General features: G+C 29.5%; 12 protein-coding genes and 1 long non-coding RNA gene across 17 annotated transcripts; 8 read left to right on the forward strand and 5 right to left on the reverse strand.

The window, feature by feature from the left end:
- Nucleotides 1-35,765: 35,765 nt before the first annotated feature.
- LOC127288751 (uncharacterized) lies at nucleotides 35,766-37,373 on the reverse strand. The gene is made up of 2 exons (XM_051316388.1): nucleotides 37,141-37,373; nucleotides 35,766-36,600 (listed from the first exon to the last, which is right to left on the reverse strand). The coding sequence occupies exons 1-2, from the start codon at nucleotides 37,371-37,373 to the stop codon at nucleotides 35,766-35,768; spliced, it is 1,068 nt and encodes a 355-aa protein (XP_051172345.1).
- Nucleotides 37,374-39,193: 1,820 nt separating this feature from the next.
- On the forward strand, nucleotides 39,194-39,730 carry LOC127288752 (uncharacterized). The gene has a single exon (XM_051316389.1). The coding sequence runs from the start codon at nucleotides 39,194-39,196 to the stop codon at nucleotides 39,728-39,730; it is 537 nt and encodes a 178-aa protein (XP_051172346.1).
- Nucleotides 39,731-46,403: 6,673 nt separating this feature from the next.
- LOC127288730 (beta-glucuronidase-like) lies at nucleotides 46,404-622,499 on the reverse strand. Its single transcript, XM_051316363.1, has 12 exons — nucleotides 622,481-622,499; nucleotides 594,707-594,761; nucleotides 589,085-589,266; nucleotides 492,459-492,557; nucleotides 492,032-492,208; nucleotides 413,914-414,146; nucleotides 342,130-342,409; nucleotides 341,778-342,052; nucleotides 289,771-290,032; nucleotides 220,578-220,766; nucleotides 111,195-111,333; nucleotides 46,404-46,454 (listed from the first exon to the last, which is right to left on the reverse strand). The coding sequence occupies exons 3-12, from the start codon at nucleotides 589,250-589,252 to the stop codon at nucleotides 46,450-46,452; spliced, it is 1,827 nt and encodes a 608-aa protein (XP_051172320.1). The 5' UTR covers nucleotides 589,253-589,266; nucleotides 594,707-594,761; nucleotides 622,481-622,499; the 3' UTR covers nucleotides 46,404-46,449.
- LOC127288734 (uncharacterized) lies at nucleotides 182,176-183,772 on the forward strand. Its single transcript, XR_007844077.1, has 3 exons — nucleotides 182,176-182,410; nucleotides 183,266-183,432; nucleotides 183,534-183,772. It is a non-coding gene; the product is annotated as an uncharacterized LOC127288734 (long non-coding RNA).
- An 18,543-nt stretch (nucleotides 622,500-641,042) lies between the features above and the next one.
- LOC127288753 (uncharacterized) lies at nucleotides 641,043-641,546 on the reverse strand. Its single transcript, XM_051316390.1, has one exon. The coding sequence runs from the start codon at nucleotides 641,544-641,546 to the stop codon at nucleotides 641,043-641,045; it is 504 nt and encodes a 167-aa protein (XP_051172347.1).
- A 21,816-nt stretch (nucleotides 641,547-663,362) lies between these two features.
- On the forward strand, nucleotides 663,363-713,277 carry LOC127288732 (uncharacterized). The gene is made up of 6 exons (XM_051316365.1): nucleotides 663,363-663,635; nucleotides 711,194-711,412; nucleotides 711,490-711,564; nucleotides 711,646-711,723; nucleotides 712,431-712,632; nucleotides 712,706-713,277. Exons 2-6 carry the CDS (start codon nucleotides 711,194-711,196, stop codon nucleotides 712,843-712,845), a joined length of 714 nt encoding a protein of 237 aa, XP_051172322.1. The 5' UTR covers nucleotides 663,363-663,635; the 3' UTR covers nucleotides 712,846-713,277.
- On the forward strand, nucleotides 676,063-680,409 carry LOC127288733 (uncharacterized). The gene is made up of 4 exons (XM_051316366.1): nucleotides 676,063-676,239; nucleotides 677,197-677,289; nucleotides 678,325-678,405; nucleotides 679,842-680,409. Exons 1-4 carry the CDS (start codon nucleotides 676,131-676,133, stop codon nucleotides 680,108-680,110), a joined length of 552 nt encoding a protein of 183 aa, XP_051172323.1. The 5' UTR covers nucleotides 676,063-676,130; the 3' UTR covers nucleotides 680,111-680,409.
- Nucleotides 691,129-809,137, reverse strand: LOC127288731 (putative nuclease HARBI1). Its single transcript, XM_051316364.1, has 4 exons — nucleotides 809,082-809,137; nucleotides 697,449-697,640; nucleotides 695,584-695,734; nucleotides 691,129-692,083 (listed from the first exon to the last, which is right to left on the reverse strand). Exons 2-4 carry the CDS (start codon nucleotides 697,609-697,611, stop codon nucleotides 691,549-691,551), a joined length of 849 nt encoding a protein of 282 aa, XP_051172321.1. The 5' UTR covers nucleotides 697,612-697,640; nucleotides 809,082-809,137; the 3' UTR covers nucleotides 691,129-691,548.
- Nucleotides 809,138-825,512: 16,375 nt separating this feature from the next.
- Nucleotides 825,513-826,214, forward strand: LOC127288754 (uncharacterized). The gene has a single exon (XM_051316392.1). The coding sequence runs from the start codon at nucleotides 825,513-825,515 to the stop codon at nucleotides 826,212-826,214; it is 702 nt and encodes a 233-aa protein (XP_051172349.1).
- A 15,392-nt stretch (nucleotides 826,215-841,606) lies between these two features.
- On the forward strand, nucleotides 841,607-844,694 carry LOC127288735 (uncharacterized). Its single transcript, XM_051316368.1, has 9 exons — nucleotides 841,607-841,694; nucleotides 842,343-842,582; nucleotides 842,674-842,813; nucleotides 842,896-842,962; nucleotides 843,037-843,220; nucleotides 843,311-843,501; nucleotides 843,581-843,737; nucleotides 844,104-844,240; nucleotides 844,322-844,694. Exons 2-9 carry the CDS (start codon nucleotides 842,388-842,390, stop codon nucleotides 844,685-844,687), a joined length of 1,437 nt encoding a protein of 478 aa, XP_051172325.1. The 5' UTR covers nucleotides 841,607-841,694; nucleotides 842,343-842,387; the 3' UTR covers nucleotides 844,688-844,694.
- A 95-nt stretch (nucleotides 844,695-844,789) lies between these two features.
- Nucleotides 844,790-847,255, forward strand: LOC127288755 (uncharacterized). Its single transcript, XM_051316393.1, has one exon. It carries the CDS (start codon nucleotides 844,790-844,792, stop codon nucleotides 847,253-847,255), a length of 2,466 nt encoding a protein of 821 aa, XP_051172350.1.
- Nucleotides 847,256-860,700: 13,445 nt separating this feature from the next.
- On the reverse strand, nucleotides 860,701-868,192 carry LOC127288740 (uncharacterized). The gene is made up of 6 exons (XM_051316381.1): nucleotides 868,053-868,192; nucleotides 867,211-867,360; nucleotides 861,899-862,477; nucleotides 861,416-861,708; nucleotides 861,173-861,341; nucleotides 860,701-861,097 (listed from the first exon to the last, which is right to left on the reverse strand). The coding sequence occupies exons 3-6, from the start codon at nucleotides 862,383-862,385 to the stop codon at nucleotides 860,898-860,900; spliced, it is 1,149 nt and encodes a 382-aa protein (XP_051172338.1). The 5' UTR covers nucleotides 862,386-862,477; nucleotides 867,211-867,360; nucleotides 868,053-868,192; the 3' UTR covers nucleotides 860,701-860,897.
- Nucleotides 868,193-872,267: 4,075 nt separating this feature from the next.
- On the forward strand, nucleotides 872,268-905,319 carry LOC127288738 (MATH and LRR domain-containing protein PFE0570w-like). Of its 5 annotated transcripts, XM_051316378.1 has the most exons (14): nucleotides 872,268-872,338; nucleotides 872,410-872,476; nucleotides 891,470-891,683; nucleotides 892,110-892,169; nucleotides 894,855-895,046; nucleotides 895,375-895,687; nucleotides 896,303-896,414; nucleotides 896,939-897,006; nucleotides 897,789-897,866; nucleotides 898,189-898,476; nucleotides 900,703-900,753; nucleotides 903,259-903,330; nucleotides 903,517-903,990; nucleotides 904,784-905,319. In XM_051316378.1, the coding sequence occupies exons 3-14, from the start codon at nucleotides 891,510-891,512 to the stop codon at nucleotides 905,023-905,025; spliced, it is 2,124 nt and encodes a 707-aa protein (XP_051172335.1). In that variant the 5' UTR covers nucleotides 872,268-872,338; nucleotides 872,410-872,476; nucleotides 891,470-891,509; the 3' UTR covers nucleotides 905,026-905,319. The 5 variants fall into 5 exon arrangements, with proteins under 5 accessions (XP_051172335.1, XP_051172331.1, XP_051172333.1 ...); XM_051316374.1 differs by lacking the exons at nucleotides 872,268-872,338; nucleotides 872,410-872,476 and adding an exon at nucleotides 889,895-890,179; XM_051316376.1 differs by lacking the exons at nucleotides 872,268-872,338; nucleotides 872,410-872,476; nucleotides 903,259-903,330 and adding an exon at nucleotides 889,895-890,179.
- Nucleotides 905,320-907,248: the final 1,929 nt, after the last annotated feature.

The raw sequence follows: 907,248 nt of genomic DNA on the forward strand, positions 1-907,248 counted from the left end.
TCGCATGCATAATTTAACTAAAGACTCCACTTAAAAAAGAGATATTTTGCTCTTCCGTTGTTTTCTGCATTTCGAATATGCATAAAGTGATGTTAAATTCTTCAACTCAAGAAAATTTTATGTATTAATAATCAGAAGATTAAATCTCTATTCCAGAATCCTTTGATGAATCTTCCGTTTAATGTATATTGTATTTATTAACTATGATTTACTAAAATTTGATTCTTTATAAACAACTAGCTGATGATTAAATCGTGTAATGTGCATAAATAAGATCTAATTTGACATTTACGTTTTCATTTATTAGTATAAATTAACATTCATTACGAATCTTAATCATTTGCTGTTGCAGAATTTTTATATTTCCTGAAAATTATATCTAGATGTATATAATAGTAAGAAGACTGCAGTAGTTCACTTATCAATTTATAGAAATTCCCTTAAAAACTGAAATAAATTTTTATTCGATTCTTATCGTGTTAAATATTTAGTTCTTTTTTAAAACATTATAGAGTTGAGTCTGGTAATTTAGAACGAGTTGTAATTATTTACTAATGTAAATGGTAATCATGACATTGTTCATGCCAACAAGATTAAATTATAAATGAAATTTTTGACAATTATGATGTACGTTAAATTAGTGTAAACTAAATTAATATAGTCCTCAAAATATTCGTTGAGCTGAGAATCAAAGTATCAAGTGATTCTAAACTCTGGAGATAAGATTACTTTCTTCATTTCATGATACGAATGCTAATATAATTAAAATGGTTGCTTCAATTAAACCGTAAATTTAAAAAAAAAGGTTGCGAATTTTACGCGCACACAAGTCTGTAGTAATATAGTCCTAGAAATATGCTTTGTATCGCATGCATAATTTAACTAAAGACTCCACTTAAAAAAGAGATATTTTGCTCTTCCGTTGTTTTCTGCATTTCGAATATGCCTAAAGTGATGTTAAATTCTTCTACTCAAGAAAATTTTATGTATTAATAATCAGAAGATTAAATCTCTATTCCAGAATCCTTTGATGAATCTTCCGTTTAATGTATATTGTATTTATTAACTATGATTTACTAAAATTTGATTCTTTATAAACAACTAGCTGATGATTAAATCGTGTAATGTGCATAAATAAGATCTAATTTGACATTTACGTTTTCATTTATTAGTATAAATTAACATTCATTACGAATCTTAATCATTTGCTGTTGCAGAATTTTTATATTTCCTGAAAATTATATCTAGATGTATATAATAGTAAGAAGACTGCAGTAGTTCACTTATCAATTTATAGAAATTCCCTTAAAAACTGAAATAAATTTTTATTCGATTCTTATCGTGTTAAATATTTAGTTCTTTTTTAAAACATTATAGAGTTGAGTCTGGTAATTTAGAACGAGTTGTAATTATTTACTAATGTAAATGGTAATCATGACATTGTTCATGCCAACAAGATTAAATTATAAATGAAATTTTTGACAATTATGATGTACGTTAAATTAGTGTAAACTAAATTAATATAGTCCTCAAAATATTCGTTGAGCTGAGAATCAAAGTATCAAGTGATTCTAAACTCTGGAGATAAGATTACTTTCTTCATTTCATGATACGAATGCTAATATAATTAAAATGGTTGCTTCAATTAAACCGTAAATTTAAAAAAAAAGGTTGCGAATTTTACGCGCACACAAGTCTGTAGTAATATAGTCCTAGAAATATGCTTTGTATCGCATGCATAATTTAACTAAAGACTCCACTTAAAAAAGAGATATTTTGCTCTTCCGTTGTTTTCTGCATTTCGAATATGCCTAAAGTGATGTTAAATTCTTCAACTCAAGAAAATTTTATGTATTAATAATCAGAAGATTAAATCTCTATTCCAGAATCCTTTGATGAATCTTCCGTTTAATGTATATTGTATTTATTAACTATGATTTACTAAAATTTGATTCTTTATAAACAACTAGCTGATGATTAAATCGTGTAATGTGCATAAATAAGATCTAATTTGACATTTACGTTTTCATTTATTAGTATAAATTAACATTCATTACGAATCTTAATCATTTGCTGTTGCAGAATTTTTATATTTCCTGAAAATTATATCTAGATGTATATAATAGTAAGAAGACTGCAGTAGTTCACTTATCAATTTATAGAAATTCCCTTAAAAACTGAAATAAATTTTTATTCGATTCTTATCGTGTTAAATATTTAGTTCTTTTTTAAAACATTATAGAGTTGAGTCTGGTAATTTAGAACGAGTTGTAATTATTTACTAATGTAAATGGTAATCATGACATTGTTCATGCCAACAAGATTAAATTATAAATGAAATTTTTGACAATTATGATGTACGTTAAATTAGTGTAAACTAAATTAATATAGTCCTCAAAATATTCGTTGAGCTGAGAATCAAAGTATCAAGTGATTCTAAACTCTGGAGATAAGATTACTTTCTTCATTTCATGATACGAATGCTAATATAATTAAAATGGTTGCTTCAATTAAACCGTAAATTTAAAAAAAAAGGTTGCGAATTTTACGCGCACACAAGTCTGTAGTAATATAGTCCTAGAAATATGCTTTGTATCGCATGCATAATTTAACTAAAGACTCCACTTAAAAAAGAGATATTTTGCTCTTCCGTTGTTTTCTGCATTTCGAATATGCATAAAGTGATGTTAAATTCTTCAACTCAAGAAAATTTTATGTATTAATAATCAGAAGATTAAATCTCTATTCCAGAATCCTTTGATGAATCTTCCGTTTAATGTATATTGTATTTATTAACTATGATTTACTAAAATTTGATTCTTTATAAACAACTAGCTGATGATTAAATCGTGTAATGTGCATAAATAAGATCTAATTTGACATTTACGTTTTCATTTATTAGTATAAATTAACATTCATTACGAATCTTAATCATTTGCTGTTGCAGAATTTTTATATTTCCTGAAAATTATATCTAGATGTATATAATAGTAAGAAGACTGCAGTAGTTCACTTATCAATTTATAGAAATTCCCTTAAAAACTGAAATAAATTTTTATTCGATTCTTATCGTGTTAAATATTTAGTTCTTTTTTAAAACATTATAGAGTTGAGTCTGGTAATTTAGAACGAGTTGTAATTATTTACTAATGTAAATGGTAATCATGACATTGTTCATGCCAACAAGATTAAATTATAAATGAAATTTTTGACAATTATGATGTACGTGAAATTAGTGTAAACTAAATTAATATAGTCCTCAAAATATTCGTTGAGCTGAGAATCAAAGTATCAAGTGATTCTAAACTCTGGAGATAAGATTACTTTCTTCATTTCATGATACGAATGCTAATATAATTAAAATGGTTGCTTCAATTAAACCGTAAATTTAAAAAAAAGGTTGCGAATTTTACGCGCACACAAGTCTGTAGTAATATAGTCCTAGAAATATGCTTTGTATCGCATGCATAATTTAACTAAAGACTCCACTTAAAAAAGAGATATTTTGCTCTTCCGTTGTTTTCTGCATTTCGAATATGCATAAAGTGATGTTAAATTCTTCAACTCAAGAAAATTTTATGTATTAATAATCAGAAGATTAAATCTCTATTCCAGAATCCTTTGATGAATCTTCCGTTTAATGTATATTGTATTTATTAACTATGATTTACTAAAATTTGATTCTTTATAAACAACTAGCTGATGATTAAATCGTGTAATGTGCATAAATAAGATCTAATTTGACATTTACGTTTTCATTTATTAGTATAAATTAACATTCATTACGAATCTTAATCATTTGCTGTTGCAGAATTTTTATATTTCCTGAAAATTATATCTAGATGTATATAATAGTAAGAAGACTGCAGTAGTTCACTTATCAATTTATAGAAATTCCCTTAAAAACTGAAATAAATTTTTATTCGATTCTTATCGTGTTAAATATTTAGTTCTTTTTTAAAACATTATAGAGTTGAGTCTGGTAATTTAGAACGAGTTGTAATTATTTACTAATGTAAATGGTAATCATGACATTGTTCATGCCAACAAGATTAAATTATAAATGAAATTTTTGACAATTATGATGTACGTTAAATTAGTGTAAACTAAATTAATATAGTCCTCAAAATATTCGTTGAGCTGAGAATCAAAGTATCAAGTGATTCTAAACTCTGGAGATAAGATTACTTTCTTCATTTCATGATACGAATGCTAATATAATTAAAATGGTTGCTTCAATTAAACCGTAAATTTAAAAAAAAAGGTTGCGAATTTTACGCGCACACAAGTCTGTAGTAATATAGTCCTAGAAATATGCTTTGTATCGCATGCATAATTTAACTAAAGACTCCACTTAAAAAAGAGATATTTTGCTCTTCCGTTGTTTTCTGCATTTCGAATATGCATAAAGTGATGTTAAATTCTTCAACTCAAGAAAATTTTATGTATTAATAATCAGAAGATTAAATCTCTATTCCAGAATCCTTTGATGAATCTTCCGTTTAATGTATATTGTATTTATTAACTATGATTTACTAAAATTTGATTCTTTATAAACAACTAGCTGATGATTAAATCGTGTAATGTGCATAAATAAGATCTAATTTGACATTTACGTTTTCATTTATTAGTATAAATTAACATTCATTACGAATCTTAATCATTTGCTGTTGCAGAATTTTTATATTTCCTGAAAATTATATCTAGATGTATATAATAGTAAGAAGACTGCAGTAGTTCACTTATCAATTTATAGAAATTCCCTTAAAAACTGAAATAAATTTTTATTCGATTCTTATCGTGTTAAATATTTAGTTCTTTTTTAAAACATTATAGAGTTGAGTCTGGTAATTTAGAACGAGTTGTAATTATTTACTAATGTAAATGGTAATCATGACATTGTTCATGCCAACAAGATTAAATTATAAATGAAATTTTTGACAATTATGATGTACGTTAAATTAGTGTAAACTAAATTAATATAGTCCTCAAAATATTCGTTGAGCTGAGAATCAAAGTATCAAGTGATTCTAAACTCTGGAGATAAGATTACTTTCTTCATTTCATGATACGAATGCTAATATAATTAAAATGGTTGCTTCAATTAAACCGTAAATTTAAAAAAAAAGGTTGCGAATTTTACGCGCACACAAGTCTGTAGTAATATAGTCCTAGAAATATGCTTTGTATCGCATGCATAATTTAACTAAAGACTCCACTTAAAAAAGAGATATTTTGCTCTTCCGTTGTTTTCTGCATTTCGAATATGCATAAAGTGATGTTAAATTCTTCAACTCAAGAAAATTTTATGTATTAATAATCAGAAGATTAAATCTCTATTCCAGAATCCTTTGATGAATCTTCCGTTTAATGTATATTGTATTTATTAACTATGATTTACTAAAATTTGATTCTTTATAAACAACTAGCTGATGATTAAATCGTGTAATGTGCATAAATAAGATCTAATTTGACATTTACGTTTTCATTTATTAGTATAAATTAACATTCATTACGAATCTTAATCATTTGCTGTTGCAGAATTTTTATATTTCCTGAAAATTATATCTAGATGTATATAATAGTAAGAAGACTGCAGTAGTTCACTTATCAATTTATAGAAATTCCCTTAAAAACTGAAATAAATTTTTATTCGATTCTTATCGTGTTAAATATTTAGTTCTTTTTTAAAACATTATAGAGTTGAGTCTGGTAATTTAGAACGAGTTGTAATTATTTACTAATGTAAATGGTAATCATGACATTGTTCATGCCAACAAGATTAAATTATAAATGAAATTTTTGACAATTATGATGTACGTTAAATTAGTGTAAACTAAATTAATATAGTCCTCAAAATATTCGTTGAGCTGAGAATCAAAGTATCAAGTGATTCTAAACTCTGGAGATAAGATTACTTTCTTCATTTCATGATACGAATGCTAATATAATTAAAATGGTTGCTTCAATTAAACCGTAAATTTAAAAAAAAAGGTTGCGAATTTTACGCGCACACAAGTCTGTAGTAATATAGTCCTAGAAATATGCTTTGTATCGCATGCATAATTTAACTAAAGACTCCACTTAAAAAAGAGATATTTTGCTCTTCCGTTGTTTTCTGCATTTCGAATATGCATAAAGTGATGTTAAATTCTTCAACTCAAGAAAATTTTATGTATTAATAATCAGAAGATTAAATCTCTATTCCAGAATCCTTTGATGAATCTTCCGTTTAATGTATATTGTATTTATTAACTATGATTTACTAAAATTTGATTCTTTATAAACAACTAGCTGATGATTAAATCGTGTAATGTGCATAAATAAGATCTAATTTGACATTTACGTTTTCATTTATTAGTATAAATTAACATTCATTACGAATCTTAATCATTTGCTGTTGCAGAATTTTTATATTTCCTGAAAATTATATCTAGATGTATATAATAGTAAGAAGACTGCAGTAGTTCACTTATCAATTTATAGAAATTCCCTTAAAAACTGAAATAAATTTTTATTCGATTCTTATCGTGTTAAATATTTAGTTCTTTTTTAAAACATTATAGAGTTGAGTCTGGTAATTTAGAACGAGTTGTAATTATTTACTAATGTAAATGGTAATCATGACATTGTTCATGCCAACAAGATTAAATTATAAATGAAATTTTTGACAATTATGATGTACGTTAAATTAGTGTAAACTAAATTAATATAGTCCTCAAAATATTCGTTGAGCTGAGAATCAAAGTATCAAGTGATTCTAAACTCTGGAGATAAGATTACTTTCTTCATTTCATGATACGAATGCTAATATAATTAAAATGGTTGCTTCAATTAAACCGTAAATTTAAAAAAAAAGGTTGCGAATTTTACGCGCACACAAGTCTGTAGTAATATAGTCCTAGAAATATGCTTTGTATCGCATGCATAATTTAACTAAAGACTCCACTTAAAAAAGAGATATTTTGCTCTTCCGTTGTTTTCTGCATTTCGAATATGCATAAAGTGATGTTAAATTCTTCAACTCAAGAAAATTTTATGTATTAATAATCAGAAGATTAAATCTCTATTCCAGAATCCTTTGATGAATCTTCCGTTTAATGTATATTGTATTTATTAACTATGATTTACTAAAATTTGATTCTTTATAAACAACTAGCTGATGATTAAATCGTGTAATGTGCATAAATAAGATCTAATTTGACATTTACGTTTTCATTTATTAGTATAAATTAACATTCATTACGAATCTTAATCATTTGCTGTTGCAGAATTTTTATATTTCCTGAAAATTATATCTAGATGTATATAATAGTAAGAAGACTGCAGTAGTTCACTTATCAATTTATAGAAATTCCCTTAAAAAACTGAAATAAATTTTTATTCGATTCTTATCGTGTTAAATATTTAGTTCTTTTTTAAAACATTATAGAGTTGAGTCTGGTAATTTAGAACGAGTTGTAATTATTTACTAATGTAAATGGTAATCATGACATTGTTCATGCCAACAAGATTAAATTATAAATGAAATTTTTGACAATTATGATGTACGTTAAATTAGTGTAAACTAAATTAATATAGTCCTCAAAATATTCGTTGAGCTGAGAATCAAAGTATCAAGTGATTCTAAACTCTGGAGATAAGATTACTTTCTTCATTTCATGATACGAATGCTAATATAATTAAAATGGTTGCTTCAATTAAACCGTAAATTTAAAAAAAAGGTTGCGAATTTTACGCGCACACAAGTCTGTAGTAATATAGTCCTAGAAATATGCTTTGTATCGCATGCATAATTTAACTAAAGACTCCACTTAAAAAAGAGATATTTTGCTCTTCCGTTGTTTTCTGCATTTCGAATATGCCTAAAGTGATGTTAAATTCTTCTACTCAAGAAAATTTTATGTATTAATAATCAGAAGATTAAATCTCTATTCCAGAATCCTTTGATGAATCTTCCGTTTAATGTATATTGTATTTATTAACTATGATTTACTAAAATTTGATTCTTTATAAACAACTAGCTGATGATTAAATCGTGTAATGTGCATAAATAAGATCTAATTTGACATTTACGTTTTCATTTATTAGTATAAATTAACATTCATTACGAATCTTAATCATTTGCTGTTGCAGAATTTTTATATTTCCTGAAAATTATATCTAGATGTATATAATAGTAAGAAGACTGCAGTAGTTCACTTATCAATTTATAGAAATTCCCTTAAAAACTGAAATAAATTTTTATTCGATTCTTATCGTGTTAAATATTTAGTTCTTTTTTAAAACATTATAGAGTTGAGTCTGGTAATTTAGAACGAGTTGTAATTATTTACTAATGTAAATGGTAATCATGACATTGTTCATGCCAACAAGATTAAATTATAAATGAAATTTTTGACAATTATGATGTACGTTAAATTAGTGTAAACTAAATTAATATAGTCCTCAAAATATTCGTTGAGCTGAGAATCAAAGTATCAAGTGATTCTAAACTCTGGAGATAAGATTACTTTCTTCATTTCATGATACGAATGCTAATATAATTAAAATGGTTGCTTCAATTAAACCGTAAATTTAAAAAAAAAGGTTGCGAATTTTACGCGCACACAAGTCTGTAGTAATATAGTCCTAGAAATATGCTTTGTATCGCATGCATAATTTAACTAAAGACTCCACTTAAAAAAGAGATATTTTGCTCTTCCGTTGTTTTCTGCATTTCGAATATGCATAAAGTGATGTTAAATTCTTCAACTCAAGAAAATTTTATGTATTAATAATCAGAAGATTAAATCTCTATTCCAGAATCCTTTGATGAATCTTCCGTTTAATGTATATTGTATTTATTAACTATGATTTACTAAAATTTGATTCTTTATAAACAACTAGCTGATGATTAAATCGTGTAATGTGCATAAATAAGATCTAATTTGACATTTACGTTTTCATTTATTAGTATAAATTAACATTCATTACGAATCTTAATCATTTGCTGTTGCAGAATTTTTATATTTCCTGAAAATTATATCTAGATGTATATAATAGTAAGAAGACTGCAGTAGTTCACTTATCAATTTATAGAAATTCCCTTAAAAACTGAAATAAATTTTTATTCGATTCTTATCGTGTTAAATATTTAGTTCTTTTTTAAAACATTATAGAGTTGAGTCTGGTAATTTAGAACGAGTTGTAATTATTTACTAATGTAAATGGTAATCATGACATTGTTCATGCCAACAAGATTAAATTATAAATGAAATTTTTGACAATTATGATGTACGTTAAATTAGTGTAAACTAAATTAATATAGTCCTCAAAATATTCGTTGAGCTGAGAATCAAAGTATCAAGTGATTCTAAACTCTGGAGATAAGATTACTTTCTTCATTTCATGATACGAATGCTAATATAATTAAAATGGTTGCTTCAATTAAACCGTAAATTTAAAAAAAAAGGTTGCGAATTTTACGCGCACACAAGTCTGTAGTAATATAGTCCTAGAAATATGCTTTGTATCGCATGCATAATTTAACTAAAGACTCCACTTAAAAAAGAGATATTTTGCTCTTCCGTTGTTTTCTGCATTTCGAATATGCATAAAGTGATGTTAAATTCTTCAACTCAAGAAAATTTTATGTATTAATAATCAGAAGATTAAATCTCTATTCCAGAATCCTTTGATGAATCTTCCGTTTAATGTATATTGTATTTATTAACTATGATTTACTAAAATTTGATTCTTTATAAACAACTAGCTGATGATTAAATCGTGTAATGTGCATAAATAAGATCTAATTTGACATTTACGTTTTCATTTATTAGTATAAATTAACATTCATTACGAATCTTAATCATTTGCTGTTGCAGAATTTTTATATTTCCTGAAAATTATATCTAGATGTATATAATAGTAAGAAGACTGCAGTAGTTCACTTATCAATTTATAGAAATTCCCTTAAAAACTGAAATAAATTTTTATTCGATTCTTATCGTGTTAAATATTTAGTTCTTTTTTAAAACATTATAGAGTTGAGTCTGGTAATTTAGAACGAGTTGTAATTATTTACTAATGTAAATGGTAATCATGACATTGTTCATGCCAACAAGATTAAATTATAAATGAAATTTTTGACAATTATGATGTACGTTAAATTAGTGTAAACTAAATTAATATAGTCCTCAAAATATTCGTTGAGCTGAGAATCAAAGTATCAAGTGATTCTAAACTCTGGAGATAAGATTACTTTCTTCATTTCATGATACGAATGCTAATATAATTAAAATGGTTGCTTCAATTAAACCGTAAATTTAAAAAAAAAGGTTGCGAATTTTACGCGCACACAAGTCTGTAGTAATATAGTCCTAGAAATATGCTTTGTATCGCATGCATAATTTAACTAAAGACTCCACTTAAAAAAGAGATATTTTGCTCTTCCGTTGTTTTCTGCATTTCGAATATGCCTAAAGTGATGTTAAATTCTTCAACTCAAGAAAATTTTATGTATTAATAATCAGAAGATTAAATCTCTATTCCAGAATCCTTTGATGAATCTTCCGTTTAATGTATATTGTATTTATTAACTATGATTTACTAAAATTTGATTCTTTATAAACAACTAGCTGATGATTAAATCGTGTAATGTGCATAAATAAGATCTAATTTGACATTTACGTTTTCATTTATTAGTATAAATTAACATTCATTACGAATCTTAATCATTTGCTGTTGCAGAATTTTTATATTTCCTGAAAATTATATCTAGATGTATATAATAGTAAGAAGACTGCAGTAGTTCACTTATCAATTTATAGAAATTCCCTTAAAAACTGAAATAAATTTTTATTCGATTCTTATCGTGTTAAATATTTAGTTCTTTTTTAAAACATTATAGAGTTGAGTCTGGTAATTTAGAACGAGTTGTAATTATTTACTAATGTAAATGGTAATCATGACATTGTTCATGCCAACAAGATTAAATTATAAATGAAATTTTTGACAATTATGATGTACGTTAAATTAGTGTAAACTAAATTAATATAGTCCTCAAAATATTCGTTGAGCTGAGAATCAAAGTATCAAGTGATTCTAAACTCTGGAGATAAGATTACTTTCTTCATTTCATGATACGAATGCTAATATAATTAAAATGGTTGCTTCAATTAAACCGTAAATTTAAAAAAAAGGTTGCGAATTTTACGCGCACACAAGTCTGTAGTAATATAGTCCTAGAAATATGCTTTGTATCGCATGCATAATTTAACTAAAGACTCCACTTAAAAAAGAGATATTTTGCTCTTCCGTTGTTTTCTGCATTTCGAATATGCCTAAAGTGATGTTAAATTCTTCTACTCAAGAAAATTTTATGTATTAATAATCAGAAGATTAAATCTCTATTCCAGAATCCTTTGATGAATCTTCCGTTTAATGTATATTGTATTTATTAACTATGATTTACTAAAATTTGATTCTTTATAAACAACTAGCTGATGATTAAATCGTGTAATGTGCATAAATAAGATCTAATTTGACATTTACGTTTTCATTTATTAGTATAAATTAACATTCATTACGAATCTTAATCATTTGCTGTTGCAGAATTTTTATATTTCCTGAAAATTATATCTAGATGTATATAATAGTAAGAAGACTGCAGTAGTTCACTTATCAATTTATAGAAATTCCCTTAAAAACTGAAATAAATTTTTATTCGATTCTTATCGTGTTAAATATTTAGTTCTTTTTTAAAACATTATAGAGTTGAGTCTGGTAATTTAGAACGAGTTGTAATTATTTACTAATGTAAATGGTAATCATGACATTGTTCATGCCAACAAGATTAAATTATAAATGAAATTTTTGACAATTATGATGTACGTTAAATTAGTGTAAACTAAATTAATATAGTCCTCAAAATATTCGTTGAGCTGAGAATCAAAGTATCAAGTGATTCTAAACTCTGGAGATAAGATTACTTTCTTCATTTCATGATACGAATGCTAATATAATTAAAATGGTTGCTTCAATTAAACCGTAAATTTAAAAAAAAGGTTGCGAATTTTACGCGCACACAAGTCTGTAGTAATATAGTCCTAGAAATATGCTTTGTATCGCATGCATAATTTAACTAAAGACTCCACTTAAAAAAGAGATATTTTGCTCTTCCGTTGTTTTCTGCATTTCGAATATGCCTAAAGTGATGTTAAATTCTTCAACTCAAGAAAATTTTATGTATTAATAATCAGAAGATTAAATCTCTATTCCAGAATCCTTTGATGAATCTTCCGTTTAATGTATATTGTATTTATTAACTATGATTTACTAAAATTTGATTCTTTATAAACAACTAGCTGATGATTAAATCGTGTAATGTGCATAAATAAGATCTAATTTGACATTTACGTTTTCATTTATTAGTATAAATTAACATTCATTACGAATCTTAATCATTTGCTGTTGCAGAGTTTTTATATTTCCTGAAAATTATATCTAGATGTATACAATAGTAAGAAGACTGCAGTAGTTCACTTATCAATTTATAGAAATTCCCTTAAAAACTAAAATAAATTTTTATTCGATTCTTATCGTGTTAAATATTTAGTTCTTTTTTAAAACATTATAGAGTTGAGTCTGGTAATTTAGAACGAGTTGTAATTATTTACTAATGTAAATGGTAATCATGACATTGTTCATGCCAACAAGATTAAATTATAAATGAAATTTTTGACAATTTTGATGTACGTTAAATTAGTGTAAACTAAATTAATATAGTCCTCAAAATATTCGTTGAGCTGAGAATCAAAGTATCAAGTGATTCTAAACTCTGGAGATAAGATTACTTTCTTCATTTCATGATACGAATGCTAATATAATTAAAATGGTTGCTTCAATTAAACCGTAAATTTAAAAAAAAGGTTGCGAATTTTACGCGCACACAAGTCTGTAGTAATATAGTCCTAGAAATATGCTTTGTATCGCATGCATAATTTAACTAAAGACTCCACTTAAAAAAGAGATATTTTGCTCTTCCGTTGTTTTCTGCTTTTCGAATATGCCTAAAGTGATGTTAAATTCTTCAACTCAAGAAAATTTTATGTATTAATAATCAGAAGATTAAATCTCTATTCCAGAATCCTTTGATGAATCTTCCGTTTAATGTATATTGTATTTATTAACTATGATTTACTAAAATTTGATTCTTTATAAACAACTAGCTGATGATTAAATCGTGTAATGTGCATAAATAAGATCTAATTTGACATTTCGGTTTTCATTTATTAGTATAAATTAACATTCATTACGAATCTTAATCATTTGCTTTTGCAGAATTTTTATATTTCCTGAAAATTATATCTAGATGTATATAATAGTAAGAAGACTGCAGTATTTCACTTATCAATTTATAGAAATTCCTTTAGAAACTGAAATAAATTTTTATTCGATTCTTATCGTGTTAAATATTTAGTTCTTTTTTAAAACATTACAGAGTTGAGTCTGGTAATTTAGAACTAGTTGTAATTATTTACTAATGTAAATGGTAATCATGACATTGTTCATGCCAACAAGATTAAATTATAAATGAAATTTTTGACAATTATGATGTACGTTAAATTAGTGTAAACTAAATTAATATAGTCCTCAAAATATTCGTTGAGCTGAGAATCAAAGTATCAAGTGATTCTAAACTCTGGAGATAAGATTACTTTCTTCATTTCATGATACGAATGCTAATATAATTAAAATGGTTGCTTCAATTAAACCGTAAATTTAAAAAAAAGGTTGCGAATTTTACGCGCACACAAGTCTGTAGTAATATAGTCCTAGAAATATGCTTTGTATCGCATGCATAATTTAACTAAAGACTCCACTTAAAAAACAGATATTTTGCTCTTCCGTTGTTTTCTGCTTTTCGAATATGCCTAAAGTGATGTTAAATTCTTCAACTCAAGAAAATTTTATGTATTAATAATCAGAAGATTAAATCTCTATTCCAGAATCCTTTGATGAATCTTCCGTTTAATGTATATTGTATTTATTAACTAAGATTTACTAATATTTGATTCTTTATAAACAACTAGCTGATGATTAAATCGTGTAATGTGCATAAATAAGATCTAATTGGACATTTACGTTTTCATTTATTAGTATAAATTAACATTCATTTCGAATCTTAATCATTTGCTTTTGCAGAATTTTTATATTTCCTGAAAATTATATCTAGATGTATATAATAGTAAGAAGACTGCAGTATTTCACTTATCAATTTATAGAAATTCCTTTAGAAACTGAAATAAATTTTTATTCGATTCTTATCGTGTTAAATATTTAGTTCTTTTTTAAAACATTACAGAGTTGAGTCTGGTAATTTAGAACTAGTTGTAATTATTTACTAATGTAAATGGTAATCATGACATTGTTCATGCCAACAAGATTAAATTATAAATGAAATTTTTGACAATTATGATGTACGTTAAATTAGTGTAAACTAAATTAATATAGTCCTCAAAATATTCGTTGAGCTGAGAATCAAAGTATCAAGTGATTCTAAACTCTGGAGATAAGATTACTTTCTTCATTTCATGATACGAATGCTAATATAATTAAAATGGTTGCTTCAATTAAACCGTAAATTTAAAAAAAAGGTTGCGAATTTTACGCGCACACAAGTCTGTAGTAATATAGTCCTAGAAATATGCTTTGTATCGCATGCATAATTTAACTAAAGACTCCACTTAAAAAACAGATATTTTGCTCTTCCGTTGTTTTCTGCTTTTCGAATATGCCTAAAGTGATGTTAAATTCTTCAACTCAAGAAAATTTTATGTATTAATAATCAGAAGATTAAATCTCTATTCCAGAATCCTTTGATGAATCTTCCGTTTAATGTATATTGTATTTATTAACTAAGATTTACTAATATTTGATTCTTTATAAACAACTAGCTGATGATTAAATCGTGTAATGTGCATAAATAAGATCTAATTGGACATTTACGTTTTCATTTATTAGTATAAATTAACATTCATTTCGAATCTTAATCATTTGCTGTTGCAGAATTTTTATATTTCCTGAAAATTTTATCTAGATGTATATAATAGTAAGAAGACTGCAGTAGTTCACTTATTAATTTATAGAAATTCCCTTAAAAACTAAAATAAATTTTTATTCGATTCTTATCGTGTTAAATATTTAGTTCTTTTTTAAAACATTATAGAGTTGAGTCTGGTAATTTAGAACGAGTTGTAATTATTTACTAATGTAAATGGTAATCATGACATTGTTCATGCCAACAAGATTAAATTATAAATGAAATTTTTGACAATTTTGATGTACGTTAAATTAGTGTAAACTAAATTAATATAGTCCTCAAAATATTCGTTGAGCTGAGAATCAAAGTATCAAGTGATTCTAAACTCTGGAGATAAGATTACTTTCTTCATTTCATGATACGAATGCTAATATAATTAAAATGGTTGCTTCAATTAAACCGTAAATTTAAAAAAAAGGTTGCGAATTTTACGCGCACACAAGTCTGTAGTAATATAGTCCTAGAAATATGCTTTGTATCTCATGCATAATTTAACTAAAGACTCCACTTAAAAAAGAGATATTTTGCTCTTCCGTTGTTTTCTGCATTTCGAATATGCCTAAAGTGATGTTAAATTCTTCAACTCAAGAAAATTTTATACATTAATAATCAGAAGATTAAATCTCTATTCCAGAATCCTTTGATCAATCTTCCGTTAAATGTATATTGTATTTACTGACTATGATTTACTAAAATTTGATTTTTTATAAACTAGCTGATGATTAAATCGTGTAATGTGCATAAATAAGATCTAATTTGACATTTACTTTTTCATTTATTAGTATAAATTAACATTCATTACGAATATTAACCATTTGCAGTTGCAGAATTTTTATATTTCTTGAAAATTATATCTAGATATATATAATAGTAAGAAGACTGCAGTAGTTCACTTATCAATTTATAGAAATTCCCTTAAAAAACTGAAATAAAATTTTATTCGATTCTTATCGTGGTAAATATTTAGTTCTTTTTTAAAACATTATAGAGTTGAGTCTGGTAATTTAGAACGAGTTGTAATTATTTACTAATGTAAATGGTAATCATGACATTGTTCACGCCAACAAGATTAAATTATAAATGAAATTTTTGACAATTATGATGTACGTGAAATTAGTGTAAACTAAATTAATATAGTCCTCAAAATATTCGTTGAGCTGAGAATCAAAGTATCAAGTGATTCTAAACTCTGGAGATAAGATTACTTTCTTCATTTCATGATACGAATGCTAATATAATTAAAATGGTTGCTTCAATTAAACCGTAAATTTAAAAAAAAGGTTGCGAATTTTACGCGCATACAAGTCTGTAGTAATATAGTCCTAGAAATATGCTTTATATCGCATGCATAATTTAACTAAAGACTCCACTTAAAAAAGAGATATTTTGCTCTTCCGTTGTTTTCTGCATTTCGAATATGCCTAAAGTGATGTTAAATTCTTCAACTCAAGAAAATTTTATACATTAATAATCAGAAGATTAAATCTCTATTCCAGAATCCTTTGATCAATCTTCCGTTAAATGTATATTGTATTTACTGACTATGATTTACTAAAATTTGATTTTTTATAAACTAGCTGATGATTAAATCGTGTAATGTGCATAAATAAGATCTAATTTGACATTTCGGTTTTCATTTATTAGTATAAATTAACATTCATTACGAATCTTAATCATTTGCTTTTGCAGAATTTTTATATTTCCTGAAAATTATATCTAGATGTATATAATAGTAAGAAGACTGCAGTATTTCACTTATCAATTTATAGAAATTCCTTTAGAAACTGAAATAAATTTTTATTCGATTCTTATCGTGTTAAATATTTAGTTCTTTTTTAAAACATTACAGAGTTGAGTCTGGTAATTTAGAACTAGTTGTAATTATTTACTAATGTAAATGGTAATCATGACATTGTTCATGCCAACAAGATTAAATTATAAATGAAATTTTTGACAATTATGATGTACGTTAAATTAGTGTAAACTAAATTAATATAGTCCTCAAAATATTCGTTGAGCTGAGAATCAAAGTATCAAGTGATTCTAAACTCTGGAGATAAGATTACTTTCTTCATTTCATGATACGAATGCTAATATAATTAAAATGGTTGCTTCAATTAAACCGTAAATTTAAAAAAAAGGTTGCGAATTTTACGCGCACACAAGTCTGTAGTAATATAGTCCTAGAAATATGCTTTGTATCGCATGCATAATTTAACTAAAGACTCCACTTAAAAAACAGATATTTTGCTCTTCCGTTGTTTTCTGCTTTTCGAATATGCCTAAAGTGATGTTAAATTCTTCAACTCAAGAAAATTTTATGTATTAATAATCAGAAGATTAAATCTCTATTCCAGAATCCTTTGATGAATCTTCCGTTTAATGTATATTGTATTTATTAACTAAGATTTACTAATATTTGATTCTTTATAAACAACTAGCTGATGATTAAATCGTGTAATGTGCATAAATAAGATCTAATTGGACATTTACGTTTTCATTTATTAGTATAAATTAACATTCATTTCGAATCTTAATCATTTGCTGTTGCAGAATTTTTATATTTCCTGAAAATTTTATCTAGATGTATATAATAGTAAGAAGACTGCAGTAGTTCACTTATTAATTTATAGAAATTCCCTTAAAAACTAAAATAAATTTTTATTCGATTCTTATCGTGTTAAATATTTAGTTCTTTTTTAAAACATTATAGAGTTGAGTCTGGTAATTTAGAACGAGTTGTAATTATTTACTAATGTAAATGGTAATCATGACATTGTTCATGCCAACAAGATTAAATTATAAATGAAATTTTTGACAATTTTGATGTACGTTAAATTAGTGTAAACTAAATTAATATAGTCCTCAAAATATTCGTTGAGCTGAGAATCAAAGTATCAAGTGATTCTAAACTCTGGAGATAAGATTACTTTCTTCATTTCATGATACGAATGCTAATATAATTAAAATGGTTGCTTCAATTAAACCGTAAATTTAAAAAAAAGGTTGCGAATTTTACGCGCACACAAGTCTGTAGTAATATAGTCCTAGAAATATGCTTTGTATCTCATGCATAATTTAACTAAAGACTCCACTTAAAAAAGAGATATTTTGCTCTTCCGTTGTTTTCTGCATTTCGAATATGCCTAAAGTGATGTTAAATTCTTCAACTCAAGAAAATTTTATACATTAATAATCAGAAGATTAAATCTCTATTCCAGAATCCTTTGATCAATCTTCCGTTAAATGTATATTGTATTTACTGACTATGATTTACTAAAATTTGATTTTTTATAAACTAGCTGATGATTAAATCGTGTAATGTGCATAAATAAGATCTAATTTGACATTTACTTTTTCATTTATTAGTATAAATTAACATTGATTACGAATATTAACCATTTGCAGTTGCAGAATTTTTATATTTCCTGAAAATTATATCTAGATATATATAATAGTAAGAAGATTGCAGTAGTTCACTTATCAATTTATAGAAATTCCCTTAAAAAACTGAAATAAAATTTTATTCGATTCTTATCGTGGTAAATATTTAGTTCTTTTTTAAAACATTATAGAGTTGAGTCTGGTAATTTAGAACGAGTTGTAATTATTTACTAATGTAAATGGTAATCATGACATTGTTCACGCCAACAAGATTAAATTATAAATGAAATTTTTGACAATTATGATGTACGTGAAATTAGTGTAAACTAAATTAATATAGTCCTCAAAATATTCGTTGAGCTGAGAATCAAAGTATCAAGTGATTCTAAACTCTGGAGATAAGATTACTTTCTTCATTTCATGATACGAATGCTAATATAATTAAAATGGTTGCTTCAATTAAACCGTAAATTTAAAAAAAAGGTTGCGAATTTTACGCGCATACAAGTCTGTAGTAATATAGTCCTAGAAATATGCTTTATATCGCATGCATAATTTAACTAAAGACTCCACTTAAAAAAGAGATATTTTGCTCTTCCGTTGTTTTCTGCATTTCGAATATGCTTAAAGTGATGTTAAATTCTTCAACTCAAGAAAATTTTATGTATTAATAATCAGAAGATTAAATCTCTATTCCAGAATCCTTTGATCAATCTTCCGTTAAATTTATATTGTATTTACTAACTATGATTTACTAAAATTTGATTTTTTCTAAACAACTAGCTGATGATTAAATCGTGTAATGTGCATAAATAAGATCTAATTGGACCTTTACTTGTTGATTTATCAGTATAAATTAACTTTTATTATGAATATTAATCATTTGCAGATAGAGTTAAGTCTGGTAATTTAGATTGAATTATAATTATTTACTAATATAAATGCTTTTCATGACATTATTCATGCCAACAAGAATAAATTATGTTAAATTATAGTAAATTAATTTAAAATAATCCTCATAATATTCGTTGAGCTCAGAATCAAAGCATCAAGTAATTCTAAACAATGGAATTAAGATTAATTTTTTCATTTCATGAAACGAATGATAATATAATGAAAATGGTTGCTTCTATTAACCCGTAAAATTAACCCTATTGAAAATCCCTGTACAAGATCTTGTACAAGAAAATGTACATGTTCAGGTGCTGAACTTGTACCTGTTCTGGTAGGAACATGTACAAGATCTTGTTCAATTTTCGCACCAGAATTTGGAACAAGTTCTTGTATTAGAACTTGTGCAAAAACATGTACAAGAAAATGTACATTTTCTTGTATACAAATATTAAATATATTTACTTGACCAAGATCTTGTACAAGTTCTCGTACAAAAACTTGTTCCAAATTCTGGTGCCGAAATTGTATAAGATCTTGTATATGTTCTTACCAAAAAAGGTACAAGTTCAGCTGCTGAGCATGTACATTTTCTTGTACAAGATATTGTACAGGGTTTGTCAATAGTAATAAAACAAGGTTGCATTTATTTATTCTGATTTAAAAAATTGTTTTTTAAAAATTACTAGCTGCTGATTGCATTATGAATAAAATCTTTAACAATTATCTTGTACCTGAAATTAATGTACATTTAATTAATATAGTCCTCAGAATATGCGTTGAGTTAAGAATTAAAAAGTTCAGGCATTCTAAACGGTGTTATTAAAATTATATTGTTCTTTTATGAAACGAATGATACTATAATTAAATTATGTTTTAAATGAAACGAAAATATAAAAGGAAATTGTGCAAATTTTGATTCTGCACTGATATGTCGCAATATCTTGTGACATTACTGCGCATAAGTTGGGATTATGTTCCAAAAGTGCGCATGTTTTATTTTTTTAAAACTTTACGGTTTATATGTAGATAACATTCTACCTTACTACGCATGTTTTAATACCTTGGGAATTTATTGTGCAGAGGTAGGTTTTATAAAACACTATTGCGCATGTTTTAATTCTTTATGACATTACAGCGCATAAGTTGGGATTATATTACATATGTGCGCATTTTTTATTATTTGAAAACATCACGGTTGATATGTAGATAACATTTGACATTTCTGCGCATGTTTTAATACCTTAGGAATTTGTTGCGCAGAGGTAGGTTTCATAAAACACTAATGCGCATATTTTAAAGCCTTATGATATTACTGCGCATAGGTTGGGGTTATATTACATTACTGCGCATGTTTTAAATCCTTATGATATTACTGCGCATAGGTTGGGGTTATATTACATTAGTGCGCATGTTTTAATACCTTAGGAATTTGTTGCGCAGAGGTAGGTTTCATAAAACACTACTGCGCATGTTTTAAAGCCTTATGATATTACTGCGCATAGGTTGGGGTTATATTACATTACTGCGCATGTTTTAAAGCCTTATGATATTACTGCGCATAGGTTGGGGTTATATTACATTAGTGCGCATGTTTTAATACCTTAGGAATTTATTGCGCAGAGGTAGGTTTTATAAAACACTATTGCGCATGTTTTAATTCTTTATGATATTACTGCGCATAAGTTGGGATTATATTACATATGTGCGCATTTTTTATTATTTGAAAACGTCACGGTTGATATGTAGATAACATTTGACATTTCTGCGCATGTTTTAATACCTTAGGAATTTGTTGCGCAGAGGTAGGTTTCATAAAACACTACTGCGCATGTTTTAAAGCCTTATGATATTATTGCGCATAGGTTGGGGTTATATTACATTACTGCGCATGTTTAAAGCCTTATGATATTACTGCGCATAGGTTGGAGTTATATTACATTAGTGCGCATGTTTTAATACCTTAGGAATTTATTGCGCAGAGGTAGGTTTTATAAAACACTATTGCGCATGTTTTAATTCTTTATGATATTACTGCGCATAAGTTGGGATTATATTACATATGTGCGCATTTTTTATTATTTGAAAACGTCACGGTTGATATGTAGATAACATTTGACATTTCTGCGCATGTTTTAATACCTTAGGAATTTGTTGCGCAGAGGTAGGTTTCATAAAACACTACTGCGCATGTTTTAAAGCCTTATGATATTACTGCGCATAGGTTGGGGTTATATTACATTACTGCGCATGTTTAAAGCCTTATGATATTACTGCGCATAGGTTGGAGTTATATTACATTTCTGCGCATGTTTTGATACCTTAGGAATTTGTTGCGCAGAGGTAGGTTTTATAAAACACTATTGCGCATGTTTTAATTCTTTATGATATTACTGCGCATAAGTTGGGATTATATTACATATGTGCGCATTTTTTATTATTTGAAAACGTCACGGTTGATATGTAGATAACATTTGACATTTCTGCGCATGTTTTAATACCTTAGGAATTTGTTGCGCAGAGGTAGGTTTCATAAAACACTACTGCGCATGTTTTAAAGCCTTATGATATTACTGCGCATAGGTTGGGGTTATATTACATTACTGCGCATGTTTAAAGCCTTATGATATTACTGCGCATAGGTTGGAGTTATATTACATTTCTGCGCATGTTTTGATACCTTAGGAATTTGTTGCGCAGAGGTAGGTTTCATAAAACACTACTGCGCATGTTTTAAAGCCTTATGATATTACTGCGCATAGGTTGGGGTTATATTACATTACTGCGCATGTTTTAATACCTTAGGAATTTACTGCGCAGATGTTTGAGTTATATAACACTATTGCGCATGCGTGGGTATGATAGTTTGTTACTGCTCATGGGTAATTAACATGGAGTATGTGCTTTCTGTTAATGACTTTAATTCGACTTTAATATGCTCAAGGCATTTTTTGGGGACTTTCAGTCCAAATCAAAATCTTCTTCGAAATTGACATTGACCCGCCATCTGTTAGACACGCCAAATCTAGAAAAGTCCCAAAACTATGCTTCTTACGTAAAACCGATGAATAGTCCCCAAACTATGCTTTGGAGTCGTAGATACTTTCGGGCCGTCCCGAAAGTAACAAAAAATCCCTAAAGTATGCTTTGTATAAATGAAAAGTCCCTAAAGTATGCGATGTACATACATATTGTAACATATTAAACTATAATCTAAATCTTAAACTTATAACTAATAAAATACTAATTAAGATCGACCAATAAGAATTATTAATTAAGTCTTCTGCACGTGCCGGTGCTAGTCAGTTATGCTGGTCGTGGAGAGAGGGATAGGTTTTTTAATAATAAGAGAGTTCGTGGTAACAATAAATAATTCGTAAACAATAAATTAACAATAAATGAAATATTATATTTTAATTAAATAAACTATTGACATTAATCATTTTCTTTATGACATCCTTAATCTTTCTTTTGAAACTTTATTTATTAACATTATTCTATTAACAATAATGATGAAAAGATTCTTACAAACAATTATAAAAATGACTTACAGTTATGCTCTGTATTGATGATTGGACCGATGGTGAAAAAACGAGTTGTTGCAATTAATTTGAAATAAACCGAACTTATTGTAGTTAAACTTTAATAATATTTAATTAGAAATAATTTAGATTTTATTAGTATGACTGTAACCACAAAACTGTACTCGAAACACATGATCGAAAAACTATTGAAAACTAAACAAGTTGACTCGATGAGAGTTGAATGGCAAGAGAGTGAGTTTGAAAACTAAATTCCTCATTAACACTAAAATTGACACTAGATGACACAACGATTTTCTTTTATTTAAACCAATCAAAAAAATTTTCCTACCTTACTTCTCCCAGAATTCTGAATTACTAATACTACTTAAGTGACTTTTCCAATATCAAGCCCGCGATACTTGAATATTGGAACCTGTCATACCGGAAATTCGACAAAGCCTGCCTACCTAAAACTAACTTGAACTAAATTAATGCAAAATTACTTGAAAATGGAGCGCCAGTATTTCAACTGGACTTGTGTCAAGTATAGGAAATTCTCAAATGCGGTAAACATTAAATCGTTATTTATATCAAATTTCAAAAATACAAGAATTCAAAAGTTTAGTTGCGATTGGTGCAATTGTGACGTCAATCACAAAAACTTTGTACTTTGTACGTCAATCACGCAAAAACGACTCTACCGATTTGCATGAAATTTGGCACTGTATTTGGTATTAACCCAAGTTAGGTTTATGAACTTACAGATTTGAAAAATTTTAATTAGAACAAAAGTTATGTCAGTTTTTCAAAAAATTAAAAAAATCGACAGTTTCCAAACTATTCAATTTTTTTTAAATTGATGCAAACATTTTTGTAATTGTGTTTATAATGTCACTGAGTCACATTTTGACCTTATTTAACCTTAATTATTGGTAAATCTAAAAAAAATTAAAAAATTAATTTTCCAGCTTAAAAAATTTGTTAAATTAATATTTTTGTAAAATGTTCTCTTATTAATATAAGACTTCTTTAAGGTCTTAAATAAAGATTTTTATGTGGAATAAAAAACAACTACACTTATTAACGCGCGTAATACGGGAAGCTGATAAAGAGTTTCAAAAATATAACAAGAAAAAATAAAAACTTATGCTGACAACAATTAATTGTTAACATCTAATTAATCTATATTAATAAAATCAGAATCCAACTTTCGTCTATACATTGCTCAGATTTTAAATTTTTTAACGTACTTTGTCGTTATGAAGAACAAGGAGTTCAAAAATGTCTGATGACGTTAAAATTTTTAGAATTGTCAAGGACATCAATGATACCTAAGTCCTGCAAAATGATTTTATTCAGGTTTATTTATGGTCTCAATTAAATAAGTTACCATTAAACATCTCCAAGTGTAACATAATGACATTTAGAAGAAGTGAAAACCCTATTTATGTTGACTATTCTTTAAATAACCTTACTTTGAATAGAGTCTATAGTACTCGTGACTTGGGCGTCATATTCGACTACCGATTAAGTTTCATAGATCATATAACGTTTTTAGTTTCATCGGCATTGAGAGCTTTGGGGTATCTTTTCAGAGTTTCAAAAAATTTTAATCAACCTAAAACTTTAATTCTACTTTTCAATTCATTTCTTCGTACAAAAATAGATTATGCTTCTTTAATTGAAAATTCTCAATTTGACAAATATAATAATTACCTAGAAGCTATTCAGAAGAGATTCCTCAAATACCTCATTTTTAAAATAGAAAAACATTATCCTCCACATGGTCTGAATTATATCGAATTATGTTTGCGATTTCATTTTCGAACTGTTGAACAGCGTAGAATTTTTTCCGCATGTATGTTCATATACAAAATCTTATGTTCGCAGGTATATGCTCCGGAAATTCTTTATAAACTAAACTTAAGACTACCTAGAATTTCATCACGAGATGAAATACTTTACCCCGTGTACGCACAGAATATGCTAAAGTAGCTCCTATTTTTTATGCTTGTTCTCAAATTAATCGCTTAACTGAAAATTTAAAACCTGATGTCGATTTATTTTTCATGCGACATAGCGACTTTACAACAGCCTTAAACTCATACATAAATTCTTTGAATTAAATATTGTTTATTTTTCTTATCAAATATATTTTTTCAAATTAATTGTTAAAGCGAAAATGTAACATTTATAATATTTTTATATTTTATTTATGGTCCTATAGGATCGCTGGTATTAATGTTCAATAAATAAATAAATGTCCGTTAAACAATTTGTGTCTGTACGTATGTCTGCAATATTTTGTTCCAGTATCATGCAAGAACGGTTTGAAAAATTGAAGTGAAACTTGGCAGCCTCCTAGGTATTATCCTAACTTAAAACTTTAGCCATTTTCGATTAAAAAATAATAATTTGTATAGAAGATATGCTACTTTTTTAAAATTTTGAAAAATTATCAAATTATTCATTTCTTAATAGATTGTTTCTAAACTTCTTTATACTTGAGTATTAAATGTTATTTAGTCACATTTTAGAATAATTTTTCAAAAATGACTAGCTAAAACTGAGATATAGCTATAAAACTGTTTTTTGGAGTTAAAAAATCAAAATAACTAGGGTCAGCCGGGGTAAATCCGAACGGGGGGTAAATCCGAACGCTAATTATTTCAGCTTAATTAAAATTTTTAAAAATAAGTTCGATATGAGAATTTTTACCTCAGATCCTCTTCAAGAGATTCTCAGTATTATCCCATTTTTCGTTTGTTAATTAGCAACAGCATAAACAAAGATAACGAGTATTGCAAAAAAGATTGAAAACACAGGCACACAAAAAATAAAAATCTGTTTGGCCGAGACACTACACTATTCTATTTCCATGTATTTTTTTACGCTGAATCCGAATCCGAAATCAGAATTATCAGATTGGCTTTTATTTTTGAGATAAACTCAAAAACCTGCTCAGAAAGAAAAATAAAATCAAAAAGTTAAAAAATTTGTTAATGTCACTGCGATAGTGTCATTCCATGTATTTTTTGTCGCTGAATCCGAATCCAAAGTCAGAATTGTTAGATTCGCTTAAATTTGTGAGATAATTGCAAAAAAACGCAAGTAACAAAAAAATCAAAATACTCAAAATCAGTTTTTGGAAATATCTTCAAAATTTGAGCCAATCTGTCACTTCTGACTTCGAATTCGGATTCAGCGTGGAAAAATACATTAAAATGGACTATCGTAATGTTTCGGCAAAAAAAAATTTCTTTGAGCTAAAATCGACAAAAACTGATAAAAATTCTGAATTAGGGGCACAGATAATTTTTTTTGCCGAAACATTACGATAGTGCGTTTTCATGTATTTTTTCACGCTGAATCCGAATTCGAAGTCAGAATTGACAGATTGGCTCAAATTTTGAAGATAATTTCAAAAAACTGATTATGAGTATTTTGATTTTTTTGTTACTTGCGTTTTTTTCAATTATCTCAAAAATTTGAGCGAATGTAACAATTCTGACTTGGGATTCGGTTTCAGCGACAAAAAATACGTGGAATTACACTATCGCAGTGACATTCAAAATTTTTTTAACTTTTTGATTTTATTTTTCTTTCTGAGCAGTTTTTTGAGTTTATCTTAAAAATAAAAGCCAATCTGATAATTCTGACTGCGGATTCGGATTCAGCGTGAAAAAATACATGAATATAGACTAGTGTAGTGTCTCGGCCAAACCACATTTTACTTTTTGTGTGCCTGTGAAATCAAAGATGACACTCTTTCAATATTTTGTCTCGTATTTGAAGAAAAAGAAGCTAAAAATTTATTTTATTATTTATAATTGTTTGTTATGAATACTAGAACAGAAACTATTTTTGATTTTTGCCTTCTGTAAAATTTTATTAATAATAACAGACCGTTCGTATTTACCCAGGAAAATTGGAAAACCGGGGTAAATCCGAACGGTATTTTCAATAAATTTTTTTTATATCGGAGCCACACAAAATTGTTTTTATTTCATTACACTATTATTTTTACATTATAAAAGTACATAGAAAAAAGTTTTTTCTTTCTATGCGTATCCTCGTTTGTAATTAATAAGCAGAAACTTAATCTCTGTTTTCTCGAAGGAGTGTTTCAATTTTTTTGCCAAATGGTTTGTTGAAAAAAGTTTTTCAGGATCTTAATAAAATTTGGTATTCTACGGTTTTCGGGGTCGCTGATTACACAGCCCCACAAAAAAAAAAAGTGTCGTGCGCGGCAGACCAGACTAGTCATTTCCCATGTATTTTGACGCGCTGAACACGAATCCGAAGTCCGTTTTGCTCCATCACGTCAGGATTTTTTTCTAACCTCCAAAAACCTGTCGGATTTTGAGAGGTAGGCTATTTTTTTTAAAAATTGATGGATTTACTTCAAAATTGGTATCTAGGGGTTTTTTGGGTCGCTGATGACGAATTTGAAGTTAGATTTTCAAAATTCAAAATGGCGGCTCCAATATGGCGGACGAATTTTGTAAAAATTGATGGATTTACTTCAAACTTGGTATCTAGGGGTTTTTTGGGTCGCTGATGACGAATTTGAAGTTAGATTTTCAAAATTCAAAATGGCGGCTCCAAAATGGCGGACGAATTTTGTAAAAATTGATGGATTTACTTCAAACTTGGTATCTAGGGGTTTTTCGGGTCGCTGATTACGAATCTGAAGTTAGATTTTCAAAACTAAAAATGGAAATTCTTATATACATAAGTAAGGTATTCACGTCTTTTTATGGTAGCGCACTCTTTTGTCCTCAAAGGATCTGTGTAATGGTTTTCTTTTTAAATTGGTGCCTCCAGGTACAATATCCCTTTTCAGCATCCAACAGTAGTCGGCCATCATATTTACATCCCATCTTCCTTGATAACGACACTCAAATTCTCCAGGTATTTGAAACAGTTTCCTTTTTTATCTAAGGCTTTGATAAACTGTTTAATTGCTCCTAGTTTCGTATGTAAGGGCGGAATTATCACCTTTGAAGGGTCGATATCGTCCGCCATATTGGAGCCGCCATTTTAAATTTTGAAAATCTAACTTTAGATTCGTAATCAGCGACCCAAAAAACCCCTAGATACCAAGTTTGAAGTAAATCCATCAATTTTTACAAAATTCGTCCGCCATATTGGAGCCGCCATTTTGAATTTTGAAAATCTAACTTCAAATTCGTCATCAGCGACCCAAAAAACCCCTAGATACCAATTTTGAAGTAAATCCATCAATTTTTAAAAAAAATAGCCTACCTCTCAAAATCCGACAGGTTTTTGGAGGTTAGAAAAAAATCCTGACGTGATGGAGCAAAACGGACTTCGGATTCGTGTTCAGCGCGTCAAAATACATGGGAAATGACTAGTCTGGTCTGCCGCGCACGACACTTTTTTTTTTTGTGGGGCTGTGTTACGAATCCGATGTCCGTCTTTAAGAATTCAAAATGGCGGATCCAATATGGCGACCGATAAATATAAAAATTCACTAGATTCATGTGAAACTTGTCACTTGGGGGGTTTTCGGGGTCGCTGATTACGAATCCGATATCAGATTTAGAAAATTGAAAATGGCGGATCCAATATGGCGGACGAAATGATTAACTTTCATTAGATTCATCTGAAACTTATTACTCAGGGGTTTTCGGGGTCGATAATTACGAATATGATGTCAGTTTTTAAAATTGCAAAATAATGCTGGTGTCATTATTGCCTATTAATTTTGTAGCTTTTAGTGCCTGTTGTTAGGAGTTTAGTATGGAAATGAAAATTACAGACCCAGGCTCAATCGGTGAGGTAGTAGGAGAACGCTACACAGAGAAAACGAAACGACGCGCTGATTTTCAAAATTTAAAATGGCGGCTCCAATATGGCGGACGATATCGACCCTTCAAAGGTGATAATTCCGCCCTTACACACGAAACTAGGAGCACTTAGACAGTTTGTCAAAGCCTTAGATAAAAAAGGAAACTGTTTCAAATACCTGGAACAAAAGTTTCCAGAAATCTCTGATGCGAAACTAAAAGAAGGGGTTTTCGATGGACCACGTATTCGCAAATTGTTAAAAGAGGAGCAATTTATCACCAAGATGAATAAAAAGGAGAAAGCCGCATGGCTTAGTTTTAAAGCAGTTGTCGAAAATTTTCTCGGTAATCACAAGAGTGAAAATTGGGAGCAAATAGTTAGTGATATGATTAAAAACTTTGGTAAGTTAGGATGCTTAATGAGCATAAAGTTGCATTACTTAGACTCGCATCGGGATCAATTCCCTAAAAATTTGGGAGATTACAGTGAAGAACAAGGAGAACGATTCCATCAAGATCTGAAAGAATTTGAGCGTCGTTATCAAGGAAGATGGGATGTAAATATGATGGCCGACTACTGTTGGATGCTGAAAAGGGATATTGTACCTGGAGGCACCAATTTGAAAAGAAAACCATTACACAAAACCTTTGAGGACAAAAGAGTGCGCTACCATAAAAAGACGTGAATACCTTACTTATGTATATAAGGATTTTCATTTCTAGTTTTGAAAATCTAACTTCAGATTCGTAATCAGCGATCCAAAAAACCCCTAGGTACCAAGTTTGAAGTAAATCCATCAATTTTTACAAAATTCGTCCGCCATATTGGAGCCGCCATTTTAAATTTTGAAAATCTAACTTCAGATTCGTAATCAGCGACCCAAAAAACCCCTAGATACCACGTTTGAAGTAAATCCATCAACTTTTACAAAATTCGTCCGCCATATTGGAGCCGCCATTTTAAATTTTGAAAATCTAACTTCAAATTCGTCATCAGCGACCCAAAAAACCCCTAGATACCAATTTTGAAGTAAATCCATCAATTTTTAAAAAAAATAGCCTACCTCTCAAAATCCGACAGGTTTTTGGAGGTTAGAAAAAAATCCTGACGTGATGGAGCAAAACGGACTTCGGATTCGTGTTCAGCGCGTCAAAATACATGGGAAATGACTAGTCTGGTCTGCCGCGCACGACACTTTTTTTTTTGTGGGGCTGTGTTAGGGGTGGATTTCAAGGGTAGGGGGTGAGTTTATTATTATTATCCATATCTGTGAAACATTGAAATACTTTTTTACAATTCAGAAGCACTTAGAATCCATATAATTTTTTTCATTTATTCACAAAAACATTTATCATTAAGGGGTGGTTATTTGACTTAAGGGTTGTTTTTCAGGGGTTGTTTATATTCAGTATTAATACTTAGTTATCATAGAAAATTTTTTTTTTCATATTTTCGAAAATCAGTGAAAATTATTTTTTTGATTGTTCCAAACTGAGAATAGTTATGAATTAGGGGTGGGCTTCAAGGGTAGGGGGTGAGTTTATTATTATTATTATCTATGTCTGTGTAACTTTCAAATAATTGTTTATAATTTAGAAGCAATTAGAATCTATAGATTTTTTTTAATCATTTACAAAAACTTTCACCGTCAAGGGATGATTATTTGACTTTAAGGGTGTTTTCAAGGGGTTATTGATCCTTTTCAATTTTTAAGCAACCAGGCAATGTTTATAAATAAATAAAAAGTAGATAAGAGCTGAAAAATATTTAATTCATCAATTTGGTTAAATATCAGTTTTTTGGGGTAGTAATGTACCGTGGGGGTTGTTTTAAGGGGTGAGACATGTTAAAAAAAATTTTTTTCTCATACTGAATACTTTAGTAATTAAATCTAATATACATTATAAGTCTAAAGTAACGACAAAAAACTCGGCCATTAAAGGGTTAACCTTAATTATTGGTAAATCTAAAAAAAATTAAAAAATTAATTTTCCAGCTTAAAAAATTTATTAAATTAATATTTTTGTAAAATGTTCTCTTATTAATATAAGACTTCTTTAAGGTCTTAAATAAAGATTTTTATGTGGAATAAAAAACAACTACACCTATTAACGCGCGTAATACGCGTAATACGCGTAATATACCTTAGTATATTATCAATTCAATAAACCCGGATAGACGGTATTTTAGAGAGGTTGATTTTGCAATCAACACCTCGTTGTTTCCAAGCAAGTTTTAGCGAACTTGCATTTTATTAGTGGCATGATCGGTTCAACCACCTGAATTACCTTTGTATATTTTATATGTTTCCTAATTTTTCAAACTAATGTGTCAACTTCTGTACATTATAAGTTCCAGAATTAGCAAAATCGATTTGTCATTTAGTTCATGTTATTTCGAAATATGAAGTTCAATAATCTCAATTCATTTGAGAAATAACCATTAAAAAAATTAATGAAAAATAAAATTATAAATAGTTATTAAATTAATTTGAAATAATAATTGAATATTTAGCATTAGAAAATTTATATTATATGTGTATTGTGTATGTTGTTGGTGTAAAATTGATAACATATTTGTAATATATATTAACTAATATTATTTTTAGTAAATAATATTTAACAAAAAAAATTAAATTTTACGGAATTCCGTCCGTAACAAATCACAAAACGAAATCAAAACTACTCCTCTTTGATTTTTATTAAGAATTGAATTATTTAAGAACATAAATTTTAGAAGAAATGTTATAATTTGTCGTTTATTTAATTGTAGTTAAAAAATAGAATAGCTTATTTTTTCTTCGTTCTTAAGTTGGTAATAAAGACAAGAAATAAATACAATGCACTTTTAGAAAGAAATATTTATTTTAATGCTCTCAGATGTCAAATAGCGATCTGTTTACTGTTTCTAAACTTTGCACTGCAAGATTACAGCACATTTTTATAGTAAAAAAATTTTTAATTAAACTTGAAGAAATTTAAAAAAACATTTTTTCACTTCTTTTTTCAAAATCAACTCATTCAAATCATTTTTCTATTTTTACCTCTTCGGGTATTTAAAAATTTTTTTAAATTTTTATTGTAAAGCTGATATTTTTTTAAATAAGCTACATATATATATAAAAGTGGGACGACAACAATTTTTTGAGAAACATAATATTAAAGTAGGCAATGCTCCTGCGCAATCGACGCAACGGTTCGTACTTGTCGTGTTACGCACCTATATTTTTTCTATTTACTTTAGCAATAGCTCTCAGCATTCTACCTGATTAAAACTGTGTACAAAATTATTAATTTAAATCAAGTACCTAATGAATATGATTTACATATTTTTCGATTTCGTGTTTCCAGTATTTTCTTTGACAATTCAGCTTTATTTTTCGTAAAGTTCCAGTAACATTAATGGATATCTTTTAAACCACTTATCGAAAATTACATTGCTATTGGTTTTTGATATAGGAGCAACAAGCCTGTTAACTACATCAAATGCTTTGTTGCTGAAATCATACGGTCCCGCTGATTGTCTACCTGGATACATTTCGAGATTCACAACGTAAAATGTTTCTGCATCTACCATGGCATAAATTTTAAGTCCATATTTAGCAGGTTTGTTAGGCATGTACTGCCTAAAACTGCAACGGCTTCAAAAAGACGGTAGCTGCTCGTCAATAGTTACGTATGCTGATGGCGAATATGTTTCCTGACAATTAGTTACAAACTTTTGAAAGAATGATCGAACAGCAGCCAAATTATTGGTTACTTTTTGTTCTGCACCTGTGAATTTATCATCTATTCGTATACAGTTTAGGATAAATTGAAACCTTTTTAGCGTTATAACTGTTCTAAACATTTCTACACCAGTTCCGTCACTTCTCCATAAATTTTTCAAATTTTGTCTGTTCGATTTAAAATACCCAACTAAGTAAAGCAGTCCTAAAAAAGCTTTCAATTCATACAAGCTAATGTCATTCATTGTATGAAAAAATAAGTATTTAAATATCAGTAATAATTTATTTTCACAATTGTTTAAACAATAATTTCACTTTTAATATATTTTTTAAACTTAGGCCAATAAAATGCAAAGTGATAGCTGTTCAAATCAGTCAAACTAGTAATAAGTGCTGTTAAAATGGTGCTATTGAAGCGCTCCACTTGGCCATTGGCCTGTGGATGGCGAATCGAATAGAGCATGTGCTTAATGCCATTCGCCATTCTTTCAATTTTCGAACTATCGTCGTCGCTATAGTATCTTTTACCGCATATAAATGAACGTATTTTGTGAGATTACAAATCGCTGCCATATATTTGTTACCTTTTGTCGAGGTTACAAAAGGCCCGAGGTGATCTACATTTAAGATTTTCTCTCCACGGAAGTTAAACGACTTATCGAGTAGTCCAGATGTAAGACATTGTTTTTGTCTGTTTGTAATAACAGGGCACTAGAGTTCCTCAAGGGAGAGTTGACGCATGTTTCATTGATACCCAACTTATTGAAACAACTATTGTCATCAAAATAATGACATGACTTATTATTTCAATTAACTAAACTTTTAATTTATTAATCGTGTACTTTTGTTGTAATAAATGGCGTCATTGCGGGCAATCTGTATAATAGATTTTTAAATGTAACTATGAAAAGATATTTTCCCCTTTTTCTAAAATTTTATTTATATATAATATAAAGTATATAAATAAAAATTTATAAATTCATAAAAATTTTATGTTTTGATTAAGTTAAAAATTTTAAAAACCTATATGATATGTTTAGAATTATAAAAAAATTTATTTTACTATTTTATAATTTTTTGTATTTTTTCGAAACATAAAACTTAAAAATATCTAATTATCAATTAAATTATATTAATATTAATAATAATATTCTTTTATCTACTTAATATGAAAAAATCTTGAGGACGATATTTGACTGTAAAGTAATCGTTCAACGCTATGAAGCTACTGTTTCACGGTGGACTTTGGTGGTTCTAGTCAATCACGAAAGTTAAGCAACGTTGATCGCGGTTAGTACTTTGCTTGGTGACCACTAAGAAATACCAAGTTTTTCAGGCTTCAAAAAAAAATATATATGTGTGTGTGAGTGTGTGTGTATGGAAGGGTAAATTCATTTGATTTAAATATATATATCTACCTATATTACAAAAAGATTCATTAGTGATTGATTGTTGATTCATTAATGATTCATTAATGATTCTTTTTTTGTTTTAACATTAGTCTGTTTTATCTATCCAACTATTATGAGTACTATCAAAGCCTAACCACTTAACAAAAATTTTATTTCCACGCATCTTGAGTACTTTTTCAACAAGATATACATCGGAATATTTCACTTTAAGAAGTTCCTCTTCATAGAATCCTCCGCTAATTTGTTGATCTTGGTAGTCCTTTAGCATGTAAGTCACAGGTCGAGTTTGTTTAACTTTATCAATAGTAAATTGTTCAGTTGTCCAATTCGGTGTGTAACCCTTCTCAAACACATTTTTATACTTGCTAACTCGATCTTTGTTTCCAATTTTAAATTTTGATTTTCTGAAAGGTATTTTTCTGAGTTTGAAGAATCGCTCTTTCAAAGTTTCAACATGATCTCCAGTGACAACTTTGTGTTTCATTCCAATTGTGCGATGTTTTGTATCATTATACTTGGAAATGAGATTAGGTAATATATCACACCACTTGTAATTTCCTCTGAAACTAAAGTGAATCCACATTTTCCTTTTGAGTGTTCGGTTAAAACGTTCCACGATGGATGCTTTCAGGTTACTATAGATGGAATAAAAATTAATTTTTCTCAATTCCATTAAAGCCTCAAATTGTGAATTATAAAATTCTTTTCCCTTATCACAATGCAAATTTTTTGGACTACGTCCTTTTGCAAATATAGATTTCATTGCATTAGTGACATCTTTTCCAGTTTTATTCTTTACAGGAACAGACCAAGTGTACTTGGAAAATATATCTATAACTGTAAGTAAGTACTTGAATTCTTTATTAACTTTGGAATATGGTATCATTTCAACCAAATCTGCTTGCCAAGTATCATCAATGTCACGCATTTCAACTCGACGTCGAGAATAATTTTGTCGAGCTTGTGTGTGAAGTTCATTCACTACTGTCAACTTTTTGTCATTCATTTTCAAGAGCTCTCAAACGACGTCCAGTTTACCAATAATTTCAGCATTTTTATATGATGAATCTTGATTTATTTGTCTTTCAAGATTGTTTAATTTTTCTGACACTGACAATGAGCCGTCAAGAGTTTTTAACAGCTCATTACCGCTGTCAGTCTCCAATACATTTTTCTTTGTTTGTATTTCAAGATTTCCGTTTCATTTTCAAGAACTCTCATACGAGTATCTAATTCACCAATAATTTCAGCGTTTCGATATAAGAAATCTTGATTTATTTGTCTTTCAAGATTGTTTAATTTTTTTCCTATAGAGTCTTTAAGAGTTTTTAATAATACATTACTGTTGTCAGTATCCAATATATTTTTCTTTGTTTGTTTTTCAAGGATTTTCGTTTCATTTTCAAGAACTCTCAAACGAGCATCAATTTCACCAATAATTTCTGCTTTTCTATATGATAAATCTTGATTAATTTGTCTTTCAAGATTTTTTAATTTTTCTCCTATAGAGTCTTCAAGAGTTTTTAATAACACATTACTGTTATTAATGTCTTGAAAATTTTCATTTATTTGTTTTTCAAGATTTTGTAGTTTATCTGTTACCGAAGCTTCAAAAATTTTTAACAACACATTACTGTTATCAATGTCTAACCTTAATGAAGACGTGACTTGATATACTAGTGCACTTCGTTCTCTATCATACGTTGAATAAGTAATAAATTAACTGTGTCGCCCTCTGCTTTAGCTTTTGCAAGGTTACAAATTCTTTTCCCTCCACAGTCATAATTGTCTTCTGAATCTACTTTAAAACCAACTTCAGATGGTCCAGGTGGTCCTCGTTTTGCTGCTACTGTTCTTCCTTTATTGAAGGGATGTCCGAATACATCAATGCTCATTATGAAACTGATATGTAGTTGATAAAACAACTTCTAATATATAATTTTGGCTTCACTTAATTCTTCAATAATGGACATAATTTCATTATTATGACTTGGATTACCAGCTGCTTGTGATGCAGTAAATAGTCTCAAACGATCATCTAACTCATTTGGATCATCCCAATAGATGTAGTCTGGTTGAAAATTTCTTTTTGTAATCATAAATTTTGGAAGTGATGTACCAGTTTTTGACTTACTTTTCGGAGTTACAGAATGAGGAAATAGATTTGAAATAACATTAGTGTATTTAAAACTTTTACTTATATTAATAGGTTCAGAAGCACTGTATTTTTTTCTATGTGCATTGGAGTCGATGAGAATTTGCTTATAATTATTTATATCATGATCACTAATGTGTGAATTCTCCGGTTTATTTTTAAATAAAAGTTCCAATAATCCAGGGGTAATGCTAAAACGTCTATTTCCAACATTCAAAAACTGTTGATTAAAAATTATTGGTTTATCACCAATCAGAAGTGATCCATCTCGCATCTTACGTACTCCATATACTAGATCCAAACACTGTTTTCTGTTTTGATCTATCAAGTAAATATACTTATTTAACAGTTTATCATACTCTAAGTCTGGGATTATTGTTGATTCACTATCTTCAATACTCTTAAAACTTAAATTATCATCTTCCTCTTTACTTTCACCTTTTTTCTCCTTTTCTATCCTTTCCGTTTTAAAAGTTTCACGCTTAATGTCATTTATGGTAATAATTTTTTGTAAAGGTTCAACTATATGTTTGAAGGTTTCGTTCAACAGATTTTCAACATTTTCTTTTCCTAATGTAAATAAACGATGTTTACGTCTAATTGCCTCACTAGCTTTAGCAATTTAATGTAAATATTATTTCTCTTTATTATACACCTTGATATATCAAGGTCTCAATTTAAACTAAAACAAATTCAAAAATTATCTTTATTTATCGTGAAATAAAACAGTCAAAACCTTTTCTATACCTTCCCTCATTTAAATGACTATCTTTATCAATTACAACAAATCCTTACTTGTCAGAATTCCAACAAGCTGAACATAATTCACGAAATTGCGAAAATGTCATATCCGTATTCACATGATCATCATAAACATGTTTTAAATTTTTTTCATCTTGACGAAAAAGAACTAACAAGTTCACATTATCTCGTACTAAATGTTTTGGAATTCTTGCATAAGTTTGACATAAATAGAAACTATCAACGCTTACATGTCTACCCATACAAAAAAATGCTCTAATATTATCTTGTTTTTCACATGCCACATCATCAAATATAAATATAGAGTTTGGTTTTGCATTTTGAGGAGAAATTACTTCTTCATGTTCACTGAATGGTAAATACTCAACTCCATCAACTTCACTTACAATTGTTCCAAGAATTTAAACTTTGGTTGTTGCAAAGATTTTGAATAAAGATGAATATTATCAAATCTGAGACCATTAGGATGTAATATTAAAGACAAAAGTACATTTGTTTTTCCATAATTTGATGGACCACAGAATATTTCACGAATACTGCCTGACAATAAAACGTATTGCTCGAGGTGATCCTGGTGTGAATCCTTTAAATTCTGCTTGTAAGGAGCACGATATTTCATATTCAAAAAATCCAGATAACATTAAAGCAAGAAACGTTGCTGATAGGATACTAGCTAAAAAGGCATTACAACGTGTTTTTGCACGCGACGCTAGTATAGGTGAAAAAAAGTTGCTTTGGCTGTATCTGGTACTATGAAAGTCAAGTCAAAATTAGGCATGGGGCTAAAGAAGCAAAAGAAAAAGATGAGGAGGAGGAGGAAGACGAAGGTGAAACGTACGGCACTACGTAAAATTGTTGATGCTGCAAGAAATTCCATAATTCCAGGTAATAGTGCTCAATCGACAATCAAAGATGTTATTGCAACTGCTCGAAAAGCTATCGAGAAAGTAGGAGGTAAAAAAAAGATTTTAACACCTCGAATTCTACCAATACCTTCAAAAGTAGGTGGTGTTTTACCACTTATTCCTATTTTCGCTGGATTAAGTGCTCTTGGAGCTCTTGCTGGAGGTGCTGCTGGAGTAACGAAAGCTATAAATGATGCGAGTAATGCGAAAAAACAGTTAAAAGAAGCTCAACGTCATAATGAAGTCATTGAAGATGTTAAACTAGGTAAAGGACTTTATTTAAAACCTTATCGACAAGGAGTAGGTCTTCATTTAAAACCTTTTCCCAAAGGTGGGGGACTTCACTTGAAACCCTATACAAAAGGACAAGGAATAAAAAAGAGAAAATGTTTTAAAAAAAAGTTCTAATACTTCCTCAACAAGCATTAACTAACTATAATTTGATGAAATACGCAAAGGAGTTAAAAATTCCTCATTTTCGGGGGGTATTTATGAGGAATGATTTACCAAAAAGAGGACCTCGAAAGAATGAATCAGCAATTATTAACCTTGATGATAAAAATGGCCCTGAAACGCATTGGGTTGCATATAAAAAGATTAAAAATAAGGCACAGTACTTTGCAAGTTTTGGCAATCTTCAACCACTATACGAACTCGTAACTTATTTGGGTGATTATACTTTAATAATGTATAATCATAAAAATTATCAAGACTATAATACTGTTAATTGTGGTCATTTGTGTCTTAAATTTTTATCTCAAAAAACTTTAGTAAGTTAAAAAGTATATAAATGAAGGAAAAGTAATGTGAACAATCAGTTTTTAAAAAGACATCATCATGGATGAATCGTTCACACTGACCATTTCTGGTAATTCCTCTGTATTAGAGGCTGAATATTTTCCTCCCATAGAATTGTTACAAATAAAAATTACATTCTTGGGCTTGTTGAACTTTTAACATTTAATTCCATTCCTAATGTTGATGAAGGAAAAAATAAATTTCATGTTAGAAATAAAATAATTACTATCCCTCCTGGAAGTTATGAAATTAAAGACATTGAAAAATATACTCAAAATCCCATTACTGATGGACCTGAAGTTATAAATATAAAACCAAATAATAACACGTTACGCAGTGAAATTAAAAGCAGCATGAAAATAAATTTTAAACCAAAAGATTCAATAACTTATATTTCTCAAACACCTAGTCAGATAATTTACGCTGAGAATGCAGGTTATATTGACTTTCAAGATATCAGTAGAGTGACAAATGATGATGGATATTTTGATGTTAATATACCATTGAGTATGATTCTTGGATTTGCTGAAGACTATCGAAAAATAGTTGTAAATACAAAACATGAAATTATTTTGACAATATCTCGGACAGATCTTAATGCTATAGTTAATATTCAGTGTCTGGAGCGTGAAGAATTTAGAATTTCGATTAATAAAATTGAATGAATGATACCATACTTATTTGTGGGTGACCGTCAGAAAATTGAATTATTAAGATTTATTGAACATTTATAAGTATGAGTTTTAGATCGTGGGAAATGTATGAATATCTAATTATACCTGCGACTCAGAAACATGTTTGGACTGTAAAAACTTCTACACAAGTTGAAAAACCTCGATATGTTATCTTAGGTTTTCAAACCAATCGAATAGATAATCACACGAGATATGCCAACTTTTTTGACAACTGTAATCTCATAAATGTAAAATTATTCCTAAACTCACAATACTATCCCTATGGAAATTTAAATTTAGATTTTAATCATCACCAATTTTCTATTCTGTATGACATGTATTGTAACTTTCATGCATCATACTATGGAAAAGATTCTGAACCTCTACTTACCAAAAGTTTATTTAAAGATTATGCACCATTGGCTGTCATAGATTGCTCAAAACAAAACGAATTTCTCAAGCAAGCTTGTATTGAAGTACGTTTGGAATTTAAATCGAGTGCTAATTTCCTATCTAATACAGCTGCATATTGCTTGATTATTCATGATCGAGTTATACAATATAAATCAATCAGTGGTGTTGTTAAAAAAGTAACATAAGTAGTGGGGGTGAATCTCAAGTATAAAAAGGAGGAATATGAACTGAAATTCTTAGTTGCTGCAACCATGGACTTCATTGTGGACATCCAAGGCTTCAAAAGGCCCTACAATGACTTCATCTTCAAGGAGCTGGCCATTCTACCAATTGAGGAAGATGCTCAACCAATGGTGTTCCTGTTCGAGCCACCCTGCAGTTGGAGTTTTCTACCTGGGAGATACAAGAGTGAAAATCTATGGTTGATGCACAACTACCATAGGCTGAAATGGACCTCTGGTGTTGTGCCGTATGATCAATTACAATCACTTCTGCAGGATTTGTTAGCTGGTGGTCGCAAAATTTATGTAAAGGGCATCGAGAAAAAAAAGTGGCTTGAAAAATTTGTAATTAATGTACGAAACGTTGAAGATTTTAATTGACGTTCACTTAAAAAACTTAAATTAGAAGCTTCATTATATGTTTGTACCTATCATACATTGTGTAATAAATGGGGTGCAGTAAACAAAGCATCAATGTTAAGAAACTGGCTTACAAAATCGAAAAATGAGTGTGATGTAAGAAATGTTGATCAGGGTGTAGATGAAGTTGAAAATCATAATGAATATTTTACTGTAAATTCTACGGAATCGCTTAAAAAATTTTATGAAACATCTTAACTTTTTTATAAATAAACATTTTAAAGTTAAACTAAATTGTTAATTGATTTTATCCTATCCTATTAGTTTAAGATTATTTTAATGATTATAAAATAAAAACAAGAATGGTAATGCGCATGTGTGTGATAAAGTAAGAAGTATATAAATTTAGAAAGCTTAAATTGATTTGCTCATTATTTATCAGTAAGCTTAAGGAAGAACAATGGAATCATCAAATAAGCAGAAACCTGTGCCAGCTCCAAGGCAAACAAATCCAGTGCCGGCACCTAGGACAACAAAGCCAGAGCCAGCACCAAGGGAACCAAAGCCAGCACCAAGAAAATTTTAAAGTGTAAATTAAAATTTTAAAAATCTACATTACCAACTTATGGTAAAGTAGAAATTTATATTTTTAACTGTGGACAACGAAGAGTAATGCTGACTGGAGGTATACGACGGTGGCGCCATTTCACAACCGACATACCAACCAAAGGTAATACCGACTGGAGATATACGACGGAGGCGCCATTGCAAATGTTCAACTATACATATTAATATATGTGAGCATTTAGAGTGGGGATTGAGATTAGCACGAGGAAGGGGATGATTTTCGAGTATAAAATTGGTGAAGCCAGAGGTGAATTTGCCATTCAACCTGCTCTGAGCTGGACGACAAGCATCTCCAAGGACAACTCTCTGAGAAGCAACATGGACTTTTCAAATATCAATGCTGTTGGACGGATGGAGAAATTCTTGCCCACGAATCCGCTGTCCGAGCTAACTGTGGGAGGACAATTCACTATCAAGAAGCTTAAAAAGTTTCAGTCAAAGTATGGTGATAGAGTCGTTGCTGAAATGAACAAAACTTTCAACGTCTTTCTGCCTAGCCGATTTTACAAACATTTTGAACTTGAGCCTGACACCTGGACATCAATGATGGAAGCAGCATCCAATAATACGCTACAAATGATCTATCTTGGAGGACCGTATAATAATATGGAATTTAAAGAAAATGCTAAAATATGAATGTTATTTGTATGTATAAGAAACTTTTGTTATAATAATAAAAAAAATTATAAATTTAAATATGAGTTTTAATTGTTTACCTAATTTAATCATGTCAGATTTTCAAAATTCAAAATGGCGGATTCAATATGGCGGTAGAAATTTATAAATATTAATTATTTTTTATAAAACTTGGTATCTAGGGGTTTTTAAGGTCGCTGAGTACGAATCTGAAGTCAGAGTTTTAAAATTGAAAATGGCAGATTCAATATTGCGTTTCAAATTTATAAAAGTTATTCGAATTCACTTGAAACTTGTTACTTGAAGGTTTTTGGAGTTGCTGATTACAAATTTTATGTCGGGTTTTAAAAATTCAAAATGGCGGACTCAATATGGTGGTCGAAATTTATAAATGTTATTAATTTTTTATAAAACTTCGTATCTCTGGGTTTTTGGGGTCGCTGAGTACGCATCTGAAGGTAGATTTTTAAAATTCAAAATAGATCTAATAATGTAGAAGATTAGAAAAATATATATAAAAAATAAAAATTTCCACATATGTGTTTTTTGTATATTGGACACTTTTTTAATGACAAAACAGGCTTTGTAGTAAGTAAGAATATTTTTATTAGATAACAGTAATAAGCTCAAGGAAGATAAATTTAAAGATGTAAAGTGATTGTTTAAAACTGCTGATGTGCAAAGTAAAAAAGTCTACAATTGTCATTTGTTTTATGTACTATTATCTGTAACTATGCAACTGAAAACGAACATATAAACAACTGTCATTTGTTTTAACTTTGTCCAATATACAAAAAACACATATGTGGAAATTTTTATTTTTTAAATATTGTTTTCTTCCACATTATTAGATCTATTTTGAATTTTGAAAATCTAACTTCAGATGCGTACTCAGCGACCCCAAAAACCCAGAGATACGAAGTTTTATAAGAAATTAATAACATTTATAAATTTCGACCACCATATTGGATCCGCCATTTTGAATTTTGAAAACCCGACATAAAATTTGTAATCAGCAACTCCAAAAACCTTTAAGTAACAAGTTTCAAGTGAATTCGAAGAACTTTTATAAATTTGAAACGTAATATTGAATCTGTTATTTTCAATTTTAAAACTCTGACTTCAGATTCGTACTCAGTGACCTTAAAAACCCCTAGATACCAAGTTGTATAAAAAATAATTATTATTTATAAATTTCGACCGCCATATTGGATCCGTCATTTTGAATTTTGAAAATCTGACATCAGATTCGTAATCAGCGACCCGGAAAACCCCGAGATACCAGGTTTCATAAAAAATTATTTATTTGTACAAGATTTCCTATCACCTTTCATTTAAGGGTTGTTTTTACCCCTAAAAGCAAAAAATGACTTGATCTAGCAAAACGGCCAGACACGGGTATCTTTTTTTTGGTCCTAGTTTCTGAAAATCATTGATTTTTTCGTGTGTGAAAAATCGTGTCGGACGGTGTAATAATTATACTAGTAATAATAAGAATAAAGATATTAACTAAAATCTCAAAAAGAAACAACTGAAATATGTATATATATATATATATATATATGAATATCACCATAAATGTTATAAAAAAGAATAATAAAAAAAAATGAATAAAAAATACGATATTTTTAACATTTATTTAAATTTTGTGAGGGAATCATACCTGAATTTCTGCAGATTTTTGTAAATATTTAAAATTTGGTTGTCTAATTGTGCATTTATTTCTGGTTCTGTTTGTGGCGGTGGTGTTTGTCGTGGTGGTGTATGCCGTAATGGGCTTATTGGAGGTGCAGGTTGTGAAAGGTGTAATGGTACAACAAAATTTTGTACTTCCTCTTTAGTAGGTGTTGGTGGTGTAAATCGTAAATAGAGTTTTGTTTTCTGTAATGCTTTTTTTGTTGGTACTTGTTTCTTTAATTTTTTCTGATTTATTGTTGGTTTTGGTGTTTTAGGCTGTTTAAATTGTGTTAATGTTCGTATACTTGTAGTGCTTGCAGTTTTTGGTATTTGTTTTTTACTTAATTTTTGTTGTGTTGGCGTTTGTTTTCTTTGTGTTTCTGTTTGTTTTACTAACCTTGATATTTGTGTAATTGTCTTTGGTGGAATTGGAGTTTGTCTGTTTGTAATTGTCTTTGGTTTTGATTGTGTTGCAGTTTGTGTTTTTAATATTTTTTGTTACTAAAAAAATTTAAAAATTATTACTAAAAAATTTTAATTTTTTTTTAAATTCTAATATTTTTTTTAATTGTGTCAGGAAATATTTACATCGTCAGTCTGTATTGCCGAGTTTCGAATCCAGACAACATTTTCAAAACTGGGACCCAGGATACCACCACCGACATCCTCATTGTCATCATCTACATAATCATAATCCTCAAGGGTGTAGTAACCTGGACTCCAAATATCTCTCTCCTGCATATCATTTTCAGAAGAGGATAGAATGATTGTATCGGCTTGGCCATCTTCGGAGGATAAGATTATGGTGTCTGCTTGGCTGCTTTCTCCATTGTCGCTCTGCTATTCTTAATACCTTGAGCCACTTATATATACACATATCCCCTCCACTTACAAAACCCCCTTACCCTTTCAGAGTACAAAACGACAGTAGCTCCAACTACACGTGTAGTCTTTAAATCTGCTTAACATAACCTACCTGCTGATAATATAGAAATCTACATTACCGACTGATAATAATACCGACCGACAGTGGCGCCATCTAGTGGTAGCCGGCGGAACTAGTATCTACATTACCGACTGCGGGTTAATACCGACCGGCGGTAAGCGACTGTGGCGCCATCTAGCGGCAGCCCGCGGAACTAATTCCTGAGAGTGACATAGTTATACTACTGGGATGGGACAACCTTCAATCTCTTTTACCATTGTATTTTCAAAACCTGATTAAAGACATACAAATACATAAAATTATTTTAAAAGTAGAATCTGTTCGGAAAGCTTTAAATTCAACTATTAATAAAATAATACACGTCTTAAAATTCTAGAACAACGCCTGCGCAGTAAGTTTATATTTTTCGGATATAGCGCTCTATGTATTTTGAAAAAAATAGTATATATTAATTATTTATTTAAAACTCATAATTACTCTTACGTCTTCCGGAAAGATTAATTAAAAAATTGCAAAACTAATTAGTCGAAATATAATGATTTATTTTATTAATTATTACATTAATATTAGTTATTTAACAAAATTGGTAATTTTTTTAAATAAAATATTCAAAAATGTCTTTTACGATTTTGACCAATCAGGCGTCTTTATAAAATGATAAAAAATACATTTCAACATTTAATATAAAACTTATATAACTTTTCACATTGTTAAAAAACATCAAAGAATTGCCATTTTCAGTATTTAAAAAATGACTTCAAATTCATAATTAGCGATTTAAAAAACCCCGAATACTCATTTTTATAAAAATCCATTAATTTTTTAAAAATTATCAACCATATTGGGTCCGCCATTTTGAATTTTTAAAAATTGTCTTTAAATTCGTAATCAACGACCTAAAAAACTCTAAGAACCATTTTCATAAAAATCGATTAATTTTTTAGAAATAAATTGCCAAATTCGATCCGCCATTTTGAATTTTTAAAAATTAATTTCAAATACGTAATCATTGCTCCAAAAAACGTATATTTATCAAGTTTTGTATAAATCGGAGAATGTTTTAAGGTTTTCGGAACGTTTTCAGACTTCTGCCCCATTGTGTACCGCGGCGATGTGTGAGTCGATCGCCTCGCCGCGCGCGCATACATAACATCTTTGACATTTAAAATCTCGAAAACAAAAAAAATCAGCATTCTGAAAATTTGTATACAAATTGCAAAAAAATCTCAGCTTTCGTTTGTAATTATTTTTTTTAAAAAAAGGTCCGAATTAGTGAAAATAGCAAATTTATGTTTAATTTATAATTATATATATCTCTACTGCAAGCGATCTAGAAAAATCCCCTACAACCCAATTTTGGATTCATTTTCATTGCATTCCTTTTTTGTTAAAGACCACCGGATTGAATTAATGAAATTGAAAAACATAAAGATACATAAAAACATAAAATTCTATAAATTTTTTCATAACAATTGTTTTTCCATGAACCAGCAATAAATAAAAAACCTCAGTGAAATGAACAAATAAATACCATCAGACGGAATTATTTCGTTAAACGCTGTTAAATTTGATCATCGATTTATTTGATTCAAATTATCTTTAAACTAAAATAATTTCACTCCTTTTATTAATAAATTTAATTTCTGTACTTGGTAATAAAATTATCAAACTTTATTTCAAAGTTATTTGAAGCCGATAAATTGGTGAGTGAATTTAACCGCAATGATCAAAGTAATTCTGTTTTAAGGTATATTTGAACAATATTTAATATATAGAGTAGAGTTGGGCTTGGTGTCGAGTTTGACATATGGAAGTCTGTAGCAGTCGCAAAAATGAATCAATTTTAATGAACATTCTCTTATTTGAAAGCTTGATTCTTCAGCTTTAACTCTGCTGAGCATCATTTTTACGTATCTAATATGTGGATTAAATTGTAGACGTCGAAATCAAAGTTGTCAAAACCGTGATTTTCAAAAAAGGTGGGGCGAGTTGTCGAGTTCGTTTTTTCTGTAATAAAACTGCATAAATGCATATAATGCTATTTTTATTTATTAAAAAAGTTTAAATTAGTAATAATTAAATTATATGTAAATAATAACACTTAAAATGAAATTAAAATAAAACTTATTTTAATTTTTTCGTATAAACAGCAGCGACTGTTTCTTGAGTCACTTGTTCATTCGGCCTTACTTTTTCTCGTATATTTTCGCACCATGGAGCTAAGAATGCATCATAAAAATAAATTTTACAATATTCTTAACTCTTCAACACGCCCCATTGTAAAGTCGCCACTTCGCCCCACCGCCAAACTTGTAAAAAACGTAAATATTTGCATGATAGCTTAAAAAATTGAAAATTCAAACGATATTCGTTTTTAGCGATAAAGTCCACGTCGGAATATACTTACCTGGTTTATTTGTTGCAATTTAATGGTTTCTTACACTGAAAAAAGAATATAGAATGTGCTTTAGAATACGGCAATTTTTATCGTATAATTAAAGTAACTATTGAAAAAAATACACATGTAGATTTGGCCACATTAATTACACGTGTAATACGTACTATAAATTTGAAAGTCATTTTGCAATAAATTACACGTTTATTTAAACGTGTAATTCATACTTTGAAACTTTTTTGAAATTTCAAGAATTGTTACACGTGGAACTACACGTGTAATCGATACTTTGTTATTTCTCGAATATTTTATGCACTTTTACACGTGGAATTACACCTGTATTTGATACTTTGATATTTCTTGAAAATTTTATGAATTGTAACACGTGTATTTTATACTTTAATATATCACGTATATTTTAAAACCTTTTACACGTGTAATTCATACTTTAAAAATTTTTTAAAAATTTAAGAATTGTTGCACGTGGAACTACACGTGTAATAGATACTTTGATATTTTTCGAACATTTTACTATTACTTCCTCATGGAGGAAGCATTGTAATACTGAAATTTTTCGAATTTTGTTTTTATAAGGATCTTTACGTTTTTCAACCTCAGGAATACAAAAATCACATTTTTAAAAAATGTCGTTCCGTGTGTGGGTGTGTATAAACACTACATTTTCTTGAATATCTCGAATCCTATAAGAGCTAAAAGAATAAATTTTTTTAAATTGTAGATCTCATTGTCGGACAAATAATAAGAGTAATTTGAGCAATATCAATAAAGATTAACTATTATTTTTTTGCATTTTGAAATTTTTAAAAAACCGTTTTTTGCCCATTACTTTAAAAAAATGTTAATACATAACATAATGTTTATTAATGTTTATTTGCAAAATGACGCGATTTTTTAATGATTTTTTAATAAAATTACTAATATTTCGAAAAGAAAATAATTTTTCTGACAGCTATCAAGTATATAAATCGTGCACTCGATTGTTAAACTTTAAACGAAAAATATTCCCCCTCTTCTCCCGACTTTTATTTTTTAAAATGGCGTCGAAAATTTCAAAAAATTGCAACAAATTATTTAAATGTGCCAAACTTTTTAAAGTGTGTCCAAATTAGCTGAAAATGCTTTCTCGGGGGTTGTCGGGGTCGCTGGTTACGAATTTAATGTCAGAATTTGAAAAATCAAAATGGCGGATTTAAAGTGGCAACCGAAAAAATTTTAAAGTCGACCTATTTAGCTAAAAAATTTTACACTAGGGTTTTCGAGATCGCTGATTACGAATCTGATGTTTGAACTATCTTTAGCCACCTAGTCCTAATTGGTGTTGCCCGATTCTTACCACGAAAAAGTAGATAGTTTTTGCGGATAATTCAAAAATTTTTTTGTTTTTTTTTTAAATATATATTTTTTGGTTTTTTGAAATATTTTTTAGATGTTTTAGTTTCTATTCAATATCTGATTTTATTATTTTATTTACTTTCATATATAATGCTTTTTTTATTAATAAAAAACACAGCATTATTGTTGTTTTTTAAATATTATGCTTTAAAAGGGTTTAAAGTGTTATAGAAAAAATTTCGCATACTAATAGAATTTTTATTGAATAAGCTATGGGAACTGAAATCATGATATCACAAAACAATATGGCCGTCGACAACTGGGTCAGGTTGTGGCAAATACATGTGAATTCACAGCTTTAAAAAGTTGTTTGAAGACGGAAAAAGTAAATGATTAGCATATGTGAAATATGTCATTTCAGTAATTTTACACCTTCGTGTAGAAATTTTACCGAAAGATAAAAGGTTTTAAGCGCGAAACATGTCATATATTGTGGAAAGTAATCAACCTGATATTTCTTGGTTGATCCAAATAATGTAAATATAATCGCTTTTTGTTTAGAATCTTTGGGAGTTTTAGAAAACCCACATTAAATAACATGTGAAATTAACGATGGCCATATTATAAATATTTTTTTTCATTTAATTTTTTTTTCGACAATATAAATCAATTAATATTCTAATTTATAGATTATGTGTACTTATTTTTCATTACTATATCAATTCGGGCTGAAAACTAATGAATTATTTTAATATTTGTTGTTTATGCATGATATATTTAAAATTATTGTTTTAAAAGTTCAATTTTCTGAATATTTATATGAGAATAATTTTTTAATTTGATATAGAATTAAAGCAGAAAATCTAAGTTCTCTATTTGACACAAGCTTTGTATAATCAAAAGCAAAACAATATCGCTTGCTTATTAGAAATTGTGAAACTCGACGTTAGCAAGTGTAAACAAACGTGAAATTTTGAATCTATCCGCTCCCCTCACCGTAAATGAGAATATGGGCTGACTCGAGCCTTAGCAACCGTCGCTAGGCAAGAAATCGTATGATGTAGGTATGACAGAGTTAGTCAGTTATGCGTAAGCAATTAGATAGTGTAGTTCTGTACACACGTGCACATTTTTATATATTCAAATAAATAATTGTTATTATGGTTCTTATTTATGGTAGTCAAAATAAATTTTAAATTATGGTTAGGAGAACCATATTATTATAAACATTTATTTCAAATAATCTCCACATTGGTGACCCCGACTACCAAAAACAACATGTTGTGCAAATCAAGTGAAATAATTTCCATCGTTTTTGCATTTATTTTGCAACTTTAACAAATGGACTACCAGTGATTTTCGCACGTGATTTCGTCGATATTTAGCCGGATGTGATATATTATCAGCCGGGAACATTAATTGAAAAATGGCATTACATTTTAAAAAGTAATATTAATCAATCTAAAACACTGTTGTCTTTGCATATTATTTGCCAGTGAATTGAGTGATTTATGAATTTTTGAAAACAAATTTCAATATTGTTTATGTGAAAAACCGCCTTTTCCTGATGACGGATGTGACGTCAGTCTCGTTTTCCCGCCCAAGATTCTTGGCAAGGATGAATTTCCATCGTCTTTTGCTGTCATAGCAACTTTAAATGCTGTCAATTTTTTTTACGGATGTTTCTGGCAATACCAACGATTTTATTGTCATTTTTGGGATATTTTACTATTTGGAGAAATGTTTGGACGCCAAAATTTTCTTCGAAGGAAGCCATTTTTTCACCAGTGACGTATAGCTTTTCCTGTGGATTCTCTGCGCTTGGTCTCAAGTGCGCAGAATTTCCCATCCTGTCGTCGCTGCCTGCCTACGTCATGCTACGTCATGATTTTGCTTAGTATGATAGAACCATTCGCGGAACGACGAACACATCTAACATGTGATCGTGATGTCAACAGCTGTACAGTCCAGCGAATTCAATTCAACGAAATTTGCAGCTCATTTTTAAATTTCTCGATTCTTTCCTCGATTCGCTTATAAAAAATTTTTAATTAAAAATTGTTATTTTTCTTTTTTTAATTATTCAAATAGTTTTTTTAAAATCTTATTTTAAAGAATAATTTTTTTCTTATTCAATTTTGAAATTAAAGTTTACTCTAATAATTTATTATTACGAGTATTTTTTTTTAAATGATTTAAGATGATTGTACGTCATATCAAATTTATTTTATTCTTTATAATGTTCGAACTCTTCTTGTTTCACTGTTATATTTTATTGTGTTTATTTCAACAAATTTATGTTGTCTTTTGCTTAATTTTTTAAATTTGGCGTTTCCGCGCGTTTTTTTTGTGTGTGGATGCATGTATCAATTAGAATTTTGAATTTTTTTTCACATGTACAATAGGAATCATTTTTTATTTCTTAACGTTGATTCAATTAAGTAAATGTAGCTGTAGATTCTGACAAGAATATTTTTATTTTGTCTCTTTTGTTAATTTGTATCGTCTTGATATTTTAACATTGACATTTTATTATTGAAAATAATTTTTTACGTTGCTGTTGCGTTCAAACGTACTATTTTTTTGACATTTATTTGTTTCGCGATTTTTTCCTTTTTAGAGATGTGGACCCGAATAATTATTTATTTAAAAAAATTTTCTTTTTGTTCGCTTTATAAATTTTATAAATTTTAAAGTTTACATCAAATATTTAAATTAAAATTTTTTTTATTTTTGTTTACCTTTTACGGTTGTTCCTTGATTTTTTCTTTTTTGTCAGCTATGGAGGAACTTGAAGAAAAAGTTCGCATTCTCACGGAACAGGTTAAAACTACAAATCCTGCAGGACAAGCTGCTATTGATCATCAAAATACATATGATCATCCTAATATCGACGATATTAAACGTCGCATTCGGATTCCTCGATTTTACCAGAAAAATCTTGCGCCGATATCGTTATCGCAGAATTAGATTCTGATGTTGCGCTTAGCATTTCTGATTTGTTATTGCTAAATGAGATTTAAAGACGACATTTATCAGCGAATTAAGGACACACTGATTTCGACTTTTTCAGCTTCATTTGAAGCACAAATTCGACAACTTTTAAAGGGCAAAATTTTGAATTCTGGCAAACCGTCACACATTTTGGCGCGCATTCGCAATTTGAGCAACGGCAAATGTTCTGATGATGTTTTGAGGACTATATTTCTTGATCAGTTGCCTGCTCAAAATTAAGTAATATTTGCTTCTCTGACATTTAATTCACCTAATGAATTTGCTACTACTGCTAACAAAATTTCAGATGCAACCTCGCCTATTAGTAATTGTGTCGCTGCTGTTTTTCCTTCAAACAAAGCCATTAGTAGTTTGGAGGCAAATTAGATTTAATTACATCCGAATTAGCTTCTGTGAAGACTATAGTCGATCGTGTACAAAATGAGAATCGTCGTCGTTCAAGGTCGCGACCTCGTGATTCCCGCGATCGTTCGCGCAACAATTCATGCAACCAAAGCAAATCGAGTTTGTGTTGGTATCACAAGAAATTGGCTAAATCGGCAACGAAATGTATTCAACCCTGTTCATGGAAGGGCACTGACAAAAGATAGGAAAACTAAATGAGCCCTTTCGAATCGAGACCGTCGAATCTGGCAGTAAATCAAAGCATCTCCACGTCAGGGATCGTAAGTCTGGGTTAATATTTTTAATTGACACTGGAGCCGATGTATCTCTTCTTCCAGAATCACTTTCTCAAAATAGCGAGCCTTCCGCTTTTACACTTTATGCGGCTAACAATTCTCGATTTGCTACCTTCGGTACAAAACATATGTCTCTGATTCTTGGACTTAAGCATGATACTCATGTGCACGATTTCTCGTCAAATCTTTCCGGAAAAACGATCTTTACAAACTTCCATCAGGCTTATAACCAAATCCCTGTTGCTGTCGAGGACATCCCGAAAGCTGCAGTAATAACTCTTTTTGGGTTATTTGAATTTCCGGTGATGACCTTCGGATTGCGTAACGCTATCCAAACGTTCCAGCGTGACATCTCTAAAGCGCTCGGAGATTTGGATTATGTTTTTGCATATGTAGATGATATTCTCATTTTTTCTTCATCTGTTGCTGAACATAAGGAACATCTTCGTGAAGTTTTCAAGCGTCTGAAAAAGCTCGTTTGTGCCTAAATTTAGACAAATGTGTCTTCGAGGTTCCGGAACATGAATTTTTGGGTCATTTGGTGAATGGTCCAAATTGTACAATTTTCGCGTCCTGATACAATCGTCGAATTACGTCGATTCTTGGGCCACGCAAATTTTTATCGTCGTAACATAAAGCACGCTGCTTAACTTCAAGCTCCACTCAATGATTTTCTTCGCGATTCTCGTAAAAATAATAAGTTCCCTGTTCCCTGGGAACCTGCTTCCGAGGCAGCTTTCGAACGGATCAAGCAGGAAATAGCTAATGTTGCATTGCTTTTTCATCCTTCTTGTGACGCCGAGATGCGCATAATAACCGATGCTTCAGACACCGGTATTAGCGCGGCTCTTGAGCAAAAATTCGGAAGCGAGTGGTAGCCTCTTGCCTTCTTTTCTCGGAAGCTCAGTCCTTCCCAGCGTAACTGCAGCACATATGATCGTGAGTTAACGGCTATTTTTGAATCCATTAAATATTTTAAACATTTTTTAATTCCTGGAAATTTCAAGATCGTAACTGATCATAAACTGTTTATGCCTTTAAACAACGCTGTGACTCCTTGTCAGCAGCGCCAGTTATCTTTCATTTCTCAATGTACCACAATAATTGAGCACATTTCTGGCTCAGAGAATGTGGTTGCTGATGCACTATTTTCCAACTTTATAATTTTTAATGCAAATGTTTCTCAACAGCTTTTAATAATTTTAATTATTTAATATTCATTATTAACGAATTAAGTGTCTTAAAATCATAAACCAAACTTTTTGTTCGAGATTGGTATCAATGCTTTGATGACGTCACTGCGATTGCCAACCAACGCGTCAGTCAAGCAACGCAAACATTTAGGAACATATTGGAGAGAGGCCTTAATCAGGGAAACGATTTTATTTATTGTGATTTGTCTGGCCAAGTTTTATGCCCTTTTGTCCCCGTATCTTTGCGCGATCGTGTTTTTTAACTTCTTCACACGCCGGCTCATCCAGGCGCTAAAATAACTGATCGTGTGATTCGCAAGCGATACGTGTGGTCTAACATGCACAAAGACATTTTCAATTGGTGTAAAAACTGTCTGGATTGTCAACGATCTAAAACATCTTGACACGTCACTCTCGTGCCATTGCAATTCGTTGCCTCTGAGTCGCGTTTTCGTCATGTACATATTGACCTCGTTGGTCATCTTCCAGTCGATTCTGGTTTTAAGTACTGCCTTACTATGATCGACCGATTTTCCCTTTGGACCGAGGCAGTCCCCCGCCAAAACATTAAGATGACTACAGTCATTCGTGACTTCATGAATAATTGGATCTCGCGTTTCGGATTACCTGAAACTATTACTTCTGACCAGGGGTGCGTTCACGTAACTCTCACCCTCACTCAAAAATTTTTCTCTCTCACTGTCACCCTCACTCTCACTCAAAAATTTTTTTCTGTCACTCTCACATTAAAATTTGTCTCTCTCACTTTCACTCAAAAATTGTTCCCTTTCACTTACAATTTTCAGCTTAACTAAAAAATTACCTTTCATTTCAATTCAGAAAAATTTCACTCGGACTCCCACTCATAATTTCATTTTCAGTTTCACTTTCAAACAAAAATTTTCACCTTTACTCCAACATTCACTATAATTTTTTCTCTCACTTTCAATTACACTTTGAAAAAATTTTCAATTTCATGAAATTTGTTTTGTTTTCACACTCACTTTATCACTTACACTTTCAATTTTATTAAAAAAAAATTTTTTCTCACTTAATCTTACACTCTTACTTTACCTTTTAGTAAAGTTTTAACACTCTCTGATACTCTCTTTCAATTTTTCTATTTAATCTAAAAATACATACATTTTTTTGTCTTCGTATAATGTAACAGTATATACTTATATAAACAATTGAATTTAACGTTATTAAAAAATAACAATTTTTAGTTTAAATAAAATTGAATTGATTCGCAGTTATGTGACGAATTATTAATTTTAATATTAATCGTAATTAATAATAATATTAATTTTAATAATACAATAAAAAATTAAATAAAAAAATACTTAAATAATAATAAATACAATTTGACCCCAGGACTTCAAAAATGATATTTTTATAAACGTCCGCGCGCGCGTGTGTGTGTTAACATTACATTTTCATAAATATCTCAAAACCCTTAAGAGCTATCGGGCTGAATTTTTTTAAAATTGAAGATCTCATTGGCGGACAAATAATGAGATTTGACCTAATTTTAACTTCTTTCCATAAAATATAACAAAGTTATTGATGTTTCAAAAATAAGAAATTTGAAAAAACATGACTTTTTTGACTTTTTTATTCATAAATCTTCATATCACTTCTAATTTATTATTACTGGCTTGTAGAGCATTTAAAAGTGCATCGATTGATTATATATTTGAAAATTCGATAAGATATAAAATTCAGAATTTATTGCCTTATTCCAAATTAAATATTCTGAAAAAGTTAAAATAGAAATTACGTAATCTCTAGGAGGAAGCAATGTGTTCATAATGAACACAAAGAGTTACTCAATCCAAATTTATACAACAGTACAACTTAGCAGCGGTTTTTTGTTATATATTCGATGTATTATTACAATTCTTGCAACAGTCTATAGAAACTTTAAAAAATCATATTTAATATAAACTGAATAAGCACCACTTAGTTCTCCAGATCGGGATCCGTGGTTTCACCGAAAGCTCATATTATATTTAAATATACGCCCAATATTTTGATTATGGCCGATCACGTCGCTTCAACTAAGTAGGTTATGTTTGTCTCATGATGCATATTATATGCCGTATATGTATTTTATAATTTAGTGAGAGTAAAATTTGAGTAAAAGTAAGGGTAAGAGTTAAAATCTTTTAAAGTGAGAGTGAAATTTTTTTTAAAGAACGTGAAGTGAGAGAGAAAATTTATTCAGTGAATGTGAAAGTTAGAGTGAAAAATTTTTGAATGCGAGTGAGAATGATAGTGAAAAATTCTGAGTGAGAGTGAGAGAAAAAAATTTTTGAGTGAAAGAGAATAATAGTGAAAAATTTTTGAGTGAGAGTGAGTGCGAGAGAGAAAATTTTTTGAATGAGACTGAGAATGATAATGAAAAATTTTTGAGTGAGAGTGAGTGCAAGAGAAAAAAATTTTTGAATGATAGTGAAAAATTTATGAGTGAGAGTGAGAGAGAAAAATTTTTGAGCGAGAGTGAAATTGACAGAGAAAAATTTCTGAGTCAGAGTGTGAGAGAAAAACTTTTGAGTGGAAGTGGGAAGTGAAGAATTTTTGAATGAGAGTAAGAATGATAGTGAAAAATTTTTGAGTAAGAGTGAGAGAGAAAAATTTTTGAGCGATAGTGAGAGTAAGATTGAGAGTTAAAAATTTTTGAGTGAGAGTGAGAGAAAAATTTTAAAGTGAGAGTGAGAATGAGACAGGAAAATTTTTGAGTGAGAGTGAGAGAGAAAAATTTTTAATTCAGAGTTAAATTGACAGAGAAAAATTTGCCAGCAGGCGTCCAAAAGTGGCCAAAAGGCAAGGCTGGAATTGATACATGACAATTATATAACCATTTTCAGAGATAGTTTTTCTACCAATATCCAAAATATTTTGACGAATAACACCGTCCGACACGATTTTTCACACACGAAAAAATCAATGATTTTCAGAATCTAGGACCAAAAAAAAGATACCCGTGTCTGGCCGTTTTGCTAGATCAGGTCATTTTTTGCTTTTAGGGGTAAAAACAACCCTTAAATGAAAGGTTATAGGAAATCTTGTATAAATTAATAATTTTTTATGAAACGTGCTATCTCAGGGTTTTCCGGGTCGCTGATTACGAATCTGATGTCAGATTTTCAAAATTCAAAATGGCGGATCCAATATGGCGGTTGAAATTTATAAATAATAATTATTTTTTATAAAACTTGGTATCTAGGGGTTTTTAAGGTCGCTGAGTACGAATCTGAAGTCAGATTTTTAAAATTGAAAATGGCAGATTCAATAAGGCGTTTCAAATTTATAAAAGTTCGTCTAATTCGCTTGAAACTTGTTACTTGATGGTTTTTGGAGTTGCTGATTACAAATTTTATGTCGGGTTTTCAAAATTCAAAATGGTGAATCCAATATGGTGGTCGAAATTTATAAATGTTATTAATTTTTTATAAAACTTCGTATCTCTGGGTTTTTGGGGTCGCTGAGTACGCATCTGATTTTTAAAATTCATAATTAACTATAATAATTTCAGTTTTCATTCATTCATTCCGTCTGTCCACACCTGAATTTAGCCGTTTTTGCGTTTCTTTTTTTCTAAAAGTTTTGACAATTCTCGATTTCGAAACATTTTATGGTTAACGCGTGGGATTTGTATTCAATGTGATGATCTTGATTATTATTAAATAAGTAATAGTGATAGTTTGAAAAAACTATATTGTTCATCGACTGCATTTTAGTTTCCTTCTTGATATTTATAAAAAGGTAAGTTTTGTATTATATAATATAATTATATAAAATTATTATACGTAATTTATAAATTATCATATTATTATTTTTTATATTTTGATGTAATAATAATAATAATAATAATAATAATAATAATTTATATTTATACAAATATTAATATTTTAATTTTTTTATTATTTACATATTATTATTTTATAAATAAATTATTATTTATCAATTTATATTATTATTAAATTATTATTAGTATTATTATTAATTAATTAATAATTTTTTTATTATTATTATTGTCATCTGTAAACTTTTTAATTAAAAAAAGAAATTTTTTTTCATATGATAATTTTTTTTATTTTAAAATGGAACATTTTTTTTATATGAAAATGAATTGTTTGTTTTTAATAATTTTTCAATTAGCTTCCAATTTTCCATTTAAGTTGAAAATTCAAATAACAAAAAACTTTTTTGTTTTATATTTTAAAAAGTCTTTAAATATTTTTTAATTTATTAATTGTAATAAATACTTTTTTAATATATAATTTTAGTTAATTCAATTAATTGCGTTTTTGGTTGATTAATTATTATTTTTATTAATTATAAATTATTTAATTTTTGATCATTTAATTTTTTTGAAAAAATATTTTTTGCAATAACAGATTTATAAAATACTAGCGATATATTCCTCGCTCGCTAACGCTCGCTCGGTTGAAGTTTTACTTTTTTCCTTTACGTATTGTTGTTTATTCATATGTATATTTATTTTTTGTTTTAAATTATTATTTCATTATAAATTATAATAATTCAATTTTTTTAATTTTCAAATTACTTTTTAAAAAAAATTTAATTTAATGTAATAAAACAAATTTTATATGTCTGTTGACTTAAATTCTGATTTTATTCTACAATATTGATTGTAAATTGTTTCTCTTTTTTTCAATTGCTACTAAATGCTATGTAAGGAAAACTGGTAAGGGCCTTACCACTTTTCCTAACGAATACCCTACTTTTTAATATTATATAGTATTCAAATTTGTAAATCTAAAAATATATTTTTAATTCAATATAATTAATTAGTACTATTAATTGATTATTTAATTAAATATATAATCGAACTGATCTTCGTATTTATCAAAGCCAAAACGCATGTTAAATCGTTTTAGCTATTTCCGTAATGAATGATTTAAAAATCTAAAAGGGTTATATCTTCGGAAGTGTGCATTGATTGAGTGCATTTGTGTAAAATTGGGAGTGACATGAGATGCTTTATTCTTTGTTTTTTAGAAAAATTGTCAACCATTTATAATTTAAAATTCAAATTTTATAAATATTTTTAAAAAAATTTTATGGTGTTGCTGTTAATGAAAAATTATAATACAATGTAATGAATATAAACATGAAACATCAATTCGAAAAACAAGATTTATTGATTCATTATATCGAAAAAAATAAACATATATCAAATTTTAAATTATTATTGTTAAATAATAATTAAATTCTTAAACCATAAGAAGTCTTATTTGTGTCAAAGTCATTTGCGACGCCATAATTACAGTCATGCATGAAATTATTAACATTTTTTCATTTTCCATTTCCATTTTTTAATATTATATAATAAAGGAACCCAAGCAGCACGGTGTATCCCCTCAACATCCCTTGAATATCACCGTGGAATATTCCAATGATTTTCTAAGAAAACCAAAAAATATATATATATCCAAGCAATATTGAGGGAATATTCCAGTGATATGGATGAAATATTCCACGGTTATATTAAATTAAATTTTTTTTAATCTTCCTGATTATTTAAATAACAATTTATAACACAATTCCATGATTTCAACACATTAATAAAGTGGTTCATTTAATGAAAATATTTAGCTTCTTCATCTTGATTAACAGAACTTATACTATTAGTTTTAAAATATTAAAAATTTTCATTTTTTGTGAAAAATAATGCCAGCAATTATATTCTGACAAAAATCAATTAAAATGTTTATATAGGAAAAAGTTATTTAAAAAATTCAATTAAAAAATAAGGAGAAATGTAAAAGATATCGAAAAATGAAAAAAAAATTAAGAATGAAGAAATAAAATTACAAAATATTGAAAAATGTAAAGAATATCGAGAAAATTGTAGAAAAAAAAATTAGAAGCCAATAATAATATTAATTTAAAATGTTTGAAGTTAGCAAATAATATAGTAATTTGGATGTTTTTTGTTAATTTTGTCCAGCAAAGCATTTTCTTTCAGAAATGCCAGAGGATAAAAAGTTTAGTACATGTTGTCATAAAGGCAAAGTTTTGTTAACTGAATATCCATTACCCCCGGTAGAATTAAAGGAAATTGTTTGTGGTCAAACTGCAATTAGTAATCATTATAAAAAATGTATAAGAAGCTCCAACAATACAATAGCGTTTGCAAGATTTGGTGCAACATATGCTTCTCTACAAAATAAAGGTCCTCAAGTCTTTAAAATGTGTGGTCAAATTTACCATAACACATATTCATTACATCCCAAAGAAAATGAATTCAGAAAGTATGGTCAACTGTATATAATTGACAATGAATTAGCTACACAAAGTCGTAAAGATATTAATAATAACTGCAGAAATGATATTTTATCTAATTTAGATAAGTTGATCAGAAAAATTAACCCTTATGCTAAAGCGTACAAAATGATGTACGAAGTAGAAAAAGAAGGACAAGAATTTGTTACTAATAATAATAATCTACCTCGAGAAATTAAAATGATTATGAAAAGAGATATTAATTTAGATAAAAACCGATATAACTCTCCTGTTACATATGAAGTTGCTGTTGTATTTGTTGATGAAAATGATGAACCTCCAATAAAACGCGATTTTTGTGTATATTCTAAATTTGATAAACCAATTAGCATCCCTGCAATAAGTAGATATGTAGATCCAATGACATATCCTTTAATATATCCTGCAGGAGGTAGTGGTTGGATGCCGAAATTATTATCAAAAGATCAAAGAAACAATATAACAGCTTTACAGTTTTACTCATTTAAAATTAGTGTTAGAGATGAGTTTAGTCCATTTCTTAATTTAGGTAAATTAAGCCAACAATTTATTGTCGATGCTTTTGTAAAAATTGAAGGTGCAAGATTATATTTTATAAAGAAACAACAACATATCTTGAGAACTGAATTATACTCTGGATTAATGGATTATTTACATAAGAGAAAAGAAGAGAAGAAAATTGTTCAAATTCGTAAAATGTTTATATTGCCATCTAGTTTTGTTGGAAGCTCTAGAGCATTACAACAAACTTTTAGTGATGAAATTTGTTTAGTTCAAAAATATGGTAAACCTGATTTGTTTATAACTATGACATGTAATCCTAAATGGAAAGAAATTACTGATAATATTAAAAAAATGAAGATGTAATAAATAGGCCAGATATAGTTGCAAGAGTATTTAAACAGAAAGTAAAAGAATAGCTTCATAAAATTACTGTGAAAGAAATATTTGGTACTTGTATTGCTTACACATATGTAATAGAATTTCAGAAGAGAGGATTACCGCATATTTACTTATTACTATATTTACATATAGATGACAAAATAAGAACAATATACGATGTCGACAACTTTATTTCAGCAGAAATACCTGGTGAAATAACTAATCCACGTTTATTTAATTTAGTAAAGCAATTTATGATTCATGGACCATGTGGAAAACAGAACTTAACTTCTCCTTGTTTCAACATAAATACAAACTAGTGCACTAAAAATTATTCTAAACAATTTAATGATAATACAGAATTTAATAATAAAAGGCTGCGCTAGAAATTATCGGCTGCGCCTTTCAAAAGTTAAAAAAATACAAAGCTACGCTGAACAAGAGCGGCTGCACCTTTTAAAAATTTTAATAAAAAATAAATGGTTGCGCTCAGAAACATCGGCTGCGCTTTACAAACAAATATACATATAAAATGGCTGCGCTGGAAAATCGCAGCTGCGCCTAAAATCAATGTCGTAAAAAACACTTAAATATTAATTTTTCTAGGCAGGTTACTTTTAGTTAATTAATTACTTTTCATAATACCATTATGTAAATTTTTTATACTAATAAAAAAACAGTTTCTAAATGAAATTAATAATTAGTACTTTTACTTCATTAATTAGTGTTCATACATTTATAGTTTTTTTTTAATAATAAAACCACAATATTTAAATGAATTTCATAAATAGTATTTATTTTCTACATTTTCAATCCGAAGACAAAAAAGACAGAAAATGATGTAATATTAAATACAAGTTTCATAATAGAAATTTTTGCAAAATTCATGCAAATAACTTAAAAATTTTAATTTAAATTTTTTTCAAATTTTAAAGGAAAACTGTAAATAACTTCAAAAAGAAAAAGAAAAATTTGTTTTTGGTGTCGGTCGGTGTCGGTCGTTTTAGAACTTAATATAATAAGAAGGATATGAGGGAAATTGAATATCGCCATAACTTTGTGAAAAAAAATTTTTTTTAGCTGAGATTTAAAATAGTGACGTATTTTATGTGTTATTATCGTAAAAAAATAAAAAATTGAAAAAAATTTTTTTGCAAAAAATTGCGCAAAAAAAAATTTGGCATTTTTTTTTGAATAGACATGTATGTAAGGCATGTGATTTCAAATTTTGAAGGAAAACTGTAAATAACTTCAAAAAGAAAACGAAAAATTTGTTTTTGGTGTCGGTCGGTGTCGGTCGTTTTAGAACTTAATATAATAAGAAGGATATGAGAGAAATTGAATATCGCCATAACTTTGTGAAAAAAATTTTTTTTTGCTGAGATTTAAGATAGTGACGTATTTTATGTGTTATTATCGTAAAAAAATAAAAAATTGCAAAAAATTGCAAAAAATTTTTTTTGCAAAAAATTGCGCAAAAAAAAATTTGGCATTTTTTTTTGAATAGACATGTATGTAAGGCATGTGATTTCAAATTTTGAAGGAAAACTGTAAATAACTTCAAAAAGAAAACGAAAAATTTGTTTTTGGTGTCGGTCGGTGTCGGTCGTTTTAGAACTTAATATAATAAGAAGGATATGAGGGAAATTGAATATCGCCATAACTTTGTGAAAAAAAATTTTTTTTAGCTGAGATTTAAAATAGTGACGTATTTTATGTGTTATTATCGTAAAAAAATAAAAAATTGCAAAAAATTTTTTTTGCAAAAAATTGCGCAAAAAAAAATTTGGCATTTTTTTTTTAATAAACTTGTATGTAAGGCATGTGATTTCAAATTTTGAAGGAAAACTGTAAATAACTTCAAAAAAAAAATGAAAAATTTGTTTTTGGTGTCGGTCGGTGTCGGTCGTTTTAGAACTTAATATAATAAGAAGGATATGAGGGAAATTGAATATCGCCATAACTTTGTGAAAAAAAATTTTTTTTAGCTGAGATTTAAGATAGTGACGTATTTTATGTTTTATTATCGTAAAAAAATAAAAAATTGCAAAAAATTGCAAAAAATCGCGCAAAAAAAATTTGGCATTTTTTTTTGAATAGACATGTATGTAAGGCATGTGATTTCAAATTTTGAAGGAAAACTGTAAATAACTTCAAAAAGAAAACGAAAAATTTGTTTTTGGTGTCGGTCGGTGTCGGTCGTTTTAGAACTTAATATAATAAGAAGGATATGAGGGAAATTGAATATCGCCATAACTTTGTGAAAAAAATTTTTTTTTAGCTGAGATTTAAAATAGTGACGTATTTTATGTTTTATTATCGTAAAAAAATAAAAAATTGCAAAAAATTGCAAAAAATCGCGCAAAAAAAATTTGGCATTTTTTTTTGAATAGACATGTATGTAATGCATGTGATTTCAAATTTTGAAGGAAAACTGTAAATAACTTCAAAAAGAAAACGAAAAATTTGTTTTTGGTGTCGGTCGTTTTAGAACTTAATATAATAAGAAGGATATGAGGGAAATTGAATATCGCTATAACTTTGTGAAAAAATTTTTTTTTTAGCTGAGATTTAAAATTGTGACGTATTTTATGTTTTATTATCGTAAAAAAATAGAAAATTGCAAAAAATTGCAAAAAATTTTTTTTGCAAAAAATCGCGCAAAAAAAATTTGGCATTTTTTTTTGAATAGACATGTATGTAAGGCATGTGATTTCAAATTTTGAAGGAAAACTGTAAATAACTTCAAAAAGAAAACGAAAAATTTGTTTTTGGTGTCGGTCGGTGACGGTCGTTTTAGAACTTAATATAATAAGAAGGATATGAGGGAAATTGAATATCGCCATAACTTTGTGAAAAAAATTTTTTTTTAGCTGAGATTTAAAATAGTGACGTATTTTATGTTTTATTATCGTAAAAAAATAAAAAATTGCAAAAAATTGCAAAAAATCGCGCAAAAAAAATTTGGCATTTTTTTTTGAATAGACATGTATGTAAGGCATGTGATTTCAAATTTTGAAGGAAAACTGTAAATAACTTCAAAAAGAAAACGAAAAATTTGTTTTTGGTGTCAGTCGGTGTCGGTCGTTTTAGAACTTAATATAATAAGAAGGATATGAGGGAAATTGAATATCGCCATAACTTTGTGAAAAAAATTTTTTTTTAGCTGAGATTTAAAATAGTGACGTATTTTATGTTTTATTATCGTAAAAAAATAAAAAATTGCAAAAAATTGCAAAAAATCGCGCAAAAAAAATTTGGCATTTTTTTTTGAATAGACATGTATGTAAGGCATGTGATTTCAAATTTTGAAGGAAAACTGTAAATAACTTCAAAAAGAAAACGAAAAATTTGTTTTTGGTGTCGGTCGGTGTCGGTCGTTTTAGAACTTAATATAATAAGAAGGATATGAGGGAAATTGAATATCGCCATAACTTTGTGAAAAAAAATTTTTTTTAGCTGAGATTTAAGATAGTGACGTATTTTATGTGTTATTATCGTAAAAAAATAAAAAATTGCAAAAAATTTTTTTTGCAAAAAATTGCACAAAAAAAAATTTGGCATTTTTTTTTGAATAGACATGTATGTAAGGCATGTGATTTCAAATTTTGAAGGAAAACTGTAAATAACTTCAAAAAGAAAACGAAAAATTTGTTTTTGGTGTCGGTCGGTGTCGGTCGTTTTAGAACTTAATATAATAAGAAGGATATGAGGAAAATTGAATATCGCCATAACTTTGTGAAAAAAAATTTTTTTTGCTGAGATTTAAGATAGTGACGTATTTTATGTGTTATTATCGTAAAAAAATAAAAAATTGCAAAAAATTGCAAAAAATTTTTTTTGCAAAAAATTGCGCAAAAAAAAATTTGGCATTTTTTTTTGAATAGACATGTATGTAAGGCATGTGATTTCAAATTTTGAAGGAAAACTGTAAATAACTTCAAAAAGAAAACGAAAAATTTGTTTTTGGTGTCGGTCGGTGTCGGTCGTTTTAGAACTTAATATAATAAGAAGGATATGAGGGAAATTGAATATCGCCATAACTTTGTAAAAAAAATTTTTTTTAGCTGAGATTTAAAATAGTGACGTATTTTATGTGTTATTATCGTAAAAAAATAAAAAATTGCAAAAAATTTTTTTTGCAAAAAATTGCGCAAAAAAAAATTTGGCATTTTTTTTTTAATAAACTTGTATGTAAGGCATGTGATTTCAAATTTTGAAGGAAAACTGTAAATAACTTCAAAAAAAAAATGAAAAATTTGTTTTTGGTGTCGGTCGGTGTCGGTCGTTTTAGAACTTAATATAATAAGAAGGATATGAGGGAAATTGAATATCGCCATAACTTTGTGAAAAAAAATTTTTTTTAGCTGAGATTTAAGATAGTGACGTATTTTATGTTTTATTATCGTAAAAAAATAAAAAATTGCAAAAAATTGCAAAAAATCGCGCAAAAAAAATTTGGCATTTTTTTTTGAATAGACATGTATGTAAGGCATGTGATTTCAAATTTTGAAGGAAAACTGTAAATAACTTCAAAAAGAAAACGAAAAATTTGTTTTTGGTGTCGGTCGGTGTCGGTCGTTTTAGAACTTAATATAATAAGAAGGATATGAGGGAAATTGAATATCGCCATAACTTTGTGAAAAAAATTTTTTTTTAGCTGAGATTTAAAATAGTGACGTATTTTATGTTTTATTATCGTAAAAAAATAAAAAATTGCAAAAAATTGCAAAAAATCGCGCAAAAAAAATTTGGCATTTTTTTTTGAATAGACATGTATGTAAGGCATGTGATTTCAAATTTTGAAGGAAAACTGTAAATAACTTCAAAAAGAAAACGAAAAATTTGTTTTTGGTGTCGGTCGGTGTCGGTCGTTTTAGAACTTAATATAATAAGAAGGATATGAGGGAAATTGAATATCGCCATAACTTTGTGAAAAAAATTTTTTTTTAGCTGAGATTTAAAATAGTGACGTATTTTATGTTTTATTATCGTAAAAAAATAAAAAATTGCAAAAAATTGCAAAAAATCGCGCAAAAAAAATTTGGCATTTTTTTTTGAATAGACATGTATGTAAGGCATGTGATTTCAAATTTTGAAGGAAAACTGTAAATAACTTCAAAAAGAAAACGAAAAATTTGTTTTTGGTGTCGGTCGTTTTAGAACTTAATATAATAAGAAGGATATGAGGGAAATTGAATATCGCTATAACTTTGTGAAAAAATTTTTTTTTTAGCTGAGATTTAAAATTGTGACGTATTTTATGTTTTATTATCGTAAAAAAATAGAAAATTGCAAAAAATTGCAAAAAATTTTTTTTGCAAAAAATCGCGCAAAAAAAATTTGGCATTTTTTTTTGAATAGACATGTATGTAAGGCATGTGATTTCAAATTTTGAAGGAAAACTGTAAATAACTTCAAAAAGAAAACGAAAAATTTGTTTTTGGTGTCGGTCGGTGACGGTCGTTTTAGAACTTAATATAATAAGAAGGATATGAGGGAAATTGAATATCGCCATAACTTTGTGAAAAAAATTTTTTTTTAGCTGAGATTTAAAATAGTGACGTATTTTATGTTTTATTATCGTAAAAAAATAAAAAATTGCAAAAAATTGCAAAAAATCGCGCAAAAAAAATTTGGCATTTTTTTTTGAATAGACATGTATGTAAGGCATGTGATTTCAAATTTTGAAGGAAAACTGTAAATAACTTCAAAAAGAAAACGAAAAATTTGTTTTTGGTGTCGGTCGGTGTCGGTCGTTTTAGAACTTAATATAATAAGAAGGATATGAGGGAAATTGAATATCGCCATAACTTTGTGAAAAAAAATTTTTTTTAGCTGAGATTTAAGATAGTGACGTATTTTATGTGTTATTATCGTAAAAAAATAAAAAATTGCAAAAAATTTTTTTTGCAAAAAATTGCGCAAAAAAAAATTTGGCATTTTTTTTTTAATAAACTTGTATGTAAGGCATGTGATTTCAAATTTTGAAGGAAAACTGTAAATAACTTCAAAAAGAAAACGAAAAATTTGTTTTTGGTGTCGGTCGGTGTCGGTCGTTTTAGAACTTAATATAATAAGAAGGATATGAGGGAAATTGAATATCGCCATAACTTTGTGAAAAAAATTTTTTTTTAGCTGAGATTTAAAATAGTGACGTATTTTATGTTTTATTATCGTAAAAAAATAAAAAATTGCAAAAAATTGCAAAAAATCGCGCAAAAAAAATTTGGCATTTTTTTTTGAATAGACATGTATGTAAGGCATGTGATTTCAAATTTTGAAGGAAAACTGTAAATAACTTCAAAAAGAAAACGAAAAATTTGTTTTTGGTGTCAGTCGGTGTCGGTCGTTTTAGAACTTAATATAATAAGAAGGATATGAGGGAAATTGAATATCGCCATAACTTTGTGAAAAAAATTTTTTTTTAGCTGAGATTTAAAATAGTGACGTATTTTATGTTTTATTATCGTAAAAAAATAAAAAATTGCAAAAAATTGCAAAAAATCGCGCAAAAAAAATTTGGCATTTTTTTTTGAATAGACATGTATGTAAGGCATGTGATTTCAAATTTTGAAGGAAAACTGTAAATAACTTCAAAAAGAAAACGAAAAATTTGTTTTTGGTGTCGGTCGGTGTCGGTCGTTTTAGAACTTAATATAATAAGAAGGATATGAGGGAAATTGAATATCGCCATAACTTTGTGAAAAAAAATTTTTTTTAGCTGAGATTTAAGATAGTGACGTATTTTATGTGTTATTATCGTAAAAAAATAAAAAATTGCAAAAAATTTTTTTTGCAAAAAATTGCACAAAAAAAAATTTGGCATTTTTTTTTGAATAGACATGTATGTAAGGCATGTGATTTCAAATTTTGAAGGAAAACTGTAAATAACTTCAAAAAGAAAACGAAAAATTTGTTTTTGGTGTCGGTCGGTGTCGGTCGTTTTAGAACTTAATATAATAAGAAGGATATGAGGAAAATTGAATATCGCCATAACTTTGTGAAAAAAAATTTTTTTTGCTGAGATTTAAGATAGTGACGTATTTTATGTGTTATTATCGTAAAAAAATAAAAAATTGCAAAAAATTGCAAAAAATTTTTTTTGCAAAAAATTGCGCAAAAAAAAATTTGGCATTTTTTTTTGAATAGACATGTATGTAAGGCATGTGATTTCAAATTTTGAAGGAAAACTGTAAATAACTTCAAAAAGAAAACGAAAAATTTGTTTTTGGTGTCGGTCGGTGTCGGTCGTTTTAGAACTTAATATAATAAGAAGGATATGAGGGAAATTGAATATCGCCATAACTTTGTAAAAAAAATTTTTTTTAGCTGAGATTTAAAATAGTGACGTATTTTATGTGTTATTATCGTAAAAAAATAAAAAATTGCAAAAAATTTTTTTTGCAAAAAATTGCGCAAAAAAAAATTTGGCATTTTTTTTTTAATAAACTTGTATGTAAGGCATGTGATTTCAAATTTTGAAGGAAAACTGTAAATAACTTCAAAAAAAAAATGAAAAATTTGTTTTTGGTGTCGGTCGGTGTCGGTCGTTTTAGAACTTAATATAATAAGAAGGATATGAGGGAAATTGAATATCGCCATAACTTTGTGAAAAAAAATTTTTTTTAGCTGAGATTTAAGATAGTGACGTATTTTATGTTTTATTATCGTAAAAAAATAAAAAATTGCAAAAAATTGCAAAAAATCGCGCAAAAAAAATTTGGCATTTTTTTTTGAATAGACATGTATGTAAGGCATGTGATTTCAAATTTTGAAGGAAAACTGTAAATAACTTCAAAAAGAAAACGAAAAATTTGTTTTTGGTGTCGGTCGGTGTCGGTCGTTTTAGAACTTAATATAATAAGAAGGATATGAGGGAAATTGAATATCGCCATAACTTTGTGAAAAAAATTTTTTTTTAGCTGAGATTTAAAATAGTGACGTATTTTATGTTTTATTATCGTAAAAAAATAAAAAATTGCAAAAAATTGCAAAAAATCGCGCAAAAAAAATTTGGCATTTTTTTTTGAATAGACATGTATGTAAGGCATGTGATTTCAAATTTTGAAGGAAAACTGTAAATAACTTCAAAAAGAAAACGAAAAATTTGTTTTTGGTGTCGGTCGTTTTAGAACTTAATATAATAAGAAGGATATGAGGGAAATTGAATATCGCTATAACTTTGTGAAAAAATTTTTTTTTTAGCTGAGATTTAAAATAGTGACGTATTTTATGTTTAATTATCGTAAAAAAATAGAAAATTGCAAAAAATTGCAAAAAATTTTTTTTGCAAAAAATCGCGCAAAAAAAATTTGGCATTTTTTTTTGAATAGACATGTATGTAAGGCATGTGATTTCAAATTTTGAAGGAAAACTGTAAATAACTTCAAAAAGAAAACGAAAAATTTGTTTTTGGTGTCGGTCGTTTTAGAACTTAATATAATAAGAAGGATATGAGGGAAATTGAATATCGCCATAACTTAGTGAAAAAAATTTTTTTTTAGCAGAGATTTAAAATAGTGACGTATTTTATGTTTTATTATCGTAAAAAAATAAAAAATTGCAAAAAATTGCAAAAAATCGCGCAAAAAAAATTTGGCATTTTTTTTTGAATAGACATGTATGTAAGGCATGTGATTTCAAATTTTGAAGGAAAACTGTAAATAACTTCAAAAAGAAAACGAAAAATTTGTTTTTGGTGTCGGTCGGTGTCGGTCGTTTTAGAACTTAATATAATAAGAAGGATATGAGGGAAATTGAATATCGCCATAACTTTGTGAAAAAAAATTTTTTTTAGCTGAGATTTAAGATAGTGACGTATTTTATGTGTTATTATCGTAAAAAAATAAAAAATTGCAAAAAATTTTTTTTGCAAAAAATTGCACAAAAAAAAATTTGGCATTTTTTTTTGAATAGACATGTATGTAAGGCATGTGATTTCAAATTTTGAAGGAAAACTGTAAATAACTTCAAAAAGAAAACGAAAAATTTGTTTTTTGTGTCGGTCGGTGTCGGTCGTTTTAGAACTTAATATAATAAGAAGGATATGAGGAAAATTGAATATCGCCATAACTTTGTGAAAAAAAAATTTTTTTAGCTGAGATTTAAAATAGTGACGTATTTTATGTTTTATTATCGTAAAAAAATAAAAAATTGCAAAAAATTGCAAAAAATTGCGCAAAAAAAAATTTGGCATTTTTTTTTTAATAAACTTGTATGTAAGGCATGTGATTTCAAATTTTGAAGGAAAACTGTAAATAACTTCAAAAAAAAAATGAAAAATTTGTTTTTGGTGTCGGTCGGTGTCGGTCGTTTTAGAACTTAATATAATAAGAAGGATATGAGGGAAATTGAATATCGCCATAACTTTGTGAAAAAAAATTTTTTTTAGCTGAGATTTAAGATAGTGACGTATTTTATGTTTTATTATCGTAAAAAAATAAAAAATTGCAAAAAATTGCAAAAAATCGCGCAAAAAAAATTTGGCATTTTTTTTTGAATAGACATGTATGTAAGGCATGTGATTTCAAATTTTGAAGGAAAACTGTAAATAACTTCAAAAAGAAAACGAAAAATTTGTTTTTGGTGTCGGTCGGTGTCGGTCGTTTTAGAACTTAATATAATAAGAAGGATATGAGGGAAATTGAATATCGCCATAACTTTGTGAAAAAAATTTTTTTTTAGCTGAGATTTAAAATAGTGACGTATTTTATGTTTTATTATCGTAAAAAAATAAAAAATTGCAAAAAATTGCAAAAAATCGCGCAAAAAAAATTTGGCATTTTTTTTTGAATAGACATGTATGTAAGGCATGTGATTTCAAATTTTGAAGGAAAACTGTAAATAACTTCAAAAAGAAAACGAAAAATTTGTTTTTGGTGTCGGTCGTTTTAGAACTTAATATAATAAGAAGGATATGAGGGAAATTGAATATCGCCATAACTTTGTGAAAAAATTTTTTTTTTAGCTGAGATTTAAAATAGTGACGTATTTTATGTTTTATTATCGTAAAAAAATAGAAAATTGCAAAAAATTGCAAAAAATTTTTTTTGCAAAAAATCGCGCAAAAAAAATTTGGCATTTTTTTTTGAATAGACATGTATGTAAGGCATGTGATTTCAAATTTTGAAGGAAAACTGTAAATAACTTCAAAAAGAAAACGAAAAATTTGTTTTTGGTGTTGGTCGGTGTCGGTCGTTTTAGAACTTAATATAATAAGAAGGATATGAGAGAAATTGAATATCGCCATAACTTTGTGAAAAAAAATTTTTTTTGCTGAGATTTAAGATAGTGACGTATTTTATGTGTTATTATCGTAAAAAAATAAAAAATTGCAAAAAATTGCAAAAAATTTTTTTTGCAAAAAATTGCGCAAAAAAAAATTTGGCATTTTTTTTTGAATAGACATGTATGTAAGGCATGTGATTTCAAATTTTGAAGGAAAACTGTAAATAACTTCAAAAAGAAAACGAAAAATTTGTTTTTGGTGTCGGTCGGTGTCGGTCGTTTTAGAACTTAATATAATAAGAAGGATATGAGGGAAATTGAATATCGCCATAACTTTGTGAAAAAAAATTTTTTTTAGCTGAGATTTAAAATAGTGACGTATTTTATGTGTTATTATCGTAAAAAAATAAAAAATTGCAAAAAATTTTTTTTGCAAAAAATTGCGCAAAAAAAAATTTGGCATTTTTTTTTTAATAAACTTGTATGTAAGGCATGTGATTTCAAATTTTGAAGGAAAACTGTAAATAACTTCAAAAAAAAAATGAAAAATTTGTTTTTGGTGTCGGTCGGTGTCGGTCGTTTTAGAACTTAATATAATAAGAAGGATATGAGGGAAATTGAATATCGCCATAACTTTGTGAAAAAAAATTTTTTTTAGCTGAGATTTAAGATAGTGACGTATTTTATGTTTTATTATCGTAAAAAAATAAAAAATTGCAAAAAATTGCAAAAAATCGCGCAAAAAAAATTTGGCATTTTTTTTTGAATAGACATGTATGTAAGGCATGTGATTTCAAATTTTGAAGGAAAACTGTAAATAACTTCAAAAAGAAAACGAAAAATTTGTTTTTGGTGTCGGTCGGTGTCGGTCGTTTTAGAACTTAATATAATAAGAAGGATATGAGGGAAATTGAATATCGCCATAACTTTGTGAAAAAAATTTTTTTTTAGCTGAGATTTAAAATAGTGACGTATTTTATGTTTTATTATCGTAAAAAAATAAAAAATTGCAAAAAATTGCAAAAAATCGCGCAAAAAAAATTTGGCATTTTTTTTTGAATAGACATGTATGTAAGGCATGTGATTTCAAATTTTGAAGGAAAACTGTAAATAACTTCAAAAAGAAAACGAAAAATTTGTTTTTGGTGTCGGTCGTTTTAGAACTTAATATAATAAGAAGGATATGAGGGAAATTGAATATCGCCATAACTTTGTGAAAAAATTTTTTTTTTAGCTGAGATTTAAAATAGTGACGTATTTTATGTTTTATTATCGTAAAAAAATAGAAAATTGCAAAAAATTGCAAAAAATTTTTTTTGCAAAAAATCGCGCAAAAAAAATTTGGCATTTTTTTTTGAATAGACATGTATGTAAGGCATGTGATTTCAAATTTTGAAGGAAAACTGTAAATAACTTCAAAAAGAAAACGAAAAATTTGTTTTTGGTGTCGGTCGGTGTCGGTCGTTTTAGAACTTAATATAATAAGAAAGATATGAGAGAAATTGAATATCGCCATAACTTTGTGAAAAAAAATTTTTTTTGCTGAGATTTAAGATAGTGACGTATTTTATGTGTTATTATCGTAAAAAAATAAAAAATTGCAAAAAATTGAAAAAATTTTTTTTGCAAAAAATTGCGCAAAAAAAAATTTGGCATTTTTTTTTGAATAGACATGTATGTAAGGCATGTGATTTCAAATTTTGAAGGAAAACTGTAAATAACTTCAAAAAGAAAACGAAAAATTTGTTTTTGGTGTCGGTCGGTGTCGGTCGTTTTAGAACTTAATATAATAAGAAGGATATGAGGGAAATTGAATATCGCCATAACTTTGTGAAAAAAAATTTTTTTTAGCTGAGATTTAAAATAGTGACGTATTTTATGTGTTATTATCGTAAAAAAATAAAAAATTGCAAAAAATTTTTTTTGCAAAAAATTGCGCAAAAAAAAATTTGGCATTTTTTTTTTAATAAACTTGTATGTAAGGCATGTGATTTCAAATTTTGAAGGAAAACTGTAAATAACTTCAAAAAAAAAATGAAAAATTTGTTTTTGGTGTCGGTCGGTGTCGGTCGTTTTAGAACTTAATATAATAAGAAGGATATGAGGGAAATTGAATATCGCCATAACTTTGTGAAAAAAAATTTTTTTTAGCTGAGATTTAAGATAGTGACGTATTTTATGTTTTATTATCGTAAAAAAATAAAAAATTGCAAAAAATTGCAAAAAATCGCGCAAAAAAAATTTGGCATTTTTTTTTGAATAGACATGTATGTAAGGCATGTGATTTCAAATTTTGAAGGAAAACTGTAAATAACTTCAAAAAGAAAACGAAAAATTTGTTTTTGGTGTCGGTCGGTGTCGGTCGTTTTAGAACTTAATATAATAAGAAGGATATGAGGGAAATTGAATATCGCCATAACTTTGTGAAAAAAATTTTTTTTTAGCTGAGATTTAAAATAGTGACGTATTTTATGTTTTATTATCGTAAAAAAATAAAAAATTGCAAAAAATTGCAAAAAATCGCGCAAAAAAAATTTGGCATTTTTTTTTGAATAGACATGTATGTAAGGCATGTGATTTCAAATTTTGAAGGAAAACTGTAAATAACTTCAAAAAGAAAACGAAAAATTTGTTTTTGGTGTCGGTCGTTTTAGAACTTAATATAATAAGAAGGATATGAGGGAAATTGAATATCGCTATAACTTTGTGAAAAAATTTTTTTTTTAGCTGAGATTTAAAATAGTGACGTATTTTATGTTTAATTATCGTAAAAAAATAGAAAATTGCAAAAAATTGCAAAAAATTTTTTTTGCAAAAAATCGCGCAAAAAAAATTTGGCATTTTTTTTTGAATAGACATGTATGTAAGGCATGTGATTTCAAATTTTGAAGGAAAACTGTAAATAACTTCAAAAAGAAAACGAAAAATTTGTTTTTGGTGTCGGTCGTTTTAGAACTTAATATAATAAGAAGGATATGAGGGAAATTGAATATCGCCATAACTTTGTGAAAAAAATTTTTTTTTAGCTGAGATTTAAAATAGTGACGTATTTTATGTTTTATTATCGTAAAAAAATAAAAAATTTCAAAAAATTGCAAAAAATCGCGCAAAAATAATTTGGCATTTTTTTTTGAATAGACATGTATGTAAGGCATGTGATTTCAAATTTTGAAGGAAAACTGTAAATAACTTCAAAAAGAAAACGAGAAATTTGTTTGTGGTGTCGGTCGGTGTCGGTCGTTTTAGAACTTAATATAATAAGACGGATATGAGGGAAATTGAATATCGCCATAACTTTGTGAAAAAAATTTTTTTTTAGCTGAGATTTAAAATAGTGACGTATTTTATGTTTTATTATCGTAAAAAAATAAAAAATTGCAAAAAATTGCAAAAAATTTTTTTTAAAAAATCGCGCAAAAAAAATTTGGCATTTTTTTTGAATAGACATGTATGTAAGGCATGTGATTTCAAATTTTGAAGGAAAACTGTAAATAACTTCAAAAAGAAAACTAAAAATTTGTTTTTGGTGTCGGTCGGTGACGGTCGTTTTAGAACTTAATATAATAAGAAGGATATGAGGGAAATTGAATATCGCCATAACTTTGTGAAAAAAATTTTTTTTTAGCTGAGATTTAAAATAGTGACGTATTTTATGTTTTATTATCGTAAAAAAATAAAAAATTGCAAAAAATTGCAAAAAATCGCGCAAAAAAAATTTGGCATTTTTTTTTGAATAGACATGTATGTAAGGCATGTGATTTCAAATTTTGAAGGAAAACTGTAAATAACTTCAAAAAGAAAACGAAAAATTTGTTTTTGGTGTCGGTCGGTGTCGGTCGTTTTAGAACTTAATATAATAAGAAGGATGTTTAAAAATTAATTTTTAAAATCCATATTTTTGTAAAAATATTCAGTAATTTATCTATTAAAAAATTAATTAGTAATTTTTATACAAAATTATAATTATATATATTTTTTATTAACAAATTTTCTTAACAAAAAAATTACTGATAAAAATTAATTTTTTTAATAAAAATATATTGCTGATAAAATTAAATTTTGTAAGAAAAATATATATAAAGGCCTGAGCAGAATAGAAACGTAACCATAATCGCAATAGCAATCGTAAACGGAAGAATGAGTTAGAGAAGGTTAGTCATATATTGTTGTTCTTCTCTTACTAATTCTTCTGTTTGCGATTCCGGTTACGTTTCTATTGTGCTTAGGCCTTAAGGCACTTCAATTTGTGACGTAGCGCGACGTCACTTTTCAAAATGGTTGCTCGTTGGAAGACATGCAATGCATTGAAGTAAATGGAGCGAATCAGTTTTTTTTAAATAACTTTTGAAAAATTAATTTTTGAACCCAAGTGTATTGTAAAATATTTTTTATTTATCGAGATCTATTTTTTAAAATAATAAAATTATATATATATTATAATAAATAATAAATAAAAACAAGGAAGGGGTCCTTAATGTTTATTTCATAAACTATTACAGATATTGTGTTCACAAAAGCGATCCACACACACACATACATCCGGACAATTGATCAGGATCTCATATAACATGTTTCTATATACAGAGGAAAATTTGTTATAACCATTTTTAAAAATTTTATAAACGAAAGGACTACAAAGCTTCCTTTATGAGGAAGCAATAATAAAATTAATTAAAAAATTAATTTTTATTATTTAAAAAAATAGATCTCGATAAATAAAAAATCTTTTACAATTACACTTGGGTTCAAAAATTAATTTTTCAAAAGTTATTTTAAAAAGACTGATTATCTCCATTTACTTCAATGCATTGCATGTTTTCCGACGAGCAACCATTTTGAAAAGTGACGTCACGCTATGTCACACGTTGAACTGCCTTATTATTGATAAAAATTGATTGATAATAACTAATATTTTTAACAAAAATTGTAGATCATTTAATTTTTTTACATATTTTTTTGTCAATATTTTTTTAATTATTCATAAAAATTGATGGATAATAACTAATATTTTTAACAAAAAATGTAGAGGACATTTAATTTCTAAAATTTTTTTTAACAATTTTAAATAAACTTATTCTTAAATATATACAAAAAAATTATAATTAGAACTTTTAAGTAAATATTCATAACTTGAATAATTCAAAAAAATTTAATTTTATTATTTTTAAAGATTTTTAAGTTACCCAAGCACCACGGTATATCCTCTAAATATACCTTGAATAACACTGTGGAATATTTCCATGATCTTTTAGAAAAATAAAAATGTCCGCCTTATGGGAGTATTCCACAGTGACATTCAGGGATATTCCAGTGATATTGAGCAAATATTTCCTGAATGGCATCGAGGAATATTCTTATGTTACGGACATTTTGAGTTTCCTAGAAGAGCATGGGAATATTTTACGGTGGTATTCAGGCGATATTCGGAGGATATACCGTGCTTAGTGTCGTATTGAAGAAAAAAGCGCCCTTTGACTAAATACTCGCTGCGCCCTCTTACCCGATAGGAAAAACGTCAGAAAAATGTGTTGAAATGTTTAAATGCGAAATAATTGTTTTCTTTTGAATACTTTTAAATATCAATGTTAAAAATATAGAAAAATTAAAATGGTTTAAATTGTCCATTTTTAGGAAAAAATTCACCTTTTGTTTTATTTAAATAGAAAACTTGAAATATTCTTTGCATAATGGTTTTTAGGGTCGCTAATTACAAATCTGAATACTGTTTTTAAAAATTTTTAATGACGGATCCAATATGCCAGACAAATTTTTAAAAACTTATCAGATTTGTTTAAAAGCTGTTACATGAGGGTTTTTTGGATCGCTAATTATCAATTTGGAATAAAAAATTTTAAATATTGAACTCAGATTCATAATCAGACACCAAAAAATCCCCAAGTAAAAATTTTCAAGTGAAATTCATGACGTTTAAAAATTTCTTCCGACATAATTGGATTCACCATTTTTAGTATTGAAAAATTGACATCGGATACGTAATTAGCCATCTCAAAATCCCTGAATAACAAGTGTCGAGCAAAGAGTAATTTTGAAATTTTCGATAAAAAAATATTTAAATTAGGTATGCCTATATTTTACTGTTTTATCAATTAAAAAAAAACTTGATTCACCATTTTAAAACTTAAACATTTAGAGCACGGTTTTTAGGGTCTTACACACTTTTCGATACTAATTAGCTTTAAAAATTATTGACTTTAAAAAGAAATTTTCAAAAACACAGATATGCGATTATTAGGTTCCCTGTCGGTCGAAAAAGGACTATTTAATGGCAAATTGATGCATTTTTAGTTGACTCAACTGCCGCCGGTTGACAATCTGGTGCCACTTCCTGGGCGCACAATACACTCATGCGACATCTATGATCCCGCCGCCATGTTCCTTTTTAAATTCCTTCAAAAATGAGATTTGTATAACTGTTATTTTTAATATTTTCGCGAAATATTATCTTTTGAACCGAGGAGAGCGCGCTTCCTTGTACGCTTCTCTCCCATCCCTGAAAATTACAGCCCGATATCTTTTCTCAATTCAGAGAATACTTGGTACTAACAAACCATGTTTTTCCCCTATTGGTCATGTGTGAATTTACCATATGGCTTTAAGAAAAACTTTGTTATACATTTGACGAGGCGCCCCTTTTAAAGAAGCGCCCTTAGGCTACAGCCTAATACAGCTTACTGGTTAATACGGCACTGACCGTGCTGCTTGCTTACTGGATAATCTTAAAGTTTAATATTTATATGTGTAGCAACAAATTTTTGTCGAGGTACGTTTTCGCTTGTAGCTATGAATTTGATGAAGAAAACCATGTTTAACAGAGAAAGGTATGTTAATTTAAGTGATGCAGATTTTAAAATAATAGATACTGAAGGTGAAATGCTAAATGATAATCACATGTTTGAATTTGAAAAACTGTTGCGAAGAGAATCAAATTCACTTTTTAATATGCAAAGTACTTTGTATTTAAATATGCTTGATTACATTATTCCTATCGAAAGAAATCAAAAGCATATTCAAATACTTTTTAGTGGTTCTTGTAATCTTGGTCATTGGATTTGCACTTATTATGATGGATTAAGACTTTATATTTATGATAGTCTTAATAAAGGTTGTTTAAATGAGGATCAAAAAAAATATCTAATTAGATTATATCCTTTCAAACCAGTAGTAGTTTTTTCAGCAGTTCATCAACAACCAAATGGTATTGATTGTGGTATATTTGCAATAGCAATTGCAACATGTTTAAATTTTAATTTGATACCGAATACCCTTGATTTCATTCATAGTGAAATGAGACAGCATTTAGGTTTAATGTTTAAAAATAATCACCTAACTCCTTTTCCGGCAATAAGAACATGTAGCATTAGGAACTCAATTGTTGAGTGTGATTGGCAATGTCTTTTTAAAAATCGAGCTAATGAATTACGGTGTGAAAAATCAAAATCTTCCTATCAGTCTAACGACGTCACTCCAAATAATGTGAACAATATTTCATCAACTGACCATTTAGTGATCAAAAGTGCCCTGTGTAAAGAAAATGAGAAAAAAAATCTTCGTTCTATAAAAGATAAAGAGAGAAAAAGGAAAGCAAGACTTGAAGAATCGAAGGAACAAAAAGAAAACAGACAAGAGAAGGATAAACAGAATAAACGCAAATATCGAGAAACGAAAGTTGAAAATAAAGATGAGGCCAAAGAAAAAGATGTAATACGTAAAAGGAAGAAATTATTGTTAGAAACGGAAGATGAAAAAAAAGAACGTCAAAAAAGAAATCTGTTAAGTCAAAAAAAAAATTATCATTGGAAACAGAAGATAAAAAGAAAGAACGTCAAAAAACAAATTTATTATGTAAAAAAATGAAATTATCATTGGAAACAGAAATTGACAAGAAAGAGCGCCAAGAAAAAAATTTAAGAAGTAAGAACAATAAGAAAAATAGTATTAGATTAGAAACATTAGGAGCTGGAATTGTGTCTTTCGAAAATTTCGATGAAAATCAAGTACCAAAAAATTATTTAGGTTTGATGAATGTTGAGTGTAAGTTTTGCGGTTCGTTAAATTTTATGTGTGAAAAACCGTCAGATGGTAAGTTTAGTAATTGTTGTCATAAGGGGAAAATAAAATTGAATGCCTTAACTCCCTATCCCGATGAATTAATGAAAATTTTATGCGACTCCAGCTCTGAAGGTAAAAATTATAGAGAAAATATTCGAATGTATAACAGTGCATTTGCTTTTGCCAGTATGGGAGCTCAACTGGAAATTCCAAAAGGAAATGGGCCTTATGTTTTTCGCATACATGGACAAGTATATCACAATCCATACGCTTTGCATCCAAATGATGATGAGAGACGTAAATATGGTCAGTTATACATAATTGATTCAAGTGAAGCTGTAGAGGAAAGACTAAACAATAAATTCAATAGTAAATTATTACCGAAATTATTGAATGAAATAGATACATTACTACGAAAAATTAATCCATTTGCTGAAGCATTTAAAAAAATGCGTGACTTTGAGATTAAAGAAGAAAAACTAGCTGAGTCCTTAAAGCAGCCGATGAGAAATATTGAAATGTGGATTAAACGGGACAGATCATTAAATCAGAAAACATTCAATGTTCCGCATTGTAATGAAGTGGCATTAATATTTGTTAGTGAAGATGGTGAACCTCCAATGGAGCGAGATATATGTATACACCCAAAAAATTCAAAAAGCATTCCAATATCCAGTCTTAGTGCAAATGTTGATCCTATGACGTATCCTTTGATATTTCCTCATGGTGATCCTGGATGGACTGTAAACCTCAAGAATACTCAAGGTTCTCGTAATATTACTGCCTTACAGTATTATATGTTTCGCCTTGCATATAGAAAAGGTTTTAATATATTTTTAAGATCAGGAAAATTAACTCAACAATTTATTGTAGATATCTGGTCAAAAGTAGAAGGTGAGCGATTAAAGTATATTCGTTTACAGCAAAAAAAGCTTCGAGCGGAATTGTACTGTGGATTAATGGATTATATAAACAATAAAGCAAAAGAAGAAAACCTTCGACCAGGAAAAATGATTATTTTACCTTCATCATTTACTGGAGGACCACGTTCTTATCAACAATCGTTTATGGATTCTATGCGATTAGTTCAAGAATTCGGAAAGCCAGACTTGTTTATTACTATGACATGTAATCCAAAATGGCGTGAAATTACAGAAAATTTGGTAGGTAATGAAATCGCTTCTGATCGACCTGATCTTGTAGCTAGAGTTTTTCAACAAAAGGTAAAAGATTTAATGATAGAGATAAAAGAAAAAGAAATTTTTGGTCCTGTTATTGCGTTTGTGTATGTAATTGAATTTCAGAAACGTGGATTGCCACATATACATTTGATTATATTTTTAGATAAACGATTTGCAATTCGTGATGCAGAAACTGTAGATAAAATAATATGTGCAGAAATTCCAGATGAAACAAAAAATCCAGAACTTTTTAAAATTGTAAAGCAGTTTCAAGTTCATGGGCCTTGTGGAAAACAAAATATGAATTCTCCTTGCATGGATCCTGAGAAGAAAGTTTGTACAAAACATTATCCAAAGCCATTTTGTTCAGAAACTAATTTTGATTCTAAGAATTATCCGGAATGCAGGCGAAGAAATGATGGAAAGAAAATAATTTTTTATAATAAAGATGGTTCAGTTAAATGCACTGCAGATAATTCGATGATTGTACCATACAATCCATATTTAAGTGTAAAATTTGAATGTCATATTTGTCCAGTACCATGTGGTAGTACAGGTGGGTTTAAATATTTATTTAAATATTGCTTCAAAGGTCACGATTGTGCAATAATATGTTATATGGATAGTAATCAAGAAATGCAATATGATGAAATTCAACATTACTTAAATACACGTTATGTATGTCCTCCAGAAGCTATGCACAGATTATATGAATTTAAAATGCATGAACAATCACATGCAACTAAGAGATTAGCTGTACATTTACCTAATCAACAATCAATATGCTTTAAGGAAGGATTAGAAGAAGACGCATTTAAAAATTTTAAAGATACGACATTAACAGCATGGTTCAAGTTAAACAGAGAAGATGTAGAGGCGCGTAAGTATTTGTATTCAGATATTCCACATGAGTATGTATTTGATGACCCGACGAAAAGTTGGAAGAAAAGATCGAAAATTAATAAACCTATAATTTGTCGTATGTATTTCGTAAGTCCAAAAGATATTGAAAGGTATTTTTTGAGAGTTTTATTACTTTATGTACGTGGTGCAAAATCGTTTGAAGATGTAAGAACATATGAAGGTATTATATATAATACTTTTGCAGAAGCAGCACGTGCAAGAAATTTAATGATAGATGATAATGAATGGGATAATTGTTTAAATGAAGCTGTAAGCATGAAATTTCCTAAAGAACTTTGTCGTCTATTTGCTTACATATGTGTATTTGGAATACCTGTAAATGCAGTTGATTTGTGGAATAATTATAAAGAACACATGATATATGATAATAAATTACCTGCAGAAGTATCAATTCAAAAATCTTTAATTTTAATTAATGAAGTACTTAATTATCACGGTTATGCATTACATCAATTTGGTTTGCCAAATATTGAACAAAAAGTTCTAGAAGATTATAATGCTTTAATAGAGAAAGAAAATAATGCGTTAGCATTACAACTGCTTAAAGAAGAAGCTGAAATTTTGATTAAAAGTTTGACTAATGAACAGCGCAATGTTTTCAATGAGGTTATGATGGCAATACATGATGATAATTATAATAGTAGATATATTTTTCTTGATGGATGTGGTGGTAGTGGTAAAAGTTATTTACATAATACAATTATTACTACTGTTGAAAGTGAAGAATTGGTAGTTTTATCAGTTGCATGGACGGGTATAGCAGCTAATCTTCTAAAAGGTGGACGAACGGCACATTCTCTTTTTAAATTTCCTATCCCTATCAATGAAGATTCAACATGTAATATAAGTGGGATGTCAAAACATGCTGAACTTTTAAGAAGTGCAAAAATTATTATTTGGGATGAAATAACAATGGCACCTAAATACGCCTTACAAGCAATGGAATCTATGTTGAGAGATATTACAAAATGTAATAAACCGTTTGGAGGTAAAGTAATTTTGCTTTCAGGAGATTTCAGACAAACTTTGCCAATTGTTCCACATGGCAGTCGCACTCACATTGTTGAGGTATGTGTGAAAAATAGTATATTATGGCGACACTTTAAAACTAGGTCTTTAAATTCTAACATTAGATTAAATAATAATCAGATAGAGTTTTCAAATTGGTTGTTAAATGTTGGTAACGGTAAATTTCAAACTGCTTTCGAAAGAGAAAATAATGTTTTAGAAATTCCACAGGAATTAGTATCCAAAGGAAATTTAATTGATGAAATATATGGATCATCACTAAGTCCAAATAATAATTCGGTTTACTCTTCTTGCATTCTTTCATTAACTAATTCTGAAGTACTAGATATGAATGAACGCATTTTATCAAAATTAGAAGGAGAAGAAGTAGTATATTACAGTATTGATTCACATGTCGAGGATGATCCAAAAGATATTAATACTATCGTTCCAATTGAATTTTTAAATAGTCTAACACCAGACGGTTTACCAACACACAAATTAACAATGAAGATAGGCTGTATAATTATGTTATTAAGAAATATGAATCTGGTGCAAGGATTATGTAATGGAACGCGATTAATTGTAAAATCTTTACTCAAACACGTAATTTCTGCAGAAATAATTACAGGAAAATTTAAAGGCGAAATTGTTTTTATTCCTCGTATAGATTTATCTCCTCCACAAGATACATATCCTTTTAAGATGGTGAGAAGACAATTTCCAGTTAGACTTGCATATGTAATGACAATAAATAAATCTCAGGGTCAATCATTTGATAGAGTAGGAATATTTTTACCAATTTCAGCATTTGGGCACGGTCAAATTTATGTTGGTTGTTCTCGAGTCAAATCTAAGGAACATCTAAAAATTTATGCCGTAGGTTCAGCAGTTATCAAAAATTCAGAATTTACAGAAAAGTTATATATTAAAAATATTGTTTATCATGAAATACTATAATTCCATACTTATTTATTTTTATATACAAAAATTTATATGTAGATAATATGTTTATTTATTTATTAATAAACGATTTGATAAAAATTTTATTACTGATAATAATAATCAAAATTGGCAATGATAATAATATGGCAATATTAATGGCAATAATAAAAATGGCATATATTTATAAATGATTTGATAATAATTTTATTACTAATAATAATAATCAAAATTGGCAATGAAAATAATAGCATTGATAAAAATGGCAAAAAAATAATAATTATAAAAATGGCAATGGCAATTACAGGGTTGCTACGATTTTTCTTAAACAAAATTCCTAAAATTTTCCAGATTTTCCAGGGCTTAAAATGATATTTTTTCATACTCCATAAAAGTATGGTTTATGTAAAAAATAGTTATTAAATATACAGAATTTATCAAAATACAGTAAAGTTTATCATTATATTAAATATTTTTTACAAATTAATATACTTTTAATATTCTTTTGTTTTATTAACAATGAAAATAAATTAACTAAAATTTAAACTTTTATGACAACAATTATATAAATTCTTAGACAAAAAATTTAATTAACTTTATTTGAAGAATATATTCAATCGTTGTAATAAATTTAGTGTATTAAAAATACTATTGTTCTTTTTTTTAAATATAAAAATAATCGAATTCTTAAAAATGCACATCTTTGCTTATGTTTTTAAATTTTCATCATAAACAATTTGGTCTCTAAAATTATTAGATTATTATTTTAGTTGATAAAGACAAAAAACTGTGAATTTTTTATTTACAAATTTAATTCAACTTTAAAACATAAATTGTCGTATCTTTGACAATTATGAAGAAATTGTTTTAAAGAAACTAAATTTTACATTGTTTTGTAACAGTTTTTAATAGATTTTGATGAATTTTATTTTTTCCGTGTGTTTTATACTTTTTCTCCGACTTAACCTTAATTTTTCCATAACAAATAAAATTTCCTGATTATTTTAGGTTTTCCTGGTTCCCAGAAAGCGTAGCAACTCTGAATTATAATATAAAAAAAATTTTAAAGTTTAAACTATAATTTAATTTCTGTTATATATATAATAATTGAATTTTATGTTTGAGTTTCGTTTTCAAATTAAATTTTATTCTGCTCTCTCAATTGAATTCATTATTTTGAAAAAATAATTTCTTCTTTATGTTCTTTTTACTAATTACATCACCAAAAAATAATAAATACTCTTATTTAAAAATCATAGAGGTGAGTTTAAAACTTTTTTGGGAAAATATTATTGTAAATAATTTATTTTGTTGTAATTATATTACTAATCATATATTATTTTTATAAAAAGTAATTACTGTAAAAGTTATTATTAATTTAATATAAACTGTTTGTGATTAAAAATTAAACAAATTTAATACTCATTTTTCAGAATAAAAATTTAGAAAAATTTTTATATATCACTAAAAATTTTTTTTATAAAATGTGATCAAAACAAAAATATAAATTATTTTCAAAAAAAGTTATTGATAAATTATTTGCTGATTAATATTAATTTTGAAAACATAATGGTAGTAAATTTTATTTTACTTTTATTATAATATTAAATATTAAATTAAATAACAAAAACTTATACTCTCTCTTAATAAAGTAGAAAAATGTCCATAAAATGAACATATAAAGACATAAAGATAAAGAGATTTCAACTCTCAGAAACCTCAACTTCTTGATTTGTTTTTAGATATTTTGTAAAATATATTCTTAATGTAAATATATATTTCTAATTTTGTTAAAAATTATATTACTTTTTTATGTTGATAATAATAATTTATTTCGATTTACAATTTTTTTTATTATTTTATTTATTAAAATGAGAATAAACAATTTTTTTTAAATTAATTTTTAATGTTTTATTTTAGTAATATTTTTAAAAAATTACAATCATCCAAATCTTGTAATATTTTTATTTTCCTTAATTACCAACTGGTAGATTGATGATCCACTGTGATATTGTTGATTTTCAATTTTTACAATTTTAGCGCCTTCAATATTAATATTAATAATTTAAAAAAATTTATATTATTTTTAATAATAATATATAAATAAACAAATTTTATTATTAATGGAAATTTATTTTTACTCTACTATTTTTATAATATATAAAATTTTTAATGTAAAAAATAATGCAGTCATTCATTGATTTTGTTTTATTTATTTAATTATACTAAAAGATTTTATAAAAGGGCGCTTTTTCTAAGCAATCAGAGAGTCATCGAGACGCAAGCGTAGTTGCTTTTACATAACATAGTATTCTTAACCTAACTGAATATTATGATTCATGCCGATAACACATGTGTTGATGCTTCAAGATAATACTAGAAAATTGTGGTAAATAAAAAATATATAATAATAATGTAAATAATATAAAAATAACGTAAAATTCGTAAGATGCATTATTGGATTTTTATCAAATTTGGTAAATTTAAGTACACTTTTATTGGAAAAAAATATTTATGTCCATTATTAAAATAAAAATCTATTAAATATAATAAATAAAAATGTTTTATATTTATATTATTTTTTTTATATTATAATGTTTTATTACTTTTAATAAGAATTTTTTTATAATCTACATTTAATATTTCTTATATATAATTTATTATTTTCTTGTTTTTTATCGTAGTCATTTATTTATTTCTATTAAAAACAATTGAAATATAAAAGTTAATTTTTTGCAATCCAATTCCAACTTTTTTCAGTCCTTTCAGAGAAAGGTGATACAAAATGTTAGACGAAAATGAAGTTAATATTATTGAAAGCGAAACAAATTTGGAAATAGGAAAAGAAAATAATAATGATGAATTAGAAGATTCTATTTACAGTTCAAAAGACGAATTTGAAGCAATTTGTGTGGGTGATTTAAGTTCGTGAGTATTCAGAATATAATATTTTTCAATAAATCAATATATATATACATATAATATAATAATAATAAATATATATATAAATAATATTTTTTATTAACTGAATTTTAAAAAATTAAAGTTTACTAAAATTTTATTTCATTTTATTTTAAAATTCAGGATTATTATATGTAAAATTTAAAAATTTAGTAATTCATTAAAATTAAAATATATTATTTAAACATATTTAAAAAAAATTATAAATGTTTTCAGAGAACTTACTGGTTATGTAAAAAGTATAAAAGCGTCAAAAAAATGTGGCGGAGAAAATCAATATCGAATAATGAATTTTACTTTGAGTAATGATGAAGATGCAGTATGTCATGTCAGTGTGTGGAATGAAGAAATTAATAGAATTGAACCTGATTTAATTTTAAATAGTGTAAGTAAATAATTTTTATTAATATTTATTTATTTTATTATTTTATGATATTTATAACTAAAAATTATTTTTATTTATTATTCATAAGATAATAAAGATTTTAGAGTTAACAACTTTTTTGATTTATATTATAAAATAAAATTAAAACTTAATTTTTTAATTGATTAAAATAAAAATAATTTTAAAAATTATAAATAAAATACCTAAAATTTTTTTAATACAAAATATATAAATTATTAAAGATTTAATTAAAATTATTTGCTAAATTAATAAATTGTAATTATTATTATAATAATTATATTTAATTTTATTATTTTAAGGTTATAAACATCGCTGGTGCTGAAATAAAGAATTTTAAAGATCCTAAATATAATAACGGGAATCAAAAATATGAAATGATAATTAGAAAAAATACAGTTGTAACTTTAATAAAAAATCAAAGATGTATTAAAAATGATTTAAAAGGCGAAATTATAAAACTTATAGATTTTGAAGATTTAAAAACAGAAAACGGTCTCGTTCGTAAGTTTAATTAATTAATATTTTATTTATTTTGTAATATAATTTTATTATTTTCATTATAATATATTTTATTTATTCAAATTTAATAATTAGTATATAATAATAAATTAAATATTGATAAATAATATTTTTTAAAAATAATTATATAATAATATATAATATAATAATTAATAATAAATAAATAATATATTTAATTAACAGTAAACTGATTACAAATTTTATATTAATTTTTAGGAATTCGAGGTTTTGTGAAGACAGCGTTTCGAATTTTGAAATATAACACGAAAACTGATATTATTTACTATGGGGTAGGGTCCATTACAGATAGCAACTATAAACTAGAAATTAGAATTCAAGATTTTACAAATAACTCTGAAAAGTTCAGCAAAGGAGATCACGTCGAGGTGAAGGGATTTTTAAGATTTACTAGTGAGTATATAATAAAAAAATATAATATAAATAAATGTAAATATAAAAAAATATAATGTATATAAATGTAAATAAAAAAAATTAAAACAATGTAAATAAATAAAAAATTAAATTTTTTTTAGATATAATTAAATTATATATATTTAATGAAAATAATTTTTTCATATTTATTATAAAAAATAAATTATTTTATAATATAATAATATTATGTAATAATAGTAATACGTGTAATTAATAATAATAATTTTAATTTTTCAGAAGACAGTAAAATTATTTATATAAACTCTGTTGATATGAATTGTGTGAAACTTCTTGATGAACAAAAAATGAATTTTAAGAACACATTTGATGGATACAAAGTAATTCATAAAGAATAAATATATTTAGTATATTTTGTTAAATGTTTATTTAAACTCTGTAGATGTGAGTTTTTTGAAGTTTCTCGAAGATGGAAAAATTAATTTTAAAGATATATTTGAAGAATACAAAATAATTCATAGAAAATAAGTATATTGAATATTGATTGTTTTAAATATTTTTTTTCAAAATATATTTTGTTTATAATAATATTCGTTATATATTATTATTATCATGCATTATAATTTCTGTTATAAAATAAAAATTATGTAACTAATTTTTAAAAATATTAAAATTGAAATTTGATAAATAATTTTGAATATTTTATTTGACGAAAACCAAACGCTTTTTATATAAGAATTTATATATATATATAATTAATAATAATATCAAAGAATATAATTTTGTTTCGTTTTTTAAATATCTATCGCATCAAATTTATAATAAATATTTTATAATTTTATTTATTATGAATCCTATAAATAATAAAAAAATGGTAAAATAAATTTGAGTATGATTTCCTTTATTTTTTGTGTATTTACCGATCGAGTGTGACGTCAAACTAAATATTTTTAAAAAATGTTACTATGGAAACGTTATTCTTTTGTTTCAAACAAAAAAATTAAACTTACTATCTTCTTTGGTTATTAATGTGCAAAAATGGAAGAAATAATGTGTTTTTCGTCAAACGAAATGATAAAATCGATTTCTTTTCAAGATTCAACAATGTAAGTATATAAATAATATATAATATAATAATAATATAAGTTTAAAAAATAAAAATTTGTAGTTTAAATTCAAATTAACTATGTTAATTATATATTTTAATATTCTATAATTTTAAAATTCTATTTTTAGTGAAATAATTGGTTTTGTAGAAACAATCTACCCATCAAAAAAAGCGGGGATGCAAAACTTGCAAACATTTATTTTAAATAATGACCAAGGTTCGAAAATCTTAGTAAAAATTTGGAATGAACAGATTGATAGAGTAAAAGAATTTCTTCGACCGAATTTCGTAAGCTAAAATTAAATTAAATTTAAATTATAATAATGAAAATTAAACATTTTTTTAACTTAAAAAATATATATTTATAGAACATAATTTTTTTTATAATTTCATTTACATAAATAAATTATATTATTAAATTATATTTTATTTAATTATTAAATAAAAAATTTTATTTAATTTAAATTATTAAAATAATTTTTATTAACTGAAAATTAAAAAGGAAAATTTAATTTTAATTATAATTATTATTAAATTCATTAAAGACACTCGATATTATTTTGAACCCACAATTTTTTTTTTCACTTTAAAAAATAAATACTAATATTTTTAAATACTGTAATTTTTTATTTTATTAATATTTCAATACAAGACTATTTAATGTTTTGCCATTAATAATAAAAAAAATATAAATTCTTTTAAAATGATGATTTTACATAAGTGTATCGTTAGAAAATAAAAATTTAATTAGAATTAGAATTTATTAATAATGATAAATAAATAAGTAAATAATAATAATTAATAATAATAATGATTATTATTAATTAAAAATTAAATTATTTTTATTACCGATTATAGGAGTAATTATAGAATATCGGAAGTAAATATAGAACACTCAATTCTTTTTTATGTATAAAATTTTTGTAGTAAATTGTTTCAATTAAGTTTTTATTACAATAATAGTTTCATATTTTACCAATATAGTAAAAGGATGTTTTTATTTTTATTGTCAATGTCAAGAAAACAAAATTGTCAAACTTAAAAAAGTGGAAATGTTATTTAAAAAAAAAAATGTACGAATTTCTCAGAATTCAAAAAAGGTATTAAAAGATATTAGGTATTAATATTTTTTATTTGTTTTTTTTATTATTTTACTCTGAAGTATTAATTAAAAAGTTTTCTTAACATACAGAGAAAGAAATTATATTATACTTGCTATATTATAATTAAAATAAAATTTTTTTCTATAATTGCACCAAATGCGAGGAAATTAAGGAACAATATTTAAGTTTAAATAACTATATCAAAAAAATTGTTTAATGTATTAATTAATTATTATTATTATTATTATTATTACATTAATTAATTTTATAATTAGTTTTTAATTTAAATAAATAAATTTTTTAAAAAATTTTTATATGGAAAAGAATAAATTTTAAAATTATAATTTTTAAGTTTTAAATATTTTTTTTAGATATTACATCTAGATGGAGTTTCATCAAGAAAAATTCACCATATGGATTGTAATGAGGCCAATATGAATTTTGAATTGAGTATTCAATCAAATACAGAAATAAATTTTTTGGGCATTCGAAAAGTTGAAGAGGAAGTTCCAAAATGTGAAGATTGGAGTTTAAAAGATATTGGAAAGGCTAATTCCGAACAAATTAGTAAATATATTTATATTTATATAGATGATTCTCCTGAAAGTGATATTCCTGAACGTTCCTGAATTATTTTTTCTATTTTATTAATTATACGAAATCCACTTATTATTAATTGTTGATATATATCTACAGTCAAAATTTTGCATTTATACTTTTGCAATAAAAAATTCTTTTACAGTTTGATTAACTAAAATCTATGTTGGAGCTAAAACTTTTTCATCTCCGTACCTTTTTGACAAATCACAGCTCCTGTATAAATTTTTCAGGATTATATTTGTCCAAACCTGATTTTAAATTACTTAACAAATTATAAACTAACACTAAGAAAATCAGCAACACCTAAAATTGAAGACATTTTTATAAAATCCTCTAAAATCAAAAATTAACCAAAAGGTCATTTTCAGGAGAATCACCCATATATTAATATATATTAATTAATGTTTTTGATAAATAAATAATAAAAAATGTATTAAAAATAATTTAATTAAAAAATAAATATATTTAATAATAATTTTCTTCTGCTTAGAAACTACCGGATTTTTAAAGTCGAAATTTCAAAATATTTATGGATTAGGAGATACAATAAAATTCTCATGTGGGTCAATAACGGATGGAGAATTTAGCTTAGAAATAAGAGTCTTAGGAGTATTATCATCAGATACGCTACAATTTGAAAAGGGTGAGAATTTAGAATTAACGGGAACAATGAATTTTGGAAGTAAGTATAATCATTTTAAATAAAAACTTATCAACTAACTTTTAATTTTTTTAAATTCAATTTTCTGAATTTAAATGTTTTATCATTTTATTCAAATGTAAATTATAATTTTTTTTCATTTTTATATTAAATAATCGAAATTTTATTTATTAATATAGTATGGAACCCTAAAAATGCATTTTTTATTTTCAGCTCCAGTTTTCTTTTCTGTGGCGGATTCAAAGAATATAAAAAAAATAGATGCTCAAAAAATGAGCATCCAAAATTTAAGAAAAGGATTTAAAAAAATAATAAAAATAAATAATGAAGAAAATCCACCAAAAAAAAAAAAAATTAATTTGTTGTAAATTATAAATTTCTTGTTGAAGTTCAAAATTTAAAAAAAAAAATTTATTAATTAATAAAATAACATCAAATATTCAATATAATTTAAAATTGTTAATAAAATAAAAGTTTTTTTTGGAAATGTACGTGTCAACTAATTTTAAACCGCCTAAAGAATTATTTATCTCATTTCCAATTCATATAAATATTTATAAAAAATAATATTTATTAAAAAATTCACAATTATTGTATGTAAAATTAAAAAATTAATTATTAATATTCACGATTATTATATGTAATATTAATACCTATGAAAAATGTTGTTATTTAAAATGTTATAAACAAGTTTTATTTAATTAAATTTTCATTTATTTATTTTTTGTTTTAATAAATATCTAATAATACATAAAAAATAATTTAATTATTAACATAAAATTTATTAATAATTAATAATTAATTAAATTAAATTTTTATAATATAATATTAATTTACTAAAATTATCCGCGCGCTAAAGCGCGCGTATATTTTGCTAGTAGATCTAATAATGTGGAAGATTAGAAAACAATATTTAAAAAATAAAAATTTCCACATATGTGTTTTTTGTATATTGGACAAAGTTAAAACAAATGACAGTTGTTTATATGTTCGTTTTCAGTTGCATAGTCACGGAAAATAGTACATAAAACAAATGACAATTGTAGACTTTTTTACTTTGCACATCAGCAGTTTTAAACAATCACTTCACATCTTTAAATTCATCTTACTTGAGCTTATTACTGTTATCTAATAAAAATATTCTTACTTACTACAAAGCCTGTTTTGTGATTAAAAAAGTGTCTAATATACAAAAAACACATATTTGGAAATTTTTATTTTTTATATATTTTTTTCTAATCCTCTACATTGTTAGATCTATTTTGAATTTTAAAAATCTACCTTCAGATGCGTACTCAGCGACCTTAAAAACTCCTAGATACCAAGTTTTATAAAAAATAATTAATATTCGTAAATTTCGACCGCCATATTCAATCCGCCATTTTGAATTTTAAAAATCCGACATCATATTCGTAATCAGCGACACCAAAAACCCCTAAGTAACAACTTTCAAATGAATTTGTGAATTTTTATAAATTTCAACCGCCATTTTGAATTTTGAAAATCTGACATCAGATTCGTAATCATCGACCCGGTAAACCCCGAGATAGCAGGTTTCATAAAAAATTATTAATTTGTACAAGATTTCCTATCACCTTTCATTTAAGGGTTGTTTTTACCCCTAAAAGCAAAAAATGACCTGATCTAGCAAAACGGCCAGACACGGGTATCTTTTTTTTGGTCCTAGATTCTGAAAATCATTGATTTTTTCGTGTGTGAAAAAAAAGTTGAATTTTGTCGGACGGTGTTATATTCCTTGATGTGAGAAAGAAAGATATACATTACTTTTTCAGTTTTTGACTTTTATCTTTATATTTCCAGGTGATAATACACGGAAAAAATTTCGACACGTCAGACGTGCCGATGTTAATGTAAACATACAGTACATTTTATTATGTACTCAGAGTTAATCTTCATTAACAAAGGTTCTATTGGCCAAGAGTTGGTACATCTTTATTTTTCTATATAATAAATGTGAAAAAAAAAATTATTACCTGGGTCCTCAGAGTTAAACCTCATTAACAAAGGTTCTATTGTCCAATGGTTGGTTTTTTTGTGGTATTTGTTCCGGGGTTTTAATACAGGTATAAATACGTATATATGTTATTTATAATGAACTACTGATTACTCATATAAGAGTGTCCTTTTTGCACTTATTGGCTGATTAGTAGTTACTGATTCATAGTTACTCATAGTTCTCTCATTCTTTTGGATATTTGGTAGTTTTATTGGATAAAAGGCAAAATTGGTTATATTGGATTAAAGTAAAAATTGGTTATATTGAATTGAAGGAAAAATTGGTTATATTTAATAATAGGTAAAATTGGTTGTATTGAATTAAAGACAAAATTGGTCATATTTAATAAAAGGCAAAATTGGTTATATTAGAGAGAGTGAGCAAAAGGGTTAAAGATATTTGGATTTTCATGAATCAAAAATAAAATTAAACAAAGTATACTATGGCCAACATAAAAGAGTACGTTATTTTAAGTGATAAAGATTTAAAAATTATTGAAAATAGAAATAAATTGTTAAATTACATGCATATGTACATATTTGAAGATTTATTAAGAAAAGATTACAATTCTTTTTTCAATATGCAAAGTGCTTTGTATGTACAAATGCTTGATTTTATTGTCCCAATTAGAGAAGGTGATAAACATATTCAAATACTTTTTAGCGGTAATAACAATTATGGTCACTGAATTTGTGTCTATTACGATAGAGTAAGGCTTTATATTTTTGATAGCCTTAATGAAGGGTGTTTAAATGTAAATCAAATAAAATATTTAGTTAGATTGTTCCCTTTTAAAACAACAGTAGTTTTGAAGCTGTTGATCAACAACCTTTTGGTAGTGTTGAGTGTGGAGTATATGCAATAGCATATTCAACATCTATATTATTTAACGCAATGCCAAACCGTGTAAATTATGAAACTGATAATAACAAAATGAGAAACCATTTTAAGTCAATGTTTGAAAATAATCGCTTAAATCATTTTCCGACAGTAAGAACGTCTCACAATAGGAATTCGATAATAGAGAATGATTAGAACCGTCTTTTCATAAATTGAACTCAGGAACATAAAAATTATATTTTTAGTAATTATATTCCCAGTAATAATATTAACAGAGTTCTGTTAACACAAGATTTAAAAATTAAACATTCTTTAAATGACACTAGTGAAAAGAAAATAATTCGTACAACTGAGAATAATGTGAACAAAATTTCACCACATGAATATTTAAAAATGAAAAATTTTCTGAGTAAAGAAAACGATAAAAAGATAAATTGAGCAATTAAAGAGAAGGGAAGAAAAAGGAAGACAAGGCGCGAAGTAACATATGAGCAGAAAATAATAAGACAGGAGAATGAGAGATTGAGAAAACGTAATCGTAATAAAACAGAAATAAAAAGGAAAGAGCGCAAAAAAAATTTGACATGCAAAAAAAAGAAATTATGTATAAAAACTGAAGATGGAAAGAAAATACGCAAGGATAAAAATTTGGCTTGTAGGAAAAGAAAAATATCAATGGAAACTCAAGATGAAAAGAAAGTGCGTCATAAAAATAATTTGTCATGTAAGAAGAAAAAATTTTCTACGGTAACGTAAGATGAAAAGAATGTGTGAAGAAAAGAATTTGACATGTAAAAACGATAATGGGAATAAAAAAAGTGCAGGAGTTGCAATAATGTCTTTTGAAGATTTCGATGAAAGTAAAGTTCCACAGAATTATTTAGGTTTAATAAATGTAGAATGTAAGTTTTGTAATTCGTTACATTTTTTGTGTAAAAGACCGTCACATAGATAAATCACCGAGGAATGGCCCCGTGAATTGGACATTATGATATCGCCTGAATGTCACAAAAATATTTCCGGTTGATATCAGCTTGACATTCAAGCAATATTCCGTGCTACTTGGGTGGTAGATCCAATATAAAGAATTTTTTTTTACATTTCTAATATTAAATTTTTTTGAAAAAAAAATGAATAAAAAATATGGTTAATGCACACTAGCAACGTAGTCCGCCGCTTGCGGACGACAAAGTTGTTAGTTTAATAATAATAATTACAGAAATTTTATTGTTTAAATATATGAAGTAGTATAATCTTTGAATTCTTAGTACATTTAGTACGTGATGCACAGTTTTTCCTGTGTATAAGAATAACAGTAACAATTGTAATGATCTGATTTTATGTGCCAAAAGATTTTCTCGACGGATGGAGACCGGGTACATACTTTTACTTAGTTGTAGATTTTATTTATAGATGGCGTAAAGCGTCATCTATATTTCTAATTTTAAATTAGTTGGAATAGGAGTTTTGTGATCTCGCAAGGAAAGGTTACATTCAATGATGAAAGATAGTTTAAACCTTCGTAAGAAAATATATTTTAAAATAAAAAAATCAAATAAAATAGAATTAATTAACATAAAAAATAAATACTAAAAAAAAGAAGTTATACATTGTATAACTTCTTTTCATACTTAGTATTGACTAAGTAAGAAATGTATATAAAAAAATAACTGGATATAAATCAAGAACAAAGTGTATGATAAACGATATTATCCAAACAAAAGAGAGACTAGCCTAGCTAGTCTTTCGCTCGCTCGGTCCTACTCCAGCCTTGCTCGGAGCGGTTCTGCAATCAAAGAAATTCGGAACAATTACTCAATGAGTACGCACCACGGAGACGATAGTCAGGATGACTGAAAATTAAATGCGCGGGGTACATTCTAGAAAGTAACCCTCTAGCCACGTCGCGGACGATGTCTAGGGTGGTGCACGCTAGGTCTATTTCAACAATCGTGGAGAAGCTAGATATGGGATTTATTTCCCATATTCTTGCCCGACACGAAGCTGGTGCAAAATAATCTCACCACGAGTCTCCTCCACCCGAGAAGCACCTCGAGATGGGGAATCGTCGTGGAGCATCCTCTTGGTCAAGAGAGAAGCACCTCAACTTGACCAGGACGGTCCCGTGTATGTGTATTCTAGTGTAAGTGTATGTGTACCTGGTGCACTGGATTTCTACGGAAGCACCGATAAGAAAGCCGGTTTACGAGGAGGAAAAGGGAATACCCTGGTCTCTCACAGAAGCACCTATAGAGTGACCAGGAATATTCGGGGTCAGGATGTGGAAAGCGGGCGAAGGGTGTTACCAAGTTCGCAGAAGCACCTACAGAACGGTACAACACCTTCTAGGAAGAGATGGTGAACTAGGGGTCGCAGAAGCGCCTACAGACCTCCGGTTCACCAGGTGAAAGAATGGAAAGAGAAGAGTGAATTTGCCGTCGGTTGGCCCGAGAAGCGCCTCGAGGCCGGTCGTCGGCGAACTGAGGATTCAGAATCGTGCAGGCAGGTATATTGGCGCGCGCGGTAAGGGGAGAGCGCCGGCGGCGCGGCAATGAATGTGCGTTCGTTACTCTTTACTTGGCTGGCTGTGAGAGAACTGACAAGAGTATATCTATATATGATATACTATGAAATTTGAATTTAATTCTACGCGAATAACTTTTATGAATCAAAAAGAAATACTTTCTTTACACAATATTATACAAAATTTTGCAGCTTGTGGATCAATAGATATTTGAGAAAAAATTAATTGTCTGGGCAGCAGAAAAATATTTACCCTTGAGCTTTTTTGATGATAAGAGAACTCGAGAATTATTTCGCTATTTAAATTCTGCAGTCGAAATTCCTATGCGAAATAAGATGAAATCTTTGGTTTTAAATAGATTTTAAATAATGCAGGATGCTGTGAAAAAATTTTACAAACTAATAAATCAAAATTATCGTTTACATTAGACGGATGGTCATCTATTGCTCACAAGAGTTATACGGGAATTACATGTCATTTTATCGATGATGATTGGAACTTACATTCCCTTCTCATCGATTTTGTTCCTTCTCATGGATTACATGCTGGCAATGCTCATTCGTTTTTTGAGACTTTGGAAAATTTATATATTACGGATAAACTTCTTGGTATAACTGTCGACAACACCAATGCCAACTTTCGATTTATGAAAGAGATATCATATTTAATAAAATTTGATCACAAGAATCAACATTTCCAGTGTTACTCGCATATCCTCAATATTGCAGTCCAAGACATGTTAAAGCAGCTAGGATTAGAAACTGAAAGCGATGAGTATAATGTGGATGATGAAAATGAAGAAGAAAGTGAAGATGATGATGAAGATCGTGAGCAAACGGATGATGAGCAAATTTTATCGGATACTGAAACAACTTCTCAAGCTTCTCCAATAACAAAATTAAGAAATTTATTAAAATATGAAAAAATTCAGAGAAGTGGAAAAATAAACTTGAAAGCAGTTGTCAAGTATGCGGTATTAAAATGCTGTCCCCAAATATTGATGCGAAAACAAACAATTTTGATAATTATTTTGTCTATTATTGTAATTGATAAAATTATTACCCGAGTATTAGTTTCTATCATAATTTTGATCTCGGTAATTTTTATTTGGAAAATTTGGATTAAATTTAAAATTTGGATTGTTTTGAAAATTTTGTTGTCTATTATTTTCACTACTTTTGTTTTGATAATTATTACCTTGATCAAAATTTTGATTTGTATTATTATAATTAGGGTTGCGATTAAAATTATTTGTTCTACTTTGATTTTTATTATCATAATGTTGTCGACTATAATTATCAAAATTATTCTTAGGATTATTTTGAAAATTATTACTTTTGTTTTGAAAATTATTAGTTTTATTTTGAAAATTTCTTTGAGAATTTACTGGACCAGTCCTATCAAATTTTTCTAATAGATCTAATAAATTGTTAATTGTATTAATTCCTCTCATTAATACGGCTGTATGTATGTCTTCATTAAAATGTCTGGCAATTTTAATAACTATTTCATTCTCTAAAGGTGATGGAATTAAGTCTTTAGCTTTATTTATTATTTTTATTGCATAAGCTGACCTTGATAATTTCCCGCTTGGATTATATTGACCAAATTCTAAATTTGTACTTATTTTATAACGAATATTTTCATTCCAAAATCGATTAATTAATTTTTCTCTAAAACTCAAAAAATTATCATCTTCCGACTTAACTAAATTCCACCATTCTTTAGAAAATCCTTCTAAACATGTTTGAATAAAGTATTTAATTTCTGAATTTAAAATATCATTTACTTGAATATAATCTTCTAATTCTTTCAAAAAAATCATGGGCTTTTCCTGAGTAGTCCCAGAAAATTTAGGAGTAGTATATTCTCTTATCCATAAATTTTTATTAGAATTATCATTATTTCTTATTCTACTTATTTTTTGTTCAAAATATGCTTGATTTTCTTGAATTGTTTTTATTTTATTTTCATTATCTAAACTTAAAATTGTATTTTCCTCAGTACTCAAATGTAAGTTATTAATTTTGCCATCCATGTCATGAATTTTGTTATTTACTTCGTCCAGTGATTCTTCTACATTTAATTTTAAATTTTCGCATATTTTTTTGTTAATTTCAATACCGGTGTCTACTCTATCATATAATTTAGCTTTTAATTGTTCGATTTCTCTTTCATTTTGTTCTATTCTTTTACGTATTTTAGATCTTTCTTTTATGCATAAATCCAAATTTTCTTTTTGTTTAGTATTTAATTTACCTAATCCTTTTTTTACTTTTTTAACCGTTATTCCCAAGTCTTTCATGAAATCATCAAAATCTTTTTCAGTTTTATTTAATATTTCTTGTTCCTCATCATTAAAGTCATATTCTTCATCACTGTCACAAAGAGAAATCTGAGTGATTTCTTCATCGAAAATCTCTAAAAATCCTTTATTTTTACTTTGTTTTTTAGGTATTGTACCTGTTTTCTTTACTTTATCTTTATTTTCATTTAAAGACGATTTATTTTCTTCATCTGAAAAAGGTTTCGATGCTTCATTGTTTTTATTTTGTTCGGGATCCATTTTAAATATTCAAAACAAAAAAAAAATTTTAATTTCATATTTATTTATTCAATATTTTTATAATTGTGAATTCAATTCAGTGTCATTCAATTCAAATTCATTCAGAAAACGAAAACACCAGGGGTACCAGTTGAAGCATTATTAACTCTCACACCGGGGATATATACTATTATACGTGTTTGTGTTTACCTTCTTATCTATCTTAGCCCTGATTTGATTCGGTTCTGAGAAATTAATAAGTTCAAAAATGTGGTTGAATGACCATAAACATAAATGTTTATATATTAATCACCCACGTTACGTAACTTTATACAAAAGAAAGAATGGCTATTGTCCAAATTTAAAGGGACATTGTATTATCAAATTTAATTATTTGATACAATAGACACGTGCCAGCTAAGTCAACAAATATGATTGTAATAATATAATAGAATTATTTAAATTAGATCAACTTTTAAATTTATTGTTTCTATAGATATATTTGAAAGAAAATATTTATTTTGTTTTTAGAAAACTTGTTGCTTGTTTACTTGAAAGCAGTTGTCAAGTATGCGGTATTAAAATGCTGTCCCCAAATATTGATGCGAAAACAAGATGGGACTCTACTTGTGACATGATTTATTTAGGACTACGAATGCAAAAAGCATTGAGTTTGCTTTGTGAAAAGTACAATGTTTTAAATAATTTAATTATTTCTGACAATGAATGGTTGCTTATGTAGGATTTTTTAAACATTTGCGTTACTTTAAGGTTTTATCAGAAACTTTAGGAGGAGAAAAGTAGCCTACGCTTAATTTAGTCATCGTAGGATTTAATATGCTTTTGGACAAGATGGAGAATTCAATCAGCGATTTGCAGAAGACAGGTCAATTGAATTCAATTGAAGAAAATATATTGTCGGCTTTAAAAATTGGATTAGCAAAATTGCTCAAACATTATAATAAAAGTAATTAAACCATTAAGTTTAATTTAGCAATATGAAAGTAGTAATGTCACTTGCTCTTTTATACAAAAAATAAAGTCAGAAATGTATGACTTAATATTTTTAATAAATATTTAGTTAAATTAATCGTTTTGGTCTACACTATTAGGCAACTAGAATTTTTAGTCATCAATAAGTATGATAAAATGATTGTTTAGATTTCTTAATATGTTGGCGAATAGTTAGTTCACAAACTACGTTATTTAGTTCACTATAAATATTTATTATAACACAAATTGTTCAGATTTATTTTTTGATATTTACAAATAATCGATGTATTAAAAATTCGTATAATTGTCACTCTACATTTAGTAGAAATCTTAATCTTAATAAATTTATTTATTTATAAATGAATCAAATTTAATTCATCAAACTTATTTTAATATATTTATGTTTAATATATACGAAACAAATAAGAGAATTGTCAGTTTAAAGTTTTTTCAAAGGAAAGATTATTACATATTAATAATTATTAAAAAAATATATATATATATAACGTAAGGATTTCATCAAAACCTACTATATTGTCATCTGAAGCATTATTAACTCTCACACCGGGGATATATACTATTATACGTGTTTGTGTTTACCTTCTTATCTATCTTAGCCCTGATTTGATTCGGTTCTGAGAAATTAATAAGTTCAAAAATGTGGTTGAATGACCATAAACATAAATGTTTATATATTAATCACCCACGTTACGTAACTTTATACAAAAGAAAGAATGGCTATTGTCCAAATTTAAAGGGACATTGTATTATCAAATTTAATTATTTGATACAATAGACACGTGCCAGCTAAGTCAACAAATATGATTGTAATAATATAATAGAATTATTTAAATTAGATCAACTTTTAAATTTATTGTTTCTATAGATATATTTGAAAGAAAATATTTATTTTGTTTTTAGAAAACTTGTTGCTTGTTTACCAAATTAGAGGAATCTTTCCAGTAATTATTCGGTAGATCAGCTGTTTATTTTCTTATTCACTTCTGCTTTTATATATGAATATATGTCATATATCGTTTCAAAGTCGAATATTTTTACCTTACAAAAAAAATAAATATTAATTATTAATAGAAAAATAAAATATACAATCAACCATTTAATATAATTATTTATTATTTGAGTCTGAATAATTAATTGTGAGTTCGTTCTGAATGAAATTAAATGAAATAATTTTATTGTTTAGCTTAAACTTTTCACCTTTTTATTTAATTTCTCTCCAACTATTTTGTTATTCTTCAATTGAGATTCTAAATTACCCCGTAGGCTTATCTATAAAAAAAAGATAAAATAAAATTTAAATAAAATAAAAGAAACTAGACAATTCCTAACAGCTATCAAGGTCAAATTCCCTATTCCCTAAATTAAATAATCTATTATAAGTAAATTAATTTTGCAGATATTTTCCTTAAACGCAAATTTATTCAACATGTTATTAATTTAACAACATATTAAAATGATCTTAGTCAAACGGAAAATAAATGAAAAACTCATATACTTCTCTGAAAAATTGCTAAATAAATAATTTAAATAAATTATTTATTTCCTAAATTAACTATTGATTGGAGGACAGGGATTCATAATCAATTGAATCTTACACATTAACAAATTGATCGCCTATTGCAATGAATTTGAGATATATGTATCTTCAAGAGACTTACGATTTGCTTTTGATACCACTTAAGGATCCAGATAATGAGGTGGTACTCCGAGTTATCAGAAACCCCTCAAGTCTTTCTCCATGGCGTGACTATGTAGATTATATGTTTTGAATTAAAGTGATTATTCACTTTTTCGTTTCTTCTACTTTCCTAATATTGAGTTTTAATTTATTATTCGTTAAAATGTTTTATTTCTTATATAATTCTGAGTTGGAACGGTTGTTAAACCAGCCTCTCAGATATTATATGAGATTAAAAAAAAATAAACAATAAAAAAAATATGAATAATAAAAAATTGTATATTTTAAATAATAAAAAGATTTTAAATGCTTGTTCTTTTATTCTTTTTGAACTTACTGTTTTATAGATAATTCCAATCACAATTAATTTTCACAAACTATCTGTCAAAAAATTATAATAGAAAGCTATATGTAGACTGTCTGATTGGTATTCAGAGAATGAATGTCCAAATTTGGGTCTCCTTCTCTATTTATTAACTCGAGAAGACGCTTCATCCCCCAAATTTCTCTATATCCCTTGTATATTTAAATTTAGTAAGTGTGTTAGAGAGACTCTGATAGCTGATTGCTTGACAATCCGCGGTTTTCCCTTCCTACCTTTCTTCGTATACTTTTGCTGTATATTTCTTACCGACAAATTTTCCCTCTAATCGCATTTTTCGCGGCGTCCTATTTTCTTAGCCAATAGTATTTAAATTGTTTTGGTAAGGACAGAGCGATTTCTCTCTTTCTAATTCCGTTGTAACGTATACAGGGAACAATGCCATTGTTCAGCTGTCAATCATTTCTCAATTATTACTATAATTTCTTTAAATCTTTAATATCTTAAAAAATAATAATTTGACAAAAATTTTACCTTTACCATTAATTTTTAAATAATTTTTACTTTTATTTAACATATAATTTTTATTTTAATATTATTATTTTAAGCAATTAAATAAAATAATTTATATTATTTTATGTAAAAAAATGAAAAATATGGTTACTTAATTTAATAGTAGTTTATATTTATTTTTAATATTGTTAATAAAAAATCTTTAAATTTGAATTAAATTGATAATTTCTTTATATTCGAAATTATATCTTTCGTCTCTTACTATTATTTTTCCTTATGTATTCTTATATAGTGTTATCTATGAATTTCTTCTGTCTCGTTCTATTATTTCTGAAATTCTATTTCTCTAGATTTAAATTCATTTCTTAATATTTCTTTTCTTTGATTTTTATTAATAATTTATGACTTTTTTCTTTTAAAATAATTAATTAATTTTTTTATAATAATTTTGCAAAATAAAATAATTTCTATTATTTTATTTATTGATATTTAAGATAATATAAAAGGGTAATTTATTTATATATTGTTAATTATTTAATATAATATTTAAACATTGAATTTATTTTACCTATGCATTTTTGTATTTTAGGGATTTCTATATTAGTGTATGTTTTAGACTTTCATATACACACATATATATATATACTCATTCTCCTGAGTGCAAGTGTACTCATGAAAACAGTATTTCTCTTTCTTATATTTTTCTTTACCCATGTGTATATATATGGGACGTTTCACGTCAACCGGCCCAGAGCTCCATCCAAAATTCTAATCAACGAAAATCAACTTATTACGGCTCAAAATAATCGTTAGCTCATACTGCTTCGAATAAAAAGTGGCGAATTAAAAAATTCAAAACGGCGTCCTTACTGTACCATGTTTTGCAAATTTTTTTACTAACTCAGCAAACAAATGTATTAATTACCTTGAGAAAATAATTGCAACTTGTTGGATAATGGGTCACTTTTATGTTTATGGGGTCGCTGATTACGAATCTGAAGTCAGATTTTAAAAATTTTCAAAATTCAAGATGGCGGATCTAATATGGCGGACATTTTTATTAAAATTTGATCAGATTCGCTTGAAACTTGCTACTCGGGGGTTTTTGGGGTCGCTGATTACGAATATAAAGTCATATTTTAAAAATTTTCAAAATTCAAAATGGCGGATCCAATATGTCTACCAAATTGTTTTAAAAATAATCAGATTTGCTTGAAACTTGTTACTCGGGGGTTTTTGGGGTCGCTCATTACGTATCTAAAGTCAGATTTTAAAAATGTTCAAAATTCAAAATGGTGAATCCAATATGGCGACCAAAATTGTTAAAAAATTATCAGATTTGCTTGAAACTTATTACTCGGGTATTTGTGGGGTCGATGATCACGAATCTTACGTCAACTTTTAAAAATCAGGTCACAGATCACGATTCTGATGTAAAAGTTGTTAAAAATTCAAAATGGTGGAGCCAATATAGAGGATGAAATTGTAAAATTTGTTTGTATTTGTAAACTTAAATGTAATGAGGCTAATTTTTGAGGTTAAGGTTTTTAGAGTTAAGGACAGTTTTTGAAATTCAATTTGAGAATATTTGAAAGTTTCAGTTGTGCTTAAATTGTAAAAAAATGATATAGAGGAAATTGTTATAAAGGAAAGGAAAGATTTTAAAAAAGTAATTTAAATATTTAAAGGACGAGGTTCTTGGAGTTAAGGGTAGATTTTTCAAAATTCAATTTAAGGCTATTTAAAAGCCTCAAATTAGCTAAAATTATAAAAGAATTATGTAGAGTAAATTTTAGAAAATATTAAATTTCTATATTAAGGAGTAGTTTTGGGGATTAAGGGTAGTATTTTGAAAAATTACTTTTATGATATTTAAGATCCATTAAATGAAGCCTAAATTTGTATGGAAGAAAAATTTAAAACAACTAATTGAATAATGTGAAAGGGGTGGTTTATGGAGTTAAGGGTGGCCTTTGAAAATCTAATTTAGGGTTTTTTAAACACCTCAAATTAACTAAAATTATAAAACATTTCGGTAGAGTAAATTTGTAAAAAATATTAATTTTTATATTAAGGGGTAGTTTTGGGGATTAAGGGTAGTTTTTTGAAAAATTACTTTTACGATATTTAAGATCCCTTAAATGAAGCCTAAATTTGTATGAAAGAAAAATTTAAAACATTTAATTGAATGATGAGAAAGGGGTGGTTTGTGGAGTTAAGGGTAGTATTTTGAAAATTTAATTTAGGGCTCTTTAAAAGCCTTAAATTTGCTAAAATTATAAAAAATTTTGTAGAGTAAATTCAAATTAGCCAGATATATTCCTGTGGAAGAAATTCTTAGGATCTTTTTATTTTTATTTTTAAGGGGTAGTTTTTGGGGTTAAGGGTGGGTTTTTGACAAATTATTTTGGAGATATTTGTAAGTCTAAAGGTAGCCATAAATTTCTCCAGAGTAAAATTTCTAAACTATACATCAAATCTTATAATATTGTCGTGAAGCTGACAGTACTAAAGGTTACGTTGTTTAAATTTCCCGCTTTAGGTCTGTAAGTTACGGTGTCGTACGCTAGGTGTCGAACATCAGTTTTATTATTTCTATCTCACTAGCGAGGTTTGTCCTCAATACTTTAAATAGAAGTGCTTTGGTGGATAATTTTCTTTTTTACGTGATCCGTTACTGGTACGTATATTCCTTTGCAGTTTGCTTTCCTTTTTAAGTTTGTCTTAAATTTTTTGTTCCTTTTTATTTTCAGGTTAATTTCTTTTTATTTTTTTTATTCTTTTCAGGTTTTTTAACATTATACTGAATATTTCTTACAGACATATTTTCAATCAGTCCTTTTCAGGACTAAAATAAGTAGTTTTTCTTAAAACTATTTATTTCCGCTTGCAGAAGCAAGTTAAATTTTACTCTGCCGAGTATTTGCTTTTTTCATATTACCTGTCATAAACTTTGTTATCATTGATAATTATCACTGATAATGACAGATAAAAGTAAACAGATTTTAGATTATCTGTATCATACAGAGAGGTGCGTTAACCCTCTAAATCGCGATAAACATAAGGGTTTGAACTTAAGAAAAATTTCAAATAAATTGTTAGAGAAATTTCCTCAAATATCAAAAAATTCTCGACTTTGCAGCGAATGCCGAGTTTTGTGTAATAAAGATGATTTTAATGACGAACAGAACTCATCTTTCTCAGAGGAACCTGAACTTAAGAAAAGATGTTTGTCAAGAGAAGATCAGTTAGAGCAGTTACTTAGTGGGATGAAGGATAAATTTTCTTCTCTGCCTACAAATGACCCCCTACGTTTATCGATACTGACAATACCTCTTGAATGTTGGAGTGCTCGCCAAATTGCTTCAGAGTTTGGTACCTCAGAGAGACAGGCTAAAAAAGCTAAAATTTTAAGGAAATCTGAAGGAGTTTTGGCAACTCCAAATTCAAAACAGGGTAAAACTTTATCTGACGAAACAGGAAAAAAAGTTCGTGAATTTTATGAGTGTGATGTAAATAGTCGCATAATGCCTAACAAAAAAGATACTGTTTCCATTAAAGTGAATGGGAAAAAAGAGAAATTTCAAAAAAGGCTCGCTGACATTAAAGTTTTGCATTCTCAGTTTAAGGAACATCATCCTGATATTTGCAGAACTGCGACCAAAATATTGTATTTGTGCTGGGTCATCAGGTACACATAGCGTTTGCGTATGCATAATACATCAAAATTTAAAAATGATGATTGATGCTATAGATTTAAAAAAATTAAACCTTAATTCTGAGAATGATCTGAAGGACTGGAATGATTGCATAAAATGTATTTTATGCAAAAATCCGGAACCATTACAGAACATATTACAGAAATTATTTGTTCTTGTTGGCAATCGACTGATAGATGTATTTTGCAGAAAATATGTTTTTCTTCAGAAGATTTTGTTGCCAAACTAAGGGTTGATTTGGAAAAAGTATTACCGCATCATTTCATCTCAAAAAATCAAGCAAGTTACTGCAAAGAGATAAAAAATAACATTAAAGATAATGAGGTAATAGTGCAGTGTGATTTTTCTGAAAATTATGCCTTCGTTGCACAGTATGCTGCTCAAGGATTCCACTATAATAATGATCAGTGCACAGTTCACCCTGCCGTCTTTTACTATAAAAAAATGGTGAAATAAAGCACTGCAGCATTGTATTACTGTCGGAGTGCACAAAGCATGACACTGCTTCAGTATACATTCTGCAGCAGATATTAATTTCTGAAATAAAGAATGTGTGTCCAAATGCAACTAAAATAATCTATTTTACTGATGGCGCGAAACAGCACTATAAAAATAAATATCAAATGGTGAACCTGGGCCATCACAAACAAGACTTCAATGTAGAAGCTGAATGGCATTACCATGCAACTGCTCAGGGAAAAGGAACATGCGATGGTATAGGAGCGATTTTAAAAAGAGAAGCTACACGTGCTAGCCTTCAAGCAAAACCGGAAGAAGCTATTTTGACTGCAGAAAGCCTTTTTCAGTGGGCCAAAAAGCACAACAAAACAACGAAATATTTTTATTATGATAAAAAGCACCACGCCAGAGTTCTGCGATCTCTTTCCAAGAGATTTTCATCAGCACCTGCTGTACCAAAAATTCAAAGTGCACACTCAATTAAATTTACAGCGGAGAAAAAATTAGAAATTTATAGATACTCGAATGCAACTGAACCACTCGCAGTTATGCAATATACATACACTCGAGCGCCTATTAAGCGAACTGTTCTGGTGAGTCGTCCGCTTAAGCGGACTACGAAAATTCCCAAAAAATAAGAAGCGAACAATAAACGAGTCCGCTTAAATTGGTCGTCTTAAGTAGGGCTCGAGTGTAGACTAGCTCAAAACCAAATAACAAGGTTTGAGCGAATCCATCGAATTTTTAAATACTTTATTAGCCATTTTGGAACCACCAATCTTATTTTATAAAATCCATATTCAAATTCGTAATCACCGACCCCAAAAATCCCCGAGTAACAAGTTTCAAGCAAATCTGGTAATTTTTAAAAAAATTTTGGTTGCCATATTGGATCCACCATTTTGAATTTTGAACATTTTTAAAATCTGACTTTAGATTCGTAATCAGCGACCCCAAAAACCCCCGAGTAACAAGTTTCAAGCAAATCTTATAATTTTTAAAAAAATTTTGTCGCCATATTGGATCCGCCATTTTGAATTTTTAAAATATGACTTTATATTCGTAATCAGCGACCCCAAAAATCCCCGAGTAGCAAGTTTCAAGCGAATCTGATCAAATTTTAATAAAATTGTCCGCCATATTAGATCCGCCATCTTGAATTTTGAAAATTTTTAAAATCTGACTTCAGATTCGTAATCAGCGACCCCAAAAACATAAGTGTGACCCATTATCCAACAAGTTGCAATTATTTTCTCAAGGTAATTAATACATTTGTTTGCTGAGTTAGTAAAAAAATTTGCAAAACATGGTACAGTAAGGACGCCGTTTTGAATTTTTTAATTCGCCACTTTTTATTCGAAGCAGTATGAGCTGACGATTATTTTGAGCCGTAATAAGTTTATTTTTGTTGATTAGAATTTTTGGATGGAGCTCTGGGCCGGTTGACGTGAAACGTCCCATATATATAGCAAAGTGAAACGTTATATTTTTGAAATTAAATGGTACTCTACTTTTTTTTCTTTACTTGCATTTAAATAAATATAATCTATTGACTATTGGAATAACTCTTCACATCGTAAAAGAAGGATTATATAAATTTTGTAACAATATAATATTTGTTTTTAATATTGAAATGAGTTTAAATCGTAAAAATGATATATAATGTTACTAATATTATCCTAGAATTGTACTAGATGTAAATTTTTTAGGTTACAGTTATTCCACGTTGTCATTTATTTTATTATTAAAAAAATCTTTGATCATGCTCGTCAAATTGAAGCTCCTTGATAGAGAAACGAGAAGCGAGACGAGGTCTCGGTATAAATTAGCAATTATCTTGTCTGAAAATGGTTATTTTTCGATTGTTTTAATTGAAGTGCATTACTAGTAACAATTCTTGAAATTTCAAAAAAGTTTCAAAGTATGAATTACACGTGTAGTTACACGTGTATAAAATTAGTAAAATTTTCTAGAAATATTTAAGTATAGATTACACGTGTAATTTGTGGCGAACTATTTACTAGATTTAATTTAGTTTAATTTAAGAACGAGTTACTAATTAATTATTAAGTTTTATTTAATGAAAATAAAAAGAAGTGGGTGTCGACTAATAAATAGCGCACACAAGAGAGAGAGAGAGAAGCTTTCACTAACGACGATAATTCCAATAAAGTAGTTTGCTGTGTATTGCAAGCATCACTCATAGACGGATCAAATGTAGAGAGAATCGATCGAACTTACCGATTACAGGAGACAAGATTCTATCGATTTCCAGATATTCACGCGTGAACACAGCAAACCAGCAACCAATTTAATTAATCCAATTAATGAGACAATACACAATAATAAATTGAATATAATGTTTTTATTCACCACACACGTTTAATATAAAAATATTCTTTATTAACTATAAAAAAATATAACTTCACGCGTATGCCAAAAGTTGTGTCGCAGCACAATCACGTACAAGATCGCAATTCTTTCTGGCGGCAATATTTTCGACGCCTGGTACGTGCACGCGATTTTGTCGTATGCTCGATTAACCATCGAGCGCTCCATCTACAACTTTCACGACGGAGTAATTCAAATTATTTTTTTACAATAGAAATAAAATACAATAGGAATTATACACCCATAATGAGTAACAAGGACATATTTAATTAAATAATCAAAATGATTATTTTAATCGTTACAAATTACACGAGTAAAAAAAACTGCTGCCAAGTTGAGGTATGAACTTTTTGTGTTCATCAAATGAACACTTTGCTTCCCCATGGAGATCTTTTGTGATTAATTTATGGTAACTTATTTGGTATTATAATAATTTTCAGAAGGTGTTCAGTTGTATTTTTTGAGTATTTGCAGAGATAGATTTCTAACATTAATAACTTAGTAATATTTTACAATAAAAAGTTCAATAATAGGTCAATTGATTCGTTTTTAAATATTCTCCAAGTTTTTCATAATACTTTTAAAGATACATAAAGATTTTTTAATAAATAATGCATAAAAGAAAGGTTTTTCAAAAATTTTCAATTTCAAAATGTTAATAAATCTAAATAAAGTAACAATATGATATTCGAAAATAGGTGAAAAGATGCGCCTTGAAAAACTCTACAAAACTAGAAATAAATATCCATTGGTGTCAATACACTTTTTTAAAGTTTTGGAAAAAAACGTGTTTCTTTAATCTTTAAAAATTAAATAACTTTGGATAGAATGATATTCTATCTCAAAAGATGCGTCTTAAAAAACTCTACAAAATTAAAGAAAAATATTCATAGGTATACTAACATTTTTTAAAAGTTATTGGTAAAAATCGATTTTTCAAAAATTTTAAAATGCAAAAAAAATAATATTTAATCTTTATTAATATTGCTAAAACTACTTTCATTATTTGTTCGCCAGTAAGACCTACAATTAAAAAAAATAACTCTTTAGCTCTTATAGTATTCGAGATATTCAAGAGAATGTAGTGTTTATACACACACACGGAATGACATTTTTTAAGAATGTGATTTTTGTATTCTTGAGGTCGGAAAACATAACGATACATCAAAAAATTTCGGTATTACAATACAACAATACAACAAATAAAATGTTCGAAAAATATCAAAGTATCTATTACACGTGTAACAATTCTTGGAAATTTAAAAATGTTTTAAAGTATGAATTACACGTATAACTACACGTGTTTTAATAAAAATTTAATAAAAGTTTCGAAAAGTATCAAAGTATCGATTACACGTGCAAAAGGTTTGAAAAATGTCAAAGTATCAAATACACGTGTAGTTCCACGAGTAACAATTTATGAAATTAAAAAAAAAATTAAATATGAATTACACGTGTAAAAATTAAATAAAATTTTCGAGAAGTATCAAAGTATCGATTACACGTGTATTTCCATGTGTAACAATTCTTAAAATTTCAAAAAAGTTTCAAAGTATAAATTACACGTGTAATTACATGTAGAATTTATTGAAAAATGACTTTCAAAAAAGAACGAATTACACGTGTAATTACATGTGAACAAATCTACAGGTGTCTTATTTCAATAGGAATACATATATGGCAATTGTTTCTGTAGAAAAAGGCAAATTTTACTTTGTTTACTCTCAAGTTACAAATGCATCTTATTAATCAAGCGTTTATGACAGTTGTGTGAAACAAAGTTTAGCTTAAATATTTTCTTAAACAAGTATTTAATTATTAATGAATTATTATTTTATTAATACTTCTGAAAACTCTTTGATCCATTTTTATAATAAAATGTTTGCTTGGTTTACTAAGGTTAGAAATGCATGTTATTAATTAATCGAATATGACATTTGTGTAAAAAAAATTTCAGCTTAAATATTTTGTTAACAAATATTTATTTATCAATTAAATATTACTTTATTAATACTTCTGAAAACACTTTGATCCGTTTTTATAATAAAATGTTTGCTTGGTTTACTAAGGTTAGAAATGCATGTTATTAATCAAGCGAATATGACATTCGTGTAAAACAAATTTTAGCATAAATATTTTGTTAACAAATATTTATTTGTCATTTAAATATTACTTTATTAATACTTCTAAAAGAACTTTGATTCATTTTCATAATAAAAATATAGTTTTAAAATTGTTGATATAACTGTCGTTATCCTGGGAATAAAGCAAAAATTGCCATATATGCATTCACTTTAGTTATACGACAAAAATTTCCGAATTCTAAGGTCGCTTCCACAATAAGTTGTAGATAAACGATAAAGCGTCGATTGTTCAGCGCAGCGATTAAGCATCGATGTTCGATTAGAAGCGCAGTACTGTCAACTACTGAAATAAAATGTTCACATTTTTTACAGTTTTGGTTTTGTTTACAATCTGATACATAACTTCCAAATCTGTTTTTTGGTTCAAGTTTTATTAATCTGATTAACCTTGCTAGATTAAGAATCGCCAAACAGATTTGGAAGTTATGTATTAGATTGTAAACAAAACCAAAACTGTAAAAAATGTGAAAATTTTATTTCCGTAGTTGGCAGTACTGCGCTTCTAATCGAGCTGAATCGCTGTAGAGATCCTCAAGGGAGAGTTAACGTAAGTCGAGCTGAACTATCATTAGTAGAGGGTAACCGGAATCAGAAGTTAATCCAAAATTTATTTGATTTGTTCGAAATGAGCACGGTTGTTTGAAATTGTGTTTATTAAAGGCATTTTAAAAGATCCCGCTCATTTTGACAAATAGTATATCATATTTTTTTATCACTTTCGATTCCGGTTACCGGAAAAAGTAGTGGAAGGGGAAACATGCGTCAACTCTCCCTTGAGGATCTCTAAATTGCTGCACAATCGACGATTTATCGTTCATATAAAAGTTATTGTAGAAGCGACCTAAAACATATTCTATATTCTTTTTTTTCAGTGTATAGCATTGATGAAACAAGACAACTATGGTTAGAAAAACATGCTTCTCAGAGATAACATTGTAGCAACAATAATAAATTTAATAGAACAGTGGACACTAGTGTTACCTATTTAGTTTTGAGACCGTGTATCTATGACACCAATGACCAGCACCACCACCACCACCACAAATTAGTTTTTGAGATAACCCCAACTCGCCCTGCTCAACTATAAATATTTGTACTTACTTTGTGCTGTGCGGAAATCAGCAAAATTCCATATGAATTCACCAATGAAGAAACCTTTTGCTCTTAGTTTATCAAAAGCTTCAAAATGTTTAGAAAAGACCTCTACTTGATATTCTTCACTCCAAACATATCCCGGTAACTATAACACAAAAAATATATAAACTTGAAACAAAACAGTTTAAACTTATGTGAAGTGTGGTAATGCAGACAGAAATATACTGATCGTACTGTAATATACCTACAAAAAAATTATTAGGCATGCAGGATTCAACCAGAAAGAAATATTTTTACATGTACTACCTACTTTAAAGAAGGTTCAAAAATGTGAAAATTTCAGGAATTTTTTTCTCAAACACATTGAAATAAACTGATGCAAGTTTTTGTGGATGTTTTTTGATATATTTAAACCTTTAAAATATAATTTTTTCAATAAGAAAAAAAAATTTAATAATTAAATAAACGTCATATATGTATAGTAAAATTCCTCTAGTGTAATAACATAAGTGAAAAAAAAATTGATCGGATTGAGCAGTACATTGCACATAGTTTAGCTTTAGGGGGGGTACTTTAACCACGAAGTATTGTTAGGTATTTTCAAAAGCTGTAGGTGAGGGGGGGGTTGAATTTTGTTAAAAAATTTAAACAGTGAATTTTTGAAGAATTATAACTTTTAACAAAAAAAATGAAAAAAAATTTGACCTAAATGTTTTTCAAAGGTTTTTTTCTGCTTTTTTGAATAGTGCAAATCGACGCCTCCCGTTCATATAATGCTTATTGAAACTGCAATGCAATATAAGTCTTATTCAAATTTTCGTGCCATATAAGTATTATTGAAAGTTCAGTGCTATACAATTCTTATTCAAGTTTCCGTGCAATATAATTCTTATTTAAATTTCCGTGCTATATAATTCCTATTCAAAATTGCGAACAATATAATTCTTATTTAATATTAAATGTAAAATATTTTTTGGTTAACAGAATGATATGCTCAAAATAGTTTGAGATATATTTAAAAAGTAAATTAGATATAAAACGCGTTTCATTCATGCGTACTATCAATTATGAGACCGTTCACAAATTACGTAACGTTTTCCTGAGGAAATTTTAATCTTTATACCAAAAAAATGAAAAAGTTTTTGACATGGGATTTGATACAAGAAAAATTTTCCAAAAAATGAAAAAGAATTGACTTGAGTATTGATTTGGGGAAATTATACCAAAAAATTGAAAAAGGTTTGACATGGGATTTGATATGGGAAAATTTTTCCAAAAAATGATCATGGATTTTCCTTGGGTTTTAATTTAGGGAAATTGGGTTGTTCAGAGTATAGTGTAGTTCAGGTCTACTGAATATTGATTTGTGGATTATTGATCTATTAAATATTGAAATATTGATTTATTGAATATTAATTTGTGGAATAGTGAATTATTGAATATTGATTTACTAGATATTGATTGATTATTATTGATTTGATTTTGGTAAGTTTTAGTGCACTATATACATAACACAGATAAAAACTCTATTAAACACATTGTTTTAGTCTATGTACTAACTAGTATTTTGATTCTATCTCAACTTTATAAAATATATGTTTTTCTTTGGGGTTAAACAGTGACTTTTTATTTAAGGACGTTTACTCTCGAAAATGCAGACCTCTAGAAAAATATAATTAATTAACATTTATATAATTAAAATAATATTATTAATTGTACATTCTAAAGGTTAAGATATTAATTTTCAAGAAGAAAAAATTTAAAACCTACAAAGTTTATTTGTTTATACAATTTTCAATGCATAAAAAAATTTTTTATATTGCTTTTACAGAATTTTTAAAAAATGATTTGATTTCAATGTAATATGGATTATTTTCTTTAGAAAATGATTCTCTACAACTTCACAGTGGTGATTTTCAAACAAGCAAGCCGTTTGGAAAATACAGCTATTTGTTTAAAAAAATTCAAATTTTTCTTTTAAACAAATAGCTGTGTTCTTCAAACAGCTTGCTTGTTTGTGAAGTTGTAGAGAATCATTGTTCTGACGAAAATTAGCCATATTTAATAAAAATCGGAACATTTTTAAAAAATTATGTAGAAGCGATATAATAAAAAAATGTATCCTATGCAAATGTATAAACAAATAAATTTTGCAGGTTTTTAATTTTTTTCTTGAAAATTTATATTTTATCTTTCAGAACGTACAATTAATAAAGGTGCTTTTATACCTCAAATTTCGATCGGATGAACATTATTTCTGGACCGTGAAAATGCGTGAAAAGTCATTTTCACGGCGGGTATTTTTGAATTGTTTTATACAAAAAATGTTTTTTTAAGAAATATAATATTAAATAATTGTTTTAATATGTAAGAACACTTTAAAATAGTGATAGAGAGATGATTTGATTAAAAAATTTAGCAAATTTTGCTTTAAAACGTTTTCTGCTACAAGAATGTGTAAAATGACGATGTTTGTGAAATGGTTTGTACAGTGCTTCTTCCTTGTGAGTGTCTCTCAGAATTTTGTTTATGTTATGTCGGTTCTTTTTAACTTGTAATAAATAATGAGTGCTGAAAATAAATCGGTAAGTTGAAATGTTTATCAAATAAATTTAAATTCAACTAATTGTTTCGAATAACTGAAAGAAACATGTACACATGTACACTGTACAAACCATTTCACAAACATCGTCATTTTACACTTTCTTGTAGCAGAAATGTTTTAAAGCAAAATTTGCTAAATTTTTCAATCAAATCATCTTTCTATCATTTTTTTAAAGTGTTCTTACATATTAAGACAATTATTTAATATTATATTTCTTAAAAAAACATTTTTTGTTTAAAACAATTCAAAAATACCCGCCGTGAAAATGACTTTTCACGCATTTTCACGGTCCAGAAATAATGTTCATCTGATCGAAATTTGAGGTATAAAAGCACCTTTATGTTTGTTACAAACCGGAAAATTAATTAATATAAAATTATCAATTTTGAGGTTAGGGGAGGCACCAAGCTGCCAGAATTTAAAGTTAACTGAAAGTGTGTGAGAAAAGAAACTCGTAATTCTGTTTATTTTTATGTGGCATCGTTTATCCTTTTAGAACGTTCCGCCAAGCCACTATATAGAGAAAGAAAAATTGAAACTATTTGTTACGTAAAGGTACGGACTGGCCAGTTGAATAACAAGAATTCCAATCAATTAATCATATAATTAATTAGAATTCTTACTCAAGTTGGCTTCCACTGGACTTTGCCGGGTGAAGAATTTAATTTTATTTTCGTCCGCCCTTGTTTACTTATAACTTTGTATGAAGATCTAACACGGGTTTCGACTCGCGGACGAGCTTAGTCGCGGCGTTTCCAAACTTAAGAAACTCTTTTGCCAAACCAGAGCCAGGAGAAGTGTTTATTAATGAGCGAGGAAAGTTGTACTGCGTTAATTGAAATTTTGCGACATGCCTCTAGTCTTTACCTCGGGGTCTAGGTGGGATAATTTAGAATTTAGGAAGTAATAAAGAATAGAAGCAGGGAAAATACACGAGGCACATTGGACATTGCATTTTTGCTGACGTGTTTGAATCTCACGCTGGTCTTCGTGAGAACTTCTCTTTCCAATTCGGTGCAAGTTGATTCCGTTATAAAGAAACAAGTTTCTTTTGTATCAAGGTACTGTAACGTGAATGCAACATTTAGAAAAACATTAATAATTGTAATAAAGTGTAAAAGTCGTGTATATGAGTGAATATTAACGAACTGAAATCTTATAATTGCAACCTGTGTGACAGCCGTGTTCAGCCGGTTGCAGCCTGTTAATTGTCAGTTGAATCTAAGATAATAACTGTAAGTACATCTAATTCTTATTCTATAAAACATTTAAACAATAAATCGTCTTAAAAAGGGAATGTGCATATAATTTATTTAACGAGAACCCTTAGTTCTTTCAAAGTGACGCGATCCTACATTATAAATAAACGCAGATCTTACCAATCTGTTAATCAGCTAAACTTGCTTCTCAATTATTTATTTAACAATAAATAAAGTCTACCATTGCTCGGGACGTGACAATTTGTTACTGGGTAAAGAGTATATAAAATTTGATTTTTTTTAATGGTCCAAGGAAGGTAGAAACATTAAATTTAATTTTAGAATCAAAAATAAAAAAAAATCGATACTACGGAACATTATCCCTAGAAAATATGGATAAAATACAGAAAGAAAAATAAAAAAAAATTTCATGTAAAAGAAAGATAGCTATTCTGAAACGTTCTTTAATCTTATGTGAATTTGCACCGGGAGCATTCCTCTTTAAAAAGAGGACACCTTTTGAGAAAAGGACATCCCTAAAATATCACTAGGATATCCCAAAATCGTCCTCAGGATATCCACAGGACATCATACGGATATCCTCAAAACATCCGCAAGATGTCCCAGGATACTCCTAGAATATCCCAGGATATCCGGTTCTCTGAGGGATAACTCTAACACTTATTTTCCACGTTAAGTAGAAATCGTTAAATGCAGAACATAGTAGTATATTAAGAAAAATATATACTACAGAGAAAGAATTTGAATTTTCACATTTGTAGATTGACGTCACTGTTATGTCGTCAGTCGCAATTGTCACATTATCATGTTCCTATATTTTATATTATTTTATCAAGTTCCTATACTTTATATTATTTTTTTTATAGTTGAAAAAAAATTTAATATTAAAAAAAAGGTCATGAAAGCTTACAAAATTTTGAAGTCTAGAAAGTTATATAAGTAAAACAAACAGATTAAAATTTTAGAATTTATACAAATTTGTGAAATTTGAAATTGTGTATAAATAAGATTTTTTTAAAAGAATTTTCTAGTTTTCTAGCTTGGTGCGATCATTCCGCAAGTGGTTTCTTTATTTCCAAAAAAAAGAAACACAGCAACTTCTAGTTTTATTTGACGTATTATATAAAATACAATTAGGGGCCGTGTACAAATTACGTAAGGCCAATTTTAAACCCCCCCTCCCCCCATGTAAGGTTAAGTAAGATTTTGTTAGCCTCCCCCCCCTTTCTTACGTAAGGTTTAAAGAAAATATAGGTCAAAAATTAAAGTTACGTATTACACGTTTTATTCTTAATGTTAATAAATTTTTTTAATTATATTTAAAACAAAGTTAACATAGTTAAACAGTCATTACTGTAGAGAACAAAATACATTTTTCAACATTATTAGATCATTTTTTAAACCTTCTCATCTTCAGTAGAAAATGGATTTGTGATCCATTCCTTTAAGGAATTTATAATAGGCACTAAAGATTCATCTACATTAATATTTTCTTTGGAAGACTCATCTACTTTTGCGTCCTTTAATTTAATTTTTGCGTCTTTCCAAATTTTATTTACATCAGATTGTGCCTGAGAAGTTTTTATATCTGAGAAAGCAGTTTTGTAGACTTGGAAAAATCTTTGGTAAAGTTGACCGTGATCGATCATGATTTAAATTAATTTCGAAAAATTTAACTTAAATAAAAATTTTTAATTAACCCTAATACAAAAGGTAAAATAAATTAAATTATATTTTTATTAATTTTTATTTTCTTTTACAATAATTATAACTATCATTTTATTTTTTTTTTTAAAAAATTTACTAAAAAAGATTTTTTAAAATTATTTTAATTATAAAAAAATTACAAATCCAAATATAAATTCAAAATTAATTTTCTATTTAATCTAAATACACCTTCCGGTACATTTACTTTGTTACGACTTACTTAACCTAACTATGTTTAATAATTGATTAAATTGACGGGCGATTTGTACATATTTTAATATTAATATTCAAACTAAAAAATTATTTAATTTTACTTTTAAATCCTATTTAATTTTAATATTAAAATTAAAATATTTAAATTTAATTTATTGTAATTCAACTAATTCTTAATTTAATTACATATTGATTTGAATAAAATTATAAAATAAATTAAACAAATTTAAAATTATTTTAATAAAAACTTTTCTCAACAAAAATATACAAAAATAAAAACATTAAGTATTTCTTATCGTGGTTCATCAAATTAAACGTCAGATTCCTCTAAATTAATTAAAATACCGTCATATCTATTTATTTCAATTTTAATTTACTTTATTAATTACTTATTTAAAAAATATTATAATAGGGTATCTAATCCTAGTCTAAACTTATTTATTATAATTTAATATTAAAATTTTAATAAACATACTTTTTAAATAATTTATATACCACTAAAAAATTATTAATTTAAATAAATTTATTAAATTTTATTAACTTAATTTAACTAAAAATAAATTAATTTTCTATCTAAAAGTCTAACCGCTATTGCTGGCACTCCATTAATTGATAATAAAAATTTTACAAAATAATAATTTCTTAAATTATAATAATCTTATTAATTAAACTAAAATTTATTCATTTAATAAAAATTTTTTAATAAATTATATATTATATTAAACTTATAAATTAATATTAAATATAAATTAACTTTAATAAAGTTTTATTTATAACTAAAATCTTTAAACTTGCAATTTAAAATTTTTTTTAAACTATAAAACTTATTCAATCACCCCTTCCCAATATTTTAAAAAAAAAAAATTAATTAAAAAATATATAAAATATAATACTGTAAGAATCTGTCCAAACTCCATAAAAGGAGATTCAATAGGTTTTATTCCAATTCAAGTTAATAAAATAAAAACATTAATAAATATTCAATATAAAAACTGATTCAATGGGTACATACTTAACCTTTGAAATTTTATTATAGTAAAAAAAGGTAAAATTATTAGAATCCTTACAGATAAAAATAATGCAATTACACCTCCTAATTTATTTGGAATTGAACGTAAAATTGCATAAGCAAATAAAAAATATCATTCTGGTTGAATATGAATAGGAGTAACCATTGAATTTGCAACATTAAAATTTTCAGGATCCCCTAATAAATATGGAAATAAAAATACCAAAATTAATAAAAATATTAATATAAAAATTAAAACTAATCTATCCTTAATTAAATAATAATTATGAAAAGGAATTTTATTTAAATTTCCTACTACTCCTAATGGGTTCCTTGACCCTGTTGAATGTAACCTAAATAAGTGAAATAAAACAATTACTAAAATTAAAAAAGGTAAAATAAAATGTAATCTATAAAATCGTCTTAAAGTAGCTCCCCCTACTCTAAACCCTCCTCATAACCACACCACAATCTCATTACCAAAAAAAGGAATAGCTGATAATAAATTTGTAATAACTGTTGCTCCCCAAAATGATATTTGACCCCAAGGTAAAACATACCCTAAAAAAGCTACCCCTATTAATATTAAAAATATTAATCTCCCTCTTAATCAAGGATAAAATAATAAAAATGAATTTATGTATAAACCTCGCCCAATATGAATTAATAAACACATAAAAAATAATGAAGCCCCATTTATATGAATTAACCGAATCAACCACCCCCCATTAACATCATGCATAATATGAATTACCCTATTAAAAGCTAACTCGACACTTGCATTATAATGTATAGAAAGAAATACTCCTCTAATTAATTGAATTGATAGACATATGCCTAACAAAAATCCAAAATTTCATATAATATTAATATTTACAGGGGTAGGTAAATATAATAATTCTTTTTTTAACCTTATTGCCCTCCTAAAAATTTTCATTATAATATTTGTCGTATTGTTTTAGTTTTGTAGAATAATAAAATTTTAACTACCAAAATTAACACAAATAATAAATATAAAATTATAAAAAAAATTAAAACCCTAAATTTTAAATAAACGTAAGTTAACCTAAAATCATAATTAAACATTTTTCCTTTTATCTCAAAAATTACATCATTCAAAAATAAAATTATTCTTCTTACATCATAACTATAAATTAAATAAAAAATTATTAAAATCAAAAAAAATATTTTAAATAAAAAATTTAGTATCCCGATCTTTATTAAAACTATTTTATTATTTAGAGCAAATCTATTAAAATATAAAAACAAAATTAATATGCCTCCAACTATAATTAAATATAAAATTATTGAATAAAATCTTGAACAAAAAAAAATTCCTAACAATAAAACTACACAAAAAACTTGCAAAATAAGAAAAATACCTATCATTAAAGGATGAATATTTTTTAAACTTAATAAAATTATTACAATAAAAATTATAAATAAAATTAAATATATATATAAATTAAATACTAAAAATATTAATAATTTTTTACTTATATTCAAAAAATAGTTTAAACAAAACATTAATTTTGGAGATTAAAATTATAAAAAAATTATTTTTTTGTAAATCTTAAATTAAATTTAAATAAATTTAATAGATACTAAAAATATTAAATTTTAACTTGAATCCTTTTTTTAAACACTAAAATAATTTTAATATATTAATCTTTTAACTAAATATAATTTTATAAATAATTTTTAATTACCAATTTATTTTAACTTAAATGTAACTTTTGAATTTAATTAAATATAATTATAACTTTTAAATTATTCCAGTTCAAACTCTTTTATTGGAACTAAAATAATTTTTAAAAATAAATTTTTAAATTTTTTATTTATTTAAATAATTTGAAAATAATTATTTTTAAATACCTTTAAATACCTTTAAATACCTTTAAATCAAAAAATTTTATTAATTAAAAATATAAATATTTATCTTTAATATTAAAAAATTTAATAAAATTGCTAAAAAATATCTATTTAATTTTAATTTACAAAATTAATGTTTTTATTAAACTACTTAGCTAAATTAATTTATTAACTTTATTTATTTTAATATTTTTAATTACTATTTTCTCAATTACACCAATATACTCACATCTAATTTTATCATTAATAAGATTAGAAATTATCATAATAAATATAATTTTATTCGCATTTTATTTAATAATATTATTAAAAATAGAATATTTTATTATAATCTTATTAACTATAATTGTTTGTGAAAGAGTTCTAGGATTAACTTTATTAATTTTGATAATTCACTTTAAAGGTAAAGATAATACTAACTCCTTAAATTTAAATTTTTAATGAAAATTTTATTAATAATAATTTTTTGCTCCTTAACATTTTTAATCAATAAAAATTTAAATTTTTTATTTTTAATTAATTGAATTTCATTATTTACTATTAATTTAATTATTTTTTACCCATTATTAATAAATAAAATTATATTTATAATTTTTATTGACCAATACTCATTTATTTTAATTCTTTTAACTCTATGAATTTTTATTCTTATAATTATAGCTTGAATAAACATAAATTTTAAAAAAATTTATTTAATTAACATAATAATCTTAATAACCTCTTTAATTATATCTTTCATTTCAATAAATTTTTTCTCTTTTTATATTTTTTTTGAAATTAGAATAATCCCAACTTTTATACTAATTATAGGATGAGGAGGTCAATTTGAACGAATCGAGGCAAGAATATATATAATTTTATACACAATATTTGCCTCTCTCCCCCTTATAATAATTTTTATTAACCTTTATATTAGTTCAAACACCTTAAATTTAATTTTATTAATAAATACAAACTTTATTAATAACTACTATATATATATATATTTACTTTTATCTTTTTTAATTAAATTACCTATATTTTTTGTTCATCTTTGACTCCCAAAAGCTCATGTTGAAGCTCCAGTAACTGGTTCAATAATCTTAGCATCAATTATACTAAAATTAGGAAGTTACGGCATTCTACGAATTATATTTATTATAGAATACCTATGCATAAAATATAATTATATTTTAATTTCAATTAGTATTATTGGATCAATTTTTTCATCTTTAATTTGTTTAAAACAAATAGATATAAAAAAATTAGTTGCTTACTCTTCAGTAGTACACATAAATATATTACTTGCAGGAATCCTTACTATATCAATATTAGGAATTATAGGAAGAATTATTATAATAATTAGTCATGGTTTATGCTCCTCTGCATTATTTTTTATTGTAAACTTATCCTACTCCCGATTTAAATCTCGAAGAATAATTATTAATAAAGGATTAATAAATTTAACCCCACAATTAAGATTATTTTGATTCTTATTATGTATTTTTAATATAGCCGCCCCACCTTCACTTAATCTTTTTAGAGAAATTTTATTAATTAATAGAATTTTAAAATTTAGAATTTCATTAATCCCATTTTTAATAATTATTAGAATAACAAGTGTAATTTATTCAATATTCTTTTTTGGAAGGACCCAACACGGCTTTATAAATAAAAATCTTAACAATTTTTTTTCTATCAATATTATAGAAATATTAATTTTAACTCTTCATACAATCCCAATTCTTATCTTAACATTTACTTTTAACTAGTTTAAAACTATTGATTTGTTAAATCAAAATCTTAAATTTTAATTTAAACTATAATTAACTTTTTATATTCTTTAATATTATTTTTATTAAGAATTTCTTCAATAATTTTTAGTATGACCCTATTATTAATTAAAAAAACAATTATCATTGAATGAATAATTATTTCTTTAATTAACCTAAATTTTGAAATAATAATTTTAATAGACTGAATAAGGATAATATTCTTAAGAATTGTTATATTTATTTCATCAATAGTAATAATATACAGAAAAGAATATATACTTATAGAAATTAAAAAAAAATATTTTTCAATAATTCTAATATTATTTGTTATCTCAATAATTTTAATAATTATTTGCCCTAATATAATAAGAATTATTCTTGGGTGAGACGGTTTAGGTTTAGTCTCTTACTGTTTAATTATCTACTACCAATCTTCAACATCTTTTAATTCAGGTATAATTACTTTATTAACTAACCGTATTGGAGACATTATACTTCTTATAATAATTTTTTTATCTATAAATTTAAAATCATGAAATATTAAATTTTATAATTTTAACTCTTTAATATTTTTAATTTTTTTATTAATTATAATTATAACAAAAAGAGCACAAATCCCATTTTCTATATGACTCCCTGCTGCAATAGCTGCCCCCACTCCTGTTTCTTCTCTTGTCCACTCATCAACCCTTGTTACAGCTGGAATTTATATTCTTATCCGATTCAACTATTTATTTATAAAAATAAATTGAATTATTTTAATTATTGGTTTATTAACAATACTTACATCCAGAATTAATGCTTTATTTGAATTTGACTTAAAAAAAATTATTGCTTTCTCTACATTAAGACAATTAGGATTAATAATACATATACTTGCCTATAACCTACCAAACTACGTATTTTTCCACTTAATTTCACATGCTATATTTAAATCTTTACTTTTTCTTTGTTCAGGTATTATAATTCACTTTATACTAAATTATCAAGATATTCGATTTATAGGGTCATTAATTTATGAATGCCCAATAGTAATTATATTTTTTAATTTTGCAAACTTATCACTATGTGGATTCCCATTTTTATCAGGATTCTATTCTAAAGACATAATTTATGAAATATCACTAAATTTCTCTATCAACCCAATAATTATAATTTTAATATACATTTCCATTTCCTTAACTATAATATACACACTTCGATTAATATTCTTTTTAACATTCAACTCCTCCTCTTTTTCACCAATATCCCTAAAAAAAGATAATTTTATTATAAATTTTTCTATTTCAATATTATTTTTTATATCAATTATTTTTGGAAATTTAATAAACTGATTAATATTTTCTTCTTTAAGAATTAGAATCCTAAATTTCAAATTAAAATTTTTAATTTACTTAATAATATTTTTCAGTTTAAGATTTCTATTTACTAAAAAAAATATATGAAATTTAAATTTTCCCTCAATTAATTTTATTTTAACTAATTTCTTCTTACTACAAAAAAATTCTTTAATAATCAAAATATGATTAAATAATTTATCTTTAAAAATATTTTATTTCAATGAAACCTTATGAAATGAATACTACAGAAAATTTTTAAGTAAAATTATCTTTAAAAAAAATAATTTTTTTTTAATAAAAATTTTTAATAACTATTTTATTTCAATTTTTATTTTAATTAGATTCAATCTTTTAATTATTTTAATAAGTTAATAGAAAATTTTTATCTCTATAATATATATTCAAAATATACACTTTATCAAGTTCATTAACTTAAAATCTTTTAAAAATAATATTAATTATTCATTTAATAAAATTTAAATAAATTAAAAAATTTAAAATAATAATCAACATCTTTTTCCAAATTAATATTATCAATTTATCATAACGTATTCGAGGGAAACTCCCTCGAATACAAATAATTAAAATTATAAAAATTAAAGTTTTAAATATTACCCTTAAACTAAAATTATCCATAAAATAAAATAAAACAATTAAAAATCTCATCAATATAATTATACCATATTCAGATAAAAAAATTAATACAAACCCTCCTCTTATATATTCAGTATTAAACCCTGAAACTAACTCTGATTCCCCCTCTGCCAAATCAAAAGGAGTTCGATTTAACTCTGCCAAAACACTTACTAAAAATATTAATATAATTAACCTTAAAAACCAAAATATTCAAATTTTACCTTGTATTTTAATAAAAACTTTTAAATCAAAACTTTCAATAAATATTAATCTTCTTAATAAAAGTAAAATTAAACTAACTTCATAAGAAATAGACTGAGAAACTGCCCGAATTCTTCCTAATATTGAATACATTGAATTAGAAGATCACCCCCTTAATATTATTATATAAACACCTATTCTTAAAAAACATAAAATAAATAATATTCTAAAATTATTACAAAATAAATTATAAAAATTTGGAATCAACAATCATATTATCAATATTAATAAAAATCTAAAACAAGGTCTAAACAAATAAAATATATAATTTAAATTTTTAATTAAAAAAAACTCTTTTCTTATTAATTTTACAGCATCTCTAAAAGGTTGTAAAATTCCTTTAATTAAAATTTTATTTGGCCCCTTACGAATTTGAATATACCCTAATACTTTACGTTCTAACAAAGTTAAAAAAGCTACACCCACCAACACAACTAAAATTATAATTAAATTTCTTAAAACTGTATCAAAAAATATTATAATAAACATATTTTAATAAAAATATTTTAATTTTTTAAATGAAACTTAAACTCATTGCACTAATCTGCCATATTAAATATAATTTATAAAAAATTTTATCCTTTTAACTTTGAAAATTAATAGTCTTAATAACTTAAAATTATTATTAATATATCTCTATATATAATTAATTCCTAAAATTAATACACTAATCTGCCATAATAAATTATATATATATTAAATTCTAATTAATTCTAAAAATATCAAAAATTTTTGTGCAATTTAACACTAATATATAATTAATGGTAATAAAAATTTAATTTACATAATTTATTTAATCATAATAACCCTTTAATCAGGCATACCATTTAATTAATAACTTAATTAATAATTAATTTAATCAATTCCCCCCCCCAAAAAAATGAATAAGTTAAAAATTAACTATATATTTAAGTCGAAATTAAATCCTAATTTTTAGGTTTATCCAACCTTAAACTCACCTTAAAGACCCTTCTTTTAATTCATAATAAACCCCTACCAACAAAATAACTAAAATGAAATAAAAAATAAATTTAAAATTCAATTCTTTAAACTTAAATAACTTAACCACTGGCAAAATTAAAGTAATCTCTACATCAAAAACTAAAAAAATAATTCTAATTAAATAAAACTGAATAGAAAAGGGGACCCGAATTAGTGATAATGAGTCAAACCCACACTCAAAAGTTGAGACCTTCCCCCGAAGTTTAAACCTCTTTTTTGACAAAATTATATTAATACATAAAATTAATACTCCCAAAAAAATTAAAATTAAATTTATAAAAATAATTAAATATATTTATATAACTAAAAAATTAAAACTATTATTAAATTATAATAAATTTTATATAATATTTTTAATAATAGTTTTAATAATGTCATCAGTATACTATTGAGTAAACAATAATTCAAATAACATCAACGAAATGTCAATACCATGAAGCTCCTTCAAACCCAAAATGATGAAAGGACCTAAAATGAAATTTTCTTAACCGTAATCAAGTTACTAATAAAAAAATTGAACCAACAACTACATGAATTCCATGAAACCCAGTTGTTAAAAAAAAAATTGATCCAAAAATTGAGTCCCTAAATATAAATGTTGCCTCCCTATACTCAAACATTTGAATACAAGTAAATAACATTCCTAAATAAATTGTTATCAATAATCTAAATTTGGCTCTCCCTCAATTTTTATTTAAAATTGAATAATGTCTTCATGTAATTGTAACTCCAGAAGATAATAAAATTACAGTATTAAATAATGGTAATTGATAAGGATTAAACTGTTCAATATTTTGAGGGGGCCACTCTCTCCCAATTTCAATATTTGGAGAAAGAGAAGAATGAAAAAATGTTCAAAAAAAAGATACAAAAAATATTAATTCAGAAACAATAAATAAAATTATCCCCAATTTTAACCCCCTAACAACAATTTTTGTATGCCTCCCTTGTAAAGTACCTTCACGAATTACATCTCGTCACCACTGTCCCCTACATAAAAGTAATAAAATCAACCCTCAATTTATTAAATATGTTTCTTTTTCACTAAATATTATAACTCTCCCTACTATAAATACAAAAGTTCTAAATGACCCTAAAATTGGTCAAGGTCTAAAAGTCACTAAATGAAATGAATAATTTATATTTATTTTCATTACCTCATTTCAGAAGAATATAAAGTTCTTAAAATTGAATAAACATAAGATTGAATTAAAGAAACAGCTACTTCCAATCTTATTAAAACACACTTAATTAACATTACACTTTTTAATAATATATTTACTTTCTTATAATTTGAACTTCAATTTTTGCCACAAATTATAGAAATCCCATACGATAAATCCTGTTACCGTCAGCTAAACTTCATATATTTGTCAACACTTTTACTGCAGAAACGTATATAATGTATGTATAACAGGCAGGCACTTGCAGAATAATAACTGTCACATGTTGTCGGTAAATCTATTAGTAATAACTTTATCCACTGCACATAGAGGTCACTTTTATTGTAGAAGTTTACCGGCAGAACTGCCCGCAAGTTTCAAGAAATTTTTTAATATATGGCCTTACGTAAGAAAATCTTCGCACCTACCCTCCCCCCACGTAAGCGTCCGAAAGGATTTCATACACCCCCTCCCCCCTGTGGCCCTTACGTAATTTGTACACGGCCGCTTATAAGCTAGTTTTCCTTTTTAAAACTCTTGCTTCCAGATGTTACAATTTTCGTTTCTAAAGAAAATTATAAAAGAAAAATTCTAATATAAAGATTTATAATTTTAACTATTAATACTTTCAATTCGGTTTCAAATTTCTTTTTAGTACAATTACGTTTTGTAGAATTGAAAATAGGATTTTCTAAGTTACACTAAAGGTTTTCCAATTGCACTGTACCGTCGGTAGGTTTTCATATTTCTGTATAGTCATAGTAATGTCGTCATCTTGAAAATCAGAATCCTGGGTAACGTAATTTGGTCTTTTTTTAGCGCCCCTAACATATAATAGTGTCGAGTTTCCGCGCCTTTTGAAAAGGGAAAAATTTGCTTTTTCTATTCTGCGGACTCTAAGGTCTTGTTGTAGAGAGTAAGTGAGTATCTCTGCTGTTTCGATAAAATTTAGTTAGATTCTCTGTAACTCTTCGCAACCTACAATACCACCGTAATGAAACGGATACTTAGGGTTATAGGTAATAAAATAATTAAATTTATATAAATTTTGACAATGGTTTAAAACACATATTGAGGGGATTAAATTCATACATCAATTTGCTTGCAAAGAGATCTCTTGTTAGAAAATATCTCTTCTAATGCTATTTTCTTTCATTTATGAAATATGGGAAACTAAGAAAATAGATAGGACGAAAAATTCTAATTTTCCTTCTTAATTTAAAACTACTATATCGCTGTCGTAGTCTACCGTCGTATAGGAGTCGTTGTCCACGGATTATTTAAGGAGTGCTATTCTAATAAGCGCAAGACCATCTTTTCTTTCTAACTCTATTATCTCAGGTTGCAACAGGGGTTGTTGGGGAGGAGCAGTCTCATGTCCAGTTTCAATTGCGCGAGGTAAGGGGTAACTCTACAAACTGGTTTTTTCCTCTGTATTGGGTTCACAAGATTATGATAAATTTTGGAACTACATGCTAGCTCGGTTTTTGATTTAACTCGTTTTCCCGCGCGTTTCCCCCTAATTTTGTTTTTTACTTGACGTTTATTTATTTCCCCGGGTGACATTTTGACTCCAACTTATCGTTTTATGGAGAGCGAAAAAAAACAACAATTTTCTCTTGGTCTTCCTTTTTCCAATTTTTCATAATATAAATTGTCATGCTACATCAAGCTCAGCATGTTAAACTTTCCTACACGGGGAGATCGTACCGGATCAGCGCTTTTGAGCTTGCAAAGATGAGAAGAAAATGCTACTTTTCTTTTGATCTTATTTTTCTCTAGAAAAATCACTCAAATGCAGCCAAGATTTTTCCGTTCTCGCGGCGTTGTACCGGCAACAGCGAGGGAGAGTAATTGGTTAGGAAGTCAACAGATAGATTGATTGATTTGCTAACTATCAATTCATGACAGTTTTTCATTATGGAAAATTATTCGAAATTTTGAATTAATTGTATTAATTCACAAGCATTCCACAAGAAGATTTTTGCATTTCCCCTTTTTAATTTTACTATAAATATATCAATTCAATCGCGCTTTTCCATCCCAACATACCAAGATATAATTTACGAGAACGACGATTTTCCTGATATTTTTCCTGCCCTTATTGAGTTTTTCCGAGCTGGGGTGGATGTCCTTGTACGCGGTTAATTTTTACTTTTGCTCTATTTATTATGGATTCAAAATATGAAAATTCTTCCAATTCGTTAAGTGGTTCTTTTTTTCTACTATCAAAAGGTACCAGATATAGTTGTAAGAGATAGAGAGAAGAAAAATCAAATTCTTTTTTATATTGCTTTTTCAGTTTTTAAAATATTTTTTTTTTTTTAAAATCACGATGAATTGCCTGGCGCTCTCCTTCTGGTCTCAAACAGGAGGAAAAGGTTTTTCTTTTAATTCTGTAGATTTCTAAAGCTCCTAACTAGTGATGGTAAAAATTACGTCATCGGAACAATTTGATTTTGAGGGCTGGGATTTTTTTTTGTCATCCTGGCTCCTCTTTCGAAAATTATCTGTAATAGTGATTTTTCATTATGACAGAAGCTCCGAAACAGGTGAATTCCTTCTGATTTTTGTTGCAAACAGGTATTGCTGTCAATAAGGGCGATTTTCGGAGCCGTGTCTTCCAGCGAACGAGTCGCGGAACCTCGTCTACCAGTAGTTTTTACCAATCGACAATGTGAATTCTAGATCTGATTTGACTAAGTCCGAAATTCTCTCAAAACCGCTTGCAATTAAATCAAAATAAGAGCACTTGAAAAAGAAAACCCAGATAATTTCAAAATTAGATAATGAAATTCTTCATCTCGGCAACATGTGCTTTCCAAATTCTTTAGTGAGTTTTCGGAGCCGTGTCTTCCAGCGAACAACTCGCGGAGCCTCGTCTACCAGTACTCTTCACATAGAAATTGAAATAGCTGGATCAACAAAAAAAAGAAAGCTATCTCTCTTTTTCTTGTTAGATATCCATTCCCTGTCGATCAGAAGAATTCGAAGTCGTTAAGGATAGCCAGTGTTCAATTTTCTGAACAATCGGATCTCCGTGCCGATAGTTGGGTAGCGTTTCAAACCTTATGGTGAATTCACGGAGCCGTGTCTGCCGATGAGCGAATCACGGAGCCTCGTCTACCAGTGTTTTCACCAAAAGCTGGAGTCGTAGGTCTAAGTAAACTAGACCTTACTAGTCATTCCCACTATTGACAGCGGAAAATAGATTGCTTTAATGAGAGACAATTAAAATAGTATCTGAGACAGCTCAGAATACAAAAACGTAAACAACCATGACTGCTAGTAGAAACAAGAAAAGAAAGCTCTGATAAATGTAACAATTTTCTTCGTCACAAAAGTAACGTGGCTGGCAGCTACGTAGGAAACATCCCACCGCTGCTACCATCAGCTTGTTACAAACCGGAAAATTAATTAATATAAAATTATCAATTTTGAGGTTAGGGGAGGCACCAAGCTGCCAGAATTTAAGTTAACTGAAAGTGTGTGAGAAAAGAAACTCTTAATTCTGCTTATTTTTATGTGGGATCGTTTATCCTTTTAGAACGTTCCACCAAGCCACTATATAGAGGAAGAAAAATTGAAACTATTTGTTACGAAAAGGTGGGAGTAGAAAATAAGAAAAGACTAAGAATTCTGTTACAAGTATTGTTTATTAAAATATAATTTAAAAGAAGTACAAAAGGAAATTAAGAATAGGAACGATACATTATTTTTACTTACGCTACGATATTTAAAATTACCGCTGAACGTCGTCCACACACGGGTTTTACGACTTCGTTCAACGGGCAAAACAAGAGGTTGGTAGCTTATAACGTTTATAACTTTTAAACATGTTCTCCCTCATTTAGAAGCGCTAAAAATATCATGAATATTGGTTAAGTCATAATAAATTGATGGTTAAATTTTTGAAATGGCATTATTTTTTGTTTTCGAGATATTAATTAATTAACTAACAAAAGTTAATAAAAAATTAAATATTTTACGAACAAATAAAATTAGAGTACTTTTAAAAACACCATTAGAATGATTATCAAAATCCGTATCCAACGAGCCCTATATGAACTATTTCTAATAAACGGGTGTTAAATTAATAATTAATAATAAAATTTATTTAAATAATTAATAACATTTGAAGAAATGAAGATAAATCGGCAATTCTTTTTTTATTTGGAAGATCATCTAATTCTGTTATTACGGTGGTACCTAAAAAGTTTAAATTTTGAGCAATGTTCCCCACTTAAAATTGAAGAAAGTAGCGAACGGTAAGGTTGCGAATGTTGTAACGAACATTGCGGCAGCACCCTGAATGCGTTGGACGTTGCGGCAATGTTCATAACTTAAAATTTACAGGAATTATTGATTGCAAATGATAACAATAGATACCTTATTTTGTGAGGCACGCTATATCACTTGTAGGTCCAAAATGAGTATAAATAGGCATAGGAACCACATTAAAAATTGGACTTCTCGCGGAAAAAGAAAAAAAAATTATACAAGATAAAACAAAAAATTTTAAATAAAAATAATACTTAAAATAAAATCTACGTGATGAGCTTTTCCGTGAACAAAAATTCTTCAGCTCCCATCTTCTTCTGCACTATTTTATTACGTATTCTGGGCCTAACAATTTTACATGCCTATGACAATGCAACATCAAAGTTGTAATTGTTGAAAATGAAAAAAAGGGGTAAATATACCTAAAACCAAAACATTTTCAAACAAGGAAAATTCATAAAATAGACCCAAGAGAAAACAAGCTTATCAATATAACTCGTGCTTGATTTTATCAAGTGCATATTATTATATTTGGCTATACCATTAAAAGAAAATAGAAACTCAGCATTATTGGCATAGTCACAGGCCCAGAGCTCACGGCTTTATCACGTGTTAAAAACCCTTCGTCCACAAAATTTTTCCACCTGAAGTCTCTAAACGTTCATATAAAAGAACATTGCGGAAGTCAATTAATTGCAGTACAACTCTCATTCGCGAGTCAGCTCTGAAATTTTTCAGAGGCATAAAAACGATTTTGAGACGCCGGGACTAAGCCCGTCGTGAGTCGGATTTTCAATTTTTACAATCCACTACATAGAAAGTGATTAAAATTGGACGGACGAAAATTTAAAGTGAATACTTCACGCCGACGAAGTCCAACTGAAGTCGTGTTTAATAAAAATTCAATAATTTAAACAAAAACTAAATTATTGAATTTTTGTCTTTTTGACCGGCCAGTCCATACGTGTGGTGCCTGCGCTGTTTAAATTCGGTGGACCCGTAAGTGCATTCTTGTGCGCTACCAAATGACATTTTCGCGCTTTGATAAGTGTGTATATTTTTCCGCCCGTCGGATAGCAGCTCGACGCGTCGCCCTCGTTAGCTTGCGACGGTATAATAAGCAGTAGAGTAAGTTTTTAAACTTGTATCGCTCCATCTTCTTATCTTATTGTATTATTTCAACATTTTAAAGTCAACATTTCTTTTTATAAAACAAATGTATAAACGGGTCTTAATTGTTTTATTGTGTTTATCCCTTAAATTCATTTTTGAATAACGTAACTTGGAAGTTTCTTTTAAAATAGGATACACGATCCCATAAAAATAAAACGGAATTTTTTTAATTTCGGCAGCTTGGTGCCTCCAGGACATAGGAAATAATAATTTTTATAATTAATATTTTTCGGTTCGTAACATCTGTGTTAAATAAAAGCAGTATAAATAACATTTTTAACAAATCTAAATTATTAACAGGTGATTATTGAAAATTGAGGTTTCAGCACCCTACGACACAAATTGGAGGGGGCTGCCTACCTACTCGGCATGGTATTTTTCAGTCTTTTTCTAAATAACATTTTATAATTAATTTTTGATTCTTGGTAATACTTAATATTCTTTTTTTGACACAGAATTAGATGATCTTCCAAATATAAAAAGAATTGACGATTTATCTTCATTTCTTCAAATGTTATTAATTATTTAAATAAATTTTATTAATTATTATTAATTTAACACCCGTTTATTAGAAACAGTTCATATAGGGCTCGTTGGATGCGGATTTTGATAAGCATTCTAATGGTGTTTTTAAAAGTACTCTAATTTTATTTGTTCGTAAAATATTTAATTTTTTATTAACTTTTGTTAGTTAATTAATTAATATCTCGAAAACAAAAAATAATTTTAAACAAATTGTTTAAAAATTAATATTTTTTTAAAAAAATAACTTTTTTTAAAAGTTTAAGATCTTCTGCGTAAAAAACATTTACAACATTTTTCTCTATTTTTAGTAGGAAAAAAGTTATAAGTAAATTAAAAAAATATTGCCAAATTTGTTATTGTAAATATCTCGAAAAATATTAAAAATTTCAAATTCAAAATTTGTACACTTATTTAGCACCACTATCACTACAATTTACCGAATTTTGAGAAAAATCCGAGACATGATCCCGTATTCTCATATGAAATGCCTCATATATATACACCTAAAAAGAAGAATTAAACATTTTTTTATAATTTGCAGTCGCATTAGCAGAATTTTATCGAGCTGTAATAGCTCTAACTATCCTTGCCCCATGAGACGATATTTCAGATTTTTCTAAATTTTAAGGAACGATGAGAATTAATTTGAAAATAAATACGATATTCGTGTTAATAAAAAAATTCCACTCTGGAAAACCCCTACGTTAATAAATATTCGAAAGCACTAATATAGAAAACAATATGATAAATACTACGTTGAAATTTTAGCAAAACAGACATTTTACAAAAATAAACTCCTGACTTTGCAATTAGTGGCAGATTGACTTTTAATTTTTACTATCATCTATTGGTGTTAAGACGCAAATATACCATGAATGACGCGATTTTTGAGCAAGCCGTCTAAGCATAAAAGCCACTAACTATCGTTGCCCCGTCCTCCCCTATGTTTTCGAAAGGTTTTTTTCTGCTCTTTCAAATGGTGCAAAAATTTTTTCAAAAAATTTAAAATTTGACCCTTTTTTTAGAAAATCAACAATTTTTTTGACTTTTTTTAAGTTCGTTTTTTTTATTTATTTTTTTTAAGGTAAAAAAGGTGTATTTTCACCACAAAAAATACTAAGATGTCCTTTTTTGTTATTTTTGATATATTAATTAATTAATTAATTAATTAATTAATTAATGTTAATAAAAAATAAAATATATTTTAGAAATGAATAAAGTTATTAAGATTTTAAAGCTACCAATTGAAAGCTGAAGTAATTCCGCATCCAACAAGCCCTATATGAACTATTTTGGATTAGAGGATTTTTTTATAAACAATTTCAATGTTAGGCAATTGTTTATTTATATTCCACTAATTCAAAGTACTTCATATAGGGCTCGTTGGATGGGGAATTATGTCAACTTTCATTTAGTAACGTCAGAATTACGTTAATTTTATTTGTTTATAAAATATTTCATTTTTTATTAACATTAATTAATTAATTAATATCTCGAAACTAACAAAAAAGGATATCTCAATATTTTTTGTGGTGAAAATACACATTTTTAACTTTCAAAACAAAAAAAATAAAAAAAGACCAAACTTAAAAAAAAGTCAAAAAAATTGTTGACTTTCCAAAAAAGGGTTAAATTTTGAATTTTTTTCACTATTCGAAAGAGCAGGAAAAAACATAAGTCAAATTTTTTTCATCTTTCTGTTTAAAAATTACAAGTCTTAAAAAATTCACTGTTTTAATTTTTCAAAAAAATTCAACCCCCTCCCTCTCCTTCAGTTTTTGGAAAAACCAAAAATTATTTGTGGTTAAAGTACTTACCCCTTGGGCTAAACTATGTGTAAGTTACAGCCCGATTTGATTAACTCTTTTTTCACTTAGTACGCTATAGGAATTGCACCCCACATATATTTGAATATTTTAATTATTTATTAAAATAATATTTTTTATTCAAGAAATAATTCAAGTTAAATTGAGTAATTAAATTTATAAAGTTATATTATTTATTATAATTAATATTACACTACCGTCGGCAATTGTCGGTACGGTGGGCGTGCGTACGATGAAAAATTTGTGCGGAGTTTAAAAACTGATAGATTAATGCTTAGAAAACATAAAGACTTGAAACATACACCGTTCGAAAGCTTAAATAAAGCATGCTCGCACATTTTTAAGGATTATTCAGAAACCACTGAATATTTTTTAAGTTTCAAGGGCTCTTTTTAAAGCTAAGACTTCAACGATTAACGCTATGTAAGTATAATTTTTTTCCTAATTTTTTTCAAGATTGTGCAGGGGCTCAATTAAATAAATCAAAAATTACAAAATTACAAAAATACTTTCCTCCATAGGTGATTCAATCTCTTAAAAAAAATAGAAAAATAATGTATTGTACATCATTCGACGCAGAACTTTTTAAGCTTTGGAACGGTGTATGTTTCAAGTCTTTATCTTTTCTAAGCATTAATCTATCAGTTTTTAAACTCCGCACAAATTTTTCATCGTACGCACGCCCACTGTACCAACAATTGCCGACGGTAGTGTATATTTTTTCATTTATTTTAGAACGTTAATAAAATTTAAAAATATAAAGAAATTTAGAAAAATAAATTAATATATATTAATACTGTATCACAAAAGAAATAAGTTAAAAAACTTTGTATCGGACCTACTGGAGGTTGTAGGTAACAAAAAACGAAAAAGAATGGTATATTAAAAATTTCCCTAACACCCCCAAATTTTTATTTTGGAATCAAAAAACTATTTTCACGTATATTTATGAATATAATCCCTTGTAACTTTTATATTTTTGCAACGATAAAAATGTTTTTCATTTTGAAGCTGAAAAGCAGGTCTTTTCAACCCACATAAAGTTTTTTTGATAAGAGTAATATTTATAAAAGAAAAAGTTCGGAAATTGTCAGTTTTTAATAAATTTTTCAAGTTTAACTGATGTTTACAGCATTAATTATATTTTAAACATTTTTTTCTTCATGTAATATTTAAGCATTTTAATTTCTTCTTCTTGAAGCTAACATCGTTTTTCTTATATGGAAAATAAAATTAATATTTACTGAAAAAAGTTATTGTTAACAAAACCAAGATAAAACTTTAACAATGTAAAAACTTTAAAAACACTGTACATAAAACAATTAAGAATAACAAATTAAGGAAAACTGAAAAATACTTAAATTTGCTACTGGTCTTGCAAATAGAAAAACTGCGCAATAAATCAGTCAATTTTTAAAGAAATGTATTCAAATAGGGCTCGTTCGACGCAGAATTTAGTATGCTTAAATATTGTAACGGATAAATTAACAATATTAGTTTGTGTGTGTGCGCCGAGTGTAACTCGGAAATTATCGGGCATCTCGAAGCAATGTGTCGTTCATTTCCGATAAAAGTGACACATTGCTTAAATTCGTGAGAGTCGTTGGACGAGACGGACGAAACCCGATTACGGGTTCACCAGTCCGGGAACCAGTATCCATTTTGTGATTTTTTAACACGGCATTGGTGCCTGGTGGAGGAGCGAAAGGCGAGAAGATCGCAGGATAATTAGACTTGAAGTCTTGGTCGAAAAATCCTAATTGTTAAACGAGCTCCATCAAACCACCATTTTTTTGTAAGCATAGCGTCGCCACGAGGCTCAATGGTCTGGACGGCTCCATTTCTGTTCGTTCTATCGAGAAATCAAAAGATAAGTTTGTTACGAACCGAAAAAAATATTAATTATAAAAATTATCATTCCTTATGTCCTGGAGGCACCAAGCTGCCGAAATTAAAAAAATTCCGTTTATTTTATGGGATCGTGTATCCTACTTTAAAAGAAACTGCCAAGTTACGTTATTCGAAAATGAATTTAAGGGATAAAACACAATATAACAATTAAGACCCTTTTATACATTTATTTTATAAAAGAAATCTCGACTTTAAAATGTTGAAATAATACAATAAGATAAGAAGATGGAGCGATACATGTTTAAAAACTTACTCTACTGCTTATTATACCGTCGCAAGCTAACGAGGGCGAGGCGTCGAGCTGCTATCCGACGGGCGGAAAAATATACACACTTATCAAAGCGCGAAAAATGTCATTTGGTAGCGCAAAAGAATGCACTTACGGGTCCACCGAATCTAAACAGCGCAAGCACCACACGTGCGGACTGGCCGGTCAAAAAGACAAAAATTCAATAATTTGATTTTATTCAAATTACTGAATTTTTATTAAAGACGACTTCCGTTGGACTTCGTCGGCGTGAAGCATTTACTTTAACTTTTCGTCCGTCCAATTTTAATCACTATCTATGTAGTGGATTGTGAAAATTGAAAATCCGACTCACGGACGGGCTTAGTCCCGGCTTCTCAAAATCGTTTTTCTGCCTCTGAAAAATTTCAGAGCTGACTCGCGAATGAGAGTTGTACTGCAATTAATTGACTTCCGCGATGCTCTTTTATATGAACGTATACAGACTTCAGGTGGGAAAATTTTGTGGACTAAGGGTTTTTAACACGTGAATAAGGCGTGAGCTCTGGGCCTGTTACTATGCCAATAATGCTGAGTTTTCGTTTTCTGTTAACAGTTATAGCCAAATATAATATGCACTTAATAAAATCAAGCATAAGTTATTATTGAAAGACTTGTTGTTTTTCTTTTTTTTTGGATTTATTTTATGAATTTTCCTTGTTGAAAAATGTTTTGATTTTGGGTATTTTTACCCCTTTTTCGTTTGAGACAATTACAACTTTGATGTTGTGTTGTCGTGGGCATGTAAGATTGTTAGGCCCAGAATACGTAATAAAAAGGGGTGAAGTAAGAAAGGATCGGAAACTGAAGAATTACGTTCAAGGAAAAAGCTCATCGCGTAGATTTGTTTTAACTATCATTTCCCATAATTCGTGAGAAGTCCAATTTCTAATGTGGTTTCTACGCCTATCTATACTCATTTAAGACCTGCAAGCAATAATAGCGAACCGTACATGAGTAAAATACTTATTGTCGTTATTTGTAATCAATAGCTTCCATATTTTTATCTTGAGAACGTTAGTCTAAGAGAGAAAGGTTCGTTGGTACAATGTATCTCCTTTTCTCTTAGGACGGCTGCTAGGTGGAAAGAGACGCACTCTCTATAGTGAATCCAAGCGAGAACACTATGCGGTTGAGAGAGAACGCATCAATAATGTATCAGAGAGAGAAAGATTCCTATGTATAGCATATCTTCTTTCTCTCTCGCGCAATGCCGAGGGATGCGCGGGGAGCTTCCACTGAACGCGTTCAGCGGTGGCCCCCACCCGTCGATGCGAAGACATTATTTTAATTTCGAATACTTTAATTTTATTTTAATTCTCTCAATAAAATTTTTTTTTTTTAATTAGGTACTTCTTTATAATAATAATTATACTAGCAGAATATATTTATCTACAAACAAATAGCAGCAATAATAATACATACATACAATTGAGAGAGGAGAAAAAATATATGTTGAGCCTTTCCTGAAAATCATTGAAATCATAATAAAATAATTTTAGGTTGCTGGAATTATACTTTCAGGCAAAAAAAAAATTTACTGTCGAGGCCCGAGTTCATTTCCGCGCGATAATGCCCAGCTAAAAATCCCCGTACAGGTTCCTTTAAGGTTCCTTAAATGTTCCTGCACAGGAACCTCAAAGGAACCTTGAAGGACCTGTACACTGTCATGCACAGGATCGTGTCAGGTTCCCCTGCAGGATATTGGAACAAGGAACCTGTACAGGTTCCACTTCAGGAACATTAGTAACTAATGTTCCTTCACATGTTCCTGTACATGAACCTCGATAAGAATTTCCATGTAAAGGTTCCTTTACAGGAACACTTGTATGATCCTGCACAAGAAAATTGTTTATTTTTTCGATGCCAAGGAACATTTGCAGGAACCGTGAAAGGTGGGAACGTATGAACCTTTGTAGTTCTTTTGCGGTAGTTTTTTGTCAATGTTCCTGTATGGGAACATATACTGTTTCCTTTGTAGTTTCAAAAGTTTGAATAAAGGAACCTGTACAGGAACATGTAAAGTTTCCTTTTTACATTCGCACATTTTGCAGGTTCCTTTAGAGGTACATGTGAATGTTCCTTTAGAGGTACATGTGAATGTTCCTATCGGGAAAGCCCTAATACATGTTCCTGCACAGGTTCCCATATTTTTTCAGAGCTTTAATACAGGTTCCTGTCATACAAATAAAAACTCTTTTACTTAATAAAAGTTTATAAATTTTTATTTTAGAACATATTTTTATTTAGAAAAATTGAATTTAGAAAGTTACAAGTTCTTTTTACTTAGGAAATTCTGTAGATTTCAGTTTTTTAAACTGGTTACAGTTTACAAAATCATAGTGCTATATAAAGAATGTATAAGACAAACGTATTAAAAAAGAAATATGTTATACAATTAAAGCAAGAAATTTATATCATGAAAAATTGAGAAACATATTTTTACTGAACGATGAAATTCTGCTACATAGTACTACAAATAAATACAATATAAATAAAAGATAAACGATACCAAAACAGTAACAAAAATAAAAACTACTAATCTTTATTTAGAATAACATAGAATTTGATCATTCAGTAAAGGTATAAATTGTTAACACGTAACAATAAAATTATACTCCATAGTATTACAAATAAACAAAACGAAATTACTATATAAAATATATTTGAATCGAGATTTGAATGTAAACACGTAAATAAATTATATCCAAATACGAATTTTTTACTCCTCATTTAAGGATTGTTGAGCTGAAATAGAAAACATACATTTTTTATAATTATTCAATATAAATAAGTAAATAATATTAATAATAATTCATATAGAAAATATAATTGGGTGAAACCACTGACTTATTTTTAAAAAATATAGTTTTAATATTATGTGAAACTAGATGAATATCTGAGTTTATTGATCATATTATTATCGTGTAAATTTTATTTTGTTTGAAAAATAATTTTTAGTGAAATTAAATTAATCAAAATTAATCAATATTGTTTCAAATAATTAGTTATTTGTTAAATAAATATAGATGTTGCACACGCTTAAAGCTTAAGTAAAAATTGAACTTTTTAATTAGCATTTGTTGAAAGAAAAGTAAAAAAAATTTTACATTGAAAGTTAGTTATTTTAATTAATTGACAAGAAATTCCAAAAATTTTGAAAAGTTCACTGACTTTTCCCCTATTTTTTCTTGATCATTTGAATTCCCTGACTTCCCTGACCGTTAGACAGCCTGAAATTATACATAAGAAAATCATTTACCTGCTTTTTCATCTCGCATTTTTTTAAATAATCTAGTTTCTTCAGCTGAAAGTCTGTCGCGATTCAAATCATTAACTTTCTGTGAAATGTAATTTCTGCAAAAGCGCACAACATTTGCTCTACTTATCACTGAAGGTATTTCATCTTTTTGATTTTTTGCTTTTTGTCGCTTCTTTTCCTCTAGTCTTCTTTGAACTATATCTATAAATGTAATTAAATAGTTAATAAATAGTTCGTGAATAAATAGTTAAATAATTTTAACATATATGGGCGATTCCACGTTATATTTTAGTTCACATTTTAAATTCGTGCAAACATTTTTTTTCGTTTTTTAGAGAAAAAAGGTATACAAATTTTTTTATTTTATTTGTGGACAAATTTTCCGAGTTGAATTTGTATAAATTTAAAAATTTTTGATTTTTTAAAAGTCTATTTTCTATGATTTACACCTCGAAAATGATTGATTTTAGAAAAATTGCGCCAAGAGATAAAAAGTTTTGTTTTATTCTATTTTTAAATACAGTTAGCAAATAAAAAAATTTTGAAATTTAAAACAAAAAAATTATAACTTTATTTTTATATTTTTTTTTCTTATAAAAAAATTTTTTTTCGTTTTTTTTTAATTTTTTAAATCAAAATGTATTGCATTTTCCTTTTCTGTGAGAGAAATAAAGAGTTCTGGTAATAAAAAAAACTTTTTTTGTTTTAAAAAAATAGAAATAGTAAGAATATTTTGATTAGTTACTTCTATGAAACGATACAATAAAATGTTATAGGTATTTTTTTCCTTAAAACACATATTAGAAGCTAAATTAAAATGAAAAAAAAATTTTTAGTTCAAAATGGCGTCTGTACAGCATCTTCAGTAAGAGCACCTTTTGAAAAAAGCAGCCTACACGGACGGATAATTATATCTGCTTCATCTGAGTACCTACAACCAAAAATCGATACAAATTGTGAAAGTATATGAGATTTGTCAGTGAAGTACGTAAGATCTTTTGAAAATATCAATTTCTGGCCAAATGGCACGGCATTAACGAAAAAATGTAATTTCTCATAATACATTTTCAAAAGATACTACATACTTCGCTGACAAATCTCATCTACTTTCAGAATGTGTATCGATTTTTGGTCTAGGTACTCAGAGAAAGCAGAAAAGGATATTTTTTCAAGAGGTGCTCTTAATTAAGGTGCTGTACAGACGCCATTTTGTACTAAAAAAATTTTAACGTCCTTTTTAATTTAGCTTATAATATGTGGTGTAAGGTAAAAAAAATTCCTGTTCTAATATGAATAAATTAATTTTAAAAACATAAAAAAAATTTGTTCATGAAAAATATTTTTATTCACCTATGTATTACTTTTCAAGACGAGAGAAATGATTTTCTGTTTTTAACAAGAGTCATGTAAGGAAATGTTTTCAGTTAAAAAGTTTTAATTCTTAATAGTTGTAAATCTTTTTTCTTGCAACATTAAACTCTGAACTTGAATTTCACACAAAGGAATTATGAAGATTTACTTCAATTTTACATATTTTTCTAATTCAAGTTCCTCGCCTATTATGTGCTCGAGTACTTCTGTAGTTTCAAAAATAAATATTTATATTATAATAATTTAATAAACTATTTTCCTATAACCTCATGATTAAAATAAACGTTGCTTGCAAAACTGAACTTGAGCTAGATGGTAAAAGTTTTTTTATTGACAGACACTATTAACTTCATAAATATTAATTAAGACTGCTTTTACTATAATAATCGGAAATTGTAAAATGTAAATTACCATAAACAGCCTCAAGTTTTTTCGCTTCAAAAAGGCTTCGAGTTTGCTTATCTGAACGATGACCGGCTTTCAAATCGAAACATTTATTTTTTAACTCATCTTTCCATATTGCGACTGCTGCAGTTTTAGCTACCATAGTTTCCTTTGAAGTGGATTCTAAATTTTGCCAACTTTCTACATCAATAGATACTTCCTTATTGATAAAAATCTATAATTTTCAGAAAGAATTCACAGCTTGTTATAAAATGGCAAAAATCTCAAACTGTAAAATACAATTAACCATTGAATTGACTTTTAAAATTTTTTATTTGATTATCGGATATATGTTAGATAAATAAAAATAGACCATTAAAATTATCATTAAGGAGGATGGGGAACCAACAAAACCTCAAAAACCTGTCAAAACTAAAAAAGTTTTTTAAGGCAAAAATAATTTTAATAACTATTAATTTCAAACAATTTTAGATCTAGATTTACTCCTTTCGAAAAATATTATTTTGAGCCAAAATATTTTGTCAATAATTATTTTTTTTAACATTTATATTTTTTTCTTTCAAATCATACAAAAATTGCAATACTTAACCAATTTTTATAAACAAAAGTTCATTTTACTCAGTGAAACATTCTCTACAATCGTTAACTTTTTTATATTATTATATGTAGTTGTTAAAAACTTATAACAATATAAAAAAGTTAACGAATGTAGTGAATGTTTTACTGAGTAAAATGAGCTTTTGTTTATAAAATTTTTTTAAAAATTGCAATTTTTGTCTGATTTAAAATAAAAAAAATATAAATGTTAAAAAAACAATTATTGACAAGATATTTTGGCTCAAAATTATTTTTTTAAAAAGGAGTAAATCTAGATCTTTTAAAATTATTTGAATTTAATATTTCTTATACTTTGTTTAGGTTAAAAGCAATTTTTTAGTTTTGACAGACTTTTGTGGTTATGTTGGCCCTCCATCCTCCGTAACAGATAATTAGATGACTTCAAAAAAGAACAAAATGTAAATAATAAAAATAAAGATATATTATAAAATTATAATTGTAATTTCTTTTAATAAAATTTTCAAAAAACTATTGCAGAAAATGTAAATTTAAAAATTATTAACTAACTTCTCCATTGAAAAGTTTAAATTTTTCTGGAATTTCACGATTATCAGGCACTTCATTATTCGGACCTTCAGGTAAAGCATTGAGATTTAATCTAACGCCTTCCAAATTCGAATCTTTTGAAACGTCGGGTGCTTTATCGCCATCCCTTATTTCGATCACTTGTTCTTCATTTTCATTGTCACTTTCAATTATTCGCCTGTTGGTGATATCACCATCCCTTATTTTGATCACTTGTTCTTCATTTTCATCATCACTTTCAATTCTTCGCCTGTTAGTGAGAAGAACTTTTGACTTTTGACTTTGCGAACTTGATGCTTTATTCACTTCAGCATTGCTCTTCGTCTAAAAAATTTTTTTAAAAGTTTCTTAATATAGTTATTTCTCATAACAAACTTAATAACAAACATCAACATCATTAAATAAATAACCATATTTTTTATAAAATTCTTTGAAAAGAACATAAATTATGCTTTTGAATGTATTGTGTTTCATGTGTAAGTGTTTCATATGATTTAACATTATTTATTTTTAATTATACAGGTTTTGAGAAATAAAAGTAGGTTAAAACTGGTGCATACATTAATAATGTTTCAAAATTAATTAAAAATCTTATTTTAAATATTATTAATAATAAAATTTTTATGTTTAAATGAGTGATTCTCTCAAAAACTTTTTTTCAACATCGTGTGCAAGAAAAATTTAAGTACTTTTCATGTCTAATATAATGTTTCCAATTTTACCTCCTAAAAATTAGTTTATCTAACATATCTCCAATCAGTTTTCTTTTTCTTCAACACGTAAAAAAGGTTAGTTAAATTTAAGATTGGTGATTTATGAATATTTTTCAAAAGCTATGATATTGAAGAACAATTTTGTAAAATATAAATAAAATATGTCTCGAAGTTTTTAAAAGTAAGAAAATAATTCTGTACTTCGGTTTTGCGTCATTTCTCAGACTGTTTAAATATTATTCCTCTGACTCCCCTCAATTAAAATTAAAATGACTACCTATAAATTGGTTATAAAGTGTTATTAAAAAATCAATCCAAAAAATTTAAAATGTGATTGTTAATTTTTAAAAAATGTTGAATTCTGCTAGGTGTTTTCACTTAAAATATTAAACTACTCATTAATTTAAAGTCTTTTGACTTTTTTAATAAAAAAATCTACTTATTTTAATAACTAATTTAAATTAAAATCTCGTGATGTTGTCCTTTATTCAAAAAAGCACTTTGCAATAAATTTAAATTCTTGTTTTTCTATTAATTTTAATTTAAAATATATTTTTTAACAGGAAAATATAAGCTTGATCATGTTGTGGAGATGTTAAATTTTTCAAAACTTTATATTATTCAATGATTTGAACTTTATAATGAATTCATTTTTTTTTCTCATTTCATACTCAGAAAAAATTAGTTTTTCGAGAGTATCACCCATTTATTTTACAATGTCAATATTATTATTTGAAAGCAAATACTTCAAGCACAAAAAGTATAAGAAAGACAAGATTTTTAATATGCATCGTAATCTTTTTAAAAATACATAATTTTAGTATCTGTATATAAATTTGCGTCTTACATGTTTATAAAATTATTAAATACTTCACTTTATTAAAAAATAAGGTGAAAAAAATATATAGGGTCATTTGGGGTTAATGTGAACAGTAGATATTTCAGCTAAATTTACAAATTTAAAAATAAGTACGACGTCAATATTTCAACCTCAAGTCACCTACAAGAGGTTCTGAGCATTTAAATTTTTTTTTTTAAAATGGAAAATGCCATACTCCAATTTATCGCTTAGTGCATAAAACATTAAAATTCCAAGTTCCACTGTTTCAGTATTTCGTCTCGTATTTTCATAAAAATAAAATAAAAATTCAAACTAAAATTTATAATTACTACTTATTACTGCTTTAACAAAAATCAACTTTGATTTTTGACATTTGACAATTTTGTTAAAAAATAATTAACTGTTCACATTTCAAAAAATATAATAGAACAATCTTGCTTCTATTTGATAACTACACTATTTTTCCACTGTAAAAATACATTGAAGAAGGTGTTTTTTATAACCCTTTCTATCATTTCTATCATCAAATTTCTGATCCAATGTGACTGACAAAAATATTAAAAATCATGTTTTTTAATTTTTTTGGCCGCTATATTGGATCCAAAAGTTTGATTTTTACAAATCTGATTAATACAGTAGTATACTTGAGATAACTTTTTTCGTAAACCCCGTTTAACTATAGTGATGTTTACATTTAACCCGAATTTTAGGAAAATTTCAAAATCTCTGGGTAAATGTAAACAGGCAGTTTTAGGCGATACAAGTTCAACAATATTTTTTTTGCACCTCATAAAATTTTTCTAGGGAAGTGAAGTAACAAGTTCAGGCAAAAGAAAACCGTCAGTTTTACCTTTTAACGAGAAAAACTTACGTTTTTAGTGAAAAATAGATATTCCGTTTACATTTACCCCAATTGACCCTATATATTGACTATTAATTTTTACATGACAGATCATTTTTTTTTTTAAATAAAAAAATTACCTTTGTCTTCTTCTCTGCAGGTGCAGTACATCCATCAGAGACCTTCTCAGTAGGTACTCTAAATCTTTTATTCTTGGCTACGGCGTAATCAACTTGTTCCTGTACAGATTCTTTTGATTCTGTGAATATATATAATATAATATAACAAAAATTTTTTTTTAAGGCAAATATACTTTATCGAGGCAAACACTTTTTCAAGTTTATTTTAACTTAAAAAGTACAGTAAACTTATAAGTAAACAGTATAATTAATAATTTGCAAATAGAAAAATTGAAAATTAATTTTTCATTATCTTTAGAAAATAAGAATTTTTTACATAATCCTATTTTAAAGTAACCTTTATTTTATTCTTATGACTTTAAAATTTTTTTGTTGATGTTAATGGGCATTCCATTAAGCTGTATCTTTTTTTCAAGAAAATATGCAAATTTAAAAATGGGATGAGAATGGATATTTAATAAAATTTTAAAAAACTAAGAAAAACTTTTTTTTTCGAAAACCCATTCTTGTTTCATTTATCTTTATTTATTTATTTATTCTTTATTATTATTTTATTCATTTATTTTTATTTATTTAATCCCCCACAGCACCTAAACTTTCCTGAAAATTTCCTAAAGATTTACTTAAAATTGTCGAAATATTTAATTGCAATGTTTATAGAAACTTGTGTAAAGATTTAAATGTCCTACTTAAATAAATGTTTAACGTAAAACTTTCCTGAAGCTTTCCTGAACATTTAAACTAAATTTTTGCCTAAGTCATTACAGCGAAAATGTAATGGAAATGTTCAGGAAAGTTTCGCGTTAAACATTTATTAAGTGGGATATTTAAATCTTTACACAAGCTTCTATAAACATTGCAATTAAATATTTTCAAAATTTCAAGTAAATCTTTAGGAAATTTTCAGGAAAATTTCAGTGCTGTGCGCGCAAAGAAAAAAAAGTAGAATTTTTACCCCAAAATCGGTATAAAAATTGACTGCAACAAATTTTATACCAGTTAAGGGCGCCACCGTCTATGTGAATTAACATTGGTTAAAATAACCCGCAACAAAATTTATCCAACATTTTTTCTGTGATGGAGGATAAATCTTTCGAATCATAAATGAAACAAAATTCTTTTACAATTAGAAATTACATGAAAATTTGTCTAAAAATTCTTTTCAAAAATTATAATTCAAAATACTTTATCACAGTTTTATAGATTTAAAAGTAAACTATAATTTTTGTAACAATTTCTTTTTCATAGTGAACAAAAATTTTCTTGACAAATGAAAGTAATTAAGACAGTTTCAGCACAATCCATTCAATATTTTGCGAGAAAAGTTGCGGAAAAATTAACATGAAAAACATAAGGGTCACATGTCCCATGTGGAAGCAAATCCGTAAAATTTCCGTATTTTTTCCGGAAAATTTGAGGCAATTTTCCAGAAATTTAATGTTTCCGGAAGTTTAAAATTGTTTGAAAGCAGACCTATTTTCGATTACCTATAATTCAAAAATTATTGATTGTAGAATAATATCGCCAATATAAAAAAGTGTTGTTTTTTCACTTTTAAATAAAGTTTAAAAATTTTTTTTTAATATTTATTTAAAAAATCATAATTTTTTAAAAACAAATTCATTTTTTCAATTTGAGAATTAAAAAAAATTTTTTGCTTAATTTCTTAACTTGGAATGATAAAAAAGTTTGCATATAGCTTTAGAGTGGGCTTGATAAATATAATTTTTTTAATAATTTGATTATTAAAAAATATTTTTTCGATTTTATTTTGGGTTATTAAAATAGATTTCCTTGAAGTCCACAACGTTTATCAACGAAAAAATCTTAAGACTAACATATTATCGTTCAAAAATCATTCCTAAATAATAAAATACATTCAAAAAATGTTAAATTACCTATTTAAGTACAAAAAATAAAATCATCCCTTAATAATATATTAATCTTCAAGAAACAAAAATTTTTTTTGTTGATAAACTTTGTGGACTTCAACGAGATATTATAAGCGAAATGCAGAGTAGGGGAATATATAGTGAAAATGGTTTTCAAACAGTTTTTTAGTAACTTTCATAAAACTTCATATTTAAATAATTTTTTTTTCTATTTTTTAAAACCAAAAATTTTTTGATCACCAGAACTCTTCATTTCCCTCATAGAAAAGCAAAATAAAATATATTGTGATTAAAAAAATTTTTTAAAGAACGAAAAAGAATTTATTTTTATAGGCACATTATTTATTTAAACAATAAGATTTATTAGGCTCACTCTAATACTAAATACAAGACTGTCTTATCATTCCAAGTTAATTCCAAGTTAAAATGCATAAATTTAAAAAAAAAATTTGCTTATAATAAATTATAATTTATTCAATGAAAATTCAAAAAAAAAATTATTATTTTGTTGTCTACTTTATTTAAAAGTCGAAAAAAAACCACTTTTTTAGCTAAGAAACGAAAAAAAAGTTTGCACGAATTTAAAATGTAAACTGAAATCTGCTGTAGAATATTATTATATTATATTGAAAATGTAGTAAACAAATCAAGCTAAAATTGACACACTACAATTGTAAAAAGTCAAAAACTAAAGAAAAACAAAAGCAAATACAACTATAATTAACTTCAAAAACAGAAAAATGAATTAATTAATAATAGAAAGAGAAGAATATATAGTTAATTTTTACCACGTGCTTCGACGCATAATATAAGGTAGCGAACACGTGTTGATACTGATATTGAAGATGCAATAATATTAAAAAAATATATATATATATTATTATATATTGTATACAATTATAACAAATATTATGATATATAAAACTTACCTCCAACCAAATGAACTATTGCTTCATAGTATTCCCATTCGTTTTCAGTTTCGTTAAACCAAAGCACTCTATAACGTTTCGCGGTAGGTACAAATTCATGCACATATTTGATTTCGAATTCTTCGATTAGATTTAGTTTTACTATTTCCTTATGCGAATCGTCTATGTATTGCACATAGGCAAATTTTATTTCTTTTATTTTGTCAGTCATTTTGTCAATTTGATTAAAAACACTTTATATTGGAACACCGTACACCGTACTTGAGACGTAGTCACTACACAGTGAAAGCCACCATTTTGAAGCGGGATATGGTCAGTGCTCGTATTTTTGAATATTAAGGGTGCTATCGCAATGAGGCGTCAATAAGACAGTCCAACTTGTGACGTAGCGTGACGTCACTTTTCAAAATGGTGGCTGGTTGGAAGACATGCAATGCATTGAAGTCAATGGAGCGAATCAGTTCTTTTAACATAACTTTTGAAAAATTAATTTTTGAACCCAAGTGTAATTGTAAAATATTTTTTATTTATCGAGATCTATTTTTTAAAATAATAAAATAAAATCAAATTTGATTTTATTATTTTAAAAAATAGATCTCGATAAATAAAAAATATTATTATATAATCAAATTTGATTTTATTATTTTAAAAAATAGATCTCGATAAATAAAAAATATTTTACAATTACACTTGGGTTCAAAAATTAATTTTTCAAAAGTTATGTTAAAAGAACTGATTCGCTCCATTGAAAAGTGACCACTTTTCAAGTGACCATTTTGAAAAGTGACGTCACGCTACGTCACAAGTTGGACTGCCTTATAGTCATTTCTCCTTTAACTTTAAATTAGATTTGACTAATGAATTTTTCGACATCTAACCAACTGCAAACCAATTACTAACAAAATTATAAATAATTTTTAACGTCTGTCTGTGATAAAGGTCTCTGTACCGTATATTACAAACGAATCTGATTATGAACACAGCCTAAGTCGCCATGGAAACCATGACGCTCACGGCCAGTGCGAACAGTTTCTCAAGCAGCACAAAGTACTAGTGTTTTTCGTTATATTATATTAATAATGGATTAATAATTACAATAACGTTTATAAAAATGTGTCAAAGCAGATGTTAACCACATATCAGAAACCAATTACGTCATTTCCATCTTTCAAACAAAAAAAGACGCTGAGATTTTTTATGTCTTTCGAGGTTATGAATATGAGTATAAGCAGAGATTATAAGATATAGTGTACATTTAAAAAAGGTAAGAACTATTTTATATTCAGAAGCTAGTTTTTTTATGTTATTTGACATTAAAATAATTTAAATAATTATTTAATTTAAAGAAAAGACATTATTTATTTTGAAATTCTTGAATAAATTGGTATATGATTGTGAACACGTGTGGTTTGAAAAAATCCATAAACCGGCTTTTGCATAGCACTCAGCGCATGACAGAATTTTATTATGTATTTTGTCTTTTATAATTATATTATAATATACTATTATATTAATTTGTGAATTTTAAACTTTGTGGACATTGTTAATCAAAGAGGTTATGTTAAGTTTTCTGATAAATATATAACAAAATGTGAATTTTGTATGTTTTTCGAAAATTTTTAATTTCTTCAAAGAAAATTAACATTTTTTAACCTTCATGGTCCTATTTTAAATATTATTTAACCTAAAATTTAAATTATGTACTGACTTTTTGATACATGTTCTCCCTTATAAGCAGAATGGAACGAAATGTGGATAAAAAAATAAGAGGACTCATTTAAAACAAAAAAATTATTTTTAAAAATCAAATAAATGCATTATAAGAAAGATTTTAAGGTTATGTACTCTCAATATTGAAATACTAATCATAATTGATTGAATTTTATTTATCAAACTTTTACGGCATAGCAGGGTGTCTAACGGTCACAGAAGTTAGGGAAGTCAGGGAAAAGTCATAAAGTTCAAATGATCAGGGAAAAATAACTACCTCTTTATTAAAAAACAATTTTTTAATTTTCTTTAATCATGCTGAAACTGGCACCTACTTATCAGCACACAGTTATTTATATTAACTTTAAGTTAATATTTATCAAGTAAATAATTAATTTTATCTAATGAATGATTTTTTTAAACATAATAAATAATAAGATTATAGTCAACGATTCAAAAAACTTAATAAATACAAATTTTAAAAACATTATCAAATTAAAATTTTAAAAGCAATTTTTTGTTTAGCAAAATTTTTAAAAAACTGTTGGTAAAAGTAATTTGTAAAAATCATTTTTCAGAAAAATTTTAAAAGAAAATTATTTTTCATTCAAATTATTGATCATGAACGTTGAGAATTTCAACTTCGTAAAATGTTTTGTTTTTTTTATAACAAATAAAAAATTATTTTATAGAATAAATTTACTTTGTTGATTTAAACAAGCACAATTACTTAATGGGAATAATTTCTTATTTAATGTTAATAAATTATTCTATTAAAATGAATAAAAAATAATGACCAAATGTCGTTCGGGGAAATGTTCACTCGGAAAATGAACATTCGAGGAATTAGGGAGGGGGGGGGGTTATACGACAGACAGACGGACGCCAAAGCGAAACTATAAGGCTTTCGGCCCTGAGCCACGAAACCCCAAAAATGAGCCCTAGAGCAATAAAAAAAGTTGAAAATTATGAAAGTTATGTGATTTTAAAGAAGAAAATCCAAAAAATTAATTTTTTTATAAAATCTTAAAATACTTTTTATTTATCAGTAAACATTTGTTTGTTTCGAAAACTTATGTTTTTAATAGATAGGTAATAAACAAATAAATTATTTAAATAAATTATTGTGACTGCAGATTAAGTCAGGGAATTTTTTTCTAGAAGTTGTTAATGTCTTAGGCTTGTAGCTTATGAGGGAAAACATGCATAAAAATTAAGCCAGTAAAAAATTTAATTTTAACGCTAATTTTCTTTTGAAAAATTTAAAAAAAAAGAAGAAAAACATGAAAAATTCATATTTTTTTAAATATTTAGTAGAAAACTCAATATTACCTTATCGATTGGGTGCCATTTTATTTATAAATTTATCAGTTGTTAGGAAAAAGACAGAAATTTTTTTATGTTCCATATTTAGAGCATTTTTTCACTTAAAAAATAAATAAGTCTGTGAGCATAATTATAAGCGTTAGAATAGAAAAATGTTGTAAAAAATGATTTTAATGATCGAATGAAAGAAGTTCCTTCAATTGATATGAGTGCAGTGAACTCAGGAATATTATAAAAATTGGTGGGCTTTTAATTTTTTAAATGCCTAACAGATATGGTCGTTTTCAATCCTATATGTGCGACACAATTTAAAAAAGAAATAAGAAACTACACTATTTCGTGCTAGAATTAACAATTCATAACATGGTACTAATTTTACTTCAACTTATTTCCTATACATTTAACTTAAATTAAAACTTTTTTTAACCCGGTAAAAAATTTTTGCATAGAGCCCTCTTCTAAATAGATACCTTCAAATTATGAAAAAGTTCCTAAAATAAAGATAAATATGTTTTTTACGTAAGTAAAGCATTTAGAAAAGCATTTAGAAAGTAAAGTATTTAGAAAATCATATTTAAAATTTGGAAAGTATACTCTTAAGAAAATGGAATATATTTGAAATTGTTTTACAGTCTAAATTGCAACATGTCTCATCCACGGAAGGAATATTGCCCTACATTAGTTAAAATCTATTATCTCGATTAAAAAATTTTTATAAAATTAGAGGCTGTTACAGTTTTCAACTTTTTGAGTCACACTGTCATTTTCAAATCTATATGTCGTTCACCCCGAGTGGAATGAATGTAATTTTAAGAAAAAGTTTAGAAATTACGTATCTTCCATGTCAGGTTTGAAAATCACGCAACTCTTAGATCCGAGCAGAATGTACGTATCTTTGATGCTCCGGTTAAAATATACGTACTTCTGAGAGTCCGGATGAAAACCGCGTAAGTCTGCTGTGTCGTTTTTGTGTCGAATTACGACAGTTAGACATCCAAATTAATTGGTAATTTAATTAATAAGCTTTATAATGATTGTGTATTTATGAATTGCTTACTTATGAATTGATTTAGATGTTTAACTGTCGTAATTCGACACAAAAAAACGTCACAGCAGACTTAAGTGGTTTTCATCTGGACTCTCAGAGTTACGTACATTTTAACCGGAGCATCAAAGATATACGTACATTCTGCTCGAACCTAAGAGTTGTTTCTTGAACTTACGTTCATTCCACTTGGGGTGAACTACGTGATTAAACTTAATAGATTTGGGGTTCCTTATACAAAGTGTACGTACGAAACCCTACCGTCAACCGGGGTTATGAAAATGTATACGTAGTGCGCTAACTTTTTATTGCGCAGTTTAAGAGAAAAGTGTAAAAGACTAAAGAATCAGGATTCTCGGGTTAATTATACTCATTTCTTAAAATCAATTATTTTTCAATAATTTTTTTTTTTAAGTAAATAAGTGTTTAGTGCACCTTTTTTATACATTTTTGATATATCTTTATGACAGAAATCCAGAAATAAGTAAATTATAAGATTTCGTGAGGAGCAACATAACCTCAAAATACGAATTGTCATTAATATTTATATGTTTTTCAAATTGATTTAAAAACTTTTTCTCTTGAAACAACTTAAGGGGTTAGACCACTGTAGAAACAGAAAATTAAATCCATCTTTTAAAGTTTTTTATGTAAACAGAACGAAAGGTATAAAAAATTCAATCATATATTATTCTTAAGTATATATTGAACTGCAAAAAAATTATTTTTATGTGATAAAAAAATTAAAATGGTGGTAGTAACAGTCGATCAAAAAAAACATTCTCTACAGAAGTACGCAGGGAATTTTGAAAAAGCCGATTTGTATAAAAATGGCTCCCTTTTTATGGAAAATTTTGAGTTTTTTGTATAAAAAATTCATACAAAATTGTGCCATTTTTACAAAAATAGGTTTCTTCAAAATTACCTACGTACTTCTGTAGAGAATGTTATTTTGAGGCTGTAAAACAATTTTTAGCTAATTTTATCGAAAAAAGTTACCGGCCGCATAAAAAAGGTTTTTTTTGATCGACTGTTACTACCACCATTTTAATTTTTTTATCACATAAAAATAATTTTTTTGCAGTTCAATATATACTTAAGAATAATATATGATTGAATTTATACAAAGTAATTATATCCAACGTGATTAAAATTAATGTAAATAATTATTTTTCGAAAAATTAAAATTTTTTAAAAAAGCTGTCCTCTGCCTTTCAATTTAACAATTTTTTACCAAATATGCTACAATTTGGTATTTTTAGTGTATTTTGACGAGTTATAACAAACAAAATTACAGCTTTACAATATTTTGAAATAAAAATTTGGAAAAATATTGTTTAAATGTTGCGCAATTATATAAAAATTAATTAATTCTCTCTATATCGCAAAAACAAATTTTCAAGAATTACCCCCATCCCTTAAGGATAAATATATATCAAAATACCAGTAAAAATTTTGAGTTCTGCATTAAGTAGCGATTAAATTAAGACCAAAAACGTTAAAAAATGTTAATTTTCATTGGAGAAATTTAAAAATTGAGAAAAACATGAAAAAATACATATTTTCTGACATATCTAAAAAGAAATCTTAGGGTGATTCTCTCAAAAAGAACAAATCGCGTTTATATCGTTTTTGTTCAAAAATAATAAAATTAATTTAAATTATCAAAAATTCTGCCTGCCATTTGATAAGATTTAACAATTTTTAACTGATCATTAAAGAACATTTCAAAAAAAAGGTCAAATATTTGAAATATTGAATCTTATGTTAAGAAATGGAGTTACGAAGTGGAGTTTTAACGCCACATTTCATTTAATATTTTAGCTATTTGACCTTTTTCTGCATTTTTATTCAATGATATGATTAAAAATTGTTAAACTCTATCATATGGCTGGCAGAATATTCAATAATTTGAATTATGTTTACTATTAATTAACAAAAACACCTCCTATAATCGTGCACACTTTAGTTGTTCTTTTTGAGAGAATCACCTCTTAACTTAATCTCTTCAATTAGGTGTCATTACCTGAAAAATTTTATCAGCTTTCATAAAAAAATTAACAGGAATTTTCTTTTCTTTTATTTTCAACGTTTAACGTGTGTTTTCATTTCTAAAAAAAGGTTTCTATAATTATGGGCGGTAGTGCAGTCATTTTTGGAAAAAATTTAAACTTTCTAATAAGAAAATAAAAAGCGAAAAAGAATTTGTCCAAATCTGTCTTAAATGAAAAAGATTTTATTTTTAAAAAAGGGTTCAAAAAAGGATTTTGCAAAAACTTTTTGTGGCATTGAAAAGTACATGAAAAATGTGAATAAAAATACAATTTTTTTTTACTATACACATTAAAATCTTATTATAGTTACATATATGTATATATGTATATGTATAGATTGAAAAATGACAGTCTCATTTAAAATGTCAAACCTTTAACCCTCTCTACTGTTGAAAAAAATTTAATAATGCTGTGAGAATTTGTTACACTAATTTTGGCCAATAAGTTACTACAGTTTTAAGCCATCAAAATCTTGTCACTTTTTTTAGTAAGACAGTTCACGAAGGATACTTAAATATTTGACGGCATCTTTTCAATATCTGATTGAACCTAAAATTGTCATTTGTGGGTAGCAGGCCTTAAAATTTTTATAATTTCTAAAAATTATTAAACTTGAGAACAAAATGACCCAGACCCAGCAATTTCTCTGAGGATTAATAACCGTACATAACATTCATTTGAATATTTGTTTAATGATAGGCAACTTCCGAAGAATTTCCTGCAATAGATAGGACCAAAGCAAGCTTTCGTTATGTAAATGAACTGCTTGCGGAAAGAGAATCTTTGAAAGAACCACGAGTATTAACTTCAGCTGTATCAAGTCTTCAGAATTATGCAGTTGACAGTTATGATAATTTTCCAAAAGAATCTACTTCATCGATAGAAACCAATTACTTGAATAAATTAGATGCAGTTTGCGAAATGTCTACAAAAAATGTAGAAAAATCCACCAATGCTGCATTATCAACTTTATTGCATTGTTTAGCAGAGGATTGTGATACAATTCAAGAGCATTTGAGCGTGAAAAATATTTGTGACGAGGTAATTTTTTTTATAATAAAAACTATATTTTTTTAACGAGGGAAAAAATCCAATGGTTAAAAAAGAATAAAAGTTTAAACAAATAAAATTCTTCTCGTTTTTGAAAGTGTGTAAAGTTTCAAAATCATCATTTAAGTACTTAATTGTATTTTGTACCCTGGAGGAATAGCGATTGAATACCTTAAAATTTTTTTCTCGTACATTAAAAATTAATTACAAAATTATTTAATTTAATTATTTAATTATCATTTTGAATAAAATAGCAAAAATTGTTTCTTCAAATTTAAGAATCTACTAGGGCTTGGATTGACCTACTTTCATTTTAACTTTATCAGCTTAATTTTTTTGTGATTACTAGATAAAAAACGAATAATCTCTAATAACAAATAAAATTGAAAGAGATTTTATGTATATTTTTAATAGCACATTTTTCTCTTTAGATTACAAGTCATCATATGCAAGAATTGGAAGATTTGAATAATCAAGAATTCTTGGATTCATTTTTGGAGAATCCCGTGAAGGAAAAAAATCCATTTCAAGGTTTAAACTCGTTACTTGATAACGAAGAATTTCATGAAGTAATAAGTACCCCAGTTAATAAAACAACATGAGAAATTCTACTGATGCTTTTGAAATTTGCAACACTTCATTCACTTTCTCAAACCGCCATAACACATTTGTTTCAACTAATAAATCTAATATTTCAATTTCCTATTATACCCGATACTCGGTATTTTATAGACAAATTATTTAATCCTTCGACTAATGCAATTTTTCATGGGTTATGTTCGGAATGTCACGCATACATTGGCACATTTGAGCGCTTAACAAACAACATTAGGTGCAATGTTTGTAACATAGATGTAAACGTAAAAGATCCTGCTTATAGTAACTATTTCGTATTTTATGATGTTTCATCACAAATAGCTGAGGTAATTAATTCTAACAGTGAATACTACAAAAGTGTTATGAATGGAGAAATGTGCCAAGGAGATACAATTCGAGACATTTACAATGGAAAAATGTACCAAAATTTCTTAAAATCGTTAACCCCTGCTGATAAGGACAGTTATGCAACAACAATTTTTAATACAGATGGAGCACCGTTATTTGAGAGTTCCAAATACTCAATTTGGCCAATATTCTTACAAATAAATGAACTACCAATTAACGTCAGAACCGCTGAATTAATAACTGTTGGGTTATGGTTTGGAAAAGACAAACCCGATATGAATGTATTCTTAAAACCATTCGTGGAGGGTATGAATGAACTATCAGTAAAAGGAGTTCCGTGTAATATTGATGGGGAGGAAAAATATTTAAAAAATTTTTGTCTTCTTTGTGATGTAGACTCTGTGGCTAGACCTGCCATGCAATGTCTTCATCAATTTAATGGAGAATATGGATGCCCTTGGTGCCTTCATCGTGGTCAATGGGTTCGCAATGAAAAAAAAGAAAATTCTGGTAGTTACAAATATCCTTTGTTGGATGAACCAATTCTTCGCCGAAATGCAGAGGATTCTAAGAAACACATGGAACAAGGAACAGAGAAAAAGCCTTGCTTCGGATTTAAAAAAACATCGGAACTGATTCATCTAAACAAATTTGATATCATCGAGGGATTTGATACCGACATTTTACACATTCTTAGTGGAATTGGTCAACAATATGCAAACATCTGGTTCGGCACTAAAGCTGAATCATCTAGTTTAATAACAAAACAACAAGTAGCTGAAATAAATGATATTATGCTCAACATGAAAGTTCCTTGTCAAGTTGGCCGTTTGACTCGAACATTAAAGGATAAGGAATTTTGGAAAGCCAGGGAATGGGAGAATTGGATTCTCTACTACAGTTTACCGATTATGAAATTGTACCTAGATGAAAAATACGTATTGCACTGGCTTCTGTTAGTAGAGGCTCTTCACATTCTTCTTCAAACTAAAATTACGGTCGCAGAAATAGACTACGCTGATCAATTGTTGCATAAATTTGTAGCTGACAATGAAAGGTTGTACTCAGCATTTGCTATGACTTTTAATGTCCACCTGTTATTACATGTGGCTACTTGCGTTTATAATTGGGGGCCATTATGGGCACATAGTACTTACAGTTTTGAATCAGGTAACAAAGAAATATTAAAAATGATTCACGCTTCTAAAGGTGTTCATTTGCAGGTATGCCGGCATATAAATCTTAAATTTAGCCTTTTATTAATTAAACGTCAAGTTTACTCAAATTCTTCACGACAAACGAAATTATATTTTGATAAACTAGAAAAATCAAAAGTCCAAAAAAGTTTTAAATTAGGTGAAATTAGATATTTTGGGACAACTTCTACTGTAGATCCTTCGTGGATTGAAAAACTGCATTTATCAAATACCGCAATTTGCTACAAAAAAATGGTTAAAAATGGTTGTGTTTATTTATCTTCGGCTAAAGTTAATAAACGATCGGACAACACATTTGTTCAACTCTCAAATGGCTTATATGGAAATATTGTGTCGTTTATTGTAGATTTCAATAGAAAAAAAGAATTTGTACTACTCCAGGTGCTAGAAACTATAGCAGTATTTTCGAATAGATACTTCAAAATTGTTAGAATTAACTCTGAAATAATAGCTGCACCTACAGCCGAAATTCAGACAGTATGCGTTTGCCTCGATGTTAGGAATGAAAAATTTATTTGCTCTGTACCAAATTTATTTTCGTACTAGTAAATTATTGTATACAATAATGTATATAAATAAGAATAAAAACTTCGAACTATTTAAATTACTTTTAAGAATGAGAAATTTGATGAATTATAGTATAAAATTTTTATTTGTATAAAATGCTATACGAAAGACAAATAATATCTGAAGATGCCTGTTGTCGACGGGCGACAGCTCATTAATATATAAATAAATTTTTTAATGATTAATTTATGTTAGAATTCATATCTTATCATTTTTGTTTTAACATCCTGCACTTAAATATAGCGGTTATTGACAGTAGCGTCACCAAACGTTCGTGTTGAAAAGTAAAGTCACTATTAGATTTTGTTCTGACGCGATATGTAACTTGCTAACTAACTTGTGTAATAAATCGTTTCTTGTGCTTGCCAAAATACCTCGTCATTGTTCACTGTCCTCCAAAATCCAACAGGTTATGGGCCCAGGAAGTTTAATAATCTTGAACGCGTGAAAAAGTGAGATATTTGAAGCATAAACGAAAAATAGTTGAAAAGTCGGGTCGCGTCGGTGTACGGAATAAACGTTCAACAAGTATACCAGAACAAATAAATCGAATCGGGATTATCTCTACGAGCTAAGTGCAATTTTGAAGTGGAGATACTTATTTTTGTGTGAAATATGTGATATCAGTTATCAAGGAAACAATTTCCGGTCATATTGATGCTGAAAAGAAAATTAAAATAATTCGTCGATCTTCGCCTGGATTTGCAGCCATCTTTAGAGTCCCGAGCGTGTTCGCGTGATATCGGAAACGATCGTGAATCGTGAGATCTCGGTCATCATCGTGCGGTATCGGAGACATTCATCCATCGCGAGAGTTCGTGTATTATCGTGCTTCGAAACTGTCATCGAATGGTAAATATTTGATCAAACTTTCTTAAATTATCGAAAGAAATATTTACCATGGCCTCGAATAATACGGTACGTATCGAGGCACTCGGTCGCGAGAATTACGACACGTGGAAATTACAGGTTCGCGCGTTGCTAGTGAAAAACGATGCCTGGGGTTATGTGAGCGGAACAATCACAAAACCCGAGAACACACCAGAAAACGTTGCAGCAATCCTAGAGTGGAATAACAAGGATGAGAAGGCAAAATCCGACTTAATTTTGTCGATATCACCGAGTCAGTTAAAAATAATTAAAAATTGCCCAACATCGCGCGATCTGTGGTTGACGTTAGAAAATACTTTCCAATCCAAAGGGCCGGCTCGAAAGGCTACATTGTTAAAAAGCCTCACGTTGCAAAAACTAAACGAAGGAGGTGATGTACTCGAGCACCTACACAATTTCTTTGATTGTGTGGACAAACTAGCCGACATGGACGTCAATATCAATCCGGACCAACTGGCGATCATGATGCTTTATAGTTTGCCATCGAGCTTTGAAAATTTTAGAGTGGCAATTGAAAGCCGTGATCAGTTGCCCACACCAGAAAATTTACGTACGAAGATTGTCGAGGAATACGAGGCGAGAAATGCAGCTTCAAATTCGAACCAAGGTGCAATGTACGCAAAGAAAAAATTCGTCAAGAAAAAATGGGGTAACGAAACCGATCGTAAAAACGAGCCGAATAAGGAAGATCGAATACCGGATAAATCGCGCGGAATAAAATGTTACAAGTGTCACGAAAGAGGGCACAAAGCCTCTGAGTGTAAGGTTAAGAAATCTGGTGACAAGTCGTCTTATGTGTCTCTCCTATCGAGTGAAGCGATTCGAGATGAATGTCAAGCGGTAAACAGTGTCGTAAAGGAACATTGGTGTCTTGACAGCGGGTGTACCTCGCACATCTGTGGTGATGCAAGTGCGTTTACGAAAATTGACAGCATCGAATCGAGCAAATTAAAACTCGCGAGTGAAGCTACAGCAAATATTTCGCATAAAGGCGTGGTGGAATTCGTGATTGACGTAAACGGCGAAAAATGCAATATAACTCTAAATGAGACATTGCATGTTCCCGAAGTGCGAACGAATTTGCTTTCCGTTTCAAAAATAACAGACAAAGGTTACAGTGTCGTGTTCGATAAAAGTGAAGCTGTTGTTCTCGATGAAAGCGGAAATACTAAGTTGATCGCGAAACGTAAAGAAAATCTTTATTAGATCGAAGAAGGAACAGCTGATAGTTGCGGACAAGCGATAACCGGACTCGATGGAGGATCAACCTATTCACCGAATACTATGGAAACCTGGCACGAGCGAATGGCTCATTTGAACTTTAATGATTTGTTAAGTGCGTGTAAAAATGGTGCGGTTCGCGGAATTAATCTCAAAAATGTTCAGGTACGTCGAGATTGTGAAATTTGCATCCAAGGAAAGATGTCGCGATTACCTTTCCCGTCTGAATCGAATCATATCATGGAAAAATTGGAACTAATCCACACGGATCTTTGCGGGCCGATGCGCGTTTCGTCGAACGGTGGATCAAATTATTTTATTACATTTACGGATGATCGCACTCGATGGACGGAAGTGAGGTTCATTAAAAACAAAAATCAAGCTTTCGAGGAATTTAAAGCATATAAAGCTCAGGTCGAGAAGCAACACGGCACAAAAATAAAAATGATCCAGTCCGACAACGGGGGAGAGTATTTGAGTAAGGAATTCGACGAATATCTGAAATCCGAGGGCATTAAACGACGACTCACTGCACCGTACACTCCTGAACAAAACGGAGTAGCAGAACGAAAGAACAGGACTCTGGTGGAAGGAGCACGATGTCTTCTGATCAAGTCTGGATTGCCTGCCAATTTCTGGGCTGAATCGGTTTCCTCGACAAATTACATTCGAAATCGGTGCCCTACGAAGAAGCTGGACGGAAGGACTCCTTACGAAAGCTGGCACGGTCGAATCCCAGTGGTTAAACATTTTCGACAGTTCGGTTGCAAAGTTTTTTATTTAGACAAGAGACCATCGAAAGGAAAATTCGACGTACGTGCAAAAGAAGGAATAATGATCGGCTACTCCGAAGAATGCAAGGGTTACCGCATTTGGTCAACGGAAAACAACAGAGTCGAAATTACGAGAGACGTGAGATTCCTCGAAGGAAGTTTTGCGACTTCAGGGGAATCATTCGAGGAATTCTATACGGAGAAATCACCACGTGAAAGACTCATCGACAAAAACGATCACATCCTTGTGGAATTGACACGTGAAAATCGACAAATGGACGAAATGAATCTTCAGAGACCAGGTGACGAACCAGGGGAAGTTATCGACGATTTCGAACTGGACGAAGACGAAGCAGATACCGAAGAGGATGAAGCGGAAATAATCAACGACCCGCCAACACGAGGCCCTGGACGTCCACGAATACTTCGAACAGGTCAACGCGGACGACCTCGAAAAGTGTATGCTGTAAACGAAGCAGATTTCGTAGATGTTGCTTGTATCGCCGAGATCCCAGTCAAAGATGCCGTCTCAGGGGAAGATTCGTCAATGTGGAAAAGTTCAATGGCTTCAGAGGTAAAATCCCTAATAAAAAATAATACGTGGGGATTAGTGAAACGCGACGAAAATCGACGAGTCATCGGAAGCAAATTTGTTTTGCGAAATAAATACAATTCCAATGGAGAGATTGTCAAGAGAAAGGCACGTGTAGTTGCACGCGGATTTGCTCAGCGACCAGGGGTAGATTTTCGAGAGACATTTGCTCCGGTTGCCAGGCTGAGTTCCATCCGCGCCGCAGTAGCAGTAGCCGTCGAAAACAACATGTTCATCAAGCAGATTGACGTTGAGACAGCCTGTTTGAATGGGGAAGTCGAGGAGGAGATTTTGATGGAGGTTCCGGAACATTTCGAGAGCATCTTGGAACATATCGTCGAGACTGAACGAGACAACTCGATGAAGAAGAAAGCAGAGGAAATGTTAAAATCCATTAAGGACGACGATATGGTTTGTTTACTAAACAAGGCAATATATGGATTGCGACAAGCCGGTCGCGCTTGGTATCAACGCCTCAGCAAGGTCCTCAAGGAACTTGGAGCTTCGCCTTCAAATGCTGATCCCAGTGTCTACACTATCGGAACAAGTGACAATACGGTCTTTATTGTGATTTATGTTGATGACATTTTGTTAATATCGAAGAAATTAAACGAAACAGGTTTGCACTCCTTCATTCCGAACCTGTCAAGGAGATCGTTTATGTACCCCTTTTGACTGATTTTTAGACTATCTTTACTCCTGGTGAATTCGAATAACCTCGAAGGTTATTGACAGTAGCGTCACCAAACGTTCGTGTTGAAAAGTAAAGTCACTATTAGATTTTGTTCTGACGCGATATGTAACTTGCTAACTAACTTGTGTAATAAATCGTTTCTTGTGCTTGCCAAAATACCTCGTCATTGTTCACTGTCCTCCAAAATCCAACAATTTATGGATTTTTATCAAAACAAAATTTCATCATACTAAAATTATGAATCCAAACAAAACAACATCTTAATAAATTGTTTATTGTTTATTATTCATGCAATAAAATAAGAGACGAAAAAATTTTTATTTTAAATAATTTCGACAAATTTGATTGTGTACGTGTAAGACATCTGTTTCTGATTTTTAAAAATGCCTGACTTAAAATTTTTTTAATTATTCCACACAAAATGTTTTAAGATACTAACATTTGATAATTTTTTGAAAATTCTAAAATAAAAAAATTGCAAAAAAACTCTTAAACAGCATAATTTTTATAAACCAATCTTAAAAAATTGGTTTAAAAAATGAAACTTTAAATTTCCATTTTACCTTTCAAAATCATCACAAGAATCACAAGTTTCATTCAGAAATATTATCATAGCATTTATATTTAATCAATATATTCACTTAAAAATTAATTTTGCAATTAAAAATGATTTTAACTCAATTGAATATTTGGCGGAAATTAAGATATCACTTTTCCTGTAAAAATTAAATCAGAATGAAACATTTAAAAAATGTGAACACCAACAAGGCTTTTTTAAATGCATGTATCTTGACAGGAACCTGTATTAAAGCTCTGCAAAAATATGGGAACCTGTGCAGGAACATGTATTAGGGCTTTCCCGATAGGAACATTCACATGTACCTCTAAAGGTACCTGCAAAATGTGCGAATGTAAAAAGGAAACTTTACATGTTCCTGTACAGGTTCCTTTATTCAAACTTTTGAAACTACAAAGGAAACAGTATATGTTTCCATACAGGAACATTGGCAAAAAACTACCGCAAAAGAACTACAAAGGTTCATACGTGGGAACCTTTCACGGTTCCTGCAAATGTTCCTTGGCATCGAAAAAATAAACAATTTTCTTGTGCAGGATCATACAAGTGTTCCTGTAAAGGAACCTTTACATGGAAATTCTTATCGAGGTTCATGTACAGGAACATGTGAAGGAACATTAGTTACTAATGTTCCTGCAGTGGAACCTGTACAGGTTCCTTGTTCCAATATCCTGCAGGGGAACCTGACACGATCCTGTGCATGACAGTGTACAGGTCCTTCAAGGTTCCTTTGAGGTTCCTGTGCAGGAACATTTAAGGAACCTTAAAGGAACCTGTACGGGGATTTTTAGCTGGGTGAGCTGCTGACGTCCTCATTTTACGGCAGTTTTTGGTGCCTTTATAATTATGAATATTATAATCAAAAATAAAATGATTAGAATTAATTAATTTTAAATTTCATTTTAGGTCTAAAATTTAAAAAAACATATGTTACGTACTTGCGCAACAAAGTTCTACCTTAATTCGATATATTCCACGAACTCTCACGAGTAATTAATTTTGGTTTAATGTAATTAATTTTAATGTGTGACTTGTGCTTATGTGTATATTCATTTGTTATTTTTTAAAATAGAGAATTGTCTGCCGAGTATTCCTATAACAATATATAAAATCAATTGACGTCGGGTAAAAGGAACTCTTTAAAAATTAATAAGAATAATAAATTGTAGAAAATCAACAAAGTCGTCAAAATACAGATATATATCGATATATTTAAAAGCAAAGTAAATTGTTGTTATTTCTTTCAATATTACATGAAGAAAAAAAATGTTTAAAATATAATTAATGCTGTAAACATCAGTTAAAGTTGAAAAATTAATTAAAAACACAATTTCCGATCATTCTTGAAACTTTTCTCTTGTAAATATTAGTTTTAACAAAAAAACTATGTGGGTTGAAAAGACATGCTTTTCAGCTTCAAAATAAAAAAAATTTTAAATCGGTGCAAAAGTAATAAAGTTGCAAGGAATTATATTCCTAAATATACGTAAAAACGGTTTTTTGGCTCTAAAATCAAAATTTGGAGGTGTTAGGGAAAGGACCCCGCACAAAATACATGGTAAAAAGGTTTCGATGAAATTTTTTTCTAATTTTGCTTCTTTGTAGTTTTTCACATTCTGAACAAAAAATCTTAATGCCAAAATCCAAAGAAGTGGATAAAAACATGCAGAAATCCTCCATTCACTATTGTAAATCAGCAGCAGTTAGAAGTTAAAAATTTTGATTCGATGTTAAATACTACAATTCCGTCTGAGTTACAAATCAGCAAACTATTTAAAATTGTTTATTTTCCGAATGGCCACGTGAATAAATATTGTTATATACGATAAATTAATTTTTTTTTTCGTAAGGAGTATTTAGGTATTATAATTGTACTTGACTAATTTAATTATTATAAATTTCAAGAAACATGATGACCAAAAAAGAACTTGAGAAGAAAATCAAGAGACAGTCGGATGAGTTGATCAATCAGCAAGCCATGGTCACTGATATGAAGAGTGAGCTGGAGAGATTGAGAACTGAGAGGATTGCGACAAGGAAGGAAAACGACTTGTTTCGATTAGAAGTGTAGACAGAGTCAACGCAAAACAAACATTGAACGACATGACGTAAGTGTACAGTACTCTTCGACTAATGAGAAAAGTATAAGTGAGACAGTATGGGTCGACCAACACAAAGCTCATACAAATAACTAGAAAGTAAATAAAACTGATATAAATCCCTCAGAAATAAAGACAACTCCGACGAATAATAATTTGATTACCGAACCTCAAGTAGTTAATAATTGTAATAATGAGTTAATTCAGGGAATATTACAGCATTTTCAATTGCTCCAGATTAACATAATGCTTCCTGTTTTTGATCCGGATAAAACAAATCGTATTGCATTCGAAAAAATATTCTCGAAGCGCAAACATTATTAATAATAGAGGACGCGTTAAAGGGGGCGGCTCGCGTATGGTTCGATACAGTGGCGGTTCCGTTTTGCAACTATGAGGAGTTTAATAGTAAATTTTTTGAAAGAATTTTTTCACTTGAAGCTATAATGAAGGCAAAAAGCGAATGGGAAGGTCGCAGATTTAACGACCAAGATAAATCTTTTCAATTATATTATAATGAGCAACTCAAATTAGCAAAGGTGTCGGTACCGAGAATGAAACCCCACGAGGTGAACTTTGTTATCCCCAGTTGAAAATTCCGACCTCGTTTACGACGTCGTATTCTAAGTAGTTTGCGACGTAGTAAACGACGTAGAAAACGACATAGTAAACGACGTCGTAAATGAAAGCGGAATTTGGGATAGCAAACTACGTCGTTTACTACGTCGTTTACTACGTCGTTTACGATGTTGCAAAAATTATTTTAATATTATTTATTTAGTAATTTAGTAAGTCCAATATCCAATATTAAAAATTTTAATAATAATTTAAAAAATCAATAATTTAAAAAAAAATTATTTTTATTATTTTTTAATAGTTATTATTATTATTTTATTTTTAATATTTAAATTAAAATAAAAAAATGGTCATCAAAATATTAGTGAAACCATTTCTTCCAAAAAAGAATTTGTCTCAAATCCAATAAAGGAGAGACATCGGGCAGAAAAAAATTTCGACAAAAAAAATTTTTCAATCACTGCTTATATACCAATCTAATGGCACCTCAACTGCGAGAAACAGTTATGATGTTCGCCCTCCCTGTGGCGTTGAGCGAACTTAAGTCCAGAGCTGAGCCATCAGCGCAGCGCGGAAACATTTGCAAAATTTGATTTTATTAGATATTTTATTTTATTTTAAATATGACAAATAATTAACTTAATAAATAATTAATGTCATAAATAATTATTAATAACATAATGTCATACTTAATAATTCGTTAATTAATTATTTTTAACGAAAATTTGACAAAAAAAAAATTTGTTGGCCAAAAAAAATATTACCATTAAAAAATAATTTTTTTGTTAAATTTTCGTAGTAAAAAAAATTTTTTCAAGACAATTATTTGTGACCTAAAAAAATATCACGATGAGAATATAATTAACAAAAAAATTACTCGTAGCACAGAAAAAATTTCACCATGAGAAAATAATTTTTTTAAAATTTTATTTGTAAAAAATTTATTGGTAGCTCAAAAAAAATATCACGATGACAAAATAATTTTTTGTCAAATTTTCTCTGTAAATAAATTAATTAACTAAATAACGTACCGTAAAACGGGGTTATTTCGCTCATTGCGGGTAAATTCGCTCACCCACTTTTATGCTTTATTTCAGCTTTAAAATAAAGTTTAATACATTTATTAGCAGGTAAAAATGTTAAATTTGTTAATAGAAATACTAAATTTTAGTTTTTAATCAAATTTAAAGCAAAAAAATGGGTGAGCGACTTTACCTGCACTGAGCGAAATAACCTTGTTTTACGGTAATTATTAGTTACTTAATTTTTTACTACGAAAATGTAACAAAAAAATATTTGTAGCACAAAAATAAAATCAAGATGAGAAATTTAATTATCTTTAAATTTTCTCTGTAAAAAAAATATTTTGTGGCCTAAAAAAATTATCACGATAAGAAAATAACTTTTTGTCAAATTTTCTCTCCACAACAATTAATTCACTAAATACCGTAATAAATCGTTGATTTTTTTTACTACGAAAATTTACCAAAAATTTATTCGTAGCACAAAAGAATATCACAATGATAAAATAATAATTTTTTTTCAAATTTTCTTTGAAAAAAAAAATTCGTGTTTTTAAAAAAAATCACGATGAAAAATAATTTTGTTGTAAAAATTTCTCTGTAAAAAAATTTAACAAAAAAATTATACGTAGCACAAAAAAATATTACGATGAGAAATTTACTTATTTTTAAATTTTCTCAGTAAAAAAATTATTTGTGGCCCAAATAAAATATCACGATGAGAAAATAATTTTTTTTGTCAAAATTTATCTGTAAAAAAAATTATATGTTTACAGGCCTCGGATTATACGACTTTTTCCGACTTTTTTCAAAAATACGACTTTTATCGACTTATTTTAATAAAATGCGACATTTTTTTTACATTTGAAAAAAATGTAAATAAAATACATTTTTTTTGTATAAAATGTAGATCTTCTTCAGATCTTCTTCAATTCAATTATTTAACAAATGAACTAAAATGCTTCTTCACTAAATTAATTATTTTTAATAATTTTAATTAAATACATCACAAATTCAATTATATCAAAATTATTTTTCAATTAAAATTTTTATGAAATTTAACAATTGTTTATAATTTAAAAAAATATCACAATAAAATTGAATTATTTTTTAAAAATTTCAATTCAAAATAAACTAAAATTCAATTATTACCCGAAATTTTAATTCAAAATCAATTAAAATTCAATAATTATCAAAAATTTTCCATTTAAAATTTAATTATTTACCAAGTTTTCAATTTAAAATGAAATAAAATTCAATTATTTTCTAAAATTTCTATTCCAAATTAATTATCCAAATTTTCAATCAAAAATGAACTTAAATTAAATTATTATCCAAAATTTCAATTAAAATTCAATTATTTCCCAAAATTTTCAATTCAAAATGAACTGAAATTCAATTATTTTCCAAATTTAAAATCAAATAAAATTTCATTATTCTCAAAAATTTGAATTCAAAATTAATTGAATTTTCAATAATTTGAATTTAAAAGCATCTAAAATTTCTAAAATTTTCCATCGAATTTTTTTTTTTTTGAAATTTAATAATTTCAATTATAACTCTAAGGAAATTCAATTATTTTTAACTATTTTAATAATATTCTTTGAAAATTCAACTATCTGAAACCATTTTTCAATTAAAAATGATTTTCAAATTATTGTATTATGTCCGCATTTTTTAATAAATTTTTAGTGAAATCATCTAAAATTTTAATTACAAATCATTTTTAATTGAAAAATGGTTTCAGATTTATTTATTTATTTATTTACATTTTTTCAAATGTAAAAAAAATGTCGCATTTTATTAAAATAAGTCGATAAAAGTCGTATTTTTGAAAAAAGTCGGAAAAAGTCGTATAATCCGAGGCCTGTAAACATATAATTTTTTTTACAGATAAATTTTGACAAAAAAAATTATTTTCTCATCGTGATATTTTATTTGGGCCACAAATAATTTTTTTACTGAGAAAATTTAAAAATAAGTAAATTTCTCATCGTAATATTTTTTTGTGCTACGTATAATTTTTTTGTTAAATTTTTTTACAGAGAAATTTTTACAACAAAATTATTTTTCATCGTGATTTTTTTTAAAAACACGAATTTTTTTTTTCAAAGAAAATTTGAAAAAAAATTATTATTTTATCATTGTGATATTCTTTTGTGCTACGAATAAATTTTTGGTAAATTTTCGTAGTAAAAAAAATCAACGATTTATTACGGTATTTAGTGAATTAATTGTTGTGGAGAGAAAATTTGACAAAAAGTTATTTTCTTACCGTGATAATTTTTTTAGGCCACAAAATATTTTTTTTACAGAGAAAATTTAAAGATAATTAAATTTCTCATCTTGATTTTATTTTTGTGCTACAAATATTTTTTTGTTACATTTTCGTAGTAAAAAATTAAGTAACTAATAATTACCGTAAAACAAGGTTATTTCGCTCAGTGCGGGTAAAGTCGCTCACCCATTTTTTTGCTTTAAATTTGATTAAAAACTAAAATTTAGTATTTCTATTAACAAATTTAACATTTTTACCTGCTAATAAATGTATTAAACTTTATTTTAAAGCTGAAATAAAGCATAAAAGTGGGTGAGCGAATTTACCCGCAATGAGCGAAATAACCCCGTTTTACGGTACGTTATTTAGTTAATTAATTTATTTACAGAGAAAATTTGACAAAAAATTATTTTCTCATCGTGATATTTTTTTTGAGCTACCAATAAATTTTTTACAAATAAAATTTTAAAAAAATTATTTTCTCATGGTGAAATTTTTTCTGTGCTACGAGTAATTTTTTTGTTAATTATATTCTCATCGTGATATTTTTTTAGGTCACAAATAATTGTCTTGAAAAAATTTTTTTTACTACGAAAATTTAACAAAAAAATTATTTTTTAATGGTAATATTTTTTTTGGCCAACAAATTTTTTTTTTGTCAAATTTTCGTTAAAAATAATTAATTAACGAATTATTAAGTATGACATTATGTTATTAATAATTATTTATGACATTAATTATTTATTAAGTTAATTATTTGTCATATTTAAAATAAAATAAAATATCTAATAAAATCAAATTTTGCAAATGTTTCCGCGCTGCGCTGATGGCTCAGCTCTGGACTTAAGTTCGCTCAACGCCACAGGGAGGGCGAACATCATAACTGTTTCTCGCAGTTGAGGTGCCATTAGATTGGTATATAAGCAGTGATTGAAAAATTTTTTTTGTCGAAATTTTTTTCTGCCCGATGTCTCTCCTTTATTGGATTTGAGACAAATTCTTTTTTGGAAGAAATGGTTTCACTAATATTTTGATGACCATTTTTTTATTTTAATTTAAATATTAAAAATAAAATAATAATAATAACTATTAAAAAATAATAAAAATAATTTTTTTTTAAATTATTGATTTTTTAAATTATTATTAAAATTTTTAATATTGGATATTGGACTTACTAAATTACTAAATAAATAATATTAAAATAACTAGCAACTTTGTCGTCCGCAAGCGGCCGACTACGTTGCTCGTGTGCATTAACCATATCTTTATTCACTTCTTTTTTTTCAAAAAATTTAATATTAGAAATTTACAAAAAATTTCTTCATATTAAATCTACCACCCAAGGAGCACGGAATATTGCTTGAATGTCAAGGTGATATCAAGCGGGAATATTGTTGTGACATTCAGGCGATATCATAATGTCCGCTTCATGGGGACATTCTACGGTGATATTCTTGTGAAATTCGCGTGATATTTGTATGGTACTGAGGGAATATTCCCGTGAAATTCACGCAATATTAAGAAAATATTCCTGGGATATTAAGGGAATATCCCTGTGATATTGAGACAATATTCCTGTAATTTAGAAAATTCTAAAATGTTGTTTATTTTGAATATTTAATTAAACAAATAAATCAATAAAAAAAAATTGAAATTTTGTTAGAATTTTATAAATTATCTTATTAATATCACTGGAATATTCCCTCAATATCAGAGGAATAATTCACTCAATATCACACAAATTTCACGGGAATATTCCCTCAATATCATACGAATCACACGTGAATATCACCGAGGAATGTCCCCGTAAAGACATTATGATATCGCCTGAATGTCACGGGAATATTCCCACTTGATATCAATGTTACAATCAACCAATATTCCGTGCTACTTGGGCGCTTAACTTTACTTTTCCCTTATGACAGCAACTACTAAATAATCTATGTGACGGTCCCTCACACAGAAAATGTAACACATAACAAAACTTACATTCTACATTCATCAAACCTAAATAATTCTGTGGAACCTTACTTTTATTGAAAAGTTTAAGACATTATTGCATCTCTTACACTTTTTTATTTCGGTTATCGTTTTCACATGCCAAATTCTTTTCTTGACGCACTTTCTTTTCATCTTCCGTTTCCGTAGAAAATTTGTTCTTCTTACATGACAAATTATTTTCTTGACGCACTTTCTTTTCATCTTGAGTTTCCATTGATATTTTTCTTTCCCTACATGCCAAATTTTTATCCTTGTGTATTTTCTTTTCATCTTTAGTTTCTATAGATAATTTCTTTTTTTGCAAGTCAAATTTTTTTTGCGTTCTTTCTTTTTTATTTCTGTTTCTGTTTCATTACGATTACGTTTTCTCAATCTACCATTCTCTTGTCTAATTATTTTCTGTTCATATGTAACTTCGCGCGTTGCCTTCCCTTTTCTTTAATTCCTAGAATTATCTTTTTATCAATTTCTTCACTCAGAAAATACTTCATTTCTGAATATTCAAGTGGTGAAATTTTGTTCATATTATTATTAGTTGTACGAATTATTTTCTCTTCACTAGTGTCATTTAGAGAATGTTTAATTTCTAAATATTGTGTTAATAGAACTCTGTTAATATTATTGCTGGGAAAAGTATTAAAACAGAACAAGGGTTCAAAATATTATTTTTAAGTTCCTGAGCTCGATTTATGAAAAGACGGTTCCAATCATTCTCTATTATCGAATTCCTATTGTGAGACGTTCTTATTGACGGAAAATGATTTAAGCGATTATTTTCAAACATTGACTTTAAATGGTTTCTCATTCTGTTATTATCAGTTTCATAATTTACGCTGTTTGACATTACGTTAAAAAATATAGATGTTGCAAATGCTATTGCATATACTCCACACTCAACACTACCAAAAGGTTGTTGATCAACAACTACAAAAACTACTGTTGGTTTAAAAGGGAACAATCTAATTAAATATTTCATTTGATGCACATTTAAACACCCCTCATTAAGGCTATAAAAGTATAAGTACTTTGCATATTGAAAAAAGAATTGGAATCTTTTCTTAATAAATCTTCAAATTTGTACATATGTATGTCATTTAACAATTTATTTCTATTTTTAACAATTTTTAAATCTTCATCACTCAAAATAACATACTCTTTTATGTTGGCCATAGTATACTTCGTTTAATTTTATTTTTGATTCATGAAAATCTAAATATCTTTAATCCTCTCGCTCACTCTCTCCAATATAACAAATTTTGCCATTTATTAAATATAACCAATTTTGCCTTTAATTCAATATAACAAATTTTGCCTTTTATCCAATACAACTACCAATATCCAATAGAATGAGAGAACTATGAATGAGTAACTACTGATCAGCCAATAAGTGCAAAAGGACACTCTTATATGATTAATCAGTACTTCATTACAGATACCATATATACATATATATACACTTGTATTAAAACCCCGGATTAATTACCACAAAAAAGCAACCCTTGGACAATAGAACCTTTGTTAAATAATCAATGAGAATTAACTCTGAGGACCCAAGTAATAATTTCTTTTCTCCCATTTATTACATGGAAAAATACCCTTAGATAATAGAACCTTTGTTGATAAGGATTAACTCTGAGAACTTAGGTAATAATTTTTAAATTTTTTTATTAAAATTTTCAGGGACTCTAATAAAGGTATGCACATATATATATATATATATATATATATATATATATATATATATTTATTTTTATTTTCAAAACAAAAAGGAAAAATATTAAGATTTTAGACGAAGATATTCTTATGCCATTTTGAATTGTCTAGATAGAGAAACGCAATGTTAAACGAAGAAGTACTTATGTTATATTCCTTGGTGTAAGAAAGAAAGGTATGCGTTACCTATTTAGTTTTAGACTTTCTTTATAGTTTTTTTTTCACGTGATAAAGACAGAAAGAAATTATTACCTGGGTCCTCAGAGTTATTAATTAATCCTCTTTAAAAGATTGCAGGTCAAGTGAACCCTCATTTGCAAAATAAAGATATATCTTTCTCTCTCCATAACTTGTTCTTTTCTCTGTCACCGAAAACCCAGCAGGGGTCCGGACGGAATGAATGAATGGACGGAATGAAGGAATGAATTCAAAGATTATTATAGTTAATTTTTGCAACATCGTAAACGACGTAGTAAACGACATCGTAAACGACGTAGTAAACGACGTAGTTTGCTATCCCAAATTCCGCTTTCATTTACGACGTCGTTTACTATGTCGTTTTCTACGTCGTTTACTACGTCGTTTACTACGTCGCAAGCTACTTAGAATACGACGTCGTAAACGAGGTCGGAATTTTCTACTGGGTCGGGAATCGATTTCCGCAACGTGTTCGTGACATATTAGCAACGATCGATTATGCTGATTGAGAGAGAATATTACAGGCGTTCGCGCGCTTAGATCTTTCAAATTCGGGAATCACGGATCGTAAATGGCATCATACATATAATTCGGGAAAAAATTATCACGCTAATTATAGGGGTGCATCACAGACGGAAGGTCAACAGGAAACCGCGGAAGGATCGCAAAATAATCGGAAAAATGTAAATTGGCGCGAACGCAATAATTCACGACAGGGTAGTGACACAAGTAGCGCGCAAGCGGAAAACAACCGTGAATCGCAACGCGAAATTTCACGTGAGGGGGATCGTAGTGCTAATAATATAAGCACGGACAATCGTGATAGTGGAATTAACGCCAGATCAAATATTCGAGCAATTCAACGATCGCCAGAATCTGAATTTGTAGAAACCTTATGCTGGGATTTTCATCCGTTAGGTAAAGAGAAAGATGAAAATAGAGTATCACGTGTTGTTAGCCCGAGACTAATAGTAAATATCGATAATTTTGAATATGAGATGTTAATCGATTCTGGAAGTGAAATAACGTACATATCGGAAGGTTTTTATGTCGAATTAAACAAGGATAGAAAATTAATCGAATTGCCTGTCAGTAACATAGCGGTGTATGGAGTCGTGAGTAGAAAGACGACCACGATTAGGAAGCAAGTCCAACTGACAATGTAAGTAGGAGAACAGGAAATAAATTTCCCTTTCCTGGTATTTCCGGGGCTGTCTACGAAACTAATCGGGGGTGCGGATTGACAATCGACATTTGGCATGATTATTGATTTTGAAAAGCATATTATTAAATTTAAAGGAATAGAGTTACCAAAAAATGAAGCTTTTTTTATGCAAAATGTGCCGCTGAATAGGCACGTATTTGTGTGTTGGTGCAAAATCAAGGCGGTTTACATTACGAGGTTAGACAGAATACAATAGACACGGAACTGTTCCAAGTAGAGGTAAATAATCAAGAGGTCGCGCTTGGTAAAAATAATTTTGAAGATCCTGAGGATTTGCGGAGACTGGGAAGCTTGCATAGAAATATTCTAGAAGGCGGTCAAACGGAATGTCGTAACATTCAAAAGTTGGGTGATCAGATTGAACATTTGTTTGAACGCGAAGTTGACGAGTATATAAAAAATATAGAGACATTAGATTCTAAACAAATGGAGGAAGTGCGCGAATTATTATTAAGAAATCGAGATGTATTTTCGAATTTGCCGGGTTGCACTTCTAATTACGAGCATCATATTCGTCCACTTTCGGAAAAAATTTATGTAAATAAGTCGTATCCGGTCCCTGCGATATTGCGTCCGTCCACCAATGATAAGGTCATTCGGATGAAGGTTTAGGTATAATTGAGCGCTCGGATGCAAGATTTCGTAACCCTTTACGTATCGTTCAAAAGAAAGATGGCACAGTTCGTGTATGTTTAGACGCGCGTAATTTAAATAAAAACATATCCGCGGATCATGAATCGCCGATACCAATGGATGATTCGTTACAGGACATTGAAAGGACGAAATATATGTCAACAACGGATTTCGTAAATGGCTACTGGCAAATCCCATAGGCACCTGAATCGCGGAAATATACCGCATTTTTGCATAACGGTACTTGCTATCAATTCAAGCGCGTATCTTTCGGTTTAAAAACGGCCGGAGCGGGGTTTATACGGTCTGTTAGCATGGGCCTAGGTAGCGAACTAATGTCACGGGTAAAAAGTTATATTGATGATTTCTTTATAGGATCTCGAACCTTTGAAGATCATATTGAAATTTTGGATCGATTGTTCAAACGATTAGTTGAGTTAGGATTCACTTTAAGTTTGAAAAAATCACGCTTTTTTCGTGAATCGGTAAAGTTTTTAGGTGTCATTATTGACAAAGATGGTGTTCGGATTGACCCCGAAAAACTGGAAGTAATACGAGATTATCCATGTCCAATTGATAGGGAACAGCTTCAGGGATTTCTCGGCGTTTGTGGTTTTTCCCAAAAAATTGTACATAACCATGCGGATTACGTAGCCCCGTTCCGAGATTTGTTCTCTTCTAAGAATCGGTGGAATTGGACATCTGAGCATCGGGTGGCATTTCAAGATATCACGTTTATGTTAAATACGCCATATCATAATGCCCGAATCACGAGATGGGTGCTGTTTGCGCAGGAATACGATTTCGAGATATACCATTGTAAGGGATCCGAAAATGTGATTGCCGATTTCTTTAGCAGAAATTTCGAAGAACAATCCTTGGAAAATTCGGGTAATAATAAAAATTATCTTGTTAGCGAAATTGGGAAAATCTGTGTAAATGCAGTAACGGAAGATGAGTTAGAAACGAAGCTCGTTGCGAAGCTAGAAATGAGAAAGGAATTTCTTAGTGATACAAAAGGAAACGTCTATGAATTTTCATGCAGAATCTGAGATTCTATACTACAAATCAAAGAACGACCTGAATTGGAAATTGTTAATCCCCAGCAATTTGATTCCGTCTTTATTTTCATCGATTCATGATCAACTGGGTCACGCGGGCAGTTATAAAATGCATTGCTATTTAGTTAAATTTTTTTATTGGAAATATATGCGTCGCGACGTAAAAAATTTCACGCGATCTTGCGATGTCTGTCAAAAAACTAAACATTTAAATTATAAAATGGAAGGGGTACACGAATTTATACACGCCAAAAAGCCAAATGAGCTGGTGTCCGTAGATTTTTATGGTCCTTTGCCGAGGTCGATTGCCGGGGTTCAGTATATTTTCATGTTGCAGGATGTTTTTTCAAAGTTCGTTACGCTATACGCTATTCGAAAGGCGACGACTCAAACTTGCTGGAGGACCAGGGGGTAAAAGTTTCCTTTTCTTCAGTTAGGCATCCCCAATCGAACCCGGCCGAGAGAACGATGCGCGAATTTGGGCGCCTATTTAGAACGTATTGCGCGGAAAAGCATACGTCGTGGGGCCGACACGTGTCGTTCGTTCAGGATTGTTTAAATTATTCGTTTCACATGAGTACCGGGCAAGTTCCTTTTAAGCTGCATTTCGGACGTTTTGTTGATGAAAAAATTTATCGCCTTTTTCCCTTGCTTGAGCCTCGCCCTGGTGAGAGGAAATTTCAAATTGATTTAGCAAACGAGCGATTGAAAAGGGCATTTGAACAAAGAAGCAAATCTGGTAAGAAAAAGAATTCGATTGAACTGGAAGTCGGTGATCTGGTTTTGGCTAGGCTGACACATTTGTCGGATAAGTCGGAAAAATTGATTTATAAATTTTTTCATTTGTACGAAGGACCATTCAAAATCGATAAATGTGTTGGTAATAATGCTTTTGTGTTGGTGGATGTATCTGAATCGCCTCAAATTCGCGGAACCTTCAACCGATTTCATTTAAAGAAGTATTATGTACCGGAGAATCAAGCGTAAAGTCGTGATCCTTCTGGTCTGCGATCTATCGAGGCTGGTTCTTGTATCGTGATGGCTTGTTGAATGTGAAGCGAAGACGACTTAAGTATAATATGTTGTAAAATGATGGTCTATCGAAATTAAATTGTATTATTGACTAACGGAACGAACAGAAAAAAATAATAATACAGGTAAACAGAAACAGTCCACAAAAAAAATTAAATAAGTTATAAACAAAAGATTAATAAAATTGAAATTTATGTTGAAAGACTGATAAAAAACTATTATTGTAAAAGTAATATTCAAATTATATTTTCTTATTAAAATGTTTAAAATATTTCTAAAATATTATTACAAAATTTTATAATAAAAATAAAATAAAAATGTTTTTGAATGTATGTACTTATTATGTACTTAAACTTGAATTATTAAATTATTTGTTACAAAATGAAACTAATTTTTATACTAATATTCCTAAATAATATTGTAATACAGAACACTATTGCCTATTATACTAGCAGACGAACTTCTCCACACGTCAACTCGCTAACTCGCCACGCGCTTTTTCCAAAAACTCTTATATTTTGAAAAGTTGAGAATAAATCGATTTGGGAATTTCTGAGAAACTTCATTATATAATAATGAACAACTGTCTCACTGGAAGTTCTTTCAATTTTAAAGTTCCCCACAGACTTTTTGACGGCGAAGGTGAGGAAACGTTATTATTGACATGTTATTATTAATAATTGAAAATTGTTAATAAATTAATAATTTTTTAAATTTTTATTATATTATCGTCTTCTATGGACTATAATAAGTAAGTATAATAAGTTTTATTGAAATTCGTTAATATTTGTCAAAGATTCGACGATTTATGATTAAAATTTCAATGAAAATTAAGAAAAAATTTTTTTTAGTTTTTTTCCATTTTATTTTGTGAGCCCGTTTACATATAAAATACATATAAACGTAAAATAAAAAAATTAAAATTTTGGTTATGTTAACAGAACTTTTTCAAAGTATCTTAAATACACTAACGAACAGACAGGCGTCACGACACATCACATTCGAGATCAAGTGAGGGAAATGTTTGGGGCCTACGATGATGTTTTTGAGAACTTTTTAATGCAGGACCATGAAAGTTTTAAAAAATGGTGCGGATGAGTGTCCAGCAATTTGAAGAATTGCACGATTTGGTAAGAGATCGGTTGGAAAAGCGTAGTTGGAGACAGCCATTGTCTACAAGAATTCGCCATGTTGTTACTTTAAAGTAAGTATTATCCATTTGTACAATTTATAGGAAAAATTATTTGAAAATACAATTTGCTGTGGAATAAAAATTATTTAAAATTAATTAAAATAAAATTTAAAATTTTTCTTGAACTTCTTTCTATAAATATTTACTATAAAAAATTTAACAACTCTAGTAAGTCCTGCAAACCACAAAAATACCTAAAATTTGCCTTAAATTTATCTTTTACCTTGACTTGAAATCATAATATGAATTTGAAAACGAAACTTTTAATTATTAAAATTTCATGAAATATTTTTATTTTGAATTATTGAAAACATTTTAGTTTAATAAAACAATTTAAATTAAAATATTAAAAATAAGATTGCTAAGTTTCCGGAAATAAAAAATTGTCGTGAAACTTTTTTCTCAATTAGAAAAAACTTACACTAAACTCGTAAGTTTAGTCAGGAAATATAAAATCTTATACCAAAAATTAATTTTCTTTATTAGATTTCGTCTGTAAATTTCAAATTACCAACTTTGCATTGCTTTTTCTTTCTTACTAAAAATTGCAGTTATTTGAAGAATAAATTTGTTAATTAATAAAAGCATGCTTTATTGTTAATTTCAATGATTTGGTTTTATAAAGTATTTATTTTAACAAAGTTAAAAATTTATTTTCAAAATTTTATATATAGTCAGGATATTTAAAAAAATGGTACAGAGAACTTGGAAATCTCACGGTGTTTTAAAATTTTAAATCTTTTGCAAACTTGATAATTGAAAATTTATTTAAAATTTTTTGTTTGTACTTAAAATTTTGTTGTTATGAAATAAAAAATAAAAAAAATTCAAATGTTATGGAATAATTAAATAATAATTGAAGCAATAAATAAGTTTTAAATTAAATTATAGTAATTATAAGTCTTATTCAAATTTTCGTGCCATATAAGACTTATTGAAAGTTCAGTGCTATACAATTCTTATTCAAGTTTCCGTGCAATACAATTCTTATTTAAATTTCCGTGCTATATAATTCCTATTCAAAATTGCGAACAATATAATTCTTATTTAATATTAAATGTAAAATATTTTTTGGTTAACAGAATGATATGCTCAAAATAGTTTGAGATATATTTAAAAAGTAAATTAGATATAAAACGCGTTTCATTCATGCGTATTATCAATTATGGGACCGTTCACAAATTACGTAACGTTTTTCTGGGGAAATTTTAAACCCCCCACAAACCCCATGTAACACACTGTTACATATGTACTTTAGCGACATTTTTTTGCTGATCATAACAGATAACTTGACCCCCCTCCCCTTTAAAATGTTACGTTATGCAAAAGATTCATTTCAAGAAAAAGTAAACACTCATAATGCGAGTAGTCAGGAAAAGTAGCTCGAATTAGGAAAAATTATTTCTAATTTAATTACTGTGATTACTGTTAAATCTGATTATTGAATTTTAAAGATATGTTGTTTTTTCTATTTTTGGTCCTAATATTTTTTATTCTTTTACCTATTGTTCATGTTCATTTAATTTCAGGAACTTATTTAAAAAACATTTTGTTATTAATAACATAAACAATAATTTCCAATAAATAATAATTTTGTTGTTATTAGCAAAATATTTATTATTATTGTTATTATCAATAAAAATAAAAATTCAAAAAAAAATAAACAAGTACCATTCTCATGCAAATGACTTTTAGTTATTGCAACATTTGCTCCCAATAGGGAATTTTTAAATTTGTCCCTCAGTTTAAAATCAGTAGCACAAAAATTTTCCGGAATGTAGTTAGTTTCCTTCAGAATGAAATATTTGTGTTGTAATATCCATTTATGTGATTAGTTCTAGCACGTTAAATTTTTAATTGTTAATTGTCAGAATCATAATGAGAATCCCAGAATTTGTAGCAGAAATCTGCTAAGGGGTACAAATTTTCCTTCTGAAAAATGTAAATAGTCTATTACATAAGGAGCGTTCACAAATTACGTAACATTTTAAAGGGAAGGGGGGGTCAAGTTATTTGTTACGATTAGCAAAAAAATGGCGCTAAAGTAAATATGTAACAGTGTGTTACATGTGGTTGGGGGGGGGGTTAAAATTTCCTCAGAAAAACGTTACGTAATTTGTGAACGGTCCCATAATTGATAGTATGCATGAATGAAACGCGTTTCATATCTAATTTACTTTTTAAATATATCTCAAACTATTTTGAGCATATCATTCTGTTAACCAAAAAATATTTTACATTTAATATTAAATAAGAATTATATTGTTCGCAATTTTGAATAGGAATTATATAGCACGGAAATTTAAATAAGAATTGTATTGCACGGAAACTTGAATAAGAATTGTATAGCACTGAACTTTCAATAAGACTTATATTGCATTGCAGTTTCAATAAGCATTATATGAACGGGAGGCGTCGAACTGTAAAATAATTGAAAATAATTTCAGAAAAATTAATTTTATTGACAAATAATTGACAAATACTTGAATTGAGTCAGTTTGTGCAGAAACTTAAATCTCGCTGCACAATGTAAAACATATGTCACATAGATTACGTAATTATTTATCAATATCATTTAAATTTAAACCAATTTTCTATGATCAAGTGACATCTTCTATGTATACAAAAATAGACTTATTCTGTGTCTGCACAAACTGAACAAACTTAATTATTTTTGAAAACTTATTTTACCAAAATTTAAAAAAATTATTTAACATTCTTTTCAAACAAGTTATTTAATAATCATAATTTTTATTGTATTTTTATAAGCAATAGGTCCTTTTGCTCTTACTAGATTAGCGTCACTTCTGTTTATCACTTTTTGTTAAAAATATATTTTGTTTAAGAAATATAGAAAAGAAAAATATCATTTTATAAATAATTTTTCAACAAAATATTCTTAAGAAAAAAAAATTACAGAGAACCGTTCACAGAAGAATAACTGAGCTATTGCTTGTAAACATTGAATAAAAAGTATTACTTGACTATTATCCAGTAAATATTTTTTTGGATTTAATAAATATTATTTGAGTTAAGTAAACGGTATTTGTTTCAAATACAGAAATTATTGATTCAAATACAATTAAATTAAATTAAATACCCAGTAAAAAAACAGAATTAGGAGTAAGCGAAAAGAATTGGTGGTAACTTAAGCTGAATTCGGTTTGGCGAAAAAACCGAATTGAAACGTTACGGTGAATTATTTTTTTCTTACCATGAATTCTTTTCTCTTAAACATTTGAATTGACGTTTGTTTATTCGAGCTTGCATTATAAATGAATAAAATAAATGCTTGGAAGTCTAAAAGCCGATTTGGAATAAGAAATATATAATTTTTTAAAAAGAAAAAAAAGTGAAATGTGAAAGATTTACCGACAATTTTACCATGTGAGTATACTCATATGGTAAATTTATCATATGAACACTACTCACTTGATAAAATCGTCGGTGAATCTGTCACACTTCGCTTTCATTTATTTTTTTTAAATTATATATTTCTTATTCCAAATCGGTTTTTTTAGACTTCCAAGCATTTATTTTATTCATTTATAATGCAAGCTCGAATAAACAAACGTCAATTCAAATATTTAAGAAAAAAGAATTCACGGTCTTTAAAATGTATTTTTCTTAGTTTTGACTGTAATATATAAACAATGTAAATTTTATTTATTAGGCATATTATTTTTTAACATTACTACCCTCATAACAAAAGGATATCAATGGTCGATATCCTAGGATGGTCCACAGGATATCTTGGGATATCCAAACCGCCGGTCTGTGGGACATCAACAGGACATCCATAGGATATCCACAGGATATCCCTAAGACATCCACAAAATATCTATTGGATATTATATCGCAGGATATCCATGGGATATCCTCAGGATGTCCGTGGGATATTCTTAGGATATTCACGGGATATTTAATATCTCAACATATATTTTTAAAGGTTAAAATTGTTAAGCTAATATAATGCATAATAATATAATAAAATCAAAAATCTTATGAGCTTCTAATTTATTTTAAATGAAGATTTGAAACGCATTTTTCAAAGTTTTTAAATAAACTCATGCACTTAATGTATAACTAATATTAATAGTTATTCGTTATTTGCGGGGAAAAATTTATATTGTTTAAAGCCAATTTATTTTCTGACAATATTAAGCATATGAATATAGGAATGAATCACTAATGAGAAAAAAATTAGTTAATAATTTTTCAAATTAAACAACTTTCTCGAAAAACAAGTTGCATTTTATTTTATTTATATAAAATTTAATTCACAGAATATTCTCACTCGTAGTCTCATAATGACTTTAAAAACAGTATCCTGAGAATATCTTCTTGACATCCAGAAGATATACTGAGAATATCTTGAAAATATCTGTGGGATATCCTGACGATATCTATGGGATATCCTGATGATATCTGTGGGATATCCTGACGATATCTATGGGATATCTGGAGGACATTTATGAAAGTCTATAGAGATATCCAGAAGATATCCTGTGAATATCCTCAGATATCCTTTGGATATCCAAACTGCCGATTTTTTGGATATCCATAAGAGATCCTTTTGATATCCATAGGACATCCCTAGGATATCTGCGGAATATTATCAATATATTTTCTAAGATATCTTGTGTTATTAGGGTAAAACTTTAGGAATTTTTTTAGGAAAAATTTTATTGAATAATATAGGTAAACTATTGTTTATAAAAATTATACGAAAATTATATACTTACTCTCTGTGTCGATTCCTCTTTCGCTTAGCTTCTGATCAATCTCAGACCAGAGTTTGTTCTTGGTTTTATCATCTACACTTGATTTTTTATCATAAATAGAAGGATTTAATTTTGCGATTTTAATTAATTCATTGTTAAAATAATTATTATTTCTAGTTACAGATTTTCTTTTCATTTTATTGAATTGATATTAACAACTGCACTAAACAAGTATCAACAAAATTTTGATTACAATCAATGTCGGCATTGATATACATAAGTTCCGAAGTTCACATAGAGTGGGGGAAGCATCAGGGTATGAAGATGTAGACCTTTGTATTTCAGCCGCAAAAAGGAGAGGCGGTATCGCCAAGGAGTGTAAAATTAAAAAAGTTTGCGATGTACATATTTACACATTCAACGATTTAATTATTCACCGGCAAAGAGTTAGTACGTGGCTTAGTTTCATTAGTTTTTATTTAGTGGTAAGTAATTAATAAAATTTATTTACAAATGTTTAAATATGGCACTTAATAAGCCAGTAGTGTAATTACGTTGTTCCTCTTGAATTCTAGTTTAAAAATAAGAAAAAACTTTTAGATGTACAATTTGTTTTGAAAATTTCTAATTTTTGTGAAAAACTAAATTAATAAAAAAATTTATGAAAGTCAATATGTAAACAAAACTCTGACGCTGTTTATTTTTGTGCCGGAAAATTGCAAATAATCCAATATCACACGTCAGAAAATGCTAATTTTCGCTCATGGTGAAGAAAGTACTTTGTGCAACCTCTGCAAAAAAAATTCTTTCTGCAACAACTACAAGAAAAGCATGAAATCAAAATAATAATCAAAGATTATTATCAAAAATGATTTAATTACAAATAATTTTCAGAGAACCTTAGGTATTTCTTTTATACATTAAATGAGTCAAAGCTTTTTTAAGCATTGAACTTATTAAATAAGCAGTACAGCTTTTCATTTCAAAATTATTTAATTTAAAAGATATTAGTTAAAGAATGTTCTCTTTAAATAATTTTAAAAAAATTAACTTTCGAAGAAGTTAATTATTTTACAAATTATATATTGCATAAATTGGCTCGGCAAGTTGAAGAGAATCTTCTTCAGAGAAGAATAAGCCATCATTCGTTTCAATTATTAAATAATTTTGAAAAGACTTTAATTCAAGAAAGTATCAAAAAGTTATATCTATTAAATTTTGATTTTTAATTAAATAATTTTTAATTCTGCTAATTTGACTATTTTTTCGGGACATTAAAAATTTTAAAAAGTTGATTCAGTAAATAACAAGGTATTAATTTAAAGTTATTCTTTTCTCAGCCCAATGGAGAATATAAATGAGACTACTATTTTGATACAATTAGTATCAAGACACCAAGCACTCTATGACAAATCAAGGAATGATTATAAGAATATAATTTAAAAAAAGAAACTGTGGGAGATTATTGCTTCCGAAATGTATGTGACGCTGGAGAAAGAGACTTCAGGTAATTTAACTTCAATAACTTTTATGTAACAGATTCCATATATTACTATGCTAAAATTAATACCATATAAAAATGGTCCTATATGAGACAAAAATTTTCAGAGGAACAGAAGAAAATCCGAAAATATATCCCATCGGGTTCAGCAGCACAAGAAATTTCTTCAAATTGGCCTTATTATGAAGATATATCAGGTGTTTAATTTTTTCCATTTTTACTTAATAATAGAATTTCGTGGTCAGAATATCATTATTAATATTCTACGGAATATTAATTTACAAAAAATAATAGTTAAGACAAACAAAATTTTGTATTTCAATATCATAATTCATAAAACTGTCAATTGCTGCCAATAAAATTTTAAACAAATAAAGAATTAATAAAATAAAAATTTTGATATTAAAAACTGGATAATGTATGAATAAAAAAATTGAAGTCGTCGTATTAAAATTTAAATTATTTAAAATTCATTTTAAACACAAATTTCTTTAAATATAAAGTCTATGAAATAAAAATTAGGAAATATCTAAAATATACTTTTTCCATTCCATACTTTATAAAATTATAATAAATTTTTTTAATAAACCGTAGTACATATAGTAGGTACTACTATCTAGAAAGGGCATATGGGGATAAGTATGTTAAAATTGCCCCCGCACGTATCAGGCTTATATTTGCACCATGTATTGCTATTTATATGAGTATGAAGTTCTGTAATTTTCAAGTCTCTATTTGCATTTTTTTGGGAGTTATAGAGGGGGAAAGAAAAATCAAAAAACTCAATTTTCTCAGAAACTTCTTGACCGATTTTAAAAAAATTTAAATATGTTATAAGTGACAGTAAAAGAAATTCAAAAAAAAAATATCAAAATTTTTTTTCCAAAAATACTCAAAAAAAACCGATTTTGAAATTTTCAAAAATTTTTTTTTTCATTTTTTTTCAAGTCTCTATTTGCATTTTTTTGGGAGTTATAGAGGGGGAAAGAAAAATCAAAAAACTCAATTTTCTCAGAAACTTCTTGACCGATTTTAAAAAAATTTAAATATGTTATAAGTGACAGTAAAAGAAATTCAAAAAAAAAAATATCAAAATTTTTTTTCCAAAAATACTCAAAAAAACCGATTTTGAAATTTTCAAAAATTTTTTTTTTCATTTTTTTTAACCTCAAAATTTTTTTTAAAAGTGTTCGTCTAAACACCCCATTTAACATATATTTTTTTCAAATTTTTTGAAGAGGTACTTAGGGGCGAAAAAAATTTAAGTTTTCAAAAAACACATTTTACTCTTGAACTACTGGACTAGAAATAAAATTGGGTTATATTTGAGCATTTGAGCATAAAAAGACTGAACTAAAGATGCTTCTCGTAAGCTGATTGGAATGAGTGGGTCCGAAGAATTCGATTTAAGTAGCCCTGAAAAGGGCTGATTGGAATGAGTGGGTTTGAAGAATTTGATTTATGTAGCCCTGAAAAGGGCTGATTGGAATTAGTGGGTCTGAAGAATTCGATTTAAGTAGCCCTGAAAAGGGATGATTGAAATGAGTGGGTTTGAAGAATTTGATTTATGTAGCCCTGAAAGGGCTGATTGGAATGAGTGGGTCCAAAGAATTCGATTTAAGTAGACCTGAAAAGGGCTGATTGAAATGAGTGGGTTTGAAGAATTTGATTTATGTAGCCCTGAAAAGGGCTGATTGGAATGAGTGGGTCTGAAGAATTCGATTTATGTAGCCCAGAAAAGGGCTGATTGAAGCCCTTATACTCTACCTCTTTCGCAAGAGTATTTTCTTTATTTTTTTGGGTGTGCATTCTTTGCAAAACTTCATTACAAATACGAACATCAGACTGGAACCTTTTCCCAAACGTGTTATTCAGAAATGCTGCAATTTTAAAATAACTCCCGATTTTTGGTAACAATTTATTATCAATTTTATGATCCAAAAGTCGATATTTTTGTTTAATAATGCCATGCTCTGATTCAACAGCCCAGCGAATTTTTGTGACAAAACGCGAATCATTAGATTCTTCTGTGGATAACTGCTTTCTTTTACCCTTTAAAGCTGGCATTAGAACTCTAAAATTATCTGCTTCCAATGTAGCTTTAACGTCGCGGAAACCACGGTCGAGAACAAAAATATCGCCTTCTTCCAAGATTTTACGCAAACCATTTTGATCCTTCATTACGTCTTCTAAAATTGACGCATCATTTTGGTTTGCTAAATATGGCCCAAGCATATCAACCACAAAACCATCTGTAGTGCATATAGTAAATGGTTTGCACAAAGGGACTTTCTTCTGACCAGAAAATGACTTTCGCTGGTATTCATTATTTGTGCTCTTCTGATGTCTAGCGTATGTACCATCGTGAATGTGAAACAATTTATCACTAACATTGTACAATTTTTTAGCTAATTCAGTGGTGTGATTCTGAATTAGATCATCTCTATTAACAGACTGAATGCCAAATCGAGTAGGTAAAACGTCATTTTTGAATGACTTCATTACAGAAGAGCAATAATCTGAAACATCGTGTTGGTTTTTTAATTTAAAAATGGAAGCTATCATTTTGTTAGAATTTCCGGTCCTGAGTTTAAATAAGAAAATCATAAGTGCTTGGAGCACAGATCGAGATTCGGTGTTTCGTAAAGAAGTTAACATTTCCATTAAAGTGTTTAATTCTTTTGAATTTAGTCCTGTAAAAACTTCTATTTGTGTTTCTGTTAAAGTGCAATTGTCAACTTCAGCTAATAACAAAGAGTTGCAATTGACTGTTAGATTTTGCATTAACTTAGAAAACTCTTCTTCTGTAAGTCTTGCTTTGTTAGAGTGTACTCTCAAACGACAAAGATCTTCTTCAAACATTTTATCTTTAATTAAATGAGAACGACAACATCTATTTCCAACAGGAATGTATATTTTCCTCTTAATGTATGCCGAAATTCTAGTTTTCTCTGGAATCAAAGTCAGATCATCAGACTTTGAACAGACACAGCAATATTTATGAGTAGAGACAGTTCTTTGCATGGGAACTTCAATAGTCTCGATCTCAGAAGCAGCACCGATTCTTCGACATTTAATTTCAAAGTCTTTATCCTCAGAATCTGAATTGTCTGCACTGGAATGTGAAGCAGAATTTATTTCGGTACTTGTTGTTTTATAAATAGAAAGACGACAAGTTTGACACAAAATGTCATCGATTAATATTATTCGATTTAAAGCTGAAGAGTAAGTCGTGGTTTCAATTTCTGTTTTTATGATTTTCTTTTTTCCTTTCTTTTTTTTTTGAAATACGTCACAACCTGAACATTTAAGGTTTAAGACGCTCGATGCAGACATGTTAAATTATAATAATAAAATAACACAATACAAGAAACGATTTGGGTAAATAGTTATTATTGATGTAGTCAATACGAATACCTTATACAGATAAAACTAAAATATTTCAACCGACTGAAGATAATTGAAATGGACAAAAATGTAATTATTAAGGATTTACAGATGCACCATATAGGTTGAGCCAAAAATCCACGTTAAATAACTCAATGAATGTTCTCTTCCCATACAATTATAGAAATAAATAATAGATTGAAGAAATCGTTGTGCCGTTGATATCTTTTGCACTAAGCAACGCCTATGTGAAGAAAAGTTTTGTAACTGTTGTAAGCGTATTTTATTAACACTATGGCTAAAACTGTAACTACTGAGAGTATCTAAAATGATTATGCAACCTCCAAAAGAGATTACAATACGGAAATACCATGTATTACATGTGCTTATGAGATAAACAGTAGTTTATCTTTTTTATTTTTTTACATTTACATCTATATTAATAAAATCAGACTTTTGTCTGTACATTGCTCCAAATTAATTTTTTCTTGCATAGTTTATCATTTTAAGTAGTAAAGATAACAAATATGCCATAAATAAAAATTCTGTCTGTCTGTCTATCTGTCTGTCTGTCGTCAATATTTTGTACCGGCAATTTTGTCAGATTGATTTGAAACTATTTGTACCTAATTTTTTCACATAAATACAATCAATTTTTTTATTAAATTAAGTAAATAGTGTGAATTTAAAAGTCTAAATCAAATTTTTGAATTTCCAATTTTTTTAATAACATTGTAATATAAGAATTCGTTATGTTCAACTTTTTATAAGTAAAACAATAATGTTTTTAGTCTGTTGGGTATTAAACGCAATCTTAGCTGCACACCAATGAAAAATATTAATTTAAACAAAAATATGACACTTTCAAAAAATTTAACATTTTTTATTTTTTGATAATTCTTTACTAAACGTTCTTTATTTAAAATTTTGTGACCAATTAAGTATGCTTTTAACAAGAAATTTTAAGAATTTTAATTTAAGAATTTTATCAGAATTTTAAAATTAATAATTGCAAATCTGAATATGAAATCAGATATTGTAAAAATAAAAAATCGAAAATTCCTTTTTTACTCTTTGAAATTAGCAATTATTATATTTAAATTATTATTATTATTATTGAATATTATTATTATTATTATTATTATTATTATTATTATTATTATTATTATAGATACAAATTATTTTTAAATATAATAAAACTAAATAAACTAAATAAACTGAAATATAATATAATAAATATAATAAAATTAAATTATTTTCATAATTACATCCAACTGTACGTGTTCTCCTGTATTAAAATATCTTTTTATAAATTTTTAATTATTATTTATTCAATTCAATTTAATTTTTTCACTGCTTTTAATAAAATTAAAATAATTTAAAATTGTATTTAATTTTATAGTATTGAAAATAAAAATTATTTTAATCAATACAATTTAAATTAAAATTTTAAAAAACTTTAAAAATTATTTAAAGAATAAATTTTTAATAGAAAAATTTTATTTAAAAATTTATTCTTCAAATAATTTTTAAAGTTTTTTAAAATTTTAATTTAAATTGTATTGATTAAAATAATTTTTATTTTCAATACTATAAAATTAAATACAATTTTAAATTATTTTAATTTTCTTAAAAACAGTGAAAAAATTAAATTGAATTGAATAAATAATAATTAAAAATTTATAAAAAGATATTTTAATAAAGGAGAACACGTACAGTTGGATGTAATTATGAAAATAATTTAATTTTATTATATTTATTATATTATATTTCAGTTTATTTAGTTTATTTATACAATTTAAATTAAAATTTTAAAAAACTTTAAAAATTATTTGAAGAATAAATTTTTAAAAGAAATTTTTCTATTAAAAATTTATTCTTTAAATAATTTTTAAAGTTTTTTAAAATTTTAATTTAAATTGTATTGATTAAAATAATTTTTATTTTCAATACTATAAAATTAAATACAATTTTAAATTATTTTAATTTTCTTAAAAACAGTGAAAAAATTAAATTGAATTGAATAAATAATAATTAAAAATTTATAAAAAGATATTTTAATACAGGAGAACGCGTATAGTTGGATGTAATTATAAATTTCAAAATTTATTAAATCTAAATATTATAACCGTCGAAGACGGGTGCGACAGCTAGTATATAATATACATAATAATTCAAATTATAATAAGTATATTATTAAGCGTTGTAAAAAGCTCTAAAAAATAGTCAAAAAAGTTTTTGAAGTGTACCTTGGAAAAATTTACAAAAATTTTTTTTTTTTAAATTTCAAATTCTTTTCTTTGAAAAAAAATTTTGAATTTTTTTGTTGATATTACTTTTATTTACAACATAACCTCAAATATAACCCAATTTTATTTCTAGTCCAGTAGTTCAAGAGTAAAATGTGTTTTTTGAAAACTTTAATTTTTTTCGCCCCTAAGTACCTCTTCAAAAAATTTGAAAAAAATATATGTTAAATGGGGTGTTTAGACGAACACTTTTAAAAAAAATTTTGAGGTGTACCTCGAAAAAAAATGAAAAAAAAAATTTTTGAAAATTTCAAAATCGGTTTTTTTGAGTATTTTTGGAAAAAAAATTTTGATATTTTTTTTTGAATTTCTTTTACTGTCACTTATAACATATTTAAATTTTTTTAAAATCGGTCAAGAAGTTTCTGAGAAAATTGAGTTTTTTGATTTTTCTTTCCCCCTCCATAACTCCCAAAAAAATGCAAATAGAGACTTGAAAATTACAGAATTTCATACTCATATAAATAGCAATACATGGTGCAAATATAAGCCTGATACGTGCGGGGGCAATTTTAACATACTTATCCCCCTAGGCCCTTTCATTTTTGCCCTATTCTTATCACTTAACAAAGCTTACACATTTTTGTCAATTATATTATGTCAAACCTTCCATTATTATTGTACATTAAAAAAATTATATAATTTCAATAACATTTCAGATTTGCTCATTGAGAGTCAAAAAGATGGAAGATCATCTCAAGTAAATGCGCTGCTACACCATAGTTTTTTCTTTTTTCTCAGTGTACTATTAACAATTTCGTAAAAAAATATTTAATTACTTCACGGAGAAAAATGGATTAGCTGCTATAGGGATAGCAATTTCTTAGCTGTGGTAGCAAATAAGTAACTATCACAGCTAAGTATGTTAGCTGTAATAGCTAATTATTAGCTATATTAGCTAAAAGTAATTGCTATCCATATAATAGCAATTAGGGTTAGCTATGAAAGCTATATCTTAGCTGAAGCAGCTAACTTTTTTTCTCCATGTTGTACTTTATTCCTTTGCAGTTTATAGACAAATAATTGAAATTTTAAAAAAATTAAACTTACTCTCTAAATTTGAATTAGTTAAAAATAACTAATAATTAGCAAAAAACTAACTAATGATTAGTAAAAAAATAACTAATTATTAGTTAAAAATAACTAAAAAATAGTAAATTTTTACTAATTGAATTAGTCAATAGAATTTCTACTAAAATTCTAGTTATTTTGACATAACCTAATAATTAATTAACCTAAATAATTAGTTATTTTTAACTAAATGATTAGTAGAAACATTACTAATTGAATCAGTGACTCACTTTTTACTACTGAATTAGATATTTTTAACTAATTCAAATTTAGAGAGTACACTTACTCAATTCACCATATTCTATTACTTTTTAACAGTAATTTTTAATTAATAGTTATGTAATTATTAATTTTTTAAAAACTTCTGTTCTGTTGTTACATTAGTAACGTTAAAACCAACGCGTGCGTAAACTTTGCGTGCGCTTTTACTTTGCGTTTAGCCATTGTGGAATGGACCTAAGGTGGGTTAATTACTAGCTGAAAAATATACATTTAAAAAAGTCTGACGATTTGAGCGTAACGTAGGTGAGTGGGAGGGTTACAAATTTGCAAAAAAAACGTTGTTTTGACATTCTCGAGCGCAGTTAATTTTTTTTTAATTCTAAGGAAATAACACAAGAATCACGAATGAAATATAATCCGACGATTACCAAAAGGCAACTTAATGAAAATCGTTTATGGAAAGTAGAGCGCCCAACTGGAGCACAACACGCATTCCCCACTCCGTGCCGCACCTTCCATTTCACTTACTTCTGACTCTCTCCCACAAAACTGCTCTCCATCGTCTTGACACCATTACAGCTTATCACAAAACAGCTGTCAGATTAACAATATTTCCCAAAATAATTGTCAGATTTTAGACTATCATGACAGCAGCATGAAGCTAAACCATCTGTATAAAAATCTGACATGCTTGAGTATTTCAAGATAATGATTTTTTTGCATTTTCAAAAATTCGCTACGAGCTTGCGTCACTTGTACCTAACACGCTCAAGTATTTCCATGTACCTAATTATTTTTTTACATTCTTGAAAATTTGTATAGGCATAACGCACCACTAAAAGGGAAAACTTTATAGAACCTTTCATTTTCCTTATCATCTAAACTACAAAATATCATCGTTCTGACGACGAACGAGTAAATACCCATTTAGCATCATAAGCTCCCCTACTACCTGGAAATTACATACTTTTTTAGAAAAAATCTCAGCTTTCAAACTAAAATATTTTCAAAAAAACTTTTAATATCATCATAAAGTAGGTTAAAAAACCTAAAAAAAACATTCAAATGAAATTTTTGCACATATAAAAGTAAAAAAATTACAAAAGACTGAAAAAGTGGATGTTCATCGAAAATAAAAAAATTAAACCCACTACACATCCCAAAGTTTTTAAATAAACTTAAAAATAGTCAGTGTCTGAAGTCTTAGCCAATCAGACAACAATTCCTGAAAATCTTGGCCTAATCCAAGAAACTTCATTTTTGGACCTATGACACTAGAGAGATATGGCCTGATATACATGTGTGGCACTCCACATGAAGGGATCGGGGTCGAAATTTGAAATGTCTGGGATTAGGTTAAGGCAGGGAGTCAATTCAACCTTTTCCAATCCTACAATTAGCCGATTCTACACAACCAACTGTACAAAAAAAGCGTACACAACGTTCTTCACTTCAATGACTGATCTTACAAAATCTGATTGTAAAAGTAAAAAAAGTAACAAACTGGAACACGAAAATCCCGTTTCTTCAATGACCGATTCTACAAATTATGTTAATATATAGAAATGAAAATTTTAAATCCCGATTCTTCAATTACCGATTCTACAAATTTCAAGTAAGCATAAGAATTAAAAGTAGGAATCTCGATTCTTCATTGACCGATTCTACAAATTCCGATTATGCATAAAATAATAATTATGAATCCCGTTTCTTCAATGACCGAGTCTACAAATTTTGTCAACATATACAAATAAAAAAATTATAAAATAAATAAAAAATAAATACAAATAAAAAATTTAAATACCAACTCTAAACATACTGATCACAGTTTTCCTAAAAGTCTCAAATTGAGACCAAAAATTGCATCAAATCTTTGCAACGTTTTGATGCACATAAGTTATATCAAAAAGAGATCGTTTTGTGTATAATTTTTAGAAATGATACACGAAACGGTCTCATTTTTTGATGCAAAAAATTTAATCAATTTATATCAATCATGGCCGAAAAGAATCGACTCAAAATTGAACGAATTTTTTTCAGATATTTTGGTAATAGTACAATTGCGGAGACCATTGCACTATTTAATTTGAATATGAAAAAAAAGAAAATCAAAGACAATGTGCAATTCGATAATTAAAAAGTGACAGCTTATAAACATAACCTAAAATGCATGAGAAAAAATTTGTCGATAAAATCAATATAGCCGAGCTTTTTAGAAGGTAGATGGCAGTTTTGCTTTTTATAAAAACGATTCAGAAAAAATTTAAAGAAAGAAAATAGATGAGTGCTGCCATCTACCTTCTAAAAAGTTCGGCTATATTGATTTTATCGACAAATTTTTTCTCATGCATTTTAGGTTATGTTTATAAGCTGTCACTTTTTAATTATCGAATTGCACATTGTCTTTGATTTTCTTTTTTTTCATATTCAAATTAAATAGTGCAATGGTCTCCGCAATTGTACTATTACCAAAATATCTGAAAAAAATTCGTTCAATTTTGAGTCGATTCTTTTCGGCCATGATTGATATAAATTGATTAAATTTTTTGCATCAAAAAATGAGACCGTTTCGTGTATCATTTCTAAAAATTATACACGAAACGATCTCTTTTTGATATAACTTATGTGCATCAAAACGTTGCAATAGAAAAAGAGACAACCAAGTTTACTGTGATAGTGACTAAAAATGGCAATATGAAATCACGATTCTTCAATAACCGACTCTACAAATTCCGATTTCGTATAAAATGTTAAATAAAAATTCCAATTCTTCAATGACCGATTCTACAATTTCAGATAATGCATATAATGACAATTGTGAGTCCCGATTATTCAATGTCTGATTTTATAATTTCCGAATGTGCATAAAGTAAAAAATTTAAAATCCCGATTCTTCAATGACTGATTCTACAAATTCAGATTATGCATATAATGACAATTGTGAATCCCTTTGGGTCGACAGTTCGCCTGTAGACCGGTGCATCAGCGCCACCATCAATTTTATACGTCATATCTCCCATTTCTGGGAACACTGTTCTCCCATGCAGTATCTTCCTAAGTTTTGGGATGTCAGTCCACCAAAAACGGGAACGCTTTACACCCGTAGCTAGAGAAGGAACGTCCGACATAGTGGGAAACAAAAATTTTACTACTCTGGGCTAGCAGACGACCAAAAGATTTATCCGTGTACTTGAAGCTAGCAGGCGGTAGGTGCACCTATACACGGAGAAAAATAAGGTTGCCATACTGACAGTTTTGGAATTGTTTTGAATTTTGTGCATTAAGAAGGGTTCTGTGAAATAAGAACAAAAAATATTTAACTCATTTCAAACTAAGGGTTCAAACAAAATATCATAATGTTTGATCGGGTTGATCATGGAATATTGTTGGTCACATTTTTTTGTAGCTATCTCTCTGATATATGTCAGGTGGTCAAAGTAAATTATGATTATTCAGATCCTTTCTTTGCTATCTCGGGTGTTCCTCAAGGATCTAATCGTGAACCACTATTTTTTGTTTTATTTATGAATGATATAAAATCAGTCTTAATAAACTCTTCTTTCCTTCTATATGCTGATGATCTTAAATGCTACAGGGTTATAGGTTCCGTCAATCCATGTGAAGACTACTTGTCAGCCCTTCAAAGTGATTTATGTCGATTATCGGATTGGTGTGACCTTAATCACATGTCGATTAATATCAACAAAAGTCATATTATTTCCTTCTCAAAAAGAAGAACATTATTATACAACTACTCAATTGGTAATCATCAACTTCATAGGGAAAGTAGGGTGAGTGACTTGGGTATAATAATTTATTGTAATGATTTTTCTTTTAATGATCATATCTCAAATGTGATTTCAAAGTCATTAAGATCCTTGGAATTCAAAATGAAAACTGCTTCTGTTTTTCATAATATGCTAACATTAAAGGTATTATACTTCACTCTTGTCAGAACAGTATTTGAATACGCATCAATCATATATATAATATACGTATAACATATTATTAGACTTTAACGTGTTTAAAATAGATTTCTTAGATTTGCTGCAAGACAACCCCTTGGTTTCGTCAAGATTTCTTTATGCAGACCTAAGTTTTCTGTATAGACTTTTAAATCGATTAATTCAGTGCCCTCTCTTCTGTCAATGATAAGATTTTCTGTACCAGTAAGAACTACAAGCAATTACTTACTTTTTTTAGTTGTGTTTTATAGAACAAATTATGAAAATAATGCTTTAATTAGCAGAATTAGTAGAGAAGAAAATTCAATTCTTAATGAAATAGACTTTTTTGATAACAACTTAACAAAATTCACCTTGGCATTGCATAGATTGATACTAGATTCTAAATAAATTGCGCCGACCTAGTTGTATTCTTGACTTTTTTATTATACTTTTGTATTTAGTTTATAATAAGTACTACTGTACGCAAGGTCATATCCAGTTAATTTAAATAAATAAATAATGTCGTTATTACTAACTTTGGCGATTTTACAACTCTGATTGATAGATTAACAATTCTCAATGTTACCGTTGTTAAAATTATTTGTTACCGTGAAAATGTTAAATTTGTCGTCTGTCAATCACAGTTTGTACATATACTGCCATTATCGCAGTTCACACCAGTTGACGGTAGTTTAGTATGTTTAAGGTATATTTAGTGTGCCAGTCGCGAGAATATTAATTATTTTATTAAATATAAAAAGTAAGTTATTTTTCAATATGAATCTTCAAGAAGAAATGTTAGTGAAAAAGTTTGCGTTTAAAACAACATTTTCAGGTTATGTAATATTACACATTGTTAAATCAGTATCATATTAACACTATCCTGGAAAAAAAATTGTAATACAGAAATAGCAAATCAGATTAGTTTGCACAAAAATGGCAACCTTAGAGTTTTCCAGTGTCCTGGTAACAAACCAGTGAGTAGGATCCATATTTACAATTTAGAATTGTTACGTCAACTGTTATTAGGTTATAATATTCATATGAGTTCGAATTTTATTATAAAACATTTCTTCACCCCACGTGAAAAAGTACCCAAGAGACTCCTGGGAAAAATTTCAGGAAAATTTGTATTTCTTATCAAAAAAGGACCCAAGTATTTCATGGTTTCCAGGTTAATATTGGCCAATTTCTACAGGAAAATTAAGCTGAATTAACAAAAATGGAAAACCAGGAATTCTCAAAATGTCTGTTAGGTGTCAAGGTCACTTCTGATTAATTTCGACGGGAATTTTGACCACAACTAACAGATATTAAAAACCCGGAGTTTCATCATGACTTACCGGTGTCTAGATCAATTTTGGTCAATTTCTACGAGGAAATTAACCCAAGTTAACAAAGATGGAAAACCAGATGGTCGATTACACTACTGTCGGAAATTGTGCAACCACTGCTTTCTCGACGACTATAAAGTGATTTAAATCTACAAAAATATTAAAACTAAAAATTTTTCTTTTTTATTTTATATAAGCTAAAAAAAGTCTGAAAGAAATGACACCTTGACAAAGAGAATATGTTAATTTTTCAATTAGAAATCTAAGAAAAAAATTCATTTTTCAATGTTTCTATTAATTGATTTATTTCTTTGGTAGAAATTAATATTTTTAAACGTTATTGGGCTTTTTAGAATCGTATTTTGTTATACAATTCAAATTATTTAAAACAATTCATGTTCACATTCTTTCTAGCGTATACAAATCGTGAAAGTTGGCTTAAAAGAAATCAAAAAATTCAAATTTAAAACAAAATGTAATGTTAAAAAATCAAGTAAATAGATAAATATATTAAACTTCTCTGATTTCTGTACGTTTTAAGATTTACATATTTTACTGGTCATTTTTTGTTATTTAAATATTAATATTAATTTTTTGACTTTTTTTGAGCTAACTTTTACGGTTTGCATACGCTATGGAAAAATGTGGACATGAATTGTTTTAAACAATTTAAATTGTATAACAAAATACGATTCCAATTAGCCCAAGAACGTTTAAAAATATTAATTTTTACCGGAGAAATAAAAAATCACAAATTCAATAGAAGAGTTGATCATTTTGTTTGAATTCTCAACCGATAAAAACTCATTGGTACGAAATAAATTGAATAAACAAAGCGCTTCACTGAATCTTGCTTAGCGACAAATACGAATTAAACCTTGCCAAAAAATTAATTCATTTCAATTCATCTTAATTAGTTTTTATACTGGGTAGCTATAAGTAATAAATTCATGTTCAGCGATCCATGTAACAATTTTTTGATAAATCGGAGTAATTATTTAAAAAATCACCTTTGATATTGGATCCACCATTTTGAACTTTGAAAAAAGGCACTTGGAATTTAAAAGTAGGGGAGGATGGGGCAAGGATAGCAAATTTTTATATGAAACTTGACATCGTATTATAAAAATGTAAAATATTATTAAATTATGAGTGTTTTGCAACATTTGTTAACGTTATTTAATGAAAAAAATATATATTTACAAAGTATGAAGCAGAATATTATTATTGAAATAATTATTCGGTTCTTAATAATAGGTGTTTCACTGTTAAACACAAACCTTCAAAACAAGAAAAATGTATCAAGTTTCAAAAACTTCAATTTTTTTTTATTTAATCACAATATAAACTTAATAGAATACTAGCGACGTATTCCTCGCTCGCTCGGGTGAAGTTTAACCATATGATACGTACTGAATTTATAAAATTTCGTTACGTTTTTACGTTTAATGTAGCGGTTAAGAAATAAGTATAAAAATGTAAAAAATATTTACAACCGATGTTTGTTTGAATATAATAATAACATAATAATAGATATTTTATTATTATATTATATTATAAATATGCTGTTATAATTTTTTGTCTGCCTTTGTTTGTTTATTAAAAATATTTACATTAAATAAAAACGGTTAAAAAATAGAGAAAAAAAACAAAAATTCGAAAATTCAGACAAAATTTCGGAATTATGATTTTAATATAATAGAAGATGTGCATTATGTAGAAAAGAGTTCAAACTTTATGGGAATACCAAAAAGTGTTCAGAAATATATAAAATTGACATATTAATATGTCTTTGAAAAAAAATTGTCCCACTGTTTGTCACTCTCCCCTAAAGCAAAATTATAGCCAAATAACCAGACTTTTCAAAAATACTACTCGTTTGCAGATACAAATTCAGGTTTGGTCGCTAGATTTAAAAACGTCTTACCTAACTATTCTTGTCCCATCTTCCCCTATTTTTTTTATTAAAATTTTAAGCCCTTGCCCATATTTTTGTATGTATACCAATTTTGAAGAGAGGGGGGCTTCCTTTAACAAAGAATACTTCATATATGAGGCAAAATTCCTGAAATGTCCGAATAAAAATTAAAAGTTCTCGAATTTAATCCATACTTTTCTAAAATGTTGTTATTGTTGGTGAAAGTCTAAAAATCAATTATTATTGAATTTAATAAAATAGTTTTTGAATTACAACGTTTTTAATTTTTGACTTTAGAAAAAAAAATTTTTTTACAATGTACAATATTTATAAGTAGAATGCATAAAAGTTAACATATATATAATGATTTTCAAAGCTTTTTTGACGGGCTACACGCTGTTAATAAAATTTTTTTTTTTTTAAAGAACATTTGACCTTGAAATTCAAGGTCAAAATGTTAATTAACGTTTATCTCAAAATCGGATTTTTTAAAATTATTTTTAACTATCTCAATGGAAAGCTTGACTAATTTCCTACATAACATGTAATTTTCAGAGTAGGATCTTTTAAAGTTTTTGAGATATTAACTAATTAATTAATTAACCCATTAACGCCCAAAAACTGAAAATTCTTTGTACACATTCAGGCTACGTTATTTTAAATAAATCGGTAAACATTTTCTACGAGAGGTACATTTCCTATAGGTCTTGAGTGTGCTCTTTCCGATTCCGGTATCAAAAATTAATTTCATCTAAGCCGAAATTAAATATGGCGGTTTAAATGTCAAAAAACACAAAAAAAGTTTCATTTTTTTCAGTTTGACATTTTTTTTCAATCGGAAAAAATGTAAGAATAAAATTAAATTGTCAACCATAGGTGCATAAAAGTTGTGTACTTTCGAGAAACGTAATGTAGAATAAAAAATTTCAAGATGGCGGACCAAATATGGCGTCAAATTCATTGTAAAATGTGAAAATTTTGTGCAATATTGGTCAAATTGACACAATGTAACTGGATTTGCCTGAATTTTGTTACTCGGGGGTTTTTGGGGTTGCTGATTAAGAATCTGAAGTCGGTTTTCAAAAATGCAAAATGGCGGATCCAATATGGTGGATGAAATTTTAAAAATGCATTCAATTGGTCTGAATTTTCATACTCGAGGGTTTTCGGGGTTGCAGATTACGAATTTAAACTTCATTTTTAAAAATTCAAAATGGCGGATCCAATACGGCGGATAAAATTTTAAAAATGCATTTATTTGGTCTAAATTTTCATACTCGGGGGTTTTCGGGGTTGCTGATTACGAATTTGATCTTCATTTTTAAGAATTCAAAATGGCGGATCCAATATGGTGGATAAAAATTTTAAAAATGTATTTATTTGGTTTAAATTTTCATACTCGGGGGTTTTCCGGGTTGCTGATTACGAATTCGAACTTCATTTTTAAAAATTAAAAATGGCGGATCCAATATGGCGGACTTAAAAAAAACAATTCATCGTATTTACATGAAATCAGTTACTCGGGGGTTTTTGGGGTCGTTGATTAATAATCTGAAGTCGGTTTTCAAAAATACAATATGGCGGATCCAATATGACAAATGAAAAATGTAAAAATCCGTTCAAATAGCCTAAAGGGGTTTTCAGTTTCTGTTTCTTAGCCGCCCATTTAGGCGTTTACCAATTCTTACCACGTGGAGGTAGACAAAATTAAGAATGTTATTTTTTTTTATTTTTTTAAATATAGTTTGTTTATTTTAGATTTAACTATTAATACTGAATTAAAAATTTATTTATTCAAATGTCTGAATATTTCTAGTGACATACACACAGAAAGAAATAGTTAGTAAAACTTTCATGAACTAGATATTATCTTCTGGATGGGCACGAAGTTAGTAAATTTTTAAACTTTTTCGACGAATTCATCAACTTTTTCTCTGCGGATGCGCAAACATTGGATTTTATGGAGATAGTGGTTATGGATCCGACATTTTGTATTTTACAAACGCGACTTCAGATTCTTAATCAGCAACCCCAAAAACCCCCGAGAAACTGATTTCATGTAAATACGATGGATTTTTTTCAAAACCCGCCATATTGGATCCGCCATTTTTAATTTTTAAAAATCAGATGCAGTCAGAAAATGGGAATCAGGAACATCGAAAAGAAAAAGAAAAGCTGCCGAGGCATTGTCAAATGAAGCCATGAGTTCTACTATGATTAAATTTCTTAAAAAATCCGTTGAATCTGTTTCCCAAAATATAGTACAAGAAAATAATGTATCAAAAAATATAACTGAAGAAGTTTTTTTAAATGAAATGGAAAATAAGTCTGATTCTGAATATCGTATAATGAATGATCCTAGTGAAAATGAAAAGGTTTTAGAAGAGATTGATTTTACTGAGAATAAAAGTGATGAAAATAAAGAACCTAATCCAAATGTTGCTTTACCAGAGTCATTGATTAGTACAGATCCAGGCAAGTGGCCATTTTTTATTATGGACTCGCACCGCCGCTACTTAATTGAAATTGAGCCTTATAAAAATTCAGAAATTCAAGATGATTATTATCCCAAAGATATTGACAAAAGACATTTTTCTAATTCTTATTATGTTAGAAAATTAAGTAATGGCGAATCTCAACAGCGCAAGTGGCTAGTTTATTCAGAATCTCAAAACAAAGTCTATTGCTTTCCTTGTAAACTTTTTTCTAATTCGCAAACACATGTGGTACGTGAAGGATGTGATGATTGGAGACATTTGAGCAACATTTTAAAAAAGCATGAAAACAATCAGGAACACATGTTGTGCATGTTTAAATGGATGGAATTTCATAAAGCAATCAAACTCGGGAAAACAATTGATATGGAAAATGAAAGATTGCTGCAAGAATCTCAGAAATATTGGTACAATGTGTTTCAAAGATTGGTAGATGTAATAAATTTTTTGGCCTCACATAACCTGGCATTTAGAGGTCACAGAGAGTCTTCAAATTTGGAGAATTCTGGAAATTCGGGCAACTATCTAGATCTAATTAACCTGTTATCTAAATATGATCACGTATTAAGCGAGCATTTGCAAAACTTTAATGAAAAAAAAATTAGACAAAGTTATATGAGTCCTGAGATTCAAAATGAATTGATCACACTAATGACTAAATCATTAATTGATAAAGTAATTGAAAAAGTAAAACAAGCCAAATATTTCGCATTTATGCTCGATTGCACTAGAGACGTAAGTCGAACTGAACAAATGTCCATTATTTTAAGATTTTGTAATGCTTTGACTGGCGAACTAGAAGAACATTTTATTGGATTTATAGCAGCATCAGAAACAACGGGGGAATTTTTAACAAAGTTAGTACTAAACGAACTGGAAAAGCATGGTTTAGATATTCAAAACTGTCGTGGTCAAGGATATGATAATGGTGCGAATATGGTGGGTATTAATAAAGGTGTTAAAACACGAATATTAAACATAAATCCAAGAGCATTCTTTACACCATGTGGTTGTCATAGTTGGAACCTGATACTAGTTGATGTAGCCAAATCATCTTCGACTGCAACTACATTTTTTGGTTATATACAAAAAATTTATTTGTTATTTTCATCATCTAGTAAACGCTGGGAGCTACTGAAAGATAAATTAAAGTTAACATTAAAATCTTTGTCTGCTACGCGATGGGAAAGTAGAATTTCTGACGTTAAAGCGATCATTTTACAATTTGATAAGATCATTGATTGTATAATTGAGTTGAAAGATCAAACAAAAGAAGCGGATGTCTTGTGTGATTGTGAGGGCGTTTTAAAAGAAATGCTCACTTTTGAATTTATTGTTTCAATCCATGTTTGGTATGAAGTATTACTGCGTGTGAACAATATAAGCAAAATTTGGCAATCAGTCCAAATCAATTTGAATGTGGCTGTTGATTATTTACGAGATTTTAAGGATTGGCTCCAAGAATATCGCAATTCTGGCTACGAGAGAACCCTTGCTGAAGCTCGACAATTTAGAGAAAAAAGTGCTTATGAAATCTCACCTGATTTTAAAAAGAAAAGAATCGCTAGAAAGAAAAGAATGTTTGAATACGAACACGTCGATGAACCTGTACAATCTGCTGAAAAAGAATTCGAAATAAACTTCTTTAATGCAATGATTGACCGAATTGCACAAGATATCGAATGGAGATTTAATGCCCTAAATGAATACCACGAACAATTTGGTTTCATTTACGATATAAATTGATTAAAATCTTTATCGAAAGAAGACCTTTTGAAGCATTGCAGTAATTTAGGAGAAGTTCTTCGAGAAGGTGAGAATAGTGATATACAAACACATGAACTATATGAAGAACTTCAAATTATACAGTCAACTTTGCCTAAAAACATTATTGATGGTAAACAACTTCTTCAGTATATTGTGGAAAACAATTTACAGGAAATATACCCAAACAGTTACATAACTATCAGAATTTTGCTTACTATTCCAGTCAACACAGCTTCAGCAGAGAGAAGTTTTTCAAAGTTAAAATTGATAAAGAATTTTTTACGAAACACAATGACCCAAGAACGACTTTCAGGATTAACAGTTTTATCCATTGAAAGCGAAATAGCGTCCACTTTAAGTCATGAAGAAATCCTCAAAAATTTTATTGCAAAAAAAAGTCGAATTTTACCTTACTGTAAGAAGTAGTGATAAGTGTAAATTCACTTAAAATGTTGTAAAATATATTATTTATAACAAAGTGTATTCATAATGTGACTAAAAATATATGTTGTGTTCAAGTCTAAAACAGGATAAGGGGCCTCACTAAGTATGTCTTGCCTACCCTTAAATTTAGTCCAGCTACGCCGCTGGGCGGAGGAGGGGAAATGAGAGGAGGGAGGGGGGGACTTGCGGCTATATTCAGAGCCTTGAAACGAACATAACCTCAAAATTCAGGCCATTCTGGCGGGGGAGGGGAGGGGACTTGCGGCTATATTCAGAGTCTTGAAACGAACATAACCTCAAAATTAAGGTCATTTTTGACGGAGGAGGGGAAATGAGAGGAGGGAGGAGGACTTGCGGCTGTGTTCAGAGCCTTGAAACGAACATAACCTCAAAATTTAGGTCATTTCTGGCGGGGGAGGGGAGGGGACTTGCGGCTATATTCAGAGTCTTGAAACGAACATAACCTCAAAATTTAGGCCATTTTGACGGAGGAGGGGAAATGAGAGGAGGGAGGGGGGACTAGCGGCTAAATTCAGAGCCTTGAAACAAACATAACCTCAAAATTTAGGAGGGGGGACTACCCCCACCTAGGTCAAGAATTCTTGAAACAGCGGCGGCGGCGATATCTTTTTGTAATATAGGAAGATATATATATATATGGGCAATTCCACGTGAGTTTTATAGTCGAGGTTTAAACTTCGGGTAAATATATTTTTTTCTTATTCTTTATAAAAAAAGAAGAGATACGTATTTTTTTGCACGGTGTGCCTTAACCAGACTCAACCCGAAAGTCTTTGCTCAGTAAAAATTTTTTTTTCTCGTGAAAGTATATGGAAAATAGAAACTTTAATCAAAAGTATCAAAATAATCTATGGAGTCGTTTTTGAGAACGGTCCCATTGAATATTTTCACCATTAAAATTACATTTCTTTAAATGAAAATAGCGAAAAGAAGTTTATTATTGTCTTACAGTTTCTGTTGCAGATCCAGGGGGTACATTTACATGCCGCCCCAAGAAACATAGTGGGGTTATGGGGTTAATACCTCCACCCCCGTGAAATTTTGAATTTTTTTGACAAATCTGAACAAACATAAAATCTTCCCTAAGACTTCTTTTTTGCCTACGCCCCTGAAAAAAAATGAACTTATAATAATTTTTTTGCCATTTTTTCAGTTTGCCAAATTAATTTTGCCAACGAAATAATAATCGTTTCATATTGTATGGGAGTGTGAATTAAGAAAATATTAAAAATGTCCAAAGATCATGCGTTTACGCATGCACTGTATAAAGTATTAGAGGAATTTTGACTGTTTGAAAGAGGGAACGATTATTACCCACTTTTAATGTATCACTTTTACTTAAACAAATGATTGTACCATATTAAAAATGTCAATATTCCTTGGTTTGGTAAAAACAAAATCCCTATCTTCTAGATAACTGCTATTTTGAGCATGGTAAGTTTATGTTCGGCAATGAGTATGTCCCATCTGCTGTAATTTCGCAGTCATTAGTTATTTTGCTACATTAAAAGTGGGTACTATTATTACCTACATTGAAAATGTCAAGATCATCGGAGATTTGACATTTATTTAAAATGGGAAAATTACAAAATTTTGTTTTTCATTTCAGATTCTGTATTTTTGCAGCATTATAAGAACTGATATTACCAATGATTTTGTAGATTGAAATCTCTATCAGTGATAGTAAAAAAAAATTCAAAAAAATTCCCTTATGACTTTTTACAGTAAGATGACAATCGTTTAAAAAGTTAATTTATTATGCTTTTGCAAGATAAAAGAGATGTTTCCATTAACGAAAACACTAAAATTTTAGTCTTATAATATTTTCTTAATTCTCACTCGTATACAATACAAAACGATTATTATTTCATTGGCAAAATTAATTTGACAAACAAAGAAGTGGGCAAAAAAAATTATTATAATTTCATTTGTTCTTTTTCAAGAGCGATGGCAAAAAAAGTTTCAGAAAAAATTTTATGTTTGCTTAGATTTCTTAACAAAATTCAAAATCTCACGGGGGTGGAGGTTTCAACTCCAAATCTCCACTATGTTTCTTGAGGGGGGGCATGTAAATGTGCCCCCTGGATCCGCGACAGAAACTGTAATTCAACAATAATCTTCTTTTCGCTATTTTCATTTAAAAAATGTATTTTTTATAACGAAAATATTTAATGGGACCGTTCTTAAAAAGGGCTCTGCAGATTATTTTGATTTTTGTGAGAAAAGTTTCTATTTTTTATATACTTTCACTGAAAAAAAAAATTTTTACTGAGCACCGTGTTTGTTTTTTTATAGTCAAATTTTGAGTTACAAATTTTCAAAATTTTGTTTCGTCAAAAGTAGATCTATTTTCAATTAAAAATAGCTCAAAAACTTTTGTATTTAGAAAAATTTTGTAAAGACGTAAAAAATTTGTTTTTCTTAAACTTTTCAAAAATTTTAACAAAAAAAATTTGAGACTTTTTTTATAAAAAATATTGATTTTTTATAAACAAATTAACTTTTTTTAAATTTGAACCTGATTTAAAAAAAAAATTCGAGTACCTACATGCAAGTGTAAAGAGGACTTTGGAAAAGGTTTCAGAGTGGAGCTAATAAGTTTAATAAGTTTAAATAAATTTTTAAACTCGTATTGCAAACTTAACCCATAAGAACGGGAAGTACAAAATTTTCAAAACTGATTGGATTCGCTTGAAAATCGTTACTCGGAAGTTTTTGGGGTCTCTGATTACGAATATCATCTTGAAACTACTATTCTTCACGTAACATGTTTCATGTTACAATGAACTTACTAAATTCACATGAAAGATATTACTTAAAGAATATTCGTCTACTGATGAAAAATCTGATATAAAAAAAAAAAAAAAATTTAATAGTTCTTTAAAACTCGAATATCATATCATATATCATATTGGATTGACAATTTTGAATTTTTGAAAACCAAGATCATATTCGTGATTACCCCCGAGTAACGATTTTTAATCGAATTTGGATAATTTTAAAAAATTCATCCGCCATATTGGATCCGCTATTTTGAATTTTTGAAAACCAATGTTATACTTGTAATCAGCGACCTCGAAAAACCCTGAGTAACGATTTTTAAGCGATGAGGCACCAGTGATGAATCAACGTCGGTGTTACGTCTCAAAATAGAGAAATAACTAAAGAAATAATATTTTATTTTATTTGTGGCCGCTCGGTGATTCAGTGAATTCCTGTTTCATTTACAGAGCAGAAGGCTCTGAGCTAAGGGTACAGGAAAGAAAGAGAATAGTGATTTTTAATGACAAGGTTACAAATTTATTTAGACAAACATTTAGAGTTATAAAATTGATCTTTGAGAGAGAGTATCCTGAAGCAACCATTCTTGAAATAAGGGGAAATCAGCATTCCACTGCAACAAGGAATGTAAAGGTTACTACAAATTTTTATAAGGAATTAGGAAGGATTTAGATAAAAAGTATTACAACTTACCTTGAAAATTTAGATGTAAAATGTATGAAAAAGGACCACTGGTGTGTCCTAATTATGATATAGTTTGAGAGCTCACAGGAAGGTTGACGGGCCTTGGTGATGACCACAGGTCCGGAGTTCAGTTGATTGAATCAGCTCTTCTTGACGTAGAAACTTTTAACACTTGACACAGAGATTCTTCTAAGTCGAACTTGAGTATGAAATCGAGCAGAGTAACAACGCTTGTACTAGATTTCGTATGTGAACTGGTACCAAATATGAAGTAGAAGTAACGTGTATGATGAAAAGTTCTGAACTGGTAGATGTTACACGTATGAAGATGATTTGAGAACTAGTAGATGTTATACGTATGAAGATGTTTTGAGAACTGGTTGATGTTATACGTATGAAGAGGATTCCAGAACTGATCTCTCCATGAAAATGTAGTCCTTTTATACTGAGTTTTCGTAAGAGAATAGATAAAATTTTATTGTCCTACTATATATTTTCACCCTAATTTTGGAAGTCAAAGTTCAGTCCTTCTCTCTCAGTTGAACGTAAAAAGGGGGGTGTGAACCAGCTTCTTCAAGATACAAAGAGTATGACTATGATTATTCGCAGCTGTACTCTTCTAATGTGGTGATACCACAGGGGTTCGTCACATAGGAAAATTGGAAAGAGCGCATTTATTACATCGTTTGATTTTAGCACATAGGGAAAATTAGAAAGGGATCATTTTGTTTTGTGGGGGTGTGAGCTCTTCTGGTATCATAAAAGATTTCTTGCTTCTATTTGTATGTATACAGAAATAGAAATACAGTAGATAGTCGTAGAAGGATACAAAACGCAGGGGTCTTTTATATATAAAAGAATGATGTTTAGTTGCGCGAAAAAGGGGCGGAAATTGAACATTTAAGAGAAAAGTATTTAGAGGCGTAACAAAAACACGTGTGTTTGTCGCAGAGACATATAACTCGGTATTGATTAAAAGGATTCTTATAATTATGAATGTAAAAGTTACGGTGACGTGACACCTCCCCCCTTTAAAATTCGGAAATTAGAAATGAAGTTGAATAATTTACGAATTCAGTTTTTGAGAAGAGTTAAGTTATTTGAGGGAAATGTCACTTACAATTTTGATTATATTATGTAAAGTTTTTAGACATCAATGTTTAAAAGGCCTAAGAGAAAATACGTCATACACATGATATAGTTTCACACCAAGTTAAGATATAGGTTTATATATATTGAAAAATACATAAGAATATTATTGTTAATGATTTCAAAGATTTTCACACATATCCCGTACTATCATTTTTGAGTTAATAGTCATACATGATTTAAAAATGATTTAATCATAGAGATTGGGATCTTATGTATAGAAGCATATACAAATTTGAAATACTTTCGTAAAAGCTCACAGAATTAGTAGAAGTAGTATATAAAAAGGAATTTTAATTATATTTATAAAGACACTCATACCATGTATTATACAAGATTTTAAGGATGCATTATTATTATTTGCTCTTTACACATTGGTTAATTTAGAATAAGATATAAGTTTTCAATACATAGTGCATACGGATAGATTACATTCTGATGATGACAGAGTTCAATTTTTTTTTTTCATACATAATTTATACTTTTGAAATGTTATATAATTCTGTTAAAGATTTTCATCCACATAAATTTACGAAAAGGAGGAAGGCAGAGAAAAAAAAATTTCTAACATTTTCCTTTCTGAACGCAGGTATAATTTTTGAAACAGATTTACATAAGCTTATACATCCCTCCCTCCTTTAAGAGAAAAACGAGAAGTATTCAAAGTTTTGACATGAATAGAATTTACAACATTGATTTAAAGAATTTTGGCTTTAATATTAATTAATTGGATAATTTTCGTTCTTTTTTTTTTTATTGTAACAATTTCTTGCTATATGATATTTTTCGAAACATTGCTCACAAGATAAGCTGCATTTACTTAATTAGTTGCAATCTTTCCTTTTATCTTTATCAATAGAATTTTTTTTTCAATTTTTGATTTCAATACAATCATTCCATGTTCTAAATGGCATATTGCTATTTTATAATTCCTCGACTCCAGTAATCAATATATTGGTTTAGAAAACTAAATTCGATTGATAAATTCTCCATAACACGAATTGGAAAATTTATTTATTTTTACCATGCCCGTTCATATTACCTAGAGGAATATAAGATTCTATCAGGTAACGTTGTTCTCATTTTCAAGACTACATGCTTCTCTTCTTTTTTAAAATAAATAATTTTTGAAATCGATGACATTTTTCAATTAGGCTTATAGTTTACGAGATATTTACGATTTTATCTGGCATTTTTTATATAAATTTTCGAATATTTTGAATTTGGAAAAAAAAAATTTCAATCTCGATTTACATGTTTTAGATTTCAAAATTTCGTGTCACATTGTGGTAATCAAATTTCGGTATTGATACGAACTACAAGAAAATGAAGTTTAAAAATTTTTAAAATTGATTTTTTTTTTATTTTTATTTTCGAATATTTGAATTTGGAAAAAAAATTTCAATCTCGATTTAGATGTTTTAGATCTCAAAATTTTGTGTCACATTGTGGTGATCAAATTTCGGTATTGATACGAACTACAAGAAAATGAAGTTTTAAAAATTTTTTAAAATTGATTTTTTTTTTTTTTTTTTTTTAATTTTTGAATATTTGAATTTAGGAAAAAAAAAAAAAACAAAATATTAATATGAAACTTTCTTATACGAAATATTTAAAAGAAAAAAAAGTAAATTTTATAATGTAAAAATAGATCCTGGAAGAAAAATAGCAAATATTAATATAATGAATGTCCATAATATATTTTAATCACCTGAAACAGAAAAATCTCTATATTATTATCAATTATTTAATGTCTCTTTTTTATTATATCTAAAAATTAAAATGTATGCTTAAGAAAATACTCCAGTTGTTCAATATAAAATTCGAGTAATCTGTATTTATTACAGATAATTATATATTTTTTATAATATTTATTTATTTTGTTACTGACAATGCCTTTTTTTATTTGTATTTTAATGCTTAAGAATAGGCAAAACTGGATTATTTACTTTAATAAAAAAGTTAATTGTATAAATGGAGAATTATAATTATAAGAGCAAACAATAATGTTGCAAAAGCAAATTGTTTTGTTTATGTGTATTTAGTGAATATATTGAAGGATGTGTATTAAGATTTGAATTAATTCACTATTCTTGCTATATTTTATAGAAATGTTTAAATTAATTTTGGTTAGCATGATGAATATGAGACAAGCGAAGTCTGTTAATGTGTACAATTTTTGGTGATTTATTTATTTTAATTTTTATGTTTCCTTTACTCAATATTTCTAACACTTCATGTGGTCCTGTATATTGATTGCCTAATTTTTTCGGTTTAGGACCTTGTAATAAAAATACGCTATCTCCGATTTTAAAATTTTGAGGGTTAGCTTTGCGATCATAGTAAGTTTTTGATTTTTCTTTAGATTCAATTAAATTTTTCTACGCGAGAGATTGAATATCATGTAATTTTGTAACTAATTTTACTAAATAGTCATCATAGGTCTCGAGTTTTTCTTCTTCCAAAAGTGGTAAACTTGAAGGTAATCTTGGTAATCTACCGAAAACTAACTCATAGGGTGTACATTTAGTACCTTCATGGACGCTTGTATTATAAGAAAACATAGCTAATTCTAATAAATCATCCCATTGAGTATTTTTATTGATGAATTGTTTAAGATATTCTGCTAATACATGATGCGATCTTTCTAATGAACCATTTGATTGAGGGTAAAAAGAAGTAGTTTTAAATTGTCGAATACGAAATCGTTTTGCTAATCGCTTCATAAGATTGCTCAAAAAATTTGTACCTTGATCTGTTAATACGCCTTTTGGAGAGCCAAAAGTACAAATGAATTTCTTTACAAAAGCATCTGCAATTGTACTAGCCTGCTGATTTGGTAAAGGTACTGCTACAGAATATTTTGTTAAGCAGTCTTGTATAGTTAAAATGCATTCATTTCCCGATTCTGTTGCTGGCAAAGGTCCTACTATATCCATAGAAATTTTCTCGAACGCGGTTCCTGGTGTATCAGTAATAACCATTGGGTTTTTGGTTTTTACTCGAACTAACTTTTTCAACTGACATTGTAAACATGCTTGAATATATTTCTGTATATCTAATTTCATATTTTCCCAAAAATATTTTTGCCGAATCCTACTATAGGTTTTCGTAACTCCCTTGTGACCGCCTATAGCAGAGGAATGTGCTTCTTCAATCAGAATTTGTCTTTGTTCAGTTGTTGCATATTGAACATAACCTTTACATATTATAACTTTAGTATAAGAATCTTGAAAAGTTTCTTTAAGAATTAATTCGATATCTTGCCAATTTACGTGATTAATGACTGTTGTTTTTGCAATACTAACTGATTTTAGTTTTAATTTTTCTGTTAAATTTTTAAATGATTCAATTGTTAATTTGATGTTATTTGTTATTTGAGTAAGACTTTCACTTGATTCTGTAGTAATTGGTAAAGCAATGTGTAAAAAATTTCCTTTCTTAATTTCTTTAGCTTCATTAATTAACAAATTTTTGAATTGAGGAAGTTCATTTTGTTTATTTAGACTTCGAGAACCATTATCTAAAGGGACACCTGTTGTAGATAAAAAGTATGCATAATTATCTTTCCGCATTCTTAACTGGTCTTTACATTCCACTATATTAGTACATAAGGGTCCATGAAATGATTTTCCTAATTCACCCATGTTTTGTTCGTTTAGAAAAGGGTCAAGGGGGAACTCAGGAGGGGGCTCAGCAGGAGGGCGTTGACATTCATGCTCATCATTGATTTTTCTTTGAGTTTGTTTAGAATTTGAAATTTCATTAGGAAAATATATTTCCTCTAAATCGTCGGAATCACTATCGTATTCTTCTTCTATATATTCTTTACTTTTCGATTTCGCACTATCTTCAATAATTTTTTCATGAGGAAAATCTTCAACACTATCATCACTTGAACTTACATATTCTTCCGCACTAAAAGGTTGATAAAATTGATTTTGTCTAATATATTCTGGATCTGAATTTTCTTCCGAATCTTCACTTTCGCACTCGTTATCTTCACTAATTTTACGCGTTTTTTGTTTAGAAATTGATCCTTTAGGCCTACCTCTTTTTCTTTTGATGAAATTTTCATCCTCATCAGTCACTAAATCTTCATTATAATTTATTTTTTGCAAATTTTTCGCGATTTCTAATATTTCGAACGGATTTTTGAATAATTTCTTGATTTCGCGGACTTTGAATAGATTTTGTATTTTTCACATTTTTCGAATTTCGCACATTGATTTCACTTCGCCTTGATTTAATTTCATCGATTTTATTACTAGAATTAGATTTCTTTGATTTAGAATTTTTCATTTCTTCACTTGAATTTTTCACTTTTTCACTTGATTTTTTACACGAACGTTGCACGTTTTCTTTTAAATTCTTGGAACTAGTAGCTTCTTCTCTTAATTTCTTTGATTTTCTTCTAGTCATCACTGCAATACATTTATCACTTTCAAGATTTATCGGATAGTCTTCATTATTAATTTTTTCACAAAGATTTTTAACTTTTTTATTTTTCGTACTCTCATATATCAAACTTATTATTTTTTTAACAAGATTTAATTCATTATTCGTAGATACACTTTCAACATTTATTTTGTCAGTAAATTCTTCATTACAATAAACACCATCATCTTCGATTTCATCTGAATTTTCGTTTTCTTCATTGTCGTCTTCTTCTTCGTCATATTCTTCTTTTTTTTCTTCTTCGTATTCTGGGATGCAGCAATCAAATTTTTTCACATAAGTTACTGGATTTCGGGATAATGCATCCGCATTAACATTCATTTTTCCTGCCTTGTATAACATCTCAAAATCGTATTCTGCTAATTTTAATTTCCATCTTGTTACGCGAGAACAAGGATCGCTTGATTTTTGAAACCATAATAATGGTTTATGATCGGTAACAATTTTAAATCTCCTACCATAGAGAAAATGTCTAAAATGTAAAACACAATATACAATCGCAAGGGCCTCTTTATTATAAGTGTCGTATTTTACTTCATGTTCGTTTAAAGATCTTGACGCATAAGCAATGGGCATATCTTTACCAATTTTGCCTTGTGATAATATGCCGCCAATAGCATAACCGGATGCATCAGTTGTAAGAATAAAAGTTTTTTCAAAATCTGGTCTTTGTAGGAGTGGTTCTTCGCAAAGTTCATTTTTTAAAATTTCGAAAGCTACTTGTTGTTTATCTGTCCAATGAAAAGTTACGTCCTTTTTTAAAAGTTGCGTCAAAGGTCCCGATTTCTTAGAAAAATTATTAATGAATCTTCGATAATAACCGGCAAGACCTAAGAATTGTTTTATATTTTTTACGTTTTTGGGAACTGGAAAATTTTTAACAGCAGTTATCTTTTTCGGATCAGGTCGGACTCCATTTTTATCGATTATGTGTCCAAGATAAACTACTTCGGGTCTGAGAAATTCGCATTTATCTGGTTGCAATTTTAAATTCGCGTTACACAGTCGAGACATAAAATTATCAAATTTTTGTTGATGTTCTTCAAGAGAATTTGCAAAAATTACTACGTCATCGAGATATGCAAATAGATCTGTACCTATAAGACCGGATAGACAACAATTCATTAATCTTTGAAAACAACTTGGCGCGTTCTTTAAACCGAAAGGCATACGGTCAAATTCATAGTGACCATATGGGGTTGAGAAGGCTGTTTTGTGAGAATCTTTTGGACTCATTTTAATTTGATGAAAACCGGAAGCTAAGTCAAACACAGAGAAGTATTGCGCATTTCCAAGGGTCTCGAGCACTTCGTTTATATTCGGTAGCGGAAAAAAGTCGGTTATTGTTTTTTCATTTAATTTACGAAAGTCTAATACCATTCGCCATTTTTTATTTCCATGACTGTCATTTTTTTTAGGCACGATCCATACTGGTGTATTATATGGGGATTGAGAAGGTTTGATTATTTTATTTTTTAAAAGTTCACTTGTTTGTCTTAAAAGTTCTTCTTTATGCACTGGGGGAAATCTGTATTGTCGCGTGAATACTGGTTCGTCATCTTTAGTAGGGATGTTATGTTGGAGAACATTGGTAGCTGTTAAATATTCACCTGGTAAATGAAATCTTTCAGAATATTCCGCGATTAATGCTTCTACATGTTTTAATTCATCTGGTTTTAAATGATCTAAACGAAGTGAATCTAATATTTTTTCAATTCTTTCTTTACCCGTAATATTATAAAATCCAAATTGCTTATCGCACAAGGTTTCTGAATATACAAAATTGTCAAATAATTTTTCCGCGGTGTTATTTTCAATATTTATTTTATTATTTTTAATTTGATTTGTGTCAGAGGAGTTATTAAAAATTTCGTCATATTCTTGTAAAATTACTTTCGGAATTTGTATTTTTACTGAATTTGATAGTGTATTTGCTGCTTTTACGTATGCTTTACCATTATTATTTGTGACTATAGCGTTTCCTATGTAAACTCCAGGTTCAGTATTTAAAAGTGGAACATATCCTTCTTTTAAATTAGAATTTTCAACAAATAAAAATATGTCAGATATTGATCGAGGTGGGAGAGTAATAAAATTTCTTGATGCGAAATAGAACATTTTTCCTTTGACTTCTAAACATTTTTCAGCATAATTAATTTTGACATTATTATCTGTAAAATATTCTGATCCTAAAACTCCATCTTCTTCTATGGGAACTTCATTAGGTATTATGTTAAAAGTTGTGGGATAACCGAAAATATTCAATTTTGTTTGTCCTAATGTGTGTACTGGGTGTTCATTTATACCTGTTAATTGAATTTTCTTTAATTTATTTAAAGTCATTGTAGAATCAAGCATTTTTTCTTTTAAAAGATTTAACCCTGCTCCTGTATCAATCATTAAATGAAGGGGTTTAGAAACTGTATTAACATAAATAGATGGTATCATATTTCCTTTAGTACAATTGATTTGAATGGTTTCTAAATGTTCAGATATTTGCTTTTTAGGCACGCTTTTTCTGTTCTTTAAAACTCGAATATCATATCATATATCATATTGGATTGACAATTTTGAATTTTTGAAAACCAAGATCATATTCGTGATTACCCCCGAGTAACGATTTTTAATCGAATTTGGATAATTTTAAAAAATTCATCCGCCATATTGGATCCGCTATTTTGAATTTTTGAAAACCAATGTTATACTTGTAATCAGCGACCTCGAAAAACCCTGAGTAACGATTTTTAAGCGATGAGGCACCAGTGATGAATCAACGTCGGTGTTACGTCTCAAAATAGAGAAATAACTAAAGAAATAATATTTTATTTTATTTGTGGCCGCTCGGTGATTCAGTGAATTCCTGTTTCATTTACAGAGCAGAAGGCTCTGAGCTAAGGGTACAGGAAAGAAAGAGAATAGTGATTTTTAATGACAAGGTTACAAATTTATTTAGACAAACATTTAGAGTTATAAAATTGATCTTTGAGAGAGAGTATCCTGAAGCAACCATTCTTGAAATAAGGGGAAATCAGCATTCCACTGCAACAAGGAATGTAAAGGTTACTACAAATTTTTATAAGGAATTAGGAAGGATTTAGATAAAAAGTATTACAACTTACCTTGAAAATTTAGATGTAAAATGTATGAAAAAGGACCACTGGTGTGTCCTAATTATGATATAGTTTGAGAGCTCACAGGAAGGTTGACGGGCCTTGGTGATGACCACAGGTCCGGAGTTCAGTTGATTGAATCAGCTCTTCTTGACGTAGAAACTTTTAACACTTGACACAGAGATTCTTCTAAGTCGAACTTGAGTATGAAATCGAGCAGAGTAACAACGCTTGTACTAGATTTCGTATGTGAACTGGTACCAAATATGAAGTAGAAGTAACGTGTATGATGAAAAGTTCTGAACTGGTAGATGTTACACGTATGAAGATGATTTGAGAACTAGTAGATGTTATACGTATGAAGATGTTTTGAGAACTGGTTGATGTTATACGTATGAAGAGGATTCCAGAACTGATCTCTCCATGAAAATGTAGTCCTTTTATACTGAGTTTTCGTAAGAGAATAGATAAAATTTTATTGTCCTACTATATATTTTCACCCTAATTTTGGAAGTCAAAGTTCAGTCCTTCTCTCTCAGTTGAACGTAAAAAGGGGGGTGTGAACCAGCTTCTTCAAGATACAAAGAGTATGACTATGATTATTCGCAGCTGTACTCTTCTAATGTGGTGATACCACAGGGGTTCGTCACATAGGAAAATTGGAAAGAGCGCATTTATTACATCGTTTGATTTTAGCACATAGGGAAAATTAGAAAGGGATCATTTTGTTTTGTGGGGGTGTGAGCTCTTCTGGTATCATAAAAGATTTCTTGCTTCTATTTGTATGTATACAGAAATAGAAATACAGTAGATAGTCGTAGAAGGATACAAAACGCAGGGGTCTTTTATATATAAAAGAATGATGTTTAGTTGCGCGAAAAAGGGGCGGAAATTGAACATTTAAGAGAAAAGTATTTAGAGGCGTAACAAAAACACGTGTGTTTGTCGCAGAGACATATAACTCGGTATTGATTAAAAGGATTCTTATAATTATGAATGTAAAAGTTACGGTGACGTGACATCGGTAAAAAGATAAAATATTCTATTTTCAATTAAAGTAAATATTTCTACCGTTTAGAGAAGGTATATAGATAAGTTGTAATAGATGGTATGGACTACTTCATTCATAATAGTAGTCTAGTTCATAATAAATAAGGAATAAATTGCCTTTTTAATAGTTTAAAACCCCTTTCTGTAGGGGTTTTGTACAAGGAACAGAAAGTGGCTTTTTAATACGAGTGGGGAATTCGAAAAAGGCACTTATCCCGTGACACACACGATATTTTTTACAACAAAGGTATGAATTTCGCGTCCAAAATAGTATATTGTGTATAAAAAATTATTAAAATTTAAGAGGAGAATGGAAGAAACCTATCCCGAGATTTCTAACCCCCTGTCATAAAATCAGTGTCAAATAGACACCCTGAGTGGATGGCTAGGGAGGTTCGGGAGGCAAAGCTCCCCGACTATAAAAAACCAACTCAAAAGATGAAATGTATAAAAGGTAGTATTGTTTACATTGGGGCGCTACATTCTCAATGTTAAAGCAATGAACTAAATCTCTAAAACTCCCGTCAGACGGTAAAAAAACTCATATTTGGGTGAAAATTTCCCAACTAGGCCACCTAAAACTGACTTTTCAAATTAAAAATTTTTTTTTTCATAACCTATTGCAGGAAGCCGAATTAAAAACATTCCTGAAATGCATTTTTAAAAAAATTATTTTTTTAATTATTTATTAACAATTGAATATTTTGTTACCTTTCCACTAAATTCGCAATTACTCTGTTGCTTGTTAATGAAATTTAATAAAATTTGGTGAGTATATAGAAAAATTTTGTCTCTTTAAAATGCAATAGAAATTTCAATTAACCTTTATTGATTATGCAAAGAAAATTTAATAAACAAATGAATATTTAAACTATTTCTCATATGTTTAGGAAAAAATTTCAAAAACGACATAAAACTACACTTTCTCAACTTTAATTTAAAAAAAAAATCTTAGTACCTTTAAAAAATAAGTGAATTACGCGAATTTTAATAACTGACATTGCCAACTAGCAGTTTGCTAACTTAGCAGTATTGCTTATCGTAATCCCGGTCCAGGTACCGCCGGTTGACTAACAATGCCCCCTTAGCCAAAACATAGGTTTGTATTATATACAAGGCGCATATATCATAATTTGGGGCATATTATTATGTATTATAAATACTACTAATGGGTCAGTCCACTGACTTTCGTCTAATAGTGGTTGCGACCAAATTTTTAAAAAATCTAGTTTTAATATACGTGAAACTCGATGATTCCCTGAGTTCATTAACCATAATATTATGGTAAAAATTTTATTCCCTTTAAAAATATTAAATATCAAAAGTAGAAGGTTCACAATGTGATTTTGTAACCTTAAATTTTTCAATTTTTTTAAAAACGCTATTTTAAAAAAGTATTAAAAATTAGATGTTGGAACTCACCAAAAACATAAATTACTTTATTCTGCACAGAGGAACGAAAGAATTATTGCAAAAATTTATTATTTTTCGATGATATGCGATTTTAAAAAAAATTTTATTTAAATATTCTCAAGATTTTTATTTACTTATAACTTTTTTGTCGGTGCTCCGAAAAACTTGAGGTTTTACACAAAGATTTTTTATAATATTCTTTACCTTCTATTAAAATCTTACGAAGGTTAGTAAAAGGTTAGTTAAAAGACTTGAAGTTAACTAACAAAATTCAAACTGCTCCATTTTTTATAAAAATATATTAAAATGTAGCGATTTCAAATTGGTCAGTTAACTTCAAGTCCTTTAATTAACCTTTTTAAATAAAAAAATTTGTAAATTAATATCTCTAAAAAGAAGCAAAACACCTTCGTAAGATTTTAATAGAAGGTAAAGAATATTATAAAAAATCTTTGTGTAAAACCTCAATTTTTTCGGAGCACCGACAAAAAAGTTATAAGTAAATAAAAATCTTGAGAATATTTAAATAAAATTTTTTTAAAAATCGCATATCATCCAAAAATAATAAATTTTTGCAATAATTCTTTCGTTCCTCTGTGCAGAATAAAGTGATTTATGTTTTTGGTGAGTTCCAACATCTAATTTTTAATAGTTTTTTAATCATAGCGTTTTTAAAAAAAATTGAAAAATTTAAGGTAACAAAATCACATTGTGAACCTCCTATTTTTGATATTTAATATTTTTAAAGGAAATAAAATTTTTACCATAATATTATGGTTAATGAACTCAGGGAATCATCGAGTTTCACGTATATTAAAACTAGATTTTTTTAAAATTTGGTCGCAACCACTATTAGACGAAAGTCAGTGGGCTATCCCTAATATATTATATAACATAATATAATATGAACCATTGAAATAAAATTATAATAACGAAATTATTTGTATATTATAATGTTTATAATATGAACATTAGTAGCAGAAATATTTTATAAGTAATGGTTGCCCACACTAGACTTTATTGATCCGACTATGGGCTAAGAGAGAGGGACCGGCGGCAAGTGGGGTCCGTCGGTATGTGTGGCCGGCGGTAAGCGCGGTTTTACTGTACTAAGTTTGAATTTGAAGAAATTAATTTAACGTAGGACCACATTTTTGAATACTAGAATTTTTATTTAACCGAATTCTTTTTAATAGAATTTTTATTAAAGCCTAATTTTTATTTAACCAAATTTTTGTTTAGGCTAAATTAGTATTAGTAGGTATAAATTATATCAGTATAAATAAGTATCATTCGATAACAAAGAATAGGCTTCGACGCGTAAAAACGCACCGCGCGCTGCAGTGGTGAGTGTTCCAGCGCTTGCATGTCGCTCTTAAAATTCGCGTAATTCACTTATTTTTTAAAGGTACTAAGATTTTTTTTTTAAATTAAAGTTGAGAAAGTGTAGTTTTATGTCGTTTTTGAAATTTTTTCCTAAACATATGAGAAATAGTTTAAATATTCATTTGTTTATTAAATTTTCTTTGCATAATCAATAAAGGTTAATTGAAATTTCTATTGCATTTTAAAGAGACAAAATTTTTCTATATACTCACCAAATTTTATTAAATTTCATTATCAAGCAACAGAGTAATTGCGAATTTAGTGGAAAGGTAACAAAATAGTTCCGAATAGCACATACCTCTGATTTCGATAAAACTTGGTATCCCTACGTAATTTGGTGCGCTGATTACGAAAATCATAGTGAAAATTGGCGGAAATTTAATTATCATGGTAAAAACCATAAAAAACACCATAAAATCATGGTTTTTTTTCGATTATCTCGTAAAAAACAAAAAACTTCGAAAAAAGTTTTAGACGAAAGTTGTAGATCTCTAAAAAACACACATTTCATGTTTTATGCATTTTTTACCAAAAGTCATTATTTTTCGAGAAAAACGCAAAATAGTAAACACGGCCTTCGGCCGCGTAAGGTACTGCTCGCTTCTCTTTTTAAGAAATCTTGGCGAGAGGGGGTGGATGTGTCCGAAAGTAATTTGCAGAAATTGTGGGGTGGAGTCTACAGCAGCGGTAAACGCAAAATAGTAAACACGGCCTTCGGCTGCGTAAGGTACTGCTCGCTTTTCCATGATAATTAAATTTCCGCCAATTTTCACTATGATTTTCGTAATCAGCGCACCAAATTACGTAGGGATACCAAGTTTTATCGAAATCAGAGGTATGTGCTATTCGGAACTGCACCCAATTGTTAATAAATAATTAAAAAAATAATTTTTTTAAAAATGCATTTCAGGAATGTTTTTAATTCGGCTTCCTACAATAGGTTATGAAAAAAAAATTTTAATTTAAAAAGTCAGTTTTAGGTGTCCCAGTTGGGAAATTTTTACCCATTTATCAATTTTGCGTATCCGCCAATATATTTGCTCCCTAGGGAATATGTACTCCCGCTATTCTTAACCAATAAGAAAACTCCGACTCCTGGCCCGTCTCGGATGCATGAAAAATAGAAAAATTCATGCATGTGAGGTTAAACATAAATTTTGTAAAAAAAAAAAAATTTAGGAAAAGTCACTGAGATGTGTAAGTGTAGTGTAAGTGTAGTGTAAGTGTAGTGTAAGTGTAGTGTAAGTGTAGTGTAAGTGTAGTGTAAGTGTAGTGTAAGTGTAGTGTAAGTGTAGTGTAAGTGTAGTGTAAGTGTAGTACTATTAGCTGAAAAAATTTATAAATTCCAAACACACGAATGCATATACTTAAAGTACAGCTATCTGGAATACGTTTCTCATAGCCTAAACGATACCTAGAAATAAATAAAATATGAAAAATTGAGAAAAAGAAAATTTTACAAGGCAAAAACTTGATGTTTTTGTGTTTTGAAGAAAAAGAGGGGTTAAATGTCAGTTTTAAGAAATTTTGACCATGCCATTCGAAAGAGCAACTTTAAAAATAGTTAATAATGGTATGTTTGGAATTTTTTTTTCTGCTAATGGTACGAAATTGAAAGCCAAGTAGAAAAGTAATACATTTGGGCGTTAAAGGGTGAAACGCTGTAAAAAACTTCAATTGTTGAAACCCAAAAAATTTTTATTTTCTTAAAAATCCTTTGATCCGTTTAATAAACTCATAATATTGTCTTTATTTAATTTATTATTAAATGAATGTAACAAAAAAAATCGAAATTTAGTAGTTATGATTTAGATCAAAGCATCATTTTCACCGTAAAGGTTTGTGAATACATAAAAAATATTTAAAAGGTTGATACAAAAAAATTTCAATAATATCGTCTATCCTACACAATGACCTGGCAATATTGCCTCAGACTTTCCGTGTAATATTTTCTCAATATTGCGGCGCAACATTGATTTATACTTGCCCTGCAAGGTAGTTGTGACGCGAAACCATTCAATCTTGCACGAACTTTACCTGAATAGTGCAATGTAATATTGCAAATTTTTCCATGGAACACCGTGTCAAGTTTCATGTAAGAAATTGTACTATCTGATCTCATTTTTTTCCTTTAGGAAAGCTAAATTATGAATTTTTTTAGTACAAATGGTTATGTTAGTTGTGAAAATTAAAGATTAAACTCACCTCATGTAATCCAGGCATTGTATCTGCACCGTACTCCGACATCAAGACCGGTTTATTGTATTTGCGATGCCAAGCCTCAGCTTCTGATATTACCTTCTGCGTTATCATGTCAATTCTTCCAGAATTATGATACCAAGAATTATATCTGTTGAAGCTAATAATGTCCAAAAATTCACCAGCTTTATCTTCCTATCAGTAAACCAATAATAATTAATAATTAATTTTGTTTCACTGCATTGGCTTAACTTAAAGACCTGATAATTTAAGTATGAAATACAATAAGAGGGGCGCCTACTTTAGAAGGTAAAAAAATGTGTAAATTTTAAGAATTTTTTTCTTAAACACATTGAAAAAAATTGATGCCAGATTTAGTTGATGTTTTCTTATGTACTTAAACCTTTAAAAAATAATTTTTTCGTTAAAAAAAATAAAATTTAATAATAAAATAAACATCATATATAAAATGCCTCGTTTCCCATTGTGTACAATCTAGGGTCCACAATTCTTATCTAGAATAAACAAACAAAAGTTTTTCCTTCAATCGTACATTATTGCCTTCTGAAAAAAAATTGAAAATTTAAAACTTTACATGATTTTTTTTTTTTAAATTTAATTTTCGACAAAAAAAATTTCACTTTTTCTTAAAAAAATGTTAAAATTAACTTAAAAAATTGTACTCATACAGAAGGAAATAACATAGAGTAAGTGTACCAGTTACCGTTGGTGCACCAATTGTCGATGGTCGTAATTTTCTTTTTCCAATAAATAGCTATTACGACCAATATACTATAGTATATTGTAGAAAATTTAAAAACCAATAGTATATTTCTTAACATGGGGAAGACGGACCCATTTACGGAGAGGGCGAATGTTTTTAGCACGAGTCGAGCACTAAGATAAACGAAGCCGTAGCTCAAGCGCCGAACAGTGCTCGACAAGTGATAAACATATTTTTTATGTCGAATGCACGATTTCGCCAGTTTTGTGCCCCGTCGAGCGAGTTTAAACTTCAGGTTTTTGAATCGGTGCAAAACACAAATATTAAATGTCATCTTTAAATGGTTCACTATCAGAACTCGTCATTTTTACGATTTTTTTAATAGTTTTAAGCACTTTTGATAAAAATATTAAATCTAACTTGAAGAATATATGAAGATAATCGCCAACGACATCCCGATTAGTATATCCAGCAAACATGCAGGTACTATCTCACTAAAAACATTGACCTGCGTGCGCTGGTATGGAGCATGCGCACAGCAACAACGACTGACTAAAAAGTGTGTGCAAATGATTTGTTTCATGTTTGTGATGTCACGTTTTTACTCCCTAGAGTGTAAATTGTTAATTTTAACGAACCTGCGCACGCCGCCCGAAAAGCTGGAGTTTAAGCTCGCTCGGTGGGGCGTAAAACTGACTAAATTGTGCATGTGTGATGAAAAATAATTTGTAAATTAACCTTATATTTCCAATTACATATTCACCCCATTAAATTTCATATCGATGGCACTATAATAATTATTCTTTTATAATTATAATTCTCTGCTGTCAAATTTACTCGATTCGACATTTTCTTAATACTTCAAGTTGATGGGAGTTGAATTTAAAAAATACAAATTAAATGTATTGAAGCATTATTAACTCTCACACCGGGGATCTATACTATTATGTGTGTTTATATTTACTTTCTTATCAATCTTAGCCTTGATTTGGTTCGGTTCTGAGAAATTAATAAGTTCAAACATGTGGTTGAATGACCGTAAACATAAATGTTTAGATAGTAATCACCCACATTACGTAAGTTTATACAAAAGAAAGAATGACTATTGTCTAAATTTAAAGGGACATTGTATTTTCAAATTTAATTATTGGATACAATGAACACGTGCCAGCTATATCAACAGATATGATTGTAATTATATAATGGAATAATTTAAATTAGATCAATCCTTAAATATATTATTTCTATAGATATATTTGAAAAAAAATATTTATTTTATTTATAGAAAACTTGTTGCTTGTTTACCAAATTAGAGGAATCTTTTCCATAATTATTCGGTAGATCAGCTGTTTATTTTCTTATTCACTTCTACTTTTATAAATGAATAAATGTCATATATCGTTTCGGAGTTGAATATTTTTACTTTACAAAAATATAAATATTAATTATTAATAAAGAAACAAAATATACAATCAATCATATGGTATGGTTATTTATTGTTTAAGTTTGAATAATTAATTGTGAGTTCGTTCTGAATGAAATTAAATAAAATAATCTTATTAATTAACTTAAATTTTTCACCTTTTTGCTTGATTTCTTTCTAACAAATTTGTTTTTCCTCAATTGAAATTCAAAATTAGCTCGTAGGCTTATCTATATAAAAAAAATATAAAATAAAATTTTAACAAAATAAAAGAAACCTGTCAATTCCTATCAACTATCAAGGTCAAATTCTCTATTCCCTAAATTAGTTAATCTATCATAAGTAAATTAATTTTCCAAGTATTTCCTTCAGACTTTGATATATTTTATATGTTATTTGATTCACCACATATTAAAATGATCAAGTCTAAATAGAAAATAAATGAAAAAGTCATTTGCCTCTCTGAAAATTAGCCTAAATAAATAATTTAAGTAAATTATTTATTTCCTGAATTAAATAATTAATTGGAGGGCAAGGATTCATAATCAATTGAATCTTACACATTAACAAATTGATCGCCTATTGCAATAAATTTGAGATATATGTATTTTCAAGAGACTCCGAGTTATCAGAAACCCCTTAAGTCTGTCTTCATGGCTTGACTTTGTAGATTTTATAGTTTGAGTTAAATTGATTATTCACTTTTTTGTTTCTTCTACTTGCCTAATCTTGACTCTAAATATTAAATTTATAATTTGTTTAAAATATTTATTTCGTATATAATTCTGAGTTGGAACGGTTGTTACACCAGCCTTTCAGATATTATATAAGATTATGTAAAAAGATAAAAAAAAGAAAAATATAAATAATAAAAAATTGATATTTTAAATAATAAAAAAATTTTATATTGAACACTTGTTCTTTTATTCTTTAGAACTTACTTTTATATTGTTAAATCCAATCACAAAAAAATTTAATCACTCTACACAAAACTATCTGTCAAAACCCAATATGTCAATAAATATATGTAATCTGCCTGAATAAATTTCATAGAATGCCCGAATTTAGGTATCCTCTATTTATTAACTCGAGAAGACGCTTAATCCCCCAAATTTCTCTCTATCCCGTGTAGGTTTAAATTTAGTAAGTGTGTAAGAGAAATTCTGACAGCTGATTGCTTGAAAATCCGCGGTTTTCCCTTCCTACCATTCTTTGTATACTTTTACTGTATATTTTATACCTACAAATTTTCCCTCTAATAGCATTTTTCGCGGCGTCCTATTTTCTTAGCCAATAGAATTTAAATTATTTTGGTAAGGACAGAGCGATTCTTCTCTTTCTAATTCCGTTGTAACGTATACAGAGAACAATGCCATTGTCCAGCTGTCAATCATTTTTCAATTATTAATATAATTTCTTTAAATCTTTGATATCTTAAAAATAATAATTTAACAATGATTTTACTTTTACTATTAACTTTTAAATAATTTTTACTTTTATGTGACATATAATTTTTACTTTATTATTATTAATTGAAGCAATTAAATAAAATAATTTGTATTATTTTATACAAAAAATGAAAAATATGGTTAATTAATTTAATTATAGTTTATATTTATTTTTAATATTGTTAATAAAAAATCTTTAAATTTGAATTAAATTAATAATTGCTTTATATTCGAAATTGAATCTTTCCTCTGTTACTATTATTTTTCTCATGTATATTTCTCTATAGTGTTATCTATGAATGTCTTCTATCTCTTTTTATTATTTCTGAAATTCTATTTCTCCAGATTTAAATTTATTTCTTAATATTTCTTTTCTTTTGTATTTATAACTAATTTATAACTTTTCTTTAAATAATTAATTATTTTTATAATAATTTTACAAAATAAAATAATTTTTATTATTCTATTTATCAATATTTAAGTTAATGTTAAAAGATATTTTATTTATATATTATTAATTATTTAATATAGTATTTAAACATTAAATTTCTTCTTCCTATGCACTTTTATATTTTTAGAATTTCTATATTAGTGTATAATTTAGACATTCATATACACACATATATACACATATATATGGGACGTCAACCGGACCACCCCATCTCTCCATAATTGGTTTAATTTAAAAAATTTTATCATATTGGAAAAATTACCTTAAATATAGCGCCTAAGCGACATAAAAAAACACAAAAAATCCACTAATATGATCTATATTATTGTTTAAAGCTTCACATATGACGATAAAAATAACCACAACATAGTTTACTTACAAACTGATAACGTATCTCCATTCAAAATTCAAAAATTCAAAATGGCGTATCAAATATGGCGGATAAAATTAAAAATTGAGCTAGACTCGTGAAAATTACTACTTGGGGGTTTTCGAGGTTACAAATTTGATGTCAATTTTTAAAAATAATAAATGGCGGATTCAAATTGGCGGACCAAAAATTCAGAAAATTGAGGTAATTTCGTAAAAATGTCTACATAGAGGTTTTTTTGGTCTCTTTTCCAAAGCCGATGTCAGTTTTAAAAAAATTTTAAATGGTTGATGACAAATCTCTATTTAAAATTCAAAATGGCGCATAGAATTAAAAAATTAGGCTGGTCTTATGATTATTAATTAAATAATCCTCACGTAATTTCCATAAAAAGTTATCTGGCGTTGTATCTGATAAGTTCAAATGGCACTTTTTTACGTTCAATATAAAAAAGTTAGATGAATTTTTTATATTTTGGTCCACCATTTTAGATTCAGCATTTTGATTTTTTCAAAAGTAACGATGAATTCGTAAAGGTTGTTCTGCAAAACCCTTAGGTAGACATTTTAACGAGTTTAGCTCCATTTTTTGGACTTTTGGTTTACCCCAGAGTAAACAATTTCACGTGTTTAACTCAATTATTTAAATTTTGGGCTACTATTTTAAGTCCGCAATTTTGAATTTTTAAAAACTATCACCGGATTTGTAATCAGCGACCCCAAAAACCCCCGAGTAACAAGTTTCAGGCGAATCTAAACGATTTTTCAATTTTGGTCCACCATATTGGATCCGTCATTTTGAATTTTTGGAAACTAATGCCGGATTCGTAATCAGCAACCCCAAAAACCCCCGAGTAACAAGTTTTAGGCGAATTTAAACAATTTTTCAATTTTTGTCCACCATATTGGATCCGGCATTTTGAATTTTAAATAGAGATTTGTCATCAACCATTTAAAATTTTTTTAAAACTGACATCGACTTTGTAATAAGCGACCAAAAAAACCCCTATGTAGACATTTTTACGAAACTACCTCAATTTTTTAAATTTTTGGTCCACCATTTTGAATCCGCCATTTATTATTTTTAAAAACTGACATTAAATTTGTAACCAGCGACCTCGAAAACCCCCAAGTAGTAATTTTCACGAGTCTAGCTCAATTTTTAATTTTATCCGCCATATTTGATACGCCATTTTGAATTTTTGAATTTTGAATGGAGATACGTTATCAGTTTGTAAGTAAACTATGTTGTGGTTATTTTTATCGTCATATGTGAAGCTTTAAACAATAATATAGATCATATTAGTGGATTTTTTGCGTTTTTTATGTCGTTTAGGCGCCATATTTAAGTCGCCATTTTGAATTTCAAAAAACGCCCAACGGGATTAAAAAGTAGACATTCCAAGGTAATTTTTCCAATATGATAAAATTTTTTTAAATTAAACCAATTATGGAGAGATGGGGTGGTTCGGTTGACAAAGAACGTCCCATATATATTATAACGTGATTTTTGCTTGATTGATTATTTTTATATTATTTTTACTCTAAATTCACCAAAACTATTAATTTTAAATTATATTTTCTCACGTTACTTTATTTTTAATTTATTATTATTTTTAAAGACGCCAAGTTATTTTTAGGGAAAATAACTAAACCATTCTATATTTATTTGAATATAATATAATATCCGCCTGCTGGCTCAGCACGTCATTGTAGGATACCAATAACCCGCGGAGAGTGGGGGGGAAAGGATAAAGACACAAGTAAAACACTTCACTTAATTTGTTTCATAATAATTTCTTTAATTCATTATTTAAGTAATTCAAGTATTCGGCAGAAGGCCGAATAATATTCGCATGTATAACGTTAGTACGCGAAAACTTTTGTGTACAACTGAAGGTTGTATTATAATTTTAATTTTATTTATTGATTTTATAATGTGCCGATCTGGCTGACAAAATTATTTCGTTCGGGACTCACCGTCTATATGACGTCGACCTCGCCACGCACCTCGTCCTGACATTATTTATACTAATTTATACAATTTTATTTTATTAAAAAGAAAAGCGGCTTGTCGCCTACTACACTTCCAGAATGAGAATGACAAAAAATGGCTGACCTGTCACGCTAGTCGGCGTCTCTTTGTGCGCTTTCTTTTTAGAGGTGAGTCCCGGTGAAAGTAATTAATTACAACTTTTTCTTTATCGATAATCAATTTATCACGAGTCGATATTTTTCATGAATCCGGAGGGTAAAGTAGAACGCTACCGTGCCACAGCGCATCGTAGCGCTCTCTATCCAAAATGGCCGCTCCCAATGTTGTGACAGCTGAGTATACAAATGAATATTCGTCTTCCTGGTGCTCTTGAATATTCGGGAATCTCTTCCAAATATATACACCAGGAAGCACTTCCCTTGTGGTACGTCAAACATTATTAATGATATGGAAAAACTGACTCATTTTGTTGAATCGCAGAATTACTCCGATTAATGTCCATTTTTCATGAAATTGAAAAATAATAAAATGATAATGTGGACAACAATTTACTGTTTCTGTTAAATCGATCTGGCGAGTCAGCAGGTATATTTAATTTTATTCAACTATTGCTTAATTTAATATTTATAATTTTTACAATTCTCTTGTTATTTTATTACTTTTGACAACATACTGATTTTTATTTGTTTTTTTTTAGAAATGATGGTGATTCCCACCCTGGAATATTTTTTTACTATTTATCTATAAAAAAATTAAGGAATATTGTGACGAGCATAAAATGCCGCGTCACAATATATATATATATATATATATATATATATATATATATACTAGGGGGCTATGCCCCCTGCGCGCTTCGCGCGCCACCCCCTCCTCTCTTCACCTCCTTGTCCCCTCCCCCCACCCCAAATTTAAAGGTTAAGATCGTTTCAAGACTCTGAATATAGCCGTAAGTCCCCCCCTCCCTTTTCTTCTACCCCCCTTCTCTTGACTTGTGGCTATATTCAGAGTCGTGGAACAGCGGCGGCAGTGGCTTCGCGCCCCAACCCCATCCCGCCTCCTCTCTTCCCCTCCTTTTCCCCTCCCTCACCCTAAATTTAAAGGTTAAGATCGTTTCAAGACTCTGAATATAGCCGCAATTCCCCCCCCTTCTCTTGACTTGCGGCTATATTCAGAGTCTTGGAACAGCGGCGGCGGCGTTGGCGGCGATATCTTTTTGTAATATAGGTAGATATATATATATATATATATATATATATGGGACGTTTCACGTCAACCGGCCAAGAGCTCCACCCAAAATTCTAATCAACGAAAATCAACTTATTACGGCTCAAAATAATCGTCAGCTCATACTGCTCCGAATAAAAAGTAGCGAATTAATAAATTCAAAATGGCGTCCTTACTGTACCATGTTTTGCAAATATTTTTACTAACTCAGCAAACAAATGTATTAATTAACTTGAGAAAATAATTGCAACTTGTTGGATAATGGGTCATTCTTATGTTTTTGGGATCGCTGATAACGAATGTGAAGTCAGATTTTAAAAATTTTAAAAATTCAAGATGGCGGATCAAATATGGCGGACATTTTTATTAAAATTTTATCAGATTCGTTTGAAATTTGCTACTCAGGGGTTTTTGGGGTCGCTGATTACGAATCCGATGATAGTTTTCAAATTCAAAATGGCAGATCTAATATGGCGACCAAAATTTTTTAAAAATTATCAGATTTGCTTGAAACTTGTTACTCGGGGGTTTTTGGGGTCGCTGATTACGAATCTAAAGTCATATTTTAAAAATTTTCAAAATTCAAAATGGCGGATCCAATATGTCGACCAATTTTTTTTTTAAATAATCAGATTTGCTTGAAACTTGTTACTCGGCGGTTTTTGGAGTCGCTCATTACGAATCTAAAGTCAGATTTTAAAAATGTTCAAAATTCAAAATGGTGGATCCAATATGGCGACCAAAAATTTTTTAAAAATTATCAGATTTGCTTGAAACTTGTTACTCGGGGATTTTTTGGGTCGATGATCACGAATCTTACGTCGACTTTTAAAAATCAGGTCACAGATCACGATTCTGATGTAAAAGTTGTTAAAAATTCAAAATGGTGGAGCGAATATGGCGGATGAAATTGTAAAATTTGTTTGCATTTATAGACTTAAATGTAATGAGGTTGATTTTTGAGGTTATGGTTTTTAGAGTTAAGGACAGTTTTTGAAATTCAATTTGAGAATATTTGAAAGTTTCAGTTGTACTTAAATTGTAAAAAAATGATGTAGAGGAATTTTTTATAAAGGAAAGGAAAAACTTTAAAAAAGTAATTTAAATATTTAAAGGACGAGGTTCTTGGAGTTAAGGTAGATTTTTAAAATTTAATTTAAGGCTATTTAAATGCCTCAAATTATCAAAAATTATAAAAGATTTATGTAGAGTAAATTTTAAAAAATTTAAAATTTCTATATCAAGGGGTAATTTTGGGGGGGATTCAACTAATTGAATAATGTGAAAAGGGTGGTTTATAGAGTTAAGGGTGGCGAATCCATCCAATTTTTAAGTACTTTATTAGCCATTTTGGAACCACCAATCTTATTTTATAAAATCCAGATTCAAATTCGTAATCATCGACCCCAAAAATCCCCGAGTAACAAGTTTCAAGCAAATCTGATAATTTTCAAAAAAAATTTGGTCGCCATATTGGATCCACCATTTTGAATTTTGAACATTTTTAAAATCTGACTTTAGATTCGTAATGAGCGACTCCAAAAACCCCCGAGTAACAAGTTTCAAGCAAATCTGATTATCCTAAAAAAAATTTGGTCAACATATTGGATTCGGCATTTTGAATTTTGAAAATTTTTAAAATATGACTTTAGATTCGTAATGAGCGACTCCAAAAACCCCCGAGTAACAAGTTTCAAGCAAATCTGATTATTTTTAAAAAAATTTGGTCGACATATTGGATCCGACATCTTGAATTTTGAAAATTTTTAAAATCTGACTTCAGATTCGTATTCAGCGACCTCAAAAACATAAGAATAACCCATTATCCAACAAGTTGCAATTATTTTCTCAAGGTAATTAATACATTTGTTTGCTGAGTTAGTAAAAAAATTTGCAAAACATGGTACAGTAAGGACGCCATTTTGAATTTTTTAATTCGCCACTTTATATTCGAAGCAGTATGAGCTGACGATTATTTTGAGCCGTAATAAGTTGATTTTCGTTGATTATAATTTTGAATGGAGCTCTGTGCCGGTTGACGTGAAACGTCCCATATATATAAATAAACGTACTCAATTAACATTAGAAATTGAAGAATTTTTTAAACAAAATCGTTTTTGTTGAAAAAAAGCTAGGACGAGCAGCTAGGATTTTTATTTTTGTTGATTTTAAATCATGAGATGATTATTTAAAAAATGATATAATTGAATTTTGTTGTCGATGTAAAAAAATTTTTTTTACTTTCAGACCAACGTGAAATACATACGATAAATAAAAAAACCATAATCGCGATCCTAAATATGCCCATAAATACGGGTGTAATTACTGTTTCAAATTCACCGCCTCATTAAAGAGCGCCTCCAATAGGAACCTCCCTACTGAAAATTCTTATGTAGGATCGTATATAGGATCTTACATAAATTTATGTATTAAAATCCACATAAAATCCTACATGACATGTGATTGCAATTAGAAAAAAAGTTATCGCATATTAACCCTTTTGTTTACCACCCACCACCCCCTAATTTGCATATTAACCCTTTTGTTTACCACCCACCACTCTCTAATTTGCATTTTAACCCTTTTGGTGACCTCCCACCACCCCTTACCACCCACTTTCCTCCCTCTTGGCCAGCCACCACCCTCCCTATTTTGTATATGTACTTTAAACTTTAACCCTCTTGCCCCCCTACCCCCTAATTTGCGTATCTCTTTCCTATGTATTAACATATACGTTTCCCACAAATTCAAAAATCATAATTAGAACCTCGAGGAACAAAGGGTTCGCGAGATACCGCGCGGGACTGTGGGTGGTTTGGAGTGGATGGTGCACGGTGGATGACTCAAAAGTGAAAGGTGCGCGGTAGATGAGCGCATACGTTCACCGGACCCGTTGGTAGTCCATGCGTCAAGTACTACATGTACCTCAGGCGATTCCCGTGGCAAGGAAAGTCATTCTGTTCCAGCTTCCAGAATCAGCAGCATCAGACCTCTATGGTCTGATGGATTGCTATATATCTACAGCAATCCTCTTCAGAGGTCTCATTCCAGTATAAAACTTTGTTAAAGAAACAGTACCAAGAGCATCAGTGTAAGTTAATCTTATTTTTATATGCATATGTATAAATTATATGAAATTAATCATAATCTTTTTTTCTGTTTTAGATTCAAGAATACCAAGTCAATCTTTCTTCAAGAGACATTCATTCATTAGCATTGCCAAATTTTATAGCAGCATTGTAAGTTTACTCAAATTATATATCTTTTCATACATTTCTCTTAATATTCATCAAATTGATTGTAATTCTATTTCTGTTTCAGATATACTAAAAGTATCAGAGTGAAGCTTCGTAACATCATCTTCGGCAGACATTTTTAAAAAGCATTTTTCATCGAGCACTACCCCCTACCGAACCCCTTCACCACCACTACTTCCTTTCCAACTTGTTCTAAATTCTTTTAATTGGTTTTTCAGATTTTTTTAGGTTATTTTTAGCGTTTTTTAGCATTCTTTTTAGCTTTCTTTCAGCGTTCTTTTCAGATTTTTTCCTCATTTAATCCTTTTCAGAATTTTAAAAAATGTCTAACCGTAGAAATATCGAAACATCTAAACCATACACCTCCATTGATAGTTTCAATAAAATTTGTGAAGCCTCAGACAATTTCATTGATGCTGGCAATATAGAGTTATGCTCTAGAAAATCCGGTGACGATCGACTCATTAGTGCGTTTCAGTAGCATTACTAGTCTAGACAAAATTACGCAATTTTAATTATATTTTTTAGAAAATATAGCTTCTCAGTTCCTCAAAAACATAGGATCTTAACTTTATTACATAATATAAATTACTTGATATGCCACTTTGATTCGCTAATGAAGCACGGTGCAGGACTTAATCAAACAAATGAAAAAATTAAATTGGGTCTAGCTGATTCGGCTTTTAATAATCAAATACAAACCGGTACAGTCATTAATTTAAGTCACTTAGATTGAAAGTGTATACAGTATTCAATGCAAAATATAAAAAGCTTTTACCTGACAGTACTACAGAATTCGATATAAAATATTTCATTAATAAGTCAGAGTCAATTTTTCCTTCAACTGAGTTACACGATTGGTATAATGATTATGTAAAGCAGAAAACACTTAAAGAAAATGAAGATTTTCAAGATAAAGAATCAAATTGATAACTCTTTTCAATCCATAGATTAGATGTCAATGTTAACAAATACAATCCTTTGCGTGTTGGTTCTTTCATTGATCTACCGCCATCTATTAAAGCTAAACGTGCCTGTGTCAATGTCAGAAATGAAGAGTATAACACCGTCCGACACGATTTTTCACACACGAAAAAATCAATGATTTTCAGAAACTAGGACCAAAAAAAAGATACCCGTGTCTGGCCGTTTTGCTAGATCAGGTCATTTTTTGCTTATAGGGGTAAAAACAACCCTTAATTAAAAGGTGATAGGAAATCTTGTACAAATAAATAATTTTTTATGAAACCTGGTATCTCGGGGTTTTCCGGGTCGCTAATTACGAATCTGATGTCAGATTTTCAAAATTCAAAATGGCGGATCCAATATGGCAGTCGAAATTTATAAAAATTCACCAATTCATTTGAAAGTTGTTACTTAGGGGTTTTTAGGGTCGCTGATTACGAATATGATGTCAGTTTTTCAAAATTCAAAATGGCGGATCCAATATGGCGGTCGAAATTTATAAATATTAATTATGTTTTATAAAAATGGTGTCTAGGGGTTTTTGGGGTCGCTGATAATAACATAATAATAATAATAATAATAATAACATTTATAAATTTCGACCACCATATTGGATCCGCCATTTTGAATTTTGAAAACCCGACATCAAATTCGTAATCAGCAACCCCAAAAACCTTCAAGTAACAAGTTTCAAGTGAATTCGATGAACTTTTATAAATTTCGACCGCCATATTGAATCCGCCATTTTGAATTTTGAAAATCTGACATCAGATTCGTAATCAGCGATCCGGAAAACCCCGATATACCAGGTTTCATAAAAAATTATTTATTTGTACAAGATTTCCTATCACCTTTTAATTAAGGGTTGTTTTTACCCCTATAAGCAAAAAATGACCTGATCTAGCAAAACGGCCAGACACGGGTATCTTTTTTTTGGTCCTAGTTTCTGAAAATCATTGATTTTTGCGTGTGTGAAAAAAAATGTTGAATTTTGTCGGACGGTGTAATGAATGCTTCAAGTGGGAAATATTATCGGTTCTGTATGGACCTTCGTCAAACCCATCTCGTTTGCAAAACTATCAAAATATTCAACATCAATTAAATTTTGCTGATATTAAATTCCGAGTAGCGCTCAATGACACTGCAAAATTTGAGAGGCTAAAGAATATATCAGTAAACGTTTATTGCCTTGTTAAACAAAATGGTAAATTCACTGTCTCCCCAATACATCTAACATCACAGAAACAGTCAAAACATGTAAATCTTTTACGCGTTGATGATCATTATATTGATGAGGATGAAGAAAAAAAAGAATCCCCAATTTCAACCAACTACCACTATGTTTGGATAAAAAACTTATCTCGACTAATAAATAATCAAGTGTTAACAAATGAGCATAAGTTATTTATTTGCGATCGCTGTCTGCACTACTTCAGAAGTAATGAGAAACTTTCCGAACACGTTGAAGATTGTCAGAAAATCAACAATACCAAAATCGTCTTACCGAAACCTGGATGTAAGTAGTGAATTCAAGAACTTCAGTAACAAAGAAAGAGTGCCAGTCATCGTATATGCAGATTGTGAGAGCCTATTAATTCCAGATGAAAATTCTTCAACCATAGGGTGTCACACAGAAGTTGTTCAACAACATCAACTTCTAATCATTGGATTCTATTTTAAGAGTTATGATGACTCTTTAAATGAGTACAGAGCATCACGCAAAGGTGAAGAAGATCCAGCAAGATGGTTTGCGAACGAGTTAAGAAAGTTGGCGGAAGAAATTGAACCCACATTTATGGTAAATATAGCAATGGATACTCTAAATGCAGATCAAAAAACCGCATTTAAAGTAGCAAATATTTGTCATATTTGTAGGAAAACTATCAAGCATAGAGAAGTAAAAGTTAGAGATCATTGTCATCTAACCGAGAGGTATCGAGGAGCAGCCCTTGAAGATTTTAATGTGAATTATCAAGATTCCAGAATAATTCCTGTAGTCTTCCATAATTTAAGTGGTTATGATGCGCATTTTATCGTTAAAGCAATCGATAATGAGTTTGAAGGTAAAGTTGATGCCCTTCCCATTAATAAGGAAAAATATATTAGCTTTACCAAACATGTTCAAACAAGTCTCTTTAAATTTAGATTCATTGATTCATTTAGATTTATGGCATCATCTTTGGACAAATTAGCATCTTATCTGAATGTATATAAAATTGTTAAACCTAACTTTCCCGCCTATAGTGATGATAAAGTTCATTTGCTTACTCGCAAAGGAGTTTTTCCTTATGAGTATCTCGACTCTAAGGAAAAACTTGAAGAAACTCAGTTACACCAAAATGAGCACTTTTATAGTACACTGAATGATTCAAATATATCAGATCAAGAATATTTACATGCTCAGCAAGTATGGTCAGAATTCGATTGTAAAAGTCTCAGTGATTATGTTTATTTATATATGAAAACTGATATCTTGCTGCTTGATGATGTATTTGAAAATTTCCGTGAACAATGCTTAAAAGCATACGGGTTAGATCCTGCACACTACTACACAACACCTGGTTCTACTTGGGATGCCATGTTAAAATATACAAATGTGTAACTAGAACTGCTCACTGACATTGATATGATAATGTTTATTGAACGTGGTATAAGAGGAGGCATAAGCCAATGTACAAATTGTTATGCAGAAGCTAATATATATGAAAGAGTACAATGTCATTGAGGAGACTTCTTACATTGTATATTTAGACGCTAATAATCTATATGGTTGGGCCATGGTACAGTCTCTTCCGTATGGTGATTTCAAGTGGGTTATGAATTTTGACAATAGCTTTAATTTTAATGTTGCAGACGATTCAAATATAGGTTATATTTTTGAAGTTGATTTAGATTATCCTAAAGAACTACATAATGATAATGCATAATGATTTCCCATTTTGTCCTGAACACTTGAAACCACCAGGGTCAAAGCAAGAAAAGCTTTTAACTACTCTCCTACCGAAACAAAGATATATTCTCCATTATCGTGCACTTAAACAAGTACTAGCCAATGGACTTAAATTGGTTCAGATCCATCGAATTTCACAATTTAAACAGTCCACTTTGCTTAAAGATTATGTAGATTTCAATACTTGTCAACGAACAAAGGCTAATAATGAATTCGAAAAAAACTTGTTTAAACTAATGAACAATGCGGTGTATGGCAAGACAATGAAGCATGTACGTATTCATGTAAACGTTAAACTTGTGACAAATTGGGACGGTAGGTATGGGGCAGATGCTTTGATTGCTAAACCTAACTTTCACACGAGAGCCATCTTTAGAAAAAATTTGATAGCTGTAGAACTTAGGAAGACTGAGGTGTAAATGAATAAATCAATTTATATAGGTCTTAGCGTGTTAGACATATCAAAAACTCTGATGTATGATTTCCACTATGATTATATGAGGAAAAAGTATGGAAATAATTATAAACTGCTTTACACTGATAGCCTTATTTATAATATCAAATGTGAGGATGTCTATTCTGATATGAAAGCAGACATTTTCAAATTTGATACTTCTGATTATCTTATAAATAATGTATATGGCATTCCGCAAGCCAACAAAAAAGAGTTAGGTCTTATGAAAGACGAATGCAATAGGAGGATTGTCACTGAATTTGTTGGTTTACGTAGTAAAATGTATAGTTTACGTGTGGATAGTCAAGATTTCTTAAAAAAGGCAAAAGGTGTGATGTCTAATGTAGTCTAATTACATTTATTGTTTAAAAAATATTAAAATTCAATCTCGAACTCAATATTCCATTCGTTCCAAACTCCACAAGGTCCTTACTTTAAAACAGAAAAAATAGCTCTAAGTCCCTACGATGACAAAAAGATTTTTATTGAAACATAACACTGACACTCTTGCATGGGGTCATTATACTATAGAAAGAGATAAAGTCATGGAATGTGATGTAGAAATGATAGAATAATAAAATGGAATATAAGTATTTATTGTAATAGAATATAAGTATTATATTGTAAATAGAAAAGAGAAATCTAATTTTATGTATATTTATGAATATTTATTGATGTTATTTATTATATTGATCAATATTTTATCGATTCTTATACTTGCTAACTCGCACTTTATCACCAACTTTGAATTTTGCTTTCTTGGATAAAATTTTCTTTTGTTTGGATATGCGTTTCAACAGTCTCATTTCATCTTCTCTGCTGACATCCTTAGGTTTCATTCCGATAGTGCGATGTTTATTATTATTGTACTTTTTAACAGCAGATGGTAAAATGTTTTCCCATTTGTAATTTCCTCGTAAGTTGAACTGTGGCCACATCATATTTTTTAATGTGCGGTTAAATCTTTCAATAATTGAAGCTTATAAATTACTATGAGTTGAATACAGTTTAATTTTATATGATTTCATTAAACTCTCAAATATAGAATTATAAAATTCTTTCCCTTTATCAGTGTGCAATTTTTTAGTAACACGTCCATTCACAAGTATAGATTCCATAGCTTCAGAAACATCTTTTCCACTCTTACTTTTTACAGGAATAGCCCATGCATACTTAGAAAATATATCTATAACTGTAAGCATATATTTAAACCTTTATTAACTTTAGAATAAGGTATCATTTCAACTAAATCTGCTTGTCAAGTTTCATCAATTTCACGCATTTCTACTTTTCGACGTGGATAATTTCTCCTAGCTTGCCTATGTAACTCTGTCACAACTGTTAACTTTTGATCATTCATGTTGAAGGATTTTTAACAAAAAGTGATCTTAATAGATCAATATTCAATATACTAATGATCTTAATTTTACAAGTTTACTCTTAATATATAATTTGAGCTTTCCGTCAGTCTTCAATTATTGACATAATTTCATTCTTATGACTTGAATTGCCATTAATATTTATAAAACTGAATAAAGCAATCAAATCCCTTTCTATATCTCCCATCATTCATATTTCTATCTTTATCAATCCATACCACAAATCCAGTCCTGTCAGAGTTCCAACATACTGAACATAAATCTCGAAACTGTGTAAAAGTCATATCTGTATTCACATGATCATTATAAACATGCTTGAGATTCCTTTCATCTTGTCTGAATAGCACAAGCAAATTAATATTATCTCTAACAAGATGTTTTGGAATAGGAGCATATGTTTGACAAAGATAAAAAGTATCGACGTTAACATGTCGCCCCATACAAAAAAACGCCTTAACATTGTCCTGCTTGTCAGAAGCGATATCATCAAAAATGAAAATTGAATTTGTTTTTGCATCGTTAGGTGTAACAACATGTTCATGTTAACTGAATGGGAAGAACTCGATGCCATCTACTTTACTAAGTACTTGTTCCAAAAATTTATATTTCGGCTGCTGTAATGATTTTTAATATAAATATATATATTTTCAAATCCTAAACCATTCGGATGTATAATTAGAGAAAGAAGTGCATTCGTTTTTCCACAATTTGATGGTCCACAAAAAGCTGCTCGAATACTATTTGAAAATAAACTTCTATGTCGTTTAACCCCATTATCTTTAGTTTCAATTAGGTTATCCACATTTGCAATCGGGAGTTGTACAGCTTGTACCTTGAACTGCATCTTGGAATTGACTAATGAAAAAACTATAAATACCCCACTTATATAGTCGCCCTCAATCAGTTGGTTATAGACCATTGTCGAGTGAGGAAACTCACGATCAAGTGAAGAAAAATTATTGCAGTGGTCAAGGATTACTCAATACTTTAATTAACAAATTACCATTTCAGTGTCACATTCCTGGTTATCAATATTGTGGACCTGGAACAAAGTTGGCAAAACGTCTTGCACGAGGGGATCTTGGTATAAATCCCTTGGATACGGCTTGTAAGGAGCATGATATAGTCTATTCAAAAGATAAAGACGTGACTGCAAGAAATTATTCATGCTGCTAAAAATAATATGAAAATAAATCATAACGCAATGGACACTATTAAAACAGTAATGATTGGCGCACAAAATGCAGTTTAAAATCTTGGTAGTAAATGAAAAATTTCATCACCTCGAATTCTTCCTGTACTCTTAAAAGTTGGTGGAATTTTACCGCTAATACCAATTTTTGCCGGGCTTAGTGCATTAGGAGCACTTAGTGGTGGAGTCAGTGGTATTGTAAAAGCAGTAAATGATGCTAATGCTACTAAAAAACAACTTTCAGAAGCTCATCGACATAATGAAACAATGGCGATTATTGATATAGGAAAGGGTATATATTTGAAACCCTATCGTAAAAGACTTGGTCTTTATATTAAAACACATCAAGGAAGTGAATTGAAATACACAAAGAGCGTTCTAAAAAAACTAATATTGAAGCTACATCACCGCGCACTAACCGACTATGATTTACTTAAATATGCAAAACTTATGAAGATACCTCAATTTCGTGGAGTTTTTATGATAAATGAATTACCTATTACAGGACCTTATAAATGTGAATCAGTCATAATTAATCTTGATAATAAAGAAGGTTCTGGAACACTTTGGGTAGCATATAAAAAGATAAACAATGAAACGGAATATTTTGATAGTTTTGGAAATCTTTCACCACCATTGGATCTCATTGTTTATCTAGGTGTTGGTAGCTGTATAAAATATAATCATGAGAGATATCAAAATTTTGATACACTTATATGTGGTCATTTATGTCTTAAATCCTTATGTAAGCAACTTAACGTTAAGAACAGTTTTAATCTATATCAGAATATATAAATAATTTTAACCTTTAGTATAAAAGTAGATGTCCAACATAAATGACTTTTTTACTTTAACGTTAACGGGAAAGTCTTCAGTTCTGGAGGCTTCATACTTCCCACCTATTGAACTTTCACCTAATAAAAATTATACACTTGGACTTGTTGATTTATTTACATATAACTGAATTCCTTATATTGATGAAACTTCCAACAAATTTTACATAGATGATTTTGAGATTATTATACCTACTGGTAGTTATGAAATTAAAGATATAGAAGAATATTTGAGACGTCAAATATCAGATGAAGATTATTTAGCAATAGATTCCAACAATGGTACATTAGGATGCAATATTAAATCAAATCTTTCGATTGATTTTACTCCTGAAGATTCTATTAGTAGTTTATTGAGATTCACTGCTCGCAAACTAATGCCAAATTTAAAACATTACTCTGATTTACCTGTTAAAATATTGAAAGTGAATGCTCTACGCATTGAATATAGTATTACCACTGGAGCGTATATAAATGGTAAAAAAGTTCACACTATACATGAATTTTTCCCCACTGTTCCACCTGGATATAAGATTGTAGAAGTTCCAGCACACATCATTTACCTTCTAGTCACCGTAAGGACAATACATAACATTCAGCTACGTATAGTAGATCAGAACGGTATTTTGGTTAATTTTAGAGGAGAGACAATAACAATCCGTTTACACATTAAATCAATGTAATGGGTATTGTTTATAATCGAAAAGTTGGAAGTAGTTATAAAATCAAACACCATGTCCACCGAAGGTCAGTTTGAATACAGCTTGCAAGGTGTTAACACCTCAGACTCGACAATTCCTAAAGCAGCTAGGTCTACGAGTCAGAAATCAAAACTAAGGAAGAGAAAGAAGAGAAGAGCAGAAAAATTTTTCTTATTTATTTTGTGTCGCTGTTATAAGAAAAATGGAGGAGATTATCAGCATTCCAGCATCAGTGAATTTTGATGAATCCATAGCTAATTATGAGATTCACAGTCATCAACCATATGCATCCTCATCGTTTAACAATAGTGATGAAATTCGCATTATTGTACAAAATCAAGATTTATCAATTTTACCGAGCAACAGTGTATTACATATTTTTGAAAGGTTGACTAATGCTGATGGAACTGTTGCCACACAAAATATTCAGTTCACAAACAATGCTATAACCTATTGTTTGATGAAATTCATTATGAATTGAATGGTATTGAGATTGATCGTTGCAAGTATGTTGGACATACAACTACTATGAAAAGCTTGGTTTCCTTAACACCATTCCAACTTAACCGCGCTGAAAATGCAGAAGTTTTGAATCTGGAATTGAATACAAGAATGCCATTACAAGATGGATATTTTGATGTATCAATACCACTTGGTATGATTTTTGGTTTTGCTGAATATTATAAAAAAATTGTTATGAATGTTAAACATGAACTGATTCTAATAAGAGCACGTAGTGATTTAAATTCTATTATTGAAACGCACGAAGGTGCAGACGAACAGTTCAAAGTACAAATTAATAAAGTGGAATGGTTAGTGCCATATGTTTTACCATCTGATAATAATAAAATCAAATTATTGAAATTTATCGAGAAAGATCCACTAATTTCAATCAGTTTTCGATCGTGGGAAATGTTTGAGTATCCTTTAATTCCGTCAAGTACAAGAGTCATTTGGCAAATAAAATCATCAACACAATTAGAGAAGCCTCGATATGTAATTGTTGGATTCCAAACAGGAAGAAAAGATAAACGTAAAAAGTCTGCCAGTTATTTCGATCACTGTGACATTACAAATGTAAAACTCTTTTTGAATTCACAATCATATCCTTATGAAAATTTAAATCTAAATTTTAATCAAAATCAATATTCTATACTTTATGATATGTATGCTAATTTTCAATCTTCCTACAATGGAAGAGATTCTAAACCCATATTGAAGCTTGACACTTTTAAATCATTGGCTCCTCTAATTGTCATTGATTGTTCAAAACAAAATGAGTTTCTCAAACAAACGTCAGTTGATGTACGTTTGGAATTTGAAGCTAGAAATAATATACCTGCTGAAACAACTGCTTATTGCCTCATCATACATGATCGCATTGTAGAGTATAAACCAATGAAAGTAGTGGGGGTTGAACTGAGAGGTATATAACTCACGTTCCTGGGATAGAAATTTATTTCTATTCGAGAATGGAGTTCATCGTAGACGTTCAAGACTTCAAGAAACACTGCAAGGATTTCATTTTCAAAGAGTTGGCTACACTTCCTCTTGAAGCTGATGCTCAACCTCGAGTTTACCTCTTTGAACTTCCATGTGCTTGGAATTCACTACCTGAACGTTATGAAAGTGAAAATCTCTGGCTAACAAACAATTATCATGGAATCCACTGGATTTCTGGAGATGTATCTTACGATGAACTGCGTACTATATAAATTAAAATCTTGGTCAAGGGAATAAATTTGTTATTCGAAGCACTCACCGTTTAAATGGTAAAATAATTATGTAAATGACCTTTCGAGATACCAAAGCCTTTACAAAATGAATCATCAAAATGACGCCAAATTCGCAGTCAGAGGAGAAGTCACAATTAATCTTCAGTAGGCCAAAAGCCTCGGATATAATTGATAAGCGAAATTCAATGTCTTTCGTCAATAAAAATCAAAGATAATCCCTGCTATTCTGCTTCTAAATGGCAAGTAATAAAATTTGGCGGGAAAACGGCGTCTCGAGTAAAGTACAAATATAAGACACTGCGTCTCGATTCACCACGAGGTATCTAAAAGGTTCTATACCAACCGCTACAATTAAAATGCAAATAAATATTCCAATTAATACACATTTGAAATATATACTCAATTAATACGAAAAAAAACAAATTTTTACCCCAATCGGGCATTCGTGGATGCGTAAAATCGAAATGGACAAATCGCGTTTCGACGGTGAGTAAACCTGTTTTGTTGATGAGACAAGGGCCCCTTTGACCACTAACTGACAATGAATTTTTTCGGTAATCGCGACACTTATTCAGCTAATGCGCATCTTACCATTTCCATACTTCTCCCTTCTTCTCTCATTTCTTGAACTCATACCAGTGATACCAGGCTGCACACCAATTCCACTCCCACCATGCCGCCCGTGTGCCTCCCTCCATACGGCCACACACACAAGTATAAACCGTGCGCTTACTCTTGTAGGTGTGCTATTGTGTGTGTTATTTTTCGTTTTCCTCATATTCGCCCGCTTCAGCTGAGCGATTATGCCTGTTTTTACCGACAGCTAGTTAATTTCACGCGCGAATTTTTGAATTCTTTATAATATAAATATACTTTTATTAATGTTTTTATAGATATTTATTAATAAATAATTAATAAATATACTATATTGTAAATATAATATATTACATATACATAATGTAATAAATAAATAGTACTGAAAAATAAAATTAATGGTGATAATAATTAATGTTAAATTAATTATACCTAATTATAATCACTATAAGTAAAAAAAGATATTTTTTAAAATCATAAGATTATAATAATGAAGTAAATAGACGATTGTTATTATTATTAGTATCTGAAAAATTTTTAACTTTTTTTATAAAATATTAATAAAAATTTATTTTTAAACATTTAAACATATAATTAAATTACACTAAAAAAACAAATTATTTTTTCAAATAATTGACTATTTGTTTATTATAATGAAAGTGTTTATTTGTATTAAATAATAAATATTATTTTAGCGAATTAAATTGTATTTCTTTCAAATACGGATATTATTGACTCAAATACAATTTATTTTATTCTAACAATAATTATTTTGTTTAAATAAATAAATATATATTTAATAATAGACAAGTAAGTGATTATTCGAAAAAAATAAATTTTTTTAGTGTATGTATTATTAAACCCGTTTCCTCACCACCCTGGAGGTAGAGTTTGTGGCGCGTTTTTTTTCTCTTTGAGGACTAATTGAAGTTGCATGCGGTTTGTGAAATTGAATATATTATTTAATGAAAATAGCATAAGTTGTAAAATTAGTAGATAAAAAACATGATTATTTTTAAGTGAAAAATAAATTAGTTCTTAAAGATTGCACTTGCCAAAGCAAACTTGTAAAAATTATTTTAGAGAAATATTGGCTGTGAAAAAGTACATTTTATTTTTTCTGGTCTTGAAAACATTTAAAAAATACAATTTTTCAGATTTTGGGGATATAACATGTTACATCCCGACCACTTCAAAATAATTTTTCAAATAATTATGGATATATATATATATATATATATACATAATATACATAATAATTAGACTTATAGATAACTATTATTATAATGTAATTATTATATAGTATTTCAAATTAATTATCCCATAAAAGAAAAGTATATAGTATAGATATGTATAATATGTATGTGTGTATACATCTTTTAGAGAAATGATCTACATGCGTTGTTCAATATTATCGACCATAATTAACATTGCTCTTCTTCACTGCAGTCGATGCGTTATCAACCCGTATGATAATTGATCAACTTAGAATTAATTATGAGGCGTCGATATTGAAGAATATCACATTCGCAGTAAAGTAAATTATATACAAATAATTAAATAGTAGCTTAACTTTTGCGCAATAACTAATGGAGAGATTTAAATAATAATGGACAAACATATTTTTCGTACCTTTCTGAGAAGGCACATATTTATAATATAGTAAATATATAAGAAAGTATGTCATGAGATGATAAACTTTGATCGAAGATTGCAATAATAATTAAAATAGGTAATTGCTTTAACTAAAAAACAAATTGAATAACCTTTTGATCTTACAATTTTTATCATAATTAAATTAGATCATTTCATTGTTTAAAAAAGTATATAAACCACTGTTAATAGGCTCATAGTTGTCATATTGCTACGGTGAGTTTCTGCCCGAACAGTATCGTTGAGTCGGCTCTTCAATCGTGAAATTGTACTTTTAAATCAGCGTTAATAAAAAAAGTCTTGTTTCTTATAATTTATATAAGATCGAAGGTAATTTTCATTGAGTTTTATAAGTTCATTTATTTCGATTGTCGTATAATTTTATTTTATGAAAGTTATTTCCGATTATTAAAGAAACAAGTTTCTTTTTGTATTAAGGTACAGTGTCGAGAAATAACTCTTAAATAATATTAAATAGTCGTTGGTGCATTAGTGCTAAATAACGAACTTTTATTGTCATCCTGCGATACAATTGTTTAAAGCCGGTTGCATTCATTGTAACAATCCAGAATCAACTTTAACATTGTAAGTAAAATTATATTTTAAAACATTATTGTCAAGTAAATTGTTCATTTTAAAGGGGAATATGCATAATATTATTTACAAAGGACCTTTGTTCTTATAAAGTGACACGAATCCACATAAAAATAAATATCAAGATTTACCAACTTGATAAATCAGCACTTTACCTCCTTTTTTTTGTTAATAAATAAAAACCACCCTCGCCTTAGCTCGGGACGTAACATAACAATAACTATGTACTTTTCACAGCCAATATTTTAAAAAATATCTTTATTTACTTATAGTGATTATAATTAGGTATAATTAATTTAATATTAACTAGCGATGTATTCCTCGCTCGCTAATGCTCGCTCGGTTATAGTTATTCTTATTGTTGTTTACTTATTGTCGTTTATGTATAATATATATATAATTTATGTTTTAAATTAATATTTTATTAATATTATATAAAAATGATCTTAATTTTGATCAGTAACATTGAAGGATGAAATGACAATTGTTAAATATTAAATGTTTTTTATAATTAAAATTATAACAACAAATATTGAATTATCTTTCCCCATTTGTTACTTAAAACCATCCCTTGATAGTGAAATTAAACCTAGAGAAAATAAAGTAAATGTTAACACTTTAACAAAAATTCAAAGACACATATTTGATTATATTGTTGATGTATTTTACAATAAATTTAAAAATAGAAATATCTTCATTGATGGTCCTGGAGGCAGTAATAAAAGTTACTTACTAAATGCAATTATTGAATTCTTCAATGAAAATGAAATTTCTATAATGTCAGAGGAATGGACAGGGATAGCAGCAAATTTATTGATAAATGGCAAAACTGTACACACAACGTTTAAATTACCATTGACGATAACTGATCAACCAATGCAATATAAATCCTAATACAATTGATGGCCAAAAAATTAAAGAATGTCAAATAATAATTTGGGATGAAATAACCATGACTTCAAAGCATGCTTTTGAAGCAGTAAATAGATTGTTAAAAAATTCATGTAAAAGTACAGAAAGTTTTGGTAATAAAATTATTATTGCATCTGGCGATTTTAGACCAACTTTACCAATTGTTAGACATGGAAATAGAACATTGACAGTAAATAATTGTGTTAAAAAAAGTGAATTTTGTAATTTTGCCACGAATTACATTGTCACCGACTAACGAAGAAATACCATTTCAAATGTCAAGAAAGCAATTTCTAATAAGGCTTGGATTTCCTTTAACAATAAAAAAATCTCAAGGCCAATCTTTCCAAAAAGTAAGCATATATCTTTCATCACATGTTTTTAGTCACGGACAATTATATGTTGCTTTATCAAGAGTAACTTCAAAATATAATCTTAAAGTATTATTAAATAAAAATTCAAGTATTACACATATCGAAAAACAAATTTAAAAAAAGATAGGCAATGAAAAAGAAATTTCTGTGAGAAACATTGTTTACCAAGAAGTATTACAATAATATTTAACACATGTTTTAAAAAATTCGACTACGAGGAAATCTAATAACTCTACTTTATAAATAAATTATATCATTGAATTGAAAATGGCTGCACTGAACAGTAACGGCAGCGCCATAAAAAAATATATAATTAATATTATGGGGGAGAGTAGTCAGGGTTGGACAGTGATCAGGGTTAAGTTATCGCGTTTATTTTGTTTTATCACACTAGATCCATCTGTCTTTGTATATAGGTATTTGTTAGCAATGTCAGCGAACTTTTTACATACGTTGTAGTGAAGTGTGCGAACAATAAAGACGTATTATGGAAGTCAGTGCTGTACGCTCAACAAAAAACTTTTTTCTTGTTTCAAAAGAAGACATTGAAGTGCAGAAAAAATATGTCAAAGACAAAGTAACTTGACTAAAATTGTTCATTAAGATGTTATATGAAAATGTGGAACGTAATATGGTGTTTGGATCACGCGTTTATTTTTGTGTGTGATGTGACGCTAAACGACGCGTGAGTAGAGCCACCAAAAAATTGTGCAATTATGAAGGGTTCTTGCAATGGAAATTCATTTGTCGACTTAAAGAGGTGTCAAAAACTTCATTTCCATTGGAAAGAAAGGAAATACAAATTTTTGATAATTTCTTTTCACTTTTCAGACCAGCTTCGCGATACAAGCGAAAATCTGAAAATTACATAATAAGGGCTTTTTTAAATTTCGTGGTTCCTTTACATATTTCCAAGTATATTTAAATGTCATTCTAACATTTAAAGGTCATTATTAATCATTTATCTGCATATTTCATTGATTTTCTACAGTGGATCAACCCTGACTACTTTTTTTTTAATTGACTATAACTCCGAAACTTTTGGTTAAATATTTTTACAATGTTCAGCAAAAACATTAAATTTTAGTAGATCTTTCGAACCATATGCAAGAAATCTTTAAATTCGGCTTACAGGGGAAGTTATAGAGAAAATTCAAAACTATGTAAAAAGGAGAGAAAAACATTTAAAAGAAGAAAATATATAAAATATGATATAGGAAAAACAAAAATTGTAGACTGGCTGCGCTGAATAGTAACGGCTGCGTCATAAGAAATATATATATAATTAATATTATACTGATCATATCGCCAATAAGAGGAGTAAAAAGCACAATTTAAAGAAGAAAATATATAAAATATGATCTAGCAATAACAAAAATTGTAAACTGGCTGCGCTGCGTAGTAACGACTGCGTCATATAAAAAAAATATAATAAATAATAATAATTTATTAATAACATCACACATAGAAAACTAAATTATAAAATTTTAATTTAAGTATTGCTTAGAAATAAAACAACTTACAAAAATTACAGAATGGACGGGACAAAAAAATTAAAACATATTATAAATGTACATAATTGTAAATGAGAATTAGGTATTAAAAATAAATAAAAAATATAGAATTAAATTTTTGTTTTTATTAAAAGAACAACATATTATAAACTTATGATAAATTAAAGAAATAATAATAAAAAATTAATAAATCAAAGGGAGTAACTAAAAAAATCAACGATTTTTTTCTAGGTCCCTAATTTTTTTAGACTTAAAAAAAAAGTATGTAAGATTTTCTAAAAGCATATGGCAAAGTATTTTGATTTCTTTGAAAATAAGTGAAAATAGATTTTCCACGGATGGTGTCATGGTCACGGTGTCGCTTTCGGAAATTTATTAACTTAATATAATAGAAGATGTTTAGGTTTAAAATAAGAAATGTTAAAATTTATAATTTAAAACAATTTATTTCAATGACACTTAAAATTAGGCACAATATTATAGGTTTGCAACTAAAAATTTGAAAAACAACAATAAATAATAAAGAAATCATAAAAAATTGGTAAAAAATTGTTTTTAACCCTTTCATGGCCAGTGGGACACATACGTCCCACCTACTTCAAAAAATCATAACTTTCTTAAAACTTAATCGATTAACTCCACTAAGATCTCATTTTGAAGAGGAGGGATAGAGTAACAAATGTAAATACATGTATTTTTTTAAAAAACTACCCTCTTTAAAATACACCCCTTCAAAAAACCCGAAAAATGAGAAAAATGAAAAAACAGGTATAAATTTCAGAAGAAATTTTTTTTTCAGGCTTTCATAGTAACATATGTTTAAAAATATTGCAACCTTTGTAAAAAAAAATTAATATTAAAAATTCAACCCGAGGGTGCAGAAAAATAACTAAAACTACCCCTAAAAACCAAAACCTTTAAAAATTAATAAATTCGCTTGAAAATTGTTACTTGGGGGTTTTCGGGGTCGCTGATTACGAATCCGATGTCCGTTTTCAAAAATTCAAAATGGCGGATCCAAAATGGCGACCGATAATTATAAAAAATTACTAGATTCGCGTGAAACTTATCACTCGGCGGTTTTCGGGGTCGCTGATTACGAATCCGATGTCCGTTTTCAAAAATTCAAAATGGCGGAACCAAAATGGCGACCGATAATTATAAAAATTTACTACATTCGCGTGAAACTTATCACTCGGGGGTTTTCGGGGTCGCTGATTACGAATCCGATGTCCGTCTTTAAGAATTCAAAATGGCGGATCCAATATGGCGACCGATAAATATAAAAATTCACTAGATTCATGTGAAACTTGTCACTTGGGGGGTTTTCGGGGTCGCTGATTACGAATCCGATATCAGATTTAGAAAATTGAAAATGGCGGAACTAATATGGCGGACGAAATGATTAACTTTCATTAGATTCATCTGAAACTTATTACTCAGGGGTTTTCGGGGTCGATAATTACGAATATGATGTCAGTTTTTAAAATTGCAAAATAATGCTGGTGTCATTATTGCCTATTAATTTTGTAGCTTTTAGTGCCTGTTGTTAGGAGTTTAGTATGAAAATGAAAATTACAGACCTAGGCTCAATCGGTGAGGTAGTGGGAGAACGCTACACAGAGAAAACGAAACGACGCGCTGATTGCCTTATAACAGCAGTTCCACATGGGAGCTTCTTTGCTACTGTCGTACCCCCCCCTTTCATTTACCCAATGCACTCCCCTCTACGCCATCGTGGAGGGGAGTGCATTGAGTATGTCCTCAATGCATTACTCAATATGATAATAATCAGTGAAAATTATTTTTTTGATTGTTGAAAACTGAATTCAGTATCTTATAACTTATGAATTACACAGCCCCACAAAAAATAGTGTCGTGCGCGGCAGACCAGACTAGTCATTTCCCATGTATTTTGACGCGCTGAACACGAATCCGAAGTCCGTTTTGCTCCATCACGTCAGGATTTTTTTCTAACCCCCAAAAACCTGTCGGATTTTGAGAGGAAGGCTATTTTTTTAAAAATTGATGGATTTACTTCAAAATTGGTATCTAGGGGTTTTTTGGGTCGCTGATTACGAATCTGAAGTTAGATTTTCAAAATTTAAAATGGCGGCTCCAATATGGCGGACGAATTTTGTAAAAATTGATGGATTTACTTCAAACTTGGTATCTAGGGGTTTTTTGGGTCGCTGATTACGAATCTAAAGTTAGATTTTCAAAATTTAAAATGGCGGCTCCAATATGGCGGACGATATCGACCCTTCAAAGGTGATAATTCCGCCCTTACACACGAAACTAGGAGCATTTAAACAGTTTGTCAAAGCCTTAGATAAAAAAGGAAACTGTTTCAAATACCTGGAACAAAAGTTTCCAGAAATCTCTGATGCGAAACTAAAAGAAGGGGTTTTCGATGGACCACGTATTCGCAAATTGTTAAAAGATGAGCAATTTATCACCAAGATGAATAAAAAGGAGAAAGCAGCATGGCTTAGTTTTAAAGCAGTTGTCGAAAATTTTCTGGGTAATCACAAGAGTGAAAATTGGGAGCAAATAGTTAGTGATATGATTAAAAACTTTGGTAAGTTAGGATGCTTAATGAGCATAAAGTTGCATTACTTAGACTCGCATCGGGATCAATTCCCTGAAAATTTGGGAGATTACAGTGAAGAACAAGGAGAACGATTCCATCAAGATCTGAAAGAATTTGAGCGTCGTTATCAAGGAAGATGGGATGTAAATATGGTGGCCGACTACTGTTGGATGCTGAAAAGGGATATTGTACCTGGAGGCACCAATTTGAAAAGAAAACCATTACACAAATCCTTTGACGACAAAAGAGTGCGCTACCATAAAAAGACGTGAATACCTTACTTATGTATATAAGAATTTTCATTTCTAGTTTTGAAAATTTAACTTCAGATTCGTAATCAGCGACCCAAAAAACCCCTAGGTACCAAGTTTGAAGTAAATCCATTAATTTTTACAAAATTCGTCCGCCATATTGGAGCCGCCATTTTAAATTTTGAAAATCTAACTTCAGATTCGTAATCAGCGACCCAAAAAACCCCTAGATACCAATTTTGAAGTAAATCCATCAATTTTTAAAAAAATAGCCTTCCTCTCAAAATCCGACAGGTTTTTGGGGGTTAGAAAAAAATCCTGACGTGATGGAGCAAAACGGACTTCGGATTCGTGTTCAGCGCGTCAAAATACATGGGAAATGACTAGTCTGGTCTGCCGCGCACGACACTTTTTTTTTGTGGGGCTGTGTTAGGGGTGGATTTCAAGGGTAGGGGGTGAGTTTATTATTATTATCCATATCTGTGAAACATTGAAATACTTTTTTACAATTCAGAAGCACTTAGAATCCATATAATTTTTTTCATTTATTCACAAAAACATTTATCATTAAGGGGTGGTTATTTGACTTAAGGGTTATTTTTCAGGGGTTGTTTATATTCAGTATTAATACTTAGTTATCATAGAAAATTTGACTTAAGGGTTGTTTTTCAGGGGTTGTTTATATTCAGTATTAATACTTAGTTATCATAGAAATTTTTTTTTTTCATATTTTCGAAAATCAGTGAAAATTATTTTTTTGATTGTTCCAAACTGAGAATAGTTATGAATTAGGGGTGGGCTTCAAGGGTAGGGGGTGAGTTTATTATTATTATTATCTATGTCTGTGTAACTTTCAAATAATTGTTTATAATTTAGAAGCAATTAGAATCTATAGATTTTTTTTAATCATTTACAAAAACTTTCACCGTCAAGGGATGATTATTTGACTTTAAGGGTGTTTTCAAGGGGTTATTGATCCTTTTCAATTTTTAAGCAACCAGGCAATGTTTATAAATAAATAAAAAGTAGATAAGAGCTGAAAAATATTTAATTCATCAATTTGGTTAAATATCAGTTTTTTGGGGTAGTAATGTACCGTGGGGGTGCACAGTGGCCGATTTCCCGAGAAACCTGGCCAAAAGTCAAAATATTTTTTTTAGAAATTTATACTTTTTATTGTTGAATATTATAAAGGAGGGTTCACTGCATAATTTTGCGAAAAAAAATTACACTTTTTTTATCACCAATTTATTATGTGAACAAGTAAAAGTGATCTTTGCCAGAGATTTACTCAGAACGTTTCATAACTATAAATTTTCGTCACAGTTAAAATAGTGAAAATATACTAATATACAGCAGATTTTTGAATATCTTTTTTTGGGAATTATTAACAAAGGTGTATGAAATATGTTGAATGTATTTATAATCACATTTAAAACGTACAGTTTTTAAAAAATGACATTAAACATCGCTATTCATGGCGACGATTTTTGTATTGTTTTATCAACGTAAATCATGAAAATAGTTGTGAAATCCACCGATATCCGCGCTCTACCTGGTATTATCATAAACTAGAATATATTTTTAATTCATTTTAATTGAAATCAGTTGCCCCAAGCTGCCCCTGCAGTTTTGGTATCACTTTTTATTTCACTAAGCGCGGTTTACCGACAGCGCGTTGCACCGGCCGGCGGTGCAACTGAACGTGAAAGACTGACTTTTTCTTCATTCGCATTCGCTTTAAACTAAAATTTAAGCACTGTCTGCAATTTAAAAAAAATAAGCTCTAACACATTTACGCAATTTTATAATAGCAGCAAATATTTTGTATCCGCCATTTTGAATTTGACACAACCAATGTAAAATTTGAATTCAGAAGCCCAAAAAACATGGATATACCAATTTTGATTGAAATCGTATCATTTTTCGATTTTCAGCAAAGTTTTTTAAAATCTAAACGGCCATTTTGGATCCGCCATTTTGAATTTGACACAACCAATGTAAAATTTGAATTCAGAAGCCCAAAAAACATGGATATACCAATTTTGATTGAAATCGTATCATTTTTCGATTTTCAGCAAAGTTTTTTAAAATCTAAACGGCCATTTTGGATCCGCCATTTTGAATTTGACACAACCAATGTAAAATTTGAATTCAGAAGCCCAAAAAACATGGGTATACCAATTTTTGTTGAAATCATATCATTTTTCGATTTTTGGCCAGGTTTTTCGAGAAATCGGCCACTGTGGGGTGGTTTTAAGGGGTGAGACATGTTAAAAAAAAATTTTTTCTCATACTGAATACTTTAGTAATTAAATCTAATATACATTATAAGTCTAAAGTAACGACAAAAAACTCGTCCATTAAAGGGTTAAGTAACTTTTTAAAAATAGAGTAATTTTATAGGTTGTGTCGAAGTAATTCGTCACAATGCAATTTTTGACGGGGTTGAGTTTTGCGCGTTTGGGAGTTTGGAGTCAAAAGAACGCAAGAGTCCGGGACGTGGCGCCATCAATGGTGTCCACTTGTGGAACGAAACGGAGAAGAAGGCGATCGAATAGAGAATCGATTGAGAACGCATGGAGTGTAGAGAGCTTTCGACATTGTCGCCTTGAGAAGAGATATAGAGTTTGTGTTACCGTGTATAGAAGGATGTTGTTTGAAAAGAGTTGTAGAGTCGTCGAGCGGTAAAAGAGAGTCTTTGTTTTCATTTTGTGTTTGGCCATCTTATCCTTACCGGCGTCTTCCCAGCACCAGCTGAGAGGAAAGAGCAGGGAGGAAATTGTGAGCCGAGTTTCGTCGTGGGTAAGTCCAGTTTTGTTGTGTCGTGTCCCAAGGGTCGTGTCCCTTTTCTCGACTTTCGTACTCGACAGAATCTCCTCTGAGATTTATTTTGATTGATTTTGAGTTTTGGGGTTATTTTGTGATTTTTCTGGTTTGCCAATTCCACCCAAAAATTGGCTGGCGTCTAACAAATGTTCACGTTGGGTTATCTTTTTGTAACATTTAAAAAGGGTTATTAATCAACAATATCAATTAATTAAATAAACAATTTCGTTATAAAAATTGGCCGCCAACGTGGGGCCTCGTTGGGAAACTTTGAGACACAACAAAATTTTGTGACTTGATTTCTGTGATTTTCTCGACCTGATATTTTCGACAGAAAATATTTTGTTACTTCTTTAATTTTTCATGTATTGAATTTATTATGTTCCTTTCGTGAAATTATAATTTGCGGCATGGTTGAAGAGTTTTATTCGAGCGATTAAAGTGAGAAAATTTCGCGAGTGTTCCCAGGTAAATTTGGTATGCATAGCGGCAACCATAGTCACGTGTAGAAATTTTCAAAGATTAATTTCTCAGACATTTCTCGACAGATTTTGATGAATCGATTTTTCTCGGGATCAGTGAATTTTTCTGGAATTTTGTGCGTGATTACATTTTGACAAAATTATTTATTATTAATAATTGCTTCCCACGTGGCCAGCGTATTAATTATACCATACCATGTGATTCGTCGCACATGCGTGTTAAGTGATATCTCGGTGTTTGAATTTGAAACCCATGCTTCTCGACTTAGCAGAAGATAGAAATTTCAAACACTTGTGACTTGCGCAGAAGGGAATCTTAAGACTTGGAAAATTTTCAATGAACGGAGAAATTGAAAATTTTAAATGAAGCGAGTAGAATAAAAATGAGAGTCGATTAGTGTAACTTGTTGAAAAAATTGTTAAATTAACAAAAATTAATTCAGGACCGTATTATTATCGCGACGGTCATCTTACAAAAAAGATTAAATTATAATTAGAAATTTTAGTGGGTAAAGTTTCCTTAACGACAAGTCAAGTAGTTGTTTAATTTACTTTTGTTTAACAGGGCCGTGTCAACGGACTGACGGGCCCTATCAAAAATTAATTGACATTTAACGTGAGGATTTTTAAAGGGAAAAATTCTCTAAATGACGACCCGATTATAAAATTGAATTTTTACGAGTGACCAATGCCGTGACTAATAGAGAGCGGGCCCCAAAAATTATAATTTTTACCAAATTTAATTTTTGCGACAATTGGTTTTGCGAAAATTCAAGTGGTGCTAATTTGAATTTAATTATCAGGGCCGTACCTATAAAAGTGGCACCCCTATTTCTAGAATTCCAAAAAATAAGTGAAAAATTTTAGGGAGTAAAATTGTCCATTGCGACTAGTCAAGCAAGTGTACAAAAATTATTGACCAGGTTCGTGACAACGGACCGATGGGCCCTTCAAAAATTAATTTACAATTTTGCGTGAAAATTTTTAAGGCAGAAAAAAAAATTTTCTTTGTGGCGACTCGATTATTTAACGGAATTTCTTTTTTATTGACCAGTGCTGTGTTCAGTAGGGAGTGGCCCCCCCATTAAAAATTAATTTCCATTAAAGAAAATTAAATTTTTCTACGTTTTAAATTTTTTGTTTTGTGTTTTTCGACAATGAAATTTTTCGAGAGTTCAAGATGGCAGAGGCTATTGAACGAATGCATTTCTATAAAGACAGGATGCGTCACTTGCTCAGAATGCCACAGGCGAAGGAATTATGGCAAGTGATTATAGGGATGCCGGTAGAACAAGTGTTATACATACAAAAATTCGTGAAAAAAATGCATAAAATTGCAAAATAACCCGTTTTTCGGGTTAAAATTAAAAAAAATGTTAATAAAAAGTATGTAAGATTTTCTAAAAGCATATGGCAAAGTATTTTGATTTCTTTGAAAATAATTAAAAATATATTTTCTAAGGACTGTGTCGAGGTCACGGTGTCGGTGTTGTTTTTGGAAATATGTTAACTTAATACAATAAAAGATGTTTAGGTTTAAAATAAGAAATGTTATTTTTAAATTAAAAACAATTTATTTCAGTGACACTTAAAATTAGGCACAATATTATAGGTTCGTAACTAAAAATTTGAAAAACAACAATATATAATAAAGAAACCATAAAAAATTAGTAAAAAATTGAAAAAAATTGTTTCTATGTAACTTTTTAAAAATAGAGTAATTATGCTACGTGATCTCGTCCTCTAGATCAATTGTAGTAACGCTAGTCGCTCGATCCAAACCACAGCTTTTTTTATATATTCGTGCTAAAAGTTACGTAACACCTCACTAGGGGGCGTCTACTCAATATATCGTCATTACACTTTTCAGTGGGATCCTAACCACACGTGTAAAAAGTGATGGGACGTGAAAAATTGAAGTCCCGGAGTTCAAAAGACTCCCGTAAAAGAAAAATTGATAAGGATATACAGCGGATTTATGAAGAATTAGAACGACTTAACCCTTTCATGGCCAGTGGGACACATACGTCCCACCTACTTCAAAAAATCATAACTTTCTTAAAACTTAATCGAATAACTCCACTAAGATCTCATTTTGAAGGGGAGGGATAGAGTAACAAATGTAAATACATGTATTTTTTTAAAAAACTACCCTCTTTGAAATACACCCCTTCAAAAAACCCGAAAAATGAGAAAAATGAAAAAACAGGTATAAATTTCAGAAGAAATTTTTTTTTCAGGCTTTCATAGTAACATATGTTTAAAAATATTGCAACCTTTGTAAAAAAAAATTAATATTAAAAATTCAACCCGAGGGTGCAGAAAAATAACTAAAACTACCCCTAAAAACCAAAACCTTTAAAAATTAATAAATTCGCTTGAAAATTGTTACTTGGGGGTTTTCGGGGTCGCTGATTACGAATCCGATGTCCGTTTTCAAAAATTCAAAATGGCGGATCCAAAATGGCGACCGATAATTATAAAAAATTACTAGATTCGCGTGAAACTTATCACTCGGGGGTTTTCGGGGTCGCTGATTACGAATCCGATGTCCGTTTTCAAAAATTCAAAATGGCGGAACCAAAATGGCGACCGATAATTATAAAAATGTACTACATTCGCGTGAAACTTATCACTCGGGGGTTTTCGGGGTCGCTGATGACGAATCCGATGTCCGTCTTTAAGAATTCAAAATGGCGGATCCAATATGGCGACCGATAAATATAAAAATTCACTAGATTCATGTGAAACTTGTCACTTGGGGGGTTTTCGGGGTCGCTGATTACGAATCCGATATCAGATTTAGAAAATTGAAAATGGCGGATCCAATATGGCGGACGAAATGATTAACTTTCATTAGATTCATCTGAAACTTATTACTCAGGGGTTTTCGGGGTCGATAATTACGAATATGATGTCAGTTTTTAAAATTGCAAAATAATGCTGGTGTCATTATTGCCTATTAATTTTGTAGCTTTTAGTGCCTGTTGTTAGGAGTTTAGTATGAAAATGAAAATTACAGACCCAGGCTCAATCGGTGAGGTAGTGGGAGAACGCTACACAGAGAAAACGAAACGACGCGCTGATTGCCTTATAACAGCAGTTCCACATGGGAGCTTCTTTGCTACTGTCGTACCCCCCCCTTTCATTTACCCAATGCACTCCCCTCTACGCCATCGTGGAGGGGAGTGCATTGAGTATGTACTCAATGCATTACTCAATATGATAATAATCAGTGAAAATTATTTTTTTGATTGTTGAAAACTGAATCCAGTATCTTATAACTTATGAATTAGGGGTGGATTTCAAGGGTAGGGGGTGAGTTTATTATTATTATCCATATCTGTGAAACATTGAAATACTTTTTTACAATTCAGAAGCACTTAGAATCCATATAATTTTTTCATTTATTCACAAAAACATTTATCATTAAGGGGTGGTTATTTGACTTAAGGGTTGTTTTTCAGGGGTTGTTTATATTCAGTATTAATACTTAGTTATCATAGAAAATTTTTTTTTTCATATTTTCGAAAATCAGTGAAAATTATTTTTTTGATTGTTCCAAACTGAGAATAGTTATGAATTAGGGGTGGGCTTCAAGGGTAAGGGGTGAGTTTATTATTATTATTATCTATGTCTGTATAACTTTCAAATAATTGTTTATAATTTAGAAGCAATTAGAATCTATAGATTTTTTTTAATCATTTACAAAAACTTTCACCGTCAAGGGATGATTATTTGACTTTAAGGGTGTTTTCAAGGGGTTATTGATCCTTTTCAATTTTTAAGCAACCAGGCAATGTTTATAAATAAATAAAAAGTAGATAAGAGCTGAAAAATATTTAATTCATCAATTTGGTTAAATATCAGTTTTTTGGGGTAGTAATGTACCGTGGGGGTGGTTTTAAGGGGTGAGACATGTTAAAAAAAATTTTTTTCTCATACTGAATACTTTAGTAATTAAATCTAATATACATTATAAGTCTAAAGTAACGACAAAAAACTCGGCCATTAAAGGGTTAAGAAGAAGCGGATGCAAGAGTCGCCATCAAGACGAACAGACTTCAAACGAAAAAGAGGCTATAGTAACGGCGAGCGAAGTCCGAGAGATTCGTCACGTTACAGTCGACAACGATCAAGATCAAAAACAAAATCGAACGGAAAAGATTACAAAAAGTCAAAACGCGACAAAAATGGCGGCGAGCGTAGGCCGCGAGGTGCGCCACGCCATAACATGAAGACACGGCGAGCGTAGTCCGCGAGGTGCGCAACGCCATAGTCGGAATCGTTCTCGTTCCATATCCCTAACATCAAGACACGGCAAGGCACGGCGAGCGCAGTCCGCGAGGCGCGTCACGTCATAGCCGCGATCGTTCTATTTCCTCATCATCGTCATCTTCGCAATCATTTAAATCATCAAGTTCTTCCAGCTCGTCTCCGACCTCACGCTCGTCAAACGGCTCCCAGGCAAAATCTTCTACAAGCAAAAATCCGCAATTGCTCGAACATGGCCGAAAAAGTACGAACCCACCCGAACAAGAAAACCCACAATTAGATGGCGAAATTCTCAATTTGCTGGGAAACGTTAATGAAAACGTGAAATTTGGCCCGGACATTTACAGTTCTTTAGCAGAAGTGTGGACGAAAAATTTTAAATCAGGGATTTCTAAGGAAATGAAGAAAGAACTGATAGAAAAATATCCGATTGCTGGAAACTGCAGAACGCTCTAAGCACCAAAGATAAACCCGGAAATAAAATTCGTCGCTGGACAACTGTTAATTAAAAAAGACAGTTTTCAGGTGATAGCACAAAATCAATTAGGTGCTGGTGTCACAGCAATGGGAATGTGTTTAACTGCGTTAATAAAGAAATCCAAAGATGACCCCTCACTTACTCCACTTATTGGTTATTTAGGAGACTCGGGTAGAATTTTGACAGACCTCCATTATAGAATGTCAGTTACTCGACGATCCTTTATTACGCTGGGTTTAAATATGATAGTAAAAAATATAGCAGACGATTGTGAAGTTGATTCTCTATTGTACGGGGAAAATTTCTCTGAAAAATTAAAATCGGCAAAAGCCGCCAAAAAATCCGGCAAAAACATCGTTAAATCATTACCATCATCTTCATCGAATAGGACAACGAATCATTATAATTATAAAAAACGAACATATTCTAGAGAAGACTTGTCGAAATATTTAAACTACTGGGGCCCTCCCAAGAGGAACCACAGGACTGGACGACATGGGGGGGCAGAACAACAAATCCACATGGAATTTCTTGGAGGGGAAGACAACGTTAAACGAAGTAAGTATAATCGCTGGTAGACTGAAACTGTTCGCTCATAATTTGTCAAAACTGACATCTGATAAAATAATTTATCAGTACGTCACAGGGTATGAAATCCCCTTTATAACCGAACCATGGCAAGCTGAACCTCCTAAGGAGGCAGTAATTTCGTACGAAAGGACGAAAGCAATTATTTTTCAGCAATTAATACATTGTTAAAAAAAGGAGTGATTACAAAACGCTCATCTATTAAAGGTCAATTCCTTTCAACTTATTTTTTGGCTGAAAAATCGAATGGTGAGAAAAGATTCATACTTAATTTGAAAAAATTATATAAATTTCTAAACCCTCTCCATTTCAAATTAGAAGACAGAAAAACTGTCGCTAAGATTATTTTTCGAAATGCAAGAAAGAAAGTGCAAGAAGCATGTGGTATTTCCAAAGATATCAGAGATGATATGAATAAGATTCACCAAAAAGTAAATTACATCGAGTATAATATCGAAAAGTATAACGTAGAGGCAGAGCAAATAATATTATTATTTTCGGAATGAAAGAAGATGACGACACCAATTCAATCACTACAATAACATCATTGTTCCACAGTATTAATTTGAATATGCCAGACCTGGCAATCGCAGATGCTTTCAAATTGGGAAAAAACAAAGGCAATCGCCGGTCCTTGTCAAATTCATTGCTCCGAGATGGGTTAGACTCACTTTCACAAAGCTGTCTGAATTTAAAAAACTCAAACTCGCCAATGATCGATCCAAACATGAGAGAGAGAGAAAAGGAAAGAACTACGCATACAAGAAGACCGTCTACTAAGAGCGGGATTGGATGTCAGCATCAAGAGAAACAAATTTTTTGTAGGTGATAAGGAGTTTATGCCAGAAGATATAGACTTACTCTTGAAAGCGGCGAAAAAGCCTAAGGTTTTAGGAGAAGGTTTGGAGAGAGAAAGATCTGCAGAGAGGGGAACTCCAAAAAGAAGAGGCCGCATATCAAACCGGGATCTTTTATTAGATGACAAGAATAATAAAAGTATGAAAACTTTTTTGTCACCCCTTTCAATGGATCCCATAGACGATCAATAGACACTGTCGGGACAGGAAGAGGGGAAATAAAGAGCAACGTATTAGGGGAAAAGGACTTTGGGACTTCAACCCCCAAGGTGATCATATGGAACATGCATGGATTTGCTAATCTCAAGGACATCGAGGCCCATTTTCAACAGTGTGATATTTTATGTTTACTGGAGACGTGGATTGAAGCGCCGACCCTGAACTCTTCTTCTTTTTCCCGGGACATGCAGTGGATCCACTCACCAGCCTTGAGGGATGCAACTAAAAGACGAGCTAAGGGAGGTATTTTAGTAGTTCTTAATGGTAAGATTTTCTTGCCAAAACTGATTTTATCCACACTAGAGTTTATAATTATAAAGGTTAGTTGTAAAAAACTTGAATTTATTATAGGAATTGTTTATCTTGCCCCCTCGGCTAATGTTTGTAAATTTCTAAATGAATTGGATCCGATCCTGTTTTCTATTAGGGATAAGTTTCCTCAACTTCCAATTTACTTGGGCGGTGATTTTAACTGTAGAGTGGGAGAATTAAACCAATTGGAAGAATCCATTTTTCTGAATTACAACGTGCTCAACGCGGAAAGATTTTCAAAGAACTTGACTATGAATGGTTGATTTTATGAGTAGGAGTGGTTTCTGTCTCTTGAATGGGAGATCCTTGAGTGACTCCCCTGCGCAGTATACATTTAAAAATTACATAGGTTCTAGCGTTATAGACCTGTTTTGGTCTTCATTTGATGGACATTATTTATTAAAAGATTTTAAAGTGTTATCTATTTTGACATTATCTGACCACTTTCCCGTGGTTATGTACTTTAATTGTGAGGATATTTCATCAAATTATGAAAGTGTGATAGATAAATGCTCGAATAATTTTAGCCTCCGATTCAATTTTGATATTAGCAAGAAATTTAAAGAAACTATGAGATGGAGAGACGAGGTGTCAAAAGTGGAGGGAGATGTCGACGCTTTAAATAAAAATCTTACCGATACCATTATAGATGTAAAAGAAACAATAATTATAATGTTGTAGATAAAGACACCTGGTTTCAATGTTTACGAGAAATGTTTCCGGTAAAGTTAGTAAGCCATCCTCTTAAGGATTCTAATATTCACCCCATGCTGGATGGACTAATATCATTAGAAGAGTTGACTTTGATTCTTAAAAAATGTAAGGATGCAAAAGCTGCAGGTGTAGATTTGATAAATTATAGTTTCTATAAACGTTTACCTGAAAACTGGCTAATTTATGTAGAGCACTTGTTTAATAAAATATCAGCATCAGAAAAAGTCCCTTCAGCTTGGGGTGTTTTGACTACAGCGATATTGCCGAAGAGAGGGTATGTACGTAATCCGGACAATTACAGACCAATAACTTTAGTAAATAACATCGTCAAGATTTTTACGCAAATATTGTGGGAAGGATTGATAAAATGGAGTGAATCATGCAGAATGATGCCGGAGTTTCAGTCGGGTTTTAGAAGAGGTCGCGGCTGCTTAGATAATCTTTTTACCCTGCAATTTTTAATTTTTTTTTTTTTACCCTGCTGCTTTTGTCGATTTTAAAAGCGCTTTCCCATCAGTACCGCATGATTTGCTCTGGAACAAGTTGAATGTTTTGGGAATGAGCTCGAAATTGATTAAAATTATAAGTGATTTTTTTTAAAAAGCTTACACCAGAATTAAAACGAATACAGGAAATACAGACTTTATCAAGGTTTCACAGGCGATTCTTCAGGGAGACACTTTGAGTCCTTTATTTTTTTCTCTATATATTAGTGATCTTGAAAAGGAATTAAGAGAACTGGGCTGCAGAGGTCTTTCAGTGAATAGCAAGGAAGAAATTATTATTCTACCGTACGCAGATGATGGTGCTCCTTGCGGATACACCTGTGGAATTAAGTAAAATACTGGAGGCGTTAAGATTATATTGCGAAAAGAATGGTTTGAGCATTAATCCTAATAAAACGAAGATAGTTATTTTTCGAACCAACGCAAATAATAAAGCGGGAAGATTTAAGTCTTTTAAACAGGGGAAGGACAAGATCGAAGTTACATAGAATTATAATTATTTAGGAGTTATTTTTAGCGACAAATGTAAATTCGAAGATGCTTCAAAAAAATTTATCAACTCAGCAAGTGCTGCGTGTAGTGAGAATATGAATATTATAAATGGTCATAAAATAGATTCGTGGTCAGCGTATACTAACTTGCTTGAAAGTCTGGTAAATAGTACTTGTTCTTATGGTATTCAGATATGGGGTCAGACTTGTCTGGGGAACCTGGAAAAGGTTCAGTTGAAATTTTTTAAAGAGCTGCTTCATTTACCATCATGCACTCCGAATTACGCAGTGAGATTAGAAGTGGGTAGACAGCCATTTTCTTGCATCGTTCTGGCTAGGTCATTTTCTTGGATTGAAAAAATTTCACAAATGGATTCTTCACGGTTTCCAAGACTGTGCAATTTAAACTGGTTTTCACAGTTGAAACATTTCTTTGAGACAAGTGGGCATTTAAGCTTATGGGAAGATGCATCACTGGAAGACATAGTTCAGAGTGCGGGTGAGATTTTAAGTGGCTATACAAGAGCACAGCTAAGAAGTGATTTTGAAGCCTATCCAGGTCCTCATCTTGATCTACATATTAAAGCAAAGTTCTTCCCGCAATCAATAGCATTTTCAAACCAGGTATATATACAAAAATTCGTATATAATTGCATAAAATTGCAAAAGAAACCTTTTTTGGGTAAAATTGCAAAATTGAAAATGTTACAAAAAAAGTATGTTAGATATTCTAAAAGCATATGGCAAAGTATTATGAATTATTTAAAAATAAGTGAAAATATATTTTCCAAGGACGGTGTCGGTGTAGCTTTTGGAAATTTGTTAAATTAATATAATAGAAGATGTTTCGGTTTAAAATAAGAAATGTTAAAATTTTTAAGTTAAAAACAATTGATTTCAATGACACTTACAATTAAGCACAATATTATAGGTTCCTTAATAAAAATTTAAAAAACAACAATTAATAATAAAAAAAACCATAAAGAGTGGTAAAAAAAATGAAAAAAATTGTTTTTATGTAACTTGTTAAAAATAGAGTAATTTTATAGGTATATATACAAAAATTAGTGAAAAATTGCATAAAATTGCTAAATAACCCTTTTTTTGGGTTAAAATTGAAAAAACATGTTACAAAAAAAGTATATAAGATTTTCGAAAAGCATATGGCAAAGTATTTTGATTTATTTGAAAATAAATGAAAATAGATTTTCCAAGGACGGTGTCGAGGTCACGCGGTCGGTGTCGTTTTTGAAAATTTGTTAACTTAATACAATAGAAGATGTTTCGATTTAAAATAAGAAATGTTAAAATTATTAAGTTAAAAATAATTGATTTTAATGACACTTAAAATTAAGCACAATATTATAGGTTCCTAACAAAAATTTAAAAAACATCAATAAATAAATTTTAAACAAGTTGTAAATTCAGATGTTTATTACATGAACATTTTGCTTCCTCTTTACGATCAGCAAACAAATTTGCTTCCTTGTGGAGAAAGCAACATTTTATTGCCAAAATGTGAATTTTTGAATTTTTAACTTTCATTAATTCTTTAAATTTACTTCAAATGTATACTTTATATATATCGATCGATTCGTCTTGACGTAAGGAATACAATTATTTCATATATAAACTTCAATTTAAAAAATCACAAAATTTTATAGCCAAAATGTGAATTTTTGATTTTTTAACTTTCATTAATTCTTTAAATTTACCTTAAATATATACTTTATATATATATATCGATCGATTCGTCTTGACGTAAGGAAAACGATTTTAACATATATAACATTACATTTTTCTATTTAAAAATTTTTTCGATTAAAAAAAAATTTTTGGAAAAAAGACGATAAAAATTTTTTTTTTGGGGTATTTTTCAAAATCCTTTGGTCAGATTTGAGATATTAATATGATAAATGAGCCTACCATATTTTATCTAAATCCATTAGAACCCTTTAAAGTTATCTTCTAAACAAAAAAGGGATCCACACACACACATACATACATCCGGACAATTGATCAGGATCTCATATAACATGTTTCTATAAAGAAAAAAATTTGTTTCCGCCACTTTGAAAAGTTTTATAAATGAAAGGACTACAAAGCTTCCTCCACGAGGAAGCAAAAACCATAAAAAATTGAAAAAAATTGTTTATAAGTAACTTTTTGAAAATATAGTAATTTTAAAGGTATATATCCAAAAATTCGTAAAAAATTGCATAAAATTGCAAAATAACCCTTTTTCGGGTTAAAATGGAAAAAACGTGTTACAAAAAAAAGTATGTAAGATTTTCTAAAAGCATATGGCAAAGTATTTTGATTTATTTGAAAATAAGTGAAAATAGATTTTCCAAGGACGGTGTCCAGGTCACGAGGTCCGTGTCGTTTTTGGAAATTTGTTAACTTAATATAATAGAAGATTATTATCACCATTAACTTTATTTTTCAGTACTATTTATATATTACATTATGTATTATAACGAAATTATTTAATTAATTAATGTTATTAATTAATAACCCCTCTTAATTGTTACAAAAGAAAACCCAACGTGATAATTTGTTAGACGCCAGCCAATTTTTGAATGGAATTGGCAAACCGGAAAAATCATAAAATAACCCCAAAACTCAGAATAAATCAAATAATCTCTCAGAGGAGATTCTGTCGAGAACGAAAGTCGCAAAAAGGGACACGACCCTTGAGACACGACACAACAAAATTGGACTTACCCACGTCGACAAATTCGGCTCACAAATTTCCTTTTTGGTCTGTCCTCTCAGCTGATGTCGGAAGACGCCGGCAAGGGAAAAATGGCCAAACACACAAAATAAACAAAAACCCTCCTTTTTACACTTTATTAATACTCAATAAGTCGAGCACTCACTCAACGGCTCTACAACAATTGTTTTGTTACACTACACTTCTCAATCGACAATTTACACTCTCAACACAACTCAGAAAACAACACGCAAAAAATGTCGACGACTCAACACGCTCTCAGTGTATGCTTTTTCATTGATTTTTTTCTTCGATCGCCTTCGTCTCCGACTCGTTCCATGAGTGGCCGCCGCGATGGCGCCACCTCCTGGACTCCTGCGTTGTCTCTGCTACAAATCCCCAAACGCGCGAAACCCAACCCCAGTCAAAAATTGCCTTGTGACGAATTACTTCGTCACAGTATATGTGGGCAAATCCACAGAACCGGCCGATTTCATGTTACTCACATATTTTTCTATTTTAGAAGTATTATATTAATTATTTTCATACTTCAACCATTTTGTAATATCTCTGAGAACCTATTGAAATAAGAAAATTGAATAAATGTGAACCTTCTAGTCTTTTATAAAAAATAAAATCGAATTAAGTAACTTAAAAATGAAATTTACGGTGTTACTCCAGGTATAAATTTTAATTCTTATAGGTATAACTTGTTCGGCATAGATCCGAACAATTCCAAACTGTGGTGAATTATATATTAAAAGAATGTTTTAAAAGAATGTTTTGAAAGTAATAAAAAATATGTGCTCTTAAATAAAAAGAAATGATAGTCGTTGAAAGTAGCGTTACTCATTATTTTATAATAATGAAATGTCTATACATTTTTGTAAATATCTTTTGCGGCGATTATTCGATTTGAATTTTTCAAATTGGAGCTTATTGCTTGTGAACAGACGAACAAATGTATGTATCATAGAATAGAGTGCAATCAGAATTAAAGAAAATATTCCAATAATTATCACTCTATGTTTAATCGTGAACCATTTTCAACTTAGCCTTTTTTCAGTAGCACAACTACAGGATAAAATATGATGAGTTGAAAACATGTGTGATTATATAAAGACATTATTATAATTCTTATATGCAAACGCCAAATTATATTTTCAATTTATAACGTCTAAAAATTAAAAATAAAAAAAAATTTATCGAAATTTAACTAGTTAATCGTGAAAAATGAATTATCCTATCATTTGTTTTATTTTCAAAGTTATATCAAAATCGATGTCAATAATGTCAGTTTGTTGGTTAAAATAGTTAATATCAAAATTAGTAGCTAAACAATTTAATTTACAGAAATAAAAAATTAAATGCTAATAAATAAAATATATAATAAAATATGATAAAATATAAATAATTTATTTTTGATAATTAAAAAATTAATTATTTGTATTTTATCATATTTTATTATTCAAAATGTTTTGCACATATTTCAAATAATATATAAAAAAAACAAAGAAATGCCATTTTTAATTATAATTTCCAGAAGAAAAATAATATTTTCGTTTTTGGCTTTTAACTCAAACGGCATTAAAATAAAATGAATCACGCAAGAAGATAATTGTTCTTGAATATATTTTAAAGAAAGTAAACCATAAATAAAAGGTGTGCTTGCTATTTGGAAAATTTTCATCTTGATTAAAAATCGGCCGGTTCTGTGGATTTGCCCATGTAATATATTATATTTATTTATTAATAAATATCTATAAAAATATTAATAAAAGTATATTTATATTATAAAGAATATGAGGAAAACGAAAAATAGGCACACCTACAAGAATAAGCGCACGGTTTATACTTGCGTGTGAGGCCATATGGGGGGAGGCGCACGGGTGGCATGGTGGGAGTGGAATTGTTGTGCAGCCTGGCATCACTGACTCATACTCACATTTCTCACAATTATCCCTCTTTTTGTTGGGAGAGACTAGGTAACATCAAAATTTCCTAAGAGTTCATTTGTCATCCACACATGAATTAACAACATACAATGTTTTATCCCAAAAGTACATGATAACAAAAGAACTCGAAAGAGGAGCTGAACGAGATCCACACTCAACCCTCGTGTTTATCACGATGTAAACCTTAGACACCTTCATTCCTCTGATGGTTCTGACGAAGGTGGATTCTATTATAAGTACCCTTTATCATCATTTCATTTGTTGGTTCGACCAGGACGAAAGCATTCTTATTCAAAATTTTCATTATCTTAAATGGACCCTGATACAAATGAAAAAATTTGTGTGTGACTCGTTCCGTCGCATCCGCCAGGTGGGGAACCCTCAACAGCACCAGATCATCCACTTTCAATTCAATTGCACTGACGCCCTTTTTACCTTTAACTCTTTGATCGAACGATCGTTGCATTTTTTCGCGACCTAACTGCATTTGTAGTTCTCGTTGCGGCGCAATTTCTCTTAACATCGGAAATAACTCAACCAACTTATCGCGGGGCTGCTTGCCAAAATGCCACTCATATGGACTAATACCAGTGCTATGGTGCACCACCAAATTCAAACAATCCTGGATTTTATTGATATAACGCATCCATCCCGTGTGTTTATCCGCACAATATGTACGAAAGTTCCGCCACAACTCTCGCATCGTACACTCTACGGGATTGGATTGCGGATGCCGTATCGAGGAGAAAATTACCTTCACACCCTGCGTTCCAAGTTTGTCTTCCAAACCGGAGAAGTAAACTGCGTCTCATGATAGCTCAAAATCCGCTGAGGTCTTCCCGCCTAGGGAAAATACTGATCTATCAATTTAGCTACGCACGTTTTTGTATTGGCTTGTTTAATTGGATAGAGGGTGACTAATTTGGAAAACAAGTCTTGGATTACAAAAATATAAGTCACACCTCCCATGGACGCTGGAAGTGGTCCATAAAAATCAACGGCAACAATATCATTTGGATTATCCGACTTCATGAATTGCATTTCTCCTTCCATTCGATAATTAATATGTTTAGTTCGTTGACATGTGTCGCAACTACGCGAAAACGTTTTGATATCTCGTCTCATATACCTCCAGAAAAAATATCGATCTAAATATTGAAACATTTTATAGCTTCCGGAATGGCCGGTTCATTAACCGATTTCATAACCAAATCAACTAAACATTTGGGCAACATTATTTTAGCTCTTTTACCCCCTGTATTCTGCTTATACAAAATTGTAAATTGTAATTGTTTATTAAAATCTCATTTTGAAAATTGCGACTAAAGAAATCCGCAACAAGATTATCGGAACCTTTGCAATGAAAAATATCAAACGTGTATTTCTGCAAACATAGAATCCAGCGCATCAATCTGGCATGCTGATACGGCGTTGATAAGAGTTACGTTAGGGCCTGATGATCCGTTAGGATCTCAAATCTATAACCAATAATGTACATTCGGAATTTCATTAACGAATAAACTATAGCTAACAGTTCCTTTTCCGACGTGGTATATCGCATTTCCGCATCGGTCAAGACTCTACTCGTTAGCGAAATTATACAAATTTCTCCCTCATCATCAATTTGATAGAGTATTCCACTAATGCCCACATCGCTAGCATCAGTTTGAACCTTAAAACATTTCCCCGGCATATAATGACTGAGTGCCACCTTTTTGAGGAAATTATTTTTCATTTCCTGAAAAGCTATAGAATGGGATTCATTCCCTTTCCACTCTCCAACACTGCTAAGCAAGTCTCGAAATGGCCCGACAAAATCAGCGTGCCTTACGCTGAACTTTCGGTAATACCCACATACCCCTAGAAATGTCTGCTGTTTTTTCTTATTTTGTGGAGCTGGAAATTCCCTAATCACAGACAACCTATCAGAATCAAGACGAATTCCCATGGCAGAGAGGCGAAAACCTAGGAATGACACTTCTTGTCTGAAAAACTCCGATTTTTTGTGACTTAACGTAAATCCTGCATTTATCAATTTTTAAAAAAGTCTGGATAAGTGATCGATATGGTCTTCAAACGTTCGCGAAGCCACTAAAATATCATCGATATAAACCGAAATGAAATGCACGAATAAAACCGCTTCCCGCAGTTTTGAGGCCAAAAGGAACGCGAGTAAACTGATATAAATGTCCCTCGAATAAGAAAGCCGTATGTTTTCGACATTCCTCAGCGAGAGGAATCTGCCAATATCCCATAACTAAGTCTGTTGTCGAAAAAAATGTTGCCCCTTCGAATTTCTGAAGTAATCCTTCCATAATAATAGGTGGACTTTCGTTGTCCGAAACGATAATATCATTTAAAAAACGAGCATCCAAAATTATACGTAATAGACTGCAAAAATCGCTATGAGACATTTCTATTATTCCCAATAATAACATGTGCTCTATCGCTTTTCATACCGCTAGTCTACGGCTTAATGCAACGGGATATGATTTTCTGACTATTGCTTTTATTTTAGATAGCACTATTCGATGTTTATACAAGTTCGTACAACCCGGCTGTTTTGAAAAAAGTTTTCGATATTTCATGGACATGTCAAATACCTGCCGTTTTTTTCACTAATCGTTAATTTCACGACATATTCATTGATTTCTTGAGTAAGTTCATCTTCACTATACATTCCCAAACCGAATCTCCCTTTTTCCACTATCTTGAGCGTTATCGTTAAGTACGCGAATACTTAGACTAACTATTTTATTCTCAGGTTTATTTTTTGTTTCGTGTATGTTTGGTAACACGTCCCAGAATAAATCTTCTATAAATTCTGATACATTTGAGTTAAACATTGCGTTTATCGATGAAGGCTGTTTAACCTCATCCCCTTCTCGACCACGATCTGTATTTTTATAATTATTTGCTTGCCGAGGGAAACCCCCCTCCGCGTCGCAACGAGCCACGTCCAATCTAGCCAGCGCCTGCATAATCTTCGACGTGTCCATGTAGTCGATGGTAGCCAACTCTTCTTTGGCTCTTTGTGGTAATTGTTTAATAATTAGGTAATTTATCTCATACTCTTTTAAGGATGAAAGGCAACATTTGGAGCGACTTAATTGCTCCATGTAATAATTTTGCATTGACCGGTCACTAGCTTTATAACGCCTATTTTCCCACTCGGATTTCGCGACCATTCGCGCTTCAATAGAATAAAATTCTTCTAAAAATTTAATTTTAAAATGTTCATGATTTATAAACGGAAAAGTTCTCGCATCGTGCCATATTTTGGCTTTACCGACCATTGCATCTTCGACAATAACGAGTTGCAAATTTTCCGATATATTTTTTCTTGCAAAATATTTATCTAAATCTTTTAAAAATTCAATGAGATTTTGTTTTAAACCATAAAATTTCGGTAATGGAATTGTTACTTGTAACGATTCGAAATATGATAAAATACCTTTCATTAATTCCTGTTGACCACCTTGCTGACTACCACCACACACACTATGACGTCTATTATATTCGCGATCCCTCTGGCCTTAATATCGACTTTTTAAAATTTGATTTTCAAAATTTTGATTATCATTGCCATGTGACCTTCTACCAATTTCAAAAAATCCATTATTTTCTTTCGTCCCGTCAAACCCAGAAACATTTATCGATTTATTTGTATTCAATTCATTTGCATCGGTTTGATTACCTACGTCAGTTTTTGTTCCACCTTTGCCAGTGTCCATCGTTATGTTCTCAAGTTGTTTTTCATAGTCAACCTTGATACGACGAATTTCTTTTCTTAAAGTCTCGTTCTCTTTATCTGACTGCAGGCGTTGAGTGCTTACTCTGCTCAGCTCATCCTTCAATTCAGCTGTCTTGGCTTGTAAATCAGTGATCGCCTCATAGGCTTCGTCAATGTTTTATTTACCGTCTTGCGACCTCGTATTAGGCATTTTCATGAAAATAAACTTCAAATTAAGGGGTTAAACCACTCTAGAATTTTCAAAAAATCAAAAAAATTTTTTTTGCTTTAAAAGGTGCCTAAGGGTGTATAGAATAAGAAACAATATCAATTATAAGTCGAAACACTTTTTAATTTGGAAGGTCAATTATACGGTGCAGGCATTGCAGATTGAAGGTATATCCAAAAAGTCGTAAGTAAAACTTTAAACTCGTCTTTCTCAAAACTACATTTTTTGTGCTGGCCGGAAACATAACTTTTACAAATCTCAACCGATTTACTTAAAAATTAAACTGTAGCTTCTCAATAACATTATCTAGAGAAAGACGTACGGATTTTTTTTTATGTTGCATATTTTTTTTGTTATAAACAATTTAGTGTCAATTTTTTAAGTAAAAAACTCGGTTTTTCCTTAAAATGTTCGCCATTTTTGCAAAAATCAATTGAAAAAAAATCCCCTACGTCTTTCTCTAGCTTTTAAGATGTAAAAATAGAAAGAAATTTGTTTTTTGTTCTGGGATGAAAATTGGAGCTAAAACCTTTCCGGCCGCTACGTGATTCCTCTCAGAAAGGGTTCCTATCACGTACCTGTAAATTTGATATTTAAAAAAAAAATAATTAATGAAGTATATTTTTTTTCTCTTTAAAGTGTACCTAATAAAGATATGTAAACATATTTTTCAGTACATTTAAACTTTTCTTGAAAAAAATTTCTAAAGTTAGGCCTTTTTTTGACGCTCTAGAGTGGTTTAACCCCTTAATATTTCGAAATTACAAAATTATATAAAATTCAAGCCGCAAAATTTCAATAGCCTCGAGTTGGGCGCTAAATTGTAACAAATTAATATTTTACAATTTATTTATTACTTTATCAAAAATAAGTGTTAAAGATAAATTTTGAAAATTAGAAAATTAGTTTTTATCAATATCAATCAAAGATTGATATTTTCAAAAACTCTAAAAGATCTTGGTACTTTAACATACGTTGCCCTTCGGACAAATTATATTGTATAGGTAGTGGATCCCTTCCTTACCTCACTATTATTCAGTGAGTTGGTTGAGATTCCATATTAATAGAACAATTGGTTTAGGAATATCTGAAAGAAAAGATTAAACAAATATTTAAATAGTTGTATATAAAAATATATTGTGTTAAGACCCAAATATTACAAAAGTACAGTATTCTGTATTGAATACAATTTTACGTATGAATGTAATGAAAGTGTAAGGATGTTGTGTGTGTAATTTGTTAAGAGTAACTTGACTCTTTCGTATATTTACCTTTGGAATTCCTCAGAATTGTGTCTTCCAATATACTCGACGTAACTCAATTCAAACGTTATTTCAATTCTCCAATTTATTATAGTTATTTAATATTCTCTTTACGTCAAAAAATTATGGCAAGCAAATCTCTAAACTCAATAGAAAACATAAACTCAATTACTATTTATTTTCAATCTCAATTCAGAACTAAGTAATCTCAAAAAAAACTCATTTATATTCTCTTTAAATCAAACTCAAAATCAGATTCTCTTTATTCAAAAACTTCAATTACCAACTCTTTGTAAAACTCAGTACTCTTAAATCAAATCATAATTCAATACTCAATACTCTTCTTGTCAAATAATCTCAACTCAAAAATAAATACTTTTTAAATAATTTCAACTCAAAAATTACAACTCAAATAAAAACTCAGAATAAAACTCCAAAAGGAAACAACCTCAAAGCTAGAGGTGTGTTTCAAAGAGTTTCTCAACTCAGAGACTTCAACTCAAACTCGAAACTCTCAAAAACTCCAAGCTCCACACTGAGCTCTCTCTTTCTCTTCTCTCCCAAACAACAACTGACCGACACTACTTGTGTCTACTGGTTTTATTGAGCTGATTTTTGGTGGAAAAATATGTTTTATTTAATAATTTTATTGTTGTCAATGTTCTTTATTGCAACCTTGCAATATTGTGGTAGTGTTCCTTTTGAATGGACATACTTTGGATGCAGTAATCTTTATTGCATTACTCTTTGTTTCTTGTATTAAATTAGATCACTTAGGTTCTCAATTTTCTCATGAAAGTTAAATAGGTCTTCTTTGAAATTTAGGTTATTAATTGAAAGTTAATATTTAAATAATTATTTGAACAACTCTAAAAGATTCCAAATGCGTTTCTTATAATGATTATCAAGTGTTTTTGGTGTTGCCTAATGTGTATTCTTTTTCAAGTATTTTATTAATAAATTTTTAATAATATTTATAATTTATTAATAATACGTTACGAAATTCATACGTAACAATAAGAGTTTAACATTTAATTATAAAAAAAATACAATCTTATTTAGCGAGTATATTTACTAGTGCTTTCAAAAAAATTTAGAATCATTAAAAAAATATATAAATTAATTTCCGTCCATTATAACACAGACTCACATAAAATCAATCAACAATTTACAAATAAAATCAAAGTAGTTAACAATTTGAAATTCTGCGACAATGAAATAACATATCTATATAAATTAAAATCTTGGTCAAGAGAATAAATTTGTTATTCGAAGAACTCACCGTTTAAATAGTAAAATAATTATATAAATGACCTTTTGAGATACCAAAGCCTTTACAAAATGAATCACCAAAATGACGCCAAATTCGCAGTCACAGGAGAAGTCACAATTAATTCTCAGTAGGTCAAAATCCTCGGATGTAATTGATAAAAGAAATCCAATATCTTTCGTCAATAAAAATCAAAGATAATCCCTGCTATTCTGCTTGTAAATGGCAAGTAATAAAATTTGGCGGTAAAACGGCGTCTCGAGTAAAGTACAAATATAAAACACTGCGTCTCGATTCACCACGAGGTATCTAAAAGGTTCTATACCAACCGCTACAATTAAAATGCAAATAAATATTCCAATTAATACACATTTGAAATATATACTCAATTAATACGAAAAAAACCAATTTTTACCCCAATCGGGCATTCGTGGATATGTAAAATCGAAACGGAGAAATCGCGTTTCGATGGTGAGTAACTCTGTCCTGTTGACGAGACAAGGGCCCCTTAACCACTAACTGACAATGAATTTTTTCGGTAATAGCGACACTTATTCAGCTAATGCGCATCTTACCATTTCTATACTTCTCCCTACTTTTTTCATTTCTTGAACTCATACTCACATTTCTCACAGAATTATTTAATAATTTTAATCTTTAAATGTCATACTTGTTCTTAAAATAAAACTTTTTCTTAAATGCATTAAAAAAAGAACTTTACTTTTTTAAGGTGATTAAGGTTCGATTTTCGTGAGCGTTAAAAATTTTCATATTATTCTTATTGCGTTTCACATGAGAATATATATTACAAATCTATGATAAATAAAAGAATATATTTTTTTAATTTTAACACTATTGTATTACTAATGGCTGCCAACATTATGCGTTTTTTTGGTCATACATATAGTCTTTATACACAATTCTGTCAATTTACTTAATTTTAATAGTATCATCTAAATTAAAATTAGTGACCGTGACGTACCCGGCACTAGAATAGGGCGTCTGTAACCTACCGCATGTCGTAAAAGGCGACTAAAGGGGGCACTTCTTAAATTATTAACAGCTGTGTGAATATAACTAAACAATTGACTGACAGACTAACTAATTAATAATACATAATAGACGAACAGGCAACGAATACATAATATAGGTTCGTCTTACAGACTGCAAATCAATTCTCATCCGATTACCTGACAATTTGTTTTATCTAAAGATTAAAGTTTCTGTACGCTCTGTGCAACGGCCACATATTTGGTCAAACATAGGATGCTACATCAACATGTAGAAAGTCTACAAACATTAATTACAAGACATTTAATATGTGACTGTAGCTTAAATTAATGAAAAAATTGTTCATCTTCAAGCATAAAGTATCCTTGAAAAGAAAAACATTAAAGAAAATCGACTCAAAAGTATTAGAACATTATTTATATTTGCAGTTCAATCTACACAAACGAGAATGGTTAACATCAAATATCTCTGAATCTTAAGGTAAATATTTTTAATAGGGAGCTAAATATAAAATATATGATTGATTTATTCACATTAATAATAAAATTAATTCATACCTTTTTCTTCAATTTTTTTCATTTATTTCCATTATTTTGAACCTACAACATGAAAAAAAATCCTCATCCTACAAAGAAAAAAAGTTTTGTTTTTTTTTATGCATAAACCTATGATGCGAAACCAACTGAAGATGCCACTACAAAAATTAATAATTTGTTTTATTTATAAATTTGCGTTTTTGTTTGCTCTGTGCAACGGAGATATATATGTCCAGACACAGGTTTCTACATGAACTGGTAGCAGATTTTAAAACAAATTATTAGACCATTTCATTTGACACTGAAATTAACTAAAATAATTTTTGGCCTTCAATCATCAAGAATCCTTCAATGAAACAATATTAAAAACCGACGCGAAAGTACCTGAACAACATTTTGATTTGTAGTTTAACTCACACCAACAAAAAAGTTTCGCGCAAATATTTTTTAAATTTTGTTGGTAAAACAGTAAAAGGCATTTCATGATTTATTTTGATTAATTTATAACAATTACTAATTAACATTGATGCAAAACAAACTTAAGATGTCACTACCGTCAACTAATAATTTGTTTCTTATTTTATAAATTTGCGTTATTGCAAATAAAATCTGTGCAACGGACATACCTATGTCTAGACATAGGTTGCTACATGACATAACAAATTTTGAAACAGAATTTATTAGATCATTTCATCTGATATTGAAACTAAAATTAATAGAATCAATTGTTTCTCTTCGAGCATCAAGAATCAGTAAAGAAAACCCATGCAAACATATTTGAACAGCATTTACAATCGCTTTAAAATTCACCCCGAGAACGATTTACGCCAATTTAATTTGAATTTTTAAGGTAAAATAATAAAATGCATGTCAAACTTAATTTTCATTTATTCATTACAAACAAGAAGACTAGAAACAGGAGGTATAACTCTTGCAGTTTGTTTGTTACGAGAAATGGGGAGATATCTTGGCTGGGTTTTTCATTTCGGCTTACACTCAGTATATTTATGCGCACACTAATATATACGCATAGCATAAACACAAATCCCTCCCATAACAACATGCATATCAATGCATATAGGGCATTATATGGGAAATTTCCATTGAAAATTTTTTTTTGTCCGAAACATTTTTTTTGAAATCTATATAAAAAATAAGTAAATATGTGCTCAAAAATAACGTACCTATAACAGAAACAACAAAAAAGTTGAAATTAAACTTATAAAGTGAGTTTTCTCAAAAGAGACACTTTCGATTTTTAATTTTTTTTTTTGCATTACAATCTCTGATGACTGAAGAATTTTTTCCCCTATCTGCGAAAGTGGTACTTTTAGTTTTTAAATTACTATTTACAATTTTTAAACTTGACGCAACGATTTTTAGTATGTTTTTATGAAAATTAAAAAAAAACAAATGAATGTTAATGGAAAAAGGTTATATTTGTAGAAAAAATGCTTAAATTCTGTGAGCCGTACTAAAAAAATTATAAATAGTAATTTGAAAACTAAAAATAACACTTTCGCAGATAGGGGAAAAAATTCTTCAGTCATCAGAGATTGTAATGCAAAAAAAATTAAAAATCGAAAGTGTCTCTTTTAAGAAAACTCACTTCATAAGTTTAATTTCAACTTTTTTGTTGTTTCTGTTATAGGTACGTTATTTTTGAGCACATATTTGAAAAATTTGAGAAAAAAAAGGAATAAATTTCATATATAGCATAATTTTTAATTTCTTAGTACAATAGATTAAAAAATGTTCCAAAAACACACTTTCTTCGTTGACGTTAAATTTCAAAAAATCATAATTTCCTTCATTTTCATCAAATACAAAAATAAAAAAATACGTATTTCCATATTTTTCATATAGATATCGAAAAAAAATGTTTCGGACAAAAAAAATTTTTAATGAAATTTCCCACAGAATGCCCCATATGTATTAATATGCGCAGAAATCTACTGAGTGTAAGCCGAACGAAAAGCCCAGCCAAGATATGTCTCCACTTCTCTTACCACCTTTTTTGATAGGAATCATGACTGAGTTATACCTCCTGTTTCTAGTCTTCTTGATTACAAAATTTATTTAAAACTCTATCAATTTTTAAAGGTTGACCGAATGCAGATTTACTTCAGCAATGTAGTACATAAAATTATTCTTATTATGGAACCTTTATTCTCATCATTAGAAACAACTTTAACCAATCAACTCTTTAATTGGATATCTAACTAACAGTAAAGAACCTTAATAAATATTGTTAATAGACAGCTGATCATAAAATACAAGCATATTTTTTAGATCAAATTATAAATTAACACTCTAAAACTTAAAAAAAAATTTTTAAAAACCAATATACTGAAAGTGCAATATATTTCTTTATTATTTTATTGTCATTAATTTATACTTTCTGATTCTGATTTCTATGTTAATGAACTTGTGCAATTCTATCTCATTCTTAAAATTTTTCTGTTTTATTACATGCCTACTTAAAAGAAGCAATGAATAGAAGATTTCACCACTAAGAACTAATAATTTGTTTTATTACTAAATTTGCGTTCTTGTATGCCCCGTGCAAGGACCTATCTATGGCCAAACACAGGTTGCTAAAAAAAACTTGTAGCGAATTTATAAAACTTAAATTGTTAGACCATTTGATCTGAGATTAAAATTAAAGGAAACAATTGTTCGCCTTCCAGCATCAAATATTCTGGAAAAGAGCATTAACCATAACCGACTCGAAAATACATTAACAAAATTTTCAATTGCAGTTCCACTCACAACAACGAAAAAGATTCACGCCAATTTCATTTGGTGGGTAAAATAATAAAATGAATTTTAATTTTTACTAATTCATTACGATTTACTTAAAAATCATCACTTTTTAAAGGTAGAACGAGTAAAGAATAACTGCAACAAGGCATTAGACGAAAACATTCTTTACATGTGTCAGTTTCAACATATGATCTTTATACTTCTTATTAGGAAAATCTTTATCCAATCAACTACTCAATTAGATACCTTACTAATAGCAAAAAACATTGGTAAATATTTTTATTTTAGAGATAATCATAAAACATATAAACATCTTCTTTACATCAAATTCTACATTTTAAATATGAAACTTTTTATTAATAAAACCCAATAAACTAAAAGTAAAATATTCTTTTTATACTATTTCATTTTCATTAGAGTAGCATCGCTAATTTGGATTTTAATACAATTGTGTATATGGAAAAAAAATACTTTGATGCATACCATAAAAATTTTTTTAGTTCCATGATCCCGACTTCAAAAATTAAAATCCAATCCTCTTCCTACAAGAAAACAAACTATTCCTCTTCATTTGATGCCTAAACCAATGATATAAACCAACTGAAGATTCCACTAAAGAAAACTAATAATTTGTTCTATTTAAAAATTTGCGTTTTTGTTTGCCCTGTGTAACGGAGATATCTATGTTCAGACACAGGTTGCTACATGAACTGGTAGCAGATTTTAAAACAATTTATTGGACCATTTCATTTGACATTGAAATTATGAGAAATAATTTGGGCCTTTAATCATCAAGAATCCTTCAAAGAACCAATATCAAAAACCGACGCTAAAGTACCTGAATAACATTTTCATTTGCAGTTCAACTTACACAAACGAAAAAGGTTCGCGCTTATATTATTCAAATTTTGTAGGTAAAATAGTAAAATGTTTTTCATGCTTAATTTTTTTTAATCCATTACAATTACTGTTTTATTGTAATTTAAGAAAATTTGCTAATTCTTATTTTAACGTAACTGTCCACATTCAATTTTGTTTTATTAAGTTTGATATTGCAAATAAATTAAACTAATAAACATTTCAGTACTTTAATTGATATATTTTTCAGTTGCATGGTTTCGAACCTTTAAGGCGCTAACCAATCTCATTTCTTCAAGAGGAGAAAGTATTCTGCTTTATTTGATGCCTAAACCATTCAGGATTAACCAACTGAAGATGCCACTAATATACTAATAATTTGTTTTATTTAAAAACTAGCTAAAAGAAACGCGCGTAAACGCGCGAGATATCTGCAATTTTTTATGAAAAATTAAAAATTTATTTTTATTTGACGGATACTTTTTGGAATTTTGATCTCACAAAAATAATAATATTATTTTTGTAATCGTTACTGTATTACTATTTCAACATTATGGTGTTATAATAATATAATACCTACTATTGCCCAGTCAATATGCACCCAAAAAAAAGTAATCTTATACTTAGAGGAAAATTCCTCTTCTAATATCCTCTAAATATTTCCTCTTAAAACAAGATTATTCAATTGAAATGTAGAATATTTTTATTCTTCATTTTAATGGAAGAATGACAAAAGGATTCCTTTTGTATTTTCCTCTTTAATTAAGATTTTCCGTTTTAAATTTAGAAGATTTAAAAAAAGGAAACGGAAAAAAATAATGTAATCGTTTGATCCCTTTCCCTGGGTATGATAGTTGTGAAGTTGTTTTTTAACCTTTCAGTTTTAATATTTCTGGTAAAATGTCAACAAAAAGGACAAAAAAAATGGATTTGCTTTATTAAAAATACAGAAAATATAGTTAAATTCAAATTAAATGAATATTTTTAACGCTATTTTTAGATTTAAAAAAATTTGGATATTTCTTGTGAAATTTTACTACTCAGGTAAATAGAAATACTATAACCCCATTTTTGAATCTTTCGAATTTTTTAAATCTTTTTATTTACTTTTTTAAAAAAGTTTTAAAACGTTAAATAATTTCATATATGAAATTTTTTTCTGTCCTATAAAAAATGTTAACTTTTAAACATATCATCATGTTTTAAAATTATTTTTGCGCTGAAAATCTCGTTGATTATTACAACTGATTAATGAAAACTTATTTTTTGTATTTTAATTATCAATATAAAATGTTGATAATTAACCAAAAACATGACATTGTTAATGTTATATTAAAAAACAATTTTTATTATTATATTGAAATGAACTATTATAATTTTACTTAATTTTAATTTAAAAATGTATTTTCTGCAAAGATTTTATTATTTGATTGAAATTATAAATATTTTATTGATGGCTTTGACATTAAAAACAATTTTACGAGGTTTGGATGTCGACATTTAATTTAAGAGGAAAATCCTCTTAAATGAAGAATAATAATTTTGATACCAAAATTAAGAGGAAAATATGCATTTATTTTAGAGGAATCCTCTAGATTGAAAATTACTTTTTTTAGGGTGTGACCTTTAAATTTTGTACTCAAATAAAGATTATACAATGCTACGATCGTCGAATTGTCAGCAATACATTTAAATGACGCATCTCAGGATCCATGCAGGGTGAATTCCTATTTTGTTTACCACAAGGCCCATGAACTTAAAATCGCTTTACAATGTTAGAAAGTTCTGGATTCTTTATTTCCTCTGTGATTTCAGCACATATCATTTTATTTAAAGTTTCTGAATCGCAAATTTGTGTACGTAAACAAATAGTTAAACGCACATGTGTCAATCCACGCTTTTTTCTTCTCTATGAAAGACGATACATATAAAATTGTAAATGAATAAAATTACAAGTACCTTGAGTATGCTTAAGGTTAACAGTCCATCCAGGATCACCATAAGGAAACATTGTAGGATATGTCATAGGATCAAAATTTTCCCTAACAATAAGACTAGAAATTATTTTCTTATTATTTTCTGTTGTGCATACTGAATTTACATCAACATGTAAATCCCTCTTCAATTTCTGTAGATAATTTCTTCATCTTACAGGACAAACTTTTTTCTTTGGGTATTTTCTTTTCATTCTCAGTTTCAGTAGACAGAACTCTGTTGTCATTTTTACTGGGAAAAGTCTTCAAAAAATATGAAAGGTTTAATTCACCATTTTGAACTTCTTTAGCTCGATTTATGAAAAGACAATTCCAATCATTCTCTACAAATCGAAATCCTAATATTAGACATTCTAACTGCCGGAAAATTATTTAATTAATTGTTTTCAAAAAATGATATCAAATGCTTGCTCATTATATTATTATCAGTTTCATAAATTAATCTTTTAATTTACACTGTTAACCAATACAGATGTTGCAAATGCTATTGCATTATACTTTACACTTAACTGTACCAATCGGTTGTTGATCAACATCTACAAAAAATTCTGTTGGTTTAAAAGGGAACAATCTAATTAAATATTCTATTTGGTGAATATTCAAACACCCTGCATTAAGGCTATCAAAAATATAAAGTCTTACTCCATCGTAATAAACACAAATCCAATGACCAGAATTGTTATTACCGCTAAAAACTATTTGAATATGTTTAACTCTTTCTCTAATTGGAACAATTAAATCAAGCATTTGTAAATACAAAGTACTTTGCATGATGAAAAAAGAATTTGAATCATTTTTTGATAATTCTTGAAATTTATACATGTGCATATCATTTAACATTTCATTTACATTTTCAATAATTTTAAAATCTTCATTACTTAAAATAAAATACTCTTCTATGTTCGACATGGTATCCTTCTTCAACTTTTAAACTGTTGATAAAGCCAATTTTCAAAACAAATCGTTTATTTTAGTTTATTGCTTTAAAAAATTTACTTACATGTGTTTCACCTATAAAATATTGCATTAACTATAATTCAGCTAACTAATGCAACAATGATAGTCTTTTATGAACGTGATTTAGCGTTGTTTAATCTTTTTCCACATTACATCGTTTTCGATAATGATTATTATTGAACTTATTTTCCTCTGCACTTTTTATTAATATTCAAATCAATATTCAACTCACAAACTATTATTTAACCCATAAAACAACTTTAACCCTTAAAACAATATTCAAACCTCTTTCTATCTATTTAAATACTTTTCCAAAAGCCAGCATCCTCTATTCTCAAACAGTCAATATTTTTTTTTCAATATCGAAATATATTCAATGCCAATGTTATCCAATATCATATTTTATTATCCTCAAAATCCAAATATCTTTAATGCCAAAATTACCCAATACCAAAAAATTTTTCCAAAAGACAGCTTCCACTATTATAAAACAATCAATATTTTTGTTGCATTATTAAAATATATTCAATACTAATGTTATCCAATATCTTTCTTTATCCTCAAAATCGTAATATCTTTAATGCCAATGTTATTTAATACCAAAAAAACTAAATGGATTGAAGTATTTTTTATATGAAACATTTAAGACAGCCAAAAGAAACAAATATCTTCAATACCAATATCATGCAATATCCATATATATCTTCAAAATACATATATAATTATTAATACTATACAAAAATAGGAATATATTTTTTGGGCCCAATACAAAAATGAAAAAGACAAATATAATATAAGAACATTCAACACCTGCAGTAAGTTATTGATCGACAAATTGCAGAAAAATATTATAAACTTTATAATAATCAAGTTAAGTTACCTGAGACTATTAGAATCTTTTCTTAGCAACACTACTACAATGTTGTTGAAACGGTAGTCGGTTGCTCTATGTTTATCTTACATCAGCAGTAGCCGTTTCACTCCATTGAGGAGAAGTGTTATACCCCCACTCTACCAATCTGGGCCTATATTAAGTTCTCGCGAGTGGCAGATATTACGGTAGGCCTGAGTGGCGTCCTCGGGGATAGGTGTTGGTAAGTTAAGTATGAATACACCACTTCCACTCACTGGGATTAAACGGTTATCATCTATATCGCATATACAATAATAAAAAAATTTCCCTCAACCCAAGACTGTTAGGACGAATCGAGCGATCACGGATTGGGTCCTGAAAAGGGAAGTGGTATATCCTCACTCTATCGGCCTGTCCCGAGCTCAGACCTCGAGTAAGTCAATTACAGCGGGGGCCTGTATGACGTTCTCGGGCTTAATGACAATATTATTTTATGACGCTTAATGAGTTTTTCAAAAAAATTATAAAATTTTTAAATATAAACACTGTTTAATTTATTTTGACATATTCGTTTTCCTCAGAAGTTCACGATTACGATCATATATTGCTCCAATAATAACACAGGCACAAAAAAAAATTCAGGTCCCAAAAAACACAACCCCATATTCCTATGTTTTTGGGGTCGCTGAAACCGAATATGACCATGAACAATTTTTTTGACGACCCATTTTCCCGCAACCACCCCTTGCACCTACTCACGGGGGTTGGAGTTTCAAATTAAAAAAAAATTGAGTATGGTGTCTATTCCAATGTTTTTTGGGTCGCTTCATCCCAAAAACACCATTGAAAACAAATCCTTTCTTTCCTTAACCCCGTACAACCCTCTGGGAGGGGGTTAAAATTTTAAATTTCACAAAAAGTCAAGTTCGGTGTCTAATCCTACGTTTCTTGGGGCGCTGAAATCAAAAAACACCACCAAAAACAAATTCTTTACCCCCTTAACCCGCTAGAACCCCTGGGAGGGGGTTGGAATATTATTTTTCACGGCGCTAAGTGTAGAAAAATAAATTTCCTTAAGACATTATAGGTGCGTATTTGTGTAATCATAGGTAACTTTCTAGAAAACTTTATTGTTGGTGATGTTTTTTGGTTTCAGCGACCCAAAAAACATAAGATTAGACACCGTACTCGACTTTTCGTGAAAAATGAAATTCCAACCCCCTCCAGGGGTTGTAGGGGGTTAAAAGGGTAAAGAATGTGTTTTTGTTGGTGTTTTTTGATTTCAGCGACCAAAAAAACATAGGAATAGATACCGTACTCGACTTTTTGTAAAAATTGAAATTCCAACCCCTTCTCAGGGGGTTGTAGGGGGTTAAGGGAGGAAATGACTTGTTTTTGGTGGCGTTTTTCGGTTTCAGCGCCCCAAAAAACATAGGATTAAACACCGTACTCGAATTTTCGTGAACAATGAAATTCCAACCCCCTCCCAGGGGTTGTAGGGGGTTAAGGATTTGTTTTTAGTGGTATTTTTCGGATTAAGCGACCCAAAAAACATTGGAATTGACACACTACTCGATTTTTTTTTTTGAAACTCCAACCCCCGTGAGTAGGTGCAAGGGGGTGGTTGCGGGAAAACGGGTCGTCAAAAAAAATTTTCATGGTCATATACGGTTTCAGCGACCCCTTTCATTACAGTATTTAAAAGGTCATCGACCATCTTATGAACCCTCAACCAAAAGCTGTTTTGACAACAAAAATTTCAGGTAGAAACCTTCGAGAACCCTAATTATCAAAGTAAAGATATATATGTATATATAATCTAATAATAATGAGAAAATTCAAGTACTAAGAAAATGTGAATGAATGACGGAATGAATACAAAGATTATTATACTATAATTTGCGTTTTTGTATGCCTTGTGCAACGAAGATATATGGGTGATTCTGCAAACGAAGGACGAAAATGAAGAAAATATGGACACAACATTTTTTTCTCATTTAAAGTCTGAAAAGTACTTTAACTTCAAGTTAATGACACTAAAAAACATATCTGAAAGTGTCCAGACAAAATATTAAAAATCACAAAAGTTATGGTTGTTTATAATGTGACGAAGTAGTTCGTCTCAATGCAATTTTCGATTGGGGTTGAGTTTCGTGCGTTTGGGAGTTTGGGGACAAGGCAGAGCATGTGTCCGGAACGTGGCGCCATCACGGCGGCCACTTACGTAACGAGACGGAGAAGAAGGCGATCGAAGAGGGAATCAATCATAGAGATAATATAAATAGAGTGGAGATGGTCTGTATAGAGGCGTCCGTTTGATAGAAAGAGAAAGCGATTTTAGCACCAGTAGGTGTCTCTCTTGCGCTGGTGCTTATTGAAGGACAGATACTGGTGTTAAATCTTTCTTCTCTTTCCAACCCATTCTATTTATGTCAGGACACTTCCCTCTTACGCAGCCGCCTATACCTTGTCTACTCTATTTATATTATCTCTATGGAATCAATACTTGAGTGACTGAACCTGTTGAGTCGTCGACGTTGTCGTGCCTTTTTTCTTAGTTTTGTTACAGTGTGTAGAAGGGTAATTTTTGAAAAGAGAGGTGTGATTAAAAACAATTATTGTACAGCCGTTGAGTGGATGCTCGACTTATTGTACCTTTTCTCGACTTGTGTTCTCAACAGAATCTCCTCCGAGATCGATTGTTGATATTTTGAGTTTTGGGGTTATTTTGTGAAATTTGTGGTTGTTTCGGGTTTGCCAATTCCTTTTAAAAATTGGCTGGCGTCCGACATTTTTCACGTTGGGTCATTCTTTTGTAACAATTAAAAGGGGTTATTTTGAATCCGATGTCAGTTTTTCAAAATGCAAAATGGCGGATGCATGACTTGGTAACTTTTCAGGGTCGCTGGTAACAATTTCGACGTCCGTTTTTTATATTTAAAATGTGCAGATCTACTGTATTAAACGAGTTTTTAAAAAAAATTTCGATTTTTAATAAATTTTAAATCCAGGAGATCTAAAGTCCAATTTTTAAAATTCCACAATTTTTAAGATATTTCTTTAAAACAGTTAAATTTTGAAAATCTGGCTTGAAACTTGGATCTGGTAATTCTAGAAAGAAAGGTAAGGAATGAAACATTTTTTGCACGTATAATACTTAATAATACGTATAATACTTTTTATTTGTTTATTTATATTAATATAATTATATATACAAAATGAAAATTAAAGATTGGGGTTTAGCAATATCTTAAAAATTTAGTGAGGATTATTGTAAGTCAAGAAAATTGAAAAATGTTAAAAAATTATTAGTTTTACGCTGTTTTTAGTGGTTAATGTATATCCTGTCTCAAAAGTGCCAGACGAATGAGAATTTGGCAGTTTTTTTAAAAAAAGGTAGAAACAACATTAAATAAAAAAATAAGTAATTCTATCCAAGCAATTCTATGATATTTTTATAATTTCTCATTCGAATATTCCCACAATATTCCAAAGAAATATTCTAATGAAATATTTTTGCAACATTTCAAACAATCATTTTAAAAAGTGGATATGAATCAATTTAGTTCTTTTTTTACAGTACTCGTTACTACTTTTTTTCCATAAAAGTGGTCACTTCACTAAATTTTTAATAAAATCTTTCCAGTCAAAGGAATCAGTTTAATTCTTTTTTTTATAGTTACCTAAGGCCTCTTGATTGTCACTGATATATACAAGTCTTATAATATCCATTTGCTTAAAAGTTATGAGCCATAAACAAAAGGGTGCCTACAACCGGCACTATTTCCTTATTATGTAAAATCTCAAAAGGGTCAACTTTGAGAGACTTTATCTCGGAAACTATTAGAGCTATTACATTGTTCTTTTTTGCAAATTGTCAGGAATTATGTCAGCTTTAACTTTCCTGTTCGTCATTTAAAAAAAAAACCAATTGTTTCAAAGCTATATTGGAAAAACTGAAAAATACCGGATTTTGGTTAAAGACTAGAAAAAATGGGTGTTTTGCGGAAGCTATATCTCAGTCAATTTTTGAGCTACAGGGTTCATTTTTTTATCAAATTACTCAGAATTTTATACACTTTCTTTTTTATAATAACTATTTTTATGCTAAAATGTCATGGAAGGCGGAAATTTAAAAAAAACTGATTTTTTGCACCTATTTCTTAAAAAATTTTTAGGTTCCGGTAGGAGTTCAATGTACCAAATTTAGGTCCTTCATTTTTACCCCAAAATGAAGGATTTATTAAAAAAATTGAAGTCCTTAGTCAAAACATGTTATGCCATGTTTTTCGACTAATTTGACTGGAATTCTTTGCTTGTTAAACAAATAAATTAGAGTTGGCTCTCAGTTAAGAAACCACCTCACCAAAAATAATATTATTAGTTGTTTCTTACGACGACAACATTAATAATAAAATAATTATAATAATTAGTTAAATAACAATTGTTTAAAACAATTTTTAATTGAAAATTATTATTTAAATAATTTTGTAAAATTGTTAAAATTTTTCTTTGATATATTCTTTTTGTAAATTTGAGTCCCCGAAAATGAACCTGAATCATGATCATATTATCGTTATCTAAAGAAGTAGAATGAGAATCATTCCCTTTAAAAACCAGAAGAAATCCCATTAGACTTCAGTATAAAAATATTCAATTCGAAAGTCCCCACACAGCACGGCAAGTTTTCTAAACCTGTATTAAAGCTATACGTGCCAACTTGGAAAAATTTAGTGGCAAAGCTTAATACAGATTGTGTAAATGTCCGCACTTGAGTAAACGTTTAGCGTAAAAGTTGCCTAAAAATTTTAATTAAATCTTCCATAAAGATTTATCATAAAATTTACTTCAAAATTTAAATTAAATCTTTGTTAAATGTTTAGTACAAAATTTGAATAAAAAAATATATTTAGGTATTATTTAAAAAGTACATATTTTGTTAAAAATTTTTATATTTATATGTATTAAATTTTTGTTAAATTTTTGTTAATATATAAACAAATTTAAAAAATTTTTTAAAAATATAAAAATTTAACAAAATATATAATTTTTAAATAATAAATATATTTTTTTATTTAATTTTTGTACTAAACATTTAACAAAGATTTAATTTAAATTTTCATACAAATTTTACGATAAACCTTTACGGCAGATTTAATTTAAATTTTTAGATAACTTTTACGCTAAACCTTTACCGAAAATTTAATTTAAATAATCAGGCAATTTTTAAGTTAAACCTTTACCAAAGATTTAATTTAAATCTTCATAAAACTTTTACGCTAAACGTTTACTCAAGTGCAGACATTTACACATTTACACAACCTGTATTAAGTTTTGCCACTAAATTTTTCAAAATTGGCACGTACAGCTTTAATGCAGGTTTAGAAAACTTTCGGTGCTGTGTGGGTCAGTACAAAAAAAATCATCACTAAAAACAAGTTCAAGTTTTAAAAAAAATATCTTTAAAAAAACAATACTACGAAATTTTTACTTCTAAACGAGTTCCAAATTTACAACACGAAATTTATTTTCAAGAAAGTTTAAAAAATATTTGAATCCAAATACCACCATTAAAAGAATATATATACAAGGAAAGGATTGGATAATAATTTTCAATTCATTGTAACATTACAACCATTAATAAATGATTTCTTTAAAAAATGACCAACAGGAAAGTTAAAGCTGACATAATTCCTGACAATTTGCAAAAAAAAGAACAATGTAATAGCTCTAATAGTTTCCGAGATAAAGTCTCTCAAAGTTGACCCTTTTGAGATTTTACATAATAAGGGGGGCGATGTCCAAGTTAGCCCCGTGAGGGGAAGCACTATACCCCCACTCTACCGGCCGGGCCATAAACACGGTGCTCGAGGGACGCATGCACCGCGGGGGGCCTAAGCAGCGTTCTCGGGCCTAATGACATTTTCTATTTATGGCTCCTAATGAGTTTTTCATGAAAATTATAAAATTTTTTAATATTAACAATTTTTAATTTTTTTTTAACATTCACATTCCTCATAATTTCACGATTACGAGCATGTGTTGTCCCAATTAAAAATGTTAATATTTAAAATGTTTATAATTTTATAATCGTAATCGTGAAATTATGAGGAATGTGAATATGTTAAAAAAAATTAAAAATTGTTAATATTAAAAAAATTTATAATTTTCATGAAAAACTCATTAGGAGCCATAAATAGAAAATGTCATTAGGCCCGAGAACGCTGCTTAGGCCCCCCGCGGTGCATGCGTCCCTCGAGCTCCGTGTTTATGGCCCGGCCGATAGAGTGGGGGTATAGTGCTTCCCCTCACGGGGCTAACTTGGACACTGCCCAATAAGGGAATAGTGCCGGTTGTAGGCACCCTTTTGTTTATGGGTCATAAATTTTAACCAAATGCATATTATGAGACTTGTGTATATCAGTAGCAATCTAGAGGCCTTAGGTAACTGTAAAAAAAGAACTAAATTGATTCATATCCACTTTTTAAAATGATTTTTTGAAATGTTGCAAGAATATTCTTTGGAATATTGTGGTAATATTCGAATGAGAAATTATAAAAATATTATAATATGAATATCAATATGTATAATATATCATCAATATTCTTGAAAAAAAAATTACATCATATTTTTCGATATGAATATTATCATATTCTTTTACAAGAATAGTCCAACAGAATATTCCTACAATATTCCAAAGGGACATTTCAAAAAGTCGGATATTTTTATATTCTTAGAACATTAATGAAATATTCCAAAAGCATAATTCGAATATAGCAATGGAATATAGTGAGAATATTCCATTAGAATATTGTGAGAATATTCCATTAGAATATTGTTGCATCGACAGCTGTCAACTGTCTAAATTGTCAATTTGACTTCATATTCGTAATCAGCGACCCAAAAATATTTTTAGTTTTTTTTATACCACGTACTTTTATGTATTTTGATGCACTGATTACGAAAATCATAGTGACAATACCCGAAAATTTTATTTGTATGGTGAAAACCGTAAAGAAGTCCTAAAATTTATAATTTTTTTTTATTTATTATATATTGCAAAATTAAAAAAAGACTTTTAGACAAAAATTGTAGATCTTATTAAAATACATTTTTATATCTGATGTACTATTTAAAAATTTTGCATATTTTGACCAATAAACGAAAAAAACAATAAATTTTAGGACATTTTTTATGGTTTTTATCATAATAGTAGAATTTTCGGGGTTTGTCACTATGATTTTTGTAATCAGTGCATCAAAATACATAATATAAAAAAACCAAAAATATGTTTAAAAATTTTTAATTTTGAAAAATTCGTATCTCAAAAACGGCTTGCTAGAAAAATTTGAAAAAATCATGAAAGCTAGTCTTAATTAATATTTAAAGAAAAAAAGTTTTAAAAAATCGGAGATGCAATTGCAGATGGACTTCGAATTTGGCGTGGAATACATCATATATGTATTATACGAGCTATATCATTAGAAATTGTATAAGGGATACATCCATAATTTAGAAGTTGCATCTCTACGGTTAAATAGAATATTATGCAGTTTTTCAAGCATGTGCGGTATAAAAAAATGAAATAATCTTTTATGCAGAAGAATGAATGCGGATCACAATATACTTTCGAGTAAAAATAATTTCAAACTCATTGTGATTTTTCACTGGAATGTATTTTGTTTCTCCTTAATAAAAGAAATTTGTTTAACTTACATCAACTCCTCTAGCAAGGGCAATTGTAATCGGTCTAGACGAATCTAAAACTTTGGTGTGACGAGCGACTTCTTGAAAGTAACTACCAGAACCGGCTAATTGTGTCCTAGGTTCATTAGCAATAGACCAGGCTATTACTGATGGTCGATTCTTGTCTCTTCTAATAAGCTGAGTTAAAGAATCTTTATGCCTTTGCAGTAACGTTGATGAAAAGTTTTCCGTATCAACAGATGGACATTCGTCTATAATCAGAAAACCTCGCCTAAAAGAATATATATATACACTTTAAAAAATTTTTCTTGTAACTTTACCACTTTCTACGTAGGTCCAAAATCTTACCTACTGTGAAAGTGGCATAAGTACATAAAACAGTATAACAGCATCTAGAATGGGGAATTTTACTTTTAGAATTTGTAAATTTACATCTCGTAGTGTAAAAGTACACCACACGGTAATATTAAAGATTATACACTCAAAAAAATTCATGGTAAATTTGACTAAATTTTAACTGTTTCTCCTAGTTCCAGGAGGCACCTATTAACAAAATGTAGTTGAGACAACTATGTAAAAACGGTTAAATCAACTTTAAATTTTAGTAAAAAAAAACTATTCAAAGTAGTAAAATTATTATTATTAATATTGAGATCAATTTTTTCACCCTCTCCTCTACTACATTCGTTTATATATGCCTTATAATATTTAATTTTTGTATACCTAACAGAGGAAAATCCCTAAACTCTGGGGATTGAACGCACGACCCTAACATTCGCAAGCCGACAACTTAACCATCTAACCACACACGCACGCTAAGATAACTTGCATGATATTTCAGAACATTCTTTCAACTACACAAATTATAAAAATAACTATTTTCAACACTTATTTTAACATAACAATTTCTAATAGTAGTTTTAACTATTGAAATGTTGTAAAGCCATTTAAAATTAAATGACAGTTATTACAACTACAAATATTAGTAACTTTAACTAGGTGAAATTGACTACTAAAATTTAGTACCACCAACTGTCTGAGTTTATCTTAAATGGTTCTGAATATGGTACTTTTAACTGCTTTTTTTTAACTACACATTTTCAGTAATTTTTACCAATGCTATTTTTTTGTGTGCAATCGTATTAAAAATATTTTAATTGAAATATATTTTTATATTAAAGAATTATTACTTTTCTTTACTGCAATGAAAAATATGTGATACAAATAATTAAATTTATATAAACATTTATTTGAAACAAATTATTATTATTTGAGTTACAATATATAATAATATATTGAGCAAAACATTTTAGGTTACATATATATTTTTTATTTGTTATATGACTTAAGTCAATAGAAAGAAGTAGCCGCAGGTTACAATTTAGGATTCTATCTGTTTTCCAACTTTTCACACAAGGCCTTGACATAATAATAGAAATTTTTTACTGAGTCGATTGGATCATTTTCCAACATAAAAAGAAATACGCCTTTGATCGTTGTTTCATCCTGGACGGTACAAATGTATTTCATTCGTTCATCAGCGAGATAAGGACATTAAATAAATAGATAATAGCACATTTCAGGGGAATTCAATCCGCATCCACCGCAGACCCCAGAAACACTTAGCTTATAAGATTTTTTGTCAAAAATTATCTTGTTAACTATTTTATTTAATAATCGAATTTGGCTTATAACCATTATTGTGAATTTTATAGGAATTTTATTCTGTAGGTATTTTTGCGGACCTTTGATTAATTCCAAGTGTGGCAGAATCTGCAGTGAACGCGATTCGCTCAGTTTTTTTAGATCTCCGTTGTACAAATAATTTTCATATTTTTTTAACCATGAGTTTTTTTTCGCTTGTAAGAGAGTAATATTTAGATTATCCCATTCTAGTTTTTCCTCAATATATTCAAATATACCTCCCACCTGATCGTACCAATTAAACTTGTTTTGCTTCCTCGTGGAGGAAGCTATGTAGTCCTTTCGTTTATAAAATTTTTAAAAATGGTGAAAACAAATTTTCCTCTATATAGAAACATGTTATATGAGATCCTGATCAATTGTCCGGATGTATGTATGTGTGTGTGTATGTGTGTGTGGATAGTTTTTGTGAACACGATATCTTTAACAGGTTTTAATGGATTTGGGTAAAATTTGGTAGGCTTATTTAACACATTAATCTCTCAAAAATGACGAGAGGATTTTTAAAAATACCCCAAAAAAAAAATTTTATCGTCTTTTTTCCAAAAATTTTTTTTTATTTGAAAAAATTTTTAAATCGAAAAATTTAAGGTAATATATAATATAATCGTCTTCTTTATGTCAAGATGAATCGATTGATATATATAAAATATAGATTTGATTGAAATTTAAAGAATTAATGAAAGTTAAAAAATCAAAAATTCTCATTTTAGCTAAAAAATGATGTGTTTATTTAAATTCATGTTTATATATGAAATAATTTTATTTCCTGCATTGAAACGAATTGGTTGGTATATATAAAGTATAGATTTGATTGAAAATTTGAGAATTAATAAAAATTTAAAAATCGAAAATTCATATTTTAGCTAAAAAATTTTGTGTTTTTTTAAAATTCAAGTTGATGAATAAAATAATTGTATTCCTTGCATTAAAACGAATCGATTCGTATATATAAAGTTTATGTTACACTCAAAATTAATTAAAATTTTCTTTATTTTTCAAAAAATTTAATTAATTTAAAACATTTTTAACTCGAAATTTTTTAAATCAATCAATTGAATTGGACAAATTCATTGCTTCCTTCACGAGGAAGCGAATTTTTTGCTTCACATAATGAGGAAGCATAATGTTTATGAAATAAACATAAAGGACCCCCTTCTTGTTTTCTATTATTATTACTCGGGGCTAAAGTTTTTAATCTAAAAAACAGATTTTAGGATATCGGTCATTTTCCATCAATAATATTTTTTCTATTAAATTTAGAACGAACTTAAAAATAGTGACAGATAATCTAAGAACGCCTATCTCTAATCTTACTGCATAATTGGGTTTTTTTTTTGGTAACATTAAAATTTTTTTATAGAATGAATTCTGAATTATTTTTAAATCTTCAAAATATCTCAAGCCCCAGACTTGAATAGCATAGGTTATAGATTACTCACAGTAAGACTTTGAAACAGTTTGTTAACTGGATTCCATGTTTTTAAATTTAGTCGATTTATTAAGGAGACTGTGGCTCCAAGAGCCATGTTTGCTTTACTGATAGCATTGTTAGTTTCTTTGTTAAAAGTTGCCGAATTAGAGAAAGTAACACCTAAGTATTCATAGCTTGGGACTATTTCAATATTTTGGTTCGTGCCGTAAACAAACGGCCCATATTTAGAATTGTGGTTTTAGTTTTTTTAACATTTATTTCTAAGTTGTTACTGAGACAGTACCCCTTTAATGCTTTTAAGATTTTTTTCATATTCACACAATTATCAGCGAGGATTGCTATATCGTCCGCATACGCAAAAAGTAATATTTCAACTAAATGGTTTATGGAGACTCCTCTAATTCCTTCCGCCTTAAGGTATTTCTCAAAGTCAGCGATAAAGCAAGAAAAAAGCAAAGGGCTCAGCACTTCTCCCTGTAAAAGCCCTCGAGTGACTTTGGTGTACTGCGACATCCCCGAAGACCCCTTAACAGCAATAGTAGTTTTCGAGTATAAATTTATTAAAATATTTATAATCTTACTACTAACGCCCATAATGGACCACCACGAAAATCCACAAATAGTACAAACAACTTTCCGCCGGCGGGATTCAAACGGGATTATATAATAGCATTAAGTGAAAAAATGTTGTCAATACAGCTTCTATTTTTTCTGAATCCCGCTTGCCACTCCGGCAGAAAATTGCTGTCCTCTATCCACTTGTTCAATCTTGTAGCTAGTATTTGAGTAAAAATTTTAGTGATATAATTTACTAGAGCAATGGGGCGGTAATTCGCAGGGTCCGATTTTTCTCCTTTTTTATAAATCATTTTAGCCAAAATATTTGACCAAGTATTCGGAACCTCCTCCCTATCTAACACTTTATTAAATAAAATTGATAAATAATGAATCCAATTATCTGGGAGATTTTTCCAAAACTCGTTTGTTACCCCATCGGAACCCGGCGCCTTACCGTCCCTGCATTTCTTAAGACTCATTATTATTTCGCAATCACTAATTCTACCGTTTAAATAAGGGTTGCTCACGGGAAATGTGAATCTCAGAGTACCCCCTGTGACAACCCGTGCATCGAGATTTGTTATATTTTTAATTTAATTAATAGAGGGGTCCGACTCGTCCGGGAGGCACAAATTAGTCCACAAGGATGATTCTTTAACATCTTGAAAATTTTCCCATTTGGCAGCAGTGAACGATGCACAGTGGGCGAAAATACTATAGAGCGCGTCAAAATTATTTCTCCGGCGCATTTTTCATAATATTATTATGTTCAATGGCTTAAAACACAGCTGAAATATTAGGCTACAAGATCTGCCTGCTACTTTTTTGATATAACCAATGAGAATTTTATAAATCCCACTATAATTAAAAAAAAATATATTGTAAATTGTTATAATTTTGAATAACTTACACAATTTTCAACCGATTTTAAAAAAATTTAACATCAAAGCACATTTATGGTCACTAATTACGTATCTTAACACAAGGTTTCAAAATTCAAAATGGCGGAAAATTTTCAAAACTGAAGGGATCATTAAACCTTTTGGCTCTCGGGGGTTATTAGGGTCGCTGATTACGAATCTGATCTCAGATTTTAAAAATTCAAAATGGCGGATCCAATATGTCCGACAAAATTTTAAAATTTATTATTTTTGGTTCATTCTTGTTACTTGGGGGTTTTTGGGGTCGCTGATTACGAATCTGATATTAGATTTTTTAAATTCAAAATGGCGGATGCAATATGGCAGACAGAATTATAAATATTAATTATTTTTTGTTCATTCTTGTTTCTCGGGTTATTTTTGGGGTCGCTGATTACGAATCGGAACTCAGATTTTCAAAATTTAAAATGGCAGCTCCAATATGGCTGACAGGATTATAAAATTCCATTTTTTTTATTGAATTTTGTTAGTCGAGGTTTTTGGGGTGCCTGAATACAAATCTTTGCACAAATTTTAAATATTTTAAATGATGCGATGGATCTAATGTGGCGGACATAATTTAAAATATTAATTGTTTGCGGTTTAATCTCGTTGTTTGGAGGTTTTTGGGGTCGCTGATTACGAAGCTAAACTTATGGAGGAATCTTGAGTCAGATTTGCGAAATTCAAAATATCTTATTTAATATGTGGCATTATTTTTAAAAATTAACTGGATTCTTTTTTTTGTGTTTTGATATTTATGGATTTTAGGATTGCTGCTTATAATTAACAATTAAAAATTTTCTATGCAATTTGACAAAAAGTTATCGAAGTTAAACTATTTTTCTGCCTAATAGTGGTCGTATTTTGTTTTTGACAATTATATTGAGTACCTTACTTCAATTGGAATAATTGTAATGAACGTTAAAAAAGATAAACTAAAACTGAAAACTTGGTTGATAACAGTATAAATATTTTGGTCAAAAGAAAGAGAAATTGCTGCATAAAATTAAGTGTATTAACTTTAAGGTAAGTTTACAATGAAAATTATAAACATCAAATTTAGAGTTGGTTCAGGATTATAAATTTATTCATGACCTCATTCTTTTTCAGAATTAAAACTAATAGATTTGTGGTAAAAAACGAAGAGGTTATAATGTGTAATTAATATTTTAAACGTGTACGTCATGCTGGAATTTAAAATAAGTCAACAAAAACTGTGTGAATGGTTATGGGAGAAAAATGAAAATGACAAAGAAAACAATAGCCAAATCAATATCTTACTTTATAATATCAAAAAAGAAAATTGTTTTACTGAAGATATTTTAAATAAAATTGAAAAAAAGTTAAAAAGTTCTTTTTTAACAAAATACAACCTTTATTGGAAAGCTGTTGTTCGGAGAAAAGATGTCTTTATCAAAAAACACAAACAATTTCTCAACAATTTTTTCTCAATTGTTATAAATGAAGGTACATTGCATACAAAAAATTCTTGTGGACAGAAAAGAGGACGAATTTCCTTATCATTTGAAAACTCGAGCAAGAGAACAAAGCAGAGAAAAATACATGAAATTTGTTCATCATTAGGCCAAGAACAATTGTTTGCTGTCAGAAATTCTTTTGATGATAATAATAATAATGATACAGTTGAAGCAGAAGATGTAACAATCCCTGACAGAAACTCTACTTCTGACAAAGCACTAGCGATGTATATGGATCTTCAGCTTTCTAGATTGAATTACGAAAATCTTAGAAAACATAACATGAAAATGTGTGAGAGCAAAATTTATCCTCCATATGCTTCTATAGCAGAAGCAAAAAGTCGTTGCTACCCAGAAAAAATTTATGTGACAGAAGAAAAAGTTTATATTGATTTGCAATCTTTGTTGAACCATACAACTGATAGATTGCTATTATCTTTGCAGAACGATGTTTTAAATCAATTTCGTCATAACAACCTGATTTTTGATATTAAATGGGGAATGGACTGTCACGTCACCGTAACTTTTATATTCAAAATTATAAGAATTCTTTTTTTTTTAAATCAATACTAAGCTGAATGTCTCTGCGACTAACACCCGTGTTTTTGTTACGCATCTAAAATACCTTTCACTTAATTGTAAACTCCCGCCCCTTTGTCGCGTGGCCAAACATCTTTTCTTTTATGTATAAAGACCCTTGCGTTTTGTATCGTTCTACGTTCACATATTGTATTTCTAAAAATATACAATTAGAAGCGAGAAACTCAGTATTACCTTAAAAGGGCATAAATGAGTGTCCCTTTCTAACAGCTACGATTCACCACGTAGACTTTCTCTTTCTAAATTCTATAATATAATCAGATATACCACCCCTGTAGTGTTTCTCGCTTACACCTGCGATTTCATCGCAGTGGTGTGCTATTTCTAAATTCTGTAATTTAATCACAAAAACCCTCGTTGTGGATAATAAAAAAGAAAGAGATAGTCTTAGCAATGCAAGCCAATGGAATCATATAGTCTCCCTTATGAAAAACTTGATATAAAAGGGCTACTTTTTTACGGAGAGTTCAGTTCGAAACTTCACCTCATCTACGTTATTTCTACTCGTCATTTTTGGATATCAGTGCCAGTTCATAGTGCTTATTACGGAATCTAGTCATTTGGACGATTTCTATAACGAGTAAATTCTAGTCAAGTGCCGTAAAATTCTACACAAAAGGAGTACTCATCTACCTAAGGACCTGTGATTTTCCATATAATTGGAAAATAACCATCTTTCCTTTTTGTGGAGGAATCTCATTGTGGGTCTTCGTCACGGCAATTCCGAACTCCGGACCTGTGGTCATAACCTGGGCCCGTCAACCTTCCTGAGGCATATAAATCTTTCTGGTACCAGCCTTTTATCCTGCCTAAACAGAAGACACCGCAGTGTCCTATTCATACATCTACTTCTAATTTAAAAGGTAAGTGTTTTTATATTTTCACCCCAATTTTCCTACATTTCTCATAACTCTGAAGTAACCCTTGGATTCCTTGTATCAGTGGAATGCTGAACTCTTTTCCTTGGATTGGTTGCTTCGAGATTCTCTCTCTCATAAGAACAAAATTTCTCTTAAGTGTTTGTCATAAATAAAGATTTACCTTAACATTTAAAATATTTCTCTTTCTTACCTGTACCCTTAGCTCAGAGCCTTCTGCTCTGTAAATGAAACAGGAATTCACTGAATCACCGAAGCGGAATTAAATAAAAATAAAAATATAATTTCTAAAGTTATTTCTTATTTTTGAGACGTAACAGGACGGAGCATCTGGACAGCAAAATATGAAACAAAAATGGTCAAGCACAGACTTAACTGAGGATTAAGAATCAGGTGATCCTTCTGATGCCTCCATATTTCAAATATCTATAGTTCCTCTTCAAATTGGAACTACTAAAAAAATCATGTGGAAGAATGAAAGACCATCATCTGTAAGATTCTGTAGACCTGTTCAATTTCAATTCTCAAAAGAAACTAGGGAAAACACATTGAAAGAATATGAACATTATAAAACTATTTTGGATGTTTTAAATTGTGATGAGGAAATCGATGTCGAAAAATTTAAAGAGTACACAAAGGAGACAACTGAAATGTACGTTCAACTTTATGATTGGTACCCACTTCCTCCATCCGTACATAAAGTATTAATTCATGGATGGCAAATAATACAAGCATTAGGTTTATCATCAGGATGTCTTTCTGAAGAAGCTCTTGAAGCTAATAACAAAACTTTCAAAAATGCTCGAGCCTTTAACAGTAGAAAGTGTAGTCGTAAAGAGGGTAATGAAGATGTCATTAAGTATTTATTGGTTTCATGAGACCCATTTATAAGTAGTTTAAGAATTCGCAAAGAAAAAAGATTGACGGACTTATCATCTGAAGCTAAAGAGTTATTGAAGGTGAAAGACTAAATGTTTTATATTTTATGTTCCTGTTTTGTGTACTATTAATATTACGTTTTTATGTTTCTGATTGTTTATTTATCATTGCTCTGAATTTGTAGTTTTAGCGTTATGAGTTTTTATGGTATTTTTTTATTGATCGTCATGAAATTCCAATTATTTACTTTGTAGACAAATAATATGTTAAATTCCTTTTTGTTTTCATTTTGAGGTATTAATAAATTGTTCGTTAAAAAACAAAATAAGAATTATACATTACTATTCTGATTCAATAACAAGATTAAGTCCAAAACAATGAATTTTTATAATCCTGTCAGCCATATTGGAGCTGACATTTTGAATTTTGAAAATCTGATTTCGGATTCGTAATCAGCGACCCCAAAAACCCCCAAGTAACAAGAATGAACCAAAAATAATAAATTTTAAAATTTTGTCGGCCATATTGGATCCGCCATTTTGAATTTTTAAAATCTGAGATCAGATTCGTAATCAGCGACCCTAATAACCCCCGAGAGCCAAAAGGTTTAATGATCCCTTCAGTTTTGAAAATTTTCCGCCATATTGGATCCGCCATTTTGAATTTTGAAACCTTGTGTTAAGATTCGTAATTAGTGACCATAAATGTGCTTTGATGTTAAATTTTTTTAAAATCGGTTGAAAATTGTGTAAGTTATTCAAATTTATAACAATTTACAATATATATTTTTTTAATTATAGTGGGATTTATAAAATTCTCATTGGTTATATCAAAAAAGTAGCAGGCAGATCTTGTAGCCCAATATTTCAGCTGTGTTTTAAGCCATTGAACATAATAATATTATGAAAAATACGCCGGAGAAATAATTTTGACGCGCTCTATAGTATTTTCGCCCACTGTGCGATGCAGGCAATTAAAGTTGGATAGAATTGAAAAGAGAATCGACCAAACTTACCGGAGATGATTAATAAATCGGCAATAAGTATCCAGCAAGTTCTCTAGTTGATGTCTATATAAAAATCATAGAGATATAAGAATAGAGTGCGCAAGCCTGTACAATTTCCATGTTACGCTGCGACAGACCAATAAAAGAAGACAGTTGCAACTAGTGGGCCCTGCCTTCCTTCTTGTCTTACTAACTTTGAAACATCAGTGAAACAAGGATGGGAAAGGGGCCTACAAATCTCATCTGTCTCTTTCTGTTCAACGCATATAATCTGTCGTTTTTACGAGCCTCTTGCGCACTCTATTCTTATATCTCTATGATAATAATTATGGCACACACAATTAAATTATTTAACAATAAAAGGAATTTATTTGCACTATACTCAAAATAAGTACAATAATAGAAAATAAACCGCGGTATATACAGTATATGTGTATTAGGCGGTAGCACGCTTCGCTCTGCTTTTTCTTTATTTTCCGGCTCACGACAAAAACGTGGTTTTGTCGTCTGCAATCAAGCCGTCCGCTTGCGTCACCTAGCGGCAAGACGCTACATGACCCACTGTAATTCAAATTTCGGGGAGCTGACGGTAACGACCATTTAATAAGTTTTGATAGAAACGATTTACGATCGTTACACCCCACTCAAGGGAAAAATACTTTGGAAATAATTATACCATTCCTTTAAGTCTATATAGTCCTTCGCGCTAGACCGCGTTCTATATTTAAATTTTATTGTACTATTTTTAACTCGCATACCCAAATTAAACGCCGTATCTTGAATATTTTTAACAATAGTGTCCGCAATAATATTTATGTCAACATCTTTTAAATCCAACCAGTGAAAATGTAAAGGAATATAGGTCTATCATGAGTAATAACTAATGATAGACCTATATTCCTTTACATTTTCACTTTTCCATTTGAGATGATTCATACCCTTTACAATTTCTTGTTTCTCATTTATTTCAATTAATTTTACTGTTATTGGAAAATGATCCAAGGATGTAGTAATATAATTAACAAAAAAATCTCTCACTAGACCAATCCCAACAAGATTAGTCCAAGCAAGGTCAATTGTTGATTTTCCTAGTGAATTCACGAAGGTAAAACGCGCGGGATTATCCCCTTCTGCTCTTCCATTTAACACGAGACACTAGTTTCTTTCCATGAAAGCTATCAACTTTTTACCTCTTGCATCTAATTTTTTATCCAAAATACATCTTTTGCTATTAACAAATAAGTTTTCCTGTAATATATAATCAGTCATCTGATTCAAGTCAGCAATTCTGGAATTAAAATCTCCACCAATATAAAAAGGTAGATTAGGAAATTTAATAAATATTTCGTCGATTAAATCTTCAAAATTTAACAAAAAAAGTCAATATCTCTGTTAGGAGAAACATAAACAGCACTTACTATAAATTCAGTTCTCGATTCACGGTTTAGGAATTTCACAATTATAGAATCCTCACAACTGCCTATTATGTCTCCTTAGTATTTGTTTGGGTTAAAAGCTATGACGATTCCTCCCTTCGCTCTTCCCCTCGTAGCCGTCTTGATTGCAGGATTGTAAATGACCTCAAATGCAGAGAAGACACTCTTGACAACAAAGGATGGATCGCTCACAGCCCATGTCTCACAAAGACAGAAGATATCGTTGGCATCAAAAATGGGTGATAAGTCAGCTAAGTTTCCAAGGCCTTTAGAATTCCAGAAAATAATATTTGGAAAACAGTTGTGCGATAATGGCAAGGCAGAGTCTTTAGACGTCAAGTTACTAACATTCGCTTGAAAAAATTCCGGAAGTTTTTTTCCTTGGATCGTGGATTTCAGTTTTTTAGGTGTTTTTGTAGATTTTGAGCCAGGTGGTCTCCCTCTTTTTCGGCTGGATGTGGATAATTCTGACATGATCGAGTTATCACTATCCTCATCAGAATCTTTAACAAATTCTCGAACAACGTTTTGAGTAGGAGGTAAGAAATTGAGGACCTCATTGATGTCATAGAGGACTCCCTCAATCAGAATTTTGGTTCCTTTAATAACAGCAACCTTTCCTTTTTTCTCCAGAAAAGATTTTGCTTCACAGAGTCTAATATAATGGCTCTTTTTTTCTCTCTCAATTCCTTCTTCATGTCGTTAGAAAAACCAAGACCCATGTTACCAAAATTTCTTGCTTTTTTAAAGATCTCGAATTTATCTTTTTCATTTTCGAAGGATATGAGAATCGGTCGGTTGCCCTCCTTTTTTCCCAATCTTCTAACATCGGAAATGTCCTTTTTTTCAATGTCGACTTCAGCTTTCTTGAAAATTGAAATCACAATCTCTAGTAAATTCTCGTTTTCACTTGAGGTGTCACTCACTTTAAATAAAACAATATTTTTAGCTTTTTCTCTATTTAGGAGGTAATCGATTTTCAACTTTTAAATTTACTATTTTGAGTGCTTTTATTTAATTTTTGAAAATGTAAATTTGCACAAAAAAATATAACATCACAATTTTGTGTACTCCCAAGTAGCACGATATATCAACCAGATGTCACGGTGATATCACCGGGGAATGTCACCGTGACATCAGGAAAATGTCAAAATGTCCGCCTTACGGTGATATCACACGGTGACATCGAGGTGATATCATGGTGACATCAAGGTGATATCACAGTCATATCACGGTGATATCACCGTGATATCATGTTGATATTTTACAGGGACTTAAAATTTTTAATAATTTAAAAAATAATAATAAATAAAAACAATAATAAAAATAATAAAAAAAAATAATAAAAATAGTAAAAAATAATAATTTTTAAAAAATTTTAAATCCCTGTAAAATATCAACATGATATCACGGTGATATCACCATGATATCACCGTGATATGACTTTGGTATCACCTCGATGTCACCGTGTGATATCACCGTAAGGCGGATATTTTGACATTTTCCTGATGTCACGGTGACATTCCCCGGTGATATCACCGTGACATCTGGTTGATATATCGTGCTACTTGGGCTTGTACATTATAGAGTACTTTTGTCGCTTTCAAAGAGGGTCCTTTTTCTTACCTACTTGGAAACTCACACAAAAGCAATTTAATCTTGTACTATTACAACGTTTTGTTCTTTTTACCACTACGAAAATTGTAAAGTTACAATTTTGATTGTATTTCTAAAATTAAAAAGTGTATAAATATATCACTGAAAATAGTAAAATTACATAAATTCTGAAATGTAATTTTACTATTTCAAAAGGAAATTTTTTTTTATTTTTTACAGTGTAGGGTAAAATTCCTGTAGCGTACTAAGTGAAAAAAAATTTGATTCGATCAGGCTGTAACTTGCACATAGTTTAGCCCTAAGGGTGAGTACTTTAACAACGAAATATTGTTAGGTTTTTTCAAAAACTGTCGGAATGGGAGGAGGTTGAATTTTTTTGAAAAATTTAAACAGTGAATTTTTGAAGATTTGTAACTTTTACAGAAAGAAGAAAAATAATTTGTCCTATATGTTTTAGAAAGGTTATTTCCTGCTCCTTTAAACGGTGCAAAATTTTTTTCAAAAAATTAAATATTTGACCCCTTTTTTTGAAAATCAAACATTTTTTTAACTTTTTTTAAGTTCGGTTCTTTTTATTTTTTTTAATATTTTTTTTAAAGCTAAAAATGTGTTTTTTCGGCACCAAAAATATTAAGATGTACTATTTTGTCATTTTCGAGATATTAATTAACTAATTAATAATTGTTAATAAAAAATGAAATATTCTAGAAATAAATAAGGTTATTGCAATTCTAAAACTACCAATTGACAGCTAACGTAATTCCGCATCCAACGAGCCCTATATGAACTTTTTTGGTTTGGAGGATTTTTTATAAACAATTGCCATGTTAGCCAATTGTTTATTAACAATCCACTAATCCAAAGTACTTCATATAGGGCTTGTTGGATGCGAAGTTATGTAAATTTTCATTTAGTAACGTCAAAATTACGATACCTTTAGTTGTTTATAAAATATATTATTTTTTATTAACTTCAATTGTTAATTAATTAACTAATATATCGAAAATAACGAAAAAGAACGCCTCAATATTTTTTAAAGTAAAAATGCACATTTTTTACTTAAAAAAAAAAATTAATTAATCAAAAAAAGACCAATTTTGAAAAAAAGGCAAACAAATTTCCGATTTTTTAAAAAAAGGTAAAATTTTGAATTTTTTTTCCACTAATCGAAAGAGTATAAAAAAACTTTTGGAAAACATATATGAAAACATTTTTTTTCATCTACTTATATAATATTTACAATTTTTAGTTAATAAATTAATTATTAAGGTTAATAAAAAATGATATATTTTATTAAAAATAAAGTTATCGTAATTCTCACAATACTAAATAAAAAATGACATAATTCCGCATCCAACAAGCCCTATATGAAGTACTTTGGATTAGTGGATTGTTAATAAACAATTGGCTAACATGGCAATTGTTTATAAAAAATCCTCCAAACCAAAAAAGTTCATATAGGGCTCGTTGGATGCGGAATTACGTTAGCTGTCAATTGGTAGTTTTAGAATTGCAATAACCTTATTTATTTCTAGAATATTTCATTTTTTATTAACATTAATTAATTAGTTAATTAATATCTCGAAAATAATAAAAAAGGACATCTTAATATTTTTTTTGTGAAAATATACATTTTTAGCTTTAAAAAAAATAAAAAGGACCAAACTTAAAAAAAAGGCAAAAAAAAAGTTTGATTTTCAAAATAAGGTCAAATTTTGAATTTTTTTTAAATTTTGCACCATTCGAAATAGCAGGAAAAAACCTTTCGTAAACATATAAGTCAAATTTGTTTTTATCTTTCAGTTTAAAAGTTAGAAGTCTTCAAATATTTACAGTTTAAATTTTTCAAAAAAAATTCAACTCCCTTCCTCTCCTACAGTTTTTAAAAAAGCCTAATACTATTTCATAATTAACGTACTCACCGCTTGGGCTAAACGATGTGCAAGTTACAGCACGATACGATCAATTTTTTTTTACTTAGTACGCTACAGGAATTTTACCCCATATAATATATGTTACGGTTAAAGTGAATAATAATTGGTGGATGTGCACATTCGCCGAATTGGCACTTGGTAGCTAGGTGAATGTAAAAAAAGCATACAAATTTTTTGTTTTTGTGCACTTCAACCAGTAAATTTACACATTCACCAAATCGGTTTTGTTAAAATAAAAAATCAATATTATATACATGCTTAGATCCGTTTGATCAAGGTTAAAAATTAATATTTTGGTTTGGCAACGGACGAAAATAGTACTTTATGATACTTGTTCGAGAAATCTGATTTTATAGAAGAGTAACGCGAATTAGTAGCGAGTGGTGCCTGTTGCACGAGCTGGGGTGCGTTCACGTAACTCTCTCCCTCACTCTCACTCAAAAATTTTTCTCTCTCACTCTCACCCTCACTCTCACTCAAAAATTTTTCTCTCTCACTCTCACTCTCACTTAAAAATTTTTCTCTCACCCTCACTCTCCCTCAAAAAATTTTCTCTCTCAATCTAACCCTCACTCTCACTCAAAAATTTTTCTCTCTCACTCTCACCCTCATTCTCACTCAAAAAATTTTCTCTCTCACTCTCACTCTCACCCTCACTCAAAAATTTTTCTCTCTCACTCTCACACAAAAATTTTTCTCTCTCACCCTCACTCTCACTCAAAAATTTTTTTCTCATTCTCACTCTCACCCTCACTCAATATTTTTTCCCTCTCACTCTCACTCAAAAATTTTTCTCTCTCACTCTCACTCAAAAATTTTTTACTCTCACTCTGGCTCAGAAATTTTTCTCTCTCAATTTCACTCTTACTCAAAAATTTTTCTCTTTCACTCTCACTTATAAATTTTTCACTATCATTCTCACTCTCATTCAAAAATTTTTCTATGTCACACTCACTACCACTCAAAAATTTTTCACTATCATTCTCTTTCACTCAAAATTTTTTTTCTCTTGTCACGTCACCGTAAAATTTTTTTATATTTATTTATGTAAAATTAATTTTTTTTAAATACACTTGTAAATAAATAATTGTTTTTAAATAAACAAATATTTGTAAATAAACAATTATTTATAAATAAAACGAATATTTGAGAGTAAATTAATTGTTTATAAATATTAAATGTATAATAAAATAATAATGTTAATAATCATAATTAATGTTAAAATATATCAATATATAAAAATTATAATGTTTCTTTGGGATGTAGTGTTCTTGACATTTTGTGTTATTAAAATAAGGAAATCAACATACGGAGTCACCAACACACGAAAGAAAAGCAATAAACACTTTTCATGTCTGTGAGGTACCGATCTTGAATCTAACCTAAAGAGGCGAGCTGGTACCGCCGCGAAGAATACATTGGAAAATATACCTATATAAAGGGACACCTTTCACTTCAAAGGCAGTCCCAAGTTATACACATGGAGTTCGTCATAGCAAGTGTTAGATACAGTTTCCAAAATTATCATATTTCTCAGTGGGTAATATCGCAGTTCACGTGCGGTAATAAAAATCTTACCGACCAAGAAGATCCAATCTTAGGAGGTCAATACAACAGGTGCTAATTGAAGATTCCTCAATATAACATCCTAAAGGTAACCATACGAAATATTAAAGCAAGGATTTATTTGATTGTATAACACAAATTGTTAAGAACATTTTACATTTTTTAAAAATAAATAATTTTTATATTATATTAAATCATTCATTTAATAAACCTCTTCCCAACTTAGTTAATTTAACTAAGTTAAATTGAGGAAATTAGAATAGGGAACAATTATAAGTTCAGATTAGTTAAAAATAATATTTATTTAAAATATGACATAACACTCTCACTCAAAAATTTTTCACTATCATTCTCACTCGCATTCAAAAATTTTTCACTCTAACTTTCACATTCACTCAATAAATTTTCTCTCTCACTTTCACGTTCTTTAAAAAAAATTTCACTCTCACTGTCACTCATTTTCACTCAAAATATTTTCAATTTTTCTTTCACATTCTCTTTTACTAAAAAATTTTATATTTCACTTTCACTCTCACTGAATAAATTTCTATCCCATTTTCTCTTACTCTTACAGTTATACTTGCACTACCAGTAACATGATTTTAAACACTTTTACTTTCACTTCCTCTTACACTTACATCTATTTTATATTCCCTCAAATCCTTCTTTATTTTAATGGTCAATTACACTATCAGTTTCATTATCAATAAATTGTTTAGTGCACTACACTTCTCACTTTTACTGTAATACTTAATCTTTTCACAATTTATCGTTACGTTCAATGTCAGTGACATTTACATAATTTTTTTTAAACTTTCACTAGTAACACCACTAACACTAAATATTAAGGATTCATTTCTACTTTTACTATCAATTGCACTAACCTAAACTGTATTTTTTATTGTTAATAAGATTCCTCTCTAAAAAAAGACAGTTCGAGAATTTCTCGATGGAACTCGAAACCTCGAAAATTTGAAACAGGACTACAATTAATCACCAATTAACTATTTGAGTCACGTTTTACAAAATAAGAAATGATACTAATAAATTATTAACAATTGCCAAAATCTTTATTAATTATTTTTTTATGTATAAAGTTGAAAATGATTTATTAAATTATAAAATACATTTACGGTGAGGGTGAGAGTTACGTGAACGCACCCCTGAAGATGAGTGTCACAATAGCGTTGGTTTTCAATAAAATCAGCTTTCGAGAAAGAGTATCATATACTATTTTATATACTATTTTATATAATAAGTACATAAAAAGTCCAAAGTAAATATCAATAAAGATTATTAATCCAGAAGCACTATCAAGTGTATATGAGAGTTTAGGCACGAAGGTGTGGTTCGGAGGGAGAAGCCCCCGACATCAAAAAAACCAACTCAAAAGATATTAAAACATATTATATACATTAAATCAAAAAACATATTGCGTCATTTACAAAAATAAAAAACCACTAGCAAAGGCATTGAAGGTTCACCGCCCAAAACAAAGTCGGTAACTCAAGAGGTTATAAAACATATTAAGGTATATAATATATATAGGAAATAATTGTAAATTTCTTCAAAACGTTTATTTAAAGAAGTTTAAGTATTTAATAGGGGAGATCGGGGCTGAAAGTGCCGGGGGTAAGTTGTACCGATAGGAATACCTCAAAAACAACATTTTTTTTTTGAAAAGTGGAAATGAGAGAAGTAATGTTTTACTTATGCGCATCTTTGGCAACTATTTTGATTTTGTTTGCTTCACGGAATAATTAGCTGTTAGTAACTTGGTGCTTTAACGTCACTTACGTGCAAGTTTTCATGTTCACACTTTTTGCCCTATTTTTTGCATTTTTAAAGATATAGATACGTATTTTTTTTAAATGATCCAAATTTATTGATGGATTTAATAGTGAATGAAACCTAACATTTAATTTATCTAGTTTTTTAATATTTTTTTTTAAATTTTGCTTACTCGTGGAGGAAGCTTTGTAGTCCTTTCGTTCATAAAAATTTTCAAAGTGGCGGAAACATATTTTTTTCTTTATAGCAACATGTTATATGAGATCCTGATCAATTGTCCGGATGTATGTGTGTGTAGATCCCTTTTTTGTTTAGACGATAACTTTAACAGGTTTTAATTGATTTAGATAAAACTTGGTTTAAAAAATACCCAAAAAAAATTATATCGTCTTTTTTTAAAAATTTTTTTTAATCGAAAAAATTTTTAAATAGAAACATTTAAGGTTATATATAATAAAATCGTATTCCTTACGTAACAAAATAGTTACATACATTTCAGAGAGGAATCATGTGGAGTGTAATATGAGATATGTCAATTCTGTTTTTTATGGTCAATTATTGCCCAACGTTATCCAGCAAAGAGTAATGTGTCTTGCACTAGTTCATACCCACACGTCAAAGATACTGATTTTAAGATTGGTGATATAAATTTCCCTATTTCTCTAAATGACATTTCAAAATTTGAAAAACTAAACAATTTAACCATTAACGTTTATGGAATTGATAAAATTAATAAAAAAAAAGATATTGTTCCACTTTATTTAAGTGAATATAAATCAGATGAACCAACATATCACTTATTAATGATTGAAAATAATGAAATTGACTTTGATGATGATGATGATAATGATGATATTTTTCAATTCAAGAGAATTTATCATTTTGCACTAATCAACGATTTATCTCGATTAGTTAGTTCACAGATTACAAAAAATTGTCATTGAATATGGTTTTGTGATAAATGTTTATGTCATTTTACACATGAGCACTCTTTTAATAAACATACTCCTGATTGTGAAAAATTAAATAAGTGTAGAGTTTTTATGCCAAACGAAGATATGATAATATTTTAAAATTTAAAAATTACAAAAATAAAGAACATGTTTCATTTGTTATATATGCTGACACTGAAAGTCTTTTAGAACCTGTAACAAATACATACGTGAATACAGCTCCATATCTAAAGCATATTCCGACAAGTGTGGCTTTCAATTTACACTGTAACTTAGATGAATCACTCTCTGAATTTAAAATATTTCGAGGATCGGATTGTATTAAATGGTTCATGAATGAATTGAAGCAATTGTCTGTAAAAGCAAATTCTTATTTTACAAATATAATTCCAATGGAAAATTTAAATTTTTCACAACAAATGCAATTTAATACAGCAACAAATTGTCATATATGTGAAAAAACTTTTAAAGAAGATGACATCAAGCACCGAAATCATTGTCATTTTACAGGAAAATATCGTGGTCCTGCACATCAAAGTTGTAATGTAAACTGTAAAGATTCACAAGTTATTCAGTAATTTTTCATAACTTGTCTGGATATTATGCACATTTTATTATAAGAGAACTTGCAACATCTTTTGAGGGTGGTATTAAATTATTACCAATAAAAAAAGAAAAATTCATTTCCTTTACAAAAGATGTAGAAAATACACAAATAAAATTCCGATTTTTAGTCTCATTTAGATTCATGCCCAGTAGTTTAGAAAAGTTATCTTCATACCTTGAAAATAATAAGAAAGAAATCAAAAAAAAATATTGTAGTAATTTAGATGAATTCAATTTATTGACAAGAAAGGGGGTCTTTCCTTATGAATATATTAATAGTTGGAAGAAATTAGAAAAATGTCAGTTACCGATTAAAGAATCTTTTTATTGTAAGTTAAATGACTCTCATATTTCAGACGAGGACTATAATCATGCTTGTAATGTATGGGAAACATTTAATTTGAAAACATTAGGTGAATACTCTGATTTATATTTAAAGACTGATGTTTTACTCCTAGCTGACATTTTCGAAAATTTTAGAAAAACATGCTTCTTAACATACAATGCTTAAGTATATAAACGTAGAACTTGATTTGCTAACAGATATAGAAATGTTACTTTTCCTTGAAAGAGGTATTAGAGGTGGAGTATCCCAATGCTCAAATAGATATGCGAAAGCGAATAATAGATTTATGGAAAAAGATTTTAATCCCTCTGAATTAGAGTCTTATATAATATATTTTGATGTCAACAATCAATATGGTGCTTCTATGAGTGAATATTTGCCATATAAAGACTTTATATGGTTTCAAGAATATAAGAATGACTTTTACTTGGTTATTTCAGATGAATCTCCAGAAGGATATATTCTTGAGGTTGATCTTGAATATCCTGTTGAACTTCATAATTTACATAAAGACTTCCCTTTATGTCCCGAGCATTATATACCTCCACTTCCAAAATGCACACTTCCAAAATTAATTCCAAACTAATTATCAAAAAATCATGATTGAAGCCATATATTGATTTAAACACAGAATGTAGAAAAAAGTCAAGTAATGAATTTGAAAAATTTTTTATAAATTAATGAATAACTCTGTATTTGGAAAAACTATGGAAAATATTAGAAAACATAGAGATGTAAAACTAGTGACAAAATGGGAAGGAAGATATTGTGCTAAAAATTTAATCGTTCAACCAAATTTTCATAGCTGTATTGTATTCGATAAAGATATGGTTATTATTGAAATGAATAAAACAAAAGTGATGTTTAATAAACCAATTTAAAAAGGATTCACAATTTTAGATATATCAAAAATAATAATATACGACGAAAATGCAAAATTACTGTATACTGATACTGACAGTCTTATTTATTTTTTCACAGTACCAAATATTTATGATTATATCAGACGGGATTTACATAAATTTAACACATCTGATTATCCAGAAAATAATATTTATAATATACCTCTTGTAAATAAAAAAGTGTTAGGGCTTATGGAAGATGAGAATAATGGTAAAATTGTAGCCGAATTTATGGGTTTGAGATCAAAATTGTATGCTTTCAAATTATGGGGTGATAATGAAGAGTTAAAAAAGAAAGCAAAAGGTGTGAATTTTCAACATTAAAAAGAATAGAGTTTAATGATTACAAGCACACTCTCGAAAAATCTGAAAACCTGATCCAAAATCAGCACTTTATTAAAAGTAAAAAACATGAAGTTTATACATTCAAACAAAGTAAAGTTGTTTTCAACTGGCAAGATGATAAACGAGTCTTGTTACCAGGAACAACGGGCACGCTTCCTTGGGGTTACAATTCTCCATGATGAAAAAATTACCAATAAAGAAATAGGGTAAGTATTTCTTCTTTTAATTTAAATTCAAATATTCACACAGCAGAAGTGAAGTATGAAAAGAGTGTCGATTTCAAAATATGATACCCTTTTTACACTTTAAGAATCACGAATTGTTTCTTTCAGCTGTTTAGCTGATAAGAGATGGGATGGATTTCAACAATTATGCAGACCAATTTCAAAGATTTTATATAAAAATTTTCTACACATTTCATGAAGAGTGGTCAAAAGGAGGATAATAGACAAAACATTATGTTATTATTATAAATATGGACAGTATTGAAGATGAGATTTCTTTCAGTTTAGTGTCACTCCCGCTCGAAAGAAGTAATACATTTTTTATTCAAAACGTACCCCTAAAGAAAAGATTATTGCTTAATCAAGATTGGAAAAAGACATTTATAGTCAAATTTCAAATCTTGCTAAGCAATAAAATTTTCTTTATGTTGTGTTGTGAAAAAATAGTTGCATTACATAATTTAATTTTTTTCAGTTTAAAAAATGGCAAGTCCGGTTTACAGCCAGGTGCAGCCATCAGTTGTCGTGCCAAAGGAGTGGTGTAGTACTTTACAACATAAAATTTTAATGGAAACAATAAACTCAACAATTGACACTTTTGTGGAGCAATATTTAGAAACAGATGTTTGATATATCCCTAAAATTGGGGATATATCAGCTAGACTAAATTTAGTGAATGGTGAATATGTTTTTATGCCGCCGGGATATCTACAATATTGTAAGGTACAGAGTGCGATTTCTGTACCTGCAGAATGGTTCCATGCTTACGATTTTGATTTTCTTCTACCCGTGCTCAATTTCTCAATAGATCAATATATTGAAAAATATATGTCTTTAAATTTCGAACCAAAAATTATTTTAAAAATTGAAAATACTTTTTGTGCTTTAAGAACAGTGAATAATAATTACATTTTTACAAAAATTGGACAATACAGTTTAAAACCAGTAATATAAATAAATATAAACATCTTATTATAAGAAGATTGATACGAAAGGGTCCGTCAACATGTAAATAAATAAATAATCTTTTAATATATTATAGTATAAAACGTTATGTATAAATAAATAAGTGAATAATCGTCAAATATATTTTTTGTAAAATGTTATGTTTCAATAAATTTATATGAAAAGTGTAAATTTTATTATTATATAAATAACCATAATCTAAAATAGATAACTCATTTATACAAAAATAATTGTTACAGATATGTGACTCAATTGTTACATATATGTGACCTAATTGTTACAGTTATGTGACCAAATTGTTACAGTTTTGTGACCTAATTGTTATAGTTTTGTGATCTAATTGTTACAGTTTTGTGACCTAATTGTTACAATTTTGTGACTTTATTGTTAGATTTTTTGTGAACTAATTTTTACAGTTTTGTGACCTAATTGTTACAGTTTTTAACAACCTTTTATATAATATAATTAATTTACGTTAATAAACTGTAACAATTAGATCACAAAACTGTAACAATTAGGTCACAAAATTGTAACAACTAGGTCACAAAACTGTAAAAATTCCTACTTTGGTCACCCCCTTTGCTGCACTGACGTCTCAAGATTATGTGTCTCTCCATACCTTCGTCCCACGCTTCATCAAGATTAGCTTAGACCCCGGCCGCTCATCACCTCTTCTACACACCTACAAACTATGTGATACCTCGAATGCAGCTTGGAGTTGAAAACATTACTGATTTCTTATTATTTGATTTTTAAAATATTAAAATACATTGTTATCTACGATTAATAAAGTAACTTCTTTTACTCAATTCTTTACTTTTTGACAATAATAATATATTAACATTTTGAGTAAAATAAAAGGGGTTTTTTTAATAAATAAATGTAAATAAATATATGCAGAATCTAAAAATAAGTATCGAAAGAAATATAGAGTGGTTAACACTTAATAAAGAGTTCCTTACTCAGATGGATAAACGATTAAGTGCACTTGAATAAAATAAGGAAAGTTTGATTTTAAAATATGAATGAAGAGAAGCTAGCTCTAATTAGAGAATTGCATAAACCAGCTAGAAGAAATTATGCTAGGCGAAAGTTTGATATACGAGCAATCGATGACACTTGGCAAGTTGACCTGGTGGATATGTTAACATATGCAAAGAAAAATAGAAACTACAAATATATATTAACGGTCATTGACAATTTTTCAAAATACGCCTGGGCTGTTTCTGTAAAGAATAAAACTGGTGAAGACATTTCAGCTGCAATGAAGACAGCGCTGGACCAAGGCAGGGTGCCGAAAAACCTACACGTGGATCAAGGAAAAGAATTCTATAATATTAATTTCAAAAATCTCATGAGATATGTAAAACTTTCTTATTGAAATAAATAAACCGAAGAATTTCTAAAAATATATTTATTGTTCAAAAATTATTCCCTTCTAATATAAATATTAAGATATTACATCATCTTTTTTTCTATTTATATCTAATTAGTATCATCATTTTAACATATGGTATATTTCTGTAGTGTACATTATTTTCTTATAATTTAAACATTAATATAAATACGATAGTAATATATAATTATAAAAATACATTTTAAATATATATTTTACCATAACTAACATGAATACATTAAATGTTTATATAATTAATTAATTCCTTTCTTCATTGGATCAATCATCATCTACTTCTTCTTGAAATAATCAATTAATTTTAAAGATTCACTAGAATTGTTTTTTTTCAATTTTAAATTCACTTTGTAAAAGGTTCTGGACAGAATTTCCCAATATTTTAAAATTATTTTTCTGAACAAATTTTTCCAAAGCCGTCAGGTGGTGTAATTCAAATCGCTGATATACAATTTCTTCAATTGTTTTAATAATATTCAATTTAATTTGTTGTAAATGCAAAAATCCATTCTAGTATTGAGAATGAGACTGATGTTTGAGGATGGATGCTTAATAACTTTATTTTTATAGATAAATTGCTCTTTAATTCAGCACCAATAATTACTTATTTTGTATATGATGAATTTAAGTTATATGTGGATGAAAGAAGTAATTGATTAAGTGGAAGATATGCCATTTTTTATTCTGCTTTAGATACGAATTCAATAAAATACTGTTTAAAAACTTCAAGGGTGAAAATAAGTAAATCATTTATTCACATTGATACTTTGAGGTTACAAGCTTCGTTTGTTTACAAATTAGCATGACATAATAAAACTGTTACTGCATCATTAGCTATGCATGCCAAGATTACTGCGCCGACTCAGTTTCAATGGTTCTCTGGGGCCGATGTCAAACAATTTTTAGAATTAGAATTTGAGATTCTTTCGATTATTGGAAGCAATAAATAAAATTAAAGTTATTTGGTTACATTAGTAATAAGTCTAAAATTTTTTCGTCTAAAAATAAAATTAAATTCGAAGAGACGATGTCATTCATCGTAAAGCAAAATAAAAACTGTGTTTTATTTATTGCTTCCAATAATCGAAAGAATCTCAAATTTTAATATAAAATAATGGAAGGAAAAAAACATTTAACATTATAAAACAATTTTTGTTTCATTTTGGAGGGCAACCCCCTTCCGTAGGAGTTTCATAACTCTTGTAGAAATGGCAAATTTTGACACTTGGCAATTGAGGTTAATGTATTTTGCTTTATTTGTTTATCTTGTTTTTAACATTTAAGTAATTATTAAAAATAAATTAATCGTTTCTTCCCTTTAAAAATTAAATATTATAATGATTTCATCACTAAACACGGTGTTCAGAAAGGCACTTCATGCTCGTCTAAAATGACGCTGAAAACTAAAAGCGAAAGGTTTTACGTTTTGATTAGAATTGTCAAAAAATCGTAAAAACAAAATCAGAACTGCTCCTCTTTGATTTTTATTGAGAACTGAATTATTTAAGAAAATTAATTTTTAAAAGCAATGTTACAATTTGTCGTTTATTTAATTGTTGTTAATAATTAAGTAATAAATGGAATGGCTAATTTCTTTGCTTTGATTTTGAGGGGGTAATACTAACAAGTTAATAAATAAAATGCATTTTTAAAAAGAAATATTTATGTTAATGCTCCCAGATTTCAAATAGCGATGTGTCTACTGTTTCTAAACTTTGCACTAGAAGTATGCTGCACATTTTTATAGCAAACTTAAAGACATTTTTCTATTTAACTTGAAGAAAACCTGCATCAAAATTTACAGAAAAATTAAGAAATTTTTTTTAATATGTTGATATTTTGTTACTTGATTTTCTACCTGGAGGATAGGAGACTAAAATCAGTTGCACAGCCCAAAGTGCAATAGAAAATTCCTGCGCACGATATTAACTTGTGCGATTAATTAGCATTGAAAATTAATTTGCTGCAAATTTTCTTCAAGTTTGCTGTAAAAATTTTCTGAAATCTTGCAATGTAAAGTTTAAAAAAGGGTGTACATAACGCTGTTTGCCACAATTTTGCAGCAAATTTATTATGCCAACTTGCAACATGGAATTATAAATTTGCTGCTAATAGTTGAGCTATCTTGGCTGCTATTTTTTTTTCTTGCAAATAAATGAATACTTATGATAAAAAAATGTGAAATGTTGAGAGTAGGTTCCTCCCAATCAGTCATAGATATATTTTCGTCAGTTTTCACTAATATTAATAATAATAATGACGTTTAATAGTTTTTCTTCTCTAATTTATATTGTTTTGAATTTGAATGTGTTATTCAAAAATAATTTTTTGTTTACTTTTCAAATAAATAATATTTACCGACGGAATAGCTCAGTTGGTTGGTGCTCTAGGCTTTGCGGGTTGAGCGAACGAGGTTCGCGCCCCCCGTCAGCCGGGGATTTTTCCGACACGTGAGCTATTCTGAGCGGGAGGTTTGACGTCTAGGTGCGACGGTATACATTGTCGATTAATTGTCCGATGTATACCGCCGAAACTAGGCAGTCGATAAACCGGTTGTACTCAGAAGAGGTTTTTCTACAGTTTCCCTCTTCTCTGGCGAGAAAACCCAATGACGGGTGGTTTAGGAAAATGCGAGTACTCCTATCTTCGAAAGTCGCACTGTTGGCGCATTAGGTTAAAAATTTGCAAAAATTTGTAGAATGGTTATGCTTCAGCCATAAAAAGTATTTGTCGGGGACTCTTGTCGAGTGCGTAATATGCCAATAGGGCAGGAGTATAAACGAAAAAAAAAAACAAAGTAAATAATATTTAATAATACTTAAAACATAATAATGCACTATATTATTATTGCAAAAAAGTACAAATAGTACCTAAATAATTATAATAAATTTTAATATTTAAATAATAAATTATACAATAGTTGGTTACACTTGATATGAAATGACCCATATAAATATAGCTGCAAGTAGCTCCTTCATCCCTCTCTCCTCCCCCTCGCTGGCAAAAAATGACCTAAATTTTATGGTTATGTACGTTTCAAGACTCTGAATAGGGCCGCAAGTCCTCCCCCCTCCCTTATTTCCCACAAAAAATGACATAAATTTTGAGGTTATGTCCATTTCAAAACTGTCATGTTTGTTTCAAGACTCTGAATAGAGCAGCAAGTCTTTCCCTCACCTCTCTCCGTATTTCCCGACAAAAATGACATAACCTCAAAATTTAGGTCAAAATTTGGCGCAAAAAGAAAAAGGAACAAACATAACTTCAAAATTTAGGTCAAACTTTGAAGAAAAATGACCAAAAAACGATCATAACCTTAAATATAGGTCAAATTTTAGTTGGAAAATTTAAAAAATTAGATAAATTTTGTTTTAAAAAATAAAAATAATAAAAATTATTGTTAATAAAAATCGTAAATGACATTTAAAGAAATAAATAATAAACTATTAATAATAGTTTTAAATTCCAGAAATTATCTAAACATTAACTCAAACATCTACAAAACCAATAACAAATAGGGGGTTGGCGCGAGAAGCGCGCAGGTGGGTGAAGCCCTCTAGTATATATTGTAAAGATAGGCGTATCGTAAGTATACTCGCCCGGCGACGAGAGAAAGCAGACGGCGTAAGTAGCAGCGTCTCTCTCTTCCCCCACTTCGCGCTAACGCCTCTGGCTGTCTAGCGAGAGTATATACCTGGAGGCTCGCACCTTTTACCTCAGATTGTCTTCCGACTAGATGGAAGCGATCTCACGTCCAGTTCCTGGCTACCTGGACTCAATTGAGGCGCTCCTCATTGAATTCAGGTAATGCGAGGTATGGTACACTTGACTATGGGTGCTTCCGTGTCAAGTGAACCTTACTTCACCTCCTTATTCCTCATCGACTTGGACTCTCTGTAGGTGCTTCTGCGAGAGACCGAGAAGATACCTTTACGTACCTGGAACGTCATCCTTGCGACTTCTCTGTAGGCGCTCCTGCGATAGGATGCGAGTATGACGTCACTTCCAAGAACCTAGAGTACCGTCTACGCGACTTCTCCCTAGGGCTAAACTATGTGCAAGTTACAGCCTTATCCGATCAACTTTTTTTTACTTAGTTCGCTACAGGAATTTTACCCCATATGTATGTGCACATATGTGCACACATACATATACATATATTAAGTCTGCAAAAAAATTACAAACCAAAATATTGGTGATATAAGGAAAGCAACGCTAGTGTAACAACAAAGATTCATTTGGAATTTAATTATAAAATTGTAACATTGATGTAACAATGTTGCATTATTTATGTTATTTAAACTTAATTTAGGAACTGTAACATTGTTGTAACTATGTTACATTATGAATTATCTTTGATTTTGGAATTGTAACATTTATGTAACAATGCTACATTATTAATTTTATTAAAAACTTAATTATAGGAATAAAATTGTAACATTGAAGTAACAATGTTACATTATTAATTTTAGGAAAACTTAACTTTGGAATTATTAATTTTTGTCAATTTAGTTACAATAAAAGTTGCAACATTGTTCTTTCAATATTGCATTATTAATTTTTTTTTGGTTATAATGTTTGTAGCATTGATTTAACAATGTTACATTTGGAATATTAAGGACGTTTAAAAATAATATATCTACATTAATAATAAGAAAATAGGTCACTGTCACTACTTATCAATTCTAAAAAAAGGATCATCATGTGCATTTTGCATCTCTCTTGCACTTATGGGTTAATGCGGGCGTAGAGCGAACGCAGGCACACGCACCATCATGGGCTTTACGGTTGTAGCTAGGCAAAGTAAATCAATGCCCGCGCGCTACACACCAATACTTATAGCTGCAATGCATTCAGGGCCAGGCTCTATCCATCGCCTCGGTTATCTCAATTCCCCCTCCACCCCTCTGGGTCAGCCAGTCAACAAGCTACTATACAAAATCAAATGCACGTGCACCTGCTATATGGAACAAAAGTATCAATCAAAAAAAAGAAAAAAGTATTACTATTTTATATTATTATACTGTAGGGTGTAATATATGGGCAAATCCACGAAACTTTTAACTTTCAAGAAAAGAAAATTTCTTTTTTTAATTTGCAAGCACTTTGATGTCACTTTGTATACACGTTTAAGTACATTTTAGCACTACAAATTCATATGCGTGATTCATTTTTAGCTCACGCCGTCAATGTTTAACTCTTTAAACTCTTTAATGTTAACAAAATACATTTAAAATTGAAAAATTCAACTTTTTTTTATTTTTGATATCGGAGTGGTTTCCAAAGTATTTTCGTCCTCTGAACACGATTCTGTGTTACGTTCCGAACTAGGCGTGGTTTTTAAATAAAATGAATTTTATTTACTTGAATGTAATAAGGCTGATTAATCAGGTTGGTAAAGCCTGATATTTATTTTTATGTAGGATCGTGGTCACTTGTCAAAACTACGGGTTTTGCGTTACAATAACAAGTCAAATATTCCCTTTTATAACATTTATTGATTAAATAATAATTATATAGTAATAATGATACAAGTTTACAATTCTTTTACTTACTTTTAGCAATGAAGTTGGATAAATCGATGATTATAGCTTAGTCGTTATAATTAGTTTTGATTTGATTTGAAATAGTTCGTTTTGGTCGCACTTGTGTAACTTTAACGACTTAGATTGTTTTATAACTATTTAAAGAATTACAATATTCTTTATTGTTATTTCTCGTCACTAGCACCTTTGACAGGAATGAATTTTATAGCAGGTGTAAGAGAAGCAACATATACTAAATTGACAAATTTAGAAAAAGAGATAATGCAAGATTTCTTTAGTATTTATAGTTATAAATACGACAGTTATTTCTATTAAATTATTGATTCTAAGTGTTAATTTGCTTCTCTTGCACCTATTGGCTATCAGGAAAGAACTATGTTCTAACAATAAGTGAAAAGTCAAATTAACTTGCACCTATTGGCTATCAGGAAAGAATACAATAATTAGGGCGAAAGTAAACTGAAGGGTCGCTCTACGATGTTAGAGATTGCACCGGAACTTTTGACAAGCTTTATGGAAAAAGCTCTTGCTTATATAGTAGTCGATTATGCTAATTAGTGGGAGAAATGTCATATTATTGAGGAAGGGGTGATCTATAAATAGAATCACTTTCCTTATATGGTAATGATCTACATCGCATGTATGACATTGAATCTTCTTCTTTCTGAATTCTCTCTTTTATATGCTGACAATGGACTTTTGAAGATCATATTACACTTGGATCTTCACAACCTTCACATTCTTCACGCGTATAAACAAACAAGCTCGAACTTGCTTCACATTTTGCTTACATATATCCTATTTTTAGCTTTTCAACTTTCTGAACTTTTATGGTGAAAACGAATGTCATATCTCTTTTGAGATCGATTTCGTTTCCACACTCTATCCTATCAATATATACATAAATAAATACATTAAAATAAGACATATAGTTTAAGTATTGTAAAATTATCATAGAATTATATAAAATGTCTTATTTTAATGATAATTTTAAGGAAAATTAGGGAAAATTGTTACCGGGATGTAACAGTCTCCCCCCCTTAGATTTTTCATCGTCCCGATGAAATTAATTCCAGTTGTCGCAGATACATGATTATAAGACTGGAATTTTTGAAATTGAGACTATCTTTTAATAGTCCTTACGCTTACTGACCTACATTCATTGTGACATTGATATCCCTTGAGCTTATCTGTAGTAGCTAATATGAAGACAAGAATGGTGAAATGACATCAAAATGAATCTACAATGTTGTGATGCGTGTTTGTGTATTCAAAGTGTTATGGCTATCTTCTTGAGGTAGGTATGAATTTCTTCTTTCGTGGTACAGTTAATGACCTCTTGTTTGTTGTGTGCGTGTATCATAATTGTTTAGATCAGCACTTTTCATCCCTTTAAGATGCAGGAGGTCAGAAGATCTTGTCAGTTTGCACGCAATTATCATGGAAAATCAGTCGTCGTCCAACAAAAGTGAGTGACTTCTTAAGTAGTGTTGTGTTAATTAATGTGATACATTTTGTCATAATAGTTCTTTTAATTTATTTCTCCCCTTTTATTTTCTTTTAGTGCCCGGAAAGGAATGCAAGTCAAATTTAGTGAACTTTTTCCTGACGCTGCAGGGCCTTGCGGCGTCCGTTTACTACTCCGTGGAGGAAATGGAGTTTTTGGAGGAAATGGCGCGGCCAGGTCGACCCAAAAAAGGGGTTATAAGGGACACAACAATTGACAAGAAGGTCAGATTGAGGCAGTTGAGAGGATTAAAGGAGGAAATAAAGGAAAACTCTGGGACAATGACATCGATGTTTAATTCCTTATTGTGAGTATTTTTTTTTGTCAATGTTATTATGGCATTTAATCTTTTCTCTCTTATATATATATATATATATTTTTTTTAGTCGACCAGCTCGTCCCATAGGCTGTTTTTGTGGCGAATGCGAAATTCCTCTTCCTCCGGCCAAAAGGGCGCGAGTTTCCATGGAAGTTGGTAAGCTCATTCTTCATTTTATATTATTACTTATATATATATATTTTGTTTGTTTTTTGTTTTTTTGATATTTTTAATTATAATATGTTTTGTTTACTATTTTTCCTTTTATATTATAGACAAGGGAGAGGGACTCGACCGCTTAGCTTCAAAGCCAAGGGTCTGGCCCAGGGCCATGGTATGGCTACAGGAAGGAGCTATGGAAACAATCGATCCACAACCTGGCCCTTCTTTCCAGCCACAACCCGGCCCATCTTGGCAACCTCAGCCAGGCCCGTCTCGACAATCTCAGCCCGACCAACTTTGGCAACCATGGACAGAATCCTCTTGGCAGCCACAATCTGGCCCAAAATTGGAACCTTTTCCTAGCCCATCTGTTGAGCCACATCCTATGATTCCAGAACCAGAGGAAGATCCATTAAAATTAGCCTTGTGTGTGTGAAACGTGTTTTTTATAATGTGTGTGTATTCGTAAACAATTATATTTAAGATTATTTTAAATTTAATTAATACAATATTTTAGATTTTGAGTGCGTTATGATAATTTTTATAAGAATAACCCTTTTTTTTGTGTGTATTGTAGAGCAATTGAGTGAGTGTGTGTGTGTGTGCGTTATATTTAAGTTTATTTTGAATTTAATTAAAAAATATTTTTTGAATGTGTGTATGTGTGTGTGGGTGAATTTACTTTGTAGTGTGAATGAGTGAATGTTTTAATAAAATTTTTTCATTTTTATAAAAATTTTGAAATTTTATTTCACCGTCCTTGTCTTTCTATTCTATCCCTTATATTTTTTAATCTTTTGATATGAGAGATTCTTTTTCAATCGCCCCAGCCCAAAAAGTCAATGTTCTGGGATTGGCTTCATACTTTGGTAAATTGTTCTCCTATATGATAGTAATAAATCCCTAAAATATAAACTCATTAAAAAAATATTTGTAGAAAGTAAAGGGGGTTGAAGTTTTGACGTTAAGGGTAACATTGTCATTTTCAAATCCGTATAACTATGACAAAAGTTAATGGATTTTAATTTATCTATTATGAATTTTATTGCATTTTTCACGTACTTTTCAAAAATGTATACGAAATTTAAAAAAAAAAAATTTTAACCCCTTTTTTTTCAAAATCAACTCTTTTTTTTTTATTTTTTCTCTTTCTGGTATTTTTTTTTTTTTTTTTTATTTTCATTGGAAAGCTGAGGTTTTTTCCCATGAGCTATGTAAATATGAAAATGGGACAACAATAATTTTGTGAGTAACAGAATATTAAAGTAGGCGGTGCCGATAAGGGGTGTACCTGGAGATCATCTTTGAGGATTTAGATAGGCACCGCCTAATTTAATTTTATGTTTCTCACAAAATTATTGTTGTCCCATTTTCATATTTACATAGCTCATGGGAAAAAACCTCAGCTTTCCAATGAAAATAAAAAAAAACAAAAAAAAATTCCCGAAGGGGTGAAAATCGAAAAATAAGGGTTGATTTTGAAAAAAAGGGGGTCAAAAATTTTTTTTTTAAATTTTGTATACATTTTTGAAAAGTACGTGAAAAATGCAATAAAATTCACTATAGATAAATTAAAATCCATTAACTTTTGTCAAAGTTATACAGATTTGAAAATTACAATGTTACCCTTAACGGCACCCTTATCGGCACCGCCTACTTTAATATTCTGTTACTCACAAAATTATTGTTGTCCCATTTTCATATTTACATAGCTCATGGGAAAAAACCTCAGCTTTCCAATGAAAATAAAAAAAAAAATACCCGAAGGGGTGAAAATCGAAAAATAAGGGTTGATTTTGAAAAAAAGGGGGTGAAATTTTTTTTTTTTTAATTTTGTATACATTTTTGAAAAGTACGTGAAAAATGCAATAAAATTCAATATAGATAAATTAAAATCCATTAACTTTTGTCATAGTTATACGGATTTGAAAATGACAATGTTACCCTTAACGTCAAAACTTCAACCCCCTCTACTTTCTACAAATATTTTTTTAATGAGTTTATATTTTAGGGATTTATTACTATCATATAGGAGAACAATTTACTAAAGTATGAAGCCAATCCCAGAACATTGACTTTTTGGGCTGGGGCGATTGAAAAAGAATCTCTCATATATTGTTTAATAAAATTTTAATAAATGATAAATTTTTGAATTTTAAATCTATCTAAAATAAAATTTTTTTTTTTAATAATTAAAGTAATTAATTTAATAATAATGCTAACAATTTGATTATTAATATATAAAAATTTTTTAATCGTAGATAGTTGTATGCGTAGAAATACATGCATACTCACATATACAAAGATATATACATACATACAGAATTGCTGTATTAATAATTTCACTATTTATAATTTTCAATATATAGTTTTAGGCATATAGAATTTTGAATAATATTATTAGGTGGTGGGTCCATCGATCTATCGATTAAATCGATGAATCCAACGCGAAACATTCGTTTTTAGTGTTAGGGAACTAGAATGCGCACGGAGGTAGGTTCCGCGAGTACGCTATGACAGCCATACACGGTGCGACAAGATGGCGAGTCTAGCTACTCGGCCGTCGCTTGGCATGAGAAGGAAGGCGTGGGACCCAGCTCGCGGGAGGCGTGGGCCTTGACACTCCTCCGCGCAACGAGTACCTTCCCCCATTCTCATGCTTGCCTGATACTCAAGGCTCAACTCGAAGCCTTTATTTTTGCTTTATTTATAATTGTTTATTAATTTAAAAATTTTATGTTAATATATTTCAATATGTTAGACTTAGTTTCATTATAATTGAAGCGTTTTATTATTTTTTTATATAAATTTGTTAGCTAATGATAACTAAAATTAGTTTATTTATTATTATTAACTTTATTGATGTAAAATATGTTGAAAATTTTAATAACAAATCATTATTATTTATCTTAATCTTTACTGTCACTTTTTCTTTAAATCATCAAACTTATTATTTTATTAATTACAATATGGTGAATTTTAATTATGTAATATTAATTCAACATAATAACAATAAAATTAACAATGCTTCTATTATTTATTTGATTATATTTTCATGTAAACAAGCATATATAAATGCATATAATAATTAATATATATGTGCACACATAAATGCATTGTTTTATTGTTTATTTATTAATTAATTAATAGCAATTGATAATATAATAAGGCATGATATATGTATAATTTATTAATTATTAATGGTTTAGTTTTATTATTTTATATAGGTAAAATATATATATATATATATATATGATTTATTCTTCATTATTTAATAGCAGTGTAAATTTTAAATTCAAATTATTTTGCCGCTATTTAATGATGATAGACATAATGATGAGTATTATAGGCATACGTGAATAGAAGCTGGAGGTATTGGCAGTGGTGTTAATGGTTTGCATGCATCCAGCAGGCGGCCATCGCTGTGCAACATGCGCACTTGGAGAATAGCTTCACTCACCGGTCGATGTATGTGATCGATGCGTAAGCTTTAAGGCTGTTTTACGTTGCTGCTGCTGCGTCGTTCTACGTCTATAAAGGATGCTTCACAATGTTCTTGTTATTTTATAGTCTTAAAATTTTCAAAATTTTTCTGATTTTGATAACTGTCTTCCCTCCTTAGATTTCACATTGTCCTCAATGTGTGTTGAGGCCAAAATTTTTTGATATTTCTTGGTTTTTTATACGTTTGGTTGATTTTCTCTTAATTTTCTTAATTTTATTATTGTTGGTTCTTGTCTTGACATTACATATGTCGAATTGGTGATCATTTTTGGTTTTTCTTCTTCACTAAAGTAGTAAATCTTATTTAAATGTTCTAGAATCTTTCGAGCTGCTGAATGCTCAGAGTCTCTAACTTTGCAACATCCGTCCCCTAGTACAATGAAGGTATTATTATTTTTAGAGTCTGTCACAGTACACCTAACTTGTCAGGGTTTTTTATATGAAGGGCCTGTGCCCGGTTCTATAATATAAATGGGTTTATTAAGATTATATTCGGCAGTTAGTTCCTCAAGAATTCCCTTAGGGTAAGCAATTGATGAAATATCCCCTTTTGGGAAAATGAAAGTTCCAATTAATTCTCCTTGTAGAGGTGCAGTGAATAGGAATGATTCAGTCATCTAAAACAGGAAAATTATGTTATTAACCTATTCATAAGCAATTTTTAACTTATCTACATGTTTTTGAAACCTTTGTCCATCTTCATTTATTAATATTACATTATTTTTATCCAATATAGCCACAATTCTGTATGGACCATGATAACAAGGATCGAATTTTCTTTTCATTCCTTCTTTTATTACATAAGCTTTATCTCCTACTTTTCCTAAAAATGGTTTCATTACTTTATCATAATTTTCTTTTGATTTTAATTTAGCATTTATTAAATTATTTGCTGCTAAGATTCGAATTTCATTTAATCTGGTTATTAATTCTGATAAGTATGAGCCATATGTTTCTAGTTTTTCTTGCTCAGGAAATGAGCTAGGAGTACGGGCTATTTTACCGAAAACTAACTCATATGGAGTGAAATTAGTAGCTTCATGTACTGAAGTATTATATGCAAACATAGCAAAAGGAAGTAATCTATCCCAATCATCATAATCTTTAGCATATTGTTTTATATAATCTGCTAAAACAGCGTGACTTCGTTCTAAAGATTCATTTGTTTGAGGCCTATAACCTGATGTTGTGACTTGTTGTACTTCAAATAATTTTGATAATTTAGACATTAACTTTCCTATAAATGAGGTACCTTCGTCAGTTAATATTACGTTTGGTGCTCCATATACTGAAAATAATTCTTTTGCAACAGTATGAGCGATTGTGGTTGCAGAAATATCAGGTATTGCAACAGCTATGCAGTATTTAGATAAATGATCTTGCATAGTTAGGATATGACAATTTTCATCTGGGGTTGTTGGTAATTTACCTACAGTGTCAAGAGAAACTTTATCAAAAACGTCTAAGGGAGTATCAGTAATAAGCATCGGTATTCCTGCAATGATATCTTCTTTTATTAAAGGATCAAAATGATTTTCTTTTATTATTAAGGTGTAAATTTTGTTTTTTCCTCGTGGCGTTACAAATATTTGTCCTTTAATAGGATTTTTAGATTTCATTTCTTCGGGATCTATTACTCCTATATCTATTAAAAGTCTACTTATAGGTGAAATGAATTCGCAATCTGCTGACAAGAAATGAATATAATTACTTCGATTATATGTTAGGTTTTCTCTGCTGCTCGTTATATTAGAATTTCTTGCTTTTATTTTGGAATAATTTATAGGTATTTCTGGAGGAATACTTGATAATGATGTTTTAATTTTCGATTTATTACATGTTTTCTTTGTATCTTCCTTTTCTTCTACTTCTATAATTTCCTCCTCAGAATCTGTTTCTTTATTTGAATTATAATAAGGTGTAGATACTGCCGTAGGGTTGTTGTATTGCATGGGTGTGTTTATTTCCTGTAAATATGGTTTGAAAGTTACTTTTCTTTTTTTAAACTTTCTTTTTCTTCGTTTCAGTGGCGTTTGAAAGTACATCTCTTCTATTATGTCTTCATTATTAGTTGAATCTTCATATTCTGAATCATAAATTTCTAATTCTTCTTGATTCATGTCGTCCTTTTCTGAGTCAGAATTTTGGAGTATTTCTTGTTTATTGTCCTGCCATATGGATTCACCTTTAGCATAATTCCAATAGAAATCTAATTTTTCTGAAAATTCAGCATGATCTCCTGTAATACATTCATTAGCTGCTTTATGTATAGCTTCATCATCATCTACATCGGAATTAGTTCGCCAATTTCTGGGTGATAAAGAGGTATCTGCTAACCAATCTTTATGCTGTGCTAAAGAATCATTAAATCGTGATATCGATTGTTCTAAATTTTCTGCAATTTTGGTTTTAGTTAATTGTAATGCATTTCTTTCTTCTACTTCAGAACTTTCTTCAGTTATATTCATTGGTGGCTCTATGTTAGTTATGAGCTCCATTTCTTGCTGTAGAATCAAATCATTTTTATTAGGTAATTCTGGAGGTGCACTTTTTGGTCCAGGGGGAAGTTTTAATGCAGCTGGTGGAAGTTTTAAACTAGGAAGTGTACTTCTACTAGCCTTTTGAATAGGGGGATTAATGTTTTCAAAATCAACGTCCTCGGAATTCTCACTTTCCGTTGGTTTTTCTATTATTTTTGTTCTGGTTTGTGTTGCCCTTCTTGTTGATACTCTTGAGGCAATTGTGCTTAGGTCTAAAGTTTTTGGAGGTTTTAATATCGATTTTGGCTTAAATGTTTTTAATTCCTTTTCACTTTTACTTCGTGTAGCAACAGATGTTGGAGGTGGTTTTATTTTTGAATTTTGTCCAGTTTTGCTTCTTGTGACAATAGATGTTGGAGGTGGTTTTATTTTTGGTTTTGGATTTATTGTTTGTTTGTTCATTAATATTTTGAATTGTGTATGTTCGGTTTCAAGTGGTTTTTCTTCTTTTGTGTAGACATTTCTAGATAAGGTATCTGCGTTAGTGTTTAATTTACCTGATTTATGTTTAAATTCGTATAAATAGTCTCGCAATTTTAATCTCCACCTTATTAATTATTGTCCTGGGTCTTTAATGGTGTCTATCCATCTTACAGGTTCATGATCGCTGACCAAAGTGAATTTCTTTCCATATATATACGGTCTAAAATAATGCACACCATATAGAACTGCTAGACATTCCTTTTCTGTTGTTGAGTAATTTATTTCAGGCGCAGTTAATACTCGAGAAAGATAGGCAATAGGTAGATCAAATCCATCTTTTTCTTGACTTAATACAGCTCCTATAGCGAAATCTGAAGCGTCTGTTGTAAATGTCAAAGGCTTATCGTAATCAGGATATTGTAAAATGGGTGCCTTATACAATGCTGCTCTTAATTCTTTAAAGCTGTTATCTTGTTCTTTGTTCCATTCGAATTTTACATCCTTTTTTAATAAATTAGAAAGAGGTTTTGCCTTTCCTGAAAAGTCTTTTATGAATCTCCTGTAGTATCCTGCTAATCCTAAAAATTGTTTCACATTTCTTGGTGTTTTTGGTATTGGAAAATTTGCTACAGCTTCAATTGTATTTGGATTAGGTTTTACTCCTTAATTACTAATTATGTGTCATAAATAAGCAACTTCTTTGAATAAAAACTCACATTTTTCTGGTTGTAAAGATAAATTTGCATCCTTTAATCTTTGCAATAATCTTCGAATCTTCTTACCATGTTCTTCCAAGTCTTTAGCAAAAATCACAATATCATCTAAGTAAACAAATAGTTCTACACCTTGTAAACCTAATAATACTTGGTTCATTAATCTCTGGAATGTTGCTGGTGAGTTCTTTAGTCCCATGGGCATTCTGATATATTCATAATGTCCATGCGTTGTGGAAAATGCCGTTTTCGACCTATCTTTTGGATCTAACTCAATTTGATGAAATCCGCTAGCTAAATCAAAAACTGAAAAGTATTGGGCATTGCCCAAATTTTCGACTATTGAAATATTGCTGGGTAGTGGATAAAAGTCGCCCACAGTCTTCTCATTTAGATCTCTGAAGTCTATTACTATCCGCCATTTTTTCTTTCCAGTTCCATCTATTTTCTTCGGTACTATTAACAATGGTGAGTTATATGGAGAGTTTGAAGGTCCTATAGCACCTTCTGTTATCATTATATCGATTACTTTATCAATTTCTTCTTTCTGCGATGGTGAAAATCTATATTGTTTAGTGTGTATTGGTATTTCATCATTAGTGTGTATTTTGTGTTGTACTAAATGTGTAGGTGTTAACTGTTCACCAGGAAGATGAAAACTTTCTGTAAACTCATTTAAGATTTCTATTACGTGTTGTTTTTCTTCGTCATTTAGGTGTTCTAGCCTTAAATTTTCAATTACAGCTGAAGCTCTATCTTCAGGAGGTATAAACTCATCATCTGTTTCATATTCATCTGAATCTTCGCCCGGTAGTTTGTAGAATTCAAAGGGTATTAATTCTTGTGGAGGTATTTCAACTTCGATATCTTCCGATGTGGTGTTAATTGCAAAAATATGACATGTTGCATCGTTATTTGTTACTATTGCTTCGCCTATTAATAATCCATCTGTAGTTTTTACTAATGGCAGGTATCCTTGTTTTAAATTAGTATTTATGGTGATTACTGGGGATTCTCAATTATTTTTGGCGTGCAAGATTGTTCCATTTTTCTCAAAATTCTCACGCTTGTAGGACGCTCCTTTTGTTCCACACTCGTCGTCGCGTCCGTTCGTCGAGGGATGTTGGAGTTTAAATGATCCTTTTCAGAAGGTTTAGGAGATTGCGCACGAAGGGGCGTTCTATTCCCTTCGTATGGTTTATCGTTGTGCATTTGTGGTAATGAAGAATGAGGAAAATAAGTGTAAGGATTATAAGGAACATATGCATTTGGAGGATAATGATTTGGGTGTTGCAAGTATGGTTGTTGATGACTGGTAGATGGTTAGTATGGTTGATATGGATTTTTCAATATACCAAAAGGAATAGGAGATTGAGCATGATGTCTCATTGCTTCATTTGGATGAGCAAATCGTACTCTAGGACTAGGGCTTCGTTCTCTGGAACCATAATCACTTGATTGAGAATTTCGTGAATAATGATATGCATTATATTCCGCTTTATGATACTGATGTCGGGTTTCAAATTCCAAAGCAAATTTTAATGCTTCTTCAATGGTTGTAGGATTTCTAGCTTCTAGAATACTAGACATACCATCTGGTAAACCTCGGGTGAATGCTTCTAATGCACATTCAACTAAGGGTTCCATCATAGTGTTTGATCTTTCGACACCATATTTATCTTGAAGAGCAGCCTTAGCTCCTACCATCAAAAGCAATATTTTGTCGTAAAACTCACTAACGTTATCATTTCGGCCCATACGAATTGTAGATATTTCTTGTAGATACCATGTATATGACTTGCAATGAGCAAATCTTTGTTTTAAATGTTGGACTAGTTCGTCTATGGTATTAAAATTCTTACCTTGTATACTATCTCTAGCCACACCTTTTAATCTGGCAAGAATTGCCTTTAAATATTGTTTTTCACAATTAATAGGAATATTAGACACACTATTTATTATATCTTCTATAAAATCTCTTACAGGAATGTTTTTACCATCATAAAAAGGAATATTCATTATGCCCTGTTGCAACGCAAAACACTAAGCCATTGATGTTATCATGGCATCATTTAAAGTTCTATTAATATTACCGGATAAATTACTTGTTTGTGGTCTATCTGTAGCCATGATTATAAGTTTACTAATAACGGACGGAATAATTAAAATATCTCGTTAATTATATCAAATGAAAATGGTAAACCTAAAATTCCAACAATATTAGAATTACTCTCACTATTAATAGTTTGGAATTCTAAAACTGTGTAATTGATGCAAACTTTTGCTTCTCCGATAGTGTTGACTGTACTATCTCTTAAGGAATATTTAATTATGCGATTTATTCCTAAAAAGGGAATTAATTCACTTTCTTTAATTAAATTGATTGGTAAAGATGGATCAAGTATGAATAAACACTCGTGATCCTTAAAGAAATATGATTCCAAAAGAATTTTTGGATATAATTGATTATATTTTTCAATAAAATGAAAGTATGAGTTCATAGGGGAATACGGATAATGGCGGCTTGGAACCGTATAGCCGTATTGCTACTAGGGAGTTTTAGTGTTATCGGACTATTGTCTATCTGACACAACTCGTCTTGTACTACTTACGGACCAACGCAATTGGCGCTAGACAGTAGTGCGAGAGTATAAAATCAAACTTTCGCGCCTGTTTACAACTGCAACCTCTTATGCTAGTATATTCGCCTGATATCTTTTCTCAAGAAGGCTTTATTTAAACCTAAATTTCTTCTAAATTTTGGGAATCTAAAATTTTTGTTTTTGTTCTATTGATTAGTTGTATTAAAGAGAATGATTCTATGAAATTTGAATTTTTGTTATTATCAATGTCGAGAATTATATTGACTAATATTGTATATTATATATAGTTTTATGTAAAGTTATAACCGAAATTCACTAGGATCTGTGTTAAGAAAAGATAATCCAAGAACACCTGTCAATTCGGGTTGTTGATTGTTAATGTAGGTGTGATATTGATATTACAAATAAATCAAAAATTGAGACCTCTTTTCAATTGTTTGTGTAAATCAAGAGCTTAGACAGAATTCGCCGAACGGCGTAAAACGTCGAGTACAAAGTCAAAATTCGCCGGACGGCGTAAAATTGACCCTGCTAAGACCTCAAAATTCCAAACAATGATATTATCAAAATTTATTGATATGAAAACCTCGCCGGACGGCGAAGACCTCCAATTTTCAAAGCTATAGTTCGCCGGACGGCGTAAAAATAGCTTACTCAATAATATTTTAAATGATTTTATGAATTTATTAAACAGTCGGTTTTAAACACCCTAATTCTCAAGTTCGCCGGACGGCGTAAAATGAAAATATAACAAATTCTGTAATTCGCCGGACGGCGTAAGAACAAAACTGCTAGAGAATTTAAAATGACCGTTTACAAATGTTTATAGTGAAGTATATGAATAAACATTTAATGAAATATGATGTGTTTATAAGGGTGATATAATTGATTTTGAATAAATTTGAACCCTTAAAAATTTTGAAGTTTGCTCTAAATAAAGATGCCGAATTATTTGAGAATATTCGTAAAATTGTTTTTGCAACAAAAGTGACAATCCCACCGCTGCCACCAAATCTGCTGTTACGTTCCGAACTAGGCATGGTTTTTAAATAAAATGAATTTTATTTACTTGAATGTAATAAGGCTGATTAATCAGGTTGGTAAAGCCTGATATTTATTTTTATGTAGGATCGTGGTTACTTGTCAAAACTACGGGTTTTGCGTTACAATAACAAGTCAAATATTCCCTTTTATAACATTTATTGATTAAATAATAATTATATAGTAATAATGATACAAGTTTACAATTCTTTTACTTACTTTTAGCAATGAAGTTGGATAAATCGATGATTATAGCTTAGTCGTTATAATTGGTTTTGATTTGATTTGAAATAGTTCGTTTTGGTCGCACTTGTGTAACTTTAACGACTTAGATTGCACCGGCACACAAAAAAAAATTTCGAGTGCGAAGACCGCCACATGGTAGGTTCTCTTCCTTAAGATGTATCTAAAGAGAAAATCCTAGTCCGACCTCGAGTTTGGTTCTTGTTTCATTTTTACAGGCCTGGTGGGGGGGTGTAGTTTGAGAAATTAACATACATGGGAATTTAATTTCTTTTATCAACTGAAAGTGAATGTTTGCTTATTCTAACTGTGGATTTTGATTCAGTGGCTCTAATTACATGAAAATTTAATAAATACACAAATTTAAAAATGGCGGATCCAATATGGCGGACCTAAAATGGTGGATTTTTTGAAAAATTTGCTTGGATTTCCTTGAAACTTGTTACTAGGGGGTTTTTCGGGTCGCTGATTACGAATTTGATGTCAAATTTTATAAATTCAATATGGCGGATCCAATATGGCGGACCTAAAATGGTGGATTTTTGAAAAATTTGTTTGGATTTCCTTGAAACTTGTTACTAGGGGGTTTTTGGGGTCGCTGATTACGAATTTGATGTTAGTTTTTCATAATTCAAAATGGCGGACCTAAAATGGTGGATTTTTGAAAAATTTGTTTGGATTTTCTTGAAACTTGTTACTAGGGGGTTTTTGGGGTCGCTGATTACGAATTTGATGTTACTTTTTCAAAATTCAAAATGGCGGATCTAATATGGCTGAAAATTTTCGAAAAATTGTTTGGTTTTTGTAAAAAATTGCTATTTTGGGCTGTTTAGGTTGCTGAATAAGATTCTGACACTTCTATTTTTTAAATTTTGCAATAGTGAATTTAATGTGGCTGACAATTAAAATTTTTTTATTTTCTCGATCGTTTACCCTGAATCTGAATTCACCAAAATTTAGTAATGGCTTGATGTAAAAGTTGTCAAAATATAACTGCATATCTGTAAAAATACAACCTCAAGTTAGTTGTCTTATAAATAATATTTCTCCGATTTAATTTCTATTTTTTCTATTTTCGCGACTAGGACACCTCCCCGTGGTGAAGGCGGGCAACGAATTTTCGGCTAAGTTTCTAGGTTTAAAATATGCCTTCATGGCAAAAGTAGATAAGAAGATTACGATGCAGAGGAGGGATACCTCAGTATCAAGCCATTACTAAATTTTGGTGAATTCAGATTCAGGGTAAACGATCGAGAAAATAAAAAAATTTTAATTGTCAGCCACATTAAATTCACTATTCCAAAATTTAAAAAAAAGAAGTGTCAGAATCTTATTCAGCAACCTAAACAGTCCAAAATAGCAATTTTTTACAAAAACCAAACAATTTTTCGAAAATTTTCAGCCATATTAGATCCGCCATTTTGAATTTTGAAAAACTAACATCAAATTCGTAATCAGCGACCCCAAAAACCCCCTAGCAACAAGTTTCAAGAAAACCCAAACAAATTTTTCAAAAATCCACCATTTTAGGTCCGCCATTTTGAATTTTGAAAAACTAACATCAAATTCGTAATCAGCGACCCCAAAAACCCCCTAGTAACAAGTTTCAAGGAAATCCAAACAAATTTTTCAAAAATCCACCATTTTAGGTCCGCCAAATTGGATCCGCCATATTGAATTTATAAAATTTGACATCAAATTCGTAATCAGCGACCCGAAAAACCCCCTAGTAACAAGTTTCAAGGAAATCCAAGCAAATTTTTCAAAAAATCCACCATTTTAGGTCCGCCATATTGGATCCGCCATTTTTAAATTTGTGTATTTATTAAATTTTCATGTAATTAGTGCCACTGAATCAAAATCCACAGTTAGAATAAGCAAACATTCACTTTCAGTTGATAAAAGAAATTAAATTCCCATATATGTTAATTTCTCAAACTACACCCCCCCACCAGGCCTGTAAAAATGAAACAAGAACCAAACTCGAGGTCGGACTAGGATTTTCTCTTTAGATACATCTTAAGGAAGAGAACCTACCATGTGGCGGTCTTCGCACTCGAAATTTTTTTTTTGTGTGCCGGTGTTGTTTTATAACTATTTAAAGAATTACAATATTCTTTATTGTTATTTCTCGTCACTAGCACCTTTGACAGGAATGAATTTTATAGCAGGTGTAAGAGAAGCAACATATACTAAATTGACAAATTTAGAAAAAGAGATAATGCAAGATTTCTTTAGTATTTATAGTTATAAATACGACAGTTATTTCTATTAAATTATTGATTCTAAGTGTTAATTTGCTTCTCTTGCACCTATTGGCTATCAGGAAAGAACTATGTTCTAAGTGAAAAGTCAAATTAACTTGCACCTATTGGCTATCAGGAAAGAATACAATAATTAGGGCGAAAGTAAACTGAAGGGTCGCTCTACGATATTAGAGATTGCACCGGAACTTTTGACAAGCTTTATGGAAAAAGCTCTTGTTTATATACTAGTCGATTATGCTAATTAGTGGGAGAAATGTCATATTATTGAGAAAGGGGTGATCTATAAATAGAATCACTTTCTTTATATGGTAATGATCTACATCGCATGTATGACATTGAATCTTCTTCTTTCTGAATTCTCTCTTTTATATGCTGACAATGGACTTTTGAAGATCATATTACACTTGGATCTTCACAACCTTCACATTCTTCACGCGTATAAACAAACAAGCTCGAACTTGCTTCACATTTTGCTTACATATATCCTATTTTTAGCTTTTCAACTTTCTGAACTTTTATGGTGAAAACGAATGTCATATCTCTTTTGAGATCGATTTCGTTTCCACACTCTATCCTATCAATATATACATAAATAAATACATTAAAATAAGACATATAGTTTAAGTATTGTAAAATTATCATAGAATTATATAAAATGTCTTATTTTAATGATAATTTTAAGGAAAATTAGGGAAAATTGTTACCGGGATGTAACATTCTGGCACCCAAATTTGCTTAGCACGTCAGGATTTTGAGAAAAGAGGGGGTAAAGACTCCAAAAAAGTGTTTTCAGCATATTCTTAACTTAATAAAATTTGTTTCACTCAAAATACTTAAACGGCGTTTTTGTCTTCAAATATATGTATGAAAATGTGTCGATCACACTATAGATTGACCTGTTTAAAGCAAAAATGCAGTTGTGCCTTTCAAAAATGTATAAATTTAAATTAAATTACGATTTTTATTATCATCTTTTAATTGCTCCTACAGGAGTACATTTAGAGGCACATCAATGAAAAAGGTCTTAAAATTTTCGTTTTTTCATTCTCTATTCAGAAATTCATTGAACTTTTATTTTTATTGAACGCCGCACAAGATATTTCCTTAAGAAGAGTAAAATTGAATTTAAAAAATTAATGGAAGTTAATAAATCAAAAATTCACATTCTAGATGAAATTTCTAAAAATTAATAAAAAATAATATATAATTTATAATTATTTACAGTTATATCGGTTTTTTTTAAATGCAAGGAACACAATTATTTTATATTTAAACTTGAATTTAAATAAATACAAAATTTTTCAGCTAAAATGGAAATTTTTTTTTCTTAACTTTCCTTAATTTATTAAATTTACCTCAAATTTATACTTTATATATTCCAATCGACTCGTTTTCATGCAAGGCATACAATTATTTTATATATAAACTTCAATTTAAAAAATCACAAAATTTTATTGACAAAATGTGAATTTTTGATTTTTTAACTTTCATTAATTCTTTTAATTTAAATTGCAACTATACTTTATATATACCAATCGATTTGTCTTGACGTAAGGAATACGATTTTATTATATATAACCTTAAATTTTCTATTTCAAAATTTTTTCGATTAAAAAAAATTTTGGAAAAAGACCATAAAATTTTTTTTGGGTATTTTTTAAAATCCTCTTGTCATATTTGAGATATTAATATAAGTGAGCCTACCAAATTTTATCTAAATCCACTAAAACCTGTTAAAGTTTTCGTCTAAACCAAAAAGGGATCCACACACACACATACATCCGGACAATTGATCAGGATCTCATATAACATGTTTCTATATAGAAAAAAATTTGTTTCCGCCACTTTGAAAATTTTTATAAACGAAAGGACTTCAAAGTTTCCTCCACGAGGAAGCAAAAAAGAGAAGAATTTTTATAAATAAATAATATATTTTTAGTATTATAATTTCTAACTATGCTTGTAACAAAATCTAGTTCCTATAAGGTGTTACGTTGAGGCTGGACGTTTTCCGTTCTCACGCTCGCGGCGTGAAATCCAAAACGTCAGCAAAAATGCAATGACCAATAGACCCAGAGACACTAGAAATTCAAAATCATAATTACACTAAATTGCCGCACCTAAATTCAGAGCCGATGGCTAGAGGCTGGTCTATGTGTGAAAATCATTGCAGTACAACTCTTAATCGCGAGTCAGCTCCAGGTTTCTGGAGGCATAAAAGTAATACAAGACGCCGGGGCTTAGCCCGTCCGTGAATCGGTACCAATTTTGAAGGTGCTTTTCGCGCGCTACCTTGCAAAAAGTGCATAAAAATTATTATAATAAAAAAAACATTATGAGGAGCGATAATAAAATTGTGCTTCTCATCGGTAATTGTAAGAAGTGTGGTGAGTAAGAGAATATAAATGTATCGTTACGCTAAAATTATTTCTGCGCATGATAACTTTTTTTTGAATTTTTTTTGTGTCTTACTCCTTAAAGTAAGTCCATACTAAATAAGTATAATGGTTATACTCTTATAGTATTGGTTATACTCATATAGTCTACCTAAAATAGCAAGAGCTTCTTCCTTTTTGGTGGATAAATTCTTGCAACCTGCGTTTTGGCCTATATCGATATATCGAAATATCGATGGTTGGAAAGGGAGGTAGGCGTGGCCAAAACGCAGGTTGCAAGAATTTATCCACCAAAAAGGAAGAAGCTCTTACTATTTTAGGTAGACTATACACTACCGTCCGAAATTGTGCGAACGCTTACACCGCGAGTCATTGAAAAACTTACTCGCGTGAAAATAAAGATAACTCTGACAGAAATTAGCGTAGAGACTTCTCCCTTATAGCGTTGGAAAGCTTATGAAATTTCGAAAAAAATGATTCCTATTTGAATGAGATTGCTTTAATAGGTTTAAATATATCATGTTACAAAGTTGAAAAAATAATTGTAATTTTTTGCTTATTACCTACCTTGCCTTTAACCTCTTGCATGGTCCAGGAAAATCGACGAAAAAAATTGTCCGTTAATATAATTATTCCTTGAAATCTAAGCTTTCCATTGATTCCAAGAACAATAAAAAATGTTGACGGGTTTGCCAGTATGTAATTGAAAAAAAAGGACGAGCGTGCACGAAAAAAAATTCGACCGTCAATCGCTCGATTTTCCCGTCTCGCTGCCTCTTTCGTTCGTGCGCCAGGGCCGAAACAGAGAATTTTGATTAGGCGCTTTCCGGGCACCATTAATTTCATTATTTTTTCCTTTTTGTGAACATAAATTATTTGTATAACGCGAAAAATATCATAATTGTGTTATAAGTTAATTATACAGTTATTAAAATTAAATAAATGTAATAAAACTTATATATTTCATGATTAAAAAATTCAATTTGAAAAACTTATACAATGTTCTTGGAAATTGAATTTTATGTTTTCAAATTATTTTTTTTTACAGTCAACAATCGAACATATAAATTTATTTTTAAATAGTACATTATGTTAACTTAACATCACCGGAATATTAGATTGCATAGTTATGATATTACGCTATAATATGTCGGCTAAAAATGACATTTCTATTATTTATTGAAGATTTTGTAAAAATTAAAATATATTTATAATCATTAAACAATTTATTATTAAGAATCAAAAACCTCGTTGGTCAAATTGAATTTTTTAATAATGAAATATATAAGTTTTATTACATTTATTTAATTTTAATAACTGTATAATTAACTTATAACACAATTATGATATCTTTCGCGTTATACAAATAATTTATGTTCACAAAAAGGCAAAAATAATGAAATTAATGGTGCCCGGAAAGCGCCTAATCAAAATCCTCTGTTTCGGCCCTGGTGCACGAACGAAAGAGGCAGCGAGACGGGAAAATCGAGCGATTGACGGTCGAATTTTTTTTCGTGCACGCTCGTCCTTTTTTTCAATTACATACTGGCAAACCCGCCAACATTTTTTATTGTTCTTGGAATCAATGGAAAGCTTAGATTTCAAGGAATAATTATGTTAAAGGAGAATTTTTTTCGTCGATTTTCCTGGACCATGCAAGAGGTTAAAGTCAAGGTAGGTAATAAGCAAAAAATTACAATTATTTTTTCAACTTTGTAACATGATATATTTAAACCTATTTAAGCAATCTCATTCAAATAGGAATCATTTTTTTCGAAATTTAATAAGCTTTCCAACGCTATAAGGGAAAAGTCTCTACGTTAATTTCTCTCAGAGTTATCTTTATTTTCACGCGAGTATGTTTTTCAATGACTCGCGGTGTAAGCGTTCGCACAATTTCGGACGGTAGTGTATGTCGTACTTCGAGGGCATCAATTTTATGCTTTTAAAGTACGTCACTATTACTATAAGAGTATTCCCATTATACTTATTTAGTATGTACTTACTTTAAACTAAAAAAGCATTATTTCATACTTTAATAGGTTAGCCAAATTATATACTATTAAATGATAAAGCACCAGTTTGGTGCTAAAATAGTTAATTTGTTATTTCCGTGTATGAGTGAGATTATTTTATTAATTGTTATTTTTTTAAAAACAATTTTTCTAATAAATAGTGTACTAAAAAGTGTTGGATTTTACTGTTGTTTTGCCATTGGCCAAAATCCTAAATTCAGATTATTTTATGCACACGTGCAAGGCTCGGCAGATACGTCATTTAAATTGGATAAACGACCCCATACAAATTAAACAGAATTTATTAAGATTTTCTTTAATCTTTTCCGCATTTTATCTTATGAAAATCCTAGCAGCTTGGTGCCTCGTCTAACCTAAAAAAAATTGGCTTTATCTCAAAAGATCACTATTTTAAATTATTTGAATTTTACAGTTTAATAACTTTTAACAACAATTGCTTGGGTTCGTAACAAGCTGATGGTGGCAGCGGTGGTGTATTTCCTACGTAGCTGACAGCCACGTTACTTTTGTAACGAAAAATTGTTACTGTAATGTGTTACTTCATAACGCATCAATTTTCGCTTGTTTAAAAATTTTTTTTTCCTTTTTGCTTTGTTTTTTTGTTTGACGTACAATCTGCTATTTCAAAAAAAATACTTTGCAAGTAATTTTCTTATTACGATGACCTTAATAGTTTTTCTTCTTGAAGTTGCATTGGTGTATATTTTGTATTGCATTTTTCTCACACGTTTATCAGTGAAATTTTCGAGATTATATTTCAGATAAATTGCCTTAGTTTTGATATTAGAAGGGAAAGTATATTCTTTTAATTAACACGGAACTTAAGAAAAAATTAATCGGAAATTACTTCGAATTAATTTTCTACTGACTAGGAGTGAAGAGTATGTAACGACCCTATCTAGCTGCAGAAAAAAAGATTTTGGCTCTCCTAAGGGATAATGACGTAATTTCCAACAGTCAGTAGTTGGGAGCTGTAGAAATTCACAGAATTGGAAGAAAAATCTTTTTCTCTTGTTGGAGACTCGGAGGATAGCGCCAGGCTATTCATCGTGGATTTTTTTAAATAGAATAAATTTTTATTAAAAACGAAATAGACCAAAAATAAAAGACCCTTGCAAAGGATAAGTTTAGTACCTTTTAAAGATTATTTCAAGAAACCTCTGAACTCGTGGGAAAAATTTTCATACTATTTTGAATGCCTGTTAAACAGAGCAGAAGTTTAAATTAACTGCGTACAGGGACATCCATCCCAGGTTGGAAAAATTCAGTAAGGATAGAAAAACGTCAGGAAATTCGTCACTCGTAATTTTTTTTCTCTCTAAAGAAAAGGAATATTTTTTTATTTGGGCCCTTTTGAGACTATATTTGTTCAATTTACCACAATGAATTTTCGCAATGACCATCCCGGAAAATGACTCACCAACCATCGTGGTAAACTCAGAAAATCTTATTTGGAAAAAATTACACTCATAGTTACAAATTATTTTAATAAGAATAACAGAAATCACAGAAACAACTTTTTAAAAATGCGTATTTTTTACTTACCTATAGTCAGTATTACCAATTTAAAATCGAAGTAAAAAAACTTTGTCGAAATGGTATATACATAATACAAAAAAGATTTTATCTTTACAAACTCTTAGAATGATTAAAATCACTCATAAATTTTTTTCTAAACAAGAACAATTAATTTAAAATGTTTTTATCAAACACAAGTTTTAAGAATCAGAAAGTCTAAAAAATTTTATTTTCATTTTAATAAAATTGAAATTTTTTCACTTTTTTTCTCAATAAAAATCAAAGAGGAGCAGTTTTGATTATCTCCCTACTGTTAATTACCATATGAGATCCTTTATAAGATCGCTTATGGTTTTTTATATGTTATTCTATACGAAATCTTATAAGGACATCTGGTAAGAATCACACCAGTGGCCATACAGGATTCCATATAGGATCTTATATGGGGTCAATTTGTAAATATCTCAAAAACGGTAAGAGATACGCAAAATCGGACAAAATTTTGAGTTTATTATATGCAAAGCAAAAACATTTTGTGTTTAAAACCTAAAATATGTCTCATGTTTTTTTTAAAAAATAACTATTAAATTCCCATGTAGGATCCTATGTAAGATCTCATATAAAATTCTATATGGACACTCATGAAATTTTTCTCATGAGTTTCCATATAGGATTCTCGTAAGATCTCGTGTAGTATCTCATATGAGAAACCATAAGTGATCTTATACGTGATCTCATACGGGAATTTACAATAGAGCGCTTTACGATTTTTGGACAATTCTAATCAAAACGAAAAATCTCTCGCGTTTAACTTTCATCGTCATTTTAGACAAGCCAATCGATATTGGTTTCAAAAAATATAACAGGTTTTCGGATCTTTCCAGAAAATGATGCAAATTCGGTCTCATTTTGATACCTTATTATCAAAACGTTGCAACCCGAAATAAGACTTTTTAAGAAACTGTGAAATAAACAATAATTTAAGAGATAAAATATTTTTAATAGAGTATGTCCATTAAATGGATTTTTTGCATAATGAATCTAAGATATATTAATCTATGCATAGTGAAGACGTAACTTTATCAGTGTGTGTAGGTTTTCTACTTAATTTACACATGATAGGTTAAAATTTCTAACCGAAACCGATACTTTAAAATCCAAAAGAAAATTTGAAGTGTTTTGACATTTGGGTTAAATTTTTTCATGCGTACCGTGTTAAGTTGTAAAAGTTTAAAAATTTTCTATTTATTATTCTAGATTATGTAGGGTGTCAAAGACATTAGTACTATAATAAAAAAATGGATTATAGATTTTTTAAAATTGTTTCCGGTGTTATAATCGCTTTAAAAAGTAAAAAGAAATTCTTGATATACATTCAGACACAGAGTTTTAACAGCTTTCCATCCATCTAAGTTTAAAGTCTCTAACTTTTTTCTAATTTGAAATATCTTGCTTTAAAGACAGCATCAAATTTCTACTCTACGCACGTCCAGCGTACCGAAAATTTATGACGATTCTGTATAATATACTATAAATATATGTGTAATTAAATATTTTACTTTAATGTAAAAATATATTTATTCTCACTGGTTTAGTTACCAGAAATATTATTAAAATTTATAATAATCTTAAGTTATAACCTGTCTGCCATATCCATTACTTCGTCACTATAAGGATAATGACTCGTTCTGTAAGCATTAGCACCAATCCATTGTAGCAGTTCATAATCTCTGGTCATTGTTACTAAATCAAGTCCACGTCCTCTTATAGCTGAATCTTCATGTCTACCAAATCCGCGAAGATATAATTTCTTATTATTTAGAAGAAGACTAGTATTGGTCCACTGTAAAGTTCTAATACCAACGGGTAACCTGTAAATATCTGACTTTGTGTTATTTGGAACAGATAAAGTAACCTAAAACAAAAAAATGAGAAAATTTTTATTTTCAATATTTTCCTTAATCTCATTAAAATAATGTAGATTTGCATTACCTCTAAAGTGTATAAATATCCCGGATTTGAATCCATATTTATAGGCCACCAAAGTTTTGCATGAGATACTTTTAAAGTACCCTTCATTTCATAAACTGGTTCCTTGATTGCTAATGAATTTTCTGCATCTAAAAGTCTAACTCTGCAGGCAGTCATTTCTTTCTCTTTCATCCCAGTTGCCTTAATAACATATTTTACAATTCCCATTTGTCCTACTATTCCTGTCTTTACTGTTATATCTTCAATATATACCCGTGGCTTTGTGTGTAATAATACTGGCCTAATAATAATATAGATTATTTTAAAATACTAAATTTTTTAAAATGTAATTAATAATAATATAAAATTTGCAGTTTAAAACTAAAAATATAATATTTTATTCCTTTGAGGGGCACGTTCTAGAAAGTGGTTTTTTTTCTTGCAACCTTTTGGCATTAGTCAAAACCCCCTACAGCCTACAATTTTAAACATAAACAATATTTTTAAAAGAGATCTCTGTAGCCGTATATTAAAAATATTTTGTTAAACATTTAGAATGCCTAAACAAATTATATGGTATTTTGTTATACAATTCAAATTATTGAAATCAATTCATATGCACGTTTTTCCTTAGTGTATGTAAGCTGTGAAGCTTGGGTTAAAAAATATCGAAAAATTATAAATAGTATTTAAATATTAAAAATGATAAGTAAAATGAGTAAATCTTAAATTTACTTAAAGTAATCAGAGAAGTTTAAAATTATCTTTTTACTTGAGATTTAAACATTATATACCTTCAGCTATACTTTTATAAACAGGTTGAGAACCATTTCGTGCTCACAGATTAGAACTCTCATAGGCAGAATCTAGAAAAGACCTTTTGTTTTGGTGTCGTTATTCAAAGCTGCGTCAACAACGGGGAAAAAAATGTGTAGCGTTCGTGTAGTGTTGGCCTCTGTATATATGTATAACAATTTTTGAACAGAGTTAGGGTACATCTATGATTGAGGTTATGTTTTGACGGCAATTAATATGAAAAATTTTAACTATTGGTATATTCTTTTCTCATTAAGAATTAACATTTTAAGTGGTACCCGTCATCTATGGGAGCATTTTTCGTGTCTTTGCCGATAGTTATCTAAAATTGTGTTCTGAAAAGGTTTTTATCTTTTTCTATTTAGGTCATTTTCACTAATTTGTGCAAAGTGATCACAATGTTTATTGCATAAAAATTAGCATGAACATTCGATGTATTAATTTTTCTATGACTATTTTGAAAATGTAGAAAATGGGAAGTTGTGACTCACATCATATTCAACAGTTTTTAATACGCACTCTCTGTTTTTATTTTGCATTATTTATTAATAATTGCTGTTTTATGCATTTTAAATATTTTTCTTTAGTGAAATGAGACTTTTTACATCTTTATTCACTATAATTACATGCGTAACAATTCTTAAAATTTCGAAAAAGTTTTGAAGTATTAAATACACGTGTAATTAAGGAGGGAAACTCGTGTAAATGTACTTTTTTCAAGAATTTAAAAAAAACTGGTGAAGTTTATTGAATTAAATTAAAGCATTCCTCAAAGTACACAATATAAGCTTTGTTAAAAAATTTTATTCATTAAAAATATTACTAAATGGAGGTGTTACAGGTGTTTGAAGTTGCATCTTTGATTTTGCGCCGTGCAACCTACAGGTAACAAGTTTCAACTAAAATTAAAATTTTCACCGTTAAAATAAGTAACTATGCTTTGCAAGACCAATAAAAAACTAAAAAAAATTTTTTTTGAAAATTTGGGACCATTTTGAAAGAAAATCACTTTTATTTTTTAAACAATGTTTAAAAGCAATTAAACTATTGCACTAAAACAAAGATTTACTATTAATTGTTTATGGTTCTTGCTAATGACAATTAATAAAATTATATTGACAATAAACCGAAAGAATAGAGGCATCTCGTGCTCATATTTAACTGCATTTGGTAGAATCTGAAGTGCTAAACTTATGATTACTATAGACATTCATACATCTAATTATATATTAGTAATGTAGGATCCTATTCTACATATAGTAAACTAATTTCTACACGGAGAGAAAAATGCAGCATTTGTAGCATGAAAGTTCTACCTTTAAACGCATGGGACATCAGCATACTACGATTGCACAAAGTTATACTTTTTCGGTATAGTTTTATGCAACTGTAGTATAAGACCACGCCTCTTAAGCAGGAACGTCCATACAAAATTAACATAGAGGGCTCCCATACTACAAACGCTTAATTTTTCTCTCCGTGTAAAGCAAAAAAAAGTTGTATAAAAATTTTGTTTTACACGAGTTTTCCCCCTTAAACGTAGAGTTTCAGTAACAAATTTAAATCAAAGTATCGATTACACGTGTCATTAAACGTGATACAAGTTCATAAAATTTTCGAGAAATATCAATAGGATATTCGCTAATAGGTCGAAAGATGCGCCTTGAAAAACTCTACAAAACTAGAAATAAATATCGATTGGTGTCAATACATTTTTTTAAAGCTATGGGCAAAAAACGATTTTTTAAAAATTTAAAAATGCAAGAAAATAATAGTAAATCTTTATTAATACTGCTCAAAATACTTTCATTATTTGATCTACACTCAAAAAAAGTTAATTGAATCCAGTAAATGCATTTACTTTAGGTACTTTACTTGAAACAAGACGATATTTTCTTATTGGAACAAATTTATTTTCTTGAGTCAAGTAATTTTGAGCATTGAGCAATGTTCTTGAAATAAGAAAATATGAGTTTCATACAAGTAAATATATCTTACTGTTTCAAGCGAACTGTTTTACCTGCGCCAAGAACCGAAAAAGTTTTGAGTCAAGAATATTATTTTCTCATGTCAACTGATTTACGTTGAGTATTTTATTTTCTTGGGTCAAGTCGTTTTGTTGTTTTTTTTCAAAATAACATTTTGCTTAATCTAACAATCATAGTCTTGATCCAAGAAAATGGAAAGATAAATAGAAGTAGATATTTGTTTCAACTTGATTAAAAAATATATTGTTTGAATTAAACATTAATCAATCCAAGTGTTTAATATACTTGAAGCATTTTCATATTATATTTTTTCAACAACATTCAATTTCTAGAAATAATATTATATTATATAATCATGAATGAAATCATTCTTTTGTTACCTTAAAAATATTTTTTATTTAATTCAACGCTAATATAGTCTTGAGTCAAGAAAATGCGAATATTAATATAAGTAAATACTTGTTTTAACTTGATTAACATATGGATATGAAACTTAAATAGGAGTTTTTGAACATCGTCAATTGAGTCAGGATGGCATAATGGTCTACGTTACTGCTTCTGGTGCGCGCAACCCGGGTTCAGTTCCTCGGACACTGAAAAATTTGTATTTTGTTATACTTGTTATACTTGTTTTAATCGTGTTACGTATTAATTAAATATAAATATGTATGTAAAATAAACATTATTTAAATAAATAATACAAAATATGAATGTTAATAATAATAAATCAAAATGTTTGACTTAATAATTAGACATGGTGCGATGAGGAAGGGGTGTAATTCAAGTTAATATTTACTTGTATTGGAAAATATTTGTTTGGTTGAACTCCATAAGTTTTCTCAAGTAAAAAAAAACATTTTCTTGATTTGATATATATATATACACACACATATATTGGCGATTCCACGTCAAATTTACAATCAAATTTTTAATTCGGCCAAAAACATTTTTTCTTCATTCCTTATTGAAACAAAAGGATACGTATTTTTTTTTTTATGGCCAAATTTTCTCACTATGAATTTTTAAAATTTTAGATTTTCAAAAGTAGACTTATTTTCAATCACATGTATCTTTTAAACTATCAACTTTAGAAAAATTTTGCTAAGAGAAAAAAAGTTTAGTTTTTTCACGACTTTTAAATAATTTAAACAAAAAAAAAGAATTTTGAATTTTTATAAAAAAAATATTAGTTTTTTATAAACAAATTAATGTTTTTTACATTTGTGCCCGATTTTTTTTCGTATACCTACCTAGAAGTGTTAAGAAGACTTTAGAAAAAGTTTCAGAGTGGGCCTGATAAGTTTAATAAGTTTAAATAAATATTTAAACTCGGATTGCAAGCTTAATGCGCGCGCGGTGCTTTGTGAGTATATCTAGTTTGAAAAGAAATTGTCTTTAAGAGGCATTTTATATTTTTTTAACTTGTTACATCTGTTTATTACAAAACGGATTTGTTAAAACTTTAAATATAAACATATTTAAACATTTCAATTGTTTATACGATTAATTAAATAGTTAGATTAATGAATTTTTGTTTTATTCAATTTTTACATATCACAATATTCGAAAAGAATTGTTTTTCAAATATTGTCACACAAACACATATAATAATAAGCATAAAAGGAAAAAAAAGTTATAATTATTTTTAAAATATAATAGGTATTTTAAAAAAACATTTTGAATCTACAGTATAGAACGGTTAATCGGATAAATGATAAAATAAACGAATTTTCGATTTATAAAGTAATTATTTAAGTATTTATTTTTAATTATTTGATACGATAAATTGACGTAATTTCGTATTTTACATTCCTCAAAAATATTGTCGTTTTGCGTATTTGAGGATTTTGAAAAAATGTTTATATGAATCATTTTAATTATTTTTAAACAGAAAATTTATTTATATTGACTTTAAGAGTTTTAATTTTGTATAAGTCTGTTTTATATAAATAAATACTTAAATAATTACTTTATAAATCGAAAATTCTTTTATTTTTTCATTTATCCGATTAACCGTTATATACTGTAGATTCAAAATGTTTTTTTAAAATACCTATTATATTTTAAAAATAATTATAACTTTTTTTTAACTTTTGTGCTTATTATTATATGTGTTTTTGTGACAATATTTGAAAAACAATTCTTTTCGAATATTGTGATATGTAAAAATTGAATAAAACAAAAATTCATTAATCTAACTATTTAATTAATCGTATAAACAATTGAAATGTTTAAATATGTTTATATTTAAAGTTTTAACAAATCCGTTTTGTAATAAACAGATGTAACTAGTTAAAAAAATATAAAATGCCTCTTAAAGACAATTTCTTTTCAAACTAGATAGACTCACAAAGCACCGCGCGCGCATTAAGCTTGCAATCTGAGTTTAAATATTTATTTAAACTTATTAAACTTATCAGGCCCACTCTAAAACCTTTTCTAAAGTCTTCTTAACACTTCCAGGTAGGTATACGAAAAAAAAATCGGGCCCAAATGTAAAAAACATTAATTTGTTTATAAAAAATTAGATTTTTTTTTGTTAACATTTTTAAAAAGTCGAAGAAAAAACAAATTTTTTATGTCTTTACAAAATTTTTCTAAATACAATAGTTTTTGAGCTATTCTTAATTGAAAATAGGTCTGCTTTTGACTGAACAAAATTTTGAAAATTCGTAACTCAAAAATTTGACCATAAAAAAAAAATAGTTGTCTCTTTTTTTTATAAAGAATAAGGAAAAAATATATTTACTAGAATTTTAAACCTCGACTATAAATCTCACGTGGAATCGCCCATATATATATATATATATTGTGACGTTGCACAATTTTTCGTAATTATTATTTATATTTTTTGAAAATATACATAAATAAATAATTGAATCGCGAGCATAATTTTGTAAATAAACAATCGTCAGTGATCATCAAACATTCTCAGGTCATAGTCGCTTATAATATTTTTTTCTAAATTTGTTTTATTTGTTTTTCTGTAATAAAAATATTCGACGAGCTGTTCATATGAAGGAGACTTCTCGGTTCCTGTTTGTTGGTTCAACAGCGGTCAAGACGCTTGCGCCATATCGTCACTTCCGCTTACCCTGTTTGGATGAGAATACCACGTGACCAAAATTCTCAAGCAATATATTATTATCGTTACCATATTTCTGCATTCAACTCACAAATTGTTACCAATCCCTAAATAACATCCAGTATTTTAAAATTATAGACATTTTCAATACATAGGATAATTAATTCAATATTTAATTTGAGAGAGTATTTCCTTTCATTTCTCCGTTTCAGTAAAGACAACCTTTAGCCAGTGCCCAAGTAATTATACATTTTTCTCAACCTTAAATAATATCTTTGATTTTTAAGAAATCATAATTAAGGGAGTTGAGTTCGTCACAAAATTCTCGGAGGTTGACGGCATGGAAGGCAAGGATGAAAATTTATAGCAAAAGAAAGCAGAAAACTGTGTGTAGTTTACTTTGGGGTAACTACTTTTTCCAGCAACTTCGCTCCTGGCGCTTGACCGCCTTGGCGCAGGAACACATGTTGTCTTGGCGGCTACCGGCGGGTAAGTGGGGAAGGCGGACGACGCATCGCGCCGGCAACGAGGACTTTCTTCGCTCTCTTGCTTTTAGGCAATCATTGGCGAAAGTCGCATTTTTGATCAGGCAGGGACTCAGTTCAACCTTTTCCGATTCTTCAAAGACCGATTTTACATGGTGGATTATACAAATGAATACTCTAAACGCAATCTTACTCTCACCTGACGGACTCTACACAGAGTTACTGTATAATATAATAAGTAAAAACGGGTTAGATATTTGATTCTTCACAGACTGACTCTACACAGCAAAACTCTACAAAACTAAATAAATTACAAAGTTAGAATCCTACGCGAACTGACTCTACACAGAGAAACTCTCCAAAGCTTGATACAATTTTTTTACTCTCTACTGACCGATTCTACACGAATGGATTCTTCGATCTTAAATAAAAACTGGAAATTTTATTTCAATTTCTTATCTCTCCACACATTGACTCTACATGAGTAAACTCTCCAAAACTTATTCCATTTTTTTACTCTCCGCTGACTGATTCTACAACAAAGGATTCTTCAATCTTCAATAAAAACTAAAAATTTTTTATACATTTTTTATCTCTTCAAACATCGACTCTACACGAGTAAACTCTCCAAAACCCATTTCAATTTTTTTTTACTCTCCACTGACTGATTCTACATGAAAGGATTCTCCAATCATCAATAAAAACTTGAAGTTTTAGTTCCTCTTTTTATCACTCCATAAATCGACTCTACACGAGTAAACTCTCCAAAATTTAATTCATTTTTTTTACTCTTCACTGACTGATTCTACACGAAAGGATTCTCCAATATTGAATAAAACGAAAATTTTTTGATCCACTTTTTGTCTCTCCACAAATCGACTCTACACGAGTAAACTCTCCAAAAATTTATTTCAATTTTTTTACTCTCCACTGACTGATTCTACACGAAAGGATTCTCCAATCTTGAATAAAAACTTTAAGTTTTAGTTCCACTTTTTATCACTCCATAAATCGACTCTACACGAGTAAACTCTCCAAAATTTAATTCATTTTATTTACTCTTCACTGACTGATTCGACACGAAAGGATTCTCCAATCTTGAATAAAAACGAAAATTTTTTGATTTATTTTTTATCTCTTCAAACATCGATTCTAGACGAATAAACTCTCCAAAACCTATTTCAATTTTTTTTTATCTCTACTGAGTGATTGTACACGAAAGAATTCGCCAATCTTAAGAATTAAGTTTTGGAGAGCTTACTCGTGTAGAGTCGATTTCTGGAGCGATAAAAAGAGGAACTAAAACTTTAAGATTTTATTAAAGATTGGCCAATCCTTACGTGTAGAATCAGTCAGTGGAGAGTAAAAAAAATTAAATTAGATTTTGGAGAGTTTATTCGTGTAGAATCGATGTTTGAAGAGATAAGAAAAGGATCAAAAAATTTTCGTTTTATTCAATATTGTAGAATCCTTTCGTGTACAATCAGTCAGTGGAGAGTAAAAAAAATTGAAATAAATTTTGGAGAGTTTACTCGTGTAGAGTCCATGTTTGAAGAGATAAAAAATGAATAAAAAATTTTTAGTTTTTATTGAAGATTGGAGAATTCTTTCGTGTAGAATAAGTCAGTGGAGAGTAAAAAAATTGAAATGGGTTTTGGAGAGTTTACTCGTGTAGAGTCGATGTTTGAAGAGATAAAAAATGAATCAAAAAATTTACGTTTTTATTCAAGATTAGAGACTCCTTTCGTGTAGAATAAGTCAGTGGAGAGTAAAAAAAATTGAAATAAATTTTGGAGAGGTTACTCGTGTAGAGTCCATGTTTGAAGAGATAAAAAATGAATAAAAAATTTTTACTTTTTATTGAAGATTGGAGAATTCTTTCGTGTAGAATAAGTCAGTGGAGAGTAAAAAAATTGAAATGGGTTTTGGAGAGTTTACTCGTGTAGAGTCGATTTTTGAAGAGATAAAAAATGAATCAAAAAATTTACGTTTTTATTCAAGATTAGAGACTCCTTTCGTGTAGAATAAGTCAGTGGAGAGTAAAAAAAATTGAAATAAATTTTGGAGAGGTTACTCGTGTAGAGTCGATTTATGGAGAGATAAAAAGTGGAACTAGAACTTCAAGTTTTTATTGATGATTGGAGAATCCTTTCATGTAGAATCAGTCAGTAGAGAGTAAAAAAAAATTGAAATGGGTTTTGGAGAGTTTACTCGTGTAGAGTCGATTTGTGGAGAGATAAAAAGTTGGAACTAGAAGTTTAAATTTTTATTCAAGTTTGGAGAATCCTTTCGTGTAGAATCAGTCCATGGAGAGTAAAAAAAATTGAAATAAATTTTGGAGAGTTTACTCATGTAGAGTCGATTTGTGGAGAGATAAAAGTGGAATTTAAACTTAATTCAAGATTGGAGAATCCTTTCGTGTACAATCAGTCAGTGGAGATAAAAAAAAATTGAAATAGATTCTGGAGAGTTTATTCGTCTAGAATCGATGTTTGAAGAGATAAAAAATGGATCAAAAAATTTTCGTTTTTATTCAATATTGGAGAATCCTTTCGTGTACAATCAGTCAGTGGAGAGTAAAAAAAATTGAAATAAATTTTGGAGAGTTTACTCGTGTAGAGTCCATGTTTGAAGAGATAAAAAATGTATAAAAAATTTTTAGTTTTTATTGAAGATTGGAGAATCCTTTGTTGTAGAATCAGTCAGCGGAGAGTAAAAAAATGGAATAAGTTTTGGAGAGTTTACTCATGTAGAGTCAATGTGTGGAGAGATAAGAAATTGAAATAAAATTTCAAGTTTTTATTTAAGATCGAAGAATCCATTCGTGTAGAATCGGTCAGTAGAGAGTAAAAAAATTGTATCAAGCTTTGGAGAGTTTCTCTGCGTAGAGTCAGTTCGCGTAGGATTCTAACTTTGTAATTTATTTAGTTTTGTAGAGTTTTGCTGTGTAGAGTCAGTCTGTGAAGAATCAAATATCTAACCCCTTTTTACTTATTATATTATACAGTAACTCTGTGTAGAGTCCGTCAGGTGAGAGTAAGATTGCGTTTAGAGTATTCATTTGTATAATCCACCATGTAAAATCGGTCTTTGAAGAATCGGAAAAGGTTGAACTGAGTCCCTGCAAGGATCAACCATTCTTTTTCCTGGTTAAAATAATTTTTTTGTGAAAAGTCTTTCATCCATCAAGGACCTTCTTTTGGACGCGATCTTCTTTAATAGAAAAAGTGAGTAATGTCGCAATATTCGTGAATATTCCTTTTTTGTAATGAAATGTAAAATATTAGATATATCTAATAATGGTCGACCGGTCTCGTGTTCTAGCAAATTAGTGTTTGAGCATTATTTCTTTTAAATAATGCTTTATTTATTCCTCCTTATTTAATTTCTTATTTTTGTTGTAATAATAATTAAATTTATAATTTAATAAATATTTTTTTTTGCTTTTTCTTACTTTATGCTCGAACACGTGTCGAATTTCAAGAGTTCACTATTTTCTCATTTTCTTATTTTTTGTGATTAAAATTATGAAATCGGCTCATTTTGTCCCTAATTTATTGTTATCGTTACCAATCCCTTAATTTAATATTGTGACCGATTCTAGATTCTTCCCTTTTTGTCCCTGTTACCTAATTTTTGTGCCCCTTTTATTATTGTAACCTTCTTATTAAAGTAAAGATTATTATTATGTGAATCTCTTATTAAATTGATTTATTTTGACCATTTTTTTGAGTCATTAATTCTTAAATTTGATTTGACCTGAGAAATGCGAGAGCTAATATTCTTTTGTAATTTTATATTTTTTTTGGATTGTTAATTTGTGAATTTGAGAGTAATTTAATAAACGTTATAATTAATTTTTTGTAAAAATGATACACTTTCTTCGCGTCCCGACGCTCTTTCCTTTATCTTTTAATTTGTGGGTGTTTGATCCCGTATCTTGGAATTTAGTTCCATTTTTAATTTTAATTGTTTTTAAGAAAACTGTCCCAAGAAAGGAATGGCGCCCAACTTTTGAGGAGTTTAGCGCTGCAGAGTTGATGGAATATTGAAATGGCTTTCTCATTTTCCCCCCTCTCCTTAATTGTCTTGGACTATGAGATTTTGGCTTAAATTATCGATATCTTTTTATAAAATTAACATTTTGTTTTTTTAATCATTTATAATTTTGAGAATTTCTTTTGTTTATATTTATTTCAGTAATTTATTATTGTTTATTTATAAAATTTTAAAAGATATGAATCTTTGTTTATTAATTTTTAGAGTAAAATGTTATTATTATCCTTTTATTTATCTTTTGTAAAAAGTCCATTACAATATATATATATATATATATATATATATATATATATATGATCTTGGCTTAATATATTTTACATTTCTTAGAAGTCAATCAACTTCTTAGACGAATTCCATATTTTCTTGGACCAAGAAAATGCGTTTTTCTGACAATCTAAATAATATTTTGAGTTAAATCTTTACTTACTTAAAACAAAATTACAAAGATTTAAAATAATCAAATGCAATAATTGATTTGACTACAGATATTCTTAAAACAAGAAAATATTTTACTCATAGAAGTCGATTAACTTTTTGATCGAATTCCACATTTTCTTAGATCAAGAAAATTTGTTCTTCTTTCAAATATACTGCACCAAGTAAATGGTTTTCTTGAAACAGTAGCATAATTGATTTGACCGTAATCTGTCCCACGATTTTCTTGAACGAAGTATTTTCTTTGTTCAATACTATTTTTCGTAATTATGGAGTTAAGGGGCTCCTGTCATATCTAGAAATATAGAGCTTTCCTATTGGTTTTTTTGGTAATTTTATTTATTTCACATGTAACTAGAAGGGGCAACATTATAAGTGACGTTAATTACGCAAATAACGTAAATTACGTAATATATAATGTTCTGCAGTTAAGGGGATCGTGTCAAATCTAGAAACGTACAGCTTTTCAGATGGTTTTTTGGTGACTTTATTTATTTCACAAATAAATAGATAGAAAAACACCATAAGAATGGTAACTTATGCAAATAACGTAAATTACGTAACACATAAAATTTTTTCTGTATATTGGAATGATTTTTATACCCTAGATTGTCCGCAGAATACTTTCGGCCACATCCGACCCTCCCCCGCCAAGGTTTCTTAAAAATACAAAAGAGAAGAAATTTCCGTGGCCGAAGGTTGGATGGATTCAAATCGCAGTTTAGTAAACTTTAAGTAATTGAATTCAGTTTTATTTTTAACATAATTCATATGAGCAATTTTTTTTGCTAGTACCAATTTCTTTAACTCTTCTGTGTACCAAGGTGGAAAGTATGAAGGTTTCGTAAATTTAATCGGTATAAAAGTATGGAAAATATTATACAAATAATTATAAAAATTACCTACATCCTCATCTATGCTATTAGAATTTAACAATTGAGTCCAATTGGTGACATTAAGCATTGATAATATACCAGCAATATTGGCATTCTTAAAATCATAAATAATACTATTTGACAGAGGTGAGGAATTATTATTATTGTGATTTTTAATTGATATGTCAATTAGAAGTGGTGGGTGATAAACATCAATTGGTAAAATTGAATCATTTAATAGATCAATAGAAAAACAATTTGAATTACAAAAAACCAAATCTAAAATTGAATCAACTGAATTTTGATTATTATTAATTTGAATTAAATCCATGTACTCCATCATGTCAAATAATAATGTTACAATTAAATTTTGCTGGTAAGGTACATTAGAATTTATATCACTTAAAATAAATATTTACACCAAAATTCCAGGTAATATATGGCAAGTTAAAATCACCAAGTATACAAATTAAAGAATTACTATTATGCACATAGATCTTTTCAATAATTCTGCACGACTCTGAGTAAACGTTGAGTGCCGAGTTTGGGGAATATAAAAACATCCAATTATTAAAAGTTTATTATTTAGTTTAAATTTAACAAAAAAATGTTCTACAACTTTTGAAGAATAAACAATTGTAGAACTATGTAAATTTCTTTTAACAGATAGCAAAACTCCACCTCCTCGTTGTTTCCCACTTGTCACACTGTTTCTATCAGAACAGTAACTATCAAACTAAAAAAACCTAATTTTTGTGAATTAATATCACTATTTAACCAAGTCTCACAAAGAGCAAAAACAGTATATGTATATAATGATATACATCGACAAAGTTCATCAATTTTTGTACGTACTGAAGCATTATTAACTCTCACACCGGGGATATATACAATTATACGTGTTTATATTTACTTTCTTATCAATTTTAGCCTTGATTTAGTTCGGTTCTGAGAAATTAATAAGTTCAAAAATGTGGTTGAATGACCGTAAACATAAATGTATAGATAGTAATCACCTACATTAAGTAAGTTTATACAAAAGAAAGAATGACTATTGTCTAAATTTAAAGGGACATTATATTTTCAAATTTAATTATTTGATACAATGAATACGTGCTAGCTATATCAACAGATATGATTGTGATTATATAATAGACTAATTTAAATTAGATTAATCCTTAAATTTATTATTATCATATATGGGACGTTCTTTATCAACCGGACCACCCCATCTCTGCATAATTGGTTTAATTTAAAAAAAATTTAGCATATTGGAAAAATTAGCTTGGAATGTCTACTTTTTAATCCCGTTGGGCGCTTTTTGAAATTAAAAATGGCGACTTAAATATGGCGCCTAAACGACATAAAAAACACAAAAAATCCACTAATATGATCTATATTATTGTTTAAAGCTTCACATATGACGATAAAAATAACGACAACATAGTTTACTTACAAACTGATAACGTATCTCCTTTCAAAATTCAAAAATTCAAAATGGCGGATTAAATATGGCGGATAAAATTAAAAATTGACAAAAAATTTAAAAAATTGAGCTAATTTCGTAAAAATGTCTACATAGGGGTTTTTTTGGTCGCTGATTACAAATCCGATGTCAGTTTAAAAAAAATTTTAAATGGTTGATGACAAATCTCTATTTAAAATTTAAAATGGCGGATAGAATTAAAAAATTAAGCTAGTCTTTTGATTATTAATTAAATAATCCTCACGTAATTTCCATAAAAAGTTATCTGGCGTTGTATTTGATAAGTTCAAATGGCACTTTTTTACATTCAATATAAAAAAGTTAGACCAATTTTTTATATTTTGGTCCACCATTTTGATTTTTTAAAAAGTAACGATGAATTCGTAAAGATTGTCCTGAAAAACCCTTAGGTAGACATTTTAACGAGTTTAGCTCAATTTTTTGGATTTTTGGTCACTTAAAATATTTAAAAAGTAACCGCAGACTCGTAATCAGTGACCCCGAAAACCCCGGAGTAAACAATTTCACGTGTTTAACTTAATTATTTAAATTTTGGGCTACTAATTTGAGTCCGCCATTTTAAATTCTTAAAAAATAATAACGGACTAGTAATCAGTGACCCCAAAAACGCCCGAGTAACAAGCTTCAGGCGAATCTAATCGATTTTTTAATTTTTGTCCGCCATATTGGATCCGCCATTTTGGATTTTGGAAAACTAACACCGGATTTGTAATCAGCGACCCCAAAATAACTCGAGTAGCCACTTTTGTAAATTTACATTAACTTTTTAAATTTTTCTCATTTTAAATTTACCCGCCTTTTACTTTGTAGTTTTCTTTTTCTCCGCTAGGTGGTGACATCTAAGTTTACTCACTAGCGTGACGCATAGGGAAATATATAAGTATAGGATAGATTTAGGTTAAAATATTACGAATTTTTCGTAGACTTTCGCAGGTGAGTAGTGCTTTTGTGTTCTATACGTTTAAATCAGTTCTTTTCAGAGATATTCTGTTTCTTTCTTTCTTTTCTTTTTTTCTCTTCTTTATTTTCTTTCTTTTTTTCTTGTTTTTTAAATCTTAAATTTTTTTTGCTTTTTTCTTTTCTGGTTTTTTTTTGTTTTTTGAGATTTTTTCAAAGACATTTTTGGGAAAAAATTTATTTATTGCTTCCTTAGTTTTTAAGTATTTAAATACTTAAAAACTATTTTTGTTGTTCATTGTAGAATTTAGATATTCTTTTAGTTTTTGATATTTCAATATGTCAAAAACTAGGGAGTATTTAGACAGGTGTTTCAATCCATTACAAATACCAAATCATCGTGGAAAAGGTTTACGTCCAATTTCAAAAAAAATTCGTGAAAGGTTTCCTGATGCTCATGTCAATTCGAAAATATGTGCTAATTGTAGGCTTCAACTTGGAAAGCAAAATAATGCCTTTCATTCGAAACAATTTGATCCTAACAATATCAACTCACATAAAACCGTTGATACTGATATGATTAATAACAGTATCAGTGATTCAGAAACAGATGGTATTCCATTTGTTAAATCTTTTATACTTGAAGAGTTAGAAGATTTATTTTGTGGTTTGAAGGACAAATTCTTAAGCATGCCTGCAAATGATCCTATAAGATTCACGATTCTTACCGTAGCTCCATTATCATGGAGTATTCGCAAAATAGCTACAGAATTTGGAACCTCACGACAATCAGCTAAAAAAAGCCAGAACTTTAAGATAGAATAGTAAAGTTTTAGCTTCAACGACTTCTAAGGCTGGAAAAAGGTTACCTGAAGATACTGTGAATAAAGTTATCGAATTTTATAACAGCGACCTCTACAGTAGAGTGATGTCTGGTAAAAAAGATACTGTATCAGTAAAAATTGATGGAAAAAGATCTGTATTTCAAAAACGTTTGTTACTAGCAGATTTAAAAGAGTTGCATCAGGAATTTAAAAAAAAATTCTAATAACCCAGTTATGATGATAAATATGATAAATATTTTAAACGAAGCATGCATCGAGAGTGTTTTATGCAGTTATGGACATCAACTGACAGATCAAATTTAATAACGAGCAAATTATCGAACATCGAATTTGTTGATGAACTTTGCCAAAAACTAATTAAACTGAAACCACATTCATTCATATCTAAGCAGCAATCAATGTACCTCGAAGATAGGAAGCAAAATTTGAAAGAAGCAGAAGTATTAGTACTGTATGATTTTTCCGAGAACTATATGCCTACATTGAGAGAAGAAAAGCACAGAATCCGTAATGTGACGAACGCCGGCCGTGTAAAATGGGTGTCAGTATCCGTTCTTTAGTTTTGTTCAGTTGGTGTCGTTCATAGTTCAGATACTAAGCTCTAGCAGCGCGGCAGCGGTGTGAACTAAGTTATACGGAATCTGTCTCATAGCGACCGACAGATACTGTCTTTCTGAACAGTTCATATCCGTGAACAGTATCTATACTCAAGCCAAGTACAACATCCATTTCACATTTTAGTACGGCATCTATCACACAGTGACGCTGCTGCTGCTCTCAACTTGGTGTACAGATGCTGAACTTTTCTATTTCAGATTCCGTGCTTTTCTTCTCTCAGTGTACGTAATACAAAATGCTTCTCAAGCATTTCATTATAATAATGATCAATGCACTTTAATGCCAGTTGTTTATTACTATAATGATGGTAAAGAAATAAAACATAAAAGTCTTGTGTTTTTGACTGACTGTTTAAAACATGATACAACAGCTGTTTATGTTGTTCAAAGACAATTGTTAAAAGAAATAAAAAAGAATACGAAAGTGAGTCGAGTTATTTATTACTCAGATGGTGCAAAACAGCATATTAAAATTCGGTACCAAGTGTCTAATTTATTAAAGCATGAAGAGGATTTTGGAATTCCAGCAGACTGGTATTTTCATGCAACGGCACATGGCAAAAATTCTTACGGTGGCATAGGGGCCATTTTAAAACGCGAAGCTACCAGAGCAAGCTTACAAGCATCTGGTACTCAGTCAATTACAAATTCAACAAGTCTTTTTAATTGGGCAAAACAACATTTCTCTTAACTTGAGGTTATGTATTTTAGTAAGGAAATGCATAGAAAAGCAGAAATGCACCTCAAAAAACGCTTTTCTGATGCCAAAGCAGTTCCAAGCATTTCGACGCAACATGCTTTTATTGCACTTCTATCGAAAAAATTACTATTAAAAACACACTCTTTTGCTGAAGATGGTATAATTTTTTCATAAACTTAAAATATGAAACAAGTAATTTTATTTCAATTTTTAGCTTTTTAAAGTCATCCTTCAAAACTAATAATTAAAATTTATAAGCTAAAAATTTAGGCCAAATTAGATCTGCCATTATAAATTTTAAAAAACTGATATTAAATTCGTAACCAGCGACTTCGAAAACCACCGAGTAGTCATTATCACAAGACTAGCTTAATTTTTTAATTCTATCCGCCATTTTGAATTTTAAATAGAGATTTGTCATCAATCATTTAAAATTTTTTTAAAACTGACATCGGATTTGTAATCAGCGACCAAAAAAACCCCTATGTAGACATTTTTACGAAATTAGCTCAATTTTTTAAATTTTTTGTCCTTCATTTTGAATCCGCTATTTATAATTTTTAAAAACTGACATCAAATTTGTGACCAGCAACCTCGAAAACCCCCGAGTTGTAATTTTCACGAGCCTAGCTCAATTTTTAATTTTATCCGCCATATTTAACCGCCATTTTGAATTTTTGAATTTTGAAAGGAGATACGTTATCAGATTGTAAGTAAACTATGTTGTCGTTATTTTTATCGTCATATGTGAAGCTTTAAACAATAATATAGATCATATTAGTGGATTTTTTGTGTTTTTTTATGTCATTTAGGCGCCATATTTAAGTCGCCATTTTGAATTTCAAAAAGCGCCCAACGGGATTAAAAAGTAGACATTCCAAGCTAATTTTTCCAATATGCTAAATTTTTTTAAATTAAACCAATTATGGAGAGATGGGGTGGTCCTGTTGACAAAGAACGTCCCATATATTTTTCAAAGAAAATATTTATTTTATTTTTAGAAAAATTTGTTGCTTGTTTGCCAAATTAGAGGAAACATTCCCATAATTGTTCGGTAGATCAGCTGTTTATTTTCTTATTTTCTTCTACTTTTATAAATGAATAGATGTCATATATCGTTTCGAAGTTGAATATTTTTACTTTACAAAAAAAATAAATATTAATTAATAATAAAGAAAGAAAATATACAATCAATCGTATGATATAGTTAATAATTATCTAGATCTGAGTAATTAATTGTGAGATCGTTCTACTTTGTACAGTTTTTGTAGTTTGAGTCAAAGTGATTATTCACTTTTTATTTCTTCTACTTGCCTAACCTTGACTTTAAATATTGAATTTGTGATATTCTGACGGCTGATTGCTTGAAAATCCGCGGTTTTCCCTTCCTACCTTTCTTAGTATACTTTTACTGTATATTTCTTACCGCCAAATTTTCCCTCTAATCGCATTTTTCGCGGCGTCCTATTTTCTTAGCCAATAGTATTTAAAATATTTTGGTAAGGACAGAACGATTCCTCTCTTTCTGTTTCCGTTGTAACGTATACAGAGAACAATGCCATTGTACAGCTGTCAATCATTTTTCTATAATTGAATATATTTTCTTTAAATCTTTAATATCTTAAAACATAATAATTTAACGATGATTTTACTTTTGCGATTAATTTTTAAATAATTTTTACTTTTATATGAGATATAATTTTTATATTATTATTATTAATTTAAGCAATTAAATAAAATAATTTGCATTATTTTATTTAAAAAAAATGAAAAATATGGTTTATTAATTTTATTATAGTTTATATTTATTTTTAATGTTGTTAATAAAAAAAAATTTAAATTTATATTGAATTAATAATTTCCTTTTATTCGAAATTATATCTTTCTTCTCTTACTATTATTTTTCTCATGTGTATTTCTCTATAGTGTTATCTATGAATGTCTTCTATCTCTTTTTATTATTTCTGAAATTCTATTTCTCCAGATTTAAATTTATTTCTTAATATTACTTTTCTTTGATTTTTATAAATAATTTATAACTTTTCTTTTAAATAATTGATTATTTTTATAGTAATTTTACAAAATAAAATAACTTTTATACGAAGATGATATCGATCATTCCGAGTCAAGGATTAAATAAAACACTATTCTTTACATTTCAATGGCACAGCCATCCTCTTCAGACACTGGAAGTTGATTACAAAATATGGAAAAAAAACTTTTTTATATAAAATTTTAACACATCTGTAGAAAAAATTTTTTTCTTTATAAAAAATATAAATTAAATGACTAAATTTACCTTAAAAAGAATGAAACATTATTTAAAAAAAAATTTTAATTAGAATAAATATTTAGAAGTGATTAACCGTTACACCAATCGAAATCATGTTTTTTAGAATCTCTATGAGTAGCAGTGACACTGAATAAATATAAAATGAACATATGAACATAATAAACATAAAAAATCAAAAATTTGGTGTCACTGCTACTGATAGAGATTCTAAAAAACATGATTTTGATTGGTGTAACTTTTTAATACTTGACAGAGAATCAAATGAAAGAAAACGATTGATATCCGAAATGATTTACATTAATCTGCAAAAGAATGCAATAAACAAAAAAGATGACACTTAAAATCTCAGTAATTGTTACTTTCATTTTCTCAATGACAGAAAATATTCATAACTTTTATCCTTGTCTAATCATATCTTGACGTTTCTCTATTTACATTTATTGAAACAAGGTCAATGTACCTAATTTCACACTACGCTTCTTGCTACAACTTTGTAATTGATCAGTGTCTATTAGCAATCGTGTCTATTGAGACGGTTAATCACTTCTAAATTTTATTTATTCTAATGAAAAATTTCTTTTTTTTAAATAATGTTTCATTCTTTTTAAGGTAAAATTAGTCATTTAATTTATATTTTTTATAAAGAAAAAAATTTTTTTCTACAAATGTGTTAAAATTTTATATAAAAAAGGTTTCTTTTCATATTTTGTAATAAACTTTCAGTTTCTGAAGACGATGGCTGTGCCATTGAAACGTAAAGAATAGTGTTTTATTTAATCCTTGACTCGGAATGATCAATATCATCTTCTTATATTATTAAATACTACAAAGTGATTGAATCAAAATTTTATTTAAATAATTTGTATTATTTCATTTATCAATATTTAAATTAATATTAAAAGATATCTTATTTATATATTATTAATTATTTAATATTTTTTTATAATATTTAAACATTAAATTTATTCTTCTTATACTCTTTTACATTTTTATAATTTCTATATTAGTATATAGTTTAGACATTCATATATGGGACGTTTCACGTCAACCGGACCAGAGCTCCATCCAAAATTCTAATCAACGAAAATCAACTTATTACGGCTCAAAATAATCGTCAGCTCATACTGCTTCGAATAAAAAGTGGCGAATTAAAAAATTCAAAATGGCGTCCTTACTGTACCATGTTTTGCAAATTTTTTTACTAACTCAGCAAACAAATGTACTAATTACCTTGAGAAAATAATTGCAACTTGTTGGATAATGGGTCACTCTTATGTTTTTGGGGTCGAAGATAACGAATCTGAAGTCAGATTTTAAAAATTCGAAATGGCGGATCCAATATGGCGACCAAATTTTTTTTTAAATTATCAGATTTGTTTGAACCTTGTTACTCGGGGGTTTTTGGGGTCGCTGATTACGAATATAAAGTCAGATTTTAAAAATTCGAAATGGCGGATCCAATATGTCGACCAAATTTTTTTTTAAATTATCAGATTTGTTTGAACCTTGTTACTCGGGGGTTTTTGGGGTCGCTGATTTCGAATCTAAAGTCATATTTTAAAAATTTTCAAAATTCAAAATGGCGGATCCAATATGTCAAAAAAATTTTTTTAAAAATAATCAGATTTGATTGAAACTTGTTACTCGGGGGTTTTTGGAGTCGCTCATTACGAATCTAAATTCAGATTTTAAAAATGTTCAAAATTCAAAATGGTAGATCCAATATGGCGACCAAAATTTTTTTAAAAATTATCAGATTTGCTTGAAACTTGTTACTCCGGGATTTTTGGGATCGGTGATTACGAATTTGAATCTGGATATTATAAAATAAGATTGGTGGTTCCAAAATGGTTAAAAAAGTATTTAAAAATTGAATGGATTCGCCACCCTTAACTCCATAAACCACCCCTTTCACATTATTCAATTAGTTGTTTTAAATTTTTCTTCCATATTTAGGCTTCATTTAAAGGATCTTAAATATCATAAAAGTAATTTTTTAAAATACTACCCTTAATCCCCAAAACTACCCCTTAATATAGAAATTTAATATTTTTTAAAATTTACTCTACATAAATCTTTTATAATTTTTGCTAATTTGAGGCTTTTAAATAGCCTTAAATTAAATTTTGAAAAATCTACCCTTAACTCCAAGAACCTCGTCCTTTAAATATTTAAATTACTTTTTTAAAATTTTTCCTTTCCTTTATAAAAAGTTCCTCTATATCATTTTTTTACAATTTAAGCACAACTGAAACTTTCAAATATTCTCAAATTGAATTTCAAAAACTGTCCTTCACTCTAAAAACCTTAACCTCAAAAATCAGCCTCATTACATTTAAGTTTATAAATGCAAACAAATTTTACAATTTCAACCGCCATATTGGCTCCACCATTTTGAATTTTTAACAACTTTTACATCAGAATCGTGATCTGTGACCCGATTTTTAAAAGTTGACGTAAGATTCGTGATCATCGACCCCAAAAATCCCCAAGTAACAAGTTTTAAGCAAATCTGATAATTTTTAAAAAATTTTTGGTCGCCATATTGGATTCACCATTTTCAATTTTGAACATTTTTAAAATCTGACTTTATATTCGTAATCAGCGACCCCAAAAACCCCCGAGTAGCAAGTTTCAAGCGAATCTGATCAAATTTTAATAAAAATGTCCGCCATATTGGATTCGCCATCTCGAATTTTGAAAATTTTTAAAATCTGACTTCAGATTCGTAATCATTGACTCCAAAAACCCCCGAGTAACAAGTTTCAAGCAAAACTGATAATTTAAAAAAAATTTTGGTCGCCATATTGGATCCGCCATTTGGAATTTTTAAAATCTGACTTTAGATTCGCAATCAGCGACCCCAAAAACCCCCAAGTAATAAGTTTTAAGCAAATCTGATTATTTTTTTAAAAATTTGGTCGACATATTGGATCCGACATTTTGAATTTTGAAAATTTTTAAAATATGACTTTAGATTCGTAATCGCCGACCCGAAAAATCCCCGAGTAACAAGTTTCAAGCAATTATGATAATGTATTAATTACCTTGAGAAAAAAATTGCAACTTGTTGGATAATGGGTCACTCTTATGTTTTTGGGGTCGCTGATTACGAATCTGAAGTCAGATTTAAAACATTTTCAAAATTCAAGATGGCGGATCCAATATGGCGGACATTTTTATTAAAATTTAATTAGATTCGCTTGAAACTTGATACTCGGGGGTTTTTGGGGTCGCTGATTACGAATATAAAGTCAGATTTTAAAAATTCAAAATAGCGGATCCAATATGTCGACCAAAATTTTTTAAAAATTAGCAGATTTGCTTGAAACTTGTTTCTCGGGGATTTTTGGAGTCGATGATCACGAATCTTACGTCAACTTTTAAAAATCAGGTCACAGATCACGATTCTGATGTAAAAGTTGTTAAAAATTCAAAATGGTGCAGCCAATATGGCGGATGAAATTGTAAAATTTGTTTGCATTTATAAACTTAAATGTAATGAGGCTTATTTTTGAGGTTAAGGTTTTTAGAGTTAAGGACAGTTTTTGAAATTCAACTTGAGAATATTTGAAAGTTTCAGTTGTGCTTAAATTGTAAAAAAATGATATAGAAAAAATTTTTATAAAGGATAGGAAAAATTTTAAAAAAGTAATTTAAATATTTAAAGGACGAGGTTCTTGGAGTTAAGGGTATATTTTTCAAAATTTAATTTAAGGCTATTTATTTAAAAGCCTCAAATTAGCTAAAATTATAAAAGATTTATGTATAGTAAATTTTAAAAAATATTAAATTTCTATATTAAGGGGTAGATTTGGGGATTAAAGGTAGTATTTTGAAAAATTACTTTTATGATATTTAAGATCCTTTAAATGAAGCCTAAATTTGTATGGAAGAAAAATTTAAAACAACTAATTGAATAATGTGAAAGGGGTGGTTTATGGAGTTAAGGGTGTCGAATCCATCAAATTTTTAAATATTTTATTAACCATTTTGGAACCACCAATCTTATTTTATAACATCCAGATTCAAATTCGTAATCACCGACCACAAAAATCCCCGAGTAACAAGTTTCAAGCAAATCTGATAATTTTTAAAAAAATTTTGGTCGCCATATTGGATCCACCATTTTGAATTTTGAACATTTTTAAAATATGACTTTAGATTCGTAATCATCGACCCCAAAAACCCCCAAGTAATAAGTTTAAAGCAAATCTGATTATTTTTTAAAAAATTTGGTCGACATATTGGATCCGACATTTTGAATTTTGAAAATTTTTAAAATATGACTTTAGATTCGTAATCGCCGACCCCAAAAATCCCCGAGTAACAAGTTTCAAGCAATTATGATAATTTTTAAAAAATTTTTGGTCGCCATATTGGATCCGACATTTTGAATTTTGAAAATTTTTGAAATATGACTTTAGATTCGTAATCACCGACCCCAAAAATCCCCGAGTAACAAGTTTCAAGCAAATCTGATAATTTTTAAAAAAATTTTGGTCGCCATATTGGATCCACCATTTTGAATTTTGAACATTTTTAAAATATGACTTTAGATTCGTAATCATCGACCCCAAAAACCCCCAAGTAATAAGTTTAAAGCAAATCTGATTATTTTTTAAAAAATTTGGTCGACATATTGGATCCGACATTTTGAATTTTGAAAATTTTTAAAATATGACTTTAGATTCGTAATCGCCGACCCCAAAAATCCCCGAGTAACAAGTTTCAAGCAATTATGATAATTTTTAAAAAATTTTTGGTCGCCATATTGGATCCGACATTTTGAATTTTGAAAATTTTTGAAATATGACTTTAGATTCGTAATCACCGACCCCAAAAATCCCCGAGTAACAAGTTTCAAGCAAATCTGATAATTTTTAAAAAAATTTTGGTCGTCATATTGGATCCACCATTTTGAATTTTGAACATTTTTGAAATCTGACTTTAGATTCGTAATGAGCGACTCCAAAAACCCCCGAGTAACAAGTTTCAAGCAAATCTGATAATTTTTAAAAAATTTTTGGTCGCCATATTGGATTTACCATCTTGAATTTTGAAAATTTTTAAAATCTGACTTCAGATTCGTAATCATCGACCCCAAAAACCCCCGAGTAGCAAGTTTCAAGCAAAACTGATAATTTAAAAAAAATTTTGGTCGCCATATTGGATCCGCCATTTGGAATTTTTAAAATCTGACTTTAGATTCGCAATCAGCGACCCCAAAAATCCCCGAGTAACAAGTTTCAAGCAAATCTGATAATTTTTAAAAAATTTTTGGTCGCCATATTGGATCCGCCATTTTGAATTTTGAAAATTTTTGAAATATTACTTTATATTCGTAATCACCGACCCCAAAAATCCCCGAGTGACAAGTTTCAAGCAAATCTGATAATTTTTAAAAAAATTTTGGTCGTCATAGTGGATCCACCATTTTGAATTTTGAACATTTTTGAAATCTGACTTTAGATTCGTAATGAGCGACTCCAAAAACCCCCGAGTAACAAGTTTCAAGCAAATCTGATAATTTTAAAAAAAAATTTGGTCGCCATATTGGATCCACTATTTTGAACTTTGAAAATTTTTAAAATCTGACTTTATATTCGTATTCAGCGACCCCAAAAAGCCCCGAGTTGCAAGTTTCAAGCGAATCTGATCAAATTTTAATAAAAATGTCCGCCATATTGGATCCGCCATCTTGAAGTTTGAAAAATTTTTAAATATGACTCCAGATTCGTAATCAGCGACCCCAAAAACATAAGAGTGACCCATTATCCAACAAGTTGCAATTTTTTTCTCAAGGTAATTAATACGTTTGTTTGCTGAGTTAGTAAAAAAATTTGCAAAACATGGTACAGTAAGGACGCCATTTTGATTTTTTTAATTCGCCACTTTTTATTCGAAGCAGTATGAGCTGACGATTATTTTGAGCCGTAATAAGTTGATTTTCGTTGATTAGAATTTTGGATGGAGCTCTGGGCCGGTTGACGTGAAACGTCCCATATATATGTTTCAAAATAAAACGTTCCACCTTTGAAATCATATCGGACTCTATATTTTCCTTTATCTGCATCTAAATATTTTTAATCTTTTGACTATTGGAATAACTCTTCAGTACTACAGTCTTGTCGGTTGTCATCCACAAGTTCTTTAATACCACTGAGTTGGCCTGGTCTTTTTTGGCAGAGGCAAATGTTTTGAGGATCACTTGTGCCCTCTCCTCCGTCACAAAAATTAATTTCACTGGTCGTGCCTTTTATTCCTCAACATCTTACTTATTTACGCAGAAACTGTACCTACTACAGATGTAATTCAACACAATTACAAAGTGTCTCTTCAGAAGTATGTGGTCTGTTTTGTGTTAAGTTTTTGTATTTTATTTGTCATGGTGGTTCCTTGCTGGTTTTTCTTAAACTTTTTACTAAAGACCTAGTGAACAACCATTATATTGCTAACCAGTTTTATGAAAAATGTAAAAAAAGATGCATTTTATTTTTAAATGGCATGGTAAATTACAGTTTTTAAGGTGCATTGTATTACCACGGCCGAAACACAGACAACCACCTTCAAAATTGTGTACAAACCTACACAGCACGTAGTATTAAGTAAAACTCTTAAACGTATATTTTATGTGTATGCTTGTGTGTGTATATTGTCAAATTTATCACATTTCGCGTACCCATTGTGTCTTTTGTTTCGACTTGGAGGCTGGCAGTATTATAGTTTATATTAATCCTTTTTTAGGGTTCCGTACTCGAAGAGGGAACCCTATTAATGGGACTAGTAAAGCAAGGAATGTACCCCCCCCTAGAGGCTCAAAAATTTATCTAGAGGGCTGAAATTTGGTACCCATATGTATTTTGACGTGTAGATTATTGGAAAAATATAGCGAATCTCATAGGAATTAATTATCATAGCGTTGTCAAGGAAAAACTGATAATTTTCGATAAAAATCATGAATTTTCTTCAAAAAACGAATAAAATTTTATCTAAAGATCTTCAAATTTATAAATTTTTACGTATTTTTACGTGTAAATTATAAGAAACATATAGTAAGCATGATTGGAGTTGAAAATCAGAGCGTTTTCAAGGAAAAACTGATAATTTTGCCTGTATTATTTGGTCACCTATGAACGTATACCATATTATCCGACTTGAACGTATACAAAACAGATTTCACAGATTTGCTGCAAGACAACTTGGTATTCCTTTCGATAGGTACACGCATGATCATAGTAACTTACGTTCAATATTAAATATCCCTTTGGTCTCCTTAAGGTTTCTTTATGCGGATATAAGTTTCTTGTATAGACTTTTAAACGGATTTATTCAGTGTCCTCTTCTGTCATTAATAAATTTGTCCGTTCCAGTAAGATTAACAAAAAATTACTTACTGTTTTCTGTAGCATTTCATAGGACTAACAATGCTTTAATTGATAGACTTAGTAGAGAAGCTAATTCAATTTCAAGTGAAATAGACCTATTTGATAATAATTTAACAAGATTCACCTCGGCATTATGTAGATTAATATTAAATTGTAACTAAAATGCACCAACCTAGTTAAAATTATATTTACATTTTTTATATACATATTTGTATCTAGTTTATAATAAGTCCTACTTTTCCACTCTCTTAACATATATAATGTAACTTTAAAATGGTCATAAAACAAAAATTAGATTTTTCAGTTTTTCGACTATATTTTTACAAAAAAGTGCGATAAATTAATTTTTTTTAGTAATTTGCTGCAGTTTTTTCTTTTTTGTACGCATGCACCGCTATAGAAAATAATCTGAAGCTAAATTCGAGATCCTTGGAAAATTTCCGATCGACTAGGTACTCATACACTTTATTTTATCATATATTTAACAACTTTTAATAGGAAAATAGAATGTACTGTCATTATACATAATATCGCTGTATTAAGGGTTATACCACTTTGAATTTTTTTAAAAAATCAGAAAAAATCTTTTCTTCTTAAAGTACACTTTATAGGCATTGAAATGATATGCTATATGGACCCGGCGTAGCTGATTACAGGTAATTTTTAATTTTACGACCTAACTGTTAAGAGCATTTGAACCTTCGTGACGTCACAAATCATGGCGCATGACACGCAAACTTCTCAGGTATGTGAAAAGCACAATTTTGAATATTTTTTAAAAAACCTGTTGGAAAATGTTCAGAATAACATAGACTCTGTCTGTTATGTGCGGAAAATTCAAAATTTTGCGTTTAAAACGTTTTTTAAACAATGTTTAAGTTGGTTGTCACAAGTAAGGAAAAATACACGAATTGCTTATATGTAGGCCATTTTTGGAACTTAAACATTGTTTAAAAAACGTTTTAAACGCAAAATTTTGAATTTTTCGCACATAACAGACAGAATCTGTGTTATTCTGAATATTTTCCAAAAGGTTTTTTCAAAAAATATTCAAAATTGTGCTTTTCACATACCTGAGAAGTTTGCGTGTCATGCGCCATGATTTGTGACGTCACGAAGGTTCAAATGCTCTTAAGAAAACTGTAAACGCGTTTTTCTCAAAACTACGTTTGAAAAATCTGTGGGCACTCTAGCTGACACAAATTTCAATCGATCCTCTTAGTTTTTTTATTTTGTTTGTTCCTTCAAATCGATGCCATTTTGCGAAAAATGCATTTTTTTAAAATGGATACGTCTTTCGCTAGATTTTAAGCTGCAGAAACAGATAAACGGAAAAAATAAACTAACAGTTTTAGCACCAAACTGCTTTATCCTTTAATAGTATGTAACTTCGTTTACCTATCGAAGTATGAAATAATGCTCTTTTTGCGTAAAGTAAGTCCATGCTAAATAAGTATAATAGTTATACTCTTATAGTAATATTGGCGTACTTTAAAAGCATAAAATTGATGACCGAGAAGTACGTCATATAGTCTACCTAAAATAGCAAGAGCTTTATCCTTTTTGGTGCATAAATTCTTGCAACCTTCGATGGTTCCACAGGGAAAGTAGGATAAAGCTGTTTGGTGCTAAAATGGTTAGTTTGTTTTTTCCGTCTTAATACAATTGACATTACGTATAATGACAGTACATTTTATTTTTCTATTAACATTTTTTTATTGCCCTTTGTAGAGTTCTGGAAAAAATTGGTTGTTAAAAAAATTGATTCTTGTCCCTAGTTTTGTGCAACATAGGGAAGCATTTTAAAAAAATTGAAATATTTCATGCAAATCAAATCAGAATTTATTTATATTTTAGCATAAGCAGCAAAAGAGTTCTCTCAATCGATGGTCTACGATAGAAACTAGTTTTATGATTAATTTTTTTGTTTTTACACCTTTAAAGCGCCAACTTTAAGTAGGGAATAAAAGAATCATCATGGGGAAGCCTTCACATATTTTACAATGAATAAAAAAATATTATTAAATAATGTGTGATAGTATTATTTTAATGTAATGTTTAAAACTTACGATAAAATTTTTTAAAAATAATTTACAACATTACAACATATATTTCTATTAAATTTTCATAAATTTCCAAAATTTGTTTTTTAAATTTTCTTTCATATATTATAAATTACTTTAAAAAATTCATAAATTATTCTAAAAATTTCTAAAGTTTGTTATTAAATTTTTCTTTCATATATTATAAATTACCTTGAAATTTTTATAAATTACCGCATAAATTTTCATAAATTTACAAAATTATATTTTTCATTTTTAAATTTCGTTTGTTATAATATGAAAAATTATTTTAAATTATTATTAAGTACCACAATAGCTCCTTATATTACATGGATTCATTTACATCTAATTTGTTTAAAATATACAAAAATTATAAACAATTTGTCCAGCCTATTACAGATATTTCATTCTTGACTATCATATTTAAAAGTTATATTATTGAATTTGAAAAAAAATTCTATTATAACAGAAACCAAATTGTACGCTACGCGGAGAATCACCCATAAATATAATTGGGCCATTCTCTGCGAAACAGACATCCCCTAATGCCCAAAATTGGTTTGATATTAAAAAATCATGCGATACATAAAATTGTAGCATAAGATGTATAGTTTCATTTGCCGTTTGGCATTTTTGAAAATATAAATATGGACTATAAATGTGCGCTAATAAGGAAATGTAAACAAAAAAAATATAATTGTTGTTGTCAAAGCTTTAAAAATTAGATGAATTATTGAGACAAGGTATATTAAGAGCTTCTGGGAGTCACTGATTACGAAAATGATGAATCTGAAATTAATTTTCAAAAATTATAAATTATTTGTAAAAAAATTACTAAATAATTTAAGAGACATAATTCATATCATATCTTATAATCACCCAGATAATAAAATTAATAACAAAATTATATTTTTTAAAAATTATAGTAGCTATATTGAATCCGCCATTTTATATTTTCAAAAACCAACTTAAAATTCGTAATCAGCGATTCAAAGAACCTCCGAGTAAAAAGTTCTAGGCAAATCTGATAAAGTTTTAGAAAATCGTCCATCATTTTGAATCTACCATTTTTAATTTTTGAAAATTAACTTCAGATTCATCATAATCGTAATCAGTCCCTAGCAAATGGGTCCAACGCGTTTTGAACGGAAAAGCGTTGGGAACACAACGGTCATTAAAAATGTTGTTTAAACAATAAAATATAATAAAGTATTTATTGGGATTTATAGAAAGGTGTTCACAAGTAATTTAAGACCTTATTTATATCAAGTTAATACGAAAGAAGTGAAATAAAAGATAAAATATGAAGCACTTTCATATTAGTGTATTCTGTCAAATTTTTATATAATTCAATGAAAAGAGTTCTAGATATGATTTTTTAATAATAGAAAAACAGTGAAAAAGTATTAATTTATTATTTTAAAGAATTTAAAAGGGTAATAATACTGAAAATTAATGTGTTTATTGTGTACTTTTTGTATGTATCAGGACAGCGTCTATCGACAGCAAGTTACAGGTTATTTCGTGTTACGGCAGTACGTAAAATATAAAATTAGATTTTATATTCTATTTAAAGTTAATTAAAATCATTCTGAAATAATTTTAATACACCGGACACCAACTTAACAATGCGGAACTAAGCATTTTTATGTCGCGCACGAAAGGAACTCAGGCCTAGACTCTTAACGAATTTTCTTTCTGCGCTGAAAATACCATTCCAGCCACTAACATTATTTTATTTTCCATGGTTTTCAGGAAAAGTTCGAATAAACATAAGAATATATTAATTAATGAAGAGTAATAAGTTTATTAACCTTCATTAACTGATTGCTCTTTTATTTCAAATATAAAAATTTTATCTAGCTTAGTTAATAATGTCATTGCAAGGCTCGCGACCAATTGCAGTACATTAGTAACCTTACAGCGACTTTGCTGATGTCTTCATGAATTCTTAACAAACCGTAATTTGGGAAGGTTGTGGCATCAAAAGTAAATCTTATGATTCTTTGAAATCAAGGGGCATAATATATTCATTGAGGGATTATATGTTTCAGCAACTTCTATAAACAAAAGTTAATTATCCATCCAAGAAAACATTATAAATACAAGTTTTTTTAAAACAGAGAAAATTAAAAATTGTTAGAATTAGAATAACATTGAAATTAAAATAATATTAAAAATCCATGCATTGGAGAAGACGGGTGGGAGTCCTCACTCAACGCGTTGAGTAAAGGCTCCCCGCGCATCCTTCGGCATTGTGCGAGAGAGAAAAGAAATTGTTTGTAATGGCGAAGCGTTCTCTCTTAGATTCATTGTTCTCTCAGAGTATTGCGTTCTCCCTCTGTCTCATGTTTTTTTATCTCACTTTTTGAATTGTCGAATGCAAGGTGGATGCTGGCTCTTTCGTACTCGATGGAAATAATTATTACTATAATTATATAGTGTATGCATATATATATATATATATATATATATATATATGTATGTATGTATGTATGTATATATTTTATTATTACTACATTATTATTATTATTATTAATATTAGTGTAGTCGGGGACATCTTTATTACATGCTATGGCATAACTACACCTATGTTTCCTCCTTCCCTATATACTATATACCTTGTGTTAGCGCGCCGGTATGTCGGAAAACCGCAATTGCGCCACTCTACTGTTGGAGTAAAGACAATTATAAATTCAGTTTTTGCCCGGTAACTTTTAAGGAAGACGGAACGGTAAGTACTCCACCTATCGTTCCACCGTAAGTTTTGTAATTAACATTTATTCTCTCCCCATTTCTTTGTAAGAGAGAGAACTATTTTTGTCAATTCTCTCTGCAATAAAAATTTGTATTTCTTTCTGAATTCTCTTCTATTTATTTCTTAAAAATTTAAGCGCGATAAAATTCCCCCTTTTTTGAAAACCTAAGCAACAACTGGAATAACGAATCCTATAAGTAAAAACAAGATTTCACACATCTTAGCAGTTTGAATCCTCTAAGACCGTAGAGATTTGGGCCATCTCAAAAGCCCAAGGGATTAATTTAATTATCTTATTTAAAAATAATAATCTTAACCTAAAAATTTCTTTGGTTCGTAACATTTCGCACGGTTAACTTGGACTACCTTTAACTCAAAAGTTAAAAGTCCATCTTGGTTCTCTTCAGATATTAATTCCACATTATTTTCTAATTAATTTTAACCTAAGAAAAAAAATCGGTAGAGGGATTTTCAAATAAACTCGAGTTTTGTGAATTTTTAACTTTTTATACTACTTTTTTTTACTTTGAAACAGTTGAATATTAATCATTTCGATTTCTAATCATGAATTCATTCTTTTTTAAGTTCTTAAGTATTCAATAGGAATCATTATTCATGTTTTTTCAAAACAAATACTGATTTTTTAAACAGTATATCAACGATTTTCAGTCTCTTTTGTATTCACAGCATTTATACTTATTAAATTAATACAACCACACTTTATTTAACAAAAAAAATATTAATAATTTGTTAATTTATTGTAAAATATGTAAACGATTTTCTATGTAGATACTGTGATTCCCTATGTAAATTTGGCGCTTTAAAGGTTAAAAGACAAAAAATCAATTATGAAATTAATTTTTGCCGCAATGAATCTACTTGAGGGAGTTAATAATTGCTTCTGCAAAAGTATGACTAAGTTTTGTTTTGATTTTTATGAAATTATTCAGTTTTATTAAGAAGCTTTCTCATGACGCACAAAAACATCGCAAAAAAGATAATAAAAAAAATGTTTTAACAACCAATCTTTCCGAATTCTGCAAACTTAAACAGTATAATAAAACTTATACCAATAATTACACAAGCCAACAAAATTTTTTATTTTGTCAGACCCAGAAACCGGAATAGTCATTTCCGATGTAATTTGTCACGCTGAATCCGAAAATGACAAGAAAATTACTCTATCACGTCATCATTTTGAGGTATTCTAACGTAAAAGAGTGAAAAATGCAGTTTTTGGTAATATTTGACACTCTATAAAATCGATAAAATTTTTTTTAATCTTTCGTCCAAATTTCAAAAGAAAGTATTATATTTCTGCTTTCAAAATTTTCTAAATTTGATCTGACCCAATTTTTTTTCTCTGAGATACAACCATTTGAGTTTTACTCTCTAAATTTGAATCAGTGAAATTTCACTGGTGAACCAGTTATAAGTATACCACTGGTTTCATTCAGTGAAAATTTCACTGGTGAACCAGTTATAAGTATACCACTGGTTTCATTCAGTGAAAATTTCACTGGAAACCAGTGTATTTTCACTGATTGACAGTGAAAATCTCACTGATTGAATTAGTGAAATCTGATTTATCGACAGAGTTTACTGATTCAATCAGTGAGGTTTTCACTGTCAATCAGTGAAAATACACTGGTTTCCAGTGAAATTTTCACTAAATGAAACCAGTGGTATACTTATTACTGGTTCACCAGTGAAATTCAACTGATTCAAATTTAGAGAGTATATTACACATGAACCAAAATCCCTTTAAAAAATAAAAATAAATTGCGAAGTACTCATAGCACTGAAACTTGATTTTTGGGGTTTTTTGAGGTAGCTAATTACGAATCTGACGTCAGATTTTTGAATTTCAAAATGTCGGATCCCATATAGCAGACAATTTTTAAAAAATTTACCGAATTCGCTTGTCATTCATTGCTTGGGGGTTTTGGGGATGCTGATTACGAATTTTCCAAAGCCACCGAAAAACAATTTTCAGTCCCATGAGTACTTCGCCATTTATTTTTCTTTTTTAAAGGAATTTTAGTTCATGCAATGTAAAACGCAAATGGCTGTATCTCAGAGAAAAAAAATTGGATCAGATGACGCTAAACAAATTTTGAAAAGGGAAATATAGTACTTTCTTTTGAAATTTGGAAGAAAGATTAAAAAAAAATTTATCGATTTTATAGAGTGTCAAATATTACCAAAAACTGCATTTTTCACTCTTTTAGGTTAGAATACCTCAAAATGATGACGTGATAGAGTAATTTTCTTGTCATTTTCGGATTCAGCGTGACAAATTACATCGGAAATGACTATTCCGGTTTCTGGGTCTGAAATTTGTAGGCCTGTGTTATTTTTATTATTGTATATTGCTAAAAATATTTATTCTTTTCTCGTAAATGACACTGGAGACAGTCTTGCTCATGTCGGTTTGGCTCTTTAATTAGCTTTTTAAAAATAATATTTAATTTTATATATTAAAGTGACCATAGGCTTTCATTTGTAAACACTAACTGTACTTTTTCACATTGGATTCATTACAATATGTACAATTATTTTTTAAAAAACACAAGCGACATGGAATTGTTCGCTTCGTGGAGAATACAAGATTATTAACAAACATTGAGTATTAATTGTAACACTACTAAATTGAATATTTGACAACTTCAGAAAGAATTGATTCATGATTAAAAATCGAACTGATTAATATTCAACTGTTTCAAAGTAAAAAAAACACAAAAAACGAGTTTATTCAAAAATCCCTCTATCGATTATTTTCACCTTAGATTCAAATTATTCAGTAAATGTTGTGGAATTGATATCTGAAAAGAGCTTAGATGGGCCAGTACTTGTGGGTTAAAGTTAATTCAAGCCCACCATGTTCGGTGAACGCCAGATGTCAGCACAGTAAACCATTAATAAGACTTTGACAAGAAAAATCTTTAACCCACCGAACCTTGATGATGCCTTTAGACACGAATAAAAAAAATGACAAAGACTTATTGAATATTCCTAAAACATGTTACTAGGGGGTTTTCGGGGTTACTAAATACAAATTTGATATTAGGTTTCCTAAATTCAAAATAGCAAATACAATAATACGAATAGAAAAAATTAAAACATAATCAAATTCTCCAGCAGCTTGTTATTCGGGGGTTTATTTGGGGTCGCTGATTACGAATATAATAACAAATTTTCAAAATTCAATATGACGAATCCAAAAAAATTAAACATTAATCGTATTCTCTGGAAGGTCATTATTGGGGGGTTTCTGAGTCGCTGATTACGAATCTGATATTAGATTCTCAAAATTAAAAATGGCTACTCCAATATGGCTGATCAAAAAATCAAACATTATTAGTATTTTCTGAAAGCTCGTTATTCGGTGGTTTTTAAGTCGCTAATTACGAATCTGATATTAGATTCTCAAAATTTAAAATGGCGTATTAAAAAAGTTAAACTTTATTCGAATTCTCTGCAAGCTCGTTATTCGGGGGTTTTTTGGGTCGCTGATTACGAATCTGATATTAAATTCTTAAACCCTAAAATAGCGGATCAAAAAATTGTATTAATGTTTTTATATTTAACAAATTAAATAAAAGTTTAAAGGTTGTTTTGAGTATAATGACCCCCATAACACGCAATATTGCAGCAATATTGCTGCAATATTATATTTCAACATTTGGAATATTCAAATGCAATATTGCAGCAACATTGCTGCAATATTGCAATGTCCGACCTAATTAATATTCCAGTTCAATATTGCAGAAATATTGCTTTGTAAGATTTAGGAATATTGCTTTGTAAGATTTAGGAATATTGCTTTGCAAGATTTAAGAAAATCGCTTTGTAAGATTCGGGATAATTCCAGAACAATATTGCAGGCATTTTCCGGAGCAATATTTCAGGAACATTAGTTTCTAAGTTTTGGGAATATTCCACAGCAACATTGCAGGATCATTGGTTTAAAAAATTTTGAATGTTTCAGAGCAGTATTACCTTAATTTTTTTTTATATTTAGTAATATTGAAACAGCAAAAACATTGGTTTTACATATATTCAGAGATATTAAAAGTAATTTTTTTACAATATTAAAATGATTCTATAAAATCACAATAAGTAATATAGTTGTTACGATGAATAATAATAAGCCTTTTTATAAAAAAATTATTTAATTAAAATTGTATTGTCCATAAAAAATTAGAATGGATTAGTGCTAATTAAAAAGATAATTGTACATTTAAATATTAATTAACTATTTTTATAAATTTTCAATATAACTTAATTATAAATGTACTTCAAATTTATAAATAAAATATTTTAAATGATAAATTAGAAACAAATAATAATAAATGATTACAATTATCACAATGCCATTGAATTTGTTCGTAGGTTTTGTTTGTTGTTTTATTTGTTCCTTTATAAATCATTTGCAATCAGCGGTTCTTAATATATTTTCGTTAGAGGAAATTTGCATTCATGCTTCCTAAAATTAATAATCTTGTACATTAAACTGTAAGAATATGTAATAAGAAAAATAAAAGTAAAAGGTAGGGAAAAGATAGGAGAAATAAGAGGTTTAAGAATAATAATATTTAATTAAAATTTACTATAATACTATGACATGAAAAATACTTACAAAATGTAAATTTAATTTTACTAATTTCGAAAATGAAGTTAGTTGTTTTCATTTTGGCAGAATGTATGAAGTAAAGGTGAAGTGATTGATAAGTTTCGTTTCTTTGAAATTTTCCAACACTTTGCTTTTAAGTCTTGTAGAGACAATAAAATCAAATCATTTTCACCAAAAGATGACATATGAATATTCAACTTGTTTGAATTAAGTGGATTTTCATATAGGACTTGTAGGATATCATGTTTTTTTCCTATTAAATAAATATTTTTCTTTTCAAATTCAACAATGTTTATTATTGTTGCAATGGAATTATCTTTCAGGAGTACGCAATTATCTCTCAAATTATTGCAGTCAATGAAAAAATGTCCATAATAAAGCTTCTTGAATTGTTTTGTTACTTTGGTGCAATCATGATTTATTGTGGGTCCATTAAAATGTTCTTCTTTTACTTTTGTACCCGATTTAGAAGCGTCTGATTTTTCAAGATCTTACATTTCACCATATCTTCTTGCTAACTGTTGCAGAGGTTTGTTGTTTTTTCTAAGTTTTTTTTCACAGCTGACATATAATTTTCAAATTTAAATGCACTATAAGCATCTAAGTGGCCAAATTTTTTAACGTCTAGGCAAATATGCAGCAGATTATGGAAATTGTATGACATGTACTTCTTTCCATATGTGATTTCAAATGTTCGAATAAAATATTCCAGAAGTTGTTGAGCATATTCAATATTTTCGGCGATCTTGACATAAATTGGACATGACAAAATTGTTATTGCCACGTGAAGGGCCATAAAATTATCATAAATAGCCTGCCCTGTAACGAGAAAATAAAAAGTCAGTTTCATAAAAATTTAATATTACTTTACCTATTTTTTAAACAATTTACTTTGTAAAAAGATGTTCAAAAGATTAAAAAAAACCTACTAATTTATTTTTAGAGAAACATTTTGTTTTGCGAGTTTAAAACATCACTTACTTTTTTTCTTTTTTTCTGGGTCAATACAGCTGGTCAAAATACTTTTCAAAACTATTGGTCCACTGTACAACAAGAAATTTCGAAGCTCTGTAGCCTTCCAAAATTTAATGTCCCTTAACGTTCTTGGTCGTCTCGAAAAATCTGATGGCTGACTCTTTCGTAATTCTATTAACTGAGTTGATATTTTATCGATTTCTGATCGATCAGGTCTAACAGAAGGTGGACCTAATAATAATAGCAAAATTATTTTTTTCATAATCCCTAAAAAAACGACATGCATAGGGTCTACGGGTACATTAGATATCGCCCCAAAACGTGGAATTTCTGTCAATGTTGATTGTTTCTTTTGAAAAGAACCCATGTATTTATTTTCTTTAAATTCAGAATCAGTTCTTTCGGTAAATGGTCCTATTCCAGGAAAGCATACTCGTCGTTTTTTCTTTTGATTTTTTCTCCAGGTTTTGGGTTTAATTCCTTCTCCTTTCAAATCGCATTTTGGGCAACAATTATATCCTGTGTGATTTTTTATATTCAAAACCTTGCATTTAGCGGGACCGTCACAAATCAATCCATATACGTTAACTTCAATTTGACGTCCTTCTGAATTAAATCCATCCTCGCATACGGTTTTCGCTTCATCTATAAACATTGCTAAAAATTCATCAAAATCTTCAGGTTGATGACCCGCATAATAAGCGCCTACTAAATGCACATAATCAGAATTTTCTTCGGAACATAGAATCAACCATAAAGATTTTTTTGAGGATTTGTGTATAGGCAAACCGTCGACGTTAACCATTAAATTTATAGTGTTTTCAGAATTTGTTGTCTTATTAATTCGATTTTTCAAAATTGCATCAATTGCTGGTATCAATCCCAGGTGAAGATACTCTCCACCGTCAGACAATCGAATGATATTAGCAGTTCGAGGAGTTCGTAATAAGGTTCGTGCACATCGTGGTAATGAGTAATTTGTAAATTGAATTAATATTAATAATAAAGCAGTTAAAGCAATAAGAGGGATATTATGCAATAGAGCCCATTGAACCAAAGTATTTTTGAAATTATTGTCTTTTTCTTGTGAATCTTCATCTTCAGTAGAGGATGCGCAAGATTCTGAAGAAAAGGAAGAATTGCAATCAAAATCTTCGCTATCAAAGTCAAAATCGATTGAAGTATCTTCTGAATGATCATCACTTTCACTGCAATTTACTTTTTTGTCGTCAAGTTCATCATCAGATGCATCATTATTTGCCGAAATAAACGATTCATCACTGCTATTTTCACACACTAGAAATAATTTAATTAACTCCTTTTCCAAGTATACATAATTAAAATTACATTTAAAAAAATTAAAGATGTACAAAAAGTTTGAAACTCGACCCGATAATTTCGAGCTTCTCCATTTTCGGGTCGGGTTCGGATCGGGTCGAGCTTTTTCAAACACATGAAATTTTTCGGGTATCCTAAAAATTTTGAATACCCGAATTCATTCGGGTTTTTAAAATTTTTATTTTTTAAAACTTCATTTTATTTATTATTAAAAAATAATCGAGTTCTTAAATACTGGAATGCTACACGAGCAATGTTTAAACTTTCTGGATATATCCAAAATTCGAAATTTTTGAGAACTTAAGTGTTTTCAAGAACCCGAATAAATTGGGGTATCCGACATTTAGGGTAGCCGAAACAAGTCAGCCCCATTCGACTGGAGTTTTTGGGCTTTTTGCACACCCCTATTACAAATAAATTGCATCTATTATAATTAAATTGTTTACCGTAATCGTTATCCCAAATATTTTCAACATGTCTATCGAAAATCTTACATTCTTTTTTTTTCACATGTACTACATGGTCTTCGCTATCACTTGATTCTGCAGGAGGCAGATTTGAAGTCGATAATGAATTTATATCAGACAATGTTTGCTTGCGACGTAATCGCCGAATATGTCTATTTGAATATCCAGTATAACAAACGTTTTTACTTGACATAATTGGATAAATAACGGAAAATTGTCAAAAAGTCTGCAATTTTATGTATATATACAAGAAAATTATAAAAGACATTATGATTATTTGCTAGATAAATTTTATCGTTTAAAATTTAATTCTTATTTAAAAAATCTCGAAATTACTTGTGAAATTAAATTGTAAGATTATTTTCAATATTTCATTATTACAATTTTTAATTTTAAGGCATTCTTTATATTAAACTTCACTTAAAGCATCCAAAAATACAGTTCTCCAAATATCTGTAGGGTATTTCAATGGCGTCTGAAGGATTTCCTGAAATATCCTTTGTAATAAGGGTCATTAATGTCTTTAAATGTCGCATCAATAATAATAAAGTTTAATTGTACGTTTTTTAATAAAATTTAGATGTAAAAATATTTTAAGAACTCACCAAAAGAATTATCATCAAAATCAAGAAGTTTTAAAACTCCAAAAACTGTTTGGAATTTTCTAAATTGCATTTTATTCAACTAAAAGTTATTGGCTTCTAATTTGTTGTTTCAAATTGGGTAAAAAGATTTACGACACTAATTAATTTTTAAACAAGATATTCCGCTTTATAATTTTACATTAATGCAAAGTATTTGTTTTAACTGTTTTTGCCCAATACATATTAGTTGGATTCTTATTGTTGACACAATTTAAATTTTTTTGCGGTTAATATCTGCAAAATGATCTTATATTGACTGTATTATATTTTTTATAAATTAGAAAAGGCGTTTCGGAAAAATACTAAATAATATAACAGTTAATTTTGTCTTATATTTCTTTATATCTTTATGATAATTTTTTTAAAATAAATATTTTTTAATATTAATAATCAGAAATTTCAAATATAATTATAAATACAACCAAATTGATCCTTTTTATAACAGCGAGCTATATTATAGATACGTACTATCCAACAATTGGAAAATTAAATTCAATTAAAATCATTCCGGGAATATAGAAATAACGTAAAAAGAAGATAATTGATTCGTTGTTGTAAAAATTGTGTCATCCGTAAAGATCTTTAAAAATCTCAAGAATTCTTGTTGAAAACTGCATCAGAAATCTTAAATTTATATCAGTAATTTTATTTATTTGAAAAATGACATTTTCGGTGGTTGAACTTGATGATGGAGTTGTTCTCATTCCCACAAAATGGATTTATAATGAAAGTGGAGAATTTTTTTGCTACTACCCTCCAAAGTCGGATTTGAAAAAAATCAATGATATAGTGAAAAAATTAGTTGATCCAGGAGAAAATTGGGAAAAATATCCCATTGTGAAACACTTAAAAACAACAGGTAAGTTTAAAAAAAAGATAATGAAATTTGTATTTTAATGACTTTTTAACCTAATTTAATAATATTATTATTTATTAAAACTTTAGTGTATTGGTCCAGAAGTGGACTTTGTTTACACTTTCTTCTTATACACGCATTTTTCTAACATCACACGCTTTTTACAATATTCTCGTTTATTCTTACTTCTTTAAATCACATTTTTCTTAAATATGTTTTTCGCTTCCATAGTTTTTTTTCAACAAAACAACTTTCTATTCCTAATTTAATAAATATTTAGAAAAAAATATATTAAAAAATAAATAAAAATTATGATAAAAAATAGAAATAAATATTAAAAAATATTTTATTTTGTGGTATTTTAAAATAAAACTAAAATTGATTATGTAAATGCCAATTTTGTGATATAAAAAATGTATTTATTTATAATCAGTAATAATAATAATAATAATAATCAAAAGAAAACAAACAAAATAATTTGAAATATCATTTAAATAAATGATAATAAGTAAATTAACAGATAAAATATTAAAATTAAAAAATATTTTGAATTTTAGTTAATATTTTGTAAAATAAATTATCTGTAATCATATTAAATGTATGATAATAGTGGTGAGAGAATTAAAATTTTTTATTACAATATAATATTTTTTCAGAATATATTTAAAATAAAAATCTTTAACCAATAATTTTGTAAAAACTAATATATATTGACATAATTTTCAATTAGGCAAGAATTATTTTTATTTTATTCGTTTAAAACAATTTATTAATATTACGAACAGAAACGTTGGAGAAAGCATAACAAAAATTGCTGGAATCATTAATAATATCAGAGGTTGACAGTGATAAGGCGGACAATTATACTGAAAATTTATAAAAATCTAGACAAGAGAGGGCTAGAAGATTTTCTCCAGAACGCGACCAGAAATCTATCAAGTCCACAATTAAGTAACTGGAAATGTAAAACTCGAGTCAAAAATTCAGATACCGAAACCTCCTCCTTCTAAAGGTTTGCGACTGGGTACGCACATATAAATGTCAACCTAAATAATGAGTGCATTAAAATATTTTAATTTAATTAATTTTCAAAAAACGATGCGAATGATTATTTTCAAACATTTTAATTAAAGGTTAATTTTTCTTAAATTAAAAAATAAAATAACTAATTTAAAATTTGATTAAATAATTTAATTAAAATTAATTACCTAATTCAAAGAAATTTCTATTTTTTAATTGGTTATTCGCTTATTATATTAATTTTTCGTTTTTCCGGAATAGATACAGAGGAAACGGAAACAGTTGGTGGAAAATCAATTTTATTCGAACTAGAAAGCAATGTTGTAGACAATTTTACAGAAAAACCTACAATAGCGAAACAAGACGATAATAAAAGATTTTCGCAAAGTAGCATTGACAATTTTGAAAAACTCGAAGATTTTGAAAAAAAGCCACAGCAAAAACCAAATCACCAAATAACAACAAATTTACGTCATTTACGTCAAATGGATTTTTCGCTACCTTCCACCTCAAAGGAAACGCAACTTGGTATATATTGGATTATTTTATCCACTTTAAATAATTTTTATAAAAAAATTTGATTTATTTGGCACATTTTCAGGAGAAAAAAGTGAACACTTATCATTAAAATCAAAAACTACACCAAGAACTGAAAAGTCCTCGTCATCTCAATCCAACTCACTAAAAGGAGCTGTCCCAAAACAGGTGCAAAAAGGATCGCATGAGTTGAAGTCGAATAACAAAAATCGCTTAGCTAGTATGGCTTATCAAGATAAAAATTCTGGTAAATAATATTGCTTTTCTTAATAAATTAAAATTAATTTGACTTAAATAAGAATTAAATAAATAATGCAAAATCATTTATTAAATAATTATAATTAATTAATTAATTCTATTAATAATTTAATTACTTATATTTAATATTTTGTCTGTTTTTCTTAATGTTTTTTTAAATTTACAATATTTATTTTAATTTGATTTTATTCTATAGGTCTTACTTATGAAGAGCTATCTTTAGCAAAGCTAAATGAAGCTATATTATTATTGAGAAATCTAAATTTGCAATCATCACGTGTTAATGAGGGAGCATGTGGACCAATTTCATTTTTTGATTCAGAAAATTGTCCAGATTTACCTCTTAAATCAAAGGATGAATTGATAGCATTGAATGATAAGCTGAAAAGAAAATCACTGAAAAGGAGAATGGTTAAAATTAATTAATTTATTTATTACAATTTGACTTCTATATTTGTACATCTGGGTTGAAAACAAGATTGAAATTTGTTCTTCACAGACTTTTTTCTCATTTCCAGACGCACTTTTTTCTTTTTCTTGACCCAAATAAAAAAAAATTAAAGACTTTTATAAAAAAAATCTATAAAAAAATTAGACGAGAATTTTTGGAAATTTTATATTTTTCTAGTTCTTTTGATAAATTTTTTAACTTTTCCTTGATTTTTCTGACCCGTGGAAACCTTGTACTAAATTTTTTTCTCATTTATAATTATTAAAACAATGAAATTTGTAAAGAATAATAATAAATTTTAGATCCAAACTCTGGCTTCCATTGGAGGAAGAGATTTAAACAACATAGTTGGAAATATTTGTAATAAGCTATTTGCAAATGAACTGGCCGTTCTCTACAGCTGGTCGGGCAGAAAGAAACCGAAAATCTCTCTAGGAGAGACAAAATTTGTCAATTTGATTATCAGTAAGTCGCAGTATATTTCAAAAAGAAAAATATTATACAATGGTCAATTAACAGTTTGCTACGTAATTATAAATTAAAATTTGTTAATTCAGTAAAAATAGTTTTAAAAACTCTCTAAGTATTAAATGATATTTTGTCAAAAATTTATTAAATAGGAATCACTTTTTAAATTAATAGAAAATATAAAAAATGTTTTCTTTAAACAGAAATGTATTTAAAAATATTTAATTATAAGTATACAAATATTGTTAATATTTTAGTAATATAAATTCAAGTTTTCTCTTCTGAAAACTTTTTATCTCATTAACAAACACTTTATGTTTTATTTTGAAATGTATTAATGTAATTGAAGTAAAAAATCATTATCTTCAGGTAGGATGAAAGCTCACAATTCCAAATATTCCGACAACGAAATAAAATCAACTGGTTCGAAATGGTTTGCTCAAGCAAAAACGAGAGTAGATAGAGGAGGGTAATCAAATTATATCATAAATTAAAAATAATTTTTTATTTTTATTGACATGTTTTTAAAATTAAATTAATTAAATTTATAAGCTAAAATTATAATCTGAACAATTATCTAACTTTTTTATTCAAATCTTTAATTGCATTATTCATTAAGTGAGTTATTATCTTATTATGTTATTATAAAATCAGGGGCATAGCCAGAAAAGATTTCAGGGTTTTTGTAAGAGGTAAATTTTATTTTTTGCATCTGAAAAAAGTGGAGGGGGTAAAGAAAATTTAACAGTTCGGGGGGGGGTTACATCCCTCAAACCCCCCCCTGGCTACGCCCCTGTATAAAATAATCATTTTCCATCTATAGGCCTAAGCAAAAAGGGGATGAAAGCGAGGATGATGGAAATAAAAATGACGACGACAAAAATGGGAATGACGAGAATTGAATTGATGCTGATCGACGAAGAAGATTAACTTAATCTATATTCTTCAGTTTGAATTTAATATTTTTAATTTATAATCGTTTTATCATTAATATTATTGAAATCGTTATTATTAACATTACATCTATATTTTAATTAATAAAAACGAAAAATAAAATCATTTATTTAGTATTTCAAAACAATTCTTATCACATGCGATAGTATACTGAAACATCAATTGAAATTTTAAATCTGCGTTTGAGCAACGTTAATTTTCCAATATTTCTAAATATTTCAAAACAAATTTCTGTAATATTGCTCTGAAATATTCCTAAAACTTTGAAAACAAAGATGTTGCAATTTTGCTCTAGAATATTTCTGAAACTTTCAAAACAAAATGTTGTAATGTTGCAACGAAATATTCCCAGAACTTAATAACACAGCCCCACAAAAAAAAAGTGTCATGTACTTTTGACCGGAATACCCTAACCCTATGTATTTTGACGCGTTGAACACGAATCCGAAGTCCGTTTTGCTCCATCACGTCAGGATTTTTTTCTAACCTCAAAAAACATGTCGGATTTTGAGAAGTAGGCGATTTTTTTAAAAATTGCTGTATTAACTTCAAACTTGGTATCTGGGGGTTTTTTGTGTCGCTGATTACGAATCTGAAGTTAGATTTTCAAAATCCAAAATGGCGAATCCAATATGGCGGACGAATTTTGAAAAAATTTTAAGATTTACTTCAAACTTGGTATCTGGGGGTTTTTTGGGTCGCTGATTACGAATATGATGTCAGATTTGAAAAATTCAAAATGGCATATCCAACATGGACTTCTATCGGACATATTAGATACGCCATTATCTGTATCCGGGGGTTTTTTGGGTCGCTGATTACGAATATGATGTCAGTTTTCAAAAATTCAAAATGGCATATCCAGCATGGACTTCTATCGGCCATACTAGATACGCCATTATCAATTTTTGAAAACTGACATCATATTCGTAATCAGCGACTCAAAAAACCCCCAGATACACTATTGCACATTAATTTTTAAAAAATTTCGTAAAATAATGTCCCCCTACCAAAAAAAAATTCAAGGGGTAGTTCCCCCCATAAATCAGCTTTTGGGGAAAAACAAAACATACGTGTCAAATTGTTTTTAAAAAACTACAAAACTGCCAAGTTTCAGAAAAATCGTCGTATGGCACTTCCCTAGTGTTACTTGTCAGCAACTTAGAAAACCTGTAGATACCAAATTTCATAATAATCTGACAATTTTTTAAAAATAATTCCTTAATATTGAATCAGACATGTCGAATTTCGGAAATCTGACATCAGATTCGTAATCAGCGACCCAAAAAACCCCTAGATACCAAGTTTGAAGTAAATCTTAAAATTTTTTCAAAATTCGTCCGCCATATTGGATCCGCCATTTTGGATTTTGAAAATCTAACTTCAGATTCGTAATCAGCGACACAAAAAAACCCCAGATACCAAGTTTGAAGTTAATACATCAATTTTTAAAAAAATCGCCTACTTCACAAAATCCGACATGTTTTTTGAGGTTAGAAAAAAATCCTGACGTGATGGAGCAAAACGGACTTCGGATTCGTGTTCAGCGTGTCAAAATACATAGGGTTAGGGTATTCCGGTCAAAAGTACATGACACTTTTTTTTGTGGGGCTGTGTAATCAATGTTCTTGAAATATTGCATTAAAATATTCCTACATTATTTCTCTGGAATATTGTTGAATCTTGTAAAGCGATATTCCTACAATATTGAACTGGAATATTCATCAAGTCGAACATTGATATATTGCTGCAATATTGCATTTGAATATTCCGAATGTTGAAATATAATATTGCAGCAATATTGCTGCAATATTTCGTGTTATGGGGGGAGCCAATGCTAAACGGCATAGAATGCTGTGGCATCTTATTGACCTATTTTTGTTACACTTCAAACTGAATCTGAATTCAACTCATTCCCTTGTCGCACGTAATATTTAAATGTTCACCTAATGGTAATATTACCGGTTAATATTACTGTAATAGTACAGTAACATTACAGTAATATCACAAAAATTTTAAAAGCCACTTAAATATATTTGACTGATTAATTATTATCTTTTCTGTTTTATCATAAAAAACTTTGAAATTTTTATCTATTTCAAATACTGTAATCCCTATTAAAAGACACTGTACCAGATCTTGTACAAGAAAATGTACATATTTTGGTACATATTCTTGTGCAGGTTCATTTATGTCTTCGTTTAGTAAAAATTAAAAGCTGCGCTGTAGTTTTTAGGACTTTATAGCTACGCAATAATTTTTAGCATGCATAAGTAAGGAATATTAATGATTATATGTGTTACGTTTGTGGGTCGATTTCAAAATTTTAATAACTGTGATGTAATCAAAAATAGGTGATTCCTTATCTCCTGCTACCAGAGAAGTCAGTTGTCTTTCGATAGTGCTCATAGAAAGCCGCAATATTTGTAAAGTTCTTATATAATAAATTTTAGCGTTGCTTTAATGAGTTTTTTTTTACCAGAAACACATCCTATGGATCTCTTTAAAGTTGTTTTCAACATTAGTGGCGACCGTGACCGGCCTTTAAATGTATCCACAGTCTAAATTCGTAAATCGGTTTTGATAAGGGTAACTCTTCAAAAATGGAAGAAGCCAAGTCGGCACATGCTCTGGACCGACATCTCAAAGCAGAAAAGATCAATGCTGTAGAGACGAAGGCATCTTTGGATCTTTTAGAAGAGAAAATCCGAGAAATAGAAACCTATAAAAAATTCATTTTCGAACACATGATAAAAACCAAGATGTCTGAAGGTGAGGTCGCAGCGGAAATTGGGATTATTGTTCCCACCAGTTAGTATACTTGCACCGACAAACGAGGCGTCGGGTGCGTATCGATCCTATCGTGTTGCGGTAGTGAGGAGGGAAAACGATCATTTATACTTCCGAAGATAGAATTAACGAAATTTAATCGCGATGTTCGCAAATGGCTGCGGTTCTGGGCTCAGTTTAAGGAAATTCACGAAGACGTTTCGATAGATAATGGTGACAAGTTCCAGTACCTTATCCAGGCTATAGTTAAGGATTCGAGGGATAGCGAGTTGGTCGGCAGTTATCCAAGCACCAGTTAGAACTATGATAAAGTTATTAGAAAAATGCCACAAAGCTACAGCTATCAAAAATTTACAACAAACTTGAATCTCAATTGCGTGCTCTAGAGTCATTGGGTGTTACAACAGATAAGTGTGCGACAATTTTATACCCGTTAGTAGAATCTTCCTTGCCTGAAGAGCTGCTCTGAGCATGGCAGAGACATTTGTCATCAGACGATAAAAGTATCGCGAAAGAACACTTAACCAACCTTATGAATTTTCTCCGCAGCGAAGTAGAAAATGAAGAGAGAATTTCGTTGTCAGTTCGTTGATTTCCGAGTGTTTCCGCTGAGAGTGTCGTGCGTGATGATAAATCTTCGAAAATAAAAGCGAAGGCTAGCTGTGAAGAATTACCGACTGCAGCCGGTTTAGTTACTGTAAAAGAAACGTAAAAACGGCTGTTTTAATTGTTTGAAGACTGGACTTCATTTCCTGAGGTGTAGGTACAATCAAAAGTGCGGGTGGTGTCAAAGGAAGCATGTGGTCATTATGTGTCGCGGACTAAATACTCAAAGAGGAGGTGCAGCTTCCGTGAGTGTTCAGAAAAGAAATTCCTTGAGTACGCTGAAAAATCCTGAAATTTTTTTGCAGACGTTAAAAGTAAGGTTAAGAAATGGTGAGAATCAGTGTATAGTGAGAGTCGCTCTGGACTCGTGTTCTCATCGCTCATAAATTTTGACGTCAGTGGCAGAGAAAATGTTTCATCGTGCGGTTGGTACATGGGTGCGCGCCTCATGGTCTCAGTGACAAAAGTCTTGGAACTTGAAGAAGTTAATGTTCAGTTGTGGAGTGACTCTACCACAGACCTTGCTTGGATACAAAGAAACTTTCCCTGGGAAGTTTTTGTGTCAAACAGAGTACAGGAAATTGGAAAATTAAGTGACCCCGAAAAGTGGAAACACGTACCTGGAAAATTCAACCCAGCTGATCTGCCGTCGCGTGGTTGTTGAGCACAAGAATTGCACGAGTCGAAATGGTGGGAGGGGCCTTCGTGGTTCTATACCCCCCCCCCCCTAATCAGTGGCCTTCCGATGAGTGTGTAGTGAGTGAAGAGGTTGTAAATTCGGCGCTAAAAAAATCGGCGAGAAGTTTGAACGAAGGTGCATCGCTTTAGACAGTCGAGTATTCCAAAAATAATAACGAAAAATTCAGTGAACTTTTGGCGCGTTTTTCATGGTATATAAAAATTGAACGAGAAAAGTTTTGGATTCTCGTGAGAAGACGAGCAATTCATTCGGTGATAAACAAGTGTGTGATCTGCAAAAGACATAAAGCCAAACACTTGGAGGCCGCGCTGGCTCCGTTACTTAAGGCTCGTGTGCAGTGTATTGAGCAGTGCATTTGGAGATAGTTACGAGGGTAACTTCGGCTGGTTTTCTGGAAGCTCTACGAAGATTTATATCCACAAGAGAACGTCCGAGCATCGTCTATTCGGACAATGGCACGAATTTCGAAGGCACAAACAATCTGCTCAGAAAACTGAACTGGAAAGAGATCGAAAAATTCAGCGTGATTCGCAAAATCGAGTATCGATTCAATTTTCCCTCTGCAGCGTAGTGGAGAGGATGGTGGGAGAGACTCATCAGAATTTTGAAAGATCTCTTGAAAAGGGTATACGAGGAAATGAATACCACATTGTGCGACTGTGAAGCAGTAGTAAACGGCTATGTTCCTACAGAAGATCACGGAAACGGGAGTGATGAATTTGGATCAAATTGACAGAATTGATTTAGGAAGAAGATTTGAGTACCGCCAAAAAGTCAAGGATGACATACGTCAACGAATTATAGCAGAATATCTCGGTCAGCTGTCTGGAAGAATTCATCAAATATCGAGTGACCGTGAAGTAAGAGTGGGCGAAATTGTGTTGGTGGGGCAAGAAAATCAAAAGAGGCTAAATTGGCTCTTGGCTAGAGTGCTTGAAGTTATTCTGGGGAGAGATGGAAAAGTGCGAGTTGTGAAACTGAAAACAGCAAATGGTGAGTTGATAAGGCCTGTACAGCGCCTATTCCCTCTTGAATTAGTCGGTCCGATAACGGCGAAAGGTTCTGTGAGAGCGTTTAGCGAGAAATGTGTGAGGAAATCACCGAGTGTGTGTGACGAATTGGCAAGTGTGAAATCAAAGGAAAATAGTAATGTCGAGGATGAAAATTTGAATGTAGAAAAACGTACCAGCAACTGCCGAGTGATAAAAGCTCCTGATTGCTTGAAGTTGTAAAAAAAATGTTTATGTGTGAGTGACAAGTAAAAGGATTAAAGTTTTTTAAAGAGTTAAATTAAATTTTATTTAATACGTGGACAATAAAATATATATGTGACTTTATTTCTTTGGACATCAAAAATTGTAAAAAAAATAAAAGGAGTAATTTTTTTTGTTTAGATTTCTCTTAGAAAAGCATGTTTTGAATTCTATAATTCAAAAGGTGGGAAAATGTAACGTTTGTGAGTCGATTTAAAAATTTTAATAATTGTGACGCAATCAAAAATAGATGGTTTCTTATCTCCTACTACCAGTGAAGTCAGTAGTCTTTCGACAGTGCTCATCAAGAGCCGCAATATTTGTAAAGTTCTTATATAATAAATTTTGGCGCTGTTTTAATGAGTTAATGAGTTTAAAGTCCTTTTTTACCAGAAACACATCCTATGGATCCTTTTATAGTTGTTTTCAATAATATGATTCTCAAGAATATGTATTAGAACATGTACATCTTCTTGTACACTAATTTTTAATAGGGATTACAGTATTAAAAATAGATAAAAATTTCAAAGTTTTTTATGATAAGGCAGAAATGATAATAATTAATAAGTCAAATATATTTAAGTGGTTTTTAAAATTTTTGTGATATTACTGTAATGTTACTGTAATATTACCATGAGCTGAACATTTTAATATTACGTCCTCAGTAGCACCACAAGTTGGAGAAAGTATCATTTTCACACAAATTATTTTGCAAAAATTGTTATATTTTACAAAAGGCAATATTTGTGTTACGGAAGGAACTCCGTAAATTAATTTTTTTGTTAAATGTTATTTATTACAAATAATATTTGTTAATATATGGGCAAATCCACAGAACCGGCCGATTTTTACTTATCAAGATGATAATTTTTCAAATAGCAAGCACACCTTTAATTTATGGTTTACTTTCTTTAAAATATATTCAAGAACAATTATCTTCTTGCGTGATTCATTTTATTTTAATGCCGTTTGAGTTAAAAGCAAAAAACGAAAATATTATTTTTCTTCTGGAAATTATAATTTAAAATGGCATTTCTTTATTTTTTTATATATTATTTGAAATATGTGCAAAACATTTTGAATAATAAAATATGATAAAATACAAATAATTAATTTTTTAATTATCAAAAATAAATTATTTATATTTTATCATATTTTATTATATATTTTATTTATTAGCATTTAATTTTTTATTTCTGTAAATTAAATTGTTTACTTACTAATTTTCATATTAACTATTTTAACAAACAAACTGACATTATTGACATCGATTTTGATATAACTTTGAAAATAAAACAAATGAAAGGATAATTCATTTTTCACGATTAACTAGTTTAATTTCGATAAATTTTTTTTTATTTTTAATTTTTGGACGTTATAAATTAAAAATATAATTTGGCGTTTGCATACAAGAATTATAATAATGTCTTTATATAATCACACATGTTTTCAACTCATCATATTTTATCCTGTAGTTGTGCTACTGAAAAAAGGCTATGTTGAAAATGGTTCACGCTTAAACATAGAGTGATAATTATTGGAATATTTTCTTTAATTCTGATTGCACTCTATTCTATGATACATACATTTGTTCGTCTGTTCACAAGCAATAAGCTCCAAATTGAAAAATTCAAATCGAATAATCGCCGCAAAATATATTTACAAAAATGTATAGACATTTCATTATTATAAAATAATGAGTAACGCTACTTTCAACGACTATCATTTCTTTTTATTTAAGAGCACATATTTTTTATTACTTTCAAAACATTCTTCAATAAGTAAACTATAATTCACCACAGTTTGGAATCGTTCGCATCTATGCCGAACAAGTTATACCTATAAGAATTAAAATTTATACCTGGAGTAACACCGTAAATTTCATTTTTTAAGTTACTTAATTCGATTTTATTTTTTATAAAAGACTAGAAGGTTCACATTTATTCAATTTTCTTATTTCAATAGGTTCTCAGAGATATTACAAAATGGTTGAAGTATGAAAATAATTAATATAATACTTCTAAAATAGAAAGATATGTGAGTAACATGAAATCGGCCGGTTCTGTGGATTTGCCCATATATTAAAAATATGTTGTCAATTTTACAACAACAACATACACAATACACAGATATAAATTTTCTAATGCTAAATATTCAATTAATATTTCAAATTAATTTAATAACTATTTATAATTTTATTTTTTATTAATTTTTTCAATGGTTATTTCTCAAATGAATTGAGATTATTGAACTTCATATTTCGAAATAACATGAACTAAATTACAAATCGATTTTGCTAATTCTGGAACTTATAATGTACAGAAGTTGCCACATTAGTTTGAAAAATTAGGAAACATATAAAATATACAAAGGTAATTCAGGTGGTTGAACCGATCACGCCACTAATAAAATGCAAGTTCGCTAAAACTTGCTTGGAAACAACGAGGTGTTGATTGCAAAATCAACCCTCCCACTACTTAAAATTATATACAAACAGGGTGTGATCGTTGCCACCGAATTATTCTTCGAGGAGTCTTAATTTATCTTTGCCGCAAAGCGGATGTGTTTCCCTCGAAAAGGCGGAAGAATATATAAAGTTTGTTCCCTCTAAAAGTGGTTGAAATAGTTATTTGCTCCCCTCAGTAAGGGTAGAGTTTGTCAAATTATCTAAGTAATACAGTGAATATTCCACGATTTGAGAACTCGATTATTATATAACAGTTCGTTAAAAAGCGTAAAATTAATTATCAAGTATAAAGTGCTATAAATGATAAAAGTGCAGAATCCAGTTAAATTCTGAAGGTGTTGATTTATTACAACAATTGTTTATATCTCAAAATTAACTGTTTGGAAAATTCAGGTTTAGTGAATCCAATATTCTGAATTTTTAATAAGCAGATTTTGAAATATTGAAAGAATTGTTTAAAAACAATTAATATTACAAGTTTATAAATGGAAATTTATAAAGAATAGAGGAAGGCAAAACAGACTTTCGCATATTTAAAAATCACATATGAAATACGAGTATCAAACTCTCAAGCGTTGGAAAAGTAAGTTGATATTATTCCGTAACATTTCAATTATCATTATTTTGGTGAGTTGCTTTAAATCTCCATGTATTAATTGAAACAAACAGAATCTTAAAAGAAAAACAAACACCATTACACATAATTCAAACACATAAATTATTTTCTTATTAATAAAAATTGCTTTTTTTATCTCTTTGTTTTGCTCGGAATAAATGATTTTTGTGAGACTTGATTTTCAATCATGTAGCTTAACGTAAAAGTTGTTTAAATTGTAATCATTTTATTAAAGATCAAATGGGGAACTGAATGTATACTTTTGGGGGTTGAATGAATAAACGGATTTCTTTTGTTGTGCTAATTACGTTTTCATTTATTTAGTCACCTTTTTGATGTCTTTATTATATCTCTTTTTTTGATCATTTTATCTAAAATACCGTCTATCAGGGTTTATTGAATTGATAATATACTGGGGGACAGTCCACTACCTTTTTCTAACTTTGTTAGCGAAGAGCAATTTACGCTTTACCTATGAGCTGAATTGTTAATAGTAAAAATTAGTATTATTTCTAACTTTATTATTTTCGCTTTAAATTATTTATTTTATTTTTGTTAATTAACTTTCGTCTTTAACAAAATGGTGGCAGCGGTGGGATTTGTCGCTCATATTTTTGAAAAAATGATTTAAAAGGAAAAAAATGAGATTTTAGTAAAAGATGAAAAATAAATTTTCTTTCTGAATATACACATGATTTAAAAACACAATTACAAATTCACATTGACATTGCCACTTGGACAAGAGAGAGGATTAAGGTACGAAAAGTAGAAATCGTGAATTTAGATTTTTTTTGTTTGTTGGAATTTAAAATTTCCAAATGTTTAATTTTTCGAAATATGAGCAAGAAAGTTAATTTGAAAAACAGGGTAAAATTCGAGTCAAATCTTATCGAGCAGAAATATTAGTCCAGAAAAATTTGATGCGGTAAAAAGACAATTATTCGTTGAAAAAGAAAAAGTCAAAGAAACGCGTTCAGAAAACAATTATAGTTCATTAGCACAATTCTTGCGAAATTTGAACATGTCGGGTTAATTAATCGACTTATTTATTTGTTGCTTATTCAACGACCTACAGTACCTATGTAGTTTACGGGGTTAGTATGTTCGTCATATTACAAAGCACTACGAGAACCGAGTCGTGGCCAGAGTGCTGCATCAGCAGAATATATATATGAAAGAATTAAAATAATAATAAAAGAAAAAGATACAAGTTACAATGAGTCTTTAAAAGGAATTTTATTTGCGTTAATAGAAGGGAATTATTGAAATTTTATTCTGCGTTTAGATTTGAGAACTAGAAGAGATGAAATACATGTCGGTTAAAGACTTTATTCAGGATGTATGGCAGCGTTAACCTTCCCACCCGAGTATAAAGGAATGTTTATTGCTTCAGTGCTAGGAAAATTATCATGACCAGCAGGGAACTGCACCGACAATAAAAAATTTGCTAGACTCACGGATATAATAGAGTTATTAAAAAAAAGATTCGCGCCAGGTCAATCCTTTTAAGTATATTATAGGGAAATCATGAATTTAAAAATGTACTGGAATGAGAACTTAGCCGACCTTTATGATAGATTACTTAGCGGGTCAAGTTCAGCCTTACGCGCTACGTTCGACGCTAATACAGAGTTAGTAACTATAAATGTGGTAAAGCATACAGCGTTAAAAACGTTTGTTGTGGCGTTGCCCTTTGAAATTATGAATGCGGTAGATGCACGCGCTCCCAGAAATTTAAAAGAAGCATACAAATAAGCAAAAGCGGCGCAAGAAAGAAAAATGCAATCGATTACAGAGGGTTTAAAACCTGTCGACGGATAAACGAAAAACACATAAATGTTATCACATGCACGGAGTCTATGACGTTTTGTCTGTACCTAGTTGTGAGCCAGAACTTAGAAGAAACCCAAACAATGAAACTCTAAAAATGTGTGACATTAGATTTACCAAAAATCAGCAACCACTTTGGGAACCACGTATCACATCCGGTAGTTGGTTATACTCACTTATCCATTCGAAAATGGTATATTTAAATTGCCCAGAGAGAGAAGCCAAAGCCCATACGTTATCGGGTGTAGGGATTGTGCATGTAGCAAGAGAGTGTGTTCTTAAATTTGATACTATAGAATTACCCAGCCTACAAATCAAAGAGAATCCCTACAAATACCTTTATAAGTCCAAACTGGAATTAAAACTAGAAAATGTGTCATTGAAACTAAAAGATGTAGGGTGAAAAGCCATAGCAGTAGAAAACGATAACAAATGATTTTCATGGAAAAAGTCAGATTCGGAAGAAAAATTAAAACGATTAGAAAAGGAGTTCGAAGAGCGAAGCCACCATGTTTTGAATAAAGAAATCAATGAAGCATATTCGCCAACAATGATAGGAGTTTGGAGCACAGTCACAATAATAGTGATTTTAGCGACTGTACTAATTATCATGATTAAATGTAGAAAAAGAACAACAACCATAAACAATATTATAAATGAAAAGGATAAGTCAAACGAAGTTCCGTTAAAAGATTTATCTCAGACCACTCCATCCAAAACGTGTCAAACAGAGTTTAAAACACCAACAAAAGAAGAAGCTACGGCTAGCACTTTAGAATTTAACAACACATTGGACCCAGAAAGGCCTATACCAAAGGCGATAAGGAGAGCAGTAACATGCCCCGATGTAAAAATCCATTTAAAAAAGCAAAGCAACAGATACTAAAATTGCTTTGCAGTTAACCAACTAATTAAAAAAAGAAAGAAATTTTTTTTTGTTTTGTTTAAGTTAAAAAAAATTTTTTTGTTTAAATATCTCCCAATTTACATGTGCCGCTATATGCATGCTAATATACATTGACAAATAAATGAGAGTGTATACAACCATGGATAAGGGACAACAAGGTAGTAGAATCCGGATTTGCAGATTGTTATATGCATGGTGTACGTTGTTTTTTTGTTTTTTCCCCTGGGAAATAGTTTGCTTTAAATTCTAAGCAAGTATAAAATTATCCCAGTTGCAGGTCATCAAAATAATTGAAAAAGGGGAAATCAATGTGAAATAAAAAAGAAAAGGGGCAATGGCAAAGTAAATATATAGTTTTCAGGTACAAACCCGTACCTATAAGTTTCTTTTAGGTATTCATATATTTTTTTATAGGTAGTTATATTAAAATAAAAATTATATAAAAACTCCCTTTATACACAAAAGGCCTAATTAAAAAAATTAGGACCTGCCCTAAATGACCCTAGAGAAGCCATCGGGCCGCGCAATGCGTCGGGCGACGAGCTGGAGCACCACCTGCTCACCGGCAGAAGGAGGTGCTAAAAAAAGGGGGGACATATAATCGTTGTAAAAACATCAATAAAGAAGTATTATTTAAAATTTGTTCAAAGTAGTTTTAGTTTAATTTTTTTGGGTATAATTACCATAAGGGCTGAGCGGTAGTTCGCTCAACAGCAAATCGGCAGCTTAACTGTGGACAGGGATATCGAGGTATGTGCCTAAAAAAAAGAAACAAAAGTATACAAAAATTAAAAAGACGAATAACTACCTTGCGAAGGGAAGCCCTCCGGAAAATAACCGTTTGTTTGAGAGGCGGTTTCTCTCAAACTAAGCAATGGAGTTGCCGTACGGTGGGGATTTTCGGGAGCTAAAAAAATTTGTTTTTTTATTTTTCTTTAGGGATTTACATATGTTTAACATAAATATTTATATTATTTCAATCTTTAAAAAAAGGGTTTTTTTAATTAAGAATATTTGCATTTTTTTAATTATTGTATAATTAATTATATAGGGAGGTTACTAACCGGGACTATAGGGCTGTACATGGGCGTCAAAGTATACCTCGAAAACAGGAACTGGCGAAGCAGGAGACTGTAGTAACGCTGCTTCGGGTACAATAGTCAGTAAGGATAGGGTATTTGATACCGGGCTGGGGGTGTCAGGAACTAAAAATAACAAAAAATTTTTTTTTTATTTTATGTTTAATGTATTTTTTTAATACTAAAAAAAAGATTTTTTTTCATATAGGACTGTTTTGGAAAAGTGATAATTGAAGCATAACTTATTCCGCTGTTTGGTGAGCTAACGAGGTCCACCTCCGGCCAGATGATATCCTCGTGACGTGTGAGGGAGACAAACTCGACGTCACTTACGGAAGAAAGAGGGGGAGCTCATTAATTATGTTAATAAAAAAAAGGGGAAAAAATATTTATTTTTTTTATTAAAACAAAATAAAAAGATAAGCAATAGAGGAAAGGAACAAAAAAAAGAATGTCATAAAACACATTATAAAAGACTTGAATAAGACTAATAGGTGTGAGAGAGTCAGCACAAGCTAGAAGGAATGCGTTTGACAGGCATAGGAGCAAAAGAGAAGCGTATTAAGTATGAATGTGAGACAGAAACAAAAACGAACAAAAGAGAATGTAGTACTTTGAGGATACATTGATCAGAGAGAGAGAGAACATATTGCCCGCGAGTACAATGCATCAGAGAGAGAATGAATGTTACGCTGTGGAGCATAGTTGCTTTTTCTCACGCACAATGTCGAGGGAAGCGCGGGGAGCTTACACTCAACGCGTTCAGTGAGGACTCCCAACAGCATATATGTATATATATATATATATATATATATTGCATATGCATAATATATGTATATCAAAAATTTTTTTAAGTTCGCCATTTTTTTAAAAAAGGAAATTATATATTTAAAATAAATAATTATTGAATTAAATAATAATTAGTAAATTTTATTAAAATTAATTTATAAAGTTTTATAGAGACTCCTCGTCTGTTAATTAATCATAGGATTTTTTTTATTTTGCATATAAAATTTAATTATATTTAATTGCAACATTTAATTACAAAAACTTTATTTAAATAAATTTAGTACTTTAACTTTATAAAATTTTAGCCTTATTGATTAAAAAAGTGTGAATTAAATAAATAATTTTTTTTAATCACCCCTAATAAAAAAGGGAGTAAAACAAATTAAATTATATTTATTAATTTTTATCTTGCTTTTACAATAATTATATTTATCATTTTAACTTGTTTTTCAAAAAAATTTAATTTAAAAAAATTTTAATTAATCTAAATCAACTTCTAAAAATTTGGGTGCAGTTCCGAATAGCACATACCTCTGATTTCGATAAAACTTGGTATCCCTACGTAATTTGGTGCGCTGATTACGAAAATCATAGTGAAAATTGGCGGAAATTTAATTATCATGGTAAAAACCATAAAAAACACCATAAAATCATGGTTTTTTTCGATTATCTCGTAAAAAACAAAAAACTTCGAAAAAAGTTTTAGACGAAAGTTGTAGATCTCTAAAAAACACACATTTCATGTTTTATGCATTTTTTACCAAAAGTCATTATTTTTCGAGAAAAACGCAAAATAGTAAACACGGCCTTCGGCCGCGTAAGGTACTGCTCGCTTCTCTTTTTAAGAAATCTTGGCGAGAGGGGGTGGATGTGTCCGAAAGTAATTTGCAGAAATTATCATATTCACCATTACTCAGGATCCAACGAATTCCGCAAAATACTTTCGGCCATATCCACCCCCTCTCGCCAAGGTTTTTTTAAAAAGAAAAGCGAGCAGTACCTTACGCGGCCGAAGGCCGTGTTTACTATTTTGCGTTTACCGCTGCTGTAGACTCCACCCCACAATTTCTGCAAATTACTTTCGGACACATCCACCCCCTCTCGCCAAGATTTCTTAAAAAGAGAAGCGAGCAGTACCTTACGCGGCCGAAGGCCGTGTTTACTATTTTGCGTTTTTCTCGAAAAATAATGACTTTTGGTAAAAAATGCATAAAACATGAAATGTGTGTTTTTTAGAGATCTACAACTTTCGTCTAAAACTTTTTTCGAAGTTTTTTGTTTTTTACGAGATAATCGAAAAAAACCATGATTTTATGGTGTTTTTTATGGTTTTTACCATGATAATTAAATTTCCGCCAATTTTCACTATGATTTTCGTAATCAGCGCACCAAATTACGTAGGGATACTAAGTTTTATTGAAATCGGAGGTATGTGCTATTCGGAACTATATCCTTTACTATTTAATTTAACATTTAATCTAAATGCACATTCCAGTTTAAAGTTCTAATTTTATTTTTATTATTTTTATATATAAAGGAAAATGGCAACATTCGTGGGAAATTCGACATGCGACAACTACCGGCTTATCGCGATAAAAGTAGGAACTCAACAAAATTAGAATAAAAGGTTTGAAAGAAGCAGGCAAAATGGAAATAAAAATAAATAAAATATATAGAACAAATAAAAATTATAGGCAATACAAAAAAATTATTATTAAAAACTTACCATTAGATGGGCTGGAACTAATGCCAAAAAGTGATTTAAAAAAAGAAACACTTAAAAAAAGGGGGGAAGAACACCAACACATACAAATAATTCACTACACAAAAAAAACAATTCCAAAAATGGTTAAAAAGGGGGGAAGAACACCAATCCATATAAAAAATTCACTACACTTAAACAAGTTCAAAATTTAAAAAGGGGGGAGAAAACACAAGAGACGCGACGAACGAAATAAAAAGTTGTTGCAATAACCGCGAGGGCACGAAACAATGAAACTGGGTAGCAGGTATAAGGTGGAAGAAGGAAGTAAGGAGAAAGAAATCACGGCGGACTGGAAGATGCTGCCACCGCGAGAAACAATTAAGAAGCGATATCACTGGGTGTGTTTACCATGTGCATTAGGCGAGAGAGAAAAACAAAGAGGGCAGCAATTACACGGTTAATTACAAGGACAAAATAGTATTTTCTTTTTTTCGAATGTATTCGAAAAATTAATTCAAGTTTTTTTTTATTTAATCAAACAAAGTAAATTTTTTTGTTTTAGGTTTTAAATAAATTATAAACTTAAAGAAAAAAAAGTATATATATAAAAAGTGAAAATATAATATTATAAACGTTTCTAAATAAAAATATATAAAATTGCAGTCGTTTCGAAGACTATATGAGGTCGCAATTTAAATTTTTCAAAAAAAATTTTTTGACGTCGAATAATATCAAAGAAAATATGTAATAAGTACGTTAAAATTATATAATAAAATTATTTTATAGAAAAAAATTAAAGAACTTGTTTTTTCTTAAAATTAACATTTTCGTCGATTATAATTAAGAATACTGTTTACATTTGAGATGGCCATCTCGTTAAAACTAATTATTTTTTAATTGTTCTTCGATAAATTAAACGTCACCTTCTTTTTATTTACATACGTTCTAAGAGGTTTTTGAACCTGAAATTGACTTGAAGCGTTAATATTAACGTCTGGAGTACAAACTGCTAGACTAGATAAATTACTAGAATGATTCGACGATAAATTGTTCGTAGACGATAACTCAGGAGATACGAAAAATGCTGGTTTGACATTTTCTACGGAAACTCGACGTTTATCGCCGTTTATTTCAATCTCAAAAACTCTGTCAGAAATGCGACTTAGCACTTTATGAGGGCCAGAGTACGGACAATCGAGCGATTTTTTTATCGTTCCAATTTTCAAAAATACGTGAGAACAAGAATACAAATCCTTATGAACAAAAATTTTCCTTTTGTGTCTATGCTCGACAGAAGTAGGCTTGACCGATCGCATGAGTTCGCGAAATTCCTCCAAAAAAATCTGAGGATCAGGAGTGAATTCCTCGGGCAAGATAAACTCACCAGGAATTTTCAGAGTTGTCCCATATAGATACTCAGCCAGAGAAGAGCCAGAATCGAGGACATTTGACCTTAAACCGAGGAGAACCGTTGATAAAACATTAGTCCACTGTTGGCCAGTATGACATTTAATTGCCGCCATCAATGTGCGGTGCCAACGTTCGACCATTCCATTGGAGGCGGGATGATAAGCAGTGGTCCTGATTCTGTGACATCCAGATAACTTAAGAAGGGAAGAAAAAATTTGCAATTCGAATTGGCTTCCCTGGTTTGTTGTAAGTGTCTCGGGGGTACCGTATCGAGATATCCAGCCATAGATGAAAGCTCGGTATATCGTGATTGCTTCGACGTTTTTTAGCGGGATAGCTTCCGCCCATCTTGAAAAACGATCTATTAGGGTGAAACAATATCTATAACCGTCGGAGATGGGTAATGGACCAACGATGTCCATATGGACATGACGAAATCTCCCATCCGGAGCAACAAAGTCCGAAGGTTGTAAAATGGTGTGACGGGAAACTTTCTACCTCTGGTATTCAATGCAGTTTCTGCACCACTCTTTTACATCTTTATTCATACCTAACCATACGTAACTTTTACGTATAACTTTGTCAGTGACTTTTCCACTTGGATGACAAGGATTGTGGAAAATCTCAAAAATTCGTTTGCGCAAGGATAATGGAATATATGGACGAATAATCTCGCTGGAAAGATAGCAAACAATGGCGGTTTGATCAGGACCTCAAAGCATGCGGTTGAGATTAAGGGAAGAAGATCCATTTTCGAGAAGAGATTTTACTTCTTCGTCATCCTTTTGAGCCATTGCCAGCTCGACGAAACTAACATCTGTGGCCAAGCGGATGGTGTCAAGGCGAGAGAGATTGTCAGCGATTACATTTTCATTACCTGGTAAGTATCGAACCTGACAAAAGGAAGCCTTGTCAGATTTTTGTTTAAAGGCAAATACCAGAGGTTTGTAGTCAGTAACAACGTGGAAATCTCGAAATTCCTAATAGTGTTTGAAATACTTAATCGCCTCAAAAACAGCGGTTAGTTCTCTATCGTACGCACTGTACTTTTTTGGGGCTTCGTTAAAATTTCGAGAAAAAAATGCCAAGAGAAACCATGAATTTTCCTTAAATTGTTTCAGAACAGCTCTCATAGCAAAATCGGAAGCATCGGACACTACTCGCACGGGAACTTTACAATCAGGATGGGAAAGAAGAGTCGAATTGACAACACTCGAACGACATCTCTCAAAGGCTTCAATGGTTGTTGGATTCCAGTAGATTTCGCGTCGATAGTTTTTACGAGATTCGTAAAGGTAAGAATTTAAAGGTCTCTGGTTCTCTGCGGCGTGGGGCAAACTGCGTCGATAAAAATTTAATAAACCCAAAAATCGTCAGATTTATACGATCGTTTTGGGACTCGGAAATTCACTTATTGCTTTAACTTTGTCAAGAGTTGGTCTAATTCCGTTCTTGGCAATAATATGGCCAAGGAATTCAATTTCAGAAAGACCAAACTGACATTTAGCAACATTTAAACCAAGAGAAGCGTTAGAGAGACGTTCGAAAACGATTCGAAGGTGTTTTTCATGTTCCTCAGGTAAAGAAGAGGCGATCAAAATGTCGTCCATATAGACGAAAACGAAATCAAGATTCTTGAGGACCTGATTCACAAAGCGCTCGAATGTTTGAACGGCATTTCTCAGCCAAAAGTCATTACTGTAAATTCAAAAAGGCCGAAAGTCGTCATAACGGACGTTTTCGGTATATCTTCCTAAGCTATAGGAATCTGATTGTATGCCATGAAAAAATCTAGTTTGGAAAAAATAGTTTTTCCGAGAAAAATATTTGAAAAGTCCTGTAAATACGGGACGGGATATCTGTCCGGAATGGTGCAAGCATTAACCCTGCGGTAATCACCACAGCAACTCCACTCCTCACTCTTTTTTAAGGTCATACGGAGGGGCGAAGCCCAAGCTGAGCTGGAATGACGACAACGGCCAGATTTTTGCATTTCCTGAAACCATGTTTTTGCAATGACGCATTTGTCGGGCGCGAGTCCTCGAGCACGTTCAGCTACAGGGGGACCAGTGGTAAAAATATGATGTACTACCTCACTTGGAAGAATATCGGAAGATTGAGTCAATCTTATAATCCTCGGAAAAGCAGCCAAAATCTTTTAAAACGTAGACGACCTGTCAATTGAACTAATGCCAAAAAAAGAAGTATTTCGAACTTTACCGAAGGTTGGCATTCCGTCAAGGAATCGACAATCCTTCGATTTTTAAGATCGACATTAAGTCCAAAACTTGAAAGTAAATCGGTCCCAATTATCGGATAAGGTTCATGGAACAAAAGTTCCATGAAATAGAACGTAGAAGTCCAAGATTATGTCTGAAACGTCTTTCGCCATACGTATTTATACGCCAGTTATTAGCAGCATACATTCGAAACCCGAATCGCAATTAAATATAAAGAGGCGTTTAGAATCTCCGGAAGCACCGACTGCCTCGAGGCGGTGCTGCGGAGCTAGTTTTCCAAATTTGACTTTTCCGAGACAGAATCCTTCGATTTAGAATTCTTGTTGTTATTCTTCTTATAAGAACAAGGTTTGTAACACCTGTGAGCTTTGTTTCCATATTTGCGATGAAGAAAGCAAATATCGTGGTTTTTCGAATTTCGATCTTGCGATCGATCGTTTCTGTGTTTGAATTTAGATCTAGAGCGTGAACTATCTCTATTATGAGATCTAGAAGAGTTACGAGATCGGGTTGACAATGAGTCGAGCCTTTTCGTCAACTCTTCCAATCTGTTCATAATGTCAGACTCGATAGAAGTCGCTGCGACATTTTTTTCAGTGGAATTGTAAGCTACGTTACGATCAACCATAGAAGCCAAATGAGGAAGATCATGAACGTCCGAGACAGCAAAAACATCACGACAATTTACGGGAAGATGTTCGAGAAAGATCGATTTTAAAACGTCGTCACTGCACCTACCGCGGCCAAGATGACGAATTCTGCTCAAAATTAGCGATGGTTTACTATCACTAATTATCTCGCCCTTTAAAATGCTTCTTAATTCGGCCTCGGGGGAAACTGAAAAATTTTTAATCTCGCTATAAAGGTTTTCGATATTACTTGTTAATAAGTCACCACAAGTTTGAATAACTTCGTGATCGAGCGCGGAGACAACAGCACCGGCCTTTAGTCTCTGCAAAAAAATTCCAGAGGATTCAAAAATCAACTAGAGTTGAGCAAACCACGAAGATGGGTCAGAACGAATAAATTGGGGTGAACGCGGTAATCAGTTAGAAAAATTTTGTCGGCCTTGAGCAACAACGCCAGGATGTGAAGAGTCCCCGAAAAGTCCCTCGAAACTGCGCGGAGCATGCGACCGGCCAGAACCCCTAGCATCAGGCAAATCGTCCGGGGAAACGAAAACAAATCCCTGATTAGCGATCTCGATTTTCAAAAAAAAAATTTTTAATTAAATTCGAATTCAAAAAAGAATATAATACAAGGAGAAAGAAAAAAAAATCTTTAACAAGATTCTATATTGAATCACTCGAATGTTAGTCCTCGAATTTATGTTCTCAAAAATCAACAAATGTTTATCCTTTCTCCCTCGTTTTAACAAAACATAAATTTTTCGTTATCGAAATAAAATACCAAGTAACATTTCAAAAGAAAAAGAGAATAATAAAATTAATCACACTATAAAAAAAATGATTACAAGACAAATAATATTGTCGATGAAATAAGGAGTACTTAAAACAATTCTCATAACTCAAAAATAAAAATGGAATTTTAAAAGAATATTCGATGATCAAAATAAAATGAAGTCATAAATATTAAATCGTAAACACAATATAGGTTAAAATGTCCTTATAGAAAAGCAATTAAGTTCAAGGTTGTCTGAATTGTGTTTGATCAAAGAAGACAAATTTTGAAAGTTTAAATTATAATTAAATCAAAAATTGAAAAATTTCTTAAAATTCTTGAATTTAAAAATGTTTATTGAGTAAAAGAATAATTAAATTCGTTGAAAAGAATAAATCACTCAATTAAAAATTATCACTTGAAAAAAGAAACGCAAAATAACTTTCCTTGAATTAAGAAAAAAAAATTTTCCTTTTTTTAAAATCAACAAAAATATTTTTAATTCCTCTAAATATAAAAAATTATTTAAATTTTAAGTAAACTCTCGAAGTGCGAAAAAATGTAAAATTGAATTTAAAAAAAAATCAAAACGATAAGTACAATATAATACTTATAAAAAAAGCATTGTCCAGAAAGCGATGAAGTTCCACTCGAGGGTGATACGACCAAAAATGTAGATTGCAAATTCCATTGATTCTTAGAACTGAGTCAAAACTCGGTGAATCCTCGAGAAATTCCCTTGGTTGGCAAAATATTCCCAGCAAAATGGCAGGTGTAAAAGGCCTCATTCCATCAATTGCTCAGGAAGTACATGAAAGAAATGGAATCATGAGTGGGGCGGAAAACTGTTAATAGTAGCCCGGTATAAAAAAAGAAAAACATACCTGTTGCATGGGCAGAATATTATGCACATGCACCGTTTTCCAAAGCATAAAAAAATCTCAGCAACCTCTCACCAAAAACGTCATAGGAAACTGGGTACCCTCAGCCAGGATCAGCGTGGCAGTCATAAATAGTTGTGGACAGCAGACATAAATAAAGACGGAGAGTGTAGTCACAGGAAGTCAATATGGCGATAGCGTCATTTGCCATGAGGTCGCGAAAATAGTCATGGAGAATTCCAAGACAAAGTAGAAATTTAGTAAAAATAATTCCAAAAAATGTTAACCAAAAAATTTTTTGTTTTTGTTATTTATTTCACTTTTTCAGATGTTCAATAAACACGAGGACTTTTCGCGAATTCGGAGCACGATATTTCGACATCCCGTCGGGGTCAGCAATGTGGGATTTGAACTGCACAAGCAGTTCGTACTCCCGTAACTACGCAACTCGGAAAAGAAAGAGAACGAGGGGAATAGAAGGATAAAGACCATTCCCCACATCCCGCGAGCAAGAGCTCCATCTCGCGACAACGGTCGGTAACATCGACCAAGGATAAAGTAGAGTTACCATATATCGGTAAGGTAGATTCCTACATTACCTGTGTTTTAGAACTGGTACAGCCCTACTACTTACCTCTAATTGGATGGAAAAGTAAAATTTTTTTAATTCCACTTAAACGATATATAGGCAAAATTTATCAAAAAAAAGTTCCTTATTCATTTTAATACCTCCAATTAAAGGGAGAAGTGACAATTATTTAATTTCAACTTTAGCGACATATATACCATATTGTTCCAAAAAATAAGTTCCGCAATATTTTTAATACCTCCAATTGCAAGGAGAAGTAGCAATTATTTATTTACAACTTGGGCGACTAATAGGCAAAACTTTTACAAAAAAATAGTTCCGCAATATTTTTAATACCTCCTATTGAAAGGAGAAGTAACGATTATTTAATTCCAACTTAAGTGACATATATATCTAATTGTACCAAAAAATAAGTTCCGCGATATTTTAATACCTTTAATTGAAAGGAGAAAGAAATATTTATTTTATTCCACTTAAGTGACTAATAGCTAAAATTCTTTTAAAAAAATTTAGTTCTGCAATATCTTAAATACCTCTAATTAAAAGGAGAAGTAACATGTTTTTTCCTTCAATTTAGTAGAAAATAAATATTTTTAATTCATTTTGTTTAATATATATATTCCAATACCAAAAAAAATAGTATGACGTTTTTTTTTGTTTTTGAGATATTAATTAATTAATGTTTATAACAAATGGAATATTCTACAAACAAATAAAGCTATTATAATTCTGAAACTAGCCATTGAAAGTTAACGTAATTCCGTATTCCGCATATGAAGTATTTTGGATAAGTAGATTGTTAATAAACAATTAGTTAACATTGCAATTGTTTATTAACGATTTTGTTATCCAAAATACTTCATATAGAGCTCGTTGGATGCGGTTTCAATTGGCAAATTCAAAATTACCATAACTTTATTTGTTTGTAAAATATTTCATTTTTTATTAACAACAAGCATCCAAAACCCCTATATGAAGTATTTTGGTTCAATTTTAGTTAAATAACAATAAAAAATGAAATGTCTTACAAACAAATAAAGTTATCGTAAATCTGAACTTTCCAATTGGCGATTCAAACAGCTACACTAGCGCCACAGTTGAACTAACGTAAGCGTGACTCGCTCTAAAGCAGTCTCTGTATTGACAGTTTATTTCAAATTATTTAATTATTCTGATATTTTTATTGCGTTTGTAAAATAATTTTTAAGCGTTAAATAAAAAAAAATAATTAAAAACACATAGAGTGCTACAGAGCGAGTCACGCTTAAGTTAGTTCAACTGTGGCGCTAGTGTAGCTGTTTGAATCGACAATTGAAACTTAAGGTAATTCCGCATCTAACGAACTCTATATGAAGTATTTTGGATAAGTAGATTGTTAATAAACAATTTCAATGTTAACTAATTGTTTATTAACAATCTACTTATCCAAAATACTTCATATGCGGAATACGGAATTACGTTAACTTTCAATGGCTAATTTCAGAATTATAATAACTTTATTTGTTTGTAAAATATTTCATTTATTATAAACATTAATTAATTAATATCTCAAAAACAAAAAAAACGTCATTCTAGTTTTTTTTGGTATTGATATATATATTAAACAAAATGAATTAAAAATATTTATTTTCTATTAAATGGAAGGCAATTTAAATTTCGGAAGGTTTATTAATTCCATTGTCAATTTTAACTGTTCGTACCAAAAATTTCTCTAAACCTACTTTATTAAAAACTTTTTGCTAAAAATTGTTTAATGAGAATAAGAGAAAGTTTTTGTTTAAAAAAGTGCCTTTTTAAAAGAAAAATCAAAAATATTTTTGATTTCCAAAAAAAGAGGTAAGTTTTAAATTTAAAAAAAAATTTTTTAATCATTTGAAAGAACACAAAAAAACATTTGGAAAACATATGGGTCAAAATTTTTTTAATCCATTTATATAGAAGTTACGATTTTTTAAAAAATCTACTGTTCACATTTGACGAAAAACTTAAAACCCCTCCCCTCTCTACAGTTTTTCATAAAACTTAATAATAATTTGTTTGTGAAATACTCATCCATAGTACTAAAGTTTGTGATAATTTCAGCCCGAACCAAAAACCTTCAATTTTAAAGTTGGATCACTTCAGAAATTTTGCCTCATATGTATATTACATGATGAAACTAATACTACTCTTCCATATTTAATTTGAATGACAAATGTGTGTTTTTCTATTAGTGTGACTATTGTTATGTACGGTATGTGTTATAAATTGTATTTTGTACATGTTCGTTTTGTGAAATGTATCTTTTTCAATTTTACGTACGTACAAATTAACGTTTTCAAATCTTTAATATTTGTAAAATGTAATTACTTTATTTATCTTAATTACAATATAACAAATATTGCCTTTTGTAAAATATAACACTTTTGCAAAATAATTTGTGTGAAAATGATACTTTCTCCACAAGTTGCAGAAACCTTGCAGAAACTTTACATGACAAGGTTCACAACCTTGATGAAACTTTTTAGACCTTGGTGAAAGATTGTTGCGATGTTGCAGCAACTGGAAAATATTGCATGGTTGCTACAAATTTGAGAATTTCACTGAATGTTTTTAGTTTACCTTGGGAAAGTTCAAGCGTTTGTAGTATGGGAGCCCTCTATGTTAATTTTGTATGGACGTTCCTGCTGAAGAAACGTGGCATTTTACTACAGTTGCATAAAACTATACCGAAAAAGCATAACTTTTTTGCAATCGTAGTATGCTAATGTCCCATGCGTTTAAAGGTAGAACTTTCATGCTACAAACGTTTTATTTTTATCTGCGTGTACATAATTGTTTTTATTTGTAATATATCCGTGCCAATAAATGGATGATAATAATTAAATGTTTACTTATTTCAATTTTTAATTATAATTATATTATTTTATTCTTTTTAGGGTTCCGTACCCGAAGGGGGAACCCTATTAATGAGACTAGTGAAGCAAGGCATGTACCCCCCCCCCTAGCGGCCACACGAATTTATCTAGAGGGCTGAAATTTGGTATACATATGTATTTTGGCGTGTAGATTACAGGAAAAATATAGCGAATCTCATAGGAATTGATTATCATAGCGTTGTCAAGGAAAAACCATGAATTTTTACGAAAAATCCCTGAAAATGACTATGTACCCCCCCCTGGTTGCCACATCTTTTTACATAGAGAGCTCAAATTTGGTACACTTATGTATTTTTACGTGAAAATTACAGGAAAAATATAGCGAACATGATTCAGATCAATTTACATAGCGTTGTCAAGGAAAAATCAAAAATTTTGAAAAAAAGCGTTTAATCCACCTAGCGCACACACTATTTGACCAAGACAGTTCATATTTGGTATACTTACGTATTTTTGCGTGTAGATTACAGGAAAAATATAGCAAGCACGATTGGAGTTGATGATCATATTGTTTTTAAGGAAAACTCATATTTTTAGAAAAAATCATGGATTTTTCGAATAAAAAAAGAAGAAAATTTTATCCTAAGAGATCCAAATTTATACTTTTTTATGTATTTTTGCATGTAGATTACAAAAAAATATATCGAGAACGATTGGAGTTGATTATCATAGCGTTTTCAAGGAAAAACTGATAATTTTCGATAAAAATCATGAATTTTCCTCAAAAAATGAAGAAAATTTTATCTAAAGAGCTTGAAATTTATACACTTTTACGTATTTTTGAGTGCAGATTATAGTAAAAATTTAATAAACATGATAGGCAATTATTTTAATTGAGTTTTTTCAAAACATACAATTTTTTTAAAAAGTGGACTTTTTCCTTAAGTTTTACAATTTTTGACCCAGAAAGATAAAATTTTATTCCTTTTTTTGGGGCAAATTCCTACTCTTTTTTTTAAACTCCAATTGTGCTTGCTATATTTTTTTGTAGTGTTTTGCCATTCTTTATAATTTGCCATTTTCTATTTTTTACCATTTGCTATTTTTTTTATCTTTTGACATTTTTTATTTGTTGACATTTTAATTATTTTTTAGTTTTATTAATTTATTTTCAAATCTATGTTTAACCCCTTTAAATTTTAAGTTTAAGAGTACGGAACCCTCGGTTTTAATGCGAGTGTAACTCGGACTTATCCGATTTTTTATAAGTGAAGACTATTATTTAACCAGAAATTAAATTTATTTAAAAAATTTTTTTTGCTTATTGCAAAAACGGTTCATATATTAAGCCTTTTTCATTTTGAACCTTCAACGAAATTGTAATTTACATATTCAGTCAAGTTTCGCCTTAAACATTTGCTCACATGCGGACATTTAAAGATTTAAACCATCTTTTCTGAACACGGAGATGGAACTTTACCAAGGTAACATAAACACATTCAGTGAAGCTTCAGGGAATTATCGGTGCAAAAACCTTGGAAAGACTTTGCAAAATCTTCTGATAATTTCTAAACAATCTTGCGAAACGTTTTATCAACTTTATTCTCAAATTTGTAGCAACCTTGCAGCAACCCTGTAAAACATTTTCGCAACCTTCCCACCGACCTTGCAGCAACCTTAAAACACTCAGGCAAGGTTGATCACACCTTGCAGCAACTTCATTGCCTTGCAAACACCTTTCTCTGCACGGATATTTTCCAGTTGCTGCAACATTGCAGCAATCTTTTACCAAGGTCTGAAAAGTTTCATAAAGGTTGTGAACCTTACCATGTAAAGTTTCTGCAAGGTTGCTGCAACTTGTGGTGCTAGGGGGGGGGGTGCGACAAGGGAATGAGTTGAATTCAGACCCAGTTTGAAGTGTAACAAATATAGGTCAATGAGATACCACAGCATTCTATGCCGTTTAGCATTGGCTCATTTTTGTTGCACTTTAAATTGAGTCTGGTTAAACTTATTTTAAAGTTTGTAGTTTTCTGTGTAGAGAAAAATTAACGCTATTTTCAGAAGAGAGGATAAATGATCGGCTTTACAAATAAAAGTCAGGTACCCGAAAGGGCTATGCTTGTACCTGTAATATAAAAATTCCTTTTTTTAAAAAGAAATTTTCTGAAGATTTTTAAAAACTTTAAACGTATTTTATAATAAGCAGAAAAAAAACAATTGATCAACATTTATACTTATTATCTTTGTACTGATATTTTATGCACGATTGTGGAAAATAATGTCTTAAAAAATAAAATAGTTTCAATTTAAGTTTTGTTGTTTATTCAATAACCTTTTGCTCACTGTTTATTAATAACATGTATTTTACATGTTTAGTCAACATAAGAAAATCAAAATAAACAAAAAAGCCTAAATACTGAAAACAACCTTTAAACTTTTATTTAATTTGATAAATATAAAAACATTAATACAATTTTTTGATCTGCCATTTTGAATTTTGAGAATCTAATATCAGATTCGTAATCAGCGATCCGTAAAATCCCCGAGTAACGAGCTTCCAGAGAATACGATTAATGTTTAATTTTTTTGATCCGCCATATTGCATCTGTCATTTTGTAAATCTAATATCAGATTCGTAATCATCGACCCAAAAAACCCCTTAGTAACGAGCTTTGAAAGAATTAGATTAATGTTTAATTTTTTGATACGCCATATTATATCCGCCATTTTGAATTTTGGAAATCTGTTATTATATTCGTAATCAGCGACGAAAAGAACCCCCGAGTAACGAGATTCCAGAGAACTTGATTAAAGTTTAATTTTTTCGATCCGTTATATGGTATTCACTGTGTTTTAGGAATATTCAATAAGTTTTGTCATTTTTTGTATTCGTGTCTAGATGCATCATCGACTTTCAGTGGGTTAAATATTTTGCTTGTCAAAGTCTTATTAATGGTTTACTGTGCTTCCATCTGGCGTTCACCGAAGTAACCTGTAACTCGCTGTCGATAAACGCTGTCCGAAGCACACAAAAAGTACACAATAAACACATTAATTTTCACTATTATTACCCTTTTAAATTCTTTAAAATAATAAATTAATACTTTTTCACTGTTTTTCTATTATTAAAAAACCATATCTAGAACTCTTTTCATTGAATTATATAAAAATTTGACAGAATACACTACCCTACTGAAAATCCCTGTATAAGATCTTGTACAATTTCCTGTACAGGATTAGCAACTGAACTTGTACAAGTTCTGACCAATTACTGTACAGGAAAATGCATACGAATTTGGAACAAGTTCATGTGTGAGATCTTGTACAAGAAAGATACTTGTACATGATCTTGTACAATTTCATGTATAAGTACTTGTACATGAACACGTTCATGTTCTTGCACATGTATAGTTGTAAAAATTTTTTTTTTAATAAAATTTGAGATTTTGATAATTTTTAACCACTAAGATTCGTAACTCATGCATGCTAAAAACTATTGCGCAGCTGTAAAGGTTAAAGTAAACTATTGCGCAGCCTTTGAAGTTTTTAATTTTTAGTAAAGAAAAACATGAATAAACATGTGCAAGAACATGGACGTGTTCATGTACAAGTAGTCATACATGGAATTGTACAAGATCATGTACAGGGATTTTCAGTAGGGTAATATGAAAGTGCTTCATATTTTATCTTTTATTCCACTTCTTTCGTATTAATTTGATACAAATAAGGTCTTAAATTACTTGTTAACACTTTTTCTACAAATCCCAATAAATACTTGATCATATTTTATTGTTTAAATAACATTTCTAGTGAGCATTGTGTTCCCAACGTTTTTTCAACGCTTTTCCGTTCAAAACGCGTTGGACCTATCCGCTAGGGGTGACCCCCATAAGTAATTAACATACCTTGTCTGAATAATTCAACTAATTTTTGAAGATTTGACAACAACAATTATATTTTTTTGTTTGCATTTTTGTATTCCGTGCGTCATATTTATCGTCGATATTTATATTTTTAAAAACGCCAAACGTCAAATGAAACTAGACATCTTAAGCTACAATTTCATTAATCGTATGATTTTTTAATATCAAACAAATTTTGGGCATTAGGGGGTGTCCCTTTGGTAGAGAATGGCTCTATAATATATTGGGGATTACACGTGAAGTGATTTAGTAACTTGACTAATTAAACTCAAAAATAAATTTAACTTTTTCAGGGTGAAAGGTACGATTCGGGAAATGTAACAAAAAGTTTAAAGTAACTTACCTGTGAATTCCTGCGTAATTAAAGAAGTCAAAAGTGTACGTTTGTACTTTAACTGAGCCATAGTCTGAAGAAGAGTCAACAATTTTCCCTTGAGGAACACTTGTCTGCAGCAGAGTATTATCAACAACTACTGTAATTTTGTTTTTTCCTCCATAAATTAAAAAGGAAGTGATTTCAGCTTCAAATGGTAAGTGACCCATCTCGTGGTTCGTTACTAAAGCACCATTCACCCACTAAACATTATCAAATATGTCAAATGCAGTCAAATATGGTTATAAAAATACTTCAAATTAACATAAAATAATATATGTGGGGTAAAATTCCTGTAGCGTACTAATTGTATGAGAAATAAAGTTGATCGAATCGTGCTATAAATTCCACATAGTTTAGCCCTAGAAGTGAGTTCTTTAACCACGAAGTATTGTTAGGTTTTTTCAAAAACTGTAGGAATGGGAGAGGGTTGAATTTGTTTGGAAAATTTAAACAGTGAATTTCTGAAGACTTGTAACTCACGGTGCGCCTGAAAAATTAAACCCAAAAGTCAAAACATTAAAATTTTTTTTTTGATTTTGAAAGTATTATGTTCGTAGATTAAAAAATCTATGAACCAAAATATTTCATCGAGAGCTTTTTCAGAAAAACGACTTAAAAAACTTTTTAAGTCTCGGTTAGCGTAAAGTAAGTCTATGTATAATAATTTAATAATTATAATCCATAAGTATAATAATTTTAAGGAGCATACTTAAATTACGTAATGATTCATTGGGGAGGGGGGTTAAGCTATAGGCCAAAGCAGAATAGATACTTGAGCGAGAACGCAATCGTAAACGGAAACGTAAGAATGTGTGAGAGAAGAATAAAGATATTTGCTATCCTTTTCTTATCATACTTACGTTTCCGTTTACGATTGCGTCCCGGTTAAGAATCTATTCTATTTAGGTCTTATTTGTAACACACAGCAAAAAATTGCGCAAATGTATACAAAAATGAGATAAACGGGAGGAGGGAATTCAAATTTCTAAAGAAAAGCATTAGGTAATTTAAGTATGGGCCCTTACTATTGGGGAAATTTGAGTTTAAATATAAAAATAAAGTTAGGTAGGTATTAGAATGTATAGAAAAAATGTTTACGAATCAATAGATACCCTATTTATATTGGATTATTGAAAAATATGTGAAAAAAATAATTTAAAGTAGAGTATATTTTTATGAAACTGGTAAAGATTTTGTCTGTATATAAATAAAAAGAAAAGTAAATATAGAGAAATAATAAGTAAAAAGTAATAAAAAAAGTATAAAAATGTAATTATATTATTAGAAAGTGAAATTATGATTGAATAATTATTAAAATTGAATGATTAATAGTTATAAAACAATGTATACTGGAACAGTATATACCGACAGCAAATCGCAAGTTAATGAAGTTCACCGACAGATGTCAGTGTTCGAGACATTTAAATATATTATTAAGAATGTTCGCGCATACTTTTCAGTTGCGTCTAGAACCACAACTGATTAATCACGCACATGTTGCGTAGATATATATATTTTAAATAAATCGTTTTTAATGTTAATAACTTTATTTCATTTATTTATTTGTACCACGGTGAATATAGTGAGGCTTCCTTTTGAACAATAAATAACTTATTTTTTTTATTAATCAATATCCCACATTGGCGACCCCGACGTGATATAAATCGCACGCGTGGACGTATAAAAAAATCAACGAAAATCGCAGTCATCTTAAACAATTGCAGTGAAAGTGTTCAGTGAAATTTTTTTTAAAAATCCTCGGAACATGAGGTTATAAAAAGTTTGGGGAAAATGTGAATATTTGGACTAAAAAAAGTGAAGAATTTCGGAACACGTTTTTTTTCTCAAGAGACGCCACGCCATTGTACACCAGTGGGAACGACATCGTGTTTTCACATATTTTTTTCATATCATTTTTACAAAAGGATCAAGTTTTAATTCACTCCAGTTTGTGCTCATTTTTTGAAACATTCACAGTCTGGTGTCGGCCAACATCGGACGCCTTCTAGGACAAATTTCAAGGACATAACCAAATTTCCAGACTTCTCGGAGGTCACGGATGTCCTTGTTCGTCATTGATGGATACATACTAACCATTCCTGACATCAGTTTTTTTTACTTCCTGGTGAGCTGAAAAATTTTTTTGAATATAACGCTTTGCAAAACGGCGCATGGGCAGTACACTCTGAGCCCATGCAACAGGTGTGTATCGTTTTCACTGCCTGTGGCAATAACAGTTTTCCGCTTAATAAAATTAAATAAAATTTATTTTCACGCTCTCCGCCTTATCAACGGACACATTTTTAAAGTGAACCAAGTGCAAAGGTTCGAGTCCAGTACTGCCATAGGGTTGGAATTTGCCAGGAAACCACAACATAATTTTCCAAGGGACATCATCACCGAAGCAATTCGGGTGATAACACCGATTGTTATCTTAAGAAAGCTGTAGTCACTGACGTCAGCTCAATCGACAAGCCAATTCCATTTTATAATATATTACATAGATATCCGGAAATAGTTAATTTAACTCAAGCAGATTTACACACCACGCATGGCGTTTATCATCGTATTGTGACGAGAGGACCTCTAGTGTCCCAGCGACCGCGTCGACTCCCGCCCGACAAGCTTGCAATTGCAAAAGAGCATTTTAAAGCATTAACGGCAGCAGGAAAGTGTCGACCGTCGAGAGCAAGCTATGCTTCTCCCATCCACATGGTCCAAAAAAGTGATGGTCAGTGGAGAGTTTGCGGAGACTATAGGCTTCTTAACACTGGAACTGTTCCGAACAAATTTCCGATACCGTACTTGCATGCCTTTGCAACTAATTTATAAGGTGAAGATATTTTTACTTGCACGCGGCTTACCACCCAATTCGTTACGGACATGGCCTTGAACATATGCCGGATATGACTATCAGCGCTCCATGTGGCGAAATTAGTCAATTTTCGTTGGACAACGATAATGACAGATCAATAGTAATCAATGTAAATAATATGAATGTTATAATAAAAACGAGGTTTGCTGCAATAAACCATGAAATTGAATTTCGCCCAGAAACAATTAAAAAAGGGAAGCCTTTAGCGATGATTCACGTTGTCATGGTGGAAGAATTTAGAGTTAATGGGTCAAATCATGTCTAAAAAATCAAAGTTGTCTCATAGGTTTTCGATTTCGATGAAACTTTGGGAAAATGTAGTGAAATACATGCTAATGAAAAGTCCAAAAGCGATTTTTGAAAATTTTGGGATTTACAGGACTTTTAAAATTTTTTTTGAAATTTTGAAAAATTTGTATCTCAAAGAAAAACGAATCGATTTTAATGATTTTTTCAGGGAATACGTATTATTAGCTAACAATTTAGAAAAAAATGTTCAAAAAAAAATAATTTTTTTTTAAACAAAAAAAATTAAAAATTATTGTTTAAACAAATTTTTCTTTGATAAGCGTATTTTTAATTTTTTTTCTAATACTGATATTTCGATTCTTTAGGATCTCACGAGTATTTTCATAAAAAAAATCGATGGAGACTCTTAAACTTTCCGAGATATTGAATTTTTTGTCTTTTCGCGCAGCGGAGAACTGCGCTTTCAATGCTAGTCGTGGTATGCAAGTTGCTGTTCAAAACTACTAATAGCCCGTAAATCTTAACAAAATTGAATATTTCCTCTTTGCTAATGATCAGTGATAAATATAAGACAAGTCTGGTCGTTTTTATTGCTTAATTATTAATTATTTATATTTTTAAATAAACAAATAACACATATTTATTGAATTCTTAAAATTTTTTTTTTACGAAATGTAACAACAAAAACAATTGATAAACTATCCAAATGATTTAAACTTTGTTTTAAGGATACATCCATTTTATTTACATTAAAAAATAATTGTTATAAACAATTATTTTAAACAAATTTTTTTAAATTTCATATATTTTTTTTAGAAATTTTACTGTTCTAATATTTTTTTTAGGCATGATTTGACCCATTAACTCTAAATTCTTCCACCATGACAACGTGAATCATCGCTAAAGCCTTCCCTTTTTTAATTTCGCCACATGGAGCGCTGATAGTCATATCTGGCATATGTTCAAGGCCATGTCCGTAACGAATTGGGTGGTAAGCCGCGTGCAAGTAAAAATATCTTCACCTTATAAATTAGTTGTAAAGTCATGCAAGTACGGTATCGGAAATTTATTCGGAACAGTTCCAGTGTTAAGAAGCCTATAGTCTCCGCAAACTCTCCACTGACCATCACTTTTTTGGACCATGTGGATGGGAGAAGCATAGCTTGCTCTCGACGGTCGACACTTTCCTGCTGCCGTTAATGCTTTAAAATGCTCTTTTGCAATTGCAAGCTTGTCGACGCGGTCGCTGGGACACTAGAGGTCCTCTCGTCACAATATGATCACTTGCTGTTGCAGACGAGAATTTTTTCAATTGCATTCTGTTATCTTCACATGGTATAAAAGAATGGTATTGAAATATACCAGGTATGGTCACTGCATTGTTAAATCTTATTTTCAACATTTCTGTCGTTGAAGCATAAGTCTCCTTATTTTTAAAAAACATTTAAGTTTCTTTGCAACTTATTTTTGCCCAGTGAAACAGATTTTCTGCTGTAAGAATATGTTGCTGTGAACTTGATTGTAGACTTGCACGAGCAGCTCCTCTCTTTATATTGGCTCCAATGCCATCGCAGGCACTTTTACCATGGGCAGTGACATGGTAATGCCATTCAGCAGGAATGGAAAAATATTTTATATGAGCTTGAAGATTTGCTAGTTAATTTTTATTTTTAAAATGCTGTTTTGCCCCATCTGAAAAGCAACATATTTTTACTGCAGAAAATCTGTTTAACTGGCCAAAAAAAAGTTGCAAAGAAACTTAAATTTTTTTAAAAATAAGGAGACTCATGCTTCAACGACAGAAATGTTGAAAATAAGATTTAACAATGCAGAGACTAAACCTGGTACTTCACAATACCATTCTTTTATACCATGTGAAGATAACAGAATGCAAATGAAAAAATTCTCGTCTGCAACAGCAAGTGATTTTTTCCGAAAACGGTAAAAAAACCCCAGTTAAAAGAAGCGTAAAAGAAAAAACATTAAAAATTCAGGTAAAGAAACAAAAAACAAATTCAAAAAAAGGCAAGAAGAAGAAGTAAATTTGATTAATAATAATTTTTCTTAAATAATAAAAAAAATTGAAACACACTTTAATACAACACTACTCTTTTACACTACAAAATAAATCACATTTTTATAGTAAAATTTAATAACTCAAATTCATACACATTACACATTACAGGCATTAAAGTAATTTAATGACAGTCTCAACCCTGAAAAATGCAGAGAGCAGTTCACCAAGAAGTGATGCTTAATTTATGATTTATTTTTCAAATTTATTTATTTAAATCGGTTTTATGGTATACAAAGTACTTTGTATATTGATTTTTGTGATGCAAATGTTCAGAATTTTCAAAATAAAACAAATTAAATATCCCTAACTTCATTTTTTGAAGAATTATTAAATTTTTGAAAAATTTTCAATCACATTTTATTTAATTTCTCGAAAATAACAAAAAAGGACATCTCAGCATTTTTTGTAGTGAAAATACACATTTTTAACTATTAAAAAAAATAAAAAAAGGACCGAAATCGAATAAAATGTCAAAAAAAATTTTAATTTTCAAAAAAAGGGTCAAATTTTGAATTTTTTGAAAAAATTTTTGCACTATTCGAAAGAGCAAGAAAAACTCTTTCGAAAACATACAGGTCAAATTTTTTTTCATCCTATTGTTTGAAAGTTACAAGTCTTCAAAAATTCGCTGTTCAGATTTTACAAAAAATTCAACCCCCTCCCCTTCCTACAGTTTTTGATAAAACCTAACAATACTTCGTGGTTATGATACTCACCCATAGGGCTAAACAATGTGTAAGTTACAGCCCGATCTGAGCAACTTTTTTTTTTACTTAGTCCAAGACTCTGAATATAGCCGCAAGTCAAGAGAAGGGGGGAAGAAGGGAGGGGGGGACTTGCGGCTATATTCAGAGTCTTGAAACGATCTTAATGATAGAACGTCCAAGCGCCCGTCCTGCCGGAAGGCTTTTTTGGATGGCCCTATATATATGAGGGTGGTAAAAAGGGAACTCAAAATTTTTTTCTGTCACCCTTTCTTATTAAAGTAGACGTAAAAACGAAAAAATTCATGCGTTAGACTTTAAAAAAAATAATATTAAACCATGTTTCGAAGCCTTCAAACTTTGCATGTTTGCAACAAGCCAAAAAAACAGTTATTCGGAAATTCACTGTAAAATCTACAAAAACCAATATTTTTCGGTCTAACTACTCTCATTTTCTTCTGAAGCCTTCAAAGAATAAAATGTGATAGTTTATTTTTAAAAAAATTCAGTTTAAATATTTTTTTGGATTCGTCAAAAAAACCCTTTAAAAACGTCCTTTTTCTTTGAATTCCCTAGCCTAGGGATTTTAATTTACAAACTTTATGTTTACATGCGCTAAAAGCTTGTGTTTTTACCTTTCCAACGATATATTTTACTTTTGGATTATCTGAATCCATGTTAATTTTATAAAGCGATTTCGGAGGGACTCACGTGAGTCTTTTTCATCCTGCCGGAAGGCTGTTGGACGTTCTATCATTAACCTTTAAATTTAGGGTGAGGGAGGGGGAAATGAGGGGAAGAGAGGAGGGGAGATGGGGGTTGGGGCGCGAAGCCGCTGTTCCAAGACTCTGAATGTAGCCACAAGTCAAGAGAAGGGGGGTTGAAGAAAAGGGAGGGGGGGACTTACGGCTATATTCAGAGTCTTGAAACGATCTTAACCTTTAAATTTGGGGTGAGGGGAGGGGAAGAGAGGAGGGGGCGGGGCAGGGAGCATAGCCCCCTAGTATATATATATATATATATATATATATATATATATATATATATATATATATATGGGGTGAAATTCTTGTAGCTGACCATTTACACATATGAACCAAAGTAATTTATTTAAACAAGTAATTAAAGAGAATGTAGGATATAAAATAACCTCAAAATTAAAAAATAATTTTTAATGCAAACAAAAACTAAATATAACATATTTTTAAAGGTTTAGTTATAAAAATTTCGGATGAAATAATGTTAAGTAATTATTTTTTAACATTTGCCATTTTTTCAGAATAAACAAAAATCGAATTTTTTATCTATTTTTTATAAAGGATTAGTTTAAATTTCCGTGTCCGCAGCGAATACCCGATTTTTTTGACGACATAATAAAAACCGCAGTAACCCCACTATTTGCACTCTTTGAATTTTGATATATGCCATCTGGCTTACGAAATGCGGAACAAACGCTCTAGAGATATATGTTTAGCCCTTGGCGATTTAGATTTTATTTTTGTTTACTTGGATGACATCCTCATAGCTTCCAAAAATGTTCAGGAGCATGAGGTGCATCTTGACATAGTTTTTAAACGTTCGAAAGAACTTTCTCATAAAATTAATCTTAAAACATGCATTTTCGGACAAACCAGTATTAAATTTTTAGGCCACCGACTAGACAGGAACGGGTTTGGTCCTACTCTAGAGAAAATTCGGGCAATAACGGATTATGGAAAACCGCGAATGGTTTTCGACGTTTCCTGGGATAAGTAACTTTTTACCGCCGTAACATCCCTCACGCCGCACAAATCCAGCAACCTTTTAACGCGTTTTTACACGATAAGCGTAAAAACGATAAACGCGAAATACATAAGAATCCAACAGCCGATCAGTAAAAGAGGCTTTGCCTAAGGCCACACTGCTCGCTTATCTGTCCTCTAGCGCACCTACACGTCTCGTCACAGACGCTTTGGATCTAGGGATGGGAGCGACCTTGGAACAATTTTTAAATAATACATGGCAACCATTAGCCTTTTTCTCTAAAAAATTTAATTCCGCACAGTCGAAATACAGCGCATACGATCGGGAACTTACAGTTATCTACGATTCGGTTAAATATTTCCGTTATTTTTTAGAAGGCCATGAATTTAAAATTTGCAAAGACAACAAACCGTTAATTTACGCGTTTCAAAAGAATAACGAAAAAGCTTCTCCCAGACAACAGAGACAACTCTCCTTCTAGTCGCAATTCACCTCTAAGATAGAAAACACCGTCCGACACGATTTTTCACAAACGAAAAAATCAATGATTTTCAGAAACTAGGACCAAAAAAAAGATACCCGTGTCTGGCCGTTTTTCTAGATGAGGTCATTTTTTGCTTTTAGGGGTAAAAACAACCCTTAAATGAAAGGTGATAAGAAATCTGTTACAAATTAATAATCTTTTATGAAACATGGTGTCTCAGGGTTTTCCAGGTCGCTCATTACGAACCTGATGTCAGATTTTCAAAATTTAAAATGGCGGATCCAATATGGCGGTCGAAATTTAGAAAAATTCGCCAATTCATTTAAAAGTTGTTACTTAGGGGTTTTTGGGGTCGCTGATTACGAATATGATGTCAGATTTTCAAAATTCAAAGTGGCGGATCCAATATGGCGGTCGAAATTTATAAATAATAATTATTTTTTATAAAACTTGGTATCTAGGGGTTTTTAAGGTCGCTGAGTACGAATCTGAAGTCAGATTTTTAAAATTCAAAATGGCAGATTCAATATAGCGTTTCAAATTTATAAAAGTTCGTCGAATTCACTTGAAACTTGTTACTTGATGGATTTTGGAGTTGCTGATTACAAATTTGATGTCAGGTTTTCAAAATTCAAAATGGTGGATTCAATATGGTGGTCGAAATTTATAAATGTTATTAATTTTTTATAAAACTTTGTATCTCTGGGTTTTTGGGGTCGCTGAGTATGCATCTGATTTTTAAAATTCAAAATAGATCTAATAATGTGGAAGATTAGAAAACAATATTTAAACAATAAAAATTTCCACATATGTGTTTTTTGTATATTGGACAAAGTTAAAACAAATGACAGTTGTTTATATGTTCGCTTTCAGTTGCATAGTTACGGAAAATAGTACATAAAACAAATGACAATTGTAGACTTTTTTACTTTGCACATCAGCAGTTTTTAACAATCACTTCACATCTTTAAATTCATTTTACTTGAGCTTATTACTGTTATCTAATAAAAATATTCTTACTTACAACAAAGCCTGTTTTGGCATTAAAAGTGTCGAATAGACAAAAGACACATATGTGGAAATTTTTATTTTTTATATATTTTGTTCTAATCTTCTACATTATTAGATCTATTTTGAATTTTAAAAATCTACCTTCAGATGCATACTCAGCGACCCCAAAAACCCAAAGATACGAAGTTTTATAAAAAATTAATAGCATTTATAAATTTCGACCACCATATTGGATCCGCCATTTTGAATTTTGAAAACCCTACATCAAATTTGTAATCAGCAACCCCAAAAACCTTCAAGTAACAAGTTTCAAGTGAATTCGACGAACTTAAATAAATTTGAAACACCATATTGAATCTGACATTTTGAATTTTTAAAATCTGACTTCAGATTCGTACTCAGCGACCTTAAAAACCCCTAGATACCAAGTTTTATAAAAAATAATTAATATTTATAAATTTCGACCGCCATATTGGATCCGCCATTTTGAATTTTGAAAACCCTACATCAAATTTGTAATCAGCAACCCCAAAAACCTTCAAGTAACAAGTTTCAAGTGAATTCGATGAACTTTTTATAAATTTCGACCGCCATATTGGATCCGCCATTTTGAATTTTGAAAACCCTACATCAAATTTGTAATCAGCAACCCCAAAAACCTTCAAGTAACAAGTTTCAAGTGAATTCGATGAACTTTTTATAAATTTCGACCGCCATATTGAATCGGCCATTTTAAATTTTGAAAATCTGACATCAGGTTCGTAATGAGCGACCTGGAAAACCCTGAGATACCATGTTTCATAAAAGATTATTAATTTGTAAAAGATTTCCTATCACCTTTCATTTAATGGTTGTTTTTATCCCTAAAAGCAAAAAATGACCTGATCTAGCAGTACGGCCAGACACGGGTATTTTTTTTTGGTCCTAGTTTCTGAAAATCATTGATGTTTTCGTGTGTGAAAAAAAAGTTGAAATTTGACGGACGGTGGTATCTACCCGGCAACGATAATGTCGTCGCTGACGCTTTATCGCGTGCTGATGCGATTATTTTTTCATCGGTGATTGATTTAGCAGAGCTTTCTCAAGCTCAGAAGGAGGATGAGGAGTTAAAACTCTTGTCCAGTGACAATGCGACAGCGCAGACTGATCCGGTACCTTCGACTTCGCAAAATAATGCTAATTTTAATGCGAGACCTGTGATGCGTACATACGTAAATAAAAAAAAGTCTCTTTTGAACAATAAAAGTCACTTAATTTTTAGTAAACAAACAAAAAGACTAATATGACTGCAATATTCTTTTTAGAAAACTTAGCGATATTCGTCAACGACATTACTTTTATTGTTAAAAATGTGTTCGTGAAAATAAGTATTTATTATAAGTTATAGTTTTGTTTGGGTGCACTTCCGAAAACCCCCCCCTTCCGATTTTAATGAAACTTGGTATACTTACGTAATTTCATGCGCTGATCACGAAAATGATAGTGAAAATTACCGCAAATTTCATTTTTATGGTGAAAACCATAAAAAACACCATAAAATTATGGTTTTTTGCGTTTAACTCGTAAAAAACGCAAAATTAAAAAAAATCGTTCTTACAAAAGTTGTAGAGCTTCTAAAAATGAACATTTTATGTCCTATACATTTTTTACCAAAAGTCATTAGTTTTCGAGAAAAATGCAAAAACATGAAAAGCACACTACAAAAATTACTAATACCACGAAACTGGAATTCCTATAAAGATAGTTTTGAGAGATCGCACATTAAATTTGATTCGTTTGAATATTATATTATTATGATATTATATTATATTATACATATATTATGTATATATAATATATAAGATGTCTTCCCCCCCTCCCCCCTGGAAGTAGCTCTGCACAGCAAAGAATGCAGAGGCGGGCGAAGCGCGCCATCCCTAGTATCGTTGCTTTCTATCAAAACAGACAGTCAAATTCACATTCTTAATGGTACTGGAAGGTACGGAACCCACCCCGACCCCCCTCCTCCAAGATGTCTTCCCCCCCTCCCCCCCTGGAAGTAGCCCTGCACAGCAAAGAATGCAGAGGCGGGCGAAGCCCGCCTTCCCTAGTATCGTTGCTCTCTTTCAAAACAGACAGTCAAATTCACATTCTTAATGGTACTGAAAGGTACGGAACCCACCCCGACCCCCCTCCTCCAAGATGTCTTCCCCCCCTCCCCCCCTGGAAGTAGCCCTGCACAGCAAAGAATGCAGAGGCGGGCGAAGCCCGCCTTCCCTAGTATCGTTGCTCTCTTTCAAAACAGACAGTCAAATTCACATTCTTAATGGTACTGGAAGGTACGGAACCCACCCCGACCCCCCTCCTCCAAGATGTCTTCCCCTAAAAGTTCTTTTGGAAATAGCCCTGCACAGCAAAGAGTAGAAGGTTTTTTATTAAAAGATATTGTCCGTCACATAAGACATCTGCCTCTTGTGGATAATAGCTAGAAGTTGGTGATTTTCACCGTTTTTAAATATTTTGCATTTTTCTCGAAAACTAATGACTTTTGGTAAAAAATGTATAGGACATAAAATGTTCATTTTTAGAAGCTCTACAACTTTTGTAAGAACGATTTTTTTTAATTTTGCGTTTTTTACGAGTTAAACGCAAAAAACCATAATTTTATGGTGTTTTTTATGGTTTTCACCATAAAAATGAAATTTGCGGTAATTTTCACTATCATTTTCGTGATCATCGCATGAAATTACGTAAGTATACCAAGTTTCATTAAAATCGGAAGGGGGGGGGTTTTCGGAAGTTTATCCTTTTGTTTTAACAAGCTGGGCACAGCAATATTTATGTATTATAAAATAACTTAAAAACTTACTCAGGTATTAGACACTGATCACCGTGTAAATACTTGTTTCTTTTTAACAATGCGTTATTGACAATTCATTTTCACAATTTAAAAAAATTTTTTTTTGCTTTTTTAAAATTTTAACAAATTTAAATTTTTGCTGCGATTACAATCACACTTTTCACTTTTGAAAAAAAACACTCCACTTTGTTATTAAATTTTCTCTTTTTTTTCTTGTTTTATAGAAATTATTTTTTTTAAATAACCTGAATTGAATTTAAATTTCACTGTTCATCTGTCTTTTTACAATTTTTTTTTGACTTTGTTTATTTTACTTTTTATTTTATTTATTGTTTTCTTTTCTGGTGTGCTGTTAATTCCGCTTTGACATTGATTTTCGTTTTATTTTTAAAATTGATAATTCAGGATGTCCGCAGGACTGGACGAAGTCGCTTCACAACAGAGTAGAAGCGCCACCCTCGAAGGCAAAAGTCTTCACGACAGTACCGAGGATAGATAAAGGGCTCCTAAGAAGGGTTGACAGGTTTTAGTGGGTCGGGGCTAGTAGTAGTTCGCCAGCTTATTTTGTTTAGTGTTCTCATTTTTTTTACCAACCCCAAATAACCTTGGCATGCGGAAGCCAAGGTATTTGTATACAGATTTCCCAAAAGTCCCTAAGCAAAAAAAAAATAATAATAATTAATGATCAATAATAAATAATTCATAATAATAATAAATTAACTACATTATAATTATTATTAGCGGTTAAAATCAATAATTGTTTTTAAATTCATTTGATTCCTTTTTTTTTTTTTTTTTTGCTTAGGGACTACTGGAAATGGCGGATAGCAATTTTTTAAAACTAAATTATTTTTATTGAAACTCATTACTAGAGGGTTATAGAGAGCGCTGATTTCGACATTATAATGCGCACTCAAAAATTTAAAATGGAGGATTACAAATTCTAAAAATTCCATTATTTTTATTGACACTCATTCCTTAGGAGTTAAAGATGGCGCTGATTTCGCATTTTTTATTCACTCAAAAATTCAAATTGAGGATGACAAAATCTAAAAATTCAATTATTTTCATTGGAACTCATTACTAGAGGGTTATAGAGAGCGCTGATTTTGAATTTTTTATTCACTCAAAAATCCAAAATGTCGGATAAAAAATTATGAAAATTTCATTAAAACTTATTACTAGGGGGTTAAAGAAAACGCTGATTTCGACATTTTAATACGCATTCTCAAATTCAAAATGGAGGATTATAAATTCTAAAAATTTCATTATTAGAGAGTTATAGATGGCGTTAAATTCGCATTTTTTATTCACTCAAAAATTAAAAATGGCGGATGACAAATTTGGCAAATTTGACTAATTCATTTACAACTTATTACTAGGGGGTTATATAGAGCGCTGATTATGAATTTTTTATTCTCGACTATTTAAAATTTCGACCATTAGAAATTTCTTCCAGTTGAAGTTTCTACCATTTTAATTTTCGATCATTTAAATTGTATATTTTTTGGAGTGTCGTTCAAATAAAATATCGACTATTTGGAGATTCCACCGTTTAAAATTTCGAACATGTAGAGTATCGTTCATCTACAGTAGGGCGTTTCACCTAATACTTTTTTTTCGATTTTCTAAAATCTTAATCTGAAATTAGTCTCCTTTTGACCTACAAAATACAGCAGAACCTATCGTAGTTGACATCCCACCGCCTCACCGTTTATAATTATGGCTTCAGCACGTTCGGCTTCAGAGCCGTACCATACTTTTATTAGCTACGACTTTGTTAAATAATTTTTTGAGAATGTTTTAAAAAGAAAATTGATAACACTGGGTTACAAAAAATGGTTGTGTTGTGTTTATTTCAAAATTCCTGTGTTTATTGAATATTTAGGTGTCAATGAACAAGAAAATACAAGGAAAAATTTTTTTAATTTGTCGAAATCCCTGAAAACCGGGGTTAAAGTGTCAAAAAATGGCTTTTTTGGCACTTTTTGGAGTGCTGTAAAATGAAACCGTGAGGGCATAGTAAGCTCCAATAGGGCTCAAAATAAAGCTTAAACCTTCAACTTTAAGACCCAAGACTGAAATATCATACGATAATTGCGGAGACTGTACTGTACTGTACTGTACTGTACTGTACTGTACTGTACTGTACTGTACTGTACTGTACTGTACTGTACTGTACTGTACTGTACTGTACTGTACTGTACTGTACTGTACTGTACTGTACTGTACTGTACTGTACTGTACTGTACTGTACTGTACTGTACTGTACTGTACTGTACTGTACTGTACTGTACTGTACTGTACTGTACTGTACTGTACTGTACTGTACTGTACTGTACTGTACTGTACTGTACTGTGCTGTGCTGTGCTGTGCTGTACTGTACTGTACTGTACTGTACTGTACTGTACTGTACTGTACTGTACTGTACTGTACTGTACTGTACTGTACTGTACTGTACTGTACTGTACTGTACTGTACTGTACTGTACTGTACTGTACTGTACTGTACTGTACTGTACTGTACTGTACTGTACTGTACTGTACTGTACTGTACTGTACTGTACTGTACTGTACTGTACTGTACTGTACTGTACTGTACTGTACTGTACTGTACTGTACTGTACTGTACTGTGTTGTGTTGTACTACCCTGTTTTTAAGTTGTTTTTTAATTAGAAGAATCCGTAGAGTAGCTAAGCGTAGCGTAGCACTACTTAGCGCCGTTGCTAAACGGAATCCCATAGCTGGAGTTAGATTTTTATTGTTTGAATTTAAAATTTCAAATGTATAATTATTCTAAAGGCGAACAAGAAAATAAATTCGAAAGACAACGAAAACTTCGTGCACACATTTTAGCTAGAAGAAATATTAGTCCAGAAAGATTTGATGCGGTAAAAAGACAATTATTCGTCGGAAAAGAAAAAGTTGAAGATATGCGTTCGGAAAACAATTACAGCTTACTAGCACAATCATTGCAAAATTTGAGCATGACAGATAATTAAAACTTTGATTAATTACAGGAAATAAACGACCTTGCTATAGATAGGTTACGGGGTTAGTGCGCTAATCATATTTCAAAACATTGCGAGCACCAAGTCACAGTAAGAGTGCTGAGTTGACAAAGTATACAGTAGAAAGAAATTAAATTAATAAAGGCAAATTAAAGAAAAGTCATAAGGTATCAAGTGACAAGAATTATAAAAAAAGAAATTATCGAGAATATATTTTCTTTTTATTTTACAATTGATTTAGAAAAAAAAGAGAATCTAATAATTTAGTACAAAGTTTTTTTTCTAATCGATTGAGTGAGATTTCTTTGCGATTGAAGAGTAGAGAAAATATGCAATAAGAAACCGAGTCGTGTTACATAGTCATATAAGTATTTAAAAAAAATTATTACATTTATTGTGAAACTATGACTAAAATTTTTTTTTTAAATAAACTCAACTAGTAAAAGTTTTTTTTAATGGCGTTTTTATTGTTCAATGAATTAGTACCGTCCTACGTGCATAAGTCTTATAGCAGAGTATTACACAGCGAAGACATAGTTAGCGGATCAGCAGAATTTATTATTACCTCAGAGACAAAAGAAAATTTTATTTCCGCGGAACTTTTATCGACTGAATATTGGCCTTTTGACGTTACTGTCGAAAATTTATTTGGAGAACAATTTAGAGTGTTAGGGGGAATCATCTTAGAGGTAGGAGGTCACGAAACATACTTCGAGGTCATTGAGCCAATTTACCCTACTACAGAGAACATTGAAATAGCAGTGATAGGTTGGAAACAAGCTGGCAGTGTAGGTTGGTTGTCTCACCCTTTGACGGAATAATTTTTTTTTCTAGAAGGTATCGAATTTATTTTATTTGTTTTTGACCTCTGCGTCCTATTTAGTGAAAAACCATGACGGATCAGGAACGAAACGGGGAACGCCGGCAATCCGGCAATGAATATCCAGGACATGTTAACAATCCTTTCCCGGAAACAGACGCGAAAATTTCAATCCAACAAATGTAGCCGAATTATATAGGGACAGGATAGATTTAGGTTTCCAATCAATTTTGCCTCTGCAGCGACCATTTGTCGCAAATGACGAAGAAAATGCAGGTATCGCGGCGGCGCGCTCTATTGCTGATAGATTAACAATACAAAATGCCCTAATGGAAATAAAGGTTTATGATGGAAAGAACATGTCGGTCAAGGATTTTATTCAAGATGTAGTGGTAGCTGCCTTCGAAATTTCCCCCCGAATATGAAGGAACGTTCATTATTTCGGTTTTAGGAAAATTAACAGGTCCAGCGAGAGACTGCTCAGACAACAAGCAATTCGCTAGATTAACTGATATAATAGAGCTTTTAAAAGAAAGATTTGCACCAGGACAAGCGTTTGAAGTGTATTATGCAGAAATTATGAATTTGAAAATGTACAGGAATGAAAATGCTAACACAGCGACAGCAACAACCAATGTTGTGAAACATACAGCATTAAAAACTTTTGTTAAAGCGTTGCCTGATGAAATTGCGAACGCTGTAGATGCACGTGCGCCTAGAAATTTAGAGGAAGCATACAAATACGCAAAAGCGGCACAAGAAAGAAAAATGCAACCGATTACAGAGGGTTATTCGTCATATATTACTAATTATAACGATAATAGTCAAAGAGTCATGAAAACTCGATGGGGAGAACAAATCGATTTTAGAGGTAACAGGAATTACGATCAAAAAAGAGATAGAAATAGATATAATTGCGGAAATCGGTCTAGTAGGGGACGATATCAGGATTCGGAAAATTATCAACCCAGGTACAAACAAAGAGAGGATATAAATTATAACATAAATTATGGTAAAAATAATTATGGGGAAACTCAGGATGATAAGACAGGGCGTAGCAACGACTATAACGACCCTAGACTTTACAACCCTAACGCGGATAGAAACAACTGGGAAAATAGGAATCAAAGTCCAAGTAGATACATACAAGAAAATTGCTATAATACAAAGGGCCCAGAGAAAATTGGGAAAACAGATACACCACAAATTATGCAAATAAAGAAATAAATAATTACTCTAATAGTAGAACAGCATCGGTAGAAAGAAATAATACTAACAGGCCTTTAAACTGGGAACTTGCTCGTCGAGAAGACGCGACGATGGGCTCGGACAATCAAATGCATCAACTACGGTGTGGTTTCAGGAAACCCCATCACCTTGAAAACACGTGAAACAGTTACGGAATCACCTGCAGTAAAATTACCTGGGGATCATTTAGTAGGAGGAAAAGCAAGTTTTCTTGTAGATGCAGGGGCGGATATTAACATTATAAAATCTGACGCGTTAAGCCCTGATGCGCCAGTTAGAACCTCTGAAGCATCGTACATGACAGGAATGTCAAAAACTAGATTTTACACACTTTGCACAGTAGAAATTACAATATATGATAAACAATGTTATATCCAAAAAGTATGAATATAACACAAATAATCCTTATTTTTAATTAAAAACAATAATATAAAAAGAATATTATTTTTAAGCCTAGATTATTACATCCACTAGCTTGGGACTAATTGTTTTGAATCTTACTGAATTTTTATAAGGAAATAGATTGAGATAAACGATCATACACCTATAAGTATGCAGCTATCTCGGAATTGGGATTTGTGAAGTTGAGGTTAGAAAAGAAAGTTAAAAAAATAGCAATTTTAAATTGTACTCACTTTTATTTTTCCTTTATATTGAAATTGGAATGTTCGATGAAATTAAAAAAAAATATATAATTTGAATCCTTAACTTTTTATATGAATAATTTAAATGTTAAAACGTTGAGAAGAATTTTGAACTAGAACTTGTATAACTCAAAAGAGTGAATTTTTGTAACTTGATAACTCAAGAGAGTGAATTTTTAACTACTTGTTTTGAAGAAATTTTTTAACTAACTTCTTTACGGAAGTGTATATTTTTATATATGACATTTCCCACTACCAAATTTCTTAAGGGAAGAAAATTCGAGGATAGAAATATCATAGAAAGGGAAAAAGAGGCCGACTATCTATTTTAAGATTAGTTCAAGATAAAGAAGATAAAAAAAACTCTTTAGAAAAAGGGCCTTATTGGAGAATTTTGGGTCCGTCCCATATGTGGGGGTTTAACGCGTAGGAGGATTTCTTTTAAAAAGGGGCTGAGACTTGTCCTACCTCAACTTCATCTCCCTTTCCAACTCCAATTTTACAAATTTTACAAAAATGACGTGAATTCTAAATTTTAAGTTTTTTCTTAAATTCTATATATTTTACATAATAATATATGGTTTTTAATAACAATTTATTTGTAGATGATTGTTATTAACATTAATAACAATGAAATTAGTGTAATAATAATATAAAATACGAAGAAAATTATATTATTTAATATTTAGTAAGTTTATAAATATTTATAACATTGTTTATTGAAATTTAATAAGAATTAAAATTATTGACAATAAAATAGTTAATTTCATAATTAAATAACAATTTTTACTATTATTCCAATAATTAATAAAAGTTTCCAAATAAATTGTTAATTAACATAATATTTTGATAATTGTTTATTGTTAAATTGTTTAAAATTATTAATTTAATTAATTTAATAGTAAAAATGTTACTCAATAATTTTATATTTTTTAATTTATCAAATCAATAATATTTTGATCATTATTGCACTTTATTTAATAATTTTATGTAATTTGTTAATTAACTTAATGTTTAAACATTAAATATTTTATTGTTAATTACCAAATTTATTAATAGCATCCAAATATTAAGATTAATTAATTTCGTTAAGTTTGATGACATATTTTTGAATTATTAGTAAATTATTCATTTATTAATAATTCTAATTGTTAATTAATAATTTTTTACTTAATATTTAAATTTCATTAGCAAATTTTTAAATTAAACTAAAGATTTTTATTTAATTTTAAAAATTATTATTTATGGTTTTTAATAATAAAATACTTAATTATTCATTGTTCAACAATTATTGTTACTTAATCATTATGTTTTTATATAATTTTTATTGATAATTCATTAATATTTAGAAAAATATTGGATTTGAATTATTTATAATAATTTAATTTATTTTAATTATTTATAACAATAATTTGTTAAACAATTAACAATTATAGATTTTTTAAACAATTAATCGTTTAAAATATTATAAAAAAAATGAAATATAAAAGAAAAATTCATCTTAAGTGTGGAATTTATTACAAAGTACATTTTTACTGTATATCTATATATACATAGGTATAGCTATGTTGAGTGTTCAAGATATGTCTTAAGTGTTTCGGCATTTAGGGACCATGGTTCTTTAAAGATTATCTATTGTTTGACATAGATTATTATTCGGTGGCGACAGATGTTGATTTTTAGGATAGGACAAATCTACGAGATGTTATAAATTTTGAAATATCTTATTTACTAAAATTTTGGAAAATTGAAAATATTTATTTTTTTAGGGTTGAAGTTTCTTGGAAGTTCAAAAAAAATTTTATAACTCATAAATTTATCCGATCCTAGAAACTTTATATCTGAGCCATATAAAAAATAAAATATAATAAAATGTGACAGTCCCCGAGAGAAGGGACCTTAGCTCACCAGAGGTCAATATTGAGTTTTATATGGTAAATGATAGATTTCGAATTGCTTTTTCACATGCAAAAGTCAAAAACTGATTAGGATAATTGCTTTTGACACAATAACATTTTGAAGATGGGTATGTCAAGCGCATTTCGAGGCGGATTGTGGCACTCAAGAAATCAGCCCCACTACTTTTCTTACACAACTATACTCTCGCGTACGTGAGCTTCGCGTACGTGAGACCCGAAGATACACGAAGTAGACGAAGCTCACGTATACAGAAACACAACGTTGCGTTAGTGTGGTGGGGGAACTTTTCAGAAGTTCCGCCCCACTCTTCGAGTTCCGCGTTTCTGCTTCTTCTTCAAACGCTTGCCCTGTGAAATTCGTTTTGGTGAGCTAAGGTCCCTTCTCTCGGGGACTGTCACAAATAATAAAAAGAAAATGAAGATAGAGAAGAAAAATAAAATTTAGCTAAACATTATATATATATATGGGACGTTCCATGTCAACCGGATCAGTGCTCTGTACATAATTGTATGGGATCAATTGAAACGTTTAAGGTCTTAAAATATTCATCTCGAAGTACTTTAATATTTACTTTAATATTATTTAATATTATATTAATATTATTTAATATTATATTAATATTATTTAATATTTAATATTTACTTTTTAAAAATTCAAAATGGAGGTCGAATTATGACACATTATATGGCTGAAATGTAGAAAATGTATAATTAAAACATTATTTAAGAAGCAAAAAATGTTCGAATTGGCATTAAATTGATCACCAACCGTGCTAGGGGTTTACAGAATCAAAAAATGCTGACATTTTTCAAAATTTTCAATAATACAAAATTGCAGATCCAAAATGGAGGAATAGTTTTAAAAATATGACTCAATTTACTCGAAACTTAGGACTCGGGGGTTTTTGGGGTCGCTGATTACAAATCTGAACTCAGTTTTTAAAAATACAAAATGGCGGATCCAATATGGCGGGCTGTTTTAAAAAAATTACCCAATTCACTCGAAACTTGTGACTCGGGGGTTTTTGGGGTCGCTGATTACGAATCCGATGATAGTTTTCAAATTCAAAATGGCAGATCTAATATGGCGAACTGTTTTAAAAAAATTACCCAATTCACTCGAAACTTGTGACTCGGTGGTTTTTGGGGTCGCTGATTACAAATCTGAACTCAATTTTAAAAATACAAAATGGCGGATCCAATATGGATGGGCTGTTTTAAAAAAAATTACCCAATTCACTCGAAACTTGTGACTCGGGAGTGTAAAACAAGTTTCGAGTGAATTGGGTTATTTTTTTAAAAACAGTTCGCCATATTGGATCCGCCATTTTGAATTTTTGAAATCTATTATCGGATTCGTAATCAGCGACCCCAAAAACTCTTGAGTGGCAATTTTCAAGTTAATTTAATTAATTTTATAAAAGTTAGTCGCCATATTAGGTCCACCATTTTGAATTTGAAAACTATCATCGGATTCGTAATCAGCGACCCCAAAAACCCCCGAGTCACAAGTTTCGAGTGAATTGGGTAATTTTTTTATAAAACAGCTTGCCATATTGGATCCGCCATTTTGTATTATTGAAAATTTTGAAGTGTCAGCATTTTTTGATTCTGTAAAGCCCTAGCACTGTTGGTGATCAATTTAATGCCAATTCGAACATTTTTTGCTTCTTAAATAATGTTTTAATTATACATTTTCTACATTTCAGCCATATAATGTGTCATAATTCGGCCGCCATTTTGAATTTTTAAAAAGGCCATATTGTAAATGTTAAAGTACTACGAGATGAACATTTTAAGACCTTAAACGTTTCAATTGATCTCATACAATTATGTACAGAGCACTGATTCGGTTGACATGGAACGTCCCATATATATGATAAATACGCTGGACGTTACAACAATATACTTTTCATGTAGTAAAACCTAATCTTGAAATATAAACAGATGGTATAATAGGAAGACCTTATTTAAATGTCTTTTACAATTTTTTAATAACGGCATCTAAGCCAGTACAACCTATCCCATTCATAGATCAGGAAACACATACTAATTACATTACGCCTAATGCTAGGAATTTCGAATTTGATCAACGAAGGGTAGTTAACCACGATACATTCCAGAAATCATATGAAGCACATAATGCAGATTTTATTAGATGGGAAAATAAAGAAAATTATGATAATCAAGAATATTCAAATAACATATCAATGGCGGATAATAAAACATCTTCTAAACCTAGAAATGTAGATGACAATAGAAGTCATTTTCCAGCATCTAATACCATTGAACTTAATGAAATTGGAAGAGTGCAACCCACGGTAGAGTTGGAAGTAAATTATCTTGTAGGTGATAAAACTCCATTTTTTGAAGATAATGAGGCTAAAATAAATATTATAAAAGCTACAGTATTGCGAACTGATGCGCCAGTAAATTCAAAAGATGTAACGTGTATTAAAGGAGTTTGTTAGGAGGATTTATATACAATAGGGACAGTTGAATTAGAAATTCTTGGAATCAAATCTCTCTTCCACGTAGTAGATTCCACATTTCCTATTTCAGCAGAAGGACTTTTAAGAAGACCATTTTTATTAAAAGAAAAATCAAGTAGCTGATTTCTCTACAAGTAACAAAAATTACAATTGAAATCAGTAGTACCTGAGGCTTTTATGGACCCTGAATACAGAAGAATTGAAAGGTGCTTAAGAAAACAAGTAGTGACAGAAAAACTACCTCCTATAAATAGTGAACTGAGAATCAAACCTAAAGTCATCGTGAAACCAAAGGAAACAACAGAGGAAACCAAACCTATTTCACCAGAATTGAGGACTAAGGTAGAAAAGAGGTAAGAAGAAATAAGAAAATCTCGAAAGGTAACTATTACTACAATAAATCGACTGATGCATAGTAAACTAAAAACATAAATGTTACAAATACATACTATGAACATGTCAAAAGAAGAAAAAGAAGCCAAACAAAAAGAATCTATATTAATCGATAAAAATAAAGAGTCTATTCAAAATAATCGCAATCGGTTGGTCAATGAAGAAGACTCATACCTTTAGGATTATTCAATTCTTAAATATGAAGAAGAAGAGGTAAAACAAAAAGAGTCTAAGGTAATTGATAAAAACAAAGATTCTAGTGAAAATAATCGCCATCTGTAGGCACCGCCTGCCTTAATATTCTGTTTCTCACAAAATTATTGTTGTCCCATTTTCATATTTACACAGCTCATGGGAAAAAACCTCAGCTTTCCAATGAAAATAAAATAAAAAAAAAATACCCGAAGGGGTGAAAATCGAAAAATAAGGGTTGATTTTGAAAAAAAGGGGGTGAAATTTTTTTTTTTTTAATTTTGTATACATTTTTGAAAAGTACGTGAAAAATGCATTAAAATTCATTATGGATAAATTAAAATCCATTAACTTTTGTCATAGTTATACGGATTTGAAAATGACTATGTTACCCTTAACGTCAAAACTTCAACCCCCTCTACTTTCTACAAATATTTTTTTAATGAGTTTATATTTTAGGGATTTATTACTATCATATAGGACAACAATTTACCAAAGTATGAAGCCAATCCCAGAACATTGACTTTTTGGGCTGGGGCGATTGAAAAAGAATCTCTCATATATAGACTGTGTTTTAAAAGTGTTCTTTTTCCTCTTTAAGTTTGTCAGTAATTGTAAATCTATAAATCGTGAAAATGTAACCATCATTTTTTTTGTAAACATTTTTTTTATTATATGCACATAAATAAGTTCGGATATACTATAAGGAGATACATATATAACACATTTTTCTTTCTTTATTATTTTATTTGTATTCTTTAAAATTGCTACGTAAGCGAAGTGTTTTCATATCTCCATTTATTTATTATTGTTTTATTATATATCCATGTATTTAAATTTGGTCTTTTTTTGTAATTTTTTTTAGATCAGGAAAATTATCATAAAAAGGTAAAATAATTAACTAAATTATTTTTGCTTACAAGACATCATTTAATTGCATTTTTTTAAGTACAGATTTATTTTTTTTATAAGAAACAATCAAATTTAAATAATTGTGCTCATTTTGTTTTATTTTATTTGTCTCCCGTGTGGAAAAAGCCACGATCTTGCCCTCAAGAGTTCGGGGCCCATGAGGGCTGATCCATATGGCGAATCCATGAGGGGCAACGTAGGGGCCCCGCATGGATCGCCCTCATGATCGATTAGCAAAATTTTCTAAGTCCAAAAATCGAATATTTTTTTATCACCAAAAAATTAATGTTTATAATAATTCAGAACAACGAAAAACGCGTTTTTAATAAAAATATATTTACACTTTTTTGAAAATAACACTCACACTTATGGCAAAATAGATGAGGGCCATCGTAGGAGCCCGCATGGATCGCCCTCATGATCGATTAGCAAAATTTTCTAAGTCCAAAATTGAAATATTTTTTCGTCAACAAAAAATGAATGTTTCCAATGATTCAAAACAACGAAAAACGCGTTTTTAATAAAAATATATTTACACTTATTTTGAAAAGTCACCTGAGATGATTCATGATAATAATCATAAAGCATATAATTAATTATATTTTATAAATTGCATTTCATTGGAAAATATAATTTAATATCTTAACTTTAACTAAATGATGTTAAGCACTTTTCTTTGTTAGGTATTTTTTAAGTTTAAACAGCATCAAGAAGTTAGCATTCGTTTTGAAGTAGCGTGCGTAGCGTAGTTGGTAAAGCGTTAGACTCATAGTCCGTAGGTCGTAGGTTCGATTCCCCCCATGCGTTAGATTTATTTATTTCTCAGGTTTGCGTTTAATCATTAATTCTATGTATGAATTAATTGAAAAATGAAAATATCCGTTAATAGTAGGGGAATAGTGTCAGGGTTGGACACTTGTCAGGGTTGGACACTTGGCTTTTTTTAAATAAGAACACTAGCGCCACCTGTGTGCGTATGTGACGAATCTTCTAGTAGTATAACCTAACTTTTTGTGGCATTACATTTTTGGAGAATCAAAAGTAGCGTCTCTTGTGACTTCGGTGCAATCGAAGAGACAAAAAAAGTTTTGTTTGACTTGTGAATAAACCTAAAAAATGTGTAAAAAAAGCAAGAATTCGGCAAGATAAGCTTATTGAATGTATTGTGGGGTACATAATTTGAGAAGAAAAAAAGTGAAAAATCGAATCGCGACACATGTCTAGTCATGGTTAGCACAATTCGAAAATGATGTTTCTAGTTAGGGTTGGACACTTTATACAGTTAGGGTTGGACACCCATATTAATTATGAATTTGACACAATTTATAAATAAATTTTATTTTATTGATATTTCAGTGCAAAATTGTGCCAAAGATATTAGAAAAATAATACTTAAATTGTATAAATTTTGTTCATCATTTCATTGAGTTATTTGGAACAATAAAGCGTTATTTTTTATAATTTCAGTTCATTCCTTTTTTAAACCCATGAAGCTTTACAATTTGTAAACAATAAGTAAAGATAAACATGAAAAAATAAGAATAAAAAACATTACAAATGTTATTTTACGTTTTTACCAATAATGCGTGTCGATTTTCAAAAAGTGTCCAACCCTGACTGAAAAGTCCAACCCTGACTAGATTTTTTTTTTTTAAATGTTTATAACTTTTTTAATTTTGGACCAATCAATTTACGGTCCACAGCAAAAGTGTTCCTCTTTTGTAGATCTTTCCACCCATATACCACAATTGACTGAATTTATCTAAACAAAATATTTATAAACAAAAAACCAAAACTGTGTCCAACCCTGACACTATTCCCCTATGCATAAATTACATATTTTTTAATTTTTTAATTAATTAATTTATTATTACTTTTAATTAAATCCGACAGTTAATTAATTAGAACGTTAATTAATAAATTCAATTTGAGTAAGAATTTAATTTAAAATTGAATAATTATTAAATAAATATGTTATTTATTCATAACTTAAGCTTATTTATGATTAATTAACTTTTATTATTAATATTATTGATTAAAAAACATTATGGCAAACTTGAGGGCAAGATGAGGGCAAACGTGAGGGCCCATAAGGGCGCCCTCATCTATGAGCATGTCGTTTCCATGAGGGGCCCCTATGGATCATCCATATGCGCCCCTCATGGCATGAGGGCGATCCATAAGGGCCCCCACTGGGGGCCCACATCACTTTTCCACACGGGCTGAAACAAAAAAATATCATTTTTTTTGTCTCATTTTTTTTGTATCAAAAAATACAACAAATAATTTTTTTTAACTCTCTTACATATGAAAACTAACTTATCCTTTTCATAAAAATCTTCCTAAAACAAAAAAAATCGGACAAGTGCGAGTTACACTCGCACTGAAATCGAGGGTTCCGTACTCGAAGCGAACTTATTTGGTATAAAAACAAATGTTTACAAAATATGTGTTGTGTATTAAATAATATATGTGATACAAAAATGAAAAATTTAAAAAAAAAAATTTAAGAAAATTGTTTCTCCTTTGGTATAAAAACAAAAAAAAATTTTTAATTTGTTTTGTATTTCAAATAATATAAGTGATACAAAAAGGAACAATTTTGTAAAATTTAAGAAAATTGTTCCTCTTCGTATCACTTATATTATTTGAAATACAAAACAAATTTAAAAGTTTTTTTTTGTTTTTATACCAAAGGAGGAACAATTTTCTTAAATTTTTTTTAAAAAATTTTACATTTTTGTATCACATATATTATTTAATACACAACACATATTTTTTAAACATTTGTTTTTATACCAAATAAGTTCGCTTCGAGTACGGAACCCTCGATTTCAGTGCGAGTGTAACTCGCACTTGTCCGATTTTTTTCGTTTTTTGCGGAAAAATACATTTTTTTTATTAAATTTATCATTTTTCTTCAAAAATTTGATAAAAATTGATCATCAACTCCAATCGCGCTTACATTTTTTCCCTGTATTTTTCACGCAAAAATTGAGTTTTACAGCAAGTATGAACAGTCTGGATTGAATATTGTGTGCGCTAGGGAGAATAAATCATTTTTTTCGAAATATTTGATTTTTCCTTGACAACGCTATGTAAATTGATCCGAATCAAGTTCGCTATAATTTTCCTGTAATTTTCACGTAAAAATACGTAAGTGTGTCAAATTTGAGCTCTTTATGTCAAAAGATGTGGCCGCTAGGGGGGGGGTACATACTCATTTTTAGGTATTTTTCGTAAAAATTCATGGTTTTTCCTTGACAACGCTATGATAATCAACTCCAATCAAGCTCGTTATATTTTTTTTGTAATCTACACAAAAAAATACGTTAAAATATATAAATTTAATTTCCTTTAAATAAAATTTTGTTCGTTTTTGGTGGAAAAATACATTTTTTTCCTAAAATTGTCATTTTTTCTTGAAAAACTTGATAAAAAGTTAATCATTTATTTATTTATTTATTTAATTACAATGTACGGGCTTACAAGTAAAAAGTTAAAAATGCCCTTTAGTGCAAAAGCACTTAATATTATAAAAATATATAATAAATATAATCACAGAATGACGAAATCATGTAGGTGACTTATCGACTAATACAAAATTAATTTTCGTAAGTCGTTTGTGAATTTTCCTAAAGATATACCAAAAAAGTCTAACGCGTGACAGTACTCGTTACCTCTAGTACAAATTCTGTTAATAACACTGTTGTCTAAATAGTTAGATTTATTAAATTTAACTCTGAACAGTTTTTGATTTCTTAAACCTTTTGAAGGAATAATAAAATTTATTTTTGACAATATTGATGGACAATCGATTAATCCGTTAATAATTTTGAACAATAATAGTAGGTCCAAAAAAATAATTCTGTCGTAGAATTTTGGAACCATTAGTTTATTTCTTAAATCTGTATAATCGTGACTGAGTATGTTGTAATATACACCAACTTGTCTTGCTGCAAAACGGAGAAATTTATTTTGAACACGCTCTAGTTTTAATAATTGGTACTCTTGGTATGGGACCCATATTGCTATTGCAAATTCTAATTTTGATCTGGCTAAAGCAAAAAATAATGACTTTAAGACCACTATGTTCTTAAAATGACACGCATTTCTTTGGATTGAGCCAAACACTTTAAGTGCCGCGTTAACAGTATTAGCAATATGAGTATCAAACCTTAGATTAGATGAAAAAGTGACCCCCAAGTCACTCAGGTTGGAAACCCTACTCAATTGTTCACCGCCCACAACATAGTTATACAAAATTGGATTTTCATGTCTAAAGAAAGATATTACACTACATTTCTTAACGTTAAGAGTTAGCCTTATATCGGCAGACCATCTCACGAGATTATTAAGATCATTTTGTACATTAGAACAATCATCATTACACGTAATAACTTTATAGATTTTTAGATCATCCGCAAATAGTGAAAAATTGCAATGCAATATTGACTTATCTACATTATTAATGTATAACAAAAAGAGAAGAGGTCCTAGGTGAGATCCTTGGGGAACACCAGAAGTAGCTATAAATGGTAACGCGTATTCGCTATTTACACGTACAGACAAGTAACGATCTTTAAGATAACTACCGAACCACAATATAAACCCGCGAGTGAATCCAAATGTGTCTAGTATATCTAGTAGTATGCAATGATCAACTTTATCAAATGCCTTAGAGAAATCAGTGTATATTACATCAACTTGTTTGCCATCCCCAACGTTTTCAAATAAAAATTCAGTAAAACATGTTAGATTTGTAATTATTGAACGTTTCTTCATAAAGCCGTGTTGTTGTAGAATTACAGAATGTGAAACATGACTGTAAATAATATCATAAATCAAGCTTTCAAATATTTTTGATATAGAGCTAAGAATTATTATTGGTCTGTAATTCGATATATCGTTTTTGTTACCAGATTTGTAAACTGGAACAAGAATACCTTTTTTCCATTCAGAGGGAAAAATTCCCGACTTTAATGACATATTAAATAGTATATAAAGTGGCTCAATAAAATACTCATGACAAGATTTTAAGAAAGAAGGCGGGATATCATCAGGTCCCGCCCCCTTATTACTATCTAGACCTTTAAGTTTAGTACGAATGTCTGATCTTTTAATTGACACAGAATGTAAATTATTAAAATTTGAGAAAGCAAAGTTAGAATTGTTACTGTTATTCAAACTATCGTGATAAACATTCTTAAAAAATTCCGCAAATAAATTAGCAATATCTCTATCGTTGTCGACTTCTACATCTAACAATTTCATTATCTTAGGTATACCACTATCATTACGTGAAGCATTCGCAAAATTCCAAAACTTTTTTGGACAATCCAGCAATGATTTTTCAATGTTCACAATATAAGAATCATAACAAAATTTTGACAATTTTTTACACTCTGACCTTAAGTTTGAGAAAGTATTATAATTGTATTTAGTACTGTTTTGTTTGTACCTCCTATGTGCAATTTTTTTAAAACAAGTAATACGCTTTAAGTCTTGGCTAAACCAAGACGGATATTTATTTTGAAAAACTACTTTAATTGGAACAAAAAATTCAAACGCTGTATAAACGTATTCATAAAAAATATTTAAAGCAAAATTAACATCAGTGTTATTTAGACAAGTACCCCAATCAATATTACCAAAAAAAGACATAAATCCAGCATAATTTGCATTTTTAAAATCATACTTATATAAGCGAGAGTCCGAAGCAGTAGATAAGTGCGCATAATCAGTATTAATCGTAAACAAAATTGGAGGATGTAATACATCGATTGGAACAATTATATCGATCGCCAAAGTAAGCGTATAGTTGTATGAATTATAAAATAAAAGATCTAAGATCGTATTACAACTGTTAGTAAAAGTGTTCAATTGATTCAAATTTAAATAGTTTAATAACTCAAAAATAATATCTGCAATTTTTCTTTGTGATAGTGAAGAACTCGGCAAACAACTATTAGCCAAATTAAGATTTGAGTTATAATCCCAACAAATAAAAGGTGTGTTGAAATCACCCAAGATACATAATACGGCATGTGGATATGACAAAGCAACATTTTCTAAAATTTTATTAACTGTAATATAAATATTTATGTCCGAATTTGGAGGTATATAAAAGGCACAAAAAATATAAATATCAGAATTTATGTGACATTTTACCAATAAATGTTCAATTGAATTTACTTCAGATTCGATCAACGAAGTACGTAAAAAAAAACTCGTAGCAATCAGTACACCCCCACCACGTTTAAATACACTAGAAAGAGAACACCTGTCAAACCTGAATATGTTACAATTATGAAATCCCAATTCATTATTGTGGAAGTCATCATTTAGCCATGTTTCAGTAAATACAAAAATGTCATATATTGTTGAAGACAGACTATGGCGTAAAGCATCCAATTTCGTTCTGAGACCTCTCACATTTTGGTAATATAAATTGACATCAGTTTTAGGTAAGTGTGTAGCTGAGGAGACAGATGATTCACAGCGCGTATTAGTGGGGATAGACTGGGAGGGAGTATTCTGAATGTAGGAGTGAGAACTCACACATTTGGAGACTGTATGTCTGGAGTCACCAGCTGTTTCACTGCTTGCGAAGTGAGAATAGACGCCCGATCTACTACCACTGGCAGTGTGCGTTTGATTAGCACCGGTACACCTCGTTGGTATATTAAATGGAGATCTTTCTCTCCCTGAGAAATTCGATGCTCTAATTCCTTTTTCAGCGATGTTAATTCCTCCAGTTGGTTTTTCGTTTTGTCTGGATGCAGTGATATCCCTTGCAGTGTATTGTCCAGTGCAGCCTTCTTTGCTCTTATAAATTCTATGTGCAGTGACTTCGCCAAAGTTTCGTTTTTCAGCACCAGCATTATTGGTCTTGGTTTCTGGTTGCCCTGTTTAAAATTGCCAATTCTATGAATCTTAGTACCAGCTATTGAGGAAGAGTCGAAAAATGTTGAAACAAGCTTGAGTGTATTAAATTCGTCAGTTTTTTTATCATCATTGTCACAAGTAGTGACACTTGATTCAGAAAGACCAAACAGTATTAAATTACATTTTCGTTTTATTCTGTCCTCAAGTTCAGATAAACAGTTATTAATTTGAGAAAAACGATCTAATTTTGTAGACGCATTATTTGATAAATCGTGCAAATTACCTTCAATACTCGCAACTCTCTCAGTCAAATTGTCAACTCTTTTGACAGTGCTACCAACTGTAGTGTGCAAGGCGTTCAGATCCTCAACTATGACATGTACGTCAGAAGTGATATTTCCAATATCATTTTTTATATCTTTTATTGAGGCAGACATTGTGTCTAATTTATTGTTTAAGACAGACATTGCATTATTCACTATTCGCTCAATATCAGATGCAGTAACTGCAGTTTGCACTTGAGAAGATGAGGGGGGGGGACATCAAGACTGTTGGGTGAATTCGCACGTGGTGGACCACAACATCGCGAAAAAGAACCATTTTCCAACAGCAATGACCGGGATGCACATGAGGAGTGGTACGGAGCATGACAACCAATGCACTCTTTAATAGCATCTACAACTCTTTTGCCACAACGAACACAAAATTTATCACCACTATTTAATTTCGAGTCACACATTTTATATCAAAGTCAATTTTGAGGTTAGTAAAATATAAGCACGGTCCTCAATGATTAAGAGGAAGACAAAATAAATAAAAACAGTAACAAATTGTAGGCACCAAAACCAACAACCAGATTGACCGAAAACACTCAAGCCGAACCAAACTCGAAAAAATTTATTTAAAAAAGTATACTGAGCAACAAGCGAAAACGTGTTCAGAGGTAGCCACCTAGCGGCAAATTTCATCAACTCTAATCGTGACCGCTTTTTTTCCCCTGTATTTTTCCCGTAAAAATACATTTGTATACTAAATATGAACTGTCTGGGTTGAATATTGTGTGCGCTAGGGAGAATAAATCATTTTTTTCGAAATATTTGATTTTTCCTTGACAACGCTATGTAAATTGATCCGAATCAAGTTCGCTATAATATTCCTGTAATTTTCACGTAAAAATACGTAAGTGTGTCAAATTTGAGCTCTTTATGTCAAAAGATGTGGCAGCTAGGGGGGGGGTACATAGTCATTTTTAGGCATTTTTCGTAAAAATTCATGGTTTTTCCTTGACAACGCTATGTTAATCAATTCCAATCAAGTTCGCTATAATTTTCCTGTAATCTACACGCGAAAATACATATGTGTACTAATTGTCAGCCCTCCAGATAAATTTGTGTGGCCGCTAGGGGGGGGGGTACACGATTTCAAAAAAACCGATATTAATAGGGTTCCGAACCGAGTACGGAACCCTAAAAAAGAAGAAACGACTTTTTTATTATTAAAAAAACATTATATATAAAAAAATAGGAAAAATTAGTTTTCGTTCAAACATTTATTTCAGCTACTAAACAAACTACACCACTTTCATGAACCAGGATAAATTGTAAAAATTTCAAATGTATATCTACGAAACGAATTTTGTAAAAAAATTCAACTTGTGAAAAACACTTTTCCATTTCTAATAGTTTTCGTCTTTTAGTTGAAACTGAATTATTCATAAATTCATTTGAATTTGGTCTACCACGTCTTTTTTTGTCAACTACTGTAATTTAAGTTAAAATATCATTTTGCATCCAATTTTTAAATCTCTCTGCAACAGTATTTTTCTTGTATACTAAATTTTTCCACTTCTTCTGAAAGTGTGGATAAAAATCTTCATTGAGTTTTTTTCGAAATATTTATATTTTTTTGTGAATTTAAGTACTTTTTTTACATTTACAGTAACAGTAAAAAAATCGCATAAATTTTTTTTTGGTATGCCTTTTTATTTGAAAAATAAAACTTTTTTGGTTAACACTGTTTAAGGTATCACATCGGCACTAATCGGAGTCAAAAGTTTGTAGCTCGCATTACTACTTCCCGCACTATACTTTCGCCCTCAACTCCCTATACTCTCAGCCCATACTGTACCTACTTCTACAAATACACTCGTACACGTATACCCCACACTAGCAGCGATTGGAAGGAGTAGGAGGTTTGACAACGTCGCTATAAGTCTCGCTTTGACTACTGTGGACTACTGTCTCTCTCTAACTAATGTTACCATCCTGCGATGTTGACACATCAAAGTGGCGGGTGTGCTATATATTGCAAATGACGTCATGAAATAGAATTTTTAATTTATAATTACAAATAAACGGCACGGTAAATTATAAATTTCTTTGTATATTTTAGTTCCAAATTTATTCGTGAATTCAACATTAGTTTTTGAAAAAAATTTATAGAAAACTTCTGATGATATTTATGAAAATGTACTTCTCCCCCATACATTAGTCTTGTCTCCCATGCAAAATAAGCAACTTTGATTGCTAATATCTCTGGTTCCGTACGGCGAAAATTCTTCATATTTTGCAAATTTGGCAAGAATGATAATAAGAACATATGGGAAAATTTTCAAGAAAATTTATAGAAAACGGTTTTACCGATGTGATACCTTAAAGATGCAAATCATGTGATAAAAAAGTTTAAAAAAATACTTACCTGAGGGTGGTAATGTCGTCTGCAGTTTAATATTTACTAGCGATATATTCCTCGCTCGCTAACGCTCGCTCGGTTGGAGTTTTACTTTTTTTTCTTTACGTATTGTAGTTTGTTCATATGTATATTTATTTTTTGTTTTAAATTATTATTTCATTATAAATTATAATAATTCAATTTATTTAATTTTCAAATTACTTTTAAAAAAAAATTTAATTTAGGTCCGGTTTCACCAACTATGGTTAAAAGTTAATCAGCGATTAAAGCCAATTTAAACGCTCATGATTGGTCGGTTAGGGATTTAATCGCTGATTAACTTTTAACCGGAGTTGATGAAACTGGCCCTTAATGTACTTAAACAAATTTTATATGTCTGTTGACTTAAATTCTGATTTTATTCTACAATATTGATTGTAAATTGTTTCTCTTTTTTCAATTGCTACTAATTGCTATGTAAGGAAAACTGGTGAGGGCCTTACCACTTTTCCAAACGAATACCCTTCTTTTTAATATTATATAGTATTCAAATTTGTAAATCTAAAAATATATTTTTAATTCAATATAATTAAGTAGTACTATTAATTGATTATTTAATTATATAATCGAACTGATCTTCGTATTTATCAAAGCCAAAACGAATGTTAAATCGTTTTAGCGATCTCCGTAATCAATGATTTAAAAATCTAAAAGGGTTATATCTTCGGACATGTGCATTGATTTGCACATGTGCATTTGTGTAAGATTGGGAGTGACATGAGATGCTTTATTCTTTGTTTTTTAGAAAAATTGTCAAGAATTTATAATTTAAAATTCAAATTTTATAAATATTTTCAAAAAAATTTTATGGTGTTACTGTTAATGAAAAATTATAATACAATGTAATGAATATAAACATGAAACATCAATTCAAAAAACAAGATTTATTGATTCATTATATCGAAAAAAATAAACATATGTCAAATTTTAACTTATTATTGTTAAATAATAATTAAATTCTTAAATCATAAGAAGTCTTATTTGTGACAAAGTCATTTGCGACGCCATAATTACAGTCATGTATGAAATTATTAACATTTTTTTCATTTTCCATTTCCATTTTTTAATATTATATAATAAAGGAACCCATGCATCACGGTGTGTCCCCTTAACATCTCTTAAATATCACCGTGGAATATTCCAATGATTTTCTAAGAAAACCAAAATATATATGTATTAGGGTGGTCCTTAAAAAACAAATTTTCGAATTTTAAAGTTCGTAACCCCTCATTTTGTTAAGCATGGAAAAATAAGAGACACGTATTTTTTTTTTTTTTTTTAAATTAATATTTAATGGTGCCTCATCGCACTTGAATTTTTACATGCATTTTGCATGGGGAAAAAACGTTTTTTCGTAGATTTGCTATGAAATGATGAAAAATGAATATTTTTTTATCGGACCACTTTGTTTTTCTTCATTTATGTTCAAAGAATAAGATCCAATAATAACAGTTTATTTAAAAAAATGTCAACAAAAATTGTTTAAACAAATTATTTTTGTTATTTTAAAACTAGTGTTTAAATGTATCTACAAAGTTGCTCTTCCCCCTTAATTTTGCAAGTAGTTCTGCTGTTTACAATTGCAATAGTATCTTAAATTTGAAACTTCATTTTCGACAATTGTTTAAACAATTTAATTTTTTAATCAATTAAATACTTTTATATTTTCTAAAATACATACAGTGCGAATTATTAACTGCGGCCCAGCCTAATTCTGACAGTATAGTTTTATTTATAATGTTGCAAGTCGATGTGCTACCTGAACAAACCCGTCTAAACTTGTCGTAGCACATCGACTTGCAACATTATAAATAAAACTATACTGTCAGAATTAGGCTGGGCCGCAGTTAATAATTCGCACTGTATGTATTTTAGAAAATATAAAAGTATTAAATTGATTAAAAAATTAAATTGTTTAACCCTTTAATGGCCGAGTTTTTTGTCGTTACTTTAGACTTATAATGTATATTAGATTTAATTACTAAAGTATTCAGTATGAGAAAAAAATTTTTTTTAACATGTCTCACCCCTTAAAACCACCCCCACGGTACATTACTACCCCAAAAAACTGATATTTAACCAAATTGATGAATTAAATATTTTTCAGCTCTTATCTACTTTTTATTTATTTATAAACATTGCCTGGTTGCTTAAAAATTGAAAAGGATCAATAACCCCTTGAAAACACCCTTAAAGTCAAATAATCATCCCTTGACGGTGAAAGTTTTTGTAAATGATTAAAAAAAATCTATAGATTCTAATTGCTTCTAAATTATAAACAATTATTTGAAAGTTATACAGACATAGATAATAATAATAATAAACTCACCCCTTACCCTTGAAGCCCACCCCTAATTCATAACTATTCTCAGTTTGGAACAATCAAAAAAATAATTTTCACTGATTTTCGAAAATATGAAAAAAAAAATTTTCTATGATAACTAAGTATTAATACTGAATATAAACAACCCCTGAAAAACAACCCTTAAGTCAAATAACCACCCCTTAATGATAAATGTTTTTGTGAATAAATGAAAAAATTATATGGATTCTAAGTGCTTCTGAATTGTAAAAAAGTATTTCAATGTTTCACAGATATGGATAATAATAATAAACTCACCCCCTACCCTTGAAATCCACCCCTAATTCATAAGTTATAAGATACTGGATTCAGTTTTCAACAATCAAAAAAATAATTTTCACTGATTATTATCATATTGAGTAATGCATTGAGTACATACTCAATGCACTCCCCTCCACGATGGCGTAGAGGGGAGTGCATTGGGTAAATGAAAGGGGGGGGTACGACAGTAGCAAAGAAGCTCCCATGTGGAACTGCTGTTATAAGGCAATCAGCGCGTCGTTTCGTTTTCTCTGTGTAGCGTTCTCCCACTACCTCACCGATTGAGCCTGGGTCTGTAATTTTCATTTTCATACTAAACTCCTAACAACAGGCACTAAAAGCTACAAAATTAATAGGCAATAATGACACCAGCATTATTTTGCAATTTTAAAAACTGACATCATATTCGTAATTATCGACCCCGAAAACCCCTGAGTAATAAGTTTCAGATGAATCTAATGAAAGTTAATCATTTCGTCCGCCATATTGGATCCGCCATTTTCAATTTTCTAAATCTGATATCGGATTCGTAATCAGCGACCCCGAAAACCCCCCAAGTGACAAGTTTCACATGAATCTAGTGAATTTTTATATTTATCGGTCGCCATATTGGATCCGCCATTTTGAATTCTTAAAGACGGACATCGGATTCGTCATCAGCGACCCCGAAAACCCCCGAGTGATAAGTTTCACGCGAATGTAGTACATTTTTATAATTATCGGTCGCCATTTTGGTTCCGCCATTTTGAATTTTTGAAAACGGACATCGGATTCGTAATCAGCGACCCCGAAAACCCCCGAGTGATAAGTTTCACGCGAATCTAGTAATTTTTTATAATTATCGGTCGCCATTTTGGATCCGCCATTTTGAATTTTTGAAAACGGACATCGGATTCGTAATCAGCGACCCCGAAAACCCCCAAGTAACAATTTTCAAGCGAATTTATTAATTTTTAAAGGTTTTGGTTTTTAGGGGTAGTTTTAGTTATTTTTCTGCACCCTCGGGTTGAATTTTTAATATTAATTTTTTTTTACAAAGGTTGCAATATTTTTAAACATATGTTACTATGAAAGCCTGAAAAAAAAATTTCTTCTGAAATTTATACCTGTTTTTTCATTTTTCTCATTTTTCGGGTTTTTTGAAGGGGTGTATTTCAAAGAGGGTAGTTTTTTAAAAAAATACATGTATTTACATTTGTTACTCTATCCCTCCCCTTCAAAATGAGATCTTAGTGGAGTTATTCGATTAAGTTTTAAGAAAGTTATGATTTTTTGAAGTAGGTGGGACGTATGTGTCCCACTGGCCATGAAAGGGTTAAACAATTGTCGAAAATGAAGTTTGAAATTTAAGATACTATTGCAATTGTAAACAGCAGAACTACTTGCAAAATTAAGGGGGAAGAGCAACTTTGTAGATACATTTAAACACTAGTTTTAAAATAACAAAAATAATTTGTTTAAACAATTTTTGTTGACATTTTTTTAAATAAACTGTTATTTATTGCAGTTCATGTCAATAAAAGTTATAAAATTAAAAAAAACATCATTTTCCAGATATTTTTAACAACAATTTTACAGTAACAACAATATATTGTTTAAACAAATTGTAAATTATTGAAAAATACGATTAAAATAGTATTTGTTCAATTTGTAAATAAAAAATCTTGCAAAAAAGACTATAAAAAATATTAATAAACATTTTTTAACGATTTTTCCCTGATTTTGCATTTTTTGAGGGTTTTTAGGGGCTGTTTAAAAAATATTTGTTATTAAAAATTCATAAATAAATTATTGGATCTTATTCTTTGAACATAAATGAAGAAAAACAAAGTGGTCCGATAAAAAAATATTCATTTTTCATCATTTCATAGCAAATCTACGAAAAAACGTTTTTTCCCCATGCAAAATGCATGTAAAAATTCAAGTGCGATGAGGCACCATTAAATATTAATTTAAAAAAAAAAAAAAAATACGTGTCTCTTATTTTTCCATGCTTAACAAAATGAGGGGTTACGAACTTTAAAATTCGAAAATTTGTTTTTTAAGGACCACCCTAATATATATATATCAAAGTAATATTGAGGGAATATTCCAGTGATATGGATGAAATATTCTACGGTTATATTAAATTAAATTTTTTTTAATCTTCCTGATTATTTAAATAACAATTTATAACACAATTCCATGATTTCAACACTTTAAAAAAGTGGTTCCTTTAATGACAATATTTAGCTTCCTCATCTTGATTAACAGAACTTATACTATTAGTTTTAAAAAATTTTCATTTTTTGTGAAAAATAATGCCAGCAATTCAATTCTGACAAAAATCAATTAAAATTTTTATATAGGAAAAAGTTATTTAAAAAATTCAATTAAAAAATAAGGAGAAATGTAAAAAATATCGAATTAAAAAGAAAAAAATTGACAAAGATGGTCAGTTAAAAAATAAAATTAAATGTAAGGAATATCGTAAAAGTATTAAAAAAAATTGAAAATGATGTGATGTTAAAAATTAAAGATGAGAAAAATAATAAACAATTGCAATCAAAAAATATGGATAAATGTAAAAGATATCGAAAAATTTAAAAAAAATTAAGAATGAAGAAATAAAATTACAAAATATTTAAAAATGTAAAGAATATCGAGAAAATTGTAAAAAAAGAAAATTAGAAGCCAATAATAATATTAATTCAAAATGTTTGAAGTTAGCAAATAATATAGTAATTTCACAGAATAAAGTTAAGACAACAAACAACAAAAAAACCTTTTAAAGATATTGCAATGACCAAACATGAAGATAGAATTACAGAAAGTTTTTTACGAAATTTGGATGTTATTTGTTAATTTTGTACAGCTAAGCATTTTCTTTCAGAAATGCCAGAGGATAAAAAGTTTAGTACATGTAGTCATAAAGGCAAAGTATTGTTAACTGAAGATCCATTACCCCCGGTAGAATTAAAGGAAATGGTTTGTAGTCAAACTGCAATTAGTAAACATTATAAAAAATGTATAAGAAGCTACAACAATACAATAGCGTTCTCAACCTTTATGCAACATATGCTTCTCTACAAAATAAAGGTCCTCAAGTCTTTAAAATTTGTTGTCAAATTTACCATAACACATATTCATTACATCCCAAAGAAAATGAATGCAGAAAGAATGGTCAACTGTATATAATTGACAATGAATTAGCTACACAAAGTCGTAAAGATATTGATAATAACTGCAGAAATAATATTTTATCTAATTTGGATAAGTTGATCAGAAAAATTAACCCTTATGCTAAGGCGTACAAAATGATGTACGAAGCAGAAAAAGAAGAACAAGAATTTGCTACTAATAATAATAATCTACCTCGAGAAATTAAAATGATTATGAAAAGAGATATTAATTTAGATAAAAACCGATGTAACTCTCCTGTTACAAATGAAGTTGCTGTTGTATTTGTTGATGAAAATGATGAACCTTCAATAAAACGCAATTTTCGTGTATATTTTAAATTTGATAAACCAATTAGCATCCTTGCAATAAGTAGACATGTAGATCCAATGACATATCCTTTAATATATCCTGCAAAAGGTAGTGGTTGGATGCCGAAATTATTATCAAAAGATCAAAGAAACAATATAACATCTTTACTCATTTAAAATTAGTGTTAGAGATGAGTTTAGTCCATTTCTTAATTTAGGTAAATTAAGCCAACAATTTATTGTTGATGCTTTTGTAAAAATTGAAGGTGCAAAATTATATTTCATAAAGAAACAACAACATATCTTGAGAACTGAATTATACTCTGGATTAATGGATTATTTACATAAGAGAAATGAAGAGAAGAAAAATGTTCAAATTGGTAAAATGTTTATATATTGCCATCTAGTTTTGCTGGAAGCCCTAGGGCATTACAACAAACTTTTAGTGATGCAATTTGTTTAGTTCAAAAATATGGTAAACCTGATTTGTTTATAACTATGACATGTAATCCTAAATGGAAAGAAATTACTGATAATATTAAAAAAATGAAGATGTAATAAATAGGCCAGATATAGTTGCAAGAGTATTTAAACAGAAAGTAAAAGAATTACTTCATGAAATTACTGTGAAAGAAATATTTGTTACAATATCATTTTTACAATTTCTCGGTTTCATAATTAATTTCGATAAAAGCAATCTTGTGCCATCTTTCTCTTGTAAATTTCTCGGCTTCATTATCAACTCAGTTGATATATCACTAGAATTGCCCTGTAAAAAACGAGATCAACTTTTGATCTTAATCAAACAATTCCTTGACAAAAATCGATGCAAAATAAGAGATCTTGCCAAGCTCATCGGTAAGTTAGTTTCCAGCTGTCCCGCAGTCACTTACGGGTGGCTCTATTACAAATCGTTAGAAAGAGCAAAATATTTAGCTCTAATAGTAGGAGCAAATAATTTCGAAGAACACGTTACCCTTGATAAGCCTTCTATTTCCGAATTACAATGGTGGAAAAAGAACATTCCCCTTTCTTCCAACCCGATAAGAAGCTTTGTTTTTCAAAGAGAAATCTTTTCCGATGCCTTAAAATCTGGATGGGGAGCGTTCTGCGATGGACAAAGAGCACGCGGTTTTTGGTCGGACTTAGAAAAACAGCACAGCATTAATTTTCTAGAATTAATGGCTGCCCTTTTCGCCCTAAAATGTTTTGCCGCAGATTTGCACGATTGCGAGATCTTGCTTCGCATCGATAACACAACTGCAATTGCATACATTAATAAAATGGGAGGAATACAGTACCCTAAATTACATAATATTGCGAAGCAGATCTGGCAGTGGTGTGAACTGCGAAAATTATGGATATTTCGGATATTTGCAAGCTACATTTCTTCACAAGAAAATGTTGAGGCAGATCAAGAATCTAGATCAACAAATATCGATGCTGAGTGGGAAATCGCGGATTATGTTTTTCAAAAAATAAAATTAAAATTCGGCGAAGCAGTGGTGGACATTTTGTCAAAATCAAAAAATTGACCCCTACGAAGCATCGGAAACTTTTGTCTTGGAATTTTTAACTACTCGGTTCAATTCAGGCGCGTCTTACGCAACACTAAATTCGGATAAATCGGCCTTAGCAATTATCTTATCGACAAACATCTCAGAAAGCTTAATTATTAGCCGGTTTCTAAAAGGCACTTTTAAACTTCGTCCACCAAACACACCTATCTTTAACGAAGAAAAAGTTGGTCCCCGATGCCGAAAAAAAACTCTTATATATTTTGAATCTTTGGACACTAAATAAACAAAATTTCAAAGATTCAAAATCGTAACCGATCCTCCTGCATAACTTTTTATGTATTTATTGTTTTTTTATGCATTATAATGAAAAATTGCTTCATTACTATGTGCAGATCAGTTGAAATTACAAGTGCAATTTTTTTATACTTATTAAATGTAAAAATAATAATAATAATACATAACTATAATTTTTGGAAATAAAAATTGGATGATCAATATTGTAATTTTAAGTCCGCACTGTCAACAAAAATAATAAGAGAGTATTTTCCCTAGAACACCGCAGATGCAAACATTAGATTATCCAAATTTTCTATCATTTCTTATTCTTATTAATATACGCAACATTAGTTACTGCTATTGGAATTTGTATTCGTATCGTGTAAGAAAATAAATGATAACAAGTTGGCTAAAATTAGTTAAAAGTTTTGTAGAGTTTTGTAGTTGATTTATTTTTAATCACGCGTTTTGTCATGATTAAAATAGAAAGTTTGTACCTTATGTCGTAAAAAAATTGTTCGCAAAGACGGTAATTTATAAACTTTTTTCTTCACAGAAAGTCATAAAAAGATCTTTCAAACTTTTATGAATAAAAGTTATTCTTTAAGTAATTTGAAATTTCCAACGATGGAATTGCCGTTGATAAGTTCAGATAATATTGTTTGAAAATTTACACACATGCTCGATACAAAATTTTGAATTATTACAAGAAAAATTTCTATTCTCATAAGTTTTGATCAGCTTTTCTTGGTTTACTGTGATGAAAAAAGTTTCTAAATTACCGTCTTTGCAAACAATTTTTCTACCACACAAGGCACAAATTTTTTTATATTTCAATCATGACAACAGGCGTGATTTAACTTGTAGTAATAAGTCATTTTTAAATAGATTAAAAATAAATCAACTACATCTACAAAACTTTGAACTGATTTTAGCCAACTTGTTATCATTTATTTTCTTACATGATACAAATACAAATTCCAATAGCAGTAACTAATGTTGCGTATATTAATAAGAATAAGAAGTGATAGAAAATTTGGATAATCTAATGTTTGCATCTGCGGTGTTCTAGGGAAAATACTCTCTTATTATTTTTGTTGACAGTGCGGATTTAAAATTACAATATTGATCATCCCACTTTTATTTCCAAAAATTATAGTTATGTATTATTATTATTATTTTTATATTTAATAAGTATAAAAAAATTGCACTAGTAATTTCAACTTATCTGCACATCGTAATGAAGCAATTTTTCATTATAATGCATAAAAAACAATAAATACATAAAAAGTCATGCAGGAGGATCGGTTACGATTTTGAATCTTTGAAATTTTGTTCATTTAGTGTCCAGAGATTCAAAATATATAAGAGATTTTTTTCGGCATCGGGGACCAACTTTTTCTTTATTTAAGACAGGTGTGCAAAACCAAAATATTCCACCATTTGGGATACTTCAAAAGTTCTCAACGTGATATCCACATGGTATCCTCTACGCTGAATTTGAAACAAATTACTGAAAAATTAATCATTTTGCTTGCATTATCACCTTTACATACCTTGCCGCAGAATGTAGAATCGAAGATCGCGTAAAAACATCGAACAGCACAAGACACGCGGCCACGTCTGCGGCTTACGCTAAAGGTTTGAATCTTGATACAATAAGAAATACAACTGGATGGTCTGCCGAATCTCAGGTTTTCGCTCGCATTTATAACAGACCAATCCAAGCTGACAAAAATGCTTTCGCGGAAGCAGTATTACTTTAAGTTAAAAGTTCGTTTCTTTTTTGTTCGAATTTATGTTCACAATAATTCATAATTAGAGTATAATCGATATAAAACATGTAAGTTGTTACTTAAGTTTATAAATATATAAAAAAAAAAAAAAAAAAAAATATACAACTACGTGAAAGAAAAAATTGATTTACTCTAAACATCTACATTGTAAACTATTATAATCATCTCGAACGAAGCGGGAAATATAATTAATGATCAAACGAACTTACCTGTGAAATTCGATCATAATTATATGACCGCTTCGTTCGAGATGATTACACCCCACCCATCATAACGAAAGTAATTTTTCCCGCTCCTACATAAAATCAAATTTTTTCTTCCAACTTGGAAACTGTAAACAAATGAAACATAGAAAGCGTCGAGTGGGGCGGAGACGATTTTTTCTCCTGACTCTAAATTGTGATGTCACCTGGTGTGAAGTAGCAGTACTACATTGTAAACTATTATAATCATCTCGAACGAAGCGGTCATATAATTATGATCGAACTTCACAGGTAAGTTCGTTTGATCATTAATTATTTAACTTATTTTCCTCTGCACTTTTTATTAATATTCAAATCAATATTCAACTCACAAACTATTACTTAACCCATAAAACAACTTCAACCCTTAAAACAATATTCAACCCTCTTTCATTCTATTTAAATACTTTTCCAAAAGCCAGCATCCACTATTATCAAACAGTCAATTTTTTTTGAATATCGAAATATATTCAATACCAATGTTATCCAATATCATATTTTATTATCCTCAAAATCCAAATATCTTTAATACCAATCTTATCCAATACCAAAAAATTTTTCCAATAACCAACTTCCACTATGTTCAAATAATCAATTTTTTTCCAATATGAAAATATATTCGACTCTAATGTTATCCAATATAATTTTTTATCCTTAAAATCCAAATATCTTTAATGCTAAAATTATTTAATACCAAAAAATTTTTCCAAAAGCCAGCTTCCACTATTATCAAACAATCAATATTTTTGTTGCATTATCAAAATATATTCAATACCAATGTTATCCAATATCTTTCTTTATTCTCGAAATCGTAATATCTTTAATGCTAATGTTATCCAATACCAAAAAAAACTAAAAAAATTGAAATATTTTTTATATGAAACATTTAAGACAACCAAAAGAAACAAATATCTTCTATACCAATATTATGCAATATCCTTTTTTTATGCATAAAAAAATTATTCAATAATCAATGTTTTATCCTTAAAATACATATATAATTATTAATACTATACAAAAATAGGAATTGATTTTTTGGGCCCAATACAAAAATGAAAAAGACAAATATAATATAAGAAGATTCAACACATGCAGTAAGTTATTGATCGACAAATTGCAGAAAAATATTATAAACTATATAATAATCAAGTAAAAGGGAGTAAAGTATTAATAGGAGGAGACCTGAACGCGTGGACAGGAGAACTAGGAGGAGGAGAATGGAGTGAAGAAGAGGAAAAGAACACTAGAAATTCAAGACATAAAGAAGTGGACAAGGAGGGAATGAAATTGATCAGCATTATAGAGGAAATGGTATGGAATATATGTAACGGAAATGCAACAGGGGACAGGCATGGAGAATATACGTATGTGGGGAAAGGAAGTACGGTTATTGATTATGTGTTAGTAGATGACAAAGTAAAAGGAAGTATAGCCAGTATGGAAGTAGGAAGGGAAATTGGATCGGATCACTACCCACTTATAGTACAAATAGAAGGGACAGGGAGAAGGAAGGGCCGAGTAGATAGGAGCAGAGAACAAAGAAGAGAAGAAATTAAGATGGGTAGGTGGGAGATTGGGTCGTTACTAGAATTTGAGGATAGAATGAAGAAAGAGTGTTTAGACTGGTCAGGGAAGGAAGACGTGAACGAGAAATTGGGCAAAATAAGAGAGTGTATAAATAAGGGCAAAAAAGAGACGGAAATAAGTGAAGTGGAAGGAATAGGTGGCAGGAGATGGTGGGATGAGGAATGCAAACAGAGTAAGGAAAGGATGAGAGGATACATCAGGGAGTGGAGAGAAGGGAGGATGGAGAGAAAAGAGTACAATGAGAGGCACAGGGATCACGCTAAACTCATAAAACGAAAAAGGGAAGAAGAAAACAAAAGATTTATAGAAGAAGTGGAAAAGGCAATTAAAGATGGAAGAGAGTGGGAAGTAATCAATAGAGAGCGAAATAGGAGGAAAGTAATAAATAAAGAAATAAAAATGCCAGAATGGACGAAATTCTTCAAAGATATGAGCGAAGGGGTGGAAAAGAGAGTTAGAGGGGAAGGCAGAAAGATAATAGAAAATGATGGGGAAGAGGAAATAAGTAGAGAAGAGGTAGTAGGGGCTATAGGAAAATTAAAAAGGAATAAGGCAGCAGGGCATGATGGGATAGAAGCAGAGAGTTTGAAATATGGAGAAGTGGTGGAAGAGCAGTTATGTAGTCTAATGAACAGTGTATGGAAAGGAGAAGGATGGCCTGAAGAATGGAAAACGGGAATTATAGTTCCTTTGGTGAAAAAAGGGGGGGGAAAGAAAATTGATGATTACAGAGGAATAACGTTGATGCCAGTTGCATACAAAGTGTATGCTGAAATATTAAGAGGAAGGTAGGAAAGGAATGTAAAGAGAATGGGAGGTATACCGCACAATCAGGCAGGTTTTAGAAGAGGAATGGGAACTATATAGCATATATACACTGTAAATTATGTGGTGAATAGGAAGTTAAAGGAAAAAGGAGGGAAGATGGTGTCTACATTCGTTGATTTTAAAGGAGCGTTTCCATCGGTAAATAGAAAAATATTGTGAAAAGCGCTGAAAGAGAGAGGGATAAATGACGGATTGGTAGAGAGAATAAAAGAGCTGTATATGGACGTGAGGGCGAGGGTTAGAGTGGGTGGGATGTTGGGAGAGGAATTTTGGATAGGAAGAGGTTTCATGCAGGGATGCCCGTTGAGTCCAATTCTCTTCAGTTTATTAATAGCGGACATGGAGGAGAGACTGCAAAAGAGAGGGAAAGGTGGTGTGATCCTAGGCAGAGGAAGAGTGTATTCGTTAGCGTATGCAGATGACGTAGTATTGATGACGGAGAATGAGGCAGGAATGAAGTTAATGTTGAGTGAGCTTGAAAAGTATGCGTCTAATAAAGGTCTATGGGTGAATGTGAAAAAAACGAAGGTCATGAGATTCAGGAATAGAAGAGGGGGAGAAAAAGAAGTGTGGAAGATAAATGAAAGAATGGCAGAGGAAAAGGATGAATTTGGTTATTTAGGGTTTTGGTTTAGTTATAATGGAAGACATGAATTGAATGTGAGAAGAAGGGTAGAAAGAGCATGCAAGAGTATGGGGCAAGTATGTGGAATAGGGAAGAGAAGGTTTAAGGATGCTTGGAAGAAAAGAGTGTGGTTGTTTGATGTATTAGTGTGGTCGATTGTGAGTTATGGTGTAGAAGTGTGGGGATGGAAAGAATGGAAGAATGTGAAAAGGATGCATGAGAGGTTTCTCAGATGGGTGATGGGGGTGAGTGCAAACTGCCCAGGATACATGTTAAGAGAAGAGTTAGGAAGTGAAAAAATGGTAGTGCGGCAAAGGAGGAGAGCTTGGGGGTTGGAAAAAAAATGAGACTAGAAAGAGGAAATAAATGGACGCAATTGTGTTGGAGGATAATTAGAGAGGGAGAGAGGAGAAGTGAGAAAGAATGTCCAGTATGGGAAAGAGAGAGACAGGAAGCGTTAAGAGAAGGAAAGAATGGGGTGCGTGGATGGATGGAAATGAGCATAGGGTGGGTGGACAAGGATGAAAAGGATAGATGGGGTAAGATAATGGTGTCCAGATACAACGCATGGTATAAAATGGTGAAGGAGGAAGGAATGTCTGAATATTTGAAAAAAAGAGCGAGAGAAAGTAAGGGTGTAGAGTGATGAGATTTAGAATAGGGGAAGGAATAGGAGAGTGTAAATATTGGAAGGCTGTGCAAGAAAAGCTATGTAGAGTGTGTGGGTATGAGGAGGAAGATTAAGGACACGTGTTGGAAAGATATGCAAAAGGAATGGATGAGAATATTGCGGTAGATGAGAGGGTTGTATGGATATTGGATAGAAGTGGGCAAGGAGAAAAGTGGATGAAGGATTTGGAAAGAGTGAGAGAGGGACAGGGTAAAGTTTAAAATTCAAAGTGGGTGGGCGATTACGAAATAATTCAAGTCAAGAGGAACGGGAAACGGAAGCCCGGGCACAGGCAGAATAGAATAAGTTTAGAATAAAATGTAATTAGGTTAATTTTAAGTTATGCGTGCGATTAGGTTTAAATAGTACTAAAATCATATACAATAATAAAAAAATTTTCCCTCAACCCAAGGCTGTTTGGACGAATCGAGCGATCACGGATTGGGTCCTGTAAAGGGAAGTGGTATACCTTCACTCTATCGGCCTGTCTCGGACTGAGACCTTGAGTAAGTCAATTACAGCGGTGAGCCTGTGTGGCGTTCTCGGGCTTGATGACAATATTATTTTATGACGCTTAATGAGTTTTTCAAAAAAATTATAAAATTTTTAAATATAAACATTGTTTAATTTATTTTGATATATTCGTTTTCCTCAGAAGTTCACGATTACGAGCATATATTGCTCCAATAATAATAAATGTTAATATTCAAAAGTTTTATAATTTTAGTTCAATTCAATAAGCCTACATGATGTGTTGTAAATCGATTTAACCCAAAGGTGCTTGCACAAAAAATTTTCTTCTTGCTTTTTATTCTCCAGTACATATAACCACATGGTGATTGTTTGAACCGGGCTGGTAAAGTGGGGGACACAACTTCACCTTTCAGTATTTAAAAGGTCATCGACCATCTTACGAACCCTCAACCGAAAGCTGTTTTGACAAAACAAATTTCAGGTAGAAACCTTCGAGAACCCTAATTATCAAAGTATAGATAAATCTAATAATAACACAGCCACACAAAAAAAAAAAAAGTTCTGATCTGGGGGTCTGACTATATATTTTCTATGTCTTTTGGGTCGCTGAATCCGAATCCGAGGCCCATTCAACCCCATCACATCAGGTTTTTGAAAAAACCTCAAAAAACAAAAATGGCGGACACTTTTTTGGAAAATTTATCGGATTCGCTTGAAACTCGCTACTCGGGGGTTTTTGGGGTCGCTGATTACGAATTTGAAGTCAGTTTTTAAAAATTCAAAATGGCGGATCCAATATGGCGGACATTTTTTTGAAAAATTTGCCGGATTTGCTTGAAATTCGCTACTCGGGGGTTTTTGGGGTCTCTGATTACGAATTTGAAGTCAGTTTTCAAAAATTCAAAATGGCGGATCCAATATGGCGGATATTTGTTTGAAAAATGCTGGATTTGCTTGAAACTTGCTACTCGGGGGTTTTTGGGGGCGCTGATTACGAATTTGAAGTCAGTTTAAATTTATCATATCAGGATTCGGACTTAATCTAAAAAAACCTACAATTTGTGCTATTAAACGCGCGTAATATCTTTAGTTTCAATGTTTATGTTATCACGTCTATTTTACTATATAATGTACCGTCGGCATTTGCGTTACCCAATGTACACCACGTGGAGGTGCCCTGGACGCAGGCACACGCAAGATACAAAGTAAATACGGGTGAATTAAAACACTCAAGTTTTTGATTTCTCAAAAGAACATCTTTATTGGATTCGACATTTTAAATTTTGTAAATTGGTCTTCAAATTCGTAATCAGCGACTTCAAAAACCCTCATGTAACGAGTTTCAAGCGAATCTAATAAAGTTGACAAAAAATCCTGCCATAATGGAACCGCCATTTTGAATTTTTGAAAACTGACTTCAAATTCGTAATCAGAGACCCCAAAAACCTCCGAGTAGCGAGTTTCAAGCGAATCCGATAAATTTTCCAAAAAAGTGTCCGCCATTTTGGTTTTTTGAGGTTTTTTCAAAAACCTGATGTGATGGGGTTGAATGGGCCTCGGATTCGGATTCAGCGACCCAAAAGACATAGAAAATATATAGTCAGACCCCCAGATCAGAACTTTTTTTTTTTTTGTGTGGCTGTGTAATGAGAAAATTCAAGTACTAAGAAAATGTGAATGAATGAAGGAATGAATACAAAGATTATTATTCTATAAGTTGAATTAAATAACAAAATTCTTGAAGGAATGAATTTATGCACAAATAATTACTAGAACTTATAAAAATGAAATTGTACTTTTGCCACGAATAACATTATCACCTTCTAATGAGGAAATACCATTTCAAATGTCAAGAAAGCAATTCCCAATACGGCTGGGATTTGCATTAACGATTAATAAATCTCAAGGTCAATCGTTTAAAAAAGTATGAATATATTTACCATCACATGTTTCTAAGCATGGACAACTATATGTTGCATTGTCAAGAGTAACTTCTAAACAAAATTTGAAATTTTTGTTAACTAATGATTCACAAATAATAAATAGAGATAACAAAAAGAAAGACAGTAAAGGAGAAATTTATATAAGAAACATTGTTCATCAAGAAGTTTTAGATTAAAACATAACTTCTGTTTAAAAGTTATAAATTAATTAATAATTTCAACTGTAAAGAAAGTAAATAATTCAAAAGAATAATAAAATGCACTTAACATTAAAGGCTGCACTTTACGAAAAAATTTTATTAAAAAATAAAAGGCTGCGCTAGAAATTATCGGCTGCGCCTTTCAAAAGTTAAAAAAAATACAAAGCTGCGCTGAACAAGAGCGGCTGCACCTTTTAAAAATTTTAAGAAAAAATAAATGGTTGCGCTCAGAAACATCGGTTGCGCTTTACAAACAAATATACATATAAAATGGCTGCGCTGGAAAATAGCAGCTGCGCCTAAAATCAATGTCGTAAAAAACACTTAAATATTAATTATTCTAGACAGGTTACTTTTAGTTAATTAATTACACAGCCCCACAAAAAAAAGTGTCGTGCGCGGCAGACCAGACTAGTCATTTCCTATGTATTTTGATGCGCTGAACACGAATCCGAAGTCCGTTTTGCTCCATCACGTCAGGATTTTTTTCTAACCTCCAAAAACCTGTCGGATTTTGAGAGGTAGGCTATTTTTTAAAAAATTGATGGATTTACTTCAAACTTGGTATCTAGGGGTTTTTTAGGTCGCTGATGACGAATTTGAAGTCAGACTTTCAAAATTCAAAATGGCGGCTCCAATATGGCGGACGAATTTTGTAAAAATTGATGGATTTACTTCAAACTTGGTATCTAGGGGTTTTTTGGGTCGCTGATTACGAATCTAAAGTTAGATTTTCAAAATTTAAAATGGCGGCTCCAATATGGTGGACGAATTTTGTAAAAATTGATGGATTTATTTCAAACTTCGTATCTAGGGGTTTTTTGGGTCACTGATTAAGAATCTATACGAATCTTTCACATTTTGAACCCCTTGCATGGGATTCAAAATGTGACATTTCATAACAGTCTACCAAAAAACATTTTGGTGTAGCCATGGCTACTCCGAAATGTTTTTTGGTAGACTGTTATGCAGCGGGAACTGTAACTTTTTGTTTTGTAATGAATCAGTTTACTATTCTTAAGAACTGACAGTTAGGTCTCATTGCTTCGTAGAGATCAATTTGGCAAATGCACAAAACTTTTTTCATTGAGGTAATAATGTGACAATAAGATGTAAAAGTTAAATAATAAATTTTTAAGCAATGAGATACAAAGGAACATTAATATCCTCCATCCATCACTATCTTATTCCTTAAAAATACATTGTTTACCATGTACGTTTTGCACTTTTATTGTGTTTCGGCACAATACTAATCCTGCTGCTTCGATAAATGTAGTAGGCGATGACAACTGCCCCGAAAGGGGATATGTAGAATGATTCGCTTCCTGTTTATCGAAGTAACGAAGCCAGCGTAGGCGCGCTGCCCTGCAGGGGGACGTTAGGGTGTGAGAATGATGCCGTAGTGTGTCCGACGACGAGTTGACTTTGTCCTCGTCAAAGTCGGAAAGCTCTCATACTTAGGCCTGGGGAGGTATGAGGGTTATCACCCCTAGGACGGCGGACTCACCTGCGATCGGGCCAGGATCCCTAACGTGCGGGTTTTCACATAAATCATGGCTTCTCAAAATCAAAACAATAATAAAACTCCAAAGGCTTTAAAACTTAATTTTGCAGTAACAACGTCGGAACACTTATGCGACAGCAATGCAGATGCATTTTGTTACATATGTGGACAATTCGATGTCCCCAAAAATCGTAAATCAATAAATGAAAATATCAAACAGATCTACAAAGATTGTTTTGATCTTGAGATAGCCAATCAGGATAAAAATTGGGTTCCACACAAAATTTGCAGTTCCTGTTACACAATGCTAACTCGTTGGAATCACACAAATGAAGATAAACTAAAGTTTATAAAGCCAACTTTGTGGGAAAAACCATTAAATCAAAAAGATTGTTATTTTTGCAACACCAATGTGCAAGGATATAATAACAAAAATAAAAAAAACGTATTGTATGCGAACGTCTCAACTGTAAAAAAACCAGAAATTTCATGCAATCCACCTTCCTCTCCCAAAATCTTGCAAATTGACAGTTCAACTGAAGATGTTCTAGATTTTGAAAATAACGACATGAGAACCGATGATGAGGACGACTATTACCTTCCGTATGATGAACAGGAGATAAAGATTCCACAAACATTTAATCAAGAAGAACTTAGCAATCTCATTAGAGAATTAAAATTACCGAAGGATTGTGCAGAACACCTAGCATCAGTGTTAAAGAAGAAAAACTTGTTATCAAAAGGCACAACAGCTAGCTTCTATCGAGACAGAGAAAAAGAATTCCGACAATATTTTACAAAAGATGAAAATCCGTCGTTGGTATATTGTTCAGATGTTGTCGGACTCATGAATAAATTAAAACCAAATATATACAAAGATGAAAATTGGAGACTATTTATTGACTCTTCGAAAAGAAGTTTAAAAGTAGTACTACTACATAATATTAATATTTATGCCCCAATTCCAATAGCGCATTCAACGGAAATGAAAGAAAACTATGAATATATGAAACTAGTTTTGGATAAAATTAGATACCGAGAGCACAACTGGCAAATTTGTGGAGATTTCAAGATTTTAAGCATACTACTTGGACAACAATCAGGTTTTACAAAAACACCATGTTTCCTGCGTTTGTGGGACAGTAGAGATCGAGCAAATCACTACATTAAAAAACAATGGCCAAAAAGGAATTCTTTCGAACCAGGTTCAAAAAATATAATAGAATATCCCCTAATCGACCCTTCAAAGGTGATAATTCCGCCCTTACACACGAAACTAGGAGCAATTAAACAGTTTGTCAAAGCCTTAGATAAAAAAGGAAACTGTTTCAAATACCTGGAACAAAAGTTTCCAGATATCTCTGATGCGAAACTAAAAGAAGGGGGTTTCGACGGACCACGTATTCGCAAATTGTTAAAAGATGAGCAATTTATCACCAAGATGAAAAAAAGGAGAAAGCCGCATGGCTTAGTTTCAAAGCAGTTGTCGAAAATTTTCTGGGTAATCACAAGAGTGAAAATTGGGAGCAAATAGTTAGTGATATGATTAAAAACTTTGGTAAGTTAGGATGCTTAATGAGCATAAAGTTGCATTACTTAGACTCGCATCGGGATCAATTCCCTGAAAATTTGGGAGATTACAGTGAAGAACAAGGAGAACGATTCCATCAAGATCTGAAAGAATTTGAGCGTCGTCATCAAGGAAGATGGGATGTAAATATGATGGCCGACTACTGTTGGATGCTGAAAAGGGATATTGTACCTGGAGGCACCAATTTGAAAAGAAAATCATTACACAGATCCTTTGAGGACAAAAGAGTGCGCTACCATAAAAAGACGTGAATACCTTACTTATGTATATAAGAATTTCCATTTCTAGTTTTGAAAACCTAACTTCAGATTCGTAATCAGCGACCCAAAAAACCCCTAGATACCAAGTTTGAAGTCAATCCATCAATTTTTACAAAATTCGTCCGCCATATTGGAGCCGCCATTTTAAATTTTGAAAATCTAACTTTAGATTCGTAATCAGCGACCCAAAAAACCCCTAGATACCAAGTTTGAAGTAAATCCATCAATTTTTACAAAATTCGTCCGCCATATTGGAGCCGCCATTTTGAATTTTGAAAATCTAACTTCAAATTCGTCATCAGCGACCCAAAAAACCCCTAGATACCAAGTTTGAAGTAAATCCATCAATTTAAAAAAAAAATAGCCTACCTCTCAAAATCCGACAGGTTTTTGGAGGTTAGAAAAAAATCCTGACGTGATGGAGCAAAACGGACTTCGTATTCAAGTTCAGCACGTCAAAATACATAGGAAATGACTAGTCTGGTCTGCCGCGCACGACACTTTTTTTTTGTGGGGCTGTGTTACGTTTCATACAATTATGTAAATTTTTTATTCTAATAAAAAGACATTTTCTAAATGAATTTAATAATTAGTACTTTTACTTAGTTAATTACTTTTCATACATTTATGTTTTTTTTAATAATAAAAACACATTATTTAAATAAATTTCATAAATATTATTTATTTTCTACCCTTTTAATTAAAAATATAAAAAAAGACAAAATCATTAAATATTAAATACAAGTTTCATTGCAAAATTTTTTTGCAAAATTCATGCACAAAAAAATTTGGCATTTTTTTTGAAGAGACATGTATGTAGGGCATGTGATTTTAAATTTTAAAAGAAAACTGTAAACAATTTTTAAAAGAAAACGAAAAATTTGGTTTTGGTGTCGGTCGTATTAGAACTTAATATAATAAGAAGGAAAGAAGATAAGGGACATTGATTATCGCCATAACTTTCTAGAAAAGAAACTTCTTTAGCTCACATTAAGAATAGTGACGTATTTTATGTGCTATTAGCGTAAAAAAATACAAAATTGCAAAACATTTTTTTTGCAAAAAATAGCACACAAAAAAATTTGGCATTTTTTTTTAAATAGACATGTCTGTAAGGCATGTGATTTCAAAATATGAAGGAAAACTATAAATATTTTAAGAAAGAAAACGAAAAATTTAGTTTTGGTGTCGGGCGGTTTCGGTCGTTTTAGAACTTAATATAACAAGAAGGATAGGAGGGGAAATTAAATATCGCCATTACTTTCTAGAAAAAATTTTTTTTAACTGAGATTTAAAATAGTAAAAGTAGTGATGCAAGGCGGGTTCTGGCTCACTTACCGACCGAGGTCGGTAATGTAGAAATCTACTTTACCGACCGAGTTAGTTCCGGCTGCCACCGCTAGATGTCGCCACCAGCCAATTCAACCCCCCTTGGCGAGAAATTTGAATTTTTAAAAGTGGCTTGGCATTTTACCGGCCAATTCAACCCCCCTTGGCGGGAAATTTGAATTTTTAAAAGTGGCTTGGCATTTTACCGACCAATTCAACCCCCCTTGGCGGGAAATTTGAATTTTTAAATGTTTAATTTAAAGTGGCTTGGTGTTCTACTTTACCGACCGAGTTAGTTCCGGCTGCCACCGCTAGATGGCGCCACCGGCCAATTCAACCCCCCTTGGCGGAAAATTTGAATTTTTAAAAGTTTAATTTAAAGTGGCTTGGTGTTCTACTTTACCGACCGAATTAGTTCCGGCTGCCAATGCTAGATGGCGCCACTTTCGATTACCGACCAATTCAACCCCCCTTGGCGGGAAATTTGAATTTTTAAAAGTTTAATGTAAAGAGGCTTGGTGTTCTTCTTTACCGACAGCGTTAGTTCCGGCTGCCACCGCTGTATGGCGCCACTTTCGCTTACCGACCAATTCAAACCCCCTTGGCGGGAAATTTAAATTTTTAAAATATTATTTTCAAGTGGCTTGGTGTTATAAATTACCGATCGCGTTAATGTTGGCTACAACCGCAAGATGGCGCTATTTTATTTTTACGCTAAATTAAAAATTATTTTTTTCTATTAAATTAATGTGGGGTTTTTAAATTTCCCGCTTAAATTACCGACTGAATTAGTTCAGGCTGCTTTCGATAGATGATACCAGTTTATTTTCGCGCTGAATTTAAATTAGTTTTCAATATGGTTAATTATTTTTATAACGTTTATACCATGTTAGTTCCAGCAGTAGATGATGTCACTTTTATTGTTAATGAATTCAAACTTCTTTGGTGGTAAGTAATAATTTTTTATTACTTAATTTACAATTACTTGGTGATAGGTATTTTTAAAATTTACCCGCTTAAATTACTGACTGCCACCGTTTGATGGTGACAAATTAGTTTACTACTTTATTTTAAAACATATTTATTTATACATAATATTTTATTTTAAAATTAAAAAACCGTTAATAATATTGTTTATAATTTTATTGCTATGTAAATTTTTAAAAACTTTAAACAGTTAAAATAATATTAAGTTAAAATGGTTTGATAGTAGGTCTGTTTAAAATTTTCCACCGTGAGTATTGTACTGTATATTTTAATATGTCAAAATTAGTTTTCTCATGATGTCGTAAACACCTTGGCGCTGCAGTCATTAATTGTATTATAAATACACTTTTCGATTGATACACCATTATGCTTGATTAAATTATTGATATTAATTTTATTTCATAACTCTAGTCAAACTTTGGTTTAGAGTTTATGAATCTGTACTCTCATGGTGTAATCGATTGATGATTTATAGATTTGATCTTTCTTTCTTAAGGTGACCATCGTGAGGAAGAGTTTATATCTTTTATAAACGGTTATATTAAATAGAAGCATGGTGAGCAATATTTATAAAATAAATAGTTTTTATATTCTTTTTATTAATTTTTTTATCAATTATTTTGTATTTTTTTTTAAATTTGACTTTTTTTCTATTTTTTTATCAATTATTTTTTATTTTTTTAAATTTGACTTTTTTTCTTTTTTTTTATTAATTATTTTGTATTTTTTAAAGCATGGTGAGCAATATTTATAAAATAAATAGTTTTTATATTCTTTTTATTAATTTTTTTATCAATTATTTTGTATTCTTTTTTTTAAATTTGTCTTTTTTTCTTTTTTTTTTAATTCAAGAATTTTAATATGAGATATTGTGGAAGGTGTTGCTTCTGCAAATATATGATGTCCTGTTTTGTAAGTATTTTTGTTTATTCTTTGATTTCAATAAAATATATTTAGTTTTATATTCAATTATAAATTTATTTATTCAGTTATATATTTAGTTTCTATTTACAATATTTCAAAGTTTTAAATTTCATATGCAAAATTTATTTTAAAGTGTGAAAGCTAAACTAACAATTATTTTTTATAGATGCAACATAGTACAAATCAGGTGCTACCTATTAATCCTATGAGGTATCCAGAACCTACTTTTTATAGTGGAGCTCAAGCCACTTTACCTCCAAGGGCTCAACACTCTACACCTCCAAGGACTCAACACTCTACACCTCTAAGGACTCAACCCTTATTTTCTATACCTCCAAGGATTCAACAATCTACACCTGTAAGGACTCAACAACAACATCATCCGCGACAAACATATTCCGAATCGAGACAAGAAAATATACAACCAAATCAGGTAATTTGAAGTGTTCTTTAAATCTATATTTTTAAAAGCTTAAAAATTTTTTTTAACAACTAGAAATTTTAATAATATTTAAACCAAGTTAAAATTCACTAAATCTTTGAAAAAAGTCTAATAAACATTTGTTATAGGAGCAACAGCAACTACCACCAAGAAAAACAATACTTATTGAACCACAAAAAAATTTATTCAACCTGCGAAAACAAGATACTAAACCAAAAGATGAAAAACCAAAAGATGAAAAACCACTAGCTGGAAAACCACCTCAAGAAAATGAGAAAATTATTCAACACGCTGAGAAGGTATTTTAAAAATGTTTATTAGACTTTTTTCAAAGATTTAGTGAATTTTAATTTGGTTTAAATATTATTAAAATTTCTTGTTGTTAAAAAAAATTTTAAGCTTTTAAAAACATAGTTATTCGTTTAATTTTATTTACATTTTATGATTACAGGACAAAAAGTCCAAGCCAGGAAATCCAAAGCCGAAAAGTCCAAATTCATTAAAATCCAAAATTAAATAAATTAATTTACTTTCGGCGTGGATATTTTGGATTGGACTTTTTGACGCACTTGGTACAAAAGTCCAATTCTTGAAGTCCAAAATCATAAGTAGGTAAAAAAGAATTGTAATAGTTTCATTCGGAATGAATTTGTCACTTTTATACATTCGGTTGTCTTTTTGTTGTTGTTTATAATCCTCTGTCATTCTAACCGGTGCATACAACAAAATTATACCTATTTGAAACGTGTTAAATTATTTCAAAAATTTTTAAGTGATTATTTACATCGATTTTACAATGGCATTACGTGAGTTGGAAATCATTAAGAAAGGTCGTAATGTGTATGGTCACCTTGGAGGTTTTTTATATGTCGGATCTGATAGTAAAGGATCCGTGAAGTATTGGAAATGTAAAAATAACTCTACTTGTTCAGCACGATTGACAACCGTAAATACAGGGCGAAATTTGTTGGTTCGAAAGGGCGGTTCAGCAACCTCACACATTGGACATGCACCTAACCCTGAAGAAGTTGAGGCTTTACGTGTGATGGCATCTATTAAGGTACATTAATGTTGAATGCTAACAAGATCATTAAATAAAACATTGAATTTGAATTTTGAATAAAACAAAAAAAAATTGAATTTGAATTTTGAATAAAACAAAATTTTTATGTTCGTGTAGCGAGCTGCACAGGCTCATCCAGACCGCCCACCTTCTGCAGTTATGCGAGAAATACAAAATGTTGAAGAACCTGTACAAGCCCAGTTACCTGAACTAAATAATATTCGAAAGACAATTCAACGGGAACGCTTGCGACTCATGCCTGCTAACCCCACAAGCATAGAAGAGCTGCAACATATACCTGACAAGTTTACGACAACTCTAGTTGGGGAAAAATTTTTAATATACGACTCATATGAGGATCAGGATTATAATTTGAGTTGTGGGAGAATTTTGATTTTTGCAACGCGCGAAAATTTGGTAAAACTTTTTAAATCAGAAGTGTGGTATGTAGACGGAACCTTTCAAACCGTTCCTTCAATTTTCTTTCAACTATTTACGATAATGGGATCTGTCCTCCAAACCAAAAAGGGTGTAGAACGAAAAATTGCTCTACCTCTCGTTTACTCGCTATTACAATCGAAGACGGAGGAAGCATACTCAAAAGTGTTTCAAGTCGCATTGTCCTATGCTGAAAATGCTGGCATTTCTGTCGTACACCCTATGACAATTATGTCTGATTTTGAATTGGCAATAATAAATTCTATCAAAATTCATTTCAGCGCAAATATTATAAGGTGAAGGTACGCTACGACCCGACTCTTTGGAATCATTATGACTCTGTGCTTCAGAGGTCAGCTCGCACGAACAATGCATCGGAAGGATGGCACAACCGGTTCCAAATATTAGTAGGACGAAATCACCCAAGTTTGTATCATTTTCTAACAGACCTTCAAAAAGAACAAGCTGATGTGGAATATATGTTTCGAGAACTGGCTTTGGGGAAGGGAGTAAAAAATTTACCCAGGGGAAAGCAACGGCGACTGGAAGAACAAATTTTTAATATTGTAAAAACGTATGCGGATTATGTCGATGAAAGCAAAGAACAAGAATATATAAAACTCATTGGTCACCACATTCACATGTAAAATTTAATAATAATATACATTTCTGTAATACTTATTTGCATATCTTTATTTTGGTCATTTTCTTTATTTATTTTGGATTTATTGATTTTGGACTTTTTGACTCCTGGACTTTTGTTTCTTTGGACTTTTTTTCTTGGACTTTTCGGTCTGGATTTCTTGGTTTGGACTTCTTGTCCTGCAACGACATTTTATTTACATTTTATTTACATTTTATTTAGATTTTATTTACATTTTATATATATTTATTTTAACTTATTTAAATCTTAAATATTTTTTTACTTATATTTTATTTGTTTACATCTTATATTTTTATTTTTACTTATTTACATCTTATTTGTTTATTTTAACTTATTTATTTACACCTTATATATTTATGTTAACTTATTTATGTCTTATATATTTATTTATGTATAATTAAATAGGAAGAAAAATTGGACACCACTCAGCGCAAATTAACAAGATGGGAGCCAGTTGAAAAATACGTTCCTACTTCAATGTCTACAATAGAAGGAGTTTACTTTCCAACTCCGAAAATTGAAAAAAACCTGCTTCACCTCTTACAGTGAAATCCGATTCATCCTCAAGCTCATCATCATCATCATCTTCTTCATCGACATCCTCAGGTTCATCCAAGTCTTCCAAATTAAATGATAAATTATCATTGCCATCAATTGAGCAAGTCATTTCAGAAGATCCTTGTATAAGAAAAAAAAACAAAACCTACTACTGTGACTGGGAAACGGCAGAAGTCTGAGAAGAAGCAGGAGGATGATGAGTGTGACAAGAAAAAAGGAAAAAAAAGGATAAATATAAAAAACAAAAAAATAATGTGATTTTAACTGTTTTTTAAATTATAAGAAGGGCTGTGACAAAAAAAAAGAAGTTTTCTTTTCTGTTTAATTTAATTTTTTTATTTAAAAATACAATTTTTTTAATGTGTTATTCTTCACATGTATTTTTTTCACAGTTTTTAAAATGGAACATTTAAATGTTTATTTTTCTTATAAAAACATTCATATATATATCTAAGCGTTAAGGATATTAACAAAGAAATGTGTGACAATTTTCTTTTTTCAAATAAACAAATTATTATGATTATATAAATATTAATTTCAGTTTATTTAAACCTTTATCAAATGAATATACACTTTAAAAACTGCTTATCTCTAGTCTCATGTTTTACTTTTATTTTAAATTTTATTCATTATTTTAATTTCATTATTATATATATTATTATTAATTATTATATTCATTATTTTACACTTTAAAAACTGCTTATCTCTAGTCTAATGTTTTACTTTTATTTTAAATTTTATTCATAAAATGAATAATTTTAAGTTAAAAATTTATATTTCTTTAAATATACTCTCTCTTCTATTTATATATATAATCTGAAAAAGTATTTCTATAATAAAAAAAACTACAATTAAGCTTTATTTATTGGAACATTGAGAATATTTTATTTGATTCAAATCATTGATTATTTGATAATTATCTTATAAACATTTACTGGAACTTAGTATACAAAATATTTTTTTTTTTAGTTGAATTCTATAATTAAATTGAAACAAATAATTTTGTATATGTAACAAATAACTTTAAGTTGATTTGAATAATATTTGTTCGATAATTTTATGTTTTAGTAATATATTCAAAAACTGTAATTAATTTATTTAAATAAGTAGTAGAAATTTTAACTAAAAATTGATTTGGTAAATTCTTAATTCTTAATTATTATAAAAGAAAATTAACATATATATATAATGATATATGGGCAAATCCACAGAACCGGCCGATTTTTACTTATCAAGATGATAATTTTTCAAATAGCAAGCACACCTTTAATTTATGGTTTACTTTCTTTAAAATATATTCAAGAACAATTATCTTCTTGCGTGATTCATTTTATTTTAATGCCGTTTGAGTTAAAAGCAAAAAACGAAAATATTATTTTTCTTCTGGAAATTATAATTTAAAATGGCATTTCTTTGTTTTTTTATATATTATTTGAAATATGTGCAAAACATTTTGAATAATAAAATATGATAAAATACAAATAATTAATTTTTTAATTATCAAAAATAAATTATTTATATTTTATCATATTTTATTATATATTTTATTTATTAGCATTTAATTTTTTATTTCTGTAAATTAAATTGTTTACTTACTAATTTTCATATTAACTATTTTAACAAACAAACTGACATTATTGACATCGATTTTGATATAACTTTGAAAATAAAACAAATGAAAGGATAATTCATTTTTCACGATTAACTAGTTTAATTTCGATAAATTTTTTTTTATTTTTAATTTTTGGACGTTATAAATTGAAAATATAATTTGGCGTTTGCATACAAGAATTATAATAATGTCTTTATATAATCACACATGTTTTCAACTCATCATATTTTATCCTGTAGTTGTGCTACTGAAAAAAGGCTATGTTGAAAATGGTTCACGCTTAAACATAGAGTGATAATTATTGGAATATTTTCTTTAATTCTGATTGCACTCTATTCTATGATACATACATTTGTTCGTCTGTTCACAAGCAATAAGCTCCAATTTGAAAAATTCAAATCGAATAATCGCCGCAAAATATATTCACAAAAATGTATAGACATTTCATTATTATAAAATAATGAGTAACGCTACTTTCAACGACTATCATTTCTTTTTATTTAAGAGCACATATTTTTTATTACTTTCAAAACATTCTTCAATAAGTAAACTATAATTCACCACAGTTTGGAATCGTTCGCATCTATGCCGAACAAGTTATACCTATAAGAATTAAAATTTATACCTGGAGTAACACCGTAAATTTCATTTTTTAAGTTACTTAATTCGATTTTATTTTTTATAAAAGACTAGAAGGTTCACATTTATTCAATTTTCTTATTTCAATAGGTTCTCAGAGATATTACAAAATGGTTGAAGTATGAAAATAATTAATATAATACTTCTAAAATAGAAAGATATGTGAGTAACATGAAATCGGCCGGTTCTGTGGATTTGCCCATATAATAATAATAATAATAAGAATGATATTATAGTATATAATATATATCATAGCAGGAGAGTGTACTAAGAGTGTAGCGCGCCGCCAGGCGCTTCGTAGTAGGGAGCGCCGTAGTGGGGACCGCCGTGGTGGGGAGCGCTGGTATACAGTGAAGCCCGCCAGCCACCAGAGTCATTCATTCTTTCAGCTTCCAACAATTTAGCTATTTCTTTTTTTACTTTAATTTTCATGTGTTCTTTTTCCTTTATGACTTGTTCTTTTTCAGATTTTCTTCCTTCTCAGATTTTTTTTCAATTTTCTTATTATTTCTCTTTTATCAGCTATTTCTTTTCAATTTTCATGTTTTCTTATTGTTCTTTTGTGTCAGTTTTCATTAATCTAATTCTACTTATTTCTGTTTTGGCTTCTTATTATTTATCTTTTATTTCAATTTTGTTTTAAAATAATTAATTTTTTTTGTTTTCTTTTAGAAATAAACATGGATAATTTTAATTCTCCTCCACCAAATTCTCCAAACGCATCCGAGTCAAATGAGAATGAAGATAATGATTCTGTCATAATTATTTATGACGAATTCGCTCACAATAATTATAAAGACGATGATGATGATCATGATAATTGTGATGATGAGGCCAATTATGATAGTGCGGGAGAAACTATCATCATTACCGATGATGATGATGATGATAATGATGATAGACTTGTGATTGATATTGATCCCGAAGAAGTTAGTTTAAAAAAAAAAAAAAAAAAAAAAGTTATACTTTAAATAAAATTAATTTTTACAATTAACCTGAAATTTTTTTTACTTTTAGATGTCGGAGTTGTTAGAGGCCTATCCCGCGACTGCGGAAATGGTGCAAATAATTCAAATGAATTTAGATATTTCAATCACATCACCACCACCTTCACCATGAATTTTAAATAATAAATTATGTTTTTTAAATTCGTGTCTAATTTCTTTTTTTAAATAAATGTAACGTTTAATTTTAGTATGTATAATTTAAACATATATTAAGGCGTGGTTTGTTGCATGCGTGCGCAATGTAGTGTGTGTGTGTATAGTGGGGATAAATTTGCGCGCGCATTCTAATATGTGGTGGGATAGGAAAGTGGGGGACTAGTAATATAAGACAACTTCCAGGCTATCAAGATCATTCTTTCTTACAGGTCTCTCCAGTAATAGTAAGTATAGACTTCTCTTTTTAGTACAACACTTTTTTCAGGTTTTCTTTCAGCTTTTACCATTTGCAGGTTTTATTTTTATTTCAGCATTTTTTTTCTATGTTTATAAATTAAATTATTCTCTTTTAATTTTTGTTTTCTTTTTAGGCCTTGTTCTCTTTTTTCAGGTTGTTCTGTTTTCAATTCATTTCAGCTTTTACCATTTGCAGATTTTATTTCAATTTCAGCTATATTTTAATTTCAGATTTTTTTATATTTATTTAGGTTTTATTTTCTACAACAGCCACTAAAAAAATGGATCTTGAAAAAGTCAACGCAGTTGGACGTTTCGAAGGTTACTTGCCGACGAAACCTCTATCTGAGATGACGAAAAATGGTTTATATTATATTACGAAAATGAAGAAGGTGCAAACTAAATATGGACCAAGAATCATTGTAGAAGTGAATGCTGATTTCATCACCTATTTACCATCGAGATTCGCCAAACACTTTGAAGAAGAACCCAGCTCTTTGGAAATGATGCAAGAAGCAGCAATAGCCAAGCAGCTTCAAATGAAATATCTTGGAGGAACATACAATATTGTTGAATTTCAATTTTTAAAATAAAGAATTGTATATATATTTATTACAAAAAGAATGTTAAAAATAAAAACACAAAGTTTTACCTATACATTTGTTTTAAATTTACTTTTTCCCTAACATAAGTTAATTTTAAGCAATGGAATTAGTTTATTTTCATGAATTATAAAATAAAATTTAAATTAATTAAAGGGATAGGTTTTTAAAATTAACAGAGATTTTTATTTAAATTTAAAATTAATATTTATTTAAAAAAACTTATTAAATATATTCACAATTTTCATAGAAAGATTTTAAATTAGTAAACGTAGAATCAACTTCATCAGTTTCTTTAACAATATTACTTATATATTGGTTTGGAGGATCCAAAAACCAATCGCGAAGAATCTTTACATTTTTTACAGCACAATTATCATTATAAAGAGTATGATGTGTACATGTTAACAAATCACTTTTAATTTTTTTCAACGATGGACATTTAAAATCTTCTAAATTTTGTACATTTACTAAATATTTTTCTAGCCATGTCTTTTTCTCCAATCCTTTTACATAGATGACACTAGCATTTCGAAGTACGTCTTGTAGAATTGGACGAAGTTCATCGTATGAGACGTCTCCAGCTGTCCAATCTATTCCATGGTAATTGTGTGTTAACCAGCGATTTTCACTTTTATAGCGTCCTGGCAATGAATTCCACGTACAAGTTGATTCAAATAGGTAGACAAGTGATTGAGCATCTGGTTGAAGAGGAAGTATTGCCAACTCTTTGAAAATAAAATCATTGTAGGGTCTTTTGAAACCTTGGACGTCCACAATGAACTCCATGTTGAAACAGAAATGAATTTTTGACTGAAAACTACTGCATTTATACCGAATTATACCCCCACTCCTCTACAGCAACTTCTTGACGACGCCGCTGATGTTTATATTGAACAACGCGGTCATGGATAATGAGGCAATATGCAGTGGTCTCAGCCGGCATATTATTTCCTGATTCAAATTCTAAACGTACATCTACTGATGCTTGTTTAAGAAACTCATTTTGTTTTGAACAATCAATAACAATTAGAGGAAATAGTTGTTTAAAAATAGCCCTCGTTAAAATAGGTTCTGAGTCTTTTCCATAGTAAGATGTTTGAAAATTAGCATACATTTCATAAAGCAGAGCATACTGATTTTGATCAAAGTTTAGATTTAAATTTCCATAAGGGTAATATTGTGAATTTTAAAATAGTTTAACATTTGTAATGTTACAATGATCAAAATGACAGGCATATTTTTTTCGTTTATCTTTTCTTGCTGTTTGAAATCCTACAATTACATATCGTGGTTTCTCCAATTGTGTTGATGTTTTTATTTGCCATAGGACTTTTGAACTTGTTGGAACTAACGGATACTCATACATTTCCCATGATCGAAAACTTATTGAAATTAAAGGATCTTTTTCAATAAATTTCAATAATTTTATTTTATTATTATCAGCAGGTAAAACGTATGGTACCATCCATTCTAGTTTATTGATGAAAATTTTAAATTCTTCATCAGCTCCTTGTCCTGTTTGAATTATGGCATTAGTGTCATTACGTGCTCTTGTTAAAATAAGTTCATGTTTAGCGTTTATAATAATTTTCTTATAATCCTCAGCAAAACCAAAAATCATGCCAAGTGGTATTGTAACAGCAAAGTACCCATTTTCTAAAGAAATTCTAGCATCAGCTGTAATTTTTGAAAACCCTGCATTTTCAATTAGATTTAACTGAGGTGGAGTCAGAGATACTAAATTTTTCATAATAGTTGTATGTCCAACGTATTTGCATCGATCAATCTCGATACCATTTAATTCATAGCGAATTTCATCAAATAAAAAACATATTGCATTGCTACTCAAGTGCACGTTTTCTGTAACGGCAATACCATCATTTTTAGTCAATTTTCCAAATATGTGCAATGAACTTTTACTCGGTAGAATACATAAATCTTGATGTTGAACTGCAATTCGAATTTCATCACTATTGTTAAAAGAGGATGAAGCATACGGTTGATGAGCATGAATTTCATAATGAGCTATGGACTCATCAAAATTCACTGCTGCTGGAATGTTGAGAATTTTGTCCATTTTTGTTGCAACAACACCCAAAAAATATATAAATTATTTGTCTTGGCGTTTTCCTTGAGGTATAACTTTTAGTCCTAGTTTTTTCAGGAACAGGCGATTCAACAAGTGTTAACACCTTGTGAGACAAATTTAAACTGATTTGTCTTTGGCATGTTGGTTGACTTTTATAGTTTCCACCAACTTTTTGATTATATACAATTCCCATTACATTGACTTTATGTGCAATCGGATAGTTATAGTTTCTCCTCGAAAATTAATCAAATCACCGTCCTGATCGACAATGCGGAGTTGAATATTATGTATTGTCTTGACAACAATCGGAAGGTAAATGACGTGTGCTGGCACTTCCACAATCTTATATCCTGGTGGAACGCTAGGGAAGAATTCATGGATGGTGTGGGCCTTTTGATTATTTATATACGCTCCAGATGTAATGCTACACTCAACTCTGACTGAATTTACCTTGAGAATTGTTACAGGTAAATCAGAGATGTGTGTTTCATTAGGTGATAATTTCCGCGGCATAAATCCCAATAATTTACCAATTGAATCTTTATGTTTAAAATCAATTGGTAAATTTGATTCAACTAAACTGCGTAATGTATTGTTATTAGGTTTTATACTAATAACAGTTCCAAGTTTCACAGAATCTTTTATACATGATTCAATATCTTTAATTTCATAACTTCCAGTTGGTATATCAATTATATGATTACCAATGTAAAATTTATTGTTACCTTTATCAATATTGGGAATAGAATTAAAAGTCATTAATTCAACAAGACCGAGGACATAATTTTTATTTGGATTAAGTTCTATTGGTGGGAAATATTCAGCTTCAAGAACTGAATAATTTCCCGTCAACGTTAATGTAAACGAATCACTCATGATGCTGTCAGTTTCTATACTAAAAGATTACAAAAGTTACATGTTCTTATATAGACTAAAGCTGCTCTTAACATTAAGTTGTTTACATAAAAATTTTAAACATAAATGTCCACACACATAAGTATCATAACTTTGATATCTCTCATGATTATATTTTATTAAGCTACCATCACCCAAGTATGTGATTAGATCTGTTGGTGGAGGAAGGTTGCCAAAACTATCAAAATACATTATTTCGTTATTACATTTTTTATATGCCACCCAATGTGTTCCTGGACCTTCTTTATTATCCAAGTTAATAATTCCAGACTCATGTCGATAAGATCCTTTAAATGGTAGTTCATTTCGCATGAAAACTCCACGAAAATATGGTATTTTCATAGTTTTAGCATATTTCAACAGATCAAAATCAGTTAGAGGACGGTGAGGTAGCTTCAATGAAAGTTTTTTTTCTTTCTTGATGTTTGTTTCTTCTTTTTTAATCCTTTCCCCTGAATGTAGGGTTTAATATGAAGACCAAGTCCTTGTCGGTAGGGTTTCAGATGTAATCCTTTTCCAAGAGATATTGCTTCCATTGCTTTATTATGTCGTTGAGCTTCGGCAAGTTGTTCCTTGGCAGTTTTAGCCTTGTTTACAGCTTTCACTATACCTGAAGCTCCACCAGCAAGAGCTCCCAAAGCACTAAGTCCAGAAAAAATGGGAACTAGTGGTAAAATACCACCAACTTTAGAAGGTACAGGTAGAATTCGCGGTGACAAAATTTTTGATTTACCACCAGCATTCTTTATTGCTTCTTTTGCACCAATCAGAGCAGCTTGAATTGATTCTCCAGAATTATGATTGGGTAGCATACTTTTTCTAGCAGCATCAACAACTATTCGTAATGCTAGTCGCTTTTTCTTACACATGGTTTTTCTTTTCTTCTTTATTGTACACTTTTTCTTCCTTTTCATTCCCATACCTAATGTTGATTTAGCTTTCATCGTTCCTGATATCGCTAAAGCTGCTGCCTTTTCACTAATACTAGAATCCTTAGATGTAACACGTTGCCACGCCTTTTCAGCTAGCTCTTGGTCTGCAACGTTTCTTGCTTTAATGTTTTCTCGATTTTGCGAATATGCAATATCATGTGCTTTACATGCAGCGTCTAATGGGTTAACACCTTTATCACCACGTGCTAATCTTTTTGTCAACTTTGTACCGGGTCCACAGAATTGGTATCCAGGTAAATGTAATTCAAAAGGTAAACTATTGATAATACGGTTAACTAATCCTCTACCACGACAAAGTTGTTTTTTATCACTTCGATGTAAAATCATTCTACACTCTATGAAGTTTGATATGCAACTGACCGTAAGACTATAAAAGCCTAGTATTTTTAGTTTTCAGAGCAGTTACTGTCAAGATGCAGTTCACGAAACAACCTGTAGCACTCCCAATCACAAGTATTGACGTTAAAAGTAGTGAGAAAAATGTTCAACGTCATGGTAGTTTGTTTTCAGATAGCATCCGAGCTGTCTTTTGTGGTCCCTCAAATTGTGGTAAAACAAACGCTCTTCTCTCTTTAATCATACATCCAAATGGTTTAAGTTTTGAAAATATTTACCTATACTCTAAATCTCTGCAGCAGTCAAAATATCAATTTTTGAAAAATGTAATTCATGACGTGGATGGAATTGAATACTTTCCATTTAGTGAGCATGAAGAAGTAGTATCTCCAAAAGATGCTAAACCAAACTTAATATTCATCTTTGATGATATTGCTTGTGAAAAGCAAGACAATGTTAGAGCTTTCTTTTGTATGGGTAGACATGTAAATGTTGACAGTTTCTACTTGTGTCAAACATATGCTCGTATTCCAAAACATCTAGTCCGAGATAATGTAAATTTACTGGTGCTTTTTAGACAAGATGAAAAAAAATTAAAACATGTCTACGAAGATCATGTAAATACAGACATGTCTTATACTCAATTTCGTGATTTATGTTCAGAATGTTGGAAATCTGATAAATATGGATTTGTCGTTATTGATAAAGATAGGAATTTTAATGAGGGAAGATATAGAAAGGGATTTGATTGCTTTATTTCACTATAAATATAACTACTTTATTTCATTTTAAATTAGTATAGTTTATGTTATCAAGACGGAAACATGTATCGAAAAGAGCAAGAAACACTTCGTCAAATAGCAAAAGCAAGCGACGCTATTAGACGAAAACATCGCTTACTTAAAATGGGTAAAGAGGCTGCAGAGACATTGTTAAAAGAAACTCTGCAACGAATAGTTACACCTCTTCAAAAATTGGCAAATGTAACTGAAACTCCTTTCAAAAATGTTAAAATTGAAAAATTCAAGAAAGATGATAATGATTTCTCTTTTTCAACTGCTGTTGACGATGATGAAGAATTTGATAAAACTCTACTAAATTCAACTTTACTTGATAAGAGCAATAACTTTGAAAAAGAAGAAGAAGATTATGAAAAAATTACAAATAAATTTATTTTTATGTTAGATAAAAATAGAAAACTGTTTTTAGATACGGTTTATGGAGTACGTAAACTTGCCAACGGTTCTTTTATGATTGGTGATACACCTATTGAATTTGAAGGTTCACATATTAAGCTTATTGGAAAGAAAAATTATTTGAAAACTGCTGGGTTACTCGAACTATTATTTAAACAAAAACCAAAAGAAGCTTTAATAAGTTCAGATGATTTTTCAAATTATAAAGAAATTCTCATTGCTACGAATGCACATCGAAAAAATTATAGTGCAAGTGAATCTGTCAACATAAGTAGAACTTCCAAGTACACTGATGTTGTTGCAAAACTTATTAAAAGTACACCAAAGAAAAGTGGTGGTGGTTCTTTAAAGAAGCATAAAAATATATTACCACAATTTATGATTGCAAAAAGACAATTTAATCCGGACTACATCTATTGGGATGATCCAAATGAACTCGTTGACCGTTTACGACTACTCATAGGATCACAGCAAGCTGGTAATCCAAGTCATAATAATGAGATTATGTCAATTATCGAAGAACTTCGTGAAGCTCGAATTATATATTAAGAGAGAGCATTTAGAAAAATTGCTTAGTATTACAATGAGCATTGATGTGTTCGGACATTCTTTAACACGACCTGTTGCAAGTCGTGGACTACCTGGACCTTCTGGCATTGGATTTAAAGTTACTCCAAGTGGAGATTACAATATTGAAGGCAAAAGACTTTGTAACGTTCAAGACGCTGAAGAGCTTCATGATGCAGTAAATTTACGACTTGTACAACAAATTATCCGAAACGAGATAAAAACTATCTTTCAAATTACATCTTCTTTAAGATCAGCCATTGATGATTTAAATATTTTAATACAAGTTGTTGAAGATAGAGTTAACGAAAAACTAAAACAAATTGAATTCCAACAGAATATTATTATCAAGGAAACTACATTTATTCCAAATGATGAATGATAAAAAGTTAACAGTTGTAACTGAACTGCATAAACAAGCGAGAAGGAATTTTCCTAGTCGTAAAGTTCAAATGCGTGGCATAGATGAAACCTGGCAAGCAGATTTGGTAGAAATGATACCTTACTCCTATTCCAATAAAGGTTTCAAATACATGCTCACAGTAATAGACATATTTTCTAAATATGCCTGGGCTGTACCTGTAAAAAGTAAAAATGGAAAAGATATTTCTTTAGCAATGAAATTAATATTAAAAGAAGGTCGTATTCCAAAAAATTTACACACTGATAGAGGCAAGGAATTTCATAACTCTGAATTTCAGAGTTTAATGCAAGAATTCAATATTAATCTCTATTCGACTTATAGTAATTTAAAAGCATCAATTTTTGAAAGGTTTAACCGCACTCTAAAAAATATGATGTGGCCTGAATTCAACTTACAAGGCAATTACAAATGGTTTAATCTTTTACCAATTCTCATATCAAAGTACAATAATAAAAAACATCGTACGATTGGTATGAAACCTAAAGATGTCACCGTAGAAGATACAAGAGAACTGATGAGACGCATCCGTAAACTAAGAAGAATTCCACTGAGAAGACAAAAATTTAAAGTTGGAGATAGAGTTCGAGTCAGCAAACATAAAAACATCTTTGAAAAAGGATACACCCCCAACTGGACAACGGAAATATTCACTGTAGATCAAGTTAAACGAACAAAACCAGTTACATACAAACTTACAGATTATGAAAATCATCCAATCGAAGGTGGTTTCTACGAAGAAGAACTATTAAAAGTTAAATATCCAGATGTTTACCTCGTCGAGAAAGTCCTTAAAAGCCGTGGCAACAATGTATATGTAAAATGGCTTGGATTTGACAACTCACACAATAGTTAGATAAAAAAACTGATATGTAATATATATATATATATAGTTAAAATAAAGTCAAATATAGTTAAAAATAGTTAAAGATAAGTTAAAAATAGTTATAAATAGTTAAAATAAAGTTAAATATAGTTAAAAAAAGTTAAAATAAAGTTAAAAATAGTTAAAGATAAGTTAAAAATAGTTAAAATAAAGTTAAATATAGTTAAAAAAAGTTAAAAATAGTTAAAGATAAGTTAAAAATAGTTAAAATAAAGTTAAAAATATTTAAAAATAGTTAAAATAAAGTTAAAAATAAGTTAAAAATAGTTAAAGTTAAGTTAAAAATAGTTAAAATAAAGTTAAATATAGTTTAAAAAAGTTAAAAATAGTTAAAAATAGTTAAAATAAAGTTAAAAATAGTTAAAATAAAGTTAAAAATGTAACTAGATTAAGGTTCTAATAAATAAACATAATATGAAATGTACAGTATCTTTTATTAAAACACCTTTATATTTCCAAATCATCATTTATTTACAATTCCATAGCTTCATCATTAATTTGTGTAATTTTACAATGTCCCCATGCAAGGGTATCGGTACTATTGGATAACAGAAATCTTTTATCGTCGTAAGGACTTAAAGCTATTTTTGTTTGTTTTAATGTTTGAACATTGTAAAGTTTCGATCTGATACAATATTGAGTTCGCGATTGCATTTTAACATTTCGTAAACAATATGTGTAGTCATCAAAGGTAATAGTTTTCTTTACAACCGCAGATTTCACACCTTTTGCTTTTTTAATAAAATCTTGATCTTCCACTCGCACACTGTACATTTTGCTCCGCAAGCCAACAAATTCAGTAACAATTTTTCCACTGCACTCATCTTTCATTAAACCTAAAATTTTTTTGTTGGCTTCCGGAATACCGTAAACGTTATTTACAGGGTAATCGGAAGTGTCGTATTTGTGGATATCTGCTTTCATGTCTGCAAAGATGTCGCAACATTTAATTTCATAAATCAGACTGTCGGTGTCGGTATACAATAACTTACAGTTTGTTTTGTCATACTTTTTTAAAATATAATCATAGTGAAAATCGTAGATTAAAGTTTTTGAAACGTCTAAAACGGTTAAGCCAACATATAGTGGCTTGTTCATTAGAACTTCTACTTTTCTAAGTTCCACAGCAACCAAATTTTCATTGAAAATGGCCCTGCTGTGGAAATTAGGTTTTGAGATTAAGGCTTCAGCTCCATATCTACCCTCCCACTTTGTCACAAGTTTAATGTCTACATGTTTTCGCACGTTCTCCATTGTTTTTCCGAATACCGCATTGTTCATTAGTTTAAATAAGTTTTTCTCGAATTCATTGTTAGCATTAGTTCTTCGCATGGTATTGAAATCAATGTAACTTTTTAACCATGTGGATTGATTAAATTTTAAAACGCGATGAATTTTAATTAAAATAAGGCCGTTGGTAATAGCTTGTTTCAATGCTCGGTAATGGAGAACGTGCTTTCTCTTTGGTAGAAGGGTAGTTAGGAGCTTCTCCTCTTTGGACCCTGGTGGCTTCGAGCGTTCAGGGCAAAACGGAAAGTCACTATGTTTATCATGTAATTCCTCGGGGTAATCTAAGTCGACTTCTAAAATGTAACTAATTGGTGCATCATCTGCAACATTAAAATCAAAATTATTGTCAACATTTTCTACCCACTCGAAGCCACAAAAGGGAAGCGACTGAATCATGGCCCAACCATATAGGTTGTTTGCGTCAAAGTATACGATATGAGATGTCTCCTCACTTGCATAATATAATATATAATATGTATTGCATGCTTCTTGTGGTGCTTCCGCAGGAATCAAAAGACTCTCACAATCAGCATAAATGATAAAATTGTTTCCTCGTGTTCTGTAAGCTGCAATTTGTCTCTAAAATAATGGAGACAACGATCACAAATAAACTTTTTATTTTTCTTCTTCGACAGCTGTGATCCAACCAATCTGGATAGATCTTTTATCCAGACATAGTGGTAGTTAAAAGATATGATTGGTAAATCATCTTCCTCTTCTGCGCTAAGACTTCAATGCGTAAAAGATTAATATGATTTACTCTCTTTTGTGATGTATGATGTAGAGGATAGACACTAAAATTTTCTATCTTTTTCGACAAACCATAGACATTAACTGAAATATTAACGTTTTGAGACTCAAATTTTGAAATATCTTTGAGGGCAACAGGAAACTCAATTCCTAAAAAATTAAGTTCAACTTCATAAGACTTATACTTTGAAACTCGTTCCGCGTTCTTTTCAACTGGATGTAAAGCAGATAAAATTGCCCATTTAAAGCATTGGTTATCACTATTTTTAATATTAACACAAGCATGTTTTTTATTAATAGAAGATGGTAAATTAATGTAGGAACTTGCGCGCATAGGGTTAAATTTGTTAATGTTAACCTCTAACCTATGAATTGAATCAAGTTTCCAGTTAGAGTCCTTCTCCTGGAATTCTTCGATTCTTTTCAAAGTTATTTGTTTAACATTAACATTGTACCAGTCATCTAACGGGGTTGTTAATAAAATTTCATCCGTTTTCGCGATAAAAGTTTTTAAGTCGGATTGTTCTTCTTTACCATTAATTAAATCTTTTTTAAATTTCGCACCCAACACAGTATAAACTTTTAAAGGACCATACTTGTTTAATGCTTTTTCAATATTTAATTTAAATAAAGCGTAGGCATCATCAAGGAACTCGTTAATAACCTTGTAATCTAAATTTATAATAGCACTGGTTTGCAAACGATTATCGAATGCTTCATCAAAATCCACCCATTTCATTCTAGCATTAGTCACTTGCACACCCGCACCACGTTTCATTAGAGCATCAAAATGGCAACGCAAGTATTCTAATTTTTGATCTAAATTCAAACATCTAGATCTTTGAGATGTAGTTAAATCTGATCTTAGCAAAAAATTTCTAAAAATATTTTTATACCTTTGACACTTATTTTGCCATTCGAATGCAGTAATGAGCTTCTCATCAACCGCCATTGACATTGTAATAATGAGCTGCTGCTCCGCGGATTTAATAAAGTTGTCAGGTTCCTGACAAATTTCAATAAATTCATCAATCTCGATTCGTTGCCGAGACTTTTTTACCACCTTACATTTAGGCATCTTAAAAGATAAATCTAAAAAAAATACCTAAAATAGAAAAAAACCCACCACCTCCTGAAAAGAAAAAAAAACCTAAAACTAAAACCAAAATACCCACCACCTGAAATAAAAAAAAAATAATAAACGAAAAACAAAATCTGAAATAAAAGAGAGAACCTAGAATAGAAAAAAAGCTGAAATGCTGTGGAAGTACTGCGCTAGACCTGTAAACAGAAAGCAGTGATGCTGGTGGCCCGAGCGCTGTGCTATATACCCTACTTCCCACTATGAGGCAACCCACTACCGCGCTCCCCACTACGACGCGCCTCACTACTCAAGCGACGCGCGCAACCAGGTGTGACTGCCGCTGCGCGCTCTGCTGTAGGCATGGGAGGGAGTCCCCGGCTGAGTTCACATCGATGCGGGGAGAGACGATACTCAGCATATGAACTCAGCGCTGGCAGCGGCATAGACGCAACCAGCAATGGGGATCCCTCTCGATGTTTTTTCCATACAGGTTTAGATATAATTATATACATTGAAATTTTAAACTTTAAATTAACTTTAAAACAGGTAAAATAAAATGGCGCCATCTTGCGGTGGCAGCTGGAACTAACTCGGTTGGTATTGCAGAACACCAAGCCACTTGAAAATAATATTTTAAAAATTTAAATTTCCCGCCAAGGAGGTTTGAATTGGTCGGTAATCGAAAGTGGCGCCATCTAGCGGTGGCAGCCAAAAGTAACTCGGTCGGAAAAGTAGAACACCAAGCCACTTTAAATTAAACATTTAAAAATTCAAATTTCCCGCCAAGGGGGGTTGAATTGGTCGGTAAAATGCCAAGCCACTTTTAAAAATTCAAATTTCCCACCAAGGGGGTTTGAATTGGCCGGTAAAATGCCAAGCCACTTTTAAAAATTCAAATTTCCCGTTAAGAGGGTTTGAATTGACCGGTGGCGCCATCTAACGGTGGCAGCCGGAACTAACTCGGTCGGTAAAGTAGAACACCAAGCCACTTTAAATTAAACTTTTAAAAATTCAAATTTCCCGCCAAGGGGGGTTGAATTGGCCGGTGGCGCCATCTAGCGGTGGCAGTCGGAACTAACTCGGTCGGTAAAGTAGATTTCTACATTACCGACCTCGGTCGGTAAGAGAGCCAGAACCCGCCTTGCATCACTACTAGTAAAGTATTTTATATGCTATTAGCGTAAAAAAATACAAAATTGCAAAAAATTGCAAAAAAATTTTTTTCAAAAAATCGCGCAAAAAAATTGGCATTTTTTAGGGTTCCGTACCCGAAGGGGGAACCCTATTAATAAGACTAGTGAAGCAAGGCATGTACCCCCCCCCCTAGCGGTCACACGAATTTATCTAGAGGGCTGAAATTTAGTATACATATGTATTTTGGCGTGTAGATTACAGGAAAAATATAGCAAATCTCATAGGAATTGATTATCATAGCGTTGTCAAGGAAAAACCATGAATTTTTACGAAAAATCCCTGAAAATGACTACGTACCCCCCCTCTGGTTGCCACATCTTTTTACATAGAGAGCTCAAATTTGGTACACTTATGTATTTTTACGTGAAAATTACAGGAAAAATATAGCGAACATGATTCGGATCAATTTACATAGCGTTGTCAAGGAAAAATCAAAAATTATGAAAAAAGCGTTTAATCCACCTAGCGCACACACTATTTGACCAAGACAGTTCATATTTGGTATACTTACGTATTTTTGCGTGTAGATTACAGGAAAAATATAGCGAGCACGATTGGAGTTGATGATCATATTGTTTTTAAGGAAAACTCATATTTTTAGAAAAAATCATGGATTTTTCGAATAAAAAAAGAAGAAAATTTTATCCTAAGAGATCCAAATTTATACTTTTTTACGTATTTTTACGTGTAGATTATAGAAAAAATATAGCGAAAACGATTCGGGTTGATTATCATATAGCGTTTTCAAGGAAAAACTGATAATTTTCTTTTAAAATCATGAATTTTCCTCAAAAACCGAAGAAAATTTTATCTAAAGAGTTTCAAATATACACTGCGACCCGAGTTTAGCGAAATCTCGCAAACGGCAACAATAGGATGGTAATTAAGCGGTAAGCGTAAGATGCTCCGACTCGAGCAGGAGCGTAGAAGTAAGGCAACGCGGTTCCTTCTAGTTGAAAATGAGTACCAAGCGGAGACGTTCGTCTGGGAGGTACAAGGTTCTTTAATCTTTAATTTTAAATAAAAAATTTGTTAAATTATAAAAGCTTATTTATATACATGTATACAAATTTTATTTTTGTTTTCACTCCCAGCAAATTTATAAATTTACTTTATGAAAATCTTAATTTTAATATTTGCTCTCAATGTTATATTTGATGAAATTTATATTATTTAATTTCAAATAAATTTAAAATTTATAAGTCAAATGGTGAGTTTTTCCCCTTTCTTGTCTGATGTCAGTACAATTATTTGAATTTTTATTAAAAGTAATTTTAAGTATTACTTATTAGTGTTTATAATTATAATAAAATCTAAAAATTAAAATATAATTATAATAATTATTGCAATAAAAATATTATGTATTATAAGATGAAGAATTTTCAAAAAAAGAGTTTAAGGATTTCGTATTTCAAGTAGTTCGTACGGCCCTGATTGCTGACGCCGATTTCGGGAAATCTCATTACTGAGTTTAGCGAACGACCCACCAAACCTGCCGCTAAACTCAGGTCGCAGTGTATACACTTTTACGTAATTTTGCGTGTAGATTACAAAAAAAATATAGGGAGAACGATTGAAGTTGATTATTATAGCGTTTTCAAGGAAAAACTAATAATTTTCGATAAAAATCATGATTTTTCACCAAAAAAATTTTTTAATTGAGTTTTTTCAAAACATACAATTTTTTTAAAAAGTGGACTTTTTCCTTAAGTTTTACAATTTTTGACCTAGAAAGATAAAATTTTCTTCCTTTTTTTGGGGCAAATTCTTGATTTTTTTTCAACTCCAATTGTGCTTGCTATATTTTTTTGTAGTGTTTTGCCATTCTTTATAATTTGCCATTTTCTATTTTTTACCATTTACTATTTTTATTCTCTTTTGACATTTTTTATTTTTTGATATTTTTATTATTTTTTAGTTTTATTAATTTATTTTCAAATCTATGCGCTCACATTATTTTCAAATTTATGCGTAGATTATGTTCTATGTTTATGTCTATGAATATGTCTATGTTTTCTATCTAGGCCTTCAAACTTTAAACCCCTCAAATTTTAGGTTTAAGGGTACGGAACCCTCGGTTTTAATGCGAGTGTAACTCGCACTTGTCCGATTTTTTTTTAAATAGACATGTATGTAAGGCATATGATTTTAAAATTTAAAGGAAAGCTGTAAATAATTTAAGAAAGAAAACGGAAAATTTGGTTTTGGTATCGGTCGTATTAGAACTTAATATAATAAGAAGGATATGAGGGAAATTGAATATCGCCATAACTTTGTGGATAAAATTTTTTTTAGCTGAGATTTAAAATAGTAAAGTATTTTATATGCTATTAGCGTAAAAAAATACAAAATTGCAAAAAAAATTTTTTGCAAAAAATCGCGCAAAAAAAATTTGGCATTTTTTTTAAATAGACATGTATGTAAGGCATGTGATTTCAAAATTTGAAGGCAAACTGTAAATAATTTAAGGAAGAAAACGAAAAATTTGGTTTTGGTGTCGGTCGTTTTAGAACTTAATATAATAAGAAGGATTATTTCTACATAATATAGTAATATCAAGAAATCAATTCATAAACTTTTCAGTAACTGCATGCTATTCATGACAGTTGTACTTTGATACAAATTTTAGGTATCAAAAAATGATTCGCATTTTCGTATGATTTCTTGAAATGATCCAACTAATGAAGATCAAGTTGATACCATTTATAGGTAACAAAACGCTGTAAGTTTAATTGATACCTTTACCATGATTTTTGTACAAGGTCTTGCGTACGACCTTGTACAACGTTTTTAAGCTGGATCCCTTTTTGTAATTCCTTTTATTAATATATGATTTTGGGATAATTTTCAGCTCTTTTATGTTAAAAATTAGATCATAATATAAAATTATAAATATACTTACTACTTGGGAAAGGTAATTCACAGAACCAAATCTGACAAAAACTCGTTGTTCATGCCATGAAATTGGCACAAAAAATTTTTTTTCGTACCAAACAGAACCAATGTGATCTCTTAATTTTCTAGAAGTTGTAATATCGTTATAGGATGAAGGAACAGGCATTTGCATCACATTTCCTACCTATACGTAATTTAAGTAACTAATTAGTTGACAATATAGTATACTAAAACATGTTAGAATGAACAATTCTTCAAGGCGCTTGTATACCTCACCGATCCCGAGTATACTTTTGTCGTGTACTATTGGAGTAAAAGAGACAAAAGATATTTCCGTCTCTTTTACTCAAATGGTACACGACGCAAGTATACTCGGGATCGGTGAGGTATACAAGCGCCTTCAGACTATTTCAAAAGTTTTATGTTTAACTTACTTTACGTAAATCATGTGCAAACCAAGATTCATTATATCCTTTCATAGCATTTTCTGAAGGTCCCATTAAAAAGTCCCATAATCCATCAAGAGATTTTATCTATGAAATAAATCCACATCTGTCACTTTTTAACAATAATATAACTAACAAGAAAAAAATGTGTAATAATATAAATATTTTTATTCAACAATGACACTAGGGGAAGGTGGGGTTATGAGAGAAGGCGGGTAATGGGAGCTTTCAAATTTCAAGTACTTACACTATAAAAAATTTATGGTAAATTTGACTAAATTTTAACTATTTCTCCTAGTTCTAGGAGGCGCCTATAAACAAACAGTAGTTGAAACAACTATGTAAAAATTGTCAGATTAACTGTAAAGTATAGTAAAAATTACTACTTTTACAGTAAATTTAACCAAATAAAGAAGTTAATACAATGATTTTTCTGAGTCACATTAACTGTTTCATTAGGTTGCAGTAACTAATTTTCATAGTTGCAGGAGGCGCCTATTAGCAAAAAGTTGTAGAGACAACTATGTAAAAACCGTTAAATCAACTGTAAAATTTAGTAAAAAAAACTATTCAAAGTAGTAAAATTATAATTATTAATATTAGTATTGAGATTTATTTTTTCATCCTCTCCCCTACTACTTTCGTTCATTTATGCCTTATAATATTTAATTTTTATATACCTAACAGAGAAAAATCCCGACACGCTGGGAATTGAACGCACGACCCTAACATTCGCAAACCAACAACTTAACCAACTAACCACGTACGCACTCTAGGATGGCTTGCATAATATTTGAGGACATTCTTGTCACTATGCAGTTAATTTTACTATCCAATGTAGTCAAATTTATTACTTTTAATAGTTATAGGATTATCTTCTTTTAATTAATACTTCTCAAACTTTACATAAAAACTTTTTCAAGTGCTAAAAATAGTAATATTTACTACAAAATAACAGTTAACTCTACAACAAAAATTATAAGTTAGACTTGAACGATAGTCTTTGCATTAATAGTGACTACATGAAAACAGTAAGCCTAATTGTTTTTCTGCAATTAGGAAGAAATGGTTTCTTCAACTACATAAATCATAAAAATAACTATTTTCAACACTTATTTTAACTACATGAAAACAGTAAATCAAATTTTTTTCTGCAACTAATAAGAAATGTTTCTTCATCTACACAAATCCTAAAAATAACAATTTTTAACAGTAGTTTTAACTATTAAAATGTTGTAAAGCCATTTAAAATTACATGACAGTTATTGCAACTACAAGTGTTAGTAATTTTAACTAGATGAAATTGACTACTAAAATTTAGTACCACTAACTGTCTAAGTTTAGTTAAAATGGTTCTAAATATGGTACTTTTAACTGCTTTTTTTTAACTACACATATTTAGTCATTTTTACCAATGCTATTTTTTGTATGTAGAGACTTTAAATTTCGCGGAAATAACTAGGAACACTTCGACAATATTCCTGTATGTCATTACGAAGACAAACGGTCACATTTCTGACAGATTTGTAAAAACTACAAGGAAAAACATAGTAAACATGGACTAACTTTAATCCAAAGGGCCCATGTCGGCCCATTTCGGCTTTTTTCATATGAGAGATTCTTTTTCAATCGCCCCAGCCCAAAAAGTCAATGTTCTGGGATTGGCTTCATACTTTGGTAAATTGTTCTCCTATATGATAGTAATAATTCCCTAAAATATAAACTCATTAAAAAAATATTTGTAGAAAGTAGAGGGGGTTGAAGTTTTGACGTTAAGGGTAACATTGTCATTTTCAAATCCGTTTAACTATGACAAAAGTTAATGGATTTTAATTTATCTATAATGAATTTTATTGCATTTTTCACGTACTTTTCAAAAATGTATACGAAATTTAAAAAAAAAATTTTTTAACCCCTTTTTTTTCAAAATCAACCCTTATTTTTCGATTTTCACCCCTTCGGGTATTTTTTTTTTTTTTTTTTTTTATTTTCATTGGAAAGCTGAGGTTTTTTCCGATGAGCTATGTAAATATGAAAATGGGACAACAATAATTTTGTGAGTAACAGAATATTAAAGTAGGCGGTGCCGATAAGGGTGCCGTTAAGGGTAACATTGTCATTTTCAAATCTGTATAACTATGACAAAAATTAATGGATTTTAATTTATCTATAATGAATTTTATTGCATTTTTCACGTACTTTTCAAAAATGTATACAAAATTTAAAAAAAAAAATTTTTGACCCCTTTTTTTTCAAAATCAACCCTTATTTTTCGATTTTCACCCCTTCGGGAATTTTTTTTTGTTTTTTTTTTATTTTCATTGGAAAGCTGAGGTTTTTTCCCATGAGCTATGTAAATATGAAAATGGGACAACAATAATTTTGTGAGAAACATAATATTAAATTAGGCGGTGCCTATCTAAATCCTCAAAGATGATCTCCAGGTACACCCCTTATCGGCACCGCCTACTTTAATATTCTGTTACTCACAAAATTATTGTTGTCCCATTTTCATATTTACATAGCTCATCGGAAAAAACCTCAGCTTTCCAATGAAAATAAAAAAAAAAAAAAAAAAAATACCCGAAGGGGTGAAAATCGAAAAATAAGGGTTGATTTTGAAAAAAAAGGGGTTAAAAAATTTTTTTTTTAAATTTCGTATACATTTTTGAAAAGTACGTGAAAAATGCAATAAAATTCATTATAGATAAATTAAAATCCATTAACTTTTGTCATAGTTAAACGGATTTGAAAATGACAATGTTACCCTTAACGTCAAAACTTCAACCCCCTCTACTTTCTACAAATATTTTTTTAATGAGTTTATATTTTAGGGATTTATTACTATCATATAGGAGAACAATTTACCAAAGTATGAAGCCAATCCCAGAACATTGACTTTTTGGGCTGGGGCGATTGAAAAAGAATCTCTCATATATTAATTTTACATTATATTCTGAGTAATTTAAACCTTAGATGAAAAAAATCGATACAGGGATTTTCGAATAAACTCGATTTTTGTGTATTTTTTACTTTTTATAGAAAGTGCCGTTGACGCGAACAACCTGCCGTCTCTTACAAAAATAAGAAGAAAACCACCCCAAAGTAATGTCAGAAACGCCATAGGCCCTGAGTTTATACAACAAAATGCCATGATCGACTTTATCAAACGCTTTTGAAAAATCGGTGTAGATCGTATCCATCTGTAATCCACTTTCTAATGAGGACGCTGAGTATTGAGTAAAAATACATAAGTTTGTCGATGTAGATCGTTTTCTTCTGAACCCATGCTGCTCCTCAATCAAGAAACACCGAGTAAATTTGATCATAAGTTAAACTTTCAAAAAGCTTAGGTATTGCACTGAGAATTGTTATCAGTATATAGTTTTGGACATTAGATTTATCACCATCCTTATAAACAGGGGAAATTATACCCAACTTCCAACACTCAGCAAAATAATCCGCTAAGAGAAAAGAGTTGAATATAAACAAAAGAGATTCAATGATAGAGGAACAGCATGACTTCAGAAACGAGTTCAGAATACCATCGGAGCCCGCTTCTTTTGAAACATTGAGAGTCCGAATCTTTGCCTCAATATCCTTTTTAGTAATCAAGTTTAGATTTAAATCGACATCATCATTGCATTCAAAAGAAAAATCATCCGTATTATAATCAGAAGTGTTATAGACTAATTTAAAAAATTCTGCAAATAAATTAGCAATATTAAAATTATTATTAGCTGTTTGTTGTGAAAGATACATCTCGTTAGGAAAGACAGATTTATTTTTATTTTTAATAATAAAATTCCAGAATGCTTTTGGAAAGTCAATAATATTATTATTAATTATTAATATTTCGTGATTAGATTTTAAAGGTTATTTCAAAAAAAAAAAATATTTCGGCATTTCTTTTCGGATTTTTCAGGTTTAATTATGTGCGGGTAGATTTGAAAAATTAGCGACAATTTTTTTAATAAAAAAAGAAGATTGAGTTTCGTTATTACGCGGTTTATTTAAAAGGACTAAAAAAAATTTCCGGCATATTTTTCTGATTTTCAGGTTTAATATATATATATATATATTTTTTTCAGGTTGATATGAAAAATTATTGACAGTTTTTTCACAAAAAGGAAGAATCAATTTGGATATTTTGAGATTTACTTAAAAGAAATTTTCAAAAAAAATTTCGGGTATTTATTTTCTTTTTTTTCACATTTATTAAGTGCGGGTAGGTCAGATAAATAAGCAATAATTTAAAAAAAAAAAAGATTTAATTTGGGTATTTTGCGATTTATTTCAAAGGAATTTTCAAAAAAAAGCATCCGCCATTTATTATCGGATTTTCAAGTTTAATTATGTGCTAGTAGGTTGGAAAAATTAGTGAAAATTTTTTCAATAAAAAACGAAGATTGAGTTTCGTTATTGTGCGGTTTATTTCAAAGGAAATTTTCTTTAAAAAGTTTGCGGCATATTTTTCGTGATTTTCAGGTTTAATAAAGTGTGGGTTGATATGAAAAATTATTGACAATTTTTTCACAAAAAAGCAGAATCAATTTGTATATTTTGAGATTTATTTCAAAGAAATTTTCAAACAATGCTTTCAGTATTTATTTTCTTTTTTTTCAGGTTTTAATAATCTGATTTATTAATCTAATTTTTTTTAAATTCCTTTAAAATCTATTCACGAAATATAAAAATTGATTCTTCTTTTTTTCTTGAAAAAATTATCGATATTTATCTGACCTACCCGAACTTAATTAAACCTGAAATATCCGAAAAGGACTGTCGAAATATTTTTTTTTGAAATAACCTTTAAAATCTAATCACGAAATATCGATATTGACCCTTCTTTTTTCTTGAGAAAATTATAGCTTAATTATCTTACCTACCCGCACTTAATTAAATTTTCAAACAAAAAATATTCCGGCATTTCTTTTCGGATTTTTCAGGTTTAATTAAGTGCGGGTAGGTCAAATAAATAAGCGATCATTTTTTCAAGAAAAAAAAGAAGAATTAATTGTGATATTTCGTGATTAGATTTTAAAGGAATTTAAAAAAAAAGTTTCCGGCCTATTTTTTTTTAATTTATCAGGTTTTTATTATGTGCGGGTAGATAAGAAAAATTATATTATAAGAATATAAGTATTCTGCATATTTTTCTCAGAAATTTCACGTTTAAAAAAGAGCGGGTAAGTAACAAAATTTAATGAAGAAATTACTGGGAGAGCAGCAAATACATTATTTCAACATTTTAAGGTATTAGTCGCGCGCCGGCTCTAACCAAAAGTTTGTCTTGAGTCTGACTCAGTCTGTGCTTAGCAAGAGGTATAGTTCTGAGTCAAACTTTTTGAAGGGTACAGGTAACTTCCACTCAGAGCGCCGCGTTATCGCACGTGTAGAACTAAAGTTTTGATCGCGGCAACGTCGCAATCTGAATATTATTAAAAAAAATTCAAATATGCTTCTTTAAAAGCTATTTTTGAATTATTTATGATTAATAATTATGTATATAAATGCTTAAACTTTTTAAAAGTATGAGACTTACTAAGAATAATTAATAATTAAAGATGTGAATATTATTAAAAAAAATTCAAGTATGCTTCTTTGAAAACTAATTTTTAGTTATTTATAATTAATATTTACATCAATAATGTATTATAAATTGGTTTATAAAGTAAAAAATAAATATTTCATCAAAAAATGTTTTTATTTCTTAACTGTTGAAATATAACCAACCAATTTAACGTTTCTCATTCTTATTTTTCTTAAAATATATGATTTAATTTAAAAAATTAAGAATTATTTAATACTAATCTATGTTGTGAAATTTTAAATATATTATTTTTTTATTCTACTCTATGAGATATTCCTACTTTCTAACTGTGTACTTTGCATGATTTTGAATTTTGTATGCATTCGCGCGCTACAGCGTTGCCAAGTTTACTGCTTTCCAGCAGTGGAACTTCATATAATTTAAAATTTTGTTAACTTTCTCCTAATATATTTATAGTTTGGTACGGTCAAAAAATTTCAGTTTTTTTGTATGCATTCGTTTCATGAGAATGTATTATGTGGTAGTTTTATTTTAAAATCTGACGACTGGTTTTCATTTAAATAATTATAAAGCAAATTCCTTACATGCATTAGGTGCTCCGTCCATGTAAAAAGTATCAACTTTGAAATGATATTTTAAAGCTTAGGAACGGTCAAAATCGATGGGATTGGTCTTATTTTGTAGATAATTATGTCAGAAACACTCATGCAAAATTTAAAAAATATCTGACGAAAATGATTTTACGCGACTAATACCTTAAGTAATTTTATGACTAAAATGTAAATTCCCTGGCGGATTGGGAAAACCGAGTTGTAACCGAATTGGGTTACGATTCGGTTACGTTTCGGTTCATTGTGAAATATTATCGTTAATCGCCGAAATATGTAGTAAATAACTATTAGGAATGGTTAATATACATTTAGAGTGCTTATTTATGCAATAATAATAATAAATTAATATATAATTAATTAATAATAAGTGTTTTAAGTGTACAGTGCATACAGTTGTTGAATTACCATATATATGGTAAGATTAATTTTGACTCAATAAAAACTTTTTCTCATTAAAAAAATTTTTGTTCGTTATAAAAATTTTTTTTTATATTTGTACAAATCAAAAAAGTTGTTTTAATAAATTGATCTATTTTTTTAAAACTTATATATTCACTTATTCATTTGACACTCAAGGGCTTAATTTTAGAAATTCATTCACAAAGTCATCTTTAACGCCATCTAGGGTTTAACGCGCGTATCACAGCTGACGCTGATGGTAATATACATATATATGGTAATTCAACAACTGTATGCACTGTACACTTAAAACACTTATTATTAATTAATTATATCTTAATTTATTATTATTATTGCATAAATAAGCACCCTAAATGTATATTAACCATTCCTAATAGTTATTTACAACATATTTCGTCGATTAACGATAATATTTCACAATGAACCGAAACGTAACCGAATCGTAACCCAATTCGGTTACAACTCGGTTTTTCCAATCCACCAGGGTTATTCGAAAAAATGTCGCATTTGTTGTGTTTCTAGGTTCAGCATCGTTAGGAGAATCTAAAAAAATAGGTCAACAATTTTGTATCCTATAAATAACGGTTAAAATTCGATTTCTTGGATTTTCTTAAGTGTTAATTAAAGTTTCGCAAAAATTATCAGTTTTTTTTATTTGCGTTTTCATGTATAACAATTTTTGATGAATTGAAAAAAATATGCAAAAATTTTTTTACCTTCAAAGTTATGTTAAAATTCGATTTTCTCGGTTTTTCTTGAGTGATAATTAAATTTTTGAAAAAAATGTCCGGTCTTTTTACTTGGGGTTTCAGGTTTAAGAACAATAAAAACAAAAAGAATGGGCAAAATTTATTATAAATTAAGAGGATGCGTTAAAATTAGATTTCTAGGGTTCATTCTTGAGTGATAATTTAATTTTTGAAAAAAGTGTCAAGTTTCTTTATTCGTATTTTCAGATTGTATATATATATATATATATATATATATATAAGAGGGGCTACGCCCCCCTGCGCGCTTCGCGCGCCGACCCCCCTATTTTAATCATTTCTTTTAATTTTCCATTGATCTTATTTTTCCAAATGAACCACCTATTTCAAAGAATTATTATTATAAATTCATTGAAATCTGAATAAATATTATTAAAATTAAAATTATTAAATTTTAATTAATAAATTAATTATATTAATAATAAATACTTGAATAATTTAATAAATTAAAATCGACATTAAGAAATTATTTTTAAAAATAATTGCCTAAAAACCAAAAAAATATTATTAAAAAGTCTTGAAACGAACATAACCTTTAAATTCAAGTCATTTTTGGCGGAAACTCCACCTTCACTTGCGGCTATATTGAAAGTCTTGAAATTTACATAACCTTAAAATTTATGTCATTTTTGGCGGAAAATATAGAGAGAGATGAGGGAAGGGGGAAAGACTTACTGCTTTATTAGGGTCTTAAAACAAACATAACCTCAAAATTTAGGTCAATTTTTAGCGGAGGAGGGGAAATGAGAGGAGGGAGGGAGGACTTGCGGCTATATTCAGAGCCTTGAAACGAACATAACCTCAAAATTTAGGTCATTTTTGACGGAGGAGGGGAGGGGACTTGCGGCTATATTCAGAGTCTTGCAACGAACATAACCTCAAAATTTAGGCCATTTTGGCGGAGGAGGGGAGGGGACTTGCGGCTATATTCAGAGTCTTGAAACGAACATAACCTCAAAATTTAGGCCATTTTGGCGGTGGAGGGGAAATGAGAGGAGGGAGGGGGGACTTGCGGCTAAATTCAGAACCTTGAAACGAACATAACCTCAAAATTTAGGAGGGGGGAATCCCCCCTCCTAGGTCAAGAATTCTTGAAACAGCAGAGGCGGCGGCGATATCTTTTTGTAATATAGGAAGATATATCTACCTATATTACAAAAAGATATCGCCGCCAACGCCGCCGCCGCTGTTCCAAGACTCTGAATATAGCCGCAAGTCAAGAAAAGGGGGGGAGAAGAGAAGGGAGAGGGGGGGACTTGCGGCTATATTCAGAGTCTTGAAACGATCTTAACCATTAAATTTAGGGTGGGGGAGGGGAAAAGGAGGGAAAGAGAGGAGGGGGGTGGGGGTTGGCGCGTGAAGCCGCTGCCGCCGCTGTTCCAAGACTCTGAATATAGCCGCAAGTCAAGAGAAGGGGGGGTAGAAGAGAAGGGAGAGGGGGGGGACTTGCGGCTATATTCAAAGTCTTGAAACGATCTTTACCTTTAAATTTAGGGTGGGGGTGGGGAAAAGGAGGGTAAGAGAGGAGGGGGGATGGGGGTTGGCGCGCGAAGCTCGCAGGGGGCATAGCCCCCTAGTATATTAGAGGGCTATGCCCCCTGCGCGCTACGCGCGCCAACCCCCATCCACCTCCTCTCTTCCCCTCCACCACCCTAAATTTAAAGGTTAAGATCGTTTCAAGACTCTGAATATAGCCGCAAGTCCCCCCCTTCTCTTCTACCCCCCTTCTCTTGACTTGCGGCTATATTCAGAGTCTTGGAACAGCGGCTTCGCGCGCTAACTCCCATCCCCCCTCCTTTTCCCCTCCCCAACCCTAAATTTAAAGGTTAAGATCGTTTCAAGACTCTGAATATAGCCTCAAGTCCCCTCCTCCCTTTTCTTCTACCCCCCCCCTTCTCTTGACTTGCGGCTATATTCAGAGTCTTGGAACAGCGGCGGCGTTGGCGGCGATATCTTTTTGTAATATAGGTAGATATATATATATATATATATATATAGATGTAATATAATCATTGATAATAATCAATTAATAAATAATTTAATGAAAATAATAATGAAAATAAATTATATATTTTATAAAAAAAATAATGACAATAATAATGATATAAATATAATAAAATTATTAATATTATTATTATTTTTATATACTTTAGTACATTAAGGAAATTAATATTTTGTAAAAGAAAATAATATAATTAACAAGAAAAACATTAAATTCAATAGAGAAAATGTGTTTTTATTGCTTTCTTAACATTTTCTTATTCTATTAAGTATTTTATATATAAGCGCGCTTTTTTCGACCTATCAGAGAGTTGTCGTAGCGCAAGCGCAGTTGCATTTAAGTAGCCATTGGCAACTCTGGTTGCAACGCCTATTCGTCTTGTAAGTTACTGCCAAGACCGTATACACTTTGTCTAGACTGCTAAGATTTGTTGGTTATGTTAAAAAAACTGCAGTGATAACTTATGACATTTATTATAGTGCTTATAAAAACAATCCATGGTATGAAGTATTTTATAAAAGAGATATAATTTTATTATATTCTTTAAGTTTTTAATTTTATTAATATTATCCCAGAAATTTACTCTCAAGTAAATTTACTCTTATTTACAATCAACAAAATTGTAACAAAACATTTAGAAAAGAAAAATCCTTTTCTTTAAATATTAGTCAACTGCAACTCGAGAAAGAAAGGTTTTATTTGAATCTGTTAAAAACTTTTATTGTTTTTAACTTTAATAAAAAAATTTCTTGTTTTTATAATTTCAGAAACTTTTTTTGAAATTTTTTTAATATTCAAATAATAGGTTATAATTGACAATATGATAAAATAAATATTTATTTGCAGTAAATAAATATTACTTGAGTTAATTATAAATTGTCTTTGTTTAAATTCCAAAATTATTGATTCAATTACAGTTTACTTGGTTCAAAAAATATTTATTTGATGTTGTTCCTTATGACTGACACTTTGTAACAGATTTTCATAGCCTCCCTTGATCGAGCGCGCCTAGGCGCAGCTCCCATACGGTAGCAGGCGCAATAGGTGAAAAAACAATATGGTCATGGGTTCAAATCTCGGGGGTCGACTTACAGGATAATTCCGTAAACAAGTTGTAAATTCAGATGTTCATTACATGAACATTTTGCTTCCTCTTTACGATCAGCAAAAAAATTTGCTTCCTCGTGGAGAAAGCAAAATTTTTGTTGCCAAAATGTAAATTTTTCATTTTTTAACTCTTATTAATTCTTTAAATTTACCTCAAATGTATACTTTATATATATATATATATCGATCGATTCATCATGACGTAAGGAATACAATTATTATTATTATAGAATAATAATCTTTGTATTCATTCCTTCATTCATTCACATTTTCTTAGTACTTGTATTTTCTCATTATTATTAGATTATATATCTTTACTTTGATAATTAGGGTTCTCGATGGTTTCTACCTGAAATTTGTTTTGTCAAAACAGCTTTCGGTTGAGGGTTCGTAAGATGGTCGATGACCTTTTAAATACTGTCCTAAAAGGTGAAGTTGTGTCCCCCACTTTACCAGCCCGGTTCGAACAATCACCATGTGGTTATATGTACTGGAGAATAAAAAGCAAGAAGAAAATTTTTGGTGCCAGCACCTTTGGGTTAAGTCGATTTACAACACATCATGTAGGTTTATTAAATTGAACTAAAATTATAAAACCTTTGAACATTAACATTTATTATTATTGGAGCAATATATGCTCGTTTAATTCTTGCGAGTGGAAGTGGTGTATCCATACTAAACTTACCAACACCTATCCCCGAGGACGCCACTCAGGCCTACCGTAATATCTGCCTCACGCGAGAACTTAACATAGGCCCGGGTTGGAAGAGTGGGGGTATAACACTTCTCCTCAATGGAGTGAAACGGCTACTGCTGATGTAAGATAGACATAGAGCAACCGTCTACCGTTGCAACAACATTGTAGTAGTGTCGCTAAAAAAAGCTTCTAATAGTCTCAGGAAACTTAACTTGATTATTATATAGTTTATAATATTTTTCTGCAATTTGTCGATCAATAACTTACTTCATGTGTTGAATCTTCTTATATTTGTCTTTTTCAGTTTTGAATTGGGCTTAAAAAATAGATTCCTATTTTTGTACAGTATTAATAATTATATATGTATTTTGAGGATAAAACATTGATTATTGAATAATTTTTTTATGCATAAAATATGGATATTACATAATATTGGTATAGAAGATGTTTCTTTTGGTTGTCTTAAATGTTTCATATAAAAAATACTTCAATCCATTTAGTTTTTTTGGTATTGGATAACATTGGAATTAAAGATATTACGATTTTGAGAATAAAGAAAGATATTGGATAACATTGGTATTGAATATATTTTGATAATGCAACAAAAATATTGATTGTTTGATAATAGTGGAAGCTGGCTTTTGGAAAAATTTTTTGGTATTGGATAATTTTAGCATTAAAGATATTTGGATTTTAACGAAAAAAAATTATATTGGATAACATTAGTATCGAATATATTGATATTGGAAAACAATATTGATTATTTGAACATAGTGGAAGTTGGTTTTTGGAAAAATTTTTTGGTATTGGATAAGATTGGTATTAAAGATATTTGGATTTTGAGGATAATAAAATATTATGATATTGGATAACATTGGTATTGAATATATTTCGATATTGAAAAAAAAATTCTCTGTTTGATAATAGTGGATGCTGCCTTTTGGAAAAGTATTTAAATAGAAAGAAAGAGGGTTGAACATTGTTTTAAGGGTTGAAGTTGTTTTATGGGTTAAATAATAAGTTGTGAGTTGAATATTGATTTGAATAATAATAAAAAGTGCAGAGGAAAATAAGTTTAATAATAATCATTATCGAAAATGATGTAATGTGGAAAAAGATTAAACAACGCTAATTCACGTTCATAAAAGACTATCATTATTGCATTAGTTAGCTGAATTATAGTTAATGAAATATTTTATAGGTGAAACACATGTAAGTAAATTTTTTTAAAGCAAGAAACTAAAATAAACGATTAGTTTTGAAAATTGACTTTTATCAATTCTTTTTAATTTCTTTTTAATTCTTTTATCATTATGCAAAGTACTTTGTATTTACAAATGCTTGATTTAATTGTTCCAATTGGAGAAAGAGATAAACATATTCGAATAGTTTTTAGATGTAAAAACAATTCTGGTCATTGGATTTGTGTTTATTACGATGGAGTAAGACTTTATATTTTTGATAGCCTTAATGCAGGGTGTTTGAATATTCATCAAATAGAATATTTAATTAGATTTTTCCCTTTTAAACCCTGGCGGATTTGATTTACCTAAATTCGACCCAGCTGGGGCGAATCTAAGTCGAATTTAGGTAATTATCAAAAAAAAAAAGCTTTAAATTGATAAAAATTTATAAAAATTAGTATTGTGAGGTTAAATGAACATTTATAGAGTTAATTTTTGTAAGAATTTTAATTATTAATGTGATAAATAATAAATAATCACTTGATATATGCAAGTGGTAACTGTAGATTTTAACTCGTTGTCAGTTTTGATAATATTTTCAAGAAATTAGTGTAAAATGTGTGAAAATATAATTTATATTTAATAGAAATTGCAAATTTTATTAAATTATTTTATTATTTATCGAGCACAGTTTAAAATAATTGCAATTTAATTTAAAAAAAAAAGTTTTCTTAAAAGTGATAAGAACTCTACTATACCGACAGCAAGAGGATATTTTCAGGTAAGTAAAGTTATTGTAGCGTGTAGTTTTGTTGTGACTAAAAGATGTCGCTTTAGTTTCTATAGTGATCAGACAGGAACATCGAATCTCATGATCTAAAATTGAATAGGTAACGCATACCTTTCTTTCTTACACCAAGGAATATAACATAAGTACTTCTTTGTTTAACATTGCGTTTCTCTATCTAGACGATTGAAAACGGCAGAAGAACATCATCGTCTAAAATCTTTATCTTCTTCCTTTTTGTTTTAAAAATAAAAAAATATATACATATATCTGTATATATGTATATAGGAGAGAGTGACAAACAGTTTGACACTTTTTTTTCAAAGACATATTATATGTCAATTTTATATATTTTTGGACACTTTTTGGTATTACCATATAGTTTGAACTCTTTTCTACATAATGCATATATTCTATTTAAATTATATTGTGATTAAATAGAAAAATTTCAAGTTTTTGGAACTTGATACATTTTTCTTGTTTTGATGGTTTGTGTTTAACAGTGGGACACCTATTATTAAATAATGAATAATTGTTTCAATAATAGTATTCTGCTTCATACTTTGTAAATATATATGTTTTGCATTAAATAACGTTAACAAATGTTGCAAAACACTCATAATTTAATAATATTTTACATTTTTATAATACGATGTCAAGTTACATATGAAAAATTGCTATTACTTTTTTTTACGTTTACAGTACTGCTGATCATACGTAATAATTTGGTCATATCCTGAAAACAATTTGGAGAAAAAATTGAATAGTCGTTCTCTTATCAAGTGTTATTTTCAAATGTTGCCGAACAGTAATTGTAATAACTTTAAATTTTTTAATGTTTTTTAGCATAAAAAATCACATTTTTAGTCGCTGTGTAAGTATAAATGCGCATGCGTATAGCTGACACAACTTATAATTAGTGTTGTCAAAATCCACGTTTCATAAACTTAAATTTTTGCCTGTCCTAGTGTTTAATGTCCCACTGTTTAAATTAAGCAATCGCAAAAAATTATTTAAATAAAAATTGTTTGTAAAATTTTAAAATATTTTAAATTATTGGATATTATACTTAAAAACATGAGTAAACGAAGTAACAATTACACTTTTTTAAAAACTGTCCTATCTATATAAAAATCAGCATTGTATTTCAAGAAAAAATTTACTCCGTAACGTCAAAAACAGTTTTTTTAATTTTCTTTGTAAATAATGAAACAATGTGGCTAAAATTTTTGGAGATAGTGTGTTGTCATAAACATGGTTTACATTTAAATTTTGGTCGAGTTTCTTGAAGTCGTTTTTCAGGAAATTAAAGTGTCCTACTATTTAAACTGTCCCACTGTTTATCACTCTCCCCTACCTGTATTAGAGCCCAAGAAAATTTTAATAAAAAAAATTTAACAATTATTACCTGGCCCCTCAGAATTAATCTTCATTAACAAAGGCTCCATTGTCCAAGGATTGGTATTGCTTGTGGTAATTATTCTGAGGGTCTAATTTTGAAAACAGAAAAAAAGAAGAGTAAGATTTTTAGGCGAAGATATTCTTATGTTATTTTGAATCCTCTAGATAGAGAAATGCAATATTAAATGAAAATGTTTATGTGTTATAGTCCTTGATGTGAGAAAGAAAGATATACATTACCTCTTCAGTTTTTGACTTTTATCTTTTTATTTCCATGTGATAATACACGGAAAAAATTTCGAGACGTCAGGCGTGCCGATGTCAATGTAAACCTACAGCCCAAATAAAAAGGATTTTTTGAGATAGCAGTTCGGACAATTGAGCAAGCCGTTTGTTCAATTGTCTAAAATGCATTCGGACAATTTGAGTGTTTGTTCAATTGTCCAATGCATTATGCCCAATCATCCGAAATATTTCTCGTGTCTAAAAAGCTGATAAAATAATATGAAAAACTATTGAAACATTGAAAAAACGGTAGCAAATGCATAATTCTTGATATATACAGAAAAAGAAAGTATAAAAATACCTCGATCGAGGAAAAGGAAAGAGTTTTCCGAAAAATCACTTTTTAACTAACAGCCCTCACAACAAAAGGATATTCAGGATATCCTTGGGACGTCCTGGGGATATCGATTTGTTTTCGGCGGTTTGGATATCCCTGGGATATCTTAGAGATGTCCATGGATATCCAGAGGATATCTTAGGGATATCCGAATCGCCAAAAGCAAATGGATATCCCCAGGACGTCCCAGGGATATCCTGAATATCCTTGTGTTGTGAGGGAGTATACTGCTGTACTTGACATTTTATGGGTAAAGAAGAGAAGATTATGATAACACAGCCACACAAAAAAAAAAAAGTACCCGGGCCGGGAAATGAGACCATCATTTCTTGATGTATTTTGATGCGCTGAACACGAATCTGAAGTCCGTTTAGCTCCATCACGTCAGGATTTTGACATAACCTCAAAAAACATAGCTGATTTTATATGACAGGAGAAATTTTTTAAATAATGGCAGATTTGCTTGAATCTTGTTACTCGGGGGTTTTTGGGGTCGCTGATTACGAATTTAACGTCAGATTTATAAAATTCAAAATGGCGGATTCAATATGGCGGACGAATTTTTAAAAAGTAGTTGGATTTTTACGAAAATTGGTATCTAGGGGTTTTGGGAGTCGCTGATTACAAATTTATCGTCAGATTATTCAAATTCAAAATGGCGGATCCAATATGGCGGACAAATTTTTAAAAAGTAGTTGGATTTTTACAAAAATTGGTATCATGGGGTTTTTTGGAGTCGCTGATTACGAATTTAACGTCAGATTATTCAAATGTAAAATGGCAGATATAGTACGGTGGTCAAATATCTTTATGTTTCTACATGTGTCTGCATCCAGGGTACCTCCACGCGGTGACGGTGGACAACGGAGTTTGTCCGCTATCCGGCTAAGTCCCTGGATAATGGCTTTGATGCCGTCATGGCAGACACACGTAGGAAACGTATTACGATGCAGGGACTCGGAACCCCAGTATCGGCCAAGTTACATAAAAATTCAACTATTTTTTAAAAACTCGTCCGCCATATTGGATCCGCCATTTTGAATTTGAATAATCTGACGATAAATTTGTAATCAGCGACTCCCAAAACCCCTAGATACCAATTTTCGTAAAAATCCAACTACTTTTTAAAAATTCGTCCGCCATATTGAATCCGCCATTTTGAATTTTATAAATCTGACGTTAAATTCGTAATCAGCGACCCCAAAAACCCCCGAGTAACAAGATTCAAACAGATCTGCCATTATTTAAAAAATTTCTCCTGTCATTTAAATTCATCTATGTTTTTTGAGGTTATGTCAAAATCCTGACGTGATGGAGCTAAACGGACTTCAGATTCGGGTTCAGCGCATCAAAATACATCAAGAAATGGTGGTCTCATTCCCCGGCCCGGGTACTTTTTTTTTTTGTGTGGCTGTGTAATGAGTGACACTTCATTATCGACTCTCAATATTTGTCGAATGGTAAAATATAATAGTAGATTTCTTTCTGATTTTTTAAAAAAGGAATAATTATTGAATTAATTGAATTAAAAAGTTTCTTACTTTTATATTTCATTTACTGTTATGTTTTTATTATATGTTTATATTTTTTTAATACTACTTTAAATATTTTTATTTAAATTTTAATTAAATTATTTAAATTAAAAATTAGTTTAATTATTTAAAATTAATTTAATTATTTGAAATTATTTAGTACATAAGTATAATTATAATTATATATTATTATTAATTAATAATATTATATTAATATTATTTATACTATGTATTATAATATCATTCTTTTGGATATTTGGTAGTTTTATTGGATAAAAGGCAAAATTGGTTATATTGGATTAAAGTAAAAATTGGTTATATTGAATTAAAGGAAAAATTGGTTATATTTAGTAAAAGGTAAAATTAGTTGTATTGAATTAAAGGAAAAATTGGTTATATTTAATAAAAGGTCAAATTGGTTGTATTTAATTAAAGACAAAATTGGTTATATTTAATATAAGGCAAAATTGGTTATATTAGAGAGAGTGAGCAAAAAGGTTAAAGATATTTAGATTTTCATGAATCAAAAATAAAATTAAACGAAGTATACTATGGCCAACATAAAAGAGTATGTTATTTTAAGTGATAAAGATTTAAAAATTATTGAAAATAGAAATAAATTGTTAAATTACATGCATATATACAAATTTGAAGATTTATTAAGAAAAGATTCCAATTCTTTTTTCAATATGCAAAGTGCTTTGTATGTACAAATGCTTTATTTTATTGTCCCAATTAGAGAAGGTGATAAACATATTCAAATATTTTTTAGCGGTAATAACAATTATGGTCACTGAATTTGTGTCTATTACGATAGAGTAAGGCTTTATATTTTTGATAGCCTTAATGAGGGGTGTTTAAATGTGCATCAAATAAAATATTTAATTAGATTGTATATACAATAGCATTTGCAACATCTATATTATTTAACGTAATGCCAATCCGTGTAAATTACACAGCCCCACACAAAAAAAAGTGTCATGTACTTTTGACCGGAATACCCTAACCCTATGTATTTTGACGCGCTGAACACGAATCCGAAGTCCGTTTTGCTCCATCACGTCAGGATTTTTTTCTAACCTCAAAAAACATGTCGGATTTTGAGAAGTAGGCGATTTTTTAAAAAATTGATGTATTAACTTCAAACTTGGTATCTGGGGTTTTTTTGTGTCGCTGATTACCAATCTGAAGTTAGATTTACAAAATCAAAAATGGCAGATCCAATATGGCGGACGAATTTTGACAAATTTTAAGATTTACTTCAAACTTGGTATCTAGGGGTTTTTTGGGTCGCTGATTACGAATCTGATGTCAGTTTTCAAAAATTGATAATGGCGTATCTAATGTTTTTTGAGGTTAGAAAAAATCCTGACGTGATGGAGCAAAACGGACTTTGGATTCGTGTTCAGCGCGTCAAAATACATAGGGTTAGGGTATTCCGGTCAAAAGTACATGACACTTTTTTTTGTGGGGCTGTGTTATGAAACTGATAATGGGTGTTTTCGGCATTCACTCAGAGTTAACTCTAGAGTTAACAGTGGTGCTTAATGATATTATCTTTGAAAATTTATTTACCTAAATAAAATAATTGATTTTCTATTTTCATCACCCTGAGTTTGAAGTTAGTTGTCCTTGTTTGCTTACTTTTTTTTAATTTATACGTATTTTTTGTTTTTCATTTAAAAATGGAACATATTTTTGCTACCCATAAACGTGTTATTTTTTTAAAGTTTATAATTTTCAAATTTTTCATTATTTCCCTAACTTTAATTAATCTGAATTGTTTTAGAAACTAGATTATTTATTTTAATTAAAGTTGTTTTTTATAAATAAAAAGTTAAAATAATTTTTAATAAAAATAAATTATTATGTTTCAATTTACACTTTTCAAAACAAACAATCCGTTCACAAATTTTGTCGGCCATTAAAGGTTAGGACTGACCCTTTTTCTTTACTCTCGCAAGAAAACAGAGTTAACTCTGGGTCATCTAGTAATAAATTTTTGGGGACTTTTATGAAATCTAGAAACAAAAAATTTTATTTTAACATTACATTACTAGAATAAAAGGCCCGTTTCACATGTTGTTATAATTGCAAACCCTGCGCCAATCAAAATGAATCGTCTATGCCAAATTGCCAATCAACAACGTTCACAACCAACAGACGAACTGAAAATCAAAATTTAAATTTGAGCACCACTGCTAACTCTAGAGTTAACTCTGAGTGAATGCCGAAAACACCCAATAACAAAATGAGAAACCATTTTAAGTCAATGTTTTAAAATAATCGCTTAAATCATTTTCCGACAGTAAGAACGTCTAACAATAGGAATTCGATAATAGAAAATGATTAGAACCGTCTTTTCATAAATTGAACTCAGGAACATAAAAATTATATTTTTAGTAATTATATTCCCAGTAATAATATTAACAGAGTTCTATTAACACAAGATTTAAAAATTAAACATTCTCTAAATGACACTAGTGAAAAGAAAATAATTCGTACAACTGATAATAATGTGAATAAAATTTCACCACATGAATATTTAAAAATGAAAAATTTTCTGAGTAAAGATAATGATAAAAAGATAAATCGAGCAATTAAAGAGAAGGGAAGAAAAAGGAAGGCAAGGCGCAAAGTTACATATGAGCAGAAAATAATAAGACAGGAGAATGAGAGATTGAGAAAACGTAATCGTAATAAAACAGAAATAAAAAAGAAAGAGCGCAAAAAAAATTTGACATACAAAAAAAAGAAATTATCTATAAAAACTGAAGATGGAAAGAAAATACGCAAGGATAAAAATGTGGCATGTAGGAAAAGAAAAATATCAATGGAAACTCAAGATGAAAAGAAAGTGCGTCAAGAAAATAATTTGTCATGTAAGAAGAAAAAATTTTCTACGACAACAGAAGATGAAAAGAATGTGTGAAGAAAAGAATTTGACATGTAAAAACGATAATCAGAATAAAAAAAGTGCAGGAGTTGCAAGAATGTCTTTTGAAGATTTCGATGAAAGTAAAGTTCCACAGAATTATTTAGGTTTAATAAATGTAGAATGTAAGTTTTGTAATGCGTTACATTTTTTGTGTGAAAGACCGTCACATAGATACATCACCGAGGAATTTCCCAGTGAAGAGGACATTATGATATCGCCTGAATGTCACAAAATATTCCCGGTTGATATCAGATTGACATTCAAGCAATATTCCGTGCTACTTGGGTGGTAGATCCAATATAAAGAAATTCTTTTTTACATTTCTAATATTAAATTTTTTTGAAAAAAAATGAATAAAAAATATGGTTAATGCACACTAGTAACGTAGTCGGCCGCTTGCGGACGACAAAGTTGCTAGTTTCATATATAAACTTCAATTTAAAAAATCACAAAATTTTATAGCCATAATGTGAATTTTTGATTTTTTAACTTTCATTAATTCTTTAAATTTACCTCAAATGTATACTTTATATATATCGATCGATTCGTCTTGACGTAAGGAATACAATTTTATTATATAAAACCTTAAATTTAAAAATTTCTTCGATAAAAAAAAATTTTTGGAAAAAAGACGATAAAATTTTTTTTTGGGTATTTTTCAAAATCCTTTGGTCAGATTTGAGATATTAATATGATAAATGAATAACCTACCAAATTTTATCTGAATCCATTAAAACCTGTTAAAGTTATCTTCTAAACAAAAAAAGGATCCACACACACATACATACATCCGGACAATTGATCAGTATCTCATATAACATGTTTCTATAAAGAAAAAAATTTGTTTCCGCCACTTTGAAAAGTTTTATAAACGAAAGGACTACAAAGCTTCCTCCACGAGGAAGCAATATGTGGAAAATACTTTTTTTTTATTTACTCCGCATTGTTTACATTATATTAAAACAAAATGTAAAGGTTTCGTATTTTTTATATAATAATTATTATTTATTTTTAATTAAGCTAATTTAGATTGTACTAGCGCTGCTGCTTAGACCATGAGAGAGATGGCCAATTCAAATATTTTATAGAATTAGCTGCTAGGTATCGCTTATTAAAGATTAGTTCGCTTTGTTTTGTGGCAAAACACAATTAAAAGAAAAAACTTCACGAAAAATATTGAAAAAGTATGTAAAAATCTGATTTGTTAATTTGACTAGTTCGGAAAAAAAGTGATGAGTTTACGTTTCTCACTGGTGTTATGTTATTTTATAGAATTATTTTGAATTGCATGTTTTTTTGTAAAGTACATGACCCAAGCTTTGTCATAACTTTACATTTATTCAAAAACTTTATTTATTTATATTTTAGTTGTGTAAATTTGTTTCCTGACATTAGGAGAGATGGCCATGTTTTTTCGAGGTGAGATGGCGGAGGTGAGGTGATGGAGGTGAGATACTGTTTAAGTTATTGGCACCCTTGAGATTCGTGTGTTCGCTAAAAAAAATATTAATTCTGTAGCAAATGACATTTTTTATGACATATATTACAACAATACACTCCAACAAAGATTTTCAAATTTAAATATGATCAAATAAAATAATCACTATTGTGTAATTAAATCTTAAAAACGTTTATAAACAATCATAACACAGGTCTACAAAATAAGACTTTTTTATATATATAGCGGAGTGGTTTCCCATGTATTTTTGCATGCTGAACCCGATCCCGGGTTCCAAAATTGCGTATCACATCAGGATATTGAATAAAGTGGAGGTAAAGTCTCCAAAAACAGTGTTTTTGAGGGTTTTCATTATTTTTTTATTCCTTAAGGGGAAGTCCAACATGTGAAATGTAAACAAACATGAAATGTAAACAAACCATGCACATTTTTTCGCACTTCTCATTTGCGTAGAAAATAAAAATTTGTCGTTTTCTTTATGAAAATGGTAAATTAATGTATTAAAGTTGGTTACTATACTTTATTTAACTAATTATATGAAACAATAAGTACAATTATAATGAAATGAAAAGTACACTGAATTAGCAATTTTTTCAAGGTTTCGAAAAAAAAACCATTTGAGTATATCTGAGGCACGGACGTTGAGCGCCTAGGTGGGAGAAAGAGTTGAGCCATTGGACGGTCACATCTTGGAAAGGGTAAAATTCTGAAATTTTACCCCTTCTCTCACTTTCTCCCACCTAGGTCCTCAACGTCCGTGCCTCAGATATACTCGAATGCCTAAATTTTTCGTAACCTTGAAAAAATTCATATTTCAGTGTACTTTTTATTTCATTATAATTATACTTTTTTGTTCACATAATTTGTTCAATAAAGTATAGTTACCTAGTCTAATATATAAATTCACCATTTTCACAAAGAAAACGACAAATTTTTATTTTCTACACAAATAAGAAGTGCGAAAAAATGTGAGAAAATTGGTAATTCAGTGAACTTTTCATTTTATAATAATTATACTTATTTGTTTAGAAAAGTTGTTAAAAGAAGTATACTTACCTAATATAATATATCAATTTACCATTTTCACAAAGAAAGTTACAAATTTTTATTTTCTATTCAAATGAGAAAATTTGACATAAGAATTTCCGAATATATTCACATTTTTTTTTACAATTTTTTCAACAATACAAAAAAAATTTTTTTCAAACATTTTTTTCTGTGTAAATTTAATTTAATTTGATAAAAAGAACTTATTTTTTGCATTAAAACGAATCGTTTAAACTATATAATGTTCATATTTTACTGAAATCTATAGATTAAATAATTTTTTTGAATTTTTGGTTATTGATTTTTACATATTGATGTAAATAAAGTTTACATTTTATCAATAATTATAAAATTAATCGCTATTTTAATTGAAATCCTTCTTTTAATCTTGAATTTGTATAAGTGTATCATGATGAGGAAGCTAAATGGTCATAAAATGAACACCTAGTTTACACAAAAGGAAAGGTAATAATTGAATGGTTGGGTATAATAAGGGGACGCGCGCTCCGCTACACGCTCTGAAGCCAGTCAAACGGTTAAAGTAGTGACAAAAATTGAAAATGGAAATTTTGATTTTTAAAAAATATTACCATATAGGAAATGAAAACGCGCATATTTTTTTCCTTTGAGATTTTTTTGTAAAATAAATATTTTATAAAATAATGACCAAAAACTGAAAAATTTAAATTTTCAAAATTCAATCAATTTTTAAACATAAATCGTCGTATCTTCGGTAAATATTATTGAAATGACTTGTAATTTCGTATACAAACACATTTAGGTCCTTAGAAGGCGAAAACATAATTAAAAGTTAAAAAATAATTAATTGGTTATTAATTTTTAATTGTTAATAGAGACCCGGCGATAATTATGTTGTCTTATCTTTGCTGTAAAAAAGTCTGTGGGGAAGTTTGGAATTGAACAAACTTCCAGTGAGACAATTGTTCATTACTATTTGAAGAAGTTTTTTGTGAAGTTCCAGAAAGATTCCTCAATTATTTACTAAAATATCCTAGTTTTAAGAAACAGGCCGGCGCAGCGAACTTTCTTCTATATCGAGTCTCTAGTGACACTATTATTGGCAAAAAATTTTGCATTTTACAAGAAATTATTTTTTTAAAGATTTGTATATAGTAAAAGATGTTTGTATAATAATTTGCGAAAAATTTATTTTATTAAATTTTCATTATTTGTCATTATAGTCCACTTTAAAAGAATCCAAAGCGTATATTGGTATTAGTAATATACATTATTTGACGCTTTTAAGAATATCTTACAGTAATTCAGTTCGCATTTAAAATTTCATCTACGATTTAACAATATATACAATATATTTACTATATTTATAATTATGTCAGATATTGCAAAATATTTATTAATATTTTTCAATGCATGGAACAACATTTATATATACAAAATATACAAAATAAAAAAAATAAACTATAGAACAAAATGATTTTTATTTAAAATTTATTAAAATGTTTTTAAAGAGATAAATTAAAAAAATTATAACATAATTATATATATACATATATATATATTATATACTATTATATATTATTGGGAATAAAATATTTAACTTCATTTAGGTTAATAAAATAAATAAAAACAAGTTGTAAATTCAGATGTTCATTACATGAACATTTTGCTTCCTCTTTACGATCAGCAAAAAAATTTGCTTCCTCGTGGAGAAAGCAAAATTTTTGTTGCCAAAATGTAAATTTTTCATTTTTTAACTCTTATTAATTCTTTAAATTTACCTCAAATGTATACTTTATATATATATATATCGATCGATTCATCTTGACGTAAAGAATACAATTATTTCATATATAAACTTCAATTTAAAAAATCACAAAATTTTATAGCCATAATGTGAATTTTTGATTTTTTAACTTTCATTAATTCTTTAAATTTACCTCAAATGTATACTTTATATATATCGATCGATTCGTCTTGACGTAAGGAATACAATTTTATTATATAAAACCTTAAATTTTTCTATTTAAAAATTTTTTCGATTAAAAAAAAATTTTTGGAAAAAAGACGATAAAAATTTTTTTTTTGGGTATTTTTCAAAATTCTTTGGTCAGATTTGAGATATTAGGGTAACGGCACCAGTGAAAGAACATTTAAGGAAATGCATACTTTTATCATTTATTATTTTTGAATGCAGTTATTAAAAATTTTTTTACCAATTTTTTTTCGATATCTAATTAAGTGTAGAATGCGAAGGTCATATTTAATTTTCATAAATATAAGATGTCAATTAAAATTTTAATTAATAAGTAAAACATACCTATTTCACCAGTGAAAGAACAAATTGTCTAATGAAAGAATTTTCTGCATCCAGTGAAAGAACAATGTGAAATATATATTTAAAATATATTTAAAAAATATATTAAAACAAAGATAAAGTAATAAAATGTTTGTAATATACTAAAATAAAGGTAAATTAATGATAATTATGAATATTTTTTAACTAAGTTTGCAGAATCTTATTTTTAATTGAAAATGCATTTATAACCTACAATCAATCATCTACTTGCAATTTATTTTGACAATATTATTGTAACCTAACAGTGTTAACCTATTTGATTTTGTCATTTTTTTGTTTGACTTCACCCTATTGAAAAAAAACACGTATAATTATACGTATAATAATACGTATAATTATACGTATAATTGTACGTATAATTATACGCATAATTATACGTATTATTATACGTATAATTATATGTATTATTATACGTATAATTATACGTATAATAAGACATACGAATTTGAAACAAGAATTATACGTATAATTATACGTATAATAATACGTATAATTATACGTATAATTAATTATACGTATAATAATACGTATAATTATACGTATTATTATACGTATAATTATAATTCTATTAAAAATAGAATAATAGAATAGAATAGATTAATTAGTAGCAAAATTGCGCTGAAAATTTTTAGAAATTTTAAAATGCAAATTAAATTTCACGAAAAAAAATATCGTCGAATGTCAATTCAAGCAGTCACCCATCCAAGTACTAACCGCGTCCAACGTTGCTTAACTTCCGTGATCTGATGAGAACTTGTTCCTTCGCCTTGGTGTTTCCGCTGTCTTGTCTTGATTAATAACTTTGTCGTATAAGTATCACTAAAAGTGAGGTTAGGTGCGATACAATACTTATACGACAAAGTTATTAATCAAGACAAGACAGCGGAAACACCAAGGCGAAGGAACAAGTTCTCATCAGATCACGGAAGTTAAGCAACGTTGGACGCGGTTAGTACTTGGATGGGTGACTGCTTGAATTGACATTCGACGATATTTTTTTTCGTGAAATTTAATTTGCATTTTAAAATTTCTAAAAATTTTCAGCGCAATTTTGCTACTAATTAATCTATTCTATTCTATTATTCTATTTTTAATAGAATTATAATTATACGTATAATAATACGTATAATTATACGTATTATTATACGTATTATTATACGTATAATTAATTATACGTATTATTATACGTATAATTATACGTATTATTATACGTATAATTATACGTATAATTCTTGTTTCAAATTCGTATGTCTTATTATACGTATAATTATACGTATAATAATACATATAATTATACGTATAATAATACGTATAATTATGCGTATAATTATACGTATAATTATACGTATAATTATGCGTATAATTATACGTATTATTATACGTACAATTATACGTGTTTTTTTTCAATAGGGCAGACTATTCGTTGAAGGTGTTCCTTCATTGGATTGCATTGGAACCAGTGAAAAAACATTTCTGTTCTTTCACTAGTAAATAAAAAAAAAACCCCCAATGACGGAATTTGCTTTTCTTATGGCAAATTAATATTTTATTAGCTTTTAAATGAAAAGAAGTATTTCTAATACACAAGATAAATTTAGTTTAAAGAAGACCGACGATTTAAGGCAGTTTAAATTAGTTAAATGTGAAAGAAGAAATAACGTGTCAGAGAAGAGTTCTTATTGTTGAAGATAAATTTGCAACACAACATTTTTAAAAATTTTTTTTATAAAATTTACGTGTTAACTCTCTAGGTATCTTAGATACTAAAGACGTAAATTAAATAAGGAACATAAAAATATATAATTTATAATACCAAATTGCTTATTACACTAATTAGAATGCAAAACATGAAATTTGTTCTTTCACTGGTGTCAGTTCCTTCACTGGTGCCGTTACCCTAATATGATAAATGAACCTACCAAATTTTATCTAAATCCATTAAAACCTGTTAAAGTTATCTTCTAAACAAAAAAGGGATCCACACACACACATACATACATCCGGACAATTGATCAGACGGGCTATTCATGGTCTAAGCAGCAGCGCTAGTAAAATCTAAATTAGCTTAATTAAAAATAAATAATAATTATTATATAAAAAATACGAAACCATTATATTTTGTTTTAATATAATGTAAACAATGCGGAGTAAATAAAAAAAAAGTATTTTCCACATATTGCTTTCTCGTGGAGGAAGCTTTGTAGTCCTTTCGTTTATAAAACTTTTCAAAGTGGCGAAAACAAATTTTTTTCTTTATAGAAACATGTTATATGAGATCCTGATCAATTGTCCGGATGTATGTATGTGTGTGTGGATCCCTTTTTTGTTTAGAAGAATTTAAATAGAAATATTTAAGGTTTTATATAATAAAATCGTATTTCTTACGTCAAGACAAATCGATTGGTATACGTCTATAAATTACGTAAGACTTTTAGGGGGGAGGGGGGGTTAAGTATTTCTTACGACCAATAGGAAAAATGGCGCTAATGCATGTAAAAAATCTTACATAGGGGGGTGGGGGGGTTCAAATGACCAGAAGAAAGTCTTACGTAATTTATGGACGACCCCTAAAGTATAGTTTCAATTTAAATTTAAAGAATTAATGAAAGTTAAAGAATCAACAATTCACATTTTGGAAATAAAATTTGGTGATTTTTTAAATTGAAGTTTATATATGAAATAATTGTATGCCTTCCATGAAAACGAGTCGATTGGAATATATAAAGTATAAATTTGAGGTAAATTTAATAAATTAATGAAAGTTAAGAAAAAAAAAATTCCCATTTTAGCTGAAAAATTTTGTATTTATTTAAATTCAAGTTTAAATATAAAGTAATTGTTACGTACCAAGAAATTATTTACGATATTTAAAATAATTAATATGAAGAAATTAACACTATTATTTAAAACACCGTGGGCTTTTGAGATGGCCCAAATTTCTAAGGCACTCGGAGGTTTAGACTGCCAAGGCCTTAAGGGCCTTGTTTTTTTAGAATGAGATCGATTTATTCCCTAGTTGCCGAAAATCTCGTTAAAAGTGAGATTTTTCCTCTTAGTAAACTTGAATGTTTTTATTCTTATTGGAAAGGAGAATTAATAGTAAAAAAAGGAAGAAAATATTATCAAAGTTAGGATTTATTCATTTTTTGTTACAAAATTTGGAAAATTTAGAACTAACTCTTGTACAATTTTTTTTTGAGAGAAGGTTAAAAAGAAAGATTGTAATAAGAACGATACAATTTGTTACCTGACACTACCGCCGAAGATGGTATCTCCTCAACGGGCGAAAATTCCTTTTCGCGCACTAAATTACGCGATTGTCTTTAGGCCTTTCTCCAATAGGATCCTAAACTCTTGCGTTGCGTATGCATTGCGTCGGTTGCTATTGGCAACCAATGCTAAAATCAACGCGTCAGTCACGCAACGCAAAAGTTTAGGTTCCTATTGGAGAAAGGCCTTTTAGTTCAATTTAATATGTAAATTGTTTTTCCAGCTGTCGCACACGAAACGAACGCGGGCCCTACGCGCACCCGGTCGGTCTCTCAACGGAATTCCCCCAAAAATTAAATTACTTTAAAATTTAAGAAAACCCTTTCGCACACGATTCCGAAACGGCCCCCGTTGACTTCGGAGTATATTTGATTTTATTTTCGTCCTGCCGAAATTAATCATATAATCATATAATCAATTTCGGGTCTCTGGTACCGGACGGGGACGCGTTGGCTTTTTAATTGGTGGAGTCACGGTGTTAACCCGTCTTGCACCAAAACCTTACTGAACATTGAATTATGGGCCAGAGACACCTCGTCAGTTCGCTTGGGGATGTTAGGTGGGAAATTAATGCTGAATTGGAATTTTGAAAATGAGTGGAAATGGTAGCAGGGGCGTTGGACCTGCGGCCATGCGGTTTTTAGCTGACTTCGCTTTTGACAGGAAGTCGCTAAAATAATTTTTAGAATTGGAAATAAAATTATTTCCAAACAAGTAATAATAAAATATTGCATGTTATCCTTATTAGGATAACTCATCAAAAATGGGAATTTTCCTTTTCAGGAAAACTCCAGATACATCCTTGAATGTACCCTAAAAATACATCCTTTTAATTTTCAATGCAATTCCGACATTGGGTGAATTATTTTTAATATTATTTCATGCCCAATGTTGATTCGGAATTGGATGCTGTGAGTGAATCAAAATAAATACATATGTTCTTATTCCGAGCACATGTAGTAGGGCTTGTAGGTTTGAGTGGGACAAAATTTTTTTTAACAAATCTAAATTATTAACAGATGATTATTGAAAATTGAGGTTGCAGCACCCTACGGCACAAGTTGGAGGGGGCTGCCTACCTACTCGGCATGGTATTTTTCAGTCTTTTTCTAAATAACATTTTATAATTAATTTTTTATTCTTGGTAATACTTAATATTCTTTTTTTGACACAGAATTAGATGATCTTCCAAATATAAAAAGAATTGACGATTTATCTTCATTTCTTCAAATGTTATTAATTATTTAAATAAATTTTTATTAATTATTATTAATTTAACACCCGTTTAGCAGAAATAGTTCATATAGGTCTCATTGGATGCGGATTTTGATAAGCATTTTAATGGTGTTTTTAAAATTACTCTAATTTTATTTGTTCGTAAAATATTTCATTTTTTATTAACTTTTGTTAGTTAATTAATTAATATCTCGAAAACAAAAAATAATGCCATCTCAAAAATTTAACCATCAATTTTATATGACTTAAACAATATTCATGATTTTTTTCGCGCTTCTAAATGAGGGAGAACATGTTTAAAAGTTATAAACAAAATTTATTTTTTAAACAAATTGTTTAAAAACTAATATTTTTTTAAAAAAATAAGTTTTTTCTAAAAGTTTAAGATCTTCTGCGTAAAAAACATTTACAACATTTTTCTCTATTTTTAGTAGGAAAAAAGTTATAAGTAAATTAAAAAAATATTGCCAAATTTGCTATTGTAAGTATCTCGAAAAATATTAAAAATTTCAAATTCAAAATTTGTACACTTATTTAGCACCACTATCACTACAATTTACAGAATTTTAGAAAATTCCGAGACATGACCCCGTATTCTCATATGAAATGCCTCTAATGTTTTTATAGATATTTTTTAATAAATAATTAATAAATATACTATATACGTATATACTATATTATAAATATAATATATTATATATACATAATGTAATATATAAATAGTACTGAAAAATACAATTAATGGTGATATTAATTAATATTTAATTAATTATACCTAATTATAATCACTATAAGTAAAAAAAGATATTTTTTAAAATATTGGCTGTGAAAAGTACATAGTTATTGTTATATCCCCAAAATCTGAAAAATTGTATCTTTTAAATGTTTTCAAGACTAGAAAAAATAAAAAGTACTTTTTACAGCCAATATTACTTTAAAATAATTTTTAGAAGTTTGCTTTGGAAAGTGCAATCTTTAAGGACTGATTTATTTTTCACTTAAAAATAATCATGTTTTTTATCTAGGTACTAATTTTACAACTTATGCTATTTTCATTAAATAATATATTCAATTTCACAAACCGAATGCAACTTCAATTAGTCCTCAAAGAGAAAAAAAACGCGCCACAAACTCTACCTCCATGGTGGTAAGGAAACGTGTTTAATAATATATATATACACTAAAAAATTTTATTTTTTTCAAATATTCACTTTCTTGTTTATTATAAAATATATACTTATTTATTTAAACAAAATAATTATTGTTAGAATAAAATATATTGTATTTGAGCCAATGATTTCCGTATTTGAAAGAAATACAATTTAATACGCTAAAATAATATTTATTATTCAATACAAATAAACACTTTCATTATAATAAAGAAGTAATCAATTACACAGCCACACAAAAAAAAGTACCCGGGCCGGGGAATGAGACCAACATTTCTTGATGTATTTTGATGCGCTGAACACGAATCTGAAGTCCGTTTAGCTCCATCACGTCAGGATTTTGACATAACCTCAAAAAACATAGCTGATTTTAAATGACAGGAGAAATTTTTTAAATAATGGCAGATTTGCTTGAATCTTGTTACTCGGGGGTTTTTGGGGTCGCTGATTACGAATTTAACGTCAGATTTATAAAATTCAAAATGGCGGATCCAATATGGCGGACGAATTTTTAAAAAGTAGTTGGATTTTTACAAAAATTGGTATCATGGGGTTTTTTTGGAGTCGCTGATTACGAATTTAACGTCAGATTATTCAAATGTAAAATGGCAGATATAGTACGGTGGTTAAATATCTTTATGTTTCTACATGTGTCTGCATCCAGGGCACCTCCACGCGGTGACGGTGGGTAACGGAGTTTGTCCGCTATCCGTCTAAGTCCCTGGATAATGGCCATTTTGAATTTGAATAATCTGACGATAAATTTGTAATCAGCGACTTCCAAAACCCCTAGATACCAATTTTCGTAAAAATCCAACTACTTTTTAAAAATTCGTCGCCATATTGGATCCGCCATTTTGAATTTTATAAATCTGACGTTAAGTTCGTAATCAGCGACCCCAAAAACCCCCGAGTAACAAGATTCAAGCAAATCTGCCATTATTTAAAAAATTTCTCCTGTCATTTAAAATCAGCTATGTTTTTTGAGGTTATGTCAAAATCCTGACGTGATGGAGCTAAACGGACTTCAGATTCATGTTCAGCGCATCAAAATACATCAAGAAATGTTGGTCTCATTCCCCGGCCCGGGTACTTTTTTTTTGTGTGGCTGTGTTATTTGAAACAATGTTTTTTAGTGTACTTTAATTATATATCCCTAAGTTTTACTTTTTTACGAGAAATCAATTTTTTACTTAAGACATTACACGTAAAATGCTTCGTATGTGTGTGTGGATCTTTTTTGTGAACACGATATCTTTAACAGGTTTTAATGAATTTGGTGTAACGTGGAGTTACATTTGGCGGATCTGTCAAGAGGTCGGCGATTGACACTGGAATCAGTCGAATTATTCGGAAAGGTCAGTCGCCGGGCCCTCAAGACAGATTCGTCACTTGTTTAACTGATGTCGCCGAGTCGACATCTTTCCCCCTTTTAATTTCTGGAGTGATTGTGTGATCTTCGTAGAATTGGAGAGAAAAGAATGAAATGTAAGTTAGACAAAATATATTTAATTATTATTATTAAATATTGTTGTTTTCTCTGTCCTCACTTCCAATCCTTTCCCCCCAAAAAAAATTTATCGTCTTTTTTCAAAAAATTTTTTTATTTGAAAAAATTTTAAAATTAGAAAAATTTAATGTGATATATAATAAAGACGTCTTCCTTCCTTAAAAATTTGATTTAAATTTAAAGAATTAATGAAAGTTAAAAAATCAAAAATTCATTTTAGCTGAAAAAATTGGTGTTAATTTAAATTCAATTTATATATAAATTAATTTTAATCATTGCATTGAAAGGAACCGACTGTATAAAGTATAGATTTGATTTAAATTTTAAGAATTAATGGAAATTGAAAAATCAAAATTTCATTCTAGCTAAAAAATTTTGTGTTTATTTAAATTCAATTTAAATAATTTTATTCATTGCATTTAAACAAATTCATTCGTAGGGGAGATGTATGCAAGTTGAGACGGGTTTTGTTTTTTGGGAAAATTTTTAAACAAAAAACATTTAACAAAAAGTTTTATATGCTGTTCAAAAGGTACTGTCCAGTGCTACAACATAATTGAGTCATAATTTTGTCTTCAAAATTTGTAATATGCTGTAATATTTGTAATATCCCGCAGTTACTGCCAATTTATTTAAATGTTTAGTACAACCTATTGTCATTTTTTCTTGAACATTTTGAATGTGCTCCCACATAGCACAGTATCTTGCTGTAAGTTTGTGGTGTGGATTAAACGTATGGTTTGTAAGCTTACGCGGTATACTTGTGGTAGACCTAGGGTGATCTAAAAAGTTCCTCCCTGATGGTAAGATTACATGTAAAGGTTGTAGTAAGCTTTCATGTAATGGGCGAGATAAGCATACATTTAAAGGTCAAGGTGAGCTTAAATATAAAGGTCGAGGTAAGAAAAAAAACATAATTTAGAAATATATATGTGACGCTCCATGAGAAAAGGGACCTTATGCGACAAAACAGAATTATACAGGAAAGGCGTTTAAAGTCGAACGTTCTGATTGGCTGATTGTGAGACGCGCCAGCGAAAATCAGCCCCACTACCTTACTACTACATCGTTCCTACGTCTCACGGATACAACAAGTATACTAGTAGTAGTGGTAGTGGGGATGGTTTCCGTAGGCCGTGCTGGAACGCAATTGATATGGTCATGTTTAAAGCTTTATTACAAAAAAAGTAATTAGAAAAATATCATTTTTGACAGAAATAAAGGCCTTTATCTTTTTACAATCATTTGAGGATAATAATTCTAGACAGTTATCGGTCTGAGATAAATCGTTACCCACTTGATCGGAAATAGAAATAAACATATGTCTACATGCCGGACAAGAAGTAATAATATGATGTAATGATTCTGAATCCAAACGGCAAGGCGCGCAAATTGCATCGAGGTGAAAGACAAACTTCTTTTCTTTATAAATTACTTTACAAACATGTTTGTTAATAAGTCTAATTTGCGCGAAAATTCTTTTGAAAAACATTGGCATATGAGAAAGTAGATAGGGTTGTGCATAAGGACGCACATAAAGTTCTGGGTAAATTAGTAAGCTTATAGAAAGAAAGCGGGTGTGTTCATCCTCGGCTCTCAAGAAGCATCTGAATCTCTCGAGCAAATATCCACTGTCTAGGTAGAAAGATTCTGTGCTTATCTCATCCCACAAATCTATTAACCCACAAGGTTCAAAGAAAAATATTCTCAGTTGATTTACCCAATTGAATTTATTTTTTGGATTGCACTTTGATAAATGTAATAATTTCTGAAAACATTATCTGGGATATCGAGTGCAATCCATTATAAAAATCTTATTTATCCACGATATAGCATTTCTAAAAACCCTGAGAGCGTGTAGGTCTTGAATATAAGGGAGGGCTTCCGGCGAACACCAAACAAGATCATTCACACTCGTACCAATGGGGGACATAAAAGTAAAGTTGGCCGGAGAGTCACTCTTAGTACGACCATTGAGCAAAACAAATTCATTCGCCTCCAAATTACTGGTTAAAATTTTACCTTTAGAGTTTACCACTTTATCCGTAGAGAATCATAAAGAAGATAAAAAATCATTGGCATAAAAGAAGTCAGCGTTCAATTGATTTAAATCCTCCACCCTGCAATTAAAATCCCCACCTAAAATAATCGGAACATTTCTATTTAAATTTGAAAGCAATAAGTTTAAATTATCCAAAAAAGTATCCAGTTCTTCAGTGGGAGAAATATATAACAAACCCAAAATCCAACAAAAAGGAGGCGATGATTGCTTGATTCTAACAAATATTTGGTTATGATGTAAATATAATACTTTAATAAAAAATACATTGGGATTGTAAACAATTAATAATCCTCCCTTTGCTCTACCCGTCTTGTAGGATCTTCTTGCAGGTGCTCCGATGTCTTTGAAAGAAGAATTGTTGAGAAATTGAAGATTTTCGGATTCAGCCCAAGTTTCACCCACATATAAAATGTCAAATAAATCAAGGTAGTCACTGATTTCATGTAGATTAAGAATTCCGTGTACGTTCCAGAAAATCAGTTTTCCACATTTGACCTTGTTTTCACTTTTTTGGGAAATAGAGGGTTGAAAGCACTCTCTTGGATGTTGAGTTGTAATTCTATTCCACTTCAATCGAATAAAGCTTTCTAGAGGTCGATTTGCGCTTCGAATTGGGAGAGTGGTGTTTTTGCTTTGGAGTTTCCAAAGATAAAAATTTTTTAAAGAATTCCTTTGAAGATTTTCGCTATCTGTAGTCAACCAAGGTTTTTTAGGACAACCTCTGGATTTGATCAATTTCTCTGGTAAAGGGAAATTATCAGGAGGTTTTGAATTGTGGGAAGGTGATTTGTCGGGAATCTCTGCTTGACTTGCAGGATCGGGAACAGGAGAGGATTGAGATGAATGCATACTAGATGTAACAGAATTATTTGTGATAATATATTTCCTTTTATGACAACTCTAATTCCCGCATCCTGAAGACTTCTCAATCTTGCAACCAAGAAGCGGCGTTCCTCTCTCTCAGCTTTAGAGCGATCATTTGCAATACTCAGGTTCATGCCTCCGAATTCCGCCAATTTTGAGAAAACCATTTTCACCCATCTGGTTGCGATAAACTTGATAATAATCGGTCGGTTACCTTCGACTCTTCCTAATCGGAAAACATCGGCGATCGCCAGCTCAGGTATATGTAAACCAATGGATGTAAACAAATTGATAATTGATTGAAATAAATTAATATTCTTTTCCTGCGAGTCTTCAAATTTGAAAAGAATGACATTGTTCGCTCTCTGTGAGTCATTCGAATTAATAAAATTTCTTTCAATTAAATTTATTCTGTTGACTTGCTTCTTAATTTTGCTCTCAAATCCTTCCAAAATTTTATTTGTGGCTATGGCTTTTTCGTTTAAGTCTGAGACAGATGAAGTCAAAGCATTTATAGAAGAAAACAATTTGTCCCACTTTTCACTGTCCTTCGAAGACATTTTAACGGATTGACACTGTCACCAGATTTTTTATGTTCATTAACGCGAACCCCCACCATTCTCTTTGTTTCACCAACATAATATGCAGTACAATTTTTGCAATTTAATTTATAAACAACATTAGTTACTTCTGTTTTTTTGTTTTTGTCCTTACCCTTTCTGATCAAATTATGCCTCATAGCATTGTTATTTGTAGGAATCGTTAAAATATTATAATTACTAAGCATTGAAGACGTTTTTTCATATAAATTAGGAACATACGGTAAAAAGACTTTGGGCGTTCGTTTGTATAAAATAATATTTGCATCGTTTTTTTAAGTATTGGACTATATAGAACAAGTACGTTTGTTAATGTATTTGTCTATAAAGTCAGTGAGGTAGTTATTGCGTAGAAGAACTTTTTTAACGTATTCAATGTTTTTTGAATGAAATTTTTTATTTGAAAGTTTTACTGCTCTGTCAATTAAGTTATAAACAATAGCAATTTTTTGAGTGATAGGATGCTATGAATCATAATTTATTGTTCGTTCAGAAAAAGTAGGTTTTTTATACCAGTCAGTAATGAGTCCATTATCGTCTTTAATTATCATAACATCTAAAAAATTAATTGAATGATTAATTTCAACTTCATGAGTGAATTGTAATCTTGGATCGTAACTATTGAAAGTATCAAGCATTTCTTGAATATTGTATTTAGGTATAAATGTGATAATATCATCCACGTATCTGTAGAAAAATAATGGTTTAAATGATAATTTATTAATGCAAAAAGTCTCAAGGTCATCCATAACGATGTCTGCAAATAGTCCAGAAATCGAAGAACCCATAGGGGTACCATAAATTTGTTTATAGTATTTGTCATTGAATTTAAAAAAAATGTTATTAAAAAGAAAAGAGCAGGCATCGAGTAGATCATCAAGAGGTGTATTCAAATTTTGTGAAATGATAGAGTAACGTTTAATGATACTATCAGATACATGTTTTGAACCAACGTTAGTGAATAAAGATTTAACATCTAAACTGATTAAAATGTGATCATCAGGTATATTAAGATTTTTAACCTTCTCGATAAAATCAAAACTGTTACGAATGTAAGACTTTAGTTTTGGTATAGATTCATTTAAAATATTAGTTAAATGTTTGGAAAGAAAATATGTTGGTGAACCAATGGTTGAGACAACAGGTCTGAACGGGTAATCCTTTTTATGTATTTTCGGTAAACCATAAAATTTTGAAAGATTCGTATTAGTCTGCGTTAAAAAATAATTATTGTATGTTTTGTTCAAATAACCGTTCATATTCCAATATTTTAATAATTTATAAGTGTCGGTTTTTAAATTTGGAAGTGGATCCTTATTAATAATTTTGTATGTTTCCAAGTCAGAAAGTAAAGATTCGGTTTTTGTAATATATTCACTCCTATCCAATGCAACCGTGACGTTTCCCTTGTCAGCTATAGTAAATAAAACATTCTTATGGTTTTTAACAAAAAGTTTTGAGTCATTAAGTTTTTTTAAAAAAATTCGGTCTTTGATACTAATATGTCCAGGAGATTTCTTTTCAAAGGAAGTTATGTTTTTTATAATTTTGTTTCTAATATCATTCGACATTTTATCATTTAAGTCATATGTACTTATAAATTGTTCGATGGATTTTATATATTCTATTGTTAAGTTTAAACAGTTGTTGTTGTTATTGAATTTGAAACTATTGCCAAGAGAAATGACGTCGATGACATTGTCTGGAATATCGCAATTTGACAAATTTAGAAACCAACCATGTTGTGAACTGTTTGACATATTTAAATTACAATTTCTATTTTGTAGAAAAGCAAATTTTTTGGAAACTTTTTCTTTTTGAACAGAAACAAAATGAGAATGTTTATTCTCATGTATTGTATATATTGATTTTGAGATATGTGTCGGAAAATTATTGTTAATAACGGATTTTAAATTATCAATTTTTTTGTTCAAATGGTGAATGTGAATACATTTATCCTCTATCATGATATTAAGAAGTTTGTTTTTAACTTTTTTTATTAACAAGTCAAATTTTACGTTACCAGTATTACTATGGAAGAAGAAGTGATATAAACTATTATTAATTGTGTCTATGTGTTTTGGTGTCAGATCGTACGTGCGGCATTGTAGTAAAAACTGGAGTTGCGATGAAAAGCGAGCAACCTCCTGATTGGTGTTGATCCAGTCTTTCAAAATTTTTTTTGATTGTTGGATGATACCAACTCAAATATATTCCGTGAAATCACTTGTGACCGTTGTAGATCCATGGTCAATAAATAATAAAATTTTGATTCTCTCACTCGGTAGTATTTAATAATATAAGAAGATGATATCGATCATTCCGAGTCAAGGATTAAATAAAAACATTATTCTTTACGTTTCAATGGCACAGCCATCCTCTTCAGAAACTGAATGTTTATTACAAAATATAAAAAAAAAAAAAATTTTAAATTTTAACACATTTGTAGAAAAAAAATATTTCTTATAAAAAAAAAATTAAATGACTAAATTTACCTTAAAAAAATGAAAACATTATTAAAAAAAACTCTTTTTGAATAAGTAAATTTAAAAGTGATTAAACGTCTCAATTTACACGATTGCTAATAGACACTGATCAATTACAAAGTTGTATGAAGAAGCGTAGAGTGAAATTAGGTTCATTGACCTTATTTCAATAATGTAAATAGAGAAACGTCAAGGTATTATTAGACAGGGATAAAAGTTATGAATATTTTCTGTCGTTGAGAAAATGGAAGTAACAATTACTGAGATTTTGAGTGTCATCTTTTATGTTTATTGCATTCTTTTGCAGATTAATATGAATCATTTCGGATATCAAGCGTTTGTTTTCATTTGATGAATTTCACTCTACGCTTCTTCATACAACTTTGTAATTGATCAGTGTCTATTAGCAATCGTGTCAATTGAGACGTTTAATCACTTTTAAATTTACTTATTCAAAAAGAGTTTTTTTTTGAATAATGTTTTCATTTTTTTAAGGTAAATTTAGTCATTTAATTTTATTTTTTTATAAGAAATATTTTTTTCTACAAATGTGTTAAAATTTAAAAAAAAAATTTTTTTTTATATTTTATAATAAACATTCAGTTTCTGAAGAGGACGTCTGTGACATTGAAACGTAAAGAATAATGGTTTTATTTAATCCTTGAATCGGAATGATCGATATCATCTTCTTATATTATTAAATACTACCGAGTGAGAGAATCAAAATTTTATAATAATAATAATTATTATTTAAGTCAATTAACTTTGAGTTTTAATGACTTACAATTTTCATTTCCATTACAAATCTTATTTGCTTTAGAACTTTCAAGCTCGTCATCCTTCGTGTTGTTGTCTAAAATATGTTCAACAACGCCTAAAGAATTTGTTCCAGGTTTGTTGTAGTCGGAAAAAGATTCCTCAACACTTTGAGGATTTAATTTAACTTTTTTTACTTCCGAACCACCATCTGTTTCTCTAAGATATGTAACAATATTATGATAAATAAGAAATATATACTAATAGATATAATAAAAATAATTAATATAATTATAACAATAAGTTGGAAAGGCAGATAATCGTAAAATATTTCAAATATTTTGAAGGTTTACCTGCAGTACTGCTATAGGAGAAATATTTTATGTAAAGTGATTGTCGAACTAAATATAATATTAAAAAAATATATGAATATTTAATACAAAAACAATCTTTATACAGCTTTCCAGGAAGCATAGAAAACATGATTATTTTACCACAAAAAATATACAAATGACGAATTGTGTCAAAAATGTTTGCCCTTGAAAAGGCACACTATTTTTATATAAAATCTTTACATAACCAGATACCAGTTTATATCATACTTTTTTGAATTTATTGTTAAAAAAATATAATTTTGTTTTTACTATGATTACATTATAAGAATTTTCTTTTATTTTCGCAAAAATAGCAAAGTGGTTTTTTGTGATACTCTTTATAACAATGATTTTAAAGCTTAATAACTAAACTTCCAGTTCTAGTTGGAAGTTTAAAACAGTCAAAATTCCAAGATTGTAGACTAAAAAGTAAAAAAGTGACCTTTTTACCTCGCTCTAATCTATAATAAAATTAGAATTTAAGAAATAAACAAATATATTATATTTATTTGACCTTTCTGTTTTTAAGAGAAATGGTCCAGATCGAAGTAAACTTAATTTCCCTTATTAGAAAATTAAAAATGTGATTATTTTAAGTATACACCATTAACCAATAAAAAATTATAATTATTACAAAATTACGTACCGGCAAAACGATAAAAAAAATTTATGGGCCACGGTCATCTGTCATTGGTCCACGTTTCGTCAAGATCGGGATTATTTATTAAAATATCTTTGAGATGTGTTACATTTTTAGCTGCGGGAGAATATGCAGACTTCAACTCGTTTTTTCATTAAAAAATGCACAGTTCGTGCGAATCACCTCTTTTGATCCGTCTTCGCCTTCAAATTGCACTATTGCAAATTTGTGTATTTCGGAATTCATTCTGCAACTTCAAAAATTGTGATTTTCAATAATCTTGTGGAAAAATAAATAATGAGTATTTAAAATAAAAAAAGTTATTTTATTGGAACTTCACACAAATAAAAATATTTCGTTTCATTGAAATACTATAATTTTTTAATAACAAATGCGTTATGAATGACAGAACGAAGATTATATTATTCCATTTTTACACCAATTGTAAACTTTACATATTTCAATCTAATAACCTTTTGAAATTTAAATATTTCTACTACAATTCTTTTAATATCTATTTTTAAATTTCAACTGATATTCTTTTCTAAATGAATTTTATCATAAATTAAAATTAATAAATATTAATTTTTTATTTCAAGTATGATCGCGTATAAATGATAGTGCAGGTTCTCAAAACGAATAGAAAGAAGTTTTTTACAAAAGTAAAAAAGTATTAAAATAGTAAATAATCGTAATAAAAGTAATAAGTTTTAGTAATTTTTTTAGTAAGAGTTCGAAACTTGTCAATTCTATTAAAAATGAATAGAAAATTTAATTTATTGTAATATGATTTTTCCTTTTACAATAAATTGTCTGTTAATTTTGGTATAATGAACATCATGTTGAAAATGAACTAATGATATAAAAGCACATGTTTCTAGCCGGCGTTTTAATATTCCCGTCGAAATCTATGTGATTACTTTAAGGTTATAAAACTACGAATATAAAAAATAAGTGTAATTACTTACAATACTCTCGGAATATTTATTCTTGTGAATCACATCAACTTATTCATTTAAGTCTTAATGTATGTCAATTAAAACACAATTTTGAAGTTAATAATTAGTAATGAAAAACTGCACTGAAAAAATAACACACGAGGAATGAGAGGAAGAAAATTCACTGACAAATGTAAATGTTTGGCGTTTCTTTCCATCTATTGCGCAACACTGTCGCGCAGTTACATTTTTTGTATATTTTACTAAATTTTTTTATATCTGCTTTATTTGGTTCTATATTTAAATATTTCTTTCTTGAAAAATATATTTTATATATATTCTCATGATATTCTCTATCTCTCTCTACGAATTTCCTATATTTCCATCGAACATGTGCTCAACGGAAAATTCCATAGAGAAGACGCTACAAAAATGGCGTTGATTACACACTTTTCCGATTTATAAATTCCACGCTTAGAATTTATAAAAAGTCCCACGGTGATCCGTTTAGAGGTTCCTCCTCAGCGCCAGGTAAAAGATTACCCGGATCCACGTTGACCGTTTCGAAGTGTAAACTCTACCCGGGCTAGCTCAAATTACCGCGAGTTCACACATTACATTAAGCGAGACATTTATTTTATTCTCAGGACGTGAGTTACACACACAGGTGAGAGATAACGACACACTACACCCTATTGAAAATTCCGACGTAGGAAACGACGTCGTAATCGACGTAATATCCGTCATAGTAAACTACGTCGCAAACTACGTCGTAAACGATGTCGTAAACGACGTCGGTTACTACATAGTAACCGACGTCAAAAAATGGGATAGTAAACTACGTCGTTTACTACGTCGTTTCCTACGTCGTTTCTCACGTCGTTTACCACTTTTTCTTCACGTAGCGTTGTTAATGCTATTTATTTACTTCCAATTTCGTTATTTCTTCGTTTATTATAATTTATTACGTAATAATTAATGATAAAAATATTTAATTGAAATTACCAATTTTCTTTGTATATCAAATCGATTGTTATGTCTTGACAGGGGCCATTCACAAAATACGTAACGCTTTTTTTCGAAAATTCCACACCCCCCACCCTCCTATGTAACGTACTATTGCATACATTAGCGCCATTTTTTCTGCTGATAATAATAAATGGCTTAACCTCCCCCTCTCCTGTTAAAGCGTTACGTATTTTGTGAACGGCCCCTTTATATAAGTCTATTACACGTAAAATGAAAGAATACTATTTTAAAAAGCAAGTTAGATGTTTATTTTAAAAATTCAGATCTACAAAGAGAATTTTATAAATTTTTGCCTATATAAATAAGTTTTCATTATAACAATTGTAGAACAGAAATTATTTTTTAAAATTAATTGATGCATGAAAGGTTCCCCTAGTATATATTTTAAAATAAAAATCACAGAAATTGAAGTTTTGACAATTTGGAGTTTCTCGTATTTTTTTAACATTTTACACGTAAAGTACATAGTCAATATTTTAAAAATAACCTTAGAAAATTTATAAATAATGAAGCACTAATAAGATTCTCTTATTCTAAAATTTACAATTTTGAAAAAATGTTTCTTTAATAAAAAAGCTGACATAATTTATTATTATAGTAGTCTTGTTAATGGAATAAATTAATTTTAATAAAATTTTAATTTCGCTGTATTATCTTCGTTTATTTATAAATTTTAAAGCAAAACAGTAGGAGTAATAAACAAACGTTCAATAAAATTTATTACTTAATACTACCAAATACCAACATTTAAATACTATCAAGAATTTCTCAGGAATCAACTTTCCTATGAATTTCGCAATAATTTTCAGGAAATATTTCTTTTTGGGGCCAAATGTACTGTATTTAGTGTTCTGAATATAGTAAGATTTAATAGTAGTGCAAATTTGGAACGGCGCAAAGATATTCACTATCATCGATTGCCATATATACACAAACTTTATCAATATCTTTTGTTAACACCGCTGTATATTCATCAGTGATTTGCACAATTTCTTGCAACATGTCGTAAACATTGTTACGGGCATTTTTTGTTATAATTTTTTGGACAATTGTGTATTCTGTCAGTGTTGCGGAATGTACTATGCAATTATCGAGTTTTACGTAGGAGCCGTTCATTAGTTTGGCGAAAGAGTTGTTTGATCGCTTGTTTTCCTTGGTTGCAGACATGTACACACATCTATCTTTTACAATCTTTTTATAGGAATCAGATCCTGGAGGTAGATTTAGTTTTACCAACCAAACGGGATCAACAACAAATGCACGACCAAAGTATTTAAATTGAATTGTTCGAAGAGATTCTTTCGACTTATTTGTTCTTCCGACGGTATTGCAAAATTTTTTGACCGCAAATGAAGCGAAAGGATACACGTGATCTTTAAGTGTTAAGAAAGAATACTTTAAACTAATTTGACGACAAATTTGATGGTGCACCCGTTTTGCTGCATGAATTACTTGTAACAATTTCCCGTTACCGGATTCAAACGAATATGCATTATTGGACCAGAGTGGTCCCCAATATAACACACTTCTTGCTAAGTGTAACAATAAGTGCACGTTAAACGTCATAGCGAATTTAGTATACAATCTTTCGGTTTCGACGACGAACTCATGGAGTAATCTATCAGCACGATCAATTTCACGAATTGTGATTCTGTTTTGGCTTAGTATGTAGATAGCTTCTACAAACAATGCCCAGTGAGCGAGATATTCGTCTGGTAATATTCCACTAAGAACTATAAGACTATAATACAGTGTCCAGTTTTCCCACTCACGAGCTTTCCAAAATGCTCTATCTGAAAATGATCGCGTGAGTCGCACAATTTGATGGGGTACTTTAATTTTAGACATGAGTTCATTGATTTCTGCAATTTGTGCTCTGGGAAACATTCCGGCTTTTTTACTAGTCCCGAACCACATAGTTGCGAATTGCTTTGCAATTCCCGAACAGCAGTGCAGAGATTCGGTCACGAAACCAAAAATAATATTAAAATGTAGCAAATTTATTAACGGAGATGGCTGTTTTACTCTAAAAACCGGTTTTTTAGAATTAGCAGCTTTTTTCATGTTCTTTACAGTAGCCTTAGCTTTTCTCTTTTTAGGAATTTTATCTGTTATAGGGTATTTTATGGTTCCTGATCGCGGATTTTGAGGATTACTTCTAACTGTTTCACCGGGATGAAGACACTGACCGCAACCATATTCCGCGTTAAATTGTTTGTTTCCCTGAACTGGTGCCCTAGCAACAGAATCTACAGAACAAACCAGAGGAAAAATCTTAATAGAAGTTTCTACTCCATTGATGTTAACTGGGACACCATTCTCTGAAATGTGATTCATTCGGTCAACAAATGGATCTAGGAATACGCTCATGTAAGGCTTGTCTTGGCCGAACCACAACCCAACAAGAACCAATTCTTCACTTCGAATATGATAAGGCAATTCGTTAACCATTAAAAAGATAGGCCAGATTGCATAAGTTGAGCTTTCAAAAAGGGGAGCACCATCAGTATTGAAAACCACTGAGGCATAATGTTTTCTGTCATATTCGTTTAAGGTAGCCAAAAATTCGCGATATTTTTTTCCGTCATAAATATCCTTGATAACGCCACTTTCATAAGGTCTCTCTTTTACAACATATTCCCAGTACTCGATATTATTCTCAATTAATTTAGAAATTGGATGCGTTACGTCCATCATAACAAAAAAATCTTTGTAAGCATAGTCTTTGCAATTAAATTTTAACTTACATATTTTGCATTTTAAAAAAGTATCCTTTCGTTCAAAAGTACTGTCACGTCACCGTAACTTTTACATTCAAAATTATAAGAATTCTTTTTTTTTAAATCAATACTAAGTTGAATGTCTCTGCGACTAACACCCGTGTTTTTGTTACGCATCTAAAATACCTTTCACTTAATTGTAAACTCCCGCCCCTTTGTCGCGTGGCCAAACATCTTTTCTTTTATGTATAAAGACCCTTGCGTTTTGTATCGTTCTACGTTTACATATTGTATTTCTAAAAATATACAATTAGAAGCAAGAAACTCAGTATTTCCTTAAAAGGGCATAAATGAGTGTCCCTTTCCAACAGCTACAATTCGACACGTAGACTTTCTCTTTCTAAATTCTATAATATAATCAGATGTACTACCCCTGTAGTGTTTCTCGCTTACACCTGCGATTTCGTGACAGAGGTGTGCTCTTTCTAAATTCTATAATATAATCAGACAAACCCTCGTTGTGGATAATAAAAAAGAAAGAGATAGTATTAGCAACACAAGACAATGGAATCATATAGACTCCCTTATGAAAAACTTGATATAAAAGGGCTACTTTTTTACGGAGAGTTCAGTTCAAAACTTCACCTCATCTACGTTATTTCTACTCGTCATTTTGGATACCAGTGCCAATTCATAGTGCTTATTTACGGAATCTAGTCATTTGAACGATTTCTATAACGAGTGATTTCTAGTCAAGTGCCATAAAATCCTACACAAAAGAAGTACTCATCTACTCAAGGATCTGTGATTTTCCATATAATTGGAAAATATCCATCCTTCCTTTTGTGGAGGAATCTCATTGTGGGTCTTCGTCACGGCAAATTGAACTCCGGACCTGTGGACATTACCTGGGCCCGTCAACCTTCCTGAGGCACATAAATCTTTCTGGTACCAGCCTTTTATCCTGCCTAAACAGAAGACACCGCAGTGTCCTTTTCACACATCTACTTCTAATTTAAAAGGTAAGTGTTTTTATATTTTCACCCCCAATTTTCCTACATTTCTCATAAATCTGAAGTAACCCTTGGATTCCTTGTTTCAGTGGAATGCTGAACTCTTTTCCTTGGATTGGTTGCTTCGAGATTCTCTCTCTCATAAGAACAAAATTTTCTCTTAAGTGTTTGTCATAAATAAAGAATAACCTTAACATTTAAAATATCTCTCTTTCTTACCTGTACCCTTAGCTCAGAGCCTTCTGCTCTGTAAATAAAACAGGATAAAACACTGAATCACCGAAGCGGAATAAAATAAAATAAAAATATTATTTCTAAGTTATTTCTTATTTTTGAGACGTAACAGTACCTACGTACGCACTGCATTTCGGACATGTTGCTTAGAGTTTGGTATTATTTTTTTGATAAAACAATTTATCAATAAGATAACGCGTATTTGGTAAGAAAGATTCACTAAAAATGCAATTAGTTAAATTAAATAAATCGGTAATTGCTGTTAATGAGAGGGAGTGTACAAGTACAAATTTTAAAACCATTAGCATTACTTCTCCCACTGTTTTGTTTACCGAGACATTAATAGGTCTTTTAAAAGCTTCGTTGCTTATTGCATCAAAGAGAGACTTATAATCTCTCGGTGATAAATGATCTTCCGTTTCCTCATTTGCTGATGAATCTCGATCGTCGTCAATAGTTTCTTCATATACTTCGTCGTTTACATCCATGAAATAGTCATCATCTTCATCATGGCAGAATTGCTCACACGGATTACCTAAAATTAAAGAATTTAATTTTTCGCCAAAAATATTTTTTTTAATTCTCTTTTGTTTAAATAAAATCTCTGAAATTATTATTATTATTATTATTATTATTATTGAATTTCTTAGCAGTCATAAATAAAAAAAAATTTTCTCGTGTTCTAGTTGACAAATTTAAAAATCGAAAAAAGGAATTTTCAGATTTTTAAATCGGTCTCAATACAGAGAATACTATTTTTTAAGATTTATTGACAAATAATATAAAAAATTATTAAAAAATAAATTTTTTAAAAACAAGAATTATTCTTGAATACTGGATTTCAAAACGAAAAAAATTTTCTCGATTTTTAAATCGGCCAACTAGAACTCGGGAAAAGAATTCTTTCATTTGTGACTACTAAAAAATACATTTGTTAATAACTTTAACTTAAATATTTTTTGATCTAATAATTTCGGAGACATTTTTTAAACATAAGAGGAGTCGAAAAAAATATTTTTGTTTAAAAATTAAATTCTTTAATTTTAGGTGATCCGTTTGGGAACTTTTGACCCAATTGTTCATTTATTATTTATTATTTAACTTTTATTCTTTTATTTTATATTATTAATTAATTAATATTAATTGCAATATTAATTGCTGGCCGATTTGTTTTTCTGTTGCTTTATTTATTTTTAAAACATTAAAATAATATTTTTCTTGTGTATCTATAGATTTTTGAAAATATCAAAATTTAAACATGTTGTTTTTATAAATAACAATTTTTTTAAAAATTGAGAATGCACTTGCTTTGCTTTTTAGGACTTCTTAGCCCTCGAAACTTTTTATTTTGAATAAGTAAATAAATAATTAAATCGAAAATTATAAATGAATAGAGGTCAGAATTTCTCAAACCGATCACTTAACAAAAATATTTAATTTTCTATATTTTTCTCCAATGTCATTAAAATAAGTTTATAAATGAATAAAAATTTTTACGTCTGAGATAGTTTTATTTTGAGGTAAATAAGTATTCGTTTATTTACTTCAAAAAGTTTGTAAAATGTTTTGGCCAAAAAAATTTTTTGTTACTTATAACCACTTTAACTTTTTAAGTTTTAAATAAAAAAAGAAATTTCTTGAAATGCAGATGATCGATAGAAAAATTATAAAAAGATTTTTTGTCTTGAAATGTAGGGTATAAAAAAATTTGAAACAAAAATTATTTTTGCAAACTATATTTCAAGACAAAAAGAATTTCTTTTTATTTTTAAATTGATCTTGAGAAAATTTTAATTAAGATTTTAAAAAAATTTTTAAATATTGTCTTTTAATAATAAAATTTTAAAAACTTAAATTGATCAATTAGGGAAATAAAAAATAAAAATCGAAAAAAAGTTTAACAAAATTCTCTAAATTTTACTATTATTAAACAAAAATTTGAAATGATTTTTAAACTTTATATCATTAAAATTTCCTTGTGTGTAATAAAATTTTTTAATTTCAAGGACATGTCAGAGAATTTGAAAAATGGATTTTTGTGGCAACTCAATTCAATATCCACAAAGAATGTTTTTTTTCTTTTAGTAAACCGTTTACATATATTTATTTTTTAAGGGGAGGCACTGGTGAAATTTCAGCCTATTGAAATTATTGTTGTTAAGGGGTGCGAATTTTTTTCTGACATAATTTAGGACCCAAAATTAATATATATTATTAAAATTAGAAAAAAAAATTTTTTAGCCATTTTAGAAAATTTATTTTTTTAAGAAAATTAAAATTAATTTTTAAAATCCATGCGATTGATTGTTCAGAATCATATAAAGGCGTATAAAAAATTTGGCATTGAAAAATAATGAAAATTGTGGAAGGAGTTGAATTTTTTTAGAAATGAACTCTAAAACTGAAAAAAATTAAAATTGAATATTTTTAGGAGTAACAATTTTTTTGGACATTTTTTCACAACCTAAAATCGTATTCCACTGTGAAAAATAAAAAAAGTAATTTTAAACTATTTTACAATTTTTCTTTATTTTTCAAAATTTTCATTTTTTTAAAAAATTAAAATTTTTTAAAGTCCATGTGCTTGATTGTTCAGAATTATGAAAAAAGCGTGTAAAAAAATCGGCAATGAAAAATAATTAAAACTGTGAGAGAATTTTAAATTTTAATTTTTCGAGAATTTTGAAGTTTATTGAAAAAATTATTAACACATTTATAGTTTTTGAATTTTTTAGAGTATATTATAATTTTAGATACTCAATATTGTTAGAAAAAAAATTGACGACTCTAAACAACAATGATTTCGATGGGATGAAATTTCACCAGTGCCTCCCCTTAAGTGATAAAAAATAAATATTATAATAAATAATATAAAATTAATAATATAAAATTTTTTAATATTGTACATTTAAATAAATATATAAATAATTTTAGTTAATATTGTAGTATAGTGTTATTTCTACTAAATGGATATTTTCAAAATGCTTTACTTGTTCAAAAACCATAATAATATGTAATTTATAAGCAGAAAATGACTTTAAATATTGTCGATATCACCTCGAAAAAGTGCTCCTTATCAATGTAATCGATTTCTTCTGTTAATGCGTTAATAACTTCAGATACTTTTGTCTCTTCACTCTTTTTTTCGCATTCAACCGTTAATGTTTCATCATTTGTCGATTGAGCGGTCTCCAAATTTTTAGCATTGTCCCAATCATGATTGGAAATTTCAATTTCCTGATTGCTTTCTATTATTGGATCTTGATCCTTATCTTGAATGTTAGCTTGAACGTTAATTTCCCTCTAAAAATAAAAAATAATTATCAACTTTTAAAAAATATATCATTTTATTTTAATTTAAACACAAATAAATAAGCTCAAATGCCTGCAACTTTATTCTAACCACAAAATTTTTAAGCTTTGTGCAAATTTTGCATGGCAATAACGTCTATAAAAGAATAAATAAGTTTAGAAATTAAATATTTATAAATATAGTAATATTACTTACTTTATAATAAATTAATTTTTATTTAATTTTAATTTAATAATTAAAAAATTTTACTTTTGATTAAAAAACATAAATATAAAAAATTGTTTGCTATGTAAATTCTAATAATTTTTAAATAAAAATTCGTGAACATTTTTATCCACAAAATATATTATCTGAATAACACTACTTACCGATTTTTCACGTTGCTTTTTATGTCTGTACCAAGAACTTGAAGGAATTCGATCATCTGATTCCGGTTCCAAATACTTTTTATACCTTTTTGGTTTTTTTGAAGTCATTGGGATATTGTTAAATTTTTCTTACATGCTAATGTGCACAAGAAGCATATAATTTTATTCTTTAAATTATTATTGTAAAATAATACAGACTTCCCTGTATTTTTAAGTCACGCATGAAATATTTTTTTATTTTAAATCGCTATAGCAACGAATCTGTCAAATTTAAATAAACATAACAAATGCAGAATATGTCAAAATAAATTGCATTTCTTTAGGCAGTTGAAAAGATTTCAACAAATTTTCAATTTCATACTGAAAAATGAGATTTAGTCATGCATATGAGAGATTCTTTTTCAATCGCCCCAGCCCAAAAAGTCAATGTTCTGGGATTGGCTTCATACTTTGGTAAATTGTTGTCCTATATGATAGTAATAAATCCCTAAAATATAAACTCATTAAAAAAATATTTGTAGAAAGTAGAGGGGGTTGAAGTTTTGACGTTAAGGGTAACATTGTCATTTTCAAATCCGTATAACTATGACAAAAGTTAATGGATTTTAATTTATCTATAATGAATTTTATTGCATTTTTCACGTACTTTTCAAAAATGTATACGAAATTTAAAAAAAAAATTTTTAACCCCTTTTTTTTCAAAATCAACCCTTATTTTTCGATTTTCACCCCTTCGGGTATTTTTTTTTTTTTTTTTATTTTCATTGGAAAGCTGAGGTTTTTTCCGATGAGCTATGTAAATATGAAAATGGGACAACAATAATTTTGTGAGTAACAGAATATTAAAGTAGGCGGTGCCGATAAGGGTGCCGTTAAGGGTAACATTGTCATTTTCAAATCTGTATAACTATGACAAAAATTAATGGATTTTAATTTATCTATAATGAATTTTATTGCATTTTTCACGTACTTTTCAAAAATGTATACAAAATTTAAAAAAAAAAAATTTTTACCCCTTTTTTTTCAAAATCAACCCTTATTTTTCGATTTTCACCCCTTCGGGTATTTTTTTTTTTTTTTATTTTCATTGGAAAGCTGAGGTTTTTTCCAATGAGCTATGTAAATATGAAAATGGGACAACAATAATTTTGTGAGAAACATAATATTAAATTAGGCGGTGCCTATCTAAATCCTCAAAGATGATCTCCAGGTACACCCCTTATCGGCACCGCCTACTTTAATATTCTGTTACTCACAAAATTATTGTTGTCCCATTTTCATATTTACATAGCTCATCGGAAAAAACCTCAGCTTTCCAATGAAAATAAAAAAAAAAAAAAAAAATACCCGAAGGGGTGAAAATCGAAAAATAAGGGTTGATTTTGAAAAAAAAGGGGTTAAAAATTTTTTTTTTAAATTTTGTATACATTTTTGAAAAGTACGTGAAAAATGCAATAAAAGTCATTATAGATAAATTAAAATCCATTAACTTTTGTCATAGTTATACGGATTTGAAAATGACAATGTTACCCTTGACGTCAATACTTCAACCCCCTCTACTTTCTACAAATAATTTTTTAATGAGTTTATATTTTAGGGATTTATTACTATCATGTAGGACAACAATTTACCAAAGTATGAAGCGAATCCCAGAACATTGACTTTTTGGGCTGGGGCGATTGAAAAAGAATCTCTCATATGTTAACTTCACGAATGGACAACGAAAAATCGTGTTGGTATCGTCCGTTTAAAATTTTTTGCCGAAACACGAGAACGATTTTATAAAGACAAAAAAATATGAAGTGTGGTTAACTGAAGAAATGCTGTTAAATGCCTATATATTACTATTGGGTAGTAAGTATACCAGTATATTTTCTATTCAAACGTTTGAACAAAATCCTATTTTTTAAATAATTGTTCCATAAAATACTTTTTTGTTATTTTTTAAGGCAGTATATATTTAAAATATATTTAATTTTAGCTAGTCGATCTAATGTGGAAAAAAAGAAAGAAACTACACGACTCAAATTTCCTAATAAGAGATTGCTGAGTTTTGATTCTGAAGTTGGTACTTCAAAAATACAACCAGGAAGAACACAAGGAAAACATGAATCAAATCGGGTATTAAGTTAATTTTAATATATATATATAGGAATAATTTATTATTAATTAAATTTAAAAACTTTTACTTCATATTAATTTTTATTTGGTTGGATACATAAATTATTTTAAATTTCAAGTAAAAATAAAATTTAGTAAAAAAATTACACAATTTAAAAACAACATCTGCCTAATTTTGTAATTATTTCATTTTTAAAACAGAAAAATAATTTATTTGTGCTACTGTTTCTATTTTTACAGAAATCGAAGAATTTGGCGAAAAAGCAGACTAATTTGCTTCAAAAAGAAGCTCAACACCAACAAAATGACAATATATTAAGTAAGCACACGAGGATGTTAAAAAATCGCAAAAAACTGGATGATATATTATCTGACTGGTCAGACTCGGACACGAACGAATCGAATAGTCTTTTGTCTGAACAGAGTGGAAGCGAAGAACTTGATTCTGGACTGCAAGAGCCTCAAGGTCTAAAAATATAAATTATTAATTAACTATTAATTAATTATAATTTAACTGAGAATCATTTTCAGCTAAAAAAGGGAGACAAGAAATCCCCGGAGTTAGTTCGCCATTTCAACAACAATTACTTGAATCTCCATTATCGGGAAACGGTACTCCAAGACCAGTGAATCCAGAAATCCAAAAAGAAAAATCAAAACTGGTATTATATTATTTTTATATTGTACTAATTATATTAATTAAATAATTTTATGCAGAACAATTTATTTCTAAAATTTCGAAATTCTGTAATTTATTAAACAAAAGGAAAAATAAATAATCACGTGTGTTCTAATTTTTATAGACGGCAAAAAGGAAGCTCGATTTTTCCGAAAAAGCTGCGGATGAACGAAATGCATATTCGGAAATTGAAAGGAATGGGACATCTGACACAGTTTTATTGCACGAGGTTGGACGTGAACGAAATTTTTCCTTGACGTTAAATTCTGAAGGTTAATAAATTATTAATTAATTAATTACAATATAATTGATGTTTCATTAAGTCTGTTATTTAGAAACAAGAAGAAGAGAAGAATTTAATCAAGGAGAAAATTCAACATTTCGAAAACAGTTTACTCCTCCAGGACCGGAAAATTCAAGGCGCATGTACACTCCACGCAGAGAGAATCACAACACGTATAATCGCTATATACAAAATGTTAATCGACCTGAAGATTGGGTATGAGTATCATATTATGTGTTAAACTTTCCAAAGATATACATTTTTTGTCACTTCAAAAATTAACTTGATTTTTCTAAACCAATATATGTAGACTTATCTAGAAACTTTTTTCCACGAAGATTTTTTTGTTTCATTTTTTCTATGTAAGCTTAGAAAATTTTTTTTCTACGTAGATTTACCTTGACGAAAATACACCAATTCACACTAACGTTTGGGAAGAAATCAAAAGTCTTGATGACTTAAAATTTGTCAGAGCAGTGGCACAAAAACTTTGGGGAACAGAAAAATTGAAGATGAGATGCTTGAGCCCTCGTAGAGCAAATAAGGGTAAAGAAGATGGCCCAGAAGAAGAATTGAGAAAACCATTAACTCCAGAAAAATATCAATTATTAAAAGGTTAAATCCTACACATCTTATTTAATTACCATGTAACCTTTAGCCTGATCTTTATTATATCTTTTTTATCATATGTAACCGTCCATGAGAGAAGCTACCTTAGCCCTCCAAAAATTTTTTGTTTTACCTTCATAAAAAATTTCTTTTAAATTAGAAAACATCTAAATTAATTTTTATTGAATTTTCTTAAGATAATGAAGACTTGAGCATAATTGTTTTGTATTAAAAATTATCTCTCTTTGTGTATTTTCAGTAAAATTATCAAAAATATACCTTAAAATTTTAGTGGGCTAAGGTCCCCTCTCTCATGGACGGTCACATATTTAAAATTTAAATTAAAACATTTATCATTAAATCATGCATTATAAAATAAAATTAAATTACTTACTTTTGAAAGAAATTATTTGAAGTTGAATCTCTCAAAAAGAACAAATCACTCGTTCACGGTTTTTTGTTCAAAAAGAATAGAATTTATTTAATTAATAAAAATTTTGTGCATCATTAGATAAGATTTTACAATTTTCAAACAGACCACTGAAGAAAAATTCATAAAAAGGTCAAATGACTGAAATATTGAATAAAATCTTGTGTTAGATTTTCTTTTTATAAAATATTTCTTATAATTATATATAGTTATCTTTCTTTTAATTGACGCTTTTGTTTAAATAAATTATATGGCTTCGAACTCTTTTGAGAGTACTTGTCTACAAAAAAGTTTGGTCAATTTGTTAATAAATTCAATTTTTCTTCTAGTTTTATCAAATTTAATTTTTTGTAGATTGCCTTGACAACAAACTTATCGAGGAAAAGGTGAAACCCAAACAACGAGATAAACGAATGGCGAAAGTTCCGAGTTACATGAGGGCAAAGTTATATGATGTTCGAAGAAAGTGATGAAAAGTGCAGTTTTTTATTATTTAACAAAATAATAATTAACATATTATAAACAATTTGTTATAACTTTAATTATGTTCGTTTTATAATATGTAAGAGTTGACAAATACATTATATTAAGAATATGTAATTGTTTATTATTCAAAAACATTTTTTAATTTACATAAAAGAAACCATGAAAATGATTGCAAGAGAAAAACAAAATGTTTTAATGTTTAATTTATTTAACATTTTTTATTTAAAAATGGTACTGTGATAACTTTTTCAGATTAAATGAAGAAAACAATAAAAAGAATACTACATTAATATTCTTACTTTAAAGATATATAGTATTTGATATACAAAACAATACTGGTAATTTTTAATTGAATATTTTTATCAATTATAACGTAATAAATTATAATAAACGAAGAAATAACGAAATTCAAAGTAAATAAATAGTAATAACAACGCTACGTGAAGAAAAAATAGTAAACGACGTACGAAACGACGTAGTAAACGACGTAGTTTACTATCCCATTTTTCGACGTAGTTTGCGACATAGTTTACTATGGCGGATACTACGTCGATTACGACGTCGTTTCCTACGTCGGAATTTTCAATAGGGCACTGAATTTAATAAATAAAATACTACAATTAAAATAATTTTTATATAAATTATTTCTGAATTTATTAAATAACTCAATTATTTCACTCGAGAAATCCACACTACTAGGCGGTGAAATCAGCCGGCGAGAACAGGTTGGCGTCCATTTTCCATGCCATACGGTCAGCTAATATTCTCCTGTTTTCCTTCGGTTTGTCCGTGTGAGTTCACAACAAATATGCCCACTGATAGGAAGAACTGCTCACAAACCTTTTATCTTGTTTAATATTTTTCTGTAATCCATAACTGCGGTTACACCGATTAAAATTATTAAATAAATAGAATAATACTTTTTATGTACTAATTGGTGAGTAGCCAAACTCGAACTGATTTGCAACGGCAGGGTCGCCTGACCCAGTGACCTGCGCAATGCGTGTGGCCCCTGAGGGTTGACATCCTCGGTATACTTCCGTGTCAGATCACAATCAATATCGGATGTGATTATTATTTATGTGAATAATTAATAATATAAAGTCCAAAAATGTGAAGATCTTCCTCATTGAAATCTTCTTTCTCACCCGACTGATCAAGTTTTATAAAATAACAAAAATAATAATCTGAGCAAATGTGGATTTCTCTATTCACTGAGAAATATAATATCGCTCCTTTTCAATAATAATTTGTACATATTTACTTTTACAAATTATTATAAAACAAATACATAAAGTAAGATTTACAAATAAAAAAAATACAATAATTATCTTTTATACAATAATAACCAATAAAGAAAAATATAAATGTTGAGTTCGGGTTTGGCTATTATTTTTCTTACTTTTTATGAAAAACGCGGTATTTAATTAACATTAAAAATTCCATTAATAATTTAGTTTTCGGCGAAACCTCTGAAAACTGTTTTTAAACGGGGTAATTATATAACCACGTTACAATATATTTCTATGTATATAAAGATTTTACACTTACATTCGTAAAGGGATTTACGAAATCATTTTATTGTTTTATTTCCTATTCGTATCAGGAAAATTACGTCATTTAACTTTTACAAATTTGAATTCATTTCCACAGTATGAATAGTAGAACTGACTAGCATGATTTTGCAAATCCCTTTACGAATAAAAGTATAACATCTATATAATCTGCAAATATATATTTTATTATTCAATAAATAAGTATTGAAATGTAAATCAAATGAAAAATAATTAAAATATCTCTAAACTAAAAAATTATACTATACTAGAAAATTATATAAAAAAATTTACTTCATTACGACTAAAAATTAAATTCATATGCTGACTTTAATTTGGTATTGTGTTGTACAAATATTTAGTTACATCACTTTTTTTAATGCTGATAATTGTTCAAAACTTTTAATAAGGGTGAGTATTTCCAAATTTAAAAATAACTATAATAACGTAAGTATATTTACAGGATTTTTTTTACCCCTCCTCTCTCTAAACATTTTTACTTAATAGTTAAGCGGCAAATATTGACATCTTAGACAATAATTTTAAACGAAATATTTATCTTGGGACTCTCTACCCTATTTTAAAAAAAGGTTAAATAGTTTCAAAAATTTTTGTCGCTTTTACTTGAAAAAAATAGTCTTCTGATTAATAAAATATAAGAGGTATTTCATACGAAAAGACAAGGTCATGTCATGTCATAACCAGTATAAATAGCATTTTTAACCATTCAAATTATTCACAAATGATTACAGAAAATCGATGTTTTAGCACCCCACGGTACAACTTGGTGGAGGTTACCTACCTACTCGGTATGGTATTTTTCAGTATTTCTTTTAGAGAAATAACATTTTTTAATAATTTTTGATTCTTAGCATTACTTAATATTCTTTCTTTGACACAAAATTAGATGATCTTTCAAATAAAAACAGTATTGACATTTATTTATTTAGCACCACTATCACTACAATTTACGGAATTTTTAGATAAATCCGAGACATGACCCTGTCTTTCCATATGAAATGCCTCATAAGATTTATCAGTTTGATTTCTCATAAAATGCTCCTAATGTATAATAAAGATAATACAATTAATATATAAGTAATTAATTACCTACAGCGACTATGGGGAAGATAACAAAAAAACAGGAACAATAGGTGGTATAACAAAACGCCGCGTTAGGAAAATAGTTAAAGAATGCGTTCTAAATGATCGCAAACTGTTACAATCTCGACTTGATTCATCAATAGCGTTCGAAAGTAGCAGTAGAGAAGTCTCTGATTTACATGTGATTCCATGAAACGTGGATTCAGATAACTTTAGCCATGATTGTCCGTCATTGAATATCGACTTGAACATCGACATTCAACAGTCTTTATTATTGCCCACAAACAATGAAAAAAATTCAAGTGTATCACATTTGGAAGAAAAGTTTTTCGAAATAGAATCAACTACAACTGACAATTTTATTTTAAAGAGCAATTCTTATGATGACTACTGTTCGGATTCGGAGATCACTTCCAATCAAGATGCAAGAAAGATGAATAGTGAATTTGATATAGATTATACTGACGACGATGAAACAGAAATCAACACAGTTATGTAAGTCGGCATTAAAGTTTCATATAACTTACTTGCAATTTCTGCTTTTACTAAGAGTATATTTTAATGCTGACTTACCAGTGGACGCACAGACACTTCTTGGTACACTGAGAAAAACAGAAATTATTGAAATGTGTGGTGGAATTATCCACCACTTCGGATTACAAAGAGCAATCGAAAATATTGTTTTTGAAAAAAAACGTAGAGGTATGCAAACTCACAATTTAGAATTATTAATTAATGTTGGTGGCCTACCAGTTTCAAAAAGTGGAACCAACGCCTTTTGGTTAATCCTTCGTTCAGAAAAACATTCTGATACTGTCTACCCCATTGGTGCATTTTATGGAACAAAGAAACCTTCGGATGCAAATGACATCAATTCATTTGTGAAAGATGCAGTACCTATTTGTGAGAATGGATTGAAAAATACTATGGTGACGATAGAGGATTTTGTTTGCGATTCCTTGCCAAAACATTTATTTTGTATTTAAAAGGCCACACTGGCTATAATTGTTGTTCCATGTGTGAAATAAAAGGGAAATGTTATAAACCACCAGCTCCAACAAGAGCAAAAAAGAAGAAGTTTGTTTCCCTGGTGTAGGACCCTTTGAGTTAAAAAATGATAAGGATTTTTTATTCAACAAACACAAAGAATCAGAATCAGATAAACTAACAGTACTTTCGCAGCTTCCCCGGTTTTGCTGTGTTACAAGCATACCTCTGGATTACATGCATCTGATTTTGTTGGGAGTAATGAAAAAGCTGATTTCTTTTTGGGTAAACGGAAATTCAAAAGTAAAACTTCCCCATGATGTGTTGAAAACCATATCAGATAGATTAATACTACCTGAAGAGTTTAATAGAAGGCGACGGACATTGTTTGATTACAAATTTTGGAAAGCTACGGAGTTCCGTACATTTTCATTGTACACCGGCGCTGTTGTCCTTAAAAATTTAAAAGGATTTCCAACTCAACTTTACTTTCACTTTCTACTACTTCATACCGCTGTTTCGATATTGGTAAATGCCATTCATCTTCAGGATCCAAGTAACATTGATGCTGCCCATGAAATGATACAGATGTTCGTAAAAGAGTTTGAAATTCTTTATGGGAGAGAATTTATTAGTTACAATGTACATAATTTGTTGCACATTTGCGTCCTATTGAATGATAAAACATTCCTGATAGTTGAGAACATTTTGAAACGTGGCGCTAAAGATATTCGATTTATAGGATATAAGCTTTGTTTCAAAAAATGTTTATACCCCGTACATTCCGGGAGAGATGGCCAAACGTGTTTTTTAAAAAATATTAATTTTAAGATTGTTAACATTTAAAAAATTTATCATTTCTATTATTATTTGTAAGTTAAATGTTCAATGTTTAATTAGAAATAAAAGTTAATACATAAATCACTTTCTTCTTATTTTTACAGGCCTTTAAAAAAACTATGGCCAACTCCCCCGGACTTACCCTAATTTTAAAAATTTTAATCATATGTTAATTTTTTAATTGAATCATCCATGACTTTTTTCATTTTTATCAGTTTCTAAAGATCGTATGAGTACTTTATAAAATTTATTGATTGAAAATTTAAGTGTTCTGAAAGTTATAATATTGATTTCCGATATTGGTGAAAATTGAAATCATTATTGGACTGAATTTTTAAACCCCTCATTTCGTGATTTACTAAATTTATATTTTATTGTAATTTTTATGTTATATAGGTCAAAATCATAACTTTAAAGTTATAAATAAAAGGCATTATAAAGGTTTCTAATTAGCATTTAACTTTTAAAAAAATGTTCAAGACGAAAAATAAAAAACCATCAAAATACATAATTTACATTGGGGGCCATCCACATATTACGTCACACGAATTTAGACGTTTTTGGACCCCCCCCACCCCCTTGTCACAATCTGTCACATTTTCGAGCACCCCCCCCCTTTGTAACGTCACATAATTGAATTTTTTAATTTTACTTTTTATATATTAACATATTCTTAAGTTTTTTAATGCATTTTTATTTAAGTTATTCTAAACAGTATTGCATTTATTGTTTATTAACAATATTAATAATTATTTTTAAGATAATTAAAAAAAGTAATACATGTGTAATGAACGATCAGCCAATTAGATTTAAAAGTCTTTAAAGGTACTTGCACAGCTCTTTTCTGCAGCTGCCCGTGCAGCATGCCGAACGTTCCCGCGAAAGATTTGAATTCAACTAAAATGAAATATTTGTTTTTTAATGCAAATTATTAATAAAAATCAATAAAAGATAATAGAATTACCGTATTATTATTATTTTAAAGTAAAATGTGAATGAATATGGTAGAGAAATGAATTTTTCTGGAATGCGTTGGAACGCAAGCATGTAAGCACTGCCTTACACATATTACAGAAAAAAAACATTTTTTACAACATTAATTCCTATTTCACTTTAAAATAATAATAATAATGCGGTAATTCTATTATCTTTTATTTATTTTTATTAATAATTTGCATTAAAAATAAAATTAAATATTTGTTTATAATGAAAAACAATAATTAAAAATAAATAAAGGATAATAGAATTACCGCATTATTATTATTTTAAAGTGAAATGGGAATGAATGTGGTAAAAAAATGTTTTTTTTCTGTAATATGTGTAAGGCAGTGCTTACATGCTTTCGTTCCGACGCATTCCAGAAAAATACATTTTTCTACTATATTCATTCACATTTTACTTTAAAATAATAATAATACGGTAATTCTATTATCTTTTATTGATTTTTATTAATAATTTGCATTAAAAAACAAATATTTCATTTTAGTTGAATTCAAATCTTTCGCGGGAACGTTCGGCATGCTGCACGGGCAGCTGCAGAAAAGAGCTGTGCAAGTACCTTAAGTTATATATTTCTGACGTTATGAGCGGCAACTTTAAATGATTGCTTTAAATTTAACCTTTAAATACGATAAAAGTATAGTTACAAAATGCTTGTTTTTAACAAAACTAATAAATTAAATTGTAATTTGAAATAAAGATTTGAAAATTAAATTAGTGATACGTGTGACATCACAAATTTGTGATATCCCCCACCCCCCATGTCACACTTTGTCACATTTTCCTAGACCCCCACCCCCCCCTTAGAGCGTGACATAATATGTGGATGGCCCCTTGGGTTCGAGGAATTGTAGATTTGTCAGAACTGTAAAATCCTATCAAGATAAGTACTTTAAACTTGAAAGAAGTAGACAATTTTCTTTAAACTTGGTCTATAGAAATTAAACATTTATTTAACTACGAGGACAACCTGCAAATGTTCTGAAAAGAGGGTTTGTATATTTTTATTAAAACATTTCATCCTATTTTTTATTTATTTTCTCTTTTGCTTATTAAAAGGTACAAAATTTTGCCAAAGATTTATTTTTTTGTGTTTATCGAGATATTTTTCAAAAAGAAACTCACCCAACTTTTTTTATTGAATTTAATCAAATTCTTCATTATTATAACCAAGTAGCACGATATATCAACCAGATGACACGGTGATATCACCGGGGAATGTCACCGTGACATCAGGAAAATGTCAAAATGTCCGCCTTACGGTGATATCACACGGTGACATCGAGGTGATATCATGGTGATATCATGTTGATATTTTACAGGAATTAAAATTTTTAATAATTTTAAAAATAATAATAAATAAAAAAAATAATAAACATAATAAAAAATAATAATTTTTAAAAAATTTTAAATCCTTGTAAAATATCACCTTCATGTCACCATGATATCACCTCGATGTCACCGTGTGATATCACCGTAAGGCGGAAATTTTGACATTTTCCTGATGTCACGGTGACATTCCCCGGTGATATCATCGTGACATCTGGTTGATATATCGTGCTACTTGGGAAAATATTCTTTGTTTTCCAGTTACGGGATTATGCGAATCCCGAGAATATACTTACAATTTGGAAAGTTCTAAACTAGATAGTTTACCTTGGACAATTTGATAAAAAATAGAATTGAAAATTTGTAGTTTACATGCTAGAAAAGAAACGAGTGTGAAACAACAGTGTGATAGTTACACCAAGGCATTGGCTCAAAAAGAACAGCATACTCGACCCTAGTACAGATGAATTTATCGCCCTACGTTCTGCAGACAATTCAAAAATTCATTAATTAATATACAAGTTATTTTGTTTCCTCTAACATTTTTTTGAAACTTATTTGTATAATAATTGTAATAATATTGAAATATTTATTTTAAAAAATTATTAATGATTTATTATTTTTCTAAATAATTATTAAAGTTGTGAAAATTTTTCTTTAAAAATTCTGAAAAATAATTAAGTTGTGGAAAAATACCAAAATGATTTTTAAAATATCTAAATTTTAAAATGTTTTACATTAAAATTATTATTATTATTTAATTCCTGTGGAGAATACAGTAATTATTAAAATATTAACTTAACAAAAATTATTGTAAATATTAAAAAATTTGTTTTTCCACTTTTTAAAATTATTTAAAAGAAAATTATATTATTGTAGAATTTTACCTGAAAATTTCGTAAATAATTAAATTTATTGTTATAAATGATGCAAAATTTGATCTGGAATTTTAGAGTTTCCGTTAACAAATGAAAAAAGGAAGTATTTGTTCGAAATCTTTTACGGTAGCTACAAATCAAAAATCGAAGAAACCGGATAATTTTCAGGACTGTTAACAGTTCAACGAAGACATATGTATATATTAAAAGTTTTTACTTTGACTTAATACAGTTTTTAAATAATAAATTTTTTAAAATGATTTTATCTATTCAAATATCAAGCTTACATTTTTTTCTTTTTAAGGGGTCTACCCACTTTAGACGTTCTAAAATGAAGGTTATTTTCAAGAATTTTTCTGATTGGTTTATATTATAAATATTGACATATAAGTTGTAAGACTAAAGAAATACACTCCCGAAATATATGAAAAAAGGTGGGTCCACGCTGTTGATGAAATCTCTGACATGGATTGTCCGAAACCAAAAAATCAAAAAGTTTTAGATTCAGTGTGCTATTGCGCACATTAAGAGATTTTTTATTTTTGCAAAATTGACAAAATGGCGGAAATTTTTCGGAAAATTAAAGAAAACCGTGTGTTAGTTTTTTCCAAAAATGTCCGCCATTTTGTCAATTTTGCAAAAATGAACAATCCCTTAATATGCGCAAGAGCTATTAACAAATTGAATCTAAAACTTTTTGATTTTTTGGTTTCGGACAATACATGTCAGAGATTTCATCAACAGCGCGGAAAAAAAATTTTTTGTGGGATTTTTTTTCAACTACCATTTGATGATTGTGTAACGACCCAAGTCGTCCCCTTTTATTGCTTCCTCGTGGAGGAATAAACTTTTTAAAAATGGTGAAAACAAATTTTCCTCTATATAGAAACATGTTATATGAGATCCTGATCAATTGTCCGGATGTATGTATGTGTGTGTATGTGTGTGTGGATCGTTTTTGTGAACACGATATCTTTAACAGGTTTAAATGGATTTGGATAAAATTTGGTAGGCTTATTTAACACATTAATCTCTCAAAAATGACGAGAGGATTTTTAAAAATACCCCAAAAAAAAAATTTTATCGTCTTTTTTCCAAAAATTTTTTTTTAATTGAAAAAATTTTTAAATCGAAAAATTTAAGGTAATATATAATATAATCGTCTTCTTTATGTCAAGATGAATCGATTGATATATATAAAGTATAGATTTGATTGAAATTTAAAGAATTAAAGAAAGTTAAAAAATCAAAAATTCTCATTTTAGCTAAAAAATGATGTGTTTATTTAAATTCATGTTTATATATGAAATAATTTTATTCCCTGCATTGAAACGAATTGGTTGGTATATATAAAGTATAGATTTGATTTAAAATTTGAGAATTAATAAAAATTGAAAAATCGAAAATTCATATTTTAGCTAAAAAATTTTGTGTTTTTTTTAAATTCAAGTTGATGAATAAAATAATTGTATTCCTTGCATTAAAACGAATCGATTCGTATATATAAAGTTTATGTTACACTCAAAATTAATTAAAATTTTCTTTATTTTTCAAAAAATTTAATTAATTTAAAACATTTTTAACTCGAAATTTTTTAAATCAATCAATTGAATTGGACAAATTCATTGCTTCCTTCACGAGGAAGCGAATTTTTTGCTTCACACAATGAGGAAGCATAATGTTTATGAAATAAACATAAAGGACCCCCTCCTTGTTTTTTTTAACTATTATGTTGTCGTTGCCTCCCGACTTCGTTCCTACGCGCGTGGTAATTTTGATTTTACGCCGCCGGTCAACACCAGGCGGCGCTCTACTGGTCTCCCAAGCAGAAGACTAGAGAGAACCACCACGTTTTTGCTCTCCGATTGATGCGAGCCATCGAACATTGAAGCGACCATTCTATTATTGGAATTGTAAACGCGCCGACTACTATTGTAACGATTAATGTGATCAATAAACACAATTCATTGTACTAGTTAAATTACCGTGTAAGTTATTGATTTGTATTACTGTTGATCTCCTGGATTTACTACGCGTGCTGTCCATCCAGGATACTAACATCGTCACGGTAAGTTCGCCTCAAAATTGTTTTTTCTGGCCGAGTGGACGACACCACGATGGTCGCTTTCCCCCTCGACTGATCACTGGAGGCTTTATTGAGAAAATATTGTGCTACCCGTCTCGAGTCCATCCCACTCCTAATTTTCGTATTCGAATTCATAAATTGCAAATCACGCGAGTGGGTTGCCACATTTATGGCGCCCAACGTGTGTTAATTCACGAATTAACATTTTTCTTTCCGGCCAAAACTGTGCTTTAGCCACACTTTTGGCCCTCGATCGCGTATTGAAAAATCCTCCTAATTTTCTTAATTAAACCGCGACAAAAACCGAAATTTTCTCAATGACGTCTCCACGACCAAAGCAAGTAGTAGTAGTACTAGTATTGCTAAAGATCCTTTTTTTTACAAAATAAAATAGCGCTCGCATCTCTCTCACTACTATGCTTTATTCGCTTCTTAATTATTATACAAAAATCTTACGTAAATGCTAAATTTCTTCGTATGACAAGCTAATGTCTTTCAATTATTTTGCACATTTTTGCAAGTTGCGCATCTTCGCTCGCATACAAACATCACCTTTGTTTTATCTAATTAATCATATTTTTTAATATTTGTAAAAAAAATGATAACGATCACCATGGGCATGAACACATAAAAATTCCCATTTAATGCCCAAACAAAAAAATACCAGATCCTTTATATCAACACGCAAAGTAAACACAGCTGTGTTTACAAGTCACAATTTTTCTGTTTCGTGCTGGTTTAAGTGAGCGTCTAGATTAAATTCCTTCAAATTAAAATAAAAATAATTCAATTTTATTTAAATCATCACAATTTTAATGCAAAAATAATATCGAGAAATTCTTTTGAACAGAATTAAAATTGAACCCAAACTAATTCGCAAAATAATTTAATATAAAATTAATTCAAATAACAAAAGAAATTTTTCTTCTAAAATAATTCCTTTTCGCGTAATAATTTTTCTTCTCCCAATCAAATTTTTATCTTTAATAATGAATTTATAAAAAAAAAAAATTTTTTACTACTACTTACAATTTTTCGCAAAATTATTTAAAATAAATGCGGAAAAATTCTAAAAAGAAAAATTCCACGCCAGTGAGAAAAATTACTACGCGCTCACAATCCAGACGCACCGAGATGTACAAAACACCCCCCGCCAGGAGGCCTTCCCAGACGGACGCCGGCAAGGCCGAGCAACCAACGGCTACCAATCAGCAGTTACTACCAAGCGAATCCTCCACAGAAACTGCCAATCCCAATCCATTAGCGGAAAATCAAAATCCTGAGGCTCTCAGCACTCACCTCGCAGCGACCGACACTGACTCTCACGCATTGGCTACCAACCCTCTCCTCTCTTTCTACTCGCACGAAAATCGCGATACACGTAGAGAATCCACAGACGGTACCAAAAATGCAAATTTGTCACGCCTTTTCACGGGATTCCTCCCGCCCAATGCGAAATCTGGTGCAATTCGCAAAGTTGTGCATTCTCCTCCACCCTTGCACACTTTACGCCAAAACACACCCCTATCATAGCGAAAACTCAACCGAACGATATCAAGCCTTCGCGAAGAACAGACTCACTCTGTCACAAAAATCGAACAAACAATTAAGTCCTTGTTCGAACAACAGAATGAGACCTCAATCGCGCTAATTTCTACCTTTCGCTCGCAAAACAAACAAGAAATTGCAGCATTTCGCAATGAAACAACTGAACTACTCAGCTCCTTCTGCACCCAAACAGCCGAAGCAATAAGCGCTTCCCGCTCGGAATCGAACCGCGCAATCTTTACCTTATCACACAGTCTCGCAGATACGAACAGAGCCCTAGCAGCTCTTACACAAAAAGTCAATACATTGCAATTGCACCAAGCGCAATCGCCATGGGAAGACAATAAATGGGCATATAACGCGAGTAGGGGCCACGTGCCTGACATCACGTGCCACCCCTCCCCACTACTACCACCACTACGACTACAACGTCGACGATAGGTACCATCGCGACAGCGCAGTCTCGACCGGTTTCCCCACACTACAAGCCCCTCTTTCCCCACGCGTTACCTCCTCGCGCTTCCCCACCAAACAGCAGGTCGCAATCCGACCCAAATCTACAACATCACGACAATACATTAGCGTTCAGCAACGAACCACATTCGCGTCTATTTAATCGGCCAAACCCGATTGCGCCACCTTCCCCGGCGAATAAAAATTCCGTGATACCACCATATACGTGGTTCACTATGTTCCGCGACAGCTGGACATCTTCGTCTGAATTTTCAGAACAATTCCGAAAAACTTTCAGCACCATCAAAGATGACCAGCAAATTTTAAACAAAATCCTTCGCTCGGTGCAAACCCAAGACAAACCAGCAATAGACTTTGTAATCAAAATTGGCGCGCTTTACAACCGCCTCAAAAACAAAGCCCCCCTGGATGCACAATTAGATAAACTCTATATGAGCCTGCATTCCGAATTAATCGCGCTGTTCGATCGAAAAAGCTTTACCACCTACGAAGGACTGATTGAACAAATTCTAACTTACCAAGAAAAATTGGAATTTATGCAACAATCAGACAAGACAAGACTCAAAAAAACTCGAAGCAAATAAAACTCCCGCCAAAGCCTCCAAAGCCACACGCTCACCTCGTAGATCGCGCCGCCGCTCTTTTTCAAGGTCATCACGCTCCTCTCCCTCCGCTTCATCGCAGAAGGGGGGAGGGAGACTTAGATCGTCGACGCGCTACAACCGCGATAATAGACGCGACAAACGCAACGAGCGTAATAATAATAATAGAGGCGGAAATCGAGGCAATAATCGCGGACGCGGAAATAGAAATGGTTGGAACGGCCAGCCTGGTTATTTCAACAATGGCTACGGCTACCCCCACCAATTTCCGCATAATTGCCTACCTGGTTGCCAATGCGGTGCCCAAGCACCAGGGCCGTACACGCTTTATCCGAACACACCACACCCGTGGTGAATTGTGGTTTGCAGTCCTCGATGGACACACCACACCGATTATTCTCGGGATGGACTGTATAACCTCTTGGAATGTTATAATAAACGCTATCCACGGTTATTGGTCCATGGAAGGGTCAAACGTACGACACCCTCTCACATCCCGCGATACTGACCTATCGCAAAGACGGTAAACCGCGCGTCTGCATCGATTACCGTAAATTAAATAAGGTCACGAAAAAATCAGCGTATCCGCTACCGCGCATGGACACGATCCTTGACGCGCTATCAGAAGCTAACATAATTAGCACTATCGACCTTACGGACGCGTTCCACCACATACCGGTCGACCCGAAGTCGCGTGAATACACCGCCTTCATTGTTCCCGGTCGTGGACAATTGAATGGTTCCGTTAATTGGTACCACCGCCATCTGCGCAATATCGCGCGAGTGCAAGGACCGCTAAATAAATTAGCTAGTCAAAAAATACCCTAGCAGTGGACCGACGAACATGAAACCGCATTTCTAGCCGTCAAGGAAGAATTGAAAAACGCCTTGACCCTGAACGCGCCGCGGCCTGGTTTGGCATTCTTCTTGTACACCGACGCGAGTGACACAGGGATCGGAGGAATACTAACCCAAAAAGATGCAGATCGTGAATATCTCATCACATGCGTTAGTAGACCCCTCAGAGGCGCTGAGCTTAACTATACCACCACTGAAAAGGAGTGTTTGGCAGTGGTGGATTCGTCTAAAAAGCTCCGTTGTTACCCCGAACTTACCAATTTCACGGTAATAACCGATCACTCGAGTCTTACTTGGCTACAAGGAATAAAAGATCCGCGAGGTAGACTTGCGAGATGGGCCCTCAAGCTCTCGGCAAATCGCGTGAAAATCGAGCACCGTAGGGGAACGTTGAACGAAGCGTCGGATACCCTCTCTCGCCTCTACGAAACTCCTCCGGAAGACACGCCTCCTGTCCAGCTGAGCCTCGCGCGCAGCCAGTCCTGGTACCATGACATGGTAGAATGCGTACGGACCTCTCCCACCAACTATCCACGTTACAAACTCGACTCACAACGCGAGCTGTACTACTTCAAACCCAATGCGCTGAAAGAATCATTAGGCGATAACAACGCATGGAAAAAGGTTCTGAAAGAATCTGAAATAATTCCAACACTCTCAGAATACCACGACTCGCCTTAGTCCGCGCATCCAGGTATCAAAAAGACTTACCAGTCGATTCTGAACGCTTACCATTGGCCCGGCATGCACGAAGATGTCAAGCGTTACGTAACAGAATGTAAAAATTTGACTCCGTTGCAAACCCGACAATTCACCTCCTCAGGGACTGATGTATCCTCGCAGTTTCACAGAGCCCTGGTAAGTAGTATCTCTCGATATCATCGGACCATTGCCGCGATCGAAATCCGGAAAATGTTATGTATTGGTCTGTGAAGACACGTATACCCGTTATATAGAATGTTTTTCCTTGTCGAAAGCCGATGGCCCAAAAATCGCGAAATCATTGAATACCTTGATAAATAAATGGGGAACACCGCGAACTTTCATCACAGACAACGGAACTCGGCGATCTGGTATTTTACCCAAATAAAGTCCTCTCGAACGCCGCGAAAAATTACAGTTCTAAACTTGCGCCACGCTACAAGTGTCCAGTACTTATATTGGAAAAATTATCGCCCACGGTGGTCATTATCGGCGACAAGAACGGTAAAAAATTAGGCAAATACCACGTCAATGATTTAAAACGCGCGAAAAAAGGTCTCCGTTCACAATTCACGTTGTAAACTTCTTTTCAGATCGAAAATCATCATGGAGGAAAACAACCGCTCCCAATCACCAACGCCAACCAACTCGTCGATCGGTTCGTTGCCCACGTGCAGAATTTCGTGGCTTCCACATCAAGCCATGGAATCCCTCTCCTGAACCAGATACCTAAGGTGGAATCGTCCGGTTTGGTGGTGCTGAGAAAAGCCGATCTGAACACTCTGCTTAGGACCCAACAATTGTTGTCCGAGCAACTCAACCTCGTCAAAGAACAGCAAGCAGCTGCAGACTCCCTCGAAAAAGAGAAATCGGCGAAAATATCCAACGCGTTACCTTCGGACTCTTTCGAGGAGCATTACTTGATATTTCTCGAGTTGAGTAAAGAAAAGCGACAATTGACTTCGCAACTGGTCGAATTCCAAGAAGAAGCAGACTCCTGCAAGGAACAAAACGCTCTCCTCAGCCAGAAACTATCAGAACTCCGTAAAGAGCACGACGCGTTGTTGAATGACTATTACTACGCAGAATATTACGCGAAATTATCCAACAGTTATAAAAAACTATTTCGCGAGAAGATATCCGAGGTATATCAAGCCTCAGTCGAATTACGCGAACCTCATCTACATGACAAGATTCCAGCAGGCTGCCTCAAATGCGGCAAGACCGGACACAGTCACCGAACTTGCCCGATCGCATATACCAGAAAGTTCTGTCAGGTGTGCCCGTTCCCGGATTTCTCGACAGACGACTGTCCTTGTCCACATCCCGCCAAAGGACCTCCGAATGTTCCTGCCCATCTACGTTGCAGACGGTGTCATCGGCCGATGAACCTGCCTGATCCTAACTGCTTTGGATGTCGCGACCGAATGTTGGAAGACGCGAAGACTTCAAGGCTGAAACTCGCTCAACAACTCAAAGACATAGCCGATCTGAAACGCGACCAAAAGGCTCTCAACAACCCACCGAGTTCAACGACTCAAGGCATGAAAAACTCACTGTCTTGCCAACTGGAGAACCTACAACTAAATGAGGCTACAATCGTTGAATCAAAAATTCAAGCCAATCTAACCAGAGTGTCAGAGCCGTCAACGAGCGCCACTCCAGAAGCTGGCCGCAATCCACCAACCCCTAAGGAACACTTAACAACCGATGACTCAGACTCGGATAGTTCTGCAGCCCTAACCACGAACATGAATTCGTCCGAGCAACTCAAAGAGGAGGACCAAAAAAATTAAGCGAGGCTACCAAATATATCCTTTTTATACTTGCAATTAAAACTACGCGTTCATTGACTTTCGATTCTTGTTCTTCGTTTAATTAGCTATTAAAATATTCGACGCAATGTCTCCAAAAATATTAATAATGATAATAATTTTATTGTCGATATATTAGTTTTGAAAAAAAAACTATCGAAATACGTCATTTTGTTCCCTTGTTTACGTTGCCTTTATTATAAACGCGCAAAAATTAAAGTCCTCCGTTTCTTTCGCGTCAAAAGTGCAACGTCAATCATTAATTATTAGCAATAAAAGAGAGCGACTATCGCTCGTCCACTAGTTATTACTAAAAACATTTCTTATTTAAAAAAAAAAATTTTTTTGTTTTTTATGTTTTATTTCTCTATTTTCTATGGAACGACCAGAAGAAATAAGCCGCGCCAAGACGAACGGGAACGAACCCGGGTTGCAACTCCAACCTATAAGGGGGGAGTGTAACGACCCAAGTCGTCCCCTTTTATTTTTTTAACTATTATGTTGTCGTTGCCTCCCGACTTCGTTCCTACGCGCGTGGTAATTTTGAATTTACGCCGCCGGTTAACACCAGAAGGCGCTCTACTGGTCTCCCGAGCAGAAGACTCGAGAGAACCACCACGTTTTTGCTCTCCGATTGATGCGAGCCATCGAACATTGAAGCGACCATTCTATTATTGGAATTGTAAACGCGCCGACTACTATTGTAACGATTAGTGTGATCAATAAACAGAATTCATTGTACTAGTTAAATTACCGTGTAAGTTATTGATTTGTATTACTGTTGATCTCCTGGATTTACTACGCGTGCTGTCCATCCAGGATACTAACATCGTCACGGTAAGTTCGCCTCAAAATTGTTTTTTCTGGCCGAGTGGACGACAGCACGATGGTCGCTTTCCCCCTCGACTGATCACTGGAGGCTTTATTGAGAAAATATTGTGCTACCCGTCTCGAGTCCATACCACTCCCAATTTTCGTATTCGAATTCATAAATTGCAAATCTCGCGACAGGGTTGCCACAATTGTTTTCATTAAGAGTATTAAAAACAAAATTTAAATTTTGTTCATAAAATTTAACATTAGAGAGTCTAACTGCTCTGTTCACCAGACCGTATACAGAATTGAATCACAAAAAAAGATTATTTAAGGAGATGTTTCACATTTTGAGAAATAGTAATTCAATTAATAAAAAAACTGACTTAACATATTTAAATCAAATATACCACTCTCTTATTGCAAATACTAATTAATATTGGTTATAATATAATAATATAATAATGTAATAATATGATGATAATATAGTAGTATGGTATTTCAACATTGATTGTGTTATAATTAATAATATAATTGATGTTAATACTGCTGTTATTGATTTTTAATTATTATTATTGATATTGTTATTATTGTTATTTTAACTTAATTTTGAATCACACGCACTAAAGTGATATAGTAGATCACTCAGTTATCAACTCATGTGAACATTATAGATTTTACATCATTAATCATACCCATAAATGATAAAGCAGATTTTTAATTTTTTAACAAATTTAATTTCTTTTAAACTTATATAAGTATCCGTTGAAACACGTGTCTTGTAGAACACATATCGACACATAAACATCGTACAACATAATTTGAATTATGTTTGGTTTCACGGAATTTTTGGGAAAATTATTTTTCTATTATAATTTTTATTATTTTTTTATTTAAAATTATTAAATGAGAGTGGAAATCCATATTGGTGAGTTTGAGGTTATGTTTATCAATTTAATTAAATTTTATTTTTATAACAAACTCAAAAAATGTAAATTTAATTTCAGTATTTAAATCTGATGAGGCCCGACGTTGACGGGCAAAGCTCATTTGATGAGAATTTTAAAAATAAAATGTGGGTTTTTACCAAAAACAACTAACATCTTGACTATTTCTAAAATACGTATTTTTTACTTACCTTAACTTTTACATGTAAGGTTACTTCAATCTTTACATGTAAGCTTACTACAACCTTTACATGTAAGCTTACCATCAGGGCGAAACTTTTTAGATCACCTTAGGTCTACCACAATTATACCGCGTAAGCTTACAAACCATACGTTTAATCCACACCGCAAACTTACAGCAAGATACTGTGCTATGTGGGCTGTGTCTCGAACACATAGAAAACGAGTTACAACTTTTGTCATATATAAATAGTTTGCTACTAATGAAATAAAAAGATGCCAATAGGCAATTTAGTATTACTAGTTATATATAAAATAATATCCCAGATAACAAAATGCTTGAATAGTGCAAACATAAGGAGTCGCATACGTGCTAATTAATTCGCACTCAGTGATCTCATAGTTGCATGCTGATGCGTCATCCATGGACGATCCTATGCGTCTCTTACATGAGTTCGCATTTAAGCGAGTTAAATGCGATCCTTGTGCTAGTACAATTGAGGTTAGAAACATCAATTGATCATTTAATACTTGTTATATAATACAATAAATATTATATTTCTGTTAACATTTTTTACTACTCTAGTTTTTTATTAATGTCAAGAGACATATTTATATTTTTCTTCTTCTAAGCCAAACTCAAAAATAACCTAAAATTATACATGCACATGACCACCACTAATATCGAGGCCACGATTGGATCACTAATCTTATCAATAAATGTTGATTAGTCGAACTTACCTCTATAGATTACAACACAAAGATATAAACACATTAAATTATAAATACGCACGATTTATATAAAAATATGATATTATTCTTACCGTTTCTTATCTTATAAATTAGTTGACATGGACATTTGCCGGCTGTCAGCTGACTCAAGTGCATTACGCGCCACCTACATTCGGGAACGTGAATCAGACGCGGGAATTTTAATCTATTCGATGAATTAAAAATATCTAATGGGAAAGGAGGCATCAATTACTTAATTGATGAAATCGAAATAGGCCGAAATTGATTTCTGATACCACTCAAAACGATTGCTTCTGGAATTTTATATATTTAAAGAATACAAAATTTTTCACGGACTTTCGTCACAGTAATTTTAATAAAAATATATAAATTCATAAGTTTGTTATAAAATTCTCATATTTTTAAAAGTCCATTTCATATAAATCAGATCAACAAACTTTATTATTAACTTTAATTTATTCTCTAAATCTAAATTAGTAGTTTTTTACTAATGAAAAGACTAAATGATTTAGTAACAATTTAACTAACATTTAGTGAAATTTTACTAATTGTTAGTAGAATTTGACTAAAGAATGAGTCATTCCGCCCTATTAACAGTCAATAAAACAGTTTGACTAATTCATTTAGACAGTCATATGACTAGTAATTAGTGAAATAATACTAAAAAATTAGTGAATATTTACTAAAAATTAGTTATATTTAACTAATAAAAAGGGGAAAAGTCTTCCACTAATATTAGTCAAATTTTACTATTTGTTAGTAGTATTTCACTAATTCAGATTTAGAGAGTAATAAGTACTATCTTATTAACTTTTATTAATTATGTTTTCAAGAGAGAATTTTCATCTTAACATAATATTACGCATGTTTTAAGCTAATTAAATTAAATAATTTTTATTGTAATTCGCATACTGTGTGAGTTCATTGAAGGCGCATTTCAATTGCATTGTAGGAGATCGCATACGTGAAGGCATAAAGGGAACTTCTTGCTAGCATGAATGCGACTGTAAGCGCATGCGTCGCATCAGCATACTGCTTTTGCATGCACCATAGGAGAATCACTAAGTGCGATCTTAAATGCGCGCATTATTGTTATCTGGGATCTAACTGTCTCAACCTGCATACATCTCCCCTATATATAAAATATATGTTACACCCAAAATTAATTTAAATTTTCTTAATTTTTAAAAAAAATTAATTAATTTAAAAAAGTTTTCAACTCGAAATGTTTTAAATAAATCAATTGAATTGGAGAAATTCATTGCTTCCTCCACAAGGAAGCAAATTTTTTGCTATACACAATAAGGAAGCAAAATGTTTATGAAATAAACATAAATGGTCCCCTTCTTTTTTGAATGGAATAATTATAACAGCAAAATTTGTTAGGTTAGGTGCAGTTTTGAACTTTAAGTTTACAGTCTAAAAACAAACCAAGAGGTTATGTTTCCTTTTACATGTTATTAATGAACGACATTTTTAAAATGTCAATTACGTAAATAACATAATGCTACAGTTTCATATGTTGATTACAAATTTTAGGTAACTTAAGGCAGATTCATAATGGACAACGGATTCTGATTCAGCGACCAAAAATGCTTTAGGAATGTATAGGGTTGGAGGACAAAAGTTCCAATAAAGAAGTTTCAATGAAAAAAAGTTCCACAGATTTTAATTTCCAAAGACCGAAAGTTCCAAAACTTCTTTTCTGCAAAGACTAAACGTTCCAAAACTACTTTTTTCATAACGCGGTGCAAAAAAGAGGCACTTTTTTAGCACGCCGTGCTAAAAAGTGCGTTTTTTTGCACCGCGTTATGAAAAGTATCGTTCGTAACTTGTGTTAATATTTGCAGATTTTTGAAAAAGTGTTTTTTTTGGGACGAGCGATAATGATCATATATTATTTTAAAAAAACATTCTGGAACTACCTTTAGAGCGATTTCATTAATTTGTTATTTTATGTCATTATAATCTTTTTTAGTTTATTTTATTGATTGTTTTTATCAACTTTTTCATTCATTTGTTCTTTAACGTCATTTAACGTTTAAACCTTTTTATTTTAATTTATTAATTGTTTTTATCTATTTAAACAAATCATAGCAGAAGTTTTTATATCCGGAAGGATATATTTAAGTATTAATGGATTTTTATACGTGCGACATTCCCCGGGTAATGGTGCAGTGTACTATCGGTGTAAAAGAAAACACAAATGTGCAGTGAGGGTTATAATTTTAGGCCATTATGATATCACTGGTGTCGTTGTCGTTCGAAAAGGTCCGGATAAGTCAGGACATAACCGTGCTCCTGATAGAGAAGAAATAAATGCTTTAAAACTAGTTGGCGGGCTAAAGAGGCAAGCTTAGGAACATCCAGAGATTGCTCCAATTCAAATTGTGCGAACGGTTCAAAATGTCCCTGAAGGTATTCTCGTTCGAATGTCTGAGAGAGACAATGTAAGGAAAGCTATTCAACGTCAACGTATGAAAGATTTAGCTGCTAAACCTCGAAGTATTGAAGAATTGTGAAAAATTCTGAAAAAATACCGCTTTACCGGAGCGCAACAGTCTTTTCAGCTGAATGATTCTTTCTAAGATGCAGATTATGATGATGCTAACGGAAGAGTTATTATATTTTCAACTCAATAAAATTTACGACTGTTAATAGCTTCAAAAATGTGGTTTGTTGACGGTGCCTTTAAGACTTCTACGGAAATGTTTACAGAGGTACATTACAACACGCAAAAATAAAAACTTTTATCCTTTATAAAAAATAAATTAAATTAAAATTAGACTTTACAAGTTTTCGACATCTTAGGCTCAACTACACAAATTGTTAATGAAAAAGAGCAATAGTTTGGCTTGCCGTTCGTCTATGCTCTTCTGAAAAAGAAAGATCAGGCCAATTATTCTAAAGTCTTTGAAATTGTAATACGCGAAACATCGAATTTTGGGATTGCAGTAGATTTGAGTCAAACTACAGTTATGATTGACTTCGAAATAGCAATTATTAATGCAATAAATTTTTATTTTGGTGAAGATAGAGTTAAATGTTGCTTCTTTCATCAACGACAAATTATTTTTTCGGCGTATTCAAGCTGAGGGTTTGCAAGAAGAGTAAAATACCGAAAATAATAGAAGCCTCCGAAATTTGTGCCATATGATGTATGCCATAGCATTTATACCTGAAGAGAATGTGCTAAATGACTTTGAAGTATTCATTGAGAGCGTCTCTGACACTTTTTTGTTAACAGCTACGTATTTCGAGCAAACGTATATTTAGGTTTTACTAGCCAGAAGACGAAGACGAGCTGTTTTTCCAAGATATATGCCTCCCTGGCGGATTGTATGATGCGAATGCTCCACGAAATTGGCGGAGCATTCGTGGAGCACGAGATTGAAATTTAAATTTTTTTTAAAATGTATAAAACTGATGAAATTGATAGTATAATTATTAAAATCAATAAGTTTTATGCATTTTAAGATGATTATTGTTGAATAATTATAAATAATTTATTAATTGCAAACTATTACAGTTTATTATTAACATTTGTCGATAAAATCAATAGAGCCGCGCTTTTTAACAGGAAGGTGGCAGCACTCTTATGTTCTTTTCTTTGAATTCTTTCTGTATTTTTTTTATCAAAAGCAAAAATATTTGTTCAACGGAAATTTAAAAAAACGTTTTATTTTATTTTAAAAAATTAATATTTTAATAAAAAATATTATTAGTGAACAAAATTAATTTTTTTTATCAAAAAAAAGTTGAAAAATCTAAAATATTAATGAAAAAAAAATTTTTGTTTTAAAAATATTGGTAAAAATAAATTTTTTTATCTAAAATATTGATGAAAAAAGAAATTTTTGTATTAAAAATATTAGTAAAAAATTCTTTTTAAAGGAAATAGCTTAAAAGTTATTGGCACCCTTGAGATTCGTGTGTTCGCTAAAAAAAAACATTAATTCTGTGGCAAATGAAATTTTCATGACATATATTACAACAAGACACTCCAACAAAGATTTTCAAATTTAAATATGACTAAATAAAATAATTACTATTGCGTAATTAAATCTTAAAAACGTATATAAACAATCATAACACAGGTCTATAGACCTGTGTCTATAGACACTTTGTATTTTGTATACAAAATAAGACTTTTTTAATATATATCTGAGTCCCCGTGTAGAAATTTCCCCACTTTTCCCTAACTTATTATGGATTTCAGTAGGGCCCAGACTGGGTCAATCTAGACTAGAATATATGGCTAACCCCTGACAAATTCTAGCAAGGCAATCTAGACAAGATATCTCATAAGGTTCTAATCGGGATCTGAAAAGGAAAGTATAATAACTAATATAAACTATTACAACCTCTACTTTATTTATGACAGATTTTGTATAATTCTTTATAACTTAAAATGATATACGAACAAAACAAAAAAAATAATCATTTTAGGTTAAGAATTCTGTCAAAAACATATTGACAATAAACATACGATTATAAGTAAAAAATTTGGATTGTGACACTTTTGCAGGGAATGGTAGATTTTTTCGATATATGTCAGGAAACTAAAATATGAAAGCAAGGTGAAGCAAGTATCAAAATATAAAGACATATGTCATATTTCGAACGTTCGACTGGAGTTTCAGTGGAAATTTATATGTGACCATTCTGAACTAACCCTTAAGTTTAAATCAAACATATAATTTTTATTTTAAATAATATTTTTAAATGGACCTGATAAATATTTTCCATATATTAAAGTAAAAATTACAAATAGTGTTAAATAAAACAAAATTGTTTGAACCGATCTCTATATTAAAAATTAAAAATTTTTTTTCCTAAATGTGATATATAAAACGAAAAAGTCGTGTGTGTGACTACGTTCCCTCTAATCGATAGTGTAACCTATCGATGCTATCGATTATTTCGATATACGGAGAGTACAATGTTGTCAACTTCAGCCCGGTCTTACTCGCTCTACTTTATGTGAGTTGTGAAGTATACATTTTTTTGGTAAAGTGTTTAAATAAGTTTCTTTTTTTTAATAATTGTTTTTTGGTGTAATGTGAATAAAATTTTTTTTTCTTTGGAATTTTTGAAAGTTTTGCTGAAAAGAAATAAAATAAAGATCAAATGAAAGAAAAAAGAGACAAAGGTCGAATGAGGACCAAGACCTACAGGGAATTACAAAATTTTAATCGAACTGTCAAAGAAGCAATGGAAGCAATAAATAAGATAGGTAAGATATTTTCTATAAATTACTCAGTCTCGTTTTATGTGTAAACTTCCAGTCTTCTACATTAATCGCACACAAATTCATATTTACAAAAATCCTTAACACAAAATAATATGTAAACATAACATAAACATTATTAATGTTGTTGTTGTTATCTATAAGTATATCTATCTTCTTATATATAAGTTCTTTTTTAATATATTATAATTTTTTATAAAATTATTTTGAAGTATTCAAATAAAATTTAAATTACAAAAATAACATAACCTCAAAATTTTTGTTCTAACTATTCACAAATATTATTATTAGAGCCATTTTATTTTTAATCGGTTAAGTTTCAAAAAATGACCCAAGTAATTTTTATTTTATAAAAATTAAATTATGCAAATTATTATTATTTTTGATCTACGAAATTTTTTTCAACTTTTCTTTATCAATAATTTTATGAAAAAAAATTTGTAGACAAAAAATTAGTTATTATTTTTTGTGTTAAAAATATATTTTTTTCAATCGTTGATCATAAACGTTGCAAACTTCACCGACGTTTATTCTAAAAAGATTAAAATTGTAGTTAAGCATAGAAAAAATGGCTATTTTTGTACCATAACAGCCGCATTTGACGGTACTGTAAACAAATATTTTTTTATATGAAAAATTTATTTTTTATGAAATCATTATTCAAAACGTTATCTCAAAACAAAAAAATTTCTCCGATACATATATTGAACCGTTTCAAAATTAGTTAAAATTTTACTAGTTGAAATAAAGGTGCATGATACTTTTTTATAGATGTGTAAAAATATTTTTAATACGAAAAATTCTAATACTACGTAAATCCAATTTTAGATACTTCTGACAATTTTGGAAATCCTAGCAGTTCTTCTGTCTCTGAAAAAATTGATAATTCAACAAATATGGCTAATTCAGAACAAGAAAATTATGCTGAATCTTGTAATTTACTGGAGGAAAATATTTTAAATGAAGATATTGAATCTTCAGATTATTCCAGTGATGGTGAAGATGATTTTGAAATCGATTCATATAAACCTCCGCCAGAATATGAACAGTTGCGTGAGTTTGGTCTGAAAATAAGCCAAAAAGATTTGGACACATTATTAGGTATTTTACGTCCGAGATTGCTTCCACAATTACCGAAATCAACAAAAACGTTCTTGCGTACTGTCGATGCACATTATAATATTGTTAATATGGAGGATTCAAAAGGAAATAAAGGACAATTTGTTTACTTTGGCATTAAGAAAGGTTTGGAAGCTTGCATCAACCCAGAATTACATATTAACAAAAAAATTGAGTTGATAATCAACGTCGACGGAATACCTATAAAAGGATCCAGTTTTGATCAGTTTTGGCCTATAACAGCAAAAGTGCATTTCGATCCAAGCATCTACGATGTTTTTGCAATTGCAATATTTTGTGGCACATCAAAACCAAAAAACTTAGATGATTATTTGGAAGAAATGATTAAGGAAATCAACAATTTGCAACAAAATGGAATTGTGATTGATGACATTAATTTAATAGTTCGTGTAAAGTGCTTTATATGTGATACGCCGGCAAGATCATTTTTGAAAAACACTCTGGGACACTGTGGTTTTGAAGCGTGTGAAAGATGTGAAGTTGTTGGGCAAAAAGTTGCAGGAAGGACCGTTTTTCCATCTACGGAAGATATTGAGAGAACAGACCAATCCTTTAGAACATTCAGGCAGCCTAAACATCATCATGACCTACGCCATTAATGAATATAGAGCCTCTAATAGACTTAATTTCAATTTTTATTTTAGACTCTTTACATCTTTTTTGTTTAGGTATAATGAAAAAACTGCTCGAGTATTGGCATAGTGGAAATTTAAATGTTAGATTATGCGTCAAAAGTAGACTAGAATTAGGTAAACGAATGGAACACTTAAAAAATCAAATACCTTCAGAGTTCCAAAGAAAAACGAGATCAACGTCATCGCTTTCTAAATAGAAAGGTACTGAATTAAGATTTTTTTTATTGTACTGTGGACCTGTTGTTTTAAAGAATCTTTTAAAACCAGATTATTATGATTATTTCTTACTGCTACATGTAGCAGCTAGAATTTTATGCAGCAAATCATTGTGCCTTAAGTACAATGAATATGCAAAAATTTATTTGCGATCATTTTTCATATCATTAAATGATCTGTACGGACCCGAGTCGCAAGTTTTAAATTCCCATCACTTGATTCACGTAAGCGATGACGCAAAATACATGCAGTGTAGTCTTAGTCTCATCACGGCTTTTGAATTTGAAAGCTTTTTAGGGAGATTAAAAAAGAAACTTCGAACTCCTAATCGACCACTAGCGCAAGTTTGCCGTAGACTTCACGAAATAAATATTGTCAAGTCTAAAATAAAGGTTAAATTACCTCCTGCTTTTGAGATTCTTACGACAGACACTAAAAATGAAATTAAAAAAATAAAATTTAACGAAACAATTATTACGACAAATTCTCCCAATAACATGCTTCTCTTAACTAATGGGACCATTGTTAGGGTAGCAAGAATGTTTTATAATGATAAAAATGATTTTATATTAGAATGTCAGTTATGGGAAAAGGAAAAGCCTTTATATATGTATCCTACTAATTCTGACAAATTAAATATTTGGATTTTAAAAAACAAACCTGTCTCATCACGGCTTTTGAATTTGAAAGCTTTTTAGGGAGATTAAAAAAGAAACTTCGAACTCCTAATCGACCACTAGCGCAAGTTTGCCGTAGACTTCACGAAATAAATATTGATAAGTCTAAAATAAAGGTTAAATTACCTCCTGCTTTTGAGATTCTTACGACTGACACTAAAAATGAAATTAAAAAAATAAAATTTAACGAAACAATTATTAAGACAAATTCTCCCAATAACATGCTTCTCTTAACTAATGGGATCATTGTTAGGGTAGCAAGAATGTTTTATAATGATAAAATTGATTTTATATTAGAATGTCAGTTATGGGAAAAGGAAAAGCCTTTATATATGTATCCTACTAATTCTGACAAATTAAATATTTGGATTTTAAAAAACAAACCTGTAAATAAATTTATCACCGTCTCAATAACTTCCATTCTTAGTAAACTTGTAAAATTACAATTAGCTGTTAAAGAAGGAGATTCCGAAAAAATATTTGTCATACCGTTACTTCATTAAAATTAAGTAAAAATAAATAAGACTCGACAATATTTTGAAGAAATAAATATTTAATTGGTTTGCATTATAGAGAAATTACTCTTGTTTAAATTGCTTTATTTGCCTTTATTTTACGCCTTTTTTATTTATATATAAATTACGTACAAAAAACTTACAGTTGAAAAAATTATAAAATTCGACAATTTTCAAAGAATAAAATAATAAAAATAAGTTTACCAATAATAAAGAAAGTGTTTTAAAAGGTTTCATTAATTTCAAATGAAAAAGTTTACTGATCTTTTTAATTATATTTATTCATTTTCATCAGACTTTAAATATCTAAAAAAATGGACTTAAAATTATTTAAAAGAATTTTTTAAATCTTTGAAATGACTGAATGTAGGATTTGAAAATACTTTTTAATAATTTTTAGTTATCAATTTTTTTAAAAATTTTTCAACTCTAATTTTGAAAATATTTTTAATTTATTTAAAAAATATTTTTTATTTCAAAATTTTGCAACTTATTCTAAGTTTTTCTGAGATAACTTTTTAAAAACATTATAAAAGTTTAAAAATTTTACTGACTATCTGCATTACAATAATTTACATAAATCATACTTCAATAATTTTTATAAAAAAAGAAATTTGAAATTTTTTGTAATGGTAATAAATTAATATTTAATAGGTATAATTGTAAATTAAATTAAATTTAAGTAATTAATTAAATTAAATTATCATCTTTTTCTAACAGTCCAGTTTACTATCAATATTTATTATAATTAAAATTTAAATGTCAATTAATACTTTTTCAAATTGTGCACTATATCACGTGACAAGTTTGATGCTAGGTAATTCAAAAACTCTTAATGCGCAGTCGTCAGTACATGTATTCTATAATACCTCCATCTTGATTTCCGTTAGAACCTTGAACCAGCAAAGGTTGCGTATCGTTGTCAAAAAAAAGTTGTCCTCTTCAAAAGTACTTTTCTTGCTTCATTTATTTCAAAACTTAATGAAAAATTAGAAAAAGTAAAAAAAATACTTAAAATATAATTGAAAGCAATATCGGAAAGAAGTATACATTTTTCTTCACACGAACAACATAAACATTTTAAAAACATCAGTTTCCACTTGGTATGTATGTGAATTTTGTTTATTTATTTTACAGTTTATATATAATTACTTTATTATTCCTAAATTTTATATGAATTTTGTGTTATACGAAATAATATTTCTTAAAGTATATTTTATCCTTTAAAAAAATAAAGAATAACTTAATTACTAATCTCTTTTAACTGTTATTGGCAAATGTTTTGGCGGTCAAATCTTTGCCATGTCAGTTACGAGATTAACTGTTTTTTCCATATACATTTTTAATTGTTCTAAGCAATAATTTTTTTAATTAGATTTGCGAACATGTCGTCAAAAAACAGCAAAAATTGAAGTGAAAAGCTTTCAATTGTTTGAATTTATTAGTCTATCAAATGAAAATGACCAACTAAAAGAAATCGATGTAGCTCCAAAATGTTGGATTTTCGCCAAAGAAAATCAAATATATACTAAATTTATGCCTCCGCCATATGACAGTGAAAAAAGAAAGTTTTTAAATCAACTGATTTCATCTCAGGCACCGGCACCGGATGAGTGGCCAGGTTACCCTATTATGCTGCGAGGACATGCTTGTAAGTATTGTAACGATCATGAAAAGAATCGTTTTTCATTTTATTTTATTAAATATGGTCGTTACCAACAGTTCCCCAAAATTTAAATGGTCCCGCGGTATATGCTAAAATAATCCGCCAGACGGCGTAAGTCAACCGCATTTCGAGCAGACGACAAAACCACGTTTTTGTCGTCGCCAAAAAAAAAAAGGACCAGAGCGAAGCGATCCGTCGCACGAGACACTTATTGTAACGCGGTTAAAGTTAACCTTTCTGATTTGTGTGTTGTAGAGATAAAACTGTTTATAAAATAATAAATATATTCTTTTTAAGTTATATTGTGGCTTAGATTGTGTGCATCCCTTTGGATAATTTCCACTACAGATAGCAGGCCAACTTGATTATTCAACTCCAATAATAGCGTCATTTTTTGGTAAGTTCAGTCGATATTATTTATCTCGTCTATTTCAAACTCGCTTGCCTGTGGAATCGCTCATTGTTGCTGCTGCTGTGGATGCACCCACATGTTTGGAACCACGTGGGAATTTTCATTGTGAAATCTTGTGCCTCCCGGATGAGTCGAACCCTTAAATTTCTCGTTTTTATTAAATCTTAATTCGGGTTGTCACATTTATGGCGCCCAACGTAGTTTTTCTTTTTTACATTACCGAATCACAAAGAAAGTTCCTACATCAAACAATGCTTTTAATGCTTAATTAATTTTCCTTTATATACTATGTACAATCGCTTTCGCTCTCACGGCTATCTTCGAAAATATAAACATGCCTAATTGCTTTTGCCTAAAATTACGCTAGCTTGCTTTTGCTTTTATTATTATTAATATAAAAATTGAAATTTTTATTAACAATATAAAATTTATCGACAATTTTGTCTACTAAGGGTGATATCCGAGTTTAAAAAAAATTTTTTTTTTACACTATAGTGGCACACAAGCCACTACATAGAGCGAGTCTCCAGGTTCAAAACACAGCTGTGTTTACATTAGTAACTTGGCCCTGTCTCTTATCACAAGTCGTCTTTTCCAACATAATTCCTCAAATACTCTTTCGTAATTCAAAAATATTTGAATTTCAATAAATTAAAATAAAAATCTTTAAAATTTTTTTTAATCAAACAAAATTAATAATGAAATTTAAGAATAAAATTTAATTCAATTAAATAAAACGTAATTTTTAAATTAATAAAAACAAAAATTTTAATTAAATTAAATTAAAATAAAAATGAACTCAAGACAAAAAAATAAAAAATAATAGTGGACATGACAAAAAAAGACAACAGAAAAACGACTAACAATAGACCTCTAACACGCTCTCAAATTCAATCAAAAAACAAAATGTATCGAACACCCCCTCACCAGGAAACAAGTCAAGGTTCTCCCTTACAAGGGAACCAGGAGGGCGACGCTGCGGCCCTTCCTCCGCCTAACAATGAGCCCGGTGAAACACAAGGCGCTTTTTCAACAGCGCCAATCACCTCTGCCGAAACGTTGCAAAGCGCTTCAGGTTCCCTTCTCGCCCCTCCCAATACTGGAACTATCTCTAAAATAATGTTCACAGCACGCCGCGGTAGACCGTCAAAATCAAAGAAAACCCCAGTTAGTCACACCCAAATAAAACAAGTTTTCCAACAATTAGAAATATCTAATACAAATCAAATTAACCAAAACAATCAATTTAAAGCACATATGCAACAAATGTTCGAACGACATCTTGAAGAATCAAGGCAACAAACACTATTGTCACAAACGGAAAACCGTCGAGAATTAAATTCGTTGAGAAAAGAAACGACCACCGCGATAAATGAACTCGCGCAAAAATTTTTCGATTTACAGACAAGACAAGCGCAATCTCCCTGGCATGATTCACGATGGGAATCCATTGATAGGCCGTATCTTCCTTCCGGAGGAGGCCCTCCGCAACTTACGTCACTACCCCCCACCATACCAACAACCACGGTAACAACAACGCGCCCAACAACAAGCACAGCGTCGGGTACAAGACCCGTTGCAACAACCAGCCCCTCCCTACTGAACTTCGATACCCCTTCTCTTGGAACATCTTTCCCCTCTCGTACCATCCGATTCGACAATCAGCCAAATTATTTGGGACAAACATCTACATCGTTTGTCCCCGCGGCTATACAACCACCACGGGCACCACCGGTTAACTCCATTGCCCCACCCCAACCAGCCCCCAGGAATACAGTACCCAACTTACATAAGATTATTAAATCTTGGGAACTGAAATTCCCTGGCAAACTGGATGCTGACGAATTCTTGAATGAATTCGAACAAAAACTAACCGCATCCGCCATTAACCCAGATGACGCGTTAGCAACGTTATCGCAAGTCTTCTCAGACACCGCGTATACTTGGTTCGCGACCTTCCGAACGACTTGGCGAACGTGGTCTGAATTCTCAGCCAAATTCCGGAAAACCTTCAGTGACGCAAATGACGACCAACAATTAACCAATAAAATTCAACGCGCGGTTCAACAAGAAAATGAAACCGGTATAGAGTTCGTCATCCGAGTAAGCGCACTGTATAATAAATTACAGGAAAAAATCCCAGAGAAAAATCAACTCGATAAAATTTATTCTGCTCTCCACTCCGAATTGATCTTACAATTCGACCGCGATAGTTTCACCACTTACGACGGTCTTATAGATAAAATTCGGAAATACGCGGAGAAAATTGCAACTATGCAAATTGCAAATAAATTAAGAGAAATCGATTCCAAAAAACCTCGTAGTACACGCGGTAAAAATCAGTTAAATGCGATTGAAACTCAATCGCCACCTGCTGATCAGGAACCACAACCCCCCGCGTCTCCGGAATCTAAAAAAGAAAATAAACCAAAACAAAATGTAAACAAAAAGGTAACAAAAAGCCAACCGGAAACTAACTTAAATAAAATAGATATTTACAAAAAACAATATAATACACTTAAACAAAAATTATACGGCGAAAAAACAAATAATGATAATTCAAAACCCGATAACGAAAAAAACAAAAAGCAGACCCCCTCTACCCCACCGCCAACCCGTAGATCGCGCCGACGCTCTACTTCTGGATCTTCACGCTCCTCTCGCTCTGCTTTGTCGCAAAAAGGGGGGGAGACACGTAGATCGTCCGCACGTAAAGGTAGGGACCGTGACGATAAGTCACAAAAGAAAGACGGTCGCTACAATAACCATCGCGGCGGGGGTGGTTATAATAACCGCGGTCGTGGCGGTAATTGGAATCGTTATGGTCGAGGTTATTACTATAACAACGGTTATTACCAGAACCATCCACAATTTCCGCCTAATTACCAACCAAATTATCAGGGTAACACTCACGGGATGCATCCCCCTCCAGGGCCACATACACCCCCGAGTCCTTATGAGCAAACAATGGTATGGCAATTACAGCCGCGATTTTCCACCATTCGGTCAACACTCGCCTAACACATCGTCAAAAAACGACAAGGATGCCAGGAGAGAATAGATCTCCCTGGCGAAAAATCAATTAACGATAACAACAAATACGGACAAAAATTTGATTAGAAGTGACAATCCATCTAACCGCGATGCAGTTGACATAAACGCAACTCCGAGTAACAGTCACACTGCTCGGAATCCAATGCATATTCCCCGAAATGCATTAACGCTTAATCAAGCGTATGCGGGTTGGGAATATACTAGTGATTCTGAAAGCAGTTATGACCTTGAAAATTACTCTGATTCTGAAACGGAGTACACTGACTCAAGCGTCGAGTCCCCCTCCCCTGACTCAACACAGTCAGCTGGAGCAGGCATATCCTCGCTTACGTCTCTGCTCTTGAGAAAGCCAGCAATAGGCATATTAGCCGCGGCTGGTAAATACAAGCGCCTCGTATACAAAGGGCCGGCATTGCCCTTTCCGTCTCAAAAGCGTAAAATTATCACTACATTAATAAAAATAGGCGGTAAAGAATATAAAGGTCTTCTCGACACAGGTAGCGATCGCACCTTCATGTCTGGAGAATTGTATGACCAATTAAAAGAATTCACGATAGGTGAACCAGTTCTCGACGAAATAACGCGCGCCGGCGTCCAGCTCGCCCAACGCGATCACGTGGCCGCCCCCCGTTATTCCGCGAAATTTAACATTCAAATAAATGATTGTATTGGGATCTCTTCTGGGGGCGTGGCTTATGTTTCCGCGCTCTAGCGGTAAATGTAGTAACCATAACCCGTAGGTCGTTAAATGTACACAAGCAAGTGACAGGTGTTGTGTTTTTTTGTTTGTTATAAAAAATACAGTTGAAAATGAGAGTATCCATGCAAAACATTTGCCAGTTTGCAAAAACTGATCCAAATTGCAAAAGTTTTATTGGGGGAGAAGGTGTCCTCAATGCTGGGCACGTAATAAGTTGCGGGAAAATATTTGATAATAATGATAGTGCGAATAAATCCAGTCATTTCAACATTTTAGCTTTTTGTCTTAAGACATCAAATTTGAAAGATGATCCACATGAGATCAAGGGTAAAATTTCAAAAGAAGGAGAAGTAATATCCATGGTGTGTTCGTGCAAAGCATGAATAAATAAATCATCTTTCGTAAAATGCAATGAGCAAACTCTCATAGAATTGGACACTTTTTTGCCAATTTTTAACGCTTTAATCCAAGCAAACCGTCTGTCAACTAATTCCTCATTTCCAAATTTGTTTGTTATTTTAACAAATCCGGATTTTTCACGAGGAAAATTGTAAAATCGAACCGTCGTTTCACGACGAGATTTACAGTTGCATCCAGGAACACAACAAAACACTTTACTTTTATTTTTCCTTTCAGGAAATTCCATGACTGAAGCGCAGTGAAAATATTATTTAATATTACATTAAAAATATATGTAATTATTAATTCGGTTTCATATAATTCAATTTAACACTTAAAATGATAAAAAAGCATGGTTTAACCGGCTTTTGACAGGTGAAAGAAGTTGTAGCGACCTACGGGTAATACTTCAAAAAAGTACCGCCAGGCGGCGCGCCACAGTAAAAGAGATCCCAATCGGCGAATTTTGGTTTACAGTCCTCGATGGACTCACAACCCCCATAATCCTCGGAATGGACCTCATAACCACGTGGAAGGTCGTTATAGACACCACCCGCGGTAATTGGTCCATCGATGGGTCTAAAGTACAAAGCCCCATAGGTCCAACCTCTAGTTCGTACAGCGGCCTAAATTCAGTTCAATTAATCGAATTAACGAATGAACAACGGAAAATTCTCGATGAATTTATAGACAAAAAATATCTAATTTCACCGCGTCTACCGGAGTTACCGATTTAACAACACACGTTATCGAATTAATCGATCCAACACCGTTTAAGTTAAAACCGTACCGGCGTAGCGTGGAAGCAAACAAAATTATTAACGACCAAATTGACAAATATTTAGAAAAAAAATTTATAAAGAAAAGTAATGGTCGCTTTGCCAGTCCGGTCGTATTAACATATCGTAAAGACGGTAGACCCAGAGTCTGTATGGACTACCGTAAACTAAATAAAAATACAAAAAAATCAGCATATCCGCTACCACGTATGGATACAATTTTGGATGCTCTCTCTGAGGCAAATATAATTAGTACTATAGACCTCACAGACGCATTCCACCACATCCCGATACACCCGGATTCACAGGAATACACAGGCTTTGTAGTGCCAGGACGCGGCCAATTCGAATGGGTCCGGATGCCCTTCGGTCTTACCAACGCACCGGCCACCTTTCAAGCATTGACCGACCGTCTCAAAGAAAAATTTATCAAATATATCCGCGATAACCATTTACCGGAAAAGTTCATTGACCAGGTTCACGCATATTTAGATGATTGGATAATCATCTCGCGGACATTTGAGGAGCATACCCTGTTATTGGACATAGTTCTCAATATCTTACAGGATGCTGGACTCTCGATTAACAGAGAGAAATCTCATTTCGCGAAGTCCTCCGTCGAATATCTAGGATTTCTTTTAGATAAAGATGGCCTCAAACCGAACCCAAAACGGATAGAACCGATTCTCGAGCGTCCGACTCCGCGGAACCGTAAAGAATTACGGCAATTCAACGGTTCCGTAAATTGGTACCACCGACACTTACGCAATATCGCGAAGGTGCAAGGGCCGCTAAATAAATTAGCTAGCCCGAAAGTACCCTGGAATTGGACCGTAGAACACGAGAAATCATTTCAAGAAGTTAAGAATTCTCTAAAAAATGCTTTAACCTTAGTCGCACCGCGACCCGAATTACCTTTCTTCCTTTACACAGATGCAAGCGATACTGGCATCGGTGCAATTTTAACACAAAAAGACGGAGACCACGAATACCTTATCACGTGCTTAAGCAGACCTTTAAGGGGTGCGGAATTGAATTATACCACCACCGAAAAGGAATGCTTAGCCGTAATTTTCGCGGTTAAGAAACTCCGCTGCTATCTTGAAGCCACAGAGTTCACGGTGATAACCGATCACTCTAGCTTAATTTGGCTACAAGGAGTCAAAGATCCTCGAGGTAGACTTGCGCGGTGGGCTCTAGAGCTATCCGCCAATCAGGTTAAAATTGAACACCGTAAAGGTACCATGAACGAAGCTCCCGACACACTTTCTCGTCTTTACGAAAATATCTCGGAAGACACGCCCCTAGCGCAGTCAAACTTAGTCCGCAGCAAATCATGGTATGAAGAAATGGTAGAACGCGTACAAACCACACCCACACGGTACGAAAGATATAGGCTCGACTCAAGTAATACACTGTATTATTATAAGCCTAATCTAATCAAAGAAAGTATCGGTGACAATAACGCGTGGAAAAAAGTATTAAAAGAAGACGAGATTATCCCAATAATAAAAGAATACCACGATTCTCCGCAATCGGCACACCAGGGAATTAGTAAAACGTATCATGCGATACTTAACCTACACTATTGGCCCGGTATACGTGAGGATATAAAACGGTACATTAATGAATGCGAAATATGTCTTAAATGCAAACCTAAAAATACACCTCCGCAAGGTTTAATGTATCCGCGGAAACTGAAAGAACCATGGGAAATCGTGTCCCTCGACATCATGGGCCCCCTCCCACGGTCAAAATCCGGTAAACGTTACGTACTAGTTTGCGAAGATACGTATACCTGGTTTATAGATTGCTTTCCACTGCCCAAAGCGGATGGACCAAAAATCGTCAGAGCTCTAAACACCCTCGTAAATCGATGGGGAACTCCGCGAATTTTTATAACCGATAACGGGACGGAATTCGTTAATCGCAATATCACAAATTTTGTGCGTAAAGTCGGTTCCGAGCAACGTACAACCCCGGTATACCTTGAGTCGTATGACTACGACTACAAAAGTCTATCCAATGATTATACCGCGGTCGAAAAACTGAACAAGAAAGTCAAAGAGCTCTTCTCTAAAAAGATGTCTGAAGTCTTCCTTGCCCAGGCGGAACTACGTGAGCCGAGACTACGCCCGAAAGCATCCGAGGGGTACCTAAACTGCGGTCAACAGGGTCACAGTTTCAGATTGTGCAAGCAGTCGTACACGGGGAAGTACTGCCAAAAGTGCGCTATTGAGGGATTCTCCACGGCAGATTGCCCATGGCCCCATTATGCCATGGTCAGGTACCAGGTTCCGGAATGTAATAGATGCAAGCATTGCTGGAGACCGCGAAACTTGCCTGACGTCAATTGCTACGAGTGTAGAAGACGTTTAATCTCTTCAAACACCTTCGCGCGGAATAAGACCGCCCAGGAATTGGAGAGCAGACCAGTCCCAAAAGCTCTTGACAATCCACAACCATCCGGCAGCCAAGGTGCCATAAAAAACAGAAAGCGCTACCAGCTCCATCCAAAGGACCTCTTTCTCTAGAAACCGCGGTTATAAAACTGCCAGATAAATTGGATGCTCTAACTGTCAGCAAAACGCTCAAGGCAGAGGACCATACTAAAGAGACCTCAGAGGAATCCCCAAGGTCAGCCCTATCCCCATTCGACTCCGACAACGACAACGCGGAATATTGGGAAACACTCACCGAAGTGATTCATCTCGGGTTTAAGAAGGAAAAAGAATGATCTGTGATCCGCGGTCTGTTCGTTCATCGAATTTAAAAAAAAAAACTTTTCTATATTTTGTTTAAAATTTCTCAAATTTATCTTCGCGCCGTTGCGCTGTTCATTATTTCATTTCTATATGCTAATTGTTGTATTTCCGCGCCGTTGCGCTATTCAATTATCTACCTCAATGTTAGACACTACATTCCTGCGCCGTTGCGCTACGAAGAACTTTTTCTATTTTTATAATTTACTTCTTTTATCTTTTGAATATTATTGATAAACAGTTAAAAAAAATTTTTTCTTATTATTAGTTTCTAGTGTATACTACTTAAACAAGTAACTAGTTAGACTAAAGAAAGTCTATATTTTTCTACTGTTTTGTATAAATAAAATAATTAAAATGAGATCTTTTGTCTCTGACTTTTATATCCTTCTTTCAGGCGTTATATTACACACACAACTAAGCCCCTCTAGTAACTGATTAGTCGCGTGCAAGCAGCTATGAGCGATTCCCGTTATTTCTATTATTTTCACTTGTTTTTATTAATAATGTTTAACAATGTTTCCAATTACCATTTTTCATTTCATACAGGCAAGTGGGTATGAGACGAGATCGTCATCTACTAGAGATGATCGGCTGAACAGTTGAGCTGTTAGTAACGACAATTTAGAAGGGGGGAGTTGTAACGATCATGAAAAGAATCGTTTTTCATTTTATTTTATTAAATATGGTCGTTACCAACAGTTCCCCAAAATTTAAATGGTCCCGCGGTATATGCTAAAATAATCCGCCAGACGGCGTAAGTCAACCGCATTTCGAGCAGACGACAAAACCACGTTTTTGTCGTCGCCAAAAAAAAAGGACCAGAGCGAAGCGATCCGTCGCACGAGACACTTATTGTAACGCGGTTAAAGTTAACCTTTCTGATTTGTGTGTTGTAGAGATAAAACTGTTTATAAAATAATAAATATATTTTTTTTAAGTTATATTGTGGCTTAGATTGTGTGCATCCCTTTGGATAATTTCCACTACAGATAGCAGGCCAACTTGATTATTCAACTCCAATAATAGCGTCATTTTTTGGTAAGTTCAGTCGATATTATTTATCTCGCCTATTTCAAACTCGCTTGCCTGTGGAATCGCTCATTGTTGCTGCTGCTGTGGATGCACCCACATGTTTGGAACCACGTGGGAATTTTCATTGTGAAATCTTGTGCCTCCCGGATGAGTCGAACCCTTAAATTTCTCGTTTTTATTAAATCTTAATTCGGGTTGTCACAGTATATGGTTTTTCTCAATATAAATGATGTCACTTTATTTCAGCAAGAGCTTTTACATGATAAAAATGTAATTAATAGATTTTAATGATTTGGACATGAAATAATAAATAATAATCACAATGGAAAAAATTATTTGATTATCTTTATTGTTATATATTTATTATTTAGCGTCATACAGAGAAGCTTTAAAAAAGCTAAATAAAATTTTGACTCAAGAGAAATATTGTTATACGACAGCAAACGAGTCAGAAGCGGAAAGAATAGCTGAAGAAATCTCCAATGCTGTACGGTCAAAAAAATATAATATTTCAGAAAAAACAAATATAGTTATGGCGGTACCAAGTTTGGACGAACCCATCTCAGATAATATTAATTTAATAGATGTGGACAACAATAACACAATCGAGTCTGTTCCGCAGCAAGCAAAAGAATTTCCTTTCGGTAAAATAAAATTTATTTATGTTATTTATAATTTGTTTATTTTAATTTATAATTAAAATTTGATAAATAATTATTTACTTTAACAGTTTATTATTTAGAAGATATAGCTCCTAATAATGAAATAGTAATTCAAAATGAAAAGAGAAAAAAGACTTCTAACCCAGGTAAGAAATTGTCATATTAACTCTTTTTCATTGCCAAGAGTTTAAAACTTATAACTAAAAATTTTTATTAATTTAAACAAATTATTTTACTTTTAACAGGAACTTCCTATATGAGGATCACAGATGACGAAGATTCCGATCCAGAAATTTTTCCACCGAAGAAAAAATTTTGTAAAACAAATATAAGAAAAGAACCAGGTAAAAAATTTATTTTCAAATGGACAATTTAGATTATAAAAGTTTTATACATATAATAAAAATTATTTACATTTTAACATAAATAATTATAAACGATCCTTTTCCAGATTACGAGCATATGGAAATCGATGATCCCTCCTACTCATCAAATGCTTCAACTTCCGCTGTCGTCCATCGACTAAGTCATACAAAAAACGGCAACAAAGGTATAAATAATAATTGACTACTGTTTATTTATAAATTTTGTTTACTGTTTTGTAAGTGAAATATAATTTAAAATAATTAAAAAATTTAATTATTATATATGATAGTAAATTTATTTTATTCGATGTACATAAATTTTAGATTCTTTTCCAACAAATGAAAAAAGATTACTTAATACTTCAACAAAAGAAGTAAACCTTGATCTGAAAACTAGTATGAAAATTGGTAAATATAATAAAAGAAAAATAATTCCATTAATCCACAATTTACAACTGAAAATATATTTTATAATTTGTTTAATTTTAAAATTATTTTTTCACAGATAAAATTTTAAGCACCGTAATAAAAAATGGTGCAAATATTGAGGATCTTAAAAAAGAAGCACGAAAGCAATCTGGACGGATTGCTTATTTAAGTGAAAATATGAATTGTTCAGTCCCGCAAATTTATGATTTTGCACAGGAAAATAATATTTCTGTGCCATTTCAAGAAGTGGAAAATTTTATGGAGTTCGATAATAAATTAAAAGAAGAAAATTTTCGAAGAAGTTTTGTGAGTACCTTACGAGCGTTAAAGTTTTAATTGATTTGACTATTGTTTATCTTTAAAAGTATATTATTTATTTCTAATTATTATAATTACTATATAATTATTTTAAAAAATTTAATTCTAGATATTATCATTACCAATTACCTACGATCCAGAAATGGATGTTCGAAAAAGTATAACAAATATTATGAAAAAATATCTGTCAAAGAAGGTTGCACTTCAGTTTGTGACTATGAAGCAAACTGAAAATAAAAAGATTTTTAAAGAAACGCAATTATACTCCTGCATTCTCGGTAATAATTAATGTTTATTTCAATTTTAAGGGCCTAAAGTTCTGAACGTTTAAGTTGACAAAATAATTATTTTGGTCTATATTTTTTTTTAAAATACTGCGGCAATGAAAAATAAATAAGTACAACAAACATTTAAAAATTATTAATGTATTTTTAAATATAGAAAGCAATAGTTTATAATTTTGAAGTTAAGAAAGTATGTAGTGAAAAAATGTTTCGTCCATTTAAACGTTCAGAACTTCAGGCAAATTACATAGAAGCTTTATTACAAAAAAACTATCGTAGCAAATGATATTAATGTCATTATTGTATTAAATAGTAAATCGAATTTGTATGCAGTAAGAATTTTTTTTCAGCTGCTGTCATTGTCTCACACAAAGACAAGAAAACTTCGGGGCCTTTGACAGAGAAGCATATATTGTCGGAATTAAGCTCAATTCTACCCAATGCCAAAGATTGGGAAGGTGGACGAACTTTTCGCACAAAAAAACAATAAAATTTAATTCTATTCATTGTAAAAAGTGCCATTAATTTGATTTTTTTTAAAACAGAAAAAATCAGATTTTTAGATCATTAGTAATTTTAATTAAAAAATCCATATTTATATCGAATTATTATTTATTTAATATATAACAATATTTATATTTTTAATAATTGAATTGAATTAATTTGATTTTTCGAATAATAAATTATTTGATATTTAATTTTTGTAAAATTATTTTTACCTAATTAATAGAAAAAGATTTTTAAGTTTTGAATGTAGCGCGTTTTTAATTTTTTTATGGTTGGCAATTTCTGAAATTTTTTTTTTCGAAATTTCCTGCCATTATTATATTGACAAATGAAAATCAAGATAGAATAGTATTGGTTATGTTAATTGTTTATAAACTGTCATTTACTGAGATAACCTTAAAATGTTCATTCTAACACTATGTGCGTATAATATTTAAATACAATTATGGTAACCTCATCAACTCATTTTCAACAAAATTACTCGTAAGGGCCGAGCGTCACACAAAAACCCAGGGCCCGACTAGTTTTGTCTATTTTCCTCACGAGAAGCCTATATGGCACAGGGCAATTTAACAAGGTCCCTACCAGAACCGAGTTTAAATTTCTACACGGGTCGTTTCCAATGTATTTTTTTGTGCTGAATACGATCCCGGGTGACTTGAACCTAATTTTTTTCAAAATTTAAATTTTTTTTATCTTGCGCATATGTGTCTTAAGAGTATGTGGTCAAAGGACGTTTTTTTGTGGTTTGAAACTTTCTCTGAAATAAAAAATGATTTCTGGTTAACTTTTTGGAGAAATGAGTTTGTTTGATACAACGAATCTCGCTGTTCTACTCATTTACTATAACTTAACACAAAAATAATAAAAATTGGCGCTGTTTACTGAAGCACTGACAAACTCGAGCAACGTCTGTGTATGTGCCGCCATGTTTGTTTTCATTTGCGTTTAAAAATGACATTTTTTAAACTTCATTTTTTAATAATTTAACGCAAAATAATGTATTTTTCGGAGAACAGCGAGATTCCTTGTACCCTAATCTATCACCCCTCAAAATTGTAGACAAAAATCATTTTTCATTTTAGAGTAAAATGTATACTACCAAAACACATTTTCCCATACTAGGTCACGTGGGAGGTTCCCACATACCTTTAAAGTGTAAGATATGAGCTTTAATTTAAGCTTATATAGAAGTCTCTATCACGTCAGGTTAAGGAGAAAAAATGCTGAAAACCCTCAAAAACACGGTTTTTAATAAAATATTAATTTTTTTAAATAAAATAATACATTTTTTTCTAATATTTCCGTTGAACAAATAGAAAATAAGAGTGCAGTCACATACCTGTTAAAAAGCGTGGCTCTATTGATTTTATCGACAAATGTTGATAATTAAACTGTAATAGATTGAAATTAATAAAAACATTAAATTTTTATAATTATTCAACAATAATCATATTAAAATGCATAAAACGAAAAAACTGCAGCAAATTACTTAAAAAATTGATTTATCGCACTTTTTTGTAACAATATAGACAAAAAACCCAATTTTATTTTATGACCATTTAAAAGTATGGACTTTCAACTATCTTTCCTGAAAATTTGAGTTAAATCGCGATAGGTGTTTTTAAGATGTGGATTTTTAAAGAAAAAGCAGTTTTTTTAATTTACTTCGTATGCGTTAAGAGACAGCTTAAAAATTCCAACATCAAACAATTGCAAAACTTTCTATCGAATAGTATATTAAAATATTTTTTTCGACAAAACCACGGTTCTTTCAGCAAAAATTGATTTTTCAAACTTGATTTTAAAAAAATTACATTTTTTCCTATAGTTACGATTACGGAATTTCTTTATGAGATAGGGACTTAAAATTCTGGTTTGTCAAGTATTTTTCATGGTGAAGTGTGTGTTCTTGGCTTAGAATCCCCCGTTATCTAATTGGGAAATTCTTTTTGTGCATTTCACAAAAGTTTCAGTGACATATATGCGAATTCTACAAATAACTTTTTGTGGAAAAAACACAAACTTCCATTTAAATTTGGTTAAAGTCAATCTGACATTTTAATAATTTAATTATTTATAACAACAAAAAACTTAAATAAAAAAGTTGTAAAAATTACAGGTTTAGTATTTTCTTTGTTGATTTATTTTTTTATCTTGGAACACTTTTAATTAGTAACATTTATCAAATTTTTTTGCACTTGTGTGAAATTACTAGACCCGCCTATGCTGTGTATTCAAACTAATTGGTATAAAACAACTTTGACAAATGTCAATATGCTATTTTATATAAGCACATGATACCTTAACAGATGTGAGAACCCACTCGCATGACTGAAACCCAAGTGTTACTCACTGTACATGAATTAATACAGCCATTACTTCCTGAATGCGATATGCGTGCGTTATGACAAGCATTGACTGACTCGTAGGTCAAGTGTGTATCGTGCGTCGCACGATTGTTATCTAGGTATACTTATCTTTTGTATAAAAATTATAATTATTGAAACAAAATGTATTTCAGTCTATCAAAACGTTAATATTTTTTGTTTTATTATTTCATAGATTAAAATTAAGTCTTAGAATTTAATACTAATGTATTAGAAGTTTTCGTTTTAAAAAAACGACGTGATATAAAATAAGTAGCATTTTTTATAAAATATTTTTATAATAAAAAATTATAAACCTCTCGTGCTTCGCTTTCTCTCGGGTATAACAGACCAGGAATAACATTTGGTAAAGGATCATCGACAGCAATATTGACTTCCTCTGAGTTGACGAAAGTTTCTGATTTTAATAGTCTTACATGTGAAGAAAGTATACTGATAACTGCTACAAGTAAAATTACCAACATTTCCTTTAATTTACCTGAAATATATATTATTATTACAAAAGAATAGTTTATCTTAAACATAAATTTATAGTTTTAACAAGATTTCCTATTGAAAATCCCTTTAGAAAATTTTGAATATTCAATTTAATAGCTACCCAGATAGCCAAGTGTAGATCGTTATTTACGAGTACGGAGTACTGGTATTATACTAGTTTCATACCAGTAGTACTAGTACTATACAAGTACGTCTTACTTCTGAAATAAGAAGCACAACATACTCGTACGATAAAAGTTTAATACTGGTACGTCGTACTGTCCCTATTGAAAAAATCGACGTCGTTTACGTAATAGAAAACAGCATAGAATTTGACGTAAGCAACGACATAGTAGTTTATGTCGAATAATGTTGCGTAAACATGGATGTAAACTACGTAGAAATTAACGTAGTTTTCAATATTGGAAATTGAGATAGTAAACGACACAGTTATTGATGTTACTTATCACATCGTTTACGACATAATTTTGTTTTATTCTATAACTGGCGGCATGATTTACGACTGGTTACGACATGGTTTACGGCATAGTTTACGACATTGTTTACATGTAGTTATAGTTTATAATATTACTGAAGATATAGATTACGTTGTCGTTTACGATATGTTTGACGACATCATTTACTTCATGTTTTACAACATGGTTTTCGGCATATTTTACATAATTTCTAAGGTGATATTTTAAAAACTTTTTGCATCATAATTGAATATACTATTTTGCATTCTTTTTAAAATTGGAAACAACAATAAAAACAACATAATACATTTATTTTGAATTATTTAAATTTATTATAATATTTAAATTAATTACACAGTAGTAAAATAGAAATGTTTAAGTATATTAAGTGTGATTAAATTTGCTATTTACATAAATTTGGTGTTTCAACATGACTTAAAGAACTACCTACAATATAATAATAATTAATGGAAAAATAGAAAAACGGAATACATTTAATGTAATTGTTATACCGATATCCAAACAACCAGATATCCTGAATCTCTGCGATTGTTATTATTTATAATTCCAAAATGTCATGCATATATGAGCCACTTGTTCCAATTTCAAGTAAAACTAATTTTAAAAGTAAAAATTATGTAAAGCAAACATTAAGATTGCATTTTATATCTATAATATTTACTATTTTATTAAATGGTAATTTTATCTCATAAATAAAAATTATTATTAAATAAATGTTGATATCTGATTTTTTTAACAAAACGTATCATCGAAGTTGATCAATAGAAATATTCATTAATAATTAAATATGATTCATCTTTTATAATAACCGATCTAAAAATGTTCCCGGTATTCAGCTACCATCGTAGTTCTCGGAAATATTTCAGACGAATCCTGAAAATATTAAGTATAATAAATTAACTATTAACTTTGAACTTTTTGACATTAGATTGAACTCGTCTGAAAGCAGAAAATAAAATTTTCTACTCAAAACGTAAAATCCAATCAACGAGATCATAATAATAGTGCAGATTAGGTACAGCGCATAAATATTCGAAGTTATTCACAACCATCTGAACACAAACTTTTGCAATGTCATTCGTTAATATTACCGATTCTTCATCTGATATGCGTACAATTCTTTTCAAAAAACTACAATCATTATTGTAAGTATTTGCTGCAGTAATATTTTGAACTATAGTATACTCGTTTAGACTTTTTTGACCTGGTATAAACGAGATCAATTTTACATATGAATTATTTTTTAATTCTGCATACGCCATATCAGATTTCTTATTATTTTTTATTGACCATACATACAAGCAGCCATTTTTTACGATTTTTTTTAAAGAAAACAGTATCTTCAGGCAAGTTTAATTTTTGTGACCAATATACACTTAACTTTTTTGAAAACCCAAAGTAGCGAATACTTTTAATCTGAAACGTTTTTTGAGCAGTTGTCGTACCAATTGTACTGCAATAGTCTTTTACAGCGCAGGAACTAAATGGAAGAACATGGTCTCTTAATGTTAAAAAACTATATTTTAAACTTATTCGTCTGCATATTTGTTGATGCACGCCTTTAGCTGCGGGAATTATCTTAAGCAAATCTCCAATTCCAGCTAAACAATGCATGGGGTCAACAACACAACCGTAAATAATATTGTAATGCGATAGACGCATTACTGCGAAGGACATTTGATACCGAAAATTGGGTTTTTTGACGAGGCAGATCTGATCATATATTTGATCGTGGTAAACGCATTTCTTTTTTTTGGAACTTTTGACATCAAAGGGAATTTAATACATCCGTACCTTGGATTTTTATTATTATATTGAACCCAAACTCCCGGGTGAAGGCAGTGGTTACAGCTAAAATTCCCATTAAATTGTGTAAATCCTTGTACAGGAGCGCGAGCAACGGAATCGACACAGGAAATCAATGTGAAGATTTTAATGCACATATTAATACCATTTATAATGCATTTAATTCCCTTTTTTGAAAGCTCATTCATAGTATCTACAAATGGTTCCAAGAATACACTCATATTTGGTTTTTCTTTGCCAAACCAAAGTCCAGCTAATATCAATTCCTTTGTCCTTACTTGAAATGGTAATTCATTTACTCTTAAAAAAATCGGCCAAATAGAATATTTCGAACTCTTGAATAAAGGTGCCCCATCAGTGTTAAATATACACGAAGCATAGTTCTGTTTATCTGCTTCGCTTAAACTTTGAACAAATTTTTTGTACATTTTACCATTGTAGATTGCGTGAAATTGGTTTTTTTCCTGAACTCTATTATTCATAATATAATTATAATAATCTCCATTTGTTTCAAGTAAGGAACGAATGTGAGTTTAAACATCTAACATCACAAAGAAGTCTATAAAATCATCACCTTTAACATTGGTTACTGTTTTACATAATTTACACTTTATAGAGCGATCACTTTTTTGAAATTTGAAATACCAATAATAAACCAGAAAGTAAATAACAAAAAAAGGTTATGTTGCCATTGATGCAGCTGCAATATCGAAAACCTGGTTTTCTACAGTATTATACATATAATACGTCATTTATGTATTATACGTAGAAAACCTCCAGAAAAGCACTTTTACCCATCTCTGCGGTAGTCTGGTGTTTAGACGTTTTTGGGAGCTTATTTCAGGAATTTTTGATTATAAAATATATATTATAAAAAATAATTTCAATTGTGTTTCTATATTTTATTTTAGATATGTTGACGACACACTTTTATGTGTCCATAAAGATCAAGTTGAACTTTTCATTAACACTTTTAATTCCTTTAATATTAATTTAAAATTCACTTATGAACTAGAAGTAAATAAAAAAATAAATTTCTTAGATATGACATTAATAAAAAACAATGACCAACTTATCACTAACTGGTACCAAAAATCCATTTCGTGTAATAGATTAATAAATTATTTTTCATGTCATCCAATACAACAAAAGAAGAATATTGTTTACAATTTATATGATAGGGCTATATTATTGTCTCATAAGTCCTTTCATAACGAAAATATTAAACGAATTTACAAAATTTTGCAGAACAATGATTATCCCTTAGAATTTATACAAAAAATATTAAAAACCGAAAACATTCATTAATTGAAAAAACAATAAATAAAAACAAACAAATAACGTCGTTAATATTTATCAACATCTACCCAAAGTCTGTATTCCTTTCAATAATATTTATTATCAACTATCTAATATTTTAAAAAAATATAATTTATTATCAATTCTTATTGTGGAAAAAAGCTTAAGTTCTGTAATAAAATTTGGTAAGGACTTGACGAGAAAGTTTGATAGGACTAATATTGTTTATACATTCAATTGTAATAACTGCTGAGCCACGTATATTGGTGAATTATCGAAACGTACTTTAAAAAAAAGAATTAGTGAACATAGAAATAAAAACCTCGACACCGTAGTGAATAAACATACAAATGAATATAATCATTCTTTTAATTTTGACGATGCAGAGCTTTTTAGCCCGTATTTGATATTTTTGTTTAAATTAATATTTATATGAGAAAAATTACAAAAATGTTCAGAAGTTGTCATTTTTCTCGCAATTTTTCAACTTTAACTGATGTTTTCATCGTTAATTTTAATTTAAACATTTTTTTACTTCTAGCGCTATTAAAGCGTATTAAATTCTGCATACAACGAGCCCTATTTGAATAGATTTTGTAAAAAATTAACTGTATTATTGTAGTTTTTCTCTTTACAGGTCTTGTACAACAAAAAACATTTAATATTAGTATACAAGAAAATGTACATGTTCTTCTACATATTCTTCTGCAGGTTCATGTACATGTACTCACACATGAAACCGTTCATGTCCTTGTACAATTTCATTTCAAAAAAAACTTTTTTTAAAAAAAATTTGAAATTTTATTAATTTAGAACCATTAAAACTTATGAATGCTAAGAATTATTGCACAGCTGTAAAGTTGTAAGAAAAAGCTACTGCGCAGTCTATAAGGTTTTTCATTTTTATTAAACGAAGACATAAATGAACATGTACAAGAAGATAATTAAAAAAAAATAAAATAATAAAAAATAAAAATTAGTAAAACCTTCATAACTTGGAGTATTTTTATCCAATCGTGTTTGTTTACAGTTCATTTGTAAAATTAATATTTGTTGAAAAAACTTATTGTTAGCATGACCAACATGAAATAAAAACTGTCAGAACTTAACAAATACTATACATAAACAATTAAGAATGAAAAAGAAAAGAAAACTATAATGTTCTTGAATCAGCTACTAGACCTGTAAAGGGAAAAACTACAATAATTCAGTTAATTTTTTACAAAATCTATTCAAATAGGGCTCGTTGGATGCAGAATTTAATAGCGCTAGAAGTGAAAAAATGTTTAAATTAAAATTAACGATGAAAACATCAGTTAAAGTTGAAAAATAGCGAGAAAAATGACAACTTCTAAACATTTTTGTAATTTTTCTCATATAAATATTAATTTAAACAAAAATATCAAATATGGGCTAAAAAGCTCTATTTCTCAGCTTCAAAATGAAAAAAAAATTTTGAAATCGGTGCAGAAATAAGAAAGATACAAAGGTTTTTATGCATAAACATACGTAAAAATGGTTTTCTGGCTCTAAAATGAAAATTTAGGGGTGTTTGGAGAATTTTATATACACCATTCTTCTTAGTTTTTTGTGACCTACAACCTCTAATAGGTTTCATAAGAAGTATATTTAAAAAAATTTTTTTGTAGCACCGTGTATTTAACTGCCATAGCAAAAAAAGGATAGCCATGGAAGCTAATTATTATTAGCTGTATAAGCTAACATTAATTTCTATCTATATAATAGCAATTGGAGGTAGCTAAGGAAACTTCATTTTAGCTAATATAGCTATCTATTTTTCTCCGTGTGATGCAAGTGATTTTCAAAAATCTTTCTTACCAATTGCTCCAATTTTTTTACAGCTTATTCTACGCAAGCATGGCTGTGGCCCGTACTAGAATAAAACATTTTTGTTAATTAATTAAAAATTGCGGACTTATAAGCAAAAAGATTTAAAAAATTGTCTCTTTCTTTATTGACAAAATGTTAAAAATAAAGAAAGTTATAATTAAAATTGCGTAATTCTAGTACGGGCCATAATGTATAGAATGTATAAAATAAGCTCCCTACTGTTAATTCCCACATGAGAACCTGTATAAGATCGGATATGGTTTCTTATATGAGATTCTATTCGAAATCTTACAAGGAGTTATACTATACTAGCGATTTTGGTAGGTCCATTTTCTTAACAAAAACGCTTAAAGTTATCCTAAAATAGTTCCGAAAATTCCCAAGCGTTAAAAGATCACGGTATTAACGTTATTAGTAGCAACTTTATGGCTCTATTTCATGAATGGCGAGTGAATATAGTTCCCCTTTCTGCCGTGCGAGATTCGTTCAAGGGACATACTAATATAGTGTCAACGTGGAGCGATATTTCAATTAGTCGTCTGTGTCCAGTGTAGACCTATAAATATTATACATATAATTAAAAATTGTTTATAAAGTAATAAATTTCTTACATCAAAAAAATATATATAAATTTAAATAATTACCTATTCTTTAAATTAAAAAATAACTAATAATAATAAAGCAGTATATTAAAAAACGCTAAAATTCTAAATTTTCAGAAAATATACACATAAAAAGAAGAATGTAATTTTTTTGGAAAGGAAAATATTTTTATTGAAAAATTATATGTATTTATTTTACTGCAACATTGATAGTTAATTAATATATTTCATTATTTATATATTAGAAATTTTTCTTTAGCTTTTTAGTTTTATTTTTGAATGTGAAAAACAACATTTAGGTTCAAATGTTTTGCTTAAAATTTACCGCGTAGAGATTAGGATTGTTGATTGATTTCAATTATTATTGTATATTATTATTTTTATATATAAATTTATAATTTCATATTGATATTTACTTTATTGTAGCTAAAGTACATATACTGTAAACATATACTGTAAAAAAATATTGTAAATTTACAAGGTCATGTATTCTTCTAACCTTAAAACAGTAAATTCGCTTACTATACAGCTTGTAAGTTACTCGCTCAACGTTGATGCGATATTCGTTTGTGCCTTGAACGAATCTCGCACTGCAGAGAGGGGAACTATATTCACTCGTCATTCGTGAAATAGAGCCATAAAGTTGTTACGAATATAGAAGAATCAACGACACTTTATGCCTCGAGAACAACTCGAACTATTTTAGTATGCCCAAGAGTAGTTTTGGTATAAATTTTATGCTATTAACGCCGCAGCAGTTCTTTTACTAAATTAGTAAGTTGTTTTCGTACAAAAACAGGAAGAAATTTCTCTCCGTGTACGTATTTTTGCGAGTATATTAAACCAAAATTACAACGAATCCGATTGGAATTGAATTGAATATAGTTATATTCTAAAAACTCGAAATATCGGAAAGAAACGTGTCCCTCCCTTAACTTTTACAGTTTTGGAGCTAAAAGGTTCAAACTCGGTATACATACGTATTTTCGTGAGTAGATTAAAGGAAAATTATAGCGAACCCGATTGGATTTGAATTTAATATAGTTATATTCCAAAAACTCGACATTTCTGAAAACAGCGTGTTCCCCCCATCTTAACTTTTCTAATTTTGAAGTTAAGAAGCTGAAAGTTGATACACATATTTTATTTTGTTACATTAAATATAAATAACAAGATCTAGTATAAAAGTAATCGATTATAATTTTTTCAACACTACATAATGAGAATAAAACTAGGTATGTAAAAAGATTTGATTTAATGATTTTTAATACTAAAAAAAATCGGAGGTTGAGAAAATGCGAGTGTTGCGGAATGCGTGTGAGTGCTATGAAATTCGAGTCGCGAAAATAATCTTATTATTTGAATTAAAAACTAGGGGTAATAATAAAAGTGGAGTGCATTGGTTAGGGAAAAATCCAGAAGTGGATGGAGTGGAAAACAAAACTTGGAAGTGGACTTTTTAGCGAGGAAAGTGGATAAAATAAAAAAATCGGACAAGTGCGAGTTACACTCGCACTGAAATCGAGGGTTCCGTACTCGAAGCGAACTTATTTGGTATAAAAACAAATGTTTAAAAAATATGTGTTGTATGACATCTAATATAAGTGATACAAAAAGGAACAATTTTCTTGAATTTTACAAAATTGTTCCTTTTTGTATCACTTATATTAGTTGTCATACAACACATATTTTTTAAACATTTGTTTTTATACCAAATAAGTTCGCTTCGAGTACGGAACCCTCGATTTCAGTGCGAGTGTAACTCGCACTTGTCCGATTTTATTTTTAAAAAATATTTTACTAAAAAAATATAAGAAACATAATTTTATTTCAACTCGCAATATTTTTATTGTATTTACATTTTAAAAATATATTGAATATTAAATTTTATCTTTCTAAGTCAAAAAGAGATAAAACTTAAGATATTGATATAAGGCTAGTAGCTGCTTGTCAAGGAAAAATCGAAAGTTATCTAAAAAATAAAATTTGTTTATTAATTCCTGAAAAATCAACTCCAATCATCCTCGCTATATTTTTTTTGTAATCTACACGTAAAAATACGTCAAAATATATAAATTTGAATCACTGTAGAAAAACTTTTTTCGTTTTTTGCGGAAAAATACATTTTTTTCTGAAATTTATCATTTTTCTTCAAAAATTTGATAAAAATTGATCATCAACTCCAATCGCGCTTACATTTTTTCCCTGTATTTTTCACGCAAAAATTGAGTTTTACAGCAAGTATGAACAGTCTGGATTGAATATTGTGTGCGCTAGGGAGAATAAATAATTTTTTTCGAAATTTTTGATTTTTCCTTGACAACGCTATGTAAATTATTCCGAATCAAGTTCGCTATAATTTTCCTGTAATTTTCACGTAAAAATACGTAAGTGTGTCAAATTTGAGCTCTTTATGTCAAAAGATGTGGCCGCTAGGGGGGGGGGTACATACTCATTTTTAGGTATTTTTCGTAAAAATTCATGGTTTTTCCTTGACAACGCTATGATAATCAACTCCAATCATGCTCGCTATATTTTTTTTGTAATCTACACGTAAAAATACGTTAAAATATATAAATTTAATTTCCTTTAAATAAAATTTTGTTCGTTTTTGGTGGAAAAATACATTTTTTTCCTAAAATTGTCATTTTTTCTTGAAAAACTTGATAAAAAGTTAATCATCAACTCTATTCGTGACCGCTTTTTTTCCCCTGTATTTTTCCCGTAAAAATACATTTGTATACTAAATATGATCTGTCTGGGTTGAATATTGTGTGCGCTAGGGAGAATAAATTATTTTTTTCGAAATTTTTGATTTTTCCTTGACAACGCTATGTAAATTGATCAGAATCAAGTTCGCTATAATTTTCCTGTAATTTTCACGTAAAAATACGTAAGTGTGTCAAATTTGAGCTCTTTATGTCAAAAGATGTGGCCGCTAGGGGGGGGGGTACATAGTCATTTTTAGGCATTTTTCGTAAAAATTCATGGTTTTTCCTTGACAACGCTATGTTAATCAATTCCAATCAAGTTCGCTATAATTTTCCTGTAATCTACACGCGAAAATACATATGTGTACTAATTTTCAGCCCTCTAGATAAATTTATGTGGCCGCTAGGGGGGGGGGTACACGATTTAAAAAAAAACCGATATTAATAGGGTTCCGAACCGAGTACGGAACCCTAAAAAGACGCGTAAATTTGAGGTAAGGGTCAATTCATATATATAGATATATCGTTCGACGTGATAATTCGGCTATGAGTGAAGACAGTGGACAACAGATGTCACCACCGAGACAAGAGAGCGGAACGGATCAGCTGTCAGATGACAACAATAACAAAGGGAATGATAAACAAAGTGTGGAGGTTATAAAGAAAAAAGTGCGTAGGCGAAGAAAAGATGAAAAGGAAAAACAAAAAAAAGTGCGCAAAAAATGTTAGAATTCCTGGGGGGTAATCCAGATGACTCAAATTGGGAGAATTTGGGGACTGAAGCGTTTAAGAAAACTAATAAAGTGATATACTCACCACGGGAGGAACAAAATAATAATGATGTTAAAGGAGTCGAGAAGATTCAGGACAAAGTGTAGGCATCGAGAAACGCAGAAATTGACGAGGGAAATGGGAGGGAATTAACAGAAACACAAATGAATGAAAGTACAGAAAAAAGTGAAAGAGTGGTCCAACAAAAGGAGTGTATGTGTGAAGAAAAACTTAGGGAAATAATGGAAGGGTTATGTGTAAACGAAATACAACCAAAATAACTGAAATGAGTGAAAACATTAAAAACCTTCGAGCCGCAAAAGAAAATGAAGAAGAAAGGGAATTACGAAATGTAGCAGCACTTACGGCAGTATCCAGAGCGAGAAAAAGAGAAATTGGTTGTGCGATTGAATTGAAACAACTTACAAAAAAAATCGCTGATTTAGAAAAGAAAATACAAGAGTCGAAAAAGGAATATGAAGAATTTAATTTTGATCATTACAACAGAAATCGGGAACTACAGGACGAAAATCGACCGATAAATAGGACAGACGAACAGGACGAAGAAATCTCTAGGATTCATTCTCAAGAAGAAAATGCAAGATTGGACGACCAGTCAACGATCAGACAACCGGAAGTGTTAAATAAAAACGAGATTAGATGGGAAATGGAGGAAAGACAGAGAAGAAAAAACTCAATAGTAGTAAGAGGTTTCAGATCAAGAGGAAAAGGTGTCAGAAGAGAAATTGTGGAAACGCTTTTTGATTTCACGGGAGTGGAAATTGGGATAAAAAATATGAAACAAATAGCAGGAGGGGCACTGATCAAATTAGACTCGTGGTTTACAAAAAGAAATTTAATGCGAAACAAATTCAAGCTGAGAGGCACGGCAATTAGGATTGAAGATGACTTTACAAACAGAGAAAAAATGTGCAATCCTGGATCGAAGAGCAAGTAAAAAATAGCAATGACGGAGGAGAGCAAACTAGCTTAAAGTACATGAGATGGATCATTGGCGAGAAAGAATTTGTGTGGAATAAGGAAAATGGCCCAGAGGAGTTGTATTTTTTTCGAGGGACGCGAAATAAGGTCGATCAACGGGGTAGTATGGAATCTAGCAGGTGGTAAGAAAATAGAACAAGTGGGGGATTTTTTATCAAAATTTGAAATTATTGTGATTCTAGAGACATGGGTTGAGAAAGACAAGGAAACGATTTTTATGGACAAACTGGATAAGAATTATAATTGGGAAACCAAAGCAGCGATTAGAGTCAACAAAATAGGAAGAGCCAAAAGTGGTCAGTTAGTAGGGATTAAAATAACTAGTAACTTGAAAGTTACGGTGAAAGAGTGGGAATATGGTTTTATTTTATGCTCCGATGTGATAGGGGAAATGGGAAGAAGAACAAATATTATAATAATTTATAACAATGTAAGTGTAACTAAAACGTACAATGAACTCAGAGGAATAATTGAAAGTTTTCAGGCTAAGGAAGAGGGTGTAATAATGCTAGGGGACTGGAACGCAAGGATAGGAGAATTTCAGGGAGAACACGACTGTGATAAAGATGATCTAGCTAGGAATTATTGTAAAACAAGATCATCAGAGGATAAAAATCTTAACTCGGAAGGAATCAAACTAACAAAATTTTGTGACGAATTTGGACTGAACATATTGAACGGGAGAATGAAAGGAGACATGGAAGGTAAATGGGCACACGTCGGCGAAAACGGGGGCTCTGTTTTGGATTATTTAATCGAATTGCAAGAGGAAGGAGACAGCATCTTCAATAAAATGGAGATAATGACGAGATAAGAATCTGACCACTTCCCAGTGACATTCCAAATAAAAGCGAAGGGAAAAAAGGAAAAATTAATTATCCTCCAAATAAAATTCAATCAATTCTTTATGTTTGCTGTTATTGTAGATTATATATATGGTCATATCTCTAGAACTTTTAAACTTTATGTTATCGCTCATTATGATACCTTAAGAATTTTTTTAATAATTTTTCAATACCATAATTTGACCAATTATAGGACTTTTTAAATGTATCATGCGTTATATAATTTTTTTAATTCTGTAGGAAATGACGAACGTAAGTTAAAGTGGTGAAATCGACAGTTTCTAGTGTGTGATATTGACTGTTTTTTTTAGTTTATCGACTGTAACTTTTTTAACGAAACATTGTGTGTCTTGTGGCTTGCAATAGAAGTAGGTGGGAGTGTAAAGAACTAAAAAATCCATGAAACAATGATGTGCCTCAAATTGAATAAAAACTATGTAGCTTCAAACTTGCGAGACAACTTTTTCAAAATTTCTACATGTTAGCAGTTATACAGGAATGTGTGCCTCCTTTACACAAAGAATGCAATGACTTCAAACATTAAATTTTAAAACGTAACTCACATAAAAAAACCACATATGAGGGGCTGATAGTAAAAATGGTTTAAAATAACATTGGGAGCAAAAGTGGGATAAGTGACTTGGGAGCAAAAACGGGTTAAAATGATTCGTGTAATTTATTGATAAATTCATTATATTATCGATTAAAAAATATTAATTATAATAAAATATGCATTTTTTCCTATTGTTAATATTTTTTAATCGATAATATAATGAATTTATCAATAAATTAAACGAATCATTTTAACCCGTTTTTGCTCCCAAGTCACTTATCCCACTTTTGCTCCTAATGTTATTTTAAACCATTTTTACTATCAGCCCCTCATATTTGAAAAGCACATTTTGAATTTTGCTTCTAAATGCTCCCAACTCATTGTAATCTCTTCTCATGCATTATAAAAGTATACAGAAAAATCGTTAACCTTTGCACACTTCATTAAAACTGTATAATTAATAATTAATATAAACCTAAACTGTCCGACGCATAGTTTGTGAAGAAAAGTAAGTATTAACTAATGATAGATGTGATATAAATAGATGTGTTTAAATCTGACTGATATTTCTCACTCGAAGGTTTTTGGGGTCGCTGCGACTACTAATCTGAATTTTAAATTTTCCAAAATTCAAAATGGCGAATCCAATATGGCGGATGACTTTTAAAAAAATTGATCCAATTGGCCTGAAATTCGTTACTCGGGGGTTTTTTGCATCGCTGACTACGAATCTGAACTTAGTTTTACAAAATTCAAAATGGCGGATTCAATATGGCGGATGACTTTTTACAAAATTGATCCCATTGGCCTAAAATTTGTTACTCGGGGGTTTATGGGGTCGCTGATTACGAATCTGAATTTAATTTTTCAAAATTCAAAATGGTGAATCCAAAATTGCAAACAAAATTTTTTAAAAAATTTTTAAAAAATTAAATTTTAAAAAATTCAAAAATTGTTATAAACTACATTTACTTATGACTTAATAAGCCATAGGACATAAAATTTTCGAAACTGTAGCATTAAATCATTTTAAAGGTAACAAAAAGTAGTAGCGACCCAAAAAACCCCCATTGGCCTAAAATTTGTTACTCGGGGGTTTATGGGGTCGCTGATTACGAATCTGAACTTAATTTTTCAAAATTCAAAATGGTGAATCCAAAATTGCAAACAAAATTTTTTAAAAAGTTTTTAAAAAATTAAATTTTAAAAAATTCAAAAATTGTTATAAACTACATTTACTTATGACTTAATAAGCCATAGGACATAAAATTTTCGAAACTGTAGCATTAAATCATTTTAAAGGTAACAAAAAGTAGTAGCGACCCAAAAAACCCCAAAAATAACAAATTTCAGACAAATTTGATCAATTTTGCTTCCTCGTGGAGGAAGCTATGTAGTCCTTTCGTTTATAAACTTTTTAAAAATGGTGAAAACAAATTTTCCTCTATATAGAAACATGTTATATGAGATCCTGATCAATTGTCCGGATGTATGTATGTGTGTGTGTATGTGTGTGTGTGTGTATGTGTGTGTGTGGATCGTTTTTGTGAACACGATATCTTTAACAGGTTTTAATGGATTTGGATAAAATTTGGTAGGCTTATTTAACACATTAATCTCTCAAAAATGACGAGAGGATTTTTAAAAATACCCAAAAAAAAAATTTTATCGTCTTTTTTCCAAAAAATTTTTTTTAATTGAAAAAATTTTTAAATCGAACAATTTAAGGTAATATATAATATAATCGTCTTCTTTATGTCAAGATGAATCGATTGATATATATATAAAGTATAGATTTGATTGAAATTTAAAGAATTAAAGAAAGTTAAAAAATCAAAAATTCTCATTTTAGCTAAAAAATGATGTGTTTATTTAAATTCATGTTTATATATGAAATAATTTTATTCCCTGCATTGAAACGAATTGGTTGGTATATATAAAGTATAGATTTGATTTAAAATTTGAGAATTAATAAAAATTGAAAAATCGAAAATTCATATTTTAGCTAAAAAATTTTGTGCTTTTTTTAAATTCAAGTTGATGAATAAAATAATTGTATTCCTTGCATTAAAACGAATCGATTCGTATATATAAAGTTTATGTTACACTCAAAATTAATTAAAATTTTCTTTATTTTTCAAAAAATTTAATTAATTTAAAACATTTTTAATTCGAAAGTTTTTAAATCCATCAATTGAATTGGACAAATTCATTGCTTCCTTCACGAGGAAGCGAATTTTTTGCTTCACACAATGAGGAAGCATAATGTTTATGAAATAAACATAAAGGACCCCCTACTTGTTTTTAAAAGTCGACCGCCATATTGGATCCGCCATTTTGAATTTTGAAAAACTAACGTCGGATTTGTAATCAGCGACCAAAAAAATCCGCGAGTAACAAATTTCAGTCAGTTTTAAACACATCTAGAGATTTTGGGCAGGTTTTTTGCAATAAGGCCCACTGTGCTGCGTAACAATGTGTAAAAATGAGTTACGCAAATTTTTTTATAGTATTTGATCAATACTGAAGAAAATAAAATTTGTTTCACGAATGTGCCCTGAAAAAAAATTAATTTTTCTAAAATCTCAAAGTTTAAAAGTTCTAGAGATATGCCCATATAGGTTTTCTCTGCAATAGAAATTAATTTAAGTAGACATAGGTAGATTATATAAAGCGAAAAGGGTGAGCCCAAAAATAATTTAGTAGAGAAAACAAAAATAATTTCATTTAACACAATTTTTTGATTGATTAAAAACAATAATGTAGTTTTGCGAAACAAAAGATGTAGTAGACTGAACAAAACGATTCAAAGAAAATTTAGTTCCGCTAACCAAACGGTCTAGTCGCATCTATATCGAATGAAAAATTTGGTAGAGAGTTATTTAATGATAATAGGTTTGGTCTCATTGCCTACACCATCTCCACTTTTCCACTCTAAGCTACACTACGCCGTTTATTTAACGGATGTGACGTCACCGAATCAGTGTATTTTCATGACACAGGGTTGCTACGGTACTGGAAAACCTGGAATTGTCAGGGAATTTTTTCTCAGTCAGGGAAAACCTGGAAATGTCAGGGAATTTTATAAAATATTGTTTCGAAAATTAATTTTTCGAGTTTGAATCGCGAAAATTTTAAATAACCAAGTTCACAATACTACCATTCTTTTCTATTGATACTATTCGGTCTGAAAGATTCTTTATTTTTATAATAACTGAATAATTAATTTTATTTATTAATGTTTTTTAAAATATTTTATCAGATTATAAAGTGGTCATTACTTTATCTAGTTAAAGTAGAGTATATATTTTTGTTATAAAAGTTGAACTGTCTCACTGTGGACTCTAATTTTAACATACTAGAACTGATTAGGTATATGACAAAGTGATATTCAATTTTGTATTAATATTTTTAAGTTCAGACCTACTCTATGCTGTTTCCAAAGATTTTAAACAAAATATAACTATTGAATGTAATTCATTTGCCTCATCTCCAATTTAAAAAAACCTCCAATAACTAATTTTACAATTTAGGCACAGAACAAATTTGTTAATTAATAACCATTTAAATGTTTTATTGTCAATTTAATTTAATTTTTTTTGCATACATATAGTATACATATATTAATGTTAATTATTTAAGCCGACAAAATTTTGAAGGTTAGTGTTTCTCTACACATATTTGTTATTATTTTTTTCTCAATGAATATATTTATTTTATGATTAAATTATTTTTATGGTTTAATAGATACATTGTCTTTCCTATAAACTAATTAAATAAATATTTTTAAATTATTTATAGAATTTATTCACAAAAAAGCTTAAGTGTCCAAGGCTACCCGAATCTCCCCTAAGCTAAAACTTTAATATAAAAATTTTATATTTGGTCAGGGAATTTTAAGAAAAATGGGCTGGAAAACCTGGAAATGTCAGGGAATTTTGAAATTACGAAACCGTAGCAACCCTGTGACACTTTCTATACCTGCTCTTGAGGTGGTGTAGAAAGTGTACACTCTCGTGGCAACAAAAACAAACCTTATGTTGTATCTCTGTTTATCAATCTGAAAATTATTATAAATAATTATGTTGTAGGAGATACACTTCAAGAATAAAAATAATTATAAACTACTTTTAATTTTAAACCTTGATTGTTTGAAAATTTATTTAATTAGATATATTTTAATAAAATATATTTGTATAATAAAATAGAGGGAGATTATTGCTTTCACACTTTGCTTATGAATATCTCAAAAATAAAATTAGTTAAAAATTATAACACCACAATGCGAATCACAGTTCTTTAGATCCCTATTATATTTATTTATTATATTTATTTATTATATTATTATACGTATGTCTGTAATTGAAATAGATAAACAATCTAGGTAAAATTTAGTTACCACACTACCGGTAGAAATTGGTGATACGCTTGATGTGCGAGGAGTGGAAATTTGTTGCTGACTTTAAAGTAAGATATTTTAAGTTAGGTAAAAGTTAGAGATTTGAAGAAAGAATTATGCAATTTTCTTACTTTCGTACTAATGTTTTTGACTCTTAGCAAAATCTAGAATAATATATGCACGGAAAAAAAATGAATGGATATCATAACCATAAAAATATTGTTATTCATAATATTGTTGGGGTATCCATTCATATGGCTGGCGCAACTTCAAGTATGGAAGAATTTACAAAAAAAAATGGTTGTGGGAACCATATAATATTTGTAAATTTTATATGGATGTACCAACCATGTGTTTGGTTGTGTTTTCAATACCGCTATGGATTTTACTAGTTTGGATCTCCTATCCATTTTTAAATGGTTACGCTCGTTGATCTAAATAGATGTACGCGTTAGCGCGGTAATCAGACTCGGTCAGCTGGTCACATATTGCGTCATTCTATTTCCCGTCCTAAAAGCGTGTTTGAAAGAAAAAAAGCAATTTTGGCATAAATTAAATTATTTAAAATTGGCTCTAAGTGGTTCGGGTTGGATATAAACAACATGGAAGCTGAGTGCTTTCAATTTTTTAAAAAAGATGGATTCGAGGAATACATACCGCATTTTGAAGGTAAGCAATAATATCAGTAAATTATAGGTTATGTTTCCACGTGCTCAAATATTTGTTGGATTTTTAATTGCTTTTTAGGGTTTCGTGGCCCATGGCCGAAAGCCTTATAGTTTCACTTTGGCGTCCGTCTGTCCGTAGTATATTTTGGGGCACCACAGCTCCCAAAATCAAATTTTAGGGCACAGACCCCAAATTAAAATTTTAGGGCACAGACCCCAAATTAAAATTTTGGGGCACCACAGATCCCAAATTCAAATTTTGGGGCCCCACAGATCCCAAATTAAACTTTTGGGGCACCACAGATCCCAAATTCGAATTTTGGGCAAACATAGCTTCCAAATTCGAATTTTGGGGCACCACAGATCCCAAATTCGAATTTTGGGCATACATAGCTTCCAAATTCGAATTTTGGGGCACCACAGATCCCAAATTCAAATTTTGGGGCACCATAGCTCCCAAATTCAAATTTTGGGGCCCCACAGATCTAAAATCTCCATTTACTGAATGGACATTTTCCCGAATGGACATTACATGAATGGAGATTACATGTCCCATTAGTTAACATGCCCCTACAATTGACATGTCCCAGTAGTTGACCTGTCTCAGTAATTGACATGTCCCAATAGTTGACATGTCGCAATAGTTGACATGTCCAAGAGTTGACATGTCTTAATAGTGGACATTATCGAATGGACATTTTACCTAATGTTTTAGGTAAATTTATAAAATAAATTTTATTATTTATTTTTAAATTATTTATTTTTGATTTATTTTTTTTTAATTAAAATTTAAAGCGCCACGAAACCCTAGATGTAGGCGCAATTGCGCCTAGTTCTTTTCCTATTTTTTTAAGTTAAATATAATAATGTTTTCACATGATTTTTACATGATAATTTTACCTTTTTTTAATTTTCAAAAATAACGATTATTATGTATTAACCCTTTGAAGCACGAATTTTTGACATGGATGTATTTCAATTACTTAAACACATATAAAGGTTTTTGGGGTCGCTGATCACGAATCTGCTGTCAGTTTTTCAAAATTCAAAATGGCGAATCCAATATGGCGGACTTTTTTTAAAAAATCGTTCGTATTTGCTTGAAACTCTCTACTCGGGGGTTTTTGGGGTCACTGATTACGAATCCGAGGTCAGTTTTTTAAAATTCAAAATGGCGGATTCAATATGGTGGACTTTTTTTAAAAAATCGTTCGGAATTGCTTGAAATTCAATACTCGGGGGTTTTTGGGGTCACTGATTACGAATCTGATGTCAGTTTTTCAAAAATCAAAATGGCGGATCCAATATGGGAAACTTTTTTTTAAAAAATCGTTCGGAATTGCTTGAAATTCAATACTCGAGGGTTTTTAGGGTCGCTGATAACGAATCTGATGTCAGTTTTTCAAAAATCAAATTGGCGGATCCAATATGGCGGACTTGTTTAAAAAAATCGTTCGGATTTGCTCGAAATTCAATACTCGGGGGTTTTTAGGGTCGCTGATTACAAATCTGATGTCAGTTTTTCAAAAATCAAAATGGCGGATCCAATATGGCGGACCATTTTTTAAAACTTGCTTGAATTTGCTTGAAATCTGTTACTCGAGGGTTTTTAGGGTCGATGATTACGATTCAGATGTTAGTTTTTCAAAATTCATAATGGCGGATCCAATATGGCGGACCATTTTGCTAATTGAACAAGCAAAGATGTCAATGTAAAAATATTTTGATGAGATGAAGATCACAGTGAGCACATTTATGACGTAGATAAATCTGATATGCTAAAGTGGACTGAAAGTAAATAAATGGTAACACAGAATATTTTAGTGTATTTTAGACTACAATGTCACGCATGAATCTATCATCGATCAAAGCAGAAGTTTTTTTGAGATAAGTATGAAACAGTTTCGTTGCAAAATCACCGACTGGCTGATTATTAGGACATTACCTTTAGAGCTGGGTAACAATCTTTACAAGTAACTTTTATGAGAGAAGTTTCCTGCATTACAACAGTTTACTCACAATTTAAATAACACATATGCTAACCCGATAAATGCCGTCAAAAATACCAACATATTTTTGATAGCAAAACGTATCAAAATCAAATATCAGGGATTCGAATTATTTTCCTAGTTCATGTTTCTGGATATAACAATAAAGAATTTTTTCTTTTTCAGAAATATATAAATTTATTCATCTATTTACACACTCCTTTCTTTAGTGCTTAAAAAAGAGAAAAGTTCTTATTTAGCTGATGAAAAAATGATTTAAAATTTACAGAAATCAATGACGCGATTGTATTCAAAAACTTCTAGATATTTTAAAAACTAACATCAGATTCGTAATCAGCGCCCCTAAAAACCCCGAGTAACGGATTTCAAGCAAATTCAAGCAAGTTTTAAAAAATGGTCCACCATATTGAATCCGCCATTATGAATTTGCAGAAAATGACACCAGATTCGTAATCAGCGACCCTAAAAACCCCATAGTACTAAATTTCAAAAAAATTCAAGCAAGTTTTAAAAAATGGTCCGCCATATTGGATCCGCCATTATGAAATTTGAAAAACTAACATCAGATTCGTGATCAGCGATCCTAAAAACCTCCCGAGTACTGAATTTTAAGCAAATTCAAGCATGTTTTAAAAAATGTGTCCGCCATATTGGATCCGCCATATTGAATTTTAAAAAACTGACATCTGAATCGTAATCAGCGACCCTAAAAACCCTCGAGTAACGGATTTCAAGCAAATTCAAGCAAGTTTTAAAAATGGTCCGCCATATTGGATCCACCATTTTGATTTTTGAAAAACTGACATCAGATTCGTAATCAGTGACCCTAAAAACCCCCGAGTATTGAATTTCGAGCAAATCCGAACGATTTTTTAAAAAAAAGTCTGCCATATTGGATCCGCCATTTTGATTTTTGAAAAACTGACATCAGATTCGTAATCAGTGACCCTAAAAACCCCCGAGTAATGAATTTCAAGCAAATTCAAGCAACTTTAAAAAAATGGTCCGCCATATTAGATCCGCCATTTTTAATTTTGAAAAACTGACAGCAGATTCGTAATCAGCGACCCCTAAAACCCCCGAGTACTGAATTTTAAGCGAATCCAAGCAGGTTTTAACAAATTTTTTCGCCATATATCATATAATCTAAGTATGTGGTACACTGGTGTACCGCTGTGCTTCAAAGGGTTAATTCCAATTTTTTTTTCTACTTCTCTAGAAGAGCTTTTTTATGATGTGTGGCGAGTGTTCTAGAATTATGTCTACGATGTCTACGAAACTGCCGAATTTGATTGTGTTCTTGTAAATGATTTGCATTCTCCTTTCCCAGTCACAATTTGCAAATGGGGAAATGGTTCCATGTTTGCAACTTTACGCCATAAATTATAATTATAATATTATTAAAAGTATATCGCGATATTATTTTAAGTTGTTCGCGCGAATTATTATATATAATATTATATTTTATTGTAATAAACATTTACATTTACGTTTTATTGGAAAAAATAAATATGTTAATATGATACGCAATGTTTTAAATTAATTAAAAATAACCTTATTAATAATATAATTAACAAAATAAAATAAATATTAAGTATAACCATATAAAATAGATACGTTAACTATATTAATATAGTACACACAGGTCAATGGTTGCAGCAACAATTAAAAACGGTTGTGACATCCATAGTGAGATTTGTGCTACTTCCATATTATATGGTTCACACAGCTATATACCTTCGTTATTGCATCAATTTACAGCTAACTATTTTATATGGATATAGCATCCATAGATATGGATGGGACGTATTTTTCAATATAATATGGTTGGGGCAAACAGACGTATGGATGTGACATCCATTGCTTTTTTTCAGTGTGGAAAAGTTTGCCAATTTTAGAACATAATCTTTAAGGTCTTAGTTTTAATTTGCATTTTTGAAACTTACAAAATGTTTTGTAGTTCCTGAAATATGTTAAAAAATGTTGGAACATGGTTTTTTACAACCCAGCAGCAAAGAGGCAAAAAGTGATGACCGACGGTTGTAGGAAAACATCCTCGGAGCTTTTTAGACATATTTCAGGAACTACAAAACATTTTTTAAGTTTCAAAAATGCAAATTGAAGCTAAGACCTTAAAGATTATGTTCTAAAGTTGGCAAACTTTTCCATACATTATTTTAGATTTTGCTAAGAGTCAAAAAACATTAATACGTGAAGCGTACCGACAATTTCTTCCGGTAGTGTATGTTGGTGGTAGAAGCACGGAATGTTGCTATTTCCATGTCAAAAAGTTGACATTACCTGACTATATCCTGATTGTCGACCATTGTAAACATTTTGACAAATGAATGAACAAATGAAACGGATCAATTTCATCACAGTTTTTTTGACACTTGCTCTTCAGAAAGTGAACACCGAGAATCCATTTTTTTTAAATTACATTTATTTTTAGAAAATCCGGATTCGAATGAAACTGTGAGAGAACCAATAAATAAAAGTGTAGGAGAAATTGTTCTGATGGTTTTGCAATTTGACATAACTTATGCACTTTCTCAAACTGCAGTGACACATCTTTTCCAACTTGTCAACTGCATGTTTGTATCGCCCATCTTACCAGATACATGTTATCTAATAGATAAACTTTTCAACCCATCGAAAAATGCAACTTTTCATGGGATATGTCCAGATTGTGTTGCATACATTGGCATTTTCAAACGTTCAACTGCAATTTTGAAATATCATATCTGTAACATTGCCATTAAAACAAATAATTTAACCTACAATGACTTTTTTGTAAATTTTGACGTATCATCGCAAATTTCACAGTTAATTACATCAAATAGTGATAAGTACAACCATATTTTGCCAGAAAGATCTTCACAAAAACATATCTTTACAGTCATTTATAGAGAGTTTCTTGCATATTTAAAACCATCGGAAAGAAAACAATAGATGACCGTAAATTTCAATAGTGATGGTGCGCCGTTATTTCAAAGCTCATCATATTTAATTTGTCCAATCTACTTGCAGATCAATGAACTACCTTTCCATGTTCGAAGTAATGATTTAATTCTTGCCGGCATATGGTTTGGAAAGACCAATCCTAATATAGACATTTTTTCAAACTCCTTTGTTGAAAATTTGAACAAATTCAATTCAGATGGAATTATATGTAAAATAAATGATCAAGAAATTCCGATTATAGTTTACCCTTTAGTTTGCTGCGTTGACTCAGTCGCACGCGCACCGTTGCAGGGTTTGACACAGTTCAATGGAAAATACGGATGCCCCTTGTGTCTTCATACGGGTGAATGGGTTCATAATCCAGATAAACCAAATTCAGGGAGTCATAAATACCCATTACAAGATGAAATTATCAATCCTCGAGGTGTTAATGATACAATTAAAATTAAACACATGGAAAAAGCAACCCCATTAAATCCCTGCTTCGGTTTAAAAGGTCCGTCACCGTTGATAAATCTTAAACATTTTAATATTATTGAAGGATTTGCGCCAAACCCTTTACATATGTTTGCGGGAATTGGTAAACAATTTGCCAATATATGGTTTGGTATAAAAAAGAAATATGCGGTCTGCTTTCAAAAGAAGATGTTAACAAAATCAATAGTCTCATGAAAGATCTAAAAGTTCTCTGAAAAATTGGTCGTTTATGTCATACAATTGATGAAAGGGCATTCTGGAAGGCTAGAGAATGGAAAATCTGTATCTTGTACTACAGTATTCCCATTCTCCAATTACACAGCCCCACAAAAAAAAGTGTCGTGCGCGGCAGACCAGACTAGTCATTTCCTATGTATTTTGACGCGCTGAACACGAATCCGAAGTCCGTTTTGCTCCATCACGTCAGGATTTTTTTCTAACCTCCAAAAACCTGTCGGATTTTGAGAGGTAGACTATATTTTTAAATTGATGGATTTACTTCAAACTTGGTATCTAGGGGTTTTTTGGGTCGCTGATGACGAATTTGAAGTTAGATTTTCAAAATTCAAAATGGCGGCTCCTATATGGCGGACGAATTTTGTAAAAATTGATGGATTTACTTCAAACTTGGTATCTAGGGGTTTTTTGGGTCGCTGATTACGAATCTGAAGTTAGATTTTCAAAACTAGAAATGGAAATTCTTATATACATAAGTAAGGTATTCACGTCTTTTTATGGTAGCGCACTCTTTTGTCCTCAAAGGATCTGTGTAAAGGTTTTCTTTTCAAATTGGTGCCTCCAGGTACAATATCCCTTTTCAGCATCCAACAGTAGTCGGCCATCATATTTACATCCCATCTTCCTTAATAACGACGCTCAAATTCTTTAAGATCTTGATGGAATCGTTCTCCTTGTTCTTCACTGTAATCTCCCAAATTTTCAGGGTATTGATCCCGATGCGAGTCTAAGTAATGCAACTTTATGCTCATTAAGCATCCTAACTTACCAAAGTTTTTAATCATATCACTAACTATTTCTGGAATCACGGTTGGCCTGAACTAAATTTTATTCAAACTTTCAGTAACTCTAAATTTTTTTGTTGATTCTGAATTTATATTTTTTTAGCATTATTTTAAGACAAAAAAGAAAAAATTCGGCGGAGGGCTTTTTGAAATATACCATTTAAAAAAAAAAAAATTTTTTACTAAAAACTAAGTTACAGATTTATTTGAGTTGACTCGTTTTGTTTGTATTTTTTTTAAGCAGTCTAATAAATGTTAAGGTATTTAAAGGATAAGTAGGATTTCATACCTGCAAAAGGTTTTTAATTTGACAAACAATGTACCGTTGACAAAAAAATATTTTATCGAACTAAATATTTGAAATATAATTTGTAATAAATCTGTAATAAAAATTACAATATTTTTTATACACATTTTAACGATTTATAAATGAAGTTAAATTTTAAAAATGTTTATGCAAAATATATAAACATGTAGCTTCAGATGTGCGAACTATTATACTGACACACTGCACATCTGAAGCTACATGTTTATATATTTTGCATAAACATTTTTAAAATTTAACTTCATTTATAAATCGTTAAAATGTGTATAAAAAATATTGTAATTTTTATTACAGATTTATTACAAATTATATTTCAAATATTTAGTTCGATAAAATATTTTTTTGTCAACGGTACATTGTTTGTCAAATTAAAAACCTTTTGCAGCTATGAAATCCTACTTATCCTTTAAATACCTTAACATTTATTAGACTGCTTAAAAAAAATACAAACAAAACGAGTCAACTCAAATAAATCTGTAACTTAGTTTTTAGTAAAAAAATTTTTTTTTTTAAAATGGTATATTTCAAAAAGCCCTCCGCCGATTTTTTTCTTTTTTGTCTTAAAATAATGAAATCCCCACAAATTTGCCAGTTGCTTTCTCGGTATCTAATTTTATCCAAAACTAGTTTCATATATTCATAGTTTTCTTTCATTTCCGATGAATGCTCTATTGGAATTGGGGCATAAATATTAGTATTATGTAGTAGTACTACTTTTAAACTTCTTTTCGAAGAGTCAATAAATAGTCTCCAATTTTCATCTTTGTATATATTTGGTTTTAATTTATTCATGAGTCCGACAACATCTGAACAATATACCAACGACGGATTTTCATCTTTTGTAAAATTTTGTCGGAATTCTTTTTCTCTGTCTTGATAAAAGCTAGCTGTTGTGCCTTTTGATAACTAGTTTTTCTGCTTTCACACTGATGCTAGGTGTTCTGCACAATCCTTCGGTAATTTTAATTCTCTAATGAGATTGCTAAGTTCTTCTTGATTAAATGTTTGTGGAATCTTTATCTCCTGTTCATCATACGGAACGTAATAGTCGTCCTCATCATCGGTTCTCATGTCGTTATTTTCAAAATCTAGAACATCTTCAGTTGAACTGTCTATTTGCAAGATTTTGGGAGAGGAAGGTGGATTGCATGAAATTTCTGGTTTTTTTACAGTTGAGACGTTGGCATACAATATGTTTTTTTATTTTTGTTATTATATTCTTGCACATTGGTGTTGCAAAAATAACAATCTTTTTGATTTAATGGTTTTTCCCACAAAGTTGGCTTTATAAACTTTAGTTCATCCTCTTTTGTGTGATTCCAACGAGTTAGCATTGTGTAACAGGAACTGCAAATTTTGTGTTTAACCCAATTTTTATCCTGATTGGCTATCTCAAGATCAAAACAATCATTGTAGATCTTTTTGATATTTTCATTTATTGATTTACGATTTTTGGGGACATCGAATTGTCCACATATGTAACAAAATGCATCTGCATTGCTGTCGCATAAGTGTTCCGACGTTGTTACTGCAAAATTAAGTTTTAAAGCCTTTGGAGTTTTATTATTGTTTTGATTTTGAGAAACCATGATTTATGTGAAAACCCGCACGTTAGGGATCCTGGCCCGATCGCAGGTGAGTCCGCCGTCCTAGGGGTGATAACCCTCATACCTCCCCAGGCCTAAGTATGAGAGCTTTCCGACTTTGACGAGGACAAATTCAACTCGTCGTCACATTTTGAATCCCCTGCAGGGGATTCAAAACGTGAAGGATTCGTATAGATTCTTAATCAGTGACCCAAAAAAACTCTAGATACCAAGTTTGAAGTAAATCCATCAATTTTTACAAAATTCGTCCGCCATATTGGAGCCGACATTTTAAATTTTGAAAATCTAACTTTAGATTCGTAATCGGCGAACCAAAAAACCCCTAGATACCAAGTTTGAAGTAAATTCATCAATTTTTACAAAATTCGTCCGCCATATTGGAGCCGACATTTGGAATTTTGAAAATCTAACTTCAAATTCGTCATCAGCGACCCAAAAAACCCCTAGATACCAAGTTTGAAGTAAATCCATCAATTTAAAAAAAAATAGTCTACCTCTCAAAATCCGACAGGTTTTTGGAGGTTAGAAAAAAATCCTGACGTGATGGAGCAAAACGGACTTCGGATTCGTGTTCAGCGCGTCAAAGACATAGGAAATGACTAGTCTGGTTTGCCGCGCACGACACTTTTTTTTGTGGGGCTGTGTTAGTTATGAAAGATAAACGTTTCATTAATCATTGGCTTCTCTTGGTTGAAGCAATTTACATTCTTCTCCAAGAAAAAATTACCCTTTCTGATACTGATCATGTGGATATTTTATTGCACAAATTTTGTGTGACACAGAACATTTGTATTCAACAGTGCAAATGATATTCAATGTCCATCAACTTTTACACTTGGTGAAAAATGTACTAAACTGAGGTTCATTGTGGGCTCACACTACTTATGGCTTTGAAAGTGGAAATGGTGATTTATTAGACGTCATACACTCTGCGAAAGGGGTACATCATCAAGTGTGCAGACATATCGGCTTCAAGTTTAGCTTGTTAACAATGAAACAGAAAATTTACAAACATTGTTCTGCAAGCACAAGAAATTATATTGACCAGGTATGTGATAGAAATGTGCAAAAAACTTTAAAAGTTTCCGAAACTCGATATTTTGGAAAAATGTATAGTGTTAGTGAGGAGTGGATGACAAAATTAAATAATTCAAAAACAGCTGTGTCAATCAACAAAATGGTTCGTAATGGTTGCCTTCATTTGTTAAAAAAAATTGTTAATAAAAGGTCAGACAATTCTTTTATTAAGCTTATAGATGGCTCTTATGCAAACATTGTTGAATTCATTGTAGACAGAGAAAACAAAAAAAATGTGTACTTTTACAATGTTTAAAAACACAGCCTGCGTTTGAAAAAAATCATTTAGCATATCAAAGAGTTCTAACTATAAAAAGAGAAGTTACTGTAAAAAATGTTGCGGAAAGTCAGACAGTTTGTGTTTATATAAATTTTGGTGAGCAAAGATTCATTTGTACCGTACCTAGTATTCTTTCTTATTAATATTGAAAACCAACAAGAGTAACCAAACCGAGTAATCGGTTATTGGAATCAAATAATTTTTTTTCAGTGCAATTAATATAATTTGCAAATGCGTTAATTATTTATGTAAAATGAAAAATTTATAATTTCATTATGAAAATCATATTACATAATAATCAATATTATATAATGTACAAGAAAAATAATAACTTTTAAAAATGAATCTTTACGATTTTAAGAAAATGCAATACTTGTTGAAAATTTTTTTTTATTTCACTTATAACATATGTTTCATGCAGAGAATGTACAGAAAACTGTCACTTTTCTTAAGAATTCGAAAAAATATATAAAACCATATTACAATTGTAAAAAGTATAAATAGAATTGTTAATTTGTGTTTATAATTAATTAATCTATTTTTTGGTGACGAAAGAATTTGAAAAATCTGTATAATGAATAAAATGTATTTTTAAAGATGGCTCGTCAAATAATATTTTATGATTTCGGGTGGATTTTCTGATTATATTAATACTTCTTATCTTTTTAGTTTGTAAATATTAAAAATCTTACATTAAAAATGTGTTCAAAAACAATAACATTTTTTTCTTGGATTATTTTCATTTTAATAAAAAATAATTTTAACTTTTTTTCTTACACGTAACATGAATTATTTTTTGTTATGTACAATCATATCATATCGAATATAATCAAGTTAAGGGTAAAAATCAAAAAATCGTTGAAATCTTGTCCTGAATAAATAATACTTTGATTGTTAAAAATTAATGATTTTAAATACAGAGTATGCTTTTTTCTACATTACCCCATAATTTAATTTAAATTTTTCTTACTACAACAGGTATAAATTAGTAAAAATGCTCAAAAATGTCATAGTGTCCCTTGTCCCTATTTACATTTTACGATTTAAAAAAATTCTAATTCAATTTTTTATTATCTAAATTAAAATTTCTCTTCGTGTACGTGTTCTCCAATGTATAAAATGTAATGTAAAAAAGTGGTAAGTATTTTTATAACACTAAATGCAAAATATAAAGAATTTTCCACGTGTCCCCAGATTTGAATTTTTTCATGTCATCGTGTCCCCGCATATATATTTAGCAGTTTTTCAATTGCAATCGCAATTAAAATGTTTTTAAACTATAAAATAAATGAAGTATAATGTGAATTTGATAATATGTGAGCATAGAGAAGTGTCAAAATCAGTTAAAAAATCAATAAAATAATATTTTAATAAATAAAAAAAACGTACATCTTCTTTTTCTCATCGTGTCCTCAAGTTTATTTTAAAGGAGAACATTTTTAAAAGGTAAGTAACGAATAAAAATATTTTCTAGTATATGTATATTGTTTGTGTAAATGTACAATAGAAACTAAATTGAAGTTTTCGACTAATATAAAAATTAAAAATTCATGTTCATTATTTTTGTCATCGTGTCCTGTCAGACATTTTTTTTAAAAGCGTAAAGTCAGCCGTTATTAAAAAAAGAATTAACCTTTTTGAAATTCTATTTCTTTAGATATCAACAAATCTTCTCAGATATTTATATTAATACGTTTAACACTCTACATAATGTTATTATTTAATTATAAAAATTCATTAAATAACGAAATTAACTACAATTTATGATATTTCTGAAAAATAGTTAAAAATTGTTTTAAAATAAAAGAAAATATTTACTAATTGATACAGAAGTTTATAAAAATCTATTTTTATTAAAGAAATGTTTTTCTGCATTAAAAATTAATTTTGTACATATTATTCTAATTGCTTAATGAAATATATATTTTTATAAATTATTTTGACTGATTGCGTTACAGGTGTGTTTTTGAGAATCAACTTAAAATGGCAAATAAAAAGAATATTGTAGAAAATAAAAATAATCCGAAAACATTTTTGAAACCTAAAAAAGAAAGAAAAGCAGTGTTTGTTCCAATGTTGAGAAACGAAAGAAGGAAGCAGAAAAAACGGAAACAACGAGCAAGGATAACCGAAGAAAATTTAATAATTCGAAGAGAAAAAGCGAGAAAACTATGCAAAAATGAAAAATAATTTAACTAATACCGAAAAAGACGAACAGCGTGAAAAGTGGAGAATAAATCAGCGAAATTGTAGAAAAGGAAAGAAAAAAGAGACAGAGCAGTTGCTTAAAAGTCAAGTCGATTCTTTAGAAAATTCTTGTCATAGTGTGCCTAATATAATTGAAAAAACTGGATCATCGCGGAAAGTTATGGGTCGAAAAATTGTAAGGAAAGAGCGTGCAAAAGCATACAGGAGAATTAAAAAACTTGAATCAGAGCTTAGTGATGCCTTAAAAAATGTGGAGAAGCACAAAAAAAGACTACAAAGATATAAAACTAAAACATAAAGATCAAATTCTCCATCTTCAAAGGTAAAAAAATTGACAGTTGAATCAAAAGGTAAAATTAATAATTAAATAAAGAAAAAATTGTTGAAATTGAAGTCGTGAAGAATCAATTAAGGAAAAGAAGATAAAATAGAAAACACAATATTAAAATGATGGTTGCAATGACAATTTGTAATAAATATTTTAAAAAGTATCGTATAATGAGCGAATGTAAAGGGATTATATCATCAAAGGATATTAAAAAGTCAACAAGCAAAAAAAATTATGCACGTTTCCACCGAAAAAAAAGTTTTAGTTTGAAAAAAAGAGAAGAATCACGAGTTGTACAATTTTTGCAAGAAGATGCTAACAATCGTCTGTGTCCTGGAAAGAAAGATCATAAAAATAATTAACAAAAAAGGGTTCTTCTCTCATCCATAAAAGAATTCCCAGTCAAAAATCCTACGCTATGTTAAGCTGAACAAAAAGTTGTTTTGAAGTATTGAGATAACCATTAGAGAATTGTGAGACAGTAGATAACTAGCTATAGAAAACTTTCAGGAAGCCTGTTATGGCCGATTTTTCGCTTCCACGGAAAGCTTGAAAATAACAAATTTTGTACGTTTTAAACAAAGCATTCAAGTAGCTTTGAGAGAGTTATCAAAGAGTTGCAGGATTTTGCATATATAAAAAGAAAGCGTCCAGGTGGCGAAAATTAAATGAAGCGTCATGGATGTTTCAGGAAACAGCGGAAAAATGACAATGATCAAAAATTAAATTTAACCTTTCTTTCCATCTTTATTTATCTCGTAAAAATATTATGTATTAGATTATTATATTTAAATATTGAAAAATATTAAAGAAAAATTATTTACGTCAGACTCGGTATTTTAACTTTTAGTACATTGTTGTCAACCAAAATTTGTAAATAAAAATACGCTGTTAAATTCATTTTCATAAATTATGAAATTCTAAAAGAATAAAGAATATATTATTTATAAAAAATATTCATAAATATCAAGTATAAAAATAATAATCTTTTTTTTTTAAATATTAAATATTTTGTCTTTTTTTTAAGAAATTGTATTCATTATTCAATATAAAAGGTTTTCACCGTATTCGTATTCCTAACCCCAAATTTTGCTCAAGTTATATATAATTTTTTTCGTATATAATTTAAGTGTTTAAAAATAAACGTTTTCTTTGAAAAATAATTTTTATATAATATATAAAGAATAATTATTAATTGTATAAAACGGATTTACAAATTACTATAGAATTTTTATGATTTTTCGATTTAGTTTAATTTAATGAAATTATTCTAGTTTTCAGGAAGTGTAAAAAAGGTAATTAAATTACATATTAATTTGCAACTTGTGAAAAGCGAATAGAATTGCTTTCTTACACATTAAACTAGGCATTAGGAAAGCATTCACCAAGCAAACTGGTAGACCTTTTGCTAGAAGCTGTCCACAGATATTCAACAAGCTGTAGAAAAAGCTTCCCGTTAAGAAGTCAGAAAGCAAATATCACAGAATTTTAGGTCTATAATGTATAAATAGTTTAGTTGCCATGAAGCTTTTGAAACCTTCATAACAGTTACCTGAAGGCTATGTGAACCCTTCAGGGAAACTTACGATTTTCGACTGGGTTGCACAAAAAATATAAGAATAAATATTCTTCAAAAATATCACTTGCTACTTTTCTCCGACTTCGGCCTTCTTGGATTACATTCCCCAAACCATCAGACAGAGAAACTTGCCTATGCATTAAACATTCAAACATGCAATTTCTCGTTAACGCTTTGCATTCATAATCATAAATTAAATTTAAAAATTCAGAAGAAGTATGTTCTCTAGCATGCTGTGATACAAAAAATAAATCACGCATGTTTAGAGAATGTGAAAAGTCTTGAGCGAAGACCGGAGTTCGACAATAGAACAGCGGAATAGAATTGAACCAGCGCGCGAAAATTTAAATTTGGAATTTTCAAATTTTTGACATCAAAAAAAAGAAAACATTGTAGTAATAAAATAATGCAACAATAATAACAATAATAATAATTAAACTATAAAACTATAAAAATTTCAAGAATTTTTTCTGCCAAAATAAATAATTGTATCAAAATTATCATTTTTTTTGTCAAAATCAAAAATTTCCGATATTTCGTTGAATTTGCGATTGAAACAAATAGGAAAAAGAATTTCTTGATTACTCAATAATATCGACGCCTCCCATCCATATAATTGTAACTCAAATGTCAGAACTATATAATCGTAACTCGGAGCTCAGTTCAATATGAACGTAGTTAATTTTCAGAAGAATAAAATCGTATCTCAACGATCAATTCTATATAATCGTATCTCAAAATTTCATTCTATATATTTTACGAAAGCTTAAATAATAATTGTAACAATTATGTTGAGTTTTGCGACACGATTATATAGAATTGATCGTTGAGATACGATTTTATTCTTCTGAAAATTAACTACGTTCATATTTAACTGAGCTCCGAGTTACGATTATATAGTTCTGACATTTGAGTTACGATTATATGGATGGGAGGCGTCGATATGGTTTGGCGTGATTTTTCCGGACGAATCCTGTTTGTATAAAAATTCACAAAATTTTTCCTTACAAAAATAAATTTAGAAACAAAATTATTATTTTTTGTCAAAATCAAAATTTTTTGTTTTTATCGTTTTTTTCGCGAATGAAAAAAAATGTAAAAGAAATTCTTGCATTCTCAAAACTTATTTAGCGTGATTTTTGTCCTCCAATTACACCTGCCTTCAAACTTTCAGAATTTTTCCCTGCAAAAATAATTTACGGAACAGAATAATCGTTATTTGTCAAAATCGACATTTTTCGCGTTTTTCATTTATCTGGCCATATATTAAAATTAGAAAAAAATTTAAATTCAACAAAACATCAGAAAATTTCGATTTTGGCCAAAAAAATGATAATTTTAATACACTTATTTATTTTTGCCAGGGAAAATTCTTGAAATTTTTATAAAAAACAGGATACGATGTTTGGAATCACACTAAACAATTGTTGTGTTATTAATAATAATAATAATAATTGCGTGACAAAAATAATGCCCAAATAAATATTTAGGTTTCTTGAATTTTTTTTCTTTTTTTTTCATACTGACATGAATAAAAAAATGAGAATTGAACAAGTTTGACAAACTAATTTTAAATTTATGTTCTAAATATTTCTTTTCTGATAAAAATAATAGAAAGTAATAATAATAACAGTTATTAATAATAACAGTTATTAATAATAACAGTTATTAATAATAATAGTTATTATTAATATTATTCTAGCATTATTTTGTTACTACAAAGTTTTTTTTTATGTCAAAAATTTGAAAATTCCAAATTCAAATTTTCGCGCGCTGATTCAATTCCATTCCGCTGTTCTATTGGCGAACTCCGGTCTTCGCTCAAGACTACTGAAGTCAGTAATGCGCTTGCGCTGTATTTACATTTTGTGAATTTGACAAATTGTTTTTTTAATTACTTTTAATATTTTTAGTAATTATCAGTGTTTTATATGGACTTTCCGCGTGAGATTTGTTATATGTGTGTAAAATGCAAAAGGATTCATCTTTCTAGCTGTTTGGAATTTTCCAGGAAAAGGAAGGAAAAATTAAATACGTATTTTTAAGGTTAGGGCGCCTAACGGATCTTCAATTTTTTCTTTTAAAAATACAATTTTTTATTTTTAAATAAATGTTTCTGCGAATTTATTTATATCTTCTTGTCTAAAAACCAGACTATTAAGTTACTACGTTAAATGAAAAATCATTGTTTCAATATTCAGTTCTAAAAATCATGAAATTTATGCATGAATTAAAAAAAAATTTTATGTTGCTTGAAAGCGACAATTATCCTGAAAAGGTTAAAGTAAGTTATAATTTATTAAATCCATGTATATTTTAAGTAAAGTTTAATCACCTTTAAATAATTTCGAAAGAATTGAGTAATCACAAAAGTTATTCAGTTATTTTATTATAAGGTGATATACTAGTTAAAATTGACACCTGATATTAATACAGACTGAATGAATTATTCTTCCACTAAATGATTATATATTATCTTAATCAACAGATGCAATACAATTATGATAATAAAGGTCTTTGTTTAATTTCATTTTGCAATCAACAGGATATTCTTATCAATATCTGATAAGCTGAAACACTTACCTATAAAAAATTGATAAGGTTTTAAAAATATAACACAATAAGGAAAAATATCGAAATTAAAAAAATTCAAAGTAATTTTTTTTTACTGGATTAAGTTATAATTTTCTTATAATCCAACGAGTCCTATATAAAGTATTTTGGATAAGTAGATTGTTAATAAACAATAAGTTATCATTGCACTTGTTTATTAACAATCTACTGATACAAAGTACTTCATATAGGGCTCGTTAGATGCGGAATTACCTTAACTTTTAATTGATAAGTTCAGAATTACCATAACTTGTTTTGTTTGTAAAATATTTCATTTTTTCCTACAAACAACAACTTTCATTTAGTAACTTCAGAATTACGATAACTTTATTTGTTTATAAAATATATCATTTTTTATTAACCTTCATAATGAATTAACTAACTAAAAATTGTAATTATTATATAAGTGGATGAAAAAAATATTTTCATACATGTTTTAATTAATATCTCAAAAATAACAAAAAAAGACATCTCAAAATTTTTTGTGGTGAAAATACTGTGTCGATTAGTGAATCATAATTCAATGACCAATATTAAAGTATTTAACAATATTTTTTTCAAAAAAACAGCGATTTTTTTAATTTAACCGCCACATTGGATTTCCTTTTGGACCAATTTTTATTATGACCTTAAAATCTGAATGAACAATCCCAATACCCTCTAGAACCCATTGACATTAAAATGTCAGATCTTTAACCCATTAACGCCTGAATGCACTAAATTTTTGGTCTGATTTCAAACTCTGATATTTCTTTAAAAACTAGACTAGTTTTTTTTAAACGACTTTTTTATGTATGAAAGTGTCCTCTATCCAAATATGTTGTCAAAAATTGAATAAAAAATTGTTTAACAATATTTTTTGGCCACTGCAATATATGTATCTCGAACAGTCTAACCTGAGTTGTTAGTTTAAGTGAAAGTTTAGTATTTTTTTCGCAGCTTTTTAATTTGTTTAATAAAAAATATATTTTTTTAAATTTTAAACTGTGTTTTTTTAAAATGACTTTATTAAATTATTATATAACAAATGTTGCATATTATATAAACACTAAAGGGAAAGTAACATATAAAATACAATCTGATGGATTACTACCCGGTCAGAAGCGAGGAATAGAGAAAAATTGAAAGTTTGCAGACATAGAGCAGAAGTTGAGAATTTTTAATTTTTCTGAATAGGCGATTTTACGTTTTAACCCAATTCCTCACTGAACATCAAAATATCAGAAAAATGAATTCTTCTCTATTCCCAGTAGAGGTAAGTCAATAGAAAAGAATTCAAACTTCTTATTCTTCTTAATGCGCAAAGTTTCATATTTTCAAATTTTTCGTAGCGAATAGAGAAAAATTAAATGTTTGGAGAGTAAATTTTAAATATCTATTCCTTTCAATCGACAGTATCAAAATTTCTGAAGCGCATTGAAAGGAATAAGAAATTTGGAGAGTGAAGTGGATATGTCTATTCCTTTTAATTGACTGTGTCATGACATCAGGACCGCATTTAGAAGAATAGAAAATGTATAGAATAAATGAGGCATTTCTATGTTTTACAATTGACAGCGTCAGGTTGTTAAGAATAATATGTATAATTTAGAGTATAAATTTTGGCCAAGTCAATTAAGAAGAATTGATTTTTCTACTTTTTTTTGCTTCATCGAGGAATTGAATAAAAACGTGAATGCTCACATTCAAAAGAATTGGAACTCTGAGTTCTTTTCAATTATTCGCCTCTTACCGGGAAATTATTTTTGTACTTGAATATTCTGTAAAATAGAATTTTAATAATACTAGTCAATATATGAGACCTGAACTATTTATTTATATTATATGGAAATATTTCCATATGCTTAAGAAAATTCTGGTAAAAAATTGAGTGCTGATTAAGTATTAGCATTGTATAAATTACATTAGTTTGTTAAAAAAATTTGCTATATCAACATTGTTACTTAATTTATTTTCGAAAAAATTGGAATGTATGCAGAATTCACTTGATTGAAATTTAAGTTCATGTCCATGTCATTCTAAATTAAAATGTCGAAGTTAATAAATTTCACATTAAAACTAGGTATTAAAATTCATATACCATTTTTGTGTTGTAAAGATGAAAAAATTTTGTAATTTTTATTTATTAACACAATTAATCATTTAAAACTATTTAAATTGACAAAATTATTAATTGATATCATTAATGTTCATAAAAATATATATATACGATAATATACTCTTTGTAATAATGAACATCTGAAAAGCTGTTTGATGACTTAACAAAATAATATAAGTATCTGTTTAATGTGTTCGTTATAAGAGACATTTTCTCAAAAATTTTTATAACCTCCCCTGGTCGAGTGCGTTAAGGCGCTCCCAGTGCGGTTGAGAGTTATGATGGTCGAGGGTTCGAGTCTCCGAGTCAACTCATCGGAAAATCCTAGTTTGAGAGATGAATAATCATTTTTTCTATTTTTTTCTATTCCCAGAACATATAAGTCAATAGAAAAGAATTCAAACTTCTCATTCTTCTTAATGCACAAAGTTTCATATTTTCAAATTTTTGGTAGCGAATAGAGAAAAATTAAATGTTTGGAGAGTAAATTTTAAATATCTATTCCTTTCAATCGACAGTATCAAAATTTCTGAAGCGCATTGAAAGGAATAAGAAATTTGGAGAGTGAAGTGGATATGTCTATTCCTTTTAATTGACTGTGTCATTTTGGCCAAGTCAATTAAGAAGAATAGATTTTTCTACTTTTTTTTGCTTCATCGAGGAATTGAATAAAAACGTAAAATCACCCATTCAAAGGAATTCAGATTCTGAATTCTTTTCAATTCTTCGCTTCTTACCGGGTATCAATAAATTCCATAAATACGTGTATTTCTATATACTTTACTATTTAAACAAAAGGGAGTTTTCATCAAAAATTTCCTTTTTAACTGTAATGGGTAGATTTGGTCTGACTTATATAAGAGAAAAAAAATTTCTTTTTATTTTATTGAAAAATATGCGCTAAACTAAATAAAACGATTAAATAATTTTTAAAGTACTAAAGAAGGTCCAGGAAAACCTGAATACTACCGACGGTATCGTGACGTAACATCGGCACAAATAAAACACTGTTGTCATGAGTTTTTCATGTAAAAACAAAGATTGTTTTCAAATCGAATTCTACATTCACGGAAATAGACATAAACGTGTTTTGTGTCACTGTGTGATCACCACAATTAAAACACCTGAAAAATTGTTGTTTTTTTTGACATGTAGATGCCAGAGAAAAAAACATCACAAATACAATAAAAATAAACAGAGTTTTGTGCATGACCTTAAAATTAAGAAGTTGAAATTAAAAACTTTTAAAGTTTATTTTTATAACACTGGCTCCAATTTACAAAGTACTTCACTTATATCACAGAAATTATTTAGGAAACAATTATTTAAAATTATTATTTTTTTTAACATTAAAATTAAATGATTTAGAATATGTTATCAAAGCTGCCTTTAATTGTGAATCAAGTAAACAGCAGACAAGGCGCGACAATGTGCCGATATGACGTCACGATCGAGTAACCAATAAAAATCGTTTTTCTCTGGCATTGATATTTTTTTTACTTGAAAAAGTTTTTTTATAACACTTTGCGTCCAAAACTCGACTAAATCGCCGTCTTTTACGCACTAGTGCTTAAAAGGAGGGGAAATCGTACTTTTACGCACACTTTCCCCTTCCATCACAGCAATTTAGTCGAGTTTTTGACGTAAAATGTTATAAAAAATTATGTATGGGACATGGGCGCAAATATAACTATTTTTTTAATGATAACTCCCCATTGGCGCATATTGGTTAATAAATTGCCAAAACTTTATTATAAATTTGAACAAAAATCCAATATATAGGTATATAGGAGAAAAATTTAACTTAAGGGGTCAAAAAATAATAATAATAAAAAACAATCCTATGTAAACGGGAATTCTAATTATGCGGGTCCGATATACGTGGGTTTCATCGTACATATATACTGACGACTTAAACAAAGGATTCATTGTAGATTATTCACATATATATTTACATTACAGTAAATAATAAAATAGAACATGTGTAAATACAAATGAAAATAATTCTCCCTTTTTGAAAATAACCATTCATGTGTTAAAGTTTTGAGTGATTAAACATGCATAATTACATTTGGAGTAAAATAGATTCCATCAAATATTATTATGATTTTTTTTGTTTATTCATAATAAAAAAAAAAAATTTTCTAGATTTATCGTTAAATTTGGGGCTTGGGAGTAGGCTCCCTTTAGAAAGGACTATACCGATATGGTATCATAGCGTGCGCCTGCAAGGAAGAAGCCCTCCCAAAGTATATTCCGGAAGCCGATGGCATCATAAATATGCTTAGGACGAGGTGAACGGGAAATATATGTGCAGGGGCCACTGGGCCACGGTGAGTTCTTCCCACATATAAGGCTGGTTCCACAATGGGCTCGACGCAAGGTAAACGCAGCGTTGACGCGACGCATCCCAATGCTAATCAAGGCGTTTCTCCAATAAGATCCTAAACTCTTGCGTTGCGTATGCGTTGCGTCGGTTGCTATTGGCAACCTATGCTAAAATCAACGCGTCAGTCACGCAACGCAAGAGTTTAGGATCATATTGGAGAAACGCCTTCAAATGGCGATGCGTCGCGTCAACGCTGCGTTTACCTTGCGTCGAGCCCATTGTGGAACCAGCCTAAGAATCCCTAACGTTAAATTAACGTGCTTACCCTTCCTCCTTTTCTTTTTTTTAGACTGGCTTTGTAAATCCGGCGCTAGTGCCAGGAGATATTCGGAGGGTGGAGTTAATCCAAGGAGTTCGGGACAGTGACCGAAAAGCTGTCACGAGGAGGATAGCTAATAGCGAATGAAAATTGCAACATGATCAGTGTGACAAACTCTACTCTGTTTTTTTTAGTTTCTTTCGTTTATTTCCGGTAGTCCCACCACTTGTTGGTTTTCAGTGCGTTCAAAGGGCTCACAATATTAATTTTAAAAAAAATTAAAATATCAAAAGGGATTTTAACTTTTAGTAATTTTAAATTAAACGTAATAATTCATGGTTGCCACAGAGCCTGGAAAACCTGGAAAACCTGGAATTGGTATGGAAATTGAATGGAGGTATGGAAATCCTTGAAATAGCATGGAATTTGAAAAAATTTCTGGAATTTTTTTTCCATTTTCAAATTTTCAGAAAAAAAGGTATAAAATGGTGTAAATTCATATAGACCCGTCTTTAGGGCGTAAGCGACGTACTACCTTTAACTGATACAAAGGTCTGTTTAGAATGAACATGTGAAGGTGATTCCATTAGCCTGAAGTTTCGTGAACGTGCCCCTAATGAGAGTGAAGAGTGCAGAGATATACGTCTGTGCTCCTCACTCTCATTAGGTGTACGTTTAAGTGAGTATGACTAATTGACCAGATAGCTAACGCGTACACAGGCATTTATATTATCAATATTGCCATTCTGATTTCGGATTTACTTTAACTTTGTTTCTATCTTGGTCTCTTTGATCTCCACGTGGTCTGCAAATAACCTATAAATACCTATATATAAATTGTCGCAAAATTTGTCTTGAGTGCCGGTTGAATAAATTAAATTTAGTAAAAGTGAAGTTATGAAAATTTTATTTTATTAATTAATGGTAAGTAAATATAAAGTTTAAAGTCTTACTGATGAAAATATTTTTTTTTTTTTTTTATGAATTTACCAAGAAATATTTTTCTCAGAAAAAATATGGGTCTGACGAGCTTTTTAAAAGAATGGCTTGAAAAGCCAGAACTACAATTCGTAAGAGAATCAACCAAAGGGAAGAATTTTGCGTATTGTTTATTATGTGATAAACACATATTCCTTAGTAATATGGGCAGAAGTGCAATTACTAGTCACGTTAAAAGCAGTAAGCATTCGTCAATAGAAGAATCAAGAAAAAAAAGCTACGGCATTCGTTTATTCAGTAATCAAAAGGAACAAGTAAGTGAGGAATTTTCACTTCACTTTAAATATTTTATTAAAATAAATAAATAAATAAATTTTATTAAATACCATATTAATAATTTATTGCTTGCTTAATTGAAATCAATCTAAATTTTAGTTTAAAATTTTTTAAAAAGTTACATTATTCTTTAATTAAAAGATTTATATGCAATATGATAGTTAAATTTCCTATTAAAATCGAATACTATTAATCGAAATTGAATTTATTATTTAAAGAATATATCAAGGAATACTGAACAATTGATACAATAAATAAATATTGCACTTTTATTATACAAAACGTATTTTGATAATATAGCATCAATTTCCAGCTAGCATCCACGCGTCAAATACCTTAATACACTTATAAGGAAGTGCACAATAAAAATTTTATTTTTTAATATGTTCGATGTCAAAAATTCATATTTTTTTTTGTAAAAATCCTCAAAAGTTATAATAATAGTTCAAATATTTACTTCTTTTCCCAAAATTGTAAAATTTATTATTAAATATAAATTTAAATTAATAAATTTAAATTTAAACAACTTTATTAAATATATATATATTTAGGCAAAAATTAATATGAAATCCTTTTCAGTGTTAAATGATTTTAACCGGCGTTATATGATTTTCTAAAGGAAAGTAATAAAATAATTATAATTATCGATTATTTATACTAATTATTGCTATTATTTATGAATTTCCCTCAGAATTTATTAAATTTTTTAGTTTGTAATTTAACATTCATACTCTCTAAATTTGAATCAGTGGAATTTCACTGGTGATCCAGTTATAAAAATATCACTGGTTTCATTCAGTGAAAATTTCACTGGAAACCAGTGTATTTTCACTAATTGTCAGTGAAAATCTCACTGATTGAATAAGTGAAATCTGTTTTATCGACAGAGTCTACTGATTCAATCAGTGAGGTTTTCACTGACAATTAGTGAAAATACACAGGTTTCCAGTGAAATTTTCACTGAATGAAACCAGTGGTATACTTATAACTGGATCACCAGTGAAATTCCACTGATTCAAATTCAGAGAGTAAAATATTCAAATGTAAATAAACTTTTTAATTAGATATTAATAATTATTTAAAGAAATTACTATTAGTATTAAATAACATATTGAATGTAGAGCCTTGAAACGTGCATATTTCTATAATTACTGAAATGTTTCTTATTAATTTTAATATTTAATAAGAAAATATTACTTTTTTAAGGTGCAGAGTTCCAAAGTAACGATCCTCTGGCTCCTTTTCTTCATACCGAACTGACAATTGTGATCACTACGTTAATGACTATGTTTTTAAAAAAGGATGTCTTAGAAAAACACAGTGATTTATTCAAAATTGATCTTGAGAATAAAGAAAACTTTGTATTTTCACGAAATGTTAAAATCGGGTACTCTGCAGAAGCAGAGCTTCGAAAAATAAAAGATGTTTCTGATAAAGATAAAGCTTTGTTTAAAAACGAATGTCGGAATATGCTTATAATATTTTGCCAAAAACTTCTAGAAAGATCTCCGTTAAAGTACAAACTATGCAAAGCAATTACATTTTGTAATCCTGAAATTCTCAAAACATCCCAATCTTCTTGTGTCATTCGACTTCAAAAAACTTTGGAAATATTTTTAGAAAAAAAAAGGTTGTCTGCAAAAGACTGTGACATTATTGATAGCGAATTTAAATTGTTGATAAAAAACTCAGCCGTACTTGATGCGTTTAAAAGTTACAATAGAAAAGCGGAAAGACTTGATCACTTTTGGAAAAGTATTTGGTCATCAAATGATGTCTCAAACATATTAAAAAATTTTATGAAAAAAGTGTTATTGATAAGTCATGGAAACGCTTTTGTAGAGAGGGGGTTTTCTATAAATAAAGAGCTTGTCATAGAAAATCAGTTGCCAAAATCCCTTGTAGCTCAAAGAAGAATGTACGACGGCATTCAATTTGCTGGAGGAGTCAATAATGTCGAAATAAATCATAGAATGATATCGCAGTTCCGGAATGCAAGGATGCAATATGAATTAGCAGTGAATGATAAGAAAGCAGAGAATAAGACTGAAGCAGAACAGTATTTACAGAAAAAAAGAATTGGCGAAGAGATTCAAGAGTTAAAAGAAAAAAAAAGGAAAATTCAACTCGAAAATCAAAGAGAACTAGATGATATTGATAATGAGATTCAAATACTCGTTAAAAATCGGAAAAATTAAATTTCCAGAAGTCAAAGTTATTTTGTGTTACTTGTTTTTATTTACATGTTCTAAATACTTTTGTTCCAGATTTTTAACAAAAGTTTATTTTAATGTTAAAAGATTTATATTATTTAACTATTAAAGATAAGTCAAATAGTTGATTCACAGTATTTAAAACTTTTTAATCGCTATATTATTTATAAAATAATTTTACAACACTCTTTAAAAGTGATTTAAAATGTGATTTTAAAAGTTTAACAAAGTTTGTGATTATAATTACACTGTAAAAATGTGATTAAGACTGTTAACATTACTTTTATGTTCTAGTAAAACTGTATTATTGTCCCTTGTACGACATAAGAAAATTTGTGATTTTAATTTTTTTTTAAATATTTATTTATAGTAACACTATAAAAAATGTATTAACAATTTTTTTGTAAAAGACTTGTATTAATTATTTTGAATAAGGAAATTTCAATAAAGTATATATATTATTCATTATATATTTATTTATTATTAGAGAATTACCTTATCAAAATAGATTAATTATTACAAATTACCCATAAACATGCTTAAAAAATTTCCGTTTTCGACTGGAATTTTAGATAAATATGACCTGGAAAACCTGGAAAAAGCCTGGAATTTCAAAATTTAGATTTTGTGGCAACCATGTAATTAGTTACCTCATAAACAATTAGTTAATAAAAAAATTATTTGGCCGGATGTAATTCAAGTGAAAATTGCATATATAGAAATTGCAAACAAAGTTACAATAATTTGAAAACTTTTAAGTGCAAAATGGTTTCAGATAGTTGAATTTTCGAAGGATATTAATTAATATATTATTATTACAGTACAATTTCGGTACGTGTCGGGTGGTCGGGACCACAACATTTGATAAGTGTCGGATTGCCCCTTGAGTTGTGGTGGGGCGGCAGACAGTGCCGTATCACGGTGACTTCTAATGCTTATTAATCTATAATGTATAATTCTTCTCGGATATAAAAGATTCAATAATAATTTAATATATAATTAGATTAAAATTCAATTTACCTACTTTAAATTCATAATTAAAAACATTATTTTTATTTTATTAATGTATGTTTTATTGTATTAATGTTAATATTTGAAAACGTTTTTATACGGCGCTGGTTTTTGATGCGCACGCAAAAAGTAGGAGAAAGGCACCCGATACTTACCAAGATTATAGGCGTGGAAAAAATCCGACACATATCGAGATCCGACACTTATCAAACCCGACACTTACCGAAATTGTACTGTACCTAATAAAAATAATAATTTATTTCATTGTCCACTCAATACAGAGTGAAAATTACATATATGTTTGTATATGTATGTATGTATGTACAAAAATTTTTTCAAAAAATTTAAAATTTGACCTTTTTTTAGGCAAAAATTTTTTTGACTTTATTTTAAGTTCGGTCTTTTGTTTTATTTTTTTTTAAGTTAAAAATATGAATTTTCACCACAAAAAATATTGAGATGTCCTTTTTTTCTTATTTTTGAGACATTAATTAATGTTAATAAAAAATTAAATATTTCACAAATAAATAAAGTTATTGCAATTCTGAAGCTACCATTTGAAAATGTTAGCCATTTGTTTATTAACAATCTACTAATCCAAAGTACTTCATATAGGGCTCGTTGAATGCGGAATTATGTCAAGTTTCATAAATAAAAAATTTTTTTGACTTTTTTTCAAAATCGGTCTTTTTTTATTTTTTCAAATTTTTTTTAGAAAGCTTAACACGTATACTTTCAACACAAAAATATGGAAATGTCCTTTTTCGTTGTCTTTGAGATATTTATTAATTAACTAGCGATATATTCCTCGCTCGCTCGGTTGAAGTTGTACTTTTTGTTCTTCACGTAGTTTATTCAAATGTATATTTATTTTATGTTTTAAATTATTATTTAATTACTATTTGATAGAAAAAAATCTCTATTTAGATCATTTTTATTGATGGATAAAATGACAATTGATATCTAATAATAATTCATAAAAATGTGAATTAAATTTATCGCTTTTAACGATCAAACAGAATTCACTATGAAAAAATTAAAAAAATTATTCTAAATTTTTTTATTTCCTATATTAAGTAATCAATTCATATTACAATATGTGATCAGAATCTAAATATTTTCTCACTATTAAATATTTTCTATTATTATAATTATAACAACAGTAGTATGAATTATAAATTATATTAATTTAATTTTTTTTAATTAAAAATTTTTTTTTTAAATTCTGATTCTGATTTTTATATTTTTTCGATTACACATGTATGTTATGCATGTGAATTTAAAATGTGAAAAAACTGTATATAATTTCTTTGAAAGGAGGTTCCCATTGCGTGAGTAAAAAAATCCATTTTTTTTAATTGCATTTTTGGAAAGCTATATATGTGTGGAATATGTGCGTCTAAACTATTTGACCAATCAACTTCGGGCTTGCGGCTAATTAAAGGTAACTAAATTCTGCTAGGTTTATACCTTTAATATGATACAATTTGTTCGAGATACGTACATTCAGCACTATTCGTAATAGTTAGTTAACTTCCAAAACATTTTTCATTTATACGTACGTTCGACTTGGGGTGAACGAATTGTTAACAATAAAGATTTTTCACAAGAAGTCAAACATGAAAAAATAAGGCCATACACAGCGTTTCTAACTTGAAACTAACTAATTCGATTCAAAGTATAACCGAAAAAAAGATACGCCTATTTTTTTGCAAAATTTATTTAATTTGCTTAAACAATTTAATAAAAAAATTTTGAATTTTTAAAACTAATATTGCCATTCAAAAGAACGTGAAAAAATAAGCAACTTTTCTCTTTACAACTTTTTTATCCGACCACACCTTTTAGCAATAAATAATTATAAACAATTAGCAAAAAAAGTATGATACAACCTATGTTCTGAGAATTGGAAGAAATCAAAACTAACTATTGCGTTCATATTATCAACGAAAAAAATGTTACCCCTATTTTTTCTTTGCAAAATAATTAGTTTATCTACTTTGTTTAAACAACACAGCCATACAAAAAAAAAAGTTTTGTTCTGACATGGAGGTCTCACTATATGTACCTTATGTTTTTGGGGTCACTGAATTCGAATCCGAGGTCTATTTAACCCTATCAGATCAGGGTTTTGACTTAATCCCAAAAAACCAATATGGCAGACACTTTTTGGAAAAATTCATCGGATTCGCTTGAAACTCGTTACTCAGGGGTTTTAGGGGTCGCTGATTACGAATTTGAAGTCAGTTTTTAAAAACTCAAAATGGCGGATACAATATGGCCGACGCTTTTTGAAAAACTTATCAGATTCGCTTGAAACTTGTTACTCGGGGGTTTTCAGTGTCTCTGAATCCGAATTTGATATCAGTTTTCAAAAATTTAATACGACGAATCAATATGCCGGACAAATTTTAAAAAAAAATTCCTATTTTTTTGAAACTTGCTATCTAAGAGTTTATCTTGTCATTGATTACAAATACTATATCGTACTCTGAAAATCTCAAAACTACAATAACATTTAACTTAATATATAGGAGCAATTCCACGTGAGATTGAGGGGTCTAACCTCCGATTTCTTCTATACTACGTTTTTGGGTAGATGTTATGGGTCTAATTGAGTAAAAAAAATTTTTAAAAAAAATAATTATTATTTTTCGAGATATTTACATTAAAACATTAAAGCAACTTTTTTGTTAAATTACTCATAAATTTTTCACGTTAAGTCCTAGATAAAAATTTCTTAAACGTTTTTTGCTCAGAAAATATTAAAGTTTAAGAAAAAAAATTAATTTTGAAAAATTAAAATTTTTTAATTTATTTATTTCAAAAATAAAATTTGTTTTTAATTTTTAAATGTGTTATCGTGCTCCGTTTAAGCTGAAAAAATTTATGAACATTCCTTAATATGAGCTAAAGACATGTGCCAAATTTGTCGAATACCTTATTTTTTGTTTTCGAGATATTAATTAATTAATTCATAAAAATTATTGAAAAATGAAATATTTTAAGAAGAAATAAAATTAGATTAATTTTAAAAACACCATTTTAATGCTTATCAAAATTCGCATCTAACGAGCCCTATATAAACTATTTCGGATAAAAGGGTGTTTAATTAATAATTAATAATAAAAATTGTTTAAATAATTAATAACATTTGAAGGAATGGAGATAAACAGTTCATTCTTTTTTTGTTTGGAAGATCATTTAATTCTGAGTTAAAAAAAGAATATTAAGTAATATTAAGAATCGAAAATTAATTATAAAATGTTATTTAGAGAAAAACTGAAAAATACTGCGCCGAGAAGGTAAGAAACCCCCGCCAAGTTGTGCCATGAAGTGCTGAAACAGCGATTTTTAATAATCATCTGTTAATAATTTATATTTTTAAAAATGCTTTTTGCAATGGTCTTATTTGACACATAATTAAATGATCTTCCAAACAAAAAAAGAATTAACAGTTTATCTCCATTCCTTCAAATGTTATTAATTATTTAAACAATTTTTATTATTAATTATTAATTAAACACCCTTTTTTCCGAAATAGTTTATATAGGGCTCGTTAGATGCGAATTTTGATAAGCATTAAAATGGTGTTTTTAAAATTAATCTAATTTTATTTCTTCTTAAAATATTTCATTTTTCAATAATTTTTATGAATTAATTAATTAATATCTCGAAAACAAAAAATAAGGTATTCGACAAATTTGGCACATGTCTTTAGCTCATATTAAGGAATGTTCATAAATTTTTTCAGCTTAAACGGAGCACGATAACACATTTAAAAATTAAAAACAAATTTTAGTAGTGTTACAAGGGGGGTTGTGGCTCACTTACCGACCGAGGTCGGTAATGTAGAAATCTACTTTGCCGACCGAGTTAGTTCTGGCTGCCACCGACCAATTCAACCCCCCTTGGCGGGAAATTTGAATTTTTAAAGTAGCATGGCATTCTACTTTACCGACCGAGTTAGTTCCGGACACCACTGCTAGATGGCGCCACCGGTCATTCAAACCCTCTTGGCGAGAAATTTGAATTTTTAAAGTGGCTTGGCATTCTACATTACCGACCGAGTTAGTTCCGACCACCAACGCTAGATGGCGCCACTTTCGATTACCAGCCAATTCAAACCCTCTTGGCGGGAAATTTAAATTTTTAAAGTGGCTTGGCATTTTACTTTACCGACCGAGTTAGCTCCGACCACCACCGCTAGATGTCGCCACTTTCGATTACCAGCCAATTCAAACCCTCTTGGCGGGAAATTTAAATTTTTAAAGTGGCTTGGCATTTTACTTTACCGACCGAGTTAGCTTCGCCCGCCACCGCTAGATGGCGCCGCTTTCGCTTACCGACCAATTCAAACCCCCTTGGTGGGAAATTTGAATTTTTAAAATATTATGTTCAACTGGCTTGGTGTTCTGCAATACCGACCGAGTTAGTTCCAGCTGCCACCGCAAGATGGTGCCATTTTATGTTACCTATTTTAAAGTTAATTTAAAGTTTAAAATTTCAATGTTTATAATTATATCTAAACCTGTGTGGAAAAACATCGAGAGGGATCCCCATTGCTGGTTGCGTCTATGCCGCTTCCAGCGCTGGGTTCATATGCTGAGTATCATCTCTCCCCGCATCGATGTGAACTCAGCCGGGGACTTCCTCCCATGCCTACAGCGGAGCGCGCAGCGGCAGTCCCACCTGGATGCGCGCTTCGCTTAAGTAGTGGGGAGTAGGGTATATAGCACAGCGCTCGGTCCACCAGCATCACTGCTTTCTGGTTACATGTCTAGCGCAGTACTTCCACAGCATTCCAGCTTTTTTTCTATTCTAGGTTCTCTATTTTATTTCAGATTTTGTTTTTCGTTTATTATTTTTATTTCAGGTGGTGGGTATTTTGGTTTTAGTTTTAGGTTTTTTTTTCTTTTCAAGAGGTGGTGGTTTTTTTTTCTATTTTAGGTATTTTTTAGATCTATCTTTTAAGATGCCTAAATGTAAGGTGGTAAAAAAGTCTCGGCAACGAATCGAGGTGATCAATTTATTGAAATTCGTCAGGAATCTGACAACTTTATTAAATCCGCGGAGCAGCAGCTTATTATTACAATGTCAATGGCGGTTGATGAGAAGCTCATTACCGCATTCGAATGGCAAAATAAGTGTCAAAGGTATTAAAATATTTTTATAAATTTTTTGCGAAGATCAGATTTAACTACTTCTCAAAGATCTACATGTTTGAATTTAGATCAAAAATTAGAATACTTGCGTTGCCATTTTGATGCTCTAATGGAACGTGGTGCGGGTGTGCAAGTGACTAATGCTAGAATGAAATGGGTGGATTTTGATGAAGCATTTGATAATCGTTTGCAAACCAGTCCTATTATAAATTTTGATTACAAGGATATTAACGAGTTTCTTGATGATGCCTACGCTTTATTTAAATTAAATATTGAAAAAGCATTAAACAAGTATGGTCTTTTAAAAGTGTATACTGTGTTGGGTGCGAAATTTAAAAAAGATTTAATTAATGGTAAACAAGAACAATCTGACTTAAAAACTTTTATCGCGAAAACGGATGAAATTTTATTAACAACCCCGTTAGATGACTGGTACAATGTTAATGTTAAACAAATAACTTTGAAAAGAATCGAAGAATTCCAGGAGAAGGACTCTAACTGGAAACTTGATTCAATTTATAGGTTAGAGGTTAACATTAACAAATTTATCCCTATGCGCGCAAGTTCCTACATCAATTTACCATCTTCTATTAATAAAAAACATGCTTGTGTTTATATTAAAAATAGTGATAACCAATGCTTTAAATGGGCAATTTTATCTGCTTTGCATCAAGTTGAAAAGAACGCGGAACGAGTTTCAAAGTATAAGTCTTATGAATGTGATCTTAATTTTTTAGGAATTGAGTTTCCTGTTGCCCTCAAAGATATTTCAAAGTTTGAGTCTCAAAACGTTAATATTTCAGTTAATGTCTATGGTTTGGCGAAAAAGAAAGAAAATTTTAGTATCTATCCTCTACATCTTACATCACAAAAGAGAGTAAATCATATTAATCTTTTACGCATTGAAGATCATTACATTGATGAAAGTCTTAGCGCAGAAGAGGAAGATGATTTACCAATCATATCTTTTAACTACCACTATGTCTGGATAAAAGATCTATGCAGATTAGTTGGATCACAGCTGTCGAAGAATAAAAATAAGAAGTTTATTTGTGATCGTTGTCTCCATTATTTTAGAGACAAATTGCAGCTTACAGAACACGAGGAAACATGCAGAAAATTAAATGATAAAAGGATCAGAATACCGCAACCAGGTAAAAATACTGTTGAGTTTAAGAATTATCAAAATAAGGAGCGCGTGCCTTTTATCATTTATGCTGATTGTGAGAGTCTTTTGATTCCTGCGCAAGCACCACAAGAAGCATGCAATACTGAGGTTTTACAAAATCATAAAACGCTCAGTATTGGATATTATTTAAAGTGTGGCTTTGATGACTCATTGTCCACATATAAAGCATTCCCAAAAGATAAAGAAGATCCTGCTAAATGGTTTTTAAAAGAGTTAAAAAATTTATCAGATAAAGCAGAGCTCATTTTAAAGAATTTTAAACCCATGCATGCATTAACCTCACAAGAATTAGTTAATTTTAAAAATGCTAATACTTGTCATATTTGTCAAAAGAAAATCGTGCAAGGTGAAGTAAAAGTAAGAGACCACAACCATCTAACAGGGAAGTACCGAGGTGCTGCGCATCAAAATTGCAATGTTAATTACCATGAATCACCGACCATACCTGTTGTTTTTCATAACCTTAGCGGTTATGACGCTCATTTTATTATTATAGCTATTGCTACTGAGTTTGAAGGTAGAGTTGATCTACTTCCTGTAAACAAAGAAAAGTATATCAGCTTAACAAAAAATATTAAAAAAAGTTTAATCAAATTTCGATTCATTGATTCCTTTAAATTCATGGCATCATCATTGGACAAGTTAGCGTCCTATCTCAACGAATACAAAATTGTTAATTCGGTTTTTTCCAATCACAGCCACGACAAAATTCAATTGTTAACGCGAAAAGGAGTTTTTCCATATGAGTACATTGACTCGAGGGAAAAACTCGATGAAACTCAATTACCGTCAAAATAAAATTTTTATAGCACTTTGAATGATTCTAATATTTCAGATAATGATTATGTACATGCGCAAAATGTGTGGAGTGAATTCAAATGTCAAAGTCTTGGTGATTATGTGTATTTGTACATGCAAACCGATGTATTGTTACTCGCGAATATTTTTGAAAATTTCAGGGATCAGTGTTTACTCGCGTACGGTCTTGATCCTGCGCATTATTATACAACGCCACGACTGACATGGGATGCCATGTTAAAGTATACGAATATAAGATTGGAACTCCTCAAAGACATCGACATGGTAATGTTTATTGAAGTGGAATAAGAGGTGGAGTAAGTCAATGCACCAATCGATACACGAAAGCTAATAATCCGTACATAAAGAAATATGATGCAAATGAGAAGACATCTTATATCGTATACTTTGATGCAAACAACCTATATGGTTGGGCGATGATTCAGTCGCTTCCCTTTGGTGGTTTCGAGTGGGTAGAAAATGTTGACAATAATTTTGATTTTAATGTTGCAGATGATGCACCAATTGGTTACATTTTAGAAGTCGACTTAGATTACCCCGAGGAATTACATGATAAACATAGTGACTTTCCGTTTTGCCCTGAACGATCGAAGCCACCAGGGTCCAAAGAGGAGAAGCTCCTAACTACCCTTCTACCAAAGAGAAAGCACGTTCTCCATTACCGAGCATTGAAACAAGCTATTACCAACGGCCTTATTTTAATTAAAATTCATCGCGTTTTAAAATTTAATCAATCCACATGGTTAAAAAGCTACATTGATTTCAATACCATGCAAAGAACTAATGCTAACAATGAATTCGAGAAAAACTTATTTAAACTAATGAACAATGCGGTATTCGGAAAAACAATAGAGAACGTGCGAAAACATGTAGACATTAAACTTGTAACAAAGTGGGAGGGTAGATATGGAGCTGAAGCCTTAATCTCAAAACCTAATTTCCACAGCAGGGCCATTTTCAATGAAAATTTGGTTGCTGTGGTACTTAGAAAAGTAGAAGTTCTAATGAACAAGCCACTATATGTTGGCTTAACCGTTTTAGACGTTTCAAAAACTTTAATCTACGATTTTCACTATGATTATATTTTAAAAAAGTATGACAAAACAAACTGTAAGTTATTGTATACCGACACCGGCAGACTGATTTATGAAATTAAATGTTGCGACATCTTTGCAGACATGAAAGCAGATATCCACAAATACGACACTTCTGATTACCCTGTATATAACGTTTACGGTATTCCGCAAGCCAACAAAAAAATTTTAGGTTTAATGAAAGATGAGTGCAGTGGAAAAATTGTTACTAAATTTGTTGGCTTGCGGAGCAAAATGTACAGTGTGCGAGTGGAAGATCAAGATTTTATTAAAAAAGCAAAAGGTGTAAAATCTGCGGTTGTAAAGAAAACTATTACCTTTGATGACACATATTGTTTACGAAATGTTAAAATGCAATCGCGAATTCAATATTGTATCAAATCGAAACTTCAGAATGTTCAAACTTTAAAACAAACAAAAGTAGCTTTAAGTCCTTACGACGATAAAAGATTTGTTATCCAATAGTACCGATACCCTTGCATGGGGACATTGTAAAATTAGACAAATTAATGATGAAGCTATGGAATTCTAATAAATGATGATGATGATGATTTGGGAAGATAAAGGTGTTTTAATAAAAGATACTGTACATTTTATATTATGTTTATTTATTACAACCTTAATGTAGTTACATTTTTTAACTTTTTTTAAAACTATAGTTAACTTTATTTTAACTATTTTGAAGTTTTCTTTAACTATTTTTAACTTTTTTAAACTATATTTAACTTTTTTAAAACTATTTTTAACTTTATTTTAACTATTTTTATATACATTACATATCAGATTTTTTTATCCAACTATTGTGTGAGTTGTCAAATCGAAGCCATTTTACATATACATTGTTGCCACGGCTTTGAAGGACTTTCTCGACGAGGTAAACATCTGGATATTTAACTTTTAATAGTTCTTCTTCGTAGAAACCACCTTCGATTGGGTGATTTTCATAATCTGTAAGTTTGTATGTAACTGGTTTTGTTCGTTTAACTTGATCTACAGTGAATATTTCCGTTGTCCAGTTGGGGGTGTATCCTTTTTCAAAGATGTTTTTATGTTTACTGACTCGAACTCTATCTCCAACTTTAAATTTTTGTCTTCTCAGTGGAATTTTTCTTAGTTTACGGATACGTCTCATCAGTTCTCTTGTATCTTCTACGGTGACATCTTTAGGTTTCATACCAATCGTACGATGTTTTTTATTATTGTACTTTGATATGAGAATTGGTAAAAGATTAATCCATTTGTAATTGCCTTGTAAATTGAATTCAGGCCACATCATATTTTTTAGAGTGCGGTTAAACCTTTCAACAATTGATGCTTTTAAATTACTATAAGTCGAATAGAGATTAATATTGAATTCTTGCATTAAACTCTGAAATTCAGAGTTATAAAATTCCTTGCCTCTATCAGTGTGTAAATTTTTTGGAATACGACCTTCTTTTAATATTAATTTCATGGCTAAAGAAATATCTTTTCTATTTTTACTTTTTCCAGGTACAGCCCAGACATATTTGGAAAATATGTCTATTACTGTGAGCATGTATTTGAAACCTTTATTGGAATAGGAGTAAGGTATCATTTCTACCAAATCTGCTTGCCAGGTTTCATCTATGCCACGCATTTGAACTTTACGACGAGGATAATTCCTTCTCGCTTGTTTATGCAGTTCAGTTACAACTGTTAAATTTTATCATTCATCATTTGGAATAAATGTAGTTTCCTTGATAATAATATTCTGTTGGAATTCAATTTCTTTTAGTTTTTCGTTAACTCTATCTTCAACAACTTGTATTAAAATATTCAAATCATCAATGGCTGATCTTAAAGAAGATGTAATTTGAAAGATAGTTTTTATCTCGTTTCGGATAATTTGTTGTACAAGTCGTAAATTTGGATCATCCCAATAGATGTAGTCTGGATTAAATTGTCTTTTTTCAATCATAAATTGTGGTAATATATTTTTATGCTTCTTTAAAGAACCACCACCACCACTTTTCTTTGGTGTACTTTTGATAAGTTTTGCAATAACATCAATGTACTTGGAAGTTCTACTTATGTTGACAGATTCACTTGGACTATAATTTTTTCGATGTTCATTCGTAGTAATGAGAATTTCTTTATAATTTGAAAAATCATCTGAACTTATTAAAGCTTCTTTTGGTTTTTATTTAAATAATAATTCGAGTAACCCAGCAGTTTTTAAATAATTTTTCTTTTCAACAAGCTTAATATGTGAACCTTCAAATTCAATAGGTTTATCACCAATCATAAAAGAACCGTTGGCAAGTTTACGTACTCCATAAACCGTATCGAAAAACAGTTTTCTATTTTTATCTAACATAAAAAAAAATTTTATTTGTAATTTTTTAATAATCTTCTTCTTCCTTTTCAAAGTTATTGCTCTTATCAAATAAAGTTGAATTTAGTAAAGTTTTATCAAATTCTTCATCATCGTCAACAGCAGTTGAAAAAGAGAAATCATTACCATCTTTCTTGAATTTTTCAATTTTAACATTTTTGAAAGGAGTTTCAGTTACATTTGCCAACTTTTGAAGAGGTGGTTGCGGAGTTTCTTTTAACAATGTCTCTGCAGCATCTTTACCCATTTTAAGTAAGCGATGTTTTCGTCTAATAGCGTCGCTTGCTTTTGCTATTTGACGAAGTGTTTCTTGCTCTTTTCGATACATGTTTCCGTCTTGATAACATAAACTATACTAATTTAAAATAAAAAAGTAGTAATATTCATAGTGTAATAAAGCAATCAAATCCCTTTCTATGTCTTATACTCAATTTCGTGATTTATGTTCAGAATGTTGGAAATCTGATAAATATGGATTTGTCGTTATTGATAAAGATAGGAATTTTAATGAGGGAAGATATAGAAAGGGATTTGATTGCTTTATTACACTATGAATATAACTACTTTTTTTTATTTTAAATTAGTATAGTATTTACATGATCTTCGTAGACATGTATTAAATTTTTTTCATCTTGTCTAAAAAGCACCAATAAATTTACATTATCTCGGACTAGATGTTTTGGAATTCGAGCATATGTTTGACACAAGTAGAAACTGTAACATTTACATGTCTACCCATACAAAAGAAAGCTCTAACATTGTCTTGCTTTTCACAAGCAATATCATCAAAGATGAATATTGAGTTCGGTTTAGCATCTTTTGGAGATACTACTTCTTCATGCTCACTAAATGGAAAGTATTCAATTCCATCCACGTCATGAATTACATTTTTCAAAAATTGATATTTTGGCTGCTGCAGAGATTTAGAGTATAGGTAAATATTTTCAAAACTTAAACCATTTGGATGTATGATTAAAGAGAGAAGAGCGTTTGTTTTACCACAATTTGAGGGACCACAAAAGACAGCTCGGATGCTATCTGAAAACAAACTACCATGACGTTGAATATTTTTCTCACTACTTTTAACGTCAATACTTGTGATTGGGAGTGCTACAGGTTGTTTCGTGAACTGCATCTTGACAGTAACTGCTCTGAAAACTAAAAATACTAGGCTTTTATAGTCTTACGGTCAGTTGCATATCAAACTTCATAGAGTGTAGAATGTTTTAGATCGAAGTGATAAAAAACTTCTTTGTTGTGGTAGAGGATTAGTTAACCGTATTATCAACAGTTTACCTTTTGAATTACATTTACCTGGATACCAATTTTGTGGACCCGGTACAAAGTTGACAAAAAGATTAGCACGTGGTGATAAAGGTGTTAACCCATTAGACGCTGCATGTAAAGCACATGATATTGCATATTCGCAAAATTGAGAAAACATTAGAGCAAGAAACGTTGCAGACCAAGAGCTAGCTGAAAAGGCGTGGCAACGTGTTACAGCTAAGGATTCTAGTATTAGTGAAAAGGCAGCAGCTTTAGCGATATCTGGAACGATGAAAGCTAAATCAACATTAAGTATGGGAATGAAAAGGAAGAAAAAGTCTACAATGAAGAAGAAGAAGAAGAAAAGAAAAACCATGTGTAAGAGAAAGCGACTAGCATTAAGTAGAGTTGTTGATGCTGCTAGAAAACGTATGCTACCCAATCATAATTCTGGAGAATCAATTCAAGCTGCTCTGATTGGTGCAAAAGAAGCAATAAAGAATGCTGGTGGTAAATCAAAAATTTTGTCACCGCGAATTCTACCTGTACCTTCTAAAGTTAGTGGTATTTTACCACTAGTTCCCATTTTTGCTGGACTTAGTGCTTTGGGAGCTCTTGCTTGTGGAGCTTCAGGTATAGTAAAAGCTGTAAATAAGGCTAAAACTGCCAAGGAATAACTTGTTGAAGCTCAAGGACATAATCAAGCAATGGAAGCAATATCGCTTGGAAAAGGATTATATCTCAAACCCTACCGACAAGGACAACATTAAGGAAGAAAAAAAACTTGCATTGGAGCTACCTCACCGTTCTCTAACTGATTAGTATATAATCAAAAAGTTGGTGGAAACTATAAAAGTCAGCCAACATGCCAAAGACAAATCAGTTTAAAGAGCCCCATGCAAAAAATGCCCCTTTTTCGTACCTCGAATTTTGAAACTTTTTTATGACAAATGGTTACATATGATGATCCAATAATCCCTGCAAAATTTCAAGATGAGCATGTTCCCCCTTTCCGAAATACAGGGGGTCAAAGGGGGCCATGTCCAAAATTAGAATATGCAATATAATTCAATAATAATGTTAAAAAAAATCAGACCAATTGGATCCCTTAAGATTTTCGTCTGCTGATTACGAATCTAAAGTCCGTTTTTAAAAATTCAAAATGGCAGATCCAATATGGCGGACGACATTTTTAAAAATTGATCCAATTGACGTGAAAATCGTTACTCAGGGGTTTTTGGGGTCTCTGATTACGAATATGATGTCCGTTTTTAAAAATTCAAAATGGCGGACGACATTTTTAAAAATCGATCCAATTGACTTGAAAATCGTTACTCGGGGGTTTTTGGGGTCGCTAATTATGAATATGATGTCCGTTATCAAAAATTCAAAATGGCGGATCCAATATGGCGGACGACATTTTTGAAAATCGATCCAATTGACCTGAAACTTGTTACTCGGGGGTTTTTGGGGTCGCTGATTACGAATATGATGTCCGTTTTTAAAAATTCAAAATGTCGGATCTAATATAACGAATAAAGGCAAGATTTAAGGCTAAATTCAGCTTGCAAAGGCCAGATGTAATAATTACAAAACCATCTAAAGTAAGATGTAATATTTCAATCAACAAAGATTAGAAGTAGTATCCCAACCAATGAAGGCAAGATGTAATCGACAACCCGATCAGCAAAGATAAGAGATAATAATCCAACCAACAAAGGTAAGATGAAGTTATCCAACCAATGAAGGCAAGATGTAATCGACAACCCGATCAACAAAGATAAGGGATTAGAATCCAACTAACAAAGGTAAGATGAAGTTATCTAACCAATGATTTTTTTTCAAGTCAATTGGATCGATTTTTAAAAATGTCGTCCGCCATATTGGATCCGCCATTTTGAATTTTTAAAAACGGACTTTAGATTCGTAATCAGCAGACGAAAATCTTAAGGGAACCAATTGGTCTGATTTTTTTTAACATTATTATTGAATTATATTGCATATTCTAATTTTGGACATGGCCCCCTTTGACCCCCTGTATTTCGGAAAGGGGGCACATGCTCATTTTGAAATTTTGCAGGGATTATTGGGTCATCATATGTAACCATTTGGCATAAAAAAGTTTCAAAATTCGAGGTACGAAAAAGGGGCACTTTTTGCCGAGGCTCTTTGTCTCACAAGGTGTTAACACCTCAGAATCGCCTGTTCCTGAAAAAACTAGGTCTAAAAGTTATACCTCAAGGAAAACGCCAAGACAAACAATTTATATATTTTTTGGGTGTTGTTGCAACAAAAATGGACGAAATTCTCAACATTCCAGCAGCAATGAATTTTGATGAGTCCATAGCTCATTATGAAATTCATGCTCATTAACCGTATGCTTCATCCTCTTTTAACAATAGTGATGAAAGTCGAATTGCAGTTCAACATCAAGATTTATGTATTCTACCGAGTAAAAGTTCATTGCACATATTTGAAAATTGACTAAAAATGATGGTATTGCCGTTACAGAAAACGTGCACTTGAGTAGCAATGCAATATGTTTTTTATTTGATGAAATTCGCTATGAATTAAATGGTATCGAGATTGATCGATGCAAATACGTTGGACATACAACTGTTATGAAAAATGTATTATTGAAATTTATTGAAAAAGATTCTTTAATTTCAATAAGTTTTCGATCATGAGAAATGTACGAGTGTCCGTTAGTTCCAACAAGTTCAAAAGTCCTATGGCAAATAAAAACATCAACACAATTGGAGAAACCACGATATGTAACTGTAGGATTTCAAACAGCAAGAAAAGATAAACGAAAAAAATATGTCTCTCATTTTGATCATTGTAACATTACAAATATTAAACTCTTTTTAAATTCACAATATTACCCTTATGGAAATTTAAATCTAAACTTTGATAAAAATCAGTATGCTCTGCTTTATGAAATGTATGCTAATTTCCAAACATCTTACTAAGGAAAAGACTCAGAACCTATTTTAACAAGGGATATTTTTTAAAAACTATTTCCTCTAATTGTTATTGATTGTTCAAAACAAAATGAGTTTCTTAAACAAGCATCAGTAGTTGTACGTTTAGAATTTGAATCAGGAAATAATATGCCGGCTGAGACCACTGCATATTGCCTCATTATCCATGACCGCGTTGTACAATATAAACCAATCAGCTGCGTCGTCAAGAAGTTGCTGTAGAAGAGTGGGGGGTAAAGTGGTAGGTATCATTCAATTAATTTTGGTGCCTTTGAGGTAAAAAATATCGTAAACGGCGCGTGGCTGAGCCAATTATTTTCTCGACTGCTGTTTGCAGCACTCGTATCCGGCTCGTGCTGCAAACATCAGTCTCGCAAGCATATAATTGGCTTTATCCACTTGCTGTTTAATATACTATTTACAGATTTTTATTTTAAAAAATTGATTTTATTAAAAAAAATTTGATTTTCCTAGCAAATGAAAACTAATTCAGTTGAATTGAAATGAATGCACTATGGGCTTCAGTGAATTCCGCTTAGCAACAAATTCGAATTGGGAACTATGTGGTAATTCTCCAGAATTCAACTTCCATACTCTCTATCCGCACTAATTCAAAAAACAAACTTTTTAGCTTTAATTTTATTCAATTCGTCAGCACAAATTCAATAGACTAGTTGGTCATTTTGTTTAAATTCTTAACCGATGAAAACTCATTGCTGCGAATTAAATTGAATATACAAATGGCTTCACTGAATCTGAATTGAACCTTGCCAAAAAAGGTAATTCATTTCAATTCATCTGAATTAGTTTTTTAACTGGGTTGGTTGTGATTTGCGACTAGTAGGCTGCACGGCGCAAAACCACAGATCTAATTTCAAACCTCTGTAATGTTGTCATATTGCAATATTTTTAATTAAAAAAAATTATCATACATGGCTTATACTGTACACTTTAAAATATGCTTTATTTCAATTGAATAAACTTTCCCACTTTTTTGTAAAAAAAATCTTGAAAAAATGTTCTTTTACACGAGTTTCCCCCCTTAATAATAATCTAAATATTTTCTCAGTATTAAATATGTGAGATTACATTTTTCCAACATGTGCTCTGATATTTAATGTAAAAATAAATAACAAAACTAATATCGTTTAATGAAATTTATTGGAAAACACTGATTTAATATTTAAACATATTTAATTAAGAACAAATTAAATTTGGATTGCATAAATTAATAAAGATAATTATTGATATAAAATACGCGTCGCGATTAATTATACAAAAACGTGGTTCTCGTAAGGAACCTTACAAGTATCTGAATTTGATCATGCGCGATCCTTTTCCTGTAACGTGTGAAATCAGGGTGTCGATTATGTAATTTGATTTGATTCTAACGTCAAATTCAAATTTCTTTTGACGTCAAAGTTAAATTTAATACGAGAAATTCATTTGTTGATTTGATTTTGACGTTGAAATAAATTTGAATTTGACGTCAAAGTTAAATTTAATTCGTGAAATTCATTTGTTGATTTGATTTTGACGTCGAATGAAATTTAAATTTGACGTTAAAATCAAATCGAAAAATGAATTTCCCGAATTAAATTTGACTTTGACGTCAATATAAATTTGAATTTGACATCAGAATGAATTTGAGTGTAACGTCAGAACCAAATCAAATTACATCATTGACACCCAGAGTACCCTACAAACATGTATTTTTTGCGGCTTAACACGAATTTTAAGTCCATTTTTCTTCTAGGGGTCTGGATTCTTCCTAACTTCAAAAAACGTTTAAAATTTTTGGTGGTATACAATTTTTTTTTAAAAATTGATGGATTTATATAAAACTTGGTATATAATTTGAGATGAGGGTTTTTGAGATCGCTGATTATGAATTTAAATTTAATTTTTTTGTTTTTTAGTTAATTTTTTTTGTGGGTCTGTGTATTCATTCAATTTGTTCCTGAACACAAAATGTTACACAGCAAAAATGTACCTTCGTTTTTACTTTGTCTATTTATATTTAATAATCATATAAGCAGCAATTTTTTGTTTAACAAATTTTTTGTTAAACATGAAACAACAATTAAAAAAAAAAAGGATTTATTGTTTCATTAGATCAAAAAACATAGATATATCAAAATTTAAATTATTATTGTTAAATAATAACTATATTCTTAAATTATAACAAGTGTTATTTGTAACAAAGCCAATTGCGATCCCATAATTACGGTCAGGTATAAAATTATTATCAAATTAAATATTTAAATGAAAATATAAAAACACTAAGAAAGTCAATTATAAAAATAAATTTTACAAATCTACAAATTTGAAATAAGTCGTATTAAGAAAATACAAATTAATACTGTGATTCTGAGGATATTTAAAACATTTAAAACATATTTAAACATTTAAAAAAATGTTTAATGACGGTAAATTTTTGAAAATTTGATTATAGATTTGCTCCATTCCTTATTATTTTAGATTTACATATATATGCTAAATGGTTAATCAATATTAGTATAATTCATGCAAACACATTGCATTAAATTTTTTCAGACTACTTGGAGTCAAATCATTATTTCAGAAAAAGAAGATGATGAGTAAATATTTTATAAATATATAAACATAGAATAATTCACATTTATTAATGATATTTGACAGATTTCAAATTTAATATAAAGTAAAAAAAGTTTTATTTTAAGGTGCAACTGGAATTCAGCACAGTTAAAGAATAAATTAAATAAATTATTTTCTAAATTAAAAAAAATTATTTTAATCTTTTACGGCATTAACTTAATTTGCAACTTTTTTATCAATCCTACTTACTGGTTTACAGGATAATGTATTTGTTAGGATGCGAGTGAGTGTACAGCAGCAACCCGAGAAAGGAGCACTGGACAGCGGCAAAACGCGTCCTTCGTTACCTCCAGGGAACAATCGATCTGGCATTAAAATTCGAAGGAAATGATGAGCATCTGACCTGCTACGTGGATGCCGATTGGGCAAATTGCAGTATCGATAGACGATCATTCACAGGTTCCATTTTCGTCTTCAACGGAGCTGCCGTGTCCTGGGAATCTCGAAAACAGCGCACCGTTGCGCTTTCATCCACCGAGGCGGAATACATGGCGATCAGTGACGCAACAAAAGAAGCCATGCACCTCATCAGCTTCCTCAAGGACTTAGGGTTTCCCGATCTCGCGCGTGTGACTATCTTCAATGACAACCAGGGAGCTGGAAAACTTGCGGAGAACCCTGTTCACCACTCATGTTCCAAACACATAGACGTGAGACACCACTTCATACGTCAAGTGCTGAAGGAACAACCCATCGAATTGCTCTACCTTCCCACGGAACGAATGATTGCCGATGTGCTCACAAAGAGTTTACCCGGACCGAAACACATGGAGTGTATATCTGGATTCGGAATGTCATTGAGAAAATTACTCCAGAGTGCATCTTAAGGGAGAGTGTTGGAATTCATAATTCGCGCTCTTACGCCATATTTACTTTATTGACTCTAATATTAACCTCAGTGTGGCGCTTTAATATTTTTACTTTTTACACACACATTGATACAACACATTCATAAAAAAACTGTTCTGTTCAATCTTTGACTCGATCAATTACACAAGTTCTTTAAATCATTATTTGTATCTATCGGTCTTTTAATAAATTCACAGTTGTTCGATAATTCGTCTACACTCACTCGCATCCTAACAGGTTATGGGCCCAGTGGACGAAATTGACAAATATCGATACAGTGATAAAAAGTCTTTATATAGTTCACAAATCGACAAAGACACGCCGTGATCATTCGAACATTCTCGATTGCATCCTCTCGTGAAATTCGGTATCGCGTTTTTGTAACGAAAAGTGAGCCGCAAATATTATTCGCGTTGTGCTTTATCAAGTTTTCGAACGTCAATTACTTCTCATTGATTTTTATTCGTGAAAACAATCTCGCGATTTATTTCACATTGCAAAACGGGATTTTAGCCGCCATTACGATTCTCGCGTCGGTCACGTACACATACGTTTACCCGTTTCTCGAAAATGGCTCAAGCTCAAAATAATTCTTTTACCTCCATGCGAATCGAACTCCTTTCCAAGGATAATTATGAAACTTGGAAGATTCAAGCAGAGGCCCTCCTAATAAAAAGTGGATCCTGGTCGTACGTCGCGGGCGAAAAAGAAAAACCCGTCGTTGCAGGAGAGGGAGAGGCACTTCAAGCTGCACAAAAAGCACTCGAAAAATGGACTGCGGAAGATAGAATAGCAAAATCGGACTTAATTCTATCAATCAGTTCTTCGCAACTGAAACACATAAGAAATTGCGAAACATCACGCGAAGTGTGGACTAAACTCGAATCAATATACGCGTCGCAAGGTCCCACAAGAAAAGCCACTTTGTTGGAACAATTACTGTTGCTTAAAATGCGTGAAGGCGACGATGTGCAAGATTTTTTGTCGCGTTTCATGAGTATAGTGGACAACTTACACCAAATGAAAGTGGACGTTAACGGTGAATTGTTGACAATAATGATGCTTCACAGCTTACCGGAAAGCTACAATAATTTTTGTTGCGCAATAAAGTCTCGCGATTCCTTACCTAGTGTCGACAATTTAATGGGTAAAATCATTGAAGAGAGTTTTGCTAGGGAACGTAAAAGTGAAGATTCCAGCGGTGCAATGTACGTGAAACATCGACAATCCAATTCAAGAGGATCCTTCAAGAACAATGGTGGAAGTGACAATCGAAGTTCGAATCCCAATCAACGAAGTGATCTCAAGTGCGATTTCTGCGGAAAAACTAATCATAAAACAGCCAAGTGTTTCAAGCGAAAAAGATCCTTGAACCAAAAAGCGAATGCAGTCGAGGACGCGTTTCTGTTACGCGAAATTCCAAGTGCTTCGTCCTTTAACGTTGTGACGGGTGAAAAATGGTGTCTCGACAGCGGTTCGACCTCACATATCTGCAAAGACCCCCAACTCTTTCTGAATTCTCGCGAAACCGATAGTGGTGTGAAATTAGCAAGTGACGCGATCGCGAAAGTCACCGCAAAAGGTGAAGTGCGCATGACAGTTTCAAACGGAAAGGAGGACAAATCCTTCTTATTACCGAATACTCTGTACGTACCGTCCTTGCGTACTAATTTATTATCGGTCGCCAAAATCGTCGATAAGGATTACAGTATTGTCTTTGATCGGACGTGCGCGCAAATCAAGGATAAAAACGAAAACGTAAAATTAGTCGCGAAACGTCAAGGCGACTTATTTCTCGTGGACAGTGAACCGAATATCGCCAGTATTGCCGAAAATGCAAAAAGTGACGAAACTAAATGGCACGTGCGATTTGGCCATTTAAACCACAAAGATTTGCGTTCAATGATGCAAAGTGAATCAGTGACAGGTTTAAATTTTGAACTCGACTCCGAACAATTACCCTGCAGCACATGCGCAGCTGGAAAAATCACTCGTGCGCCTTTCCCGAAGAAAAGTCAAGGAACATCCTCTCCATTGGAAATCATTCACACCGATCTCTGTGGACCCATGCGCACACAATCCATTGGAGGAGCGAAATATTTGTTGACCTTCACTGATGATCACACCCGTTGGACCGAAGTCTATTTTTTGCGGAACAAATCCGAGGTATCTGGAAAATTCATCGAATTCAAAAATCTCATGGAAACACAAACAGGATTAAAAATCAAGGCCGTACAATCCGACAACGGACGCGAATTCGTCAACACGGACATGAACCGTATCCTACGCGAGTGCGGAATTCGAAATCGTTTGACAACGCCCTACACTCCACAACAGAATGGTGTAGCTGAGCGCAAAAATCGCACCTTGATAGAATTGGCTCGATGCATACTTTCGGAATCCGGACTACCACAATCATTCTGGGGCGAGGCTGTATCAACTGGCTGCTATCTACGGAACCGATCACTCACCAAACTTTTGAATATGAAAACTCCATTCGAAATGTTGACAGGAAAACGTCCAGATGTCAAGCATCTTCGAAGATTCGGTACAAAAATCTATTTTCTAAACAATACTCCTAACAAAGATAAATTGAAACCAGAAGGACTCGAAGGAATTTTTGTTGGATATTCAACGACAGCGAAAGCGTACCGAGTTTGGTATCCAATTGAAAAGAAGATCCGGATAACGCGTGATTTACGATTTATGGACGAGTTCTCAACGATCAGTGTTCAAGAGGATTCAATAGCCTCCACATCGGAAATGGAATTCATCAGTGATCAAAAAGCGAACCCGGATGTCGATCTTCGAATCAACAATGACCCCATCTACGAGGAGCATCCCGTAAACGAGGAACACACCTTCAACGAGGAACCCCCTGTAGAAATCATCCCACGTGCTGAAAATGTCGAAAAGCGAGGACCCGGCCGACCAAAAATTATCAAAACCGGCAAACCTGGACGACCCGCGAAAGAGTACAACATCGTGCGCGAAGTTGATCATCCCGACCTACCGGAACCTCATGAATCTGATGTCAACAACGAATCGAGCGACGAAGAATTTCATGGATGGGACTCGGATAACAATGCGATGACTGCCTGCGAAATCTCGATACAAGATGCTCTGTCAGGACCAGATAGCCAGAAGTGGGAGGATTCAATCTACCAAGAAATTAAGAGTCTGATCTCAAACAAAACTTTCGACTTGGTCGATCGACCAACGAACGAAAAGATAATAAAATGTCGAACTGTGCTGCGAAATAAGCTTGGACCGGATGGAAACGTAGAAAGGAGGAAAGCTCGAGTTGTAGCAAAAGGGTTTGCACAACAACCTGGCGTTCACTTCTTCGAGACCTTCGCTCCAGTCGCTCGCCTGGGATCGTTAAGATTGCTGATCGCGTTAGCAGCAAAATTCGACTTGAGAATCAGCCAATTGGACATTGAAACTGCCTATCTGAACGGTGCCATCGACGCCACAGTCTATATGGAACAGCCGGATTTACTCAAAAAAAATGCTGAAGAGGATGACTGCGGAAATCTCGGATCCAGAAATTTCGAAGACCGCCAAAGTGTTTCTCAGCAAATTGGATGGATCAGCGAATGTTTGCAAGCTTAACAGAGCTATCTACGGCCTTCGACAGGCAGGACGTCAGTGGTACACGAAACTGGACGCCATTCTCCGGAAAATCGGTTTTGTGCCAACTCGTTCGGACCCGTGCGTGTACGTTGATAAAGACACCCTGACATTTCTCGTCGTTTATGTCGACGACATCTTGCTATTTTCGAACGATCGAAAAAGGGAGAGTAAAATCAAGCAAAAACTCTCCCAAGAATTCAAGGTAAAAGATCTCGGCGAAGCTCGATATTGTTTGGGCCTTGAAGTTCAACGCAATGGAAAGAACATCACCCTTTCTCAAGCTGGATACATAAAAGAGATCTTAAAGAGATTTGGGATGAACGACTGCAAGCCGGTCAACACACCACTCGCAGTAGGCGCAAAATTCATCAACGACACCATCGATGATGCAGAATCACAGTCGTTTCCATTTCGAGAGCTAGTTGGAGCTCTGATGTACGCAGCCTTGGGAACTCGACCGGACATCATGCACACAGTCAGCGTGCTCGCTCAGTACAGCAGCAACCCGAGAAAGGAGCACTGGACAGCGGCAAAACGCGTCCTTCGTTACCTCCAGGGAACAATCGATCTGGCTTTAAAATTCGAAGGAAATGATGATCATCTGACCTGCTACGTGGATGCCGATTGGGCAAATTGCAGTATCGATAGACGATCATTCACAGGTTCCATTTTCGTCTTCAACGGAGCTGCCGTGTCCTGGGAATCTCGAAAACAGCGCACCGTTGCGCTTTCATCCACCGAGGCGGAATACATGGCGATCAGTGACGCAACAAAAGAAGCCATGCACCTCATCAGCTTCCTCAAGGACTTAGGGTTTCCCGATCTCGCGCGTGTGACTATCTTCAATGACAACCAGGGAGCTGGAAAACTTGCGGAGAACCCTGTTCACCACTCACGTTCCAAACACATAGACGTGTGTCACCACTTCATAAGTCAAGTGCTGAAGGAACAACCCATCGAATTGCTCTACCTTCCCACGGAACGAATGATTGCCGATGTGCTCACAAAGAGTTTACCCGGACCGAAACACATGGAGTGTATATCTGGATTCGGAATGTCATCGAGAAAATTACTCCAGAGTGCATCTTAAGGGAGAGTGTTGGAATTCATAATTCGCGCTCTTACGCCATATTTACTTTATTGACTCTAATATTAACCTCAGTGTGGCGCTTTAATCTTTTTACTTTTTACACACACATTGATACAACACATTCATAAAAAAACTGTTCTGTTCAATCTTTGACTCGATCAATTACACAAGTTCTTTAAATCATTATTTGTATCTATCGGTCTTTTAATAAATTCACAGTTGTTCGATAATTCGTCTACACTCACTCGCATCCTAACAGTATTTATCTTAAAATAAGACTTTCTTTTCTTTCTGTGCAATTTTATTCTCATTTAAAAATATGTTTTAACAATTCATGAATGAATGAATGTTGAGAACTTTTTTATTTTTAATTTTTTGATAACAAATTCTGCTGAAGCCTCAAAATTATTCAATAAAATTAATCTTTCAGTCTTGATTCTAATATTGAAAACGTAGAAAAAGAGAAACAAGAAGGTAGCAAAAGAAAAGATTGTAAATCAGCAGACAATATAAGTGAATCATCAGCAATAGAAAATTATGATAGAAAAGGTATATTTAACATTATTTGTTTTTTCATCGAAAATTTTGCATTACCTTAACATTTACCGGAAATATTTTTAATTAGTAATAAATATAACTAATTAGTAATAAAAAAACACATGAATTTTTTAATGAAACTCTCAAAATCTATATCAGACAAATATTACTGATTCACAATGATAAGTCTATAACTTATTCACAAAAGCTTATCTACGCCGAGAATTAGTGAAATTTCCATCTAATTAACATATGCGCATTTTTTAATAAGTTGTAGCCTTATCGCTATTTCAGATTTCATGTTGAATTCAGGAAAACGCCGTGTGGCGATTTGGAACAGAATTCGTCCGTAATTTACTCGGAATTCGTGCGACTTTGTTCGGAAAACGGTTACACATAAAATATTCGCCCAAATTACCGACCGAATTTTGTACGGTATTCGTGCGAATTACTAACGAATATTTTAAGAACATTTCGTGTGAATTCCTATAATCGTGTGGATTCTTATAAGAAATTGATAAGAATTCTGCACGGAATTTCGGCTGAAACTTTTTTTCGTACGAATTACTAACAAATTCTTTACCGTACAAAATTCTTTCGGAAAAGTGGGCGAAATTTTTTTAAAAAAAATTTTCAGCCAATATTCCGTGCGGAATTCTTGTCAATTTCTTATGGGAATTCGCACGGCATTTATTTAAATTATTTATTAGTAATTCGCCAGAATACCGTACAAAATTTGGTCGAAATTGTGGGCGAAAATTTTTGTTGTTCCCATTTTTCTGAACAAAATCGCACGAATTCTGTTTCAAATCGCCACACGGCGTTTGTCAGGATTCGACAGGAAATATGGACGAATTCCAAACGATTTCCTTACGAATCATTTTAACCTGGGAAAGATTTAAGTTTTGTTACATTTTCAATTAATTTTTATATTGCAAAAAACTATTGACTAAAAATATATTGTCTTGTTAAAGAAATTTATCGTTCAAATAACCTTAAAAATTATTTCAATTTTTTTCTAAAAAAAATTGAATTGAAAGAATTTTTATACTAATTGTATTTATTTTTAAAAAGACCATATTGACAGATAATCTAGGTAACAGAATTTTTTTAAAATAACAATAAATTTTTTATCAAAATTACCGAAATGTATGTTTTAGGCGCTTTGCTTATAACAAAAGTCCGTACAAATAAAAGAGAAATGGATGATGTCTCTACAAAATATAATAAGAAAATAAAAATCAAAGGTATTTTATATCTTCCCTTATTTAGAAAAAAATTAAGTAATAAAACCAATGTAATATGAGTATAAATAAATATTCTAAGGTTTTTGAGGTCGCTAATTCTGCCGTCCCAGGAAAAAAATTTTAATTTGATCCAAATTTGGGTCCAAATTAAATTCTAATATGATTCAAATTAAATATTAGTTAAATTTAATTATAATTCCTTAATTAAATCCAAATTTACATTTAATGAAATTAATTTCTTTAATTAAGTCCAAATTTATATTTAATTAAATTTATTTTTATTAAATAAATTCAATGTAATTTTTGGTGAAACTTATTAATGTTTAATTAAATTTAATATGAATTAATTAATGTTTAATTAGTTAATAAATTTGGACTTAATTTGCTACATATAAAAACTTAATTAGAGTTAAATTAAGGGTTAAAAAGTCTAGGCTTATTAACTTTTAATTTAAGTTTAATTAATACCTTATTTAATTGAAATTAACATCAGTTTAATTCTGAATCTGAATCAGTATAACTTTACTAATTTATAGAGATAACCTAACGAAACTATTAGTTACATCCCTAGCAGATTTGGATCACCGACCTATCACTGAATTCGGTGATGGTTCGGTGATGACTCGGTGATCAGCTAAAAAAATATAAAGTTGTCAAAAAAGTAATTTATATCACAATTGATAATGAATTAGAATATATTAATGAACAAATATGATTACTTTTTTTAAAAGAATAAGTACTTTTTATTGCAAAATTATTGAAATAAAAAAAATAAAATTTCAGTGATGGCTCGGTGATAAACCAGTAATTTTGAAAAAAAGCAAAAAATTAATAAAATTAGCACTGTACTTATATGTCCCATATATATTAATATATATTAATGTTAATTATATAAAAAAAGTCACATATTTTACTATTTTTACATTAAAAAGTAAAATATGTGAAGAAAACAACAGCGCCATGTGGTAATTTCCCACTTACCATACCGCAACGACTTACCATCGCGTCGCAGTGCATTATCATCCGCCAGGAGGGGTTGTGTGTTCTTTTAAAATATCAGATTATTGAAATGTAAAGAAATAAAACATTTTTATATAGGAAATTTGTGAAATTGAATAAATTTACAGAAAAAGTTCATTAATATACTTTAGGAATCAGCGCATTAAAATACATAAAAGTACGTAGTATAAAAAAATATATTTTTAAAAAATTCAAAAAATATTGTTAAAATTATTTGCCCACGATCGGACTAGGCTTAAAATTTTCGTAAAAACAAGTATTTTGTTTGAAAAAAATCGATGAGTACGTTAATTGAGAAAAATAACATTTTATCTTTAAAACTTCCAAATTTAATTTTAATATCATTTGAAAAAAAATTTTGATTTGTTTTGAAAAGTACGTTCAAAAACTCACATTTCAAAAAAAAAATTTTAATTGATGCAATTTTAAGGAAGTACTGAGCATTCATAAATCAAAAGTCATGAAAAGTCTGAAGTTTTGAAAAATATATATCTCGAACAAGGCTTGCTGAAAAAATTTGAAAAAATTTATGAAAGCTAGTCTCAATTACTACTAAAAGAAAAAAAAGTTTAAAAAAACGAAGATGCAATTGCAGATGGACTTCGAATTTGGCGTGGAATGCATCATATATACGCAATGTCTTTACCTTGATATTTGTGTTTGGAAAGTATTTTTATTATTATGAAGTTAAATAAAATTAAAGATATTTTTTAACAGACCACGTCAATATTAATAATGTTTAATGGGAGCTTAAAAATTTATGAAATTGGTTCAACGGCCAGAAGAAAGAAGATTGTTTTTGATACACATTGGAGGAAAATGCAGTATGCATTTATGATTTTAGTAATTTCTAAATATATTTAATTTAAAAAAAATTGTATTTCATATTAGATTTGTATTACCAAGTATTACAAGGACAGTGTAAACTTCAATACCAAAGTAAACTTTCTCTTAAGAAAAACTTGTTTTCTATTCGACTTATTATTAAAATATTAAAAATGATAAACTAATTGAGTTAGAAGTATTTCTACTTTCTTAATTTGAATCAGTGAAATTGTTAGAAGTCGGTTACTGATTCATTTAGTGAAACTTTCACAGGAAATCAGTGATATATGACTAATTTTCAGTGAAAATTTTACTAAATGATTTAGTAACCGACTTCTAGCTATTTCACTGATTTAAATTAAGAGAGTACATAAAAAAGATTCGAATTGAACAGTGTCTGTTCATTTTGGAAGCAAATTGAAATATATATTTTTGTTAAAGTTTATTTGTATATACAAAAGGAAAGGCTGTAAAAAGGTATGGAAAATATTGTAATATCACTGAATAAAAGTTAGTATTTTTTTATCTTAAAACATTATCAATTTAATTGTTTATCATTTTTCTATAACAAAAAATTGTATTAAACAACGCTGTATTTTTTAAACTTATGCTTTGAAAGGACGCCATTTACATTTATAAATTTTATTCTCGAACGTCCACTGGTTATTGGTGTATATTAATAAATGCACTTTAATTTTTTTTATTTACTATCGGGGGCATCTCAATTAGATTATTTACAATCAGGGACATAGCAAAAAATTTCCAATCTTACGTTCTGATATTGGCGCTCTCTCGACACAATAAATAATAATTAAAAAAAAATTTTATTAATTAAAATATTTTATTTTTAAGTGTAAAAAGTTTTTATTTAATTTAGAATAAAAATTAGTGAGACGAAATTGAATATTTTTCGTCTTATAAAATCAAGTTTGCCTTAAAAGAACTTTTAATTTATAATCTTGCAATTTTGTACAAAAAGCAATAACCTTCTGAAACATTAATTTTTGACATTCTTGTTTAATTTTCAATGTGAATGCTTCACGATTATTAAGAAGGAATATTGTTTATTACAATATAATTGTGTCAATCCACTGACTTTTTGATGATAGCTGTTGCAGTTTTTAAAAAAATCTAGTTTTGAAATATATTAATTTGGAAAAGTTTTCTTAGTTCATTAATCATAACATTATGACAATTTTTCTTTTTTTGAATTAATAATACAAAATTCTGAGGTTAATATTTGACTATCATTTAAAGTTAATATGTTAATACTTTTTTATTTATATTTAATTGAAATTCTTCTTTTGAATTTAGGATTTTATATATAACTTAAAATTGTTTTTCTCTAAATGAAATAATTTTTTAATAGTAAAAATTTTTAACATTTTTTTTTAATGCATATTTAACCTGTTTATGAAGTGCGATGTGAAAGGTAGAAAAAAGAAATTTTAAAAAATGTAAAACATTATTTTATTTTTAATTGTTTATAACAACCGTTCCCCCCTTGCCAAAATAACAATTTTTGTATTATTCTTTGGTTGTTGTTGATTTTTTTGTTTGTTCTGTTTCGATTTGTTTTTTCTTTTTTCTCTAAATTATCTTCTCTTCCGCTGTTCTTTTGTACTTCTTCGTCTTCCTTTTTATTTTTCTTATTTTTTTTGCAGCCTAAAACAAGAAGTTTATATGTATTTTTTATTCTAATTTTTGTATTGATATATTTATTAACTAATTTATTTAATAATAATCGTACCAAGAATTCTTTGTAACGGTCTTTTCTTTGTTGGCCTCCGCTTTTTGACCTTTTATGTCTTTTTCTTTCATTCTGAAAATTTTTAAATATTTAATTCTATATTTGCGATTGATTATGAGAAAAGGGATCTTAGATATCATACAAGTATTTTTTAATCATAGTTTTATATTCAGAAAAAATTAGGGTTAATTTTGAAAAAGTAGAGACAAAAATTTTTTTGGAAAAAAACTTTTTAGCATAGGAAACTATATGAAAAATTCTTTAAGAATTTTATATTTTTTTGTTGGAAATGCATCAGCTTTCAAAATATAAATAACATTTTATTTGAAAAACATAAAAATAGAAAATTAGGGTTAAAGTAGTGTTAAAACTAATTTTAAAAAAATATATAAAACACATAAAAAAACATGAAAAATTGTTTAACAAAAACCTTGTTTCTAAAGTAAGATCTATAGTTTTATTCAATTTACTCAGAATTATAAATAATAATATATGTTCAAAAATACTTACATTCTTGCTTTTTTCTAATTGTTCTGGTGCGCTAGTTGCTCCTAATGCCTCTTCGGTCTCGCGAACAGTTTGATCAGTAATCTGAAAAATTATTTTTAGGATTAATAATAATTGTGAAGAATAACATTTGATTTAAATTACTTACATTCTTCGGGTCTTTCTCTGAATTCATTTTTTGATAAAAAATTTTCTGGACCAGTATTTTTCTGTGAAATAAATTTTTAGGATTAGAATAAAATTAATTTTGAAATTAACATTCTGCGTTTTTAATTAAAATATACAGAACAATTTTTTTACATGAACTTTTTGAATAAAATTGTTTTGTTTAGCTACTGTTTTTCAGTCTTTAAATTCCCGGTTTTTTCCCGGTTTAAGATATTAAAGTTTTTTCCCACTAAAATATATTATGAAGCAAATAATAACTTTAATATTAATATAGAACTGATATTTCTTTCGTTTCCCCGATACTTCCCGTTTTTTTTCGTTTCCCGGCTATTTCCCGGTTTGTAGACACCCTGTTGAACAAAATATTATTCACAAATTTTTATTGTTTCAATAAATTTTAAACAAAATATTTTATTTTTAATAAAAATAAATAGCGTAGAATTATAGAGAATGTTTTTCAAAACTTAACCTACGTCAAACTAGAGATTTTTTATTTACGCGGTTGGCGAGAACTCACCTAGGATGGGTCAAATGTTTTCTTCTTTTAATATAGCAATAAAAATTTGGAATCATTCATTTTGTCTCTGAAATTGTTATATGTTAACAAACAATATATTTATTAATGTTTTTTTAATTTTTTATTTGTTTAGACAATTTATTATTAATGATTTATAACTTTTTGAAATATACAACTGGTGAATTACTAATTTTACATCCAATCTATCTTTTATTATATTCTGCTTGATAAATTGCAAAATTTTAAAAAATGCATCTTTTTAGTTGCAGATCAAAAAATGTTAATAAATAACAACAATGTAAATTCGGTTTGACCCACCTTGGGTGGGTATCCAGTGCGGCAAAGGTTAATAAGCGACTATTTGCAAAAAGTAAAAAAATAATTTATTTCAATATATTTTATTAAAAACGCAAAATGTAAAATAATTATTTTTTGACAATAAATTATGAAACCAGGGTGTCTAACAAGAAATAAGAAAAAAAATTCCTGTTTTTTCCCTGACTCCCCCCTGCCATTTTTTGATTTTTCCCTGACTTTTTAATAACCTTATTTCTGTTTTCTTTAGACAAAAATAAGGCTACTGACATATTTAACAATAAATTAATTTCTAATGGTAGTAATAAATGGCAATAAAAACCAGTCAAGTTTTTTTAGATTAAAAAATTTTTAAATTCACAAAAAATTTTAATTTTTGTAGAAATTTCCCTGACTTTGAATAAAATTTTCTGAAATTCCCTGACTTTTCCCTGAGCGTTAGACACCCTGGAGACACAATATATTTCTTTCTTGGTTATGTTAATTTTATCTTTCAAAATTTTGTAAAATCAATTTCAATTTTCTTTACAGTTAAAAACTACATATAAATTTAATTTTAAGTCGACAGGGCATAAAAATAAAATAAAATTGTAAAACTTTCAGAAAAAATTATCTGTTTAAAAATTAATCTATGTGTATATAAATATCAGGTTTCACACTCCTTTATTGTAAATAAAAAGTAGATAGCAAAAAGTAGCTTTCAGGGTTAAAAAAAGTTATTTGAAGTATGTGTGAAAAAATATATTTGTTTTAGTGTATTAGGAATTTATTAAAATTGTAAAAGGATACTATTACCTTTCTAGAAATTAATAATTTTAAAGTGCAAGAATTATTGGAGATTTCTGGTTTTAAATTAAAAAATTTTCTTTGATAAAAATATAAATATTATTGTATTGCTTTTATTACTAAATTTATCGTTTAAATATTTATTGAAAAACAAATAATTTAGGATTGAAAATGTCATGAAAGTATAAAGAATGCCTGATATATATATAAAAGATAAAGATAAAAAGAATGAAAAAAATCCCAACTTACAAAATATCGTACTTTCGCTTGTGTCCTCTTGCTTATGCTCGAACTGGTTGTCAACACTGGAAAGACTGGAAAGAAACTGACCAAGGATGAAGCAGCGTCTACAATAAGCGCGTCGGACGTGAAAGCAAAAGTGAACCTAATGTGTGAGAGGTGTACGAAAATATACGTCCATACCCCTCTCTCTCATTGGGCCCATGTTGCGTTTAGTCCAACGCGCTTACTGTAAGCTGAGTCTACATTGGGCACGTTAGCACACGAACGTGAATGTGTACGAGCTGACGTCACAATGTTATGCATATGGATGACGTCAGCACGTTCACGTCGCGTACGCACGTTCCCAATGTAGACTCAGCTGTAGGAAGCTGCTTGACCACCGGTTGCTGTAGGCACTCGCCATAAACACTTGTTTCACTTGTGATTGGATGTGTGATCTCTGCTTTTGGTCTACCCCCCGCTAATGTGCTATTAATAGAACGTAAATACAAAGAAAAATAAATTCTATCATACACCAAATATCTTCTGCCGCGTATACTTATCTGTTTCGCAGTGAATTATTTGTGAATATTTGTGTTTCAAAAATTTTACATTTTTGGAAAACATCAGGAATACGAGGATCAGTTTGAAAGGTTTAAAAAATATAATAAGTATATTGACTTTTTAACTTTTTTTAAAACTATTTTCTTTCACCTATTTTAATTTTGTGTATGCTTTCGACATTCATTTTTTGATATTGTTATAATAAACTAATATTTAAATTCAATGTTTCCATAAATTTTGTTATACTTCATCAGCCTTTTCTTCATTACTACAGTTATTTTTTTTAGCTAAAATAATAATTTTTGATTTTTTAATTTTCATTCGTTCTTTAAAAAATCAAATATATACTTTATGTGATGCATTCCACGACAAAAATATTAGAACATTTGAATTAATTTTAGTGTTACAAATGTTGCAAACGAAATACCTTTTTTTATTTAATTTCCTGGGCATTGTAACCAACGAATCAATTTTAATTGCAAAAAAAATTAAATTGAGTTTGAAAAAGTAAAAATTAAACATTTGTTGTAGTCTCGGAAAAGATGGCCACAAAACTTTCACGACATTTATTAACACCATTTTTTTCTTGCGGCTGTATTAAATACAAAAATGCGTCGATTTAATTCGGTATCACTCTAAAAATGTTTTTACGGTATTTTCAAATGATATTACTATTAAATTTTTGAGTTTTAAACATAAAAAGTTATTTTTATCAATTAATGTACAGATCAATTTTTTTCAAAAAAACTATTTTGTTTTACGAAAATTTTAAGCCTTGTCCTGTCATGGGCAAACAATTTTTTTTTCTAAAAAATTCAAAATGTTTTAGAAATATTTTTGGTTTTTTTATATTACGTACTTTTACGTATTTTAATGCGCTGATTACGAAAATCATAGTTAAAATATCCGAAAATTTGATTTTTATGATGATAACCCTAAAGAAAGTCCTAAAAATTTTTTTTTCTCTTATTGGGTAAAATATGCGAAATTTTTAAAAAATGCATAAGATAAAAGAAATGTATTTAAATAAGATCTATAACTTGTGTCTAATTTTTTTTTATTTTTGCATATTTAACTCAATAAACGAAAAATACCATAAATTTTTGGACTTTTTTTATAGTTTTCACCATGAAAATCAAATTTTGGGGCATTGTCACCATGATTTTCGTAATTAGCTTATCAAAATATATTATTGAAGACAAGAATCAAATTAAAACCACTTGCCATGAAAATAATTATAGCTATAATGTTATGATTATGATAAATAAGCATACCAAATTTTACCCAAATCCATTAAAACATGTTAAACTTAACGTGTTCACAAAAAAGAGGTCCACACATACATATACAAACATCTTTTTTCCATCTTTATAGAAAAAATGACGGTTTAATTATTTTTTTTATAAGTCCTCAAATTCTCGAGTTATGAATTTTTAAAAATCTGATTTTGTCAATTTTTTTTTTGAATATACCTAATTTTAATGACAAGTAACTATAAATGTATTGAATTTGTGAGTTGTGGCCAACATACAAAAAAATTTCAGTTTTTCATCGACTTTCAAAATATGTTAATGAAAAAAAAAATTTTGAATTTATTTATAAAAAAGCAGCGGTTTTTTTTATAAACAAATTAAATTTGTTTAAAAAAAAAGTTTCACTTTTTTTGTTTTTTTTTTGTTTTTTAGAATAAAATGTATTATAATTTGCTTTTCTATGAGTTTACTAAAAGATCCTAGTGCCCAAAACACTTTTTATTTCAAAAAATAAAAAAAAACGAAAAAAAAGTAAAAAAATTTTTTTTAAACAAATTTTATAAACAAGAGGATCATCAGGCCCACTCCAAAACTTATTACAAAATTTTCCTCTTATTTTCATGTGTGTAAAAATAAAAAAAAAATTTAAAAAAATCGCCCCTAAATTTAAAAATATTTAATTTGTTTATAAAAAACGCCGTTTTTAATAAACAAATTCAAAATTTTTTTTTCGTTAACATATTTTGAAAGTCGATAAAAAACTGAAACTTTTTTGTATCTTGGTCATAATTCCTAAATTCAATACTTTTAGAGTTACATGTCATTAAAATTAGGTGTATTTTAAAAAAACTCGAAAAAATCAGATTTTTAAAAATTCATAACTCGAAAATTTGAGCACTTATAAAAAAATAAAAAAATACGTAAACCATTTTTTTTCTATAAAGATCGAAAAAAAATATTTACCGAATTTAAAATGTCATATGTAAATCTCACGTGGAATCGCCCATATATATGCCATTCCATGAGTTTTTAGCACTTTTCGGAGTAACCTTTCCAAATTAAATGAAACATTTTTTTATAATATTTATTAATATAAAGGTCCGAAATAATCACTCTTTAAGTAAAAATGATTGTTTATTTAAAAAATACAACAATAAATACTGGAAAAAATTAACTTCGTTCCTGCTACTCCAAATAAATTGGTTTAAAGATCAAAATTTTCTTTATTTTTTACGCTTTAATACCGCACAAGAAAAATAATGTATTTGAAAATAGTTAACTCACAATTTATTAAACAATGTTTGTTTTCATTTTTGTATTTTATTTATTGTGAAACGTTAGGCTATAGTTCCCAGGCGCGAAGGGACGCTGGGTTCAGGCCTTTTAAAGACTCGTTGAGCATTGGCCAATATTGACTGAGCCTTGGTCAGTCAGCGGGAATAAGACTCATCCAAGCTAGAATGTAACACCGATTCCGACCTGAAGCTCCACCCTTGATTCAGCATTGGTGACCAAGACTCAATTAATCTTGCCGAATGCTGATTTAGGCTCGCTCAAGACTGCTCCCACTGTTACTTACTATTCTCGCGTTCAATAATTCTTAATAATAATAGTAATAATAATAATCCTATTAATATTTTGTAATATTATATTTATAGATAATATTAAAACAACATTAGTATTCATTAAAAATATGATTTTAATTTATTAATAATAAGGAGATAAGTTGTATTGGAATCTTATAAGAGTCAATAGAACTTATTTCCTTTAATTATTATAAGTAATTTCAAAAAAATGTACTATTATTTAATTAATTTAATCCGAAGTTTTTTACTATTTTTGTTTCATCACTTAAGATTAATTTAACCTGTCGAAATAAAACCTAATCTAATTTGAAAAATCTTGCTCGCATTGGGCACCGAACCACGACCTAACGCTCACGCTCGCGCTCGCAATTTTACTACGCTAACCACGGGGCCACACTGGCTACTTGGCGACATTCTGTTAATACCAGTGATGTTTTTATGCTAAATTTAAAATCTTCTTATCGTTAAATTACTTATATATTTTTAACATTAATATAAAATTATTTTAATTTATATATTGCTGTTAATTTAAATAAATATTGAGCTGAAGAACATAACGTTAATTGTTTAACGGTTACAAAAACCAATTTATTAAAGTTTGTTCAAATTTTAATCATTACCAATCGAAAGAGCATGAAAAAATGTGTCGGAATCCATGAGTTTTATTCCAAATTTGATGTCGGAAAGATATGAAAAATCAAAATTAATTTAACCTTTCTCAAACGTTAACGATTGCGTTATCGGGCGCTTATTAAATTTTGATTTTTCATATGTTTCCGACATCAAATTTGGAATAACACTCATGGATTCCGACACATTTTTTTATGCTCTTTCGATTGGTAATGATTAAAATTTGAACAAACTTTAATAAGCACCCGTTAACGCGATCGTTAACGTTTAAGAAGCCATAACTTCTTCAATATTTTGATTTTTCATATCTTTCCGACATCAAATTTGGAATAAAACTCATGGATTCCGACACATTTTTTTATGCTCTTTCCATTGGTAATGATTAAAATTTGAACAAACTTTAATAAGCACCCGTTAACGCGATCGTTAACGTTTAAGAAGCCATAACTTCTTCAATATTTTGATTTTTCATATCTTTCCGACATCAAATTTGGAATAAAACTCATGGATTCCGACACATTTTTTTAGGCTCTTTCCATTGGTAATGATTAAAATTTGAACAAACTTTAATTAACACCCGTTAACGCGATCGTTAACGTTTAAGAAGCCATAACTTCTTCAATATTTTGATTTTTCATATCTTTCCGACATCAAATTTGGAATAAAACTCATGGATTCCGACACATTTTTTCATGCTCTTTCGATTGGTAATAATTAAAATTTGAACAAACTTTAATAAGCACCCGTTAACGCGATCGTTAACGTTTAAGAAGCCATAACTTCTTCAATATTTTGATTTTTCATATCTTTCCGACATCAAATTTGGAATAAAACTCATGGATTCCGACACATTTTTTTAGGCTCTTTCCATTGGTAATGATTAAAATTTGAACAAACTTTAATTAACACCCGTTAATGCGATCGTTAACGTTTAAGAAGCCATAACTTCTTCAATATTTTGATTTTTCATATCTTTCCGACATCAAATTTGGGATAAAACTCATGGATTCCGACACATTTTTTCATGCTCTTTCGATTGGTAATAATTAAAATTTGAACAAACTTTAATAAGCACCCGTTAACGCGATCGTTAACGTTTAAGAAGCCATAACTTCTTCAATATTTTGATTTTTCATATCTTTCCGACATCAAATTTGGAATAAAACTCATGGATTCCGACACATTTTTTCATGCTCTTTCGATTGGTAATAATTAAAATTTGAACAAACTTTAATAAGCACCCGTTAACGCGATCGTTAACATTTATTTAAGGTTAAATTAAATTTGATTTTTATTTTTCATAACTTTCCGACATCAAATTTGGAATAAAACTCATGGATTCCGACACATTTTTTCATGCTCTTTCGATTGGTAATGATTAAAATTTGAACAAACTTTAATAAATTGGTTTTTGTAACCGTTAAACAATTAACGTTATGTTCTTCAGCTCAATAAATAAATTATATTAAAATTTTTTTTAATTAATGGAATAAAAAAACTTTGTAATAAATGTATAAACTTTTATTTTTATTAAACTCACTCTCCTATGTCTGCGCGTGCACATTCATTTTAAGGCACCATTATTCAAAATTACATAAATAAAAAAATTTGGAAATTAACATTTTTTAGTTAAAAAGATTAAAAAATTTTATTTATGATAAAATATTTCAATTACCAAAAAAACTAAAAAATTTACATGTAAACAAATTTGTTTAAAAAAACAACAATTTTCAATTTCATTGCATGAAGAAAAATTTTTATTCTTTTTTAATAAAGAAAATTTTTCTCTGTTTTTAAAAAAATTGGTTTTTTAATTTTCATTAACGCATTAATTTCTCATATCGTTTTTAAGTGTTTAAAAAATCAAATTCTGTCTATTAAAAAAATGTTTTTTTCAACAATTTCTGTAAATGAAACAAAAACCATATAATTGATTAAAACAAGTCGTAAATTCAGATGTTCATTACATGAACTTTTTGCTTCCTCTTTACGATCAGCAAAAAAATATGCTTCTTCGTGGAGAAAGCATTAACAAAACAATTATTTTATATTCAAACTTGAATTTAAATAAATATAAAATTTTTCAGCTAAAATGTGTATTTTCTATTTTTTAACTTTCATTAATTTATTAAATTTACCTCAAATGTAAATTTTATATACCAATCGATTCGTTTTTATGTAAGGAATACAATTATTTCATCTATAAACTTAAATTTAAATAATCACAAAATTTTATAGCCAAAATGTGAATTTTTGATTTTTTAACTTTCATTGATTCTTTAAATTTAAATTAAAACTATACTTTATATATACTGATCGATTTGTCTTGACGTAAGAAATACAATTTTATTATATATAACCTTAAATTTTTCTATTTAAAAATTTTTTCGATTAAAAAAAAATTTTTGGAAAAAAGACGATAAAACTTTTTTTTTTGGTATTTTTTAAAAACCTTTGGTCAGATTTGAGATATTATTATGATAAATGAGCCTATCAAATTTTATCTAAATCCATTAAAACCTGTTGAAGTTATCTTCTAAACAAAAAAGGGATCCACACACATACATTCCGGACAATTGATCAAGATCTCATATAACATATTTCTATATAGAGAAAAATTTGTTTCCGACATCTTGAAAATTTTTACTAACGAAAGGACTACAAAGCTTCCTCCACGAGGAAGCAAAATTTATAGGGAATAAAAACATTTGGCAAACACATTTTTACAATAAATTGCTTTCAGTAAGCGGTAAAACTAACTGATTTTTTTGGCATGAACTTGATATACCTTACGTCCCTACACAGAAAAAAGATGAATTCATTATTTGTTGCATCTCAAAATGAATTCATGTTAAACGACGTATCAAATTGAGTATAAATTTTGTAATTAATTTGAGATTAGGTTTTTCTATGTACGAAAATTTACTAAAAATTTGGTTAAATGTAAAGCATAGTAGTAAGGAAAGCGCAAAAAAAGTTATGTTAAGTATATTACTTTATTAAAGATTTGAAAATCTAAAAAAAATTGTAGTAAATGTATAGTAATTAGAAAAAATGCATCATATAAAATCAACGATATAAAAACTAGTAATGTAAAAATTATCTTGAATGACTTCAACAACTTTTAATCTACTTTCATTAAAATCAATTAAGAAAAGGTTTTGCTGACTTTTGGAGGATCAAAAAATAAAATCCTTTTAAAAAATTTATTATTTAATATGGCTGCATACATGGGTTGTGTTTCTAAGGGTAAAGGAAAATTTTTAGAATTTTTTTCGAGGCTCTAAACAACCGTATACTGTCCGTGTTTGGACTTTGAAAATTTTGCCCAAGTAAGGGGTGGCTTTTAGGGGTGAGACCGATGGGTCTACACATATGGGTTGTGTTTCTGAGGGTAAAAGAAAATTTTAGGAATTTTTTTGGTGGCTCTAAACAACCGTGTACTGAAGATATTGCAAAATTTACAAATTTGCTACATCTAAGGGTGGTTTTGCAACCCTTATTTTATTTTTTTTGAAGTTTTATATTATATTTTGTGTTTTGGGACTTGTCTAAAGACATTTTTTTTTCGTTTATATGAACGTTCAAAACTTTTATATCATGAGAATATATATTCGCGGAAAATTTTTTTTTACTTGGCGTCGATTCTCTACCGCGAATCTTGAAAACTTTTCGAGATATTCAATTTTGGTCGAAAAATGCCAATATTTTGAGAATATATATTTGCAGAAAATTTTTTTTTTACTTGGCGTCGATTCTCTACCGCGAATCTTGTTATTAACATAGTGTTACTTCAGTAACAGCAAAGGTTACATTCCTTAAGTTGACCCATGACGAAAGCAATCAATTTTCTAATTGATTTATTCTTTTTTTACACATTTCAAGATTCAAATTTGTACTGGGCATCACAAAATCGTAGTTATATTACACACACTGAAAGAAATGCTATCGAAATTTCAGCCATAAATTTATGGTTGAGAGTTCTGCACGGAAAGAAATTTTCTGTAGAATTTACAGAAACTCCTGCGCCATCTACTGATGTTTCTCCAAATAGAGAAATTTGTAGAATCATTGGCATTAAAATCTGTTAATTCTACAAGTTTGAGCTACAGTTCTTAAAAACTGTTGAGTGACCAAATTATGTATACTATATGGGGATAATATATATTTGGTAGAGTATTTCTTATAGGTTATATTCTCCTCCGAATACATTAAATTCGCGGAACATTATTGTATAAATTAGTATAACTTCTATGTAAATAAATTCATCCTTCAATAATTTTCTAACAAAAAAAATGAGGAGCAAGTTTTCAAAACTTATGATAAATCCACTTTTTCTTATGTCCCCAATGGGAAACTGCCACGAGTAACCATTGGCGTATTAATTGGCCCAATGATGGGAGCCAATGAAAAAACCATTGGCACCCAATAATGGACCATTATTGGTAAAGTCATGGGCTGTCCACGCCGATGCCAATGATTGGCAACCATCATTGGCAAATTATTGGCAACCAATAATTAGCCAATATTAAAAATTTTAATAATAATTTAAAAAATCAATAATTTAAAAATAAAATTTTTATTTTTATTATTTTTTAATAGTTATTATTATTATTATTTTATTTTTAATAATTAAATTAAAATAAAAAAATGGTCATCAAAGTATTAGTGAAACCATTTCTTCCAAAAAAGAGTTTGTCTCAAATCCAATTAATAGGAGAGACATCGGGTAGAAAAAAATTTTCGATCACTGCTTATATACCAATCTAATGGCACCTCAACTGCGAGAAACAGTTATGATGTTCTCCCTCTCTGTGGCGTTGAGCGAACTAAAGTCTAGAGCTGAGCCATCAGCGCAGCGCGGGAACAATTAAAAAAATTTGATTTTATTAGATATTTTATTTTATAATAATTAACGAATTATTAAGTATGACATTATGTTATTAATAATTATTAATGACATTAATTATTTATTAAGTTAATTATTTGTCATATTTAAAATAAAACAAAATATCTAATAAAATCAAATTTTTCAAATGTTCCCGCGCTGGGCTGATGGCTCAGCTCTGGACTTTAGTTTGCTCAACGCCACAGGGAGGGCGAACATCATAACTGTTTCTCGCAGTTGAGGTGCCATTAGATTGGTATATAAGCAGTGATCGAAAATTTTTTTCTTGTCGAAATTTTTTTCTACCCGATGTCTCTCCTATTAATTGGATTTGAGACAAACTCTTTTTTGGAAGAAATGGTTTCACTAATACTTTGATGACCATTTTTTTATTTTAATTTAATTATTAAAAATAAAATAATAATAATAATAACTATTAAAAAATAATAAAAATAAAAATTTTATTTTTAAATTATTGATTTTTTAAATTATTATTAAAATTTTTAATATTGGCTAATTATTGGTTGCCAATAATTTGCCAATGATGGTTGCCAATCATTGGCATCGGCGTGGACAGCCCATGACTTTACCCATAATGGTCCATTATTGGGTGCCATTATTGAAATTATATTGGCATCCCTGGCTCCCATTATTGGGCCATTAATACGCCAATGGTATTTTTCCCATTGGGTCGAGAAATTAAAACAAACTATTTTTCTCACTTAATCACTACAGTTAATTTTGAAATAAAAAATTTGTAATAATTTATTTCTATAATAATGTTTATATACTTAAGACGTTTCCTTTTTAATTAAACTTTCTTGCCGACACTATGATAATAATAAAAACACTAAATTCGCCTTAACCTCTCGCACTCAATCGTACTCAGCCTTAGTCGAATCACTGCATTGTTTTCGGGCATACGTTAAATCCTTACAGAAAATATCTGTAAAATTAACAGATTTAGGAACATGTAAAATCTTCAAATCGATGTTAAAGAATTACCAGAAAATTTTTTTCCGTGTGGTTGAATTGGTTATACAGTCTGTCAAATTGGCAGGTAAGTTAGTTAATATTAGCCATGTGAAGTCTGATTCAGACATCTTGCTCTGTGGAAGTACTATTCGTTTGGTTGGATTACCCAAACTGTATGGTAGTAACAGTTCCATGTTAATTCAGTTATACGATATGACAGAAACAGCAAGAATTATGGCAGTAATAACGAAAAATTTCTTTCAGTGCAGCCCCACAAAAAAAATTTTTTTGTCTGGTGAACTAGACAAATCATTTTTCACGTATTTTGGGTCGATGAATCCGTATCCGTGGTCAGAATTCACAAGTTGGTTCGTTTTTTCTTTCTAACCTCAAAAAACTTACTTTTTTGGTACATTTTGTGAGATAATGAAAAAGCGTGAGCTAGTTTTGAAATTATGACCATGGATTACAATTTAGAAGTTACATTTACTTACCATTTAAATATATTCTTCAAATTAAAAATGGCGGATCCAACATGGCGGATATTTTACAAATTGTTCCGATTCGCTCGAAATTTGGTACTTGGGGGTTTTTGGGTCGCTGATTACGACTCTGGCGTCAGTTTTAAAAAATTAAAAATGGCGGATCCAATATGGTTACGGTACCCTGGTTACAGAAAGAAGGTCATATATATATTTTAAATGTGAAATATATAAGATTAGTCATTTTTTCTCACATTTTTTTGAGTCATATAATACAAGGCAGATTGTCTGTGTGACTATACTATAATGCAATATAAGATTAGTAATCCTTGACTTCAAAACCTTTTGTGTCAATTTTGCAGCGGATCATATCAATTTAAAAAAAATTCCATTCACTATGTAAGACTCCCTATTTTAAATTACAAAAATCTTAATTTTTATTTGCAATCAACGATCAAAAACTTCCATGTACTACTTTTCTCATCAGCCATATTGGATCCGCCATTTTGAATTTTTTTAAACTGACGCCAGAGTCATAAGCAGCGACCCGAAAACCCCCAAGTACCAAATTTCGAGCGAATCGGAACAATTTGTAAAATATCCGCCATTTTGGTCCGCCATATTGGACCCGCCATTTTTAATTTGAAGAATATATTTAAATGGTAAGTAAATTTAATTTCTAAATTGTAATCCATGGTCATAATTTCAAAACTAGCTCACGCTTTTTCATTATCTCACAAAATGTACCGAAAAAGAAAGTTTTTTGAGGTTAGAAAGAAAAAACGAACCAACTTGTGAATTCTGACCCCGGATTCGGATTCAGCGACCCAAAATACGTGAAAAATGTCTATACGTCTAGTTCGCCAGACAAATTTTTTTTTTGTGGGGCTGTGTTCCCTACCGAAAGAGTGGTACTGGAATGGTACTGAATTGGACTTGGCTTGAGTTCCACTTCAGTACCACTACCTGATAACCCATAAGAAGACATTTTTAAAGTACTTTAACAATAGTTTTAAAGGTATACAAGATCAACAAACCGTCTCTCACGATATACGTGTAAAACAGCAAAAAAAACATAATAGTTTGTAGAAAATTTCTGTTAAGTTTGGAAATTATATTGCAATCCCTCCTTGAACAATAGACCCCTAGGTCCTTTGTTGAAAGATTACAATTTTAACCCGAGTTTTATTGCTTAAAAAATTTATAATTTTAATAACTCAACTTTAAAAAATATATATTGAGATTCGTTAATATTTCTAGATTATGAATATCTAAAATTTATCAAAAAATAATTACATTTAAAAAAGTTATAATTCATCTCGTATACCTTAAGTTTGACAAAAAAATGGACATCATTTTTTAATTTAGCTGCCAAAGGACATATCATATGCATAATAATGTATGAAAATAATATAAATCCAGGAAAAACAAATATAATATTGAAATAAATATAAAGTATTAGTTTAAACATATTGAAAAAGCTAGTCGCTTTTCACTTTTATGAGGGTTTTAACGGTAACTCGACCCTTTTCGCAGGTAAATTTCCCAGTTCCATTTCAGTACCAAAATGCACCAAATTAGTACTGAGTTGGTACTGAGCCCTCAGTTCCAATTTCCCAGTACCAATCCAGTACCACTCTTTCGGTAGGGTTATTGTAGTTTATATAAATGTGAAACATATAAAACCGATTAAAAATAAATGATAATTTTCTCCAAAAAAAAAATTATTAACGCCGGTTCCACCGACCTCTGCGTCTCCACCGGCATCAGAATTTCCTCCGTCTCTAGTGCAAGTTTAATACTACAATGAAACAAACGAAATTAAAAATATTTATTATGAACTATCATAACTCCAGTAAGCTTACTATAACTATTTTCATAAATTACCGAAATTACAATTTTTAATTGCGATTTATGCTTTACATATTTTTATGAATTATAGCCAACATTTCTATACATTACCGTATAAATTTCCATAAATTACCGCATAAATTTCCATAAATTACCTCGAAAATTTCCGTAAATTACCGAAATCAAAATTTTTAATTGTCGTTCGGGCTATATATATTTTTGTGAATTATTCCAAAAATTTTCATAAACATTTCAAATCAAATTTCAACTATTTTAAAGAATTCAAAAAGCAAAGAATTTTTTTTCAATCTGTTTAAAAAAATTAAAAATATGCTGTTTTAAAGAATAAATTTAAGGTTATGTTGAATAATATGACTGAAAGTGTACAACAAAGTATAGGTTGTTTTCGACAGTCACTGGGTGTTAGCACCATAGAGTTATTATAAATAGAGTGGGGAAGGTATAGGAGCCACAGTAAGTGGCGATGAGACGCCCGAAGAGAGAGAAAGAAAACCGAAACCGTAGTTCTGTCCTTCTCTAAAAATGCTTCACTGCGCAAGCGCGGGCGAGTGACTGAAGGGGGCAGAAGAGGACAGATATACGGTTTCGGTTGTCTTTCTCTTTCTATGCAGCGGACGCTTAGGTACAGTCCTTCCCCACTCTATTTATAATAACTCTATGGTTAGCACCCGGTGTCAACAGTGGTGCTCAACTAGTTTAAAATGTAAATTGTGAAATTGCAAACATGTGAATAGGGCTTTAGTTGGAAAATTGTCGTTCTGACCACTGTTCGCTTTGTTCTAACGGAAATTACTTGGCAACAGGTCCCGACTGCGAACTGAATAATACTCCATGCTGATTTCATGCGTTGCACGTGTCGGGAGAACAGTATTTTTATTTTATTTTATAATTTTAAAAAATGTGTGAAAATAGTGAAAAAACGATTATCACCGGTTATTTGGATGAGGATGGGGAGTTGGTTGTACATCCTGAAAGTAATAAAGTACTCTACTGGGTAGAGCAAAACGGTAAGTACTTTTTTAAAATATGAAAATAATAATAATATAAAATAATTATACGAAATTGTAGTCAATTTGAGTTTTAATTATTCCCAACGTTAATTGATTTATAAGTCAATTAACACACATTCTAATTAATTAAATATTCAATTATTCCAAATTGTAATAAATTAAAAATTGATTTTTTCAAACTTTAAACAATTAAAAATTTCAATTCTGCAAATTTAAATAAATTAAATGAAACTATAATTATTCCACATTTTAATTAATTAATAATTCAATTGTTTCAAATTACAATAAATTGAAATTTAATTATTTCTAATTTTAGACAATTTAAAATCCAATTTCAGATTTCAATCAAATAATAGTTTTAAATAAATTTTCAAAATTTAGTTTTGAGTTAAACTTGTTTCCAAGAATTTTTCAGAGATATTTTCTAATTCTTCTATTTCCGCAACAACTTCAAATTAATTCGATACAAATTCCGATAAATCTTAAATATTAATTAATCAATCAAAACATTCACATATTAGATTTTTTAATCGACGCTAAATTTAATTCGTCACTTAAATTTTAAACTGTTAAAATTTTAATCAACCTGTAATTTAATCGGTCGAAACTTCAATCAACATTAATTTTAATCAAAACACAAATTGAATAATATTTTAATCTACTTTGAAATTAATTCATCTAAAGTTTATACTATATATCTTTCAATTTATCCAAATGTTAATCAAATTTAATTCCCATTAATTCACATTATAATTGTTAAAAATTGAAATCGATTTTAATTTTTATTAGACTACAATTTTATTTGGAAGAAGTAAATTTGGTCGATTAAAGTTTTAATTAATGATTGTTTTGATTAATGAATATTGGATTTTATTGAATTTCGTATCGAATAAATTTAAAGTTGATTGTAATTAGAAAAAAATATAAAATATGTAAAAAAATGTTTTTTTATAGGATTGGAAAAGTTGAAATATTTAGCCGATGAGGAATTGGACCAATTACTTGATACGACAACGCCGACTGAAGAAGACGTATCAACAAGATGTGGTACTTGAAAAAATTATTTCTAAAAGATAATAATTATTATTTGCAAAAAGCAGGTTTGCAATCGTTAAAATCACCTTGATTTAAATGACAATTCTCAAAAATTTAAATATTGTAAAAAATTTTCAAAAAATCCACGATAATTTAAACATAAAAATATTACCAGTAACTCCTTCAAAATTCAATTATTTTAAAAATATTTACCTACAGTTTTTTGTCAAATTAATTACTTTCAATAATGTTAATGAAGAATTTTAAAAATTAAATTATGAAAAAATTAAATTAAAAATTCTCTAAAATGTACTTGAAAATTTTCTATTTTCCAGTTGCAAACATTTTTTTATGGATATTTTAGAGAATTGAGAGATAAAAATTAAATAAAATATGTGTTTTCAAGAATTTGCCAAAATTAAAAAAAATGAACATCGACTCCGTTGGAGATTCATACTCATGTGAAATTCTTAAAAAAATATATTTTTTATAATTTTTATCTTTCAATCGTCAAAAATGTCCATAATAAACTGTTTGAAATCAGAAAAGTTGAAGTTGAGTTGAAGTTTAGCATTTTTCTTTTGCATAAGTTTGAAGAAAATTTAAGGGGAGGGGGGTGTATTGAGTTACTTAGAGTTTTATAGATTTCAAATAGGAATTTCTTAAAGGAATTAAGAGAAATTTTAAAAACTATTGAGACCATTCGAAAGTATATTAAATTCGTCTTTTGTAAGTGGAACGGTTTGGGATTGAATGCCCCAATATTAACTTGAGAACAATTATCTTCATAAAATAGGTCAATTTCTGTAGTCATTTGAAGATTTATTTGTGCTTGACATAAATTTAAATTTGACTAAAGAAAATAATCCGGGAAAAATTTAGAAATTACCGGGAATTTTGACGAATGAAAGTAGTAGACACTCTGATTTTATTAACGAATTAAATCAGTTAACTATTTTTGAAAAATATTTTCTTTACTGGTGATTTGTTTTTTTTTTAAATATGTACTTTTCATTAATTGCTTATGTTTTTAAATGTTACAAAAAGAAAATTCAAATCCAAGCCCGCCGATCGTGAAGGGAGGAAAGTCAACAGAAAAATCAACAGCAGGGCTGTCAACCGAAACTGGTACTAAAAATCATTTTTTAAAATAAAAATTTAAATTAAAATTTACAAAAAAAAGGTTCGTTGCATTTTTAAAAACTTATTATTTTTCCAGTGCTTCTAATAAAATTCATAGACTTTGTAATTTAAAATCTCCTCAAATTCAATTATTTTTAACAATATAAACAGTAAATGTTCCCAAATTCAATTACTTTTAAGAATCTAAACAGAAAATCTTCCAAAATTAATTTATTTTGAAAAACTTTTTCCATAATTTCCTAAGAATTAGCTGTTTCTAAAACATCTTAACTTCGGACCTTCTAAATTTCAATTATTTAAAATATTTTTTCATTAAATATTCTTTAAAATTCAACTACTGTGAAAGTCGCAATAGTCTTCATTAAATCAAATTTACAAAAATTTTAAGTTTAAATCTCTTGAAATTGAATTATTTAATTATTATTTAATTATTTTATTATTATTATTATTTATTATTAACTGTAGTTCTTTCAAAATTCAATTGTTTTTTACATTTTCAACAAGAACTATTCTAAATGAATTATTTTCAATAATTACAATAAGTTCTTTGAAAATTCGCTTTTTCAAGAAATTCGATATCAGAATCAGAAGTCATCTTTATTTTTTTTCAATATCAGAATCAAAACTCAACTTATCCAAATTACTTTTGATTTTGATATTTATTGTCTGGGAAGAGTGACGGAAAATAGTTTTTAGAAGGGACGGGTAAATTCCCGTAATCACCTACCATCAGAAACATATATATTTCTGACGTCCGAAAATTAAATTCTTCTTTTGCTTCTGTTACTTAACCGAATCAAAATTAAATTCTGCTTTCGTTTCTGTTACTTGACCGAGTCAAAATTAGATTTTACATTCGTTTCTGTTAGTTAACCGAATCAAAATTAAATTCTGCTTTCGTTTCTGTTACTTGACCGAGTCAAAATTAGATTTTAGTTTCGTTTCTGTTAGTTAACCGAATCAAAATACATTCGACATTTTGTTCTGTTTGCAGTTATTGAAACCAAATCAAAATTCGACTTTCCTGATGATCCCTGATACGGTTGCTACCCAGAATTCGTTTTTGATTTTCCTCCGTTTCCTTCATTTTCAGATGAAATTTTGTCTTTTTTCTTAACCCAAATACAAAAGTTTAACAATGTTTTCAATTATAAAAAAAAATTGAACGAGAATTTTTAAAAGTCACATTTTGAATTAAAATTATCAAAAAACAAGATTGTGTTTGTGGCATTTTTGAATATTTTATATTTTTCTAATAGTTATAATAATAATAATAATAATAATAATAATAATAATAATAATAATAATAATAATAATAATAATAATGATAATAATAATAATAATAATAATAATAATAAAATAAACAAATAATAATAATAATAAAATAAACAAATAAATAAAGTTTCTTGCCTTTTACTCAGTTCGTAGAGTTTCCGGGTCATGGGAAGACAAAGAAGCAGAAGTCTTAATTCAATGTTATGTTGAAGTAGAAGAGGCCTCCAAACATGAAGAAATTGGATCTCCTGGGTTTTGGAAAAAAATTAGCGGTTTATTGGTTACAAAAAAATTGAAAAAAACATGGATCGAATGTCGCGAAAAATTTAAGTCCTTAGAAAGGACTTATAAAAATAATCTACTTAAAAAAACCATACAGGAGAAAGTCTTATTACATGGCCCTTATTTGATATAATGCACGATGCAATGTTCAAAAAGCCGCAAATTCAACCTGTGGCCATTGCTTCCAGCATTGCTGGATATAAGAAAAGAATTTCGGACAATATTGAAAATCAGCAAAAAAATAGCGAAGAACAAATCCCCAAAAAAGCTAAAACTAATAGACAATCACCAAAGCAGGAACCAGAATTTATCAAAGAAGCGAGGGCAGAAACTGCCGCTCGCCATGAAGAGAGAAAACAACAGCATCATGAAAATCTTCAAAGGAAGGATGAGATGATTGGACTTATGCGCAAATATTTTGAATTAAAAGAAAGGGAATGCAGACAGAAGGAGAAGTAAATACGGTCTGTACGATGTTGTTCTCAATTCGGTTTTATCATATCGTTTTTTATGTGAATTTTATTAATCGTTTTTTTATTATGTATTAAGTGCCATTTTTTATATTCAAAGCGTTAAAGACAGTTTAATAATAATAATATATCAAAAAGATCTCGAAGTAGATTTAAGAAGATGAGAACAAAGTTCCTAAAAGTTACAATAACTGTTCTTATTTCTTTACGTATGTTACAGTATTGCACAATATATGCTGTGATTTTAGAATATTTTACTTTATAACAAAAAATGTGTTTTTTAAGAGTGCAAAGATTATAGGTATAAAAAAATTGTTAGAAATAGTTTTTAATTTCATATATTAATCACATTTACAAACGTTAAACAAATACAATTTGTTTAAAGTAATTGTTAAAAAGAAATCTGCGTTTGTTTCCTTGTAAACTTGTAGAATAATTTAATACGTTTGTTTAAAATAGTACATTTTGTACCAAAGAAAGGTTTTTCTTTTAAAACTGCTAATTTTTTCGAAAGAATACGTTAAAAGTAATTAGCGGACAATAATAAAATAGATTTAAAAAAGTAAGAATAAATTTTACAATTGAGGGACTGATAGTAAAAGTGGTTCAAAAAAATAATGGGAGCAAAAACGAAATAGAATGATTCGTGTAATTAATTGATAAATTCATTATATTGTCGATTAAAAATTATTAATTATAATAAAATAAGCCTTTTTTACTATTGTTTAATATTTTTTAATCGATATTACAATAAATTTACCAATAAATTGAACGAATGAATCATTTTAAACCGTTTTTGTTGCCATTGTTTTTTAAACCACTTTTACTATCAGCCCCTCAATTATTGTTCTACAAAATTCTGTATTTTTATTATTGTTAATGTTGCAGTATTTTAAAATGAGCGAAAAATAGTGTTTACCACGAAGGAATGAATTAAGGGGTTTTTCATTCCATTCTGATAATAATTTATTTGGATTAAGATAAAGTTACTTTTGTATTTCTAACATTAAACGAATGTGATATGATGTCGAGATTATTGAGATAATTTAGTATCTTCTTTTAAGGTTTATATTAAAAAATGATTTATAACAATAAAGCAGTGTATTTATTTTAATTTCAATTTTGTTATTAACTAACTACATCAGGCGCCATTCCAAATTTAAATAACTTTAAAATTTAATTTACTTATTATTTCAATTTCGGTAGAATGAAACTTAGAATTATTATAAATTTGAATTCTCGAATATGTTTTTTACATATTTTACACAAAAATTGAATTTTAGAAAATTTTTAAATTCTAAATTTCTAAAAGAAATATGTTTTCGAATAACTTATTGCAATTATTGAAAATAATTAATTTGGTATTTTTTTTTTAAATTAAACAAATAATTTAATTCTAGAAAAGCTACAGTTCAGATTTTATTAAATCATTGAACTTTAAGGGATTTAAACTTGAGATTTTTGGAAATTTGAACTGCTGAAAACTTTTCACAAAATTTTCACAATACTAGAATTTTAAAACAATTTTAATTGGAAAATGTTTTAAATAATTGAATTTTGGAAGAGCTGAAGTTAAGATTCTTAAAAACAATTCAGAAGATCTTAGTTAAAACTTTTTAAAATAACTGAATTTTGGAATATTTGCAGTTTAGATAGTTAAAAATAATTGAATTTTTGAAGATTTGCAATTTATATTGTTAAAAATAATTGAATTTTAGAGGCTTGTAAAATAAAAAGTCAAGCATTTTTATCAAAATTATTAGAAATATATTAGGTTTTTAAAAATGTAACAAAAATTTTGTTTTTAGAAAATTTTAATTCAAATTTTTACTTTTTGAAATTGCCTTATTTCTTAAAATTGAAAATCTCTTGAAATATTTCCATTTGGGTCAAGAAAAAACAAAATCAAATATTGATGGCAACCCTAAAAAAGGAGATTTGGTTTTTAAAAAAGAAAAAAGAAATTTAAATAAATTAACCCCCTTTTAAAATTAAGCAAATTTGCTTAATTTACCATTGACCATTCAAATTTCAATTTTTCATTGATCCATCGAAATTTATATTTTTTATGAGTGTTTTTCCGAATATATTGAGGATTTCAAATTATGCTACGCAATAAAAAATATTTGATTAATATATTTTTTAATAGAACTCGAAGTTTTAAAAAAAAATAAAAATTTGAACATCCCTCATAATTTAAATTATTTTTCATCGTCATTTTTTTTTACTTTTATGTTTTCTTCATTATTCTGAACAATTAATAATATGGATTTTGAGAATTTCAATTTTTAAGCAATACTAAAATTGTCATAAATATTTTTAACCAATTTTAATAGTTTTTAATAATTTAATAATTTAATCTTAGCTAATAAATAATGCCAGAAAAAAATTAGCGCATGCTAATTTGTTTTCTTCTTTATTTTTTTTAAAGAAATTTCAAAAAATAAAAAACTTTAGTAACCTTTTTTTAAAAATTAAGTCTTATTATCCAGTTTTAACTCGATTGATCACTTTCTTTATTACTTTATTATCTTTTCTGAGGGAATTTCGTCAAAAATGGGTAAATGAATAATTGTATAGAGAATGGATAAATAATATTTGAGACCGGGAAAAGTCGTGGAATTTTGTTCCAAGAAAAACGTAGCAACCCTGATTAAGATAGATACTATTATGGAAGAAGGGTACTGAAAACACTTTTCTTAAAAATATATGTCCATTAATTACATTATTTTCTACTTAAATCTCGGAATATTTAAGCCTTGCGAAAAACGTGTAAAATATTGGAAGGTACTTCATTTTTAAACCAAAATTAGGAGGGATCAGATAAATTTTAACTCATCAAAATTTATGTTGTTTAGAGATATTAATTTTCTTCCGATAATATTAAGAATTTCAAATTATGTTACATAATGAAAAATCTAAAAAAAAAATTAATAAATTTTGTTATAGAACTCGAAGTCATTGGTAAATTAAAATTTTAACTTCTCTCATAATTTATATTTTTTTTCATCGATCCTAATTTTAAAATCTTCAGAAAAAGATTTTTAAAATGATCTATATCTCATTATTCAAATTCTATGATTCTGAGCAATCGATTAGGGCGCACTCACACCTTTTGGCTGCCTGCAGATTACCATGGCAACGCATGAGAGTGAGTGCGACAGAAAATTTAAAAATTTGAATATTCAAATTTTCTGTCTCACTCACACTCGTGCGTTGCCATGGTAACCTGCAGGCAGGCAGGCAGCCAAAAAAGGTGTGAGTGCGCCATAACATGAGGTAAGACCACTCAGCGGCGCCACTTTCGAAAATTTGAAAATACTTATTGCCATATTTTTTTTGCTTTTTTTTGTTATCAAATGAGATATGAATCGAATTTCCACATGCAACCCTTCACAAAAATCAACCCTTAAAAAAATTTTTTTTTTCAAATTAGTTTCTTGATCCTTGCAGTATTGTTTAACAAGACCTATACTGTCACCCCTTGAAGTTTGGATTTTTTTGCTCTTCAAATTATTGTTTAACAAGACATATACTTTCACCCTATGATGTCTGATTTTTTGCTCTTCGAATTATTGTTTAACAAGACTTATGCTGTCACCCTATCAACTCTGGATTATTTTGCTCTTCGAAATATTGTTTAACAAGACATATTCTTCCACCTTACACCCTATGAAGTCTGGATTTTTTTGCTATTCGAATTATTGTTTAACAAGACATATACATTTATTTATGTAAAATTTCTACTAATTAATATAAAATTTTTTGTATTTTTAATTTAAAGATTACTATGATCGTTTCAAATAGACTGTCGCATAACAAAAGTTTGGATTTTTTGCTATTTTGCTTATATATTATTCGCTATAAAGTATCTTTAGAGTTGAGAGCAAGTCTCACTCGGCATGATAGGCCGTTAAGTTACTGACAAGTGACTGAACAGTTTTTCTGGTCATGATTTCTGATCATTATTTTTGACAAGTCACTAGTCAGAAATTCTGGTCACAATCGGAATAAGCACTTCAGTTCTTAAACCGGTAGTTATGATAAATTACCATCTAGTCACCGTGGCTGCGTGGAAATTCACATGCGTAGTGTCTCCAGGGTCCAGAGTTCGATTCCACATGAGTTCGAATTTTTCATTTTTAGATTTAAGTGTTATTGGCAGAGTAAATTGTCCATTAGACTTAAATATTTAAATAAACATAAAAATATAAATAAATAAGTGTAAATAAAATAATAAACGCGAGGAAATATGATATTTTATTCTAGATTATGACCAGAAAACTGTCCAGTTACTGGCGAGATACTTATCAGATACTTTCCAGTCACTGGGCAAATAATCTGACCAGTGACTGCAAATCGAGCGCGTTACATTTTTAACCAGCCACTTGTCAGACATCCTGGCCAGTTACTGTACAGTACCTAGAAAAACTTTCCAGTGACTGGTCAGTACTGAGTTGAAATTTCTACCTGGGCCTAGGTGGAAATTTGACGAGTATTACTTGTTTCTTTCCAGTATTTGTGGAGTGGAAAGCAAGTTTATTTTGACAAGATAATCTAACCAGTCCTGAATAAGTGACTGGACAGAAAGAATCTCCCTTTCTGATTAGTACTTCTGTCAAGTCACTAACCAGAATATCTGATCATAATCGTAATAAAAGTTTCTTTCCAGATACTGGCCAGTCAAGGATTTGAAAAATTATTCAAGATTCCACTTAGAAAAACTGGTCCACCACTCATCAGAAAAACTTGTCAAATCCTATCAAAAGAATTATTACAGATTTTTTAAAGATTTGACCAGAAAATCTTGACTGAATTAAAAGAAAAGTCTGCGTACACAGACTGTCCCTTAAAAATACTCTTTAAGTCAATCACTTACAGTGACTTCTAAAATAAGTCTTTTTAAAGTATTCATAATGTTCAAATAACATGCTTTCCAAAATATGATTTTCTACTATTCAAAATAAATTTTTTTTATATGTGATTTCAAAATTATTGTGATGGTTTCAAATAGACTTTTGGATAAAAAAAGATTCGATTTTTCGCAATTTTGACTATATATTATTCGCGAAAGATATAGCAGTATCTTTAGAGTTGAGAGCGAGTCTCACTCGACAAGATAAGCTGTCAAGTTACTGACAAGTGTCTGAACAGTTTTTCTAGTCATGATTTCTGATCATTACTTTTGACAAGTTACTGGACAGAAATTCTGGTCACAATCGGAATAAGAACTTCGGCCCTAAACTGGTAGTTATAATTACCAGTAATTAATCATAATAAATTACCATCTAGTCATCGTGGCTGCGTGGTAATTCATATTCGTTGTCTTTCCTGGGTCTAGGGTACGATTCCACATGCGTTCGAATTTTTCATTCCTTGATTTAAGTGTAATTGTCAGAGTAATTGATCACCAGACTTGAATATTTAAATAATCACAAAAATATAAATAAACAACCGTAAATAAAATAACAAACGTAAGGAAAAATTATATACCCTGGCGGATTAGGTTAACTGAAATTTCACCGAATGGAGTGAAATTTCGGTAAACTTCGATTTGAGGCGAAATATTACACTTAATTAATAAAATATGATGAAATAAATTATTGCTTTTGATAAATTAGTATTTAGATAGTTTATTCGTGCAATATTGAATGCAAAATAATAATTAGAAAATGTATTTGTTCTTAATATATAACAAGTTAAGTTGTTCATTTTAATTATTTTCAAACATTACACAGGAAAACACGGTTTTGGACTCGAGCAACGAAAATGTATTCCTAACGTAAATTTTAACGCTGAATTCGAATCTACAGTCCGTTTTTGTACTACACGTCAGGTTTTTGAGATAGTTGCAATTTTTAATTTTTTATGCTTTTTACAAATTTGTTATTGTTAATTGAACTATATTACTTATAAAAAACTCATAACTTTGTTTAAGGTTTTTGGGGTCGCTGATTATGAATCTGAAGTCAGATTTTTAAAATTCAAAATGACGGATCCAATATGGCGAACGACTTTTCTTAAAATCGTTTCAATTCACTTGAAACTTGTTACTCGGGGGTTATTGGGATCGCTGTTTACGAATATGGCATTAGATTTTCAAAATTCAAAATGGCGGATCCAATATAGCAGACGACTATTCTTAAAATCGCTTCGATTCACCTGAAACTCGTTACTTAGGGGTTTTTGGGGTCGCTGATTACGAATATGAAGTCAGATTTTTAAAATTCAAAATGGCGGATCCAATTGATTTCTCATTTTTTCCGACATTTTGAATTTTGACGTGATACGAAAAATTTAATAATGGATTCGAATTCAGCATAAAAAAATACGTTAAGAAACGCTCTTGTCTGTCTGGGTCCAAAAGTTAACACGAATTTGTAAACCTGTGTTATTAGAGCTTTACAATTATTAAATATGTATTAATAAAATCAGACTTTTGCCTGTATATATTGCTCAGAATTCAAAATTTTTGGCATAATTTATGATTTTGAATAACAAAAGAATCGAAAAATAAAAAATTTTTTTGTCTGCTTTTATGTAACTTTTTCAAAAAATCTGAAATTACAAAAATTTTAATTTTTGGAAAACTGTTAATACTTTTTTTAGCCACGTTTTTGAGAGAGATTATTTATATTTTAATGTTACAAATTAAAAAATAACATATGTATTTAAGTGTGTAAAAAAATTATTAATTAACAAATTTTTATTTATATAATTTGTATAATTGTAATCTATATAAATAAAATCAGCCTTTGGCTATATACATTGCTTCAAATTTAAAATTTCTCAAATAATTTGTCATTTTCAACATCCAGGATTCGAAAAATATATATAAAAAATTTCATGTCTGAATGCATGTCCCAGAAAAAAACGGCTCAACCAATTGAAGCCAAATTTGTCAGAGTATTTGATCTTTACCCAAGTTAAATTTATAAAAAAAATTGATAAAGAAAAAAATTTCATTTTAATTTAAGAAAAAGTCGAAAAATACGAATTTGTAATTTTTTATAATATTTTTATTAAACTTTTAATAGTTGAGTTTTTGTAATCAAAAAATTGCATTTTAACAATCAAATTGTTTAAATTTGGTACTTATAAAAAAAATAATACATATGAACATAATTAAATAAAAATGAAAAAATTTTTATACTTAGTAACATTTTAATTTTGACAACTAATTTGCTACAAATTAAATATATATAACATGAAAAATGTAAAGAAAAATTCAGACAACAATATTCAGAAAAATTTTGAAAGCATAAAGTTGACATAACAAACAAAATATAACTTCACTTCATTATGATAACCATTTCATTTATTAAACGTTCAATTTTTAATAAAATTGGCTAAATACCAATCTAAATCTAAATTTAACGTTTTTTATCCGTTGTCGAAAAGATATGAAAATAAAAAATTTAATTTTTGGATTTTTAACAGTGTACAGATGAAAGTCTGATTTTATTCTTACAGATTAAATCTATAGACAAGTGGAAGTTAAGTCTTTTAGGCTCAAATAAATAATTGAAAACGAAAATTTTCAAATACTAATATCACCGTTTACATTACACTTAGGATCAATGTTTTTTTTATTTCAAATTGCAAAAAATCAAAGTTATAAATAAATGTAAAACAAGAAATACTGTCTATACGAAATACTGTCAATACAAAATACTGTCTATTCGCAATACTATGTAATGACTTTACAATATTGTTTATGAAAAATATATCATTCTTAATATTCAATAATCAATCGGAAAAATCCATTTTAAATAATTAATTCATGTATTTGTAAGTGCGGAGTGCTACAACTCTAAAAACATTTTTTTCTTGTTTAACTCCTTGAAATGTATAAAAATGTTATGTTTATAATTTTAAACACTTTTATTTTTTAAACAATATTATTTATAAAATGAAGATTCATAAAATTGAATATTATTAATTATACAGCCCATCGAAAGAATATTCTGATGAGCAAAGTAGAGTACACTTTCACTAAGTATTTTAAAGCTGTAAGTAGGAAACTGGCATTAGACTTTTGAAATTAAAAATGTCAGACTCAAGATGTCGGATGACTTTTTTAAAAAATTACCGGATTTACTTGAAACTTTCACTCAGGGGTTTTCGGGGTCGCGGATTACGAATATGAAGTCAGACATTCAAAATTCAGAATGTCGGGTTCAATATGGCGGACAAATTTAAAAAAAATTAATCCAATTTTTTTGAAACTTATCACCCAGAAGTTATCGGGGTCGCTGATTACGCATCCGACATCAGATTTTTAAAATTCTGTGAATGTTGTAGTATTTGTTATAACCACAGACGATATATTTATATCGTATGTATACATTTGTATACATATATTACACCGGATTCGTTATCAACGCCTCCGAATACCCCGGAGTAACAAATTTCAAATAAACTTGATAAATAATTAAAAATTCGCCCGCCATAATGAATCTGCCATTTTTAAGTTTAAAAAACTGACATCGGATTCGTATTCAGCGACCCCGAAACCTCCGAGTGACAAATTTCTATCGGATTCGATGACTTTTTAAAACTTAGTTCGCCATTTTTAATTTTGAAAAACTGACACGGGATTCGTAATCAGCGACCCCGAAAACCCCCGAGTAACAAATTTCAAGCGCATTCGATACATTTTTACAAATTCGTCCGCCATATTGGATCCGCTATTTTGAATTTTGAAAAACTGGCACCGGATTTGTAGACAGTGACCCTGAAAACAGAAATACACATGATTTGAAGAAAATCCGTTTGACAGAATAATGTGCCCCTCAAAGAGTTAAAATTTTTTATTGAACTTAAGATAAATATTCATTACTTTTCAATTCATTTGATTTGTATGAAAAGCAATTTACTTTTTAACAAGTATTTATTTAATCAAAATTTTAATGTAATTGAATTTTTATTAGTCAGAATTTTCTGCTTAACTTTAATATTTACTTAATATGAAGTAAATTTTACATTGAATTGTAATTTTTATTTTAAAAATGTATTTCTTCCTAAATAATAGGAAACAAACTCATTTGTTAAATTTCATTGTTAAATGTTTGTGTGACCAAAATTTGTGGAAATTGTATTGTCAATGTTACATTAGGACAATGCCAATTCTGGACATTGTCAAATCAGGACAATGACAATTTAGGTCATATAGAAATTAGGATAAGTACCCTTCGGCACATTGACAATTCGAGACAATGACATTTCCGGACATTGCCAATTCGGGACAAGGACAATTCAGGATATTGACAGTTCGGGACATTGAAAATTAGGGTCATTGATTGTTCGGGACAATAACATTTCGGGACATCGACAATTCGGGACACTGTCAATTGAGGACAATGTCATTTTAGGACAATGACAATTCGGAACATTAACAAATAAGAACAAGGACACTTCGGTACATTGACAATTCAGGACAATGGCATTTCGAGACATCAATATTTTAAGATATAACCAATTCGGGACATTGACAATTAGGGTCGAAAACATTTCGGGTCAATTGGGGACAATGACAATTGTGCCATTTTCATACTTCTCGACCGGAACATATTATATGTCTAATTGTAAGAACTTAAAAAAATATTCTGCAATGCCTGAGAAATTTAGAAATTTTAAAAACATTTAAAATAGTACTTTTAAGAACACCTCCCAGAATAATTAACAAAAATTTAAAGCATTTAATACAGCACTGCGTAATCTATTATTTAGTAATTAGTTTCTTTATTTTATAAATAGCAGCGCTATACATATGTATTATACAATTTGTATTTAAAGGGCACTTTACTTTTGAAGTCCCGTAAATAAATAAATAAAAAAAATAAATAAAAAAAAAAAATTCTTCTCCTGGGATTCAATTTTTCAGAATGTAGTCAACCTTCGAAATATATAAGTTTATTTTCTTTAAGTACCATTAAAAATTGATTTCTTGTTATGAGAAATTGGGTGATTTTAAAATTCCATGCGATTGTATATTTATATTAATATAATACAGCTTCAATGGGACAGATAAAAAGGAAAGTATTAATATGGATATCCTCAAATGATCGATGAATTCAAAGTGACGAGACTTCAATCTTGATATTTTTCTGCGAGGAAAGGTTATTGTTCTTATTTCATTTTTTGGGGACCGTATTTTATTCACTTCAGTAAAGAAATTAAGGAATTGAAATAATAAAACAATATATCCGTTACTAAACGGAGTGGAACCCCCCAAGGAACAGTATTTGTATACATATTACTGTTCGTTAAGAGTAAACCACCTTATGCATTATTAGTTTATACTTCTTAGAAATTATGAGGCGCATTACTTGAGAACGTCTATCACCACAAAAAATTAACACTATATTACACTATACTACAATGTTTTAAACTTTAATACATACTACATACCTTGACTGACACAAACACGCATACAATTACATATTAAAAAAAAATTATATTCGATATGTATACAATGTAATTATAATACTTAATTATACTAAGACACACCAGTTTGTACAATACTCTCATTCTTAATTGTACAAAAAAAACTACAGTATATACATTAACTTTCAAACTTTATAATAATAATAAATCAAACAAAGGAACACCAATCATACTATGTGTAAAATAATCAAACACTTATCTATACTAAAACACATCATTATTTACATTCAGTTTTATACTTAATTGTACTATATCATAACAAAACACACCATTGTTATTCTCCAGATTGAAACGCGGATTCTTTGGTTGCACTTCTGGCCAGAATGCCATACGGATACACACGTCTTAGCACACTACTACTCGCGATTCATGTACAACGCGTTCGCAATCACATTGCGCTTAATGTCCGGATTAAAACGCGGATTGTCTGCTGGCACTTCTGGTAAAAGTGCATCAATGGCATCTTCCAAGTGTCCATAAAGATCGTCAATATCAACATTTGCGATTCCATCAAGGTCGTCATTTAATGACAAGCAAATGTTGTGCAGACAGCAACACGCAAGAATGAAGAGAGATGCGTACTCAACATTTTGGAGGTATAGATGTTTTAGTCTCCGAAAACGACCCAAAAGCAGCGCAAAGGTCCTCTCAATTATTTGCCGTGTTTATTTGCATGGATTAAATTGTAGTACCTTTGCACTCTTAATAAGTTCCCATAATCCTTGTAAGGCGGCAGCAAATTAAACTGTCTCGGGTATATCTTATCCCCCAAAATGTGTGTTTGGGCTGGAAAATATGCATCATAATTTCGCTCACTCTCCTGATGAATGTCACTTAACTGCCACACTCTCGCATCATTCATACTGCCACAGCAACCCGCATACACATGAGTGAATTTCATCGTAGAATCACAAATCCCCTGCATGTTAATAGAATAATAACCCTTTCTATTGTAGTAACTTGCAGGGTTTTCGTGTGGTGCGCTTATTGAAATGTGGCACCCATCCACAACTCCAACAACACCTGGAAATCCAGCTATTTCTTGAAATTCACGCATGGTTGTCATAAGAGCTTCCTCTGTTGGCCATTTAATAAATTCTCCTACACGATTACAGAGGGCAGTTGCCACATCTACCACACACAACCATGATGTAGATTTAGACACCCCAAATCGGTCAGCAATAGATCTATAAAACAATAACATTTTTATCAACCAGTTCTGTTAGACTTACTTAGAACAGAAGCATGCAGAAAAAAATCCGTCTAGTTAGCACCCCCAATATCACTCAAAGAATTTTGGAATTTTGTGCTCCTCGAATTATTGTTTAAAAAGACATATTCTGTCACTTAAAGAAGTTTAGCATTTAGTGTTCCCCGAATTACTCTTTAACAAGACATATACTGTTACTTAAAGAAGTTTCAAATTTAGTGCCCCTTGAACAATTATTACTCAAAGAAGTTTCGAATTTAGTGCACCCAAATTATTGTTTAACAAGACATGTACTGTCACTCAAAAGAATTTAGAATTTTGTGCTCCCCAAATTATTGTTTAACAAGACATGTACTGTCACTCAAAGAAGTTTAAAATTTTGTTCCCCAGAATTATTGTTTAACAAGACACGTAATGTCACTCAAAAAAGTTTGGAATTTTGTGCTCCCCAGATTATTATTAAAACAAGACATATACTGTCAATCAAAAAAATTTAGAAATTTGTGCTCACCGAATTATTGTTTAACAAGACATGTACTGACACTCTAAGAAGTTTAGATTTTTGAGCTCCCCGAATTATTGTTTAACAAGACAAATACTGTCAATTAAAGAAATTTAAAATTATGTGCTCCCCGAACTATTGTTTAACAAGACATGTACTGTCACTCAAAGAAGTATAGAATTTTTACCTCCCCGATTTATTGTTTAGAAAGACATATACTATCACTCATAAAAATTTAGAATTTTGTGCTCCCCGAATTATTGTTTAACAAGACAAATACTGTCAATTAAAGAAATTTAAAATTATGTGCTCCCCGAACTATTGTTTAACAAGACATGTACTGTCACTCAATGACGTTTAAAATTTTGTCCTACCCAAATTTATGTTTAACAAAACATATACTACCACTCAGGGCAGACTAGAATTTTGTGCTCCCCGAATTATTGTTTAACAAAACATATACTGCCACTAAAGGCGGACTAGAATTTTGTGCTCCCAGAATTATTGTTTAAAAAGACATATACATTCACTGAAAGAAATTTAAAATTATGTGCTACCCAAATTATTGTTGAACAAAACACATACTGCCACTCAAGGCAGACTAGAATTTTGTGCTCCCCGAATTATTGTTTATCAAGACATATACTATCACTCAAAAGAAGTTTCAAATTTTGTCCTATCCAAATGAATGTTTAACAAAACATATACTGCCACTCAAGGCAGACTAGAATCTTATGCGCCCCAAATTATTGTTTAACAAGACATGTAATGTTACTCAAAGAATTTAGAATTTTGTGCTCCCCAAATTATTGTTTAACAAGACATGTACTGTCACTCTAAGAAGTTTAGATTTTTGAGCTCCCAGAATTATTGTTTAACAAGACATATACTATCACTCATAAAAATTTAGAATTTTGTGCTCCCCGAATTATTGTTTAAAAAGACATATTCTGTCACTTAAAGAAGTTTAGCATTTAGTGTTCCCCGAATTACTCTTTAACAAGACATATACTGTTACTTAAAGAAGTTTCAAATTTAGTGCCCCTTGAACAATTATTACTCAAAGAAGTTTCGAATTTAGTGCACCCAAATTATTGTTTAACAAGACATGTACTGTCACTCAAAAGAATTTAGAATTTTGTGCTCCCCAAATTATTGTTTAACAAGACATGTACTGTCACTCAAAGAAGTTTAAAATTTTGTTCCCCAGAATTATTGTTTAACAAGACACGTAATGTCACTCAAAAAAGTTTGGAATTTTGTGCTCCCCAGATTATTATTAAAACAAGACATATACTGTCAATCAAAAAAATTTAGAAATTTGTGCTCACCGAATTATTGTTTAACAAGACATGTACTGACACTCTAAGAAGTTTAGATTTTTGAGCTCCCCGAATTATTGTTTAACAAGACAAATACTGTCAATTAAAGAAATTTAAAATTATGTGCTCCCCGAACTATTGTTTAACAAGACATGTACTGTCACTCAAAGAAGTATAGAATTTTTACCTCCCCGATTTATTGTTTAGAAAGACATATACTATCACTCATAAAAATTTAGAATTTTGTGCTCCCCGAATTATTGTTTAACAAGACAAATACTGTCAATTAAAGAAATTTAAAATTATGTGCTCCCCGAACTATTGTTTAACAAGACATGTACTGTCACTCAAAGACGTTTAAAATTTTGTCCTACCCAAATTTATGTTTAACAAAACATATACTACCACTCAGGGCAGACTAGAATTTTGTGCTCCCCGAATTATTGTTTAACAAAACATATACTGCCACTAAAGGCGGACTAGAATTTTGTGCTCCCAGAATTATTGTTTAAAAAGACATATACATTCACTGAAAGAAATTTAAAATTATGTGCTACCCAAATTATTGTTGAACAAAACACATACTGCCACTCAAGGCAGACTAGAATTTTGTGCTCCCCGAATTATTGTTTATCAAGACATATACTATCACTCAAAAGAAGTTTCAAATTTTGTCCTATCCAAATGAATGTTTAACAAAACATATACTGCCACTCAAGGCAGACTAGAATCTTATGCGCCCCAAATTATTGTTTAACAAGACATGTAATGTTACTCAAAGAATTTAGAATTTTGTGCTCCCCAAATTATTGTTTAACAAGACATGTACTGTCACTCTAAGAAGTTTAGATTTTTGAGCTCCCAGAATTATTGTTTAACAAGACATATACTATCACTCATAAAAATTTAGAATTTTGTGCTCCCCGAATTATTGTTTAACAAGACAAATACTGTCAATTAAAGAAATTTAAAATTACGTGCTCCCCGAACTATTGTTTAACAAGACATGTACTGTCACTCAAAGACGTTTAAAATTTTGTCTTACCCAAATTAATGTTTAACAAAACATATACTACCACTCAGGGCAGACTAGAATTTTGTGCTCCCCGAATTATTGTTTAACAAAACATATACTGCCACTAAAGGCGGACTAGAATTTTGTGCTCCCAGAATTATTGTTTAAAAAGACATATACATTCACTGAAAGAAATTTAAAATTATGTGCTACCCAAATTATTGTTGAACAAAACACATACTGCCACTCAAGGCAGACTAGAATTTTGTGTTCCCCGAATTATTGTTTATCAAGACATATACTATCACTCAAAGAAGTTTTAAATTTTGTCCTATCCAAATGAATGTTTAACAAAACATATACTGCCACTCAAGGCAGACTAGAATCTTATGCGCCCCAAATTATTGTTTAACAAGACATGTAATGTTACTCAAAGAATTAGCACTATATTATAGCATTGTTGATTTTTCGATTTTCGACATTGGGGGTACTAACTGGTCGGACTTTGCAGAAAAGGATTCAAGTTTTAAGTATTTATGAACATTGAAAATTCACACTAATTTTTTGTAATTATTAATGATTTCCCCGTAAACGACTAGACAAATAATGCGAATATCTATGTATAAGTTGATACTTACCGATGAACTTCCTGGTTGGCATAATACCAAATGGCAATTGCCAATTTCTTTGTGACAGGCATAATCGAATTTGGTGTATCCAAATCCGGAGCTAAAATGAGACTTAATTGCTCGAATGTTGTTCTCGTCATGCGGAAATGGGATTGAAAATCTGTTAATATAAAAACAAAAAATGGATTATTCTCTAGCCATTGAAACTAAATATAAAAAAAATCGGACAAGTGCGAGATACTCTCGCATAAAACCGAGGGTTTCTTACACGTTCTCTCCCCTATGCAGGGAGCATGTATTTTCAAAAGATTTTAAACATTTACAAATTTTCGCAAACATTAATATGAAGATCAACTCGGATCTCTTTCGCTATATTTTTCCTGTAATCTGTACGTAAAAATACATAAGGATGTAAATTTTCAACTTTCTACATAAAAAAATATGAGGCGCCAGGGGGGAGCTACACATGCTTTCGTCAAAATTGTATAAATTGTCCAAAATTAGGAGTTTTTCGCAAAAATCGGTATTAAAATCAATTTCAATCATGTCTTTTGAATTTTTCGTGATCTATATGTAAAAGTACAAAAGAATGCAAAATTGTAGTCCTCTGCGTCAAAATTTGTGACCGCTGGGAAGGGTATATGTATTTTCAAGAATTGACAAAAAATTTATATTTTCTTCGCAAAAATCTATATGAAGATCAACTCCAATCTCTTTCGCTATATTTTTCCATTAATCTACTCGCAAAAATACATAAGTATGTAAATTTTCAGCTTTCTAGATCAAAAACTGTGAGCGCCAGGGGGGGGGTACATGCGTTTTTGTCAAAATTGCCAAAAAATTCGAGTTTTTCGTGAAAAACACTATATAGATGAACTCCAATCACGTTCGCTCTATTTTTCCTTAAATCTACGCGTGAAAATACATATATATGAAAAATTTTAGCTCAAAAGGTTGAAAACTGTGGGCGCCTGGGGAGGGGTTACAAGAATTTTTCGGGAAAATGATCTTCAATTTTAAGTTTTTCGCAAAAAACACTATATAGATCAACTCCAATAACGTTCGCTATATTTTTCCTGAAATCTACGCGCGAAAACACATATGCATGCAAATTTTTAGCTCAAAAGGTTGAAAACTGTGAGCGCCAGTGGGGGGGGAGTAAAGGTTATGCTGCCCTACCGAAATTAATAGGGTTCCTACCGTGACCCTAACCTTGACCCTACCGGAACCCTAAAAACATGCAAAAAATATCATGAAAATTAGGAAATCGATAAAATAAATAAAATATATAAATAAATCAAAGTTCGTTAAATTATAAGATTCGATCCACTAGGAATTTGAACTATTGAAATTAATAAAGTATCGAACTAATGAACCTTATTGTGCAAAAGAAGATTTCAGCATTAATGTTCCCAGCTAAAAATTCCCCCACAGAATGCTGAAGGGAGTCTTTAAGGTTCCTTCAGGGATCCTTCACTATTCCTGCGTCGGATCCGGCCAGTATCCCATGCAGGATATTGGGACAAGGATCCCAAACATGTTTCTGTTCAGGAACATTAGCTACCAATGTTTTTTTATGTAAGGGTTCCTATACAGGAACACTTGCACTTTTTCAAGTTGTGGGTGCTTGTCTGTAAAGGATCCTGCAAGGAACCCATAAAGGATCTCGCATGGTTTCCTCAATAAATTTATTTACTTTTTTAACATTCTGCGCAGTAGTTTTCTATGAGTTTCTCAAATGCGTAGTACAACGGTCGAACGGACGAACGCCAAAGGGAAACTATAAGGCTTTAGGCTCTGGGCCATGAAACCCTAAAAATGACAACCTGTGATCCCTGTTGATATATTAATATTATTTTATCACTTATTTGTACCTGACAATGAATATCTTGGGACCGTTTCTTCGAAAAAGTTAACATTTTTCGGATGCTCTTCTCTCCAGTTTGTAGCAGCCAAATATAAAGTAAAAACGTCGATCCCGTCCTCATTCTCGTTCTCTTCTTCATAATCGAAAAATACTTCAATAGCAGCTGCCATAGCCAGCGCTGTAAAGTCTTCATCACGAGCTGCAATTTTAAGGCAACATTTTTTTTATTACACAAGATTTAAATGTAATTGTACATGTTTATTAGAAAGCAACAACTTTTTGTAACATATGAATGTTAAATGAGTCTGAAAGGACAAAAATCGTATACTTTTTTATAATATTTTTTTTATGTAATAAATAGAGTATTATCTTAAAGTACACTATTAAAAAAATAACTTACAAAATTTTTGTTAATAAATATTAAAAATTGAACCCATGATCTCTGGTTGTTTGGAACCTCTCCCAAAAAAGCCGTGGACACGATTTTTCAAAAACTATAGTTGACGGATTTTTCTGAAATTTGGCACACTTCTTCTAGATAGTATTGAAAAAGTGTACCAAATTTCAGAAAGAACTGTTCATTAGTTTTTGAGAAATCATGTTCACCACAAAAGCACTTTTTTGGAAGAGGTCTCAAACAACAAGTTTCCATTGGCTCAATTTTTAATATTTCTTAACAAAAATGTCATAAAGTGTTCTTGTCATGGTGTACACTCGTGCTCAGCGATGCCTTCATCGGACGAATGTGTCGCACTCGTATGCAAGCACGACAGTACCTTAAGATGTTTGAACATTCGAATAAAATAATTTATTTATTACATGAAGAAACAATTTTAAAAAAGTATATGATTTTTTGTTTTCCCAGACCCATATACATTGAGAAAACTGGATATTTAAAAGAAAGATATTAACGCTTAATATATAGATATTAACGCTTAATATGCACTGAAAAAAAAGTCTGGTTAAAATAACCAGAATTCTGGTTAATCTAACCAGAATAAAAAGTTATATATACCCTTACTACTTTTTCTGGTTAAAAGTACTAGAAAATTTGGTTAAAAAATTCTGGTTAATTTTACCAGAATTTCAAGTTAATCTTACTAGAATTTCAAGTTAATCTTACTAGAATTTTTCTAGTTAAAAATTTTTGGTAAAAAAATTTCTGGTTGATCTTACCAGAAATTCTAGTTAATCAGAGAATTAATTAAATTTATTATTATTATATTATATTATAAAATATTATAAAATATGAATTAAAAAAATTTGTATTATGTACATATAAATGCAATCAAACAATAACACCTTTACACTGCAATTCTCTTAATAATGTTTATTTAAATATGATTATTCAGAACTAAAATTCTGATAAAACGTGTCGAGCACGTTTTCAACATAACCTTCAAACTATTTTCCACACGAACGGGTTTGCCGTTCGTCAACAATTTTTTCACTAATATTATAAAATTAATTAACCAACCTTTAAACAGATCTTTTAATTCTCCCAAACCCCAATTTTCCAGAGCTTGGTTAACTTTTTCATCCACTCTTGCGATCCGCACGATAAACTATTCGAAAAAGAACAACAGACGCTATGCAGTGTCCGCGAACGCGCGTTTTTAACCAGAATTATTTTAACCAGAATAATTTAACCATACTTATTTAACTAGAACTGTTTAGTCTTTTTAACTATATTTTCTTGTTAAAATAACTAGAAATTTTTTAACCAAACGCATCTAGTAACTTTAACCAGAACTTTTTTTTCAGTGTGTAGATATTAACGGTTAATAACCAGTTTTCTCAGAGTAACCCTTGAAAGTATTATCCAAGATTGGAAGAACTCTGGCACTTGAGTAAAGACATTATAAATTGAAAATTTGCATACCTTTTTCTTCACTGAAAAAAAAGTTCTGGTTAAAGTTACTAGATGCGTTTGGTTAAAAAATTTCTAGTTATTTTAACAAGAAAATATAGTTAAAAAGACTAAACAGTTCTAGTTAAATAAGTATTGTTAAATTATTCTGGTTAAAAACGCGCGTTCGCGGACACTGCATAGCGTCTGTTGTTCTTTTTCGAAAAGTTTATCGTGCGGATCGCAAGAATGGATGAAAAAGTTAACCAAGCTCTGGAAAATTGGGGTTTGGGAAAATTAAAAGATCTGTTTAAAGGTTGGTTAATTAATTTTATAATATAAGTGAAAAAATTGTTGACGAACGGCAAACCCGTTCGTGTGGAAAATAGTTTGAAGGTTATGTTGAAAAAGTGCTCGACATGTTTTATCAGAATTTTAGTTCTGAATAATCATATTTAAATAAACATTATTAAGAGAATTGCAGTGTAAAGGTGTTATTGTTTGATTGCATTTATATGTACATAATACAAATTTTTGTAATTCATATTTTATAATATTTTATAATATAATATAATAATAATAAATTTAATTAATTCTCGGATTAACTAGAATTTCTGGTAAGATCAACCAGAAATTTTTTTACCAAAAATTTTTAACTAGAAAAATTCTAGTAAGATTAACTTGAAATTCTGGTAAAATTAACCAGAATTTTTTAACCAAATTTTATAGTACTTTTAACCAGAAAAAGTAGTAAGGGTATATATAACTTTTTATTCTGGTTAGATTAACCAGAATTCTGGTTATTTTAACCAGACTTTTTTTTCAGTGTTAAAAATGTTTGAAATATGATTTATAGAAATTTTTCTAATGCAGACATCCAAACAAATTTTTGAGTTGAAATTGTTTAAAACTTTCAAAACTTTTCACTTAAAAATATATCCAAAATCAATTTTTCATAAATTGCAAAGTCAAATAATTTAAAAAAATTTTAAGTTAGACAATTTCTCAAGATTTAAATTGACAAGAATTATAAGTTCAACAATCACAAAACTCATAAATAATTTCAAAAATTATTCGAAATTAAATTTTTTTATGTCCTACTCTATCATATAAGGGTGCAATCAAAAAATGAATCATTTGTAATGAAGAATGATTCATTCATGAAGAATGATTTATAGAAATATTATTATTTTTAAGAAATGTACAGGGTTCCCATCCTTCTGGCTGTTTTAAAATTACGTGACTTTTCAAGGTTTTCTAGGTGAAATGAAATAATGTAATTTTTCCGGGTTATTTATGAAAACTGTTTCTTAAACCAGAAAGAAAAAACAAATAAACTTTCTATTAACTCGTTGTAGAATGTGAAAAAGTTATTTTTAAAGTTAAAATAGTTTTAATATGAACTCATAAATATATTAAAAATTAATCTAAACTATTTGATAAAAAAAATTGTATTTGATTATAAAAATAAATATGAATTAGAAAATGAAATTTAAAAAATTTTATTTATGGTCAAAAATTTTTTTTATATCAATTTTGTCATATCCTTCTAAAATCTGTAAACAGTATTATAAGATTTACGAAACCCATAAAATATCACAAAATATTCAACGTTCTTAATTATTTTAAAAAGATTTCATTGAACAAAATATGTGCTCTGTAAATCCGAATTAGTAGTTTTTTACTAATGAAAGAGTGAGGATTTGTTTACCAATTGAATTAGTAACAGTTTTGACTAATTTTTAGTAAAAAACTACTAATTGCTAGTAGAAAACTACTAATTCGCAGAATAAATCGGCTTACTAATTTGAAATAGTAAAAAATACGACTTACTAATGAATTAGTAGTTTTCTACTAGCAATTAGTAGTTTTTTACTAAAAATTAGTCAAAACTGTTACTCATTCAATTGGTAAACGAATCCGCACTCTTTCAATAGTAGAAAACTACTAATTCAGATTTAGAGAGTGACAAATAACAGTTTTGTTTATAAGTACTCTTTTGGCACTTGTTATTCTGCCTATTGACAATTTTCGAACTAATAAAGAAATTTGAATGTTTTATGATAAATTACAGAGGCACACAAAAAAAAGTTGTCTGTTTCTTGAACTAGACATATATTTCCTATAGTATTTTGGTCCGCTAAAACCGAATCTGAGCTCAGAATTGCTCCATCAAATAAATAAATAAATAAATTCGGTAATGAAAATCGATTTTTAACAAGTGCTCTCTATCCCAACTATTTTGACTATTTGAGATAGTTATTTCATGTTAAATAAATTTTCTGCGCAATTATCATTCACTTTTCAGTTTTGGGACTCAAAGTTGAAGGTTTAAGCTTTCATTCAAGCCCTCGTGAAGGTTTTTATCTTGTTGCGTTTACGTTTTACAACGCTTCAAAAAGTGCTAAAAAAGCGATTTTTTGACACTTTAATCTCGTTTTTTACGGAACTGACAGAATGAAAAATTTTTTTTTGGGTATATTCTTGTTCAGTGACACCTAAACTTTCAATAAACACAGAAAATTTTAAATAAACACGACTTGACCATTTTTTTGTAACCCAGTGTTATTCCTGATATAATAAATATTTTTTAATGTTTATAGGCTTATTTTAAAGGTAATTTTAGAACATTTCAAAATATTCTATTGCAAATATTCTGGTAATCTTTTCCATAGAACTACCAGTTGTTGAAGTTGATCCAAAAATGTCGAAAAATTCTAATGACAGGGTTGCTACGTTTTCTAGAAACCTGGAAATGGATGCGAATTTTATTTTGGATGGAAAAGTCAGGGAAAAGTCATGGAAAAAGTGTAAAACTCCTGGAAAAAAAATTATATCATAAAATTCATCAAAATTCATTAAGCTCATGTGATTGTTGTGATTTTACATGAAAATATTCCCCGCATGTATTTTCACAAAAGACTTGATAGATTGAGTTAAAATTTTGTGGAGAACTCAAAAAATTAATTTTTAAACAATTATTTATTATAATAATAAACTTTACTATATTTTTATGAATGTTATATATTTAATAACTATTTTTATATAAACCATACATTTATGGAGTATGAAAAAATACCATATTAAGCCTTTGAAAACCTGGAAAAGTCATCGAATTTTGTTCTAGATAAATCGTAGCAACCCTGAATGAATATTTTTCAGCACAAAATATTTTTTAAAAATTAAAAAATAAATGTTTTACAATGTCTTCACACTAGTCTTTACTTTTTAATTACTTTTTAATTTTTAAAAATATTCTGTGCTGAAAAATATTCATTTGAATTTTTTGATACTTTTCAGATAAAATTCAACAACTGGCATTTTTTTGGAAAAAATTATCACAATATTTGCTATAGAATTTTTTGATTCTAGGTAAAGTTACCTTTTCAATAAGCCTATAAACGTTAAAAAATATTCATTATATCAGGAATAATGTTAATTTTAAGATAACTTTGCAAATTGAAGATTTTTTATGATATTTTGTTTAAAAATAAACCAATTTATCTCGCGGCTTATTTTTTGCGTAATTTTAGTAGCTTTTAAAATCTCAAAGAGAAAAATTTTAGTTTATTATATTTAAGAAAATAAACGATTTTTTGCAATGATCAAAAAACAAACGTTCGCACAATTCACGCCGGTAATGTAAATCGTTTAAATTCTTAAAAAGAAGTTGAACTGAAAAATAAATTTTCAAAAATTATTCAAAACTTTTATTTGATTAAAATTGGAAATCGAATGTGTAATTGATTAAAATTTAAATTAATTGTCTAAAGTTTGGAATAATGCAACATTCAATTAAATTAAATCTGAAATAATACAATTTTTAATTGTTGGGTATTTGGAATAACTAAATAATTTGAATTGTGAATAATTGAAGTTTCAATCGATTGGAGTGAGGATTAATTAAAGTTTTAAATTCATTAAAACTAGGAATAATTGAATTTTAATTTATTACAATGTGTAAAAATAAAATTTTTAACTGATTGGAATATGGATTAATTGATAATTTAATTGATAAACATTCGGAATAATTAAAAATTTAATTGATTACTAAATACAGTAGAACCTCGATTATCCGGACTAATGGATACAGACATGTATCCGGATAATCCGGTTATTTGGATAAATGATAAAATAAACGAATTTTCGATTTATAAATGAATTGCAGTAAAACCTCGTTAACGCGAACTCGCTTAACGCGAATTTCGCTTAGCACGAACGAAAGTTTCGGTCCCTAGAAAATAATATGGGATATTATTATTCGGATAACACGAATTTCGTTATAACGAGAACAAATTTTCTAGTCCCGTCGAATTCGTGTTAACGAGGTTTTACTGTATTTAAGTATTTATTTATATAAAACAGTTATACAAAATTAAAACTCTTTAAGTCAATATGAATAAATTTTTTGTTTAAAAATAATTAAAATGATTCACATAAACATTTTTTTAAAATCCTCAAATACATAAAACGACAATATTTCTTACGAATGTAAAATACGAAATTACGTCAATTTGTTGTATTAAATGCCTAAAATCTAAAAAAAAAGTAACGAAAAATTTGTCCGGATAATCGAAAATCTGGATAATCGAGGTAATAAATAATACTTCCATTTTTATTACGAAAGATTTAACAGGGTTTCCACGGGTCTTGGAAACCAGGAAAAATTAAATTATCAGGGAAAAGTCAAGGAATTTTATCAAAACTACTGGAGAAATATAATATTTTTAGAAATGCTATAAAAATCACTTTTTTAAAAACTAATTGAAATTTAGACTTTTACAAATTATCATTTAATTTTTTTATAATTAAAAACCTTTTCAAACTTTTGAATTTGGTTTAGGGAAAGAGACAAATGTCGGTCTGGAAATCAGGGAAAAGTCAGCAAAAGTAAAATCAAATTTTCGTAGCAACCGTGTAAAATTATTATATAATTTTCAATCAGTTAATTATTTATTTATTTCGAATTTTAATATAACAAAAATTTAATTAAATCAAATAAAAAGAAAAATTCATTCAATTATTCCAAATGTTAATCTATTTTAATTTTTAATGACGAAACCATTTGCTGAATGAATTGAATTGCTGAAAACTTTTTACAAATTTTTAACAATAATTGAATTTTATAGAATTTTTAAATGACTAATGTCTTAAATAATTGAATTTTAGAAGAACTGAAGTTAATATTTCTTTTAGAAATAATTGAATATCAAGAAATTTTAAATTGAAAAGTCAAGAAATTTTATAAATATAAAAAATACTGAAAAATATTAAGGTTTTAAAAATGCAACGAAAATTCTGTTTTTTAAAAATTGTAATTCAAATTTTTACTTTAAAAAATTATTGTCTTATTTTTTTAAGATTGAAAACCTCTTAAAATGTTTTCATTTGGGTCAGGCAAAAAAATCAAAAATCCTTCTGGAAATCAGGGAAAAGCAAAATTAAATATCGGTGGCAACACTGAATCCTGATAGAATTTTAACGCACTCCGATTAAAATAATTTAATCGTTATAACATGAAGGTATAAATTAATTTTAATTTTATATTCTTTTTATAGTTTTTACTTTAAAGTATTTCTCTTCTTAGAAAAATACATTTAGAAAAAAAACAAAATGCCCTTTAACCCCTTCACAGTCGATGACGTGTATACACGTCATGGCATAAGTGGGCTCAAACTGTCGATGACGTGTATACACGCAAGCAGATTTGTGGCTATATAAACAGACATATTTGTCCCAAAATTGTTACTCGGGGGTTTTCAGGGTTTCTGATTACGAATCCGTTGTCAGTTTTTTAAAATTCAAAATGGCGGATCCAATATGGCGGACGACTTTTTAAAAAATTCATCGGATTCGCTTGAAACTTGTTACTCGGGGGTTTTCGGGGTTGCTGATTACGAATCCGAAGTCAGTTTTTAAAAATTTTTTAAATTAAAAATGGCGGATCCAATATTGCGGACGACTTTTTCAAAATTTGATCGGTTTCGCTTGAAACTTATTACTCGGGGGTTTTCGGTGTCGCGGATTACAAATCCGATGCCAGTTTTCCAAAATTTTGAAAATTCAAAATGGCGGATTGTTTTTTACTGTCTTGATTCATGTTTGTCATAGTCTGTACAGTACTGTCCCTGTCTTTTCGTTGAAGGCGATTGACTGTCAATTGTTTTCGTCATTGCGTTGTTTCTGTGTCGAATGTGTTATTTTTATGCTTCTTTTCACTTTCAAAAATTGTCTCATCTCTGTTTTACTAAATCGATTAGCAATTGTTTTTTACAGTCTCGATTCCCGTTTGTTATTGTCTGTACAGTACTGTCACTGTCTTTTTCGTTGAAGGCGATTGACTGTCAATTGTTTTCGTCATTGCGTTGTTTCTGTGTCGTCTGCCATATTGGATCCGCCATTTTAAATTTTGAAAAACTGACATCGGATTCGTAATCAGCGACGCCAAAAACCCCCGAGTATCAAGTTTCAAGCGAAACTGATCAAATTTTGAAAATGTTGTCCGCCATATTGGATCCGCCATTTTAAATTTTGAAAAACTGACATCGGATTCGTAATCAGCGACCTCAAATACAATAGTATACTTGATTGCGCAAATTTTAGTTTTTAAAAATGTTGGTGACATTTTGAGCCCACTTATGAGATTTGGGTCTCGACTGTGAAAGGGTTAATGAGTTAAAATGTTTTACTGGGTACATTATACTTTTTGGAAGGGAAAATGATATTTTTTAAAGAAAAAAAATTGTAATAAAAAATGTGTTCATTTACAAACATTTTTAAGCAGTCAAATCTTTATCTCAAGTCGCCATTATATAAATTTTAAAAACCGATGCAATTTTTTTTACTATGGATTATTTTTTATATAAAAAAAACTCTACAACTTCATCGTATTTTCAAAAAATGACCCTTCTTGCAAATATGATGATTTATTTAAGAAATAAAAAGAAATTTTCTTAAAATTTAGAGAAATTATTTTAAACAGTTAATTATATTTGCTAAACAATGCACTGTTTGAAAATTCAATTCGGTGAAGTTATTCACTATTCAATTAAATTCTTTGAAAGAAAAATGATAATTTTGATTTAAATCATGATTTAAATCAAGTTGATTTGAAACATTACAGCCCTGATTTAAATTGAAATCAATTAAAAATTTGAGGATGTTGAAAACTCGATAAATTAAATTTTAAAATACAATTTAAAAAAAATAAAAAGCTGAAATAAATCTTATTTTATACCTACTAAAAAAGTCGAAAAAGTAGCGTTTTATTAAAATAAGTTGAAAATAGAAGTCATATTCATTGAAAAAAGTCGAAAAAGTTATACAATCCAAGGCCACATTTTACGAAAACTTGATTAAGAATTATAATAATTATGTTTAAATTGGAGATGCGATTGTATTGAACAAAATTTTGAAATACGATTTTATATTGTTCTTAAAATTATCATTTTAACTGAAAGGATCAACATCACTGACACTCCACGTGATAAGTAAATTAATTTTCGCTAACGAATATAAAATCGAGTAACAAAATATTTGTTTGACATGCAATAAACATCTTATCTTACTCAGGTAAATAATTCCTAAAAAAATTATTAAATTTTTTAACGTCCGAGAAATATATTAATTAGAAGGTTTCGTATGAATAAAACGATAACATTCGGACCATTGTTGTTTTAATAAAAGTTTACTCCAACATTTCGAAATCTAAATGATTTTCTCTTCAGAGAGTCTATCAAAATTATAATAAATTGCCAAATAAACAAATACAAAAAATAATTAAAATAAATAGAATAAACAATAAATAATGAACACAGTAAACAATAAATGAAATACTATACAATAAGAACAATTAACAATAATAAAATAAAAAATAAAAAATAAAAAATAAATACAATAAATAATAAAAACAAAAATAAACACAATAAATAATAAAAATAAAATAAATGCAATCAAAAAATTCCTAAAAAAATATTGTCAATTAAACCTAAATTAATGACATTAATAAAATACATACCTTCAGCCATTTTTTCTGCTTCACTCCTCACATTAACTCCTGCTAACGATAAGTGTTAACACCGGGCTTCTAGTAATAATTTTCTAGGAAATTTCACAAAAACTAGACCATTTTTTGTTACAAACAGACATAATTTTCGTAAAAAGTAAAACACGTTTCATAAATTGTCGCAATTTTCAAATTTTGCGCCAATACGAATGAGGATCTGACGGAATTAACCACTTGCAATCAAACAAACAAAGATTAAGTGAAAATGTACATTTTAAACTAGTTGAGCACCACTGTTGACACCGGGTGCTAACACCCAGTGACTGTCGAAAACAACCATACTTTGTTGCACACCCACGTAGCACCGAAGATTTAATAAATATTTATTAAATATTTATTTTCAATGTTCGCAGTATTTAGAAGAAAGGTTAAGTAAAGCTTCTGTAAATATTTAAATATCCGCACTTGAGCAAATGTCTAACGCAAACCTCGAGTGTAGCTTGAAATTAAATATTCGTTAAAGCTTCGGCTCGTAACTTGAGTGAAGCTTTAAATTAAATATTCGTTAAAGGTTCATCTTGAACCTTGATTGAAGATTTGAAAGGGATCTTAAATGAAGAGCAGCTAAGGTCCCTTTCATCGTGGAGCGTCACAAATATGCGTTAAAGGTTCAGCTCGAAACTTTATTGATGCTTGAAAAACATATTCGTTAAATGTTCGCTCAGATAGCTGGGTTTTAAAATTATCTAAGCATAAAGTATTAATTGTATTAATAATAATAATATAATTAAAATATTTATATCTTTAATTTGAATCAGTTTAATAAATAAATTGATTTAAGAAATTTTACTTTTCAAAAATTAAAAAAAAAAATTTCTTAAATTTAGTGACTCATACTTGATTAAATAATTTTTTAGAGACTTTAAATAACGAAATTAATTTTGAAAATAAATTTGGGGGGACCGGGGATCGAACACGTGTTCGCCGAACTTCTTCTTCTTCTTAAATGATTGGAAAAAAAATATTGCTCTTAAGCTACAAGTGATTTTATTGGTTTGCGGAAAACGGCGAGATAATTTAAAATTTGATTTTTTGTTTTGACAGTATATAACCAAGCAAAAATTATCTTAACCATCGAAACAATTCATACCGTTTTCCGCAACCAATAAAGTCACTTGTACTTTATCAAAATGCAGGTGTTGCACAAAAAACATTATTTTATCTAGCTACAAGTCTGAAATTTTTATATTCTAGCCATGAAGTTTGTGTATATGATTGCTTTGTACTATTTTTATATTTAGAAGAATACATTGTTTAAATGAAAGTGAACATAAATTAAATAGTAACAAACAGTTAAATTCAATTTAGATGTGTACATTCCCCCTGGTCGTCTGTAAATATAGTTTTTGATTAGTAAAAATCTACACTGAGAGAAATGACCAAGTAGCACGATATATAAACCAGATGTCACGGTGATATCACCAAGGAATGTCACCGTGACATCAGGAAAATGTCACGGTGACATTCCTTGGTGATATCACCGTGACATCTGGTTGATATATCGTGCTACTTGGGTGAATGGTTGGGGCTACTACTTTTTTATTAGTAAAGGAAGTTAATTCCCCTGCCCATTTAGTTAGTAAAACTCAGTAATGTTTTTAGTGAATTTTAATATTTTCGATATCAAGCGCAACTATTTCGAATTGGTAAACAGGAAATAATAACCACACGTACAAAAATAGTTCCATGTAAAAGTTTAACTGACAGAGTAGTTGGGTTTACCATTTTTTTAGCAAACGCGGTTGGCAGTTGTTAGAAATTCAGTTGGCAACACTCATGCTCGTGAAGCAATGTCGTGAGAAAACGTGATCATTTGTGTATATCTTTTTATATATTTTCTACACTTATATTATTTTTATATATAAATTATTTAATTGAGTATTAAAAAAGTGCGTGGATTTACGGGAGTTATTAATATCAGGGGGGTTCGAAAATTATGTAAATAGTTTTGAATGTAAATGACAATTTAACCAAGAAACCTAACCTATAAAATTTATAAATTATTATTCGCATCATACAAAAAATATGTTTAATATAAGATTTATATCTTACTTGGTACAGCAAGAAAGTTATATTAACCTTATAATAAACATATTTTTTTGGATGTGAATAGTATTAAATAAATATTTACGGCTGTATTTTATTACATCGAATTACCTATTTGATTAGTAAGATTAACTAACTAAATGTTATCTGTTAAAATATTTATTAGTAGTTGGTACTAACTAAAGTAAGTTCCCCTTACTAATAAAATGGTAACGTTAACTATTTATCTTTTTACTATTATAAATGGTATCCCTGACTATCGAATTAGCAGCAGTATAGTTTACTAACCAAAATGGTCCCACACAGCACATTATATTTCCTAAACATTTCATGAATATTTCATTGAAAGATTTGAAATATTTCAATGCAAGGTTCATGAAATGTTGAGTAAAACAGGAAAATGTCCGCCTATAAGAAATATTGCCGTGCAATTTTGCTGAAATATTACACTTTAATACTCCTGCAATATTACACATGAAGACTCTGCAATATTCAGGAAACATTTCAAAAAAAGTTAGAAACTTTTTTAAAATATGAAATCAATCGTTATTTTCAATCATGTTCAACACCTTAGGATCCTGGAATATTAAAAACTACTGCGCAGCTGTACAGGCCATAGAAACTGAGATCGACCAGTGCGCATCATTTAAATGGAATTTTTCTATAATATTTTAATGAAATATTTCAGCAACATTACACTGCAATATTTCTTATAGGCGGACATTTACCTAATTTCAGCAATATTTCAAGGACTTCGCATTGGAATATTTCTAAATTTCAATGAAATATTTCAGAAATATTTAGGAAATTTCATGTGCTGTGTGGGGTATTAGTAACCATTTTATTAGTTGACTCAACTACTTTGTTCTTTCAGTGCACTATCCTCTCTTTAAAAGCTTATAACTAAGGTAAAAAAATTCGCATTACATTAAGACAACCTAGAGTCAGCATCTACTCTAATTCTAAGTTACTATTCGAAATTGCAAAAAGGAGAAAAATTTTTTGCGTTATTATGGATTTTAGAAGATAAAAAATACATGGTTTTTCACACGATTTTGACAACCGTCTACTTTGAAAAATTATAGTTTATTCAACAAAAATCCTATGAGTTTGCAAAATATTTTCTATAATATTTAAACACTTCTGAAACATATAATTAAAAAAACTTACGCTTATTTCATTACCTTTTTGAAATTATTTAAAACAAAGTTAAAATGTTATCTCTTTAACAAATAAACGCACAGATCTGAAACAAATTTCAAATTATGTAATAAAAGATTCAGTTAACAAAACAAAAATCAAAAATTGTTTAAAAAATTTTTCCAAAGAATTATAAAAATTTTTTCTCGTATTTTGCTCCATTACTCCCATTGAGGCAAGTTGCGGACCGGGATGTACCCTTTTGTCAAAATCCTTTTGTCAAAATGGTCTGAAAAGCATGTATTTTTTATCTTCTAAAATCTTTATTCTAAAGTGTTTTTTAATTCTCAAAAAAGAAGCTTATTACTACATTATAATTTTCTATAATGATTGTCTCATATAGCTTTCTGTTTAGCTTAACAGAACGTAAACAATACTCCCAATAAAAAATCTTTTTCAATCATATTCTACTATTAATTTTTGAAGGGTAAGTACTAAAAAATTAATGTTACTTTAATTAAACTCTTTTTGGCATTAATGTATTAGAGCAGAATATGAAAATTAACATCTTTGTAAAAATTAGGAAAGCAAACGCAACAATACTAAGCATGTAGTATTATATTTAATTATAATGTAAGTTAAAATTATATAGATGGATTCGGAGTATGCAGGAACTCCAACTTCTTCTCAAATGAATGTCGAGACTGAAGTCTCCGAATTGTATGGACGAGGTCATAGAGGCAGAGTGCCTTTACTACCATGGACACCAACAATAGATGAAGAAAAGGAGCCACCATTAAAGAAAACAAAGACGATGCAAGCTAAGGTAGCAGCTAAGAACGAAGCTCAAGCAGCAGCTAAAGTTTTTAATGTACGATATAAATATATTTATTTCAATTATTAAATTTAGAAAATAAATTGTATTTAACAATTAATAAACAATTTTAGAAAATAGTAAAAGATGGAATTGCAAAATGTACTGAGGAAGTAGACGTTCTTTGCTTGCAACGTGCTTTAAGCAATGTATGTATGTGGTTAAACATAAATTTACAATATAAGTTAATTATTAGTAAGATTAATTTATCTGTAATTTTGTAATTGTAGAAAGATGAAAATGCTGTAGTAACTGTTGTTAAGAACAAGCCTCCAAAGTACGTTATCCAAAATACAGTTGCTACTCAGGTAAAATAAAATTGTACATATTTTGCATCCCAATAAATTAAAATAAGAAATTATATCTACAGAATACGATTTCAATCATTTTGCAGTGTGACATAATGCACTGCAGTTAAAGCTGTTAAATTTTAACATTTTACAATAAAAAATTAGGGTGGTTCTCCGGCAAATCACTTTTCTATACAAATTTTTTAAACTCTGGGAAAATGTCCCTTTTTATGTACTTTATAAGTGGTAAAAAAACCCAGTACCCTTTGCCATGTTAAAAACTGATAAATTTGGGTTTAAAGTTGCACAAGTTAACATTAGATTCCTAATCTGAACATGCAACACTCATATATATTTTATTGAATTTTTTTAAGTTTTCTTTAATTTTTTATAAAATGAGTATATTGTAGAATGGAATTAATAGAATGATATAAAAAAAGTTTTTGTAGGGGTATCCATGATAATTTTTGAATTACAATGTTTTGAAGTAGAAAAGTTAGGTTATTAAGATTTTTAAAAAAAGTCAAGTATATTACACGCTTGAGAAAGCACGACAGTGAAGTGAGCTGTTGATCAGTATAAACTAGTCGCAAGGAACTGAGCACCTCTGGAGCCGGAGAACCACCTTAAAAAGCATTCTGAGTCACAATAATTCATAAGATATCACAACAGCCCCAAAAGAAGATATCTTTTAACTTTCGTATAAAAAGACTTTTATTCTGCAGGTAATGTTTGCCGGTGTCAACATAAATAATGAAAAGTTGGCCAAAGCCAAAATTGCAACGACGTTGAAGTTGAGATTAACGTATCTTGCGCAAGGATATTGGACACCTGAACAAATGCCATTCATTGGTAGCCGAAATCCACAGAATGTTAGTGATGAAGAATTTATAGAAGTTACTCAAACTGACATCAACAACATTATGCGTATGTATAGTGTAAATAAACTATTATTTTTTTTATAAATACTTTAAATATTAATTACAAATATTTTTTCCAGGCATCGTTAACAGTCTTCAAGAAGATAACGAGTTAAAAATCTCAGATGGTACAGAAGAAAAAGCGAGTGATAACAAATATGTTAGAAAATGTATTCTGGAGGTTCCAAAAACTTGGCGTAATACTCATAAAAATAAGTAATTTGTCAAAAAATACCAGAATCTAATATATCACATGTATCAACGGTGATTTTATCTCTTTTGTTTTGATCTGAGTTCATTGACTGCACGTGTCGTGTATAAAATCTACGAATTGTCACCTTCTTATGTCAGTTTTTATTTTGCTTTGCGATGAATGACATCGTCTATTCGAATTTAATTTTTAGACAAAAAAATTTTAGACTTATTACTAATGTAACCAAATAACTTTAATTTTAATTGAACAAGGTATTTATTTATTTATTTTTTTTATTCTTCAATTTTTTATGAGAAGTTCTAATAAGTTTGTGAATAATTAATTTCTAATTTTGGTTTAATAAAGTGGCCTGATGATGGTGTCAAACCAAGACACCGAAACGTTGCCGAATAAATAATTTGGTGTTTCATTTATTGCTTCCAATAATCGAAAGAATCTCAAATTCTAAATTTATTTTTTAAATAAAAATACACTCTAAAGACATTTTTCTTTAGACATTCTTATAATATTCAGTGATTTTAAGAATATTCAACTAATTCCCTAAACATCTAATCAAAATTCGTATTTCCTTAAGTATTAATAATAGTACAATTTTACTAGCCCCTGTGGCTGTTATAAGTTAATAAATCTGGTTTTCCCCAAGATAAATTTTAATAACTTAAAACTTACTCTTATCACGGTTTAGAGAAAAATAAAAATAAAGGGTGTCAGCCCCTTTGTCGCTTAGAATACTTTTTACTTCAAAAAGCAGGTCAAAAATATTAACTTGTTATAAATATTTGAAAATGGCGTCACAATTTTTCCCTTGGGTAACAAAACACGTGTGCGTTTACTGATTCCTACTATAGCGAAAATGTGGACACCGTTTATAAATATTGAAATAAATTAATAGCTTTACGAATTGTCCACACACAACCAGCACGAAAACTTGCAAGAAGCTTGCCGTGCAAGATGTCCAAGATTGTAGTGCAAATATGTAGCGATTTTGATGAAAGCAACAAAATGTCCTCTTATAGCAAGTTTGTAGGGCAACTTTGGCGCAAACTTGCTGCGACTTTGCAAAACTTAATACGATGCGCAGTTGTAAATTGAAGCTCCTACGGCTGCGCAATATATTTTTTAACCTTCAAAGCAGGATGCCTTTAATGTTTATTTAGTAACAAATTGTTTCGAAAATTTTTGTTTAGTTTCTATACAAGCTTGCAGCAAGCTTTTTACAAGTTTGCTTAACTACTTCTTACTCAACGATAAAAATATTTTTAATTTATTAATTAAATTCCACCAGCCAATTATGATTAAATCTATTTTATTATACAAAATATTGAAAATAAACCTTCACTTTAATTAAACTCTTTTTTAATAGGACAAAAAGTCAAAAGCAATAATTGCAATACAATATTCTGAATTATTAAAACCTACCAAATGAAGAAAGCATACACAATTTTAATTTAGTTATTGTAAACCTATGATTTTCTTTTATTTAATTGTTATTCTAATGTCTATTTTTCTATTTGACTGTATTTTCAGAATATTTAAAGAAGCGATGGATTTCATGGAAGAAGATAATTCTTTTTTGGAAGAAATTGATCTTCCAAGTGAAGATGAATATCCATCAGATAGTGAGGAAGAAGAAGACATGAATCTCTCTGATGAAGAAAATAACCCAGTAGATCCAGTGCAACATGAAGCACAAGGATTTGAAGGCAATCTTCTTGTAGACGAAAATCAAAGAGAAAGAGATGACTTTCAAAATGTCAATGACATTGAAAACGTCCAAGAAGATATACCGTTACAAGTTCAAAGAGAAGTGAGAGATCCAATAGCCGTAGATGCACAAGGACCACTTTTCCAAGGTTTGCAAAATGATCGTAGAATGAATATTTTTATTCAAAGTAGAAACGATATACATGCAAAAGATCAGTTTTTGATTGCATTAGCGCAAAATACGGCTGCAAGGGAGACTTATAAAAGTCTTATTAATAAACTTTTGTGGATAAAGCAAAGTTATATTAATTGCAAAATACCAACTACAATGAAGCAGTTGTGGAACACAATGGGCAGAGATACATCCAATTTGATTTATTCGGTTTATTGTTCACTATGCAGGACTAAAGTTGGCGATGGTAAAACAGCAACCAGAGTTTGTCACTGTGGTTCTTGTGGTCCTCGTTTACAAAACAAATATTTGGCAAATTATATTCTAGTTCCAATTATTCCTCAATTGCAAGAAATTTTAAAATTGCCAAATATAGCTCAGTCTTTGCAGTACGGAGATGAGCGTGTTAAAATAAATGCGGATAATATAGAAGACATTTATGATGGCGAAAAGTATCGAGATCTACGTTTAAACGGAGGTTTAAGACAGCTTTATAATATGTCTTTAACCTTGTGGATAGACGGAGTATCTCTAGCAAAGTCATCAAAAGCTTCTTGTTGTCCAATACTTTTACGTATTAATGAACTGCCACCATATGCTAGACATAAACATATAATATTAGCAGGCATTTATGTTGGAAATCAAAAACCAAATATTAATAGTTTATTGGTTCCTATTACTGATCAATTAAGGTATTCACACAATACTGGTATTAGATGGGAACCTAATGTTGGACAAGAAGTTAATAGTAAATTTTTAACAACAACACTTACAGCAGATTCAGTTGCAAGACCAGATGTATTGAGAATGACTCAATATAACGGATATTTCGGTTGTACTAAATGCATTGCACGTGGAGAACGGATTGTAGGAACTTTAAAAATGGTTTATCCTGATGAAGCTCGTGTTTTGCGTAAAAATGAAACTATCCTCAATGATATGGTTCTGGCAGAACAGAAAGAAGGGTAGTCAATGGTGTAAAAGGTGCTACTGCTTTAGCACAAATACCGGAATTTGATTTAGATTCTGGAGTTGTACACGATGATTGTCATAACTTTCATTTAGGATGTACAAGGCAATTAACAAAAATGTTTCTGAATGATAGTACAAAAAGTTGGTACATTGGAACCCCTACTAAATTACAACAAATTGACAAAATAATTGCAACAATTAAAGTACCATCAGAAATTTCCAGACGCCCTCGATCTATCCGTGACTACAGTAAGTGGAAAGCTACTGAGTGGCGAAATTGGCTGTTGTACTATTCTCTTCCATGTCTCGATAGAATACTAAAAGAACCATACTACTCACACTTTGCTTTACTCAGTGGGGCAGTATTTATCCTGAGCAACGCATCGATATCACGTAATGATATATTGGTTGCACGTGCTTATTTAGAGCAATTTAGTATTCTAGCACAGAGACACTATGGAAAATAAATATGTCGTATAATTTTCATTTTGCAGGTCATTCACCAAAGTCAGTTGTTGAATGGGGACCATCCATTTGAGAGTTTCTATTCAAAAATTAAAGATACCGTTACTAGTGCGAATAGCCGAGCAGATCAAATAGTAACTCGTTTTTTCATCATAAAATTTCTCGAAAAATGTGTTCATTCACAAGATATTTCTGAGAGAACAAAAAATGAGATAAAACGATTGTTGAAGTATAATCCTGTAGACATTTCAGAAGGAATGCAACCAGGGCATTATTTTAGAGGTGAAGGAAGACCCAACCAAAGACGTCTGAATGCATTTGAAATTAATGCCATAAGAAGAACAGGAGAAACTATAGGGGAAGAAACTGTTGTAAATGTATATCGGAAAGCAGTAATACACAGAGTAGATTATCAGGTAGATGATAATGTACAAAGAGACATTTGCAATTCGGTAGTCTACACAAAAAACGGTTTTCTCAAAATTACAGGATTGCTATCCTATCAAATTGAAGAGAGAACAATTTGTGGGATTATTGGAACAGTTTTAGAAGAAGGTAACAATCTTTATGGAACACGATATATAACAGAAGTTTTTTTAAATGATGAAATTTCTTTTGTGTCTTTCCATGATGTGATTGTACCAGGAATTCTAATGGATGTAAACGATAAGTTTATTGCTACTCCATTAGCAAACACTTCGAGTATTGATTAAATTTCGACACAAAATATTTGTGGATATTTCGAAAAACAATTTATATTACGAAATTGACCACTTGCGTTGAGATTTCGCGCAATGGGTTAATTTGTTTAAAAATTGACAATGTCAGTTTACAACTTGCGTTGAGTTTCGCGCAAAGATATAAACGAGAATATGAAACTGATTACTTGCGTTGAGATTTCGCGCAATGGATCAATTTCTTTAATAATTGTCAATGTCAGGTTATTGCTTGCGCTAAGTTTCGCGCAAAGATATGACCTACATTATGAAACCAATCAAATGCGCTGATTTGAAGTAGATTTACACTTTGTGTAAAAAGATATAAGCGGTGGTTTTAGTGGGTAGGACCGGTCATATGTTTAGTAGTTTATCGCTCAGTTGGTAAGGCCCCTTAGTTGACACTTACTCATACGAAATGTATGTTGCGACATTTATTGATTTTCATTGAATATTTATTGTCTGTCTTCTATATGTAATTTGAATTTATAACGAGCGCTATCACATGAAAAAATTTCGGTATCGCGACATATATTTTATATGAGTAACTAGCAAGGTAGGTGCCTCATCCATTAGACAATTTACTCAATATATTGCCCTATTCCATCATAGCGCATGTCGAGCCTCGTATTTCAAAAGGGTGTGCGTAAATGCATTTCCACCAGAAAAGAAGAAAAAAAAAAAGATAAAGGTTAGTATAAACATATTTAGATAAATCATTTCGTTTTTAGCCAAAAATAATAGTAAATATTTTATTTTTAAGAAATTCACAATTTCAAGTAACATATTTGTAAGTTAAGTTCTTACAGTCTATGCAATTTTTAACCCTTTATTTTTTAAATACATATATATATATATATATATACCGAAACATTACAATATCCTACTCTGTAACATTACAGCAGACTTAAATATAAGCTTCGTAAGATTACAATGTAAACTTACAGTAAGTTTAAGGTAACTTTAAATGTACGTCATACAGTGCCCTTACAATATAAAGGTACAGTAACTTTCCAAGGTAAGCTCACTGGAAGCTTACATAGAAAGGTCACTTATTTGTGTTTCGTCAAAAAAAAATTTCTTTCAGCTAAAATCGCCAAAAACTGATAAAAATTCTGAATTAGGGGCAGAGATAATTTTTTTTGCCGAAACACTACGATAGAGCATTTTCATGTATTTTTTCACGCTGAATCCGAATTCGAAGTCAGTATTGACAGATTGGCTCAAATTTTGAAGATAATTCCAAAAAACTGATTTTGAGTATTTTTTTTGCAATTATCTCAAAAATTTGAGCGAATCTAACAATTCTGACTTTGGATTCGGATTCAGCGACAAAAAATACATGGAATTACACTATCGCAGTGACATTCTAAATTTTTTTAACTTCACATATGACGATAAAAATAACGACAACATAGTTTACTTACAAACTGATAACGTATCTCCTTTCAAAATTCAAAAATTTAAAATGGCGGATTAAATATGGCGGATAAAATTAAAAATTGAGCTAGGCTCGTGAAAATTACAACTCGGGGGTTTTCGAGGTTGCTGGTTACAAATTTGATGTCAGTTTTTAAAAATTATAAATGGCGGATTCAAAATGGAGGACAAAAAATTTAAAAAATTGAGCTAATTTCGTAAAAATGTCTACATAGGGGTTTTTTTGGTCGCTGATTACAAATCCGATGTCAGTTTTAAAAATTTTTTAAATGGTTGATGACAAATCTCTATTTAAAATTCAAAATGGCGGATAGAATTAAAAAATTAAGCTAGTCTTTTGATTATTAATTAAATAATCCTCACGTAATTTCCATAAAAAGTTATCTAGCGTTGTATTTGATAAGTTCAAATGGCACTTTTTTACGTTCAATATAAAAAAGTTAGACCAATTTTTTATATTTTGGTCCACCATTTTGATTTTTTAAAAAGTAACGATGAATTCGTAAAGATGTTACGTTTATATTTAATTTTGAAGGTAAGCGTAGTCAAAAGGTATTTTATACTTCGGAAGTCGTTAGCAAATATTTCACACGAATGCAATATTCGTGCTTTATTTTTATTTATTTGTAGGAATGTTTCTTGCCTCAGCCCTATGGGGACCGTTATGAAATTGTTCTTACTTATTTGACAGAAAAGAGTATTAAAGGTTAAGAGAAAATAAAATATAAAGATGTGCAAGAGAATATTAGTTTATTATAATAAGAACTCAAATATAAAATCAAATTAAATTATAAGTATAATAAAGTATTACAACCAAGTATTACTCACAACTTACTTATGTGCTTTCCTCGAAGGAATGTATACGTAGTATGGTTGAATAAATTATGTATTTAGATATTTTAACAAGGTTTAGAATTGGTTGGAAGTCAATACGGGTACGAGATTTTGGTTATCTTTTTATCGAAAGTAAAAATACTCGAATGCCGATCTTTGACCAGATTTTACATCAGAATCCGAAATAAATTATACCGAGTACAATGGTTCGTATGGACCATGCCATATAATTATTAATTTTGACAATTAGGCCCGAATCCGCTTTCGGAATAAATAAACGAATCTATTACTGATGGGATAAATATTAAAGTACAGAAGACCGAAATACAGACAACTGTCTGAAGTAAACTGTCGCAGAAAAATGTATCGGTTTTGGAGGAGAATTTCCAGGCTTTTATACCCTTTGGTATAGGGGTGACGGGGCAAAGGTGACGTTGTGACGATTTTGAATAGCCAATCAACATATTAAATAATTTATATCGTCACTGTTACCCAATCTGAATTAATTTGCTTTATAATGACCAATAAGAATTCATCTGATGGGGAGGAGTCATTGTTGTTTCTCGGTAAAAGTGGGGAAATGCACTGGTTCCTCTCCTCCAGACAATTCTTGGAAAAAATGATCTTATTACATGACTTATATATATTCCAGTTATTTTTAGTTAATTAAGATATTAATAAAAATATTAATTGTTAATAATAATAAATAAATAAATATGTAAGTCATGTAAAAGGTCTTATTTTTGTGAAATTAATAATAAAATCATACAAACATTCAATCATACAAACATACACTAATTTTTGTATAATGGAATATAATAACAACAATACTAATTAATTAAATAATTAATATACGTTAATTCTAAGATTAGTTGATCTTTAATCGATTCAGATTATTTGATCAGGTGATTGACCGGGATGACCTCGTATGACACCATATGCATGTGTCTACAGAGTGCGAAAAATATGCTACATTGTGTCGGTCTTCTACTCTTATTCTTTGTAGAAGCGAACGACTTTGAATGGTCACGTACTGTGGTGACAGTCTTGACCTCTTATGAACTTTAATTGCCGTATTGGTTTATACTGCACTTTTTAATTTCGTATTAATTTTAGGTTTAATATAATAATGCAATAACAATCATACCATACAATAGGTTATACAATATTATGCATTTTACACAATATTATACCACACTAAGATAATATAATTATTACTATCATTATTATTAGATATTTTAAATAATGATTTTGAAAAAGATTTTGTGAACGTAACAATCTTCCCCTCTTAAAGTATTATCGTCCTCGATAATGTCTGAACTAACGTAAGATCAACCATGCTTAGATCTGAATATTAATTTATGTGTAATTTTGGTATTCTTGAACAATAATTCGGTTGGTGATGTAGTGGAATGGCATTTGTTTATGGAACGTGGGACACTGACAGGGTAAGTAAGTAAATGGAAGGGGGTTTGGAGATAATGAGTGCAGAGGATGCAACCGAGACTTTGTATATACTTCATCTTTGATATATCGGCTTTCCATTGATGTTTGCGTATTTGAAATCGTGATAAAAATAGTTTATATAAATGACTTCATCAAAATTTTTCATCCCTCTCTTAAGATCGAAATCCCATGGTATGATGAGCATTGGCAGTGTTAAATATCTCAAGATACAGATCAGTTCTGAAGTAGAAGATGTCTCGTGCAGATCAAGAGCCCGTGGTAGTTCTAAGTGACGATGATCAAGTCGTGGTGTCTGATTCAAGAGAAGAAGAAGTAGTTTCCGCGTTGATTGAAAATCCAGGAAATCAAGTAACTAATACTTCGATTTCCGAGATTCGGGAAACAAGTGGAACAAGTTTTGTTTCTGCAGACCGTGCTGTTGATGTGGCAGGTACTGCAGAACTAGAGTGTGTTGCTCAATCTTCTTCTTCCGGTAATGTGTCAACACAACCATCATATTTGGGTCCCATTTTTCGTGGTACCCGTCGCCATCGTCGAAGAACTTCCCCAATTCTTAATAACGTTGTTTTAAGAACTGATGCAACAAACAGAACTCGGATTGTTGATAGCAGCTGGTTGGAAATAACCAGGTTGTTGGCTCAGCTGGCAAATCGGGTATCAGCAGTTGAGGAAAATATGTCCATTTATTATCTCACTATGTGGGGCTTGCCAATGGTTGATCCTGGTACAGAGGTTGCGAATGTCATGGACAATATTTTGAGGATTGGCTCCAGGGATACAGCAACAGTGATGGATTATTTACCTGAACCAAGAAAAGGTGTATTAATAAGATTTACATCAAGGCTGGTTAGGGATTTTGTTTTAAGATCGGGAGATACCTTGACCAGTCATGGAATTTCAGTGGGAAGGATTTGAGGTTAGTATGTTTACATTTTGATACTAATTATTTGGTATTAAAAATATGTGAAGGATAAAATAAAATAAAAAAAAACAATTTTGTTACAGATGTATGGCGAAGTGGTGCGAGTGATGCTAAGGGACCCTTTTTATACAATATGTATGTAATGTTTTAATGTCAATATATAATTATAAGTTAATTAACATTGATTTGTTTTCAGGATCGAAAAATAGTTTAGGAGCAAAGCGGAAACATGGTGGTCTTGACGAATTAACAAAAATGATGTCAAAGTTGCGGATTACTGACAATAAACCAGGTAAATATTGACTTTGATTATTGTGCCAAAAAGAAAATATTAATTACAAAACAATTAATTTTTTTGATTGTATTGTTAGGATAAAAAAAAATGTAATTATTTAAAATTTTATTATATTTAAATTTCTAGCTCGAAAAAGGAAACACAAACTAGCCTTATCGATGGAAATGGATCCAGGTGTTTCTCTTTTAATTAAACCAGAGGAGGAGAAAACTACATTTAGAGAATCCATCTCTATTGATAAAGACGAGGCCTTATCTTTAACTCGCCAAAATTTTAACCTTTCTCGTCCTCTGTTTCCTGTTATTGAACACCATGACGGCCATCGTTTCATTTCTCTTCGCAGAACCAGAATTTCAAATTTACAGTATGTATTCAAATTTTTCTAATTATTCTTTTCCTTATAAAATAATTGTAATATTTAAAAGAAAATTTTAAAACCAAAATAATTAATTATTAAAAGTATATATTTTTTTTTTTTGTTTCAGACGTTAGTGACAAAATGGGTCAAATAGTGTTATTCGCATCATTTATATTAAAATACACACATATTCATTCTTATATATTCAAAACAGTTATAATAAATTTTTACATTTTCAAATCAAATTGATCAATTATTCAGATTTTTATACACAATTATTATTACACATGTAAAAAAAAAAATAAAATAAAATTATTTTATTAACGATTTTAATCAAAAATTTCTTATTTCTCTCTTTGTTTGTATAAAAGAAATAAATAAATCAGAATTATTTATTTAAAAATTTTAGATTTCGAAATATGTGAATTAAACAAAACAATTGCAGGATAAAAAGAAGACATAGGCGGAAGTTATGAGCATGCTTGGTATAAAGAATACAGTGTAAAGGTAAGATGTGCTTAAAGCGATATATTATATATATGTATATAGAAACTACTTGCGGATTGATTAAAGAGGATGAATTCTAATATCTATATTGCGTAAAAGTTTATAGGATACTTACCCCTTTTGTTTATATATTATTGTTTAGATTATAATTTTAATTTTAAAATTATTGAATATTAATTATAATAATAAAAAAAAAAAATTATAAATCTGTTTTTTTTTTAATGTATTATAACATATTTTATTTATTATTTTAATGTATAAAATTTTATATTATATTGTTTAATTAGGTTAGTATGAATCAATTATTATTATTATTTTTTTTTTTTTTTTTTTTTTTTTTTTATTGCATGCAAAATTTTCTTTAATTGTTAGTCGGTTAGTAAAGTTTTTAGAGTCGATATATTATTATATTCCTTTTTTTAAAAAGAAAAATTTAAGGCTTTCTTGCTAGTCGAATTACATAGTATGTGGTGAGTGCACTAATAATTATTCCAATCATAGATAAACCTCTAAATAAGTCTCTATAAAAACTGGAATAAGGTTTTCTTTGATGAGTGCTTAAAACTTTTAATTGGTTCTCAATTTCTGAGAGGGGTGTTCCTTCAGAGAGATCCCATTTAGTTGTTTGGAATAATTCATCTTTTGTTAAAAATTCGTCTAATATTGGCATGTTGTCTAGGTCTGTTGTATTTGATATTATGGTAGAAATATTTAGAGATAGGTCAGGTTGATAAAGATATTCTATCCCAGTATTTTGTATAGATCCTCCAGTTATAGTTATGTAGGAACTTCTACCAACGCAGGTGTTTCCGAGACGTAGTAATCCAAATCCAGAAATTTTAATACGTCGTTCGTAATTATCAGGGCAAGTTATAGTCATAGTTTCTTGGCTAGGAGTAGAAAATAACCATCCTCCTAGTGTAGTAACTTGCTTCCAATAGGTTTTTGTATTTATTTTTAATCGTATATCACACAAATCCAAAGCTTTTTCATTTGGTTCGAGTAGTAGTTGGCTTTCACATGTTTTTAAAGCATTTATTTCAAATATTGGTTGATTATTATCGCAAATATCATAAGTATCTGTTTTTATACATGTATTGAGAGATTCTTGGTCCATATATATGTATGATCGCCGGTCTTCAGATATGATTATGTATGGTGTTTCAGGAATAATGTATGCGGAATAATTTTGTGGTTTAATATTTTGAGGAACTGGATAGGAATGGATTTTATATATTTTATAAATATTTTTGTTTAATAAAGGAATATCTACTAACATTAGGAATTTTTCTTTGTGGTAACCTGTTTTTGTTCTTGCCAAAGTAGATATTTCTTCTGCTAAAATCCTAGATCCTTGTATTGGAAAATCATAATTTTTATTAATTGTTTGTAATCGATTTTTAATATCAACAAGTTGTTCACTATTTAACAATGATGGGTGAAATTTTCCTTCTCTAGCTGAAAGAATTATTTGTATTATTTCTTTCAATGCATGGATAAAATGGTCTAGTTGTGTTTCTAGACTTTGAGTCCATTGTGCTAAATAAATATAGTATCGAGTGCGATTTAATGACTCAGTTAATGCGTTTAAACCTTTCAGATTGTTTCGCACATGATTTAAAACTTCTGAATGACGGTCTGCTTCTTCATATAATTTTTGTAAATCAGATCGTATTATGTGAGTTTGTTTTCCAACAAGATGGGATAAATTTCTATTTAATTCGTAAAGTTCGTCAATAGCTTCGTTGTAAATTTCTCCGTCTTCTGTTGTTAATATACCTATTATTGGTTTTAATGCTTGTCCAATGAAGTCTAAAGGGGATCTACGTTTTCTCATTGTTATAGGTAAATTTTCCATATCTATTGGTGTTTCTTTGAGGTTAGTTAATAAATTTGTTGCATCTTGAAACATATTATTTGCTCGAACGACCTTTTCTCTTAATATATGAGGTCTTAAGGTCTGTTCACATGGCTCAGTATAAGGTCTTGCACAATTAATAAATATTTGGTCAATTTCTCTTATCAATGTTTTCATGGGAAAATGATTTTGTAATTTTTCAAAATCAATAAAAATTGTCAATCTCCAATAGGTCTGAATGAATCTTATTGTTTTTATTCTTTCATAAAATAATCCCGGATTTTTGTCAAATATAGTGATTTTGTAATTTTCTGGATTTGCGTATATTGTAGTGACTATAATAAGGAAACTCCATTGAAATAACATCTTTTTATGTTTTAATCTGTGAAAAGGCAAAATTATATTAATTTGATATTATAGTTATAAAACAATACTAATGCATATATGCATAGGTGCATATAATTACACATTCAAATCCAATTCATAAAGTAGAATAATATGCTTTATGGTATGACTAAATGTTATGGTAAAAAAAAATAATTATGGTTGTGTTCGTGTTTGATGAGTTATTGAAAAATAAAATTTTTTAAAAAAAAATTAATGTCATAGGTCATATTAAAAATTTTCAATATAGCAGAAAAATTCGAAGAATTTTGAGTGAAAAATTAAATTATTATTATAAAAAAAATTTTATTTTTGTTAAAAATATTTATTTAAATATTGTTGGTTGAAATATGAAGAAAAAAAAGAATTAATAAAAAAAAATAAAAAAAATAAAAAAATTTTAATATTAATAATTTGGCAACACTGTAGGGTGAGAGGATTCACCTTGTGTTCTTCTTGTGTCATCTAAACATTTCCGCCGCTTCCCCTTGATGCTCTTATCATCATGGCGGAAGGCTACCTTGAGAGAATCTGCGAGGTACCATATATATATATATACAAGTATCGATGTATACATAAAAAAAAAAGAATTAAAAATAATAATAAAAAAAAACAAAAATTAAATTAAAATTAAATTAAAATAATAATAAATAATAATAATAATAATCAAAAATAAATAAGACAAAAATAAAATAAATAATAATAATTATTATTATTATTTTAACATACAATAAATAAATAAATCTTATGATAATTAATTAATTTATTATATATAAAAAATTAGAATATTAATATTAATAATAATATTAATAAATGTAAAATAAAAATGGGTATAAAAATTTTTTAAAATTATTATTCACTCCCTTCCCCTCTTAAGAGTTAACATCGTCTCTGGTGTTATTATTTTTCCTTATTTTGTTTAAAATATTTTTTTTTTTTTTTTGTTAAAAAAAAAAATTAATAATATTTAATATTAATAATAAAATTTATTTATTTATTTATTTATTTATTTATTTTTTTTTTTTTATTTATTTATTTATATAAAAAAAAATTTAAATAATAGGGAGAAAAATTTTAGGGGTGGTTGGGGTTGAATTTTGTCTGTGGGTTTCGTAGCGCAGGTTGTATGCGGCTTAATATACAGCGGTACGGTTTGTTAAGAGTAAGGTGTCTTATATGCGGAGCGTATATCGGCCTTGCCTTCTCAAGGTTACTATGTACGAAAGGTGTAGTAAAGAGGAAATGATAAGTAAAGAGAATATAGATTTAATTATGAAGATTTGTATTTTCAGTATTATTGTCATTCCTGATTGCAATCATTACTTATTATAATTAATAAATAAAGTATTGTTATTAATTAACAAATTTATTATTAATTATTATAATGAAATATTATTTTAGAAAAATGAATTGAGAATCTTTAAGTTTGAAGGTTCTTTCGAACTGTGGTATTCATTGACCGGTGTCTCAGACTCGGCGGTGTTATGAGTACGTGATGTTTAGATTATGAGGTGTGAGGAAAATGCTGGCTGGTGACCATGAATTGATGCTACATTTTAGGTTCTCATTGTATTTCTTTATTATATTTTATTCAAAAATTTTATTTTCTTTATTTTACTTATAAAATTTTTGTTAATTATTTAATTAATTACAATATAAAAAAAATTTATTACAAATGATTTAAAATTTATAATTTTTTATGTAAAAAAAAATTATACCTGTAAAATAAATAAAAAAAAATAATAATAAAAAAAAATATCGATAATATTAATAATAACAATAAGTTATTTTTATAAACAATTAGTTATTTGAATCATTCCATTGTAAAAATCACTAGTATTATTAATAAGAAAATTATTAAAATTAATAATTTGTTAATTTTATAATAACGAATATAATGTATGTTAATTAAGATAAGATTTATTTCATTAAATAGTTATTAGAAATTTTAATTTTTTGGAAATCATTTAATTAAATTTTGAAATTTTTATAAAAAAAAACTTTAATTAATTGTTTATTGTAGAATAATTGTTTTAATTTTATCGTTATTATTTTACCATATTAAATTACGTATAGTAAATTAGACATTGATATACATATAGATTTTGATTTGGTATATGTGTATCAATTTTTAATTGTATATGTTTATGATATTTGGACAACGTATATGCAGTGATCTGGTTGTGATCAGTGCGACATTGGACGTGAAGGATGTCTTCGTCTGAAAGTAAGTATGAATATATATAATTTAAATGAAGATTATTATAGTTTAGAAAATTTTAATATTTGATAGATAATAATAATAATAATAATAATATTAAATATAATATTATTTTGTTTTTATTTTCAGGTTTCAGGTGCAATGTTTGCGGCAAGGTGAGGAGGGGGCCAATTGCAGGTGGCAGTACTGTCCTCAGTTGTAAGTATATGTTAAAAAAAAAATAATGTGTAATTTATTTTAAAAATAAAAATAAAAAAAAATATAAATAATATTTTGTATTTATTTTCAGGCTTCTTGTGTCCAGCATGTGGGGGGTACATGCCAAGGAGGGAGGAACCGGAAGAGGAACCTTCCGATTCCAAGAAGAGGTGTGCCCCCTTGTGCAGGTACAAGGTACCTGAGGGCAGAAGAAGGATGATGGTGCTGCCCAAATTTTGGGGGTCGGGAGAGATCCTGGACAGGGATCAGTGGTTCTTGGGGTGGCAAACGTGGGACACGTTGCCACGAAGGCCAAGGCCACTAGCGTCCTTTAAGGGATCGGAGTCCCGACCGGTGTCGCGAGTCACTCGTGTTGTAAGTATAAAAATTTTGTTTTTCCCTGTTTATATATATTTTTTTTTTTTTTAAATTTTTAGGGTGGTTTTTTTTTTTTTTTTTTTTATAAAATTTATCATTATTCATTATTATCCCCGCCATTACCCACCATATATTATTAATAACATGTAGTATATATATTATTGCCATTTTTGTTTCAGATTCCTGTACCGCAACCCCCAACCAACAACAACAATAACAATATTAACAATGATAACAATAATGATAATAATAATGATAATAATAATGAAAATATAGGAAATAATGAAGATCAAAATGAAAATAATGCGAATGAAAATAATGAGGAGGGACAATAATATTAAGTTTAGTTTTAGTAAATAGTTATAATTTTTATAAGAACAATTTTAAGTTAATATTAATTTTTATATTTTATAATTATAAGAATTTTAGAAGTTATAGATAGTTTATAAGATTTTTGTATGTAAGTAACTGTAAAAAAAGAAAATTTGTTAATAAAAAATAAAAAGAGAGAAAAAAAAAAATTTTTATCAATAAATAAAAACAAAAATAAAAAGAAAAATTTATCAAAAAAAACAAAAATAAAGAGAAAAAAAAAATAAAATAAATAAAAATTAATTAAATAAATAAAAAATAATGAACAAATAAAGGAGAAAAAAAAAATAAAAAAAAATATTGGGGGTCCCGGGGTTTGAACCCTGGTTGGCCCCGTAAGAGCCGAGAGCTCTAGCAAGTTTGTATTTTCACTTGCTATTGCTCTTAAAAAAAATCTTCGCTATAGGCAGTCGTTCTCTCTATCAAGGTCGTTCCGGTATTCTCAACCTCTGCTCCTTCGGCGCGCTTCTGATGGCTTGCGGGCGAAGAACACTGATATATTATAATATATCAGTTAATTTTATTAAAAGGGGATAGAATAAAAAAAAAATTTGTATATGAAAAATATGAAATTTTATATTGTTTATTTATAAAAATTCTTGAAAATGGAGAATTAATTATATAATTATATATGAATATATATATACAGGTGTATATATATAGATATACATACATACATATATAATTCCCTTTTTTTTTAAATAATGCATTTTTAATGTTTAAATAAATAATAAATAGTATTATTATTATTATTTTTTTTTTTTTTTAATATAATTGATAGATTTTATTTAAAATTTTAATCATTTTAACTAAATATATAAAAAAAATTTTTACCTTAAATTATTATTTATATATACATTTTTTTAAATTTTTAGGGTGGTTTTTTTTTTTATTTTTTTATAAAATATTTTAAATGAATATTAATTCTATAAGTTAAATTCTCAAGTTTCTTTGCCTTCTCGCATACTATCATACCGTCGATGTTATGATTATGCGTTATATATACAATGTAAGTATCAAAGAAATTTGTCGTCTGACACTGTGATGCTCTGGTCAGTATGGTGTTTCGTATTTGAATTTGTTGCAGTGTCTTTTTGACTGGATTATCGTGAGGATCAAAAAGAAATAAAAAAAAAATTTTAATATGAGTGGGTTAGAAAAATCAGATGATTTAGAAATAAGTAAAATGTTTATGTTTATAAGTGGATATATTAGTGATAGTGAATTAAGTGACTGTTCTGAAGGACGAAAAGAACTTGAAAAATTAATAAAAAAGGAATTTCCAGAATTTTTAACATTAGTGTCAGATTATTTTAAGGGTGTGGGCAAAATTCCTCTATTGTGTCGGTATCTTTCCAAGGAAGATGTAAATAGTTTAGTTTCTTCGTTTCATTTTTTTAAGTGTGGGATTAATCGACTAATTTCTTCTTGGTACCAGGTGAGAACAGGTGAACTAACTGAAAAGGGGTGAGTAAAAAAAAATATAAATTTTTTTTTTTTTTTTTTTTTTTTTTTTTTTAAATAAATAAAAAAAAATAAAAAGAATGAATTTTTATAATTTTTAAATATCATTTTATTGTAGTTCATTTCAATACCAACATTTGATCACCACAACGGGACACGATATTTTGAGATCTAATACATGTAATTTGCGATTAAAAAAAAAATTTTTATTTATTTATTATTATTATTATTATTTTTTTTTTGTTTTGTTTTTGTTTGTTTTATTAAATTATATAGTAAGTTAATAAATGGGGATATTATTTTATTATACATATATATATATATATATATTTTTTTTTTTAATTTTAATATTTTTGGATTTGATTGTAGGACTATTTTTAATGTTGGTTGTTGGGAACCATTTGACCCTACCGATAGTCTTCCTGGGCAAGTTCGGTTATCAGGTGTTCCTTGGGAGGATTTACCTGATCAATTTGATGGAGAAATTTTTTGGAGTCAGGAGTATATAAAAATGCAGCCTGAAGGTAAAATTTACTGGAGAGGTTATTGGCGTCCGGTAAGTGTAAAGTTGTATATGTTTAAATATATAGAAATTATATAAAAAAAAATTTGATTATTATTATTTTATTTATATATTTTTAAAAGAGATTTAAATTTTCCTTTTAATTTTAGTTAAATGTTTAGTGTGCTAATTAGTATGTTATTTTCAGTGGAATTTTGTACATCCGGGAAATATAATGCTCCGTGAGAAGGACAGAAAATTGAGGAAAATTAATATTGAGGCATCAGAGTGTTCACTTACGGAGTTACCAAATGGTCGAGAAGGACTTGATTGGATTCCGATAAGGAACAGCCTAGTTTTAGTTTTGGTGGAAGAATTTTCGGATGGTCCGTTTTCTAAACCGACATCTTTTTGGTCATTGGTGGGTTATATAAAAAAATATATACGTATTTAAATTACCTGTATATGTATTTTTTCTGTAGTATTAATATTTTCTTATTTATTTTGTTTTCAGCGACCTATGGTGGACGTTCTTCTTTTGTGGAGTCCGCCTTTTAAAAATATGAAGAGAAACGAGTTCTTCGTCGATAAAAAATATGGTTGTTAGGATTTTTAACGTTGTAAATAGATTAAAATTTTCTTTCGAGTAGTGTTAGTTTTTATATTTCTTTATTTAGATTTTTATAGTTTTGTATTTTTATTCTCCTTTTTTTTTTTATTAAATTTTAAGAAGAAAATATATATATTTTCATTTTTATATTAAATTTTTGAAAATTTATTTAATTATATTGCACTAATATCCATTCATCTGCAGTTAATTCTAGAATCCAACGATATAGTCTGCTATTTGTTATATTTAGGTTTGCTAGCCAATCAAATGCATCATGTCCATGTGGTAATAAGATAGAGTTTTCTCCAATATATTCATTGAATCTTCTTCTTGCGTGAACTAGAGTTAAACAAACCTTTTCGTGATAGCTATAATTTTTCTCTATTGGTTGAAAAGTTCGAGAGGATTTTGTTATATATTTTATCTCATTATCTTTATATTCAGCAAGGATTGTTCGAAATTTTTCTTTCAAAATTTGAAAATATAATATTAATTGTCCTGAATATATTGGGTAGGTTATTATTTCTGGAATTTCAGTTTCAAACTCGTTATCTATGAAGTCATGTGCATCAATTTTGTCGACAAAAAATTTACATTGAGCTGCTTGAATAGTAATTCCATTTTCGGAAAAGATATTAAATGCTGTTTTTATAGTATTTTGATGTTCTTTTAGATTTTTACTTGTAATAAGAATTCCTTTAGGGAAAAAGATTATATCTTTTCTATGCATAGGAGGAAATACAATTTCTAAAAATTTTAAGAAGGTTTTCTCCGCATTTTTAATTGATGGTGCTAAACGGGTGAATTTATATGTTCCTACTGGTGTAATAAATGACGTTTTGTCTGTGTCCGATGGATTTATTTCTATTCGAGAGTATAAGTCCATTAAGTCAATAATTGATATTTTCTTTGCATCATTTATTTTTATTCGAATGTCTTCGATTGTTGTTTGTTGTGAGATAGTATCACGTATTAGTAAATTTAATGTTGTGAAATCAGTCCCAAATTTGTAAGTAAGTCGTTGTGTATGAGGTATCCATACTAGTCTCACAGAAATTTTATTGTTATAAGGTGATGTTGATTTTTCAAAAATTTTTGCATATAACAAGTGATCGATTTGTTCTAAAAGATCTTCCTTTTGGTGTTGGGTATATGATGTTATTGGATTGTAACTTTCTTGAAATGGTAAATGATTAATAGTGTCAATATAGTGCCGAATTTGAGGAAAAGTTTCAAATGAATGTAGAGCAAAAAGTGGGTAAAACAAAAATATTATTTCGTTTACAAATTCAACTTCTTTGGAACTCAACTTTTCTGTTTCTAATTCTTCAAATATTCGTGTATATTCCTCATTACAAATTAGACGATTTTCTTCCATTGTAACCTGAAAATAATAACAGTGGTAAAAAAAATGGTATTTTATTCTTTAATTTTCGTCGCTGGGAATATAGCTCCAATTGACTTTTTCTATGTCTAGAAGCCATTGCATGTGTTTAAAACCTCTTGATATAGTTTCTAACCATTCTAAACTATTTCTTCCGTCATAAAAAAGGATAGAATTGTTAGTAATGAATCCTTTAAATCTTCTTATAGAGTGTATAATGGCAAGGCCAATTTTATCGTGATAACCATAGAATTGTTCCTGTCCGTTATATGTTCTAGATGAATTACTTAAAGGTGTAATATGAGTTTTATGGTATTCAGAAAGAATGGTGTCGAATCCTGTTTCTTTCATTACTAATTGAAGTAATATTTTACCTGTATAGGTTTGGGGTTCATACACAAAATTTTGTATTCCCATGGATTGGTTTACAAATTCATAGCAATCAACAATAGATCGAAATAGTTTGATTTTACTTGGGTTAATTGTAATAACGTGATATAGTAGAGTATGAAAGATATTAGTAAGTATTTTCTTGTGTTCAATTAAGCTCGGGCTAGCTATTATTATTCCAAGAGGGAGAAAAACAATGTTTTCATCTTTCCATCTTGGGAACAGTCGTCGCAGCAAATTAATAAATGTTACTTGAGATCCTTTTATCGAAGGTAAAAGTGATGTAAATTGATATTTGCCAACTGGTGTAGTGAATGCTGTTTTTGATGCGTCTTCTGGATGGAGAAGTATTCGACCATATAGCTCTTCTAAATTCATAATTGAGAAATATAAATTTTTACTAAGTAATCCCCGTATTTCAGAGAGTTTTTGAAAAGCAGGTTCTATTGAAATAATTTTCCGATTGAGTGATGTAAGGGGTACAGTTATTCGCCATTGTGGTTCTTCTGTAAGTGATAATCTTTGTCGTGAAACAATAATTTCATTGTTGTATTTTGAATCAGATGGTATAATTGTTCCTATAGATAATAGTGTAGTAATTTGAGAAAATATATTTTCTTGTTGTTGGGCAGAAAAATCTGTAATCTTTTTATAAGATTTTTTTATTAATTTTTCATTTTTGGTTGTTATTTTGTGTTCTTCAATTGGTCTAGTAATAGTGTTTGTGAAAATATAACAATAATTTGTAATTATTTGTAGCACGATTTTTATTTCTTCTGTATCGAGTTCTTCGAGTTCCAATAACTCGTAGATTTTTAAATGTCCGGGGGTTATTTCGTCATCAAGATGTTGGTTGTTCATATTGTAGCTGAAAATAGAACAGATATCTATTTTTCATAATAAAAATTTCGTTTGCTTATTTTTAAGGATTTTAGTTGGTTAGTAAAAATAATAATATTTTCATACCAGAATATTATTTATTCTTCTTTTTTTTTTTTTTTTTTTTTTGAAGAATTTTGCTTCCAAGCTGATTAAGCAATTATCAGTGTTAGAGTTCTAAAAATTTTCTCTAACATCTGAATCTGCTCAAACAGAGTAGGAGTTATTATTTTATTCATAGGCTATCTTGATTTTGTCCATATGTTTTTGAAATCGTTGACCATCTTCTCCTTCAAGTATGACATTATGCATGTTGGTTATGTCAATAATTCTGTAAGGGCCATGGTATCGCTTTTCAAATTTACTGGTTCTAGGTTCTTTTTGAATATAAGCTAAATCGCCAATTTTACCTTGAAATTCTTTGCAACTTTTATCATAGTTTAGTTTAGAACGACTTTTGGCTTGAATTAAATTTTTAGCAGCTAATATTTTTATTTCATTAAGTCGTGTTATTAATTCTCGTAGATAAGTTCCATAGGTTACTAATTTTTCATCTTGAGGAAATGCAGTTGGTGCACGAGCAATTTTTCCAAATACTAATTCATAGGGGGTGAAATTTGTACCTTCATGAACAGAGGTATTGTAGGAAAACATTGCAAATGGTATTAAACGATCCCAATCGTCAAAATGTTTTGCATAGTGTTTTATAAATTCCATTAAGACTGTATGGCTTCGTTCTAATGACCCGTTGGTTTGAGGGCGATATCCAGAAGTGGTTAGTTGTTTTACTCCAAATATTCGACATAGATTACTCATTAATTTACTTACAAAACTACCACCTCTATCGGTTAATATTGCGCGAGGGGCACCAAATTGTGAGAAAAGGTTTCTTGCTATTGCATGTGCAATTGTAGTAGTGGAAATATCTGGTACGGGTACAGCAATACAATATTTGGATAGATTATCTTGAATCGTTAAAATGTATTTATTGCCATCAGGGGTAGTTGGAAGTTTACCTACGGTATCGAGAGAAAGTTTATCAAAAGTATCTATCGGCGTATCAGTAATAAGCATAGGCTCTCTTATTCTAGATCTAACTACCTTTTGTTCCTGACATGTTTTGCAATGTCTAATGAAATCAGTGACGTCATTTCTCATTCCTGACCAAACAAAACGTTCTCTAATTCTTCGATATGTTTTGGTTATACCTTTATGACCTCCTATAAGACTTTTATGCATTTCAGTAATTATTTTCAAACGGTCTTGTAAAGGTGGAATCAAAACATTACTATAACATAGGGTTATGGTTACAATATCCAAATAGAAAATTTTGGTTAGAACTTCGGAAAATTGAGTTGGTCCTAGAGAATCCAAATAGTTTCCTAATAAAGAAAATCGTAGCGTTTTTATTGCTTCTTTTATTAATATTTTCTGTAAATTTTTGAGGCAAATTTCGAGATTAGTTTTACTTAAGTTATCGGAATGTTTATTTTTAACTATAATTGTAAATATTTTATAACTTCCATAAGAAGTAATCAAAATTTGACCTAATTTTGGATTTTGTAGTTTTATTTCTTCAGGATCTATAATTCCTAGATCAATGAATAGTTTATCTATTGATGTAAGAAATTCGCAATTTGCAGAAGTAAAGTGTACGTAATTATCTCGCTTATAAGTGAGATTTTCTCTACAACTTTGAATATTTAAATTTCGAACATATAATCCTTTTATTGAATTTTGCAGATCGTTATCTAAAATTGGTTTAGTTGGTTTATCTATAGATTCTTGAAATGTAGTAGGGTAAAAAGCTGTGTTTTCTTGTATATTGGGATGAGTTGTATCATTCGTGTTTTGTTTATCTACGTGTTTTGTTTGTTGTTCATTTTCCTTTGGTTTCATTATAGTCAAATTTTCTTCGTTTTCTTCTTGAATAGTTTCCGGAAAAACTCTTTGACGTACAGATGGTGTAGATCTGGCTTTTGGTTGTATTGTTGTTAGTGGAGTAGCTAAGCTTTGTAATGGCAAAGGGGTTGATGTAATTTGTGGGTTAGAAGGTATTATTGAATTTTCTTCTTCATTCATTTCTTCTTTTTCTTTATCTGTATTTAATGTTGTTAGTCCAGTTTGTTTTTGGGTATGTTCGATAAGTTTTTCAATTCGATTTTCTAATTCGTGATCTTCATTTTCTGTGTCATAAGGATCTAAATTTTTAAGAGTTTCTAACAGTTCTTCATCTGACTCTCCTTCAGATATTCTTTTAAGAGAAATAGAATCTTGTTCTTGTGAAAATTTATCTTCGCGTTCTTTTAGAGATTGATTAAATTTTTCAAATGATTTTTGTAATTCATCTCTTATTTGTTGACGTGTACTATCTAAAGAGGATTCGTTAAGTTGAAAATCATCATTTTCACTGTTAGTACCTGATTCATCCTGCGGAGGTCCTTCTAAGGAGATTGGAACAATCGATTGATCGGTGATTGGCTCGTTGTTGTCCTGACTTTGTTCTGGTTCCATTTCTTGAAAAGAAGGTTCTATATTTGTAAGAGCAGGTGCGCTCTTAAGTGGAGTAGGAAATTTTGCGGAATCTGCGGTTATATCTAAACTAGGAAAAACACTTTTTCTTCTTTTCCAAATAGGAATATGTAAACTGGTTGGTTCTTCTTCATTTAGGTCAGATTCTTCTGTTTCCTTAGCAGCACTTTCACTTTCTGTGTCGTCTAGTTCTTTTAAGAGAATGTTCTCTTTTGCTTTACGTGGATGGTATCTTTTAGCAATTGAACTAACATTTTGTTCGTCATGTAATTTTGTTGATGAAGTAGAAGTGATTTTTGATCGTAATCTTAATCGACTTGTCATGGGTCTTTTAGCTAGATCTTGAAAAGTTTGTGAATCAGAGGTAGATTTGGAACTGGGGACTTTTGGTTTGGTAATTGGTTTGGGAATTACTTTAGGTTTCAAAAGAGGTTTTGGCTTTGAAATTGGTTTAGTTAGTGGAGGAATAGATGCTTTTAGTTTTTCTTTTTCATCGCTTGGATTTTTACTGGAAGTTGATGGTTTTTCTAAACTTTTCTTAGTTGATCTTGTCATCATGAATACTTTATTTTGTAAATCGTCGCTTGTTTCGGAAGGATTTCTAGATAAAGCATCTGCATTACAATTTAATTTTCCTGGTTTATATTTGAAAGTGTATTCGTAATCTCTTAATTTTAATCTCCAACGAACTAGTCTTTGACCAGGGTCTTTTATACTATCAATCCAACGCAAGGGTTCATGATCACTTACTAATAAAAATTCTCGGCCATATAAATAAGGACGAAAATATCTTACAGCGTATAAAACTGCGAGACATTCTTTTTCTGTTGTAAAATAGTTTTTCTCAGGTCCTGTTAAAAGTCGTGATAAATAAGCTACAGGGTGGTCAAATCCGTCCTTTTCTTGACTTAATACCGCTCCAATCGCATAATCAGACGCATCTGTAGTTAAAGTAAACTTTTTATTAAAATCAGGGTATTGTAAAATAGGTTCTTCGCAAAGGGCATTGCGAAGTAATTTAAAAGCTTCCTCATGTTCAGGGGCCCAAATAAACTTTTTGTCCTTTTTTAATAAATCAGATAATGGTTTTGCCTTTTTAGAAAAATCTTGTATGAATCGCCTATAGTAGCCTGCAAGACCGAGAAATTGTCTGATGTTTCGTACATTTGTTGGTGTGGGAAAATTCTTTACAGCTTCAATTTTTTTAGGGTCGGGTTTTAATCCGTCGTTACTTATAATGTGACCTAAATATATTACTTCACGTTTCAAAAATTCGCACTTTTCTGGTTGTAATTTTAAGTTAGCTTGACGTAATTTTGAAAATAATCTTTTAATCTTTTTACCGTGTTCATTTAAGTCTTTAGCATAAACAACAATATCATCGAGATAAACAAATAATTCTACACCTTGGAGACCTCTCAGGACTTGGTCCATTAGTCTTTGAAAAGTAGCAGGGGCGTTTTTTAGTCCAAATGGCATTCTAATGTACTCGTAATGTCCGTTGAGTGTGGAAAATGCAGTCTTTGGTCGGTCGATTGGATCAGTCTCTATTTGGTAAAAACTCCACGCTAAGTCAAAGGTGGAAAAATACCTTGCTTCCCCTAAATGATCAAGAATATCCGTGATATTAGGGAGGGGATAAGCATCCCCTATCGTCTTTTCATTTAAAGAACGAAAGTCTATCACGAGCCGCCATTTCTTGTTACCTTGGGCGTCCGGTTTCTTTGGTACTATCCACAGTGGTGAGTTGTAGGGTGAATTGGATGGTGCTATGATCTCTTCTGAAAGCATTTTAGTTATTTGTCGCTCAATTTCTTCTCTTTGGATTGGTGGAAAACGATATTGTCTTGTATTAATAGGGATATCATCAGTAGTAGGGATTTTATGTCTTACTAAAGGAGTAGAAGTAAGATTATCACCTGGGAGATAAAAATCGTCTTTAAATTCGTTAATTAAACTTTCTACGTGTTTGATTTCTTCTGTATTTAAATGTTCTAACCTTAATTTTTCCATAACTGCCTTGTTCTGTCTGTTGGTGGAGTAGGATTTTCAGAAGATTCAAAACATTCGAGATATTCGTCACCTGGTATATTATAATATTCGAAAGGTATTAATTCTTGTGGATTTAGTTCAATTGTGACGTCATCGTTTGTGGTATTAATAGCCAAAATATATGCAACTCCATTTCGATTTGTTACAGCTGCTTCTCCTATATAAATTCCAGGATTTGTTGGTACGAAAGGAAGATATCCTTCTTTGATTTCTGTGTTTAAAACGTCGATAGGTATAGTTTCTCTCATTCTAGCATGAATTTTAAAAATTTTTGAAGTTTTTAGTGCTTTTGTATCTGGATCAAAAGATTCTTGGTCAACAAATGGTATTGGTTTAGTTGGTTCGGAATGTGTAACAATAGTGTTATGCCAAAATGATATTTCGGTCTTTTCCTGTCGAAGGTAATTTCGGCCTAAAATTCCGTCCGTAGTAATAGGAAAATCTGTCATGACAACTTGAAATTTTACGGGTGCTTTTCTGATAGTTAAAATTATACTACCTAAAGTTTTGGCTCTGAGTTTTGTAATACCTGAAAGTTCTATGGCTTCTGTCGGGTCGATTAATAATTCTCTTTTTAATTGATTTATTTTTATAAGATTTACGTCTGCGCCTGTGTCAATCAAAAATCGAGCTCTAGCGTTTCGAAATTCAGGAGCTGAAATTTCTATGACTGGGGACTCACAGCATTCTCCGTTGGCTTGGAAAATGTTTCCGAGTTTTCGAGGAACTTCACCGTCATACGACGCTCTGGTTTCACATCGCTCGTCGTTGCGTCGTTCCGACGGGCGTAGTTGTAGTTTAAATTTTCGGGACGTTTTTGAGGAATTGGGGATGATGAACGGGGTGGTGTTAAAGTGTTAAATGGTTTAGGGTTATTATATGCTTGATTAGGTGGTTGATGAGAAGGTGAAAATTGTGGTGGATAAGGGGGGTATGGATAAGGATTAAAGTAAGGATAAGGATAAGGATAAGGATATGTTGGATATTGTGAACCAGAAGGTTGTGGAAAAGGATTTTTCAAAATGCTTACTGCTGGTTGTTGATTTTGATTTAACCTGAAATGTTGATTTGGACTGGGGCTTCTGTCACGCATAGGGGGACCTGAATTGTGTTGATCCTGTCTTGATACGCGATATGCAGTTGGTCCGCTAAATTGTTCTCTTTGTCTATTTTCCACATGAAGAGCTGCTTGCAAAGCTTCTTGTATATTTGCAGGGTTACGCATATCTACGTTAGATGACATGTCGTCTGGCAAACCACGAATAAACGCTTCTAGGGCACAATCTCGTAAAGGAGAATACATATTTTCGGCTTCAGCCCCATATTTTTCTTCTAGGGCAGCTTCAGCACCTGAGCAGAGGAGAGAGAGTCTATCATGAAATTCATTTACTCCTTCCCCTCTTCTCATGCGAATCGAAGCAATTTCTTGTAAAAACCAAGGGTATGATTTTGTGGGCAAAAATCTTTTCTTTAAATGTTGTATTAAGTCTTTTAGGGTATTAAATTGATGGTCGCGTACACTATCTCTAGCAGCACCTTTAAGACGTCCTAAAACTGCTTTTACATACTTTCTTTGACAAGTTGCTGGTACATAAGCTGCACCATTATAAATATCTTGGATAAAATCATGAACACGCATATTTCTTCCGTCAAAAGGTTGTACATGCAAAATACCTTGTTGTAACGCTATGCATTCTGCCATACTTGTGACCATTTCAGTAGTTACATTATGATCGATTTCGGTACCTAGTGTATTATCATCATTATTTTGAGGGTTATGTTGTTCTCCAAGTTCACCTGGATGGTTGTTTGCTTCGTCAGTCATGTTTAAAAGGGATCGAAAGTGTCTTTGATAATATTTGCGTTTCTTTTTATGGGGTGGTGTCATTTATTGTAGAATGACCATTAATCCTAATTTCGTGCGCGTACTTATTACTGATACGTATAAGAAGAAATAAAATAAGATGTATCTCAGTAGGGTTATTAAAATAAAAGTTTGAGTTTATTTTTCAATTTCCTTTTGATTATTAGGATTAGATTTATGTTTATAGCAAAATAAGTGGGTGTGACCACGCTGGAAACAATATTCACAACAATTAGTCCACTTATATAATTTTAATTTTGGTCTAATAGGATTTTCAAGAGGTAGTGAGATAACAAAAATTTTCTCTGAATTTTTCTTTTTCTGTTCACTAAAATAATAAACTCTATTTAGAGATTCTAATATTTTTCTAGCTGCAGAATGTTCAGCGTCTTTTAGTCGTTTTTCACCGTCTCCTATTTCTTGAAAATAATTATTTTGATTATAATCTTTAACAACACATTTTACGTAAAAAGTTTTATCGTGCTCTAAACCAATTGTGTAGTGTAAAGAATAAATAGGTTTGGACAGATCGTATTCTGCAGTTAATTCTTCAAGAGAAGATTTGGCGTATTTTAGAGTTCGAATTTTTCCTTTAGGAAAATGTGGGTTTGATGCGATTTCTAAATTTGGAAAAATAGTGTTTAATGTAATGTTACTAGAATACATATAATAATTTTAGTTTTAATTGAACAGTTTTTAAGTTTTATTCCGCTTTGAGGTTTTCGGTGTGGTTGTGTAGTTCTCTTCTTAATTCAGTAATTAACGAATTAAAATTTTCTTTATTTTTAGTTAATTTGGTAGAATTTATTTCAAAAATGGTTTGAGGAAAATCAAGAATCAATTTCGCTAGTATTTCTTTCCACTTATGTTCGATAGTTCTTTTATCTCGTTTTTTGTTTATTCTAGATTTCATTTGAATTGGCCTGGTTATAATTAATCATTTTAATTTTAAACTAATTTATTTAACTTATTGCTTGGTTGTTAATAAATCCATTAATTAATTAATTAATTAAGATGCCTTAGATACGAGCAGTACACTCAAGAATCTAAGACAACAAAAAAAAACAAAAAAAGATAAGCAATATGCATATATTTCCTTTTCTGTTTTATTATTATTATAATATTTTTCCTTTTAATGCGAGCAGTACACTCAAGCAAAAAGGTAAATAAAACTATAATAAAACTAAAGGTAACTAAAGTAACTTAAAGTAACTTAACCCTTGAATACGAGCAGTACACTCAAGAATTCAAGGTACTAACTTAAAATTAACTAAAATTAAATTAAATTTTACCAAATAACCAAGCAATAATATGAATTCAATTTATTGTTCGTTAACTTAAGATACTAATTAAATTACTTAGTCTAAATTAAACTAAAGACACGAACAATTAAGCTCAAGTGTCAACTAAATGTAACTTAAAAATAACTTAAATTAATAATTAAAAGTAATTAAAACTAAATTAAAGTAACTTAAACTAAATTAAAAATAAGTTAAAAGTAAATTAAAGACACGAGCAATTGAACTCAAGTGTCAAAATAAAAATAAAAAAATAATAATAATATAATGTTAAAATTAACTTAATCTAGTAAAACGAACAATAAAAAGCTGGTGTTTAATTCTGATTTATTGACAGGTAAGTGCAATTCAAACCAAATCCAAATAAAATTTTCAAAGTATACATAAAATAAAATTGATTCTTTTAAAAAATTTTTTTTTTTTTTTTTATGGAATTGATGATAAATGAATGTTTATTGAATGATAGAATTTTGTATCAAGTGATAGTCGACACGAATATGGCTTCTTTTTAAAGAAGTGTTCAAATGGGTTATGATGTATGAAATTATAAATTTGAACAGGCACACAAAATATATAAATTTCTCCAACAATTACACAATTTCAAATCAAGAAAAACAGAGATAGAATAGGTAATAATTTTGAGTGATTAGTCTTGTCAGAGTTAAGAACCTGATAGATTTATAATTAAGAACAATGTCAAATTTTTGGCAGGAATCCCACCGCTGCCACCAGAAAATTTGCTAACTGTTACGTTTATATTTAATTTTGAAGGTAAGCGTAGTCAAAAGGTATTTTATACTTCGGAAGTCGTTAGCAAATATTTCACACGAATGCAATATTCGTGCTTTATTTTTATTTATTTGTAGGAATGTTTCTTGCCTCAGCCCTATGGGGACCGTTATGAAATTGTTCTTACTTATTTGACAGAAAAGAGTATTAAAGGTTAAGAGAAAATAAAATATAAAGATATGCAAGAGAATATTAGTTTATTATAATAAGAACTCAAATATAAAATCAAATTAAATTATAAGTATAATAAAGTATTACAACCAAGTATTACTCACAACTTACTTATGTGCTTTCCTCGAAGGAATGTATACGTAGTATGGTTGAATAAATTATGTGTTTAGATATTTTAACAAGGTTTAGAATTGGTTGGAAGTCAATACGGGTACGAGATTTTGGTTATCTTTTATCGAAAGTAAAAATACTCGAATGCCGATCTTTGACCAGATTTTACATCAGAATCCGAAATAAATTATACCGAGTACAATGGTTCGTATGGACCATGCCATATAATTATTAATTTTGACAATTAGGCCCGAATCCGCTTTCGGAATAAATAAACGAATCTATTACTGATGGGATAAATATTAAAGTACAGAAAACCGAAATACAGACAACTGTCTGAAGTAAACTGTCGCAGAAAAATGTATCGGTTCTGGAGGAGAATTTCCAGGCTTTTATACCCTTTGGTATAGGGGTGACGGGGCAAAGGTGACGTTGTGACGATTTTGAATAGCCAATCAACATATTAAATAATTTATATCGTCACTGTTACCCAATCTGAATTAATTTGCTTTATAATGACCAATAAGAATTCATCTGATGGGGAGGAGTCATTGTTGTTTCTCGGTAAAAGTGGGGAAATGCACTGGTTCCTCTCCTCCAGACAATTCTTGGAAAAAATGATCTTATTACATGACTTATATATATTCCAGTTATTTTTAGTTAATTAAGATATTAATTAAAAATATTAATTGTTAATAATAATAAATAAATATGTAAGTCATGTAAAAGGTCTTATTTTTATGAAATTAATAATAAAATCATACAAACATTCAATCATACAAACATACACTAATTTTGTATAATGGAATATAATAAGAACAATACTAATTAATTAAATAATTAATATACGTTAATTCTAAGATTAGTTGATCTTTAATCGATTCAGATTATTTGATCAGGTGATTGACCGCGATGACCTCGTATGACACCATATGCATGTGTCTACAGAGTGCGAAAAATATGCTACATTGTGTCGGTCTTCTACTCTTATTCTTTGTAGAAGCGAACGACTTTTAATGGTCACGTACTGTGGTGACAGTCTTGACCTCTTATGAACTTTAATTGCCGTATTGGTTTATACTGCACTTTTTAATTTCGTATTAATTTTAGGTTTAATATAATAATGCAATAACAATCATACCATACAATAGGTTATACAATATTATGCATTTTACACAATATTATACCACACTAAGACAATATAACTATTACTATCATTATTATTAGATATTTTAAATAATGATTTTGAAAAAGATTTTGTGAACGTAACAAAGATTGTCCTGAAAAACCCTTAGGTAGACATTTTAACGAGTTTAGCTCAATTTTTTGGATTTTTGGTCAGCCATTTAGAATATTTAAAAAGTAACCGCAGACTCGTAATCAGTGACCCCGAAAACCCCGGAGTAAACAATTTCACGTGTTTAACTTAATTATTTAAATTCTGGGCTACTAATTTGAGTCCGCCATTTTAAATTTTTAAAAAATAATAACGGACTTGTAATCAGCGACCCCAGAAACCCCCGAGTAACAAGCTTCAGGCGAATCTAAACGATTTTTCAATTTTTGTCCGCCATATTGGATTTTTGAAAACTAACACCGGATTCGTAATCAGCGACCCCAAAATCACTCGAGTAGCCACTTTTGTAAATTTACATTAATTTTTTAAATTTTTCTCATTTTAAATTTACCCGCCTTTTACTTTGTAGTTTTCTTTTTCTCCGCTAGGTGGTGACATCTAAGTTTACTCACTAGCGAGACGCATAGGGAAATATATAAGTATAGGATAGATTTAGGTTAAAATATTACGAATTTTTCGTAGACTTTCGCAGGTGAGTAGTGCTTTTGTGTTCTATAGTTTTAAGTATTTAAATACTTAAAAACTATTTTTGTTGTTCATTGTAGAATTTAGATATTCTTTTAGTTTTTGATATTTCAATATGTCAAAAACTAGGGAGTATTTAGACAGGTGTTTCAATCCATTAGAAATACCAAATCATCGTGAAAAAGGTTTACGTCCAATTTCAACAAAAATTCGTGAAAGGTTTCCTGATGCTCATGTCAATTCGAAGATATGTGCTAATTGTAGGCTTCAACTTGGAAAGCAAAATAATGCCTTTCATTCGAAACAATTTGATCCTAACAATATCAACTCACATAAAACCGTTGATACTGATATGATCAATAACAGTATCAGTGATTCAGAAACAGATGGTATTCCATTCGTTAAATCTTTTATACTTGAAGAGTTAGAAGACCTCTACAGTAGAGTGATGTCTGGTGAAAAAGATACTGTATCAGTAAAAATTGATGGAAAAAGATCTGTATTTCAAAAACGCTTGTTACTAGCAGATTGAAAAGAGTTGCATCAGGAATTTAAAAAAATAAACTCTAATAACCCAGTTAGTTTTAGTGCATTTTCTAAGCTTCGGCCAAAACATTGTGTTTTGTTGTTAATAGCAGATTGAAAAGAGTTGCATCAGGAATTTAAAAAAATAAACTCTAATAACCCAGTTAGTTTTAGTGCATTTTCTAAGCTTCGGCCAAAACATTGTGTTTTGTTGTTACTAGCAGATTGAAAAGAGTTGCATCAGGAATTTAAAAAAATAAATTCTAATAACCCAGTTAGTTTTAGTGCATTTTCTAAGCTTCGGCCAAAACATTGTGTTTTGTTGTTAATAGCAGATTGAAAAGAGTTGCATCAGGAATTTAAAAAAATAAACTCTAATAACCCAGTTAGTTTTAGTGCATTTTCTAAGCTTCGGCCAAAACATTGTGTTTTGTTGTTACTAGCAGATTGAAAAGAGTTGCATCAGGAATTTAAAAAAATAAATTCTAATAACCCAGTTAGTTTTAGTGCATTTTCTAAGCTTCGGCCAAAACATTGTGTTTTGTTGTTAATAGCAGATTGAAAAGAGTTGCATCAGGAATTTAAAAAAATAAACTCTAATAACCCAGTTAGTTTTAGTGCATTTTCTAAGCTTCGGCCAAAACATTGTGTTTTGTTGTTACTAGCAGATTGAAAAGAGTTGCATCAGGAATTTAAAAAAATAAATTCTAATAACCCAGTTAGTTTTAGTGCATTTTCTAAGCTTCGGCCAAAACATTGTGTTTTCGCTGGAGGTTCCGGTACACATTCTGTATGTGTATGCGTAATTCACGAAAATTGTAAATTAATGCTTGATGCGCTAAACATTAAGCAGATTACAAAAACAATGAATCAACAAATTGAAAATTATAAAGATTGTCTGCGACTGATTACATGTAAGGATCCAACTGCATTATGTCTTTTAGCTAACTGCAAAGATTGCCCTAGCATTGAAGACTTCTGAGAAATGATGATAAATATTTTAAACGAAGCATGCATCGAGAGTGTTTTATGCAGTTATGGACATCAACTGACAGATCAAATTTAATAACGAGCAAATTATCGAACCTCGAATTTGTTGATGAACTTTGCCAAAAACTAATTAAACTGAAACCACATTAATTTATATCTAAGCAGCAATCAATGTACCTTGAGAATAGGAAGCAAAATTTGAAAGAAGCAGAAGTATTAGTACTGTATGATTTTTCCGAGAACTATGCCTACATTGAGAGAAGCAAAGCACAGAATCCGTAATGTGACGAACGCCGGCCGTGTAAAATGGGTGTCAGTATCCGTTCTTTAGTTATACGGAATCTGTCTCATAGCGACCGACAGATACTGTACTTCTGAACAGTTCATATCTGTGTACAGTATCTATACTCAAGCCAAGTACAACATCCATTTCACATTTTAGTACGGCATCTATCACACAGTGACGCTGCTGCTGCTCTCAACTTGGTGTACAGATGCTGAACTTCTCTATTTCAGATTCCGTGCTTTTCTTCTCTCAGTGTACGTAATACAAAATGCTTCTCAAGCATTTCAGTATAATAATGATCAAGGCACTTTAATGCCAGTTGTTTATTACTATAATGATGGTAAAGAAATAAAACATAAAAGTCTTGTGTTTTTGGCTGAGTGTTTAAAACATGATACAACAGCTGTTTATGTTGTTCAAGGACAATTGTTAAAAGAAATAAAAAAGAATACGAAAGTGAGTCGAGTTATTTATTACTCAGATGGTGCAAAACAGCATATTAAAATTCGGTACCAAGTGTCTAATTTATTAAAGTATGAAGAGGATTTTGGAATTCCAGCAGACTGGTATTTTCATGCAACGGCACATGGCAAAAATTCTTACGGTGGCATAGGGGCCATTTTAAAACGCGAAGCTACCAGAGCAAGCTTACAAGCATCTGGTACTCAGTCAATTACAAATTCGACAAGTCATTTTAATTGGGCAAAACAACATTTCTCTCAACTTGAGGTTATGTATTTTAGTAAGGAAATGCATAGAAAAGCAGAAATGCACCTCCAAAAAACGCTTTTCTGATGCCAAAGCAGTTCCAAGCATTTCGACGCAACATGCTTTCATTGCACTTCTATCGAAAAAATTACTATTAAAAACACACTCTTTTGCTAAAGATGGTATAATTTTTTCATAAACTTAAAATATGAAACAAGTAATTTTATTTCAATTTTTAGCTTTTTAAAGTCATCCTTCAAAACTAATAATTAAAATTTATAAGCTAAAAATTTAGGCCAAATTAGATCTGCCATTATAAATTTTAAAAAACTGATATTAAATTCGTAACCAGCGACTTCGAAAACCACCGAGTAGTCATTATCTCAAGACTAGCTTAATTTTTTAATTCTATCCGCCATTTTGAATTTTAAATAGAGATTTGTCATCAACCATTTAAAACTTTTTTAAAACTGACATCGGATTTGTAATTTAACCTGTCAGTTAACAGATAAATGAATAACTACATATTTGGAATTACAAATTTGTGAAAAAATATATATATCTTGAAACATTCGAATATTCAAATTTAATTTACACGAGTTGGTCTATGTAGGTATTTTATTTAATTTCTTATCTTAATTCGAAGCTCCTTTCCCTCTGAAAAATATAATATTGTATATTCAATTTAGCTGAAAGGAATTGGAAACTATGATTTTGAATTCTGAATTTCTGATCAATTAATGCAAAACTTATTTCTATTGTATTCTCGAGTATAAATTTAGGCCTTACTTTGACACCTGAAATTCTACCTCTCTTTTAATGCTCCAAATAGGCAGATATTTCTGAATTTTTCCATTTGGAGCAGCTGAGTAGAATTTGAAAAGTTTCTTCAAAAACCTTAATTAACAGCTTCTATCTTTTCTATTGATTTTATTAATATGTTGTAAAATACCATATTTTTAGTCTTAAATGATCATGTTAGAAAAAGATTATGTGCAAAAAATAGTTATTTTCCTTCATTAAAAAATTAAAAAAAAAATAATTTAGGCCCTCTTTTACCGTTCCAAAATTCTCTTTAGGCCCTAGTTTACTGCTCTTAACTTCTCTTAGACCCTACTTTAAAGCTAAAAATAGTGGATGTTTCCAAATTCTCCATCTAGAGCTTCAAAGTAGGGCCTAAGAGAAGTTAAGAGCTGTAAAGCAGGGCCTAAAGAAAAGTTAGAAGTAGTAAAAGAGGGCCTAAATTTAGACTCGGGTTGCACTTCAAAGAATAGAAAATGAGTTTGCATAAAGGGCTACCAGTAAGTACACACTCAAGATGATGCATATTCGGCCCTAAGGAGACGAAGGCGTGAAAGAAACTGACGGGAAAAGCGTCGATCGCTGACTCAATCACGAGGAAATCATACGCGGACATTCTTAGTCGTACATCTGAGACAAATTAATATTTTTCAATTTTCTTTGGTTCATATTAAAGCTGACAATCTTTTTGAACAAAATGATCTAAATTAAAAATTTTACTATTATTTTTGTAGATCAGGCAAAGGGATAAACAATTAGAACGATATTGAAAATTTAGAGAATTTTGTTGAATAAATAATTAATTATTTCAACAACTTTAAAACGTTTAAAAAAATTAACCACAGCCTATCTTATGCAGCATTTTATAAGCTTTCCAAATCTTTCAGATACAAGTATATATCTTTATTTTTATCAAAGATGTCATGATTTCAGTGGAATTGACTTGGTTATTCAAGAAATGTAGGGACCGTTTTAATCAAATTGAAAAATTCATTAAAGATTTTAGTTGAGGCAGAATTTTAGTTATTAATTATTAATTTATAATAATATTCATTAAAGTTAAAATTACCCTGTAATGTGTATGTATATGTTACGGTAAAAGTACACATTTGGTAAATGTGCACATTTACCAAAGTAGGCATTTGTAGGTAGGTAAATGTGAGTATAGTTAATATAATGTTTAGTTCTGTCCACTTTTACCGGTAAATGTACACATTTACCAAGTCGGCTTGGTAAAAGTTGGAAATTAATTAAAAGTCAAAAGTAATGTGAATATATTTCAAAAATAAAAATAACATATTGCCATTGAAAGATTTCAAAAATGAAATAAACATATTGTCATCGAAAGATTAACTATAATTAAATAATTTTGGAATATTTAAGTAAATCAAATTGTTACTTATTTTGTCAAGGACCACTGCCATGACATTTTGAATTGCACAATAAGTTTTGTGCTTTGCAGCTACACCTTTTAGTGTCGCATTTGCTTTTGCACAGACATCTTTTAAATCCTTGCCCGCCAGTCAAGGATTGCGAAGTAACACTTTCGCGTAAGGATACTTCTATGTCCGGGACTTCAGTAGGAGATAAAAATTTTTGTTTACACACTGAAAACTGATTCCTGCTGTAATATTGTTTCAGGCATTTGTCTTTGGTTCCTAATAAGTACTGGTCATTATTAACTGATAAAACGATCGCGAGTAAATTTCGAGAGTTAGTTCTACCTCGGTCCACATCAGGAATAGGCACTTTAACTCTGTCTCCAACTGCAGCAGGTGAACATTTAGCTTTTGCCAATTTAAGCATTTTACTGTTTAACATTTACGTGTGCATTATGAATGACGTCAAAAATTTCCTCGTTCGTTACAAAATATTTTACTTCCTTGGCATTTTTAGTAAGAGGTGAAATTAATTTTTTCTCCTTATCAACGGTAATAACGTCAAATCGTTGTAATCGACGATAATCCACGTCACTTTTGTTTTTTTGCTTCACTTTTGCATCACAGACTTGTTGCAGCGTTACAAAATATTGTTCACCAGATAAGAAAACACAATTTTTTTTATTTATAATATCCGCCGCACATTCATCAAATTTTTTTTTCATTTCTGAATTATCACTCATTTTTATTTCAAGTACGCACAGTTTCACTGTCAACAGTAAACTAAAATAATAACTGACATTGACAATATACACATTGTTCTTCTACAAATTAGATTTCTTTGTAATAGTGTGATTCATATCTAAATGAAATCAATACAAAGCTAAATATTCACATTTACCAACGTACGATGGTTACTGTGCACATTTACCAATTTACTTGGTAAATGTACAAAATTCCTTCATTAAATAAAGGATTACTCACTTTTACCAAACAGCCTGGTAAATGTGCACATTTACCGGACTGTGTACATTTACCGTAACATATATATGTAAGAATATATGTGTAAGGATTTTGGGTATATATAATAATTTTATATAATAAGGGATAAGGGGTGGTTATCTTTAAGAATATTTCTACAACACGGGCACCAAAATCTCGTGTTTTTTCCCTGTTAATATAGCAAGGAATTGACGTTTCTAGACTAGTAACTCGCACAGGGAAAAAACTTTTGAGCCGGGAAAAAAACTGTAAGCTTGAATCTGCTTGGCTCTAGTCGGTCGCGTGAATTGCACGTTGTTTTCAGCGATATTACTACACGATTCAAAAGTACCAACTGATGTATATTAGAAATATTACTATAAATACATTGCAAAATTGAAAAATAATAAAATTGATAACTTCATGTTGACAACATTGAAATGTATTAACCGACGAACCTCAAATTTTATAATAATTTATTTATTTGAATTTAATCATAAAGCAGAGTCTACAATGAACGAGGGTGTGCACCGATGTTCATAGCTATAGGTATACTAAAGAATGCTATAGTATACCTATAGCTATGAACATCGGTGCGCACCCTCTCTCATTGTAGACTCAGCTTAAGGGGTCGTCCATAAACCACATCGCACTTCAAGGGGGAGGGCGGGGTCAAGCTATTGTGTACAATAAAGTTACGTTCTCATATTTTGGTTGCATGCACGCATGCAGAAGTTGTCATAGAAACGTATAGAAGCAATAGGGATAGTAAATTCAAATTTGAATTTTTTCTCTCACTTACTCCTCCACGTTGTCATGACAACTTCTGCATGTATGCATGCAAGCAGAAGGAAAAAATGGCGCTAATACATGTAATAGCATGCTACATGGGGGAAGGGGAAATTCAAAATTTTGAAAAAATGGGGCTACGTAGTTTATGGACGACTCCTAATTTGAGATAGTTTTTTTTGTAGACGGGGGGTTCCGCCTCTGGACCCTGTCGGGAGGAAATCCCCCGAACTTCGCGCGTCAAAATGTGAATTTATCTTTAAATGTATGTCGGTGAACCATTTTGTAATGAGGCAAAGCGTCACGTTTTTGACATAACCATTTATAGAAAATGGTGTTCCACGTGCGAGTAAAGGCTAATGAAATATCCAAATAAACCATTTCTTGTTCTTGAACACTTCTTAAACCCTCAATTTTCTTGCATGTTTTTTAGAAAGTAACATATGCACCACGTGTGGACATGTTATTGTGCCTCGCGCGACGTATGCTGAACTCGTCTTCACTTATTCGTGTTACGGCTCGTTCGGCTAACATCGTGCTTGCACGAAAATACGCACTTCCACCCAAGATGCATAATACCTATTCTATTATTATTTGTTATACTATATTGAAAGGTAAGTAAATTCAGAAAAAGCAGAAATGGAAATTTAGAAATGTGAAACTAGAAATGGAAATTAAAAAGTAGAAATTGATGAGGACCTGAATGTTGAAATAGAAATCAAAAAAAGTCGACGTGAATGTTGAAATGGAAATTAGAGAAGTGGAAATGGATGTGAACATGAATGTAGAATTGGAAATTAAAAAAGTTTAAATGAAAATTAGAAAAAATGGGAAGTAGGTGTAGACACAGAAGTGAAAATTTAAAATAAAAAAGTGGAAGTGAAAACGGAAATTAAAAAAAGTGTATTTGTAAGTGAAAATTAAAAGAAGTGGATGTGGAAATGAAAATTTAAATTAGAAAAAATAGAAGGGAATATGGAAATTGACAAAGGGGAAGTGAATGTGGAAGTGGAAATTAGAAAATTTGGAAATGGGTGTGGAAGTGAAAATGGATATTAGAAAAAGTTAAAGTGGAAAAGTAAAATAGAAAAGGTGGATATGGAAGTGTAAGTGAAAACTAGAAAAAGTGGAAGTGGATATGGAAATTAGGAAAAGTTTAAGTGAATGTGGAAATGTAAATTTGAAAACGTGGAAGTGGATGTGGAAATTAGAAAAAATGGAAGTGGAAATGGAAATTAGAAAAAGTGGAAGTGGAAATTGAAGTAGAAATGGAAATTAGGAAAAGTGGAAGTGGAAATTAGAAAAAGTGGAAATGGAAATTAGAAAAACTGGAAGTGGAAGTTAAAAAGAGTGGAAGTGTATATTGAAGTGGAAAAGGAAATTAGAAAAAGTTTATGTGGAAGTGGAAGTGGATGTGGAAATTAGAAAAAGTGAAAGTGGGTATTGAAGTAGAAATGGAAATTAGAAAAAGTGGAAGTAGATGTGGAAGTTAGAAAAAGGGGAAGTGGAAATGGAAATTAGAAAAGTTTATGTGGAAATGGAAGTGGATGTGGAAATGAGAAAAAGTGGAAGTGGAAATGGGTGTGGAAATGAGAAAAAGTGGAATTGGATATGGAAGTGGAAATTAGAAAAAGTGGAAGTGGAAATTAAAGTAGAAATCTAAATTAGAAAAAATGGAAGTGGAAATTAAAGTAGAAATCTAAATTAGAAAAAGTGGAAATGGAAGTGGAAATGGAAGTGGAAATGGATATGGGAGTGGAAATGGAAATGGAATTACATAATCGACCCCCTGAAATAAAAGATGCGGGGTGGTAGATTTAACCTTGAAAAGTGTTGCGAGAATGTTTTTTTGAAAAAAAAAAAATTCCGGTGGTGGGGATTAAGGAATTTCTTTGAATAATAATAATGTGAGAGTAAGACCTTATGGAAATATTTTGTGGTGGGAATTTAAAAACATTATTGCACCATCCTACAAAATTCATGTTTGGTGCGTGATTGAGAGGGAAAAAAGTGGGGTATTTTACTAATATAAAAAGCGTCTGTTTTCCGTCAAATTTTCAGTTGCAATCTATACTTTCAATGTTATGGTAAAAAAAATAAAGAGCATCAAAAAAATAAAGTAAAAGTGACTGGTCTGTTGAAAAGTATTGAAACAATCAAGAATTTAATAAAGTTTCGTGAAGATAGTGATATTGTGTGTCAGGATTTACAAAGATTGTCTATTTCAAAAGAATGGATTTCACAAAATTCAACCAAGAAGCGAATTTAGATCTTCCACAGAAAAAATCTATGAAAGATTTAAAAATTAGTCAAGTTATTCGCTTGACTGATATGAAAAAAGTTAAAACAAAATACGGACCAAAAGTAATCGTGGTGATTGACTCCGAATATATTTTGTTTCTACCACAACGGATGACAGGCATTTTGCTAGAAGAAAAACAGGGTGAAATGTTTGAAAAATTGAAGCAAGAAGTACAACAAGGAAGTGTATACCTTAAATATTTAGGTGGATATTACAACGATTTTGAGTTTCTATCAGCTTCAGAATAATGGCTTATCTACAGCAGAATTATTTAGTATTGTCTACAGCATACAATCTGAATGAATCTATCACCAAACAGATTGTTGTTGGCATTGATGTAAACAATTTGAGAAATTTATCTGTACAAGTAAATTTGTATAGCAGCTATCCTCGAGCAACTATAGCCTTGTCTCTAGATGAGGGGGACTTTGTTTTAAGTTATTTTACGGAAATTTCCAAATTCTTTCAACAGCAAATGAACCCAATAAGTTTTCAGTCTGGTGATTTGGAATTAAAATTTGTCAGCTACTTGGGTCAGCGTATGGTAATTATTGAGCGAGTTGACATAACAATAAATCACATTCATTTTCTCTTAACGCAACAACGTTTGAAACTTTAAAAAATCTAATTAACTGCATTCAACAAAATGTATTGGATTTAGAAATGTTATCTGTACAATATAGTGTTAATATCATTATTCAAACTCTTGGACAAACAATGTTTAGTAGAAATAGTGCTTTGGATGTAAAAATTATTGAAAAGTATATAAAGAATAATTTTAAATCATTCAAAAGTATTTTAATAAATGGAAATCATTATTCTGTTAATATTGCGCGACTGTTTTCTGAACTTTGTACATTTTATTTAAAAAAATTATGTGAGGAAGTTGTAACATTTTTACCAACAGAAAAAAGTAAGAAAAAAGTGTACCACGAAAAGAAAAAAAAATATATTATAGATACTCCGTTCTATTTTTCTTTTTTTTTTTAAAAAAATGCGACTGTAACGACAAATGCTAACTCAATATATATATTTTATTCAGTGATTGAATTTATTTTACATTCTTATTACCTTAATCTTTATTTCTTATATCTATAAATTTAAATTACATATTTTCTATCCAATTATTGTGAGAATTATCGAAACCTAACCTTTTTACATAAATCTTATTACCACGTTTTTTTATTACTTTTTTAACTAAATAAATATCAGGATTATTAGCTGGAGCGTAGTGCTGCATATTGAGACGAGATTTTGACAATTCTCGGTTCTGTTTATGTGTTTTTGAATTAAATTTTAAAGCTAACTTCTCGCTAATGTCATTTGTTTATTGACATGATTTCTCGGGGTTATAATCCGGTCGATATTACGTGAGAATCTCGGAGAATTCTTTATGATATAGCATTAAATTAAAAAAGGATTTATAACGATGGCAGAATCTGCATCAGTTTCTGGAAGAAAAAGACCAGGATCAAAGTACGATATTTTTTCAGCTAAAAAATGTTATAAATAAATGTTAAAATATTTTGTCCTGGAAAAATGTCAAAGTCAATGAATTTTAGTTTTTTAAATTTGTACTAGATATGTAGAAATTTTATTATATTATAATTTAATTTTTAATTTAATTGAAATTACTTTCTATATTAAATTTTGTCAAAAATGTAAATCTTTTTTTTAGTTAACCGAGGTTTTATTTTATATATCCGTATTTCTGTTTTCTTTGATGCTTTTTCTTTAAATAAAAATAGTTTAAATTATAATAATTTTTAATTTTTATCAATACTTATTGATATTTATATGATATTGATTAATTAAAAAATTAAATAAAAAGGTTGAAATAACTTAACATTTAGAATAACAAATTTGAGGAACATGATTCTAAATTTACAATAATAAATGTTAATTTACGTAATTAACGTATTTTATAAATATATATATATATATATATATTATATATATATATAGTATCCGTAATGATTCCGGTGATTCAACGCAAGTGCTAGAAACAGAAACGGAGAGCAAGACGACGATTCTTACAGGGAAAGCGAAAAGAATCAAACAAGACGAGATGTCTGAAATTTTTGAATTCGCATACACAGCCGAGAAAGAAAAATTTGCGAAATGCAAATTGTGTGCTGCTAAAAGTAATTCAGAAAAAATCGTCAAAATGAAGGACGGCAACACTTCCGGCATTATTAGACATTTAAAAAAATCATCATAAAGATGAATATTTTAAAATCTACCCAGACAAAAAAAATGAAACATAAACAGCCGTACGAAACTTTCATTTTATAAATATATAATTACGTGGATCACAGTCTGTCACATTTTTTTACTTATTTTAATTTTTCCTTTTATTTTAACAATTTTACTGATCTTTAATTTTTTTCTGTACTTTTCAAATCTAAGTTTTAAATTATCAAAATTTTAATCAGTTAAAAATTTAATTATTTTTAATTTTAATTAATTTAATTCGTTTAAGTAATTTAAAATTGAATTATTCCGTAATCAATGAAAAATTTAATTATTTCATGATAAATTTAATTATTTACATTTTTAATCGCAATAAAATTCAATTATTTTAAATTTAAATAAATTTTATTTTGCATTTTTAATATTAATTAAACTTTAGAGAGTTTGTAATTTAAAAATTTGTTAAAAATTTCAATTTTCAGAGATTATTCACTTTTTTACCAATTTGAAGAAAAAAAAGATACTGTGATTCCTGTGATTAATATTACCTAAAATGAATATAATAATAAGTAAATGACGAAATATTCTTCTCCTTTAGAAGTTTGATCAGACTGAACTTTATGATATGCTTTTCGAATGGGTAGTGAGAAAATACTTACCTATCAATTTTTTCGATGATGATATGACACAGCAATTATTTGAATACATAAATAAAAACGCAAAAGTCCCAAAGAGAAATCAAATGCGATCATTGATTCATAACAGATTTGCTAAACTAAAACTGCAAGTCAAAGAATTGTTACACGAAAATTCGTCAAAAATTTCTTTCGGAATTGATGGATGGAAATCTGTCGCTCAACAGTCTTATTATGGAGTGCAAGGTCATTAAAATACTCTTAAAAATATTAAATTCATAACTACAATTTCATTTAAAATTAATTTTTTAAATTATAATGAAAAATAACAACTAAATAGATAAATTAAAATATATAAAAAGTAAATACTTAAATAATAATGTAATTTAATATTTAAATAATTAATCCGGCGAAACGTTGTTTAAGACTTCGGCATATAATTTAAAAATTAAATAAAATAAAATAATAAATTCTGAAAAAATTTCAAGTAAGAAATGAAATATTTTTCTTATTTTTTATTATCTTTAAAACAGGACACTATATCGATAAAAATTGGGAAATGAAATCAATCACACTGGATTTGATTCCGGCAAATGGATGTCACACTGGGAAAAGTGTTGCAGAATTATTTCACGAATTTTTGAAAGAGTTTGGACTAGAAGAAACACTTCAAGGAGTGACGTTGGACAATACCGCTTCGAATACAACGTTAATGCGCGAATTGGTCAAATTATTGAAAAACAAGAATTTATCTCTAGCAGATATTCATTTTAAATGTTTTGTACACATTTTGAATCTAAGCGCTCAAGACTTTTTGAAAGAGTTAAAATTGATATATGATAAGGACAATGAAGAGAACAGTGAAATCGATGATCAAGACGATAGTGAATTGGAAACGGAAGTCCACATAGCCACTGAGGGATTGGAGGAAGAATCGCCAGTAACTAAGTTGAGGACATTGTTTAAGAAATTGAAGTATTCTGAGAAACTGCGAAATAAATTACAATGTTGTTGCGGTACAGTGGGTATACAAATGTTGTCACCGAGTATAGATGTCATGACCAGATGGAACTCCACCCACGATATGATATTCAAAGCTGCCAAAATGAGAGAACCATTAACACTACTCTGCGAAATGGACAAGGATATTCAACCTTTACAATTATCGCAATCAGACTGGGATGTTCTTACAGCTGTTGTGAAATACTTGCGGTATTTCAAAACGCTTTCAACGATTTTATGTGGAGAAAAGTACGTCACTTTGCCATTGGTAATCGTGGGCTTCAATATGCTCGTAGATAAACTCGAAACTGCAATAGAGTCTTTAAAATCACAATCAGCTAAAAACTCTACTGATATCAGAATTCAAAGTGCTCTTCAGTCTGCATTGGATAAACTGATGAAGCACTATTCAAAAACAAATTGGGTATATTGCGCCGTGTTAATACTTGACCCAAGATTTAAAGTTGAAACATTTTATTTGACAACCTGGGGTAAAGAAATGGTCAATTGGCAAGTTTGAAGAAATCTACCGAACGCAATATTACGTAGAAGAAACTGTGAATGAGCCTCAACGTCCCACTGAAAATTCTGAGGAAAGTGACGACGATGACATTGATCCATCGGCACTCTTATCATCCAAATCTGGTCCACACTCTTTGCCGCATTAACGCACCAATCCTCGAAGAGATTGGCGGAAAGAAATTGACCGCTAAAAAAAATAAAAAATATTTTTAACAATTCATTTTTAGCCAGTTGTAAAATCACTTTATAAAGTAATAAATCTTTAATAATATATTCTAGATTAATAACATATTTATTATTAAAAATTATTAATAAGTATATTGTTGATCCAAAATAATTCCTGATTTACTATTTCTTTAAAAAATTAATTATTCAACTAATAAATGTTTGAAATAAAAATATAATTTTTTCCTATTATAATTAAATTAACACAAAAAATTAACGAAGAAATAATTAAAATTTTATATTAAGACATCTTTTTTCTTCTTAAAATAGCTTGAGAAAATTAAAAAAAATTCTTTTTTTCACTCAATTTTCCGAGAATCTCGATATTTTTTTCTCGGTTTACCGAGAATCTCGATGAATTATATCGAGACGATAAAATCGACTCGTATAAGAAAATCGAGAATTTCAATATTCTCGATCGTTTCTCGTATCGTCTCGATCAAATGCAGCACTGCTTGAGCGAGTTCTTGCTGAAAAAAATTTCCAGCAACTGGATTATTTTGATAATCTTTTAGTAAGTAAGTCGTTGGTTCAGTATTATTTACAATATCAATGGTGAAGATTTCTGTTGTCCAATTTGGTGTATATCCTTTTTCAAAAACATGTTTCAATTTACTTATTCGTACTTTATCACCAATTTTAAATTTAAATTTTTTTTCAATGATTTTATACTAAATTTTATATATATACTAAATAAGATTTTTCGTTCATTCATTCTGTTTACATCTTTTGGTTTTATTTTAATTGTTCGATGTATAGTATTATTGTAGGATAAAATTAATTCTTTTAAAATATCTAACCACCTGTAATTACCGTGTAAACTAAATTCCATCCACATTTTATTTTTTAATGTACGATTAAATCGTTCACAAATTGCAGCTTTTAAATTACTGAATGTAGAATACATATTTATTTTATATTGTTTCATGAGATTCTTAATGATAGAACGTCCAAGCGCCCGTCCTGCCGGAAGGCTTTTTTGGATGGCCCTATATATATGAGGGTGGTAAAAAGGGAACTCAACATTTTTTTCTGTCACCCTTTCTTATTAAAGTAGACGTAAAAACGAAAAAATTCATGCGTTAGACTTTAAAAAAAATAATATTAAACCATGTTTCGAAGCCTTCAAACTTTGCATGTTTGCAACAAGCCAAAAAAACAGTTTTTCGTAAAAAATTCACCGCTTTTTCTAGAAGTTGATAAGAATTTTTCAATAAAATGTTTAAATTTAAAGGCTTTACTCGCACGAATATCACCATCAGCGCTGTAGTGTTTTTTATGAGCGTTCGTTGTTAAAATAATTGTTTTAAAGTTTTCTAGATCCTCTAAACTCACAACAGATTCGCTAGGATTTTTTTTAAAAAGAAGCTCAAGTAACCCTTTACTACTGCGAAATGTCATGTTACCAACATGAATATAGTTTTGACTAAAACTTATTGCAGAATTACCAATCATCAGTCTGTCTTTTGTTAACTTTCTTACACCATATACAGTATCGATATCTTTATTCCTTTGATTTAAAAGTGTAAGATATTCTCTTGTATTTTCATCAGCTGATGGTGAAGAAGACGCTATTGGCATTTCTTGATCGGATAATTCTAAAGGTTGTGACTGTTCTTCAAATGTTGCTGATTTAAATGATTCTTCATTTAAATTATTATCGTAGAAACTGTCAAATTCTTTTTCCACTTCTTCATTTTTTAAAATTTTTTTCTCTTTCTTTATACCATCAACTGTTTTAAGTATTTCAATATCACCAACTAGCTTTTCCAGAGGATTAACAATAGGTTTAAAAGTGTCTCCTAATGCTAGCTCAAAGGACTCTTTACCTAATTTCAATAATTTACGTTTTCGACGAATTGCTTCGCTGGCTTTTGCCAAATTTTGTGCGAGATCTTTTTGTTTATAAATATAATCAATTCTTGTAGAAGACATCTTGATTAGACAAAGTCTCTAGTATAACTAAATCTAAAAACTAAGGGAAACAGTTTTTTAAACTTCACAAACTATTATAAAACAATCAAAACCCTTTCTATATCTACCACAATTGAGTTCACTGTCTTTGTCAATGACAACAAAGCCATATTTATCACTATTCCAACAAGATGAACATACTGCCAGGAATGTTGTATCTCGATTTCGATTTTGTACATTTTGATTGCCAGGAGTTTTGAATCTCGAATTGAATCTTCAATTTGTGGTTGTGATGGGAGTTCAAAGCACTTAGAATCCTCAAATGATTATAAAATTGACTGCATAATTGACTATTGCTGTCATAGGTTACTAGAAATTTTCAAAATTTAGCAAGAAACGCTGTATCTGAGTAAAATCAACCTTCAAGGTTGACATTGCACCTTAAACTGACACAAAAACCTATAAATACCTCGCTTTTATACCTTTTTACTTTAGTCTTTAAAAAAACATCAAATGAGTATCAACATGCGTGTAAAGAAAACAGCAATTAGTCGTCGAAAACCTGTCAAATGTGGTAAAGGTCTCTTAAATAAAATTATCAACAGTTAGCCTGTGGAACTACATATTCCTGGTTATCAATATTGTGGACCTGGAACAAAATTAGCAAAACGATTAGCACGCGGTAATCCTGGTATTAATCCTCTCGATCAAGCTTGCAAAGAACATGATATAGCTTATTCTCAAAATAGGAATAACCTTGAAAATCGACACGCAGCAGACAAAGTACTTGCTGAAAAAGCTTGGAGTCGTGTACACGCTAGTGACGCAAAACTTGGTGAAAAAGCAGCAGCTTATGCTGTTGCAAACGCAATGAAATTAAAAACAAAATTAGGAATGGGATTGAAGAAGAAAAGAAAACTTATTAAGAAGAAAAACAATAAGGCTATATTTCCATTAAAAAAAATTGTTTTGGCTGCAAAAAAATCCATTGCACGCGACAATGGTAGTACATTTTCTGCTATTAAATCAGCTCTAAGAGGTGCACGTTTAGTTGTGAAAATCGCAGGTGAAAACGAAAAGTGAAACAACCTCGAATTCTACCTGTACCAAAAAAGTTGGTGGTTTTCTACCATTTCTTGTACCACTTTTTGCTGGCTTAGTGCAATAACAAATTCTGATTTACTTAAATATGCTAAAATTTTGAAAATTTCTCACTTTCGAGGTGTTTTTATGCGTGATGAATTACCAGCTAAAGGACCACAAAAATTTGAATCAGCTATTATTAATTTAGATAGTAAAAATAGTATTGGTACACACTGGGTTGCATATAAAAAGAAAAAAAATGATGTTATATATTTTGACAGTTATGGAAATCTTCAACCACCTAGAGATCTTGTAAAATATCTCAAAGTAAAAACAATAAAATACAATCACAAAAAATATCAAAATTACAATACTTTTGTGTACGGTCATTTATGTTTAAAATTCTTGTGCAATCAATTGGATGTAAAAAATTTCTATTCTCTCTCTTTTGGTATAAATATAGACTAGAAACAATTTTTTTCTTTAGTTTACATTGAACCAGCCAAATGAACGATTCATTAACGTTAACCTTGTCTGGCAATACATCGATTTTAGATACACAATACTTTCCACCAATAGAATTATCACCCAATAAACAGTACGCTCTTGGACTCGTTGAATTTTTAACCTTTAATTCAATTCCCAATATAGATATTTGGACAAAATAAATTTTATGTCGATAAAGAAGATATCACAATACCGACTGGTAGCTATGAAATAAGTGATATTGAACGTTATTTACAAACAATTTTGACACCAAAAGGAATTAAACTCAATATTAAACCAAACAATAATACTTTACGTAGTGAGATTAAGTCTAATTTTGAGATAAATTTTAAAAAGTCTGATACAATAGCAAAATTATTGGGCTTTAGACCACAGATACTTGAAGCCAATAAATTTCATCAGTCAGATTCACCAGTTTCTATTATAAAGGTTAATTCATTGAGAATTGAGTGTAACATTACAACAGGTGCGTATATAAATAATCATAAAGTGCATACTGTTCATGAATTTTTTCCCAGTGTACCACCAGGATATAAGATAGTTGAAGTCCCATCTCAAGTTATTTATTTACCAGTCGCTGTGAAGACAATTGATCACATTCAATTACGAATAGTCGATCAAGACGGAGATGTAAATTTTTGTGGTGAAACAATAACTATTCGATTACACATTAAATCATTATAGAAAAAATCATGGGAATTGTATTCAATAGAAAAATAACTGGTTACGGTTATAAGAAGAGTGAAGGATGTCAAAAAAGATTCAGTTACAAATCTACAATCAAGGTGTTAACACCAGAAAACATTCAACTATTGAAGAGTTTAGGATTGAAAGTGATCAAACTCTTTTTCAACTTTTTTTTTTCTTCAAAACTTTTTTTTTTCGTCTTTGAGGAATTATCTAAGCATAAAAAATTTATTTAAAAAACTGTTTAATTTAATTAGTTGCTCAATATGATTAATCTTGTGTCACCACTTGTCTGTGGTGAAGAATTAACATACGCCTTTCCTGTGATGACTCCTGAAGGAAGAAGTTGGGAGGTTGTTATGACTATCTTTCGGTGCATTTCCATGCTGCGTACACACACAGAAATATGTAGCGTATAAAGCGTATTAGCTTATTTATTTTTTTTATTTTGATATCCCCAAGGACGAGTATCGGATGTTCCTGGGACTAATACACGTTTGTTATCATCCCAACTCAGAACAATTTTATTTTGTTTAATTGTGAAGATTTGATGCTTTCGACTATGAATCAACGTTTGAGGTTTCACAAGATTTTCATAAGAATTTAGAGTATGTTTATAATCATCGAATGAAATAGTTTTTAATGTTGCACCCTTAACACCTTTAGCTTTTCTTTTTTCACTTTTTTCTCCTAAAACACGAAATGAATATAATTTTGCGCGTAAACCGACGAATTCAGACATAATTTTTCCACAATTCTCATCTTTTATTAAACCTAAAACTTTTTTGTTACAAAGCGGTACTCCGTATACATTATTAGGAGGATAATCAGATGTATCAAATTTCACAATATCTCTCTTGAGAAAATAAAAATCAGGAACTTTAACATCGTATATTAAACTATCCGTATCTGTATAGAATAACTTTTCTCTATTTTCGAAATTGTTTTTCATGTAGTTGTAATGGAAATCATAAATTATTATTTTAGAAATATCTAGAATAGTGAAACTTGTATAGATTGGTTTATTGAAATGAATTTTTAAACGATTCATTTCAATTATAACCATATCTTCGTCAAATACTGTGCAGCTATGGAAATTTGGTTTCCTAATAAGAATTTCGAAATCATTGTCAGAACATTTTCGCATTTCGGTATTTAAATCACTGTAACCCTTTAACCAGGGTTTTGGTTAAATTGCAAAACTCGATGAATTTTTATCAATTTCATTCCTAAACTGCAATAAAGTTTTAAATTTCTATAATCAACAATGTACTGTGTCTTTGGCAAAACAGTGGTCATTAATTTAGGAATTCTACATTTTGAGTTGGGAGGTATATAATGTTCTGGACAAAGAGGTAAATCACTATGTGAATCATGTAATTCCACAGGATACTCTAAATCGACTTCTAAAATATAACCGACTGATGAATCATCTGAAATATTGAGAAAATCAACCGCGGAAAAATCTTCGATGAATTCAAAATTTTTGTAAGGTAAAAATTCGCTCATTGCTGCACCGTATTGATTATAATTATCAAAATACATCAATTAGTTTTCTGGTAAATTTGCATTGAATTTTTCCTCCATATATCTGTTGTTTGCTTTTCAGTATCTATTGGAGCATTGTGATACTCCACCCCTAATACCAGATTTAATAAAGAGCAACATCTCAACATCAGTTAACAATTCCAAGTGAATTTTTAAAAATTTTAACATCGCATCAAAAGCTAGTCCAGGTGCAGTGTAGTAATGTAAGGCATCTAGTTTATAGGTAGAAATACAGGTTCTTCGAGAATTTTCAAAAATATCAGCAAGAAGAAAAACATCTGTTTTAAGATAAAGATCAGAATATTGTCCTAAATTTTGAAGATTAAAAGTTTCCCATACATTTTGCGCATGAAAATAGTCTTGATCTGAAATATGTTCGTCATATAATTTTGAAAAGAATGCCTCTTTTGGAGGAAGAGATTCTTCATCTAATCGTGACCAAGAATCGATGTATTCATAAGGGAATACACCTTGTCTCGTTAACAAATTGAATTCTTCATTACTTTTAGAAAATTTACGAGTAATTTCTTTCTTATCATTACTCAAATAGGAAGCTAATTTTTCAAGGCTGCTAGACATAAACCTAAAAGAGTCAACAAAGCGAAGATTAATTTTTGTTTCAGCAACTTTCTTTGTGAATGCTATATATTTTTCTTTGTTTACAGGTAACAAGTTTATTTGTCCTTCAAAATTGGTTGCTAGAGCTCTAATAAAAAAATGACAATCATAACCAGATAAATTATGAAAAACAACTGGAATTACATAAGAATCTTTATAATTTACATTGCACTTTCGGTGAGTAGCACCGAGAAATTTACCAGTAAAATGGCAATGATCGCGGTGTTTAATATCATTCGCTGTAAAAATTTTCTCACAAATGTGACAAATTGTAGACAATTGAAATTCTTGATTTTGTTGTTTAGTTAATGGTTCCATTGGTACAATATTATTTACAAGATCATTAACATCATATGATAAGCATTTTAATTCATTTAGAAACCACTTAATACAATTTTTACCTGGATAAAGATTAAATTTGCTTAGTGATTCATCGAAACTGCAATATAAATAATAAGCCACACTTGTTGGAACATGCTTTTGATATGCGGATGTATTAGTATGTGAATCATCTGCAGGCTCCAACAGACACTCAATATCTGCATATACGACAAATGGAACTCTTTCTTTAAAACGATAATTTTTGAAAGATAAAATTTTATTGTTTTTATCTGGTAAAATTACTCTACATTTGTTTACCTTTTCACACGACAACGTATGTCGTTCAAAATATTTTCAAGAGTAAAGTGACACAGGCATCTGTCACATATTAAAACACGATGTTCGTTTCGTGAAACCTGAGAACTTATTAAACGTGATAACTTTTTCACAAGCGTAAAATGATAAGTTGATTTTTGTTTGCTTCTATCAATTTCCTCATGGATAAAATTTTGATCATTATCATTAAAATCATATATTTCTACAGCAAACAGATGAATTACCGGTAATTCTGATTTTTCTCTACTTAAATAAAAAGGAACAATATCTCTTTTTTTCTCATTTTTGTCTTGTTCCTCACCATAAATGTTAATTCTTAATTTGTTCAGTTTCTCAAATTTTTCGATATCTTCAAACCTAATAGAAAATTCTATATCATCGTATTTTAATACTTGACTGTAATGCGGATATGAATCAGTCAGTGAAACATTATATTTAGCAGGATGTAACGCTGCTACAATGGACCAAAGAAAGCAAAAGGAATCTTTGTTTTAAATATTGATTTCTTTAATCTAATTGTTTTAGGTAATTCTACATACGTCGATAATCCTCCTAAAAATGCAACGTATTTATTAATATTTATAACTAAATTTAAAATTTTAACCAAAGACCATCCCGATTCTTTTTGTTGAAAATCCTCCATTTTTACTAAAAGTTGTTCTTTTACATTTTCATTAAACCATAAATCTAAATTTGTTGTTGAAGAAATTATGTCATTTTTCGTCTTTAAAGTTGTGATCTCTTTACTCATTTTATTTAATTTGAAAACCTCAAATTTACGATAAAATATTACATTAACCTTTAAATTTAAATATTGAGCTAAATAAGTTTTAATTTTTTTAATAGTCAATTGTTTTGCATCGTCTAAAAACTGTGACATATCTTTGTGAACTAAATTAACAATTGAACCTGTAACTATGCGACTTTCAAAAGCAGACTCTAAATTCTGCCAAATTACTCGCTTTACCTCGTGTTGATTCGTTGATGATGAAATACCTTCACCCTTCTGAGATAATCAATTTTTTTTTGAATCGCCATCAATAAACTAAGAATTGATGTTAAGCACATTTTCTCAGACACTCTCGCACTGTTCATTTTCTTTATAAGTTTTATATTTGTTTTTCCAAATTTTAACCACTTTTCGCACTCTTTAATATTTAGTGTTTTCTCAGCGCGTAATAAAATATAAGCATGTTCCATTATTGAAACAAGTTTTTTACACTTTGTCAACTTCATTATTTTTTAATTAATTGTTACAAAGAAACTATTCAAATGAAATTATAAAAATAAATGGTTTTCCCTTCTTCTTGCATTCCTATTTATAATCACTGCAACTATTATTATTATTATTGTATATGTTTCTCTTCTATGTGTAAAATTTCCACTCCACTTTTTCCCTCCATCACGCATTAAACAAGTTTTAACATGGATTTTGTAGAATAGTGCAATAATGTTTTAAATCCCCACCACAAAAAATATTTAATTTTGAAGAACAGTGTGAGAGTGTCTGAGAAAATGTGTTAACATCAATTCTAAGAAATTCATTAATCCCCACCAATTTGATAACACTTACTTTAAAATTATATACAAAACAAAAAAACCCTTCCTTAAGGAAATAGACAAGTAATTAAAACACAAATTTTTTTAAGCTTACAGAAAATCAATATATTTTATTGATTAAAGTCAAATAATTATTGAAATTGTATGTTTACTGTTATTAAAAAATTAACTTTTATTTTTGTTTCCTAGTTTGAGGTATATAACATTCAAGTATTCTTGCTATAATATCATAATTTTCTTCTCGCAGACTTGTTAAAAAATTAATAAATGCATATGGACCTCTCGTTCTTATAGCAAGAAAAATATCTTTCTGAGTTTGAAAATTGATTAAAGACTACTGAAAGAAAAAAAAATTGAGTATTATTATAATTAACAAAAAAAGTAAAATCAATAATATGTATACAGAATTAAAATACATACTTCCCAAATTGGAACATGATAATTGTCCAAATTGAAGATTCTTTTTGCCAGCAAACGTGGCCATAGTCTATGCATATCAATGCATTCCACAAATATATCACACAAATCTTCCAATTTTTCACGATGAAATTTTTTCATTTTTATAAAAAAATTTTTACTATTAATCTAAAAAAATGGTTAGGTTTTTTTTGTTTTTATTTTAAAAATTATAACTGAAAATTTGACGTTAAACAGACGCTTTTTATATTAGCAAAATACCCCACTTTTTTACCTCTCCATCACGCACCAAACAAGTCTTAACATGAATTTTTTAGGATGGTGCAATAGTTATACTACTGCAAAATACCCCACTTTCTTTCCTCTCCATCATGCACCAAACATGAATTTTGTAGGATGGTGCAATAATGTTTTTAAATCCCCACCACAAAATATTTCCATAAGGTCTTACTCTCACATTATTATTATTCAAAGAAATTCCTTAATCCCCAACACTGGAATTTTTTTTTTCAAAAAAAATATTCTCGCAACACTTTTCAAGGTTAAATCTACTCCCACTCACCTTTTATTTCAGGGTTACATTCCCCTTGCCTCTTACACCCCCGCAAGTCTCCAGTTCAAGGTTACATCCCCTTCCCCTTGGGCCCCTGTAAACCTCTTTATTTCAGGGCCACATTCCCCTTACCCCTTGCACCCCCGCAAACACACTTTAGTTTAGGGTTACATCCACCTTACCCCTTGCACACCCGCAAACCCCATTATTTCAAGGTTACATTCCCCCTTGCCCCTTACACTCCCGCATTTGCCACAACTCACACGGACACGCACCTACACACTCTTACACTCACACAGACACGCACTAATACTAATCTATCCAGAACTGGTGTTGTTATACTACTGAGTAGGAATTTACTAGTAAAAATTGTGTACACTTGACTACAACTACACATATTACCATTATTACCTTAGTAATACACTTTTTACAAGTATTACACACAGTAAACTTGGTTGTATCTTTTTCTATTGCAACGTTTTAATGCACATAAGTTATATCAAAAAGAGATCGTATAGTGTATCATTTTTAGAAATGATACACGAAACGGTCTCATTTTTTGATGCAAAAAATTTAATCAATTTATATCAATCATGACCGAATTGAATCGACTCAAAATTAAACGAATTTTTTTCAGATATTTTGGTAATAGTACAATTGCGGAGACCATTTCACTATTTAATTTGAAAATGAAAATAACAGAAAATCAAAGACAATGTGCAATTCGATAATTAAAAAGTGACAGCTTATAAACATAACCTAAAATGCATGAGAAAAAATTTGTCGATAAAATCAATATAGCCGAGCTTTTTAGAAGGTAGATGGCAGTTTTGATTTTTATAAAAACGATACAGAAAAAATTTAAAGAAAGAAAATAGATGAGTATTATTACCAAAATATCTAAAAAAAATTCGTTTAATTTTGAGTCGATCCAATTCGGCCATGATTGATATAAATTGATTAAATTTTTTGCATCAAAAAATGAGACCGTTTCGTGTATCATTTCTAAAAATGATACACAAAACGATCTCTTTTTGATATAACTTATGTGCATCAAAACTTTGCAAAGATTTGATGCAATTTTTGGTCTCAATTTGATACTTTTAGGAAAACTGTGCATACTACTACCAAAATATTACTGTATTACAAAGTATTACACATGTATTACTGAGTATTACCCTTTATTACAAAGTATTACTATGTATTACTGAGAATTACCCTTTATTACAAAAAATATTACACGTCAAATAGCACTTTCTTATACGTAGAACTTTCAATAAAATTATTATTTAAGAGCAAAACTTTAAAATAAGAAATAGAGAAATAAATAATTAAATATTTTTAAATATTAGGGTAAGTGCATCAATTACGGCACGATCAGAAAAAAATGACTATTATTACTATTATATTTAATATAACTGTTGCAAAATGATTAAAAAAAATTATTTTAATCTTTTTTTGATGCAATTACTAATGAAGATGCACATTTAAACAATTATTAATTAAATTATTTGAGATCAAATTTTTTCCCTCGCCGTAATTGAAACATTTTGCTTTCTCGTGGAGGAAGCTTTGTAGTCCTTTCGTTTATAAAATTTTTACACGGAGAGAAAAATCATACTATATTCACATGGGTTGTGTCACTCATTATTCACATCACCTGTGACGTGCTTTTTTTTAGACAAAATTCATGAGTTCATAGGGTCGTTTTGTATGCAAGAAAAGTTCGAAACATGTACTATATTTGCTTCAAGTCCATGTCGTAAATACTCCCATCCACTCAATGCGAAATTTTCTTGAAATCCATGCGCTTTTCGGATGGATTTCTTGCAACGGAGATAGAAATGATAGTGCGCATGTGTGACTCTCGTTCACGTGTCGCTCGAAGGATCCAGTCCCATTTGCAAGAAATCCATCCGAAAAGCGCATGGATTTCAAGCAAATTTTATATAGAGAGAAGGAAGGCAATTTTATCATGTTTCTTAAGCGTTTATAGTTTACAGATCAATCAGAATTAGTATACATGTCTTACTAATGGATTTGGGTAAAATTTAGTAGGCTTATTTATCACATTTATCTCTCAAAAATGACGAGAGGATTTTTAAAAATACCCCCAAAAAAAATTTTTTTTTAAAAAATTATTAAACTCTATTACATTTTTTTCTATTACATTTCTTTATTACACGCATATTTTAAAATTATAATTAAATATACGTCTTGTGAAAAGCTAAAATATAATTATAAATTTTACTTGGCTAACTTTCATTTCACAAATTGTTTCAAGGACTAAGATAATTTTTACTTGGCGTAACTTTTTACAACGAAGATGTTTTTGTTGAGATTTCAATACTTTTTGTTTGACTTAAATAATAGTAATAATAATAATAATAATAATAATAATAATAATAATAATTTGCTCGTCACAGACCGGAGACCTTATACAACCCCTCCGATTCAAATCGGGAAGACCGAAGTCTCCTGGGGGAATAATCTTAAGTACCTGGGAGTGACGTTGGATAGAAGGTTAAACTTCTCCCAACATTGTAACATCAAGTCACTCGAGGCCGCTGAGTGCGTTGGAAACCTTTCGAGGATGATGCCCAATGTCGGCGGCCCCAGGGAAAAGAAAAGGCGATTGGTGGCGATTGCGGGTCTAGCATAGCAGCTCTATGCTGCCCCTGCTTGGGCTGATAAAGCCCTAAAGAACCGCGGCATCTCTGATAAGCTACTCTCCGTACACGGAAGCTGTGCACGGAGAGTGGTTTCAGCCTACAGAACGGTTTCAACGAGTGCAGTCCTAGTTCTGGCGAGCACTCCGCCAGTAGATTTACTGGCGAGAGAAAGACAGGAGGTCTTTAGGCTAATGAAGGACCTAGCGGGCTCGCTGGAACAAGAGAGCTGTAATAGTCTAAAGGCGGCTATTCGCAATGAAGCGAGGAAACGACTCGTTGAAAGATGGCAAGAGAGATGGGATGGGGATTCAAAAGGCAGGTGGACACACCGCCTGATTCCTCACCTCGCCACCTGGCTTGATAGAGAGCACGGCGAAGTTGGGTATTACCTGACACAAGCGTTGTCAGGTCATGGTTGTTTCGGCCATTACCTCCATAGATTTAAAATAAGAAAAGCTTCGAAATGCGTGTACTGCGATGCTCAAATCGATGACGCAGAACACACGCTATTTTCCTGTGAGCACTGGAGCGAGGATAGAGATGCCGTGTTTACGGCGGTTGAGACTCGATTCAACCCCGATACCATGGTCTCTATCATGCTCCAAAGTGTGGACTCCTGGAGACATATCGAAACCTTTGTCATAAAGGTTATGTCGACAAAGGATAAAGACGGAAGACCCAGGTTGACCGGGAGATGCTTAAATGCTCGGCAGGGATCCTTGGTGTAGCAGATTTCCACGCTTGCCCTTGCGCAAAAAAAAAAAAATAATAATAATAATAATAGGTGATTGTTGCTTCCCCCCAGATTTTGCTGGACATCTTCAATCGCTGCCTAGAGAGAGGAGAGTTCTTTCCAGACTGGAAGAGGCAAAGGCTGGTCCTCCTAAGAAAGGGAGACAAACCTCTAGATAAGGTCTCATCCTACAGACCTATATGCCTGTTGGATACGATGGGCAAACTTCTAGAGGACATGGTTCTGCAGAAAATGCAATCTCACTTGACCGGAGAGAATAGTCTATCCGATAACCAATTTGGATTCCGCAAAGGTCGGTCCAGAGTTGATGCCGTAAAGGCAGTTGTGGACCTCGCCAGATAAGGGAAAAACAAATTGGGTCCAGATAAAAAGAAGAGCTTCTGCCCGTTGGTAGCAATCGACATACGGAACGCGTTCAATTCCGCGAGATGGGAAGATCTCATCGAGTCGATGATACAGAAGGGTATACCGCCCTACCTGTTGCGGATAATGGATAATTATCTAAGCGACAGGTGGGTTATTTACGAGGGAGACACCTGCATTCTCAAGGAAGAGATGCAGCGTGGGGCCCCTCAAGGCTCGAGGGTAGGACCATTTTTATGGAATGTACCTTACGATGACTTCCTGAGAATGGACCTGCCCGAAGGTGCGGTGATCGTCGGCTTTGCGGACGACGCGTTGATCGTGTGCGCTGCTGACTCGGCGGAAGCTCTGGGGATATTGGTGAACGAATGTCTGCGGCTAGCAAAATGCTGGCTGGAAACCAGAGGTCTTCAAATGGCCCTGGAAAAGACCGAAGCATTGCTGGTCACAGACAGACGTGGTTATAAATCCCCACGAATCGTGATAGACGAATTCGAGGTCAAGTGGAGGAGACAGATACAGTACCTTGGTGTGGAACTGGATGGAAGGTTAAACTTCCATCACCACATGGCTATGGCGTCAAACAAGGCGATCGAATGTGCGGCTAAATTAGCACGGGTGATGCCAAATGTTGGAGGCCCCCGTGAGAAGAAAAGGAGACTGGTGGCGAGTGTCGCCCACGCTAAGCTGCTTTACGCAGCACCAGCGTGGGCCCCCTCCCTGAGAACAAACAGATGTTCAACCATCTGTAAAAAGATGCTGTCCGCGCAGAGGTGCATTACTTCTCGTATCGCCTCTGCTTATCGGTCAGTATCTACGAGCGCTGTGCAGGTCCTTGCAAGTGTCTCGCCAGCAGATCTTTTGGCGCTTGAGAGGGAGGAAATTATCCTCCTTCTCAAAGAGGCGAATTCCTCTGAAGAGGAAGATCGACCCAGCAAGGACCGCATCCGCTTCGAAGCGAGGCACAGGCTCGTCGAAAAATGGAAACAAAGATGGGACGGGGAGGTAAAAGGTCGATGGACTTATCGCCTTATACCGACACTCGACACATTTTTAAGTAGGAACCATGGAGAGGTCTCCTACTACTTGACACAAGCGCTGACAGGTCACGGATGTTTTAATTCGTACCTGCAGCGCTTTAAAAAGAGAGAGAGTGAGGCGTGTGCTTACTGCCAGTTCCCTGTGGACAACGCAGAGCACACCCTCTTCGCCTGCAGTCGATGGGACTTGGAGAGGCGGGCCATGTTCACCGGTGTAAACGCTACAGTTACACCGGAGAACATGGTAGCGCTGATGATCTAGTCCCAGGAAAACTGGCGGCTCATCGAGACCTTTATCATCTCTGTTATGATGAGAAAGGATCTCGATGGCCGCAGATAGGCGAAATTGACAGTATTCCATTTTTTATATTTATTTTTATTTGTTCATTTTATTATTTATTTTGTCCTTTTATTGTCTTTTTACAATTTTCTGTTTATTTATTTATTTATTTTGTCTTTTATTGTTTTTTTACAATTTTCTGTTTATTTATTTTAGTGTTTTTACAGTTTTATGTTATATTTTGTTTGTTCATCTGTCTTTTTACAATTTTATCTTTGACTTTGTTTAATTTACTTTTATTTTATTTATTGACTTTTTATTGTTTTCTTTTATGGTGTGCTGTTGATTCCGCTTGACATAGATTTTCGGTCCATTTTTAAAATTGATAACGCAGGATGTCCGCAGGACTGGACGAAGTCGCTTTTGCGACAGAGTTGGAGCGCCACCCTCGAAGGCAAAAGTCTTCACGACAGTACCGAGGGTGGATCAAAGGGCTCCCAAGAAGGGTTGACGGGATTTTGGTGGGTCGGGGCTGGTAGTAGTTCGCCAGCTTATTTTTGTTTACTGTTCTCTTTTTTTTACCAACCCCACATAACCTTGGCATGCGGAAGCCAAGGTATCTGTATACAGATTTTCCCAATAGTCCCTAAGCAAAAAAAAAAAAATAAAAAAAATAATAATAATAATAATAAATTAATACTTTTGTCTAACTTAGTGTTCGCATTTTTATGTGATCAAATTTTTTTTAATTTGCGTAAAACGCATTTTTGGCAAATACACGGATTATTAAATTTCTATTCACACCTATATGTACACTTTAAAACTTTTACATCTTGATTCTTTACTTTTTTGTCTTAATTTAAAGTACATAAATTTTTGGTAATGCATGCTTAAAATTTTAACACTCACAACTCGCATTCGTCCATCCCCACTAAAATACAATTCTATACTTTTATGCTTTAATTACTATTGCTCTCTAAATTTGAATCAGTGAAATCTGGCTGATTCTCAGCTATAAGTATACCACTAATTCCAATCAGTGTATATGCACTGATTTTTCAGCGTATATACGCTGATCGGAATTAGTGATATACTTATCTCTGGTTCGAATTTAGAGAGTGCACAGTAAGAGAAATAGATAACACTATGGGTAACATAATGGTTGTACGGTACCATCTTTAATGCTTCATATACGAACGGCTATCTAAATTGTAGCAATTAAAATCGGGATTGTACGGAGTATAAATACCATTTTTTGCATGCACTAGCCTAATGATAGTACACGGAAAGAATTTTGAGACGTCTGCTGTGCGGACGCTTCGAAAACTACGTGGCATGGGATGTCCTTTCACTATGCACATGTGGTGTGCATTTTCGAGACATCAAACGTTCTGGTTTCGGCGCAACTGTTAGTTCGGGCCTATGCTCACGTGGTGTCTTTCTACTCGGTGCATGATAGACGCATGGTTTCAAATCATGGTATATTGTGTTATAGAGACTAACCTCATTTTTATATTTATAAATGGGTTGTCACTATTTTTTCTGTTTATCCTTTTAATTGTAAAAATCCTTCTAATCTACTTTTAACTGCTTAAAGAATTTTCATTCAATAATTAATAAGAGGATTTATTTTCTTAATCAATAACATAAATAAAACTTTTTTAGATATTGCTTTAAATTAAAGAAAACAATAAAAAATAAATTTTTGTATATATATATATATGAAGACAATTAATTTTGATAATACTTCTCACTTCATAAAAATTATTCACATTCAATGACTTTTAATTAATTTATAACATAAATATTGATATGGAAACATATAAAACAAAAAGACAAAACTGTGTTAAAAATAAAATTTATTTTTAATTTATAAAAAGAAATAAATCTCTCATATAAATATTAAAATATGTATTTTATGTACAAGAATTTTATTCTATAATTTTATAATACAGTTAGATATTTTTAAAATGTAATTGATTTTGTTTTAATAAATTTTAAATTTGTTTTAAAGAACTTTTAGTGCACTCTTATGTGCTATTACAATATATATTTTACTTTGAATTTATCTGTACCTAATATACGAATTTAATCAACAATGAATTTAAAAATAAAAGTAAATACATTTAAATGTATTAAAAAAAAGCGAATACAAATTTATCAAAATATTTTTAATTTTCTTATATTATTAATATCATCCGTAACAATGTTTATTTCAATAAGAATTTGATTCTTAATTACTTAAAGTAAGGTACTTTTAATGGAAACAAATCACTTTTGACACTTCTAAATAGCATCTATAGTTAACATAACCTAAAAAACGCGTGACACACGCAAACGCACGATCCTCATGCGAACGAAACTTCTCTTGTCTTGACTTATGCACATGAGACGTGCATTTTTTCGAGACAAGTGATATCCCCTACTTTCATACATCTGTTCGCGCGATTCCTGTACATCAGGTGACTGGGACTAGAAGTACAAGTCATGCGCGGTAAGCGACATAGCAGACGTCTCGAAATTCTTTCCGTATATGAGTAACATCTACTTTCAACCATCATATTTTATTTTCTTTACTCTGCTCTACGTAATTGAACTCTGTATATAATATAGTGACATTGCGATAGGTTCGGATACGTATTCAGATTATTTTGTTACCTCGACTAAGATCACTCAATTTTTGGGAGAATTTCTCTTGCTAATGCAGTTAGAGTAGAATAATTCGTTGCATCCAATTTATTTACAAACAGAAATTCAGTAAGACGTGAAAGTCTTCTCAAAATAAAAAATTTTTTTTAAGCAACAATATTTGTTGCTTATTGTTTCACCAATTTTGAACAATAGCATGAAGTTTTTATTATTTCAAACTTTCTTGATTTCAATTTCGTCATGTAGACAATTCTCTTTCTCTTTACTTAATTCTGTAGATGTAGATCTTTTCTAACGAAGCTTTTAATTCTAGTCATGTTTTGCTTAGGTAATTTTTCACATCTTACGTTTGATCTAAAATTAGAATTATGTAATCCAGTTCAAAAATTCATTTACAAATTCGTGTTACCTTTTTTTCATGGTTTGATCCTTCTGGAAATATCTTTCCAAGATCAATAACCAATTTTTGCTAGTTGAATAAGTATCATTTAGTAACTAACGATTCTTGCTTTCTGATTCTCTAAATTCGAATTAATCGTCTGATGATGGCTTCTACATTTCAAAGCATATCTGCTCACATTTACAATGAATCAGTCAGCAGCAAATATCTGCTTATAATCCATTCAAACTTGAATCTTAAAATTGGATGATCTTTATCTTGCCTGATTTGTTACGACTTCAGCAAGTCTTAGAAAATAACTGTTCCTAAAAGGAAATGAACATGTTAAGAAACATTTTAAGATCAAAATAACGAAAAATTTAGCTCTAACCTTGTAATAATTTTGAGTTGATACAATAGTTGTCGAAATGTAAAACAAGTTTATGAGTTAAATTCTTAGTCGATTGGTAAGTTATTTGAAATGCGTTGAAGAAGGAAGTCTTGCATCCTTTGTGTAGTTTCCATATGTTACCTTTTAGGAAATTTCTTCAAGTACGAATTTTATTGCACATACTCCTTTGACAAATATATCCGAGACAAAAGTAATTAATGAATGCGTTAGATAAATAAAGAAAATATCGTACTTAATAACTAGTATCTAGTTATAGATATAACTTTTTTTTTAAGTTTTTTTTTTATTAAGTTATATATTATAACTTAATATCTAGTTAATTTATTTTTCCTGGGTTTAAATAAATAAGTGAAGGTCCATGTAATTACAAAAAATTAATTATGGATAAATTTTGAAAATATAATAAATATACAATACAAAATTTTAATATACCAAAAACATTGATATAAAATAAAATAAAAAATATAAATAGACCTACAAAAATACAAAACATTTAATCTTTACGTTCCAAAAATAACATATTAATGTTTTTTGATCCCCTAGGCCATCTGCTTAAAACTTTATTATCTCCCTGAATTTTATACCATTTTGATTTACAACTTCTTAATAAAATATAAAAATTATTTTTTGGAAAGTCAGAATTAAATATTGCACATGTAACTTTAAATTTTTCATTTTTAATTTTTATATTTTTATTTGTTGCATCACGAATGTTAAAATTTGTGTTACCTTTATTACCTTTGCCATCATTCATCTCTGTAAATTTTATAATTAATACATTCTTTAAGTTTAATAAATCTTTTTTTCTAACTTTTAATTTACTGCAACATTTACTACAATTTTTTTCTACTATGACCCATTTTGAAAACTCATTTACTAATAATTCTTGCAAACTTATAACAGTTAGACAATTGTGAATTTGAATTTCAAGTGTATTAGTTAATTTTACAATTATTTCAATATCATTACATGTTCTACAAATTTCACGCGTAGAAATTTTATTTTCAATTTCCAATTTTAAAATATCCGACTTTTTTATTAAAACATCAATAAATTCCATTGGTTCCGGAGTATTATTTTTAAACGTATTTTCTCCGATAAATTTCATAATTTCATTCAGACATAGGCTATTATTTCTTTTTAAGTTGTCCATTAATAAATTATTCAAAGGGTCATTAATTGAATTAAACAATGCCTTTTTTATATAATAATTAAACAATAAGCATTTTACACTGACTTCAGCATAATTAAGTTTTATATTATTGTTTACTATTTTAATAATGCCTAACTCAAAATTTATATCTTTTAAATTTCTTATGGGCAATGAAGTGGTTTTTAGGAACCAAACATTATCTTCCACTTTGTTTCTTAAATTATTTTTTTGCAATTTATCATTTGCTTGTATTGAAAATGGATCTAAATTGATTATGTGTAATCCATTTAAACTTGTAACTCTAGATAAAGTAACATACACTTGTCCTTTACTGAAGACTGAGTTGCCTACGTAAACTACAACGTTTTCTAACCTTAAACCTTGACTTTTATGTATAGTTATACCATAACTTAAGGAAATTGGAAATTGTTTTCTAAAAACAAAACCACCTTCCATAACTTGAAATTTTGTAAATAATTTTTCAATTTTACATTTCTTCAGAATCTATCCTAGCTAACATAGCCGTAATTATAGCATCACACAGTTCTCTAGTTGGCATCAAACATACACTATCTGTAGGCAATTTGCTGATATAATCACATAAATTTTGTAACCTTTCATTCACCGAATTACTTAACAAGTTAATTTTTCTAGATTCAAATATTTGAATATCACTACTTCGAACTAACCCTACTCGTATTCGTTCCAATATTTCTCTATATAAAGAATCACCTTTTTGTCGCATATTAATTAATAATTCATCGTATGTAAATAATGACCAAAGATTAATTGTTCCTAAAACACCCATATATTTTTCGATTTTATTTTTACTTATATCTTCAAATATTTGGTCCTCATGAACTGGAGGTAATTGTAATAAATCTCCAAATAATAAAATATGTTTTTTACCAAACCAGCCATTATCTTTATCTACTGTATCATAAATTTCGCACAATCTAAGATTTATATAAGCCAATGTAATATTCGAAATCATAGATATCTCATCAATAATAATCAAAATAACATCTTTTAATTCCGTTCTTAAAACCTGTAAAACTGTATCTGAAAGTGGTCTGTACTTTAGAGTGTGCCCATGCTCAACCGGCAACTGAAAAATTCTATGAATAGTTAACCCATCAATATTTAATGCTGCAATTCCTGTAGGTGCTGCTATTATTGTTTTTTTGCTTAATATTATTCGAGTCCAATTTTTTAGAACTTTTATTATAAAACTTTTTCCTGTACCACCTGATCCACTAACAAATAATTTTAAAATTTCATTGTTTTTATTAATAATCAAATGTTGCTTTACTTTATTAAATATCTTTAGCTGATCTTCATTTAATAGCTTAATCATTTCATTTAAATCTTCTAATTTCAAATGTTCTTCCACATTATATTTAAATTCATTCATTGCAATTTCAGCTTCTAAAGCTTTGAATCCTAGACAATTTTCTATTCCACAATCTTCATTTAAACTATTGGAATTATTTTCATTAATTAAGGGGAGAACACCAGTTGTAACTTTCGAAAAATCGATTTTTTTTTGTGAATTTTCTTAAAGTATACATATTTAGAAATGTGTCTGTAAATTTCAAAGTTGATCCGGTGAAAAATAAATGAGATATACAGAACACTGCAGCGGCACGTCCCGTGGCTTCATACAAGGTGGCCAGCCATACCTGACCCTAACGACAGATGGCAGCAAATTGGCATTTTAGAATCGGCAAACATTGCGGAAGAGTTATTATATGGTCCAGGAATCGATGACTCTTTGTAACTTGGAAACAAAATTTCTTCTGAACAAAAAAAAGTAAGTTGAAACTTTGAATGCGTTTTTCTCAAAATGACATTTTCCAAGTCGGTGACCACGATTACTCGAATACCATTAAACCGATTTATTTAAAATTTAGTGTGCTTCATTTACACATATAAATCTAGTTCGTGATCGAAGGATTTTTTTTTATGCAAAACTTTTTTTTATATAGCTGAAAATCGACCGTATTTTTTAACGAAAATCATACTTTTGACTTTGACAGGTCGCCATTTTGTCAATTTTTTTTTTTTTTTTAAATCCTTCCATCACGAACTAGATAATCTTATAATAAATGTAAATCAATTTCATTTTTGTATTTCAGACGAAGTATACTTGCAGAATGCTGGTCACCGCAATTCGCCTTTTTTCTTAAGGCGCCACTTCAATGGCTCATATCTCCAAAAGTTTTTGTTAAAAACAATTTTTTTTCTTTTAAATTACAGCTTTTTACATGTACTTTTAACTAATAAATAGTATTCTTTAAAAAGATTCATTGTTCTTTTGGAAAATATTCTTGTAAAAAGCATTATTTGTTGAGTTACAACTGGTGTTCCCCCCTTAAGTTTTTTTTAACTTGTTTTTTCATTGTGTCTAAAGCATTTTGGGGATTAATTAAATCCTCATGATATTTTAATATTTCTGGAATTTCTAACTCAAAAGATTTTATGTAAGATTCAAATCCATTCTTTAATTCATTTAAATTTCTCCATGGCTTAAACATTAATAATAAAGAATAAAAATATTTTTCTGGTTCTGTTGTAGGATTATATTTATAATGATTTATAAGAGATGCAAAATTTCTTTTTTTAATGTAAAGAAATTTATTAATAGTATAAAACTTTGAATTTTTAGAAATTGGTTGTGTTTTTAATATATCATACCAAGACATAAAATTGTATAAATTTAATGACTCTAATTCTTTTGGTCTATTTGGATAATAAGAATCTATTACAGAAGGATAAAATATATTAGTAGAATCTTTAGGAAGATTCTTTAAATCATTATAACGCTTTACTATTCTGTTCCTTACAATATTAATATCTAACCATTTTATTGTTGTATATATGTCTGTACCATACAAAGATATTCCTAGTAGAGTATCTGCAGCTTCTAAAGCACCACATTCCCTATTATGTAAAGATCGAAAAGCAATGTTCCACAATTTAGATCTTAAGCTTTTGGTTGAATTCATGTCATTGAATATTTCTACGATATTAGATTTTTCAGATTTAGATATATATTTAGTACAATACCAATTCAAAAGAGAAGATTTTTCGTCTACAAACTGTATAACCATATTACCTTTCCATGCAATTAGAACTGTTGGATTATAATCATTAATAAATTTCTCTTTGTCAGATCTTGGAATATCATATAATCTACCCTTTGATTTTAAATTTTTTCTATCAGAGATTGATATTGAAACATCTCTAAGAATTATACAGTCAGTAATCGGTCTGGGAAACCCAAATCGGCAAGCACTTCTAACTCCAGTGGAGCACTTTTTTTTCTCATACAATAACTATTGTGCTTATGATTTTGATGTGTAATAACTCTTCGAAATAAAGTTGGACATATTTCTTTATTTGGTATTCTACAGGACACATATTTTAAAATAAAACTTTTTACTTCTTCTTCCGAACTTTGACCGATTATGGGAGCATTCTCAATCCGTAATAATAAATGAAAATGCTGTATACCCCTTCCTTGATATTCTCTACGCCAAAAATAATGCAAACATTTACCCAGAGGATCAGATTCTGATTCAATAAATTTTAAAACAGCTTTAAATTTATTGTCAATAAACCTCGAAACAGAAACAGGATATTTTGCAATTAATTCTCCTGCTGATAAATTTTTTATTTTATTATTAATTTTACGAAGATATTCTATTAAATCATCCCATAACCACTCAGCTGGACTTAATGTTACAAACCAAGTTGCTGGACCATAATATTGAATCATACACGATAAATGACTTCTAGGCCTTGTCCAAAACTGCTCTGTATTTCGTAATTTTGAAAATATTGTGGTTAAATTATTTTCAACGTCATTACATTCCACCATTTTAAGATAATCAAATACTGTTAATGGTTCTTGATTATTTTTTAAATTTAATTTATGATAAATACCACTTTTGATTTGACGCATGTTAGCATCATTTAATAGAAAAAAAAGGTATTGAATATTTAATCGAAATTTAGAATTTTTAGACATCAATTGATTTTTCATAAAGTCAGAATCACAAAGGTAAACTTTTATGTCTTCGTGCTGCCCATTTCTGACAAATGAATATAAATCTGGATAACAATTAACGTCTAAATATTTATCAAAATTATTTATTGCTATGGCGCTAACTTTTAACATTTGATAAAGCTGTGAAGCTGATTTATTTTCCTTTTTGTCATACAAAGGAAAAATGGTATATTATTCATAAAACTCATTATCACTTGCAGTTTTAATTAAAAAACCAGGAATTTTCAACTCATTATTATCTAATGATAATTCATCTTTTTTTACATTTTCAATATTATGTGAAATATTAGAGTCAATATTGTTAAATAATTCTTTGCCAGAAAGGGGCAGTTCTATCAGTTTATATAAATGATTATTTTTTTTAACCATACAAGAGCTTTATAAACTTTCTGAATGTCAACAATATTTTCCCAAATAACCTTTTTAGCTGTTGGTACACTCCTCACAATAATAAATAATTCATGGTTGAAATTGATAGGATCTGTTGGAACAGGTAGTTTGTTTAAAGTTTGTTCAAGCGGCATGAGTAAATGAAAAGTTCTACCTTTAATTTTTTTAAATATTTGAGTAGACGGAACTTTCTTTTTACTAACAGTTTCCATACTTTGAATGACTTGGAAAGACTTAGCTCTTTGTATTAGAATGTTTTCGTACATGTTTAATTCTGTAATTTCTATTGGAGTATTTCCAGAATCGAAATTATTTAATATACAAGTAGGGGGCATCTCATTATTTTTTAATTTCAGTAAACAATATTTACATATATACTCTCTTTCTGATTGTTTACATTTGTTTTTATCTAAATACATTATTAATTGTTTCCAAATCGAACCAATTATTTGTTTTCTCATAGTTGCAATTTTTTGTACATTGCTTTCCTTACATAGTTTTTGACACGATATACAAGCTAAAATAGGTATATCTAATGAAAATTTTGTTAATATTTCAAACGATTTTTTATGACCCTCAATAATTTTATCTTCATCTAAGTTTATTTCAAATAGTTTTTAATTGTTTGAGTATGCTTTCAATTTTGCTTTATCACTTATATTCTTTATACTACTTAAATTTCCATGCTTTATCAAGATTTAATAAAATATTATTGATTCATATTATTTTATAAATTTTTTTCAAAATAGTTCTAACTTTTGGATAATGAAAACTCAAAACTCTGACTATCAATAACTTTGATTGACAGTCATTCATGTACATATAACAATGCTGAGTATGACCTCTTTTAATAGTGGAAATTTTACATGAACATTCATTAATATGAAAAAAAAATTTTCTAGCTGAATTAAGAGATAAATTATTTATAGATTTTAAAAATTCTTCATACTTATTTATGATTCTTTTATTTCGTTCTAGACATTTATCCGAACAAGACCAAAATTTCTTAAAATTATTTTTAGCAATATCATTTACTGGTAAAATATTTGTAATTTGCCCTTCTTTATTGACAGTAACAGTTTCATTATCATCAAGAATTTTATCGTACATGGAATCATAAAAAAAGCCTTCTGATGAAATAGTATGTTTTGAAATTCCACATAACAAATTTAATTTATCCTCCAAATTAATTATACCATATATTTGTATTAGCAAGTTATTGAGAGATTTTTTTAAATCTTGTAATATAGCCTTAAAATTAGAAACACAATTTATTCTTTCATGCAAATACCATTTTACAATTTTTTCCGCTTCCATTCTTCGATCAATATGAGATTTATGAGTTAATTTATTTGAAATATAATTAATTATTTCTTCTTTCGAATTAATATTTACAAGTGCAGACCTATTACTCATATTAATATATTTTTTAATAATTTTTTGTGAAGCACTCATTTTCAATTTTAAAGCCTTATATCTATTCTGTCTGTCAGTATCCACTAAAAATGTATTACTTTCAGCACGGTGATTATTTCTATGAATTTTTTCAACGCAATTGTTTAATTCAACATTTTTGATAATAAAATCTGAATTAACTGATTCATTACAATCTCCTTTGACTTTAAAATTTTCATACCTTTTTTTCCTGTTTAGTTTTTTTGAGTAAATTTTAGATTCAATAGGATTCTTACATAAATTTAAATTATTTTCTACCTTTTCATTTTTATCTTTATTCTTAACAAAATTATTATCTGGTTTTACAAATTCATTTAGGGTAACTGCACCAGTGGTGGATCAGTTAAGCCCCTTAACTTTCTTATTTTGACTTTGAAGTTCTGTATAGGTTGCTTTTACACAAATTCGAGGTTATTCTTTATAGTATTATGGACCAGATAGTTCCAATAGACATTTCCTTCAAGGTTGGACTTGATTTTGACACCTACGTTTACTTTAATGCTCCATCAAAGATAATTTGTCAATGATCCTATTCTGGATCACTGTTTGCACCAGTCATGGTTATAGATTGCTCCAGTGGTGGATCACTTAAAAAATCATACTAAAAAACATTGCATTTCAAAATTACGAGACTGAGACGTTTTGCAACTTTTATAAGGCTTTACGGACAGATTTTCAAATTCACTTTCCTATCCATATCCCCTCCTCTTTCATTTCTATAGGTATAATGTGACTAAATGTTAATTAATCATCTTTTTATTAGAATTTTTGGTAATAAATAAATAGAAACTCTTAAAGCTTCAGTTTCAATGATAAATAACATTTATTAATTCTGGGTATTTTAATCAGAGAGGAATTGAGAGTAAGCACGTAATGCAAATCGCGCTTTCCTATTAAAGTCTGCCCCCTCGCGGTCAAAATATCGAAGCTTAGGTGGTTAGCTATATATATTCCTTAAATCGGTGAGGCTACACACATACGCATAATGTAATGGCTAAGCCGAATGACGTTCGGAATTGATCGGGCGGGCTCGTGTATCTTTGCGTGAATTAGAGAAACAAACTGAAAACGAGCCGTGCGGGCCTCATCCAATGTTTTGACTTTTTTTCAGATAAAGTATATGAGCCGGTTTTTGAAACAATTCACTAACCGACAATATTTTTAAGGTTAAATTTAGAAATTTTAATTTAAATTAGTAATTAAAATACAATTTTAATTTATTATTTAAATTTCATTTTAAATTTTTATAAAATTTAGAATTCTAAATGTTCTCTCTTCGAATGCATAGTTGAATAAGTATACGAAATTCGTTTTCAATAAATCTTATCATAATTATTATAAATTTTTAATTAAAAAATTTTTTCCTTAAACGTATGGGTGATTTCACGTGAGATTTCAGGCGACCCTTTAATTTCAGCCAAATATAATTTTTCGTGTTCTGTAGTGAAAAAAATATACTTTCTTTATGCAAATTTTCGAGTTATAAATTTTCAAAATTTCAGTTTTGTAAATGTAGACAAAAAACTGGATTTTTTCAATTTTTGCCAAAAGAAGAAAAGTTCCAGTTTATCTTTTACTTTTCAATAATGTTAACGAAATTTTTTTTTCATTTTTTATTAAAAAATAAAAAAATTTTATAAACAAATTAAGTTTTTTTAAATTGGAATATGATTTAAAAAAAAAAAATTTTTAACATACCTGAAAATACTAAGAAATACTGGAAATAACTAAGATTATAGGTTTAAATAAACATTTAAACACTGCGCGCAGAATTGTGCACATTTCTGAAAAGTAAAAAAAATTGTTAAATTGTTAAAAAATTTTCTTTCATTTTTCATAGTGAAATAAAATTTCAGGTTTCAAAAAAAATTTTTTTAAATAATTTTTAACAATTTATCAATTATTTTACTATTCAAAAATGTGCACAATGCTGCACGTGGAGTTTTTTTTAAATACATAAAAATATAAAACTTATTGGCCGACTCTAAATTTTTTCACTAAATCTTCTTCTTATTTCTAGGTATGTTTTAAAAAATCACATACAAATGAAAAAAAAATTTAATTTGTTTATAAAAAATTGTTACTTTTTTAATAAAAAATGAAAAACAAATTTTTTTGATAACACTATTGAAAAGTAAAAAAAACTGACATAATTTTTATAAATATTATCTTTATTTATTTAATTTAGTTAAACATAAATATTAAATAATAATGTGAAACTAAACACCATAGAATATTCTATACAAATTAATAATGTATTAAATTGTGGGTAATTTTAATAGGTACTGACAACAATGTTTACAATTTAAATTTTAAGAATATTCTCATTTTATTTAAAATTAAATCATTTTTTACTTGGACAAGCCCAAAGAAAAAATAATTAATTAATTTACAAAAACAATTTTTCTGATTAAAAAACCTATAAAATATTTTTTAAAATTGATTATTTTATTTATTTATTTTAAGTTAAAACATTTAATCTCTTGACAAAATGTTTTTAAATTTAATATTTTAAAAAATGTAAGCTATACTTATAATGTGTAAGCATTTACAAATCGAAAATTTAAAAGTATAATATAACTATTAAACTATTAAATAGACATAAAAAATTGAATCAATTTTAAATAAAATGAAAACATTCTTAAGAATTTAATTATAAACATTGTTGTCAGTATTAGGTAAAATTTTTAAATTCTAAAATTTTATTATAATATTACAAAAAATCTTTTTCACAAATTTTAACGGCAAAATAATAAAAAGAATTTAATTTTTCTTCTAATATGACTTTGACAAAAGCACATTATTTCCCATTACTAATCGATGATTTAACTGAATTAAATAAATAAAGATAATATTGTAATACCGAAATTTTTTTTACTTATAATAAAATAATTATGATAAGATTTATTGAAAACGAATTTCGTATACTTATTCAACTATGCATTCGAAGAGAGAACATTTAGAATTCTAAATTTTATAAAAATTTAAAATGAAATTTAAATAATAAATTAAAATTGTATTTTAATTACTAATTTAAATTAAAATTTCTAAATTTAACCTTAAAAATATTGTCGGTTAGTGAATTGTTTCAAAAACCGGCTCATATACTTTATCTGAAAAAAAGTCAAAACATTGGATGAGGCCCGCACGGTTCGTTTTCAGTTTGTTTCTCTAATTCACGTAAAGATACACGAGCCCGCCCGATCAATTCCGAACGTCATTCGGCTTAGCCATTACATTATGCGTATGTGTGTAGCCTCACCGATTTAAGGAATATATATAGCTAACCACCTAAGCTTCGATATTTTGACCGCGAGGGGGCAGACTTTAATAGAAAAGCGCGATTTGCATTACGTGCTTACTCTCAATTCCTCTCTGTTTTAAGGTATTAGTCGCGTAAAATCATTTTCGTCAGATATTTTTTAAATTTTGCATGAGTGTTTCTGACATAATTATCTACAAAATAAGACCAATCCCATCGATTTTGACCGTTCCTAAGCTTTAAAATATCATTTCAAAGTTGATACTTTTTACATGGACGGAGCACCTAATGCATGTAAGGAATTTGCTTTATAATTATTTAAATGAAAACCAGTCGTCAGATTTTAAAATAAAACTACCACATAATACATTCTCATGAAACGAATGCATACAAAAAAACTGAAATTTTTTGACCGTACCAAACTATAAATATATTAGGAGAAAGTTAACAAAATTTTAAATTATATGAAGTTCCACTGCTGGAAAGCAGTAAACTTGGCAACGCTGTAGCGCGCGAATGCATACAAAATTCAAAATCATGCAAAGTACACAGTTAGAAAGTAGGAATATCTCATAGAGTAGAATAAAAAAATAATATATTTAAAATTTCACAACATAGATTAGTATTAAATAATTCTCAATTTTTTAAATTAAATCATATATTTTAAGAAAAATAAGAATGAGAAACGTTAAATTGGTTGGTTATATTTCAACAGTTAAGAAATAAAAACATTTTTTGATGAAATATTTATTTTTTATAAATTTCCCCTTAAACCTTAATTGATTTGACATTTTTCTTGCACTTTTTTATTTCCATAAACTACGACAAAAACAGCTAAACACTTTTTGTGACTCTAACATTCAGTAGCACTGGTACATTCAGATTGCGACGTTGCCGCGATCAAAACTTTAGTTCTACACGTGCGAGAACGCGGCGCTCTGAGTGAAAGTTACCTGTACCCTTCAAAAAGTTTGACTCAGAACTATACCTCTTGCTAAGCACAGACTGAGTCAGACTCAAGACAAACTTTTGGTTAGAGCCGGCGCGCGACTAATACTTTATTCAACAAAAATTTAACAATTTAAAATCAGGTGTTAATAATTAATAAACATTTGAATTAGTGTTAACTAAAATTTAACTCATAAAATTTTCAATAAAACAATGCGTCAACAGGCGAAAAGTAGGACTGATCCACCACTAGATTTTGTTACTTTTTTGGTTCCAGTCGTGGATCACCCCAAAACAATGGACACGCGCTACTTACAGACGTAAATATTGTTCTCAGGGCTCTATGGGGATGAAACGAAATGCCTCCTATTGTGAAAAGAATTAAAAATTGTCCTAAAATGGCTCCAAAGCTTTCTATTCCAAAATATACTCTTAACTTACATGCTAAGGAAAACTCTTGTTTTCTGTCACCACTTTAGTAATTGTTGTCCTGCTTTCTTCGCGATGAATTTAAAAATTTTTTTAAATTGTAATATTGATCTGTATAACTTTCTTAACAATTACCGACACTTGCGGTTCATTTACTTACAAACGTGTAAACACAAATGACCATTTTTCTCGCAGTTGATCCACCACTGGTGCATGAGCCACCACTGGTGCAGTTACCCTAACTCCTTTTTGATAACAGACTTTTGATAACCTTCTTTTCTTTTCAAATTTTTTGCATAAAGTTTGGAGTGAAAAGCGTCTTGAACATGACTGGTATTCTTTTCTAATTTTTCATTATTATACTCCTGGATATTAAAACTATTAGAATAATTTTCGATACCTTCAAATTGTGGTACTTTATGTGGTCTTTCAATGCATGGAAATGGTAATAGTTGATGAGACTTTAAAATAGTAATTAAATGTTCCCTTAAAATTGTTATTGAACAAAACTGTGTAAAAGTTTGCTTTTTGGGATCAATTCCCAAACTCAGTGATGTTGCATAAACTATTGCATATACCCCACATGATACACTATCTTGCTGTTTAGAAACAGTATTATATACTATTTTAAGTCTATTTGGATATAAGATATTTGTTATTGTTTCTTTGTTAATTTAAAATTTAAACTATCATAAACATATACTACTTTATTTTTATAATAAATACAGGTCCAGTGACCACCATTTAATTTTCCTCTAAAAATTATTTGTATATCTATTTTATTTTTTACTTCTTTATAATTATTTATATGTTGATAAAAAAAGGAATCTTGTGGTTTGAATTTAGTGGTGGTCAATAAAATATCTAAAAATGCATTAATGCAGTTAGCATTTAAACATTTTTTTTCGTCTCTAATTATATTTATAACATTTTCTATATTATAAGTATTTTTTAAATCTACTCTTTTTTTGTATTTTCAATTTTTAATTTCTTTTTTAAATTTGATATATTTTTTTTATTTTGAATATCTATATCCTCGACAGTAATTTTGTGAATAGTTTCAATATCATTGTCTAAGTTATTATTTTTGTTAACGTTTAACAATAAGTTATTTTTAATTTTAACCTCATTATTTTCACAGACTTGAGAATGTGAATTTAATAATTGATTAAATTTTCTTTTAGCTTTAAATTTCTGATTTTTAGTTTGAAATAAAGCCTCGTTAATTTGACTGAAATTCTTTTTCAATGGTTCATGGTCGTTAGTATTCGATGCAAAAATTTTGACAGGACCCCGACAAATTCCGGGTCGAGTAGCCTCAACTCCGTCCGAAACACTGGCACCAGTCTGAGCCACAGAAAAATATGGTACTTTAGCCACATCAAAATCAGAGCTCATCTTGGTCCCAGCCAGAAACGATTGAGCTAGAACGGGCGCTTGCTGGGTTTCTTTTTTCAAACAGGTCGAGACCAAATCTGAACATTTCTGCAAAGAACTATTAGAATAATTTTTGTTACTATTAAATTGTGGTAGTTTATGTGGTCTTTCTGTATTTGAGAAGACTGACAATTTATTTGTTGTGATTATATTCCATAAATTATTCCTTAAAGTTCGAGTTGTATAATTAAAATTCACTTGATTTAAGTCCAAACTAAAACTTTGGTTCTCAGGTTCAAAACCTAAAATGAGAGAGGTCACATACGCAGCAGCGTATACACCTCATGAAACACCGTCTTGTTGTTTCTCAAGTTCTTTGAAAATAATGTTTCGACGCTTCGGGTAAATTATTATTATTTTATAGAATAATAATCTTTGTATTCATTCCTTCATTCATTCACATTTTCTTAGTACTTCAATTTTCTCAGTATTATTAGATTATATAGGGTGTCCCAGTCATGGGTGTACATATTAAAGGTACATATTCTGCGGGAAAAAATAAGACCAAATGCCCTCTACAGTTTTTCAAAATTTTTTATAGTTTTTGCGTAAATTGCAATTGAAAATTTAAAAATTACGCGTGGTGATTGGCCGCGGGAGCTCAGTGGGCCGGTGGGCGGGGCTTAGCGCGCCGGAACTTTCCTGATTTTCCAGGCGTGTGCATGTAGACTTTACGCGATTAGTTGAAATAATCCTGTGAAAAATTCATACATTATGTATTTTTCAAAGGAAAAAAAAATAATACTTGAAATATTCTTTTGAAAAATACATAACGTATGTATTCTTAGAGGATTATTTCAAGTAATCGAGTAAACTCTACATGCCCACGCTTGGAAAATCAGGAAAGTTCCGGCACGCTATGCTCCGCCCACCGGCCCACTGAACTTTCGCGGCCAATCACCACGTGTAATTTTTAAATTCTCAATTGCAATTTAGGCAAAAACTATTAAAAAATTTTAAAAACCGTAGAGGGCTTTTGGTCTTATTTTTTTCCGTAGAATATGTACCTTTAATATGTACACCCATGACTGGGACGCCCTGTATATACATATATATCTTTACTTTGATAATTAGGGTTCTCGAAGGTTTCTACCTGAAATTTGTTTTGTCAAAACAGCTTTCGATTGAGGGTTCATAAGATGGTCGATGACCTTTTTAAAACTGTCCTGTAAGGCGAAGTTGTGTCCCCCACTTTACCAGCGCGGCCCGAACAATCACCATGTGGTTATATGTACTGGAGAATAAAAAGCAAGAAGAAAATTTTTGGTGCCAGCACCTTTGTGTTAAATCGGTTTAAAACACATCATGTAGATTTATTTAATTGAACTAAAATTATAAATCTTTTCAATATTAACATTTATTATTATTGGAGTAATATATACTCGTAATTGTGAACTTCTGAGGAAAACGAATATGTCAAAATAAATTAAACAATGTTTATATTTAAAAATTTTATAATTTTTTTGAAAAACTCATTAAGCGTCATAAAATAATATTGTCATTACGCTCGAGAACGCCACACAGGCTCCCGCTGTAATTGAATTACTCGAGGTCTGAGCCCGGGACAGGCCGATAGAGTGAGGATATACCACTTCCCTTTTCAGGATCCAATCCGTGATCGCTCGATTCGTCCTAACAGCCTTGGGTTGAGGGAAATTTTTTTTAATATTGTATATGCGATATAGATGATAACCGTTTAATCCCCGTGAGTGGAAGTAGTGTATCCATACTTAACTTACCAATATCTATCCGCGAGGACGCCACTCAGGCCTACCGTAATATCTGCCTCACGCGAGAACTTAACATAGGCCCGGATTGGTAGAGTGGGGGTATAACACTTCTCCTCAATGGAGTGAAACGGCTACTGCTGATTTAAGATGCTGATGTAAGTCTACCGATGCAACAACATTGTAGTAGTGTCGCTAAAAAAGCTCCTAATAGTCTCAGTTAACTTAACTTGATTATTATATAGTTTAGAACATTTTTCTGCAATTTGTCGATCTATAACTTACTGCATGTGTTGAATCTTCTTATATTATATTTGTCTTTTTCATTTTTGTATTGGGCCCAAAAAATATATTCCTATTTTTGTATAGTATTAATAATTATATATGTATTTTGAATATAAAACATTGATTATTGAATAATTTTTTTAAGCATAAAATATGGATATTGCATAATATTGGTATAGAAGATATTTGTTTCTTTTGGTTATCTTAAATGTTTTATATAAAAAATACTTCAATCCATTTAGTTTTTTTGATATTTGATAACATTGGCATTAAAGATATTACGATTTTGAGGATAAAGAAAGATATTAGATAACATTAGTATTGAATATATTTTGATAATGCAACAAAAATATTGATTGTTTGATAATAGTGGAAGCTGGCTTTTGGAAAAAATTTTTGGTATTGGATAATTTTGGCATTAAAGATATTTTGATTTTAAGGATAAAAAATGATATTGCAGAACATTAGTATTGAATATATTTTGATATTGGAAAAAAATATTGATTATTTGACTACAGTGGAAGTTGGTTTTTGGAAAAATTTTTTGGTATTGGATAAGATTGGCATTAAAGATATTTGGATTTTGAGGATAATAAAATATGATATTGTATAACATTGGTATTGAATATATTTTGATATTGGAAAAAAATATTGACTGTTTGATAATAGAGGATGCTGGCTTTTGGAAAAGTATTTAAATAGATAGAAAGAGGTTTGAATATTGTTTTAAGGGTTGAAGTTGTTTTATGGGTTAAATAATAGTTTGTGAGTTGAATATTGATTTGAATATTAATAAAAAGTGCAAAGGAAAATAAGTTAAATAATTATCATTATCGAAAATAATATAATATGGAAAAAGATTAAACAACGCTAATTCACGTTCATGTAAGACTATAATTGTTGCATTAGTTAGCTGAATTATAGTTAATGAAATATTTTATAGGTGAAACAAATGTAAGTAAATTTTTTAAAGCAATAAACTAAAATAAACGATTTGTTTTGAAAATTGGCTTTATCAACAGTTTAAAAGTTGAAGAAGGATACCTTGACGAACATAGAAGAGTATTTTATTTTAAGTAATGAAGATTTTAAAATTATTAAAAATGTAAATGAAATGTTAAGTGATATGCATATGTATAAATTTCTAGAATAAATTATTAAAAAATGATTCAAATTCTTTTTTCATTATGGAAAGTACTTTGTATTTACAAATGCTTGATTTAATTGATCCCATTAGAGAAAGAGATAAACATATTCAAATAGTTTTTAGCGGTAATAACAATTCTGGTCATTGGATTTGTGTTTATTACGATGGAGTAAGACTTTATATTTTTGATAGCCTTAATGCAGGGTATTTGAATATTCATCAAATAGAATATTTAATTAGATTGTTCCCTTTTAAACCAACAGAATTTTTTGTAGGTGTTGATCAACAACCGATTGGTACAGTTAAGTGTGAAGTATAATGCAATAGCATTTGCAACATCTGTATTGGTTAGCAGTGTAAATTAAAAGATTAATTTATGAAACTGATAATATAATGAGCAAGCATTTGATATCATTTTTTGTAAACAATTAATTAAATCATTTTCCGGCAGTTAGAATGTCTAATATTAGGATTTCGATTTGTAGAGAATGATTGGAATTGTCTTTTCATAAATCGAGCTAAAGAACTTCAAAATGGTGAACTAAACCTTTCATATTTTTTAAAGACTTTTCCCAGTAAAAATGACAACAGAGTTCTGTCTACTGAAACTGAGAATGAAAAGAAAATACCCAAAGAAAAAAATTTGTCCTGTAAGATAAAGAAATTATCTACAGAAATTGAAGAGGGATTTACATGTTGATGTAAATTCAGTATGCACAACAGAAAATAATAAGAAAATAATTTCTAGTCTTATTGTTAGGGAAAATTTTGATCCCATGACATATCCTACAATGTTTCCTTATGGTGATCCTGGATGGACTGTTAACCTTAAGCATACTCAAGTAATTTGTAATTTTATTCATTTACAATTTTATATGTATCGTCTTTCATAGAGAAGAAAAAAGCGTGGATTGCCACATGTGCGTTTAACTATATGTTTACGTACACAAATTTGCGATTCAGAAACTTTAAATAAAATGATATTTGCTGAAATCACAGACGAAATAAAGAATCCAGAACTTTTTAACATTGTAAAGCGATTTTAAGTTCATGGGCCTTGTGGTAAATAAAATAGGAATTCACCCTGCATAGATCCTGAGATGGGTCATTTAAATGTATTGCTGACAATTCGACGATCGTAGCATATAATCTTTATTTGAGTAAAAAATTTGAAGGTCATATTGACTGGGCAATACTAGGTATTATATTATTATAACACCATAATGTTAAAATATTAATGCAGTAACGATTAGAAAAATAATGTTATTATTTTTGTGAGATCAAAATTCCAATAAGTGTCAGTCAAATAAAAATAAATTTTTAATTTTTCATAAAAAAAGTAGATATCGCGCGCGTTTACGCGCGTTTCTTTTAGATAGTTTGATTAATAATTTTTATTTGATCTCCAGTTAAATCATTATATAGACTGTCATATACGTAAACAATTCGATATTTGTAATGGAGAACTGTCCAATGACCTACCTTACCAGCAACACCTCGGAAAATAATTTGAATGTCTTCGTCACCTGTGAATTCTGTGTATAATTCAGGAAAGGAATGCAACATTACATTTTGTGGTTTGAAATTAGTAGTTGTTTCAACTACATTTAAAAATGCGTTTATAGAATCACTACACAATAGTTCATTTTCATCTAATATAATAAACTTAATTTCACTATTTTCAAAATTCGCCATTATCTAATATTGTGATAAAATATACACTTGATAAAATATAATATATTTAAAAATAAAAAAAATATTAAATAAAAATAAAATATAAAAATATATCAAATAAAATACTTAACTTGACGGCCGGATTAAGAAGTTCTGTTTATGTAGTTTTACTATTATATACTTATCAGGTAAGTTTGTCTCCAGTTATTTTCTTTTCACAATGAATTGATTATCAAGATTTTTTTATCTAGAGATTTATAATTGAGGGGCTGATAGTAAAAATGGTTTAAAATAACATTGGGAGCAAAAGTGGGATAAGTGACTTGGGAGCAAAAACGGGTTAAAATGATTCGTGTAATTTATTGATAAATTCATTATATTATCGATTAAAAAATATTAATTATAATAAAATATGCATTTTTTCCTATTGTTAATATTTTTTAATCGATAATATAATGAATTTATCAATAAATTAAACGAATCATTTTAACCCGTTTTTGCTCCCAAGTCACTTATCCCACTTTTGCTCCCAATGTTATTTTAAACCATTTTTACTATCAGCCCCTCAATTATCCAGTGCTTTTGATTTTTTTTCTTTTTTTGTTGAAATATATCACTTTTCATATACAAATCGAATTGTTTGTTTTATTTTTCAATCGAATTATTTTATTTGAACTGACAGAACTCTCAAAACATATGTGACATTTACTATTTGAAACAAAATGAAGCAAATCGATATTTTTTTAAGTTCGACTCACTTCACTTTTGTTTTGTTTCGTTTGAAAATCGAAAGATTTTTTACATAAAACTGTCATTTTTTGAACACCATAAACGTTAGTGATAATTATTAGAAATTTATCAGAACAATAAATAAAAAATGGAGAACGATAAAAAAGTACATTTCAATAACAATAATTTATATTTAAGATAAATAATATAAATAAAGTATTAATAATAATAAATATTTTTTTACAGAAAGAAAAACAAAAGATTCTAAAGATTCGGGCAAGAAAAGAATTAAAAAAATTGGTAATCATTTAACAATTTTCCAATTTTAATAATAATTGTTCATGAATAAAAAAATTTGGATTTCATGTTTATAACCGACGCAAAGTTTCTTTTTGTTGTATTTTCATGTTAAATTAAATAATTTTCTAGTCATTGATATTATCCGTAATATTATTTTACTATTTTTATTATCAATCTTTCAAATTTATAAATATGTTAACTAAAATATTACAACTGTTTACTTTAGATTCAAAGGAAGAAAATCCCTCAACTACGAAATCAGCATCATTAATAAATAAAAATGAAGGTTAATTATTTAAACATTATTAATAAAACATTTTGAATATATATTTACATAATTTGTATAAAATTTTTTTATTTTAAGTACCTAATCTAAATTAAAATATGATTATTCCTAGTAATAAATAAATATAATTTTTATATTATGATTTTTAATTTGATAATTTATATTTTTATACTGTTATATAAATCAATTTTTTTAATTAATTTTTTTCTAAATTTTTCTAGTCATTAATATCACTAATAATAATATTTTATTATTTCATTTTTATTTTTTTCTAGTTTACAAACATCGAAATTAAAATTAAAATTTTTTATTCTAGAATCAAAGGAAGAAAATTCCTCAACCAGCAATGCGTCAATACTCTTAAATAGAAATGAAGGTTAATTATTTAATCATTAACTGAATTATTTATTTAAACATTTTTATGGTTATACTATATTTATATAATACTATATTTATATAATTCAAACAAAACTTTTTTTTTAATAGTAACTCACAATAACCTATAATTATTTCAAAAATTAAATAATTATAATTTTTATATTACTTTGAAATATTTAATAATAAAGTTTTTTATAATTTTATAGATAAATAACATTTCTAAATTTATTTAAATTTATTAAATCAGTAAATAATTTATTAATAATAACTTATTTATTTTTTATAGATTTAACTGCATCCGATGAGGAAGTGCTAAATGCTGCAGAGGAATATTTTAAATTACATAATATGAATTAAGAAAATTTAAATCATTTATACTAATTAATGAAAATTAACAAAATCTAAAAGTTTATAATAAATAATTATTTATCAAAAGAAAAGATTTTATTTTGTTTCATATTTTTTTAATTATCTCCATTACACTTTCCAAAAGTCAATGACATATTTAAAAAAATTCTAGTCATTGTCTTCTATTTTTTCTGATTTTTTACAATTTCTTAAAGTTTTATTGGTATTAATTTTTTTCATTAATTTTAGAAAGTATAAATATAAATTCAACTTTTTAAAAATAAAAGTTCAAATTCAAATCTTATTCAACTTTCAAAAAAAAATTCTTTTATGGTGAAAATATCCATAATTACAAATCGAGAATTTAACCCAGATGACATTATATGTAAGTTTTAAAAGAAACGAGCGATCGGTCGAAAATTATAGATTTCAGATAGATCCAAAAGAAAATTTACTCCAAAACTTGAAAATTTCAACTTTTTTTAAGTCTATTCAAGAATCCTTTATAATATATCGAGATTATGACTCAATTATTATTTATGAGTTTCAGGCGAATCGATAAAAGATTATGTGCTTCAAGTGTGAATAAATATAAAAAAATCGATTTTTTACCATAAAAATTAAAAAAATTTTAAATTTTTTGAATGCATTAAAATATTCTCAATTATATATCGAGATTTTGACTGAATTGATATTATACGTGAGTTGCAGGCGAATCGATTAAGATCTATAGGCTCCACGTGTGAGCAAATATCAATAAAATCGATTTTTTAACCTAAAAATTAAAAATTTTTTAAATTTTTTGAGTGTATTAAAATATCCTGAAATATATATCGAGATTTTTACCGAACTGATATTGTAGGTGAGTTTCAAGTGAATCGGTTAAGAATTATGGGTTCCAGGTGTGAGCAAATATCAAAAAAATTTATTTTTTAACCTAAAAATTTAAAATTTTTTAAATTTTTTGAGTGTATTAAAATATCCTGAAATATATATCGAGATTTTGACCCAATTGATAATATAGGTGAGTTTCAAGCGAATCGGTTAAGAACTATAGGCTCCAGGTGTGAGCAAATATTAAAAAATCATTAATTTTTGTGTTTTTTCAACCTAATTTATTAAAAAAATTAAAATTTTTTTTACAGAAGTTATTTTTTTGACATTTTTTACTCGGCAAAAAAAGTTTGAACGAAATCGATAAAGAACTTTTCGAGATATCCAATTTTGGTCGAAAAATGCCGATATTTTGAGAAAATAGATTCGCGGTTTGGAAAAATTAATTGGCGTCGATTCTCTACCGCGAATCTTGATATATATATATATATATATATATATATATATATATATATATATGGGATATTCCACGTCAACCGGTTCACTTACAGTCCCAAGATTGAGCGCAACTGAATAAGGTCTTATAGGGCTCAAAATGTTCGTACAGAGAAGTACTTTTAAATGCAAAATGGCGATTTAAAAAATTTAAAAATGGCGGCCCTATACATTAGATACAATGCCCGAAAATAAAAAATCATTCAATAATATCGTCGATAAAAATCTTAAAAACCCATCAATTAATTCTAAACCTACAAAATTTCATGTATTTATGTTCCTTGATTACAAATAAGAAGCATAAAATGTCAGATTTACAAATTTCAAAATGTCAGATCCAATATGTCGGATGATTTTTTCAAAAATTGTTTAAATCATTTAAATTTGTTTGAAAATGGTTACTCCGGGTTTTTTGGGATCGCTGAATGCGAATCTGAAGTCAGATTTTTAAAATTAAAAATGGCGGATCCAATATGGCGACCATAAATTTAAAAAATCCTCAGATTCACTTGGAAATTGTTACTCGGGGGTTTTTTGGGTCGCTGATTACGAATTTAAAGTCAGGTTTAAAAAATCCAAAATGGTGAATACAATATTATTACTGTGTGGCCTTTAAAAAGGCCGATTGATATTATTATTAATGGGTAATGAGTAAGTAGCATTAAAATAGGCTGATTGATATATACATTTTAATTTTTTATAATATGGTGTCCTTAAAAAAAGTCCAATTAATACTCCGTAATACTCAAAGGTTCCAAAGCAGTAGAGTGTCTTTTCGCTGTCAATGTTTTATTTGGCCCTGAAATGAACGCTTGCTATATTTGGATATTTTGTACCCGTGGACCTTTAAAACCTTTGATGCTCTTTTTTATCGTAATAAAAAAATTCAATATTTTCAAATTTTTTACATGCCCAAGATTACAAAGATTTTGCATTTAAAATTGCATTTTTGGATCAGCTTGAAGGCTGTCTAAACAATCCACTTAGCTGCGAAGGCTCACAAAAAATTTGTAATATTTCTTTATTAAAAGATTTCTGTACTTATATGTTTCATAACGCATCTCGTTAGTGAGAGAATTTAATTCAATTTCGTTTTCTCCACCTTGCGGAAAAAAGGTCAACTATAATGTAAGACGCGTGTGTGCGCACCTTGAGGACACCACTCTCTCTTCCCTGAGTGGTGTATGTCTGTGTGCGTGTATGCTTGCGAGTCTCAGATAGAGAGACGTGACGACAGAATCGTTTTGGTTGCCGACTAGGCAACACGAGGTTAGGCGTGTTGGGTGTGAGGAGAGAGGCGTGCAGGGAGTGCATTCTTGTAGAGTGTGGTTGCAGTACAATAAATGTAATAAGGTGAAAATCGGGAGTCCTAATTATTGACCAGGCCCTGCCCTTCTGAAGAGTCCGTCATAAGAGTAATTATTGGACACTAAATATCCATACGCGCATCTTACATTATAGTTCTTTTTTTGGCCGCAACTTTTGCGCGCGCGAACTTTTAAAATTGATGTAAACTTGATAAATTATAAAAGTGTAAAGTTACGTTTAATTAAGTAAATTAATTATATTAGGTATTAGGTATTTGTATTTTTCTTTGAAGTATATTGTTGTACAATTGATAGATTTTTTAAGAATACACTGAAGAAACATGCAACTGAATCGAATAATCCGATTCTTGACGATTATCAAATAATAATAATAATAACAATAATAATTTGTATCAAATAATAGTAATTATTAGAGTCAATTAAATAGAATTTATTTCAAATACAAAAATTATTAGTTCAAATACAAGTTATTTCATTCAAATAAAAATTATTTGGTTTGATAAAATATTTATTACATAATATTTAAGCAATAAAATATTTGAATGAAATAATTTTTTTTAGTGTACTATTTTTCATTTTCGACTTTCAACTCCCCTGTTATAAACAATCTATATGTTAAATTGGTAAATTGGTAATCAACGACTCTAAACACCCCAAGTAACATGTTTTAAGCGAATCTTATGATTTTTTTAAATTTTTGGTTGCCATATCGACGCCTCCCATTCATATAATTGTACTTCAAATGTGAAAGTTATATAATCAAAATCTGAGATGCGATTATATTAAATGGAAATTGAGATACGATTTTATTATTCGGAAAGTGAGCTACGTTCTTATTAAACTAAGCTCCGAGTTACGATTATATAATTTTGACTTTTGAAGTACGACTATATGAAAGGGAGGCGTCGATATTGTATCCACCATTTTGGATTTTTTAAATCTGACTTTAAATTCGTAATCAGCGACCCAAAAAACCCCCGAGTAACAATTTCCAAGTGAATCTGAGGATTTTTAAAATTTATGGTCGCCATATTGGATCCGCCATTTTTAATTTTAAAAATCTGACTTCAGATTCGCATTCAGCGACCCCAAAAAACCCGGAGTAACCATTTTCAAACAAATTTAAATGATTTAAACAATTTTTGAAAAAATCATCCGCCATATTGGATCTGACATTTTGAAATTTGTAAATCTGACATTTTATGCTTCTTATTTGTAATCAAGGAACATAAATACATGAAATTTTGTAGGTTTAGAAGTAATTGATGGGTTTTTAAGATTTTTATCGACGATATTATTGAATGATTTTTTATTTTCGGGCATTGTATCTAATGTATAGGGCCGCCATTTTTAAATTTTTTAAATCGTTATTTTGCATTTAAAAGTACTTCTCTGTGCGAACATTTTGAGCCCTATAAGACCTTATTCAGTTGCGCTCAATTTTGGGACTGTAAGTGATCCGGTTGACGTGGAATATCCAATATATATGTTACGGTCAATGTCGATTTTTGGGCAAGATCGATCTTGCCCAAAATGACTGGCCAAGGTCGACATTGCCTGAGTATATTTAATAGGATTCAAAGTAGTGTGCTATTGCCCGGGCATTGTCGACCATGCCCGGGCAATGTCGACATTGCCCACTTGTGGTTGGGCAATGTTGTTCAATAATTAAAACTTCTTTGCCATATGAATTTTTCATTTATTTATTTTTGCAGGACAGACTGCCGTGACATTTTGAGTTACATTTCCTATCATTTTTCAAACATTTGCACCTACTTTGTGCACATCCAGTTTTACAATTACATTTTTCATATCCTTGAGCACCAAACATGCTGTTCTTTGAAGCAGCTTCTCTAAGGGTTATTTGTATAGGTATTCTAACAGTGGATCCAATGACAACAGGCGTCAGACTTTTCGCTGAAAGCTTAAGCATTTTGCATTTCAGACATTGCGCAAGATAGGCCGGGCAATGTCGACATTGTCCGGAAAACCTAAATAACATGAATTTTTCAGACATTGACCGGGCATTGTCGACCTTGCCCAAAATGACTGGGCAAGGTCGACAATGTCGACATTGCCCAAAGTGACTGGGCAAGGTCGACCTTGCCCAAAAATCGACATTGACCGTAACATATATGGGCAAATCCACAGAACCGGCCGATTTCATGTTACTCACATATCTTTCTATTTTAGAAGTATTATATTAATTATTTTCATACTTCAACCATTTTGTAATATCTCTGAGAACCTATTGAAATAAGAAAATTGAATAAATGTGAACCTTCTAGTCTTTTATAAAAAATAAAATCGAATTAAGTAACTTAAAAAATGAAATTTACGGTGTTACTCCAGGTATAAATTTTAATTCTTATAGGTATAACTTGTTCGGCATAGATGCGAACGATTCCAAACTGTGGTGAATTATAGTTTACTTATTGAAGAATGTTTTGAAAGTAATAAAAAATATGTGCTCTTAAATAAAAAGAAATGATAGTCGTTGAAAGTAGCGTTACTCATTATTTTATAATAATGAAATGTCTATACATTTTTGTAAATATATTTTGCGGCGATTATTCGATTTGAATTTTTCAATTTGGAGCTTATTGCTTGTGAACAGACGAACAAATGTATGTATCATAGAATAGAGTGCAATCAGAATTAAAGAAAATATTCCAATAATTATCACTCTATGTTTAAGCGTGAACCATTTTCAACATAGCCTTTTTTCAGTAGCACAACTACAGGATAAAATATGATGAGTTGAAAACATGTGTGATTATATAAAGACATTATTATAATTCTTGTATGCAAACGCCAAATTATATTTTTAATTTATAACGTCCAAAAATTAAAAATAAAAAAAAATTTATCGAAATTAAACTAGTTAATCGTGAAAAATGAATTATCCTTTCATTTGTTTTATTTTCAAAGTTATATCAAAATCGATGTCAATAATGTCAGTTTGTTTGTTAAAATAGTTAATATGAAAATTAGTAAGTAAACAATTTAATTTACAGAAATAAAAAATTAAATGCTAATAAATAAAATATATAATAAAATATGATAAAATATAAATAATTTATTTTTGATAATTAAAAAATTAATTATTTGTATTTTATCATATTTTATTATTCAAAATGTTTTGCACATATTTCAAATAATATATAAAAAAACAAAGAAATGCCATTTTAAATTATAATTTCCAGAAGAAAAATAATATTTTCGTTTTTTGCTTTTAACTCAAACGGCATTAAAATAAAATGAATCACGCAAGAAGATAATTGTTCTTGAATATATTTTAAAGAAAGTAAACCATAAATTAAAGGTGTGCTTGCTATTTGAAAAATTATCATCTTGATAAGTAAAAATCGGCCGGTTCTGTGGATTTGCCCATATATATTTGATTTAAATTTTAAGAATTAATAAAAGTCAAAAATTTATATTTCAACTAAAAAATTTTGTGTTTTTTTAAATTCAAGTTAATACATAAAATAATTGTATTCCTTGCATTGAAACGAATCGATTCGTATATATAAAGTATATGTTACACCCAAAATGAATTAAAATTTTCTTAATTTTTCAAAAAATTTAATTAATTTGAAAAAGTTTTCAACTCGAAATTTTTTAAATCAATCAATTGGATCGGAGAAATTTATATAGCTTCCTCCACGAGGAAGCAAATTTTTTGCTTCACTCAATGAGGAAGCAAAATGCTTATGAAATAAACATAAAGGACTTATAAAAGAAAATAATAAATTTCTCTTTTTTAAAACGTAAATAACTATTATTTCAAATATTTTGAAATTTCTTTTTAAAGAACACGATAAATATAACTTATTTGTTTTTATTTTTGGACGAGGATCTGAACAAATATAATTTTCTATATTATAATATCCGTGAGCATCCATATTTATAACGTTTAATATTTGGTTTTTTGCTGTCTTAAACCACAAACACAAACTACCTAAGACTCGTGCATTTTGTTTCGTTGTAATTACAGAAGCAGATATCTTACTGTACTCGATTATTTTTACTTATTCCAGTAAGGTAGCTAAAAGCTAAAATTCGGCCAATTACTAAAGAACCATCTTCTGATTTGATTCTGTAAACATTCGATACCGCCACCTATGGCAAAGTTGTTATACTTCAGCATCAACTCCCGCGCTACATTTGAATAAGTGTTTAAAATTTTTACTTCTATTAACATTTTTTAGTTTGATTTTCTTTAAATTTTTTAAGGTATTATTCCATAATACCACAATATTACAAGTATTACACAGTATTACATGATATTACACAATAATACTTATTATTATAAGACATTACAAAATATTACAGATGTTACCGAGTATTACCAGGCAAGTGTACACTTGACTACCAGAGTAAATTCCCCCTCGGTTAAATATTGATAATACAATTTCTTATTTTAAATTAAAATTTTAAACAGCCTATACAGCACGTAATATTAATGTAAGAAATATTATCTTAAATAAGATATTTAAATTTAAGTCCATAAGAATGAAGAAGAAGCGTTTGTTTTAGCTACTAAAACATGAAATGCTGATATTCGTATATAAGGCAAAATTCCAATTCCAAAATGTTACTTTATTATCTTAATTTCCACATATCAATACAATATTTGAAGTATATTTTCTTAAATTCTTATTGAAAAATATTGCAAATTGAACGAGTGGCACTTAATCTCTTCAGGCGCCTCGTAAAAAAATGAATAATAGATAATAAAAAAAATTGTTTTTGTTAAAGGAGATGTTTTTCGAGGTAACTACGAGAGGTTTTTTTTTCATTTTTCGATTTTTCGCAGCACTTGAAACCCAAAAACTCGATTCTTGCTGAAAAAATCGATCTACTTTTTACTGTATAATTAATAATTATTAAAAAGCGCTTGTGGTTACCCCCGTGTGGAAAAATTTCGGGGCGCTGGTAGGACACTGGACAGACTGTCTAACGTCTCTATAGACCCAGGCCAGACGGTCTTGTCGAGCCCCCGATCAGAAGTGGAACGAAAGTTCCATGCTACGGTCTAGAGTTAGACAAGCTGGCCAGGTCTTGATTCTCGCGTTCAATAATTCTTAATAATAATAGTAATAATAATAATAATCCTATTAATATTACGTATTATTATATTTATAGATAAAATTAAAATAAAATTAGTATTCATTAATAATATGATTTTAATTTATTAATAATAAGGAGATAAGTTGTATTGGAATCTTATAAGTCACTTACTTTCGTGAAATACTTTTGCGAATTACTTTTGTAATTGTGTACAAATATTTTTAAATAATATATTTTTTACAATTTAATATGTTTCATAATTAGTAATTAATATTATTTAAATTAATATATATTGTACAATTGGATATGTCGAATTTGGGTGTAATAAATTTTAAATATATTTTTAGTTTTGTTAAAAACTACTTTTTAGTTTGAGGTTATGTAAATGGATATATAATATAAAAATAAATAAATTCGTGACAAAGTTTTTTCTTCGATTAAAAAAATAAATTTCAAAAATCTATAAAAAAAACAAAAGAATATTTTTATTGAAATTAACACCAATATATAAATATAATTTAAATAATATTAATTACTAATTATAAAATATATTAAATTGTAATTAGTAAAAATTGTAAAAAATATATTATTTAAAAATATTTGTACACAATTGCAAAAGTATTTCACAAAAGTATTTTACAAAAGCATTTTACAAAAGCATTTTACAAAGAAAAGAATTTCACAAAAGTGCAACAACTGTAAAAGTACGATGACAACCGCAAACGACCATAACATACACGTTTGTCAAGTAGCGCTGTAAAGTCGCTGGCTTGAGTCTTGAAAAACGGTCTAGATAAGACGAACTCGACTACGTCTATTGAAACGCTTCTTAGCGAATAGCAAGACCGACTAGTTTAGACGGGCTTGCCTATGACTGGTAAGACTATTTCTAGACGCTAGACTTCCACAACATTTTTCCACACGGGCCTGAGGAATTCAGTCAAGAAGAACTGTGCTTAATTTCAGAACGATTGGTTCAGTAGATTTTCAGATATTGTGAACACGGACTTCAAAAATATCATTTCCAGAAAAACGCAATTGTAAATTTTGACAATTCTTGAAATCTGACTTCAGATTCGTAATCAGCAACCGCAAAACTTATACTTACACATCAACGACATCAGATAACATTTAGAAATGTCCGCAAAAAGTTAAACACAAGCTAAATTCAAAATATAAGAAAACACAACCCGCGGAGCAACCGGCACTTGAATGCTCAAATGCTCATCTTCGTCAAATTTGCTCCGATCGGCTTAAAATTTTTACACAATATTCTTGAAATATTATACATTCATTTAAAAAAAATCGGACAAGTGCGAGTTACACTCGCATTAAAACCGAGGGTTCCGTACCCTTAAACCTGAAATTTAAGGGGGTTAAAGTGTGAAGGCAGGTGGAAAAATTCCAGTTTTGCTTAATTTTTCCTGTAATGTGAACATAAAAACACATAGATAGACACATAGTCACATATAACGAAAATTATCAGTTTTTCCTTGAAAACGCTATGATAATCAACTCCAATCGTTCTCGCTATATTTTTTTTGTAATCTGCACGTAAAAATACGTAAAAATGTATAAATTTGAATCTCTTAAGATAAAATTTTCTTCTTTTTTTATTCGAAAAATCCATGATTTTTTCTAAAAATATGAGTTTTCCTTAAAAACAATATGATCATCAACTCCAATCGTGCTCGCTATATTTTTTCTGTAATCTATACGCGAAAATACGTATGTATATTTTTGATTTTTCCTTGACAACGCTATGTAAATCGATCCAAATCATGTTCGCTATATTTTTTCTGTAATTTTCGCGTAAAAATACATACATGTACCAAATATGAGATCTCTATGTGAAAAAATGTGGCCACCAGGGGGGGTACATAGTCATTTTTAGGGGTTTTTGGTAAAAATGCATGGTTTTTCCTTGACAACGCTATAATAATCAATTTCTATGAGATTCGTTAAATTTTTTCTGTAATCTACACGCCAAAATACATATATGTGTACCAAATTTCAGCCCTCTATATAAATTCGTGTGGTCGCTAGGAGAGGGGTACATGCCTTGCTTCACTAGTTTCATTAATAGAGTTCCTTCTTCGGGTACGGAACCCTAAAAATAAACAAAAATGCAAAAAAAAATTAAATACCATACCCCCCCCCCTTTAAATAAATTTTGGCCTTTAAATATTCAAGGTCAAAATGTTAATTTACGTATATCTCAAATTTGGATTTTTTTAACTATCTCAATGGAAAGCTTAACTAATTTCCTACACAATATGTAATTTTCAGAGTGGAATATTTTATAGTTTTTGAGATAGAAACAACTGATCACACGCGAGCCGTCACGCCCGGCAATGTGTTATTTTTGCATTTTCATTTTTAAAACCTAATTTCTCTTGAAGGAATTGACCAAATTAAATGAACCTTAGACCAAAATAAAGCTAAATAAATGTAGAATACACGAAAATTATAGAGAATCCTTGATCTACTTTTTTGAGCTCCTGGGAATTGAGTGAAGTTAGAAATTTTTATGAAAAAATGATAAAATAAAGTATAAAAACCTGTAAACCATGGTAAAATTTAATAAAACAATTTTTTGTAAGCATGTGAGATCATTGAATATAAAAATAAAGTTCAAGTCTTGAAATTCAAAATGGCGGACTAAATTACCAAAATTTTAAAAAACTTTCTGATTTGTCCAAAGTGCAGTATTCTAATGTTTTCAAGGTCGCTGAATTACAATATGATGGTAAAATTAAAAATTTCAAAATAGCGAACCCAGTATGGCGGAGAAAATTTTTTTAAAATGCTTAGATTTCAAGAAAACGTAATATTTTATTGTTTTTTTAGCCTCGAAATTCAAATATGATGTTTCAATTGAATAATTAATTTTTTTAAATTACACATATAAAAGTAATAGAGCATCTAACATAATTTGTTTTAAAATATATTTTAACGATTAAAACGACTAGATATTAGTAGAACTAAACAATTGTTCACTTCTACTTAATCTTCTGTTAAAATATATCCATCACTTTAAGAACTTGTATCACTTTCGTAGGTATCTTCAACTATAATATGTTTTAAAATAGTAGTTAGTGCATTTACCCTATATTTTATAGTTCACTGCGTTCTTTATTTAAAGTAGAACATTTTAAGTTTTTTCAGTCGATTTCTTATTATCTTCTGTTGTGTATCTGATAATAAAGTAGTTTTTTGATCACAAGATAAATTACAAAACGCAGATAAATACAAAATTTTGTATGCAAAATAAAATAATGAAAAAGTTGTAGTTCTTCCAAAATTTTGTTCTATTATAATAAAATCAAGACACTATGTTCACTTGAACCATGATAATTGACTCCTGACATTAACATTCATATCATGTTTATGTACTTGTAAGTTGAAAATATTTTAAAACACATTGTATTTTAAGAAATAAACATATGAATTTCACCAAAACTTATGGCAAAAGTTTTTTTTAGCAAGGGACACGAATATCGCAATTTAAACGAATTGAACCATATACGCTGTAGAATAAGCAAAATTTAACTAATTGATAAGCACATATAAAGTGATTGGAATTAATGGTACGCTTACAGTTAAGAGTCGGGGTGATTTAGCTGATTTAAGTTTAAAAAGTATATTAATATAACCGTATCTGGTCAATTGACTAGATCAACGCGTTTAAGGTCTATAGGAGTATAAAAAACACTTATATGGAAAAAAGTAAATTTTTTTCCTTAATTTTAACATTTTTATGACCCTGTATGTTCCTCAAAGAAAAAATAATATGGTTTGAATATTAAATAAATAATATTTAATAATATGTAATAATATAAATAATATAAAAAATATTTATTTATTTATAACATTTTTTATTTATCTATAAGATTTTTGTTTTTGTAAAACAATATATTTAATAATATGCTTTACGAAAATTATTGTTGGACAAGTTTTTTATCGTTCCCAACTCTGGTTTTGAACACTTGCTTCCCAAACCTGTTTGTTTACAAGTGTCAGCTGGCATTGTTGGCAAACACATTTTCTTTACAAAAATAATTAAATTTATTAAATTTACAACATTTTCAGGATTTTTCATCTTAAAAATACATTTTGTAAGTTTTTCATTAAGTTATAAATCCATGAAAACACGTATTTTATGTTTCAATTAGTCAGATTAAAAAATTGCATCCATCTTTCTAGTAATATTTTGGTAACATTTTTACCCATCACAATATTACCTTTTACCCTGTACCTAAACGCATTTTACCCTCTACCCACAATCACTTTTTACCATTTTTTTTTCTGTGTTAAATAATACCAAAAATTTTAAATGTTTATTAACTGAAAGTAGAATTTAATATTTAGAAAAATTCTTTAAAATAGTTACTTAAATCATAATTATGTTTTAATTTCATATATAAATTTAAATCTAAAATTTTAATTGTACACTTTAGGAATATTAACTCTAAGCTCACATATATCCATGTAAAGGTATTCAGTCAATATTGCCTAAATATTTACGTCTAATTTTTGTTTATGTTTTGCTTTAAACATTTTTTTACATCTTCAAACACATTTTTATATATACTGCTATGTTGGTTGTATAAATTAATAATTATTTATAATAACTACATAAATTAAATTACTGAAAAAGAAATATATAAATGAAATTCACAAGATAATTTAAAGTGCAAAGACCCTTAAGTTGAGCTTAGTTCCGAACAACCGTGCTCTTATTACTCATTTCAAGCTTTAGACATATCTCCAATATAAAAACGATCTCAATTACGCGGCCGTTGATCTTCTTGGCCAGTCTCTAAATGTTTTTAACTCCACATTTAAGTCATTTAAATAAAGTGGGTTGTATAATGTTTTTAATAATTTCTTGTTACTTTGAAATCTGTTTTTCAAAAGGAAAGATACTGCGATTAAATTCAATTTTTAAAAATTATTATAAACCAATTTTGTTTCAAGTATTTTTAGTGTCATAATATGAATACATTTTTTACACATATATTTAAATTGTTAACATTAAAAATATTACCACAGAATTTATTGTATTTCACATTTACATGCTTTCACATTTTTAAATATATTACTAAATAATTAAATTTTGCTAAATAGTATAAATATGTATTTGTATACGTATAAACACGATTATAATAATATAATTACTTGAAAATGTATTATATATTTTTTTACTTTTTTTATCAAGATAAATATTTAATTGTTTTTGTAACTACTTATAATTACAATTTTATAACGTTAATATTAAATTTTCCTAATATTAAAGTGTGAAGATTAGATAATATCTGTTTAATTAAAATGTTTACTTGTGAGAAAATTTTTTATCTAAAATTTAAATAGCAACATTAAGGAAATTTTGACTACATATATTCAAGTATTGTCGCAACATTACATTGAATATTGCCTATAACTTTGCAGTACTATATTCACTTAAACTTTAAGTTCAAAATTTCCTCACATGTAGGTATTTTAAAATTAAACAAATATTTCCTGTCTTTCGCAATTGAATATTTCGAAGACTGCAAATTAACTTTAGAAATTGTATTGGAAACTAATAAACTCATTTGTTAATTAGCTGTTTTAAAATATAAACATAAGTCAGATTTGTTAAATAATATATCTTCAAACACTTTTTAAATTTAAAGAACAGATTTTCATAGATGAGATATACAAATAATTTATATCTAATAGATATTTAAAGAAACAGTTAGATATCGATTTATTTATTCTTAATTGCATTTTAATTACTTAATAAGATGATGAAGAAAAGTAAATACTTTTCTCTATTTTATTTATTATTATTTATTTAATTTCTTTTAGTACATTATAATAATGCACATAGTAAAATGCGAAAACAATATTTTAAAACATGTCTATTAATCTTATATACTTACAAGATGTTATTATAATACGTAGGATATTTAGATGTTCACTCAACAGAGGAAGATATGGCACTAGTTAAGTATTTATCATATTCTACAGCTTATTTACACTCTCAGCTGGGGCATTACATTTCAAAGAAAAATTTCAAATCTTCAAATTTTTTATTTATTAAAACGTACATTTATTTTAAACATTATTATACGTGAAAATCTCACGAGATGAGGGAAAATTGCGTACTGTGATGTCAATGTGGAAAAATTGCTCCATATTGTCATACCACGTTTTTATACTTTTAATAATATTACTCGGAAGCATGGAAAGTAAGAAAAAAAATTTTTTAACAAAAATAAAGCTTTGAATAAATATTTTTTCGTTGAAATCGAAAAAATCTTTAAATTCGTAGTCTAACTTGCATTAAATCCAATTTTCATTGTGTGATACCTTTTTGAACATTCTCTTTTAATGCTTGGGGTTTTTTGACGTTCATTTACAGGTTCTGAAGGATAAGAATAAGGCCTAAAAAATTCTAATTTAATAAAAAAAGATGTATTAAACGAGTGTGCCTGTTGTAGAAACGGTGATAATGGTCTGTTCACAACTGTAACTGCATTTCACTTTACTAACGAAAATAATTAATTTTCTAATAATACTTTTTGAAGTCATGTGAAGTTGGCACCAAAATCTCAGAAAATGAAAAATCCACAATGAGTTCTGGGTAAATTATCAATAGCTCTAGAGTTCTATAAGTTTTAATTCAATAGTTCCGTAGATTTAGACCAGAAAACATGATATTAAAAAAATAAGGTGCTAACTTCACCCAGCACTATAAATTTCGCAAAAAAGAGTTCTGACATATTATTCCGATAGAAAATACAGAGTTCTAGAGTTCTCTTATAAAACAAAAAAAAGTTCCGCAAAATTTAAAAATTTTTAATTTTGAAAAATTTAAAGTTTTAGTCAATTTGACCAAAGTTCTGGCACCTTTATCAATAGTTCAACAAATTATTCTTATGAAATTCTACTCTTAAGGGTATGTGGGAACCTCCCACGTGACCTAGTATGGAAAAACGTATTTTGTTATTATACATCCTTCTCTAAAACGAGAAAAGATTTTTGTCTAAAATTTTGAGGGATGATAGATTTTGGAACTTACAATGAATCTCGCTGTTCTCCGAAAAATCATTTTTTATTTCAGAGAAAGATTCAAACCACAAAAAAACCTCCTTCGCCCACATACCCTTAACTCAAAATCAAAACAAGTGCTGAACTTTGAAATTTTTGAACAAATTTGAGTTCTCATGAGTTCTAATTAGAGTTCTGGCATCTTCATCAAGAGTTCTACAACTTATCCTTATCAAATTTTACTCTAAATTCAAAATCAAAAAAAGTGCTGAACTTTGAAATTTCCGAAAATTTTTTTTCAAAAATTTGAGTTTTTATGAGTTCTGATAAGAGGTTTAGCATCTTCGTAAAGAGTTCTACGATTTATCCTTAGAACATTTTACTCAAAATTTAAAATTAAAAAAAATGGGTGAACTTTGATATTCTAAACAAATTTTTTTTCAAAATTAACCTTTTTATGAGTTCTGAGTAGTTCTAACAGAGTTGTAGAGTTCCCTATTTTTTTAAAAATAGAACTGCAAATATACAGTCGAAAATTTTTTTACTTTCATAAATTTTTATATTACGAGTTGCACATGTTCTGATGGGAAATCTTTTTACCCCCCCCCCCCACTATGTTCTACAAAAAACACTCCTAAAATTTTTTTCTAAACTTAAAATTACAAAAACTACATGACCTCAAAATTTAAAAAAAAAATGTTTCAAAATTGAGTTCCAAGAGTTATGTTGCGAGTTCAATTTAACACATTTTGATTTCTAAGACTTTGGACTTTAGACAGGCTAAAAATAGGCTATTTTCATATATTTTTTTAGTTTTATATTACAAATATTGATATGCGAGGTATTGCACATAATAAATACACTCTCGAAATGCAAAAAAAAAATATTTTTGATTTTTTTCAATTAATTTTTTTATTTAAAAATACATGTTGAAAAATATGTTTCAAAAAAGTGTGGTGCGCGCTGTTGATGAAATTTTTGACACGGATGGTCTGAAACAAAAAATTCAAACGGTATTAGATTCAGCACGTTGATAGCTATTGCGCATATCATACGATTTTTTTTATGTAAAATTGACAAAATGGCGGACATTTTTCGAAAAAAATGTAAAAAAACGTTGTTTATGACCGTTTTGGGCCCAAAAAAATATTTAGAATCAAAATTTTTAAAATCCCTTGATATGCGAGTAGTAGGGCTGTGCCAGTTCTAAAACACAGGTAATGCAGGTATCTACATTACCGACATATGGTAACTCTACTTTACCCTTGGCGGATGTTACCGACCGTTGCCGCGAGATGGCGCTGTTGCTCGCGGGAATTTTTGAATTTTAACCCTTTTGGTTAGGTTGGTGTTACCGACCGTTGTCACCAGATGGCGCTGTTGTTCGCGGGAATTTTTAAAATTTTTAACCCGTTTGGTCACCTCTCTTACCACACACTTTCCACCCTCTTGGTCACCCACCACCCCCCTTATTTGCATATGATTTTTTAAAATTTAACCCTTTTGATCGCCTACCCACCCACATAATTTGCATATATGTATTCTCTATGTATAAACATATACGGCCCCAAAAATTTAAAAATCATAATTAGAACCTCGAGGAACAAAGGGTTCGCGAGATACCGCGCGGGACGGTGGGTGGTTGGGAGTGGGTGGCGCACAATGGATGACTCAAAAGTGAAAGGTGCGCGGCAGATTTGCGCGTACGGTCACCGGGGCCAGTTGGTAGTCCATGCGTCAAGTGGGGGTGTAGTTCAATGGTGGGATGTTGTGTATGGTGGGGACTACATGTACCTCAGGCGATTCCCGTGGCAAGAAAAGTCAATCTGTTTCAGCTTCCAGAATCAGCAACATCAGACCTCTGGCTAGTCGTATATCTACAGCAATCCTCTTCAGAGGTCTCATTCCAGTACAAAACTTTGTTGAAGAAGCAGTACCAAGAGCATCAGCGTGAGTTAATCTTAGTCTTATATTCTTATACATAAATTATATCAAATTAATCATAATCCTTTTTTCTGTTTTAGATTCAAGAATATCAAGTCAATCTTCCTACAAGAGACAAACATTCATTTGCATTGCCAAATTTTATAACAGCATTGTAAGTTTACTCAAATTATATATCTTTGCATACATTTCTCTTAATATTCATCAATTTGATTATAATTCTATTTCTGTTTCAGATATACTAAAAGTAGCAGAGTAAAGCTTCACAACATCATCTTCGGGGGACATCTTTAAAAAGCGTTTGTCATCGAGCACTACCCCCACACCTCACCCCTTCACCACCACTACTTCCTTTCCAACATGTTCCAAATTCTTTTGATAGGTTTTTCAGATTTTTTTAGGTTATTTTCAGCATTTTTTTAGCCTTCTTTTTTAGCGTTCTTTTCAGTATTATTTTCAGCGTTCTTTTCAGATTTTTTCAGCTTTTTCCTCATTTAATCCTTTTCAGAATTAAAAAAAAAATGGCTAACAGTAGAAATATCGAAACATCTAAACCATACACCTCTATTGATAGTTTCAATGAGATTTGTGAAGCCTCAGACAATTTCATTGATGCTGCCAATATAGAGTTATGCTCTAGAAAATCCGGTGACGATCGACTCATTAGTGCGTTTCAGTGGCATCACAAGTCTAGACAAAATTATGCAATTTTAATTAAATTTTTTAGAAAATATAGCTTCTCAGTTCCTCAAAAACATAGGATCTTAACATTATTACATCATATAAATTACTTGAAATGCCACTTTGATTCGCTAATGAAGCACGGTGCAGGACTTAATCAAACAAATGAAAAAATTAAATGGGCTCTAACTGATTCGGCTTTTAATAATCGATTACAAACCGGTACAGTTATTAACTTAAGTCACTTAGATGTTAATGAATTTTTAGATGATGCCTTTGTTCCTTTTGAAAATCACATTAAAACTTGCTTAGACACGTTCGGTCCGTTGAAAGTATATGGGTGATTCTCCAGAAACAGGTCACTTTTGATTCTTTGATTAATTAGTTAATAAATATTATCTAGAATTGGTTTATTTTTTTTTTAATTTCTTCATTTTAATGATCTTTAATAAACTCATTATCAATATAATGATATTTTACTACTATTATATTTTACTACTACATGGATTTTGCTATTTTTGAATAAGATTTTTGACATTAAAATTAAAAAAATAAAATTTGTCATTATAGTCATTTTAAAGTATGGCTGAAAAACTGTTATTCCCTAAAAGGGTTTTTAATTTTTCGTCCATTTAAATAAAAAAATGTTTATTTATAATGTTTCTTCGTAAATTTTTTTCTGGATCCGGAGTTGAGAATTTGACTAGTTTTTCGAGGTTTTGCTTGTTATTTTCATTGTAACTAAAGCAATTTTTTGATAAATATGTGTAAAAATCCCAATTGAATAAAAATCAACGATACTAATTAACTAATTAACTTTTAAATTTATATTATTAAACAATACAATTTGCGTATTTTTATTATGTCTCAACTCCGAACCTGTTTAAAACAATCGTTTTTCAAAATAATTTTGAATTTCAACCTATAGTATCGATAAAAGTAATAAAATTGTATAAAATCCCTAAAGGATTTTTTATTTAGTCCTTAATTAACAAAGTAATTAATGTTTTGCTTCCTCGTGGAGGAAGCTATGTAGTCCTTTCGTTTATAAAAATTTTAAAAATGGTGAAAACAAATTTTCCTCTATATAGAAACATGTTATATGAGATCCTGATCAATTGTCCGGATGTATGTATGTGTGTGTGTATGTGTGTGTGTGTGTGTGTGTGTATGTGTGTGTGGATCGTTTTTGTGAACACGATATCTTTAACAGGTTTTAATGGATTTGGATAAAATTTGGTAGGCTTATTTAACACATTAATCTCTCAAAAATGACGAGAGGATTTTTAAAAATACCCCAAAAAAAAAATTTTATCGTCTTTTTTCCAAAAATTTTTTTTTAATTGAAAAAATTTTTAAATCGAAAAATTTAAGGTAATATATAATATAATCGTCTTCTTTATGTCAAGATGAATCGATTGATATATATAAAGTATAGATTTGATTGAAATTTAAAGAATTAAAGAAAGTTAAAAAATCAAAAATTCTCATTTTAGCTAAAAAATGATGTGTTTATTTAAATTCATGTTTATATATGAAATAATTTTATTCCCTGCATTGAAACGAATTGGTTGGTATATATAAAGTATAGATTTGATTTAAAATTTGAGAATTAATAAAAATTGAAAAATCGAAAATTCATATTTTAGCTAAAAAATTTTGTGTTTTTTTTAAATTCAAGTTGATGAATAAAATAATTGTATTCCTTGCATTAAAACGAATCGATTCGTATATATAAAGTTTATGTTACACTCAAAATTAATTAAAATTTTCTTTATTTTTCAAAAAATTTAATTAATTTAAAACATTTTTAACTCGAAATTTTTTAAATCAATCAATTGAATTGGACAAATTCATTGCTTCCTTCACGAGGAAGCGAATTTTTTGCTTCACACAATGAGGAAGCATAATGTTTATGAAATAAACATAAAGGACCCCCTCCTTGTTTCATTTGTTTCTCAACTCCAGCTCTCTCAACTCCGGCCCCCGAAATGTTATTGAGCATGCGCAAGTTTCGCGCGAGCAGAAACGACACTCAACTACAGGGCCGTCATTCAGCTTTTCAGTTCCCTTGCGTTTAAGAAACGTGTTGACCGTGTTGACAGTTCCCGAATTTATTTATTATTTAATGTTCTTATAATTAAGTTAAAATTAAATAGGAAAATTGGTAAATAAATATAAAATGAACAAATATGGAGCATAAATATTAGAAGATTTACAATCTTGGGACATTGGCAATATTTGTTAAATAAATCTTCTGTAATAATGAAGTAAAGGTTAAAAGAATAGGTTATGTTATTTCATTTCATATTTTTCCAGGCTCAAAAAAGACAATTTTTCATGTCAATGGCGAAAAAAGTAAATTTTTTAAATTTTTTGATGTTGCTCTACTTTTTTTATTTTTATAAGTACTTTAACAAAAGGATAAAATAATATTTTAGGACATAATTTTTTTATATTTTTTTAAAAGTTTCTAGTCGGCACTGTTTGTTTTTAAAAAGTTGTTTATTTTAACAAAAAATTTTTAAATTTAAAGAAATATTTTGTTTAATTTTTTTTCTCTATTTTTATAAAAAAAGCCGAGATAAATTTCTACAAAACAATTAATTTTTGCAAAGAAATTATTGTTTTGTTCTCGAAAAATTAAATATTAAAAATTTAATTACATGTCTGCGCAAAAACAATGGTGCCTGGGGCCCCGGCCGCCCTTGCTACGCTATTGCGCTGAAAGTACTACAATACATATTTATCGTTAAAATTACATTAAAAACGGTTTTTAAGCTCAAATATTTATTAGAATCACTTGTTCCAATCATAATTAATAAAAAGGATGCAATAAACATGTATTTTTAAATAATTTTGAAAAAAAATTCCTTATTCAAAAGTGACCCGTTTCTGGAGAATCACCCATATACAGTATTCAATGCAAAATATAAAAAACTTTTACCTGACGGTACTACAGAATTCGATATAAAATATTTCATTAATAAGTCAGAGTCAATTTTCCCTTCAACTGAGTTACGCGATTGGTATAATGATTATGTAAAGCAGAAAACCCTTAAAGAAATTGAAGATTTTCAAGATAAAGAATCAAATTGGCAACTCTATTCAATCCATAGATTAGATGTCAATATTAACAAATACAATCCTTTGCGTGCTGGTTCTTTTATCGATCTACCGCCATCTATTAAAGCTAAACGTGCCTGTGTCAATGTCAGAAATGAAGAGGATAATGAATGCTTCAAGTGGGCAATATTATCGGCATTGTATGAAGCTTCGTCAAATCCATCTCGTTTGCAAAACTATGAAAATATTCAGCATCATTTAAATTTTACAAATATTAAATTCCCCGTAGCACTCAATGACGTTGCAAGATTCGAAGTGCTTAACAATATTTCAGTAAATGTTTATTGTCTTATTAAACGAAAGGGGAAATTCACCGTCTCGCCAATCCACCTAACCTCGCAGAAACGTTCGAAACATGTTAATCTCCTACGTGTTGATGATCACTACATTGATGAGGATGATGATAAAGAAGATTCTTCAATTTCCAACAAATATCACTATGTTTGGATAAAATCTTTATCGCGTCTAATAAATAACCAAGTCTCAACAAATGGGCATGCGTTATTTATTTGCGATCGTTGTCTTCACTATTTCAGAAGCAACGATAAACTTACCGAGCACGTTGAGGATTGCCAGAAAATGAATAACACTAAAATCATCTTACCGAAACCCGGATCTAATAGCATTCAGTTCAAGAACTTTAGTAATAAAGAAAAAGTACCATTCATCATATATGCAGATTGCGAAAGTCTACTAGTTCCAGGGGAGAATTCTTCATCTATGGGATGTCGCACAGAAGTAGTTCAACAACATCAACTTCTCAGCATCGGATTCTATGTAAAGAGTTATGATGACTCTTTAAATGAATACAGGGCATCACCTAAGAATGAAGAAGATCCGGCGAGATGGTTTGCAAAAGAGTTGAAAAAGTTGGCGGAAGAAATTGAACCTACATTTATGGTAAATATTGCAATGGATACTTTAAATGCAGCTCAAAAAGCCGCATTTAAAGTAGCTAATATTTGCCACATTTGTATGAAAACTATCAAGCATGGAGAAGTAAAAGTTAGAGATCATTGCCATCTGACTGGGGTGTATCGAGGTGCAGCCCATCAAGATTGTAATGTCAATTATCAAGATTCTAGAATAGTTCCTGTAGTCTTCCATAATTTAAGTGGTTATGATGCACATTTTATTATTAAAGCAATCGCGAATGAGTTTGAAGGTAAAATTGACGTTCTTCCCATTAATAAGGAAAAATATATTAGTTTTACCAAATATGTTGAAGCAAGTCTCATTAAATTTAGATTCATAGATTCATTTAGATTTATGGCATCATCTTTAGACAAATTAGCATCATATTTAAACGAATACAAAATTGTTAAATCAAACTTTTCAAACTATAGCGATAATAAAGTTAATTTGTTAACCCGAAAAGGAGTTTTTCCTTACGAGTATCTTGACAAGTATGGGCAGAATTTAATTTTAAAAGTCTTAGTGATTATGTTTATTTATATATGAAAACTGACATCTTGCTACTTGCCGATGTATTTGAAAATTTCCGTGAACAATGCTTAAAAGCATACGGGTTAGATCCTGCACACTATTACACGACACCGGGTTTTACTTGGGATGCTATGTTAAAATATACAAATGTAAAACTAGAACTGCTCACTGACATTGATATGATAATGTTTATTGAACGTGGTATAAGAGGGGGTATAAGTCAATGTACAAATCGTTATGCCAAAGCAAATAATCAATATATGAAAGAGCACAATGTCAATGAGGAGACTTCTTACATTGTATATTTAGACGCTAATAATCTATATGGTTGGGCCATGGTACAGTCTCTTCCCTATGGTGATTTCAAGTGGGTTTTAGAATTTGACAATAACTTTAATTTTAACGTTGTAGATGATGCAACTATAGGTTATATTTTGGAAGTTGATTTAGATTATCCTACAGAACTACATAATATGCATAATGATTTCCCATTTTGTCCTGAACACTTGAAACCACCAGGGTCAAAGCAAGAAAAGCTTCTAACTACTCTCCAACCGAAACGAAAATACATTCTCCATTATCGTGCACTTAAACAAGCATTAGCCAATGGGCTTAAGTTGGTTCACATCCACCGCATTTTACAATTTAAACAGTCAACTTGGCTTAAAGATTATGTTGATTTCAATACTAGTCAACGAACAAAGGCTAGTAATGAATTCGAGAAAAACTTGTTTAAATTAATGAACAATGCGGTGTATGGTAAGACAATGGAGAATGTACGTAATCACGTAAACGTGAAACTCGTGACAAAGTGGGAGGGTAGGTATGGGGCAGAAGCTTTAATTGCTAAACCTAACTTCCACACGCGAGCTATCTTTAACGAAAATTTGATAGCTGTGGAACTTAGGAAGACTGAGGTGTACATGAATAAGCCGATTTATATAGGTCTTAGCGTGTTAGACATCTCAAAAACTCTGATGTATGATTTTCACTATGATTACATGAGGAAAAAGTATGGAATGAATTGTAAACTGCTTTATACTGACACTGACAGCCTTATTTATAATATCAAATGTGAGGATGTCTATTCTGATATGAGAGCAGACGTTTTCAAATTTGATACTTCTGATTATCCCATGAATAATGTATATGGCATTCCGCAAGCCAACAAAAAAGTGTTAGGTCTTATGAAAGACGAATGCAATGGCAGGATTGTCACTGAATTTGTTGGTTTGCGTAGTAAAATGTATAGTTTACGTGTGGATAATCAAGATTTCTTAAAAAAGGCAAAAGGTGTAAAGTCTAATGTAGTTAAGAAACATATAACTTTTAATGATTACATTTATTGTTTAAAAAATATTAAAATCCAATCTCGAACTCAATATTCCATTCGCTCCAAACTCCACAAGGTCCTTACTTTAAAACAGAAAAAAATAGCCCTAAGTCCCTACGATGACAAAAGATTTTTATTGAAACACAACAGACACTCTTGCATGGGGTCATTATATTATAGAAAGAGATAAAGTCATAGAAAACGATGTAGAAATGATAGAATTATAAGATAGAATTTAAGTATTTATTTTAATAGAATATAAGTATTATATTGTAAATAGAAAAGAAAAATGTGATTTTATGTATATTTATGAATATTTATTGATGTTATTTATTATATTGATAAATATTTTATTGATGTTGTTATACACATTGGTTTTTTAAATAAATAAAAATTTTTTTCTATATACATTGAAACTTTGTCTACTTTTATTTAATAGAACCTTAATATAGTTTAACAGTTAGGAAATAAAGAAATTCACTAAAAAGATTACATTTTTTATACATATTTTATTTAAAAGTAACTTCCATATAAATACAAGACATTATTACATTTTAGTTCAACATTACTTCAAAGTCAGTTTAACTTTTCAAATAGTTAACGTTAACTTTTCTAAAAGTTAACTTTAACTTTTCAAATAGTTAACGTTAACTTTTCAAATAGTTAACTTTAACTTTTCAAATATTTACATGCATTTTACATATAACTTTTCCAAAAGTTAACTTTAACTTTTCAAATAGTTAACGTTAACTTTTCTAAAAGTTAACTTTAACTTTTCAAATAGTTAACTTTAACTTTTCAAATAGTTAACTTTAACTTTTTAAATAGTTAACTTTAACTTTTTAAATAGTTAACTTTAACTTTTAGAAAATTTTAAATTTCTGATTTATTTATCCAACTATTGTGAGAATTATCAAATCCAAGCCATTTAACATAGACTTTATTATGACTATTTTTAAGAACTTTCTCGACAAGATAAACATCAGAATATTTGTCTTTGGAAATTTCTTCTTCGTAGAAACCGCCTTCGATGGGTTGATCTTTATAATCCTTTAGCTTGTATGTTACCGGCTTTGTTGATTTTACTTGAGTGATGGTGAATATTTCAGTTGTCCAGTTGGGTGTGTATCCTTTTTCAAAAACATTCTTATACTTGCTAACTCGCACTTTATCACCAACTTTGAATTTTGCTTTCTTAGGTAAAATTTTCCTTTGTTTGGATATGCATTTCAACAGTCTCTTTTCATCTTCTCTGCTGACATCTTTAGGTTTCATTCCAATAGTACGATGTTTATTATTATTATACTTTTTAACAAGAGATGGTAAAATGTCTTCCCATTTGTAATTTCCTCGTAAGTTGAACTGTGGCCACATCATATTTTTTAATGTGCGGTTAAATCTTTCAATAATTGAAGCTTTTAAATTACTATAAGTTGAATACAGTTTAATTTTATATGATTTCATTAAACTTTCAAATACAGAATTATAAAATTCTTTCCCTTTATCAGTATGCAAGTTTTTAGGAACACGTCCATTCACAAGTATAGATTCCATAGCTTCAGAAACATCTTTTCCACTTTTACTTTTTACAGGAATAGCCCATGCATACTTGGAAAATATATCTATAACTGTAAGCATATATTTAAAACCTTTATTAACTTTTGAATAAGGTATCATTTCAACTAAATCTGCTTGCCAGGTTTCATCAATTCCACGCATTTCTACTTTTCGACGTGGATAATTTCTCCGAGCTTGCCTATGTAACTCTGTCACAACTGTTAACATTTTATCATCCATGTTCAAGGATTTGTAACAAAAAATGATCTTGATAGAACAATATTAATGATCTTAATTTTACAAGTTCACTCTTAATATATAATTTGTGCTTCCCGTAATTCTTCAATTATTGACATAATTTCATTGTTATGACTTGAATTGCCAGCCTGTTGTGATGCGACAAGTAAGCGTAGACGATCAACAATCTCGTTTGGATAATCCCAATAGACATAGTCTGGATATGATTCCTTCTTTACCGTCATAAATTGCGGTAATTGAGTTTTTCTCTTCAAATAAGAATCTCCAGATTTGAGCAAAAGTTTTGCAATAACATTAGTATATTTGAAAGTCTTATTACTACGAATAGGTTTATTTGGACTATAGTTCTTTCTATATGCATTCGTACTACGCAGGATTTCTTTATAGTTTACGAAATCATTAGCATTTGTTAACTTCTGATCAGGTTTTTGACGGAATATGAGTTCTAATAGTCCATCCGATTTAGAATATTTTTTCTTCCCAACTAGATTAATGTAAGAACCTTCAAAATCAATTTGCGTATTACCAATCATATATGTACCGTCGGGAAGTTTACGTACTCCATAAACTGTATCAATATATTGTTTTCTATTTTTGTCCAACATTTGTAGAAATTTCTTTGTCAATTTATCAGAATCTTCTTCCACAGTATTAACCACATTACTTTCATCTTTAATATCGTACATGCCTTGCTCATGAAAGTCATCATTAAGTATATTATTATTTTGCTCATTAGTAATAACATTATGATTCTCTTGATTTGACAATCTATCAATTATATTTTCTTTTGATAAATTTTGCATATCTTCTTCTTCATAAATAGGATCATAAAACGTTACATCATCATTATAAATAGATTTGTTGAAAGGTGCATCTTTACTAATGGCAGTCTTAAAAGATGATTCAAAGTCTTCTTCTTCTTCTTCTTTCTTTACATGGTTTTGAAAATTTTCAATCCTTATAGGATTTTTAGTTATATTCACTAATTTTTCCAATGGAGTAACTAGTGGTTGAAAGGTTTCTTTCAATATATTTTCAGCTGACTCTCTACCAGTTTTAAGAATACGATGCTTTCGACGTATAGCATCACTTGCTGCAGCTATTTGATGTAGTGTCTCGCGCTCCTTTCGAAACATGTTTATTTATGAAAGTCTCAAACTGAACTAATGCAATTCTCTTGAAATGCTTAATATTTATAACTGGATAAAGCAATCAAATCCCTTCCTATATCTTCCATCATTTATATTTCTATCTTTGTCAATAACTACAAATCCATATCTGTCACAGTTCCAACATACTGAACATAAATCTCGAAACTGTGTAAACGTCATATCTGTATTAACATGATCATTGTAAACATGCTTGAGATTCCTTTCATCTTGTCTGAATAGCACAAGCAAATTAATATTATCTCTAACAAGATGTTTTGGAATATGAGCATATGTTTGACAAAGATAAAAACTATCGACATTAACATGTCGCCCCATACAAAAAAACGCTTTAACATTGTCCTGCTTCTCACAAGCGATATTATCAAAAATGAAAATTGAATTAGTTTTTGCATCTTTAGGTGAAACAACTTGTTCATGTTCACTGAATGGGAAAAACTCGATGCCATCTACTTTACTAAGTACTTGTTCTAAAAATTTATATTTCGGCTGCTGTAATGATTTTGAATATAAATATATATTTTCAAATCCTAAACCATTCGGATGTATAATCAGAGAAAGAAGTGCATTCGTTTTTCCACAATTTGAAGGTCCACAAAAAGCTGCTCGAATACTATTTGAAAATAAACTTCCATGTCGTTTAACCCCATTATCTTTAGTTTCAATGAGGTTATCCACATTTGCAATCGGGAGTTGTACAGCTTGTACCTTGAACTGCATCTTGGAATTGACTAACGAAAAAAACTATAAATACCCTACTTATATAGTCACCCTCAATCAGTTGGTTATAGACCATTGTCGAGTGAGGAATGATTACTCACGATAAAGTGAAGAAAAATTCTTGCAGTGGTCAAGGATTTCTCAATACTTTAATTAACAAATTACCATTCGAGTGTCACATTCCTGGTTATCAATATTGTGGACCTGGAACAAAGTTGGCAAAACGTCTTGCACGAGGGGATCCTGGTATAAATCCTTTGGATACGGCTTGTAAGGAGCATGATATAGCCTATTCAAAAGATAAAGACGTGGCTGCAAGAAATACTGCAGACAAAATACTAGCGGAAAAGGCGTGGGAACGAGTAATTTCCAAGGACGCTAAAATTAGTGAAAAAGCAGCTGCATTAGCTGTAACTAATATAATGAAAGCTAAATCTAAATTTGGGATGGGTTTAAAAATTAATAATAATATTAAGAAAAAGATTGTGAAGAAGAAGAAGAAGAAGTCGAAGAATAAGAAGAGGAATACAATTTCCAAGAAAAATAAACGCATGACATTAGGGAAGATTATTCATGCTGCTAAAAATAATATGAAAAATAATCATAACGCAACGGACACTATTAAAACAGCAATGATTGGTGCACAAAATGCAATTAAAAATCTTGGTAGTAAATGTAAAATTTCATCTCCTCGAATTCTTCCTGTACCTTCAAAAGTTGGTGGTATTTTACCGCTAATACCAATTTTTGCGGGGCTTAGTGCATTAGGAGCACTTAGTGGTGGAGTCAGTGGTATTGTAAAAGCAGTAAATGATGCTAATGCTGCTAAAAAACAACTTTCAGAAACTCATCGACATAATGAAACAATGGAGGCCATTGCTATAGGAAAGGGTATATATTTGAAACCCTATCGTAAAGGACTTGGTCTTTATATTAAACCACATCAAGGAAATGGATTGAAATATACAAAGAGTGTTCAAAAAAACTAATATTGAAGCTACCTCACCGCGCACTAACCGACTATGATTTACTTAAATATGCTAAACTTATGAAAATACCTCAATTTCGTGGAGTTTTCATGAGAAATGAATTACCTATTACAGGACCTTATAAATGTGAATCAGCCATAATTAATCTTGATAATAAAGAAGGTCCTGGAACACATTGGGTAGCATATAAAAAGATAAACAATGAAACTGAATATTTTGATAGTTTTGGAAATCTTTCACCACCATTGGATCTCATTGTTTATCTAGGTGTTGGTAGCTATATCAAATATAATCATGAGAGATATCAAAATTTTGATACATTTATATGTGGTCATTTATGTCTTAAATTCTTATGTAAGCAACTTAACGTTAAGAACAGTTTTAATCTATATAAGAATATGTAAACGATTATAACCTTCAGTATAAAAGTAGATGTCCAACATGAATGACTCTTTTACTTTAACGTTAACGGGAAAGTCTTCAGTTCTGGAGGCTTCATACTTCCCACCTATTGAACTTTCACCTAATAAAAATTATACACTTGGACTTGTTGATTTATTTACATATAACTCAATTCCTAATATTGATGAAAGTTCCAACAAATTTTATATAAATAATATTGAGATTACTATACCTACTGGTAGTTATGAAATTAAAGATATAGAAGCATATTTAAAACGTCAAATAACAGATAAAAATTATTTGTCAATAGAGTGCAACAATAGTACATTACGATGCTATATTAAATCAAATCTTTGCATTGACTTTACTCCTGAAGATTCTATTGCTAGTTTATTGGGATTCACTGCTCGCAAACTACCACCAAATGTAAAACATTCCTCTGATTTACCTGTAAAAATATTGAAAGTGAATGCTCTACGCATTGAATGTAATATTACCACTGGAGCTTATATAAATAATGAAAAAGTTCACACTATACATGAATTTTTCCCCACTGTTCCACCGGGATATAAGATTGTAGAAGTTCCAGCACACATCATTTACCTTCCAGTCGCCGTAAGGACAATACATAACATTCAGCTACGTATAGTAGATCAGAACGGAATTTTAGTTAATTTTAGAGGAGAGACAATAACAATCCGTTTACACATTAAATCAATGTAATGGGTATTGTTTATAATCGAAAAGTCGGAAGTAGTTATAAAACTCAAACACCATGTCCATCGAAGATCAGTTTGAATACAGCTCGCAATGGGTGTTTTCGGCATTCACTCAGAGTTAACTCTAGAGTTAACAGTGGTGCTCAATGATATTATCTTTGAAAATTTATTTACCTGAATAAAATAATTGATTTTCTATTTTCATCACCCTGAGTTTGAAGTTAGTTGTCCATGTTTGCTTACTTTTTTTTAATTTATACGTATTTTTTGTTTTTCATTTAAAAATGGAACATATTTTTGCTACCCATAAACGTGTTATTTTTTTAAAGTTTATAATTTTCAAATTTTTCATTATTTCCCTAACTTTAATTAATCTGAATTGTTTTAGAAACTAGATTATTTATTTTAATTAAAGTTGTTTTTTATAAATAAAAAGTTAAAATAATTTTTAATAAAAATAAATTATTATGTTTCAATTTACACTTTTCAAAACAAACAATCCGTTCACAAATTTTGTCGGCCATTAAAGGTTAGGACTGACCCTTTTTCTTTACTCTCGCAAGAAAACAGAGTTAACTCTGGGTCATCTAGTAATAAATTTTTGGGGACTTTTATGAAATCTAGAAACAAAAAATTTTATTTTAACATTACATTACTAGAATAAAAGGCCCGTTTCACATGTTGTTACAATTACAAACCCTGCGCCAATCAAAATGAATCGTCTATGCCAAATTGCCAATCAACAACGTTCACAACCAACAGACGAACTGAAAATCAAAATTTACATTTGAGCACCACTGCTAACTCTAGAGTTAACTCTGAGTGAATGCCGAAAACACCCAAGGTGTTAACACCTCAGAGTCGACAATTCCTGAAGCAGCTAGGTCTACGAGTCAGAAATCAAAACTAAGGAAGAGAAAGAAGAGAAGAGGAGAAAATTTTTTCTTGTTTATTTTGTGTCGCTGTTATAAGAAAAATGGAGGAGATTCTCAGCATTCCAGCATCAGTGAATTTTGATGAATCTATAGCTAATTATGAGATTCACAGTCATCAACCATATGCATCCTCATCGTTTAACAATAGTGATGAAATTCGCATTATTGTACAAAATCAAGATTTATCTATTTTACCAAGCAATAGTGTATTACATATTTTTGGAAGGTTGACTAATGCTGATGGAACTGATGCCACACAAAATATTCATTTCACCAACAATGCGATAGCCTATTTGTTTGATGAAATTCGTTATGAATTGAATGGTATTGAGATTGACCGTTGCAAGTACGTTGGACATACAACTACTATGAAAAGCTTGGTTTCCTTAACACCACCTCAACTTAACCGAGCTGAAAATGCGGGAGTTTTGAATGTGGAAATAAATACAAGAATGTTATTACAAGATGGATATTTTGATGTATCAATACCACTTGGTATGATTTTTGGTTTTGCTGAAGATTATAAAAAAATTGTTATGAATGCTAAACATGAACTGATTTTAATAAGAGCACGTAGTGATTTAAATTCTATTATTCAAATGGGCGAAGGTGCAGATGAACAGTTCAAAGTGCAAATTAATAAAGTGGAATGGTTAGTGCCATATGTTTTACCTTCTGATAATAATAAAATCAAATTATTGAAATTTATCGAGAAAGATCCACTAATTTCAATGAGTTTTTGATCGTGGGAAATGTTTGAATATCCCTTAATTCCGTCAAGTACAAGAGTCATGTGGCAAATAAAATCATCAACACAATTAGAGAAGCCTCGATATGTAATTGTTGGATTCCAAACAGGAAGAAAAGATAAACGTAAAAAGTCTGCCAGTTATTTTGATCACTGCGACATTACAAATGTAAAACTCTTTTTAAATTCACAATCATATCCTTATGGAAATTTAAATTTAAATTTTAATCAAAATCAATATTCTATACTTTATGATATGTATGCTAATTTTCAATCTTCCTACTATGGAAGAGATTCTGAACCCATATTGAAGCTTGACACTTTTAAATCATTGGCTCCTCTAATTGTTATTGATTGTTCAAAACAAAATGAGTTTCTCAAACAAACGGCAGTTGATGTACGTTTGGAATTTGAAGCTAGAAATAATATACCTGCTGAAACAACTGCTTATTGCCTCATCATACATGATCGCATTGTACAGTATAAACCAATCAGCGGTATAGTTAAGAAGATGTAAAGAAGTGGAGGGGGTAAAATGAAAGTAGTGGGGGTTGAACTGAGAGGTATATAACTCACGTTCCTGGGATGGAAATTTATTTCTATTCCAGGATGGAGTTCATCGTAGACGTTCAAGGCTTCAAGAAACCCTGCAATGATTTCATTTTCAAAGAGTTGGCTATACTTCCTCTTGAAGCTGATGCTCAACCTCGAGTTTACCTCTTTGAACCTCCATGTGCTTGGAATTCACTACCTGAACGTTATAAAAGTGAAAATCTCTGGCTAACAAACAATTATCATGGAATCCACTGGATGTCTGGAGATGTATCTTATGATGAACTGCGTACTATTATACAAGAAACATTACGAGGTGCAAAAACTATCTACACGAAAGGTGTTGAAAAAAAGCAGTGGTTAGAAAAATATTTGTTAAATGTGCAAAATTTAGAAGATATAGACTGTCCAGCGATTAAAAATATTAAAACTGAATCATTGTTAACTACATGTACACATCATATTACTCAAACTAATCATTGTGCTGTAAACATTGTTATGATTCTTCGAAATTGGTTTCTGAATGTATCGAGTGAATTGAGAAATTTATCAGATGGCGTCGATGAAGTGGATTGTACTTATACTACTTTAAAATCTTTTTATGAAAATTCTGAATCTTATGTATAATAAATTTTAAATAGTTTATCTGAATAAATTAATTTATTAGTTTTTAAAAAATAAAAAAACGTCTATTTATTACTTGAACCTATACCTATTAAGACTAATAATGAAGGTAAAATAAGAAAAGAAACCATTTTTTATGTAAATTAATACATTTATTTTTTCTCACATTATGAATATTTACAATTTTATATTACAATTATTTTTTTTATTTTATATTTTAATAATTTTTTAATATTACTTATATTCAAATTCGATTACATTAAACTTGCCGCCGATATATTTTAATTGTAATTTTTGAGATTGCGCGGCTTCTTCCATCATTGTGAATGATGCAGGTTCAGCTTCGAACAGCTTCGCGAACCTTGCTGGGAGGAAAGTGTTGAATGTAGTATCTAGTTCTGCTACAATCCTACCTCCAAATTTTGTCTGCACCCTCTTTATTTTGGTTACAGTATATAAAGCATTTGGAGTCAACTCAGCAAGCGGTTTTGTTGGCAGGAAACTTTCCATGTGACCAATAGCGTTGAGTTTTTGTAAATCCATGATTTCTTTTTATATCTGTAAGCAGAAGTAAATGGAAAATTTTAATATAAAAATCAAAATTAAGCTGGGAGGGAAGTGGGTTAAAAAAAGGAGTTAAAGTAGAATATATACCTTATAGAAGATGGAGTAGTGATGCTAATGCTGTGGCAGCTGTGGATGTTGTTGCTTCAGTATATCTGTAACAGTTATGCTATCTCCGGGCTTGTGTTCTGCATTATATGCCATCAGCCCCACTCTTCTTTTTTCTCCCACTTCTTTTCACTCCCACTTTAAACAAAAAAACTGCGCACGCATCTTCACTTTAACATAGTGTAAGCATCACCCTCTCTATTGAAAAAATGCGCACGCAAGTTGGACTAGAGGGGGTGGAAAATATATACATTAAGATATTTCTAGAAGTTAGTGGGCTATGGAGAGGGGGTAATACCATTTTTATTTATAAGCAAATGTTTTTTTTTTACATTTACATTACATTTTTTACTTTTACCATGACATGAGATAGTGAAAGGACCTTAACTGAAATGCAGCTCAGGGAGCGTCACATATATAGAATTGAAATTTTAAATTCACCGTGTAGAAGGTGGCGCCATCTCTTAGAAAATATTCATACTAATATGCTTTTAACTTAAGGCTCACTTTTACCGTGACATGAGACAGTGAATGGACCCTAACTGAAAAGCAGCTCAGGGAGCGTCACATATATAGAATTGGAATTTTAAATTCACCGTGTAGAAGGTGGCGCCATCTCTTAGAAAATGTCCATACTAATATGCAAAGTTGTACTGTAGAATGTCATTGATTTACCCATTGATCTTTTCAAAATAGCTTGGTAAGGTATCGATTTATCCTATGATCTAGTACAATAGCGCCATTTCTTAGAAAAATGTTAGTAACATCAATGCAAAATTGTACTGTAGAATGTTATTTTTTATATATTTTTTTTTGTATTTAAATTTATTTATTTATTATTTATTTATTATTTATTTAATAATTATTATATATATATAAAATAATTTGAAAAGAAGGGTGTTAAATAAATGGACATATTTAAAATTAAAACTTATTTTTATTTAGAAGAATATATACGTGTGTATGTATGTATATGTATGTGTATGTGTATGCATATATATATATATATATAATATTTCACAAAATTTAAAAATTCTTAAAATATATATATATTTTTTTTCTTGGAATTAAAACATTTCTCTTTTTTCTATATTTTGCAATATAGAAAAAGAGAAAATTATTATTTAAAAAATATATTTATAAAAAAAAAATTATTTATAAAATAAAAAAATTATTTATCTTAATAATTATTTACTATTATTTTTGGGTTCGGTTCTTTTCCGAACCCATGGTAAAAGCGTGCTGCATCTCCCCAATGGGATTGCGGCATAAGTTGTTGCAGCAGCCGCTGCCGCCATGACGTGTCGAGATCTTTTTGACGGTGGCGGCAGCGTTGGGACTCGTCCTGGTGATGCTGGTGTCAAGGGTTGAGGCGCATTTCTTCGGACCCATGGAATTATTGTGTTACGCTTACCCAACGGTATGGCGCTATACACAGCAGCAGCAGCCGCCATGGCATCACCAGATCGCTTGCGTTTCACAGATATTGTTGAAGGCGATGATGGATTCTCCACCAATGGCCCCCACCTCGTTCTCCTAACCCTCTCAATTGTAGACTCAGCTGTTTTTTGAGTGTTAATTACGGGGCTCTATAAACAAAATAATAATTTTTTAAAAAAATTAAACATTTTTATAATAATTGTAAAAATTAAATAAATAAAATAATAATATTTAAAAATTAAACATTTTATATAATAATTTTAAAAATTTAAAATTTAAAAAAAAAAAATGTACTTTAATAGATGAAAAAATTCTATTATGAAATTAAAAAAAAAAAAAACTATTTATCAATTTTAAAATTGGAAAAAATATGTATATAAAAACAGTTTCTTTCTTAACATACCTTTTCAGCCCAATTTGTTGTCAATCCCCATTCTGCGGGGTTAATTCTTATTAAGCATTGGACCCTGCGTCCATTCTCCATTCGCGGATCCTTCACTTTTTCATTTTTTGAATTGATATTATTGTTATTGACTGCTGCCATTTTTTTTTAACTTTTTAATTATTTAAAATAATTAATAAAATGAGAATTTTTGAAAAAAATTGAAACTTTTTTATTTCGTATGGGGAAAAAAAAGAATATACACCAAAACGTGTTGCTCAAATCGTGAAACTTTTAAAAGTGACCTTATATAAGATATTGGTGAAAAATCTTTGTAAAAATGAGGGGAGGTAAAAAAAAAAGTGAGGGAAAATTGTGGAAAAAAGTATGCAAATTTTTAAAAATGTGGAATGTAGCTAGAAATTTTTATGACAGGGTATAGGTAGGTATGCAACAACCTTGATACAAGATGTTACAGATGTCAAGAAATAAGAATTTGGTGAAAAAAAATATTTCTAACTATGTTAAGTTAAGGAAAATATTTATTTTAAAAACTTAAGATTTTTAAATATTCATATATAAAATAGTTATATATAAATTAAATATATTTAAATATAATATTCTCTGAAGAGAAGGGTTAAATTCAAAAATCCCCACCAGTAGTGGCGCCCTCTCTTAGTATAGGTTAGTAACATCAAACCATGGTAATGTAGAAACTTATCCTTGATTGGTAGTTGACTGTTGCATACCATACGTAGCTTCCTCACTGCACACTCACGTTACGTTGCAACCGAACGCGCATCATGCCCAGCGCATTGAGTCCTTACACACTATCCACAGCCACCCACTCCCAACCACCCACAGTCCCGCGCGGTATCTCGCGAACCCTTTGTTCCTCGAGGTTCTAATTATGATTTTTGAATTTTTGGGACCGTATATGTTTATACATAGAGAAGACATATATGCAAATTATGGGGGTGGGTAGGCGACCAAAAGGGTTAAATTTTAAAAAATCATTTGCAAACAAGGGGGGTGGTGGGTGACCAAGAGGGTGGAAAGTGGGTGGTAAGAGAGGTGACCAAACGGGTTAAAAATTTTAAAAATTCCCGCGAACAACAGCGCCATCTCGCGACAACGGTCGGTAACACTAACCTAACCAAAAGGGTTAAAATTCAAAAATTCCCGCGAGCAACAGCGCCATCTCGCGACAACGGTCGGTAACATCCGCCAAGGGTAAAGTAGAGTTACCATATGTCGGTAATGTAGATACCTGCATTACCTGTGTTTTGAACTGGCACAGCCCTACTACTTATGCGCAAGAGCTATGGTCCCAAAGAATTAGTGGTAAAAATTTGGTAAGGATCGGTGGAGCCGTTTCTGAGATTTCATCAACAGCGCGGAAAAAAAATTGTTGTGGGATTTTTTTTCAACTACCATTTTCATGCATATAAAATTTACAAAAACAAATAACAAAAATTTTTTCATGTATTCCGGGAGTGTATTTCTTTAGTCTAACAACTTACATGTCAATATTTATAATATAAACCAATTAGAAAAATTCTAGAAAACAAACTTCATTTTATCGCGTCTAAAGTGGGTAGACCCCTTAAGGGTTTTTTGTAGAATTTAGTGGGAGAAAACAGAACTACTATCAGAATACTTAGAACTGAATTTCGAAATATTTTAATTGTTGTCAATTGAAAGTCCTGTAGTTTCTTTGATAAGAAATTTAAATGGAAAAAAATTTTATTACTGTTTTTTGTAGAACTTAATGAGGGGCAAACAGTACTCTAATCAAAACTCTTGTAATTCAATTTTGAATTATTTGAATTTTTTTTTAATTTCAAAGTCACGTAGTTTTGTTAATTTTAAGTTTAGAAAAAAAATGTAGGTGTGTTTTTTGTAGAACTTAGTGGGGGGTAAACAGAACACCCATCAGAACTTAAAGAACACGTAATTTGAATATTTTTTAAAATAAAAAAAATTTTCGTACAGAACTATTTTAGATAAAAAGGAGAAATCTAAAACTCTGTTAGTACTATTCAGAACTCTAAAAAATTTTGATTTTTTTGAAAGTGAAGGGGTTAAATGTAGATTCTGAAAATAGTAAATGCACTTTTTTTTATTTTGAATTGAGAGTAGAATTTCATAAGGATAATTTGTAGAACTCTTGATGTAGATGCCAGAACTCTAATCAAAACTCATGAAAACTCAAATTTAAAAAAAAAAATTTTCAGAAATTTCAAAGTTCAGCTTTTTTTTTATTTTGAATTTGGAGTAAACTGTTATAAGAATAAGTTGTAGATCTCTTGATAAAGATGCCAGAACTCTTCTCAGAACTCCTGAAAACTCAAATTTTCGAAAATTTTAAAGTTTAGCACTCTTTTTGATTTTGAATTTAGAGTAAAATTTCATAAGGATAAGTTGTAGAACTCTTGATGAAGATGACAGAACTCTAATCAGAACTCATGAGAACTCAAATTTTTTTGAAAATTTTAAAGTTCATTTTTTTTTAATTAAGAGTAAAATTTCTTTTAATGAAGATGCGAGAACTCTAATCAGAATTCATAAAAACACAAATTGAAAAAAAAATTTCGAAAATTTTAAAGATCTGTACTTTTTTTTATTTTAAATTTAGAGTAAAATATAAGAATAATTTGTACAACTCTTGATGAAGATGCCAGAACTGTTATTAGAACTCATAAAAACTCAAATTTTTGAAAATTTTAATATTCAGCACTTTCTTTATTTTGAGTTTAGAGTAGAATTTCATAAGAATAATTTGTACAACTCTTGATGAAGATGGCAGAACTCTTATCAAAACTCATAAAAACTCAAATTTTTGAAAAAAATTTTTTTTTTAAATTTTAAATTTCAACACTTTTTTTTATTTTGAGTTTAGAGTAGAATTTCATAAGAATAATTTGTTGATCTATTGATAAAGATGCCAAAACTATGGTCAAATCAACTAAAACTTTAAATTTTTAAAATTTTGCGGAACTATTTTTTGTTTTATAAGAGAACTCTAGAACTTTGTATTTTCTATCGGAATAATATGTCAGAACTTTTTTTTGCGAAAATTATAGTGCTGGGTGAAGTTAGCACCTTATTTTTTTAATATCATGTTTTCTGGTCTAAATCTACGGAACTATTGAATTAAAACTTATAGAACTCTAGAACTATTGATAATCTACCCAGAACTCATTGTGGATTTTTCATTTTTTGAGATTTTGGTGCCAACTTGACATGACTACTTTTTGAGCGATCATTATTTCACATTCGCCTACATAAAATATTCACTTTCGTGCTTCCAAAATAAGAATTCTAGGTGCTAAAATAATGTGCCATTTAATGTCTCTACGAAATTGTTCTGAGAAAACACACAGCGAGTGCGTAACTCGTTACTGGAAAATGGTTTTTCGATCAGCACAACCAATCGGAGGTCTAAAAATGTATAGGGTAAGTCCGGGAGAGTTGGCCATAGTTTTTTTAAATGCCTGTAAAAATAAGAAGAAAGTGATTTATGTATTAACTTTTATTGCTAATTAAACATTGAACATTTAACTTACAAATAATAATAGAAATGATAAATTTTTTTAATGTAAACAATCTTAAAATTAATATTTTTTAAAAAACACGTTTGGCCATCTCTCCCGGAATGTATGGGGGAGATGGCCATAGGCGTACGGGAGAGATGGCCAATACTTTCAAATCATTCTTTGGCTTTTCGCTTTATCAGAATTCTTAATTTAAAATGATTAATGTCCTCTTTTCTTTTTCTGACCACATTTCGAACATTTATCATTAAATTCAGTGCAATTTTCATGAAGCCAAAGGTGACTATCATTGCACTGAATCCAGTCTTCGATAAGCGCTCTCTGTTTGTCTGTCTCACCAACACAACAAGTCTACACGGAAAAAATAAGTCAGCAAAACTTTCGTAAACTAGTATTTCACTTTTGGACGGGGCACAAATTTTTAAACGTTTCATACACTTTTTAGTAATGAAGCATAAACTTTACCGAAAAAATGAAACAGAGTCAAGAAATTATTTACAAACTGTATAGAAAGATCAGTTTGTTAATCTATATTCAACAGTTTTTAATAATATTGTTTAAAGATTGTCGAATTTCTATAAAAAGTTTTACAACATTGTAATAATTGAGGTTCGAAAGTTTGAAACATAAAAGAGAGTAGTTAAGACAGCAGTCAACGAAAGAATCGTAGACTTTTTCTGAAATTCCGAACATGCGCAGTTCGTAGCTTGGTCAGTGTTGATCAGTGGAATTAACTTCTTCGTTCGCGTGGCTCTCGATAGCCGCGGCGGTTAGTTGCTAAGACAAAATCCGTTATATATCTTGGTTAGGTAGGTTCGAATCCCGCGGAAGCGAATTCCGAATTTTAATGTCGATAAAATTGTGTATAGTGCGTATATAAGATATTAATAATTGTGTTTCAAGTGATGTACAAATTAAGTAAAAAATACCCCTGAATGTGAATTTTTTTTTAATTTTTCTAAATTTTTTGTGAGTTTACAAGCGTTTGGTTGACTGTCGTCATCTTTTATGCATATAAGTGTTACGAAATCTTTGGTGCACGTACTTAAGTTCTAGCTGAGAGTTTATGAAAGTTTAATAAACTGATTCCGAAACATCAGAGCACATTGAGCATCAGCTCGTATACACAGTTCACATTTTTATAATTAGTTTTGTTTTCTTAATAAACTGTGTCTATACTTTTTGAACAACTTTCGTTCCCGTCCAAAAGTGAAATACTAGTTTACGAAAGTTTTGCTGACTTATTTTTTCCGTGTACAAGGTATTTTTTTGAGATATCAGAGTGGTTTCCAATTTATTTTTGTGTTCTGAACACGATCCCGGGTTACAAAATTGCGTATCACGTCAGGATTTTGAGTAAAGTGGGTGTAAAGTCTCAAAAACCCGTGTTTTTGTGGGTTTTCAGTATTTTTTTTCTCCTTAACCTGACGTGATAGAGACTGTTGTCTTGTTGGAATTCTTTGTTGGAGTGTCTTGTTGTAATATACGTCATAAAAAATGTCATTTGCTACAGAATTAATGATTTTTTTAGCGAACACACGAATCTTAAGGGTGTCAATAACTTAAACAGTATGGCCATCTCTCCTAATGTCAGGAAACAAATTTACACAACTAAAATATAAATAAATAAATAAAGTTTTTGAATAAATGTAAAGTTATGACAAAGCTTGGGTCATTTCATGTTTCAAAAAAACATGAAATTCAAAATTATTCTATAAAATAACATAACACCAGTGAGAAACGTAAACTCATCATTTTTTTTCCGAACTAGTCAAAACAACAAATCAGATTTTTACTTACTTTTTCAATATTTTTTGTGAAGTTTTTTCTTTTAATTGTGTTTTGCCACAAAACAAAGCGAACTAATCTTTAATAAGCGATACATACCCTATTGAAAAAAACACGTATAATTGTACGTATAATAATACGTATTATTATACGTATAATTATACGTATTATTATACGTATAATTATAAGTATAATTATACGCATAATTATACGTATAATAATACGTATTATTATACGTACAATTATACGTATAATAAGACATACGAATTTGAAACAAGAATTATACGTATAATTATACGTATAATAATACGTATAATTAATTATACGTATAATTATACGTATAATTATACGTATAATAATACGTATAATTATACGTATAATAATACGTATAATTATAATTCTATTAAAAATAGAATAATAGAATAGAATAATTAGTAGCAAAATTGCGCTGGAAATTTTTAGAAATTTTAAAATGCAAATTAAATTTCACGAAAAAAAATATCGTCGAATGTCAATTCAAGCAGTCACCCATCCAAGTACTAACCGCGTCCAACGTTGCTTAACTTCCGTGATCTGATGAGAACTTGTTCTTTCGCCTTGGTGTTTCCGCTGTCTTGTCTTGATTAATAACTTTGTCGTATAAGTATCACTAAAAGTGAGGTGCGATACAATACTTATACGACAAAGTTATTAATTAAGACAAGACAGCGGAAACACCAAGGCGAAAGAACAAGTTCTCATCAGATCACGGAAGTTAAGCAACGTTGGACGCGGTTAGTACTTGGATGGGTGACTGCTTGAATTGACATTCGACGATATTTTTTTTCGTGAAATTTAATTTGCATTTTAAAATTTCTAAAAATTTCCAGCGCAATTTTGCTACTAATTATTCTATTCTATTATTCTATTTTTAATAGAATTATAATTATACGTATTATTATACGTATAATTATACGTATAATTCTTGTTTCAAATTCGTATGTCTTATTATACGTATAATTGTACGTATAATAATACGTATAATTATACGTATTATTATACGTATAATTATACGTATAATTATACGTATAATAATAGGGTAACAGCAAATTCTATAAAATATTTGAATTGGCCATCTCTCCCGCATGGCCAACTCCCCCGGACTTACCCTATACTGAATAATTTTTTTGCTAAATTCTTTTGAAAAGCTGCTGGACACCTAAAGTTTAGAAAAACTAAAAATTTTGTTCTAAAAAAAAGTTAAAACTGAAATTATTTTAAAATGTAAGAAATAGAATTTTTTCTTATATTTATTTTTATATGAAGAGTAGAACCTCATAAATAAAATCAGAAATAATTCAAAATGTTATAGTAATTTATTAAATATATTGTGTTTGATAAATGAAATTTTTTATGTGGTGAAATTGACGTTTGTGTAGAAATTTGCAAGATAAGGGATAAATATAAATAACATATAAACTTCATATTTTCAATAAAGAAAAAAATAAATTTATGGGTTATAAACATAAGAACAATATAATTTTTTTTGTTTATATAAATAAAAGCTTCAATTATAATTGTTTATTTTTTAAAATAACGTGTTTTATTCATTTAACCTTTTGTTCATTAAAACTCATAACACAGGTTAAGACACCGTCAATCGTAAGACGTAAGTTTTTTTTCTGAAATGCAGTTTGAATTATAAAAAGAATAACTATACCACATTTACATCGACTATATTTTCAGAAAAAATTGCTTTAATTCGGAAGACAATCAATTTTTACTGTCAACAAAGTGAGCCCAGGTTAGAATGTTTTAATTTTTAAATCATTTTTATTTATTTACATACAAAATTTTAAGCTTTTTCATTATTTTTAATTATTTGTAAACTATTTAAAAGAAAACTTATAGTTATAAAATACTTCCATATTTTTAACTACTTTACTTTGTTTTATTTTTCAGGTGGAAGAGTGGAATAGTTTAGAAAAAATGGCCTAAATAAAACTACAAAATCAGATTTAATATAAGCCATTAAAAATTCAGAAGACACAATTATATTTCAATTTTAATAAATTAATTTGAATAATATTATTGAATATCTGACTAAACACAGACTTACACTACTTTAAAGTAGTATTTTCCCTAATTATTAACTATTGCATATCTATCTAAACAACAATATTCTACTGAAAATTTTCTATTAAATCTTTTTACATATTATTCGCTGACTGACGAAACACTGATTCACACTATGTAAAAGTGTGATATTTTGCAAAACTAATTAACTATTTGTTTATGTCTGTCTCAACTGAAACTAAACTACTGAAAATTTGTATGTCCAATTATAAACTCCAATGCTGTATAGGAAATATTGAGTCTGACCAAATACTGTCTTAAACTACTTAAAAAAGCTTCAAACCATTTTTTTAAAAGTCTACCTAAAGAGAATAATTCTTTTAATAATTATACTTCAATTTTAGAATAAAATTATTATTACACTACTTAAAAAACAACTGAAATTTTTTTTATTTAGTTTCTTAATTATTTAATTGTTCTGTCTAATTCTTGCACGGCTGACTTAACAAAAACTAAACTACTGAAAATTGCATCTGAATTTTAAATGAAGCTTAAAAATGTCAAGTTTGACCAAAAACCACTATTAAATTTTAAGAAAAATAAATTCATATTTAATTCAATAATTAATCAATTAATAGAAAATTATTTGAAAAAGTTTTCTATGCCATGAATTAATTTTATTTTTCAGAGATAACAATTTAGAGGTAATATTCTAAAAAGATTTTTTGGAATACGATATAAATTTTTTTAAAGAAATGAAGGTAATAAATTTGAAATTCTTTTGTATTTATTTTTATTTTTGTTGCATGATTATACTTTATGTATATTTAATTAACAATTGTTAGTATTGGCCAGAATATATCATGAATTAAATTACTTTAAAATATAGGACCAATAATAATATGAAAAAGAACTATTAAAAAAAAACAAATAATTATTTTAAAAACCAATTATCCAATTTCAACATTTTTTTTTCTTTCCTCTAATTTCAATGAAATTTCTCAAAAACGAAAATATTTCTAAGAATTTGTTATCGTCCAATGACTTGCACTCTTTTCTTGAAACTCGACTGTATTTGTCTCGGATTTTATTCCATAATTCCTCTACTTTAGCCCCTGTAAAGAAATATAGTAATAGATAAAAATATAATCAAGTTATATATATAATATTAATTTAATAAATATATTATATATTATTATATAAGTATTTAATATATTTAATTTAATAGATTTCTGTTTATATAATTATATATTATTTATATATATATTATATTTATATAAATATGGCGGCTTTTCAAAATGATGTCACACTTCAAAGGTGAGGGAGATCAAGAAATTTGTGACAACCTATAAAAAATTGAGATAATGCGATAATTACACGAAACTACGATAATAAATGTGCCAGGGGGGGTGTCTCTAATTCTTAAAAAATCTGTTACTGATTTTTCGTAACCTGTTAGCCACCTCTTAAGCATTATAATAAAAAAATACATATCCAAGGCGGAAAAATCGGACGACTGCCGGATCATCCAACCGGCTTGGAACCGCGCCGGTTGGATTTGAGGATGAATGCCAGTACTGGCAGTCGGTACCGATTCGGATGTCAATGGCAACCGGCGCGGATCCAATGCGGATCCGAAAGTCGGATCTGTCTTTCTACCGACGCCGGTACAGATCCGGTGGAGATCCAGTACAGATTCGTTTGGATTTTCGGATCAGAATTGCTACCGCCTGGCAACCGGCTGGGAACTGCCATTCTTCCGTCTGGCAACCGGCTGGGTATTGGCATTCTACCGACTGGCAACAATATAATTCATAATATAATGATTATAATTTATATTCATATTATTAAAATATTAATTTATTAATAAAAATAAACTTAGAAAATTCTTATTGTATAATTTGTTTTTTCCAGTTAATTAATTTTTATAAATAAATTTTATGTTCTTGAAGAATAATTATTTTTTAAAAAAATTTTGAACAAAGATGCATAATAAATTTTTCTATTTTTATTGTTTGTAATACAAATTAATAAATTAACAAAATCAATTATTTATAATAAAATTGATAAAATAATAATTTAAATGATGGATATACCAGAATGCATCATATTTGTAAAACATTTTTGTGAGAAGAGTTTTTAAAGAATGTATTTAAAAAATATAATTAACAATGAGAACATAAAATTAATTTGTGAAATAATAGATTAATTTGAAAAAATAGGTTACAGTTACATATTTTTAAACTCAATTTTTTTATTTATGTATAATATCTTAAATAAATATTCATAAATGGATCTTACTAATTTATTAAATAATATTACTTTTATTTTGTCAATTAAATAAATAAAAATTTGCCGTTACATTAAAATGTCTTTAGAATTAATAATTATTAGAAACTAATTAATTTTAAATTATATTAACAAACTTTGCTGTGTTAACTTTCAATTTCATTCAAATTTAATTCAAGAATTTTTCTTTGTTACATAATGTAAAAAAAATTATTAAAATTATTTATTATTAAATTATTTAAATTATTTTCACGCTTTTAACGAAAAAATTACTATAATTTCTTTTATTTAAAAAGAAATTAGAACGTAAACAAATTGCAGTAAGTTAAAAAATTACTTTGGGTATCGATGTATTGATTTTATAGGCACGTATAATTACAAATTAATTATGCAATCTATAACTGTCATTAAAAAAGTAAACTAATACAAATATTAAAACATATAAAATTAAAAAAATTTATTTTTCTTAGTGACAGTTTAAATCGGCTCTGTTATGCTGAGATTCTCAAGTGAGCGAACAGCCTAGTGGTTAGCGTATTAGACTTCGGTGCGTTAGATTAAGATAGGCTAGGGTTCGAATCCCCCTGCGAGAGTTAGAAAATTTAATGTGTGTAAAAATAAGTTAAATGTGTGAAAAATACTTCGAGTGAACTATTAATAACAAATAATTAATATGCATTCTGCATTGTTAATTAAAATAGTATATTACGATACTAGGCCAGAAAGTTGGATTTCCTGGCGGGCGTGAAATATAAGGCCGAGGCGAAGCCGAGGCCTTATATCACGCTCAGCAGGGCATCAAACTTTTTGGCCGTGTGTCGTATACAATTTTTCTTTATCCCCACTCGAAAGTACGTTTAATAATTATTATTTTTTAATAAAATGGCATTAACCATGTGTCTACTGCTGTGGCTCGCGTCAGCGCGCCCTCCCGGCCACGTAGCGAAGCTTGTAGCAGAAGGCTTAGTTACAGATGACAGGTAGCCCGCCCGACTTTTGCAAAACCGAGGCGAAGCCGAGGTTTTGCTGGTCGGGGCGGGCGTCAAAATTATATGAAAAATATAAATAAAACGCACAAAAATCCAATGCACGAATAATAATTTGGCATATGGAATTTAGTTTATTAACCATAAGGCATCTAATCACCTGTGTTGTGTCTTTGTGTATATATAGTTAACCTTTGAAAATTTTTGTTTACTTTATAATAGTGGATGAAAGTGAAAGATTTTCAGTTTAGACATTTAAAAAGAAGGAGAAAGTACAATAACACTTACACAAGTACATCTTATTTATACATGATTTGTCACTTTTTTTTAACTTAGGTTGCTTATTTTTGTGGTTATTTACCGCACTTGACACAAAACAGGCCATGAAATAAGCGTTGCTATGTGGTTGCTATGCCATCAAGCCTTTAAAGTCTCGTAGCCAATCAGAGCGCACGTTGTTTCTGGCCGGCCACAAAAGCCGTTCTTCCCTGAACGATTACCGACAGGGAAGTCCGTACTTTCGGGTAGGGGATACAGAAAAATTTTTTTTCTAAAATTTTTTTTTTGATCCGTGCCGGTAGCTAGACGGAAGAATGCCAGTTCCCAGCCGGTTTCTGGGCGGCAGAAAACCTATACCGAGACTGTTCCGTGGCCTACACCGATCCTAGTCATCTTTCGGAACTATACCAGATCCTAGACGCTTGCCAGGCGGATGAATGCCACACCCAAAAAAAAGTAATCTTAAATTTAGAGGAAAAATCCTCTTTTAATATCCTCTAAATATTTCCTCTTAAAATAAGAATATTCCATTTCAGTGTAGAATATTTTTATTCTTTGTTGTAATGGAACAATGACAAAAGGAGTACTTTTGCAATTTCCTCTTTAATTAAGATTTTCCTATTTAATTAAGATTTCCCTGTTTAAATTTAGAATATTTGAGTAAAGGAAAAAATGAAAATTTATATTGATTAAACTTTTTCCTGTTTGACAGTTGCGCTTTTGTTTTTATAACCTGACAGTTTATTTATCGTTATAGTGTATGTGTAATGTCAATGAGATGAAAATGGAAAAAAAACTCGAAGATTTATTAAATGACTTACATCTAAACGAATATATTGAATCGTTTATAAGTAAGTAGACCAAAAATTAATTTTTTCTAATAATAACAAATAAGTAAACTATACATGGAAATATGTCTTGAAAAATAATAATTTTAACGTATAAGAATATACGAAAATTTATTATTTTTATGTTTGCTTAATTTTTGAAAATTATAATAATTTTATTATATTTTTAATAATAATAATAATAATAATAATAATAATAAAAATAATAATAATAATAATTTACGTCTGTAATAACGTTAAATATACTTTGGTTATGTTTTGAAAAGGTTGTATGTATTTTTTGGCGTAATATTTTATAGAGAACAACGTCTTGACTATGGAACGCTTGATGCAATTAAAGAAAATGCCTTTTCTTCTTAGTCAAATTATTACACCAATTGGAGATTTAGCAGTGCTTTTGAGTCGATTAGAAATAGAACTGGAAATTGATTCAATGGAGGTTTTAATATTATAGTTTCTATTTATTTTATTTATTTATCTATTTTACAATTATTATAATCATTATTTATTATTATTATTATTATTATTATTATTATTATTATTATTATTATTATTAATACAATTTTTTATTTTTTATGCGAGTAATTGAATTTATTTATTATTTTGTAAAATTAAACTATTAAAGTTATTAATTCTCTGAGATTTTTCTAGGTGGAAGACAATTCAGTTTACGGCAATAATGATTCTGAGATTTTAATGGAAATTGATAAGGACTTGTTAATATTGACAACACAACCGGAGGAACAACCTTTAGCAAAATCGAGAGAAGAACCCAGCTGTTCTAAAAGTAATTGTGAGATCAAAGAGTCTTTAAAAAGATCGAAAAGTTCGACAAAACTGAAAGCAAAACGTATTCGTCAGTGGGCTGAAAGTGAGGAGGTCAAAAAGATAGTGAGTATAAATTTATATCTATTTCTTTATGAATATATTATTATTTCCATTTCAAATTTTTAAATATATTAATGCAATTTCCTTTTTTTAGAATGTTTTGGAGTTATTGAATTCAACGGCCAAGGGCAGAAGTGTAATCAAATACTATAAAGAAAGTAAATTAATTAACTCACAGTGCCGTTCAGAAATCGTACGAATCGTCGGAGATAAATTATTAAATCTAAAGCAAAAGTAAGATCTCTCATTGTACATTGATTACTGTGTGATTATTTAAATAATTTTTAATAATTTAATATTAATTTATATTTTGCAGTCCTAGTCGAGATGACTTCGAAGAGGTGGATAAAAAAATAAGACAGGTTTTTCCATCTGAATCTGAAGTAAGCTAAGTTTTTCCTACTTCAAAAATTTATTTGTGTTTGAGAATTTTTATTTATAAATTACTTTTTTAAAGTTTGTCTACTTCATTCGAGCAAAGACTAACGGAATTTATCAAAGGAATCACGAGGGAAAGTTGCCTAACTATATACGAAATCAAAAATATTATTGCCGGAAGTTGGAAACATCAGCGGAAATTATCCAAAACGATTTCAATGAGACAAGCTCAGACGAAGAAGTTTCTGAAAATTCTGATAAAAGTATAAAACAAATTTTATCGTAACAATAGATCTATCATTTCTATATAGAAGTTTTGGAATTATTTTATAAAATTATTTTTAAAAAATCAGTTTCAATCGATGAACGCAATGCTGATGGATGGCTAAAAGAACATTTGGAACCTTGGGAAGACGTGCTTAAATACTGGAAATTAACACATCATCTTCGGACGAAAAAATTAACGTCTGAAATTAATTCCGACCAAATATATAAATATTTCGAAGAATATAAAATTCTAAGACTTGTTTCGGGATACATTTTAGTAAACTACTTTTTAAATTATTATTTCTTAATAAACCATAAATACTTGTTTGTATTTACGGTCATATGATTTTTTCTAGCTTCAAATTGATTTTGCTTTGCAATATCCAAATTCAGAAAATTCATTGAACAATGATTGGGAAATAAAGAGAGAGGCTTTGATCAAACTTATTTCTTTGGAATGTAAAACAGACGAAGTACGAGAGATTCTGTCTCGTTTAAGCAAACTTACAAATGGTATTAAAATAAATTTTTATTGTACTCTCTGTCTCTCTCTTATCTTTTTTTCCTATCCTCTCTCCTCTCTAAAACTTAATCAGTGAAAATCAATGGATTTTCACTACTTTTTCACTGATTCAGTTTAAGAGAGTCACTTACATTTCCTTATTGTTTCCAGTTTTTTCCATTACTTTCAATCGCTTACTCTTTCTCAGACTCTTTCTAACTATATTTTCTTTTTCTCTTTTATTCAGTTTCTTTTACTCCCAATTAAATTTAATTAATTTAAATTAATTAATTTAAATTAATTAATTTAAATTAATTAATTTAAATTTTAATTTAAATTAATTTAAATTTTAATATTTCAATGTGTCTATAATTTAGAGGAAAAGGATAATTTAGTTTTCCAATGCATTCCTGATTTATTTGGCAATGAACCACGAAAGAGAGGGAAGGGAAAATCAGTCACTCCTCGTGCTACAGTAGCTGAATCCAAAGAAGCATTTATACTTCACGTCACTGTTAGTTTGTATTCTATAAATTTTTGTTTAATACTTAGAAAAAAATGTTTAAATTATAATTTTTTGTATTTTGATTTACAGACAGCGAATGATATCAACCCGGCAATTTCAAGGCGATTAAATCAAATGAAAATTGGCAGTACGCTTCAACCTTTTGTTCTGGTTGTAGGAGCAACACGGGCGAAACTTTCCAGATATTACTGTGTCATAGATACGGTGAAATATGATTTCACATCTTTGAAGGAAGCTTTTGATACTTGCTTTAAAGCAATTTTTGCACTGAACTCGAAATATTCATCTGAGGCCTACAGTTCGTGGCTTTTTGTTCAACAAGCCTTTTATGAAATAACTACTATTTACGACAGAAAAAGTTCAAATGTTTCTACGATGACAGGGAACTTTCAAACGTTACTAAAACTTGAAAAAACGAAGACTCTTGAATCGTGAGGGAAAATTTGAGGTTGATTGTTCACTTCTTTCGTTTAGTGAATCTCGAGCTCGGAAATCAACATTACTCATTTTTGACGTTTTCTATAAGTTGTTTTTAAAATGATTTACCCGTGTGTTGAGTGTGATAGTACTTTTCCAAATTTAGTAGCTTTAATTCATCACATAAAATATTGCCATCCATTAGTAGAAACATATAGGTGTACAACCTCCACTTGTTTAAGGACATACGATAATTTACGAAAGTTTAAAGAACATTTTCAAAACACAAAAAATCACCCTATTTGTTCTGAACATGAAGAAAGACACATAAGATCTTCAAACTCAAACAGCATTAACTTTGACTGTGACGATGAATCCGTCTCGATCGTTGATAAAAATGTTCCATGTACGTCGCAAGAGTTAAAAAATGAAGAGTATAATCCCAACCTTTTAGACTTGAAACAGGATGTTTTTGATATTGCACTTTCTTTCTCTTCAAAAATGTATTCCTCAACTTCTATGACACGTAGTTCAGTTCAAGAAGTTATAGAAAATGTTTCAAAATTGTCAAATAATCGTGTCATGAAATTTCTTGAAAATAAAGTCGTTAATACTTTAAAACTCTACAAAGCCCCCACAGATGATATTCTAAAAATTCAGTCACTGTTTGACTTTGTCTCAAAGCCTTTTGAAGGACTTGAAACTGATTATTTAAGACTTCAAGCTTTAGAAGAAATGGGTGTGTACGTTCCCCCTAAACCATTTGTCGTTGGGTCTGAATATAAGACTAAAAAAATTGACGGATGTACAGAACTTGTTCACGGTAATGTACATGTTCAACACATTCCCATGAGAGAGATATTGCAAAAAGTTTTAGAATTACCAGGTGCTCTTGATGCTACTCTTCAAAACCTAAAATATCTCTCAACAGTCAAAGAACCATTTATTAACATTGTTCAGGGTAAAATCTGGCAAGATAAGATGAAAAATTTCGGTGATAAAACCGTTCTTCCGCTTTTTCTTTATTTCGATGACTTTGAACCAGACAATGCTTTAGGTTCCCATGCTAGTGATCATAAGCTTGGAGCTGTTTATTTTTCTATAGCTTGCTTTCCTACTGAATGCATTTCAATTCTTGAGAATATGTTTTTAAATCTATTGTTTTTGTCGGAAGATAAAGTATTCGGAAATGATATAATTTTCCTACGAACTATCATGGATTTAATTGAATTAGAGGAGGAAGGGATAGTCGTTAATGGTCAAAGAATTTATTTCTGTCTTTGTTCAATTCTTGGGGATAATTTAGGCATTCATGAATTGCTAGGATTTGTTCGTGGATTTAGAGCAAATTATCCTTGCAGGACTTGTAAAGTGCACAGAGATATCCTTCAAAAACAAACACGTGCTGATGATCAACTTCTTCGAAATTCGGAAAATTACCAAGCTGATTGTACCACAAATAACGCCACTGAAACTGGAATTGCCGAAAAATGCGTCTTTAATAAAATTCGCAGTTATGGTGATCCAACCCAAAATTTTCATTGCGATATCATGCATGATCTCGCTGGAGTTGGACAGTATGACATGGGAAATATTTTGTATAACCTAATTAAAGAGAAAAAATTCTTCACTCTTGAAATTTTAAATGAACGAATGTGCAACTTTGATTACAGTTTAACAGAGTCTGGAAACGTTCTTCCTCCTATTTCTGCAGATCACTTGTCTAATAAAAAAGTTAAATTCTCTGCATCTGAAATGATAACGTTTATCAGATATTTTGCTTTGATGGTTGGAGATTTGGTTCCCGAGAATAATCCTGTCTGGAATTTCTTTTTAGTTTTCAGAGAAATAGTAGACATTATGACGGCTCCTTACGTAAATCGAGATACAATTGAGTATTTGAGAGTTTTAATTTCAGAACATCATGAGATGTATATTTCTTTATTCGAGTGTAGCCTCACACCAAAACACCACTTTATGTTGCATTATCCTGATCTGATGTTACTCCTTGGACCCTTGATATATATTTGGTCAATGAGGTGGGAGTCTAAACACAGATCTTCGAAACAGGGTGCTCATATTGTAAATTCGAGAATCAATTTGGCCCATACGTTGGCTGTACGGCATCAGTTGCAACAATGCGACCGATTTCTTACTTCGAAACCTTTTCTTACTCCTCCTACTTGTGGACCTTCGCAACAAAGTGTTAATTATTTAGAAAAATATCGCGAGTTTTCAGAAATCTTGCCTTACAATGTGAAAAATCGACAATCGCTGGTGGTACCATGGGCCCTAATAAAAGGCACAAAATACGAACCAAACATGGTCATTGTTTTAGGATATACAAATGAATTGCCTTATTTTGGGATTATAAAGTACATTGTCACTTGCGATACAAATATTTATTTCATTTTCTCTGTTCTGAAAACTATTGGATTTTGTCGACATTACTATGCGTATGAAGTTGAAGACGCTAATGATTGGAAATGTCGTTTGTTCGAGGAACTGATGATTTCTCATCCACTGAAATTAATTATTCTTCCAAAAAGTGGTGTAAAGATGATTTCTACGCGATTTAAATTGTAAATTCGAAAATTAATGTCGCTCACGTGTTTGCTTTACGGCATCAGTTACAACGACAAAACTGATTTTTTGTTTTGAAAAATTTTCTCACTCCTATTTATGGACCTTTATCGACCTTCGCAAAACCTTCGTTCATTAGTTATAAAAATATCGCGAATTTTCAAAAAACTTGTCTTACAATGTTACGTGACTTAAGTTATAAATAAAAAATTTGATGTATTTTATATTTTACTATTTAAGAATTGTTAAATAAATGATATTTATAAATCCACAAAATTGTATTTTCTATATCTAAATTATATTTATTAATATTAAAACATTTTTCAATATTTATAATTATTTATTTATTCTTTTATTTTTAATTTTTTTATTATACTCAGTTAAACAATAATTAATTATATTTTATTTTAAAAAACGAATAAAAATTACAACTGTATTAATTATATAGACCATTATTGCTCTGACAGTAAGATTTGCTTTCTCCACAAAAATTAACATCTAAATTTTTCATAAATAATTTTAAATAATTATATTTCGAAAGATTTGTCTGAATTCAATTTAAATTCGGTACTGGATTTTTGAGATACTTTATGTTACATGGATCTATAAAATTAACCTCTCAGTGAATCCTGATTTCTTTTTAATTTTCTAAAATTCTTGCGTCGAACTTCTTTGATATTTGCAACTGGCTATAGAATTTTATTATTATTATTATTATTATTGTAATTAAATCTAATATAATGATGCGCAGCAAAAAGTTTCATTAAAAACCAGTATTTAATTTTTTATATCAGTAATCTATTATAATTTACCTTATTTTTAATTTAGATAATTAAATCTCCTTAAATATTTATTATTTTATTCAAATTAGAAAAAATTATTGGTATTATTGACATTAATAACATTAGGGATTTTTTTGAGGTTTTGATATCAACATTTGTGTCAAAACTGTGCTTTATTATCAATACATAACCATTATTATATAATAATATAATCAAAACCTATGTATTACGGTTATTTTCGACTTGTCAAAATATAAGAATATTACTCTTCTTTTAAGAGGATTTTTTCAAGAGGAAAATCCTCTAAATTTAAGACTATTAATTTTGATACCAAAATTAAGAGGAAAATATGCATTGATTTAAGAGGAATCGTATAGAATGAAGATTACTTTTTTTTGGGTGCAGTACCCAGACGGATGACAAGCGGATGAATGCCAGGTCTCGGGCGGATGACAAGCGCATGAATGCCAGTACCCAGCCGGATGACAGGCGGATGAAAGCCAGGTCCCGGGCGGTTTGACGCCTGTACCGCCTCGGATCCGCAGTCTGTACAGAACCAAGTCATCTTTCGGATAAATACCAGGTCCACGGCGATTTCCAGCCGGATCCCAGCCAGTACCGACAATCCGGCGTCGGTACTGGATCTGTACCGCGCCGGTTGGAAATTTCCGCCTGGGATTATGTCTAACCTCTTAACCAAAAGTATTTGCCGTCATTTTCTTTGATGTTTTCAGCAATTTCTTCATAGGCCTATTTGATAAGTTGCTTCCGATTTGCAAAACGAGGAATATCAGAAAATTTTTTATCATATATAATTCTTTTTTTTTCCAGTTCATTAGCAAGGAGCTTTACAAGTTTCTTATCTTCCATATTGCTGACGTTTCAAAGATTTTTAATTTTTGGTTAAGTTAAATTAATTAAAAAAACTGCAACTTCAAGTTAATGTTTGAAATAAAGTATCATCCTTGTTTTAATGAATGAAAAACGAAAAAATCTTAAAACGTAATAATATAATAACTAAAATTTTATCCCACATTTTTACAAATTAATAAAATTTTAAAAGAACAAAGTAAAATACAAATTATTTCGTTAATATTTTAATAAGCTAATCTTTGAAAAAATGCCATTATTAATTATTCATAAAAATTCAATATTATCTATTTAAACATGTGGTATAATGTGAGCCTTAATAAAAATTAAGCCAAAATTTTTTTTTTAAAGCAATACTTTCTTTAACGGAACTTTTATTTAAACTAATTCTCAATCAGTATAATTTGCTTAAATAAAAACTAAAAACTTTCGTTCCATATAAATTCGTTCTTATAAGATTCGATCAACTGGAAATTTGAACTAATCTCTAAAACTGAATCTACTGATTTTTTAATTACTAATTTTTAAGGCTCAGCACTTTTGTTAAGAACATTATAATCTACAAAACTGCAAAGTATAAAGAAAATCGTCTGAAACTTTTTTTCAATGTATTTTGTGCGGAGTCTTTGATATCTAAAAATGTAAACCCTCTTAGCATTGGATATCGCGTGGATAACTCATTTTTGTTCCACGATAACCCTCAGATAACCCAGGGATATCATTGCGTGGGATATCTATAATTTAGCCTTACCCGTTTTCAATCCATAAATATTTATGAATTGCAAAGTTGTTTAAATAATCTGAAAAATTCATTTATTATGTTTTGTTCCTGACATTTAATTAAAAAAATTTAATTTGTCAAAATAATTTAAAATGGACAGACATATTTTCGCCAATTTAAGCGGTAAGTTTATCATTCATTTATTTATCATTTTCAATGACTATTTGTTACTTATAATTATGGACTTTTTTATGAAAGTAAACTATATTTGAAATAAATTGTTAATATAACCCTCACAAGGATATTCTTATGAATTAAATTATGAATTTGAGAAAATAATCAAAACTTATGTTGTTTTTACTTCTATTCCAAAATTGAAATTTTGATTCGCATAAAATATAATTGTAATAATAAATCTTTTTTTATTTGATATTTCATTTGTTGCAGAATGTTCTTTTTTTCATAAGGCGATATACATTAATTGATACTAATATAATTATGCAATAAAAACGTTATAACATATTTTATATATTCATCAGTTTTAAAGGGATATAATATTTTTATACTATAAGATGCAAAAAAGTAATTTTTGTAATTTTTTTCATAATTGTGTTTGTAAAATATTTCATTATAATCAAATAAGGACAGTCAGTTTCATGCGTTTAAAGCTTATCTAAATTTATTTCTGCTGCATAAAATTAATTAATTTGTGAAAAATAGGAATTTTGTCCCCATTTACCCCAACTGTCCCTAACTTTAAACTGCATAAGATTAATGATAAAATTCATTTGTATACACGGAGAGAAATAGATGGTAAGAATTTATGATCTTAAGGTGGTAAAAAGAAGATGTTATCCGGTACCATCATTATGTTACTCGGTACAATCTGGATAGTAACTGATAGAATCTAGATAGCTGTTCGTTGTAAGATCAAATATGGTACCTGGTACTATCTAGATACTATCTCGTACCATCTATTTCTCTCCGTGATACTTGTAAATGGAGTTTATATACAGTTTTAATGTATGCATTTAGTTTGTGGGCACCTCAAACCGCCCCAAAAAAATAACGAAAATTTTTTTTTCTATATGTAGAAAATGACAAAAAAAAATTATGTAAAAAATAACGTTAAGAAAAAACAAAAAAAAATGCAATGTACAAAATAACAAATTAAAAAAAAAATTTTTTCATTTACAAAAAAGTTAAAATTAAAAAAAAATAAAAACAACATTAAAAAAATATAATGTAAAAAATATCATTTTACATGTTTTGTACAATATAACTTTTTTATGAAAATTCTTGTTTAGTTTTGATACCGACTAGTACAAAATAACAAATTCAAAAAAAAATTTTATGTAAAAAATAACAAATTTAAAAAGAAAATTTGTAATATATAACAAATTTAAAAAAAAATTATGTAAAAAATAACACTACAAAAGAACAAAAAAAAATTCTATGTACAAAATAACAAACAAACAAAAATTTTTTATTTATAAAAAAAAAATTTTTTATTTATAAAAAAAAAATTTTTTATTTATAAAAAAAAATGATTATATTAAAATAATAAAAGAAAAAAATTGAATGTAAAAATTATAACAATTTTTTTTTTGTTCAATCTAACATTTTTTAAAAAAACTTTGGGTAGTTTTGATACCGACTCGAACAAAAAATTAATTGTTAAATTTTACATTCAATTTTTTTTCTTTTATTATTTTAATATACACTAGAACGTCAATCGAGAACACGTTAGTCGAGAACAGAGCAAGGGAACACTTGAAGGGAAGTGGGGAAGCGGGTAGAATTTAGGTTATGACTGACGCCAAAGTCGTACTTGTGATTTTTAAATTTAAGGTGGATTCAGTGCCCCACTAGTGAAAATCCCCTAGATAGAATTCACATTGTTGCGTAAGGCCCTTCATACGGCCCTGAGTGTTTTTATTTTCGAGCGATAAAAATCGCGTCAATCGAGAACAGCACTGCACATTCGTCTGTTCTCGATTGACGTTTTAGTGTATTCATTTTTTTTTTATAAATAAAAAAATTTTTTTTTTTGTTTGTTATTTTGTACATAGAATTTTTCTTTGTTTTTTTAGGTCGGTATCAAAACTACACAAGAATTTTCATAAAAAAGTTATATTGTACAAAACATAAAAGTTGTTATTTTTTACATTATATTTTTTTAATGTTGTTTTTAATTTTGTAAATTTTAACTTTTTTGTAAATGAAAAATTTTTTTTTAATTTGTTATTTTGTACATTGAATTTTTTTTTGTTTTTTCTTTACGTTATTTTTTACATAATTTTTTTAGTTATTTTTTACATAATTTTTTTTGTTATTTTTTACATATAGAAAAAAAATTTTTCGTTAATTTTTTGGGGCGGTTTGAGGTGCCCACAAACTAAATGCATACATTGAAACTGTGTATAAACTGCATTTACAAGTATCACGGAGAGAAATAGATGGTACGGGATAATATCTAGATAGTACCAGGTACCATATTTGATCTTACAATGAACAGCTATCTAGATTCTATCAGTTACTATCCAGATTATACGGAGTAACATATTGATGCTAGTGGGTAACATAACAACACTTTTTGTAACATCTTTGATAGTACCGAGTAAGATAATGATGGTACCGGATAACATCTTCTTTTTACCACCTTAAGATCATAAATTCTTACCGTCTATTTCTTTCCGTGTCACACCGTGCAGGAAGGACAATATTATTAAGTTTCATTGTGGCAACTTTTTGAAAATTTTTTATGTTTCTACAAAGCTTTCCGATGAAAATGACGCTTTAACCAAAATCCTTGCTGCTAATTTTTTCAAGATACATAAATATATGTAGATACATACTTAAGTTTTCTTTATAAGTATTACGTTTAACAAATTGAGAATTGGGGAAAGACGATTATTCGTATATCCATTTTTTGCTATGAATATATATATACATAAATACATATAAAAGTATGTAAAACAGAGATCTATCATCAATAATTTGATTGGAAATCTATACAAAAATATTATTATTGGCGAATCAGTAGGAGAATCCATTCTTTTCCGACGCTGAGTATAATTTTTAAAATTTGCTAATCTTCGAAAACTTTTGTAAAAATGGCTGAGTTTTATGGCAAAACTCATGAAGAAAATCGGGGAAAAGTTTGTGAACCCTGTGGAAAAAAAATTAAGTTTGGAAAAAAAATCCGAATCGTTTTCTAATAACTGATAAAATTTGTGAACGAATAAAGTGTTTTATTGATCCAGATTTCTCTACAAACAACAGTAACTGTATCTGTGCTACATGTTCGACAACTTTAATTGAACACGAAAGAGGTGTTAAAAAAAGGCCTCTATCACCAAAGATAAATTATGATGATATTCATTTGAAAAAAGATACGAGGTCGGGAATTTCTGAAATTTGTCAATGTTACATTTGCTTGACTGCAAGATCTACTTCTCGAAAGCCAGAACTATCCCGTCATGATGGTCGTCAATTTAATACAACAATTAATGAACACAACGGAAAATATGGAAAGAAAATTGAGAATGAAGTTCCTCTCGTTCCATCGGATGACTTAATCAAGTCCGTTAACAAAGAAGAAAATCCGAAAAGCATAACACTTTGTACTAACTGTTATCAACCACTTGGAAAAGGCAAAGTTCATAACTGCAGTAGTAAGAATTTAACTGTGAAGTCAATCAAAAATATTTACAAAATATACCTCAAAAGCAAGTGGAGCAAGTTGTAAGGAACATAAAGAGTACGGAAACTACTGAAGATTCGTCAATAATGCTGAGTAATGAAAAAGGCAAACCAACAGTTTTTTATACGAAGCCTGCTTTAAACAAAAGTAATTTGTTTTCCAACGAAGATCTGAATAATTTCGCGGTTAATTCAAATACTTCAGTCCGGGGTCTCAAAAAATTGACCAATTTCATACATTGTAGAGTAGGTCGTAATGCAGTTCCAAAAAATTATGCCGAACAATTTTCAAAAAAGCAAAGACAATTAAGTGACCATTATGAAAGTGGTACTTTTTTATTTGATACATCCAGTTCAAAGCAGGAAAGGCCCGTGATTTGGTCCAAAGCTACAGATCTTGTGGAAGCGGTTGTGGAAGCAAGAAAATTCATCGGCTTCTATTCAGTAAAATTGATGGCAGATGGGGGTGGAGGTTTCTGGAAACTTTGCCTGACAATACTGCCAGAAAATTATTCCTCTGAAGATTATCCAGAAGATGACTTCGAAGAACCATCGAAGAAAAAAGTGAAATTATACGCTGAAGGCGGATCTGCTGGTTCAGAAGCAAAATTAACAAGCGTGAAGAGAACCATCATCCTCTGTATCGCTCCAGATATAAAAGAAACGTATGAAAATGTGAAAATTTTATTTGATTTGACGGAAATAAATAAAATTTCATTTAAATTAGTTTGCGACTTCAAATTAATGTTACTGGTCAATGGGATGCAAACAGCAACGTCTTCATTTCCCTGTCCGTACTGCTTCATTACTTTGAATCAATTGCGCTGTTTCACAGGTGATTATTCTGAAAATCATGATGGTGATACAAATGTTACTCTTAAAACGTACGGAGATTTAAAAAATGATTTTCGTAAATTTGAAAGTCTAAAAGTGTTAAAAAACTTGCTCCTGAGTGCCACAGCACAGTCAATCCTCCTCTCATTGACGAGGATGATAACGTATGCGTGCTTGAAAAATTCGTCATACCCGAATTGCATATTCTTCTGGGCTTTGTTAATCATATGTTTTGGGACGGACTGGTACCCATCCTGACAGAGCCAGTAGCACTTTTGTGGCCCAAAAAACTCAATCTCGTTTCTAAAAACTATCATGGACGGCAATTCGAAGGCAACGCCTATCGTATTCTACTTAAGTCTGCGGATATGCTCAAGGACACGGACATTTGTGGCAAAGTGGGTGAACTACGTTTGTTACCATTCATCAACGCTTTTAAGGTAATGGATAAATTGGTCGAAAACAGTTTTTCAACTAGGAAACTCGGGCCAGACACTTCACAACACCTGGACAATTTAAAAAAGATTTTTCCAGCAACGGACATTTCGAAGACATTAAAAATTCACGTTTTGTCAGACCATTTCATGGACTGCCTCAAGTTTTTAAACGGAGATGGACTAGGAAATTGGTCAGAACAAGCATGAGAGTCGATTCATCACCAATTTTTAATTCACTGGAACCGACGTAAGGTATCTCCTATTGACAATCCATCCTACATTGATAAGTCATTTCATCGGAAAGCTTTGTAGAAACATAAAAAATTTTTAAAAGGTTGCCACAATGAAACTTAATAATATTGTCCTTCCTGCACGGTGTGGTGTATACAAATGAATTTTATCATTAATCATATGCAGTTTAAAGTTAGGGACAGTTGGGGTAAATGGGGACAAATTCCTATTTTTTACAAATTAATTAATTTTATGCAGCAGAAATAAATTTAGATAAGCTTTAAACGCATGAAACTAACTGTCCTTATTTACCGTAAGATTTAAAAGAAAAATTTAATTTGGGGTAAATAGGGACAGCATAGTTTCTAAGAAAGGTTTAAGAAAAACGTTTTCTTAAGTATATTACTGTATTAAGGGATAAAAATACTTGAAAGAAATTTTTAATAGGGCGGACGAACTTAATTTTTTTTTATAATTTGATTAAATTTGCTTAATTGATATCTTTTATTATTTTTTTATTTAAGTATTTTGTCTCGCATTTCAAAGAAAACAGACTTAAAAATCATACAAAATTTTTTCTTATTCCTTATGATTTCCTTAACAAAAATCCACTTGAATTTTTGATTTTTGTCGATTTGGTTAATAATAACAAGTTTTCCTTATTTACTCCGAGTTTTCAAATTTTTAGGGTTATTATTAACCAAATTGACAAAAATCAAAAATTCAAGTGAATTTCTGTTATGGGAGTCATAAGGAATAAGAAACAAATTTTGTATGATTTTTAAGTCTGTTTTTTTCAAATGCGAGACAAAATATTGAAATAAAAAAAAATTTAATTGGTTCAACTATTATATATCTACTACAAATTTTTTCAAGTTTTTCCATCCCTTAATACAGTAATATACTTAAGGAAACTTTTTTCTTAAACCTTTCTTAAAAACTATGCTGTCCCCATTTACCCCAAATTTAAAAAAATCTTTTAAATCTTACGGTAAATAAGGACAGTCAGTTTAATGCGTTTAAAGCTTATCTAAATTTATTTCTGCTGCATAAAATTAATTAATTTGTGAAAAATAGGGATTTTGTCCCCATTTACCCCAACTGATCCAAATTTTAAACTGCATACGAATTAATGTTAAAATTCATTTGTACTTGTAAATGCAGCTTATATACAGTTTTAATGTATGCATTTAGTTTGTGGGCCCCTCAAACCACCCTAAAAAAATAACGAAAAATTTTTTTTCTATATGTAAAAAATAACAAAAAAAATTATGTAAAAAATAACTAAAAAAATTATGTAAAAAATAACGTTAAGAAAAAACAAAAAAAAATTCAATGTACAAAATAACAAATTAACAAAAAAATTTTTTCATTTACAAAAAAGTTAAAATTTACAAAAAATAAAAACAACATTAAAAAAATATAATGTAAAAAATAACAATTTTTATGTTTTGTACAATACAACTTTTTTATGAAAATTCTTGTGTAGTTTTAATACCGACTCGTTTTTTTGCAGTGTTATTTTTTACATAATTTTTTTTTTAATTTGTTATATATTACAAAATTTTTTTTTTAAATTTGTTATTTTTTACATAAAATTTTTGTTTGAATTTGTTATTTTGTACGAGTCGGTATCAAAACTACACAAGAATTTTCATCAAAAAGTTATATTGTACAAAACATATAAATTGATATTTTCTACATTATATTTTTTACATTCTCATCATAAATGAGAAAGTATTCGTTTTGGTTGATTTTGACCAACTTCTAATTCATGTAAATCTCCACGTTTTGAGACCTCCTGATGCCAAAAAAATAGGTTTTGAAAACCTGTCCGTCTGTCTGTCGTCTGTAGTCTGTCGTCTGTCGTCTGTCTGTAGACACTTTTTTGTCCCCACGATAACTTGAACAAATCTTAACGAATCGCTTTGAAATTTGGTATACTCTTTCAGCATGTTAAAATGAAGCCTGAGTTCGTCGGACAGACTTATCCGCCCAAAAATTCAAAAATTATTCAAATTTTGAATTTTCAAAAAATTCAATTTTTCTCAAATTTAAAAAAAAAAATTTTTTCTTAATTTTCCATAAAAATACTACCAAAAATAAACATTTTTTCCTTCAACACTTTTCGATAGAAATTAAAACAAAAAAGTTATTCAAATTTTGAATTTTGAAAAAATTCAAATTTTTCAATTTTTCTTTTTTTAAATTTTCTACTATTTTTCCCTAAAAATACTCCTAAAAAGACACATTTTTTTTCTTTAACACTTTTCAATAGAAGCTACAATAAAAAAGTTACGAATTTTTTAACATCAAAAAATACAAAAAATTGAATTTATAGTGGATGAAGCAATGGCAAATAGAAGAAAATATTCAAAAATACAAATCAAATATATTTTTTTCTGACTTAGATTCTTATTAGAATAACATCTAAATAACATAAAATAATAAAAATTAACTCAAATTTTTTTTTTTTTTTTTATAAGTCCTGACATTTCTTTCCATTTCTTGACGTAAAATGAATTTTGATTTACTTCATTAAATTTTATGATTGTAGGTAGTTTTTTTATGTATCATTTGGGTTTTATAACATTGAAAGTAACAATAGTTTTAAATTATTTTCATTCTGTCAGTTCCGTAAAAATCGAGATTAAAGTGTCAAAAAATCCCTTTTTTAGCACTTTTTGAAGCACTGTAAATTGGAAACTTTATATAATAAAAATCTCTACGCGGGCTTGAACGAAAGCTTAAATCTTTATCTTTAATTTTTATTACTGAATGATAATTGCGCGGAAACTTATTTTTCATGTAATCGCTATTTCAAACAGTCAAAATAGCTAGGATAGAGAGCACTTGGTAAAAATCGATTTCTGTAACCGGATATATTTGGATTTTGTCACTTGGAAGTTCATTACGTTTTTATTGACGTATCGAAAGTTGGATTTAAAAAAAATCAAAATGGTGTTCTAAATATTCGAAATTAGATTGAATTTTTTTGCTTCTTGTCCTCAGGAGTTTACGGTAACACTAGAATTTTTCAGATACGTCAATAGATACGTTATGAACTTCCAAGTGTCAAGTTCCAAATAAATCCAGTTACGGAAATCGGTTTGTACCAAGTGCTCTCTATCCCAGCTATTTTGACTATTTGAGATAGCGAATACATGATAAACAAGTTTCCGCGCGATTATCATTTCGTTTTCAGTTTTGGATCTTAAAGTTAAATGTTTAAGCTTTCATTTAAGCCCTCGTGAAGATTTTTATCATGTTGCGATTCCATTTTACAGTTCTTCAAAATATGCTAAAAAAGATATTTTTTGACACTTTAATCTCGTTTTTTACGGAACTGACCGAATGAAATTTTTTTTTCGTATATTCTTGTTCAGTGACACCTTAACTTTCAATAAGCACAAAAAATTTAAATAAACGCGACTTGACCATTTTTTGTAACCCAGTGTTATCCATGCAACATTTTTTCTACTATAAAGAAATCATTGCGAAGTGAAACAAAAATGGTTATAATAATAGACATGATGATGATTATAAATGTTTCAGGCAAAATTATAAACAATTATAAATTAACAAAGTATAAAATTTGATATTTTTTGGAGAAAATTCATTTTTGAACAAACTTTTTAGCAAATGAATATTTCTACATTTTGGGTTTTTAAAATTCTTATTACTATTCTTAAGTCAGTTATTAAAAATTCAAAATGGCGGATTTAATAGGGCAGATGAGTTTTTTAAAAATTCATCGGAAACACTTGAAACTCGTTACTCGGCGGTTTTTGAGACATTATATATATTTAGACATTATATTTACATTGTTAAGTTATACCATACGAGGCCAAATTAAAAACGCCTTTAAGACGTCCAAAAGACGTCTTTAATCAAAGTCTAAAAGACATCCTTAAAAAGACATCTTCAAGACGTCTTTGGAACAAGTGTGCCCACTGAGAGGTGATCCAATTTATGATAAATTGTATAAAATACAACCTTTTCTAAATCTACTAAATGAAAAATTTAAGAAATACTGGAAACAAAGCAAGTTCCAAAGCATAGACGAATCTATGATTAAATTTAAAGATCGTAGTAGCATAAAGCAATACATGCCAGCAAAACCTATAAAATGCGAGTATAAATGCTGGTATCATAGTTCCACTCTTACGCCGCCAGATGGTGATAATTTTTTTTCTCACAGTTGAGATCAGTCTTGAATACTATAAAAAGCTGAGACTCTAACTCAGAAGGTGTATTGCAAAGCACTTTTTTTTCTTTTTTGATGAATTGCAGTAATATTATTTGATTTTTAATTTTTATAAACTGCCGTCTGCCAACTGAAAATTCCTATATGAAATCTTATATTGTTTCCTTTATATAATTCTATGTAAAATCTTAAATATAGATATTTCGGAATCTACATGAATATGATTTCTTACGTTCAAATCAGTCATATATATGATCCCACGTGAGGATTTTTAATATGATTTCATGTCAGATTTTTTGTAATAATTATTCATTCAAGAATCAAAAAAATGTTTGATGTATGGTTTGATATAGGAAAATTTCTGGTTAAGGATTGAGCAATAAATTTTGGTATGTTTTTCAATGAGAAAACACGAAGGAAATTGACATAAGAAATTGAAGGAAAAAATAGGACCAGAAAAAATTGTAGGATTTCACATAGGAATTTACATAATTTATTACCTAAGAATACGTTTATAAGATTTTACAATGAATCCCACTTCAAATTATGTCTCAAGTTCCTATATGATTTTTCATAATATCCTATATTGTTTCTTACATGACACATAGGATTTTATGTGGATTTTAATATATGAATTTATGTGAGATCCAATATAAGATCCTACATGAGAATTTTCAGTAGGGTAGTCCAATCATATACTCCAACCAATCGCTTGACAAAGAAGATGTGCTCATTGCAGCACAAAACAAAATAAAAAACAAAGTTCTTGGGCCTATGAGCCAAAGCAGAATATATTCTTGAACGGGAACGCAATCGTGAATGGAAACGTAAGAATGGGTGAGAGAAGAATAAATATATTTGCTATCCTTCTCTTACTCATTCTTACGTTTCCGTTTACGATTGCGTTCCCGTTCAAGAATCTATTCTGCTTAGGCCTTATACCATTTGCTCAGTACTGTTATACCTATTACCTAACCAAAATTACTTCGTCTTATATCATGCATAAAAGATATTTAAAGTTCCGCAAATTGTCTAATTAATTTATATAACATTATATGTATATTATAGTTACTAAAATTAATAAATTTTAAAAATTAAAAAAAAGGAAAACGAACTAGTAAACGATTTTATGATTGTTATTATGACAACGTGGTTTTGATTTTCATAATTTGAATCATAGATTTGTAATCAGCCCGTGTAGAAATTTGTCGTGGAAGTGTATGAGAAACTGTCCAGTTGTGCTAGATTCAATCTAGCAACTAGATGGGAAAACTGGCCAGGCCTGAGCTTGGGATGTAACGCTAGCAACGTCTAGATTTTAGACAGTTCCACTGTCTAGGCCCTGCCTAGCAAAATATAGTGTTCCTAGCCAGTTCCACGTCACTAAAATATGCAGTTTCTGCCTAGCCAGAATAATTAGTATACGTAAATAATAAAAAAATATTTTTCAATTTTACTTTTTTCTTTATTTAACATAAAATATATTACAAAAGTAACATTTCATTTTTATCAAAAAATAAATTTTTTTTATTTTAAATTTTCGAAAAATTGGTCAAAATAATTATTTACTTAATTTTTTATGGCAGTTAAATTCCTTGCAAAAAATTAGTAATAAAATTTTGTTCAATATTTAAATTTCTTTAATTAGGTAAAATGCCGTCTCGGTCTCTCCTTAATAAATAATTTTAAGAATTACGTTGTATTAAGAATAAACACATCTTAGTTTTCAATAAAAAAAAAAACGATTTGTTAAATTGAAATTTAACTTTGAAGATAATAATTAAAAATAAGGTTTAAATCCTTTGGTTCACAATTAAGATTTTTGGATAGACGAAACTTTTAACTTATAAAAACCTTATTAGGGTTCACGCTCTTTTGAGTTGTTTGAAAAATCTTCAGGGTTGATGACTGGAATGTCAAGTTCAGCCAGGACTTTTTTTCTTAATTGCCTGTGTCCTTCCCAATCTTTTGAGTTCGTTAAAACTTGCCCCAATGCTTGATAAAAGGCTTTATCAGTGAATGCCTTCCTTTCTCTCTCCATTTTTGAAGCGATCGCATCTGAAAATTTAATATGATAAAATAATTTACCATTTAAATATATTTTAGTAATTTTTATGTAAATAATTATATTACCATGCATTTTTTTGCAGAAACAGGTGTCTTTGAACAATTTTTTGTCTTTAGTTGGTTTTTTCGCAACGTATGTCACGGCCACATCTCTTGACAGGTATCGCCGCAAAATGTTCGCAATAGTTTTGGTTAAGACATTGTCATGGTCCATTAGCATTGTCAGCGATTGTTTCTAAAAAAGATGAATTTTGTAAAAATTTTGTTTTTAAAACAATTAAAATAAAAGTGATATAATTTTAAACTTACGAATTCTTTAGAAAATGAATTGCTCTCGAAACACTTTTCAAGTTTTTGAAAATCTTCCTCTGTTTTCAACGGCAACTCTAAACCATGGCGATCAGCGAGACTCTCTGCTTGTACATGATCTGCACTGTTTGCCTCCAGCAGTGATTTTAAATGATTGATCTCTCTTCTTATCTGTTTTATGTCAGCCTCTAGTCTTGTGAGGATTTCCACTAATAATTCAAATAATGCCAAAGGAAGATCTCCATTTCCAGAAGATGGGAATGGAGACTCTTCATTTCCTTTAGACCTTTGACCTGTAACAAGAAAAATAAAAAATAAAAACAGTTTAAATTAAAAAAATTCTGAAAAAAGTGAGACGTTTTGAATATAATAATATAATATATAATATAATAAATTAACTGTAGAGAAAATTATTATTTACGCATTAAAAATAGCATTTTAAGGTATATAAATATATAATATATAATATAAAAATTTTCTTACCAGATTGCTTCTTCTTTGTTGCATCCGATTTTGAATTTTTCGGTTCATTAAGTTTTTTCCCACTTTGAGTCGAACTTTTATTTACAATCTGTTGATTACCTTGCGATGATTTCGAATTTTTAGATAAACCGTTCTTTCCTTTCTTCTTATTAGACGTTGAATTTGTTTCCGACACCTTTTCAATTTTATCTTCTGCAGGTTGTGTTGCATCTTTCTGTGCTGATGGCATAGAATAAAATTCCAATTTAGATTTTGGATCTAAAAATGCAAGTCGTGGAGCTTTAGGTAACTGCATTTTTTCTCTAGCAACTTCTGCACTTTGATCAGAAAAGTTGCCTTGTTCTGAAAATTCACCACCGTCCGATGCTTTCGACTGATTCGAGGAATTGGATTCATCGTCACTCACTGGTTCATTTACAGCAGGTACTTTTAAAAGATCTTCGATATCTTCTTTTGAAAGTGTTGCTAATTTCTGCTTTTGATGCATTTTTTTCAAACTGTCGGAAATTGCACTTGGAGTCTCGTTTTCATCAGTCGTGAAACAATAGAGTCGGTATCATTACGGTATGAATTTTTGTTCTGAAATCGTTATATTTTACAAAAAGTTTTTCATGTTATATTTTTCTCTATATAATATTAATATTTTTTTTAATAGAAAAAAGAAAAATTTGTTTGTAAAAAATAACATTTTAAGAAACGCAAATTAAAATTTAAAAAATTAAAAGTTGTTATATTTTACAACTAATAAAATTTATTTTTACATCAGTGAAAAAAATTGTTATATTTTACAAAAAAAAATTCATATAGAAAATTTGCATGTAAAATCGAATTTTGAGATTTAGTTAGAGTTAGCTGTAAGAACTGGAACGATATACAGGGTGTATCAAAAGTCCCGGGATGGTTAGTTGGATATCTCTTAAAGATTGAAGTTTTTGAAAAAATGTCTATTACAAAAGTTGTTCAGGAAGAAAAATACATTAAAGTACGCAATCCACAATTCGGCCCAAGGGTCTGTTTGGGCCCTACGTGTGAAAAGTTCAATTTTTAAATAACATTGGCTACTTCTAAGATCACAGTACTTTTGCGGTCAATTTTTCTATCCAAGCATGTGGTGTTATGTGATCCTAAAAAAAATTTTGGGCTTGTTTCCTTGACAAAAATTTAACATTTCATCCAAGATGTGGAAACATTTGCTGTGTGGTAAGACAGTTGATGAAAAAATTATAAATCTGAAATAGATTGTTTTTTTGTGAAGGCTCAGGGCTTAAAAATCTTAAACTTATATTCAAAGGCATAACTATGCGTAATTATGCATAACTGTTTCAGTGGGGATTTGAACCTCCAAAACTCACCCCTGTCAAAAATATAACCCATTCAGTTTTATAATAACTAAAAAATCAGGAAAAGAAGCACGCACAAAGGGCCTACATCTAGGGTTTCGCGGCTTTTTAAATTTTGATCAAAAGTTATTTGTATATAAGAAATAATTTATAATTACATTATTTGTGAATTACTATGGTTGCTAGGGTAACGGTTGCCATGGTAATGGCTCCCATGCTAACGGTTGCTATGGATACGGTTGCTATAGTAACGGTTCCCGAGGTAATGGTTGCTATGGAAACGGTTGCGATGGAAACCACACAAGTGTACGACGGACGCCAAATCGAAACTATAAGGCTTTCGGCCCTGAGCCACGAAACCATAATAAAGAAGAATGGCAGATAAACAACGGATTTAAAAGTATAATTATGATTTCTGCCACAGTGGAAAATTTATTTTTAGCAATTTAATTTTAATATTTTTAATCGGATGTTGTAAAGTCCTATGCATACTTGTAATTGTAGTTAAAAATTTATCTTCGCTTACTATGTATAAAAATACATTTATACAAAGAATTTCTGAAGCATAAACCCGTACATGTTAAACATTTTAATAACATGCACATTGCACATGTTTATATACATAAAATGTGAACATGTCATTTAGATTATCATGTAAATGAATTTTCAACCAGTGTTGTGTCAGATAGCTCAGACGTTTTTTCCCCAGACAATTTTTCATTAAAAATAAAAATTTCTCCCTAAAATTTAAAAATGTAAACACATGCAAAAAAATATTTCCCATTTGCATAAAGATGACTTGTTTTTTAATTATGTAATTTATACTTTAATGTAATAAATCTTACCATAAAAAGTAAACCAGAAATATTAATGACTTTGTCATTTACTTTTTTCAAGAATTTCTTAGGTAATTGAACGTTCAAAAATTATGTCACGCACTGAGAGGGCGAGGGGTTCTTTGCCAAACGTGACACAATAAATTGTTTGTACACTAAAAGAAATTTAGTGTCGTTGCGTTACCTGCAAGTTTCGCTACTGTGCTAAACAGAGTGTCGCTTTCGTAATATCTGCCATCTTCATGATAGGGCTGGCGTGCCGAGATGGCAGCGACACTTTTTTTCTGTTAGTAGCATTTCCATTGAAAACAGAAAGCAGCTATTCGAAAATCGGGATCGCTGCGCTTCATTTTGGCAATGCACACCCAGAAAGACGATTTCTTTGATTCAAAAAAATCAATTTCTTTGACAAATTTTTCTTTGATAAAAAGAAACTTTATTTGTTTGAAACAAATTATCTTTGATTTAAAAGAAATTTTGTATTCAATTGAAATAAATGTTTCTTTGATCCTATATCAATGTTAGAATTTCTTTGATTTAATAAACAAATTTCTTTTATTCAAAAAAAATTTCTTTGAATCAATGAAATTTTCTTTGAAACTATGAAGCTTTTTTTGTTAAAAAAAATTTTTATTTTTGAATGGAAGGAAAAAAGTCAAAAAAAATTTTTCTCTTGGTACAGCACTCCTAAAATGAAACTGAAGAATTTGTCCCCCTGAAATTCCGACTAAAGGCTTAAACTAACTGTAATGTCTAAATGTAAGTTAAATTTGTTTAAATGGATTAAAATGTTATCAATGGTCTCCTATTATTTTACGATAAAACTAGAATAAAGTGTCAGCTTTCGTTATAAACTGTTAAAATAACACAGGTCTGCGAAATTTAGTTACAAGAACCTGTGGTACTAATTCTCGTAGGTTTTTGCGCGCTGAACACGAATCTGATGTCCAAAATGGCCCATCACGTCAGGATTTTGAGTAATTCAAGGTCAAATGTCCCAAAAATGGCTATTTTGGACACTTTTGGGAATTTTTTCTGGGAGAAAAAATTTTTTTCTTTAATTTTCGAAAGCGCTATCATATAGTGCGTACTCTCAGCTTCAAAACCCATTTTTGAAAATTAATTTACGATTATTTTTAAAGAAGTTATGAACATTTAAATGTATGACCTTGAGTCATTTTTTAAGACTATTAACCCTTAAACGCCCGACTTTTTTGTAGAAATGCGATTTTCGTCATGCTCTGTATTCAAGGATTTTTGAGGTCGCTGATTACGAATCCGAAGTCGGTTTTTAAAAATTCAAAATGGCGGATCCAATATGGCGGACAACTTTTTTAAAAAACCATTTAATTCGTCTGAAAATCGTTACTCGGGGGTTTTTGGGGTCGCTGATTACGAATCCGAAGTCAGTTTTTAAAAATTCAAAATGGCGTATCCAATATGGCGGACAACTTCTTTAAAAAACTGAGGTAAATTTATAAAAATGACCTCTTAAAGGTTTTTGGGGTCGCTAAGTAAAAATCCGATGATAGTTTTCTAAATTGAAAAATCTTCTAGTAGTCATTTTTATGGCTGTGTCTGTATTTTGGTTTTTGTCCATAATCTTGGATCAGCCATTTCGAATCTTGAAAAAATATCATCGGACCCAACCAATGAAGGCCAGGTAAGAAGAGTTCCCAACCAATAAGGGTAAGGTATGAACGTGTCCCAAACTAGCAGAAACATGTAAGTATGCGCAGAAACATAATTTGGTCTACTGCGCAAACGACTTACTACCTTCATTGGCTCATATTCTGCTTCAAAGCTCTCATTCCTCTACCACTGAAGAAATTAGATCCGCCATTTTGAATTTTTAAAAACCGACTTCGGATTCGTATTCAGCGACCTCAAAAACCCTTGAATACAGAGCATGACGAAAATCGCATTTCTACAAAAAAGTCGGGCGTTTAAGGGTTAATAGTCTTAAAAAATGACTCAAGGTCATACATTTAAATGTTCATAACTTCTTTAAAAATAATCGTAAATTAATTTTCAAAAATGGGTTTTAAAGCTGAGAGTACGCACTATATGATAGCGCTTTCGAAAATTAAAGAAAAAAATTTTTTCTCCCAGAAAAAATTCCCAAAAGTGTCCAAAATAGCCATTTTCGGGACATTTGACCTTGAATTACTCAAAATCCTGACGTGATGGGCCATTTTGGACATCAGATTCGTGTTCAGCGCGCAAAAACCTACGAGAATTAGTACCACAGGTTCTTGTAACTGAAAAAAGTTCAAATTTCGCAGGCCTGTGTAATCATTAGGAGTAGATAGGAAATAAGTAATAATTTTAAGGTAAGTTTAAAATTTATTTTTACTAAAGAAGAATAATAAGAAAAAAGTAAAAAACTGTAATTAAAGTTACATAATTTATTTTAAACAATAAGTTAAAACTTTCTTTATAGTTTTGCATATATTTTAGCCAGTTTAGAAAATAAATGTAACTGGTTAGCGACCTGCAGTATTTCAATTCAGTCCACAAGTTAAAGTTCCGAATTTTTGCTAGATATAAGCGAAAGTAATAAATATCAAGTCATATATCAAGTTAGTTGAAAACACTTTTTGAGTACTCTTTCAACATAAAATAATTTAATAAAACGTAGTTTATATACTATAAACAAATAAGCTTAACAAATATTTCTAAAATTGATTAGATTAGTTTAAAGCTGGTAACTTTAGGATTTTTGGAAAATGTACAAATAACTCTCATTTAAAAAAAATATATTTTTTGTTTGTAATGTTAAAATGTATCTTCTATTAGACACTTATTTCAGTTTATTTTTAATAGTAAAGCTAGTGTGAAATTATAAGATCTCAATTATTTTAAATTACAATTAAAAATAAAAAAAAGGTATACCATGAACATGACGTAAAAAATTAAAATACTTATAAAATATTGCTTGAAATAATATTTTGGTAACACAATTAACATTTTTGAATTATTATTAGATAATTATAACTTTTGAAGTTTTAAGAGAATAAATGTATTAATATTGAGTCAGAAATATAAAAAAAATTAATTAATGTCTAGAAATATGTCGAGAGTGGTAGTAGACTCCTTGAGTTCAAATTTATTTATTTTTAACCTAGTATTTTACCATATGATTCCTATATAAATTGGCGTCCTGGTTCTTAGGTTCTATCTTTGTTAGTTTTTATAGAAAAATATTAAGTTAAGTCCTTCGTTTCTATTATCGGATGTGACGTGAAAAAAAAGCTTATTGGATGTCGCTGTTTAATTATAAAACCTAGAAAAACTTAAATTATTTATTTTAAGTAGAATAGACAACAAAATAAAATTTATATATTCTTCGTAATTTGAGCAGATCAGCAAGTAGTCTGATAGCTGATTTTAAGGTTAGTTTTTTGAAAGCATCGATTTTAATATAATTTGATAACAGATTAAAAATTCTGCTCGAGTTAAATTTGACAATTAAATATTCTATAAAGTGATTATTGTAAAACTTTATTAAATAAATTCAATTCAATTATTTTTGTAGACCAATTATATACATAAGTGTTTATTTCATGTTTTGAAATTTGTGGCCTTAGGTCTTTATTAAGAGAATTACGTTATTTTCAATATGTCAAAAAAATATATGCGGTAAAATTATATGCGGTACGTACTAAAATTATAGATGAGACTTTGTGTTTGATTATAATGACATAAAAAATTGTTTTTGTAATTCTAGTCCTGAAGATCCATGTTCATGGTGAAATGCATAGACAAAAAAATTTTGAAAATAAATAATTTAACAAAATTTTTGACATATTGAAAATAACGTAATTCTCTTAATAAAGACCTAAGGCCACAAATTTCAAAACATGAAATAAACACTTATGTTTATTAAATAAAATTTATATTTAAATTCTGTGTCCGAAGCTAGTAAAATTCTACACATCACATTCACATATATTATTATATTTACACAAGTCATACATATCATTATGACAATTTATTTCATCCTTTTTTTGTCAAATAATAATCAAATTAATTTAAATTCCAATACTTTGCATTAATGCAAACAAAATAAACGTTTATTATGCATTATTCTATTATTTATAAACAATTCTAAGAAATATTTCAACAACTGTCACTGTCTATATATATATATATATATATATATATATATATATACATAGAGAGAATGGAAGCGTCCATTATAATCAGTGTTGAGTAGTCACATGTAGGCCTTTCTCCAATAGGCTGGTTCCAGAATGGGGCCAAACGTAACGCAGACGCGACGCATCACAATGGGGCTGCGTTGCGTTTGGCTCCATTCTGGAACCAGCCAAAAGGCCTTTCTCCAATAGGAACCTAAACTTTTGCGTTGCGTGACTGACGCGTTGATTTTAGCATTGGTTGCCAATAGCAACCGACGCAATGCATACGCAACGCAAGAGTTTAGGATCCTATTGGAGAAAGGCCTAAATGGGAACCAACGCATCGTGTACGCAACGCTTGTTCTTAGGGTTCCCATTGGAGACGCACCATAATATTATGTTCCTTAAGCCCTAAGCACAACTGAGTCGGTTGCGCTAGTCGGGTGCGGTATATGGGGCTCCTAACCTCAAAATGTATGCAAAAGTTACATTTACCGCAACCGACTCAGTTGTGCTTAGGGCGTAAATGTTTGCATTGCGTGACTGACATGTTGGTTTGCAAGCGCAGTGACGCCATTAAAGCTTTGATATCAATCGCAAATAAAAAGTTTGGTTTATGATTTTAAAACACTGATTTTTTTAATTAAAAATAATTGAAATTATTAAAAGCCGCCCAGAAACATTTGCATTAAAAATTGTAAAGTTGGAAAACGCGTCGGTTTTATGTACAGTTGGTTCTACAATAAGAGCGTCGGACGCAAAAGTCTAGTCCAAGTGCAAGTCCACGTACCAATCTTATGAGGGTGGAGTTACATGTTGATGTAAATGTAGAATCTCTCAGATTATACAATAATACACGGATTGTAAAATTACGCTGAGGTTATGTTTTAATACCAGACACCCTGATGCTCTAGTGATAATTTAGTGACTTTATAGTAACTTTTACATTTGGCCGTTTACACTTCACTGAAATACTGCGATACGCCATCTGGTGAGAGCCTTGTTGTGGTGGCCATGTTTTCATTCCATCTTTCTTAACACATGTTAAAGAAAGAAATAAAAAACCAAGACAATTGTCACAAGAAGGCTCAGGGGTGGGTCAGTTTCGCTTCATTTCTGATCCCAATAGTGAATGTTTAATAACATTCCAGTTTCGACTAAAATTTTTAGAAAATGATTAGATAGTTATTAGACATTTACTAGATTTCTTCAAACTGAAGGCCAAATGTTTCTGCATTTATTCACAGTGCAAGCATGAGATAGTGTGACCGTACCCTTAAAGTGAATACAAAATGAGTTGTACAAGTGCCTTAAAGGGAAAAGGAGAATGAACTGACTGATACGAGAATGGGATACTGAAAAATAAGATAAGAAGGGACAGAGACTACTTTTCTCCTTCTTTATCTCATACCTTGTTTCCGTATCCGGTTTCATTCTACTTTGACCTTAACGGACGTCATGTCATGTTATATGTGTAAAGGCGCTGTCCCATAACAGCGTGTAACGCCGGCGTAAAAGCTTAAAGCATAAGAACGAAATAGATGAACGTATTATTAACCACAAGAATGCATAAGTTGGAAAAAAATACAGATGTATTTATGTCCTTTTGTATATAACGCACTATGTTCTTGGATCCATTGTGCGTTTGCCCTATAATATAAGCGGTATTTTACATTCGCTTGTAAAATTAGTCAAATATTGTGGAGGGCTTAAAATAAGTTTTTACCCTTTTTTGACCAACCCCTCCCCCATGTCTTATTCTTTTACATACATTAGCGACTTTTTTTGCTGGTTGTTACAAATTTGTTGCCCTCTCATTCTTCATGAATTTATACGGAATTTTTGAACGAAGCCTTATGTAAGTGTAAACTGGAAAAAAATTGATAAACATCCTACTTTTAAAATTAAAAAAAGTTGTCAACAGATAGCGCACCACAGTAAGGGACGTAACGGCCTGAGCAGAATAGAAACGTAACCGGAGTCGTGATCGCAAACGTAACCGGTAGAATGAGTTAGAGAAGGATAGACATATTGTTTGTCCTTCTCTAACTCATTCTTCCGGTTGCGTTTGCGATTCCGGTTACCTTTCTATTCTACTCAGTCCTTATTGCGTTCTGGTTTAAGGCCTGAGCAGAAGAAAAACGTAACCGAAATCGTAATCGCAAACGCAATCGGAAGAATGAGTTAGAAAACAATAGATATATTGTTTGTCCTTTTCAAACTCATTATTTCGGTTGCGTTTGCGGTCACGACTCTGTTTACGTTTCTATTCTTCTTTGCCCTAAAGAATCATTTCTGCAAGAAAAGGTTTTCAACCTGTTTATAAAAGCTCTGAAAAAACAAGGACACTGCTTACTTCCGTAGTATAGGCCATTTCCAAATTGGGAATTTTAGCGCACTTTTGATAAAATGTATACTTCCCAAGTAAACGTAAAAATCTCAATTCGTAAACGGCCTACATTTTATCAAGTATGCGCTAAAAATCCCCATTCGGAAACGGCCTGAGCACTGCCTGAGGCGTATTGGCCAACACACAATAGGTTCGCGAAAGTTCTTCGCGAAGGAGATGCATGAGATAGAAAAGGATACGAATATATCTCTGTCCTTTTTTAACTAATATGTCTCGTTCGCGAACGTCTTTCGTGAAGCTATTCTGCTTAGGCTTTATGAATGTAGTTGTTTGCTCTGTACAAAGTTGTAAACAAAATAAGGTTCTAAAAAACGACAGAACAATCAACGTCTCAATCAATGAAATTAAACTACACTTTCATAAACAGGTTGAGAACCTTTTCGAGTTAAAAGACTGAACCACTACATCGTTGCTCTCGTATATCTGTGTGTCTCGCTCGCTTCCGGCCTTCGGGTAACTTCGGCTTTCTACTACACTCACTTTTATCATGAATTCAGTTTAATTTTTACGAAAACTCAACATAAAAATTGTAAATGTAAGTTATAAATTGTAAACCACGGGTAATATTGAACTTTTTTTTACTAAATTCGAAAAAAGAAAAAGTTTGCGAATGAATTGTTGACACTGGAATTTGAGGTTAGATTTCAGACAGAGAAAAAAGAGACAAGGAAAGGTAGAGTCGAAGATCCACGAAGCGAGCGCAACTCCCGTACACCGCAAGCATTAGTAGTGGTGATGGTTTTCGTGAGCAAAAGATACAAAACATGCTCATGTTGAAAGTTTTATAACTCAAAAACGAGTTTTTATAAACGATTTTTGACTTCAGCATGTGAAAGAGAAACTCAAAATCTACTGATTGACCAAAAAAACTCAAAATTCATTTTTTGTCGCGTTAGGTCCCTTTCACCGTGAAGCGTCACATATTGTTTGTCCTTCTGTAACTTATTATTCCGGTCGCGGTTACGATTTCGGTTACGTTTCTATTCTGCGTTGACCTTGAACGCTCATGGCGAGAATCTGGAAAACGCCAAGGCCCCCAAGAATTGGGGTTCTTTAGGGCCGTTTCCGAATTGGGATATTTGTCGCACTTTTGATAAAGTATATACTCGGGAAGTATGCAGTGTCTTTGTTTTTCCGTGCGAAAAAAAGGACACTGCATACTTCCCGAGTATACACTTTATCAAAAATGTGCTAAAACTACCATATCGGAAACGATCCTATAATGTTCAGCAGAGTTGCACAGTTACGCGTAACCACGGTCGTATAAACAGGTTACAGAACTAGCGTTTTGGAAAAAACCATGGTCGCTAATCCCAATGCCCCCACCAACAGAGATTCGAGACCTATTTATACGACCGTGCGCATAACTCAGAGTTTTTTACGTAAATTACATGCGTTTTTTAGAATTGTAAAATACGCATTATACCCCCACTATAAAAAATGCATTGTATTTGAAAAATTTAATGTAATTTACATACGTAATATACGTAAAAACTCTGTTATTTACCTACCATACGCAACCCTGATGTTCAGTGATGACGATCATATTTACGTAGCTGATCTGTGACCGTACCTTTAGTGTAGTGTTACATTTCAGATGTTATGCCTTATAGGAAAATATTGTGCTTATGCCTTTAACTCCATAGTAACAGACAACAAGCATAACCAGACTATTGCAACGTCGCCATAACTGTTTGGAAATTCAACAAAATGTAAGTTTGTTTAATAATTATATTATATTAACGAAAGTCGAACATTTTAATAACACGTAATTTTATTTCAGCAAAATAATTGATGGTCCATTTCCAACCAGTTCATCCTTAAAAAATTGGAATAACTTTTATTTAAATGTAAGTTTTTAAAGTCACAAATTTTATTTATTTATAATTTAATTTAAAAATATATAGATGATTTTAATTTGAATTTTAATAATCAATTTATTTATTTTTTAATTATTATAAACATTTTTTATTGAATTGATTGATTCGAAGCGTGTTTTTAATTAATTTAATTTAAAAAAATTTACAAATCAACATAATATTAATTTTGAATAATTGATATTTATGTATTTTTAACAATTTAATTTTGTAATTTAATTTTTCAATTACAATAATTGAATTAAAATAGTATCAAAATTTGTTAGTTTTTTTCATTTTAAAATTTTTTTCTTAATCTTTTTGACCTTTAATAACATACGTTATTTGTCTAGTAGCGAATATTTATTAAATAAATTCAAATTTCGAATCTAATAATTATTTTTAAAGCCAATTAAATAGTATTTCTTTCGAATACGGAAATAATTAATTCAAATATAGTTTATTTGATATAAATATAAATTATTTAGTTAATGTAAATATTTACATTAATTACATAGTTATATTTAGTCAAGTAACCGATTTTTCAAAACAAATTTTATTTTCAGTGTACAATTTTCACTATTTTTAAAACTTTAACAGCAACGTCTTTTATATATATATATATATATATATATATATATTTTATATATATATATATATTAATTCCTTTAAATAAATTTTTCTAAAAAATTTTAAATAGAAGGAATTAAAACATTTTTTAAAAAATTACTTACATCTAAGTTTAATTCTTAAAAATTGTTTCTACTTAACCTTCATTTACTGGCGATATAAGTTATTTGTTTTTCTCAAGTTTTTTACCCTTCATTTTTTATTTATCATTAAATAATTTATTTTCCTTATTTTGACAGTTAGGTAAAACATTTTCTCTGAACTTTTTTGCCTTTCCGAATCTTAAAGTTTATTTTCTATACATTTTTTTTCATTTGTTAAATGTTGTTATCCAAATTAAACTTTAAAGCGAATAAATTCAATTTCCCAAAGCAAAGTAAACAAAGTTATTACAAAGTAAACTTAAAAACTTTTTATTTTTATTTTATTTTATATTTGAATTAATACTTAATTTATTGAATTTAATATGGATTTATACTTATACACATTTAAAATATTTTGTTCAATTAAATATATATAGCTTCCATACTTTACTTTAATTTCATAAAAAAAATTAAAATTTATATTATCCGAACCCTATACTACCTAGGCTAGTTTGCATCATGGAGATCCCACTACCCTTTTAAAAAAAACACGTATAATTATACGTATAATTATACGTATTGTTATACGTAAAATTATACGTGCTATTATACGTATAATTATACTTGTCTATATTGTATAATATTTAGGTATATATTAATAAAAACATAGTCCATATTTATATATTCCTAAATATTAAAAATTATAAACACGTATATTTATACGTATAATTCTTGTTTCAAATTCATATGTCTTATTATACGTATTATTATATGTATTATCATACGTATAATTATACGTGTTTTTTTCAATAGGGTATAATAAAAAGCATGCGAAAAATTTACTTTGTCAAATGACAAATTTATCGTAGCAAGTTTTAACAGGTAAATTAAAAAAAAATTTCCAATATTCAAAATGTGGTCTGTGAATCTCAATACTACTAATTCATGGAACTAATCTTATTAATTACTTCTTCTGTTATTAATGGGTCTTGGAATGAGTTTGATAGAATAACAAATTTTAGAAAAATCGAGTCTATCCTTGCTTCTTTTTTGTAGGAGAATAATTTAGAGTGATAAATAATATCAACATATACACAGGTTTAAATACTTGGGGATAACGCTTTCTATTAATTTTTGACCTTTCGGAATTTTACATTCCATTGTGCTTTAATATTTTTAAAATATATACTGCATCGGAAATTTTGCAAGAAACTGATTGATTTTTGTTTAGTGTAAAAGTAATAGGCTTTAATGAATTTACCAAATCTACAGCATTTTGCTTGATTGCTGTATTCATAACAATTTTCGATATCATCTGCAAATTTGTCAGAGGTAATCTCAATCGTTTGCAATGAAATTTTAGTATGTGAATTTTCTGAAGTTTGAATTGTATGTAGAATGTAAACTTCATTCTTTGTGTTTGGAAAATGGAATATATGCAGTTTATTTTAATCGAGTTTCGTAAATAATAAAATATGTGACTTAGATGCAGTTAAAAGTCATCTTACGTCCGAACAAATCGTGTTTTTTGCAATTTATGGCATTCAAAAAAATGTTCAGTTCGGAATTGAGATATATTCTTGTACCAGAACATGTATAAGATCCTGAACAAGAAAATATACTTGTACAAGAAAATGTACATGTTTTTGTACAAATTTTTTCAGCTGGGATGTACGTTTTATATGAAATCATCGAAAAAATAAAAATTGATTTTTTGGACGTAAATTCCTTTTTAGCTGTACAGGTCACATATGATAAAAGTAGGGAATCGCAGAATTGCGAAACGACATCTGGTATTGTATTGTAGTATTTATACTATTGTAGTAGTTACTTTTCGTTCTGTTCAAGACAAAGGTTAAAATCAAGATGTCTTACGCAACGCGGTTCACAAAAGTTTTTACACAATAAAAAAGGTTGATACAAACAAACTTGTTTGTACAAATAAGCTACATTTGTTCAAGACAAGTTGATTATATTTTGAAATGTATTAACTACGTCAATTGCAATTGTGTTTAGTAAATAATAAACATAGGAAACCACATGATTGCGATATGCCTGCTGGTGTCGACTCTATTTATTGTATCTGATATTTAAACGTTAGGCTGAACTCTAACAACTTATCATACAGGATATTCTATACACATCCAAATCAATTTTGTGTAGTGTCGTGTTCAAACACAAACACATTTAATAATTTATAATGTTTTCGTGTCCTGACCAGACATTTTCGAAAAATTAAATGTTTTCGTGTTTGGACATGATACATTTAAAATAATTAAATGTTTTCGTGTCTGAATACAACAGTTTTTAAATTTTCAAATGTTTTCGTGTCCACACCCGACACTTTTAAAATAATCAAAAGTTTTCGTGTCCGAACACGATACTACAACTTTTTGAGTGTTTTCAGGTCCGGATAGGACCCACTTTTTCACTGTAAAATATTCTCATGAACAAATTTATTTGTTACGCCATATTAAATCCGCCATATTGATTTTTTTCATTTATGAAATTAAATTTGGATTCAGTGATCTTAAAAACTAGCAACTCTCTTTTCCCTCCCCCATCACAAAGATTAAAAAATTAATTAAATTAATAATAAATTATTCAAATTAAATTAATTAATTAAATGTTTTAGTTACTAGACACGAAACATTAAAAAAGAATTATGTCTCGTATCCAAACACGAAACGTTATTCAATGAGAAAATGTGTTGTGTCTAAACACAAAACATTTTATTTTTTTAACTGTGTCAGGTCCGAACACGAAAACATTTCTTTATTTCAAAAGTGTCAGATACAAACCCGAAACGATAGTCGATGAGAAAATGTGTCGTGTTCTGACACGAAACAATATTCGATGTGATAATGTGTCGTGTTCTGACACGAAACAATATTCGATGTGATAATGTGTCGTGTTCTGACACGAAACATTATTCGACGAGAAAATGTGTCGTGTGCTAACACGAAATCTATAATCAATGTAGAAATATGTCGTGTCATGACACAACACATTAGTCAATGTGTAAATGTGTCGTGTACAGAACAGAAAAGGAAACGACATGAATGATTCTGGCAAGTCCATGCATCATAGCGATATCTGTAAATTAGGATATTTGTAGGATGTCTTCTGCATACATATGGATATCATAATTTTTGGACGTCCGTAGATATTTTAAATATCCGGATGCTGTTACGGAATAGAAAACTTGTTATTTTGAAATTTGTTACAATAAAAACTTTGTTAATCTCCTTATGGAAAACGCTTATATCTACAATAAAATAACTTCTTTTATAAATTCTGGTTGACAAAAATTTTATGAAATTAACATTTAACTTTCAAATAACATTATCAAAATTTAATAAATTTCACTTTAAAAATGTGTATTTCTACTTATAGAAAAAAAATACTAATTACACAATAAAAATAATGTGCCATTAAATAAAACATTTTTTTATAATATTAATGTAAAGGTCGATAATAATCACTTTCTAAATAAAAAAAATTGTTTATTTAAAAAATATTTGATTTATTTTAGTAAGTTACTCTGAAAAGCGATAAATTCATGAAATGGCACTAATATATTTAAACTTAATTTTTTCTTAGGTCATGGCGACAATACACCATGACGGATATGCATATAAAGAAGATACTTCTGTTCAAAATTCTTTGGTTTTTCGGTATATATTTTCATGTTATTTCTGTCAATTGTGAATAAATGTGATAACAATTTTAAAAAAATTTAAAAGATACAGCTTTACATATTAGATTTTTGTAGATTAAAATTAATTTGATCAACCGTAATTATCAAGTTTCCTTGCTTAAAATATCGGATAAGAAAGGCACACAAATGTTAGATTACTTTTCGAATAAGATCGTACAGAATTCGGACAAAAAGATCATATCTTTCGGACAAGACCGTAGAAGATGCAAATATTCTTGGATAGGTATCGTTTCGTTCTCTTTTTATAATTTTACTGATGAATAAGGTTTTAGGAAAACCGTACAAATGTCGTTTTTACAAAATAATTCCAAATCTCTTAACCATATTAAAGACAGTCTGCGTGTATTTCCAAAAGATGACGAAGTCGTAAAGCTATTTGGAGTTACAATTTGCTTTCTTTTAATCCCAATGTATTTCTAATATTCAATCTGTGTTATAAATAAGGATTATGTTATAAATAAGGATAAAAGGATCGCTTAAATTAAGTTGAAAAAAATGTTAATTGCAGAAATTTATCCTTAAATATAAATAAAATAAATCAAGACGAATTTTAGAAGATATTTTGCCACATATTTAAATCATTAAAAATAATTTTTTTATAAAAAATAACGATATTGAAGAATAAAATAATCATGAGAATTAAACAATGTTTGTAAAGTCTGTATGTACGATAGACAAAATTATAATGAACCGATGAATCTCTATCTTGTCTTGTTTTGTAGATAAAAAGTTTCTTTGACACAAGATGCCCTTTTTAAACAAATACCTATTTTAAATCTTAGGCACATGAATATTACAATCTTCTTGAGGCACACAGCACTTAGAAATAATTCAATTAAATTCGCAATTTTATTGTTCTACACTAAAAAAATTAAAGGAACTCTGCTGTCTTTGTAGAGAGAGTTGTTGTCTTTAGTTTCAGCGAGCAACTGCTGTACTTTGACTGATTTTGAAAAGTGCCCAAAAAAAGGACAACAGCTGCTCGCCAAAGAGAAGCAGCTTGCCCTTATTCGAGCAGCAGTTAACCCTCGACAGAGAGCTTTGCTCTATCTATTGAAGACAGCATCATTCTTTAAAAATTTTCAGTGTATACTTAAAAAAATTCTAAACTTTATAGAAAAATGTTTTTACCGTAATGGCTTTTATAGTACCAAATTTGTTTATGTTCATAAAATATAGTAAAATTTTTGTTCTTCGAATAAAACTGCATAGAAACTTTTAATTAGATAATTATTCTGTAAATAATTTTTAAAAAGAAAATTTTTTTAGGTTAAGACTGACTGTTTTTTAAAAATATCAAATTGACCCATTTTAGGCTAAATAAAAAGCTAGTAATAATAATTAATTAATTAATAATTAATTAATAAAAAGCTAGTAAATTTTTGTAAATTTTGATTGGTATATATTTTCTTAGAACTTCTAAATTTCCAATAAATGTTTTTTTACTTTATACATTTTTTATAATTTCTAAAACTGAATTTACTAATAACATTACTGTTACTTTGTTGCCAAAATTTTACAGTACAATTACATGTAGGTTTTAAATTTTAACATTACAATTATTTTTTTTACAACGGAGATACAAAGTCATTGTAATGATATTCTCGTTCTTTCTTCTTGTAGAGCTGTTTAGAGTCAACAAAGACAAAACATAGGAATGATATTTGGCATTAGATTTTATTGTAAATAATTTGAAATTCAAAAATATGTACAGCTGTATTTTTTAATATACTAATTTTCATAAAAATTGTAAAACCTTTACATAATCAATAGGTGTATTCATCGAAGTAAACGAAATGGCAAGCAATGTTACAGCTACATAAAAAAAATTGGTGAAGTGAATGTTATCATGCGTGAACATTCTTGTGTTCAAAATTTTTTTCGAGAAAATAATAATAAAGCCAAAAAAGAAATGTTAAGGAAGTGTTTAAATGTTCAGGAATCATTAATTGATGTCTTTGAGGGGGTACAACGTAAGTGAGTATAAATTGTGATACTTTACTCACTTCTTTCAACAGAAACAACATATTTCATCCATTAGTGAAGAAAGGAACTTTATGCTTACAATTTATATGGAAATATGTTGATTTTCTTAGTCCACCTTCATTTTCGGCTCAGTTTTTATGTTATTTAATGATTTAATTATTCATTTTTTACAAATATAGGAATTCCTATGTAACTTGATAGGTATGATTTTTTTATAATCCTACCAATATTTCTTTAACTTTTGGAAAACATTTAAAATTATTTTTATAGAATTGTTGTTAGTATTACTACAACTGAAACTACTGTACTCTTATTTTAAGAGGATAAAAATGATTTTAATATTGAAATGATTCTAATCACACTGAGAAAGATCTCCAACAATGTAGAGTTAAATTGAAATTTGAATTTTAGGCAGATTTTTTTGTTAAAATTTATAATTTCTGGGACCATTTAATTTAGACCATGTAAAATCGAAATCAATAGAAAAAAATTCTTCTTTTAATCATGAGTTTTGAGAATTCGTGAATACTGACTTCAAAAATAGTATTGAGAAAACAGCCTTCAAAATTAAATGATATAAAGGCCTGATTTTTGTTTAGGGAAAGGGTTGTAGAACCAAAGTTAGCTTTATTTAATTGTAACTTTAATTTTCTTAGCATGGAACTTAAAAAACAATTTACGAGAGCTGTACAAAGATATCCATTAACTGTTTGATATAACATATATGGGTGATTCTCCGCGTAGCGCACGATTTGGTGTCTAAAACTTCAAAAAAAATTTTTTATCGAAATGATAAATATCAATATGTATTTTTGAAGATAAAGTGTCAAGAAATAAATATCCATGGTGGGCCGGACAAATTGTTTATAATTTTTTAAACAAATTTAAAAAATTTTTTTTTTTGCTTTTTGAATTCTATAAAATAGTTGAAATTTGATTTAAAATGTTTATGCAAATTTTTGGGGTAATTCACAAAAATATATACAGTGTGAACGACAAATAAAAATTTTTATTTCGGTAATTTACGGAAATTTTCGAGGTAATTTATGGAAATTTATGGAGTAATTTATAGAAATTTTGTCTAAAATTCATAAAAATATGTAAAACATAATTCACAATTAAAATTTTAATTTTGGTAATTTACGGAAATTTTCGCGGTAACTTACAAAACAATATACAGTGCGAACGACAAATAAAAATTTTTTTTGGGAATGTATGGAAATTTTCGCGGTAATTTACAAAAAAATATATAGCGCGAACGACAATTCAAAATTTTAAATTTGGTAATTTATGGAAATTTATGTGGTAATTTATGGACATTTGAAGGGTAGAATGACAAAAGGGGTCAAGCGCCAATTTATCGAAAATGAGGTTTTTGCATAAAAAATCAAGAAAATTCATTTACACATTTCTGTAGAAGGATTTCCTTTTTTATTGCGTATTTAAATCAGTTTTTAATAAAAATTAAATTAATAAAATAGCCTCAAATTTACTTTATTGCAACCTGATTGAAAAACAAAAGAAAGTGGTGATTCAATAATATTATCAAAATAAAAAAAAATATTATTTTTTTAGGTTTTATTTTAATATTTTATTTTAATTTTATTTTAATAATATTTTAATTAATAAAATTAATAATAATAATAATAATAATGTATTTTCAATTTTAAACAATTTTAAAATCATTTTGTTATTAATTTTTAAATATTTTTATGGTTATACTAAGTGAACAATTGAATTTAAAGATGAAAGTATTGCTCAAATCCAAAGCAAGCAATTAATTCGTAATTTTCTTGAAAACAAACAATTTTTTAAAGGAATTTTTTTTCTATTCATTTCGTCGATTCCGTAGAAAGAAACTAATTTTCCAGTTTTTCTTTAAACTGTATATTTTTTTATAATTAATGCTTAAAGAAAATGTGCGCAGTTGATATAACCTCAAGGCACCACAGTTTTTTTTTAATTTTATCGTTAATATGTAGGTTTATTTCAACAAATTGTTGTTTATTTATTAAAACATACTAATATATCGAAACGGTTTTCTCAGTTTTTTTTTAAATGACCTGCAAAATTTTTAAAAATGTTTTTTTTACTTCCTGTAAAAACAGTGAATTGGCGCTTGACCCCTTTTGTCATTCTACCCTTCATTTATGTAATTATTTATTACTTATCTAAAGTTCAATGTTTAAAACAAATTTTTTTGCTTCACATTTTATGTGCACTTATAGACACTCGAGTGATACACGCCGTTCAATGGAGAAAAAGCCTTACCATGACTATGAGGCCAGACCATGACGCACAAGAAAAACTGATTTTTTCAACAATTTATTGACAATTTTCAATCTGTTTCATATGCATGTTATTTATATTCACTGAACTAATACTACTACACTTCAGTTGACATAAAATATAAATATTTATTAATTTTATTGAGAAATATTTGAAGGCCAGACCATGACGATTCTGTGATTCCCTATGCACATTTGATGCTTTTAATGTGTAAAAAACAAAAAAATTAATTCTGAAAGCAGTTTCTCTCTTAGTAATTCACTTAGGAGAGCTTATTGTTGCTTTTAACTAATGGTGAGTGAAGTTTCGGTTTTATTTTTATGTAAAAAAATGCTATTTTATAAAAAGGCCAGACAATGACGCAAAAACGAGGGACAAGAATTAACACAAAAAAAATAAAAGAAAAAAATTTTTTTTTCACAAATGGTTTTTTTCACAAATGGTTTTTTTCACAATTCTACTAACATAAACAATACGAAACTATCAATAGTTTTTATATTGATTACTGTATTTTACTAAAAATAACATTTTTTTTATATAAAAGTGGTACTGGGGACAGTCATACCATGACGTTTTGGCACCTTAAAACAGCTTTTTAAGTAGAATTCTAAACTTTTAATTAAAAACTACTATGGGCTTTTGTTTGTAAACATAGAAATTAGTTTTTCGCATTGGATTTATTGCAATATGTGCAATTGATTTTTTAAAAAATACTAGGGACATTAAGTTGTGCGCTACGCGGAGAATAACCCATATAGAATTCTTTATGGTAAAACAATTTTATAACTACATTATTATTATTTCTGAAATTAAGAAATTACTATAAATCATGCTTTTTTCTTTTTAAATATATGTATTTATTAAAATTTTTTCTTTTTAAATTATTATAATTTTTAAAAATTTTGCAACAGTGATTTATAAATTGTTTGTAATTGTATTTTGTAATACTTTTATTTTAAAAAATTAACTTAATCCTTTGTTCAAGGATAATTTTTTTAGAATTCTGAAAAGTTTTAAAAATATAAATAGAAAAAAATTTTAATAGAGATAAATTATTTATTCTTCATGTTTTTTGTATTTGATTTTAAAAATTAAGAGATAAATGTGATAACATTGTAACAGATTTAGAAGACTGAGAAAGCCAATCAATTTGAAATATAGCTCCATGAAGCAAGTAATGCTCCGTGAACGGCGAAAACATTTTTATAGGCAACCAAAAACATTAATAGATATTGCAAATATTGCTCCGCAAATCAAAAGTGTTAACGATATTTTAAAGAGCGTAGTTAATGTTAATGGAGGCATCGCTTTAATTTTTTCAAGTTCAAATTTACTAAATTATCTCAACGAGCAACGAGAAGTGTACATAGATGGAACTTTTAAAGTATTTTATATCAATTCATTCATTTTCAACAATATTTACAGTAACAAATTTGTTGCATTCAATTTTTATTATCTATAAATAAGAAGACGAATTTGCAATAGTTAATTGTACTAATTTAGGTACCCCCAAAAGTAGCGAGCATTTGCCAGCTCTATACCATTGTTATGCGGGTCATGGATAAGGTATGCAACTTATAAAATTATTTTATTTACTATTGTTCACATGCACGGCAAAACTGTAGTTTTCACATAACACTAGCTCTAACAGTGTTAGAAAATTAAATATGTGGCCTAGACAGTAAAAAGGGGGCATACGTGCGAAAACAAAATTTAGAGCGAAACGATCTTAACCCTTAAAATTTCTCTGAATCGTTTAAAAAAAGTTTCAAGCGAATTTAATATAAAATATTCAATTCGAATTCATAAAATATTCGCCTTATTAGATCCGCCGTTTTGAATTTTAGAAATCTGATTTCAGAATCGTAATCAGCGACTCCAAAATACACCGAGTAATAAGTTTCAAACGATTTTAACCAATTTTTTCCTTCCTAGTTATTTTTAAAAAATTATTTTTTTTTGTAAAAGTACTCTTTTTTTAGCTTCATTTTTAGTAAACTTTTTGACAAATTATGACTTTGGTTTACACCAAGTAAAAGAGCGTTTTAAAATATACCAAAATCGGTAAAAAATTAAAAATGATTTTCTGACACCTAAGCCTTTTCTTTACTGTCCAGGTAACATATATTAAAAAACATGCACTAAAAAACATTTCGGTTTCCCTGTTTTATATACAGTTATCACTACTGTGCTTCATAAACTTAATAGGCTTCTGTGTCTTTCTCGTTTCTAAACAATTTTGCTACATTATTATTTCATTTTCTAAAATGTTTGTTTTCGAAAACAATTTATCCTTCAAATTCTCATTCTTTTGAAATTTATTTATTTATTATTTATTTTTAATGTCACGCTCAATATTCTTATTTTTTCAAAGAAACACCCAAATGGAATTTTTTCTGGGAAATTCCAATAATAATAATTGAGGTTACTAATCTGAAAAGGGCTAAATTTGTGTTACAACATTTGGTCCGTAGCGTTCAAAAAATTATTTAATTTTTTAAAACCAATTTTAACAATTTATTCTTATTTTTCAAATTTGATATTAAAAGTTGTAAAATTTTAAGACCTAGGGCCAATATTTTTAAAGCAAAATTGAACGTAGGCACTTTTGAGAAATGAAGCCTCATTTACACATTTTTTTTGTAAATTTTGATACTTTTTAATGAATAATAATGAAATAATTATAATTTTTCAAAAGATAGCTTTTGTTTGATGAATTATTTTTATATTTCATGTTAGTTGAATAACGCCCATTTCAAAAAGCATATTTTACACTATTTTCTGTTTTTAGAATTATTAGTCAAAACAGGTAGAACATAATGTTAATTTTTTTAATGTGAATATAGTGGTCAATGGATAATTAGTAAAATGCTTAGTACAAGCCAGAATTATAGCAAAGCCCAATATTTTCGTCGCAGGATGACGTATTTTCTTAATCTGAATCACTGAGATTCTTCACTGATTTTAATTTTTAATCCACTTCTCACTGATTTTTGAGTGGAAACTACTGATAATCATTGAAAATAACTGCTTCATACAATCAGAATGGGCCACTGATTCAAATTAAGAGAGTAGACGCTTTACAATAGAAATACAGTAATTTCATATAAAGTTTCTTATAGAGTGTTGGAGCTGTCTTCATACTTATGACTAAGCGCAATGCGCTTCTATATACAGCAATTTTTCTGGAATTACAAAAATTATGCCCAAATTTAAAATCAAACATTAAACACGCTATGCTTGACTTTGAACGGGCTGTAGTGAAAGGTTTAAGAGACACATTTATAAACACTGAAATTCATATTTGTTGGTTTCACACAAAAAAGGTATAAAAATTAAATAGTTTGCTCTCAAATTATCAAAAACTACATTTTTATTATTTTCAAAATTATTTAACATAAAGAATGAATGAAGAGATTTTAGATGGGTAACGAGCATTCTAAAGTATGAGTTACAGTGTAGGAGAGGATGGGGTAAGGATAGTTAAGTAAGACATTTTTGGATCTAGCAGCTAAAATTCAACAGACATCGGAAAAAGAATTGTATCATTCGAAAGCCTGTTTATTTAGTTACAATTTTGTAATACATTATTTTTATGTGGATTGCAATGCCTTCGAGATATTAGCTGAAAATTAAAAAAAAATTTAACTATTAAATAGTATAGATAGTTATCAAAATTCTTTTTACGAAAAATAATCAAAAAAAGACATTAAATTTGTGGTTTTTTTTAATTTCATTGAATAAAAGCACCTCAAAACACTTCAAAGCAGTACTAAAAAATTTTTTTGGACATAAATAAATATTTAAATCAGTTAATATCTGAAACAGTTTTTTAAACAGAACTGAGACATTTTAGAAAAAACAGGATTTTCACAAATAAACATGTAGCTTCCACAAATGATATCGCATTAAGATCAAATTTTTCTTGACGTCTTTTGGTGTTAAAACAAGTATATATGATGAATGGTGCCCTTTTTGAACAAGCCGTGTAGGCAATAGAGCCACTAACTATCCTTGCCTCTTAACTATCCTTGCCCCATCTTCCCCTACTTATCTACAATAAAATGAACTCGTAAAACTAATCAAATTCAATGATTGAATGTATATTATATAAATACACAAGTATGTGACCACTTTTTGTAATATTTACAATAGTTTGTTATTTATCGTTTTACAAGTTGACTACTCATTAGAAATTTATTTAAAAAAAATTCAAAGTAAATAGGGTCAGTTGGGGTAAATGGGGACAAAATCGCTATTTTTCAAAAATTACGAAAGTTTCTTCTTTTAAAAGGTAATATTTGCGGGTTTATTTTTTTTAAGTTGTTATTTACGTTCCCAAGATTAATTTTATGCATCAGAAAAAAATTTAGATAAGCTTTAAACGCATGAAACTAACTGCCCCCATTTACCCCAAAATTTATTATGGAAGTCATAAGGAATAAGAAAAAAAATTTTGTATGATGTTTAAGTATGTTTTTTTTCAAATGTGAGACAAAATACTGAAACTGTTTGACTTTGATTTTCAAGTTTTTATGCATTGAGCGATAACTTTTTTTATCTTGCTGCCAATTGTCAAGATAAAAGCTTGGCAATACTCAAAACCTCTTGCAGGTGATCTGAGGTTAAAATATTGACGTTGAATTTAATTTTAAAACTAAATTAAGCTCCAAAACCTCTTATTCCCATTTACCCCAACTGATCCTATGACATATTATTCATATCGCTAAGAATTGACGTCTTGAAAAATCGCTTTTCTTCATAATAAATCGGTTACTATCGATATGGATGTTATTAAATTTTATGTAGAAGGTTCTTACGAATTAGTACAGTAATCGTCATAGAGCAAATAAGAATCAGTTATAACAAAACTTTATTTGCCATCAGTCTTGATCAACAGCTTATATTTTTAACCCATTACACAATTTTTTTATTCATTACAAAAAGTAGTCACTTATCATAGTAAGAATGTGGACTTTTGTAATTAGTGCTTATACATTTTTCTTACTTGTATTCAAAAATTTATTTTAAAGTTCACGACAGTTTATTTCCTTCAACTAGATTGAAGCTACATGTTTTTGTAATACTGTGTTCAGTCAGATCTCAAAGTGTCCAGAGTTAAAGATCGTTTAAGACTACATAAGAGTCCGTTTTAAAATGTGTCTCAAAGATTGTGATTGGAATTTCAAAATTGCAACTATCCATTTTTAGAGAAATGAAAAATATTTTAAAACAAAAAACGTATACCTGATCTCATTCTACTTACAATTTTATCACCTTTTAAGATGTAAAGAAAAAAATTTAATTCCTATAGATTTTGTATTTTAAAATGTTTGTGTGGTATCTTTAATTCAATTATTTTGAAATTAGTTTTTTTACTGTTTAAGCATTTAATGAAGTCAACACTTATATTTGTTTTATTTGAATTACAAGCCATACAATAAAATTTAATATTAAAAATGAGGTTTCGAGCATTTGTGATATAAAAAGTCGTTTGAACCTGAGTAAGTTCTTTATGTACTTAGCATATAGACTATTATTTTTTAAAACATTGTATCTAAAAACACCATATGTTCATATGTCTAATTTAGACATTTTTCCTCATGAAAACAGTTTTGTTTTTGTTTTTACAAAATAATTTTATATTGTTTAAGCAGCTGGATACTGTGTGAGATCTGACTGTTATTGTGTGTTTGTGCATTGTACAAATTATCATTTGTATAAAATTATACTTTTAAACGGTTTTTTGTGAGAAACATATGTATATTTGTTAATTATGTTTATCAGGACCTAATGTCCTGATAAATTATTATTATTATTGTTGAAAAAATTAAAACAACCATTAAATGGATGTTGAAACTTATTTTATTTAACAATTTTTAAAAGAGTTTTCGAAGAAAGTGGAATGCGTGCAAATTGAAAAATGAAGACGAGTTAATTTTAGACTTAGCGGGTTGTCTTCCATTGGCACCACCGGAAAGATTTTTAGAAGGAATTCAAATTATTGAGTCCCAAATTGAATTCTATGATAATCACGTACATGGAAAGCTTGAAAAATTTATCAATTATTTACGAAGAACATGCTACAGAAATCGATATCTGATATGTGTAGGCAATCTTCCACATAGAACCAATAATTTAAATGAGTCTTTGAATCACCGCTTAGGAAAAAAACTTGGTGGAAAACATCCGGGAGTTTGGAAATTTCTATGTTTGTAGATAATGATAATTATTAAAATTTTGTTTAAATTCTTTGCATTTAGGGATGTTAAAGTCGATTTCTTGTGATCGACTTCTAGTTTATTAAAGTCAGGGTATAAAATACTTGTGCAGAATATAATTTTTCAGTAAAGGACCATCTACGAACTACGTAACACGTTTTTATTGAAATCTTCCCCCTATGGTATAAGTAGCAAAATTTTTTATCAACATTATTTTGCACTGAATTTAAAAGGATTTTGTGAAAAAATTAATTTTGTGTGATACATGATGATCGTTTTTAGATATTATGACACTATTTAGAGTTTTCGTCATACCTTATACACTAAAACGTCAATCGAGAACAGACGAATGTGTAGTACTGTTCTCGATTGACGCGATTTTTATCGCTCGAAATTAAAAACACTTAGGGCTGTATAAAGTGCGTCAGTTATAACCTAAATTATACCCGCTTCCCCACTTCCTCTCAAGTGTCCCCAAGCTCTGTTTTCGACTGACGTGTTCTCGATTGACGTTTTAGTGAACTATAAAAGGAGGTGTGCAAATGCTTTTATTAATAATTTATCTTAGAAAGTCTATTGGTACAAAGTCGATCAAAAAGTCGATTTTTCAACCCCATTTGTATTATTGACGATGTTCGAATAAAGGTTTTTATTCTACACTGAGAGAAACGATTGGTTGCGATTACCATTTCGTTAGTAAGAGTATTTTTGCTAATTTATATTAATTACTGTTACCATTTCGTAGCAGTATAATCGTCCGTGTGTAATGTGAGGGACATGGTTATTTTGGATTGCTGTAAGTGTTTTGCATGAATAAATAAAGAAAATTATTCTTGCCAAAGAAATGGTAAACGCAACCAATGTTTTTTTCAGTGTGTACTTATATTATATTAAAATCGAGATTTTTAAAAATAGCTCTTTTAAATGAAAAAATTTCCGATGAAGAAATCCGACTAGAAAATTTGCTACAAGGACATGTACCAGGACAACCAATGCGTAAAAGAGACAGAAAAAGAGATACTGTGATATTTAATTCTCAACAAAACCTTAAAGCTGGAGGGTATTAATTATTATTATTCATATTGAATATATAAATCTTTTGTAATGTAGATTTGTTATAAGCACGTAATGTTAGGTTGTTAAGAAATATTTTTTGATTGGCACACATCATAACTTGATTAGTTGAAGTTTTTTAATAAAAAAATGATTATAAAAATAATCATACTTCAATTGATACACTTTTTTCTCACACTGAGAGAAAAGATTGATCAGGGTTACCATTTTTGAGATGACCATTTTTAGTCAGTTAACTATACTGCTGCAAATTTATTTTTTGTGGTTACTATTTTATTGGTTCGCACAACTATATACTTACTTGGTTTAACTAATTCGTTTGTTAGAATAACTATTTACGTAGTTACCTTACTAACGAAATGGTTAGGCTAACTAACTAAATGGTAACAGTAAATAATATAAATTAGCTAAAATACACTTACTAACAAAATGGTAATCGCAACCAATCGTTTCTCTTAGTGCACAAAGTTTACCTTATTGCCTTTGGATCACATTTAAGTAACATTTACATTTCTCGAAAAGTATATGTTATGTTTCACGATAATCATATGGTATATAATAATAATTTGTAGATTCTTAGAAACGTTTTTAAGAGACTGCTCAAAAGCTTAAAAACGCAAGTTGCAAAAAATTTTTAAGACCAAGAGGACATATTAAAAACTCTTTAAACTCAGGTAAGAAAACATTAACATTAACATTGCACATAAGCAATACTCGCACAGAAGGTAGCGACTCTTAATTGTTTTCTATGTAGGTTTGATAATACAATTCTGTTCGGTTGTTATACTCCTTAAAATTTTCTACTTTTCCATTAAAATTGAAAAAATGCTTGTTCTTTCGATTGACGGATTGTTAATATAGAACTAATAAATCTGACCTAATCGTTACAATAATTTAGATAAATATTCTATTATAATTCTTATGAACAAAAATGTATAAAAATATGGCCTTTTTTGGTACATCATTTAAATTCCTGACATTTCTCATAGACTACTTTAAAAACTTAAATAGTTGTAGTTAAATAACTGATAATTGGTTTAAATATTGGAACAGAATTGAAACAATTTGAGCGTCAATGGTAGTTTAAGGGGGTCTTTCTGCTTTAAAATTAAAAGAAATAGATTTTTTTGCTTGAAAATGTTCATTACTATTATAAAATTACTGTCCCAGAACGTTTTCTTAAAAAAATGTTAAAAGCAAAAGTTGTAATCAAAAACTGTTCGATAGGCCTAGCTCAATGTATTATGTTATAAAAACTTTACATGCATGTTATTTATATAAATTTAAATTTGACAAAGTAACAATTAATCAAGGAAGGGATTTAAATGTGTAGGTAAAAAATATGCCGTCTACAAATTTTCTTAAATTAGGAAAATATTTTTCAATTCCAGAAAATGTACAGTTTCAAAGGAAAACAAGAAAATTCTAAAGTTTTTATATATGATAAAATAAAATATTACAAATCTTCAAAAGACTTTCTAACTGCTCGCTGTGCATATCATTATGACGGGTGCACAGCCAAAATCTTTTTTACCGATAGTGGGAAATGGCAAATAAATAGAGAGCACACTTGCAAACAAATAAAAAACCAGATAAATTATGTTTTAAAGAAAAAGGCAGAGAATAAAATACTGCAGATGTGTCGACAGACGAATAGGAAAAAGTCAGAAATTTTTCAAGAAATTTGTCAACGGTATATATAACAAGATTTTCAGGTTTCCTAAGTAAGAATTTTTAATCTGATTAAAAAGATAAAAATTGCTGAGTAAATATAGTATCGTCAAGGAGGGCTATAATGATACAAAAATCGCAGGTTTTCTATAATATTATTAACAAAAATTCCAATCTTTATAGGAAAATATTTAAAACCATTATTTTAGTCGTATTGTGGACATCCCTAAATATATTTTTATAACTTTATTAGAAAAAAATTATTATCTTAGTTATGTAAACACAAAGTTTGTACCTAAATAACACTGCTGTTGAGGTTATCACGGTACATAATTTGTTTTTATTTCTAACATAAATTAATTTTTTTTTGAAATTAAGCTGTCTAAATGGTAACTTAATCACATATTTTTCTGACACAAAAATAAGCAAATAAGCTTGTAAATGCTGTATTTTCAGTTTTAGACACACTTCTTCTAAATTACTTAATAAAAAGTTATGAGTATATATTGTTATAATTAAATTTTTTTTTTAAACAGTTATTTTGTTGCCAAAAGGTCACACTACAATTTTAGCTAGGTTTCAAATTTTATTATTTCGAAATAAATATTTTGTAAATTAAAAACTGTCATATACCATGATAGCCCCTGATGAACCAGAATATCCCCTGTTGACAGTAAACAAATTTGCATAATTTAATTAAATGTTATTATTGATATTTATTCCTTTTCCTTTATAAAGAATGAATTCTTAATAATCGGTTGCGCAGTATGCTTTTTTTACCTGACAATTATTAACTTTCCTAAGAATTTTTAATTTTGTTTGTAAATTACACTGAAAAAAAAGTTTGAAACTTTTAAAAACTACATATTCACTTTTAGATGAAGCACAATTTTAGTATTGTTCTTTATAGAATTTAAAACGTCGTAGAAATAATGGAGTAGTTATTAATTAATTTTTGAAAACTCAGTAAGACACTGCATGTTCCCTAGCTAATTTTAAACTTTTTTACCTACCTATAAAGATCACACAGATCAAGAAAAAATTTTAAACTGTATTCTAGTTATTCGGGAACTGGAATGTGCGTAGAGTTTCTGTGCAGATATATATTACTTGTTATAAACATTCTATAGATTCTGTCTGGCTATTTAGTTTATAAAATATATAAAATCATATCATTAATATTTTAAAGTACATTTTGTCTTATAAATTTGTTTAAGTTTTAAAAGTACAAATATATCTTCACACAAGTTGTGATAAGTGTTCGCAGTTAATTCATACAATATTAATATATGTATTTTTTTATTATTTACAGTTACAATATCAAATTGTCATACGAGGGTTTAAGACCAAGAATGATTAAAGCCAAAATGTCAAAATTTATAAATTTCAAAAATCATGTTGAATTTTTTAGTGCTTTAAAGGCAGAAAAATTTTGTTCGCAAATGATTAATGATGATACAGCATTATTAAAAATAAAAACAATAAAACAGTGGCAGACAACAATTTACTTGGATAAGACTTTTGAGGTGATTATGTTTTTATAATATCTATTTAATAATTTTTCTTTTTTTTCCTCGCTTGCATTACACTTTTGATTATATTTGATATATCATAAAAAATCATAAATGTTGTATACAGAATTTTAAAGAAAATAATTGTTTATACTTTTATAAAGTGGTCTGTATTTAAAAAAAATTAGTCGTTTGTAATAATTATACGATTTATTAAAGTAATTGTAATTTATGGTATTCATGCATTTAAATTTTTACAAAAACAATCAGTTCCTTATTTAATTTTGATAAAAAATTAGAAACAGATAATTTTAAATGAGTACATGCTATTTATATCCTGAAAAGCGAATGGAACAATTTACACATTACACATTTTTTCTGTTACCGTGTGATACTTACCATTTCGTATGCAAATTATTTTAATTTCATTTTATTTTTTAGATCAAGTTTCCAGAATTTGGCCTAACTTTTCTAAATGTTTACGTGATGGAGGAGAAAGAGGTAAATTTATCAACATAAATTTTCACTTAATATGTGTGCGTCCGCATGATAAGGACTCGCAGTATCGATTTTACTTATGCAGTTTTCATTAACTTGTTGATGTTATAAGTATATTTAATTTCAAAATATTTTTTTAAAAAAGAGAAAGGCATTACTTTTTCGATTTATTTCAAAACTAGTGAATATATGTTTTTTCAACAATTTACTGCAATAAATAGAAAACTATTTTAAGAAGAAACATAATAAAATTCAGAAAATTAATAAATTGAGCAATATATTTGTTTCTTCAAGTAACTCACTGTATTAATGTCTGGTAATTAATTTCGTAAGAATACGGATGATCTATTGAAACTTCAATTTTTGATAAAAAGCACTGCTTTATCGTTTGGCGAATTATTTTTTTATTATTCCTGAATAGAGATATTTGAAATTCAATTTTTGATTTCGTTTTCCAACATGGTGTTTTCATCTAAAAGGTTTTAAAAACTCTTAAAATTTTCGAAATTTATCCAGGAATGCGCCTATATAGATAGGTCCATAAGAACCAAAATGAGTACGTCACCTTTTCACGTGACACCAACATATAAAGAATGCCCAAGTATGAAAACCAACACGGCCCAATACTGGTCCAGTATTGGCAAAATCGGCATCAAACCTTGGCAGACAACATTAGGCCGATTTTCGTGGTGTTAATTGCGGTTGGACGTTGGCTGCCAGGCGTCGGCAGACATTATTGGCCCCATAATAATTCTGTGGAAACACTTTAGCCGTTACTGCGCCATGACTGAGCCAAAATTCGTCCTAAATTTGAAAAAAATGGTTTGTTTCAATTATTTAAAAATTAGAGCTGTCGAGAATTAGTGCCAATATTTGACCAATAAAGGGACGAGTTGATCACTATTACTGACCCAGCAACTTTTGTCCTATGTCGGCAGACATTACTGTGCCAATGTTAGGCCGTATTAGCAGTCTTGGAATTTCGCACTTGGGTGACAGATGAAATGAAAAAAAGGTATATGGCCTAGCATGTCAGGATTTTGAAAAAAGTGGGGCTTAAAACCCCCAAAAAACGTGTTTTTATAGGTGTTTAATATGATTTTTCTCTTTAATCTGACGTGGTAAAAACTTCAAAAAAGTCTTAAATTAAAGCTTAAATCGTGTACTACATGACCCATACACGCAACCCTCCCCCCTAATTTTTTTCAATAAAATATACCCGCCCCCACCAAAATTTTTTTAAAAAATTTTTTCGGCGAAATGAATAGATGTTTATTTGTTTTGTGTTTATAATGTTTAAGGCCATAAATTTTGCATTTTGCCTATATAATTTTTAATCCCTTTGCAGTCTAGTTAAAAATCACTTATAGGCCTAATAAGGTTCTAAACAGAGCTTCCAAAAAATTTGATTTCATCGTATTTAAGATTTTTGGGTTCATCTGTCATCAAATTCGAATTCAGCGACCCCAAAAACCCCCGAGAAAAAAATTTCGACCGAATCCCATCAGTCTTGAAATTGGTCGCCATTTTAGGTCCGCCATTTTGAATATTTTAAATCAACCTTAGTATACTTATCACCAGTCAAATCAAATTATATTTAGTATTATTATTTTATCAAAAATTGACAGAAATTTTTTTTTATAATATATGACAATTTCTGCCAAAAAAAACCGTCTGCCATAAGAAATATATGACTTCAATTTTGTGACCACTATTTATTTTGTTAATTTAACATGTTAAACTGTATAAAAAAATTAGTTTCAACCTTAAAATCAAAATTTTCCAACTCAACTTTTCTGGAAGCTGAATATGACAATTTAAATGAAATGAGCCATATATATTACAAACAGATATCGCCGCCACCGCTGTTTCAAGACTCTGAATATAGCCTCAAGTACTCCCTCCCCTCCTTCCACTCTTTTCCCTTTCGTCCCCTTCCCCACCCATCAAAAATGATCTAAATTTAGAGGTTAAGATCGTTTCAAGACTCTGAATATAGCTGCAAGTCTCCTCTTCCCTTCTTCTTCCCCTACCTCAAAAATCAAGGACATATGTCAAAAACCAAAGTTTTTGAAAGAGATTAGACAGATATAACCTCAAAATTAGTATTAGAAGTCAAGAGATGACAGTCCCCCTTAAAATATGAAAGGTCATAGATCAAAGGAGTACATGGCCTCAAATTTACGTCAAAGGTCATAGGTATGAAGGCGAACATAACCTCAAAATTTGGTCAAAGTCATAGAAAAAAATACTGACATAACCTCAAAATTAGTGTCATAGGTTGAAAGGACGTCTCCGTGGTGCATCTTAGAAACTAATTCTTTAAACTGAAATAAAAAATTTTTTTAAAAGAATTTGCCTAAAATTAATCTTTGAAAACATATGAAAACTTATTCCGTTCCTGATTAATTTTTTAATTGCAGAATAGATGGAAATTTATTTGACGGATGCAAGTTAAAATATAGTTGAAGTACATACATAGGGTCTAGAAAACAGTTTAGGCTTAAGACACAGATAGCGATATCTGTTAATTTTTATCACTTATGTGTATTTCTTTTCTTTTTAGAACTAAAGTATTCTTTACAAATTAAAAAGTTTTGTTTCTAAACATATTTTTAATTATTTTATAATATATATTATAGGTATATAATATTTTAATTTTGTAAACAATCCATTTTATTTATATAGTGTTCTGTGGCCTACTGCATTGTTTCTTTAAATTTGAGTCAACCTGTTATAAGAGACTGTTTTAAATATCTTAAAGCTTCATCTTGCAAAGAATTGAAATTGATTATTGGACCTCTAATAAAAGATTTAGTGTTGTGTGCAAAAGAAATATTCGATGTAGAATACACGACATCATGGTTTCATCTTCGAGAGGTAATATTTTATTATTTGTTTCTGCTGATATTTTAATTTATATCATTCTTAATACATCCAGAGAACTATTTTATTTGCGCATATTTGTCTTCATTACACATATTTAATGAATTTTCATAATATAATAAACTTGATTTTATTACATGAATTTGTATTTTTATTATTATTATTTTTTTTCATCTTTTCTATAATTTAATCAATTAGGTATATAAAAAATTTTCACAATAAGTTTTATTTTTCATTTTTTTCTAATTAGTCAACTTTTGTTTAAGCATTATTTAAATTGACAGATTAAAATTTTATTCTAATATAATATATTAAATTGCAGATCGTTAAAGGTGTCTGGGTGAAAAATAATCTCCACAAAGATGAAAATAATTTATTATCCTCTGCTCTATCTTTGCCATTAATGCCGACAAACATGATCTTAAATGCTTGCAGATACCTTCAAAAAATATCTTTGAAAAGTAAATGTATAAAAGAAGAGACATTTGTAAAAGACATTTTTACATTATTTTCTACAATTTTTGAAATTGCGAGCGTAGCTAATACCACATCTTTGAGATTCAATTCCATTCCAACAGTATGCAGAAAATTAGTTGAAAAGATAATGACGTCAAAAACTCCAGGCGAAATGTTTGGTAAATTATTGTTTTTTCTTGTAATTATTATTTTAGAATTTTATAGACTGCCTTAACCCTTTGTAAACCTTAAATTCTATACTGTTTGAGGTGTTTGTGGCATCTAATTTTATAATTAGAGATTCTTTTAGTTTAAACGAAATGCCTTTTTACAAATAAGTATAAGATGATTATCTTTATAGGTCAGTTTATTTAAAATAATGAAACGAAAGTATTATCTAATTTTAATTCTGTTAGTAGAAACCAATTTTATTACTTTTGGAGAATGAAACAAAAGTAGAATCAAATTTTCAGTTTCGATTAATGTGTAAATCATAAATAAACCACGATGAATTTTAATTCTGATATCCTTATGTGTAACAAAACAAAATTATTTTTGAATTTTGTTTAACTCCGTGAAGGACTTGGTTTAATAAAATTAAAACTATCATCCATTAAAAAAATTTCCTTTTTATGTATTCTAATTAATTTGTAATACTTTATTGCGCAAATTCTGTTTGCAAAACTTTCTTTGCTATTATATGCTTACAGAAATTTTTGTTTTCGTGTTAATATTAGTTATGTTTTTTTATTAATTTTATTACAATCGTAATTATATATATTTTTTAATAACAGCTAAGATTAAAGACTTCGTGAACACTGGGAATAGCAGCAAAAAACCGTTCAGTTCTGAAGTATCAAGGAAGTCGCAAGACGTGTGGCATAAAGTACTCAATACTAATGCAAGGTTATTATATAAAAGTTTAAAATTTTTTCTCCAATCACGCTTAAACTCAGGGCATTTGTAGTACTCAAAGATGTTAAATTTTGGTAAAAATATTTTTTCCTTTTGTCCAATATTTTCCGAGAGGGGGGAATGATAGTTTTGGGGTTTTACGGTACTAGCATTTTTTAATAATTTTTTTATCTTAAATATAAAAATAAATAATACCTTCTCATGTGATGAGAATGTAAAAATTTATTAATATCAGTTTCGAAAGCTCTTTTGTTCCTCCTTCGATTGGTAATATTCATTTAAAAAACAAATTTGACAAAAATAAATTTGCCTTTTTCCATGTGAATGGTACGATTTTTTTTAAATTGAAAGCTGAGGTTTTTTCCTACAAAAGTTTATAGTTAAAAAATGGAAGAAGAATATTTAAATAATTTTAATTAACATTTTCTGCTCTTTTGACCATTTTTGGCAATTTTTAATCTAAAGCGGACTCAGAATCTGGTTACATATAATAAAAGTAAATTATACTTTTATAGATTAGAGGTCGATGAGTGCATAATAATTCTACGCAATGAGAGTAAAAAATTCACCACAATCAGCAGACGTAAGTTTTGAATACTTCATGTAATAAAAAAATTAATATCAAACAAATACACTTAGGGGAAAGTTGACATCAGTAAAAGCATAGCTTAGTGTGTACTTTCAGTCTTCTGAAAATTATTCTGAAAAACTAAATATAAATGTGTTTTACGTATACCTACAATATTAAAAATTTTTAAATCATGTTGACAATAATATAAACATACTAATAATTATAATGTAAAATATGAAAGTCAATAATAAAATTGTAATTTAAATACAGTAATGATTTTTACAGAAATACAGAACAGTTTTAAATAAAAGTGAAATATTTTACAGAATGTTTTACAAATATATGACAAAAAATACTTTTTCACGTATGTATTCCAATGTCTGTGTATAATTTTTCAAAAAGATTGTTAATTGTTTATTTTTTTCAATTATAATTATTATTTATTGTTATTATCAATAAGCCGTAACCTTCAAATAGATCAATCAAATTCTAAAAACATAAAAATTATAAATTTATTGTTAGAACGTTAAGTAAATATCGCTGAAGGAAAAAATTATTATATAAATTTAGAAATAAATATGGAGGAATAGAATGAAAAAGTAACTTAAATTGTAATTAATTATTTAAATAAATGATTGAAAAATACAAACAAATTGTCATTTTTTCACAATCATAGTCTAACGCATATCGGTTACTACTGCTTTGAAAAAAGTGATAAATTGACTACTTTCCCCTACATGTGATTAAAAATTGAAGCAAAACACCATATAATTATATTTGTATTCTTTATTTAGAGAGTAGAGCAGCCATTCGAATATCTCCAATCGATGAAAACATAATTAATTTCTTATCTTCCTGCACTGATAAATCAGGTATCTATTATAATTAATATTATAGTATTCCACATAAAACTGTGAATTCTATATAAAAAATAAGAAAACACATTTTTTGTATATTGCTATTTGGTGAAAATTATGGATGTTATAGAATTACTTTTAAAACTTGTTTTTCTCTCTCTATATATATATATATATATATATATTTATTTATTTTTCATAACAATAAAATATTCTGCACAAAATAATTTGATAAAACTTTGGGATCATGAAATAATTAAAAAATATAATTTAGATAAAAAAAATTTTAATGCAATGAATGGTTTAATTAATTTTTAAAAATTTGTTTTAAAATTAGTAGAGTATACCTGTCCAACGCCTGAAAAGGAGAAAAACAAAAATGGAATGGATGAAGAAAGCAGTGAAGAAAAAAGTATCATAGATGATGAAACTGTAGACGAAAAAATTATAATCATGTATGATAACGATAATTTAAACGTTGAAGAAACTAATAGTGCACCAGATGATGAAAACTCAGATGACAGTCAAAGTAATGCTATATCAGACGATGATAATGATGATGGAGATGATGAAAAGGAAGACAGGATTAAAATATCATCTGATGATAATGATGAATACTTAAACGGTAATGTTAAAAATATTTTCTTTTATAAAACAATAACCGAATATGAACAATTATTACCCTGTAATTTATCCAATATTCTTGCTTAAAATCTCTATTTTGTTTAAACAAAAAAAATTTTACTTGACAAATATATTAACAAAAAATACTCAAAAGTATTATAATTTATAAATTAAAAATAAATAGAAAAGCTCAGCACATTTGTGCTGTTTAGTGGTCAGATATTATATTAAATCGTTCGTCCCTCAAGTTAGATCAGAGTTCGTATTTAATAAGCGCTGCTGTTGAGATAATGTGTTAAAGTTCTCTCAGAGTGTATTTTTTTTGTATTTTTGTGAGTATTGTAAGTAGATAAAAAGACAAAAAAGATAAGATAAAAAATAAGTACAGGAATTCTTTGCAGGTTAGCTCACCTACAACATTTTAACTTATAGCAATGCTGAAACCGAAATTTCTATTTTTACAGTTTCAAAACAAAGTAAAATCAGTTTTAATATAATTTTCGAATTAACATAAGCAATAACGTAGTGCATATTGAACAAAGTTTGAAAAATTGGCAACACCAGTTCTGTCAGATTCTGCATTAAAATATTCGGTCTCACAAAGTTAGCGGTAGATACCATATTTCTGTGGATCGATTTAGGAAAAATATTAATCAAATTGAGAATTCGAACTCACCGGTAATAAAATATAAAGAAATCCGATTCTGAAATATTTCTAAAGAAATTTATATTTGAAACTTTCCCCTTTAATTTATAATATAAAATTTGATATATATATTTATCTAAAACGTTAAAAACCTATGTAATTTTAGATTGCTTAAAGAAACTTTGCAATTTATAGATAAAAATAATGTTTTGGGATATCAATATTAAATTAGTACACAAACAATTTTTAAAGTTTTGAGAAAAAAATGAAGATTAACTTGCTCGCATATGAATCTTATTTAACAAATTTATGATCTATTTATTTAAATAATCATATATATAATAAATAAATCATTTGATTTATTTCAAAATAAGTAATATATACGTCAGATTTAAATTCAGGAAAAATAGCGGGGATAGGGATCGCGACTGTCATGACGTACGTGATTACTAAACAGTACAAATTAATAAACTTTAAGATGTTGCCAATGTCAAAATGAAAACAATAAAAATACGATATCTTTAAGTAAAGATATTATATTTTTAATTTTGGTAACTTGACTGCAATTATTAACTTAAGGGGGGAAATTCGTGTAAATGCATGTTTTTTCAGGAATTTTATTTAAAAAACTGGTAAAGTTTATTGAATCAAAGAAAAGCATACCTTAAAGTACACAATATGAGATTTAAAAAAAAATTTTTTATTAAAAAATATTACAAAATGGCGGCGTTACAGGCATTTGAAGTTGCATCTTTGATTTTGCGCCGTGCAGCCTACAGGTCACAAATCTCAACTAAAATTAAAAATTAAAATTTTTACCGTTAAAATACGCAAATACGCTTTGCATGACGAAGAGAAAACTAAATAAAATTTTTTTTTTTGGAAATTTGGCACCATTTTGAAAAAAATTATTTTTTCTTTTATAAACAATGTTCAAAAACAATTGTTAAAATTTTTTTTTAAAAAGGAGCTCGTCATGCAATAGCCAGTAAGATAAAGAAGATTTGAGGCAAGTTTGATTAAAATCGGTTAAAAATTGACTGAGTTACATTGCACGGCGCGCGAAAAAACACGTTTCAAAAAAACGCGTATAAAGTTTTCGATACATAAAAGTAGTGTTTTAACTATTGCCTTGAAGACGTTATGTATTCGAAAATAACTATTGCACAAAAACCAAGGTTTACTATCACTTGCTCATAGTGCTTGCTAATGACAATTAATAACATTTTATTGACAAGAAATCGAAAGAATAGAGGGATCTCGTGCTCATCGTTAACTGCATTTGGTGGCATCTGAAGTGCTAAACTTATGTTTACTATAAAACTTCATATATCTAATTATAGATTAGTAATGTAGGATCATATTCTACACATAGTAAACTAATTTTTAAAGCAAAAAAGAAAAATTGTAAAAAAAAAAATTTAACACGAGTTTCCCCCTTTAATACTAAATATTCTGGTATATATATATATATATATATATTAATTAAATTGTATTAATTTAAAAAAAAAACCTTTTCTGATGTTTATTTTCAATATCTTAACATAAAAAAATAGCTTTAAAAAAAATTTTTTCCAACAGCAAATGATTCATTTTCAAAACGTCACTTATCTGTTAACGATGAAGAATCAGGTAATATATTAACTTAGATTTATAATTGAAGGGTAGAATGACAAAAGGGGTCAAGCGCCAATTCACTGTTTTTACAGGAAGTAAAAAAAACATTTTTAAAAATTTTGCAGGTCATTTAAAAAAAAACTGAGAAAACCGTTTCGATATATTAGTATGTTTTAATAAATAAACAACAATTTGTTGAAATAAACCTACATATTAACGATAAAATTAAAAAAAAACTGTGGTGCCTTGAGGTTATATCAACTGCGCACATTTTCTTTAAGCATTAATTATAAAAAAAATATACAGTTTAAAGAAAAACTGGAAAATTAGTTTCTTTCTATGGAATCGACGAAATGAATAGAAAAAAAAATTCCTTTAAAAAATTATTTGTTTTCAAGAAAATTACAAATTAATTGCTTGCTTTGGAATTGAGCAATAATTTCATCTTTAAATTCAATTGTTCACTTAGTATAACCATAAAAATATTTTAAAATTAATAACAAAATGATTTTAAAATTGTTTAAAATTGAAAATACATTATTATTATTATTAATTTTATTAATTAAAATATTATTGAAATAAAATTAAAATAAAATATTAAAATAAAACCTAAAAAAATAATATTTTTTTTATTTTGATAATATTATTGACTCACCACTTTCTTTTGTTTTTCAATCAGGTTGCAATAAAGTAAATTTGAGGCTATTTTATTAATTTAATGTTTATTAAAAACTGATTTAAATACGCAATAAAAAGAAAATCCTTCTACAGAAATGTGTAAATGAATTTTCTTGATTTTTTTATGCAAAAACCTCATTTTCGATAAATTGGCGCTTGACCCCTTTTGTCATTCTACCCTTCAATTCTTAAAGACATATGAAATTCTTTTTTATTTTATCTTATTTATATTAAGTGAAATATCTGTAAGATAGAAGTTTCAAGCTGCAGAATTTCTTAATAAATTTAAAGTTGTTAGTAGTAGAAGATTTTAAACAAAGCTTTAAGATACCAATAGAGTAGTTTAATACTACAATAATAATTTATATAAACAAAGATATGAATGAAATATTCAATGAATTTGAGTATTTTCTAAATTTTTGATTTAAATATTCACAGAAACGTTGGTAACATACCTTATGTCTCGTTAATATTTGATCGAATAATTAACCATACACATAATCGAATACTTTTTCTTTTCGAGAAAAATAATATACTGCTTTTTGACACATCTTCTATTGTTTGAAGTTGCATTAAGCGTCCTCTAAATTTAAATAGTTTCTAAACAGTTAAGATGATAAAATTGACAACTAAAATTAAAAGTTTCGATAATTTAAAAAAGTTCTAAGCAATAATGAAAATAAAAATTCTGCTGCTGAAAATTCCGTCTACGTAGAAATCAATTAATTGTTAAATTTAATTAAATCTGCACTAAAAAATGGCCAATTCCGTTACTTTTTCGAGTCCTGTAACGCAACTCAGCATTGAGGACTACTGTGTGGACGAGTTTGGAGCACGTTCCACGCTCCAGAAAGGCTCACAACAGTCCTCAAAGTTGAATCGTGCTGCAGGAATAAAAAAAGTAACGCAATGCGCCCTAATTTTTTTTTACTTAAAAGTAATTTTTTAACCTCTTCATTTTTTTATAATATCTATTTGAAAAATGAATTTTAAAAAAGCTCATATATTAAGTTTTGAGTTATATGTATTTGTTATTACGAAACAAATAAAATTTTTGATTAATATTAACATATTAACATTAAATATTAATAAAATGATTAGGGTCACTTGTGGTAAATGGGGACAAGAGGTGTTCGAGCTTAATTTTTACAGTTTTAAAATTAATTTCAACGTCAATATGATTAACGTTCAACCTCAGATCACCTGCAAGAGGTTCTGAGTATTGCCAAGCTTTTACAATTGGCAGCAAAATAATTCAAGTTATTGCTCAATTCATGAGAACATGACAATCAAAGTGAAACTGTTTCAGTATTTTGTTTCGAATTTCAAAGAAAACAGACTTAAAAATCGTACAAAATTTTTTTCTTATTCCTTATGATTCCCATAACAGAAATTCACTTTAATTTTGTCCTTATTTACCCTAACTGACGTTAAATGAAGTTGATTATATGAAATTTATACATTAATAAGCACCAATAACAATCCTTTTTAAAAAATTTAACCGAATAATAGGTTTTTAAATATTCACAGCGTAATTATAAAAAAATATATGTATATATTTTTTTGATAATTTTACAATTTCATAGAAAATGCTTACAATTTAATGCGTTTTTAACCCCGGGCCGGGGTTGTGTAGCGCATTTTGCACAGCTTCAAATAAAGTTTTTTATATACAATAATTTAAAAAAAGCAAAAATGAATGAGTTACACAACAAAGAGTAAAATTGCGCCAAGTAACCCCGGTCTCCCCTATTTATTGAAAAAATATACAATGAATACACTGAAAAATTTAAATATTATGTGGACTAAATATGCAGTTTAATAAAAATTCTATAATTGTAGATGAATCTGACCAATATGATGCAGAAAATTTATCAAGGAGATTAGCAATTTCAAAGAAGATCCTTTATTCACGTAATATTTATATATTGTTAAGTAATTTAAGTAATACGACTCAAAAAACAAGTTGAAATTTGCACACATAATACTTAGGTTTCTGCGAATTTTAAATCGATCTAAAATATTTAACTTTCTGAGTTGAATTGCTAAAGAAATTTTGCACAATAAGTTTATTATAATTATCTTTTATTTAAAATATAGATGCACGAGTTGGGGAAACAACAAAAAATTTAACAAAATGTCCAGTTACTTCGTTAAAAATTTCTTCATCTAAGACAACAAAATCTCCAAAAAATTCTCCAATCATTCTCACAAAAACAAACAGTCTAAAAGAAAAAACTCCATCTAAGCAAACAAAATTGACAAAAAAAACTTTCATTTCTCCAATGACTTCGGACAAAACGAAGAGCAATAACGATAAAACTTCTATCCCTAAAAAAATATTTCAACAAAGTCCTTATGTTGGTCGAATGACTTTAGATAAAATAGATAGCTACAAAGATAATTCTTCTCAAAAGAAAACAAAATTGATGCAAAGAACTTCAATTTCTCCGATCACATTGGTTACAACAAAAAGTCATAAAATAGAGACGTCTGCGTTAAAAACTGAAAAATCGACTAAAAAAATTTCTCTTTCTCCAACGATAAAAACTTCAACTGTAGGTGTTCAAACAGGTAATATATTTTTTATTCTCATCCTTGTATTAGATAATATCATTGATTATTGTAAAAGTAACATTTTGTTAAAATAGTAAAACTACCTCCAAATTGCTATTCCAAAACCTTCAGTTGCTTTATTTCTAGTTCCTTATTATTTTGAGATTATTTTCTTCACATGTTTACATTTTTACAAGAGATTTATATATATATATATATATATGCCGTTAAAAGCACGTTTTACCATTAAGTTAGGGGGTTTAATTTGGTATGATTATTTTTTTTATTTCTTATAGAATTCAAAAACGGCCATTTGAAAAACCACTCTAATCATGTAATTAATTTTTAAATTACTTTGGAACTCGTAGAATGGTTTTTTAAAGTTTTCCCGGAGACCTGAAAAAATTGTTTTTTTAAAAATTAGTTTAAAGATTTTTTCCTAAATCATGAAAATGACTAAAATAATTTTTTTTTATCCGTTTAAACTAGTTAATGTTTCTTTTAATGTTATTCCAGGGTTTCAAAAAATCGATATATTTTTATTGCATTTTTTAAAAGCATAAGTCTTGAGCGCTGAGTAAAGCTCAAGTATAGTAAATTTAGGGCTCACAAATACCCTAAAATCACAATACCACAGCTTTTTAGAGATCAAATATGAAGAATATGTTTGAAAAAACTGTTTTAAGAAGATATTTGACATTTTCTCTTTTGTTCTATGCTTAAAATACAAATAAATAACAAATGATATTTGACTTCACAAAAATAACACTGCTCCTTATTAATAAAATTATTAATAAAAATTTCTTTTTAGATCCAATTAAGAAAGATTCAACTACGGACAGATCATCGAATTATGCGATCCACAGGAAAATTTTGAGGGAATTGAACCATTACCAATCCACAAACAGAATGCGTCGAAGCCGTTCTCGATCAAGGTCATACTCGCACGAACGCCACAACTCTCGCCAAAGATATTCTCGTTCTCGCCACGACTCACGCTACCGCCCAAGATCTCCATCTCCAAGGCACTATCGAAGCTATAAAAGATCTTAAACCTATTTAGGTTCGCCATTTTTATTATGTTATTAATTCACATTATTTGAAACTTATTTACTTAAGCTACGTTTTCTAAGAATAATATTATAAAATGAAAAATAAGTCTATGAAAAAATTCAATTGTTAAGATAGTTTAAAATGAGTAGTTCATTGTCGTCTTCGTTAACATTAATTACATTTCTTTTCTTGTTTTCTTATAAAATGTGTTTCATAAAATGAAATTTAAAATATGGAAAACAGAATTCTATATGAATTTAAAAAATAATGTGTTTAAATTAATTATTAAATTTAATAGAGAATCCACTTATATATTTATTTAGATAGTACTAAATAGCTTTTTGTACTGTCAAACCTGAAAACAACATTAAAAGTTATTGGAAATGGATATAGAAGTTTTTCCAATGCCCTCTATATTTTTTTTACTATCCTGATTAATAGCTATAAAAGAACAATTTGTTGCTTACACCAAACTTGCTACACGTTTGTCTGCAATTTTGCACGGCAAGCTTCCTGCAAGTTTGCTGCAAGTTTTCGTGCTGATTGGGTACTTTTTCATAAATTTTGCGGTTAAAAGTCTTTGTATACCGTTTTAATATATCTTTTGAATACTATTTCTTTTACGAAAAGACACCTTTAAAGCTATTCTGCAACTTAATGTTTTTACTTCTTTTGTTCATTGAATTTTGAACACCCCCAGTGTGTAATTTAAAAAATACCAAAACAAAATTTGAATCTATTTCTGTGGAATTAAAGGTTAAAAATTTTAATTATTAAAATAAAAATAGTAACGCATTTTGACATTCTACCACAATTTTTCCGGAGAGACCAATATAGCAACTGCGCTATTTTATAGCCAAGGTGTTTGTTTTTGTCTCACAGGAGGGGGCGTTGGTTGGGGCCCCCTTCCTCCTTTTTTAAACAGACGTTAATTTTAGTAAACATTAAAGAGTAATTTGTGCCTTTACAATAATTTGTATTTTTTTAAATTTTGATAAAAACTAAGATTTTATATGTAAAACAATTTTTGTATATAAATTATTTAGTACAGATGGTACTCAATCAGTGTCTGAAACGTTGGCAAAATTTAACAAAAATCTATTAGTCTACTACATTTAAAATACTGGATCCTATAAGGTGATATTTCATTCAACATTCATGTCAATTTTAACATTTAATATTATATCTTTTAGGAATTTTAAAAATTTGTGAGCTTAAGTTATGCAGATAATAATTTCAATTCCTAATACCACTTTCCAATCAACCCAATCATACAACTCCTGTCAGTTTCCGGTTTGACCACATTAAAAGAAAAACAGTCAGTCAAAGAAGAAAACGCATATCGCCCACAACGAAGGGTTTCGTGGCTGATATTAACATACACTGAATTGATTACACTGTGCAACAGAATCTAATCTTATTTATTTTTGAATCGCATACATTGATTTTCGTAGGTTTTTTGACGCCAAATACGAATACGAACTCAGAATTACTCCATCACCCTAGGTTTTTAAAAAATTTGACCTTGAAAATTAAAAAAGTACTGTTTTTGAGGTAGTTTTTGATTTTATATAACGGTACAAAAGTTTTTTTGAAAGTTTTCGTGATGAGCGTTACAAAACTTATATCTTCATGAAAAAATGTTTAATTTAGAAAATTTAAAAATATTTATTTTAGTATGAGACATCCTTGTTACAATTTTTCGTTACGAAAAATTTATAAGTTTCGTTGAATTTTGTCAGTAACATATGTCTACAAGGTTTCTTGTAGATATCAGAGTGGATTCCAATTATTATCGTGTGCTGAAGACGATCCCAGGATAAAAAATTCTGTATCACGTCAGGATTTTGCAAAAAAGGGGTAAGAAGCCAATAACAACCACAATTACTGCAAATAATGCTATGGATATTAAATTACTTCCTGCATATAAACAGATAATTAAAGATTTTAAAAAGAAAATTCTATTACAAATTAAAAATGAAGATGAAAAAGATTTATGAGTTGCTTTTTAGAAGAAAGTCGTACATCAACAGACACCTTATCCTTTCTCGACGAATGATTTCAAGATATGACCACAAACTGCAAAATTATTCCTGTTTATAAACACATGATTCAGAAATGTAAAGAAGTTGATTCATTTATAGATTAAAAACGAACAATGATAGGATTTATAAGTTGCTGTGTTGCAATAGAGACATCCTTAACCGACAACAGTTCCTTCCA

Source organism: Leptopilina boulardi, unplaced genomic scaffold (assembly GCF_019393585.1).
Source record: "Leptopilina boulardi isolate dan_hultmark-lab unplaced genomic scaffold, ZJU_Lbou_2.1 LbouV2_393, whole genome shotgun sequence".
NCBI classification, from domain to species: Eukaryota; Metazoa; Arthropoda; class Insecta; order Hymenoptera; family Figitidae; genus Leptopilina; species Leptopilina boulardi.

Bases quoted from the DNA above. Each gene is read 5' to 3' on its own strand.
- LOC127288730 (XM_051316363.1), bottom strand. From the start codon at position 589,252: ATGTTGGTAATTTTACTTGTAGCAGTTATCAGTATACTTTCTTCACAT. The intron at 492,209-492,458 runs GTAAGTTAAACA...AATTACGTATAG, and splicing joins TTGCACATGATTTACGTAAA to GTAGGAAATGTGATGCAAAT. The intron at 220,767-289,770 runs GTAAGTTAAACA...GTTTACTGATAG, and splicing joins CCCTTGCTAGAGGAGTTGAT to GAAGATAAAGCTGGTGAATT.
- LOC127288752 (XM_051316389.1), top strand. From the start codon at position 39,194: ATGAGTTTTAGATCGTGGGAAATGTATGAATATCTAATTATACCTGCG.
- LOC127288753 (XM_051316390.1), bottom strand. From the start codon at position 641,546: ATGATGTGGCCTGAATTCAATTTACAAGGCAATTACAAATGGATTAAT.
- LOC127288732 (XM_051316365.1), top strand. From the start codon at position 711,194: ATGGATTCGGAGTATGCAGGAACTCCAACTTCTTCTCAAATGAATGTC. The intron at 711,565-711,645 runs GTATGTATGTGG...TTGTAATTGTAG, and splicing joins TGCAACGTGCTTTAAGCAAT to AAAGATGAAAATGCTGTAGT. The intron at 712,633-712,705 runs GTATGTATAGTG...TATTTTTTCCAG, and splicing joins TGACATCAACAACATTATGC to GCATCGTTAACAGTCTTCAA.
- LOC127288754 (XM_051316392.1), top strand. From the start codon at position 825,513: ATGGAGGAGATTCTCAGCATTCCAGCATCAGTGAATTTTGATGAATCT.
- LOC127288731 (XM_051316364.1), bottom strand. From the start codon at position 697,611: ATGGCAGCTGCTATTGAAGTATTTTTCGATTATGAAGAAGAGAACGAG. The intron at 695,735-697,448 runs GTACAAATAAGT...TTATATTAACAG, and splicing joins CCCAAGATATTCATTGTCAG to ATTTTCAATCCCATTTCCGC. The intron at 692,084-695,583 runs GTAAGTATCAAC...ATTGTTTTATAG, and splicing joins GCCAACCAGGAAGTTCATCG to ATCTATTGCTGACCGATTTG.
- LOC127288738 (XM_051316374.1), top strand. From the start codon at position 890,124: ATGTGTCGACAGACGAATAGGAAAAAGTCAGAAATTTTTCAAGAAATT. The intron at 898,477-900,702 runs GTAATGTTAAAA...TTTTTCCAACAG, and splicing joins TAATGATGAATACTTAAACG to CAAATGATTCATTTTCAAAA. The intron at 900,754-903,258 runs GTAATATATTAA...CTATAATTGTAG, and splicing joins TGTTAACGATGAAGAATCAG to ATGAATCTGACCAATATGAT.
- LOC127288740 (XM_051316381.1), bottom strand. From the start codon at position 862,385: ATGCATCAAAAGCAGAAATTAGCAACACTTTCAAAAGAAGATATCGAA. The intron at 861,709-861,898 runs GTAAGAAAATTT...TTCTTGTTACAG, and splicing joins AACAAAGAAGAAGCAATCTG to GTCAAAGGTCTAAAGGAAAT. The intron at 861,098-861,172 runs GTAATATAATTA...TTAAATTTTCAG, and splicing joins TTTCTGCAAAAAAATGCATG to ATGCGATCGCTTCAAAAATG.
- LOC127288733 (XM_051316366.1), top strand. From the start codon at position 676,131: ATGTGTGAAAATAGTGAAAAAACGATTATCACCGGTTATTTGGATGAG. The intron at 676,240-677,196 runs GTAAGTACTTTT...GTTTTTTTATAG, and splicing joins CTACTGGGTAGAGCAAAACG to GATTGGAAAAGTTGAAATAT. The intron at 677,290-678,324 runs GTACTTGAAAAA...TGTTACAAAAAG, and splicing joins AGACGTATCAACAAGATGTG to AAAATTCAAATCCAAGCCCG.
- LOC127288755 (XM_051316393.1), top strand. From the start codon at position 844,790: ATGATTTACCCGTGTGTTGAGTGTGATAGTACTTTTCCAAATTTAGTA.
- LOC127288751 (XM_051316388.1), bottom strand. From the start codon at position 37,373: ATGAAATATCGTGCTCCTTACAAGCAGAATTTAAAGGATTCACACCAG. The intron at 36,601-37,140 runs GTAAGTGAAGTT...TGCTAAAGCTAG, and splicing joins TTTAAATTCTTGGAACAATT to TGAGGCAATTAGACGTAAAC.
- LOC127288735 (XM_051316368.1), top strand. From the start codon at position 842,388: ATGGAAATTGATAAGGACTTGTTAATATTGACAACACAACCGGAGGAA. The intron at 843,221-843,310 runs GTATAAAACAAA...TTAAAAAATCAG, and splicing joins TTCTGAAAATTCTGATAAAA to TTTCAATCGATGAACGCAAT. The intron at 844,241-844,321 runs GTTAGTTTGTAT...TTTGATTTACAG, and splicing joins CATTTATACTTCACGTCACT to ACAGCGAATGATATCAACCC.